The sequence below is a fragment of the Lissotriton vulgaris genome, chromosome 6 (genome assembly GCF_964263255.1).
Source record: "Lissotriton vulgaris chromosome 6, aLisVul1.2, whole genome shotgun sequence".
NCBI lineage: Eukaryota > Metazoa > Chordata > Amphibia > Caudata > Salamandridae > Lissotriton > Lissotriton vulgaris.
The window spans coordinates 427,655,122-428,661,510 of record NC_141694.1 but is presented as its reverse complement, the minus strand read 5'-3'; the positions used below and the strand labels follow the sequence as shown (position 1 = coordinate 428,661,510).

Below are 1,006,389 nucleotides of genomic sequence, written 5' to 3'. Positions count from 1 at the left end.
AGGTTTTGTTCGTTCCAGTGCTGAGAAGGCCACAGATGGTACGCAAAGTGGAGCAACCGTGGGGAACCTTCAGTTGATGGTGCAGGCCTATATGGATGAGCCAACACAGGTCTTTGTTCATACAAACCCATTGCTGTATTGGTACAGGAAAATGGCTCTATGGCCACTGATCGCCAACCTGGTTCTAAATTATTTGTCTTGCCCACTCGCAAGTGTGTCTTCTGAACATGTTTTCAGTGCTTCTGATGCCATTGTAACTCCAAAAAGGTCCCGGCTCTCGGCCAAAAATGTGGAGAGGTTAACACTGATCAAGATGAATCAGCACTTGATACCACCAGATTACAAAGTATGAGAATGCTCATGAAGAAGAGGACACCGACTTAGGTGAGGGAAGTTGTTATCTGTTACCTGACCTACTCCTGTCTCAAATCATGGAGTTGGAGGACAAGCTCTACTTCCCTGACACCAAGCCCTGAAAATGACTTCCTTTTTTTCGTCCTTATTCACTTTTATTCCTGTGTGTCTTTCTTTGTTTTGCAACTTTTACCACAACAAAACTATAATCACCTAATCACAACAAGTCCATCAGCAGCACTGCCTTCATCTTATATTCCTTATTGATTTGGAGGTGCCTCAGTCTGCATTCCTGACGTTCACAAGTTCACAACTCAATCATGCTCCTTCATACTCCTCCTCCAGACTCCCCCTATCCATTTCCCTCAGCGTTTAGGCCCTGTTCTGTCCCTGTCCTCAGCTGCCCAGCAAGTAGTGGCCCGCTGCTACGTTTAGGTTTTGGTGCAGTGGCGCAACCTGGACTTTGATGTAAGTTCTGTGCTAAGGTAATTTCTGCGAATTCTCCTGTGCTGCACCTCTGAATGTGTTGATGCAACATATGTCTTGTTCTTACACCTCTGAATGTATTGTTTATGCATCATGTGTTCTCCTGCGCTGCACCTCTAAATGTGTTTTATGCATCATGTGCCTTGTTCTTACACCGCTGAATGTATGTTTATGCATCATGTGTTTTCGTTCCCAGGCTATACCCCTAAATGTACGGTCATATTTAGTTGGTTGTTTTCTCCTACTACAGGTGTTCCCTGTGAGGTCCTGGTTCCCTGCGTAATATTCTCCTAAGGAATGTTAGGGTTGCGTAGGTGGTACTTACCGGTTACCAGTAGTTACTGGTTGTGTGCTAAAGTGATTTATACTCTATGTTCTAAGTGCTAGTTCTAACATTATTTCTAGTTATAAAAGTGCTGATTCCTGACAGTGGTACAGGTGGCCCTGTCTTGTACATATCCCCTGTAAATTCTGCCCGTGCCTGTTGGCACATTTTGAAGTGTGTGTTTTTATCTAATGTGTTTTGGTGTAATACAAAGGCTATTTTATACATAACCTTGTGTGGAGTTTCCTTTGTGGTGGGCCTTGGGTGTTGTTGCTGGGGGTACATGCGCAAACACTTAACTCACATTGCCTCCAAATTCAGCCTTACTGCTCGAGCTACGTTACCAAGGGGGTGAGCAGGGGTTATCTTGGTGCGTAACTCCCTTGCCCTGCCCCCGACGTGGAAGTGGTGGTCTCTGACTGACTTTGGCGCAAGCCCTTGCCGGCCAGGGATCCCATTTCTAACATTGTCTTGTTCATAATGATGTCGGCAATGTTTTAGGGGGTTTGGTGCTCTTTGGTCTAGAATTGGCAGAATTTTGGCCTTTTTGGGTGTTTTGCGGGCGAGTGTGTTTGGGTGAAAATTAATTGAAAACTAGTCGTAGACCTTCCTTCTTCTTCTTCTTCTTCAAAGAGCGCAGTAGTTCGATTTTGTTCTGCCTTGCTGAGATTCTTGTGAAACGCTGGAACAAGTGACTGTCCAAGTCAGTTTCAAGAGTATCGAAGAAGTGGAAGTGCTGAAAACAGTAATGTTTTGTAAACAGAGCAATTTGACATGTTTTGAATATAACAGTATTGCATGTTTTTGGGGGGCTGTTTGGGGGGCTTCTAGGTTTCTGTGGGTGGGTTTTGGGGTCTGGGAGCACTGCTGGCACAGTCTAATGTTGATTGCATTTGTTTTTCATGCAACCCATGGTGAAAAAGGGGAGTTAGGGCCTAGCTGCACAGCGTATTTTGACTGAATTGAAGGTAGGCCCATTTTTGCTTTTTTCCTGTTTGGGGGTGTTCTGCTTTTGGGCGGGTGGCTGCAGGGGTCTGGGGGCATATCTCGGAAGGTCTAACATCGGAATCAAGTGTTTTGGACCAAATCGGAGGTGAAAAAGTTTTTCCATTCTCAGGAATTTCGCTCACTTTAGCGTTTTCGGGGGCCTGCTTGGTGGGTTCCTGGTGTTTGGGGAGGGGGTTGGGGGGTCTTGGAGCAACGCTGGGTATGGATACTTTTGCTTGCAAGAGGATTGAAGCAAATCCATGGTGGCAAAGGGGAGTTAGGGCCTAGCTGCAGAGCTCGCATGGAGTGATTTTGGAATGAGGGCAAAATAATTCCAAGTGCCCATTTTTGTATTTTTGCTTTTTGGCTGTTTGGGGGTCTTCTACTTGTTTTCTCCTGAGTTTACGGGTATGGGGGCATTGCTGGGAAGGTCTAATACCGGATAAAATGGAAAGGGGCGACCAATCGGTCCCCCCGAACGTATGGTGGAGTACCACAATCCCCCCGGGAAGCCATCTTGGGCGGGAGGCGAGTCTCGGCTGGTATGCCCGAAGCGGCGTAGCCGGGGCGCGCCTTTTTCCCGCCCTAGAGTGGGCTGGCCTAGACACCAACGCGGCCGGCCACGCCCTCGGAGGCAGGCGGGGGCGGGTTCACGCCCACCCTGAAGACGGATAAAAGGAGCGGAAGCCAAGAAAGCATCCTCTTGTTCCTGTGCTCTGAAGCTGCACCTCCCCGCTGCACGTGAGCTCGAGACGGAACGAAGAGCAATTTTGAGCATTGTAATCCCTCTTTTTGTCTTACAGATATCGTCTAAAAATGCCCAAGAAGGTCGGGAAGCGGGTCGGTACCGAGGAGATGCTCCGCATACTCATGAAGGAGATAGCCGATCTAAAGAGAAAGGTTGAGGCTAAGGACGGAGAGGGAGGACCGAAAAGGCCTTTACAGGGGACAATTCCCGGTGGAAAGAGCAAGAGGCCCAGAAGGGGAGCACTTGGGGGGGAGACCCCGGTTCCCGAAGCGCCACGAGAGGAGCCAACCCCGGCGCCAAAGGAGGGGAATCCAATCCCTGTGGTAGTCACCCCTGCGAACAGGGAGGACATGCCCCCCGAGTTAGCGGCGCAATTGGCAGCGTGGTTGGGAAACGATAGCGAGGGCGCCACGGCTGACGACGCCCGGGCAGTGATGAGGCAACTGCGGGAATCTAGGGAGGCTGCGAAGACTCCATCTCCTGTTCCCCCGCAGGTCCCGGCAGTAGGAAGTACAGCAGGCCCAAGTTCGGCGACAAGCGTGGGGTCTACTTCAGGTAAGCGGCCATTGCCGATTGCGGGGGGGGACTCTGCACCTTCTCGAAAGGAGAAGATTGCCCAGCACGTCCCACTAGAAGTCAAGGAATTGATTTGGGCGGATAAATATGTTAACATGTTTTCATTGCTTACCGACCATTACGAGATCGAGCATGTAAAGAGTCAAAAGGAGCTCATGCATCCGAGTGTTTGGCGCGCAAAAATGGCCGCCTTTAAGGTGGACGAGACCATTGGTACTTGGGGCAGAGCGTGGGGGATTTTTACTTCCATCATGGGGGAGCGCAGACCTGAGTTGTTGACCGAGTTACCCATTTATCAGTCACGTATTATGGAGTATTCCGTGGCATATGGGGGCAATCAGTGGTTCTGCTATGATAATCTGTTTAGAAAAGCTAAAGAACACAACCTGTTGTTGTCTTGGGATTGTTACGACTCTGTGTCTTGGCAAAAAATGGAGAGTACAGGGATGTTGAAGGTGCCATTAGTAGGGAGTAACGGGGGGAATCCTCCCGCCAAAACTCTGGGACGCCCTTTCGGACGGGTACAGGTAACGAGTTCCACACGAAGCCGAATGGCAACACAGGTAAAAGGGGGATCTGTTGGAATTTTAACAGGGGCAAATGTACCAGGCCCCAGGGGTCATGCAAATTCAGACATGAGTGTGGGGGGTGCGGGCAGCCATCCCATCCTGAGTCCATGTGCAGAGCCAAAACGGGTGATAACGGTGGTAAGGGAGGCGCCAAGCAGGTCTAATATAGTCCGAGGGGCGCCTTTACCGACCCCGATTGATACCATGGCGATGATTCCTTGGCTCAGCGAATACCCAGATCATGCCTCCGCTGGGGTGTTACGGAACGGGTTTTCATATGGTTTCCGCATCCCAGTGGGGGATTTTCAGGGGGTACCGGACTGTAAGAATCAAATGTCTGTCTTACAGCACACGGCAGTGGTGCAGGCAAAGATTGGGAAAGAGGTGATTCGAGGTCGGGTCGCCGGTCCATTCGATTTGCCACCAGTTGCTAATTTCGTGTGTTCTCCTCTGGGGGTGGTTCCCAAGAAGGACCCGGGTGAGTTTCGGCTGATACACAATTTGTCAGCCCCACATGGTCTTTCCGTGAATGACGCGATAGACCCGGAAGTATGTTCGGTGCGGTACGCATCCTTCGATGAGGCCGTTGCCATGTTGAATCGCCTGGGGCCCGGGACGCTGATGGCCAAATCGGACATCGAGTCAGCGTTCCGGTTGCTCCCGGTACACCCAGACGATCAGCGTCTCCTTGGTTTTCAGTTTCAGGGTCGCTATTACATGGATAAATGTATGCCAATGGGATGCTCGATTTCATGTGCCTATTTCGAGAAATTCAGTTGTTTTCTGCAGTGGGTATTCACGAGGAAGACAGGTTTTCAACATGTTATGCACTATCTCGATGACTTTCTGTTTCTGGGGGCAGCCGGGGATTCTGAGTGTGGACAGGCCTTACATGAATTTTGTGTCCTAATGAATCAATTCGGTGTGCCATTGGCGCCAGGTAAGACGGTGGGTCCCTCGACCTTGATTGAGTTTCTGGGGATCGAGCTCGACTCGGTGGAGGGTTGTTTTCGTTTACCTAAAGAAAAAGTGTTAAAATTCAGGTTATCCCTTGAGACATGTATTCGTGCAACGAAAGTGTACTTGCATCAATTGCATCAGGTGGTTGGTCAGTTGAATTTTGCCCTAAAAGTAATGCCGATGGCACGCCCCTTTTCCCGCTCGATTGCACAGTCCATGGTCGGCTTGAGGGAAGGACATCATCGTACGAGACTCTCGGCAGAGGTTCGCCAGGACATGCGCATTTGGATTGCATTCCTGGCGGATTTCAATGGTCGAATTGTCTGGAATAAACCGGCAGTGTCTTCCGAGGAGCTGGGGCTATGGACAGACTCGGCGGGGAGTGTGGGTTTTGGCGCCATATTGGGTACACAATGGTCGGCTCAAAAATGGCCATCATGGTGGCATGAGTGCGGGTTGACGAGTAACATTGCTTTTCTCGAACTGTTCCCTATTCTGGTGGCCTTGAAAACATGGCCAGAAGGGTTTAGGGATCACTCAGTGGTGTTCTGGTCGGATAACATGACCGTGGTTGAGTGTATCAATAGTCAGGCAGCACGCTGCAAATTGATTCTGAGACTGCTCAAAGAAATTGTGTTGTTGTGCATGCAACTGAATGTACTGTTTAGGGCGCGACACGTGCCGGGGGTGATGAACCAAGCGGCTGATGCGCTCTCTCGTTTCCGTATGCAGGCCTTCTGGGGTTTTCTGCCCACAGCGGACCCGGTGGCGGCACCCTTTCCCGAAGCTCTCTGGTCTCTCGGTGCCCCGAACTACAAGACCTCGTGGGAGAGAGTTTAGCACCCAGGACGAGGAAGGCATATGAAGGGGCGTTCCGTTCCTATTGGGCCTTTTTGGGTACTGCCAGGAGGGAGCTTTGGGGTCTGGAAGAATGTGTAGTGAGATTCCTGCTCTCTTTACGTCACGCAGGCAAGTCAGTAGCTACGGCCCAGAGGCATCGGGCCGCCATTTCCTTCATGGCAAGGGCTCATGGGATCCAGGACCCGACAGCGACTTTCGTTGTGCAAAAAGCGCTACGTGGGTGGCAACGCCTTGAGGGTCGCAGAGTAGATGATAGGCACCCGATAGGTCTGGATAGGTTGGCCCTGTTATTATCCGTGCTACCGGTAACATGTTCATCCCAGTACGAAGCAGTGTTGTTCCGAGCCGCATTTGCATTAGCATTCCATGGGGCTATGCGGGTAAGCGAATTAGTGGCAAGGAACAAGCAGGATACGATGGGGGGACTGTGCCGGGAACACATTCAGGTCAGGGAGGAGACGATGACGGTCTCGTTTGTCAGGTCCAAATCCGATCAGGATGCAATCGGGGACTGCGTAATCATCCAGAGGATCCCCGGGTCTGCCATGTGCCCTGTGGGGTGCGTAGAGGAATATTTAGCACAGAGGCTGGCAGCATGGGGGGGGACCTTGTTAAGACACGCTGACGCCACCCCTCTGACGAGGTTTCAGTTTCAGCGGGTGCTTGCGATGTCGATTTCTGCCGCGGGCTTGAACCCCGGCGACTTTGGGACCCATTCCTTTCGGATAGGGGCTGCTACGGAAGCTACAGCCAGGGGTCTGAACGTTGAACAAGTAAAACGTGTGGGGCGTTGGTCCTCGAACTGTTATAAGAGGTATGTGCGGTTGCACATGTTGTGAAGCTGTAATGATGTACTCACGCTTCTTGTTTTTGTTTGGTTTTCAGTTGCGCAAGCCTACGAGGCGGGGCGGACTGTCCAGTCGACCCGACACCGGGGGGCCAGCGGTCAGACATTGCCGGCTGTGAAAAAGGAGGTGTGGGTCGTGGGCCACTCATACGTGAGGCGTGCCGCGGACGTATTCAAAGCAGGTGACATGATTCACGTGGCTGGGGAATACGGGTACAGTGTGTCCTTCTACGGAAAGGGCGGGCACAGTATTGACCAGTTTCGATCATTTTTCGAGGGTTTGTTAGGGCGGACAAGGTCACCGCCGTCTGTAGTCATAGTACATCTTGGGGGCAATGATTTGGTGACCACTGGTAGACGACTTCTTCTTGAGGCGATGCTTTCCACGGTAAGTTGGTTGGCAAGAAGAGTTCCAGGGTGCACAATTGCATGGTCCCATATGATCCCACGGAAAGTGTGGCGGGGGGCTATTTCTGTTTCTGCACTGAATCATTCAGTAAGGAAAATTAATAATAAAATGAGTAGATTGTTTCGTTCAAGTACACTGCATTCTGTTTCGCATGGTTGTATTAAAGGGGACAGTATGTATTTGGGTGACGGGGTTCATTTGTCCCGGGTGGGGAACGAATTACTCATAGGAGACTTCATAGCATGGTTGAGGAGTTTACAGCATGACCTTTAGGTAGGAGTGTTTTGTGGGGGGTCCGGATAGCCGGTCAACTATCTGGCCTGTGGCGGTAAGGTCATGATCGGTGAGCAGTAATTGGAAGATCCCTATGAGGGGGCGTCACCCATTACGGATGGGAGCGCGCGGGGGAGGTGGCCAATTGGCCCCTCAACGGGGAGGCGGTCCTGTCTAAGGAGAGGCCGCCGGAAGGAAAGGAAAGGTGGTCAAGGCCCCTTCCTGGATAGGAGGGGCTACGGCCCCTCCTGGGGAATTTCCCGGGGCCAGGACATCTGCGACGGCAGATGGGTAAGTTGTGTGGGGTGCGGGAGGGGGTTTACGCTACCTTTTAGACACCTCACACGAGTCCTCGAACGACCGTTAAATGGCGTCGAGTTTATTGGGGCCCCCGTCAAGTACAAAGGGAAATTGGTAGATGCACTTGAGGTACGCCTCTGTGCGGTCGCTCCTCTCACAAGTGAGGGGGGTATTTCTGGTTTAGGGATCTGACACCGGTTACGACCTTGCCGTTGGCCCTTAACGTTAGGATGTACAATTTCAAGTCAAATGTTTTGTAGGATGTTAGTTCGGCTAGGAGAACCTTTGTATTAGAGATCTGTTAAGGTTAGCCAACATCGTAATGTGGAAATGAAATTGTACATTATATGAAACTGTTATTTTAATGTTTTCTTTTGTTTCATATTTTAATAAATACGGCCGGGAAGGGTGACTCCCTTCCCGCCTTCCAAAAGTTAAAGAACTGTTTCCGGTTTCCCAATTCTTGGGGATTGTGTTGAGAGGGGGTGGCGGGTATCTCGGCCATATGGAAAGGGGCGACCAATCGGTCCCCCCGAACGTATGGTGGAGTACCACGATCCCCCCGGGAAGCCATCTTGGGCGGGAGGCGAGTCTCGGCTGGTATGCCCGAAGCGGCGTAGCCGGGGCGCGCCTTTTTCCCGCCCTAGAGTGGGCTGGCCTAGACACCAACGCGGCCGGCCACGCCCTCGGAGGCAGGCGGGGGCGGGTTCACGCCCACCCTGAAGACGGATAAAAGGAGCGGAAGCCAAGAAAGCATCCTCTTGTTCCTGTGCTCTGAAGCTGCACCTCCCCGCTGCACGTGAGCTCGAGACGGAACGAAGAGCAATTTTGACCCACCCACCAGCCCCTGAGGACAGCGATTCGTTGTAAATGCAGTTGATATAGTATCTTTGGTCTTATCTGTTTTCTTACAGGTTGTGATGATTGTCGTGAAGTTTCTTAACGATGCAATAAAGATTGGTTATTTTCAGTATGTTTTGCAAATAAAGTAATTTTGAACAAGGATTGATCAGTATTTACGCCTGATAATAAAGGTTGTTTTGCTTAGTAACTTAGGTAGAACTGTCGTATTTATTCTGGTCGGGCGGTAAGGTCATGATCGGTGAGCAGTAATTGGAAGATCCCTATGAGGGGGCGTCACCCATTACGGATGGGAGCGCGCGGGGGAGGTGGCCAATTGGCCCCTCAACGGGGAGGCGGTCCTGTCTAAGGAGAGGCCGCCGGAAGGAAAGGAAAGGTGGTCAAGGCCCCTTCCTGGATAGGAGGGGCTACGGCCCCTCCTGGGGAATTTCCCGGGGCCAGGACATCTGCGACGGCAGATGGGTAAGTTGTGTGGGGTGCGGGAGGGGGTTTACGCTACCTTTTAGACACCTCACACGAGTCCTCGAACGACCGTTAAATGGCGTCGAGTTTATTGGGGCCCCCGTCAAGTACAAAGGGAAATTGGTAGATGCACTTGAGGTACGCCTCTGTGCGGTCGCTCCTCTCACAAGTGAGGGGGGTATTTCTGGTTTAGGGATCTGACACCGGTTACGACCTTGCCGTTGGCCCTTAACGTTAGGATGTACAATTTCAAGTCAAATGTTTTGTAGGATGTTAGTTCGGTTAGGAGAACCTTTGTATTAGAGATCTGTTAAGGTTAGCCAACATCGTAATGTGGAAATGAAATTGTACATTATATGAAACTGTTATTTTAATGTTTTCTTTTGTTTCATATTTTAATAAATACGGCCGGGAAGGGTGACTCCCTTCCCGCCTTCCAAAAGTTCAAGAACTGTTTCCGGTTTCCCAATTCTTGGGGATTGTGTTGAGAGGGGGTGGCGGGTATCTCGGCCATATTGGTTTGGAGAAAATCGGAGGTGAAAAAGTTTTTACATTTTCAGGAATTTTGCTCACTTTAGTGTTTTCGGGGTGCTGTTTGGGGGTGTTCTTGGTTTTTGTGGGTGGGTTTTGGGGTCTTGGAGCAACGCTGGGTATGGATACTTTTGATTGCAAGTGGTTTGGAGAAAATCCATGGTGGCAAAGGGGAGTTAGGGCCTAGCTGCAGAGCGCGCACAGAGTGATCTTGGAAGTAGGGCAAAATATTTCTAAGTCCCTGTTTTTGTACTTTTGCTTTTTGGCTGTTTGGGGGTGTTAAACTTGTTTTCGCCTGGGTTGACTGGTCTGGGGCGATTGCTGGGAAGGTCTAATACCGGATAAAAGTGGTTTGGAGAAAATCGGAGGTGAAAAAGTTTTTGCTCACTTGCTTGTCTTTGGGGTGCTGTTTGGGGGGGTTCCTGGTGTTTGGGGTGGGTTTTGTGGTCTTGGTACACTGCTGGCAATGTCTAATTTTGATTGCATTTGTTTTTCAGGAAATCCATATTGGAAAAGTGGAGTTATGACCTAGCTGCACAGCGCGTTTGGACAGAATTGTAAGAAGGCCGAAAATATTCTAAGTATGAGATTTTCCATTTTTGCTTTTTGCCTGTTTGGGAGTGTTCTGATTTTTGCGGGTGGGTTGGCAGGTCTTGGGGCATTGCTGGGAAGGTCTAATAAAAGTGGTTTGGAGAAAATCCATTCTGAAAAGCGTTTTGGCACTTTTTTAACTTACGGCTCGTTAGGGTTAGCAGCAGTATTGCATGTGTTTGGGGGTGTTCTAGATTTTTGCAACTGGGTTCTGGGGTCTTAGAGCACTTGTGGGAATGTGTAATTTTGGATTCAAGTGGTTTGAAGAAAATCCGTGTTGGGAAAGGGGGGATTTGGCCTAGTTAAAGACAGCGTTTGCCACTATTCTTAACTTAGGGCTCGTTAGCGTTTGCAGTATTGTATTGCATGTGTTTGGGCGGGGGTTCTAGATTTTTAGGACTGGGTGAGATCTTGGAACACTTGTTGGAATGTCTTATTTTGGTTGCAAGTGGTTTGAAGAAAATCCGTGTTGGGAAAGTGGGGATTTGGCCTAGTTAAAGACAGTGTTTGCCACTATTCTTAACTTAGGGCTCGTTAGGGTTAGCAGTATTGTATTGCATGTGTTTGGGTGGGGGTTCTAGATTTTTACGACTGGGTGGGGTCTTGGAACACTTGTTGGAATGTCTGATTTTGATTGCAAGTGGTTTGAAGAAAATCCATTGTGGGAAAGGGGGGTTTTGGGCCTACTTTCTGAGTGCGTTTTGGCACGATTTGAAATTAGGCCTCTGCGGGTTAGCAGCAGTATTCTGCACGTTTTTGGGAGGGTAATGTGGGGTGTTCTAGATTTGGGGATTATCATCTCTGAAAGTGAAAGTATCATTTTTGCACTACACAGTGTGCCTTATATATTTTTTTCTCCGAGGTGTCTTTAACACTTACTGTTGTGTTTTTCCATCATCAATTACAGGCAGGCTTTTACCCTGTGCCATCGATGTACTACTCAGGCTTACAATTAGCGATCCGCAAATCCGCATCAGGCAGGCAGTGGACAGTGTGTCTGGTCACCAAGATTGATCGACGGAGCATCCGATGGAATGAAGGAGTATCGCGAATAAGAGGAATGGCTGGATGCATCAACTTCACAAATTCAACGGGACAACTACAAAAAACAGTAACGGTATCCACAATTCTCCTTATCTTTGAAATTATGTTCTTGTGAACTTACTAGCAAGTTGCAGTAAGTAGTAGTACTACTTTTCAGTAACCTAACCATCCATTTAGTAAACAACTTCTGGCATGCAGTAGTGCACTTCCTTTATGTCCCTTTAAAGATTTATCAATATCTTCTAATCCAAAGATTTGTTTCTCTTCATTTGTTGTTTGACTGTCCATGCTGTGTTTTATTTCTTCTCTACCAAACTTTCCCAAAAAACCCCATTCCCACCCAATTTTTAAACCCTAACCCTCTTCCCCTGGGCTATGTGGTATTTCATTGAGGTATGACTGACAAAACAATAAATTCCACACACTTGCTGGGGAGGATAAGGTCAAAGCAACCAGAAGTTCATGTGCGCCATCGTGGTTTGATAAGAACATCCTCCTCCTACACGACGTGAACAATGAAATGCTTAATGCTTACGTTACGTTGGCACTGCTTAGGCTACAATTTAGGGCACTGTTCTGTACTGTACTATCTATTGTACTGTTTCTAATGCTACGCTCAGGCCACTCAATGTTTAATTTCCTCTTTTTTTCATATGGTGATGACACTGCCAGTGTATACCACTACTGCTACCAGCACAACAATGATATTGCATCCGTCGAGGATTCAAGTCAACAACCAACCTTAATCACCATTTGCATGCAACCAGCCCTGGGGCTACCCCGATTCTCAAACACAAATCACAGGTAAGATAAGCATATTGGAGAGGTAGTAGAATAATGGGCTAGGAGGACTAAGTTGGGAGGAGAGCAGAGACTGACAGCACTACTAGTAAAGTACAGAAGTAGGGCTACAAAATTTACTAACTTGGTTACTTGCATTTTGGTAGATTTCAGGACTAGATGTTTCATTCATGCTGGTAAGTTTGAAGAAAACAAACGTCCAGTAACCACCGCCAACCCCCACACCAAATAATATATGAACGCGTATACTGTGTTTTTTGTAAGAAAAATAATTATTAAGAAATATATCTTCGTGTTGTTTTCAGCACAACAATAAAATAAATTACCCGAACTCCCCCCCCCTCCCTAACCCAACCAATGTCAAAAAGTCCAAAAGTCCCCTTTCCCAAACACCCAATTGCCACCCCCCCAACAGTCTTTAAAAAGGGGGCAAGGGACAGTCACTTCCTCCGGTGGCGTAGTTTGGCAAGCTGTTGCTGCATGTCCCGCTGCACTTTGCGGTGGTCCCGGAGCTGGCGCTGATGTTTGTCGCACAACCGCTCCGGTAGTCCACTCGCTTTCGGAGGTGGCGCACACATCCCATCCAGGCTCTGGGGGGGCAGCTGTTGTTTTTGCTGCTGTGCGGCGGCGGCAGGGGGCTGTCGGGCCATGGCTCCGTTTGGCTGGAGGCTTGTGGCTGGTGGACCCGGTGGCAGTGGAGGAGGATGTACTGGTGGTTGTTGTAGTGTCCTGACTGTCCTCATGCTCCCGAGCTCACAACCGGCGATACTCTACACAAATAGCCTCCAGCTTACGGGCCCTGGCCCGGACAGCCATCTCCTTACGGGTGAGCTTTTTTGGAGTAGCATCTATGAAGAAAGAAAGAAAAATACTGTAGCCAATAGTCTTTACATAAAGTCAAAATAATTCAACTGAAAGTTGACACTCGGTAACACCAGCATCAGTAACACCAGCAAGTAGCAAACACAGCATAACATTTTGAAGATAACGGACCAGGTTTTTTTTATTGTCGATCCACAACTGGCGCCTCCAGTGTGCGACGTTATTTATAATTTCTAACCACTATTTTGAGGGTGCCCTAGATAGGAGGAAGAACCTAAACCTCCAATTAGGACCAAGATCCAAACATAATTGATACAACAGGTATCTGTGCACACGTCGCCTTTTACAGAGTAAATGCTGTAGGTAATCAAACAACACAACCAATAGACAAACAATTTGGAAGTAGTCTTGATGGAAGTTTTTCTTTAATTCAGATTTTATTCACCACGCCCAGCCAACACGTGTTTCGTCAGGGCTAGTAGCCCACGACTTCATCAGGGCTCCCGAGGGCAGCGGTTCCAAAGCTATGCCACAATGGCTAGGTGCTCTCAGCCGCTTCTAATTCCGACCCGGCTACCAGGTACTGTGGAGGTTCTCGCTGATTCGTCTCAGCCGTCTCAGCTTTCCAGCGTCTCCGCGTGTAAATGACTTCCGCAGTTACACGCGGAGACGCTGGAAAGCAGTACGGCTTAACCTGCCGCTCACAAGGATACTCCTATGGTGTGTCGCATCTTTGGTATTAACCATCACACGGATGGCTGAGACGAATTACTGGTACGTGAACTTGTGGTAGCCGCCATAATGGCAGCTCACTCAGCTTTCACCCAAGAAATACAGACACAGGCCATGATGATGCAGACTCGCAGTACTTTAAGCAGTACATGTAAGTGGGGATCTGAATGTCTTACTTTTCTATAGGGGTGGCACTGCCACTGGCCATACTTCATCCACTCAGCGTCTGCTCTACTACATCATACACCTCTGCTATCGATGAGGAGGATAAAGAAGATAACATCTAGGCTTCCAAAGTACATCTATGATTCTTCTTAATGTCTCAAATGTACCAACATTTATTTTTGTCAAAAACCAACTAACACCCTTTTCATTATATTTTGGAAACCGCCGTCTTCTTATATTGAATTGCATTCAACAAAACCATTCTTTACAATCATAAATATTAAGACTCGCTCGTCCTTCGTTTCACCCTTCTTTAACTTTTCGTTCTTCACATCCCTAAACTACATCTTCACAATTAAAATTTGCCTGCTGAGTTGAAGTGAAATAGAGGGGGCCGTTGGTTACCAGAGATGTACCGCTGCTAATGCTATTAAAAGTCAAGGTTGACTGTCTTCTCCGTGTTAGCCCAAAAAGTAGTTCTAAATTAGTAAATGTTCTTGACAGTACAGTGTACTTATACTAGTGTACTGTGTACTACTGTACAGTACATCATACACTCCTTTGCAAGCCTACTCAAAAAAATTCAATAAGTAAGGAGTATAATAACTTACCACCGTCCGCCGTCGCGGAGTCTTCCCCCCAGCTCTTCCTGTTGGCGCCACCGCATCCAGAGTGGACCCCTCCGCACTGTTGGCCCCGGCATTGGTGGTCATTGTGACGTCTAAGAAAAACATGTCATATTTTCAGATGCCATACACAACCCCCTATTTTGTCCCGTAATGGGAGAAAATGTTGCATAACACATTTTTTTATTACTGGGATTGAAAAAAAGTAATGGTTTTGGGGAGGGTGTTAACCTTTTATATGCTTATTCCATTAAATGCTACACTTCTTCTTATGACAACTGATGAATGCTTGCTTAACGTGCACCATTTTTCTCATTACAGAAAGAAGATTCCATTGCCCTTCTGCCAGACGGTTCACCAACTACTACTAAGTCATCACCAGCAGTACTTTTAGTACTTTAAAGAAGGTGGGGGCTCCCGCACAGTTATTCTAATAATTTCATGTGCCTATTAACTATTATTAAGTTTGAGTCATACTAAGTTCATTCATGGGAATGTTGTTTAAACTTTAACGTCATCTTCATCCATCAGAATACTACGCTATTAAAAATAAAGAAATAATGTTTTCATTTCTTAATTGGTCTTAGGGAGGTGGACTTGTACAAAAACCATCAAGGCGGCCACCTCCACCGCAGAGAAGATCTCCCTGGCCTGGACTTCCTTCCCCCTCAAACGCCCGCAAGGGAGCCGGGTACGGGGTTCTGGGCCCTTCCCCTTGCCGTTGTCACCTACCTTAGCCTTAGTCCTGGACACAAGAAGAAGGAAAGAAGAATAGGTGTGAAAAAAAATAAGAGAGAGAGCGAAAGAAATAAAGTAGGTTATAAAGTAACAAAAAGTCAAAAAAACACAAAATATCGATGTAGGAAATTGAAGTGAGAGATAATAAGCAAAAAAAACAAAAAAAGTTCAGAAAAACATAGGATTACAAAGATGTAGGATGGACAGAAAGGTAGCATGCCCAAAACCATAGCAGTGAATGAAAAACAAGATGGTCGCGCCCATAGAGGACCGCGTGGGTAAGTTTGCGCAATATTTCCCCACGAGCATGCACAAAACGCCCACGAACACGTAATCGCGCGCCGCATATGACGCGAGCATACAACTAGCGCCCGGAAACGGAAACACATCACGCAAACAATATGGCTGCGCCCATACACGGCCGCATGGGTAACCTCGGGGTCGGTGCGCTGCAAGCGGTCCGCGAATAAGCAAAAAACCGCGCGAACACGTAAAAAATAGAAATCAGCAAATTTGCACGAATTTGCAGATTGCAAGTTCGATTTTGCACAAATTCGCGCCCCGCGAATATCGCGAAATGGTAGAAAAATGATTTTTGGAAAACTGAAAGCACTTAGCAGGTGCAAAAGTTCAAGCTAATTTGTAACCATTCCCTGTAGTGCTTCCTGAGGGGCCCCTCCAGAGTTCAGTTGCCTACTTGCAACTATTCTCTGACCCTGCTCTGACCCTCAAAGCAGGGTCAGAGAATAGTTACAAGTATGGCACAATGCTCCTGTAAAAAAATAACTGCAACAGGAAGCTCTTACAGCTAAGGAAGCAGGTGCCAGACTTGAAGCACAAATTCAGTGACACATTAACCAGCCCCAAATTAATTCATCTCAGTTGAGGCTGGGCAGGTGTGCTTTCCCCCCATAATCTACAGTGGTGAACAAGAGGGTGGTAGTGGTGAACCAGAGGGTGGCAGTGGTGAGTGCTGAACCTGAGAGTGGCAGGGGTGAACCAGAGGGTGCTGTGGTGAACCAGATGGTGGCAGTGATGAACCAGAGGGTGGCAGTGGTGAAACACAGGGTGGAAGTGATGAACCAGAGAAGGACAGTGATGATCCAGAGGGTGGCAGTGGCAAACCAGAGGATGGCAGTGATGAACCAGAGGGTGGCAGTGATGAACCAGAAGGTGGCAGTGGCAAAACAGAGGGTGGCAGTGATGAACCAGAGGGTGGCAGTGATGAACCAGAGGGTGACAGTGGTGAACCAGAGGGGGACAGTGATGATCCAGAGGGTGGCACTGGTGAACCAGAGGGTGCTGTGATGAACCAGAGGGTGGCAGGGATGAACCAGAGGGTGGCAGTGGCGAACTAGAGGGTGGCAGTGGTGAACCAGAGGGTGGCAGTGATGAACCAAAGGGTGGCCCTGGTGAACCAGAGGGTGGCATTGGTGAACCAGAGGGTGCTGTGATGAACCAGAGGGTGGCAGTGATGAACCAGAGGGTGGCAGTGGTGAACCAGAGGGTGGCAGTGGTGAACCAGAGGGTATCAGTGGTGAACCAGAGGGTGGCAGTGATGAACCAGAGGGGGACAGTGATGATACATAGGGTGGCAGTGGCAAACCAGAGGGTGGCAGTTATGAACCAGAGGGTGGCAGTGGCAAACCAGAGGGTTGCAGTGATGAAACAGAGGGTGGCAGTGATGATCCAGAGGGTGGCAGTGGCGTACCAGAGGGTGCTGTGTGAGAAGTTGGCCTGGTATAGGATGATCACTATTCTAGTGAGCAACTTGCACCAGTCCAAACGACCCTTATAGTGATTGGTTGTAAGTCAACCTTATAGACCAGCTATCCTAGTGGTAGCATGGACAAAAACAGTCTTAGGCTAAACTCAGAAGGGCATGTGAAGCCAGCTGTTTTACCATATGCAATCCTTTAAATACCAAATGAACGGACACCACACAAATTATATATTATAAAATATATGTATTTATTTCTAGAATAATCCCCTTGACTCTTTATGAGCACAGGAGCACAAGCGTTAAACAAAGAACACAGTATGACATACAATAAGATGCACAATTATGGATAGGCCGGGTGGCCACTCAAACCATATATTAAGAAAGTGGCATAAGTACCACGTCACGAACAATGAAAAGGCCTAGGGCCTAGGGTATCGCTGGGCCTACACTGGACTAATGAAGGTTACGACATAGGAGGCCCACAGGATGCGGGCGCAGTGTCTATAGGCAACTGCGTTTACCATACAAGTCAATGGTGCGTAAAAATCAGAAAGTTTTAGGTTTAGGAGTCTTCTGACTGGACTAGAACTTAGCCACTAAAAAGTAGGACACTAGAGGTGTAAACCACTATAGGAGCACCGGTGTAATCTCGTTACCTCACCCAAAGGAAGCGGGTGCATAGGTGCCAAAGTCCGTCGGGTTTCTTCGTGGAGTTCTATGGAGCCTGGAGGTAAAGATGCTGCAGGCGGCCAGGAGAGAAGAATCCGGTTGGATCCAAGGGTAGATCGAAGATGTAGAGTACCTGAAAGCAGAGGGGACAGAGTCTAGGTCACTAGCCAGTGACCAGGATGGAACCAGAATGGAAGGAACCAGGAAGTGTCGGGTTGCGATCAGGTGCTGTTGAGTAGTTTGTCTCCGCTGCCACGTGGACAAGGAAGGATCAAAGATGAGCAGCTGGTGCACACGTCCCACAAAGGTTCTTGCTGTCGGCGGTGTCGGTTCTCGAATTGGAGTCACCAAACCTTGGCAAATGCATCCCAAGCAGGACTCGAAGATGTCTTCTGGATCGGACCGGGAAGGTCAGATCGATGGTTCCTTTTCAGGGGAGCTAGGGCCAGTCTGGAGAAACCATACCAGCAGTGTAGTTTTGATGGATCGTTGTCACAGAGGCCACTAGCCAACGGGGCAAGCGACCGGACAATGCGGCAAGCAGGAAAAGTGCTAAACGGCCCCACGCAGCACTCGGTGAGTGTAGAGGGGTGATCTTTGGAGCACAGGCTGCTCGTAGCTGGGGCTTCTCAAACCCCAAAGCACAGTGTTGAGGGTGCCTCGGGAGCTGCACAGGAAGCACTTTGTCAACTCTTCAAGATGGCCGGTCCCACGTCTCTCGTCGCCTCCACGGGTCTCAGCTTTGCCAGGACTGTGGATCAGGCTGTTGGATATCTGGGAGTCTGGGTCTTGTTGATCTCTGTCGTTCGAGCTCTGGCGGGAGCAACAGCAAAGAAAGTCTTGATGCGCTGATGGTGCCTGCTTGCACAGGGTGGCCACTCCTTGACCACAAAGGAAATTCTTCAGTCTTCTACGTGGAGTGGGATCTCGAAGGGTCCAGAGTTTCATTTCAAAGTTTCAGTCAGGATGATCTGGTTTGCATTGGCACAGCTCCTACCTTTATTCCAAATCTAGGGGCTGGATCTACTGCTAGGTCCCTCCTATGGGTGGGACCCAGGAAGGGGGTGGTTACACCCCATTCCCTTTGTTCAGTTTTGTGCCAGAGCTGGGGCTGGAGAGCCCCAGCACCGGTTTGAACTGGACTTTGCATGGGACACCTTGTGTGCCCCAGGCAGTGTCTAGTTTCATTCAGCCCTCCCTGCCCCCATCCACAGCCTTGAACCAGAGGGTTGATACAAACAAGGTGGTCCCAGATACTAAAACGAACAAACCATAACTGAACAGCCTAAATGAATTCAAAGAAATTATAACAACATTGTTTTTATTCACAACGTGTACCATAAAAAATTATTCATAAAATACATCCATAATTGATCAGATTTGATGCCCCTAAAGAGATGGACAGGGAAGGGTAGTGTTTGGATAGTGAAGGTACTGAATGGGTAATAGAACAGTGGTCACTGTGACCTCAAGAAACCAGAAATAATGATTAATTAACACACTGAAAAGCACAATTCATTAAATAATTTAAGCAAACTCATGCCTCAAAGAAACAAAATCACAAATGATAAATCAGGAAAGAGGCTGAAAGTAGGAAGGAGTGTCGACGTTTCGACCCAAACTGATGCTGGCATGGAGTGAAACCTTGCTAGAGGGTCTTCATCAGGACAAGGGGACGGAGGGGGGCAGTGAATCTGGTCTGGAAGACGTAATCTGAGATGGAAAGGGAATCCGTCACATGGATCAAGATCCTGAGATTATTAAAAAGGCAGGGGTTCCTATGTGATTACTCTCTCCAAAAATGCAGTAGGACTTGTTCTGACGCGTTCAAAACGCTGGACTCTAATGGGGGGATCTGGATTGAAGGTTAAGTTGAATCGAAGGTGATGGCAACCATCGAGAGGCGTCCAGCTTCTTAAAACAAGGCTTCGAGGGTCTAAAATATCATGGTGAGGTAGCCACACATGTAGGTAAAGAATCTGCTGGGTAGAGAATCACGGGCTTCCACTGGGGTTCAGTTCATTAACATTAGTCGGCATACGCCGTCAGAATGAGAAAGGATATTTTATTTGTTTTAGTATCTGGGACCACCTTGTTTGTATCAAGTATTCACCCAGGTCCCAGCGACTCATTTGGTTAACCTGTGTTTTTACAGCATTGAACCAGAGGGTGGCTGTGATCAACCAGAGGGTGGCAGTGATGATCCAGAGGGTGGCAGTGGCAAACCAGAGGGTAGCCGGGAAGAACCAGAGGATGGCAGTGATGAACCAGAGGGTGGCAGTGATGAACCAGAGGGTGCTGAGGCGAACCAGAGGGTGGCAGTAATGAACCAGAGGGTGGCAGTGGCAAACCAGAGGGTGGCAGTGATGAACCAGAGGGTGGCAGGGATGAACCAGAGGATGGCAGTGATCAACCAGAGGGTGGCAGTGATGAACCAGAGGGTGCTGTGATAAACCAGAGGGGGAAGGTGATGATCCAGAGGGTGGCAGTGGCAAACCAGACAGTGGCAGTGATGAACCAGAGGGTGGCAGGGATGAACCAGAGGATGGCAGTGATCAACCATAGGGTGCTGTGATAAACCAGAGGGGGACAGTGATGATCCAGAGGGTGACAGTGGCAAACCAGAGGGTGGCAGTGATAAACCAGAGGGTGGCAGGGATGAACCAGAGGATGGCAGTGATCAACCAGATGGTGGCAGTGATGATCCAGAGGGTGGCAGTGGCGAACCAGAGGGTGGCAGTAATGAACCAGAGGGTGGCAGTGGCAAACCAGAGGGTGACATTGATGAACCAGAGGGTGGCCGGGATGAACCAGAGGATGTCAGCTATGAACCAGAGGGTGTCAGTGATGAACCAGAGGGTGCTGTGATAAACCAGAGGGGGACAGTGATGATCCAGAGGGTGGCAGTGGCAAACCAGAGGGTGGCAGTGATGAACCAGAGGGTGGCAGGGATGAACCAGAGGATGGCAGTGATCAACCAGAGGGTGGCAGTGATGATCCAGAGGGTGGCAGTGGTGAACCAGAGGGTGGCAGTAATGAACCAGAGGGTGGCAGTGGCAAACCAGAGGGTGGCAGTGATGAACCAGAGGGTGGCAGGGATGAACCAGAGGATGGCAGTGATCAACCAGAGGGTGGCAGTGATGAACCAGAGGGTGCTGTGATAAACCAGAGGGAGACAGTGATGATCCAGAGGGTGGCATTGGTGAACCAGAGGGTGGCAGTGATGAACCGGAGAGTGGCCGCAATGAACCACAGGGTCGCAAACAGGCTGGACACGTAGAAACAACATGGTCGCGACCGTTGCGACCACACAAGTAAGTTCGCGTTCCCGAACTTGTACAAAACCCTCGCGAACTGGCAAAAACAGCAAATTCGCATGAATTCGTGAATTTTGCGAATTGCAAGTTTGCTTTCGCACCAATTCGCGGATCGCGAATTCGCAAATTTTGCCCATACTTAATAAAAACAATCAGAAAAGTATTGCCATTCCTGCCCCCAAGTAGCCGGCAAACAGTAGTCACAAGTCTTGTAATGTCGAGATTTGACTACTCTAATAGTTTGTACCTTAACGCTCAAAAAAGGCTCCTGAATAAACTCCAAATACTACAGAATGCAGCAGCCAGACTGATCTCAGACACACCTCGATTTTCACTCATGACCAAGGAAATTAAAAATTACACTGGCTACCGGTAAGGAACCGAGTTCGCTTCAAAGCCCTTTCTTTTGTTTTCAAAGCACTGCACGGCTCAGGACCAGATTATTTAAATCAGCACTTTCATTGGTACACACCGGAAAGGCAACTTCATTCATCAGGAGCAAGACTTGTCTCAGTACCACACATGAAAAAATTCAATGGGGTGGCAGAAGCTTTACCTACAGTGCGGCCAAAGCCTGAAATAACCTGCCTTTCCGAATAAGATGCATTAAACATTTTCTAGCCTTTAGGAAAAGCCTCAAGATCTGGCTTTTTGTCCAATAAAGCTCCCCCATTTCTATTTTTTGTCACAGGAGATGTACCTGATTCCAGGACACCCCAGGGTACCAGCCGTGCTGTATAAATATCACTACCACAACATAACATAACATAACATAACATAACATAACATAACATAACATAACATAACATAACATAACATAACACATGCCTGCTGTCTTGCAGGGATCAACCGGTGGTTTCTTTTTTATGTGTCAAGGATGACCGGTGTGTTACGAAGCACACCACTTCGCCAGTGCTGTGGGCAGTTGCTTTGTTGGGGAAGCAGTGTTGCCACCTGAGGAGGTTGCAACACAGCTTCACTCACACTCTGATCCTCCTCTGCACACTGGGAAGAGCTGGCCTCATCTCAAGGGTGGTCTTCCCCCTCTTTTTACGGGGACAGATGGCATCAGGGAGATTGGTTAATGGACATTTCAATAGGTGGGGAGCACTTTGGGGCCAGGATGTGTGTTGCTCAGAATGGGGTGATGCTTCGTAGGTTCTAATTTGAACTGTGCACTCTCTCTACAGACATCTTAGGGTGTGCAGCCCCTCTCTTTACATCATGGCGACCTTCCAATGCCACGGTCCTCCAGAGATGTCAGCACCTGCCTGCTTGTGGCGGCATCCACCTTGCGGGAGCAAGCAACTCCCGCAAGGTGCATGCCGCCACACGCACGGGTGCTTGAAAAGTGCAGATCGCTTGTTCTACTTTGAAACGTTCATCCTCCGACTTTGAGCTGGCATTAAGCAAAGCCATTCTCCCTTTCCCCACCTTGCTAAGGGGGCGGAAGTTTCCGGGTAGCACTGAAGCACTTGTGCAGCTCTCTGAATGAACGAAATTACCTTTGCTATTAAACATTGGTTCAGCATTGTACTGGTAGTCATTTAGCTACTGCTGGATGAGCGAATGGAAGACTGGTATTCACTTTAGTCTTCCCTCCGACAAAGGTGCATACACTGTGCAGTTATCTACTTCCGAACATAACACTGACATGCCACATGATTCCTAAATATTTATTATATAACTAGCAACTTTTCTATCTCCTATGCTACTAATACACCTGTGGCTGGCATAACATTCATCTCCACTTATACCATTGATTGGCTGAAAAAACTAAGATACACTTAATCACTCAGTTATACAATCAATTTTACAAAAACAAAATCATCCATTTAGACACTTATATACCCATTTATTCCTCCATCGACCTTGAGATATACATATATAAAACATATTTAATTTTCAGAAAAACACACATTCACTGGATGATGTCATCAGTGATGTCATTAGTGATGTCATCAGTGATATCATCTGAGATGTCATCAGTGATGTCATGAGTGATGTCACTGGCCATGTCATGAGTGATGTAATATGTGACGTCATCAGCAGTGCATTGCGGGCGCGTGAGTTAAAGTTAGCTGAACTAACTGTAAATGGGGAGTTTCTATGGTTTTGTACAAGTGAAATGTCCAACTAACTATAACGCCGCTGAAACCTATGTTTTTTTCAGTGAATTTCTAAGGTTTTTTAAATGCTAATTTCTAACTATAACGTGCCTGAAACTTATGGTTTAGTCAGTGAATTTCAAAGGTTTTCTAAATGCTAATTTCTAACTATAACGTACATGAAACCTATGTTTTTTTCAGTGAATTTCAAAGGTTTTTCAAATGCTAATTTCTAACTAGAACGTTCCTTAACCCTATGGTTTTTTCAGTGAATTTCGAAGGTTTTTAAATGCTAGTTTCTAACTATGCCTACAGAGGTAAGACATCTGAAGAAAGAAGAAAAGATGCACAGAAAGAAGCAAAAGAAATGCAGGAAGAAGCAAAAGAAGTCCACAAAGACGAAGAAAAGTGCAGGAAGAAGCAAGACGTGCAGAAAGAACAAACAGAGGAGCAGAAAGTTACCACCAGTACCCGGCACAAGATAATTTTGCAACAAGGCCTCTTTCTGCTCCTCTGAGCCAGTGCTATGCTAAAAGACACTTAGAATACAGGGAAAACACCTACATACACTAGGTAACACTATGCGTTGGGGTAGCCCTGTGATTAGCATGACCTCCTCTGTAAGGCCCTAGTAAATAATAGGGCAGATGGATTAAAACTACCTCTAAATCAGAGGTGTAAAAAGGCAGCACCCTCTTCCTTCACCACTGAGCAAATGCGCCCTGTAGAGCATTTTAATTTGGAGGATTAAGTCCCCTTGAATCCTGAGGATCCCGGGGGTCCAACTACCCCACCAGGTACCTCCAGTAAGCTCCACAGAGCTGCGTTGCAGAGAGGTGTAAAAAGGTGTGTGGCCTGGACCACCTCTCTGCAACGCAGGCCTCTGGCAATTACTAGAGGTACCTGGTGGGCTAGTTGACCCCCAGGAGTCCTCAGCATTGAAAGGGAATGAATTCCCCAACTTAAAACACACCACAGGGCGTGTTTGCACATGTGCGATCTCAGGACCCGCCCTCTCCCTTTACCAGTTTGCAAATGCACCCGTGGCACATTTTAAGTTGAGGGATTAAGTCACCTTCAAACCTGAGAGTCCCTTGGATCCAACTAGCCTACCAGGTACCCCCAGTAAGCGCCACAGAGCTGCATTGCAGAGAGGTTTAAAAAAGGGGTATGACCTGGACAACCTCTCTGCAACGCAGGTCTCTGGTGCTTTCTGGTGGTACCTAGTGGACTTGTTGGCCCCCAGGGGCCCTCAGGATTGAAGGGGGAATTAATTCCCCAACTTAAAACGCGCCACAGGGCATGTTTGCACACACGTCACCTCAGGCCCATCCCTTCACCACTGTGCAAACGTGCCTCGTGGCGCGTTTTAAGTTGGGGGATTAAGTCTCATTGAATCCTGAGGGTCCCAAGGGTTCAACTAGCCCACCATATACCTGCAGTAAGGGCCACAGAGCTGCATTGCAGAGAGGTGTAAAAAGGGGCGTGGTCTGGACTACCTCTCTGCATCGCATCCCTGAGGCGCTTACTGGAACTACCTGGTGGATGCTTTTTGGAGGTAATTGATGGGCTAGTTGGTCTCCAGGGGCCCTCAGGATTGAAACAGAATTAATTCCCCAACTTAAAATGTGCCACAGGGCATGTTTGTACACATGTCACCTCAGGCCTCTCCCCCTCCCTTCACCACTGTGCAAACGCGCCTTTGGCACATTTTAAGCTTGGGGCTAAAGTTCCCTTGAATACTGGGGGTCCCTGGTGGCCAACTAGCCCACCAGGTACCTTCAGTAAGCGCCACAGAGCTGCTTTGCAGAGAAATGTAAAAATGGGCATGGCCTGGACCACCTCTCTGCAACGCAGCCCTGAGGCGCTTACTGGAAGTACCTGGTGGGCTAGTTGGACACCAGGGACCCCTGGTATTGACAGGGAATAAATTCCCCCACCGTGCCACAGGGTGCGTTTACAGAGTGTTGCTTGGAGGGGGCAGGCCTAGGCAAGATCGCATTTTTTTTAAGGGGGGCTGTGTGGCCCCCCCTTCTATTTACATTTTTAGGGCCCTGGGGACCCCAGCCCCTAGGGCCTGACCTACAATAAAAAAATAACATTGATTAACGGGAAGGGGTCTGCGTGGGCCCCCCTCCCATGAATAATTGTGGCCTAAGGGACCCCATCCCTCGGGGCATGGCCATATTTTTTTATTACTATGGAGGGGGGCTGCATGGCCCCCCTCCTCAGGCCATTAGTGGCCCCAGGGACCCCATCCCCCGGGGCCAGCCTTTGCCATTGTAATTTTTTTTAAATGATTATTGGGGAGTGGGGACTTGTGACCCCCTCCCTGGCCCCTTCTGACCCCAGGGACCCCATCACCCGGAGCCTAGCCACCTCATTGGGGACCGTGGGGGGAGCCCCAATTACCCCCCAGGCCCTGCCTGCTCCCCACATCCTGCGGTAGCCGGCATTGTTTTTTCGCATGGGGAACTGCTAACATGCAGCTCCACGTCTGGAAAAGCAATGTGGTTTGGATTTTGGAAGAGAGAGCAGGTTTCCTGCTCTCTCTTCCAAACCCCAAACCCCAGTTTGCTATGACAGGGCGGGAGCCACGAGGTTCCTGACCTGCCATTGCAAACAGCAGTGTCCTGGGGGTGGGCCGAGGCGGCCGAGGCAGAGAGCTCCGAAGACAGCTCCGAAACCAAGCTCCTGGCTCACTAAAATATCACCTAATCAGAGCCCCCCCAGCGCTGCCTAGCACCAGGTACGCGACCGGAATCTGCGGCGGAAAAGTGCAGCCTGTCCCGCTACAGGAAAGCAGAGTTCTGCCGCCTGATCACTCTCTTGGTGATCGGCGCTCCTCTGCCCTCCAGCGACCCCAGGACACTCACCCGCAGATCAGCCGACCGCGACCGGATCCTTTCAGCAATGCCAGCACGGCGAATCCGGACCATCACAGTCCCGACCAGCCTGGAAGCCCCTAGCTCCTGCACCGGAGCCCAGGGATTCTCCGCCGACGCTGCCTTCCACGCCTGTCCTCAAAATGGCGGCTCCTGAAGACCTCGCCTGACCGGAGCCTTCCCCCAGTGCCGCGGCTTCCATCATCCGAGGCTGTAAAAGGGATGAGGGCGCCAAGCTACAGCCCCGACCACCACTGGCAGTGATTAACCCCCCCAACCGGAGCACCAGGACTCCCAACGCTGCCGTCCCCCCGCCTGGCTTAAAAATGGCGGCCAAAGAGGACGTCGCCTGACCGGAGCCTACTCTGTAGCCACTTCTCTCCGACACTGTGAGTTTTGTCATTCCTTTGGGCACCACCAAGCTTCAGCCCCGACTACCCCACTAAACAAAGCCTTTCATCAGAGCCCCATGTCTCCAGCCACCGCCGGCCCTGTGCCTGACTTTAAAATGGCGGCCAAAGAGGACGTCGCCTGACCAGAGCCTCCACCGGAACCACCTCTCCCCACACAGAGAGTTACTGGAAGATACTGGGGGCACCAAACAGAGGAGCAACTGGGATGTCCTGCCTCATCGTTCATAGGGAGCCACAGGGGCCCTTGCCCTATCTCCAGTGTGACCAGTTCTTGTGAACTTATAACCGGGACACTCCATAAAAAACTAAAGTAGGACTACAACCAGGAGTAAATGAAGAGAGCAGTAAAGGAAGGGAAAGAGTGCCTTCCACCTAGGCAGAGGTCCTAGATCTAACGGCCCTGCCCTCGATCATCACCTGCACGCCGTTGCGCAGAATAGTGGATCAGGAGGACCTGCAATGCCCCACTTGACTTCTAACCACGTGTCCTACTGAACCCCACCTTCGATCAGTCGCCTGCTCTCCGGGCCACCTTAGCGCCACACTCCTTCCTAATCAGGCGCCCCCTCCACCACCCCCACGATGGCCCGGGACCAGCCCCTCCCTCCTCCTTCAGCCCCAATTGCCCACCTCAAACCTCACAGCCGGAACTCTTTCACCATCATTTTCCCCCCACTCCTCTCTACTAAGTTGCGGCGCACCTTCAAGCAGAAACTCATTCGCAATCACAAAGAAACCCTAATCACGGACATCTACCACTCGGCCTCCAATGGACCGACGAAGATGGACCTAATATTCCACACTGAAAGACCGGAATACTGGGTCTCCACGATTAGATCGCGGATGTTCATCGCCAAAACAACCTCCACTCCCCACAGCTGCAAACTAACTGCGACTCTTCCGTTCAGACCAGCTGGCAGAGGCTTTATAACCGTGACCATTTTTACCAATGGCACGGTCCTCATCCAAGCTAACAATGAGAACCTGGAAGCTTTCGACTCCATATTTCCCGCACTCAGGTCAGCCCCTCCCACCCTCCCTATCCCCGCCCCGACGCCGCCTCCGGCTACGACCACAACTAACAGAGAAGACCTCGATACTCCCTTCCGCAACCCCTATCCAGCCCGACAGGCCCCCCTCCCCCGGCAATACCTCACCCTACTTGCACAGCCACCCAACACCCACAGGACACTCAATCCCCCTCCTCTATCCCTTCCTCCAACTACCTCACCTCCCTTAACATCAGGCTCCGACAGCCCCCTACAGCAATCACACCCACGCCAACAGGCTGCCTTCAGATAACGAGCCACTTCCCCTTGAGTCTCCCTACATCTCTCAATCCACCCCTGTCCAAACCCCCTCCTGTCCTCCTCCCGTCTGCCCCCCTGTCTAAACCCCCACCTGACCCTCCCCGGAACACCCCCCTGTCCTTCACCCTGACCCCCATCTCCCAACCCACCCTCTCGAACCCTAGCACTCTCGGACCCACGGCGGATGCCCACATCCCCTTCCTTGAGGCCATATCAAAACGGCTCGCAGCCCTGGAAAACCAGGTCAGCACTATCACCCATGGTCTATCAGAAATCATCTCTAATCTCGGTATAGTCTGTAACCCCTACAAACTCTCCCCCCGGACTACCCCCCACGTCAAAACGTCCTCTACTTCTTCTCCCACCCCAGCGGGCTCAAATCACCCGACCGCCAGGCCGCTTAGATCAGAAGCTCCGATGTCAGACAGGGAAGCAGCATTACTAGCCGCCACCTACGACACCTCCACTACGGAGTCACCCAAATCCAAAATCCAAGTCATCACAGGTCACCGGAAAGACCTACCCATCGTCAAAACACAGAGATCACCAGTCCTCACCGCCATTCCTAGAGAGACTAAAGAGGGAACCACCAGTAATCAGGAGAAATTCACCAACTGCCTCCTAATCAACTGCAGATCGGCCTCACTACACGCAACGGACTTAGCCGAAGCCATCCTCACACATGACATCGACGTTGCGTTCCTCACGGAGACTTGGCTTAATACGACATCCCCTCCCTGCTTAGACATGCTGGTTCCACCCGGCTTCTCCCTCATCTCCAAAGATAGAAGTAAACAACGAGGAGATGGGATCAATCAACGAGGAGGTGGGGTCGCTATCATCCACAAGGACAGCTGGAGCATCACAGAAACCTCCTCCTTCGAGTATGACTCCTTTGAATGCCTATCCACCGTCATCAAAACAAAAGACAACGACTCTCTACTGTGCCACCTACTCTATCACCCCCCGGGCCGAAATAACGAGTTTGGAGAACAACTATCAAACCTGATTGCACAAGACACACTTGGCGACTCCAAAAACTTAATTCTTGGTGATCTGAACATCCGATGGAATGAGACCCAAAACCCTCTAATCAAATCGCTATCTAGCCTCCTTGATGAGAACAACCTCACCCAACACTGTACTGAGGAGACTCACTACAAAGGAGCCACACTGGATGCCATCATTGCCCATAAGAATTCTATCACGGTCAACCACATACTACCAGTTGACTGGTCAGATCACCACATGATCTTATTCCACATCAATCACCCCATTGTCTCGCTTAAACCCCCGCAAGACCCCCCTAAATGGGCAAGAAACCTCTCCCAAGTACCCCAAGACATCTTGGAAGGTCAACTAAGCGCACTTCGTCCAAATAACACAATGCACCTCTCGACCAACGACCTCGTCGACCACTATAACTCGGGGGTAGTCTCCATACTTGACAATCTAGCTCCTCTAAGGCTCAAAAGAAGCCGAGCCACTCCATCCAGAACCTGGTTCACTGCGGACCTCAACGCAGAAAGAAGAAACCTGAGAACCAAAGAAAGAAAGTGGAGAAACAACCCAACCGCCATTCTCCTCCTTCAACTAAAATCAGCCCGTAGGAAGTACAACAACCATATCAAAAACAAGAAATCCAGCTTCTTCCGCGAGGCATTGGTCAAATCCAAAAACAGACCCAAAGAACTCTACAACATTATCAGACAACAAACAACAAAGCCCCTGCCCTCAACCTAACAGGCTTCCAAAGAACTCTGTGACAACTTTGCCAACTTCTTCAACGATAAAGTCCTAAAAATTGAACTATCTCTAGACATCAACAACCCACACCTCCAGAAGAGCTACTCGGCCTCCCCAGTGGCACTCCCACCTGACTCCTTTCCCTCCCCCTGGCTAAGCTTTCGCCCCGTCCAGGAAACTGAGATAATCGCGCTGATTTCGACCTCCAAACCTTCAGCACACATTTCAGACCCCATTCCCCCATCCTTAGTAAAAAAAATGAAGCTTACCTTAGCGCCCATCTGGGGAAGAATCATAAACAGTTCCTCACAAAGCGGAGTGGTCCCCGATTGTCTAAAAATGGGACAAGTCACTCCTCTTCTGAAAAAACCCGGTCTCGACTCAACTGACTTGAACAATTTCAGACCGATATCCAACCTCCCTCTACTCGCGAAGACACTTGAACGTTGTGTACTCCTGCAACTGACGCAACATCTGGACAACATCAATCTCCTGGACCCCCTCCAATCTGGCTTCAGACAAGGCCGCAGCACTGAAACCGCGATGCTGAATATCATAGATGACATCCATGGATCTCTTGACGCTGACAAGTGCTGCCTCCTCATACTCCTTGATCTCTCAGCAGCGTTCGACACGGTGGACCACAAGCTCCTCATCAGGACTCTTCAAGAAAGAGCCGGCCTTGGCGAAGTAGTTCTCAAGTGGTTTTCCTCCTTTTTACATAACCGTTCGCAATTAATAAAAATCAAGAACTTCACCTCCGATACACTGCAAGTCAACAAGGGTGTCCCTCAAGGATCAGTGCTCTCCCCCCAGCTCTTTAACATCTACATGGAACCACTCGCCAAGTTACTCAGGAACGCCAACATCCACTTCCACCTCTACGCGGATGACACGCAGATTTACCTGGAAACCTCCTCTCTCAAAGACATCCACAGACTCAATGTTGTCCTAAATGAAGTGCAAGACTGGCTGACAAAGAATCACCTGAAACTCAACCCCGACAAGACAGAAACACTCCTCATCTCAAACAAAGAAGATAACCCTCAAATCACCGAGTGGCTAAAGTCGATCGATGCTCTCAAAGGTAACCTCACGCTAGCCGACTCTGTTAAATCCCTGGGCTTCACCCTAGACCCCAAACTAACCCTGACAAACCACATCAAGAACTCAGCGAAAAGCGCATTCTTCAACCTCAGACTTTTGAACAAAATTAAACCTTACATCCCCAACAAGGACCTCAAACTAGCCACGCAATCTCTAGTTTTATCAAGACTGGACTATGGGAACTCAATCCTAACAGGCCTCCCCAAATCGCACCTGGCACCACTAAAAACAACACTACACGCGGCAGCAAGAATGATCACAGGCTGCAAAAAATATGACCACATCTCCCCGGCACTCAAAGAACTCGAATGGCTCCCTGCGGAAATGCGAAGTGCCTTCAGAACGGCCTGCCTAACCCACAAGGCCCTCCATACCGGCAAACCGGAATACCTGGCTAACAAGCTCAAAAAAGCAGGCCAAGCCAGAAATCTGAGAAGCTCTAACTCCCTGCTGCTCATCCTACCAAAAACCAGAAGAAAAAGAACTGCGGACTGCTCTTTCTCAGGAAATGCCCCCAAAATATGGAACGCCATCCCCCCGCACATCAGAACTCTACCGTCCTATGCAGAATTCAAGAGCCAACTTAAATCCTTGTGCCTTATCCGCTCCCTTGGTTGTGGATAACTTGGAGCTGCAAACACCCCAGAATCCTTGCGATAATGCTGAATTCAGCACCAAGAAGCCCTGCTGTCCGAACTTTTCTTCCTTCCAAATTGTCTCGCGCCGATTGCTTTTATTGGGTTTGTCTCATGCTGTTCTCTTTTTCTTGTCCTCTACTGTGAAGCGCTCTGATACCTTCGGGTCTTGTTAGCGCTATAGAAAACTTCTAAATAAAATAAATAAATAATAAATAAACACTGCAGGAGCCGGCCCTGGGAGGTGGTGGTCCCCAGGGCCATCACTGGCTCCAGGACTGGGGCCGTGTGGTCCCCCCTCCCATTACATTGGGAAAGCCCTGGGGAGGTTGTGGTCCCCAGGGGCTGAGGGCTCCATTACATAATTAGTGCCCAAGGGAGGTGTCGGTCGGCAGGGCGTGTGGGAGGGCTCGAACCCCCCAAACAGGTATTTTTGTTTTAAAAAAAAGAAACCCCAGGGGTGGCAGTCCTCGGGGCTGCAGGGGGCAGTGTGCCCCCCTGCATATTTAATTAATGAGAGCCCTGGGGGTGGGGTCCCCATGGCTTTAGAGGCCCTCCAAACTATAAAAAAAAAAGCCACGGCGAAGGTGGTCCCCGAGGATACGGGGGGCCATGTGCCCCGCAAATATTTATACAAAGCCCCAGAGGGTGGCAGACCCTGGGGCAGTGTGGGGGGGATTGGAGCCCCCCCACACATGTTTTTCACTGCCCCCGGGACCTGGCCCACCTGGGGGCTTAAATTAAACAAGGGCAGGAGCCTGTGCTTCGTTTTTTTTATTTTCAGGGCTGGATTGGCCGATTAAAAAAAAATATATGCTTTTTTTGGCCCTGGGGTCATTGTGGGACCCCCTGAGCAGGCCTAGGGGGTCAGGCTGTTTCTACCCTGCCCCCTTTTTTTGTTTTGCGCCTTCGTTTTTATCTTTTCTTGTGCCTCGGTTCTATCGAGGCACAAGAAAACATGGAGAAAACACGTTTTGGGATCCCCCTTTTTCTCGACCGCCGCTTTTCGAATCATCCCAACATTTTCAACATAGGAGCTGACCGGAGCGGGCCATAGGTTTTGAAAATTTTGCGAAGATTCGTCAACCGGCACCAAAGTTATTGGGAAAAGAATATTACGATTTTCCTATGGATAATAGGTCCTAAGTCCTAACTATAACTACCTACTGGTGACCGCCAGTAGGTAATTAACTATGAGTTAGATGTGGCTTAATCCATTACTTTTATCCACTAGCTAAAAATCTCTCAAACACACCGATGTTTTGCAGGACAATACCAAAAGATCAATGACTACACAACAAGCACTGACAAAGGCAACAGTCTAAGCTTTTGGATACTATTGTCTTTGCCAATGGTGTTTAACTATGCAATAGAACATCTTTGAAGCTGTACAGTATGGCTAAATAAAAAAGAAAAACAGGTGCTATTGTGCTGTGATGCATCAGTTTGTAGGCATGCACCACAAATGCAACAGCCTACAAAATAAAACAAGACTCTATTTATTTTTGACATTTACCGTGTTGGAACATTAAATAAAAAGAAAAAAGTAAGTAGCACAAATCATTTTTATTTCTCGATGTGTGGGTTTGGAGCAGCTACACAGAAGGCCCAGGTGGGAGGAAGTGTTACAAAGGACGAGAATAGCAGGAAGAAACAATGAGTTTGTCAGTTGAGGAAAGCAACAGGAAAGGGGTGCGTTTTAAGGGAAGCTCAACTATCGAACGGCAACAAGATGGAAACAAGCATTGGAAATGCAATAGGTCTCCCATTAGAAAAGTTGGCGCTATTGGTATGACAAATATTTTATTTATTTGTTGGTTTTTGAAATAGCTAAATTGATAGCTTTGTCATTTACAACGCTAATAGTTATAACTTTCGCGAATGTGACACCTATAGCATTTGGAATGCAACATGTTTTGTATTTACGTGACATAGATGGCAGCTGTGGTCGTTAGGCCACATCTCTGGAGAGCAGGAGAGTGCAGCAGGGGAGAGAAGCACAGCAATGCAATAGGTCTCGCATTAGGAAAGTTTGAGCTATTGGTATTGTAAAGGACACATTTTTCATTTATGGGCTTGTTTTGAAAATTGCGAAATTAATAGCTTTGTTATTTACAATGCCAATAGTTTTATCTTTTGCAAATGTGACACCTATTGCAACACAATATGTGTTGTAGCACTGAGTGGTGTGAGGGTGAGTGGGTGTGTGAGGGTGTGAGGGTGAGTGAGGGTGAGGGTGAGTGAGGGTGAGGGTGTGTGAGGGTGAGTGAGGGTGTGTGAGGTGGTGAGGGTGAGGGTGAGGGTTAGGGGGTGTGAGGGTGAGGGTGAGAGGGTGACTGAGTGTGTGTGAGGGTAAGGGGATGAGGGTAAGGGTGTGTGAGGGAGAGGGGGTGATGGTGAGAGGGTGCGAGGGTGAGGGTGGGTGAGGGTGTGTGAGGGTGTGTGAGGGTGAGGGGGTGTGAGGCTGAGTGAGGGTGAGAGGGTTGTGAGGGGGTGTGAGGGTGAGTGAGGGTGTGTGAGGATGAGGGGGTGAGGATGAGTGAGGGTGTGTGAGTGTGGGTGAGGGTGTGTGGGATTGAGGGGGATGAGGGTGAGGAGGTGTGAGGGTGAGGAGGTGTGAGGGTGATGGGGTGAGGGTGTGAGAGGGTGTGAGGGTGAGTGAGGGTGAGATGGTGTGAGGAGTGGTAAGCACGCGAGGGGCCACTTAAAAGTTATCTTCATGAACCTCCACAAAAAATAGCAAGTTCCTTGGTATCAGCGTGACGAACCAAAATAATGAAATTTAAAGGTTGTGCTGATGTGCATGGCAGCCGTGAAGCGGGCGCCCATGGTAAACAAGGCGGAGGGGAAGACGGAGGGGGAAGGCAGAGAAGGGGAAGGGGGAGGAGAAATGCGACACGGCGGGCAGGGGAGGGGGCGGAGTGGGGAGAGGAGTGCTACAGAGAGGGAAGTACTGACTTTCGTACACTAGTGATCGAGACCCATACAAAAGGTACCCATGCAACGCACAAACCTAAATGAATACAAAACGAATGCTTCCAAATAGATGAATTGCATAATCCAAAAGAAAACTCATTCATGGTTTGAATCAATACATTTTACGGTGTGCCTTTAATTAATGGATTTAAACGAATTTACTGTGCAAAGCTATTACAAGCATATCAGTCCCAGGTCCTACTTCTAGAGCAGTCAACACCAAGGAACATGCCAAAAGTTAATTTCCCACAATTTACAATAAGCACAAAATGCGTATATAAAAAGGAAGTAATATTCTTCAGTCGCCTACCCATATAATTCGGCCCAGGAGTGGTAAGCACGCGAGGGGCCACTTAAAAGTTATCTTCATGAACCTCCACAAAAAAAAAAAGGAACCTCGCAAATAGCAAGTTCCTTGGTATCAGCGTGACGAACCAAAATAATGAATTTTAAAGGTTGTGCTGGGAGAGAGAGAGTGGGGAGGAGAGTAGGAGGAGGAGGGGGGAGGAGAGTAGCAGGAGGAGGGGGGAGGAGAGTAGGGGAGGCACGGCGAAGTGAAGAGACAAGACGGAGGGAAGGATAGAGAAGGGGAGGGGGAGGAGAAATGCAACACGGCGGGCAGGGGAGGGGGCGGAGCGGGGGTGTGGGAGGAGTGCGCCTTGAGAGAAAATACGGCTGGGGGCATGTGCACGCGCTTTTAGGCTCAATGCGCATGCGCATTGAGCTTAAAAGTCACGGGCACTGCAAGGAATCGCCACGATTCCTTGCAAGTTAGTTAAAGACTGGTTAAGCCCCCATAGTCTCGCAAGCTCGATGCGCATGCGCATCGAATAGCGAGACCTAAAAAGGGAGGCTAAACTTTGTTTTGAACAAAAGTACGACATGGTCGTCAAGGCCATCAGTGAAAAAATGCTCTCACTGACCCCTGCGCTCTGTACCCTCCACCACCTGCGCTCTGTGCCTTCCTTCACCTCCTCTCTGTGCACTCCACCGCCTCCTCCCCTCTGTGCCCTCCACCACCTCCTCTCTCTGTACCTTTCACCACCTCCTCTCTCTGTGCTCTCCACCACCTGGGCTCTCCGTGCCCTCCACCTCTTCTATGTGCCCTCCACCACCTCCTCTCTCTGTGCCCTTCCACCTCCTACGCTCTCTGTGCCCTCCACCACCTGTGCTCTCTGTGCCCTCCACCTCTGCTCTCTCTGCCCTCCACCTCCTCTCTCTATGCCCCCACCTCCTCTCTTTGCCCTCCACCTCCTCTCTCTATGCCCTCCATCTCCTCTCTGCCCTCCACCTCCTCTCTGTGCCCTCCACCTCCTCTCTGTGTCCTCCACCTCCTCTCTGCCCTCTACCTCCTATCTGCCCTCCACCACCTCCTCTCTGTGCCCTCCACCTCTGCTCTCTCTGCCCTCCACCTCATTCTCTATGCCCCTCACCTCCTCTCGATGACCTCCACCTCCTCTTTCTATGCTTTCCACTTCCTCTCCTCCCTCCACTTCCTCTCTGTGCCCCCCCCTCCTCTCTGTGTTCTCTACCTCCTCTTTGTGTCCTCTACCTCCTCTCTGCCCTCTACTTCCTCTCTGCCCTCCACCACCTCCTCTCTGTGCCCTCCACCTCCTCTGTGCCCCCACCTCCTCTTTGCCTACCCTCCACCACCTCCTCTCTGTGCCCTCCACCTCCTCTCTGTGCCTTCTACCTCCTTTCTTTGCCCACCACCACCTCCTCTCTTGGAGCCCTCCACCACCTCCTCTATGTGCCCTCCAACACCTGCCCTCTGTGCCCTCCACCACATTTTTATTTCTCAATGTGTGTGTTTGGAGGAGCTACACATAAGGCCCATGTGGGAGAAAGTGTTACAAAGGAGGAGAAGAGCAGGAAGAAACAATGAGTTTGTGGGTTGAGGAAAGCAACATGAAAGGGGTGCAGTTTGAGGGAAGCTCAACTATCGAACGGCAACAAGACGGAAAAAAAGGAAGCTAAACTTTGTTTTGAACAAAAGTACTGCATGATCATCAAGGGCATCAGTGAAAAGCGCACTCACTGACCCCTGTGCTTTGTGCCCTCCACCACCTGCGTTCTGTGCCCTCCACCACCTGTGCCCTGTGCCCTCCACCACCTCCTCTCTGTGCTCTCCACCACCTGTGCTCTCTGTGCCCTCCGCCTCTTATCTGTGCCCTCCACCTCCTCTCTCTGGGCCCTTCACCACCTCCTCTCTGTGTGCCCTCCACCACCTGTGCTTTCTGTGTCCTCCACCACCTGCGCTCTCTGTGCCCTCCACCGCTGCTCTCTCTGCCCTCCACCTCTTCTCTCCATGCCCCCACCTCCTCTCTATGCCCTCCACCTCGTCTCTTTATGCCCTCCACCTACTCCCTGCCCTCCACCCCCTCTCTGTGCCCTCTACCTCCATTCTGTGTCCTTCACCTACTCTCTGCCCTCCACCTCCTCTCTGCCCTCCACCAACTCTTCTCTGCCCTCCACCACCTCCGCTCTGTGCCCTCCACCTCCTCTGTGCCCTCCACCTCCTCTTTGACCTCCACCACCTCCTCTCTGTGCCCTCCCCCTCCTCTCTGTGCCTTTCACCTCCTCTCTTTGCCCTCCACCACCTCCTCTCTCAGTGCCCTCCACCACCTCCTCTATATGCCCTCTACCACCTCCTCTCTGTACCCTCCAACACCTCCTCGCTCTGTGCCCTCCAACACCTGCCCTCTGTACCCTCCACCACCTGCGCTCTGTGCCCTCCACCTCCTCTCCCTGTGCCCTCCACCACCTCCTCACTCTGTGCCCTCCACCACCTGTGCTCACTGATTAACTAACTGACTGACTGACTATCTCACTGACTGACTGACTCACCGACTGACTCACTCTCTCTCTCACTTACTGACTGACTGATTCTCTCTGAATCACTCTCTGACTTACTTACTCTCTCACTGACTGACTGACTCACCGACTGACTCTCTCACTCTCTCTCTCACTGACTGACTCTCTCACTGACTGACTGAGTGACTCTCTCACTGACTCACTGACTGACTGTCACTGACTGACTGACTCACTCACTCTCACTGGCTTACTGACTCTCACTAACTGACTGACTGGCTCTCTCATTCTCACTAACTAACTAACTCTCTGACTCTCACTGACTGACTCTGTCTTGCAATCTCTTTCTCTCTCACTCATTGACGGACTCTCACTCTCTGTCTGACTGACTGACTCTCACTCTCTCTGACTAGCTGACTGAATCACTGACTGACTCTCACTAACTGACTGACTCTCTCACTGACTGACTGGCTGGCTCGCTCACTGACTGATTGACTGACTAACTACATTACTGACTCTCTCTCACTGACTGAATGATTCTCTCACTGACTGACTGACTCTCTCACTCTCTCTCTCTCACTGACTGACCGAATGACTGACTGCCTGACTCTCTCAATTGCTCGTTTACTGACTGACTGACTCGCTCACTGACTGACTCTCTGACTGACTGACTTGGTCACTCTCTCTCTCACTGACTGACTCTCTCACTGACTGACTGACTCTCTCACTCACTCTCTCTCACTGACTGACTGACTCTCAGTAACCGACTGACTGGCTCTCTCACTCACTCTCTCTCACTGACTGACTTATTGACTCTCTCTCTCTATCTCACTGACTGACTGACTGACTCTCTACTGACTGACTGACTCACTGACTGACTCTCACTAGCTGACTGACTGACTGGCTCTCTTGTGCTCTCTCTCACTGACTGAGAGACTCACTAACTGACTGACTCCCAGACTCTCCCACTGACTAACTCTCTCTCTCTCTCACACTGACTGACTCTCACTCTCTCTAACTGACTGACTCTCTCTCTCTCACTGACTCACTCTGTCTCACTGACTGACTGATTCCCACTGATTGACACTCTCTCACTGACTGACTGACTCGCTCTCTCAATCTTTCTCATTGACTGACTGCCTCTCTCACTGACTGATTGACTCTCTTAATCTCTCTCACTGACTGACTGACTCTCTCTCACTGAGTGACTCTCTCACTGACTGACTCTCTAACTCTCTCTCTCACTGACTGACTGACTCTCACTGACTGACTCTCTGACTCTCTCTGTCTCACTGGCTAACTCTCTCTCTCTCACTGATTCCACTGACTCTCACCGACTGACTCTCTCTCTTTCTCACTGACTCTCTCACTCTCTTTCACTGATTGACTGACTCTCTCACTGTCTGACTGACTCTCTCACTGACTGACTAACTCTTTCAATCTTTTTCTCATTGACTGACTGACTCTCTCACTCTCACTGACTGCCTAACTCTTTCTCTGACTGACTGACTGACTCTCACTGACTGACTCTCACTAACTGACTGTCTCACTGACTGACTGACTGACTGGTTGCTTATGTCCATCCCATAAGAAAAAACCCCATAACAAGCAACCATTGGGACAGGCAGATAGAATACGCCAGCATTGAAAGGACAAAAAAAACTCAAGACATTATTTATTGTTAATACTTTTTTAATATGGTTGTTAAGTTGTACATAATGCTTTCTTGGGTATATATACGATAACGAAAATGCTTCCGACACTTCTTTATTATAACTCTTCAGCATGCTGCAGACTTCTGTACAGCACAGCTTAAAGACATAGGCAAAGTCAATATCTCTGGCTAAATACTTATAAGGTCTCAAAGGGGAGACCTATTGGCTATGCCAATGCTTATTTTTCCTTCTTGTCAATCATGTGCAGGCCCACGGTGTACAGGAGAATGCTTTACAGGCAACTGGTGTGGGGTGCCTCAAACTGCATTTCCCCATCGAGGCACAGCGGAGCTGCAGCCAGTGTGCATGAGGGGTCAGACCTGCTCATCGCCATTGTAGTGTTGTGGGTACTGGGCCCACATGTTACTATATGGAGTGACACAGACACCTGGGTAGGATACTGGACCACTGGCCCAGGGCACGTGCACCTGCCCTCATTTATTAGCCGGGTCACCTGATCAGTGATGTCTGTGATGGGTGGGTGTACACTGTGGGTGCAACACAAGGCTGAACTCTATAACGTGTCCAGCAGGACACTACACTATATCTTCCTTCCAATTTCCGATCCCCATATAGCAAGTGGGGTCAAGCTACTCTCCAATGCCACTGACAGCGTAGCAACCTGGAAGAAGTCATGCTATCAAGTGAAGGCAAAAAGATGAGAAAAGAGAGCGCCCAGATTCTCTTCCATTTGCCATTGCTGCCACACCTCTCCTGCCAAAGTCCAGCAGTGGAGGAGAGACACCAGCATATCGATGCCGCCTCCAAGCTGACCCTATGCCTGTTCCTGGAAGAATACACATCGACGGACCAAGCCCTGCAGAATCTGCCTCCTCCTCTTTCCTGTCTGCAAGGCAGAAAAAAACAGGTTGATTGCTGGGTGAGTATAGCCTTATAGGTTGACGCTTTGTGTGAGCGGCATATACGTAGCAATCGTCTCACTTTTTCTGTCTTGTGAGATAGAAAGACCTCATTAGTGATGAATGGGATGAGGACATGGGGGACCGGGGGAAAATAATGCATTCCCAATTCAACCACTAATAGTAAATCAGGGAATGTGCCAAAACACACCCACCCACACACCCAAACACAGTTTAATGGAAGGCAGCAACTTGCGCTTCCTTGTGTTACTTCACATTTACTCAGCCATTCAGGGCCATGCAAATTAGCCTTGTGTGGCTTGGTAAATATAATTTAAGGTTTTGCATCACCCGTGCACCTCCTTTCATAGCGCAAGGGCAACGCAACCACATGATAAATATGGGCTACGGCTTTTAAATTTTTTTTTTAGACAAATGAATGGAGGTACACCATGTGTTGCTAATATTATTAGAGAAAGTCTCTGTAGCAGCGCATCACTAGCCATCGTCCCACTGACATTAAAGCAGGATGCAATGAGCAAAATCCATTAAAAGCAGTTTTACTTGACACAAGTCAAATTCTGAAAACCATTAATGGCGTCAGAGATTGCATGCAGAATTGATTTTTGGGACGTTGAGCATGTGGAGTTCCTGTTTCTGACATATGCAAATAAAACATTATACTTCAAATAACAAATTGTTTGCCTTACGTGTGTATTCAGTTGTTGCCTCCGAAAAGTGCTATACCTAGATGATTTCAAGTCCCAGAAAACAAAATGATCACATTTCACGACAATTTTTTAATGGACGTGGAATTCTAGGGAAGATTGAAGGCAATGAAAACCGGAGGAACTGTAATAATGACCTCTTTGAAATGCATGTAACCTAGTCAAAATGAAGCGTTTAATATTGTGAAATCACCAGTAAAGTCTGAAGATATTTCAAATGCAACCCACGTTTAAATACATTCAGTCCTCTCCTTCTCCGTGACCCCTCCTCGGGATCACTGCTTTGTGCTTAGCAAAGCAGCGACTGAGCAATTACTCTTTAGAGAATGAATCATCAATGTCGCCTCAAGGACTCATGCTCCCATCCGCCATAAATAGACATGTTCTATGCATAGGAACCTGAGTGGGCACTGGCAGCAGTTTACAACCAATAACAGTTCAGATCTTTTATATAATGAGACATTTGTTGGGTAGTTTGTCTAGACAGCAAAGTAATTTACATTTCACTGAATTAAAAAACATAATTTTATTTTCATTTTGATAATGCCCAAGTAAACGTATCAAGAAAATTGGCAGTATCGAAGTGGTCTTCAAAAGCTGATTGTTTAAACGAGAGGTGGCGATGAAGGAGTAGTCTGGGATCAGAGGCAGTTGGGACTGGTTCTACCTTCTCAGTAAAGCCTCTAGAGCCGACCCTGACTATTGCACACCAGCATCACCATATGGGTTTTGCAGCCACATTAAAACGAATGGTTGAATTATGTTTTTGTATCGCCATTTCAGAACATACACATGTACCTTTTGATACAGATACTAAGGGCCAGATTCACAAGCTGCATTTTGTAGTACATAGAGTAGAATATATTTTTTAATATTTTCCCTATTCTTTACCATAAGAAGATCTGCTCCACTGGGTAGATATCTCCCTATCAAAAATTGCAAGAAAGAGCAAACAAATGTATTAAACTTGAAAAAAAATCGGTAAAAATAATTCATGTTAAATATTATTGTAAATTAATTTTATATATGTATTTCAAATGGAAAACAAATGCTACAGCTCTAATAACAATTTAATATTAAATAGTTATTTAATTTGACTATATCAAATTAAATTAACATTATTTTAAGATTTACTAAAAACAATACCCCCTTAAGTCAAATATTTGCATTTATTTATTATACGCAACAAATCAAAATATATTTTGTATTGAAAGGTCAATATTGTTTTAATTAAAGTTATATTTATTGTTACATTTAAAAAGATTCTTAACATATTGTAGGTAATTATAGTTAGGACCAAAGTTTCCATATATAAAGCGTTATGTAGCGTTTTTAGTTTTTCCAATACCTTTGGCCCCACTTAACGACTCTCCGCATCATTTTCACAAAATGTGCCCTTTTTAGGTCTTGCGCCTAGCATTGCAGACACGAGACCTCTTGTACCAGCTTCAGAAAGCTACACACCAGCTCGTGCGTGCAGTTTTTCTTTCCCCGTCTGCTATGGGCTTTCGGGTGATTGGGCAAAGATGGGCGCATGTCCAGCCTTTGCACCGCCCATTTCCACTGGTGGCTAGCACGCTCAGCAGCGCTTGTGCGCGTCGCTGCCGCGCTCGGTTGCCCACGCTCCTCTGTGGTGCGCGCGCACCACTGGTTTTGCTTTGTTGTTGTTGAGCGCCCAATGAAAATGCAAAATATTTCTGGATACTTTTACCATACCACGGAACAATGACATACACACAATATACATAGTTCCCACACTACTGGAGATCCCACTCTAGCCTGCAACAGTCTCTGACTGGCTCCTGTAAACCTGGGGGTGCAGATACCCAACGCTGACAGCATTCTGAGGCCACAAGAACGGCAACACAACAAGTCTATATACATATCTGGCATTAAAGTACCTGCCTGAAAATGTCGAACACTGTGTGGGCGCTCTGGTTCGTGTTGACTACGGAAGGATGGAATTAACCCTGGGCGTAGTTCGCGTAGCCGCACTCCGCGAGCTACGCGAAGATGCACTTGCTCTCCGCGAACTACGCATAGCTCCGCGAGCATGCGTAGTAGCTTGCTTGACCCGTTCGCGATCCATTTTTCGTCTTCGAGAGCGCCGTGGAACTCTGGAACCTGCTCAACACCACATCTCCAGACGTCGCCTTCCTCACGGAAACATGGATGAACGCCTCCTCAGCGCCCGACATCGCCGTTGCCATCCCGGACGGAAACAAGATCACCTGGAGAGACCGCGTCAAGGAGACAGGAGGAGGCATCGCCATCGTCCACAAGAACACCATCCGCATCACGACCAACTCAGACGACACCCTCACAGCCGCTTAACATCTTCACTACCAGATACACACCGACCCCAAGACCACACTCAGAGGCACCCTCATCTACAGACCCCCAGGACCTCGCACACAATTCAGCGAAGACATCACAGACCTCATCAGCCTGCACGCTCTCGCCTCCGCTGACTACATCCTCCTAGGGGACCTCAACTTCCACCTGGAGAACAACAACAACAACACCACCACCACCCTGCTGGACAACCTCGCGAACCTCGGACTCATGCAACTGGTGAACACCCCCACCCACTACGCCGGACACACGCTTGACCCAGTCTTCTCCTCCAGCAAGTACATCTCCTTCAGCCACTCCACCGGACTCCACTGGACAGACCACAGCTGCGTCCACTTCAGCTTCAGAAAGACCACGACTCACCACCACCCGCAACAGGTTCCCCGCAGGAACTGGAACAAGATCACCACCGACCAGCTCACCACTTCACTGAGCCAGAACCCTCCCGCCAGCTCAACGGACCCCAACCAAGCAGCCAACAACCTCACACAGTGGATCACCAATTGCGCTCGCCCAACCAGCCTCGACCACTCGCAGTCCGGCTTCCGCGCCAACCACAGCACCGAGACCGCCCTCATCGCAGCCACTGACGACATCCGAGCCCTGCTCGACAACTGGGAAACAGCGGCCCTCATCCTCCTGGACCTCTCCGCAGCATTTGATACGGTCTGCCACCACACCCTAGTGCAGCGCCTCAGCAACATCGGAATCCAAGAGAAGGCACTGGAGTGGATCATCTCGTTCCTCACCGGAAGAACCCAGAGAGTCCGCCTCCCCCCGTACAGATCAAAGGCCACCGAAGTCATATGCGGCGTACCACAAGGATCATCACTCAGTCCCACCCTCTTCAACGTCTACATGAGCCCCCTCACTGCCATCGTACGCCAACACAACCTCAACATCATCTCCTACGCCGATGACACCCAGCTGATCCTCTCCCTCACCAACGACCCAGGAACCGCCAGAACCAACCTACACGAAGGGATGAAAGACGTAGTCGAGTGGATGAGGAACAGCCGCCTGAAACTGAACTCAGACAAGACGGAAGTCCTCATCCTTGGATCATCACCCTCCGCCTGGGACGACTCCTGGTGGCCCCCTGCCCTGGGCAGCGCACCCAAACCAACGGACCACGCACGCAACCTGGGCTTCATCCTGGACTCCTCCCTCTCGATGACCAGACAAGTCAACGTCGTCTCATCATCATGCTTCAACATCCTACGCATGCTCCGAAAGATCTTCCGATGGCTCGCCACCGAAACCAGGAAGGCGGTCACACAGGCACTTGTCACCAGCCGACTGGACTACGGAAACACCCTCTATACCGGAACCACAGCCAAACTCCAGTAAAGACTCTAACACATCCAGAATGCCTCCGCACGACTCATCTTGGACATCCCCCGACACAGCCACATCTCCGGACACCTGAGAGACCTTCACTGGCTCCCCGTCAGCAAGAGAATCACGTTCCAACTCCTCACCCACGCACACAAGGCCCTCCACGACCTGGGCCCCAGGTACCTCAACAACCTCCTGACCTTCTACACTCCCACCCGCCAGCTACGATCGACCAGCCACTCCCTCGCCGCCGTGCCACGCATCCGAAGATCCACCATGAGAGGAAGATCCTTCTCCTACCTGGCAGCCAAGACTTGGAACTCCCTCCCCATCCACCTCCGCCTGACCCAAGACCACCTCTGCTTCAGGAAGCAACTCAAGACATGGCTGTTCGAGCCGTAGAGGACCCCCCTCCCCCAAGCGCCTTGAGACCCTCTGGGTGAGTAGCGCGCTATACAAATATCCTGATTGATTGATTGATTGCCTGCATGCTCAGGATGTGTAGAGCGCGAAGTTACCCATGAGGTTTGTCCCGCCCGCTCGCGTCCCCTTATTTCCGGTCACTAGTAACATGTTCGCGAGTTATTCTGTGCCAGATTGCAGTTTCTGCGTGTTCGGCAACTCGATCTTACCGACAAGCATCCTCGCGCACGCGAAAATGCTATTGAGAGCGCGAGAACTACGCTACGCAGCAGTTTGCGGAGTATTTGACAACTTCGCGTTCTCCGCGGAGCGCGGAGTTGCCGAAACTCCGCAAACTCCGCGAACGGAGCGTAGTTCTTCGCCCAGGGTTAGATGGAATAGCAGACTTACACTCTAATCGGAAACACCGAAACTGCACCACACATCATGTCTTCTTCCAGACATGTGCCAAGTATTTCAGTCAACTCCCCCTCCCTCACAACACCTTTGGTTGTTGTAAAATGTTCCCGAATTCTGTGTTGTAATGAATCAAACAGTGAGCTTTATATGTCGGGGTAAATTCAGCTCAAGGTCAATGAAAAACACAAAACTGCAGTTTTGTAGGAACGTGCAGCACGTTGTTTCCGGCACCCGTGATTCATCAGCAATTAGAATATGTGGACGAGCTACCGGCATGCATATTTATGTACAAGTACATGGGGTTGTCTACAGCAAAGTGGCAGCTTTTTCGTTGCCTGTTTTCCACATGGAAATACAATTCTGCCCTGCACTGAAGGATTTTATGTGTAGGCTACATGTGTGCATGCTAGCCCCTTGCCTCCCTCCACGTACAACCAATGCAATATCCAAGGCCACTTGGATTATGCGGCAGGTGAGGAGCAAATTATGGAGCAGGGGAGGAGCAAATTATGCAGCTGGGAGGAAAAAATTACGTAGCAAGATAAGGCAGATTATGCAGCGCAATGTGGCACATTTTTTGTTCTTATTTTGCCTTTTTGTTAAATGTTAACAGTTTATGGGCAAAGGTTAGTTCCACTTTGACACCAAATGCTAAAATAAGCAACTGGTGACCAGGCAACAATCAAGAAGAGCCTTCCCCTGTGTGACCATGTGTTGATGTATCTTGAAAAAATATTTGATCCTTTCGAGCTAAAAACATATTTTTTGCTGAAATCTGGATCTTATGCAGCAAATGATGGAGTATGTGGCAAATGTCGAAAATCCATAATTATGTAGTAATGCCGCAGCCTCAAACTCTCTCAGTGCGTGTAGCCATGACACTGTCTCTTCATGCGCTTGCACTGCTGACCTTTCAGCCCATGCTTTTAGATACTTCTTGTCTCATGCCCCTTTCAGGATTAGTCTGCTGTACAAAACGGAAGCCCCAGGGGCCATATTATCAAGCCTGGGCAATAAAATTATTGCCACTTTATCGGCGGGGAAACTGCCACTAAAGTGGCGATAATGGGCTTGATAATAAGCTCTTTGGAATTCCAATCGAAGTTCATGTTAGATGTGAAGGGCATCTAACATGAGGTTCGATTGGAATTTCATAGACCATTGCTTACTAACTTTTTGCATTTTATGCGCCTTTATGCACTTCAAATGTTATAAACAGCAATCTTTCCAACTAAATTACCAGCTCATTGCATGCTGTACAAAATGTTTCCCTATTATTTCTGCCTATTGAACATTTCTTATTATATTTGTTTTCTATGCCCCGCTTAAAGCCTAAACAGGCAATTAAACAAGCAGTTACAAGTAAAGTCACCTTGCACAACAAAACACATTATAAATAAATTAGTACACCAAATGTAGTACCACCAACCTATATTTCTCATGTTTATTCCTACATATTATTACTATATTTTATCATAACACAAGCACACACAATCCAACTCTATAAACTTTCCTCCACTTTACTAAACTCAACACCACTCCACGCTAACCTACTCAACTCCACTACACTCTATAATAATTTCCTCTACTCTATACTACACCACTTCACTGTAGCACACTACACTCTATAGGTCTACATTAACAACATTCGAGCTTGTAATGTTGTATTGATATTTGCTACGCCAAAAACTCACACTTTTAATAATGCGAGACCTATTGCATTGTAAATGCTTGTTAGTTCAGCTGCTGTGTTGAAAGTTTTCATGGTGATCCTTCAAGGGAGGGGTGAGAAAAAAGGGTGTCCCAAAATTAGTTTTCCCCATGTTAAGTCTTTGGGGATTTTTCATTTTGTAACACAGCTACAGCCCGAACTGCTGAACAGAAGTACTGAAAATCTGGCAGAAAGCTAGATGTTGGACCAAAAAGAGTGCTTTTTGTGATTTGGTGTAAATCCGCTTAGTTGTTTTTGAGATATCTAACTACAAATAATATAGATATCTGGGAACACGAGATCTTACAGTGGAATTGTGGATCCTACAAAAATTTGATTGGCTGCCTACACTTCAACTAGGCAGAAAAAAAGTACTCAAGGATAGATCCACAAATTTGCTGCAAAATAGAAAGAAAGCAAGTGCCAGAGCTTGCTTTAGAATAATCCACGGGTGGGTCAGGTCCCATGGCATGAAGTTAACGAAGGAGGGGGGCTCATGGGGCCCCCCTCCTAGGATTTTGTAAAGCCCCCGATACTGCCACCTCCTGGGTACACTGCATACTATAAAAGCGCAGGCTGTTCGGCCTCCCCGGAGCACATACATCAATTAATTAAAAGAATAATGTGGGGGAGGCCCTACAGCCTCCTCCGCAGGACCAGGGATCAAGAATTACCTGGGGCACAATTACAATAATGAAGGGGGTCTGTTGCGGACCCCTAGCCTTGGGAACACCACCTCCCTGGGGCTTACTTAAGAAGGGAGGGGGACGTGTGGCTCACCTCGTGGAGCCCTACATGACCAGGAGGCCGCCACCTTCCAGGGGCAGTTCCAGCAATGTCCGGGATGCCCACCCGGTACATTGCATATTGCCGTGTCTAAGACATAGCAAACAAGTGCTCTGCTTTCAGCAAGCAAGAGCACAAAATGCTCTCACTTGCTGAAAGTGGAGGCTGTCTGTTTCCCTGGCAGCTGTAAAGTGAGCAGAGAAACAGACATTGATTGGGATCCAGGCAGCTGCATGTTAGTAGTTCCCTGGGTCTCAAAGCAATGCCAAATCCAGCCGGACCAAGGCACCCAAACTGAAGGCTAAGCCATGGAGGGAGGGGTCCCTGGGGCCAAATTAGCCCAGGAGTGGGGCCACATTGCCCCTTAATTTCTAACAAAAAAAGGGGGGGCTGGCCCTGGCAGATGGGGTTCCTGGGCCGAAAATGACCCTGCAGGGTTTTCAGGGGAATTGAAACTCCACTGCAGTCCCCAATGTTTTAAATATGGGTGTCCTCTGTGTGACCAGTGCATCCACACTACAGGCTGGGCCTCAGAGACTGGGTGCCCGGGCTTCTAACTTTTTTAGTAAAAGGGACTGGCCCTGCTGCCAAAAATGGCCCGGAGGGGGAGGCGCTCAGCTACCATATTTTCAATTAAATACATTTTGTTTAAATGCGCAGGCCCTGGGGATGTGGTCCCTGTGGCTGAAATCGGCCCAGGAGGAGGGCTACACAGCCCCCTCCCTTTTAAATAAATAAAAGGAGCAGGTCCCAGGGAATGGTGTCCATGAGGCACAAAACCATCTAGGGAAGGGGGCCACTGGCCCCCTTTATAAAAAATTGAGAAAAAACTGCCTGCAACTTGCCGTAGGCTCAGTCACCTTTCTCCATCACTCTGCAAATCCACCTATCGGTGCACTGCTGGTGGGGAGATGAGGTCCACTTGCCTCCTGATGGCCTCAAGACTAAAGTGAACTTCATCCCCCAAGCTTTAGTGCACCAGGCGGTGGGTTTGTAGAGTGGTGCATAAAGGGGGCATGGCCTCTAATGACCTCTCAGCAATCCAGCTGTCTGAGTGCTGCTGGAGGTAAGTGGAGGGCTAGGTGGCCCCCAAGGACCCACCAGAACCAGGAACAGTCATCTCCCAACTAGTAGTGCACCCGAAGGCATGTTTGGCATGTGGTGCCGAAAGGGGGCATGGCCACTAAAATCCTTTTAGCAAACACACTCTGTGTGACTTGCTGGAAGTAACAGGAGGAGTAGTTTGCTCCCAAGGACCCTTAATAGCCAAGAGGACTATATCCCCCTAGTAGCAGTGCACCAGGAGGTGCATTTGCAGAGTGATGGAGAAAGGAGGCATGGACTCCTACTAGGTCTCAGCAGTCCTGTTGCATGGGACTTACTGGAGGTAACATGATGGATAGTTGGCCCCATAAAATGTCCTTGGGGACACACTATTCCTCCTGTTATCTCCAATAAGTTTGGGTGTTAAACATATATAGCAACCTACTACAAATGTTTAATTAGTATGCTTGGTGCACTACTGCTGAGTGATACTACTTCTAACTTATTATGTGATTGGCTGTGTGACTGTATCCTTGTGTGTATGGATGTGTACGTGGCTCTATGGGTGTATAAGTTGATGTGTGAGTAGCTGTGTGGGTAAGTGAGATGCTGTGTGAGGGTCTGTATTGGTGAGTGAGTGAGTATGTCAGGTGCTGTATGGGCAAGTGAGTGGGTGTCTGAATGGTTGTATGAGTGAGTGACTCAGAGAGTAAATGGCTGTATGGGTGAGTGAGTGGCTGTTCGAATGGGATTTTGGATAAGTGAGTTGGTGTGTGCGTAGCTGTTTTGGAGAGATGTATGAGTGCTTGTACAGATATGTGAATGGGTATGTAAGTGGTCATGTGGGCGTGTGAGTGTGTGAGTGTTTGTATGGGTGAGTGAGTGGCTGTGTTGAAAGGCTCTATGGGTGAGTGAGTGGGTATGTGAGTAACTATGTAGGTAAATGCGTGGGTGTGTGAGTAACTGCATTGGTAAGTGTGTGGCTATGTGAGTGGTTGTATGGGTGAATGATTGGGTGTATGACTGGCTGTATGGGTGAGTAAATGGTTGTGTGAGTAGCTGCACAAGTAAGTGGCTGTGTGAGTGCCTCTGTGGAGAAGTGATGGGATAGGTGAGTACTGTTATGGGTCTGTGAATGGGTATGTGAGTGGTTGTATTTGTGTGTGAGTGGGCTTACAAGAGGTTCTATGGGATTATGAGTAAGTGTGTGAGTGGTTCTGTGAATGATGTCATCAGTGGTGACATCAGTGATGTCACTGACCATGTCATAAGTGACGCAGTATGTGAGGTTATAAGCATTGCCTTTTGGGGGCATAAGTTATAGTTAGCTCAGGTAACTACAACTGCTGAATTTTACTGGTTTTATACAAGGGAAATCTAAGCCTAACTATAACGCCCTGTAATGTTTGGTTTTTTAAGTGAATTTCTATAGTTTTTTAACTGGTAGTTGCATTTGCTGGAGAAAGGGGGCAGGGCCTCTGACCAGCTCTTAGGAATCGTGCTGTAAGGCATTTACTGGAGGTAACACGAGAGCTTCGTGGCCCCTATAGTCCCTCAGCATCAAAGAGATCTTCATCCCCAACCAGTACTGCACCAGGAGGTGCGTTTGCAGAGTGGTGGAGAAAGGGGGCATGGTTTCCAAAGTCCTCACAGCAATCACACTCTGTGGAACTTACTGGAAATAACAGGAGGGTAGTTTGCCTGCAAGAACTATCAGGAGCCAAGGGGACTTCCCCCCAAAAACCAGCAGTGAACCAGGAGGAGCATTTGCAGAGTGGTGGAGAAAAGGAGCATGGCCTTCAACAACCTCTCAGCAATCCAGCTGTGTGGGACTTACAGGAGGTAACAGGAGGGGAACAGGAAGGGAAATTGTCCCCCAAGGACCCTCAGCAGCCAAGGGGACTTCATCCTCCCACCAGCAGTGTGCCAGGAGACATGTTTGCAGAGTGGTAGAGAAAGGGGGCGTGGCCTCTGTAGATCTCTTGACAGGAGGGCTTGTTGGCCTCCAAGGACCCTCTGCAGTCAAGAGGACTTCATACCTCAACCAGCAGTGCACCAGGATGTGCGTTTGAAAAGTGGTCGAGAAAGGGCGCATGGACTCAGGCACCTTGCTGTTTGTTTTTGTTTTTTAATTATATGGGGATGTGGCCTAGAGGCCCCCCTTCCCTGGGTCAATTTTGGCCCAGGTGACCTTACCCCATTGAACTAGGCCTTTTTTTAAATGGGGAGGTAGAGTATTCATCCCCAAAGGCCAATTTCGGCCCCAGAGATCCCATCCACTGAGACACGCCCTTTTTCATTTGCAATTTAATGAAAATAAGGGGACGGGCTGCTCTGGCATCTGGGCACCCCATTCCCGGAGTCCGGCCTCTAGTGTGGGTACCCTCCTCTCACCCAGGGCACCCAGTTTTAATGTTGTAGACCACAGGGACCCCATAGTCCCTGCCGGCACCCCCCTCCTGCGGAGGCCAGCATTGCATTTACCCATGCTAACATGTAGTTCCCTATGTGTAAACGCAATTGTGCTCTGCTTTGAGCAAGCAAGAGCAAAATGCTCTTGCTTGCTTCTATGGCTCCAGGAGAGAGTACGCCCCATCTTTAATTGTAAAGATTTGCTCCAGGGTGGTGGCAATACCCATGGCTGGAAGTCTGCATGGCCCCCCATTAATTAAAGTTAAAGACCTGGGGAGGTGGCAGCCCTTGGGCTGTGGGGGTTCCACAAAGGATGTAGTTGTGCTCAAAAAATGAAAAATCCCCATAGATTTTCTATGGGTAAAATATGTTTTGGGATTTACCTTTTTTCTCATCCCCTGCTTGACAGATCACTCCAAAACTTTGAACAAAGTAGCTGAACCAAAAAGGGTACGTTTTGAAAATTTCGTGAAGATTTATTAAGTGATGCAAAATTTATTGGCAAAACAAAAAACGCTTTTCTATAGAAAAAAGAAAGGTTACAGGGACATTATAGTTAGGTTGACATTTGACTTTACAAAACCCTAGAAATGCAGCAATAACTATAACTTATGAGCCCACAATGCACTGCTTATGAGAAATGTGTATACCCCAGATCAGCAAGTTTCTTAACCGCCCAGACAAAGGTCAAATCATAGCTGGTTTTTAGTGCGGCCAGTGCCCTATAAACTTGTGGTTTTCGGCCTTGATATTTATAGTTTCAAGCCCTGTTTCCCTCTAGATGTATATTTAGATTCCCACAGATTATCAAGGGATCTGGCAGGATGCCAATTCCACCGCTAAATCATGCAGTACCGTAGGGTGGTCCTGATTTTAAACACAAATGATGCAAACCATCAATCCCACATGCAGTGCAGCAACAGCCCACCTACCCCACTTATACTCCAATACTCGTTTTGCTAGTTTCATATTGTTCATAACGTGAATAGCAAACCCCCTAATAGTAGAGGTTTGGGTTGAACATGCCACTAAGGAATATTCCTCAATCATCAAGATTTCCCTCTTGTCCCATGGAATATGTTTTTATGCTAACATATCATGTCAGTGCCTTGTGATCTTAAAACCTCCATCACCCTTAATCCTTTGGTCTTATTATTTAGGCACCCCACATGTATTGGCCTTATATGTATTTTACCCATTTAAACAATAGAAATAAATTGCCTTCCTTTGCGGCCTACTCAAACCGGCCATATTTAAACCTATCAAATAGCCTACTACACTCACGCCTTTTGGTGCTCCTATCCCTCCACCCTGCCCAACCCTTCTGACCCCCTCCCTTGTCCTTTTCTCTAGTCTGAGGCCATTCAGGCCCCTCCCGACTCACCCAACCCTGAAAAGCAAGCAGACCGATCATCAATCTGTAGTAGATGAGGGGATGCTCCCTGACCAGTGATCTGCCTAATAGTAAACCACCCTTATGCCAACACAAGCAAGTAAGGAAAAGCAAACTCTGAGTGAAACTTAACAGCGGTCAAAAAGAAAATATTCCACGCATATATCACCCATAATAGTGTTAAAACGTACACCTAGCCCTTTTCACTAGTATCTTTGGGGACGGTTAAACACCTGACACCCTCTAGAAATTCTTTTGCTTTAATCTCAGAGGTGAAAAAACAAGCCTGATACCCCAGTATCACTTTCAGGTGGGCAGGATTTAACAAACACCTTTGAGCCCCCTTATCTTGAAATGGTTTAATCAGCTGTAGTAATCACCATTGCCCCTCAGCTGTATAATGTATAGTCTGGCCTGACCATAAATGAAAATTCTTCCCAATTACGTTTAGCTTCAGGTCTGGCCTTCTCAAAAGCTCACTAAGGGGACAAGACAGGGTTGTCCTTGCTCCCCAGTTTTGTTTACATTACATATCAACCCATTTATTAAGCACATTTTACAAAGTCGAATAATAAAGCCTATGTATTTCAACGGATATGATACAAAAGTATTGGCATATGCAGATGACATTGCTATTTTGACATCTGACCCGGAGAGGGCAATGGAAGAAGTAGAAAGTATGGCATAGGAATACGGGAGGAAGTCAGGGTATCTCTTGAATAAAGAAAAACACAGATTGTCTGTACCCCTAACATTGTCTTTTTGGATGCCCGTAGGAAGGAATTGGTGACGTATCTTGGGGTTAGGATTAGTACTCGGGCTGATTCCATATGGTCGATCAATTTGAATCCCCTGCTAAACAATATAAGTACTGCCTTAAGGCGAATGGACTAGTTTCACCTGTCAATCAAAGACAGATGTAACATCCTTAAAATTGTCATACTCCCTAAGATACTTTACTTATTTCTTTCTATTCCCCTTGGAACTTAGATTCCATTATTTGGCAGTATAAGAAAACCAGACAATCTTTAAAATTATAAAAACCTCCGCAGGAAAGGGAAGGGTGGGCGGCCCCCAATTTAGGATTATGTTACTGTTGAGCCTTTTTACAACAGATGGCAGTTCAGTTCTGTTCACACCCATAAAAACAAACATAAATACTGGGGACAAGGAGTATGGGGTTCCCATCCCCACTGTTTATGAGCTTGCTATAGGAAGTGTGGGACGGGGTTTTTTTTCAGGTTGAGGCCAGGTATTATAAAAAAAACACAATTTAGGTGTGTAATAGCGCTTTGGAAAGTTTGGGGTTAAGTGATCAAACTATTGAAGATACAGAGATATACCAGGTATACCCCATTGTGGCGATCTTCCCTGTTTCCACCAATGTCGTATGATGAAATAGGTAGACAATGGGAACAATCTGGTATCACTGAAATAGGAGACATTTATTTGGCTGAGCAAATGTGTTCATTCTCAGTGCTACAGCAAGATTATGGAGTAAGCGCTGGCTCCTATTTTAACTACATACAGATAATGACATTCTTAAATCAAATAAGAGCCAAATTATTTTCCCCAGATAACATTCCCCTCTTGGGAGCTGTTATCCACCTGTATTGTCAGAAAAAACATAATTATATAATCGTAGTGGATTCTATGCCGGATGACTTGAAGACTGTTGAAGCCAACTGAGCTAGGACGTTGGGTGATGAAGTTACAGATCTATATAGGTCAATTGCATTAGGAAGGAAGATTTTCCATCAGCCAGCTTGAAAGCCCAGCACTATGAAACAATTTTCAATCTTTATTTTACTCTAGCAAAGATATTGTGTGGGGTAAAAGGACAGACAATAATTGCCCCAGGTGTGCAAAAGGACCAGCTGATCTGATACACATGTTTTTTAGTTGCGAAAAACTGAAAACCCTAAAGCTTTCTTTATGGAGGATTTCTTGCAGGGGGTGATAGGGAAGCAGGTCTCTATTACCCAACTTATGATGATTCTGGGGTATGATAACAAAGATGCACTGGATACAACCCAGAATAACTTCATTTTTATCCTGGTTGCTGCAGCCTAGTTGCTTATAGCAATCAGATGGAAGGATGCAGAGTCCCCTACCTATCAAGCTTGGTTGGGATGCCTACGTGGTATATATATATATATACCCAAGAAAGTGATCTATATATTTGCAAGGGCAGGCGCCCCAAGAATAGGGGTCATAAGATCTGGTCTCCATTGACTGAGTGCATCACTAGAGATCGAGGGAACAGGGATAGGTTTGCCTCTGATTCATGAGGGGGGGGGGGGGGAGTTCGGGATTGTATTCCCTTAAGGCTTTAATATTAAATTTGTATGAGCTGTATAATATAAACAAATGTTTCCCTTTAACTTGTTTTTTTAATTCATTTCATTGCCTTTCAGAGATTGGTATAATTCATTTTGTTTGTATAACCAATTTCAATGTAATGTAATGAATTTCGTACAACTCATTTATATGTAATTTAATGCATTTGGTACTTATTGCATATTTAATGGCTGTATATTTGTAAACTGTATTGCTCCTCTATCTCCGGGTAATAAAAATAAATATAAAAAAAAAGAAAGTACAATCATCCCAGGAGTGGGCTAACAAGGGGTTACACCTTTGATTCTCCTTGTTACTTCATTATTTAATGCATGCTGCATTCTGTAGCACACATACATGGTGGAGTATGCCTCACAGGATATTTTACTTAGCAGGAAGGCACACCCTCATGCACCAATACATTCCTGCATTAAAAGAAGCACCCTTGCACCATAGTGCAAGGGTGACTGTGTTAGGCTTAGCCAGCCAAAACGGCCCTGACTAAGGAGAAAAGGCAGGAAAGCATTATATACTATTGAACGCAGCACATTCCTGCTCTTTTTCTTTCACACGTAGCAGTGCAAGTAGAGGTGACTTCTTTCCATGTACTATGTGGCCATGCTTATATGATGTTCCTCTGTTTACTGTCACAGGACATTTGTGTAGCAATAATGTGATAAACGTGTTTGGCTAACACCTCCAACATGACATGCAACACACACACTCAGTAACCACACACTGATTGGAGCTACACTCCATTTTTTCATGCACACGTATATTCAACTACATGATGTTGAGTATGAGTGAGTGTAATACACATGAACAGACCGTTATAAAAGGTGAGTGAGCCAGTAGGCCTCACTACAGTGAACCAAGGTCACATGGTCATGTTCACAACTACTGTTAACTGAACAACATGCTGCCATCCCCACTTTAGCTCTGTAGTACTCCTGTCAAAGACAATATCAGTACATCTAATCTGAGGGCCGGTCTTTGTGTGGTCCTCCTGGTCCAAAAAGACTGCACTCCTTGACATAAGTCTATGTAATGGCACACACTCAAATGCCATATACCTGTTGGGATGTGACAAGATATGTGATACCTTCAGCTTTGCATTTGTAACCTAAGGCTGGGGTAAACTAATCTTAACATGCAGAAGTTCATATCCAAAATCTTCCATTGCACCTTGTTTAACGGGATGGTGTATGTACACATGCATTTGTTTTTGACATGGACACTTCACATTTTTCCCTCTCTGTATTTATTCTTCAAGTGATGAGATGGTTGCAAGAGCATTCCCATTGCCTTACTTTTCTGGGTAATTCCACATATTGCTAGTCATCTGCTCATATTGTTGTGTTACACGCCTTTTATTGCTGTTCAATGCACGTTAAATGTTTGCATTGTCAACTGTGCCATTATGTGGTATATATGACATCCTGGCCAGGAACTGAGTCACATATGTAGTTTTTATGGATCCCCAAACAATCATGTATGCCTTCTTTACAAATGAAGTTTTATATGTTCAAATGATACTTGGCCTTTGTCGATGACAACTGTCACTCATGATTGTGATGGTATCTGCAACAGCATTTGTTCCTGAAAAGTGCTACCATTCTGCATGCTATCACATTGGTGAGACATAGTACAATGAGGGGTTTGTCTCAGTTAGGAACATATTGTGTGTTTTGTGTTGCAACACTCACTAAGAACCATCTGAAGCACACATAGCTGCTGCAGAACACATCAAGACTGCTAGCTGTGCAGCACTGCACTGCTCAAATGTGGGAGGATAGGAATGGTCAAATTGGATGTGGATATGTAGCAAGCCTGGCCTGTACCTTTAATGCAGTACAATGCATCACATTGCATTGCTGCTTTGATTGATTAATCATTTTGAGCCATGCCCCCATGTTGCTCAACAGTTCTGACAACATGATTGTTACATGTTGATGCGTATTTCTGGTTGAGAAGATGTGAGAGGCTAGATGTTTTCATTCACTATGAAATAAAAGCAACAACATGATAGGTCAAAACATTTATTCTCCCCTTCAACATTTCAGACAGTTGCAGTTATTTTGTCCATCAGCTCAGATCATTTACGAAAATTAATTTGCCACAACTTAGTAATGTCACCATGACGGGAGCATGACAGCTGGAAGCTAACGGCCGTAGGAGGAGTCCCGGCGATGTGTGGTGCACACGCTTTTTGATGATGTTCCCTACGTGGCGGTGTCGGCGGTGTCGGAGGTCTCGGCGGACCAGCGCCTCCTCATTCAGCTGAGTGTTCCAGTGTTTCTTTTCCTTTCCTTTTTGCCCTTCACCCTCCACCTTCGATTTTTGATAAAAACGCTTCTCTTTCACCGCGAGTGAGGGGCAGAGAGAGGTGCGGGCAGGAGAGAGAGGCAGACATTGATGGTGTGCACAATCACGCTTCTCCCGCCTCCCCACCCACATGGCCAACCAGGGAGCTGGGTTGCAGACTATTAGATGCAGTAAAGAGGTGGAAGCTGCTTAGCTCCTGTGTGTTTGGCGGGGCGGTGCGAGTCAACCTTTCCCTTTCCCTTTCTTCGTCAATACCCTAAAAGCATACAGTTGCAAGGCAGGAGAGGGGGAAGTAGGGAAAGTGAGGGTGAGAGCGGGGATTGGAAAGCTGCGCGGTGTCTGACACCATACGAATTCCTAAAGGCGCTTTCAGTAACTGATAGTAGTGATAGTCTGAGCAACTGCGGAGGGCACGTAACCAGACCGCTGTGTATGGAGAACAGGGAGGAGGCTGAGGTGCAGGGGCGGTGGGTGACATTTGAAAGTGGTGGGGCGCAAAGTGATTAGCATACAGCACCATAGCGAGCGAGCGTAGCGAACGAGCCCGAACCCCCAAAAGGGGGTTTTGGGGGGTTACACCCCCCAAGAAAATTTTGAAGAAAAATAGTGCATTTTCAAGCAAATTTGAGAAAGCAGGAAGGTTAATAAAGCAATTGTAAAAGTGCAGTTATTACATTAATAGATGGCATAACATAGGTAGCTGCTTATTCAGTATAACCACAGAGCTTCATACATTCCGTCCTATTATGCTCAGGTGCTGAATTCAGACTATTAGACTTTAAATAAATACCAGCTTGAAATACCATGTTTTAACAGTGTGGCTCACGTTCGCACCATGCACAGCTTGAGGTAATTAAATAAAGGCATGTCAGTCACAATGATTTAGATTATCAGCTTCACAAAGTGCTAAAACAAATGCCGTCCCGAACAGTGCCGTCCTGCCGTCCTTAGCAGTGCCCACCACATATAGTGCCCAGTAACCACCTAATGTCCCAGGTCCAAAAGAAAAGGTCTCACTATCTACTACCGCCATGATCGAGTTGCATTGAAATATGTAGGCAGCTTCAAAAAGACTCAATATGGGTAGCATGCGCTATTAAAAAAATAAAACACTTTCACAAAATACCTAAGAAGGTGTATAATTTACAGGGACTGGGCAGACACAATCCCTATGCGTTGCAATTTGGGTATATTTTAGTTTTGCAACTAGCCCGAGGAAGGGGCAGACAGCTAAACAAGTCTGGTTGCCTAAAACAAATGTAAATGTGCTCAACTGGTCAAATTGCGTTTACGCCGGTTTTGGCTGTAATTGATGGCATCACTTCAAACTTTCTGACAATGCAACCTATCTTATACTGTCAGTGAACTTTCAAATATTTACGTACATATTCACATTGTTTTCTGGCACAGACTTGGACCTCCTAGCACTAAACATACATAAATCATGGGGAATTAAAACACAGGATGAGATTTCCTTAAATAGGCATATGTTAACATATTTTTGTAGTATAACACTAATATGTACTTATGAGTGTAGTGTTTAGTTATACATGGCTGCTTAATTTGCTAAATTGTGACAGGCATCCATGTATGCATGTTCAAGAGTTAAATGAACACAGAAATATACAATTTTACGGCTCTATTTATTCTCAAAGCACAAAATAAACATTGAAATATGCCAGTTATATAGCCAAAAAAATATGGATAAATACAGAGTATCACTTTATTATGTCGTTTGGTCTGTATGAGGATCCTGTTCCCAGTACTGGATGAATTACATCTTCCAGGCTGCATCTCAGAGGAACACTTTGATGTCAGAACAGTGTAAAAGGAAGGCGCATAATGCAAGGTTGAGGCTGAAATAAGCATGGTGGGATCAATGCCCAGTCACTTGATTAGGGAGAGGTTAATGTTCAAAGGACATTTCCAGCACCCCAGCTATATAGAGATTACCACCCCCCCCCACCGTTCACAGGCATTCATTCAAATCACCCTCCCCCTGCTTGCACCCTCTTCTTTAGTGTGAAAGTGCACTCTGTGCATGCTCCAATTGAATGTATTATGTGTCAGTGGCAGTGCTAGTCACAGCCAAGAAGAAGAAGTGACATAACGGTGGCATCTGCAGACAGGGCCTGTCAGCATGCATGACTTGAGAATGGAATTGGCAGAATGTAAAAAAGAAGTGTGTGTAGAGTGCCTGCTTAGTGAACGTTCTAGCTTCTAGGTCAGTGATAAGTGAGTCTTCAGGTAGTAAGTCTGGTCGATGATGTCTCTTTTCGGCACTGTGAAGAGATGCGCCTGATAATAAGGGCGTTATGGGTGCCCCCTCGCTGGTGTCATCCGAAGCAGGGCGCCTACCAGTAAGAGGTATATAAAGCGATTTATGGTTCAAAGGCCCAAAAACAAATGCTTTTTGACGACACCGGAACTGTCCTGCAGCCCTGACCTTTTCACTTAGCTCACACTAAGAATTAAACCGGTTTAATTCTCAGCATGTTACCCCCCACTTCAGATAAGCGCAACAAGTACTGGAATTTAACCCTTGCTCCCCCGTACCTTGCCCACCAAATCCCAGAAAGAGCTATTTTGAGACTCGCTAGCTCAAACCAGCGAGAAGTGGAGCAGCAGCTAAACCACCAGACCAGCCCTCCTCCACATCCACACTTCACATGAACTGCAATATAGGCAGGTCACTGGGCAGCGGATGGACGTCAAAGGCGCCCGGCAATCGGGATCTGCTGTGATTGACACCACACTTTACAAATCTGGATTTCTGTCTGGCTCCGATGAGGAAGAAGGACAGAGTGAAGCCAGAGCTAGAGCCTCCTTATCCCACAGCCATTGGAGGGGTCAACACTTGTGCTAAATCCTGTGCAGGGAGGGTCTGGCTCTGCTCTCAGGTCCTATGCCGGTCAATGGTTTGCAGATGAACAGATTCATTGACATCAGTCTCAAATGCTGGGATGGCTTACATGTCTGGGACAAACCAGGAGCACATGCTGGCGCTTTATAGTGCATCCTTGCAGAAACACACAACACTTAGACACACATTAACATAGATCACACATACATGTAGATATATGCACAGAACAGCAAAACTACAGACATCTATATGTAAGCAAACATCAAATACTGGTAACTTTGTGCAAAATGGCAAGGCACCTAGGCAAACAGACAACCTAAGTTAAAGACATTTATTCATAAAGCTGAACAGACTTGAAAATACCGATTGCAGTGTCACCCATACACACATTCAGTTATAATGACAGGCTCCACATAAGCAGACAAACATAGAGAGGCAGAGTGGACAGACGGACGGGCAGTAGACTAATAGAGGTAGACATGCTTTATATCTGCTTATTATTTGCCCCCTCGATGGAAGCAATCAAGTTCAGGGGAAGAAAATGTGGAGTGTCAATGCTCATTTATACGCAGCCTCGCTTTGATAAAATCACTTCTATTGGGTAATGGAAAACTTGAGTCTCAAAATCCATCGAATCCATGCCCACTTTGTAACGGTCACCTGTAGGTTACAGGCCAGGGCTCTGTTTTCTACTTGTCTATTCCTTTATTAACCTCTTTAGTCTAATCCTACGCATGTAGCACTGCAGTCCCTCGCTTTCAACTCTTTAGTACCGCCATCCATCAGTCTGCCATAGTCTAACATGAACGGTCGAACACTTTCTCTAAATCTGGATACGCTTTTCAGAACCATCATATTATCAGGTGACCAAACAAAGGCTACAACTGCCAGAATGCTTTGAATTGTTGAATGAAAAAACCTGCCAAAAAGTATGATAGAAAGTACCCCCAGAGCAAACTGTACTGCAGTCGTGAAACCGTCAAATCACCCAGTTTGAGTTTCTTTATAAAACATACATTTCATATTCATGATATTGACAATTTCAAATAAGTCAAGTCTTTCAGCTTCCCAAGGAACTAAATGAGTTTTGCATTTTTCAATATAGATTAAAAAAAACAGGCATTACATGTACGGTCTTGAATTATTTCACTGTGCTGGTCTTAGACCTCTTAGACGTAACTGCCTTCCTACTATGTGCAATGCAATGTCCTTCTGTTTTACAGTGGGTATGTAAAGCGCTCTGATACCTACGGGTCAAGCTAGCGCTATATAAAACTTTAAAAAATAAAATACAATTAAAATAAATTGCCATTGTACGAGTCCCCCAGCACCCCAGCCTTGCACCCCACAGCCCCCCTTAAAGGTCCCAAACTGGAATAAATCACTTACAGCCACTGGACTGGATAGCTCCACAGATCGCGATGCAGTGCAGGAGGAGAGCGGCGGTGATAAGCAGGGGGCTCTGGTTCCGTGGGCCATAGTCCGGTTTGCTGGATCCGGAGGGGGTTCAGGGGTGCTCAGGCCAGAGCAGGGAAGATAGATAAGTCCGGCAGGGGAGACGGCCCGCTGCAGTCCCGGCCGGGAGACACAGAATCCGCTTCCAAAAATCTCTTCTCCTGGGCACTGCTTGCTGGGTGCTGTGGCACCGCTGCCCTGCTCTGTGCTGGCTCTGCCGTCTGTCCTGGCACTGCTGACCGGCCGGGCCTGGGGCTGGGGGGCTCTCACCGGGTCTGCTTCTTGCTTCTCCTCCTGCCAGCCCAGGTTCGCGCCACTCTGCCCCCGCCCACACGCGGCATCCAATAATGGATGCCGCGCTGTGGACCAGCCAATCCTGGCGCTGCATGCAGCACCAGGATTGGCTAGGGGGGCCCACTGTGTGCTCGCCCTGGGAAGCCTTAGAACTCACAGCAAGGCTGAAGCCGTACCCCAAGCCCCTTCACTATGCTTGCTGGCATGGGCACATGCGTGGGCAAGTCTTAGCCCGGCAATCTCATGTGCACACTGCTGGCCTGCTGCAGACTGTCACTCAAGCAGCTGCAGCAGACCAGCAGCCCCCCCCCCAGCACTCCGACCGCGCCACCTGCCATTGACTGTATTGTTGACATGATCCGATCATCCAACGTGTCACTCCTGCGCTGCGCTTTATGCTGTAACTTAATTTATGCTTTAACCACGGTGCGTCCAGGGCTTAGTTGGGCTACGCCCCTATGCCCCAATGGACGCACCGCGGCTGCTGAGGTGGCATAATGGGCAGAATCTGCTAATCGCCTGACAAAGCTTAAGTCTGATACTAAGAGTGACGCTTTGCTTAAAGTAAAGGTGGGGCGCTATACACTTCGGAATAGAGCCCTGGTCTGTTCCTCCGTACAGCTCGATCCATCAAGAAGAGCACCACAGGTAGTGGCTGTGAAAACAGGTATAAAGAATACAAGACAGAACAGAGACCTACTAGGGGACCCACTAGACTCTTCTGGAGGGGGAAAGCCGAATAACAAAAGGCAGAGAAAGGCCAGCTTGACAACTAACTCCAAAATAACTCTATTGTTAAAATCCTACTATAAAATCTGGGGAACTGCCTCTTCTTCATCTCTTGCAACACCCTATTTATCTAAGAGGGATATGGCTACCAAAGAGGTATTACCATCGAACACCCCTCAGCCCCCTACTACATCTCCCGGGGGATTAATGGTTCTGACTCCCCCCCACTTTGCCACAAGAGGCCACAGATTGGAGGGGAAGAGAAAAAGGGCAGTAGTTTCGCCTCTGTCTAACCCTACAGCCACTACCGTTGGCATTACAGGCGCTACAGGCATAATGGACACTGCCCTGGAACCTCTGCTGGAGATCCCTTTGCCTTTGCCTAACCCACAGGAGGAGCACGTAGAAGTTCATCCATCAATTGAGCTCTCTAATAGCTTTTCTGCCCTTGATATAAGAGACCAAGATATAGAAAATCCATCAAGTTCACTATGCAAACCCGGTATTTCAGTAAAAGAGGGGGCTAGGCCAAAGGTAACTAGGACCCAAGGGATAGTACAAGTACAACTTATGGAAAGCCCTAAAATTCAATAGTCTGGAGTACGTCCTGAGCCCCTTGAGCAAAGGATCTCGTGGTACACAATATATCTGAAAATCCTGCGGCATCCTCCTCACCCCAGCCTCCAATTTATACATCTACCCCTGGTTCACTGGCTGATATTTTGCTGAGCATACGAGAGGATATAGGAAAAAGGTTTGACAACATTGGTAGGAGATTTTCCACTCCGGAAGCCAATCAGGAGGCGATTCGAGCTTCCTGCGACCTCTTGTCACAAAAGGTAGAAGCGATTTCAAAGAGAACTGATGTGCTTGAAGCCGAAGTGCCTAAAATCAAGCAAAGAATAAACTCCTCCTCTATTTCGATTAAAAAGCTGACTCTGCAAAACCAAGAACTATATGATGAAATAGAGAGATTGGAGAACCACTCCATAAAAAATATTCAAAAGATACTTAATGTCCCGGAAGATATCGAGGGGAGTGATATAAAAAGTTTTGTGGTTTCCCTTCTAAGGTCATTAATCTCACCAGAGGAGAAAGAGCTGGATTTAAAAATCGATATATGTAGGGTCCACCATGATCCCTTCGGAAGAAATCCAGGGAGGGATTGTCCGAGGAAAATACTAGTAAATTTTCTAACGTACGACCTCAAAGAGAAGATCCTGTCGCTTGCATTAATGTCTGGCCAGTTGAAAAGCAATTTGACTCCTAATCCTTTTACATTTTCGATTCGGTCAGCTGTATCCCATCTGACCGCCACAAGACAGTGGGAATTGGGCAAAAGGATGGCCATACTGAAGCAGCTGGGAGCCAAAACCCTGCCTCCCTTCGTTTCATGTGGGATAATCACATGTACAACATGCACCATGCAGAGGAGGTGGATCTCCTAATAGACAAGATCAAAAAGAGGGGGGAAGCAGGAGGAGGAGGCGACCAGGATAGAGGGGGCGAGGTAGTCAATAAAGAATGAATTATATGCTACCACGATGCGGATCTGAACAGGGAGAATAAAACAAAAATCCCTTTTTTTTCCCTGATAGTGATAAATTATGGGCAAAATTAAAATTAAAATGCCGACATCACTTGAACTCAGTTAAATATCACTTTATAATTGCTACACATCATAGGGGGCTCCACCAAAGGGCATATGCCCAAGAAGAAGAAAGGGAGGGTTCCCCAGGGGGGTAGAGGGATATAGGGGTCACAGGGGGTCGGGAAGGGGGGTAAGGGAGGGTGGGGCACGGGTGGGGTTGCAGTGGGAAAAAAACAAAAAAAATTGTCCCTAAACCTAGTTCTGCTAAAAATAAGCATGTTAGTCTGGATTATCAAGGTAAGCTGGGAAATGGATTACTACAGACAAAATGGCTGAAGAAAGGCTAAAGTTCCTATTGTGGAACGTCAATGGTCTGCTGTGTAGTAGAAGACAGCGTCTGATTTTTAAATATCTTGAGTAGTCAGCCGCCCAGGTATTTCTTATTCAGGAAACCCATTTAAGCCACGCAGAAACCAAAGAAGTCTTAGGTAGATATAAATTGATAGAGCATTCCATTTGCTCCCTAAATTCGACACATAACAAAGGGGTGGCGGTCCTAATAAGGAAAGGTGCTTTTAATATCATCAAGAATGTATCTACGGATGGCTCTGGTAGGTGGATCTTGGTGCAGGCAAACCTGGGGGGGAACGACATCACTATAGTTTCCTACTACGGTCCAACCATAGATGATCCTGGTAGTCTCTTCAAAATACAAGCCAAACTAACAGAAGTTATAACTCCAATTATAATAGGAGGCGATTTTAATGTTCTTCTTGACCCCGTCCGAGATAGGTCTAACTATAGTAAATATGTAGTTGCACCGCGCTCTAGGAGAACAATGATTAATATGATTCACGACCTCGGCTTAGTGGATGTGTGGGAAGCTAAGGGAGGAACAGGACCAAAGTTCATCTACTTCAGTAAAAAACACGGCCATTCCTCCAGATTAGATTACATTTTAACAGATGGAGTAGGAGTAGAAAACATGGAGGATATTCTTGTTCAGCCATGTATCCCCTCTGACCATGCACCTATAACATTTACACTTGTAGTTAGCAAAGTAAAATCACCTCCCCGTTGGACGTTAAATAGAAGTATATTGGCTGACCCAGAGTTGATCAGTAACATCAAAGAATCAACAATTAATTTTTTTTTAGACAACGTAGGTTCAACAACCCCTGATGTAGTATGGGAGGCTTTTAAAGCCTATATCTGAGGGGTACTTCATAGCTTTGCTTCCTTTATAAACAAGAAGGACAGGTTAAAATTCCATAATATGGAATTAGAGATATCTAGATTGGAGAACATTAGGCTGCACTGTCAACCTGAGATCCTCCCTTCTACTCTAAAAGATTTAGAACGAAACCGCTCAGAGTATAAAGCTAAGTTGGAGGAAAAAGTAAGAGCGAAATGGAATGCCCATAGAATGGAGCATTATGAATATGGGGAGAGAGCGAGTGCTACTCTAGCCTGGAAATAAAAAGCTGAGAGGGTTAATAACAACATCAATAAACTAATAATTGACAACCTAGGCTCAACTTCGAGTAAATATGAAGATATGCAGCAATGCCTGGTTTCCCTGCTTTCATAGTTATTTAAAGAGGAGACAGTCCCTGACACTGACTGCATCCGAGCATGGCTTAATAATAAAGATCTGCCGAGACTCCACAATGACAGTCAGGAGACCCTTGAAAGACCCATAACAGAGGAAGAGATAAAATTACATCTGGCCAGGATTAAATACAAAAAGGCAGCAGGGACAGATGCACTTCCAGGGGAAGTCTATAAGATCCTCAATGAGGTAATTATATCTAGGCTTCTTGAGTTATTTAATTATATCTACATAGGGGGGGAAATACCCCCATCTTGGAAGGAAGCAACAATTGTTCTTATATTAAAGCCCGGTAAGAACCCACTGAAGGCAGACTCCTATAGACCAATCTCCCTGCTAAATGCAGATTATAAGATCTTCACTGGCATTTTGGTGGGGAGATTGGTCAAGGTGATACCACAGGTAATAGGGGATGAACAGAAGGGGTTTACTCCGGGTAGGTTCTTACAAGAACAGATATTATAACTAATTGGCTGTATTGATCTAGCAGTAGCAAGGTCAGAACCACTTGCAGTGGCAGCATATGACGCGGCTAAGGCGTTCGACAGCGTTAGTTGGACTTTCCTCTGGGAAACCCTTAAGGTTATGAGATTCGATCCACTGTTTATACGATCATTAATAAATTGTTATGATGGCGCATCAGCTACTATTCTTCTAAATAGAAAACTAACACCTAGGTTTGAAATAAGGAGAGGTACCCGACAGGGGTGCCCTATTTCACCCCTTCTATTCAATATTTACATAGAACCATTGGCGCAACTGCTCAGGCTAGCCCCCCATAGAACCCCCTTTCGAGCTCAAGATCTTAATATCAAACTTGCTCTCTACGCGGACAATCTGCTTGTTTATACCAGCAATCCTTCTGAGGTCTTCCCAATGGTCGAGCACTCCCTAAGTGAGTTCGGAAGATTCTCGGGCTATGAAGTCAACTCCCTTAAGACCGAGATAATGTGCTGGTGAGTCGAAGGTTGGGATAGACGTGGGAGACCTGGAATTAAATACCTGAGAATTATGATAGAGCAAGATTTGCTGAGTATCCCTTTTTCAAACCTAAATAGAGTAACAAAAGAAATTGATCAACTTTTCCTTAGATGGAGAAACCTTCAACTTACAATATTTGGCCGTACAAATATAGTTAAGACGGTAATCCTACCTAAGCTAACATCTTTTCAGCGCAATCCCTCTCGAATACCCCTCTAAGCTTCTTGGGAAAATCCAGAGTAAGATCGGTAGCTTTATATGGGCCAATAAACCCTCCAGACTATCCTGGAAGAAGCTCAAGAGGAGACTACTTAAGGGGGGGCTTGCATTACCGGATATTTTTTACTATTGCCTTTCTTTTCAGTTTAAAAACATCTGTAGTCTTGTGTCCAGTCCTAGAAATAACAATTGGGGGAGGATCCTGAAGGCTATGGTAACACATGAGGGGGGAGGAGATGACTTTTTGTACAAATTTGGAGCTACAAGGTTTTTCAAGAAAGTCCGTCTAAAGGTGATCCGGGCGGCACTAAATTCATGGCAGAATCTAAAAATCAGGTGGGGTATAAAATATTACTCAGAGTTTTCCCCAATCTGGGACTCTCCTGGGCTTCCTGTCTGTCTTAAGGATAGCTTGGCGACGCCGATTACATCTGCTGGCATTGCTATATGGTCTGAATTAATCTCTGCAGAAGGGATCCCCCCTTGGGAGGACTTGAGAGTAAAGATCGGAGACTCCTTCTCACGTTTTAAATTTCTGCAACTCAGTTCATGGTACACTTCAGAAAAGAATAATATTGGCAGAAACTGGGATATAGAGTCTAAATTCCAAATCCCCACCCCCTTGAAAAAGGAAGTCGGATATGGTATAGGAGTCTAATAGATAGACAAGACATCAAACTCCCCCCATTTTTTCAGGTCTGGAGAACATCAAGTTTAGAAAATGGAGCTGCAGAATTCTATCTTCTATCTACTATAAACCTCTACAAGTTCGTAAAATCAGCTTCTTTGAAGAAAAACCACTTTTTTACTATCAATAGGATATATTACACCCCCTATAGAATTGCTAAGTTTGTCAGTAACCCAACCCCTAGGTGCCCCAAATGTGGTATGTCTAAGGCAGATGATCTGCATATGTTCTATGAATGTTCTCAACTAAAAAGGTACTGGCAGCATGAGGAATTGGCACTAACGGGTATATTTGAATGCACAGTTAATTTAGACCCAGCACTGGTTATTTTTGGTTTTAACTCTTTATTGGAAAACTGCTTATCTAGAACACAGCTTGGCCTATTTTTACATCTGATTCTGTTGGCCCGAAGGGAATTATGTATCATATGGAAAGATCCAGCCGCGCCCGAATATGAGAAATGGCTCCGGGCGGCATTTGCAATGGCAAGGCTTGATTGTACAGAACGTAACATTTGGGCGCCCTTGGTGTCCTGGGGGAAGGCACTAAGGTTGATATAAGATTGTCCAAGGATTACACCAAGCCTCGTACAAAGAAGCAGGCCTGGCGGCACGTAGCGAATGCAGGAACATGGACCAGGGTGCCTAGGATCAAAGAGGTCTAACATGTTATGAGTGCAGACGTTTACGGTGGTATGAGGACAATATAAGAAAAAAAAAAGACTGCTAGCTGTGCAGCACTGCACTGTTCAAATGTGGGAGGATAGGAATGGTCAAATTAGATGTGGGTATGTAGCAAGTCTGGCCTGTACCTTTAATGCAGTACAATGCATCACATTGCATTGCTGCTTTGATTGATTAATCATTTTGAGCCATGCCCCCATATTGCTCAACAGTTCTGACAACATGATTGTTACATGTTGATGCGTATTTCTGGTTGAGAAGATGTGAGTGACTAGATATTTTCATTCACTGTGAAATAAAAAGCAACAAAATGATAAGTCAAAACATTTATTCTCACCTTCAACATTTCAGACAGTTGCAGTTAATTTGTCCATCAGCTCAGATCATTTCCGAAAATTAATTTGCCACAACTTAGTAATGTCACCACCAACCAGTCATTGTGCGGTGGATCTCTTCTCTGCCCTCCTCCTCCACCTCTATTGGTTCGGGCTCTTCAGGCTGAACTTTCCATGGGACATTAGTTCTCACACATATGTTGTGAAGGTGGCACATACAACTATTATTTGCCCGCCGTAGAGGGCTAGTATGGCAATCTTCCCCCTGACAGTTCAGGCATTGGAACCTGGACTTAAGTATACCGAATGAGCATTCTTCCACATTCCTGGTCTGCATAAGTGCCTAGTTGTAGTGTCTTTCTGGCACTGTATGGGAATGTACAATTGGGGTCATATCCCATGACTGCAGACCATGTCCTTGGTCAGCTGAATGTAGAGAAAAATACAACTCTTAATAAATATACAAATGTTTACCAACACATTCCTGTCCATGTGTGTAACATGTACAGAGTGACATATACAGATTTCTAACAGTATTTTACAATACGTGTTATATATACAGTTGAACTGTGGCTTAGACATACGTCTTCAAGTTCTCTGTGTCATTGCAAATGTTGACCATGCCATGCTACTTTGGACACTTCTACATGTTGACTTTCATGTTTAGGCAGTAGATTGCAGTGATGGGTAGTTTGAAATGTTATATAACTTTCTATGTCATGTGCACTCACTACATGTGGAAGGTAACAAATTAGTGATCTGATTTTCTGCCAAACATTCATCCCTAGGTAGGTTAAGACAGTGTCAGCATGTTTAACACTCACACATAGATATGTTCTTATGAAACCTCTGATGTTGTTTATTGCCTACATGACATTGACACAGTCTTTGAATTGTTCACTTAGTTTATCATGGAAATTTCCTGCTGTAATGTGAGGCATTTCCAACATGCAACAAGAATAGTTATTCAATTTGTTGTCAGCCTTCAGCTAATGCTTTTTGTCAGTAAAGTTGCAATGGTGCTCTTGGATTGACACATAGGACTTGCAATGTGGGCCATCTTTATGTACGACACACTGATATTGCTACAAGTAGCTTTTTACTACAGACCAGGACACCATACTTTAGGTTTTCACATATATGTGTATGATTGTAACTTGCAAGGTATTCCGTATCCCTATGCCTTGATTCTGTCAGAATTGTTGTGGCAAGTGAATGTTGAGAATTGTATCCTGAGCACACTGTGATACCTTGTCCTGGTTGCATTTTATTCTATGTTAATCACTGATGAATGGCATGTTTGACATCATCGGGTTTGACTTTTTGAGTTTAACATTGATTGATCCATATACAGGAAATGTGGCCATCTTACACCATCAAACTGGTGATCTTACACATTGGTTACATATGTCAACGTGGCTTGTACCTATGTGTATGTGTGTACCTAGACTGCCAGTATGGCTGAGACATATGTGTGCTTTGTACTTTTGGTGTAACATTTTTAGACAATATGGACATTTACACGTAAATGGGGTCTACACTTATATTGCATGCCACAATTGGACTTTGCAACTACTTCTTCCAGTGTTGCTCCAGAAATGTTGGTCAAAATAAACACATGTGCACATGGCACTAGGGACAAGATATTTTGTTAAGTCGCACAGTGCCATGCAGCAAGATACCTAGCTGTGCTGCACTGTGTCAATAGGAAAGGGCAGGAGTGCACAATATTTAGGCCATATGGCGTGCACATGACACCAGTGGCCAGATATTTTGCTAAGTGGCACAGTGTAGCACAACAAGTCAACAGGCTGCACTGCACTGAGTCAATAGGAAAGGGCGGAGTTCAGAATTTTTAGGCCATATGACACATTCCTGTTCTTTCACCCTCCACTGCCACACAATGGGGTGCTAAGAACAAACACAAGCACCCTTGCACCATGGTCTAACTGTGCCTGATTTGCATGCAGGATTGTTTTAGTGCAGGAAGGGGCCCTTTCCAGCACATAAACAATCCTCAGAGCCACATTCCTCTATATATGTGTGCCACAGAATGCAGCACACATAGGAAGCGGAAGTGACTTGGATGACAAGTTATCTATCCTTGTTATGTCTCACCTGGGAAAACATATTTATTTGATGCATTCCCAGATTTAGTTGGTTTGGTATACATGACATGCTTTATAAACCTTGGGAGTTGCAGAGATACATCCACACAATGCACATGGAATACCTCCCTTGCACACAGTAATGCAATACAGCATTTTGCACTGCATTACATTACTCCATATATTTTCAACACCATTCAAAGCGACGCAAAGTGGCTTTGAGTCTTTTCACATATCTGACTCTGGGGTTTGCATCACACAGGTACCCTGAGCATTGGTGCAAGTATGAGCCACACCTCTCAAGTCCATAGTTCCCTCAACATGCACATAAATGGCTAATGTCATACATTTTAAAATGTTTGTTGGCATATTGTATACTTTAGATTGCCTTTCCAATAAGTAGACTCTTCCCATATTAGCCATTCTGGAAGCCCTCATTGATGATACTGTGCCAGAAGATGTAGGCATCATAGGCACTTCCACAGTATTTGGCCAGCTCATGGTGAACATCCCCATATGATCCATGCTGACCTGAACGTGGATAGAGTAGGTGTGCTTCCAGTTGTGGTACTTGTGTGATGTTTCTGCAGGGGGGCCAAATGCATGTGTGCAATCAATGGCACCTAAAATATGGGGGAATCCCACAATGCCATAGAAGCCCTGCTTGTTGTCTATGTGTTGTTGATAGGTCTTGGGGAAGAGAAGGTACAGGGGTGTGAGCATGATGATGGCATTCAGGACAGAGGATAGGAAGGGAGAAAATGATGGCTGTGATATTCCTGCCACACTGGAAAGAAACAGATGCCAGCATGTGGAGCACTGCCATCAGTTTGTCTTGTGAAGGGATGATATTTGGGCTGGCAGTTTTTGACTGGAGACTTGGCCCAATCTTGCAGTTGAATGATAAACTACCTCCTGAGTCTGTAGAATTTGGTAACCTCATCCTCCGCGTGGTCAATAAGGGATATGTGGTGCACAAAACTTGCTCACAACTCCTTCACTGCCATTGTGGTGGTCTCCTTTCGACTCCCAGCTGCCGAATGACCACCTCCAGGGCATATTTGAGCTTGCAAATTGTGTTGTGTTGTTTATCTTTTTCTACCACAGCCACTGTGACATTTCCTTCACCTAGGTTGCTGAGGCGCAGTAATTTTGATGCATTCCAGCCTTTGCGTGCTGATTTTTGAAGATGTGTCACACATTGACATTCGCATAAATGTCTCTGCATTGGATTTATGTTAGAATTTGCGCTAGAATGCCTAACTTGCATATTATTACTTGTGAGTGGCAAAGCTGGTTAAGATGCTGATTTTTTCTGACACAGGAGCCCAGAAACTGAGGCATTTGAGTAAATGCTGCATCTTTTAGACATGGAGTACTGCTTGTGCAGCCATTACATCAAAATGAGTGGTGCAATGCCGGTACATGCTTCTCATAAATTTGTCCCAGGACACCCTGTACACTTCCAAGAAACCATGTCCATGTGTGTACCATGGTACCAATTGGGTCTAGAGTGTTGTACTTCCAGACATGAGAACTTAACAATACAGGGGCACATATATAACATTAGTGGCATGGAGCAGAGCAGCAAATCACCTTACTACGCTGCCCTGCGCCACTGTGAAAGGGCAGAAATGCACTGTATTCATCCAATATGACACATTCCTGTAATTTCCCCATGCACTGGCGCCATTTTGGCAGCCTAGCACCTACGCATGCATCCTTGCACCATAGTGCATTGGTGCTTCCATTGCTTGCAGGATTGTTTATGTGCAGGAAGGTGGACCTTCCTGCACAAAAACTATCCTGAGAGGAACATTGCTCTGTCTACGTGTGCTTCAAAATACAGCCACATAGAAAGGAGAAAAAAATGGAAAGGCGTAAGCTTTTGGCACATTCCCAGGTTTAGAAATATCTGTAAATCTGGGAATGCATCAAAAACCATAGGAGTTGCATGTGAACACACACCGCAACGCCCCATGGCTCAGAGTAAGGCAACACAGTCATTTGCGCTGCATTGCCTTACTCCAGATTTTTTAAGCCATTCAAAGCCAAGCAAAGTGGATTCTCATGCCTTCATAAATCTGACTTAGAGGCTTGCATCATGCATGTACCACTTTGCGTTACGCAAATGTGACATACGCCTCTCATAAATAAGCCCAGAATCTCAAGTGTAAATTGTGATGCAGCGTCCCCTTCTAGCCATGTCTGAGGTAAGTATTATGTCTCCTGAATCTAGTAGTGAGTGAAATGTCCCATGTTATGTTATGATATAGTTCAAGATCAGTGGCTACCAGCCCCCTTTTTCATAAGGCAGTGTAAGTCATTTTATTTGCAGTGGTTTGGAAGTCCATGCAAAATTAAATATATAAACTTTGTAGAATGAGAAAAAAACACTCTAGGTAGCACAATAGGGATGTTTGACAATTGAAATATGTATCTAGGTTGCACAACCATTTTTATTATTACAAATCTTCATGTAGGCAAAAGTTCCAATTTGGTCTATCTGTTTTTGTTTTCCAGGCATCTATCCATTGAGACTCCAAAGTTACTGTGATCATTTTATTAGGGTCAGTATGTACTCTGATTCCAGAATACCTCACCGGATTCACTGTTCATTTCAATAGGAGATCTATTGTCTACTATTGAGTAATGTAATGCAGTGAGTGAGAACATCAATGCTTTATTCCAAATGACTTCAATGTCAGAATGCCCCCTAAGTGAACTGTCAGTAAAAAAATGGTAATAGCCATTAGGTAATTAACTATTGAGTCCCTGGCGTGTAAAAGCATGTTTTGGCATATGTGGACAGAATAAGTCCCCTGCGCATTGTTCCGCATTCGATTAAGGTTTTACAGTGTTATGGCACACTTTTTTTTACTTACATAAAAATATTCACTACTCAAAGTTTGGCCAGTACAGTGAACATGAATTTCCATTCCACTGAGTCCAATTCTGTTCCAACATCAAGAAACACTGCTCCTGCTTACACACTTGGGTTGAGTCGGGAGATCATGCCAAAAACATTTCTGAGATCAAGTGCAATTGATCTCCTCAGCACATACCCTATCTGTTCCAACAGGTATCAGTGGTATGATTTGCCAGTATTTTTTCAAATATTATTGTAGCAGTAACAATGCTCTGTAGGGTGAGTCTGGTCAGACAGTTTATCTGGCTTCAATATTGTAACCATTATTGCTTTGCTCATGGTAGGAAAATATAACAATTAAAACAAGACCAAAATGACAAAAATCCAATTAGTAGAATAGGAGATATTACATTCTATAGATTTTAGAATAAAAAAGCACAAAAAGGAGTGAAGCCCCAACTGTGGCTTTCTGGTTGCGCTGGACTGAGATAAAGTCACAAGTTCAGACCAACCACAATGGAGTGCAGGTGAGCTACAGGGACCCGGTTAGCCCCAGAGAATGAAGTACCTTCAATCCTGGTTGCGTTACACAGTCAAGGTGATGTGTCTATTCCGTGTTGCTCAGAGGCTGAGGTGTGAGGTCTAGATGCATCGCTGACGATCCCTTCAAAGAGGATTTAAAATGTGAAGACCAGAGTCAGGGAGGCATTGCACAGTCAGGGCAATGCGCCAGTTCTAAGGAGCTGTGAGGCTGCGATGTGGAGTCTGGTGTTGTCACCAAGGCTACCGTCGATGAAAGATGCAAGGGTGTGCTCCAAGGATGTATCAAGCAGCAGCAATTCTGCATGTGATGCGGGCTGCAGCAGCAATGGGGGTCTTTGCAATCAATTCAATCCACGCAGCAGCAGGGATTGGTTTGGTTCTACTCAAGGTTGCATCACGCAGCAGAGATGTGTCAGTTTCATTGGATCAACCGAGGCTAGCTAAGCACCTTAAATCCACTGCCAGGTATCCAGGACTGGGATGGCACCACTTGGCAGGTTAGACTCACAGATGGCAGACTCTAGGTGCAGGTGCAAGGTTACTAACTAGCCGTTGGAGTCACTCTGGAGTTCTGCATTCAAGAGGTGTAGGTCCAGCCCTTCTCACCCAGGCAGGAGGCAGCGGGCAGCAGGTCAGCACAACAAAGCAGCAGAACAGCTAGGAAGAAGTCTAACAATGTGCAGTCCAGCAGAATGGCAGTCCTTAGGCAGCACAGGAGTACTTCTCCCGACAGATAATAATCAATTAATCAAGCGGTACTTACATCATTGTGTCTAATCACCCGAGAGAGTATTCACAGGTCCAGAAGTGTACTGAAGTGGTGCTTTTGAAGTAGGAAGAAGCTTCTAGAGGTTTCTCTTAGACATCCCCAGGCATCCTCCTTTCCCTGTCCTGGATCAGAGCTGTGTATGTGGCCCCCCTGGCCGACTTAGTGAGGTCCTTTGGGTTTACCCTGGTATCCTACGCCGATGACACCCAACTTCTGTTCCCTTTCAAAACTTTTACACCTGCCCTGCAAAAATCCTTTGCAGAAGGCATGAGGGCCGTGTCAAGGTGAATGGCCGAGAACTGCCTACAATGCAACGTGGGCAAAACGGAAGTTCTATTGTTTGGGGAAGCGGCAACACTGTGGTCTGGAGAGTGGTGACCCACAGAACTAGGACCAGTACCTGTCCCAAAGCAGACTGTCAAAAACTTAGGGGTGTTATTCGATCAAGCCTTGACTTTTAAACATCATGTCAATCAAGTTGATGGCACATGCTTTAGGGCCACTGGACTATTGAAAAGGGTGTTCCCCTATATACCTGATAGTCACAGGAAAACCCTAGTCCAGGCACTAGTGATCAGTAGATTGGACTACTGCAATGGCCTTCTTTTGTCAACAAATGAAGGCCAATTAAACAAACTACAAGTAGTCCAAAACACGGCGGCGAGGTTAGTCCTTAATGTTCCACCTAGAACTCCCTCCCGTCCTCTACTAGCTAAACTCCACTGGCTGCCAGTGCGGCAACGCACGAAGTTTAAAATTCTGTGTACCATTCACAAATGCCTGACAGGAAAGGGCCCCAAATATCTCACCAAAGCCTTCCAACCCTACGTCCCAGGCCGATCCTTACGATCGAGTAATCTCCATCTACTACAGGTCCCTAAAATAAAAAAGTCTAGTCAGGGAGGTCGTGCTCTGGCGCACACAGGACCCGCTCTCTGGAACTCCCTTCCCCCCAAACTCAAACTCATTACCAACCACCTATCCTTTCGTAAAACCCTCAAGACGCACCTTTTTACTATTAGTTAACCTGTTCATGCCTTGCTACCTCTGAAAGTGACCCGGCATGGTATAACTCTCCTTCATCTGGCAAAAGCGCGGAGATACCCCTTCGGGGGTTTATTCAGGCGCTATAGAAGCACATAAATAAATAAATAAAACCCAGTGTCTGTGCAGCTCTTTGTGTTGAGGCGCAAAACAACCTATTCAAGCATAGGTGGGGCTATGCCCAGCTTCTCCTTCCCATCCTGACAGTGATGACCCATCCAGGCACACCTAAGCTGCCTGTTGTCTGTGGCTGTCTAGGTGGAATACACAAAAGCCAAGTGCCAGCTACACTCAGTTATGTGACAAGAGGCAGGCTACAAGCATTACATGGCTAAAGTAATACAAATTCGACTTTCTAATAGAGGCATTTTCAAAACTGTAATTAAAAACCCGACTTCTCTATAAGATAGGATTTAAAATTCCCATTCCAGAGACACCAAACATGAACTGGTTACCTGTTCCCATTTTGAAATCACACTTATAAAATGTAAAAAGGTAACTTTAATGTTATTGTATGGGCAAGGTAGACCTTGGGTTAGTGAAAAACGAATGTAGGAGTTTGTTCACTACCAGGACATTTAAACTTAAAAGTACAGGTCCTACTTTTTAAATACATTACACCCTGCCGTCTGGGCTGGCCAGGGCCTACCCTAGGGTTGAATTATATCTATTAAAAACTAGGATTTTGTCTAGCAAATAGATATACTTTACCAGGTCAAAATAGCAGTTTAAAACTGCACGCACAGGTTGCCAAGGCAGGCCTGAGACATGTTAAAAATGCTACTTAAGTGGAAGGCAAAATCAATGCTGCAGGCCCACTAGTAGCATTTTTATCTATAGACCCTGGGTACATGTAGTACTACTTTACTAGAGAATTCTAAGTAAATTAGATGTGCCAATTGGGTATAAGCCAATGTTACTATGTTTAGGAGAGAGGACGAACAAGCAATGTAGCATTGGTTGTAGCAGTAAAGGTTGCAGAGTCTTAATGCCAGTAAAAACAAGATCAGCAAAATGGAGAAAGAAGTAAAAAAGTTTGAGGGATGACAAGTCTAACACCAAAGGCATCCAATATGTACCATTTCTTAAAATATTGTTTTGATACACAGGATAAGTTCTGTTCAGAATCCTTGTATAAAACAACTGTTAACAGTTGTGTGAAAGGTGCCTTTCCACTCAGAATGCTCCTTACTTCATTTACAATTTCTAATGCCATAAGAGGGGCAATGTTGCACTTGGCCCTTTTAGGCAGGGTTAGCCCTAAACTTTTTGCTTCTTCCTCCTATTTTTTCCTGACCTGTGTTTTTGTTGGTTTTAGGACTCTGGTCACTTTATCACTGCTAATCAGTGCTGACGTGCATATGCTCTCTGTGTACATTGTTATCATGATTGGTTATCCATGATTGGCATATTTGATTTACTGGTAAGCCCCTAGTAAAGTGCATTGAGTGTGCCAGGGCCTGTAAATCAAATGCTGATAGTGGGCCTGCAGCACTGCTTGTCCCACCCACATGAGTAGGTCTGAAAAGGTAACTCAGGCCTGCCACTGCAGTGTCTGTGTGCAGTTGTTAACTGCCATGTTGACTTGGCAAGTGCACCCACTTGCGAGGCCCTAACTTTCCCTTTTTCTACATGTAAGACACTCCTATGGTGTAGCAGGGATTTCTGCTCATATACATAACTGTGCACAGAGACTTGGAACCTCTGTGAATTAGGGTGTGCCAAAACTCACCTCAGCATCCAAAATCCCCTACCAGACTAGCTATCAGTGTCTCATTGGTATTTTCAAGACCGCAATGATTTAGACAAGACAGAACATGGACTTAGAACACCTAAGGTAATGTGGAACACATGAACACTCTTTCGTTATACTAACATATCAATCCAGAACGAGGAGTCAATGAGGACAAGTGCAAGTTTGAAATGTTTATTTCAAATGCAGTGTTCTCAAATGCAGTATCTTAGCTAGTACAAGCAAACATATTATAAGGAACAAGGTTAACAGCACGGTTACTATTCCATAAAATATAAAGGGTGAAAGCATGTTACAATACTTAAGGAAACAGGTCTAAATAGAACCTCGGTTTACCCTCCCTAGCTAGTATATTATATTATATCTAAAGAAGGTTTATTTGGGTTTAGAAGGGCGGGCCCATACCTTTGGGTTCTGTGGAAATGAATCACATCATCTCCTGCACCAACACTCTGCATACGGATATTCATCAAGTGTGTGTCTCCTGCCTTGCGCAGTGCATTATTAATCGCGCCTAAACGCAAAGTTGGCCACAGCTGCATCCATATTATGTCTACTCTGTGCACTGATCAATCCAAACAATAAGCACTGTGTTGAAATAACCCTGAAGGCCTCGGCATTCACTGTACAGACATAGCTTACCAAGCAAGTCTGATATTATAAGCAAACATGTTATTCTCGTGTAAAGCAAAATACCTAACTAGGCGAAAAGCATTAATAACAAAATGTGTCGTGTGCTGTGACAGCAGGAAAGAAAACATGGTGTTTAACTTCTAACCAGCACATGCTAACTTAACACAGTGCAAAGGTGAAACCAATACACAAGACAATGGTAGGCCCAAGGTACCCCCCTGGGCAGGGTGCAGTGTATTTGAAAGGTAGGACATGTACTAGTGTGTGTCCTGATAGTGAAATACTGCCAATTTTGTTTTTCACTATTGAAAGGCTATCCTGCCCCATAGAACAGAATGGGAGTGTATTTATAACATCTTATAAATGGGACTTTCCATTGAAACAAGATAGAGAAATAAAGTGTAGGCTCTCTGAACTCAGAATTTAATCACACATCTTTTAGAAAAGATGTTTTTTTAAATTGTGTGTTTGAAAATGGCACTTTTAAAAAGTAGGCATTTTCTTGTTTAACCATTCTGTGTGCCTCTATCTGTTTGTGTATTGACTGTCTAGTTATGGAGTGACAGGGGCTGGGGAAGTGCACTCTCTCAGACTGGCACAGGGGTTGATGTGTGTCCTGCATTTCCGAATGAGTCAGGGCTGGGATGAATAGACTTGGGCTCCATTTAGAGAATGAGGAGGCGTTCTCACTATCACTTGGATAGGCCCAGTCTGCATGTAGAGTGGTGGGAGGAGAAATAGCTTGCACCTGAATAGGGCCTGTCTGCCTTACGCAATACTTTTTCCACCTCCTGCCAGGCAGCTGCACACAAGAGGACAGAACTGGTTTGGACTGGGCTCACAAAGACAATTTGGGGTATAAGTACTTAACTTTAGACTACTTCTGAAATCAAGAGGAGCCTTTGCAAGAAGAAGAGCTGGAGAACCTGAGGAGAAGTACTACCTATGCTGTGTATCTGGGTTTGGCCTGCAGTTGCTGTGTCTGCCAAGGAAATGAGAAGGACCTTGCTGTGTGCTGTGTCCCCTGCTTGAGGAGAGTCTCCAAGGGCTTGAGTAGAGTTTGCCTCCTGTTTTTGAAGTCTCAGGAACACAAAGACTCCAACCCCAGCTCACCTGAACTTCCTTGCTGGGAGTTCTGATCTGGCAAGAAGTGCCTGAGACTCTATGGGGGTACTGGACGTTGTTTCTGTTACTGGGAGCTGGAAAGCAACACAACAACAAGAAAATCTACGCATTGCTCTACTTGCAACAGTTTTCCGAAGCAACGCCGTGGTGCAAGAAGAATCTCCATGCCTTGCCCGCTGCTGCTTAAACTGGCACAGCACATGTCGCCGCTGCAAGAATCAACACATCAAGGGATCGCGGCTGAAGAAATCGACGCAGCGCCACTCAATGCCTCGTACGCCGACGCAGCTCAGATTTCCAAGCATCGTCCCTGTGTGGCAAGTTTTCCCCGAGGCAGCACCGTGGATCAGAGTCATCTCAGAATCGATGCATCACTTCTCCCTATAGACCGGATCAGACGCACTGTGTTTAAACAAAGTAGGAAGCGCAGACATGTCTTGTAGAAGGTATAAGTAGATTTATTCATGTGGTAATTTATAGGTTCTCAGTTACATAGAAGATCCTTAGTAATATCTGGTAATCTCTGGTAATGCCAAGGAATACCCCACCAGGAGCAAGGTCTTCTCTGCTCAGCCTATCACACCAACTGATTCTCCACTAGATACAAACCAACCCCAACATTCCAAGTGACCTCATCACAGGCTGAGCAGACAGGCAGAGAACCACAGTGGAGAGACTGCATTAGTAAATAGCACATTACAACACACTGCTCCCCTGTGCTTAGAGGAACTGTCGCATCGCATCCATGAATGTCTCAGGAAACAACACATCTCTTTGTTTTTCAATACTTCTCACCGCTGCGACTGTTTGGCTAGGTGAATTTTGACGCAACAACAGGTACTTTGCACAAAATATTGCATCCATAGTTTTGTTTGGAGTCAGCTACTAAAACCTTGTAAAAATAATTTTGCTTAATACTTGTATGTTGGATTTTTTTCGTTTTGGTCTGGTTAAGTTTAGATAAAGAAACTTCATTTTCAAAACCGGTGTCGTGCCCATTTGTGGTGTTATAACTGTGTTACTGTGAGTGTTGGTATAAATAATTTACACATTGCCTTTGGGATAAGCCTGTCTGCTCGTGTCAAACTACTAAGGGGGTGAGCAGAATTTATTTAGAGTGTGTAGGCCCCTTACCCTGACTAGAAGCAAGGGTCCCTATTTGGACAAAGGTACCTACCCCTGCCAACTAGAGACCCCCATTTCTAACAGGCGAACAATGCCTCTCTGTGTTCATTTTCAATTTGGTTTCATCATCAAATAATCTAGGTTATCTTTTCTCTCTTGTGCAGGACATAGAGTACAATCAATATACAATGCCGATAATATTGCCTATGTTTATTTGCCATTTGTTCTGGATCCTAAATCATTTCACCATTGTCCACATGGACACTGATGACTATCTTGTGCGCTTTGTTAGGGCCCAAATAATTGGCTAATTTTGCTCCCGGCCTTTCTCCCTCTCAGTACACCATTGCTACTGTGCATTTCCACATATATTTGCTTCCTATTCTACCAGTTACTGATATTCTCCTAGTTTGGCTGAGATTGTTTGCAACCTTCTATGGACATTTAGATACCACACATCTGCTCTGGCGAGAAATGTAATAGCTGGTTTAAAAAGAGCCACCCACAGGCTTTTGCCGCCCACCAGTTTGCTATTACGCGCACAAGCAAGAGCCACGAGCACAGCTGCCATCTGGCTTGCTGTAATGGCTCATTAAGCCTTACAGCGCGCAGGTGAATCTCCTCCTCTACCCCGTCCCTTCTCCCACTCCCTCCTCATCAGCAGTGTCTCCTTAGAACCATTTCTTCAGTGGAAACTAGCACAGCTAGAGACCACTTGAGTGCACAGCCCGAGCAATTAGCGCTGGCAACTAACAATTAGAAAGGCAAGGCTACTCATTTTAAAAGCTTGTCAAAGCCCCCATTTGCTTTTATACTTAAAATGTATATGTTTACCATGTATATTTACATTCTCAGTGATAGATAACTCAGATACAGACTGTGTTCTTAGTATTTTCTAATGGTACGTCCCGCGACATTGTGCGTTTTTAACTTTTTAGTGTCCGGTTTCCCTTCTGATTGGTTCATCTCTTTACCCTTCAGAAAGACAACTGTTGTAAGGTTAATTCCTCTCTTCTTTCGTTACATCAATGCTATCCCTTCTGTTCAGCCTGCATGGCTGGAGAATGCTGTATGATGTCATGGAATGTTGGTGTGTGAACTTGTGGAGAGTGTCAGTTGGAGATGTGAGGCTGAGCAGAAGGAGGATGCTCCTGGTTGGGCTACTATTCCAGTTTAAACTAATACTTACCATCTTACTACAATTTACCATCTATCTACTACTTGGAACTTAATACAATAAAGTACATCTTGGAACCTACCACCTTGTCTACAATTTGGACTTCTTTACTTAGTACATTTTGGCGACGTTTGGACTCTTGAACCTGCAGATTTTGAATTTTCTTTTACAAGGAACATTGAAACCGCAACTACAGAATTCACTAAAGGAACTACAACTTACAAATTCCAAGCTTTGAGCATCTACAAGAATATTCAAGAACTATTTAAGGAAACTGGCAGCCCCAACCCCACCAGTGACCTTGGTACAGGTCAGCCTCCAATCTGGGCATGCCAGATTCTCTTTCACTCAAGCATGAGGTAAACCGCAGTGTGCTTCTACTTTTGACATCTTCCAGTAATGTGATTCTGGTGCCAATCTAAATGCTTCAACTACATACTGTAAACCTACAAGCCTGCTACTCCATCCTTTGTGCAAGAAAGGATTACAGTCATGCTTGGATCATTAGGACAGTCCACGTGTGGTGAGCATTTGGCTGATTTTCTGGTGCGTGATCTTTATTCATCTTCACTGCGTATTCTTCCCTGAACCTGATTGCCAGCCACACTGTGAACGTCAAGGAGAGGACCCGCTGTTCTGTTTGGTTACCCTAGTGAGCTAGTTGTAGTATGTCACTTTAAGATGCCATATTGTTAGAATCCCCATTGTTGTGTTCCAATCTAGAATAGCAGAATTATCAATAGAATAAGATTCCTTTCATGTTTGTTACACTAAGGAAGCTCTTGATGCTGGATGTACAGTTCTCCTGTTGGGGGGGGGGGTTGCAATAAAGAATCCTACTTATCTAATTATTCTCTGGTGATTCAATTGAAATTGCTACACTGATTTGGCGACTGAGGACGAGGATGATCAACCCCCTGCCATCCAAGTAAACAAGGAGAAGAATGTTGGGTGGATTTTATTTACCGCTTAACGAAAAAAAAGAAACTGTTTCCCAAATTTATGTTATCAGATTCAGGATCTCCGTTTACCATCATTCCTAAGTCAAGTTGGGATAATAAGTTTGTTAATACAATTGGTTCACATTTAGAACCAACTGATGTGAATCCTGACAGTTTCACTGAATAGAAGATCGATATGCTTGGTTTTAGATCTTTGATGTTTGAATTTAAAGGTAGAAGATCTGTATGTACATTTTATGTAGCCAAGGATGGAACGCCTGTATTAGGTTGGAAGGATCAACGTTCTCTAGACATAATCTTAAATCCTAATAGTCCTGAACAGGTCTTAGTAATGTGTGAATCAGAAAACACAAAAAAATGGGTTTTAGAAGAATTTCCTGAAATTTTTGGTGGTAGCATTGGTAACCTTCAAGGTTTTTCACACAAAATAAGAGTTAAACCCAATGCTGTTTCCAAAATCCACAAAGTGCGTCATATTCGACTAATTGTACGAGATGAGTTAAAATTTTACTCAACAAATTGTTAGATGCTGAATTAATTGAACCCATTGAGGCGTCTGATTGGATTTCTCCAATAGTGATTGCTAGACGTTCCAATGGTAAGATTCGCATGTGCATTGATTTAAGGTATTTGAATGACAATATAATAGTTGACTTAGGGCCAGATGTAGGTCGCCAATTACCGGTCGGTAACGGCCGATTTCAGTCGTTACCGACCGGTACTTGGTTTTTGAGATGTAGGGGCCATTATTTTACAGAATCGGTAAATTTACGAATCATTAAATTTACCGATTCTGTAAAATACTGAATCAGTAATTTTACCGATTCGGTAAAACCCAGATGTAGGTAGCACTGTTTACAGTGCTACACAGTGCTACAGGCCTTCAGAATTCTGTATTTTACCACCCAATCCAATTGGTTGGTAAAATACTGAATTCAGATTTACATGCACATCTGTGCATGTACACCTGTGCCATGTGACACGCAGACATGCCCTTAGGGCATGTATGTGTGCCACATGTCACACAAGCCTGTACTTGGGGTGCTAGAGGGTGCCAAAGTGACACTCCCTGCACCCTTGCAGGATTCGGTATTTACCAATTCGGTAAATACCAAATCGGTATTTCCCATTGATTCCTATGGGCTTCATGGCCCATAGGAATCAATGGGCAATACCGATTCGGTATTTACCGAATCGGTAAATGCCGAATCATACAGATTCGGAAATTCTAAAGTTAGAATTACCTACATCTGCCCCCTTCCTATTTACCGACTCTTAAATACCGAATCGGTAAAATTCGGTAATTAAGAGTGGGTAAATAGGAATTACCTACATCTGGCCCTTAGTCCCTCTACCAAGAATTGATGAAATGCTTACTCTAACCAAGGGCGCTAAATGGTTTTCAACCATTGATTTATCTTGTGCATATCACCAGATTTCTTTACACCCCATGAGTAAATATCTCACAGCCTTTGTACCCCTTTCGGGTGTTTTCAGTTTCGCCGCATGCCATTTGGGTTAGCATCCGAAGTTGCGGTTTTTCAAAGACTCATGCATGAGTTATTTGGTGATATACAAGGAGTGGTATTTTTCCAGGATGATATCCTTATAATGGGACCTAACAAGAAAACCCATGATGAGCGTTTGAGGAGCGTGATGAGTAACTTGCAAAATAAGGGTGTCACTGCTGAACCTTCAAAGTGCAAATTTGCAGAAAGAAGTGTCACTTACCTTGGACATGAAGTTAGTTCTTCAGGTATAAGACCTAAATCTAGTCTGGTAAGTGCCATTAGGGATGCACCTGTTCCCACATCCAAGGAAGATCTTAGATCATCCTTAGGACTCGCAGAATTTTATGCAAAATTTTTCGATACGTTTTCAGAAAAAAAACACATCATGAGGTCTTTGCTTAAGAACAAAACACAATTTAATGGGTGCATTTCTTGTCAGAGATCTTTTGAGGAGATAGAAAAAGCTATTGCTCAAGCACCTAGACTGCATGGTTTTGACCCACGTGCCAAACCCATTGTCACCACTGATACCAGCAGTAAAGGCTAGGAAGTGTTTTGACCCAAATTGATGACAACAATAAGGAAATTATTATTGCCTTTGCATCTCGCTCACTCACCCCCACAGAGGAACGTTATTCTGTTGTTGAAAGGGAAACTTTAGTCGTTGTTTGGGCTTTAGAGCATTTTAGAAAGTTTCTGTGGGGCAGGAAATTTGTTGTTCACTGTCATCATAAACCATTAACTAAGTAACTTTAAACTGATGGTCTCACCAATGCCACAGCTAGGATAGCAAGATTGTCCATGAGGTTACAAGACTTTATGTATGACATACAGGACATGCCAGGTACAAACAATTTTACTGCAGATTTTTTAATTTGTATGTCTTTGCCATTAATTGAACTGGACAAGAACTCTTGGAATGATTTTTCAGTGGCTCACATTTCTTTGGATAAAACTCAAAGTAGGGTTAGTAAAGATGAGTGGCTTGAAGCAGAAAATTCTGATCAGATTTTACTTTTTTTGAAACAGTTGATCATTAAAGGTTGGAGTGGGATGGACAAAAACATTGTTAATGATGAGTTAAGAGGCTTCTGGGAAGTTCGAGATGAACTCAGTCTGTGTGATATGCTAGTCCTATGAGGTGACAGATTTGTACCACCTAAAGATCTGAGAAAGAAAATAGTTGATCTATGTCACAAAGTAGATTCAGGAATTAATCGCACCAAACTCCTTTTAAAAGAACTTTATTGGTGGCCCAAGATGGATTTGGAAGTTGAAAGGTGTGTAAGATTGTGTATCAAGTGTGAGGTTTCTGATAAAACTCTTAAAACTTTTAAGCCACCGTTGGCTTTTCCTGATTGCCCTAAATTTCCTTGGGACGTTGTTGCTATTGATTTCATGGGACCAGTGAATTGGCAAGATGGAGTACAGAAGTTTTGATTGACACTTTTTTGAGATGGTTAGAAATCAGTGTAGTGAATGTTATAAATACTAAAACTGCTATTACATTCTTAGATGAGATTTTCTTGAGAGAAGGTTTTCCCAAATGTATTTTATCAGAGAATGGTGTACAATTTAAATCCCTTAAAATGAGGAACTATTTGACTGCTTCTGGAATCCAACAAAGATTCACTGCATTATACCACCCAAGCGGCAATGGCATTGTTGAGAGGGCTAACCGTAGTATTAAGGGAGTTCTTCAACTTGCCAATAGAGGTAATTTATCTTGGGATGAGGAATTAAAGAAATTACTTTGGGCTTAAAGAAGTACCATTCATGGTTCCACAGGTCAAAATCCTTTTTCACTAATGAGAGATAGAATTCCACATTCAAAAATTAACCCAGGTTGGGTGAACAAAAGTGGGATGACCCAATGTGACATAACAAAAGTTATGGGGTGGATCAAAGACTCTCAAGTAAAGAATAACATCTACTATATCTCTAAACACGGAGCTAAACAAGTGAATCTATGTGAAGGTCAATAGGTTTGTATAAAAAATGCTGAGAAAGTTGCTAAAGGTGAAAGTAAATTTAGTGAACCTAGATTGGTGGTCAAAGTCATGAACAACACTGCATTATTACAAAATGGTGAGGTAGGGCTTTTCAGTCGCCTTCCACCAGTATCATATAGTGATGAAAATAAGGATATGTGTAAAGACACTACATCTTGGTGGTGGGATACATCCAATTTTACACATGAACCTAATGATCTTAATGATTCTGTACCTGATGTTCCACATGACTCCAATCCTGTAATCTTGGATAAAGGCTCTGTTATACCTGATGGTATTCCTTTACCTGAGTCTAATCCACATATAGAAGAAAATTTGCAAGTTATTCCTAGTACTTCAACTGTTGCTCTTGATGAATGCGTTGTTAAGACTTCAAGTGGAAGAATTGTTAAGAAACCTAAATGCCTAGAAATGTTTGATTGTAGTTAATTATAGAAATATGTTAGATTGTCTTATTTATTTTTTCTTTCATTATTATTTTCTTTTATTATTATTATTTTTTTTCTTTTAAGAAGGGGGATTGTGTAGTGTATCACTTTAAGATGCCATATTGTTAGAATCCCCATTGCTGTGTTACAATCTAGAATAGTAGAATTATCAATAGAATAAGATTCCTTTCATGTTCGTTACATCAAGGAAGCTTTTGATGCTGCATGTACAGTTCTCCTGTGCGGGGGTTACAATAAAGAATCCTACTTAACTAATTATTCTCTGGTGATTCAATTGAAATTGCTACACTAGTGCATGTGTTTATACTGGGAGAGCCTCATGCCGATTTTTCTACATTATGTGTGTCTTCTTTTGGGTATTACGCGTTTCTCTATGTATGACTTTACCTAGGCAGTTTAACTGTTTCCTCCTATTCAAAAAATGCCTCGAGCACACACAGAGCCCGCGCACACTTACCTCACTCCAGCTGCTTTGCTAGACCTCCATTCACTCCTTTGTGACGGTCATGGCCTTCATGTATTCCTCATCTACATACTGCTGTGTGCGAGCCTGTGGGTGCACGCACACACCGAGATCCACCCTGCAAGCACGTCTATTGCGTGCCACCATTTATTATGTTTAGCAGTAAGAAGTACTTTTCACCATGTACTGCACACATCAAGGATATTCTACCAAGTTTGGTCATCAGCCCTCCCCTGCAAGAGGTATGACGTTCTTCCTTGTCACTCCTATTTTTGCATTTCTTCACTGTTTTCCTGGATTCAGTGTGTGTATTCTGAGTTTCCTTGGCAATGTGAAGTCTTCTGTGATGTTTAAAATTTCCTCTCAGCACCTGTCAATTTCATATTTGCCATTCAAAAGTACTGGGAGTTACATCTTTGTTCCTGGACTGCTAGTTTACATCAAATGCTCATTTCTCTTGCTGCAGTCTACAATTTTGTTTTCCAGTTTAGCACAGCTAAGATGTTATTCATTTTCATCAATGTGGTGTTTCATTCCTTGGTCCTGAAGGTTTTCTCATGATAAGGTCAACATACTTTAAACTGAGGTCAGTGCGCAATCTTCTGGGCATATTCCGGAACTGTTTGCTTCTCAATTTTTAACAGGTTTTGCTCTTTTAGTGTATACTCGGGTACTTGGGTCGAGTACCGGTGTAATTAATTCTTGTTTGATTTGAATTGTTATTCAATTGAAATGATTTTTCCTGCTTTTGCATATGAGAAGGTTCACCTGTGTGATTATTTATATTGCCATACTTTACTATTTATTTTCTGAGAGTACTGTTTATTCTGATTTTCTGTTGATTTTTTTCTCTTATCAAGCCTAGTTCTTGCTGGGTATTATCTAATGTATATATTTACGTGGCAAAGTTAAAAAATATTGCAGTTTGAACTTCTGTTCAGCCTGCATGGCTGGTGAATGCTGTATGATGTCATGGAATGTTGGTGTGTGGACTTGTGAAGAGTGTCAGTTGGAGATGTGAGGCTGAGGAGAAGGAGGATGCTCCTGGTGGGGCTACTATTCCAGCTTAGATTAATACTTACCATTTTACTACAATTTACCATCTATCTACTACCGGGAACATAATACAATAAAGTACATCTTGGAACCTACTACCTTGTCTACAATTTGAACTTCTTTACTCAGTACAACAACCTAGGCTGCATTGCATTCATTTACTAGGCCTCACAAACATCCATGTCGTGTGCTCCTGACAACATTCAGCGCATGCTTATTGGCTTTCAGGTTAATTGAGGAAGCATTCCAGCGCGCAAGAGTTAAAGCATTCAGCATAATTGTCAATCCATAAAACGTGTCATGGGCTGGTCTCTGGTTGGCAGCTTGCAGAAAACGCTCCCCGAGTCAGCCCGCGCCCACCCGTCACACAAGAGTCACATTCTTTAATGAGTAACAGCCTGCCTCTGAATTAACAGCAGAGGATAGACATTTCAGAGAGACTTCTGACGTGCAACCCGTTTAGAAGCAGCCTTTAATGTTTTAAAGAGCCGTTTAGGACTTGTAATTATGGTAAGTAAAAACAGAGACCGAGAAACCCCTTTGGGAGTGAACCTTTGTGCTCTGCTACGTTCATACAACGTAATATGAGATAAGAGTGTCGTAATTTGACAATGATCGGGTTAGCGTTAAGCTTTGCTACACGAATTTCCCCTTAACTTGACTATGGTGTTCAGAAGCCATTTTGAACACACTGGCGGCCATTTTATATGAATGCGTCGCCTCATGGCCAGCATTCCCTTTGTCCTTTCTCTGTACCACTGACCACTCGAATTTGCCCAGCAACAGCAACAGGCTATTTTTAGTATTGGTCAAGCTCGCACATGCGCAGTTAAATCCTCTGTACTAGTGGACAGTCATCACTTAGGAATGTTCTTTAAACTGACCAGTGGTGTTGTAACCCCTCCCAAGATTTGGCTATGTTCCAAAAATGACCTTATATGTACCTAAACTGAGTAAATGTGTTCCGCCTACTTTTTTATTACTGTAAAAATGTATAAAAGAGGCCTCGCACCGATGTTCGGTGTGATACTTCTTGCATTGCCGAAGGGTGTTGTAGGAATGTACCACCACCCCATGGGGTCTTAATAAACTTGTCTTTTGCATTTTCCAGTTTCCGTGCCAACATCTGTTTTATGGTGTAGCGGGTTTTGCGGAGTATGTAGGCCTGGAGAACCCAATACCACAAATTGGCGACCACGAAGGGACTCATCGGCGACTCGGATGCCTGAAGGAGAGATCATGACGAAGGATTGGAAACTCGCCATGGACGCGTACGCTGCCACTTAGTGACCCGAGTCTTGGCACCCACGGTTTTTTACTTCCTTTCCTTCTGATTTGACCTTCCAGGTGGCGCCAGTCCTTGACTGAGATCCTGTTCGTTCGAGTTGTCGTACAGTGCCGGTTTGGCTGATTCGATTAAGGAACTTGGCAGTTGGAACCTGGATATTTGAGAATTTGGTAAGCTTGTGATTGGTAAGATTGTCTACGGACGCTTACTGTGGCTCTTTGATTATGTTTTGAGTTAGCTAACATTTGGTTCTATGATTTGAATTATATGTGTAGTGCACTTCACATAGGCGGGCATGTAGAGATATTTCTCTAACTTTGTCTTTGTTTGAACGGCACACCTTGTGTGAAGTATATTAAGTGCCATTTTTGTGATATCGCGTTTTTGTGATATTTTGACATGCCTGTTTTAAGCACACTCCGAGGGAAGTGCTGTCTTGGAAAAGGTGCCAATTATCGACTAAATGAACCTCAGCCGGCTCCCCCAAAGGGGACCCCTAATCACGAAATGTACGTTAAATTTGGCATTCCCCCTATTCTATATAGTACATTGTGGCAAAAGTACACAAAAGCTGATTCTGAATTGCATTGGCCACTACATGGGTCGTTTGATTTACGAAAGGTTCAGTATGTGAAGCAATGTTTGTTTCAGCGCAGGTCTAGACAAGATATGTTTGATTGCGTACGTATGTGGGAGAAACCGGTGCGTGAACGAATGAAGCGTGAACTAGCCTTGGCGGACAAAGAGCAGCGGAAGGCTGCTCGGGATAAGGCTTTACAGCTGGAGGAGAAAGAGTTGCAGGAAAAGAAAGAGAGGGAGACAAGGGGAACGTAATTTGCAAACGAATGGTCAATTCCCTATTCGACGTCCTCTTTATCCTGTCCTTACTAATGAAGTTGATGATTTTTCATTATTAGATCATTGCCCACCTCCGTATGTTCTACCTACGGCCCCAGATGAGGATTCGGACGGAGACGATCAAGGGAGTAGTCGCGTGAGGTTAAGTTGTAATTCGACGATACCCATGCCTTCTGTAGTCATAGACACCGCCCCACGAGGAAGGAAAAACATCCTATGTAATATTAGGTCCCTCTCAAAACATACGGCGGAGGTATGGGACATGATATCTTCCAATCAACCCGAGCTGTGTTTTCTCACTGAAACATGGCTCAAACCACACTGCACACCGGCTATTACTCTTGCTATTCCGTGCAACTACAAATTGTTGCGACTGGACCGCCCTCTGAAAACCGGTGGCGGAATTGCTGTGGTGTACAAAGAAGAATTGAGAGCTACTATTCTAGAGGAATTATGTTCCCCTGACATTGAAATTCAGATTTTTAAGATACAGTCCTCTAAGGAAAACTATAAAGGTGCTCTAGTTTATAGGCCACCTGGTCCTTATAAAAAATTCACCAATAATTTAATTGAACTACTTGTCCCACATATTAATGATGACTGTGAATTCACACTAGTTGGAGATTTTAATGTCCACGGTGAGAAACTGGACTGCAATGAAGCTCAATTGTTAATAACAGACCTATCAACTTTAGGTTTGACACTAAAGAATAAAGGACCTACACATCAGGCTGGTCATACTTTAGACCTAGTTTTTTCCAATGTTCACACGATTTCATGCCCGCCTGCTACTCAGGTGAGCTGGACTGATCATTTCGTTGTGGAATTTACCACCCCCCCTCAGGCGCCCAAACCCACACACCTCAACACCTTACCCTGCATCCGTAGACAGTGGCATAAAGTCACTAATTCTACTTTTAAAGATAATTTTAACCTTCCTGCCCTACAACATTCAGATGACATTGAAGCAGCTCTCAAGAAATTTGAAGATGAAACCAGGAAAACTATAGACAAAATTGCTCCATTAAAGCTTTTTAAATCCAGGCCAGTCAGAAAGCAAGAAGTCTGGTTCTCTGACAAATTAAGAACTCTTAAACAAGGAGCCAGGAAATTAGAAAAAAGATGGCGAACATCCCATCTCTTAGAGGATAAAGAAAAATATTGGAGTGCATTATCCTCCTACCATAACGCAATACGCTGTGCGCGAAAAGCACATATTGCTACCCAAATACAAGAAGCTGGAAACTCCCCTCGAGTTCTCTTTCAAATACTACAGACTTTTGCTAAACTGACAGCATGTGAAGCTCCGGATACTTCATCCCAGCAGCTGTGTGATGAGATCTCATGTTTCTTCACTAACAAAATTGATAAAATTTATGATAAAATTTTATGTACCAATCAGGCTTCAACAACAACCTCTATGACCCCCCTACCCATTCTCACTGACTCTATACCGGACTCACAATCCTTGGACACCTTTCCCCCTGTCTCACTTCTAGAAATATCGAGTCTTATAAAACAGATTAAAAGTGGTAGTCCAGAGGATGCTATCCCGGTTAGACTAATACCCACTTTGGATGAACAACTTAGTCCACTGATCACAGAATTAGTGAATCTTTCACTCATCTCAGGCACTGTCCCCAAGGAATGGAAACGAGCTCTCGTCAGACCTATAAGAAAAAACACCGCCTTACCATGGTCTGACCTGACAAATTTAAGACCCATCTCCCTACTACCTTTCTTGGGGAAAGTCATAGAAAAATATGTCAATCGACATCTATCCAGACATATTGAACAAGTACAGGCCTTGGATGAATCCCAATCGTGATTCCGCCCCAAATACAGTACCGAATCCACTTTGTTGTCGGTTACTGATGATCTCCATGCCTACCAGGACAAGGGCCTATCAGTCATCTTGGTTCTACTAGATCTATCGGCAGCGTTCGACACCGTGTCTCATTCCACCTTAACTCAACGGTTGTCGAACGCTGGCCTTAAGAACAAAGCCCTTGAGTGGCTAAAGAGTTTCCTAGCTGACCGCACCCAGAGAGTCACCTTGGGTACATATCGCTCGGCGGAAATTGAGATCTCTAAGGGGGTGCCACAGGGCTCATGCCTGAGCCCTACGCTCTTTAATATCTATGTGGCACCCCTGGCAGGAGTGTTGCGTAGATACGGCTTTGTCCCCGTATCCTACGCAGATGATACACAACTCCTGTTCCCCTTCAAATCTCTTTCCGCCGAGGTTAGGAACTCTTTCTCGTCTGGCATGAAAGAAGTGGCACATTGGATGTCCTCCAACTATCTCCAATGTAATGTCAGCAAAACGGAGATCATGCTATTTGGGGAAGCTAAGATACTCTGGACTCCGGATTGGTGGCCTTCAGAGCTGGGGGCTGTCCCTGAACCTAAGCTGATTGTGAAGAACCTGGGTATTCGGCTCGACCACGACCTATCACTAAAACAGCATGCCAGCTATATATCAGGGATATGCTTCCATACTATCGGCCTGCTTCGCAAAGTCTTTCCTCTTCTACCTAACTCAGTGAGTCAAACCCTGGTTCAAGCACTTATCCTGAGTCGGATAGATTATTGCAACGGTCTGTTACTATCCGCCAACGAAGGAGTGCTAGATAAACTGCAGGTCATTCAGAACACGGCAGCCCGCCTTGTTCTGAACGCCCCTCCAAGAACTGCCTCCAAACCCCTCCTTGAGCAACTGCACTGGCTCCCAGTCAGACAAAGGGCAACATTTAAAATATGCTGCCTGATCCACAAGTGCCTGAACGGACAGGGACCCATCTACCTTGAACGGAAATTTGTTCCTTATGTGCCAGCACGATCCCACAGATCAAGCACCAATCTCCTCCTTGCGGTCCCCCATGTCAAAAAAGCCAGGCATGGAGGTAGAGCTTTATCCACTATGGGCCCAAAACTGTGGAACAAATTACCACTGACTTTAAGACAATGCAAAGAACATCTAGCATTCCGCAAGCAATTAAAAACTATCCTATTCAAAAATGAAATCTAACTTCATCCCTCAGTATGTCCGCAGATTTACAGGTCAAAAGCGCAGAGATACTCCTGCCGGAGTGATTCTAGCGCTATACAAAACCACAAATAAATAAATAAATAAATACATAATAAGTGCCATTGAGACTGCGGAATTGAGCAGTTTTGCCCGTAAACTTAATTTGAACAAAACAACTATGTCGGAGATTAATGACCAAATGAGTAGGTGGTCCGAACGAGAACGGTTGTATTTTTTGGATCAGTTTGGAGATGAAGGTGTAGAAGGATTCAGGAAAAATTCAAATGAGCTAGAGCCTAAGGATATATCAGTTAGTCGTGAGAACATGCGTAAAGGTCTTTTTGTTATTGCAGATGCGGATGGGTTTTTCCAACGGTTGGTCCAGCTACGGGATGAGGCGTCAAGATTACGAGAAGCGAGGAAAGCATCACAGGCGCCTGCGCCGGGATCGAGGAAGCAATCCAAAGAGTGTTCTATCTTTGGAGCAGATAAGCGTTCTACAGTTCATGTTATGTCTATGCGTGAAGCTGCACCTTTGTATGTCCCTCCTAAAGGGCAAAGTACAAGTGACGACAAATTGTCCGGGGATGCGAAGGGTTATTTTGTATATAATTGGGTTTATACACCTTGGAATAGAGCAGATGTTATGGCACTGAAAAATGCTTTGCCTGACCGCCGTAAGAATCCGGCAGCTTTCTATGAAGGAGTGGAAGGGGCTATTTCTTCGTGTGTTATGACGTTAGTTGATATTGACCTTTTCTTTGGGTTAATATTGCCTCCTGATATGTGGAGTATTTGACCAAGACAAGGGAGCCCAAGGCGCAATATGCTAAGAACCATGGGTAGGTACTTTATTACAAAGACAAGGGTCCTTAGAAAGAGAGACAATTGAGGGAAATGAATATAGACCAAAAGGAACTATATTTTTAGGGGAATGTCCAGCCGGACAATTTATTACCCTGATACACAAATAAAACAATAAAACACAGAGTGTGATAGAAGTGGGACACCAGCCGATGTCCGACTAACACACTGGGAGAACATACAACATGAGGGAAATAGCAGGCAATAGCAGGTCATCTGATTATTGTGAATCATATACCAGACAATCTATAGCATACACATATGCAAGAAAAGTGTAAATCAACTATGCATTTAGTGTAATTGTGTCGACGATGTTTCGAACCACAAACAATAAAGGTTCATCCTCAGGACAGAGGGTAATTGCCTTAAGAATACACATTTGTAGAAGTATCACTAATGTAAAGATCGATATGCCATACCATGGAAGAAAAAAGGGAAACATAAAAAGATTAAAACATGTCATTAGAACATTGTTGCAACTGCGTGCATAAATGCATGACTCATACCATGCCAAAGTGCCGACGGCAGCGGAGTGTAGTACATGCTAAGTACAGGCAGTGTAAACAACGGAGGGAGCAAAGCTAGTGGCGCAACGTACCATCAGTGATTGTTGGTGACTCTGACTGAAACAAGCAGGGGTGAAACAATGGTGTGTGATTATAAGGATAGTCAATCGGCGAAGGAGTGGGTGTGCCAGTGAATTGAGGCGCTGTGTGTGCGAGGGAATGGGTCTTAGTTCTCAAAGTTGAGCTGCTTACCAATTGTGTAACACTCAAATTGAGAGAAGGGTTTTTGTTTTGCTCGGAGAGCAAAAACGATGTTGGTCTGTTAAAGAAGGAAAGAAACTGTGAAGTAGACCGAACTGATAATAACAGTGTTGCAGGTCTGTAAAAACCGGCAGCGAGTCTTACCGTGGAAATTATCCAGCGGTAGAATGAGATCTGTGAGGGGAGGGAAGGGAATGAAATTAAGGTGATGAAAAACCGTTACTAGTGATAGGGTTTAGGTGCAGCTTTCAGGTGATTGCAGCTTACCCGAAGGAAAGTACTTTCGATATCCGGTTCTGTGAAAATATAAACAAACAAACCGGCGGCATAAATGCCGATATCTCCCAAATATACAGGAAAGGAACAGCCAGGGAACAGAGGTTGGTCTCACCTGGCGATGCAGTAAGCAAGTCCGCAATGGGAGTTCTTGCTGGCACGAGGAATCTGCGCGGCGTCTACTTAGGTAGCAGGACGCGATGTAGTAAATCATGGAAGTCACATGGGGGCTGTAGACCAATGGGCGTATAGCAAAGGCTGTCGGCAATTTTGGAATGGGTAAAAAATACGGAAAGGGCAGTCATACTGGGGGTAACGATCGAAATGTAAGTGCCAATTTAATAAAACGGGTGAAAAGCAGTCCAATACATGCCAATATGTGGAAATCACATCAAGCATGCAGTGACAGTGGTGCAAGCATAATTGATACATTAATACCATAAATTCACAGTTTTCAGCGAAAAATGTTTTGATTATTTACATATGAACAGTATAAGAAGGGGGTGTGTTTGTAGGAGCCAGTCAGAGTATCCTATGGAAAAAACATTTTCAGACCCTGAAACCAGTTTGTATCAAAGTTCCATTGTATGACAGTTAAATCAGAGAGGTCCAATCCTCAGTCCGGTTAAGGCCAGTATGTAGACTTTTTGTCTTCAGTATCCAACGTAGTTCCTCTTTATTCAAAAGCTGCTGTAGGTTGCCTCCACGGCTAGGGAGTTTGACCAAGCAGATGATAGTCCATTTGAAGTCCATTTCTGTGTGGGCTTGTTCAGTAAAATGATGTACAAGGGGAGCATTCGCAGTCCTGCATCGTATTCTGCTCCGATGTTGGCACATTCTCGTGCGTGTCTTTTGTGTTGTTTGGCCTATATAGATCATAGAACAAGGGCAAAAAATTGCATAGATGGCATTTGAGCTGTTACAATTAGAGAATTCTTTGCGTTCATATTTGATGTCTTTATACATGAACTCCTTGCCCTCTATAGTGCAGTCACACATGGAACAGTTACCACATCTGACATGCCCAGTAATTCTTGGCAGTCCCCAGAGTGTATCAATTGTGGTCATTTCTCCAGTGGTGGGTAATGCTGCACGTACCAAGTGGTCTTTCAAATTCTTGGACTTTTTAAAGGCGAACATAGGTTTTTCTAGTTGAAGTTGGTCAGTATTCAACACGGACCAGTGTTTTTTAATGCTCTTGGTGAGGGAATTGGATATTGGGGAAAAAGTAGTAACACAGACCAGACGGTTCTGTGTATTTTTAGGTTTTGGTTCCAACAGTACTTCCCTTGGACAGAACCACGCTCTTTTTAATGAAGTTTTTATCAGCCTGCGGGGGTAGCCTCGGGCGCTAAGTTTAGCACTAAGTAGTTGTGCTTCCTTGAAGTGATCTTCAGGCTGATAAAAACAAGTGAAGGGAATGTTGCATTATGGGTTTTGGAGTATACTAAGGGATAGAGGGTGCACCGCAAGACCTGGTGATCATCACAGGGTAAAGAGTGGGAGGAAATGGGCGAAGAAGGGCGTAGTCAGTATTTAAAAATCAGGTAGCTGATGATGTGATCCCTTAAAACTAGGATCTTCAGGTATTGGGACGCTCTGCTAAAACCCAAAAGAGGCCTTCTTAGATATAATATAATATATTAGCTAGGGAGGGTGAGAATTAGGTTTTGTTAAACCCTATTCGTTTTAGCATAATAGTATGCTTGCACCGTTTGTGTTCTATGGACTAGTGACTATGCTGATTACGTTGTTTCTTATAATATGTTTGCTTGTATTAGCTAAGATACTGCACATGAGAACACTGCGTTAGTGAATAAACATTTCAAATATGCACGTGTCCTCTTTTACTCCTTGTTCTGGATTGAAATGATTGTATAACAAAAGAGTGTTTATGTGTTCCACCTTACCTGAGGTGTACTAAGTTCATGTTCTGGTTTGTCTAAGCATTGGGAGTTTATGATAACCAATGAGACACTGGAGTTAGTCTGCTAGGGGATTTTTGGGTACTAAGGTGAGTTTTGGCACACCCTAATTCACTGAGGTTCCAAGCCTCTATGCACAGTTCTGTCTGAGCACGGAATACATGCGACAGTACATTTCTATGCTTTGTGAATAAGAATGAGTAGAATCCTGCAGAAAAGTAAACAGCATCAACTAGTCTTGCAAACATTCTAATCATTTCTGTGCCTAGGCACCTCTGCTGCTGAACATAAAGAATTAAAGCTGGTGTGGAGTACAAGACTGCTAGAGAAAGGGCTTCCCACGTTGCTGTGTCTCGGACCATGGTGTAATGGAGTGGCATTCCTTGTCATGTCAGTCAAAATAACTTGGAAACTTTCAAGCCTCTGGGAGCTTTGGTCCTATAATTAGGGGTGGGAGTAACTTGTGTTGTTTGTTGTAGAGTAAGTTAGCAAAATTAGAGCAAAATTGAAGCAGAATCACTCGAGGAGTGTAACCCAGCATTTAGTACTATTTTCTTAGCACAAAATGTTACCTTGCATGCAAAATGAACTGAGGATGCGTTTTGTGCTAAGAAAACAGTGCAACAGAACAAGAACAGCAGTAGTCAGTCACTCTCACATAGGGGCATATAATCAAGGACCTTATCTCTGCTTTTTTGGCATTAAAAGCCAAAAAATCGGAGATAATGTGTTCGCCTTATTAACAAGGCAGTGCTAACATGCATTAGCGCATGTTAGCAACCTTCTTACCGACGCCTCGCTTTGTATCTCTAATGCGATGCAAAGTGGACGTCACTGGGCAGTACAACCTTGCAAATATCACTGATGTGCACATCATGATATTTACAAGGCTGCCCCAGCATTTTAGCACACGTTAGTTTTTGGGGAAACCCCCGTTTGCTCCAAAAACTAACGTCTGCTAAAATGCAGACTTACCTATTCCTGACATTCGGGTGGATTATGTTCAGTTCAGTTCATAAAGCTTTATTTCGATAAATAAATATCCTGAAAGCTGTACAATCCAAGAAAAAGGTGTACAAAGAAAGCCATAGTGCACACATAGTAAAAATGTTATGTATAAAAGAACATTAAAAGTTGATTAATACAGAGAACAATGAACAATAAATATATATTTTTTAAAGTTTTCTGTGCAACTGTATGGTGGTACAAAGAAGTGACACATTGTGGCGACTAGGTCCATCTTCAGAGTTCATGCTTCAGAACTTAGGGGCATATTACCAACAACTAGCGATAATTATCGCTATGTTGGTTTAGCGGAGATATTTTTATCGCCGAGCTGCGGCGATTTTTATCGCTTAGGAACCTTGCTATTATCAAGGTTTATCTCCTAAGTGATGAGAATCGGATGAAATGCATGAATATCGCTGAAAAGTCAGCGATATTCATGCATTACCGAGCTAATGCTCTTAGCCATGTTATCCACCTACCATTGGATAACATGGCTAAGAACTGCTCTGGGGCAGGTGTTAGCTTTTGGAGATATTTGCGCTTAGCGCGAATATCTCCAAAAGTTGGTAATCGGAGATAGGGATGTTCGCGACTGTTTCCAGTCGCTAACCTCTTGGCACGCCCACTTTGCATGTCATTAGTGATAAATATCACTGACATGCAAAGCGGGGCCCAAGATGGTCACTATCTCCTACTAGCTGTCGCTAACTGGTGTTAGCGACAGCTAGGTAATAGGGAGATCATTTTATCTCCGCTTTCTTGGCTTTTAAAGCCAAAAAAGCGGAGATAAACCCCCTTGATAATATGCCCCATTGCTATTATCAAGGTTTATCTCCTAAGCGATAAAAATCAGACGAAATGCATGAATAACGCTGAAGAGTCAGCGATATTCATGCATTACCGAGCTAATGCTCTTAGCCATGTTATCCACCTACCATTGGATAACATGGCTAAGAACTGCTGAGGGGCAGGTGTTAGCTTTTGGAGATATTCGCGCTTAGTGCGAATATCTCCAAAAGTAGGTAATAGGAGATAGCGATGTTAGCGACTGTTTCCAGTCGCTAACATCTTGGCACGCCCTCTTTGCATATCATTAGTGATAAATATCACTGACATGCAAAGCGGGGCCCAAGATGGCCGCTATCTCCTACTAGCTGTCGCTAACTGGTGTTAGCGACAGCTAGGTAATAGGGAGATCATTTTATCTCCGCTTTCTTGGCTTTTAAAGCCAAAAAAGCGGAGATAAACCCCCTTGATAATATGCCCCTTAGACTTTATTTTTCTTGCTCTAATGCTCCATGCCCACTTAGGGTATTTAGCTAAACCACAAACATAGAGGTCCAGAGTAACAGATTTTAGAATACGCAGTGCGGCTTGATGGCTACCAGTGCCAATCTTAATGCATATAGGCTTCAGCCAACACCTCCTAGGGGCCTTATATGCTGGACAGACAAACATAAAATGGGCAATTGACTCAGTCCGAGCCTCACAGCATGGGCAGGAAGCTGTAGTTTGATGGGGAGGTTTCCACTGAGCAGTCATCTCTCTTGTGCGCAGTGTGCCAATCCTAAACTCGAAATAAAGTGCTCTGTTGTGTGTTTTTTGGATAAAATCTAAGTAGGGCTCGTAGCAGGAAAATAGCTTGTGCTGCATGAACTTTTCTGTGAGCCTGCCTATTCTTGGATTAAGAAGGTCGTTTTTAGCGACCCACTGCCAGTACAGCCTCTTGACCTTGGCCTTGGGCGGGGCGGATCTATTCTTCCATTCCTCGTTGAGGCCCAAGTCGTAAAGAAGTTTGTTTATGTTTTTGAGCCAATGGACCTTGTGCCACCCGTCCATATCCATAATCTCGTCCAGCCCTGTTGCATATTTCGATAGCTCTGGAGTCCGACACAAGCACACCCGGAGCAAAAGTGGGCGTAGTCGTGCCGTGTCCCTTAGTGAATGGCAGCCTAAATCATATAGGAGGGGCTTTGTGGGTATCCTCTGCAGGTGCATCATTAAATCTTTTAGAAATTTGTTCTCCGATTGTACAACTTGGTCTATATTGGAAAAGCCCCACAGTTCGGCACCATAAAGGGCCGAACTTACTGCCTTGGTCTTGTAAATTTTGAAGGCGGGGGCAATTGGTCTGCTCATAGAGAAGCAATGCTCTTTTAGTATTGACCCCACCACCCTTTTGTGAGACAGGAGCATTTTCTGTATGTGCGGTGACCAGTTCATGGAATCGGAAATACAGATACCCAAATAATCAAAGGTGGTTACCCTTTCTAGTTGGACGGAGTTTAACACTGGAGGGTTCCTAAAAGTTCTACATGGGTTAAGAGTGAGGAACTTTGTCTTCGTGGTGTTAATAGAGAGACCTCTGGTTGTGCAAAAATGTTGGAAATTGTCCAGAAGGGTCTGCAGGCAGTTCGGGGTTTTAGAGATGAGGAGGGTATCGTCGGCAAACAGGAGTGTTGGAATCTTTTTGCCCGCCAGGGATGGGGCATCAGATGGTATTTTCTGTAGGAAATCAACCACCCCATTCACATACAGAGAGAATTGGGTGGGAGCTAACACACATCCCTGGCGGACTCCCCTGTTCTCCGGTATCCAAGATGTTTTTTCCCCCTGTGACCCCCATCTCACTTGGGCATGATTGCCCTCGTGAAGGCGAATCAGTATGTTCACGATATGCCTAGGAACCCCCTGCTCTGCCAAGACCTACCTGCCTCAGGCGTTAACGTGGGACCAGGTCAAAGGCAGTCTTAAGATCAATAAAAGCAAGGTAAAGACTGCCTTTGCCTATTCTGACCACCTTCCAGTACAGGAGGAGCAGCCTGAAAGCCTGCTCAATTGTCCCCATACCTGCTCTAAAGCCAGCCTGATAATCTGAAAAGGACTTCATTTTTGTCTGCCCAGGTTAGGATTCTCTCCAGGAGGACACGTCCTACCACCTTTTGCATTGAGTCTAACAAGCTTATTGGGCAGTAATTTGCAGGATTATCCCTGGCCCCCTTCTTAAAAATTGGTACCACTTCGGCCCCATTCCAAGAGTCCGGGATCGGACAGCCACTGTCAATTGCATTTATTAGCGTTGATAAAAATGTGGCCCAACTGACAGGATCTGCTCGGAGGAGGTCCCCTGGCAGGCCGTTAGGCCCTGCAGCTTTCGCTGGGACTATCCGCCCAATGGCAGTTTCTACCTCCAGATCTGTGAAAGGAAATCTAATAGGGTCCCCAGGAACCGCCCAAGTGTCAACTGGTGGGCCATCCAAAGTGACCTCTCCATCATCGCTATAGAGACTCTGGAAGTGGTCAAACCAAGTTTTGCTTGTGATATTATTGTTGATGAGCTCACAGCCAGGGCACGTTTTTTTTCTCAGGAGATCCCAAAATAGGTTAGGGTCCTTTCTCAGGCTAGCAGCTGATTGGGCCTGCCAATGCTGCTCCTTGCAGTCTTTTTTTGCCTTGAGGACTGCCGCCTTATACTCTTTTCTTGCTAAGATGATACCAAGGGGGGACTTGCTTTTGACGGCCTTTATGAGTGCCATTTTTTTCTGTCTGCAAAATGCCGTATACCATGTACCACTGGGGTTGCTACTAAGATTTGATTTCTTACTGTTTGTATAAAAGAATTACCCATAGTTTTGATAATTTCCTCATAAATTAAAGGTATCTTCTGTAAGGCATCTGCGTCGTTAGAATTTTTTTGCAGCCCTAATAAGGCCCCTGCTAAGGTGGATCTAATGCCCGATAATTTTGACTCATCAAGGGCCACTTTATTCCATTTAAGGTGCCTCCCCGAATTAGAGGGAATTAATTCTCTAATCTGCATTAAATTTATTTTAGTGGAATTCTCGAGCTTTGGAGGCCATGGCGGTTTAAGCGAAAGGCTTAATGGATTATGATCGCTGTCAATGGTTGGGAGTACCACCATATCTAAAAAATGGCTCCAGAAACTGCAGTCGTGAAAGATGTAATAAATCCTGGAGGAATGCCCTGGCCTGTTGAACGTATGGGCTCCCAACAGGTCAGACTGTGACCTCCCATTTGTAGCCCCTAGCCCGTGTTCCAAGCATAGAGAATTCATCTGGATCGCTACTTGAGTCCACTTTTTTACAGGAGATAAATTCAGTGGAGGGACTCCCAGCTTTGCGCCGTCCTCATCTATGCCTAACATATCTTCAACAGCTAGAGGTTCGAATGTACAGTTGAAGTCTCCCGCTACCAGAGTGTGTGATTCTGGAAGGCAGCGGGAGAGTTCAGCTTCCAGGCACGCAATGATGGAAGTGTAGTGTAGTTCCTAGTTTCCAACTAGGCCCTGCGCATTGGAATAACATAAACAGTAGTATCGACGTGGAACTGCTTATATTCCAGGCCTCCACTGACTATGCTAAACTTAATTGGGTTGTGTTACCAACTAGCTCAGAGGTCACTGGAAACTTTCTTCTCTGCATAGGAAGTGATCAGCTTCCTTGGCACAGGCAAGAAGGGATTCAGTTTTCCAACAACCGTGCAACATGACAACTTTGCTCCTCAGATCAAGAGTCAATCTCTAGGGTCGTGTGAAACAATAGACATGTATTTCACTCAGTCAGTCTAGTGCAGTTTACATTCACGGTATGTAGAGAATAGAGAGACGGGCGTTTGTCAATAAAGGGTTAACATTTATTGAACAGTCTTTCTTCTCGTACAAGAGAAATGTATTGCCACAATTGCAATAACTGTTATTATAAAAAGTACGTACAGTAAGATAAGTATTGCGAAATAGAACTGTAAAAGCATTGATATGGTTTCTTAGCCATACAATGGTTTAAAGTAATAAAACATATATACAGTCATATACACATTAGGCTAACATACTCAACTGGTGCTTCTAACTAAGCCTACCCCAGTGTGCCTGACCTAAGCCTAACACGTGAAAAGGGGAGTAAGTAAGTAGCTTAAGTTAAGTTGGTTTTGCCAAGGTTTGTTTCAAGAATTCTCGTCTAAGGGTTTAGTCAACACCATACCTCTGAATAGAATGATGGAGGATTGGTATCTCCTTCAGGGGTCTCTCTCGATATCCCAGTCACCCGCGAGGGTAAACCGGAAGCGCCGGGACTGGATTTCCCAGCACGAGAAAGGCAGCGGCTCTCTTCAGCGCGTCGAGGAAGGAGGGGGGACAGCGTCCGCGGGCAGCTGGAATCTGCTGGATGTCTTCGCAGAGGACGGCTGTTCAGCTCCTTAAGCGTACTGCACCATAGTTCGCGCTGTAGCGGCGATAATGGTAATCAGCAGCTTCACCACCACAGGATAGCAGGCTGCAGCGACAGAGTGCTAGTTTTTACCAACACAGGGTCATGCAGGCAGCCAGCATCAGCAACAGTAGCTCTCGCTCATTGCTCACAGCTCACAGCTCACAGCTCACAGCTCACAGCTCTCTTTGCTTAAGGCAACGTTGGTAATATTTATACCTGACAGGTGCCGGGTTTGACGCAAGTTTGCTGGACATAAGACGTCAATTAAAGATGTCACTAGGAAGTGACAGTTATCAGTTGCTCATTAGAGTTCCATTACTAATCAAAACATAGCAAGCGGGGATTTCCAGGTTTGCTAAGTTTTTATCTTGTTGAAGAACTCGGAGTGTTATCTAGGAATATCAGATAGTGACTGCTGCTCTGTCATTGCACTAATTGGTCGCAAAGGAAGTAGCAGAGAGTCATGCTGGAATGTGGCTCTGTTCGTGTGAGGCCAGAGATGACTTTTCAGAAAATCGCACTTGAACGGTTATGCCAATATAGGGAATAAATGGATTTATAGCCGAATAGGGGCATAAGGTCACAGTATCGATCAGGAACCTAGATAAGCACGCAACACCCACTCCACGGGTAATGTCCATCAAAATTACTAAAACTAAGCAATTAGATGCATGTGTAACATTGCCCACCCCAAAATACATAAATGCATTCGAAATAGGCGTACTTGTAATACATGGAATTTAGGTACTGTACGTTTTTTTTTAAAAGCATAGTAATCATTCAAAAATTATTGCATATGAACTCAATGAACGATTATGCATAGAGGATTACACATGAAGTATCTCTGACAGAAGAAATGCGAGATAAATCATCACATAAAAATGCATTGTAATAACATGTGTGCTAGAGGCTGGTGTTATGTTGTTATGTCTCTAGATGTGATTAGAAATAGAAGTGTGAAGCTTCTGTTCTCTAAGAATAGTTTTTACGTTAAGCAAAGAATTGTTTGTGCCAAAAAGGGTCAATATTAAAAAAAAATTGTCCAATTCAAAGAAAATAGATTTCCAAAGCTCCTGGCAGTTTTTTGTTGATCAAAACTGAAGGCCGAATTCAGAGTTAATGGGAACGCTGTGTGTCGGAAAGCTTCTCAAAAGTTATTGTTTCTCTATGGGTGAGAACATCGTATCAGACAGGCTCGCAAAGAATTGGTCTACAAATTCAGGTGATAGTTCAACCAAATTAGATAGCGCTGTAACTTGGCAGGTGTGAGAATGATTGCTGTCATCGAAGGCAGGACCAGCAATGCTTACAGAACGTTGTACCTGGGTGATGTTGCTTTTGTCACTCGCTCCACTGTTACCACTTGGCTGTAGTACAGGAGTCTCCACAAATGCCGTCATCAGGATTGGTAGCCGCTGGGGACAACACAATGCGTGAGCCGTTATTGGACTGAGCAAAGTATCGACGTCCATTGGTACTGCTGATGGAAGTGAAAGACAGATGTCCAACACGCATTCATCGCCGCAAAGCATACACCGTAGCACAGGTAAAATGCAATTTTGCCATATCGGTCTGAATGAAAGGAACCAGGTCATGTTTAGATCTCTCAGCCTGGCCAATCCGAGGACGTTAGTTATCCTGTCCCTATAGCGCATTGCTAGGATTGTCTCTTCCATTTCCATGGGAGCTATGTCTGAGCCGAGGCTTGCCATAACGAAGCAGGAGGGTCAAAAATAGAATCCCTGCGACGAGTCCCAAAAATAGTGGTATGCCGCCAAAAATGGAGTGCACAAAATTAGGAAAGATTCCCAAAATTGCCTGGAAGGGTGTTAGCAGTCCCGTAAAGACTGTCTTAAATATGCCTGGGATGCTTGTTGCACTAGACATGTTAAGGAGTTGGCTGCACATTTCTACGAAATGCATGGGGCAATTTGTTGATAAAAGGTCATGGACTTCAGTAGCCGTCCTTGCGACTAGAAGATCATACGTCTCTTTAGATGACGTTATAGGCACTGTTGTCTGTAAAAGTACAGATTTCATTTTGCTTAATGTATCAATTCGTATAGAATAGAGATTCAGACGAGGCCAGAGGGGAGTCACTATGTCTGGAGGCCCGCTCGGGAACAATGCTTGCATACAGCATTTGACCCTGGACGTAACATGTACTAGATAACTTGTCCCTGGCGCGAGGCCACAACACCTGTGATCCGTTCTAAGAATGTAACTCCCGTTCGAAAGTTGCATAAAGAAGGGCTCTATCTGAGTTGCAGGTGTGACTAGCTGGTGGCATATAAGGTTGTTTGAATTTCCATCACATGCTCCGTGTAAATTAATACCCTGACACAAAAGTATACCGCTTAGTGAATGTTTACAATTCTCACCACTAAGAAATACATTTTTGTCGCTGTCACTATAGCAAGAATGAGTGTATGGTAATTTCCATATGGATTTTACATATCCTTTACCCAATTGTTCATACTGGCCAGCAGGTATGTATTCAAGGCACTTTTTAAATCGGAAAGTTGTTATCGGAATTGTGATAATTCTGTGTATTATCCATTCAATGACAGGACTCTCTGACATTGTCAATGGTAATCTCTCGAGTCTTTCGATGCTCAGGATTGTATAGTCTGCTCCTTTCTGTGCCAAACTGATCTGTTTATCAGTAAGGTTAAAACTGGTAAATAATGACGTTGTGTTGATTAAACGCCAAGGCACATAGCCTTAACGGAGATTTTGCAGCGTCCAGCCTAATTCTATAATAGAGCGTAATTGAGATTGGCCATGTTGTAACATTAGCAAATCTCTGTCTATCACATCAAAGGCAGAGGATACAATATTGTCCAACGAATATATTCTGGAAGACAGAGTCGTTAACCCATTGTCTACCACAGAAAGTGATTTCTCCAAATTAATACGATCAATTTCTCGTATTTTTTCAGCAGTTTCAATTTGCTTTACTTTCCAAGCCTCGTTGTAAGCAGCATAGATGCTGGTCGCTATGAAACGCTTTTGACGCTGTTTGCGTGGTCCAAGAATGAAATCGCGCAAATCAGCACCATCTTTTAATAAAGACAAGTGTTGCTTAATTTCAGCCAGTGTGGATGTTGTTAGCCATTCTAGGCAGAGTTTCCCTACACTGTATGTTGTTATAATCCCTGGATGTTGTCTCTGGGAGTATCTAGAGTCTAATCTGGTCATTTTTAAACCCTGTGTTTTATTCAGGAATCTATCTTGACAGCTATTTGTGTCTGTAGGCCAGATTAACCACTTTTTCCAATCAGGATGTGTTCTGTTGAAATGTAAAATTTGTGACACGTCTAACTCAATATCTGTGGTTGTATTCTCAGGTATTGGTTTTGGTATAGACGGTGTTTTAAGGTCTTTGATCTTAGCTAGGCCAAGACAAGATGTTTGGTGTATTGTGTCATTTAAAAACAACATTTGTTCTGGTATCATGCAGGTTCTAAATAGTGCTTCAATGCCTTGCACCTGCCAATCTTTTGTACCGCAAATTGTTTTCGTTTCAATATTATTTTTCCAATAATCAAAACCAATTGTCATCATTTTGTCATAGAATGCTTCTGAATATATCAATTTAGAATTTGTCAGCATTGTTTTCATTCCTGTTTTCTCTAACAGTTTGTAATAAAACGTTTCTGCATTACTGGTGTTAAACCCTGAGAAGTATTTGAATCTCTCAAAGAATGCTTTAGAACTGCTTTTAGGTGGTGTAGAACAATGTTCCCATTGATTATACATAAAAACATTTCTAGGCTGTGCAGATTTATGCAAGTAATGATCCCCATAGTGGGTGTAACAGAATAATTGCTCATAACTAGATGAACCTTGTAAATAATCATGATCTGTGAATCTAGCTGACATTACTAAATCAGACATCATGTCATTAATACTGTTAAAGTCCCAATCATCAGAGAATGTACTTGGTGTCACAAAGTCACTTAAGGAAACCTTTAGTTGATGAGGATACTTCAGGATTTCGACCGGACCATAGATCTCATAGTCTGTTTTCTCCCATACTACCCCACCAGGTATTGGAATTGCTGTGACATTTACTGTTGACAGTTCTCTTTTTTTCACGTGGGATGATCTGTGTGGTTTCAGGACTAGGTTGATGTTCTGACTTGCTGTGTCCATTGTAATATATTTTCCTTCAATGAATTTTCCCAAACACAGTACCATGCTGAGCCAAAGCAGGAGGAAAAATACACCTAGACCGAACCAGAACTCTAGCCAAGGGGAAACAAGGTAGATTTTCTTCAGTTGATGAAAGAGTTCTGTTGCTTTTTCTTTAAAAGACTTTTTTGTTTCTGACATCACTTCGGGGTCGTTTAAATCTTCAGAGAAGTTGTCGAAGTTGATGAAATAACCAGAGGCAGTTCTGTCAATTGATGGGATTGTTCTTTCAATCTGTCTCTCGGCAGCACTCTCTGATGCCACATCATTGTAGACTGGTGCTGTTTCTTGACGAACTGTTTCAATCTGTGTTTCAAGCGGCACGAGTTCCATGGCATTATTGCATAGTCCTTCATTGTGCACTGCAGGCTGATCGAATGTGATTAGTCTTTCAGTTTGAACCTCTTGGATTGTTGCAAGTTTGGGTATTCTGTTGTTTCTTGGGAGTCCACTGGGCCTACTGTTGATTATAGGCCACATGCTTGTGGTTTTACCAGATCGATAGACACGATTCTGTTCTCCTTTTTACCAGCAAGGGGCGGTAGCACAACTGATCTTGTTCCGGTGACTGCCAAGACAGGTACTGCTTTTCTGTAAGAAGGCCCAAATTCCTTCTTAACCGCGATCTTTTCTCAGACTAGATCCCCAATCTTTGGAATCCAGACAGGCCTTGCTGGGGCTGTTGCGGGTGGTGCCTCGTCAGTGGTATTTGGCTGTTGTTTTAACTTTATGTTGCTTAATGATTTTCTTGTTTCATTCAGTTCCTGTAAAACAGCCAAACGATCTTTTACATCAAAGTGCTTTGTTTCTTCTTGTACCACTGACATCTGACTATCGAGGTCCTGAACGTTCATTCTAATTCCGAACAATAGTTCGTATGGGCTGAAACCTTTTAGAGAATTTCTTGGCATGTTGTTAAGACTAGTCTGGACACTTATTAAATGTTTGACCCACCCAGCGCCTGAACCTAATACCTTCGCTGTTATAGATTGCTTTATGTCACGGTTTTTTCTTTCTACCACACTATTCCCTTCGGGATGCGACGGACAAGAATACCGCAACCCAATTCCCATGCTGGCCATGGCCTCCTTATAGGCTCGAGAGCTGAAAGCAGGACCCTGGTCAGAATGGAACGTGGTAATTGCGTATGTGCCGATAAAGACTCGCAAATCTTTTATAACAGTTCTAGGCGTCAGCCGAGTGCTGGAGGACTCATTTTTAAAAAGTGCTTTTCGTCTTAACTAATTAATAGGACGCAGGTTGGGGTGCAGGCAGCGTTACGCTCTTTCTGACTGGGAGCCGGTAGCAAGGTTCGCTACTGCGATCCCTATTGCAGTTTTCACAGTTGTTTGCATATATTTGGTGTTCTACACTCATTCCCGGCCACCAGAAAACTGATTGCAATTCAGTCAGTAACTCCTTAATTGTTTGGTGTCTCAGACCCAAACCCATATGTGCGTCTGCTATTAAAAATATTCTCCTGTTCGTGTTTGGAATTACTCTATCCCCCACTCCAGGGATTCGAGCAAAAGGAACGGAGTTTGCATCGATTATGTATGCATAATTGAGTGGATAGTTTACGGGTAGTGCTGCACAGTCGCCTTTTATGGTCGTTTTTACTGCCAGCATGGTTTCCCCGTCTATGTATTTATCTGTACGCTTTTTTGTGGCTACGGAAGCCGGGTTAGTTGCTTCCGCGGTGGCTGTTTTAGCCAATGAATTCCCTGCAACGTGAACGCCATCACGTTGAAGACTCTGTGCGTGAATCACGTGAGTCTTTTGTAGTTCTTTACTTAAAAGAGCTACCTCGTTCCAGAGCTTTTTATGCTTTATTGTGGCACCTGTGTCATCTTTGTAGTTGTTTTCGATCCAACTCTGCAGTTTATTGTTGTAAGAGTTGACGCAAAAATGAGAATCGCACACTATAAGTGTGGGGAATTCGCGTTCTGCATTTTCGAGCGCCATCTTTAAACATCTGATTTCAGTTCTTTGAGCCGAACAGTACTTTACTGATTCAGTTTTTGTTATTTTCGGTTTGATTTTACCGCACAGCCAACGACATTTAATGATCGCACATGCTGCATCGTAGGATTTTCTCTCTACGTTGAAATGCTGTACAGAGCTATCTGTATAGATTATACAGGCATATAGTGGGAGAGGCAGAATTTCGATTGGCAGAGGATATTCTTCTTCATACTCTAAATCATTCAGTTCTTCGTATTGCGGGGCGAAATAGTATTTCACGTCTTCCGCTCCTAGAGAATCTATGCACTGTATCCATTTTGGATCCAGTGACACCGTAGGCAGGTTTACTGGGCTGAATAGCGCTTCGAAGGCGGATTCCGCTGTGAGTATGTTAATCCTTTTGCCGTGTGCTAGTTCTCGTTCATTTGCTAATGCGATTTGCACTGCTTTCACAGTTCTTTCTGTGTGACTGAATGTTTTTTCTGCTTGTGTGTACAAGTGAGATTTAATTGAAATTGGTACCTTTTCTCCTTCATTAGAGGTTAGGTATGTGAATCCGCATCTTCCTGGGATGACTCGGATTACAAGATCGATCGTGTTGTCACGTGTATCTAATTTTGTTTTTGCTAACATGTCTGTTTGCAGTGATCTCAAAATTTCTGTGTGTTTTTGAGTCCAATTGATTTGTTTTAAATCAGGTTTAATTAGTTCGTAGAGAGGTTTAACCCTCTCTGCGTAATTTAGGATGTAAGTTCTTCCGAAATTCAGAAAACCTAGAATGGATTGTAAATTCTTCAGCGTTTTTGGAGCTTGGAGTACAGCGCACTTCTCTAAGAAGTTGTCCGCTAGGCTTTTCCCTTCACTTGATAATTCGTACCCTAAAAACAGTACTGTCAGATGGGCAATTCGGGACTTTTTAAAGTTGAATTTGTAACCCTCTGCTGCGAACCCAAGTATAATGGTGTTCACTCTTTTCAAGTGAGTACCCAAGTCGTCGTCTGTGAGATAAATATCATCTACGTAAGATAATGCTTCATCATCATAGATTTGTAGTAACTCTGTTACCCTAGCTGAGAATAGTCCTGGGCTGTTCTTGAACCCCTTTGGGAGTCGACAGAATTTTTTCTGCGATCCAAATGCGGAGAAAGCGGTCAAATATCTGCTTTCTGGTGCAATGTTTTGACAAAAGAAACCATTAGAAATGTCTAATGTTGTTTTATATTTTTTCCTAACTATGTTATTCATTAGGGCTGCACTATGCGAGTTTTGTACTGCAAAAGTTTTGCAACATGTATTAAGATGTCTGTAGTCCAAAACTAGACGATATGAATTGTCTGGCTTGGAGACAGGAAACAAAGGATTGTTCATTTGAGAGGTGCATGTTTCAATCACCCCCTGGTACTCAAGTTGATCTAAGATCTCCCTGACCTGTTTTTTAGCTTCTTGCTTTATGGGATACTGCCGTTGGGCAGTTGGTTCACTTTTTAGCTGGATTTTGTGAGGCGGTGAATCCTCATCCCATCCTACATGATTTTTATATAATGCAGGTGCCTGGGCTACTGCCCATTTCCTTGCATATGTATATTTTTTGTGAATCGGTATGTGATTCGAGAAGGCAGGCATAATTACTTCTTCGCCACGAGGGCACTCCCTGACAAACTCTGGGGGCCAATCTTTTTCAGCTAACAGAATATCATAGCCTTTTGAGAGCTTATCCCAAAATAGACCCTTAATTTTCCTAGTCTTATCACCCTCCATACGCAACGTTATTTCGTATATTTTATGGGGCTCGCTAAGTCTGGTGTCGGCAGTTTCAACCTGAATGTACTCATTCGTGTCCACTGTCTCCAGATGACTCATCAAGTTCTTGCGCGCTATACTGATCTCTGCTGCACTGTCCAACATTGTCAATGCCCACTCCCCGTTTTTCAACTGTGTCCTCAGTATTCTCGGCATGGTTGATTACTCTAATACTGGCTACCTTCTTTTTAGGAAATTGAGATTTTTTACTCTGAGCAGGTTCCTTGTCTTTGGACTTGGTGTGCTCTCCTGGGTCTGACCGTCCTCTTCTTTCCGAATTCTGTGGAGAGATCGAGAGGGCCGTGTATCAATACTTTGATATCTATCAGGTTTTTTTATATTATCCCTATTTCTAAGGTTATATCTTTTCTCAGAGGGCTCCCTCTGGGGAGACTGGCGTTCTCGAGTCGGAGTTCTTTCCCTCCGTCGAGGAGACCTTCCTCTGGTCTGGAAAACTTTTCCCTTGGGAGAGGATTGTTTATTCCCATCCCAGCTCTTTTTAGGAGTATTTAAATTATTTTTAATAAATAATTTTTCAGGACTTTCGAGCAGTTGGGGCTTAACTGGTTTTCCACCCAAGCTGTCTCTACCTAATTCTTCATAGCATTTTTCTATGATTTTTGCAAGCTCAACAGGATCTTTTATATCTGTTTCCCTCAACTTCTGGCGAATCGCCACAGATGCTGCTTCTCCCTTTACGTTGGCTAATAATATAGCCGTGACCTGCTTGAAATCTTTCAGTAATTTCATACCCAGATTTAAAGCGGGCTCTGGACCGAATTCATTTTGAATCTGTTTTAGCACTTCTGGTATTACCGCCATAGACAGAACACCGTGTGTTTTTGTGTAAATGGAAGCAAAGACTGTACCCCAAGTGTCGCAGTCCTCCACGTGTGGTGCGATTCCCATAGGAAGGCAGATGGTCAGGATTCTGTGTTTCTCAATAGGGGTAGTATCAGGAAATACTGCCTCTATTTGAGTGATTTTCTGTGCTAACCAGAAAGGAATTTGTTCCCGTTTTACGGGTGTTTTACCAAGACATGACTGTATGTTCTGTGGTGTAATTTTATTTGTGTTTCCCTGATGAGGGGTCAGCTGGTGTGAATTAACAGCTGGCTGGACTGTTGCAGTCCGCATTACATATTGGACTAATTGCCTATGTATTTTTATTAATGTCTTCCTTAGACATTTTTGCAATGTCAGGATGTGGTGTGTAGCTGGCTAGAACCGGCCACGTGGCTCCTGGTCTACCTAGTGGACCGAGCCTAGTTATGTGATCATTGTGTTTTAGGGCGCCATTAAACCAGAGCAGGTGCTCTTGAAATTTAAGTGGAATTTCAATCTCCTCGAAAGGAGCGTACTCTTCCGGAGGTTTCTCTATTTTGTAATAGTGAAACTCTTGTGTTCTAGCGTTTGCCGCTGGAAAGTTTATCCATGAATAGAATACCTCTGTCTGCCGATACTCGTGAGCCTCTATCACGAAAATTACTGTACCACCTTGAGGTGTCAGTCCGTTTTCTATAAGTTTTAAAGTTCTAGATTTTCTTAACTGGACCGGGATGATAATAGCACCCGGGTCTGTGTATTCGGGACCTTGCTGAGTCGCATCTACTGCGGCCCCAGAGGTTCCGTTTTCTACTGACATTTTAAAAAATGCAGGTTTTTGCAGAGTAGGTCTCCAAGGAGACAAAGATTAGGTGCACAATATTTTGGAACACTGTATCCTTCAACGTTGAATAAACCGGAGCTTTACATAGGAATCTCTTCCTACTAAGGTCGGGCGGATTTTAACCTTTCACCCATTCCAGACGTCTATTGGAGTTTTTACGGGAGAAAGGGTCTGTGAAATATGCACGACTGAGTTACTCTATAAGTCTTGCGTTAGTTTATCGCCTTACCAAACGTTTGGGCGCCATGTAGTGTAGTTCCTAGTTTCCCACTAGGCCCTGCGCATTGGAATAACATAAACAGTAGTATCGACGTGGAACTGCTTATATTCCAGGCCTCCACTGACTATGCTAAACTTAATTGGGTTGTGTTACCAACTAGCTCAGAGGTCACTGGAAACTTTCTTCTCTGCATAGGAAGTGATCAGCTTCCTTGGCACAGACAAGAAGGGATTCAGTTTTCCAACAACCGTGCAACATGACAACTTTGCTCCTCAGATCAAGAGTCAATCTCTAGGGTCGTGTGAAACAATAGACATGTATTTCACTCAGTCAGTCTAGTGCAGTTTACTTTCACGGTATGTAGAGAATAGAGAGACGGGCGTTTGTCAATAAAGGGTTAACATTTATTGAACAGTCTTTCTTCTCGTACAAGAGAAATGTATTGCCACAATTGCAATAACTGTTATTATAAAAAGTACGTACAGTAAGATAAGTATTGCGAAATAGAACTGTAAAAGCATTGATATGGTTTCTTAGCCATACAATGGTTTAAAGTAATAAAACATATATACAGTCATATACACATTAGGCTAACATACTCAACTGGTGCTTCTAACTAAGCCTACCCCAGTGTGCCTGACCTAAGCCTAACACGTGAAAAGGGGAGTAAGTAAGTAGCTTAAGTTAAGTTGGTTTTGCCAAGGTTTGTTTCAAGAATTCTCGTCTAAGGGTTTAGTCAACACCATACCTCTGAATAGAATGATGGAGGATTGGTATCTCCTTCAGGGGTCTCTCTCGATATCCCAGTCACCCGCGAGGGTAAACCGGAAGCGCCGGGACTGGATTTCTCTGCACGAGAAAGGCAGCGGCTCTCTTCAGCGCGTCGAGGAAGGAGGGGGGACAGCGTCCGCGGGCAGCTGGAATCTGCTGTATGTCTTCGCAGAGGACGGCTGTTCAGCTCCTTAAGCGTACTGCACCATAGTTCGCGCTGTAGCGGCGATAATGGTAATCAGCAGCTTCACCACCACAGGATAGCAGGCTGCAGCGACAGAGTGCTAGTTTTTACCAACACAGGGTCATGCAGGCAGCCAGCATCAGCAACAGTAGCTCTCGCTCATTGCTCACAGCTCACAGCTCACAGCTCTCTTTGCTTAAGGCAACGTTGGTAATATTTATACCTGACAGGTGCCGGGTTTGACGCAAGTTTGCTGGACATAAGACGTCAACTAAAGATGTCACTAGGAAGTGACAGTTATCAGTTGCTCATTAGAGTTCCATTACTAATCAAAACATAGCAAGCGGGGATTTCCAGGTTTGCTAAGTTTTTATCTTGTTGAAGAACTCGGAGTGTTATCTAGGAATATCAGATAGTGACTGCTGCTCTGTCATTGCACTAATTGGTCGCAAAGGAAGTAGCAGAGAGTCATGCTGGAATGTGGCTCTGTTCGTGTGAGGCCAGAGATGACTATTCAGAAAATCACACTTGAACGGTTATGCCAATATAGGGAATAAATGGATTTATAGCCGAATAGGGGCATAAGGTCACAGTATCGATCAGGAACCTAGATAAGCACGCAACAGAAGATTGTGCGCCACCTCTTGTACCGCGAACATAAATGTTGAAGATCTTTAGAATCTTCCCACTCTTGTTATCCTTTAGGGTTATCCTTAAGAGGTCAGGGCATTTACAATCTATCTGTTGAACTGTACAATCCAGTGAGATGTTAACCCAAATCAGCAGGCCACCATATGGCCGCCCCTTTTTGGGTACTGTTGAAACTGCCGGAATGTAGTAAGTGGCAAAACTCACTTATCGTGACGGTGGATTATGCTGATACGACCCTGTGGTTCGTATCAGCAAGGCTATTGCCGTTTTGCAGGGAACATCGCTGGAAAACCATACGTTGATCCTTGTAAAACAGGGATCACCTGGCTATCTCTCTAAATGTTATCGCCCTGGAGAAACGCGTTGCTAATAACGCGCTACCAGTACGATAAATTCCAGAGATAGCCTGCGATAAGGAATTTAATCGCTAAGCATGGCCAGCAATAATTATCGCTGGCCGTTGATAATATGCCCCTAAGTTTTTTGTTACTGTGCTCCTGCAGTAAGATTTTTGCCCCAAACTACTATGTTAGGTATGCCTTAGTCAGGAATTTAACAGATGTTAAATTCCTGAGCTAAGACAGACTTACCGCAATTTAAATCATCGCTAAGCCTCGTTGTTAATATCACGAAGCTGCCTAGGCGATGTTTTCCCATGTTGTTTTCACAGCCATGCCTACTTTGCATCTCATTATCGATGCGAGGCGTGTGAAAAACGGGAGCTAAGTCAAGGAAACACTCGCTAGCCTGTCCTTGTAACTAATGCAATATAATTATTGCCGCTTTTTTCACCCGAAAAACAGAACTAAAGCACCAATAATTGTATTGCTGGCACCTTGGTGATATGCCCCTAAGTCATTTCTTTAGCTCTAATGGTCTCATTACATAAAATTACAAGATTTGTAACCATAAAAATGCTTTTCATTATGTACAAAGCCCCTTTTACGAGTTAGAACATTCTGGGTAAATAGTGAAGATTCTTTCTTATTTTACAGCAGCTGGCCATATAGTACATGATCTCTGCCATTTAGTCGGTGGCTGGGAAAACAGAGAATATTATTTGCAATTTGCCTGACTGACAGCCAAATAGTACAAGATCTCTACCACCAGCCTAATATAACATATCTCTATCTAGTCAGTGGCACAATCAAGAGTGACTTTTTTTTACTGTTTGCAGATCTGCTGACCAAATAGTACATGATCTCTGCGATCTAGTTAATGGCCGGGTAAATGGTGAGGCTTCTCTGCTGTTTGCTAATCTGCAGTCAAATAGTACATGATCTTTTGCATCTGATTGGCATCTGAGTAAATAGTGATGCTCCTTTGGTTTTTGCACACCCACTGGCCAAATAGTACATGATTTCTGCTATCTAGTCAGTGGTTGAATAAATAGTGAAGCTTCTTTGATATTTGCAAGGCCATCGGCCAAATAGAACTCAATTTCTATCATTTAGTTGCCAGACAGATAAATAGTGAACTGGTTTTTGCTATTTGCACATCCATTGACAAAATCTTTCATATTCTCTGCTATTTAGTCAATGACTGGGTAAAAAGTGATGTTATTTTGCTGTTTACATAGCACACAATCTCTGCTATTTATTCGGTGGCCAGGTACATAGTTAAGTTTCTTAGCTGTTTGCATGGTCCCTAGGGAACTAGTCCACGATCTCTACTATTTTAGTTGGCAGGTGGGTAAATAGTGAAGTACATTTGCTGTTTCCATAGTCACTGGCAAAATAATGCATGATCACTGCTATCAACCAACAGCCCAAAAAGTACATTACTATCTAGTCAACAGTCATGCAAATAGTGAAGCTTTATTGCTGTTTATAAGGCAACTGTCCAAATAGTACACAATTGCTGCTATCTAGTTAGCTGCTGAGTAAATAGTGATTTTCTTTGCTATTTGCATAACCGCTGGCCAAATATTGCATAATCTCTGCTATTTAGTTGGTGGCTGGGTGAATAGTGGTGTTTCTTTGCTGTCTGTGCGGCTGCCGGACAAAAAGTACATAATCACTGCTATGAGTTGGTGGCCTTGTAAATAAAGAAATGAATGATATTTCCTGTCCATTTACATGACCTATTTAAATGGCCGGTGGTCAAATAGTGCATAATCGCTGCTATTTAACCAGACGCTGTGTAAATAGAAGCAGAAATTCACTACTTACCCGTAGGTCGGGTAAATGGTAAATTTACAGTGAAACTTTAGTTGTTATCTGTCAAAAGGTGCATTAGTTCAGAATGTCTGCTATTTAATGACACAATTGTAAGGTTTCTTCACCAAACGGTAATTAATATCTGCTATTTTGTCAGTGTATGGGTAAATAGTTAAGCTTCATTGCTATTTTACTGCCGCTGGCCAAATAGTGCATTGTCTCTGTCGGTGGCATGGAAAATAGTGAATGTTACTGTAAATATCGAGCACAGTCTTTGATATTTTTCTCACTGTTGATAGGGATTGGAACTAGTTGGTTCTACATCATTGTTGAAGCAACATTCATATATTCTGGTTAGTGTTAACATGGGTCTGCCTAGTATTACATAATTCCAATGACCCTGTCTATAGATAAAGTGAGGACTATGCCACTGAACATTGGAGGAAATATAAAGATAGAGTTAAAAATGTTTTCAAAGTATAGGTAATATAGAACTAATGAAAGCCACAGAATGACTGGCTGTTGTTATGGTGGTCCACAAGTCAGGGAGAAAGAGCACACTCTGTATAAATCTAAGAGAATTAAATAAGAATGATATAGGACTCCCTCTCCCAAATATAACAGATATATTGGCATTGGTGTATGGGGCCCAAGTTTCTACCACTCTACAGTCTACACTCAACGTTCTCTAATCACCAGATCAAACAGTTTTTGCTGCCACTTTTGTAATGGACAAGTTCTTTAGAATGCTGCTTGGCCAGGTTACTGCTGTGCCAGTGTTCCAGAAATCTGTGGGTAGGCTTTCAATTCTTCAAGGGTAGTCTTACAATCATAGGTGAGAATAGAAATATATGGAGTAAGACATGTGTTGGATATTTTTCAAAGGAACAACTTAACTTTTGGAGGTAAGGAAGAGCTGTTTCAGAGGAAAAGATAGAATACTTAGGGCATTTACTTTCAGGAGATTGAGTAAGGCCTTAGGAAAGTTTGGTATCTAGTATAGTGCACTTATCCAGATCTACTTCTGAAATATATGTTTTGACCTTTTTAAAGATGCTGGAATACCTCAGTAGGTCTTTAGACAGGTTTGCATTACAAATAGCTAATCCAAGCCTATTATTTGACAAGAAGACAGAATTCATATGGGTTAGTAAACGTGAAAGAGAGTTTGACAACTGCATACTCAATTTCAGCATATTTCCATATTTGAAAGTGTCTGAGTCAAGTATACAATAGTGCATAACTACTGAAGGCAGCAATAAAACGTTAGGAGCAGTTTTATTGAAACAGGATAAAACCATTGTATATAGAGCTCTGTGGGAAAAAACATTTTTTCTGTCATTGAATAGAGAAGCTCTGGTGGAGATTTGACAATTACAAAATTGAACAACTTTGTTTGAGGAACACATTTCAAAATATAAATGGATCACAAGCCCCTAATGGATCAAAGAAAGATTTCTGCAAATCTATATGGATGGTTTTAATAAAGGAATTTGACTTTGAGCTGGAATGTCTGCCAGGAGTAAGGCATGTTAGGGTGTATTATTCAAGTAAAGTGGTGAAGGAATGAAGTGTAGATTCCTCAGATTCTGCTAACGAAACTCAAAGGAAATGGAGAAATTCTTAGGTACAAAAGCTATCAAGAGAAGAAATCTGCCCTTTACCACTTTGAGCTGAATGGGGTTGTTGAGTGGTTTAACCACATCTTGAAAGACAGACTCCAACTGCCAAAATGCAATGGAATAAGCTGGAGGCCAGAAGTCTATAATAAGCTCTATGAATACAGGATCGCTCCACACAGTATCACAGGCAAGAGGCCTTTTGAAGTATATACAAGTAGGATGGCCAAAATTTCGCTTCATCCTGGATGAAAGGAGTGGATTGAAGGTTTGTGCAAAAGGGAGATTGAAGATGATTGGAGAAGAAGAGACCATTTGAGGAAGAAGGAGAGAAAGAACAAGACAACAAAGACAACACCTGGAGTCTTGTGTTGCAATAAACTTCAGCTGGTTGCAAACCATTCTCCAAGTTTATCAAACAAGAGGAGGGATAACCTCATTAGATCTTGAGTAGGGATTACGGATTGCAGAATGTAGAACCTAAGCAGGGTGGCTACGTACAGGCTTTTACAAAAGAAAAAAACACTGAAGTAAGCTTTTAGAAGTAACAGAGTTGCAAAAGGAACATTTTCAAAGAGGTGTTAGATCTTGCATCTTTGGCATGGTTTCCCCTAACCTTTTGCCTTCAGACTTCCTGTTTTTGCTCACTTTGCATTTGCTGTCCCTTAGATTTGTCACCCGTTATTACAGTTAACTAGTGCTAAGGTGCTTGTGTTCTTTCCCTAAAACATAGTAACATTGGCTCATCCACAATTGGCATATTTAATTTACTTATAAGTCCCTAGTAATGCGCAATACCTGTGCCTGTGACCTTTACATGAAATGCTGCTACTGGGCCTGTAGCCCTTATTGTGCCACCCACTCAAGTAGCCTTGTAAACATGTCTCAGGCCTACATTGAGGAGCCTGTGTGTGCAGTTTAAACCGCCATGCCAACCTGGCAAGATAAACCTCTTGCTAGGCCCGAGCTTTCTTTCTAATACATATACATCACCCCTAGGGTAGATCCTGTACAGCCCAGGAGGCAGGGTGCAAAGTATTTAAAAAGCAGGACATGCAATTTTTAGTTTGACATGTCCTGCTAGTGAAAAACTCTTAAGTTCGTTTTTCACTACTGCCAGGCCTGCATCTCCCATGGGATAACATTTGGATTACCTAATTACATTTTATAAGTGTAATTTCTAAATGGGAAGATATAATTGGTTCAAGTTTGGGTTCTATGGAATTCCTATTGTCAAGTCCTAACACGTTGACTTCTAATAATAAATTAAAATTCTGAAAATGTCACTTTTATAAAGTGGCCATTTTATTGCTTAGTCTTTTTGCACCTGCAGCCTGAGTGTGATTGGCAGTTGGGCGACACCAGAGAACCTCGCGCTATGCTGCAGTGGATAGCTTGCGGCTTGTGTAAATCTAGTAGCGAAACAAACCGTAGGCATTAATTAAAATCACGTCCTGAATCGACCTTATCCCAAAACACACATAAACCCTGGAAGTTATTACTCACAGTAGTAAACATCAGTCGGTTCCGTGTTCCCGGTTCACTGCCAACTGTATGTTGTGACATGTGACCGGAAGATCGGGATTTAAATGTTAACCCGGCAGAGTGAAAACCACGTCCCAGGCCTCAAGTCTAGAATGTGCAAACCCGGAAATGGAGGATCAAGATTGTAAGGCGGACATATCTAAAGTAACCACCTGTTGTAGCCGACTCGCAGTCGGTTCTGCAAAGTGGCCAATAATTCATGCCATACAGATTCTTGGTATATTACTTCCCCAACTCGAGAAAAGTAACGTTTATGAAAAATCACCCCAGTGCAAATCATCGCCCGGTAATGTGACGTCCCCTGTCCTAGTCCTTCTTCCATTGCTGACCATCACCTCGGTGTGAATCGCCGCCCAGTCATGTGACAATCCATATCTTAGTCTTACTTTCCGTTTGTGATTAAATGTCCTATTTACAAAACATGTACACATATAAAAATATAATATCTTATTTTTAGTCATGGTCAATAATTTTAAATATACAATTGTATCTGCACCTGATATTTTATGTGTTATTGATACTAAAAAAGATCAAGTTTTGATTTATTAGATGTTTCATGGTATATTTTGTATCTTTTTCCAGCCCTGAGGAGTAATGTAATGTGTCTTGTAAAGCGCACTGCTGCCCTGAGGGGTCGTGGTGCTGTAGAACGCTGGGGAACCCATCCTGGCTATCCCTGTGAGATGGTCCCTACTGGGTATCTCCAAGGTGAAACCAGGCATCCCCGGCGAATGTGGGGGGCCGTTGTAGAGATGAGGCAAGCTAATGCCCAGAGTTGCCGAGTGTGATCCCTGGTTAGAGTAGGCACCGTGGCGAGAATTATCAAGTCCGCTGACTGTGGTCCACGACCCTGCCGCGTCGGGAATTGAACCCTGGTCCCGGGCCGTTCTTTGCTTCCGGGTCTGCCGCCTCTAACCATTAAGCCACACCACTCCAGATGCAATGTGCACGTTTTTATATATTTAGGACCATTGGGAACTACTTGTGTTGCCGTAAACCTTTTTCTTGCCAAACTTGTCTTCACTTGTAACACAATCACTGAGCACCACTGTTCTATGCTCTGATGCACCTGATATTTTATGTGTTATTGATGCTAAAAAAGATCAAGTTTTGATTTATTAGATGTTCCATGGTATATTTTGTATCTTTTTCCAGCCCTGAGGAGTCACTTTAACTGTGGTCCAAACGCGATGAAACACATGTTGGCTGGCTTTTGGAACGATTAAAAATCTGCACAAAAATCTCTAAAGTTTAAAGAATCAACGAATATTGCTGTCTTTGTTTTCATACTTTTTCTCTGTTCATGGTCACAGTACGAATGTTTATGGTTACTGTTCATGTGTGCATAGGCAATTCTTGTTATTAGTTATTTGTGTGTCCTTTGTGACACACTTTTGAGCGGTTGTAGGGTTTTCCGCTTGCCAGTTGCACCACATAGACACTTTGAAATTATATACACTTCTGCGTATACTATAGGCGGAGCGCCTGGTATTTCTCTGAGAACCAATTGATCCTTTGTAGCTGAGCATAACCCCTGTAATGTATCTGGAGCCAGGGCAGGAAGGGAGATCATCTGTGCACTTCAAAGGCATCTTTTTTAAGTCTCCCCCACTTCAAAGGCACCACTGGCTATAAGCACTAGACCTCAGACACCACCCCTTTAGGACACTTTTGGGATTTTGGATACTCTTCCAGGAAGAAGGACTGCTGTTGGACTACTGCTTTGATGTGCTGGCCTGCTGCCCTCTTGCCTGGGTGAGAAGGACTTGAACCCAGAACCCAGAATGACTCCACGTGCTAGTTGGCGGGTCTACTGATCTGAAGACTCAGGGACATAAGAGGCTTCCAACAACCTTGCATCTGCACCTAGACTCTGCCATCTGTGAGTCTACCATACCAAGCAGTGCTACCCCAGTCCTGAACACTTGGAAGTGGGCCTAAGGTGCTCATCATCGGAACTGACGTATCTTCTCTGCTGAGCGGTGCATCCTCGAGTCAAACCAACACATCCCCTTGGCTGAGCGGTGTATCCTCAAGCAGGAACTATGCATTGCAGCTGCTTCGTGGATTGGGCCTGGCACCGAAGGTCCCCATTACCCTCTCAAGCTTCATAACCAACGAATCTCTGAAAGCATGGTGAATCTCCGACCCATGTCCTTGAATCTCTTGTCAACAGCAGCTTGATGATGAATCTGACATTCACATTGCAGTTTTGCAGCTCCACAAAACCGACACATTGCCTCAGCTGCGTGGCTCATTCTCGATGCCCGGACTTTGCTTTGCAAGCCTTGGTGATGGGATTCTTGATAACACACAGGACCTGGCATCACAGCCTCGCCACATCACAAAACCGATGCACCACCTCGGCTGCGAGACATATCTCCACCTGGGGTCCATGCAACACTCTGCAACCAGAATTTAAGGAACTTTGTTCAGTGAGTGTAACCTGGTCTCTGTGGCCGGCTCACACTCCATCGCGATCAGTCTGAACTTGTGACTTTGTTCCGGTACAGCACGACCAGATAACACTTGTTGGCGTTATGAGCTTTTTGGCACTATTTTACCCTAAAATTTTGAAATTCTAAATCTCCAGTTTCCCTGATTGTTTTGAAACCAATTATTCTAAATCTGGTGTAGGATCTTTTTGTTTAGTGTGTTCACTGTTAGAAGTGATGCACAAATACTTTACACATTGCCTTCAAGTTAAGCCTTACTGCCCTGTGCCAAGCTTCCAGAGGGTGAGCACAGGGTAATTTGGTGTTTGCTTGTGCCTTTCTGACTAGGATTGTGGCTTTTTCTTGACTAGGGCTTACACCCCAGTCAACCAGTGACCCAATTACTAAGAAGGATGATAACTAAACGTAAATATTATGACTTTATCAGCTAGCTTTCCAATTTCTCAGTGTCTGTAATTTAAATAACGGGTATAGGTGTATCGTATTTTCGGAAAAGGGAGATGTGTGGTATCTGTTCATCTAGAGTTAGAATGTAGTGTTTAGAATGTGTTGGCTTGAAGGGACGCCAGTTGCTGTGTACAGCGTGACCTGTTGGCAGTGTCTTCTACTGATGCTCATGTCCACAAATTCTTCTTAATAAACAATACTTACCTTCAACCTGGTGCATTTTGCCTCATGCGAAATCGATTTCAGTGTTTTGAAGGACACTATCTCCAGAACAAGGTAGCCACCAATTTAGGACTGTCAGGGACATGGATTTAAAAAAAACATTAAAAAAATAGCCCTTGTAGATATAATCTAGTTTACTTTACTAAAACGACAAAAGAAATCTAAAACGACAACAGACATAGAAATCTAAAACGACAACAGACATGTATTAAATGGTAAATTTATTAGTTTTTACAAACATTCTTTATATTAATCAGTAAAATATCTCTCTATAGGGTATAGTACATATTTAAAGTCCTCAAAAGTAAATTATGAATTAACGATAATTATAAAGCATTTTTTTGGAATGTTTACTTCTAAGATCATGATAACTGCAACACGATTTCAAATCAAAGATGTCGGAATCAAACTAAATATTTAGATTGTGTTTTAAAATGTGTGTTTGTAACAATTCTGTTGATTTCTCGAATTATCCCTGCAAGTGAACAACATGTTATTTCGATAAACCATAATTAGTAAATGCTTCATATGTAAGGAATAAACTTTCAACCGTTTTTAAAAATTGAAATGGAATTCACAAAACCCATTTTCCCTTCCAGGCACTTAAGCGTCACATTAGTGCGCAGTAAAAACGTTCATTTTACTTACACTGTTAAATACATTTCACATAATTAATAATCTGTATGCATGCACGGCAAATGCAAGGTGAGAATCACTTCAACTGAAAAATCAATGGCGCACATAACAGTAGATAAATTAAATGTAGCCTACAAAGAAGCTCCTACAATTTAATTATTGTCTGCTAGCATAATGAACATGATAACCTTTTTTAGATGAGATGTTCGGATTTCCGATGTGCCATTCTTGTTTATGTTTTCTAATTAGAATACCCCATTAAAATGATAACCTCGTCAATTACAGTCAACTTACTTACATGAGTGCAGTTAAAGTGGACCCAACATCTCTTTATCTGTAACATTTTTACATTTGAAAAATGAGCTGGAGAGAGCAAAATTTCTTTGACTCTCAAAATAATTTTATTTAATCGTGTTACTTGATTGACATTTGGTACAGATCAGCATTTTCCAGTTTCTAGCACGCTTGCTTTCTCATACCTTCAAATTCTGCTGTTATGTTTAAAAGCAAGTAGTCTTGCCTGTGTACCATCAGGAAAGATAATGTTTAGATGCAGCATATTAAATCGAGTTTCAAACTGCGCTTGATGCCGCCCAGGTGAATGTTAGTGGTATGAAACCTTCATGCTCAAGAGGAGGAGAGAGAGAAAATATGAGCTAAAGAGCTTTATAAATGGACCTCAGAACTGCAGCAAAGATCCGACTGACACTAAGGTAGCCATGATTTTTATTAAAAGATCCAATATTGTGTACTTATTGCTCTGATTCACCATGTTGGTATGCAGTGCTAAGAAAGTCTAGGCCTTTTGATGAAAAGGTACTGTTTCATTTCGACCCAATAGGGCTGTACTGGATGAGGAGGCTGGAGGGCGGGTTTCTTCAGCATTCCTGTTGCTCGCTCTGCGGCATTGCCTGAAAGTAAAAATAAGTCAGGGTCAATATTAAACACACTACCGATGTCATGCATTCTTCCCCTTTCTTGATTTTTGATATATATATATTTTTTTAAAGACTTTAGTGCAGAGATGTTCATAGAGTTCACAGGTGTACTAGTGGCATAACCATATCCAGCGGTGCATAGGGCAAGGTCCAGGCCCCCCCTTCGGTACTGTCTGTGCATGGTAAGGCCTCTAGCCTGAGAGGTCCTGACTGGGTCCGGAGCCTGGGCAGCACCCCTCCATGGGGCTTATTTATGAGCCTTTGCGTCACTTTTACGCCACTGGTGCGTCACTTTTTCTGACACACAAGCGGAGTAACAGCGGAGTAAAAAATGTTCCTTGTTGCACCATATTTACAAAGTGACGCATCTAGGTAGATGCGTCACTTTGTAAACCCCTGCACCACACTATACCTGCGCCAGGTATAATGTATGCAAGGGGGGCATTTTGACGCAAGAAAGAGTCATAGAAGTGCCGCAGTGAAATCCATAAGATTTTACTGCGCCATTTCTTGGACGCTAATGAGTCAAAATCTAACGGGACTTGCCCATGTGAAAGTACAAATTGCTGGAGTTGCGTCACTTTTGTGACACACTCCAGCAATGTGTCATTTTTGCGCCTACAGATACATCAGAAATACTGATGTATCTGTAACTCCATGTGACATGACGCATCGTTAGTGTCGCAGGGAGAGCGCAGTGAAAAGTGACGCATCGCTGTTTTCACGCAGCGATGCGTCACTTTTCATAAATGAGGCCCCATGTACTTTGCAGGGTGGCCCCCTCAAGTGTCGTAAATCTACTCTGCCACACTGGTTTTGGAAGACTCTGCCTTGTGCACATGCTTTCAAATAGTGTTTTCTTGAGATGCCTATCAGAAAGCTGATCCCCTTAATGTGATGTTCAGTTGTTTAATGTCAGTCTTGCCTTCATGCGGCTTATCAAAATATTCTCCATAAAGGGTATTTAACTAAATACACTCTTTCAGAATTAGGTAGACAGAAGGCCTTGTTCTGAGTAAAAGCTTTTGTGATGAAGGATCTAGAGTTGAGCATTTATTTCCTAGAGCAAGTAGAAAGATCATCATAAGCTATGCCTGTGATTTAAATGGTAAATGTCCTACAGGGTTCTTTGTGTTTGCTGTACCTTAATGCTCATCCTGCATTTGGGCAAAGAGGTACCCTAGAACATTAGTACATCTTGTGAGTACCACTCAAATGGACACTTGCCACCAGCAATTGTGTGCTGCGTAGCTACAATAGAGTATGTCAACAGCAGTCAACCAACACCTGATGCAGGGCAGCAGCTCCTATTTCCCTACTGAGTGTGTAGACTGAAATATGTGGATGGGCCTGGGAAGCTTGATTACATAGAGAGTTCTGTTGGGGAGATTACACTTGTGGAGGTACCTTTTTCAGTCAAACCACTGCGCCATACCCTTATAAATAACACAAAATACTGCTCTGCCGGTCAGGAGCATATGTCAGTTTTTGTGTATTGTTGCAGCATGGTTCCAACAGACAAAGTGCACAATAGAATGCCTCACAGGCTAGGAGGCGAGGAGAGAAACTCTGACTTTGTGTGAAGCAGGGAACGTTGCTTTGATAGAACATTAATACAAAATCCACTTGCATTGGTGGAATGAGGCTCTATAAAAATCTAGGCAAATAAATAAAGGGTTACAGAGGTGTACAACACATAATTCACGGGGGCAAAATGAAATTGTCATGCTGATCCCATCGCCAATAGTCATTTGAGTAGTGACTAGGGTGTTTGAATTGAGAATCCAGAAGTGATTCTCTCATAAAATAACGCCACTGGTTTCAGTAAAGAAGAGGGAGATCTGATGAAGTGCAGGGAGTCCTCAATGTACCTATTTACTTAATGATCATTAGTTGTACCGCACTTGTTTTACCAACATTTATTGTGCAACAACCAGTTAACAAACAACCTCTGAAGCCACAATCAAAACTATTCTTATTTTGTAGGTGCAGTGGCGTAGCAAGGGGGGGTGGTCCGCACCGTGGGGCATTAGTTTTGGAGGCAGCAGCCTTCCCACTTCTCTTACCTGCGACCGTGGCATAATGAATCGCCAGCACATACCCCCATGTTACATTCATCCGCCGCAGGCAGCAAACACAGTGGCTGCCACGGGCAGGAAAAAGCCTAGCTACGCCACCATGTAAGTGGCTGAACTATTGGTCAGCTATAGCAAAGTTAGAGAAGTGAATGGAAAGACTCATCCAAGAGTCTTGAGATTAGAGTTGCCTTGGATATAATTTGCAGGAATATATGCAGGAAGGCGAATGAGTCAGCCCCATTTGAAGATCACTTTTCTGTTTCATTGTTATGATATTAAGATCAACTGCAAACAGTGGCAGCTAGCACAGGTGAGCGTGATGGGGCGGTGCACGGCGTGGCAGAGGGGAAGCTGACAGACAATGGAATAAGTTTTATTTATTCACTTAATTATATCTATTCTGTCATCTGTCGACTTCCCCTTCTCCCACTCAGCTACGCCCCGCCCCACCCTCTCATAGCCTTTTCCTGTGCCGCTGACTGCAGTGTCAATCAGAAATCTCAAAACATTCCCTGAAGAGCCAGGTCAGAGTGGCAAGCTTTCTTTTTTTTTTTTTTTAAATATCTTTATTCAAATTTCCCCCCCCCCTTTTTTCCGTTACAAACAGTATATTTTTATTCATTACATAGTCTTTTTAAACCAATACAGATTTGTATTTTTAGACAATTATATGCAGATTCTCGCATAAAGCATAAATATGGTATCACATACATCATATCTAATAATCTTATAGTCCATGCAAATTTTCGTAGCTAATACAGAAATAGTGAAAAAAGCAAAAGCAAAAAAAGTCTTTTAATTTTTCCTACTTTTCCATTGATCAATGGGAAACAATATCTTATCCCCTAAAGCTTTTGCCTTTCTTCCTTTTCTGTCATATATGGCCCTCTCTAAATTATATGTAGATAATAATCTTGCTATCCAGATCTGAAACGACGGTGCTAATTTCTCCTTCTATGCTTTTGCAACAATTATCCTATATACTGCTGTAACCATAAATAGGAATTCTGGATAAATTGTATTTTCTTCTAAGCTTACGCCCAGCATTATCAATTCCTCAGTTAGTTTAGTTTTTATTCCCAGCGATTTATCCAGAAACTCCTCTATTGCCAATTTTAAGGTGTATAGTTGCGGACATTGTGCGAACATATGTGTAATATTAGCTTGTGTTGAATTGCATCGTGGGCAGATTATTCCAGTAGAGCCCCCCCATTGGGCAATTCTAGCAGGTGTGTGGTATAATGAATAAATTGTTTTGTAATGTTGGGTTTGAAGTGTGGCTGAGCACAGAATAGTTCGAACAAAGTTTAGGGAATTTTGTAGGTCTCCCGGTCGTGCTCTTATTTGTTCTCTCCATTTATTACTATATTTCTCTCTGTCATCTGATTTATAGACCTGTAGCTCTGCATACATCTGTCTTATTGAACATGGAAGACTGCTTTCCAGGTAGTCCATTATCCTACAGCTTGTCATCCCTCCTGCTCCCCCTGCTTTTGTATGGAAATAACTCCGCACCTGTAGATATTTAAAAAAACTATTCCCAGCTATTTTGTACCTGTGCTGTATGTTTTGGAACGTTAAGAATACTCCTCCTGCATCCATTAAGTCCCCCAGTTTCTTAATCCCTTTTTCATCCCATTCTTTCATAACTGTGTCCCTAAAAATTTCCATAGGAAGGTCATTATTCATATAGAGTCTTAAATATCTGTTATACCTTCCCAGTCCCAATTTTTTCCTTATTGCTCCCCAGACTTTATATATCGCACTCAGAGTCTTAAATCTTGTATGTTTAAAGTAAGCATAGTCCACAGTTGTTACTAAGGCATTTTCTGCCGCCTTTCCTATCAGTGCTTCATATACATTCACCGGGTTTTTCCTCTCTTCCTGCTGAGCACTTCCACCTAATAAACCTTTGGAATATTGTAGAGCTGTTGCCCAATAATAGAATCTAAAATCGGGTGCTCCCCAACCTCCCCTCTCTCGTGATAGTGTCAAAAACCGATACGCTCTACGTGTCTTCCCCTGTGCCCAAATTAATTTATTTACCATTGATTCTATTTTGTTAAACCATATACCTTCAATAAATAGTGGGATTGCCCTAAATAAGTATAGAAATTTCGGGAAAGTAACCATTTTGATAAAGTTAATTCTTCCCATAAGAGTCAAGTGTAAGTTGTTAACCCTCTCCAGATTACTTTTGACCTTACCTAGCAATGGTTCCAGATTTATCTCTACTAGTTTTTCTAAATCTGCAGTCACCCTAACACCCAAATACTTTGTGTCTGAGACGACTCTTGCATCTACAAATATAGTATGTCTGTTCTGAACCACTTGTGTTTTTCCCCTATTTATTGAATATCCGGACACCTCCCCGAATTTCCTTGCCTCCTGTTCTATTTCGATCAATGACTCCTCTGGTGTCGGCGTTATAACAGCCACATCGTCTGCGTAGGCAAATAATTTATACTCTTTCTCATGTAGTATAACTGGAGTGATCCGCCTATTTTGTATAAGCCTTCTCAGATAGGGATCTAGGTATATCGCGAATAATAGAGGTGAAGCTGGGCATCCCTGCCTGGTCCCCCGTCTGATCTGCACTGCATTGGAATAGGATCTGTTAATACGTATCCTAGCTCTAGGGTGTTTATAGAGTGCCTGGATTGCGGTTATAAATCCTCGACCTATACCAGCCCATTCCATAGCCTTCCATAAGTACACCCAAGAGACCCTGTCAAAAGCCTTCTCGGCATCCAAAAAGATAGCCGCGACAGGATCCCCTGAGGCCACTGCAGCATCTAGAATGGTGATCAACTGTCTAGTGTGTTCAGTAGTTCCTTTGCCTGGTATGAACCCATGTTGTGTAGGGGAGACCACCTTTTCTATCACTTTACTCAATCTATTGGCCAGTGCTTTAGAGAATATCTTTGCGCTGGCATTAAGCAGTGTAATCGGTCCATAAGAGCCTGGGTCTGTGGGGGGTTTATCTTTTTTCAGGATCACTATTATATCTGCGCCCGCCCACGATTGGGGGACTATTCTGCCTCCCTGTGCCAAACAACAAATTATCCAAATATCTTTAGCTAGCACGTCCCAAAAAGTCTTATAGAATTCTACCGGGATTTGATCTTGTCCGGTTGCTTTGCCAGATGGTAAGCTAAATGTTGCATCCCTTATCTCCTGCATCGTTAACTGCGTGTCTAGTTTATCCCTTTCTTCAATACAAAACCCCTCCTCTAGACCTTGCCTTAAGTATTCCAAGCTTTTCGCTTCTATCTCTTCGTTGTTTTTATCTTGCTCATATAGCTTCTCATAAAATCTTCTGAACACCTCCTGTACCTCCTCCACTTTATTGACGATTACCCCAGTATGGTCCTTAATTTCTTTAATCTCACCTGCTGCTAACGTTTGCCTAGTTCTAACTGCGAGCAAATGTCCCACCCTCTCATTACATTCATAGCATTTCTCCTTGTTTGCTAGATATTTCCTTGCTGTTTTCTGTGCCAAATTAATCCCTGTTTCTGATTTCTGCACCTCTATAGACACTAGCCCCCACATGCATCAAGCACTTTTTCATTCGCAAACGGTGCGATTCCTTAAAATCGGCCGTTTGCGAATGCAAAAGTGCTTTTTGGGATGCATGAAGCAATTTTAGAAATTGCAACATTGTTGCGAGTTCTAAAATTGCGGGTGCTTTTAAGAAGTCGCAGATGTGCGACTTCTTAAAAGCAATGCATCATCACTTTTGACAAGTGAAAATTCGCACTTAGGGTTCCAAATTTACCGAGTGGTTGAACCACTCGGTAAATTTGGAAAAAGTGTTTAAAATGCTTTAAATGTTTTTTTTTCAACATTCATGTTACGGACACACATGTCCTTAGGACATGTGTGTGTGCAACATGATGCGAAAAATACATTTCAGGGGTGCATGGGGGGGTCCTTTGGACCCCCCCCCTGCACCCATGAAATTTTCTAAGTGCCACTCGCAATTTGCATTGACTCCTATGGGCCTTTTGGCCCATAGGAATCAATGGAAATTGCGAAAATTAACTTAAGAATTCGGTATTTCTTTGGGATTCGGTAAAAAATGCGATTTTTACCGAATCACAAAGAAATACCGAAAAAAATGATGCATAGCATTTTGCATTTCCTAAATAGCGATTCCTTAATTTTCGCTATTTGAGAAATGCAAAATCCTAGATTGATGCATGTGGGGGTAAGATCTGTTCAATAGGGTCTTGCTTTTCTATTGCATCCACTAACATTTTTTCCAAGCCCATCAGAGTTCTGATCTCCTCTTCCACCTTCTCCTTTTCCTTTTTACTTCTTGCCAGAGTGTAGCTTAATGTCTCCCCCCTTACTCCTGCTTTAAAGCTGTCCCACACCATATCTGCTGATGCTGAATACCTATTTATATCCCAAAATTGGATTATCCATTCTTGCATCCTTATAATATACTCCTCCTCCTTCAGTAATCCTCTCTCAAACGTCCATGTCGGGTTTGATCTTCCTACTTTTTGTGGTGCTGCTAAGCTTAAAACTAAAGGATTATGATCCGACATTATTCTGGGTAGACATTCTATTTTAGCCCTACTAACTAATGAGCTAGAGATAAAGAAGTAGTCCAGTTGGGCTATTGTTTGGTGTGGTGCGGAGTAGAAAGTGCTGCCTACTCCTAGAGGGTTAAATTCCAGCCATATATCCACCAGCGCATTGTGTCGAGTAAGATTTTGTACTGCCTTATGCACCTTTTTTTTCCTACCTTGATACCCGCCTCCACTTGCGCCTGTTACACCATTCAGTCCGTTAATATTAAAATCCCCGCAGCAGATCACAGGCTCCGGCCACAATGCTAATTCGCTATCAATAAACTCTAATAGTTCAGGTTCATCTTCATTCGGACCGTACAGTAAAGACAATGTGCATCTACCTGCGGCTGTTTCTATGTCTAGCATCACCCATCTCCCTTCGGGATCCTCTTTTTTCCTTTTAATTTTAACAGCACCTTTTCTAGCCAGAACTGCCACCCCCTTGTTTCTCCCATCCTGTCCTGTGCTAGCAAGAACCTCAAGGCCCATCTGGTTAAGCAGGAATTTATCTTCAGCTGCTACGTGTGTTTCCTGTATGCAAGTTTTGTCAATTCTCCAGAATCGCAGGAGTGCAGAGAGCTTCTGTCTTTTCTCCTTATTATTTAGACCACAGATATTAATCGTCATTATCCTAACTGCCATGATTTTAATTTTGCCTGGGAAGCTTGATTACATAGAGAGTTCTGTTGGGGAGATTACACTTGTGGAGGTACCTTTTTCAGTCAAACCACTGCGCCATACCCTTATAAATAACACAAAATACTGCTCTGCCGGTCAGGAGCATATGTCAGTTTTTGTGTATTGTTGCAGCATGGTTCCAACAGACAAAGTGAACAATAGAATGCCTCACAGGCTAGGAGGCGAGGAGAGAAACTCTGACTTTGTGTGAAGCAGGGAACGTTGCTTTGATAGAACATTAATACAAAATCCACTTGCATTGGTGGAATGAGGCTCTATAAAGATCTAGGCAAATAAATAATGGGTTACAGAGGTGTACAACACATAATTCACAGGGGCAAAATGAAATTGTCATGCTGATCCCATCGCCAATAGTCATTTGAGTAGTGACTAGGGTGTTTGAATTGAGAATCCAGAAGTGATTCTCTCATAAAATAACGCCACTGGTTTCAGTAAAGAAGAGGGAGATCTGATGAAGTGCAGGGAGTCCTCAATGTACCTATTTACTTAATGATCATTAGTTGTACCGCACTTGTTTTACCAACATTTATTGTGCAACAACCAGTTAACAAACAACCTCTGAAGCCACAATCAAAACTATTCTTATTTTGTAGGTGCAGTGGCGTAGCAAGGGGGGGTGGTCCGCACCGTGGGGCATTAGTTTTGGAGGCAGCAGCCTTCCCACTTCTCTTACCTGCGACCGTGGCATAATGAATCGCCAGCACATACCCCCATGTTACATTCATCCGCCGCAGGCAGCAAACACAGTGGCTGCCACGGGCAGGAAAAAGCCTAGCTACGCCACCATGTAAGTGGCTGAACTATTGGTCAGCTATAGCAAAGTTAGAGAAGTGAATGGAAAGACTCATCCAAGAGTCTTGAGATTAGAGTTGCCTTGGATATAATTTGCAGGAATATATGCAGGAAGGCGAATGAGTCAGCCCCATTTGAAGATCACTTTTCTGTTTCATTGTTATGATATTAAGATCAACTGCAAACAGTGGCAGCTAGCACAGGTGAGCGTGATGGGGCGGTGCACGGCGTGGCAGAGGGGAAGCTGACAGACAATGGAATAAGTTTTATTTATTCACTTAATTATATCTATTCTGTCATCTGTCGACTTCCCCTTCTCCCACTCAGCTACGCCCCGCCCCACCCTCTCATAGCCTTTTCCTGTGCCGCTGACTGCAGTGTCAATCAGAAATCTCAAAACATTCCCTGAAGAGCCAGGTCAGAGTGGCAAGCTTTCTATCGTGAGAACCAGGGACCATGACTCATTTTGAGGGGACTCCTCACTTTTGCTGTTCTACAACTAATTCAGTCACACATCTAACTTAATTACTGTTCCTCTATTTGTCTCTGTGTTGCCGCATTCCTCTACACTTCTTGTTCATCTATTGCTATACAGTACTGTAAGAAATCTGGGTTGGAGAGTTCTGGGCCTCAATTATAATAACTTAGGTACTTCATCACTCCACCCCATATATTGTTGATCCCCCAGCTGGAAACCAAGCGCCCTTTTTTAGCACTTGACTCTCAAGGTAGTGAGGTGGAGCAGTTACTAAGGTCAGACTGCGGGCTAGAGACTGAGGACCAGATTTGTCAAAGAATTGCAATTGCATTGCCCTTGCATCACGCAGTGTTTCACAAGGGCAACACAATTCCTAAGTCAGATTTACCAAACTGCGCAAGGTCACAACTTGGATGGCTTGGTAAACCTAGAGTAAGGCAAGGCAGCATAAGTCACTGCCTTGAATTACTCTGCGCTGGGAAGGCGTTCCATTGGTGGAGCGTGGGTGTTCCCACACATCCACTCATGGATTTTTGGAGCAGTCCCAGATTTACCAGCACTGGTAAACCTAGGAATGCATCAACATTCTACCCCTTACCAGGGGAAGTACAGTGAAGACAAATAGATGTATTTCTAATCTTTGTTTCCTCTTTCTAAGTCTGCTGCATTCTGAAGGGGAACATCGAAGGGAAAAGCCTCAGAAAATTATTTTTGCACAGGAAGGTGTCCCTTCCTGCAAAAAAGCAATCCTCCCTACAAAGCAGGCATCCTTAAACCAGGGCGCAAGGGTGCCTGTGTTGGTGCAATGCAGCACATTGGGCACCAGTGCAAGGAGAGGACAGGAATGCACCATATAATGGTAAATATGGTGTATTCCAGCATCTCCCTTTCAAGCAGCACTAGAAGGTGTCATGCTGTGTTGGGTGAAAGTATGATAAATCTGTCCCTCAGTTCTCAGCAGCACAAGCATTAACAGTCCACAAACTACCTACCTCTCCTCTCATGCTAGGCTATGACTATGTTCAGCTTACACTACCTTTTGGCTAGATTTGTGCTATAGAAATGTCATATACAACATACATACATGCTTAATAAAACACTGTCCAGGCAGTGCTTTTTTTTATAAAACTGAAAAGTACTTTATTATACACACTACTAAATACTATGCACAAATTAACATCTATGCAGAAATAGCAGGTGAAAATACCTATAGTGACACCCTTTGTATGTACAAGTTCTAAGTTTCGAACCAACTGGTGGTATACACTACAGAAAGGTCAGGAAACTAAATGTACCCTGAACACCCTGCACTGGAGGCAATACCAACGGTGGGTACACAAAAAGCCCTGAATTCCAAAAACACAACACCCGCCCTAAGTGTCTAATGCAACACGAGGAGGTTAGTTATTAAACGTCAAGCGTATGGGCTTGACAAGTTGACACCACACCAATTAAGAGCACTTTCTCAAAGTATTAACAACGCAAATTAATATTAAACACTTCAGGATGATACTTATTTATAGTAACATTACAGAATATTTGTAGTGATCTACTGTCAGCAGTATGTATGTCAATAATTATTTCAACATTTAACATAATACAATCTAGGAACCTTTATTTTACCATTAAACTAGCTGCAAAGCAATTGCAAAATCTAGATTCAAATGGCCAAAGATAATACTGATCCCCAAAGGCACTTTAAATCAATGGAAAACTCCCCCAGCTCAGGTTTAACTTTATCTGTGAGTTACCACTTAAATGTGGCTCTTCTGGGCTCATAGGGGGTCTGTGTGTTTTCAGAACAGTTCCCATACATAGTATACTGTGTTAGTGGTATCCCTGCTTTTATGAATAACATCGTAATTGATAATAAACATTTCTATACCACCCATTTGCCCTCAGGTTTTCTCTTTGATGCGACTGTACCCCAAAAACTCTACTATTGGCTTTTTTCTTATTTCAATCAAACACCAGAAGGTTCACTCTGCTTCTTATTAAGAAGTGGCTGCCCCTGCAGCCGAGTGTGAGCTACTATGTATACTTTCCTATGCCATGCAGGAACTTGCAGGCAACTCTTGGTGCCAGTAGGGGAGCTAGAATATTTCTTTTTTTCTTTAGCTAGTGTACCCACCTGTCGGACCTGGAACGGATCCTGATTGCTCCGTACTCTACCTATTCCCGGACTACTGAAGTCCTTGAGTGGCAAGTGAGATGGAAAGCAATGGTATGACTGTTACATGGACAAGCCTCCCCTCCAGCAAGCCATCTTCTCCTAGCCCAGGGGCGCCTTCGCTTTGAAGAGATTCATAGTTCTCCATGCATTGGCGCTCCCGAGGGGAAATCTGAAAAATAGAGTGTGCCAAGTTTATTATGATTGTTACCTTTCGATCCCTGGGCACTGGTCTTCCCGAGGGAAGAAAGGCAATGGTAGGGGCAAAGCCACATGTACATTTCCCTCGGTCGAATCCTCCATGGGGGTACACTTTCCCAGGGGCAATACTTAGCGAATCTCTGGATATTGCACAGTTGGGTTTAGGCCAGTGGCCCTATGAAAAGCTGCACTTGAGCATATGGAGCAAGTGCAGATATATTGGACCTTGTTGGACTATTCTCATTTGAGTTTGCTATGGCTTATTCCTGGTGGTGTGCTTCAGCGACTAGGATAGTTGGTTTTAAGCCTCCAAGCCCCTGGACGTTTTCTGAAGGCGATTTTCTAGTGCTTTCCTCCTAATAGAGAGTCCTTAAAGAATAGCCCTTTGCACCGTTAGCTGCTCAGCCTGATTGTTTGAGGTTTCCTTGTGGTTCCATCCTCAGCTGTCTCCTTCCAGCAGCAGGACGCTATATAGAGCCCATGAACTGTGCTTCTGTCTGGGACTTTAATAATATCGTTGGATTAACTCTTCTTCAGCTGCACCCTATGAGTATCAAGACAGGTTACACTCTCTACTTGCACTCCTCAAGTCTCACAGCTCCTGGGGGGCCTCTTCCAGAATACGAGGGATACCCTCTTCTTCAGGATCCTAAGTTAGTGCACCCTCTACTGCCCACCAAAGTGAGTAGGGAGTCCAGTGCCACTGGCCTTGAAGATACAAGTTCAACAGAGTCCAAATCACTGTAAGTCCAGAGTGTCCCACCACGGGCTGGACTGTTCCCATGAGGAACAGGGTCAAGACTGATTTGCACATGGCTGGGTCTAAACTGGGGTGGTGAAGTGAACTAAAGAACGATGATGGATTCAACTGAGTGAGTGTCTGAAAAGTTTCAGTGCTCCTTCTGTCATTTCCTTGTATTTGCCTTGTTTGCACTAAGTTGGCAGTGTATGCCCAGACGTGGGTCCCTTGCTTACTTAGCCACTGGATTCAAGCTAGCCAGGATGATGAGGGGTGGTACCCTGAGATTGGTCCCAGGATGCTTGTTTCTGCTCCATGGAAGACCTGGCTTGGCAGTTCAGGCTGAACTGTTCACATGAGGAACAGGGTCAAGACTGATTTGCATATAGCTGGGTCTGAATTATGGTGGCAAAGTGAGCTAAAGAATGATGGAGTTTCCACCCGGATCTAATAGTGACTGGGATGAGTAAAAAGTTTCATTGCTGCGTCCGTTGTCATCTCCTTGTGTTTGCTATGTACCACCACTCCAGGCAGTTGTCTATCCATGCTATGACTGCTGTTCCTTGTCTTCTGCAAGTCCAAGTGCTTCGTAGAGTTCTTCAATTGTACAGAGGTTTAAAGGGAACAATGGGGAGTGCTAGAAGGTAGACATTTCTGCCCAATCCAAAGAAAACACATTTTTCCCCCACCCATGATCCTTCACCCTGCACAGCATTTTGGGATTTTTTTCCAAATGGTGAATTCAAGCTTTGGTCAATAACAGGTTCTCAAAAACCTATAGCTCTGTCCCAAACCAACAGTGAAAGGGTTCCGTTCTCTCCAAACTTCAAAAGGGAGACCAGAAGTTTAGCTGCCTACCTTTGTTTATCTGAGAGGGTTTACCTGGGCTTGCCAGGAAATGTGGGTTAATTAGCTAATGCATTTTTTCCCCCAAATATATAACAAACATTAATAAATGGAATACGTTTTTCATATGTGATTATACATTTTTTGTTGTTTTCTGTTTTATTTGAATAGGGTACCTGAATTCCAGAATGTACAGGTGTGACATGCAAAAGGTGTGCTTGTTCACCCATAGATGTAATGAAAATAATAGTACCATACTCTCTGTGGGACACTGTAGGAGAATAAGAGACAACATTAAAATGGAGTCGTGGGCTGCTTAGCGTTGAAATGGCAGCTCTCCTGAGGGTGAGAAGGCTGAAGAGTGGACCCCAAACAATGAGTCTTGTTAAGGGCTCACATGCAGACAGGAACTGTTAAGAGGTGAGTTTGGGCATAGAGACACTTCCAGTAAGGCATGAGGATAAGGAGAGTAGGGCATGAGGAAGGAGGAAACCTTGTCATCAGGACGCACAAAGTGGTGACAGTTCTGCATGTCTCATTAAGAAATTCAGTTTGCCAATACATTATTAAAATGTATATAATTTTTCTTATATTTATTCGATTTTTCCTTTCAGATTGTAGCTTATTCCATGTTGCAGATATGAAAATGTTTGCATACATTCATATATTTTGAGCAATATTGGAATGCCACAATTTAAGTGTCTCTACTTTCAAAACGTCATCAGCTACCACAAAGTAATAACGCAATGCATCAGCTGTCTCTGAGAAGGAATTTGGAGCGTGTGAAAAACCAAACTTACAATTATGTTGCTATCAGGGACCGGATTCAAATCAAAAAGAGGGAGATGATCCCATGTTTGAGGTGACACAAGCACTAAGCTGTAGCATGAGGTGTCACACGGAAAGGCATTAGATAATCGTCTAATAGATTTCACACATTTTGCTCCTTGACAGAATTTGCAATTGGATTGACCGCTTGAATACAAAGTTCCAGTCCCCTGAGATTTGAGGTGGTTAAGATATTATGGGGCATATTATCAAGGAGGGCGATAAGAGATTATCACTGCTTTAGAGGCGATAATTCTATCGCCCTATTAGCAAGCTGTCGCTAACAGCAGTTAGCGACAGCTTGTAGGCGACAGCGAGCAGCTTGGGGCCCGCTTTGCATGTCAGCAATATTTATCGCTAATGACATGCAAAGTGAGCGTACCCAACCTGTTAGCGACTAAAAGCAGTCGCTAACACCGCTATCGCCTATTATCAACGCAGGCGTAGCGATGGAAATATTCGCACTAAGAGTGAATATCTCCAAAACCTAACGCCTGCTCAGACCAGTTCTTAGCCATTATATCCAATGGGAGGTGGATATTATGGCTAAGACCCTATTGGCGTTAATGCCTGAATATCGCTGTATTCTCAGCGATATTCACGCCTTTTGCCGCTATCGCTGGATATTTGATCACTTTAGAGATAAACGTTGCTAATAGCACGTTGTCTCTGCGAAACTATTCGATGATGCTCGGCGATAAAAAAAAACTCGCTAAGCCCATTTAGCAATAATGCCCCGTAATTTCCAAAATAAGGAGGGGAGTGCTGGCGATGGGTAGTTAGGTGGAAAGGGGGGTTGCAGCAGCTTGCAGCAGAACTCTATCTCAGTAGAAATATTCTCCAACTGCTCCAGTGGCTGGCGACTAGCTGTAATTATGTTGCATTTACCTCAATCCCCCATCCTGCTCATGGAATGGAAAAGAATGCAGAAGGATATTTCAGTTCCAAAGGAATGCAGGCCTTTCAGATCTGCATGACGTAGCCCTGCATACAATGGACTGCACCTGAGTAAAATGGATAGCTTTTTCATATGATGCATTGTTAAAAAAGACACAAATAGTTATTAGCTGAGAACCGAATTTCGATGAAGATGAGGTAAGATGGTCAATAATAGGGCTTGAACAGCGATAAAACTTCATATCCTAGTGCTTGAATACCAAAGCCATTCACAAAGCACAACTACCGAGTAACTTCAATGTTCGAACAAGTGGTAATAACCCAATTAAAAGTTCAGTAGATCAGAAATGTGCAGACCTTCTGACAGCCCTTATACATGTTAAGATGAGAAATAACCATGAATTAACTTATGAGCTGAGCAGGAGGGAGCGCTCAGCACTGACTGGAGTAATTCACACAGCCGGACATAGAGCCCTTGACCATTGCCGGAGCAGCAGCATGGCTCTTGGGCATTGCACTGATCAAATCCTGCCTGTGCCTGTGTGGCTCTGCAGAGCAAGGTAAGAGCCGGGAGATGTGAACTATGGAGGTTCCCAGTAATAGGAGACTGTCACAGTGACAGGATTAGACCTGGTTCACAACATACGAGGAAGGTCAGGAAAAAATGTATTTAATAAAAGGAGACTGGGCCTGGATGAGGGAGGAGAGGCATTAACTGTGCATGCACCAGAAGCAGTCAGCAGCCACGCAAGACAAACAAAAACCCAGAAATGTCTCAAGGCCACAAGACCAATCACCTGCACACCAGCAGTGGGCCAGGAGCACAGTCAGGCTCACAGGGTTATGACACATAATGTGAGAGAAACAGCAGCACTTTGCGATCGAAGCCTGGCAGGTGGCTGACATGCTGTACGTATTGTACACAGGACGATCATGTCTTGTATAGGAATTTCTGCTAGAAGAAAGTGATCTTAGAGCATAATAGGTACATCTGGCGTGATGGGAAGCAATTTTGTACGGACGGCGGAAGCAGATTTGATTCCCGCTGTGAGCTCAACAGCATGTGATTCTGCAAACTCAATCTATCCTCAACTGACAAAAAAACAAGCTGCAGGGCTGAGGAAGGGGTGGGGAAGAAGGGGACAAGCAGGGTTGCTGACATTCTTACTCATAAGAACGAAGTCTAACCTCAACGTGTTATGAGCCCCATTGTACCCCAATATAGGCTTTGGTAGCTGCACAACCTTTTACCTACATTTGTCCTACCTTGCTCTACATAACAGCTCTGGTGCTGACCTTTTACCTAGTTATGTGCCAAATAAATGTTTTGTGGTTTTCTTCGAAAACTAGATTCATTTATTGTGCATGAGAATTCTTAGTATCATATCCTAATCTCCTGCCTGAAGGATTACCATCTTCTGTATAATACCTCTGTACAAAATTCACCACTATCATCATCCTTGGATGACAGCCCAAAGTACCATTACAGATTGAGGTAGCACTGCCTGGTAACTTTCGGGTATAAAAGAAGAACATCTTCACTGGGCAACCAGAGGAGAAACTTCCATGCTGACACAAGACGCAGAGATTCCTGCAAGCAGAAACTCCAGCACATAGTGGTCTGACATCCCTCGTGGGGTGTCCAACTCGAGACCAAGTTGGGGTCCTTCATTCTTTCCCATCAGGTGATGGGATTGGCTCTTTTCTAGGGGATTCTTGGCTTTACACCTACAGATATGCTAGGTATATTTAAGATACACTTAGATAGGGTTAGCTTCTTAGGAGTATGGATGATTAATGCCATGCATCTATATGCCTTCATATAGTCACTATTTTAGCACCACAGTAGAATATTTCCTTTTATTTACTCTGTTAGAGCTTTTAATCATATATATCTGTCTCTGTCTAATGGTTGTCACAGCACACATATTTTATACTAGAATGACGCTAATTCAATAAATGCTTATTGAAAATGTCCCCATCATTTATTCTTTGTATTTTCTGAGACAAAGTGAGCACAAGTGACTGAACAAAAAGTACTGCACTATTTACATGATCCCTGAAGGATCAAGGGTTGTCATGTTTGATTGTTGCCAGAAACTATTTACTCCTTGGTAAGATTAGGGGGCTTGTTTGGCACTGTGAGCTAGCTGTTCTAAAGGCTAAGATATCCTTTTGGGGGTGTCTGGAATCAGTCTGGACACTAATCCCTTAGATTATGTTGTCAAAAAGTGCAGATCCTATACGGATTTGTTGGACCTACACAACAAAATCTGACAAACGCTAGTACTTGGGCCATGGGCGACTGATAAGGGAAACCCACAGAGGAACAGCAGAACAAAGTTTGCTACAGTCAACAGAAATGAAGGGAAAGTAAGTTGCAATCACAGGAACCAATTAAAAGCAAGGGTGGGAAGTAAACCCCTTTTAAGATTTATGTTAAATACAGTAGATTTCACAAGAACAGTGCTAGTCCTGTGTAGGCAAAACATAAACAAGATATTGTGACTATAGATAACTGGACATTATACAAGGCAATATAAATATTTCCAGGCATGATAAACAGTTCTAGTAAGTATTCTATTTCATGATATTAAGCATCAGGACATTTCTATTTTCTCAGGAAATATTTGAGAGTTATACTGATATTTTCTCAATATTAGTGGGTAGGGAGGTTGGCTTGCTAGAACCTTCTGTTCACTGGAAGGCTCTTGTGGTCTGTCTTCTGTAAATAATTACACATTTCAGGTTAGGATTTTTTGTGATTCAAAGAAAACAATTGGCGTGGACCAGGAAACATTCAATCTTATCCAGGGATGCAGATGCCTCTCTGTTGGTACCTTGGTCTGCCAGCGTAAGGCATAGATATAAGTGGGATGTAACATAGGCTGCCATATTAGCTTTATGTGTTACGAATCACTGACATGTTATCGAAACACGAAAATCTACATACAACTATATAGAGTTCAAAATATCGATAACTAAAATATGGATGTTCTATACTTATTTATAAAAAACAATAACATTGATACCACAATATTGTAATGCAAAAACATCGACCACACAAATATCGTAAACACAAATTTTGCAAATAAAAAATATCGAAGGTTATGAATATATATAAAACATGTCCAAAAATTCGAAAATAAAAATATAGCCATCAAAAATAGTGCCTTTAACAAAATATCGCCAACTCTAAAACACATTAAAACTACTATTTTTAAAACTAGAAATATAATAAACAACATATATACTAACATCACATTAAAGGGATATACAAAAATACCTAACAAAATTTACACAACATCATAAAAAAATAAACAACTACAAAAACAAAAATATTTAAAAACAAATATACTCAACATCTTAAATAAATAAAATATATATCATACCTTTTTTAATATAAAACACATTTAGAATATCATTCCTAAGAAAATAAAAATACATTTACTCCACTTTGCCAATTTACATACAAGCAAAATAATTACCAAACTTTAAAAAATTCAAATAAGCCAATAGCAACACTAAAAACTAAAAAGAACCAATGTCAAACAACAACCAATTAATTACTCACTATATAAAGAACTAAACTGAAAACTATTGCACCTACAACCAAAATTCCGGGAAGGAGAAACTCAGCCAGATTTTCAACACTCTAAAAGACTCCTGTAAAAGAAAGCCTACTACAACAAACAACAAGTAAGTAAATAACTAAAGTTTTACTTGTTGTTGTAGATATAGATACATTTGGGCGGTCTGTCGAGATAGTTTAGGTTTTAATTGTATGACAGATTGTTCCATTCTCAATTCTTGGAAACTTTGTTCCTTTTGTATTGCCATTAATAGCAATACCTACACCGAAAACTTTTCAAGATGTCATAATTCCCCCAGAACTGTGTATAACACATAATTATGAACCTTTCATCCTCTATGACAACGAAAATAAAGATAAAAGGATTATTATGTTTGCTACAGCAAACAATATAAAGAATCTTAAAGAAAGCCAAACATTGATGATAGATGGCACTTTTAGCATATGCCCTAAGCCATTCAATCAACTGTACACTATTCATGGGCAATATCCTAAGACTTGCATTCCATTTATACATTTTTTGTTACCAAACAAACAAACTGCAACATACACAGAAACATTGTCTGAAATAAAATAAGAAACAACAGACTTCTTCCCCACAAAATAGTGATAGACTTTGAACAAGCCATGATAAACTCTATCCTCAAATTATACCCTCACACATCTATACAAGGATGTTACTTTCACTTCAACCAATGTTTGTGGAGACATTTACAGAAATCCACACTTAGGGGCACATTAGTACCAGTGGGGAATGGGTCCGCCCGCAATGCTAGCGGCGGTCCCACACACCCCATTATGATGCGCCCACCACACTGGTGGGCGCATCCCATATTTTTAACATTGTGACAGGCGGTGCTGAAAGCACAGCCTGCCGCAATGCTAAAAATGCATGTTGTGCTTTTCAAAGCACAACGTGACAGGCACCGCGCAGTGCCTGCCACGTTGTTCTTTGAAAAGCACCCCCCATGTGCACCCCTCCGGAGTCCATGGGGGCCCGCAACCGGCTCCCCAAGCAGACTCTGCATGCCTTTCTGTGGCGGCAATGCCACCACAGAAAGGCATTCACAAATACACATTCTAATATGGCTGGCGGTGTCTGAAAGACACCGCCACCATATTGAACCCATTTCCACCGGTCGACATGTCGACCGGGCGGAAAAGCGGTGGACGGTATTTCCGTCCATCGCGGATCCCCTAGCCATTATAATATGTCGAGGGGTCTTTTCTACAGGGATGGCGGGCGGATTGCCCCCGTCGGGCGGGTGGTGACTACCACCAGCCCGGCGGGGGCAATCCACCCACCATCCTAATGGGCCCATAGTGTTGAATATGCAAAAATTATTACATTTGCATAACAAATAAAACACCTAATAGCCCTGGCCTATGTGCCAGTAACACTTGTGGCTGAGTACTATAACATATTACTAGAAAGTCCATTCTACAACTAAAATGAACAAAAATTAGCTCCCCTTCTAGATTATTTTGAGGATACTTGGGTGGGGAGATTGCACAAATCAGCCCATAGATGCCAACCTAAATTCCAAATACCTTGGTGGAATGTATATCTACCAACACTAAACCAAGAAGCCAAAACAAACAACGCAGTGGAGGGTTGGCATAATGCCTTCCTAGCTTTCACTGGACGAACAACTCCTACCCTACACAAACTCTTAATGGCAATACAAAAGGAACAAAGTTTCCAAGAATTGAGAATGGAACAATCTGTCATACAATTAAAACCTAAACTATCTCGACAGACCGCCCAAATGTATCTATATCTACAACAACAAGTAAAACTTTATCCTTCAACAAGAGGCCTAGAGTACTTAAAAATGATAGCTAAAATGCTAATCTAAAGAAACAAACCACTTTAATTAAATAACAGCCTAAAAACATTTTCAATACAAACATATAGTTTTTCTTTAATAGACAAAATATTTATTTTGTCTAATATATATATATATTTTAAATATATATATAAACAAAATAATTAAACAACATATAAACAAGACAAGTACAACATAATAATAACATAACTGCCCTCCCACAATAAAATACAACTAAAAAGACTTACCTTTTCCACTACTGTAATCCGAAATTCCACCTCCTCCAAAATAATCTCGTAAATTATAAATCCATGTGCAAAAATAGATCCAAAGAAATTGAAAAAATAAAACTGTGCCAAAAACTCGAACATCCTGGAAAAATAGATAATCCAATAGCCATAAAAAAAAACGAAAAAGTTTAAAAAAGATTACAAACCGCTCCAGGAAACCTGAAAGGAAGTGTACAATATAACTAGAATACACTTCCTTTAAAAAAATAAACAGCAATACTCCGTAAAAAGAGAAAGCTTCCTCGAAAAACCTGAAACCCAAAAGTAGACATAATACACTTTAAAACACCACCAAAAAAATTCACTCAATATTATAGTAAATAAAGACAAACACAAATAAATTAACTAGGCCTGCAACCTGAAATACAACCATAAAAATTAATACCTAAACAAACAACTACAAACACCATAACTTTCAAAAAGTAACTCCAGACAGCCTAAATACATCACTACTACCTTCTAAACACACTTAAAATAGTTAACTTTAAAATAAAATAACTCTTACCTTCTCAGGCGCGAAACAGCTCCCAAAGGCGAGCTTCTTTTTTCCCAAATAACCCAAAAAGACAACAAGCGGTTACAAAATAAAAGACCCAACTAACAATAAAAATGTTAAATAAATGAGTTAATAATGTATTTAACAATAAGGGGCTGATTCCGATCTCGGTCGGTCAGCCCTCCGAGACGTGTCAGTAGCCCTTACCTTACAGCCGAACCATACTAGGAGCAAGACCGTCCGTGCGAGGCAGTACGATGCGAAAAAGTGCCAAAATCCCGACCGATCAGCACACTACGACTACATCATCAATCTCCGCCGACGAGCTGCACAACCTTTTACCTACATTTGTCCTACCTTGCTCTACATAACAGCTCTGGTGCTGACCTTTTACCTAGTTATGTGCCAAATAAATGTTTTGTGGTTTTCTTCAAAAACTAGATTCATTTATTGTGCATGAGAATTCTTAGTATCATATCCTAATCTCCTGCCTGAAGGATTACCATCTTCTGTATAATACCTCTGTACAAAATTCACCACTATCATCATCCTTGGATGACAGCCCAAAGTACCATTACAGATTGAGGTAGCACTGCCTGGTAACTTTCGGGTATAAAAGAAGAACATCTTCACTGGGCAACCAGAGGAGAAACTTCCATGCTGACACAAGACGCAGAGATTCCTGCAAGCAGAAACTCCAGCACATAGTGGTCTGACATCCCTCGTGGGGTGTCCAACTCGAGACCAAGTTGGGGTCCTTCATTCTTTCCCATCAGGTGATGGGATTGGCTCTTTTCTCGGGGATTCTTGGCTTTACACCTACAGATATGCTAGGTATATTTAAGATACACTTAGATAGGGTTAGCTTCTTAGGAGTATGGATGATTAATGCCATGCATCTATATGCCTTCATATAGTCACTATTTTAGCACCACAGTAGAATATTTCCTTTTATTTACTCTGTTTTAATCATATATGTCTCTGTCTAATGGTTGTCACAGCACACATATTTTATACTAGAATGACGCTAATTCAATAAATGCTTATTGAAAATGTCCCCATCATTTATTCTGTGTATTTTCTGAGACAAAGTGAGCACAAGTGACTGAACAAAAAGTACTGCACTATTTACATGATCCCTGAAGGATCAAGGGTTGTCATGTTTGATTGTTGCCAGAAACTATTTACTCCTTGGTAAGATTAGGGGGCTTGTTTGGCACTGTGAGCTAGCTGTTCTAAAGGCTAAGATATCCTTTTGGGGGTGTCTGGAATCAGTCTGGACACTAATCCCTTAGATTATGTTGTCAAAAAGTGCAGATCCTATACGGATTTGTTGGACCTACACAACAAAATCTGACAAACGCTAGTACTTGGGCCATGGGCGACTGATAAGGGAAACCCACAGAGGAACAGCAGAACAAAGATTGCTACAGCCAACAGAAATGAAGGGAAAGTAAGTTGCAATCACAGGAACCAATTAAAAGCAAGGGTGGGAAGTAAACCCCTTTTAAGATTTATGTTAAATACAGTAGATTTCACAAGAACAGTGCTAGTCCTGTGTAGGCAAAACATAAACAAGATATTGTGACTATAGATAACTGGACATTATACAAGGCAATATAAATATTTCCAGGCATGATAAACAGTTCTAGTAAGTATTCTATTTCATGATATTAAGCATCAGGACATTTCTATTTTCTCAGGAAATATTTGAGAGTTATACTGATATTTTCTCAATATTAGTGGGTAGGGAGGTTGGCTTGCTAGAACCTTCTGTTCACTGGAAGGCTCTTGTGGTCTGTCTTCTGTAAATAATTACACATTTCAGGTTAGGATTTTTTGTGATTCAAAGAAAACAATTAGCGTGGACCAGGAAACATTCAATCTTATCCAGGGATGCAGATGCCTCTCTGTTGGTACCTTGGTCTGCCAGCGTAAGGCATAGATATAAGTGGGATTTAACATAGGCTGCCATATTAGCTTTATGTGTTACGAATCACTGACATGTTATCGAAACACGAAAATCTACATACAACTATATAGAGTTCAAAATATCGATAACTAAAATATGGATGTTCTATACTTATTTATAAAAAACAATAACATTGATACCACAATATTGTAATGCAAAAACATCGACCACACAAATATCGTAAACACAAATTTTGCAAATAAAAAATATCGAAGGTTATGAATATATATAAAACATGTCCAAAAATTCGAAAATAAAAATATAGCCATCAAAAATAGTGTCTTTAACAAAATATCGCCAACTCTAAAACACATTAAAACTACTATTTTTAAAACTAGAAATATAATAAACAACATATATACTAACATCACATTAAAGGGATATACAAAAATACCTAACAAAATTTACACAACATCATAAAAAAATAAACAACTACAAAAACAAAAATATTTAAAAACAAATATACTCAACATCTTAAATAAATAAAATATATATCATACCTTTTTTAATATAAAACACATTTAGAATATCATTCCTAAGAAAATAAAAATACATTTACTCCACTTTGCCAATTTACATACAAGCAAAATAATTACCAAACTTTAAAAAATTCAAATAAGCCAATAGCAACACTAAAAAATAAAAAGAACCAATGTCAAACAACAACCAATTAATTACTCACTATATAAAGAACTAAACTGAAAACTATTGCACCTACAACCAAAATTCCAGGAAGGAGAAACTCAGCCAGATTTTCAACACTCTAAAAGACTCCTGTAAAAGAAAGCCTACTACAACAAACAACAAGTAAGTAAATAACTAAAGTTTTACTTGTTGTTGTAGATATAGATACATTTGGGCGGTCTGTCAAGATAGTTTAGGTTTTAATTGTATGACAGATTGTTCCATTCTCAATTCTTGGAAACTTTGTTCCTTTGTATTGCCATTAATAGCAATACCTACACCGAAAACTTTTCAAGATGTCATAATTCCCCCAGAACTGTGTATTACACATAATTATGAACCTTTCATCGTCTATGACAACGAAAATAAAGATAAAAGGATTATTATGTTTGCTACAGCAAACAATATAAAGAATCTTAAAGAAAGCCAAACATTGATGATAGATGGCACTTTTAGCATATGCCCTAAGCCATTCAATCAACTGTACACTATTCATGGGCAATATCCTAAGACTTGCATTCCATTTATACATTTTTTGTTACCAAACAAACAAACTGCAACATACACAGAAACATTGACTGAAATAAAATAAGAAACAACAGACTTCTTCCCCACAAAAATAGTGATAGACTTTGAACAAGCCATGATAAACTCTATCCTCAAATTATACCCTCACACATCTATACAAGGATGTTACTTTCACTTCAACCAATGTTTGTGGAGACATTTACAGAAATCCACACTTAGGGGCACATTAGTACCAGTGGGGAATGGGTCCGCCCGCAATGCTAGCGGCGGTCCCACACACCCCATTATGATGCGCCCGCCACACTGGTGGGCGCATCCCATATTTTTAACATTGTGACAGGCGGTGCTGAAAGCACAGCCTGCCGCAATGCTAAAAATGCATGTTGTGCTTTTCAAAGCACAACGTGACAGGCACCGCGCAGTGCCTGCCACGTTGTTCTTTGAAAAGCACCCCCCATGTGCACCCCTCCGGAGTCCATTGGGGCCCGCAACCGGCTCCCCAAGCAGACTCTGCATGCCTTTCTGTGGCGGCAATGCCACCACAGAAAGGCATTCACAAATACACATTCTAATATGGCTGGCGGTGTCTGAAAGACACCGCCACCATATTGAACCCATTTCCACCCGGTCGACATGTCGACCGGGCGGAAAAGCGGTGGACGGTATTTCCGTCCATCGCGGATCCCCTAGCCATTATAATATGTCGAGGGGTCTTTTCTACAGGGATGGCGGGCGGATTGCCCCCGTCGGGCGGGTGGTGACTACCACCGGCCCGGTGGGGGCAATCCACCCACCATCCTAATGGGCCCATAGTGTTGAATATGCAACAATTATTACATTTGCATAACAAATAAAACACCTAATAGCCCTGGCCTATGTGCCAGTAACACATGTGGCTGAGTACTATAACATATTACTAGAAAGTCCATTCTACAACTAAAATGAACAAAAATTAGCTCCCCTTCTAGATTATTTTGAGGATACTTGGGTGGGGAGATTGCACAAATCAGCCCATAGATGCCAACCTAAATTCCAAATACCTTGGTGGAATGTATATCTACCAACACTAAACCAAGAAGCCAAAACAAACAACGCAGTGGAGGGTTGGCATAATGCCTTCCTAGCTTTCACTGGACGAACAACTCCTACCCTACACAAACTCTTAATGGCAATACAAAAGGAACAAAGTTTCCAAGAATTGAGAATGGAACAATCTGTCATACAATTAAAACCTAAACTATCTCGACAGACCGCCCAAATGTATCTATATCTACAACAACAAGTAAAACTTTATCCTTCAACAAGAGGCCTAGAGTACTTAAAAATGATAGCTAAAATGCTAATCTAAAGAAACAAACCACTTTAATTAAATAACAGCCTAAAAACATTTTCAATACAAACATATAGTTTTTCTTTAATAGACAAAATATTTATTTTGTCTAATATATATATATATTTTAAATATATATATAAACAAAATAATTAAACAACATATAAACAAGACAAGTACAACATAATAATAACATAACTGCCCTCCCACAATAAAATACAACTAAAAAGACTTACCTTTTCCACTACTGTAATCCGAAATTCCACCTCCTCCAAAATAATCTCGTAAATTATAAATCCATGTGCAAAAATAGATCCAAAGAAATTGAAAAAATAAAACTGTGCCAAAAACTCGAACATCCTGGAAAATTAGATAATCCAATATCCATAAAAAAAAACGAAAAAGTTTAAAAAAGATTACAAACCGCTCCAGGAAACCCGAAAGGAAGTGTACAATATAACTAGAATACACTTCCTTTAAAAAAATAAACAGCAATACTCCGTAAAAAGAGAAAGCTTCCTCGAAAAACCTGAAACACAAAAGTAGACATAATACACTTTAAAACACCACCAAAAAAATTCACTCAATATTATAGTAAATAAAGACAAACACAAATAAACTAACTAGGCCTGCAACCTGAAATACAACCATAAAAATTAATACCTAAACAAACAACTACAAACACCATAACTTTCAAAAAGTAACTCCAGACAGCCTAAATACATCACTACTACCTTCTAAACACACTTAAAATAGTTAACTTTAAAATAAAATAACTCTTACCTTTTCAGGCGCGAAACAGCTCCCAAAGGCAAGCTTCTTTTTTCCCAAATAACCCAAAAAGACAACAAGCGGTTACAAAATAAAAGACCCAACTAACAATAAAAATGTTAAATAAATGAGTTAATAATGTATTTAACAATAAGGGGCTGATTCCAATCTCGGTCGGTCAGCCCTCCGAGACGTGTCAGTAGCCCTTACCTTACAGCCGAACCATACTAGGAGCAAGACCGTCCGTGCGAGGCAGTACGATGCGAAAAAGTGCCAAAATCCCGACCGATCAGCACACTACGACTACATCATCAATCTCCGACGAGCCTGACCCAGAAACACTCGAATTGCGCCACACGGCAACATAAACACAGCTATTTCCGGCCGGTCAAGTACGATGCGCAGTTCCTACGTTCCGGATGGGTCGCCACGTACAGGACATCTCAGCACCTGGAAGAGCTGCATATAACGTCCAATTTGCGCCATTAACCCATTCCACGGATTCGAACCGGAGCACCTAGGAACTGATCAAGACGGAGCATGAATCCAATGGCGCAGGTCATACCAGTCCTGTATATAGATATGACCAGATTAGGAACAGACGCGGACGGCGCAGACGGTAAGTCTGACACCCACCCCACAAACAAATCCAGGGGGTCCAGACCCTGCCAACCATTACCACCCCTCCTTAGGGAACTCATGGCCACCACTATTGTCACCCCACCCATAGGGGAATTTTGCCTATCACTGATGCCACTCCACCCACATGTGTTATGTTGCCTATCACTGATGTCACCCCACCCATATGTGTTATGTTGCCTATCACTGATGCCACCCCACCCATATGTGTTATGTTGCCCATCACTGATGCCACCCTACTCATATGTGTTATGTTGCCCATCACTGATGCCACCCCACCCATAGGGGCATTTTGCCTATCACTGATGCCACCCCACCCATAGGGGCATTTTGCCTATCACTGATGCCACCCCACCCATATGTGTTTCATGTTGCCCATCACTGATGCCACCCCACCCATAGGGGCATTTTGCCTATCACTGATGCCACCCCACCTATATGTGTTATGTTGCCTATCACTGATGCCACCCCCCATATGTGTTATGTTGCCTATCACTGATGCCACCCCACCCATATGTGTTATGTTGCCCATCACTGATGCCACCGCACCCATAGGGAGGATGATGTGACACACATCCATCAAACATCAGACACAGGCATGTCAGCCAAAATACATTTCACAACAACATCATGCCAACAGTGTGTAGTGCCTGACAAATAGCCCCAACAGTGATTTTGATTCATGACACACAAAGTAACTACCAACACATGTGTGAAGTAAAGTAGAGTGTGTGATACGAAAGTCAAGCTTTGAAATAGCACTGGGTCAATGTGTGAAAACACCCCATCAGTGTGTACATCAATTGTAAAATGTGTGGATACAAAGTGCAGCTAAAGTAGAGCATTGTGGCATAGGGTCAAAATCACCCATCATCACAGTGAGCACAAGGTAGGTGTCATCATGGAAAGAGCAGCACATGCCATACAGTATGTATGAGTCCTGTGCATGTCAGGACAACACCGGTACAGTCAACCTTCATCTACCACCCAATGTAGGCATTGGTTACAAACGCATGGGTACGGTATTGCCCTTTAAGTCAGCTGCATTTAGACAGTACATATGTCTACCAAGTTGCACAGAGGACACAGTTGATTTTACACCAATGATGTCCAGCACCTGCATGTACAGTGTAGATGGCACAACAATCAGGGAAAGTGTCACATTGGACATTGTGAAGCACATCATATGTGCATGGGTGCAAGCCACATATGTAGCCATGCCCAAGAAATGTTACCAATTCATGTGCCAAATTAGTCAATTATGACACCTCAGCTGCGAAGGATGACATTGATACCAACCTGAACATAAAACTCATCTCATGGCCCACATGGAGTACACCACATCAACACCTCACTAACAGACATTTGTAAATCCTGCATCTTCACACCAAGGTCAGGGTAAACAGCAGCAACAAAATCTACAGCTAAATCAAATGCACAGGGAGAACAAAAAATGGTTTATTCAGCAATCTGCCATCTGGAAGGCAAAATAAATTGATAAATGTAGTCCAATGTCCAGTAGAAATTCAAAAGTCCAATGATGGTGTCAGTGACACCTGTCACCCATTGCTTGCCGGCACTGATGAGGACTAGGGGACATCCACTCTGAGGGACATAATTGGGCAGGCCAGGCACCGCAGGGGCAGGATCAGGGCTCAGAAGGAGGTTGAGAAGGTGTGATGGGTGCAGGAGAGTCAGTGGCAACTGAATTTGAGGGGTCTGCATGGGTTGTGCCGTGACAAGTGTGGGGCACAAGTCTGATAGGGTGGGTACTGGAACCACTGCAGTGGGCAGGACAGGTGTAGTGGACGTGGTACCCACTGTAGTGCCCATGTCAGACTGGGTGGGCATGGACTCCACTGCAGTGCCTAACACCATGAAAGTGGAAAGGGGTGCTGATGGGGTTGGCATGACAGCAGGGGGTGACATGCTCCCCACAGTAGTTGCAGCAACAGACAGACTGGTGGTGGTATCAGTGGAAGAGCAAGTGGCAGGGGGGGAGGGCCTGATCATTTTGGGGATGATGCATATGTGGGTGGGGGAACTTGGGACAGGGTGTGGGGGGAACCTGTGGTTTGCTAACCTGGGGGATGAAGGAAGGAGACTGTGCAGTGGAGCTGGGAGTGGGGGTTGGGTCTAGCTTTTCCGGCTATGGGGTGACTTGCAGGTGGGGGCCTCAGTCTGCCTGCGCTTGGGGGAGGTTGTCCAGGTGTGGGGGCACTCTTCCCTGTGAGTGGGGACTTCCCCGTTCCCCTGTAGTCAGGATCTGCTGTATCTGAGGGGAAGAGGCCTAGGTCACACAGGAAGAGCTTTTTAGGAGATGGGGTTGCAGGTGAGGCAAGGGAAGGGCTCTTGGTGGGAGAGGGTTCAGAGGACTGCGGAGTGCTTGTGGAGGCCTGTGTGTGTGTCTGAGACCCATCCCCTGTGTGTGTGGTATCAGATAGCCCTGGGCGGAGTTGGCGGAGTGGGGCTTCGCGGAGCTACGCGAAGTGGGCAAGAAACTACGCCCACCTCCGCACTCCGCGTAGCCCCACTCCGCAAAACCACTGGCCGCCAGCCCCGCCACCCGCCTCCCTCCCGCCCTCCCTAAATACTTTGAAATAACGGAATGAAATAATTTAAAAAGCACTTACCTTGCCGCCGCTGCCCGCCGCGTCCCCGGGGCTCGCTATCTTCCGTCTTCTTCAGTAATGCGCATGCGCGGGCGGCCGCGCATGCGCATTTTCTCGTGAAAATGCGCGGCCGCCCGCGCATGCGCATTACTGAAGAAGACGAAAGACAACGAGCCCCGGGGACGCGGCGGGCAGCGGCGGCAAGGTAAGTGCTTTTTAAATTATTGCATTCCTTTATTTCAAAGTATTTAGGGAGGGCGGGAGGGAGGCGGGTGGCGGCCAGCTACGCTCCGTCTGCGGAGCGTGCGTAGTGCCGCCTGGCTCCGCCAGCTCCACAAAATGCGGAGTAGGCGGCACTACGCACACTCCGTGCACGGAGCGTAGCTGGCCGCCCACCCTTAGTATCAGACCTCTGACTTTGCTTGCGTGCACGTTTAGACTTATGTGTGGGTGAATGTGTGCTGTCTGTGTCTGTGTGTTTGGGTGACGGTGCAGGTGTGTGTGTGCTGGAGACAGGTTGAGTGCTTGGAGGAGTAGTTTGGGCTGAGGCTGAAGGGGTCAGGGACTGCTGGAGAAGAATTACTGCTGCAGTCAGTGAGGGGGCCATGGACTTATTGGTCCTCTGTAGGGCAGACATGCCAGAAGAGATGCCCTCCATGAATGACACCACTTGTGTCAACAGACTGGTGTGTGCATGGAGGACACTCGGCATTGATGTCTGCCCTACATGGATCTGTTTAAGTATGCCCACAGACTCCACACTCAGGACAGCAGGGGACACAGGGGTAGGGGGTGCAGTGCCTGGCACGAAGGAGACATGCTCCCTAACACGGGAGCTGCCACTGACCTCTGGGATGGGAGTTGAGGTTAGGGTGGTGGTGGTGGTGGTGGTGGTAGTCGTGATGGTGGTGGTGGGGACAGCCTCACCCTCTGTTGTTTCCTGGCTGCTGACACCCGCCCCCACAAGGGAGTCATCCTCCGAGCTGCTGCGGTCCTCAGCTGAGGTGGAAGGTGCTGAGGGCTCCTCGTGTGGCTCTCCTCACCCTCCGTGCCACTGGGTCTCTTCGACTCCTCAGTTGATGGCTCAGGATGGCTCTGTGGCTCATCCTGGTCCATGGCGATGTCTCCTATGCCGATGGATGTATCTGCTTATAAGTAGGAAAAGAAGAACCACATTAGTTTCCTATACTGACTGCACACAACACTGTCAATATCCAACATTACCGGTCATGCACTGGCATCCTTAGCTGTCATGTACAATAAATGCACACACCAGGAGTAGATAGCTCAATATCTAGTCTGAACATCAACCATGGCACCCATATCCCTCCTGGACAGGTACCCATATGTCTGCTGCATGCTGGCTGACAATAACCCAAAGAGCACACATGCTCCTCATACACAGTTGTTGTACAGGCAAATGACTATGTAGAAGTACATCACCATTAACATACATCACATTGCATGCCAATCACTCAGTACAGGTGTCTGGATGAAAGTATGCCCAGACTCACATTTCACAATCTTGTGATGCCTAGCAGCAGAACACAAAATGATGTCCTAACGTCCTGATACTAAATGACACAATGGGGTTCATGGAGCACCTAAGACTCCAATGTAGGATCCCTCCTAGCAAGTAAATTCCCTGGCACACACATGCATGGTAAGTTAGTCTTCACTGTCACATTTCATGGGGCAATGCATCCCAAAAACATCAGTCTGCACTGTGTCAAATTCATAGGTCATGCCCATACCAAACTCTGCAGCTGACAAGTGCACCAGTCTGTCCCCTGCCACACACTGTTCTAGGACTATGATGATCCTACATCACTTAAATCTGACATATGAGTGACTTCAAACACAACTACCTGAACATGAGCACCGCACAGTCTGCTGACAATTACACACAGTCTGTATGACGAAGGAAATATGAAATAATCATACATGTGAATACACACATAAAAAATTGTATAGAATAAAACACACTGTTATTTAATCACAATGTATAAAGGGAAACAAAGCATATATCTTTAGCACATTTTGATATAGTGACATTCGTGCCCCAAGGTGTGAAAGAGTATAGAAGTGCAAGTGAAGACAAGATTTGTGCAAAATGTCCTGCGTGAACAAAATGGGAGAGGCTAGTCTTTAGCTTCACAATGCTTATTCCTTGTTGGTGTTATCAAAAGAGGAAATAAATGTCCAATACAAATTTTGACAAGACCATGCTCATTGCGCATCAACATATGTCCTCAGTTTGAGATGGTGTGATCTGGTGAGGGGGAAGGAAGAAAGTGGACGTTTCGACCCCACACGTGAAGCTAGGTAACAGTGAGACCTTAGAGCAGGGTCTTCATCAGGACAGTGATGGGAAGGGAGGGGTTTCAGGTATCCTACAATAATAAAAAGCAGTGAGTATAAAAAATCCGTAAATGGGAAGTGAATTATAAAGTGGAGTTTCGAAAGACAATTACCGTGTAAGAATCATCACTGGGAATGGGCCATGCGGCTCCAAATGACGGGAAATAATGATCTGTAAGGTATTAAAAAATGACGGGCATTGTTGTCATTAAAACGGGAGCCAGTCATGCTGAGAATTAGCGTTAAATATAAGAAAGCACTCACAAAAAGTAGTGTAGATGTCATATCATAGGGATATAATTCAGGTAAATCAGGGCTGCCGCATGGTTCAGTCGTTGCTGCATATAAAAAATAAAAGACACGGAGGGAGCAACATTGTAAGGATAAAGGTATTGTTGATTAGTGAGACGCTACGGGAGAAGTCCGGAGTAGTAAGCACTTACTTTAGGTAGTGTTGCGGATATGTATCTGGGAATGGTAAGCGAGCATCAGAAGTTGCCGCAGCCGCGGTCGGTGATGTCTACAACAAAGACAGGAAGCAATAAGTAGGCGGTTCTCATAAATGTGTGGCTGTAGCGCTAGGTTAAACTAACGGACACAGTTTTCATACGCATACCTGGTTTCAATTAAACTGCCTTCAATCAATCAAGGGGTCCGGTGTAAAGCCGCATGAGTCAGCAATCGCGTTGTAGTTCGACCTCGTTGGTTATATGGACAGACGCTGCGCGGGTGTACGTAATCTAATGCAGGATGCGTGCAATAATAGTAGAAAGACTTCACAGGCATGCCGAGAGAACAGAGAATAGTGAATAGTGCCCCATAATAATAAACTTAACAAGAGTTGGCAAAATAAGAACACAAATCAATTCAACCATGAAAGTAAAGATATTACATTAAATATCCAATTGATGCACCAAAGTTGTAATATTTCCAAAAAGGGACGGGCGCCTCTTGAAACATGAGGGTGAGGCGTCCGTGTTGAAGATAAACCATGATGAAAACATGCAAATCAATGCAAGAATATATAACGTTGAGGCTAGGAGACACGCATCTCTCCTACATGAGGATGAATGCGTCACAGTGCCATTGATAGTGTCTAGATAATGATGGAAGAGCACAGAAGCCATATCATACATACATAATAGCGGCACGCCCATTCTCAAAATGGACTAGCCTCTCCCTTCTTGTTCACACAGGACATTTTGCACAAATCTTGTCTTCAATTGCACTTCTATACTCTTTCACACCTTGGGGCACGAATGTCACTATATCTAAATGTGCTAATGATATATGCTTTGTTTCCCTTTACACATTGTGATTAAATAACAGTGTGTTTTACTCTATACAATTTTTTATGTGTGTATTTACTTGTATGATTTTTTAATATTTCCTTCGTCATACAGACTGTATACTGGGACCCCCTTTATACGTACTGCATTGCACCCAGGTCCCAGTGACTTTAATGGGTATACCCATCTACTGTAATTGATTCTGAGCAGGTGCATACCTGTGAGGTATTTTTCTATTGATTTAGTCTAGCCATCACTATGGTGGAGAACAAACTTCTCTCTTACACGGAGGAGTATATTATTCAACTGCTACAAAACCCTTCTAATACTTTCCGTTCAGCAACCACATCGAATATAGACTTCAAACTAATTGATAAGATTGCGCGGCTGGAGAGCTTGGGGAAAAAACTAATTCGCTCTGGTCACCATGGTCATTTGTTAACAAAATATTTGCAAGAGAATATCATCCCCGTGGGTCTGCAGATTAAGATAGAACCAGCCATCTTTGTGGAAGTCCCTAAATTTAAAGAGGGTTTTAGTTTTGTTGCGAACAACTGCTCCCAGCACTGGATGGTGCTGGGAGTAGAAACCGCAGCAGAACAAGTCCAGGTTCTAACTAGGGAAATCGCCGCCTTGAGAGCTGAAATTGCTGGCGACAACACCCTTACTAACGCCAAGGACGCACTGACTAACCTACAGGCCACTCTAAAGGACTGTGAACTAAATTTCCAGACAAAAAAACTAGAGAAACTTGCACGTGACGTGCGCCTCTTTGATAAAAAGAACGTGTATCCATACCTATATACTGATTACTACAAACAGGACAATCAGGGCCGCTTTACAAACCGGCCCAAAGGAGGCTACAGAGGACGCCAAAACTTCACGACTTTCTCTGATTCTTCATATAGCTCTGGGAGTGACACCGAACAACCAGGTCCTAGCACATCATATAATTAACAGGACTTTGGATACCCACCCCAATACCCTTTTTTAGGACAGGGCCCATGGAGACCCCCCAGGGGCTGCAGCAACAACTGGTCCAGGGGACCCCATCTCGGTCGACAACCGAGCAACTTGAACTGGGACGGGGGACGATGCCGAGGCCAGAAGCAGGTCACATTCCGACCAGAAAGCCATGGAGAGATATCCACCAGGAAAAAGGTGTACCGGTGGTAACTAACCCGGTCATACATATTTCAACTCACATCTTAAAGGATGAAGAAATCAAAGTTCTAAGTAAAGGCTTATCATACCTTCCTACCTCACCCCGAATAAATTTGCTTTGAAAACTGAACTTTACATTTTTGTCCGGAAAATCCTCCTATGATTACTTTCAAACTCCATAACGCAGCAGAGAACATATCAAACTGGATTGAGAGAACCATCTACATTTTTCCCACCAACGTATGCCATGACCAGCAAGATACTAGCATACAAAAGTGTGGTCTCTCGAGATGTGGCTAGGATTGTAGGTGAACACAAGTATACTAAATTTAACATTAGCTTTGCCGAAAAGAAAGCTCTGTTCGCTCTCAAGGAGAACAAGAAGGTTGTCATAAAACTTGCGGACAAATGCGGTGCCATTGTGGTACAGGATGTGGAAAAGTACAAAGAGGAAATCTACAGACAACTGAGAGATGGGGTCAGTTACCAAAAACTACCTGCGGATCCTTCAAAGACCCTGGCACAAGAGATCCTGAAAATTACCCAAAGAGGGCGAGACCAAGGTTTCATTACAGATCAAGAATTCCAATTTCTAAATTCACGCCATCCGAGACTTCCCATGATGTAAACTCTGCCCAAGATCCACAAAAGTATGACAAACTCACCAGGCTGGCTGATTATATCTGGCTGTGGTTCCATGCTGGAACCTCTCTGTAAATATATTGATCCCTTCCTTAAACCCAATGCTGAGAACACCAAAGCATACCTTCGTGACACAATGCAAACGATCAATATAGTGGAGGAACGCCCTTTTGACTCGACCAAACAGCTCTTGGTAACATGTGACATCGTGTCTCCATACACGAGCATCCCCAACTATGTGCATTAGATGCTGTGGAAAGAGCACTCAACCAAAGAACAGCACCAGTGCTGGTCCCCACAGATTTCATCATTGACCTTCTCAGAATTGCTATGATGAGAAACTTTTTCATCTTTCGGAATGAGTTTTTCCTGCAGACGAAGGGAGTAGCTATGGGCGCTGCATTCGCCCCACATCTGGCGATCATATTTATGGACGACTATCAGAGGTGATACGTGTTCAGTGACCAGAACCCATTCAGTAACAACATAGATCTATGGGTCCTCTATATAGACATTGATTTGGACAGGAACAACGCCCAATCTAACGTGCTTCCACACTTGGCTGAACGAAAATAGCCCAGATATCCAATTTACATTACAATCTACTGATAAACACATTGATTTTTGGGATATCACAATCTTTGAGGATAACGGTGTACTCAAAACCACTCTCTACAGGAAGCCGGCAGAACAGAACTCTTTGCTGCAATACGACAGCAACCACCCTGAGGGTGTTAAGAGACAACCTACCCTCTGGGCACTTCCTGTGTTTACGCAGGACCTGCTCAAGGAAGACAGACTACTTGACAGAATCAAAGGAACTTACTAATCGCCTACCGGAACGGGGCTATCCTGCTAAGACTGATCAAATGAGCACGGAAACGCGCATGGTATAGCCAGAGAATAAACCTCCTGCAATCAAGAGATAGAAGTGACTCCACTAGTGAAAGGATGATTTGCGTAACAACTTTTTCAACCAAAAGCAATGCTAATAAAAATATTGTGAACAAACACTGGGCACTCATTTCAGATGACATTCAGCAAAATGTGCTTCCCCTTCATGCATATAGAAGAGCGAAGAACATTAAAGACCAAGTAGTTCACTCATTCCTTGAACCTCCAGAGCCACCCACCATGCTATCGATGTGGAACCTTCCTCCTATTCTGGGACACAACAGATGCGGATCCTGTAAAGCCTGCCCAATGACGCTACAATGTAAAGAGTTCACGTACAATCAACGGAAGATCACCCTGAAATCTCACACAAACTGCAACACAATTAATGTAATATATGCTATTTTATGTCCGTGTGACCGACTTTATGTGGGACAAACCCAGCAAAAGTAAAAATCTGAATACTGCAACATTGCAGTAGGATACAATGCGAAGTACCGGTAGCCCTACTAGTTGAACACTGTAAGAGATTTGGCCACACTTCTGACACCATGAGATGGATTGTTCTAGAGAAAGTGGCGCTCGGCCCTAGAGGTGGGGACATTACCATGATCCTAAACATTCGAGAATCCAAATGGATGACAGTCTTCGATTCTATTAACAATGGACTTAACGAATTGGAAAGCAGTCACACACAATTTCGCCACTATCAAAATAATACATTGGCCCCATACAAAAATAGTCTTTATCCATCAGCTATCTTTTAGAAACTATGTGACCAATAATATGTTTGCTGTTCAAATTTTGGTTCCCGCACATGACTGTTTTATAAACCATGGGTAACACATCCGCATGTATTTTGAGAATGGGCGTGCCACCATAATGTATGTATGATATGGCTTCTGTGCTCTTCTATCGTGATCTAGCCACTATCAATGGCACTGTGATGCCTTCATCCTCATGTATGAGAGATGCGTGTCTACGAGCCTCAAAGTTATATATTCTTGCATTGATTTACATGTTTTCATCATGGTTTATCTTCATCACGGACGCCTCACCCTCATGTTTCGAGAGGTGCGCGTCCCTTTTTGGATATATTACAACTTTGGTGCATCAATTAAATATTTAATGTAATATCTTTACTTTCATGGGTGAATTGATTTGTGTTAACATTTTGCCAACTCTTGTTAAGTTTATTATTATGGGGCACTATTTCACTATTCTCCATTCTCTCGGCAGGCCCCGTGAAGTCTTTCTACTATTATCACACGCATCCTGCATTAGATTACGTACACGCGCACAGCGTCTGTCCATATAACCAACGCGGCCAAACCACAACGCGTTTGCTGACTCATGCGGCTTTCATCGGACCCCTTGATTGATTAAAGGCGGTTTCTTTGCAGCCAGGTATGCGTCTGACAACTGTGTCCATTAGTTTAACTTACTGCTACCGCCTACTTATTGCTTCCTATCTTTGTTGTAGACATCACCGACTGCGGCTGCAGCAACTTCTGATGTCTTCTTACCATTCCCGGATACATATCCGCAACGCTACCTTAAGTGAGTGCTTACTACTGCGGACTTCTCCCGTAGCGTCTCACTAATTAACAATACATTTATCCTTACAATGTTGCTCCCTCTGTGTCTTTTATTTTTTATATGTAGCCACGACTGACCCATGCGACAGCCCTGATTTACCTGAATTATATCCCTATGATTTGACATCTACACTACTTTTTGTGAGTGCTTTCTTGTATTTAACGCTTACCCTCAGCATGACTGGTTCCCGTTTTAATGACAACAATGCCCTTCATTTTTTAATATCTTACAGATCGTTACTCTCCGTCATCTGGAGCCGGATGGCCCATTCCCAGTGATGATTCTTTCACGGTAATTGTCTTCTGACACTCCACTTTATAATTCACTTAACATTCACAGATTTTTTATATGGCTGAGATACCCGCCACCCCCTCTCAACACGATCCCCAAAAGAAGGGAAACCGGAAACAGTTCTTCAAAGTTTTTTGGATGTGGGAGGGAGTGACCCTCCCGCGGCCGTATTTATTAAAACAAAAAATTAAACATTAAACGTTTCATATTATGTACAATTTCATTATCACATTTGCGATGTTTGGCTAATCTTAACATATTCTCTAATACAGAGGTTCTCCTAGCCGAACTAGCATCCTACAGAAACATTCTCTATAAACACTGAAATTGTACATCCTAACGTTTAAGGGCCAACGGCAAGGTCATAACCGGTGTCAAGATCCCTAACCAGACTTACCCCTCCCACTTGGGAAGGGCGACAGCACAGAGGCTTACCTCAAGTGCAACTACTAACAATTTCCCTTGACTTGTCGGGGGCACTTAAGACTCGACGCCATTTAAAGGTCGTTCGAATACTTGTGTGTGGTATCTAGAAGGTATCGTGGACCTCCCCCCACCCCACACAACTTACCGCATCTGCCGTCGCAGATGACCCTGGCCCCGGGAAATTCCTCAGGAGGGGGCTGTAACCCCTCCTACACAGGAAGGGGCCTTGACCGCCTTTCCTTAACTTCCGGCGACCCGCCCTTAGACGGGACCGCCTCCCCATTGAGGGGCCAATGGCCACCTCCCCCGAGCGCTCCCATCCGTGTTGGGTGACGCCCACTCATAGGGATCTACCAATTAGTGCTCACCGATCATGACCTTACCGCCTACCAAAAATAAATACGACAATTCGAACTTATGAAAACATTGGTCGCTACGACCGAAAGAGCATGCTCAAAAAGCAACACTACATCAAGTCCTTTTAATCGTAACAACCTAAATGATATTCACCATACTTTATTATGAAAAACAACAAAACTGATACTTTCACAACCTGTAAACGAAAAAGGAAGAACATACTTAGAAAATCCACTTTATTGCACAACAACTTGCTGTCCTCAGGGGCTGGTGGGTGGGTCAAAATTGGCTCTTTGTTCTGTCCCGAGCTCACGTGTAGCGAGGAGGTGCAGCTTCGGAGCACAAGAACAAGAGGACGTCTTCTGGCCTTGCGTCTCCTTTTATCCGTCTTCAGGGCGGGCGTAAACCCGCCCCTGCCCGTCCCGAGGGCGTGGCTGGCTGCGTCAGTGTCTAGGCCAGCCCACTCTAGGGCGGGAACAGGCGCGCCCCGGCTACGCCGCTTCGGGCATACCAGCCGAGACGCGCCTCCCGCCCAAAAATGGCTTCCCGGGGGGATCGAGGCACTCCGCCATACGTTCGGGGGGACCGAGTGGTCGCCCCTTTCCATATGGCTGAGATACCCGCCACCCCCTCTCAACACGATCCCCAAAAGAAGGGAAACCGGAAACAGTTCTTCAAAGTTTTTTGGATGTGGGAGGGAGTGACCCTCCCGCGGCCGTATTTATTAAAACAAAAAATTAAACATTAAACGTTTCATATTATGTACAATTTCATTATCACATTTGCGATGTTTGGCTAATCTTAACATATTCTCTAATACAGAGGTTCTCCTAGCCGAACTAGCATCCTACAGAAACATTCTCTATAAACACTGAAATTGTACATCCTAACGTTTAAGGGCCAACGGCAAGGTCATAACCGGTGTCAAGATCCCTAACCAGACTTACCCCTCCCACTTGGGAAGGGCGACAGCACAGAGGCTTACCTCAAGTGCAACTACTAACAATTTCCCTTGACTTGTCGGGGGCACTTAAGACTCGACGCCATTTAAAGGTCGTTCGAATACTTGTGTGTGGTATCTAGAAGGTATCGTGGACCTCCCCCCACCCCACACAACTTACCGCATCTGCCGTCGCAGATGACCCTGGCCCCGGGAAATTCCTCAGGAGGGGGCTGTAACCCCTCCTACACAGGAAGGGGCCTTGACCGCCTTTCCTTAACTTCCGGCGACCCGCCCTTAGACGGGACCGCCTCCCCATTGAGGGGCCAATGGCCACCTCCCCCGAGCGCTCCCATCCGTGTTGGGTGACGCCCACTCATAGGGATCTACCAATTAGTGCTCACCGATCATGACCTTACCGCCACAGGTCCGGATAGTTGACCGGCTATCCGGACCCCCCACCAAACTCCTACCTAAAGGTCATGTTTTAACGATTTTAACCAAGCTAGGAAGTCACCTATGAGTAACTCATTGCCCACCCTCGACAAATGCACACCATCCCCCAAATACATACTGTCATCATTAATACAACTATGCGAGATCGAATGCAATGTCTTGGAACGGAACAACCGACTCACTTTGTTATTCAATTTTTTAACGGAATGATTCAAAGCAGGGATCGAGATAGCCCCCCGCCACACTTTTCGTGGGATCATATGAGACCACGCAATTGTACACCCCGGAACTCTCCTTGCTAACCAACTTACCGTGGAAAGCATAGCCTCCAGGAGAAGTCGTCTACCGGTGGTGACTAGATCATTGCCCCCCAAATGTACTATGACTATGGACGGCGGTGACCTCATCCGCTCTAACAAACCCTCAAAAAATGCCTGAAACTGGTCAATACAGAGACCGCCCCTTCCGTAGAAGGACACTCTGTACCCGTATTCCCCAGGTACGTGAGTCATATCACCTGCTTTGAATACGTCTGCGGCCCGTCTCACGTATGAGTGGCCTACAACCCACACCTCCTTTCTCTCAGCCGGTGATGTGTGACCGCTGGCCTGGTGTTGGGTCAACTGCACAGTCCGCCCTGCCGCGTAGGCTTGCGCAACTGAAAACAAACAAAAGACAAGAAGCGTGAGTACATGATTACAGCTTCACAACATGTGCAATCGCACATACCTCTTATAACAATTGGAGGACCAACGCCCCACCCGTTTCACTTGTTCTACATTAAGACCCCTGGCTGTAGCTTCTGTGGCAGCCCCTATACGAAAGGAATGGGTCCCAAATTCACCCGGGTCCAAGCCCGCTGCGGCAATGGCCATTGCAAGCACCCGCTGAAACTGAAACCTCGTCAGCGGGGTGGCGTCTACATGCCTCAACAATGTCCCCCCCCATGATGCCACCCTTCGTGCTAGGTAATCTTCTAAGCACTGAACCGGACACATGGATGACTCGGGGATCCTGCGAATGATCGTGCAGTCCCCCCTCCCATCTTGGTCAGTCTTGGACCTGAGAAAGGAGACAATCATCGCATCACCCCTGATCTGAACCTGCTCCCTGCACAAGCCCCCCGTCACATCCCGTTTGTTCCTTGCAACTAGCTCACTAACTCTCATAGCCCCGTGAAATGCCAGCATAAATGCAGTCCGGAACAAACAGGTCTCGAACGGGGACGAGCATGTGTTAGGGAGTGTGGTCAGCAACTGGGACAACCTGTCTAGACCTATCGGTCGTCTTACGTCTACTCTGCGACCCTCCAGACGTTGCCACCCACGCAGCGCTTTCTGTACCGTAAAAGACGCTGTCGGGTCCAGGATGCCATGGGCCCTGGCAACAAAGGAAATGGCGGCACGATGCCTTTGGGCCGTGGCCACCGATTTCCCAGCCCTACGTAAGGACATCAGGAAAAGTACTACCAACTCCTCCTGCCCCCAAAGTCCCCCTCTCTCTGCCCCCAAAAAGGCTAAATAGGCCTGGAACGCCCCTTCATATGCCTTCCTTGTCCTGGGTGCTAGACTCTCTCCCACGAGGTGACGAAGTTCGGGGCACCGAGAGACCAGAGAGCTTCGGGGAAGGGTGCCGGCTCCGGGTCCGCTGAAGGAAGGAAACCCGAGAAAGCCTGCATGTGAAAACGAGACAGTGCATCAGCGGCCTGATTCATCACCCCAGGGACATGTTTTGCTCTGAATACCACGTTCAGTTGCATACACAGTAAGACAATTTCTTTGAGCAGCCTCAAAATCAATTTACAACGGGCTGCCTGACTATTGATGCATTCTACCACGGTCATATTGTCGGACCAGAACACAACAGAATGATCTCTGAACCCTTCTGGCCAGGTTCTCAGGGCCACCAGAATGGGAAATAATTCGAGGAAAGCGATGTTACTTGTCAGCCCCTTCTCGTGCCACCATAGGGGCCACTTCTGCGCCGACCATTTTGTGCCGAAGATGGCGCCAAAACCTACGCTTCCTGCTGAATCTGTCCATAGCCCAAGCTCATCGGAGGACATGACTGGCTTGTTCCAGACAACTCGGCCATTGAAGTCCGCCAAGAATGCTAACCAAATCCGCATGTCCTGGCGGACCTCAGTCGATAACCTTGTGCGATGATGACCCTCCTTCAGGCCAACCATCGCTTGGGCAATTGAGCGGGAAAAGGGGCGAGCCATTGGTATCACTCTCAAGGCAAAGTTCAACTTTCCCACTAACTGTTGCAACTGATGCAGTGTAACCTTGGATGCAGTTAAACATACTTGGAGGGCTGCCCTGAATTTCGACACCTTGCTAGCTGGTAAACGGAAGCACCCCTCCCTTGAGTCCAACTCGATCCCCAGAAACTCGAGGCAAGTCGTGGGACCCATAGTTTTTCCCGGTGCCAACGGCACGCCGAGATGACCCATTAACACACAGAATTCGTCTAAAGCCTGTGCACATTCGGGACTACCGGCGGGGCCAAGGAACAGAAAGTCGTCAAGGTAATGCATTACATTTCGGAAACCCGCTGTCTCAGTGAACACCCACTGCAGGAAAGTACTGAATTGCTCAAAGTAAGCACATGAAATAGAGCAACCCATTGGCATACACCTATCCATGTAAAATGACCCCTGGAACCCGAATCCCAAAAGACGCTGATCGTCTGGGTGTACCGGGAGCAACCGGAACGCTGACTCGATATCAGATTTCGCCATCAACGTCCCGTGCCCCAGGCGATTCAAGATGGCTACTGCCTCATCAAAAGATGCGTATCGCACCGAACAAACTTCTGGATCAATTGCGTCGTTCACCGAAAGACCTCGTGGAGCAGACAGATTATGGATCAAACGGAACTCACCCGGGTCCTTCTTGGGGACCACCCCTAACGGAGAACAAACGAAACCTGGTACCGGGGGTTCACTAAACGGGCCGGCGACCCGTCCCCGGCTAACCTCTTTCTGAATTTTCTCTTGCACTACCGATGTATGTTGTAAAACGGAAAGTTGATTTTTGCACGTCCCTACACCCTGAAAGTCCCCTACCGGGATGCGGAAACCATGTGTAAAACCGTTCCGTAGCACCCCGGCAGAAGTACGATCCGGGTATTCGCTGAGCCAGGGAATCATTGCCAAGGTATCAATCGGGGTTGGTAAAGGCGCCCCTCGGCCTAGCTTAGACCTGTTTGGCGCCCCCCTTACCCCCATTCTCACCCGTTCTGGCTCTGCACGATGACTCAGGATGGGACGACCCACACGTACTACACTCATGTTTGAACTTACACGATCCCGGAGGCCTGGTACATTTCCCCTTGTTGAAATTAAAACAGAAACCCTTTTTCCCTGTATTGCCTGCGGGCCTTGACTGGTCGTCGGTGCTCGTACTTGGTCGAAAGGGCGTCCCTACATTTTGGCGGGAGTAATCAACAACATTGCTCCCGACCAATGGCATTCTTAACATTCCTGACTCTTTCATTTTGTCCCAAGTTAACGAATCGTAACAATCCCAAGTCAAACTCTTGTTATGTTCCTTTTCCTTTCTGAACAGATTGTCATAACAAAACCAATGGTTACCTTGATACGTTGACGAGTAACCCATAATTCGTGATTGGTAAACGGGAAACTCAGGGAGCAACTCGGGCCTACGTTCCCCCAAAATCGATGTGAAAATACCCCATGCATTGCCCCAGTTGCCAATGTTCTCATTAACCTTAAAGGCGGCCATTTTTGCGCGCCAAACACTCGGATGCATCAAGTCCTTCTGACTTTTCACATGCTCCACATCATAATGATCAACAAGCAGGGAAAAAATATTCACGTACTCTCCCGCCCAGATCTTTTCTTTTATAGCTAACGGCACATGTTGTCCCAATCTCTCTCTACGAGAGGGTGCTGACTCGTCCCTTGCAATCGGCAATGGCCGCTTACCTGCACCGGACGCAGCTTCTGCCGCTTGCGGCTTGTCTATCCCCGCCACTCTAGCTGCCTCTTTCTTCTCACGAAGCCCTTTTATCAGCGCCTGTGCCTCGGCAGCCGTGGCGCCATCACCACTATCCCCCAACCATGCTGCTAGCTGTGCTGCCAGCTCGGGGGGCATGTCTTCCTTGGATGTCGGGGAGACGACCCCCGGGATTGGATTCCCCTCTATCGGTACTGGGGTCGGCGCCTCGAGAGGGGCAGAGGGAACCGGGACGTCCCCACCGGCTGGAACCTTTCTCGGCCTCTTAGGTCTCCCTCCAGCCGGCGAAGGGCCCGAACCCTCCTCCCGATCTCGCTCCGCCAACCGTTTCTTTATGTCGGACATATCTTTAAAGAGTGCCCGAACCATCTGGTCAGTCGTCATTCTCTTTTCGCCTTTCCTGGGCATCTTCTTCGACGAAGTATCTGGAAGACAAAGAAAAAGATCAAAACGCTCAAAATTGGCTCTTTGTTCTGTCCCGAGCTCACGTGTAGCGAGGAGGTGCAGCTTCGGAGCACAAGAACAAGAGGACGTCTTCTGGCCTTGCGTCTCCTTTTATCCGTCTTCAGGGCGGGCGTAAACCCGCCCCTGCCCGTCCCGAGGGCGTGGCTGGCTGCGTCAGTGTCTAGGCCAGCCCACTCTAGGGCGGGAACAGGCGCGCCCCGGCTACGCCGCTTCGGGCATACCAGCCGAGACGCGCCTCCCGCCCAAAAATGGCTTCCCGGGGGGATCGAGGCACTCCGCCATACGTTCGGGGGGACCGAGTGGTCGCCCCTTTCCATACTCACTGCTTTTTATTATTGTAGGATACCTGAAGCCCCTCCCTTCCCATCACTGTCCTGATGAAGACCCTGCTCTAAGGTCCAACCATTACCTAGCATCACGTTTGGGGTCGAAACATCGACTTTCTTCCTTCCCCCTCACAAGCTTACCCCATCTCGAACTGAGGACTTATGTTGATGCGCAATGAGAATGGTATTGTCAGAATTTGTATTGGATATTTATTTCCTCTGACTGTTGGCTCTTTGATAACACAAACAAGGAATAAGCATTGTGAAGCTAAAGACTAGCCTCTCCCTTCTTGTTCACACAGGACATTTTGCACAAATCTTGTCTTCACTTGCACTTCTATACTCTTTCACACCTTGGTACACAAATGTCACTATATCTAAATGTGCTAATGATATATGCGTTGTTTCCCTTTACACATAGTGATTAAGTAACAGTGTGTTTTACTCGATACAATTTTTTATGTGTGTATTTGCATGTATGATTACACATACAGACTGTATACTGGGACCCACTTTATACGTACTTCATTTCACCCAGGTCCCAGTGACTTTAATGGGTATACCCGTCTTCTGTAATTGACAATTACACACAGCTGCGTGAAAGTCACTCTTGCATACAGCATTGTGCTCATTCATCTGACCACACTCCTATATGTTGCACAAGTATCATCCCCATTGTCGCAACTCAGATGTCCTGCTCACACTAAAATCCTCAACACACCAGTTGTCACAAAATAGGAAGCTAAACTTTAAAGAGATTGTTTCAGACACCTGATGGCACAATTCAGGAAGCACAACCAGTGGGTCCATACACGTGAGTGTGAGTACAGAGACTCACTATGCCTTGGAGGGGGCATGACAGAGCAGGTAAACCAAATACAGTGTATTGGCATGGACAGTAGGCAGGTGTTTGGGCCAATGTGAGATACTTCCTCTACATAGCCCTGAGGACACTACATGGACTCAGCTGCTGCATGGGTATGTTTTCAGTACCCCACGCACTTGTTGTGACCCAGACCTGCAATTTGAACACATATGAAAGGCACTCACGGAACACATGTCAGAGCATAGTGCAAAGAGGAGACCCTCCCACGATGCACACATCAGTGTCACAGTAACATATGCTGTGCAGGACCATCAGCATAGCTCATTTAAGGGAAACAGAGCCCAAGTTGATAATAGTCACAGAATGTAGGGGCCACAACTGTGGGTCGGGTGAGGAGTGTGACTTTCACAATAGAGGGACACGAGTCCTGGACTCCAAGACCAACATAATGTGGGAGTGTGACCAGGCCACAACACTGCACATAGCATGTCAGACATGTTCACAGATCAGGCATGGACTTACCCCCTCCTTGCTGCTGTCTGGCCTTCAGTTTCCTATTCAGGTCCGGGAAGACCACCGGTAGAATCTAGATAATGTGGGGGGTCAGGGTCCTGTGTCTGCCCCTACGGCGAGGAGGCGACAGCTTCAGCTGGACCCTTGCGATCCTCCGGGTCCAGCCACATAGGTCCTGCCACCTCTTCTGACAGTTGCGGATCCAGCGCTTGTAGACCCCCACAGATCTGACTGCCTGGACGATGGTCAGCCAGATTTCCTGCTTCTGGAGGACATTACCACACATGCCACATAATTGTTCTGCATACAGTTGAACATACATGTAGTCATCACAAAGCCAACAGAGGTACACAGGTAGTGCACTCATAGAAATGTGCATTTTTGCTGCAGGTCTGACATGGTAACATTGGCTAGAACTGTAAGGCCAGCACTAGTGCACTACTGCAGCAGGACACCTGGTCAACACATGTACCCACATGAATAGGTAGCTGAAAGTACTCAGTGCATATGCCTCACACTGCTGTGCACACTTCCATTACTTTAAGTCATACAACTTGCATAAAATGATAGGCAGTGGACTGCACACTCACCTGATCCCCTGCTGTCCCATACAGCTTGCTGTACTCTGGGAGGACCCCATCCAGCTGGGCCTGGTTCTCCTCCTCAGTGAATGATGGGGCCCTCTCCAAAGTACGTGCCATCGCAGGATCCAGAGGAAGCACAGACAGCAGCAGCAGGGGATTGTGAAAAGTGATCCTCTAGCATGTAGTGCAGGCAAGTGAGGTCCCTGGGGGCCTGCCGACATTAAATCAGTGCTGCAGAGGCATATTCTGTGACATTGGCCCTCACTGATAGGCCAGACACGGTTGCATTCTGTGAATCTGTCCAATCCATGGAAATGAAAGACTCCTACACGTCTTCAGCATCATTCAAAACACTCACCTTCAGGACGCCCTAGGTTTGCAACTATATTTCCAGCGCACGACTCGAGCGTTTTTTGAATTTGCGTCCGTTTCCATGACAGCCCATTGCCAATGAGTGTGCACGGCTCGGAAAATTGACTATCCGACGCGTTTATTTTAAAAAAGATGCAATTGTCTGGATACGAATCTATAAGCTACGTATGTGCACAGCTCGGTCCATAACTGTACTACGCGCCTGCTTACGACTAACCCGCGTCGGGTCAGATTGCATATGCATCCAACATGCATGAACCGAGCCGTGCACACGCATTGCCAATTGGCATCAATGTGATCCGATGCGGGTGACTGTAATGCATATGCATCGTACAATCAATGGACAAGGTGTGTGCACAACTCGGTCCATGCATGTAAGGCACGTCTGCATACAAGTCAGCCGTTTCGGATCACATTGGTGTGACTTGCAGAAGGCTTTAACACGGATTTAAGTGCCATCAACACCACAGCATGTCCCACACTGCATCCCAAGGCATGTAAGGCTGTATCACCTGTGTGTGTATGGGGTGGGGCAACATTTCTATCCTTTATTGGCACTTAGGTCAACCCACTCTCAGGTTGGGCATGAGTTCATGGGGACAAATTACTTTTGGTGTGGTGCACCTCACTAATGTAATTTGAAAGTGTTGTATTATGGGCATGAGTGATGGACACAGTACCAGTTATCAGATTTGTATGACCGATCACATACAACATGAGTAGAGGGTTGCATGTTACATCACAGACAGAGCCATGGCTACATTCATGAGATATCCACAAAGTCTGTGTGCATATTGTGTCTCTGATGATTGTGTTTACATGGACAAAATGTGAGACAGGGTCCACCATGTGCCTTGTGAATGCTATTACATGCTGTGTGTGTAAGGGGCATCCATGTATGGCCTGCAGGGACCACTAACTGGAGAAGGCATTATTGTTTGTGGGATGTCAATGATACAACATGGCATTCCAGTGCACATGTGGCAATACAGGGGCCAGGGCTATCTCCCTGACATGGAGTTGTGAGGCCTGTGAAACATCTGTCATCACTTGTCATTGTGTTGTGTGTTTGTAATGTGACAGCAGTCCATGGGTACTGATCCACAGCCCAATGATTTGCCAAAGTGCCACAGGGAACTCATGCGCACATGTGTCAATGATATGTGAGATGATGGGCATGAAGGTGACATATGTGTTCATAACAAGAAAGCACACACCTTAGTTAATTCTGAATTGCTATGATGTATATTGTGATTTTTTGCAAGATTAGTGCTACATGGGTAGCTGAATGTATAATGTTACTTTACCCATCTCTGTACTGCACGGCACCAGCAGTCCATAGACTGTTCCTGCACCTCGAGACCACGATGGAACGTGACAGCATCCACCGGTACCGCTTCACCAGGAGCCTGATTGATGAGTTGGCAGAGCAGTTGGCACCACATCTGCAACCTCGCCGCACATACCCGACAGCACTGACGCCCAAGGTGAAGGTGATGGCAGCCCTGCACTTCTTTGCCACCGGTACCTTCCAACACACTGTGGCTAGTGTTGGGGGTAAGTCACAGACAATGTTCATCCGTGTGCTACATGATGTGTTGGAGGGAATGTTGCACCACCTTGACTCATACATCAAGTTTCCAACACCAGGTGAAATCGCAGGGATCAAGGATGCCTTCTATGGACTGGGGAGGATGCCAAATGTGATTGGTTCAATCGATGGCACACATGTGGCCCTGATACCACCACAGGCACATAAACAGACCTACCGCAACTGCAAACATTACCACTCAATAAATACTTTGGTGGTATGTCTGGCGGACATGGTTATTTCACTTGTGTTTGTACGGTTTCCTGGTTTGGCCCACGTTGTCTACATCTTGAGGAGGAGTCTCATCCTGATGATGATGTCACAGATGCCAAACTAGCGTGCCTGGCTTGTTGGTGTGTACTGTTTAACGTTGTGTGTGTTTTGCAATGTTGTCTCCAACCCCCTTACAATACTCAACTAATGTGTGATTCTTTGTATGTAGGTGACTCTGGATACCCCAACATGCCTTGGTTGCTGACACCCCTGACGAACTCTGTGACACCATCCGAGATGCGATACAATTGGGCACATGGCTGAACCAGGCAAATCTTCGAGCATACCTTTGGACTCCTGAAGAGCCGCTTCCGCTGCCTGGATAAGACCGGAGGGGCCCTCCCATATGAGCCTGCAAAGGTGTGTAAAATCATCATCATCTGCTGCATGCTCCACAACAAGGCAGTACGGAAGGAGATGCCTCTTATCCAGGACGATGATGACCAACAACCACCACCTGTGGAGAATCCTGGCCTGGGCCACGAGGCCAGTGATGATGATAAGGCTGACGTCCGCACGCAGCTCATCAACGACTTCTTCAGCTGAAGGTGAGTTGACAGCGTTGTCATGTCAATGTCCTGAGTGAGGCTGTGATGTGTTAGTGCATCTCAGTTGCTGTTTGTGTGTGTCCGTGTGGTACTTGACTGGAAGCGTGCTCTGATGTGTCCGGTCCGATGGTCTGTAGTCTACAATTGTGTGGACATGCTATGTTGTTACTGTGTAGGTTTCTTGTGACATGTTTATTGCATTTCCTACCTGTTTCGGTGTGCTTCTGACTGTGTCTCATTTCTGTACTTCCCAGGGTTATTTGCCAGTTGCTGGGGCAAGTCTGGCACCAACAACCACAATTCGAACTTACAGCGCCATTTGAAAACATTTGTTGACCATGTGCCCACTGTCATGTGGATTCACCTTGAAACTGTTGTGTAATAAACTTGTTTTTGATTTGTAATATACCTGTGCTTCACTTACGAAAGTGTGTTGTCTGTCTTCACACGTCTAAGTGACATTTGGTAACCTCACCTGTGGGCTTGTTGGCAGTGACTATGGAAAGGTGTGGTGTATGTGCATTCCACTGTATATCTGGCAACCATCTTTGTAGGCAATGTGTCACATGTCCATGGCCCACATGCATCAAGCACTTTTTCATTCGCAAACGGTGCGATTCCTTAAAATCGGCCGTTTGCGAATGCAAAAGTGCTTTTTGGGATGCATGAAGCAATTTTAGAATTCGTAACATGTTTGCGAATTCTAAAATTGCGGGTGCTTTTAAGAAGTCGCAGATGTGCGATTTCTTAAAAGCAATGCATCATTATTTTAAAAAGTGAAAATTCGCAAATAGGGTGCCAAATTTACCGAGTGGTTGAACCACTCGGTAAATTTGGAAAAAGTGTTTAAAATGTTGAAAATGCTTTTTTTTCAACATTCATGTTACGGACACACATGTCCTTAGGACATGTGTGTGTGCAACATGATGCGAAAAATACATTTCAGGGGTGCATGGGGGGGTCCTTTGGACCCCCCCTGCACCCATGAAATTTTCTAAGTGCCACTCGCAATTTGCATTGACTCCTATGGGCCTTTTGGCCCATAGCAATCAATGGGAATTGCGAAAATTAACTTAAGAATTCGGTATTTCTTTGGGATTCGGTAAAAATTGCGATTTTTACCGAATCACAAAGAAATACCGAAAAAAATGATGCATAGCATTTTGCACTTCTTAATTTGCGATTCCTTATTTTTCGCAAATTAAGAAATGCAAAATGACACAATGATGCATGTGGGCCCATGTGTTTTGGAGCCCGATTGGTGTGTCTCCCTCAGGTGTCACATCAACATGAGTCACATAACGGTAATGACATTGCTGTAGTAGTCAGCAGGCACTGTGTGCTTGAGCATTTCATCATCTCCATGACACATACTAAGTTTGAATCACAACACAGGCAAGTACAGTGTCATGGTGATTTTATTTACATACATGTGTGGAGATAGTGCTGTACATGAGGTTTAGAATCCACAGTTCACACATGTGTTAGAAGTATTGGTAGGTGAAATGTCCAGAGTGAAGTCCACATTCATCTTCTACATTGGTACAACATGGACCCTCCATGTCATGATGGGGACCTATGTCATGTGCAACAAGGTGAATGCTTTGCACCCAAAGGCCAACATCTAAAACAGGTTCTGGGATCTGAGGGATGGGCAGGGACAACTGTGGCTCACTTGTCCTTCTTCGGACGACCCCTCCTCTTCTTCTGTGGGGGATCCTCAGGAGCAGGCACAGACGGTGCATCGGAGTCTCCACAGGGTTCTTCCTCCCTCCCTGTGGCATTAGCAGATGGTCTTGTTTGAGATTTTGTGGGTACACAGGGAGGTGTGGACATATTTGTGCTGTTCTGGCAGAGACAGGTCAATATGTCCATATGCACTGCTGTGAGTTTGTCCCACCTGGCCTCCATGTGGGTATGATGGGCAGCCTGCTCCCGTTACATGTCCATGAGGACCCCCACTACCTGGCTGAATCCTCTGGTGCTATCCTGGTACGCATCTATGATGCATACCAGTTGGGCGTCATCAGGCAGCCCAGGCCCGTCTGCAGACCGTGTCCTAAGCCTAACACCACTCCCACCACCCCTAGACACAAGGGCTGTACCTGTGGTGGCAGGCACAGTTGACCCAGGCCCCCTTGGCTGTTGCCACTGGTATCATTGTTGGTAGCATCGTGGCAGGCCAAGGCCCCTGTGCTGCTTGAACTTGGTCTCCTAGGTCGGTCCGTGTTGGTGGGGGTGATAGGTCTGTGTGCCGATGGTGTTGACCTAGATGCAGGGGGAGCAGGTGTTTCTGATGTTGGGGCTGCCTGATGACTCACACCGGAGGTTCCAGGTAGATTGTCGTCATCCGAAGAGGACAGAGCCAGGTCGACACCAGAGACCTCATCCTCCACCAGAGTCTGGGTGAGGGACTCTTCTTCACTTGGTGCTGAATCCCCAGTGGCACCTGTGTTCGGAAGAGACAGACATTGTCATTTCTGTTACTACAGACATCAAGGGTTGACCTATGTATATTGCAACAGGGAGGGGGGAGAGGTACTGATATATTCACTTGCAATGGGTAGTACTAACAATGAAGGAGGGGGCAGTATATCACACTTCCTGTGCAGCCATGATATGTACATGATTTCATTCCTTAGTAAATTCCCTCCCATACGTATACAGGAATGGGGCCTTGCTACTTGGATTGCCACCTCTGTGTACTGTAGCTGCATTTTCTTTGGTTCACCTTTACTGCAAATCTGATGTGCCTCTGCCTGGAGGTAGACTGGCTGCTTTCCCAGTAGTGTCCAGAGGAGATATTAGGTCTAGGATCACACGGGGCTGCTACATGTTGACCAACATTGACCAACCCTGGTGTGGTGGATGAGTAGCTGAATCCAGACACAACACCTTTGTTTGTAACTTCATACATCACAATGTTCAACATTTTTCCTTTGCCTTTGGGTGTTGTGTGTGTTTTTGACTCACAGCACTTGAGCACAAACACACACTCTCAGTTTTCTCCTCTGGGCACTACTGAAGAACCAGCAAAGTTACCTCCAGCTGGGGGCACAGCATATTTGCAACAAGGGGAAGTCAATGATGCTGCTGCTGCTACAGTACACTGATGCAGTAAAACATGAGGTCACACACTACACATGTCTACATATGCGTGGCTTTCAATTGAGGCAACACAATCAGTTATGAAACAGGTTGCACAGGAGGAGTAGACCATTCACCCCTCCTTGAGCTTTGTAACAAGGTTTCATATACATGACATTTGCAACATGATGTCAGGATGCATGCCTGAACACTGCATCGTCTTCATTCGTCACAGACTGAGGTTGATGTTGTGGTAGCGCTTTGTCCTGCCAACATGAAGCCTTTTAATGTGCATGTTGATGTGTGCACATACCCTGCTTATGTATGGATTTCCATGTACATGGTCATTGTTACTCAAGGGCCAACAGGTGGCTGACACAGGGGTGTGATCCCTGTTGACATTAGACTCAGCTTCCATCTGAGGGGGTGTGCCTGTGCTGACAAGATGGGGGACAGTGGAGTTCTGTTTGTTGGTAGCCAATTCCCAGCAGGGCCTTGCGCTCCCTACAACAGAGCCCAGTCCCAGAGTACTTGCCAGACCATTTCCACCCCCTCTGAGGTGAGCATGGTGCAGTGTGGGCTTGCGGGGCCATGTAGGTGGCTGAGGTTTGTGAGTGACTGCAACTCCCAGCATGCTCTGGGCTACTTACCCTTTCCCAGCATGCCCTCACATCCCTTTTTCTGACTGTGCTTCCCTGTGGGGGGGTGAGGCAGCAATGGCAAAATGGCTGACAGTGGAGTCCTGGTGTTTGGTGGAGGCCAATTCCCAGTAGGGTCTTTGGCTCCTCACAACAGGGCCCAGTCCCAGGGTACCTGCCAGCCCATTTCCACCCCCTGTGAGGTGAGCATGGTGCAGTGGGATCTTGATGGACCATGTAGGTGGCTGGGGTTTGTGAGTGACTGCAACTCCCAACTTGCTCTGGGCTACACCCCCCTTCCCAGCATGCCCTCACTTACCGCCTTCTGACTGTGCTTCCCTGTGAGGGTGTGAGCCTGTGCTGACAAGATGACTGACAGTGGAGTTCTGTTGTTTGGTGGTGGCCAATTCCCAGCAGGGCATTGTGCTCCCCACAACAGAGCTCACTCCCAGAGTACTTGCCAGCCCATTTCCATGCCCCTGTGAGGTGAGCATTGTTCAGAGAGGTGTTGATGGTGCAATTGTGAGGGGGTGCATTATCTGTTACAACAACACCATCATGCTTTGGTAAACACTCACTTTGCAAGCATACCAACTATTCCTTCCTATCAGTCAGCGTCACTGTGAGTTATTGGTTGTGGTGGCTGGGATGTCTATCAGTGCATGATTTCATAGTCCCCTTAACGGTGCTGTGAGTGTATTGTGGCACAATATTGGGAATATTGGCTGTGTACTCACCAGGCTCTGGTATGTCAGGTAGGCCATGGACGCCATCTGGTGGTAGGATGTTCCGCACCTTCTCCTCCCAGGACCTGAAGTAGACTGGTGTGGCAGGAGGGCCACTGCCGGTGACCTGACTCAAGGCGTGTTCCTTCTGGAGGAGCTTCTTGACCCTCCTGCGCACGTCATACCACCTGTTCTGGATGTCAGTCTTTGTGCGATGCGCTGGGGCTGGTGCTTGTGCGTTCACCTTTTCCATGATTCTGTCCCACATCTTGGTTTTCTGTGACATGGGGTTCCTTTGTACCAATGTGCCAAACAAATGTGGCTCCACTCTGAGGATCTCCTCTACAAATATTTCTAACTCTGTCTCTGTGAACGGTGGATTCTTCTTAGGGGGCATGGTGATGGGTGGTGGTGAGGAGTGATGTGGGTGCAAGTGAGGGTGGGTGGGTGTGTGTGTGTCTGTTTTGTTAGGTGTATGTGTAAGAACTTTTGGAGTAGTGCTTATGGTTTGTGGTTTGAGTGATGGGTGAGGTGTGTTTGTGTCTGCCTCTAGTTGGTGTCTCAAGGTGTTCTGTGCTGGCTGCTCTATTGTATTTGCAAAGGATCATGGTAGTGTAGTTTTGCCTTTTTATAGGTGGAGTTGGGGGGTCACTGTATTTTTTAAATTTGTTTGTGTATTTATTGACTTTGTCATGGCTTGACTGGTCCTTTTTTTGTGTTGTTGGCATTGTTTTTGGTGGGCATGTAGGAGATGTTCTTCTGAGCAAGTCGGACTCTCATGTTGGCTTGTGCGGGCTGCTCCGTGTCTTTCACGCTGCTTATCTTCTATGTTGCATGCTAGTCTATCGCCGTGGTCTCTCTCTCGCTTCAGGTACGTTTTCGATCCGGGTCGGTCGTGCGTTTTGGGCTCCGTGCAGTTCAGTCTGATTTTGTGTGTTTGGCATCGTACTGTGCGACTCGGACGTTGTGGGTACGTATCGGTCGGGATTATTGCCGGTTTGGTTCGGTCGGTGCTGCTCGTGTCCATTTTTCGGCCAAATGGCTGAATTTTGTACGGCTCGGTATGACGGTTTGGTTTCCGTACGGCTCGGTTGTAAAACACAGGCCTTGCATCGTACTGCATGGGTCGTAGGGTGCCGGTAGGTGTCGGTCGGACTCCATTCCGGGTACGAGTCGGTCGGGCCGATTTCCAACCAGAATCGCAATCGGCCCCTAAATAATGATTTATAAATTAAAATAACAGTATGATAAATTTTTATAAAATGCATCTTATTTTTTAAAAATTATTGTATTTGTCTCATGTATTGTAAAATTATGATAATAAATATGATGACATAATAATATATAATATTATTATTATAATATTATAATATAAAAAAAATCACTAAATTAATGTATTAATTTTACAAAATAAATGTTCTCATATGTAATCAATATTAATAATGCATTAATATTAATAATATAAATACATGTACTTTCTATTTTAATTTTGAATTATGTTATTTTTGTACAAACTTTAATTTAAATATTTACAATGTATTATGTTAAAAAATATTTACCAATTTTTATCAACATTTATATCAATATTAAAGTGTTAAAAAATTATGGTAAATTGGTTACAAAATATGTACTCAATAATAAAATGTCTAATTAAAAAGTAAACATGCATTAAAGTATATGTACAAAATATATGCAAATGTAAAATATATTGGTACTCACTGTATGATATCTTTTTCCTATAATGTACTTTTTGCAACATACATACTAATAAAAATAGATTTGTACTTCTATTTTGTTATTATATTTCGACTATTTAAATAAACATACTATGTTGATTTACTTATAAACTTTAAGGGCCGCATTAGGATGGCGGGCGGTCCCGACGTAAAAAGGGACCACCCGTCATAAGGGCGGCAGTCTGTGGGGGCTATTAGGATGCGCCCAACACACTGGCGGGCGCACCCCGCATTTTTAACATTGAGGCAGACGGTGCAGAAAGCACCGCCCGCCAAAAATGCTAAAATGCACATAGCGCACTTCAATGCACAATATGACAGGCACAGTGCGGTACTGTGGGGGGGTGCACATGGGGGGTACATATGGTACCCCCGAGCAGTTCCATGCACAACATGCCTTCCTGGCATTGTGGTGGGCGGTGCTGAGAGCACCGGCCACCACAATGACAGGAATGCAGGATGCGCCCGCCACTGTGGCGGGCGCATCCTAATTGCCCCCACGGGACCCCCCCTTATGGTGGGCGGTCCCTTTCACAGTGAGGATGGCATCCTAATGATGCCCAAAATATCACAATTATTCTTTAATTCCTTTACATTGTTCTAACTTGAAATGTATTTTAAAATGACTGTTCTTATAATTAATATATATAATATATTATAAAAAGATATTAAAATACACAAAAAATATATCTATTTAGCACATATCTAAAATGATATATCAATAATAATTATCATTAAAACTTAGTATAACATTATATTTACCTATTAATGAGTTACATTTTACTTTCAACTTTAGTCAACATAAACATAAAATACTTTTTATATTTTTCAATTGTATATTTAATTATAATAGATTCTAAACACGTATCCTAATTAATTTACTATTCCCATTCCAGTCTAAATTAAATTTGGGTAGGTGCTGGACACTTATCCTAATTAATTTGCAATTCCAACTCCAGGCTAAATTTAATTGGGATATGTGCTGGACACTGAACCTAATTAATTTACTATTCCAACACCAGTCTGAATTAAATTGGAGTAGGTGCTAGAAACTTATCCTAATTATTTACTATTCCAACTCCAGTCTAAATTAAATTGGGGTAGGTGATGGACACTGAACCTAATTAATTTACTATTCCCACTCCAGTCTAAAATAAATTGGAGTAGGTACTGGACACTGAACCTAATTAATTTACTATTCCCACTCCAGTCTAAATTAAATTGGGGTAGGTACTAGACACTGAACCTAATTAAGTTACTATTCCAACTCATGTACAAATGAAATTAGGGTAGGTGCTGGACACCGAGACTCATACATTTACTATTCCCACTCTAATATAAATTAAATTAGGTTTGGAGCTGGACACTGAAAGTAATTTTTTTCCTAATTAAGGGGTCGATTATGATGGCGGTGAATCCGCATCCTACGCGCCGGTGGAAGCCACCGCCGGCCTGGAGGATGCAGATTCACCGGCGCGGTCCTTGAAAACACCCACCGCTAGAATATGATGGCGGTGGGATCAGCGGCGGACAGCAGATCTGTCCACCGCTGATCCGCGGGGTGTGGACCACAATATGGTGGCGGTGTCTGCAAGACACCGCCAGCCATATTATGATGGGTGCGGAGACATGCTTTTCCGCAGCGGATATTCCGCTGAGGAAAAGCATGTGGACCTTTGCTTCTGGGGGCACCTTGCGGGACCCCAGGATGTTGGGGGGTGGGGGGTGCACATGGGATATACCTATGGTACCCCCTGCATGTGCATGTACAAAGCAGCAGGCACCGAGCAGTGCCTGCCGCTTTGTGCATGCAAAGCATATATTTTTACCTTTGCGGCGGGTGCTGCTTTAAGCAGCACCCGCCGCAATGTTAAATATACAGGATGTGACCGCCAGGGTGGCGGCTCATCCTAATTCCTATGGAGGGAATGCCGCTGCCCCTGCGGATGGTCCCTCCACCTCGGGGGTGGCGGACGGACGCAAGTCCGTCCGCCATCCTAATCGACGTCTATGTTGGAATTTTTTATAATTTAATTTAAAAAATGTAAAACACCCCCCACCCTAATCCCCTATAAATCCAACCTCCCGCTCCTAAAATTTAATTTGGAATTTGAAATGTAATAAATTAATTTCCTATTTATATTTTACATTTTTTATATTTAAATTTTAAATGTTTAAAAGACTCCCGACCCTTATTCCCTATAAACCCAACATACCGCTCCTAAAATGTAATTTGAAATTCGAAATTTAATAATTAATTTCCTATTTACATTTAAAAATATTTAAAATTAAAATTTATATTTTTAAAACACTCCCCACCCTTATCCCCTATAAACCCAACAACCCACTCCTAAAATGATATAAAAAATTAAACATAAGTATACATATATAAAACAAATCAATACTTAACACTAACTAAAAAATAACAATTAAAAGATACAACAACGATATTTTTACATTTCAATATTTTACAATTCGACATTACTTACCTCTATATTTTACACACTATGTGAAATCGATATTTTTTACTTCGATATACAGACCATCGGTATTTCCAACTGTCGATATTTACAACTCAATATTTCTGTATATCGAAATAAAAGACTCGATATTTTGACTATGCACTATGTTTTACAACAAACCTCTAAGATGATGCAAGAGTTATACATCTTTTTTAACAAAAAATTCCAATACATCTAAACATTCCCCAGTGTTTCTATAGAACATATGCATCTGCAAGAAAAAGGAAGAAAACGTACTGAATTGAAATACAGGCTGGGTGATTGTAAGTGATATAGAACTAACAATTCATGGTGAATCTGCAGAAAACCAATCAACGGCATTTGAACACAGGATATTTGAAGGAGGCTTGTGTTTTGGTTCATACTGATTGCTAGCAACGGTAGAATATCAATGCCTTGGTCTTCTATTTGACATTTATTCTAATGGTCCCAATGTTTTAAACCAAATATATAATACACTGAATTCTCTGAATAATTTCAATAGGTTCTTAGGTGGTCTGTTTGTTTCCAGTTTTAAAAAAGTGTATGCATTTTAAACTTTATAAGACTTTCTGTACTGCTGTGGTAGTACTTTACACTGTGTTCCAATGAAATGAACAATTCTTGATGTACAATTTTCTACTTTACTATTTTAAACTACCCTTTCTTCATATTAGCCTGTTGTTTGTCCCAGGAGTGATGTGGTTATCAAGCAGGATTACAAGGTTTGGTAAAAGCACAGTGGTGAAGTACTCTAATCAGATGGCTGCCCATTTCTAATCTAAGATAATTACCTTCCCAGTTATGAACCAATTGATTTGTTTTCTCTATTTTCAACCAATGAGCACGATAAAACCCCAATTCCATAGACAATGTCACTTTTATAAATGTAGGAGCTGTGTTGAGGGCACACGTCTGTCCCTGAAAGGGACAGGGAAAGTCTAAATCAAATGACCACATTTAAGATGTTGGTTGGTTATTTCTCAAAATGGTGGCAAACTGGTTGCATATCATTAAAAAATATATATATTTTAGGAACAGCATCTATCTGGTTAGGTGACTATTCCAGCCCTGATATTTCTATGGCTCTTCCTCCCAACTATTTCATGGTGAGAAAAGATCGAGTGCTGGGCAGAGGTGGGGGAGTTGCCATGGTGGTGGACAGGCGCTCCACATGCTCGGTGGTGGTTACGGAGGACATTTTGGGGGCGGAATCACTTGGTTTCTGTTTGTCCCTATCTCCCCATCATGCATGTGCCGGGCTATTGCTCTATAGACCACCTGGCCATTTAGGCTCTTTTTGTGACGGTTTGCATTCAGCTTTGGCCCCACTAACTATGAAATATAAGCACTGTCTACTACTTGGTGACTTCAATATACATATGGATAATACTTGCTCAGCTGATAATGTGAAACTTGAGGATGTCACTAGCACATTTAGTTTGTCACCTTATGTCTCCTCGGCCACCCATAACAAAGGTCACACCCTTGATCAGATCTTTTCTTCCTTGCCCATCATTTCTTCCCCTCCCCTGCCCCTGATCTGGACAGATCACTTCCTATTAAAATTTGATATTGTGGACATCTCCAAAGCAGCCAGCGGGGGTGCTGGCTTTCAGTCCGCAACTTCCCGCCCCTATCACCGTCTCACGGCTGGCATGTTGGAGCAGTCCTTAGTGTCCCACCCCTGCCAATTAACGGGCGAGCTAGTGAGTGACCTAGTTCTCTTCCAGGCCTGGCTCACGCAGCACCTTGATGAGTTAGGCCCCCATCTATCCAGCCTAAAAAGATCAGCGGGCGCCGGCTCCATGGTTCACCTCGGTGCTTCATGACACCAGAAGGTGCTGCAAGAAAGCCGAAAGAGCGTGGCGAAAAAATTATGACCCCTCATTAAAAGAGACATATAGAGCCCTCATTAAAGGCTTCCATACTGCTAACACCAGTAAAGAAATTTTTAATATAGTCAGGGAATTCACCTCCCCTATCTCCTTATCCGCTAAATTCTCCCCCACAGAGTCATGGGTTAATCATCTTGCCAGTTTTTTCGCTAATAAGATCTTGAACATTCAGACATCCTTTTCTCCTGATGCCCCTAGATGCGAACTTAGCCTGGATTCCTCCCTTATTGGCTCCTGCCCGGAGAGTCATATGCTCTCGTTTTTTCCTCCTCTATCCCCTCAATCATCACTTGATCTATTGCTCAAATTAAAGTCAGGTTCCCCATCGGATCCCTGCCAGCAAAGATCTTGGCCAAGCAGGCGCATGTGATAAACCCCATCATCAATCCTCTTCTCAATGCTTCTCTTGAAACGGGCACAGTTCCCAGTGCATGGAAAAGGTTCACATTCTTCCTCTATTAAAAAAGCCTAATTTGGACCCCTAGATCATTCTAATTACGGACCGATCTCGCTGCTTCCTCGTTTGCTAAAATTGTGGAAAAACATGTTCACTCCACACTCTTGAGCTACCTCGAAACCTGTGACATTGTGCATTGCACTGAATTGGGTTTTTGCTCCAACCTGAGCACCGAAACTGCACTGCTGGAAGTCACAGAGGCAATAAAGAATGTTCTGGAAAATGGAGGGAAGGCAATGCTGGTCCTGCTTGACTTATCGGTGGCCTTTGATACCGTCCCTCACAGGCGTCTTCTTTCAAGAGTCCAGGAGATTGGACTGAGAGGGACTGTATTCAATTGGTTTGTGTCCTTCCTTTCTGATCGCCATCAATCGATATGGGCCCCCCCGTTCACTGCCAACATACCCCCGTTGAACGTGGGAGTGCCTCAGGGGTCGGTGCTGAGCCCCACTCTTTTCAATATTTATTTATCTCCTTTGGCCGATCTGGTTGAATCTTTCGGCGCCCGGATTGTGTCTTATGTTGACAACACTCAGCTCCTGTTCACCTGCGATAAGAACATCGATTTTGCAGGCGATTCCATTAGGAGCTGCCTTGAGGCCGTCTTTTCTTGGTTTCTAGTTAATCAGCTGAGATGCAACTCAGACAAATCTGAGATCCTTTTTTTTGGTTGCCCTCCTGACGCTCTTTGAAAATCTTGGTGGTCTTCTAATATGTACCTCCCGGCCTCAGCAGCACCTCTGGCTAAAAATCTGAGTGTGAAAATTGATAGTGGCTTAACCCTCAAACCCCAGATTCTTAATGTAGTTGGCCAGTGTTTTGGTCTGCTACGAACTCTTAGGAAATTTCTTTCCTTTCTTTCCCTCAGCCACAGGAGGATAACGGTACAGGCTCTGATTGGATTCAGGTTGGATTACGCCAACGTTCTATACCTGGGCCTTCCGGAATACCTTCTCACCCACCTCCAATCTGTTCAGAATGCGGCGGCATGGGCCATTTATGGCCTTAGCCAGACAGCCCATACTTCAGCTCTTCTAAACTCGCTCCATTGGCTGCCGGTGTGGAAACGTATTCACTTTAAAACTCTGATCATGGCCTTCAAATCTCTACACGGCATTGGTGCCTAGTATCTAAGGAAGAAAGTACGACTCTATTTTCCTTCCAGATCTTTCCGATCCGCCTCGCAAGCACTGACCATCGTGCCTGTAACCAAACAAGCATGCATCTGAGGTCGTTCTTATAGACAGCTGGCCCCTCAACTCTGGAATAACCTTCCTTTGGTCCTCAGGAAACTTGACAACCTGTTGTCTTTCAGGAAGGGGCTTAAGACCTGGGTATTCAGACAATAGTTTGCATGTGCCTCCCTGGATGCCTCTCGGCTGATCTGTATAGCGCCGGGTCACTCTGTCCGAGTAGCTGAGCGCTCTATAAGACACCCAATAACATAACATAACTTAACATCTGTATTTGGGGTTTCGTAGACTATCAATTGACATGGACTTTACTAATATTTGAAGACTGGATTATTCTATCATGCACTTAATGGCCAAATTGCACAGCAGTGCCCTGCTTACCTTGAATTTGTTAGTCTTAGTGGCCGATTCCGATCTGGTTTGGAAATCACTCCAACCGAGCCGGATCCGGGGTGTTTTTCAACCGATCCGGACTTCTGCAGTCCGACCGAGCAAGTACGATGCAGCTGTATGCTTTCGGACTCGGTTCAGTCAGACTCCCATAGATTTCAATGGGAGCCGGTCATACGGCGCGTACATGGGCTCCCATTGACTGAATGTGTACAATGCGGACAAGTGCACCCCCTACAGTGGGTACGCATCGGTGCCATCCACACCGCACATGCCTGTGTTGGGGAGACCCATGGGTCTCCCTCTGTGTCCAATTCGTAAGGCTGGGGGTAACAGGGGGTCCGATGCGGACCCCCAAAGTCCATCTCCGGCAGCGATTTCGAGCCGTAGGCTCCGACTCGATCAGGCTGTCTGAATCGAGCATCGTATTAGCTTGGTCGTGAAACGTCTCCATTGCGCACCACGGATTGCTTGCAACCGAGTCGGACAGAGCGGTTTGGACCCAGAAACGATTCGGACGGAGATTTCGCGCTTGTTTGCATCTTACTTCGACGTCTGGGCCCGTGTACGAACCGGACGGAAATTCAGCCTCCGAATCCGATATGCTACTGCTGACCCCGATTTGGTGCCTTTCCGACTGAGATTGGAATCGGCCCCTTAATGTCACATTAGGTCATTAGTAACAAGTGAGCCTTCCATTGTTACTGAAAAAAGTAATGCTATAAAATGATGTTATATTTCTTTTATGCATACCAGCAAGACCTAGTTAAGCAAGCACTGGAAGGTTGCAAGTATGTTCATAAGTATGTTCATAATGAGCTATTCTTAAAATGTGAAAAGTTACTCTGACTTACGGAGAAGTAATTTGCCTGTGTGTAAATATGAAGGGATCAAATAGTTCACCATCCCATTTGTATCTCTGTAACTAAGAACTCTGATCCTGAAGCAAAGTGGCATCATTCTCCAAAAAGCTCAAATAAATAAATGTGAACAAATAAGCTGGATTCTCCAAACCTATGGACCAGCTAATTTGTTCTAAAAAGAAATCTGGTGTGCAAATCTCTTGGTAACAGATAGGAGTCATCTATGGGCTGCATAATTCGTCAGCTTAGCACTACTACCTTTGAGAACTAATACCAATGAGAAAAATAAGAGGCTTTGTGAGGCCCATTGGTCTAATGTATTGGTGGTCAGCCACACAACTGTCCCTTCCTTAGTGTGACATTCTGCTCATTGCAATTTTAACATGTATGCCCCGGTAACTCAGCAGGTCTTTGTTTAAAACAGTAAGCTAGAGAGCTGCTTCAGCAATTAGTAACAGTTTATTCGATGCTCTGATGTTAGTAAGGTAAAGACATTTACATCTTATGAACAAGCGGGTCAGATTGTACCTCACCTCCTTCCTTTAATGGTTACTAGAGTTTAGTTGTGTTTTAACCTATTCAGTGACCTTTCATATTTTAATCCCTTGGTTTGTCTAAATTAAAGAAAAGAAGACATTGCACAATGTGAACAAAGGTTAGCAACAGGCCACCAGGCTCCTCTATCAGCTGTAAAGTAAAATATACCTCTGACTAGGCTCACAACCAGCTTAGTTCAGCAAGGAAGAGTACCCTTCTTTTTAATGGGTTGAGGTCAGTATGAGTGAACCATGATACAACATAGGTAAGTACCCTGAAATTAAACAACTAAAACCAAATATAACACAGAACACACGGGTCCATAGTGACTTATAGGGGCACAGTGAATAAACCTGCTTGGTGCGCCCTTTAGAAGTGATACACTTGAGTGATAAAATGTGATCAACAAGTGTATCAGCAAACGCATGAACAGCACAGCTCGCTACTGCAAGTTCTCAGTAATTATATAGGTTCAGTGTTTTTAAAGTCAGCTACATTTTGTTCCCAAAAAAATGTTGCAATCATCATCAGAACACAAGGGTATAGAATGAGTCTGAGAGAGAGTTGGTCATGTGTTTGTAGATATACTTGTTGATCACTGTTTTTCACTTGAGTGTATCACCTCCAAAGAGAGCACCAAGCACATTTATGCTGTACCAATATTCACTGTGCTGCTATATGTACTTGTTTTTCATAAACTCATTTGAATGCATTTTATTTGCCAAATGGTTCTTTGCCTCTAAAGTACTGGTACTAGAGACCAATGTGTTTTTTGTTGTAGGTATTACCTCAGGTCCCCATTGATCCTTGGGTTACCCATGTTGAAATATTATTACCATTGTGCAATCAAATTATTGTAGGGGTTTAGTTTACTCCCCTTTGTTTGACTTTTACTCAAACACAAGTAGTTCTCATTTTTTTTGTTTTTTTACTATATATTGGCTATGTTTTGCAGCACACAGTAGAAGGCTTGCTAACTATGTTAGATTTGACACCAGTATACTCTGATGTGAGGGTGGGCAGAGTTCACTGATTTGCACTACGCATAATTCTGTGAAGTTGCATTAGAACTCTGTGGAATTCCACCGAGTTCCACTCCGCCCTTTAGTTCCATTACATCCAACAAAGAGACCTATGTCAGAAGTCCGCACATAGGGGGTATACAGAAGACAGTAGTGAGAGGTCAGACTTCAATGACTATAGGTCATGGTGAGGGGTCAGGCATCCACAAAAGAGGGGATGTCAATGCAGGCAAGTGAGATGGAAGAGGACGGGCCCACAGAAAGGGTCATACAGGCAGTGGGGAGGGTGGCAGAGCTACAGGCAAGAGGGACCATTTTTACATATCAAGATTAGTGGTGGAAAAGGTATGCAGGAAAGAGTGATAAGTTAAAGGGCATACACATAGATGGCAAGGAGGTAGACTCATTAAAAGAGCACACTCTCAGTGGTAGATGGGGTGGAGCCTCAAGACAAAAAGGGCCATGCAGGAGGGAGAGGGTGAGGGGTCAGTTAATTTTTTTCCCATGGAGGCTGCCACTCTGTCTACTAGAACCCAGATGAGAGTCACTTCCTCCTTCACCCTGGCTCCTCGTAAGCTTCAGGAGCCCAACTGCTTTTGCGGCTGCACCTCACGCAGTGCCACTCTCCACATGGAGGCTGCCACTCTTCTGCCGGGAAGCCAGGCTTAAGTCACTTCCTCCTTCACCTGGCTCCTCGTAAGTTCCAGGTGCACTGCGATCCTCAGCCTCAGACTCCTCTGCTCCCCTGCGATCTAGTGCCCGTAGATCGAGGCTTCAGCCAATACCTACTATGCCAGCCCCTAGCTGTACTGCTCCTCCTTGCCTTCAGATCCCCCTGCTCCTCTGCCATGGACATGCTTTGCAGCATCCAAATATTGTCAACAAATTAGATACATGGTTGCATATTTTAATTCTGTGGTAGGCAATTGTGCTGAGCTCTTGATATTTTTTTATTGGCTGTGTGGCCTCGGAAATTTAACTAGGGGAGGGTGGCGGGTCAAATTCTGCTACCCAGAGAAATTGGAAATTTTGTACCAATCTTTGTGCCCCCAGCGCAACGTAGAGTTGGCAAAACTCTGCAATCTCCGCTAACCCAGCGAAGTTTACCGCCCACCATTACTCGGTTGACTATTTAGACACCCTCATTCTTTACAGATAAATCTGACAGCTCCATAAACCCTACCACCAGTCTTCCAGACCAACTCAAAAAAATTCTGAAGAAATCTACACATATGCAACTGATGATAAAGATGAATATTTGAAATCAGACACTATTCCATAAGGACTACAGGTCAGGAATGTGCCAGGAGTATTTACTGAAGATAAAAACGTACAGACAAGGCTTCAGTTTTAAAGGAAGTACCGGCTCCCAGCAATGGATGTTGAAGATACTGTAATTAAACACAGTAGAAAAGTCCTAGAAGAAGTTGGTGATTTGGAAAAACAAATGAAAGAGTCAGATGTAATTAAAGATGTCAAGACAGTCTTAGAAAAATGAGAAACCTATGTTGGAATTTAATTGCATTGAACAGGAGAAAAATCAATGTTAGAAAAGAAATCTATAATTTTATAATCAATCATACTTATTCCTAATTATTGGATGCATAGTACATCATTCACACACATACATCCCTGGTCCCTAGTCGCCTGTGGGGCCATTTCAATAAATCAAAGGGGCCAGTTGCCCCCCACACAGGGGCAGAGGAAAATCCCAGAGTTGGGTCAGCAACCCCAGGGGATCGATGTACCCATCAGAAATACTATCAGTGAAGCCCCCATCTAAAGTAGACAGTAAGGGGAACAATATCTAACATTAACTTATCATCTCACACACTGTTCAAATACAGAAACCACCTTTCTGAATAAAGATCTGTCATTTGTTTTCACAGAACGTAACAATTCTTTAGATTTTTCTTTAGAAAAGTCCATCTGAAGGCATTTTTGGGAAATGTCAACTCCTATTCTAGTTATGATGTCACTGGCTTATGATCTGCTTCCAAATTGTCTCCACCTACAGTCATCCTACCTATGGAGAGTCTCACATTTGAAAAACCAGTACTCAGAGTCCTCCAGGTATTAGAAACAAAAAACACCTTCAGCCCATATAACATCTCATTACAGGAACATGATGCTCTCTGCACTCTCAAATGGATAGTACAATTATTGTCAGACCTGCAGACAAAGTTGGAGGCATTGGCCTACAGGACATAGACTCAAACAAATTGGAGATCCTTCGCCAATTGAATAACTCTGACCATTACGCAAAACTTACTATATATCCAAAAATGAAGAGTGGGCGGGGAAAGCATTTAAGTGCACGAGCATGGGACCGCCATGCGGATTGTTTGCTGACCCCAGACTCAGACAAAGATACACTCAATAGCTGCTAACTCTCTGATATCTCAGAAAGATCTAGAGGATAGAATTATCTGTCCTTGCATGGGTTTTCTGGGGTGGGACTTTGAACTAATGGGATGAACTTTGTGGGACTTCGAACTACTGCAGTGTACATTGAGATACTGGCAATTATGGCATAATTCATTTGTCAGCTTGACAAAGGGCAGCTAATATTGACTCCTAGTTGGAAGCTGAAAGGGATGTTTTAATATGTTTATTATTATTTCCAATTATCAAGGAGAGAGAGGACTGGATATCCAATCCGTATCCCCAGGGTTATTATATGTAATCAAGAGAGGACTGGCCTATTAATATGTGGTACAGGACTCAGGACTGAATGGAGAAGGGTAGGGAACTGTTGCTTTTCCTTATACAGCCCTCACCCACCAACCTAGTTGGTGGCATGCATCATCGGGCCCACCCAGTGACACCGAATCTGTTCCGGGTGTGCTTCAATGCCTGTATTTCAGGTATTTTTACATAGTGTGCAGTGATAGTGGAGTGAAAAAGTGAACGTTTTAAAAGCCATCCAGTGGTCCCAGTGGCCATGGGGGTTACCTTTAATATCTAGGCCTCTAGTAGCATTAAAAGCAAGGCAATGGATGTAGGTGTGGTGATAAGTAAGAACTCCTGCATCCGGTGGGTGGTCTACATGTTTCAGCCAGGTTTTTCATTAATACTGGCTTTCCTCAGGACCATAAACTATGTGAAAGTGAGATCTACACTTACAGTTAGTGTATGATCTAAAATTTGTTGCACATGCTAAGGTGCCATACATATGGGAGGGGGATTCCCTCTCAAAGCATTACTGTACATACAACATAAAGGACAAACAAACATACAGTGAAGAGTCTTAGCATGGTTTGAGTAAAATCATAATCACATTAGTGCATATTTGCCGGTAGATTAGTGCATATTAGGCGGAAATAATGCAGCAAATGTGAAACGGTAAGGATAGTAGGGAATAGCCTTACGCTTGCGATTTGCAGCAAATGCCCCTATAGAGATTTCCAGCAGAGGTTCAGACCCTGTAAGAACAGAAGTAGTGGCGGGTGGGCCGTTAAAACCCTGAAAAGAAAATCTTACCCGGTAGCTGCAATAGTCTTAGTGGTCTACTCAGGACTTTACTGGTCAGGACCCGTTTGAAACCTGTAGTGCTTCAGCGGATCTCTGTAGGAAATGATCCTTGGTGGTGCCGGGACTTAAATATTCAATGCGGTGTATTCAGGTGTGTCGCATTGCTTCAGTGCTGCGAGTAGCGTCTGTTGAAAAAGACATGGAAAAGAGACTACGTGTGCGGGCATCAAGGCGTGTGTACGCTCGTTGTCATGGTGAACTGGCTATATAAGTTATGCCGATGGGTGGCTCCTACTAATAGAGGAATTGGAATACAATTAAAAATAAAGAATAATACGTAGAGTTAAAAATAAAAATAAGCGCCTCTGCTGTCAGAGGGCTGGGGGACTGAGATAGATTTCGACATTGAGTAAAAGTCACGGTTTGACAGGGTTGTGCACCCAAAATCACGGAATGTGAGTTTGAGCAGGGGACCATATTCCCTGGATTGTTGGGATTTGCCATGGACCTTATTGAGTGGTCTTGTCATGGTTCCCTGGGGTGTTCAGACCCTCAAGTTAAATCACGGGATAGTCATTCTGTCCCTGGTGTTGCGTAGACAAACGATAGATCCATAGTAGGGTTTTTTTCATTGTCCCTTTGGTTGTGATCGTATTGTTCGATCACGGACCAAGTCATGTCGTTTGGGGTGTGACCAATTTGTAGGTAGTGGTCGATGAGGCAACTGATGTTCTTTTTGCATCTTATGGTGCTTCGGTGCTCAATAATTCAGGTCCTGACTTGCTTGTCGTCATACCCACAGTGGAGTGCAATTTGTGTGTTGTAGCTGTTTCCAGGTTTTCCCAGGTTCCAAGTCAAGTGTTTTAGATTGGTGGGTTAGATCGCACTCACTGTAATCCTTGCAGGGATAGTGTCCAGTTACTTTAGGGTGTCCTATGTGTTCAGGATGGTGTTCGTAGCTGGTTTTTGGGTTGTTATGGGATGTGTAGACACCAGCTGGTCCTTAAGGTTTCTTGCACGTTTGTAAGCAAAGAGGGGTTCTTCCAATTTTCTTGAGCATGAGTTTATGATGCGCCAATGTTTCCGGATGACGCGGGAGACCTTATTGAAGGCCACGTTGTATGTGGTGACGCATGTCATGGGTGGGTTAAGGGGGTCCTTTGTAATGGTTTCAAGTAGAGCCTCTCTATTCTGGTTGTGTGCTCTTTTTTTATTGTTTTCTCAATGATTTTGTGAGGGTAGCCACGTTCCTGTAGTTTGGAAGCAAGGGAAGCTGATCGTTGTTTGTAATCTGTGAGTTGGCTGCAATTCCTGCAAATGCGGAGGAATTGGCCAAAAGGGAGGTTTTCCCTTATGGCTCTGGGGTGAAAACAGTTGAAATGCAGAAGTGAGTTCCTGGCTGTTGGTTTATAATAAGTATTAGTGATTAGGGTTACTGCCTCAGCTGTTAGGGTATTGCTGCTGGTTGTGCATGTGAAACAAAGGTAGGAATCTCTCTCAATGAGCCGTACCAAGAGTGACATAAATGTTTCTGGTGTGCTGTCCTAGATCATGAAGATGTTGTTGATGTAACATCGCCACACTTTGATTTGGATTAAGTGTGGATTGGTGGGGGGTGATACATGCATATGTTCAAAATGATGGACATAGAGCCCTGCTACACTGGGGGCAAAAATGCTCCCCATAGACGTGCCATTAGTTTGTAGATAGAATTCGCACTCCAAAATATTTTTCTTTCAGTGCAAGTGTTGCGTAATTGAGGATGAAATCTCTAGGGGTGTGGTATTCCCAGGGGGTATGCATGAGTATGTCGTGAAGGACTTGTAGCGCGGCGTCCTGTTTTAGGCTTGCGTAGAGACTTTCTATGTCCAATCTCACCAAAAATTGGGTGTGGGGTCAAAATTCAGGTCTTTAATAATATTGAGAAGATGTTTAGTGTCTTTTATGTAGGTTGGTGTTTGTTGGACCAAGGGTTTTAAGAAGTAGTCACAGTATCTAGACAGCGGTTCTAGGAGAGAGTTGATCCCAGAAACAATAGGGCGTCCTGATGGGGGTGTTATTCCTTTATAGACTTTGGGTGCAGTGTAAAGATATGGTACCTTAGCTTTCTTGGTACATAGGAAATCAGCTTCTTGTTTTGATATATGACCTGCTTCGCTAGCTGCATCCACCAGAGTTTTTATGGTGGCCTGTAGTGTCATTGTGGGATTGTTTCTGGGGCGTCACCAAACAGTTTGCGGCATTCCTTGTAGTTTTATTTTGTAGTATAATGCCACCACCGTTGTCAGCTGGCTTGATGATCAGGGAGGAATTGTCTGATTGTATCTCTCTCTTCTTTGGAGAGGTTGTTGTATGTGCTGGTGGTCACAAGTTCTTCTATGTCATGGTAGACAGCTTGTTCGAAAGTGGTGATTTCTGGCGGGATACTAGTAGGTCGGGGTATGAAGGAAGATTTTAGTTTCATACCATTCTCTTTGGTGCTGTCAGTGGTGATATCGCCTGTCCTAGGTTTTTCGAAGAAAGCGTTCAATTTGAGCTTTGTGAAGAAGTCCGGGAGCTCTACGTGCAATTTGAATTTGTCCAGTCTGGTGGTTGGGATAAACGATAGGCCCTTGTTCTGTACTGTTTCTTCTTCGGGTGACAGCAGAGCGCTGGATAGGTTGAACACCAGGGTTGTTTGCAGTTATTTGTTCATAGTTTCTGGTACCTGCTCTGGCCTGGTTGTTGTTCCCTTGTTTTGTTCCGGGTGTTTTTACTCACTGGTTCTCTTTTTCTGCCCAGTGCACCTGTTCATTGCTTCTTCTTCTGCCACATGATTTGAGGCCCTGTCCTAAAAAAGGCAGCCTTGTGTTGTTCTAGAAGAATGGTGGTGGGCCAAACTGGCCCATGTGGGGCCAGCCAAAGTAGGGGTTCTGTGGGGGTGCGAAGGGCGTTAGTTCGTAGTTCGGTCCTTGTTGTGTTCCGTGCCAGGGTTGTTGCAAACTTTGTTGACGTCCTCTTCCTCGTGATTTTAATGAGCCCATGCTGGAGTCATTAGATACTGAGCTACTGTCTCCTGATGCCTCACTAGATTTGTCAGATTTCTTCTTCAGATCTCTTTGAAATTTTGTTATTTTAGCTTGAGTCAGTTACTCCTTGTAGTTAGCCATTTCTTGTACTGGTTAGCTAGTTTTTCCTTGTATGATGTGATGGTAGTTTTGAAGTGGCTCTCTGTAGCTTGAATATTGATGATCATAGCATCTGACAAGTGTTTGGCCGTTTTTATCATTAGCACCAGCCAATCTCTGGTGCAGTGCCAGGCGATCTGGGCCCAGTCTCTCCTGAAGGTAGCATCTTCCAGGATGATCCTTGGGGCATTAGTAACAAGGAGGCCTCTGGGGGCAGAGTAAGTCTGTAGATACTTTGTCAATATAAGACCTTGTAGAAAGGTTCTAATTCGGTTACGCTTTTTCACTGTCAAAGTGTCCAAGTCTGTGGTTTGTGCTATGGTGTTGGAAATGTTAAAAAACTGCCAGAAAGGAGGGGTCTGCGAGGATTTCACTCATGTCATTTTCAGTGTAGGGTAATCCCTGGTTTTCTCCCATGGCTGTTTGTGAAGGTATGAAGGCAGCTCTTTTTAGGTTTTTACCGGCCCACGCGCCACTACTTCTTTACTTACAGGGTCTGAAACTCTACCGGAAATCTCGATCGGGGCATTTGCTGCAAATCGCAACCGTAAGGCTATTCCCTAATGTGTCTACCATTTTCTTATGTGTGTGTGCTTCCCCGACATAACCCACCACACGTATCAGCGCATATATCGGTAATTCACCAAACAGTACCACATGACGGTTTCACATTTGCCGCATTATTTCCAACTAATATGCACTAATGTGATTATGATTTAACTCAAATCATTCGAAGACTATCCACTGTATGTTTGTTTGTTCTATATGTTGTCTGAATAGTAATGCTTGGAGAGGGAATCCCCTTCCCACATGTGTGGCACCTTAGCGCATGCAACACGTTTTAGATCACACACTCACTGTAAGAGTAGATCTCACTTTTACATAGTTTAAGGTCCTGAGGAAAGCCAGAATTAATGAAAGGTCTGGCTGAAACATGTAGACCACCCACCGGATGGAGGCGTTCCTAATTATCACTCCACCTACATCCATTGCCTTGCTTTTACTGCTACCAGAGGCCCAGATATTAAAGGTAACCCCCGTGGGCAATGGGACCACTGGATAGCTTTTAAAACGCGTCCACTAACACTGCACACTCAGTAAAAATACCTGCTCCGCAATACAGGTGTTGAAGCACACCCGGGACACATTAGGTTTTAACAGTCCTAAACAGTTTTTAAAAAATCATTAACATACATCAATCCTTGAGTTACTGGCACTGAACATGCTTCAAGACCCTTCTTTTTTTTAAACTGTTTAGGACTGTTATAACATTATGGAAAATACTAAAATATATAGGATGATGCTAGAGGGTTAGTTCATATTTTATTATGTTTTTATATATTAATTTTGCAGTGTTCGTAAAAATAATGTTTCTTTGTACCTAGATACTGCTGTCATAAAAAAAGTATTGAGAAGCCTGAAGAAGGACGTTGGATCTATGTAAACCCTCCGAAACGCATAGCTTTTTCTTGGCCTACGAATACACCTTTTCTTTGTTTTATTTTACAGAACTTATGAATGCAGTATTCGATCCATTGTTATATGCTACTGTGGTTATGCGTCAATGAGTTTGGAATTTTCGATATTGATGCAAATGCAATTTTATTAGATTTTTAAAATGTGTTGTGTATTTAATGTGCATTATGATGTATTATTCATAATATGAAAAGGTGTTTTAATGTATATAACTTTTATACCAACTGAATAAAATTAAAAACATTTATATATAAGTCTTCAAAAATTGGATTTGGATCTGACTTACTGGCTACTGATAAACTGACCCAAGTGAGTTTGAGTAGTATGTATGTGGTGAATGTAGCTTTGGTATGCTAATATAATACCCCAAATGGAGTAATTTTTAGACTTACCCACATATTATTAGGCCAGTCCTCTCTTGATTACATTTAATATGTTTATTAACATGATTGTATTTATTGTACATTCTAGCTTTTACTCTACTTATTAATGTATATGCGTACTTATCAATATACCTCTACATTATAAATTATTATTCATAACCAATGTATTATATGTATGGGCTGGTCTATCTTTTATCTTCTGTATGATTGAAGTTTCTGTTTTATGTGCTATATTGAGAATAATAAAATGATGTTTAAAAAAAAGATCCAACTAGTGAGATACAAAGTGCAATACTCAGCCTTAAAAGTGAAGCTAAATAGTTGGGTCTTCTTACCAAAATTGGCTTCTCATGCCTCAATATGTGCAACCGATAGACTTTAGTTATTTATACTTTTAATAAAGTTTACAAAAATCTTGATAGCCCCCCCAACAAACCCATTGCTTCAGAATGAGGTTCCATTGTGAAGCCGATTGGTCAATACATGACTTCTTCATCATGCACTTTGTGGCTATCATAGAAGCTATATATGTGATAGCATGGATTTTTATGAATCTCAATGAAGATATCCATCCTTATTGATTACTCTGGACATGTATCCCTCTATACGAACAAACCCCTATTAGAGGGCATCAATGTCATACATAGCATTCATAGCCGCAGACCCAGACCACACCGGGTTCCAACATCTTTCATTATATTAGTGCTAGAACTGCACCTCACACACATTTTCTATAAATTTAGCAACAATTTCTGTTTACAGATAAAGGGACATCCATGTGGGCAATATTTGCACCAAATCTTACAGTACTGAACATGCATCACCTGGCATAGAAAGTGATTTTCTCCAACAGTAATCTTTTCAGAGCACACATTGATCTCTGCAAGAGATACATACATGACCTCTTCATGATTTGGGAAGGGGGACTCTAAGACACTGCCATTAAGTTTCAAGTTTCAAAAGACCTTTATTCGAATTTGTTAAAATTCATAAAAGTACCGAACACATCAAAGAACATATACATACACATAATACAAAACAGTTAAATAATTTACATTTCATAGTGACAAAGCAATTCATACAGCGGTTAGACAATAAATTTCATAAACTTATAAGGTTTTAGCAGTAGTATTTTTGACTGAATCTGATTTCAAGGACTTTCCATAGTCTTGCGTGCGCGTATGGCTAGTCTTAGAAAAGTGCTAGTGCGAAATGTCAGTTCATCATTGTCCAAGGTGAGCAGCAGCATATAAGATTCCTGAAGTGTAAGAGGTCTAAGTTTTCTAAAATACGGGATTAAAAGCCATTTGGTATATCTCGCATAAAATTTACAGAAAAACAGAAAGTGCAAATCGTCTTGAGTGCTTGTACCGTCGCAGGGGCAGGGGGTAAGGTCAATATGGTGTTGATACCCCAGAGGAAAAGAGAGCAAAAATTTCACAGTTCCTGCCCTTAGACGAAACAGTAGAGATCGTTCCCAATTTGACATAGGCAATGATAGATAGGGTGACATGATTTGCATACAGAGACCATTGGCAATGTATTTTTTGACCCCTGATTTCTGTAGTTCAATTCCAAGCCGTTCATTACGGAAAAGTGCATAGAGTGCCTTTTGGACCTCATATTTGTCCTTTGGTTCAATAGCCGTTGGCTCAGTAAACAAAGTACCTCTACCAATTTCATTAAATATTTTAAAAACTTCTTTAAACCAGGGGATCTGCATGCCATTTTCACTGTTAAGGCAGTCCCTAATGATGTTTTGCGTAAGGGCAGCAGCCTCATTCCTCCAGATTCTGATCCAGAAGAGTGCTGGTCTTGCTTTAATAAAGTCATTTATAAAAGGGAGGTTGAGTTCATTATGACAGATGAAATTGGAAGAGGAAATTGGTGCTCCCAGCAATTTCCTGCAAAAACGGTTTTCCTCTCTTTGAATACCAATGCTGCTGGCCGATCCCCAAACTTCGGCTCCATACGTGGCAACAGGGGAACACTGTAGTTTAAAAATTTTAACAATAGCTTTAGTGGCACCGATTTTCTTAGGGCGGGGGAGACTCAGGACAGAGTTGTTGGCTTTCGAGAACTTGCTCGTGGCGTGGGCCACATGCCCACTCCAGGAGCTGTTCGCAGCGAAAACCAACCCCAGATAAGGGAACTTATGGACAGATTCAAGTTTATCTGTTCCAATTTGAATAGTACCGAGTTTCCTTTTGCCCGGCCCACAGGGCATGATAAAAGACTTTTTAAAATTAACTTTCAAATCCAGTCCCTCCATAAAATTTACAAAACTATGTACAAGCAGACGTAGAGCGTTAGGTGTGCGTGCCATAAGGACAGCGTCGTCTGCATATAAAAGTACGGGCAAGGGATTTCCTAAAATGATTGGGACATCAGGGGTAGCTTTCTTTAAACAGTTGGACAGGCCATTAATATAGATAATAAACAGCAGGGGTGCTAAAACACACCCCTGTCTCACCCCCCTCCCTATCTTGATGGCTCCCGATACCTCTCCGCCCATCCCAATACGTACCTGAGCTTTCAAGTCAGTATGGAGGTAGGCTAAGAATCTAACAAGAGTGGCATCGAGACCGTTTGACAGGAGGGTTAACCATAGCTTGGATCTATTCACTAGATCGAATGCGGATGAAAGATCCATAAAAGCTAGGTAAACGGGGGATGAGCGAGCAATGCAGTATTTATCTATTATCAATTTTAAGTTTAGGCATTGCTCGACTGTTCCTACCCCACTCCTAAACCCCATCTGGCAGGGGTCTAAAAAGTCAGAATCAGACGCCCATTCCAGTACCCTGTTATAAATTATTCGTCCTAGTATTTTTAGAGTATTATCCAGGAGGGAGATGGGACGATAGTTTACTGGGTCAGATCTGTCTCCCTTTTTATAGATGGGGACAATAATACTAGTAGCCCAGGTGGCAGGCATGGCTACGTGTGGAAGACTGTTAAAAATGTTTGAAAGTATTGGTGTCCAGAGATCAATGTTAAATTTGATGATGTCGATAGGGAGGCCGTCCGGCCCGGGCGCCTTGTTACCTAAGCTCTCTTTGATAGCTTTCCTGACTTCTAAGTCCGAGATCTCTAAGCCTGCTGTTTGGTTCAGGTTAGGGAGAGGTTGCTCATCTGAGGGGGCGGCATAAATATTAGAAAAATGGGTCTCCCAGGCTGAGCTGGTTATGTTGCAGCTAATTTTTGTAAGCTCTTTGCCCATTTCCCTCGTTCGCCTAACTGCCGACCAAAATGGGCCGCTGCCACCCAGATTGGCGCTGATAACCAGCTTATCCCAGTGATCGGAGAGCAAATCTGCCTTCCTTTTTGATGTTTTGTCTTTATAGTTTTTCCTGGCAGCTCGAACAACGTCCTTACACCTGGGATTGGCAGAGAGGGCCTTTCTTAACTCTCTGTTGGCCACGGAGCAAGATGTATCAAACCACCGTGGCTCTTTGTGGTCAGTAGAGAGTGGGACTGACAGGAGGTTTTTTATATTGGTGCATAAAGCTTCAAAATTAATAATCAGTTCTTCATTATTTGTACTTGGGGAGGAGAGGCAATTCAATAGATCCGGATGTGCCTCCCGAATCGTATCAATAATGGCCCCACAATCAATTCCTCTCCATTTAAGGCGAAGGCCGTCAATTGAGGGTGTGATATCCCTTGCTCCATTTAAATTCATAAAAATCGGACTGGGTGCGAGGTTAAAAATAGCAAACAAAGGATTATGATCGCTGAAGGACGTTTGCACCACGGTAGATTTGATTAAACAGTCCGTTAGCACAGGTGATGTAAAAATGTAATCGATGATTGAACCGTTATCCCTGCCCTTAAACGTAGGGGCATAGGGAAAATTCATATCATACCCTACACTCATTACATCAGCAAGATTAAAATCAGAGAGTATGCTAATCAGTTCCAAACCCCTGCGGTCATTACAGTGATCAAAATTAGTGGATCCATAGTTATCTATAAGTTTCACATTAAAATCTCCCCCGATCAGAATACTGGTCTTAGTGTCTACTGACAAAGAACAATCAATCATGTTTAAAACCTTAGATAAAGCAGCAAAATTTTTGTTCGGTACACCATTAAAATCATTGTTGTAAAAATTAATTAAATAAATTGTGGTCTTTGATTTCAATTTATATTCCAGAATTTGAATGTTGGAATTGGCAAGGTTGTCTGACTTCAAAACATTAATTATACCGCCTGCCAAAATTCTAATCCCCATGAAGAGTCCACCCACCGCTCGGCCAAAGCTGGGTTTTGAAGAAGTCAGGCTGAAACAGTGGTAGCCTTCAATATACAGGTTATCAACAGCCCAAGTCTCTTGGAACATAAGTATATCTATGTCATTAATTAGTTCGGTCCAAGCAGGGTCAGAGAGCTTGGATTCTAAACCTGCGACATTCCAGCTTATAATTGATAGGCCGTGTTTGAACCCCTGGTTAATAAATGTACGCCTAGTATTCCCATTATCATAGATAGTTGGTTCGTTTGCAATGGCCGGAATGCTATCCGACAATATGATTTCTGGAACTGCTGTTTTAACATGTGGCGATGCAGGTGAATTTATAATTGTGGCATCCTCTTGGTTACAGGCTTTTGCGTTGTTGCATAATTCTTTATTAAGGGGTGTGCTCAGTCAATCCTGTTCGTCTAATGATGATAGGTAGTCGAACCGATTGAAAGTTGGGACATTGTACATTGGCCTGGCTTGTGTCATCTGTGCAAACTGGAATGGGTTGGGGATTGAGTAGGACCTATCCCTGTGTTTGCTCTGGTGCATAGTTGGGGCTTGAAAGTACTGCGGATGGTTGGGGGTAGGGATTGGCATAGGAGGTTGTGGGTGCCAATTGAGATTGTTGGGAAAGGCGGCATGTAAGTTCTGGTTATGGGCAAAAAGGGGTGATTTGACCCTTGCACCAAAATTCATCTCTGGGTAAGAATTAGTGGGGAAATTGTTGGGATAGTTAACCGTGGCTTGTTCTGGGGGTATCAGATGTCGGTAAAAATATCCTAAGGGAAGGAGCGTGGTGTTAAATTCCCATGGCGATGGTAAAGGGGCGTTGGCTAATGTTTTCTCTGCCCAATGTGGTTTTCTAAAACTAATAGTGACACAGTCGCCCTCGAATTTTTTCCTAAGTGGTCCAATCCATCCCACCCTCTGTGTGTTAATAATCTCCCTTGCACCATCAATCGGGTAGTTACAGTTAGTAATTAGCCAGTGCAGGGTTTTATTTTTGAGTGATGTGGGATTTTCGTCCTGATCCTCTCTTAGTTTGGTAACGTTTACTAACACTAATACATATGCACCGCATTCCGGAGGAAGATTAATGCGTGCAGGAACTTGTCTGGATGTTTTTGGGATGGGTTGGGTCAAGATAGGATTGCTTGTTGAAACTGAAGGGTGGCCTGTGGTACTCGCAATTGGGAGTGTAGTATTCGTGGTGGTATTGGTGCCAGGATCCTTCCTTTTATCTGTGGATTTGCTGTTGGTGTGTGGTGTTGCTGTTTTTTGTTTGGTAATTGGGCCATTGGCCGGCGCAACAGGTACGACTTTATCTACATTATTTGGGGCAGCTGGGGGTAATTGTAAAATAGTTGTTTTAGGACCTGCTATATTGGTGGGGTTACTATTTTTTGTGCTAATTGCAGGACCTCCCTTTAGGAAAGTCTTAAGAGGGTTGCTCAATTCATCTAGCTGTTTTTCTAATCGAGCAAGCCTATTTTCGATTGGGGATAGATAAATGCTTAATAAATCCCCCAGTCTTTCCAACAGGGGGTCATATGCCTTGTCTATGTTTCCGTTAGTGTTCGTTGTTCTACCCTGTTGGACAGTTTCACTATCATCCCTCTGGGATATTACCATAACCTTAGTCGCGTTATGATTATTGTCAGGGACAGAGTTGGTATTTTTCCCAGGTTTCCTTTGTGCCCGGCCATATTTCCTGATCGTATTGACCCGGGGCTTGGGTGCGTGTAACTTCAGTTTTTGAACTGCCCCCTCTCGCCTACCTCTAGCATGCCTGATGTTGTCAGCAGATTTTACTTTGGGAGAGGGGTTAATTAGTAAGTCAGGCGTTTTTTCCAAATCTGTGCTAGTGTCGGTGTCTGTGTCTAACAGGGGAATGGAGGCTGAGAGGTTAACCTCGCTGGGAATGGTGTGTATGTCAGCACAAACATCAAGTAGGGGTTTAATATTGTTAGGCATAGCTTGTGCAGGTGTGGTGGCGGTAGCAATAAGGCCAAGCGAGGAACATTTGGCATGCGCCAGGTCTTGTGAAACCCTGCGTTCTAGTAGGTTAATGCCCTGATTGATGGCATCATTGGCCTTAGATATAAAAAGGTCAATGGGGCCAGTCACAGCGGCAGCAGTTTTGCTGCGGGTGCCTCTTGGGGACATGCTGACAGATACTAACCCCTGTTCTGCGGTTTAGGTTGTTACGCGGGACTACAGATACAGGTTTCAATGACACATAGCAAACAGAATAGCAAACAGAATAGTCCCGGAAATGATAGTAGTACCCACAGTTCCCAAATGAGGAATGGCCATGGACCAATGAACAGTACCTTCAAGTTGTATCGAATGGGTGTATAAAAAGGGGGTGGCCCTGTCCCGTCCTCCTCGTGCCTCTGAGGGCCACAGAGGGCCCGCCCTTTGCCCGGGCTTAGCCCGGCGCGGCCCCGCGCGCTCCCGCGACGCGGGAGGGGTAGCTGGAATTTAAGCGCCTCCAGGCGCGGAAGTCCGGGGACCACGGAGGTCGGCGTCCCAGGGGATCCTGGGTAGTGTAGTTTTACCCGGCGGCCGCGTTTTGCCTGCGGCGGCGGGGAACCACACACACTACCAGCCGATAGGTAAGTTTACTCCAAAGTGCCCCCGAAGGTCAGTTGAAAGCCCCGCTCCACCGGAGGGGCAGCTGGAATTTAAGCGCCTCCAGGCGCGGAAGTCCGGGGACCACGGAGGTCGGCGTCCCAGGAGATCCTGGGTAGTGTAGTTCTACCCGGCGGCCGCGTTTTGCCTGCGGCGGCGGGGAACCACACACACTACCAGCCGATAGGTAAGTTTACTCCAAAGTGCCCCCGAAGGTCAGTTGAAAGCCCCGCTCCACCGGAGGGGCAGCTGGAATTTAAGCGCCTCCAGGCGTGGAAGTCCGGGGACCACGGAGGTCGGCGTCCCAGGAGATCCTGGGTAGTGTAGTTCTACCCGGCGGCCGCGTTTTGCCTGCGGCGGCGGGGAACCACACACACTACCAGCCGATAGGTAAGTTTACTCCAAAGTGCCCCCGAAGGTCAGTTGAAAGCCCCGCTCCACCGGAGGGGCAGCTGGAATTTAAGCGCCTCCAGGCGCGGAAGTCCGGGGACCACGGAGGTCGGCGTCCCAGGGGATCCTGGGTAGTGTAGTTCTACCCGGCGGCCGCGTTTTGCCTGCGGCGGCGGGGAACCACACACACTACCAGCCGATAGGTAAGTTTACTCCAAAGTGCCCCCGAAGGTCAGTTGAAAGCCCTGCCATTACTTAAGACATGGCTAAACCAAAACTGTGATGCCCTTAAATTCACTATGTAATCTCATCAATCAGAAATCTCTTTCCTGGACCTTTCTGACTGTGTTGAAAATTAGCATTTCTACACTTGCCTTTATATAAAGCCCATGTAGAGGAACACATCCACGCTCACTAGGGGACTCACTTCCATATGTAGAATTCTTAAGATTAAGATGTAATTAGATACACAAAAGGTATTTCTTCAGGGAGGTAGAGAAACTTGTCTGAGTTAAAGTATGACTGCACAGATGAAATGGTCTTCTAAGTTTCTTTCTCACCTGTAAGCAAACATAGGTGGTTCAAATGCAAGGTTCCAGCTATAAAATATGGCAGTATTTTTTAATACTTTCAGAGATGAAGTTGGTACTTGAAGAGAAAGTAGTGATTCAGACAGGGCTTTGGTATTCCTGTTTTGAGTGAGGGTTTAGTAGAGTCTCACACTTGTAATACAATGCTCTCCTAGCTAAGGGCCCGATTCACAGAATGAACTTAAGACTAAATCCTAATCTTACTACTATTTGGTATTCACAGAATGCACTTACTACTTTGGGGATTCACAGAGTGAATTTATTACTTTGGGGATTCACAGAATGAACTTACTACTTTCGGTATTCACAGAATAGATTTATGACTACTAACTTTACGTCTGCACTCGGGCCGGAATTGAGTTTCCGGCTTGGGGGGGGACTTTACGGCCTGGAGGCGGAGCTTTCGGGCTGGAGGCGGAGCTTGCAGCTTGTAGGCGGAGCTTCCGGCCCAGAGGTGGAGATTTCAGCCATGGCTAAATACCCACCTCCAAGCCGGAAGCTCCGCCTCCAAGTCGCAAGCTCCGCCTCTGGGCAATAAGCTCCGCCCCCACGCCGGAAACTCCGCCTCCGGGCCGGATTTTCCGGCCGAGTGCGGACGTAAAGTTAGTAGTCTTAAATCTATTCTGTGAATACCGAAAGTAGTAAGTTCATTCTGTGAATCCCGAAAGTAGTAAGTTCACTTTGTGAATCCCGAAAGTAGTAAGTGCATTCTGTGAATACCAAATAGTAGTAAGTTTAGGATGTAGCCTTAAGTTCATTCTGTGAATCGGGCCCTAAGTGTCTAATCAAGGGTTTGGGATAGCCACATTCAAGTAACTTGTGGGTGAGGTATAATTCTTGTGGATCTAGCTCAAAATGATTGAAATAGTATTTGGTGTGACATTTGGAAAGGGGCGACCAACTCGGTCCCCCCGAACGTATGGCCGAGTGCCTCGATCCCCCCGGGAAGCCATTTTTGGGCGGGAGGCGCGTCTCAGCTGGTATGCCCGAAGCGGCGTAGCTGGGGCGCGCTCGTTCCCGCCCTAGAGTGGGCTGGCCTAGACACCGACGCAGCCAGCCACGCCCTCAGGGCAGGCAGGGGCGGGTATACGCCCGCCCTGAAGACGGATAAAAAGGGACGCAAGACCAGAAGACATCCTCTTGTTCTTGTGCTCTGAAGCTGCACCTCCTCGCTGCACGTGAGCTCGGGACAGTACGAAGAGCCAATTTTGAGCGTTTTAATCTTTCTTTTTGTCTTCTAGTTACTTCGTCTGAGAGATGCCCAAGAAAGGCGCGAAGAGAATGTCAACTGACCAGATGGTTCGGGCCCTTATGAAGGACATGTCCGAAATAAAGAGGCAGTTGGCGGAGCGAGACGGGGAGGAGGGATCGGGGCGTCCACCGGCCGGAGGGAGGCCAAAGAAGCCGAGAAGGGGGCCGGTCGGGGGGGACGTCCCGGTTCCCTGTTCCCCGCTCGAGGCGCCAGCTCCGGTACCGGCCCCGGTACCGAAGGAAGGGAATCCGATTCCCGTCGTAGTCACCCCGACATCCGCCGAGGATATGCCTCCCGAGTTGGCGGCACAGTTAGCAGCATGGTTGGGGGACAGTAATGGGGGCGCCATGGCTGACGAAGCGCAAGCACTCATAAAGCAGTTGCGCGAGAAACGTGATACAGCCAAGGTGCCCGCGCCGGATGCGGCGATAGACAAGCCACGAGGGACGGAAGCAGCGTCCGGTGCAGGTAAGCGGCCATTGCCGATCGCGAGGGATGAGTCAACACCCTCTCGTAGAGAAAAATTGGGGCAACATGTTCCTTTGGCTATAAAGGAAAAGATTTGGGCAGGGGAATACGTAAACATTTTCTCCTTGCTTGTTGATCATTATGAAGTTGAAACTGTTAAGAGTCAGAAGGATCTGATGCATCCAAGTGTTTGGCGCGCAAAAATGGCCGCCTTTAAAGTGAATGAGAATATTGGCAATTGGGGCAATGCATGGGGAATTTTTACGTCAATTTTGGGGGAACGTAGGCCTGAATTGCTCCCTGAGTTTCCAGTATATCAGTCACGAATTATGGGGTACTCGATATCGCACCAAGGTAACCAATGGTTCTGTTATGACAACCTGTTCAGGAAAGCAATGGAGCATAACAAAAGTTTAACCTGGGACTGTTATGATTCTTTGACATGGGATAAAATGAAAGAGTCCGGGATGTTGAAAATACCGTTGGTGGGGAGTACTGTGGGTGAGTCCTCCCGCCAATATGGGGGGACGCCCTTTCGGTCGGGTACGGGTACCGACGATTATCCGAGACCCGCTGGCAACACAGGGAAGAGGGGTTTCTGTTTCAATTTCAACAAAGGTAAATGTACTAGGCCCCCGGGATCCTGTAAATTCAAGCACGAATGTAGTGGTTGCGGGGCCCCCCATCCTGAGTCCTCGTGCAGAGCCAAAACGGGTGAAAATGGGGGTAGAGGAGGCGCCAAACAGGTCTAATGTAGTCCGAGGGGCGCCCTTACCAACCCCGATTGATACCTTGGCGATGATTCCTTGGCTCAGCGAATACCCAGATCGTACTTCTGCTGGGGTGCTGCGAAACGGTTTTTCATATGGTTTCCGCATCCCGGTGGGGGACTTTCAGGGTGTCGGGACGTGTAAGAACCAACTTTCCGTCTTACAGCATACGAATGTAGTTCAGGATAAAATCCGGAAAGAGGTTATCCGAGGTCGGGTTGCCGGCCCGTTTAGTGTTCCCCCGGTACAGAATTTTGTCTGTTCTCCTTTAGGGGTGGTCCCCAAAAAGGACCCAGGTGAGTTTCGATTGATCCACAATTTATCAGCTCCTCACGGCCTTTCTGTGAACGATGCAATTGATCCAGGGGTATGTTCGGTGCGGTACGCATCATTCGATGAGGCCGTAGCCATTTTGAATCGCCTGGGGCCCGGGACGCTGATGGCGAAATCGGATATCGAGTCAGCGTTCCGTTTGCTCCCGGTACACCCGGACGACCAACGTCTTCTGGGATTCGTGTTTCAAGGTTCATATTACATGGATAGGTGTATGCCGATGGGGTGCTCTATATCTTGTGCATATTTTGAGAAATTCAGTAGTTTCTTACAATGGGTTTACACGAAGGAAACAGGTTTTCGAAATGTGATGCATTACCTTGATGACTTTCTGTTCCTTGGGGCCGCTGGGGATGACGAATGTGCCCGGGCCTTGACTGAATTTTGTGTATTAATGGATCGATTTGGCGTGCCATTGGCACCAGGTAAGACTGTGGGTCCCACGACTTGCCTCGAGTTTCTGGGGATCGAGTTGGACTCTAGTGAGGGTTGTTTTCGTTTACCAGCCCCCAAAGTATCGAAATTCAGGGCAGCCCTGCAAGTGTGTATAAATGCTTCTAAAGTTACGCTGCATCAATTGCAGCAATTGGTGGGGAAGTTGAACTTTGCTCTAAGGGTGATCCCGATGGCCCGCCCTTTTTCCCGTTCAATTGCCCAGGCGATGGTCGGCCTAAAAGAGGGTCATCATCGCACGAGATTATCGGCCGAGGTCCGCCAAGACATGCGTATTTGGTTAGCATTTTTGGCGGATTTCAATGGTCGAGTCGTCTGGAACAAACCGGCCTTGTCCTCTGAAGAGCTTGGTCTATGGACGGATTCAGCGGGAAACATGGGTTTCGGCGCCATCTTCGGCACAAAATGGTCGGCACAAAGGTGGCCAACATGGTGGCATGAAGAGGGGCTGACGAGTAATATTGCTTTCCTTGAACTGTTTCCCATTTTGGTGGCCCTCAGAACGTGGCCCGATGGATTCAAAAATCACTCCGTCATATTTTGGTCTGACAATATGACCGTTGTAGACTGCATCAATAGTCAGGCAGCACGTTGTAAAATGATTTTAAGGCTGCTTAAAGAAATTGTCTTACTGTGTATGCAACTGAACGTGGTATTCAGAGCAAAACATGTCCCAGGGGTGATGAATCAGGCTGCTGATGCACTGTCTCGTTTTCAAATGCAGGCTTTCTCGGGTTTCCTTCCCTCAGCGGACCCAGAGCCGGCACCCTTTCCCGAAGCTCTCTGGTCTCTCGGTGCCCCGAACTTCTTTACCTCGTGGGAGAGAGTCTAGCACCAAGGACGAGGAAGGCATACGAAGGGGCGTTTCGGGCTTATTTAGCCTTTTTGGGGACTGAGAGAGGGGGGCTTTGGGGGCATGAGGATTGGGTAGTACATTTTCTGATGTCCTTGCGTAGGGCTGGGAAGTCGGTGGCTACAGCCCAGAGGCATCGTGCTGCTATTTCCTTTGTTGCCAGGGCTCATAATATCCAGGACCCGACAGTGTCTTTTGTAGTACAGAAAGCGCTGCGTGGGTGGCAACGCCTTGAGGGTCGCAGAGTAGACGAGAGGCGCCCGATAGGTCTGGATAGGTTGTCCCAGTTGCTGGCCACACTCCCCGCCACATGCTCGTCTCAGTTCGAGGCCTGTTTGTTCCGAGCTGCTTTTACGCTTGCATTTCACGGGGCAATGAGGATAAGTGAGCTGGTGGCAAGGAACAAGCAGGATGTTGCGGGGGGTCTGTGCCGGGAACACGTTCAGATCAGGGGTGAGACGATGACTGTATCCTTTGTCAGGTCCAAAACCGATCAAGTTGGGATAGGGGACTGCATAGTCATTCGCAGGATTCCAGGGTCCTCCATGTGTCCGGTAAAGTGTTTAGAAGACTACCTAGCACGAAGGGTGGCATCATGGGGAGGGACATTGCTGAGACACGCTGACGCCACCCCACTGACGAGATTTCAGTTTCAGCGGGTGCTGGCGATGTCAATTACCGCAGCGGGCTTGGACCCGGGCGAGTTTGGGACCCATTCCTTTCGGATAGGGGCTGCCACCGAAGCTACAGCCAGGGGTCTTAATGTGGAACAAGTAAAACGAGTGGGGCGTTGGTCCTCCAATTGTTATAAGAGGTATGTGCGGTTGCACATGTTATGAAGCTGTAATAATGTACTCACGCTTCTTGTCTTTGTTTGGTTTTCAGTTACGCAAGCCTTCGAGGCGGGGCGGACTATGCAGTCGACCCAACACCAGGCCAGCGGTCAGACATCACCGGCTGTGAGAAAGGAGGTGTGGGTCGTGGGCCACTCATACGTGAGGCTTGCCGCAGACGTATTCGAAGCAGGTGACATGATTCACGTAGCTGGGGAATACGGGTACAGAATGTCCTTCTACGGAAGGGGCGGTCTCTGTATTGACCAGTTTCAGGCATTCTTTGAGGGTTTGTTAGGGCGGACGAGGTCACCGCCGTCTATAGTCATAGTACATTTAGGGGGCAATGATTTGGTCACCACCGGTAGACGACTTCTCCTAGAGGCAATGCTTTCCACTGTAAGTTGGTTGGCAAGGAAAGTTCCGGGGTGCATAATTGCGTGGTCTCATATGATCCCACGAAAAGTGTGGCGAGGGGCTTTTTCGATTCATGCTTTGAACCATTCTGTTAGAAAACTTAATAACAAAGTGAATAGGTTGTTTCGTTCCAGGACATTGCATTCTATCTCGCATGGTTGTATTAATGAGGACAGTATGTATTTAAGGGATGGTGTGCATTTGTCTCGGGTGGGAAATGAGTTACTCATAGGAGACTTCTTAGCATGGTTAAAAACGTTGAAACATGACCTTTAGGTAGGACTTTTGTGGGGGGCCCGGATAGCCGGTCAACTATCCGGGCCTGTGGCGGTAAGGTCATGATCGGTGAGCACTAATTAGTAGATCCCTATGAGTGGGCGTCACCCAACACGGATGGGAGCGCTCGGGAGAGGTGGCCATTGGCCCCTCAATGGGGAGGCGGTCCCTTCTAAGGATGGGTCGCCGGAAGTAAAGGAAAGGCGGTCAAGGCCCCTTCCTTTGTAGGAGGGGTTACAGCCCCCTCCTGGGGAATTTCCCGGGGCCAGTGACATCTGCGACGGCAGATGCGGTAAGTTGTGTGGGGTTGGGATAAGGTCCACGATACCTTCTAGATACCTCACACGAGTATTCGAACGACCTTTAACTGGCGTCGAGTTTTTAGGTGCCCCCGTCAAGTCAAGGGAAATTGGTAGTAGTTGCACTTGAGGTACGCCTCCGTGCTGTCGCCCATCCCAAGTGGGAGGGGTAAGTCTGGTTAGGGATCTTGACACCGGTTATGACCTTGCCGTTGGCCCTTAAACGTTAGGTTGTACAATTTCAATATGTCAAGAAATGTTTTGTAGGTTGCTAGTTCGGCTAGGAGAACCTCTGTATTAGAGAATCTGTTAAGGTTAGCCAAACATCGCAATATGGTAATGAAATTGTACATAACATGAAACGTTTAATGTTTTAATTTTGTTTTAATAAATACGGCCGGGATGGTCACTCCATCCCACTTCCAAAAACTTCAAGAACTGTTTCCGGTTTCCCTCCTTTTGGGGATTGTGTTGAGAGGGGGTGGCGGGTATCTCGGCCATATGGAAAGGGGCGACCAACTCGGTCCCCCCGAACGTATGGCCGAGTGCCTCGATCCCCCCGGGAAGCCATTTTTGGGCGGGAGGCGCGTCTCAGCTGGTATGCCCGAAGCGGCGTAGCTGGGGCGCGCTCGTTCCCGCCCTAGAGTGGGCTGGCCTAGACACCGACGCAGCCAGCCACGCCCTCAGGGCAGGCAGGGGCGGGTATACGCCCGCCCTGAAGACGGATAAAAAGGGACGCAAGACCAGAAGACATCCTCTTGTTCTTGTGCTCTGAAGCTGCACCTCCTCGCTGCACGTGAGCTCGGGACAGAACGAAGAGCCAATTTTGACCCACCCACCAGCCCCTGAAGACAGCCAGTTGTGTATAATAAAGTTGATTAATTTTGCTTCTGTTTTCGTTTACAGGTTGTAGTGCCATGTTGATGTTGAGTTAATAAAGAATGGTCGTTTTTGAGTATGTTTGCCATTAAAGATATTCAGTTTAGTGTTGAATTTTGATGCATGCTCTTTCGGTCATAGTGGCCAATGTATTCTTAGGATTAATTTGCACTGTCGTATTTATTTTGGTAGGCGGTAAGGTCATGATCGGTGAGCACTAATTAGTAGATCCCTATGAGTGGGCGTCACCCAACACGGATGGGAGCGCTCGGGAGAGGTGGCCATTGGCCCCTCAATGGGGAGGCGGTCCCTTCTAAGGATGGGTCGCCGGAAGTAAAGGAAAGGCGGTCAAGGCCCCTTCCTTTGTAGGAGGGGTTACAGCCCCCTCCTGGGGAATTTCCCGGGGCCAGTGACATCTGCGACGGCAGATGCGGTAAGTTGTGTGGGGTTGGGATAAGGTCCACGATACCTTCTAGATACCTCACACGAGTATTCGAACGACCTTTAACTGGCGTCGAGTTTTTAGGTGCCCCCGTCAAGTCAAGGGAAATTGGTAGTAGTTGCACTTGAGGTACGCCTCCGTGCTGTCGCCCATCCCAAGTGGGAGGGGTAAGTCTGGTTAGGGATCTTGACACCGGTTATGACCTTGCCGTTGGCCCTTAAACGTTAGGTTGTACAATTTCAATATGTCAAGAAATGTTTTGTAGGTTGCTAGTTCGGCTAGGAGAACCTCTGTATTAGAGAATCTGTTAAGGTTAGCCAAACATCGCAATATGGTAATGAAATTGTACATAACATGAAACGTTTAATGTTTTAATTTTGTTTTAATAAATACGGCCGGGATGGTCACTCCATCCCACTTCCAAAAACTTCAAGAACTGTTTCCGGTTTCCCTCCTTTTGGGGATTGTGTTGAGAGGGGGTGGCGGGTATCTCGGCCATATTGCCTGTGTGTGTGTTTTTCATATTTATGTGCCATTTCAGCAGATGTCACCAATGTGACATGTATGCAGTCAATAGCAGAAAGGACAGGAGTGAAGTTTTAAAAAACATGAAAGACTTTCTTGACTTTTTGCTGATTTAAGTTAGGTTTGGTAAGAGTGAGGTGCTACGTTTTGATGAAAAGGATTGAAGATTGCATAGCAGGAGTGCATATAGTGAGTTTTGTGGCACCCCAGCTACTTTAGCACGGCCTGGGTGGTGAAACATCTACTGTTGTTTAACATGGAGAGAAAGTAAGCACCAAACTGCATGACACGCAAGGTATGGGAACACATGGAGAAAAATGTTGCCTTTCAGGAGGAAATGGTATAGTCCAAAGCTCTGTTTTTAATATAAAATCAGGGCCATCGGAGGTCATAGAACTGAAATTACAAGATTTGAAAAAAATATTATTGCCCACGGGCGTTCTTGGAAGACAATTACTATGGACTGGAATCTAGAGAATGCTAAAGTCATTCTGGTATTTTACTGACCTCTGCTGGTCATTTTCTATCAGAAAGTTGAATAGAGGCAGTTGCCAGAAATATAAAAAAAGTCCATCAGCAGAAAGCAATTCTGGTATTTTATGTTATCTTTATTTGTTATGTTATTTTTATTTGTAGCGCGCATGGATACTCATGAGTGTCCTGGCGCAAAGCCTGCAAGGAGGGTGAGAAAGTCTATTTAAGCAAAAAGATGTGTTTTTAAGTGTTTCTTGAATGCAGTTAGGTCTTGCAAGTTACGGAGGGCAAGGGGCAACGCGTTCCAGGCAACAGCGGCCATTCTTGTCAGCAAACTGCCACCTAGCCTCTAATATTTGAATCGGGGGAACCGAACAAGGCGATGGGATGAAAAGCACAGTTGTCTAGCTGGAACATAAAAAGAGAACCGGTTTTGTAGGTAGGGTGGACTGAGGCCATGCAGAGCTCGCTGGGCCAAAACCAGTGCTTTAAACTTCACCCGAGCCACCATAGGCAGCCAATGCAAAGATCGCAGGTGATGTTACAACTTTTTTTTACTGATCTCTACTGGTTTGTTTCTATCAAGACAGTGAAATAGAGGCAGATGAACAAGCAGAAAGCAATTCCGTTATTTTACTGACCTCTACAGGTCGTTTTCTATCAAGACAGTTAAATAGAGAAACTTGAAAAGGAAAAAAAGTCCCCAAGCGGAAGCAGACAAGTCCAAGGGCTGATCTCCAGAGCCCACACAGTATATATACATATAAGTATATACTGAAGTATATACAAGAGGTCTTGAATGCTCAACCTAAAAAATGTTTGTATCAGGCGAGTAAGAGAAACATTGAGACCTGCGCATATGCATTGATTTGATAGCTCTACCATTAAGGTTTCTTGTAGCAGAGATGAAGAAGAATGCTTGCAGTGAAAATACATTTAAAATGGGGGATCCCATGTCAAGGACTTCAGCCAATTGTGTTGTATGTGAACATAGACATAAGTTCCTAGGTGGAGCTATCAGGCTCAGGTAGGATGGGAAGGGTCATAGCTTTAGCATGGGTATTTGACCCCTTAACATACATTTTTAGTTTGACTTTTGGGTCTGGGGGCTCTGCTATGGCTGTAGATTGCTCTCATCATTCTGCACTCATAAAAGTACTTCTTAAAACAGTGAAAATTTACTACTTTTTGTAATTCACAAATACTGGCAGTGGTAGGCTTCAAAAGATATTCCACTGTCAAGTTTCCAAGAATAGTATACTTCTGGCAATAAAACACTCAAAAGGTGATGGGACTAATGCTTCCGAAGAGTCTAACAAGTGGCAATTGCTCAGGGTAGCCCTCCAACCCATCATTGTCCACCCACTGTGTCACTATAAAAAGATGATACCACCCAATACAAATCAGTATTGACCCTATTCCTTATGCAATAAGTCCATCCCGAACCTTAGTCATTTCACCCCTACACCGGGCAATGCACTGCTTTTTCTGCTGGGTAATTTAAGATCACAACCCCCAGAATCTCACCTACCTAAGCTAAACCCATGACTAAGCTGATTCAGTATTTGGAAAGGGGGTGTTTTGGGGATCCCTTCTAAATATTAAATCGGTATGACACGTATCATTGTTTTGCGCCCAAATCAAGTCCAGTCATAACGATAAACTACAAATCATTGGTAACTGCCACTATATTCATAACAACTTGGAATTAAAACCTAAATATACTGTTGCCATCCTCTAATGATTGTGATGTGCTTTCTGACTGGGCTAGGTCATTGTCTTATTCAACAGTCAACAAAATGATCTGATAAAAATACAAGAAAGAGTTGTGGAAAATTCTTGTAGTCCCCAAAATTTCACTAGCAATGTCCTTGGTTTGACAAAGTGTGGAAAGACTTTCAGAGCCCTTCATGCTCACAGCCATCATGTGAGGCTGCATTCCCAATTTCCATGATGAACAATATGTCTGCTTACCACTTAGGAGCTATGGTGTCTGGGGCCAAAGAAGTCTGCAACCCAAGTATGAAAGCTTGAAAGCACGAGAGGAGTTTCTGACATGCCCTTTGCAACATAAAATGCAGCAAAGCATTGCATGTTTCTGTTGTGTCAATGTTTATTTTCTCACAAATTATCATATAATAGGTAATGAAGTGTTAACATGCCTCCTTATAACCTCTTTGCTGCACTGCAAGAAACCAACGTTTAGAGCGGCAAAGGATGATATAACACAAACAATAGCCAGTAGCAGCAAAAACCATGTGTATAATGAAAATTATACATTCACTGATAATGCCGCTCTTTCACACTCCAGACACAAGTAATATCAGACAGAAACATCGCCTAAAACCCCATCCTTGATAATAAATTAGAGCAATGACAACCACCTCCTGGAAGTTTCTAACTAAAGATTGGAATGGCATCCACTGAAGATCTCCCTGCCAGATTAGATAACAAGGGATACAACTTTCTTGAACCAGGAAGCTCAAGTTTCCACTTGGCTGAAAAATAACGTTTGACAAAAATGTGTGCAAATCTGCATTTTCAGGATCCTTCCATTCCTAAGACTGAGAAAAAGCTAATTAATTTACTAATTTATTGGAATATTTGCAGATGATGCATTCGTAACTGCTGAAACATTGTGGAGCTAAAAGACAGTATACTCAATACAAAGTTCCGCTGAAGATTTCCTGTCAAGTATTAAATCACTGAGAGGAGCTCTGATGTTTGAACAAATGTCTCCCTATGCACTGGTTCTAAAATTAGCTCTGGATCTAGAGAGTCTCCTACACATTCCAGGGATGGTCAGGATGACACAGAGGGAGGTGAGAAGCCTAATGAAACTGAGGAAAAGCATTGAACATCATCTGGTACCATACCATCTCCTCTAATTTTTTCAATTGTTTTTTAAATTTCAGAGAGAAGTTCATGGAAGAAGGACCATCATTTTCTTCTGAATCAATCTTTTTTTGTTGAATACTTTATGTGCTCTGTGTTGACTTGAAAGCACAATCAGTGATAAAGAAGACCCTGCTTTAGAGTTTCTTTTAAACCATGATCTAAAATCTAATACAGGGCTAAAGAAAATGGCTGAAACTCAAGCCTCTTCTTGTCTTCCCTTCCTTTTTTACATCTCCCTAGGGCAAGGAAGAAGGATTTCTTAGTCACTTTCTGGACATGATATATAACTTGGGAAGTAAACTATGTTCATGAGCAATTTATTAAGGCAAAGACAAAAGGGAATCTCTGATTACACATCATGCGATTCACCGATTTCCCTAATCCACATGATATATGTGATGGATAATCTCTTTCCACTAGTACCCACCTTTAATAAAGGAGCCCTGCTGCCTTTATTATGCTTACCAAAATCTGAGTGTTAGAAATGGTGTATCTAGTTGTCAATGGTTTGCACCTTTGTCCAAGTAGGGGACCTTTGCTTCTAGTCAAGATAAGGGAGTTTACACCCTTACCCCCTTGGTAGAGTGACATGAGCAGGCGTAATGTAATGTAATATAACCAGTTTTATAAAGCGCATGGTTACCCGGAGGCATCCCAGTGCTGCACTAGAATCAGACTCAAGAGGGAAAAAGGAAGACAGAGGGTCATTTGGGGAAAAAGAAGGTTTTCAGGAGCTTCTGGAAATGCAAATGACAGGGTTCCGCGCACAGTTTCGAGGGGAGGGAGTTCCACAGCGAGGCCGTGTTCACAGAGAAGGGGCGGCCTCCTGTGCGTGCTTTCTTGAATGTTGGCACTTTTGCTAGGCATTCATTATCAGAGCGCAGGGGCCTATTAGCCTTGTAGGGCGTAACTAGACTCTTCATGATAGAGGGTCCTTTACCTTGAAGAAGTTCATGGGTGATACATAAAGATTTAAACTTAATCCTTTCACATATGGGGAGCCAGTGGAGCGATTTGAGTGCTGGTTTTGCTGACTTCCTGGCTGAAGTACCCATCAATAGCCTGGCTGCAGCATTTTGAGTCTGTTGTAGTTTATTAATAGTGGCTTCAGAGGCCACCAGAAAAATCACATTACTATAATCTAGTCTAGACAAAACCAGTCCTTGTACTAGCAGCTTCCTAGAATGCTGCGGGAGGAGAGAAAGGACTTTCCGGGCAGACCGGAGAAGCCCAAAACAGATTCCTGCTGTTTTTTTTGCTTGTGTTTTGAACAAGAGATCCTGTTCCAACCAGACCCCTAAGCTTTTAATTTCTTTTTTTGGGCTGGGAGGATCCCCCAGACAGGCAGGCCAGATAGTAGTGGTTTTTGAGGTCACCTTGTGACCTAGTAACATGATTTCGGTTTTCGACCCGTTTAATTTAAGGGAGGAATCACACATCCAGGCATGTATTTTCGTCAAGCATAGACGAAGACTGTCAGGGCATTGATCAAGTTGAAAAAGTGAGACGACCAGTTGGGTGTCATCTGCGTAACTTACAATTTTGATCCCAAACGGGACAACCACAACCTCCAGGGGGGCAATATACACATTAAACAATGTGGGGCTTAAAGACGAACCCTGCGGCACGCCGCACTGGAGGGGGATTGAGGCAGAGCGTGAGTTGCCTTCCCAGACTTGAAAGGTGCGATTATTCAGGTATGATGTTAGCCAAGACAGGGCGGGCCCCCTTACTCCCACCTCAGCCAGGCGCTGAATAAGGACACGGTGATTAACCGTATCGGTGGCTGCACTCAGATCCAGGAGGATCACTGCCACTGATCCTCCCGAATCCAAGATGCACCTTGCCTCCTCGATGACAGAGAGGAGGGCTGTATACGTGCCCTGGCCTGGGCGGAATCCAGTTTGAGAGCTCCGCAGTAGCTTATTAGACTCCAGGAAGTGGGAGAGTTGGTAATTCACCAATCTTACTGTGATCTTACTGAGTCCTGGGAGTAATGAGATCGGCCTAAAATTTGCCAGCTCCAGTGGGTCGAGATGCGGTTTCTTGAGGAGGGCCTTCACAATGGCCCCTTTCCAACTTGGCGGAACAATGCTATTCTCAGACAAGCTAATCTCAGAGGCAGTGTGTAAAGCATTTTCCCATGCATATAGTAATAGTGAAAACACTACAAATGGAAACCACAACAGTTTAGAATTTTTTTTTTAACCTAAATCAAACAACACCAAAACAACAAAAATTCAACATACAAAATATGACTTTTAAAAGGTAAAAACAGTTCTGTCCCAGCAAACTATAAATGCAATGCATTGAACACAAAGTATCTTGGATGTGTCAAAATCAGAAGCAAAAAGAACCACAGGGAAGATGATGCATTGGTTCCTTATACTGTCATGCAGGGGAGGTGATGCATCGTTTTTTTTACTGCAGCCCCGCGTTGCTGTAGACTTGGGGCCCTGGTGCGGTGCAAGGGGATTTAGGAGGCATCAGCTCTCGATGTGGCAGTGGCAACCAACGATGTGTCGGTTCCTTGCTTGCACAGCAAGGTCTGTGTTGGAATAGATGTGGTGATCTTTGGACTTCGGAGACTGGTGCACGAGACTCAATGTGCGATGGTTTCTCCAGCCATGGCAGGCGCTCCATGGTTACTTCAGCGGCACAGGCGCAATGCATGAGAATTCTTCCCGCTCAGTGATGCTGCATCGGAAACAGGTGCTGATGCATTATGCTTCTTTAGTTGCTTCAAGTTCTCTCGGCTCCCAGCAGCAGGAACAACTGGAGGCGATTCCTAATGGGGTGGCAAATTGCATGCCTCATTAATATTCATGAGGCTAGTGCAATTTGCGACCCCATTGGGAATGGCGAGCACACCCGGGCTTGGTGGCCTGTTTGTGTGCCTTGAGGACACCTTTCCATTTGCGAGTGACTTACCTGCTACTTGAAGTAGGTGGTAAACTGCGAGTGTTTCACAACCGCAATTGGGGTCGCGAAACATTGGTACATACCATTGGGACTCGTCATTAGGAAGGGATGCCCTTGGCACGTTCCTTCCTAATAGCAAGTTGCAAACCCTAATTTGCGATTCAGTAATAGGTTACCGACTTGCAATTATGGTTTGTACATAGGGCAGACCAATTTTGCGGTCACAAATGGGCAGAATTCCCGTTTGCGACCTCAAAAAAGAGTTGTGCATCTGGCCCTAAAATTGGTATTTTCAAACACACAATATAAAAATCACCTTTATTAATAGATGTATTTTTATATTCTGAGTTCAGGCATATTAGACTCAACTTTCTAGCTTGTCCCCATGGGAAGTTATACTTGTAAGATGTTACAAAGTATTCCCCATTCTATCCTATGTGACAGATAGCCTTTAAATAGTGAAAAATTACAGTATTACAGTATTTCACTATCAGGATAGTCACACACATCAGCACATGTCCCTCCTTTCATATACACTGCACCCTGCCCATGGGGGTATCTTTGCCCTACCTGAGGGGTGTCTTAAATATATAAAAGTGGAAAGTTTGGGCCCTTGCCAGGTCTATATGGCAGTAGAAACTGCTCATAGACACTGCGTTGGCAGGTTTGAGAACACTTTGAAAGGCTGCTTGTGTGGGTGACACAATCAGTGCTGCAGGCCCACTAGCAGCATTTGATTTACAGGCACACACAGTGAACTGTCCAATAGACTTAGTAGTAAATCAAATAAGCCAATCATGGAAACACCAATCCATAAACATAATTTACAATTGAGAGCATTTGCATTTTAGCACTGATCAGCATTGGTAAAGTGCCCAGAGTCATAAAACCAACCAAAACAGATCAGAAATGTTAGGCCAAAAAGCTAAAAGTCTGGGGATAAAGCCCACTGAAAAAGCCATGTCTAACACAGAGCATTACTGAGATGCAGAAATGGTATAGTACAACCACCACTGAAACCAGCTATTTTACTGCTGGATTGGCTCGTAAAAATCTCCCTTTGTTGATTTGGACATTGGGGACATTTATCCCTTATCAAGGGGTTTCTCAGGCAATACTGTTTTGGTAGAGTTCCACCCATCTTGCATTTTTCAAGAAATGTTGCTACCTTTCATCTTGTTGGCACAGCTAACATTAAGCCACCAGTTACTCAGTTGTTCAGAGCACCTACTTTTTGCTTTGATTGTCCTTTACATAAACTATTGACTGATATAGTTTTGTTTATTCTTTAGAAGCCCTGAGAAAGTCTTGTCTAAGACAAAACATGTGTTAGCTGTTTTCAAACCACACTTGCTGCGTCCATATCATACTGAGACATCAATTACTATTTTGTAATATGTATGGTCGACATTATATCATATTTTAATTATTTTTGTATGTGAATAAAATGTTTTTGGCATTGGATGTGGTGTGAGGTATAAACATTAGCTCAAGCTTCCTCATGTGTGACGTTTAATTATTGAGATGTAATCTTACATTTTCATGCTGGCGTCGATGGAAGTTTTCGCAAACATATGCTACACGTCGACACACCAGGAAGAGGGCAAACTACTAAGGAAACTTTACTGAACTTCAGGATAGGTAAATCTGCGTGAGTATCTGGTACTAAGCTTCACACTGGTGAGTGGTGACTGCTATGTTTTCTAGAAAGCAATTAAGAGGAAGTTGTAAAGAAGGCTCTAGTAACCTATCGGCCACTCTAATCTTGAAGCTTTGAGAGGAAGCTGATTCAAAGTATTCGAGCGCTGTATGTGATGAAAGCTTTGTTTTAGTCAGTGCAGCTCCGGTAGCAATTTGTGATAACTAGTGTATTTACAGCGTTTGTAGACAAGTCATTAATTGTCTATTGACATTCAGTGCTGTTTATAGAGCATTTAAAGACAGCACGTACATATCTGGAATGTGTACTGTGTGCAATTGAAGAAGTTGAGCCGTTAAACTCAACTATTAGTGCTCTCAGAGATCAGAGTAATTATTTCAAGCGCTAACGCTGGGTGCAGTTTGACTTTAGGTGGTAGGATCGTAGAGGGCAGGTGTGGGTTTGTGCATATACAATCAACCAAATCTGGATTAGAAGTGCTCAGCAATACAGTCAGTGCTGCTACGCTAATTCTGACGAGCCATTGAGCTGGGTAAGTCATTGGGATTACTTGAAAATAAACATTAATGTTTTCAGTGGTTCGCACACTTGCAAGTGACATCTTTAATTTACTGTTTGGCAAATCTGTAGACCAAGGCGTTCAGTGCAGGGCGAGATGGTGCTCGATGCGGTGTTGGCAGGTTGCAGTGCAGGCGACAGAGCCGGTTGGCAGGAGCTGGCATCGGTCGGCCCAGACGGCTGTGTGGGAAGATGCATTGCGAAACCTACGAGCATTGCCCCCAGCCACGATGCAGTCACGGGTGTCCAAGTCAGCAGTAGCTGCAGCATTGGTGAGACTAAGATGGAGAAGTGAAGCGAGGCGGTGCGGAGTGCGGTGCCCACAGGTCACGGTGCAAGCAGCAGCTCTGTGGCAGCAGCGTCCTCTGTTGTCATCGGTGAGACCAGGGTTGCAGTGCGAGATGTGGACAGCGCAGTCTGCAGTGCCATCAGGACACAGACCCAGCTACGGAGTTGGTGACGGAGTCGGTTGCATTTCCCTTCCCTGTTAGTTCAGAAGAGAAAACAAGGTGGAGGAACAAATATTATGAAAATATTGCTAAGGGGTACCTTTAATTACTCCAGCGTATCGGGTCTAAGTCCCAACAAATTTGAATTTGAATTGATCTATAACATATCACATTCAAATGTAATCCCATGTCGCAACCGTATTTATTGCTTATATCATATCTGGTTAGGACTATTCATTTTAATTTTCTTTACATTTGTACAAGTGGCATATATTTTATCCTGTATAGATATAAGGAATATGTAGAGGTTGTACTGTGTTTCTCTCACTTGTACAGCAGGATTACCTCACAGTGGACCGCAACAGAATTTTGTGTACGGACAATGGTTTTTGCAAAGAATTGGGGTCTAGGAAATTATGCAGATTGTTTGCGGATGTTGTATATATGTTTATCTAAATTGTTCTGTTGAATAAGTGTAAAAAAAAATGAATAGTCCCAACTAGATATGATATAAGTAATTAAATACGGTTTCAACATGGAATGACATTTGAATGTGATTTGTTATAGATTAATTCAAAGTCTAATTTGTTGGGACTAAGACCTGATACGCTGGAGTAATTAAAGGTACCCCTTAGCAATATATTGATAATATTCATTCCTCCACCTTGTTTTCTCTTGTGAACTAATTTACAGCCCAGAAAATGGAGATTTATTTGGGCAAACCCCTTCTTTATAGATATTTCTCTTCCCCGTGGCAGCTGAAACAGCGATTCCAGAAGCAGTACACAGAGGTTGGTGAAGTTTTTGCAATCCCTGAGACTTCAGAACTGGAGGCAAGCTCTATTTCAGGCCCTTGGAGATACTCAATAAAGAAGTGGCAGAAAGTTCAGTACAGTTCTTTCACTGTCCAAGACAGAAACAGCCACTGCAGTCCAACACATCAAATCACTCAGCAAATTGGTAGTTCCTCCTCACAGCTTCTTCAGCTGTTCTTCTTGGCAGACTTCCTGGTCCAAAAGAGTTCTAAAGTTCTGGGGTCTGGGCCCCAATTTTTATACCACAAAACCCTTTGTTCTCTAGAGACAGAGAGTGTCTTTGCCCAGCCAGAACCAGTCCTGTCCACTCTGGTGCAGATTCCTGTCAGTAGTTGGAAACAGCATTGTCCAAGGCCGACAGGGCCTACTCAGGTGCAAGGGAAATCTCCTCCCACCACTCTAAATGCAGACTCGGCCTATTCAGGTGCTAGTGAAAACTCCTCCCCCTACTCTGAATGCATCCCAGGTCTATTCAGCCCAGCCCTGACTCTTTCATGAAAGGCAGGACTCACATCAACCCCAGGTGGCCATCTGGTAGAATGCACCTCCCCAACCCCTGTCAAACCAAAGCCAGACAGTCAATACCCATCCTAGCAAAATAACCCAGGATGGGTAAGCAAGAAAATACCTAGTTTCTAAAAGTTGTATTTTCAAACACAGAATGTAAAAATTACCTTTACTAAAAGATGCATATTTAGATTCTGATTTAAGGCATACTAAACTTTATTTTCGTATCTGGTCCCAATGGGAAGTATTTATAAGATGTCATAAATTAACTCTCATGCTTTTCCATAGGTCAGATAGCCTTTCAGTAGTGAAAAACAAAATTGGCATTATTTCACTATCAGGACACGCCACACACATCAGGGTGTATCCTACCTTTCCCATACACTGCAACCTGCCCACAGGGGTACCTTGGGCCTAACTCAGGGGTGACTTACATGTGAGAAAAGGGAAGGGTAGCGCCTGGCAAGTGGGTGGACTTGCCAAGTTGGCATGGCACTTACAAACTGCGTGCAGACTCTACAGTGGCAGGTCTGAGTTACCCTTTTAGGGCTACTCATGTGGGTGGGACAGTCAGTGCTGCAAGCCCACTAGTAGCATTTGATTTATAGGCCCTGGGCACACATAGGGGTCGATTCCGATTCGGGAAACTAATCCGTACGATGATTCCAATTCATAGCCGTTTCCGTACAAATTGTAAAAATCCGTCCGAATCGCGTAGTACGATCCATAGGACAAAAATAAGTTTGAATCGTTGCGAACTGTACAAAAAGCAAGGGAAAATCCATATGATACGGACCCTGAAAGTGAACCGCACGAATCGTAAACATGCCATGCGACCCGACAAGTACGTTCCGGACCGGGGCCCGAGAACGCGATTCGTATGGAAAACGTCGTATGAGCAATTTGTATGGAGAGCCACACAATCATATACACACTGTACCCCTGCAATCATGGGGTACACACCGAACCCCTATGCTCTGTACCCCTATGCTCTGTACCCCGATGCACCGTACCCCTATGCACCGCACCCCGTTGCACCGTACCCCTATGCTCTGTACCCCTACGCACCGTACCCCTGCAATCATGGGGTGTATTCTCGTACCCGAGGGAGTCCGTTTTGCATGCGGTTCGAGTCGAAATCTGCTTTAACGGACGTTTTAAACTCCCGTAGAAAAAGAGCCGTAAGGAGTGCTGTCATAACGAATCATACTTGCTAGTTTGGAAAAAGCTGCTTCAATCCGTACGGACCTCGTGTACTGCGTGTTCCGAATGCGATTTGTACGTATATGTAAGTTGTATGGTCCTTCGTACAATTCGAACGGAGATCTGCTTTGGGTTCGGATCGTACCTCATCGTACGTACGGGGACGTTGAGGATGTTCGATTCGTATGGGAAAAATGCTCCGTACAGCTATTCGTAGGGGATTTAAACGAATTGACCCCTACTGTGTACTGTACTAGGGACTGATTAGTAAATCAAATGTGCCAATCATGGAAACCCCAATCCATCATACAAATTTCACAGAGAGCATATGCACTTTAGTACTGAATAGCAGTGGTAAAGTGCCCAGTGTCCTAAAACCAACAACAGCAGATCAGGAAAAAAAACAAGAGGAAGAAGAAAAATGTTTGGGGAAAACCCGGCAAAAAGGGCCATCTCTAAAACTAAATAATCCAAAAGATTGGGTAAAGATAGATGTATGAGATGTAGAAGTCGTGTTCGACTCTTGTTCTAGGTTAAAGATTATTTCTGAAAGTGTATTTAACCCCTTTGACGCTGTTGACGAGCTGGGCTCGTCATGGCGTAGCCTCCTCGCACGCTGATGACGAGCCCAGCTCGTCATGTAAAGTGCGTTTCCACAAAACCCAGCGTGCGAGCGGAATTCCGCTAGCGCGCATGGTGTTAATCCAATGCACAAGGAGCTAGTCAAACTTCATAAATAGGATATTTCAATAGAAGAGTGTTACATTTACTTATGCTTGTTAATTTAGTGTGTTTTCTTTCACTTAGAGTTCTAATTCTTTAGGAATGTTCTGTTAGAATACCAAGCTGCATCTGCAGCAGTTGAAGAGGAACTTTGTACAGGCTCAGTCCATGTTGCTGTGCTGCTAACTATTTACATTAAAATGTATTATTAATTATTTTAAGTTGGAGTTCTTTTATATTGGCGATGAGTGAAAGAACACCTCTCAGAAGAGATATGGAAAGATTGTGACAGCAAGGATTCTGTAGGTAATTTGGTTAAGAAATATATGGTGGAAGGTTGGCCCAAGAGATATAAGATACCTGAGGAAATCATGCTCTGGTTTAAAGTATCTGATGAGTTAGAACTGGATGGGAATTTTGTTTACAAAGATGGAAAATGTGTTCCTCCACTGGTTGTTAGGGAGATGATTTTGGAAACTTCTCATAAGCATCATCCAGGTATGTCTACAATTAAACGTTTCATTAGAAGTTACTTCTGGTGGCCAGGAATGGATCGTATGGCAGATAGGGTTGTTAGAGACTGTGATATTTGTAATTCCAGTGATAAGATATGTAAAGTTAATGTTCCTCCTCTCAAGAATACAGATTGGCCACATGAACCATGGAAGAAACTAGCATTTGATATTTCTGGTCCTTTCTTTGATTTACCAGTAGACTCACGTTTTGCACTACTTTTAGTGGACTATCACTCTAAATGGCCAGAAGTGAAGATGGTTCCTATGGCTGCCCCCAATAAAGTATTGGAGTTTTTCATGGAAGTTTTTGCCAGAGAAGGATCTCCTTCTGTAATTGTTACGGATAATGGAGTGCAATTAACTTCCTATGAGATGGAAGAGCATCTCAGAGGAATGAATATAAAACACATTACCACATCTTTGTATTCGCCACATAAAAATGGCCAAGTGGAACGTTTAAATAGGGTTTTGAATGTTATATCACTGAGGTCAGGAAGGATGGTGAATCATGGAAAGATTTGTTGAGAGAAAGATTGTGGAACTACCGAATTACACCACATTCTTCTACAGAGGTTAGTCCTTTCCGTTTGTTGAAAGGCCGGGATCCTGCCTCAACTATTTGTCCATGGTGGCTTAAAGAAAGGTCTGCTAATAAAATTAGAACCACTGTTGACAAAAAAAGACACTGCTTTGAGAGTGAGAGAGAAATAAGATAAGTATAAGAGGAGGTATGATAAAAAATGGAATGTAAAACAAAACAATTTTAGAGCAGGAGAATGGGTTAGAATTAAAAAACCTGGTTTAAAAGGTAAGTGTGTGAGTAAATTTTACAGACCTATCAAAATTACTAGAGTTTTTGAGAATTCTGTTTTAACCCAAGATGGCAAACTATGGAATGTCAGACATGTTTCAAGATGTCCTGATACCTTCAGGGCTAACAGGTTACCGAACAATGACACTTCCATTAACTTTGATTATTCACAAACTTCTGGTTATAATAATTTTGATGTTCAATCTGATTCAATTGCTAATAGAGTTAAAGAATCTGCACATTCAAGATTGGTACCTGCCAAACTTGTATATTATGTTACATAGTATTTTCGGGATATTTGCCAGCTGTTTTTATGTACTTGTTTTCACATGGAAACACTTCTCATGTTAATAAGGGAGATATTTTACATGTACTTATGCTTGTTAATTTAGTGCGTTTTCTTTCACTTCGAGTTCTAATTCTTTAGGAATGTTCTGTTAGAATACCAAGCTGCATCTGCAGCAGTTAAAGAGGAACTTTGTACAGGTTCAGTCCATGTTGCTGTGCTGCTAACTATTTACATTAAAATGTATTATTAATTATTTTAAGTTGGAGTTCTTTTAAAGAGTATTCGGGAAAACCTATCAAAATGAAGGGTTACTTCCTAGGAAGGGTAGAATACAAGAAGAGGTATGCAGTATGTAAAATATATGTGTCTGTACTTTGTGACAATAACCTGGGCTGGCCTGTTCAGAAGGATTGAGGACGGATTCTCAATCCAAACTCTAATCCACATATTTTAGTACAAAGCATGTCAGTCTGTTATTGAAAGTTGTAACATTGAAAGAGAATTTTCTGAAGTCTTCTATGACAATGTGGGTTGTCTTAAAACTTTTGTACAACAAATAAAACAAAAGATAATGCCATCCTAGTTTCAGCTAAACATAGAAGCCTACCAATTTGTGTACATGAGGCAGTCAGGACTGAGTTGGAAAAGTATGCATATTAGAAGACATCACACCTGTTGAGGCAAAGCAATGGTTGTTTTCTAATTGTAGTGGCTAAAAAAGCGGATGGACAAATTGGACTAGGGATAGATCTTTGAGCCCTAAATAAAGAAGTCATAGTGGACAAGTTCGCTTTGCCCAAAATTACTGAAAGTTTTACCAAAGTAGTATTTTTTGACACCAGTCTTAACTTCAGCCTATCACCAAATTCGATTACATGCTGAATCAGAAGATCTTACAGCCTTTATAAATCCCATGGTGCCTTACAAGTTTAAGCAGATGTTGTTTGGCCTTGTGTCAGTGACATGTCTTTCATACTTATTAGCAACTACAGGAGATACCTGTAGTCCCAGTGGAGACCTGGGTAAATGTGGTAACTGAGACAGGTTCTTGTGAAGTTTAGAGTGTGGTGTAACAGTTAAAAAAAGAAAAAATGTAAGATAAAATGTGCGGAAATAAATGATCTGGGACACACAATTTCATCTCAGGGCATAAACCAAAATCTGAATTGATAAACACAATAATGAATGTAGCTTCTCCTGAGAACAAGGATTAATTAAAGTCATTCTTAGGAATAACAAACAAAACAATTGAAAAGGAGCGTTACTTGTGTCATAAAAAATAAATTTTTACTCTATTTCCAGCCAAGATTCCAGCAATAAAATATCCAAAAACAAATCAAATATGAATAATCTGATAGGATTGAATTTTCAGGAGTCATGCAATGTGTTCAGTTACCGTCTTTATATTCATTTATGTTCAAGACAAAAAAACTTTTAGTATGCGTTTATCTCATGACATTGCGCTCTGCAAAATGAAGGAGAAAGATAAATTAGGGGGTTCTATATGAAAATACCAATCTCATGTGAAAGACACACCCTTGTGATAATGCCCTTTTACATAAGCTCAAAAAAAATAACGGACGTAATGCTAAACAAATCAAACATTCACAACCAGTCCCACATCTAGGTTTAATACGTTCTTTGCTCACGATGCCACACCAGTTTGGACCCAGCCTTATGCAAATCAATCTTTACCCTGCTCCCCAAGGGAACAGTAAAGCCCGAACTGCCAGGCCCTCCCGGGACTGGAATCAAGCATCCGGTATCACCCGTCATCAGCCGGGCTAACTTGAATCCAGTGGCACAGGAGCACAGGCCCCACATCTGGGCATACCTTCCCACTTAAGGTAACAAGAACAAAAAAAACAAATGATGGACAGAATGCTGAATAAATCAAACATTCACCTCCAGTCACATATCTGAGTTTAATCTATAATTGTTTTTCACACCACACCACCTCAGTTGAAGATGGATGTTATAAGTGCTGGTGTTAACAATTAAGTGCTGGTGCCAAGCACCAGAAACTACCAGCCCAAATTAAGCATTGGCCAGTGGGGAGCTAAAACTTGTAGCATGTTGACTACAATAAACAAAAAGGAAAGGAAAATTATGTGGCACAAAGAGTCAAATTATGCAGCTCAATGTGTGATTAAAGGCAAATTATTTAACATGTTGTGTAGTATCATTAACTAACTTTATTCAACTCACAATGTCTACATAAAAGACGTCCCTGTGCCATAAAAGGATATATAGATTCCTTAAGAAATATTACTATCGTTAGAAATGGGAGCTCTAGTTGGCAGTGGCTTGTACCTGTTCAAGTAGGAACCCTTGCTCTAGTAAGGGTAAAGGAGTGACAACCCTTGCTCACTCCTTTTGTAGCTTGGCATAAGCAGTCAGGCTTGTCTCAGAGGTGATGTGTAAAGCATTTGTACTCACATACACAGTAACATGGTGGAAACACTACAAAAGGAGTTCACACCAGTTGACACAAACAACCAATCAATGGATATGTTAATTTTAGCACAAAGTACCTTAGATATGTAAAAAATCAAAGATGGTGCAAGGCACAGGGGAGGTGAAGCACCGGAAAAGCAAAGCTATATGTCAGTTCCTTACTTAACAGGGGAGGTAATGCGTTGGTTCCATACTGTCCAGGGAGCTGATGCGTCGGTTCCATCTTGCTTGGGGGAGAAGGTGATGTGTTGGTTCCTTACTGACGGAGAGGTGATGTGTTAGTTCCTTACTGGCAGAAGAGATGATACTTTGGTTTCAGGACACGCGGCCTCGGTTTCTTACTGCAGTGCGGTGTAAATGAAGAGTTAACGTAGAGGGACAATGCATCAAAAATACAAATGCATTGCATCAAAGCAACATTAATGATGCAGGCACTGTGTCGATTTCTCAGTGTGAGGGAGATACTGTGTCGATTCTTCAGCCGCAAACAGGCAGCGAAAGCCATGGTTGATGCTTCCAGCAGGAACCATGCTTCGATGCAGATGGCAGCAATGCTTCGATCTTTTGCAGTGATGCTTCAAGAATACAGGTACTGGGAGACGATGCATGGATTTCTCCTTAAGATCACCATGTTACACTTCCAAAGCCCCAGGAACTGGATTTGACACCACTTGGCAAGTCAGGACTCTCATTAGAAGATCCCAGGCACTGGTAAGTGTAGTCTTTGATGGCCATGAGACCTCTAAACATGAAGCAGGCAGGCAAAGCCCTTGGAGGAACTTGGAAGCAGGAAGTAGAAAGCAAAGTCCAGTCCTTTCTCTCCCAGAACAGAAACAGCAAGCCGAAGGCCAGCACAACAAATATGGAAGAGTGGCAGTCTCTCCTACAGCATTCAGCTCTTCTTCCTGGCAGAATGTCAATAGTCTAGAAGTGCTCTGATTTAGGGGTTTCAGAGGTCCATTTCTGCCTTTGAAGTAGGGAAACTTCAAATGAAAGTCATTGTAAGGCAAAAGATCCTGCCTTTCCCTGACCTGGCTCCAAACACACTACAGGGGAGTGGAGACAGCTGTGTGTGATTGCAGGAACAGCTCTATTCAAGTGTCAATGACAACTCCTTCCAACACTCTAGCGCAGGAAGGCTCATCTGCCTGGGGATGGCCCATCAGGATATGCAAGGCAAATCTCAGCTCCCGTTGTGTGACTGTCCAGAGTGAATGCACACGAGCCCAACTGTCAGTCAACCCAGACATGTAGGGCCCGATTCACAGAATTAACTTAAGACAAAATCCTAAACTTACTGCTTTTGGTATTAACAGAATGCACTTACTACTTTTGATAATCACAGAATGCACTTACTACTTTTGGTATTCACAGAATGGATTTACGACTATTAACTTTACGTCCGCACTATGGCCGGAAATTCCGGCCCAGAGGCGGAGCTTTGGGCTTGAAGGTGGAGCTTCCAGTCCAGAGGCGGAGCTTCCGGCCCAGAGGCAGAGCTTGTGGCTCGGAGGTGGGGGATTTAGCCATGGCTGAAATCTCCAACTCTGGGCCGGAAGCTCCGCCTCCGGGCTGAAAGCTCCACCTCTGGGCTGCAAGCTTCGCCTCCAAGCTGTAAGCTCCACCTCTGGGCCGCAAGATCCGCCTCTGGGCTGCAAGCTCCGCCTCTGGGCCAGAATTTCTGGCCCGAGTGCGGACGTAAAGTTAGTAGTCGTAAATCCATTCTGTGAATACCAACAGTAGTAAGTGCATTCTGTGAAAACTAAAAGTAGTAAGTGCATTCTGTGAATACCAAAAGTAGTAAGTTTAGGATTTTGTATTAAGTTAGTTCTGTGAATCGGGCCCGTATTCTACAGACAGGCAGAATGCACAGAATGATTAAGCAACAAAATGCCCACTTTCTAAAAGTGCCATTTTCAGACACGCAATAAAAAAATCAACTTCACCAAAAGAACAATTTTTACATTTGAGTTCAGAGAGCCAATACTCCAAATTTGTATCTGCACCCAATGGGGAATTACACTTAAAAGATATTTCAATGCAACCCCCATGTTACCCTATTGGAGAGATAGACCTTGCAATAGTAAAAAACGAAATTAGCAGTATTTCACTATTAGGACATGTAAAAAACACACCAGTGCATGTCCTACCTTTTAAATACACTGCACCCTGCCCATGGGGCTACCTTGGGCCTACCTTAGGGGTGACTATGGGAAGGTTTTGGCCTGGCCCGTAGGTGCCTTTGCTAGGTCGAATTGACAATTTAAAACTGCACACACAGACACTGCGGTGGCATGTCTGAGACATGTTTGCAGGGCTATTCAAATGGGTGGCACAATAAGTGCTGCAGGTCAAATAGTAGCATTTGATTTACAGGCCTGTGAGCACTTGGTGCAATTTACTAGGAACTTACTAGTACATCAAATATGCCAATCATGGATAAACCAATCACAAATGCATTTTACTTAGCAAGAACTTGCACTGTAGCACTGGTCAGCAGTGGTTAAGTGCCCAGAGTTCTAAAACTAGCATAAACTAAATGCAACAGAGAAGCAAACAGACAGGGGAAATCACACCAAAAGATGCTCAGTCTAACACCTATGAAGAATATATTTAGACACCCAAGTCCAAAAATTATTCACTAGCAATAAATAATTTGTCTTACATGAAAGCAAAATGTTTTCTACCTCTCAGAGTAAAATAATATTTTTAAAACAAAAACATTGTTCACTTAGCAGAAGATGAGCTTATGTCCACACATATTAAAAAGGGAGCCTCATTAATTCAGCAAATACCACGTTTTTCATGAAATGTTGGACCGTTTCATGTTTAATTCTTGATCACACTCTAAGGCCTCTGGAAGCAAATCTCCATTAAAATTGAGATTACCGGTGTAATTCAAGGAGTGGCCACTCGTCTTGCGAACTGTTGGGGGGTGATGGAGGGATCACAAACATTTTAAAAAAACTATAAAGAAAGAAAGAAAAATGCATGTACCTGCTCCGATGGCCACCACCTTCCTCCCGATCGTTGCCGCCGGGACGTCCAGGAACTTCTGCAGACTGTGCAGGCTTCCATCTCCCAAACCCAGCACTGCTCACATGCAGGAATACTATTCCCAGCATGTGGATTAGTCTGAGAGCCTCATTTGGTGCTCAGACATAGACTGGGAGCCTCTTGGTTTCTCCCCCCAGCTGTACAACACAGCTGGATGGAGAAAGGCCAGGTGTGCATGATGGTTTTGCCAGCCTAGAGGGCCAGCCAAACCATTGCGAGAACGTGGCAGTGACCACCACTCCCCCTTCTCCCTGCCGCTGCAGCTGCAGCGTCAGTGTAGGTGGCCACGCCCTCCATCGGCTCATATTTCCAGGCGCAGGATGAAGATTCAAATGATAATACAAATGTTTGCCTTTGCCTTTGCTGGCTTTCAGCATGGAGAGGCGACACTCCTCTGCTATAATGCAGGAGACGCCTCTGTGTACTACATTGCATGTTTATGGTGTTTGCATTTTACTGCAAGCTACTTTAGGAAATCATCAGAGATGCAGCATGTTTCCTTTCTTCCAAAGTCCTAGGGCCTGACTAACAGCATGTAGTCAGGCACTAGGACTTTATGTGCTGAGATACTAAGGTTCAGAAATTAAAAATAACAGCTGGCATAGCTGCACCAAAGTCTGGCCAGTTTTAGCCTTTTCCTCTGAAATGGGGACTATCTGTTTGGTCCTGTGTTACCTCATTCTTTGCTGTGCAGTTTCTCACCATTTCGGCATTTTTCACCTGCTCTGAGTCTGACCAAGCAGATAGTGTCAACGGGAGTGCTGTTGTCACGATGGAGGAGATGTGGGGTAGGGAGTTTGGGGTCCATGGTGCATGTGCCTGTCTGGGGAGCGTTGTCCGCAGGGAGCCTGCAGGTGTGAGGCACTGCTGCTCCTCACAGCCTCTCTCCTGCAGCATAAGTGTCTTAGGAAATTTTCGGACTTATTAATTCTGGACCCAGACACATTTTTGATGGTGACTTGGGCTATTTCATCTGGAGTTATTGTCTCAAGAAGCTCTTAGGGGCCTATGTACAAGCCCCTATCACCACCACAATGACACTTTTTAGGACGTTGTGGTGGCGATAGGGATATTGCCTTACTTACAAGGCAGCGTTAAGCCACTTAACGTTGCTTAACTTTACCTTGTAAATAAGGCCCACTTTCACTGCACTACCCGGGCAGTGGGGGTACTTGTGGGCGTTCTACTGCATTACCCATTGAGTTTGACACTGCACCCTATTTACAAGGGCAGCGTAAATAGGAGTTGGAGCCAGAATTAATACCAGAGAACATCTAGTCTTAAGTTTGCGAAACAAGAAGAAATGCATGATTTCTCCTTGTTTTTGCAAAATGCCTTGGATTGTTTATGTACATCAAGGTCCCCATTCCTGTGCTTAAACAATCTTAAAGAAAATGCCATTTTGTGACTTCCATGTGTGTGCATTAAGCAGCACACATAGAAGTGACAAAATGGCATTTAAAGATTGTTTATGTACTGGAAGGGGGACCTTCCTGTACATAAACAATTTTTCCCCTGGATGCAGACACCCTTGCACTAAGGTGCAAGGGTGCCAGCTTTGGTGCTACGCTGCTAAGTGTAGCGCCAGCGCAGGATGAAACGCAAGGCTGCACCATATTGTTGTAAATATGGTACCAGCCTTGCTTTTCTGAAGTGGCGGAGTGGGGTGTTAAGTAAGTCAAGTCAAGTCAAGTCATAAAATTTGTATAGCGCACTACATACCCAGAGGGTTTCAAGGCGCTTAGGAAGAGGAGGAGGATTATTTGTCAAATATCCACGTTTTAAGCTGCTTTCTGAACGCTAGGTGGTTCTGGGTGAGGCGGAGGTAAGCGGGGAGTGAGTTCCATGTTTTAGCAGCCAGGTATGAAAAGGATCTGCCTCCCATGGTGGTCTTGTTGATGCGAGGTTGTTATGGCAGAGTTTTTGGCTTTACTTAGAAGTGATATAGATCATTAATCCTGCTCGCATCTAGTATAGGTATTCTTAGCCTGTGTTGGCCCTTTTAAGCCCTTTTTCCAGACCTAGAAGAGGATAGCTGCTTAATATGCCTTTATTCTTGACTTTAACCTGTCTATTGCCTATTTGCTTTGACATATTAGACATATTGGTATGGTTTATGTAGGTATTCTGACAGAGCTAAGGAGCATTTCACCCCTTTCAGGCCTAAAGCTAGAGAGACTCCATCTTGATGGAAGCAGGGAGGCTTTTCAGGGCAAAGGCGAAGTTTATAGTTAAGGCTGTTTTCCACTTGGAGAGAACCGGTCTGGGCCAGCCCTTATCGGTAGGCTGTATTATTCTCTGTGTAGAAGACACAACAAAAGGCCGGCCGGCTGGTGTGTGTCCTTGATGCGAGGTGATGCAGAGACCTGGTAAGCGGAGGGCTGATGGATGGAACTTTCCATGAGGAAACAGCATTCTATATTTGTGAAGTGCAGAGGCGGAGTCAGTCAGTCGAAGAGGAGTCAAGCAGAGGGGAGTCGAGGAGTCAGTCGAGGAGAGCAGCGAGGAGAGCAGTGGAGTGGAGTTGGCAGAGAGAGAGAGAGAGGGTTCAATCTGGAGAAGAGCTGAGTTGAATAGTGAGCTGGAACTGAAGGAAGCAGTCAGAAGCAGTTGTTTATCAGGAGGAAGTGTGAATAGCTGGAGTCTGAAGTAATGCCTTTTAGAAGAGATAGAGGAGAGCTCGTGGATTAACCTATGGGAGCAGATGGAATTGGACATTGGCGCAGAGAAAGAGCGACTAAGATAGTAGAATGAACGGTGATCAGAGCGGCAGGAACCATTAAAGAGTGAAGACGCAAAGTGGAGAGACAGTCAGAGCGGGGGAGAGGAGTCCAGAGACAGAGCGATCAGCGCAGAGGTGTACCCAAGAGTGCAGGAGAGGAGAGAGAGCATGAGATGAGCCAAGGCACAGACGAGAGAGGAACCCAGATGACAGCTAGAACAAGACTTCACACTAATCAGGTGATATTGTTTTCATCACATTAGCTACACTTAATCTTTTCCCTTTCAGCGGAGTGTTCCTGTTATGTGTAATCCTTCTCTTTCAAGCGGTGTGTTCTACCTATAGCCTTTGTTAGATTTGCATAAATGTTTATATTACTGTAATAAATGTCCCCAGTTTATAACTAACTGGTGTGTAATCCCTATTCTTGTTCACTAAAGGTAAACATAGCTCCTAGGTAGTTGCTGCATGAATGGATGAGTAATCCCAATCAGGTAAGTGGTGATCACATAAATAGGGAGTGAGTGGACCTTTGATGCCAAGAGCCGGTAATACACAATAATCTGGACCCACATCTAAAGTTATTATTGTAGTTTCATCCCGAGTAGACAGCTGAGATAATATCCCAATATATATATATATGTATAGGTGTTCATAGGAATGTGGTCGTCGTTTGACATGCGGCGTTAATGAGAGCACTGGAGTGTCAAACCAGTGTCTAAAGCCACCGGATTGTGGTATAAGATTAATGAGAGCACTAGGTGGTTGAACTAGTGTGTAGGTTTCGCAGGATCGCGAACGGTTTGGAAAAGGGAGCATTGGGTTCTGCAGGCCCGTGTGTAGACGCACCAGATTGTGTGTCAGATCTGCCCTAGGGTAGAACGGTCTGGGTCAGGGTGGCCGCGAGACCAACTGATGTGAATAAGTGTAGTGTAGGGTATGGATATCCCTAGTAATCAGTGAGTATTCTTAGTATCCCTATAGATTTAGTGGTGTTTTTGATAATATGAGCTTGTATATTGCGAGTTCCCTATCCTCAGGTAGGTACCAGGTGCCTGGATATGGAGGAGCCCTGAGGACGGAAGGTGAGTACGTTTTGGCTGGGTCACAGGGGCCCCTGGGGGCTGATCCCATCTAAACAGAAAATCCAGCCATTACAGAGGTACAGTGGCGAGGGCTTGGTCGGAAGAACGTAGTTGGCGGGAGGGGGTGTAGAAGGACAGTCGAGAGTTGAGGCAATCTGGTCCGATGTCGTAAAGTGATTTGTGTGCGTGGGTGAGCAGTCGGAAAGTGATCCTTTTATTGACGGGTAGCCAGTGGAGGTCTTTAAGGTGACCAGAGATGTGTTCGTTGCGTGGGATGTCTAATATGAGCCTGGCTGAGGCGTTTTGGATTCGTTGGAGTTTCTTCTGGAGTTTAGCGGTGGTACCTGCGTAGAGGGTGTTTCCGTAGTCCAGTCGGCTCGTGACCAGAGCGTGGGTGACTGTTTTCCTTGTTTCGGAGGGGATCCAGCGAAATGTTTTTCTGAGCATGCGAAGAATGTTGAAGCAGGAAGAGGATACGGCGCTGACTTGTTTGTTCATTGAGAGTAAAGAATCCAGGATGACGCCAAGGTTCCGTGCGTGGTCTGTCGGGATGGGTGCTTTTCCGAGGGCTTCCGGCCACCAGGAATCGTCCCAAGCAGAGGGGGATGTGCCTAGGATGAGGACTTCTGTTTTGTCTGAGTTCAGTTTCAGGCGGCTTTGTTTCATCCATTCGGCGACTTCTTTCATTCCTTCGTGCAGGTTAGTTTTGGCGGTGCCGGGGTCATTGGTGAGAGAAAGGATCAGTTGAGTGTCGTCCGCGTAAGAGATGATGTTGAGGTTGTGTTGGCGTGCGATGGCCGCGAGGGGGCTCATGTATACGTTGAAGAGGGTGGGACTGAGTGAGGATCCTTGAGGTACGCCGCAGATGACTTCAGAGGCCTCGGACTTGAATGGAGGAAGGCAGACTCTCTGGGTTCTTCCGGTGAGGAACGAGGTGATCCATTCCAGTGCTTTTCCTTGGATTCCGATGTTATTGAGGCGTTGTAGAAGGGTGCTGTGGCAGACTGTATCGAATGCTGCAGAGAGGTCGAGGAGGATGAGGGCGGCTGTGTCTCCATTGTCCAGTAGAGTTCGTATGTCATCTGTTGCTGCGATGAGGGCGGTCTCAGTACTATGTTTTGCTCGGAAACCAGATTGTGAGGGGTCGAGGGATTTGTTGGCTTCGAGGAAGGCGGCGAGCTGGTAGTTGACGGCTTTCTCGATGACTTTGGCCGGGAATGGAAGAAGCGAGATGGGGCGGTAATTTTTGAGTTCGGTGGGGTCCGCTGTTGGTTTTTTCAGAAGGGCGGTGAGTTCAGCGTGTTTCCAGTCTTCAGGGAAGGTAGCGGAGTTGAATGAGCAGTTGATGACGTCTCGGAGGTGCGGTGCTATGACGGAGTCTGCTTTGTTGAAGTACATATGCCCCTTAGTGTCATGAAGAAATAGTTGCTACTTTGAAAACAACCTTTGTGCATGAAAACTGAAGCAAAACACTTTATTTGTACCCGGTTGGAATTACATTTAAGCTTTTATGGTGTTTATTTTCTGCTACAAACACAAGCTTTTCCTCCTGTCCATCAAATGGGGATGTTTACACTATCTAGACAGAAATGTCACCACTTGTAATGCCTTATTTGAGCAATCAACTGCTGAAATCTGTCCACTGAGTTTAAACTATCTAGCATAAAATTGGAGTGTTTGGATAGCAAACCTAACTATGGAGCACATTACGATCGCGGACGGACCTGAGTAGGAGGGGACGTCCGCATGGGCTGCGGCATTCCCTCCTGTGCAATTAGGATGTGACTGCCACCCTGGCGTTCACATCCTCTATGTTTCACATTGCGGCGGGTGCGGCCTCAAGCTGCACCTGCCGCAATGTTAAAAATGCATACATTGCATTTGTATGCAGAAAGCGGCAGGCACCGCGTGGTGCCTGACGATTTCTGCATACAAATGCAGGGGGGTACCATAGGTACCACCCATGTGCACCCCCACTCCCCCCTTCACCAGGGGGCCCGCTACAGGCCCCCGAGGTGAAGATCCGTATGCTTTTCCACGGCGGAGAACCCGCCACGGAAAAGCCTTTTTTGCCAGCCATCCTAATATGTCTGGCGGTGTCTGAGAGACACCGCCACCATATTAGGGCTTTTCCGCCGAGGATGTAAGCCAACTGTGGCGGAAAAGCGGCGGACTGAAACCAAGACCCACCAGCCATCCTAAAGTGGCAGTGGTTCTTTGGTGGGTCCGCAGAGGATTTTCCGCATCCTCCGGGCCGGCGGTGGCTTCCGCTGGCCCGGAGGATGCGGAAAATCCTCCATCATAATCGGCCCCAAAGTTTGGAATGTTGTATCTGGAAAACATTTTTGGGGTTTAAAATCTGCTAATTACACAGTACACGATTGACCAGAAAATTCATATTTATGCTAAAAAAGAAAGGCACAGCTCCGTAAACTTTTTTTTCAAGTGGCCTGCGCAGAAAGTTAAACAGTACCATTCAACATCTTCTGTTTTTCTTTATTTTACACTTTGTGGTGTAAAATCTAGTGCAGTCATATCTTTGGAACGCAAAGTTTCCAGACTTCCATTTTTCGTAATTGTTACTTCTTTTCATTTTATCGTATTTCCTGCTTATATTAAAGATATTTTGCTGTTAATAGAATCACCTCTCCCAGCGCACTGACCCCTTTTAAGTGCAATAATTGTTTCTTATTATAGTACATGTGTGGCCAGCCTTCATTCCCCAGGCCCTCTGAGTCTGCCTCAAGTGCTCTGCAAACCTTTGTAGGTAGCAGCATTCAATATGAAGGGAAAGTGGTCAGAACACCGCCCTCTTCTTTTCATTTCAATGCTCTCCCTTGATGCTTTTCACTAATATACTTTAATCTTATAAAATTATGCTCGTAGGGAGCGTCATTATAAATCTCCTGACATTTACCTTACTTTAGGCCTCTTGTGCTAATGCGAGATTTTGAACATTCTCTAATATATGACTCTAAAGCCATAAAATGTATTTTCTCTAACACTGTCCTGATACTTTTTAAATAAGGACTCAAACACCCTTAGTGAAATGACTTCAAAATTCCCTTAATTACACCCAATGATGTGCCAGATTTACTAATATTTTGTGCCAAGTGTTTGTCATAAACTGGTGTAAACTGTTTATTTGGAATTTGTTTTCCAGCAAAAAGCGTGTTTTTTGAAAGAATATAAAGCAGCTCGGTGTGCTGCTGTAATTAGTTTGCCTTACGTAGGTTTACCATAAGTGGTACATGGGCCTTCCCATTCAACCACCCATGGTTTTGATGAAAAGCTGAATCTACGAACACTAGTAGTTCTGATGTTGCTTTCCAAAATAACGCTTTTTCAGATTGGCATTAACTTGGAGAAATGCTTTTATTTTTTCAAACTTCCAACTTTTCCTTTATTCTGCACTGTACTGCACACATCCAAAATGGTAAAAGTTTTAAAGTTTGTCTAGGCATAGTATTTTGTACTGCAAGGGCACCCTTCCAGTACTAACCCTCTGCTAGGTATGACCAGGCACCGTTACACTATGATGCAAAGATGTGTCCATGATGCTAGGCAGCATGATTGTGTGCCAGCACTAAGGATAATAGAGGTCAGTGCCATCAGTGGCAGCTAACCGAGGGAGTACTGTGCTGTGGGGTGGGGGAGGGGCAAGATGGGGGGATAGTGGACTCTGACTTACAGCGCAACGGAGTTAAGTAAGTAAATAAATGAATATAACAATTTACATTGTGCGCTCTGCATCGCCGATTTCGCGATGCAGCATGCGCAATGTGAATTGTTTTATTTATTTACTTTCAAATTCAAATTCAAAAGAGACTTTATTCGGTATATTTCAACTATAAAAGTGCATAGACATACAGTACATACATAAAATAACATTAGATAAAATATGATTGCAAATATTAAAAGGACTGTCTACATTAGATCCGTAGAGCTCCAGTTCATTGTGATCACTTCATTCATTGGTCCAAACAGATTCGCAATTTAAGAGACAGTTTTAAAAATTCAAGAACTTGGAGGACACTATCACTGTGCAGCAATTGTAAATATAAAAGGGCTGGTCATATCTGGTTAAAATGTAGTTTCTTTAAAAGAGCAATTAAAAAGCGTTTACGTGGGAATTCATAAAATCTGCGTAAAAACATAAAATGCAACATATCCTGTGGAGACTTTCCATCGCAGCCACAGGATATTAGATTTTTACAGAAACTCTCCTTTTTGGGTCTAATAAGCAGATGTTGAAACAGATTAAATCTGAATCTTGTTAAAAGAAACTTATCGTGAGTGCTAAGAGTGCCGAGTAGGTAAGGCTCTGTTGTCAGGCAGGTTTTAACCATAATAAATTTCCTTACACTTACTTTTTGTAGCTCAACACCCTCCCTCACAGCCTTCTTACGCAGAAGAAAGGTCTGCTTGACTAGTTCAATGTCCCCCTTTCCAATTCCTGATGGTTGTACGAACAGATCAGGACGACCCATCTCAGAGAAGCAAGTTTTTAGATACTTCATCCATGGAGTGCCCAGCGCGTTATTATGAGCCATAAAATCATTAACAATTAAATGTGTTAAGGGGATGTCTTTGCACAACCACATTTTCAACCAACAGGTCAGAGGTCGTAGGGATAGGATATCACTCAAATACCCCACGCCTAGCTCCTCGTGAACTGCAAAGTTGGAGGTGGATGCCGGGACACACAGAAGCCGTTTGTAGAAAGAATTGTCTGTGGCCTGAAGTTGGTCCCCAGCCATGTAGCCCCAAAGCTCACTACCATAGGCTGCGGTAGCTACAGATTTTGCGTCATATAATTTTATCATTGCAGCCGTGGGCTTTTTACCAAGTTTTGAAGCGAAGTTACAAATGGAGGCATTGACCCTAGTCACGTCACATCTTTTCTTTGCAAGTTGTGGGCCCCACGATAATTTAGAGTTAAAGAGAACTCCTAGATAGGAGAATGTATTAGAGACGGTATTACTACCTTATCTAGTTTGAAGGTATATTGTCTCTTTGGCTGTTTCCCGACTTGCATAATGTAAGACTTAGAGTTGTTCACTAGCAGATCTCTATCTTCCATGAACTTGTTAAATGCATTAAGTAGTAGTTGAAGGCCTTTTTCAGTTCTTGCTAACAACACCGCATCATCTGCGTATAACAAGACAAGAATACTTATTTTCCCCACTCTCGGACTGTCTGCTTTCACCTCCTGTAAAACGCCATCCAGCTCGTTTATATAAAAATTAGAAAGGAATGGAGCTAATATGCAGCCTTGCCGCACCCCCTTCACTGTTCTAAAATCATCAGTTACGGACAGGTCTTGTCAATACCTTATATTTGCACTTGTGTTACTATGGAGGTCAACCAAAAAGTTTATAATACCATTGTCTACTCCCTTATCCCTCATGGACCCCCATAGCTTCCCCCTGTTCACACAGTCGTAAACTGAGGATAGGTCCATGAAGGCCAGGTGGACTGTACCCTTTTGTGCAATAGTATATTTACTAAGTATTAAGAAGAGATTTAAACATTGTGTTGTGGTCGAGCGGCCATTACAAAAACCATATTGAGTAATAGACATGATGTTGTTGTCCCGTGTCCACTCAGAGAGACGCTGCAGTACAATTCTCCCCACTAGTTTCGCCATGGAGTTAATTAGGGAGATAGGCCTGTAACAGAGGGGGCTATCCCTATCCCCTTTTTTAAATATAGGCACGATAGTGGAGAGTCCCCAGGATAGTGGGCATCCGACTCTCGCGGCTGCGTTAATAACCGCCACAATAATCGGGGCCCAGAAATTAGGACCAGATTTGAAGAGATCCGGGGGTATCCCATCGGGGCCTGGTGATTTTCCCGCTGTGAGTCCCTCTATCCTCACTAAAACCTCTCCTATACTGACATTAAGGCATGAGCCCCCTTTGATACATTCAGAAAGTACAGCGTTGACCTCACTACCCCCATACAATTGTTTAAAATGTGCAACCCATTCATCTTTTGTTATAACACATTCTAGCCCCTCACCCAAATCTTGCACCAGGAAGGGTTTCTTAAGCACCGCCCAAAATCTAGCGCTATTTTTCAATGTTTGTGGTTCCAGGATCTCAGCCCAAGCCTCATTCTTCAATACCTCCTTCCGTGAGGCAATGACTGATTTGTACTCTTTACGTGACCTCTGGACTAATTCCTTGTTTCTTGGTATTACCAACAAAGCAGCTCTAAGGTCACAAGCAGCTTTAGAGCATTCCTTGTTAAACCACCTCGGGCCCTCCCTCCCTCTACTCTTTAATGGTTCTGTCATTAAAATAGCTATTTTGTCTGTTAGTGTCTGAAAATCAGACAGGACCTGAGTTGGAGCGGAGTCATCCTGTGTGCATCTAATGATTATATCACTGCAGGTATTTTTGATGTTCTGATATATGAGGTCCGGGGTGCACATAGACCATTTTAGGCGGTGGCTACCATCCTTTGCTGTTACCCTACCCCTGGCCAAGTTGTGGCTTACGCTAGCCACCCAGGGCCCCCTTAGATGTATGGTGAGTGGGTTATGGTCACTGAGTTCGTTATTATCTATAGAAAATGAGTGCACAAAGACCTGCATGGGCAAGGTTAACAGCATATAGTCTATAAAAGTCCCCTTTCCATGCCCTTTAAAAGTTGGGGTGACAAAGCGCTTTGAGGAGTCACAGAGTGCCATTGCTAAAGTAAGACCATGGTCATTAGGAAAATCCTTAAAACGGGCCACCTCCATGGTATGTTCCAGATGTAGAATATTTAGTCTAGGGCAATGTATTTCCTGAAGGTTTTTCCCTAGGGGGTCACCACAGGGGTGAATATTAAAATCGCCCATGACCAATAAATTGTGTGAACAATCCCTCATTGAGGTACCTATATAGCCATTTAAAATTTCTAGGTTGCCATGAGCTGTGCCAGTATTAATGGAGTTATAAAAATTGATCGGACCAGCCTTACAATTGCCAGCAGATAAAACTAGGCCTTGTATACCGGGGTTTTTTGATGCCCTGCTATCAATTGTACATGTCAGTGCTACCGAGATAAACATTACCATGCCACCCTTAGGCCTTCCCCGGTTTACTGGTATAGCAGGTACAAAATATGCCTTGTAACCTTCAATACACATTTCACATTTTACTGACCAAGTTTCTTGAAGGCAAATAATCTGAAAGCCCCTAATGTATGATAACCAGCGCTCATCTTGCATTTTGTTTTCTAGACCCGCCACATTCCAGCCTATGATGTTATTTTTATGTATTGTGGGTGGATTCACCTCTGTTGGCTGTCCTACAGGAGACTGTACGATACTCTGACCATCCGGCACCATCAGTCAGTCGCAAGCGTCCAGCCCTGAGAACATTTCGAAGCGATTATGTGTGGGAACATTGTACCCTCTCATGCTCTGATTGACAGCATTAGAATTTGCTGCTGGTGTCTGACAACCATTCAACCCATAGGTATTGTTATTATACATGTATGGTGCAGCCGAAATTGGAGTTTGAACATGGGGTGTGAGCCTATACCTTTGAGGGACTTTGGGGAAATTCTGGTCAGGAGCATAGAAGTAACCCAGAGGGCGCACACAAACACTATTTGCATTGTATATTAATGAGGATGCACGCAGTAATACTGTCCCGACATGTTGGGGATGCTGGAAATTAACAACCAAACAATCCCCCGTGGTCGCCTTCCTCGAGGGGCCAACCCAGTTGACCCTTTTAGTAGAGATAATTTGGTCATAGTAGTGTGCTGGGTAACCACAATTTTTGTTTAACCACGCCACTGTTTTATTTTTTAGAAAGTCATGAGATTTTCCGTGTGGTTGGGCTGGTACTTCTTCTTAGCGTGGAACATTGGTTAGCACCACAACATATGCCACACAGTCAGGAGGGAGATTGACATTCCTAAGTTTAGCCCTCTGCGGAGCAGCTGCACGAGTACTCAACAATACAGGGACCTGATGAAATGGCTGGATTACTGGTGCTGTAGCTGTCACAGCCCCAGCGCCTGCCAATCCTTGGGGATTCGACTGCTGCCCGCTCTGCCCCCTGTCTGTATTCTCCTTCCCGCCCCTAGCAGGGATAATTTTAGGGGCTGTAACTGCTGGGGCCGGGGTCAGATGTGCCGCCACCAGACCACCCAGCCTTTCTACCTCAGAGGCTACTACATCCAGTCTAGACAGTATTGGACTGATTAGTTCTGTGATTTTGGCCTCCAACTTTCCTACTATTGTGTTTATCAAGGTTTCTAGATAGGAGGCAGATAAAATTAAGCTTCCCTCATTATTGCCCTCTTGGTTGGTTTCTTCTATGACAGGATTACTTGTGCTGTTAGCGTTACTGCCTTTACTAGTGTTAGGTGGATTAGTGTGGGATTTATTTTTTAAAGGTTTCCCCCCGCGCCTCCCTTGAGTCTTTCTGCACTTCCTCACTGGCCTTTGTGTAGGAGGGGCCTCTACTAGCACTTCCTCGGCTGAGTCTTTCTCCGATGTGTTATGCAAGCCCACAGGCATCTCATAGTGTACCTGTGCCTGTACCACTATGCTGGGTCCCCCTGTGCTATGTTGGTTAGAGGCATCTACTACAGTGCCTTCTGGACCTTCTGTTATTTCAATTCGCACATTATCCAGGGGAGGGGGAAGACTTTTGCTGCCTAAGGAGGCCCTACGTTCGTTGTTTATTTGAGTAACTTTTTTTACCAGGAAATTGTCCATGGTAAGCAGGCCATCTGTTGGTGGATCCGAAATCATTTTGGGCATTATAGCTGCTACAATATGCCCCAAGCCCCCAGTGAGCGTAGAGAGATCAGTAGTACCTCAATCTGATGCAACAATTATCCACAAGTTAAAAACGAGTTATAATATTATTTAAACAGTCCAATGTCTCACTTGAATGAACTAGTTCCTTAGACTGGAGCCAAGGTCTGTGGCCCGTCCCGTCCTCTTCTGGCCTCAGAGGGCCAGAGAGGGCCCGCCCTTTGCCCGGGCTTAGCTCCTATTTATTTACTTAACTCTGTTCTGCCATAATTCAGAGTCCACAAATCTTGGATAGATATGATCAATTTGGTAGCCACTGGGGTTTGATCTGAAGATAAAAAGACCAGAGTTAAAATCAAAAACCAAGGCCAGATGAGCTCCTCACATTTCCCTGGAAAAAAATCGTACTTCTGCTGAATCTATCTGTTAACATAGGATTTTAGACACATAATTAGATGCTTTGAGGAACGTTTTCATTATATGCAAGATTCACTTTGCCTAGGCATGCAATTTAATTGTTCCACTCCTACATGTAAAACCACTTAGCAAGTAGATCATATTTCCACATGAGGGTAATGTTGCAAGAACTTTTCTTTATGGATGGAAGAAGACGTTGATGCTGGCAGATCCACGTTGCTTTACTACTTACCACGTCCTTGTTGCTTGGACAGGGGCTGCTGTACTTGGTCACTGTCAGTAACAGTAAGTCATTGAAATATGCTTTCAATTGTTGATTTTAAATGGTTTTAAATACATGTTCTAGCCAGCAATATTCACGAGTTGCCTGCTACTTAGTATTTCCTTTTACCAGTAGCATCCTAGAGGCACATGCACTGTACTATCAATTGACATTTAACTCCATGGCTGCTATGCGTTTTCCCCCCCTGTGCTGAAGAACCAAAATACCCATTGTTCATGACGAGCTGGGCTCGTCATGAGTGTACGAGGAGGCTACACCATGACGAGCCCAGCTCGTCATGAGCGTGGAAGGGGTTAAGGCATGTGGCACTTTTTCAAATAGAACACACAACAATTCCACATACAATGTCCCGGCTAAGCACCACCAGAAGACACAAACACAGTGACAAGTTGGTAACTGGAGTAAGCTCCCTCATGCTTGCCCGGTCACATGATTAGTGAAAAAGCTAATGGACCAAAGCCTGTTTGTGGGACAGTGCTCTGTGGCAGAGAGTTCTTAAAGCAGTACAGAGTAAGACAAAGTCTAACAGGTGAAATCCAATCAAATGGGATAATAGGTAGGTCTAGCACAGTCCACAGAATAATCAGCGGGACAATAGCGGGCTCTGGTAGAACAAAGCCATTTATAATTGGAAGTTGTCACTCAGGTTTATTGCATAACCTTACAGCTGGTCCAAGGTGCAAAAGCATTCAGTAGATATGTCCAGGTTGTTAACAATAGAATGGACTTATTTCGACACACATGGCAAGCTGATGCCTGAAGTCAGTCCACCTCTTAATTTGTAATTGTTGCTAGGTTATTTAAAGATTGACTTGTCATTGACATGAAAGTAGGATACATTTCTGGTCCGAGCTGCCTGTGAGTTGGCAGGGCTATTCAACCGATGGAATGATTGTGTGTTTAGACAAATCTGGGTCTTCCGCTTAAGCCAGGCATGCATTGCTCTTCTTGGTCATAATGCCATAATATGATTTCTTGGGCAGCTGATGGTGAATATAGTTCATCAGATGCTGTCAGAGGCTAAGGTGAAGAAGGAATGCCTGCTGGTCACTGTATTTTTATCTCCAACCCTTCCCCACACAGGCATTTGTGAACATGGAACAGAGACATTGAGGTTTGAGGGGTGGCTTTATCTGCTGTATGGTATCTCCAGGCCTGGCCTTCTGGAAGAGTGGAAATACCTTGTTAGTGCAACATCATCCGCTGAGGATCAGGTGATAATCCTGGGAATGTATCCTGGGTGGCAAATCCTTGGCAAATCGTTCTACATCATTCAACATCATTGGGTAGGCTACAGGTATATCCCGATCTCTTGATTAATATTGATTGATATTAAAAACTGTGCTGTATCCAAGTTCGTCCACATCTTGGTTGTTGTTCAGGTTGTTATGTGTCTTAGAGGGGTACCATGTATAGGGATGTTTTAGTATATTGCAGCTGTGTGGTCTTTGTAAATTCTGCTAAGGGTTCCATGATTTTCCTCTCAGCTGGCAGTGTTGTAGTGTTCATTTGGCTGGTACAAGTTGTTCTTTACTAGGATAATATGTTGTCTTGTAAATGCTTCACATATGGTTAAGCAAGGCTAAGCGCAAGCATTCTTCTGGACCATTCTGTCACTCTTCTTGCCAGCCACTGCTGAGTGTGCTGATAGTAGGGTCTTCTGTGCTTTATAGAGATTCTGACTTGCTTGAGAGCCATGTTTTGGAGAGCTTGACAGCCCTTAGTTCTCTTGCAATGCAAGGCTGGTGCATTGAAAGGTTTTTCTTAAAGGCTGATAAAATGATTTTGAAAAATGGTATACAGACGAAATATCGAATCAAAAATATACAAAAGCACATATATCGAAGTAAAAATATAGAATGGACAAAATATAGAATGGACAGAATATAGTCAACAGAAATATCGAATTTAAGGTAAGTAATTTAATATCGATTTTCATAAATATAGAAAGCCAAAATATCAAAGTATATAATATAGGTATTAAATATCTTGAATTTTAATAATATCGAATTTTTTAAAGTGTTTTGTATGTTAGTATATGTGTGAAAAGTGTATATTTATTTTATAATTTATTTTAAGTAATGAATTTTATGTTATTTAATGTTGACTTAATTTAATTCTGTAGCGGGTTGTGGGTTTATTGGGAAATATGGTGGGAAATAATTTAACTATAATTAATTAAATATTTAAATGTATTTATTGGTATTTATTTTGAATTAACTGGTAATTGATGTTTAATTGGTAATTAATTAAATTTTAATTGGCAACTAATTTTACTTAATTGATTAATTGATAATTATGTTAATTTTATTAATTTATTTTCGGTGGGGGCTGTGGGTTTATAGGGGAATAGGGTGGGAAGTAATTTAATTGTAATTAGTTAAATATTTTAATTTATTTATTGGTATTTATTTTGAATTAATTGTTAATTAATTTTTTATTACTAATTAATTAATTGTTAATTGCTGATTAATTTGTTTAATAGGTAATGCATTTTGATAATACATTTATTTGTATTTTTAATTGATTAATTATTATATTATATTAAATTGGCAATTACTTTTAATTAATGTTTTATTGGTATTATTATTTCATTTATTTTTATTAATATATGAAGTATTTACTTTCCCTACTGTTGCACTCACTGGAGTGGGAAGAGTAATTTTTACCCCTATGCTATCTAATGCTTTCCCTACTGTTGCACTCACTCGAGTGGGAATAGTAATCTTTACCACTAGGCTATCCAACGCTTTCCCTACTGTTGCACTCTCTGGAGTGGGAATAGTAATTTTTACCCCTACGCTATCCAACGCTTCCCCTTCTGTTGCACCCTCTGGAGTGGAAATAGTAATTTTTACCCCTACGCTATACAACGCTTTCCCTACTGTTGCACTCTCTAGAGTGGGAATAGTAATTTTTACCCCTACGCTATCCAAAGCATTCCCTACTGTTGCACTCTCTGGAGTGGGAATAGTATTTTTTACCCTCCTATTATCCAACGCTTTCCCTACTGCTGCACTCTCTGGAGTGGGAATAGTAATTGTTACCCTTACGTTATCCAATGCCTTCCCTACTGTTGCACTCTCTGGAGTGATAATATTAATTTTTACCCATACGCTATTCAACGCTTTCCCTACTGTTGCACTCTCTGGAGTGGGAATACTAATTTGTACCCCTACGCTATCCAACGCTATCCCTACTGTTGCACTCTCTGGAGTGGGAATAGTAATTTTTACCCCTACGCTATCCAACGCTTTCCCTACTGTTGCACTCACTCGAGTGGGAATAGTAATCTTTACCACTAGGCTATCCAACGCTTTCCCTACTGTTGCACTCTCTGGAGTGGGAATAGTAATTTTTAATCCTACGCTATCCAACGCTTCCCCTTCTGTTGCACCCTCTGGAGTGGAAATAGTAATTTTTACCCCTACGCTATACAACGCTTTCCCTACTGTTGCACTCTCTAGAGTGGGAATAGTAATTTTTACCCCTACGCTATCCAAAGCATTCCCTACTGTTGCACTCTCTGGAGTGGGAATAGTATTTTTTACCCTCCTACTATCCAACGCTTTCCCTACTGCTGCACTCTCTGGAGTGGGAATAGTAATTGTTACCCTTACGTTATCCAATGCCTTCTCTACTGTTGCACTCTCTGGAGTGATAATATTAATTTTTACCCATACGCTATTCAACGCTTTCCCTACTGTTGCACTCTCTGGAGTGGGAATAGTAATTTTTACCCCTACGCTATCCAATACTTTCCCTCCTGTTCACTGTCTGGATTGGGAATAGTAATTTTTACCCCTACGCTATCCAACGCTTTCCCTAATGTTGCACTCTCTGGAGTGGAAATAGTAATTTTTACCTCTACGTTATCCAATACTTTCCCTACTGTTGCACTCACTGGAGTGGAAATAGTAATTTTTACCCCTAAGCCATCCAACGCTTTCCCTACTGCAGCACTCAATGGAGTGGGAAATGTAATTTTTACTCCTACCCTATCCAACGCTTTCCTTACTGTTGCACTCACTGGAGTGGGAATAGTAATTTTTACCCCTACACTATCCAACGTTTAACCTACTGTTGCAGTTGCTGGAGTGGTGATAGTACATTTTGACCCTCTCACTATGCTACAGTAAAAATATTGTTTATTATTAATTAATATTATGTTAATATATATATATGTGTTAACAAATTAAATTGTATGTTTATTTTTTTAACTTACATTAATTATTTAATACTTTTAAAGTTATTTAAGAATTTTTAAGTATGTTTTAGTTAATTATAGTTTTAATTTCATTAATTTTAAATTACTTTTAAGACATTTAAAAAACTTCGATATTTTGACTAACTATATATATTTTGTTTGATATTTTTGATTCGATATTTTTGTACTTAATTGTTTGTAGATAGGACTTCCATATTTTTGCTTTCCATATTTTTACTTCGATATTTTTTGTATTCTATATTTTTGTACTCCATATTTGTCAGTGATCCCTCCTCAACGTCTGATGGCTTCACTTAATTCTTTTTTAGTCAGGTTTTTTGCTCTGGTGATGTTTTATGGTGCACAGCAAAATTGTTAATGAAGTAAAAAGTGATGCTGAGACCTTGAGCACTCAAATCAACCCACTGTGGCAATGGAACATATGCATTGTTGATTTGTTTCCAGGGTTTGGAAGTCATGTACATCATGCAGGGAAGGGACTCAGGCACAGATGGGAATGACAGCCTTGTGGTGGGTGATACAGTCATTATATTTGTCACTTGGAGCAGTTTTGGGTGGGATTTATAAAGGACATCCATTCATTTTAATATCTGCTCTGCTTTCTAAAGATAGGCACTCATGTATAGCACAGGCAGCCAATTGTTTATAGCTCGTTGGCCTACTGGGCCCAATAGGTACATGTAGCTGACTAACCATAAAAAAACATGTTTGTGGATTGTCCTGTTGGCAAATGCCACTGCATTCCATTGGGATTGAAGTGGCACTTCTAGTCAGGACTTTCTCTCTACAGCCCTTAGTTTAAGTTTTTATGAAGAGTCTTGCATCTTAAGTCTCTCAGGCTCAATGTTTATTGACTGATCTATTTTTAATATGAAACAGGGTACGGCTGAAAGGTGGTTTGACGGTTGGAATGAAGTTAAACCCTTCAAGTCTTCAAGCCTGTCTGTTTTAGTTAGGATAATGTTCTCTGCATATATTCCCAGCCTAAACCCCCCCCAAATAAAAGTTAGCTTTGCAGCAAAAGTAGAATGAGACATAGGCTCAACTGGAACTTGCCAATCATGCATCCTATAAGGCCTTCTTGGCACCTGTGTAACAGGACTTGTTCTGGCCTTAAACAATCCCCAACATAAGATCTGTTTGGGAATGAAGAATTTAAGAACTGCATTTGATAAACAAGATTCCAAATTTCCAATAAATACATATTAATCAGTTAGTGTTGACAATCTAAATGTGTATTAAACAGTTACTGTACTTATTTTGAAGCAAATAATCAATAATATGCAGTATAAACCAGATATAATATATAAATAATTTGTCAGTATCACATGTGCACTTACAGTTTAAAAGACTGAACACTTTTGAACTAGAGTTGTACGAACTGAAAGCGATTTGTGTGTGTACATTGAACTTATAGGCACAAATGGTCTGATTTAAAACTCTAAGGGGGTTGTTAGGATGTCGGGCGGCTTGCCTCCACCAGGCTGGCGGTAGCCACCTCCGGCCTGGCGGAGGCAATCCGCCCGACATCCACTGCCCTATTCCCCCGCCATATTACGATGGCGGGGGGCACCGCAGCGGTGTAAAACATCGCCCGCCTGTTTTCCGCCCCGGTCACCGGGAAAATGTTTAATATGGTGGCGGTGTCTGTTAGACACCGCCAGCCACATTACAATGGGCAAATTGGCATGCCTTTCTGTGGCGGCAATGCCGCCACGGAAAAGCAGGCAGTCTTCACTCTGGGGGCCCCCTGCGGGCCACCAGAGTGAAGGAGAATGGGAGGGTGGACACGGGGGTACCTGTGGTACCCCCCCACATTTACATAATCAAAGCGGCAGGCACCGCTTGGTGCCTGCCACTTTTTTAATGCAAATGCTGCATATCATTTTCAGTATTTTGGCGGGCGGTGCAGAGAGCACTGCCCGCCACAATACACATCCTAATTTCCCCTACGGGACCCCCGCACTTCTGACGGGCGGTCCCGTTCTCCGTTAGGGTGGTTGGCAGACAAAGTCTGCCCGCCATCCTAATCACAAAAGGTGACTTTGCACTTGTAAGTTAATTAACTCCTTTGTAATATTACACTATGGTGGAATATTGCTTCAAATAAGCAAATACAAACTCAGGGATGGGGAGGAGGCATTTGATGCATGGACCCCCTTTAAAATGTGTCTATTCCCACTCCGTAAATGATAAGACATTTATTCTTTCCAAAGGCAGGCGTAAATCTCTTTCTAAGGAGGGAAAACTAAATAGCGGCCAAGTCTAGGATTTAGGTTTTCCCATTCGATTTTCCTTGTGGAGGAAAAAAAACATAATTGCCACTGAACAAGTGTGACGGCATTTTCCCATGCACAATAGGGTTTATAGAATTGTTCTGTATGGTCATGTATCAGAATTCAAAAAGCTTAAGAGGAATGGGTCTGTAAACCTTTACCTGTCCCAGGTTTTCGGCCTTATCCTACGAAAATGTGAATTCCAAAAAGTCTGAGTTCTGCTTCTATGCAGAGCTGGAGCCTAAGGCTGTGGATTTCTGACTGTTTTTTGGATATGGGCACGTTTTTATGTTTTTGTCCATTTACTCCAACTTCAGTGACTCTTTTGGCATTACTAAGGACCTGAATATCATTTCACCTGCATTATGGTGTCTAAATTTACCTCCTTTCAACCATGCCAGGTACCACGCAACAGCAGTTAAAATAATGCGACACTGTTATTGTTACTTCATTATCCCCTCGTTTCTGTCCTCCTCGTCCCAGTAATTGAATGTTGAGGCATCTCCGCCTCTGACAGAGAGATTGACAATGCCTGTAGTTTACCGCTTTATAGACAATAAGGAAAATAAGCAGAAGGAGAAGGAGAAGTGTGGCTCAATGATTAGAGCGGCAGACCCTGATGCAGAGGTCTAACCCGGGACCAGGGTTCAATTCCCAGCCTAGGCGAGTCTTGTGCTCAAAATTCCACGGACCTGATAATTCTCGCCTCAGTGCCTAATCCAATCATGGAGTCCCATTCTGCAACTCTGGGCAATAGCTTGCTTAATTTCCACAACGGCCCCCACAACGCTAAGGATGCCTGACCTCCACCTTGGGGGTGCCCAGGAGTGGACGCTTCACAGGGAAAGCCAGGATGGGTTCCACAGCGGTATTCGTACAAATGCCTTGAGACCCTTGCAGGTGAGTAGTGCGCTATACAAGTATCAATTTACATTTACATTTACAATGGTGAGTATGTCAATGTCAACACATAAGATCCCCCTCCAACACCACATCCTATTTCTTTCTCTGACCTCGTCAGATGAAATAAGCCACATAACCATTGGTTTTGAATGTTATTGTATTTATGTTTTCTATTTACTCTTTCTGTTTCTGGTGGCTATCAGTAGGCGTGGCTGCATTTTCTCTGATCTGAATGCCAGCAGGTTCCGGTATATGTGCTGGGCTGAGGCAGGGATTGGGTGAGACTTTGGAGTTTAGGCTATTCAGGAGGAGCCATTTCCAGTCGCTGCCCAGTTGTGCAGTCAGCGCACAGAGGCACATTATGACTGCAGCAGGCTGCATTGTGTTCTTTACTGAGAATAATTCTCACAAGCACTGGAAGCAGGATGAATTCTCCAGTAGTGCATCTTTTTCATTTGGCTGCCATTAAGGAGGGGGAGGAATGGTGTGAAAAAACAGCATGACATGGAGCTGCAGAATACTCAGGACTAGGAAGTTCTCCACAGTTCGAGGCAAACCTCCAACCCTTGATTTAAGTGTCAGTGAATTCTACCCTACCTGAACCCAGAAACAAATGTTTAAAAGTGCAGGGGACAACTCTGAGGAAGATTAGAGAGAGAACTATGGGAGCACCGCTGCGCGCTGAAGCAGGATGGAGGTGGTCGGCTGTACTCCGACTTTTCACAGAGCTATCGTTTGGTTTCTCTTGCCTTCTCTGGCTATACATCCTGTCTCCTATGATGGTCTCTGGTTCCCTTGCTGTTCCACATTCCTGCAAGCTGGTGGGAACCTAGTGAGACCCTTCCTCGATGTTCTGCTGTCACTGTACAGTTTCCTAAGACATGAGCAGCAGCCATTTTCTGGACACTCTGCACACTTTTAATTGCTCACAACACATACCTTCATCCCAGGAATGTCCCTAAATGGGTGAGTCTTTTCTTCACTAATGGCAACCTTGGCACTTTATTCTCTGAGCTCCTGAACACCTGGATTCCTTTACAGCTTTAAATATTCTATGAGGATGATTGAAATGATCTAATTATTGCCCCAAATAATTTTTACAGTCGGGATGGAATAGATTAATTTCAAACTGCAACAATATTGTGTCTCTTGGTATAACATGTTGAAATAAAAGACAACTATATTTATGGGCATTATAATTCAGTTGTGAGAAGAAGTTCTATGAGCCTAAAGGAAAATTGTATGCTCTATTTGATTTCAATAAGTGGCACCCATTGCTATTATTAACTTTGTGGGTTTTGCTCTTTATCTCGATTAAGGGGTTTGCACTCCGTATGCAGTCATAGTGATTCTACGACTAGGGCTATAAATTGTTTTACTGCTTCTTGTTTCCTTGCGCACTTGCAAGCCGGCGGGAACAATCAAAACTCCTCTTTCTAACCCGCTGTTGTGTGGTGACCATTATTCGCACACCGAAGATCACCACTTTCTCAAACCATTGTTTACATCTCTAAGATTTGCTCTTTACTACCTCAATAGATTTCGTTCAACACTTTTTATTGTATGGTCAGACTTTGATACTCTCATAAGCTCACTTAGAGATCAGTGCATTTTAGCAGAATGGCTAGTGTCTCCCAACTTACTACAAAGCCATCATCTTCTGCCACTAATCCTAAGAGAGCTAGGAATGATCTTCTATCACTAATCCACTCTTCTCAATCTTATTTTAGACACAATCTTAGATGATGCATGTGCCCTTAAACCTTTTATGAACACTACTAATGAAAAACTACAACAAATTGAAGATCGTTGGATTGTTCTTGAAAGCAAAATCCTTTATGTGGAACAACGTTTTGGCCACCTTCAGGAAATAGCTGCCCAGATCCCAAAGTTGGAACACAAAATTAAAAAACTTAAAATCTATCCTGAAGATCTTGAAAACTGAAACAGAAGGAATAATCTTCGGCTCTACTGTCTTCCTGATAAAATGTAGGGCCCTGATCTTCTGTCTTTAACTTTGAACTGATCTTCTTGATGTTCAATCGCTTTCTTCTCTAAATATTCTGGGTCGTCTCCAACCTCAACATGCTAGACTCTGTGGCATCATAATGCTGTTTCTGGAATTTACTGAGCTGAAGCGTGTCTTGAAGGCCACCAGGGAAAAATGTTGTCTTGTATGGTCACAACATCTTTATTTCTCAAGATATCTCCAATGCAACCCATGCTAAATGTAAATAAATCCTGGCCCTTGGTTCACAAAGGAGAACTTAAACATTTGTTATGGTATCTTGCAACCCTGTCTTTGTAAAATTACCTATGAAGGAGTCTTCCGATCCTTTGAAAATTCAGTCAAATAAAAAATGTTCCTGCACAATATTACGAAGCAACGCATAGACACTAATATACAATACTCATAAATTGCTAGTTATAGATGGCCTCTTTCGCCTTTCTACCTGTCTATTAAACTAGTTTATAAGGCATCATTCTATCTTCTTTACTTTTTTTTCTCCATTGTCATTTTTGCTTTTGGTGCAGACATGCCTTGTTCTCATTTTCCTTTCCTCTTATTTCAGATCTGGCATAATGTCTTTGATCGGTCTTTTAATTTGTTTCTTATTCTGATACCTCCTCTTACTTTTTCTTATACGTTCTATCCTATTCGACTTCCTGTTTTACTTTTCTTCCTTCCTACTCTATGTATGATTGTATGAGTGTTTATTTGTTTCTCCTTTCTATTTTTATGGCATTATCTTCAATTTATGCGATTGTTGGTGTATGGTGTTATCCTGTCTCCTTCATTGTTTTTGTTGTATGTCCTCATAGTTTCTGTACCTTTGTCTGCAGGTGACTTCAATAATTAGTTAGACCCATTCTCTGACAGGAAGTTTAACTGCAAATCTAAACCTGATAAATCACATACAGCCTTCCAATCTGCTATTGCCTCTCGTCCATTCTCTGATGTATGGAACATGTAACCCTGATACAAATGAATTAACAAAAAAATTCCAATGTTCATCATACTATTTCTAGAATTGATTATATTTTAGTTTCTAAATCTTTACTCCCCTCAATTCATTCATCTGAAATTGGCTCTATTTTTAATTTCTGATCATCCTCTTTTGACCTGTCTCTTAACAATACCAAACATGCTCATTGGAGATTTAACAATTCTCTGTTATCCAATCAAACTTTTATTTCGGAAGCCACCTCTTTTATTACATTTTGATTCCAATTCAATAAGCCTATTGAAATTTTTTTTTATAACAAGTAGGATGCCTTCAAAACTTTATTTAGTGCTTTTACTATTGCTTATACTGCCAAAAGATGACTAAACTCCCAATACCATTCCCCTTTACAACACATTACGTCTCTTGAGCATGCCTACTTTATCTCTAAATCCCGCTCCCATCTGCGGGATCCTATCAAAGCCAAATCCTCTCTGAATAAATTGGCTTCTCTTGATGCATGTAACATCCTCCTTGAAATAAAGCTGTTAAAATGTTGGCTTACTACCTAAAAGTTAAACCAGGAGAGCAAATTATTAGACCCATTCTTAATGACCACACAAACACTATATTACATTCAGATTCTGATATTGTTTACACATTTCAATCCTATTAGGAATCGTTATATACAAAACATGCTCATCCTTCTGTGTGTGATATCTGTACTAAGTCCAAATTGTAGACAGGGTTGTTGATAAAAAAAGATGTACTGTATTGTAATATGTTCCAGGTAGAAGATAGATGGTAAATTGTAGTAAGATGGTATGTAATAAGCTGTAATTTTAACCCCACCAGGAGCAGACTCACATCTCCAACTGACCCTCTAAACCGGTCCACACTCCAATATTCTATGAAATCATACAGAATTCTCCAGTCATGCAGACTGAACAGAAGGTAGGATAAAGGAGTAAAAAGAGAAGAGAAGAGTAGAAAAACCTTACCACAATATCCAATATTTCTTCCTACACCTCCTTCAATACCGGATATTTTGGCTACCCTTGAAGAGGAAATAACTCTACAGGAGATTTTGGATGCTAATAAATCTTTGAAGATTAAGTGTAATTTGAGATGTCATCAGTGATGTCACTGACCATCTCATGAGTGATGTAATATCAACAGTGCATTGCGGGGGTGCGAGTTATAGTTAGCTGAACTAACTATAAAAGGGGAATTTCTATGGTTTAGTACAAGTAAAATGACCAACTAACTATAAAATATCTGAAACCTATGTTTTTGTCAGTGAATTTCCAGGGTTTTTAAATGCTAATTTATAACTATAACATTTCTAAAACCTATATTTTTTTCAGTGAATGCATTACCAGCCATCGCGAAGTCATTACTACGCATTTTTTTAGAACGCATGGTCATTTACCACACATGCCTTTACAACAAATTTAGTTGTAAAGGTATGTATGGTAAATGACCATGAGTTCTAAAAAACATGTAGACGATCCACGTTGTTGTAAGGAAACAGAGGCTGTTCCTCCGTTTCCTCACAAAGACCAACCCTCAGAGATGATGTGAAACAGGAACCACGAGGAGAGAGGAACCACGAGGAGAGAGAGGTAAGAGGGACTGGGCATGGGGTGGGGGTTCTCTTCTAGGGTTTAGGGTAGTTCAGTAGTGTTTGGGTAGTGTAAAGGGTTGTGCTAGGGGTAGTGTTTTGGGGTTTAGGATAGTGCAGTGGTGTTTGGGTAGTGTGGGGGGTCATGCTGGGGGTACTGTTTTAGGGTTTAGGGTAGTACAGTGCTGTTTGAGCAGTGTAGGGGGTCATGCTGGTGGTAGCGTTTTAGGGTTTAGGGCAGTGCAGTGGTGTTTGTGTAGTGTAGGGTGTCATGCTGGGGGGTAGTGTTTTAGGGTTTAGGGTAGTGCAGTGGTGTTTGGGTAGTGTAGGGGTCATGCTGGGGTAGATTTATGGTTTAGGGTAGTGTAGTGGTGTTTGGGTAGTGTAGGGAGTCATGCCGGGGGTAGTGTTTTAGGGTTTAGGGTAGTACAGTGGTGTTTGTGTAGTGTAGGTGGGTGCTGGGGGTAGTGTTTTAGGGTTTAGGGTAGTGCAGTTGTGTAGGGGGTCATGCTGGGGGTGTTTTAGGGTTTAGGGTAGTGCAGTGGTTTATGGGTAGTGTAGGGGGTCATGCTGGGGTAGTTTTTTAGGGTTTAGGGTAGCGCAGTGGTTTTCGGATAGTATAGGGGTAGTGTTTTAGGGTTTAGGGTGGTGCAGTGGTGTTTATTGAATGTAGGGGGTAGTGCGGGGATAGTTTTTTAGGGTTTAAGGTAGTGCAGCGGTGTTTGGGTACTGTAGGGGTTCATGCTGGGGGTATTGTTTTAGGGTTAGGGTATGGCAGTAGTGTTTGGGTATTGTAAGGGGTCGTGCTAGGGGTAGATTTAAGGTTTAGGGATGCGCAGTAGTGTTTGTGTTGTGAGGGGGTCGTGCTGGGGGTAGTGTTTTAGGGTTTAGAGTAGTGCAGTGGTGTTTGTATAGTGTAATGGTGTTTAGGGTAGTGCAGTGGTGTTTGTGTAGTTTAGGGGGTCATGTTGGGGGTAGTGTTTTAGGATTTAGGGTAGTGCTGTGGTGTTTGTGTAGTGTAGGGGGTAGTGTTTCAGGGTTTAGAGTAGTGCAGTGGTGTTTGTGTAGTGTAGGGGGTCATGCTGTGGGTAGTGTTTTAGGGTTCATGGTAGTGCAGTCGTGTTTGTGTAGTGTAGGGGGTTGTGTTTAGGGTATAGGGTAGTGCAGTGGTGTTTGGGTAGTGTAGGTAGTCATGCTGGGGTTAGTGTTTTAGTTTTTAGGGTAGTGCGGGGGGTAGTGGTTTAGGGTTTAGGGTAGTGCAGTGGTGTTTGTGTAGTGTGGGTGGTTGTGCTGGGGGTAGATTTAGGGTTCAGTGTAGTGCAGCGGTGTTTGAGTAGTGTAGGGAGTCGTGCTGGGGTAGTGTTTTAGGGTTTAGCGTAGTCCAGTGGTGTTTGTGTAGTGTAGTGAGTCGTGCTGGGGGTAGTGTTTTAGGGTTTAGGTTAGTGCAGTGATGTTTGAGTAGTGTAGGTAGTCATGCTGGGGTTAGTGTTTTAGTGTTTAGGGTATTGCGGTGGGGTTTGGGTATGTAGGGGGCTGTGCTGGGGGCAGTGTTTTAGGGTTTTGGGTAGTGCAGTGGTGTTTGTGTAGTGCGGGAGGTTGTGCTGGGGGTAGATATAGGGTTCAGTGTAGTGCAGTGGTGTTTGGGTAGTGTAGGGAGTTGTGCTGGGGGTAGTGTTTTAGGGTTTAGAGTAGTCCAGTGGTGTTTGTGTAGTGTAGTGAGTCGTGCTGGGGTAGTGTTTTAGGGTTTAGATTAGTGCAGTGGTGTTTGGGTAGTGTTGGGGGTCATGCTGGGGGTAGTGTTTTAGGGTAGTGCAGTGGTGTTTGTGTAGTGTAGGGGTCATGCTGGGGGTAGTGCTTTAGGGTTTAAGTAATTGCAGTGGTGTTTGGGTAGTGTAGGGGATAGTGCTGGGGTAGTGTTTTGGGTTTACAGTTATGCAGTGGTGTTTATGTAGTGTAGAGGGTCGTGTTTTAGGGCTTAGGGTAGTACAGTGGTGTGTGTGTGTAGTGTAGGGGGTAGTGTTTTAGGGTTTATGGCAGTGCAGTGGTGTTTGTTTACTGTAGGGTGTTGTGCTGGGTTCTAATGTTTTAGTGTTTAGGGTATTGCAGTGCTGTTTGTGTAGTGTAGGGGGTCATGTTTTAGGGTTTAGGGTCATGCTGTGGTGTTTGTGTAGTGTAGGGGGTCTTGCTGGGGGTATTGTTTTTAGGGTTTGAGGCAGTGCAGTGGTGTTTGTGTAGTGAATATGGTTGTGCTGGGGATAGATTTAGGGTTTAGGGTAGTGCAGTGGTGTTTGGGTAGTTTAGGGAGTTGTGCTGGTAGTAGTGTTTTAATGTTTAGGGTAGTGCAGTTATGTCTGGGAGGTGTAGGGTGTCATGCTAAGGGTAGTGTTTTAGGGTTTAGGGTAGTGCAGTGATGTTTGGGTAGTGGTGGGCGTAATGTTTTAGGGTTTAGGGTATTGTGCCCAACCAGCCACAATATCCGTGGACAAAGGGGATTCTGACTCTTTTGAACGCTCCGCCAATTGAATAACTTGGGTCAAGGGCCCACCGACATCCTATCAATTTCTTTCTCGAGATCCCTCATATACATATGTACATAGTTTCTCATCAATTTCAGGTGTGTGTGCCACCTCCACTCATCCTATTCCTGACCTCCCTTTCAAGAGGTTGATAGATTTTCCCCACCACATACTCTGCCACTTTGGCATCAGGAGTCCACTCTGCTGACCTAGGATGGTAAATTTGGGTAGGCTCGAACATGTCCGAGTGGACTCCGTCCCCAACCGGGGACTAAGAGGAGTGGGACTCTGGATGCCAGGGATGCCCTAAGTCCTTATCCTCATCGGTGGAGAAATCATCCTCGATACACACTCTCTCTCTAAGGGAAACCCGCAGTCGGTGTCTACAATAGTATTGATAACGTCGCAATTTTCTCCGGACTCCTCCTCCTCCCAGCAGGGTGCATGTTTTAGCGTTTGCACACTCTTGAAGAAGGTCTCCGTAAGTTTATCAAATCCTTCCAAGTGCCCTGCGTTATGGTTACTCCCCACGTGGGAGCTACTAGGACCCGCCACCACCAGATCTGGGTCACTGAACACCCCAGGGATGCTTTTTGCCAGCTTATCAACCTGATCCCTAAGAGGAGCCAGCGCCCTAGAAATAGCTAGAGAGAGGGATTGGTCCACTGCTGGAAGGAGAAGTTCAGGGGCCATTCAGCCTCCACCTCCTAGTAGGAGGAGTAAAAATGGTTTTCTGCAGAAGACATGATAGCAGAGGGTATGAGCACAGACTAAATGCCCTTAAAATCCTTAAAACTAAGAGCAACTGAGAGTGCACCTATACCTCGGTTTTTATACAGCTTTAGTAATTTCTGCTCTAAAGACAAACACCTTTATGTTTATCTTGGTATTTTTATTTTACTTTTGCTTTTTGAATTTTCTAGAGATGATTGTTAAATTATCACATGGAGAGTGAAAACATTGTCAAATCATACCCACATAGCAAAATATTTCATAAAACATTTCAAATAAACAAATTAATTATTTGTGCTCTACAAAAGACATCACAAAATTTTGATCAGCATCTGCGGCCAAAAGCAATATACAAAAACAGAAAACCAAAACTCATTTGTTAAGTCATCCAACTTATACAAATGTCCCTTTTTGTATCTCAATAAAGTTTGTACAAAATTGTAATTTTATTCCTTATTTGACTAGTGGAATTTAATCACAGATCATCCAAATTTTCTAGGAATATGCCAAAGCCTTTCGAGTGCTGATATCTCTTTCACAGGACTCTCATCAGGGCTTTTTTTATTTATATCTGAGTGCTGTAGTTATGATTACGCAGGTTCTTGCTGGCTGCTCAAAAATTATGTTTTTGCAGTTCGAGGTCCTTTTGTTTTTCTTAACTGTGCAGTGCTTTGTTCTGTTGTCTTTTTTCCAGAATAAAGGATGGTGTACCCTGGTCAAAGGGGCGTTCTTGCCAGCCGCTTTGCTTTTTATTTATTCTGCTGCATTCGTCTCGTGTCTTGAGACTTCATTAGCGCAAGCGCCGCTTCTCGATTTCTCTGGTTTGTTAAGCTTGCTCGTATTCTCCTTTAGCTCAATGTTTCTTCATTTATGTCATAGCTTCCTTGCATGTTTAAAATCCTTCGTCGGTGCTCCACTAGCTGGGCTTTCCCCGAAACTGTTATAAGAATGGACCGTGGCCATGTTGTGATCTTATCTAGGACTCTAATTAAATATTCCCAATTTATGCCTTTATGTGGTTATAACAAATCATACCCTTATAAAGGCATAAGAATCAAATCCATATTTAGTAATAGCCAATGCAAACCAAATACGGCAAGGCTACTTCCTTAGACTCCTAGAGAGCACAACAAGTTCTTTCAACAAACCAAACCTCCAGCAACCTGGGAATTCCCCATGCTTTTGTTTTGATTTGTCCTAGAACTCCTACGAGCACTGAAAGAACGGCCAGTTCTTAGTGACATCTTTTATTGACGTCTTATGTCCAACCTTATGTCAAACACGGCACCTTCCAGGTATAAATATACCAGCGTTTGCCTTAAGCAACACACGGTGGTGTGGAGCAGAGCGGCTATCTACTCATCCGAAGCCCAGCTGATGCGAGTGCCCGAAGGAAGCCGTCCCTCCCATTTGACGCACTGAGAAAGACGCTGTATTTTTCTCCTGCCGAAAAAATCCAGCTCCAGTGTTTCCGGTCACCCTTGCGGGTTACTGGGAGAGCGAGTCCTGAGAGATAGATACAAGACCTCCTCCATTCTAAAATTAGTAGGATGAGAATCCTATGTATTAGTTTACGGTATAGTCAACGTTGAAGGATACAGTGTTCCAAAATATTGTGCACCTAATCTTTGTTTCCTCAAAAGCTTGCTCTGCAACAAACTTTCATTAAACAATGTCAAATCATGGCAACAACAACGAAACTGGTGAAGCCGCAGTAAATGCGAATCAACCGGGTGCAGACCTTACAGGGTTTAATGAAGACGACCATGATGCAATAATCATCCCGGTCAATATAAGGAAAACCATAACTATAAAATGTATAGAAAATGGAGTATCATCAAGAGGTGGTACCGTCATATTTGTGGTAGAGGCAAATGAATTTCGGCAGACAGAGGTATTCTATTCCTGGGTAAATTTTCCAGCAGTACACGCTGTAACACATGAGTTCCACTACTACAAAATAGCGGAATCTCCAGCGGAATAGTCTCCTTTCGAGGAAGTTGAAATTCCACTAACATACCAAGAGCACCTGCTATTGTTTCATGGCGCCCTAAAACATCAAAATCAAATTACCAGGCTCGGTCCACTAGGTAGACCAGGAGCCACATGGCCGGTTCTAGCCAGATATACACCACACCCCGACATTGAAGCAATGTCAGACGGAGAACTTTTAGTTCAACTAAAACAACTAATTAAAATACATAGACAATTGGTCCAATATGTCATGCAGACTTCAACAGTCCAACCTGCAATTAAAATTCCACAAAACACCCCTCACCAGGGGAACACAAATAAAATTACATCACAGAATATACAATCATGTCTTGGTAAAACACCCGCAAAACGGGAACAGATTCCATTCTGGTTAGCTCAAAAAATCACTCAGACGGAGGTAGTATTTCCTGATACTACCCCTCTCGAAAAACACAGAATTCTGACTATGTGTCTCCCAATGGGGATCGCACCACATGTGGAGGACTGTGACACTTGGGGCACAGTCTTTGCTTCTATCTACACAAAAACACATGGTATTCCATCTATGGCGGTTATACCAGATGTACTAAGAAAGATTCAAAAGGAATAGGGTCCAGAATCTGCTTTAACTCTGGGTATGAAATTACTAAAAGACTTTAAGCAGCTCTTGGCTATATTATTAGCCAACATAAAAGGAAAAGCAGCATGTGTGGCAATCCGCCAAAAATTGACGGAGACAGATATAACAGACCAACCTTTTGAGCTTGCTAAAATAATTGAAAAATCCTATGAAGATTTAGGCAGAGATAGTTTGGGTGGTAAACCAGTAAAACCCCAACTAATTGAAAATCCTGAAAAAACTTTTATTAAAAATAATCTCAATTCTCAAAAGAAGAAGTGGGAGGGTAACAAACAAACCACTCCCAGAGAAAAACAGTTTCAGACCAGAGGAAGGTCTCCCCAACGAAGAGATAAATCTCCAGAATGGGGGGGCAAGTCTCCCCAAAGGGAGCCCTCTGAAAAAAGATACAACCTTCGAAATAGGGACAATTTGAGAAAACCTGACAGATATCAAGATATTGATACACGTTCCTCTCGATCTTTTCAGACTTCATCAAAGAAATCGGAAAGAAGAGGACTAGGCCTGGGCGAAGCACTACGCGAGTTGCATGTAGCACAGTGCGAACACGCGTAGTGCAGCGTAGCGTAGTGCAACGCCCATTTTTTGCTTGTTCGCGGACCTGAACGTCATGTTCGCGACCGCGAGCAAGCAAAATGACATCCCGGCAAGATTCTCAACGCGTAGCTTCGCGTAGCACTACTTCGTGAACTACGCCCACCCTTAAAGAGGACGGTCAGAACACAAAGAAGAGCAAATCAAGTTCAAAGACAGGGAACCTGCTCATCAAAGTAAAAAATTAAAATTTCCAAGAAAGAAGGTAGCGAGTATTAAAATAAAACATGCAGAGAATCCTGAGGACACAACTGAAAAATGGAGAGTGGGCTCAGACAATGCTATTCAGCGCAGCAGAAGTGAGCATAGCTCGCAAGATCCTGATGAATCTTCTGGAGACAGTGGACACGAATGAATACATTCAAGTGGAAACTGCAGACACCCGTTTGAGCGTGCCCCATAAACTATATGAAATAACATTATGTATAGAGGGAGATAAAACTAGGAAAATAAACGGTCTCTTTTAGGAGAATCTATCTAAAGGCTATGATATCCTTCTAGCAGAGAAAGACTGGCTAGGGAGTGCCCACATGGCGAAGAAATGATTATGCCTGCCTTCTCAAATCACATTCCAATTCATAAAAAATACACACTTGCTAGAAAATGGGCACTGGCTCAAGCCCCTGCATTATATATAAAACATGTAGGATGGGATGAGGATTCTCCTCACCATAAAATCCAGTTAAAAGATCGACCTGTCAGAGGTGATGGAAACATGCACTTCACAAATGAACAATCCTTTGTTTCCTGTCTCCAAGCCAGACGATTCATATCGTCTAGTTTTGGACTACATACATCTAAACTCCTGCTGTAAAACTTTTGCAGTGCAAAATTCACACAGTGCAGCACTAATGAATAACATTGTGCGCAAAAAATATAAACCGACATTCGATATTTCAAATGGTTTCTTCTGTCAAAACAGCACCTGAAAGCAGATATTTGACCCCTTTCTCCAGTATGGGGACCTAAAAACAATATTGTCGTCTCCCACAAGGATTCAAGAACAGGCCAGGATTATTTTCAGCAAGGGTAACAGAGTTACTACAAATGTATGATGATGAGGCATTATCCTATGTCGATGACATCTATCTTACAGACGATGACCTGGAGACTCACTTGAAAAGAGTGAACACCATAATACTTGGGTTCGCAGCTGAAGGGTACAAATTTAACTTTTAAAAATCACGAATTGCCCATCTAACGGTCCTATTTTTAGGATATGAATTATCAAGTGAAGGCGAAAGTCTAGCAAACAACTTCTTAGAGAAGTGTGCAGTACTCCAAGCTCAAAAAACGCTGAAAAACTTACAATCAATACTAGGTTTCCTGAATTTCGGAAGAACATACATTCTAAATTATGCAGGGAGGATTAAACCTCTCTACGAACTAATAAAACCTGATTTTAAACCAATTAATTAGACTCAAAAACACAGAAATTTTAAGATCATTACAGACAGATATGTTAACTAAAACAAAACTGCAAACACGCGCAAATGAACGCAACCTTGTAATCCGAGTCATCCCAGGAAGATGCGGATTCACATACCTGACCTCTAATGAGGGAGAAACGGTACGAATAGCTTACAAATCACATTTGTACACACAAGCTGAAATGAAATTCAGTTCAACTGAAAAAATTCTAACTGTGGTTCAAACTGCTGTAGCAAAAGAAAGAGAGCTAGCCCAAGGGAAAAGGATATCTGTTTTAACAGCAGTATCAGCCCTTGAGGCGGTAACAATACCAGGCAATCCTAATGCTAAAGCTCTACATCCAAAATGGATAAAATGGGAAACTTCTCTTGCAACAGAAGACGTGACACACGCATTTGATCCGAAAATGAAAAAACTAGAATATCTGGAATATGAAAATGAATGTCCTCTGCCGATCGAAATTCTGCCTCTAGAACAGTACACCTGTGTAATCTACACGGACAGATTTGCACAACACTATGCTGTGGAAAAACAGATTTACAATGCAGCATGCGCGATTGTTAAAGGTCGCTGGCGCTTAGGTAAATTCAGACCGATGGTCACTAAAACTGAATCTCTCAGAAACTGTACAGCTCAGCGAGCTGAAATAAGATCTCAAAAGATGGCGCTTGAAAATGCTGATCGTGAATTCCTGACAGTAATAGTGTGCGATTCGCATTACTACGTCCGATCTTACAATAATTCCATGCAGACCTGGATAAAAAATGGTTACAAAGATGAGACAGGTGCCACAATAAAGCATAAAAAACTATGGGAACAAGTAGTTCTTTTGCAGAAATAACTACAAAAGACTCACGTGATACATACGCAGAGTCTTCAACGTGATGGCGTTCATGTTGCAGGGAATTAATTTACTGACAGAGCCACAACGGCAGCTGATCACTCGGCTTCTGTAGCTACAAAAAAAGTGTACAGAAAAACAAATAGATTGCGAAATGCTGCTTGCTGTAAAATCCTCAATGGAAGGCAATTATGCGGCGTTACCTCTAAACTATCCACTCGGCAATACATACATAATTGATGCGAACAACGTTCCATTTGCTTAAATCCCTGGAGTGGGGGAGCACAGGTTAGGACTAATTTTAGCGGCACACAAAAGTCTCGCCTCTGCACACGCTGGTGTTTCCGCCACAGTATCATTATTAAAACAGAGATAGTGGTGGCCACGAATGAGAAAACAGAGTAGGAACTATGTTCTTGAATGTGAAATGTCAGAAAATGAACGTGTCAACGGTGAAACGACCAGCGCAGACACCCCTTCTAATCTCAGACAAACAATTAGCATGTGTTTACCTGGACCACTGTGGTCCCTTAAAAGGGACGGCAACTATAAATATATCATGGTCGCAGTGGATTCCTGTACGAGATTCATTTGGATGTGGCCACAGCGCTCGGCTGATGTCAGAACTGTTATAAAAGATTTGCGAGTCTTTATCAACACATACGCAATTGGCATGCTACATTCTGACCAGGGTCCTGCGTTTAGCTCTCAGGCTTACAAGGAGGCCATGGCCAGCATGGGCATTGCATTGCGGTATTCTAGTCCATTCCATCCCGAGGGAAATGCGGTAGTGGAGAGAAAAAACCGGGACAAAAAGCAATCTATAACAGAGAGGGTATTCGGTTCGGGTGATGGGTGGGTCAAACATCTAATAAGTGTCCAAAGTAGTCTTAATAATATGACAAGAAATTCTCTAGGAGGTATGAGTCTGTATGAACTTTTATTTGGTACCAGACTGATCATTCAGGACTTGGATTGTCAGACTTCAGTGGTGCAACAAAAAGCCTTTGATATCAAATATCGTTTGGCTGTTTTACAGGACTTAAATGAAACAAGAAAAAGTCTGAGTAACGAAAAGCTAAAGCCAACTACCACTGAAAAAAATCCACCTGTCCCAGCAAGACCTGTCTGGATTCCAAAGATTGGGGATCTGGTCAGAGAAAATATCGCGGTGAAGAAGGAATTTGGGCCTTCTTACAGAAAAGCAGTACCTGTCTTAGCTGTCAGTGCAACAAGATCAGTTGTACTACCGCCCCTTGCTGGAAAAAAGGAAAACCGATGTATCAATCAACCTGGTAAAACCACAAGCATGTGGCCTATAATAAGTAGTAGGCCCAGTGGACTCCCAAGAAATAGCAGAAGCCTAAATCTCGCTACAATCCAAGAGGTTCAAACCGAGAGATTAATCACATTTGACAAACCTGCAGTATTTAAAAAAGGACTATGCAACAAAGCCATGGAACTTGTGCCTCTTGAAATCCAAATTGCAACAGTTCAACAAGAACCACCAGTCTACAAAGATGTAGCCTCCAACTATACAAATGTAACAAAAGAAAATGCAAAGATCATTGGAAATCCGGAAGCAATCCCACCAATTGACAGAACTGTATCTGGCTACTTTATCAACTTTGATGACTTTTCCGATGATCCAAGTAAACATGGAGACAAGCTAGCAATAAAAACATTCATTGAAAAAATCACAGAACTCTTTCAACAACTCAGACAAATATATCTAACTTCACAATAATAATTATATGATGTCAGATTTAGAAATGTCAGCAAAATTTACAGCACATGATTATTTACAGGGTTCGTCGAATTATGAGGAAATGTAATCTGTACTGTTTCAAGCACTTTGGGCATCATTATCTGCATAAATCTGCCAATCCTAGAAATACTTTCAGTTATAATCAATGGGAACATTGTCCAACCCCGCCAAAAGGCAGCTCAAAAACATTTTATGAGAAATTGCCATACTTCTCGGGGTTTAATGTCACTGATCCTGAAACATTCTATTTTACAATGTTAAATAAGACAGGAGTGAAAAACATGTTGAAAAACCCTAAACTGATTTATTCTGAAAAATTTTATGAGAAAATGTCTATATTTGGTTTTGAATTTTGGAAAAACAACATTGAGACAAAAACCATCTGGGGTACAAAATAATGGCAGGTACAAGGTGTAGAAGCATTGTTCAGAGCATGCATGATCTCTGAACAAATAATGTTCCTGAATGACACAATTCAGCAAACAACCTGTCTTGGTTTAGCCAAGATAAAAGATTTAAACAACCCGTCTATACCAAAGCCAATGCCTGATAGAAACACCACTACAGATAAGGGGTTAGACGTGGCCTATATTTTAAAACAAAACAGAATACTTCCTGACTGGAACAAATGGTTGATCTGGCCCACAGACACTAATAACTATCATGATAGATTCCTGAACAAAATACAGGGGTTCAAACAGAACAGGCCAGACCCAAGATATTCCCAGAGACAACATCCAGGGATAGTTACAACATACAGTGTAGGAAAACTATGCCTTGAGTGGCTAAAGAGATCCACACTTCCCGAAATGAAGCAACACTTAGCTTTACTTAAAGAAGGTGCTGACTTGCGAGATTTCATACTGGGACCTCGCAAACAGCGCCAAAAATGTTTCATATATACGCTGGTATATACGCAGCATACAATGAAGCTTGGAAATTAAATCAAATTGAAACTGCTGAAAAAATACGAGAAATTGATCGTATTAATTTGGAAAAAACACTTTCTGTAGTGGACAATAGGTTAACGACTCTGTCCTCCAGAATCTATTCACTGGACAGCATTGTATCATCTGTTCAATTTAGAGATAAAGTAGGCATGTTCAAAAGTATCCATTCACCTCACTCTCTATGTTTATGGGCCTGGTATCGATTGGTAAGTGTGATAGTGGATTGTGACATCAATTACAAAGAAGGCTCTATCAGTAGTACAATGTTTAAACTGAGCTCAGCATGTAGCACAATTGAGTCTGTCAATCCATCTTGCCTTTTCTTCTTGTTCTTTTTTCCATCCAGGTGCAAGAGTAATGCGGGTTGTTCTTTGCGGTGAGGTCGAAGTTGGAGGTTCAGGGGAGCTGGCAAGACAGAGTGCTGGAAGCCAGGATATTAGTAAGGGGCAGGCCTAAAGGCCAAGGGAAGGGGAGGAGTGTGGACGGTCTTTAAATAAGACTGCATTAGAATGTTCATGAAGGTCACCTTCTGCTTGTTTGTAACAAAGAACAGGAGCATATAATTAACTCAATGAGGTTGCCTTTTAGAAGGTGTTTTAGAATGTTCACAAAGGCTGCATTCTAATTGCTTATAGCAAGAAACAAGATGTGGCACCTGAAACCTGACCTTGGATATTCAAGGTAAAACATTTGTAAAAACTATTAAGCCTTTTCAAACAAAACAGGCAACCCCAGCTGCAACTAGCTATTACCAATAGCATGTAATATGTTGAATATTCATGGTACAAGACATTTGTTTATTCATAAGTGTTGAGAGGAATGATATGAGTCATACTGGTGCATTGTGATAGTCAAGAGAGGTGAGCTGTGGCAGGAATCCTGATAGGTATAATGTACTGCAGCAATGTTCCTTTCCCTCAGTAGACTGTGGAACCTTTATACCTCCTATCTGCATAAGTTCCCAAATACCCCCAATACTTGCTCTCGAAGGAGACACTGCTATAGTGGCAAATCCCAGGGGGAAGGGAGTTGGGATAGAGAAAGTGTGTAGAGTTAAAGATGCTGTGGCTCATCTACTCAACAGAAACTCTGCAGCAGTCTGATGAATGGTACCTGCAGATATGGTACCTTTAGTTTTGTTGTTTTGTTTTCATTTAGATTGCCCTTTGAGGCCCCTTCATCAAAGTTCTCGAAACTGTAGTGAGTATGATTTAAGTATCAAACCCACAAGAACATTTGGACAGGGTTAGCATCACCCAGGTCCTCTCTGGCAGAGGCCTGTCAATAGTATTTACAAATTAAACAAAAACACTGGTTACCTTTGTTTGCAGTACAATATTACAACTGACCTCAGCATGTACTAAAATCAAGTCCGTCAATGCGTCTCTCCTTTTCTTGTTCTTTTTTCCATCCAGGTGTGAGACTAATGTTGGATGTAATTTGCACTGAAGTTGAAGCAGGAGGATCAAGGGAGCTGACAAGGCAGAGTCCTGGAAGCCTGGCTGGGAAACAGGTCAGTGGCAGGTGGAGAGGCTAAGCGAGGGCAAGGAGTGTGGACAGTCCTTAAATAAAGATATAGGGGATTAAATTGATGAAGGCTGTCTACCGGAATCTATGCTGGTTGCTTGATGCTTATTCTTGTGGATTTTCTGGATGTTTCCATGGCGCCTGAAACCTGACCTTGTATATGCGGAGTAAAACATTTGTAAAAGTAATTAAGCCTTTTCAAATAAACCGGGGAACACCTGCTGCAGTTAGCTATAACTAACAGCAATTAATATGGTCAAAGGTCAGGGTACAAGACATGTGTTCATTCATAAGTGTTTGGAGGGATGATATGAGTCATGCCTGTAAATTGTGATTCTCAAGAGAGGTAAGCTGTGGCAGAAAACATGATAGGTATAATGTACTTCATTCTTAGATTTCCTTGCATTTTCTATATAATTTATACGTATATCTATGTGTTTTGATAATAGAATGAATAGGTCACCCCTTTTACCACCGGTCCTGATGAGGCTTTAAAGGCATCAAAGGCCAAAACACATCTACCATCCCTCTTCTTGGAGAAGTAATTCCAAAGACAAATATTTTGAATTAACCATTGTTGATGGTGAAGACTGCCAGAAAAATGAAAATATTCTTAGTTCCCAAGATTATTTCTTGATGGATTATACACTTCTGGAAAGGAATATTAGAACAACCTATTCTTGTTAATTTTTGCATGAAAGAAGCTGACAGGAGAGGACTAGGGTGACCTTAATTTTTCTCATTTGTCAAAAATATTTTTTTTTTTACATATTTGTGATGTTTATAAATGTTTGTTGTATTTTATATATTTTTTTGACACTGTAGAAATAATGCAAGTGACAATATAGAGCAACTACAATTAAAGTTTAGAAAACATATATTTGCTTTAGCTTTTCAGTGAATGTGTTTGGCTACAATTAATTTAGTTGGCCTATCAGATATATTTGTTTTGTTTGATTCAATAAATGTTATTGAGTAATTTTCAGTAATTTTTCCCACCCTCAACCATAATTTTTGTGTATACATAGGTTAACCTTGGCAATAATAGTGCTCTAATAACCTTTAGGTAGGTTTGTTTGTTGGTGAATTCAAGGATATGCACAAATATGAGCTATCCTTGATCCATCCTTCCCCCTTGCGCCTTAAATTTGCTATGTGGCATATTTTATTGCCCCCTACTGGAGACCGAAAAAACATTTAAGAGCCAGCTTTCTCAATCCAGTACTCCTTCACGAGGAATCGATTTTTATTCTTCACCTTCTACGTAGATTGTCAGATTATCGAAAATAGAAAATATCTTCTCTTTTTCTTCCAGAGCCTTAATCTCATAGTCTTCATATGAAGAATATGCTGGGACCATGGAAGGCCACACAAAACCTGTTTTAATGCATGCCTTTGCTAAAAAGAGAAAATTATCTGAACACTTTCACATGTCTATTGACTAGTTAAAGAAGTAGTGTAGCCGTTAGGTTCATTTTTTTTTTAGTATTATTACAAGTGCAACCAGTAAGGCAAGCAGATACAGAGAAGGTAATTCACAAAGAAATACAGGAAAATAGTATGACATACGGAATTGCATATACAAAGCTGACATTCACATACTGTATAAGTATGAAACAATACATAGTAAGAGTGATTTACATTCTAAATATCCATGTATTTATAAGTAAACAAAGTGTGTCTTTTTTACACATTTACCTTGCTTTAAGCAAAATCAGCATTATTATTCCTATAGTAAGTATGATGCCGGAAGTGTAGGCAATTATATAGATCATTGCTCCTAGAAAAAATGGAGAAAATAGAGAAATTAATCTACACCAAAGACATTTAAAGCACATTAATTATATTAACATCAAATATGAGATAGAAAGGGATAAAGTCATTTGCCATTTCTACAGCAAAGTATTTTGGCATAGGATTAGCACAGTGCTATCCACACCAAGCTGTAAAATGACCAAAGCCTTTTACCCCTCCAGGCACATTATTACAGCTTTCAATTAAAATACCATCCAAGCCAACCTGCTGAAACATGCTAATTCTATGCTTAAAGGCATTGATAGAATAGCAGACATTTTAGGTGAACACATTTAGAGTATCGCTGGTGTTGTTGAGAGTGCTCTATACAGGAGCTGCTTTCCACCTAAACTTGAGAACTACCCACAGTTCTCTGCTTCTTTTTTGCATATTTTTTTGTGTCACTCTATACCTGAAAGGGTTTTTGTTTTGACATATCATGTTATATTCCATATACGTACTATAATATAGGCCTCGATAAACTTGTTACCCTTCAACTCTATTCTCTCCCTACATTACACTTGTCACAGTTTACAGGGACTGTCCTTTTACCTAGATATTACACTGCATTCAGAACGCAGGTTTTCTCTAGTTTGAAATCTCATACATTATTGAAAGCACAGCAGGACCACCATCTCCTGTATAAAATCCATGTACAAAGTTCAGGCACAATGTCGTCTTTAGGCTGACACAGTAACATAGCCAGGGAGGACCTCTGGGGAGATCTGTGGGTATATATACATCACATCTTGCTAAGATAGCTAGCAGAGATTAAGACTTCCCGCCAGAGACACTGACCATAGACGCTTAGTTTCCTACATGCAGACACCAGCTCGCTGTGGTCTAACATCCCTCACGGGGTGTCCAACTCGAGACCAGGACGGGGTCCTGCAGTCTCACTTAAGGTAATGGAGTTGACTAGATCCTAGAGGAATTCTTGGCTTAACACCTACACCCATGCTAAGTACATTTAGGTACATCTAGATATGGAGGCATTGTAGGAGTACGCATCTTTTATCATGAGTTTTATATACTTGAATGCATACATGATTTTAGTACGATGGTAGAACTATGCCATCCTTTTACTTCCATAGTACTGTTAATCATTTATATCTTATACTGTCTAACGGTTGTTCCAGAACATCTATTCTACACCAGAATAACTACTGTTCAATAAAAGATTATTGAAAACACCCTACTTAATTTATTCGGTGTATCAATCAACCAGTCATTTGTTAAGCGCACTACATACCCGCGAGGGTCTCAAGGATCTGGGGGGAGGTGGGGGCCACTACTGTTCGAACAGCCAGGTTTTTAGTGTCCTCCTGAAGGTCAGCAGATCTTGGGTCTGTCATAGGCTCAGTGGGAGGGTGTTCCATGTCTTGGCGTTGAGGTGGGAGAAGGATCTCCTGCCAGTGTTTGTTCTTCAGATGCGCGGGCAGTGGCGAGTGAGAGGTCGGTAGAGGGTAGCTTGCGGTTGGGGGTGTAGAAAGAGAGCCGTCTGTTAAGGTAGGCTGGGCTGGTCTTGTGGAGTGCCCTGTGTGCGTGGATGAGGAGCTTGAAGGATATCCTCTTGTTGACGGGGAGCCAGTGCAGGTTTCTCAGGTGGGGTGTGATGTGGCCGTGTCGTGGTACATCAAGGATTAGTCATGCCGAGGTGTTTTGGATGCGTTGTAGTCGATTGATGAGCTTTGTCGGGGCTCTCGCGTTGAGGGCGTTTCCGTAGTCGAGTCTACTGCTGACGAGGGCCTGGGTGACTGTCTTTCTTGTATCTGTCGGGATCCATCTGTAGATCTTGCGGAGCATGCGGAGGGTGTTGAAGCAGATGGAGGAGACGGCGTTGGCTTGCGTGGTCATTGAGAGCGTTGAGTCGAGCATGATTCCCAGGTTGCGTGCGTGGCCGGTGGGGGTCAGGGCTGTCCCCAGTGCCTTTGGCCACCAGGAGTCATCCCAGGCTGGCGGGTTGGAGCCGAGGATGAGGACCTCCGTCTTGTCCAAGTTCAGGTTCAGACAGCTGATCTTCATACAGTCAGCGACGGCGTTCATTCCTTTATAGAGGTTGGCTTTGGTGGTGATGGGGTCCTTAGTGAGGGAGAGAATGAGTTGAGTGTCGTTGGTGTAGGAGATTATGCTGAGGGTGTGCTGTCGGGTGGCGTGTGCAAGCGGGGCCACGTTAATGTTGAACAGTGTCGGGCTGAGGGAGGATCCTTGGGGTACGCCGCAGATGATTTTGGAGGCTTCGGAAGGGAACGGGGAAGCGGACGCTCTGGGTTCTGCCGGAGAGGAAGGAGGTGGTCCATTCCAGAGCCTTGTCTCGGAGCCCTGCGGCGTGGAGGTGTGTGCGTAGTGTGCGGTGGCAGACGGTGTCGAAGGCGGTGGAGAGGTCTAGAAGGATGAGTGCTGCAGTCTCCCCGTTGTCTAGCAGGGTCCTGATGCCGTCAGTGGCGGCGTTGAGGGCGGTCTCGGTGCTGTGGTTGCTGCAAAACCCTGACTGGGAAGGGTCCAGGATTCTGTCCTCTTCGAGGTATCAGGTTAGCTGTATCTGTGTGTATCTCCCTGAGTAGAAACTAAGTAAGCATGAGTGGCCGAGCGAAAAGTAGTACATTGTTTCCGCAAATGTGAGGCACCTTGGTTGTCATGTTCTGAGGTTGCCAAAAACTATTCTCTCCTTGGTAAGAGATTATAGTGACACTGTGAGTTAGCTAATACAGAAAGGTTAACATACCCCGTGGGGGTGCTCCCTTGTGTGTGAACAAAGTTATACCTCTCTGAATAGCTCTATTGAGAGCAAAACACGTCAGGGGCTGCTTTTATTATTTTCAGGTTGGCCTGGATGCTATTTTACCAAACCAAAGCTATAATACTGTGGCTTGAGTGGTAAAAAGCTTTGGTCATTTTACAGCTCGGCATGGATAGAACTGTGCTAAACCTATGCTTAAAGACATTGATCGAAAAGCAGACATTTGAGGTGAGCAAGTTTGAGTATTGCTGGTGTTGGGAGTGATATATACAGGACCTACTTTCCACCTAAACTTGAGACCGACCCAGAGTTCTCTGCTTCTTTTTTGCATAAAGTATGCATCACTCTATGCCTGAAACGGTTTTGTTTTGACTTATACTGTGTGATCCCTTGTGTCTGGACAAAGCTATATGTCTCTGAAGAGCTCTAATGAGAGCAAAACACATGTCAGGGTTAGCATTTATTTATTTTATGTTGGCTTGAATGGTATTTTACCAATCCAAATTTGTAATACTGTGCCTGGAGTGGTAAAAGGATTTGGTCATTTTGCAGCTCAGCATGAATAGCACTGTGCTAATCCTATGCTTAAAATACTATGCTTAAAGACTTTGATGTAAAAATGGCAAAATACTTTTTTCACTTTCTGCCTCTGAATGGATGGCACTTTGCTAATCCTATGCTTAAAGACATTGATAGAAAAGCAGACATTTGATGTGAGCACATTTAGAGTATCACTGGTGTTGAGAATGCTCAATACACCAGCTGCTTTCCACCTAAACTTGAGAGCTATCCAGAGTTCTCTGCTTCTTTTATTCATAATTTATGAGTTACTCTATGCCTGAACGGGTATATATATATATATAGATATTTCACTTGTACAAAACCATTTGAATTCCTCCATTATAGTTAGTTCTGCTAACTATAAAGTGCGCGCCCGCAATCCACTGCTGATGATGTCACATATTACATCATTCATGACATGGTCAATGACATCGCTGATGACATCACTGATGACATCTCAAATGACATCACGTATGACATCACTGATGACATCATCCAGTGAACGTGGTTTGGTTCATTATTTAAATATGTATTATCTATATAGAAATCTGCATTGAAGAATGAGTGGATATATAAATATCTGGATGGAGGATTTAGTAGCAGTGTGATTCACTGTTTGCTTGACTAATTTATAGCGTCTCACTAAATATATTGCAGTGTGACTAAAGTGTGAATATCTATATCACTTTGTCAGTTGTTGTGTAACCTGCCGCACCAGTTGGTTACTAGCTATGTGAAAGTCTATATTAGTTATTGATTATTTAACTGAGTATTTGTATGGGAGAGTGAATGTGTGTGTGGTACGGTGGGGGTGACTGATCAAAGATTTGCGAATAGTTAATTCAGTAGCTATATGAGGTTAAGACTACATGTTATAACAGTTGTTTGGGTGAGTGAATATCTTTATGGGTGTGGTGATGAGCCAATATATCTCTCAATGGTACATGTCCAACAAACTAGAAAAATAAAAGGCAGTGTATGTGACAGTTGTTGTATATAAATAAGTATACATAAGACTCAGTGATTGTATGAGTGACTGTATGGATAACTGTATACTTGTAATAGTGATTTTATAACACGCTAAGTATGAGTTACTATCTATATGAATACATTAAGTGGTGTTTGTATAAGTGTGTAGTTGAGTAAATGTAAGTATGATCCCTTGTTTGCATAAGTGAGTAGGATGACTGCATAAGTGAATAGGATGTGTGCTGGTGTGTAATGTCAATATAGGTGTATACGTATATTTGATAGTGTTCTATTGATCATTGACAGCATGTATGAGTGAATCTATAGGTAAGTGATTAGATGTGTGTGTAGGTCTAGGAATCACTGAGTGGGGTTTTAGAAACTTGTATTGGTGTGTCAATGGATTAGTACTCTGTATTTTACAGTGAGTGATGAAAGGTTATACTAGTGTATGATGAGGTGTATCTGATTGTTAAGTGGATGATGTCATCAGCGATGTCATTTGAGATGTCATCAGTGATGTCACTGACCATGTCATGAATGATGTGATATGTGACATCATCAGCACTGGATTGCAGGCGCACGAGTTATAGTTAGCAGAACTAACTATAACAAAGGAATTTCAATAGTTTTGTACAAGTGAAATGTCCAGCTAATTATAACAGCCGTGAAACCTATGATTTTTTCAGTGAATTGCTAAGGTTTTTCAAATGCTAATCCCTAGCTATAACATGTCTGAAACCTATGTTCTTTTCAGTGAATTTCGAAGGTTTTTTAAATGATAATTTTTAAATGTAATAACAGTTAGATGTATTTTTATACTGATTTTTACAGGTTTTTTACATATTTTATTACATTATACATTTTTAAACATAAATGGAAATACAATTGTTTTTTTTTTAATATTGAGACTGAAATATTGTTTTTTTTGCTGAATGCATAAGTGCATAATTATAAGTGTGCTGGTTAGTTAGGGAACTGCATGCATAGTGGATAGGGGTTTGAAGCAGCCCTTGTGCTAAGGCCTGGCTCAGTTCATGAGTACTTGGGTACTTACTGAATGATTAGAGTACTGCAAGCAGAGTGCCTGGTGAATTTATAAGTGTTTGGCTTTTGGCGCAGTGAATGGATTTGTACATGGTGCTGAATGGGTCACTAGAGAAGTGCAAGAGGAGTGACAGGGTGTTTGCTAGAAGTGTATGGATACTGACTGGAGAATTGAAGGTGTGAAAGACAAGTGTGTAGGTGGTTAGAGGACTGCATGCATAGTGGATAGGGGTTTGAAGCAAGACGGCTGGAATGCCAGAAACCGGTCCTCGGAAGCTTGTTTCCGGTCCAGGGAAGGCATGGCTTGGCAGTTCGGGCTGGACTGTTCCCATGAGGCACAGGGTCAGACTGATTTGCATATGGCCATGCCTGAACTGGGGTGGTGTGGAGTGCAAAAAAATGATGGATTTAGGCCCATATCTCTGTACTGGGGTGAATGTATGACATTGTTCTGCATTCTGTCCATCAACTGTGGTTTTGCATTTGTCACCCCGAGTGGGATGGATATGCTCAGACCTGAGTCCCATGCTCTCCACACCACTGGATTCAAGCAAGCCGGGCTGAAGACGGCTAGAATGCCAGAAACTGGTCCTCGGAAGCTTGTTTCCGGTCCAGGGAAGGCATGGCTTGGCAGTTCGGGCTGGAATGTTCCCATGAGGCACAGGGTCAGACTGATTTGCATATGGCCATGTCTGAACTGGGGTGGTGTGGAGTGCAAAAAAACAATGGATTTAGGCCCAGATCTCTGTACTGGGGTGAATGTATGACATTGTTCTGCATTCTGTCCATCTACTGTGGTTTTTGCATTTGTCACCCCGAGTGGGATGGGTATGCTCAGACGTGAGTCCCATGCTCTCCACACCACTGGATTCAAGCAAGCCAGGCTTAAGATGGCTGGAATACCAGAAACCTGTCCTCGGAAGCTTGTTTCTGGTCCAGGGAAGGCATGGCTTGGCAGTTCGGGCTGGACCGTTCCCATGAGGCACAGGGTCAGACTGATTTGCATATGGCCATGTCTGAACTGGGGTGGTGTGGAGTGCAAAAAAACGATGGATTAAGGCCCAGATCTCTGTACTGGGGTGAATGTATGACATTGTTCTGCATTCTGTCCATCAACTGTGGTTTTTGCACGTGTTTGCAGACATGTCACATCAGGCCATGCACCCTTCCATCACCACTGTGCAAACATGCCCCGTGGCACGTTTTAAGTTGGGGAATTAATTCTCTTTCAATACTGAGGGTCCCTGAGGGCAAAATAGCCCAACAGGTATCTCCAGTATGAGCCAGGGAGCTGCGTTGCTGACAGGTGTTCAGAGGCTACGTCCCTTTGTACACCTCTCTGCAACACAGCTCTGTGGCGCTTATTGGAGGTATCTAGTGAGCTATTTTGACCTTAGGGACCATTAGCTTTGAAGGGAATTTAATCTCTCAAATTAGAATGGCTACAGGGCGCGTTTACACAGTGGTGAAGGTATTCAGCCGAACTACAAATTCCGATTTACTCACCTGTTATCAGGAGAGACCTCAGTGATGCATCTTTGAGCCCAGTACTGATCCTGAAAAGTTATTCTAACCTTACTTAACAGTAACTTGAATTTCCTTCCATAGGCTAACATTGACTGGTTTCACTTGGAAATTTTTTTAAGTGTGGAGTTTTGGAACTTTAAAATATTCACCTAAAATCATCCGAACAACGAATTCCGATTTAATCACTTGTTATCAGGAGAGAACCCAGTGCTGTATCTTGTAGCCCAGCACTGACCCTGAAAAGTTATTCTAACCATACGTACTAGTAACTTGTATTGCCTTCCATAGGAATCCATTGTCTGGTTTTCACCAGAAAAGATTCTGAGAGTCTATTTTCACAAACTACAAATATTCCTTAAAAATCGCCTGTATGACTTAAAAACATTCTTTCAACTGTTTACAGGAGATTCGCCAGTGCTGGATCTAGGATCAACCACAGAGTAAGAAAAAGTAACAATAGCACTACTTACATGCTAAGTAAATTTCCTCCAATAGTATAACATTGGTGAATCTATGTTTAAAAAATGTTATGCCAACTTTTAAAATACAATAATACAATAATATTCCTTAAAAATCACTACTGTAGCCAAAACACTTTAACTCAAATGTTCACAGGAGATGTCCCAGGACTGATTCTAGGATCCAGTCCTGTGGTTGGAAAAGTAATCCATAAAGTAACAAATTGAATTTAACTAGAAATTCACATTGACCTCAATATTGCATTGTGTTTGAAATTGTGTTGCCCATCGCAATAACTGTAATTACTGTACTCTAAAGACTATTGCCTATTTGCAAAGTATTTAAACTAAAGTAATTAATTCTGAGAAAGTATATTTTGTAATGTAATGTATCATGTAATTATAATGTAATTTAAAAAATAAAATATCTAAAAATAAATAGTTTAAAAAAAGTAGTACATCAGTATCAAAAAAAGATATATAAGAATAATACATTTAAAAATTGGCATTTACAAAACCTTTGAAATTCACAGAAAATCCCTAGGTTTCAGATATGTTATAGTTAGGAATTAGCATTTTAAAAACCTTCGACGTTCACTGAAAAAAACCATAGGCTTCAGACATGTTATAGTTAGGAATTAGCATTTAAAAAACCTTAGAAATTCACTGAAAGAACCATAGGTTTCAGGGGTGTTAAAGTTAGCTCGACATTTCACTCGTACAAAACCAATGAAATTCCTCCCCTATAGTTAGTTGTACTAACTGTAACTCGCGCTCCCCCAATCCACTGCTGATGATGTCACATATTACATCATTCATGACATGGTCAGTGACATCACTATGTGTGGGGGGAGCGTTGGAATCAAACAATCGTGGGTCCAGATATTGCAGTTTGAGGTGCAGGGTACCCACAAGACGCTGCCAACAGTTTCTGGGTCTCCCCTGGGCCCCCTCAGTCCGCAGATGCCTCAGAGTCCAGGTCGGAATTTCAGCAGGGACAGCCATTCAGCATAGCGTCCAAACGGAGGTAAAGTACCTCCTGCCGCCTGAGACCTTCTGGAGATTGAGGCGGACACCGGAGCTCTCGGTACCCGAGCAGTAACGTCGCTGCAAAACAACGATGATGGTCAGACAAAGTCCGGGTCTCTTGATGCTGCAGGGACATCCATACTGCTCCTCTGACTGGAGCAGAAAATATCAGCACAACATCCCTCCACACAAGAAGAATCGGAGGCCAGAGGGGGTTACAGAGTAAACCAGGCTTTTATTGGCAGTGATTGCACGGGCGGCAAATGCATTTCAGACAACACTCCTCCTCAGTGCCCTGCCGTGCGAGGTAAGCCTTCACAAATGAATCCCAGTCCTGCTTCCCTAAGTATTCGGGTCTGGACACTCTTCCCCCAGTCAATTAAGCTCACCTGTTGGTGTCCAGGAAGAGTGTACGGACTCCATCTCCCAGAATGCACTGAGAGGGTGCCTCTGGGTCGGTGGTGTGGGGGGAGCGTTGGAATCAAACAATCGTGGGTCCAGATATTGCAGGTTGAGGAGGAGGGTACCCACAAGAGGCTGCCAACAGTTTCCGGGTCTCCCCTGGGCCCCCTCGGTCCGCAGCTGCCTCAGAGTCCAGGTCGGAATTTCAGCAGGGACAGCCATTCAGCATAGCGTCCAAATGGAGGTAAAGTACCTCCTGCCGCCTGAGACCTTCTGGAGATTGAGGCGGACACCGGAGCTCTTGGTACCCCGAGCAGTAACGTCGCTGCAAAACAACAATGATGGTCAGACAAAGTCCGGGTCTCTTGATGCTGCAGGGCCATCCGTACTGCTCCTCTGACTGGAGCAGAAAATATCAGCACAACATCCCTCCACACAAGAAGAATCGGAGGCCAGAGGGGGTTGCAGAGTAAACCAGGCTTTTATTTGCAGTGATTGCACGGGCGGCGAATGCATTTCGGACAACACTCCTTCCTCAGCGCCCTGCCGTGCGAGGTAAGCCTTCACAAATTAATCCCAGTCCTGCTTCCCTAAGTATTCGGGTCTGGACACTCCTCCCCCAGTCAATTAAGCTCACCTGTTGGTGTCCAGGAAGAGTGTACGGACTCCAACTCCCAGAATGCACTGAGAGGGTGCCTCTGGGTCGGTGGTGTGGGGGGAGCATTGGAATCAAACAATCGTGGGTCCAGATATTGCAGGTTGAGGTGGAGGGTACCCACAAGACGCTGCCAACAGTTTTGAGGTCTCCCCTAGGGCCCCCTCGGTCCGCAGCTGCCTCAGATTCCAGTGCACTGTGGTGGAAATGATTTTGGGACTATGACTGGTGTTGGTCTGGAAATGCTTTTAAAGGACACCTTTCATCAATTGATGACACTTTTTCCCCAAACTGCCTTAGTATATTCCAATATATGCCAAAGACAGAAACGGAAATTTTGTCCACAATTTGAGAAAGCACGGAAACATGTGAATAAATCTGTTTCTGCTTACATGAGAGACTTAAGAATGGGTTCAATATACAACAATAACTTGTGTTACAACATGCAAGACATCTACAGAGGTGATGGTGTGCACTTCTCAGATGAGGGGAATAGAATATTCCTCCTGAATTTTAAACTGTGCATTGAAACCTACTTGTAGGTACCTAAATCAGCCACAGAACCCAATAGCTCTTTTTTGAGCTACCCTACCTCTGATCATTCAAAACGTTTATCTGTTTCTAACTTTTTTCACTATTTTTCACCAAAGTACGCTCCCCGGTTCGCTTACCGGTGCGCGTACCGGGTGCTCCCGGCGCGATTTAAAAAAAAAAAAATTGGGGCCTATATGAGCGTCCTAAGCCCCCCTCAGAAAACCTAGGGGGTCAGAAAGTGTCTACCGTGCCAACTTCTACCCATTCCGAACATTGTTTCCCCTCCATCTTGTGTCTCAATTCTACCGACATACAAAATGGAGGACTCCCGTAACGCTGCCGGTACGCGTACCGGGGCGCGCACCGGTGAGCGCTGGCTAAAAAAAGGTGGGAAAGTAATTTACAGAAAAACCACTGGAGATACTTTCATCAAATATAGAATAGGCCCTACTACATAGCAGTCCCTACCATTTACCCACATTTGATGGAATTCCATTGAGAAAATGATGCTGTAGGCCTGACTAAATATCCTGAGGTAAATTACATGACAGAAACACATATGAAGTGTTAGAATTGACAACCAATTAAAATGTTACTTTCATTTTCTACTATTATTTCAAGACAAGTGATTGGTTATGTACCTGAATATATATAAAGAAAGAGAGACAAACACAGCCATTTAGACTACTACTTCCTGAAGTACATTTCAAGAGCATTTTCACTGTCAACTTTAACTTCTTTTTCAAAGGTAAGATACAATTTAAAAAATTTGAAAGGACAACTATGTTATGCACTTTAAATTAAATAAGGAAAACGTTTTCAGATAGTTACATACTGTCCCTCTATAAGAGTTAGTCATTGAGAAAGACTTAATTATTTAAATTATTGTTTGAGTTAGGCTTCTGTGTTATAATTATGAATTTACTTAGGCTTCATCACAGGCACTTTTTAATAGTTCTACTTCCTGCCTGAAACCATGCACTGCCGAAAGATTACTTCACTGTTAAAAACTCACAAGCACCTGTCTGAACTTAAACCCAACAGTGCCCTATCTCCACTGATATATTTTTTTATCCAATTTACAGCAAGAAAATGGAAGCACAGCAAAAAGAAAATACAATTTCATTTGAAATTAAGATTGAAAGCAATCCAAACCAAGAAAAAGAAGAACTAGATTTTATGGATGAATCAGAAGACCAAGAATTATTAAAATGTGCTGAAGAATGTGAATGTGATTCTTGGAATGAAAAGGAGGACATTCCTGATGATTTAATGTTACAAATTCTCTTAGATTTTGAAAAATCAGAACAATACATTTACATTTTAAAAGTTAAAATTGTTTGAGACATTATTCTTGTTAATATGAAAATTATGAAATAGTACCCAAAAAGATCAAATATAAACTGAGACTTAAAATATACTGTGAAGTATGTAGTGAAGTGAAGTAGTGTGGCTCACTGGTTAGAGGCAGCAGACCCGAGAGCAGAGGACGGCCCGGGACCAGGGTTCGATTCCCGGCGCAGCAGGTTTCTGGACCAGGGTCAGCGGACTCGATAATTCGCTTTCCTCGGTGCCCACTCTGATCAGTGATCACACTCGGCAACTCTGGGCATTAGCTTGCCTCATCTTCACTAACGGCCCCACCAGACCGCCGGGGATGCCTGGTCTCACCCTGGAGATACCCATTAAGGGACCATCTCTCAGGGAAGCCAGGAAGGGTTTCGCAGCGGTCGAAGCGCCTTGGGACCCTACGGGTAAGTAGTGCGCTATATAAATTCCAATACAATACATTTACATTTACTGTGCAACTCTTTTGTGTTACATAGTAAGTTTGCTCATAGTTACTTCCTTTCTCCCACTATATTATCTCCAATGTGTATTTAACATCTCTTTATCATCCATGTTCTTTCTGCTCTCCTCACAGACTATGCTATGAATTATATATACCACAATAACTTCTGAAACAACATGCAAGATATCTACGAAGGAAACGGTGTATATTTATTTTTAGACTCTGCATTGGTACCTACATGTTGGTACTTACATAATTTTTTTTAAAAAAAAATACAACAAAAAGAACAATCAATAAACATACAATATTTGAACATTCTTTCATTCTTTTTTCCATATATTACGCTCCCCAGACCGCTTCCCGGTGCGCGTACCGGGCGCTCCCCCCGCAAAAAAAATGATAATAATTATTTTTTTTTGCCCCGCGGGGCCCTTTTAAAGCCCCCTAATCAAACCTAGGGGGTCAGGGAGGATGTACTCTGCCCCCTTATGCTCATTTCCCCCTTTGTTTTTGCCACCTCTTGTGTCTCGATCCTACCTATGATGAAAGCCCGGGTCATGTAACCTGAAAATAACACTTTTCATTGGTTCAGAGCAGTTTTGTTTTCCAAATGATGAAAGCCCCACCTTTTTTCCTCATTCTCACTTTGTTGTTTGAGTGAGGAAAACCTGCTTCTTTTGTTAGAGAAATGGCTACAGTAGCAGCAGCAGCTGGAGCATCTGCACCACCACTACCACCACAAGGACCACCACAACATCACATTGGTGGTCAAGAAGAAGAGGAGGAGGAGGAGGAGGAGAGAAGGCAGAGAAGGCATTTCCTGCCTGAAGACAATGCCACATAAAAACCTAAGGAGCACTTTATATGGGAGTTTTTTGAAATCCCAAGGGGTGCAAAGAAGGTAAACGCTGCAAAGGTGACTTGTCTCATCTGTGGCGCTGTACTATCCACGGGGAACCCTGCAAAAAATATTAATTTGGGAATCACACAATGATTCGGCACATGCAACGATTGCACCCCAATAACTATTCTGCAGCAGAGGTGAGAGAACTGTGCAGAAACCTTCCACAATCGTCTGCCAGCACCTCAACAACCAAAAAATCCACTCCATCGGGTCCAAGTCAAGTCAAGTCAGAGAATTTATATAGCGCACTACATACCCAGAGGGTTTCAAGGCGCTTAGAAAGGGGGGGAGGGTTACTTGTCAAATATCCACGTTTTAAGTTGCTTTCTGAATGCTAGGTGGTTCTGGGTAAGGCGAAGGTAAGCGGGGAGTGAGTTCCATGTTTTAGCAGCCAGGTATGAGAAGGATCTACCTCCCATGGTGGACTTGTTGATGCGAGGTACCGTGGCGAGGGCTTGGCTGGAAGAACGTAGTTGGCGGGAGGGGGTGTAGAAGGACAGTCGTGAGTTGAGGCATTCTGGTCCAATGTCGTAGAGTGATTTGTGTGCGTGGGTTAGCAGTCGGAAAGTGATCCTCTTATTGACGGGTAGCCAATGGAGGTCTTTAAGGTGACCAGAGATGTGTTCGTTGCGTGGGATGTCTAATATGATCCTGGCTGAGGCGTTTTGGATTCGTTGGAGTTTCTTCTGGAGTATAGCGGTAGTGCCTGCGTAGAGGGTGTTTCCGTAGTCCAGTCGGCTCGTGACCAGAGCATGGGTGACTGTTTTCCTTGTTTCGGTGGGGATCCAGCGAAATGTTTTTCTGAGCATGCGAAGAATGTTGAAGCAGGAAGAGGATACGGCGCTGACTTGTCTGTTCATTGATAGTGAAGAATCCAGGATGACGCCTAGGTTCCGTGCGTGGTCTGTCGGGATGGGTGCTTTTCCGAGGGCTTCCGGCCACCAGGAGTCGTCCCATGCAGAGGGGGATGTACCTAAGATGAGGACTTCTGTTTTATCTGAGTTCAGTTTCAGACGGCTTTGTTTCATCCATTCGGCAACTTCTTTCATTCCTTCGTGTAGGTTAGTTTTGGCGGTGCTGGGGTCATTGGTGAGAGAAAGGATTAGTTGAGTGTCATCCGTGTAAGAGATGATGTTGAGGTTGTGTTGGCGGGCGATGGCCGCGAGGGGGCTCATGTATACGTTGAAGAGGGTGGGGCTGAGTGAGGATCCTTGTGGTACGCCACAGATGACTTCAGTGGCCTCGGACTTGAATGGTGGGAGGCGGACTATCTGGGTTCTTCCGGAGAGGAACGAGGTGATCCATTCAAGTGCTTTTCCTTGGATTCCGATGTTATTGAGGCGTTGTAAAAGGGTGCTGTGGCAGACTGTATCGAATGCTGCAGAGAGGTCGAGGAGGATGAGGGCGACTGTGTCTCCATTGTCCAGTAGAGTTCGAATGTCGTCTGTTGCTGCGATGAGGGCGGTCTCAGTGCTGTGTTTTGCTCGGAAGCCGGATTGTGAGGAGTCGAGGGATTTGTTGGCTTCGAGGAAGGCGGCGAGCTGGTTGTTGACAGCTTTCTCGATGACTTTGGCCGGAAATGGAAGGAGCGAGATGGGGCGGTAATTTTTGAGTTCGGTGGGGTCCGCTGTGGGTTTTTTCAGAAGGGCGGTGAGTTCAGCGTGTTTCCAGTCTTCCGGGAAGGTGGCGGAGTTGAAGGAGCAGTTGATGACGTCTCGGAGGTGCAGTGCTATGACGCAGTCTGCTTTGTTGAAGATGTGGTGAGGACATGGGTCTGTGGGGGATCCTGAGTGGATGGAATTCATCAGGCGGATTGTGTCCTCAGTGGAGATTGGGTTCCAGTCGTTAAGGGTGTTCACGGGGGGAGAATGTTCAGCAAATGGTAGGGTGGGTTGGTTTCCGGGTTGGTTGTCGAAGCTGTTGTGGATGTCTGCAATCTTGTTGTGGAAGAATGAGGCTAGGGAGTCGCAGAGGGCTTGAGAGGGGATGATGTCGTTGGAGTTGGCCGAGGGATTGGAAAATTCCTTGACGATGTTGAAAAGTTCCTTGCTGTTGTGGGCGTTGTTGTCAAGTCGATCCTTGAATGCTGTTTTCTTGGCCTTTTGGATTAGTTGGTGGTGAGTGCGGGTGGCGTTTTTGAAGGCGTCCTTGGTGCTAGTGGTTGGGTCTTTTTTCCAGGCCTTTTCGAGGGAGCGGCAGAGTTTCTTGGACTTCTTAAGATCATCGTTGAACCATGAGGCCTTTTTGCTGCCAGGTTTGCTTTGACGTTTTTTCAGTGGTGCTAAGGTGTCGGCGGTGTTGGATAACCATAGGGTGAGGTTGGCGGCGGCTTCGTTTGCGTTAGAAGAGTGGGCTGGGGCGTTTAGAAGGAGCGAGGCGGAAATCTGGTCCGTGGTGATTTTGTTCCAGTTTCTTTGCAGAGTTGGTTGGAGGTGGTTGGTGGGTTTCGGTTTGTTGTAGGTGAAGTGAACGCAGCTGTGGTCAGTCCAGAGGAGATCCGTAGTGTGGCTGAAGGAGACATGATTGCTGGAGGTGAAGATGAGGTCGAGTGTGTGACCTGCGATGTGGGTGGGGGAATTGACTAGTTGTTTAAGTCCGAGGTTAGCGAGGTTGTCTAAGAGGGTGGCGGTGTTGCGGTCGTTGATCTTTTCGAGGTGAAAGTTGAGGTCTCCCAGAAGGATGTAGTCTTTAGAGGGGAGCGCGTGTGGGGTGATGAAGTCCGTGATGTCTTCACCGAATTTTGCGCGGGGTCCTGGTGGTCTGTAGAGGAGGGTGCCTCTGAGTGTGGTCTTGGGGTCGATGTGGATCTGGAAGTGAAGGTGTTCGGAGTTAGCGAGGTTGGCGTCAGAGCTGGTTGAGATGCGGATTGATTTCTTATGGACGATAGCGATTCCTCCTCCTGTACCGGTACGGTCCTTGCGAGTGATCTTATAGTCTTCAGGGATGGCAATGGTGATGTCTGGGGCGGAGGAAGCGTTCATCCAAGTTTCTGTTAGGAAGGCGACGTCTGGAGAGATGGTGTCTAGTAGATTCCATAGGTCAATGGCGTGTCTGTGGACCGATCGGGTGTTGAGAAGGATGCACTGTAGGTGGTTGGGGTCGAGAGTCTGTGGTGTGATCGTAGCGAAGATGTTGTCGGTGCCGCTGAATTTGCAGGAGTAGCAGGAGAAAGGTCCATGGGTGTGTCCAGGAGCGGCTTGGACGCAGTTGGGGGCGCGACCAGGGTCAAGGGCTAGGAGGGTGGCGGCATCGTAGGTAATGCGGGAGGGCTGGGGAGCGCGAGGGGCAGGGGGTCTGGCGCTGGGCGCGGTCCAGGCGCGGACGGGCGTAGACGGGCTTACCTTTGGCGCACCTTCGGCGCGGATTGGGCGCGGTCGCTGCGCGTGGACGCTGCGCGAATCTACAACTGTCATAAGTGGATGGAGAGGGGGGAGGGGCGAGGGAGGATCTGATGGGAGGCGGGTGCGTGGTGGAGGGAGCGGGCTCAGGGCAAGACAACAACAACAGCACAGCAAATGGCGGCTGCAACGCGAGGGCAGACCGGGTTGGGGGAAATGCGGAGGTAATTGGCAAAAGTATTTTTAAACAGAACACACAGTGAACAGATACAGGAACAATCGAGCGCACAAGCAGGCAGGCACGTTAAAGCGCTAAGTCAGGCCAGCAGCGCTATGCAGGCTAACGTGCAGATACAGTGGAGCAAGCAACTTCAGGCGATAGGAAAGCTCACCAGCGCAAAGCACACGATACCAGGCAGCTTTGAGTAGGAGGCAGCGAGGGCAGAAGGGAGGGACCGTTCCCAACGTAGTCGAGAGGCATGTCAGATGGTCCCAAACATTCAAACTAAGTTTGGTGATTACAACTTTGTTTGCATATATTGTGGCAAAACAATTACTTATGGTGAGAAGAGTATTACCCTCATCAACATTGCTGGTGATAACCACAAGTGCCTGAAGAAACCCTATTTTTTTTCCTGTTTTTTTGTGCTCCAGTTGAGCCATTTATAATTCCCTGTTTTTTTTTCTCCCCATAAAACACACAAAAAAAATATAAAACTGTTCAGAAAAGCCAAAAAAAGTAAAAAATGTTCAAAAAAACAATAACAAAATATAAAACAACAAAAAGAATAAAAAACAGTTCTTTTTAGAACTACCTCCAATTTATAAAAAAAACCTACATTTTTAAAAAAATCTGTCATTGTTTTTTCTCAAGGGTACGCTCCCCGGTACGCTCCGCGGTGCGCGTACCAGGCGCTCCCCCGCACAAATTGAAAAAAATATATTTTTTTTTTGTTGCCCCACGGGGCCCTTTTATGGCCCCCACATCAAACCTAGGGGGTCAGGGGGGTCTATCCTGCCCCCTTTTGGTCATTCCCCTTTTTGTTTTTGCCACCTCTTGTGTCTCGATCCTACCGAGACACAAGATGGCGGCCGCTCCGGACTGTTTGGAATGTTTACAGACACCCGAGAGCCAATCAGCTTTCCGCGTGCGAACTCGCGTAGCGCGCTGGTGTGCACCCCGGTGCGCGTACCGGGGCGCGCTTATAGATTAATATATTTTTTTAACCTAAATTACTCAAAATCCACTGGAGCACATATCTTGAGACATAGCAAAGGCACATCGGGCTACCAGTTCCTACAATTTTGCCAAGTTTCGTTGAAATCCATTCAGCCGTTCGGGCTAAAAGTGAGGTCGACTGCCCTATGGAAATTAACATGGGGAAAACACGTTTTGGGACCCCCTTTTTTCTTGGCCCCTGCTTCACGAATCCCCCCCAAAGTTTTAGACAAGGACCGGAGCGCCGCGAGGCAAATTTGAGGAAATTTTCAGGCAGATTCCTCAACCGGCGCCAAAGTTATTCCCAATAGAATGTTGCGATTTGCCTATTGAAAATAATCCTAACTATAACTACCTACTGGCGACCGCCAGTAGGTAATACATATATATATATATATATATATATTCACAGAAAAAACCATAGGTTATAGAACATATATAATTAGGAATTTGCATTTACAAAACCTTGAAAATTCACTGAAAAAACCATAGGTTATAGACCATATATAGTTAGAGATTAGCATTTACAAAACCTTATTTTACTCGCATAAAACCATTGAAATTTCATATATAGTTAGTTGCGCTAACTATATATCGCGCACCCGCAATCCACTGCTGATGATGTCCCATATTACATCATTCATGACATGGTCAGTGACATCACTGATGACATCACTGATGACAACATCCAGTGACTGTATGTTTCTGTAAAGTTAAAATATGTCTTACATATTGAAGAATGAGTGGATGTATAAGTGTCTGGATGAAGGATTTAGTAGGTGCATGACTGACTGTATGAGTGAGTGATTAAATGTGTCTCACTGAGTGCATGGGTTAGTGACTAAACTGTCTTAATTTGTGCATCATTATGTCTGTTGTTCTGTAAACTGCTGCTTGTGTTGATCAGTAGCTATATAAGTAACTATTTGGGTTATTGATTGGTTGCCCACGTATTTGTATGGGAGACTGAGTGTGTGTGTGTGGGTGACTGGGAGGTGTGTGACTCTGTGCATAGATGTGTGAGCAGTTGAATCACTAGATGTATGGGTTCAAAAGTGCATGTGGAAACAGCTGTATGGGCGGTTGACTGTGTGCATGAGTGTATTGGTGAGTGAATGGATATTTCAGTGCTACATGTCAAAGTAAGTACATATGTAAAACACAGTACATGTGAGAGTTGACATATATAAATAACTGTGCATAAGAGCCAGTGAATGTGTGAGTGGCTGTTTGGATCATTGTAAACTTGTATCAGGAATTGTATAAGAGAGTAAATATGTGTTAGTATATGTTTGAATATGTAAGGTGGGTATAACTGTATAGTTGAGGAAATGGAGGTGTGATTGATTCTTTGCATGACTGACTAGGTGTGTGAGTAACTCCATGGATGAGTGACAGTCTGTGAGTGTCTGTTTACACTGATTGTATCTAAGGTTATATTAGAGTCGGAAGAGGTTCATTGTATTATCGTATGAATGATGTCATCAGTGATGTGATAAGTAATGTCAAATGAGATGTCATCAGTGATGTCATTTGAGATGTCTTCAGTGATGTCATCAGTGATGTCATTTGAGATGTCATCAGTGATGTCATCAGTGATGTCACTGACCATGTCATGAATGATGTAATATGTGACATCATCAGCAGTGGATTGCGGGTGCGCGATATATAGTTAGCGCAACTAACTATATATGAAATTTCAATGGTTTTATGCGAGTAAAATAAGGTTTTGTAAATGCTAATCCCTAACTATATATGGTCTATAACCTATGGTTTTTTCAGTGAATTTTCAAGGTTTTGTAAATGCAAATTCCTAACTATATATGTTCTATAACCTATGGTTTTTTCTTTGAATTTCATTGGTTTTTTAAAAGCTAACATCTGTAGCTGTAAAATGTATTCTTCTTTAAATCCCAAAATATATTTTAAATGTTTATTGATAATTTTTTTTTTTAATATTTTTTTTCTTCGCTTCCGGTAAGCGAACCGGGAAGCTTTCCGTTAGCTCATCTTGATGCCGCGACCTAGTCCGCGAACCGGTAAACGTTTCGTTAGGGCAACTGTGACGCGTCGCGGAAGCGCGACGTATCACGTTGTCACGTAATGCGTCTTATGACGCGCCGCGTTAGCGCTCCCGGAAGTGCTCCGGACCGCGAACCGGAAACGATCCGGGACGCGGCGCGCACCGCGTAATGTAAGCGGAACAGGTCATGTGACTTGTTTATCAAACTTTTCATTGGTTCATTTCACTTTTGGTTTCCAAATGATGTATGACTAGGTCATGTGACCTAAAAATAACACTTTTCATTGGTTCAGAACTTTTGCTTTTCCCAAATCATGAAAACCTCTCCTTCTTTCCTCACTCTGACTTTCATCTTGGTGAGAGAAAGACCATTTTCCAGTAATTCAGCAATGGCTGCTATCCTTGCTTCAGCTGGTGGACCCCCACCACCACCTCAACCTCCTCATGAGAAGAGAGGACCACCAAGTCAATTCATCTCCAACAGAGAGGAGGAGGAGGAGGAGCTAGAAGAAGAGGACACAGATGAACCTGAATTTATACAGGAGTTGCCCCGTGTTTCCCGAAGGAAAACAAGTTTTATATGGCAGTTTTTTTCCATCCCTCAAGGGGAGAAGAAGGTCAATGCGAAGTATGCCACCTGCCTCATCTGTAAATACCGATTATCTAGAGGCACTGATAAAAAGTATAGTATGGGCAACTATACTATGCATCGCCATATGGCCAGGTGGCATCCATTAAACTACAGCTGGGCAGAGTTAAGGGACCTGCAAGATAATCCCCCGACAACTCCTGTGGCCAGATCAACGTCAACTATTTCTTTGACAGGAAGAGAGGCACAGGAAACTGTGCCAAACATACAGCAAAACTTCAAACACATGAAGTTTACCTGCATATATTGTGGTGCTATGCTCTCATGTGGAAACATGAGCGTGAAATTAATCAATATTGCGTACGAAAACCACAAGTGCCCTAACCCACCCAAACAGTAATTTTTTTTTTGCTCCTGTTGAGCCCTTTTCAATGCCTGTGTTTTTGTTGTTTCCCCTCCATGAAAAACACAAAAAAAACATAAAACTGTTCTAAAAATACAAAAAAAACAAAAAATGTTCAAAAAAATAAATAAATAAATAAAACAACAAAAACATTAAAAAAAAGTTCTTTTCAGAACTACCTCCCCTTTCAAATAAAATTGCTAGAATGTTTAGCACTCTGGCAAGCTCTATTTCTTTTGGTTCGCTTTCCGGTTCGCTGCCCGGTTCACGAACTTGAAGCGAACCAAAAAAATATTTTTTTTAAAAAAAGAAGAGTTAGTATAAGGGAAGTAAACAGAGAGTAATGTTAAAAGAAAGACAGCTATAGGGAGTAAACCAGAGATACTGTTTAATAGATCTATTTATTAATTCAGGATGACAATAAGGTGTGATCTCTCCTGAGGTTTGTTTAAGGTGAGACCTACTCAGGGTTACAGATCAATTTTACACTTGTTGAAGAATACAGAGCAGATAATGCATGTGAAGGCCTACCAATGAAGTAAGTCATGTCCTCTTATTACATCATTCATGACATGGTCAGTGACATCATCAGCAGTGCATTGCGGGTAAAAAGAGTAGAAAACATTTACCTTATAATTCTTGTTACCTTTTTAAAATATTTTTTCATATTAAAACATGTATTTAAAAATTAGAAAAGAAAAGGGAAAAGGTTCAAGAAGAAACAGTTTTTCAACAACTTTGACATTTACAGAAGCCTCTGCTTCTCTACGTCCCCTACACAATCCTAAAGATATATATTTTAAACAAACAGTATCTTCATGCTGATGAACTGAGGCCTATTTTGGAACATGGTGCTTCTTTTGCACTGCTGATGTCTCACAATAGTGATGCAATAGCAGCGCAAAAAAGATGTAAAGCCATCATAAAATTGTGTTTAACATTTTAAATGATTGATGCAAATAAGATGTGTGCTTTCAAGAGCTTTCTTTGATGTGAGGCCTATTCCTTTTTTTTTTTTTAAAAACAATACCCTGAAGTACAGCACTGTAAGCATTAAAATTGACACTTACAGAAGACTCAGTTTCTCTATATCTACCTCACATTTCTAAATGTATATCATAAGTACAAAAAGCAGAACATTAATTATACATGTTAAATGGTTTATTTTTGCTGTTCTCAGAATGTATCAAATTTCACTTAAATCAGTGACTTGAAGGTATTCATCATGTAACAGCGGGGGAAAAAAAACACAATCAAAATGATTGTGTTTAAAAAACCCATACAACCTAAGAAATCTGAATTCAAAAGTCCTTAAAATTAACTTACTTTCAATGACGTCGAAGGATGTCCTATGAACAGCGTCCACTCTGTTGCGCTATAAATATTTTTAGCCCGCCACTTTCTGAAAGAAAACCTCCATCATTTTGAAAAATATGTTACATACAAGAAAAGACTTCTCACATTCTACCACATGTTTCCACTAGGCCAAATCATGTTGCAGCAATTCACAAGTCTTGTAATTTTTCCAATCAAATCCCGTCATTTTCTATTTTCGCAACTTTCAAAAAGAAAACATTTAAGATTATTTTCACAATCCTGGACTACTAATATCTTACCCTTCTTTGTCACTCATGTTCTCCTTTTCCTATGACACTGATACTGCTTACTATGAAGCAGACTTACTTGCATCAGGTTTATATAGTTGGATTTTTAAATTGACATTATAATTAAAAGTTTTGGACCAATAATCTAGACAGCATTGCAGACTTACATTCCCTCTACTTGATGAACCTTTTGCAATTCTTCACAGGAAATCCCGAGATTCTTTCTTTAAAATGTTGGTTTTAAAAACACCCGGTAAGAATTTTTAAGGTCAAACAGCAATTTTTTTTTTAAAGTTACAACGGAATCATTGCAGAATGACCAGCCGTTTCGAGACTTTAAATAAGCTGTATAATGTCCTGATGTTGTTGAAGGACCATCGTGATAGATAATTGCTACAGTTACAAAAGTCCTTCCTGATATTGACAGCTGAGAAGCCACAAATTTTTTTATTAAAGTTGACAATTTTGATCCATCAGGCCTACATCGTTGGATCATTAAAATTACATACTGGCCATATCTACGTATAAATAATGTTGACATCATTTCAGATTTACATTGGCTACACTCCATGTTGTGATCCGCTGCATTTACTAGCTTATTAAAGGAGACTGATTTACTGTCTGGCAAAGTTAAATATATAAATCTTTCTGAGTCTACACTAGTAGTACTTGATACCATACAGTTCTCGCAGTCATGCTGCCATTGATAAGAAAGCCCAAACAGGTGATCTACATCTACACCCTCATCTTGCAATACATCAAGCATATACATTAAAAACTCCTGACAATCTTGCTGATTATTTTCAGAGAAGTCTGTTTGACCTGAACATTCATCTAACAGATAACGAACTTCAGACACACTTTCTACTTTTGTTCGATCAGTGCTACATTTCTCGAAAACAGAATTCAACAAACAGCATAAAATTTGTTCTGAATTCAACAGAATCTGTTCTTTTAAACTCTCTAGTGAAAAGAGAACATTAACCACTACATTTGCATAGCAGTTGACACCAGAACTGTTTTCAAATTGAAAACCGACAACATCTTCAACAGAATCCACTTTCTTTCTGCTAACAATTTTCGGTTCATTGACTTTTGGTCTTTTTGCTACAACCTCCCTACTATTACTGATATTTCTACGTTTCCGGCCTACCACACGTTTCTCAAACAAAGGATATTGAGGCAAATGTGGCGCATACTCTCTTCTTAACCTATTGTATTCCTTAACACAATCTAGATCCGCACAAATGTTTGTGACATCACAGTCAATCAAGTACAATCCCGATAAAGTTCTAACTCGTGACAATGCCACATATGCCATACCCTCCTTGAACACAGAACTGCCAATATTCACCAATGCACTGTCTACACTTAAACCTTGCGATTTATGGATTGTCACCGCATATGCCAAGCAAACAGGAAACTGTTTACGGCGAAGATATAAGTCTTTAACAAGCAAAAACCTAGCAGAACAACAACCAATTAGCTGTACTTCCTCAATGCCATCAAATTTAATTTTTAAAAATTCTATTCCATCTCTATTTCTGTATTTCTCAAAATCAACAACATTACCCATTGATCCATTTACCAGACCTCTTTCAACATGTAAATTCCTTCTCAAAATGATTCGGCAATTTAAACACACATTCAAAGTCTTTTCAAAACCCGCTGTTTTAGATATAGTCTTCTCTAATGAATCCAATTTTGATTTCAAATTCTCTGACAAAATAATTGTTGATCCCATATGCTCTATTTTGTCAATAGCTTCAAGTTTCACAATCTCTTGCTTTTCTAAATTCAACATTTTGTTGTTGAAGATGGCACATTCTGCAAGAGTTGGCATCAAACATATTCCGGATTTCTTCTCAGTAATTTTCTGAAAAATATTCTCAGGCACAATCTCTTGTTCGGGATATAAATTTGAAAGTAATCGTGCATTTAAAGCTTCTTTTCCATGCTCGGTCACTTTTCCAATTCTAATATCTTGTAGAATATTCTTGTAATCTTCATCCTTCGCCTGACGCATATTTTCATGCAGTTCAGCATAATTGAAGTTTAACCATATATTGACGTTGCCAATGCTCCCTAGGCACTTCCTGGTATCTTCATGCGTGAGTATTTTGAACACAGGTTGACCTTTTACTGGTGTCAGCTGCAGAAGATCTCCGAAAACAATGATGTGTTTGCCACCAAATAACACATCATATTCAGTTTTAAGTACTTCTTGCATTCTCAAATGCACAAAGGCAAGCATGACATTGGAAACCATGCTTACTTCGTCAATGATAAGTAGTTTCATTTTCCTCAAGACTCTTGAAACTTCACAGCACGCATCCCCAGCTAACTTGTGGTATTGTAATTTGTTGTCATGCTCCACTGGCAGCATCAGTAGACGATGCAAAGTAATACCTTTAATGTTATGTGCTGCCAGTCCAGTAGGAGCAGTGACAACACAAGACAGCGATGACTCAGTCCTTTCCTGCAAATAACAAGAAATTGCTTTAATGAGGAAACTTTTTCCAGTTCCCGCTTCTCCACTCACGTACAGTCGGACAGGCTTCAACGATGTACATGAGCACTCTTTCTTCTCATGACTTAATACGTGCTCAATTTGCTTGGTAACTTCATCATATATTTTCCTCTGCTCAACGTTGAGTTGTTTTTCCAAGTCTTCTAAGTTAACTGAATCCTCCTGAGCATGTGCCATGGCTCTTTCCACTTCATTCATAGCAGTGGCAGCTTCATTTTCGATAATAGGTCCTCCAAGTGGATCTTGACTCAATGAAACAGAACTCTGACTGTCCTGAGAACTGTCTCTGGCAATCTCGGCTGCAATCGCTGCTTCCTGCTCAATTTACAAAGTTAGCATTTCTTGATATTTGGGAAAAGCAGGACATTCTATGGTCTCCTTAGCAGCAGTGAAAGAGTTTTCGTAACAGAGGAAATCTCCAAGCAGTTCCTCTTCTGCACGCCAAGGCTTGAAAAGTTGCAAAAGTGCTAAATAGAAAAACTCCTTTTTTTCTGGAGATTCGCCACTCAATTTTCGATGGTTTACTAATTGGCATTTTCTTTGCTTGACCAGGCATCCTTCACTTCCAATTACAGCATACACTCCTTTCTCAATATCTTCTTTGATGTTCCTCTTGAATATATAATTTTGTAGAACCTCATATAGACAAACATTCTCAAGGTGACTGCTTCGATTTGGATAATATGTATCCAACATGTTGGTCTTCAAAATGTCGGTACTGTTTGGTTCCTTTTCTGCCAAATACTCAATTTCCCGGACAGGTTTTAGAACTCGATTTTGCGTTGCAGCAAGACCAAGACTCGCCCAAACGATACTCCTGGATTTGGCATAGAGACTTGCTGAAGACAATCGATCAGAACATTCGTAAGCTCCGATTTCTCGATGCGACAACATCTTCAGACTGAAACTGTACAACTTCTTGCTGAGGCTCTTTTCATGGGAAATGTTCTCCCACATATCCTTCAGTTCTGTCTTTTCTTTTTTGGTGATGTAAGATGTCACATACCGAGCCACAGCCATACAGTTGTCAGCCACAAACTGTATATCAATGTTAGCATTCCACATGGACAAAATCACTGGGTTGTAGTCGTTGATGTACTTGGACTCTTCGTTCCTTTTCAAATTGTATGTATTTTTGGGTGATTTCCTCGTCACATTATGTCGCAATGAAGACATCAAACTGTTCACTCTTCCTTTAGAAATCACCGGTCGTGGAAAGTTGAAACGACATTTGGTGTAGAACTTGTCCTTGTTTCTGAATTTACGACGACAGTACTTTCCACAACGATGGCTTTGGAAACGTAGAACTTGTTCTCTTAGGCTTTTCTTCTCCGTTGCGTTTGGAACAGCACACGTAGAATACTGTTCTATGAAATTCATCACTAAGTCATCCGGATCTGTTCCAAATTTAGGTGCATCCTTGATCCACAACAACATATGTATATGAGGAGCACCTCTTGCTTGGTACTCCTTTCTCCAGAAGAAATCCAACACCTCTCCAAGAGGTGGATTCTTCTTATTTGTGATGAAAGACATCATAGCTTCAAATCTATGATTGAAGTACCTGCATACATTCACTGGATCCAAAGAACACAGTTCTCCAGGTGTCTTGAATTCAATGTTTTCAATATTTCCATTTGCCTCTCGTAGAAATTCTAGTAAGTCTTCCCAGCCATACTCGGCACAGCTCAGAGTGAGGAACCATGTCGGAGTTCCTAAGTTCCTCAGCATACATTTTAAATCACCATGACGACGGTACCAGTACTCATTAGTACCACGCTGACACGCCATGAGAATAATTAAGTGAGAATCCAAAATACTGTCTTGGACATTGACTTTATGCATAAAATCACTTGCCGAGATGTTTCGCATCTGTATACCACTTTTTAAGATGTGGTTCACTGCATATGACAGTCCAGACAGATCGCTTTCAAACAGGAGATGAAACAAATAGGGAATGCATTGACGAAACCTAGGATCTTCTGCATACAATCGTAAAGTCCGGTATTCAGATGCAGGAATTTGATGAGGTCGCTCATCATATCTTCCTCCTCGACCTGTGGGAAATAGCTGTGGGAAACACCGAGCTTCCAAACTTTCCTCCCAAACACTAATGGGACTCCCTTTGGCTTGTTTCATTTGAAACAACTCAATAGCATTCCCCATGACTTCCTTGGAATGCAAAGGATGAACACTATAATGTTCATATATTTCTTCACTTTTAGAGGCCTCTACTTTCTCAATTTGGCCAGCACACAAATCGCTATCCTCTTCATCACTTACTTCCTCTTCTGCAACATATACATTCTTATAGTACTTATTATTTTTCTTCAAATACAATGTTGCCTTTTTGACTTTCCTAACATCCACTAAATCTTGCCATATTTTCTTATTCTTTGTCGGAACCCCATTAACCAAGATAACCAGAGGTTCCTCTTCCACTTTTTCTACTCCAATTGTGTTAATGTTTTTGTTCAAATCTAGAGGCAAATAAACAACTCTTCCCTTTAATCCTCTCTGTAAATCTGCTGGAGGCAACTTCCCTGTCTTTGGCTCCATTCTTACAATAGCCTGAAAGGGATGGATACTTTGAATCAAAATAGATTCATAAGTATTTAAATCCTTCAATTCAGAAGGAATCTCAACCAATTCCAGATTATTATGAACTGCCCTAGCAGGCATCTGGTTTTGGTTTCATTTATTACAACAATAAGTACACACACGTTGATCCGATCCCAAATCAAAATAATTTTCTACCATCAAGTATGTGGCAAAATCCTTCCATTCACTATTATTTTCCCATTCACTTTTTGCATATAAATCCACTAACTTAGTCTGATTCTTATAATAAGTGCGTCGACAACATACACAAGTGAAATTAGGCCTCTCACTTGATTTCATCTGAAACGTGGCAATTTCCTTCTGAAAATTATCTGTACTGGAAACCTGTACATTATCTTCAACATTACCCTCTACTTCTGGGTCAATTTGAACATTCTCATCTTTACTACCAAAGTAACAAAACTCAATTTCTTCACAAATATTCTTCACATCTATTTCAGAACCATGCAAAAGAGCAGCACATAATTGTTTAAGCATAATTGCTGGACTCTTAGCATAATACAACATTCTCACTAATTTTCTCACTTTATTATGATGCACTCCTAGCATCCTGAAATGATGAAAAACACTCTGGCATACTCTCCTGGAAAGACAAGCCAGTGAATGACCACGCAAACCTGTCATTTGTCTCACTCTGCAAGGATCTAAATCTTGCAACAACTTCATTTTCTGCTTCAAACTTTTCTTATTAAATGTCCGTATAAAATCACAAAGCAAATTGATGGAAACCTGTTGCACACTGCAAATAGAACTACACTTCCAAATGTACACAGGACCCTTAGGACGTCTTCCTAAAACCTCATCACTTAGCGCCTCTTCTGTCTCTGTTGTCACAAGTTTTTCTCTTTCAACTGGACAACCATCCTTCACTTCATAAGCTCGACCACTGGTGTCAACTGCAAACACCAAATCATTATCCTGAAAATAACTCTCCTCATTAAAAAATGCCTCACAACTTGAACTATGCATCCATTCTCCGGAAAACACTTCACAAAAGTTACTACGATTTACTACTCTCTTCCATCTACTTTTTGTTTTGAAATCAGAAATTACCTTGCTTAGTTTCCTAATTCTATTAATTACCAAAATAAACAACTTTCGCTTAATTTCAAAAGCATGATCAATAATTTTCTCTACATTTTTCTTCTTCTTATAAAATGCCACTTTCTGTTGGCCTTTCTTAATATTTTTTAATAAATTAACTATTATCCTGTTACGGAACATTCGTTTTCGAATGTCCCTAAACTGTTGTTTCCTTCTACTATCATGCACAGAGTTATCTCTTCCTCTACCAGTAACATTTTTGATGGGTCTTTCCTTTCCATTTAAATTGCTTTTCTTTTTCTGAACTGAAACATTTTTGGGATAAATTCTTTTTTTACTAAAAATATTTCTTAAGAAGGATTTTGTGCTCTTACCCGGAGCTTTCTTGGTGTTTTGAAAAGTATTTGGGGAAGAGGACTGCTGCAATAAAAGATCATCCTGCTGTCTTTGACGTTTTCTAGCCTTTCTAATTCGATTTTTCGTTGGCATTTTTCAAATTAAGAAAAGATCTGCAGTTGAATCTGTGGAAAAATATAATAAAAAATGTTATTAACCACTATTACCAAACAGTAAATGAATAACAGTCATCAAAAACTTAATGCCCTACTTATTATTTAACATAGCAAATCTTTTGCACCAGCACTGCATCACAAAAATGACACACAGTGGTACAAAACAGGCATACAACAATCATAAATCTCTCCCTAATATTTTAAATGATTAATTCAGGATGACGATAAGGTGTGGCCTATCTAAAGGTTTGTTTAGGCCCAGATCTTTGGACTGGGGTGAATGTGTTTCATTGATCCACATTCGGTCCATCACCTGTTTTGTTTGTTTGAGGTGAGGCCAACACATGGTTCCAGATAAGATTTTCACTGAAGAAAACAAAGGAGATAATACATGTGAAGGCCTACCAATGAAGTAAGTCATTATTTGAAATCAATTACATTTCTGGATATGTCCTGCTAGAGCTTCATAGGTTGTTTTGGGTCATATTTATAAGGCATTTGAGTGTCCATGATGTTATTTTACCCTTTTTAAATGGAAAGCGTACCTCATGGGGCAAGTTTCTTGTAAATACGCTCCCACTTGCGCTTGGCAAATTTAAATTTTGATTATGAGAGTTACATAGCCATGTTAATAATGTCCAAACAATGGTGCTAGGGCATTCCAAAAAACGCTTTCATGTGTCTCAAGGACATTTTCAGTCATTTCCTCTTGAATGCAGGTATACAATTGATTTATATGCTGTGTTTAAAAACGATTTTTTGAAATCAATTACATTTCTGGATATGTACTGCTAGAGCTTCATAGGTTGTTTTGGGTCATATTTATAAGGCATATGAATGTCTATGATGTTATTTTTCCTTTTTAAATGGAAAGCGTTCCTCATGGGGCAAGTGTCTTGTAAATACGCTCCCACCTGTGCTTGGCAAATTTAGATTTTGATTATGGTAGTTACATAGCCATGTTAATAATGTCCAAAAAATGGTGCTAGGGCATTCCAGAAAACGCTTTCATGTGTCTCAAGGACATTTTCAGTCATTTCCTCTTGAATGCAGGTATACAATTGATTTATATGCTGTGTTTAAAAACGATTTTTTGAAATCAATTACATTTCTGGATATGTACTGCTAGAGCTTCATAGTTTGTTTTGGGTCATATTTATAAGGCATATGAATGTCTATGATGTTATTTTTCCTTTTTAAATGGAAAGCGTTCCTCATGGGGCAAGTGTCTTTTAAATACGCTCCCACCTGTGCTTGGCAAATTTAGATTTTGATTATGCCCTTACACCATTTTTGGGACATTATTAACATGGCTATGTAACTCCCATAATCAAAATCTAAATTTGCCAACCGCAAGTGGGAGCGTATTTACAAGACACTTGCCCCATGAGGTACGCTTTCCATTTGAAAAGGGTAAAATAACATAATAGACACTCAAATGCCTTATAAATATGACCCAAAACAACCTATGAAGCTCTAGCAGGACATATCCAGAAATGTAATTGATTTCAAAAAATAGTTTTTGAACACAGCATATAAATCAATTGTATACCTGCATTCAAGAGGAAATGACTGAAAATGTCCTTGAGACACATGAAAGCGTTTTTTGGAATGCCCTAACACCATTTTTTGGACATTATTAACATGGCTATGTAACTCCCAAAATCAAAATCTAAATTTGCCAACCGCAAGTGGGAGCGTATTTACAAGAAACTTACCCCATGGAGAAAGCTCTTCAATTTAAATGGGAAAAATAACATCATAGACACTCAAATGCCTTATAAATATGACCCAAAACAACCTATGAAGCTCTAGCAGTACATATCCAGAAATGTAATTGATTTCAAAAAATCGTTTTTAAACACAGCATATAAATCAATTGTATACCTGCATTCAAGAGGAAATGACTGAAAATGTCCTTGAGACACATGAAAGCGTTTTCTGGAATGCCCTTGCACCATTTTTTGGACATTATTAACATGACTATGTAACTCCCATAATCAAAATCTAAATTTGCCAAGCACAGGTGGGAGCGTATTTACAAGAAACTTGCCCCATGAAGAACGCTTTCCATTTAAAAAGGAAAAATAACATCATAGACACTCATATGCCTTATAAATATGACCCAAAACAACCTATGAAGCTCTAGCAGTACATATCCAGAAATGTAATTGATTTCAAAAAATCGTTTTTAAACACAGCATATAAATCAATTGTATACCTGCATTCAAGAGGAAATGACTGAAAATGTCCTTGAGACACATGAAAGCGTTTTCTGGAATGCCTTAGCACCATTTTTTTGACATTGTTAACATGGCTATGTAACTCCCATAAACAAAATCTAAATTTGCCAAGCACAGGTGGGAGCGTATTTACAAGACACTTGCCCCATGGAGAAAGCTCTTCAATTTAAATGGGAAAAATAACATCATAGACACTCATATGCCTTATAAATATGACCCAAAACAAACTATGAATCTCTAGCAGTACATATCCAGAAATGTAATTGATTTCAAAAAATCGTTTTTAAACACAGCATATAAATCAATTGTACACCTGCATTCAAGAGGAAATGACTGAAAATGTCCTTGAGACACATGAAAGCGTTTTCTGGAATGCCCTAGCACCATTTTTTGGACATTATTAACATGGCCATGTAACTCCCATAATCAAAATCTAAATTTGCCAAGCACAGGTGGGAGCGTATTTACAAGACACTTGCCCCATGAGGAATGCTTTCCATTTAAAAAGGAAAAAATAACATCAAAGACACTCAAATGCCTTATAAATATGACCCAAAACAACCTATGAAGCTCTAGCAGTACATATCCAGAAATGTAATTGATTTCAAAAATCGTTTTTAAAAACAACATATCTGTTTCAGCTTACATAAGAGACCATGGAATGGGCTCCATGTACAACAATAACTTGTGTTACTGCATGCCAGAATGCTACACCGAATATGCAATTACAATTTCTCAAAGAAACAAAATCTATTTGTATATCACTAGAGACAAAGCCACATTTTAAAAACACAGCTTTCTTCATCATTTTCTCCTTAAATCATACTATTCTCTATCTAAATTAAATAAATCTTTTCTCACCTTAGCAAATACTTTTTGAGTTTTGAAAACAGTCTCAGAAATACACCAAATTGTCTTCAGCAGAAGAAAAAGGATGCACTCCAGAGGCTGCAGCTATTGAAAGCACAGAAATACAGATATTCATTTCACATATCTCTCATATTAGCCAATCATAACTCTTCCCTCACTTTTTTCAAATCAAAACCCTTCCCCCCTCTGCCCTCTCTGCCTTTTTTCCATAGCAACCACCTCCTGGAAGACCTCTCATGTTTGCAAATTCACACAACAATGTTTCAATTGAACTCTGAACTCTCAGTGCACCTGCGTATCCAGTGCAATCTTTCATTAAATGTTTCTTCCTTGACCATTCAAATTACATCTTTCAAAGAACACATCCATGCACCCTAACTTTCTGTTTTCAGAAATGAAAATGCACCAATCACTGCTAATGAATCATTAGCATTGGAAATCCACAGTTTTTTTTTCTTTACAAACTCCTACTGTTTCAACTGCCCTTTCATTACCACACTTCATCTGACTGCAGCACAACCTTCTCCCACCATGTTTAATGTCTGGATTGTTGGACATAGTTACATCCACTGGGCTCAAAGGTATGCTGAGAACAGAAATTTACCTAACCTCAATTTACAAGATGTGGAAATTAAGTGGTTGGGCCAAAGAGGATTAAAATGTCACCAATTGATACCATTGGTGAAAACCTTTATGCATTTGCCAAAACCTGACCTGTTAATTGTGCACTGTGGAGGTAATGATTTGGGCACTTTGACTGGGGTAGGTCTGGAAATGCTTTTAAAGGACACCTTTGAGCAATTAATGGCACTTTTTCCTCAAACTGCCTTGGTATATTCCAATATATGCCAAAGACAGAAATGGAGGTGGTCCAACGAATTTTGTCCACAAATTGAGAAAGCGAGGAAGCATGTAAACAAATCTGTTTCAGCTTTCATGAGAGACCATGGAATGGGCTCCTTGTACAACAATAACTTGCGTTACTACATGCAAGATATCTACAGAGGAGATGGAGTTCACTTCTCAGATGAGGGCAACAGAATTTTCATTCTGAATTTAAGACTGTGCATTGGTACCTACTTATAAGTACCTAAATGTACCATAAACCCAAAAGCTCTTCTCAGAGCTACCCTTCATCTGATCACTCACAATTATTATTTTTTTCTAACTTTTTTCACTAATTTTCCACAAAAAACGCTCCCCGGGCCGCTACCCGGTTCGCTAACCGAAAGCTAACCTCGCAGAATTTTTTTTAAAAATGTTTTTTTTCTGCACATATAAGCCTCCTCAGCCACCCTCAGAAAACCTAGGGGGTCAAGATAAGTCTACCATGACCCCTTCTACCCATTCTAAACATTATTTGCCCTCCATCTTGTATCTTAATGCGACCGAAACACAAAATGGTGGACTCCCGTGACGCTTAAGGCTCGCGGACCGGACCGTTTCCCGGGAAGCGGTCCCAAAAAAAGGTGGGAAAGTAATTTACAGAAAAACGACTAGAGACACTCTCACCAAATATAGATTAGCTCATACTACATAACAATCCCTTTCATTTTCACAAATTTGATTGAAATTTCATTTAGCCATTTAGCCTGTAGACCTCTCTAAGTACCGTGAGGTAAATTACTTCACAAAACACATCTGAAGTGTTGGAATTGACAACCAATGAAAATGTTACTTTCATTTTCAACTTTTATTACCTGACATTTGATTGGTTATATACCTGAATATATATAAAGGAAGAGAAGGAAACACAGCCATTTTGACTGCTACTTCGTGAAGTGCACAACAAAAAATCAACTGATAACTTCAACTTATATTTAAAAGGTAAGATATTATTTATAAAACTTAAGTATGTTCTGTACTGAAACCTAATTAGAAAAACATTTTCTGAGAATTATATTCTATCACTCTGTAATACTTATAGAAAAAAATAGACTACTCTGTTTTAGTTATGGCAGAGCCATTCCAAGAAATTTCCAAGACCATAGGCTAAACGTGCGCGAAGCCCCCTCCAATTGAGGGGGCCCCATTGTCCAACATTTTGACGCCCCCACAGTTTTAACTTTAAATCCACACGCATATCTCACACCTTCATAGGTGTGAGAATTGATTGTGGTCTAAAAGTTAAAACTGTGGGGGCGCAAAAATGCTGGACAATGGGCCCCCTCAGTGCCTGTGAATGGTCTCCTTGCAATTGAGGGAGTGTCTCCTTCTCCCTCCCCTATCCCTCCTGACACCATCCATGGGAGGCCCAAGGAGGGGGCCCCCTGCAATAGACCTTAATTGCAGGCGACACCTTTCTTTGTGAAAAAAACACTATATAAATAACCAAACTGCCAATCTGTACTGAAACCCAACAATGCCCTTTCTGTACTGATATATTTTTTAAAAATTCATTTTTCAGAATTGAAAATGGAAGCACAACAAAAGAACATGAAAACTGAAACAGAAGAAAAAATTGAGACACAAGATGACATGGATTTCTACGACGACACAATAAATAATGAACTTGTGCAATGCGTAGATGCAGTAGATTTTCTACTAAAAAATGAAGAAAAAAATGATCACGATTTTTTAGATTTTCTTTTAAATTTTGAAAAACAAAATGAAAAATAAATTTTTATTTCTTAATTCAATAAATAAAAAAAAAAATACTTTTAAAATAAAGAAAACAAAAAAAAACAACAAAAACAACAAACAATTAACATACAGTATTAGAAAAGTCTATCATTCTTTTATCCTTATAGTACGCTGCCCAGAACGCTTTCCGGTTCGCGAACCTGGCGCTCACCACGCAAAAAAAAAAATTTTTTTTTTTGACCCTCCTGGGCCCTTTTAAAACCTCCACATAAAACCTAGGGGGTCAACGAGGATCTACTATGCCCCCTTATAGTAATTTCCCCCTTTGTTTTGGCCTCCTCTTGTCTCTCGATCCTACCGAGAGACAAGATGGCGGCCGCTCCGGACTGTTTAGAATGTTGACAGACACCGGAGAGCCAATCAGCTTCGCTTCGCAAAGTTCCGATACGCGAAAAGTTCGCGAACCGGAGCGCTGCCCGGAGCGCTGTTACAGATATATATCTTGTTTTAAACGTTAATTTCTCAAAATCCACTGAAGCACATATATTGAGACCTAGCAAAGGCACATCGGGCTAACAGTCCCTACAATTTTCCCAAGTTTCGTGGAAATCCATTCAGCCGTTCGGGCTAAAAGTGAGGCCAACCGCCCTATGGAAATTAACATGGGAAAAACGCGTTTTGGGACCCCCCTTTTATCTCAGCCCCCCCTTGCCAAAACCCCCCCAAATTTCCAGGAGCTGCTCAGAAACAAAATGTGCCATTTTCCAGAAAATTTCAGCCAATTCCGTCCACAAACGCCAAAGTTATTAGACATAGAATTTTCAGAAATCCCATAGGGAAAAAATCCTAACTATATATACCTACTGGCGACCGCCAGTAGGTAATATATATATATATATGTCCTCAAAATCATTACTTTCAAACGCCGTTGTTAGTGCAAGAAACAAAAAGTGGACCCGCAATTCTTGTTCCAATCAAGTCTTTATTGCATACCACCGACCAGCCAGCCCGCCATGACGCGTTTTGACCCCCACTGGGTCTTGATCACATGACGCATTGTCAAGGAGAAGGAAGCTATTTAAAGTGCAACTAACACAGGAAATGACATTTGACCCGCTGGATCATGGAAAGCAAAAAGTTACTTTGCGATGTGCAAAAATACGCAAAAAACTGTACAGGATATTATATAATTACATCTAATAAATAATTCTTCTGGCTTAAAACCTTCTAGTAAAATGTGAAATGACAATAAGAAAAATCCACGAATATAGCACACTCGATCTGGAACCCCCAGACACAACCAGCAAACCAAGAATTCATTTTAAGGGGGGGTAGACCCCAAACACCCTCACTGAAGCTACGCCCCTGCCCATCCCACATGGTCCTCATATCTGTCCCTGGGAACTCATGACTACATACACACACAATACAATGGTCTGTTGTCCTTGCTGTGCGATCAGTTATTGTAAATGTATTTTCATTGCACACACCATTCTTCATCAGTTGTACAAGAAACCTTAACAGTAGAGTTGTCAAATCGAGGCATGTGGGCAGGGCTCCATGGATTTTAGGCTTTGCCTTTTACAAATAATTTTTATCAAGTGACTGACAGCCCCCGGTACTAAGCCCAATTCACTAATGGAGGAGGGTACACAGGCACATCAATTGTTGCACGCTGAGCCATGAGTTTGGTTTCGACTCTGCACCCCATACATTACAGCTATTGTACCAAGGGCCACTGGGATTATGTGTTTGTATGGCTGCAGCGATTTTACCATAATTATAGATTTGCTGCATTTGTCACATAATCCATCATCTGACACATAATCTGCTGAATGTAACAAAAAAATGTTTTACTCAAAGGGCTCAAGAGTTACTAAGGAGCAGCAACAGGTGTTGCCGCAGAGTAGAATGGCCTTTGTAAAGCTGCACTGGTCTTCTTTCTGTTGCTTATTTGGGTGTTAAACTGGTACTAAAGAGGTGCAACCACAAAATGACCATTTCTCTGGAGAACATTTATGGTAGTCGATAATAAGGAGTACCAAGTTCTAGAAATTTTTGTCAGGAGGGGCTCCTTACGCCTAAAGCATTTTGACGAGGGGTCTCGGCATCAAAAAGTTTGAAAAACACTGATCTAGAGATAGTGAAATGTACTTGAGCAGGAGCCAAGTGTATCATAGTAGTATCCTGAGAGCTATCCCAAAACCCTATTGAAAAAACTAGAGACAAAAGCATGGTCTGTTTAGCAGAAGCCAAGAGAAAAAGTTATTGTCACATGTCCAAACAGTTGAAGAACCAAATCCACATCCCACAAAGAAGAGTCACATGGTTTGAAGGACTGAAATACCCAATTCCCTTGAGTAAGCTAGAAACCAAAGGATGCTGGACTATTGGCTGATTGCATATCTTCTCATGACCCGTCAAGGTGGTTGATCTGTCAATCAGATGGACAAATCAACCATTGACAATACAAAAAGATTTTGTTGCATCGTAAGAGAAGCTAGGAAATTGAAAACAACTTTGATATTTAAGGAAACAGAACAAATATTCCCTAAAAACACCAGCTTAGCCAAAAACCCCAGGCTGCTCTGTAGGTCTGGGTTGTTCCTTGGGACCAGAATGCTAGGATGAGATCCAAAGCTGTCTCAGAAAGTTCTAGGAGATCCAATCACCGATGAAGACAGAAAGGCACGAGAACAAGAAAGTCTATTTTCAGTTGCAGAAGAGATAAGCTTTGTGTCCAATTAGACATTATATTACATTTGAGTCCCATACCTCTCCGAAATCTATTCCATGTTCAGCCATACACAAAATCTTTGTTAATGGACCCAAAATGTTCAAAAGGTTATCCTGAGATGGGGACTATGCACTATCAATACCCTTTGAAGGAATTCCCGTCATCCTCTGGTTAAGTAAGTAACTATTTTAGGACACAGACTGGGTGTGGAGGCCTCGTTATCTGGTATCAAGGGCCGCAGGCACTCTGCACTCATGTTAGCCAATCTGATCCTGTATTAAGGGGATCTTAACCTGGCTCTGACATGTTAACCTACATTGGCATCCATGATAATTACATACATTTTCTATGCATTCAGTCCACTATCAAAAGGTAAAGCTGTCATATTTTGACTCATGGGCATATCAGGGCAAAAAGTATTGTCATCATAATAAAAAATATCAAAATTAGTATCATCATAGAAATAAGTGTCCTCATAATCTTTACCAAAACCATTCAACAAACAAAAAAACTCTATGTGTTCTTCACATTCTACCATCAGCCTACACTTACCAAAATCAGTGGCCACTGATTTTAACAAAGATGATAATGGGTTGAGACACTAAGTTATTGAAACCATCCTCCATTCTACAGCAACTACATTTAGACTAATAAATATTACCATGCAAAGCTCTCTCAGAAGCTGCAACTAATGCCATTGAATTTTAATTAGCTTGACGTCAACAGCAGCTCGAGTCCGTATCCCCAGCATGAGATGTTTTGTTGCTAACTGCAATGCTACAAGCAAATCTAACGGCAACAGCCTAAGTAAATGCAGTTCAATTGGCAGCCGACACAGGGTGCTTTAGGGCATGCCCGCATTCAAAGGATGAGCACAGTTCACCTGTGAACGCAGATGGAAATGCTCTCAGAATAACAGCCTTGGGTAAAAGGAACTAAAAAAAGAATAGATGTGCTATATAAATGCGCATACTGATGGGAAAAAGCAACAGCATAGAATGACATACTTAAAGAAAAGCGCATATCTATCTGCAGGCTCAGGGGCGACTTTTGGGCTGGTGGCGCCCAAGGCAATGATCTTTTTTAGTGCACCCTCATGACCTCCTCCTCAGATTCCCTGACTACCACCTGGCAAAAGGCCCCTCATTTCTCCATACCCCCTTTCTCGCATACATTTAATTTGTTCTGAAGCACTTGTTTGAAAGCAGTTTTTTCGAATCCACTGGGCTATCCACTTTAAATACAGATCTGTTCTTTGCAGCAGGCACATTAACCCTCTGCACTACTTTAAGTTAAGGCAAGTCAAGACTTTCACTAGACAAAACTCAGATTGCTCTCTCTAGCAGGAACATTAATCACAAGAGTTATCTTGACATTTTTATTGTTGCCTGCAATCTGGATGCACAAGAAACTCTGCACAGCGGCTTTTAAATGTCAAGTCATTGCTAAACACAACGACCCCCCCATCAGAGCCCAGTGCTGCAGCACCTGTCCCATTTCCCTAAAGCAGGCCTTGTGTAGGCTACTGTTGAGTAAATATCAACAAGTTAATGATGGTAGAACAAGTTTATTCGTATAAATGAAGCACTCCCTGCATACAACTCCAGTCTCCAAGAAGATAGCGGGTAACTGACTCTTATCACAGTTGCAGCAAACAGTACATCTACAACAAACTGAGGATGGTCGCGAGTGATGCACAATTGAACAATAATAACACTCGAGACAAGGTTGAATGAAAACACTAGCACGAGTCGGCGCTAGTCCATGTGGAGAAATGCACGAGCGAAGCCTCGCACCAAGCATGTACTCGCGCTGACCCGTGCAATACAACACAATACACCTTCCCCCCTTATGAAAAAAAAAAACAAGAGAAAACACTGTAAATTACATTTTTCCGGTTATGAAAGCAACAAAATCAGACAACCACTTTGGTTTCTTAGTGACTCTTCTAGGTAAGGGAACACCATGTTGAACAGTAACATCTTGACTGGTGGTACTGTTGTCTGAACAAGGAGGTACAGTAGGAGCAGTATCCTGATTGGTATAACAACTACTTGAGCAGCAAGGTAAAGCATCTGTAACACGGGAATCCTCATCCAAAAAAGAAAAATCAGGATGTTCAGAAACAGGTTCTTTACAATAAACATCCTTGTCAGCTTTGAGGATAGCAATTCTACTCAGATTCCAAACTTTATTGTTGGATAATCTCACAGAGTTTTTTAAAACCTCCGAAACTTCAAAAGGACCCATAAATGAACTTTCACCTTTCTTTACCTTCCATGGTTTCTTGACCTTTACCATCATGCCAACTTCCACTTTGGGATCCTTTTTCGAACCACATTTCTCATCAAAGTACTTTTTGTTTGAGCAATGAGTACGAATAAGGTTTTCCTTAACTATACTCAGATCCACATCAGAAGGAGTGGATTTCACCAACCACAAGGGATTCACCTTTGTCCTAGGAATTCTCCCTCTCATGATCTCAAAAGGAGAATACCCAGTCATTGAATTTGTGGTTGTCCTGTACATCCACACCTTCTTAAAAATTTCTACTTCCCATTTTTTGTCATCATTACTAGTAATCTGTATAGCTCCTTTCAGAACCCTATTGAATCTCTCTATTACCCCATTTCCACTAGGATTATATAAATAAGTAGTGGAATGGGCAATCCCAAGCCTTGAAAAATAATCATTGGCTTTCTTAGAGATAAATTGTACACCATTGTCAGATATAATCCTTACTGGTAAACCTTCTTCAATAAAAACTTTATCTAGGAAACATAGAACCGAATCAGTATCTATCTTTTGGACAATTTTAATAATTGGCCATTTAGAGAAAATATCAATGGCTGCTATAACATACTTGAATTCGCAACCAATAGGACACATGATGTCTATGGCAATGGTTTTCCAAGGATTGTTTGGAATAGTATGTGCACCCATATTGGGTTTCAAAGTAACTAAAGACTTATCAGAGTTGGCACATACCACACAATTTCTGACCAATCGTTCGATAAACATGTCCATCCCTGGCCACCAAAATAAATGCTTAACTTGTTGCTTGGTTCTAACCATGCCACTATGACCTTCATGACCCTGCAAAACTATAATTTTCCTCACACCCACTGGTGGCACAATGCGTTCACCTCTTTTGATGATGTTCTCACAACATGAAAGTTCTGACCTTACTTCCCAGAAGCTTTTCAATTCTGAATTCAAACACTTTTTTTCAGGCCAAGTACCAATGATATAACTGGCAACATTCTTTAAAATTTCATCATCCTCAAATTTCTCTTTCCACAAAGTTTGATCAATGGAAATGGGACCCTCATCATGAATCATGGCAATCTGGAAATTGTCCCATTCATTATGTCAATCCTCCTGAATTGGTAAAGGCATCCTAGATAAAAAATCAGCAGAAACATTTTCTCTCCCCGGTAAATATTGTATATTATAAATAAAATCCTGCAAACGCATGGACATGCGTGCAATACGGGCTGAAGCTCTTAACATGCCTTCTGTAGTGAGCAGGCGTACCAAAGGTTTATGATCACTCCTTAGTGTACATTCCTTACCCCAGACAAACACTCTGAAATGTTCCAAAGCCCAAATGCACGCTAAAGTCTCCCTTTCTATTGTGGAATACTTTTCCTCAGCAGGAGTAAGGGCCCTTGAAGCATGCACAATAATAACTTCTTTTCCCTCCTTATTCTTTTGGGTAAACACAGCACCCAGTCCTTTTGCGCTAGCATCGGTAGTAATAATGTTTTCCAGAGAAGGGTCAAAGCAAGATAGCGCACTTGCCGAGCAGATAGCATTCTTCACATCACAGAACTCCTTCTCACATTCACTTGTCCATTCAAAAACAACTCTATTTTTAATTAACTGCCTGATATTATATGTTCTGCACGAAAAGTCAGGTACATACCTAGCGTAGAACTCAACTAACCCTAAGAAGGACCTTACATCGTCTTTAGATAAAGGATGAGGAGCCGATTTAATTGCTTCTAAAAGTGAAGGTTTAGGTTTGACACCCTCTGCACATAGTTCATGACCTAAGTAATTTACAGAATGGACACCAAATTTGCATTTCTCATGCTTAATGGTAAGGCCATGTACATTAAGTGCATTCAAGACTTCTTCCAAAGCAATAATGTGCTTGTCTTTGTCATCATTGAAAACCAATATGTCATCCTGAAAACAAATGGCATTTTTACAGTCTTTTAAAATATCTTGCATGACCCTCTGAAAAATTGCTGCTGCGGACGCCAGACCAAAAGGCATCCTGTTGAATCTGAAACACCCAAAGGGTGTAATAAATGCCGTCAAGTCCTTACTCTTCTCATTTAACTCTATCTGGTGATAAGCAGCAGATAAATCGATTGTTGAAAAAATATTTGACCCCCCAACCACAGACAACATTTCGGAGATGCGAGGAAGAGGAAATTGGTCTACAACAATATTATTGTTAAGATGACGAAGGTCAATGCATAATCTCACCTTGCCATTAGCCCGTCTAGCAACCACTATGGGCGAAACCCATTCAGAAGACTCTATTCTATCTATTATACCACCTTCTACCAAAGCATTTAATTCATTCTTAACTTCCTCTCTGACAGCAAAGGGGATATTTCGAGCCTTATGTATTTTGGGACAAGCATTATCCTTTAAACGAATTTCATGTTTAAAGTTGGTCAACTTTCCAATGCCTTTAGAAAAAACATTTGGAAATTTCTTTAGCATCAATGAAGAAATGCCATTTTGCTCATCAATCAACATCACTGGATTGGGACTATTAGGATCCAGTACAATGTCAAGTTTACCAAAGTCAAACCAGCTAAGAACTGAAGGACCCTTCTTTGAGACATATAATTTCGCAATATACTTTCTGTTCTTAAACCTGAAAACTAAAGTTCTGAATCCTAAGATATCTATCCTTCCACCAGAATATCCCTCAGGATTAATATCACTTTCTTCCAAATGACTACCTAGTCTTGGTACAAATAATTTCTTCCAGACAGATTCACACACTATAGAATAAGGTGATCCAGAATCTGCATACATGCTGATCTTTACCCCTCCAATAACCATATCACATAATGGCTTCTTCTTAATGGTATGGTCATTTACATTTAAGACTACAGAATCTTTTATGTTCAAAACAAAGGAACAGTCATTGGAATCATCTGTGAAATCTTCATCATCACTATTCTCACTTAATTCAATGCACTTGACTTTTTGGTTGACATTACCCCTTCTGCAAGCAGAAGTGAAATTTCCTTTTAAGCCACAATTGGAACATTTCTGCTTTAAGCCAGGGCAAGTTTTGTCATTTGCTAAATGTGATCTGCTGTTGCATCTAAAACATTTAAGATTACCCTTTGAAACTTCAGAATTTGCTTTGTGAGAAAATATTTGTTTCTTTTTGAGGGCATCCTTATTTTTACTATCATATTTTTGATTAATTTTTGCAACAACATTTTTACTGACTGAAGCATCTTTCCCTTTAACTTGTAATGCACTCCTACAGGAAAGTTCAGCTTTTCTAACAATGGATAATACAAAATCTAAGTTTTCATCACCATTAATCCATAGTCTTTCCTGTATGGTCTCATTTTTAGAGTGCATAACTACTTGATCTCTTATAAGATCTTCTTGTAAATTTCCAAATTTACAATCTAGGGCTAATGTTTTCAGAGACGAGACAAAGTTATCTACAGTTTCCTCACTTAACTGTTTTCTTTGAAAAAACTTAAACCTAGAAATTCCTATGCATACTTTGGGAGAACAGTACTTATCAAAATCATATACAGCCTTATCAAATACATTCATGTCACCACTTGCTTGTGATGTAGGAAGTTGATTGAAGGCTTTTAATCCTTCAGGTCCCAAACAGTGTAAGAAAATACCTTTTTTTTCTGGGGCTTTCATTTTACCATTTGCATCTAAAGTCTCAATATAATTTAAGAAGTAAGCTTTCCATTCAATCCAAGGCATACAAGGAGAACTACCAGCTGACCAATAACTTTGTGGAGGAGAAAGAGTATAGCCTTGAGCACACATAGTGATAGAAATAAGCAAATAGATAAGTTAATTTACACTGAATATCATTAACAAGTAGAACAAAAAAAATAGTCTTAGTAATGAGAATAAAAAAAATAAAGTACTTGAATGTTGAAGAAGAAAAAAAAATAGTCAAACGATTCCTGGAAAATCAGAACATTTCCCTGTGTTCATTTGAAGATTATAGTAAGTTTTCTTGTACTTCAAATCACCATCCGTTTCGCTGCCTTTCTGATTTTCACTCCGTTTATTTTTGAATACATTTCCTAGTTTTTTCAGCCGGAGAAAAGAAACGAAGTCACCTCTTTAGTTTCATCAAAAACAAGGAATCCAATGGAAAGCAGCGTCTCAAAGTTTCATGCGAAGTGCAGCAATCGCTTCCGCTTTACCATCAGCCAATGCGTGTAATGAAAGGATTCACTAGCGCGATCAAGAAACGAAGACGCGCATATCCACACGCAGAAAAAGGATAAAAATGAATTCAGCTCTTCGGATGAGAATTCAGCTCTTCAGGTGGCTGTTCATCGCTTTCTATGCAGGTACAGGAATCAATGAAGATGTTTTAGATCTTTTTAAAGTTCCGAAAAAAATGCGTAAATTAGCATAAAATCGGACAGGAAGTGCTTCTTGGAAGGGTTCAATGCTCCGTCCCTCGTCGCCAAATTGTTGAGTAAATATCAACAAGTTAATGATGGTAGAACAAGTTTATTCGTATAAATGAAGCACTCCCTGCATACAACTCCAGTCTCCAAGAAGATAGCGGGTAACTGACTCTTATCACAGTTGCAGCAAACAGTACATCTACAACAAACTGAGGATGGTCGCGAGTGATGCACAATTGAACAATAATAACACTCGAGACAAGGTTGAATGAAAACACTAGCACGAGTCGGCGCGAGTCCATGTGGAGAAATGCACGAGCGAAGCCTCGCACCAAGCATGTACTCGCGCTGACCCGTGCAATACAACACAACAGCTACGAAGACACAAGAACACAGACTACAAGTGTGGAGCATGTTTATGGATCAAAGGAGCATTTGACTATGTCTTTCCTCATCTTTTTAGGACAGTTAGCATTGTGGATGAAGTAAACTTGCTTTGAAATCTGTGACTGCTATAAAATAAAACAGCAAGGAAATGCTTCGTAATATAGACTCATATGTATGAACACATTTTCCCATAGACACAGAATGAATAAAACCCTTTGATACATCTGGTCAATAGTCTCTGGTCTTGTAATAGGATTGTCCTGATGCGGCAGGGGTTCAAAGCAGGGATGACGTTTGGCAGGACCCCAAACCACACTGCCATGGCTTTATGGCCCACTGTGGTACTCCATTTCATTATTTAAGTTAAAAACAACATTAGAGAACCATTGCAAAATAATGTGGCGAGCATCACATTTTAGTTGCAAAAGTCTAAAAGTTTTATTTCATTTTCATATAAACACATATGAATTGAACGTTTTTTAAATTTTGTTTAACTCAGTGTTTTTTAATATAGCACTAATTTTGTATGTATTTATTGATTTGTTCATAATTTATATCACTAATCAGCGGCTTTCACATAAGTACAAGTAGTGACATACATATGTCAAAAGTAAAATGACAGTCACATTTCCTAATCATACAGTCCCAGCATCGGCGTCCTAGAAACATTCTCATGCAATTGTTGCAGCTTTAAATTCAGCAATAATGGTTTAACAAATAGCTCCTTTGATCCCACAATCCTGTGCAGCTCAACAACAGGTGTATATAGAGCTCTGAATACTGGCTGAACAAAAGCCACACAGCTTAGGGTTTCCATCGATTCCATCCATTGTTCAAAACAAGATGGAACCCAATGGACTTCAAATTCATACAAAACTACTGTGCCAATATAGCTCTCAAACAACGATCCAAGTGCCACAGACTTGTCAAAACACGCACATTCTGACTGAAGACTGGTGATAGTCGAATTTAAAGCTCTATTAAAAGGACGGCTTTTGTTGTAAAACGTGACGTCTATAACTTACTCATAACATTTTACATCATACCACAGCACACTATGGCTGACAGGCTAGAACATGAATAAGATATTCACATGTTTGACTTGTCCGCCTTTTTCAGGGCCTAAATGTGCAACTGTTGCAAATTTACAAAAAACTCACCGTTGGTTAAGAGGAAGAATGGTTTAATATAACCATATGGATAACTGAGCTACACGATGTTTGAACAAAAGCTTGCCTCTTAAGTTTTTAGCATGGTGGTATCAAACACACTCCTGAGAACCACTTAACTGAAAATGATTGTTCAAATAAATCATATTTTACAGCACACGAAAGCTCATAGCTTATCTTATCTGACTAGGCTATTTGCAGTGGTTGATATACAACCACTCGCAACATCACTCACATTAAAACGATCTCTTTTTCATAAATAACGAGGCACATGAATACTAAAAACCATTGATTAAACTGCAGTTGCATTTGAAAAGGTTTATCAGCTCACCATTTAATGGAGAACGGAATCCAGTGAAAGTGATTTCGGTTTCCGATGCTCCTTTCTGAGACGGGACAATATTTAATACTGGTTCTGGAGTCTGTGCTACAATAGAAATACATTTAACAGATGTTAGGTTCAATATTCTCAGTAAATATAAGTAAAATAATTCAGCTGAAAAAATTCAAAGCTTATATTTTTCAGTTCCATAGATGTGCTTCTCATAATTTAGGGGCATATTACCAACAACTAGCGATAATTATCGCTATGTTGGTTTAGCGGGGATATTTTTATCGCCGAGCTGAGGCGATTTTTATCGCTTAGAAACCTTGGGGCATATTATCAAGGGGGTTTATCTCCGCTTTTTTGGCTTTAAAAGCAAAGAAAGCGGAGATAAAATGATCTCCCTATTACCTAGCTGTCACTCACACCAGTTAGCGACAGCTAGTGAAGTAGTGTGGCTCACTGTTTAGAGGCGGCAGACCCGAGAGCAGAGGACAGCCCGGGACCAGGGTTCGATTCCCGGCGCGGCAGGTTTCTGGACCAGGGTCAGCGGACTCGATAATTCTCTCGCCTCGGTGCCCACTCTGATCAGCGATCACACTCGGCAACTCTGGGCATTAGCTTGCCTCATCTTCACTAACGGCCCCACCAGACCGCCGGGTATGCCTGGTCTCACCCTGGAGACACCCATTAAGGGACCATCTCTCAGGGAAGCCAGGAAGGGTTTCGCAGCGGTCGAAGCGCCTTGGGACCCTCCGGGTAAGTAGTGCGCTATATAAATGCCTATACATTTACATATACATTACTAGTAGGAGATAGCGACCATCTTGGGCCCTCTTTGCATGTCAGTGATATTTATCACTAATGACATGCAAAGTGGGCGTGCCAAGATGTTAGCGACTGGAAACAGTTGCTAACATCGCTATCTCCTATTACCAACTTTTGGAGATATTCGCGCTAAGCGCGAATATCTCCAAAAGCTAACACCTGCCCCTGAGCAGTTCTGAGCCATGTTATCCAATGGTAGGTGGATAACATGGCTAAGAGCATTAGCTCGGTAATGCATGAATATCGCTGACTTTTCAGCGATATTCATGCATTTCGGCTGATTTTTATCGCTTAGGAGATATACCTTGATAATAGCAAGGCTCCTAAGTGATAAAAATCGCCGCTAAACCAACATAGCGATAATTATCGCTAGTTGTTGGTAATATGCCACCTTGCTATTATCAAGTTTTATCTCCTAAGTGATAAAAATCGCCCGAAATGCATGAATATCGCTGAAAAGTCAGCGATATTCATGCATTACCGACTTTGCATGGCATTAGTGATAAATATCACTGACATGCAAAGCGGGGCCCAAGATGGTCGCTATCTCCTACTAGCTGTCGCTAACTGGTGTTAGCGACAGCTAGGTAATAGGGAGATAATTTTATCTCCGCTTTCTTGGCTTTTAAAGCCAAAAAAGTGGAGATAAACTCCCTTGATAATATGCCCCTAGATCCCAGTGACAAAAACAACCTGATGACATAGTTGGATAGATTTATTGAAAACAATTGCTAATCATGAATACACCAAAGGTGTATTTGGTGAAGTAGTAAATCGATATGTCACTACCATATAAGTTAGGAAATGTAAACTAATAAAAAGCTAAATGGGCATAGCTGTTCCCAAAAAAATGTCTATAAGCTGATGGAAAACATGAAGTAATGAGATGTAGAAAGTAAATATCACATTAAGCACCCAAAGCATTGCCAATTACGCAGCCTTCAACATCCTAATAGCAAACCGGTGCACCCTCCTAAGGATAAATCAAGATTTAATACCGCGTCCATCAAGGAAAGAATTAGTTCAATCAAGAATCCAAAAAGCCATAAAGCCCATAAACCACACCGGAAAAATCTAAATCTTGAAAAAAGGATGCTTAAATCACTGTATTAACAATTAACAGTGAAAAAGGGAAAATGAACACAATTAAGTGGGCGTAGGAATACATTTATTAAGACCACATCAAATGCGATAGAAATAAAGTATGGGCATTACAAGTAATGAGGTGGATAAATCAAGAGAGGTATAGACCACTAAATACATACACTCCTAACATTAAAATTATTTCTATTTAACAAGATGATTGATTAGAGTTTGTGGTAGAGCGGCGTCCAGTCACAACTGCAACTGGATATCCTCTCACTAAACTGAAGGTCCAAGCGCCTGATTTACAGATGTGCAGTATTTAAATATGGCAGTGAAGAAGACTATTCTCTCTCTTTTATTGGCATACTCCTCCAACAGCCCAATGGAGTAAGGGCTGTTGGACGTTTACCCATTACACTGCCTGCATGTTTTAGTGTGTCCGGTCCAACTTGCAGATTTCCCTTTCCATCAATGCTTTGGAAAATCTGGCAGCAAAGGGCAGTGAAAACTGCAAAATGGCCTCCACGCCATAGGAGGCAACTCCCATGGTGTGGGTGTCACTCATTTTTTGTATTTTATGAAACAAAATCCCGCTTTGGGATTTTGATTTTGAAAATATAAAAACCTGTTAGGAGCAGCTATTTTTTCTTTGGTATTTGTTTCTCAAACTCCAAGATGGCATCAGGAGGAGAAAGAGTCCTAGAAGAACAATGTGAGACAGAACAAGAGAAGGAAGAACTATCACCACAAAGAAAATTATCCTTTGCTTGGAGTTTCTGTTCTATACCTTCTGGAAAGAAGAAGGTAACTACAAAGGTTGTAAAGTGCAACCTTTGCAGCAATAACATTAGCAGCGGTGTCTCGCATAGCACCAGTTGCATGGTGACCTACTTAAGAACAATTCACCCGCCACCATCTTGCGAGAGCAGAAATATGGAGTATTGCAGCACAGGCCTCAATATCTTCTGTTGCACACATAATTGCTCCTGGAGACCAGGTACCTGCAGCTGTCACAGCAAACATTCCTGCTGTCATTCCACAGGTGCTGAAAGTTGGGACCTTTTCCACAGTTTGCAACAAAATTGTTACAGTTGGGAAGCAGTCTGCCAGCATTTTTACAAGCTGTGGTGCACCACAAATGCTATGTATTTATTTTATTAGGAATGTTTGCACATGTTCTGTGCATTTATCAAGTTATTTCGTTATAGTGCCAATTCACTCACAGAGTTCCAAAAACAGACTCAAATCTGTTCAAAAATGATTCTTTTTAGACCCACCTATTTTGGTGTAAAGAAAAACTAAGGTTTATTTGCATGTTTTTTTTGTGAATGTATGAATACATGTTTTCATGTGTCTACATGTATGTCACTATAAATGGGTGTGTGAGTGGCTCTATGTGTGTCTGAGTTGGTGTTTGAGAGACTGTATGACTGTGAGCAGCTGTGTGATAGGCAGTATGGGTGTGTGAGTAGCTGTGTGTGTGGGTGTATGGCTGTGTGAATTGGTGTGTGAGTGATCACATGAGTTCATGAGTTTGTGTGTGAGTGGCAGCATGAGTGTGTAAGTGGGTGTGTGAGAGGCTCAATGGGTGTGTGAGTGGTGATATGGGTGAGTGAGTGGCCTTATGGGTTTAGCCGTATGGCTGTGTTACTGGTTGTTTGAGTGGATGTATCGGTGAGGGAGTGGGAGTGGGAGTGGATGTATGGGTGTGTGAGTGGGTGTGTTATTGGATCACTGAGTGTGTGAGTGGGAGTGACTGTATGTGTATGTGGGTGAGTGAGTGTCTTAACAGCTGTTTGAATGGCTGCATGGTTGAGTGAGTGGTGGTGTGTGAATGGGTGTGAGTTGCTGTATGACTGTGAGTGAGCATGTGAGTGTCTGTATGGGTATATGAGTGGGTGTGTGAGAGGCTTTATGGGTGTGCTAGTCGTGTGTGATTGGCTGTATGGGCATTTGAGTAGCTGTAAGTGTGTGTGAGTGCATGGTTGAGTGAGTGGCTGTATGGGCTTGTAAGAAGCTGTAGGGGGTGTGTGAGTAGCTTTGGGGTGTGTGAGTAGCTGTATGGGTGTGCATGTGCGTGAGTGTGAATCAAGGCATGCACATGTCTGTCCCACTGTGTTCATCTGTGTGTGAGTCTGCACCATACTTGTGTGCCTCTGTCAAAGTCGATGCACAATTGGATGACCTAATTTGTGCCTCTGAGTTTGAGTCTTTGAGTCAGAGTGGACCGCATATCCAAGTGTGTGGGCCAGAATGCAAATGTGCACCCACCTATGAGAATGTGAGTGGCTGTGTGAGCCAGAGGAGATGTGTGAATAAGTGACCCAATTTGTGCATCTAAGTGTGAATCTGCGCTATAACTATGTGTGTGAGTCAATAGTGTGGAGTGACTACATGTTCTAGAGTAAGCCTCTGAGTGCAAGTCTGTACTTATATGTTAGAAGGTGGTTCTGACACTCTGGGCTGCCCTGAGATTTCACTTTTTGAACACCTATTTGTTGAGCTTTTACTGTGGGAGAGCCTCATAAGTTGGGACTCACCCACAGTGAACTCATGATGAAAGAGACTGCATGTGTATTTTACTGGTGTCCCCCTAGCTTGACTAGGCCACTGCACGCAGCAGGAGTAAGGGGCCCAGGCTGGCTACATGCAGACACATGTGTACCTGCATGTTCACACGTGTACGGGCTGTGCAGGGGAGATTACTGGCTTGCACAGCCCAGGAGCAGCTGCAAAGTGAATGGTGTGGCAGGACTTATGCGGAATGAGAATTTGCAGCCTAAGATTTCCTGTGCAAGTAAGTTTGCACTTATGAGTACATGAGTGTGAATATGAGTCCCAGTATGCGTCTCTGAGTGTGAGCAGGTGTGTATGCATGAATCAGTGAGGTGTGAGTATGTGTGTCTCTGTGAGTAACATAGAGTGTGAAACTGTACTTATGAATATTTGAGTATCTGTAGGAGTCAGGAGTGGTATGCGGTTCCAGTGTGTACCACTATATAAGTCTGCACATATTCATTTCTGAGAGTGTGTGCGGGTGAATGGCAGTTTGTAAATTCATGTACTATTGTGTGCCTCTGACTTTGAAACACTTCCTACATCCTTGATGGTCGCACTCAGTGGAGGTGTGCAAATGTGTGTCTCTGTCCGTACCCTTGTATGTGCCTATCTATGTGATTGTGCCTCTACATGTACCTTTAGTGAGTGAAAATAAACATACATGGAGAACCCTATATGTATAATATATATGTGTAACATGGTGGATGTCACTAATGTGTTGCAGGACACATTTGGAGGCCATGCAATGCGGGGGTTGGACACAAGCAGGAGGTGGATTGCAGGGTCTGCAGCCAATCCCACACTCCACATGGCCACAGGCACCAAGGGGTTTCAAAGATAGGCATTGTGCTAAAATCTCTATGTAAAAAACCCAGAAATTCACTGGTAAAAAACAAAAGTTAAGGTGACGTTATAGTTAGGTGTGGAAATTATACCTTACATTTTCTTAAAAAAGTTAATTTATTATTAGGAGAACACTTCAGTTAACACATAACAGCTTAAACTAAAAAAAACACTAAAATTCTCTAGTTATAGTTAACTTGAGAAACTATAACTTATGCCATCACCAGGCACTGCTTATGACCTCGCATATTACATTATGAATGATATGTGCTATGATGTATTTTCTAACATCAATGATGACATCTGAAATGACATCATTGACTACATCACTGTATATGGTGAGGGCGCAGGTTATAGTTATTTGAGTTAAATATGACTGGCTTATTGCTTTGTTTTATATATATATTTATATATACATATCAGTTTTAACCACAAACAAAATCCATGGTAAAGACACACAATGTAAGGCAATACATTGTAAAGAGCAATGCATTGTATGATATGGATGGTAAAGGCATGTGTGGTAAACATATGCATGGTAAACATATGTGTGGTAACACTGATATATGTTAGTTGGCAAAGGCTAGATATACAATTGCCTACAGTTAAAACAAAGGCCAATTTGCTAACTGACATCCTTCAACAAGGTTCTCTTCAGAGCAACTATTGAAAAACAATGAGGCCCTTACCAGCATTCTCATGGGAACCTGGTCTAATGCCCTTCAGACCAATCCCCTGTATAGAATTAAAATGTATTGGTGCTTTCTGAAAGGGAATGGTCTCTTCTATTAGTTTAGCCTTAAGATCCATGAATACAACTGGGCAAGCAAACCAATTTTTTTTTTAAATGGCCAGCAGGATCTTACTGGTTGTCCTGAAAGACCTTTGCTGGCTCAAACCATACATGACGTCCATAGGTCTGTAAAGTATGTCTTACAAGGGCTGTGGATATTACAAACTGTGTCAGCAGAGGTATTGAGGACAGTGCAGTTGTATAGAAGGTATACTTAGATGAGATCAATTGTTTTTCCATGAGATGCTAAAGGGTCTTTGATGGTGTCATTCATAGCTCCAGATTGTTAGTAGAGAAAGCTGATTCAGTCCTTGAATGATTTAAGAACAATCAAGCTATACTACTAGCCTGGGATTCTTTTTGCTTGCTAAACAGCCATACCAGAAGTACAGGAAGTACATGGGTTATTCAAGGGTGTTATCTTGTGAGCATCAACACCCCCTTGAACTGTGTAGTAATTGTAGGCCAAGTAATTTTGGGGAGAGGGAGATTACACTAGCAGCAATAGCTCTCCTCTAACTCTTCCTCTGCTGCAGCAGCAGTTGCTAAACCACTTTATCTTGCCATGACAGGCCTATACTCAGCTGATAAGAGATAGGATATGACATTGCCTCCTCGGCTGGAGATGCATCAGGTCAAGCAAGTAAAGTCTGCAGAAGCTACTCGTTGACTTTCAATCCATCCCCATCCAGTTTTAATCCCACATCACAGTAACTTACAGTGAACCATTTTGCTTTAGGCAGTCAACCTACTGCTGCCCAAGGTGCTATTTATTCTACTTGTTTGTACCAAAGAAAGATGATAAAAACTGTTTTCCAGAATGCCGTCACCTCTTCATGCCTACAATTGAACTGCTGGCAGTCTCTGTATAACTTGTCTACATAACTTGCTGCAGACCCAGAAATCCATTCTACCAAAATTTGTAAGATAATTTCTTATCAGTCAATCTATCACTCTGCCAATCCTTTGTACTCATCCTCCACCTACAGAAATTGAGGAAAGACTCCATCACTTGGGCCTTTGAGTTTCTACATTGACCACACAAAAGACACACATGTGGATTCTCAGTTCTTTGTAGACTTCCCTGGACCACAAAAAGAGGAGAAAATGCAGAAAATTATACTGTCACTCCTCTATATCAAAATCTGATACACACTGGCCAGGAAAACACCTGCTGAAGGCCTGTTAGTTCATTGCACCATGGCCAAGAATGCTGCACTAGCACTGGCAAGGCAAGGTTCTGGACATCTACCAGTCTGCGATGTAGGCATTGGTACACACATTTACATAACGCTACTGTCTTAACAGTAAGGTCTGACCAGAGGGCAAATTGGCCTATACTCCCCTGTAAGACTGTCTCAACTGAGTGAACTTCTGGAACCCTCTGTCACTGAGAGGTGCTGCTTGGTATCCAAGCTAAATGTGATGATTCACTAGTTAGAAGTATTAATCAGAAGAACAAGTTAGCAACCTTCAGTACTGTTGTTTCTAATGGCTACTCTATCAAATCATAGACAGCTCAAGGCCCTCCCACCCCCTTTCTGTGGAGTGGACTCATGAAGATCATATCCAGGTTCCAGGTTAGATTCTAAGATACCCTATTATATGTAATTTGTTAGAAGTACTCGACACTAGGGGCAAAGAAGGAGAAAGACTAACAAACTGATATTAGCTCGCAGTGCTTATACATGACTATGCCCTATCACTTCCAGGACAGTCAAATTCACCAGGGGGGCCACATGACACCATCTGTTGCCACACAGGATTACTGATGTAAAATTTTCTGGATCCACTTTGGCAGCTGGGGATATTTTAAAGGTGATGAATGTGTTTCTTTCATAGAGTCTCCACTAGAAAGAACGTTGTTGAAGGTAGGTAACTTGTTCATATATTACGTATGTCTCTGTGTATGCTTGTTTTTATGTGTGTGAATACATTTTCAGAAGTGATGCATTGTTGAAATGATTCAATTGAAGAAAATTAAATACAACTTACCAAAGCAGGCCTTGCGCTGTAACCTGTAGTGGACCATCTTGCACAAATGTTGCTCAGATTCTGATACATTGATGCACGTGCATTGTTCTTGAAGAAATGTTCCAAGAGTATTGATGTAAGCAACTTTGCAGTCATCATCTCCAGAGCAATTATGATGGCTCCTACTGACTTCACACATTTCATCACCATGGCATATGGCTGAATGTCCCCAGCATTTCGACATAAATGCTTCATACCTTTGTCTGGAGAAATAATCAAAGTGATGTTATCACAGAACATTTTAATCCAATATTACAGGTATTATTGTCATAGTTATTTTGAGCAAATAAATATGTAAATTATATAAATTATAATGAAAGTAGGACACTGTTTTCAATTGTTTCAACTGCCAAATTCCAAAATTAAGTATGGAATTTATAAATTCACTACTAAAAAAATGCACAGAAATCAAATTGACGATTATTTTATCAATGTTTTTTTCATTTAATGTTTAACACTAATATTACAGCCATTTATAAAGGAATGCATATTTGAGATGTATTTATATAATAATGCACTTCACTCAATGTAGAAGTACGTTGCCAGGGTACATATTGCAGATTAAATTCAGATTCTCTAGGAATCACACATTGTGCCACAGTAAAATCAGATTAGGTGAATAAAGAGCCAATAATAAGCTCTCCCAAAAAAGTTTAAATAGTTATTTAACTATTTTAAAATATATTTTTAAATAGTGGTGTTTTAAAACTGAAGTACATACACATAAAACGTTCTTAGAAACTGCCATTGCTTATCTGAGTGGCATAAGAATATATTTTAGTATAGGCTAATTTAATGAATATCCATATGATTTTCTATAAGGACATCTTTGGTGCACCTACCGTGTACAGGACCTACAATATTACAAATAATTTGTGATCGAAGCGGGAAGTTTGATCTATGCATGGATAAAGACAATACATCTGTGTTACCCGAATATGTACAGGTAAAAAGGTGTTATTTGTGTTGCAGAGAACCATATATTTCAGGAAATTGTGACTATACAATGTTACTATCAGAAATATGGACCGGGAATAAATTATCACTTCTATGTTCAAACATATATTCCTGAAGTTGGTCGATACAAAATGCATCGCAAGATGTTCCAGTTTATCAACATTAAGTGATTGTTGAAGACAATACCATGTAAAATAAGGTATGCTTGCTATGTGCAGGCTGTATCATAGTACCCAGTAAGATTATTGGGTTATTTAAATTGAATTGTCATGCTACCTTTTATTTTAATTTGTAAATGTAATTTATGTCTATTTGTAGCCCTGAAGAATTTCCAAGAGAACTAAGGGCCCGATGTAGGAGCCCTAATACCGGTCGTAAACGGCCGAATTCGGCCGTTTCCGACCGGTATTACAGTTTTCTTATGTAGGGGGCTACATAAGTACAGAATCGGTAATTTTACCGATTCTGTACATTTACCGATTCGGTAAAATACCGAATTGGTAAATGTACAGAATCGGTAAATAGAGATGTAGGTGGCACTCTGAAGAGTGCCACAGGCCTTCAGGAGTCGGTATTTTACCACCCAATCCAATTGGGTAGTAAAATACCGAATGCAGGTGTGCATGCACATCTGTGCATACACACCTGTACAATGTGACACACAGACATGCCCTTAGGGCATGTATGTGTGCCACATGGCACACAAGCCTGTAATTGGGGTGCTAGAGGGTGTCAAAGTGACACCCCCTGCACCCTTGCAAGAATAGGTAATTACCGAATCGGTAAATACCGATTCGGTATTCCACATTGATTCCTATGGGCTTCAAGGCCCATAGGAATCAATGGGGGATACCGATTCGGTATTTACAGAATCGGTAAATACCGAATCTTACAGATTCGGTATTTACCAAATCAGATTTACCTACATTTCCCTCCCTCTAATTTACCACTTTTTAAATACCGAATCGGTATGATTCGGTATTTTAGAAGTGGTAAATTAGATTTACCTACATCGGGCCCTTACTGTGTTGGCTGTAAGGCCCGATGTAGGTAATCCCAGATTACCACTTCTTAAATACCGAATCATACCGATTCGGTATTTAAGAACTGGAAATGGGAATGTAGGTATTTTTACCGAATTATTAATGAATCGGTAAAAATCGGTAATTACCGATTCGGTAATTACCGAATCTGTATTTGCCATTGATTCCTATGGGCCTTGAAGCTAATAGGAATCAATGGCCAATACAGATTCAGTAATCGCCGAATCGGTAATTTCCGAATCCTGCCAGGGGGAACAGGGTGTCACTTTGACACCCTGTAGCACCCTTGTTTTTGGCTTGTGTGCAATGTGACACACATACATGCCATTAGGGCATGTATGTGTGCCACATGGCACAGGTGTACATGCACAGATGTGCATGTACACAGGAATTCCTTATTTACCACCCAATTGTATTGGGTGGTAAATAACGAATTCTTAAAGGCCTCTAGCACTGCCAACAGTGCTACCTACATTAGAATTTACAGATTCTGTATTTTTACCGAGTCTGTATTTACCGATTCGGTAATTTTACCGATTTGGTAAATACAGAATCGGTAAAAATACCGAATCTGTAAATAAATGCCTCCTACATAGGAAAAGGCATTTACCGGTCGGTAACGGCCGAATTCGTCCGTTACCGACCGGTAAATGCCTACCTACATCAGGCCCAAGTTGTACACAGGCTACAATCAAGTTTTATGTGTAAACTAATCTTCAAAAAAACATTTCTTTATAACAACACTATTGGATGATTTTTTATCTCACTATATTGTACTTGTGAAATTTTCCTTTTATGGTTACATCACTTGTTTACTATTTTTGTCGAATGAGGGTGCTGAAATTTAGATAATTTATATTGTGAACACAACCTGTTGGCTGTTCACTGGAATGGATTGTGCTGACTGATTCCTTTTGCACTCTCGCACCTTAATCTTAAAATGGGGGAAATAGACTATACATGCTGATAGTGGTTTGTGTGCTCATCTTTGTGTGCTTCAATTCAACTACCAGATCTAAAAAATAAAATTAGTATATTAATGTTATGCAGTCAGTATTTCCTTATTACGGGTATACGGGTTCATTGAGAGTACTCCTGAGATTTCAGTAGCAACATGCTCAGACTGTTTATCTCCACCAGTCCCTTTGTGTTATTCCCCATTTGTGGTTCTTTTTTCAACTGCATATTTTACTGCTTTGACCAGTTGACATGTTCAGGCACATCGGAGTTGCACCTAATTTGTAAGTGGGTATTCAGCTGGTAAAATTCATTACAAGTCACATCATGAATTGTGGCTGCCACATAAACACGTCCCTGCATTAGGTTTATTCTTCAATTTAAGAGTGTCAGACACACTTAATCACATAACAAAAACATTGTAAACCATCCCCAATGGCAAGTAATGTGGTGAAAAAATATCCAGTGACTGATATGTTAGAAACAATATTCATCTGACCCATGTAAGGGTAAGAAGCTTACATATTAGTGCAGGCAGAGAATCAATGCGGTGGTACATGATTTTTCACTGAGGTAGATCCACTATTTGTATTCAATGTTTTTTTAATATTATGCTAATGTTAGAACTGGGGGACTCTAGTTGGCAATGGTATACACCTTTGACCAAATAGGGACCCTTGCTTCTAAGTCAGGGAAAGGGGATTACACTACTGGATAACCCCTGCTCACCCCCTTGGTAGCTTGGCACGACTAGAATCCACAATACTGTACTCAATAATAATTCTTCAAGATGGTAGAAATAGTTAAAAAATAGGTTATTCACTTAAAAGCAGTCTTTAGCAACAGATAACCCCAACCGGAGTTATTGCGATGTCAAGGTCCAAGTAATCCCAAAGTACGGCGCCGACCGCGTGGTATGCGGTGCCGGGCCCGGAGTCAAAACAGACCCACAAAGTACAGTACCATGGAAACAAGAAAACAAAGACAGCTCACGGCACCAGGGAGGTGCAGTGTCATTGGTATGTTGTGGTGTTGGTTCCTTACTTCGGGGGAGATGATGCGTCGGTGTCCTGGATACTGGCGCAGGCAGGGGAGGAGTCGGTTCCCGACCGGAGAGGAGGTGACGTCACGAGGGCGCCGAAACCACGGTTCCGTACGATGTCACAATGTTGATATATTCTTGGCCAACCACGTCAATGATTGGCTCCGCAATGATGTCGGCTTCAGAGTCGGGCCCGCATCTCAAGTCGTAGCAGTGCTCACGGCTATAGCAGACTTATGATGTCATTTGCTGGCGTCGATGTTACACGGCGGTCGGTGTCGGGTCTAAGTTACAAGCCGGAGCAGCGCTCACGACTTCGTTGCAGATTACGGCGTCGCTCGCCGGCGTCGGTATTGCAGATTCCTTCTGTAGCACTAGAACAGCAAGTTCCAGATGCAGGCAAACAGGAGGGGTGAAGTCTGGTATCACTGAGACTTCGGTCAGGAGGCAAGCTCAAATTAAGCCGTTGGAGTAATATTCTGCAAGATGAGGAAAGTTCTTAAAAGGTTCCTTCTCCTTTCCTTGGCAATAAAAAAAACACTGCAGGCCAACCCAGCAAACAGCACACTGGCAGAGGGGAAGTCCAAACTCCTGCTGCTTTCTTGGTTCTTTTCCTTGGCAAAAGGTTCATCTTGTTCCCAGAAGTGATCTAAAATCTTGGGGTCTGGGCCTCCATATTTATACTCATATTCTCTTTGTGCTCTGAAGGCAGAGAGGCCTTTGTCTAGCCCAAACCAGTTCTGGTCAGTCCGGGAGCACTTTGTTGACAAGACTCCTTTACTTTCACAGTGTAGGCCAGGGATATCGGACACACCACAGGAGGTGGAGCTTGCATTGTGGAGGGAAGGCACAGCTCTATTCAGCTCCCAGGTGCAACTCCTTTCACCCATCTAAATGCAGATCTCTCTATTCAGCCCTGTGTTGGCTCACCCTGTCTCCTGGAATCCCCCAGCCCCTGCCACTAAAACTCCAGACAAGGAATACACAACCTAGCATAGGCAGGCTTGGATAGTTAGGCAAGCAAGTACCTACTTTCTAAAAGTGGTACTTTCAAACAAAGAAAGTTAAAACCAACTTTACTAAAAGATGTATTTTATCATTCTGAGTTCAGGCATACTAAACTCGATTTTCCACCTAGTTCCCTGAGTCAGTTAGGATTATAAGATGTTATAATCAAACTTCCCATTCAGGCCTATGGGGAACAGCTGGCCATGCAATAGTGAAAAAGAAAAATGGCTGTAATTCAGTATTAGGACATGCCACACACACACCAGGGCATGTCCTACCTTATTCTTAAAATGCACCCTGCCCTTGGGCCTACGTTAGGGGTGTCTGATATGAAGAAAAGGGAAGGTTTAGGGACTGGCAAGTGGGTGAACTTACCAAGTCGACATGGCAGTACCAGACCACACATTGGCTCTGCAGTGGCAGGCCTGAGATATACTTCATAAGCTGGTTCAGTGGGTTGAACAACCATTGCTGCAAGCCCAACAGCAGCATTTGATTTACAAGTCCAGGGCACACACGGTGCATTGTACTAGGGTCTGACAAGTAAATCAAATAACGCAAAAAGGGAATTAGTATAACAATTTAACATACGGAGCACTTGCACTGTGGCACTGAATAACAGTGGCACAGTGCTGAAAGCATATAAAACCAGCAATCAGATCAAAAACAGAGGAGGCAATCAGAAAGAAATGGAAGGGAGACGCACCCCAATGATACCAGGTCTAACAGACAACATATAGCATAATTTTGAATGACCAAGCTTTCAAAAATACAAACCTCAAAACCTGATTTAAAAAAATCAGTGATAGGTTCCAGACTCGTATGAACAGTACAATATAAGTTATTTTAGGAACTAAACCAATTATATAAATCAATGTTTGCTAAGTATATGAAAGGCCAGAAAGGAAGTCCTTTTCCTCATAATAATTGTTTTGATCAAATGCATAGTGTACAGTTAGTATCAGCTACTGAAGCAAAACCTAAATGAGGGTTCTGCTCACTTTCCCAAATTTCAGATAACCACTGATATGGGGTCCGTTGACAAAAGTAGTGTTTTATAGAGGACTGATATCCTGCACTATTTCTTTTTGGCCTTTTAAACAGAAGATAAGGGGCCTTTTGTACTAAGAGTCCATTCGCCAAAAGATGCTGTAAATTGGGCACCAACATTTTGAGAATGAACTCTGTACTATGATACCTAAATACACAATTTGATTCGTTTTCAAAAACAGCATTTGCAGAATTAACTGCCCAATTAATTTTTATTAGGTTGGTTGTAATTTGCGGCACCCTATGATTGGCTATAAACACAGGGACGGTGGCCAGAAAGCAAAAGCATATCACGATTCTCACTTTGCATTCCCAATAGCGAAATATTTTTTGATTAGCTGTTCAAGTTCTTGGAATAAAATGGTTCAGCTTTAAATGCAAGATAACAGTTACCCATTGAGAAACCATCAGGAACAGCAGGCAGTGACCTCTGGGACCACTACCTATTCTCCTTTAGGCAGTCAGTACATTTCCCAAAGGGGAAGGTATACCAAGAGAATCACTTGCTACGTGCTAATCTGTTAATCATTTAAGGAGGTGATAACTGCTCAATGGTTTACAATTTGAATTGTGGTTGTAAACCATTCACACATATCAATACAAAATGTAAATTTCAAGTGCCGTTTCCAAATTCAGTAAGGGCCGCAAAACCCATTTTAAGAGTGGGAATACTATTCTGACACATAGAATGTGTTTTGTACACTGTAAATAGCCATATTGCAATCACAAACTCTGTGTTTGTATGAACTGCAGTGTTTCCAATTACAAATGTATGTAATACATCTAGCTATGTCAGATTTGTAGCACGTTCATTTTGCCCATGAATAAGAAAAGGACATTAGGTTTGCCGACGTGCTTTTCCTGCGTAGAGGCTTGTTTAACATGGTGGTACGATCTCCCAGTCAGTAGCCTTTAGATCCAGATATATAAGCAGGAACACTGCACTGTACCTTGCTTTATTTTCTAGCAGGGCAATTAACACCTTGAATGCTAAAGGTAATCCTCCAGGATGCTGACTTTTCTTGATTCCCATTGTTCATGACGAGCTCAGCTCGTCATGAGTGTATGGAGGTGTACATCATGACGAGCTGAGCTCGTCATGAGCGTCCAAGGGGTTAAATAGTGATTGACCAGGTCAGTATTTGTTCCGCCTTTAAAATGAGGATGAATGATCATTCGTCCTCTCGATGATTCTAGTACTTGTTCAATTGCCAACATTTTATTAAATAATGGCATTATGGTGGCTTTTCAGAATTCCAGATGTATTTTAAATAGTACCTGGGGGAGGCCATTTGGGCCAGGAGCTGCAGCATAGCAACCTTTTTTATGATATTGAGCCTTTTTCCACTTTACCTGATTGTCTTTTCCTTGTCGCCTTCTGGGTTGGCTCCCTTCCACTTGCCGCTTTTGGGGGTTGGGTCATGAGGCAGGGTTGCCGTGCTTTTCCTTTTTTATGGTTGTTTGCCCACTTTGGGCTCCTGTGCCTTCTGCTTCTGCAGTACTGGTTCTTCCCATCCTGGGTGGTGGCCCTGTTGGTGTGGCCATGGATTCCTGTTGCACCTGGTCACCTTGGGTCTTCTTCCGTTTGTGGCCTCTTCTCTGCCCTTCTTCTGCGGCGGTCTGTGGTGCTTCCTTGGAGGGTGTTCCTCCTCTGTTGTTGGTTCAGGTGTGTTCCCGGTGTGGGTTGGCTGGCTTATGGGTGGCAGCGCTGTGGGTACGCTGATTTTATGTTCGCCTTGGTCATCTGCTGAGTGTTTAGGAGGGATGTATCTGTGTGATTTGTTTGGGGGATTTGAGGCTGTGTGCTCCTGCTTGTGTTTTTCCTCTAGTTCTCCTGTTGCTTTCTTGGGTTTCTATTTTTCAATGTGGTGTCCTGGGTGTTCTTGGAGGTTTGGAATGCCATGTTTCTGGCTTTGGTATGCTCCACAAGTAAGGAATGTGAAGGGGACTAGAGGGACCTGGGGGTAATGCCCTATTACTTACCGGTAATCTTCATTACTCTTAGTCCCATTGTCGCCATCCCATTCCTCATGCCCCTTTCTCCCTCCCGAACACCAGGCCTTCCTGTTGGTGTCTTAGTAGTTCAAGAAGAATGCTGGGTAGGTACTGGTTGCGTACTCCAAGTGAGAGGGGATGGGGTTAGTTGTCCCAGAATTCTCCTGTTCTTTTTTTGGTCAGGGAGACGGTCATGTCCACAAGTAAGGAATAGGACAGGTACAACAGGACTAGGAGTAATGAAGATTGCCAGTAAGAAAAAGAGCATCACAGTACATTGAAGTCTTCCATCAGTTAGTAGAGCAAAACTTTTTTCTACCAGACAAGGAATCCTTTTTGTCAATACTGAAGCGCTAACATGAAAAAACCTGCAAAGGTAGAACATGTAAAAAATGAAAAACCTATACATCTATGTTACAGGCTTCTTCTGTTAGAATAACTTTTGTGCCGTTAAATAGATATCATCCATTCACTTTTTAAGAACATATCTTTTTTCATGAAATACTGAAGAAACCCTGTCAAGGTTATTTTGTTTGAATATTAGCGTGTAGCACATGTTTACAAATGGTATTGTGGCCATGCTCCACTATTTCTCATTTTACAGGATTCTTCCTTCAGTCAGCCTATGGAAATGTGGAGTTATTCATATGGACTTCTTCTACCTGTCATTGCAGTTTTCACTTTTTAATTTACTTTTGTGCAATCCTTGACTTATTTTATTGCTGTTCAATCAACTCAACAGAATTCAGTAAATATATGTACACAAAAGTCTTTGTTTAGTTATTATCTTTATTGTATTTGTAATTTACTAAAGTGTAGGGTGCTTCTACCACTATCGTGGTCTTTCTGTGCAGTTTATGCCTTGTCTGGTTGGTTGAAAACTGTGGTGCACATGCATGGCTGGAAGAGTATGTGAGGCTCCTAGATGTGCTGTGCATATCTGTGGTTGTTTTGGAAATTCTGTAAGGGTGAAAGAGCACATAACACATATATGTGAACATAATAGATGAAAAATGCCCATAACGAGTAATGACAACAAATTGTTTCCCCTGTGGTCTGTGTATGTGGTACCCTTCAAATACATAAGGGAGCTGTTAAGAGCTGAAAGCTAAGCACACAGACTCAGAATGGATTTATTTATTTTCTCTTATGTCCTGTAAAAACTAAAATAAGTTCTGGCACTATATCAATACATCAAATGACAACTGCGATGTTCCAGCAGCGAAATGGGTAGAATATATTCAGAACCTGTATGACGACCCAGGGTCCTCGATCTGATACAGTCTAATTGGCATGAGAAAGGAATCAATCAGGTTTTTTTTAAAGCGTGCTACTCACCCGTGAGGGTTTCAATACGCTGGGTGGAGGGGGTTGGGCAGCTCCATTCAGTCGAAGAGCCAGGTCTTGAGGGTCTTCCTGAAGACGTTCAGGGTGGGGGCATGCCTGATGTCGACATGCAGCTCATTCCAGGTCTTGGTCATGATGTAGAAGAAGGTTCTTCCACCTGATCTTTCTCTGTGGATGAGCGGGGTTTCGAGGAGGGCTAGGTCGACAGATCAGAGGTTCCTCTTGGGTAAGTGGAATGAGTTCCAGACAGATAAGAAGCGGTAACTGGGTCTACTATATTCAATTGAGAATCTGCATCCAAAGCCAGAAACACCTTGATAACCAAGTGGCCCCCTGCTCCTAACAGCCTCCCGAGGTCGCTCTTTAAATTGGAGGAAATCTTCTGGGCCAGCCGCCTCACTACACTTTATGCTGATTGTTTCCGAGGAGCTAAGGTCCCACAATCCTGTAAGGGATCTATCCTTCATCAAATTCCTAAAAAGGGGAGCAATGGCAATTCAGAGAACTACAGGCTAACCGTGCTGCTCAATGTGGGAGCAAAAGACTATGCCAAAATTTTACTTTGTGTACTCGAGGCATGGGTGGCTGAAATAAACATCATATTCTTCTATAAAATGGGATTTAGACATCATTCATCTACCATGGCAATATTGTCGCCCTGTCATATGTAGCACGCAGCACTTTCTTCCCCTCATGGCCACCACTGTTGACCTGGTTTGTGGACTACCCCACTTCTTTTGACAGCTTTGATGGAAATCATCTTTGGGGAAAGCTGACAAACTGGTATAACGGCCAGCCTGCTTAGAGCCATTATTGCACTGCATTCAGACACTTGGGTGTTTGCCAAGATCGGCACAGACAACTCAGCGACTAAACACATTTTTACTGCCCCGGCCTAAAACAAGGGTGTGTCCTGGCTCCTATGCTGTTTAATCTCTACACTGCAGACACTTGCCAGGACAAACTCAATTCCACCGAAGATTGCAATGAGGCTCCAAATGATTCAATATGCTGAAGATCTCCTTACAATAAAACCACACAAAAATTGGTTTCCAGCGGGCTCTTAACAAACTCCACACTTACAATACAGTAAACAAGTTGATGGCGAGCTCAGACAAAACAAAGGTGATGATTTTTGTCATGTAAAAAAATAAGAAGAATCTAAGATAGGGGCTACGCAACCAATGGATTTCTCAAACGTCAAAGTACAACTACCTTGGTTTCTGGTACTATCTTGGTGTCTGGTTCATGGATACAGTCAAACGGAGTCTTCATCTCAAATGTATCAATAGGAAGGCTGAGAGAGTTATATATATTCACCCTAAGCAGACTATGCTATCAGCTGCGCTCCGCAACAGCAGAGGTCATACTGCGAGTCACTCAGACGAAGCTGCTACCTATCCTCTCCTATTGCCAACATGCTTACCCATGGGCATTCACTTCAACACAGGACAAGGCACAGTGCCATACCTTTAGGAGCCTAATTCATCTTCCAAAACACATGGATTGCTTGCTAGTTTGCTAGGAATTTGGCCTGCAAGCCCAAGACATTGAAAGCAAGGCTGCATTCCTCAAGTATTACAACACCACACTATCGGTCATATCAGACACCATGAAAATGGTTCTCCAAGCGATTTATACCAACTCATACCCTCTTTGAACTACATTCCTCAAAAAGGCGGATCGTCAACTAGATGTTAAACTGGAAATGTTGATGGCCCTGAATGCCCCTTACACAGCATAAAAGACATCCTGAGGAAACAGGCCGCACTAAGCTTGAAGATTGCTGACTTGGTAACTGTTCGTTCTAGCACCTACGCTGTCCCTATTCTAAAATCACACGAGGACATGAAATTGTAATCGTATTTAAAGTTTACATTAACTATAGAAACCAAGCACTGTATCCTCAGCACGATTTATGGTTCTACCGATCAATTAATTTCATTTGCATTGGGCCAGTTCACTGGGAAGCATGCCCTGCAGATTCTGCAAGTACAAAAGAGAATCCATGTTTCATATACCATGGTGCTGCCTGGAGTTCTTATATGAATGTCACACTTTACTAACACCAATGTTTATGCCAAACGGTGTCTCCACCTGCAAAGAGGCACTGGGGTTTTGAATCACTACCTTTGTTCTTACGTTCATGACTCACTTATACGTTAATAAGATCTTTACTACAGTTCGAGAGTGAAGGACCTGACTGTGCTCCCACTGCCACTGCTGAAGAACCAACATTTAAATGATATGTGTTTGCTTTTATAATGTAACTTATTCTACTGTTTGGATTTTCTCAGCCTCGTGTTTTTGCTACTGTCATTTTATGATTTACTGTGAACAATTGTATTCATTTTGATTGATTGACAAAAATAAAATTATTCGACTGTATTAAGATGGTAGATTTCAGATAGCAGGGGCGGTCCTATTTTCATAACAGAACGGAAAATGCCCAGTACTTGTACATTCAAGTGTCGATCCTGTGTTGGCCCTAAACACAACTAACCCTTCTGTTGCCTATTCATGATTGTGGGTCACGCAAACCACATTTTACACATTTCTCAAGTGTGTAACTCCTACTGAAGTGAGACTACCAAAGCCATAATACAATGGGAGATAAAAAAGAGAAAACGGCCCTAAACCTAGTTATCCCAGAAGTACACATAAAACCAAACCGTTGGGCATGGTGGTTTTGTTTTAGCACAGACAAACGAGTTTGTTTTGCACTATGCATAATATATGTTAAATTGCATTTAATGAACTGTTCCTGCGTTAGCTATTTCCTCTGAAGAATGTAAGCCACTGCAAACACAGTAAGTTAGAGACAGTGCTTTGTGTGATTCAGGGCGCAAGGGTTAATGGCCGCACAGGCTTGACAGCCTGCCCACTCTGTCATTCTCTCCCAGATGGTCAACATAACCCCTTCCTGTATGAGGGCTGTTAGGAGAGGTGAAGGGGAATCAGATCCTGTTTGCTTCTTCTGCGAGTTTGATGTCCTCATTTACTAGGTGTGTAGCGCCATGTTAATTTTAATTTTATTTTCCAAAGTTTTTATTAAAATTATTTTCTTTTCCACCGGTTAGAGATAGATCTGTCGTAGCGGCCTTATTCTGCTCCATTCGTGAGCGACATTAAAATGTTACTACCCCCTGCTGGGTAACTGGGGGAGGACTGGGGCAATAGTCTCATAGTTAAACAATTCAGCATACTTTCCCTTCTAATTTGAGTAAGGTAATAGCATTTATTGTATATTTATTTGATTGTGGTCGCGCTGCCTGACCTTAAGATACAGTCTCCAGTTCCTTCTCAATATGGGTTGCTTTGTAATCATGTATACCCAGGGAGTAGTCCTGAAAAGTTTGCTTCTCAGCTGGGTTAAGTCAGCAAGCATGGAGGACAAGGGGCCAGACAAGATGATACATGTTTCTAACTTCCAATAAGCAGTCTCCTTCGCAGTTTGACACTATGTCAGATCTGCCTAATCTTCAAAACTAGGGGGCATATTACCAACAACTAGCGATAAATATCGCTATGTTGGTTTAGCTGCGATATTTTTCTCGCCGAGCTGCGGCGATTTTTATCGCTTAGGAACCTTGCTATTATCAAGGTTTATCTCCTAAGCGATAAAAATCGTCCGAAATGCATGAATATCGCTGAAAAGTCAGCGATGTTCATGCATTACCGAGCTAATGCTCTTAGCCATGTTATCCACCTACCATTGGATAACATGGCTAAGAACTGCTCAGGGGCAGGTGTTAGTTTTTGGAGATATTCGCGCTTAGCGCGAATATCTCCAAAAGTTGGTAATAGGAGATAGCGATGTTAGCGACTGTTTCCAGTCACTAACATCTTGGGACGCCCAATTTGCATGTCATTAGTGATAAATATCACTGACATGCAAAGCGGGGCCCAAGATGGTCGCTATCTCCTACTAGCTGTGGCTAACTGGTGTTAGCGACAGCTAGGTAATAGGGAGATCATTTTATCTCCGCTTTCTTGGCTTTTAAAGCCAAGAAAGCAGAGATAAACCCCCTTGATAATATGCCCCTAGATATCTTGCAAGGAATAGTTAATAAAGCTGAGGAGGAAACTTTCAAAGCAAGAATCGATCCTTCAAATAGAAAGTTATTTACTATTCCTCAAGACACAAATTTTCCAGATGATGAAGCAGAGCAGAGGGGCTGGGACATGCAGGGGTTAGACTTCCCTCAAGTCGTTGTTCACATTAGGTCTAATTAATTCCTTCCTGCTTCATGTTCTGCTTCTGACATGGACAATTTGTCAATTTGTTTCACTCACTACAGGCACAAAGATCTAGAATCTTCACCCATTCACAAGGCTATCAGGAATCTGTTATCAAGAGAATGGGAAGATTCTTAGCTAAAATGTACATGCAGATTGGCTTTCAAGAAGTGTTCCTGGCCTAGTTGAAAATGGATTATTTGGTAGCTGGTTGTCTTCTGGAGGCATAATCATATCTGAGGGTGCATCCCTTTCTGATGCGTCAGATGAGAAGGCAGATAAAACAATTAAACATGCCTATGCAGCCTCGATCTATGCTTTTAGAACTAGGGTCTATTTTACCAATGCAGCACATGGAAAGGGGCGACCGAATCGGTCCCCCCGAACTTATGGCCGAGTGCCTCGATCCCCCCGGGAAGCCATTTTGGGCGGGAGGCGCGTCTCAGCTGGTATGCCCGAAGCGGCGTAGCTGGGGCGCGCTCGTTCCCGCCCTAGAGTGGGCTGGCCTAGACACCGACGCAGCCAGCCACGCCCTCAGGGGCAGGCAGGGGCGGGTATACGCCCGCCCTGAAGACGGATAAAAAGGGACGCAAGACCAGAAGACATCCTCTTGTTCTTGTGCTCTGAAGCTGCACCTCCTCGCTGCACGTGAGCTCGGGACAGAACGAAGAGCCAATTTTGAGCGTTTTGATCTCTCTCTTTGTCTTTTAGATACTTCGTCGAAAGGATGCCCAAGAAAGGAGCAAATGGAATGTCGACTGACCAGTTGGTTCGGGCACTCATGAAGGACATGTCCGAAATTAAGAAGCGGTTGGCGGAGCGAGACGGCGAGGAGGGATCGGGGCGTCCACCGGCCGGAGGGAAGCCAAAGAGGCCGAGAAGGGGGCCGGTCGGGGGAGACGTCCCGGTTCCCTGTTCTCCGCTCGAGGCGCCAGCCCCGGTACCGGCCCCGGTACCGGTTGAGGGGAATCCGATTCCCGTGATAGTCACCCCGACGTCTGCCGAAGATATGCCTCCCGAATTGGCGGCACAGTTAGCAGCATGGTTGGGGGACAGTAATGGGGGCGCCATGGCTACCGAAGCGCAAGCACTCATAAAGCAGTTGCGCGAGAAACGTGATGCAGCCAAGGTGCCCGCGCCGGATGCGGCGATAGACAAGCCACGAGGGTCGGAAGCAGCGTCCGGTGCAGGTAAGCGGCCATTGCCGATTGCAAGGGATGAGTCAACACCCTCTCGTAGAGAAAGATTGGGGCAACATGTTCCTTTGCCAATAAAGGAAAAGATTTGGGCGGGGGAATACGTTAACATTTTCTCCCTGCTCGTTGATCACTATGAGGTCGAAACTGTTAAGGGTCAAAAGGATCTGATGCATCCGAGTGTTTGGCGCGCAAAAATGGCTGCCTTTAAAGTGAATGAAAATATTGGTAACTGGGGGAATGCTTGGGGAATTTTCACGGCAATTTTGGGGGAACGTAGGCCTGATTTGCTCCCTGAATTTCCAGTATATCAGTCACGAATTATGGGGTACTCGACATCACACCAAGGTAACCAATGGTTCTGTTATGATAACCTTTTCAGGAAAGCGATGGAGCATAACAAAAGTTTAACCTGGGACTGTTACGATTCTTTAACATGGAATAAGATGAAAGAGTCGGGAATGTTGAAAGTGCCATTGGTGGGGAGTGCTGTTAGTGAGTCCTCCCGCCAAAATGGGGGGACACCCTTTTGGTCGGGTACGGGTACAGACGATTACCCGAGACCCGCCGGCAATACAGGGAAGAGGGGGTTCTGTTTCAATTTCAACAGAAGCAAATGTACTAGGCCCCCGGGATCTTGTAAGTTCAAACACGAATGTAGTGGTTGTGGGGCACCCCATCCTGAGTCCTCGTGCAGAGCCAAATCGGGTGAAAATGGGGGTAGAGGAGGCGCTAAACAGGTCTAATATAGTCCGAGGGGCGCCTTTACCAACCCCGATTGATACCCTGGCGATGATTCCCTGGCTCAGCGAATACCCAGATCGTACTTCTGCTGGGGTGCTACGAAACGGTTTTTCATATGGTTTCCGCATCCCGGTGGGTAACTTTCAGGGTGTCGGGACGTGCAAAAATCAACTTTCCGTCTTGCAGCATACTACTGTAGTACAGGATAAGATCCGGAAAGAGGTTACCCGAGGTCGGGTTGCCGGCCCGTTTCCTGTCCCCCCGGTACCGAACTTTGTTTGTTCTCCTTTAGGGGTGGTCCCCAAGAAGGACCCGGGTGAGTTTCGATTGATCCACAATTTATCAGCCCCTCATGGCCTTTCTGTAAACGATGCAATTAATCCAGAAATGTGTTCGGTGCGGTACGCATCATTCGATGAGGCCGTAGCCATTTTGAATCGCCTGGGGCCCGGGACGCTGATGGCGAAATCAGATATCGAGTCAGCGTTCCGTTTGCTCCCGGTATACCCGGATGACCAACGTTTGTTGGGATTCATGTTTCAAGGTTTGTATTACATGGACAGGTGTATGCCAATGGGGTGCTCGATATCTTGTGCTTATTTCGAGAAATTCAGTAGTTTTCTGCAATGGGTTTACACGAAGAAAACAGGTTTTCGGAATGTGATGCATTACCTCGACGACTTTCTGTTCCTTGGGGCCGCTCGGGATGATGAATGTGCCCGGGCCTTGACTGAATTTTGTGTTTTAATGAATCAATTTGGCGTGCCGTTGGCACCAGGTAAAACTGTGGGTCCCACGACTTGCCTCGAGTTCCTCGGGATCGAGTTGGACTCTAGTGAGGGTTGTTTTCGTTTACCAGCTTCCAAAGTATCGAAATTCAAGACAGCCCTGCAAATGTGTATCACTGCATCTAAAGTTACGCTGCATCAATTGCAGCAATTGGTGGGGAAGTTGAATTTTGCCTTAAGGGTGATCCCGATGGCCCGCCCCTTCTCCCGTTCGATTGCACAGGCGATGGTCGGCTTAAAGGAGGGTCACCATCGCACGAGGTTATCGGCCGAGGTCCGCCAGGACATGCGTATTTGGTTAGCATTTCTGGCGGATTTCAATGGTCGAGTCGTCTGGAACAAACCGGCCTTGTACTCTGAAGAGCTTGGTCTATGGACGGATTCAGCGGGAAGCATGGGTTTCGGCGCCATCTTCGGCACAAAATGGTCGGCACAAAAGTGGCCAACATGGTGGCACGATGAGGGGCTGACGAGTAATATTGCTTTCCTTGAGCTGTTTCCTATTTTGGTGGCCCTCAGATCCTGGCCCGATGGATTCAAAAATCATTCTGTCATATTTTGGTCTGACAATATGACCGTTGTAGAATGCATTAATAGTCAGGCAGCACGTTGTAAAATGATTTTGAGGCTGCTTAAAGAAATTGTCTTACTGTGTATGCAACTGAACGTGGTATTCAGAGCAAAACATGTCCCGGGGGTGATGAATCAGGCTGCTGATGCACTGTCTCGTTTTCAAATGCAGGCTTTCTCGGGTTTCCTTCCCTCAGCGGACCCCGAGCCAGCACCCTTTCCCGAAGCTCTCTGGTCTCTCGGTGCCCCGAACTTCGTTACCTCGTGGGAGAGAGTCTAGCACCAAGGACGAGGAAGGCATACGAAGGGGCGTTTCGGGCTTATTTGGCCTTTTTGGGGACTGAGAGAGGGGGACTTTGGGGGCATGAGGATTGGGTAGTACATTTTCTGATGTCCTTGCGTAAGGCTGGGAAGTCGGTGGCTACAGCCCAGAGGCATCGTGCTGCCATCTCCTTTGTTGCCAGGGCTCATAATATCCAGGACCCGACAGCGTCTTTTGCTGTACAGAAAGCGCTGCGTGGGTGGCAACGCCTTGAGGGTCGCAGAGTAGACGAGAGGCGCCCGATAGGTCTGGATAGGTTGTCCCAGTTGCTGGCCACACTCCCCGACATATGCTCGTCTCAGTTCGAGGCCTGTTTGTTCCGAGCCGCTTTTACGCTTGCATTTCACGGGGCTATGAGGATAAGTGAGCTGGTGGCAAGGAGCAAGCGGGATGTGGCGGGGGGTTTGTGCCGGGAACACGTTCAGATCAAGGGTGAGACTATGACGGTATCCTTTGTCAAGTCAAAAACCGATCAAAGTGGGGTGGGAGACTGCATAGTCATTCGCAGGATTCCAGGGTCCTCCATGTGTCCGGTGAGGTGTTTAGAGGATTACCTAGCACAAAGGGTGGCATCATGGGGGGGGACAATGTTGAGACACGCGGACGCCACCCCACTGACAAAGTTTCAGTTTCAGCGGGTGCTCGCGATGTCAATTACCGCAGCAGGCTTGGACCCGGGTGAGTTTGGGACCCATTCCTTTCGGATAGGGGCTGCCACTGAAGCTGCAGCCAGGGGTCTTAATGTGGAACAAGTAAAACGAGTGGGGCGTTGGTCCTCCAATTGTTATAAGAGGTATGTGCGGTTGCACATGTTGTGAAGCTGTAACAATGTACTCACGCTTCTTGTCTTTTGTTTGGTTTTCAGTTACGCAAGCCTTCGAGGCGGGGCGGACTATGCAGTCGACCCAACACCGGGCCAGCGGTCAGACATCACCGGCTGTGAGAAAGGAGGTGTGGGTCGTGGGCCACTCATACGTGAGGCGTGCCGCAGACGTATTCAAAGCAGGTGACATGATTCACGTAGCTGGGGAATACGGGTACAGGATGTCCTTCTACGGAAGGGGCGGTCTCTGTATTGACCAGTTTCAAGCTTACTTTGAGGGTTTGTTAGGGCGGATGAGGTCACCGCCGTCTATAGTCATAGTACATTTAGGGGGCAATGATTTGGTCACCACCGGTAGACGACTTCTCCTGGAGGCAATGCTTTCCACCGTAAGTTGGTTGGCGAGGAAAGTTCCGGGGTGCATAATTGCGTGGTCTCATATGATCCCACGAAAAGTGTGGCGGGGGGCTATTTCGATCCCTGCTTTGAACCATTCTGCTAGGAAACTTAATAACAAAATGAGTAGGTTGTTCCGTTCCAGGACATTGCATTCTATCTCGCACGGTTGTATTAATGATGACAGTATGTATATGGGGGATGGTGTGCATTTGTCTCGGGTGGGAAATGAGTTACTCATAGGAGACTTCTTAGCATGGTTAAAAACGTTGGAACATGACCTTTAGCTAGGAGTTTTGGTGGGGGGCCCGGATAGCCGGTCAACTATCCGGGCCTGTGGCGGTAAGGTCATGATCGGTGAGCACTAATTAGTAGATCCCTATGAGTGGGCGTCACCCAACACGGATGGGAGCGCTCGGGAGAGGTGGCCATTGGCCCCTCAATGGGGAGGCGGTCCCTTCTAAGGATGGGTCGCCGGAAGTAAAGGAAAGGCGGTCAAGGCCCCTTCCTTTGTAGGAGGGGTTACAGCCCCCTCCTGGGGAATTTCCCGGGGCCAGTGACATCTGCGACGGCAGATGCGGTAAGTTGTGTGGGGTTGGGATAAGGGCCACGATACCTTCTAGATACCTCACACGAGTATTCGAACGACCTTTAACTGGCGTCGAATTTTAGGTGCCCCCGTCAAGTCAAGGGAAATTGGTAGTAGTTGCACTTGAGGTACGCCTCCGTGCTGTCGCCCATCCCAAGTGGGAGGGGTAAGTCCGGTTAGGGATCTTGACACCGGTTATGACCTTGCCGTTGGCCCTTAAACGTTAGGTTGTACAATTTCAATATGTCGAGAAATGTTTTGTAGGTTGCTAGTTCGGCTAGGAGAACCTCTGTATTAGAGAATCTGTTAAGGTTAGCCAAACATCGCAATATGGTAATGAAATTGTACATAACATGAAACGTTTAATGTTTTAATTTTGTTTTAATAAATACGGCCGGGATGGTCACTCCATCCCACTTCCAAAAACTTCAAGAACTGTTTCCGGTTTCACTCCTTTTGGGGGTTGTGTTGAGAGGGGGTGGCGGGTATCTCGGCTATATGGAAAGGGGCGACCGAATCGGTCCCCCCGAACTTATGGCCGAGTGCCTCGATCCCCCCGGGAAGCCATTTTGGGCGGGAGGCGCGTCTCAGCTGGTATGCCCGAAGCGGCGTAGCTGGGGCGCGCTCGTTCCCGCCCTAGAGTGGGCTGGCCTAGACACCGACGCAGCCAGCCACGCCCTCAGGGGCAGGCAGGGGCGGGTATACGCCCGCCCTGAAGACGGATAAAAAGGGACGCAAGACCAGAAGACATCCTCTTGTTCTTGTGCTCTGAAGCTGCACCTCCTCGCTGCACGTGAGCTCGGGACAGAACGAAGAGCCAATTTTGACCCACCCACCAGCCCCTGAAGACAGCCAGTTGTGTATAATAAAGTTGATTAATTTTGTTTTGTTTTCGTTTCCAGGTTGTAATGCCATGTTGATTTTGAGTTAATAAAGAATGTTCGTTTTGAGTATGTTTGCCATTAAAGATATTCAGTTAGTGTCGAATTTTGATGTATGCTCTTTCAGTCATAGTGGCCAATGTATTCTTAGGTTGATTTGCACTGTCGTATTTATTTTGGTAGGCGGTAAGGTCATGATCGGTGAGCACTAATTAGTAGATCCCTATGAGTGGGCGTCACCCAACACGGATGGGAGCGCTCGGGAGAGGTGGCCATTGGCCCCTCAATGGGGAGGCGGTCCCTTCTAAGGATGGGTCGCCGGAAGTAAAGGAAAGGCGGTCAAGGCCCCTTCCTTTGTAGGAGGGGTTACAGCCCCCTCCTGGGGAATTTCCCGGGGCCAGTGACATCTGCGACGGCAGATGCGGTAAGTTGTGTGGGGTTGGGATAAGGGCCACGATACCTTCTAGATACCTCACACGAGTATTCGAACGACCTTTAACTGGCGTCGAATTTTAGGTGCCCCCGTCAAGTCAAGGGAAATTGGTAGTAGTTGCACTTGAGGTACGCCTCCGTGCTGTCGCCCATCCCAAGTGGGAGGGGTAAGTCCGGTTAGGGATCTTGACACCGGTTATGACCTTGCCGTTGGCCCTTAAACGTTAGGTTGTACAATTTCAATATGTCGAGAAATGTTTTGTAGGTTGCTAGTTCGGCTAGGAGAACCTCTGTATTAGAGAATCTGTTAAGGTTAGCCAAACATCGCAATATGGTAATGAAATTGTACATAACATGAAACGTTTAATGTTTTAATTTTGTTTTAATAAATACGGCCGGGATGGTCACTCCATCCCACTTCCAAAAACTTCAAGAACTGTTTCCGGTTTCACTCCTTTTGGGGGTTGTGTTGAGAGGGGGTGGCGGGTATCTCGGCTATAATCCCTTCTGCATGATATTCAAGATTGCCAAAGGAGATCCAGCAAGGTGGTGTTGGCACCTCAAGATTGTCCACGATGGAGCAAGATATGAGATTTTTGTCAGATCCATTTTTGATAGATGTGAATGGCAACTTTGGCTTCCAGAGCAGAAAATTCAGCCAGAAGGCAACTCTGGTTAAGGAACGGAAAGGTCACCAAACCACAGAGATCTCTGTTGACCCACATTCCTTTCTCCAGATTTAAGCTGTTTAGTCCTCAACTAGAGGATTGAGTAAAAAGTAGGTCATGGTGCTGTTTAATTCTTCTTTTATGGGCAGTGTATATTGTTTATGATGAGCAACTGCTCCTTTCAGGGGCGGGAGGCAGCTCTTTTAGGGCAGGGGTTGGGCTAGGGTGACAGCTCAGGTGACAAATCCTGGAAGCAGCCTAAAGCTTCCCTTAAGACTCCTTCATCCCAAATGTCACCATTATTCTGGGAAGGTGGGAGGAAGACTCCTCTTCTTCTTCCATGTTTGAGGGATGGCAAAAAAGAGCTCCTACAATCTACATATTGTGTCTGATGTATGCAGAATAGATTTCTGTTCAACTAAGGATATAACTGTCTAATAATCTTGGTCCAGAAGGCTTTGGTGGAGCTTTGCCCGGTTCTGGACTTGAAAAGAGTAAAGCACCATATTCCTTACCTGAAGTGCAAAATGATGACCATCCAGTCAATTATTCCTTTTGTTCACGAGGGGATGTTTCAGACCTCATTAGTCTTGTTAGACACCTACTTGCACATCCTGTTGCATCCAGACTCCCAAAGATGTCTATGGTTTGCAGTTGCAGAAGATTTCCCATTTTTACATCCTGCCCTTTGGCCTTTCTTCAGTCCCAAGAATCTTCCCAAAGACCTTGGCTTCTCTGGTGGGCAATCTGCATGTCTTTGGAATCTTGCTTTTTTCCTACTTTGATGATTGGTTAAGTTTCTTTTTCCAAAACATCAGAAGCAGTTTCTCAGGTGTGTGGGATTTTGGAAAATCCCTGGTTTTTGCTGAATCTGATTAAAAGCAAATCTTAATCAGGTGCAGGACTCCAATACATCAGAGCTGTGTTCTGTACAGATCTTGGAGCAGTGTTTCTCTCTCTTCTGAGACAGTAGAAAATGACCTTTTGGCTCCCAGCCCAATTACATAAATGTTCAGCAATGATGAGAGTCCAATTGACTGTGCAGGAGGACAAAACAGCTGTCCTTCATCTATTTCATCAGGCTTGCTTAACTTCTCATCTATCCCCTAATCACTAATCTTCTTGCTCATTGAATTGGAACCCATCATCCCAAGATTTGAAAGCAGAGATTCTAGTGACCCAGTATGTAACTGAAAAGATGCAATAGTGGTTGATTCCATGTAATTTGAGCAAAGGGATTTCTCTTTCACCTCCTCCTTTGATTATAACTTCAGATGCCAGCAGCAAGGTGTAGGGAACCACCCTGGGCATGTTTTCTGTTAAAGGGTTTTGGTTACAGGCAAGCATGGGCGAAAAATCCGTTACGCTCGCGGATTTTGCGGATTTTCTGTAAATTCGCGATCCGCGAACGCTCGCGAATTTACCAAAAATCGGCAAATTCGCACGCAGCGGATTTTTTTTTCTTGGTGATACAATTTTGCGGCGTGCGGTGTAAGTTTGCAATTGCGAACATGTAGGTGCGGTGGGCAGCAACAATCTCGCACTCACGAAATTACAAAATTTGCAATTCTGCACAAGAAATCCACTAGCAAGCAGCATAGACCTTCTGAAAATGATGATTTTTATCAGAATAACTCCTCAGGTTGACATTTGCCTGCCCTTTTTTGGATTTGGGGCCTTTTGACTTTCTTTAGATCACTTTTGGATTAGAAATAAACTTTCACAAGTAAGTTTGTTTGGGGCATTACATTTGCTGTTCTGCAGAAAAACAAGTTTTGCTAAACTGAAAGCACTCAGCAGCAGGTGCAAAAGTTCAAATTCATCATTAGTAACCATTCCCTGTAGTGCTTCCTGACTGGGGCTCCTCCAGAGTTCAGTTGCTAGTTGCAACAATTGTATGACCCTATTCGCAAATACACAAATTCGCGAACGCCAGATTCGCAAAATTCGCCCACGCTTAGTTACAGGCAGAGCTTCTGACCTTGGAAAGAACTAGCTGCAGTCTTCAAGGCCCTGCTAGCTCTCTCTTCCCATTTATAGAATCAATCGGTCCTAGTTCGAATGGTCAATCAGGTAACCAGATCGTACATAAAGAATCTAGATATTTCCAGAGTCCCTTTTCTGAATTTGTTGGTAAAAAAGGGGAACACATGGGCAGAACTAGGTCTCCGTTCTCGCTCTGGGGTCTATTTTACGGGTATAGAGAATGGGCCTCCCGACAGTCTGGGTTGAGTCTTACCATTTTTGATGGAGTTGTCTCTGTCTCCCGAGGCATTTCTGTCCATGCAGGAGGATCTGGCGGTTCCATGGCTAGATCGTTTTGCCTCTCAAGGGGTGCTCTCAGCTTCTGCAGCTGGCAGTACTCCCAACCATATTGTATCCATCTACGTGTCTACTTGTAAGTTTCCCATCTCATTCAGTGAGGGACCGCAGAGGACTAGTGTTAGCAGTTTGGAGGGCGAAAGGGGCAGTTTCTATTCAAAATTCTAGGAGACTAGTAACTCTTAGAGTCTACGAGAGATACTGTAATAGTTTTTCCTCCTGGTGTCTATCAAGGAATCTTAGGACTTCTTCTTGTAAGGGAAATTTAGTACTAGTGTTTCTTTAGAATGGTTTTCTGTTTGATTTGGCTCTCTTCACTCTACAACACCAGTGGTCCACTTTCAGTGCTGATACAGGTTTGGAATTTAGTCAGGTTGACAATCAGTGAAAGGGTTATTGAGGAGTTTTGCCTTAAGATGACCAGTTTCCCATTCTCCATTTCCATCCTGGAATCTCCTATTAGTCCTACATTGTTTGAAATAAAGCCATTTTGAGCTTCTAGAATCTGTCAATCTACATTTCCTCACATACAAAGTATTTTTTCTAATGGCCATTATTTCAGGGAGAAGAATGAGTAAGACTGTGGCCCTTCTTTCTCATGACCCATTCATATGTTTTTTGACAATAAGGTGGCTGTCAGAATAAACCCTCCTTTTGTTTCCAAAATCTCTACATATTTTAATTCTTAGCAGGATTAGTCCTCCCTTTATTTGTCCCATCTCTATCTTTGGTCCAAGAGAGACTGTGATACACTCTGGATCTACATAGGGCAATAGCAAACTGTTTAGACAAAACATCGTCGTTCAGGAAAATAGATGCTCTTTTATTGACTTTTTGCATTGCAGGGAGAGGTCATAATCCTCCTACTTCTACTTTTAGCAGGTGAGAAAAGGCAGCTATCATTATAGAGCAGGAATACCTCTTCCCTCTATGCGGCAGGGCAGATCCACGGGCTGCTTTTAAAGGAACATCTTTGAAAAACATTTGTTCAGCAGCAACATGGGCTTCGCCCAATACCTTCATTTCTCACTATAGACTGTATATGGGAGAAGTGATCTCCTCTTTATTTGGGGTACCAGTTCTGTCTCCTGTGACTTAACTGCTATAGAAAATAGAATAAAATACATTTTAAAATAAAATTTCTGAATAGAAAAAAAACGTACTGGATTTAGTAGTGCCACAATGTGTCCAGTTCATTGCAGTGCTAAGTCCAGCTTTGGATACGCTTACTTGGTGACTATGAGGAGGAAGACTGGCGAGATGGTAATGCTCGGATTACTTCCTCTTCACAACATTAGTCCCATGGGTTGGGATGGTGGATGAAATTGCTGCTTCTCGTTTTGTCTTTTCCTTGTCTTTGCTTTTACAAGATCTGATTCTCTCTCATCCCTCCTGAGAGACCTGACACAGGAAGTGGTTGGGTCGATCTTATTGGGAGGGAAAAGTAATATTTTTAATTTGGCACTGGGGACGCTTGGCAGCCCGGAGGAAATGCTTACGGGGTCAATTTGAGGTGCAAGTCAATGGCTCGAACAAATGAAGTTTACTGGTATGCATTCCGAGCAACATCTTTTAATTGTATTCTCACACAGTGTCTTCATTTTCGTTATACACGTTCGTTCTAACATAAAGCTGTGTCTGTTATATGAGAAATAAAATCAATATCGATTGAAATCTTTTGTGCTCCTTTAAAAAATTTGAAATATAGGAAGATCCCATCAGTATTGACACAAAGAAACGAACATTGAAGATTTAAATAAGGGCATGCGGCCAGATGTCTTCCGGGCGAATCAGATAGGTTTCTCGCTGCACACGTTCTGCTACCCTCCAAAGCCCTTACTTTGGAAGCACGTAATCTTCCCTGGAGCATTAAAGCTCGTTCGAAATTTGTTTACCGTGTTTTCGCATTACAATTACAATTGTTGGCTATTCAGCACAAGAAGCATGACCTCTGTCTAATCTTTTATTCAATGCACTGGTCGTTTTCCTAGTAGTCAATAAACAATCCCGCTCACTGTTGCCCCTGCATCCCAAGAACGAAAGTGTTTCCTACCAATGTTTCCACAGTGTTTCCAACGCTGGATCTATAACACAGTCTACATTTTTGCAGGACTGTATCAAACAAATTGAGCACTAGGACAGCTAATTTATGGGCAGCATCACAAAACATCTTTAACTGGCGTTAAATCATGTCCTGGGAGCAAATATCTTGTACCCCCACGTTAGGAATGCAGATTTGAGGAGGTGTTTATTTGTGGATGTTTGTGCATATCTTTATGCATGCACAACAACAGAGCACCTTGGGGCATGTTACCAAGGGCCTTATCGCCGCTTTAGCGGGAATTTTTCCCGCTAAAGCGGCGATAATTTTATCGCCCTATTACCTAGATGTCGCTAACACCAATTAGCAACAGCTAGTAGGAGATAGCATTCATCTTGGGGCCCGCTTTGCATGTCAGCGATATTTATCGCTAATGACATGCAAAGTGGCCGTGCCAAGATGTTAGCGACTGGAAACAGTCGCTAACATCGCTATCTCCTATTACCTGCTTTTGCTAAGCGCGAATATCTCCAAAAACTAACTCCTGCCCAGAGCAGTTCTTAGCCATGTTATCCAATGGTAGGTGGATAACATGGCTAAGAGCATTAGCTCGGTAATGCACGAATATCGCAGACTTTTCAGCGATATTCATGCATTTCAGCTGATTTTTATCGCTTTTGAGATAAACCTTGATAATAGCAAGGTTTATCTGCCACTAAGCCAACATAGCGATAATTATCGCTAGTTGTTGGTAATATGCCCCAATATTATTAAACAAAGCAAAATAACGACACGAACAAAGGATAACAGGACACAGCACAACAAAACAGTCAAAAAAGAATAAATACAAGTTGGGCCATATGTATGAACACATTTTCCCATGGACACACAATGGGTAAAACCCTTTAATACATCTGGCCCAAGAAGTTCAATACAGTGTCAACAGTAGTACAATGAAACATTGCAGCACCACAGCAAAACGCAACAAAATAAACCTGCAGAAATATTCTTGTCACACATTACCATTTTTCATAATACGGTGTTAAAATGTGTTTGCAAAAAGCCCTTCCTTACACACCACCAAGGTCATTGAATAGCACAATAAACAAAGTACAAAGCAACGGTAACACAATGAAATAGGGCGTCACCAAAAGTGAAATAGAGCAAAAACAGCAAAGCCTATAATTTACACAACAGATGCAAAACAACCAAAATTTTCTTCCTGGTTCTAGGCACAGGCTCGAAGAATGCACTGGGGCCAATCCTAAAGCTGCAGGAAAGGAGCATCAGGACTGGCCTGATCGCCTGCAACTTGTGCTCCCAAGCAGCCTGAGAGCCTGTGCCTCGTCTCCCCAGCCCTAGCAGCACACGTGGGGCTGGAGAGAGCTTCACTGCGCATGAGGTCTAAATAACTCCTGCGCATTGAAGGGTTGCATTTGAATTTTTTTTCCCTTTCGGAAATGGACAGCAACTCATGGTAGTCAACAACAACTATTCACATTTTCCTTTGGTGGAAGACACATCTTCGACAAACTATGACAAAGTCAGAGAAGTGCTAGATGATATCTTTGAAATGTGGTGCACCCCCAAAATCTTCAAATCGGATAATGGCCCACTCTTTAGCAGCAAAAAGTTCAAGGAATTTCTTGTGCGACTCAACATCAAACACCAAAACGTATACCCCTCTATACCCAAGCCAATAATGTTTAGAACAATTCATGCACACTCTTAAGAAGGTCATTCAATGAGCGTCCATGGAGGCAATTGATCTGAACCAAGACCTGTGCCAGGTCCTCTGAGCCTATTGATGCTCTACTCACTCTACAACTGGTGAGAGTCCAACAACATTGCTATTTGGCAGAGCCATCAGAATGAAACTACCTCAGTGGACCATGGATGGGCCAGTGAATACTGACAAGGTTCGAGATACGGACGCAACTCCGAAAAGGAAAAGGAACATTTATGCAGATCAGCGTCGCTATGTCCTGGAGATAGTCTTTGAGAAAGGAGTCTACGTACTGGTTAAACAGAAATGAAGATGGAAAATGTACACTTATTTTGCTGTTGATCCTTTAGAGGTTGTGTGTGTAAGGGACATATGGTAACAGCACATCATCCTGGACAATCCAACACTCAGGACACATCACATTTTAGACACCTTCTGTGACACTTGTCGAAACCTAAAACTAAGTGTGAGGCAACTCTGCCACCAGGTACGGCACCTGAGCCTATGTCACTGTTGCCCAATCAGGGTGGACCACAATCTCCTCAGATCACCCAAGCCAGTAGACAAGTGCCAGTGCTTTGCTGACTAATTCAGGAGATGTTACTTTAGTGATGCCATCCACTTTTATTTAACAAAGGGAGAGACGTAGCATATAGATGCCCTGCGCACAAGGACCCTTGTGGTTCTGGGCGGACTTTGAAGAGGAAGTACGAAATATGATGGGGGATGTTAAGATACTGTTATTGTGAAGTATGATGTAATGTGCAGTTTGTGAACGTATGCTGAGGAATAAAGTAATACTTGATAGAAGCTCCTGTGTGGCGCACTTCAATTGCACGCTCCTGGACTGGGGAAGACGCTAGAGTGGCTTATTTTGATTTGATCCTATTTACTATCTTTGGGCCTCATTTATGGGGATCCCAGCACTGCCAGGACATCACTGTTTATGAGGTTCCATGGCGCAGGAGCCTGCTCCAAAGTTACAAGGCAGCACTAAGCCACTTTTTTTGGCTTAAATGCTGCCTCATAAATATTGTTCTCTTTAACCCAGTTTTCTGTGTTAAAGGGGCGTGCAATGGGTGTTGCTGGGGATGTTCCCAGAAACATCCATGGGTTTTTGGCACTGTCCCAGATTTAGGTGAAATCATAAATCTGAGGCAGAGCCAAAAAGATATGCCTCTCTAAGGGAGGCGTAAGGGTGGGACAGAGAGGAGAAATATCTTTATCTCTGCCCGTTTTTCCTTTTTCTATGTGTGCTGCATTTTGCAGCACACATAGAAAGAGGAAAAGGCCCCTTGTTATTGATTTTGTGCAGAAAGGGAAACCTTCCTGCACAAAAATAATCATCCCCGCATCGCAGGCACCTTTCTACCATGGTTGCAAAAGTGCCTGCATTGGCAAATGGCAGCCCATTGATAGATACGGTGCATTTCTGCCCTTTACTTTTGTCGTGGGGCAGGGCAGCAGGAAGGCCTTTGGCACTGCCCTGTGGCAAAACCTCATAAATGAGGCCCTTTGATTCCATCCCACTTCAGAACTACAAACCAAGTGCTTCCTTAACTGCTGATAATTGTTGAAATATTAGTACTGCTCATTTGAACGCTTTTAAATTATGTTGTCTTTTAGGAAAACCCTGACAACCTAGCCTTTCCTTTCACACTCCCTTTTTCTGCAGAAAAATCATCACACAATTCATAATACAAAATGATTAGGGGTGGGCAGAATTTGTGTAGTCGCGCTACGCAAACCTCTGCAAAACGGTAAAAACTCTCCCCAAGCATGCAGAGTTCCGCAAACACGTGAAATTGCTTGTTCCGCACATTCGCAAGGTTTTTTTCCTGTTCGCAAAGGCTGTTTGCGTGTTCGGGGGGGGAAATATCTTGCGAACATGCATTTTTAAAGCGTGAACAAGCAAAAAATTCCACGAAGCCATGGATTGTGGAATTTTTGTTAATTCCGCATTCTCTGTGGAATGCGAAATTACCCAAATTCCACAAATTTCGCTAGCGAAACGATGTTTACCGACCAGGCCTAAAAATAATGTCACTTGGAATTTGGAGAAAAAACTAAATGCAAAAAGAATATGCAGCAATTTGTTAGAAAACAGCCTGACATTTAACTTCTATCTATGAGGGGCTAGAAATGTGACAAGATTCAAATAAACGTCCTCTTTAATGCACTTTTACCTTTTGAGGTCCAGCATGGATATTTCTGTGGGTACTGCAGCATCTTCTGCACCCCTACTTCCAGCGCCTCTGAAGGAGATGTCTTATGATAAAGATGGCCACCTAATTTGTGGGTGAGAGCTACTGTCCTAGAAGGTTACATCTAGGCAATTATTTTGGCCACGCCAGGTTGCTGCTACTTCCTACCCCTTCCTCTTCTCTTTGGTGCTTGCCTGGGCCATATTTAATTTATGCTGGCTAAATTCACAAAACTACTGAATTTCGCATTACACATATGCTGAATAATGTGCTCCTGTGGTGGAATCGTTCGCACAAAAATTACCTTGCCAAAAACGTTATTTTGCTCAAATCATTCTCCTGCAGGTATACTACAAGACTTACTTACACAAACAAAGTGTGTGCTTCCATAAAAGAAAATCAAGCTAATTACTGGCAAGCGCCATTTCACCTTAAAAGTGTGAATTTGCAAATTGTTAAGGTAATTTGTGATATTTCCCTGGACATATAAACTATTTTTTTCACCTTGCACTCATAGGGCCTGATTCACAAAGGGCCTCCGCACTTGTGGCAGAAGCTCCGCAGTTTAATGAGAGTCTCTGCACTTGGGGCAGAATCCCCACAGTGAGAATTTAACTTGCAGAGATTCTGCCCTGAGTGAGGAGACTCCCCAACGACCGTGGCTCCTACTCAATGAGTGTGGATGCCCTTTGTGAATCAGGCCCTTAGCGTTTTTTAGCAGCAGGCTAAGTTCATGTGTTTGCAGGCCCCAACTCTGACTGTGCATAATGATTACTAAGGATATAATGTGTGGGCAGACTTGGTATACAGTTAGGGGGTTATTTACAAGCCCCTTGCGCTGCCGGGACATCACTTTGTCCCATATTAAAAGTGATGCACTGAAGGCACAAGGAGCACAATAATTTTCTCTGGGCACTCCCATCCAGTCAATGGTGACCAAAGCCAATAGGCGGGCAAATTCAGTGTTGTGGTCAATTTGTTCCCTCAAAATATGAGCAAAGTAGGTAATGCTCAGTATACATAACTTCCCACCACCATGGTCTGGTAGTCTCAGTGAGCCCATTGACTAAGCCCTACAGAAAGAACCCCTCTGAGGGCCTCATTTACAAGAAAGTGCTGTAGCGCAGTACCACAAGTCCTTTGGCTGTGGCATGCTGTGGCACTTTCAAAGTACATGGAAGCAATATATGTACAAGGATAAAACAGATTCCTTTGCTCTCCCCGGCGTTGGCACACAATCTCTACCATGTGCCTACGCAGGCACCCTTGCACCATGGTGAAAGGATGCTTGCGCCACAGAGATGATTGTTTATGTGCAGGAAGTGACACTATCCTGTACATAAAGAATTGCCAGAGGTGATTTCCTCATTCTATGTGTGCTACAGAATGCAGCACACATAGAAATAGGAAAATATTGAGGAGAAATGAATACATTTCTCCTCGTTGCACCTCCTTTCAGACGCAGTTCAAGTTTTACGATTTCTTGTAAATCTGTAAATTTGTCAGGTTCCATTAGTCCTGCTTAGGAACACCCACAACAATTCCCATGGAACACCTCTTTAATGCAAAGTGCTGTGTGTAAAGGGGACGTATTTACAAGGACAGGACTAGCCACACAAGGTGGCTTTTCCTATCCTTGTCCTTGTCCTGTTGCGTGCTTATCTAGGTTCCTGATCGATACTGTGACCTTATGCCCCTATTCGGCTATAAATCCATTTATTCCCTATATTGGCATTACCGTTCAAGTGCGATTTTCTGAAAAGTCATCTCTGGCCTCACACGAACAGAGCCACATTCCAGCATGACTCTCTGCTACTTCCTTTGCGACCAATTAGTGCAATGACAGAGCAGCAGTCACTATCTGATATTCCTAGATAACACTCCGAGTTCTTCAACAAGATAAAAACTTAGCAAACCTGGAAATCCCCGCTTGCTATGTTTTGATTAGTAATGGAACTCTAATGAGCAACTGATAACTGTCACTTCCTAGTGACATCTTTAATTGACGTCTTATGTCCAGCAAACTTGCGTCAAACCCGGCACCTGTCAGGTATAAATATTACCAACGTTGCCTTAAGCAAGAGAGAGAGATACGAGCTGTGAGTTCGTTGCCTGTTGCTGATGCTGGCTGCCTGCATGACCCTGTGTTGGTAAAAACTAGCACTCTGTCGCTGCAGCCTGCTATCCTGTGGTGGTGAAGCTGCTGATTACCATTATCGCCGCTACAGCGCGAACTATGGTGCAGTACGCTTGAGGAGCTGAGCAGCCGTCCTCTGCGAAGACATCCAGCCCAGCTGCCCGCGGACGCTGTCCCGCCTCCTTCCTCGACGCGCTGAAGAGAAGCCGCTGCATTTCTCGTGCAGAGAAATCCAGTCCCGGCGCTTCCGGTTTACCCTCGCGGGTGACTGGGATATCGAGAGAGACTCCTGAAGGAGATACCAATCCTCCATCATTCTATTCAGAGGTATGGTGTTGACTAAACCCTTAGACGAGAATTCTTGAAACAAACCTTGGCAAAACCAACTTAACTTAAAGCTACTTACTTACTCCCCTTCCACGTGTTAGGCTTAGGTCAGGCACACTGGGGTAGGCTTAGTTAGAAGCACCAGTTGAGTATGTTAGCCTAATGTATATATGACTGTATATATGTTTTATTACTTTTAAACCATTGTATGGCTAAGAAACCATATCAATGCTTTTACAGTTCTATTTCGCAATCCTTATCTTACTGTACGTACTTTTTATAATAACAGTTATTGCAATTGTGGCAATACATTTCTCTTGTACGAGAAGAAAGACTGCTCAATAAATGTTAACCCTTTATTGATACACGCCCGTCTCTCTATTCTCTACATACCGTGAAAGTAAACTGCACTAGACTGACTGAGTGAAATCTATGTCTATTGTTTCACACGACCCTAGAGATTGACTCTTGATCTGAGGAGCAAAGTTGTCATGTTGCACGGTTGTTGGAAAACTGAATCCCTTCTTGTCTGTGCCAAGGAAGCTGATCACTTCCTATGCAGAGAAGAAAGTTTCCACGTCGATACTACTGTTTATGTTATTCCAATGCGCAGGGCCTAGTGGGAAACTAGGAACTACACTACATGGCGCCCAAACGTTTGGTAAGGCGATAAACTAACGCAAGACTTGTAGAGTAACTCAGTCGTGCATATTTCACACCCCTTTCTCCCGTAAAAACTCCAATAGACGTCTGGAGTGGGTGAAAGGTTAAAATCCGCCCGACCTTAGTAGGAAGAGATTCCTATGTAAAGCTCCGGTTTATTCAACGTTGAAGGATACAGTGTTCCAAAATATTGTGCACCTAATCTTTGTCTCCTTGGAGACCTACTCTGCAAACCCCTTTTCTAAATCGTTTTTGGCCACTATAGGTGTGGCAGGGTATACTCAGACATGAGTCCCTTTCTCACTGCTCCATCAGGATTCAAGCAAGCCGGGCCGAAGAAGGCTGAAATGCCAGAAACCGGTCCCCGGTAGCTTGTCTCCTTTCTGGTGAAGAATTGGCTTGGTAGTTTAGTCTGCCCTGTTCCCATGATGCACTGGGCCAGGGACAGACTGATTTGCATATAGCCAGGTTCTGAGCTGGGATGGGGCAGTGAGATAAATAACGGTGATGGATCAAGCCCTGATCTTTGGACTGGGTAAGAGTGGTCTGTTTAACTCAGACACTCTGTTCATCACCACCCCCTTTTCTAAATCGTTTTTGGCCACTATAGGTGTGGCAGGGTATACTCAGACATGAGTCCCTTTCTCACTGCTCCATCAGGATTCAAGCAAGCCGGGCCGAAGAAGGCTGAAATGCCAGAAACCGGTCCCCGGTAGCTTGTCTCCTTTCTGGTGAAGAATTGGCTTGGTAGTTTAGTCTGCCCTGTTCCCATGATGCACTGGGCCAGGGACAGACTGATTTGCATATAGCCAGGTTCTGAGCTGGGATGGGGCAGTGAGATAAATAACGGTGATGGATCAAGCCCTGATCTTTGGACTGGGTAAGAGTGGTCTGTTTAACTCAGACACTCTGTTCATCACCACCCCCTTTTCTAAATCGTACTCTGCAAACCTGCATTTTTTGAAATGTCAGTAGAAAACGGAACCTCTGGGGCCGCAGTAGATGCGACTCAGCAAGGTCCCGAACAAGCAGACCCGTATGCTATCATCATCCCGGTCCAGTTGAGAAAATCTATAACTTTAAAACTTATAGAAAACGGACTGACACCTCAAGGTGGTACAGTAATTTTCGTGTTAGAGGCTCACGAGTATCGGCAGACAGAGGTATTCTATTCATGGATATCTTTCCAGCGGCAAACGCTAGAACACAAGAGTTTCACTATTACAAAATAGAGAAACCTCCGGAAGAGTACGCTCCTTTCGAGGAGATTGAAATTCCACTTAAATTTCAAGAGCACCTGCTCTGGTTTAATGGCGCCCTAAAACACAATAATCACATAACTAGGCTCGGTCCTCTAGGGAGACCAGGAGCCACGTGGCCGGTTCTAGCCAGCTACACACCACATCCTGACATTGTAAGAATGTCAAGAGAAGAGCTGTTAGTACAGCTAAACACATTAATAAAAATACATAGGCAATTAGTCCAATATGTAATGCGGACTGCAACAGTCCAGCCAGCTGTTAATTCACACCAGCTGACCCCTCATCAGGGGAACACAAATAAAATTACACCACAGAACATACAGTCATGTCTTGGTAAAACACCCGTAAAACGGGAACAAATTCCTTTCTGGTTAGCCCAGAAAATCACTCAAATAGAGGCAGTATTTCCTGATACTACCCCTATTGAGAAACACAGAATCTTGACCATCTGCCTTCCTATGGGAATCGCACCACACCTGGAGGACTGTGACACTTGGGGTACAGTCTTTGCTTCCATTTACACAAAAACACACGGTGTTCCGTCTATGGCGGTAATACCAGAAGTGCTAAAACAGATTCAAAATGAATTCGGTCCAGAGCCCGCTTTAAATCTGGGTATGAAATTACTGAAAGACTTCAAGCAGGTCACGGCTATATTATTAGCCAACATAAAGGGAGAAGCAGCATCTGTGGCGATTCGCCAGAAGTTGAGGGAAACAGATATAAAAGATCCTGTTGAGCTTGCAAAAATCATAGAAAAATGCTATGAAGAATTAGGTAGAGACAGCTTGGGTGGGAAACCAGTAAAACCCCAACTGCTCGAAAATCCTGAAAAATTATTTATTAAAAATAATTTAAACACTCCTAAAAAGAGCTGGGATGGAAATAAACAATCCACTCCCAAGGAAAAAGTTTTCCAGTCCAGAGGAAGGTCTCCTCGACGGAGGGAAAGAACTCCGACTCGAGAACGCCAGTCTCCCCAACGGGAGCCCTCTGAGAAAAGATATAACCTTAGAAATAGGGATAATCTAAAAAAACCTGATAGATATCAAAGTATTGATACACGTCCCTCTCGATCTCTTCCACAGAATTCGGAAAGAAGAGGACGGTCAGACCCAGGAGAGCACACCAAGTCCAAAGACAAGGAACCTGCTCAGAGTAAAAAATCTCAATTTCCTAAAAAGAAGGTAGCCAGTATTAGAGTAATCAACCATGCCGAGAATACTGAGGACACAGTTGAAAAACGGGGAGTGGGCATTGACAATGTTGGACAGTGCAGCAGAGATCAGTATAGCGCGCAAGAACTTGATGAGTCATCTGGAGACAGTGGACACGAATGAATACATTCAGGTTGAAACTGCTGACGCCAGACTTAGCGAGCCCCATAAAATATACGAAATAACATTGCGTATAGAGGGTGATAAGACTAGGAAAATTAAGGGTCTATTTTGGGATAAGCTCTCAAAAGGCTATGATATTCTGTTAGCTGAAAAAGATTGGCCCCCGGAGTTTGTCAGGGAGTGCCCTCGTGGCGAAGAAGTGATTATGCCTGCCTTCTCGAATCACATACCGATTCACAAAAAATACACATATGCAAGGAAATGGGCAGTAGCCCAGGCACCTGCATTGTATAAAAATCATGTAGGATGGGATGAGGATTCAACGCCTCACAAAATCCAGCTAAAAAGTGAACCAACTGCCCAACGGCAGTATCCCATAAAGCAAGAAGCTAAAAAACAGGTCAGGGAGATCTTAGATCAACTTGAATACCAGGGGGTGATTGAAACATGCACCTCTCAAATGAACAATCCTTTGTTTCCTGCCTCCAAGCCAGACAATTCATATCGTCTAGTTTTGGACTACAGACATCTTAATACATGTTGCAAAACGTTTGCAGTACAAAACTCGCATAGTGCAGCCCTAATGAATAATATAGTTAGGAAAAAATATAAAACGACATTAGACATATCTAACGGTTTCTTTTGTCAAAACATTGCACCAGAAAGCAGATATTTGACCGCTTTCTCCGCATTTGGGTCACAGAAAAAATTCTGTCGACTCCCACAGGGGTTCAAGAACAGCCCAGGACTATTCTCAGCTAGGGTAACAGAGTTACTACAAATCTATGATGATGAAGCATTATCTTACGTAGATGATATCTATCTCACAGATGATGACTTGGATACTCACTTGAAAAGAGTGAACACCATTATACTTGGGTTCGCAGCAGAGGGTTACAAATTCAACTTTAAAAAGTCCTGAATTGCCCATCTGACAGTACTGTTTTTAGGGTACGAATTATCAAGTGAAGGGAAAAGCCTAGCGGACAATTTCTTAGAGAAGTGCGCTGTACTCCAAGCTCCAAAAACGCTGAAGAATTTACAATCAATACTAGGTTTTCTGAATTTCGGAAGAACTTACATCCTGAATTACGCAGAGAGGGTTAAACCTCTCTACGAACTAATTAAACCTGATTTAAAACAAATCAATTGGACTCAAAAACACACAGAAATTTTGAGATCACTGCAAACAGACATGTTAGCAAAAACAAAATTAGATACACGTGACAACACACGTGATCTTGTAATCCGAGTCATCCCAGGAAGATGCGGATTCACGTACCTAACCTCTAATGAGGGAGAAAAGGTACCAATAGCTTACAAATCACATTTGTACACAAAGGCTGAAATAAAATTCAGTTCAACTGAGAAAATTCTAACTGCGGTTCAGACTGCTGTAGCGAAAGAAAGGCCCCTAGCACAAGGTAAACGAATAATAATCGTAACACCTATACCGGCTTTAGAAGCGGTAACTAAAGCAAGCATTCCTAATGCTAAAGCTTTGCATCCGAGATGGATTCAGTGGGTTAATTCTCTTGCTGCAACAGACGTAGTTTACGAATTTGATCCTAACTTAAAAACACAGGAATTTTTACAATATGAATACGAATGTCCTCTGCCAATTGAAATCCTGCCTCTCGAAGAATACGGAAGTATTGTATATACTGACGGATCAGCACAACCCGCAGTTGGGGGTAAGCAAGCTTACAGTGCTGCGTGCGCGATTGTTAAAGGTCGCTGGCACAAAGGAAAATTTAGACCATTGGTCACTAAAACACAATCTCTAGGAGATTGCTCGGCTCAACGAGCTGAATTAGTAGCATTTAAGATGGCGCTAGAAAATACCGATCGCGAATTCCCCACACTAATAGTGTGCGATTCTTTTTATTGCGTACAATCTTATAATGAATACTTGCAGAATTGGGTGGAAAATGGTTTCAAAGATGCAAAAGGTGGCACAATAAAGCATAAAATGCTTTGGGAACAGGTAGTTCTTTTACAGAAAGAACTGCAAAAGACTCACGTGATACATACACTGAGTCATCAACGTGATGGCGTTCACGTTGCAGGGAATTCATTGGCTGATGAAGCCGCGAAGGCAGCTGTGCAAACGGCTTCCGTAGCTGCGATAACTCGGTCACAAACAAAAATAGACAGCGATATTCTACAAGCTGTCAGTGCGTCAGTAAAAAATGATAAGAAAACACTCCCAAAAGGCTTTCCTGAAAAGTACTTGTACTTAACGGATACAAATAATGTTCCTTTTGCTCGAATCCCTGGAGTGGGGGATAGAGTAATTCCAAACAGGGAACACAGATTAGGACTAATCAAAGCGGCACACGAAGGGCTTGCTTCTGCACACGCTGGCGTTTCCGCAACAGTATCACTATTAAAACAGAGATATTGGTGGCCTCGCTTGAGAATACAAACTAAAAAGTATGTATTAGAATGCGACATATGCCAAAGGATAAAAGTATCAACAGTGAAACGACCAGCTCAGACACCCCTTCTCATCTCGGATAAACCATTTGCATGTGTTTACCTGGACCACTGTGGTCCCCTACAAAGGGACGGTAACTATAGATATATCATGGTAGCAGTGGATTCCTGTACGAGGTTCATATGGATGTGGCCCCAGCGCTCGGCTGACGCTAGAACGGTTATAAAAGATTTGCGAGTCTTTATCGGCACATACGCAATTACCACGTTCCATTCTGACCAGGGTCCTGCTTTCAGCTCTCGAGCCTATAAGGAGGCCATGGCCAGCATGAGAATTGGGTTGCGGTATTCTTGTCCGTCGCATCCCGAAGGGAATAGTGTGGTAGAAAGAAAAAAACGTGACATAAAGCAATCTATAACAGCGAAGGTATTAGGTTCAGGCGCTGGGTGGGTCAAACATTTAATAAGTGTCCAGACTAGTCTTAACAACATGCCAAGAAATTCTCTAAAAGGTTTCAGCCCATACGAACTATTGTTCGGAATTAGAATGAACGTTCAGGACCTCGATAGTCAGATGTCAGTGGTACAAGAAGAAACAAAGCACTTTGATGTAAAAGACCGTTTGGCTGTTTTACAGGAACTGAATGAAACAAGAAAATCATTAAGCAACATAAAGTTAAAGCAACAGCCAAGTACCACTGACGAGGCACCACCCGCAACAGCCCCAGCAAGGCCTGTCTGGATTCCAAAGATTGGGGATCTAGTCAGAGAAAAGATCGCGGTTAAGAAGGAATTTGGGCCTTCTTACAGAAAAGCAGTACCTGTCTTAGCAGTCACCGGAACAAGATCAGTTGTGCTACCGCCCCTTGCTGGTAAAAAGGAGAACAGAGTCGTGTCCATCGATCTGGTAAAACCACAAGCATATGGCCTATAATCAACAGTAGGCCCAGTGGACTCCCAAGAAACAACAGAATACCCAAACTTGCAACAATCCAAGAGGTTCAAACTGAAAGACTCATCACATTCGATCAGCCTGCAGTGCACAATGAAGGACTATGCAATAATGCCATGGAACTCGTGCCTCTTGAAACACAGATTGAAACAGTTCGTCAAGAAACAACACCAGTCTACAATGATGTGGCATCAGAAAGTGCTACCGAGAGACAGATTGAAAGAAAAATCCCATCAATTGACAGAACTGCCTCTGGTTATTTCATCAACTTCGACAACTTCTCTGAAGATTTAAACGACTCCGAAGTGATGCCAGAAACAAAAAAGTCTTTTAAAGAAAAAGCAATAGAACTCTTTCATCAACTGAAGGAAATCTACCTTGTTTCCCCTTGGCTAGAGTTCTGGTTCGGTCTAGGTGTATTTTTCCTCCTGCTTTGGCTCATCATGGTACTGTGTTTGGGAAAATTCATTGAAGGAAAATATATTACAATGGACACAGCAAGTCAGAACATCAACCTAGTCCTGAAACCACACAGATCATCCCACGTGAAGAAAAGAGAACTGTCAACAGTAAATGTCACAGCAATTCCAATACCTGGTGGGGTAGTATGGGAGAGAACAGACTATGAGATCTATGGTCCGGTCGAAATCCTGAAGTATCCTCATCAACTAAAGGTTTCCTTAAGTGACTTTGTGACTCCTAGTACATTCTCTGATGATTGGGACTTTAACAGTATTAATGACATGATGTCTGATTTAGTAATGTCAGCTAGATTCACAGATCATGATTATTTACAAGGTTCATCTAGTTATGAGCAGTTATTCTGTTACACCCACTATGGGGATCATTACTTGCATAAATCTGCACAACCTAGAAATGTTTTTATGTATAATCAATGGGAACATTGTGCTACACCACCTAAAAGCAGTTCTAAAGCATTTTTTGAGAAATTCAAATATTTTTCAGGGTTTAACACCAGTGATGCAGAAACGTTTTATTATAAACTGTTAGATAAAACAGGAATGAAAACAATGCTGACAAATTCTAAATTGATATATTCAGAAGCATTTTATGACAAAATGATGACATTTGGTTTTGATTATTGGAAAAATAATATTGAAACGAAAACAATTTGGGGTACAAAAGATTGGCAGGTGCAAGGCATAGAAGCACTATTTAGAACCTGCATGATACCAGAACAAATGTTGTTTTTAAATGACACAATACATCAAACATCTTGTCTTGGCCTAGCTAAGATCAAAGACCTTAAAACACCGTCTATACCAAAGCCAATACCTGAAAATGTAACCGCAGATATTGAATTAGACATGTCACAAATTTTACATTTCAACAGAACACATCCTGATTGGAAAAAGTGGTTAGTCTGGCCTACAGACACAAATAGCTGTCAAGATAGAGTCCTGAATAAAACACAGGGTTTAAAAATGACCAGATTAGACCCCAGATACTCCCAGAGACAACATCCAGGGATTATAACAACATACAGTGTAGGGAAACTCTGCCTAGAATGGCTAGCTACATCCACACTGGCTGAAATTAAGCAACACTTGTCTTTATTAAAAGATGGTGCTGATTTGCGCGATTTCATTCTTGGACCACGCAAACAGCGTCAAAAGCGTTTCATAGCGACCAGCATCTATGCTGCTTACAACGAGGCTTGGAAAGTAAAGCAAATTGAAACTGCTGAAAAAATACGAGAAATTGATCGTATTAATTTGGAGAAATCACTTTCTGTGGTAGACAATGGGTTAACGACTCTGTCTTCCAGAATATATTCTTTGGACAATATTGTATCCTCTGCCTTTGATGTGATAGACAGAGATTTGCTAATGTTACAACATGGCCAGTCTCAATTACGCTCTATTATAGAACTAGGCTGGACGCTGCAAAACCTTCGTTCAGGCTATGTGCCTTGGCGTTTAATCAACACAACGTCATTATTTTCCAGTTTTAACCTTACTGATAAACAGATCAGTTTGGCACAGAAAGGAGCAGACTATACAATCCTGAGCATCGAAAGACTCGAGAGATTACCATTGACAATGTCAGAGAGTCCTGTCATTGAATGGATAATACACGGAATTATCACAATTCCGATAACAACTTTCCGATTTAAAAAGTGCCTTGAATACATACCTGCTGGCCAGTATGAACAATTGGGTAAAGGATATGTAAAATCCGAATGGAAATTACCATACACTCATTCTTGCTATAGTGACAGCGACAAAAATTTATTTCTTAGTGGTGAAAATTGTAAACACTCACTAAGCGGTATACATTTGTGTCAGGGTATTAATTTACACGGAGCATGTGATGGAAATTCAAACAACCTTTCATACCACCAGCTAGTCACACCTGCAACTCAGATAGAGCCCTTCTTTATGCAACTTTCGAACGGGAGTTACATTCTTAGAACGGATCACAGGTGTTGTGGCCTCGCGCCAGGGACAAGTTATCTAGTACAAGTTACGTCCATGGTCAAATGCTGTATGCAAGCATTGTTCCCGAGCGGGCCTCCAGACATAGTGGCTCCCCTCTGGCCTCGTCTGAATCTCTATTCTATACGAATTGATACATTAAGCAAAATGAAATCTGTACTTTTACAGACAACAGTGCCTATAACGTCATCTAAAGAGACGTATGATCTTCTAGTCGCAAGGACGGCTACTGAAGTCCATGACCTTTTATCAACAAATTGCCCCGTGCATTTCGTAGAAATGTGCAGCCAACTCCTTAACATGTCTAGTGCAACAAGCATCCCAGGCATATTTAAGACAGTCTTTACGGGACTGCTAACACCCTTCCAGGCAATTTTGGGAATCTTTCCTAATTTTGTGCACTCCATTTTTGGCGGCATACCACTATTTTTGGGACTCATTGCAGGGATTCTATTTTTGACCCTCCTGCTTCGTTATGGCAAGCCTCGGCTCAGACATAGCTCCCATGGGAATGGAAGAGACAATCCTAGCAATGCGCTACAGGGACAGGATAACTGACGTCCTCGGATTGGCCAGGCTGAGAGATCTAAACATGACCTGGTTCCTTTCATTCAGAGCGATATGGCAAAATTGCATTTTACCTGTGCTACGGTGTATGCTTTGCGGTGATGAATGCGTGTTGGACATCTGTCTTTCACTTCCATCAGCAGTACCAATGGACGTCGATACTTTGCTCAGTCCAATAACGGCTCACGCATTGTGTTGTCCCCAGCGGCTACCAATCCTGATGACAGCATTTGTGGAGACTCCTGTACTACAGCCAAGTGGTAACAGTGGAGCGAGTGACGAAAGCAACATCACCCAGGTACAACGTTCTGTGAGCATTGCTGGTCCTGCCTTCGATGACAGCAATCATTCTCACACCTGCCAAGTTACAGCGCTATCTAATTTGGTTGAACTATCACCTGATTTTGTAGACCAATTCTTTGCGAGCCTGTCTGATACGATGTTCTCACCCACAGAGAAACAATAACTTTTGAGAAGCTTTTCCGACACACAGCGTTCCCATGAACTCTGAATTCGGCCTTCAGTTTTGATCAACAAAAACTGCCAAGAGCTTTGGAAATCTATTTTCTTTGAATTGGACAATTTTTTTAATATTGACCCTTTTTGGCACAAACAATTCTTTGCTTAACGTAAAAACTATTCTTAGAGACCAGAAGCTTCACACTTCTATTTCTAAACACATCTAGAGACATAACAACATAACAACATAACACCAGCCTCTAGCACACATGTTATTACAATGCATTTTTATGTGATGATTTATCTCGCTTTTCTTCTGTCAGAGATACTTCATGTGTAATTCTTTATGCATAATCGTTCATCGATTTCATATGCAATACCTTTTGAATGATTACTATGCTTTAAAAAACGTACAGTACCTAAATTCCATGTATTACAAGTACGCCTATTTCGAATGCATTTATGTATTTTGGGGTGGGCAATGTTACACATGCCTCTAATTGCTTAGTTTTAGTAATTTTGATGGACATTACCCGTGGAGTGGGTGTTGCGTGCTTATCTAGGTTCCTGATCGATACTGTGACCTTATGCCCCTATTCGGCTATAAATCCATTTATTCCCTATATTGGCATAACCGTTCAAGTGCGATTTTCTGAAAAGTCATCTCTGGCCTCACACGAACAGAGCCACATTCCAGCATGACTCTCTGCTACTTCCTTTGCGACCAATTAGTGCAATGACAGAGCAGCAGTCACTATCTGATATTCCTAGATAACACTCCGAGTTCTTCAACAAGATAAAAACTTAGCAAACCTGGAAATCCCCGCTTGCTATGTTTTGATTAGTAATGGAACTCTAATGAGCAACTGATAACTGTCACTTCCTAGTGACATCTTTAATTGACGTCTTATGTCCAGCAAACTTGCGTCAAACCCGGCACCTGTCAGGTATAAATATTACCAATGTTGCCTTAAGCAAGAGAGAGAGATACGAGCTGTGAGTTCGTTGCCTGTTGCTGATGCTGGCTGCCTGCATGACCCTGTGTTGGTAAAAACTAGCACTCTGTCGCTGCAGCCTGCTATCCTGTGGTGGTGAAGCTGCTGATTACCATTATCGCCGCTACAGCGCGAACTATGGTGCAGTACGCTTGAGGAGCTGAGCAGCCGTCCTCTGCGAAGACATCCAGCCCAGCTGCCCGCGGACGCTGTCCCGCCTCCTTCCTCGACGCGCTGAAGAGAAGCCGCTGCATTTCTCGTGCAGAGAAATCCAGTCCCGGCGCGTCCGGTTTACCCTCGCGGGTGACTGGGATATCGAGAGAGACCCCTGAAGGAGATACCAATCCTCCATCATTCTATTCAGAGGTATGGTGTTGACTAAACCCTTAGACGAGAATTCTTGAAACAAACCTTGGCAAAACCAACTTAACTTAAAGCTACTTACTTACTCCCCTTCCACGTGTTAGGCTTAGGTCAGGCACACTGGGGTAGGCTTAGTTAGAAGCACCAGTTGAGTATGTTAGCCTAATGTATATATGACTGTATATATGTTTTATTACTTTTAAACCATTGTATGGCTAAGAAACCATATCAATGCTTTTACAGTTCTATTTCGCAATCCTTATCTTACTGTACGTACTTTTTATAATAACAGTTATTGCAATTGTGGCAATACATTTCTCTTGTACGAGAAGAAAGACTGCTCAATAAATGTTAACCCTTTATTGATACACGCCCGTCTCTCTATTCTCTACATACCGTGAAAGTAAACTGCACTAGACTGACTGAGTGAAATCTATGTCTATTGTTTCACACGACCCTAGAGATTGACTCTTGATCTGAGGAGCAAAGTTGTCATGTTGCACGGTTGTTGGAAAACTGAATCCCTTCTTGTCTGTGCCAAGGAAGCTGATCACTTCCTATGCAGAGAAGAAAGTTTCCAGTGACCTCTGAGCTAGTTGGTAACACAACCCAATTAAGTTTAGCATAGTCAGTGGAGGCCTGGAATATCCGCAGTTCCACGTCGATACTACTGTTTATGTTATTCCAATGCGCAGGGCCTAGTGGGAAACTAGGAACTACACTACAGTCCTTATTCTTGCGGTGCAGTCTTCCCCAGTTCATGCTTCATCTCCGCATGCAGTGTGGGAACCTCTTGCTGACCCCGTCTCAAACCTGAGTCGAGGGAGCTGCTAGTAAGCCAGCCTGCAACACCTGGGAAAGATGGAAGCGGTGAGGGCAAGAGAACGGAATACAGACCCGTAAGCCAGCAGGATCCAAAACCAAACTGGACCAGGGAGTTAGCCCACCGCTCCCTTTCCAGCTCTGAAGATCAGCCTCAACACTGGAGGCGGCGACACGCAGCCAGCATCAATGAGGTACGGACCCAGGATGATGCTGGTAAGTGCTGGCCTCCGATGCAAATGCTTGTTTGTACATGTATTGGTTGTACATGAATTGCTTGCATGTGCCGTCATCATGCCCCCGAACCGGGAGCTGTAGCTCAGAGGCAAGGGCTGATGGATTGGAAGTCACGGGCCCCTATACGGTAACGTTTCAAGTCCCGCAGTGGTGGCATAGGTTAACTTTAAAAAAGGGGGCAGGTGTTCAACTGGCTCCTACTGGGGAACTCTACTCCAAAGTGTGGCGTCTTCGAGTGATGCACGTTTAATGGGTTGGAGGTCAGGGGTGTTTGGATTGTGCAGTGCTGCCGGACATCGGCCTCCAAGAGCACGTCTGCAGTGATATCTGTGTTTAACGAGCTGACTGTCTGATCTCTTCAGCGGGACTCCTAGTACCTCAGATCTAGAGCAAGGCACAGTAGAATGGGTTTTGGGGGTTAGGTGGGAATGGAGGGGACTACGGTGGAAAGAATTCCAGCAAAAGCACTCACCCCCACACCTCATCCCTGAACAGCACCTGTGCCAACATGCACACAACACAAATCTACGGAGCTCTTGGTGCGGCACAGACACTAATTCACTCCTGCCACACAGTGAGGCTCTGTAGAAACGTGTTTTGCTGGTGCTTTTGTTTTTTTACATTGAGGCAAGCGCGTGATGAGTGGATGCATGTGTGTGCGCGCGCCGGTGGTTTTTCTTTTCCACTGCCTCCTCTGCCCTGGGGTGAAGTACGAGAGCTGTGAAGTCAGCCAGGAATTAGGGAGATGGGGGGGGAGACCGGAGCTGGCACTGGGCCACTTTATAGAGCTGCCCTAGTAGCTGAGGGCACGACAGGTGCAGGATCTGTGTGACCACCGTGAGATGCAGAGCAGGGGAGCGGTGTGACCAACGCCTAGAGCAAATGGCTGGTGCGGAAGCTGGTTGGGGCTCCAGATGCTCAATCCCAGGTGGGGGCTAGTAGTTAGGGAGGCGCTGTTCCCCAGGAGAAGGGAGTTTTGGGGGGCAGCCAAGCCTCGAGGTCTGCCCCCCGGCAAATTGGGAGGGGGAGGGGGGTGAGATGGCGGCAGACATGTTGTGCTTATTTGGGCTGCTTTGGAATAGCCCAAAAGCAGCTCAATTGTGCAGGAAGCCAAAAGGGATTATAGGGGGTCTCAAATCCTGCCCAGCCACCATTTTAGGTTTGGTAACCTGGTGGCTGGGAGCGTTGCAAGATAGGTTTTTGTCATGGGTTTTTTTTTTGTGGAAAAGTTTGGTTAGGTTTTGACAGAGCCCGTTTTGGAACAGGTGCGCAGGAGTTTTTGAATTGTATGTTGTCACTTGGAACAGGTGCTTGCGGTGTTTGTTTTGTAAGTTGGCCAAGCTTGGCTGGAGTTTTGTTAGTTAGTGTTAAGTTGGGGAGTTGGTGTTCAGGAACGGGGAAAGGTAAAACAGATTGGAGGTTTTACATTGGTGCTCATTAGTTACAGTTGCAGGAAGACGGATAGAAGGTTACGTTTTTGGGGGGTAAGAAGGTCAAAGGTTACGGGAGAATATTGTGTATTATGGTGGATTTATGTAATGTATTTGCATTTTATGTAATGTGTTTTGCAGGGTGGGGGATGTTTTATCATGTGGGGATCATATGGGTGGGGGGAGGAAAAGCAAGGGGTCAGGTGACTCGATGTTTAGAGAGGTTTTAGTTTTGTAAGGTGGTGAGCCAGTTAATAAAGTTTGTGATGTGCACCTGTTTCAATAAAGCGGCCTTTTTTGCACTCAATAAGGTTGTCAGTATGGCTTGCCCCCCTTCTTCCTCCCAAGCTGGGGGCCGGAGATGCTGCGGTGCCTGCACTGCCCCACCAGGAGCGCTCCGGCCATGTTAAAAAACACGGCTGCAAAACATAAAAACCTTTTGCAGCTTCAGAGCCTCCTGATAGGCACAGGGGACAAGGGAGGAGAGCTGATGTGTTTGCACAGTGCCTTTCTCACCCAAGTGTGAGTTTGATTTCAGGGTGTGGTTGGTGAGACACACTAGCCATAGGCTGCTGAGTTTCATGTGCATGTGACAGGGAAGACAACAAAAGAGATGACTGGGCTGTTCCTCAGGGAAGGAAGAAGGAAAGGGTCACTAGGGAAAAAGGGTTAGTGCTCAATGGAGGACAACCCCTGGGTATCCAATTTGTTGGATATAATGGCCTCACACACCCTTGTGAGTGTCATGCTTCATCATGGGCAATGCTCCTCATTGGGCAGGCGGTACAATGCCCAACGGGCTCACCTCAAAGAGGGGCTCTTTATCAGAGATATTTTATCCAACTGCCTATGGGTGAAGTGGGGGTAAGGGGCCAGGACAGAGTAGATAGTGTGGGTGAGGATAAAATGTGGCACAAGGTACCGGAAAGCAATTTTATTCTGGTGGTCTTCTGCCACAAGTAAAATCAAGGAAAGCCGGTGCTCATGGGGACTATGGTTTCCCAGAGTGGACCAGGGCTAAAGTGCAAATGGTGTGGGCAACATGTTTCTCGCTTCAAGTACATTGACTGCGATTCTTCAGGACCTAGTAAAAAACTACAATCTACAAAACATGACCTAATGATTAGTATCAGTTTAAATACAGCACATAAGTTGTACTACCTGTATGACACTGCTCTTGCCTAGAGAGGGGAGATAAAGGAGAACATTACCACAGGTAAGTAACAACATGTGACCCTGTAGTGACCGTGAACACACTGTGAGGAAGTGACATACTAGTGCAGATAGTGACTAGTGTGTGATTAAAAACACGTTAAAAACTGGTAGCAGCAGTATCCATTTGAATTACTTCTCACAACTATGGAATCGGTAATACTGTTACTCACCTAAGGGTTAGAGGTATAGGGTGTCAACAGTACCCGGTGCGTCTGACATCAAGGGAGAAGCCATAAAGTTTGAGGCTGGGAAGGAAAGGACAAGAGTGGGATGGTATTGAGATAAGTGGTAAACATTATGATTAGTACTCTTTGCGGCACACTAGTGTCCCATGACTCAGGCCTATTTTTACAATACAACCCCACTGGGAGCGTCTCTTCACTGTTAGCTACCGAATATGACGCCCGATTCCCATCCACTGTCTATTAACGGGTCATTACTGGTGGGATAGAGGTATTTAGATCACTCCCACATAGCGCTGTGTAGCGCCTCTAATGCACATCTTTTAGCCAATATTCCACCATATGGCTTTCTATCCCGTAGACAGAACGTCTGCACTGAGGCAGCAGGATACACATGCGCCCAGCATTTGAGTTTACCACTTATCTCAATACCATCCCACTGTTGTCCTTTCCTTCCCAGCCTCAAACTTTATGGCTTCTCCCTTGATGTCAGACCCACCGGGTACTGTTGACACCCTTTAACTCTAACCCTTAGGTGAGTAACAGTATTACCGATTCCATGGGTGTGTGAAGTAGTTCAAATGGATACTGCTGCTACCAGTTTTTAACTTGTTTTTAATCACATACTAGACACTATCTGCACTAGTATGTCACTTCCTCACAGTGTGTTCACGGTCACTACAGGGTCACATGTTGTTACTTACCTGTGGTAATGTTCTCCTTTATCTCCCCTCTCTAGGCAAGAGCAGTGTCATACAGGTAGTACAACTTATGTGCTGTATTTAAACTGATACTAATCATTAGGTCATGTTTTGTAGATTGTAGTTTTTTACTAGGTCCTGAAGAATCGCAGCCAATGTACTAGAAGCGAGAAACATGTTGCCCACATCATTTGCACTTTAGCCCTGGTCCACTTGGGGAAACCATAGTCCCCATGAGCACCGGCTATCCTTGATTTTACTTGTGGCAGAGGACCACCAGAATAAAATTGCTTTCCGGTACCTTGTGCCACATTTTATCCTCACCCACACTATCTATTCTGTCCTGGCCCCTCACCCCCACTTCACCCATAGGCAGTTCGATAAAACATCTTCGAGAAAGAGCCCCTCTTTGAGGTGAGCCCATTGGGCATTGCACCGCCTGCCCAACGAGGAGCATTGCCGATGATGAAGCATGACACTCGCAAGGGTGTGTGAGGCCATTATATCCAACAAATTGGAAACCCAGGGGTTGTCCTCCATTGAGCACTAACCCTTTCTCCCTAGTGACCCTTTCCTTCTTCCTTCCCTAAGGAACAGCCCAGTCATCTCTTTTGTTGTCTTCATATCTGGGGCTACGACTGTGGCCGGACCTTCCATTCCCTTCTCTTGTGAATGGTAATCAATGCCCTACTGGATCACAATTGATCCTTGTCTTCCCCTACCTATTGTTACATGTGACAGGGAAACCACACAAGATCCAGGTCTCGCCTTCTCAAGAAGTTGCTGCATTAATAACTTAAAAGCTATTTTAAGGTAATTTTGGAATATGAAAATGCATCGAGGGACAGGTCTATAATACAGACCTCTTGAGTTTCCCAGGCCGGGGCGTGCATCCAGTACATTTATTTTGTGCTCTCTGGAACTTGGTAGTAGTACTATAATTCCCAGAACGCAAATAAAGTGCAACGTTGAATTAAAAATGAATACTAAACTGGACATATGCCCTCTATAATCAGACCAGAGGGGGATTTTAATTAGTACAACAATTGCGGGGCTTTATTTTATAAACCCTTACCACCTGGAACTGGTACTAAGATAAGGTCACCAGCTACCTTTTTGACACATCGGAGGGACCATGGTACCTGTTGAGTCTTGGGTCAGGGCCTAACTCCGGTAACACAAGGAGTCACACAACACAGTTTGGATCAGGGCCAGCAACCAACTAACCACGCCCAGGAACCCCAGGCTCTTTATTCACTTTCACACGTGCTGGCCGAGCATACGCTGGGCCAGCCTACTCCTATTACGTTGCGGGGTCCGATGAGATGACACCCCTCACACTCGGGTGACGTGGACTAGTCCACAGGGAACAACATTGCATTCCTCCTTTACCCAAAACAAAACCATCACAGGGCATAGAGAAACAAAACATCAAACGCAACAGAAGTCCTGACAAATTGAATACTTATGGAACAGTCTTACTTGATCTGCCGGTACCCCTGTGTCTTCCATCGGGAGGTCGATATCAGGCTAAAAAATCTTGAAATTTCTGAGATGGCTTGAGGTGGGGCTGCAGGAAGTATCGACTCTGGTTGTTTCTGACAGGGGGAGTCGGGTAAGCTTCAGCATGGTTGCTGTTCTCTCGGGTTGGCTGACTACTTCGAAAGACCTGATCCTGGATCTGTTCAGGATTGGGGGTGTTTTGGCCACCTTCCATGTTGACGCCTGTGGGGCAATCATTGCTTCCTTCGGGCCGGTGAGGACTGCTTAGCTCCACCGTCACTGGCTCGTCAGGCAGTTAAAACTCCTCCAAGTCGTCGTTCGGGATTCTCCTGAAGAATGATACTTTGCGGGTTACCCTCTCCGGTCCCCGGGATGCTGTCATCATAGTATCTTTGATTTCAGTCCCAGTCCACAGATCGAGTTCAAACGGCATCCTGAATTTTCCACCACAGTGGCAGTCCCACAAAAGCACTCGGTCGCCGATGGTGATTAGGCTTTCCATTGCACGCCTCCTCCGGGATACCTCCTGGTTGGTGTTCGCCCTCCGTGCTAGTGATTGGTTTGGAGGATTCGGGGACTCTGCCCACAACGGATGATGTGGAATGGTATCCGTCACCGCTCTACCAAAACTCAGGAGACTCGGAGAGATGCCGGTGGTACAGTGGGGTGTGAGGCGATACTCTCGGAGGAACTGGTACAGCGCTTGTTCTAGGATGTGGCTATCGTCTAGAGCTATTTGGATCATCTTGTTTTTTTTTTTTTTAATTTTATTTTTGTTGTTGCTATCACATGGTATACAATGACAATCAATCGTTCTGTAGAGCAGCGTCAACATTCAGCTGTCTACGATTAATAGAGCAACTTTTCATGTTTCCCCCCCCCCCCCAAACTTAAAACTTGCTACTTCAAGGGTTGCAGTGCATGATCATGAACTGTAGTCTATTGCAACATTGGTGTGTATCTAGGCGTTCAGCAGCCCTAAAGACAGTCTCTGGTAATTACATTCTCTCCACCATTTATGTTCCCCAGGTCCCGGGGCCATGCTGCGCATCTGGGCCTCCCTCCTCCCCTCTCTCATTACTCCAGATCCTCGTCGTCCCCTGAGCTGTCCCCATCCTCCTCTTCGGGCAAAGGCTCACAAATGTCCCCCCTGTATGTATTCCATGGAGTCCAAGTTCTGTTCCATTTACGTGGATTATGTCTCTGTTGAAATACTGCCCTCTCTGTCACCATGAGCACATCCATATTCCTGCACCATAGCGCTAGTGTCGGTGCCTCTAGTGCCCCCCAGTTTTTCGCGATATCACGCTTTGCCATCATTACGCCAATGATCACCCAGCCCTTTGCATGCAATGACAAATCTGTTGGGCCCCATATATTTAAGAGACATGTTCTGGGGTCAGGCGTGAACGGGTTCTGGAGGGCTTGACTGATCGTGCGTGTGACACGCCTCCAGTAGTCCTGTATGATTGGGCAGGTCCAGATAGTGTGGAACAGTGTACCCTCCTCCCCACATTTTCTCAGGCAATACGGGTGTTCTGCTCTGTGTATTTTATATAGTGTGGTGCGGGTGTAGTAGACCCTATGTAGTACTTTGAGTTGGATCAGCCTGAATCGGGTGGAAATACCTGCCTCCCTGGGCGATGCCAGGGCTGCGTTCCAGTCTGCCTCATCTAGGTCTCCTATCTCGTCCTCCCAGTAGTCCTTTAGCTTTCCAAGGGGATCCGGTAGGTTGTTCATCAGCTTGCGGTAAGTGAGGGAGGTTGCACTGGACTCCATGTAGTCCGTAAGCAATCGATCCTCTAACGGGGCTGATTCCGGAAGCGCCACACCTGGTTCCAACACTGACAAGAGTGCGTGCCTAATTTGTATGTATCTGTATGTTTCGGTCACCTCTAGGTTATATTGCTCCCTCAGGGTCGCAAATGAGAGCACGCCATCTCTTGTCCATAGGTCGCTCACCGTGGAGATCCCAATGGTATCCCATTGATCAAACCCTTTTGAACTGCGCAGGTTGCCGAGGGCTTTGGTGTCCCATAGTGGCGTGAGTTTAGTGATCACTCCCTCCCAGGCCAGCCGCCTTTGCGCTTTGTGCCAGATGGCTACCGTGTGTTTGGTAGGTCCCTCCAACTTTCTCACGATTCCTTTGTTGTAGAGTGGGGCCAGAAGGGTGGACGTGCCCAGCTGGTGCCTATCCGCCTCATATGCCGGGTCGTCGTGTGCCGCGTGGACCCATTGGTTGATCACCTTGAGGTGAGCGGCCCAGTAGTACAGTTCGAGGTTGGGGAGGGCTATCCCCCCACTGTACCAGTCCCTGGTTAACTTCGATTGCGCAACCCTAGCCGGTTTGTCACCCCACAGAAGGCCGGACAATTGTGCCGACACGTGGCGGAAGAATGATACGGGGACCATCGCCGGCGTGTTTTCCAGGACGTAGAGGAAGCGAGGCAGCGCCATCATCTTAAAGAGCGCTGCTCTACCTAATAGAGTTAAGGGGAGATTTTTCCAGTGGCGCACGTCCGCCTTCAGCCTGTCCAGCTGGGGCTTAAGATTCAGGTCAAGGAAGGTCGAGTGATCCCTCGTGATCTGTATCCCTAGGTACTTAAAGGAGACGTGTTCTATGAGTAATTGGCAATCCTCAGGCAAGGCTGGAGGGTCACCCTGTACCATGAAGAGTATGGACTTGGACCAGTTAAGTTTATATCCCGAGGCTGTACCGTGGGTTTCGCACAGTGCCAGTAGGACCGGGATGCTGTTCGTGAGGTCCATGAGGTAGACGAGCATGTCGTCGGCGTATAGGGATACTCTATCTTCCCAGCCACCTCCCCATTGTACGCCTTTCAGCAGCTGGGTGGTTCTGATAATTGTGGCTAGGGGTTCCAACACTAGGGCGAACAGTAGTGGCGAGAGTGGGCACCCTTGCCTCGTGCCCCGTACCAGCGGAAACTCCCTAGATATGTGGCCATTTGCGGTTACCCGCGCCATGGGTTCGGTATACAGTAATCTGACCCATGATATGAACGTCGGGCCAATACCCATGTGTTCCAGGACCGCAAAGAGATAGCGCCACTCCACCATGTCAAACGCCATTTTGGCATCTAGTGACAGTACCGCCGCTGGTTCCTCCAACCGCGGGGCTCGGGCCAGCACCCCGTGCAGCCGTCTCAGGTTCAGCGCCGTACTCCGGTGCGGCATGAAGCCCGACTGGTCCGGGTGTATCAAATGCGTCAGGTGAGGCAGGAGTCTGGTGGCCAACAGTTTCGCCAGGATTTTGCTCTCAGCGTTAAGGAGGGAGATCGGGCGGTACGATCCGCAGTCCTCAGGGGGTTTGCCGGGCTTGGGTATCGCGACAATTGTGGCTGTACGTTGATCAGGAGGCAGTCGCCCCTGTTCCCGACACTCCTGGAACATATCGAGCAATGGCGTGAATAGTGTTTCGGACATAATCTTGTACCACTCTATCGGCACACCATTGGGGCCTAGCGCTTTCCCCGGGTGTAGTGCTGTTATGGCTAACTGTATTTCTTCCGCTGTCAGGTCGGAGTCAAGCTCATCCCGTTGGTCGGGGGCGAGAGTGCGAGTCGGCACTCCATTGAGCGAGCTCTCTGCCATCTCCCGTGTGACCTCATACTCAGGGGTGTACACGGAGTGGAAGTGGTCTGCCAGGAGTTCCACTATTCTTGCCGGACTGGTATGCATCTCGCCATTAGGGTCTTTCAGCTGGAGTATGGCCCTCTGACCTCCCCGTGCTTTCTCCAGCCATGCCAGGAGCTTCCCTGCTTTGTCGCCTATGTCGTATACCCTACTCGTAGTCGCTGATATATGTTCCCTCACTCTGCGGCGCAGAAAATCGGTATGGCGTTGCTGGGCCATTCGGAGCGCGTGCTGTGTGTCCCCAGTTGGGTTCCCTTCGTGGTCCTGTGTTGCCTTGTCAAGTTGTCCCTCCAGACCTATCAGTTCCTGACGCTGTGTGTGCTTGTGTTGTGCGATCACTGAAATCGCCTGTCCGCGGAGTACCGTTTTGTAGGCCTCCCACAGGATCGTAGGCGACGCCACTGAACCCACATTTTCGGTGAGGTAGGATCGTGTATTTCTTTTCAAGGCCTTGGCTATGACAGGCTCCCTAAGGTAGCCCGGGTAGATAGGGAAGATCCGCCTACGGGTCCGTTCCTGACTGGAGAGAGTCAGTGTTAGCGGGGAGTGGTCGGAGACCCCTCGCGGTCTAATCTGAGAGTCAGTGTAAGTGAGGAGACCCCCTTCCAACGTCAGGAAATAGTCATTCCGTGACAGGCTGTCGTGGACTGCTGAGTAGTATGTGTATTGCCGGTCCACTGGGTGGAGCCGCCTCCATATGTCCACTAAGCCCTGCGCTTCCGTGAAGTCATGCAATTTGGAGTGTGCCGGTGTTTGTGTACGCATTGGGTGTCGGTCTAGGGAGTCTTGAGCCACTGCATTAAAATCCCCGCCCATTACGAGAGCCCCCTCTGGAAGGTCTAATAGGAATTTACCTAGTTCCGGGAAGGCTATGGTGTGTAGTGCCGGCGGGATGTATACTGATACCACGTTAAGTGGTTTTCCCTCCCACTGTCCATGTACTGCTGCGAAGCGGCCCTGTGTGTCCACTGCTACTGATTGGATTACAAACCTGGATGAGCGGTGAATTAGTATCCCGGTGCCCCGGGACCCCTTTGTGAACTCAGAGTGGGCCACCATGCTATAGCCCTTCCTGTCTAGGGCCTTTGTGGCCGTGCCTGTGAGGTGTGTTTCTTGTAGTAGGACCAGGGCGGGATTCAGTCTTTTTATACTTTGCAGGACCAGCCCTCGTTTAATTTTGTCGCCCAGACCCCTCACATTCCAGGACATTAGGCTCAACGGGGACGCCCGCCCTACATCAGTGCCCTCCCCCATCATGTTCGGGTATGCGGACTGAGAAGTCGTGCTCATGGAGGACCCGGAGGTCCGTGTAGTGACTCCGCGTGCAGTATCGTGACATTATCATTCTGTGTTCATGTGCCCCTTTGTAGCAATCTTGACCCCGTGTAGAAACTAAGAACAATAACCCCATCCTACCCCCAACTCCCCCCCTCCCTGCCCCCCTGCTCAACGGACTCAAAACTGCCCGCCCCCCCAACTCAGCAGAGTGCTTGATCCCAACCCATAACATAGTACTTGCTCGCTGGGGTGAAGGTGTCTCCGTGGTCGGCGGCCCCCTTCCTCAGCTGCGGAGGCCCTTCCGCCCAGTGTCCAAAGCGGCCTTGTCAGTCTTTGTTTTCATCGGTTCCTCCAGTCAACAGCAGTGCTTCATAGCCCTCCGTCAGCACTGTCCTCATGATGATCGGCCAAAGGAGAATGTATCTCTGCGTCTTCGTCGTTGGCTTGCGAGCCCTGTCGAGAGCCAGCAGTACGGTGCTTGTTCTGTCTGTTGGACCCACGGGGGAGGCCCGTCGTTCTCCATCCCTCCAACCAATCTTGCGCCACCTCCGGGGAATCAAAAAACCAGGTCTTGTTGTCAGCCACGACCCGAAGCTTGGCCGGGAAGAGCATGGAGTACGGGATTTCCCTGGCCCTCAGTTCTTTTTTGACTTCAAAGAAGTTTCTTCTCCTCCGTGCAACCTCGGCCGTGTAGTCAGGAAAGAATTCCAGTGTCGCGTTTTGGATCTTGATGGGAGGTGAGTTCCTCGCCGCCTGTAGGATGGCGTCCCGATCCCTGAAATTGAAGAGTCTAGCTATTATTGGTCTGGGGTTAGCGCCCGTCTTATGGCGTCCTCCCGGTACCCGGTGTGCCCTTTCCACTGTGAAGAAGGCTGAGAGTCCTTTGGGCTTTAGAGTCTCTTTGATCAGGTTCTCCACGTATAGGTCCATCGCCCTCGTGTCTTCCGATTCTGGCACACCTATTATACGGATGTTATTCCGCCTCGAGCGCCCTTCCTGGTCATCAAGCTTGTCGCGCAGTTCCTTATTTTCTTTTGAGATGGGCTCCATGCTGAATTGCAGTTCCGACACGTCTTCAACCAAGGATTTGGTCACCACCTCCATGTTATTCACCTTCTCTGTCATTTTATGAAAGTCCGCCCTTATAAGTGTAATCTCAGCTGAGATCGACCCCACCGTGGCTTGTACCTGTGTGAGGGCCCGCATGACGTCGTCAATTGTCGCCTTCTTGCCACTGGGCACGTCGGCCGTCTTGCTTGATTGCGATTTGGCTTCCTGCGAGGGAGAGCCGGGCTTTTCATACGCAAACCGGTCCAGACGTGATTGGGCCGCCCCGTTTTTCCACTGGTGGCCGTGCCTTCCTGACCTCCTCAGACAGCTATTCGGGGATTGTCTCTGGGCCCCCTCGGTGTGTAGGGGTGAGGTGCAGCCTTTGAGGGGCACTCTAGGTGCTGCGTCCAGTAAAGGTACCAGGCTGGACAGGGTTTCGGTCGTTCGATGGTGTGAGGCTGCCAGTAAGGTTTTGGGCTAATTTGTGTGGTGTGCAATCAATCGGCGTCGCCCTAAGGGAACTTTCCCTGCCCCCCGTAATGTCCACGTGTGCCACCTTCTGCTCGTGGCCGTCGGATCCACTGCTCGGGACCTCTGATGTAGGTGGGGGGCCCCGGGCTGGCGCCAGACAGACCCCACCGGGTAAAGGACGAGTGCCCCGTGTAGATGCCCGTCAGGTGTCAGGGCCCAAGCCTGGCGGGGGTGTCTCGAAGTCTATTCTGCATGCGGGCTCTTCGCCGCTCACTGCACCCTCGGGCGGCGGGGGGGAGTTGCTGAACGGTGTGGTTTGCAGCGCGGATTCCCCGTCTCCTGCCCCAGCGCTCTGGCCGCCGCCGGCCAAGATGGCGGTTGCCGGCTTGGATTTCGCCGCTCTGTGCGCCTGTCTTCTCCCTCGCCGGGCGCCCGCAATTGTGTCTCCCTCACCTCCGATGTGTCCCACGTCAGGAATCGCGGACCCCCGATGTCCGGCGAAGGCGGCTGGGTGTTCCGGTCTGTTTATCGCCGCTGCTCTCCGCGGCCGTGCACTTCCGGTGGTTTTGTTGCCCGAGACAGGCCACTTCCTCCCAGGTTTGCCGCTCACTTTGGTCCCCGGTCTGGACGCCACGCACAGGCCCCTTCTGGATTCTGTCGGAACCGTACTTCCCGACCTCGGATTGAGGTCCCGCTGGTCCGGTTCGTTGCCGCTTGGTCCTAGGCTTCTGTGCCTTCCCGCCCGGGAAGTTTTGAAAGACGGATAGATGATCGGATTGATCCGGGAGCCGCCTCAAGCACGGAGCTCTCCTTCTAGGCTGCCGCCATCGCCGGCTGCTAGCCATGCCCCCTGGATCATCTTGTTTAATGTCCACATCAGGCGTTCTACTTCTCCATTCGCCTGGGGCCACCTGGGAGTCACCCGGTGGTGCTTGATCCTATGGGAAGACAGGTACTACAGTAGTTCAGCGCTGGTGAATGGCGGGCAATTGTCGGTCCGGAGTTCTCCAATTAGGCCGTGGGTTGACATGATCTTTTCTAGTTTGGGAATGACTTCTCCTGCTGCTGTGGAGGAGACGATAACGATTTCCGGATATCATGAGAAGTCATCTACGACTACCAACATGTATTTTCCTCCTGGTAGGCTGACAAAGTCTGCGCTGGCTTTCTCTCATGGGGCGTCAGGACCTGCTTCCATGATTACAGGCGGGGGCTGCAGGGCAGGCTGGTTGCGAGGCAAACTGGGCAGTGCTGGATAATTGATTAGACTTGTTGATCCAGACCCGGAAACCAGACTTTGCTCCTGAGGCCGTTCTTTGATTTCACAATCCCCTGGTGCGCCCCAAATGCAAGGAGTGCAGCCTGGTGAGTCAGTCGCTCCGGCAGGACAAGGCGAGGCCCTCTCAGAAGGTAGCCATCGGTGGACACAGACAGCTCATGGCGCACCTGGTGTTGAGCTTTCAGAGTAGTCTGGGCTTCGGTCGTATGGAACGGTGTTGGGTTTTGCAGTGGTCTCCAGTCTCCTGTGGTGATTGCTTTGATGCCAATTTGAAGGCAATCGTCCTCTCTTGTGGCTTGTATCACTTCCTCCAGCGAGATGAGGAGCTGTCTGGATCGTTCAATTACCATCCGCACATAGTCTTCCGTAGCTGCCGCTTATGCAGCTTCTGGTTCGTTGACTGGTCTGGCGTGCTTGGATAGGAAGTCTGCTGGATTGCGGGTGCCTGGTCTGTATTCCACGGTGAACTGGAATTCTTGTAGCTGCAACCGCCACTTCTCTATCAGTGGGGGAGGACGCGACGAAGACGCCTGGAAGTGCGGAATGAGGGGATTGTGGTCGGTCACAAGCATAAATGGGTGTCCATACAAGTAAATAATGAAATGGCGGTAACCCCACAGAATACCAATAGCTTATTTCTCGATTTAAGAGTAGTGTTGCTCCGTGGGCGTGAGAGTCCTGCTGGCATAGGCGACTGGGACCTTTCTGCACAGGTCTGTTGTTCGGGCCAAGACTGCCCCTAGGCCCATGGGGCCTGCATCCACCACCAGCTGGGACTCGTTCTGGTGGTCAAAGTATGCTAGCTTCGTGTCGGCTGATAGGGCAGCTTTTGTGAGGCGGAACGCCTCTTCTTGATCTGCTTCCCTTACCCAGTGGCTGGTGGTCTTGGTGAGGTCTCGGAGGGGTCGGTCAGACAGGATAGGTCTTTGATAAAAATGCCCTCAGTACGTGACCATGCTCAGGAAGCTGCGGACGCTGGACACTGATGTCAGGGCAGCGGCTTTCTGTATGTCTTTCACTTTGTCCGGATTAGGGCCAATGCCCTTGTCAGAAAAGCAATAGCCGAAGAAGCTGATGTCTCTTCTCAAGAACTTGCACTTTTCACGGTGGAGGGTGAGTCAGCTGTCTCGGATGCGGGAGAATACAGTATGGAGGCGCTGGATAAGTTCGTCCAGTGTGGGTGCGTGCACCAGAATATCATTGCTTATATTGAGTACGCCTTCCAGCCCTTAGAGAACATTCTTGACTTTGTTTTGGAAGACTTCAGCAGCGCTGGAGATTCCGAAGTTGAGGCAAGTGTGGAGCCAGAGTCTTGGATAGGTGGAGAACGTAGTGATTGGTCGGGAATCTGGATGAAGGGGAATCTGAGATCCATCTTTGAGAACCATTTGGAGCTGGCTAGCTCTCCAAAGATGTCATCTACCACCGGGGTCATGTAGCGCTTGTGTTTGATGGTGAGGTTTGGGATCATATCATCACAGATGCAGACCGCTTCTGGTTGCTTTGGTTTCTACGCAATGACGATGGGCGACACCCAGGGGGTCGGACCATGCACCCGTTCGATAATTCCCGGTCTTTCTAGCAGGTGCAGCTCTGCTTCCACTTTGGGGCAGAGATGAAAGGCGATCCTCCTGTGAGGAAGGGCGATGGGAGTAACAGACTTGTCGATGTGTAGTCGGACCGCTGGACCTTTCAGGCATCCAATTCCTTCAAATAGCATTCCAAAACCTTGCAGCAGGTGGTCTAGGTCATTGACATTTACTGTGAATGCAAAGTGAATCAGGTTGAGGTCTTGTGCAGTCCGGCAGCCCAGCAGAAAACCTGGGCCTTCTTGTGACACAAAGACTTTGCCTTGTTGGTGTGTTGTTTCGTGAGAGAGGTTGGCCTGGAATACTCCGCACAGCTCGAACGGAGACCTGGTGCCTTAGGAATAGACTTGTACTCTGGTGTAGCATAGCACAGTGAGATTTGGCAGACCGTTGTAGACGCTGGCAGCCATGAGATTGATGGTAGCCCCTGTGTCGATGAGGGCATCTACCGAATGTTCCTGTATCTTGACTTTACACATGGGTGTAGCATGTTGGACGGCCGATAAAACGTTCAATATTCTGACCACGTTGACAGTGGCCACATCGGCCTCATCATCATCCATGTCACTGCTGGCAGGACCATCGGGTGGTTCAATTGTGCAAACTCGCCGCAGCGGGCCATTTTGCCTCCTCCTCAGTGTCGATCAGCATACTTAGAAGAAATGATTTCCTTTCCTGCAGGCGCTGCAGGTCTTGCCCTGCATGCGGCAGGCTTAGTCGTGAAGTGATGGACCTCCACACCACCCGCATGGGTGATAGTGTGGGCTCTGCTGAGACGCCGATTTCCAGGGCCTGGTAGATTTTGGTCGTGGTTCGTGAGATTCGGTGTGAATGACAGATACCGGTTCCTCTTTGACAGTGGGGCTGGCTTGAGGACCATATGTGCAGCTCTGGCTCTGGACAATTCTTTGGGGTGGCCAAGTGTCAGGATGTCCCTCATTGGCATGTTGCGCTCTTGCAGTACCCGTTTGCGCAATTTGGATGATGCGCAGCCTTGGATGAACTGGGCCCGGATTTTGTCGTCCTCGTCGGGGAGAGTGCAGGTGTTCGCCAGTTCTTTCAGTCTTGCATAGAAGACTCCTCAGGCAGTTGGTGGGCTAGGCAGAGCAAGAACCGCTCGTAGTCGGTGTTGGCAAACGGGCTGAAATAGGCCGTGATGGCATCAAGCATCTTGGCGTAGTTCCTTGGGGGCCCTGTCTCTCATACAGTCTTGTGAAATGTTATGGATGTCTGCCCCTTCAAAGTGAAGGAGCGTGGGACTCCGCTGTGGCGCCGGGATGTCTGCGGCATCAAAATAAGTACCTGGGTGCTCAACCCATGCCTTCCAGCATGCAGCCTGGGAGGGTGGGGGGGGGCAGTGATGGTAAATGGCTCCAAAGGAGGGACAGTTACCATGTGGGTGTGGCAGTGGGTGTAGCTGGGGTGGCAGATTCCTCACTTCAAGGCACTGGCGGGCAGAGAACATGGTTCGGAGCGGCGTGGAGTGGGGCGCTCTGCAGTGGCACAGGTGGCAAACCACTGGAAGCAGCAGCCTGGTCTGCAGGGTGGGCGAGGTACGACCGGTGGGTGCACACAGTCACAGGAGGGCGCTGTGAAATGGGCACAGGTGAGCTCAGTCAAGGTGCTGTGTGGCTGTGCCAGGTGGGAGCTTGTTGTCTCAAGGTGCCACGCGTTGGCAGGCAAAGTAAAGTCAGGCGGGCCTCCAGTGGGCGGAGCCTAGCAAGCGTTGTATCCTACAAGTGCATGGTTTGAAGAGCACTGTGAGGATGTAGGCGGGGAGCTGGAGACCATGCTCTTACCAGAGCCTGAGGACGTAGGAGGTCCACATTGCCGAGGGCCAGAAGCTGGCAAGAACTGAAGGAGGCTGTGCATGTGTACGTGCACTGCGGAGCTGCGGTAGCTGGGGAGGCCACTGGCTGTCGGTGCAGGGCCTTGTGGAGGTGGCGGCCGGAGCACAACCGAGCACCTGGTGCGGCTGCCAGAAGGTGCGGAAGGCGTGGCAGGGGTGTCTTCATGTAGGAAGTGCAGCAGGCAGGCGCAGTGAGGTTCGGCGGGGCGAAGAGACCACCTTGTCGCCAGTGTAGAGTCTTGGGTCAGGGTCTAACTCCGGTAGCACAAGGAGTCACACAACACAGTTCGGATCGTGGCCAGCAACCACCTAACCACGCCCAGGCACCCCAGACTCTTTATTCACTTTCACACATGCTGGCTGAGCGTACAATGGACCAGCCTACTCCTATTACGTTGCAGAGTCTGAGGGGACGACACCCCTCACATCAGGTGACATGGACTAGTCCACTGGGAACAACATTGCAGTACCATTCTGGGTTTCTTTTTTACAATTCATTTTACTTGGTTAAGTTGAGCGGAACATAGATTACAACTCCCATAATGCACCGAGTGCTAAATGAAAGTTCAGGGTTGGAAAATGGTATCCCCGAAGCCTCAATAGGCTAGCAATCTTATTCCATTAGTGTGAGCATAAACTAGTCCCAGAATGCAGCATGCTGGTAAATAAAACCGCAAAGCCAAAGAGCGGTGCAGCAGGGCACGCACTGACTCGCCAGTTTTAACTTGTTTTAAAGCCAGATAGTGCAGCCTGCTCTCGAATCCTGAGGTGGACATGCTGTGTCTCCGAGCCAGTACAGAGGGCCCCTGCCTACTACGCTGGCCCCCAGGTGACATGCATGAAACGTGCGCTAAGTCAGGTAAATAAAACATTCTCTTTCAGTGACTCAGGAGGGTGGGAACAGGGCTGGGGCAGGTAGCGAAAGAAGCATGGTGAAACGGCCGTTCACAAGCGAATGTGTGGCGTGTTCTCTGACTGCATAATGCGAACAGGGATTCAAAATATTTCCCCAGGAATCATGGAATTTTGATTAGCTGTTCTCACATGTATATTTGATACAGCTATATTTCTGCTAAAAACTGTGCTGTACATATCCTTTAATACATTTTATATTATCTGAAATTCACGAATAAAACACAAATATGTCAGTGTATTATCCTTTTTTTAATATATATAATAATATTGTTTACACAGTTCGAGGTCAATCTGGCCTAATTTCACAATCTGCTGCTAAATCCATAATGTCAGACACGTGAGGCAGAGCGTTTCCTGCAGGTACCCTACATGGAGCCCAGTGATTATTGAAATCTCAGCATAGCTAGCCACCGTCGAGCCTCCTGCGCCCCGGTGTGTCCAGGTCTAATGCTGTGGCAGTGCGCCTGGACCAACTACAACCAGACACGCCAATGCGAATCAAGAGGCCTGCCTGGATGTCGAAATTATTAAATTAAAGTGCTAAGTGGTGAACATCTTCAAGCCTTTTTTTCCAACTAAGATGGATGCTTAGCTGGTTACTTTATTTGACCTTAAAAACATCATTCATAATTCTATGACACCATAATGTTTCCATATCTTCCAAGTACTTTGAATAAAATAAATTATAGTCAGCCAAGCTTTTTCTGAAGCTAATTGTTGTAAAGCCCTAGTTATCTTCAAATCAAGCCATAACCTAAGTTAAAATAACATAGCTTTTCCTGGGCAAAGTATACAATGAACTAAAAATGGCAAAGGGCTCTGTGGATTATAATTATTCTGAGGCATTTAACGAGATTCAAGTAGAGTCAAGGAAAGCTTTTTTCGGCTACTGTATAAAACAGTCATAAAAGCACAAAACTTAAAAACACAACATATTATTTAGATATAATACAGAGTACAGTTAGTTTTACATTACTATTCCAAGAAAATACTTTTCCTTATATAAATTGCAGCTTTTAAGAACTATCTACCCTCCATGCTAGATGCTCGTTTTCTAATAGTTGGAGCTGAAGCATTGCTTGGCGGCACTGCCTGATCCCAAGTTTTCTTAAAAAAGAAATGATTCAAGCTTTCCTTTGCTTGTGATAAAATGTACAACACAGGAGTAGATGCATGGTAGATTGGGTAGAGATGTTGTTGCAAGGGCACAGTAAAAGGGTACGAGACCAATCATTCATTTTTGGGAATGTCATCATCCTATGGATAATACCCAATCTTAACCTTGTAAGAAGGAATCTATCAAATGTTCCTTGTACAAAAGATAAATAGGGCTCCATCCCTAAGGTGGTACATAACAATTGATGGCTTCTCACAGTCATTTTCATTACAGATCCTCTGTGTAACCTTTTAGCTTCTAGGAACTGGAAGCCCTCATTCTTTAAAGTCTTTCTTGAAATATCCATCATTGAAGATGGGGTAGAAAAATATTCAGGGTGGTCCAGTTCATTCCTAATGTCATGTATGAATTTAATCCACGGGAATCTAAGGGCCTCTTCTAGTCTTAGGGTATCTTTTAAAATCTCTCTGTTCAGCTCTGTCTGATCCTTACACCAGACTCTGTGTCACTACTGGGGCTGTGGAAGCACCCTAATATGGCGGCTGCTAGTGCCTTGCAAGCAGCTAATGGAGCTTAAAATGTGCGACGTCCAGTGGAGCATGCACGGGACCCCCGAGGGCAAGCAATGGTGCAGATGTGGGGGCTCTGTGTGTGGAGGAGACATCATTACAAGGCAGCAGGAATCGGCAACAAGGCACCCCTCAAAAAGAACGTACTGAACCTGCAATTTTCCAAAATAAAGCCGGCAGCAAGAGGTAAGCCAGTGGAGGCCCTATTGAATCAGCCCCTGGTGTCAACAACGGGAGGGGTTACTGGCAACAATGTTTCAGCGGCAGTCACGGCAGTAACTGTAGCGGTTGTAGACGAAGTGGGGGTTCATACTATACCGTGTGAAGTCCTTGCATCTGGTTCTGGTAGGCGCTCAGATCTGTTGGCCACCGAAGGGCCATTATCCGCTGGTACAGCCTTATCGGGGATGGTAAACATATAGAATAATGGGAGCTCCTTGGCCGAAAAGTTGAACAATGCCGGCTCTGATGGCAAATTCTACTCCATGTCGAATCTCTCAAATATATCAGAGAATGACAATGATAATGACAATGGTAATGATAATGATATTGTGAGTACGGCTGGTGATTGGGGGGATGAAACTGAGTCACACCTAGAGGATAACGATCCCTGCCCGGAGCACTCTCTGAATCAAGAGACTGTCAGAAAAGTACAAGCTCTAGGAAAGGTGAGGATACGCTGAATACAATTTACAAGGTGATTATGGCCCATAGGGAGGAGACGAAGGCAGAAGGACTACGTACACAGGGGGCTGTTCGCAAATTACAAAACACAGTACGCCGCATAGCAAAATCTTGTGCGGAAATAACAACACGGGATGTGGAGGCAGAAGAGCACATCTCTGTGGTGGAAGACTTGTTGGCCCAGCGGAAGTCGACTATCGCAGCTTTACAAAAAACTAAAGAGGATACCGTTTGGAAATTAACAGATCTTGAAAATAGATCGAGACGGAATAATCTTCGCGTTTTGGCTGTTCTCGAGAACAGGGAAGGACGTTAGACAATTCAGCATTGAAATGTTTAAGGAGGCCTTCCCTGATCTGAAAGGCTGGGACTGGGAGACTGAGATTATTAGGGCGCAAAGATTCCTGATTTGTTCAATGTAGGAGAACGGGGGGACTGGGGGACAGCTTGGGGGACAGCCTGGCGAGAGGCCCAAAGCAATCCTAATTTGTTTGAACAATTATCTACTGTGTGAAGCATTATATGATCTGACTAGGCCAGATAGGCGCCGGGCTGGTAAGGGGTGCAAATTCTTCGTGCGCCCTGATTGCTGCCAGGTTACAGTACAGCAAAGATGGAGATTGCGGCAGCTAATATCAGCTTTTCAGGCCAAAGGGAGTAGGCGTTCCTCTTAAACCCCGCTAAGCTGAAAATGATCTATAAAGAAAAAAACCCAGTATTTTACATCAGAGATCGCTGCACAAGATTTCTTGAAGTTAATCAGCAGTCAATAAGCATATTTTGCTTTTTTTATCTTTTTTTGCTAGTACTGGTGTTCTTTTTTTTACCTTTCCGGTACACTACTGATAGGTGTATAATACAAGGATGCAAGGTGGATGCAAAGGGGTGTGCAGTATTCAGTCTGTGATGTACAAGACAGTATATATGTTTCAGAGAATATAAAAAGATGCAAATTGGTGTAAATATTTACCTTGTGAATTATAATGATGATGATTTAGGTTGAGATGGGTGGGTCGCGGGTGGATACTGTGTGGAGGGTGGCTCACAATCATTCCCCATCACTGAGGACATGGACCTTACGCCTCGATTTTGGTGAAGATGGTAGGGGGTGGGAGGGGTAGAGGCTGGGGAGGGGGTGTAGGTGGCTGGGGGTGTGGAAAGGGGCAGGGGAAAAAAAATAATCCATGAGTACCCTACCTTGAGGTGTGTGATAAATAGGGGTCTCTGGCACATAAGCTATACGGTCAAACATACAGGAGACACAGATGGTGGATAGAGGTATTCGGCTTGGCTCTCTGAACGTTAGGGGCTTAAATCATCTAAACAAAAGACAGCGGGTGCGAGTGAGCTGCAGATGCTGCAATGCGACCTGATATGTCTCCAGGAAACCCATATTGCTTGGGCTAAAAGAAAATTACTTTTGGAGTTGGGTTATACGGTAATGGCTAGTACTGAACAATTTATTACATCACGGGGGTTGCAATCTTAGCGAAAAAGCATATTGTTAGTACAGGTAGACTGCTGACTGATAAACATGGGAGGTGGGCCATAGCTGAATGTGTCAGTGGGATGCAGAAATTCACGATATGCTACATATATGGCTCAAATTTTGACGAGGCTTTGATTTTAGAATGGCTTAACGTAGAATTGGCTCTATGGCCCACTCCATTGATAGTATGTGGAGATTTAAGCATTCACGTTGCCCCTAAATCTTTACAGGATGCGAGTTATAGGTATAGTGGGAGAAAGCCAAGAGTATTTAAGGCGCTTCAATCTCTTCTGGAGGGGCATTGTGTTGATTGATGCTTGGCTACTCTGAGAGGGGATGAGCCTGGGTATACCTTCTAATCTTGCCCCCATCAGAAACTTGCAAGGCTGGACTACTTTTTTGTCCCGCAACATTTATTAAAGGATGTTAGAGTACAGGTGTACCCAAGTATCACCTCAGATCGTGGCCTTCTTGTGGTAACTCTGGCAAATACTCGGACTGCACTTATACCACGAGGCTTTTCTTTTGATAGGAAATTATTGCTAGAGCTAAAGTTTGTTTCGCATATGAATGAATGGATTGAAGGTTTTTTTCGGATTAATAGTGGTAGCACAGGGACAGGGTGTGTATGGGATACTTTTAAAGCTGCATTCAGGGGGAAGCCCTCAGTATTGGTCTGTATTAGCAAAAACAACTGCGGACCATATTACAGGAATTATATCTGGCTCTGACGTTGGCAGAAGAAAAGCTCATACAAGGCGGCTCCGATATTGCTGATCTCTCAACTGAAGTAGCTAGGTGCAAGGCTAAAATAAATCTCCACTGAAGTCAAGAGTCAGCCAAGAAATAACTACTCACGCAACAATTAAACTATAAATATGGGGAGGCTAGTGGACGGTGCCTTGCACAAAAGCTTAGAGCAAAAGAGCGGCCCAGAGAATCAGTTCAATTCTTGTCTCTAGGGGAAATCGAGTGGAAACCGAGGCTGGGATTCTGGAGGTGTTCCATGATTTTTATGAAGCTTTGTATACCGGAGAAAATTATTATTTGCAAATGGGTGAGTCTTTGATACAGTGTTTCTATGATAACAACTTGGGTGATCTAGAGGCGGAGATGCTGGAGGCCCTATAACTATGGGAGAGCTAGAAAGAGCCATAAATGAATTAGCATCTGGTAAAGCGGCAGGACTGGACAAATTCCCACTTGAGATCTATAAAACTTTCTTTGTAGTTTTGAAGGACAACATGTTGGCTACGTTTAGATTAGCCCAGACTGGTGCGTCCCCCTTAACTTGGGACGAGGCCAGTATTATAGTATTAAAAAAAAAGATAAGCCTGCTGAACACCCAGCTTCATACTGCCCCATTTCTCTTTTGAACGCTGATGGAAAGATCTATTAAAAAATCCTAGCGACCAGGCTGGCGGAAGTTATAACACCTCTGGTTTCGATCCGACAACATGGATTTATCCCTAAGCGGGGGACGATGAATCACGTCAATAGAGTAATACCATTGTTTGATAATGCTAATTGTAGAGGGGATGCTTTTAGTCTCATATTATTAGATGCCGAGAAGGCTTTTGAACATGTCACATGTGGATTTCTGTGGGCGGCGATGTGTCGTCGGGGTTTAGGCAACAGTTTTCATCTGCCCTGCAAACGCTATATCGCCAACCAGTTGCTGGAATCTGTGTAATGGGTCTAGAATCCAAGCCTGTGCAAATTACAAGTGGGACAAGGCAGGGATGTCCCTGCTCCCCTTTATTGTTCTCCTTATATATAGACCCGTTTTAAAAAATGCTGGAACACAGCTCCAGGATTGAATCAGTAATATTGGAGCAAGATCAATACCGCAATTTTGCATATGCAGAGGACGTAGCTGTAGTAACAATCAATCCAGCAACAGCTATGCCCGAAACAGAGCAATTGGCAGCACAGTATGGAGCGGTGTCTGGCTATAAACTGAATTCATCTAAGACACAAATTCTATGTGCTAATATAGAGGCATTTGAGGGTCAAAGGGTCTTGCATGAGGTGGCTTATTTGGGGATTATGATTCGGGTCTGTCCGAGTGCATTGGTTGAGTCTAATTGGGCGAGGTTGTTGGCGGTAGTACGCAAACAATTGGACCAATGTGAGTGTTTACATTTGTCCGTGGTTGGAAGATGCAATCTTCTCAAAATGTTAATTCTTCTGAAAATATTATATATCTTTAGATCTGTCCCTTTGGAGATTTCCCGTGCCAATCTTGCTTTATTACAATCTCTATGCGCCAGATTTTATGGGCCCAGGGTAAACCACGCAGAGCTATGAGGTAGATGATTTTGCTTCGGCAGCAAGGGGGCTGGGCTGTCCCAGATTTTACGCTATAATATTACGTTTTTATGCTGCAGCATATGAATATATTGTTAACTGGGGCAGAACGGACCAGTATGGCTGAATCTCCTTCTATTTATTAAATGTTGCTGAGCAGTGATGCCAAAAATCAACTGTTTATTAACGTGGACTGGAGCTACTATAAGCGAACTAGGATTAAAGTTCTTAATGCGGCCTATAAAGTGTGGACAGCTGTTAGAAAGAAGTATAAAGTGGAAAGGATATCTTGGTATACGCCATTAACTGCAACCACCCTTCTTCCATCAGTATTTTGGGACCGTGTGGTGGATAATTGGCCTACTAAAGGGGTGTGCTTTGTTAGAGATTTATTTGTTGACGAGGGACTGCTGTCTTTTGATCTGTTAAGGAAGCAATTCCATCTGTCCCGGTCCGATTTCTTCAAATATTTGCAAATCCGTGACTATTTGCTGAAAGCTCGATGGAAAATTCAAGCTAATCCCCTTATTGAGGCGGACTACATGCTTGTGACACTCCCACTGTTCGAGAAAATCAATTCTTTCAAGATAGGAGACAGTGCCCAAAGCGACCATCTGCCGCTAGAAGCTAATCTAGGTCTGTCTGGTAAGAACGAAGCAATGGAAAGAAGATATATTGGCACAGAACACACTGCCAATTACACACGAATAAGGTGCAAGATTACTGTGTCTGAGGAACTATCAACCAGTGCAAAAATAATCATACACCAGACATCCAGCTCAAACATAAATCTACTAGACGCCTGGGTGGACTTTGCAACAGAATTATGAGCCAAACACGCTACAGAGCTAAAAATCCAAGAAGGGAACACCCCAAGGTTTACACACGGAAAAGTAACAACTGTAGAGACAAAAAACATAAAACTAGAGATAAAAAAGACTTTCAAGCAGCTTCGAATAGAACCAAAAAACGAGGAAACACAAAAGGAGCTCCGCATCCTAAAAGCGCTGCTAAAAAAGAAGACCTGGGAAAGGAAAAGGCAGCTGAATGAAGACCTCTGGATAAAAATTCTTCACAACTCTAAGCAGAAGAACAGCTCCAGTTTCTGGAAAATAATCCACAGCCTCCAGCAGCAAGGCCACAAAGGCATTAACTCCAATATATCCGAATCCGACTGCGCTAACTATTTATCAGCTCACTTCAACACAGCTGATCCAGAAATGGACAAGTCTAGAGGGGGAGACTGGTCAGAAGGCGCGCGCCAGAGCCTTGACAAGACCGGCAAGCTTATCAACAAAGAGATCCAACTCCACTTGAAGAAATCATCCCCGCTCTATATCCCAATTGCGGACGAAGATCTACCAACAACACTCGATCCAACCACAAATGGAGAAGGAAATCCACACCTAGAAACAGCAGACAGGATTAGAAAACAAATTTCAAAAGGCAAACTCGAGGGGGCACCTGGCCCCAATGGGATCCCGCCGATATTATACAAATATGATGCAGTTTTTTGGAGTAACATCTTGGCACCAGTATTTCACGAAATAAGGGAATCAGCAAAAACACCAACACCCTGGAGAGGCTCAATAATAAGCCAGATCTATAAAAAGGGCGCCAGGTATGATCCTAGCAGCTTTTGCCTCATAGCCCTAATCGATACCAAGGCAAAGTATTATGCGGGCCTCATCCTGGAGGACCTAACATCTTGGGCAACTGCAATGAACATCATTCCAGCAACCCAAACCAGATTCCGCAGCGGCCAGGGCACCACGACAAACATCACGGCGCTAACCCTTCTGTCAGAGGCAGCAACAGCCAACAAGAGTTCTCTTTTTTGTGCTTCATCGACTATAGTGCCGCATTCGACCATGTAGACAGGCACAAACTCTGGCGGAAGCTGGATAGATGGGGAATTCCAGGCCCACTTTTACAGCAGCTGGTAATGCTATATACTAACACTTGGGTCAGGATCAAACTGGGACCCGGCACGTACCTCTCAAGACAAATCAGGACCAGCAAAGGATTAAAACAAGGCTGCGTCCTAGCCCCTATTTTGTTTAATCTCCTCCTCGCAGATCTCCCTGGTGAGCTGGAGACAGCTAAATCTCATGCACCGCAGCTGGGCAACATCACACTCTCAAACCTCCTTTATGCAGACAACCTAGTCCTTATCAGCCGGTCCCCCATCTGCCTCCAACATCTTCTGGGCAAAACTAACGCATTTTCCACAACCAACTCGTTAACAATCAATTTAAATAAAACAAAAGTCATGACAATGTATTACCACAAAAAACGGAAATTTGCATGGCTCCTGGACGGACAGAGGCTAGACCAGGTAACCTCTTATAAATACCTAGGTGTTATAATAGATGGCAATGGCTCCTTCAAACAGCAACTAGAGGCCATCCGTTGGAAGGGCACGACATTCCACCTATCAATAAAGCCTTAGCAGAAAGCTCTCCCTGACCGGTCATTGGGCCCTCTCCTACAGGTAATAGGAGCTCGCTTACAGCCTATGTTCACGTACGGCAGTGAATCCATGCGAGGCAAAGATGCAACGACATTAGAAAATACCATCAGTCGAGCATACAGGGTAATATTCCATCTTCCCACCTACTCATCACCCGCTCAAATCCGACTTGAATTCGGATTGCAGAAAAAAACGGTGGAGAGAAGAGGCGCATACATAAAAAGTTGGTGGAAAATCAGAGACGCCAACCGCGGATCCTTAAATGCCCACCTCTGGACTGAACTGTCCGTCAGAGACAACTCACCTGCAAGGAATTATCTAATGGAATCACTGGAGACCTTAGGATTAACAAACCTATGGAAGTCATCAACTGATCCTGGCACCTTCAAAAAAGTGGTGTCGAAAGTCACCAAGATGTTTCATCCATTGAGGATAAAGCCACCCTAGTCAAGAGATTGCATGAATGGGCAGCATTGAAAGGCTACGGGCTCTAAAACAACAAGAGTACTTAACAACGGGCCTCACACAGAAAACAAAAAACAAGTTTCTCAACATGCGTCTCAGCAACATACCTATAGCACCTCATCTGGCACCATGGAAAAGGGAAAACTCAGCAAACCGCTGCCGACTCTGTCTTTCTGGGAAAGAGGACCTCATGCATATCATCTGTATCTGCACAAACCTCTTGGATATAAGGCGTTCTCTGCTACGGGTCCCATGGAACCAGAAGGGAATAACAAGCTGCAGGCAAGCTGTGATGCTCTGTTTTAATCCTGAAGAAACCCAGCTAAACTGCAGAATAACAAACATTTTTGACATAGTGACTACCAGACTAAACGAAACATCCAGAGGGTTTACTCGAAGCTCCAGCCAAACCAAAACAGCGCTAACCTCACCGGAGACCCTTGACTCTTAAATCTGCAAACACCTTGTCCCCCTAACCCAAAGGACTTTATCAAATCCAAAATAAGACTTGTATTATCTTAAATATGTGAGACACCCGCTCTTTTTACGTTTTACATGTAGCCATTGACTTCTTTTAAACATTTGTACATTTTAAAATTGTGAGTTTTTATTAACTGTACAATAAACTAAACTCTAAACTCTTATTGAGGCGGTGAGGAAAGGTGCACGGATTGGTACACTTTATACTTTATTGTTGGGTACTTTCGACAATGATCTTGAGGTCCAAAACCGCAAATGGGATAATCGGCTGGGATGTCTGGGTACACGGGTGGAAACGTCTATCGACCTGGCGGGGAGATTGTTTATGTCAGCAAATCTGTATGCCCAGCATTATAAGACTGTCTTCAATATATATTATACCCTAGCTCAAATATCTAAGTGGGGGGAGTCAATGAGGGAAAGTGCTTTCGCTGTGGGTTTGATGCAGCTGATGTAGTGCATGGCTTCTATATGTGTGGGCACTTAAGCACTCTGGTCATATGGAGACATTTTTTGCTGAAATTTTGGGTGGGCCCATACGACTGTCCGCTGCTCAGGTATTGTTGAGGGTTAAGGAGGGATCGGCAGCGGATCAATTATCCTGTAAATCTCAATATTTGATCTTTCTTGCTACAGCTGTGGCTAGACTTTGTATTGCATCAATGTGGCTGCAAAAGGATGCTCCTTCCTTCGAAGCAAGGAGAGCTAGATTTTTGTCAATGTTTAATATGGAATATAGCCTGTATGCTCTGAAAGGCAGACGGAAAATGAAACTAGGTCTTCGAATTTGGGGTCCAGTTGTGGCCTATATGGATGTATAAATTTGCTGTTTGTTTTATGTTACTTTTCCTTTCTAGAATAGCTCCTTTCAGAGTTGCGGTGTCCTCTGTATATATTCATTAGTCCAATGTTATAACTCTACCAATATTATGGCTTGATGTACTATCAGGATATTGTTTATTGTGATGTTTTGTTTTTCCTTTTTCTCCTTTTCCTGTATTATATGTGCATTTTTATGTACTCATGGATTATCAATAAACATTTTTAATTTTTTTTTAAAGTTAACAATATATTACTAAGCGGCCCGCTTCATTAAGGGGATCGAAAGTAGGTGTTTTGGGTGTCCCCATTGATTCCAGGTACTGCTGCGATAGGTATACTGAACCACGGCAACTCCCTTCCCATTTGGACATCCCTCTAGATGTTTAAGGATTGGGGCCCTAGTTGAATCCACATTCCACAGGGAACCCATATGCTGAGTGATCTCCAAGTAAGTACTGTATTGTATCTCCCTCGTACCTTCGATATTACCTGGGGTGACGCCAGTCAATCTACCCCGTCCAGATTATAGAGGGGGTCGAAGGAATTAAATGTTGGGATGCTGTATCTGTAATGTGGGATACTACTATTGATATCAGATACAGGGGCCTGCTCATATCATAAAGGAGGTTGGTAAAAGAAGCCTAGAGGAACCACACCCATCCCCCCCTTTTCTGACCATGTGGCACCTGGACAGATCAAGGATACTTCTGACCAGTTCCGGGTATTTGAAAGTGATCGCTTTACAATCCCCTGCTAGCGTTTTGGGTACACAGCCTACCTAGGGGATTCGACGAGCCATCTTAAACTCTTAAAATAGAGCGTTAGTATGTCCCGTCTTAATAGCGAGTGTGTGTAGTACCTTGTTTTTCAGGGAGGACCAATGCTCAAAAGCTCCCTGTTTTAGAGAGGGTACGTTAGTTAAAACAACAGTATAAAGTGTAGCCTCTGGAGAGAGATGTAAAAAGGTCGGCTCTGATAGGTGGTTGTCTTTCTGTCTCCCATTGAGCCCCCTAGTTTGCTCCTGGTCTGTGGCTTGATAGAGTTTACCTGATTCGCCTGAGTAGTAGGGCACGCAGGGATCACTTCACTGCGAATCACACCACCAATCTCTGTAGGAGGTTGGTGGGTCAATTGGGTGGACCGCCTGCTGGGAGCCATTAGGACTACTTCACGTTCAGAATTACCTATGGGCCCGCTACAGGAGCGGTATTAACTACATTTGTGTTATGCTGAGTGCTCGGGCCAGGAAAACACACAAGGTTATTGGAAGTGGACTCAGTCTCGCGGGATTTCTGCACAGATGCATGTAGGTACTCTAATGAGCATTTGACAGCCCCTTCCAGGCTCTGCAGCCTTTCTTCTAAAGCAGATAACTTAGTTAACACTGGCCTAATTAGGACTGAAAAGATACTCTCTAATTGTTCACAGAAGAGTGACTGAGTCGTTTCGGGTGCTTCCCCATTACAAGCGTAGCCCTTATGCTCTCTTGAGGTACTGCTGTGGTGGCTGAACTTGCTTTTTTCTGAGTGGTGGATTAATGGACACAAGGGACCAACTTGTGGCTCGAGTGATATCCTATGCTCTGTTAGGATGATTTCATGCCTTGGAACCGACTCAGCCCTTTACAAAAAGGCATCGAGGGTCCCAACCACCCCTGCCCTGTAAGGGATTTTCACTTACTCATCCTATATCCCTTTCTGTGTTATATTGTATTCTCGGATGTAACCAAGTTCCTGTGGGAGGCTTCTTATAAGTATACAGTCTAGCAACAATCAACTAGATGGAATATCACAATATATACAATTTGAACAGTGAGACGTCTAGAATGTCACAATATACATGTCAATACCGTGGCCCAGCCCAGCCTCCTTCAGTTTCTGATGGGCTTAGATGGGCCCGCCCTTGGTCTGGCCTTCGTCTGGGCGTCGCGGGGTGAGAGGGAGCGCTATAAGCGCGATTACCCCGCCTCCCCCTCGCTCGCGGCACTCATGGCAGCTGTGCGGAGAGTGATGCACTCTGGGGGCTGCAGTCCTTCCCAGAGGGTGGCCGATGACAGAGGCTATGCGGCGTGCCTCGGGGCCCTTGACCCTCTAAGGATAACTCCGTGGCTGTGAACAACGTCCCGCTCTAGAGGTAGGCAGGATTGATGGCAGAGATGCAAAGAAAAGATTCAACGAGATTTTCAAACCAAGTACCACAGTTAGGGACGCAAACAGGAAGTACACAGTATTTAATCTAAAACGCGTTAAAGTCTGTGTTGAGGCTTTAAAACCATAGGATGGTAGTTCGGGCCCCTCGCTGTCAGTAAATCAAATTGGTACTGAAGTGAGGATTTACTTGGATGCTGTGCTAGCCTGGTATCCATAAGATTCGCACTATGCGGCTGCTTTACCATTCTCCTTTCTGTTGACAACTTCTTCAGGGTTACTAAAAAGTTCAGACAACTCCAGCAAATCAAAAGCATTTTTAGGTCGAGGATTAGAGATCTCTTGAATATACTTTAGTAGAGGTCAGTAAAATACGAGAATCACTTTAGCATTCTCAAGTTTCCAGTCCATATAGTTTGTCTTCCACAAACACCCGTAGACAATATTCTTTTTTTCAAATTTTGTATTTTCAGTGATATACCCACTGAAGGCCCTGCTTTTACATTAAAAACAGAATTTTGGACTATACCATTTCCCGCGGAAAGGCAAAATTTCTCTCTGTGTTCCCATATCTGGCATGTCACACAGTTTGGTGCTTACTTTCCCTCCATGTTTAAGAACAGTAGACGTTTCAGCACCCAGGCTAATGTGCTGCATAGCTAAATACATATAAGGTCCCAAGGGCGAGACCGATTGCTTTGCAAATGCTTGTTGATAAAGTGTTGTTTCAAGGAACTATTACTAAGGAATGTGAATAGGCCCCGATGTTTAAACCTCTTTGGGTTTTTTTTACTCGTCATTGCAAGTCACTGAGTATAAATTATGGTGATTTAGACATCTATGCCTCACTATAGATCAATTTAATGCTTCGCCTAACGAATCTCGCTCCAGGGATAGAAACATCTGCACACTAGTATTTCTTAGCAATTTTCAGCAAGTAGACATATTTAAGCGTGCAGAAAATCTGCAGAAGCATATTTTAGTTCAAAATAAAAGCGTCACAGCTTAGAGACAACACACATTTTGATCATTAAAATGCGTCCAGTACTTTATTGTTCTTCTATAAATGGCACAGATAGCAAAGTCGCACCGATGCAATGACTGTCAGCATATGCTCCATAAACAAACCACATTTTGAAAAACATTACTCTGAATCAAGAAAACGCTGATTAGACGTGCGCGAATGTTTTCACAGTTTTAAACAGGCATTTCATCCCAACTGGAGATTAGTTTCACAAAACATTGATTTTAATGTCCTTCGCTTTAAAAGTAATAAGAATGTCTTCCTCCTCAGAAATGGATACAAGGAGTGCTTACGTTTAACATCAGTAAAACAATTGTCACTCTTCAGTAGCACAACTAACTTCGACAGGCATGCCAGTTGTATATAGTACCAATTTTCTTTTTAAATATAACGGTAGGTGTAGATGGAAATATCTGTTAATCTGAGCACGGTCAGAATATGTACATTTATGCTTCATGAACACTCTGTGAAAAATAATGTAATAGAGCCTACTGAAAAAGGTGGGAAGTCAGTCAAACTATAAAAAGTTCGTTAGTCATGTTGTGCAAAGGCAAATGATGTCAGCTTAGTGGATGAATGCAGCTTTGACAGTGCGGATATTGTATGTCACAATATCGAAGTTAATAATATCGACCTTCACATATGGAAAGGGGCGACCAACTTGGTCCCCCCGAACGTATGGCTGAGTGCCTCGATCCCCCCGGGGAGCCATTTTTGGGGCGGGAGCCGCGTCTCGGCTGGTATGCCCGAAGCGGCGTAGCCGGGGCGCGCCTGTTCCCGCCCTAGAGTGGGCTGGCCTAGACACTGACGCAGCCAGCCACGCCCTCGGGGCAGGCAGGGGCGGGTATACGCCCGCCCTGAAGACGGATAAAAAGGGACGCAAGACCAGAAGACATCCTCTTGTTCTTGTGCTCTGAAGCTGCACCTCCTCGCTGCACGTGAGCTCGGGACAGAACGAAGAGCCAATTTTGAGCGTTTTAATCTTTCTTTTTGTCTTCTAGATACTTCGTTTGAAAGATGCCCAAGAAAGGCGCGAAGAGAATGTCGACTGACCAGATGGTTCGGGTTCTCATGAAGGAAATGTCCGAGATAAAGAAACAGTTGGCGGGGCGAGACGGCGAGGAGGGATCGGGGCGTCCACCGGCCGGAGGGAGGCCTAAGAGGCCGAGAAGGGGGCCGGTCGGGGGAGACGTCCCGGTTCCCTGTTCCCCGCTCGAGCCGCCAGCCCCGGTACCGGCCCCGGTACCGCAGGAAGGGAACCCGATTCCGGTCGTAGTCACCCCGACATCCGCTGAGGGTATGCCTCCCGAGTTGGCGGCACAGCTAGCAGCGTGGTTGGGGGACAGTACCGAGGGCGCCACGGCTGCCGAAGCGCAAGCACTCATGAAACAGTTGCGCGAGAAACGTGATGCAGCCAAGGTGCCCGCGCCGGATGCGGTGATAGACAAGCCACGAGGGGCGGAAGTAGCGTCCGGTGCAGGTAAGCGGCCATTGCCGATCGCAAGGGATGAGTCAACACCCTCTCGTAGAGAGAAATTGGGGCAACATGTTCCTTTGGCAATAAAGGAAAAGATTTGGGCGGGGGAATACGTAAACATTTTCTCCCTGCTCGTTGATCACTATGAGGTCGAAACTGTTAAGGGTCAAAAGGATCTGATGCATCCGAGTGTTTGGCGCGCCAAAATGGCCGCCTTTAAAGTGAATGAGAATATTGGCAACTGGGGTAATGCTTGGGGAATTTTTACGTCAATTTTGGGGGAACGTAGGCCTGAATTGCTCCCTGAATTTCCAGTATATCAGTCACGAATTATGGGGTACTCGACATCGCACCAAGGTAACCAATGGTTCTGTTATGACAACCTTTTCAGGAAAGCGATGGAGCATAACAAAAGTTTAACCTGGGACTGTTACGATTCTTTGACATGGAATAAAATGAAAGAGTCGGGGATGTTGAAAGTGCCGTTGGTGGGGAGTACTGTTGGTGAGTCCTCCCGCCAAAATGGGGGGACGCCCTTTCGGTCGGGTACGGGTACAGACGATTACCCGAGACCCGCCGGCAATACAGGGAAGAGGGGTTTCTGTTTCAATTTCAACAGAAGTAAATGTACTAGGCCCCCGGGATCTTGTAAATTCAAACACGAATGTAGTGGTTGTGGGGCACCCCATCCTGAGTCCTCGTGCAGAGCCAAATCGGGTGAAAATGGGGGTAGAGGAGGCGCCAAACAGGTCTAATATAGTCCGAGGGGCGCCTTTACCAACCCCGATTGATACCCTGGCGATGATTCCCTGGCTCAGCGAATACCCAGATCGTACTTCTGCTGGGGTGCTACGAAACGGTTTTTCATATGGTTTCCGCATCCCGGTGGGGAACTTTCAGGGTGTCGGGACGTGCAAAAACCAACTTTCCGTCTTGCAGCATACGACTGTAGTACAGGATAAGATCCGGAAAGAGGTTACCCGAGGTCGGGTTGCCGGCCCGTTTAGTGTTCCCCCGGTACCGAATTTTGTTTGTTCTCCTTTAGGGGTGGTCCCCAAGAAGGACCCAGGTGAGTTTCGATTGATTCACAATTTATCAGCTCCTCATGGCCTTTCTGTAAACGATGCAATTGATCCAGAGATATGTTCGGTGCGGTACGCATCATTCGATGAGGCCGTAGCCATTTTGAATCACCTGGGGCCCGGGACGCTGATGGCGAAATCAGATATCGAGTCAGCGTTCCGTTTGCTCCCGGTATACCCGGAAGACCAACGTCTTTTGGGATTCATGTTTCAAGGTTTGTATTACATGGATAGGTGTATGCCGATGGGGTGCTCTATATCTTGTGCATATTTCGAGAAATTCAGTAGTTTTCTACAATGGGTTTACACGAAGAAAACGGGTTTTCGAAATGTGATGCATTACCTCGATGACTTTCTGTTCCTTGGGGCCGCTGGGGATGATGAATGTGCCCGGGCCTTGACTGACTTTTGTGTTTTAATGAATCAATTTGGCGTGCCATTGGCACCAGGTAAAACTGTGGGTCCCACGACTTGCCTCGAGTTTCTCGGGATCGAGTTGGACTCTAGTGAGGGTTGTTTTCGTTTACCAGCTGCCAAAGTGTCGAAATTCAGGGCAGCCCTGCAAATGTGTATTACTGCATCTAAAGTTACGCTGCATCAATTGCAGCAATTGGTGGGGAAGTTGAATTTTGCCCTAAGGGTGATCCCGATGGCCCGCCCCTTCTCCCGTTCAATTGCCCAGGCGATGGTCGGCCTAAAAGAGGGTCATCATCGCACGAGATTATCGGCCGAGGTCCGCCAAGACATGCGTATTTGGTTAGCATTTTTGGCGGATTTCAATGGTCGAGTCGTCTGGAACAAACCGGCCTTGTCCTCTGAAGAGCTGGGTCTATGGACGGATTCAGCGGGAAGCATGGGTTTCGGCGCCATCTTCGGCACAAAATGGTCGGCACAAAGGTGGCCAACATGGTGGCATGGAGAGGGGCTGACGAGTAATATTGCTTTCCTTGAACTGTTTCCCATTTTGGTGGCCCTCAGAACCTGGCCAGATGGATTCAAAAATCACTCTGTCATATTTTGGTCTGACAATATGACCGTTGTAGAATGCATCAATAGTCAGGCAGCACGTTGTAAAATGATTTTAAGGCTGCTTAAAGAAATTGTCTTACTGTGTATGCAACTGAACGTGGTATTCAGAGCAAAACATGTCCCAGGGGTGATGAATCAGGCTGCTGATGCACTGTCTCGTTTTCAAATGCAGGCTTTCTCGGGTTTCCTTCCCTCAGCGGACCCAGAGCCAGCACCCTTTCCCAAAGCTCTCTGGTCTCTCGGTGCCCCGAACTTCGTTACCTCGTGGGAGAGAGTCTAGCACCAAGGACGAGGAAGGCATACGAAGGGGCGTTTCGGGCTTATTTAGCCTTTTTGGGGACTGAGAGAGGGGGGCTTTGGGGGCATGAGGATTGGGTAGTACATTTTCTGATGTCCTTGCGTAAGGCTGGGAAGTCGGTGGCTACAGCCCAGAGGCATCGTGCTGCCATTTCCTTTGTTGCCAGGGCTCATAATATCCAGGACCCGACAGCGTCTTTTGTGGTACAGAAAGCGCTGCGTGGGTGGCAACGCCTTGAGGGTCGCAAAGTAGATGAGAGGCGCCCGATAGGTCTGGATAGGTTGTCCCAGTTGCTGGCCACACTCCCCGCCACATGCTCGTCTCAGTTCGAGGCCTGTTTGTTCCGAGCTGCTTTTACGCTTGCATTTCACGGGGCAATGAGGATAAGTGAGCTGGTAGCAAGGAGCAAGCGGGATGTGGTGGGGGGTTTGTGCCGGGAACACGTTCAGATCAGGGGTGAGACGATGACTGTATCCTTTGTCAAGTCAAAAACCGATCAAGGTGGGGTGGGAGACTGCATAGTTATTCGCAGGATTCCAGGGTCCTCCATGTGTCCGGTGAAGTGTTTAGAAGATTACCTAGCACGAAGGGTGGCATCATGGGGGGGGACATTGTTGAGACACGCGGACGCCACCCCACTGACGAAGTTTCAGTTTCAGCGGGTGCTCGCGATGTCAATTACCGCAGCGGGCTTGGACCCGGGTGAGTTTGGGACCCATTCCTTTCGGATAGGGGCTGCCACTGAAGCTACAGCCAGGGGTCTTAATGTGGAACAAGTAAAACGAGTGGGGCGTTGGTCCTCCAATTGTTATAAGAGGTATGTGCGGTTGCACATGTTGTGAAGCCGTAATAATGTACTCACGCTTCTTGTCTTTTGTTTGGTTTTCAGTTACGCAAGCCTTCGAGGCGGGGCGGACTATGCAGTCGACCCAACACCAGGCCAGCGGTCAGACATCACCGGCTGTGAGAAAGGAGGTGTGGGTCGTGGGCCACTCATACGTGAGGCGTGCCGCAGACGTATTCGAAGCAGGTGACATGATTCACGTAGCTGGGGAATACGGGTACAGAATGTCCTTCTACGGAAGGGGCGGTCTCTGTATTGACCAGTTTCAGGCATTCTTTGAGGGTTTGTTAGGGCGGACGAGGTCACCGCCGTCTATAGTCATAGTACATTTAGGGGGCAATGATTTGGTCACCACCGGTAGACGACTTCTCCTGGAGGCAATGCTTTCCACTGTAAGTTGGTTGGCGAGGAAAGTTCCGGGGTGCATAATTGGGTGGTCTCATATGATCCCACGAAAAGTGTGGCGGGGGGCTGTTTCGATTCCTGCTTTGAACCATTCTGTTAGAAAACTTAATAACAAAGTGAGTAGGTTGTTTCGTTCCAGGACATTGCATTCTATCTCGCACGGTTGTATTAATAATGACAGTATGTATCTAGGGGATGGTGTGCATTTGTCTCGGGTGGGGAATGAGTTACTCATAGGAGACTTCTTAGCATGGTTAAAAACGTTGAAACATGACCTTTAGCTAGGAGTTTTGTGGGGGGCCCGGATAGCCGGTCAACTATCCGGGCCTGTGGCGGTAAGGTCATGATCGGTGAGCACTAATTAGTAGATCCCTATGAGTGGGCGTCACCCAACACGGATGGGAGCGCTCGGGAGAGGTGGCCATTGGCCCCTCAATGGGGAGGCGGTCCCTTCTAAGGATGGGTCGCCGGAAGTAAAGGAAAGGCGGTCAAGGCCCCTTCCTTTGTAGGAGGGGTTACAGCCCCCTCCTGGGGAATTTCCCGGGGCCAGTGACATCTGCGACGGCAGATGCGGTAAGTTGTGTGGGGTTGGGATAAGGTCTACGGTACCTTCTAGATACCTCACACGAGTATTCGAACGACCTTTAACTGGCGTCGAGTCTTTAGGTGCCCCCGTCAAGTCAAGGGAAATTGGTAATAGTTGCACTTGAGGTACGCCTCCGTGCTGTCGCCCAGCCCAAGTGGGAGGGGTAAGTCTGGTTAGGGATCTTGACACCGGTTATGACCTTGCCGTTGGCCCTTAAACGTTAGGGGTACAATTTCAATATGTCAAGAAATGTTTTGTAGGATGCTAGTTCGGCTAGGAGAACCTCTGTATTAGAGAATCTGTTAAGGTTAGCCAAACATCGCAATATGGTAATGAAATTGTACATAACATGAAACGTTTAATGTTTTAATTTTTGTTTTAATAAATACGGCCGGGATGGTCACTCCATCCCACTTCCAAAAACTCAAGAACTGTTTCCGGTTTCCCTCCTTTGGGGATTGTGTTGAGAGGGGGTGGCGGGTATCTCGGCCATATGGAAAGGGGCGACCAACTTGGTCCCCCCGAACGTATGGCTGAGTGCCTCGATCCCCCCGGGGAGCCATTTTTGGGGCGGGAGGCGCGTCTCGGCTGGTATGCCCGAAGCGGCGTAGCCGGGGCGCGCCTGTTCCCGCCCTAGAGTGGGCTGGCCTAGACACTGACGCAGCCAGCCACGCCCTCGGGGCAGGCAGGGGCGGGTATACGCCCGCCCTGAAGACGGATAAAAAGGGACGCAAGACCAGAAGACATCCTCTTGTTCTTGTGCTCTGAAGCTGCACCTCCTCGCTGCACGTGAGCTCGGGACAGAACGAAGAGCCAATTTTGACCCACCCACCAGCCCCTGAAGACAGCCAGTTGTTTTTAATAAAGTTGATTAATTTTGCTTGTGTTCTCGTTTCCAGGTTGGAGTATCATGTTGATATTGAGTTAATAAAGAATGGTCTGTTTGAGTACGTTTTACCATTAAAGAGATTCAGATTTAGTGTTGAATTTTATGCATGCCCTTTCGGTCATAGTGGCCAATGTAGTCTGAGTTTTAGTTAGCACTGTCGTATTTATTTGGTAGGCGGTAAGGTCATGATCGGTGAGCACTAATTAGTAGATCCCTATGAGTGGGCGTCACCCAACACGGATGGGAGCGCTCGGGAGAGGTGGCCATTGGCCCCTCAATGGGGAGGCGGTCCCTTCTAAGGATGGGTCGCCGGAAGTAAAGGAAAGGCGGTCAAGGCCCCTTCCTTTGTAGGAGGGGTTACAGCCCCCTCCTGGGGAATTTCCCGGGGCCAGTGACATCTGCGACGGCAGATGCGGTAAGTTGTGTGGGGTTGGGATAAGGTCTACGGTACCTTCTAGATACCTCACACGAGTATTCGAACGACCTTTAACTGGCGTCGAGTCTTTAGGTGCCCCCGTCAAGTCAAGGGAAATTGGTAATAGTTGCACTTGAGGTACGCCTCCGTGCTGTCGCCCAGCCCAAGTGGGAGGGGTAAGTCTGGTTAGGGATCTTGACACCGGTTATGACCTTGCCGTTGGCCCTTAAACGTTAGGGGTACAATTTCAATATGTCAAGAAATGTTTTGTAGGATGCTAGTTCGGCTAGGAGAACCTCTGTATTAGAGAATCTGTTAAGGTTAGCCAAACATCGCAATATGGTAATGAAATTGTACATAACATGAAACGTTTAATGTTTTAATTTTTGTTTTAATAAATACGGCCGGGATGGTCACTCCATCCCACTTCCAAAAACTCAAGAACTGTTTCCGGTTTCCCTCCTTTGGGGATTGTGTTGAGAGGGGGTGGCGGGTATCTCGGCCATATAAAGAAACTACAATGTGGAGTGCCACTATATCATCATGCTAAGAACATGTAAGTAAATATAGATTTCCAATTGATTGTCTCTATATAAGCTTACCTTGATGATCTGTTGACAGTAGTGTTTATGGAGATGGTATAAGTGCATGTTGATGTTAAATGTTCAGCAGTGATAGAAATCCTATTGGCGGGAGACTGACACCGGTTTAAGAATAGATAATAGTTTTTGAAACTAATAAATTGCTGAAGAAAGAGATGTTGGAGACTGCACAGACACATCAGCAGAAGAAAGGCACGAATCAAAACGACACCAAGGATGCATTCGAATGCAGAGCGAGATTAGACAGGACTAATATGGATGGTGACCGTAGACAATGGAATGGATGCTAGTCAATAAAGATCCAATAAAGAACCAACACTGAGGGGCATATTATCAACAAATAGCGATATTTATCGCTAAGTAGGGTTAGCGGCAATTTTTTTATCGCCGCGCATCACAGGATTTTATCGCTGAGATAACATGCTATTAGAAACGTTTATCTCAAAAGCGATAAAATTCCCAGTGATAGCGGCAAAATCCGGGTATATGAACACAGCGATATTAACGCATTATCGCTAACAGGGTCTTAGCCATTATATCCACCTCCCATTGGATATAATGGCTAAGAACTGGTCTGAGCAGGTGTTCGTTTTTGGAGATATTCGCGCTTAGCGCAAAAAGTTCCATCGCTACGCCTGTGTTGGTAATGGGCGATAGCGATGTTAGTGACTGCTTTCAGTCGCTAACAGGTTGGGTACGCCCACGTCATTAGCGATAAATATCGCTGACATGCAAAGCGGGCCCCAAACCGCTCGCTATCGCCTACAAGCTGTCGCTAACTGATGTTAGCGACAGCTTGCTAATAGGGTGATAGTATTATCGCCGCTTAGCGGCCAGCGGCGAAAATTGCATATTGCCCCCCTTGATAATATGCCCCTCAGTTGTTTTTTTGAGGTTTAGCATGTAAAAGTGAATCCAAAAAGCAATAGAAGTGAGACAAAATGAGATAGAGTTTGGCGTTGAATTCGAAGTAGAAAAATTATATGGGTAAGATTGCAGAATTGGGATGACAATTCAAATAAAGAAATACGATAATCAGAGAGAGATGTGTTGTAGATATTCCAAGTCCAGCAAAGGTCAAATAGGGACAGATCAGTGTCAGATTTTCACAATATGACTATGTAAAATCATTTAATGTAAATTTACTTTCTGTAAATGTATATAACATGACAATTCCATAAATTTGGTATGAACCTAAAACGACCTAAATGAATGCCCCTCTTCTTGGTAAAACAGGGATCAGTATATAGCGACCAGTAGAGTTAGTAAGGCACTCCAGAGCAAATAGAGAGTTCAGAAGAACAACCTGATAATCAATGCCAAAAGGTGCTGAAAAATCATTTGGGAAAACACGTTTTGGGTAGCTTGATGAGTAGTGTTACTAGACTGGATACATTGAAATCCATATAACAGTGTTTATAAAGTAGTGAAGATGGTAAAATGGGCAGAGGTTACAATGCAAAATACTATCAAGGAGGGTGGATAGAAAGGGGACCAGCAAATTATGAAAGAAGGTACTGGGATGAAAGGTAAATTGAAAGATTGATGCAGAGCCAGAATATTGGTGTTACTTAATATTGAGGTCAAAATGTAATGACAGCAAAAATATCAAAGTAAAAAATGTTTAGGCTCAGTATATTTATATATTTTTTACAAAACTATTAAAGTTTATAAAATAGATTATTAAAAATATTGTGGTATCAATATCTTTTTTGTATAGCATTTAGTCAAATGTATATTGTTAGTAATAACATACATTTTACAAATAAGAAGTAAAATGTTTTTTCTGTTTTTGGTTTTAATTTGGGTGGATAGCAGTTGCTTAAAAAAATGCATAATATTTGATTATTTTTGATGTTTTAATTCATTATGTATGTTTACTATTATCTATTTAGTATTATATGTATTGATCGCATTAATATCCAAGGAATATTTTGCAGGGTTGTGGTCTTTCATTCAAAAATAAATATTACTATGTGCCCATTATGATACGGTTCATGAAGGCTGATGGTTGGAGCCTTCCTAGCCACATCATAATGGGCCGCTCGGTTTACTTTCTGACTGCCGCATTATACGGTCCATAAAGGCCAATGGTTGGAGCGTTCCTGGCCACATCATAATGGGCCACTCAGTTTACTTTCCGACTGCTTCATTATGATGCTGGCTGTCAGAAAGTAAACCTGCTGGTCATTCAAGCTGGTTTACGACAGGCTCATGGAGCCGGCTTGTAATTCCACAAGGTGGGCATTTCTGCCCATAGGGAATACGATTCACGGATTTTGACAATGGTTTCCATGCCAGCTTGTCCGACATGCAAACAATTTTGGGGTCCACCAGCAAGGCGCTCTTATGCATGCAGCGTCCGGTTGGGAGCCGAGAGGGGCACCATAGTGCCCCCCTCTTGATCCCTGCACCTTGTGGCAGGCAACTTGAGGTGCATTCACCCGGGTGCAGGGTTGCACAACACCTCCCATTTCTCAATGGGAGCTTGTGTTACAGTCGGTGTACAGCTGTAACACTAGCACCCATTGAGAAATGGGAGGAAGCGACCGAACAATGTTCGGTCGCATTGTTATTGGCCAGTTGGGACCAGCGACTGGCGGTCGGTGTCGGGCAGAACCAACATCATAAATATTTATATTTTAAAAATAAACGTACGTTTGATACATTTGATATTACTGATTTTAAATGATTTAAAATATTTTACTTCATAGATTTGTGTTTCTATTTTCAAAATTCTTAAATAAGTGTGCAATAAATATCTAATTAAATATAAAACAATAACAAGTGTTGAATATGCTTCAATGTCCACACATCCAGATGACGTTCGCAGTCAGGGATGTTTAATATATGGTATAGACGCAATTGTCTGTAGGTTGGTGCTCTCCTGGGATGTACACCCTGCAACCTAGGGTAAAATAGCAAACTTGGAGCAAAGTCCCAGATTTGCAAGCTTATAGAAAAAATGGACCTAAACACAGAAGGAAATCCAGTGGACATTGTATATGAGCATCAATAAGGTACTAAAAAATCTAAATAAGTGTTGATTGTGTTTATTCTCCTCAGTTTTTTTACAGCTCTTGCAGATAAGATACAACAACAAAGAAACGCAGCAGTTGACATAAGTTTCATCACGTAGACTTTTTCAAGGCTGAACATTTGTTAGAACTGGGGGTCTCTAGTTGGCAGAGGTAGGTACCAATGTCCAAATAGGGACCCTTGCTTCTAGTCAGGACAAGGAGATAACCCTCTCAGATAACCCCTGCTCGCCCTCAAGGTAGCTTGGCCGGAGCAGTCTAGGCTAACCAGAGGCAATGCGTAAAGTATTTGTACCAACACTCACAGTAACACAGTGAAAACACCACAAACTGATTCTACGACAGTTTAGGAAAATAAAGGTATTTATTCTAAACTACACAAGACCAAAAACGGCAGAAATCCAACATACACAATGCAAGGTTACGGTTTCAAATGAGTTCTTCAGGTTGTAATCAAAGTTCTTTAAGTTACGATCAAATAATCCATAGATGCGTGAAAAGTTCACAGTTGCGTCACGTTGACTCACAGTACCTTTTAGATGCAACAAAGTTCCACAAGCAGGAAGCTGGTGCGGTGGAAACAAGCAACTCGTTACTCCTGAGACCCTGGGGAGGCGATGCGACAGCCCCGCTGCAGCAGCGGGCGTGCGGCGACGAATCCGGTCTGTAAGGGGAGGAAGGCAGCTTGCGTAGATTCCGGTGCGTAGGTTCCGTGGGAAGTTTGTTCTCGCAAAGGCACGATGCGATGATCTCGTAGGGGCTGCGACGATCTCCGGGGCGACGATGCGCAGTCCAGCGGTGACCCTCTCTCTCGCAGCTCCTCGATGTGATGTTTTCTGCGACGATGTTCGCAGCGACGTGATGCGGTCCGCAAGCAAGCGGTGCGGGGATCTCACCCAGCGACAGGCTCTGCGACGACACTCGCAGCGATGTTCGATTCCCCTGCACCGGCCTGGTGCGTCTCACCAACGAAGGGTGCGACGGCCTCGGCAGCGAGGTCAGGTGCTGCGCCGATCTCGACCCTCGTAGCGGCGGGAAACTTCTCGCACTGTCGGGGATGCGCTTCGCAAGCGAGCGATGCGACACTTTTCAGCTTCACAAGTTTCTCAGCTTAGTCTCAAGCTTCCCAGCTCAGGTTCGACTTCTAGAGGCCCCACAACTGGATCAAGCACTCTACGAAGGACAGAACTCTCTCAGCAGAGTTCAGGGAGACTGGAGGTGAAGTCCTTTTGTTCCTGGGACTTCGGAAACAGGGAGCCAGCTCTTCTCAGGCCCTTGGAGATTCCTTCAAGACAGGGGACACAGCTCACAGCAAAGTCCTTCCCCTCTCCTTGGCAGCAAAGCAACAGCAGGTCAGTCCAGCAGAGCAACAGCAGGACAGTCTTCCTTCTTCAGAGTCAGCTTTCTCCTTGGCAGAGGTTCCTTCTTGATTTCCAGGATGATCTAATTTTCTGTTGTCAGGGGTCCTGTACTTATACCCCTAAAGTCTTTGTTCTTTCTGTGCATGTGGGCCCTGAGCCCGGTCTGAACCAGTTCTGGGTGGATCCTGAGCACCTTGATGTGCTGGCTGCATCTTTCTTTTCAGAGTGAGGGGCAGAGTCCTCAGCCGCCCAGCAGGAGGTGGAGCCAACCTTGTGGCAGGCAGGCACAGCCCTATTCAGCCCAGGTGCTAACTCCTCCCACCACTCAGGTAGCAACTGCTCCACTCAGCTTAGCGCTGACTCATCCAGCCTCTGGGGCATTCCCCCGCTCCTGTCACTCACAAACCAGACAGTCAATACACAAACAGTCTCAGGCACACAGAAGGGTCAGACAAGAGAACAGCAACTTTCTAAAAGTGCTGTCCTCAAACACAGGATCTAAAAACCACCTTTCCTAAAAGATGCGTTATTAAATTCTGAGTTCAGGGATACTAGATACTTATGTCCTATCTTGTTCCTATGGGAAGAAATGCTGTTAACCACTGTAGCCAGCATCCCCCATGTTAACCTATGGAGCAAGATAGCCTTACGATAGTGAAAACGAAAATGGCTGTAGTTCACTACCAGAGCATGTCACCTGCACCCGTACATGCTCTACCTTTCACATACACGGCACCCTGCCCAGGGGGGTACCTTGGGCCTTCCATAGGGGTGACTGATGTGCACGAAAAGGGAAGGGTTCGGCCTGGTCAGCGGGGACGCGGACCAGGAGGTCATGGCAGTTCTAAACTGCCCGTAGGCGCTGCAGTGGCAGGCCCGAGACACCATTTTAGGGCTACTCCCGTGGGTGGCACAATCAGTGCTGCAGGCCCACTAGTAGCATTCGTCATCACCAGCCCTGGCACACCCAGTGCACTTTACTAGGGACTTCATGGTGATACAAATATGCCAAACATGGATATCCAATCATGATAACAATTTACATAGGGAGCACTTACACTCTGGCACTGATCAGCAGTGGCAGAGTGTCCAAAGCATCTAAACCAGCAAAAACGAATCCAGCACAGCATCAAAAATACAGGAGGCAGAGGCAAAAAGGTAGGGGTAATCACGCCAAAGATGCCAGGTCTAACAACATTATAATCTCATGTTATGTGAGTCACGAAGAAATAGGAAAAATATAGTGATGCCCTCACCAATTGAGTGAATGATCAAAAATTCCCATAAAAGTAATCCATATATGCAAGATAGATAACGAACTCTGTAAAATAAGTGTCTGAGACCTGCTATGATAGCCATGATACAATAGCATGAGGCTCAAAGATTTTGCCCTGGCAGTTAGTAAAAGAAGTGTTCGATTACGGAGAAAACACAGTAGAAATAAGCTTTGCCATTCTAACAAATTCCCTATTTGGAAGATGTAGCCACAGTGAGGAAAGAAAAATTTATTAAGATCATAGGTTGAAAATAGTGTTAGAAAGTACCTAAGTTATGAGCGCAGACAAATGTACTTGTGACTCAGATACCACTCTCCATACAGCTCGTAACGTAGCTACTCTTGGATTAATTACCATAAAAAGCCAAAACTTTAGCACATTTAGTATGTTCTATTTAATACTTTCTTATTTGAAATAGCTTATTTTGAAAAGTCTTTCCTTAAAAACATACTGCAATATGAAACAATTTCATCGACAAACACATTTTTAAAACTGGTTATTTGCTCCTCTACGTGCAGACACTTTCACGGTGATTTGCACACCCACATTTTCAAGTTTGCAGCTTAATTTCTTTTCTTTTCGTTTTTAAGAATTTGTTTCTTGCCTCTTGCTTCATTATGGCCTCAAATATTGTCATGCCTCCTATGTTTCTGTCCTCTCCAGGCACACCATTAATAGATTGGGAGGACTGGGTTGAAATGCTAGACAACTACACTACTGCGCTTGATGGGAAAAATTTTCACCCTGAAAGGAAAAAAGCGCTTTTATTAAGCACATTGGGTAATGAAGGTCAAAGAGTGTTTAAGTATTTGCCGGTTGCTCTAGGTCCCAATGGTCAACCCATGGATGACGCTTATAAAGAGGCTCTCAAAAGACTTGAGACTAGGTTTGCAAAAGAGGTCAACTTAGTCATGGCAAGGTACCGTTTTTATACCCATCCGCAAGCTGAAAATGAAACTATTGATGAATTTGTTTCCAGGTTACGTGAACTTTCCATCAAATGTCGTTTCGGTAACATGACTGATGAGCTAGTTCGCGACCAGCTCATAGTGCAATGTCGTCACAGGAAAATTCAGGAAAGGTTATGGGCTGCAAAGGATCATTCCTTAAAAGATGCGATAGACATGGCAAAAGTCATCGAAGAGTCTCAGAAGTGTATCAAGGAATTAGAACGTAGAGATAGAAGTTCCTCACAAATTGGGAGTGTCGAATATGATGATTGTGTAGAAGGTTATGAAATTAATGCTGTTTCTAAACGTTTTAACAAGATTAACCCTAACAGTTTTCCTTCCAGGGTCAAGAGTAAAGAATGTTGGCATTGTGGAAGCCAATTCCATTCAGGTGATTTCAAGAAGTGTTATGCTGTAGACCAGACTTGTAGGAAATGTGGTCGCAAAGGTCATTATCTTAGAATGTGCAAACAGGGTGAGGGTCTCGACAAAACCAAATCATCTGAAACTTTTTGACAAACTCAAGTCTAAAGTGAATGTCATTAACGATAGAGTTTTAGTGATTCAACAACTTGATTGTGATTTGGTCAGTACCACATATGATTCTCCCAGATTAACAAGACCTTCCGCTCTATTTACTATATGTGGTCAAGACGTTGTACTTATGGTTGATTCTGGCTCTTTGTTCACCATAATTCCAGAGTCCACCTTTTCTTCGTTATGGCACAATGTTTCTCTGGTTGAAAAAGATATTGATCCAGTTGGATACCAAGGCAAACCTATTGAAGTTCTGGGGTACATGTTTGGTGTCATTGCATTTAAATCCAGGAGTGTCAACGGGAAAGTGTATATAGCCAGAGAAGGTCCTCCAATTTTGGGGTGGATGCACCAGTTCGATTTAAATATTGTGATTAATCCCAACTCACCTGATGTGGTTATGTCAATTGAAAACGACGTTCAAGTTAAGGACATTTTGAATGCTGCCCATAGAGTATTTGTCGATAAATTAGGGTGTGTTAAGGATTATTTTCACAAAATTGTTTTGAAGCCCAATGCTTCCCCTGTGCAACATAAACTTAGAAGAGTACCTCTTTCTGTTAGGCAGGGTTTGAAAGATTTATTGCATGATATGTTGACTACTAAAGTCATTGAACCTGTTGAAGCTTCGGCCTGGATTTCGCCCGTTGTAATCACTTTGAAATCCGATGGCCGGTTGAGATTCTGCATTGACCTCAGGTCTCTCAACCAAGAGATTATTACAGACACTTTTCCCCTACCCAATATCAATGAGTTGTTACAATCTGTGGGGGGGGGTAGATTCTTCTCAAAGATCGATCTGAGGAGTGCGTACCACCAAATCAGATTACACCCTGACTCCAAACCACTAACTGCTTTCATTACCACCGAGGGTACCTTCCAGTTCACTCGCATGCCGTTTGGCCTCGCCTCGTCTGCCAGTGTTTTTCAACGAATGATGTCTAACATGCTTAAGGGTCTGTCTGGGGTTGTCTACTTTCAAGACGACATTCTTGTATCTGGGAAAAGTGTGAATGATCACAATTTAGCTTTACGTCAAGTTCTTTTCAAACTAGAAGACACTGGTTTAACTGTCAATAAGGATAAGTGTGTCTTTTTGACTGAAAGCATTGAGTATTTAGGCTACACTATCTCCGCTGGTGGCATTGCCCCAAAAAAGAACCTTTTACTTGCCATCAGTCAAGCCCCAGCACCTAGTGATAGAGACCAGCTTCGATCCTTCTTAGGGTTAGTCGAATATTATTCGAAATTTGTTAAAAGTTTTGCTAGTTTGTCCGAACCTTTGAGATTATTGTTGAGAAAGGGCAATAAGTTTATTTGGGAGAAAGCGCAAGAAGTCTCCTTTCAACAGATTAAGGAAAATATCTGCAACGCAGGTATTCTAGCCCCCTTTGATCCTGTGTGCAAATCTTTCTTGACTGTAGATGCCAGTCTTACTGGTATTGGTGTAGTGTTTTCACAACTCCAACATGGTCTTGAAAAAACCATCGCCTTCGCTTCTAGAACTCTTACCCAAGCCGAGAGGAATTACTCGGTCATTGAACGAGAAGCTTTGGCTGCTGCATGGAGTGTGGAGTATTTTCGCGTATACTTGTGGGGTGTGAAGTTTGTTTTGCCGACCACAAGCCACTTTTGAAGATTTTGTCGGGTGGTGGTGCTGGCAAAGGTTCTGCTCGTCTTGCAAGATTTGCTGCCAGATTACAGGAATATTCATACGAAATTGTTTTTATCCAAGGTTGGAAAAACGTCCAGGCAGATTGTCTGTCTCGCTTGTCTGTTGATTGGAGGTTGGTTGATCAGGATCTTGAAAAGTGCAATGTGGATGAGGCTGTTGCTGTGGTTGTGGATGTGTGTGAATCTTCTGTCGGTGCCTTTTCTCAGGACCAGTGGTTGTCCGAAATGAAGGAGGATTCTACCTTGCAAGAAGTAATTTTACTCATTAAGCGAGGTGCTCCTAGGGAAAGTATGTTGCCTGTCGCTGTCAGGCCCTTTTGGAAACTCTTAGATGAGTTGTCTCTTTCAGGTTCTGAGATCATAATGAGGGGTGATCGTTTCGTGCCACCTGTCGGCCTGAGATTACATATCTTCAAGCTAGCCCACTTAGGACATCTGGGTCAGGGCATGACTATCAGGAGGATAAAGCAGGAGTTTTGGTGGCCAGGTATGGATGATGTGATTCGTGGTTGGGTGGAGAATTGTTCCTTCTGCAAGGAGAGCGAGAAAAGGCTGAAAGTTGGTTTACAGGCCAGTCAAGGACATATTTCGGACCCTGGTAAGCCCTGGTGTAATCTGTGTTTGGATTTCATTGGCCCCCTTTCTGGGCTACCTGTTGACATGCGTTTTGCTGCCGTAATCGTTGACGTCCACTCTAAGTGGTTGTGTGTGGAGTTTCTTAGAGATATCAGCACCAGGTCAACCATTCAAGTTCTTGAGAATCTGTTTTCCTTAGAAGGTTTCCCTAACATGGTCTTGACTGACAACGGCACCCAGTTAACCTCCGGTGAAATGAGATGTTTTTTTGAGAAATGTGGCGTCAAGCACTCTCGTACTTCTTTATACAACCCCATGGGAAATGGTATGGTCGAGAGGTCCAACCGTCTCATAAAAGGTACCCTTCAACTTGCTTTAGCCAATAACTTAGATCCTAGACGGTTGGTTCAGGACATGCTTTGGTCATACAGGACTACCCTTCACAGTGTCACTCATCTGTCCCCGTTCCAAGTCATGCGTGGGCGATCCCCTGGTTCTAGAACGGTTCCTGCTTGGTTAAAGGATTGGGTTTTGTCTGATGGCGCGAGTTCTCCTGTAGTTGTTTCTGGGAAAATTGCTGTTGGTGATTGGGCCAAAGTCAAATCCGGCAGAACTAAGGCTGGTCTGCACAAGTTTAAGGGCCCTTTCCGTGTTGTTTCCCTCAACAAGTTTTCTCTCATTCTGGAAGGTGGTGATAGGTGGAACCTTAGAAATGTCGCTCTTTATCAGAAGGCTGGTTCGTTTCATACCCCTGCTTCCAGGGGTGAGGGCTGTTCTGGTGTTATGTTCATGCCTGATTCTGATTTCAGTGACTCCGTTACCCATGAGGCTGCTTATGATTCTGGTTCCTCTGGTTCTGGTGCCTGTGGGTCTGCATGTGATCCCCCCACCCTCCCTTCTCCCAGTCTGAGTTTGCCTCTTGGACGTAGAGTGCATAAGTCTCCTGCTTACCTCAATGATTATGTCACTTCTTAACTTGTTTTTTTTTTTCCTCCAGCGAAGTGGGATGGATTCTGTATGATTTCATTTTTATGTTTAATTTCCTTTTAATGTTTATCTCTGTTTCTGTTTTTGTTTTTTTCTCTTTCCTAGGAAATAGGATGTGTTATGTTGGAATCTTACCTGTTTGTAAGATTCTCCTCACGCTCTGTCATTTCCTTGTGTTCCTTGTGGAACTTCTGGTACACGACACTCGATAGCTGACAGTTGTCCTGCGCTTTCGAGGTGGTCGGATGCCAGGTTGCTTTCTGCTATTAAACTTACCTGAACAAGGCCAACGTTTCCTGCATTCTGCTTTCTCCGCCGTAAGAAGCATCACAACAAAGACCCCTTTGTAAGGGTTCAAGGGTTCAAGCATGCTTTGACGGCAAAAACATCCAATTAGCAAGTCATCTTGTCAGATTTCTGGAAAAAGCGAAAAAGAAGCAGAATGCCAGAAGGGAGAGACCGGAAGAAACTAACCTACACAACAATTAATTCCAACTGCTCTATTCATCAACGAAAAGAAACAACCATCCCAACGATGAAGCAAAAAAAAAAGAAAAATCGGTCTCTACTAAACTTTAACGCCGAGACAAAGGGGCTCTAAGAATCCGGCACATGTCACAAAATAAAAGTCGTGCACCTGCATTTTTGTTATGCTCCTACCACAAACTCAAAGTAACAAATTCCTCCTTTTAAACAAGCCAGAATACCCCGAGCACTACGGACTGGTCGCAATGTTAAGAAATTGCAGAAGCTGCCGGCAGCCAACAGGCTTCCTTTATATTCTGTCACGTCCACTTGATGGTACTGCTCAAAATTGTTCTAAGTTCCCATCGCAGTTCGGATGTGAACATAGACTCTTTGGTCCACATAATGACTCAGCATTTAGATAATGGAAAGCCTAACGACACGCCATCTGTATTTTTTAGTCTCATGAAATGCTTCGAATATTTTAAACTAAATTTTAACTGAACTGTTCGAAAACAATGTTTTATTAGACACAATTATATTTTAAATTGATTTACATGTAAATGAACTTAAAATATAATTTTGTCTAATGCTTAGGTTGTAAAGGCTGTTGCCCAATCTTTATTAGCTATAGGGTTCGATGAAAACCCTAGTACCATAATAAAATGAAGGGCAACCAAATTCTTATCTCCTATACTCAATAACTGTTACTGACATGGAGTTATTGGACTGGATGTATTATTGTCCCTATGTATAAAAGGGTTCCTGTAATCTCCTAAGCATTTATAGACAAGCAACATTATTAGACTGAGAGGGAAACGTTTTTGCAAAGGTATACTGGAACAACTTCAAAGATGGGTGATTGATAATGCAATAATACCACTAGAACAAGCAATTTTAAGGGTAATAGATGATCTTATGTAATATTGCTATACTTCAATAAATGATCTATAAATATATATCTACCAGAGGTCAGTTTGTCTTTGCAGAATTGATAGATTTTTCTACTGCTTTTGACTCGGTAGACAGGCCTACTATTTGGTAAAAGCTACAAGGCCTGGGAAATACGCATAATCTATTGTGAGTAGTTATACCCCTACATACTTTTAGCTGGTGCCATGTTCTACCAGGTTGACAGCAAGGTGTCTCATCCAGATTAACAAGAAGGAATATGTAAAACAGGGTTGCTCACCTTCTCATTTTATGTATATTAAATACCATTAGTTTTATTGATAGCTGATGGTAATGGACCTCAAGTAGGAAACCAAACTTTATCATCTCTGCTGCATGCAGATGATATTGTAATATTAAATATGACCTCAAAGGGTCTCAGAGAACTCCTGGATGTTTTCCAACATTATGCCACAGAAGGCTTTTTAAGGGTAAATTCAACAAAAAGCAACATTTTACTTTTCAAGAATAAAATACATAAGAATAAAGTAAAATATAAATTGTGTCCTGGAAAGAAAAATAAATAAATTGTAAAAACGTACCATTATTTTCTCTTCCAACCTGAGTGATAAATAGCATATACAACATTTGCATGCAAAGCATTAGCATATGCAGAAGGTTTCAAACTTTTTTATAAAGTGCACGGCTGACTGCACATTATCGACTTATTGTCTCGATATCTAATAAAACTGCCATCATGTCTTGAGTATGCAACAACTATTTCTGGATATCAATCAACTCATAAAATGTAATATTCCCAATCAAAACTAAATAAACGCATAACAAATGCTACACACTACACATATATATTATTCTATTCCCACTTCTACAAACATAGCCAGAACAGAGTAATGCATTTTTTAAATTATTTTTTTTTAAATTTAAATATATTATATTACAAAATTTACAGGTTTACATTTTTTATTAATTAAAATGTGACTTGCAAATTAGATTATTAAATAAGAACAATAACAACACTTTTTTATAACATTAATAATTGCAAACTCAAACATTCCCATGTCCTCAAAATTAAATTAAACATTTTTTAAATAATTAAATCTAAAAATATTATTACATATTTTTCATAAAAACACAGACACTAATACCTTCTCAAATCAACACACCTCTACCTAAAACATATATTACTTTAATTAATTCAATATTTTTTTAATCACTACTGTTATCCCCTATAACAACAACAAATATTAATTTCAATTTAACTTTTTTAATTTTAATTAATATTTTAAAATATTTTCATTTAATTTTCAAAAATATTACACCATCTATCTGCAACAACCACTAATTCCTGCCCTTAATAGATAATTGTTTTAATGTTATTTCTAATTAATTTTTATTTTGCTTTTCTAAATGTTTCCCACCCATATCTATAAACACAACATCACACTACTCTTAATTGAATTGTTTATTAATTATAAACAAAAATTCATATTCAAAATATTTTTTTAATATTTACAAACACTACCCATCCTTATCCCCTATCAACCCTTCATTAGACACCCAAGAAATATTTATAATTTCTTTATTATTACTTAATATTTTCTTAAATTGAAAAGAAATACATTTTAAAACGCTCTCCAACCGTATCCCCTTTAAACCCAACATCCTGCTCCTAAAAATATGAATACATTTCTTTAATATTACTTAAACAAAACTAAAAATTAAAAAAACATTTTAAAACACTCCCCACCCATATCTCCTATAAACCCAACATCCCGCTCCTAAAAAATATATATGAATTCCTTTATTATTATTTAAAAAAACATTTTAAAATACTCTCCTCCCTTATCCACTATATACCCCACAATCCCGCTCCTAAAAATATTTATAAATGTCTTTATTATTACTTAGAAATTTAAAAAAAACATTTTAAAACACTCCCCACGCTTATCCGCTTTAAACCCAACATCCCACTCCTAATTTTTATACATTACTTTATTATTACTTAAAACATTTTTTTTCAAATTAAACAAACATTTTAAAATGCTTCCCAACCTTATCCCCTATAAACCCAACACCCCACTCCTAATCAAAATGTATGAATTTCTATATTATTACTTAAATGTTTTAAAAAATAAAAAAACATTTTAAAACACTTCCCACCATTATCCCCTATAAACCCAAAATCTAGCTCTTAAAAAATATTGATAAATCTCTTTAATAATACTAAAAAAAATTTAAATTATTAAAAAAAAAACTAAACCACTCCCCACCCTTAACCCGTATAAACCCAACATCCCGCTCGTAAAAGAGATTTTCAATAAATCATATACAATTTATTAAAAAATAATAATATATTTACAAATATATACTATAAAAAACTACATTTACAAAATCAATATTTTTTATTATGATATTTTCAAAATGGATAATGTTAACAATATTTTAAACAACATACTAAATTGATATTCTTGACATTGATATTAAATACCACAATATCTTTGCCTATCGACATTAAAAACACAATATTATGAAAGAACGATCTTTTAAACTCAATATTATGTCTACTTACCCAAATGGAGCACTTTCTTTGTTTGAGCTCAGTGCACCTTAAAACAGGTGTGTCTGGTGCAAACAGGGAAGTGCACCCAATTACATTGAATACCAGTGGCGGTGCGTCCATTAGGGTGCTGGGGCTTAGCCCCACAAGCCGCCCACGCCCGCAGCTCCCTCGGCGTCTGTGAAGTTCAGAGACGCCAAGGGAGAACTGACAATCATGTCATTCGGCATGACTTCGGACTGCCCACCCCCTTCAGAGTCTGAAGGGGGTGGGCGGTCCCGTGTCATGTTGACTGACATGCATGATGCATGGTCAGACCAGGGGCAGGCAGCACCACAAGTGCGCATGACTGGTGAAGGTTGGTTAATTTTTCCGCCGTGCCCAGTCATGCGTACTAGTGTCTGCTCTGACTGGCACATGCCCATTAGAAATGTATTGGTTGAGGGGTTTCCACTCCAGTGAAGGCACCAAGGGTCCAGCAGAGGCAGCGCGGACCAGCGGTCAGGTAAGTTTTCTTTCTTTTACATTTTTTTATTTTAATTCCCCAGCCCCCAACCCCGCGCGACACCCCCGCGAGTATTGCGATGCAAGCCGCGACTTTGTTGCTCGTCTGTTAAATTACAACCTATTCATGGAATACTGCAGCCCGCCCTTGTGAGGCCTCATTGTGCCATTCAAACCTAAAGTGACTTTGAATACCCAATGAACACCTGTGTGAAAATGTGCATTGGTCTTCGCCCTGTTCCAACAGGACAGCCTTTCTCCGAGTTCTGCCTCGTCTTTCATGTATTTTATTCTCTGTCCTGTAGTATAAGTATAAGTTCAAAGAATCATTTTATTTTGTTGGAAAAACAGGAAAATATTTAATTGAGGTATTCCTGCCTTGCTTTCGTATGCTCCACCTTGGTACTCCTGTGTACTGCGGGGTCATCAGTGGCTTGCATTAGTTTTGCTGTTGTAAACATACTTTTTACAATAGTATCACCGCAAACGGGTTTGCCTCCAGGCGCTTCTGTCTGTCTGGCTTAGGAGGGCATTTTTTGAGCTATGTGTTCATGTCTGCCGTATATGTTTATGCCGTGCGTGCCTACAACAAACACGAGTCAGGACTTCATGGTCGTAGGTACCTATGGGGCATCAGGTTCAGTCGCACCGAGCCCAGAGGTCTCAGGAGCCAACTTACCCATGCTTATTGCTACATTTTTCTACAGAAGCATCAATGTCAGGCGTTCTGTGTTCATTGCTGGCAGTAATACCCAGGGCATCCCTTCTATGCCACCTCTGTATGGGTTGCAGGAGTCACACGTTATATGGGACCACTTAGTAATGCCCGGTTACTCACCGGTAATATCCATTACTCTAAGTCCTGGTCTCCCCGTCTCATTCCTGAACAGTGAGCAGCTAGTCTGCTCCACAGAAACCTGTAACCTAGCTGAGCTATTTGCACTTCCCCAACATGGCGTCACTATCACGTGACAATAAAGGGGGAAGTGCCAGACAGAAAAATCCTGAGAATACCAAAGAAAACAATCCCAGAAAGCGAAAAAATCACCCCAAAGAAACAATGAAATCCAGGGAGGGAGGGAAGGGCTCAGGAATGGGACAGGGAGACCAGGACTCGGAGTAATGGATATTACCAGTGAGTAACCAGGCATCACCTCCTCGTCCTGTCTCCCCTTCCCATTCCTGAACAGTGAGTCTATACCCAAGCACACAGTGATTGTAAGAAAAAATAGACCAAATTGCGAGAGAAACAGGTCCATGTAATTAACAGAAAACAGTACACATTACAAACCATGTACCGCAGACAGGACATGAGCGCCAAAAGCAGCAGAGGCAGCCATCCTCCACTGAAGACGATAATCTGAGACAAAAGTATGGGGAGCAGCCCAAGTGGCAGCTTTACAAATGTCCCTCAAGGAGGCCCCCTTGAACATGGCCCAGGAAGAGGAAACGCCCCTGGTCGACCTAACCTGAACAGAAGAAGGGAGAGGACAGTGGGCAGAACTGAAGCAGAAACCACAGCACCCTTGACCCAACGAGACAAGGTGGACAAAGAAGGACGAAGACGCTGCCCCGAGAGCCCATAGGTGACAAAAAAGGAATCAACCTTACAGAAACCAGAGGAACACTCCAAGTAGATGTGGAGAGCTCTTAGCACATCCAACGAATGGAGGACCACCTCCTCAGGAGAGGCAGGATCCGGAAAAAAGACCGGGAGAACAATATCCTCCTGACAGTGAAAAGAAGACAGCACCTTAGGCATAAAAAACTGACTGGGACGGAGAATGACCTTGTTAGCACAAAAGCGCAAAAAGGGGGGAGAAGCCATCAAAGCCCCAATCTCACCAACCCTCCGCCCAGAAGTAATGGCCACCAGGAAAAGAACCTTAGCAGAGAGGTACTTCAGGGCCACAGAGTCCAAGGGCTCGAAAGGGGGGCCTTTCAAGGCCTGAAGAACCAAGGGAAGATCCCAAGGAGGCACAGGAGAGTTAGAAACAGGACGCTGAACCAAAAAAACTCAACATAAGGCAAGCCACCAACGGGGAGACTGAGGACACTGAGGAACCCTAAAAGGTAAGAATGGCAGCCCACTGTGCACGCAGGGAAAAAACTGCAAGTCCCAAGACCAAACCATCCGCAAGAAGTCCAACTACCTCACAGCCTCACAGGAGGCAGAAGAGAGACCCTTCCCAAGACATCAGGAGGAGAAATTCTTCCAATGAGGGCCATAGGACTTCAAGGTGGAAGGGCGCAGAGACAGCTGGAGACAGTGGACAACTTCCATAGAGCAACCCTGATCCAGTACACTCAACCTCTCAAGTGCCAATCCCCCAGCCGGAGGTGGCGCAGGGAGGCAATCCCGAGGAGAGGAGCCCGTAGAGGGGAGGGACAAGGGGAAACCTCCAATGTGGGCAAACCGATAAGGTCAGCAGAAGGGGAAACCAAGACTGACGAGACCACTCCGGCACCACCAGGAGAACCTCCGCCCGATCCAACCGAATTTTCCGGAGGACCCGCGAAATTAAGGCAAACGGAGGGAAATCAAACAGCCGCCCCGGTGACCACAGAACCAAGAAAGTATTGGTGGCCCACGCCAACCGGGAGGAAACAAGGCTGCAAAACCCAGGAAGAAGGGCAGAATCCTCCGAGGCAAAGAGATCCAGCCAAGGACGGTGAAACCTGAGGACAATCTGATCTAACATATCCGGGGACAGACACAGAGACACCTTGGAGGGGAACACCCTGCTCAAAGAGTCCGCAGGCCCATTCACCTTCTCCGGAAGATAGACCGCCGTCAGAAACAAGAGATTCAACTCGGCCCAAAGCCTGATCTTCCGGGAGAGGAGAAACAGAGACGACAGATGCCCCTCTGGTGATTGATATAGGCACGAACCACCTGGTTGGGGGTCTGCACCAAGACTGCCTGACCCCGAAGGAGAGGAGCGAACCACCGAAGACCCAACCAAACAACCCTCAACTCTTTCCAGTTTGAGGACTGAAGGGATTCGAAAAAGAACCACCGACCCTGAGCCTTGGAGGCACCCAGCACAGCACCCCAACCCAAGGCACTGGCATCTGTGGACAACCAAACCACAGACCGAGGAGGAAGGATATTGAACCCCTGGGAAAGAGACTGAGGGGACAACCACCACTGGAGATCCACCCGAATCCCGGAGAGACAGGAATCAGAGTCTCGTAGTTCAGGGAGGCAGGATCCCAGTGGATATGATGCAACAGGGGATACAGATGCAGCCTGGCCCAAGGGAGGAGATGCAAAGTGGACGCCATCTCCCCCTGACTCCGCAACCAGAGACGGGCAGACACCTGGGACTGGGACAGAAGCCAAGAAAGGTGATGAAACAAAGTCAACTGGCGCTCTAGGGAGAGGAACAGATCCATGCGGAAGCAAGCCCCCAGGAACTTCAGGGACTGGGAGGGCACCAGGGAGGACTTCCGGTGGTTGATGAGGAACCCAAAAGACCCCAGGAGCAGACAATCTTGGTCCACATCTGACAGAGCCTGAGAAAAAGGAGAGACAATCAACCAGTCATCCAGATAGGGAAACACCTGTAGCCCCCTGGAATGAAGAATACCCATCAGAGGGGCCAAGAGCTTGGTGAAAATCCTGGGCGCCGAGGAAAGGACGAATGGGAGCACCCGGAACTGTTAGTGATGGGAACCCACAGCAAACCGGAGAAACTGCTGGTCTGCCAGATGGACAGGAATGTGCAGATACGCATCCATCAGATCCAGGGACGCCAGGAAGCCTCTCGGAGGCACCAGAGTCAGGATGGACTGCAGAGTCCATCTTGGAGATCAGAAAGAGGATTGAATAGCAACCCTTGCCCCGTTCCAGAGGAGGAACCTCCACAACAGCCTTTTTCTCCAACAGAAGCCGCACACCCGCCTGCAACGCCTCCCTTCGCAGAGGAAGACGGGGCATGGAAGTGAGCAGGAAAACCGGAGGAGGAGAAAACAAAACTCTGTCCGGCAACCCTCCGACACAGTCTCAAACGATAGACAGTCAAAATATCGAGTTGGAAATATCGACCTACCATAATCTCGAGTCTGAAATATCGAAGGAGCATAATATCGAAGGCAAGAATATCGTAGGACAGAATATCGACCCAAGGTAAGTAATATCGATATACTTAATATCGATGTAAGTAATATTGAAGTTAGTAATATCGATAGCATATATATTGATGTTAATAATTTCGATGACACTAATATCGATATTTGTATTATTTTATAGTTTTTTATTATGTATGTGTTATATGTTTAATTTAAGTATTTAAAATAATTACTATTATATGTGTATACATTTTCTATAATAATATATAAATTTATAATGAAATTTGATGTTTTAGTACCGGAGCGGGTTGTGGGTTTATAGGGGAATAGGGTGGGAAGTAATTTAATTATGGTAAGTTGATTAATAATTAGTAGGATTAATTAATTAATTATAATTATTTGCTAATTAATATTGATTAATTGGGAAATAATTAATTGATTAATTGCTATATATTTTCTGTAGCGGGATGTGGGTTTATAGGGGAATAGGGTGGGGAGTAATTTAATATTAATTAATTAATTAATTAATATATGTTTTTAAATATTTATAACTAATTAATTGGCAAATAATTAATATTAATTAGTTAATTAATTAATATAATTTTGAACATATTTTAAATTAGTAATTAATTGGTAATTAAATAATATTAATTAGTTAATTACATTAATTAGAGTAATTTATTTATATATATAATTTTTAGTTACTGTTAATTAATTATTTAGGGAAAAATGATATTAATTATTAAATATATTATTTATTATAATTATATTAATATCCGCCGGGATGCCCCCGGGTAAGCTGAGCGCGTTACAAGTTTCATATAATAATAATAATAATAATAATTACAGCTTATGTGCTAATATATTTACTTTATTGTTATTGTTAATTAATTATTAATTGCTAATTAAATAATATTATTTAACTTTGGGTTAAGGAGTATTTTCTAGGGTTCAGGGTCATTTTTGGGTTTTTGGGTAAAGGGGTATTTTTAGTGTACAGGGTCAGTTTTCAGTTTTTGGGTAAAGGGGTATTTTTAGGGTTCAGGGTCAGTTTTCAGTTTTTGGGTAAAGGGGTATTTTTAGAGTTCAGGGTCAGTTTTCAGTTCATGGGTAAAGGGGTATTTTTAGGGTTCAGGGTCAGTTTTCAGTTCATGGGTAAAGGGGTATTTTTAGGGTTCAGGGTCAGTTTTCAGTTCTTGGGTAAAGGGGTATTTTTAGGGTTAAGGGTCAGTTTTCAGTTCATGGGTAAAGGGGTATTTTTAGAGTTCAGGGTCAGTTTTTAGTTCTTGGGTAAAGGGGTATTTTTAGGGTCAGGGTCAGTTTTCAGTTCTTGGGTAAAGGGGTATTTTTAGGGTTCAGGGTCAGTTTTCAGTTTTTGGGTAAAGGGGTATTTTTAGGGTTCAGGGTCAGTTTTCAGTTGTTGGGTAAAGGGGTATTTTTAGGGTTCAGGGTCAGTTTTCAGTTTTTGGGTAAATGGGTATTTTTAGTGTTCAGGGTCAGTTTTCAGTTCGTGGGTAAAGGGGTGTTTTTTGGGTTCAGGGTCAGTTTTCTCGACTGTTGCACTCTCTGGAGTGGGAATAGTAATTTTATCCCTACGCTATCAAACGCTTTCCCTACTGTTCCACTCTCTGCAGTAGGAATATTAATTTTTACCCTTACGCTATCCAACGTTTTATATAATTAATTGTTAAAATATCACATGTTTATTTTATTTTTTATATTACTTACATTTTATTTATGTTATTGTTTTATGTTTGTAAATGTATTAGTAAATTAGAATATATTTCATTAATTTATAAATTAGTAAATTAATTATTAATACTTATTGTTCAGTACATATATATTATATCTTTACTGTATATATTTAATTAATGTATTATTAATATATATGTATTATTTATTAATTTTAATCATTATTAGATACTTTTAAATATGTATATTTTATTTATTAGTGTTATATACTTACTTTTACATTTATATATATAAAAAAAACGATATTTTTAACATCGATATTTTTTACATCGATATTATTTTTTCGATATTTTTGTACTTACCATGTTGTAGATAGGATGTTGATATTTTTGCCCTTGATATTGTTGACTCGATATTCTTGTAGGTCGATATTTCTGAGGTCGAAATTCTGTCAGTGATCCTCTCAAACGCCCAGGCATCTGGAACTGACAACCACTAGGATAGGAAGGACTGGAGGCGACCACCAACTGGCAAAGGCAGATAGTCATTGGGAAGAGGAGGAAGCGGTGGCAGCAACACCGGCAGGGGCCCGGGACTTGGCACCTCCAGGGGCCCCCCGGCCACGACCCCTGCCACGAAAGGGCAGTGAAGCGCCCTGAGCAGGAGGCCCAAAAGTGCGACGGTAGCCAAAACCATGCCCCGAGAAGGAGGGCGGACCGGAGCCACAAGCTTGCGGTTCTCCGCCGCTTGCTTGACCATTTCCTCCGGTTGAGGAGCAAACACCATGGAACCTTCAAAAGGCAACTTAAGGAGGTCCGACTTCTGGGAAGACTCAGCCATCCAGGAACGCATCCAGATATGATGTCATGCAGCGATGGAAGCACCAGAAGCAGCCGCCGCTGCACCCAAATTGTCAAAGGAAAGATCCGACAAGTACCGCACCTGCAATTCCATCATAGACAAAAGAGGGGTGGCATCCTCACCCTTTTGCAACAGAAGGGACAGAACTGAAAATCCTTGAGGAGGGACTGGACCATGTAGTTAGAATAGGCAGTCGCACGGACAGAAAAATTAGTAGCAGCATAAGAATGCTTCACTGCCCCCTCAACACGTCTATCCACAGCGTCTGCAGGAAGGGCGTCATCCGAGAGGACCAAGCTTTGAGAGGAAAGATCAGCCATCAAATTGTCGATCCTCACAGCCTGAGGGAACACAGCAGCAAAACCCTCCAGGGGGTAACGCCTGGACAAGAAATCAGGGAAGGCAGACTTATCCACCTCCTTCCACTCGTGAGCCAGTACCTTACGCACAACCCCGTGCAAAGGAAAAGAGTCAGCAGCAGGCTGGACATACTGCGTAAAGAAATCATCCTTCAGAACATCAGCAACAGGAGGAGAAAAACTCAAATTGTCCCGTACATGGGCGAACAGGCCAGAGAGCTTAGCACCCTGAACGAAGCACCCATGGACACCCGCATCCTCCTCAGGACCCATCTCATCATCAGGAGCAGCCTGCGGATCCACAGAAGCATGAGGCACCTTGGGAGGAGGTCCAGCCGTGTCCCTAGCCAGGAAAGCAGCAGCCACCGCCTCATTGATCAACAGGCGCAGGGCATCAAGAGGAGCAGCAGAGGAAGAGGCATCAGAAGTCATGACAGCAAACAAGCCAAGTCCCAAGAATCAAAACAGGCACTTACAGAGGACAAAAGCAGGTATGCAAGGACCCCTTTTACTGAAGCACGAAGTCCCGAGGACCCGAGATCCCATGGGACCAGAAAAAAGGGGCCGGTACAAAAATACAGCCGGTCGCCAGAATATTGCCCCCATAAAGACAGGAACACTACCGCCGCACAAAACACACCCGCAACCCCCGCCCGCTAAAGCAGGGTGCAGCAGGACCGGGAAACATGAGAAACGGACGCTAATTCGGGATGCTTCCCAACAGGTGAGGTCGCCAGGCAGAGACCGCCGCTAAAGCGAACCGCGAGAATCACCGGCAAAGCAGGCAGAGCGGGAGCAAAGTACAAATAACAAAGGCGGACGCTAAAGCAGGCCGCCTCAACACAAGCAAAATACAAACAAAAAAGGAAACGTACCCCCAGCTCAGCCAGGCAACCAAGAACTGTGAAGGCAGAAAAAAAAAGAACAGGATGTTTCTGTCTGGCACTTCCCCCTTTATTGTCACGTGATAGTGATGCCATGTTGGGGGAAGTGCAAAAAGCTCAGCTAGGTTATAGGTTTCTGTGGAGCAGACTAGCTGCTCACTGTTCAGGAATGGGACGGGGAGACAGGACGAGGAGGTAATTGTGCCTGTTTCTTATGAATGTGTCTTGTTACCCTTGTAGTTATGCTCTACGTACAGTTGTTGTGGTACACGTAGTCATTATAAAGGTTGGGTGTCACAGACGCCAAAGTGCTGATGGCTGAAAGGCCAAAGTCTACTGAGATGGCACACAGGACAAGGGCCCTTTCATGTCTGCAGGGAGAGTTGGATTCCCTCGGCACCACAATGCAAAGTAGCGCAAGCTTAAAAAATATACCTGGCAGATGTACAGCGTCGCTAGACCTGAATGGATGGCTATAAAAACTTGAACTAATGTGTGACCTGTGTCAAACTTCCGAAACTGGCACATTGCAGCAGACAAAGCTTGTTGCTATATGTCAATTATAGAGGCAAGAGCACAAGTACCAAAATGAAATGTTTGAAGAGAGGTAACAAGATGTCACATGCTCGCCAGGGTATCTTGGCAGCTATGAATGCAGGACTACCCACTAGGCCCTTCATTTCTATGAGATCACAACAAAAAAACATAGTGGCGATGGAGAGCGAAAATAACATCACTCATGACATGGCCAGTGACATCACTCATGACATCACTGATGACACCATCCAGTGAATGTGTGTCTTTCTGAAAAATAAATATGTATGAGTGACTATATATAACTATTGGTGAATGAGTGGATGTGTATATAGATGGTGGAATTACTGAATTAGTTGATGTAACAGGTAGGGGTATCTCCATTTTTTTGAAAATTGTATTTTCTATTTTTGAATATGTGTTTCAAGGGTTACATTACACTGAAAGGAGGTCTGTCACTCTGTCACAAGGATGGTGTCATCAGAGATGTGGAGAAGTGTGGCTCACTGGTTAGAGCAGGCAGACCCTGAAGCAGAGGTCAGACCCGGGACCAGGGTTCAATTCCCGACGCGGCAGGGTGTTGAGCTCAAATGTCCACGGACTCGATAATTCTCGCTTCGGTGCCTGACCTAATCATGGGTTCACACTCTGCAACTCTGGGCATTAAGCTTGCTTAATCTCCACAACGGCCCCCCGCGGCGGGATGCCTGGCTTTCACCTTGGGGATGCCCTGTAGGGGTTATCTCACAGGGAAAAGCCAGGACGGGTTCCCAAGGCAAGCGCGGAGATACCCCTTCGGGGGTCGATTCTGGCGCTATATAAGAATATAATAATGAGTGATGTAATATGTGACGTCATCAGCAGTGCATTGCAGACGTGCAAGTTATAGTGAGTCCAACTAACTATAACGTGGGAATTTCAATGGTTCTATGTCAGTAAAATTTCCAGCTAACTATAACTGGTGTCAAACCTATGTTTTTTTCAGTAAATTTAATAGGTTTTTTAAATGCTAATTCCTAACTATAACTGGTGTGAAACCTATGGTTTTTTCAGTGAATTTCATAGGTTTTGTAAATGCTAATCCCTAACTATATATAGGGCCTCAAACCTATTTTTTTCAGTGGATTTCAAAGGTTTTTAATAGCAAATTTCTATTGCTATGAAATATAATATTTTTTATAATGAATCCTATATTGTATATTTATGTAATACTATTTTTTATGTATATTCTTAATTTTTAATTTTTTTAATTAATTTTATTATTTTGCCCTGGAGCGCTCCCGGTGTGCGTACCGGTGAACGCACCGGTAAGCGCAGTCTTGCACTATTGCCGCAAATGAAAACATCATCGTGACGTATCGCGTAGCTGCGTCCGCGTGATACGCACAGCGTAAGCGAACCCGGAAGCTCCCAAGCTCATACGATCGCACTACGTAAGCGCCCCCGGGTGGGCCCCGGGCACGCCCCGGGGCACGTAGCGTAAGCGCCTCGGGTCATGTGACCTGAAAATAACTTTTTTCCAAATGATGAAAGCCCCCACCTTTTTTCCTCATTCTCACTTTGTACTTTGACTGAGGAAGCCCTGTTTGCAGACCTGTTTGTAGTGAGAAATGGCTACAGTAGCAGCAGCACCACCACAAGGACCACCACAACACCACAGTGGTGGTGAAGAAGAAGAGGAGGAGGAGGAGGAGGAAAATAATACCCCCTATAAACCAAAGGAGCACATTGTGTGGGAGTTTTTTAAAATCCCAAGGGGACTAAAGAAAGTTAATGCTCCAAAAGTGACATGTCTTATCTGTGGCACTGTACTTTCCAGGGGGAACCCTGTAAAAAAAGTATTCTTTTGGCAACAATACTATGATTCGCCATATGCAACGCAGGCACCCAAACAACTATGCTGCGGCAGAGGTCAGAGAACTAACAAGAAACCCTCCCCAATCTTCTCGCTGCACCTCCAAAAGTAAACAACCCACTCCAACGGGTCCAGAAACAAGGGAGATGGTCCCAAATATCCAACCCCAGTTTGGAGATTTTAAAATTGTTTGTAAATTTTGCGGGACTACAATTTGCTATGGAGAGCAAAGTATAAAACTGATTAACCGTGCTGGAGACAACCACAACTGCAAAAATAAACCTTAATTTTTTCCTGATTTTTTTTCCTCCAGTTGAGCCGTTTACAATTCCCTGTTTTTTGTTTGTCCCCATAAAAATTACAAAAAAATATAAAATTGTTCATAAAAGCCAAAAAAAGTAAAAAATGTTCCAAAAAACAATAAAAAAATATTAAACAACAAAAAGAATAAAAAAACAGTTCTTTTTAGAACTACCTCCAATTTATAAATTTTTTTACATTTTTTAAAAACTCTGTCATTCTTTATTCTCCATGGTAAGCTCCTCGGTACGCTCCCCGATGCGCGTACCTGGCGCTCCCCCCCGCGCAAATTGAAAAAAAATCATTTTCTTTTTGCCCCGCGGGCCCTTTCATGGCCCCCACATCAAACGTAGGGGATCAGAGGGTTCTACCCTGCCCCCTTTTGGTCATTTCCCCCTTTGTTTTTGCCACCTCTTGTGCCTCGATCCTACCAAGACACAAGATGGCGGCCACTCCGGACTGTTTGGAATGTTGACAGACACCCGAGAGCCAATCAGCTTTTCGCTCGCAAACTCGCGTAGCGCGCTGGAGCGCGCCCCGGTGCGCGTACCGGGGCGCGCTTATAGATATATAGTTTTCGGAACCTAAATTACTCAAAATCCACTGGAGCACATATCTTGAGACATAGCAAAGGCACATCGGGCTACCAGTCCCTACAATTTTGCCATGTTTTGTGGAAATCCATTCAGCCGTTCGGGCTAAAAGTGAGTCCAACCGCCCTATGGAAATTAACATGGGGAAAACATGTTTTGGGACCCCCCTTTTTTCTCGGCCCCCGCTTGACAAATCCCCCCAAAACTTTCAGGGAAGGAGCGGAGCGCAGCGAGGCAAATTTTAGGAAAATTACAGTCAGATCCCTCAATTGGCGCCAAAGTTATTCCCAATAGAATGTAGCGGATTTCCTATGGAAAACGATCCTAACTATAATTATATTAAACTATTGAACATCCATTTATTTGCATAAACAGCTATACACACACTACCACCTTACTTCTAAGGAAACTTACACATACTTACTCTCTTAAACAATCACTTATAGAAACACATACTTATTTAAACAGGAACTCTTACAATCTCTCACTCTCACATTTACTCACTTATATACATCAATACTCCATATACTAGATTAAAACATATGTAGTTACTGATAAAGACACTAGTGAGACAGTCATTCACTCACTAACACACACATATACACACTCATACACCCATACAGTCATGCACATTGCTGTCTTCAAAACACATACAAACAGTGAGTCAGTCATTGATGCATCTATGTGCTAAGTAATACCCCCACCAAACCATACAGACACTCATACTGATACAAAAAAGCATCTAATAACCCATATACACACACATGTAGCTACTCACCAACCCATGCGGCCACTTATACACAAGGTGAAACACTGATACATATATTTAAATATTTAAACATTACTCGCTAATATATGTATTCACTAGGATACACTTAATAAGCCAGTTAACAAATCAATTTTTTTTAAAAAAAACATCCTTTTAGACACGTATTTAAACATGTATTCTTCCATCGACCTTTACATATACATATAGAAAACATATTTATTTTTCAGAAAGACACACATTCACTGGATGGTGTCATCAGTGATGTCATGAGTGATGTCACTGACCATGTCATGAGTGATGTAATATGTGACATCATCAGCAGTGCATTGCAGGCGCACAAGTTATAGTGAGTCCAACTAACTATAACGTGGGAATATATATATATATATATATATATATATATATATATATATATATATATATATATATATATATATTCATTGAAAAAACCATAGGTTTCACACCAGTTATAGTTGGCTGGGAATTTTACTGACATAAAACCATTGAAATTCCCACGTTATAGTTAATTGGAATCACTATAACTTGCGCGCCTGCAATGCACTGCTGATGATGTCACATATTACATCACTCATGACATGGTCAGTGACATCACTCATGACATCACTGATGACACCATCTTTATGACAGACCTCCTTTTTTTTTTGCCCCGCGGGGCCCTTTTATGGCCCCCACATCAAACCTAGGGGGTCAAGGGGGGGTCTACTCAGCCCCATTATGGTCAATTCCCCCTTTGTTTTAGCCACCTCTTGTGTCTCGATCCTACCTGCTGGTAAATTCTGGGTTTAGGGATACAAGACACAGGCGGAAGAGTCAGAGAGTAGACCCCAGACTTCTTTTTAAACACCGTCTGCAGTTCAAATGCATTTACTATTGGTTTAATTAATTTTGGATCCGTTTAAGCTCGAAACATTGTTTTGTTAAAATCTGCAGATTAATTCAGCTGATGAAGGATTATGTGATAAATGGGACTAATACATATTAGAACATTGGAATGTTGGGAGCTCCATTGCAGACAATGGAGTGCTCTCTGCTTCTACGGGCCGGTAAAGGCCCGCAGAGCAACATTCCAATGTTCTATAAAGGCTTCTCGAAGGTCGAGGGGATTTATATCCCCTCGAGCTTCGAGAACCCTTCGTTTATTTGTTAGAACATTCTGCCCTCTAGTGGCAGAATGTTTTTAAAGCCTTATAGCCCTTCGTAGCAGGGCTATACCGGCATTTAGTTGTATTGTATTGTATATAGATTTGTATAGCGCGATTGCTGCCCAAAGGCGATTGCTGTCCCGCTGTCTCGTTAAAGTCCCTCGCCTTTGGCTCGGGCCTTTAACGATTCAGCAGACCTTTAATAGCCGGTATAGCCCGCTACGGCGGGCTATAAGGCTATAATATGTAGATAACGCCATGGTTTCAGAATCTCGTAATTTCTTTGGCCCTGACTATAATCCAAAAGTGAATAGTCCTTGCACTTTCACTGATCTAGGATTCTATCACTCACACATTTTCAAAAAGTGTTAAGTGACTTTTGTTTTCGGAGTGTCCAGACAGGAGAATGCCACATTTGCATGGTTTTGGTGCTGCAGTGTGGAGGAAGGCTTCAATGAAAACAACATGGTGCTGAATCCCTCCCCAGGGCCTTTGCCTACCTGTGCCGTCCACCAGTTTTGACAGAGTAAAGCTGGCGATCATTGCTGCTTGGGAAGAAATCTCTTTATCCAATGCAAAATTAAGTTATCTTCTAGTGCACTACATATAGCGCTGAACTATATAGAAGATTTTTCAAAATAATTCACTTTTGACCTCCATAATTAAACTCCATATTAAAAGTCACTGCTGCTAAACGAGTGATAGGGTTCTGAAGCTAGGAGAGGGTCAAGATTAGCCTTTTTTTTAAAAGAAGAAATAAAATGCCTTCTTAAGAGGTTATGTTATGTTTTGAAAACAAAAGGTCTTGCCAACTTGATGGTCAGGAGTGTGCATGGTTTCATGTGGGTGGGATGAGAGTACTGATGCAGAGTACTGATGCATAGTGAGATCTATTGAGTGTACTGGATAACATGATGAGTCCCCTTGTGTCAGGTAAGGAGGTTTTCTTTTTATTTTACTTTAACATTGACCAATTGTACGCACAGTTCATACATTGTGGTGACAAGTCTTAGATGGCTGCTAGAATATTTATATGGCCAGGGCAATTGTTACGCGGTGGGATATTTCTTAAGTCTTGCCAGTTCATACATGAAGGGAAGAGCTCATATGAGGCAGGAAAAGTCCTTTTACTGTCTGGATATTTTTTAAATACCATGGGACATTTATACCTGGCATGAGAGTTCTTATTTGACATGCAGAATGTGCCTATATGACAATGGCAAGGAGGATGCTTGTATGTATAGTACGTTCTGTGTGCTATCGACTTTACAGAAAGGGGTCACACATGCATCTGCAGCCCCTTCTGTAATACCAAAATGCCCCAGGGCAGTGCAAGGGGGCACAAATTTCCGTTGCGCTCTTGGCACTTCCATAATACGGCCTTTGGAATGACTAAACAATCAAGAGAGAGGGTAATGTAGAATGCAATCTGAAACGTAATGTCAAGCATAGAGCCTAATCCTCAGTTAATGTGAGTCCTATCACAGAAAACAGGACCCTGCGTCTCTGCCCCCACATAATGCAGTCTTCATCCATTACTATGACCAAATTATTTGCAAGCATACTGTAGCAATATATGGATGTATGACGTTACAACGCATACTTTTACTCTGCATACCATTACAACGCGGTATTCACAACGCATACCATTACAACGCATAGCGCTTTGGGGTGCTGGATAGTGGTAAGTATAATTTACTATTCTAACTCCAGTCCCCGTGGACCCTAGGGAAGGTGTTGGATAGTAAATTAACTTACCTCTTATCCTAGAGCGCCCCCCAGCGCAATGCGTTGTAATGGTATGCGTTGTAATGCCTGCGTTGTAGTGGTAGTGCGTTGTAAAAAATGCATTGTAACAGGTGCATACCCAATATATATGTACGGTACGCACATGATTCAAGCACGTAGATGCAAGATAATGGCAGAGAAATTCAAATCTGTCCCTGAAAGCTGTATGAAATACCCCATCACAATAGATTTATTTCACACCGGTAAAATAAATCAAAAGTAACTGGTATTTTAAAAGACTGTTTAAGACACAACTTAAAGAAAAACTATTTAGTACAGGGCATCTCCTTCCTTCTCTTTATGATTCTAAAATATTTTAGCAGAGCAGCGACCTCAGTCTTCTTGAAATAGCACACAATTTGTGATAGTGCTGAGTTCCGCCAAGCTAATGCAAATCTTCTGCCTGTAGCAGTATTTTCATAATTCATCAGACAATTTTTACACCCAATTTTAGCCTTTGGACCCGCGCACATTATGCATAAGCCTGTATGACCTTTCGACTCTTCAAGGTGCAAAGGTGAAAATTATGCAGCAATACATTTCGCAGAGACTATACTCAGGGCTTTCAGTGTAAGGAAAAAACGGGGGGGTCTCTCAAAGGGGCGTGGCCGATGTAATTAAGGGCATGGCTTAAAAACACCTACACTAAAACATTGTGCTTAGCATAGTGTGCTGACCGACTAGTAATTTGTTGTTTCTATCATTGTATCCAGATATTTATTATAACAAGTAACATTATATATACAACAGGCCAGGACTTTTGGTTTTGCCAAGGATTGTTAGTTGCATAAGAAAAAAATAGCAATAACTGTTGCTTCCTTGCATATAGCATTGAAAATGATTCTATTCTAGAATGATGAGACTGTGAAAGAACTATAAGGAGTCTCGTTGAAGTTACCTCAAAGGCAAAAAAGGGTATTACTGCTGAAGAGATGATTTTTCGTTCATCGAGAGTGAGGGCAAAAATGGAGAGCCAATAGGGGCCTGTCTCTGCACCTGCTTTTTAGGTTGAGCATTTAAGACCTCTAGTATATACTTTAGCATAAACTTATATGTGTATGTACTTTGTGGGCTCTAGAGATCGGCACTAGGACTTTTCTGCTTCCACTTAGGGACTTTTTGTTTCTGTTCAACTGCCTCTATTTAGCTGTTTAGGGACTTTCTTTAATTTTTCTGGTAACTGCCTCTATTTACCTTTCTTGATAGAAAAAGACCAGCAGAAGTCAGTAAAATACGAGAATCACTTTAGCATTCTCTAGATTCCAGACCATAGAAATTGTCTTCCATGAGCACCAGTGGAGAATAATATTTTTTTCAAATCTCGTATTTTCAGTGATATGACCACCGAAGGCCCTGATTTTATATTAAAAACAGAGCTTTGGACTACACTATTTCCCACTGAAAGGCAATATTTCTCTCCATGTGTTCCCATACCTGGCGTGTCATGCAATTGAATGCTTATTTTCCCCCCATGTAGTGCAGTAGATGTTTCAGCACCCAGGCTAATGTGCACATAGCTAAATACATATAAGGTCCCAAAGGCGAGAACGATTGCATTGCAAATGCTTGTTAGAACTGCCAGTGCTGAACACCGGCAGGACCCGGCCCACTTAAAGCCTTGACCGTACATACTATTAAAACTCCTAATCTGTGGTTCGCTTTTTCACTATTCAAACCTGCTTCATAAACAATGTTGACTCAGATTAATTCTTAATGTCTATTTGATCACCAGGAATTCTTTTTCGATTCGATTGATTGATTTATATATTAACTTATATGTCAAAATGTTATACGAGATCCATTCTACTACATGTTTGAATCGTATTGCTCCTGTCACAAATTATCAGGTGAACCAAATACGTAACTCGGGACAATAACGTGTTAACTCGCTGAATCACTAAAAAGAAAGTCACAGCTACAGACATACAAAATGCAGTGCCAACAAGAACGAACCTGCACAGTGTGTCCCCAAGGCAGCGTTGAATCTTCTGTAGACAGGATGGTATTGGATACCTATAAACGGCACACGGCTTGCTGTGAAACGCTCTTTTAGCCTCTTCGCACAGGGCGTCAGCTTCATCGCAGTCGCATAATGCAAACAGTTGTGCCACGTTAAAAGGCATGCTTTCATAGAAAGATCTGATAGATGCCAGGCATAAGGCGCGGTTGCACGAACGTTTTGCTTCCTTTGAACAATCCGCGAGTTGAGAAGCTAACTTTCTGTTGCACTGGGGATCCGAAATACACATTGTAGTCACTTCAAAACAGGATCTGATGCTGGTGTCCTCTAAAAAGAAAGCAAATGTTGAAAACAATTATGCCCGACGGTATCATGCTTTGTGTGATACTGACATATTATTCATCCTTGCAGTACAGTACAATACTGTAGAGTACACTGTAATAAATGTTATTTATTTATATAAACAGAAGCTTTAAAGACGCACGTATAAAACATTCTGGGGCATATTTACGAGTTCTGGCGCATCTCTGCATATCAGCAGAGATGCGCCAGAACAAATGCGTCACGCAAAACTACCCTTGCGTCACGGCAGATGCGCCGCATTTACAATGCGGCGCGCTATGGCGCAAGGGTAGGCAGATGCGTGACTCATCTTGTGACGTAAGGGCGGCGCATCGCTGGAGTCGCGTCGCAAGTGTGACGCAACTCTAGCAATGCTCAGGGCCGCCCAATACTTAACATACTGCGTCAGTCATTTCGCCTGCTTCAAGCAGGCGTAACAAATTGACGTAGCATCAGCGCGGAAGTGCCTGCGTGAAATCTTGTAGATTTCACGCAGGCACTTTTGCAAGGCGTACAGGCGCCGGAACTCCCACCCTGCGTGGGAACGCCCCCATTGTGGCGCTGGGCTTCTTAACATGACGCATCTCCCTAGATGCATCGCGTTGTAAATGCATCGCAGGGATGCGCCACGTTTACGCCGCTGTTGCGTCACGCAAGGCGGCGTAAACGTGGCGCAAGGGGCTTGTAAATCTGCCCCTAGATTCGTAGCGTTTCTTTTAGAGATTAGGCAATATAACTCAGGACCAGTGTTGCCTCGAAAATACAGTGGTTCTCGTTTATAAGACATTATTCTTTCCCATTTGGAAACTCAGCTGGTATGAATGACACATACTGTAAAGGGATTTGACCATGTAATGCTTTTGTTTTCAATGCATTTTAATTTAAATGGTTTTAATAGAAAGGATAGCATGTACGAACTGATGATAGCATTTGGTATCGTAATAACATGACTTTACTGCAAATCAGACACATCGAAATACGTGTCGGACACTTTGCATCATCAATAAATAGGAAGTGGCATTGAATTCCTGCATCTCAGTTGTCCTCAAGCTCTCCATGTGAGCTGCTGAACAAATATATATATATATTCACTGAAATGATGTTATAGTTAAGTGTTGGAATGAGACACGAGCTAAATGTTAAAAAAAACATAAATCACTGAAATACACCAGTGATGGTTTCGTGAACTAAAACTATAACTTGCGCCTCATCACGCACAGCTTATGATCACACGTATTACATCACCCATAACATACCAAGTGTCATATGTATCAACATTCTGATTTGCGGTTCTCAAATAGCGATTTTTTAAAAATCGCTATTTGAGAATTGCAAATAGGGAAGTATGTAAAAAAATCGCAATTTTTTTGCAATTTCTTAATATTCCTTAATTGCGATTTGCAAATTGCGAATCGCAATTAAGGAATACTTTCCCATTCATTTCAATGGGCCAAGAGGCTCATAGGAATGAATGGGAAGTTATTCTCAATTTGCGATTCCCGATTTGAGAATCGCAAATTGAGATTAATTTCAAGGGTGTCATAAGGACGCCCTGATGCACCCCTGAAATTTACATGTGTGCGCATATGGCGCACATACATGCCCTAAGGACATGTATGTGCGCCATATGGCACCTTTACAAATGCCAAAAAGTGCATTTGTGAAAGAAATCGCAAATTTCCACCAACTTCAAGTTGGTTGTAATTTGCGATTTCTTAATGAGAAATAGCACAACTTGGGTGCTTCTTACATTGCATTTAAGGAATCACAAAATTTGCTATGTCTTACATGCAATCACAAAATAAGGAATCGCACATTTTGTGATTCTTTATTTTGCTTTAATACATACCATTTGGCAAAATTGCATTCGCAAATGCCGAAATTCGCAGAATTTCGGCGATTGCGAATGCAATTTTGCTTGATACATATGGCCCCTAATGACATAATTGACGTCATCACAGATTATATTTAAATAACCACATTGTTGAATTTGCTAATTAGTAGAGCCAATGATTATGACAGTGTGCTATATAGGCTTTGTCAACAAGGACTAATCCAACAACCTACATTGATGCCGGTTCGACTCTTATAAGCTGCCTGCAAACTATTGAAAGATGCAAAAGAAAATACATATTTAAGAAGGGCATCACTTTTGATAGAAGTAATTGGTTTTTCTTTGTATTAATTCAAAGGATGGGTGCACTAGGGGTAGGCCACTTGCATACAGTTGGCCACTGAACATCATTGAACAATAGACCCCTCGGTCTACGATTAATGTTAAGGGCTGCAGGCTGAGCAAGTAGGGAGTTTGTGGACATGAGGCATGGGTGTAGGGCTTGACCACGGATGAGTCCATAAAGCCATCATCCCACTACACACGGCCAAAGGCAATGCACAGCAGGGATTGCCAATACGTGGAGGGTTGCCTCAGTTTCTGACCGTAGTGCAAGCACACCACCTAGCCACTAGTGTATGTTGGATGCAGGGTCTGGTGTGACAGCAGGCCTTACATACAGACTCCACTGTGTATGTTCTAGTCTGTGCAAAGCAGGGATTTGCAACATGTGTATAGTTGGCACAGGTTCAGACCATAAGACAAGCACATCATCCAACCACTAGTGTATGTTGGATGCAGGGTTTGTGTGACATCAGGCCTCCACTGTGTATGTTCAAAGTCTGTGCAAAGCAGGGGTTGGCCACTTGGGGAGGGTTGAATGCAGACCTTGGATGAAGGCTGAGAATGGTGTCAAACGTATCCTAAGAACTTCTGAAGATCTTGTGCAGTGAAGGTCTAATGCTTGTGGAGGGTTGGGTGCAAGACCTTGTTGGATCCTATACACTGAGTCAATGTCTTCTTGCAGACTGGATGCAGGGTCTTGCTGGAGACTATGCCTGAGACGTCATGAGCGATATAATCAATCATGCCATTTAACATGTCACGAGGGATGTAATATGGTAGGTCATAGGCAGTGCCTGATGCGAGTACAATCCTGGCATATTTCAGTGCTTTTTGGCATCTTTAACAGCTTGTTTCGAAGTCCAACACTGAATTATAACTTCACTTTAGCCATTGGTTTTGACAGTAAATTGCTGGGATTTAACAAAAAGAAAAGATAAGGTCTTAGCACCTCACTATAAAATCACTTCAGTTCAAAGTTTGTTTTTTTCAATGCCTGTCTCAGCCTATTCAAAGCCCAGCGTGTGCTGCAGGCTGGGAGCCCGGCGTACAATATCCACTGCCAGTCGTAACTCCATGAAGAAAGCAAAAACCTGAGAAGGGGCAATTTCTGTATAATGTTCTTCTCCAGGAAAAGTTGATCAGGTCTGGACTGTGAGAGAACACACAGACGCCCCTTCCCTCCCTCTGCAGCTTACACAATGGTGGCCAAGTCTCACACCTGAGAATGCTTTTCTGTTGAGCAAACAGTTGAACTTGTCCTGTCCCTACGCTGACTCAAGATGGAAAAATCTGGTACTGACAACACAGCAAGAGCATCCAATTTGTATGCCTGGCCCTAACCTCTAACTGTAAAAGACTACCAAATTGACTACTTTTGTTCATTAGCCTCTCTAAAATCATGAACCAATGGCTGGTAAATATCTGCCCCTGGCAGATGTTTTGTAATTCTCCTATTTTAGACCCATGTACCTTGAAAACAATCACCTGGACAACTCTCAAATACAGCCCAGACTCTTGAAATCATAAAATGAGTACCCGTAAATAACTCAATTTGTAGACATTTGCATTAATGAAACATGCACCTTTTATAGCACACTGATACGGGGAACGTACTTTAGGACGAAGCCAGAATCACGCCGTGCATTCACAGCGCTGGCAACAGAACAATTGATTTTGAAAAAATTACAAACGTGTCAGAATTATAATGTCATATTATTACATATTAGTTTGTAAAAAATTACATTATCCCAAAACCCCCATTATAAAAGGAAACCTAATAAAAATGATTAACCCTGGTCAAATAACTATATTAAAACTAACATTTTAGATATTTTACCTTTTAATTGATTACAGTGTAATATTTAAAACACTATTCACCCCTTTCCTGACAAATGTATGTTAAACGTTAAAAGTTATCCTCGTTGAACAACTATTTCGATTCTCCCTGCACCAATGGTGTTGGAGCCTTCATCTTCATCAAAGATGCAAGTTAAAATAATTTCTCTGAAAACTCACCAGCATATCTTGGGGGTATATAGAATGTCCTGAAATCCTTCCTTTAAGTGTGATAGAGTTATACATTGATCCAAGCAGATCAAACACTTTGTTTGTTCCTCAATAAAGTTAGGGAGGAATGTAGTGTCCTGCGAGACACGTTCTAGTGTTCCGCAGGAAGTTGTTATTCCAGCCACTCCCTATAGGGCTGGACACACTGCACTCTCACACCCATCCATCACGGGTGCCACGTAAAAGGGCCCGAGTGCACGTGCTCGTGGCAAGTTTCTGCACCTCACTACCCAGTGTCTGCGTCATTTAACGCCGTATTATGAGCCTAAGGCCCAACACTACAGGCCCCTGGCATCCATCACCTGGAAACGGTATGGCACCTCCACCTGTCGTATGCATTCTAGGCGTCAAGACAGAGGAGCACCTTCTCATAGTGATCTTTCTGCTCCTCCCACAATAGATGGGAGAGTGTACTGATTAGCTGAAATACGGCCAGGCACAAACCAAACCTGTGACGAGTGGATCAGTAGTAGACTGTGAGTCTATTGGCCAAAACCTTTGCCATCATCTTTATATTTGTGTATGAGTAATATTGGGTGATTGAAACGAATCTCAGGCAGGTTTGAGGATCTCGGAGATAAACACCCACTTTAAATCTGGAAGAGGAAACGTGGTGGTGAAGATCTCTTTGAATAGTTTGCCCGGTAGAGGCACTATCAGGGGTTTTGTGATTTAATAGAATTCAATAGGAAGACCGTCGTCTCCTTGGCCTTCATAGTCACCATCCCATCATTGGCCTGTGTAATTTCCTAATCACTAATATCAGCACCAAAGTAATTGTGGCTGTTCTTATGACAGGTCCGGTAGGGTAAGGCCCACAATAAAAGCCTGTTCCAGGGCTGTATGGTCCGGCTTGCTTGAGGAGTAGAGGGTCTCACAAAAAGTAGTGAATTCTCTCAATATGTCATGCATGTCAATGAGGAGCACACATAAACCTGATGGCTGGTATCGCTGCGTGCGACTGCTCCTGACGCAGATGCGCAGCCAATACCATCCAGCTCCCCCCCCCCCCTCGGACTTCTGTAATGAATGAATGAATGAAGGACATCTTGTATTGCGCAAACTTAGCCCGTGGGCATCAAGGCGCCTAACAGAAATAAAAGAAAACATATGTACCGGAAACCAACTTACAGATAAGTCTCTGCGAAAAGCCATGTTTTTAATGCCTTCCTGAAAGAACCAATAGAGGGTTGTGATTTTAATTCCAGAGGAAGAGTGTTCAACAGCCTCGGGCCAAGGCGGTTAAGCGAAAAAGAGTTGACTCTGCTTGCGTGGTGTAATGAGAGCTTCATTTGATTTTTTGGTTTTATAGAGCACTAAGAATAGCGCACATTTACTAGCTATACAGCAATGTTTTAATTTTTTTTCTGAAGATGAGAGTAAAGACTGCTTATGTCTATAGGCAAATCATTCCATTGTAGTGCAGTGTTTCTAACAAAATGTCTTCCACCCCAGGAGACCTGCTTATGACAGGGAAAGACTAATTTTTTTCTAAAGCTAAATCGAAGGGATGTGTTAGGAATGTACTATCTGAACTCCTTTTTGATGTAGTTAGGGCCTGTTCCAGCTAAGGCTTTGAAAGCTGTACAGAGTGCTTTGAAGGTGGCTCGCTTCTTTACAGTGAGCCAAAGAAGCTTATTCAGGGCTTGGGTTGAAAAAATGAAATTTGGGTAGTTTAGGAGCATTCTAGCTGCCGAGTTTTGCACAGTTTGTAACTTTGACATCATCTTTAATTGCAGATTAAGATAAAGTCCATTACATTAGTCAATGTGAGAGAGAACCTGTGCGAGAATACTGTTTTAATAGGTCTAAGAGAATTAGGTGACTTACTTTCTTCAAAGGTTTTAAAACACAAAATGATGAGGAAATGACCGCATTGATCTGCTTTTATAGGTTAGTTTATTACACAGATTGCCTCCCAGATTTTTACTTTATGTTTCGGGACTGGAAGAGTTCCCAAGTCTTGCAGCCACCAAGAAGGAGTCCAGAAGAATGCACTATGCCTACAAAATGTCACCTCTGTTGCGGCTACATTTAATTTAAGGCAATTTTTGCCCATCCAATTGCTGACAGCAGACATGCAATTTCTAAAGGATTCATCTACGTTATGAAAAGGTAACCACAATTTGGGTATCATCAGCGTAGGACACTGATAAAAACCCAAATGATCTAATGAGCGCCACCAGAGGGGTGACGTATATGTTCAACAGGGATGGGCTTAATGATGAACCCTGGGGAACACTGCAAGGTAAGGTGTAAGGCTCTGAAGTAAAGTCATCTACGCTTACTGATTGAACTCTATTAGTTAAAGAGGACTTAAGTAGTGCTAATGCACAGTTGTAACCTACAGCGTGCTCAGCCATTCGACCAAACATTTATGGTCAAAGGTATTGAAAGCAGGAGAAAGGTCCAGCAGGACCAGGGCTGCTCCCCCACCTGTGTCCAAGGTGGATCGGATTTCCTCCATAGCAACAATAAGGGCTGTCTCTGTGCCATGTCCACTTCTGAACCTAAATTGGCCTACATCCAAGTGGTTGTTCTGCTCAATGAAGGATACCAGCTGTAAATTGATAGCCTTTTCCACCAAATTGGTGGAAAGGAAAGCCTTAATATAAGACAATAATTATTAGTGCCCAGGGGATCATGATTCGATTTTTTTATAAGAGGAAGAACTGCAGCCCTTTTCCAAACCTCTGGAAATATACCTGTAAGAAACATTGCAATAAAGATTTTTGCCAATCGGGGCGTGGCCAAGATGGCGGCGGAGTAGGACGCCTTTTCGTGCCGCTCCGGCGCTGATCCAACATAGCAACTAATAGCACGACTTTGGGGGTACCCACGAGCCCCTACGGCGGCAGAGACGTTCGCCTAGCAGAGCGGCGGACGTTGGCGGGGTCCCCGGAGCGGTGTGACCCCCAGAGCGCCAGCGGGGACGTTCGCAACCTGCGGCCTGTGAGACCCCGGGCTTTCCAACCGTCGCGGCCCGGCGTGGTCGAGGGGCGGGGCCTTAGATCCGCCTGCAGGCGCTGGAGCAAACGGACGGCTGAGCGGACCGGAGTTGGTCGAGGGAGGCTCTATCGGCGAGACCCGGCTCTTACCCCGCCGCACCTGTGAGAGGATCCCTGGCCGAGTAGCGCCATTGCACAACCAGTGGCCCACTGCTAACGCCGTCGACTGGTCCCCCACGTGGGTGGCGCCTGTGGCCTGTTTGAACTATCCGAGCCTAGGGCCTGCTTGCCGCACGGAGCCGGACGACAACGGAGCACGGGAGTGAATCTACCGCTCATTGGTGGCGGAGGATTGGAGGATCGAGGGGCCGGGTCGCTGGACCCCTGGAGCTCCCGCCTGGGAAAAAAGAGACGCTCACAATCGAGTGCCTGGGGCGAGGTGCCCGGAAACGACTGGTGAAGGAAGGAACCGAGAGCTTGGCCCGCCTGCAGCCCCCGCTACCTCCTCGGCCACGTGGAGTCGACGCGGGGCGTCATGTCCACAGTGCAGCGCAAACGAAACCAGGGAAAGGACAAGGCCTCCCAACAACCGGCCTCCCCTGGAGCAAGTGGGTCGTCAAGGCAATCTGATGAAGACGCTCCGGTGACGAAGGCCTTCATGTCGGAGCTGTTTGCCTCCATCAAGGAGGACATATCGGAACTCAGGTCGCAGCTCGCCTCCGACCTGCGGGAGGTGCGGAGGGATGTGGACGGCATAGGCGAGAGGGTAGCGACCCTGGAGGACAGGGACTTGAGCGTCGCCACGGATGTTCACATGCTCCAGCAAGACATTATCCGCCTCACCGAGCAGAATTTGGACCTCCAACTGCATACGGAAGACCTTGAAAACCGCTCCCGTAGGAACAACATCCGTATACGGGCGGTGCCCTGGGACGGTGAGGCGGGAGACCTCCGGGGTTACGTGCAGGAGCTGTTCCTCCGGGTCCTAGATGAGGAGGACACGACGGAGATACGGATGGACAGAGTGCACCGGGTGGGCCTGCCGCGGCGAGGGGGGGGTCCTCCCCCCGACATACTGGTGTGCGTCCACGATTTCCAACTCAAGGAGAGAATACTACGGAAGGCCAGGACCATCGACTCATTGCAATTCCGTGGCCATAGTCCCCAGCTGTTCCAGGACTTAGCGGCCTCTACTTTACAGAAACGAAGGGACTTCCGTCCTATCACAGCATTCCTGAAAGAGAGGGGGATTGCCTACTCTTGGGGGCACCCTTTCAGAATAATTTTCAGATGGCAGAACCGCCTGGCCCAAGTGCGTACACTTCAGGCGGCTAAAGAGCTCCTGGGACTGGCGGATGTTCCATCATCGCAGGCCACTGCGGCCTCCCCGTCTCGGCGGCGCCGCCGATCGAACTCTTGGCACAGGGTGGGGCGCTCTCCCGCCGGATCCCCTGCGAGACAGCGCCCGGACCTCTCTACCAGCCTGCAGGAACGAGGAGCAGCGGTCGCTTCGGTGGCCTCGGCCACGTTGGCTGCTTCACAGCTCAGCTCTGGGGCGGCGTGAGCCCCAACACGGCGGATTGGCGCCGGGAAGGCTCGGGCCTTCTGATCAAGGGTGTGCAAGTACTCTGGTGGAGACGCCCTTGATTACGGCCAAGGGGAATAGTGGCTACATTCCTCGGGCCTGTCGCTCGATTGGGGGCTTCCTACGGACTTCGGCCTACTGATCCTGTTGAGTATGGTTTATGCACTTTTTTTTCCACTTTTGTATAATGTTCTGTGTTGGTTCGGGGGGGCTCAGGTTGGGGGACGGTTGGGGAGGGGGGGCCGTGACGGCAGGCCTTTTGGGATGAATGTAGAGGATGAGTGGTGGAATGCGCGCCATGCTGTAGAGGGGCTGAGACTGCGACTGCTCTTGGAGCGTTTGGGAGCACGTGGTGGGGGGGAGGGGTGGAAGGTGGGCTGGGCGCCATTTTGCACTTCTGATAGCAAGTTCTTTGGGAGGTATTTATTATGCCGATTAGTATAGGCACTTGGAATGTCAAGGGCTTGAATTCTCCTCAGAAGAGACAGAAGGTCCTGAAATACCTTGTAGACCATCACCTCGATGTGGTGGGGCTTCAGGAAACCCATTTAGCTCGAAAGGATGAAATGCGGCTCCGACACAGGGCGTACCCCATTGTGTACAGGTCCTCAGCTTTCACGAAGCATCGGGGGGTGGCGTTAATGTTTAAGGCAGCGTTGCATTTTCAACCTGTGGGAGTCCGCACTGATAGAGAAGGACGGTGGTTGATGGTCAAGGGGCACATTCAGGGCAGGTTGTGTACGTTTGTGGTGCTCTACTTGCCTAATTCTGGCCAAAATAAGTACTTGCAGGAGCTACTGGAGAAGGTGGGGGACTTTGCGGAAGGACTTGTATTCATGCTGGGTGATTATAACTTGGTTTGGGATGGGGAGATGGACAGCTCTGGGGGTCGGAGGGCGGATACCGGGGTTTTCTCGGGGAGTACACAGAGGGGGGTGGAAGAGATGGGCCTGGTGGATGGCTGGAGGTTTTTTCACCCTGCTGGGAGGGACTACACGTTCTTTTCCCATGTGCACCACTCCTACTCCCGCCTGGACTACGTCTTCCTCAGCCAGTCCCTTAGAGGGAACATCTTAGATGCCGCCATTCTCCCGATTTCTGTTTCGGATCACAGTCTTCTAGTGCTCACGCTTCGGTGGTTGCCGCCGGACACCGCGAACCGGAAATGGTACTTCCCGGCCTCGTTGGTCCGCGACGATGTATCCCATCAGGCCTTGCGTCAGGCCATCCGGGACTTTTTTGATGGCAATCCTCCCTCGGACACGTCCCTCATGACCACCTGGGACGCCTTTAAGGCGACGATCAGGGGGACATGCCTGGGCCTCAACTCCCAATTGAACGCTTTACGTAGGAAGGAGAGGGAAGCGCTGGAGGCAGAGGTACTCGCGCTTGAGAGGGAACACAAAGCTAATCCATCGAGGGTGACCCTACGTCCCCTGACGGCAGTACGGGGCAAGCTGAAGTCTCACTACACGAATAGGGCTGAACTCACACTGTTGCGGCTGGGCCGGCTCTCCTACTCTGGGAGCAACAAGATTGGTAGACACCTTGCCCGGCAATTGAAGGACAAGAGGGAGCGGGAATACGTAGGTGGGATTAGAGACATGGCTGGTGTGCTCCAGCACGATGACGGGGCGAAGGCTGATGTCTTTGGCCGCTTCTACGCGGCGTTGTACGCGGGGGAAGAGTTGGACGCGGCTGATCAACGTGCTTTTTTGCAGCGCTTATCGCTTCCGCAGGTGCCAGGGGCCTGGAATGATCTACTTGAGGCTCCGATCACGAGGGAGGAGGTTCTCGCGGCTATTAAAAATCTGAAACTACACAAAGCCCCCGGCCCAGACGGGTACACCGCTGTCTTTTACCAGACCTATGCAACGGAGGTGTGCGACTTCCTGGTCGCCCTCTTCAACGACATGGCTGGACCTGGGGTGAATTCTGGGACCCTGGCGGAAGCTGTGATCACGGTCCTGCCGAAGCCGGGGAAGGACCCGGAGCGGTGTGCCTCATACCGCCCTATAGCCTTACTCAACATCGATGCCAAGCTCTACTCGGCTATATTAGCGAGCCGCCTGCAGGACCTGCTGCCGTCGATTATCCATGCGGACCAATCGGGCTTCATCAAAGGCCGCCAAACGCATGATAATACCCGGAGGGTCATCCACCTGATAGAGAAGGCGGATAGGTTCCGCATCCCGGCGGTCTTGGTGGGGCTGGACGCGGAGAAGGCTTTCGACCGCGTGGACTGGGGCTTTCTCTTCCACACGTTGCGGGCATTCGGGTTTTCCGATCGTTTCATCGCGATGGTAAGAGCTAACTTCTGCAGCCCGCGTTCACGGGTGGCGGTGAACGGCCACTTGTCGGCCTTCTTCCGACACTCGCGGGGCACTAGGCAGGGTTGTCCCCTCTCGCCCTTGCTGTTTGCACTCAGCATTGAACCTCTGGCACTGGCAGTCCGGGAGCACGAGGGGGTGAAGGGCATCCCGTTCACTGGGGAACAGCACAAGATCACCCTGTTTGCGGATGATGTCCTCTTGTCGTTGGCCGACCCCGCTGACTCCCTTCCGTGTGTTCGTGATATATTGCTGGAATTTGAGGCGGTGGCCGGCTTCAAGGTCAATTACGGCAAATCGCATATCCTGAACCTGACCCTGTCTCAGGCCGAGGTGGCACGGGTGAAGGCGACGACGCCGTTGGCCTGGGCCTCGGGCTCCCTGCTATATCTCGGGGTACACCTCACCCCGACGGTGGGCGGTCTCTTTGCGGCCAACTTCCCGCCCCTCATGGCCAGATCACGCGTGGAGCTGGAGAAATGGAAGCCTAAATTCCTGTCCTGGCTGGGACGGGTACATGCTGTCAAAATGGTCCTTCTCCCCAAATATCTTTACTTGTTCCAGGCCTTGCCTATTCCACTGCCCTCTACCTTCTTTAGCCAACTCAAATCGATGATGTTGAAATTTATCTGGCAAGGTGGTCGGGCGCGGCTCTCATTTACACTTCTGCGGCGCCTGCGGAATGACGGAGGGGTAGGCCTTCCGGACTTCCACCTCTACTACAAGGCGGCCCAACTTAGAGTTATGGTGGAGTGGTCGCAGCAGTTCTCTGACAAACACTGGCTGCACATGGACCGGAGTGTGGCAGGCCGGTCCATCTGGGACCTAGCGTGGAAGCCGAAGCGCGACCGTCCGATAAACGCATACATTAGTACCCCCACGGGGACCACACTGAAAGTGTGGGACACACTAGCCAGTGACGAGAGGTGGACGACCTTCCCATCCCCATTCACTCCATTGCATTTTAATCCAGAATTTTCCCCGGCACTCACCGAGGGCCCCTTTGACGTCTGGAGGGAGGGGGGATGCCGGGCATTACTTCACTTGTTTCATGGCCCCGACCCCTTGACGTTCGAGAACTGCATGCGGGACTATCAGGTGCCACCGGGGGAAAGGTATCGGCATTTACAACTGCTACACTGGGCCACTGCACCCACGGTGCGGGAAGCAGCGACGAGACCTTTATCCGACTTCGAGGCCTTTCTCCTGAAGACCTCGGCCATGAAGGGGGCTATCTCCTTTTTATATCAGCTGCTGCTACGCTCGGCCCTTTCCCCTAGACCGCGTTACATGGAGCAGTGGGAGGAGATGGTGGGGAGGGATATCACTGACGGAGAATGGTCGGCGATCTGGAAGGACATGACGCAGTTTAACCACTCCGTACTCTTGAGGGAAGCCCATTACAAAACCCTAACGCAATGGTACATGGTTCCGGCCCGACTTCATCGCATTTTCCCGGCGGCCACGGACAGGTGTTGGAGGGGTTGTGGCCTTTTGGGGGATTTCCGCCACATTTGGTGGGATTGCCCAATCATTAAGCCCTTCTGGGCCGAGATCTTATCGCATATTAAAGACATTTTGCAGTACCCTATCGACGACTCCCCCGAATTCGTTTTGCTGGGGTTGAGGGATCCCGGCCTGGAACACCAATCGCGAGCTGACAAAAAGATCTTATGGCTGTGTCTCGGTGCGGCCAAGCTCACGCTGGCCTCGGCCTGGAAACGTAAGGAGGCCCCGGCGGTTTCCCTTTGGCACTCCAGACTGTGGAGACTTCTGAGTCTCGAGAGAATGGCGGATATATTTATTGGCAAATATAAAAACTTCAAGCACGTATGGGGCCCCTTGGTGTCCTTTCTTTCTGCCGGCTTGCCCTCGGCTGTTTGCCCGGCGTCACTTAGGAATTTGCACTTGTTTCAACTCTAGAGTGTGCTTGGTGTATGAATGAGATTTGCGAGCGGCGCCGTCACGGGGGGGGGGGGGGTTTGTTCATGGGGGGAGGGTGGGGAGTTGCTTTGGGACAGTTACTTCGCTGAGATGAGGCATACTTGATCGCTGGAGAAACTCTGGACTAGTTGCTGGCTGCACTATTTGAGCTACCCCTTGTCGGGGGACTGCTGCGGGACTGCCGACATTACCAGCACTGAAGACTTTTTGCTTTACTACCCTGCCTCATCTTCCTTTTCAGCCTTCCCACTGTGTGGGAACTTTCATGCGCCCACTGTGATTCCTTTTGTTGATTGTTAATTTTTTCTCTGTATGCAAAATAAAAATTTTACAAAAAAAAAAAGATTTTTGCCACATGTTCAGCAATAATTTCTTGGACCATTTGGAAAGTAGAGGACGAGGATCAAGCAGAGATTTCGACTGAGCAATCCTAATCAGCTGTCTGACCTGCTCTGCTGATAAGATGGTAAATTCTCTAAACGACCTAGACTCGTCGTTCACTAAGGGATCTGTGATGGAGGACAGCTTGCCAGTTTGTGTGTTAGCAGCAAAGCTCAGATAATACCTGGCCCCAAGCAGTTCCTTAACAAGTCTGGGGGTTCGCGAAGCATGATATGCCTGAGTGAGGCAAAGAGTGAGAATCATCAACCACCTGCATTCCACCTCAAAACATCTCTTCAAGGCTGCTGAGTTGCTCATCAAGTTGCTGCTCTGGAACGCCTTTCCAGCCGTGTAGAGAACCTTTGCAGCGGAGGCAGATCCATCATTCTCTTCCAAATTCTGGCCCAGATAATGGCACAACTGACGTTTGTTCCCAGGGACTTTGTACTGCATGGTGTTCATACGTCAGCATGCCTATGTGCGGTTGCAGGAGAACGAGGTCCAGGTCAAACAACTGGACGTTGATGATGCATGAGGTGGAAGTGTAATCCCTGTCTCTTGGGTGTGCCGAGCACCAGGGATCTGCCAGTGCATGGTCAGCTATAATGTCAGATAGAATGAATCTGTCTCTGGCTGTCGGACCTCATGATTCCCAGACTTGTCAAGGTGTGAGTCAAATTGCATATTCCAGTCCCTCCCCATCCTGAGCACCCTGGATGTACCAAAAGAAAGCAGGAGTTTATTCAATTTTGGAAAGTAGTCCTCCTTAACATACTCTTGGGCATAGACAGAGCCCACGATCAAGACCTAAGCGCGGGCCCGGACCTTGGCAACAACGTACATACCCATTGGGTCTCCGCACTCCCAAAGTTTACAGATCACTTGGTATTTTTGAAACAAGATGGCCATCCCATTCTTCCTGTGGTCCACATGGGTAGTCGGTGTGGGGGAGGTACCTGCATCCTACTGTCATGTATTAGTGTACTTACCCAACTAGCGTACGTTTATTATGCTCAGTGGGTGCAAGGTGTGTTTCCTGAAGTAATGCCACATCTGAGTGGTGGGTCCACAGAAAGCAAGGGATTTTCTGCAATTTAATAAAAATGGATCACAATAAGGTAAGATATTCACAAAGGACGGACTGGTCCAGGTTGTGAGGAGGACATGTGTAAATCTTTAGTGCGGTGCAAGGGAGGAGGGAAAGGAGGAATCAACATTTAGGAGCCAAGGAGAACCAGTAACTATCCCAGATGCCAGAGTGGAGACTAGGGAGGTGGCAAGATGGCCACTCCATAGAGGGCTCTGCCAACCAATTTCAAAATCCATCCCACATCCTGTCTCAGCCAGTTTCTCCATTGCTAGCAGCAAGAGGACTGCTCGGGAACCATCGTTGTGGAAACACCGGTGAATTTTAGCAGGCTCTTGTTGTTACAGTAGATCTAAATGCCCTGTTTTGGCTGGTGGCTTGTGCAGGCACACTGCCGCTGCTTGGGGCTGTTCTGCAGCCTAGGGACGTGTCTGCTGGAACTTTCTGCTGTGGATGCAGTGACCAGTGCTGGAGAGGCAGCCTCTGCTTTGATACCCTTGAGGTTGCACTGTGGGTCGGTGCTGTTCACTTTGATATCATTGCTGTGAAGCCCGGTGGGCTGCTAGTGCTGCAAGGCCTGGGGTATGCCAGGTGGGCCCTCCACTGAGGCTCCGCAGAGAGCCCCTGCTTCAGAGAAGGCAACAGGGGAATTGTGGAGGGTTCCTCCCCCCGGTGCATCCTGTTACCACCGGCTGAGCCCAGCTGGGAGGCACTAAGAAGCTGGGAAAAACAACGACTGGCACTGGGAAAACATGCAGTAAGTGAGCTGTTTGCTTGGGCAGTCTCCCCAGGACTGTGAGGCATCAATTCTGGGCCCTTTCTGGCTGAAGTATATAACTCAGCTGCAGTCCTACTTATGCTGCATGCCTATAGATGTCCCTTTTGAAAACAAGGTGCACAATTGAGGTCTGATATGACCGAGGCCTGAGGAGACTCCTGGAGATGGTGAGTCCATAACAGCACAATAAGGCTGCTGAAATCATGTAAAGTGGAGACCATTTTCCCTGACCACCTTGTCCTTACTTCATTCAAGTGTCTGCTCATGCTCCACCATGCAAATGGGTGAGGTGAGGCCGGGGCTGAGGACTATCTTCAAGGCCCACTGAACATACCACCTGTACTCTACACTGGGGCTACGAGGACCGCATGTGAAAAAACTCTACCCTGTGAAGTCTGCCCAGTTTGCTGTTGGGTGGCTGGAAGCAGGGGTATCACTGACATATTATCGAATACACAAACATAGAATTACCAAAATATTGAAGAAAAAATATAGAATGCAAAAACATCGAATTCCTATCCACAAACAGATAGGTACAAAAATATTGAATCAAAAATATCATTTTAAAGAATATAGTTAGTCAAAATATTGAATTTTTTTTAATGGCTTAAAATTAATTTAAAATTAATGAAAAAATAAATAGAATGAACTAAAACATACTTAAAAATACTTAAATAACCTTAAAATAATAAAAAAATAATTTAAGTTTAAAAAAAACATACAATTTTATTTGTTAAAAAAATATATATATAATAACATATTATTAGTAAAAAATATTCAATATTTTTACCATAGGATAATGGGAGGGTAAAATATACTATTATCACTCCAGTGAGTGCAACAGTAGGGAAAACGTTGGATAGCGTAGGGGTAAAATTATTATTCCCACTCCAGTGGGTGCAACAATAGGAAAAGCGTTGGTTGAGTGGGAGGGAAAAAAATACTATTCCCACTCCAGTGAGTGCAATAGTAGGGAAAGCGTTGGATAGCAGGAGTGTAAAAATGACTATTCCTACTCCAGTGAGTGCAACAGTAGGGAAAGCGTTGGATAGCAGAAGGGTAAACATTACTATTCCCACTCCAGTGAGGGCAAAAGTAGGGAAAGTGCTGGATAGCGGGAGGGTAAAAATTATTATTCCCACTCCAGAGAGTGCAACAGTAGGGAAAGCGTTGGATAGCTTGGATAGGTAATGGACCTAGGCCCCTGCAGACTTTAATCACTACCTATAGGCCTGTTCGCCCCCTCAGGTTTACGGGAACTGGCCTGTTGGTGATCCCCAAAAAGGCCTGCATGGGTGGCAGATCCTTCCGGCTCCTGGCAGCAAGGAGCTGGAATAAACTCCCATGTGAGCTCCGCCTGGAACCCTCGGAGGTTAGGTTCAGAAGAAAGCTCAAAACACATCTGTTCCTTCAATGATTCGTGGCCTTTCGTAGCACAGTAGGGGCATGGGGTGCTCAAAGTACAGAAGGGGGCGTGGGGCTTCTCACTCACCACAACGCGGGGACACGCCGGTGTGCATGACTAGGCACTTTATAAAATCCCTTGATATTATTATAGCGGAAGGGTAAAAATTACTATTTCCACTCCAAAGAGTGCAACCGTAGGGAAAGCGTTGGATAGCGTAGGGGTAAAAATGACTATTCCGACTCCAGAGAGTGCAACATTAGGGAAAGCGTTGGATAGTGTAGGGGTAAAAATTACTATTCCCACTCCAGAGAATGCAACAATAGGGAAAGCGTTGGATAGCGGGAGGGTAAAAATTACGATTCCCACTCCAGTGAGGGCAACAGTAGGGAAAGCACTGGATAGCGGGAGGGTAAAAATTACTATTCCCACTCCAGAGAGTGCAACAGTAGGTAAAGCGTTGGATAGCTGGAGGGTAAAAATTACTATTCCCACTCTAGTGAATTTAACAGTAGGGAAAGTGATGATTTAATATATTAATAAAAATAAATTAAATATCAATACCAATAAAACATTAGATACAATTAATTGCCAATTTAATATTATGTAATAATTAATCAATTATAAATACAAATACATATTAGTTATTAAAATTAATTACGTATTCATAATTAATTAACAACTAATTAATTTTTAATGACAAAAACTAATTAGTAATAAAAATAAATACCAATTAATAATTAATTAAAAGTAAATTGATTATCAATACACAAAAAGTATTTTTAATAGGTAATTAATTACAATTAAATTACTTTCCACCCTATTCCCCTATAAATTCACAATCCGCTACAAAAAATAAATTGATAAAATTATTGTAAATATCAATTAATAAATTAATAAAAATAAATTACCAATTAATAAAAATGAATTACCAATTAACAATTAATTAACAATAAATAAAAAATCAATACCAATAAATAAATACAAATTATTACTTAATTACAATTAAATTACTTCCCACCCTATTCCCCTATAAACCCACAACCCGCCTCAGAAAATAAATGAATACAATTAACATAATTATCAATTCATCAATTAATAACAATTAATTACCAAATTAAAAATTAATTAACAATTAATTCAAAATGAATACCAATAAATAAATAAAAATATTTAATTAATTACAATTAAATTCCTTCCCACCCTATTCCCCTATAAACCCACAACCCGCTACAAAACTAAAACGCAAAATTAAATTAAAAATAATTAGTAATTTCTCAAAATTAATATTTAATTTAATATAATTAAATTACGTCCCACCCTATTCCCCTATAAACCCACAACCCACTACAGAATTAAATTCCGCAAAAATTAAATAACATAAAATTCATTACTTAAAATAAATTACAAAAATAATATACACTTTTCACTTATATACTAACATGCAAAACACTTTAAAAATTTGATATATTTTAATACCTATATTATATACTTCGATATTTTGTCCATTCAATATTTTGTCCATTCTATATTTTGACTTCAATATTTTGGTAATTCTATATTTTGAATGAGATATTTTGTCTTGTTACAGTTTTTGGCTACCCTGCTCCGGCCCATGCCTATTCACCTTACCTCTCGGTGGCAACTCTGGCAGCCCAACTACAACTCAGACTTAACAAATAGCTACACCTGGACCCACCCTGCTAATAACTGCATTACAGCCTGCTGTGCCCCTCTGCTTGGTGGGGCTTTTGGGCCTGTTGAGATTGCCAGAGCTGTTGGGCCTGGCATGCATAAACTGAAGACCATCCCCCGTGGCCCCGATCCTTACACAATCACAATTGGTAACAGTTAGGGGTGGCCCAACGGTAACCTGGACCCAATACTTGTCCAGAATCTCCCCCCTGCAAATAACGTGATATATTGAGGTCTGCCGTGCCCCTCTACTTGGTGCGGGCCCTGGGCTTGGAGCACCTAAAAAACCGCTGGGACTAGCCTACATTGACTGAAGGCTATCCCCCACCTGCCTGGCTCTTCGTGTGAATCTCAGGCATGCTCATACCCCTGTGGCATGGGGTGAGGCTGGGCCCTGGCTAGAGGACATCTGACGCTCACCAACCTTCCTACAGAACAGACAGATTGCAACCTGATGGGCGCAGGACATTTCGTTGGAGGCACTGCTGGCCCAGGATTTGACGGCTTGAGCCAATCTCCCTCCAGGAATGGGGGCTCTTTTACTGCCCTCAGGCCAATAAAGAAATGGGGAAACAAGAGGCACAGCAATCCAAGGTAATTTGAGAGCAGGTTACAAACCCAAAGCACAGACCAGAAGGCATCTTCCGAGGAATCCTCGAGCTGCACACGCGGGGACCCCCTACCTGACAATGCTATTGTAGAACACTTAGCGGAGGTCAAATCAAGTCTGCAAACCCTAGATGCTAAACTTGACCTCTTGATGATTCACCCAGCTGCATAAAGGAGTGGGTTGATATGCCTAATGACTGGCTCGAACACCTTGAGACCTGCATGCTGAATGCTGATGATACCCAGGCAACTTCCAGTGAACATCTCCTACTATTAAATGAGGTCCTTGTTCACCAAAGATCTTGAGGTGCATTCACAACATCATCATCTTCATATCACTTGAATCCCAGAGTCCACAGCTATAAATAAAATGGATTAGTACGTTGAGAGCTCTGCACATCATTTATGGATGACCTATCCTCTGTCTTCATTGTGCAAAGGGCCACCGCTCGCTTGGTACACAGCCCCCTCTGGTAGCACCAATCACCCAAAAGTTGCCAGACTGCTTAATTACTGTGACTCGGTCCAGCGATCATCCAGGGAGTAGCGCACTAAACAATACTATAGCATTGCAATCACATTCTACCCAGACTTCACACTGACTGTACAGGCAGCATGAATGGAGTTCTTACCAGCCCAGAGACTCCTCTAAAATGCTGAAATCCAGTACGCACTCCTTTGCCCCACTAAGATGCACATCCCCCACAAGGGGAAACATCACTACTTTACAGATGCCAAGGCCACCCACAAGTTTGCCAAATATATCAATAAGGGAGCTTGTCGCCTCAGAGGTCCCCAGTGGTGCCAGGGAGATGCCCACCTCATCAACAATGACTTATTGTTTGAGATCTGCACCCCCCGGCCTGGGTGATACTGGCCCAACGGTCCTGGGCGGGGCAGGAGCACATCTGGTGTACACACAGTGGCCCCTTGCTATCAAGACCTTTGATTCACATGTATTACACTGTGAGCCCCTGATCTCGCGCATGGAGCCAAGAGCCCCATCAGCCAGCCATGGCTGGGAAGTTCGTCTGGCCCTCCTCCAAACTCAGGGATGATTCCCATGCCAGCAAAAACTGCTCTTGGGATGGACGTAGGGGTGTGATTGTTGCTTTTACCCATGTTTGGGGGTTGGAGTGGGTGGTGGGAGGGTTTTGTTTCAGTTTCAATGTTTGATGTTTTCTTATTCCCTTAGTATAGTCCCCGCACAGCTGCACAACATGCAGTCAACTGCCCCAGTGGTGATCTGCCATTTGCCCTCCTTAGAAATGCTCCAAAATCCCATGTACACACTGCTCTGACCACCACTAGCTGTTTAGCCTTGAACATCTGAGGGCTCAATAACCACAAGATAGCCCACCAGGTGTACGCTTACCTTAATAGGCATCACATTGACATACGCTATCTCCAGGAATTACACTTAACACAGCACACAGCATCTTTGCTCCATGTGGACTGGTGCAGGGACTCCTATACCTCCCTTTACTCCAACTAAGGGGGTCATTAGGATGACGGGCGGACTTTGTCTGCCCGTCATCATAGCGGGGATTGGGACCGCCTGCCATAAGGGTGGGGGTCCTGGGGGGGGGTATTATGATGTGTCCGCCACAGTGGCGGGCAAATCCTGCATGTTAGGCATTGTCGCGGGCGGTGCTCTCAGCACTGCCAGCCACAATGCTTAAAAAGCACTTTTGCATTTGCATATTCAAAGCGGCGGCACCGCGCGGTGCCTGCCGCTTTGATTATGCAAAGTACCCCCCCCTCGTGTGCACCCCCTACTCTCCTTCACTCTGGGGGCCCGCAGGGGGCTCCCAGAGTGCAGTCTGCATGCCTTTCCATGGCGGCTTTGCCGCCACGGAAAGGCATTGAAAAATGCCTATCATAATATGCCTGCCGGTGTCCATATTATTCCTTTTCCGCCGGGTCTTGGGCTCAAAATTCCAAGGACCTGATAATTCTCGCCTCAGTGCCTATTCCAATCATGAAGTCCCACTCTGCAACTCTGGGCAATAGCTTGCTTAATCTCCAAAACGGCCCCCACAACGCTAAAGATGCCTGGCCTCCACCTTGGGGGTGCCCAGGAGTGGATGCCTCACAGGGAAAGCCAGGTGGGTTCCACAGCGGTATTCGTACAAGCGCCTTGAGACCCTTGCGGGTGAGTAGTGCGCTATACAAGTATCAAATTATTATTTACAATTTACTCATATGAGACAATTCCGTTAGTGACATATGGCGGCTCACTCAGGAGGCTAGTACAGAAGGCACTTGCACCACTGTTTCCCATAACCCATGGTCACAAATGGACTATTGGCTACATTCACACGATGAACACATGTGGACCGCCTCTATAACACACTTGTCTCGTACTCTCTCAGATCACTCCATGACCTACTCGAGCTTACTCGGCCACTTGCAGCTCCTCGGTCCTTTGCCTGGTGCTTGCCCCAGGTGCACTCCCAGACGGAGTTTTCCAGAACGAGGTTCGAACTACATTCATGGAATACTGCATGAGTAATGAGTGATCGGGGTCCACCCCATCGACCCTATGGAAGGCATTCAAAGTGGTTAAACATTGCAAAACAATCAGGCATCCTCAGGGTGCTCCGTCCACACCTGTGCATGATGCAGAGGAGCAGACTGAGTATCTGAACACTGTTCAGCTACTGTGGCTAACTGGGCATCAAAATCAAATCAAATCAGGGACAATTGTACAGTGCACAGATCACTCAAAAGTCTCATGGCGCTTGCAGACAGCTCTGTGAGATTGCTTGTTTAGTTGTCAAACAGCCAAGACTTTAACTTCTTGCAAAAGCAGTTATGATCTGCGAAAGTGCGTAGGTTTATGGGCAGTTTGTTCCAAGAAGCAGGGGCAAGAAATGAAAAGGACTTTCCTCCATTTCTAGTGGTGCAAATTCTAAGAGGTGTGAGAAATGATTCATTGCTCGATTTCAGCATCCTGCAAGGCCGGTACCATCTTAGTTTTTTGGACCAATACCCCGGGCGTATTCTGTACATATTTTTGTGTGTTAGACGGAGAATCTTAAATTGGATTTGCTTTCTGACTGGGAGCCAGTGTAGAGATCTCAAACTCGGGCCGTAGGAGATCTGGGCACGAGGTTCAGAATCAGCCTAGCCACAGTGTTCTGCAAAATCTGAAGTCTTTTAAGAAGACCTTCATTGATTGATGACAACAGGGCATTGCCGTAGTCCATGCGGTTTATTATCAATCCATGGACAAGTGGTTTCCTGGCCTCAATCGGAATCCATTTAAAGACCTTTTGTAAACTACGCATCACTCCAAAACAGGAATCCTAGATTTCGTACCAGCGGTTTTGGAGTTGGACAGGGGCCAAAGTTCGGGGGCCATCAGTCATGAGACCAATGTTCTTGAGCCTTGCCAAAGAGCACGATCTTGTACTTGCTTCCATTTAATTGAAGGGGGTTTGTGCTCATCCATCTATCAACCTGGGACATGCATTCTTTGAAACGTAGCTTTGTTTCTACTGGGTCTGGGCCAAGAGCGACCAAGATCTACGTATCATTGGTGTACTGTACGATATCAAAGCCGTAAGATCTGATCACCTTGGCCAACGGTGTCATGTAAAGATTAAAAAGAGTCAGGCTCAGGATGGAGTCCTGTGGCACTCCCATCTTAACTGGTCTGTTACTTGAAACAGTTTTTCCCCCTGACACCAATCTCCCAGAGCCAATGTTCTAAAATGCTGTGGAAGATGGTGTCAAAAGCGGCGGATAGGCAAGCAAGACAATGATTGTTGACTGATCTCTGTCTAGGGCTAACCTAATGTTGTCTGTTACCTCTACCAGTGCTATCTTCATACTATGGGTGGCCCTGAAACCAGACTGTGAGGTATCCAGTAGTCCATGGCTCTCAAGATGACTGACGCGCTGTTGATTTACTAGTGATTCCAGCATCTTCCCCAAATAGGGAAGCAGCGAGATGGGACGACAGTTCAGGAGGAGTTTTGGATCGGCAGTGGATTTTTTAAAGATAGTTCTGACCCTGGTAGCTCTCCATAGTTTCTGGAACTCAGCTTGCGATAGTGATCTGTTAAATAAGTCAGTTAAACTATCCAACAGTACCGGTGCAATGGTTGGGAGAAATTTAGGTGGCACAGGATCAGTAGGCGAGCCCGATTGTATTTTCTGCATAGCTTTTACCACTACCTCGGTGTTGCAGTTAGAAAATCCGTCCAAGATATAAGGGGGGTCTGGAGACACACTGGACGCATTTTCTGAGTGATTGTTATTTACTTGGGGCGGAAAGTAGTGATGGTTGTTATTTGCTTGAGGTGGAAAGAAGTGATGAATTGCGATAATTTTAAGGCGTTCCTTTACTCTGCCCTTACGTATGAGGGTCATCCAAAGCCATCTGAGCAACAAGACACCGGGGTTGGATGGTCTAATCGCTACTTTCTATAAAGAATTTGCTTCCATAATAGCTCCTCATCTATTAGATGTGTATGAGGACTCCTTAAAGGAAGGGGTATTACCACCCTCCCAGCGGGAGGCAGTCATAGTATTACTTGTAAAACCCAACAAGCCAGCGCATTGATGTGACTCATATAGGCTGCTTTCAGCAATCAATGTGGATAGTAAAAGCATCCCTAAACTGGTAGCCAATCGCCTCTTCCAGCTAATGCCCACTATTGTGCATCTGGACTGGGCTGGTCCACAGCACCCAATCTTCAAACAATATTTGCCCTCATGCATACCCTGAACCCACAACTTACTGGGCAGCACTCTTTTAGACACTTTTAATTAGTTTGAATGGTCACACCTGTTTCTGCTACTTGTACACATTAGCCTTAGTCCCACTTTTGTCGAAAAATTCAGCTACTGTACATTCTCCCTCCCGCTTGTGTTTGGCCATATGGTATGCTGGCGAACCATCTCCTTATTACCTGGTGACATGCCAATGGTGCCCATTTTCCCCACCATTATACACCATGGCGATGGAGCCTTTTGCGGACCAGCCATGGCAGCACCATGCCCGCCACAGCCTCGGATTTATGGGCAGCGGTCTGCTGGTGTTGACGTATGCAGACGATATGATGGTGTATATTCGAGAACCGCAGGAGAATGTCGCTCCAATGATTCCTGACATTATACGCTTCATGGGTATTCTGGCATCCAAGATAATTGAGATAAATCTATTATTTTCCTATTCACTGACCACACACAGCCAGTTTCTTCTGAATACCCACTGCACTGGGCCCAGTCCCTTTTTAGGCATCTGGATCAGCTGGACCCAGAGGAGCTCCTAAGACTGACTTTTAAGGCTTTCTTTACGTGCCCTAAAAACTGCCATGAGGGGTAATAGACATGGTGGAGTGTGTGCACTGAGTGTGGGATGTATCGGGCAGTGTGTCAGACCCCCCTGTCTCTATGCATTGCCCATGCCTATGAGGAGCACTCTCTTCTTTCTACACAGTGGTGCTCCCAGGATTTCAACTGATCCTGCATATTCACACTCTAACACAATTGAATAGGTGGCTGGGCAAGTCTGCTGTTGCCCATTTATTCAAATACTGGCCAAATTACATTAAATATGGAGCTGCTTGAATTGCACTTGGTATGCATGGACATTTATGAGATCGGGCCACTGAGTATGTAGTACCGGACTTGTGACCGCATTCAGCTGTGCTCCTCCTTGCCTTCTGATCCCTCTTCTCTTTCTTGCTAATGTTACAACAATGTGTGTACCCTAAATGCCAAGAAATACATTTATAAACTATCCCAGATGCCTGCACCAAATGCCCTGGCAGGGAGTGTAGGACTAAACTAGAACCCAGAGATGCGTGTTCCCACTGCCGTCTCTACACCAATTTCTGGGAAGTGGGACCAGCGAAAGCTGTAGACCTGGGATGGAAGAAATCTGCATATCTTCTGCTGTAGGCCCTAGTCCAAGAAATGACAGTGTTTACACAGAGGCAGTCTCAAATAGTGGCCACCCAGGTTAAGGGTAACCTTAAGCCCAAAAACCTCAGCCACTGGCTGCCCTATCCAAGACAAAACAGATAAGGTACATAAATTGGCCTGGAGACCCAGTATTGGAATGAACAGCTGTGAAAAATTAGAGTAAATACTCAAAACAGAGGAACCAAGAACATACCATAATTTACTGATAGGAGACGGATCATGAAAGAATATCGATAGACCAAATATCGAGTACCAAAAATTTTGACGAAAAATTATCGACTGCAAAAATATCGACTACCAATACTTACACAAAAAACTAAATAAATATCGAGTCAAAAATAAAATGTACTATGTTTTTTTCGTGATATATTCTGTTTTTTATGATGTATAGAGAAGTCGATAATTTTATTTAGCGATATTTTAGTGGTCTATTTTTTTTTTGATATTTTTGCCTATGTCTTTATATGTGTTGAAAGTCGATATATATGTTTTGCGATATTTTTTAGGGTTGATAATGTTGTTATCGACCCTAAAAAAAATCGACAGCAACATTATCGACCTTAAAAAATATCGCAAAACATATATATCGACTTTCAACACATATAAAGACATAGGCAAAAATATCGAAAAAAATATAGACCACTAAAATATCGCTAAATAAAATTATCGACTTCTCTATACATCATAAAAAACAGAATATATCACAAAAAAACATAGTAAATAGAAAAATAAATCACCATGCTTACATAAAATTAAAACTACTATAATCAATGTTTAAATAAACATCAACATTTTTATCATAAATAACATTTTTATCATACAGTAACTTCACATAATATATTCATATAAAACATTATACATCTCACACTAAAAAACAATATTAAAGAAAAAGAAAGAAAAAAAAGCTCCACAATAAAAAATACAATAATTAGCGCCTTCCATACAAACCACATAACTACCTAAAAAATTCAAAATGTCTCAACCAACCAATAAAATACACCAAACAATTAAACAGACCAATCCAAACAACCAACACAATATTGAAACACTATAAAAAGAAAGAAAACACACAATTAGATACCACTTTGTGCCACAAAACGCTAAGAAGGGGAAACACTGCCAAATTTTCACCAGAACAGAAAGCTGCTACAATAAAACAAAGGATATACAAAAGAAAAGTAAGTACCACTACCTTATAATAACTACTACACTTAGCACTAAAAACTAAAAATAATAAATTAAACAATAAATTAATCACTTACTTTCATTCTTACCATGTCTTGCAGATATATCAAAATTAAAGAAAAAAGGCCAACATTTACAAGCCTATCAACTCTCAAAACAAAGTAAGTATATAAACTAAAATAACAGAGGCAACTCTTAAAAAGAAAAGTTAGCTAGAAAAGGTCCATATGTGAAGAAATCCAATAATGTCAAACAAAATATATACAATAAATCTTTTTTTCTTTACCCAACAGAACCATCAACAGAACAAACAGAGAGGAAAAGCATCCAAAAACACAGCACAGCCCTCCAAACAACTAAGAAACAGGTAAATATATTGTGAAAATGTGATGAATGCAAAGGATAAACGTAAAACAATACTAAATTTCTCTATAAAACATTTATTTACTGTAGAAAGAAAACAGAAAAATGACAGAAGGAGCCAAATTTATAACTTCACAGAAAGGCAAAATGCTTCTTTGTTATATGGGCTATACATATACCCAAGAAAAATAGCATGAATTGAAAGTTTTTTGGAAATGTAGCAAATATTACAGTAATAAATGACAAATGCTTGACTCACTAAAAGAAGCCAGCACTAGCACAGACCTCCCATCTACAACTATTCTTAAAGAACATTTAAAAACTCTCCCCCAACATGCATCAAGCCAACTCCCTTCTATAGAATCTCTAAAAAGGACAATAGCTTGGCAAAAAAGAACATCTGCAGCTACACTACCTGCCCCAACAGCCTTTGAGGAAGTCCAAATTTCACCTGAACTAAAATTAACTCATAATGACGAACCGTTCATCCTATATGACAATGCATGTAAAGAAAAAAAATTATAATGTTTGCTACAGCAAAAAATATGGTGAAAATACACCAATGCGAAACATGGATGATGGACGGTACATTCTCAGTATGCCCAGAACCTTTCTACCAATTATACACCATCCATGGACACTATCAACATTGCAATATTCCCATTAATTATCAATGACTTTGAGAAAGCAATGCTAAATACAATTCTAAAGACCTACCCTCACACAGCAATCCAAGGTTGCTACTACCACTTTAATAAATGTATATGGAAACATATACAAAAATCTGCCCTAAGCACCCAATACTGTACTGACAGCACTTTTGCCTACCAGATAAAAAAACTCATTGCACTGGCCTACGTTCCTGTTACAGACGTAGCAGAACATTACAACATACTAATAGAAAGCCCCTATTATAAAAAAAATTTAACAAAACTAAGCCCTCTCTTAGATTACTTCGAAGACACATGGGGAGGTAGACTACACCGATCAGGACACAGAAGGCAACCAAAATTCCAAATACCCTGGTGGAACGTCTACCTAAGTACACTAAATAAACAGGCTAAAAGAAACAACACTGTCAAAGGATGGCACAATGCTTTCCAAGCAAGTACAGGCAGAGGTTCCCTAATCCTACATAAACTCCTTGAAGCATTACACATGGAGCAGAGTTACCAAGAACTCCGAATGGAGCAATCTGTAAGACTAATTGGCCCTAAAACTAAACAAACCAGAAAAATGTACAATCCCTTACAAAGCCAGGTAACCCTATACCCAACTACCAGAGGACTACCATACCTATCTACCATAGCAAAATCAATTCTGTAAACATATCTAACATGCTTACACTTTTCAAATATTAAACATAAAATATATATATTAAACACATGTTAGAAACTGTAAAAACATTTTCAAATACATTTAAAACATTTATTTAAATATATCTGAACATTTTCCTTATAATTTCTTACATATAACGTAAAATAATAAAAAAAATAACAGAACAATCCCACCCAAAAAATAAATAAAAATACCATCCATAACGAATCTTCTCCATAATCGATCCAAAGATAAACCATAAAAAACCCAAAAATAGTTTTACAAATAAAAAACGCTCCTTGAAAAAGCAAAATTGTTAGACAATGTGTCTAAAAAATAATAAATAATATTCCGCCACGGAAAGGCAGGCGAACTTCACTCTGGGGGCCCCCGTGCAGGCCCCCAGAGTGAAGGAGAGTAGGGGGGTGCACACGGGGGGTACCTGTGGTACCCCCCTTCATTTGCATTTATAAAGCGGCAGGCACCGCGCGGTACCTGCTGATTTACAAATACAAATGTGAAAGTGCTTTTTCAGCATTGTGGCGGGCGGTGCTGAGAGCACCGTCCGCCACAATGCTTTACATGCAGGATGTGCCCGCCACTGTGGCGGGCACATCCTAATACCACCCCCGGGACCCCCGCCCTTATGGCGCACGGTCCCGAGTCCCGCTAGCATGACGGGCGGACTAAGTCCGCCCGTCATCATTATGACTCCCTAAATCTTTATTTTTATATTAAAAACTGTGAACAAACAAATGCGCACTGAATAAATATCACTTTACTTAAAAATACATTTAAAAAAATGTCTTTGCAAAAAAATGTTGGCACAAATGTACAACTGTGACTAAAACATAAATATGTTATTTAACTATATATCATCAAAATAAAAATGTATAAGGGGCGTGGCTTGGACGGCAGGAGGAATGGCCACCTGAACCGAGTGCTCCGCGGACAGGGGAAACGAGCACCGTGCTATCATTGCTCCCAGCGGCACGATCCGTCCCATACCAAAGGTACCTGCGCCGGGACCCTCACTGTGCCCATCGATGCCCTGAGTTCTGCCTGGGGCGCGTTTTGGGGACTTTGTTGGCTTTAAGGCTGCCGCGCGAACCTCACTCCGGGCTTAGCCCAAAATGGCGGCGACCGGTCGCGGCTGTTGTGCCTGATGCCCATGAGCACCGATAGTGCTCTGTATGACATCGGACGCCTACAGCCAGTGGTAATGCCATTTCAGCCCTGAAAATCTGCCTCATGTATGCGTTTGCCGGCGGAGGAAAGTTGGCGACCAGCTGTGCGGAATTCAGCTGGCTTGAAGCACCTGACCCTAAAATGGCGGCGACACTGTAATCGATTTCCACGAGGAACACATGCTCCGAGTCTCAGGGAGCTTTTGGACGCCCCACATGATCATCCACTGCCATCCTGAGCCTTAGCCTCCCTCCGAGTGAAGGTATGTGCAGCCCCATCCTGCCTCGACTCCTCTATCTGTGTTATGCCTGCACCTGAGTCACTGAGCTCACGTGGTGATCCTTAACCGACCTCACGGCCACATGGCTGCATCCTAACACCCAAAGTGGAGAGTCTCATCCATGTACTAAGAGCGCAGTGCACCTCACCTACTGTGCAGTGATTGGCCACTGTGCCTACATGCTACTCTGTGCACTCCCTGCCCTTCCGTAAGCAGTAACCAGCGTCATTCATGCCTTGAAGCCTGATCACATCCTCTCAAGTGCTCCCAGACACACAAGTAGTCCTGCAGCTGACTCTCTTTTTGCGTGGGTGCCCGGCCTCATCAGCCAGCAGTGTCCTCATACAACGCCTACGGTCTGACTGTTCCAAGCAATCGCGAACATAATCCAGATGCAGATAGCAATCCTGCGACCATCTCCTATCGCGAAGGTGTTCAGCCTTGTTATCCAGTGGTGTTCTCCTCCAGCGCTATAGTGTCAAGAAGGCTCCCAGCGAACGAGTACACTCATCAAGCAACAATGGCGAACAGAGAGGACAGGAATAATTCTAAAAAAGCGAAATCAGACTCGCTTTTGGACTCACCCATCAAAAGTAAAGCCGATATGGCAGCCAATATGGAAATGATTCTCAGGAAACTGGCAGACCTACACGAACTCTCTAAATCCACCAAATCCAATACCGACTCTATGCAGTTGGAGCTCACTGCGATCAGAGCTGATATCAACGTATCTAACACAGGCTTGGGCGCGGCCGAACAGCGAATAAGCGACATGGAGGACGTCTCAAAACAATCAGTCTCCAAAATCAAATGCCTAGAAAAGGCCACAGAAGAGTTGAAACGCCACAACGCGGAGTTGGAAGACAGGAACAGAAGAGGTAACATCAAGATCTTTGGCGTTCCAGAGAATTCAGAAAAAGATGCGGATTCCTGCGTGGCATTCCTTGAATCATGGATCCCCATGATTACCAAATTGGACTTTCCACACGGCCTTGAATTGGACAGGGCGCACAGGATCCCCACCTTCGCTACCAAGAGTTCCAATGGGCCCAGACCACTGATCTGCAAACCACTCAGATTTCAACACGTCGATCCTCCAATTCGCAAGAAGAAACCACTACATCACATGGGACGGCCATAGAATCATCTTTACACAAGACTATTCAAGAGATACGGTGGCAATCCGCAAAGGTTTCCTGGAGCTCAGAGACAAGCTAAGGTCCAAAAGCATTCCTTTCTCCTTTGCCGGTCCAGCGAAATTCAGGGTTATATTCAACGGCCAACCGAGATTCTTCACAGACCCCAAAATCCTTGCTGATCTTCTAGAAGACCGTCGCGAAGAAGAAATGGACCTGGCGTCCGGCCTCTCGAACAAAAGGAAGACTTGATCTCACTCGTAATCTGTCCAAATTCCATGTGTTAATGTCACTCTAGTTTCAATTCCACCTTCAATAGTCTACTTCCATAAGCGTTGTCCTGCGCCTTAATGTTCCCCCTCCAGCGCAATATGCCAAACTATGCTTAGTAGCGGACAACTTGTTACTATTGCTGGACATTTACGTGTGGAAGCAGGTACCCACATATGTACTGTGAGTAGGCCTTGAGCCCCGATATTCTGTTGTTCTTTCGTGTAGAACATTGTTATATTGTTGTAACAGTGCTGATCATTATTGCTCTGTTTTGCTCTTTATGGCGCGCCCATTCTGATAGTTATATGTGCCATAGTTATATCCTTTTCGCATTACTGCTCAATGCTTTTGTTCTCCAATCACCGCCCATGTCAATGTTATGGTTATTGGGTCGCTACTTTCAACTTCTAGGCAGCTTGTAATGGTTATAATTTGTAAAACTACCGAAGCTATTACCAACATTACCTTACATTAATCTAGGGAAGCTGCTAACTACCATATATGTATCCCTGACTTCCGCCATGCACGGGACTGCCGTTGCACTCCCGATGTACGTATAGGGGGGAGGGGAGGGAGGGACTGGGGTAGGGGATTGGGGGAGGAGAGAAAATGGAGCTAAAAGAGTTCAAAGTGCCTTACTCTTTCTTTAAGTTAAGTATTGTTTTGATCCTATGTTTACCTATTCCACATTTGTCAAATGCATTTCGTTGCAGTCCACTGCACGTTCACACATTGGCCCTCACGCTGACCGCGATGAGCAATTGGGGGAGCTACTCACTGTCTCCCTTAGATCACAGCGCACTTTCTCAGCGATGCTTCCCACCCCAAATGGCTAAGACAAACTCACTAGCCGATGATCTCACAATTGTCTCTCTTAATGTTAAGGACCTCAACCACCCGGTAAAAAGGAGGAAAGTTCTCGAGTATATCTCCAAATCCAAGGGGGACATTATTTTACTACAAGAAACCAAACTGTCCGAGGATGATCTCTGCTTCTTGAACATCCACTGGACATCACACATCCTGTCTTCACCAGCATCCCACAAAAAAGGAGGGGTTATCACCCTCTTAGCGAAAAAAGCTAACCTTACTCTAGTCTCACACTCCCACGACGTTGCAGGCAGACTATCTATTACGAACCTTCTAAGGGAAGACGACCCCATTCATGTACTAAACATTTACGGCCCAAACGCAGACGACCCGGAATTCTGGGATTCTGTCGCCCGCTCATTAGAACCTATCCCTACGGATGACTTGTTGATAGTGGGGGATGACTTTAATCTCCCTCTTGACCCAATTCTCGATAGACAATCCAAGTGTGCCTTCCACCCCTCCCGCTCGCATGATACCCTCCTTCGTCTATGTGACAGATACCACCTGAAAGACTCATGGCGCCTACAAAATCCCGACGGAAGGGATTACACATTTTATTCTGCACCACACAACTCCTATTCACGTATTGACTTCATATTGGTCTCAAACCCCTTCACACATCTTATAGAAGAGACATAAATAGCCCCCAAACTAGTCTCTGATCACGCCTGTATTCGCACCAAACTGGCTGGTTCCAGATCGATCCTCCCACTGAAGAGATGGCGCTTTAATGAGGAGACACTCTCAGACCCCACTAACAAATTAATAATATCAAACGCTATTGAGGAATACCTTTCCATAAACAACACCCCCGACACTACACCTAGCACCCTGTGGGACTCTATGAAAGCCACAATATGCTGGGTCATCATCACCATTAGGGCCAGGACAAACAAGGCGCTCAATAAAGAACTAGAGTCTCTGGAACACCAGATTGGCACTCTAGAAGCCCAACACAAATCCAACCCACTTGACTCGATAGTTTTAGATACGTTAACAAAGAAAAAATACGAATACAACACCATCACCAGTAAACGGGCGGGAGTTTGGATTAACCGCTTCAAGGCCTTAAAATTATGCGAGGGCAACAGAGCCGGGAAACTGTTGGCCTCCTACCTCAAACACAAACAGAAATTGTCTACCATATCGTCCATTAGAGATTCCAGCAACGTCACACATACTAAACAGTCCGACATCCTCAACACTTTCAAAGCATTCTACGAAGATCTTTACAAAAATGACAATATATTAGACGAACCCGCCTGCGCGGACTATCTCACTTTACTCCACCTTCCAAAACTTTCCAAAGCTGACAGATCTCATCTGGGCTCACCAATCTCTAGTTCAGAAATCAAAGTAGCAATAAGCACCCTGAAGAATAATAAAGCCCCTGGTCCAGAGGGCTTCACTGCACCCTTCTACAAGGCCTTTGCAGACCAAATTAGCCCTCCGCTCCTTAATCTTTATATTTCTACTGCAGTCAATGGCGGTGTTTCCCCTTCAATGAGTGAGGCCACAATTATAGTATTACCCAAAGAAGGGAAGGACCCTCTACTCACTAAAAACAACCGTCCCATATCCCTGATAAATCTAGATTGCAAGATATATGCTAAAACCTTGGCGACCAGACTAAATTCCATCCTCCACAAATTAATTAGCCCCTCGCAAGTTGGCTTCCTAAAAAAACGGATGTCTAATGACAACACAAGATTATTGTGTCATATTCTAGAAAAGGCAAAATCCACTCCTGTACCAATGGTGGCGATAACCTTAGATGAGGAAAAGGCCTTTGACAAGGTCTCGTGGTCTTTTCTACGCCAGTGCATGCACTCATTCAACCTTGGCGACCCCTTTATCAAGATGGTGATGGCCCTCTACTCTGCCCCTTCTGCCAGGATAGCTATAAACGGCACCCTCTCGGACCCTTTCCGCCTATACCTAGGTAACAGACAGGGTTGCCCTCTCTCACCAGCTCTCTTTCTATTAGCCCTTGAACCCCTCCTTACAGATATCAAAAATAACAGGGACATTGAGGGTATCTCTTTTGGGAACTCGCGCGTCAAGTTAGCAGCATATGCGGACGACATTCTGATCGCGATGGAAAACCCTGCTAACTCCATTGCTGCGCTAATGTCCGCAATAGACAAATACTCCTCCCTATCCGGTTACAAATTAAACAGAGACAAATCCGAAGTAAAACCTCTTAATATCCACACTTCAAGAGAAGTGCTGGGCAATTCCGGCCTATTCTGGCAAACAGGCGTGATTAAATATTTGGGGATTGAGTTCACTGATGAGTACTCTTAAACATAATGAAAACAAAACCCTAGACAAAATCAAAAATCTGTTGGACGGTTGGTGACCCCGCTTTATCGCCTGGTGGGGACGTGTTGAAACTATAAAAATGATGATATCCCCTCTGGTAAACTACCTTGTCACGATGATCCCACTCTTCCTCTCCAAAGAATTCCATACCAAACTGGATAAAATCATCTCGGCATTTCTTTGGCAGGGCAAAAAAGCCAGAATCAGTTTAAAAAAACTTCGACTAGATAAAGAACTAGGTGGAGTCAATCTGGCGGATTACAACATTTACCAAATCGCCTACTTAGCAAAACAAGGGTCGCATTGGTTATCCTCCCAACCTGACTATACCCCAGTGTGGCTCTCTGTGGAAAAGTCTATACTGAAGGGTCTCAGCCCCTGCGCCCTACTCACCGTCAAACCCCGTCCCAGCCTAGGTCCGGGCCCTATCTTCAAAAACACTAAATTGACTCTTCTAAAAGTTAGTAATTACCTCCCGCAACAATTCCGTCACTCGTATTGGGAGTCTTTATGGCATAATTCCGCCATTAAATACAAAGGGAAGCCTCTAAACTACCCCGCCTGGATAGACAATGGTATCATATTCCCACACCAACTCCTCGAAAACTCGCTTCCACTAACCTTCAAGGAAATTCAGGATAAGTTCCAACTCCATAATGTCGAATTCTATAACTTCTTACACATTAAAGTAGCACTAGCGAAGGCTAACCTGAAGGCCGTCACCCCCTCCCTCCCAGGTTTATTCACCTCTCTTAACAAATTGGGGCACCAAGTCTCTAGACTGTACAAACTAATGTGGCCACAATCGTCCACCCTAAATGCACCTCTCCAACGTTACTGGGACTCATTCTCCTCCACACCTAACTCAGACACAATCTGGGCCAGCACTTGGGAGTCCACCACTCGCCACAAAATGTGCCCTACACTGTCACAGACCAAGTTCTGGCTCCTTCATAAGGCCTTCTGGACGCCTAGGAGGTTGTTTTTACATAAAATCAAGCCCGACGACACGTGTTGGAATTGTACGGGTGAGGGAGGTGACCTGGAACACCTAATCTTCAAATGCCCCTGTGTTACCTCCTATTGGGACAGAATCTTTGGTTTCATAAATAAAGTCCTCCATATCACCCTACCAAGAGAATTTTCAACGCTTGTTCTAGGTTTTGCCAAAGCCGTCACACTCAATGATGATGACAAAGCCCTGCTGGACCTGTTGCTGACGGCTGGGGTCAAAATCATACTTAATAACTGGAAAAGCACGAACAAAGCTTCTTTTCCCCACTGGTTAAATTGGGTCTCCCACTTAAGAGGTGCGGACAACATATCCTTAACTTCTACCCCATGGAGACTGCCACTCCGGAAACTTTGGTCATCACTAGACGATCACTTTGACTCATTCATACCTCCTTGAAATTTGGTCAAATGCTACTCGGAGCGTTTCATATCATAGCTGTTATGTACATCTTTCCTATGTATATAGGGTTGGTTCACGCAAATGTATAACTCATGATGCCTCTGCTCTTGTGTGGTGGTGCCAATTTTTCCTCAGGTCATGTTTACAAGTTGTCGTATAACTTTGGACGCAACTCTCCTCTATCTGCCTGCTGTTCAATATATGTGGAACCTTATTTGTTTTTTCTGGACTTGCTTGTTTTACTAGAATCAATTTGCTTTGCTAGTATCAAATTTCACACTTCATTTTCTTACAGTACTGTACTTAATTTTATTGGAACCGGTCTTTCTTGTAATGATGTATCTCTTTGCAGCTCCTAATAAAAATCTTTGAACATAAAGAAAAAAAAATGTATACAAAACATTAAAAAATGTGAATACAATTATTTTCTTATTTTATTACCCTCTTTTGAAAATAATAAAATATTTAAACCATGCTGTGAGTCTGATTAATTTAATTTTACTTACTAACAATTATAAAAATTAATTAACATTTTTATAATAATGTTACTGTACAACATGTATTTAAACACTGTAAATATCATTATACATACTCTCACAAAATACTACACATTCAAACATTATAATTTACTATTCCCACTCCACCAACTATATAGTCTACCAAGGTGCTAAACATTCAAACCACATAATTTACTATTCCCACTCCACCAAGTATAAACTCAGAGAAGGTGCTGGACACTCAACCAATATTATTTAATATTCCCTCTCTACCATGTATAAATCCAGGGAAGGTGCTGGACACTCAACCCATATAATTTACTATTCCTACTCCAACAAGTATAAACAGAGGAAAAGTGCTGGACAGTCAACCCAAATAATTTACTATTCCCACTCCACCAAGTATAAACTCAGGGAAAGTGCGGGACAGTCAACCCTAATAATTTACCATTCCCACTCCCCCAAGTATAAACTCAAATAAGATGCTGGACACTCAAACAATAAAATTTACTATTCTCACTTCACCAAGTATGAACTCAGGGAAGGTACTGGAAAGAAGACCAATATACTTTACTATTCCAACTCCACCAAGTATAAACTCAGGGAAGGTGCTGGACACAATACCCATATAATTTACTATTCCTACTCCACCAAGTACAAAATCAAAAAAGGTGCTGGACACTTAACTCATATAAATTACTATTCCCACTCCACCAAGTATAAACTCAGGGAAGGTGCTGGACAGTCAACCCAAATAATTTACTATTCCCACTCCAGCAAGCATAAACTCAGGGAAAGAGCTGGACAGTCAACCCATATAATTTACTATTCCCACTCCTACAAGTATAAACTCAAGGAAGGTGCTGGACACTCAACCCATATTATTTACTATTCCAACTCCACCAAGTATAAACTCAGGGAAGGTGCTGGACACAAAACCCATATAATTTACTATTCCAACTCCACCAAGTAGAAAAGTCAGGGAAGGTGCTGGACATTCAACCAATATAACTTACTATTCCCACTGCACAAAGTATAAAGTCAGAGAAGGTGCTGGACAGTCAACCCATATAATGTACTATTCCCAACTCCACTAATTATATGCTCAAAACCAGGTAAAATAATAAACACATACAAAAAACATTCTTAAATAAAACAATGTTACAACAAATTATTTTTTTACATATTAACAACAATCCAAACACTCAATTACAAATAAATATTAAAAATAATTTATAAATGTTCTATCATTATTTAAATAATTTAATTTATTTTTATACATATTTTTTTAAAAATGTAATAATATTTTAAAATGTATAATGTCTTACTTAATTCTAAACAATTAAAAAAAATTAAATATAAAATGCGAATTTAAATCATTTTTCACAAATATTAACGCCAATTTTTTTTATTTTTAATTATTAACACATTTCTTAAGAACAAAAAACATTATTTACATAAAAAAAATTCCATTTGTAATTTTGAATTTATTATTTTTCATTTTTACGAATGAATTTGAAATTACTATTAAAAAATAAACTATTTACCCAAAAAAAACAAAATTACAAAAATAAATTTAAAATTTAAATATTTAAATAATTTCTAAAACATTTTTACGAAAAGATATGTCAAATATTAATAAAAGTTAATAATTCCACAGGTTAAATAAAAAGTATAATTTTTAATTTTTATTTTAACTAATTTTATTTCAAATTTAAAAAAAAAACATAACATAAAAACCTAAAAACATAATTATCAAACTAAAACCCAAAATTTTGTGCAAATGTTTTATAAATTTAATTAAAAAAAATGTTAAATTGTAATTTACATAATTTAACACACTAACCACCCATTTTCTAAAAAATAAAGCACACAGACAACTCCTATAATTCTCAATATTTTTTTTTTTTAAATATTTAAACAAGTAAAACAAATTTCAGTTTCGAATTTTGAAAAAACTCCCCACCCTATTCCCCTAAAAACTCACTTCCCGCTCCTAAAATTTTTAAAACATTTTTACAATAAATTTTCCAATTTTTTAATATTTACAATTTTAAAAAATAAAGTTTCAAATTTCACATTCTTAATACACTCCCCACCATATTCCCCTAAAAACCACATCCCGCTCCTAAAATGTATTAAACATTTTGTAAAAAATATTAAAATTGGAAAAAAATTTAAAAAATAGTTTTCCAATATCACATTATTAATACACTCCCCACCCTATTCCCCTAAAAACCCACATCCCACTCCTAATTTTTATTAAACATTTTTTAAAATATTTTTTTAATTTTAAAAAAGTAAAAGTAAAAAAAACAATAATTACAAATTCACATTATTAAAACACTCCCCACCCTATTCCCCCAAAAACCCACCTCCCGCTCCTAAATTTTATTATACATTTTATTCAAATTGGGAATTTAATTTTAAGAACTATTGGGGTCATTAGGACGACGGGCGGACCATCCTATCGGAAGTCGGGACCGCCCGCCTTAAGGGCGGGGGTCCCGTAGGGGGTATTAGGATGTGCCCGCCACAGTGGCGGGAAAATCCTGCATTTTTATCATTGTGATTGGCATTGCTGACCGTCCGCCATAATGATAGAGATGCACATTTGCATATACATTAACAAAGAAGCAGGCACCTGCGCTGCCTGCCGCTTTGTTAATGTAAATGCAGGGAGGTACCACAGGTACCCCGTGTGTGCACCCCCACCTGTCCTTCTCTCCAGGGGCCCACAGGGGGCCCCCGAAGTGAAGACTGCATGCCTTTCTGAGGCGGCATCACTGCCACGGAAAGTCATCTTTTTTGGGCAATGCTAATATGGCTGGCAGTGTCTAATAGACACCGCCACAAAATTAAACCTTTTTCGCCCCGGCCGCAAGGCGACCGGGGCGGAAAAGTGGCGGGCGGTCTTTCCGTCCACCGTGGTCACCCCCGCCATGGTAATATGGCAGGAGTGATTAAGGGTAGGATGGTGGGTGGATTGCCCCCGCCAGGCCTGCGGTGGCTACTGCCAGCCTGGCGGGGGTGATCCGCTCACCATCCTAATGGGCCCCTTAGTCTATGTGTCCATGGGACACTTGCCTTACTCTCTTCTCTATCTGATGTCTCAGATACATGACTTCCTTGAGACAGTACTGTAATTTCTCAGGAGAAACCTTGTAGCCATTCCCAACCAAGTGTTAGAGCAGAGCAATTATGGTGGGCAAATTTGCGTAATCGCATAATACAAATCTCTGCAAAACGGTTAAAAATGTCAGCGAACACTCAGAAATTCCGCGAACACGCAAAATTACTTGTTTGCGATGCTTTTTTACTATTCGCAATTGCTGTTTGCGTGCTCGGGGGAAATATCTCACAAACACGCATTTTGAGAACGCAAACAAGCAAAAAATGTCAAGAAATTGCTGAACGCAGAATTTTGGGCAATTTCGCGTTCTCCGAGAAACGCAAAATTGCCCAAATTCCGCAAATTCGATGAGCGGAACGGAATTTACTGCCCAGGCCTAATCAAAAGATCAACAATGTGTTGAATTAGGGTTGAACTGCATGGTAGCTACTGAGATCCAGATTCTTTTTGAGTATCTGACTGACTTTCGGGATACCACGCAAAAGTCTTCTCCTGGAAATGGAACATAAAGAGGAACTGACTCTCTTCATGTAAGGGAACCGAGAAGAAAGCCAGGCAGAGGTCAAGGATCCTAAATCACTCGGCCTCTAGGTAAATTTGGAACCATGTCACAGCAGAGCTGCCTGGTACCATTGAATGACAATTTGGTTAATTTCCCGGAGATCTTGTAGGATCCGCCATTTTTTGTTGGCTTTTTGTAAGGCCATAATCGATACATGGGCACTCAGTGACTTCTTTTGGAATGTCCAGTTCTATCATGCTCTTGATGACTGGAGTGATTTCTACAAAGGCCTCTGGTGTCAATTTGTAAGAATGGGTTTGAGGGAAAATGACACTGGGTCGAAGTGTGATCTTTTGGGGGTTTGGCACCTTGGAACCAACACCAGCCGTTCCCTTCACCATGCAGCCGACACTTGACACTTGGACCGCCCCCACCATTGAAGACACCCTGAAGGCTATGAAGTCAACCCATTACGGTGCCCCCACGGACGCCTGCCTCCACCACATTTACTACAGACATCATCACCTTGAGCTTCATCAATTCATAATCCGCTCCTTTGAGACCGCTTCCTCTCTCGATGACTGCAAACTTGCAGAGATCACCCCCCTCCTTAAAAAACCCTAAGCGGGGCCCACCACCTCAAGAACTTCAGATGAATCTCCTTACTCCCATCAACAATCATCTTGCCTCCTTCATAAGGGAAAACAACATCATTGAATCCTCCCAATTATGCTTCAGGAAGAACCACAGCACTTAAACCGCCCTCCTTGTTGCAACAGACAAAATCTTCTCCCTATTCGATAGAGGAGAGACTATGGCCCTCATCCGCCTTGAACTCTCCACTACCTTCAATACAGTTGCCCACTGCACCCTAGCCCGCAGACTCAACACTGCAGAAATCCAGAACAAAGCCCTGGACTGGATCGGCTCATTCCTCTCTGGCAGAACACAGCAGTTCAGACTTCCTCTCTTCCCCTCAGACCCCACAACAACCACCTTTGGAGTCCCCCAATGATCCTCCATCAGCCCCACTCTGTTTAACATCTACTTGGATTGTTTGCATCCATCGTCAGATCACACAGACTCAACATTGTATTATACGCAGAGGACACCCAACTCATCCTCTGCCTATCCAATTAACCCATCTTCTCCAAACAAAACTTTCAAGAAAGAATGGAAGCAGTTGCCAGGTGGAGGAAGAACAGTTGCCTTCAACTAAACATGGACAAAACCGAAGTATCATCAAGGGCCCACCCCCTGATACCTGGAACGACACCTGGTTGCCTCCCGCCCTCGCTCACAAGCTCAGAATCATCATGCACTCCAAACTCAAAACGAGCCGCCTCCGCCTCCTATGTAAGACCTTCAACTAGATACCCCTCAAACACAGGAACATCTTCACCCACACTCTCATGAACAGCAGACTGGACTATGACAATGCACTCTATGCCGGGATCAACAAGAACCTCACCAGCAAACTCCAGAACGTCCAGAATGCCGCTGCCAGACTAATCCTCAGCCTACTTCTCTACTGCCACATCACCTAACAACTGCGGACACTACATTGGCTCCCTGTGAAGAAGAGAATTACCTTCAAGCTCCTCCTCCACACCCACAAAACCCTCTACAACACCAGACCCACCTTTATGAACCACCGCCTCTCACTCCACACACTCCAAGCATCTCTCTATTCAGCCCATCTCTCCCTCGCGACGGAGCTATGCATCAAGAAGACCAGAACAGGAGGTAGTTCCTTCTCCTACCTCACGACACGGAACACCCTCCCTCACGACCTCTGACAGACACCTATTCTCTCCAAGTTCTTGAAGGACCTCAAGACATGGCTCTTCAACGAACCTAAGTGATTTTCCAGGAGCTGCATGCCCCTCCCCTCCTCCCCCCTCAGCACTTTGAGACCCTTTCGGTGAGTAGTTGAGCTTTAAAATCCCCTGATTGATTGATTGATTGATTGATTGGTTGAATCTAGTTTATTTCCATTGAATTCCCAAACATGCTCTCCAACTGTCTTTCTCAATTTGACTGGCATATCCTCCTTAGTAATAACCAGATGCAATCTGACAGTAAATACCAGCATTTGTATCTTGAACGCTGCGTCCATTGCTTGTGTTTTAATCCTATCTCCAACCAGCATACAGTAAATGATGCAGTTGAATTTGCAAAGATCTTTCTTTGTTGTCTCCAATTTTCACTGAGATTGGGGCAGTAATTTGGTTGGTGTGCTATTGCATTGGTGAAACCTACAACTTGGACTTCTTTTACCTAGAGAGTTAGGCTAGGGAAATCAACTATTCTAACAGTTGAGCCAGTGGCTACTTTGTCTTTTAAGAAAGACACAGTATGTCTGTTAAACATCCACATATGGTCCACTTCCAGGAATGCGCCAAGTACGCACTCCTCCTTCCCACTCAGAACGTGTCTTTGATCCAGATCAAACTTGTGGAAGTCACAAACATCATAGTGATACAACACTGGATTGTGGGGTGTTCTGTTATTCATATAGAAATGTGGCATCCCTCCCTGCATCTGCATTGGGATAGAGGAATTCTGTGGCATCCCAGACTTTGGGATATTCAGGTTGGAAAATTCTCTCCCAGCACCACAAGATTTGCTGCTTCGACAATGATCACAACTCAGTCTGGGTTATAATGACCCTCCAGTTTCCAGTGCCCAACCTTGTTGTAAACGTTGCAAGACCTAACCTTCTTTAGGAAACTTATTTTAGTTCTAGGGGTGCTACCTCACCCTATTACCATTTCTGGGGAATTTCATCCATGTGTCATGGGGACTCCTTACATTGTCATCCAACAACTGGGATATACTTCATGTTCCTGAAGAGGAATTTTAAATTTCTTTGTCCCCTACTCTGTGCCAACTGAGTTTGGGCTCTCATATACTTTTCTTTATGTCTGTTCCACTTAGCTTGCAACATGTCACTACAATCTTGTCTATTGCTTTACTCTGCCCAAATAGGGCACCTTGGATAATCTGGTTACTGATTTCAGGTCTAAGTCCCTGAATAAAAGAGGCAAGAAACTCTTCCAAGTTGTCTCTGAGTGGGTCATTCATTCCACTGCTCTCCCTGTACGCCTGCATCAACCTCTCAAAGCCTACAGCCAATTATTTATTCTTGGGGAACCTTTGTCCTTAGAAGTTTTATCACTTTGTCAAATTTAACTTTGATTATGAGTAAAAGTGCATTGGTACATTTCCCCCTACAGGGTTCATGTGAAATGTAAAATAAAATAGAAAATCCTGTACTTGTATAGCGCACGAATCACCCCCGAAGGGTATCTCAGCGCTGGGGGCCGTTGAAAAGATTAAGAGAGCTATTGCCCAGAGTCTCATGGTCTGGGCAGACCCCTGCCGCCAGAACCGGGGATCGAACCGTGATCCCCAGCTTCCTGCGTCAGTCGCCCTGGCCGTGGCGCCACACCTCTCTGTGTTGACCTCCTATATTCTGCTCACAACTCCCTTCGGACTGCCACTTCAAACAATACGTTCAAGTTTCCCCACAAGACCTTTAAAATGGACACAATTCGTGTTATCTCTGTATACCAGTTATCATGATTTTCACTGAGTTTTGGAAGAGAGTTTGTGAAATGGAAAATATCTGACATGTGCATATGCCCCTCCCTGTACTTTAAAAAAAAGTATACTCCTTCACTGTACCCACTGTTTTTTTCCACATCTGTTCTCTCCTTTCATTTCACCATGACCTTCTCCTTCCTGAACCACAACTCTCTGAATTGTTCAGTCTCACCCCACTCCCTAATGTTCTCAGTCAGTTCCCTTACATGAGTCCTTAGTCCTCTCAACTTCAACAAATTAATCTCCTTCCCACCCATCATTATTGTGCAACTTCTTTCTCTGGGTTATGTCATTCCATCCTCATCCACTACCTTTTCTATACTCGTGTGTACCTCTCTTACCACTCTTGTTGCTTTCTTGCTCATGTATAGCAACTGACTCTTCTAGGAAGTCCATTCTCACATTTCCCTTTGTGATATCTTCAAATTCATTTTTCACATGAGTGACGTTAAGTCACTGTGGGGTTTACCCTGTGCTTGGTGAGTTATTTGATAAGATTACAATAGTTGACCAAACTCTGTCATGGTACTAGCCAAATTCTCTCTTTGCAGGGGTCCTAGTGCCATTACTCAGCCAGTCCTGTGCAGTAATCGAGTATCATGCCATCTGTGATGTTCACAAGTACAGTTGGTGGTACAGCAGACACTCTCATTGCAGAACCCATGAGCATTTCATGAAACCATAATACTGTTCTACTATCAGGAGTACTTGAAGACTCACATAACCAATGGTATATCATCTGCCCATTTCAGAGAAGTGGAATTACAAACTTTAGCCAATCGTGCCTTTAAGGTTCAAGTTACTCTACTATCCCTGAAGCCTTGGGAGGATAGCTACAATTTAATCTCTGCTCCACTTGAAGAGCTACACACAGCTCTCTGAGGACCTCATTATTAAAATGAGTGGCTTGGTCTGACTCCAAAGAAACAGGAATTCCATACCTTGGTATGAGTTCATGCAAAATCAGTTTAGCTACAGTGAGACTGTCATTTCTCTATGTTGGATAGGCTTCCAACCATCATAAGAAAACGCCCACTATTACCAGGACATATCTCAGCCTGTTACATGCAGCCGATAAAGCCCAACTGCATCCTATTAAATGATCCACCTGATCTTCCTACATGACTCATGATTACAGGTGTTCTACCTCCTACATTCATCTGTTGAGATGTTACATATCTGTGGCAAAATTCTTCTGATAGAACTCTGAATTAGGGATTGAATCAATTTTGCCCAAACAATCTAACCATCACATCCCTTCCAATGTGTGCTGCACTATGGAAATGTGGTGTGACGGGAAACAACAAACTGTCCGGAAACAATTGTCCTTCATCAGCTGAAACCCAAATGTCATTTTCATCTATAACATAACCTGCTCTGACCCAACCTTGTTGTTCTGCTTCTAAAGCCTCATCTTGCAGTCTTTTAATCTCTTACCAAGTGCAAGCTACTGACAACAACATAGAAAAATCTTCATCAGATAATTTGCATATACTTAAACGTGTAATCCACAAGTGCACAATACTAGGAAACTTTGTCTCCATATCAATTTCCAAATTCTAATGGGGGATTCTGATGATTTCACAAATCCCCTTTGTGACCATAACTGTCCGAAGCCATGCTACACGTCAAGGCTATACTGACTGTATTGAAATATAGTCACATGCATTTGTGCTCCGGGAAGGGCAATTAATTCTGCCACTTGTGCAGATGTAATACCTCTAAGCCATGAAGCATATACCAGTTATTGAATTGTGCAGACTGCATAAGCTGCTCTCAAAGTTCCCTCATTGTTTCTTAGACATGAGTCATCCCCAAAGAATACATAATCAGGCTGAACAAGACGTTCATCTCTCATGTCTGGCCTTGGCTTGGTGCAAAATCAAGTAACATCTAGACAATCATGGTCAACCTCATCCTCAACAATTTCATTTTAAGGTAATGTCAACAATAAAACTGTATTCAACATGCAACATGTCCTCAACATAGAATTTTTAGCAGCAAGTATTTGTTGTTCATACTTTGTAAGTCTGCTGTTTGTTAAATACTGTGATTTTGTTTGAGTGATCAATATTTCAACCAATGAGGAACCATCACTCTAAGAAGATGTCTCATCACTTTGGTCTCACATCTCTCAGCACTTATACCACCTGTGGCAAACACTTTATTATTATTATTTTTTAAATCCTTTTATTAATTTTAATAGGCAATAACAATGAAAACATATCAGGTGCAATGCAATTATATACATACAAGTATCATATCGTGGAAAAGTCAGGATGGTAGCGACATAAGACACAGGATACCGGCACTCAACACTCCTAAACAATCAGGATTATGAAATTAATAGGGTTGGCTTTATCGAAGGGTGCTGGCCCTCGGTCCCACCGGTCACAAAATGACTGTATACTTAGATCATGAACAGGATACATTGCAGCCCTTGTATGTAGAAGATACACCAGATCAAACAATAATGCTCGCATTAGCACCATAATACTGAAAAAGGGAGGTCAGGATAGTTAAAAATATAAGAAAATAAAAATAAAATAAACAAAAAAACGCAACACGCGTGACACCCCACCCGCCACCCTGCACCCCTGCATGTAGCTAACGCCAAACCCCAACTAGCAGTGTGCCTGTCGCCCCATCTAAACTATAACCCATAAAAGGAATGGAGGAGGGCCTTCGTACGGGCCTCTCCCCTCCTGCTAACTCTAAGCCTCCCCGAGTAAGGATATTTAACGGTTACACAATCAAGCTAAGATTGGGGGATTCATTACTCGCCTACTTCTCCTCCCGCTGTCAACATTATATAGTGAGTCCCACACAGCACAACTCAACCAAAAGTCTTGAAGGATAAGCCGGTCTCAGCCCTAGCCAGTTCGATCAGGTACATAAGTGTTCTCCACCCAAGTAGTCGCCATCTTGGAAGAGTGCTGAACACAGGAACGAGCCGGGTACATCACGGAACATTCAATCACATTGTCACTGGGTCCCATCCGCTCCGTCAGGAACTCCCGACATTGTTTCCAGTCATGTTTAACTGAGTTCAAAAAAAGTCAGAGAGACACCCTGTCAAACCACTCCCGAGTCATTACATGAGCGCTCAGCTGTATTTTACGGTGCGATTTTCTCTCCGTCAATGTCGATACTGAGTATGCCAAAACCACAGGGACGTCCGACATATAGCCATTAGCTGATTTGCGGATCAGAGTCTCTCTCCCCTCTCGCTACACAGGGTTGTTGGTGTCGATTAAACCAGTTGCTGTGGACGCCGTCACCTTTACACTGTCATGAAATTGAACACAGGCCTCTTTCATATGCCCTATCTCGAAACAAACAGCACCCAATTTAAGTTCCAGTGCTTGGACTCTCCGGTTCAGGGAAAGGTGAAGACCACCGACAGCCACCATTATAGCTGCGAGTGTGGGTTCAATCCTGGCCGACACTAATTGTTCCCCCTCGTTGGTGACATATTGGTCTGATATCGGAAACCCCTTGGGCAGGATGTGTCATCCCAAGATATCCATACGACTTTCCCCAGACCCCTTGGAGGATCCGGTTCGGATCCTATGCAGGTCGATATTGGGTGTTATGTCATAGCTTTCCACCATGGTCATTCCCTCTGGCCCATAGGAATAGACCAACTAGAATTAAAGATGAGGACACCCGCTCCAATCGCGTACAGGATAGTTCGAGGTCGTCCTCAGAATGTAGCCGCAGCTGCCGGGTCACCTTCCCGACTATTTCCAAGCCGTTCATGGCGCTGGCTCCGTTAATTAATATCCAACTTGCATCCGCAGTGTCTGTGGGGTGTTCCTACACAGCGCCAATCTGTTCGTGTGTTCAATGCGAAGGTCAGATAAAAACTTAATTTCCTTTAACGAGGACCGGCCCCTCCCAAACTCCCGTGTCCGATGGTGTTCGACTAGGTGCCGGCTAGATTTCTACTCGAGGCCCCGGCTTCAGGGCTGATGTAGGCCGCAAACTTCTCCGTTCTCGAAGCTGACAGAACTTTCGGGAGCTCACGGTGCGGCGTACTTTAGATTCGTCTACACGGGAGCGTTGTATAGGCACAGGATATCTAGCAGGCTCTTGTAGCAGGATGAGGAGGTCTACGGAGCCGGGAGCCTAAGTGGCCATCTTGGTCGCCAGCTTGGCTCCTCCCCTTGTGGCAAACACTTTAAAGTAGCTGGGCAATGCAGTGCAAACAGTTTCAAGAGTGGTCCAAAAATATGCCACAGGTTTTCGTCAATATCCATGGATCTGAATAAGCACTGACAGAGCAGCATAGCCCTCACTCTCACTGCAAACTAAATTGAACATTGTACTGTGAACAGGCATTCCTAGTGCCAGTGCATGACAGAGACTTTCTCTCAGCTCCAGGAAAGCTTTCAATCAATCATTGTCCTATGGAAGCGGATCAGGCACATCTTTGTGTGTCAGCATGTGTAAAGCTTGGCCAAAGGGAAATCTCGGTATCCACTCTACAGTAGCCAACCATTCCTAGAAATATCCAGATATTTCTCTGACTTCTTGTTGGAGTAATTATTAAGATAGTTTCAACTCTTTCCTGTGACACCTTTCTCATTTTCTTCTCAATTATATGGCCTAAACATTGGACTTCTGTTTTGACTATATTGCAGCTTGCTCAGTAACATCTTATGGCCATTCTCAGCTACATGATTTAGTAAAGCAATTGTTTCTTGTTTGCAAACCTCTCGTGTCTTCGATGCAACAACTAGGTCATCAATGTACTGCATGAGAACTGAATTGCAAGGCATCTGTAGAGTCTCAATATTGTTTTTCAAGATCTTATTAAAGATTGATGGACTTTCTGTATATCCTTGTTGAACTCTGCACCATGTGAACATATCTCTGAAACACAAATGAGAACAAGAATTGACTGCCCTTATTCAACGGAATAAAAGGGCTGGCAGAGAACAGCTATGAACCATTCTGCAGTGCAAGACGTCTGGAAAAGTATTGTTTCTGGATTCTGTACCACATGGAAGAACTATGTCATTATTCTTTTGAAGATCCTGTACAATTCAGTATTTTTCATTGGGTTTCTGTAAACCCATAATAGGAAAAGTAAAAAGGGCTTCAAATAATCTCTTTTAAAATTCCCTGTTTTAGCATATTCTTGATCATTGGTTATGTTCCTGCTAATGTTTCTGGCATTAGATTATAAGTGGCGTTCCTGGGAAAATTGTGTTCAGCTTTACTGTAATTGGCACCTATTCTACACCTTTGATCAGTTTGATGTATTTACCTGATAAGTCCCATACCTTGGGGTTTACTTTATCTTTCATCTCAGGAGGGGCAAATCCTCTACTGTCCCCACTAGATATATCCTACAGCTGTTCCATGATTGGCCATTTTAAATTCTATGTCAGGACCAGAGGCTTCAGATTATGCTTTTCCTTCTTCACTGTTTATTATAATCACACCGAAAGTCAGAAAAAATTACTGTATAATCCCAAAACAAAAAGATTAAGAACATGTATCATCCAAAATCCATGAAGAAAACTACATATCCCATCAAGTCCATGAGTAACCATACAACAATAGTCCTTTCATAGTGTCCATCGCACGAAGATAGGGTGTCCATCTTGTGTCCCCTCCCTCTTTCTTCGATGCTTCACAGCCAGTTAAGTTCATTGCTCTTTTCTCTCACCATTTTGGCCTTTGGGTAGAGTTTAGGTTGCATGTTTTGGGCTTCGTTTCACTGTCGGATGCTTGTAATGCTATTGGGGGGCTCTGTGTAGTGCATATTCAGTTTTTTCTCTTTCCAGAGTCCCTTTTTGCATCGCGGGGGCGTTTTCACCCCTCACGCGATGTCCCCGTAAATGAAGCGGTGCTGATTCAGCTGCTAGAGGGAGCCGTCGCGTCTCTTTCTCCTCGGCGCGGTTCCTCTTACTGACGGGAGCCGCGCTGAGGAAAGAGAGCCGCGCCGGAGCCTTGCCTTGCCGCCTCAACCCTGACGCCCGTTTTCGGGCTGTATTTGCCACAGTTTCTTCTTATTTATGGCCCGACGGGGTCTGTACCAGCGGGTTACCGCAACGAACGCCTGCGGTCTGTAACACGGCGCCAGAGAGGTTTTAACCGCGTTTACCCACAGCGTTGCTCCAATCAAGGCTTTGGTCTGATCTAGTTGGCCCTTAGGTTGTAAGCGCGCAGGGGGGCGGCGTGGACCCGGTCCTTTGAGAGGGTCTGCGCGCTTGGAGGCGGGTGCTGCCTCAATAGATCTGGTCCCAGCCCAACTTACCTGCTAGCCTCCGGCTGGTCAATACCCAGGTACTGCGGTTACCTGTGCGCCCCGTGCCTACCTTTTTCATTCCTGACAGGGTGTACCCAGTCATGGCAGACGGGTACTACGTAGAGGAAGAGGAATCTCATCAGTACCTGAATGTTGATGAGTTCTTCGACGCTGTAGACAGTTCCATCTATAGGTGCGTGCAGGAGATAGTGGGTCCCATGGAGGACAGGCTCTCCGCGCGCATTGTAGAAGAGTGCGCGAAACTGGGACAAGCGCATTTAGGGACCTCTGGAGGCAACTCGGCATCCTCGGAGGAGGTACCTTCTGCGCCTAAGAAAGTTTGTAGGGACGGGGATTCCGGAGGTCCGCAGGGTGTAGACAGGGGTGCCTTTGAGCGCCTGTGGGATGCTTTTTAGGCAAAGGCAAATGACCCTACCCCTGCGATGGCCCGGCACCAGGACCTTCAGGGCCGACTGGGACAGCCCCTCCCTCCCTGGGAGGGATCTCCCCAGCGGACAGAGACGACGACGACGAGTCGGTGCGCTCATGGCGGCCGTCCAGATCCGCGGCGGAGTTTCCACAGGATAGCTCAGGCATGTTGGACCCGGACGAAACTGTTCATCCGCGGTCAGCGGCCTGGGTTCCTGGGGACAAGGTTGCGAAGTTTGTGGCAGCATGCCTCCGCAAACCACTGGTGAAAGAGGCACGGAGTTGTCTGAGGGGAGAATGTCCGCGTCCTACCCTGGAGGGGAAAGTCGCCATGACACCAGAATTGGATGGCAAGATGGCCACATTCATGGCGAAATTTGTCAAAGACCCCCGTAAGCGGATTGAACGCTCCTGGCGTTCCTGCCAGGATAAACTGCTGGACGCCATAGGCCCCATAACGAAGATTCTGGATGTGGCAGAGGAGGCCAAGGTTTATGGCACCCCCATATCCCCAGACGTGATATCGAGCTGGGCGCAGAGAGTGGTCATATTCTTGGGGAACGCCAACTGCGCCCTCTCGACTGAACGTCGCCGGTCTCTGTTGATTAAGTTAGATCCCAAGTTAGGAGACTTGGCCTCTTCGGAGGCGGGTGCGGTAGCGCAGGCCAGCTTGTTTGGGGATCCATTCATCAAGGAGCTGGGCAAGTTCGTCAATACATTCACTTCCCCAGACAAGGCCCAGTCCAGCATAAAGAGGGTGTTCCAGCAACGTTTTTCCCGAGGGGCCGGTCGCGGTAGGCGCCACACGACCGGCCGTGGCGGTCAGAATTTACCCAACAAAGGGCAAGGCTCCGGCAGAGGCCAGTTCAACACGTCGGCAAACTACACCAACTTTTATCCGACGTGAGGCCAGCGCTTCAGAGGGCGCAGCGGCGGTTTCCGGAACGATGCCGGTGGCAACAGTTCCCATGGTAAGTGTGATACCTGCAAGTCAGTTACAAATTGGGGGCCGGCTGGTGGATTTTCCGGCCGCTTGGGCAGTGATTACAGTGGATGCATCGGTTCTACAGACAGTGCAAGGTTTCCACATAGAGTTTTACGATCAGCCCTGTCAGCTAAGGGCGCCAAGCCTTATCGTTTTTTCGCAGGCAGATGCAAGTTTAATCGACGAGGAGGTCTCAGCGTTATTACTCAAAGGGGCCATCTGCCAGACAACGCGGCACCCCTATGGTTTCCTCAGCAACATCTTCCTGGTGGAGAAGACGGACGGAGGAAAGAGACCCGTCATCAACCTCAGTGATTTCAACGGGTGGTTGGTGTACCATCATTTCCAGATGGAGGGAATCCATCTGCTCCGGGACGTTTTGCTTCCGAACGACTGGATGGTCCGGCTGGACCTCAAAGATGTGTACCTGGTTTTACCCATTCACCCTCCCCACCGTCGGTTCCTTCAATTTCTCTGGAAGGATCAGGTCTTCGAATTCACCGCCCTTCCGTTCGGGCTTTCATCGGCCCCTTGGTGCTTCACCAAAGTGTTGCACCCCTGCGGTGGAGGTCCTTCGGAGTCAGGGGATCCGAATGATCGTCTACTTGGACGACATCCTTCTGATGGAACAGGTTCCAGACAAGTTGGTTCTCCAGCTCAATCAAACAATTTCCTTATTGCAGGGACTCGGGTTAATCATCAACAAGGACAAGTCGGTTTTTTCTCCATCACAGACGATGGTATTCTTAGGTTTTGTAGTAGATTCTGTGCAAGCCTCGCTCAGCCTCCCTTCACTGAAGATGGCCAAGATTCGTCACGTACTGAAACCGACGATTTCAAAATCTCACACCTCCCTGCGGCAGATTGCCAGGGTGGTAGGACTCCTGTCCTCCTCTATTCAGGCAATCTTCCCGGGAACCCTGCATTATCGTGCCCTTCAGCGCCTCAAGGCGTATCACCTCAGGAAGGGGTTGTCCTACGACCAGATGGTCCCTCTGTCACAGGACGTAAAAGGGGAGTTGGCTTGGTGGCTCTCCCACATGGAGGCGTGGAACGGCCGAGCAATTTTCAGGTCAGTTCCGGATTTAGTCATATAATCGGATGCCAGCAGGTCCGGCTGGGGCGCCCGCTTCGGGGATTTCTCTACAGGCGGCGCTTGGTCGTCCGAGGAACAAAAGCTCCACACCAACTGTTTGGAGTTGTTGGCGGGGTCCTTTGCGATCCGCTGTTGGACCAGAAACTTGGCAAAGTCATGTGTCCTTTTACGGACGGACAACGTCTCAGTGGTTCGATATGTCAACCATCTGGGTGGTCCTCGGTCCCGAGCACTAGCAGATCTGGCGAAGGATTTTTGGGATTATTGTCTATCCCATCGAGTCTCTGTGAGGGCGGAATACCTTCCGGGCCAGGACAACCAAGTCGCAGACTGGCATTCGAGGTACCTGCGGGATTCCAGCCTTTGGAGGCTGGACGCCCAAGTGTTCCAGTGGCTGAACAACCTGTGTGATCCATTCTCTGTGGACCTGTTTGCGTCCCGTCTGGATTTCCAGCTACAGAGATTTTACTGTTGGAGACCGGACCCGCTTGCGGAGGCCACGGATGCATTCCTCCAGGACTGGAGTTGGGAACGGCCCTATGCGTTCCCCCCTTTTTCGATGGTGCTGCGGGCGGCGAAGGCAGATGTGATTTTGGTGACACCTTTTTGGAGGTCTCAAGTTTGGTTTCTGGTTCTTCTGGAACTTTCCTGGGATTCTCCATTCCTACTTCCCCGGCTCCCTCATCTTCTTCACAATCCGAACGGGGATCCACACAACCTCATAATGCAGGATTCTCTCCGCCTCATTGCATGGCGGCTTTCCGTAGATGCTGGTCACTCCCAGGCCTTTCGGAGTTGGCTCAGAACCTTTTGTCTAAAACCTGGGCCAACAGTACTGCAAAGAGGTACCAATCCGCTTGGACCAGGTGGGTTCGTTGGTGTCTTCGACAAGACCTGGATCCCCTGTTCGCCGGAGTTGTTCCCATCTTGAATTTCTTGGCAGATCTTGACAGAAGGTTTAGCGTACCGCACCATTAACGCGATGCGGTCGGCAATTTCAGCGGCTCATGAGCCTGTGGATGGGGCCCCGGTGGGGGAACTTCCCTTTGTTTGTAAGCTCCTAAGGGGAGTGAGGCTGTCTCTGCCCCCAGAACCGCGTTATTCCGTCCTGTGGGAAGTTAACCTTGTGCTGAATCTTTTTCTTTCCTGGCAACACAACAAGTATCTTTCTCTGAAGGAATTATCCACAAAATTGGCTATGCTCCTGTGTTTGGTGTTGCGTCGTAGGGTTTCAGATGTGAGGGCCCTGGACATCAAGGCGAGAATTTTTTCCCCGGAAGGGGTGACATTTACGGGGCGTCGCCGCACAAAGTCTGCGACGAGATCGATTTCCTATCCAGCATTCGCGGATGTTCCCAAGCTCTGTGTGGTTCAGTGCCTTAAGACAAATGAGGATGTCACTCTTAAACTTCGCCCTCAGGGTGAAAGGCAGTTGCTCATTGTTTTCCGTAAACCGCACAAGGCTGTATCTTCCCCCACCATAACCAGATGGGTGCAGTGGGTGTTACAGGAAGCTGGCATTGATACTAAAATGTTTGGCGCTCATTCGGCTAGGGGGGCCATGGCCTCGAAAGCTTTCTCGTTGGGTACGCGATTGGAGGATTTGATGCGTGCGGCGGATTGGTCCTCGGATTCCACCTTTAAAAGGTTTTATTTCAAACCGGTGGTGGATATTACGCATTTGGTGGTAAGTAAGCTTTGAACGAGCATAATCTGAAGTCTCCGGTCCTGACATGGAATCAAAATTTGCCTAGCTTTGTAACAGTAAGTTTCAATTCTATTAAGGACACGGAGGCGAGGATTATCCCTCCCAGTCCTTCGGAGGAGATCCCACCCGTATGGCTATAAGTAAACAGGTTAACTTTCATGATTGTTAGTAGTATTACTGTATTCTTCCCTTACGGAAAGTTGATGATTGATGTTTCTAATTGGCCTATTTGGCTTTGCAACACTTATGCTGTTGTTGTTTATTCCGTTAGGTAATGAAGGTTCGAAACAGGACCGTTGATGTTTTGGCGTGACTCGCACGAAGAAAGAGGAAGGGGACACAAGATGGACGCCCTATCTTCGTGCGATGCACACTATGAAAGGACTATTGTTGTATGGTTACTCATGGACTTAATGGGATATGTAGTTTTCTTCATGGATTTTGGATTATACATGTTCTTAATATCTTTGTTTTGGGATTATACAGTCATTTTTTCTGAATTTCGGTGCTTTTCTGGGCTGCTGTGTTTTGTGATTGTAATAAACAGCGAAGAAGGAAAAGCATAATCCTCGCCTCTGTGTCCTTAATAGAATTGAAACTTACCGTTACAAAGCTAGGCAAATTTCGATTCATCAAACATTTGGAATTCAAGACTATCTGGTGTGCAATATATGGTGCAATTTAACTGGCACAAAAGTTCCTTTCCTAGCAGATTTGAATACTACAAATGTATGATTCTCCTCAAGTGAAACTATTTTTACAGGTAGTTTTGCTGAAAAATTAGTTATTAGTTTATTCGTAGCACCTACAATTTGGATCTGGCCTGGGACTTCTTCCATTCTAACAGTGGATCTGGTAGCTCCAATGGGAGGAGTCTGTTCGCCAGCACTTGGCTAATAATTTTAAGATCCACATTTAGCATTGAAATTAGCCTATAAGAACTGGGGAGCAGAGGTCCTTCCCTGGTTTGGGAATCATCACTATTAGTGCCTCGTACATGGAGTCCAGGAGAATACCGCTTCCGCCAGCTTTCGCCACGATTTCCAATAATTTGGGGATCAGGACCCCCCATATCTTAATAGAGTTCGCCGCTAGGCCATCCATCCCAGGGGATTTAGCAGTCTGCAGATGGGTGATCGCTGCCCGTACCTCCTCCCCTCTGAGCGGGGCCCCCAAGGACTCCTGACTCTCAGGGTCGATGCAGGGCAATTCCACTCCCGCCAGAAAGGCTGATATAACAGAAGGGGCGACAGGGGACTGGGGCTCAGAGTATATTTTGCACAAATGGGTCACAAACACTTTGTTAATCTCATGCTGTGTGTAAACCATACGTCCTGGTTTAGAATTTATTGGTTAAAATTGGGTGGGGTTCAGTCTCCAGGCGAATCAAGCGTGCCAGTAGACGTCTGGCTTTGTCTCCCTCAGTATATCAACGGCGTCTACTCGCAGTTCTGTTGAACTTGCCCAGCGAGTCCCAGATGTCCCCTATCCTGCGTGTCAGTTGGTGAACAACCTTTACAACGAAACTTTTACCACGCAGTGCCTTTACAACGCAAACCATTACAACGCATTGCGCTGAGGTGCGCTCTAGGATAGGGAATAAGTTTAATTTACTATCCAACACCTTTCCTAGTGTCCATGGGGACTGGTGTTGGAATAGTAAATCAAACTTTTCACTATCCAGCACCTCAAAGTGCTATGCGTTGTAAAGGTTTGCGATGTAAAAACTGCATTGTAAAGGCATGCGTGGTAAAAGCATGCATTGTAACGTCATACATCAGTGTCAGTTCCGTCCACTTAGCCAGCCCTTCCCTATCTGTGGGGAGCGCTTTTTCCAGTGCTGCCAAATGCTCCTCCTGTTGGTGTAGATCTCGCTCAAGGATTTTTTTCACCCCCACCACCGTAGACATGCAAACCCCCTGCAGGACCACCTTCATTGCTTCCTATTCAAATGCCCTAGTGGTGGCTGTGCCCCAGTTTTCATCAAAACAGGCTTCCAGCCCATTTGTTATTGCGTCTTTATAGATTGTGTCTGCGAAGGCTTCAACGTTTCGCCTCCACAGCGGTATCTTAGATCTCGGCCGGCCTAAAGAGTATGTTATTAATAGGGGGGAGTGACGGGACAAATATCGGGCCAGATACTGTGTCTCTCCTATTTGACTGGCCGCAGACTTTAAAAGGACAAATAAATAGTCTAGTCTACTATAGGTACTGGCAGCAGGTGTGTGGCACGAATATACTCGATGGCCAGGGTGGCAGTGTTTCCAAATATCCAGTAGGTGACAGTTTTTGAAGCTTTTGAACCATAGCCTCTCTCACCTTAGGTTTGGCATCCAGTTTTGGGAGGTGCCTGTCAATCTCCCCATCAAGGACATAGTTAAAATCCCCTGCAACTATCAATTCTGTATCTGGATCCAGATCCTACTGCCCCAAGACCTGACTCAGAAACTCACCATCATCACTATTCAGGGCATATACATTCACTGCGCACATGCAGCGGCCATCCTGCGCCCCCACCACAATCACGTGTCTCCCCTCTGGATATTGTCTAATATTTATGGCTTTGAAGGGCACTCCTGGGGCCACCCATCTAAGCGCTCCTCTTGCAAACCCCGATTAGGAGGTCATAAAAAACTGGCCCCTCCAACGACGCTGGACTTACTTAAGACAGTCTCCCCACAAATGCGTCTCCTGAAGTAGAGCTATACTTATCGCATCTGAGGTAAGTTGCCATCCGTATTCTTTTGAACACATTACTGAGCCCCCGGACATTCCACATTATAAATTTATACTTCTGCGTGTCACCTGGCATGAGTCATCCTTCATCAACTTGGCAGCCCCCGTAATCTGCCTGCGGGACCTCCACCTGTGTTTTTTGTGTATTTGTAAAAATCTCTCCTGACCTCTAGTAGCACAGCATAGACCAGACCCGGCAGTAAACGAAAGGAAGCAACAACATTGTGAATCCCCAACCCCACTCCCTCCTCCCCCAGGCAGTAGTATTCATTCTCATAACCCAACCTGGTCTGAGGACTCAGGACCCCGCCCCAGAGCTGCACCCACCCCCTAGAATACCGTCTCCAACTTGAAGCAATGAATATGAGTTATACAACTTTCTAAGATCCAGTCACCCTCACAGACTCTGATAAACAGCCTAACTGACTGGCACCATGCAGCCCCGCCCAACCGAAAGTTTAGCCAGGCCGCTTCAGCACACCACAGCTGGCACGTCGAAAGGGTATAGTGGCCGAAAAGTGACCCTCCATTCAGAAACATTTCCTCCTCTCCTCCTCTCAGTACCTCATGGCCCGGGGCTTCCATGTAATAGCCCCACAATTAAGTCAAGTGGCGGTCGGGCCCAGCCTGTACTTACAGTTACAATGACCCAGAACCCCAGGGTCATAAGCCGGTGTCCGCCGCTCAAGTGTATTTCAGGACCCCCGATCGACCGGGCTGGTGGTGTCCCCCAGGTCTGACTGCGTTTCCTGTACCAAGCATAATGGCGAAAACTGGTTCTGCGTCGGGATCCTCTCTATTTCGGAGAAAAGGGTGCCATCCGGACCCACCCTGATGTGTCCGCTGTCTGACAAATCTCGTACCCCAGTTCTCTGCTCTCCTGTGCGTTGCTGAGGATTGATTAGCTGACCACCCATCTTCCTCTGTTCTTGCTAGCCCTGGTTTTGCTCTCGGCCATCCAGTCCCATAGAGTCCATCCAATCCGTTACCTCCGAAGGATTACCAAAGAAGTGTATCTTGTCTCCATATTGCACTCGGAGTCTGTCCGGGAACATTAAACTGTATTTGATGTTGAGGTTCCATAGTCGGCGTTTTACCCCCAGGAAGTCATTTTGTAAATCTTGTACTGTTTTGGTATAGTCCGGGTAAATATGAATATCGTGGTTCTCAAACCTAGGCGGACCATTGATGCGGATATATCGCAGGATTGTGTCCAGGTCCCTAAAGTTGAATAGTCTGGCAATAAGGACTCTGTGGGGGCCCGGTTTCGGTGGCCAGCCAAGGGACCAATGGGCACTTTCTACTGCAAACATCTTGGATAGCCTGAGGGTTGGGAATGCAGAGCCAATCCAATTTTCCAGACAAAAGTCTGCTGCCGGCCCCTCTGCCTTTTCCGGAAATCCCAAAAAGAGGAGGTTGTTACGCCTTAAACGCCCCTCTGCGTCGTCTGCCCTATCTTCCAGCCGGGTTGTGTGTTCTTGTAGGGTCAATACCGTCTCCCTGAGCTGTCTGATCTCAGTCTGCAATGCGTGCAGGTCTCCTTCAGTGACCCTTCGTTGTGACCTGGTCCGCCACCTTTCTTAGATCCACGCGCAAGTGATTAATATCTATGGCCATACCGTCCCTCTTGGATTCCAGCATCACCCGAGATTCACGTATGGCTTCCAGTATGTCGGATTTGTCCCTAGCTTTCGAATCCTGGTGAGTGCCCTGCTCTGGTACCTTTCTGAGGCGGTCCACAGTTGTAGGGCCTGGCACTGTGTACTGTATTATTTTATTAGATTGGGCGCTTCTCAGGGGTCTATCTCTCGCATGCCCGGCTCCAGCGTCCCAGGCCCATCTACCAGCGGCCCCCCTCCTAAAAGCAAGTGATGCACGGACAGGCCTCACGGGCCACCTGGCGTCAAGGATACCTTCTACGCGTTCTGCCTGTTCTCCTGGTCCAGGGCAACAGGCCTCCGCCGGGTGGTTGCCTTGCTGCCCCAGCTGATAGTCAGGATTGCTACTTGCCCCCTCTGGCTTCTTTGTTGCCGAGCGCCTCCTGTACTTGCCCTTAGTCTCTTTCCCAGGTTGACTCAGGCCCACGGCCTGTTCGGGTCAATTGCCCCCTGCACTGTCCTGGGCCGCACTGACTCGTCTTCCACCACAAGCAGGGGTATCCTTATTTCCCCCAAAGGGAACTGCACACCCCTGTTCCAGGCACTCCGATCTCCATCCGCCCTGTGACCGTTGTTGCCGCCAGCTCCGGCACACCGATCTTCACAGGCCCCAAGCACCGGGCTCGCATGACTCGCTACTCTCAGCCCCCGGAGTCACAGCCGCCAGGCGATCCATGGGCGCACGTCTTTTACAGCACCCCCTCCGGCAATCCCCCAGGTGGCGCAGCAGCGGCCGGGGTGATCCAGCTGGCTGTCAGCTTACTATTAGGCGGGGCAGCCCACGGCAATTCCTACCTCTCTTGACGGGCCAGGGACGCCCTCTCGAGGCTCAGCAGTCCAACGGGGCGCCGGGGGTCTTATGTTGATTCCTTCGGTGAATTACTGTCTCGCTCCGTGCAGTACCCTTAGGGTCAGAAGAGCCCTCCACTATCTCGGTTGGCAGCATGCCCTGTGACTGTCTCCACCACCAGCATGGGCGCGCTCAGCGGGGGCGGACCGGGCGATTACAGCAGGCCCCAAGCACCCGGCTCACGTGACACGCGCCCCCCTACCTCAGGAGGCACTTCAGCCGAGTGCTCCATGACCGACCCTCCTCTCCAGCACCCCCTCTGGCAATTTCCAGGCGGCACAGCAGTGGCCGGGGATCCCAAAGTCAAAGGGAATCCCTGGACTGACAACTCCTTTCTCAATCCTACCACATCTCAAACATGCAGAGAGTCTTGATACGAAAAAACATTATTTGTATAACACCAACACTAAGATATGACGTTTACACTCTTTTTATTTTGTATATAAAAGAAAAAATAGTTTTTCACTTCACCAATTAAAATTTCAGAAAACCTTCTGAAAACATCACATGTTAAAAACATACGCAATACATCACATTTAGAGTAAATATTCACAATATTTCATCAAATATAAAAAAAACAATTTATATAAAACAGATTTATATGTAGACACAACCTATTTGTTACTTTATCACCTTACATTATAAAATCACAATGCATATACAGTTACAATATTACCCCTTCTATAAATAACTTCAAATGTTCCTACTACATATTCTATTGATCCACAATGCCTCACAATATTTTCTGACAGGAATTACAGTATCCAAGTTTTTTGTATATCTGTTATTTCCTTGGGCTCTAAAAGGATTCTATTTAGCAAAGCATCGACACGTTTCGGTGTTATATCTCTGGTACTGTAACACCTTCTTCAGGACAGGACAAATCAAAGGGGTCACCGTTATCCAGTTTGGGTATCCTTTTCGTCTTGGTCCGAGACAAGGAGGAGATGTTATCCCACCCCGGGAGACATGCTCTTCTCCTGTAGGGCTTATTGTAGGGTATTCACTTTTTGTTAATAGAATTACCCTTTAAGTTGAATTATTTTTTGGTTCAGGTTGATATTCCTGTCTCACTTTTCTTTCAGTTCAGTAGTTTTTTTGTATGATGGACCTTTCAAAAAAAGGTGCATATGTCTTGTTTCGCTGGTCCTTGTATCCTTTTTTTTCCTTTTTGGATCAGGACTGTATTCTTCTTAGTATCAGCTACTGGAAACTTTATATTTAAAAGTTCATTCTCAACGAGGTATATTTTGATCAGGTGCTCTATCTTGTTACGTGGTCCCACTCTTTCTTGAACTGGATATGTTCTGGTTTATCACGGGTTCCTACGTCATCCCGCCAGGATCCAACGGCAGGGTCACAACTCACGGGCAGACGAGGCCAGCCCACGGCAATCCATACCCTTCGAGACAGGCCAGGGTCGCCATCTTAAGTCTCAGTATTCCGGCGGGGTTCCGGAGTTTGTAAGTCAATTCCCCCTGCCAGGGGCCGTTTGCTCTCACTCCAAGCAAGACCCTTGGGTCGGAGGAGTCCTCCGCAGATTATCCGTAAGTTTGGAGTCTCAAATTCTACCAGGCTACTGCAGGATTTCAGTCAGTGGGGCAGGAGCAGCTCAGATATGGAACTAGCCGGCCATTTGGTCAAGCCACCTATTCTTTGCCCACTTGCTCTCCGATATGGCAAAATCATTCTATTTGTGGATGCATTTTACCAATTCTGCAAGATGTAACCTCATCCCAGAAGATCGCATAGCGACAATAGCTTTGAAAATTCACTTCATATTTTGCTGCTAATTCGATTCACTTGATGTGAAATCTCTGAGCACCCCCTAGTAGTTTCTTCTAACTGCACCTTCAATTTTGAGATCTCTAATGGTCTTACTCTTTCTTGTTTAGTGAAGATCTCTCTGCATCCTTGTAATTTTATTGTCTGCGGTTTCTTCAAACCACAAGGGAAAAATTGCATCCTCAAATGGACCTGTCTCACTTTATAGAACTGGTGTTCTAAAGGCAATCCTTTTCCCTTCTCTCAGTGATTGAACATTTTGCAGTGGCTTTTAAGCAACAATCTGTGAATTCTGCAATGTCGGGATTAACCCTGTTGCAACTACTCCTCCTAATGCACCTTGATCTATGGCATTTGCGGCAATATTTATTGTTGCAGTCACAACTGGCACTTCTAATGTCCACTTTGATAAAACTTGATACACTAGGGCAGGAACAGTCACAATTAAAGCAGTAATACCTGGGGTTATTACAGTATGAGCCACTTCCACATGTGAAGGTTCAATTTGAAGTACTGGCAATGGTCTCTCAATCTGAAATGCATTCGGATCAATAGGGGCGGTAACCACTGTAGCACTAAAAATTGGCAGTATTTGTTGTAGGGGCCACATATGGTGGTGGATGGAAAACAAATAAAACATCTGGAATAGCATCCCCTGAATCATTAGCAGTTTCTGTTTCCTTTGCAGCTTCTTCATCATAATTTCCCTGTTTGAAAGTCTTGTTAGTCGTTTCTGTGATTATGACTGGGTACATTCTAGCTCCCATGATTATGCTTGTTCTCCATCTTTGCTGCCCTTCATCCCATTGAGAATTTCACACAGTTCTCTTTTCCCTATTCTGGCATTTCTCATTTTCTTTAGCATGTGCTGTTCTCTCCCAAGAACATAATGCTTCATATTGTGTTGGTATAGGAGGGGATTTCATCTTGTATAGTTTTAGTGCTGCAGCCTTCTAGTACTGTTTAATTGTCATGCCCTCAGTACAAGTGGTACCAAATACAACACAGACTGACAAGTGAATTAAATGCCCCAATTAGAAACATCCCAATTCTAACATGTATTGTGCAGAGAGCACAGGCATTTTACCACTAGTTATCAAGAGTAAAGAGTGCAGAGTCCCGTGGCCAGAAAAAAAGCAGGTTCAGCAAAAGAAGGCAACATTCTGGGGCAATACCACAGTAAAGTTGGCTGGTTCTAAAATGTATTAAATTAATCCTCTCAGATCTAGTTATTCAAACTTAAGTAATAGGCATCATGTGGACTGATTAAATACATTTCAAATTGGCATGGGTCAACCTATGTCTAAATGAAGGTGCCTCCTCTTTCAAATTCCTGCTTAGTGTAAGAGGGGGTGCATGTTAAGATCTACAGAAGGGGTCGGATAGCTCCTTTCAAAATACCAATCTGCATCACCTGCAGGGATAACGGTCCAGAGCACCATAGCATAAATTATGCAGATTCCATGATCAAGCCTTGATGAAATATGAATGTCATACTACATTTTTCCCACAAAGTATGTAAGTATATCCTACTCATAACATTAGGAGCAGACAATCAAGGGTGAAGGAGAAATGAAGACTACGTTCAAACTCTTTGATTTACACAAACAAAATGTAAAATTCTTTAGTCAAGTTAATTCTTAAAAGACCGCAGGTCAGTATATTTTGCTAAGGCAGTTCCAGTAATGTGGTACAAGTCAGTACTTTATATGCTTTATGTGTTCAGAATTTACTTTTCCCACAGGATAATGTATGCATTTTTTAAATTAGAAGATTAAAACAATATGTTGCCTAACGTGCAGCATCATTTCAACTGAGAAGAAAATCTACACAATGTGTATATGACCTGTTCATACAAAAATATTCCTGTAGAATAGTAGGCCATATTATGCCGGTATATGAGGAAATTGCAATTGCAATGCATTCATCTCAACCAGGCTTTCGCATGAATATTGCAAGGGGCCACATAAAGCAATATTTTGAAAGTTGAGTTGTAAGGGGCGGTCTGTGATATTGGTTTACACTGACTAATATCATAAAGTGGTAGAGTTGTATATGTTGCATATTCACTAGTCATAGGGTGGAGTGTACTTTCTTGGTTGGAAATGTAGAAGCAATTGTTGACATTTTAAACACCAATGATTAGATTATACAATTCCACTGCAACACCTTATCAGTATAAAAAATAATATAACAACACAAGATAACAACAAAACATAATTATGCAACAATACAACAAAAACATAAAGCACCCACCAGACCACACATAACCAAAACAACAGCAATCCTCAACCCACACTTCAACAGCAAAGCATGCAATGTAAAACAAGACAGTTGTGCAAAAGTAACACACCACATAACAAACACAGTACAATCCAAATCCAAACAAAACACAAACTTCCAAAACAGCAACAACACCAAAACAATACAAAAACACACCACACTACCGGAACACAGAACCAACCAACAAAATAAAACAAAACAATAGAACAGAATCACTCAGCAAAGTTACAACAAAAAGCAACAGAATTAAACAAAAAAAACAAAAGAGCACAACTGAGCAAACACACCAGCACAGTACAACACAGTAGCACATGCAGAAGAAATGATTGTGTCTTTCTGTAACACAGCTGGTGATCATGTAAAAAGCTTTGATATTTTCAGGTCTAGTTCACGCTATATAACCCCGCCCAAAAAAGTTGCTACATACATAAAAGACAAAAATAATAGTATAGCACGCACCACAAATTAAAGCAGCATAATGTTATCCTCCAAAATGTCAAAATATCAATGATCTAAAACATCATCATAAATAATAAAAAGCACAACCATATTAGAGGACAATTTTAGCAACAAAAAGACCAAAACAGATTATATTTTACCATGTCACACAACACAGAAACCATGGCAGCACAACAGAGAAACATATATTAATATATATATTAAGCACTAGGGCTTACCCTAACTGGCTGTGGAGGAGAGTAGGATGGGGTACCCTATGCGAATCTCAAGATAGACTGGCGTTGCATTACCAAATAATCATACCTTATCTGGAGGTTGCAAATCAATTGAGTGAGCCTGGAGACTCCACTCGTCCACTCCGTGATATACCAGAAAACCATCAAGGCCTAAAGCCGGCCCTGGATGATATCTTTTCGGATGTATCACGATCAAAGGAAGGCAGTGCACCCAGACACCCCTGGTATAATGGCAATTGCTGAAAGGCTAAGAAACCCTGCTCTCAGCTATAAAAGCTAATGACAAGCTGGTAATAAAGACTAATAGCCTATTTTACAAAAATACAATTAAGCTAGCTAAAAAAGACTGGGAAGAAGAAAGGTGGGAGAGTCTGAGGCATTCCCTAAACATTAGGGACATTAGGACTTTTTGGAAAATAATAAGTACAGACTCCAAAGAGGACAAACAAGCATTCAAACAGAATTTAGGGTTGAGATTTGCAGGGCTCTCTTCCACTAAATTTATTCTAAGGTTGAGGGCGACCAAGGTCAAATAGCTACTCATTGCACCCAGCACACCCAGCTCATCTGGATACCCCCGTAATTTCCCTAAAAGTGGTAATGGCTGCAATTGTCCGAGTAATACCAGCAAACGTTCCAGGCTTTGATAAGATCCCTGCAGATCTTTATCGCAGTGAACCAAGCGTTTGCGCGCCATACCAATGGAACGTATTTAACGCTATTCTCTAGGGAATGGAGATTCCTATAACATGGTTAGGGGCGGAACTCATTCAGATCTGCAAATTATCAGCCCATTAGCTTTATTGATGTCGCACAAAAAGTCTTTACTCGAGTGCTTCTGGACCGATTACAGAACTGTATGGAGGAATTTTTCATTCTCAGTCCTTACCAAGCCGATTTCAGAACAAACATTTCCACAATCGATCAAGTCTTCAGAAATCAGTAATCTTAGATGGTGGCAGTCTCTGCATGATCTTTGTGAAGTAAAATTTGGCTTTTGATTTAGTTTCCAGGGAGCAACTATGGGCTATTTTATTAGACTTGGGAGTGCCCCCGTACGTATGCCACATCCTGAAAAGATTACATGACCGTCATTTTGCCTAATCACATACAGGAAAAACGAGGAGCTCACCAATCGTATACCTATAGAGAGAGGTATACCGCAAGGGTGCGTTCTGGCTCCGACCCTCTTTTATATCTTCATCAATGGCTTAGTAGGAGCCCTGACAGCAGGAACGGACGTAGATGCTCCTCAGTTAGCGTGCCACAAGATATGTGCCTTGATGTTCGCAGATGATATCCTCCTGCTGTTGAGGTCACCAATGGGCATACAATGGGATTTAGACATCATTTACTTATTCTGCAAGAACAGGGTCTTGGAAATTAATACCCAGAAAACAAAATACATGGTATTCAATGCAGGGCGTTCAACACGACCCAATCCACAATTAGCTGAGGAATCCCTAGAGAAAGTCCCTGTATGTAAGTATTTGGGATTGTCCCTTTCTGAGAAAATGGAGTGGGGCTTTCAAATCAAGAAAGCTGGTCTTCAACTGGCTCAAACAACAGGGGGACTAGGGCAACAGCAGAGGAAGTGTGTACATAAGATCCTGGGGCCTGTGCTGGAAATATATAAGGTGCAAGCCAGAGGAGCTGCAATATATGGGGCAGAACTATCTGGTCATCGGTCACCTGAACAACTTGTTAAGACTGAAAACTCATTTCTCAGACAACTTTTGGGACTTCCCAAAAGTACACCACTAACCCAACTCCGAATGGATCTTGGAGTTAGCCCAATGGCACTGGAGTTTGCCCTCAGACCTCTTCTATACTGATACATTTATGGAGCACCCCAGAATAATCTATGTATAGAGAGGAACTGAGGGAAGTGGCAAACCTCACTGGTGCAAATAAAATGTCTTGGCTCACTTACATCTAGAGTTCCTTGCAATCCATTGGAATGGGAGATTTGTGGGACAGTGCTGAAGATAGATGCCTGTTAACACATAGGAAAGCTTTGATTAAGAATTTTAAGGACTACAATCCTAATCTTCTACTGAGGGGCCCCAGGACAGACACACTACAATATCCTTTCTTGAAGTCAAACTGCAATATACTTTAGAATCTAACATAGATGACATACAGACTTCTCTTGCTCAAAAACTTTATTTGCAGTTTAGGCACAGTGCCCTTTCGCAATGTGCTGCTACTCACAAGTGTGGGGGGGGATAGTTCCACTAAAGATTGTCCGACTTGCAAAACTGTACGGAGACAGACCTACATGTACTATTTTTTTGCCCAACATATAAGGCAATAGGACATCGCGAGCTACAACAATTATGTAGGAACCTTGGAACTTCCCATTGGTCACAGGCCTATAGGATCCTGAAATATGATAGCAGTATGCCAATTGTTTTTTCAGTGTCCCGTTATCTGTTTTCAATGTGGTGTGTACGCCGAGCAGTTTTAAAGAAAGAGCAAGTCCAAACTACCCACTCTATGTCTCCATAATGACCTGGAAATCTGCTTCTTAAATCCTTAGGATATTTGCTATACTTTTTAATCTTTTTAATGATCAAACCTCTTAACGTGTACATACAATTTTTATACTGGAATAGCTGTATCAATTGTATTATACTTTTATATGTTTTACCTGTGCCTTTATATTCTTATCAGGCTGAAATAAAGTATCTAAAGAAAGATTTATTAATTTCAGTGTTTTGCTTTTGTTTTTTTTGTTGGTATGCTATTTTTGTGCAATTGTAAATTCAAGCTTTGTTTTTTTTTCGTGCGAATTTGCGGATTTTTTAGTTTTTTGCGTGTTCGCAGGTTTTTTTGCGTCTTTGCAGGGTTTTTTGCGTGTTCTCTGGGCTTTTTGCGTGTTCACGGGCCGCTTGCATGGCGAAGTTACCCATGCGGTCGTGTATGGGCACAGCACCCTCTGGTTCACCACTGCCACCCTCTGGTTCATCACTGCCACCCTCTGGTTCACCACTGCCACCCTCTGCTTCACCTCTGCCACCCTCTAGTTTACCCCTGCCACCCTCTAGTTTACCCCTGCCACCCTCTGGTTCACCCCTGCCACCCTCTAGTTCAGCACTGCTATTCTCTGGTTCACCCCTGCCACCCTCTGGTTCAGCACTGTCACCCTCTGGTTCACCACTGCCACCCTCTGGTTCATGACTGCCACCCTCTGGTTCATCACAGCACCTCTGGTTCACCACTGCCACCCTCTGGTTCACCACTGCCACCCTCTGGTTCACCACTGCCACCCTCTGGTTCACCCCTGCCACCCTCGGGTTCACCACTGCCACCCTCTGGTTCATCAAAGCACCCTCTGGTTCACGACTGCCATCCTCTGGTTCAGCACAGCACCTCTGGTTCACCACTGCCACCCTCTGGTTAACCACTGTCACCCTCTGGTTCAGCACTGCCACCCTTTGGTTCACCACTGCCACTCTCTGGTTCACCACTGCCACTCTCTGGTTCACCCATGCCACCCTCTGGTTCACCACTGCCACCTTCTGGTTCACCCCTGCCACCATCTGGTTCATCACTGCCACCCTCTGGTTCACCCCTGCCACCCTCCGGTTCAGCACTGCCACCCTCTGGTTCAGCACTGTAACCCTCTGGTTCACCCCTGCCACCCTCTGGTTCATCACTGCCACCCTCTGGTTCATCACAGCACGCTCTGGTTCACCCCTGCCACCCTCTGGTTCAGCACTGTCACCCTCTGGTTCACCACTGCCACCCTCTGGTTCACGACTGCCACCCTCTGGTTCATCACAGCACCTCTGGTTCACCACTGCCACCCTCTGGTTAACCACTGTCACCCTCTGGTTCAGCACTACCACCCTCTGGTTCACCACTGCCACTCTCTGATTCACCACTGCCACCCTCTGGTTCACCCATGCCACCCTCTGGTTCATCACTGCCACCCTCTGGTTCATCACAGCACCCTCTGGTTCAGCACTACCACCCTCTGGTTCACCACTGCCACTCTCCGATTCACCACTGCCACCCTCTGGTTCACCCATGCCACCCTCTTGTTCACCACTGCCACCCTCTGGTTCACCGCTGCCACCATCTGGTTCATTACTGCCACCCTCTGGTTCACCCCTACCACCCTCTGGTTCAGCACTGTCACCCTCTGGTTCAGCACTGTCACCCTCTGATTCACCCCTGCCACCCTCTGATTCATCACTGTCACCCTCTGGTTCATCACTGCTACCCTCTAGTTCATCACTGCCACCCTCTGGTTCACCACTGCCACCCTCTTCCGAGACTTTTTGTGACGCAGCGGCAGCACAAAAGATGCGCCATGGTGCTGGGTATTAACAACGTGACGCATCTGAGAGATGCGTCACGTTGTAAAGCCCTGCGCCATCAGGAGGCGTTCCGGCGCAGGGGAGGGCGTTCCTGCTCAGGAACGCCTCCTAAAAGTGGCTGAGTGAAATCTACAAGTTTTCACTCAGTCACTTTTAGGCCAATGCTGCGTCAAAACCCTACGCCTGCTTGAAGCAGGCGCAAGGCTTGATGCAGCATTGGGGAGATAGGGCCCCTCAGAGCATTGCTAGAGCTGTGTCGCAAACGCGAAGCTGCTCCAGCAATGCGCTGCTTTTACGGCACAGATGTGTGACGCATCTGTGCCATTTTTGCCACATGGTGCGCCGCATTGTAAATGCGGTGCACCATGGATGGCGGAGATGCGGCGAACAATAACTCGCGCATCCCTGGGGATGTGCCAGTTATTGTAAATCTGCCCCTATACATTTAGCCAACGAGGGAGCACTTACTGATTAGACAGTAGAAAGAAAGTACTCCAGTTGAGTAGAGGTATTGTACAAAAAGGTGGCATCTTCGTGGACAAACACGCAGGGCGGGATTCATTCTGCCCCCTGTTAGACTAATTTTTTCTGCCCTTCTGCCCTCTGTTAGACTCGTTTTTGTGCCCTTCTGCACTCTGTTATTCCCTTTTTTTGTGCCCTTCTGCCCTCTGTTAGACTCATTTTTTGTGCCCTTATGCCCTCTGTTAGACTCGTTTTTGTGCCTTTCTGCCCCGTTAGACTCGTTTTTTGTGCCCTTCTGCCCTCTGTTAGACTCGTTTTTCCCTTGTTTTTCTGCCCTTTGTTAGACTCCTTTTTGTGCCTTTCTGCCCTCTGCATCACCACATCATCACTCAGCGCTACCCCAGAATCACTCAGCACCACCACATGATCACTCAGCACCACCACATCACTCAGCACCCCAACACCACTCAGCACCACCACAGCATCACTCAGCACCACCACAGCATCACTCAGCACCACCACAGCACCACTCAGCACCACCACAGCACCACTCAGCGCCACCACAGCATCACTCAGCACCACCACATTATCACTCAGCACCACCACAGCACCACTCAGCACCACCACAGCTTCACTCAGCACCACCATAGCATAACTTAGCACAACCACAGCACCACTCAGCTCCACCACAGCATCACTCTGCACCACCACAGCATCACTCAGCACCACCACAGCACCACTCAGCACCACCACAGCAACACTCAGCACCACCCCAGCATCACTCAGCACCACCACAGCACCACTCAGCACCACCACAGCACCACTCAGCACCACCACAGCATCACTCAGCACCACCACAGCACCACTCAGCACCACCACAGCATCACTCAGCACCACTACAGCACCACTCAGCGCCACCACAGCATCACTCAGCACCACCACATTATCACTCAGCACCACCACAGCACCACTCAGCACCACCACAGCTTCACTCAGCACCACCATAGCATAACTTAGCACCACCATAGCATAACTTAGCACAACCACAGCACCACTCAGCTCCACCACAGCATCACTCTGCACCACCACAGCATCACTCAGCACCACCACAGCACCACTCAGCACCACCACAGCAACACTCAGCACCACCCCAGCATCACTCAGCACCACCACAGCACCACTCAGCACCACCACAGCACCACTCAGCACCACCACAGCATCACTCAGCACCACCACAGCACCACTCAGCACCACCACAGCATCACTCAGCACCACTACAGCACCACTCAGCACCACCACAGCATCACTCAGCGCCAACACAGCATCACTCAGCACCACCACAGCATCACTCAGCACCACCACAGCACCACTCAGCACAACCACAGCATCAGTCAGCACCACCACAGCATCACTCAGCACCACCACAGCACCAATCAGCACCACCACAGCACCAGTCAGCGCCACCACAGCATCACTCAGCACCACCACATTATCACTCAGCACCACCACAGCACCACTCAGCACCACCACAGCATCACTCAGCACCACCACAGCATCACTCAGCACCACCACAGCACCACTCAGCACCACCACAGCACCACTCAGCACCACCCCAGCATCACTCAGCACCATCCCAGTATCACTCAGCACCACCACAGCACCACTCAGCATCACCACAGCACCACTCAGCACCATCACAGCACCACTCAGCGCCACCCCAGAATCAATCCGCGCAACCATTCAACAACAACTGGTTCAAATATGTTCTCTCAATATTTCAAACTTTATTACAAATGTCACAAAAAGATGTTAATATTTCACTTCTGTTCTTGGATTTTCGTCACAATAAAATACACTGAACATAATCTTCCCAAAAGTTATTTACAAAAGTTTAAGCTATTGCCATTAATAATTAAAATCACTTTTATTTAAGTATTAATTATTTTAAAAAATTACCAGCCATTGTATTTTGTAATATCAATACAGCTAAGTCACGTAAATACAAAACATGTTGCATTACAAATGCTACAGGTGTCACATTTGCAGAAGTTATAACTATTGGCATTGTAAATGACAAAGCTATTAATTTAGCTATTTTCAAAACCAATACATAAATAAAAAAAATTGTCATTTACAAGACCAATAGCTCAAACTTTCCTAATGCGAGACCTATTGCATTGCAAATGCTTATTTTTATATCTGTCAGTGCTTCCTGTTGAGGTTTAATTTTCGTGACAGGCGCCTCATTGCCTACTTGTAACTATTCTCTGACCCTGCTTCAAGGGTCAGAGCAGGGTCAGAGAATAGTTGCAAGTAGGCAACAAGGCGCCAGGAAGCACTTACAGGCTTACAGCAGCAGGTGCCCAAGTTGAAGTTAATTTCTTTGTAACCTTTTTGTAAAAGGTTACAAAAAATTAGCTTCAAATTTTGCATCTGCTGCTGTAACCTAGTAAGTGCTTGGCTGAAAATGCGTCCCCGCTGATTCGCGGATTTTACCACGCTTTTCGCGGGATTCGCGGATCCACAAATTCCGCGAGCTGAACGAATTTTCAGCCCATGCTTAGCTGAAATAAAGTAATGTGCTGCATTAATTTTAATTTTATTAACAATGAAAACTATTTCTATGAATGATAATGGAAGGGATGTAATATATGTACATGAAACTTTAAACTTACTTTGTTTTGAAAGACTGCTTTTCTCCCACTCCAAGGATGTTTTTGTATTTCGATTGCCTAAGGAAATAAACATTCTAAAGTGAGTGACATAGTTATCAATAAAAACCGTTTTCATTTTATTTTACTATTTAGATTTCTTTTCATTTATGATTTGTTTTGCACCACTTGCCAGAGGTGATGGCATTTACGTTGAAGTATATTTTTGTCAGTAAGGCATAATAGAATACTGTGTCCTCTTTGCAAAATGCATTCACTTTCTCAGTTAGAACATATTACCAGCATAAGAGGTCTCTGTGTGAGGGAAAAAATAATTTATAGGCTAAATTAAGCATATTCCTGAAAGTCCAACTGTCACGTAAATCAGTCAGTCAACAATCCTTTCTTTGGTAAATCATAGCCATGTATTTACATAGTAAATAAAACAAGATACAAAAATACAAATTATTAAACACACATATACAATATAATTAATCTAAACCCAACATTGATAAATCATTTGCCCACCCTTATAGTATGACTTTCCTCCGGTATTTCCCTTCCTATTTACCGTAACATATTATTACTCAGATCCAATATGCCCTAAATATAGTTAATTACAGCATACCTGATTGCTTTTGACCTCAGCTGTTGTAAAAATAGAACTCTAACTTTACATTCTACAATTTTGCTTTCTTTATAATCAGGATCTTAAACTTTTTCCTACTCTTCGTGGTAAACTTAACATTTGCCATGATAGTGTGGTATTTTGGCTTCCTTTCGATCGAAATGTTTTGGCAATAAGTATAAAGCAAACAGGGTTGACAAAGGCGAGGCAAGATGGCATCCGTGGCGTGGGCTGTGTGAGCAGCCCAGGCATCGCTCTCTGGTGGTGGATGAGAGAAAGCGGTTTGACCCCGGGCGGAACGAGCAGTACAGAGTGCAGAGGACAGGGGGTTTTTCCCCGATGGAGAATGTCGTCAGGAGTCTCTGAGCGGTGAAAAAACCTTCGTTGGGAGCCCCGTAAGAGCCCGCAGTAAGAAGGCAGCAAGAAGCTCACATGCGGTTCCCGGCGTTTACCTGTGTCCGCTCACCGGCTAAACATCAAGCTCAGCAGGGAGTGTGCTTCCTTGGGCATTTGGCTGACGCTGGTGAATGTTTTAGCATCGGAGCAGTTGCATAACAAATCTTTATACGGAGCTTTGTAAGTGCCGGCAACAGCAGGCAGTCAGGAGAGCACACCTGCGGCTACCCGCGTTCGTGTTTGCTTACGGAACAAACGTGCAGCTCCGTCGGGAGCGTTTTCAGCGGTGGTCAGATGACTGTGGGGCTCCTGCTGTTTGGTAGGTAGAGATTATCGGCTTGGCGGATTCCATCCTTATTTTGGTGCTCCCAGCTTTGTGTTGTATGGGGGCGTGGAGGCTCCCGGGCAAAAAGAAAAGAAATGCCACCAAAAGTGGCGACACACAGCTGCAAAGGGAAAAAGCAAGCCGTGGATGAGGAAGCTGTCACCGGCGAATTGGCAGAAGGTGAAAGCAGTAAACAATTAGTAGCTACGCCCAAAGTAACAAGCATTAGAAATGCAATTGGGCTCGGATTTATTTGAGTTTGAGCTAATGGCATTGTAAATGCCAATGTATTGTTGCTATGTGTTATGGAGTGTGTTCATGTGGTGTGTACTGCCAGTGATCTCCTTGTGAGTGTGAGAATATTGCACCGCAGCGTAAGAAGCTTGCACTGCTGCTGCCTGTGATGTTGTTCTTGTGAGAAGATTGCACCTCAGCTGCCTGTGGTCTCCTTGTGAGTGTAAGAAGCTTGCACAGCTGCTGCCTGTGATGTCCTACTCACTGTTCTACTCTACTCACTACTCTACTCACTACTCTGCACTCACTACTCACTACTCTACTCACTACTCTGCACTCACTACTCACTACTCTACTCACTACTCTGCACTCACTACTCTGCACTAACTACTCTGCACTCACTACTTACTACTCTACTCACTACTCTACTCACTACTCACTACTCTGCACTCACTACTCTACTCACTGCTCTACTCACTACTCACTACTCTACTCACTACTTACTACTCTACTCACTACTCACTACTCTGCACTCACTACTCACTACTCTGCACTCACTACTCTACTCACTACTCACTACTCTCCACTCACTACTCTCCACTCACTACTCTACTCACTACTCACTACTCTACTCACTACTCTACACTCACTACTCACTACTCTGCACTCACTACTCACTACTCTGCACTCTCTACTCTACTCATTACTCACTACTCTCCACTCACTACTCTACTCACTACTCACTACTCTACTTTCTACTCACTACTCTACTCACTACTCACTACTCTACTCACTACTCACTTCTATACTCACTACTCTACACTCACTACTTTAATCACTACTCTACTCACCTCACTACTCTACTCACTACTCTACTCACCTCACTACTCTACTCACCTAACTACTCTACTCACTACTCTACTCACCTCACTACTCTACTCACTACTCACTACTCTACTCACTACTCACTACTCTACTTTCTACTCACTACACTACTCACTACTCTACTCACTACTCACTACTCTACTCACTGCTGTACTCACTACTCTACTCACTACTCTACTCACTACTCACTACTCACTACTCTACTCATTACTCACTACTCTACTCACTACTCTACTCACTACTCACTACACTACTCACTACTCTACTCACTACTCTACTCACTACTCTACTCACTACTCAGTACTCTGCACTCACTACTCACTACTCTGCTCACTACTCACTACTCTACTCACTACACTACTCACTACTCACTACTCTACTCACTACTTTCTACTCACTACTCACTATTCTACTCACTACTCACTTCTCTACTCACTACTCACTTCTCTACTCACTACTCTGCACTCACTACTTTACTCACTACTCTACTCACCTCACTACTCTACTCACTACTCACTACTCTACTCACTACTCTACTCACTACTCTGCACTCACTACTCACTACTCTACTCACTACTCTACTCACTACTCACTACTCACTTCTCTACTCACTACTCTGCACTCACTACTTTACTCACTACTCTACTCACCTCACTACTCTACTCACTACTCTACTCACCTCACTACTCTACTCACTACTCTACTCACCTAACTACTCTACTCACTACTCTACTCACCTCACTACTCTACTCACTACTCACTACTCTACTCACTACTCACTACTCTACTTTCTACTCACTACTCTACTCACTACTCTACTCACTACTCTACTCACTACTCACTTCTCTACACTCACTACTCACTACTCTGCACTCACTACTCACTACTCTGCACTCACTACTCTACTCACTACTCACTACTCTCCACTCACTACTCTACTCACTACTCACTACTCTACTTTCTACTCACTACTCTACTCACTACTCACTACTCTACTCACTACTCACTACTCACTTCTCTACTCACTACTCTGCACTCACTACTTTACTCACTACTCTACTCTACTCACCTCACTACTCTACTCACTACTCTATTCACTACTCACTACTCTGCACTCACTACTCACTACTCTACTCACTACTCTACTGACTACTCTACTGACTACTCACTACTCTACTCATTACTCACTACTCTACTCACTACTCTACTCACTACTCACTACACTACTCACTACTCTACTCACTACTCACTACTCTACTCACTACTCTACTCACTACTCACTACTCTGCACTCACTACTCACTACTCTGCTCACTACTCACTACTCTACTCACTACTCACTGCTCTACTCACTACTTTCTACTCACTACTCTACTCACTACTCACTACTCTACTCACTACTCACTTCTCTACTCACTACTCACTTCTCTACTCACTACTCTGCACTCACTACTTTACTCACTACTCTACTCACCTCACTACTCTACTCACTACTCTACTCACTACTCACTACTCTACTCACTACTCATTACTCTGCACTCACTACTCACTACTCTACTCACTACTCTACTCACTACTCACTACTTACTACTCACTACTCACTTCTCTACTCACTACTCTGCACTCACTACTTTACTCACTACTCTACTCACCTCACTACTCTACTCACCTCACTACTCTACTCACGACTCTCTACTCACTACTCTACTCACTACTCACTACTCTACTCACTACTCACTACTCTGCACTCACTACTCACTACTCTACTCACTACCCTACTCACTACTCACTACTCTACTCCTCACTACTCACTACTCACTACTCACTTCTCCACTCTGCACTCACCGCCACTCTGCACTCACCGCCACTCTGCACTCACCGCCACTCTGCACTCACCGCCACTCTGCAGTCACTGCCACTCTGCAGTCACCGCCACTCTGCAGTCACCGCCACTCTGCACTCACCGCCACTTCTCCACTAAGTGTTTAGTTATGCAGCACAATATCCTTGGTGCAACAACAACCGTTGCATGGCTCATCACTTATAAGGTCCCAAAGGTGAGACCTATTGGTAATGGCAATGCTTGTTTTCATTCTGCATATGCGAACTGAGAGTTGTTAGGACCAGGTCTGTCCAAGATAGCTCGGTGGGTTTAGATTGTCCTCCTTTCCCTCCCCCCACTCTTTTAGGTATAATTGTCTTAGGGTTGAATCCTCTCTGAGGTCAACTTGTGCTTTTTTCCTTCTTATGTTGATTACATAAATATCATTGCACCGGGATAGATAGTACCTGTTATTGCAGCGCCTAGAAACACGCGTGAAAGAAGCCCTTCTTACACGGAGACTTCACAGTAACTCATTAGGCTTGTGCTCTGAAGATGTCAGCCGGTAGCTGTGATTAGTGCATTTGCAAAGCGCTTTGCCAAGGCTTGAACCACAACCCTTTAGAAGTTCTCTTAAAAGAACATAGAAATGCGGCATTTAAAAGTGTGCGATGCACGGGTGATTGCAGAGGCATCGAAGGTGACACTACTAAGCATGGGCGGAAAATCCGTTCCACTCGCGGATTTTGCGGATTTTCGGTAAATTCGCAATCCACGAACTCCCGCGAATTTACCAAAAATCCGCAAATCCGCGAGCGGCGGATTTTTCCGGGGGCAAAAGTTCAAAACTTGCAGCCTGGCCTGTTGTAACTATTTTAGGATGGCGCCGGCAAGCTGCCAGCGCCATCCTAAAATAGTTACTAAGTTAGCTTCAACAGGAAGCTCTAATAGATAAAATAAAGCAGGTGCTCGATTTTATCTATTAGAGCTTCCTGTTGAAGCTAACTTAGTAACTATTTTAGGATGGCGCTGGGAGCTTGCCGGCGCCATCCTAAAATAGTTACAACAGGCCAGGCTGAACTGATCTTTCTCTGACCTTTTATGCACACAAGAGGCATGTGAACTCGCATGGAAGCCCCGCACGTTTGGCCCCGCGCACACACTCGCGGTTTGCACCGTCTTCCCGCCATTCACCCACTATGATGGACAGCTCATTCAAGGGACCCCTGCACCCTTCGGGGCGATTGCAGAGTAACACACACATGGGCGCTCGAACTAGTTGATGCTCAAATTCAGTGACTCATTCATTAGCCCAAAAACAATCATGAGCGTCTTCGAGGCTGGACAGGTGTGCCTCTTCCCAAATCTACGGTGGAAAGTTAGCTGTGATGCTGGGTAGAGGCCTTTGCATCCTTGACTTTCATGAGCGCAATCCCCGTGCTGTTCCTGTGACCAGGAGCTTCTTTCTCTTCATATTATTGTGTTCGCACGGGTTGCTGCAAGTTCGCACGCGTTTTGTACAATTTCGCAATTTGCGAAATTGTACAAAACCCTCGCGAACTTGCAGAAACCCGTGCGAACATAAAAAAAAAAAATCTGCAAATTCGCCAGAATTCGCGGATTTTGCGGGTTGCGAGTTCGCAAATCCGCAAAATCCGCGAAAGCGAGATCCGCAAAATTCGCCCATGCTTAGACACTACTGTGCTTGATGTTTTAATACTGCCCCGGGCTCGTGACACATCATATATATCCACGCAATCCATCATACATGGAACTCGCAAGCGTCCAGGCACGCCCACACAAAAACACAGTGGCACAAACAAAGGATACACTCATACATACACCGAAAAGACACGTGTGCGCAAGCGTGCCCAGGGACACACATGGCGACAGACATGCTGACTGATGCAAGTTAGCACACCGACAGACGGGGCGACAGAGTGCACACGACTGAAGTGCCGGACACACTTAGCACAAGAGCGCACAGTGCCTGCTCTCAGCGCCGTCCGGTCCCGGGGTGCACTAATGAGGCTTCGCCTGAGCAACGAGACGGGCCGCGGAATCCTAAGAGGCGCACAGCTGCCCTGCGCACATTATAGGTTTTCACTTCAGTGAGGGGGGTGGGCGGGGGTCGTCTTTCACACAGGAAACTTCTTTCCATTATCTCCGCCGTGAACGCGGCACCCTGACAGCTCCTAATTAAAATGAATGGAGTGCGCGAAAGGTAAATGTTAAACGCGCGCATGATACATGCACTGCAATGGTGAACGCGCTCGCACCATCTGCATTGCATTACACAGGCACTCTGACAGCTCCTAATTAAGGTTAATCACTCTGCCGTGCTCGTTTGCGCACAGAATATGCCATGAAACTAACATCAATGACGTACGAAAAGTAAATATAGCCTATCACGTCAAGGCTACTAAATAGACAGCACAGCGAAGACGAATCACTAGGCACATGCCATAAAACACTAAGGAATGTGTCTGGCCAGAGCCCTAGAGATACTTTTTTTTCTTTAACATTAGGAGCTCGAAGCTCCACCCCACTTCTTGTTGCGAAGGCTGAGCCCTAAAAAGGGGGGTGACTCCATAGACAAGGTGGCTGTTGAGGAGCAAACACTCTACCTGCCCTATTTGAACGGCAAATGGCGAAAGGAGCGGGACAGCACTCTGCTGAAGGCGCTGCAACGGTGGACATAATTGAAATACCCAATGTTGAAAAAAACCCTCTTCGGGTAAATAGAGAAGGGGTTGAACTGGGCAAAGGGAGTATGGACAATGGTATCAGTATTGGACATTATTCACTATGGCAAGGGACTGTGTCTATAGACGCGTCAGGAGTTGAGAGAGGCATTGTGGTAGATGCGGTTCCCACTTCTAAGGAAGCTGTATCTGGCAACTTGGATAATCTTGTGGCAGTAATAGATCCTTGGGCATTAAGTGAGGGAACCTCTTTACAAGACCTTAGAGGCTCGCAGGAAGCGATTGAAAAAATGTTCTCACTTTCTGACCCCTCCTCAGGTGGGAGTATAAATGTGAGCAAGGACTGGATGGATTATGAGGAGGAGAGCAACTCGGGGGGTAAGATAACGTCAAACTCAGCCTACCCAAATGTGAGCGCAGCCACAGTGAAAAGAGTAAAGTAGAGATGGAGTCAACGTAAGAAAGCCCATGAGGGGGAGGCTAATATGGGGAGTGATGAAAGACTGCCAGAAACTGAAACTGTGTTGCCTGACAAATTGTGTCCACAACAGGAGGAGAGTTTAATTGAGGGGCCCCAGTCCCAAGAGATTACTCTTGCTACAATCTATGAAACTATGATGTGTCATAGAGCAGAGATAAAAGCTGAAAACAAGAGAACTCAAGCGACATGTAGCAAAGTAAAGAACGCTGTGCACCGGGTGATTAAAATCTGCTCAGATACTACGATAAAAGTGACGGAAGCTGAGACGAGAATAGTGTCTTTAGAAGATGAAGCAGCTGCCCAGAAAGCCGAATTAAATGCAATTAAGGCACATCGGGACGATGTTAGTTATAAATTGTCCGAATTGGAGAATCAGGCTCGTCGGAATAAGCTGCGTTTTTTAGGCATTCCGGAGAAGAAGGAGGGTTCCGATTTGCGAAAATTCATAGCGGAACTTTTAATGGAAGCCTTTCCCGAGCTGTCTTCATGGGACTGGCCAAGAGAAATACAAAGGGCGCATAGATTTCCATTTACAGTGCGAAAACCACGCCAGGGTGAAGAAGAGCGCCCAAGAGCGATTCTTGTTTGTTTTAATCATTTTCTTGCTAGAGAAGAAATATTTTCACTTGCTAGGCCTGATAAGAAGGGCGTTGCAAAAGACTGCAACTTTTTTGTTCGGCCGGACTTCTGCCAGGCTACAGTTTCTAAGCGCTGGCATATGCGGCAGCTCATACCTGGATTTCAGAGTAAAGGGGCTACTGTTTTTTTGCAGAGTCCAGCTAGGCTTAAAGTAATTGTAAAGGGCCAGACCAGATTCTTTTTTTCAGAGATTGAAGCTAAAGATTATCTGGGTTTATTGTAGTATGAGTAAAAGTGTAGTCCATGGAGTTGGAAATTATAACCCATTGTAAAATGTGCCCTTTTGTTCTTCTCTTTGCCTATCTCTAGGGTGGTCAATTATGATTATTTTGCAATGAGGGGGTCTCCCAATATAGAGGTTAGGTTAATATGTTGTTTTCTCTTATTCCTTATTTCTCATCTACCCCGGGAGGGACGGTACTCCATACAATACAGGAACTGTTAGCCCCTGGGCCTCATTTGGTGAGAAGGATGGGGGGGGTAGGGTGGGTAGAGTCAGGAAAGGGGGGAGGGGAAGGTGGGGCAAGGTGGTGGGGGTTGGGTGTAGGTGTGTGGGGGTGAAAAATCAGCAACAGTTAAGGCACAGGCTTGTGGACTTCGGAATAGACAGGAGAAAATTATTTTTAAGGATGGAGCATGCTTCATGTTATACGATGTTGTATTGCTGGACATATTCCTCTGTTATTTTGTTTATCCTCATATATTGATGTGTATTTTATGTATTAGGGAAAATGGATAACATTTTAAGGATTTGCAGTCTGAATATCTGTGGTCTCAATGACTTCAAGAAGAGACGGGTATTAACCAGGATTATACAGCTGGCAGCTACATATCGATTTACTATGTTTGCAAGAAACACACATCTCATGGGCTAATCAGGGATATTTGAAAGATATGGGGTTGGAATTAGTGGTGTGCTCTAAGCAAACCGGGGTCAAAAGGGGGGTGGCAATCTTTCTGAAACATGGTATGGGTGTTTGCATAAAATCGGCATCAGATAAGTGGGGATGCTGGGCAATTAGTGAATTCAGAATCAATCAAAGCAGGTTCACCTTGTGCAAGTTATATGGTCCTAACTTGGATGATACTGAACTGCTGAATTTTTTGAATGTAGAACTCACCCAATGGACCAAGCCAATGGTTTTGTGTGGCGATTTTAATATTCATATCGAAGCTCAGACAGATATGAGGTCTAGTAGTATATATAAAGGTAGGAAGAAACAAGTATTCAAGTCATTGAGGGATCTCATCTTAGACCATGGCCTTTATGATGTCTGGAATAGATTGCACCCCGGCGACCCTGGGTTTACTTTTTATTCTGCCCCTTGCTCTAAATTTGTCAGGTTGGATTATTTTTTGTGTCATCTATTTTGTTGGGGAAGGTGAGCATTGAGATTCATCCTAAATTGGTTTTAGATCGCAACCCGGTGAGTCTGCTGATTTCATTGGGACCAGATTTGTTATGTTATGTTAACCGGATTTATTACGCGCGCAGCTGCCCCAGCAAAGGGGCGTCCTGGCGCGAGGACAAAACCAGGGGACTGGACAAATGGAAACACAACAACAACAGAACTAAGGCGCCAAGGGGAAAAGGAAGGTTTTTACCGCCTTCCTAAAAGCGAGGAGCCCCTCGATGGCCCGGATATGGACAGGCAAGGAATTCCATAGCTTAGCAGCAAGGACTTGGAAGGAACGTCCGCCAGCCCTAGATCTCTTAAAACGAGGAATTGTGGCAAGATGGAGAACAGAGGACCTCAGAGTGCGAGTAGGCACATAGGGAGAGATAAGTTGCTGGAGAATAGGAGGGGAAGAGAATTTAAGGATTTTAAAAGTCAAAATCAAAGTTTTAAATGTTATTCTCTGTGCCACTGGGAGCCAATGGAGGTTCTCCTGGCTGAGCAAAATTTGGGCAAGCCAACCAGAGCCCTGGCGGCAGCGTTCTGAACGCGTTGGAGGCGGGAGAGCTCAGCCTGGTTGACTCCAAGAAAAAGAGAGCTGGCGTAGTCCAATTTGGACAAGATCATGGCTTGCACGATAAGTTGGCGGGTGGGAGCGTCAAAAAATTTAAAAGTGGACCGAAGCTGACGCAAAATCCCAAAGCAAGATGCAGCAGTCTTTTTAGTATGGGTGGAAAAACTCAACTGGGAGTCAAACCACACCCCGAGATTTTTTACTTCAGTAACGGGGGTAGGAGTGGAGCCGAGCTCTTGAGGCCACCAGCTATCGCCCCACAGATGAGTTTGTTTTCCCACAATGAGCACCTTGGTTTTCTTAGCGTTCAATTGCAGGAAATTGTCATTCATCCACTGGGCCACGGATATAAGTCCCTCGCGGAACTTGGCTGCCTCGAGATCGGAAGCCCCACTAAGTGCAACTGCCAGCTGAGTGTCGTCTGCGTAGGACACGATGGAAAGGTTCCCACGCATGGCGACATCAGCTAGCGGCTGGACATAAAGATTAAATAAGGTGGGGCTTAAAGCCGATCCCTGTGGAACTCCCTGGGCAATCACATGTGGTTTGGATTCGAAGGGGGGAGTAGTGACCCTGAAGGAGCGATCAGATAGAAAAGATCTGAACCAATCAAGAGCCAGCTTGTCCACCCCAGCCTCAACCAGACGTTGGAGTAAGATGTCATGGGAGACAGTGTCGAAGGCGGCACTTAGATCGAGAAGCACAAGTGCCGCCGTGTGACCCGAATCCACCAACATGCGAAGGTGTTCAGCCATAAAAAAAAATTGAAAGAAGGGAATCAAATTTGGTCTTTTGAGAGAAAGCTATTGCTGGACAAAGAGTATCGTCAATTTATGACAAAGGTAATTCTGGAATTTTTTAAATTTTATAAGGGAACTGCCGAAAATAGTATGGGATACCTTAAAACTGTAGTTAGAGGGGAAACACTGAGCTTTGCTAACCTTAAACGTAAAAAGGCACAGGCCAAATATGAATGGGATTTTGACTTAGTCATACGAGCAGAAAGGGAATTGGCTGCAGTAATTGGGTCGGGCCTCGAACCGACTGGGGCCCAAAGAGATCCCACTATTAAACGGGCAGCGGTATACGCTAATTTAGCTGATTATATTGCGGGAACGTACGCACAGCATAAGCAGGATATGTGTGAATTTAGCGAGAAAACCGGCAGAACTCTAGCTAAAAGATTAGGGGAAAAAGCAGCCTATAATGAGATCACTAAGATTACTGATTTCGATGGAACGATGCAGGACACAAAGGAGGGCGTCTTGGCTGCATTTCAAGGGTTTTATCAATCTCTATATACTGAAACCGGGACGGCCATACAGCTAAATGGCGGGGGAGACTATTTGAAAGATCTGGCGTATTGACGGAAGTGCAAAAATCTGCACTTACCGCTCCACTGGTCTGGGAAGTAGTGGAGCTGGCCTTATTAGGACCAGCTCAAGGGAAGGCGATGGGCCCTGATAAAATCCCACTGGAGTTTTACCAGACCTTTAGGAATGTATTTAAAAATGAGCTTTTAGGGGTTTGTCAGCAGGCTTTTTTAGGCACTGCTCCGGATTCATGGTCTAAAACGACAATAGTTGTTTTCAGGAAAAAAGGACACGGAGCTGGGGTCCTACAGACCTATTTCCATACTCAACGCAGATAGCAAAACATATTCAAAGCTAATTGTGAACAGGCTGAACGATCTGATGCCAGGGCTGGTGTCTCTTAGGCAACACTGCTTTATTCAATGTAGGGATACTACGGATCATGTCAATTGTTTTCATGCTGGACTGGTCACAGGGTACCAACGCCCCGGTTGGAGTGGCCCTGTTGGACGCCGAAAAGGCGTTCAACATGGTCTCGTGGAGGTTCTTGTGGTCAGTCCAAGCATGGAAGGGGTTCCCGGCCAGTATTATTGTCGCTATACAGACGATATATCTTAATCCATCAGCGGCTATCCGCATTTTTGGTACTCTGTCTGGGGAGATAGCGATAGGGAGGGGGACAAGGCAAGGTATGCCCTTGCCCCCCCTTCTATTCGCCTTATATATTGACCCTTTTATATCTACTATGGAGAATAATGAAGCGATAAAGCCGGTTGTGATAAATGATGTGGAATATAAAATATTTGCTTACGCAGATGACATCATGTTCCAGAGGTAATTAAAGCAGCCGAGGCTTTTGGGCTGGTTTCCAGCTACAAATTAAATGTTAAACGTTGCTAAAACTCAGTTGATTCACTCTACGGCTGGCCGCCCAGTGGATATAAAGTTTGAACCTGTAGTAACATATTTAGGGATAAAGATATCTCCAATAGTTGAGGATATTATCCCCCTGAATTTGGATCCAATTTTTACCTTCTCCAATAGGATGCTGGAGTGAATCAATAATTTACATTTATCTCTTTACGGACGTAGTAATGTGCTGAAAATGCTAATCTTCCCAAAAATTTGGTATAAATTCCGGACTATTCCTTTACTTATCTCTTCTACGTTTTTTGCCCGCATTGAAAGAATGTGTGCGTGGTTTCTATGGAGCTATCACCGCTTGAAGTGGTGTATGCTGCCTAGGGCTAAAGGTGTCTGGGGAGTGCCTAATTTCCGAATTTATCATTGGGTTGCTATTTTGCAACACATGGGGCTTCTAATTTCCCAGGAAGATCCAACGGAAGACTTTGCTGTCCCCTCTATTTATGACATGGTATTAGGAGCTGAAGCAAGGCAATGTTTTAATCGAGTAATAGAACCTAGCTATTACAAAAAAACAAATTTAAGGCAGTGATCTCCGGGTTTGAAATATGGAGGAAGGTAAAGAAGAAGTTGGGTATTGGGGCTAACTTGAACTTAGAAACCCCATTGATTCTCCCAGAAATATTTAGGGACCAGGTAATGAACAGATGGCGTAACTCTGGGATCTGTATGCTTAGCGACCTCTTTCAGGGAAATCGGTTTGTCTCTTTTGAGTTATTGCAGAGGAAATATAATTTGGGTCAAAATGATTTTTTCAAATATCTTCAATTGCGCAGCTTCTTTGATCAGATTATAATACTAAAACAAATTCATTTAGATTAGATAGACATTGTAGAAGCCATAGATTACGAGCAAGAATGGGACCTTTATATCAGATATTTATGGATAAGGCGGAGGACGACTTTGTGGTTTGGGAGACAAAATGGCAAAATAGATTCGGGGTGGATCGAATTAATCTCAAAAAGGAAATTGATGTAGCTACGAATGTCTTATTTAATGGTCCCCTGAAAAGCCAACACTATATGTCAATTTATGATTTATATTATACATCGAAGAAAATAGCGAACTGGAAATCTAGTCGGGGGGACAGCTGCAGCCGATGCGGACTGCACGCTGCAGATGCACTCCATATGTTTTTTTATTGTCCTAATTTGACTCATTTTGTTGAAGGTGTGGAGCTATTTCTCCAGGTTCTAGGTATCCCGCAATCGTTATCCACGGAGTTGGTTATTCTGGGCCGGCTAGAAGGGGTGGCCAACCTCCGATCAGCAAGGGAGGAAGGATTTATATTTATATGCATGTCTATTTTTCGTTGGTGTACTACCACTCATCCCTCCCTTGAGGCGGAAAGCCGGGTGCGGGCGAGCGGGTGTTAATGTGCTGAATTGCTGCTGATTTTAAAACTGTTGTATGCTACCTGCTGACTACTAGCGATTTTATCTGCTGACTACTAGCGATTTTATCTGCTGACTACTAGCGATTTTAACTGTGTTGTGTTTCACTGTGGCGCATTGCGCTCCTCTCCCTCTTCCGAGTTACCTGAGGCGGAAAGCCGGGTGACTCTAGGACTTCTTTTCCATCACTAGCATTCTAATCTGACACTTACCCTTCGTTTCTCTGCTATCTGTATTGCGCTGCTTTGTCTTCAGTGACCGTCACCCATTCAGCCGCTTAGGTGCTGAAGGGTGTTCTGGGACTTGTAGGCCTCGCACTTTTTGTGGCCATCTTGAGGGGAGACAGGAGTGCCGGGCCGCAGACTAGTGTTGCTGCCTCTTGCGGGCGACGCCTTAAAACTAGGCACCCTCGTCTCCGCGCAGCGGATGCGAGCAGCGGACGCACCGAAGGAGCGCCAAAGGAAAGCCTGTCTGCGCCCGTCCGCCTCTGGGATGCTAAGGAGCGCCAAAGGAAAGCCCGTCTGCGCCCGTCAGCGTCCCGGAGGCGGACGGGTGCGGGCATGGCTGGGACTGGGTTTACCTTTTGGTAGGTAAGATGCTAAAATATACCCTGGGTGAGCTTTTAGCTCTCAGAGATAAGGCGTATAACTGCTGCATTGTATTTCCCAAACGTCTCAAAGGCAAGAGGCGCTGCCCCATCTGCAGATGGTTACCAGGCAATGGCTCCATTTCCACTTCCAAGTCTAAGTCCAATAGGAGCACTTGTCTACTCCTAAATACTAGGTCCCTGGGGAAGCATGCGCTAGACCTTCACAATCTGCTGTCTGACACTAAGCCCACCTGTCTCTTTCTGACTGAGATGTTGCTGGGGGACTGGGCTGGCCCTGATATAGCCACGGCGCTTCCCCCCAACTATGTTATCTTCAGGAAGGACAGAGGCAACGGCAGGGGCGGAGGGGTTGCGATGGTGGTGGATAAGCGCCACGCATGTTCTATTATACACACTGACGACATCCAGGGGTGTGAGACCCTCGGTTTTTCTCTGTCCCTGTCCCCTAATCAATCCTGCTTGGGGCTTTTGGTCTACAGGCCTCCCGGTCCCATCGTTTCCTTCCATGAGGAGCTCCACTCTGTGATTTCTGCACTATGTGTAAGATCACAGCACTGTTTGCTTTTAGGCGATTTTAATATCCATATGGATGTGGAGGACGCGGTAGACACCATTAAGATCAGTGACACCACTAACTCACTGGGACTTGTTCCGTGTCTCTCTGCCCCTACAAATATCATGGGCCACACACTGGACCAAGTGTTCTCAACTGTCCCGATTGATACCTCCATTCCCGTGCCAGTCCTGTGGTCTGATCACTATTTAGTGAATTTTCAGATCACTCACTCTGATAAAGCTTGCTCGAGTGGGCATGCCCGCCAATGGCAGAACTTTAGAGCTTTCCATCGAGTCTCCCGGACATGCTGGGGCTGGCCCTACTTACTTATCCCTGCCATGATCTGGGACAACTGCAGTCTTGGCTTGTCCAGCAATTAGACGAACGCGCTCCCTTCCGAGCCGACCGAAAAAAATCTCACAGGGCTTCAGCACCCTGGTTTTCTTCGGCTCTGGCGGAGAAGTGGCAGCAGTGTAAAAAAGCAGAAAGAGCATGGCGCCGCCATTACGATTTAGCTTGTAAGGAGACATACAGAGAATCTATTAAGGAATATCACTGCGACATCACATCTGGAAAAAAGTCTTATTTTGCAGGAAGAATTGAGGCAGCTACAAACTCCTGCAAAGAAATATTTCGGATAGTGAGGGAATTTACCTCTCCTTCTTGGTGCTTTCCCAAGAACTCGCACTCTGAACTTTGGGTTACTGAGTTAGCTGACTTTTTTGCCAGAAAAATCAAAACCATCCAGGCCTCTTTTGTATCTTTGGGGGTGATCGCAGCTTCGGATGTGTCTTTACCTGCATTGATGACAGTTTCTGAGGGTTCTACCCTCTCGAATTTCCCTCCTCGTTCTTTTCAGGCCTCCTTTAATCAAGGCGATGCTGGTGATGCTGGATCTCTCGGCAGCGTTTGACACCGTCCCCCATGGCCGTCTCCTTTTAAGACTCCGGGAGATCGGCCTGAGGTGGGCGGTGTACAGTTGGTTTGAGTCTTTTCTAGCTGACCGCCAACAAACGGTCTGGGCCCCCCCCGTTCTCTGCCACTGTGCTGCCATTGGAGGTAGGAGTTCCCCAGGGCTCAATTTTGAGCCCTACTCTTTTTAACATCTATATGGCCCCTCTGGCGGCACTGGCAATGTCCCACGGAGCCCAGATCGTGTCGTACGCTGACGACACCCAGCTCCTCTTTGCCTGTAACAGGGACTCGGACTTTGACAGAGAGAGCATCCGAGGCTGCCTTGAGGCAGTGTTTGACTGGTTTCAGCAAAACAGCCTCAAGTGCAACTCTGATAAATCCGAGGTGCTTTTCTTCGGGTGCCCCTCTGACCTGAGGTGGAAGTCTTGGTGTCCGGTGGCCATGTGTCCTCCCTCGGCCGACTATGCGGTGGCCAAAAATTCTGGAGTGCGGGTTGACGATAGCCTTACCCTGAAATCTCAGGTACTGGGCCTAGTAGGCAAATGCTTTGGCCTCCTAAAAATGCTTAGGAAATTCCTGGCCCTACTATCTCTGGACCACATAAGAATCACTGTGCAGGCATTGATAGGCTCTCGCCTGGACTACGCCAATGTGCTGTACCTTGGCCTCCCGGAATTCCTCCTAACGTGTTTGCAAATTGCCCAAAACTCGGCCGCGCGTGCCATCTTCGGCCTCCATCGGAGATCTAGTGCCAGTGACCTTGCTTCCAATCAGAGAGCGTATTGCCTTTAAAGCTCTCACTTTGGCCTTTTAAGGCACTTCACAGCACTGGTGCTAAGTACATCAGTAATCGGATGGAATTCTATCAGCCATCTAGGTCACTTAGGTCATCTTCCTTGGCCTTGGCCTCTGTGCCAGCTATTAGGCGTGCTCGCTGTGACGGCTGCTCCTTCAAACGTCTGGCACCACAGATGTGGAATGCCCTGCCTCTGTCTCTGAGGACGAATGGCAATCTCTTAGCGTTTAGGAAGGACCTTAAATCGTGGCTCTTTGTTCAGTAGGTCTCTGTCTGCTCTTTTCCGCTCTGTACCACCTTGGGTTTCTAGCGCCGGGACACTTCTCGGAGTAGCTGAGCGCTATATAAAACTCATTATAACATAACATAACATAACATTACATCCCAATGGCTTGACCCTGAGCCACCTACCTTCATCCGTTGCCAATCCAAATTATTGTCTATATATTATCTGGAGATGGCGGCCTATAAAACTAAGGGTATGAGGAGGAAGACTCAGGGGTTACAATTATGGTCTCCAATTATTATTAGGCTACAAACTTAAGATATGATTGTACAATGCCATAACGTCCAAGCCTCATCTAGATGGCTTTTTAATATGCGCTGCTGTTATATGCTGGTCTCTTATTTTGTATAATTGTGTCTTATCTGTATGCTGATATAAACTTCAATAAATATATTTTAAAAAAAAGTATAAAGCAAACACTTTACATAATCTTTAGAAGCATGGACTACAATTTCAGGGCTATAAAAATATTCAGGAAAACCTAGGGGCATATTAGCAAGAACATCGTTAAAATTATCGCTATTTCGGCAATAATGGTCTTGCTAATATGCGGGATAGAATTCCAATAGAAGCCAAGGTTAGATGTGCAGGACATCTAACCTGGGCTTCTATTGGAATTCTATAAAGCATATTAGCAAGCCATTAACGCCGTTTTAGCGGCAGATTCCTGCCGCTAAAACGGCGATAATTATAACGAGGTTCTTGCCAATATGCCTCCTGTAATTTTAAATGTCTGCTTCACATAAGCTAGCTAGCATATCATCAAGCAGTAGACAATCCTTTAGAATAGCCAACTGATAGCTTGTTTCTGGCTGACCCCAGATTCTCAGCCATAAAAAGGCACTTATTTTAATCTTTTCATCCAGATAATCCAATCCCTTCTCTGAGTGGCAGATGTAAATTTGTGATGACTGGGATGCACATAGTAACCTACTGTACTACAGTGTACTGCTACCAAACCACAAACAAAGAGAGGGTTTCTACCAAATTGGGAGTGGGCGGAATAGGATAGCTAGACGCCACACACTGCAGGAATGTTTGTTTTTAAACTGTTTTTCTTCACTTTCCAAAAAGAAAGAACATACGTGCATACAGGTATGGCAGTATCAAATACCAAGATGATGCAATATTAGCCAATTGAATTGTCATAGAAAAATTAAGTGAAAGGGGTACAGTTCAGCCAAGGTATGCCACCAATTTGCAACAAATTAAGTGACACGTCAATGAAGGAGGGGGAGAAAAAAGGAAAAGTATCAACAATAAATAACTATTCTTCATCATGAAGAAAAGTGAGGCGGCTAGAATCAGGTGGTCTGAAAGAGCAAATGAAGATAGAGGAAATTCCTATACTCCAGTGAGGTACTCCATAAGTGGAAGGGGCGAGCAGTTGGAAGGGATGGAGTCAGGAGGAGAATCCCCTGCAATACATTGTAGGTGAAAAATCACTTGCAAGGGTTATGGGTGGGGGGAAGGATAGGAAGGGCGTCCCGAGGCCATAAGTGTATTAAGGTGGTTGTGGAGGGAAGCCCTGATGTATGCATGTGTGAGTCCTGCATTTGAGGTGCGAGGGACAGTAAATAGTATTTAATGGTTGCCAGACATCCTTTATTCTGGAGGACGGTGGTTGTACAGATGCATACAGCTAACTGGTGGTGTTGCAGTATGTCATAATGGTGAGCCAGTTGGTGGCGGAGGGGGGGAAGTCCAGTGTAGAGCAACCTCACGATTAGCCAGGAGAAGAGCAAGTGAAGTGAAATGTTCAATGTTTTTAGGGAGATCCAGTACATAGCCTGGCAGTGCCATGAGTGGGTCTGCACCTAAATCAGAATCTATCATACAGGATAATTTGCAAGAAATCTACCCCCAGTATTGTGACATTGTTTCAGGTACCAGCTTTGTGGAGAAAGTCTTCAGCTGGTGAGCAGCATTTTGGACATTCTGATGAGAATGTTTGGTTGTATTGGTAGTGGTCAGAAGGAATCACCTAGGTGTGCTGCAGAAATTTAAAATGCAGGAATTTATTTCAGTGCTTGTGCCCTGGTGCGCAAACATGCTGCGCATATTTTAACCATTATAGGCCGTCCAAGTTCACACTTCCAGTGTGCGCACGGAGTAGTGACATGCAAGCACAATAACGTCGAGGCATAAAACGTATCCCATTTGGATCAATAATGATGAGTGTCAGCAGGGAGAAATCTTCTGGCACCAGGTGGGCAAAATGGCTCATAATGCAGAGTGTATGCAGTGCATAATAAAACGGTCCATGAGATGAGCAGCATTAAAGCGCGGGTCTGTGGATTGAGTTATGGTGTTCCCCTCCAGGAAGAGATATCTAAATGTATGTAGGTCATAATAGGACAGTGTCCGTTTCATTAGTGTTTTACAGGAGCATGGGTTAACCGCCAAGATCAAGGCTGGGGAGTATAGGAGGGTTCCACCCAGAAGACACTGTAGCTTCCTCTACACCCAACAGGTCGTAGATAGGGTTTGAATCTCCATGGAGTCCAGAGGGATTTTAGGAGGAGAGAGACAAGGGGGGGGGGGGGCAGCGAGGTCCATTTCAGGCTTCAAATGTAGCAGTCTGGAGTCAGCATGGTACGAGTGATGAGCGTACTGACGCTGAGCAGACAGGTGCTAAAACTGAAAATGGGGAACTCTACCCCACCATAGGGAAGCACCAGGGTATCCCACCAGACAAAGAGGCCTCCAGCCAGCTCCAATCAGCTTAAGAAGTAGGCCAAGGAGGGAGGAGAAGAAGGAGTTCATGAGTGGTATGGGAATGTTGAGGAACAGATACAGAAATACAGGAATCGGGGAAGAATCACCATCTTTTGATTTGTGTTGACAGTGTGTCAACTGCAGGGGCATAGTTGAGTCTTATCACCTGCTCCTTATCTGAATGGATTACTACTCTAAGGTATTTAACCATCCCGTCACACCAGGTCATTGAATTTTGCGCTGGATCCTCTGTGTAGCTGATGGTATGGGAAAGAGATCTAATTTGGACCAGTTAATTTGAAGACTGAATTGATTCCCAAACGCAGCAAGTCAGTCAAGATGGGAGATAAATTCTCCTCCTGGTGTCCAACGAATAACAAAATATGATCTGTGTAAAGAGAGAAGGAGGGGGCCCGGTTTGATTTCGAGACCATGGTGAATGTGGCTCATCTGGAGGTGATGGACTAAAGGGTATTTTGCAAGTATAAAAAGCAAAGGAGACAACGGGCATCCCTGACGTGTGACCCGCATTATGGCAAATGGTGCCTTAATCAAACCACTGACTCTAGAACATGCAGTGGGTTGTGCATATAGCAGGTCAATCAAGGAAGAAAAGCCAAAAGCTACCCCTAGCGTACAGATGACGATGCATAGGAAAGACCACTCCAAGATGTCAAACACTTTCTTGGAGTCTAAGAGTGCAATTGCAGTGAGTGTGTTCAATGATATTCAATGTACCATTGAGAATACAACTTTCAGATTCGATGAGATGGGGGGAAAATGCCACCTTGCAATTGAAATGATCTAATCCGTTAGTAAATAGAGATGATTGGTTAGAACCCTTGTCAATATACTATTGTCAATATTAAGGAATGACAATGGCCTGTAAGAACCGCAAAATAAGGGGTATTTTCCAAGTTAGAGGAGGAGGACTATAACAGCTTCGCACAAGAATGTGGGTAGAGCACCCAATTTTTGGGATTCTTCATAATATGTGAGAAGTCTTGGAGCCAGGAGTTGTTTATACAATTTCTGGAACTCCCCCAGTGCAGTCAACTAGCCGGGGACCTGAGAGCAATCTAGGGAATCCATGGCCTGTATTATTTCCTCACAGATTATAAGTTCACTGAGAAATTGATGTTGAGGATCAACAAGCCAGAACAAGTCCACCTCCTCAAGGTATGCTGCCTGAGTCTCAGTGTCACCTGTAAGGCGGGAGGTATAGAGGTGAATGTAGTACTGAAGTAGGATGTCTATGACACCTTCAATAGAGGTAGTCTACTGGTCTCCTGCCATATCCAGCTCAGCTATGTATGAGTTGCCCTTGGGGGATGCGAAGCAGGTGGACCAGTGCATGCACTGGGTTGTTCCCCCTCCCCATACCTACACATCTAAGCATTGTTGCTCAAATATAGAACTTCCCTATCTGCAAGATTACAATAGTCATTTAAGATGGCTATTCCGTACGGCGTGTTTGGCAGAGCAATGCCATCTGTGGTTCGGAGATCTAGGGCGATCAGCGTCCCCTCTAGGCATGCAAGGCTCCTGTGCAGGTCCAGGAGAACCCCAGAGTGCTTCAAGATGCATATGCCAATGTTAAAGTCTTTGAACACCTCCCAGGGGTGGGTGAGTGGCTACTTTTGATGCCTCGACCAGGCAGTTGGTGATTCAGGCGACGGTGATCTCCCAGCTTTATTACGCCAGTTCTCTCCTGATGGGGGCCAACCAGGCAGAAATCACTCACTTGTAGCGTGTTCAAAACGCTGCAGCCAGAGCGGTAGTTGGCCTGCCCAGGTTTTGCTTCATTTCTAACACTCTATGATCCTTGCACTGGCTGCCGGTCAAGATGAGAATTCATTTCAAGGTCTTATGTCTGGCCTTTAAAATCTTGAAAGGTTCTGCTCCCCAGATCCTTACCAACCTCTTGTCTCTCTATACTCCGACTCGCTCTCTTAGATCCTTTGTCCAAGCTCTCGCTGTGGTCCCCCGGTTCAAGCTTAGCCGAGCTGGGGGCCGATCTTTTCGAGTAAGAGCGGCGGCTATTTGGAACTCTCTTCCTGTAGAGATCCGTTTGTTGGAGGATCTCTTGCTGTTCCGTAAGGCCATTAAAACTTTCTTATTTTAATGTTGTCCCGTAGCTGTTCCCCTTTTCAATTCTTTGCATTTAGCGGTGTCGTGTTCTATCTTGTCGTGCGCCGGGACGCTCCTTTGCTGGAGCATCTGTGCGCATTATAAGTGCCCATAGCATAGCGTAGCATACTGTGCCCTTTGTATGCTGGAAAAATTCCACAATCGACATACGTAAGTCAGAACCAAAGAGCTCACCCTGTAATGCCACAGTTGGGTAGCACCACTGTCATTCCTGACTACCAAAAAAGGGAATATTAAAGGCAACCAGAAGTGGAGAATGATTGGATAGTGTGCGAAAGAGATGTTGGGTGGAGAGCAACCACAGGCAAATATTGTCAGAAAGCAGGCAATAGTCAATGTGTGACCATGTGTTGTGCGGGCCGAATAATGAGTGAATACCAGGTTAGATGTATGGTTTAAACACCAGGCATCGAGCAGCGGGTGTGCATCACTGTTAGACCTGAAATCCTTGCTGTGTTTTCTCCTATATTTTTGCCTCTGCCTCCTGTGATTTTTGCTGTGTGCAGGATTCTGTTTTTGTTGGTGTAGATGCTTTGGGTACATTGCCACTGCTGATCAGTGCCAAAATGCAAATGAGGGTAAATTGTATTTATGGATTGATGTATCCATGATTGACATATGTGGATTACTGGTAAGTCCATAGTAGAGGGAACTGAGAGTGCCCAGGGCCTGTAAACTAAATGCTGCTAATGGGCTTGCAGCACTGATTGTGCCACCTACACAAGCAGCCTTTCAAATAGTTCTAAGACCTGCCACTGCAGTGTCTGTGCACACTTTCTACGGACACGTTGGCCTGGCAAATGCACCCACTTGCCAAGCCTTAAACTTCCCATTTCTTACATGTAAGGCACCACTCAGGTATGCCCAAGGTACCCATGTGAGCAGGGTGCAGTGTATATGAAAGGCAGGACATGTACTAGTGTGTACGACATGTCCTGGTGTTGAAATACAGTGCATCTCATTTTTCACTATAGAAAGGCTATCTTTCCCCATAAATTAGAATGGGAGATATTCTGTACCATTTTACAAGTATAACTCCCTATGAGGACTAGATGGACAGATGGAGTATAGTATGCCTAAACTCAAAATATAAAAATTGATCTTTTAGGAAAGGTTATTTTCATATTTTATGTTTGAAAATACCACTTTTAAAAGGTGGCTATTTTCTTGCTTCGCTTTCCTGTGTGCCTCTGCTGGTTTGTGGATTGACTATCTAGTATTGGAGTGACAGGGGCTGGGGATATGAATTCTCTTCAGACAGCCACTGGGAGGGTTGAGGTGTGTCCTGCCTCCTCTTGATGAGTCAGGGCTGGCCTGAATAGACCTGGTCTGCATTTAGAGTAATGGGAGTCGATTTCCCTACAAATATATAGGCCTGGTCTGCATTGAACAATGCTGTCTCCGCCTCCTGCCAAAACGCTGGGCCAGAGAGGACAGAACTAGTTTTGACTTAGCACAGACCCTCTCTGCTAAAGAGAACAAAGAGAAATGCTGTATAAATATTGAGGCCCAGACCCCAGAACTTTAGATTACCTTTGGACTCAAGAGGAACCTCTACCAAGGGGAAAAGCTGGAAAAACTGAAAAAGAAGTACTTCCCCTTTGCTGTGTACTGTCTAGGGTTGGCCTTCAGTGGTTGTTTCTGTTAAGGAGAGGAACTGCATGTGTATCCTGCTTAAAGAATCTCTCCAACGGCTGGGTGTAGAGCTTTTCTCCTATTCTGAAGTCTCATGGACACAAAGACTTCATCCTCTCTGTCTTCCTGCACCTGGAACTGCTATTTCAGTTGACACAGAGGGAAAAAGCTACACCAACGCCAGGGAGCAATGCCACAACCTGCAGCAAAGCTGTGGGTAGAGCTCATGAAGTGCATGACGCACAACCCGACTTGCACCGGAGCCCTGATGCCTGGCTCCGCTGCACTGTATCAACTCTGAAGCTATCATCGAAGGTGCTGCCTGCACCTGAGCTGAGGGCTCCACTTGTAATGCTCCTGATGCACTGCTCCTAGTGCACTGGAGCACCGCCTTCTCTGATGCCAGTGCTTCATCCTCACAGAGCTGATACCTTACGTGGGTGACTTTCTGAATTCATCAACCCCGCACCATCGTGAGTAACCAGCGTCTCAGCGCCACTGTGACTTCACCTTCCCGGCAACAGTAGAGAACCAACACCTCACCTCCCCTAAATCGCAGTAAGGAACCAATGCCTCACCTCCCCTGTGCTCATAAGGTACCGACGCCACTGGGTGCTAGTAAAGCATCATCTCCCTGACACTGTGTACCTTCTTTGTTTTCATTGTTTGGCAAGGTACTGTTCTTTTTGGTCTCTGTGACTCTAGGCCCAATGTCGTGCACCTCCCGGTCAGCGCCCGACTGTGGGATTTTCATTTGTCACTACGACATAATAGCTCCAGGTGGAGTTATTTCTTGCTAACATCTTTATTTGAGTAATTTTGATGATATCTTGATATATACATTGTGAATTTCTCTTGTTCTTTTCTACTCCTATTTACCTAAACTGGTGTGGTGTCCATTTGTAGTCTTTTCACTTTATTACTGTATGTGTGCACAAATGCTTTAAACACTGCCTCTGAGATAAGCCTGTCTGCTCGTGCTAAGCTACAAAGTGGATGTTCAGGGGTTGTTTAAGGGCGTAACTCACTTACCATGACTAGAATCAAGGGTCCTTACTTGGAGAAAGGTGCAAACCATTGCCAACTAGAGACCCCCATTTCTAACAATCACAAATGTTATGCAATACGCGTAATGATCAAGGTTTATTGGCTTGTGCTGTTGTAACAGTGGTAGGATCCATGAGGAGGTTCAACTCTTTGCGTACTATAAGATGGTTGAAGTTCATCCAATCTTGTGGGGCAGATAAGGCCAGGAAAACTCTGGTGAGTCTGTGTTGGGTGCACAAATGTCAGCCAGGAGGACCGAGTGGCCTGCAGAATGCCAGCTACCAAGGCATAACGACGCCCATCATCTCTGATGGTAGAAGGATGCCTGAAGGGGACAGTCTTGTTAATAATAGTATAATTCCCTCTAGAGTATCAGCTATAGTTGGCAAAGAAGCTGTGCATGCCCCATGAAGTGAGGTATGCAGACGTTCTCATGGGGTGAAGATACGTCTCCTGAAGGAAAGCTTTACGGGTGCCCTGACAGGTGATATATTGCAGAACCTGCTGGCCCTAGTGGTGATCACTAAGCCCCCTAAAGTTCCAGGATAGGAGAGTGAGAGGTAAGTGATTGAACTCATCCACACATACTATACCATGAGTTGCACTATGTGTGGATGGAGGATGTTTAGAAAAAGCGAGCATGTCTTGTAAAGGTGAGGAAACCAACAAACCTTAAAAGTGATTAACAAAAAAATACCTGCCCCCTCCTACCACACTGGGAAAAAAGGGCAAAGTACTTACTCCTATTATGAATTCCATAAATCAGAACAAACAATACAATAAACATATGTGTGTACCACTTGGGGTTGGCAACTCCATTGTGAACACCCTTGTTTCTAGAGGATAAGTGGAAAGATTTGCAACTAGGATACAGAGATCAATAAGGCATCATTGTGATAGGTCAAAGAAAGGCATTAGGGTGAGCAGTGGACTGGTGATCATAGATTGACGTGACAAGCGAAGGGAGGACCAAAAAGTGCCAGAACTGTTAGCCTGTTGGGAAGAGATCTGCACTGACACTGGAGTGGATGTCCAGCAGTGACCAGTCTACTCTAAGATGATGAGAGGAGGAACGGTCACCAGAATATTATTGGTAAAAGGCCTGTGTGTCAGCCAGAGTATCGAAGTTGCAGGGTATGCTGTTGACTTCCACCCTCAGGTTCACCAAGTATAGTATACCATAATGCAGTCCCAGCTTGCAAAGCATATCCTTTACTACAGTGTATTGACAGCGTGCCTCCTGGACCAGAGTGGTGAAGTCTGGGAATGAAGAGATGGCAGAGCCCGACCATTGTAGAGGGCCCTGCTCTCTGGTGAGGTGCAGTGAAGTATCGCAGTCTCTAAAGTTCAGGAGACAGGCAATGAGAGGTCTAGGTGGGCAGCCAGGATTGGGGTGTGGGGCACAGCAAGTGTTTTGCCCACTTTACAATGAACGTGGGGGTAAAGGTCTCCTTCCTGAAGAAATATGACACCAGTCGGTCAATGAACAGAGAACCCAGTATGTGCATGTTGTTGCGCCACCCTTTAGCTTCCAAATGTTCATGTTTTATTGCCACTGTCTTCAGGAGTTTTTTCATAAGTTCCAAGCTCTTCATGGTTTGGGCTTCGCCATCCTCCAAGTCTGACACACTCCCATCAGCAGCCTCAAATAGGTTCTCATGGCGGTCTAATTGTTCGCTCACGGTACCCAACATCCTGGCTCAGTTATCAAACCGGCCATCAGCGGCCCTAAAGCCAGCCCTGATTTCCACTATTATTGCATCAGTGCTGGTCAATGGATCACTGCCTGCACCACAAGTGCTGCCCCCCTTCGCCACTGGGGGTTTGAGTAGTAGCTGAGGGCTTCTGCCTATTAAAATGAAGACGTCATTGTTTGGGGGTCACCTCAAACAATGACACACTCCCATCAGCAGCCTCAAGTAGGTTCTCATGGCGGTCTAATTGTTCGCTCACGGTACCCAACATCCTGGCTCAGTTATCAAACCGGCCATCAGCGGCCCTAAAGCCAGCCCTGATTTCCACTATTATTGCATCAGTGCTGGTCAATGGATCACTGCCTGCACCAGAAGTGCTGCCCCCCTTCGCCACTGGGGGTTTGAGTAGTAGCTGAGGGCTTCTGCCTATTAAAATGAAGACGTCATTGTTTGGGGGTCACCTCAAACCATAGCCCAAAAGAGAGAGCTGGAGAGGGAGACTGAACTCAGGAGGGTGGCGCAGATTCATATCACCGCAGACATCATATTTTCCTTGCATGTCTCACTATGGAATGGGGCAGGTGAGGTCACAAGCTCTGATTATAAAGATGATGTCATGCAGTTTGCCATATGGTAAAGATGAGGTCTGTTGTAGGCTGGGGAAGGGGCGAGGCTCCCACCCTGTGCCACCAGGAGCACCAGGGGACTTGCAAATTGTTGGCCACAACTTGCGGCAGTCCACCAAGCCCCCCACAGGCCCCAGGGCAGGGACTACAGAGCGAACACAGGTCACCAATGGTGGGTGCAGCTGCAAAGATGGCCAAAGAGCAAGCTGTAGGTCTGATGTAGGAGGAAGGCGGTGTAGACAGCTTACTGGAAGGCATCATACACTGGGTAGAGCACCAGGCAGCCTCACCGACCCATCTTGGGACACAGACACTGTATCGCGGGCACCACAGTGCTGTCAATTGGGGATGGCTAGAGGAAGTCAGTGTACCTAGGAAGGAGTGTAAGCAGCAAGGCAGAGGAGTCTATTCCACAGGCCCTGTAGAGCAGTAGAAATACTAAGGTGGCTTGATCCTAGGGAAGAAAGTAACACATTTACACCCAGGTAGTAGATAAAACAATGATGCAGCTAACCAGGAGAGTTGTGATGAAGGGCCAGTGTAAGCCGCAGCACTGATGGAGTGTAGAAACAGGACTTCAGGCTCCTCAATGTCACACCCAGCCGCAGCAGGCTTCATGCCCTGGATACCGCAGATTGCAATTGCCACTGTGTTTTCAAATAGTAATGAGGGGGAGGGGTATTGCTGGTGAAATAGGGAGGTGCAGGAGGCAGCACTCAGGCTCTCTCCCAGTGGATCCTCAGGGGAGACTCTGGTCCCACCTTACCTAGCCCGCTCTCCATGATGTATAGAACAATTTCCCCAACTCTCGGCCTGGCTGGGCACCGCAGGCCACAGCTCCCCATCGGCGGCAGGGGTCCATGTGGGTTGGTCTTCATTGCACAGATGAGGCTCCCAGCATCACGGTGAGGATGCTCGAGTAAGACTGGGCAGTAGGCAAGTAGGAGCCAACAACTCTGCAGAATGAGAGCGATGGGTCCCCGATTTGACTGTGCAGCTGGCCACAGTGCAGGGCAATGCAGCAGCTGAAGGAACAGACACAGCTGCGTGGATATAGCAGGGCTAGGACACAAGCCAAGACCTAGCATAGTGCCCTGCCAATTTATGTTCCCCTTTCCAGAGTCATCACAGCTCCAACTTGGGCATGGTCATAGCCTACGATGTTGCAAAAGAGCCACCAGGGTCGGTTGGTGATGAAGTCACGTAACCTAGTACATTGAGGAAGAGGGCTGCATCCAGAGGAGATTCACCCGAGTGGCCTTTGCTACTGGAAGTTAGGCCATGCCCCCACACATTGCAGAAAGATGTAATCAGTTTAGAATGTATATAGCTGAGAATTCTCACAGCCTATCCCTTTCTGCTTTTAAGAGAATCTAAGAGCTTCCTCCGTGCAAGTAAGACCAATACAAAACTTGATACATGCTCTTATTTCACCAATAAATCTTCAAAATACATCGCTTCTCAAGCTCTCTTCTATTGGGTTTCACATTTTTAAACACGGGTGAGCTGCAAGTGACCTGGAATTTGTTTTTGTAAAGACCTGTGTAATTTTGTGATCAACACTCAAGGTACTTCACACAGCTTGTCCCCGTCCAACAAACATTTTTCAATTGTTTTTCTAGTAAACCAGAACAGAAAGAATACTTTTCTACATTCCAAATGGTCCGGTTTTTCAAAAAGATCTGTAAGTAAGCCTCAGCCCCACACACATGATTACACTACAAAAAATAGAACTAACAAAAACGAACCACATGTTTCTTTTTTACCTCCCCCCTTTCTGTGCATGCCCAGATACATCACTAGCTATCGCCTGTTGTGATGAGACCTCAAAAAGACCTTGAAAATATTTGAGGTTGACACCCGTCAACATTTACTTGGCAAAGAAAGTCTAAATGAATTCTGAATAGAATGACCAAAGATGGGTTTAAATATAAAGGGGTCCATTAGGATGGCGGGCGGATTGCCCCCGCCAGGCTGGCGGGGCCAATCCGCCCGCCATCCTTCCCTGTATTCCCCCCGCCATATTAGAATGGCGGGGGAGACCACGGCGGAGCAAAACACCGCCCGCCACTTTTCCGCCCCGGTCGCCTTGCGGCCGGGGCAGAAAAGGAATAATGTGGTGGCGGTGTCTATCAGACACCGCCAGCCATATTATTATGGGCATTTTACAACGCCTTTCCGTGGCGGCAATGCCGCCACGGAAAGGCAGGCGGACTTCACTCTTGGGGCCTCCTGTGGGCCCCCAGAGTGAAGCACAGTAGGGGGGTGCACACGGGGGTACCTATGGTACCCCCCTGCATTTGCATAATGAAAGCAGCAGGCACCACGCGGTGCCTGCCAATTTCATTATGCAAATGCTGCAAAGCATTTTTAACATTGTGGCGGGTGGTGCAGAGAGCACCGCCCGCCACAATGCTAAAAGTACATGATGTGCCCGCCACTGTAGTGGGCACATCCTAATGCCGACCCCGGGACCCCCGCCCTTAAGGCGGACGGCCCCGTTTACCGCAAGGGTGCGTCCGCCATCCTAATGAGGCCCAAAGTTCCCATTCCACTATTTGGCTTTTGATCATGTGCGCTGACTAATGTGTGGGATATACAAATAGTTTTCTTTCTCTGTACCCACTTTTTCAATAAAAGAACTTGGACTGCTTTCGAAACTGATTTGTTTTACATAAATTAATTGCACACAGAACGTTCATGTTTTAAGACACAGTGGTTTCTGACTATTCTATTCCATACTATGCTTGGGGTCACATACTTCATGATTTCAATTGTTTAAGTGGCTTATAATTGCCAACGATTTTGTGTTTTTGGGTATTTTAGACCACGGCGGAGCGAAATACCGCCCGCCACTTTTCCGCCCCGGTCGCCTTGCGGCCGGGGCAGAAAAGGAATAATATGGTGGCGGTGTCTATCAGACACCGCCAGCCATATTATTATGGGCATTTTACAATGCCTTTCCGTGGCGGCAATGCCGCCACGGAAAGGCAGGCGGACTTCACTCTGGGGGCCCCCTGTGGGCCCCCAGAGTGAAGCACAGTAGGGGGGTGCACACGGGGGTACCTAAGGTACCCCCCTGCATTTGCATAATGAAAGCGGCAGGCACCACGCGGTGCCTGCCGCTTTCATTATGCAAATGCTGCAAAGCATTTTTAACATTGTGGCGGGCGGTGCAGAGAGCACCGCCCGCCACAATGCTAAAAGTACAGGATGTGCCCGCCACTGTAGTGGGCACATCCTAATGCCAACCCCGGGACCCCCGCCCTTAAGGCGGACGGCCCCGTTTACCGCCGCCATCCTAATGAGGCCCAAAGTTCCCTTTCTACTATTTGGCTTTTGATCATGTGCGCTGACTAATGTGTGGGATATACGAATAGTTTTCTTTCTCTGTACCCACTTTTTCAATAAAAGAACTTGGACTGCTTTCGAAAACTGATTTGTTTTACATAAATTAATTGCACACAGAACGTTCATGTTTTAAGACACAGTCGTTTCTGACTGTTCTATTCCATACTATGCTTGGGGTCACATACTTCATGATTTCAATTGTTTAAGTGGCTTATAATTGCCAACGATTTTGTGTTTTGGGGTATTTTAGACAAGCCATCACGATTTGCATGCCTTGATGTTGGAGAATTTCAAAGGTTTCGATTATGAGTTGGAGGCGGTCAAAGAGCCAGGTCTTGAGCTGTTTCATGAAGTCCTTTATAGTTGGGGAGGTGCACAGGTAGAGGTTGTTCCGGGACTTTACGGTGAGTTAGGAAAAGGAGCAGCCACTGCTGTGGCTCCAATGGATGTGGACCAATGCAGGGGAGGAGGATTGGAGCTCTCTGGTCGGTTTGTGAAATGTCAGACGGATGTTGTCGTAGGTGGGTCCGTACTTGTGGAGGGCTCTGTAGGCGTGTGTGAGGTGTTTGAAGAGACATCTTTCCAGGACGAGCAGCCAGTAGATGGCTATGAGGTGGGGGTGATGATGGTTCTTCTGGGGAGGTCGAGAACAAATCTTGCCGTTGGGTTCTGGATGGTCTGGAGGCTGTTCAGGAGCTGTTTGGTGGATCCGGCCTAGAGTGCGTTCCCACAGTTGAGTCGTCTGGCGATGAGGGCCTCGGTGACCGTCTTCCTGATTGAGACGCGGATCCATCGAAAGACCTTATGGAGCATACGGAGGGTGTGGAAACGAGCAGAGGAGATGGTGTTGATTTATTGCCTTATGGTGATGTGTTTTATCTAGGAACCCGATTCAATATTGTGACCTTATGCCCCTATACGACTATAATCAATAAATATCCCTATAATGGCATAATAATCAGAGCCATATTTTCAGTAAATCGCCTCTGCAGTCCATGACACAGCAGAAGCTACTTCCTTAGATTCCTAGAGAGCACACCAAGTTCTTTCGACACACCAAACCCCCAGCAACCTGGGAAAGCCCTGCTTGCTTTGTTTTGATTTGTAATAGAACTCCTGCGAGCACTGTAAGAACGGGCAGTTCTTAGTGACATCTTTATTGATGTCTTATGTCCAAACCTTACGTCAAACTCAGCACCTTTCAGGTATAAATATACCAACGTTGCCTTAAGCAAACACTCAGTGGTGATTCTGGAGCAGAGCAGCTAATCTACTTTCCGAGAGCCCAGCAGAAGCGAGAAGCCCACGGACGCTGCCCCTCCTCTTTGACGCGCTGAGAAAGACGCTGTCTTTTCTCCTGCCGAGAAAATCCAGCTCCGGCATTTCTAGCCTAGCCTTGCGGGTGACTGGAATATTGAGTCCTGAGAGGGAGATACCAGACCTCCTACATTCTATTCCCAAAGTACAGTGCTGACTAAACCCTTAGAGAGAATTCTTGAACAGATCCTTGGCAACAAACCTACTTAACTTAAACTGCTACTTACTTACTCCCTCCCACGTATTAGGCTTAGGTCAGGTACACCGGGGTAGGCGTAGTTTAGAAGCACCAGTTGAGTATGTTAGCCTATGTATGTATGTATATATATTTTATCCATTTTAAAGTGTCTTATGGCTAAGAAACCATATCAATGCTTTTACAGTATTATTTCATAATACTCCTTTTACTGTACGTACTTTACTTTATAACAAGTATTGCAATTGTGGCAATTCATTTCTCTTGCATGAGAAGGAAGACTGCTCAATAAATAATACCTTTTATTGAAAACGCCCGTCTCTCTATTCTCTTTACCCTGGTGAAATTAAATATGCACAACTGACTGAGTGAAATAGCTGTCAATTGTTTCACGCGACTCTAGAGATTGACTCTTATTCTGAGGGAGCAAAGTTGTCATGTTTATGCGGTTGTCGGAAGCTGAATCCCTTCTTGTCTGAGCCAGGGAAGCTGATCACTTCCTAATCAGTCAAAAAAGATTCCAGTGACCTCTGAGCTAGCTGGTGCAAACCTAAATTAAGTCTAACATAGTCAGTAGAGACCTAGAAGACCTCAGTCCTACGTCTAAACTGCTGTTTATGTTATTCCAATGCGCAGGGCCTATAGGGAAAATAGGAACCACACTACAATGGTTAGATAGGTGTCCAGGATAATTCCCAGATTACATGTGTGGTTGGAGTGGTGGATGTGGGGCCTAGTGCGGCGTGCCACCAAGTGTCATTCCTCAGAGAGCGCTTGTTCCTGAAGATGATTAATTCTGTCTTGCCCAAGTTAAGCTACAGGCAGTTGGTCCTCATCCAGAAGGAGATGTTGAAATGAAAATGAAATGAAATGAAATTTGGGACTTCTATAGCGCATGGCTGCCCGTGAGCGTCCCAGCGCTGAGATTGCAAAACCTCTGGGGTTAGAAGCAGGGGGGTAGGGAGGAAAGGTTATTGCGGGAAGAGGTGTGTCTTGAGTAGTTTCCGGAATTTCAAATAGTTGGGCTCGGAGCGAAGATGAGACGGCAGAGCATTCCAGGTGGTGGCGGCTGTAACCGAGAAGCGACGTCCTCCTGTTCGGGCTTTTTTGGTTCTGTGGACTGTGGCCAGATGACCTTGGGCTGAGCGTAGTGGCCTGTTGGGTCTATATGGGAAGATCATGGTCTTTAGCATTGGGGGGCCTTGATTTTGCATGGCTCTATGAGTGGTACAAAGGGCTTTAAATTTGACCCTTTCGCGGATCGGCAACCAATGTAGGGCCTTAAGAGCGGGTCTGGCTGAAGCTCTGCGGGAGGTCCCTGTGAGGATCCTTGCAGCGGCATTTTGTGTTCTTTGAAGAATATTGATCGTAGATTCTGGGGCAGCCAAAAAGAGAGCGTTGCAGTAATCTAGTCTTGATAAGACTAGACCTTGGATGAGCATTTTTTGTGAGGGTACCGGGAGTAATGGGAGGATCTTTCTGGTGGAACGCAGTAACCCCACACACGTACCTGCTGTTTTTTTGGCTTGCGTTTTCAAAGAGAGGTCCTGTTCAAGCCAAAAACCCAGACTTTTGAGTTCCGTCTTGGGTTGTGGGAGGGGTCCTAGGCATGCTGGCCACATAGCAGAGGGAAGAGATGACATTTTGTTTCCCAGCAGCATGAGCTCAGTTTTCGAGCCATTGAGCTTGAGCCTTGAGGTTGACATCCAAGCATGAATTCCTTCTAAACAGTCATGGAGGTTTTTAAGTTTGTCCTCTTCCAGTGAGAAAGATACGATCATTTGGGTGTCGTCAGCGTATGTGACGGCTTTTATCCCAAAGGGGGAAACCACGTCTTCCAGGGGGGCCATGTACGTGTTAAAAAGTGTAGGGCTCAATGAAGAGCCCGGTGGGACCCCACACTGGAGGGGAAGGATATTGGATCGCATATTCCCTTCGCAGACCTGAAATGTTCTGTCTTTTCGAAACGATGAGAGCCAGCTAAGTGCTGTGCCCCTCACTCCCAAATTGAAGAGGCGCTGAATCAGAGTTTTATGATCCACCGTATCGAATGCAGCGCTTAGATCCAGGAGGATCAGTAAGACCGATCCTCCCGAATCCAAGATGCATCTGGCCTCCTCGACCACTTTCAGGAGGGCTGTCTCAGTCCCCTGACCTGGACGGAAACCTGTCTGTGTGGGACGAAGGAGATTGTTGGTTTCAAGGAAGGCTGACAGTTGCTGGTTGACCACCTTCTCTGCAATCTTACTTAAGCCTGGTAGGAGAGAGATTGGGCGGAGGTTGGTCAGATCTGCGGGGTCCATGCCTGGTTTTTTCTGTAATGCCTTGACAATGGCGTGTTTCCAGTTGGGGGGGGGGCACTCCTTGACTAAGAGAGGCGTTGATAAGGCTGGTGGCCAAATGAGAGATGGTAGGTCCAACTTGTTTGAGGATGCGGATAGGTGCTGGGTCGTTGGGGGAGCCGCTTTTCAAGTCTGAGAGGGCTTTCTGAAAGTCCTCATTGGACAGCTGATTGAAGCTGTCAAGGGTTGGGCTGGTGATGGGGGCTGGTGGGGCATCCAGGGGGTTGTTATCAGCTTTAGGTGGGAGTGAATGAAAAATATTAGAGATTTTATTTTGAAAGAAACAGGCTACTTGGTTGCATCTGGCAACTGTGGGTTGCTGATTCGAGGGGGGATTGGGTATTTTGAGGAGCTCTTTGACTATTTTGTAAGTCTCTCGGGATGAGTTGGAGGCAGCTTTAATTTTTTTATCGAAGAAGGAAGCTTGAGCCGCTTTTCGCGCAGCTTTGTATGTCCTCATCGCTAATTTGTATTCTTCCTTGATGAGAGGGTCCCATTTTTTCCTCCATTTACGCTCATGAGTTTTGCAGATTTTTCTAAGGTTCCTGAGTTCTTGTGAGTACCATGGTGGTCATGATGATTTGAAAATTCGGCTCTTGTGGTGTCGTCATCTTTTGAGAGGGATAGGACGAACTAGGTGTTGACGGCATAAGAGATGATGTCGACTCCATTAGTGGGAGGGATGTCTGCCAGTGGAGTAATGTATGTGTTCAAGAGGGTGGGGCTGAGGGAGGAGCCCTGGGGATTGTTTTATATGATGCCTTTGAGTGCACAGGAGAAAGGTGAGGTAGATTCTCTGTGTTTGGCCAGAGAGGAAGGTGAGGTCAAGTTGAGTGTGTTGCCTTGAATGCAGGTGAGGGAGAGTATGGTCATAAGAATGCGATTGGAGACGGTGTTGAAAGCTGCTGTCCGGTCGAGGAGGATGAGAACGGCTTTTCCTCATGGTCAAGGAGGCATCTGATGTCATCTGTTTCTGTGATAAGGGTGGTTTCGGTACTGTGGTTGGGTTGAAAGATGGATTGGGAAGGTTGTTTACATAGAGGAAGTTCATGAGTTGGCAGTTGATGGCTTTCTCCAGGACTTTGGCTGGGAAAGGCAGCAGTGAGATTGGGCGGGTGTTTTTGAGTTTGTTGGGGTTGGCTGAGGGCCTCTTCAGGTAGGGGTTTGACCTAAATGTGCTTACAGGTGTCTGGTATAGTGGCTGTTGTGAAGGAGGTGTTGAAAAGTTCTGCAAGCAGGTGGGTGATTACATCTCCTCCCAGATTGTACATGTGACAGACGTTCGTAGAGGATCCGGAGTGAATGCAGTTCGTGATGGTGGTGGTGACTTCAATGCAGAGCTGCTTCCGGTTGGTAATTCATTGGGGGTGGAGGCATTAATTTGGATATAGAGGTGGTTGAGGTCTCTGGGTTGGGGGTCAAAGTTGGATTAGATGTTGGAGATCTTACGGTGGAAGTAGTCAGCCAGGGAGTCACAGAGAGCTTGGGAGGGGTGGATCATGTTCTTGGTGGTAGAGGGACAGGAGGGGCAGGAAAATCCACTGACGATGCTGAAAAGTTCCTTGGTGTCGTGGGCAGTAGTCTTGATGAAGGTGTTGAGGGCTCCTATCTTGGTCTCTCTAAGATGGTGGTGATAGTTCTTGAGGGTGGTAATGTAGGTGTCGAGGTTGGTAAGGGTCTTGTTGGATCGCCAGTATCTCTCTAGTTTCTAGGAGTTTCATGATGGTTTCTATTTTGGCATGGAAGGGCTGCACCTTACCCCCACCCACCAGGTGTTCCATGTACACCATTGACCCATGCTGTATCTGTCACTTACTGGCCTTGATAGATAGGCCTGCTTGTTGCAGAGCTTGAAACACTTCCTGGAGGTGATACAGGTAATCCCCCACCTCCTACTGAAGACAACTATATAATTCAGGTAAATAGTGCTGAAGGCCTCCATCACAATCAAAACATGGTTCACCAGTCTCTGGATGATGACAGGAGCATTTGTCTGCCCAAAGGACATTACCTTGAAGTAGAAGCGGCCTTCTAGTGTGGGAAATTACAGTCTTTCTTTATCCCCCTCAGGTAAGGCAATCTGCCAATACCCTGATGTCAAGTCAAATATACTCAAGAACTTGTCAGTCCCAAACCGATTAATTAACTCATCAGCTTTGTGACTGAATTGAGTCCTTTGCAGTCCACACATAACCAGAGTTCTGGTGTAGTGCTGAGTGGAGCTGCCTTTGGAGCCAGCACTACTGGGCTGGACAAGGGGCTATTGGATCGCTTAATTACTCTCAATTTCACCATCTTGGAGACCTCCACCTTGATGCTTGTCCTCGCCTTGTACAACAGTCTGAAGGTTTTGTTTTTTACAGGGGGACTGTCACCAGTGTCAATACAGGGAGTAAAAAGGTATGTAAGTCCAGGGGTGAGGGAGAACAGAGAGATGCAAACGGTCCCAATAGCTATTAACAGTCCCTCCGCACTCTGGAGTCAAAGATGGGGAGAGGCTGATAGCCTCCACTGGCACATCTTTCTCCTTGGAAGACAGAAGATCAGGGAGAGGTTTAGTTTCCTTTTCTACTCCATCATCAACAACATGGTGACCTCTAATCTCCCATAGGGGGGCTTCATGCAATTGAGTTGCAGACCCATAGGGGTTTTCTAATCTTTTTGTGGTCCTTTCTCCCAATATGTTACCCACATCCTGAAGGGACTTATTGGGTGCTTCCTCCAATTCCTCATGCATCAAACTGAGATGTTTCCTTACAGGGTGACCAGTGCTTTAAATGGAAAAAAATAAATGCAGGTGCTCACCAAAAATAGGCAGTGGATTGGAGGCGGAGTTTGGGGCAGGCAAGGGGCGGGGCTATGTTTGTCAATAAATGGCACACTGACGAATCAGTACTAGTGCTGCAATAAAAAAAAACATGAATGCATTTATGTAATCTAGAGGGCCGGGATTTCGTTTCATGCAAATCCCTTTCGTTGATATTATTGATGGGCGAAGATTTGCGCAGTATTAAAACAATGGGCATACTAACGAGCTGTGTGCCCTGAACAATGTGGCCCACCCTCACACCCATCAGGTTTTTTGTCACCTTCTGACCCCCTCTGAAAGGGACCTTGCAGGGATACTTGACCTTCCACTCCAGAAAGGCACACGCAGTTCTGTCATCTACTGAAAACGGGCTGCTGTGCTGCCGCTTTTGAACCAGAGCAGCCCAGGCTTCAGCTTGGTTTGAATGGCCTTTTAACCCATTGCAGGCCGTGCAGAATGACCTGCAAAGGACAGAGCTCAGGAGCACAGCACCAACCGCATCAAAAGCGGGCAGTTATGAGTACCGGTACTCTCCTTTCTCAAGGAAAGGTCCCGGTACTCGAGGGCAGAAAATATAAAAGTGCCGGTACTCCGTACTGGTGAGTACCGGCCCATTTAATGCACTGACGGTGACCATAAAGGAGTTCAAATGGGCTGAACCCTACTCATTTCTGTGATACCTCCATGCATGCAAAGAGTAGACAGGGCAGAAGGATGTCCCACGTCCGTCTCATGGGCTCCAGATGGCACATAATCATGCCCTTGAGGCTATTGTTGAACCTCTCAACAATCCCATTAGTCTGGGGGTGGTAAGGTGTGAAGAGCTTATAGGTTACCCAACATTCCTTCCACATGGACTTAAAGTTGATGCCCGGTCACTCACCACTTACTTGGGAATCCCCATCAAGGACCTCGCCACTGCAGGTTCAGTTATGGTCCTCATAGGAATGGCTTCTGGGTACCTTGTGGCATGGTCCACCAAACCATGATAAACCAACTGCCAATGGCATTTTTTGTGTTCAAGGGCCCAACAATGATGATACCCACCCTCTAGAAGGGTTGACAAGAGTCAGGGGGTCTTGACCTTCTTCCCTGGGGGGCCTTGATCTTCTTCCCTGTGTTCCCAGTAGCTCTGCAGGTGAGACACCTTCTATAGAAATCATCTGGGACTCTCCTCATCCACAGCCAATAAAAGTGGGTAACAAGACTTTCAAAGGTCTTGTCCTTCCTCTGATGTCCTGCTAGGGGTATCTCATGAGCCAACTCTAGTAGAATGGCCCTGTTCCACTGGGGGACCATCAGCACACATGTTTCCCCATACACAGGCACCTTGGGCTCACTGTAGAGGAAGTTGTTTTCCAAGTAAATAACGTGATCTGTAGAGGTTTTACAGGCTGCCTGGGCTTTGGCCTGCCACTTCAACCCTCCAGGGTCTGGCACTCTCTCTGCGCCTTGCAGAATTACTCCCCAGTGTGCCCACCCTCAGTTTGCCATCCAGAAAGATCAGGCAGGTCTCCTAGAGAGACAATGTTGTCTCTGATTGGCTCAGGGGTTGCCTCCTTAGGGCCCCATCCACTGGTTCTACGGGAGCTCCAGCGGCTGGTTTCCCTTGCCTCCTGCCTGTCCCTTTCTTTTCAGCTGTCTGGGCCATTCTTCTAAGCTCCAGGCTCTCCTGACTCGCCGCACGGACAGCCATGGATGGAATGGTTGCGCAGACCCACTCAAGCAACCCTAACATTTCCAGGTGCGATTTGAGCTCCACTTCCTTCCAGTCAGTGTGCTCTGAGTCATTCCCTAGCACACAATCCACAGGCATGGCAGGGTTCACAGCTACCTTAAGAGAACCTGAGTCCACCCCTCACTTGAAGTGAACAAGAGCCACTGTGCTATGGCTTTAATAGTTGTCTGCTATGACAACGTGTTAAAATATAAATGGTTTCACCTGCTCTGAGGAAACCAGATGACACCTGATGGGAGTCATACTGCCTTCTGTGTCTCTCAGAGCCTCCACCCTCAAGACATTGGCTTTACTAGAGTAATCCAGCAAATCTACCCAAGACTGGTCTGGGAGTTTGTGGCTGTCTCTAAACCTCTGATGGTACTTGTCAGGGCTCAATACAAATTTGCAAACAAGGATGGCTTTCATTGGGCATACTTGTCTGGTCATTTACCACTAGTGTGAGTAGTGTTTCCCTCCCCATTGTACGAAAATGTTTCCTAAAGCTTCCCTCCAGTACTCCTTTGGGATCTTCTGCAGAGCTATCGCAAATGCAGCAAACCATTTGTCGATATAATCTCCCACCACATAGCTGGGCCCCAGAGCTTTAGGTATGCGGACCTTCCTGTCACCTTTGGATACTGCAAGTACGCTACAACGATTGTTTCTGGATTATGAGGTTTGTCTAGCTTTAATAGTCAGTTCTTTCAGGCTCCTCTCATACTCCAGCAGCAGTTTCATTTCTGCCAAGGCCTTCTCAGTCTTCTTTCCTTCTATTTTAAGCTTGGCGTTTGGAGCCTGAACTTTCTTTCTGCTTTCCTGCTCTCCTCCTCTGTGGACATGTTCCTGGAGGACATATTGCTCCCTGCCCTCATACCAGGCTTGCTGTAAGCAGGTAGAAGGTCTCGCTCCTCTTGGAGCTCCTGGTCAGGGCACACAGCCAGGCCATCCTCCAGTCCCAAATCAAGTTCTCTCTCATCAGGATTCTCCTCATTAGATCCTCATTCTCAGAGTCCTCAGTCTGAGATTGCATCCTAGTGACTTTCTGATAGGCGAGGATGACTATCTGAAGGTCCAGAGTTGTGTCATTCTATCCTGCACATAGCCTCCTTTTGTGGCAGACCTTCTGCATCTCAGTCCAGCTGAGGTTACCCTACTTGAGCCTCTCTACTTCCACGGTATGTGAAAAAGAGGTAGGGAACTTACATTTAGAGAAAAGGAAAAACTGATAATCATAAAACTGATCTGATTACTTATCCGGGATTTTAGTGTAACACAAATCATTGTATGGCACTGCACACATGCAAGTCCATATCCTGCCACCAATGGAAGAAACTGTGTTACTGGTTGAGGGAGATGAAACCCTACTTAACCAGAAACCGCAATCCTTGTCAGGGTGAAGTCACAAGCCAGCCATAAACTAAACTGTGATCAAAACTCTGATAGCTTGGCAAAGCTAGGCTTAATTTGGAGGCAATGTGCACAAGTTTTCTGCAACACTTCAACAGTAATAAAGTGAAGTACAACACATAAAAATGTCATGCCAATTTAGAAAAATAGAGTAAAATGAAATAAATAATGTTGACCAAAATGGCAAAATCCAATCAGAAGAACTAAAGATATGCAATATTGAAGATGTAATTGGAAATGGTGCCAAAAAGCACAAAGTGCTAAATATGGTCATCTGGTCATGCTAGACTGGGACAAAACCACAAGTTCAAACTGACCATGATTGAGCACAGGCTGGCTACAGAGGCCCATTTATGTACACAGACCAAAAGTACCTTAAATCCTGGTTTAAAAATTACTGAGTCCCATGTCGAGGATGCTTTGTGCAGCCGAAGTGATGGAAAATCCTGGTTGGTGATCCATCATATAGCATCGGCTCTGAGGAGCAGTCAGCCTGCATCGATTATGTGTTGTGCACCAGCTGGTTCTGAAGAAGTTTTGAGGCTTGCGATGCAGAGTCCTGCATCTTCGTTCTGGCTGCCGTCAATGGAAGGCTTGGGATGCGAGGGTCCTTGAGTTGGGGATCATTAATTCAGGAGCAGTTCCGATGAGGCTGAGATGGTGATGTGTAGTCCTGGTGCTGGGAAAGTCCGTGCAGTGGAGGTGATGCATCAGTTTTGATCAGGGTTGCGCCACGTAGCGAAGGAGATGCATTGGTTCTGCTGGACCCACAGGTGGGCTGGTAGAGCACCTTCAGGCTTACTTCTAAATTTCCAGAATTGAAGGGCATCATATGGCAGGGTCAAATTCACAGATGGCAAAGTCCAGGTGCTGGGTTAAAGACTGTTAAAAGCCTGTTATGTCCCTAGAGTGTATGATCAGGAGGTCAGCCAACTTGCCCTTGGAGTCACTCTGGGCTCTTGCGTTCAGAGATGAAGGCCCAGTGCTTCTCTGCTATATCACTATCTGGGACCAATACACAAAGTCCACCTGTTAACTATAACTAGTCATGTGACCCATGATACAGACAGCAGACAACAAATGGTTGGGACAAGATGTCATCTTTCTAAAAGTGGCATTCTTGAGAATTGTGACTATAAATCAAACTTTACCTTCAAGACACCAAACTTGGTATCTCCAATGTTATCCTATCGTTGAGGTAGGCCTTGCTGTAGTGAAAAATGAACGTACGAGTTTTCACTGAACCCTGCCCTCTGAGCTGTGTAGGGTCTAAATTAGGGGTAACCTATCTATATCAAACAAGTAAAGTTTGAATCTGGCAAGAGGTTTATCTTGCCGGGTCCAAATGGCAGTTTAAAACTATATACACAAGCTGAACTGGCGGGCCTGAGACATGGTTGGGAAGGCTATTTAAGTGGGTGGCACAATCAGTGTCACAGGTCCACTCGTAGCATTTAATTTACAGACCCCAGGTACATATGGGACTGCTCTACTAGGCTCGTACAAGTAAATTATGTGGCAGTTCGGTATAAGCCACTTCCACCATATTTTAAGGAGCTGATCACAAGCACTTTTGCACCGGTTAGCAGTAGGAAAGTGTGCAGAGTGAGAAAGGAAAATGTTTGGTGGAAGACCACCCTAAGACTCGCAGGTCTAACATGGGGTTTCCAAGTCGGCTCTACAGTGTGTACTAGTCATCACCAATTGACAAATGCACAATTGTTACCATTTGAAATGTGAGTATATATCTAACATCACAAACATACAATAGCATATTTTCCAACTAATTCTCATTTTCAATGCGTACATCTCACCTACATGAATCGTCAGACACAATGCACCAGTATGTTTACCAAATTGCTGAAATGGCCACAAAGGGTCATGTTTGTGCTACCAAAAACTCCTGGATGACATGCTGTTCTGCCTTTCGCAGAAAAGTTGGTAACCTGTACTTTCAGGATTTGATTTTGCATGAAGGGATGAGTTGCAAAAAGTTGGAAAGTACCATTTTCCATGTGCACTCATTGAGCACTCTTGTGAAATAGCACTATGCAGTGGCACTTCTGCATTTGCAATGGTACACAGTGTACAATGGTGCTTGTTGAAATGCCATTGCATTTGTGCAGTAAAACTTTTTTTCTATCCTTTTTATCCATGAAGATATTATTAAGACGCTCATTTGTGGGTGTTCCTTGCCACTTCCCACCTAGGGAAAGGACCTACTTCTTCTATTGAGGGAAGTAAATAAATGACCTTTCCAGGGTGGGAAAAGAGTTCAGTTCTCATCTGTGACTGGCCCCAAACTTTCCAGGTCAGCTCTGTCCTTAAAAGGCCATTGCCAGCCCAAGCTAAGATGTTTAGTCATGTACAATTTAAAACAATTGTGTGAAACTACTGCTCATAAGTGTGGGTGCTCTATACCCCTAGATTTTATACAACAAGTGCCAGAGACATGGTGTAAATTAGCAAATCAAGATACAGTCAAATAAGAAAAGACTCCCTAATTAAGAAAATTGTAGGGTGGAATTAGAATATTTATAGAAGTTTATTGCAAAGATCCAAAGGTACTATACACAAATAATAAAGAGCAGATGTGTCAAATCTTATTTAAATGCAATCCTTCCTGGAGAACAGGCTCCACATTGTCAGCTGCGGGGAATACATGGCTAAACCCTTTCAGCTCCCTTGTTAGGTCCCCCCAGGCATCCTACTCAGTCCCACCCTCTTAAACCTTTTTGTGGCTCCACTCGCAAGATTGATGTGATCCCATGGGTTCCAGCTATTGTCCCATGCGGACAACACTGACATTATTTTCTCGCTATCTGACAATTAGACACTGGTGCTGGACAAGTTTAAATCTTGCAATCTTGCATGAGTGAAATCAGGACCTGGATGAAGAAGAAGCTTAACACTGAGAAGCAGAGATGGTGGTCTTTGGGGCAGACAACTCGGTTTTGTCGGAGCTCTGGTAGCCTGACACTTGCTGCCCATTACCAATCCCAGTGACCACAGCCGAATATCGTGGTGGGATGCTTTCTAGCAGTCATTCTTTTGACTCTCAGGTCAACAGAATAGTAAGCGCCTTATTATGATCTTGAAGAAGATTGTTCCCTATTTATCTGGTGGATAAATAATGTCATTAGTCATAGCCGTATTACATCGCGCCTTGATTACTGTAACACTTTATGCTTAAATGCCAACCAATACCCCATAAACAAACTTCAAATCATCCAAAATGTGGCTGGATGGGTGATCTTGGATGTCCCCAAACATCTTTTTGTTAGGGAGGGATTGCGGTCACTGCATCGCTTACATGTGAGAAAGCTTTCTCACAGGTAACCTTTAAAGCATTGTGTTTGGTTTACAAGGCTTTCCATCAGCAGGGCTCTTGGTATTTGATAACAGCTTTCAACTGGTATTTTCAAGCAGACAGTTTAGATATATGCGCGGAAGAGGGTGATCACTCCCAGGCACCACGGGGCATTAGCGCATTCCCTGTGGCTGCAGCCACTCCATGGAGTAAGTTACCAACACATATTGTGAGTCTGAATTTTTACTCTGTATTCCATGAGCAACTCAAAACCTGGTTATTTTCCCTAGCTTAAGAATTCTCTTGCTGTCTTTCCCTTGCTGGCTTTCTAACTGTTGCTAGAGCTTTGATGCTTTTTTGGTTTAATGATCGTTACAAATCGAAAACACAAATACACAAGTCATTGCCACTAAGGTTCTTAGTAATAGAGCCATACAGAATAATAGCCAAAATCAAAAATAGACTAAGGGCCTTTTTTCGAGTATGGAGGTCCTAGGACTCGCAGTGGTGATCTGACCATGCCACCACTGCAACCCCACCCACCGTATTTCAAGTGTGGCGATTAGACTACCACAGGACTCCCTCCTCTGCCATATCCAGAATTCTGCATCTATGGTGCAGTGGTAAGGGGCAGGAACATGCTGCTGGTGCTGCTGTGGCACAGCCAAGCATATTCCAAGTTGCATTTTCACTACCAATTTTATGGCAGTGGGTCCGCCATGAAAAGGTTGGTAGAGATGCAACCTCCTCTGCTTTTGGACCTGGGGGTGCATATTGGGTGCGCATTTTGTGCCCCTCACCGTGGAATTGCACCCCCATTCCTGCACTGTGTGGCATTCATGACATGGTGCATGCCACACCATGAAGGAATGTGCAGGAGGTGCTGTAACAGCGGTCGTCTGTTTATAAGGCTCTCCTATGAACCTACACAGCCGCTGCAGGAGGACTGCAAAACTCGTAATAAGGCCCTAAGCCTCAAGCATGCAGTAAAACCAGTAAGAAATAAGACAACATTCGTAGTACCATACTTAAGGTGTCTGGCTCACCCCAAAACTTAAGGTTGTATAAGAAATGTCCCCTTAGAAGAGCATGGAAAGCACAGAATCATTGTGTTGTGAGAAAAGAAATACATTTTCAACAAATCAGAGCACAGAATTTAAAAGCGGCATACTACCCTTCTACCGAAGCACTAACCCATTACATGAGTTTTAATTGAAATATCATCTGGAGATGTGTTAGAAATGGGATTCCTGGTTGGCCAAGGCTTGCGCCAAGGCCAGGCAGAAACCACTATTCCTAAGTTAGGGTAAGGAAGTCACCCGCCAAGACAACCCCTGCTCATCCCCTTGGTAGCTTGGCATGAGCAGTCAGGCCTATCTCGAAGGCGATATGTAAAGCATTTGCGCACGTACCCACCAGCCACAACCTCCAGGGTCCCCCACAAAAGGAACTCCACACAAGGTATATATGAAAATAGCCTTTGTATTAAAAGAACACATTAGATAGGAACACACACTTTTACAAGGTGCCAGAGGCACGGGCAGAATTTACAGGGGACTATGTACAGGACAGGGCCAGGGGACCACTGTCAGGAATATGCACTTGGTGGAATTGGCATTAAAACACATAACAACTAGGGGCTTCATAGAACTAGCATTAGAACTCACTATAACCAGAAGCAACATGCAGGAGGCATCGAATATTCAGGAGGGAAGAAATGGCAAGGCACCTATCACATCCGAAGCACCTTCAGAGGTGCAACACATAATGACTCTCAGGAATCACATAAAAATGAGCTCACAACTTCAACAGGCCATCTGGCCTCTATGGGCCTAGGACGCCCAAAGTTACAATGTCAGGACAGGCTGCAGGTAGCCATGAACAAACCTACACATGGCAGCTGCCCACAAAGTGCTGGGCAGCTGTAGATGATAGGGCCATCGTGGAAGCCTTGCAGGCTCTGAGGAATAAACGCCAAATGGGAGAGCCTCTCTGGCTCGAGAACAAAGGTGCCGGGGCTGGGCCTCACAGGCTCGGGAGAACAAGGGCCTACGGTGGAGCCTCTCGGGGCTCGAGAAACAGCTGGGCCGCCTTGGAGCCTTCTCGGGCTCATGAATAACGGGGGGGTTGGTGGAGTCCCTTTCGGGGGACTCTCGATGAAGAACTGCCCCACTGAGCCTCTCGGGCTCTTTAGAACAATAGGGTCGCCTGGAGCCTCTCTGGCTCGAAGAACAAACTGGCGCTAGAGCCTCTCGGGGCTCGAGAGCAATTGGCCGTGGGCGGAGTCCCTCTCGGGGGACTCTGCATCAGGGGAGGCCCCACAGGCCTCCGAACACCCAGGCGCTCGCACTGGAGGGGAGGGGCGGGCACCGGCAATGTGCCCCGACGCCCCTCCTCTCCTCTCTCTCTCTGCAGCACTCACTGGGTGTGTGGACACGCCGGTCTCTTCTGCTCTGCTGGCCTCCTCTCGCTCTCCGGGGCTCTCCCTTGCTCTCGTGAGGCCCGAGGGGGGTCGGCAGCTTCTGGACGGCAATGCAGGAGCACGGAGTGGGCTCCCGCCGCTCCCTGCTTCCTCGGGCTCCGCGGGCGGGACTCAGCAATCTCCATGGGCCGTCATCCAATCACGGCGCGGCCCGGGGACGGACGTCACCAGGGAATCCCGGGCCGGCAGCCAATCACGGCGCGGCCCCGGGGAAGGCGTCATTAGGAGTCCCGGGCCGGCAGCCAATCCCGGCGCGGCCCGGGGGACACATCACGAGGGGTCCCGGGCCAGCAGCAGTGAACTCGGGGGAAGAATAAACAATCAGGACGGAAGCGAGGTGGGCACTCGCTGGGGGTCTAGGAACCTCCGGGTGATGGGACAAATACCGGGTGGGCACCGGTTTGACGAATAAAGCGCTCTCAGCGCTCGCAGCAGGAATGAAGCGCACCCAAGCACTAGAGGGCAAGAACCAGCGCTCCCAAGCGCTAGGTCAGAGAAACAGCGCTCCCAAGCGCTGGGGGCCAAAGGAAAGCGCTAGGCACCTCAGCAGTCCAGGGGCTTGGCAGGGCCCAGGGAGGCAAGCCTTCCCCTGGGCCCAAGCAGCAGCATGCCCCTGGGAGATTTAAGTTGGGAACAAGAACCTTTTAGAAGAGGTCACAGCCTCTTTATATATAAATGAAATTCCTTTGTATAAAGGTGCAGGGTGGGGGAGAAACCAGTCGCAGCTGGTTTTGGGAGTACTTTGTTTTCCCCAGCCACCCTTTCCATTCACCAGGCAGGCTAGGGTCATCAGACGCACCCCAGGGGGTGGAGCCAGCATTGTGGGGGAAAAGCCCAGCCCTATTCAGGATCCAGGTGCAGCCCCTCCCTCACATCAGCATGTTAATCTCTCCATTCACCACCGGGGCAGACCCACACAGACTCCTGGAGCCAGGCTCCCCAGCCGGCTTCAGCCAATCATGCGCCAGCACACTTACTGCTCACAAACACCCATGTCTGGAAGTGGCACTTCCCCACTAGACACAAACACGCCACATAAATCATCATGCAGCATTCAATCACATGAGTACGCACATACCAGACTCGAGTCCGTACCCACCACGCACCAGGAACTACCAGGGATACGCACACATTCCCCATGCATTCCTATGGGAGGGCAGGTCTCTCTCACCACACGCACTCAGAGTGGGAATGACCATCCCCAGGTCACATATAACAAGCAAAAACTTCAGGGGTGGACCTGCCAGAAGGGCCAAGTCCAACAAGATGTCAGAACAAACTAGTTACATGAATATCACTAAACTATTGTGAAGTAATGTAATGCTACGTGTAAGCAGAATATCGTTGTAAAATGGTTACATTAGGGAGCCCATCCTAGAGAGGCTTCTTCCAGAACACTCATTTAGAAAGGAACAAACATGACTTGATTGACTATGTGCAATATGAATATTAAACAGTGAATGTCACATTCATTTTGGAAAAGATGGCGTTTAGGCCTAGCTGAGGCTTAGTTATCATAAGTCAGGAAAATGCATGTTGACAGGTCATAAAAAATCGATTAGAAGGCAATAGCTCCATGTCAGTGTAGGCGATTGAATTCAATTATACATTTCTTTCAAAGCACACTGTTAAAAATGCACGTTCTTGATTAATACATACAAGCTCCCTCGTAAGTAAAAGAAATAAAAATGGCATTGTAATCTTCAGTAACTGAAGTTAACTCTTAAATGAAACCCTTAGCGTTCTTTATGTCAATTGTTCCACAAATGGCTTCGTGAATTGTGGCTAATGCTTGTAATGAAATGGCATATGTGAAGCACAAGGGTATCATTAAAACACATTTTGGATATGGGAGTGAACGAAAAAATTAAAGGTTTGGTATACTTTTAAATGTAATCATCGAATTTATACTTACTTGCATGTGTGTCAGTGTTACTGTTCCCATTGTCTTCGTTACTTTCAAAATGGTGATGCTGCTGTGTGTTTTTCAAGCAGGTGTTGTTATGAATGCTTTTGAAAACATTCATGCATTTGTCTGTGATAGGTTTCTGGCACTTGCAGGTACCCAGTGTTGTTTGTTTTAGCTCATCCCATATTGTCAAACAATGAGTTTGATCACACTGTTTCCTTTCTGTACTGCATGTTCTCTGGAAGTTCTCATACATTGTAAAACAGCGGCTGGATTCTTGGCAGATGCGTCTTGCTTGGCTGCAGTCATTTTCCATTTCATTGCTAAATGTTTCTTCATTTATAATTTCACTTGCAATTAGACCTAGTTGTATATCTGAGATGGATTGAGATTTCCACTGCCCTGCAACATTAAGTTTTAGATTGACTTTTCAATAAGTGGATACAAAAACAATTGTAGTATGAAATATAAGGGTCATGACATTTTTATTTAATAAATACTTATTTTTCATGTTAACAGAGACAGGGACTGAATCCTCTAATGACTCATTCGGATGGAAACATCACAGCCCTTAATCTTACTTAATCATCCAATGAGGGAGAGAAGATTTGCACCGCATTTTTAAAAAGCTGACAATGCTCATATTCCCTAAACTATTTTGCGTCATGCTCTATTTTCTTCTATACTCCTTTCCCAAGAGTAGATATTAATGTTAACTTTTCTTACTCTTACCTGTAAAGAGCAACGCTGCCCTTGTGGCTTGGTAAGTGCAATAATAATGCATTTAATAAATCAGTAGATCAATGTGCAAATCCTCATGTGCTTTTGGAACCCACCTCCCAAAGGAGCACCAAATGTTACACTGAGTTCTATTCATCAGCAACAAGACACCCCATCCAAACATCGAGGGGCACATTATGGTGTGGCCCGTAAAGGCTCTGGCCTATGGTTGGAGGCTTCCTGGCCGCATCGTAATGGACCACTAGGTTTAATTTCCGACCACCACATTATGAAGGACGCCATCAGAGCCGGCACATAACACCAAAGGGCGGGCCTTTTTGCAGCTGGGATTATGATGCATGGTCTCTGACAGGGTTTGCATGCCTGTCCGACATGAAAACCATGTCGGAAAGTGTGTATAGAGGCCCCCAGTAGGGCACCCTTGTTCCTGCAGCCTCCAGTTGGGGGCCGAGGGGTCACCTAGGTGTGAGGTGTGCGTTGTGAGGTCCCTACCATAGGGTGCAGGGATGAACAACACCTTCCATTTCTCAATGGTAGCTTTTGTTACAGCCGGTTTACAGCCATAACACGCACTCCAATTGAAAAATGTGAGTATGCGACCGAACAATGTACGGAGGTCGTTGTGTTGTAATCTGGCCCAGAGCGTTGTCTATATACAAGCCCATATTACTTTTTAATTGTCAGTTTATTTACGATTATATAGAGTTAAGTGTATAACAAGAATTAAAAGCATTAGCTGCCTTTTAGAACTAAAAGTCACTATTTATTTAGCAAATGTGATAGCAAAGTGAATAGCATTGATCACAATTTTAGACTTTTGCTCAGAGAAGAGAATAATATTTTCCTTAGACATCAAAAACTCTCCAAGCTGGGAACAACATTTTCACAACAGATTGTCATAAAATCATATTTTAGTGTTTGAAATTTCATTAAAAGGTTTTTTCTTGTAACCCAGAAACTGGGAATGCAAAACGAATGTAACTTTTCTTTGAATTTCTTTTTTCAGTTTCACCACTGGTTATGCAAATGAGTTGGGTGCGAATTCTAACTTAGTTTTGATATTAACGATTGGTGGAATTACATGCTTATAATCTAAAAGGGTGTATACTTACTGCAAGGATAGATTAGCAATAACACCACAATAAAATAGTCGACTTGATTTACAGAAATAAGTTTGCAAGTGCAAATTTGCCCACATGTAGATTTACTCCTAGAGCTAGATGTAACTCTACACGTTTTTTGTTATTCACCATTTCCAAGTAAAGATTTACACCTAGCTGTAGAGTTAAAAGTCTACACATCTAAAATAAGGAGGTGGAAACTCCTTCAACTGAAATTGCAAGAGTAACGGTAAAATAAGTTTATTTCCATACGTTTGTGGCGGTCTCCTCCACAGGGATGGACATCACCCAATCACAAAATAAAAAGCAAAAATATTTTTAAAAATTATGTATTGCTAAAAAATACATAAAATGTATTTAAACTACAGCCCCATACTAGGCATTAAGCAATACCTTCATGAATGACATTCCATACCTTACATCCTGCCATACCATCCAAACACCACTGCATATGCCTGGAGCCCTGAGTCAATGCATAACACACCCCAAAGTCCCCATTACTGAAATCCTTCCCGTACCTTGGAAAAAGATTGACCCCCATAATTCAGTAAGGTGTTCTGAGTGACAAATAAGGGTGTATCATCAAGTATTACTTTCTTTTGACATTTCATTTACAACTTGTTTTAATATATCACTCCATAGCACAGTTTTGCTATCTCTTTAAAAATCAGTTACGGGGCGTGGCCAAGATGGCTGTGGAGTAGCAGCATTTCTTGCAGAGGCCGCCCCCGAAGGGGGCCTCGAGGGCCGGTGCCATAATGGCCCATGGCAAAAAGACCCAAGGCAGTTTCTCTCCTCCCCCTCCCCCAGGAACAAAGGGAAGAGGAAAAGGGGGAGGGGATATAAAGGAACGCTCCCCCTGGGCAGCTACCCTTTTACATCAGTGTGCTGGGGGAGCGGCACCAATGGTCTTTGAGTCCCACCCACCCACACCTACAACAGCAGCGTCACAGTGCTGGCAGGGACGTAAAGAACTAAGGGTGCAATGTTTAGTGATGGAGACACACCGGGATGAAGGCCATGCAGTTTGGGATGCCTCACGGCTGAGTGAAGTAGGCTAACAAAAGGGGTAGCAAATGGAGACGGAACTCACAGCCCAGCCCCACCGGTAGGCAGGGCACAAAAGAGTCCAACACGGTAGCGAGCTGAGGCCTAACTCCGGAAGGGCCTACCCCCATGCGGAGCGTGAGGGGAGCACAAAGCCAACCCAACAGGAAGGAAAAAGGAAACAAAAGGTCTATTGGTTCGGTTATGAAACACACCAACAGCGTGGTGTGTTGAAGGAGGGTCACTCACTCTCGGATGTCTCACGGCTGGGTGAGTAAGCCTGACAAAAATCGGGGTAGCAAACGGAGACGGCACTCACAACCCAGACCCCCACAGACGGCAGGGCTCAGGAGAGACTAGCAAGGTAGCAAGTTGGGCCTGGCTTCGGGAAAAGGCTACACCCCACACGCAAAGGGTCGTGGAAAACAACAAAGAACAATCTACAAGCTGTCAGGGTGATTTATGACCCTAGGATATGCAAATGAGCAAATGACAAACCAGTGATTTATGGCCAGACGATTATTTATGGCTGATGATTTATGATGCCCATGCAGAATGATTTATGACGACAGAACAATAACAGAGTTGTGACAGAATGATTTATGACCTCCTGATGATTTATGACCATGAGTTATGACAATGATTGATTATGCCAACAAAACGATGACAGATTGACTTATGACACCTGATGATTTATGACCCATGATTTATGATGTCCAAATGACACTGACTGATAACAAATTGTGATAATGTATGATATTAATTTATGACCCCGGCCCGAGAAGGTGTCCAGGGGAGTTGTACAAAGAGGACGTATGTAATGAGTAATAAACTGCGGCCAACAACCACCACAAAAAACAATGACTGTTGGCTGTGTGTAGTAATACAGATACAAAGGTATGGTAGGGTTCATGGAATGGGCACAGTTAGGCTGTTATCCGTAGCTCCGCTTGTCAAGGCGACAAATAGCATCATCAACCTAATCTTGGACCCTAAACATGGCAGAGAGAATCCTGTGACCTGCAGGGCAGGCAGTGGAAAACGTAGCGCGATTTAAGGACCTCTGTGATCCGGGAAGGAGACGCCCTGCGGAGCCGACCCAGATGAAACGCCTGTGAAAATCAGGGATGCCGGTCTTTGGATCTCCGCCTGAGATTGTGATTCCGGCTGCTGTGAGCGAGGCAGAACGCCCCGCACAGGGACAAAGACACTACATGTTACAGGAGGTCAGTGATGGCTGTGACTGGACCTAGCCGCGTAACGAGCAGCCAGAGTGGCTGAGGCCTAGTCAGGGGAGATACGAGGAGTGTGTCCTAGATGACGAGCTGTGACGAGGAGATGCTGTAGTGAGACGCAGCTCGCTCGAGAATTTGTACGCCCATGCAGCATATAGCAGAGGTGCCTCAGCTGGAAGTTGAAGTCGCCCGTGGAGAAGCATCCCACGAACGGCCCTGCTAAGGTGAGGGCTACAGGGATAGTCGGGCTGCCATGCACAGTCTGTGCTGGGGGCAGACAGGCAGGCCGCACCCCAAGTGCTGAGGAAAAGATAAGATAGTGCTTGGGCGCTCTGGGCTGCCTCCTGAGTGATCGACCACAGCAGAAGCGACCGGAATCGCCCAGTGACTTGCCTGGGCCCCGCTGTAAGGGACTTGTAGCCACACAGGGGAACAGCAAAGTCCTCTAAAAGAGAGTTTGCAGTGAAACTATCCCCCCCATGAAAATCCCCGGCTGCTGACTGTCGATTGATCTGCAAAGGTACTGAGAACTAAGTCCAAACTTTCCCAAAGTGTGGCATAAATGTGCCGATCGGCATACATAGATCCAAAATAGTGTTGGGGGTCCAAAACAGCCCAAAACAGAAATCGCTTCCGTCTTGGAAGTGACTGGAGGCTGGGCCCGGCGATTGAGACTGAATCTCTTGGCTAGCCCTGTAAGTAAGCTACAGGACAGATACTGATACTGAGAAAATACTGATCTGAGGATACGTGGACTATGCGCCCCCTGTTGTGCACAACATTGACCAGACAAGAAGGGGAACCTTGGCAGAGAGCTCGCACAGAGAAATGAAACTGAAGACTCCCCGTTGTCTCCCCACCAACCTGAGAGCCTAGAACAGGACTCACCGAGTGCGTGAGACCCTTGGAGCCTAGTGGAGGCACCCTTGTAGAGATGACCACACCCCAGGCAAGAGCCCACAATCAAAGATCTTCTTCAGAAGCCTGGCACTAAAAAAGACTGTGGGACGCAGCCCTGAACAGCAAGTGGCCCAATTCAAAGACAGAGACATGGAACCCCTGGGAAACAAGCAGAGGAACCAATTACCCGCTGATTCCTGAAGCAGCTGTTTGGTACGCTCAGGGAAGATTTTGCAAGCCTGAGACAGGACTTTGGCTCTGATATCAAGCAAATCAGAGCGCAGTCCAGGAAATCGGAGATTGAGTTGATTCCCTAAAAAGGAATGTTAACTGCAGAGAAGAAATCACTGAACAGGCCCAGTAATTGCTGGAGCTTAGAGACCGAAATGAGGAACTTTATCTCTGCCTGGGGAATCTTGAAAATCGCTCCAGGCAGTCCAACATCCGCATTGAAGGCATTCCTCTGCAGGCAGATGAGGTAAAGCTGGAGGACTGGGTACTTTGTTTTTCCGGTTTGCTGCAACTGGACTTGGAGACAAAACAAAGACATCATCTCAGACTGCACGCATCATGCAGGAAGGCCAGCCACTAGTCCGGGCTAGCAACAAGATATTCTCACCTGCCTCCACTCATATCAACAGAAGATGATCTCATGACCGCAACAAGGGAAAAGCGGCCATTGCCTTTGAGGGTCTACAGGTTGAAATCTACCAGGATCTATTGCCACCTACCCTCCAATGGCGCAAGGTCCTGAAGCCGGCCACAGCTCACCTATGCGATAATGGGAATCCGATATCGCTGGGTTCACCCATTTAGACTTTCCTTTATTTGGAACAAGGAGCTACATATATTTCAGTCCCTAAAGGAATCACAGGAGGTGTTAGGTCTTGATTTGGATGAAGAGGGAATTTCTGGGTCGCCAAAAGAAGATACATCAACCTGTGGGTCATCACAGTTGGGCCGAAGACGAGATTTCAAACAAGAGAAACACTCCTTCCACGACGGAGCGGAGATTGAGTCCATTCCCTAAAAAGGAATGTTAACTGCAGAGAAGAAATCACTGAACAGGCCCAGTACTTGCTGGAGCTTAGAGACCGAAATGAGGAACTTTACCTCTGCCTGGGGAATCTTGAAAATCGCTCCAGGCAGTCCAACATCCGCATTGAAGGCATTCCTCTGCAGGCAGATGAGGTAAAGATGGAGGACTGGGTACTTTGTTTTTTCCGGTTTGCTGCAACTGGACTTGGAGACAAAACAAAGACATCCCCATCTTCGGTTGGGAGTCTTCGTCAAAGCGCCGGGATACTCCAGTGGAGTGGCCGTGCGCTATAGAAGTGTACAAATAACATAACATAACATAACATAACATCATCTTAGACTGCACGCATCATGCAGGAAGGCCAGCCACCAGTCCGGGATAGCAACAAGATATTCTCACCTGCCTCCACTCATATCAGCAGAAGGAGATCTCATGACCGCAACAAGGGAAAAGCGGCCATTGCCTTTGAGGGTCTACAGGTTGAAATCTACCAGGATCTATTGCCACCTACCCTCCATTGGCGCAAGGTCCTGATGCCGGCCACAGCTCACCTATGCGATAATGGGAATCTGATATCGCTGGGTTCACCCATTTAGACTTTCCTTTATTTGGAACAAGGAGCTACATTTAGTTCAGTCCCTAAAGGAATCACAGGAGGTGTTAGGTCTTGATTTGGATGAAGAGGGAACTTCTGGGTCGCCAAAAGAAGATACATCAACCTGAGGGTCATCACAGTTGGGCCGAAGACGAGATTTCAAACAAGAGAAACACTCCTTCCACGACGGAGCGCCAGACAGAAAGGGAGTCGTTGCTCTGACAGATACAGAACCAAGAGGGTCCGGAGAGACTCTGAATATTTGATTGCACATGCTGCAGTTGTCCTCTAGCCACGGGTCGTAGCAACTGGCTGATGAATCCCGGAAAGAAGAAATTGTGTCTTTTTTATTAATGTTACTTTTCTTGCTCTTATTACTTCTCATCTTTCTCTCCCGCTTCTCTTTCCTATTATTAGTACCTGCAACTATCTTAACCACAGGTGGGGAAGGCTCTCAATCAAGTCGTCTAGGGGCACGTAGAACCACAGGGGAGTCTGAAACACAGACAGAGGGAGTCTTGGAACAATGGTAAGGGGGATACCTCTATCCTAAGCAAATCGATGCTCAAATTCACGGGTTACTAAACTATGCATTACACACATCTTTGGGCACCAAGGGGGGCACTGACACCCGGGTCATGGTTGCTCTCTCTAGGGCGAAGTCTGAGGTGGAGGGCAAAGAAGGCATTCGTTGCTGTAACATGACAACAATTTGGGTTCTGAATTGCTGTGGGTTAGGGGGTGGTGACTCTGACCCGCACAGGTCTCCATGTGAGCCACATCTTGCTTCCTCATAACCACCCATATGTCAACATTTAAGCTCCTAATTATGAGCTTTAACGTCCGAGGTCTCATTACACCTAATAAACAGCGCACGCTCCTTACGATGCTTGGCAAAGTCAAATGTAATATTTGCTTACTGGAGGAGACTCATTTGATGTGCGCCAACTAGAAACACCTCCGATTCAAATGGTATGATAGACAATTCTTCTCCTCTACAGTTGGGGAAAGGGCAGGGGTGACCATCCTTTTAGCTACACAGTTCCTATGAACAGTGCTGGGGGTACATGCAGAAACACCGGGCAGGATGTTGGCGATACGAATTTCACTTGGAACCCAAACGTGTACAATTGCTTCCATTGATAGCCGTAATGAGCATCAAGAAACCTTCCTCCAGGACACGCTAAGTGCCATTCTCGATTCCCAAGATTAGGATTTGCTATTTTGGGGGGCGGGGGAATTTTACATAGAGCCAAACTCACAAAAAGATAGGTCAGTGCTGCGGGGAGGACACTCAGGGTCACTCTTGGACCCTATGCTCCAGAGGCTGAGAGAGGTAAGTTTGACAATACGATAGGGACAGCTGCTTTGTTGGCTCACTCACCGATATCTGTGGTGCTGCTCCTGCCTGGAAGATCCCTCTGCCAGAGATCTTGGAGAGAGAATCATAAACTACTCACATACAAACCCAATGTCACAGACATACGGGCATCTATACAATCTTATTTGGCAACTAACTATGACGGCTCAGTCTTAATCTCCCTGGTGTGGGACACACTAAAGGCTGTAAGGGGAGGCCAGTTGTTGGCCATTGAGGCGGGATTGAATAAAGACAGGAGGGAAAAATGGGAGCAGCTCGAGATGCAGGTCAGGGAAATGGAAGGGTTCCCCACCGCACAGGCGCGGTTTAGACAAGAAGACAACTTAACACAGCACTTAAGCAGCTGAGGGCTTTGGACTGCGACTGAGCAGAGTAAGCTCTCCTGTGCACTAAGCAGCGCTGCTATGAGGGGGTATCAAAGCTGGGAAACTCCTATCACACCTACTGAGATCCCAGGCGAATTCACATTGCATCGAAGGGATAAAGAACTTTCATGGAGAGATCCTCCAGAATGATGCTGCTATTGCAGCTGAATTCAAAACTTTCTTCACCACTTTATACACAACGGAGCACTTAGACTTGGCTGCGGCGGAGGATTACATCTGCTGGGTACCAGTGTCATCCCTACCCCGCAGACGCAGATATTTTGGACGTGGTTATTCACCCAGAAGAGGTTATATGTGCTATTCAGGGACTCACTTCAGGAAAAGCTCCTGGGGGAACGGTTTTGCAGTAGACTTTTACAAGGTCTTTGCGCCTGATCATACCCCACTTCTTGTGTGCCTCTTCAGCACATTTAATGAAACGGGATCCTTAACCCCCACAATTTCTGTGGCTGAGGTGGTAGTGATACTAAAACCCAGAAAGAATCCACCAGAATGCGCTTCTAATTGCCCTATAACTTTACTAAATATTGATTTAAAGATCTTCACTAGCCTCTTGACAGCCCGCCTCGCACCATACATGCAAGGCCTAGTAGACAAAGATCAGTCTGGCTTTATTCCGGAACGCAATTTAACGAAGGGACCAGATGACTCTGCCACCTACTAGATAAAGCCCAACACACTCAGCAGCCCACAATGCTTTTGTTGACCGAGAAGGCATTTGACTTGGTACACTGGCCATATCTGTGACATGTTCTCTGTAGATTTGGCGTGGGTGAACGCTTTCTGCAGTGGGTGAATTGTATATACAAAGGCCCGGAAGTGCGCTTTAGGGTGAATGGTATATCATCTCGACCTGTTGTGATTGGGAGAAGTACTCGTCAAGGGTGCCCGATCTCACCTCTGCTCTTCGCGCTCTATATGGAGCCATTTGCCTAAAGAGTCCGAAACTCCCCACTGTCGCTGGGATTCGAACGGGGGACAGAGAAATGTCCCTATATGCGGATGATGTGGTGCTCGTCCTCACGCAGCCGTCACTTTCGCTGCCTCCCCCTTTTAGAAGAAATTTAAATATTTAGCAAGGTGTCAGTATTCAAAATCAATATCCAGAAAACGCTGGCTCTCAGTCTGACTCTCCCCTGGGTTGAGCAGCAACAACTGGAGAAATTGCCGTTCATATGGGACCATGGGGGCATCCCTTGTTTGGGATTGCAGATATACCCCATGATTGAAAAGACAGTTCAGGTGAATTATTTGATGCTTTTAGCTGAGACCCTCAAAGAGCTCCTCACTTGGAAGAAACAAGCAATGCCATGGCTTGGTAGGCTAGCGGCCATCAATAAGACCCTTCTGCCCTGCATTTTGTATGTAATGCAGACACTCCCACTGTACCCCCACCGCGATTGTTAGCTCAAACACAACAACTTAGAGGAAGCTTTATATGGGAAGGAAAGAAAGCCTCCATGGCACAACATCAATACTTGAAGCAGGCTGATTAGGGCCTTGGGGTCCCACACTTAGGGAGATACTTTCAAGTAGCGCAATTGTGTTAAATGATAGAATGGTAGATACTAGAGGCAGAGAAACATTGGTACTATATCAATTGCGAAATCGTAGGCATGCACATCTGGAAGGTACCCCGGCTCCCTAAGTGACATCGGCTTGTCGAAGTCTATGTTTTGCTGGTGCTGAGGGCTACCCTTGGGGTGTGGGACAGGGTGCAGGAACCTCACGGCTCTCAACCTCCATGTTGCCCCTGACCCCTTTTATTGGTAACCGGGACTTCCCCCCAGCGATGGAAGGGAGCAGGTATCTTAAATGGCAATAAGCCAATTGCAAAATAATTGGCACCCTCTTTGATGAGAAAGGAATCATGGACTACCCCCGGCTCACGTCGGACTTCAGAATTCCCAAAGATACATATTGGCAGTACCTAGCAATGCGCCACTAAGTGAGACAAACACAGGTGCAACCTCACGCTATCCACCTCCTCACTAAATTTGAACTTTGGTACATAACCCGCATCTCAGACAAACGCCTGTTGTCAGATATCTACTCTTTCAAGAACAAGCACAAAAGCAACATTAAGTCCCCTGCGCATCGTAGATGGGAATCTGTGCTGGATTGTGAGTTTTCCCCTAAAGAGTGGCAGGATATAATTCATAGAGCTAGATCCTCCTCATGTTGTACTGCAGAAAAATAAATATTTTTAAAAATAGCACACTACTGACACTATACCCTGGTTAGAATCACAAGATAGAAACCTGGTGTGAATGATCTCCGCCGGCACAAATTTGGAAAACCTGGTACACTCACACATATTCGTTGGCAGTGTCCAAAAACACAGGTCTTCAGGAACACAATTATGCAGGACATCAACACCATTCAGCTACACTTTGTTTGGACTCCCCAATCCCCTTACTTATCCTTCAAATCCTGCTGGGAAGGGCAATCACTCTAACATTAGGCACTGCTAAGCAGGTACCATTGTCCTGATGGGGAATGGAAGAGGTCCCAACTAAACTGGATTGGCTATAGAAGGTTTGGGGGATAATGGGCATGGATAAGATCATGGCAGGCCTATCTCGCGCCTTAGCCAGATTCTATAAAACATGGGGCACCACCATGAATTTCCTTTCCTCAGAATTCAGGGAACTTACTTGTCCGAGATACCTTTGAGTACTCTGCCTGACTACCGCAAAACCTCACCCTGAAGACCAATCTCCAGAAGACTGAATATTCCCCTGTGGTCAATCACCCACAATAATGAGACAGGGAACACCTTCAGGAACCAAAATGCTTGACCTTTCTTTTTTTAAATTCCAATTTTCCTTATCCTCTTTATGATGCTCAATTTTCTTTATTGTTCCCCACCGGCCATTGGATGTAGGTGGTGGCTATTGTTAATCTGTGCATCATTAAAAACAACAAAAAGATTTAAACCATAAAAAGCAGTCTCGTGTTTGCCCACATTGTAAAGATGGAAGGCTGATGTTACATTATATAATTGATTTTAAGAGAACAAGTTCACAGATTTTCTTGGTGTTACATTTCAACTACAGCCAAAAAACGGTCTCATATAAAAGGAAAAGGAAAACTGCTAGAAAAAAGCATGGCAGCTTAATGTATTAACTAGTTAAAAAGCAGATTTTCTGCCTTCTTGTGAACTACCTGGAAGTAGGCGCAACAGCAAGGACTATGGGGAATGAAGTGCCATAATTTAGTTGAGGCTACAAAAATACATATCGCCAAAGATCACTTATTTAACTTTCATTAGCAATAAGAAATATTAGTTTGAAAATAATAGTACACAATTAAGAATGTACAACACTAAAGTGGCCTCCAGAAAGCTAAGGAGTGTTCAGATATAGAGCATTATGTATGATTGGCAGGAATATGCAGACATAGCTGTGAATAGGCAACCAGAAGGCATATCTCACAAAGGGGAGGTATGTTGCTTTCTCAAGCTATTTGATCAGACGAGCTGCACAGTTATGCACTAATTGAATACATTTTCAAAATCCTCTCTGTGGCAGACAAATCAAATTAGCTGACTCCATCTAGTTTACACTGGATCAGAATCGGATGCTTGGGAACTGAAAACAGTATACAGAAACATTTAAGAACATTCTCAGCTCTGGGAAAACAGATTTAAGCTACCTTATCCACCTTGGTGTGTGGAGATAAAGTAGAATTAATATGAATGTCTAAGTGCCTTTCTACCATAGCCAGCTACAATTGTGGAAAGTGCCATCTGAAGAAAATTTGGGACCTCAGGACAGACAATCTTTGATACTGTATGAGTTGGTGTCCTGGTGCCATTACTGGAGATGGGATGTGATCATTCTCATTCTGAATGCTTAAACTGTTCTGCAGGTCACTTTCAATGCAGAGGATTTCTTCATTTGAATCTGCATGATCTTTATAGGCCTTTTTTGCATTTACCGTCTCAACAGCTTTGCTAAAACTATTGCTGATGCAGCTTCAACATTTGTGTTTTGTCCAGATGATGACCCTTCATTCATTACTGGTTCAAATGCAGTCGATCACTAGAACAATAGGATTAGATTTGTCTTGAATTGTTGTGGTACTGGGAACTCTGGGACTCAAACGTACAAAAAAGAACTATTGTTCAGATAATTTAAATTCTGTTGAACTGCACATTATATTCACTCACTCTGTGATCACTGGAGCTCTATGCACCTTTTTTTCTGTATACATACATAGATATTGTCAAATTCAAATGTTCTCGCTCCAAATTTTCAATATCAAGTAATCCTTGAGAATCTTGTGTTGTTTCATAAATGTACGAAATAACACAAGATTCGCAAGGATTACTTGATATTGAAAATTTGGAGCGAGAAAGTTAGAATTTGGCAACAGGAGGCATTACCTCATTTCGACCTAAATCGAGATACATTTCCCAAATGTTAAAGGATAATTTGAACATTTTTGCTGATAATGTGACAAGATATTTGGGACATTTATACCGGACATCAATTAACCGAGGAAATAAACATTCGATTTGTGAGAGAAAGGGCTATTTGATACAATCAATAAAATCAAGAACTTGCCTGAAGTAGTGGTGGAGCCCTCAGATAAAGGGGGGGAACACTGTATTATGGGACAAGCAGCTATACAAAATGGAAGCAGTGACACAGCTGAATAATATGGAATGTTATAAGTGTATAACAATGGATGAGTATGAAGAAGTCAACAAAAATGTTACATGTAGACTGAGTACATAGACAAATCAAGACCTTTTAAGCTGGAATGAATTTCGTTTTTTAAAACAAGAGAATTCAGCATTACCAGTTTACTACATGATTCTGAAACGTCACAAGGATTTAAAAAGGCCACCTTTACATCAATATACCTCCATTAAGGTTTCAGTACTTGTGGTTCCATGTAACCAGTTAGACCTAGCAAGCCTAATTACTGGGGTCTCTATACTTTTTGAACAGCCTACCCCCATTTGGTCTCAGATGATACATATATGTTGATTATACTTTTTCTTTTCTTCATCCTTTTTCTAACAGGTATTTGAATGCTAAAATCCCGGGACGTGGGGAGTACGTTGATAATCAAACCTTGATGTGACTGTGATAGAATTCAATCAATATCTGATTTGAATTGCATATTTTGTTATGATATGCCTGCACATTTATATACCTTATACTAGCTATACATAGGTATTTGAACAGTGGGTTCTGTAGATATTATTGGGTTACTTGGGAGTGGATGGTTGATTCCAATAGAGTTATTATCAAATGTTCATAGTAAAATGGAATATAGGCAGGATGGTTGGGGATTTGTAATTATTGGTGGGGTACTTTCTTATGTGTATGGGGAATTGTGCTGCAACATAAATGACACAGTTTTCACGTAAAACGGGCGAATAGATGCCGGAAGAGACTGGAAGCAGATTGGTTACTGGGAGTGTTTCCGGTATCAACTGAAGCATTCTACATTTAGATTGCAGACCGATGAGGGAACAAGGGTTAGAGAAGTCTATTGATCATGGTGATTGGGTGAAGCTACTTGGTAGGATACGGAGATGGCAGCCTTTTTCTTATTGGCTGAGATCTGAGTGGACCAGGGAGAAAATCGCCGACCATTAATAAGGTGCCAAGGGTTTGAACGCCGATTGGGGGATGGGGGTATTTAACCTGAATACGGTAGAGTGAGTGTTACGCAGGGGATTTATCACGGCCCACTGTGTCGCCGGTCCGGGATGGAGGTCTATACACTACGTACTTGATAAGGTGAGAAATGGAGCAATAGAATTTAGGTCATTAGAATCAGATGTTCGTTATAGGAGTTACAAGGGGGTCTTTCTTTATAGTTGTTCAGTTTATACATTGGATATTGAAGAATTGTGTAGCTTTGAATGAATATACACCAATTGGAACAAGATCCTGTTCAATTGGAGAGCATACACCATTCTTATTTGTGGTAATTGCGTTGGTTCAAGTAGTGTGTTGCAATGGAGGGATGACTATTGGACAGTGAGGGACTGATTTACATCAATATACCTCCATTAAGGTTTCAGTACTTGTGGTTCCATGTAACCAGTTAGACCTAGCATGTCTAATTACTGGGGTCTTTATACTTCTCGAACAGCCTACCCCCATTAGGTCTCAGATGATACAATTATGTTGATTATACGTTTTCTTTTCTTTGACCTTTTGCTAACAGGTATTCGAATGCTAAAATCCCGGGAAATGGGGAGTGTGTTGATGATCAAACATCGATTTAACTGTGATAGAATTCAATCAATATCAGATTTGAATTGTATATTTTGTTAAGGTATGCCTGCACATTTATATAACTGACACTAGCTATACATAGGTATTTGAACAGTGGGTTCTGTAGATATTAATGGGTTACTTGGGAGTGGATGGTGGATTCCAATAGAGTTATTATCATTGAAGAGGATGTGTCTCTTTTCAAATGTTCATAGTAGAATGAAATTTAGGCAGGATGATTGGGGATTTTTAAATATTGGTGGGATACTATCTTATGTGTATGGGGAATTGTGCTACAATATAACAGTGAATCCTTTATTTTGCACTATTGTTGATGAGATCATGCTTTATCTAAAATGTATTTTGATTATCTGTTGTTTTATTATTTCTCAGCCCTGATGAAGTCCAAGAAGGACGAAACGCGTAGGCTGTGTTGAGTTGTAGTTTGTTTCATGGACATTGAAACAGTGAATTTGAACTGGATGGAATAATAAAATGTTTTGTTTTTCCGTAATACACATTGAATTGGACATTTCTCTCTGTTTGTTAATCTTGGATTGCGAGAAACATTGGAATAAAACCTTTGAACTACAGTATTGGACTGAAAAATTGTGTTTGAATTTGATGCTCCGTCCATTCATTTTCAAATTTACAATTAGGTCGGTGGGAGGTGCAGGTGCTCGTTGAGCCAAAAATGGAACACTGGATAGAAAATGTCACGATGTGGCTGAGATTTATTGATGAAGCTTTTGTACTGTGGCAGGGTACAGAAACACCAGCGGATCTTTTTTTTCAGAGTTAAACACTAATTATCTTAATTTGAAATTTATGGGTCAGAAAAGTAAGACTTCCATAGAATTTGTAGACTTTAGACTTTGAGTAGGTGTGGAGAAACTAGAAACTATAGTATTTAGAAAATCGACAGCAAGGAATACAATTCTTCACACCAGTAGTTCACATACTAACACACTAATAAAAAGTATACTGTTTGGAGAATTCTATAGAGCAAGAAGAGCATGTAGTACACTGGAGGAATCTGATAACGTAGAACAAGAGGTGAGGGAACATTTCATACAGAGATGATGTTCTCAGTCTATACTAAAAACAGTCTTGAGGAAAGCAAGGGGTTTAACAGGGAGATTGCTCTGTTTAACCCTTCAAAGACAGCAAGAAAAAGGGAACAAGTTAGGAAAGAATATATACAGCGATTCATCACTAGATACAATATAGAGCATACAAAAGTACTACAGATTTTGTGGAAACACTGGCATATATTTAGGGAATATCTGATTATGGCTCAATTAACAAAAAAACAACCACAGATTAACTATAGAAAATCAAACATTTTAAAAGAGTGTCTCGTTAAAATTGAATTTCCAGCAGGAATCACCAACACAACATGGCTTAAGCCAAGAGAATGTTTTAGAATATGTTCAAAATGTAAAGACTGTAGAAATGGAGAGAACATAACTACTCTAACAACAGCTCTTAACAAGACTATCAAAATAAGGCCGGAATGTGACATGTAGATCAAATTTTGTGGTGTATATTTTGAAATGCCCCTGTGAAAAGCTATATGTATGGAGTGTCAAGTTACCTGCACACAAAATTATTTAGCAACATAGAAGAGCGATAGTGAACAATGATCGTAGCTATCCAATAGCCAGACACTTTCAAAACTACCATCAGAATAATCCCACATCATTGAAGTATAACTGCTGAAATACCAAAGAAAAAAGAGGAGGAAATAAAGAAACGAAGCTGAGGAAACATAAAATATTCTTCATCTTGGAATTATATAGTAACTATCCAAATCGTTTTAACATTAATGAGGAATTGTGATTGATTGATTGATGCTTTATTTCGATATGCACATATCATAAAAGCAGTACAAAAGATAAAAACAGCATGTCGAAAAAAGTAAGACTGTACATTTAGTAAAAAGATAAAACACAATAGGTCAGCATAAATTAGATAAAAAGAGAATTAAATTGATATGGACAGTCTTCTAATTCTATTGAAAAAAATGTCCCGTAAACAACTCTCCACAGCAAGGAAAATATTTTATGTTTAAAACCAAATTAGAGGGCAAATAATGTTTGCTAACACAATGGACTTTACAAAAATTGTACTTTAGAAAATTGCACTTTATTTTTGTTGTTGTTGATGCTTTTCGAATTTTAAATCTTATTAATATTATCCATGCACTGTAAGAGACACTGGCCAAAAATTAAGGATATCAAAAAAAACATGTTTTTTCATTAATTTAGAGGGGCTTTAAAAGGGGAACTATCCCATAAGTTAAGTGTTTTTATGTGTAGAGTGTTTGTAAGTACATTTTTATCAAGAAAAACATTCATGAAGTTAGAAGAATGAACTATTCATGCATGATATGTTTATGCATAGATAAAATAATTAAAGAGAAAGCAGGATAGATACCTGAAGAAACAAGCCACATTGCATTGTAAAAAGGAATACACCTGCATGTTACACCATGTTGCTCATTTATTCAGCCACAGAGTATGTTGTTGTTGCATACTTTCCCTTCCTTTGTTTCTATTATGGAGATAGAAACATATGTAATGAATTGTAAAAATGGCACTTGACATCGTGATCAAGGCTGCGCCTGGAAGCCGAAATGCATAGATGATTTCTTCATCTCCACAATAAACTTTTGGTGAAATTCACAGGAGTGCCGTTATGATTCTTCAAAGAGAACATGTTCAGCAAGATATATATATATAACTATATGTCTACATCTATCCATCTATCTATCTATCTATCTATCTATCTATCTATCTATCTATCTATCTATCTATCTATCTATCTATCTATCTATCTATCTATCTATCTATCTATCTATCTATCTATCTATCTCTCTCTCTCTATCTATCTATCTATCTATCTATTTATCTATCTATCTATCTATCTATCTATCTATCTATCTATACACACACACAAACACATATATGTTTGAATAATTTACTGATCGTATTTTCCTAATTCGTTTTTCTCTTGGAATTTTGATATCACTTGTGGACTTGATCAATTACTTCCAGAATCTTCTGTTCTTCCGTGCAAATACATTTCTCCGGTTTCAGGTGTTTTTTGGGCAGCGTTCTAGGATTAGAAAGCTTTAGAAAGTGGCCGTTTTCTTGTCCTAACGATTTTTGCCTACTGCTAGTGGCCTGGTTTTTCATGGCAGTGAATGGTTTGTCTATCCCTTCCAGACAATGACACAAAGTGGAATCAAAGCAACTCTCTGAAGTGCCCAAGTATCCCATTCAACTCAGCTCTGTCTGCCAGGCTATCTGTGGGGTGCGAATCAGTGCTTAGTGTGGACAGGGCACTACCTATTGAAGTGTAAGTTTCATCCCCACCCATTCCTCCCTACCCAGGGAGACTCGTCAGAATGCAGATTAGTGCTCATAATTCAGATGTGCCTCACCTTCATGTGTTTGTGGCTGTCTAGAGGGAATATGCAAAGTGTAGCTGTCACCCAGACCAGACAAGTATTGGAGACAGGCTGCAGGCACACACAGCAAAGTTTAGAACAGAGAAGTGTCCACTTTCTAAAAGTGGCATTTCTAAAATCGTAACGTCAAATCCAACTTTACTAGAAAGTAGGATTTATCATTGCCATTCCAAAGATATGAAACATTATCTAGCTGCTCCTTTCTATTCAGGATGTACAGCTTAAAAGTGATTTAAGGAAATCCCAATGCTGGCCTCTGAGTGAAGTAGGCCTCACAGCAGGAAAAAACAAATGAAGCTGATAGTCACTACCTGGATATGTAAATCTTTAAAGTACACGTTCTACAGAGAACCCTGCCCTTACGGCTACCTAGACCCTACCTTAGTGATCTTATGTTGAATAAAAGGGGAGTTTAAGGCTTGGTAAGTGGTCTTCAATGCCAAGTCGAATTGACAGTAAACTGCACACACAGGTCGTGCAGTGGCATGCCAGAGACAGATTTGAAAGGCTGCTTGTGTGCTTGGCACAACAAGTGCTGCAAACCCATTAGTAGCATTTAGATTACAGGCCCTGGGTATATCCTATAGCAATTTACAAGGGAATTATAAGTAAACTAAATATCTCAATCAGGTATATACCGATGTCTCCATTTTTAGGGGAGAAGCACATGCACTTTAGCACCTGTCTGCAGTGGCTCAGTGCTTAGAGTCGGAAGGTCAACAAAAAATACAGCAAAAGGTAGAGGAGAGCAAGCAACCAGTTTGGGGGAAGACCACTGTCAGGATGACAGGTCTAGCACTTACAATACAGAAACTTTTGACAGAATTAAGGTAGGTCAATCAGAGAGTTACAGGACATAATGAAACATCGGTCAATATATTGCTTACATTAAGGACCACAATTTGGAGTTCAACCAAGCTAAATAATTTCAGAAAAATCTTGATATCTGGCAATTGTAAAAAGTACTTTTGGAATTTGGCTAGCAACAATGTATCCAATCCCCCTTCCTGTAAGGACACAGCCCTAGTTTTCTGGAGTACAGCTTGCCATTAGTTTATAAAGTCGGTGTAAGCTCCTGTGAAGCAAGTGTGGGCACTGTTCAGGTACTGTAATGCAATTTATTAAGCCAACAGGAGCAAGCGGAAAAATGTCTGTTCTTCCAGTTTTCTTTCTGGCTTCTTGTTGCTGCCCTTTTCGGATAAAACTAATAATGTAATTTACTGACAATTATAAATTCTATTGAATACAAAAGGGTTACCTTTTTTACTGTAGCAGGCTTCCACAAGCGAACGTTTGATATTGCAATCAAAAATCTCGATGCAGAAACAATCTTTAAAATTTGGATATCTATCGGCCAAGTATTTGATGGCAACATTGCAGCGTGATGAATCTTTCATTTGACAGGTTTCACCTATATGGTATGACATGGTAAAGAAAGAAATAACAAAGACAAATGCTGAGCTTTTGCATTGTTTGCCAGTTAAGAACTTAAATGATAAACTGCTTAGGATAGTGCACTCATATTTTGTAGTACATTTAGTAATTATTTATTAAAATTATAAACTTGAAATATTTTTATGAACTTATCTTTTGAATTAACTAATGATGTTAAATTACAGACCATTACATTAATTTTAAATAGATCAATGTAGGCTTATCTAGAAGAGGGAACCTGCATTAAAATGTATAATGAATCAATTGTGATATAACCTAATAAACTCTATAAAATCTGTTATCTACTAAACTCTCTGAACTGAGACTCCGCACAGCGGCTACTATAACACATGCACCCAGTTTCCACATGTTTTAATCATTTCTTCTCTAGGCTTATTCTAGACCTTCCAAGAGCGCTGGCAGAGTTTTGCTGTCTTAGCATTAGATGCCACGCCATTGGTTATCTAGCTATCTCTCAAATCTCTTTGTCTCGTGGTGCTACTCACACTCCCTAGACCTAGCAGTAGCTGTGTAATGGATTTGTCCTAGGATCTTTTTTTTCTGGCTCCGTACCCAACCCAGTTTGGTTGCAGTAATTCTTCATTGGTCTTTTCTTCCGTCACCATAGAAATTTTCTCTGAATTTAATAATTCCTGTCTAATATTTAATCTCTGTATGCACAACAGAGAAGTTAGGAAAAGGTTCAATCATCATCTTCTTACGGCAAAGGCAGACATAAGAGACAAACTGCTCATCTTGGACCCGCTCCTGAAAACAAGGTTGTGGGGAAGGTATGCCTGTTTATGCAATATTTGCATCTGCCAGAATCCTACCCTATGTTTGCCACCAGGCAGATAGGTCCCTTTTCCTGTCTTAGGTTGGTAGGATAACCTAAGAAGTGGACAATACATTCTTGGTTCTATGTGCCCCTTAACAAACCTACAGTCACTTAGGGAGGAACACAACTGCCTCCCCTATCAATAGAGGGCTCTCAGGAATACAAGGTGGAAGCCATTACTTGAGTCACATATTCATTTTGGTCAGCTTCATTATTTACACTATAAAAGAGACTCTGAAAGCCAGCTTCTTTTGTGTGTATACCCCTTGACTGCAGTCTTGATTTAATACCCACTAAAAAAAACAGGTCCCAGCAGAGGATCCAGGTAGAGGACTTTGAATGGTGGGAGGCTGAAAGAAATATCAAGAAAGATTGCAAGTACAGAAAAGGTCAAATTTGGTGAGTGTGGAGGATTGGATCATAGAAGCAAGGCTAGTTCACACTTCACTTTTTATGCGCAATGTCCGGGGTCTTATGGGTCAGCTACTACAAATAGCCAGTGCAGGCCCTTATTAGTTGCTAGCAACACCTCCCAGGTGTTTTGGCTTAATTTGCTTCAATCAGTTTGTCACTCATCATTTGCAAGCCCTCAATCTTCGTTATTTTTATGCGTCTCCGTTCCACACCCTTTCTTGCCCTCTAATACACTAGAGGCTGTATTGCAGATTGTGCCCCGGGGGAGCAACGGGCATTTGCGCCTTCTTTGCATGCCCCCGGTGCACTTTCGTATAAGAGAAGGGGATGCAGACAGTTATGCTTCTCCTTCCATAATACTGATAGCACTGGCACACGTAAAGCACCAGCGCTATCAACAGAGGGTGTTCCTTCACTTGCACTGGGGCGAGCCTTATGCAAATGATGGAATTGCTTGGACTCTGCGCCCACGCCATATTATAGACGTGGGTGCAGAGCCAGAGAAGCCCTCAGGAGGCACACTGACAGTGCACCATTAAAAGGTGGCACTCTGTGAGTGCGCCTCCTCACAACAGCCCTCTGCAGGAGTTAAAGGAGGACCATGGACCCCCAGACATCCCCTTGCAGGCGGGTGCAGTCGCTTACTGCACCAGCCTGCTAGGGGATATCTAAACCTCTTTGAAAGTGCAGGCTGCCTACACTGGGAAAACACAGAGTGGCTGCTCTGTGTATTCACATGAATGCTCTGCCCCCAGGGCAGCACTAGTTCTTGGTGCCCTGGGGGCAACGCATACACAATAATGGGGTGCATTAACACTGTTTGCGCCCAGTGCAGCTTTTGAAAGGTGCACTGAGTGCGCACAGTGATAATGTGTAGTAAGGCCCTTGCCCCAGATGCATCAAGCCCAGATTCAGCGAATTCTAAATTGCGAACAATACCGAATCGCAATTTATAATTCGCAGAATGGGATGCATCAAGAAAAGCAAATAAAAAAAGCGAATCGCAGTCAGCCGCAATTGCCAATTGCGATTTTCGGTAAAACGCACAAAAATCACAGAATCGCCCGTTTCCCATGTTGAAATTGCGATCTCGCAATTACCGAAATCGCAAATTGCGATCTCGCTAATTGCAAGATCACAAAAACGGGAAGTCGCATTTCAAGCACAATCATGACATCACAACCAGGAAGTAGGCAGTTCCCTCACTCAGAACACAGAGCCTGAGAGTGGAAGAAGCACAGCCCAGAGCTCCACAAGACACATCCTGCAGCACCACAACAGTACACACACACCAAAACAGAATGTCACAGGAAGCAGCAGGAAGCAGTGCAACTGGCAGAAAACGAAAAATAAAATTTTCTGAACAGGAGTTGGAGTTCTTCATCTAGGGAGTAAGCAGAGACCATGACAGGCTGTTTGGCAAGGAATCCGGGAAGGTGCCTGAAGCCGACAAGAGGCGCATTTGGCTGTGCATCCGGTCCAAGGTGAACTCTGTTGGAGTGACCCAGCGCTCCATTGATGAGCTGAGAAAGAGGTGGTACGACCTCAGAGGTCGTGCCAAAGAACGCATTGCTGGGAAGCTGGGGGAGCAACATACCACCGGAGGAGGAAACCCCACAGTTGCTCCCAACACTCCACTTGAAGACCTGGTGGAGGACACACTCAACCCTGCAGCCTGCGTGGGGGTCACCAGGCTGGACACCTCTCGACTCACCCAACAATCCCAAGGTAAGTGCCATGCAACTGCGACGCCGTCCCCTAACAATGCCCATGCCTCCAGAGCTAGCCATTTGATAACCCCAGTAATGCAGGACATGCACACCTGAAATGCCATATTGCATTGTGGGACCTGTAGTGTGACAATATTTCCCGGATAGTCACACACAGCCAGACCTGTCAAGTGAAACATATCCCTAAAGCCAGTCAGGGAATGCAAGCCTGCATGCATGTTGCAACATCCCTTGTGCAAGATACATATAATTAATCATGCACCCATTTACATCACAGGTGTGTCAGAACAACTTAGCACAGACAGCGAGGCACTCTAGATTGAGGAGAACCCTGAGGACACCGAAAGAGAGGGCCATCCTGCCCCCGACCTTGACCATCACAACCACCAGCACCAGTACCACCACCTCCCCATGTGGACAGGGCCACCCCTGCAGCCACAGGAGGACAGCAACCACCCCATGTGACACCCATGGCAGTGGTACAGGCAACACCACCACCCAGGAGGCAGACACGGCGCACAGCCACTGTGCGTTCGCAGTCCAGCGGACTGATGAGGCAGCAGCGCAATGTCTCAACATGCGCTGGCAGGGGGGAACATATCCGAGATCCTGGGCTGGGCATAGAACGCCAGATGCTTGCTGTCCACCAAAAGCAGGCACGGCACATGGCAGCCATTCAGCTTCAGCCTTATAAGACTGCGCGCAACGTGAGCCAGCTCATGGAAAGCGTGCAAGTGCTGACGGCTGTTGTCAGGTAGAACAGCCAGATCATCGTGTCACAGCACGACATCACCCGCCGCCGCCACCGCCAGCTGCTGACCCGCCTTCAGCATACACCAGAACCAACCATCTGATTGGTAATAGGACCTCTCAACTTTTGCGCCGGTCCCTAACGATGCAAATTCAGATGATTCAATGCTTCCAGGACGTCGCCAGGGCCTCGAAACAGGTCACAACAGCTTCTCCAGAATCAGCAGGCGTGTGGCCATGGCCAAGCAAGGGTGGGGGGGGGGTGATGCCAGTGAGGGCACATCAAGTCTCAGCAGCCTGTCGGTGCCCGTGGTAACCGTATGCCGCCGCAGCACCAGACCCAGTGCAGCATCACGGGCCAATACTGGCGAGGTGGACGTGGAGAGGCGATTGGGTGCATCTGGCCGGAGGCGCCAGTGACTCTACATACTCTAGCAGCAGTGCCATGCTGATAAGACAACCATGCCTGCTTCGCTATCATAGGGCTGTATGAGGGAATACAGTTGTCAGGTATTGTGAAAAAAGAATTTAAAGACATATTATTGTGAAAATAACAATCAGAATTTATTTCAAACCTAAATCCGACTCATGTCATTATTACATTTGGCATGCATGAGTGCAGTGTTGTGTGAGGGGTATGGGTGCACTAGAAATAGTTCATTGTGATTTGGTTGCAGCGCCTGTGTCCTTCTGCAGTATTCTCCCCGCATGCATGACGCACATGTGCAGGTGGGTGGTTGTCTCCCTCCGACTCACCTCCAGAGATCTCCACAGGTATCGACCGCTTGGTAGCAATATTGTGGAGTATGGCACACACGGCCACGATGCAACAGCATACCTCAGGCTGGTATTTGAGGGCCCCACCAGTCTTATGCAGGATGCGGAATCAGCTCCTTAACAGCCCAAATGTCAGTTCAATGCAATTTCTAGTGCGAATGTGTGCAGCATTGTAATGCCGTTCCTGTGGTGTGGCAGGGTTGAGTTATGGGGTGAGGAGGTACTCACGGAGGCCGTAGGCGCTGTCACCTGAATGAAAGGAGCAGAGGGTCAGTGCCTGTTATGCGCAGCTACATGGTCTCGACGTACTGTATGTGGACATGTGTACTTGCCTAGGAGGTGTCCTTGGCCATAGTCACCCCTAGCCAACCAGGTGTGTATGCCACTGTGCCGGAAGATGAAGGAATCATGCGTGCTCCCCGGGTATTGGGCCACTATGTCAGTGATGATTGTCTTTGCATTGCAGACCATCTGGATGTTCAGTGAGTGGTAGGACTTGCGGTTCCGGTATATGTACTCTGTCTCAGCGGGTGGGCAAATGTGGATGTGGGTACAGTCAATGCCTCCAGTTACATGGGGAAATTGCGCGATGTTATAGAAGGCAAGCTTTGTTTGTTTTAAGTCCTGTTGGGTGGTTGGGAAGGTTATGTATTGGTGTATCCGGGTCTGCATGGCGTCCAGGAAATACCGTAGGCAGCGTGACACTGGGCTCTGGGAGATTCCCCCTGCATATGCAGCTATCCCCTGGAAGCTTCCAGAGGCCAGGAGGTGCATGCAGCACAGGACCTAGACATGGGTGGGCACAGCATTGCTCCTCCGTGTTGGGTGCTGCATCAGGGAGTCAAGATCATCAATGAGCTTCTTAATCATTGCCCCATTCAGCCTGTATTTGGAGTAGATCTTCTCATCAGTCTGGCCCAGGAGTGTTATCTGCAGCCGGAAGATGCGCTCCTGAATCCTGCGTTGGTTCCGGGCTGCACGCTGGAGCCTCAGCCGCCTTGCCACGATGTATAGACCTGGCATTGTGAATGTCCTCATGCTCCTACTGTGTCTCCTTAAGTGTGTTTGTTTTGCCCCGCCCAGTTTTACATTTTGAATTTATTTTTGTTTTTTTCCAATTGAACTTTATAGTTACCACCTGGTTTTACTTCTCTTTAAATAGCGCCTCGCTAATGGCGATTTTGTTTTTTTTTGCTAATTGCGATTTTTGATGAATTGGATTTGCGAATATTTAGCGAGTTCGCTAATTATTTCTCAGAATTAGTGGAACATCGCTATTACAGAATCGCAAAGGGGGTTCCACGTTGATTCTGTAAATTTAATTGCGATCTCGCAAAACATTTTTTGCGAATTCGCAATTCGGTTGGTTTTTCAATCATGAATTGCGGGACCAAAAATTGTGATTGCAATAGCTGTTTCGCAACTATTGCAATCGCAATTTTGGTTCATGAATCTATGCCTTGGTTTTTATCCTCTGTTCGCTGTTTGCACTTTCAGGCCTACTAAGGTTTTTCTCTCCATTACCTCTGTTTGCTATGTATCCAGAAGCATGCTACTGCACTCCATCCATGGACATTCCCCTGTGCCATGTGTTTTAGCTTCTACTGTAACTTCTGCAACCATCCTGCTAAACCAGTGAACTACCGTGTTCCATTCTGGCCATCCTGTATTCTCTCCCCATTTGATTCCTTATGTGACTGAGATTAGTCACAGTATGTCCTTGCAGAGCGAGAGATAACTAATCTAACCATTGTTGTGATACATTCTATGCTTGTAAATTTGCAAAGTTTGGTGCTGTTTCCTTTTATTTCTGTCTCTTGGAGACAGCAGAGCAGTGGTTCTGAGACAATACTAGGCAGCTGTTGATGCCACTCTGAAAGAGGCTCTCTGGTTTATTTTCCTTATCCCCAGGTTATTATTCAGTACCTTGGTAGGAAGAGGTAAATGATTGGGCTTGTGTACTATATTCCTTTTGGGAAAAGACACAATTATCCTAAAATCCTGATGATTAGCCTCCTCCAGATGTGTTGACGGTGCAAGAGAAAGAGATGTCACTCTTCTTATTCTTCATCTCATTTGGAAAGGATTGCCCATCACTGTAGCAGAGACTCCAGTTTCCACAATAAATGGAAGTAAACTATGGGATGACAGAAAACTAGGGCTGAAATAATAGCCTTATTTTTAACATATTGTATGCTTAATGAAAGAGAACCCCTTTCAGGTGCAATGATTGTGGAAACATATTGTATAAAGTGATAGTAGAGATACGTGAAGCCTAGAAGACATTGGGGCATATTACCAAGCAATAGCGATAATTATCGCTATTGCGTGGTTAGAGATAAAAAATTATCGCTGAGCTGCGGCGATTTTGATCGCAGATAAACCTTGGTATTACCAAGGTTTATCGCAAATGCGATAAAAATCGGCAATAATGCATGAATATCGCTGAAAAGTCAGCGATATTCATGCATTACCGAGCTAATGTTCTTAGCCATGTTATCCACCTCCCATTGGATAACATGGCTAAGAACTGCTCAGGGGCAGGTGTTAGCTTTTGGAGATATTCGCGCTTAGCGCGAATATCTCCAAAAGTTGGTAATAGGAGATAGCGATGTTAGCAACTGTTTCCAGTCGCTAACATCTTGGCACGCCCACTTTGCATGTCATTAGTGATAAATATCACTGACATGCAAAGCAGGGCCCAAGATGGTCGCTGTCTCCTACTAGCTGTCGCTAACTGGTGTTAGCGACAGCTAGGTAATAGGGAGATAATTTTATCTCCACTTTCTTGGCTTTTAAAGCCAAAAAAGCGGAGATAAACCCCCTTGATAATATGCCCCATTAATCTTTATCAGAATAGTTGGTGTAGTTCCCTGCAGCCCTGCTTCCATCATACATAGATCCATCCTTATGTCAATTTCCCAAAATCATATAAACCAAGATGCTGACAGATATGGTTTCAAACATTCATTTGTGCATCTTGGCATGCATGCAATAGTAACTTAATCAAATGAAGACCACTGAGCCCTGTAGACGATGGTGGTGTGGCAAAGAAATTTAACCAAGTCTGTTCTGAATTCCCAATCAGAACTAATACATAAAAGTGTATCATATTGTAATTTTCTCAAAATATCATTCACAAAGCATTGATAGGTTATATGGGCATTGCAAATGCCAAAAGACATGACCAGATATTCATAGTACCCATGTTTACTGCTAAATGCTATTTTCCACTCATCACATTCGCAAATTCATAACAGGAGGTAGACCATCTTGCTGTTCATAAATGGCCAAGCAGGACATTTATGAGGGCAAGACGATATCTGTTTTAAATGGCTACAACATTTAGCTCTCTACATTAAAAAAATTGGTGTAGTTCACCATTGGATATGGGCACATACATGATGAGAGTTCCAGACAGGCGATGAAGAGATGAGGACGAAACTTTCAAATACTTTTTTTCAATTTATTTTTTAAGTTCTTTCTCTTCCTTTTGTGTAAGAACATAACTTTAGCCAGGTTGAATTTTAGTGTTTTGGACCAAGGTAACAGTACAATTGAAGGATACACCAACGTGTGAACGCTAATTAAACATGGTAGTCAACAGTGCTTTCAAATGTTGGCACCTGATTAAACCAAAACGTGCACCTACGTTAACCATGAAAATAAACAAAATACTACAATCTCACATGCACCCTTTTAGACTGCATGTACATTTTCTTTTCTGCTTAATTGACATACATATGGTTGATGATTATCATCACTCTATCCATTGAATGAAAAGAGGTGGATTAGCTGAGTTTCATATTGAGTAATTTTACTGCATACCATAGTATCAAGAAGAGGTCATGAGTTCAAATTTCTTTGATTATTTGTCTTCTTCTGTTTAACACGGTTTGCCAGTTTCTTTTCTGCTTAATAAACATACATTTGTTTGATGATTATTATCATTTTATCTATTGAATGCAGAGTGGTGAATGTTAAACTACAGTAGCAGAGTATCAAGTAATTATACTGCATATGTTCATGTGCTGGATATTGGTAGTTTATATTTTAAATATGATTTGTTTTTTCGAAGTTACCTCTGACGAAGGTCAGTCTGTTACCTGAAATGTACTGGGTCATATTAATCATGTTGCGCTATGAGGCATGGTTAATCCCCATATGTTTGAGAAAAAAGCCTGGATAGGCAAATGTTGAACTTGTTGTTGGAATACTCAACGGAATACTCATGGACAATAATTGACTGGATTACATTGGAATCTGAATAAACATGAATTATAAAATGGATGAAGTTTACTAAATCGATTAGTTGGTGAATTTTCATTTTTCTTTGCATCCTGGGTCCAGAGACCTGACAAGGCTCCAACCTCTATTCATATATTTTTAGACACACCTTCCCCCCAGGGTGAAGAAGCCACTAGACACCTGGGAATGTTTGTGTGTGAAATTCATTTTGGATTATTGTCTACGTGTTCTGGTGTTGGGCTGCCTGTGTGTGGCTGGCATTTAGATGTTGATGGGTAGACTTTATAGTGTGTCATAATGTTAACTGTTTTATTTCTCATCATCATTTGCATTTGTGGTTGTAATGTTTTATTTCTCCTTTCTATTCTAGTGGACACCTTTTGTTTACAAGTGTCTCCTGCCTGCGGTTTCATCACTGTTTGATCTGCAGTTTGTGTAGTTGCATCTGTTTAGTAAGAACATAGTTTTTTCTACAGTTTACTCCAAATGAGTATTTTTGCCCTGCATGAGTGCATTTTTTGTAAATGCTATAATAACAGCAGATTTAGCTTCTGTTTTATTGTGTGAGAAATTCTTGTTGCATTTGTGCACAATATGTATTGTGTCTTGTATGTACTTATTTTTTGTTTTTCCTTCCTAGTGTGTTATCGTTGGTGCTTGCTGTGTCTTGCAGAGTAGGTGTTGGTGAGTCTAGCTGTCTCTGGCAAGTGAGTGAGTTTTTTTTTTAAATATAGGTCTTTGTGCAGTTTGTATTGGTTGACTTTTCCTTTCAGCCTACCAGTAGTTTTACTTTCCTCTTGATAAAGCCACACAATATTGTTTTTTTATTTTACACAGTGTTGAGTATTGTTGGCTTATTTGTCAAGTTACTTTTCTTAGTAAGGACTATGGATAGCTGCAAGTTTACTGCTCGGCAGGTTGTTGATATGCTTTTCGAATCTTCCTATGACAGTAATTATGAAATTGATTCTATATCTGCTGCACAGCAGGAAGTTCAATATTGAGGCAGTGAGTTTTCTGTCCGAGAGGAATCATCTGATGACTAAGCCATTCTCACTGCGGATGAAGTTCCGCTTTTAAAGGAGGACACTGATGTGCCAATAGTGCAGCAAGAGACATCTGGATTACAGTCTACAGTTCAAAGGCTTCCCATAGGAAGTAGTGGAATCTGGTGCAGCCAGTGGTGCCTGCCTTTAGGGGTGTTGCAGGGTATAGAGTTAATACTGAAAGCTTTTTGCCTATAATTTTTTTTAAGTTGCTTATGGTTAATTTATTTTTGGATAAGATTGTTGAGCAGACTAATTTGTATGCGGAACACTATTTGTGAGACAACAGTGCCAGAGTTAAACCCGCCTCTAGAGTCATCCGGTGGACTCCCACAAATCTTGATGAGTTGAAGAATTTCTAGAGTTTAACCTTTTTGATAGGCTTGATAAGGAAGCTGTGCCCCATTACTCTAGTAGCCCATTGATGGCAACAGCTATATTTCCTGCAACCATGAGATGTGATCGGTAGTTGCTTCTTCTTCGGATACTGCATTTTATGATAATGCTTCAGCATTGCCTCGAGATCACCCTGATTGTGACCGTCTTTTTAGGATTCCACCAGTCTTTGATCATTTAGTAGATCTATTTCAGAGACTTATGGTCCAGGGAGAGAAATAGCTGCAGATGAGTCTTTGGTTCTTTTCAAGAACCATTTTGTTTTTAGGGGTACATTCCTAGCAGGTGGACACATTGTGGAATTAAGATTTATATGGAGTCTGAGAGTAGGACTGGCTATGTCCATGATTTCAGGGTGCACACTGGTAGGTATTCCAACATTGCACCCACTGGTTGTCCGTCAACTTTCAGAGTTAGTGAGAGAATTCTGTGGGTACTTAGTAGAGGGCTTTGTAAGAAAGGTCACCATTTATACATAGAAAGGTATTATACTGGTGTGCAATTGTTCTGGGAATTGTTCAAATTGGACACTGTTGCTTGTGGCACAATCTGCTCTAACTATAAAGGTTACCCAAATAAGCTTGTTAGCAAAGAGGGGCAGTGCAGTGCCTTGCATAACGATGAACTTCTGGCTGTGGCAATATTTTTACAGGAGAGATGTCTACATTCTGACTATCATCCCTGATGACAGTACTTCACCTGTGACTGTTTGGTGTCAGGCTGCTGAAGTGCACAAACCTGTGCACATTTTAGACTACAATGAGCACATGCGAGGTGTTGATAGAGTAGGTCAGAGGTCGGAACATTACACTGCTGTTAGTAAGGCTTACATGTGTTATAAAAAGTTGGCAATTCATGTATTCCATTTAGCAACATTCAATGCATTTGTTGTATTCCAGATTTGCTTTCCAGAGTCATGGATGACAATTATTCAGTTTGATCAGCCTGTAATAGGCAGCCTTGTTGGCAATAGTTCCTAGAGATGCAACAGTGGAGGAAGTGGCTGGATTAAAGGATCACCACTTTCCTGATCACATGGCCATAAAGACTTTCCGGTTAAGCAATGTAGAGTCTGTGCCCAAAGAGATATGCAGAAGGAGAGTTGTATGTACTACCCCAATTGTCCTTCTAATCCTGTCAAAAACACAGAGAAGGAAGGGTCGAAGGGATATTTAAAGACCTGCCCAGGATACCATCCCCTCACGAACTAATATTAATAACAAGAAAACCTGGGGGTCTAAGTAGGAGCTCATGAAAACAAAACAAAGGAAGACTAAGAACTCCTTGTGAAGTGAGTCAGGACACATAATCCTATTTAGTCTCTATAAACAAGGAAACAACAGAAAACCAAGGAAACAGAAACTCAAGTGATTGTTGGTGAGACTCATAGACAAACATTAGATTCCCATCAAAGTCTTGTCATGATCAATGTTCTCACCCGGTCATCCAGAGTGGGATGGTATGTCTCTTGATCATTGAGACTTTTTCCATTGCCCACACGAAGGCATATTTTGGTTGTACCTCCTACCTCAATGATCAAAAGAGAGGAGTATTGTGCAAAAAGTTTTTGCCGGGCATATTTTGGTTGTTCCTCCTACCTCAATAATCCAAAGAGAGGAGTATTTTGCAAAAAGTTTTTGCTGTTGATGGTAAACCATTAATATATTGAAATCCCTATGCCTTTTTGATCTAGGTCTTGTTTTGTATTCATATAACTGAGTGGAGGGTGACCTATGATCAATTCTTTTTCCCTCTAAGCTCCTCTTTGTTTACTGCATTTGCAGGGAAGGGGGGAACTTGTGGTTTTCGTCCTGGGCTCAGGGACCATCTAGGGAAACCTTCAAACCCAGACATTTCTGAAAACTAGACATCTGAGGGAGTCAAGGGATGAGTGACTTGTGTGGATCCTCATACGTTTTCCTACTCAGAAACCCCTGCAAAACTCAAATTTGGAAATCAAATTTCCCTCACAATTCTGCATGGGATTACCACGCCAGATTGTACAAAGGGAAGAAAGGGGGAAACGTGAAACTCATATGGGCATGGGATTTCAATACCCATCTATGTAAACTTACTGGGACTAGAGTCTGTGGTGTAGAAGCCACCTTTGATAATCCCCTCCTGCTTTTCTCACACAATGGGTATGGAGAGGCCTTAAACAACTTGTTATCCCAGTGGAACCTGTTTATATTCAGATAGTCTAATGAAAAAGGGCAAGGGTCAACCTTTAGAAGAGGCACTCAGGCAACCACCATCGAATTTGTTTTAGTGTTGGGACATCTACTACAGAAGGTAGACCTTAAGAGCATCATGTGTTCACCCAATAGCGACCATGCCATCCTATTGACTCAGCTAAATATCCTTCCTACACCCAAAGACCATAATCTGGTTCTTGCGGATGTGAACCTGTCCAGAAAAAATGGTTACCAACAGAAATGGACAGTGGTAATAAAATCAAAGTTGGTCCCCGAAATTCTGGCACACATAAAGAAAGATATCATAGAATGCCTAGGAGAAGACCTAACCCCCGCAGACATGGTCACCAATTTCACTGCCCTTCTGGCAAAAATAAAAATAGCAAGTACGCAGGCAAAGTCATTAAATTCAGTAGCAAAAATGAGGTGGTTCTACTCAGCCTGCACTAAAGCCAAATCAGATCTTGTAAACGCTTTAAATAATCTCCCCCCGGTCTATCCCGAGATCCGCTCACTACTCTTAGAATGTAAAATAGCCAGGAGGGGGAGAGAGAATGACTTAAAAACACAGACGTGGGATGATCTTGAATAAGCAGCCAGCAGGGGCAGTGGCAAAGCTTTCTGGGAAGTTGTAAACACTCCTTATTTTAAAGATATTAATGACCCTGTACTAGATGTTCCCGTAGACAAAGAGTCTTGGGTGAGACATTTCGAAGAGATCTGTAGGTTATCCCCTCTTCCATTCATACAAACACCCTCCCCACCTAACAATCCTCAGGAAGGACTAGTCTTCACTACACCGAGGTCAGAAGGGCACTAAAATCTTGTATCTCCGGTAAGGCACCAGGGCCGGATGGTGTTCCGATTGACCTCTTCCAAATTGATTGCAATATGTAGGTCCCCTTACGTACAAACACATTTAACAGCATTGTGTTAACAGGCCCACCGCCTTTGTGGAACCATAGTATAATAATCCTGATTTATAAAAAAGGGGATAGGGCCTCACCAAAGCATTACCACCCTATATACAACCACCAAATTAATGGGGAAGGTCCTATTGGCCAGACTGGAGGAGTGGGCAGAAATACATAACATAATCATGAAGGCACATTAGGGGTTCGGGAGAGGTATGGGGACAGTCGACCAGTGCTTAAACCTTTCCCAAACTATAGAGAAGTACTCAAAAGCTAGAATTGGGAAACTATACATGGCCTTCAAGGAGGACCTAACATCAGCATTTGACTGTGTGTCACATTCTAGGCTATGGTCTATGATGGAGGACATTGGTATAGACCCACCAATTATTGGGTTCGTCCACTAGCTGAATGCAAATGCCACTGCCTGTGTAAGGTATGGTAGAAAGGGGGTAGTGCACACATCATTTAAAAATTGAAAAGATAGTTAGACACAGGTGTGTGCTTGGCCCGTTCTTTTTTTCAATCTATACGAACGGAGTTGAGTCCTCCCTGTCTGCTTTCTCTTTGAACGTGCTCAAATTGGATCAAACACCCCTCCTGATTTTGGCATACGCCGATGATGCAGTGCTGATGGTAAGAAGGGCCTGGCCCTAAAAAAACTAATTAAAGCTTAAGCCATCTGTATGGCTTCCCTTTACCTAAAAGTAAAGTAAACAAAATATTTCATAATTGTGGCCGGAGTGACAAGAGGAGAGATGGCCAGCAATGAAATTAAGGTGGTGGACTCCTTTTCATACCTAGGAGTGCTCTTTGATAAGGATCATTCTTGGTCCAAACTAGTAAAATCAAGAGCCCACGTTATGCAAAGGAGCCTAAACGCATTTCAAAAATTTGCAAACAAATTCAAATCAGCTACAACATATGGAGCAGGCCTGTGGGGGATAGCCAGTACTGGCCTGTTACAGCAAATGGAAGACTCTTTTTTAAAAAAAAAAACGTGTGTCCTTACCCCAATCAGCTTCAAATTATATTCTACATCTCAAATTAGGGCGCCCCTTTCTGAGCGACACTATAAGAATGGCCCGGTCATCTTGTGGCTATCCATTTGGCAAAGAACTATGGTAGACTTGACACAAACCATTATAAGAGAATGCTGCAACCTAGATTACAAAATAATTGGGTGGCTAAATCATGTAAAAACTGTATTGAATGCTATCGGGATGGAAAATCTCTTTCAGGGCCCTAACTCCTGTAAGGGGGTCATGATGAAACGGTTAAAAGATCTATATTCCCAAATAGTAGAATACCCCGCATGGGGAAAAAAACAGACCCATCACTCTACTTTTGCGTATGACTTGGTCCCATTAATACCAGGAGATGGTTTCCATTACGTAGCACGGATAAACAATGCCCAGCACCGACTTATTCTATGGCGCTTCAGATTAAACATGATCCAGTTACTCCTGGGATATCCACAAAAGAAGTATGGGGTAGCAGATCTCGATCGCTGCCCCTGTAACAAGCTTGCGGCGCTGACAGATCTGCATATCCTAATATTTTGTCAAAAATATTCTGTGGCAAGGAAATTGTTTATATTGCCATCATAATTTTAGGCAATGTCGGGTTGCAATGTATTTTTTTAAAAGCACTACATGACCCATTCGTCTGTTTCTGTGTTGCCTCATGTTGGACTTGGCCCTTAAGGCAGGTTCACCCCTAATCTTTTTGCTTGAGATCTGTGATCCGTGTGGATGATTTTCTGGTCTGTGCGCACTTTTTCTCTGTGTCCCAGAGTAAAGTGCGTGCATGTAGTTAGGCTGGCCTGCTCTCCCATAGGGATGCATGGGGAATGTGTGTGACCCTAGTAATTCCCGATGTTTGGGGAGTGCATGCTCGAATTTGGTATGTGCGTGTTCGTGGGAATGAATGCTTTGCAATGGTGTATGTGGCATGTGTGTGTCATGAGTAGAAATGCCATTTCTAGGACTTGGCATATTACTGTAAAATATGTCTGCAGTGTGATTGGCTGGAGCTGGCTGGTGAGCCTGGCTCCAGGAAGGCTGGATGGGTCTGCCCGGTGGTGAGTGCGAGATTAGCATGCTTGATGGCTTGGGAGGAGTGCACCTGGTCCCTGATGGGCCTGGACTTTCCCCAGACAATGCTGGCTCCACCCCCTGTAGTGCGACTGATGGCCCTAGCCCTGCCAGTGAATAGAGAGGGTGGTTGAGGTAAACAGAGTACTTCAAAACCAGCTGCGACTGGTTTCCCCCCACCCTGCACCCTGAGACAAAGGGGTTTTTCTGTATAAGAAGGGGCTGTGTCCCCATACAATTTGTCCTGTCTTTGGTTTTCTTCCAGGATCTTGCCAGAGGGGGCTGCTGCTGCTGCAGGGGCCAAGAGGACCGCCACTTGGCTGTCTCCCTGCCTGGAGACGCAGTGTGCTGGCTCTGGCCCTGCCTTGCCCCTCTGCCTGCCTCCAGACCCTGCTGGAGCTTCTGCTGTGCCTGGAAGCACTTTTAATTGAGTTGTAGCGCTAGGAGTGCTTTCTTGGTGCCCCAGCGCTCCATAGCGCTTTGCTTATCTTTTTAGCGCTGAGCGCGCGTCTTCTTGAGCCCCTGAGCGCTTGGGAGCGCTTGATCGACATTGCCGGTGCCCACCCGGCATTTGAGCCGAATTGCCGATTTTTGTGCATAGCGAGTGCCTACCTCGCTTTATATTTAATTTAAGGCCGGTGCCTACTAGGCATTGCCCCGTGGTGTTTATTTTATTTAGAGCCGGTGCCCACCCGGCATTGCCCAGGAAATCACCGCCGCAGCCCGGGAACACCGAAAGCCTTTGCCGGGCCGCTGCCTTCCACGACCCGGAAGTCCCGCCTCCAGACCCCCAGGGCCGCGTTGCCATTGGCGACCCCAGCGGAAGTCAGGCGGCGTGCAGGAGAGACAGGCCATGCGGGAGGCGAGAGGAGAAGCCGGCTTCGTCCTCGAGGCTCCCCGAGTGGAGGGGAGCCCGCCCGCGGTCCCAGCCGAGCCGCCGAGGAGCCGTCCTGCCACCCAGAGACCCGGTGAGTGCCTGCAAGGGTAGAGGGGCGTCGGGACACATTGTCGGTGTCCGCCCCTCCCCCGTAGCGCAATCTTGCGCGCACTACTGTGCGAAGCCCGAGGGCTTCAGGGGGCATTTTTCCTGAGTACAGAGTCCCCCGTGAGGGACTCCAACGCCCCCATTTGCGCTGTGAGAGCCACGAGGCTCTGAGGGGCCATTCTATTCTTCGAGCCTGGTGAGGCTCATTGGCCCCAGTTAATCCACGAGCCCAGCGAGGCTCCCGCCCCCATTGATTGAGAGCCCTGAGAGAGGCTCTGGGGCATTGTCATTATTTTGAGAGCACTGAAGCTCTATTTGCACATTTGCTTTGCGAGCCCTGAGAGGCTCTAGGGGGACACAGGCAGCAAGTTGGTTGTAGCCCCGAGGCTCCCACACTGTGTCTCCCCACCTTGTTCTTGAGCCCTCCTGGCTCCAACGTTTGCCCAGTTCATATTTACAACTGTCCAGCACTTAGTGGACAGTTGCCACATTTAGGCTTTGTGTTCTGTGCTGCCTGCGCAGACCTCCCTGACACTGAGACTCAGGGCATTCCTCCCCTTTCGAGGCCAGTTGGCCTGAGGGACCTTGTGAGTGTTGTGCTGTGTGCACCCCGCGCATTGTAATTTCTTGCCATGTGATTCTTGCGCAAAATGTTCTAACCTGCACCTCTGTGTTTAATGCCTCATGTGCAATTGTTTATGTCCGCTTACCTTTTCTAAAAGTGACCTGATTAGGTATTTCATGTTTATCCACTTTGCTAAGAGTAACCTGCATAGAGGATTGTTGATGTCCCATTTTATGTTATCCACTTTGCTAAATGTGACCTGCATAGAGGATTGTTGATGTCCCATTTTATGTTATCCACTTTGCTAAGAGTGACCTGCATAGAGGATTGTTGATGTCCCATTTTATGTTATCCACTTTGCTAAATGTGACCTGCCTAGTGGATTGTTGACATCCCATTTTATGTTTAGGTTTCCTTCCCTTTGCTAAGAGTAAATTGCTTAGGTGTTGGTATTCCTTCCTTAGGTCCTGATGAGAAGGTCCTAGTTACCTGCGTGATTTCCTACAGTGTTTTAGGGTTGCGTAGGAGGTCTTGACTCTGTTCCAGTGATTACTGGATGTGTGTTGCATTTATAATTTTGGTGCTACTCATTCTATGTTTACGACATAAGTGTATACCTACCAGTATTATTTTCTAAACAAGTGCCTACCCCTGACAGCGGTCCATGTGGCCCTGTCCTGTACATAATTCCCCTTGTAAATCTTGCCCGTGCCCCTGGCACCTTGTACAGTTTGCGTGTGTTATCTAATGTGTTTTGTTTATTATAATACAAAGGCTATTTTTTATATATCCTTGTGTGGAGGCTTTCTTTGTGGTGGGCCTTGGGTGTTGTTGCTGGGGTGCGTGCGCAAATACTTAACTCATACCGCCTCCAAGTTTAGCCTAGACTGCTCGCGCCACGTTACCTAGAGGGCGAGTGGGGGTTGCCTTGGTGTGTGACTCCCTTGCCCTGACCTTAGAGATGGTGATCCCTGACTGACCTCGACGCGAGTCTTGGCCAGCCAGGGTCCCGTTTCTTACATTGGCAGCAGCGAGAGGATAAGGATTTGTGTTTGCGCTGTACCACAGTGGCGACAGGCCACACTTCAAAGCTCTGCATTTTTTAGATAACCACATTTTGGGGATTATTGTTTTTTAGGGAAGTTCAGTATTGCTTCTCCTGAAAGGTGTCATTTGTATTTTGTCCAGTACCTTGTTCCCCGCCCTGCTCCCAGAGTTTGGTACCTGTGTCGCTAGTGGTCTGGTTGAGAGAATCAGGGGTGGTAGAAACTGCCTTACCAGTCTGAGGGGAGGGTTGTGTGTGAATGAGTGTGTGTTACGCTGGACAGTGGAGTGCAAGTTCTCTGATAGGAATCTTGATGAATTTTGTTGACTGTAATCTCCTGTTTAGCTCAGACCCCCAGGTTCCCTGTGTCAAACTTTTCCTGAGCACGTCTGCCAAAATGGAGCCAGTTTTTGATCTCTGTAGTCTGTATAGGTACAGTAGATTAGAGCTGGTCAGATTCTGCGAAAAGGGAGGCATAGAGGTGAGTGAGTTGGTTACTCTGTGGCAAAAGGGTCAGTGGGATCTTGAGCACAGAGAGAGAGATAGGGCCCGGGCCGCACGCCATGAGGGTGGTGAGTCTATAGGGAGCCCTGAAGATTCTGTTGATGAATGTGAGTTGGATGGTGATGACAGTGGATGGATGTCAGCAGAGAGTGAGGACCCCATAGATAGGGAGTCCCTTGCTGGGTCCAGTGTCAGTACCAGCGCCCCATCCCTTGCCCTGTCCCAGGAGGAGTGGTTGGATAGGAAGGAAGAGAGGGAGTATCAGCTAGCGTTGGAACAGCTCAGGTTGGAGCATGCCAAGCTAGAGGCTGAGAGGGCCTTGTTCAGGGAGAAGGTAGCCCAAGAGAGTAGGTTACCCCCTGAGTGCATGTGTAATTGTCTGGATTCCCCAGGGAGGGTGGAGTCCAGTGGTGGCAGCTTTTTAAGTGTTAGTGTAGACAGTCCCACTCCCAGTTCCCCGAGTATGGTTCCTGTTTCTCCAGAGGAGGAGAATAGGTTGAGGTTTAGGAACCTTAGGAGACTGCCTCACCAGGATTGGGAGGAGTATTCTGATGAGTGTGAGGATGCACTGATTGATTGGTTAAGGGTTCACGGGGAACCTGAGTATTATAGGCTGTTTAACCTAGTTGTCAGAGAGCAGTTGCTCAGTGTTGTTTGTCCAGAGTTGCGCCAACACCTGTTAGGGTGTGGATTGATTAGGCCTTGTGAGCTTGCAAGAGAAGCAGAGCGCTGGGAGAGTGCAAGAGGTTCCTTAGCGCCGCTAGCGAGTGATTCCAATAATAGTGGGTCAGGTTTTCTCCAACCCAGCGTGGTGGAGGAGGGTGAGAGTAGCCCAGCTAGGTCTCAGTATAGTGAGGAGGGTGTAGGGGCTTGCTGTCTGTCTCAGTGGAGCGGAAGTAAGTGTGAGACCGAGAGTCCCCAGATGCCCGAAGCCCTGCCTCAGAGCCTGGATGGTTTCTTTAGGGAACACCAGGGTGGGGACCTATGCTTTCCTGTTAGTCCACTTGAGGGAGATCTCCTAGTGTGTGGAGGACCTGGAGAATCTGTGAGCGTAGCTTCTGTAGTTGTGGAGTCTGACAGTACTGCTCCAGGAGGGAGAGTACAGAAGTCCAGTGAAAAGAGTGATTGGGGAGTGACCTGTGAGTCCTCAGAAGTCCTGGAGTGCCAGGCAGTGATTCCACCAAAGGTTCTAGACCGGAGGTTGGAGGTCCAGGTTCAGGGTTCGCCTGACCTGAAGGGTGGGAGCACTGTAATCAGTTTCCTAACCGGTTCTTTCTCCAGAGGTACCGCCCCGGTTGGGAGGGAGCAGGACTCTGGAAGGGGGTGCAGAGGGTGGGAAAGCCCACCTCTGACCCCGGTACCACCTGAGGGGTTAAACCCTAGGTTGGGAGAGTGGTGTTTAGGGGGTACCCCTCGCAGGAGGAGGAGGAACCCTAGGAGAAGAGGTAAGGGGAGGAGAGCCTTCCCTGAGACTCCTGGTCCACCTAAGGTTGTAGACCCTAGGCTGGAGAACCAGTGGCAGTCTAGCCCTGTCTTGCAGACAGGAAGAGTGGAAAATGGCTGTTATGTGCCAGGGGTTACTACCCCCCACTTGGTGAGTTGGCAGGAACCAGTAGCACCTGGGTGGCCTAGGGCCTGGTCCTGGCCGAGGGCAGCTGGAGAGTACCAGTGGCGTAATCCAGTGATTCCCTACCACAGTTTTAGAAAGAACCCCAGGGGTTCACAGTGGCGTAAAACAGGAGGGTGTCCCTGCAGTTGCGGTCCCGCGTCCGTGTTTTATCGCCCCAAGCAGGGAAGTCCATCACGGTGGTGATTGGTCTGCCCTGCCTTTTGGCTGGAAGGGGGTTGTGTTGGACTTGGCCCTTAAGGCAGGTTCACCCCTAATCTTTTTGCTTGAGATCTGTGATCCGTGTGGATGATTTTCTGGTCTGTGCGCACTTTTTCTCTGTGTCCCAGAGTAAAGTGCGTGCATGTAGTTAGGCTGGCCTGCTCTCCCATAGGGATGCATGTGGAATGTGTGTGTCACTAGTAATTCCCGATGTTTGGGGAGTGCATGCTCGAATTTGGTATGTGCGTGTTCGTGGGAATGAATGCTTTGAAATGGTGTATGTGGCATGTGTGTGTCATGAGTAGAAATGCCATTTCTAGGACTTGGCATATTACTGTAAAATATGTCTGCAGTGTGATTGGCTGGAGCTGGCTGGTGAGCCTGGCTCCAGGAAGGCTGGATGGGTCTGCCCGGTGGTGAGTGCGAGATTAGCATGCTTGATGGCTTGGGAGGAGTGCACCTGGTCCCTGATGGGCCTGGACTTTCCCCAGACAATGCTGGCTCCACCCCCTGTAGTGTGACTGATGGCCCTAGCCCTGCCAGTGAATAGAGAGGGTGGTTGAGGTAAACGGAGTACTTCAAAACCAGCTGCGACTGGTTTCCCCCCACCCTGCACCCTGAGACAAAGGGGTTTTTCTGTATAAGAAGGGGCTGTGTCCCCATACAATTTGTCCTGTCTTTGGTTTTCTTCCAGGATCTTGCCAGAGGGGGCTGCTGCTGCTGCAGGGGCCAAGAGGACCGCCACTTGGCTGTCTCCCTGCCTGGAGACCCAGTGTGCTGGCTCTGGCCCTGCCTTGCCCCTCTGCCTGCCTCCAGACCCTGCTGGAGCTCCTGCTGTGCCTGGAAGCGCTTTTAATTGAGTTGTAGCGCTAGGAGTGCTTTCCTGGTGCCCCAGCGCTCCATAGCGCTTTGCTTATCTTTTTAGCGCTGAGCGCGCTTCTTCTTGAGCCCCTGAGCGCTTGGGAGCGCTTGATCGACATTGCCGGTGCCCACCCGGCATTGGAGCCGAATTGCCGATTTTTGTGCATAGCGAGTGCCTACCTCGCTTTATATTTAATTTAAGGCTGGTGCCTACCCAGCATTGCCCCGTGGTGTTTATTTTATTTAGAACCGGTGCCCACCCGGCATTGCCCAGGAAATCACCGCCGCAGCCCGGGAACACCGAAAGCCTTTGCTGGGCCGCTGCCTTCCGCGACCCGGAAGTCCCGCCTCCTGACCCCCAGGGCCGCGCTGCCATTGGCGGCCCCGGCGGAAGTCAGGCGGCGTGCAGGAGAGACAGGCCAGGCGGGAGGCGAGAGGAGCAGCCGGCTTCGTCTTCGAGGCTCCCCGAGTGGAGGGGAGCCCGCCCGCGGTCCCAGCCGAGCCGCCGAGGAGCCGTCCTGTCACCCAGAGACCCAGTGAGTGCCTGCAAGGGGAGAGGGGCATCGGGACACATTGTCGGTGTCCGCCCCTCCCCCGTAGCGCGATCTTGCGTGCACTACTGTGCGAAGCCCGAGGGCTTCAGGGGGCATTTTTCCTGAGTACAGAGTCCCCCGTGAGGGACTCCAACGCCCCCATTTGCGCTGTGAGAGCCATGAGGCTCTGAGGGGCCATTCTATTCTTCGAGCCCGGCGAGGCTCATTGGCCCCAGTTAATCCACGAGCCCAGCGAGGCTCCCGCCCCCATTGATTGAGAGCCCTGAGAGAGGCTCTGGGGCATTGTCATTATTTTGAGAGCGCTGAAGCTCTATTTGCACATTTGCTTTGTGAGCCCTGAGAGGCTCTAGGGGGACACAGGCAGCTAGTTGGTTGTAGCCCCGAGGCTCCCACACTGTGTCTCCCCACCTTGTTCTTGAGCCCTCCTAGCTCCAACGTTTGCCCAGTTCATATTTACAACTGTCCAGCACTTAGTGGACAGTTGCCACGTTTAGGCTTTGTGTTCTGTGCTGCCTGCGCAGACCTTCCTGACACTGAGACTCAGGGCATTCCTCCCCTTTCGAGGCCAGTTGGCCTGAGGGACCTTGTGAGTGTTGTGCTGTGTGCACCCCGCGCATTGTAATTTCTTTCCATGTGATTCTTGCGCAAAATGTTCTAACCTGCACCTCTGTGTTTAATGCCTCATGTGCAATTGTTTATGTCCGCTTACCTTTTCTAAAAGTGACCTAATTAGGTATTTCATGTTTATCCACTTTGCTAAGAGTGACCTGCATAGAGGATTGTTGATGTCCCATTTTATGTTATCCACTTTGCTAAATGTGACCTGCATAGAGGATTGTTGATGTCCCATTTTATGTTATCCACTTTGCTAAGAGTGACCTGCATAGAGGATTGTTGATGTCCCATTTTATGTTATCCACTTTGCTAAATGTGACCTGCCTAGTGGATTGTTGACATCCCATTTTATGTTTAGGTTTCCTTCCCTTTGCTAAGAGTAAATTGCTTAGGTGTTGGTATTCCTTCCTTAGGTCCTGATGAGAAGGTCCTAGTTACCTGCGTGATTTCCTACAGTCTTTTAGGGTTGCGTAGGAGGTCTTGACACTGTTCCAGTGATTACTGGATGTGTGTTGCATTTATAATTTTGGTGCTACTCATTCTATGTTTACGACATAAGTGTATACCTACCAGTATTATTTTCTAAACAAGTGCCTACCCCTGACAGTGGTCCATGTGGCCCTGTCCTGTACATAATTCCCCTTGTAAATCTTGCCCGTGCCCCTGGCACCTTGTACAGTTTGCGTGTGTTATCTAATGTGTTTTGTTTATTATAATACAAAGGCTATTTTTTATATATCCTTGTGTGGAGTCTTTCTTTGTGGTGGGCCTTGGGTGTTGTTGCTGGGGTGCGTGCGCAAATACTTAACTCATACCGCCTCCAAGTTTAGCATAGACTGCTCGCGCCACGTTACCTAGAGGGCGAGTGGGGGTTGCCATGGTGTGTGACTCCCTTGCCCTGACCTTAGAAATGGTGATCCCTGACTGACCTCGACGCGAGTCTTGGCCGGCCAGGGTCCCGTTTCTAACACATCATATCCATGGGCCTGCCTCAGGAAGAGGAAAAGTGTGGGCATAGTTTCTAGCAGCACCCTGTAACCATATTATGAACTGTTTTTTCTATTATAACCGATTTTTAAGGTTTTAATTGGACTACAGCAAATTTGTTTAATAATGTTTTAATTAATGTATATGAATATTTATTGATCTGGATATTTTTTATATGTATTCATTTGCTTTTATGATCTTTTATGATCTGTTCACAATGATCGAATAAAGCTGTGTGAAAATGAAATGAAAGAAATATCAACCAAAGTGCTGTAGAATATACAAAGTTAAATCAGCAGCAATAGCCAAAAAAGACACTAGTGTGAGAGAGAAGAAAGAATATGTAAGAATATGTAAACGCAATACCAAGCGTTAACAACAAGAAAGTACAGGAGGTATCCAGAAAGTAATGGAATAAGACTGAGATTTACATCAAGTGTACTGGTAAATACTTGGAGGTCAACACCAGGACTGATTTGCTGAATTAGAAACTAGAATAGCACAGCAGCAATGAATTCCCCACAATGACCTAAAACAAAAAAGGAAATCCTTACTGAAATTCTGATGGGGCTAATATATGGCGGAAAGGTGCTAGCGGATAGTAAGAAGCAATCCAGCTTACCCAATGAAATCAGAAATGTGGCAAAATAATATTGTATATATTCACATCCATATGAAGATAAGACATCAATAACATGGAGAATCGTGGCATCCAGATGCGATACAGGCAGAATTAAATAAAGGTCGCCATGAGGACACACAGTATCACTTGGATTGAACGAGGTCACATCAGATGAAGGGGATTCTAGAATCAGACCCTGTGATTACTAACTCTTCACTCATCCTGCAGTGTTTGGAAATTGTCCTTGGGGAGTACTATTTTGAATTCAAGGGAACCTATTACCAACCGGTCCAGGACGTGAGTATAGGCGCTACCTGTGCCCCAAGTATAGCCTGTCTATACATGGGGGAATTTGAGGCACATAACATATATAACAAAATTGCCATATTCTTCTAGAACGTTTGGGTTTGGTCGCGATATATTGACAGCATCTTTTTTATCTGGCAGGCCAACCAGTAGATCTTAGATGAATTCACCCACTTGATCAACGGAGCCCATACTAATCTGAAAGTCACTGTCCATTCCAGTAACCTCAAGTTGGAATTTCTTGATGTATGGGTTAAGTACTGGCACAGCAAGCCGACTGCTAGAAACACGTTGCAAATCGGCAGTTTCCATCCTCGATGCCAAAAGGAGGGTATACCCTCTAGTCAATTCCTTTGAATTCGAAAAAATTCCACCAATCTGGGTGATTTCCTCAAACAAGTGAAAATCCTGAAAGAGAAACTTTTGATGAGAGAATACCCTGCCAGATTGATAAAAGATACCCTGAAAAGAGGCAGATACTACAATCGAGAAGCCATGTTTTTACCTAAAACCACGGAAAAACCCGACCAACTTGTATGTGTTACCAAGCATTCAAACTTTGACCACAAGGTACGCCACGTCATAAACTCCCAACGGCATCTCCTTATCATTGGCGAAGATAAACACAAACGCCAGTGACCCCTTTTCGCTTTCAAGAGGAATAAAAACCTTAGCCACTTTTTGGTTAGAGAGAAGAGCTTTGAACGTGATTCTTTCTGTCAGAAATCCATCAAGGGAGGTGAGCCCATTAATGGCAACTACTAATGTGGCTCATGCCAAGCATGCCCCAACGCTATCAGTGACAACATCCGAATAAAATGAATTTTATGGACACCTCCTGCATTTTCTTATTGTTAACACTCGTTATGGAGTTTACATATTCTTTCTTCTCTCACATTGGTGTATGTTTGGCTATTGCTGCTGATTCAACTTTGTATATTCTACAGCACTTTGGTCGATTTTTCTTTCATTTTCTTTCTATGTGCACACTCCCTGGTTTAGAAAATTGAGAAAAATATCCTTTCCGTCCTTATAAACCTGTGCTTCCCTCCTAGCGTGATACAGTATAGGGGGTGTTCTGTATATCAACACCCCTTCCTATTTCCATTCTATTTTAATATATTGCATCTGTTTGTACATATAAATGTTGTTGTTCTTCTAGGCACCACCCTCCCTGAATCCCACACTGTTTGGCTTCACCCTGATGAAGGAGTTACCCACATCAGGGTTTGACACCGAAACGCGCATCAACGCTGGAGCCTCTTTGTCTCCCCAGCATCTATCGCCTTCCTGGAGAAGAAATTGTATTTTTGAACTTTATGATCAGTTGAGGATTGCTTTTCCCTTCTGCTTAATTGTTCTTGTTACGTTGATATTTCATATCTGCTAGTACGTTTGGGGAAGACTCCTGGCATCATCTTTTATTGTGATCCAATGAATTGTTACCTGATGGGGTGTTTGAGTATGTCTGAGTATGTGTATGTCTGGTTGGTTTGATAGAATGAGTGTGTGTGACTCATGATGTACACTGATCTCTGTGATACTCATATTCATGACATTTGTATTGTACTGATTAAATAATGTAAATAAAATGATATACTTTTTCCTGCTCACTGGAATATATCCTATTTGGGAGGGCCATTGGTTTCTAGGACCTAGTTCTCTTTCCCGGTGACTTGCTTGCACCAGATTAAGTAATTTTTGGGTAGAGTGGTGTCTTTTGTATTGTTAGTAGTCACTTGTTTTGGTGAGCCAAGGGACTGTGACAGGGGAAGGCCAGAAATATGAAGAGATTGAGGGGATATCACAGCAAGATGATGAGCGCTATTTATTTTTAGACATTTTTAGGCTGACTCTGCTTTGGACACTATTACAGGATAAATTTAATGATTCGACGGTATATTTTGGGCCATTTCCTGTTGTGGGCACTAGGCCTACCCACACAAGTGAGGTACCATTTTTATTGGCAGATTAGGGTGAAATCTGGGTTGGTTCAAGTGTGTGGCTCCCCGCAGACTCCAGAACTTTCCATTAAAGAAATGTGACTAAAACAAGATTTATAGGCACATTTTAAGATTTGCAAGGGGTTCTGGGTCATAGAACCTAGTGAGAGCCAACCTGGGAGTCTAGTGTCAAAAGATGTTCAGGTTTGCTATGTTTCCCTAGGTGCTGGCTGAGCTAGGGTCCAAAATCCACAGCTGGGCACATTGCAAAAACAGGTCAGTTTTTTGTGCAATAATGGGATGCATCCATGTTGTATTTTGAGCCGTTTCCTGTTGTGGGCACCAGGCCAACCCACACAAGTGAGGTACCAATTTCATCAGGAGACTTGTGGAAATGCTGGGTGAATGGAAGTATGCGACTCCTGAGCGATTCCAGAACTTTCCATTCAGTGCTTAATTTGTAAAACAATAAGTGCCAGGACTTGTGTCAGGAGGCTGCTGCAGCTAGCCCACCCATTGCCCTGCCAGTGAGAGTACCAAAACATATACTAACCATCACACTCCTACAAGTGCAAGAATCCAATTTATTAGTCATTTTTTATGTATTTTGAATTAATAAACAATTGTTTTCACATTTTCAAATAGGACAAACAACTCCACCATGTGGCAAACTGTCAAAAGTGCTGGTCTTAACAAAGTGCCAGTGTTGATAATTAAGTGCTGGTGCCGAGTACCGGAAACCATCGGCTCAAATTAAGCACTGCTTCCATCACAGAAATGTGAGGAAAATGTGTTTATTAGACAACTTTTGAGGTTTGCAAGTGATTCTGGGTAACAAAACCTGGTGGGAGCCACGGACATCAACCCATTCTGCATTACCCTGGGTGTCTAGTTTAAAAAAATTTACAGGTCTGCTAGGCTTCCCAAGGTGCCGACTGAGCTGGGATCCACTCTCCACAGGTATGCACATTCCAAAAAAAGGGTTGATTTTCAGTGGAAAAATGTGATGTGCCCACATTGCATTTTGGGCCGTTTCCTGCTGCAGGCAATAGACCTACCTATGGAGGTAAGGTGCCATTTGTATGAGGAGACTTGTGGGAATGCTAGGTGAGTGAAAGTTTGTGGGTTCCCTCAGGTTCCAGAATTTTCCATTAAAAAAATAGGAGGAAAATGTGTTTTTAGACAAATTATGAGGTTTGCAAGGAATTCTGGGTAACAGAATCTGGTGAGAGCCACACAAGTCATCCCAACCTGGATTCCCCTGGGGTCTAGTTTAAAAAAATGTACAGGTTTGCTAGATTTCCCTGGGCGCTGACTGAGCTAGGGATCAATATCCACAGCTAGGCACATTACAAGAAAAGGTCGGTTTTCAGTGGAAAAATGTGATGTGTCCATGTAGTGTTTTGGGTCATTTCGTGTTGCCGGCACTAGGCCTACCCAAACAAGTGAGGTACAATTTTTATTGAGACACTTAGGGGAATGCTGGGTGGGCAAAGTATGTGACTCCCCACAGATTCCAGGACTTTCCATCACAGCAATGTGAGGAAAATGTGCTTATTCAACAAATTATGAGGTTTGCGAGGGATTCTGGGTAACAGATCCTGGTGAGAGCCACACAAGTCACCACATCTATGGATTCCAATGGGAGTCTAGTTTTAAAAAATTAAAAGGTTTGCTAGGTTTCCCTAGGTACTGCTGAGCTAGGGCCCAAAATGCACAGCTAGACACATTAAAAAAAAAGGGTTGGTGTTCAGTGTAAAAATGTGATGTGCCCACATTGATTTTTGGGTGGTTTCCTGTCACGGGCACTAGGCCTATGCACACAAGTGAGATATCCTTTTTATTGGAAGTCTTTGGGAAATGCTGGATGGAAGGAAGAATGTATCCCCCCCTCAGAATTCAGAGTTTTCCATCACAAAAATGTGAGGAAAATTTGATTTTAGACAAAGCTTGAGGTTTGCAGGGGATTCTGGGTAACTGAACCTGGTGAGAGCCACACATGTCACCTCATTCGTGATTCCCTGGGTGTCTAGGTTTCAAAAATATCCAGGTTTGCTAGGTTTCCCTAGGTGCCAGCTGAGCATGTGCCCAAAATCCACAGCTTGGCGCATTGCAAAAATAGTATTAATTTTCTGTGTCCACGTTGCCTTGAGGGCCTTTTCTTGAATGAGGGGCACTAGTCCTACCCACACAAGTGGGGTACCATTTTTATTGAGAGACTTTGGAGAACACAGAATTGTGCAACAAGAGTTATTGCCAATTGTACTTCTATGGATTTCTGCCTTCCAAATATGAGGTTCTGTGTCCATTTTTAATAATTCCCTCTGATTTACAGGCTAGTATGGATATTCACAAACTCAGAAATGTGCACATAACCACTGCTTCTAACCTCCATATCCTGTTCCCATTTTGGAAATACACAGGTTTCCTTGATACCTGTTTAACCCTCTTTATATTTTACCAATTGAATAGCTGTATACCAGGTACACAATTTAAAAAAACCAATGCAAGGTGCAGCTCAGTTATCGGCACTGGGTGCCTCGGGTTCTTGATAAACCCGCAAGCCCTATATATCCCCGCACCCAGAAGAGTCTTGTCAACATAACAGTATGTTGCTTTCAAAGATTTGCCATAGTTAAAAGAAGTTACACTTGACAATGTATGCACAAAATGCTGTTTTTTCAACTCAATTTCCATATTCTTTTTATTTTAACTGTTGCTAAATTTGGAATGTTTTCTACTTTTCAGAAATGTATACCTTTCCAGGATCCATTAATGGTTTTGCGCCAATTTCCACCACTGAATAGAGGTAGGTTGAAAGTGCAAAAAATAGTCTATATCCCAATAAAATGCCAAAACTGTGCAGAAAATTATGGTGTTATGACTAACGTCTGCCTGCTCCTGAAAGCTGGGAAGACAGTGATTTTAGCAGCGTAAACTCTTAGTTGATACCATTTGCAGGGAAAACAGCTGATGCTTTGTTCTGCATCACTTTTTTCCCCATTGTTCCCCAAATCACTAAATTAAGCTGCCTTTTGTCTAATTTGTCGCCCCCTCCAGAGGACGACAAATTAGAGCTCCCAGGGTACCTTTAGAATCCACAGGTTGCAGTAAGAGAAGGATGCAAATTTGGCGTGTATACCTTATTTGGACAGAAAGTTACTGGGGGCCTACGCATAAACTACCCCAAATGGTCAAATAAAAGTCCTAGCATGAGGGGGAGGCCTAGCAGCGAAGGGGTTAAGGTTCCCGGTTTTCTGTTTAAATAGATGATTTTTACATATAAATATAGATGGAAAACTATTTTTCCCTTGTCTTTATTGAAAAATTGAAACAGTAAAATACTGACAAACTGGGTTCTGAGCATTGTGCGGCCCAGTCGTGCTACAGCCAGCCCAGGGTTGCCACACCATGTTCCTTTTCGTGATTTACATGTGTGCCTACCCACAACAACACCTGCAGGACCATGAATAAATGAATAAGAATGTGCTTGTGGAAAATTTTTCTGGCAGGGGAAGACATTATCCTGCCACCCTCAAAGGTACGTTTTGCTGCCCACTGTAAATGTAAATGTAAATTGAAACTTGTATAGCGCACTACTCACCCGCAAGGGTCTCAAGGCACTTGTATGAATACCGCTGTGGAACCCATCCTGGCTTTCCCTGTGAGGCGTCCACTCCTGGGCACCCCCAAAGTAGAGGCCAGGCATCCTTAGCGTTGTGGGGGCCGTTGTGGAGATTAAGCAAGCTATTGCCCAGAGTTGCAGAGTGGGACTCCATGATTGGAATAGGCACCGAGGCGAGAATTATCAGGTCCGTGGTATTTTGAGCCCAAGACCCGCCGAGGTGGGGAATTGAACCCTGGTCCCGGACTAGACCTCTGCATCAGGGTCTGCCGCTCTAATCATTGAGCCACACTTCTCCACAGAAGCATCATCTGGGTTTTAAGGGCCCAGCTAGGCAACAAGGAAAGGCAATTCAGCAAACAAAGCTTCACCTTGTCCCTCAGAGTCCTCACCCCTGGGTTGTCTTAAAGTGGGATGATCTGCATCCCATTCAGATGGGGTCCCTACCAGGCCAGTAATGCGGTCACTCCACAGGCATGCAGCCCCGTATTTAAAGCACAGTCTTTGTCTAATTAATGCTAGGAAACATGCACCTGATCTCACCCCTCCATCCCCACAAACCACCATTGCTGTGTGAGGCATACACAACGAACGGGTTTAAGCCCAGGCAGATGTGTGCTGATATTCCATGCTATCAAGGAGTTTCTCAACCGCCTGGGCAGAGAAAATCACAGTGAGTGATTCATCCACAGTCCTACCTTCCATTCAGAGTCAGAGACTCAGCTCCGTCCGAATCCCAAGATACTACCCATTCTATACAAGGACGTTGAGGCAAAATGATTTTGAAAAACAACTGCAAAGTTTGTTTTCTTTTAATAAGCAATCCAATCCCTTTGTGATACCCACAATCGCGTCTGGTGCAATCGCCCTAGCCATACCTCCCTCCCATGTGCCCCCTCTCAATTAATGAGGATCAATTTGCACCCGCCCCCTCTCTTCTAGTGAGAAGTTTCTGGCAAACAGATGGCTGCCATGCTCCCCTGGCACTGTTTGCAAAAAGTGCAAACATAGACCTAGAAGGAGCAAGCGCCTTGAGGCCCTTCAAATGCTTTCTAGCTGAAGGGTGAACCAAAACAGCAAGGCCCACGCGTTCTCCTTTTCTTTTCCCCAGCACCATCTGCTACTTGTGGAATAATCCAATAGCCCCTGTGTACTGGCTGTAAATTAAGACGGTGCAACTCACTGTCCCCCATTTGCCTTGCTCACTTAGCATTTTGTATACAACCTGAAACCTGTATTTAAAAGGGGGAAAGTCAAGAAAAGTACAAGAAACGTGCATTGTTGCTTTCTTTCAAGAGGTTCAGCAGCTAATTTTGTCGCACTTTAAACCCCGGGACACAAACTGCCCTCTTGTGTGTAGCTCTTACCCAGCTGTAATGCTGTAGCCAATATGCACTCTGCAAGAATTAAGATTTGCAGATCACTGATCCAGTACTGTAGGAAGCTGGCTTTTTATGTACTGTACCAAAATTAGGACACTATGTAGAAAATCCAGGTGACCCTTATTGGTTTACAGGGCTTAAATGAATATTCCCAAATGCTCTCTTTGTGGTAGTGTGGGGGAGCAGTTTCAGGCTTATCAGAGGGTATTGCTGAGCATTTGTTGTACACTGAGCCAATAAATGAGACAAAAACTCAAGTCGAAACTCGAGACCAATTTAGAAAAATAACATATTTTTATTTAATTTTAGACATCAAGATCATCAGAATCTGGGAAAGTACTGTAGACATTATAAAATTTTACAGAAGAAAATGACAGCTGTCAGAATTGTGGCATGAGCCTTGAATGCAGCAATGGTATCCTGTGGTAAAAACATCCACTGCATAGGCAAACTTACAGACAGCTTACAGGACTGTTCTTCCAGACTTAAGGTAAGTAGTTACCAGGATCCAAGAAAGCACCAACAGTTCAAATGTACTTGCCCTTGGGTGTCCGGGTGCGGAAGTGCTTTACGCGGCGGTAGCCTGAACGCTACAATGTTGAAGACAATTAGAAAAGTACTTGTAAGAAAAAGGATGCAAAGGGTGACTGGGGGACCAGTCCAGTAGAACGCAAGGGAGGGCCCGGCTCTTGAAGGTATCAGGGCCGCCTAAATACCATTGGTTCATGTGAGACCAGACTGGAGAGCTCGGAAAAGAGGAATTTTATCCAGGTGGGTAAGTGAGTAAGAGACTCTCGCAGTTCTTGGTATATCTGCAAAAGAGGGTAAAGGAACCAGTATGGCCAATTTTGATGTGGAGCTGGCTTCTACAAGTCCCTCGACGTGTAGGTAAGTCTTGGCAGTGGTGGTGTTCTGACTGAACACAAAGAAGCTTGGGTGCTTGCAACTGGCTCTGTTCCCTCTATCTTTGGAACAGGGTGGCTCCAGGCAACTCCAAACTTGGCAAAAAGATGGATCTGACCTCCGGGAGCACAAAGACCTCTTGCTGGGGTGCTGCTCCACCAGTAGGCCCTTCTTTTTCAGGTAGATGAATCGGAGTTCCTGGTGTCAAAGGCCACCTAAATATTTAATATAGGTGGGATAAGGGGAGTGTAGGTTAGTAGCCAATGAACCTCTTACCCTTGGTGTTACTACACCCCCTATAGGATCATTTTCTGTGGGGAGTGGCTATAACCCTCTTCCAGAGTTCCGAATTCTACCAAAAACAAGTTGAAGGAGCCCACATTAGGGGTGTGATTTTGGCCTCTTGTCTAGCCTGGAGGTGTAACATACCTACTTGCATAGCTAATTTCTCACCTGGCCATGTGCAAATGGGTCTCAGAGCAGGGAGTGAAATCTCCCTGGTCTGGGGGAGCCAGGGTTGCATATAAAAGGCAGCGGCAGCATGAAAGCCCCTGGCTTTGATATGCTAAATTACTTGCGCCCTGCTGGATGAGGTGCAAACACCTTCCTCCGGAGCAGGCATTGTTTCTGGACTCAGAAAGCACAGGCTCTCACATGCAGGGGTCAGCAATCTGTCTGTGGTAGCAGGCTGGATCATACCAGTCAGCCAGCACACTAGTCACTGGTATGTTTTTCAGGTGGCATCTCTAAGGTGACCTCTGGCAGCTTATCATAATAAAACTTGTTCTGGCAACAGTACAGATTAATCAAGACACAGTGTTTGATACCAAAGACCATAGGTTTCAGTAAAGCCATCATGTATTTGGGGAGCTCATAATGACCTGAGCTCAGTGCACATACTTAGGATGGTTTTCTGATCACTTGCACCATCTAGTAATTGACCTAGACAGAACAGGGGCATAGCTGCTCATGCAGATATGACCTCACCTGTAATATAATGCACCTTGCTTTAGGGTTACAAGGCCTGCTGTAGGGTTGACATATGGATATTACATGCAGTGACTTTAGCATGGCACACAGTGTCTTGTTTTCACTCATGGTTTGGACCATGACACGCAGCCTGCCATTGCAGCCTGCATGAAATTTGTATGGGGGTCCCTTACAGTGGCATAATACATGCTGCATGCCAAGTATGTTAAAATGTGACAATTTTACCTTGTTTTTATGGAAAGAGCACTGGCACTGGGGCCTGATTAGCATGGAGTCACAATAAAAATCAGTACCAGTGGCAAAAAGTGGGGTGACCATGAAAAAAGGGGCACTATCCTACAAGTATTTTGCAAAAATATTGAACAGGTTTTCAGTGATCTTCATTTCATTAACAAACCAGAAAGAGCCTCAATGTTCTCAAAGTCTCTTGAAATGCACAGGTGCCTGTACTACAATGGCAAAGTTTTCAGATGAATTTATTATGTTTGTTTAATTTGGTGTATATATAAATATATCTAAACCTATAACAACCGAGTGCAAGTGTGCATTGTCTATTTAAATAAATGTGAAAAAATACTAGCTGCAGCGTCTTCTTTTGCTTGCAACAAAAATAAAGGTAGATAAATAAAGATAAAAGGAGCAAAAAATAAATATGGATGAATACAGATGGAAATGTTTAAAAATAAAACCCGGAGCCCTAAGCTTAATTTAGTGACATTTGTCACTCAGTTTCCTTCCGCCTCCCTCTACCCAATAAATATCCCCACCTTTTACATGCAGGTTTTGACCCTGTTGTGCCAACAGGAGGGAGAGAATTCTACGTAGACAATTATCTCTCCTCCAATCCGACATTAGGTGAAGTTTAGTTTAAATGGATCCTTTCAGGGTTTAGGCTGCTCACCTGATTCTAGTGCTTATCAAAAGTATAGCACTATCTCATATGCAAAAATTATTGTTTCTTTCTATGGGTTTGCACCCTCACATTGCATGCAATCTCAAAAACACATCTTCTGTATTCCCAAGAAAACTGACTTTGACTCAAAAATTCAAAGTGTTGCCTGTCCTTTTCTTTCATGTGAGCTTCACCCTACTTTCAATCCTCTGAATTCTGTGTCTCTCTAGTCACAGCCCACTCTAAGTTAGAAGTTTGCCTTAATCCATATTATTGCATTTCTGCTAACTGAGCAAACCTCATTTCAAAGATATCAGTCATATCCCTGCAAACTAACAATACCTAACCTCCTGCAGCTCACCTAGTGAATCCTCCAACAATGAGCATGGACTTACAAACCCCTCTCCCATAAAGATCATCAGATGGTTCCAGAAACATCTGAAAACCAGGTTCTTTAGAAACAGCTGTTACATCCTGCACTGTATATATGTATCCTTCTTACTTCCCCTTTAATGGCATGAGCCTTTCTCCTGGATGTTCTGGTTCTCAGAACTTTCCTAGTGATGCATTCTGCATCTTGATGTCAGTTGTATTTGGACTTGAAGCTGTCTACATGATGCTGTGCTGCTCAATAAACCTACTTGGATTTTAACCTGTTTCCTGGATTATTACATATTTTGGCGACGAGGACTCCAGCCATCTACAGCACAGGAGCGGAGTGAACCCCATTTCATCTCATTTGAAATTGTTTTGGGACTCTTATGCTACTTTCTTCTTCCTTCAGTTAAAGGAAACTGAAATTTTGATTCTGCGCCCTCTTGGATTTACCTCCTCATCTTTTGCACTTGCTGAGTGCGTTTTTCCGTGTTTTTATTACATTTTTGATTGTTTTTAGACTTGTGCATCTTTCAAGTCTTTCACTGGCTTAACGCGTTAAACCTGCTGCCTGCATTCCATTACGCGGAGCCATCTGCTGCACAGGCATTCTTGTTGCCTAGAAACGTCGACGCTTAACCCAGCTCTTCTAACCAAGCGTCTTCGTGAACGTTGCCCAGCAACCAAAGAAACGGAGCTTCGCAACGCGTCATCGCCTAACTACATCGTTGCCCAGCAACCAAAGAAACGGAGCTTCGCAACGCGTCATCGCCTAACTACATCGTTGCCCAGCAACCTAACCTTCGGTGGAACGCGTCAGCTCCTTCCTGATTCAACGCGTCTCTTCAACACACGCGCAGCGTGATTAGCGTCTCACGTCACGCTGCGTGCAACGTACCGCCATTTTGTTTGTTTTGTTTTCCTCATTGCCTAGCAACGATCGGAAGGTTTTCTCCGTGCCGTTCCCAAACGAAAGAATCATTTCTCACGCTAATGTTTACCGCTGATGCTCTGACTTCCCTATTGCTGTTCAACAACGGAAAAACACAATTCTGACTCCCAATTACTGCTGTGTGGTATTTACAGTCTACTCTTCAATATTCAACTAACTATTTATTTCGATTTTTTTTTCATTTATTTTGTTACTGTGGTATTCTTATCCAAAACCTCAATACCTGCTTTCTATATATGATATTTTAGTGCATGTTCTAAATTTTATTTGCTATTTCACTGTCATTGAATTAACTAATATGCAGTTTGATCCTCCTGCAAAGTTTTTGCAAGTCAAGGGTGATCCTCCCTTGCCTTGGGCAAGATGGAAAGAAGAGTTCTTCAATTACATGAAGGCTATTGATGGGGAGCGAATGGGTTCAGAGAGAAAGAAAAGTATTTTGTTACATTGTCTTGGCTCAGAAGGGCAGGAAATTTTTAGAACTTTGCCTATTATTGTGCTACCGTCTGGAAGTGGTGATAATCTTAATGTTTACTCTGAAGCACTTGCCAGATTAGAAAAAAGGTTTAAACCCACTGCAAATATTGCCCTTAATCGTTTCAAATTTTATACCAGGGCACAGAAACAAGATGAATCATTTGATGATTTTCTCACTGCTTTGAGGGCGTTAACTTTACGTTGTAATTTTGGCACAATGGCAGATGAAATGATTCGTGACCAAATAATTGTTCATGTCAGAAACAAAAAAGTCCAAGATAAATTGTGGTGTTTAGGTGATCCTACTCTTGAGGAAAGTATTGCTATTGCTAAGTCTACAGAAATGTCTGAAAAATGGATGAATATTGTAGAGAAACAAAGTACTAATCCTAGTAAAAATAATGTTGAGGAGGAAGTATGCCTTATTAAGCCTAAAAATGAAACAAAGAATTTTAGCACTACACATTTAAGCACTAAGAATGTACCTTTTAGTAACTTCAAGAAACCTGATTTTAACAACAGTTCAGTTTCTTGCTTTAGATGTGGAAGTAGATCTCACATTGCTTCTTTCCAAGCTTGTCCTGCTCTTAATAGGACCTGCAATATATGCGGCAAAATGGGACATTTTGGGAATGTGTGTAGAGAAAGACGTTTCAATCCTCAAGGGCGAACAGGACTTCCACGTCCTAGTTCTAATTTTTCTACTCCTGCAAAAGTCTCCTCTGTTAATGATGCTGAGATCTCTACACAAGAGCTCAATAGAGGCTATGTAGTCTCTATTATGCAAAGTAATCCTGTTGTTACTATAAAAAAAAAATCACCTAAGTGCATGTTTAACATTTTGAGTATAGAAATTGAATTAATGGTGGATTCCGGATCCCCATGGACCATTATTACAAAACAATATTTTGATGAAAAGTTACAGAATGTATGTGATCTATCTAAATTACAACCATCTGATATCCTAGCAGAAAGTTTTAATGGAGGAAATATTTCAATTGAAGGATTTTTGTGTGTTCCTTTAGCTTTCAGAGGTAGATTAGCCCACATCAAATTATATATTGCTATTAAAGGAGTGAATGTTCTAGGGTGGCAAGATCAGTGGGAACTTGGCATCAAGTTAAATCCACGAGCCAAGGATCCTATTGAACTTTGCAGTGAAGAAGAAATGATTAATTCTATCACTGATGGGGAGGAGAATGTTACCTCATTGTGGAGCAGTAAATTTGACAAAGTATTTTGTGATCAACTAGGAAAGTTGAAAGGGTTTGCACACAAAATAGTACTAAAAGATGGAGCCATTCCGGTTAAACAAAAGTTAAGGGGTGTACCTATCAATGTCAGGTCCGAGTTGAAAGATATGCTAGATGATTTATTGAAAGATGACATCATTGAACCCATAGAGTCTTCAGAATGGGTTTCGCCCATAGTTCTTGTACGGAAACCGGATCAAAAATTGAGAGTCTGTATTGATTTGAGGGCTCTTAATTCAAATATTGTCATAGATTGCCATCCGCTTCCAAATATTAATGAGCTAGTTTCCTTATTTGATGGTGCGCAGATTTTTTCTACCTTAGATCTCAGGTCAGCGTACCACCAAATTGAGTTGACAGAAGACTCTAAGAAATACACTGCTTTCATTACTCCCATGGGTCTCTTCCAATATAAAAGAATGCCTTTTGGTTTGGCTTCAGCCGCTTCCGTTTTCCAGCGTGTGATGTTTCAAATGTTCAGAGATCTTGATTCATTCGTCAAATGCTTTCAAGACGATATTCTGATCTTTTCTAAAAATGTTATGGAACATTCTGTACATCTAGATGAAGTATGTGCCAGGTTGCAAAACCATGGGCTTACCCTTAAAGCACACAAGTGCAATTTGTTCAAGAAATCGGTAGAGTATTTGGGACACACTCTGTCAGGGGAAGGTTTGATCCCAAAGAAGTCTAATGTTGAGGCTATTCTCAATGCTCCAGCTCCCAACAATAAGGAACAGCTTTTGTCCTTTTCAGGAATGTGCGAGTATTACAGCAAATTTGTTGCTAACTTTGCCACAAAAATGGAGCCTCTAAGGAAGCTGTTGAGACAGAAGAATGAGTTTGTGTGGACCATAGAGCAAGAAAAGGCTTTTACAGAGATTAAAAATGATATCGTGAATTCTCCAACTTTAGGACCTTTCAGAATGGGCAAAAAGTGTATCATCACTACGGATGCGAGTTTGTATGGTCTGGGCTGTGTGTTGTCTCAGACAGATGGTGTGTCTGAGTGGAATGTTGCCTTCTCATCTAGAACCTTGAGTGAGACAGAACGCAGGTATGCTGTGATTGAGCGTGAATTACTTTCATGTGTGTGGGCAATTGAACACTATAGGATCTACATTTGGGGAAGCAAGTTTGTGTTAAGAACTGATCACAAGCCCTTGGTTCATATTCTTTCGGTGGGAGGAGGTTGGAACTCAACAGCGAGAATTGCGCGTCTTACATCCAGATTACAGGAGTACAGTTTCACAGTAGAGTATATACCAGGAAAAAAAAATGTGACAGCCGATTGTCTATCACGTCTTCCATGTCTTAGTGTAATGGATGGTACTTCTGGGTGTAAGGATGTTGATTTTGTCTCTGGGTTGCAAGATTTTGTTGGTACCCAATACCAGGATATTACTGAACAATTTTGGCTTAATTGTCAGGAGAAGGATGATAGGTTGAATACTTTAAGGAAATATTTGTTGGAAGGTTGGCCCAACAAAACCCAGGTCAGAGAGGATTTAGTGCCTTTCTTCAATGTTGCAGATGAATTGTTTTGCGAGGGAAACTTGGTTTTTAAAGGTGACAAGTGTATCCCACCTGTTGGCGTTCAGGACCTGATACTTAAGTTAGCTCACAAGACCCATCCGGGAATTTCTGCCATGAAGCGCCTTATTAGGTTGAACTTCTGGTGGCCAGGTTTGGACAGATTTGTGGATCGTGTTGTCAGAGAATGCAATGAGTGTTGTGACAAGGACAAAATGTTAAAAGTGGTTGTTCCTCCTCTTAAGTCAGTAGTCTGGCCTGAATTTCCATGGAATAAGATTGCTTTTGACATCTCTGGCCCGTTTAGTATGTTACCTGAGTCTTCTCGTTTTGCCCTAGTCATTGTTGATTATCATTCTAAATGGCCAGAGGTAAAGTTTGTTTCCAAAATTACTTCTGAGGTCATTATTATGTTTTTCCAGGAAGTGTTCGCTAGAGAGGGTTGTCCCTCCGTTTTGGTATCAGACAACGGTGTTCAATTGGTCTCGTCAGAGATGCAGTCATTTTTACAATCCTGTAATATTAAACATCTCAGAACTTCTCTCTATGAACCGCACGAGAATGGTCAGGTTGAGCGTTTCAATCGTGTATTAAAAAATTTTGTTATTGACTCCATCAAGGAGAAGGGTAACTGGTTAAATGCTCTCAGAGAGAAACTGTGGAACTACCGTATAACTCCCCATACCACTACTGAAGTCAGTCCATTCAAACTACTAAAGGGAAGAGATCCAGCATCTGTCATTTGCCCTTGGTGGTTCAAAGAGAAGTGCAAAGGTTTTGGTGAAGATACTATTGATGTTAAGAGTCTTGCGGACAGAGTTTTATGCAAACAAAAGAAATCGGCTGAATGGTATAACAGGAGGTGGAAAGCAAGAGAGCATGGTTTGGCTGTCGGGGATTGGGTCAAGATCATGAGACCTTCTTTTATTGGCAAGGGCACGAGCAAATATAGCAGACCTATTCAGATCAAAAATGTTTTTAACAACACTGTTATCACGCAAGATGGAAAGGTCTGGAATGTGAGCAAAGTTGCAAGGTGCCCTGTCCAACATGATGTAAATACTCATGATGTTCCTCCTTCTCGTTTTGTGCTTCCTTCTGACACCATTGCCTCTAGGGTCAAGGAGGATTCCCGTTCTCGTAAGAAACCCATGTCTTTACGGGACTTTGTATGATATATTCATTCTGTTATCTTCTTGATTTTGTACATATGTTTTCCTTGTTTTTCTTAGGGGGGGGATGTGTTACATCCTGCACTGTATATATGTATCCTTCTTACTTCCCCTTTAATGGCATGAGCCTTTCTCCTGGATGTTCTGGTTCTCAGAACTTTCCTAGTGATGCATTCTGCATCTTGATGTCAGTTGTATTTGGACTTGAAGCTGTCTACATGATGCTGTGCTGCTCAATAAACCTACTTGGATTTTAACCTGTTTCCTGGATTATTACAACAGCCTTGCCCATTAACATTGCATGGGACACCTGTTACCTGGCTTGCAGCTGGAACATATTGTGGGGACACTTCAGACCGGAGTAACCAGGCACTTTACAAAACAATAACGTGACATAACATAACACCTAACTCCTATTAATGAAATCTGCCACATAGAGCCAGGAGTACATACATGCAATGGCTTTCTTTAAGAGCACAAGCCTAATCCCAAAAACCACCTATAACCACTGGGAAACAAAACACAAGCCTTATGCTCTTGAGCAGAATGCTATCTGATGTAATGTGATTTAATGCCTCTTCAGGGGTAGTATGCGCTATATAAATACATTCGCAATACAATACAATATATAATCTTCCTGGCGCACACTAACGCTAATAGCATAGCACTAAGCATTTCCGAAGGCAATTGTAGTCCACACAGACTGCATAATAATTTCCTCTTAGAAATGGGGGTTTGTAGTTATCAGAGGTAGGTACCTTTGTCCAAGTAGTGACCCTTCTTCCTAGTCAGGGCAAAGGAAATACACTCCTAAAATAAACCCTGCTCACTCCCCTGGTAGCTTGGCATGAGCAGTCAGGTTTATCTCAGAGGCAGTGTGTAAAAGAGCATTTGCACATACCACACAGTAATACAGTGCCAACACTACAAAAGGACACCACACCAGTTTAGAAAAATATCCAATATTTCTATATATCCAAACCAAGACCAAAACGATAAGAATCCAACACACAATACTTAAAATTATGTACTTTGCAATATATCCTTAAAATTGCAGAAATACCTCAAAAATGCAGTTCGTAGGAGTCGATAGCTCAGTCTGGGGCTACCTCGATGCTGAAAACAACAGAGTCCAACAGTTCCAGACGACCGTGTCGGTATGGACCAGTGAAAGCGTGGACATATTCGGTAACAGTACCTTTCTCGTTGTGGCTGGCACATTGGTGAGAGTTGGTTGTGGGAACAGGTGATGTTGCATTGCAAAAGGGAAAAGTGGTGCAGGGTGTGATGCCCTCTCAATGCAGTGCAGGCTGCGACTCGGTGACGATCATCCAGATAACATCGGTGAGAACAAGGCTTATGGTGCAGGGTGAGGCGCTGCTCAATGCAGTGATGGCAGGTTGCGGTGCAAGCCACAGAGCTGGTTACCGAAATCTGGCATTGGTCAGCCCAGACTGCTGTGTGGGACAAGGTGGTGCATTGTGAGACTTACAAACGGTGCACCCAGCCATGCTGCGGTCACGGTTGTTGAAGTCAGCAGCAGGGACGGCATTGGTGAGACCAGGATGGCGAAGTGAAGCGAGGCAGTGCTGTGCCCACGGGCCACGGTGCAAGCAGCGGCTTGATGGCATCGGCATTGGTCATTAGTGAGACGAGGGTTGCGGTGCAAGATGCCGACTGTGCCTTCTGCAGTGCCATCATGACATAGAGCCAGCAACAAAGTCGGTTGTGTTACCTTTCTCTGTGGCAACTGAAACAGCATTTCCGGAAGCATAACCCCAAGGTTGGTGAAGTCGCTGCAGTCCCTGAGACTCCAGAACAGGAGGCAAGCTCTACTTCAAGCCCTTTGAGATACTCAGCACAAGTAAAGAAAGTTCAGTCAAGTCCTTTCACTGGCCAAGGCAGAAGCAGCAACTGTAGGCCAACCCAACAAATCAACAGCACAGCAAAGGGGCACTACTCCTCCTGGCAGCTCTTCCAGCTCTTCTTCTTGGCAGGTCCTTGATTCCAGCGAGTTCCAAAATTCTGGAGTCTGGGCCCCAATATGCATACTCAAAATCCATTTGTTCTCTCAGGCAGAGAGAATCTGTGCTTAGTCTAAACCAGTTCTGTCCTCTCTGGCCCAGCTTCCTGGCAGGAGGTGGGGATGGCATTGTTCAAGGCAGACCAGACCCATTCAGGTGCAAGGAAATCTCCTCCCACTACTCTAAATGTAGCCCAGGTATACTCAGCCCAGCTCTGACTCATCCAGGAAAGGCGGGATACACCTCGGCCCCCAGAGTGGCTGTCTGAAGAGAATGCACCTTCCCAGCCCTGTCACTCCAAAGCCAGACAGTCAATCCACAAACCCAGCAGAGGCACACACCATGGTTTAAGTAAGAAAATACCTACTTTCTAAAAGAGATATTTTCAAACACAGAACATCTTTACTAAAATATGTATTTTTACACTCTGAGTTGAGGCATACTAAACTCCATTTCCCTATCTGGTCCCAGAGGGAAGTTCTGCTTATAAGAGGTTATAAGTCAAACTCCCATTCTTTCCTATGGGACTCATAACCTTGCAGTGGAGAAAAACGAAATATACTGCAATTCACCACCAGGACATGTCACACACACCAGTACATGTCCTACCTTTGGCATACACAGCACCCTAATCACAGGTGTACCATGGGCCTTCCTAGGGAAGGGGAAACAGCGGTTAAAATACTGTCATTACATCGCGTTATACTTACAACGTGGTTGTTACAATGAACGCTTTGTTAGAACGCAATACCTTTACATCGCAAGTCATTACATCGACTTGCTGTAGGGGGCGCTCTAACATAAGGAATAGTATAATTTACTATTCCAACACCTTCCCTGCTGATACACATGCTTGAGTTGGAATAGTAAACATATCGTGTTCTAACAACATAGTCGTTGTAATGTACGCGTTGTAATAGAACGCAAAGCAAAAGCATGCAATGATTAGGGCCTGGCAAATGGGTGCACTTGCCAGGTCGACATGGCAGTTTACAAACTGCGCACAGACTCTGCAGTGACAAGTCTGATTACCTTTACAGGGCTATGTCTGTGGGTGGCACAATCAGTGCTGCAGGCCCAATATTAGCATTTGATTTATAGGCCCTGGCACTCTCAGTGCACCTTACTAGGGACTTACCATTAAATCAAATATGCCACTCATGGAAACACCAATCTATACCACAATTTACACATAGAGCAAATGCACTTTAGCACTGATCAGCAGCGGTAAAGTCCCCAGATTCCTAAAACCAACAAAAACAGGTGAGGAAAAAATAGGAGGAAGAAACAAACAATTTGGGGATAGCCCTGCAAAAAGGGCCATTACCAACATTTCCGTACACTGCTTTAACCATTTATACTTACATAAGACAAAACTGCTATGGGTATTGCCTATCTCCCTTTACCAGTCAACAGCAATACACCACCCATCACCAGCTGAATCGGCATGGAATAACTGACGTGATCTGACACCTGTCAAAATGGCCACTGCAGGCACCATTAACCCATGTACTTTAAGACCTGTTCTTGACATCTCACAATGACAATCAGATATGGGTTGATATGAACAACGTGTATCCCATCAGATCTCTCCATCATTTCTACCTCCCATGCATGCCTGCTCAGCACCATAAACTTTAAAATTAAAATAGGAAGGGACAACCCAGGGCAGTGTAGAAACCAGTTAAGTGCACTCATTTTACAGGAATTACCACAACGGACCTGCAGAACTATTTAAAGCTGCAGCTTACTCCAAAACACTGTGTACCTCTCTAACTTCTTTATCCATCACATGCTAAGCACTGTATCACATCATACGATAACTACACCATGGTGGTATTAGCATTCACCCTGGAAACTCTTCCCACATATGATCAAATCAAAGAAGGCACCCTTCCAACCAGACCTCCCACATGGTGTAGCAAGCAAACCATTAAGAGAATCACCTCAGTGCTCCACATTGAGATATTATATACATGGTCTATAGAAATACATTAATATTGCAATATAGTACAATACAAAGGGCAAACAAAACCCATAGAGTCAGAATAAAAGAGAGTTTTATTCAAACAGCAAGAATAAGATTTGTGGAAAGGAAAGTCTAAACTAGTGATCACAACAAAGAGGATGTAAAAACACAAAGAAAAGTAAAGGATACATAAGAGACTATAGAAAGAGAAATAGGAATAAAGTAAGTCACAATAGAGTGAGAATAAAAGAAGGGGCAATAAGAAAGAAAAACTAAAAATGAGAAACACAAAGAAAGAGAATGGATAAAATAGAGATATGCAAGAAATGAAAAAGGGCAGAGAAAGACTTGCAAAGAGAGAATCAAAGAAAAACAACCAATAAAAGGATGATACACATTTGAGACACTGGAAAAGAGAAACCCCTGAAAGAGAGCATTCAATTAGAACTCTACTGAATGGATACAAGAGAATCAATGAAAGAGAACTAATTAAGAAATTCTTAAAAAGGACAATGTAAACTAAGAGAACCACAAACAGGATACAAAGATGATACATGGAAAATAAAAGAGAAATAAAACAAGAATTAGAGGAGCAGAAAATGAAGGATAAAACCAAAAGAGAAACCTCCATTTTAAAGTCCATTGTTCTTCTTGCATACAAGTCAATATATCCAATTCAGACGGGAGGTTCATAATTTTTTAAGCCAAGATGGCTTTATTTTGGAGGTTTCTCACCTAAAATTACCTCTGCTGCAATATAGGCCAATGAGAAGAATACATTCCTCCGATTTTATGTTTAACATTTTCCACTTCCCAGTCTGAAAATGTTGGCATGTATGCAATTGCTGTAGCTAGTTCAACTCCTTAACAACCACTGCACAAGCCCTTTTGAAAAACACAGCGGGGATAAGAATTCTCTTGGGGCGAGGCTTCGAAGGGTTCTGTATTGTTAGAGAACAAATAGTTGTTTCTTCCTGTCTGAACAGACACAATATGTCCCAGACGGAAAGGCCCCAAAGACCTTGATGTTCATACAATACAACACTATTTTTATAATTATCTTCCTTGATATGTTTCCTCCCCCCTCCACACTACCTTCCTTGGAATGTTCCTGATAACTGTTATATGAACATTTTAAACAAAGCTCACAGCTGACAGGACTATGTGATGGTGCATGACGTGAATTCATTACTTTAACCCGTCTACTCATTCATTTCAACAGTGGTGACAAATCCAATTGCACCGTCACCCCCAACGTGTGCTCAAGTGACAGCATTACAATGCAATTCTACTGGACGCTAGAGCTTTCACTCAAGATCAGAGACTACAATATGGGAGGGTAATCATTGTCCATTTCCCATAGCACCTTTGCCAGCCAGCTCAATTAGTTTTACAGCAGTTTGTTTAAGAATAACTTAAACTGCTTCGTTCCCCTCCACAAGCACCTAAAGATAATCTGTGTCTGTCGGTGATATCGCTTCTAGGCTGTATCAGGCTGCTCAGGGGCGGCTGCAGGGAACAGGTGTATCTGCTGTACCTACTATTCTGTCGTCGTACAGTTCCTGTGACCGAAGCTGTGTAGCTTCTTCAATTGCTAACTGCGGCACGGTTCTCAGCCGGCCCATTCCCAGCCAGCGGCGGTAATTGTAGGGGTGTGCCTGATGAATACAACGCTTCCATTGCATTTAACGGCCATCAATGGCAATCTGGCTCAGCGGCCGCTGTGCGTATTGTGTCTCTCACAATAATCGGCTGCGTGCTCTCAGCTGTTTTCTGCAACTCTGAGTGTGTCGGGGACATCACCTGGCATGACCTCCGCAGGCTTTCTAGAGTCCAGGGAGCGTGATAGCCCTCCAGAAGGTGCCAGCTGATTTCAATTCGATCAACGCGTTTCTCCTGGGCGAGTCACAGCCGGGTCTCTCACCGAGTCCTTGCAATGAACAGATGCCGCACCAGTGCAAACAGTGGCGCTTTCCACAAAGAAATCATTTTCGACCAGGCTGCATCTAGAAAGCTTGGGAGGGAGGGCGAGGGGTGAGAGAAAAGTAGTCCAAAAATTGTTTGTGTGTGTGTAAAAGGCCGCTTTATTAGGAAACAGGTGCACATTACAAAATACAACCTCGGCAAACGCCTTACAAAACTAAACCTCACTAAATAAATAAATAACTAACCAAACGGGCCCCCAACCCCCAACCCCTACATATTTGGGCCCTCCCCACAATACATCAATAACATTATAACATCCATATACATTACGTCATGATAAAGCATTACATCATCAATAAACATTACGTCATGAATATAAAACATACGTCATCAATAAACTTTATTCATCAAACCAAAATTGAATTAACATTTGTCATGGCCTCCGTAATCATCGATCCTGCCTGACCCTGCACTCCTGCAGAATACCCCTTTTCAAAACTGAACGGTCAAACCATGACCAACCTGCCCCGGCCCCAGTCCAAGAAAATTCTAACGAACTTATAACCAACCATCAACCTAAAACCGAACTGATACACCACGACCCCGCACTGCACCTGCTCCTAGCGACAAATACAAATACAAGAAACAACCCCTGCACACCGGTAACCCATAAAACAGCCTTTTGAAAAAGAAAATTATCAAAAAGATAGGAAAAAACGCGGGAGCGAGGGGCGAAAATACTACAGAAAAACAGGGAGGGGGGGTGGGACAAAAAGTTAAAGCACCTAGCCACCAGGTCACCAAACCTAAAATGGTGGCGGATAGCGGGAAAGGCGGAATTTATACTTGGGCTGGCTGGTCCTACTAGACCAGCCCAAAACTAGAACATTCTGGCAACTTCTGGAAATAACCCCTCGCAGCCCTCCCAAACCGCCCGGGGGAGGAGACCTCCCTTCGGTCGGCTCCCTCCCCCAAGCCCCCCTTGGGAGGGAGGGCGAGGGGTGAGAGAAAAGTAGTCCAAAAATTGTTTGTGTGTGTGTAAAAGGCCGCTTTATTAGGAAACAGGTGCACATTACAAAATACAACCTCGGCAAACGCCTTACAAAACTAAACCTCACTAAATAAATAAATAACTAACCAAACGGGCCCCCAACCCCCAACCCCTACATATTTGGGCCCTCCCCACAATACATCAATAACATTATAACATCCATATACATTACGTCATGATAAAGCATTACATCATCAATAAACATTACGTCATGAATATAAAACATACGTCATCAATAAACTTTATTCATCAAACCAAAATTGAATTAACATTTGTCATGGCCTCCGTAATCATCGATCCTGCCTGACCCTGCACTCCTGCAGAATACCCCTTTTCAAAACTGAACGGTCAAACCATGACCAACCTGCCCCGGCCCCAGTCCAAGAAAATTCTAACGAACTTATAACCAACCATCAACCTAAAACCGAACTGATACACCACGACCCCGCCACCCAGAAAGGTAGGCCAGAGGGGGGGGTGAACACACGGAGCCTTCCTTTCTGCCCCCCAACCGCGTAGCGAACGGAAAGATAATGGGAATCAACGCTGCAAGGCCAAAGCCCGAGCTAACACCTCACGAAGCTCTAAAAGATAAAGGTCCATACCCACACGTGACAAATGTACACCGTCATCCCGGAAAAACTCTACCGATTCAAATTTGATTTCCCTGTGCGATATCCTACTGAAACCGAGGCCCCTGCAGCAACGAGACACCTCCGAATTCACCTTCTTCCTCGCCCGATCCACAGCCCTGGGGTTCACAGCCCCTCTCCATGACCTACGCGGTATCAATTCTGTCCAAAACACATGGCACCCAGACCATAGTTCCTTAATGAGGCTTAAATCCCGTTTCATAGCCCGCAGTAATACAACCCCTTTCGTGGCACAAAGATCATTTTCACCCAAATGAATGACTAAAATATCCGGGCATAAACCGCCCACCATGTTATTGTTCAAACAAGGGATTAACTCTCTCCAGAGCATCCCACCTTTACCCTTCCATACAATATTAAACATACGATCATTAAAGCCGAGTTGTTCTCCAAAGTAGCTCCGTGCCGCCTGGACTCTGGCCCATTTAACGAAGGAATGCCCCACTATCCAGACCGTGACCAATGGCGATCGAGGTCCAGCAACGGATCCTGAAAGAGAAAACACAATTAGAACACATGTCTAGGCTGAGAACGCCTGCGCGTCTTCTACCGGGCTCCGCACATAGCGCCTGAAACAATTAGAAGACCAGCGCCCCAACCTCATAATATCCGTCTCCGTCCAACCTCTGTGAAAGGCCTCCGTGGCTGCACCTATACGAAAAGAATGAGTACCATATAAACTACTATCCAGCCCAATGTGTTGCAGGGCTTTACGGAGAACCATCCGTAACTGATAAGATGTGACAGGTAAACCATTAATGTGTTGAAATACGAGGGCCTCATCCCCACCCCCGCACCATGAACGCCAGCGCCGCGCCAGCACTAAAGGGCAAGTGAGCTTTGGGACGCGCGCTTGTAACCAAACCCCTTTACCTTTACCCGTTTGATCAGTTTTGGAGCTGGATAGCCAAACATGAACACCTTCGTCATAACAAAAAACATCCCTCCAGTGTAAACCACTCTTCTGCTTGGTCCCCAACAACTCAGAGACCCTAAAAGCTCCAAAAAACATAAACGCCATGAGCATAGAAAAGACACACGCCTCAAAATCATCTGAACATACCAACGGTAAGACTGTAATTAACCTAGCCAGTATTTGCCAGGATAGTGGAGCCCGAGATCGAACAACATGGCCCTGTTCCCTGGCCCATCCCTCAAGCATTCTCCTGCCTATTTCCCCGGCTGACGGGGTGTAACCCCATAATAACTGTCCCATAAAAGCAATACCCGCTAGTTTCCCCGCTATAGTCACTTTAGTGAGGCCCTTATCCATGAGGTCTAGTATAAAATTAACAACATCCTCTGACCGCTGCGACATATCCTCCCGTCTGACAGCTCCAGAAGCCAAGAATTCCCTCCAGGCCAAGGAATAGGCCGTACGTGTGGACACCGATAAAGAACCTACCACCAATTGTACGACCCTACTTCTCCTACACGCCACAGATGAGTCGGCATCCGAGTCGGGGATCTGTCTGCCTCCCTCGCCAGTCCACGGAATCTCCCCCACTGTGAACGAGACAAAGCATCCGCAATGTCATTGTCCACGCCAGGAATGTGCAAAGCACGAAAATGAATGTCGTGTTTCAAACAACCCAGAACGAAAACTCTCATTAATTTCAAAACCTGTTCGTCTCTGGCAGACTGTCGGTTCACAATCTCCACAACAGCCATGTTATCCACACGAAACAAAACCTTCTTGTGTGCCAATTCCTCCCCCCACAGTGTCAAGGCCACCAAAAGAGGGAACAATTCCAAGAAGGTGATGCTGCGACCACCATTCAACCATTCATCCGGCCAACGTTCCGCACACCATCTGCCGTTCCAGAAAAGGCCAAAACCATCACTACCAGCCGCGTCAGAGAACATCTGTACGTCCCACTGGAAATCCACATCCCTGACCAAGGGAACACCATTGAAAGAGATCAAAAAGAACTTCCACATTCTCAAATCTTCCTTTACACCGGCAGACAGGCGCACACGATGATGAGGCAAGTGGTGTCCTGCTAAAGCCCTACCTAGTCTCCTACAAAAAGTCCTACCTGCTCTCACCACCCTACAAGCGAAATTCAAATGACCCAATAGCACTTGGATTTCTTTTACCAAAACTTTCCTTTTGGCCAACATTGTCTCTAGTAGTTGCACCATGTTGCTCCTTTTATCCTCAGGCAAGCGCGCAGACATGCGTATAGAATCAATTTCGATACCCAAAAAGGAAAGGACCGTACTGGGGCCCACTGTCTTTTCCGGAGCTAAAGGAACTCCTAGATCCTCCATGAGCCCATGGAATGTGTCCAGAGCTGCCTGGCACTCCGCGGAGCCCGGGGATCCGACAAAGAAAAAGTCGTCAAGGTAATGTGTCACTAGGGAATGACCAGTCTGATTCGAGAAATACCACTGTAAGAAAGTGCTAAAACATTCAAACAGCGCACATGAGATTGAACAGCCCATAGGTAGAGCCTTGTCCACATACCATTGACCACCGAATTGGATACCAAGAAGGCACCAATCATCAGGGTGTACCGGCAACAGTCGAAAAGCAGATTTTATGTCACACTTGGCCATTTCAGCGGCTGCCCCCGCTGTCACAACTAGTGACATGGCCACATCCACAGAAGAGTATGATACCGACACATCCTCCGGGGCAATAAAATCGTTAACTGAGGATCCCTCCGGCCATGAGAGATGTTGAATGAGTCTGAACTGACCTGCCTCTTTCTTAGGAACGACTCCGACTGGAGAGACAATCAAATTGAATAACGGCCACTCTGTGAACGGGCCAGCCATCCTACCCTCCTGAACTTCCTTAGTAAGTTTGTTCTGTACAACTGCGGGATGTTCTAAAGCCGATTTCAAATTGGCAGACCACCTCCGCTCCCTGGACCCTAGGTAACCCAGTCGGAAACCAAACTGAAAACCATCTAATAACTTGATTTTCGCAGACTCGTCGTCATAACCCTGTAAGGCAATCCGTAGCTTGTCCAGTTTAACCGGAGTACGAGCCTTTGGCCCCAGAACCCTTATTACCTCTGGATCCCCGACCCCTTGAGTTGGAAGTACCTGAACCTGACTGTTTCCCCTGGTGGCTGCTCGAAGGCTCGTTGTCCCAACATTTAGATAACGGGTGTTTCCTCCCGCAGCCTGAACACTCATGCCTGAATTTACAGTATTCCCTAATACAGGAACCCCTATTGAATTCCCAACAGAAACCTGACTCTGAGTGGGTGTTAGAGCTGGACCCCACCCCTCCCCGGGTGGGCTTCCCCTGAAAGGGCCGGTACACTAGAGGTAAACCACTGGCCGTGAACACAGTCTTCCCCCCAGCTGATGACCCCATTGTGTGTTGCCATAAATCATTATCAAGTTCACCCCATTTTGCCTCAGGGTCCCACGCCATCCTGGCCCTAAATTCCTCGTCGTATTGAGACCAGGCAAAACCACCCCCTGTAATCTGAGCTTTACGAATCACATCCATGTACTTAAACATGGAAACGCTGCGCTCAGGGAACTTTTCACAGTACACACTGGCATAAATCAAAAACGCAGCCGTCCAATTTTCAATATTTAAAGGGACCTTCGGGCGTTTAGCCAACTCGAATTCTTCCTCTTTAGAGCCCTCCTTAGACCGGACTTCTCGATGGAGAAGCTTCAGGAGCTCCACATACTCACCATTCCAAATTCTTTCTTTAGTACTAAGCATCAAGTGGGCACCCAGTGGCTTCGTCACCCCCATATATGGTAATTTTTTGATTTTTAGCTCTTTACTAGCCACAGGCTCTTTAACAGTGCTGGAAGCACCAGCTATAACACCACTGACTGATTTGTCTGAAATCTTGCTGGAAGCACCAGCCATAACACCACTGTCCATCGTTACTGTAACATTGCTGGAAGCACCAGCCATAACTCCACTGTCTACTTTGTCTGTAACGTTGCTGGAAGCACCAGCTATGACACCACTGTCCCCTTGAAAAGGAACTTTGCTGGAAGCACCAGCTATAACGCCACTGTCCCCTTGAAGAGTAACTTTGCTGGAAGCACCAGCTATAACACCACTGTCCCCTTGTTGTGTAACGTTGCTGGAAGCACCAGCTATACCACAGTCCCCTTTACTTTGTAAAAACATATCGTCAGTACCCACTGCAGTGTCTTTGACATAACGACCTTTAACCAACCGGCCATCCGTAATGACCACATCAAGATCACCACCGGTACCCACTGACACCATCATAGGTTTGGCCTGTGGGACCGTTTTCTCACCTTGTAACAGAGAGACAGCTCTCGATGGCTCCGCCCGTGGCGCCGAAGACAATGCATCCGGTCTCCGAGGTGCCCTACCCGATGGGCCGCGCTCTCTTCTCCCTTGCAGTTGCCTCTGGACCACTGGAGCCTGTAAAACACTATGAGAGGAATGAGAGGGCACCCCCCCCTCAAGATCCCGCAGTTCACCTTCTTCGGGACTCTCTTCGTCATAGTCCAACACCACTGAATCCGCACTAGTATGCATCATATCACCACGGGTCTTACCTAACCCGGTATCAACCACAGTACATTTTAAAGATTTCGAAACTCCAAGAGGGGGAGCAGACTGTACACGCCTGTACCTCCCTGGGCGCTGACTCTGTTGCTCCATAGCCGCCGGCAAGGCCTGCCACCTATACCTGCTACTCGTTGGGGCCAGCGGGATCACGCCAGACCCTCGTGTGCTGGCCGCGTCGGGTTCCCTCGGTGGAACAGAGAGGGCCGCGCTAGGCACTCTCCTCACTTCCCCTTGGCGAAAATGGACTGGACTGCGCCCTGCCAAGTCTGGAACGCCGCGCCTAACCTCATCCTGAAAAGAAAAAGTTTGGACTGGTGTGCTAGGGTTCCTACCATCCACAGACCAACCATACACCATCTCCCTACGAGTCGAATCGACAACCCCTTTCTGACCTCTCTCCAAGGAACGGCCTCGCGCGTCATGCCTCAATGGAACCACCGGAATCGGAGAACCGCCTACCACCTCGTCGTCGTCACTATGATCCAAATTATCAAGTGCCGAAAAGGAAGCGCGACTAACAGCTCTAGGGGCTGAGTCCTGGCCTGCTAACTCCCTCTGAAAAGTACGATGTGCCAGGCCCGCCGCGCCAAAATGTTCCCAGCCTGGGGAACCACACATGAAAAACGGACCCCCAGAGGCCCCGGATAAGTGCGGAGCTGTACTCCTGGGTCCTTGTATAGGCCCGCCACTCACCTGACCAAAACCTCTATCGGGGCCCAACAAACTGCCCTGGAAGCCAAACCCCGCCGCATTCATGGCCCGAGGAGCCGGAAAACCACCCATACCCATTCCGGACGTACCAACAACCGCAGGACCCCCAACAAAAGCCATCTGACGATTCTGTAATCCCGATTGAAATGGGCCACCCCTCAAACATGGAACACCCCCACCTTCAGCTCTTAAACCTTCACCCTGGTCCAAACCATACCTCGCACCACTAAAGGAAACATTGACGCCCATTTGGGCCCATTCACCCTCACCTCGAGAGCCACCGCCCCCAGAAACCACCTCACCAACCGCCGATCCCGGGGTAGAAAACAATAACGGACTCCCCACATTGCCTCCAAAATCAACCGCTCCCGCGCCAGCCTCTGGAGCCACCACCTGTACACCAGATGATAAAACCGTACTGGATCCCACCAAACCCCCCTCATGGCCCTCCCCAACTCGAACATTGAGTGGAAAACGACCTAAAGGAGTTAACAAACGCTGACCATCGTCAGGGGCGAACTGAGTTTCACCAACAACCAAACTGTCCTCCTGAGCCCCAAGGGCAACCTGGTCCCGTGCGGAGTCCTGCAACACAAATTGCACCGAGCTCCTACGACCTCCGCGCACGGGAACACCGTCCTCAGACTGTCCCCGCCGCTCAAAAAGCGGATCCGAGGCGGAGCGTTTCTTGCTACCTCCCCGTCCACTCTTGCCCCCTTTTTTCGACCCCTGACCCCGTCCCGCCTTTAACGGAAAGTCTCCAGTACCAGAAGGAACACCCGTCCCCCCACTTAACATGCCCGGGGCCACCGGAGCCTCCGAAACACCTGGCTCTCCCCGAGACGACCTTTGCGGGACCGGCTTCCGGGACCGGGAGCGGCCCCTCTCGCTTACCTGACTCGGCCGTCTCCTCTTCGGCGACGAACACGCCATTACTGCGGCCACTACGCCGGCAGAGGCCTGGCGGTGCGGCCTATCCTGTCCACCTCCCGCGAGCAAATCCAATCGACCGGCATCAGCCAATAAGCGCATCGCCTCCAGAACTCGTGCGTCCTCCATTACTAAGCTCAAAGTATATCTCTACAGGCAAAGAATGAAAAAGAAACGCACACACACAAGATACTCTCACAAAAAGTTAAAGCACCTAGCCACCAGGTCACCAAACCTAAAATGGTGGCGGATAGCGGGAAAGGCGGAATTTATACTTGGGCTGGCTGGTCCTACTAGACCAGCCCAAAACTAGAACATTCTGGCAACTTCTGGAAATAACCCCTCGCAGCCCTCCCAAACCGCCCGGGGGAGGAGACCTCCCTTCGGTCGGCTCCCTCCCCCAAGCCCCCCTTGTGTACCGTTCGTGGAGATTATATCCTCGCTCTATAAAATAAAGGCGCGCTGTTCTACGGCCTTACAAGGGAGAGTTCTTATTGTGATTACAACGAGCTGCAGTTTTGAACGTTCTGCCTCCCGCTGCTAAATATGGGCAGTGGGCAGAGTCTGGCCACACTTCTAGATAGCTATTCTTCTCTACTACCACACACTTCCTGTTTCCTGTTGCTAAATCTGGGAGATGTTCAGAGTGTGGCCTCATCTCTCGAGACTAGCAAGGGAGTTGCTTTACTGCGAATGGAAAATAAATAGCTTTTTAAAAAAATATATATTTTTATTGACAAAACCGGAGAGCAAATCATATCATATCAAAAGAAGAGCCATAATTACATAAGCAATACATAAGCAATAGACATATCAGACCAGCAAATCAAATGTCAGCAAAAGATCATCCTTACATATCAAAACATATAACTATCATTGCGATTCGAAGTGGCAGGGCGCCTTACTATTTTTTGTTAAAATTTCTAAACTTAAGTCCGAATAAACACTCCCCAGATTTTATCCAATTTCATCATCGATCAAGCACCTCTGGTTTTGGCCAATGAGGATTCCATGGTATAGATTTCGCTAACTAGTGACCACCATTCCATAATATGCGGGGGATTTGAAGCAATCCATACCCTAGCTATAACCAATCGGGCACATGAAAGTAAAATAATCATTAAGGGCCAGATGTAGGACGGCAGATACCGGTCGGTAACGGCCCATTTCGGACGTTACCGACTGGTATTTGGGTTTTAACATGTAGGTGGCCTTAATTTTACCCATTCAGTAAATTTACCGATGCGGTAAAATACCAAATCGGTAAATCCAGATGTAGGTGGCACTTTAAACAGTGCCACAGGCCATTACCGATTCGTTATTTACCACCAAATACTATTTGGTGGTAAGTAACGAATACCTGTGTACATGCACATCTGTGCATGTGCACCTGTGCCATGTGGCACACATACATGCCCAAAGGGCATGTATGTGTGTCACATGGAACACAAGCCAAAATCAGGGGTGCAACAGGGTGTCAAAGTGACACCCTGTTCCCCTTGACAATTCTGTATTTTTACCGAATCGGTATTTACCGATTCGGTAATTGCTATTGATTCCTATGGGCCTCAAGGCCCATAGGAATCAATGGCAATTACCGAATCGGTAAATACAGATTCGGTAATTACCGAATCCTACCGATTCGGTAAAAAATACCGAATTTTTAGCTACATCTCATTTACCGAATCTAGAATACCAAATCGATAAAATTCAGGATTTTAGAGTCGGTAAATGAGGATTACCTACATCGGGTCCTAAATCCTTATACGGGCTGCTTGGTGTTTGTAAACCTAATAATATCGCTATTGCTGATAGGGGAGTAAATATAACTTGTTTTTGATTTAGAATAGTTTCAAATCCCGACCAAATAGTTTTGGGCAGGAAAAAAAACATGTGTGCGAGGTCTGCTGCCACAAGACCACATTTTGGACACTTAGTTCGATCCCCTATTGAGGAATTTCTAGACCATTTTGAAATTCTTAGCGGAGTATATTATAAAAAGCATATTGTTTTATAAAATTGGAGCCTTAAGCTGGAAGACTGTACCAAATTACAAACACTACAAAGGGTAGTAGATATCCTATGAGCAGTTATGTTGACACCCAATTTTGCAGACCATTTTACAGCAAGCTTAAGGCTGAATCCATTTTATAGTGTCTGAGACATTTCTAAGCTTCACTTATTAAAGATTTAGTCTTCTCTGAATATATACAAAACCATATATCCGAATCGTTCACTGCATTAATATTCGTTGTGCATATTAAAAAATCTCGAATTTGTATATATTTGAACCGCATATATTCAGGCAGCTTATAAAGAACTTTGAGTATCTCAAAATCTAAAAATCCTGTCGTACCGTAAAGATCAGCTAAAGTATTTATACCATGGTTGGCCCATGCCCGGCCTGCTACATCATTAAAGATTCCCAGTAATCCCGGGTTATCCCATAGCGGCAATTTTGAATGACGGAAAGAAGACCTAGCAGTGCTCAAAATTAAATCCCAAATTCTGACCGCCGCTCTTTCTGTCTTGAACTTAACCCTTTTAAAATAATTTGGGTTGTTTACTCTCGATAGAAATTGATTAGAATCCGTGCCAAGCATAAATTGATTAAAAAAATAGATTTTTGGAATAAAAAAGACTACGAAAGCGTCCAAAAAAAGTAGCAAAAAAATATAATCTAATATCTTGGAATTCGAGCCCACCTTTATTAAGTGGTAGTTTAAGTAAGGAAATTGATCTTCGAGCTTTCTTATACCCCAAAATGAAGCTGCTAAAGATCCCATCCAATTTTTTTAAAAAAAAGTTATTCACACATAAGGGGATAGACCTTAATATTTAAGACATTTTGGCAAAATCTTCATCTTGATAAGATTAATTCGCCCTGTGAGATTTAGAGGAATCTTATGCCACTTTATTTAAAAGAACGGACACTTCTTTCAAAAATGCATCATAAGTAAGTGCATTTATTTCTCCAATTTTCACCCCTAAATATACAGCAGTCTGACAAATACTTTGACTGGGACCGGAGGCGTATTATTCATTATGACCTGGGTTTTACTTAAGTTTAATTTATAGCCAGAAATAGTTCCAAATGTATTTGCTTCCTCCGTAATCCCATGTATTGCTTCGACCGGATCTGTTGAATATATGGCTAAATCATCAGCGTATGCTGTAATTTTTAAAACATTTGGACCAAATTTAAAAGGAGCAATATGAGGTTGCGTCTGAAGGGCATTGATAAAGGGCTCCATAGAAAGCGCAAATAATAAAGGTGACAGAGGACACCCCTGGCGCGTACCCCTTAAAATGAAACAATTCAAAGATAAAATGCCAGAATAGCCTATTGTCGCATTAGGATGATCATATAATGCCTGTACTCGCCTCAGATATTGCCCCTTAAAACCATATTCAATCATAACAGCCCAGAGGTAATCCCACCCCACTCGGTCAAATGCTTTTTCAGCATCTAATAAAATCATACCAGGGGAGTGGAGTTAGTTGCTGCTACGTCAAATGCTGGTATTGCCATATTTACATGAACTGTGGTATCCCTGCCATTCACGAAGCCATGTTGTTGTGGGTTGACCAGTTTTGGCATAAGAGGAGCAAGTCGCATAGCTAGAGCTTTTGCAAATACCTTTGTATCCACATTTATCAATGAAATGGGTCTATAGGACCCATATTCCAATGCAGATTTATTCTTTTTTAAAAAGAATATAATCTTTGCCGTCCGCCAGGAATGAGGAGCCTTCCCATTTTCATCAATCGCATTAACAACCATACAAAAGAGAGGGAGGAGTTCTTCAATGCAAAGTTTTTATAGTTCTATAGGAAGCGAATCATCCCCTGAAGCCTTGCCTGAGGGAAGAGATGCAATCGCAAGTCTTAGCTCAGCAATGGTAATCTTTTCCTCTAGCTGTTCCATACCTACTCTATCTGTGTCCTTATTAACTATCATGTTCTGTCGGACATACAATTCTATAACATCCCCAGTAGGCCGGCTTGCCGGCATATACAGTTTCCTGTAATAATTAACAAACTGCTCCAGTATTTGGCTGGGTTGAGTATAAGTGACATTATTGGAGCCCCTAATAGATTTAATTAAAGTATCAGCCCGTTCATCGGCAGCTTTATATGCAGGGATTCTCCCTATTCTGTCTCCGCTCTCATATTGCGATAATTTGTACTTGTGCAGTTTGACACAACTTTTTTCTCTAAAAGAGTTTTTGATGGTGGACCGCAGACTTACAAGTTTCATTTCCATACTAGCAATCGTATTTTGCAGGCTTTGTATGCTTTGTGCTCCTAATTGAAGGGTCTCCGCCAATTGTTTTTCCAATGACAGAATATGAGATGTTGTATCTTTTATCTCACTCCTTCTTTCAGCATTCTGTCGGAAGATAAATTGCTGGGCAAACCCCCGAATACTGGCCTTAAGAGCATCCCACACATAAATATGCTCTTTTAACTGTGAAACTAATATTGAATCCACTAATAGATATCTAGGAAATGAAAATACCCTTAACTCCAGTGCCCTAGGTATAATGCTAAACACCAGAAGTATTGGATTGTGGTCAGAGGTGACCTTTGGGCAAATCTCCATATTACAAAATTCTAGTATCTTATCAGATGCCCAAGCCATATCAATCCGTGAGCACAGTTTGTGGGGTGCCAAGTAATAGGTATATCCAGCTTCGTTAGGGTACAGATTTTGCCAGATATCTTTTAAATTATGCAAACAAGCAAGTTCAAGTATAGCAGCTCGCGTTTTACACATCCTTTCAGAGGCACCATGCCTCGTTGTATCCAATTTATAGTTCATTATGCAATTAAAATCGCCCATCAGTATGAGTTCTCCTTCCCAGTACAATAATTAGATGTTCAACCAGTCAAAAATAGACAAGTTATCAATATTGGGTCCATATACCGCGCATGGTACGTATTTACACGTCTCCAAGGTTATTTGTGCAATCGCCCATCTCCCTCCTTTATCGGAGGCAGTTTTAACCTCCTCTAGTTTTAGTTGCTTTTTCTTAAGAATAGAGACCCCTCTGATAGAAGCATTTAGCGTAGAGCTAACCACTACCTTATAGCCCAATTGTCCCAATAGGTTCCTATCCTTATAACATATGTGAGTCTCGGTTAGCAGAACCGAGTGGGGGTTGTACATTTTAAGTTCTTCATATACTAGTTGTCATTCGATCTTACTATTAAGCCCTGCCACATTCCAGGCTAAACATCTAATTTGATACATTCCAAAAAATAAAAAATAAATCATTTCTAATCTTTGCATATGTATTGACTCTCCCTTGTATCCAGTTTCAATATTTCTACTTCCTATGTTGTTATTTTCACCATTTTTTACCTCCTCCCCAGATCCACCCCTACATCCACCCACCCCTTTGCGCCTTAGGGAGGCACCACCCTCTATCTCTTGCCGCCGCTGTTAGGGCAGCCTCGCAGAGAAGTAGCATTGAAGTCCCCCATATCCCTCTTAAACCAATCACATAAACCAGTAAAAGATAAGTACCTAACTGTAGAGCATATTGAAGACAAACAGAAAAAAGAGAAAAAGAAGAAGAGAAAAAGAAAGAGAAGAGTTTAAATTAATTACATTTAATTCTATAGAAAGAAAAATTACTGGGAATAAAAAAAGGCGGAAACAGGGATTGGATCTTATACAACTGACTCAAATCTTTAAAAAAATATATTTTTATATTTTTTCCTTCTTCTCTTCCCCTTCCCTTCCCTTCCCTTCCTTTCCCCCTTTCTACCCAGATTTGGAAAGTACTGCCTCTGCCTCTTTAACATCAGTAAAAAAAATAAGTATGACCGGCTTTGATAACTTTAAGATGTGACGGTTCTTGAAGGTATGCCTGCGCACCCTGAGATTTGAAAGGATCAATGAGCTGACGCAGCTTCCATCGCCTCTCCATAGTTGCCTTACTTAGGTCAGCTCTAACAAAAAAAGTTAAATTCTCAACTGTAACCGGAGAATTAGATCTTGCTTTGGGCGATACAGCCTGCCTAAGTAAAATATTTCCAAAATATATCAAAATAGGGGGGGGGGATTGACTCCCTTTGTTCTGATTGAACATAGGTAATCGATGAACCCTTTGAAGCTGTGAATCCCAGTCCCAATCAGCAAGATCTGGGAAAGCCCTTTGAAATATTCTTACAATATAAAGACGAGGATCTGACCCCTCTGAACCCTCCGGAATACCAAAGAGTTTAAGTTTTTGCCTCCGTTGTCTATTTTCCATGTCCTCCAGCTTTCTTTGCAAGTTCCCGATCTCCACATCATGTTGGTTCGTTGACAACTCTGTTCGAGCAGATAGCTCTTCAACCCCAACGACCCTTTGCTGTAATTCTGCGATTTCTTGTGTTTCATCTCATAGTTTACTGGTCACTTCTAGTAGACGATTCTGCATTTTATTATTATTCTCCCTTAATTGTAAAACATTTTGTTGTACTTCTTGTCTATGCACAGTTAGGGTTTTAAAGATCAAAGCAAGAGAGGAAGAATCTGATGCAGTTGGAGCAACCATTTGTCTTGTATTATCTGCGTTCACTAGAGCGTCAACAGCTAAAGCTGTAGATATGGACCGGGTAACTTCATTCGCTTCTTTTGTTTTTGTATTTGTTGCAGTACTATCCTTTTCCAAAGGAGGCTCAGGCTCAGTCTCTGTCGCAAATGCTTTTTCAGATCTTGTTTGTGTGGGTGAGGTTGTAGACCATCCAGGGGGGTATATTGCAAGCAGCCTTTTTAGGACAAACTATCAGATGCTCCCCTTCCGTAGGACTATTACCAGACAAACATAATGCCATTTTCTTAACCCCACCCTTAGCTTGAATCCATTTTTGCAAGGGACTCTGATCACTGATAGGTTTACCTTGTGTATTTGAAGGCAGTATTGAGGTAGAAAGAACAGCAGGGTTTGCATTCTTTCCTTTCTTCTGCTTGTTCTTAGCCTTAGTTCTCCCTTTTTTACAACCCAAGCGCTTCACTGCATCTGAGGGAGATTCTGTCATATGGTCCTCGTCTTCATACTCATACTCATCATTCGAGCCGTCCTCTACTCTCTCCGCGACCAAAACAGTCCGCTTGGTATTGCCGTCCGGTATAGAGTCGAGAGAAATTACATTGAGGGTTTCAGGGGTGAGTATCACAGTATTCAGCAGATGAGACAGATGGTTCTTTGTTTTGCATATCCTCGACACCCTTTGATACCTCTTCAGAGCTCCCTTTTATGGCCAAATTATTTTCAGTCTCTAAAACAGTATTCAGACGCTGTTCTATATCAACATTGATGGATTCACTGTCAACTGAATCTGTATTATTATCAGTGCAAGGGGGTAATGTCATATTACTACCAGAATTCAAACATACTGCAACCTTATTTGCAGCATTGTTTCTATCAAGAATATTTCCAGTATTTATCTTAACTGGTAAAAGCTTGTCTGAGCAACAAAGAAGGAAGGGCGAATTAGCTGTGGCTTACCAGACTGTGCTTCCAATTTACCGAGTTTCCCTGCCTTCTCAAGGGGTAGCGTCGGCAATAGTGTAACTGCAGCCCCCCCCCCGCTGCAGCTCTCGTTGCACCTGTTTCCGCTCCTTCCGTCGCCATCGGAGCCTCTGTCAGGGCTCCTCTGCCAGCCCGAGTTGCTCTAGGAACATTTTTAGGCGCCATATCATCCAGAGCAATAGCGTGTTGTTTCCCCACAGTGTCCCATGCACCCAAAGTGAGTCCTGCAGCAGAGACCGGGAAAGACCCAAGACCAGAGTAGCCGAACTCGACCCAAAAAACTAGACTGCTAGGAAAGGTCTCTCCAAGAATCGGAAGCCGAACCGTCTCCAGCCGCACCGCCCGCGCGTCAGCATAAGATGCAGCATCGGCCGTTAATCGCCAGGGAATTAAGTAAATGAGCAGAAGCAGTTCAGCTCGGTTTCTTTTCTCTTTTGCCTTTTCGCGTTTTTTGATTTCTCTCCTTTTTAAAAGATCTCTTTCACGCTCAAAAGAAAAGGAACCATTGCAGGTAAAATTCTTAACTTCGTTTCTCAGAGGGAACGGGAGACTTTAGGAGGCTACTGCTCCGTGGCGTCTTCAACCCGCCATCTTGCCTCCACCAGAATTGTTCTCTTACAAGCTCAAGATTTTCCTCATTTTAAAATTTAGCACTGTCTAAAAGTATACATTATTACTGAAATCTCTAATTGTTTACCCAAGTGTCCCTCAGCTTTGTATGTAATTATACTATTTCAATTTTTGTGTAATAATTGCTGTAAAATGTCACAGCCACCTCCATTTTAGGTGGTATGGGAGAACCTAACCTTCAATGGAAGCAGTGGAGGAGGCTATTTGAGTCATTTCTCTCAATAAACAGGAATAAAATATTGACAACAAAATAAATGTAGTACTTGAAAGGCATAAACTCTTTGCAAGGACCCAGGGGAAGAATGGAAAAGTAAACACCTATATTGCAGCTTTGCAAAGGTTATAAAATACGGATCTATGACAGAATTTCAACAGACAGAATTTCGACCTACACAAATATCGGCTTAATTATATCGATAGCAAAAATATTGACGCCCTATGTACAACATGGTAAGTACCAAAATATCGAAAAAATAATATCGATGTTAAAAATATCGTTGTCAAATATATTGATTTTTTTGGGATTTAAAATAACATGAAAAATACTGTAAATAATACTTATTAATTACTTAAACATATTTAAATATATGTAATGATGATAAAAAAAATAATAATACATATTTAATTAAAAAAAATAATAATTAAAAATCATATATAATATATACTTACTTAACAATAATTACTATTCCCACTCCAGTGGGTGCAACAGTAGGGAAAACTGACCCTGAACCCTAAAAATACCCCTTTACCCAAAAACCTAAAACTGACCCTGAACCCTAAAAATACCCCTTTACCCAAAAACTGAAAACTGACCCTGAACCCAAAAAATACCCCTTTACCCAAGAACTGAAAACTGACCCTGAACCCAAAAAATACCCCTTTACCCAAAAACTGAAAACTGACCCTGAACCCTAAAAATACCCCTTTACCCAAAAACTGAAAACTGACCCTGAACCCTAAAAATACTCCTTTATCCAAAAACGAAAAACTGACCCTGAACCCAAAAAATACCCCTTTACCCAAAAACCGAAAACTGACCCTGAACCCAAAAAACACCCCTTTACCCAAAAACTGAAAACTGACCCTGAACCCTAAAAATACCCCTTTACCCAAAAACTGAAAACTGACCCTGAACCCTAAAAATACCCCTTTACCCAAAAACTGAAAACTGACCCTGAACCCTAAAAATACCCCTTTACCCAAAAACTGAAAACTGACCCTGATTCCTAAAAATACCCCTTTACCCCAAAAACCAAAACTGACCCAGAACCCTAAAAATACCCCTTTACCCAAAAACCCAAAACTGACCCTGAACCCTAAAAATACTCCTTTACTCAAAATTAATTAATATAACAATTAAATTACTTCCCACCCTATTCCCCTATAAACCCACAACCCGCTCCAGTAGTAAAACATATAATTTAGTTAAAAATATACATAAATTATCAATTAATTATTCTATTAATCAATTAAAATAATTCATTGCCAATTAATAATTAATAGCAAAATAAATTAATCATAAAAAATAACTATTTATTTACAAATAAATTACTTCCCACCCTATTCCCATATAAACCCACAACCCGCTCCAGTAGTAAAACATATAATTTACTTAAAAATAAACATAAATTATCAATCAATTAATCAATTAATCAATTAAAATAATTCATTGCCAATTAATATTTAATTGCAAAATAAATTAATCATTAAAAAATAATTATTTAATTACAAATAAATTACTTCCCACCCTATTCCCCTATAAACCCACAACCCGCTCCAGTAGTAAAACATATAATTTACTTAAAAATATACATAAATTATCAATTAATTAATCAATTAATCAATTAAAATAATTCATTGCCAATTAATATTTAATTGCAAAATAAATTATTCATTAAAAAATAATTATTTAATTACAAATAAATTACTTCCCACCCTATTCCCCTAAAAACCCACAACCCGCTCTGGTAGTAAAACATAATATTTACTTTTATATATTTTTTATTTATAAAAACATATTAAACACATATTATAACAACTAATTTAAATACTTAACTAAAATTTCTAACACATATTAGTAAATCGAAATTACTTACATCGATATATATGCTATTGATATAAGTAATTTCGATATTACTTACCTTAGGGTCGATATTCTGGCCATCGATATTCTGGACATCGATATTCTGTCCCATCGATATTAGCAACTCGATATAAGTGTAAGTCGAAATTAAAAATTTGATATTTTGACTGTTTACCATAAAATACATGTGAATTTGACCTTTTGACTGATTCCATAATTAAGGATCAGTTGGCTAGGTGTACAATCAACCCGAAGATAGAAAAAAAATTATCGGTGAATAACCCTGATTTAAGATAAGCTTTAGATATTGCAGTATGTGTGGAACATACTGCTGACATCATCAAAGAAATGAAAGTGAGCTGTGACCCTCCACCAAATGTCAATCTAGTTACAAAGTTAGCAAGAGCAAGAACCAGATGTTGGGCGTGGACAGGCCAAAAAACTACAGATGGGGCAATATGGAGTATCTAGCTAATAATACTGTGTGTCTGGCCATAGTAGCAAACTGCTACAGAGGTGGTAAAAGGGGCCAAGAGTCTGCAGAGACTCAAAATCTAACTCAAGAGAAGACGAAAATAATATACTAGATGCAAAGTGATGTAGTGTGCTATTGTTTTCCCTCATGCAGAATCACACTTGACAATGAACCCTTCACAGACTCGTGTTCACCCTATACTCTAGTGTGTAAGGTATCTTTCTCATGTCTAGTGACAAGGAAGCAAAATGAACTTGAAGAACTGATATGAAACCAGGAGGGTAAAATGGGGATCTAATTCCTTTGGAAGGTATGATGACAAAGAAAATACGTTTTAAAGGAAGGAACAATGTAGGAAACGTCCATTGGCCATATGCACAAACACATTTGTCCATACACACAGAGTGGGCAAAACCCATTGATGCATCTGGCCCCATATATCAAAACAAGGATCCAATTTGTTGTGGTGGCGTCACCAGAAAGAATTATTGAGAATCAAGATAGATCCTAATAGTCCTGATCAGGTTCTGTTAGTGGATACTTCACTGTGTGGCAATGAAGTTTGCAAGGATTCCCCTGATGTGTTTTCTGAAGAACTGGGAGTGTTAAAAGACTATCAACACCCTATAATATTAAAACTCAATGCAAAATCTATTACCCATAATGTAAGGCGTATCACACCGTATGCAGGACCCCTTAAGTAAAGATTTAGATACTTTGCTGCTAGTGAACCAATAGAAAGTTCTCAGTGGGTGGCTCCTGTAGTCATTGTGACCAAGTCTTCAGGGAAAGACATTAGATTTTGTGTTGACCAGAGAGACGTAAATGCAAACCTATGGGTCGATAGACCCCCTCTTCCCCACATTCATGAAGTTCTGACATTATTAAAAGTCCCAAGCTGCTTCAGGGTTTAGACCTTTATTCTGCTTACCATCAAGTATAATTACTCCCTGACTCATGTCAACTCACATCTTTTGTAACTCCCTAAGGTGCATACCAATATGTATGCAGGCTTTTTGGCCTTGCCTCAGCAGCTGCTGTGTTTCAGAGGATAATGCAGCATGTGCAGAGGGATGTGCCAAGGACAATGTGTTTCCAAGGCAATATCTTGATTCACGCAAGGATGAGAAAGAACACAACAGTGATTTAAGCAAAGTTTTTAGTACTTAGGGAAGACTGATGTACCATTAAGAAAGAAAATATTAGATAGCTGTGGAGTCCGTGGAGTATCTGGGCCACACAATTTCGCATAAGGGTATTAAACCCAAGTTAATCCTAGTGGAGGCCATTGACAAAACAGTATCTCCTATGCATACAAAAGAACTAAATCATTTCTGGGGTTCTCTGAATACTACTCGAAGATTGTGAGAAACTATACATCCCTTGTGGAGCCATTACAGCTTTGTTTGAACATAAAGGTACTGTTCGGTTGGAGTACAGAGTGTCAATCTGCTTTGAAACAGTAAAATAATGCATAAAATAAGTTCAGTCGCAAGGCAGGTTTAACGCTAGTCAACCTAAAGTTTTAACTCCAGATGTCACAAATAAAGGCCTGGGGTCCAGTCTAACACATATCCCAGAGGGAAAGGAACAGGTTGTTGTCTTCGTGTCACATGCATTAGAGGCTCAGAAAAACACTATTCTGTGGTTGAAAGAAGCCCTGGCATTTTGTTGGGCAGTAAAACATTTTAATTTTTTTCTATGGGGCATACTATTCACAATCAAAACAGACCACAAGCCGATGGTGTATGCGTTCAATACCAAAGGGTCTATGAGTGCCACCCTTTGAATATCTCATTGGATTTTTGGTCCGGATGGTTACAACTTCAGGGTGCAATATGTTCTTGGAACACATAACTTTGTTGCAGATTTTCTGTCTCGTGCCCCATTAGAGCAACCAGAAGACAATTTTGAAGAAGCAGAGAGAGAGGTGGTATGTAAACTTTCAAGCATGAGAAAGACTGAATGGGAAGTGTAAAATGTATGAATCTTAGAACGAAGATGTCAGGTTCTTGGATGGAAAAAAAGGAATATGTGTGAGGTGGACAAGGACAAAATATCTTAGAGGATATCTGTGCACCAAGAAAATACAAAAACAGGTATGATGTAAGTAAGCCGGTAAGGACTCTGTCATTCAAGGAAGGGGATTGGTTATGAATAGATCTTCCCAAACCATGTAGACATGATGGGTCTAGATTTTTATCACCCATAAGAACATTTCGATTGAGATGGAAGGTTGTGCAGTTAGAAAATGGTAAAATGTGGGGCATGGATTAGATTGTTCCTCACAATTCTGCTCAAGTAAAACACATCTGAGAGCTGGTCGGTATTCAGATTCCCAGACCGTAAACATTATGGAGAAGTCCAGAAAAACAGAAAGAGTAAGATACGCTCCTAAGTGGCAAAAGGAATAAATTAATATTTTAATGTGCTATGAAATGTTTTATTTTTATCTATTTTCAGCCTCTTATGTCCTTTGCAATCCTTGGTATGTACCTCTTTTGAGCCTTGTATATTAACCATATATCAAGCAACTGTTGCATTTGTCTCCCTTCTAGAGACTTGTTTGCTTGCTTTCTTTAACCCCTTTGCAGGTTGGGAAATTCCGCTGCGGTGCGAGGGGGGGCTGTGCTGGGCGTGGCGCTCGGGTACTCAGGATGAGCCCCGGCCGTCATGAGTCACAGTAGGCGTATGCTCATGATGGCCAGGAGCCGTCCGTACTCCGCCCACTGATTAATTCTCCCCTACAGGCGGGGAATTAATCGCACGTGGGTGGAGCGGTAACGTTCGGACGGCTCCTGGCCGTCATGAGCACAAACCTTTTGTGACTCATGATGGCGAGAGCTGTCCTGAGCATGGAAGGTGTTAATATTACCTTGTGTTAGATCTGGGGGTTTCTAGTTGGGAATGGTATTCACCTTTGTCCAAATAGGGACCCTTACCTCTAAGTCAGGATAAGGGGATTACACTCCTTAATAACCCCTGCTTACCCCCTTGGTAGCTTGGCAAGAGCAGAAAGGCTTATCTCAGTGGCAGTGTGTTAGGCATTTGTGAATATACACAGTAATACAGTGATAACGGTACAGATGGACACAACACAGGTTTTATAAAAATAAGTATTCTTTATATAGACTTAACACAGGACCACAAACATAAAAATCCACCATGCCACACCTAAGTTTAATTTAAAGATGATTAAAGTCTCCTAGTTCAAGTTGTTGGCAAATGCGACAAAGTTCTCAACAAAGTACCTGGATGCGTAACGCAAAGTGAACAAAAGGCTCGCAAAAGGGGAGCTGCCTCTGTTCTGTGACCCGGGGGAATGGTTACGTCCTTCCTCAATGCTTGCGCAGACTAGGGGACTCGTTGTGAGCCTTACCGGTGCGGAGGTGATGCGTAGATTCTCGGCCTGCGGGCCCATTGCAGTGCACATGATGGCGCCTTGATGCGATGCGGCGATCCGGTTGCGATGCGAGAAGATGGTGCCCTTGATGTGGTGGTGCGATGACGATGTGGTGACGCCCTGGCAGCCTTGCGAAGACTCTGTACTTTGGAGCCACGACAGGCCCTGCAACACGCTTCTCCGGTGATGTGACAGCAGACAGCTTCGATGAACACACGCTTCCAGGGAGATGCGACGAAGGCTCGCTTCTCTGGCGTTGCGACGATTTCAGCTGCTGCGGCGACACGCTTCTTTTCAATGCATCATGCTTCCAGCTCCCAGCAGCACGCAAGTGTCTGGAGTCAGAATTCCCAGCAAGGAAATTCAGGAGGGAGCTGGAGGTGAAGTCCTTTGTCCCTGAGACTTCAGCAGGAGGCAAGCACAGTTCAAGCCCTTGGAGAATAATCTGTAGATGAAAGTCCTTACAAAGTTCTTTCTCCTTTCCCTTGGCAATGAAGCAAACACTGCAGGCCAACCCAGCAAACAGCATACTGGCAGAGGGGCAGTCCCCACTCCTGCAGCTTCCTTGGTTCTTCTCCTTGGCAGAAAGGTTTCTTGTTCCAGAAGTAATCTAATATCTTGGGATAAGGGTCCCAATATTTATACCCCAAAATTATTTTGTTCTCTGAAGGCAGAGAGGCCTCTGCCTAGTCCAAACCAGTTCCTGACCACTTTGTTTACATGACTCTTCTTCCTTTCACTGTGCAGGGCAGAGACAAAATAATATCGATGTTAAAAATATCGTTGTCAAATATATCGATTTTTTTGGGATTTAAAATAACATAAAAAATACTGTAAATAATACTTATTAATTACTTAAACATATTTAAATATATGTAATGATGGTAAAAAAAAATAATAATACATATTTAATTAAAAAAAAAAATTAAAAATCATATATAATATATACTTACTTAACAATAATTACTATTCCCACTCCAGTGGGTGCAACAGTAGGGAAAACTGACCCTGAACCCTAAAAATACCCCTTTACCCAAAAACCTAAAACTGACCCTGAACCCTAAAAATACCCCTTTACCCAAAAACTGAAAACTGACCCTGAACCCAAAAAATACCCCTTTACCCAAGAACTGAAAACTGACCCTGAACCCAAAAAATACCCCTTTACCCAAAAACTGAAAACTGACCCTGAACCCTAAAAATACCCCTTTACCCGAAAACTGAAAACTGACCCTGAACCCTAAAAATACCCCTTTACCCAAAAACTGAAAACTGACCCTGAACCCTAAAAATACTCCTTTACCCAAAAACTAAAAACTGACCCTGAACCCAAAAAATACCCCTTTACCCAAAAACCGAAAACTGACCCTGAACCTAAAAAACACCCCTTTACCCAAAAACTGAAAACTGACCCTGAACCCTAAAAATACCCCTTTACCCAAAAACTGAAAACTGACCCTGATTCCTAAAAATACCCCTTTACCCCAAAAACCAAAACTGACCCAGAACCCTAAAAATACCCCTTTACCCAAAAACCCAAAACTGACCCTGAACCCTAAAAATACTCCTTTACTCAAAATTAATTAATATAACAATTAAATTACTTCCCACCCTATTCCCCTATAAACCCACAACCCACTCCAGTAGTAAAACATATAATTTAGTTAAAAATATACATAAATTATCAAATAATTATTCTATTAATCAATTAAAATAATTCATTGCCAATTAATAATTAATAGCAAAATAAATGAATCATAAAAAAATAACTATTTATTTACAAATAAATTACTTCCCACCCTATTCCCATATAAACCCACAACCCGCTCCAGTAGTAAAACATATAATTTACTTAAAAATAAACATAAATTATCAATTAATTATTCAATTAATCAATTAAAATAATTCATTGCCAATTAATATTTAATTGCAAAATAAATGAATCATTAAAAAATAATTATTTAATTACAAATAAATTACTTCCCACCCTATTCCCCTATAAACCCACAACCCGCTCCAGTAGTAAAACATATAATTTACTTAAAAATATACATAAATTATCAATTAATTAATCAATTAATCAATTAAAATAATTCATTGCCAATTAATATTTAATTGCAAAATAAATTAATCATTAAAAAATAATTATTTAATTACAAATAAATTACTTCCCACCCTATTCCCCTAAAAACCCACAACCCGCTCTGGTAGTAAAACATAATATTTACTTTTATATATTTTTTATTTATAAAAACATATTAAACAGATATTATAACAACTAATTTAAATACTTAACTAAAATTTCTAACACATATTAGTAAATCGAAATTACTTACATCGATATATATGCTATCGATATAAGTAAATACGATATTACTTACCTTAGGGTCGATATTCTGGCCATCGATATTCTGGACATCGATATTCTGTCCCATCGATTTTAGCAACTCGATATAAGTGTAAGTCGAAATTAAAAATTCGATATTTTGACTGTTTACCATAAAATACATGTGAATTTGACCTTTTGACTGATACCATAATTAAGGATCAGTTGGCTAGGTGTACAATCAACCCGAAGATAGAAAAAAAATTATCGGTGAATAACCCTGATTTAAGATAAGCTTTAGATATTGCAGTATGTGTGGAACATACTGCTGACATCATCAAAGAAATGAAAGTGAGCTGTGACCCTCCACCAAATGTCAATCTAGTTACAAAGTTAGCAAGAGCAAGAACCAGATGTTGGGCGTGGACAGGCCAAAAAACTACAGATGGGGCAATATGGAGTATCTAGCTAATAATACTGTGTGTCTGGCCATAGTAGCAAACTGCTACAGAGGTGGTAAAAGGGGCCAAGAGTCTGCAGAGACTCAAAATCTAACTCAAGAGAAGACGAAAATAATATACTAGATGCAAAGTGATGTAGTGTGCTATTGTTTTCCCTCATGCAGAATCACACTTGACAATGAACCCTTCACAGTCTTCACAGACTCGTGTTCACCCTATACTCTAGTGTGTAAGGTATCTTTCTCATGTCTAGTCACAAGGAAGCAAAATGAACTTGAAGAACTGATATGAAACCAGGAGGGTAAAATGGGGATCTAATTCCTTTGGAAGGTATGATGACAAAGAAAATACGTTTTAAAGGAAGGAACAATGTAGGAAACGCCCATTGGCCATATGCATAAACACATTTGTCCATACACACAGAGTGGGCAAAACCCATTGATGCATCTGGCCCCATATATCAAAACAAGGATCCAATTTGTTGTGGTGGCGTCACCAGAAAGAATTATTGAGAATCAAGATAGATCCTAATAGTCCTGATCAGGTTCTGTTAGTGGATACTTCACTGTGTGGCAATGAAGTTTGCAAGGATTCCCCTGATGTGTTTTCTGAAGAACTGGGAGTGTTAAAAGACTATCAACACCCTATAATATTAAAACTCAATGCAAAATCTATTACCCATAATGTAAGGCGTATCACACCGTCTGCAGGACCCCTTAAGTAAAGATTTAGATACTTTGCTGCTAGTGAACCAATAGAAAGTTCTCAGTGGGTGGCTCCTGTAGTCATTGTGACCAAGTCTTCAGGGAAAGACATTAGATTTTGTGTTGACCAGAGAGACGTAAATGCAAACCTATGGGTCGATAGACCCCCTCTTCCCCACATTCATGAAGTTCTGACATTATTAAAAGTCCCAAGCTGCTTCAGGGTTTAGACCTTTATTCTGCTTACCATCAAGTATAATTACTCCCTGACTCATGTCAACTCACATCTTTTGTAACTCCCTAAGGTGCATGCCAATATGTATGCAGGCTTTTTGGCCTTGCCTCAGCAGCTGCTGTGTTTCAGAGGATAATGCAGCATGTGCAGAGGGATGTGCCAAGGACAATGTGTTTCCAAGGCAATATCTTGATTCACGCAAGGATGAGAAAGAACACAACAGTGATTTAAGCAAAGTTTTTAGTACTTAGGGAAGACTGATGTACCATTAAGAAAGAAAATATTAGATAGCTGTGGAGTCCGTGGAGTATCTGGGCCACACAATTTCCCATAAGGGTATTAAACCCAAGTTAATCCTAGTGGAGGCCATTGACAAAACAGTATCTCCTATGCATACAAAAGAACTAAATCATTTCTGGGGTTCTCTGAATACTACTCGGAGATTGTGAGAAACTATACATCCCTTGTGGAGCCATTACAGCTTTGTTTGAACATAAAGGTACTGTTCGGTTGGAGTACAGAGTGTCAATCTGCTTTGAAACAGTAAAATAATGCATAAAATAAGTTCAGTCGCAAGGCAGGTTTAACGCTAGTCAACCTAAAGTTTTAACTCCAGATGTCACAAATAAAGGCCTGGGATCCAATCTAACACATATCCCAGAGGGAAAGGAACAGGTTGTTGTCTTCTTGTCACATGCATTAGAGGCTCAGAGAAACACTATTCTGTGGTTGAAAGAAGCCCTGGCATTTTGTTGGGCAGTAAAACATTTTAATTTTTTTCTATGGGGCATACCATTCACAATCAAAACAGACCACAAGCCGATGGTGTATGCGTTCAAAACCAAAGGGTCTATGAGTGCCACCCTTTGAATATCTCATTGGATTTTTGGTCCGGATGGTTACAACTTCAGGGTGCAATATGTTCTTGGAACACATAACTTTGTTGCAGATTTTCTGTCTCGCGCCCCATTAGAGCAACCAGAAGACAATTTTGAAGAAGCAGAGAGAGAGGTGGTATGTAAACTTTCAAGCATGAGAAAGACTGAATGGGAAGTGTAAAATGTATGAATCTTAGAACGAAGATGTCAGGTTCTTGGATGAAAAAAAGGAGTATGTGTGAGGTGGACAAGGACAAAATATCTTAGAGGATATCTGTGCACCAAGAAAATACAAAAAGAGGTATGATGTAAGTAAGCCGGTAAAGACTCTGTCATTCAAGGAAGGGGATTGGTTATGAATAGATCTTCCCAAACCATGTAGACATGATGGGTCTAGATTTTTATCACCCATAAGAATATTTCGATTGAGATGGAAGGTTGTGCAGTTAGAAAATGGTAAAATGTGGGGCATGGATTAGATTGTTCCTCACAATTCTGCTCAAGTAAAACACATCTGAGAGCTGGTCGGTATTCAGATTCCCAGACCGTAAATATTATTGAGAAGTCCAGAAAAACAGAAAGAGTAAGATACGCTCCTAAGTGGCAAAAGGAATATATTAATATTTTAATGTGCTATGAAATGTTTTATTTTTATCTATTTTCAGCCTCTTATGTCCTTTGTAATCCTTGGTATGTACCTCTTTTGAGCCTTGTATATTAACCATATATCAAGCAACTGTTGCATTTGTCTCCTCTCTAGAGACTTGTTTGCTTGCTTTCTTTAACCCCTTTGCAGGTTGGGAAATTCCGCTGCGGTGCGAGGGGGGGCTGTGCTGGGCATGGCGCTCGGGTACTCAGGATGGCCCCCGGCCGACATGAGTCACAGTAGACGTATGCTCATGATGGCCAGGAGCCGTCCGTACTCCGCCCACTGATTAATTCTCCCCTACAGGCGGGGAATTAATCGCACGTGGGTGGAGCGGTAACGTTCGGACGGCTCCTGGCCGTCATGAGCACAAACCTTTTGTGACTCATGATGGCGAGAGCTGTCCTGAGCATGGAAGGTGTTAATATTACCTTGTGTTAGATCTGGGGGTTTCTAGTTGGGAATAGTATTCACCTTTGTCCAAATAGGGACCCTTACCTCTAAGTCAGGATAAGGGGATTACACTCCTTAATAACCCCTGCTTACCCCCTTGGTAGCTTGGCAAGAGCAGAAAGGCTTATCTCAGTGGCAGTGTGTTAAGCATTTGTGAATATACACAGTAATACAGTGATAACGGTACAGATGGACACAACACAGGTTTTATAAAAATAAGTATTCTTTATATAGACTTAACACAGGACCACAAACATAAAAATCCACAATGCCACACCTAAGTTTAATTTAAAGATGATTAAAGTCTCCTAGTTCAAGTTGTTGGCAAATGCGACAAAGTTCTCAACAAAGTACCTGGATGCGTAACGCAAAGTGAACAAAAGGCTCGCAAAAGGGGAGCTGCCTCTGTTCTCTGACCCGGGGGAATGGTTACGTCCTTCCTCAATGCTTGCGCAGAGTAGGGGACTCGTTGTGAGTCTTACCGGTGCGGAGGTGATGCGTAGATTCTCGGCCTGCGGGCCCATTGCAGTGCACATGATGGCGCCTTGATGCGATGCGGCGATCCGGGTGCGATGCGAGAAGATGGTGCCCTTGATGTGGTGGTGCGATGACAATGTGGTGACGCCCTGGCAGCCTTGCGAAGACTCTGTACTTTGGAGCCACGACAGGCCCTGCAACACGCTTCTCCGGTGATGTGACAGCAGACAGCTTCGATGAACACACGCTTCCAGGGAGATGCGACGAAGGCTCGCTTCTCTAGCGTTGCGACGATTTCAGCTGCTGCGGCGACACGCTTATTTTCAATGCATCATGCTTCCAGCTCCCAGCAGCACGCAAGTGTCTGGAGTCAGAATTCCCAGCAAGGAAATTCAGGAGGGAGCTGGAGGTGAAGTCCTTTGTCCCTGAGACTTCAGCAGGAGGCAAGCACAGTTCAAGCCCTTGGAGAATAATCTGTAGATGAAAGTCCTTACAAAGTTCCTTCTCCTTTCCCTTGGCAATGAAGCAAACACTGCAGGCCAACCCAGCAAAAAGCATACTGGCAGAGGGGCAGTCCACACTCCTGCAGCTTCCTTGGTTCTTCTCCTTGGCAGAAAGGTTTCTTGTTCCAGAGGTAATCTAATATCTTGGGATAAGGGTCCCAATATTTATACCCTAAAATTATTTTGTTCTCTGAAGGCAGAGAGGCCTCTGCCTAGTCCAAACCAGTTCCTGACCACTTTGTTTACATGACTCTTCTTCCTTTCACTGTGCAGGGCAGAGACATCCGCCGCCCCACAGGAGGTGGAGCCGGCAAAGGGGAGGGAAGATACAGCTCTGGAGCACTCTCTTGACATGATTCCTCCTCTCCTTTCACAGTGCAGGACAGAGACATCAGACAAGCCACAGTGGGTGGAGCTAATATTGTAGAGGGAAGGCCCCGCCCTATTCAGGTCCCAGGTGCAACTCCTCCCTCCCATCTAGATGCAGATCTCTCTATTAACCACTGGGCTGCCCCATCCTGTCTCCTGGAATTCCCCAGCCCTGTCACTCACTAACCTAGTCAAGGAATACCCAACCCAGCAGAAGCAGGATCAAATGGTTAGGCAATCAAATACCTGATTTCTAAAAGTGGTATTTGCAAACACAGAATATTAAAATAGACTTTACTAAAAGATGTATTTTATTATTCTGACTTCAGGCATACTAAATTCGAATTTCTACCATGTTTCCTGAGTCAGTTCGGATGATAAGAATATAATAATCTTAACTGCCCATTCTGGCCTATGAGAACAGGTAGCCTTCAACAGTGAAAACCGTAAACGGCTGTAGTTCACTATTAGAACATGCTACACACATCAGAGCATGTCCTACCTTATACTTACAATGCACCCTGCCCTTGGGCCTACCATAGGGGTGTCTAATATGAAGCACAGGGAAGGTTTAGGGACTGGCAAGTGGGTACACTTGGCCAAGTCGACATGGCAGTGCTAGACTGCACATAGGCCTTGCAATGGCAGGCCTGAGACACATTTTGCAAGCTGCTTCTGTGGGTGGGAAAAATTGCTGCAAGCCCAACAGCAGCATTTGATTTACAAGCCCTGGTCACACATGGTGCACTGTACTAGGGGCTGACAGATAAATCAAATAACCCAATCATGGAAAAACCAATTAGTATAACAATTTAACATAGAAAGCACTTGCACTGTGGCACTGATTAGCAGTGGCACAGTGCCCAAAGCATAAATCCAGCAAAAACATACCAAAACAGAGGAGGCAATCCGTCAAAAATGGAAGAGAGACTCATGCCAATGATTTCAAGTCTAACACGTGTCACCTCCAGCTGAAATGTGGGGAGAACTACCCTTCCCCATGGGAGTTCTCTTCACTAAGGTGGAAAAATCTGGACAGACCATCAGCGTTTATGTGTTCTGTACCAGGGCGGTGTTCCACCATAAAGTCCATACCCTGTAGGGAAATAGACCACAACAACTTTGGGTTCTCATTCCTCATCCGCATCAGCCATCTGAGGGGCCTGTGGTCGGTCTGAACTCGGAAGTGAGTCCCAAACAAGTATGGTCTCAACTTCTTCAGTGCCCAGACCACAGCAAATGCCTCACGCCCAATTGCACTCCACCTCTGTTTACGTGGAAGTAACCTCCTACTGATGAAGACTACCGGTTGGTCTAGGCCTTCTTCATTAATCTGTGATAGAACAGCCCCCACACCATGCTCTGAAGTGTCTAAATAATTAATTATTTTGAGAAGTTGGGTGCCTGAAGCACGGGTGCTGTGCTAATGGCAGTCTTCAGGGCGTCAAAAGCCTTCTGACAGGTGTCAGGCCAGTTCACTTTCTTGGGCTGCTTCCTGGAAGTCAGCTCAGTCAAGGGTGCAAGAATGTTGCCATACCCGTTGACAAACCTCCTGTAGTACCCCGTGAGTCCTAAAAAGGCTCTCACCTGTGTCTGAGTCTTTGGGGGTTCCCATGCCAAGATGGTATCAATCTTGGGTTGTTGGGGCAGCACCTGGCCGCTCCCTACCTGGTGAACCAAGTACACAACGGAGCCTTGCCCGATCTGGCACTTACTTGCTTTGATCATGAGGCCTGCCTTGTGCAGTGCCATCAACACTTCCCAGAGGTGCTGCAAGTGGTCTTCCCAACTGGCGCTGAACACTGCAATGTCATCCAGGTAGGCGGCACTGAAATCCTCCAGCCCAGCCAACACCTGGTTGACCAACCTCTGAAAGGTGGCAGGTGCATTCTTCATCCCAAAGGGCATAACCCGGAATTTGTAATGCCCATCTGGTGTGGAGAATGCTGACCTCTCCTTAACCCCATCAGTCAAGGCGATCAGTGCCAGTACCCAGATATCAAATCAAACATACATAGGTACCGTGCAGCCCCTAACCGATCTATGGCCTGATCAGCTCTGGGGATGGGGTGTGCATCAGTCCTGGTGACTGAATTTAGCCCTCTGTACTCCACACAGAACCGGAGTTTGGGTGTGGCACCCGGCGAGGCAGCCTTTGGGACCAAGACCCCTGGGCTGGCCCAAGGACTGTTGGAGGACTCAATGGCCCCTCAAGCACACATCTTGGAGATTTCCTCCTTAATGTCAGCCCTAACCTTGTCAGTCACTCTGTAAGCCTTGTGCTTGACAGGAGAACTGTCACCAGTGTCCACATCATGGACGCACCACTCTGTGACACCAGGAACCAAGGAAAATAGATCAGATAATTGCCCCAACAGCTGGCGACAATCTTGCTGCTGATTGGGGTCAGTGTGGCAGAGAGGCTGACATCATCCACTGACCAATCTCGCTCTGTTGCAGACAGGAGGTCAGGAAGAGGCTCGGTCTCCTCCTCCATTCCAGCATCCATCACTAGGAGCATGTCCACTTTGGACCTTTCTAAGTGGGGCTTAAGGCGGTTAACATGCAGGACCCACAAGGGGTTCCTGGGAGACTGCAAGTTCACCAGATATGTCACATCACTCTTGCGCTCCGCCACCTCATATGGACCGGTCCACCTGTACTGGAGCGCACAAGGCTCCACAGGGGCCATGACCCAATCTTTCTGTCCAGGCTGAAGATCAATCAGAGTGGCATTCTGATCGTACCACTGCTTCATTTCCTCTTGGCTGGCTTCCAGATTCGGCTGGGCGAGATCTCTGAAACGCCGAGTCTGGTTCCTAAAGGCCAGCATGTAACTATATACATCTTGGGGAGGTTTCCTGGGAGATTGCTCCCAGCCTTCCTTGACCAAACTCAAAGGTCCTCTTACCGGGTGACCATACAAAAGCTCAAGAGGGCTGAACCCTAGAGACTTCTGTTGCACCTCTCGGTAGGCAAACAGAAGGCATGGCAAGAGGACGTCTCACTTACGCCTCATTGGTTGTTCAAGACCCATGATCATGACCTTAAGAGTCCTGTTGAATCTTTCAACCAGCCCATTTACTTGCGGGTGGTAAGGAGTGGGGAACTTGTAGGTAAGACCACACTCCTTCCACAGAGACTTCATATAATTAGAAATGAAGTTTGTACCTTGGTCAGACACCACCTCTCTGGGGAACCCCACACAGGAAAAGATCCCCATCAGTGCAAGTCCCACCACGGGGGCCGTCACTGTCCTGAGTGGAATGGCTTCCGGGTACCGGGTAGCATGGTCCACCAAGACCAGGATTAACCTGTTGCCCATGGCTGTCTTGGGGTCCAGTGGCCCCACAATGTCAATACCCACCCATTCAAAGGGGGTACTGACTACAGGGAAAGGTTGGAGAGGGGCCTTATGCCTTCTTACACTTTTCCCACTTATCTGGCAAGTTTGACAGGTCCTACAATGAGTACCTGAACTCTTCCGCATCTGGGGCCAATAAAAGTGGGAGACAAGCCTCTCAAAGGTCTTGTTCTGCCCCAGATGACCAGCTAAAGGAACATCATGAGCCAAACCCAGTAGGAAGACTCTGAAGCGCTGGGGTACCACCAGCACACGGCCTGACCCAGGCTCAGCAACCTTAGGCTCGCTATACAGGAGACCATTCTCACAGTAGATCCAATGTGATCCAGACTGATCACCTGCTGCCTGGTTTGCGGCCTGTTGCCTCAAACCCACAAGAGAAGGGCACTACTGCTGCTATTCACAAAATTCCTCCCTGGAGGGACCCCCTTCCTGCTGACAATGGGTCAGCTCAGGTAGGTTCCCCAGTTCAGAAACTTGTTCACCAGTGGGTTTCAGGGCATCCCCTTCAAGGTCTGCCTCCTCCTGGACTGTGGGGGCTGGTTTCCTGCGCCCCCTACCTCTTCTTTTTAAGGCAAGTCCCTGGGCCATACTTTCAGGCTCCAAGGTCTCTTGAACACCCTTAGCTGCCATAGACCGAGTCGGCACCCCTCACCTGGCTGGAAACTCAAAGCATAAATCCTGCAAAAACATATCAAAACAGAGGAGGCAATCCGTCAAAAATGGAAGGGAGACTCACGCCTATGATGTCAGGTCTAACACCTTGTTACATATTAAATCGTTTTCCTGCAGAGGGAGATGGGCTATAAATATCGTCCTTAGTATGTTCCTCCCTGGCTCCCTTCTTTAAATAAATCTGGTATTTGTAAAGCACAAACTAATCACCAATAAGGGTCTCAAGGTGCTGGGGCCATAGGGGAGATTAAGTGAGCTATTTCCTAGGGTCACATGATGCTGAGCTGAGGTGCCACTGGCACCGGGGTTGAATGGAGAGCCCATGCTGGAGAGTCAACTGCTTTGGCCGCTGCACTACACCTCTCCCTTACTTGGATTATTCCTGATAGCTGTTATAGGTAGGTCAAGCTCACAGCTGACTGTAATCTGTGATGACATGACTAAATGAAGTTAACCTGTCTACTTTGACTCTTCATTTCAACAACTATGTACAACTCATTTATGTGGCAGAGTAGGGCATTGGACAGAAAAAGAGGGAAAACAATGCCATGTTTGCAAGACTTGACCGGTGCTTGAAGAATTGCACTGGTTAAAGGTAAGCCAAAACAAATAGGTATGATGTAGTGCAGGATAACACATATCCTGCCAAAAAATGGATAATGCAATTAGTAAGCCATTTTGCAAGGCTATACATATTATAAAAACTACGAGTTCATACATGGGGCTAATGTGCATGCACTACCTTCTTATACAGCCCATGTGACACGCCGATTCAACCTTTTATCTTACATTTAAAGCAAAACGTAACTGTTGTATTGGAAATTGTGGTGCTAATGAATGTAAAAATCACATGTGAAGACCTAGAAGTAGACATACCAAGCAATTGAGCCCTTCACTGCATCCTGTGTCCAAATATTTGGCAGTGAGTTAGCCTGGGGTGGCAAATTTGTAAGGCCTGTATCACTGTATTACAACTACTATTATACTGGGGATGCATCCCTTTGTGTGAAGGAATGACCATCAATATATGCAGCTAAAGGGCTATGACGCAAGCACTTTCAGGGTGGCGCACAGCAATGCAGTGCACTTCATATGCTACTGTTGGGGCACCACATGCCTGGTAGGCTGAGCAGCAAAAAGCCCCTGTTTGCAAAACTGCTGTAGTGTACGATAAAAGTAGAATCAAACCTTCAGGCTCTTCACGAAGTTTATTCATTCCCCATCTCATATGAATGAAAGGTCAAACAATCATTGTCAAATAACATTTTGTGTGATTGTTTATTCACATTTTGAAATAAAATCTTTAACATAAATGTTTGATTTTCTTTTTCTTTTTGCTGTTCTTTTCTACTTTTATGATGCTTTTCGATTTCACTTTATCTTCCTGCATGAAATAAACATAATATCAATTGTATTCTTTTCATTCCAGTTTGTAATTTGATGCATGCTTATTTGTTTGTTGTTGTGTTATTTGTGTGACCTCATCATTCCTCCAAGTTGTATAAATAAGATTAATAAATGGTGTCGACGTAAACAGAATATGCAAATGATGAAGATCAGGGTTGTAGTTTTTACTTATGTTTCAGGGGCCAACTGGGCATCATGTTGGGAGGGCTTATGTCGGGATGCGATTAGATGTGTAAGTGTTGCTTTGGAAGATGGGACTATACAGCTGTGGCTGGTGCAGGTAAGCGCAGTGGGGTGAGGCAGGGGAGGTGTCGACAGACAACAGAATAGGATTTATTTGTTTTTCTTTATTCCGTCGTCTGCCAATATCCCCCTGCCCCACCCCACGGCACTTACCTGCAACGACCGCTGCTGGGACTGTAAGTGTGATTTGTAATCCTAGAAGTGAATTTGCAGCATAAAGCTTAAGAGGACAGTCCAATCAAGGGGGATGCTGCACGATTTTAAAAATCACAAAACACAACACATTTGTTGATTGAAGAGAGGAAAAGCTGAAAGTGCACTTTGCACACAGTGACACATGAAAATGAGACAAGTGTAGTAGAATCACCATAAAAGCGTGATTTAAAACAAGATGAAAAAAACACACACATAAAGCAATACTAACACAAATAAATGAGTTACACTAATAAGAGTTTTCGTGAAAATTGTGTTTATTAACGTTTACTGATGCAATTAAAATGGCCTAGTGTTTTTAATGCTTTCTGCTGAGAATGCACCATTTAGAAAGTTGGCACAAAGATTAGTAGAACCACGAAATCATCTTGAAATATACATAGTAATACTAGAGCTTATATAGTTTATGAAAAATGCCAAACAAATTTTGGGATGTGAGTGTAGAATATTATACACTTGATGATGAGGATGAAGGCAGATTTATGGAGAACACAGATTCTCCTAGGAGTGTCCCGGTGCAAGTCTAGCAGCAAGGAAAAAAATACAGATTGAATAGCCAATTTCCTAAAAGCAAGTTCTGACCTTTCCTTCCTCTCTTGCAGCAGGAGAGAATTCCATGCAGATGGGCCTGGAAAGGAGGAAGAGCGTCCGCGAATCCTTGTCATCTTTATTCTCTGCACTTTAGCAAAGGCTAGATGTGAGGACCGCAGGATTGTAAATATGTAAACGGGAGGCCAGGTAACATGGTCCAATAATGTGCAAGGAACGCAAAATCAGCACCAATGTTTTTAACTGAAATCTCTTCTTTACTGGCAGCCGGTGCAAGTAAGAAAGATGCCTAGGAATTCTAGTTCTCCTCGTTAAATTCAGTAGAAGTCGTGATACAGCGTTTTGCTCCATTTGAAGTCTGTGACTCATGCACTCTGAAACACCAAGATATAAGGCATTAGAATAATCCAGGTGAGAAGTTATCAGAGCATGCATAACCGTTTTCCTGACTGGAAACAACAGAAAGAACAAGGCATTTTTCAGAGCCTGCAGGATGCCAAAACACATTCCAGTTACAGGACTGATCTGAGGTTAGAAAGATAAGTAATTGTTAAACATAACTCCAAAATTCTTGGCTGTCTCTGTGAAAGACGCAGGCGGTGCAGTGCCATCTTGCCAACATACCGACGAGCTGGTAGGTGCAAGTATTTAATTTTTTTTCGTTATTACCCCTCAGTTGTTTCTTATGCAACCAGTCAAGCATTTTAGTTAGGCATGATTTAATAGAGTCGAAAACCAGATCCTTCCCATCCTTGAAGGAGAAGAGAATCTGAGTATCGTCTGCATATATGATAGGATACAATCTTGGCTCCAAACGATTGAACTACAGAAGCAAGCAGGGTAAGATAACATTAAACAAAGTTGGGTTGAGGTCGGAGCCCTACGGGACTCCAATTGAAATTTCCCTATTGTCAGCAGCAAATAGGGAAGCCAAACCTTCACTCATATGAATGTTGAGAAAGATTGTGGTGGTGAGGTATTTCTAACGTTAGTATTTTCAAGTAATAATGATTTGTGAAAGTTAAATATATTCTTTATTTGAATTAATTTAATTACAATATATATATTTTTGTAAATCTTTTTTTATTAAATATCGCTCACAGACTCACAACATACAAAGCAGTGATTGCATAGTTAGAAATATTTAGCAAGACAGTGTACATTCAAGGACAAGCCATGTTGAATCATTATAGCATCCCTCTTATCACACCTCTTCCGCTTCCACTCGCACACCCGATACCTTCGCCAGGTGCTCCAGATCTTCCTCCATTTTTTCACACACCCCCTGGTTTTATTGAAAGTCTCCCCCGCCCTTTGACACCAGTCTAAGTCTCGCCACCACTGGTCCCATTCTGGGGTCTCCTGTGCTCCCCAGCCCCATGCTACATTTCGTTTGGCCACCCCAGCCGCCAGAGCCAGCCAGATCTTAGTGTACCTTGATTAGTCAGTTGGGCCCTTGATCATTAACAGAGACCGTCTCGGCTCCACCGGGACCGGCGATCCCACGACAATCTCCATAGTGCAAGCCACCTTAGTCCAGAAAGAAGCCACATTCGGGCAATCACAGAGGATATGGTAAAACGTTTCTTCTACCTGGCAACCCCTCGCGCACAAAGGAGAAAAACACCTACGCCAGGAGAACAGGTGCGTACGCGGGTAGTATACTCAATGCAAGATTTTGAATTGAACCAACTCAAACCGGACCCTTACCACATTTTCCCGTGGGTTCTGAAGGACATCCTGCCAGTCGTCGTCTTCTAGACTGCCAATGTCCCATTCTCACTTCGCCTGCAGTGACTTCAGGGAGTTAGGCATATTGTTTATCAATTTACGATAGATAGTGGCTGTGGGCTTCTCCAGGATTGAGTCAAGCAGTAGCCTGTCCTCCATTGGCGAGTATTCGGGGATTGAATTCCCTGACGGGATATGGGCGCGTGGAGCGTGCAAGAGACGCAAATAATGTTAGTGTTGGGAGTCGTGCAGTTGGTACTCCGTTTGGAGGTATTCGAACGATCTGATGGCGCCCCCCTTCCAAACATCCCAAATTTATTTGATTCTGATTCGCTTCCTGCCCTTGAAGCTGGCAAGCCAATTCACCTCCGTCAACTGGTCCCCAAACCAGAGCGGGGTCCTGCCCATTACCGTCCCTGTCCATCCCAGGAATTTGTTGGCCTCTCTCCAGCACTGCAGCACCACCCCGTGTGCGAGGGCAAATCACTCTGTTGCTTTCGGGAGCGAGGGCAAATGCCTCTGTTGATTTCGGGAATAAAGTAGGGGTGCACAGTAACCTGTCCATCCTGTAGGCCGGCTCTGAGGCCGCCCCAGAAACCCTGTGATTAATAACCTGGAGCTGAGATGTCCAGTAATACAGCCGAACGTCCGGTAGGACCAGCCCTCCATCATACACTCCCCTGGTGAGTTTATTCAGCGCTACCCTCAGGTCCCCCCTGTCCAGAGCAGCGTCCGCAGGGCCTGGGCTATGCACCGAAACACCCCGTCCGGCACTCAATAAGGCGTGTTCTGCAGAATATATAAGAGACGCGGCAACGTCAGCATTTTGAAGAACGCAGCGGGCCCCATCAGTGTGAGAGGCATTGATCGCCAATGAGCGACATCCAACACCAGCCTTGCCAAGTGCGGCTCCAGGTTATTGGCAAAAAACTCCACCCTGTCCCTTGTGATGTACACCCCTAGGTACTTAAATCCTTCAGTGATGACCAAGGCCGATCACTGTGACGGGACCCTCGGGGGGCCCCTGAGAGAGGTAATATCAAGGATTTGGCCCACTTGATCCTTTAGCTAGAGTAACTCCCAAACAGCTTGAAGAGGTGGAGCTCCTGCACCATAGATTGATAGGGTCTGGCCATGTAGAGGACTATATCATTGGCGTATGGAGAGATACGCTCCTCCCACTCATCCGTGAGTGCCAAGCCCAAGAACAACCACTCTCTTCTGATCCAATGGGCCAGGGGCTCCAGTGCCAGGGCGAATAGGAGAGGGGACAGAGGGCACCCCTGCTGTGTTCCACGCTGCAGGGAGAATACACGAGACGTGACTCCATTCACTCTCACCCTTGCCACAGGTTTCTCATACAACAGGAGGACCCAGCTCCAAAAAAAACGGCCCGGAGCCCAGGCATTGCAGGACCATGAATAAATATGGCCATTCAATGCTGTCAAAGGCCATTGAAGCATCCAGCACGATCAATGCAGTTTGGGTGTTGCCCACGTCTTCGGTCATGTGTAACACCCCATAGAGGCGCCACAAATTGTGCTGTGTGCTCCTGTGGGGCATGAATACAGACTGGTCAACATGGATCAGATCAGGCAGGACCACAAGCACATGCGTCGCCAGGGCCTTGGCCAGAACCTTGACCTACACATTAATGAGATGGGCCGGTATGATGAACATTGGTCTGCCGGTTTCCCAGCTTTGTGAATGACCACAATCGTGGCCTCCCGCTGGTATGGCGGGAGTATGTCCACTTGCCTCGCCTCGAGGAATATGCTTCTCATGGGATCAGTCACGACGCTGGCCTGTCGTTAGTATATTTCATTAGGCCCACTAGGCTCCTGTGCCTTCCCGGCCTGAATTGCTTTGAGGGCTTCATCCAGTTCCAGGACCGTGAGGTCTGCTTCTAGGCTGTCAGTCTGCTCCTGAGACAACGTGGAAAGCGCGAAGTCCAGAAGGAACTCCTTGCAGTCAGATTCTGATCTAGTGCATACGGGGTGTACACCTCCTCGTAATAAGACACGAAGGTCTCCGCAATGTCGACACCGCAGTCACCAAGGTTCCCACCACATTCCTCACTTCCACGACCCATGAGCGCTCCCGTTCCCTGTGTTCCAACCAGGTTAGCAGCTTCATGCTTTTATCCCCGGCGTCGTAAATCCGGTGTTTCACGGCTAGGGAGTAAGCCCGCACCTCGCCCTCCGCCAGCGAGCAGAGTTCCCTCTGTTTGAGGGCAAGCTCATGACTGCGCTCCGTCGATGGGGCCCTCAGCACCTCCTATTCCAATGCCTCCACAGCCCGCTCCAGCTGCGCCATCTGGGGCGCCTCCACTTGCTTCCGCGTGCCAATCAGCGCCTGAGTTTGGCATCTCAAAACTGCCTTAAAAGCTTCCCATATGATGACCTGGTAGTCAACTGATCCCCGGTTCTCATCGAAGTACAGTTGGGAGCATTCCTCAACTTCTCGACCATGGAATCGTCTTTGAGGCGACTCGGGTCGATCTGCGGAAAGGCTAAACTTGTGCCTACTGCCCCTTTGAGAGTGACACCCACCAGCGACTGATCCAATATTCCCCAGGCCATAATGCATGTGTCTATGAAGTCTCCTAATTGATCCACCCCGGTGAGGATATGGTCTATAAGGACCCGTGTTGAGACGAGTAGAAAGTGTATTGCCTTAGTATTGGGTGGTGCATTCTCCATATGTCACTGAGGCCCAGCGCTGAAACAAAGCCCCTCAATCCTGCCTCCCCCATGGCCCTGCCTCTCCCCTGAGTGATCCAGGTCAGAGTCCATAACCGCGTTGGTGTCACCCCACAATATCACAGTGCCCCTCTGAAGATCCGCCAAATGGGACCCTAGCTTCGCGTATGCTGAGGCACGCAACCCAGGGGGAACATAGCAAGAGCAAAACGCTAATGCGCGGCCCTCCCATTTGACCAAGACTGCCCCAAAGCAACCGGAGTCCTCCACCCACTTACCCGTCACAATCAGTGGAAGCTCAGCGCGAGCTAGATTCCCCACCCCCCTGGAGCCTGATGTGAACCCTGAGTGGGCCAGCAGCTTATAGCGGAACCTGTCTAGTGCCCTGCAGGTATTCCTGTGCAAATGTGTCTCCTGCCGGAGGACAACATCCGGGCCATGACGCTTCACATATTGCAGGACCAGCGTACACTTTACTTTATTGCCCAACCTGTTCACATTCCAGGACCAAATCCAAAACCGTGACTGATCACCCATTGAAGCGCCGAAGCCTAGAATGTGCCACATCCCCTTCATACCACTTCTGTTTGCTGAATGGAATAAAATATGTCTGCAATATTTAAACACCTTGAGCTAAACATGAACTATTCCACAACACTTGTACCCTCCCCCCATCCCAACCCCCCTCCCTGACTCCCTGCCAGGTGGGCCCCCAACCACCCACCACTGAACAATGCAGAGTTCCTGTCGCCCCTTTAATCCCATTCCAACCAAGCGAGGGAACATAAGCCTGCAACCGCAGAAGAAGTCAAACTGATTGGACGGAGTTCACACCCCATGGAAAAACCATTAACGAAACCCCCACTGCAATACCCAAAGGACAAAGACCCCCTCAAAAAAACAACCAGCGTCACATGAAAGATCCCAACTGTCACTCCGAAGAGGAGTCAACTGACATGATTCCTCCCGTCCGACCCCCCACCCAAGACCAAGGTCCGAGACGCAACTCGCCTCTCATACTAACCTTCACCCCAGTGACTTGTGTCTGTTTCCCCCCCATTGTGAATTGATCAGAGACTGCCCCGTCTGCAGTGGCTCTCGTGCTTGGCTGTCGCTGATCCGGGTCCCCTGACACGCACAGCTGCTTGTAGGGTGTCGCCCACGGTCCACCAGCCCTCCATCCAGTCGCTCGCTTCCTCTGGGGAATCAAAGAAAAACGCCTTCTCACCATCCAGGATCTTGAGACGTGCCAGATATAGCATCATTATTTAATGCCTTGCTCTCTGAGGGCTCTCTTGACCCCTTCAAAGGATCGTCGCTGACGCTGGATGTTGAGCAAAAAGTCCAGGATTAACCATATCGTAGCATAATCTAAATGGAGGTCCCCCGACACCCTTGAGGCCTGCAGGATGGCGTCCTGGTCCCTATAGGTTAGGATGTGGGCAATGATGATGCATGGAGGGGCCCCAGGACTGGGCTTGCCTCCCAGCGCACGGTGTGCCCTTTCCACAGAGAAAAAGTTTGATAGGCGTTTAGGCTTGAGATGACGGGTGATAAGATCCTCCACGAACCAGTTTGTGCACGGGCCCTCCATCCCCTCCGGCACCCCCAGAATGCGGATATTATTCCGCTGCTCCCGGCCTTCCTGATCCTCCAGGCGGGCGGCCATGTTGGCTTGGTTCTTTGTGAGTACGGCTAACTGTTCCTCAAGTCTCTTCATTTTGGACTGTACACTGCCGACCCCACACTCCATCGCAGCAACCTTGTCCGACATTTTCCCCAGGTCCACTCGTATCAAATTGATTTCCTCGGTCACCGAGCAGAGCTTGGGCTCCATAGTGTCCATCTTTTCAGTGATGGCGCCACGTATCTCCATGATGGCCACCATGATGTCCTTTAGCGAGGGGTCCGTCCCATAATGCGTCTCCTCACTTCGCTGGCTCCCTCCTGGATGGTTCTCCTCCCTCCCCACATTGACCATATACCGGTCAGTCTGATTGGCCTGTCCCTGCGACAGGGGTCTATTCCGACCCATGATTGTGGCCTCCGCTCCAGTCAGGTCTGACGCTCGCTGCTCCCCTCCTTATGGCTAATCGCCGGGCACTCCCCACGGCGCACCTGCAGCCACAACACGCGGGAGTATGTCCACTTGCCTCGCCTCGAGGAATATGCTTCTCATGGGATCAGTCACGACGCTGGCCTGTCGTTAGTATATTTCATTAGGCCCACTAGGCTCCTGTGCCTTCCCGGCCTGAATTGCTTTGAGGGCTTCATCCAGTTCCAGGACCGTGAGGTCTGCTTCTAGGCTGTCAGTCTGCTCCTGAGACAACGTGGAAAGCGCGAAGTCCAGAAGGAACTCCTTGCAGTCAGATTCTGATCTAGTGCATACCGGGGTGTACACCTCCTCGTAATAAGACACGAAGGTCTCCGCAATGTCGACACCGCAGTCACCAAGGTTCCCACCACATTCCTCACTTCCACGACCCATGAGCGCTCCCGTTCCCTGTGTTCCAACCAGGTTAGCAGCTTCATGCTTTTATCCCCGGCGTCGTAAATCCGGTGTTTCACGGCTAGGGAGTAAGCCCGCACCTCGCCCTCCGCCAGCGAGCAGAGTTCCCTCTGTTTGAGGGCAAGCTCATGACTGCGCTCCGTCGATGGGGCCCTCAGCACCTCCTATTCCAATGCCTCCACAGCCCGCTCCAGCTGCGCCATCTGGGGCGCCTCCACTTGCTTCCGCGTGCCAATCAGCGCCTGAGTTTGGCATCTCAAAACTGCCTTAAAAGCTTCCCATATGATGACCTGGTAGTCAACTGATCCCCGGTTCTCATCGAAGTACAGTTGGGAGCATTCCTCAACTTCTCGACCATGGAATCGTCTTTGAGGCGACTCGGGTCGATCTGCGGAAAGGCTAAACTTGTGCCTACTGCCCCTTTGAGAGTGACACCCACCAGCGACTGATCCAATATTCCCCAGGCCATAATGCATGTGTCTATGAAGTCTCCTAATTGATCCACCCCGGTGAGGATATGGTCTATAAGGACCCGTGTTGAGACGAGTAGAAAGTGTATTGCCTTAGTATTGGGTGGTGCATTCTCCATATGTCACTGAGGCCCAGCGCTGAAACAAAGCCCCTCAATCCTGCCTCCCCCATGGCCCTGCCTCTCCCCTGAGTGATCCAGGTCAGAGTCCATAACCGCGTTGGTGTCACCCCACAATATCACAGTGCCCCTCTGAAGATCCGCCAAATGGGACCCTAGCTTCGCGTATGCTGAGGCACGCAACCCAGGGGGAACATAGCAAGAGCAAAACGCTAATGCGCGGCCCTCCCATTTGACCAAGACTGCCCCAAAGCAACCGGAGTCCTCCACCCACTTACCCGTCACAATCAGTGGAAGCTCAGCGCGAGCTAGATTCCCCACCCCCCTGGAGCCTGATGTGAACCCTGAGTGGGCCAGCAGCTTATAGCGGAACCTGTCTAGTGCCCTGCAGGTATTCCTGTGCAAATGTGTCTCCTGCCGGAGGACAACATCCGGGCCATGACGCTTCACATATTGCAGGACCAGCGTACACTTTACTTTATTGCCCAACCTGTTCACATTCCAGGACCAAATCCAAAACCGTGACTGATCACCCATTGAAGCGCCGAAGCCTAGAATGTGCCACATCCCCTTCATACCACTTCTGTTTGCTGAATGGAATAAAATATGTCTGCAATATTTAAACACCTTGAGCTAAACATGAACTATTCCACAACACTTGTACCCTCCCCCCATCCCAACCCCCCTCCCTGACTCCCTGCCAGGTGGGCCCCCAACCACCCACCACTGAACAATGCAGAGTTCCTGTCGCCCCTTTAATCCCATTCCAACCAAGCGAGGGAACATAAGCCTGCAACCGCAGAAGAAGTCAAACTGATTGGACGGAGTTCACACCCCATGGAAAAACCATTAACGAAACCCCCACTGCAATACCCAAAGGACAAAGACCCCCTCAAAAAAACAACCAGCGTCACATGAAAGATCCCAACTGTCACTCCGAAGAGGAGTCAACTGACATGATTCCTCCCGTCCGACCCCCCACCCAAGACCAAGGTCCGAGACGCAACTCGCCTCTCATACTAACCTTCACCCCAGTGACTTGTGTCTGTTTCCCCCCCATTGTGAATTGATCAGAGACTGCCCCGTCTGCAGTGGCTCTCGTGCTTGGCTGTCGCTGATCCGGGTCCCCTGACACGCACAGCTGCTTGTAGGGTGTCGCCCACGGTCCACCAGCCCTCCATCCAGTCGCTCGCTTCCTCTGGGGAATCAAAGAAAAACGCCTTCTCACCATCCAGGATCTTGAGACGTGCCAGATATAGCATCATTATTTAATGCCTTGCTCTCTGAGGGCTCTCTTGACCCCTTCAAAGGATCGTCGCTGACGCTGGATGTTGAGCAAAAAGTCCAGGATTAACCATATCGTAGCATAATCTAAATGGAGGTCCCCCGACACCCTTGAGGCCTGCAGGATGGCGTCCTGGTCCCTATAGGTTAGGATGTGGGCAATGATGATGCATGGAGGGGCCCCAGGACTGGGCTTGCCTCCCAGCGCACGGTGTGCCCTTTCCACAGAGAAAAAGTTTGATAGGCGTTTAGGCTTGAGATGACGGGTGATAAGATCCTCCACGAACCAGTTTGTGCACGGGCCCTCCATCCCCTCCGGCACCCCCAGAATGCGGATATTATTCCGCTGCTCCCGGCCTTCCTGATCCTCCAGGCGGGCGGCCATGTTGGCTTGGTTCTTTGTGAGTACGGCTAACTGTTCCTCAAGTCTCTTCATTTTGGACTGTACACTGCCGACCCCACACTCCATCGCAGCAACCTTGTCCGACATTTTCCCCAGGTCCACTCGTATCAAATTGATTTCCTCGGTCACCGAGCAGAGCTTGGGCTCCATAGTGTCCATCTTTTCAGTGATGGCGCCACGTATCTCCATGATGGCCACCATGATGTCCTTTAGCGAGGGGTCCGTCCCATAATGCGTCTCCTCACTTCGCTGGCTCCCTCCTGGATGGTTCTCCTCCCTCCCCACATTGACCATATACCGGTCAGTCTGATTGGCCTGTCCCTGCGACAGGGGTCTATTCCGACCCATGATTGTGGCCTCCGCTCCAGTCAGGTCTGACGCTCGCTGCTCCCCTCCTTATGGCTAATCGCCGGGCACTCCCCACGGCGCACCTGCAGCCACAACACGCCCCGCAAGGGCCTGCTTAATGTTGTGCTCCTCTACATGCAAAAAAAATTAAAAACCTGGGGCCGTACTGTCCGTCCAGACAATCAGCAGGGCCCCACTCTTGGCAGCACCCTATCTGCAACACTTGCCCCAAGATCCGTGAGGCCTGTGCTCCCGGGCAATTCTCAGTCCCTCCAGTCCTGTATTAGGCCACACACCCCACCGCTCACTGTCGCTAGTCAAGGCCTGCTCGCTGGTGCTGGCGCAGGTCGGGCCCAGTAACGCAGGAGGGGAGCCCCTATGCGCAGCGAGTTGGCCCCTTCTTGTCCCGGGGGTCAGCCGCCAAGTGTCAGTAAGACTAAGGGCCAATGTCCGCTCCAAAAATGTCCTCAAACTCTTCCGGCGCCAAACTTAGGGCCCTCTGGATGCACCAGCAGGCACTGTGGCACTGCCACTCCAACCTTGCCACTCCAGGGGGTGGTCCAGCAATGGCAGCGCCTCCTCGCTATCCACACCACACTTCTCCCAGGACCCCACCAGCCAGCGCCATTAAAGGCCCGCCTCCACAGGTCCACAAATGCTATTTTTAGTTTGGCCAGGCCTGGCTCACCTCCATGTCCCCCGCCGGGGCCGCCACTCTGCCCCCCACTTCTCTGGCTCACCTGTTACCAGGCCTGTCAGGCTCCGCACTGACCTGCTCCCGCCTGGAAACCACTGCCTCCTCCAGCAGCTCAGCTGCTCTCACCTGGGACCGGCCTGCACACCGCTCCTCCATGCCCGCTAAGCTGCACTCCTCTCCCAGTGGGATGGGCTGCCCAGCCGCGTCCCGCGCTTACAGGCCCGCCTCCTTCAGGGCCGGGGCGCTCCGTCAGGCAGAGCAGGCCGCTCCGCTACCACAGCCACTCAGGGAGCGCGAGCGCACGTCAGCCGCCACCCGCCAAGAGCCCCCCAGGACACCCTCAGGCGGCCTATATGGAGTCTCCATATTTCATTTCTAATGGCTAGCATGAGAAACCATCTCACTGTTACAAGTGTGCCAGATGACATTGCTTGAATTTGATCATACAACAGTCAACTCATGGTGGGGTGATGCCACATCACTGGAAAAAGCTGAATAATTTATAAAAGAAGAAATACCTAAAGAGGAGCAATGCCATACTTTCCTTTTCCCCTTAGGGAGAGGATGCTATACTGACCATTTTTTAATGAAATTTTCACTTACTTTTGGACTGCCTTGCTGATGCTACAGTTGGTAGCTGCTAGACTGAACCTTCTTTACAGAAACATTTCTATTTTCATTCCTTTATTTCCTTTTCTATGCCAATAGACTCACCTTCAATGGACTTTAAATTTGAACCATTTTCTCATCTTCATAGGGCTTGAGGTGTTAGAAAACGAACTATCCTTCCAGATTAATGGTGGTTAGACTGTGTAACGCCTGTAACTGATTCTGATAATAATAATCTGAAAAGCCTGCTTAAATGTTTGGCACTGTTATAAAAGCTGTGATATTCTTAACTGAACTTCTTAAGAAATTGCTCATGGCACTGAATCTTTACTACAATACCAAAATTAATATAATATCTGTCTGTCCGTTATTGAGTCCTGAAGGTTCGTCCATTCAAACTGTGCTGTTTACTTATGATGTAAATGTTTTGTAGGGAGAATCAGCAAGCTCTGAGTGAACATTGGGGCATATTACCAACAGTTAGCGATATTTATCGCTAACTGAGCTTAGAGTTAGTTTTTTTAACGCCGCGATTCACCCAATATTATTGCTGAGATAACGTCCTATTACCACTGTTTATCTCAAAAGCAATAATATTGCAGGCGTTAGCGTGAATATCGCTGGAAATCCAGCGGTGTTCACGCATTAGCATGCAAATGCTGTTAGCCACATCCCATTGGATAATATGGCTAAGAACTGGTATTTGCAGGTGTTAGCGGTTGGCGATATTCGCGCTTAGCGCGAATATTTCCATCGCTTCGCTTTTCTTGGTAATAGGCGATGGCGATGTTAGCGACTGCCGTCAGTCGCTAACGGATTGGGTACGCCCACTTTGCATGTCATTAGCGATAAATATCGCTGACATGCAAAGCGGGCCCCAAACCGCTCGCTATCGCCTACAAGCTGTCTCTAACTGGTGTTAGCGACGGCTTGGTAATAGGGCGATAGCATTATTGTCGCTTAGCGGCCGAAAACGGCCGATAAAGCAGCAATAATTCAATATCGCCACCCTTGGTAACAGGCCCCATCAAGTGTTACTTCTTCTGTTTTGCATTGCTTCTGCAGAGCTTCTGGTCTGCATAATCCTAACATGACTTAACTTTTTTAGGAGATTGGGTCTTGCTGTTGCTATCCTTTATTTCTGAAGCATGGTTTTAAGAGAGGTGTACCTAAACCTGTTCTCAAATTTTTGAGTTGGCTGTCAATTACTGGTCCTCGTTGGACAACTAACATGGTGTCCAATGAAGAAAAACCAAAGGAAATGATGGACGGAGCGTTGACAATACAAGCACTCACCCCCAGTCAACTGATCTGGGTTTAATCCATCACCGTTCTTTAGCCCACTCTGCCACCCCAGTTCCGACATGGCTATATGCAAATCAGTCTGACCCTGTGCCTCATGGGAACAGTCCAGCCCGAACTGCCAATCCATGTCTTCCCTGGACCGGAAACAAGCTTCCGAGGACCGGTTTCTGGCATTCCAGCCGTCTTTACCCCGGCTTGCTTGAATCCAGTGGCAAAGTGAGCAAGGGACCCACGTCTGGGCATACCCTGCCAACTTAGGGCGAACAAAGAAAAACCAAAGGAAATGATGGACGGAGCGTTGACAACACAAGCACTCACCCCCAGTCAACTGATCTGGGTTTAATCCATCACCGTTCTTTAGCCCACTCTGCCACCCCAGTTCTGACATGGCTATATGCAAATCAGTCTGACCCTGTGCCTCATGGGAACAGTCCAGCCCGAACTGCCAAGCCATGTCTTCCCTGGACCGGAAACAAGCTTACGAGGACCGGTTTCTGGCATTCCAGCCGTCTTCAGCCCGGCTTGCTTGAATCCATTGGCAAAGTTAGCAAGGGACCCACGTCTGGGCATACTCTGCCAACTTAGGGCGAAAAAAGAAAAACCAAAGGAAATGATGGACGGAGCGTTGACAATACAATCACTCACCCCCAGTCAACTGATCTGGGTTTAATCCATCACCATTCTTTAGCCCACTCTGCATCCCCAGTTCCGACATGGCTATATGCAAATCAGTCTGACCCTGTGCCTCATGGGAACAGGGCAGCCCGAACTGCCAAGCCATGTCTTCCCTGGACCGGAAACAAGCTTCTGAGGACCGGTTTCTGGCATTCCAGCCGTCTTCAGCCCTGCTTGCTTGAATCCAGTGTCAAAGTGAGCAAGGGACCCACGTCTGGGCATACCCTGCCAACTTAGGGCGTACAAAGAAAAACCAAAGGAAATGATGGACGGAGCTTTGACAATACAAGCACTCACCCCCAGTCAACTGATCTGGGTTTAATCCATCACCGTTCTTTAGCCCACTCTGCCACCCCAGTTCCGACATGGCTATATGGAAATCAGTCTGACCCTGTGCCTCACAGGAACAGTCCAGCCCGAACTGCCAAGCCATGTCTTCCCTGGACCGGAAACAAGCTTCTGAGGACCGGTTTCTGGCATTCCAGCCGTCTTCAGCCCGGCTTGCTTGAATCCAGTGGCAAAGTGAGCAAGGGACCCACGTCTGGGCATACCCTGCCAACTTAGGGCGAACAAAGAAAAACCAAAGGAAATGATGGACAGAGTGTTGACAATACAAGCACTCACCCCCAGTCAACTGATCTAGGTTTAATCCATCACCGCTCTTTAGCCCACTCTGCCACCCCAGTTCCGACATGGCTATATGCAAATCAGTCTGTTCCCATGCCTCATGGGAACAGTCCAGCCCTAACTGCCAAGCCATGTCTGTGACATGGCCAATGAAGACCCTAATTTCTACCTCTCCTATTGGTGGAGAAAGATTTGTCAGAGGATAATTGCCTCTGTGGTAAATGGATGTCTTGCAGATTGTCTAATTATCAAGGCCAAACTACGGTTAGAGTAGTAAAGAAGAGTAAGTCTATAGTAAAATCTTTACCAGGCTTACACTGCAACAAGGGTGTACAGTGAGAAAATGGCCCAGAAATGAGATATGATACATCTGGTTTTACATAGGGTCTTTGTCATGGCAGGAAAGGAGCAGTGGAGCATGTGGAAGGGAAAAGGAGAACTTGCTGTGTAATGCCTTAAATATCTGAGTGTGGAGAGTATCTATTAAATATTGATACCTCTATAGCCATCCAGAGTCTCGAAGATATTGTTATATGGGTGTGAGTCAGGGTAAAATAAAAAAAGGTGTATGGTAAGTACGTGTATTACTTTATTCAAGATAACTGTCTTTTGAGATAATTTACTTGTGTGATAAACGGCCCTTCACACAGCACTTATGCAGTTGTAAGAGCAATAAATAAGCAAGATTACTTATAGTAACCTTTAGTACTCTTATACTACTAAAGTATAAAAAACGTTATAATTTTTATAGTACTCAGTTACAAAACATCAATGAGATGGAAGGTTGAGCATGCCTAACTATGATTTCAAATTGTGATCTTTAAATTGCTGCATATATCATTGCAAATTGTGCCACCCACCAGTATGCCTACTCAGGCATGGGTTATAGCTTCTTTGCTTATAACAGGAGTGTTGATGTGTTATTGGCTGTGGGGAAGAGATGAAGAAGACAAACTGTATAAAATAGATTTTGTTATTACTAGTGAACTCTTAACAACAATGGGGGAGATGGTATGATAATGAAAGTCATCTGTGCTTTTAGTCAATCAATCAGTTTCATAAAGCAGTACTTCTGACCCCAGAGGGTATCGTGCGCTGAGGTATCATTACAGTCGAAGAGCCATGTTTTGAGTTCTCTTAATAAATCTGACAGGGAGTGTGATGTTTGTAGATTGGATCGAAGGTCATTCCAGGCAGTCACGGCGAGGTATGAGAAGGCAAAACCTTAACTGTGGGTGTGAGCCTGGGCCTGAGAGGTGGAGCGCATGTGTCTGGAGGGTTGGTGACATTTTCACAAGGTGTTTAATATATGCTGATCCCTGGTCATGTAGAGACTTGTAGAAATTTGTCAGAAACATGAACTGGCATCTCTTATGGGTGGGTGGCCAGTGGAGGTTCCTGAGGTGGGGTGTGATCTGGGTGCATTATGAGAGGTTGAGGATGAGACTGGCTGCTGTGTTGTTTTGCATGGTCTGGAGTCTCTAGAGGAGTTGGATGGTATGCTGGAGTACAGTGTATTCTGTAGTCAACCTGGCTGGTGACGAGGGCCTGGTTGATGATTTCCCTGGTGTTGACACGTATCCATCAAAAAAGGTTTAGGAGGATGCAGAGGGTGTGGGAGCAGGAGGAGGTAACTGCATTGATTTTGTGCTTCATGGTGAGTTTGCTATCAAGCATTATGCTGAGGTTGGGGGCATGGTCTGTGGGTGAGGGTGTGGGTCTGAACTCGGAGGGCCACCATGGTTTGTTGTCCCATGGGGATGTGTTTGTCCCAAAGAACAACACTTCCTTCTTGTCCGTGTTGAGTTTGATGCAATTGGTCCTCTTCCAGTTGGTGACACGGGTCATGGCATTGTTGAAGGTTCTGGAGGTGGAGTTGTCTTTGGTCAGTAAGAGGATGAGTTATGTGTCATCTCCACAGGATATGATGTTGAGTACGTGAGATCTGATAATGTCTGAGAGAGGTGTCAAGTAGGTGTTGAAAAGGGTGGGGCTGAAGCATAAATTCTTTCTTTACATATAGATGGATACTTTCATAACCTGCTAATTGCATCTTTTGTCTAACTCTAATCATGATGTTGTTAAGATCATAAATGTTTTTTATCACCGTACTTTTGCAGACTTTTATCTTGGATCTGAGGACTCTGGGACTTAGTATTCTGGTTTATTTTGTCACTACTTGGCTTTCAAATTAAATGTGAGTTCCAAACTACCATTGTGGGATTTCTTGACCCCCGCCTAAACTCCCATACGATGCACTACTTTTAGACATCCTATGAAGAGCAGCTTGCAGATCCATCCTTACCAACTGGAAAAATACTGCTTCCACCTCCTTCACGTCCTAGCTGAACTGGATAGCACATATAAGGTGCGCCAACAACACTACCTTACAACACTCTCCTTGGAAATCGCAACATAGGCCTTCATGGCGAAAGCTTAACACATGCTTTGCCAACATTAAACTCCCCTGAATACTCACCCCGAAGTAACTCCTACTTTGCCTATTAGCCATGTTGTCTTTACCTTCAGCTAAGGTGCCCAATACATAGCGTGTTCATGTATCTCTTGATATTGCGATTCTGTGATACCTCAAGAAGAGTGATCCTCTGTCTTTATATACTGTCTTTATGTATTGCTTGTACATAATGTCTTTTGATGCTCTCTCATGTAACTTTGGTATGTTTTTTAGATTATCATACATAATATCCCTTTGCTCTGCCCCAATTCTATACCTAAATATGTTAAATATTCAGCCCGCCATACCAGGCCAGATTCTCCTATAACTTCTAGAGCAGATGTTATTTAGCTCTTTCTCTTTGGATTTGCCTCTTTTGAGATTATCCTGTAAACCAAGCATAATTCTCAATAGTATTAATAAGTGCTTCAATAGATGGGTGTGCATTATCTGTCTACACTCAACCTTGGGAATTACTTTATCAACATGGTTATGCCCTGTACAGAAAATTAGAGCAGTGCACAAAGCAGGAATGCCCTCTCTCTCCCTCTTTATGCATTCTTACCTTAGAACCACTCCTTTGCAATATTCAGAATAACAATTCCATTTCAGGGATTAGTTGCAAAATAGTGAAGGGTTTGATGTTGAATTCATGCTCACTGAAGTTTTGAGAACTTTGATGAAGGAGCCTCTATGGAAAATTAAACAACAACAAAACTAAAGGTTGGCTGGGATTAGAAAAGCTTTTGTGAGGTGATATCTTAAGAGACAGAGTTAATGCTAGACTAAAGCCTTGTTGTTGTTTGTTTACAGGCACCATATCTGCTGGTACTGTTCATCAGACTGGTGTGAATGCCGGCTGCAGTGTTTCTGTTGAGTAGATGAATCACAGCATCTTTAACTCTAGGTGTTCTCTCCATCCCATCCCATCCCACTTTTGTCAGGTATTTGCGACAGGAGCAGTGTATTCTCCTGTAAACTAAGGGCAAGTCTCAGGAGGATTCAGGAACTAGTGTCTCCGCCCCATTGGGATCAAATGGTATCCAGGTAGGTGGCTTATGATACCCACATTTATTTTGTTCAGAACACAACTCCAGATTATGGGGGTGACTAAAACTTGCTCTACCAGCTATGGAAGATCATCCTTAAAGGAAGAGAAAACCTCATACACTTAGTAGTGTCATGCTTCATCATCTGAATCCTCTCCCCACCCTGGTCGGACAATGCCATAAAGGCGGACTTAACCTCCTTGAAGTCTGTAAAAACAACAGTTGATGGACAGAATGCAGAACAATGTCATACATTCACCCCAGTAGAGAGATCTCGGCCTAAATCCATCTTTTTTTTGCACTTCACACCACCCCAGTTCAGACATGGCTATATGCAAATCAGCCTTGACCCTGTGCCTCATGGGAACAGTCCAGCCCGAACTGCCAAGCCATGTGTTTCCTGGACCGGAATCAGCATCCTAGGACCGGTTTCTGGCTATCAGCCGTCTTCAGCCCGGATAGCTTGACTCCGGTGGTGTGGAGAGCATGGGACTCACGTCTGAGCATACCCATCCCACTCGGGGTGACAAATGCAAAAACAACAGTTGATGGACGGAATGCAGAACAATGTCATACATTCACCCCAGTACAGCGATCTGGGCCTAAATCCATTGTTTATTTGCACTCCACACCACCCCAGTTCAGACAAGGCTATATGCAAATCAGCCTTAACCCTGTGCCTCATGGGAACAGTCCAGCCCGAACTGAAAAGCCATGTCTTTCCTGGACCGGAATCAAGCATCCTAGGACCGGTTTCTGGCTATCAGCCATCTTCAGCCAGGAAAGCTTGACTCCAGTGGTGTGGAGAGCATGGGACTCACGTCTGAGTATACCCAGCACACTCAGGGTGGCAAATGCAAAAACAACAGGTGGCTTATGATACCCAAATTTATTTTGTTCAGAGCACAACTTCAGATTATGGGGGTGACTAAAACTTGCTCTCGCAGCTAAGGAAGGTCGTCCTTAAATGAAGAGAAAACCTCATACACTTAGCAGTGTCATGCTTCATCATCTGGCGGACTTAACCTCCTTGAAGTCTGTAAAAACAACAGTTGATGGACAGAATGCAGAACAATGTCATACATTCACCCCAGTAGAGAGATCTGGGCCTAAATCCATCTTTTTTTTGCACTTCACACCACCCCAGTTCAGACATGGCTATATGCAAATCAGCCTTGACCCTGTGTCTCATGGGAACAGTCCAGCCCGAACTGCCAAGCCATGTGTTTCCTGGACCGGAATCAGCATCCTAGGACCGGTTTCTGGCTATCAGCCGTCTTCAGCCCGGATAGCTTGACTCCAGTGGTGTGGAGAGCATGGGACTCACGTCTGAGCATACCCATCCCACTCGGGGTGACAAATGCAAAAACAACAGTTGATGGACGGAATGCAGAACAATGTCATACATTCACCCCAGTACAGATATCTGGGCCTAAATCCATTGTTTTTTTGCACTCCACACCACCCCAGTTCAGACATGGCTATATGCAAATCAGCCTTAACCCTGTGCCTCATGGGAACAGTCCAGCCCGAACTGAAAAGCCATGTCTTTCCTGGACCGGAATCAAGCATCCTAGGACCGGTTTCTGGCTATCAGCCATCTTCAGCCAGGATAGCTTGACTCCAGTGGTGTGGAGAGCATGGGACTCACGTCTGAGTATACCCAGCACACTCAGGGTGGCAAATGCAAAAACAACAGGTGGCTTATGATACCCAAATTTATTTTGTTCAGAGCACAACTTCAGATTATGGGGGTTACTAAAACTTGCTCTCGCAGCTAAGGGAGGTCGTCCTTAAATGAAGAGAAAACCTCATACACTTAGCAGTGTCATGCTTCATCATCTGAATCCTCTCACCACCCTGGTCGGACAATGTCATAAAGGCGGACTTAACCTCCTTGAAGTCTGTACCCAAAAGATTGAGTGCTTAGATACATCTTTTTGGACAATGCTGAAACAAAGATGTCTCCAAATTGAATTAAAATTACCTTAGTGTCCTATGATAATTCCTTTATTCTACAGGTCACTAGGTTTGAATAAAAACCTAATCTGAATACGTAAATTGAGTTTGATGACTCACGTCCAATTACTATCTGCAAACCTGTATCTGCCCATTTGTGTTAGCCTAAAACTGGAGTATTCTTCAGAGCATGTGCATCCACATTTGTAGATTATATGACCGCTACCTTATTAGATAACTCAGGTGAGTCCTACTAAAACCTGGATAAGTAGAACCTTGATACCCTATGTTTTAGGGGACATCAGCATACCGGTCACAGAGGGGGTGGGGTCCTTTGTAGTCACACATTTGTCAAAAGGTACACCACTCTATATCGACTCAGTAATACCTATGCTTCACCGATGTTGAGCGTGCCTTGATGTCATTGTCGTACCAGAGTGGGGAGAGGACTCCGATGATGAAGCATGACACTACTAAGTGTGTGAGGTTTCCTCTTCAATTAATAATGACCTTCCCCAGCTAGGAGACTGAGTTTTAGTCACCCACATAATCTGGAGTTGTTTACTAGACCAAGCAAATTTGGGCATAAAGTACACTGCGTAGTTTGCTCACAAGTTGCTACCTTACCACTTTTTGTGTTTTTGTTGTGTCAGCATTTGGGCCATAAAGGTTTAGGAGGTGAATGTATTTTCCGTTCTGGCTGAGTTTCGTATTGACTAGTCTACCTTCATCATCAGTTGAGTGAGATATTAGAGTGAGGTTAGAGTTCTTCAAAATAATCGCTATAACAAATTTTTTTTTATTCATACTGGGGGAGCATCTGACTTCACTTGTCCATTTATTGTTAAGTGAGTTAACTTTTCTCCGACCAATTTTAGTTTCTGGCAGTAATACAGCAGTAATACAAGATCTGCTCTAAGTTTAAAGAGGTAGTTGTTTACTTTTATCTTGGTGGTTTCGACCTTTAACATTCAGTGAGATAATTTTCTGAGTTTGAACTAAAGTTGTATTAGCCATCAAATGCCTAACAGCAAATGATTGATTTTAGCGTGTCAGTAGCCTCATGTTATGGATAAGCTGATGTCCAGTGTGTCAGACAAATAGAGTGGTGCATACATTGTGACCTGCAATCACTATGGGCTTGAACGATGTTTCAGCCAGGTTTGAGTGGGAAGATTTAACATCAGCCTTGTTTTGTTGATCACACACTCCATGGTGTAGTAGAAATACGCTAAGAATTCAATGTGGAGACAAATCAAAGGAACATAAGAAGGTAAATGAAAGTATAAACCCACAAAAATGCCCCTGAAATGGACCCAGATTCCTCCTCTCCGTCACCTGTCCCACCCAGAAGAGGTAATTTGGAGGAGATGGCAGAAAGACGTCAACCCACGGTTGTGATACCAATAAAGAGGAACATTTTTGAAAGATAATCAAAGGGAGAACTTACTGTTGTAACTCAAACAATCAATCAGGCATTTGTTAAGCACGACTACTCACCTGTAATGGTCTCAAGGCACTGGGGGTGGGGGGTGCAAGCTCCAGTCCATCAAGGAGGGGTTCTGTCGAAGAGCCAGGTTTTGAGGTTTCTTACGAAGATGGGAAGCAGTGTTGTCTGTCTGAGGTGGAGTGGAAGGGCATTCCAGGCTTTGGCCATAAGGACAGAGAAGGAGCGGCCTCCCGATCTGGTTTTTCTGGTGCGTGGGACCAGGGCTTAGGGAGCTGGGCTCATCGTAGGGTCCTTTGGGATGCATGGAATTTAAGTTGGCTGTTCAGGTATGCTGTCCAGTGTCATGGAGGGCCTTGTGTGAGTGGGTGAGCATCTTGAAGGTGACTCTTGCCTCAATGGGGAGCCAGTGGGGCGTGCGCATGTGCTGGGAGATGTGGCAGTGTTTTGGCAGGTTGAGGACCAGTCTTGCAGCACCATTCAGGGTGTACTGTAGCTTGCGGTTGAGGTTTTTGTTTATTCCGGCGTAGAATGCAATGCCATAGTAAAGTCTGCTGGTGACCAAGGCATGAGTGACATTCTTTATTTGTTCGAAGGGGATCCATTTCAAGGTCTGTCTTGACAGGTTTTTTGGCTCTATTTCGGAGTGATAAAGACTTTAAGCTTGCTCACATCTAGGATCTGTATTCTTACCTTGTGTTGGCCCTTTTAAGCCCTTTTTCCAGACCTAGAAGAGGATAGCTGCTTTATATGATGATAGATCCCTTATTCTTGACTCTAATCCATCTATTGCCTATTGGCTTTGACATAATTATGTGTCCTTTCATTATCCTGCCTATAGTAGAGGGTGGATCCTGTGGTCCTGACTTTATATTACACATTGGTATGGTTTGTGTAGGTACTCTGACAGAGCTAAGGGTTATTTCATCCTTCTCAGGCCTACAAGGCCCAGAACTAGAGAGAATCCATTTGCTTTCTGTCCCTGCAGAGCTGAGATGCTTGAAGGAGAAAGGTAATATTTTGGTTTTGAGCTGTTGTTCGTCCTAAGCGAACCGGAGAGAACCGGCCAGAGATTAATCTAATCAAGAAGTGTCCCTGGGCTCAGGTCTCTAGACGAAACAAGCAGCTGATCACTGTGGGAGCGTCTAGAGCAAGGAGCCCGGTGCATGGACCTGGTGGGAGGAGGCTACTGGCTGGAGCTTTCCACTAGAGGAGAGGAATCCATATTAGCGAAGTGCAGAAGAGGAGAAGTGGTCAGTTTGGTTCTTGAAGAGTGGAGAGTAGGATGTTTGCTGGAGCTGCAGAGTACAGTTCAGTTCTATTGGTTTTCTGGAATGGAGAAAGAAGGCAGATGATTGCTGAAGCTGGAGAGAGCAGTCATATGAACAAAGCTGGAACTATAAGCTGGGGCTGCCAGTTTATCAGAATGCATTAAAGCAGATGGAGAAGTTGAGGCTGTCACCTGAAGCAGTTGAGCCAGAGGCGTGAAGCTGTGGTGATGGAGGGAGAGACAGAGAGCCCTGATCCTACCAGAGAGAGATATAAACATTCCTTCTAATAGGTGAGGTAGTCTAAATTAGCTTGCTTTACACTTACACCTTAATCTTGTCTTTATTCCCTAGGCTATGGTATGTCTAATCCTTTTTCTTTCAGTGGTGTGTTACAGTTCCTGTTAGTCACAGAGACCCCGCAGATAACATTGTCCCTGTTATATGTCTAATCCCTTTTCTTTCAGCGGTGTGTTAAAGTTCCTGTTAGTTATAGAGACCCCGCAGATCTGTGTATGAATCCTTTTCTATTGTTATTGTAATAAAGATACCCCAGTTCTTAGTGAACCAGTGTGCATGTGTTGTTCTTATGATAGAGAGCGTTTAAATCAGGTAATAACTCTTGCATACAGTGTGTGTCTCTTGTTCTTAAAGCACAGGTAACCTTTCCTTCTAGTCAGGTCAGGTGTTACAGCCAGAACAGATGCTGCCCCTGATCAGGTAAGTAGCCACTGAATAATTAGGGAGAGAGAGGAGCCCTTGGGCTAAAAGAATATTGACACTAAGTAATTCGGCCATCCCATAATATTATTGTAGTAGCGAACCTTTAGTAAATAGTGAGAGAAACTTCCCAACATAGAGAGAGAGAGAGCTGAAGGTATTCATAGGAAAGTGATCGTCGTTGTGTAGCGGCGTTAGTGAGAGCACTGATTGTGGTCAGTGTGTATACCCACAAGATTGTGGCTTGAGAGAGCACCGGGGGGATACGGTGTGTAATGAGATCACCTCTAGGGAAAGTGGCGTTAGTGAGAGCACTGATTGTGGTCAGTGTGTAGGTCCGCCGGATTGTGGACCGGATAAAAAGAGAGCACTGGGGCTGCAGCTCAGTGTGTATGGCATGCCGGATTGCGTGTCGAGTGAGCACTGATGGTGATCAGTATGTACTGGTAAATAATCAGAACTGCCCCAGGGTAGATTAGTCTGGACCCATGTGGTCGCGAGACTATGAGGTATAAGTGTGGTGTAGGGCATGGACGTCCTTAGTAATCAGTGAGTATTCCTAGTAATCCCTATAGATTTAGTGGTGTTTCTAATGATATGAGCTTGTATATTGCGAGTTCCCCATCCTCAGGTAGGTACCCAGGTGCCTGGATAGATGGGTCCTGAGGAGGGAGGTGGTTACGTTCTGGCTGGGTTGGAGGTGCTCTAAGGATCTGATCCCATCTGGTTCGAGAACCCGGTCGTTACATCTGGCGTAGTCGACAGCTTCGCACATGTTGCACAGAGGACGGTGCCCTGGTCATGTATTTGAACTTGAAACCGTTTAAATTTGACATCTGGGAACAGTCTGTGACTTGCATGGTGAGGTGTAGTGCCTGACCTATGGGCTTGAACAGTTGGAGTGTAAGGAGATTGCAGTACATCATGGCATTTGACTTATGCAGGGTGGAAGAAATGCTTTTCATCTTGGTGTTTGAACTGTCAGGCTTGAAGGGTGACATTACATGAGGGAGCCAATTACATCTTTGTGATGATGCAATTGAATATATGTGTGTGAAAAATGCTTTTAAATTGCCCATTAAATTGCTTGCTGCGTTTGCTTATGCTGTGCAATGTGAAATGTGTTCAATGTAATATGACTTGTGGAGTTCCTTGTAAATAGCGCCATGTAAATATGGCTTGTGAGGAGCATGTTCTCATTTTGACTTGCTGTGTTCCTTGTGTATTGCGCCTTGTATATATGACTTGTGAAGAGCATGTACTTATTGTGACTTGTTGACTTTCTTGTAAATATGGCGTGTGCATAACGCCATGTAAATGTGGCTTGTGAGGAGCATGTTCTCATTTTGACTTGCTGTGTTCCTTGTGAATTGCGCCTTGAATATATTCCTTGTGAAGAGCATGTCATTTTTTTTGGACTTGTTGACTTTCTTGTAAATATGGCTTGTGAATAGCGCCATGTGGATATGGCTTGTACAGAGCATGTTATTGTTGCGTTAGGCAGGAGAGAGCTGGATCTCTTTCAAATGCTTGGGGAAATTGTTTTGTAGATGTGCACGCGTGTTATTTGAAAACGTGGAGTGATAAGTTCTTGAATTTCCCGTGTACTGCAGACATTGGGGAATGATTGTGTTTGAGCTGCCAAAGGGTTAATATCTTGTATTGAGACGGCAGTATTTATTTTAACATGCTGTTTAACATGCATGGTTATGTGAGCTGACACTAAAAGTCAGTGATTGTTTAGATGAATGATGGTTTGCTTTGACTTTCATTGGTTGCTGGGTCTGCCTATGTGCTTTGTCAGCTTGCTGACAGAATGGTAACATCTTGCAAGGAGAGAAAAGCAGTGTTCATTTAACATTCTATTTGAAATGCGTCCACGAATTTGTGTGGGTTTGCCTTGGAACACATGATTTAAGGTGTCTGACTCTCGGAGGTCGGAAAGTTACAAATCAACCAGTCGGATTGAGATAAGGGTTTTCAGCTGTGGATGGCACACGTACCAGTGTTTTAGAATTAGTGCGTTACCGGTTGTGAAGAACGAAAATATTAAACAGACCCATCATGGAATGTGCTTTTAATTAGTGAAATGCAACCGTGTGCTTTTAAAAAAAATGTGTTCTAGAAAATATACATGATTATTTTTTTTTCCAATGCAAGCTGCCCTTTAGAATAGCGTGTGGCAGTTAACTCACTCAGTTAGAAAAAATGGCTATTTAAACAAAAAATGAATCTGGCCCTTTTTAATAGGTAGAATAGGAAAGCTTGCACACTACATTATGAATTCTTGGTTATGCAATGTAAAATTACATGTTGCCCCTTGTTTAATTTGAGAAAAAGTAATGTGCTTGCATGCAATGTTGGTCTAATATTTTTCCCTTTCAGCCAGTAGCAGTATTTTATATTAGAATTTTTTTAAAATGCTAGCATGTGTGACTTAGTTACAAAAAATATGTCTTTATTACTTTGCTTTTTACCACGTTTAAATCTGCTTCAGTTAGTTAGAAAATTATGGTTGGTGCTTCTGCCCTGGGAAAGGCTGTAATGTTTTCGGTTTCAAGGCATCTGCTTTGACATTGACTGATATAAGCCCTGCATCTGTTCGCACTCTGAATTTTGAAAGGGTGGAGGCCGAGCAACTTCTGAGAGCAGAGAGAGCTAGCTTGTTATTCTTGGCTATGTTTCAATTTCTTTTCGCGGAGAAATGTTTATGTAAGGGGGGGGTCAAGTCGCTCTTCCTTGCTGTCGGCGCAGACAGCTTCATTGACTTCAGATAAGGGATCCTTGCACATGCAGAATAATTGGCAGACGCTTGGCCCTTGGAGTTAGATAAATACAGTAGACCTAGTGAGCTTCCCTGACTAGAGATTAGAGATGCTTGGACAGAATGGTTGGCAGTAGCCTTGCTCCTGCAATGAGATCAGCATTTGGCAGTGATTCAAAATTACATCGCACTGTAGCTCGGCTCCTGCTTATTTTGATTGGAGCGGATTCAAAACTCTGAGCGCGAACATCTTTCTGAAGGGAGGGGCTGTTTCTCAGATGAGTTAGGGACAGCTAGGCCCCAGCCCTTCTGGCTATGTATGACAAAATTGGATTTTGCCCAAACAAATTTAAAAGAATATGATTTAAATTATTCCTTGAATTTAGAAGAATTACTTTTATAAATTAGGAGGTTTCTTTCGACAATAAAAAGCACTTGGGGTGCTTTTTAAATGGTAAATGTATTTTTGCTAGATTAATGATACTTGTTTTTTCGTTTCAGGTTGTTGGGATGTGGTGTTTGGTGTGTGCGTCGGCCCACCCCCTCCCACTCCCTTTGTTATTTTACTTTATTATTTTTATTTTTATGTTAGTTTGATGTTTTTGGAATATGAAACCAGACCAGACCGGATGGTGGCGGATGAACGGCGGAAGCTGGTGACTAATGACCAGATCGGAGGAAGTGCTTCCTTGGCACAGGATACAGATTAAGATGGAGGGTGGTGACCTACACTGATGAATCAACAGACTGTCTTTCCACAGTTCACTGCCTTGACAGAATTTCGATGATCTGAATTTCCTGAACTTTTTTGACAAAGCCAAAAGTTATCTGAAAAAAAAATAATATATTTTTGAACCCTAAATTACAGTATTGCACAAGTCATGTGCTATGATCCCTAATGATGAAATGCTGAAATGTAATTTCTTGGCCTGCGTTCTTGAGCCTTGCATTTTTCCCATGTTTCTATTTCAGATGGACATTATGCCACTTTTGCAGTTACCATATACAGGCCCCACTTAAAAAAAAGTCTCACAGTCCTGTTCATGGTTTTGATGTTTATGCAGTGCCACATGAATGAAATAGTTCATATATATTTTGCTTTTAGTATGCTATGCCATTTCATTATTGATACACTTGTTTATCTTTCACCTATGTCATAGTTTTCCTGTTTTCTGCAAAACAGTCTTGCCAATGGAAGAGAAAGAAATGATGGTGCACACATGTCTTCCACAGTGTGATACAGTGAGGAACTAGGTGCTAACTGTTTTGTGATTTGTGACCTTTACCTATTGCCTTTGGCATGGTTCAAATTTATCTTTTAGACAATGTATACACCACACTTAGATAACTTTCTTTGATTTATTGCCTGATATGCATAGTGCTACACCAGCTATTTTGTAGGAATGGGGTTATCCTTATTTTCCTGTTATTACACTTTCACTTTGATTCATCAACTCTTAATTAGAACAGTGGGATTAGTTCCAAGGGTGGTTACCCTAGACTTTAAATTGGCCTGGGAGGTGTGTCTTTTAGTCAGGTTATGTCCTACATCTATTAGTAATGTTTGCCCAGACCTTGAGGACCCTTTGTCATGCTTATTTGTCAGATTTCACCAAATTCTTTCTTAAGTTGACCGGAGTAGGTAGGCCTCATTTAGGCCCATTGTTATTTTTATTCCACACACATGGCCCTACACCAATAGATTTCATGAGTTATCATTAGAAGTTGAGGCACATTTAGTTCTTAAGTTAACCAAAGTAGGTAGGCCCCATTTAGGCCCCTTCTTGTTTTTATTCCACGAACATGGCCCTACATCAATAGATTTCATCAGTTATCACTAGAAGTTGAGGCACATTTAGTTTGAGGGTGCTTTGGTTAGTTTCTGTTGTTATCAGATCAATCTTAGTTATGTTTCAGCATTCAGGTCAAGGGTGCTTTGATGTGTTTTCAGTTGGTTGTTAGATTTGTATTCCCTACATCAAGTTTTAGGTGGAATTTCCTTCAGTTGTCATTTATTTTAGAGAGTTTTTTTGGTTTTTGGTTTTGTTGATAGATTATGTTGATGTTTGTTTATTAGTTTGTTGTTGTTTATAGATGTTCGCAAGATAAAGTCTAGGGTGGAATGTCTTGACAGGTTTTTTGGCTCTATTTCGGAGTGATAAAGACTTTAAGATTGCTCACATCTAGGACCTGTATTCTTACCTTGTGTTGGCCCTTTTAAGCCCTTTTTCCAGACCTAGAAGAGGATAGCTGCTTTATATGATGATAGATCCCTTATTCTTGACTCTAATCCATCTATTGCCTATTGGCTTTGACATAATTATGTGTCCTTTCATTATCCTGCCTATAGTAGAGGGTGGATCCTGTTGTCCTGACTTTATATTACACATTGGTATGGTTTGTGTAGGTACTCTGACAGAGCTAAGGGTTATTTCCTCCTTCTCAGGCTTACAAGGCCCAGAACTAGAGAGACTCCATTTTGCTTTCTGTCCCTGCAGAGCTGAGATGCTTGAAGGGAAAAGGTAATATTTTGGTTTTGAGCTGTTGTTCGTCCTAAGCGAACCGGAGAGAACCGGCCAGAGCTGAATCTAATCAAGAAGTGTCCCTGGGCTCAGGTCTCTAGACGAAACAAGCAGCTGATCACTGTGGGAGCGTCTAGAGCAAGAAGCCCGGTGCATGGACCTGGTGGGAGGAGGCTACTGGCTGGAGCTTTCCACTAGAGGAGAGGAATCCATATTAGCGAAGTGCAGAAGAGGAGGAGTGGTCAGTTTGGTTCTTGAAGAGTGGAGAGTAGGATGTATGCTGGAGCTGCAGAGTACAGTTCAGTTCTATGGGTTTTCTGGAATGGAGAAAGAAGGCAGATGATTGCTGAAGCTGGAGAGAGCAGTCATATGAACAAAGCTGGAACTATCAGCTGGGGCTGCCAGTTTATCAGAATGCATTAAAGCAGATGGAGAAGTTGAGGCTGTCACCTGAAGCCGTTGAGCCAGAGGCGTGAAGCTGTGGTGATGGAGGGAGAGACAGAGAGCCCTGATCCTACCAGAGAGAGAGATATAAACATTCCTTCTAATAGGTGAGGTAGTCTAAATTAGCTTGCTTTACACTTACACCTTAATCTTGTCTTTATTCCCTAGGCTATGGTATGTCTAATCCTTTTTCTTTCAGCGGTGTGTTACAGTTCCTGTTAGTCACAGAGACCCCGCAGATAACATTGTCCCTGTTATATGTCTAATCCCTTTTCTTTCAGCGGTGTTTTAAAGTTCCTGTTAGTTATAGAGACCCCGCAGATCTGTGTATGAATCCTTTTCTATTGTTATTGTAATAAAGATACCCCAGTTCTTAGTGAACCAGTGTGCATGTGTTGTTCTTATGATAGAGAGCGTTTAAATCAGGTAATAACTCTTGCATACAGTGTGTGTCTCTTGTTTCCTAAAGCACAGGTAACCTTTCCTTCTAGTCAGGTGTTACAGCCAGAACAGATGCTGCCCCTGATCAGGTAAGTAGCCACTGAATAATTAGGGAGAGAGAGGAGCCCTTGGGCTAAAAGAATATTGACACTAAGTAATTCGGCCATCCCATGATATTATTGTAGTAGCGAACCTTTAGTAAATAGTGAGAGAAACTTCCCAACATAGAGAGAGAGAGAGCTGAAGGTATTCATAGGAAAGTGATTGTCGTTGTGTAGCGGCGTTAGTGAGAGCACTGATTGTGGTCAGTGTGTATACCCACAAGATTGTGGCTTGAGAGAGCACCGGGGGGATACGGTGTGTAATGAGATCGCCTCTAGGGAAAGTGGTGTTAGTGAGAGCACTGATTGTGGTCAGTGTGTAGGTCCGGCGGATTGTGGACCGGATAAAAAGAGAGCACTGGGGCTGCAGCTCAGTGTGTATGGCACGCCGGATTGCGTGTCGTGTGAGCACTGATGGTGATCAGTGTGTAATGGTAAATAATCAGAACTGCCCCAGGGTAGATTAGCCTGGACCCATGTGGTCGCAAGACTATGAGGTATGAGTGTGGTGTAGGGCATGGACGTCCTTAGTAATCAGTGAGTATTCCTAGTAATCCCTATAGATTTAGTGGTGTTTCTAATGATATGAGCTTGTATATTGCGAGTTCCCCATCCTCAGGTAGGTACCCAGGTGCCTGGATAGATGGGTCCTGAGGAGGGAGGTGGTTACGTTCTGGCTGGGTTGGAGGTGCTCTAAGGAGCTGATCCCATCTGGTTCGAGAACCCGGTCGTTACAAGGTCTTAAGTAGGAGGCGGAGGGTGAGGAAGCAGGAGGCCACGACTGAGTTGATCTGGCTGTCCATTTTGAGCTCCGAGTCCAGGATGATTCCCAGGTTGCGTGCGTGGTCAAGGGGGTGGGCGGGTTTCCGAGTGTGGAGGGCCTCCTGGTGTTGTTCCAGGTATCGGGGTTTGGGTCCATGATAAATTCTTCTTTCCTGTTGGTGTTTAGTTGTAGGCAGCTGTTCTTCATCAATTTGGCAACTGCTTTCATGCCTTCTCGAAAGTTGGTTCTGACGGTGTTGGGTTCGTTGGATAGGGAGAGGATGAGTTGGGTGTTGTCCGTAGGTTCTGATGGTGGGGGCGAGCGGAACCAGATAGACATTGAAGAGCGTAGGGCTGTTCGCCCTATGTGGGAAGGGAAAGCCTAGACGTGGGTCCTGTGCTCATTACGCCACTGGAGTCAAGCTATCCTGGCGGATGACGGCTGATAGCCTGAAACAGGTCCTAGGATGCTTGATTCCGGTCCAGGGAAGACATGGCTTGGCAGTTCAAGCTGGACTGTTCCAATGAGGCACAGGGTCTAGACTGATTTGCAAATGGCCATGTCTGAAATGGGGTGGCGTGGTGAGCAAAAAAACGAGGGATTAAACCAAGATCTGTGACTGGGGGTGAATGTTTTGCCAATGTGCAACATTCTGTCCATCATCTTGTGTGTTTTGCAGTTTGCCCTATGTGGTAAGGGTATGCCCAGACGTGGGTCCTGTGCTATTTTTAACCAAGTTCCCCGTATCTGGAATTCCTGGTATATACCGGTATCACTCTGCCTCCCACCATGTTAACAAGCGTCCGTCAGTCTGCATGAGCGCTCGCAAATTCTCTGTCTTGTCACTCACTCAAGCCTGTTGGTTCATTTTAATTCCCATACACCTCTTTGTAAATAGTTCAATGTTGCCATTGTCACTTTTTGTATTTTCACCTGTTTCACAGTGTGCTCAAACTTCTGAAGGTCTTGTGTCATTTCACTCTCCCTCCTTGAAAGATTTTAATGTTATGTTCCCTGCCTCCCTCCCCGTTTTATTACTCTTTACAGGCAGCGTAATTTCAGACTTGCGAAAACACTCTTGTCCTGATGATGATCTATGTATTTAGTTATAGATCGAAACATCGTAAACTCTTTAAACAGCATGCATGTTAAACTCATTTGTTTAAGCAAGTGCATTACTGTTTACTTCTAAAAGCTTGCCCCCACTATTTGCATTGGCAAAAAGCTCTTTTGTTTTGCCTGAAAAAATGTGTGTTTATTTGTGATTGTCTTTATGTTTTGTTCTTGAAGGATACTGGACTGTGTCCCACTCAATTACATTCTGATTTATCGCAAAAAAAAAATCGCTTTTGAAATTAATAAATCCGAATGTCCGGCTGGACATCTTAACTCAAAATAGTACTGATTCTGGGCTATATTCATTTCTCTTTGACTTAAAATTGTTTGAAGGACCTATTGTTTATCATAACAAACAGACTGTTCCTATTAGTCACAGGGTTTAGACTGATTTGCATATGGCCATGTCCGAACTGGGGTGGCGTGGTAAGGAAAATAACGATGGATTAAACCCAGATCTGTGACTGAGGGTGAATGTTTTGCCAATGTGCAACATTCCGTCGATCATCTTGTGTGTTTTGCTGTTCGCCCTATGTGGGAAGGGTATGCCCAGACGTGGGTCCTGTGCTATTTTTAACCAAGTTTCCCGTATCTGGAATTCCTGGTATATACCGGTATCACTCTGCCTCCCTCCATGTTAACAAGCGTCCGTCAGTCTGCGTGAGCCCTTGCAAATTCTCTGTCTTGTCACTCACTCAAGCCTGTTGGTTCATTTTAATTCCCATACACCTCTTTGTAAATAGATCAATGTTGCCATTGTCACTTTTTGTATTTTCACCTGTTTCACAGCGTGGTCAAACTTCTGAAGGTCTTGTGTCATTTCACTCTCGCTCCTTGAAAGATTTTAATGTTATGTTCCCTGCCTCCCTCCCCGTTTTATTACTCTTTACAGGCAGCGTAATTTCAGACTTGCGAAAACACTCTTGTCCTGATGATGATCTATGTATCTAGTTATAGATCGAAACATCGTAGACTCTTTAAACAGCATGCACGTTAAACTCATTTGTTTATGCAAGTGCATTACTGTTTACTTCTAAAAGCTTGCCCCCACTATTTGCATTGGCAAAAAGCTCTTTTGTTTTGCCTGAAAAAATGTGTGTTTATTTGTGATTGTCTTTATGTTTTGTTCTTGAAGGATACTGGACTGTGTCCCACTCAATTACATTCTGATTTATCGCAAAAAAAAATTGCTTTTGAAATTAATAAATCCGAATGTCCGGCTGGACATCTTAACTCAAAATAGTACTGATTCTGGTCTATATTCATTGCTCTTTGACTTACAATTGTTTGAAGGACCTATTGTTTATCATAACAAACAGACTGGTCCTATGAGTCACAGGGTTTAGACTGATTTGCATATCGCCATGTCTGAACTGGGGTGGGGTGGTAAGGAAAATAACGATGGATTAAACCCAGATCTGTGACTGAGGGTGAATGTTTTGCCAATGTGCAACATTCCGTCGATCATCTTGTGTGTTTCGCTGAGAGAGGACACCTGAGGGACTCCACAGGTGGTTGGTGTAGGGTCAGAGAGGAAAGGTGGGAGTCTGACCTGCAGCATTCTGCCGGCGAGTCAGGAGCTGATCCAGTCGAGGGCCTTGTCCTGGATACCTGCATCGTGAAGTCTAGGTATTAGGGTGCGGTGGGAGACTGTGTTGAATGCAGCTGAAAAGTTGAGGAGGATGCGGGATACTGTTACTCCTTTGTCCAGTAGGGTGCGAAAGCCATATGTTGCAGCGAGGAGAGCAGTTTCCGTACTGTGGTTTTTCCTGAAGCCAGATTGGAAGGAGTCGAAGATGTTGTGCTCTTCGATAAATGTGCCGAGTTGGCTATTGATGGCTTTTTCGATGACTTTCGCAGGAAGCGGGAGCAGGGAGATTGGTCTGTAGTTTTTGATGTTGGTGTGGTCTGCCGAGGGTTTTTTCAGGAGTGGAATGACCTCAGTGTGTTTCCAGTCATCGGGGAACAAGGCGACCGCCAGGGATCGGTTGATGGCGTGGCAGAGCATGGGTGCGATGGTGTCGGCGGCTCTGTTGAAGATGTGGTGGGGGCAGGGGTCTGTGGGGGCCCTGGAGTGTATTGACTTCATTGTCTTCAGTGTGTCTTCGTGGTGAGGGTTGTCCAGCTGTCAATCGTTGGCTTCAAGGTGTCGGCGGTGGCTGGTGAGGGTTCCGTGTGTGTGGGTTGTCTTCATTGAAGTTGTCGTAGATGCTCCTGATTTTGTGGTGAAAGAAGGTGCTGAGTTTGTCGCAGAGGTCTTGTGGGGAAGGGATGTTAGTCGACTCCCTGGTGGGTTGGGCGAACTCCTTGATGATTTAAACATAAGCACAGGTGCACCACAAAATACCAGCAATAAAACAAGTTCAAATCCAAATAATAACACGAGCAAGGCTCCTCAATTTTGATTTCTTTATTCCGTTGTGTGGTTGAAAAACAGTACAGCCGACGCGTTTCGTCCCAATCTGGGACTTCTTCAGGGCTGTTTAAATATAAACATATACACATACATATTTAAAAGACATCCACCACAATACAAAGCATTATGACAAACATACAAATAAAAAACACAAGAGACAAGTCTATTTACAATTATATACAAATTGCTCTAGAGTTTCTTTAAGTACTAATTGTACCCAATTAATATAGTACATCAGTAAACAAATTCAGGAGCTACATATTGTAGATGTCGAGGGCCAAAGAGGTCTAATCATAGTGCATTCCGAAAATCTTAAAAATGAAAATGTCGAGGTGTCATTTCAACCTCACAGTCATAAATTAAAAAGTATATATACTGGAAAAGATAAGCAAAAGAATGCTTTTGGATGTTATTCCACCTTGACAATTTCATTTTTAAGATTTTCGGAATGTACTATGATTAGACCTCTTTGGCCCTCGACATCTACAATGTGTAGCTCCTGAATTTGTTTACTGATGTACTATATTAATTGGGTACAATTAGTACTTAAAGAAACTCTAGAGCAATTTGTATATTATTGTAAATAGACTTGTCTCTTGTGCTTAATATTTGTCTGTTTGTCATAATGCTTTTTATTGTGGTGAATGTCTTTTAAATATGTATGTGTATATGTTTATATTTAAACAGCCCTGAAGAAGTCCCAGACTGGGACAAAACGTATCGGCTGTACTGTTTTTCTACCACACAACGGAATAAAGAAATCAAAATTGAGGAGCCTTGCTCGTGTTATTGTTTGGATTTGAACTTGTTTTATCGCTGGTATTTTGTGGTGCACCTGTGCTTATGTTTAAATTGTTGAGTTCCTGCTGTAACTAGCACTGTGATGGTGGGTGCCACTCAGTGTGCACACGTTTCCCTACGATGACAGAAAGGGAATTTATTATTAAAGTAACTGTAGGTTATGTGCTGACACTAAGACGGTTCTACTGTCTATTCGGGCTTGTTAGGAACTCTTTGATGATGTTGAAGAGTTCTTTGCTATTGTGTGCGTAGATGGAGTTTCTGTTTCCAATCACTTTTTTTCTGTTGAGTTGGGTGTGGGCCTTGTTAGCGGCTCTGAAGTTGTTGTGAGATTCTGTGGACTTGGTGTTCCTCCAGGCCTTTTTGAGGTGGCGGCAGGTGCCCCTAGACTCTCAAAGTTCACTGGTGAACAATCTGGCGTTCTTGGCGTGGGTGTTTTTGTTTTTCTTGATGGGGACAATAGTGTTGGCGCTGTCGGAGATCCATCTGTTCAGGTTTTGGGCTGCTGTTTTGGGGTCGTTGTTTTCCACGTTGTTTGGGGTGGCATTGCTGAGTGAGGAGGTAAGCTGGTCATCTGTGATTCTGGTCCAGTTTCTTCATGGGAGAAGGTGCTGATGTCTGTGGATGGTGAAGGTGAAGTGGACGCATTGGTGGTTAGTCCATGGGAGTTCGATGGTGTGGCTGAAGGTGATGAAGTTTCATGTTGTGAAGAGGGGGTCCAGGGTGTGTCCAGCTGAGTGCATGGGTTTGGTCACAAATTGGCGGAGTCCAATGTTGCAGAGGTTGTCCAGGAGGGAAGTGGTGTTGGGGTCTAGTTGGTTGTCGATGAGGAAGTTAAGGTCCCCCAGCAGGGTGTAGTTGGTGAATGCTATAGCATGCGGGGAGATGATGTCCGTGATGCAGTTGGTCAATGGTCCGCAGGGTCCCAGGGATTGGTGGATGAGGCTTCCTCGGAGGATGGTGGTAGGGTTGATCTGTATCTTGAAGTATAGATGTTCCATCATGTCTCCGGGGTCATCGGTCATGTGCTCAGGTGGAGGGTGGATTTGTGGACGATGGCGATTTCTGCTCCCGGGCGGGTGTGGTGGTCCTATCTGGTGATCTTGTATCCTTGGGGAATGGTGATGGCGGTGTCCTGTCCCGGGGTGGTGTTGGTCCAGGTTTTGGGAGAAGAACGCTGAGTCTGTGGTGGTACTGTCGAGGTGGTCCCAAATTTCGGTGGCGTGTTTCTGGAGGGATCGGACATTGAGGAAGATGCATTGCACGGTCTTTGGTTCAGGTGGGTTCTTGCAGTCGGGTTGTGCTGGGTCCGTGTTCCTTTTGGTGCTGCAGGTTTGTCGGCAGCAGTGACAGCTGAAGGGTCTGTGGATGTCGGCCGGCGAAGCTAGCTTACAGTTGTTTTTGTTGTTGCGGCCTGGGGTGAGTTTGTGGAGTGATACTGGACTGTAGCGGTAGCGGTGGGGAGGTCCAGGGTTCCTGGCGTGGTCGGGTCGTGGATGGGTGCAGACGGGCTTGCCTTTGCTGTGCCTCCGGAGTGCCAGCGGCGTGGCTGCACAGCAGCCCCCATTCGTTATGGGTTGGACAGCTATTAGGGGGGAGCATGGAGGAGAGCTGGATTGGTCATGCTTTTCGTGCTGGGGCGGAGGGGCCATGGTGGCAGCAGCTGCGGGGCAGGAAACGCACGGGAAAGGAAAGGAAGAAAGAAGGAGGCTAAGGAAATAAGAGACATAATGCAAGAATGTGGAAAAAGTGCAAAAGGTGCAGAACAGAGAAAGACAGAGGGAGAAAGAAAAACAAGTGAAAAACTGAGAGGAGAGCAGAGTGAGGCAAAGTAGAACTGAGGTCCACTGGAATACCAGGGAGGCTAAGGAGATAAGTGGAATAAGAAGCAAAGGTAGAAAAAGAGAAAAGTGCAGAACAGAGAAAAACAGAGGGAGAAAAAAAAAATGAGTAAAAAATGGAGAGGAGAGCGAGTGAGAAAAAGGAGAACAGAGATCCACTGGACCAACATTGAGGAGGAGCAGGTGATTCTGTGGGTGGAGGAGGGCCTTGAACACTAGCACCACTCAAGAGTGCAGGGGCTTGGGGAAGGCCTCACTCAATGTTGGAGCTGTGAGGGCAGGATAGCAATTTCACTGACTCTTGCTAGCCTGTCCCTGCTGCGGCCGCCATTAAGTAGGGGTCGGAAAGGGCTGGACAGCTGGGAGGGGAGCTGGATTGTTCACGCTGGTCGCACTGGTTGCGCTGTGGTGAAGCAGCCATTGGGGCAGCAGCCGCGGAGCAAGGAAACAGGCGGAAAGGAAAGCAAGAAAAAAGGAGGCTAAGGTAATTAGTGGAATAAGGCAAGAAGTTAGAACAAATGCAAAAGGTGCAGAACTGAGAAAGACAGAGGGAGTAGGAAATATTTGTGAAATACGGAGAGGAGAGAGGAGCGAGAAAAAGGAGAACAGATGTCCACTGGACCACCAGGGAGGCTAAGGAAATAAATTGAATAAGGAGAAAAGATAGAAAAATTGCAAAAGTGCAGAACAGAGAAAAACAGAGGGAGAAAGAAAAATAAGTGAAAAACGGAGAGGAGAGCGGAGCGAGACAAAGGAGAACAGAGATCCACTGGACCACCAGGGAAGAGGTGCAGGTGATCCTGCGGGTGGAGGAGGGCTTAGATCACCAGCAGCACTCAAGAGTGCAGTGGCTTGGGGAGGGCCTCACTCAATGTGGGAGAGCAATTTCACTGACAGTCAGTGGTCTTGCTCGCCTGTCCCTGCAGCAGCCGCCACTAAGTAGGGGTCGGGGAGGGCTGGACAGCTGGGAGGCAGTAGTGGGAAGGGGAGCTGGATTAGTCGCGCTAGTCATGCTAGGGGGAGGGGCCTTGGGGCAGCAGCAGCGGGGCAAGGAAACGGGCGGGAAGGAAAGGAAGAAAGAAGGAGGCTAAGGAAATAAGTGGAATAAGGCATGAAGGTAGAAAAAGTGCAAAAGGTGCAGAATAGGGAAAGACAGATGGAGAAAGAAAATGAATGAAAAACGGAGAGGAGAGCGAAGCGAGAAAAAGGAGAACAGAGGTCCACTGGACCACCAGGGAGGCTAAGGAAATAAGTGGAATAAGGAGAAAAAGTAGAAAAATTGCAAATGTGGAGAACAGAGAAAAACAGAGTGAGAAAGAAAAACGAGTGGAAAACGGAGAGGAGGGCGGTGCGAGACAAAGGAGATCAGAGGTCCACTGGACCACCAGGGATGAGGCGCAGGTCCTCCTGCAAGTGGAAGAGACCCTCAAACACCAGCAACACGCAAGAGTGCAGGGGCTGAGTGACGGCCTCACTCAATGGTGGAGGTGCGAGGGTGGGAGAGCTATTTCACTGTCAATTAGTCAGTGGTCTTGCTCAGTAAGTAAACTAGGTATATATATTTTTTCATATGTGAGTATTATCATACATAAGCAATCTGATTCTAAAGAACATTTTCATACGTCAGACCTTTATGAGATACTTTGGGCATATTTACAAGGCGTTAACGCCACCAGAATGTCACTTTTTGTGATTTTCTGTTGGCGTGAAGTTCTTAGCCTTATTTACAAGGCAGTTTTAAGCCACTTAATGTGGCTTAAGGCCGCCTAGTAAATAATGTCCCTTTTCCCCCAGCACTTAGTGTGAAAGTGGCGGGCAATGGGTGCTGCAGTGGGCATTCCACCACAGCATCCATTACTTTTTGACATTGGCCCATATTTACAAGGAATGGGGCAGCATCAAAAATAAGACCAGAAAATACCTGGTCTTTAACAGGCGATACGAGGAGAAATTGTTATTTCTCCTCGTTATATTGCTCTTTCCACGTGTGCTGCATTCTGCAGCACACATGGATAGATCAAATCGCCTGTTAACATTGTATATATGCAGGAAGGTATCGCTTCCTGCATATAAACTAAAGTCCCTCAGCACAGGCACCCTAGCAAAATGGTGCTAGGGTACTTGCGCTGGCGCCAGACAGCTTTTTTAGTGACAGCACAAGGGGAAATGCGGGGGTGCACTATGTTGTTGTACATACAGTGCATCCCTGCATTTTAAAACTGTTGGAGTGCGGCGTTATCAATTTTGGAGTAACACTGTGCTCCGCTATACAATTGTAAATATACCAAAAGACACACAGTTGATAGATGGAATGCAAAACAAATCAAAACATTCACCCCCAGTCAGGAGATCTGGGTTAAATACATAATTATTTTGCTCACCATGCTACCCCAGTTTAGACATGCCATATGCAAATCAGTCTTGACCCTTTGTCTCATGGGAACAGTCCAACCTGATCTGCCAAGCCTGGTCCTCCTTGAACCGGAAACAGCATCGTAGGACCGGATTCGGGTTTTCACCCCTCATCAGCCAGAATAGCTTGAATCCAGTGGCAGAGTGAGCCCAGGATCCAAGCCTCGGCATACCCGGTGAACTTAGGAGGAGAAGGCAAAACATAAACAGGTGATGACCGGAATGCAGAACAAATCAAACATTCATCCCCAGTCAAGAGATCTGGGTTAAATCCATCTTTCTTTTGCTCACCATGCCACCCCAGTTTAGACCTGGCCATATGCAAATCAGTCTTGACCCTGTGCCTCATGGGAACAGTCCAGCCCGAACTGCCAAACAGGTCATCCCTGGACTACAAACAAGCATCATAGAACCGGTTTCGGGGTTTCACCCCTCATCAGCCAGGATAGCTTGAATCCAGTGGCACAGTGAGCCAGGGACCCACGTATGGGCATACCCGGCGCACTTAGGGCGAGAAAACAGAAGATACACAGTCGATGGACAGAATGCAAAACAAATCAAAACATTCACCCCAGTCAAGAGATCTGGGTTAAATACATAATTATTTTGCTCACAATGCCAACCCAGTTTAGACCTGTCCATATGCATATCAGTCTTGAACCTGTGCCTCATGAGAACAGTGAAGCCCAAACTGCCAAGGCAGGTCCTCCCTGGACCGGAAACAAGCATCCTAGGACTGGTTTCTGGGTTTCACCCCTCATCAGCCAGGATAGCTTGAATCCAGTGGCGCAGTGAGCCTGGGTCCCATGTCTGGGCATACCTGGGGCACATAGTGAGAGAAAGCAAAAGATACACAGTTGATGGACGGAATGCAGAACAAATCAAAACATTCACCCCAGTCAAGAATTCTGGGTTAAATCCATCATTCTTTTTCTCACCATGCCACCCCTGTTAAGACCTGGCCTTGTGCAAAACAGTTTTGACCCTGTGCCTCATGGGAACAGTCCAACCCGAACTGACAAGCCAGGTCCTCCCTGGACCAGAAACAAACATCATGAGACCAGTTTCGAGGTTTCACCCCTCATCAGCCAGGATAGCTTGAATCCAGTGGCACAGCGAGCCGAGGAACCATGTCTGGGGATACCCGCCGCACTTAGGGCAAGAAAGCAAAAGACACACAGTTGATGGACGGAATGCAGAACAAATCAAAACATTCACCCCCAGTCAAGAGATCTGGATTAAATACATCATACATTTGCTCACCATGCCACTCCTGTTTAGAGAAGACATGGCTTGGCAATTTGGGCTGGACTGTTCCCATGAGGCACAGGGTCAAGACTGATTTGCATATAGCTGTGTCTGAACTGGGGTGGCGAAGTGAGCTAAAGAGTGATGATGGATTCAACCCAGATCTGTGACTAGGGGTGAGTGTCTGAAAAATGTCAGCGATCCGTCCATCATCTCCTTGTGTTTTCTCTATTCGCCCTAAGTGGGTTCCTTGCTCACTTTGCCACTGTCCGGTCCAGGGAAGACATGGCTTGGCAGTTCGGGCTGGACTCTTCCCATGAGGCGCAGGGTCAAGACTTATTTGCATATAGCTGTGTCTGAACTGGAGTGGAGAAGTGAGATAAAGAATGAAGATGGATTCAACCCAGATCTGTATCTGGGGGTGAAAGTCTGAAAAGTTTCAGTGCTCCGTCCATCATCTCCTTGTGTTTTGTATTTTAAATATACCCCCATGTGTAACAAGTGTGCTGAACTCACATGTATTGATGAAATATGTTGTGTAGCTGAGAGACTTGTGTGAGGTGGCAAATTATGTGTGGTATGTGATATGTGAAATTGTGGAAACATGAAAACGTGATCATACATGTAGTCTATGATTTGGAATGCAACATAGGTGGGGGAATGTGTACATATATGGATGTGATTCACAAGTTTATCGAAATATTTGATGTATGCATTAGCTGAGTGTGACAGAGGTTATTTGGTAGGAAGGAGCCAGGTAGACAACCAGATTGGTTGAATAGTGACAAATATCCTGTGAAGGAGATAAGCAAGCATGTAAGGTTCATAACTCTGCTACCTACAGTCAGCTAGACCAGGTTAGATAATTACAAACACTCAGCTTGTGACTAAGCCACCACCGGACAGCTAGACCAGTTTGAATAATTTCCAAACAATCAGAATGTTTGTCAAAATGAACAAGAAAAGACAGGCAGACCAGATTCTTATCTGCTTGCAACATGGAACTAGGACCAACAAGAGCTACTTGTGTGTAGTAGAACCTGAGTGTTGTGCTTTCATTGCATGATCCTCACGTTCTGCTAGGAAAGTGGAGAGGCCTTTTGCATCTTTGAAGGTATGATATATATCATCCACCAGGACTCTAAATCTTACTAGGCAAGCAAATCAGAATTGGATGTTCAGTTTCTTAAGATGAGGACGTAGAGCCAGGTAACATTTTGTCATTTTGATAGTTATTTTAGAGTAGTCTTGGGAAATGTGTATTTTATGGGCATTCCAGGAGATATGATTATGAGTGCACATGTAGATGAGGATCAGTTATGCGTGCTGGAAGTAGAGTGGTTTGTATAATGATCTGATGAGCTGTGGATTCGTTTGCTGGCTTGAAGTAAGGAACACGGAGCTCGAGGTTGAAATCTTTGGTGAAAGTTATGGTGGTGGCTTGTGGAAGCCATTTCTCCAAGACTGTCATACATGAGGTCTCAGAGTCCTCCTGGATGCCAATCATTCACAGGTTACCTGTGCGGTTTTTGTCTTCCAGCTTCGTGACCTCCTTGTAAAATGTTTTTGTGGACATTCAGAGTATTTTGTGATATCTTTCCATTTTGGATAATGTGTCTTCCATGATGCTGCTTTGTTGTTCTGTATCTGAGAGCTTGTCACTTATGTTGAGGATGTTCGTTCCTATAGTAATTAGTTCTAATTGAGTGACATCTCTGTTCATCTTAGTTGACTTGGCCAGTTCATGAGCATCAGTCAGTTTATTTAGAATCATTTCCATGGTTGCGTCAATGTCTGTTTTTCCTTTTATCTGCGCTTCTGGAGCTGGGTGATCAGCTTTGAGTGCTTTAATGAGGATTTGGATTTTCTGCCATGATGTAAGCTACAGCTGGTTCACAAGTGCTAAAGTCGCAGAGAAGCTTATAGATAACAGGACCCTGTATTGTGACCAAAGGGTGTTACCAATCATTTCAAAAGAGGCTCCAGGTGGAGAGGATGATGTTTAATGACTAGTGAGACAAGTGCACTGCAGGCTAATGGCTTGGATACTGCTGGGTTGAACAGTCTCTTTCGTGGTTGGGAGTCACAGAAGGCTCCGCCACAGTTGGAAAGGAGTCTTTAAAGTTGTTTAAGGCAGCCTAGGGGCTGAAACAATCAAAGATTCAGATGATGCAGCAGGCACTAAAAGGGGGATCTAAGGTGAGCACCAGGTGCTCTCATCAGAATCAGATCAAAAGTCTGTATGCCGAGTGAAGGTCTGCCTTATCAAAAGACAAATTTACTGCCATACATCAGAGCCAGACTAAAGGGAAACCATAAAAATCAATTTTGGGCTGATGTGCAGGTCTGAGCTTTTCACGCTATATAATTTGCAACGCTATCTTGAGGCCAGGCAAATACCGGCAGGCTGACATGTGGAAAACTTACCACTTTTAAAACCTGCAACAGCAATCCTTGTATAAGCCCTGTGAACACAGTGGTGGTGGGTAGAGTTGCACTGTGTCAGCAGGAAGAGACTTACTCTTGTGCGAATATGTGCCAAGAGACAAATTAGAGTGACTGTAGGTAATACCCTTTGTGTCGCCATCATAGGACCAGGCAGGCCAGCATTTTTGACCAGCAGGAGGCAGCTGGGCAAACCAGTTGCTGATAGCAGTGCAAAGGGTGAAATGCACCAAACAATGTTGATGAAAGGAAGAGAAGGTAGATGCTACCTGTTAGTGATCTCGATGCATCTTAGTCCAGCGATTGTTTCTTCAGATTCGTAATGGAGGGATCAGCGGTGGCCATTTTGTTGTGAGGGTGCAGGGTTCAAGGTGCTGCACTGTTCAGTAAAGTGGCTTTTAAGGCAATGTTTGAAGGCATTCACAGCACCACTGCATTCTTGCAGGTGTATGCTCAATTTTAATGTAACTTATGGCCTGGTTCATGCTGAACTGAACACATAAATCCTCTAGTTCCATGCCGTGCGGAGCAGCAGAATTACACTGCCATTTGTCCGGCTGTCCAAGTCATTCCCGCCTTCTTTCATGGATTCCTATGTATAGGTTGGGGTTTTCCTTTTAGTATTCTGAAAGGTGATTCTCTCAACAGTGGTATTGCTGTGAGAAAGTAAAGGTCATTCCTTTGTACACCCCTTTATGAATACGCAGTTTGTAATAAACCTATATTTGAACTGAAATATATAACTTGGGCCTCAAGGGCATGACCAAGAAACTACTTCACTTACAAATGATTTGTAAAGCATGTGACTCTACTGTGCATATTGTAGTGACCGGCTGGTCACGTTCTAGTCTTTGTAAAATATGTTTTTCCACCAGCCACCCCTTGAGAGCTGATTTCAACAATCCCCTGCACATATCAAATCAAATCAAATTACTTTATTCGGTTTATAGAGATAAAACCATAAAAGTACATGATAAAAGCAATACCCATATCACAATTAATAGATAACTTAAAAAGGCAGAAACTCATGTCTGAATGCACATTCCTATATTTTGACGCCTATGACATTTATAATATTACATCATGGTAACCAACCTTAAAAGGCACACCAGGGGGGGCGTGGCCAAGATGGCGGCCTGAGAGGACGTGTTCTATGAAGGCTCCTCGTCCCAATCCCCTAACCGTGCTTAAAAGCACACCTTCTCAGCATCTACGCTTCTCACCGACTGCCGGCAGACAGCGAGATACCGGCTGGGGGCCCAGAAGCCGCGGCAGGCGCTGAGTTAGGAGGCAGGATCTGAGCGGCGGCTGTGGCGGCCATTCCCGGCCAGAGAAAGGGCCGCGGCGGCCCGGCCAAGGAGGCGATAGTGGCTGCGGGCCCCTGTGGCGGCTGAGCGGCCACACCAACACGGCTAAATCATCCCGTGCCCGCGAAGAGGAGGACGAGCGGCGCCGGGCGACGGCACGGTGGCGGGCCACCGGAGCGTGGCCCAAGGCGAGGAGCGCTGAGCCGGGCGGCGAATGGAGCTACCTGAGACCCCGGCTTGGGCCTACCCGGCCGAGTAGCTGCGGCCGCAGGGGGAGACGGAGGCTGCCGTGCACAGAGGTGAGGAGCGGGACGAGGCAGGCGTAGAGTGCAGCAGCTCAAGGGGCGGACAGTCGAGCCCCCGGCGCTACACGGACCGGGGCCAACACCACTGGGGCCCTGCAACAGTTGGCTGAAGCAGCACCACGAGGCCCCATCTAGACGGGGCCAAACTCAGAGCAACAGAGGTCCCGCCCGAGGAGGCCTGCGTTGTGAGCAGGCTTTGGGACAGTGGGAGAGGATTCGGGGGGCAACAGCGAGCCCACGGGGCGTAGAGGCGGCCCAAGAGGCTAGCGACACAGGGAGCGAGGCCCAACGACCCGGGCAATGCCGGGGGCCCGGGATTCGGGCCCAATCAACGGGAGTCAGCTGCCGGGGAGGACGAGTGGCGGCTGGCGGAAAGATGCGACACGACGAGGGAGACGGACCCTGGGGTTGGCACTCGAGGGGCTACCAGTTGAGCCCCCGGCGGACCACAGCATAGGAGGGCGGCGCCCGGGCTTCCGGCATGCCGCTGACCGGGGCCTGCGCACTGAGGCCTTCTGCACATTGCCCCAGCCTAGCAGCGGCACCACATCTGCGAGTCCTACCCCGGGTGGTAGAAAGGTGGCCCTTGAAGTCCACCGGCGGGGCATCGAAGAGAAGGGCCTGCGGAACCCCAGGGAACAGACCCCAGCACCGAGGGCTTAAACGGGGGGCGCCCGAGTCGGGCCCACGGAGATCGGCGGCAGCCTGGTGGGGGGAACGGCAACTGCCCGGCGGACAGGATGGAATTGACGGCATGTCAAGGAGGATAATTTGCCAGAGGGGCCACAAGATAGCACGGCCAAGGATCCTGGGCCGGCGGGCACACGGCACTCACCACAACATAGTGCAACCAAAACGCACAGCTCCTCACCTCCCCCCACTGACCCGCCACTGATTGTGAACCCACGGGGGAACGCAGCACGACCAGGGGGACGACCGGTCTCACAGGGGAATAGAGCATGTCATCCTCTAGTCGCAAAGGGTGCCGCACCATCCCGGAAATGCTGGCCAAAGGATCTTCCAAGACAGACAAAAGCCTGGACAAGCCGACAAAGCCATTTCCGACTAAGGGAAAGGACCAAGATGAAGGGGAGGCCCCGGCGACTAAGGCATTTATGGAGGTCCTATTCGCCTCTCTCAAGGAAGACATTCAAACACTCGTACAGGATATGGCGGGGGACTACAAGGAACTGCGCCGCGACGTCGATGACCTCGGTGAACGGGTGGCAGTGTCCGAGCTCACTGTGCAGGCTAGAAGCGAAGAGGTAGAACTCCTGCAGCAGTAGATCATAAGACTCAATGAGCAACAACTGGATCTACAAACCCACACAGAAGACCTGGAGAACCGCTCAAGACGCAATAACATAAGAGTCCGGAACATGCCCTCTAAAGCAGAGGGGGAAGACGTGGTGGCTTATCTGCAGAGCTTATTCCGAGCGGTGCTGGACGAGGGCGAGGACTTTGTGATCCGCATCGACAGAGCCCACCGAGTGGGCCTTGCTCGCCGGGCGCCGCCTCCCCCTACGGACATTCTGGCCTTCCTGCCCGACTACCCCCTCAAAGAACGCATTCTGAAGGCAGCACGCCTAAAGCAACCTCTCTGATTTCAGGGCCACTCAGTGGAACTATTTCAAGACTTATCAGCAATCACCCTACAAAAGCGACGGGCGTTCAAAGTGGCTACCACCTTCCTACGCGACGAGGGGTCCCATACTCATGGGGGCACCCCTTTCGTCGCCTGAAGACGACCCTGAGGGGCGATCGCCCGGGGCCTGGTTTGGGCCCCCAGGATGACTAGTGATGGTTGGCAGAAGGTGCGACATTGACGATCCTCCAGGAAAGGCCTCAAACCGAATCCCGAGACTGTGGCACAGGAACAAGCGGCGGCGATCCAAGAGCTCTCCAAAGACACCAACGCTGACTCATGAGTGGACTGAGGCGAGGGTGTTATCCAGCTAAGTTGCAGCACCACAGTGGGGAAGGCGACGGGGGTCCTTTTGCCGCCATTACCACATTTTCCCTACATTTGACAATCTACCACAGGCCTGGACTAACGTTGCAGAGACCTGGGACAATGTTCATCAGTTGGGGTTTTATGTTTTGGGATAGGGAGGAAGGAGAGGGGGAGGAGGGTGCGGGATGGGGGTGGGAGTTGGGGGGGGCTACAGTGTGTTCAATTCAATCAGGCAGCGAGAACAGGTGCGTGGGGCAGCTTCGGAACAAGACGGCGGAAGAGAGAGATAAGGTACATACCCCCTCATGGCTGACGCGCCTATTCAGGTTCTTACCCTAAATGTCTCCAAGGGACGCGCTTGTTGGCCAAAGACTGGCACCGCATGAAATCCAGGGCTTTCCCGACTCAGTTTTATTCTTCCACCACAGAGAAGAAGGCAGGGGTAGCCCTTCTCTTTGCTAGATATTTCAAAGGCCGGGTGGGGGACAAAGTGGCAGAAATAAAAGGCAGGCTATTAGCCCACACTGTTTTTATTGGGAACCTGCCGATCACGGTGGGGTCCGTTTGTGCCCCCAACACCAAGCGGGAGACCTTTCTTACAGGGGCACTATTGGAGGTCAAGAGAACGGACTCAAGGCACATACTGATAGGCGGGGACATAAACTTGGTTATGGACAATGAGAGGGATAGATCTGGTCGGAGGTTCGGCGTTTCGGGAGCTCTCTCTACTGAGAGGAAGCACTAGCTCGCCAGTAGGGGGTTCCTTGACACATGGAGGGAGATCCACCACACAGCCCCGGGGTACACCTTTTACTCACATGTGCACCGTACATACGCCAGAATAGATCACTTCCTCGGCTCTTCGGATCTGGCCCCCATGGTACAGGACATGGAGGTTACCCCAGCGGCCCTGTCAGACCACGATGCGATGGTGATGCGCTTAAGGGTCCCGCGTACGCCATCACACAAAGGTAAATGGCGCCTTAGAGAGAATCTGCTCTCCCGCCAAGGGGTCATTCAGCAACTCTCCCAGAGCATCACAGATTATCTGAGCCAGAACGACACCGGAAAGGTAGTCATGACAGTGGTCTGGCGGGCACTCAAGGCGGTCGTTAGAGGGGAGCTCATAACAATCTCAGCTGCGGACAATAGGGAACAAAAGGAACAACGCCAGGAGCTGACAGCACAGGTGTTGGAGTTGGAGAGAGTGCACAGCCAGACAGGGGCCCCTAGGATCTGGCACAAGTTGAAGGCAGCCAGAGCGCAGCTTGCGAACCACGATTCAGACTGGGCTGAATACGCAGCATTGCGCCTCAAGCACACATACTACGTGGGGGGATAGGACAGGCCGCCTACTGGCCAGTAAACTTAAGGGGAAAATTGTCCGGTCTAAAATCCAAATCATTCGCGAGGATGGGGCGGGGGGGAGCTCCAGGAGGATGACCGCATTGCGGAGGCCTTTAGGTCATTCTACGCCAAACTTTACAATGCCGAATCGGCTTCGGATGCCGGGGCAGGCACAGCATATCTAGATGTAGCTAAGGTAACAGCCCTTAATGATGCAAATGCCCAGGCTCTAGATTCCCCCATTAGAGTGGAAGAAGTGATCTCAGCTATTGCACGTCTCAAACCGCTTAAAGCGCCGGGCCCGGACGGCTTCTCCGCAGGCTTTTATAAATCCTTCAGCCCCCTCCTGGCCCCCGTACTGACGAAACTGTTCAACTCTTTTCAGGGTCCGGGATAAATCCCACAAGAGATGCTGGAGGCAGACATTATAGTCCTGCCGAAACCAGGCAAGGACACATCCCAGTGCGCGGCATATCGGCCGATCTCACTCCTCAATATCGACTTAAAGCTCTTTACAGGGATTCTGTCTGCAAGGCTGGGTCCTTGTCTCCCAGGAATTATAGAACCAGACCAGGCGGGCTTTATACCATCCCGTCAATGCGCAGACAACACCAAGCGCTTGATGCATGTGATTGATAAAGCACACTACAACGACACGGACGCGGCCCTTCTGTCGGTCGACGACGAAAAAGCATTCGACCGGGTGGACTGGAACCATCAGGACAGGACACTGGCGAGATTTGGTTTGGGAGATAGGTTCAGGGCCTGGCGGCGAGCGGCTACGCCGCTCCCCAAGCAATGATCAAAGTGAACGGGACGAGCTCCACGTGGTTTGCAATTCAACAGGCCATGAGGCAGGGCTGCCCGCTTTCGCCACTGCTATTAGCCCTCTATATCGAACCTTTCGCCCAAGGCGTGCGAGACAACCAGGCTATCAAGGGCGTTACCTTTTGGGGCGAAGAACAAACTATTAGCTTATACGCGGACAACATTCTGGTCACCGTAGGCAACCCCAGGACCTCAATGCCAGCATTTTTAGAGGAGATGGAGCGGTTCGGGAGGGTATCAGGCTTCAAAATGAATGTCAGAAAGTCAGTGATTCTCCCTCTGGGGAGTAACACCCGTCAGGCCAACAGAGGCTCCCTACAAATGGGTGGTTTGTCCACGCAAATGGCACTACCGTATCTGGGTATTGATCCGACGCCTACTACAGCTCAGACAGTCGAACTGAATTACACCAAGCTTCTCACATGCATTAGAGGAGATATTCTGAGATGGCTACAGCAGCCACTCTCCTGGCTCGGCCAGGTAGCCGCTGTCAAAAGGACCCTACTGCCAAAAATACTGTACCTCTTTCAGACCATCCCTGTCACCCCCTATAGGTATGATTAAAAAACTGCAAGACAGTCCGGAGACACGCCGCGCCTCCCCCGTGGGTGCTCAATTCAGGTGGCCCAGCAGGGCTTTCGGTACTTGGGCATCTACGTGTCGCGGGACTCCCGAGCCCGGTACTCGCACAACCTCCTCCCGCCGTTGGAGCGATTGCGCCGGGACGTCGAAGGCTGGAAGAAGTTGCCGATCTCCCTGATGGGTAGAGCTGCGCTTTTTAAGATGATGGCGCTGCCTCGCTTCTTATATGCCCTGCAGAATACACAGGATCCCGTACCGGCGAAATACTTTACTGATATCGAATCACTGCAGCGGGCGTTGCTGTGGGATGGTAGGCCGAGAATCTCGTTGGCTAAGTTGACTATACCAAGTTATGACGGGGGCATTGCCCTACCTGACGTAAGGCGCTACTATTGGGCGTCCCAGCTGGCGGCAATCAATCATGGCCTCTACGGCCCGGCGGTCAACCCAGGCTATGCTATGGATCGGTGGCTAGTGGGAGATGGGAATTACTATAGAGCGTTGTACTCCGGATCTCTGGATCGGAAACTGACAGGTCCCACTATGACGATGGTGCGTATATGGCGCACAATTACTAAAACTCTGGGCTGGCATAATAAGGTTACTATGACCACCCCGCTGTTTGATTCGGATATACTGGGGAAGCTGTGGCATACTAAGGGCTTCGACAGGTGGGACACCATTGGGATTTCCAAGGTGGGAGACATGGTGGCCAGTGGACGGGTCAAGTCGTTTGAAGTGCTGCAGTCTGAACACCAACTGGCGGCGACGGAATACTTCCGACACGCCCAGCTTAGTCATGCCCTCTCTCCCTATGTAGTGGAGGGGGAGCCTATCCCTGAATCATCCCCCCTGGAGGATCGGGTGCTGGACGGCCATATGCCGGACAGCGCTATCTCCCTAACGTATAAAAAACTTATTAATGTGCGAGTGGACTTGCTGGTGCGACTGAGAGAGCTGTGGGTGCATGACGGTATAGAGGTGGATGACGAGGAGTGGCAATCGGCGATCTCCTCCCCTAGGGAGGTGGCCATATCTGCACGGCTCCGCCTGATGCAGTTGAAGATACTGCACAGAGTGTATGTCACCGGCCCAAAACTTCTACGTATGGGGCTCTCTATGGACGGCATGTGCCGGCGGGGGTGTGGTATGCTTGGGACCTTCCTGCACATCATATGGGAGTGTCCGGATGTGGCCCGTTATTGGAAACGTGTGCATGAGGTTATGGAAGAAGTGACTGGTGTGGCCCTGCCGGCAGAGGCCCGGAGATGCCTCCTTAACATCTGGGGCCCGACCGACTACAATGTCGCACAGACCCGCTGGGTCACCCTGGGCAATATGGTGGCTAAGAGAGACATCGCCCAGAAATGGGGTGTGCCTGCTCCTCCCTCGCTCAGCCTATGGGAAACTAATATGGACTGGTGCATGCTGCGTGAAAAGACGGTGTATGTAGCCAGGGGTAAACCTAAAATGTGGAGATCTGTTTGGGGTGCCTGGAACACTTATAGAGGTGATATTTGCGACCCCCCCGTTGAACTTGATCCCGAGATCCAGCTTTCCCCGTAGTGCCCCCTACCTGTGGCTCCAGATTGTTTATCCTGCGGTACTACTTCCCACATGCCTCATTGTTGTCATTGTCAGTGTGTTACCTTGGGTGTGCAGCCCCCGACCTCCTGCTGCCACGCAAGTCCGCTGAATCTGTATTGTCCTCAGCCTACCCTCTCTTCCCTTCTTTTTCTCCTGTGCCTCTTGCACACTTCTTTTTCTTGGCCTTCCGGGCCCTTTTATCTTATGGTTTACTTGTTTCAGCTTTGATGTTATTTAAAAATTAAACCTGATTGCTCCTGCTTCCGATATGGTACATGACCTATCCTATTGCCTTAATGCTGCCTGGCCTCCGGGATGTATGGCTGAATAGCGGTGTACTTTTTCCTATAAATAAAGGTTTTCCAAAAAAAAAAAAAAAAAAAAAAAAAAAAACTGCAAGACACTATACAGCAGTACAACTGGGCCGGTAAACGTCCTAGGATGCGGCGAGACCTGACAACGCGGGCTCCAGCGGAGGGAGGGCTGGGCGTACCTGATTTGCAGCGATACTTTCACGCAACACAGCTGCGATATGTCTTGGAGTGGTCCAGGCTGACCTCGAAGAAACGCTGGTTGTTTCAAGATAGGGCAATCGCGGGAATGTCGCTCTGGAGAATCCCCTTCCTGGCACGTCCAGATAGACCGGCGTACATAAGAAAGTCACCCAGCACCAGGACCCTCCTCAAGGTGTGGAAAGCTGTGGCAGTAGCCAGAGACCTTACGTCCTTCCCGTCGCCGATGACGCCCCTATTTAATAACCCGGCGTTCCCACCCGGGATGGTTCCCGGTTCCTTCCCGTAGTGGCGACGGACGGAGTGTAACTCGGCCGGCCACCTATTTGATCCGCAGGGCTTTATGACACTTGAGGCTATAAGAGAGGGGTACAACATTGATAAGCTGCAAAACTTCCAATACTTTCAGCTACGACACTGGCTCACTCATAAGGACACAATCCCACATGTGGGCCGCTTTCTCAAGCCCTACGAGAAGTGGCTCCTGGCTAAGTCTACAGATAAACGGGCGATCACGGAACTGTATCAGCTGTGAGCCCCCCCGCCAGTAACTAGATCGACAGGGCAGAGATGGTGGGAATGAGAGTTAGGACGCGCGCTCTCAGACAAGGAATGGCAGGACATCTTCTACCGGGCGCACCACACAGCTCGCAATGTGGCCAGTCAGGAATCGGCGGTCAATGTGGCATATTACTGGCACTCGACTCCCGAGCGGCTACACCAGAGCAACCCTAGTTGTGATCCCATGTGCTGGAGGGGATGTAGGCACACTGGGACCATGCTTCACCTGCTACGGGAATGCCCCGGGATGCAGGACTACTGGGAGGAGGTCCTCCGAGACATAGATAAGTATTTTGAAACTGAGATTCCCCGCTTCCCCGCGTATGCGATCCTGGGCCTGCCTAACAAATTCACTTTCCCGCTTAAGCCCATTCGGGGGAGACAAATGGGGTTAGCGATGGGGGCAGCGACACAACATATCCTCTCACTTTAGGGCACTCCACGGAAACGCACACACACAGGGTGGCTTCACCGGCTATGGTATGTAATGGGTATGGAGCGGATACAAGCTTCTCTCACACAAACCACAGATACCTTTAAAGAAACTTGGTCACCCCTGGTCTCCCTGTTGTCCCACGAATTCCACGAGCTTACATGCCCGAAATAGCTCAGGGTTCTCAGACTAGCAGATGAGTCCCACAAACCACCTAGAGACAAGAAACAGAAGGTATGAAGAAGGTCCATCTGAACACCTTGCACCTGCACAGCGTAACACACCGGAGGGGGTGGGAAGGGGAGCAGGGGGAAGTTTAGGGAAAAGGGCAGTTGGGGTTAGGGAGGATTTAGATGGGGCGTTTAATATAGGAGCTCTGATATGCATTATTTTGAAGGGTATTGCCCTCACCAGCATAAGTGGACACTTGGCATCCATCTCAAGAGATCGGATTCCGGAAGTCAGATCGGACACTTGGAGTGACAAAAGCACTTTATTTTGTGATTGTCCGAAGATTGTAATGCTATATCTCTATGAAAATAAAAATAAATTTGATCTAAAAAAAAAAGGCACACCAAGATCCTATTAGACAAACCAATTATAATTATAAAAACAATCCCCAGAGTCTCCCACTACTCATACAATTCATTCTAATCTGCAAGTATCATTTACCATCAAAGACAGTTTTTGGGAGACAAAAAAGATTCCTATGTGTTGGTCTAAGTGTCATCGGAAGGCGCCGAGTCCTTGGTATGACAGTACCTTGGCATCTCTTAAGAGGGCTTGTAGACAGGCCGAAAGATTATGGAGGAAGTCGTATGACCCAGATTTGAAGATCTGTTATCTGGCCAAGGTCAAGATCTATCACAGGGCAGTGTGTCAAACTCGCGCTTCCTTTTATGCTCAACAGTTCCAGGATTCTGCCAACCCATCGAAACTTATTTTTAAAGTATTAAAGGACCTGATGGCGAAGAGAGCAACTGCAGGGGAAATATGCTCGGACGCACATTGTGAGGGTTTGGCCTCTTTCTTCCATGATAAAGTGCAAGCCATCTATCGCACTTTTCCAACGGGTTCTCTGACGCTAGAGCAGGTCGGTCGCACCTTAGGTGAGGGGGATTGTCTTTCTATCTTACCCCCCTTATCCATGGAGGTGTTTGACTCTCTCAGCGCCAAAATCAAGTCTGGATCTCCGGCCGACCCGCTGAAACCGGCCCAACTTAAGACCCTGGCGCCGGTTTGCCGCACCCCGGTGCTGTCCTTGATCAACCTGTCCCTCTCTTCTGGAGTGGTTCCCGTCAGATGGAAGCAGGCAGTAGTCACGCCAATCCTGAAGAAGGCGACCCTTGACCCCCTTAAACCTGAAAACTACCGCCCTATCTCCCTTCTCCCTTGGGCCACGAAAATAGCGGAGGCCCATGTGAATGCCACTCTTTCTGACCATCTTGGTAGGCTCAACATTCTTGACCCTACTCAGAAGGGGTTCCGTGCGGGTCACAGCACGGAGACGGCTTTTCTCTCGATGGTCGAGCATTTGCGTTCCGTGTTGGATTCCGGTCGGACGGCGGCACTATTGTTATTAGATCTCAGTGCCGCCTTCGACACGGTCTCACACGGGATTCTGCTTCGGCGTCTTGAGGAGGTGGGCGTCTCTGGCTCTGCCTTGTGCTGGTTTCGATCTTTCCTTACGGATAGATCATTCCAGGTGGCGATCCCGCCCGGCAAGTCGTCATCCTACCCGTTAGACCAGGGAGTCCCACAGGGGTCATCACTGAGTCCCACCCTTTTCAATCTGTATGTGAGACCGTTGGCTGCGGTCGTCAAACGGTGGGCCTGACTATGGTCTCCTACGCAGACGACACGCAGCTGGCGGTCACACTGAGTGGGAACTCAGATTTGGGGGCTCCCAGGTTCTGTGAGGGTCTGCGGGAAGTGGCAAACTGGATGAATGCCAACTGTCTCCAGTTAAACACCAAGAAGACGGAGATTATGGTGGTTGGTAAACAGGTGGCTTTGTGGGGCGATAAATGGTGGCCTTCGGATTTGGGTGTGACTCCCCTCCCAGCGGCAGAGATAAAAAATCTGGGGGTGTGGCTTGATCCCTCTCTGAATTTCATCTGCCATACCAAGAAGGTGGCGGCTTCTTGCTATGGCATTATTAGAGGACTTCGACCCATACTCAAATTTTTTGATGCCCCCACAAGACAACTGGTGGTCCAAGCATCCGTGCTGTCCAGGCTGGACTATGCCAGCTCCCTACTGGCGGGGGTTAACCAGTCAGAACTCTTGCGGCTCCAGCGGGTTCAAAACGCTGCGGCCCGAATGGTGACAGGCCTGCCTAGGCGGTGCTCGGTGTCCAATACTCTGCGCTCTCTCCACTGGCTCCCTGTGCAGCAGAGGGTTAAATTCAAGGTTCTTTGCCTTGCATTCAAAATCCTCAAGGGGACATCTCCACAAATCTTGGAGAAATTGTTGATTCCCTATGTCCCCTCCCGCACTCTTAGATCCTTAGGCCAGAACTTAGCAGTGGCCCTGAGGTGTAAGCTGAGTAGAGTTGGTTTTTTGGGGAATAAAGAATTCGACTTTCTGAATAAAAAATTTCCGCGAATACCAGTCTTATATTTACTCCCCAAAATACATAAGAACCTAGCCGAACCACCAGGGCGTCCGATTGTTTCGGGCTGCGATTCCTGTTTGGAACCAATATCCAAATATGTGGATTTCTTTTTAAAGCCCTTTTTGACGGAGGTAAAATCGTATCTCAGAGATACTACAGATTTTCTAACGAAGGTAGAAGGATCCATCTTTGACCCAACTAAACATATAATGGCAACCATGGACGTCACGTCCCTTTACACACAAATACCTCAAGAAGAAGCATTGGAGGTAATTGAATTGTTCTTAGAGAAAAGGGAAAAGCCACATAGAGTGCCGACCAGTTTTATTCTAAAGCTCGCAGCAATAGCTCTACAAAAGAACTATTTTACTTTCAACGAGCGGTTCTATATGCAAATCAAGGGCACTGCCATGGGGTGTCCTTATGTCCCAGAAATGGCAGTGCTCTACATGGCACAGTATGAGTCCCTATTCGTAGAGAACAATAATCCATACAAGGGTAACATCATACAATGGTGGCGGTACATAGATGACGTCTGGCTCTTGTGGCAGGGGAGCCAGACGGACCTCTTGGCGTTCCATGATTGGATTAACAACAGACATATTAAATTCTCCATTGAGACCAGTACCACAAGAATGACATTTTTGGATGTAGAGGTCACCTGTGAGGATGGCAAATTAAAGACATCCTTATACAAAAAATCGACTGACAAAAACACAATTTTGCACCATAAAAGTTACCACCCTAGAAGCTTGAGGGCCAACTTACCGTATGGGCAAATGTTACGTATCCGGAGAAATTGCTCTGAGATAGGTGACTACGACCATCATGCCCAGGCATTCTGCAATGAGATGATCTACAGAGGGTACCCACGACAACTCCTAAAGAATTCCTACAAAAGAGCTAGGTTTACCCCTCGTGAAACCTTATTACAGGTTAAGGAGAAGCAGGAACTAGACAGATTAGTTTGCGTTACAACCTTTGGGCCGGATACGCATAATCTCAGACAAACGGTCCTTAAAAACTGGCACCTGCTTGAAAATTTGGAATGCCCATTTCCGCGCCCCATTTTCGCATATAAAAAGAACAAAAGCTTGGGAGAACAAATAGTGAGAGCGGATCTTCCGAAGTCTCAACCAAAACGTGACCTTCGAGCTCTATGGGACATGAAACCATTAGAGGGGCACCATAGGTGCGGCAATTGTGTTGCATGTGGCAGCACTATTGAAGGCAATGAGTTCCAGCACCAAGGAGTTAAGTGGAGACACCTTGGTTTCTCAAACTGTAAAACTAAAAACGTGATTTATGTGATCATTTGCCCTTGTCCAAGAATTTATATAGGCAAAACAAATCAGCAGGTCAACCTCCGAATAGGACAACACAGGTCAAGAATTAAGAGGAAAATACTCACAGCCCCTATGGTTGAACACTTTGTTGAGATGTCACACAGCGAAACTGACTTCAGGTGGTCTATCCTCCATACAATGAGTAACGTACAACGCCCGCAGACATTGATAGGATGCTACTAGAAAAGGAAGCATACCTTATCTTGCAATTTAACTGTACAATGATTGGATTGAATAATATGTCTGAATTGTCAAGAATCTGAGACTTCGCGTCATACTGCTCGGTTGCACCCGCTAAGATTATGACACTTTATTTGCAAATCTTTTGAGTTGTGAAGTTGTGTATCAAATCCCCATTGTTCGAATCCTAAAGACACAACCCTGCGATTTCGACCTTTTAAATACTATGGGCTTTCAAATAATCCCCATTTGCCACTTACGCATATATGATTCATGCGTTCCAAATTTTTAACACACTACAATCCCCATAATGCACTAATTACATTAGCAAGCCTCTTTATAGTTCGACAATATGGCCGCCGGCTTCGTAATCGAGTAGGAGCGATTGAGAAGCAGAATACAAGATTAGTGGACTGCATAAGCAGGTAATGACACACAAGCGGCAGCGCGGAGCCCCTTTTAAATTAAGAAAAACCCGCTTTATGCGAAGCGTTTGACAAGGCGCTTTTCTCCACACAGAACGGGAGATTTGTTGCCGTAATCGGAACCCGCTGAATAGTAAATAGAAGGCGAGGTCGATACATCTACAGCCCCGGACGGGGCGGTAGACGGGAGGCGAGAGGCGACGCCTCATTCTACCAAAAGCACAGGTACGAAAATTTGCGTGACCTGTTGTAACAGCTAGGCGGCTTGTGGCATAAGTATTTGAGAATTTTTGCAACTTCTGGGTATTTACAAGTGTATTATACAAACAGGTAGACGTGGCAAGAGTTAAAGAGAAAAGAAGAGAAAAAACGAAGTCCCTTGAATGGTACCATCACGTGAATTAAAGGTACGAGATGGGTTTTGTAATCACACGTACTTATATATTCCGACTTACAGACAAGGGGTATCTAAAAGCAGGTTATGTGTCATTCAATTAGGATCACAAGAATAAGAAAACGACATCCCTCCGCCCCCGTGCATCGCAAGATAGCGCAGACTAAGGTATGAAACCCCCCCCAAAAAACAGTATGGGGTGGTTTTTAACCCTCGAATACTGTGTTTATGTAAATACAGACAATATGTTGTTTGTTTAACAGATTGTTTTTTGTGGAACAAGTCGCCTCGCTGGATAGTTGAAGAAAAGAATTGTGTCCAGTGATAGAAGCGATCAAAGGCTAAACTACATAGTATCACACAGGTACATTTGTTTCTTATCCAAACGGTTGAGTTTTAACAATAGAGGTAAATTGGTTGTATTAAAACTACGTTTTTCTACATCCTAACAGAATAATACACAGCCCTGATGATGGTTTGGACACTCATGGTCCGAACTTGAAACGCGTCGGCTACCCCAGCAAGAGCCAATTGCAACAACTAGTGTGTCTTTCAGGATAATAGTGATACATGTTTCTATTTGCTCTTGGAATGTAGTAACTTTTTTTATGTAAAGAAATTTTGATCATTAAATTGACCTAATATATTGCAAAATTGTTGCACTGCAATTTATATTGTTTGTTGGATGTAATATTGATGTTTATTGTTTGATATTTTCGTGATATGCTTTGTGTCAATTGTCCATTTGATAGGTTTGTTAGTAATTGCTTGTTTTGTGTATTCTCTTTCTGCCATTTGAAATAATTTTTGTATGAAAGAAAATAATTAAAAGGTACAAATAAATTTACCGGACCAGATTTAATGCAATAGTTTATTTGGTCCTCAATCTAAAATAACTTGAGAGGGGGGCAATCTTTTGTGTGTTATAACTATATAGGGTCCAGCCCTCCCTCAGCCCCATCAAGGGCCTACCTCCTTTTTGTGTGCAATATTAGAATAAAGGCATAACATGAAAGCAGAGTTCAACAATATTGAGCCAAGCTAAAAAATGTATATAAAATGTATATAAAAATATGTATGAATGCCTATATTGGCCAAACAAAATGTAATAAAAAGTCTTGAACTTGAGGCCAAATATAAAATCGTAGGCCTAGATCATATAAAGTTGAATGTTCGTAAGAAAAAGGCACCATTCAGAATTACTAAAAAGTCACGTGCCATTATAATGAAAGTCTCCAAAGCAACTCATGGGTGGATAGAGTATGCAAAATAGGTAGCAACAGCTTCCAACATGAAATCACTGTCATCATCCGAAAACCGTTCAGCCATCCAAATAAGTAATGGTAAAGAACATACGTGCTCCTCCAGCACCGGACCCTCTAGCAACCTCAGAGGACAATTCGGTGGGTTCTCAAGAACGCTATGTGCCAGAAACTCATGCGCCGCTGCGGGTATGACCTACTGACCCATTAGTCCATGCATCGCTGCCAAGGCCATAATCCTTTCGCCAGAACCAACCAACTCGTGAGCAACTACGGGGCCCATCAGGTGATTAAAATCGACGTCAGGAGATATCGGCAAGCAGAGACACAAATTAATGGCCCAGTCGAAATCGCAGCTCAGGCAATGAAACACAGGCTGGACACATGTGAAATAGGAAAATCGAAACGATAATCCAAATGCCGTGCTTAAAGTCGCAAGCGGCAGGGTGCCAAAGTAATCAAGCATCCGGTTGCGAAACAGTGTCAGAAGGAACTGAGCGGCTTCTTGCGCAGGGTGGGCATCCATGTTTTAGGAAGCAGAATAATATCAAAATGCCTGCAGCCAAAGCAATCAAAACAGGGAATCCGCCAAACAAACTGGAAAATATAGAATGGAAGAAAGCGGGGATGACACCAAATTTTTTTTCAAATGTAGTCACAAGACCACTGCTAACCAATTTAAAAAAATGAGCTAAGCCAGACGTGAAGGAGGCATTAAAGATTTGATGAACTAATTCGCAGAAATGAAATGTCAAGTCAGTATTTAAAAGTGCCTGCACCTCTGTGCGTGTGTTAGCTATGTGAAGGACATAAGTTTCATGGTCCGAGCTCAGGGTCACTTCCTTTTGAGACAAAAGAGCCCTTATTCTGCTCATACCATTGAACTCCGCTTTCAAGGTTGGGATGCGCGGCCAGATGGAAACATCTGAATTCCCATGTGTGGGAGGATATAGCACATTTTTGCAACACACCACACGTTCTGATACAGTAACCACATAAGCGATACCGACCATTAACCCACAACACTCCTCGTTATTCAAAAGTAAATAACTACCGTTTGTCAATAATGTAAATGTGGGAACTTTTGCTAGAACTGGCGTGCCTTTTAAAACACAGGCTAAATTAGGCCGGTCCTGATTACAAGAACCATGCAACTGGATGTGTCTGCATGTCAGTGAACGGTCAGGCGACTCTGTGCATTCTTCACCATTTAGATTCACTTCCTTTCCATCTTTTAGACATCTGTACGTGTATGGTAAAGACCATGCCTCGTGGAAGAAAGCACTTCCTAGTGGTATATATCGCCCTATTGCAATATACCGCATACAGTTAGTAAATTTCTACAAAGCAAATGGTAACGTAATAACTCCATGGATAAGCCATGTTGCAGCAGCTGCCTCAGCTACAGAAAAGGGCAAAGATTCTAACTTTTCAATATGTAACATAGAAAATGATGCATCTCGCATGGAAAGCATGCGCTGCTTGTCAGTAAAATTAAATGGGGCAAATAGGGAGGACACGTTCATGTAACTCCAGGGCACGCGGCCCGCCTTAAGAGTCTGTAGTGTCCACGCAAACTGCATCACAGAACGCAATTGATTTTGACCATGGTACAATACAGACACCTCATCATTCACAATGTCAACTACAGAAGAGACAATATTATTCAACGTGTAAATTCGGGAAGAAAGCATGTTAATACTGTTATCGACAACTGCAAGCACTTTTTCCAAATTTGCTTGGTCAATTGCCCTTAGGCGCTTAGCAGCCTCAATTTGTGAAAATTTCCAAATTTCATTGTAAACCGCATAAATCCACCGTTTAGACCTACCATTAGCCGGGCCTTTTATAAAATCATTTAAGTCCACATTATCATTTAGCTGAGACAGATGTAGTTTAACTGCAGCTAACGTGGAATGTTGTAACCAATTCTGACACAGTTTTCCCACAGAGTAAGTAGTGACAGTATAATCAGTTTCAAAACGGGGATCAGGTCTGACTTGTGTGAAACCTTCAGCCAAACCCAGAAAACAACGTTGGCAAGAATCAGCACTTCTATGCCACATCAGCCAACCCTTCGGATCCAAACTGGATACATTAAAGGATGAATTGTGCAATAGAGCTTGTAACTCACGAATGGACAATTCAGTATAATTACCCCAACCTGAATATTCTTCCAATTCGGGGATAATTGGTGTATTTAATTTTTTAGAAGTAGCCAATCCAAAGCATGTTGTTTGGGAAATAGTAGAATTTAGAAACAACATGTGATTCGGATGAGACATGCATGGTGTAAAGCCTCAGTGCCTTGTACCTGCCAATCTTTGGTACCCCAAACCGATTTAAGGTCAATTGTTCCTTTCCATAACTCGTAGCCATCTACAGCTAACTTGTCTAGAAAGGACTTCGAATACAGCACATTTGTATCGGTAAGTCTAACTTTGGACATGGACTTTTGTGTCATTTTGAAATAAAATGACTCAGGATTTGATTGATTAAAGTCTGTAAAATAAGTGTATTTTTTCAGAAATGTACCGGAGCTGCCTCCCAATGGAGCTGGGCAATGTTCCCACTGTGTGTAATTTACAGCAACCCTCCTGGAATTCGTCTTATGCAGAAAATGATTACCATAATGTTGGAAGCAAAACAAATCACCATAATTAACAGAATCTAAGTATAATTCCTCAGCATCAAAAGCAGCATAGTATTTCAAATCTGAAAATAATGCTTCAACGGCCTGAATATCCCAATCATCAGAACGTATATTTTGTTTTACCACATCCCCCATATTTACTCTAAGCACATTCGGGACATTAATCACTTCAGTGGGTCCATGTATTTGAAACCTAACCACATCCTACACAATCCCATCAAGGACAGGCCAAGCAGTGATGTTAACCATATTCAAGTCTCTTTTCAGTCTGTGTGCTGAATGTGAAGAGGAAAGAGGAGCCAATGTTCCATTAAGGTACCGAATTCCTGTTCTTTCTTTGACATAGTGGCCATCGATCAGGCGGAAAAAATAAAACACAAAACCAATTGACATAAAAAGATAAAATGAAAATAGAATCATTCAAATGTATGTCCGAGGGGGAATTAAAAAATGTTTTTTAAATAAAGTGGCATATTTTGCAATAGTTGAGGGTTTCTTTGAATGTTCCGAAACAGAGTCAAAAGAGAAACTGGATTGGTCGGCCAAACGAGTCTGCAAATCTGGCATTGATAAATCAGTTGGATAGGTGTAGTTTAGTTCATCATTGTTAGTAACAGTAATAGTATTTAATAAAGGACTGGAAATTGCAGGCATCTCGAGGGACACCTCCGGCTCACCACCAGAAGTAATAGCCAACACAGAGTGCCTCGCCATGGAAGGACAGGATACTGCCGGTGTCATGCTATGAAGAATCGGCCACCCTGTGTGTCTTGACATTGTCAATAGAGATAAATCTGTTTTCCTTACGACCTGGAAGTGGTGGTAATATGACTGTTCTTGTGCCCTTCACTCCAAGAACTCGGACCGGTGCACGATATGAGGGACCACATTCTTTCTGTTATCGATCTTCTCTCGAACCAGTTCTCCAACTTGGGGTAGCCAGCCAACTACCGGGATCTGCAACGCATCATCCGATGTGGAGGGCAAATGTTCCTTTGCTAGACTGTCGCTGGTCTTTTGTAGATCCTGTAAAATATTGCAATGTTCATCTACGTCAAAGGCCCCCGCCTGGGCCTTGCAGTCTAGACCGTCGAGGTCAGGGACATACATCTTGATACCAAAGAGCATTTCGTATGGGGTCCACCCACCCAGAGACCTTCTAGGGAGATTATTAAGCGCACTCTGCACGCCATTGAGGTGGGCCAACCAGTTTCTGCCAGTGCCTATAACTCGGGCTGTCAAAGATTGCTTTAAGTCATGGTTCATTCGTTCCAATACACTGTCACCCTCAGGTCTGCACGGAGACGAAAACTTGACTTGCACCCCCAACGAAACCATAGCATCCTTATACGCCTTAGAGGCGAAAGCTGGACCCTGATCCGAATGGAAGGTACCACAGGCAAAAATCCCTACAAAGACTCGCAAATCCTTAATGACAGTTCGGGAATCAGCGCTCCGATGGGGCCATACCCACACAAAGCGTGTGCATGAATCAACTGCTACTAAGATGTACTTATACGCAGTATCAGAAGAAAAAGGACCGCAGTGATCTAAATAAACGCACCCCAGTGGTTTATTAGAATTGTACAACTGTGTCTGAGGCGGACGCGCAGAAGTTGAAGGCTTAATCTGCTGGCAAATGTCACATTGAAGGACATAATCGTGCGTCTGTTTGTACAGTCCCCGCCACCAGAACCTCTGTTGTAGCTGAGTTACAGTGGCTGAGACGCCTGCATGCGCAGACGCCACACCTTCATTGTCGTATTTTGACGATGGTTGGGTTAGCGCTTAGCTTTGCTACACGATTCCCGCTTAAATTAGCTATACGTAGAAACGCCATTTTGTATGTGTTGGCGGCCATCTTAGATCATGAACGGCCTCGTGGCCGGCGTGCCCTTTAGTCCGTTGTCCGTTCCACTGACCACTTCAGTCTGCCCAGCAACAGGCTATTTTTAGTACTGGTCAAGCCACACATGCGCAGTTCACACTGACCAGTCGTTCCTCAGGAATGTGCCGCAAACTGACCAGTGGGTTTGAAACCCTCCAATGAGCTGGCAGTATCCCAAAATATGCCCTTATATGTACATAATGTTCTGTAACTTTGTGCCGCGTGTACGTTTTATTACCTTTAGAATCATATAAAAGAAAGGGTCACACCGATGTTCGGTGTGATACCTCTTGCATTACCGAAGGGTGCTGTTTGAGTGTACCACCACCCCATGGGGTCTTAATAAACTTGTTCTTTGACTTTTACAGTTTCCGTGCCAACAGTTCTTGAATGTAAGTGGGTTATCTTCGGAACATGTAGGCCTTGGGAACCCTGATTACTTCAAATTGGCGACCACGAAGGGACCCATCGGCGACTCGGATGCCCGAAGGAGAGGTCGTGACGAAGGCTTGGAAACTCGCCATGGACGCGCGCTGCCACGAGTGACCCGAGTCTTGGTTGCCACGGTGTTTCTTCCTTTCCTGCCGATCTGACCTTCCAGGTGGCGCCGGTCTCCGACTGAGTTTTCGAGTGTCCGTATCGCTGAGAAAGTGCCGTTTGGCTGATTTGGCTTACAAGACCTTGGCAGTTGGAATCTGGACATTTGAGAATTTGGGTAAGCTTTGTGTTCGGTAAGGTAGTCTTCGGACGCTTGCTGAAGTTCTATGATTTGTGTTCGGTAAGGTAGTCTTCGGACGCTTACTGAAATTCTGTGATTTGTGATCGGTAAGGTAGTCCTCGGACGCTTGCCGAAGTCCTACGTTTTGATTTGAGTTAGCTAACATTGTGAATTTGTGATCTTTGAACTTATATGTGTAGTGCACTTCACATAGGCAGGCATGTAGAGATGTTTCTCTAACTTTGTTTTTTTCCCCTTTGAGTGGCACATTTGTGTGAAGTACTGTAAGTGCCTTTTTATACGGTGTCACGCTTTCGTGATACTTTTTGAACATGCCTGTTTTCAGCACACTCCGAGGGATGTGCTGTCTTGGAGAGGGTACCTCAATTAGGTTAGCGGAATCACAGCCGGCTCCCCCAGAGGGAACACCAAATCGTGATATGTACATCAAACATGGCCTTCCCCCTATTATGTACAGCAAATTATGGCATAAGTATACAAAGGCCGATCCTGAATTGCAATGGCCTCTACATGGGTCGTTCGATTTACGTAAAGTACAGTTTGTAGAGCAATGTTTGTTTCAGCGCAGGTCTAGACAAAACATGTTTGATTGTGTGCGAATGTGGGAGAAAGCGGTGCGCGAGCGAATGAAGCGTGAGGTTGCCTTGGCGGACAAAGAGCAGCGCAAGGCTGCTCGGGATAAGGCTTTACAGCTTGAGGAAAAGGAGGCTCAGGAGAAGAAAGAAAGGGAGGAACGGGAACGTAAATTGCAGACGACTGGTCAATTTCCTATCCGCCGACCACTTTATCCTGTCCTTAATAATGAAATTGATGATTTTTCTTTGTTAGATCGGTCACCACCTCCGTATGTTTCGCCGACGGCTCCAGCTGGGGATTCAGAGGACGATGGACAGGATAAGTCGGATCACAAGGGTATATCTGCTCTCAGGTTTACTACGGCGAGGTCCGCTCATCTGCGTAGTTGGGCTCGTAAAGTGAATAAGAATTGTGTTTCTCAGGAGCAGTTGTTAACAGAAAAGAAAGCGTGGTCGGATCTTGAATTAATGTATTTTCTGTCTAGTTTGGTGGATGAAGTTGTAGGCGCGTATCGGGAACTTTCAGACACGTTAGAATCTAAATCGTTGTCAGTGTATCGTGAGAATTTGGCTAAAGGTGATTTTGATCTTTCAGATGTTGACGACCTATTCAAGCAACTGATCACGCTACGGGATGAGACAGCCGGATTGCGGGAGGAGCGGAAAAGGAGGCAAAAGGAGTCCGGTTCGGGAAATAATGGGCAGATTAAGGAGTGCTCTCTCCGTGGTTCAGATAAGAGTTCTGCATTGCATGTTATGCCTATGCGTGAAGCCGCGCCTTTGTATGTTCCACCTAAAGGGGAAGGTACGGATGATGATAAATTGTCGAAGGATGCGAAAGGGTATTTTGTGTATAATTGGGTATATACGCCGTGGAATAGAGCAGACGTTATGGCGTTGAAAAATTCGTTACCTGATCTTCGAAAAAATCCGGCGGCATTTTATGAAGGGGTGGAAGGGGCTATTTCGTCTTGTGTGATGACTCTTGTGGATATAGATTTGTTTTTTGGGTTAATTCTGCCACCTGATATGTGGCGGCAAATTCGTAAAAATAATGATGAAACGATATTGGGGGGCACATGGAAAGAAATTAATGCTGCAGATTTGGACAGGGAACCAGCATGTAAGCCTTGTCAGTTAATTCTAGATCTCCCGGCAGCTATTTTGACTAAATTAAAGACGCTTGTTCCCTCTAAAAAGATTGATTGGACCATGCTAACGTCGTGCAAGCAGAAACCCGATGAAACGGTCTCAGATTTCTTTACACGCTTCGAGGAGGCATTTCATGATTACAGTGGTCAATCTTTGACAGACGATACGGGTCGACATTTGTTTGTAGATAAGTATGTGGCTAATCTCCTACCGGAGATTGCGAAACGATTGAAGACGAGTGAAAGTTCCTGGGCCACGGCGACCCCTGCGTCCTTGTTAACTATGGCTCAGTACTATGAGCGGCAGGAATTGGAGGCTAAAGAAAGTGTAGAGAAAAAGGCGAAGGAATTGAAAACGAAGGTGATGTTGGCACAGGTTCGGGGAACACAGGGTAGAGGGAATGATAGAGGTCGACGGGGTGGAGGAAATACGTCGTATGGTCGTACGGACATAGCGGAGGATCAATGTGCTTATTGTAAGGAGTTTGGGCATTGGGCCGAAGATTGTCCGGTACTTCGTGAGCAGCGTAGTCAGCGTGGTCGAGGAAGTGGAAGGTCGAGAGGAGGTTATACGGGAGCGAGAGGTGGCGGAGGTGATCGTGGAAAGGTTGAGGAGAGGGGCCGTGGCCAGGATGAGCGAAATACGTTTGATAGGCGGAATCAATATCAGATTTCGGAGGGAGAGAATGTGGAACACCAGGATTATGTGCATGCATAGGACTGCGTAGGATGGGGTAAGGAATCAGTTGAAGTGCCGGTAGATCAGCAGGGTCCATATGTAACAGCGGGTATTCTGGGTTCTACTGATCAATTTCTAGTCGACACGGGAGCTACACGTTGCGCTTTGTCGAAAAACTTGGTTCCGAGGGCTCCCCTGTCTGGCGAAATGATTACATGTGTAGGGTTTGATGGCACACCCTCCCCCAGCCCATTGTCCAAGCCCCTTGCACTATGTCTTGACAAATACTTTAGTTTTGGTCAATTTTTGTTATCACCCCATACCCCAGACAATATCCTGGGTATTGATTTGCTTAAATATTTTCGAGCGACAATACGTTGCGCCCCGGAGGGAGTACGGGTTATCCTGAATGACAATTATCCTGACCCTGACAGGTTTTACGCAATCTCAGATATTTCAGCTTTGGCCTCTCTCCCGCACACGTTATGGGCGACCTCAGATACGGATGTGGGAGAGATGCGTATTCCACCGATACATATTACTGTTAAGGAGGGGGCCCCTCTACCACGAGTGCCACAGTATAAGATTTCGAGAGAAGGTGAAATTGCATTGACACATATTGTTCAGGATTTGATTTCTGCAGGGGTTGTGGAGGAGGTCCCTTATAATGTTTGCAACAGTCCTATTCTTCCGATTCTTAAGAGAGATACTGACGGCAAAATCTATCGCTTTATTATTGACTTGCGAGAGATCAACAAAATTGTCATTCCTCAATACCCGGTGGTGTCCGATATTACGACCCTGCTTACTTTGGTTCCACCAACGGCCACCACGTTTAGTGTAATTGATTTAAAGAATGCGTTCTTTTCCATCCCTGTTCATCCTGATAGCAGATACCTGTTTGGCTTTACGCTAAATAATAAATCGTATAGATTTTGTCGAGTTCCCCAGGGATATACTGAAAGTCCTAGCATCTATAGTCAGGCTTTGAAAAGGCAGTTGGATTCCTTTAAATTGCAGTCTGGCGTTGCTCTTATCCAGTACGTGGATGACCTTCTGCTGGCTGCTGACTCTTATGTACAATGTGAACAAAGTACACTTGCGTTGCTTTCCTTTTTGGCACAGAATAATCATAAGGTTTCGAAGAAGAAGCTTCAATACTGTAGACCTCAGGTGACCTACCTCGGTCATCTGTTGTCTAAGGAGGGGCGTGCATTAACATCTGATCGAATTCAAGCAATTTTAGACACACCAGTCCCGCGCACGCAGAGAGATGTACGTGCCTTCATAGGGTTGACGTCCTTCTGTAGACAATGGATCATGGGTTTTTCACATATCATAAAACCTTTGCTAGCATTACTGTCCAAAGCTACACCAATGCCCCTTGAGTGGACAGATGAATGTCAGAAGGCTTTTGAACAGTTGAGGCAGGCCCTTTGTTCCGCACCCGTGTTAGGCACACCAGACTACACGAAACTTTTCACATTGTACGTGCACGAGAATGATGGGTGCGCATTGTCAGTATTAGTACAATTACACGGGGATAAGCAGAGACCATGTGCATATTTCTCTGCCATTCTGGATCCTGTAGCGCGAGGGTTGCCTGGGTGTTTTCGAGCGGTAGCAGCAACAGCAGTGGCCATACGGCAGAGTGAGGGAATAGTGTTATCACACAAACTGTTGGTGTTAGTTCCTCACGCAGTAGATGCCCTGCTAAACCAAACGAAGACCCAATACCTCACGAGTGCACGGCTAACAGGATATGAGCTGACACTTTTGGCGCCACACATTACACTGAAAAGATGCGCTACTTTGAACCCTGCCACTTTATTGCCCTATCCGGCCGAGGAGGGTCAGGAAGAAAAACACCATGATTGTGTTTTCCTGACCGAGGAACAGACAAAGGGTCGTGTCGACTTACAGGATGTCCCACTTCCAGATGTGGATGGGGAACTGTGGGTTGATGGATCGTGTTTAAGACTGCCAGATGGTACGACTTCCGCAGCCTATGCGATCACGACACTTAAGACAGTGGTAGAAACAGCTAGGATACCACAAAAGTCGGCTCAGGCAGCAGAGCTGATAGCCTTAACAAGAGCCTGCGAACTGAGTGCTGGTTTATGTGTGAACATATACACGGACAGCCGGTACGCCTTTGGAGTGGCACATGACTTTGGGCTACTTTGGAGAGAACGTGGGTTTATGACATCTCACGGAGAGCACATTATGCACGGAGAACTAGTGCGTGATCTCCTAAATGCGCTGCTAGGCCCAAAGAAAGTAGCAATAGTAAAATGCAGTGCCCACAAAAAGATTACGGATAAAGTGGGTCAAGGAAATGCCTTTGCAGACAGCATAGCAAGACAAACGGCTATGTCCCGAACTAGCTCCCCCATGTATGTGGTACAATCACAGGCTGAGCGATGGAGTGATGCTAGAGCGGAAATATTAGACATTCAAAAATCAGCTACTGAATCTGAACTTGCGACGTGGGCAGCAGATGGGGTACTAGATGATGAGGGTTGTTGGAGAAGCAAAGACATGGAAAAGTGGAAATTGCCTGCAGCTTACTTGCAGGCGATGGTCCAGATGACACATGGACTGGCGCATGTCGGAGCTCTTGCAATCACTCGGCTTTTAACACGAGTTTGGGAACATCCCGAGATTGCTAATACTGCAAAGAGAGTAGTGCAGACCTGCCTGGTATGTTTGCAACACAATCCTGGAAAGGGGACCCATACTCCGAAAGGAGGGTTCGTTCCACCTTCTGCACCATTTGAGGTACTCCAAATGGATTACATCCAACTTGAGCGGTGCAATAACCTGAAGTACGTCCTAGTGGTGGTATGTGCTTTTAGCAAATGGGTTGAGGTCTACCCCACGAAAGATAATACGGCTTTGACAACAGCTAAGGTGTTGCTTAAGGAATTCTTTCCTCGCTTTGGAGTTTGCAAATTTCTGTGGAGCGATAATGGGCCTCATTTTGTTGTAAAGATTGTGGAATATGTACTGAAGGGGTTAGGGATTCAGCAGAAGTTCCACGCTGTATTCCACCCTCAGTCAGCAGGTCTGGTCGAGCGGTACAATGCAACGTTGAAGCTTAAGCTGGCCAAAATTGTGGCGTCTACATCGTTGAAGTGGCCAGATGCTTTGCCGCTAGCACTACTCTCTCTTAGATCAGTACCCCACTCACGGACTGGCCTTACGCCCTATGAGGTGGTTATTGGGCGCCCTATGAATATCTGGGGGGTGCCCAAGCCGCGATTAATACATGATGTGCCTTGTGTTATGATGAATGATTATTTGGCACGATTAACAAATGATTTGCTCTCTATTCACCAACAGGTTCGAGAAGCGCTCCCTGACAACTCTACTGGAGAGGGCCATGATCTCCGCCCTGGTGACCACGTGATGATTCGCTCGTTTGAGAGAGCAAGCAGTCTGGAGCCCAGGTGGAAGGGCCCCGAACAGGTCCTCCTTGCAACCCGCACCGCTGTACGAGTGACCAACAGGAAGCGGTGGGTGCATTCGACACATTGTCGCCGTGTCTCTCCGGACCTGGTGACGCCTGCTGTACTGACTGACTACAAAGAGATTTTGGAGAAAGAAAAGAGCCCAGCTGTGACGTCGGCCGAAGTTGAGGGAGCCTTCCCGGACCACACTGTTGCCGGACGAGAACGCTACAACTTGCGCCCTCGATAAGAAGATTTTTGTATTTTTAATAACTGGTTGGTTACCGCTCCAGGTTTGTGAAACGGAAACCGGGAATTCCAAGGGGGTGGGATCAGTTCTGCCAGTGTAGCGACACCCGTCTTGGCCCGGAGAAGAAAACAACGGCTACCTCGGAGTTCAGCACCACATTTTTCTTTTTTAGGTATACACGTATGTGTATGTGAAAATTTGTGACTAAATCGAATTATTGAGACTCAGCAAAGGTTTTCAGAACTATGGCATTTTCAGCAGTACGAGATAAGAGATTCTTGGGTGCCATTCTTTTTGTTCTGACTATCGTAGTGATTGCGGTAATAGCCTGGGTAGTCGAACTTGTGGTACCTGCACGTGAACATTTGCTGTCGACTACCCCGGCTCCATCTGAACATTTCCATTTCACCCTGCCCTATCATGAAGAACGGCACCGACAGACTTATCTGAACAATAGTTTTATTCAGATCCTACATCATACACACAATATGACAAACACTTCAAATTGCTGGGTGTGTGGGATGTTGCCTGGGCATCAGAAGAAAGGGGGTACCCCACTCATCCCTCTCCCGTTTTCGCATAATGGGTCCTGTAATGCATTTTATACTCTCCTCTTTACTTTGCGATGGCCCACAAAAGGGGGAGTGCTTTTTCGTTTTAATAAATTGTGTCATCATGATCGGGATGGGTATCCACAAGCTGAGGGTACTCGATTTGAATATGAAGAGTACCGCCCTGACAATGTGTCTGCTTCACGAATGTATAGCAACCAACAGAATGTCAATGTATCGAATGCACATGTCATCAACGTTATCGCTACCAAAGCAGACCTATGTATACGTAATAAAGGTGTAATTTCTGTTGGGAGAAGTGAATGTAACACTACACTTACGTTTGATAGTCCTACTGGTATATCGTTTGTCACTTCCCGAAATACTTACTTCACCTGTGGAACGAAGGGTTATCATCAGCTTCCTTTGGGATGGTCAGGCACTTGCTACGTGTCTTTTGCATTGCCGCCTGTATTCATTGCCCCACCCATGTACCACAACAACTACATCCTCTATCACGACTTTGTTTTAAATCGTGATAAACGCTCCCTTGTCTTGGACGATGTTGACCAAACGGACACTACTTTGCAACAATATGTGGACTTCAATTTGGGTTTGTTCTCTTTCGTTGGGGCAGCTTTGAACAGTCGAAAGATCCGACGACTAACTCGTGTTGTTGAGGCTGTGGCTAATGATACTGCAATTGCACTTGGAAATATCACTGAAGAAGTACAGATTTCTAGAATTGTTGCGCTTCAGAATCGGATGGTTCTGGATGTAGTGTTAGCTGATCGTGGGGGGGCATGTAGAATCATCGGAAGTAGCTGTTGCATTTACATACCTGATAATTCACCTTCTGTATATGATGCTATCACTAAACTACATAAGATAGCGGCTGAAATACATCCAGATAATGGTACTTGGACTCTGTCAGGATGGTTCTGGTCAATACTCACCACCTGGGGATGGAAACTGATAACGCTTCTATGTATTATTGTGGGAATTCTGTTTTCTATTTGTTTATGTATCCAGTGTGGCCCGGTTTTTTGTTCTATGTGCTTGTCAGTTTGTGTACCCTCGAGACGAGCTCTTGCCCATGATAAAATGATGCTTCATAAAGAAGTAACACAAATAATGCTAATTGACATAGAAGATGAACACCCTGACTATGTCCACTATGAGGTAGCTTCAGCTAAACGCTAAAAGGGTCGTCTGTCGTATTTTGACGATAGTTGGGTTAGCGCTTAGCTTTGCTACACGATTCCCGCTTAAATTAGCTATACGTAGAAACGCCATTTTGTATGTGTTGGCGGCCATCTTAGATCATGAACGGCCTCGTGGCCGGCGTGCCCTTTAGTCCGTTGTCCGTTCCACTGACCACTTCAGTCTGCCCAGCAACAGGCTATTTTTAGTACTGGTCAAGCCACACATGCGCAGTTCACACTGACCAGTCGTTCCTCAGGAATGTGCCGCAAACTGACCAGTGGGTTTGAAACCCTCCAATGAGCTGGCAGTATCCCAAAATATGCCCTTATATGTACATAATGTTCTGTAACTTTGTGCCGCGCGTTCGTTTTATTACCTTTAGAATCATATAAAAGAAAGGGTCACACCGATGTTCGGTGTGATACCTCTTGCATTACCGAAGGGTGCTGTTTGAGTGTACCACCACCCCATGGGGTCTTAATAAACTTGTTCTTTGACTTTTACAGTTTCCGTGCCAACAGTTCTTGAATGTAAGTGGGTTATCTTTGGAACATGTAGGCCTTGGGAACCCTGATTACTTCATCATGAGCCGCTGTAATCAAAGTAGCTCTGCGATCCGAGTTGGGAATTAAACGTTCGCCAACATCAGGAATTTTCACATAAGGAACCTTATCGGGACTTAAGTGGTATGTGTACTTCGAAGGGAACCCCGCAGGATATTTACCTCCCTTCTCAGTGGCAGCAACAGCTGCAAAGATGTCATCATCTATCTTACTTTAGGACCTCGTGACTGCTGCAACTAAGTTTTTTGATGCTGCTGACTTCGCCGCTTCATCAGCAAGCGAATTACCGACAGCGTGGACTCCCACGCGCTGATGGCCAAGAGTATGAATCCCAAACACGAGTGGTAACTTTACTTTAAGTTCAGCCACTCGGACCCAGATCATTTTATGTTTTATTGTGCTACCTTTGGAATCATGAAAATCATTCTGAATTCAAAAGAACAAGTTTTCATTGTAAGACTGGACACAGTAGTAAGAGCCACTTAGGATCAAAGTCGTCACAGTAGGATCAGCGTACTCCAATGCGAGCATCAGAGCGCGAAGCTCTGCTAATTGCGCGGTGCAGTCCCCAAGTGTCTGCGTGTGCATGACACTGGACTTGAACTCATCGTTCACCATGGCACCGACCACAATGGCGCATGCGGAAACATAGGCATGTTTAGAGCCATGCGCAACCTGCGCCGAACCATCAGTGTAAATGATGCAATGGAAATCCTCCAAAGGCCGCATTGCTAAAGGAGCAGGATGAACAAATTCATACTGTAAGTACTCCTGCGACCGTAAAGTGGCGTCAAAAATAAACGTGACATCCTGGGATGTCAAGGATGCTGCCCATTGAATCCACCGAGGGTGCAAAGCTTTGGAATTCGGTACACTGGCTTTCGTAACTGCCTCCAAGGCAGGACACGGGGTAACAACCAGCATGCGTTTTCCCTGTTACAGGGCACGTTCCTTGAGAATTGCCATCTGTACAGCCGTCAAAACTTTCTCCACAGTGGAAAAGCGCATTTCAGCCGAAGTGTACAAGTGTGACTTGTAAGCCATAGGTACTGTATCTCCTTCATTAAAAGTTAGGTACGTGAAACCTACCGTCCCAGGGACAATTCTTATTACCAGGTTGGTCTGGTTATCACGAGTCTGTAAGTATTCAGAAGCGAGCAAATCAGCTTGCAAAGACTGCAGAATAGCTGAATGCTCAGGCAGCCAGCATGATTTGGAAAAAGATGGTTGTATCAAAGCATACAAAGGCTTGATACGCTGGGCATATTCCGGAATGTATGTTCTTCCGAAATTCAAAAAGCCCAGTAGAGATTGTAATTTTTTCAGTGTTGTCAGAGAGCGCAACTGTGCGCATTTCTCCAGGAAGTGAGGAGCCAAGCCTTTTCCTTCATTGTTGAGTTCATAGCCTAGAAACAACACTGTGTACTCTGCAATGTGCGATTTTGCAAAGTTAAATTTGTAACCCATGTATGCAAAGTTACAAATAATAGTGTTCACTAGACACAGATGCTCCCAAAGTTCATCGTCTGTGAGATAGATGTCATCCACATAAGAACAAGCATCTGGGTCGACTCTCTCCAACAGAGAGGCAATGCGGGCGGAAAATACTCCAGGACTATTCTTAGAGCCCATTGGGAGACGCCGAAACATTTTTTGGACACCGCCGCATGTGAATGAAGTCCATTGGGAACTTAGACTGTCCAATGAATGGGCATAAAAACCATTGGAAATGTCAAGCGTGGTTTTGAACCGCTTACGCACAAGACTATTTACAAGGGCAGAGCCGTGAGTATTCTGTACTGCACAGTTACGGCAATGCGAGTTTAAATGCCAGTAATCCAAGACCAAACGATATGAGCCGTCCGGCTTGTTCACAGTAAAAAGGGGGTTTTTCATCGGTGACACACATGTTTCAATTACACCTTGGTATTCCAATTGTTCAAGGATAGCCGCGACTGAAGCTTTAGCTTCACGTCGAATGGGATATTGAGGTTGAGGCTGCGGCTGAGACCGTAAAGGAATCTCGTGGCTTGGGGACAATTTATCCCAGCCACATTGATTGCGGTACACAGCCGGTGCAAGCGCCAGAGCCCACTCTTCTGCAAAGTGCAGTGCTTCCACTCTCAAAACAGTGTTCGCGAAACTCGCGAGCCCCTCTCGGAGCTGCGAGCACAAAAGGTGGGGGCCAGTCAGCCTCCGAAAGCAAAATGTCATACGTAGACGAAAGATTTTCCCAAAATACCCCTTTTATGGTATGCTGTATGTCACCTTCAATCAACAGGACAATTTCAAAAAGTCTATCAGGGGGAGCAACTCTTGTATCAGCTGTTTCAATCACAACATAAGTGTCAGTCGCTGTCACCTTCAGTAGTGGACGGAGGGCCTCTCTCACTATGGTAATCTCCGCCGCGCTGTCCAGCAAGGTCAGAGCCCACGTCAGATTCCGAAGCCGCGTTCTCACAATCTGGGGCATATCGATGCGCCGTTAAGGCAGCGACTTTCTTTTTGGCAAACTGCGGTCTCTGAGGCGTAGAGCCCTCCTGCTTGTCTGCACCGTTGCGCGGGCGGGGCTGACCACGTCCTTGCTGGCCACCCCGGCCCCTGCCGCCCCCTCCACCACCGGTTGACGGAGCCGATGAGTCCTGAAAGGAACGAGGAGAGCGTTGGTCAGAAGCCTGAAACCGATCAGGAGATGTAATCATCGCGCGGTCGCGCAAATCATAAACACGTTCCGACTGCGCAGGCAAGGGAGACGCATGGCGAGATGTCTGAGCCTGTTGTTGCTGTTGCTTACCCTGTTTCTGTTTTTTAGGCCAATTCTGTTTTTTATTGGTATTGGGTTGAACCGCCGCTGCCGAAGTCTGTCCCTGGGGCTGCTTCTTCTCTTTATCAGAAAAAGGCTTAAGACCCTTCGCATTGCGGCCAATGGTTTTATAAGCCGCCACAATTATCCTTGCTAACTGTCGGGTTTTCTCGGGATCCGGAATCGCCTTTAAAGCGTTAGCCACCTGAAAGTTCACTGCATCTCCCTTGACATTTGCAAGGATCAGATTGCAAACTACATCAAAGGTGCCACACAGCCGCATACCCAATTCAACCGCAGACTCCGGTCCGTGATCATCTTGAACACGTTTAAGGACCGTAGACAGATTGGACACAGACGGGGTGCCATAGCACCTCGAATAGACCGCTGCAAAAGTCTTACCCCAGGACTCACAGTCACAAAGCTCAGGGGCTAAATCCTTCGGCAAGCTAAGCGTTGGAATCCGGTGTTTTTCACCAGGAGTCGTATTCGGAAACACCGCTTCCAGCTGGTCAAATTTCTCGGCAAGCCAGAAAGGAAAATCATCCTTATCCTGGGGCTTCTTGCCCATTACGGAATTCACCATGACAGGACCGATTTTCAAACCAGCCTGCCCTGCCGGAAGGGTTGCACCTCTAGGGGCTGCACCTTGAACATTACGACTAGTGTAATGTACAAGGGCTCTAATCACGGCAATAGCGACTACATGAAGTCGCCTAAGTTCACCTAAGTTACAATTGCCGTGATTAGGGTGAGGAGTAAATCCAGCCAAAGCGGGCCAATTTGCGCCCGGAATGGACAAAGGATCTGATCTCGGAGCGGTTAAAGAGTGTGGTAGGGCGCCACCAAAATAAACTCCATGCTGCCAAACATCAATAGGTACTTCCTGTGCTCTGTACGGAGCATATTCAGCAGGTACAGGTGACGCAGTGTAATAGTGGAACACACCAGAATTAGCGTCCACCGCCGGAAATGTCACCCACGAATAAAACAGTTTGTATGGGTAAGCATGTTCCGCACTCACCACCAGAACCACAGCCAAGCCTTCCACAGGAACATCATAAGCCCGCAAATGATCACGCACCACAATGCGACTATGCAGCGGGATGTCCACGGCTTGTGCCATGACTGCACAGGAAATTGAAAAAACAAAGATTACTTTGTAGCACAACTGGGTAGTAATTCAAGGAAACCATTTTAGATAGATTCAAGCTTGAAAAGACCTATTTCAAAAATAGGTAGGTTTTTCCGACACCACCGTTTTCCGGAAACGGGAATGAAGGGGTTAAGGTTTGAATGATATACTACTCGAGTGTCATGATATAAGGCCAACAACATAAGGGCGCCATGTAGCAGGGATTCCGTTCTCTTACAGAACTGTCCATAGAGATCAGGAACCTCAGTGAATTAGGGTGACCCAAAACTCACCTCAGTATCCAAAATCCCCTTACCGGGCTAGCTACAGTGTCTCATTGGTCGTAACAAACTATCAATGACTTTGACAAACCAGAACATGAACTTAGATTACCTCAGGTATCATGGAACACATGAACTCTCTTTCGCTCTATAATAATTTCAAACCAAAATGGGGAGTTAAAGAAGACTCGTGCAATTTTGAAATATTTATTATTCAATGCAAGGTTCTCAAACGCAGTATCTTATATAATACCAGAATACATTTTATAAAAATCAGAGTTATCAGCATTGTCACTAATCCATAATAAGCAAACGATGATAGCATATTATAATGCAAAAATCAATAGAAATCTGTATCACCTATATTTAGCATACTATATTATATCTAAGAAGGTCTCATTTGGGTTTTAGCAGGGCGGGCCCATACCTCTAAATGTCAGTAGGAGAAGATCACATCATCAGCTACCAGCTCTCTGCATGCGAAGCACCATCAAGTGTGTTTTTGCATTCTCAGTAACTCCATCTTAAACCCGCTTAGAGCCCAATGTTGGCAGCAACTGTATTTGTGTTATGTCTAGTGGTGCGAGGATCAGAGCTCCCAGCAACCTTGTGTTCGGTTATTCTTAGAGGGTTCAGCACTCACTGTTCAGACAGTGTACCAAGCACGACTGATATCAGAGCAATAACATATTATTCTCAAATAAATCACATCTTTTGTCTACGTTGAAAGCTACAATAACAATTATGTGTCGTGTGCAAACTGAAGCCAAAGGAAAATATGTTGTTTAAACACTTAATAAACTCATGCTAACTTAACACAGTATATAGTAAAGCAGCATCTATATGACACTCTCATTGAGAGACTGAAAATAATTAGCACAAGTATTGATAAACTGCAACATGTTCCAGCTGACAATACTCAATTGTTACATTCTTTAGTGGACATTAATAAGGCGGGAGGACAAATCAATCATTCAGGCAAGTGGCCCAAGTCCAAACCAACCCCCGCACCTATCCCCACTAACCTTGCAACACCATCCGGAAAAAGAACTTTCACTAACAATGACAACAGTTCAACTGTCATCAGGGACACTTGTCAGAGTACGGAGGGTAGCCGTGCCACTGTGAGGACTCCCCAAATACACCAGGTTGAGGGCGAGCAATCGGTCATCATGACTAACGGACACATACAGACTAAACCATTAGGGCAGGGGGTGGGTAATTGCATGTTTCTAGATCTTCCCCCCCCAAAGCACTCCCTTAGTGATCGTTCTGGGCAACGTTCCCCCTCTCCGTCAAGGAGAAAGAGAGGACTACTCTCAGATTAAAAACAAGGTCACACATTGGCTCTCTCGAAACACCTTAGGAGGCAACAGGGCAGCACATAATATAATCATGGCTCGACGAGTAGCCTGGGTGAGTCACTCCAGGAAAACCAGGAAAGGAGACTGCATTGTAGTAAATTTCAACAGCCCAGTCCCAGTCGAGACGATACTTAGGGAGGCAGAGGGTGGTTCCCTGCAGGGGGGGCAGGGAATAGAAATATTGCCCCTTGGATTCTTAAATCTGTAAAATGCGGGATATGGACCATTAGAGGTAAGAACCGATAAAAATAAATAAAACGAATTTCGTTGCCCACGCTGCATCACATTTGGCGATGCAGCGTGGGCAACAAAATTCGTTTTATTTTATTTTTTCGGTACTTACCTCTAATGGTCCATATCCCGCATTTTACAACCCCCCACCCTGAACCTCCCCTGCCTGACGTCACTGCCCCAGTATAACGCACGGCACGGGCTGTGCCTGGAGCTGAAGCCCGTTTGATGTTCTGGATAGAAGGACAGCATTGCCTGCATATGATAAAATTGCTACAGGGCGAGATCCAACCATAGGAGCATCTGCCTTTACTTTTTGTAAGCATTCATCCATCCATTTATATTAAGAAAAAAACGTAGAGGGACAAGAACACCCCTATCTGATCCCTCGGGCGACCTTGAAGCGTTCAGTACATTCCCCCTTCAGGCCATAGCGCACTCCCCTACACATCCATCACAGGTGTCATCAATCAGTTGACCCTGCCAATAATAGGTGCAGGGCACACATGCCCTGTGCCAGTTCCAGATAGTATATCACTGTGTCTGTGTGCTTATTCTGGCTGCATAGGGGCTTAGTGCCACGACTCTTACACTTATGTAATTAAATATCATCTGAACTGCAAAAGTAAAATACAATTCATTGCACAGGAAGGACGTTTCCTGGAAACCAAAGATGTTTAATTGAAAAATATTCTCATGTTTACGTAACAAATGTATAATTTGCACTATCTATAACCACCATCTTTTCTTTTCATAGGCTTTAAACCTTGAGCAAAAAATAATGGTTTTACCTAAACCAATTTTGTTTCTTTCAATCAGAAATGAATCAACAATATTATACTTAATGCGTGATAGTACTGTGTAATTCTGAGTCTCCGATCAATTGTAAATGGGTATGTGTCTGTCAGCTCGTAATGTTTCCCAGATAAGCAATGGCTATTATGTGACATGTAAAAGCGAACAAAATTCAATCAATTGTTCCCATGAATGAGGTTTGTTGCAAACAATTAAACAATCAGAACGCACACGAAGGCTCAGGCAGACAAATTGGTAGTTTTATTTCTAATTTTCTCATGCAATATTTTGACTGAATGATTGCAATGTTCTATGCGAATCGGGCACAAATAGAAAATGTGTCAGAGAAAATTAAAGGTAAACACTGGGGAAAACATTACCCTTAACATTTTAAAGCAGTGTTCCGTGGAGCACATGAACAGACATTACAAAAAGACGAGTGTAAATGTAAACCCATTCTGAAACCCGAAGACTGCAACTTTATACATTTTATAGAAAAGTTGTGGTCTTCTTTTCTTGTCCAAAAACCTGGCTTGCTCGGATTTTGGAATTTTGGCCAGGGAGTAAATGGTAACCTAACTCTCAGTGCATCTGCTTTTCTCCTAAACCATTGTGACAGTTGGCATTTTTGCCGTTAATGTAAAGCCACATATACAAAATCTAAAAAATCTACGATCTGCTAAACCTGTACAAGTCGCTAGAAGTCAAACATCCCATTTGGAAGGTAGGTTGTCCGTTTGCCACTTTTATGTTGGGGTAATCCTAGGTGCAACGCATATAAAGCTGGGGGTGATCAGGGCTACAATGATGACTCTCCTACATGGAGAAAGGTAAAAAAAACTGTGTGGTCTGATGCCTTGAGAAAAAACAGCCGGCCTAATCAGGACAGTAATGTTGCCTATGGTCTTGAGACAGTAGTTAAGAAGTATTTCCTCCACCTTGAGCCAAACGATCCTTAGAAGTGGAGTGCTTTCATTTAAAGTATCAGAACAGGAGTAAAGAAACTGTTGTTACAAATTTTAAAGACCATGACGCTTACAATGAACAACTATTAGAAATGAGACATTTGATGTAGTAGGAGTCAAGATGGCGAGGGAACCGCCATCTTGGGAGTAGCCGAGTTGCCGTTGTAACCTTCCTGCCAATCTCCAGCTTGGATTGTATATAATGTGCATCCCCTCCCGACCGCGCAGCGGACGCGCACAGTGGACGCGCGCAGCGGGCGGGCCATTGGCGCACCAGAGGCAAGCCCGTCTGCGCCCGTTGCGCCGGACCGGGCCTAGGGGCTAGCCCCCCTGTACCTCTACCTACACATTCTAAGGAGGATCTGCTGAATCTACAAGACTCAGCCTGCCCTCTATGCCTAGCTACCATCTCTTACATCAAAGATTTGGGCATTTTCCAAACTCCATTACGTTCCTTGCGACCCCCGCTCCTAACTCCTCATCGGCATAGACAATGTAAGCCTGCATTGACTAACATTCTAAGGCTCAACGTTTTTTATCTGAACACTAGATCCCTAGTAAAGCATCAACTCGACATTTTCCTTCTCCTTACCCTTCAAAAACCTGATATCTTACCTCTCACGGAAACCTGGCTTAACATTGAATCATCTCAAGATATTTTAGCAGCACTCCCGGATAATTATTACATCCTACAGGTAGACCACGATTCAGGGAAATCAGGGGTTGGAGTAGCTGCAATAATCAACAAAAGCTACACATTTTCCAAACTGTCATCCCTCGACCTCACTGCAGTTGATAATCCAGGGGCATATTACCAAGCAATAGCGATAATTATCGCTATGGCTTGGTTAGAGACAAAAATTTTCCGCTGAGCTGCGGCGATTTTTACCGCAAATAAACCTTGGTATTACCAAGGTTTATCACAAATGCGATAAAAATCGCCGCAATGCATGAATATCGCTGAAAAGTCAGCGATATTCATGCATTACCGAGCTAATGCTCTTAGCCATGTTATCCACCTCCCATTGGATAACATGGCTAAGAACTGCTCAGGGCAGATATTAGCTTTTGGAGATATTCGCGCTTAGCGCGAATATCTCCAAAAGTTGGTAATAGGATATAGCGATGTTACCAACTGTTTTCAGTCGCTAACATCTTGGCACGCCCACTTTGCATGTCATTAGTGATAAATATCACTGACATGCAAAGTGGGGCCCAAGATGGTCACTATCTCCTACTAGCTGTTGCTAACTGGTGTTAGTGACAGCTAGGTAAAAGGGAGATAATTTTATCTCCGCTTTCTTGGCTTTTAAAACCAAAAAAGCAGAGATAAACCCCCTTGATAATATGCCCCCTAGTTATTAAGCTTGACTCTAGTTCAGGATCACTCTTGTGTGTTTTAATATATAGACCCCCCCAGAACATGCCATTATTTCCATTCTCCCTGTGTGACCAACTGGCCACTTTGGTCACCAATTATACCAACATCTTATTAATTGGAGACTTTAACCTTTGGTTTAACAGCGAACTTGCCGGCCCGTCGGCCAGTGAACTTACAGAGCTGCTCACAGTGCTTAATTTTAGTCAACATATCAACACCGCCACCCATATCAAAGGGCATATACTTGATCAGGTCTGGATTCTGGACCTCAATATTTCTCCCCCGTTGTTTCCCCTTGTATATGGTCTGACCTTTTTCTGATTCAATTCAACATCTCCATCCTTGAGACTAAAATAAATACGACCACCAAGGAGGGTTTTATCAGAAAATGGGGCTCTCTATATACTGCAGCCTTTTTGGAAGTATTTAGAGAACACCATTACCCCCCCCCCCCCAACACTGACCTAAATGAAGCAGTGGTAAACATTTCCAACTGGCTTGCTACTTCAAGCGTCATTTATGCCCCACAGAAAAAACTCAAAACTATCCGTCAATCTGACGCCCATAAATGGTTCTCCCCTGAGCTCAAGGCAAAAAAATTGCTCGTTCGCCAAAAAGAGCGAGCATGGAGAAGATCCTATGATCTGCTCGAAAAATCCCCTTACTTGGACGCCCGTGCTGAGGCCATTCTCTCAGCCAAAGCTGCCTTCTTTTCCAACATAATTGAGCAGTCTAATAACAACTCTAAGGTTATCTTTTCCATAGTCAACAAATTGTCGAACCTGGGTAGAACCCAGCCCAAACCTGTGGTTACTCAGGATTTCTGCAATACCCTTAATCAATACTTTTTGGATAAAATTGTGACTATCAAATCCAGTATCCCTATTACTACTCCCACCCCATTGGAGCATACACATGTCTCAAATACTTGTCTGCTGGATCACTTCCCCTCCCTGGATGTCCCCTGCTTACTTACCCTCTTGAATAGGGTAAAGTCTGGATCCCCTCGAGATTGTTGTCCACCTTATATCTTAAAAAATGTATTTGCCACTTTTCCATCTCCTGCTCTAAGTCTTCTTAACACATCGTTAACTTTAGGTATGGTACCCATCCCGTTCAAGGAAGCAGTTGTGGTGCCCCTCTTAAAAAAACCTAGAGCGGACCCCTCCATTTTAGCAAATTATAGGACAATCTCCCTTCTTCCTTACCTTGCTAAGGTATTGGAAGCTCATGTTGCTTCACACCTTTCTAACTTCATTGAACAAACCAAAGTACTGGATCCTACCCAAGCGGGGTTCCGACCGGCCCACTCAACTGAATCGGTTATCACAGCAGTTTTGGACTCCCTGCATCACAATTCAGATATGGACATCCCCCAGGCACTGGTCCTACTTGATTTGTCGGCCGCGTTTGTTAGGGTCGACCATAATATCTTGCTCGACCGTGTCAGACTAGCCGGCATTTGTGGCTCAGCCCACGATTGGATCAGATCATTTCTCAGTGATCGCTTGCAGGCAGTTGGTCTGCCTCCTTTGTCTTCCCCTTCACTCCCCATTACCTGTGGGGTCCCCCAGGGTTCCTCACTCTCCCCTATTTTATTCAATATGTATCTGCTTCCTTTGCTTCAGTCTCTCAAAACCTTCAAAGTCACCACCTTCAATTATGCAGACGATCTGCAACTCACTTTTACAATTGACAATTCATCCGATTCGATCCATTCATTTCAGAAAACCATGCTTTACATACGTCGTTGGATGGATGGGAACCAACTGAAATTAAATCCGGATAAAACGGAACTGGTTCTTTTTGGCAAAAGCCAGCTACTCTGGGGCCCACACTATTGGCCACCCGAACTAGGCCCCCCCTACTCCGTCCAACGCGGTTAAAAGTCTGGGGGTGCTTATCGACAGAGACTTATCATTGAAACCTCAAGTAAATTCGGTGGCGGCGACATGTTTCTTTCAGCTCCGTAAAATAAAAAAGATCAGTCGGATGCTTACAAAGTCAGCCTTGACCCCGGTGGTGATGGCTTTGGTGTTGTCCCATTTAGATTACACCAACGCCATCCACCTGGGCCTCCCTACGGCCCTCAGTAGGCGGCTGCAGATGGCCCAAAATCAGGCTGCTAGACTTATATATCGCCTCCCGCGCTGGCAGTCAGCCAGACCTCTAATGAGGCAACTTCATTGGGTTCCTATCACTCAGCGTGTCATTTTTAAAATCGCCTGTATGGCTTTTAAGACTTTGCATGCCCGTAGTCCAAAATTTATTCAAGACCCTTTACCCAGATACGTTCTGCTTCGCAAATTCTCCTTTCTGTCCCTCGGTTCAAGTTTCAACACAAGGGTGAAAGAAGATTCACTACCCTTGCTCCTAAACTGTGGAATTCCCTTCCCCTGCAAATTTATTCTTTCACCACTCTTCTCTCGTTCAGAAGGCATCTCAAAACTTGGCTGGTTGTTAAATCCACGGCCTAACTATATTTCATTTATTCAATCTCAATCATATAGCTCCTGTTGGTCAGCGCCATGAAACCTCTGGGTGTGCGAGCGCTATATAAAACCTTGTTAAGATAAGACAAGATAAAGAGTGTGTTTCTGAACACAAGAATGTTTCTAAAAACGGAATGATTTCAATACTACATACTAAATGGATGAGTGGTTTTGTTTCTTACCAAAAATCAATTCAAGGCTTTCTTGTGGTGCCTGTTTATGTGAAACATAACCAAGACTTTGAAATTAGAGATGTGTAATGTTGTTATTTTTATGATTTACATCTCTCACATAACTTCTTTTGATGGTATTTATTTTTGTGCCATTTTAAACACTGAGTTTTCTTCTTATCAAACAAACCGGTTAGAGAATTTCTCTTAAGTTGTGTAAGAAAGTAGTTTTTTTGTTAAAGGAGGTGGAAGCCTTACTCAGGCAACAACCATAAACTTGTCACTGTGAACCATATAAGTCACTATATTAATTCTCTGGTAGCTTGGCACCAAGCAGTCAGTTTAAACTTAGAGGTAAGGAGTTAAGTGTTTATGTACCACACAAACAGTAATAAAAGAAAACACAATGCAAGAAAAATCACAAACCAATTTACAATAGCGTACATTTCAATAAATAAATTGCTACCAGTATGAGATATGCAATTTCAATTTTGTTTGTGAAAATAGTGTCTAAAAGCACCATACACCACTTGCCGTCATCTGGTAAAACTAGACTGGGAAAAAGTCACAAGTTCAAGCTGGTCATGATGGAGACGGTTTGGATACAGAGAGCAGGTTAGTTCAACTGAAAAAGTTAGCTTCTCAATGTCCGGAGCAAAAATTCCATTCACAGTAGAAGAGGCTGCAAGAAGCAGGAAAAGCATTGTAAATAGTCATTGCTGTAGTGTGAGTAGCAGTCCAAGTGTTCTGAGTTGTCGTCATTGTAGCATGCAGAGCTTGTCTTTGCTAGAATTACACGTTGGAGGTAACAATGGGTTGCTGTTGCAGTAGTGCAGTGTGTGAATCTTATATTGCCGCTTGTCGTTTGTTGTCGCTGTAGCACGAAAGCCAATTCATCACCAAAGCTTTGAGTTGGCGGTCATCACAGGTAGCAGAGTCTTGGCATGAAGGGGCCTGTAAGTGGTAGCAAAGAGTTTAAACATCAGGATTTCACCTCTTCCTCTCTGGACGAGCTCAAAATCCAGGACCTGTGGGCAACACTTAAGGAACAGGAACTCACTCTATCAGAAGTTGGCAGGGCTTAGGCAGCTCTAGTTGCATGTCCATGCAGGTGCAGTGCATCAGGTCAGCTGGGAAGTTGCAGGGAGGTTAGCTGTGGCTCATACAGGAGGTCACACAACTAACCCTAGGACTCACTCAGGTTAGCCTGGGATGAAGGTAAGCAGGTCAAGTCTTCCTTCTCAGACAGCAGGGCAGTCCTTCTTCTGTTATGTCCACAGGCCCAGTAGTGTTCGATGAGTAGCTCTGGAGGGCCAATATTTATATGTGGTGTCAGCCTTTGTGTGTGGGGGGACACTCTGTTGTACCCTAGTGATTCCTTTGTTTGTGTGCTGGAGGCAAGCTATTTGAAGGGCAAGCCACAGCTCTACCATCCATCCTGGCAGGATTGCCTATCCCAAGTCCGCTTTGTGTCACTGGGAGGAATAACTAAACCCCAACAGCAGAGCCATTTACAGTAATGTGACCCAGGACACTGGCAGAAGGCCCAAATGATTAGGGGCAAGAAAATGCCAGATTTCTAAAAGTGGAATTTTTAGAATTGTGACTGAAAATCCAACTTGCCATTACAGAGGATTTTAAATTACAATACATTTGAGTGTAAACAGTACATTTTCTACCTGCTTCCAATCTAAAGTTATCATTTATTAAATGTAATAAGCTAATCCAGCATAGTCAACAGGAGATGTTTAGTTTTTTCACTGCCAGGACATGCAAAACATAAGTAAACATTTCCTACATTTTAGATACAATGAACCATAAGGTGTTATGGCCTACCTTAGGGGTGACTTCGATGCACTTAAATTAAAGGTTACGGGCACACCAATGCCCCCACCGCCACCATTACAGCCTTTCTACTCCCCTGGGAAGCAGATGGGGGCAGTAGCCCTCAATCTGCTCCCCCCCAGGGGGGAGGGGGCGGAAAGGCCACTGGACGGCAGGACATTTTTTCAGCGCAATTTTGTTTAGGGTGGTGGCTTCCCGAAATGGGCATGCCAAAGCCCCCAACCATTACAACCTTTCTGCCCCCTGTGGGGGGCAGATGGGGCATTGGCCCCTAATCTGCTCCTTCTGGGGGAAAGAAAGCCCACTTGACACCAGGGATTTTTTTTGTGCAATTTTTTTTAGGGTAGGGGCTGCCTGAAACGGGCACGCCAATGCCCCATACCACCACCATTACAGCCTTTCTGCCCTCCCTGGGGGGCAGATGAGGCAGTAGCCCTCATCTGTCCCCCGGGGGGCGGAAAGCCCACTAAATGCCAGGGATTCTTTTGTGCAGTTTGTTTTAGGGTGAGGGCTGTCCAAAAAGGGCATGCCAATGCCCCCACCTCCTGCCACAATTACATCCTTTCTGCCCCCCGGGGGGAGAAAGCCCACTAAACGCCAGGAATTTTTTTTGCACAATTTGTTTTAAGGTGGGGGCTGCCCAGAATGGCCACACAAATGCCCCCATCCCCAGCAAACATTACAGCCTTTTTCCCCCCCTGGGGGGCTGATGGGGCGGTATCCCCCAATCTGCCACCCTGGGTGGGACGGAAAGCCCTCTAAACGGCAGGTATTTTTTTGTACAATTGTTTTTAGGGTGGGGGCTGCCCAAAACGGCAACGCCAATGCACCCCCACAAAAATTGCAGTCTTTCTACCCCCCGGAGGCAAATGGGAGCTGTAGCACCCAATCTAGCCCCCCGAGGTGGCAAAAAGCCCTCAAGAACCAGAGATTTTATTATTTTATTCATGTAGGGGTAGGGGCCGCCCAAACTAGGCATGACAATATCCTAACCCCACACCAGGAGAAATTCCAGTCTTTCTGCCCCCTGGGAGTGCAAATGAGGGCATTGGTCCATGATCTGCCCCTTGGGGAGGCAGAAAGCCCACTAGGCTCCAACGATTATACAAGCTGTTTTTATGCAGGTGGTAGGGGCTACCCAAAATGGTCATACCAATGCCTGCACCCCCAGAAAAAATAGCCACAGTCTTTCCACCACCCTTGGGGGCATATTGGGGTGAACCCCCCTCCCCCGATTTGCCCCAGGGTGGCAGAAAGCCCATTAAGCTCTGACTTTTTTTAGCCTACCTATGAATTTTGGGCCCTCGCGCAGCTGGCACGTAGGGAAACCTAGCAAACCTCTACATTTTTTACAACTAGACACCAAGGGGAATCAAGGTTCTGCTACCCAGAATCCTTTGCAGACCTCAAACTCAAACAGAATTCCCGAAGGTCTTCCAATAAAAATGGTACTTCACTCGCATGGGTGGGTCAAGTACCCGTGACAAGCAAGGGCCCAAAACCAAGTGAGGCGACATCAAAATAACCTATCACAAACCAACATGGTTTTCAAGTGGGGTCCCATGAGTTTTTGGCCCTGGGTTCGGCGGATTCCAGGGAGGTTTGGCTTGCGTGGATCCCCCAAAGTTTTCTTATCAAGAATCCCCTGCAAACATCAATTTTAGCTGAAAAAAAATCACTTTTTCACACATTTTTATCTGGAAAATTGTGGCATCACCGGGCTGACACAAATTTCCTACCTTCCAGTGTTTCCCCAGGTCTCCCGATAAAAATGGTACCTCACTCGTGTGGGAGGCCCAATTACCCTCAACCGGCAAGGCCCAAAGCGTATTGAGGCGACATCAAAATTGCCTATCATAAAACAACCTGGGTTTTTGCCCCGGTGCTCGGCGACGTGCACGGAAAACCTACTAAACCCACACATTTCTGAAAACTAAACACCCAGGGGATTCCAGGGAGGTGTGGCTTGCATAGATTCCCCAATGTTTTCTTCCCCAGAATCCCCTGTAGACCTCAAAGTTAGCTAAATAAGTCACTTTTTCCACACATTTTTGTGTGAGAAAGTAGTGGCATCACCGGGCTGAAACAAATTTCCTATCACCGGGCGTTTCCCCAGGTCTCCTGTTAAAAATGGTGCTTCACTCGTGTGGAAGGCCCAAGTACCCGCGACAGGCAAGGGCCCAAAACGTATTAAGGCAACATCAAAATTGCCTATCACCAAACAACCTGGATTTCAAAGGGGGGTCACGTGGGTTTTCGGTACAGTGCTCGGCGGTAGGGAAACCTATCAAACCCACACATTTCTGAAAACAAAACTCCCTGGGGATTCCAGGAACGTATGGCTTTTGTAGATCCCCCACCGTCTTCTTACCCAGAATCCCCTTCAAACCTCAAATTTAGCTGAAAAGAAATCACTTTTTCCATACATTGTTGTGTGGGAAAGTAGTGGCATCACAGGACTGAAGTAAATATCCTGCAAACCAGCATTCCATAGCATCCCCAATAAAATTGTGCCTCACGCGTGTGGGAAACTCAAGTACCCGTGACAGGCAGGGTCCCAAAACATATTGAGGCCACATCATAATTGCCTATCACCTAACAACCTTGTTTTGCAAGGGGGATCACCTGGGTTTTTGGCCCTGTGCTCGGCGGCCAGCTATGGAGATCTACCACACCCAGACATTTCTGCAAACTAGATCCCTGGGGGATTCCAGGGAGGTATGGCTTGCTTGGATCCCCCAATGTTTTCTTACCCAGAAAACCCTGCAAACCTCAAATTTAGCTGAAAAAAATCACTTTTTCCACATATTGTTGTGTGGGAAAGTAGTGGCATCACAGGACTGAAGTAAATATCCTACAAACCAGCATTCCATAGCATCCCCAATAAAAAAATGCCTCACGCGTTTGGGAAACCCAAGTACTTGTGACAGGCAGGGGCCCAAAACGTATTGAGGCGACATCAAAATTGACTTTCACCAAACAACCTGGTTTTGCAAGTGGAGTCACCTGGGTTTTTGGCCCTGTGCTTGGCGGCCATCTAGGGAAACCTACTAAACCCACACATTTCTAAAAACTAGATACAAAAGGGATTCCAAAGAGGTATGGTTTGCATGGATTCCCTAATGTTTACATACCCAGAATACCCTGCACACCTCAATTTTAGCTGAAAAAATCACTTTAGTTACACATTCTTGTATAGCAAAGTTGTGGCATCATCGGGCTGACACAAATTTCTGACCACCCAGCATTCCCCAGGTCTCCCAATAAAAATGGTGCCTAACTCATGTGGGTGGCCCAAGTACCCCTGACAGGCAGGGGTCAAAGACATATTGAGGCAACATCAAAATTTCCTATCACAAAACATCCTGGTTTTGCAAGGGGGGTCAACTGATTTTTCCCCATGTGCTCAGCTGCCATCTAGGGTAACCTCCCAAACCCACACATTTCTGATTATTAGACACCCCGGGGATTCCAGGGAGGTATGACTTGTGTGGATCCCCCAATGGTTTCGTACCCAGAATCACCTCCTAACCTCAAATTTAGCTGAATAAATCACTTTTTTTCACATATTTTTGTGTGGGAAAGTTGTGGCATCACCGGGCTGACACACATTTTCTACCACACAGTGTTCCCCCAGGTCTCCTCATAAAAATGGTGCCTCGCTCGTGTGGGAGGCCCAAGTACCCGCGACAGGCACTGGCCCAAAACATATTGAGGTGACATCAAAATTGCCTATCACAAAACGAGCTGGTTTTGCAAGGCGGGGGTCACATGGGTTTTTGGCCCTGTGTTCAGTGGCCAGCTAGGGAAACCTACAAAACCCACAAATTTCTGAAAACAAATCTCCAATGGGATTCCATGGAGGTATGGCTTGCATGGATCCCCCAAAGTCTTCTTACCCCGAATCCCCGACAAACCTCAAATTTAGCTGACAAAAAAAATCACTATTTCCCCACATTTTTGTGTGGGAAAGTAGTGGCATCACCGGGCTAAAACAAATTTCCAGCCACTGATCATTCCGCAGGGTCTCCCAATAAAAATTGTGCCTCACTCGTGTGGGAGGCCCAAGTACCTGCGACAAATATTTACAACAAGGGGTGGTGAGGGACAGAGTCTCTGAATTAAGCAGAAAGCTCTCACCCAGTCAAGAGATCAGGGCTAGATCCAACACCGTTTTTTAGCTCACTGCACCATCCCAGTTTCAGAACCTGGCTGTATGCAAATTAGTCTGTTCCTGTCCCAGTGCATGATGGGAACAGGGCAAACCAAACTACAAAAGCCAATTCTTACACTGGGAAGGAAACAAGCTCCCGGGGACCGGTTTCTGGCATTACAGCCGTCTTCGGCCCGGTTTGCTTGAATCCTGATGGTGCAATGAGCAAGGGTCTCACATCTGAGAATACCCTTCCACGCTTAGGGTGGACAAAAATATTTACAACAAGGGGTGGTGAGGGACAGAGTCTCTGAATTAAGCAGAAAGCTCTCACCCAGTCAAGAGATCAGGGCTAGATCCAACACTGTTTTTTAGCTCACTGCACCATCCCAGTTTCAGAACCTGGCTGTATGCAAATTAGTCTGTTCCTGTCCCAGTGCATGATGGGAACAGGGCAAACCAAACTACAAAAGCCAATTCTTACACTGGGAAGGAAACAAGCTCCCGGGACCGGTTTCTGGCATTACAGCCGTCTTCGGCCCGGTTTGCTTGAATCCTGATGGTGCAATGAGCAAGGGTCTCACATCTGAGGGACAGACTGATTTGCATATAGCCAGGTTCTGAGCTGGGATGGGGCAGTGAGATAAATAACGGTGATGGATCAAGCCCTGATCTTTGGACTGGGTAAGAGTGGTCTGCTCAATTCAGACACTCTGTTCATCACCACCCCCTTTTGTAAATCGAGTACCTGCGACAGGCATGGGCCCAAAACGTATTGAGGCAACATCAAAATTGCCTATCACAAAACGAGCTGGTTTTGCAAGGCGGGGTCACATGGGTTTTTGGCCCTGTGTTCAGTGGCCGGCTAGGGAAACCTACAAAACCCACACATTTCTGAAAACAAATCTCCAATGGGATTCCAGGGAGGGATGGCTTGCATGGATCCCCCAAAGTCTTCTTACCCCGAATCCCCGACAAACCTCAAATTTAGCTGAACAAAAATCACTATTTCCCCACATTTTTGTGTGGGAAAGTAGTGGCATCACCGGGCTAAAACAAATTCCCAGCCACTGATCATTCCCCAGGGTCTCCCAATAAAAATTGTGCCTCACTCGTGTGGGAGGCCCAAGTACCTGCGACAGGCATGGGCCCAAAACGTATTGAGGCAACATCAAAATTGCCTATCACAAAACAACCTGGTTTTGCAAAGGGGGTCACCTGGGTTTTTGGCCCTGTGCTTGGCGGCCATCTAGGGAAACCTACCACAGTCACACATTTCTGAAAACTAGTGTTGAAAAGTCATCCTGTGCCTTGGGCACCCCTCAACATTTTGCTGACTGAAACTGGTGGTAACTGACTCTGACTGACCCTGGACTCTGTTTAACCAGGACCAGGGCCAGTGCCAAGCTAAAAGGAACACATTAGAATACAGTTAAGACACCCAACATACACTAGGGTACACTATGGTATGGTGGGGTACTCCTTTAATTGGCATGACCTACCGCATTAGCCTGTAGTATATAATAGGGCAGGGGATTGAAACTACCTAGAAGTCTCCAGTATCCTGGGGCATGGCAGTTTAGAGGCCAGCAGATTTTCTGCACCAGCATGTGCGCAGTGCTGAAGACCGAGGTCAGTTTAAAAGCAGCACTGGCTGCCAGGACAGCTTTTAAACCTTAAATTGTGCCCAAACTCGACTTTGGGGGTGGGGGCCATTAAAAACTAAAAACACAACCCTTGTTTTGCATATTAGGGACCCACAGGGTCACCCCTAGGTATCCCAGGGTTGGTGGTCAGTTATCTATAGGGTATGCCCTTAAAACATGAGTTTTTATATGCCTGGGTAAAGTGAAATTTTACATTTCACTCCTCACATTGTATTAAAGAGCTGCCTAAATTCGACTTTGATGTTAGAATAACTGGGTAAGAAAGATTTGCAATATTTCTGCAGATTCAGAACCCCTGAAGCCTCCCCTGGTTGCACAGGGGGTGGGGTTCCCGTATAAATTAAGGACATACTTATAAAATATGGTTTTATAAGCCCTGGTGCTAGAAAAGTGGCCCAAGTCATTTTCCCCATTGCAAACCCCAGGGCCATAGGTTAACATGGTAGGAAGTTATTGATTGTATAAATATTGGAAGGAGAGCACTAGCCGGACCATTCAAAGGCTTCCCAGAATGGTAGTTGTATATCCAACAATATTATATTGTTGAATTTCTCCTGAAGTGTAAATACAAGAAGTTTTGAGACTTTCTTGCTTGTAAGTCCAAATTTAGTCTTTCAGTGGTCTGCCCTGATTGGTCAGAGTTAAGTGGATTAGCCAGGCTGCTGGGAGGGCAGTGTGCTGGTCTATAGAAAGGCCAGGTCAGGAGGTGGTGTCGTAAACTATGCTCTTCAAAGGCAGAGGGAAGGCCTGGGTTTCAGTTTCACTCTAACACTCTTGACCCAGAGTCAGGGCTAGGCTTAAGGAAGGTATGTGCAGATGGTAGGGGGAAAGTCCATGGAAATAAGCCGTCCCAGGGGGTGTGTTTAACCAGCTCTTACCTCCTTGCTGGAAAATCCGCCATTATGGATTGGGAAGATCAATGCACTCTGGGACAAAATAATGCCATACTCTACAGGATGTGGTCATAACTATGAAGAGTTGCCCTGCTCTCAGTGGTCAGAAGTGACCTGGTGTTGACCCAATGAGTTTTTAATAAGTATCTGAGAGGGGCAGAGCCCTCCAGATCTGCTGCTTGAAACTCACTGAAGCAAGAAGTGCCCTGCTGAAAAGATTTTGCTGTGCAAGGAACTCTAAGGCCTGACCTCTGAAGACTGCCCCAAGTTTAACTGCAGCCCTGTGGATTACCTTGCTGCCAACGGACAAAAGTGGAACTCCCTGCAAGCTACAGGTTAACAGAGCTCACCTGGACAGCCCCACAGGGAAATCAAAGCCTGGAGTACCAGTTGATTTGTAAGGGTTTTGTTCAAGTGGATTGCGAAATTGAAGTTTCACGCTTTCAAGGACCCTCTTGGAGATTCCAGAATCTTGGATTGTGTGTTGGATACTTTGGTACCCGCAAGCAGTACTCCAGGATGGTGTTCTTACTGGACCCCACTTGCTGAAGAAAGTGGCCTACCGCAGTGGTGAGAAAATTCTTCAGAACAATTTATAAAGGTGTATCCCTGACAGAGAAAACGAAATGACTAAAAGGGACACTGTTGGTTTCTAAGCACTAGAAAGTGACTAATCTTTAAAAATTCATACCTCTGGTTCCCAACAGTGGATCTTTTTCGTTTTGGTGTCATTTAAAAGATACAAATATTATCTATTTTTATAAATTGGTGTTGGATTTTTATTTTGTTCTGTGACCGAATTATTTACTGAAATGGTGTTTTTAAATGCTTTACATACCTGTCTTTGAAGTTTAGCCTGTCTGCTCGCAGCCACGTTACCAAAGGGTGAACATAGGAATAATTTTCTAAGACCTATGCTAGGTCCTATCATGTGTTAGTGGCCTTATTGCCAGTGGCATACCTACATTTGTCCGTACTAATAACCCACTTTCCAACAACTAGATACCCGGGGAATTCTAGAGAGGTATGGCTTGCGTGGATCCCCCAACATTTCCTCTACCCAGAAACCCCTGAAAACCTCAATTTTAGCTGAAAAAAACACTTTTCTTTCACATTTTTGTGTGGGAAAGTTGTGGCATCACCGGGCTGACACAAATTTCCTCCACCCAGTGTTCCCCAGGTCTCCCAATAGAAATGGTGCCTCACTTATGTGGGAGGCCCAAGTACCACGACAGGCAGGGGCCCAAAACGTATTGAGGCAACATCAAAATTGACTATCACAAAACGACCTGGTTTTGCGAGGGGGGTCACATGGGTTTTTGGCCCTGTGCTCGGTGGGGATCTAGGGTAACCTCCCAAACCCACACATGTCTGAAAACTAGAATCCCAGGGAATTTTAGCGAGGTATGGCTTGCTGAGATGCCCCAACTTTTCCTTACCCAGAATCCCCTGCAAACCTCAATTTTAGCTGAAATAAATCACTTTTTCACACATTTTTGTGTGGGAAAGTTGTGGCATCATCGGCCTGACACAAATTCCCTACCACCCAGCATTCCCCCAGATCTCTCAATAAAAATGGTGCCTCACTCATGTGGGAGGACCAAGAACCCATGGTAGGCAAGGGCCCAAAACGTACTGAGGCAACATCAAAATTTCCTATCATAAAATGACCTGGTTTTGCAAGGGGGTCACCTGGGTTTTGGCCCCGTGCTCGGCAGCCAGCTAGGTAAACCTCCCAATACCACATATTTCCGAAAACTAGACACCTGGGGGATTCCATGGAGGTATGACTTGCTTGGATCACTGAATGTTTTCTCACCCAGAATCCCCTGCAAACTTCAAATTTAACTAAAGAAATCGCCTTTTTCACACATTTTTGTGTGGAAAAGTTGTGGCATCACCAGGATGACACAAATTTCCTACCATCCAGCGTTCCCCCAATTCTCCCGATAAAAATGGTGCCTCATTCATGTGGGAGGCCCAAGGACCCATGACAGGCAAGGGCCCAAAACTTATTAAGGTGTCATCAAAATTGCCTATCACAAAATGACCTGGTTTTGCAAGGGGAGTCACCTTGGTTTTTGGCCTAGTGCTAGGCGACCCGCTAGGGAAACCTACTAAACTCACACATTTCTGAAAACTAGACACCCCGGGAATTTGAGAGAGGTATGGCTTGCTTGGATCCCCTAAAGTTTTCTTACCCAGAACCCCCTGGACACCTCAAATTTAGATGGAAAAAAACACTTTTTCAGCGCATTTTTGTGTTGGAAAGTTGTGGCACCACAGGGCTGACACAAATTTACTACCACCCAGCGTTCCCCCAGGTCTCCCAATAAAAATTGGTGCCTCAATTGATTGGGAGGCCCAAGTACCCATCACAGGCCGGGGACCATAACGTATTGAGGCGACATCAAAATTGCCTATCACAAATCAACCTGGTATTGCAAGTGGAGTCACCTGGGTTTTTGGCCCCGTGCTCGGCCGTCAGCTAGGGAAACCTACCAAACCCACACATTTCTGAAAACTAGACACTTGGGGACTTCGAGGGAGGTATGGCTTGCTTGGACCCCCATTGTTTTCTTACCCAGAATCCCCTGAAAACCTCAAATTTAGCTGAAAAAAATAAATTTTTCAGCAAATTGTTTTGAAGGAAAGTTGTGGCACCACCGGGCTGACACAAAGTTACAACCACCCAGCGATCCCCCAGGTCTCCCAATAATAATTGGTGCCTCAACATGTGGGAGGCCCAAGTACCCATGACAGGCAGGGGCCCAAAACGTTTTGAGGCAACATCAAAATTGCCTATCACAAATTAACCTGGTATTGCAGGGGGAGTCACCTGGGGTTTTGGCCCCGTGCTCGGTGGCCAGCCAGGGAAACCTACCAAACCCACACATTTCTGAAAACTAGACACCAGGGAATTCGAGGGAGGTATGGCTTGTGTGGATCCCCCAACGTTTTCTTATGCAGAATCCCCTGAATACCTCAAATTTAGCTGAACAAAATCACCTTTTCCGCACATTTTTGTGTGGGAAAGTTGTGGCACCACCGGGCTGACACAAATTTCCTACCACCCAGCGTTCCCCTAGGTCTACCAATAAAAATTGGTGCCTCAATCATGTGGGAGGAGCATGAACCTGTGAGATGCAGTGGCACAAAATGTATTGAGGCGTCATCAAAATTGCCTATCACAAATCAACCTGGTATTACAAGGGGAGTCACCTGGAATTTTGGCCCCTTGTTCGGCGGCCAGCTAGGAAAACCCACACATTTCTAAAAACAAAACTCCAAGTGGATTTCAGGGAGGTATGGCTTGCGTGGATCCCCCAAGTTTTCTTACCCATAATCCACTGCAAACCTCAAATTTAGCTTAAAATATCACTTTTCCACACATTTATGTGTAGGAAAGAAGTGGCATCACCGGGCTGAAACAAAAATCCCACCACTGAGCATTCACCAGGGACTCCTGATAAAAATGGTGCCTCACTCGTGTAGGAGACCCAAGTACCCACGACAGGCAGGTGCCCAAAATTACCTATCACCAAACAACCTGGTTTTGCAAGGGGGTCACCTGGTTTGTTGGCCCTGTGCACGGTGGCCATCTAGGGTAACCTCCCAAACCCACACATTTCTGAAAACTAAAAACCAGGGAGATTCCAGGATGGTATAGCTTGTAGGTATCCCCCAATGTTTCCTTACCCAGAATCCCCTGCAAACCTCAATTTAAGCTGAAGAAAGAACTTTTTTCACACATTTTTTAGGTGGGAAAATTGTACCATTCAGCGTTCAACCAGGTCTCCTGATTTAAATGGTGATTCACTCGTGTGGGAGGCCCAAGTACCCGTGACAGGCAAGGGCCTAAAATGTATTGAGGTGACATTAAAATTGACAATAACAAAACCACCTGGTTTTGCAAGCTGAGTCACCTGATTTTTGGCCCCTACCTCGGTGGCCAGCTAGGGAAACCTAACAAACCCACTTTCAGTGGATTTCAGGGAGGTATGATTTGCGTGGACCCCCCATAGTTTTATTATCTAGAGTCCCCTGCAAACCTCAAATTTAGCTGGAAAATATCACTTTTTCCACACATTTTTCTGTGGGAAAGTAGTAGCATCAGCGAGCTGAAACAAATTTTCTACCAACGAGTATTCCCCAAGGTATCCCAATAATAATGGTGCCTCACTCGCGTGGGAGGGCCAAGAACCCGTGACAGGCAAGGGCCCAAAACATATTGAGGCAACATTATAATTGCCTATCATAAAACAACCTGGTTTTGCAAAGGGGTCACCTGGGTTAATGGCCCTGTGCTCGGTGGCCATCTAGGTAAACCTACCAACCCCCCACATTTCCGAAAACTAGACACCCGGGGATTCCAGGGACGTATAGCTTGTGTGTAACCCCCATTTCCTTACCCAGAATCCCCTGCAAGCCTTAATTTTAGATGATAAAATCACTTTTTTCATAGATTTTTGTGTGGGAAAGTTGTGGCATCCCCGGGCTGACACAAACTTCCTACCATCCAGCGTTCCCCTAGGTTTCCCTATAAAAATTGGTACCTCAATCGTGTGGGAGGCCCAAGTACCCATGACAGGCAGGTGCCCAAAACGTATTGAGGCAACTATCACCAAACAACCTGGTTTTGGAAGGGGGGGTCACCTGGGTTTTTGGCGCTATGCTTGGCGGTCATCAAGAGAAACCTACCAAACCTACACATTTCTGACAAATAGACACCAAGGGGATTTCTGGGAGGTATGGCTTGTGCGGATCCCCCAACATTTCCTTTCCCAGAATCCCCTTCAAACCTCAATTTTAGATGGAAAAAATGTTTTTTCACAAATGTTTGTGTGGGAAAGTTGTGGCATTGCTGGGATGACACTAATTTCCTACCACCCAGAGTTTTCCCAGTTTTCCCGATATAAATGGTGCCTCACTCGCGTGGGATGCCCAAGTACCCACGACAGGCAAGGGCCCAAAACATATTGAGGCAACATCAAAATTGTCTATCACAAAACAACCTTGTTTTGCAAGGAGGATCCCCTGGGTTTTTGGCTCCATGCTCGGCGGCCAGCTATTGAAACTCTCCAAACCAACACATTTCTGAAAACTAGAAACCCGGGGCATTCCAGGGAGGTATGGCTTGCATGTATCCCCATAAGTTTTCTTACCCAGAATCCCCTGCAATTTAACTGAAGACAATTACTGTTACCACACATTTTTGTGTGGGAAAGTGGTGGCATCGCCGGACTGAAAAAAAATCCTGCCAGCCAGCATTCGTCAGGGTCTCTAGATAAAATGGTGCCTCACTCGTGTGGGAAATGCAAAAACAACAATTGATGGACAGAATGCAAAACAAGGTCATACATTCACCCCAGTACAGAGATCTGGGCCTAAATCCATCATTTGTTTGCACTCCACACCACCCCAGTTCAGACATGGCCATATGAAAATCAGCCTTGACCCTGTGCCTCATGGGAACAGTCCAGCCCGAACTGCCAAGCCATGTCTTCCCTGGACCGGAATCAAGCATCCTAGGACCGGTTTCTGGCTATCAGCTGTCTTCAGCCAGGATAGCTTGACTCCAGTGGTGTGGAGAGCACAGGACTCACGTATGAGCATACCCGTCCCTCTCGGGGTGACAAATGCAAAAACAACAATTGATGGACAGAATGCAGAACAATGTCATACATTCACCCCAGTAGACAGATCTGGGCCTAAAACCATTTTTTTTGCACTCCACACCACCCCAGTTCAGAAATGGCCATATGGAAATCAGCCTTGACCCTGTGCCTCATGGGAACAGTCAGCCCGAACTGCCAAGCCATGTCTTCCCTGGACCGGAATCACGAATCCTAGGACCGGGTTCTGGCTATCAGCCGTCTTAAGCTAGGATAGCTTGACTCCAGTGGTGTGGAGAACACTGGGCTCAAGTCTGAGCATAACCGTCCCACTCGGGGTGACAAATGCAAAAACAACAATTGATGGACAGAATGCAAAACAATGTCATACATTCATCCCAGTACAGAGATCTGGGCCTAAATCCATCTTTTTTTTGCACTCCACATCACTCCAGTTCAGACATGGCCATTTGCAAATCAGCCTTGACCCTGTGCCTCATGGGAACAGTCCAGCCCGAACTGCCAAGACATGTCTTCCCTGGACCGGAATCAAGCATCCTAGGACTGGTTTCTGGCTATCAGCCGTCTTCAGCCAGGATCGCTTGACTCCAGTGGTGTGGAGAGCACGGGGCTCAAGTCTGAGCATAACCGTCCCACTCGGGATGACAAATGCAAAAACAACAATTGATGGACAGAATGCAAAACAATGTCATACATTCATCCCAGTACAGAGATCTGGGCCTAAATCCATCTTTTTTTTGCACTCCACACCACCCCAGTTCAGACATGGCCATATGCAAATCAGCCTTGACCCTGTGCCTCATGGGAACAGTCCAGCCCGATCTGCCAAGCCATGTCTTCCCTGGACCTGAATCAAGCATCCTAGGACCGGTTTCTGGCTATCAGCCATCTTCAGCCAGGATAGCTTGAATCCAGTGGTGTGGAGAGCACAAGACTCACGTCTGAGCATACTCGTCCCACTCGGGGTGACAAATGCAAAAACAACAATTGATGGACAGAATGCAGAACAATGTCATACATTCACGCAAGTACAGAGATCTGGACCTAAATCCATTGTTTCTTTGCACTCCACACCACCCCAGTTCAGACATGGCCATATGCAAATCAGCCATGACCCTGTGCCTCATGGGAACAGTCCAGCCCGAACTGCCAAGCCACGTCTTCCCTGGACCGGAATCAAGCATCCTTAGACCGGTTTCTGGCTATCAGCCGTCTTCGGCCAGGATAGCTTGACTCCAGTGGTCTGGAGAGCACAGGACTCACGTCTGAGCATACCCGTCCCACTCGGGGTGACAAATGCAAAAACAACAATTGATGGACAGAATGCAGAACAATGTCATACATTCACCCCAGTACAGAGATCTGGGCCTAAATCCATCGTTTTATTGCAGTCCACACCACCCCAGTTCAGACATGGCCATATTCAAATCAGCCTTGACCCTGTGCCTCATGGGAACAGTTCAGCCCAAACTGCCAAGCCATGTCTTCCCTGGACCGGAATCAAGTATCCTAGGACCGGTTTCTGGCTATCAGCTGTCTCAAGCCAGGATAGCTTGACTCCAGTGGTGTGGAGAGCACGGGACTCACGTCTGAGCATACCTGTCCTACTCGGGTGACAAATGAAAAAACAACAATTGATAGACAGAATGCAGAACAATGTCATACATTCACCCCAGTACAGAGATCTGGGGCTAAATCCATCATTTTTTTGCACTCCACACCACCCCAGTTCAGACATGGCTATATGCAAATCAGCCTTGACCCTGTGCCTCATGGGAACAGTCCAGCCCGAACTGCCAAGCCATGTCTTCCCTGGACCGGAATCAAGCATCCTAGGACCGGTTTCCGGCTATCAGCCGTCTTGTTTTTGCATTTGTCACCCCGAGTGGGATGGGTATGCTCAGACTTGAGTCCCATGCTCTCCACACCACTGGAGTCAAGCTATTCTGGCTGTAGACGGCTGATAGCCAGAAACCGGTCCTAGGATGCTTGATTCCGGTCCAGGAAAAACATGGCTTGGCAGATCGGGCTGGACTGTTCCCATGAGGCACAGGGTCAAGGCTGATTTGCATATGGCCATGTCTGAACTGGGATGGTGTGGAGTGTAAAAAAACGATGTATTAGGCCCAGATCTCTGTATTGGGGTGAATGTATGACATTGTTCTGCATTCTGTCCATCAATTGTTATTTTTGCATTTGTCACCCCGAGTGGGATGGGTATGCTCAGACGTGAGTCCCATGCTCTCCACACCACTAGAGTCAAGCTATCCTGCCTGAAGACGGCTGATAGCCAGAAACCGGTCCAAGGATGCTTGATTCTGGTCCAGGAAAGACATGGCTTGGCAGTTCGGGCTGGACTGTTCCCATGAATCACAGGGTCAAGGCTGATTTGCATATGGCCATGTCTGAACTGGGGTGGTGTGGAGTGCAAAAAACCGATGGATTTAGGCCCAGATCTCTGTTCTGGGGTGAATGTATGACATTGTTCTGCATTCTGTCCATCAAATTGTTGTTTTTGCATTTGTCACCCCGAGTAGATGGGTATGCTCAGACGTGAGTCCCATGCTCTCCACACCACTGGAGTCAAGCTATCCTGGCTGAAGACGACTGATAGCCAGAAACCGGTCCTAGGATGCTTGATTCCGGTCCAGGAAAGGCATGGCTTGGCAGTTCGGGCTGGACTGTTCCCATAAGGCCCAGGGTCAAGGCTGATTTGCATATGGCCATGTCTGAACTGGGGTGGTGTGGAGTCCATAAAAACGAAGGATTTAGGCCCAGATCTCTGCACTGGGTGAATGTATGACATTGTTCTGCATTCTGTCCATCAATTGTTGTTTTTGCATTTGTCACCCCAAGTGGGATGGGTATGCTCAGACTTGAGTCCCATGCTCTCCACACCACTGGAGTCAAGCTATCCTGGCTGAAAACGGCTGATAGTCAGAAACCGGTCCTGGGATGCTTGATGCTGGTCCAGGAAAGACATGGCTTGGCAGTTCGGGCTGGACTAATTCCATGAGGCACAGGGTCAAGGCTGATTTGCATATGGCCATGTCTGAACTGGGGTGTTGTGGAGTGCAAAAAAACGATGGATTCAGGCCCAGATCTCTGTACTGGGGTGAATGTATGACATTGTTCTGAATTCTGTCCATCAATTGTTGTTTTTGCATTTGTCACTCGTGTGGGAGGCACAAGTACCCGCGACAGGCAGGGGCCCAAAACGTATTGAGGCGACATCAAAATTGCCTATCACCAAACAACCTGGTTTTGCAAAGGGGGTCACCTTGCTTGGTGGCCATCTAGGAAAACCTACCACACCCACACATTACTGAAAACTAGATTCCAGGGGAATTCTTGAGAGGTATGGATTGCGTCAATTAGGCCTGGGCGGTAAATTCCATTCTGCTTGCGGAATTTGGGTAATTTTGCGTTCCGCGGAGAACGCGAAATTGCCCAAAATTCAGCGTTCTGCAACTTCCCGAAATTTTTTGCTTATTTGCGTTCTCAAAATGTGTGTTTGTGAGATATTTCCCCCCGAGCAGGCAAACAGCAACTGCGAACAGGAAAAAAGCATCACGAACAAGGAATTCCGAGTGTTCGTGGAACTTCTGCATGTTCGCGGAGATTTTTTACCATTTTGCGGAGATTTACGTAACACGATTACGCAAATTCCGCCCACCCCTAGTGTGGATCCCCCAACATTGTTTACCCAGAATCCCCTACAAACCTCAATTTTAGCTAAAAAAATCACTTTTTTCACACATTTTTGTGAGGGAAAGTTGTGGCATCACCGGGCGGACAAAAATTTCCTACCACCCAGCGTTCACCCATGTCTTCCAATAAAAACGGTGCCTCACTCGTGTGGGAGACTCAAGTACATGTGACAGGCAAGGGCACAAAACTTATTGAGGTGACATCAAAATTGCATATCACAAAATGACCTGGTTTAGCAAGGTGGGTCACCTGGGTTTTTGGCCCCGTGTGTGGCAGCCAGCTAGGAAAACCTACCAAACCCACACATTTCTGTAAATAGGACACCCAGAGGATTCCAGGGAGATATGGCTTGCATGGATCCCCCAACGTTTTCATAGCCAGAATCCCTTACAAACCTCAATTGGTGCTGTAAAAATCACTTTTTTCACATATTTTTGTGTTGGAAAGTAGTGGCATCACTGGGCTAAAACAAATTCCCTATCTCCGAGCGTTCCCCAGGGTCTCCCGATAAAAATGGTGCCTCACTCTTGTAGGATACCTAAGTACCCGGGACAGGCAGGGTCCCAAAACCTATTGAGGCGAAATCAAAATTGCCTACTACCAAACAACCTGGTTTTGCAAGGGGTTCACCTTGGTTTTTGGCCCTGTGCTCGGTGGCCATCTAGGGTATCCTCCCATTCCCACACATTTCTGAAAACTAGCCACCCGGGGAATTTTACGAGGTATGGCTTGCTTGGATACCACAGCATTTGTTTACCCGCAATCCCATGCAAACCTCAGTTTTAGGTAAAAAAAAATCACTTTTTTCACACATTTTTGTGTGGGAAAGTTGTGGCATCACTGGGCTGACACAAATTTCCTACCACCCAGCATTTCTCCAAGTCTCCCAATGAAAATGGTGCCTCACTCATGTGGGAGGCCCAAGGACCTACGTCAGGCAAGGGTCCAAGATGCATTGAGGCAACATCAAAATTGCCTATCACAAAACAACCTGGTTTTGCAAGGGGGGGGGGTCACGTGGGTTTTTGGCCCTGTGCTCGACAGCCAAATAGGAAAACCTATCAAACCCACACATTTCTAAAAAAAAACTCCCAGTGGATTTCAGGGCGGTATGGCTTGCGTGGATCCCCCAAAGTTTTCTTACCCACAATCCCCTGCAAACCTCAAATTAGGCTGAAAAAAATCACTTTTTCCACACATTTTTGTGTGGGAAATTAGTGGCATCACCATGCTGAAACAAATATCCTACCACTGAGCATTCACCAGGGTCTCCCGATAAAAATGATGCCTCACTCGTGTGGGAGACACAAGTACCCGTGACAGGCAAGGGCCCAAAACGTATTGAGGAGATATTAAAATTGCCTAGCACAAAACTACCTGGTTTTGCAAGGGGGTAAACTGGGTTTTTGGATCCGTGCTCGGCGGCCAGCTAGGGAAACCTACCACACCTATACATTTCTGAAAACTAGATACCTGGGGGATTCCAGGTAGGTACAGCTTGATTGAATTTGCCAATATTTTCTTACCCAGAATCCCCTGCAAACCCCAAATTTAGCTGAAAAAAAATCACTTTTCCACACATTTTTGTGTGGGAAAGTAGTGGCATCACCGGGCTGAAACAAACATCCTCCCAATAAAAATGGTGCCTCACTTATTTGGGGGGTCCAAGTACCCCTGACAGACAAGGGCCCATAACATATTCAGGCGACATCAAAATTGCCTATCACAAAACGACCTGGTTTTGCAAGGGGGGTCACCTGGGTGTTTGGCCCTGTGCTCGGCAGCCAGCTAGGGAAACTGACCAAACCCACACTTTTCTGAACATAAGACACCCAGGGGATTCCACCAATTTGGGCTGAAACAAATTTCCTACCACCGAGCATTCCCCAGGGTCTCCCGATAACAATGGTGACTCACTCGTGTGGGAGGCCCAAGTACTGCTACAGGCAAGGGCCTAAAACGTATTGAGGCACCATCAAAATTGCCTATCACAAAGTAACCTAGTTTTGCAAGGTGAGTCACCTGGGCTTTTGGCCCTGTGCTCAGCGGCCATCTAGGGTAACCTCCAAGACCCACACATATCTGAAAACTAGACACCCAGGGGACTCCATGGAGGTATGGCTAGTGTGGATACCCCAGGGTTTATCACCTAGAATTCCCTGCAAACCTCTATTTTAGCTGAAAAAATCTATTTTTTCGCAAATTGTTGTTTGGGATAGTTGTGGCATCACCGGGCTGACCTGAATTTCCTACCACCCAGCATTCCCCCAGGTCTCCCAATATAAATGGTGCCTCACTTGTGTGGGTGGCCCAAGTACCTGCGACAGGCAAGGGCCAAAAACGATTGAGGCGACATCAAAATTGCCTATCACAAAGCAACCTGATTCTGCAAGGAGAGTCACCTGGGTTTTTGGCCCCGTGCTCAGCGGCCAGCTAGGGAAATCTACCAAACCCACACATTTCTGAAAACTAGACACGCAGTGGATTTTATCGAGGTATGGCTTGCATGGAACCCTTCAACGTTCCCTTACCCAGAATCCCCTGCAAACCTCAATTTTGGCAAACAAAATTACTTTTTTCACACATTTTTGTGTGGGAAAGTTGTGACATCACTTGGCTGATACAAATTTCCTATCACCCAGCGTTTCCCCAGGTCTCCCAATAAAAATGGTGCCTCACTCATGTGGGAGGCCCAAATACCGCGACAGGCAGGGGCCCAAAACATATTGAGGCAACATCAAAATTGCCTATCACAAAACGACCTGGTTTTGCAAGGGGTGGTCACGTGTGTTTTTGGCTCTTTGCTTGGCGGACAGCTAGGGAAACCTACCAAACCTACACATTTCTGAAAACAAAACTTCCAGGGGGTTCCAGGGAGGTATTACTTGCGTGGATCATCTCTCACAAAAATAAGGGGTAGAGGGTATTCAACTCCACTACCGCAACCCTCCAGTTATAACCTTCATACATATAGAGGGGTAGAGAGGACCAAGGATATAGATAGTAGATAAAGCATGCAGGGATACACACAGTGTTTGTAAAAGTTGCCCTCACTCACACACAAAATTGTGTGTGGCATGCTTCATCATCGGGTCTGCTTACAATACACCCTAACGTAGCCAGGCACAGGATGGAGCATAAGGGTGGGGGTAACATAAAACAGTACAGACAAACAAAAACAGAAGGTGAGTAAACAGTGTTACCAACCCTGACTGGGAAAGCGTGATAAGGACAAGTGCAGTGAAAAGTGATTTTAAAACTGCCTCATGCGTACTCTATGTGTATGCATTTATTCCACAGTCTAATGGACAGGATTAAAAAGTGAAAAAAGGGGTGGGCATATTTATGAGGATTAAGGACTCACATCAACCCCCCCCGCAAACTGCTAAAGTCAACATGTTTCGACCGATGAATTCTGTGCCCACAATCAAGGGTCACGCCGGTCTTCCTTAGGACTCCATATCAGACCCAGTCCACCCTGTTTCGTTATGTAGGTTAATATCCAGAGAGAATAGTACAGCTTAGTGGAGGAATTCCCTTTCAAACCACGGGTTAAAAAAGGCAGCGGGCTGGATGAATCTCCTAGGACATAACTGTCCCAGGGATGATTCAGGCCCAGTCTGCCAGCCGCAGTTCTGCTGTGAAGTGCCTGGATCCCACAACGTCTTCCTACCCAGAATCACCTGTAAACCTCAAACAAATTTAGTTGAAAAATAACTTTTTCTACACATTTTTGTGTGGGAAAGTAGTGGCATCACCGAGCTGAAACAAATTTCCTACCACTGAACATTCCCCAGGGTCTCCCGATAAAAATGGTGCCTCACTCGTGTGGGATTTGATTCAGCCCAGTGATGCCACTACTTTCCCACACATAAATGTGTGGAAAAAGTGATTTTTCACTGTGAAATTGTGGTGTGTCCACATTGCGTTTTCGCCGTTTCTAGTTGCGGGCACCAGGCCTACCCGCAGAAGTGAGGTACAATTTTTCTCAGAAGACTTTGGGGAACACGGTGTGGGTGGAAATTTGTGGATCCACGCAGATTCCAGAACTTTCCACCACAGATATGTGAGAAAAATTTAGGGTTTTGAGAAAAAAAAATTGGCTTGCAAGGGATTTGGGGTAACAGAACCTGGTGAGAGGCAGTTAAGTCACCCCATCCTGGATTTCCCAGGGTGTCTAGTTTACAAAAAAAGTATAGGTTTGCGGTTTGCGAGGTTTCCCTAGGTGACAGCAAAGCTAGGGTTCAAAAACTACAGCTAGGAACCTTGCCAAAAAGGGTCATTTTTCACTGTAAAATTGAGGTTTGTCCACATTGCGTTTTGTGCAATTTCCTGTTGCGTGCACTAGGTCTACCCACACCAGTGAGGTACCATTTCTCTCGGAAGACTTTGGGGAACGCGGGTGGGTGGGAATTTGTGGATCGACGCAGATTCCAGAACTTTCCACCACAGAAGTTTGAGGAAAATTTGTTTTTTTGACCAGTGAGGTACCATTTCTCTCGGAATACTTTGGGGAATGCGGGTGGGTGGGAATTTGTGGATCCACGCAGATTCCAGAACTTTCCACTACAGAAGTTTAAGGAAAATGTGGTTTTTTGACAATGTTTTAGGTTTGCAAGGGATTCTTGGTAACAGAACCTGGTGGGAGCCAGTCAAGTCACCCCATTCTGGGTTCCCCTGGGTGTCTAGTGTTCAAAAATGTATAGGTTTGCTAGGTTTCCCTCGGTGCCTGCAGAGCTAGGGTTAGAAGACTACAGCTAGGCACTTTGCCAAAAAAGGGTCATTTTTCACTGTGAAATTGTGGTGTGTCCACGTTGCTTTTTGCGCTGTTTCCTGTCGCAGGCACTAGGCCTACCCACGCAAGTGAGGTACCATTTTTCCTGGAAGACTTTGGGGAACGTGGGGTGGGTGGAAATGTGTGGATCCCCACAAATTCCAGAACTTTCCACCACAGAAATGTGAAGAGAGTGTAGGTTTTTTTACATTATTTTAGGTTTGCAAGGGATTCTGGGTAACAGAACCTGGTGGGAGCCAGTCAAGTCACCCCATCCTGGATTTCCTTTGGTGTCTAGTTTTAAGAAATGTATAGGTTTGCTAGCTTTCCCTAGGTGCCGGCAGAGCTAGTGTTCAAAATTTACAGCTAGGCCCTTTGCAAAAAAATGGTGATTTTTCATTTTGAAAATGTGGTGTTTTCACTTTGCATTTTGAGCCGTTTCCTGTCGTGGGCACTATGCCTACACACACAAGTGAGGTACAATTTTTATCGGGATCCTTGGGGTAATTCAGATTTGTAAAGCAAATGTTTTTACCTATTGAATTTTGATGCATTTCTGCCTTCCAAATGAAAGACAATGTGTAAAAAAGAAGTCATTTTGAAAAATGACCGATAATTCTCATGCTAGTATGAGTATTCCCAATTTCAGAAATGTGCAAGTATCTACTGTTTCTAAACTCTATATTTTGTTCCCATTTCAGAAATACATAGGTGTCTTTCATACCAATTTTTCCATGTATACATTTTCCCAGATTAATTGCTATATACCCGGTAAATATTAAAAAGCTATTGCAAGTTGCTGCTCAGTTTTTGGTTCTGGGTTTGTCGTGTTCTTGGTGAATCTACAAGTCTTATATATCCCCACAACCAGTAGGATCCAATGGATGTAACGGTATATTACTTTCAAAGAGCTGTCATAATTAGAAGAAGTTACAGGTGAAGACGTTGACACAAAAGGCTGTTTTTTCAACTAATTTTCCATTTTTCCTATATTCAACTGTTAGCTTCTATAAAGAAACCTTGAAGGATGTACATAAATGACCCCTTGCTGAATTCAAAATGTTGTCTACTTTTCACAAATGTATAGCTTTCCAGGATCCATAATTGCTTTTGTACCCATGTATACCATTAACTGGATAGAGTTTGAAAGCACAAAAAATAGTAAAAATAGGTTATGTCCCAGAAAAAAGCCAAAACGGTGTAAAAAATTTAGTTTTCTGACAAAAGTCTGTCATTCTCTAAAATTAAGGAAAATGGTGATTTCAGCCCCACTAGTTCTTTTTTGATACCATTCGTAGGGAAAAACCCATACGCTTTCATTTGCAGCAGTTTTTTTTCCCATTTTTCCCAAAAAAAACTAAATGTAACTGTATTTTCGCTAATTTCTGGGTCCCCTCAATGGAAATCCATAAACCCTGGGGACCTTTAGAATCCCCAGGATGTTGGAAGAAAAGGACGCAAATTTTGCATGGATACCTTATGTGGTCAAAAGGTTTCAGGGGCCTAAGCGCAAATTCCCCCAAATAGCCAAAAAAAAGGCTTAGCACGGGGGAACGGCCTAGCAGCAAAGGGCTTAAAATGCTACTTCAGTGGATGGCATAGTGAGTGCAGCAGGCACACTAGAAACATTTAGGGGCATATTTTACAAATATTCATGTAACGCAGCGAGCCACTTTGCTGTGCTTCATTGAGTGAAAGGAAAAGGCAGGAACATGTAATATTTAAGAGTATACAGTGCATTTCTGCTCTCTGCCTGTGCTGCCGCACCAGCTGCTGCCTAGCACAAATGCAGGCATCCTTGCAATATACTGCAATGTTTCCTGCATTGTAGGCAGGTTTGTTTTGTGCAGAAAGGGGCACCTTCTTGTTAATATTGATGTTGATGTATGCAATGACGTGTATGTACAAAATGGAATAGAATCATTGTTGTTGAAGTCCCAGATATAAATCTCCATTAACCCCGAGTTAGACATACGTAGTTAGGCAGGCCCTGTGCCCTAGGTCTGAGGCTACTGATTGATGTAACTAGCAGGACAAACATGCAAACCGTAAAACACAGTTTAGCCCCATAGATAGGCAGTGACACCACAATGGTACTGGGAGATTGGCCCCACTGGGTAGCATGCTCTAAGGAGTGGGCTACAGTATGTTTTGATTAAGTCATCATTTTCACTGTCATTTTTTCTATTCTCTCTCTTTCTTCATTTTAGTTATTGAATGATGCATTCTCGATGTGTTGTTGGTAAAGTGTTGCACATGCAAGTCTTGTCTTGAGTGTTTTATTTTGTTAACTACTTAATGTGTTTCTAAAAGGCACCACTAAGTCGTACATTTGTTTTTCCACATCTTCTGTTTTTCCATTGAATTCATGAATTTTGAACTAACCATTGCACTTCCTTTCAGGTTGTGATCTTTCATATGCATTTATTGTTCTGTTTAATTTCTATCCTAATGCAACTGTGTAATTAGTATTGAGCACATAGAAGTATTTGAAACCAGTAATCCCCTTGCATTTATTTCCCCAATGATCTGAGTAGAATCAAATATTAATTGATCCCAAAACCCTGAAGTGTATCAGTCCCTTAAAAAGTTCTCAACTATCATGGAGTCACCGCTAAAATACAAACTAGATTCCCCATAAGGATCAAAAAACGTAGCAAATATTGCCATGAATGGGACTCAAACACTATTGCATAATCAAACGCACAAAAACACACATTCAGACCAAAAATGTAGGACAAAAGAAGACAAGGTGAGAAGCTTTGCTAGTACAATGGCTCGTCTTTGAGGAGGCCCTGACTGCCAATCCTGTCTAAAAACCCACAGGCAAGGTACCTGTGCCTCCCCCACCACATGTAGGAATGGAGGTGCTCTCCCCGTTGCCTGCCATCCTTGCATTAGGTTATACTAATCTACCGGTCAGGGGAGCCGGGGGTCCCACCGAACAACAGAGCACCATATCTAGATTGAGAGAGCAAACAGGCCCCCGGACACAGCCAATCCCAACATCACTCAGCCTAGTGCTAGAGCTCCCTAAAGCACAAGACCCCTTCCATCGTGCTCGGCCCATCGATCCCCAGCGACACAGAGTACATGCACTTCCACTCTGCTGGGTTACCGCACTCGGGATATTCATAGCAGTACTAGACAGTGATACAACCAGTGGGGGCAAATAGAGGGGCCCCTGTCCTCTAGGATCTGACAATGACAGGGGAGCTGAAGGATCTGCTCATGCAACAAAAGGGACAACAGAAAATAAGCATGAGGACAAATTCCTACCCAGGAAAACAGCACCAAGCTCAGAGCAGAGGAGACAACCCAGGTGGGAGTTAGAGGAGAGGTGTGAGTTAAGGATGGAGAAAGAACTCTCACCCTGGGAATTCAATGAGATAACAGAACAGTGCACCCTCTACCTGAAGGAGGGTGCAGGTATGTATAAAGCTTTGGTCGGAGAGGAGTCCAAGGCGGAAGGAATGCTTCTGCCTGAGTCCTGAGTCTCACCGGACCAGAGGACATGGCTATTGTGGAACACTGTATCCGGCATGGAGGGGGAGATCCCTAGTCGATCTTCTCCTACGTGCAGGATTTTCTAAAGAAATGAGAGCGCTATGTTAGAGAGAATTCTGCAGCCCTGCCCCAAGCCAAAATGTGTCCTCTACTTCAGAAGGGCATGTCAGGGATCATCTATGTGCCATGGGCACAGATGGATAAGGAAGGGCTCAAAACCAAACTACTGCCATTAATGGATGGGACGGGGAAGTGGATGTGCATTTCAGGAAGAGCACAGTGAGGATAAAGCTAGCAATGGGTGATGGCAAATGTCTGCTAAGCAACCTCATTGAAGAGTAGACTAGCATAGTGTGTGTCTGAGCCGCATCCCAGTAGTCACACTGACAAACTCCAACCATGATAGGGCTGAATTCAGTTCATACAGACACCCAATATGGACGGCCCTGAGGGAAATATTCCCTTACGCCCCAATGTAGTAGGATTGATGGCAGAAAAGAAGTAGCCTGGAGACACCATAACTGACTTTCTACACAGAATGAGGTAACAATGGGGACAAGAGACAGGCCACCCTTGGATTAATACTGGCTCCCAGGTTGCATTTCTCTACATCCTCAAAAAGGGGATGCCCACTGAAATATAAAGTGGATTGGACATCGTAGTAGGATTAGAAAAGAAAATCCTGGTGGAAAATTCAGGACCACATATTACATTATTACAAAAAGAAACAGGAAAAGGACAGAGAAAAGTAAGAGCAAGCCTAGAGAGACACCTCCAAATTGGTCCAACACAAATTATAAAAGACTGTCCTCGAGGATGGCTGCATTGAACCCCAGCATACTGTTAGACCTGGCACCATTGGTGTGGGTCTCCCCTGCATTTTTGCCTTTGCCTCCTGTGTTTTTGCTGTGTGTTGGACTCTGATTTGCTGGTCTACATGCTTTGAACACTTTGCCACTGCTGTTTAGTGCCAAAGTTCAAGTGCCCCCTTCGAAAATTGTTGTTACGGATTAGTGATTCGATGATTGGCATAATTGATTAACTTCTCAGACTCTAGAATTATGCACAGAAGCAGCCTGTAAAATGTAACTCTGGCCTGGAATTGCAGAGCTTGTGTGCAGCCTGGGACAGCCATGTCGATTTGGAAAGTGCACACACTTGCCAGCCCCTAAACCTTCCTTTTCTACATATTAGTCACCCCTAAGATAGGCCCAAGGTACCTCTATGGGCAGGGTGCCTTGTATGTGAAAGGTAGGCCAGGCCCTGATGTGTGTGACATGTCCTGATAGTAAATTACTGCAATTTAGTTTTTTACTATTGCAAGGCTACCTGTTCCCATAGGACAGAATGGGGAGTCTGTTTTTAGCATCTTATAAACATAACTGTCCCTGGGAACAAGGTACATAAATGAAGTTTAGTATGCCTGAACCTAGAATGTTAAAATGCATCTTTTAGTGAGAGTGATTTTTACATTGTGTGTTTGAAAATACCACTTTTAAAAAGTAGTTTTTTTCTTGCCTAACCATCCAGTCTGCCTCTGCTAAGTTTGTGTATTGCCTGTCTGTCTTTTGGATGACAGGGGCTGGAGAGGGCAGTGGCTCCAGAAGTCTAGTGAGTCAGGGATGGGCTGAATAGGCCAGGGCTGCATTTGGAGTAGGGGAGGAGATTTCATTTCACCTTAATGGGCCCGGTCTGCCTTTAACAATGCTGTTTCCACCTCTTGCCAGGGAGCTGAACCAGTGAGGGCAGAACTGGTTTTGGCTGGGCACAGACACTCTCTGCCCCAGAGAACAAAAGATTTTGTGTATGAAAAGTAGGTCCCAGACTTTTAGATCACTCTGGGAATCAAGAGGAACCTTTGCCAATGGAAAGAGCCAGAGAAGCTGAGGTGGAATACTGCCCCATGTGCTGTTTGCTGTCTGTGGTTGGCCAGCAAAGGCTACTTCCTGCCAAGGAAAGGAGAAAATGACTTTTGCTGTTTGCGTTGTCACCTGCTTGAAGAAAAGATCTCCAAAGGCTTGAAACTGAGCTTGATTCCTGTTCTGAAGTTTCAGGAACACAAACACTTTACCACCAGCTCCCCTGAATTTCCTTGCTGGGATTTCCAACCTGCAAAGAGGTGCCTGCTGCTGTTTAGTACCTCTAGAGACTATTTGACGATAGGAGCTGGAAAATCGATGCAACATCGAAGAAGCGTGTCACATCTGCACCTGTTTCTGATGCATCGCTGAAGAAACCGTTGCAGCGCCTGCCGCGGCTCGAGAAATTGATGCAAGACGCATTGGGTGCAATGATCTCCGAAGTCCGAGATCACTGCACCAATCCCGATGCAAGCCTGCTGTGAGGCTGCACGAAACCACGTATTGTACCGCATTGATGCATTGCATCGAGGTGCCAAGACTGTTGCATCATTGGGGGATGCAGTAAGAAACTGATGCATCACCTCCCCACGCAGTGAGAAACCAATGCATCACCTCATCTCTGGTAAGGAACCGACACAACACATCACCTCCCCTGAACTGCAGTAAGGAACTGAAGCAAGAAACCGACGTATCACCTACCCTGCATGTAAGGAACTGACGCATCACCTTCCCTGCAGCCATTTTTCTGTTTTACATGACGCATCCAAGGTACTTTGTGAGAAAAGTGTTGCAATGACAAATTGCATTGAGTTGAACTATTTCTACCATTTGCAAGACTTATTTTTAATACTGTATTGGGGATATTTGTCGTTTGGTCGTTTTGGTTTAGAAAAGGTTACTTATTTTTCTAAACTGGTGTGGTGTCCATTTGTCTCTGAGATAAGCTTGTATACTTGTGCCAAGCTACCAAGGGGGGTGAGCAGGGGTTATTTCAGAAGTGTATCCCCCTTCCCCAGACTAGAAGCAAGGGTTCCTATTTTGACAAAGGCACCTCCCTCTGCCACCTAGAGACCCCCAATTCAAACACATACAAATGGCAGAAGTCTTGAAGGGGGCTTCACAGCAAAACCCCACAGGGTTTCAACCCATTTATAATGGCAGAGGTCAGTGAAGTTGGACAGCAGCGGGAATTCAGAGAATGTTATTACTGCCATGGAATGGACCACATCATTGACTGGTGCTGCTTAAAAGCTTATCACAAGCAGAGATCGATAAATCTGGGTCAGTCAATCAGTCAATAAACTTTATTCGGATAATACATTGTCCATAAGAGTACAAACATAATTACATACATGGTAAAGATAGAAGAAAAGTCACGTTAGCATGAGGTAGTATTGCCGAACATTTCCTTGTTAAAAACGGTAACCACAAAAGAGCACAAGGTATCATTAACACATGTTTCATGCGACAAATAAAGCAAGATCTTGCTAGGTCATTTAGCAGCATTATTTAAGGTGCTGGTTTTATAAGGTGCATAGTGCATAAATACTGGTTGATAGACCATCTTAATAGAGCGCAAAGTACAATGTCAACCGGTGATTATTACAAATAAAAAACATCTTTGGATACCAATAAACATTTTGGCCAAATAGGCTATAGTTCTCCTAAGTATTTTGTTTCTTATATTTACAAATATCAACGTAGGTTAAAATATGGTTGTGCAAAGTCCAAGGTGCAAATCGGCCTCTTCCAAGTACATATTAATCACTTTGGTCTGGTTGAATTAATGCAAATTCATAAAGGAACGGGATCTAGTAGCTATTTTTAGTAAAAGCATAACAGTCATAAAAACATACTTTACAATAACACGGAAAATCTACAAGTTAAAAAAATATAAGCCCAACTTTTGGGTGCGATTTCATTTTAGTTTACGTACATCAGCAGGAAGGCGTAACTGTATGTGAAGGCGGCAATGCCTTTGTACAGGTAAAATAAAAAACTTTCCATATGTAAATCAAAGATAGCTGTTATAAAGTTTTTCAAATCGATTGGAAGTGGGGATATTACAGCCACTCAATGCGCAGACACTTCTGCCCAGCGGATGGTTACACTTTGCATTTGGTCTTAATGGTCTTAATGGGCAGAGGTATGACATACTGGGGTAAAAATCATGTAGATCCCAGGTAGATATAGGGCCATCTCCTTTTTGGGGCTGCCAAGTTTGAAGATATGGGACAACGTGTTTGTTCCTAAATTTTACTAGTACTAGGTCACCGGCAATATCTTTTGGGAGGGATCCTAACCAGCCCACCCTTCTGACACCCAGTATTCTTCCGTCCATGTTAGAGGGGAGGGGTCTATTATTTGTTAGCCAGAATGTAACCTTATTTATTAGGTCCTGATGTCTTTCGACTTTTCCGCTTGTGGGTGCTTGCACTCCCGAGAGAACGCACACAAACGGAGCGGCCTCCGGTGGTAGGTGTATGTGATGGAGAGTTCTTGGTGTGTTGCCATGGTTAGCAACTGTCTCCTTATGGAATGTGGGTTCCTTACTCAACCCTACTCTGGCGGCAGTACACTGTGCTAATGTAGAGTTGGTGGGTACTCTGGGAATGTTTGGAGCTGGCGTGGGTGAGGCTACTGATTGGATTTGGACATTATTACTTTGTGCAGTTGATTTGGGCACTTCTATGGCAGCCTGAGACTGCACTTGATTATGTTTTGCGATGTTTTTTGAGAGTATCGAATTGGCCTTGATCGTTTCCTCTATTCCCGTAAGCCTATCCCCTAGACTGTTCAGTTTTTCTATCACCGGGGATATTATGGATTTGACCAGGTGTTCAATCTGGGCCAATAGGGTTGCCTGGGTAGAAGGCGCAGCAGAGTCTGGTTGCCCATCAACCTCTGAGGCTGGGGGGGAGATGGTAATGGTCAATGAGGGGCTCTGGCACAGTTTTAGTTGTTTTGCTTGACTTCCCTGGAGTTCAACCCCGATTTGCTTTCTTTTAACTAGGGAGACCTGAGGGAGCACTATGTTTTGGGAGTTATCTTTTGCAGATAGTAAGTAGGGAGTACGTAGCAGACTCTCATTTAGATGGAGAGGTGTACTAGTCTGAGGACTTGTACTGACTGTAGGGCAGTTAGGGGCGCTGGTTAGCTTAATACTCGGTTCCAGTGGAGCGTACTTGGTTTTACATAAACTGTCTAGTTCCTCCAGTAATGTTCAGTTTTGTGCGACGCTGAGGAAGCCTCGGTTCTTTTAATCGCCTCCGGTCGCGCTGCAGCTGGGGTGGGCTTCGCTGACCGCTAAGCCTGCTGGGAGCTGTAATTTCTCCCCTCGAAGCTGTGCGTGGTCATAGGCAGTGGCTACAGGGGAAACAGGCAGCGTCAGGAGCCCAGAGGAAATGCTGGCGGCAAGGAAAGGTGAGTCCGCTCTGGCCCTTGCCAGAAAATGCTGTCCCCGCTCCTCCGAGGGAGCCTCCGTTCTTTTAATCGCCTCCGGTCGCGCTGCAGCTTGGGTCGGCGTCGCTGACCACTAAGCCTGCTGGGAGCTGCAGTTTCTCCCCTCGAAGCCGTGCGCGGTCACAGGCAGCGGCTGAAGGGGAAACAGGCAGCGTCAGGGGCCCAGAGGAAATGCTGCCGGCAAGGAAAGGTGAGTCTGCTCTGGCCCTTGCCAGAAAAATCAGCCTCCCACAGAATCACCATCCCCAAAACCAACCCCAAGGTAACCCCGAAGCACCGTACATTCAGCTGTAGGGAGGTCAGAAAGCCACTGCACCAACACAGAGGGAACAGGTAGTTGGTCACACATGTGGCAACAGCAGCAACAGACAGGGACCCCATCCAAACAAGGACAGCAGCAGGAAGGCGTAACTGTATGTGAAGGCGGCAATGCCTTTATACAATTGAAAAACTCACCTACACAGTAAATTAGAACCCCCAATGCAGAACATATATTTTACACACACCTCAACACACATTAAAAAATAAAGAGAAGTAAGACAACATTAGGAATTCCAAGCCTTTACTTGGGTTCGGGAAACTCCGGGCTGCTGTACTTTGTGTCAATTGGGAATTCGCACTAGAATCTACAATTCCAGTGCCTGCAGGAGCCTAGGCATCTTTCTGCAACTGATCCACCAGGGCTAGGTTGGCTGGCCATGCCCTGCAGGGAGGGCAGTGTGACGAGGGGCAAGGTGACTCCCCATTCAGTATATAAAAAGCAGGCACCCAGGTCTCCTTACCTGAGTCCAATTGGGACGGATTTCTATGCCCAGATCAAACAGACCAAATTCTTGAGCCTCTGGACCGGGACCCAAATTACTTCTTTGCATGTAGACCCAACTGCAGCCAGTAAACTCCAGGCAAGTGGAGGCCCCTTTTTAGTCCTGATTTGGCAATGTTTCAGTGTTTGGGGCCAGGTTACCCTCACATTTGGGATGGTGAATACCCCATTGCGCATGCACAAGAACAATGGAGAATCCCATTCTATTACTCGCATCAGGCGAAATTTGATGAGCTTTGGTCTTGCACCCGACTCTCCATTGAGCAACATTCTGCCTCCTACTTTCCCTTCAAGCTTTCCAATCACCCAAAACCTGCTCATCAGGTCATGTCCCTCCAAAACATCAAAAATAGTGTAACACCAGTCAAAGGTCTCTGGCCAAAGCCGCTGGCAGCAAGCCCAAAAATCTTGGATAGGACATAGTTGAAGTGAAAAGGGGTGCTGGGAAGAGGAAAGTTCATAAGAATCCATCACTGCTCCATGCGAAGTACTCAGAAATAGGCTCACCACCATATCCAACCTAGGGATTAAGCTGGCAACACACAAGACCTTACACATGCCATCTAAGGGAGCAAATAAGCCAAATCCTGGACATCACCACATCAGAAACACATGAGGGCTGTGAGATAGATCTCTGACCACCTCTGGTATTCAACAACGGGAATAATCAAATCACATGTGAACCTATGGAAACATCCAAGATGCCTGCAAAAAGAAGCCCAAAAGTAGCCCCAAAAAACACTCTTGAAAAAGGGCACAGTCAAGACAACTAGCTCCATTAGGGAGAGTCCTACTGAACACCACATGTTGAGAGTAGAGGAGTATTGGCCGGGTCATGCTCGGTTTGTTTGCTGATAACACATGCAGTAGGCACAGACAGGCTTTACTTGTCCCAAGAGATAGCCACTGAAGAAGTGAAAGGCCTTCTCCACTTGTACCTATATAGGATTAGGGCTAAGATACAACCCAACAGAGTAGAACTCCATAGAATAGTAGTGAACGTGCCCCATATGAGACCAATCCCACAGCACCATACCCCTTTACTTGCTGAGCTGAGCGGCTAAAACTCTGCAAACAGAAGGGGCCGGAAGAAGACAAGAAGTCTACCAAGGTAGACATCCAGGTAGCCTTCACGTCCTTTGAGGAGGACGAGGTGGATGACAATGAGGACGGAGCACACACAGACAAGGGGAGAGGGAGTACCAAGCCCAGGGTCCTAAGCTGCCAGGAGAGCCCACCTTGACCCCATCAGATGATTTGGATGCCCAGGATGAGGCAGGTCACAGTGTGTCTGCCAGAGGCCTGTCCCCACAGGAGCTGGAAGACAGGAAGGAGGAGAGGCAACTCAAGTGGGAGCTGGAACTTGCTAAGCTATGGATGAGGAGAAATGGATGGCACATTTAGTCAAACTCAAGGAGCTGGACATCAAAGCCAAGCAATGGAGTCCAGCAGTAATAGTGACAGCATACTTCTATTGTCCAATGGAGAAGTGAAAGTTCACATACCCAAAGACCTGGTGCCCAGTTATGTTGAGGACAATGATATTGATAAGTAGTTCTAAGCTTATGAAGTGACTCTAAGGGTAAACAAGGTCCCAGAGAAGTTTTGGGGGGGTACCTTGTGAAGAAACATGCCCTCAGCAAGAAGGGACATACTCCTGACACTAGTGGTAGAGAACCAGACAAAATATACTCTCATAAAGGCCATTTTTCTTAATACATTTGGGGTGACCCAGAGAGATGAAGCCAGAGGTTCAGGGACAGCCACAAACTCTCAAACCAGTCCTGAGTAGACTTCTTAATTCACTCCAACAAGGCACTGAATGACTGATAACTGGCAGAGAGGTAACGAAGTAGATGATTTTACTGGGGTGTACAACTTAATCTTGAAGGAGCACAGACTCAATACCTGTTTTAAAGGCCTGCATCAACACCTGGTACATGGCAAGTTTGATGATCCCAGGAAACTTGCTGAGGAGGCGGAACTCTAGGTCAGCACCAGACTGTTCAGAAAGGTACCAGGGAATGAATCCAAGTAGGGTGGTTCCGGTTTCCCCCAGAAGAGTGAGGGGGAGGTAAGCATGAGCGGATTTTGCGGATTGGCAATCCGCGAATTTTGCGGATTTGCGGATTCGCAATCCGCAAAATCCGCGAATTCCCGCGAATTTGCGGATTTTTTTTTTTTTGTGTTCGCCCGTGTTTCTGCCAGTTCGCGAGGGTTTTTACAATTTCGCAATTTGCGAACTTACCTGTCGGGTCGCAAGTTTTGCGAACTTGTTGTTTCTACGTGTCCAGCCTGTTTGGGACACTCTTCTTCATCACTGCCACTCTCTGTCACCACTGCCACTCTCTGACTACTCATGCCACCCTCTGGCCCACCCATGCCACCCTCTGTTTCATCACTACACCCTCTGGTTGTCCAGTGTACATTATTTTCGGCAAAGCAAAGCACACCTTCCCTGCCTCAAGTGACCTGAATTAATTTGGGGCTGATTAATGTGTCACAGAATATTTTTTTAGCTGGCACCTGCTTCCTTAGTGCGCCCTGATTAGTGATCTTTTGCACTTGCTAAGTGCTTTCATTGTTGCAAAATTAGTTACAACACCTGCCCTGCCCCAACTGACAATAATGAATTAGGGGCTGATTAATGGATTTTAACTTCCAGCCTGGCTCCTGCTTGTCTCCCTTAGCTGTAATTCAGGACCTTTGTGGCATATGTGTAACTATTCTGAGGTTCAGAGCAGGGTCACATAATAGTTTCAACTGGCAACTGAACTCTGGAGGGGCCCCTCAGGAAGCCCTACAGGAAATGGCTACTAATGATGTGCCTGAACTTTTGAACCTGGTAAGTAGTTACTTTCAGTTTTGCCAAGATCGTATTTCTGCAATTTCGCACTTATTCGCGGGGCGCGAACTCACGCTAACAGTGCGAGCAGTGCGAGCAAAATCCGCTGCTCGCGGATTTGCGGATTTTGCGGGAAATTCGCAAATCTCGCGGATTGCGGATTTCCCGAAAATCCGCAAAATCCGCGAGCGGAACGGATTTTCCGCCCACACCTAGGGGGAGGTCAAGGGGACCCAGACAAGTCTAAGATAAGGGGAAAGGAAAGGTTTCCCATGACTCTTCTGAGAAGAAGGAGGGAGGTTCTAGTGGGCAGTGGCCGAGAGTGTCCAATTTCCAATCTTGCTGCTTTGTTTGTTCCCAGCTATGGATACCTCCCCCTAATTGAAGAGAACAGAAAAACTGTTTTTTAGGGATGCACTTTCAACTAGCCCTTACGGTGCCAATTTTAAACACATTTTAAACAAATTTGACATATTTCATACAAGTGTGATTATAATACAGTCCAGTATTGTCACTTTAAGTCATATGACTTTCAACATATGTGCAAAACCAAATGATATAATCAAGATTCTTCTTTTCTTGTCTTTATTCTTTTTAGTTCCTTTTCATAACGTGGATTAAATTCCATACAATAGAATCATAGGCTGTCAGTTACTCCCAATGCATTTCAATGAGTACCTTCGTCAGGGGAGTACTAAAACAATGAAACAAAAAAAGTCCCAGAACATGTAACAGCCCAACTACCATCATTCACAGCCTTAAAATGGCTAATCACATGCACTAAAAAGGTCATGAGCATCACCCCACTTGCTCCTAGTACATACTGAGACATAGACATACCAACACATCTAACAATAACACATGGGGCCGTATTACGAGTTTGGCGGTGCAGCAGCGGACTGCCACTTCGACGGCCCGCTTCCGCCAAACCGTGGTCGCACCACTCAACAGATTGTTTCCTCATTTCAATATATTAATAACATTATCACAACATTTATAAAATAACAGCATATTTTCCTCCCATAGCTCTGACAGCAGTAGGAGAAGTGTGCAGCTATGACTCACTTAGAGGAAGAAATCCTATCTTTGGAGGAATCCCTCCAGCTTGACGATTCGGCGGAGGGTAGGCAGAGATTGAGCCTTAAAGTCAGGGAATGTACCGACCTGGTGACTGAGGCTCCCAAGTTGCACCACAGGGCCACACTCAGTAGAATCCATGACGTCGGCGACAAGGCTGGCAAACTGTTAGCCTGCATAGATTGTAGGGATCAGGCCCGTAGGGTTGTCATTGAGATAGAGACGGACTGGCACTCCCGCCTCACTGGCCCACAGGACATAGCATGCATGTGGCCAATACTACTATTCACTCTATATGTCTCACACCCCACATACGGAGGAAGAGGTTTCCTTGCTTTTGCTGGGTATTTCTTTGCCCTCGCTCACTGACAAGGAGCCTTCCGATCTTGACCTAGACATCACAGTCACAGAGGTTGAAAAAGTCATCCACGATTAGCACTGTGGGAAGGCATTTTCCCTTGCCCATTGAACTGTTTAAGCTCACTGCGAGCAAGACAGCACCCTATCTCACCGCAATGTTTTGTGATAGTAAGAAGGGGGGTTACTGCTCGAGGATTAGGACCAGGGGCTTGCTGATTTTGTAGTCATCCATAAAATGGGCAAGTCGAGTAACAAATGCTCCTCTTACAGACCCATCTCGCTACTGAACTGCGAAGTGAAAATCCTTCCGAAGGTCCTCGCCTCCTGGCTGCTTGTGGTCATTGACCATCTGGTCCATCCAGACCAGTCGGGATTTATGCCCGCTAGGAACACTTCCCTCAACCTGCGTAGGCTCCACGGAGTACTGTGCCGTGCTGTCACAATTAGAGAGGATGCCGTCGTAGTCTCCCTTGACGCTGCTTTAGCATTTGACACCATGAGTGGCCTTAAATGTTTGCTGTCCTTCATAAATTGGGGTTAGGGCCCGAGGTAACGAGCTGGGTTCGGCTTCTCTATCAACAGCTGCTCTCTCAAATAGTGGTTAATAACAGGAAATCTCCTGTTTTCACTCTTGGTAGGGGCACCAGGCAGGGATGCCCCTTGTCCCCGGTTCTCTTTGCCCTGGCCCTCGAGCCTCTGGAAATGTTAGTCTTGACATGTGGAGAAGACAGACTTCTTCAATCATTTAGCAAGTTTATTGAGACGATGAATATGTTTGTTACACGGAGTATTTACGAGAGGTACTGAGAGCATATGAAGCCGCTTAAATGTTTTAGACATTGTTTTGTGATTATTGGTTTCCAGTATATACAGCAGATAACAGAATTGTTGGTGGCTTAATCAAAATGTTTATGTAACTATTAGAAAATCATGGGTGTTTTACATAATACAGGTATATTTTTGAGATAGTAACACACATTTCTGTATTTCATGATATAGTCAGAACAAGAATGATTATTATGGTAGACCCCAGACAAGTAAACCAGTTTAATGCATGTAGCCGTGATTGTATATATGTATAGTAATTGAAAATTTTTATTTGCAGAATACTGCCCCTGAGGAAGGAACAAGCGTTCCGAAATGCATTGGGCCAGAGAGTAAATTTGGTTCAGTAGCAATTATGGAATCATCGTAAAAATTCGAGAGTTCAATAATTTTCATGTATTGTAATGAGATGAAGTATTTCTTAACAAGTTGTATTGTTATCATATGTGATGAAATAACATATAAATGGAATATGAACATGAAAAAGTAAACAATCTGTGTAAAGAGAAAAATTAAGTAAACACTGATATGCAATATATCAACATTGTGGAATTATGTTTAGTGTCTGATATTAATTAATGATTGAAAATTGTGAACATAGAGTTCAATAGGCACAGTGCACACTAGAGAGGGTCTATCCTGTTCATGGTTTGAGTTTCATAATGACCCCGCCATAAGGGGCCTCAAATACTTGGGGATCTGAGTCTCTAAGTATCCATCCAGATTTTATGATTGCAATCTCCTGCCGCCCCTCACGCGTCTTAAAGCTGATGTCTTGCATTGGAAATCGCTTCCGCTCTCTCTTTTGGGGCCTGCTGCCCTGTTCCAAACGGTGTCCCCTCCCAGGTTCGTATATGCTGTCCATAACACACCACACTTCATTGCACACTCGTATTTTAAGGAAATCGATCGCACCATACGGAACCTGTTGTGAGAGGGTAAGCCACCTCGTATCCCGATGCACAAGCTTACATTGGGTTAGTTCGATGGAGGCATCGAACTTCCACACATTCAGAAGTACTACTGGACATCACACCTTGCGACGATTAACCAATGTATGTATAGGCCACAGGCTGACCCAGCCTTCCAGATCGACAGATGACTCCTTCTGGGAGGTAGCTTTGTGGGGCAGCCACAGCCCGTGGAGGGAGTTACGGTGGGCAGGAAGGTCGGTGGGGGAGGGGCAGGGTGGGCGGAGCTAAAAACCAGAAAATGGATAATTGGAGGTAAGTTAACAATTTAATTAATAAAATGAATTTCATAGCGCGGACTGAATCGCATTTTGTGATGCAGCGCGCGCTAAAAAATTCTTTTTATTTATTAAATTGTTTACTTACCTCCAATTATTCATATTCCGGTTTTTAGCAGCCTCCACCCTGCCCCTCCCCCGCCCCGCCTTCGTGCCCCACCTTAGCTCCCTCCACGGGCCGTGGCTGTTTTAGGGGCTCTTTATCTGCGGTCATTGAAGCCTGCCCTAACTGGCCCGATGGGACATGCGGTGCAAGTGTGGAAGGCGGCTACCAAAAGTCTGGGATGTGAGGGGAGAATTACGCAGGCCACAACACTCTGGTATAATGAGCAATTGGGGAGGTTGATTCGCTTGTGTGGTTTTGATCACTGGGACCTTATCAGTATATCCAAAGTGGCGATTTGTGGAAGTCAGGTGAGGTGGTCCCTTTTTCTTGGCTGCAGCAGGAATATGAGGTTGCGCAATTGGAACACTTCCGATATCTCCAAATTAGGCATGCCCTATTGGCAGTACTCCACAAGGGTATTGAACTCCATGAGTCCTCCCCGCTTGAGGACAGAGTATTAGATGGCGATCTGCCGGTGAAGGCCATTTCACTCATCTACAGAAAATTGGTCAACAACATGGCAGATCCCCTGACTCATCTGAGGGCTAAATGGGACCACGATGTAGCGGGATTAGGCGATGATGAATGGTTGGCGGTGGTGGCATCCCCTCTAGAGGTGGCTATATCTTCCAGGCTGTGCCTGGTGCAGCTGAAAATTCTCAATGGATCCTATCTTTCTTGGTCAGTGTTGGTTCACATGGGATATGGCTCAGACGGTTACTGTATGAGGTGGTACAGGCAGGAGGGAATCTTTGTTCATACACTTTGGGAATGCATGACTATCCAGAGGTATTGGGAGGAGGTAGCAAACCTTATGGAAGATGCATTGGAGCAACAGATAGACTGTAACATTAAACTGGCCCTCGTAAACATCTGGAGCCCTACTGACTTAAGTTCCAGGGGGCGTACTTGGGTCACCTTGGGGCTGATGGTGGCAAAACACAATATTGCAAGATTGTGGAGGGCTCAGAGCTCTCAAGGGGTCGAGGACTGGGGCAAAGATATGGACGGGTGTTTTGGTCACGGAAAAATATGTATATGAAGCCAGGGGGGGCCAGAATAAATGGACGCAGGTCTGTGGACAATGAAACACGTACAGAGGGGAGATATGTGAACGTCTAAGATCGAGGGGAGATATTATACATGAGACCTGAATATGTCTTAATGGGGACAGAAAGTATTGTTTGTGACCGCTATGTCTTCAGTAGCATTTGTAATGTAACAGTATTGCCATTGAACATGTACTGAGATACCTTCATTGATCATGCCATGATTTCAATAAAAAGATTTATTTAAAAAAAAGGGTAACATTTACTATTCCCACTCCAGTGCAAACAAACTGGGGAAAGGTGTAGAACACTAAAAGGGTGATATTTACTATTCCCACTCCCCTACACAAAAACACAGGGAAGGTGTTGGACACAAAAAGGGTGATATTCACTATTCCCACTCCACTACAAACCAACTCAGGGAAGGTGTTGGACACTAAAAGGGTGACATACAACAAACTACAAATGGTTCTGTTGGGTAGAGCCTCTCCATGGCACACAGGAATAAACACATCACCATGGCAGTGTTTAACTGGTCTGGAATTGAGTGCCTTTCCTTGTCTGCTCGTCCTGAAGAAGACCCACTATGACACTTACCTAATTGTGCCCTCGTCTGGGTCAAAATATCAACATACTTTTTGGTCCATGTCCAATAGGTCTTCTGGCCCCAAGAACTATTTTTTTTTTACAAATTTACGAAACTATTTCCCAAATATTTAAATGTTTTATATATTTTTAGATTTTTTTAAAATTTGCAATAAAACATATTTCATATTTAAACATAATATTAAATACATTTATTATTTTTCTTTTGAATTAAAACAATTTCTTTTAACGTTACTGTCTTCTAATTTTATTCAATTTTTTTACAAATACATTTTTTCACAATAAATATTTTTCTTACATTTATAAAATTATATCAAAAATAAAATAAAACTATTTTCAGACTAAAACAATCTTTAACTTGTAACTAAAACATTAATATCCCCCACCTTAACCTCTAAAACCCAACATTTGGCTGCTAAAAAAATATTTCTAAACATTAAAAAAACATGACAACATTCTAAAATACACACTAAATATTTTTATAAATAAAACAACATGATAAAACATTTAAATAAATACTAAACATACACAACATAAAAAATTTACAACACACTATTTACCTCTAAAAAAACAATATTATCACCAACGATATATATACATCAATATTTAAAGAAAAATATTTTAAACAAGACATAAAACAATATTCCTGGTAATGATAGTGTATTTAACAATATTCTAGGCATACTATGTTTGATTCCATATTTATCCAATTACCATCAGAAAGGTGACTTGAGGTGCCACTTTTCTTTTAGGTCCTATCTAGTGGGTGAAGATGGCTCCTGGCTCCTCCCAAACTAATAAATGAATGATGAATTTGTATAGCGCACAAAACCTCAAAAGAGGTATCCCGGAACTTCCCAGCTATGCAGATCTGTATCAAAAATGCACCTTGCAACAGCCTATTACTATTAATTAGTCTATTACAAACAAGTACGTTTTAACTCTTTCTTAAAGATGGAAATATTAACTTGAGAACAAATTGAAAAGGACAGCTCATTCCAGAATAGGCAATGATCGACAAACTCAGAGCCTAATTACGCTGTAGGACGGACTTACATCCGTCTTACACCATTTCGTTTCAGGACTGACCGACCTCCTGTCGCCGGTCCTGACACCGCGATTTGAATGCGACCGCACAAGGTGAGGTCGCATACTCCCATTTGTCTATGGGAGCTTGTGCTGCGGCTGTAAACCAGCCGTAAAACAAGCTACCACAGACAAATGGGAGAATCTGTTCATCCCTGCACCACGTGGCAGGCACCTGTGTGAATCTACAACATGGCGCAGGGATACACAGGGTGCTCCCTCGGCACCCAACTGGAGGCCGCAGGGAGAAGGGGGCCATGCTAGGGGACACCAATGTTGCTTTCTGACAGGCTTTCCAAGTAAGAAAGCCTGACATGGAAAGCCTGTTGGAAACCAATATCATAATCCCCACGGCGGAAATGCCATCTATAGGGATTACGAGCAAGCCTCCAACTGGACAAAGGGCTCTTTGAGCCCGTCAGAATCCAGTCGTAATGACCAGCCGGTTTCACTTTCGACCGTCTTCATTGTAATGCAGCAGTCAAAACTGCAACAGCAATGAGACTTGGAAAGCCTCCAACCTGTGGTTGGAGGCATTCTAACTCATATCGTAATTCGGCCTTAAGTATTGACATTTACACCAATAGAGTAAAAGTTATAGGGGCAACTTTGTCTTCTTTTTCAGTGCTTCCTGTTTTTCCTACTTGAAAGAATCTCTAAAAATCCAAGATGGAGAAAACCCTTCACCTTTGTGCAGAGATCTTCTGTCTACCCAGAGGACTTGTCAAAGAAATGTACAGTCCCCTCCCCTGTGTCTACTCCAAACCAGTTTTGTGGATAGCTTCCTGGCCACTGGTTTTGGTGCCATTTAGTCTGGGGAGACAAATGATTGCCTTCTTCGGGTCTCAACTTACTTTTACTGGTGAAATGGCAGATCCCTTTACAAGTAAATCTTTTCTGTTTTTCCTGATCTGGAAGCAGTTTACATATCTCAGTAAGGCCAAATACTGTCTGGTTGGAAGCTGCTGGAGAGCTAAAGCAAGTCAGCGTCACAAGCTTCGGGCAGGGGTAACTTTCTAAAAGATTTTTTTCTAAATATTTATTACAAATCTAACTTCACATATAGGGCTTGATTACGAATCTGGCGATCTTTGACTGCCAGACTTGTGGTGGAAGTCCTGCGGACACTATATTATGAGGTGGCCATTCGGACTGCTACGGTTGTGCCGGCTGCACAAGAGAACCGCTGTTCCCTGGCAGTGGTGCAGCAGACTGGGGTATACATTATGCAATGCAGGACCACCACGGTCCACTTAGCATATTACAAGCTTCCCCACTGCCAGACTTTTCATGGTTGTGAGCCGAACATGAAAAGGGTGGTGGTAGTAAAACCCCATGGTACGAGCCCCAAGCCCCCGCCACTATGGGGATGCATTCACGGAGGCACATATGCATGCGGATCACTGACAAAATTTCGATCTCCAAAATATCGACCTACAGGAATATCGAGTCTAAAATATCGAGGGCAAGAATATCGACATCCTATCTACAACATGGTAAGTACAAAAATATCGAAAAAATAATATCGATGTTAAAAATATCGATGTTAAAAATATCGTTGTTTTTTTTTAATATATAAATGTAAAATAAAGTAAATAACACTAATAAATAACATCTACATAGTTAAAAGTATCTAATAATGTTTAAAATTAATAAATAATACATATATAATTATAATACATTAATTAAATATATACAGTAATTATATAATATATATGTACTGAACAATAAGTTGTAATAATTATTTTACTAATTTATAAATTAATAAAATATATTCTAAATTACAAATACATTTACAAACATAAAACAATAACATAAATAAAATGTAAAAAACATTAAAAAAATATATACTTTTAATATTTTTACAATTAATTATATAAAACGTTGGATAGCATAAGGGTAAAAATTACTATTCCCACTCCAGAGAGTGCAACAGTAGGGAAAGCGTTGGATAGCATATGAGTAAAAATTACTATTCCCACTCCAGAGAGTGCAACAGTAGGGAAAGCATTGGATAGCGTAGGGGTAAAAATGACTATTCCCACCCCAGAGAGTGCAACAGTACGGAAAGCTTTGGATAGCGTAAGGGTAAAAATTACTATTCCCACTCCAGAGAGTGCAACAGTAGGGAAAATGTTGGATAGCGTAGGAGTAAAAATTACTATTCCCACTCCAGAGAGTGCAACAGTAGGGAAAGCGTTGGATAGCGTAGGGGTAAAAATTACTATTCCCACTCCAGAGAATGCAACAGTAGGGAAAGCGTTGGATAGCGTAGAAGTAAAAATTACTATTCCCACTCCAGAGAGTGCATCAGTAGGGAAAGCGTTGGATAGCGTAGGAGTAAAAATTACTATTCCCACTCCAGAGAGTGCAAAGGTAGGGAAAGCGTTGGATAGCGTAGGGGTAAAAATGACTATTCCCACTCCAGAGAATGCAACAGTAGGGAAAGCTTTGGATAGCGTAGGAGTAACAATTACTATTCCAACTCCAGAGAGTGCAACAGTAGGGAAAGTGTTGGATAGCGTAGGGATACAAATTACTATTCCCACTCCAGAGAGTGCAACAGTAGGGAAAGCGTTGGATAGCGTAGGAGTAAAAATTACTATTCCCACTCCAGAGAGTGCAACAGTAGGGAAAGCGTTGGATAGCGTAGGGGTAAAAATTACTCTTCCCACTCCAGAGAGTGCAACAGTAGGGAAAGCTTTGGATAGCGTAGGAGTAACAATTACTACTCCAACTCCAGAGAGTGGAACAGTAGGGAAAGCGTTGGATAGCGTAGGAGTAACAATTACTATTCCAACTCCAGAGAGTGCAACAGTAGGGAAAGCGTTGGATAGCGTAGGGATACAAATTACTATTCCCACTCCAGAGAGTGCAACAGTAGGGAAAGCTTTGGATAGCGTAGGGGTAAAAATTACTATTCCCACTCCAGAGAGTGCAACAGTAGGGAAAGCGTTGGATAGCGTAGGAGTAAAAATTACTATTCCCACTCCAGAGAGTGCAACAGTAGGGAAAGCGTTGGATAGCGTAGGGGTAAAAATGACTTTTCCCACTCCAGAGAGTGCAACAGTAGGGAAAGCTTTGGATAGCGTAGGAGTAACAATTACTATTCCAACTCCAGAGAGTGCAACAGTAGGGAAAGTGTTGGATAGCGTAGGGATACAAATTACTATTCCCACTCCAGAGAGTGCAACAGTAGGGAAAGCTAGGGATAGCGTAGGAGTAAAAATTACTATTCCCACTCCAGCGAGTGCAACAGTAGGGAAAGCGTTGGATAGCGTAGGGGTAAAAACTACTATTTCCACTCCAGAGAGTGCAACAGTAGGGAAAGCTTTGGATAGCGTAGGAGTAACAATTACTATTCCAACTCCAGATAGTGGAACAGTAGGGAAAGTGTTGGATAGTGTAGGGATACAAATTACTATTCCCACTCCAGAGAGTGCAACAGTAGGGAAAGCGTTGGATAGCTTAGGGGTTAAAATAACATACTTATAAATAAAAGCTTTTTTTAATAAAAATAATATAAACTATTAAATAAATATAAACCATATACAATACCTATACATAATAATAAAAAACATGATTAACTAAATATATTTAACCTAAAATAAATATTTTAAAAATACCATTTTATAATATTTAATTACCAATTATTAATGAATTAACAATTAAATTATTAACAAAACAATTATTTTCAATACATTATTACTTAATTACATTTAAATTACTTCCAACCATATTCCCCTATAAACCCACTACCCGCAACAGAACACATTTATCTATTTATGAATTAATTAAAATATTTACCAATCAATTAAAAATAATTACCAATTAATTAAAATTATTTACCAATTAATTAAAATTGTATTATAATTCCTAATTAATAATTAATTAAACATAATAATTAACTTCCCACCCTATTCCCCTATAAACCCACAACCCGCTACAGAACATATATATCAATTAATCAAATAATTAAAATGAAATACCAATTAATCAAATTTATTTACCAATTATTGAAAATTATTTAATAATAACTACTAATTATTTTTTATTTTAACATATTTAAATTACTTCCCACCCTATTCCCCTATAAACCCACTACCAGCTATAGAACATTTTTATCAATTAATCAATTAATTAAAATGATTTACCAATTAATTAAATGTAATTACCAATTATTTAAAATTAATTAATATTAACTACTAATTATTAATTAATTTAACCTAATTATATTACTTCCCACCGTATTTCCCTATAAACCCATAACCCGCTACAGAACATATTTATCAATTAATCAATTAATTAATAATAATTTCCAATTAATTAAAATTAATTACCAAATAATGACAATTTAGTAATAAATCCTACTATTTAATAATCAATTTAACATAATTAAATTACTTCCCACCCTATTCCCCTATAAACCCACAACCTGCTCCGGTACTAAAACATATAATGTGCTTATAAATACATGTATTAATATATATAAATAATACACATATAATATTAATTATTTCAATACCTAAGTAAAACATATAACACATACTTAATAAAAAACAAAAAAATTATACAAATATCGATATTAGTGTCATCGAAATTAGTAACATCGATATATATGCTATTGATATTACTAACTTCGATATTACTTACATCGATATAAAGAATTTAGATATTACTTACCTTAGGGTCGATATTCTGTCCAACGATATTATTGACATCGATATTCTGCACCTTCGAAATTTCATACACAATATTTTGGTAGGTCGATATTTAATACTCAATATTTTGACTGTGTACCATGCATGCACCCCAAGTTCCAGCATGGCATGGACTTCACAGTCCATACAGTGATGGAACTGCTTTTGTGTTCCCATTGCGTTATCCGTTTTCAGGGCACAGCTGTGGAAACAACAAAAGAAAGCCCGCCAGACACAAGTAGAACTCGTTATCTGGCAGGCGGGGCATGCACAGCTAGAGCGATGCTGTGCTGGCGGAAAAGCAGCGCAGCACCACCAACGTCGTAATCAGGCTCATAAACTTTGAATGACAGTTGTAGATGTTTCCAGTCAAAAGCTACAAATTAAAGTTTAGAATCTGTACTTTGGCATTTTCTAGGAATGAGCTACAACTCTGTGAATGAAAATTAGCTTTTTGGGCCTGATCGCTGGAATAACATACCTATTTTAATTTGACATATGTTTCTCTTTTAAATATCAGGCACCCTACTTGGTGAGTGACAATGTGTACTTTGGGTGATTTATTGGAGGACCCTGGCTCTAATAAACCTTTGGCTGATTGTCTTTTTATGTATCGGCAGTAGTGAAACTGATGTGTCTGACACCAGACATAAGCTTCATCTGGGGCATATATTTAGTACACACCTCAGGAAACTCTCTGATCCAAACTTTACTCCCTCTACCCAACAACCTGACAGGTGGCATCTCTTTCGAAAAGACACATAAGGGGTTTTAATTGGGATACAGATATTCATGTAAATCACATCAGTGAAACCAGCCGATCAGTGGGCCTTATTTATGAAGGCCTTGCGTCAGTTTTGCGCCGCCGGTGCGTCACTTTTTGTGACGCATCAGCGGTGTAAAAAATGCGCCTTGTTGCGCCATATTTAAAAAGTGACGCATCTAGGTAGATGCGTCACTTTTTAAACCCCTGCGCCACATTATACCTGCTTCAGGTATAATGTATGCAGAGGGGGCGTTCCCCCGCAAAAAGCCTCGTAATAGTGACGCAGTGAAATCTATGAGATTTCACTGCGTCACTTTTAGGACGCTGTTGCGCCAAAATATTGCACCTGCCTCACAGCAGGCGTAAGACTGACGCAATCCCTTTCACATGGGGCTTTCCCCATGTGAAAGGACGCGTTTCTGGAGTTGCGTCACTTTTGTGACACACTCCAGCAATGCGTCACTTTTGCGCTTACAGATACGTCAGAAATACTAACGTATCTGTAACTCCTTGCTACATGATGCGTCATACATTAAATATGACGCATCAGGAATGTCGTAAGGAGTGCGCAGTGAAAAATGACGCATCGCTGTTTTCACGCAGCGATGCGTCACTTTTCATAAATGAGGCCCGTGAGTCTTACCAGGAATAATTCTTCCTTTAAAATCAGTAGTACCAGCAAAAAAGAACCCACACGATCATTGGTCTCACCCCATACCCTTTTGGCTTTATGTCAGGTTTCAACGCCGCTACAATACCCAACAGATGCTGCTCATAAAACGTTTTTGGGATGAGAGTTATTTTAGCACCATGATTCAAAAAGCATGTCCACCGGTGCATTATTGTCATTACAGTTTCGAGAGGAGCTTCCCCAGCCCATTTTTTGATTTGGAGAATGTAACTTCAACAAGAACCACTCTATATATATCGACCTGTCTGACCTTCTTCAGCTCTTGATTTGCTGCATCTGGAGAAAGTACCTTTCTTTCCGCAGATGTTGCAAGTTACCTTTGACCTGGGACACTCTTTAAAGTTTGCCATATGCCCCAAGTTACCACACCTAAAGCATTTACCATGAAAACTTCTCAGATTGGAGTACTTTGGCACAGGACTCATGTTGAATGTACTTTTTGTCGATTTGTCAAACACCACTTTGTCAACATTCCCATCTTTTTCTCCAAGGACACATCATGAGTATTATATCAACACAGGCTTTGAGTGTTCATACATTTTGGCTTTTGTAAAGACCTCCTGTATTGAAGGATTGTCCCTTTGCCATAAACTGTCTCTGGCTTTGTCAATAGTACAACCTAACATCAACAGGTCTCTTAAACGTTCCTTCAAAGACACCCCAAGGTTGCACATGGATGCCAACGTACGCAATACAGTGACATAGTGTTATAACAACTCTGCCTGCCTTTGAATTCTACTCCCAAATTGATGCAGTTAAAGAACAGTATTATATTATTATTATTATGTTTCTTATATAGCGCAGAATCGACCCCCGAAAGGGGTATCTCCGCGCTTGCCTTGGGAACCCGTCCTGGCTTTTCCCTGTGAGATAGCCCCTACAGGGCATCCCCAAGGTGAAAGCCAGGCATCCCGCCACGGGGGGGGGCGTTGTGGAGATTAAGGGGGGGCGTTGTGGAGATTAGGCAAGCTTAATGCCCAGAGTTGCAGAGTGTGAACCCAAGATTAGGTCAGGCACCGAAGCGAGAATTATCGAGTCCGTGGACATTTGAGCTCAAGACTACTAAACTTAGGATGCTAATGCAAATATATTTATCTGATACAAATTTCAAATTCATTCATACTAGACGAATCGCTGTCCGAAAAGTGCGGAAGGTGTTCAAAGACCCCCTAATTTGACAAAACCAAACAATGCATGAACAAAGAAATCTTTCTCTCGGCACTGAGAGAAGTGCCACATAGACAAGCATAATGCCCAAATATGTTCTTCCATTTCAACCAAGGGAGAGGAGGTTTGCCCGGGTAAAAAAGAAAAAAGGGGGAGTAGTAACGTTCTGCATAATATCCAGACAATGAAACTCAATAAGGCTAAAATACAACTGATTGTACAAATACAGAGGGTCCTTTGCACGATTTCTGTTCACAACTGTACACAGTTTGTACACCACATGTCTCTATACTTGAGTTGTACACATCAGGATAAAAGTCTAATGTAAAACTCAAATGAACAAAAGAAGTCCTGTATATCTACATGTAGATTTGACAGCCGTTGTATACCAAAATAGATATGATGACTCCTTACAAAACAGTTCACCAAATGTATAAGCTGTGCGTATCAGCATGAGTGTTCGATGCGCTCAGAAAATAAACAAGCATCAGCCGTGCGCATCAGTGTGAGAGCCTGACACACACGTGAATTAAATCGTGTTGACTGTCTAAATAAGCACAGTGGCTGTGTAAGTAAGCACAGAGACTCAAAACACCTCATACACGCACAAAAATGCAAAAGTAAACAGCTGTGCACTTCACCGTTAATACCTGATGCACCTAAACCACGGGACCACTCCAAAAAAATGGCCATCATGGACATAAGGCTGCGTGCGTTGCACACGCATGATCGATGTTAGGAGGTCACTGATACACCCAGGGGACCGGAGTACAAGCCTTGCTGCCTTTCAAGAAGATCTCACACGGGGCACATGGCACAGGGCTCGAGCCTGCCAAGTGAAATGAATGAAAGCAAGATTTATAAAGCGCATGGCTGCCCTTGAGCGTCCCAGCGCTAGGGACATGGTAGAAGGAGAGGGGGAGAGTTAGGGGAAGAGCCAGGTTTTCAAAAGCTTGCGGAACGTAAGAAGGTTGGGTTCTGCGCGCAAAATGGGGGGGAGGGAGTTCCATAGCTCGGGGGCGATGTAGGAGAAACGGCGACCCCCTGAGCGAGCCCTTTTAATCCTAGGTACATGTGCCAGGTGAAAGTGAGAAGACCGCAAGTTTCTTGGAGTTTCATGATGTCTAATCAGGTGTTTTAGGATAGGGGGGCCCTTATCATGGAGATTTTATGCGTTGTGCAGAGCGTTTTAAAGTAGACCCGTTCCTGCACAGGGAGCCAATGTAGTGATCTAAGGGAGGGTTTTGCGGAGCTCCTACAGTAAGCCTGTTAAGAGCCTAGCTACGGAATTTTGTACGCCCTGTAGTTTGGCAATAACTTTTTTAGGGGGGCCAAGATAAAGGGCATTGCCGTAGTCGAGTCTGGACAATAATAAACTCTGAATGATGAGCTTCCTAGTGTCTTGGGGAAGCAGGGGGAGGATTTTGAGAGTGGTCCTGAGAATGCCGTAGCATGCGCCTGCTGACTTCCTGGCTTGAGTGGTAAAGGTGAGGTCATGGTCTAGCCATATGACTAGACTTTTGATGGAGGATTTGGGGATCGGGGGTGCATCCATACAGGAAGGCCACAGGATGTTTGACTCAAAGTGAGAAGGGTTGCCTAACACCATATTCTCCGTTTTCTGACCGTTAAGCCTGAGATGAGAACGATCCATCCAGAGTGAGATGTCTCGGAGGCAAGAATGAAGATTGTCGGGGGGACGATTGTGGTGACTGAGAGAGACTACAAGCTGCGTGCCACCCTCATACGTCACTAGCTTGACTCCATGAGGGGACACTATTTTCTCGAGGGGGGACATATAAGCATTGAAAAGGGTAAGGCACAAAGAAGAGCCCTGTGGAACACCAGAGTACAGGGATGGAGTGAGATTTAGAGGTTCCCTCCCAAATTTGGAAGGAGCGATTGTGGAGGAAAGATTCCAGCCAGGATAGTGCAGACCCCGGAATTCCTAGTTCCATAGGCCTGTGGATCAAGATAGAATTGTTGACAGTGTCTAAAGCTGCGCTTAGATCCAGGAAAATCACTGCCACTGATCCTCCAGAATCTAGGATATTTCTCGCCTCTTCCACTACCGCTATTATGGTGGTTTCCGTGCCCTGGCCTGGATGAAAGCCTCTTTGGGATGGATGAAGTTGTCCGCTGAGTTCCAGATAGGTTGATAGCTGCTTATTAACGAATTTTTCAGCCGTTTTACTTGCTATGGGCAGAAGGGAAATGGGACGATAATTATTCAAATCTGTAGGGTCAAGGTGGGGCTTTTTTAAAAGGGGTTTTACAATGGTCTATTTCCAGCTGGGGGGCACAGTGCCTTGGGTTAGAGAAGTGATAATAAGTTGGACCAATGGTGGAAGGATGGTCGATGTAACTGATTTTAGTATATTAGATGGGGCTGGATCAAGAGGAGAGCCACTTTTAATGGAGGATAAAATGAGGAGAAGATAGTCCACTGTGGCAAGGGAAAAAGTGTTTAAGCCTGATCCGTATTGCAGCTGAGTACAAAAGAGAGGTTCTGAGGAGGTTTCTCCTGTAAGGGGAGGGAGGGATTTTAATATATTTTAAATGTTCACGTTGAAGAATTAGGCGAATTCATTACAATGGTCCTTAAGGGGATTGACAGGGAAGGGGGGATCTGCAGTTTTTAATAGTTTATTTATTATACAAAAGGTTTCTTTAGATGGATTAAGGGAAGTTCAAATTTTTTCCTCAAAGTAAGCTGTTTGGGTGAGTTTAAGGGTCTTTTTATAAATGAGGATTGATCGGCTATACTCTTTCTTTTTTTGAGGGGCAAATTCTTTCCTCCATGCCCTTTCATATTTTTTGCAAAGTTTTTTAATAAGCGTAGCTCATGGTTGAACAAGGGGGATTTAGGCTTCCCTCTAGAGGTATGGGAGGGGGTCTTAGGAAGGGCTATGTTGGGAGAATATTCGATCCACATGGAGAACTTGGTTTCGGCTACGTGGGTGAGGGGGTCATGAGGTGGAATGGAACATTCCAGGAGTTGCCTCCATTCTTCTGTGTCCAGTTTTGGTCAAGGGTGGTGGGGGGTAATTTGGGCCGTTGAGGAGCTGGTAAATGCCAGCGGAAACAGATTAAAAATGGTCTGACCATGGGAGGGGGATCGGATTTTGCGTTTTAAGGTTGAAGATGTTAGAGAATAGAGGATCGAGAAGATGGCCATTTGTGTGGGTGGATTGATCGCTCAAAAGATGGAGTTGGTACGCTGCTAAATCAAGTAGCAGTTCTGAGGCTAATTTATTGTTGCGGTTGTCGAAGTGCAGGTTTAAGTCACCTAAAATAATGAAGTTAGAGGAGGTGCTAGCCAGTGTGAAGGCGGATTCTAGAAGGGAACTGGGGAAGTGACCTGACGGGCCCGGGTGACGATATACAGTAAGGCCTGATACAGATTTCAAAGGAGAAATTTGAATAAGGAACAAGACATTTTCGCAGTCCAAGATTGGGCTATCGGTAAGGCGACAGGAAAGATGATCTTGGTAAATTATAGTGATTCCACCTCCCTTCCCTGATGGTCTGTCAAGTCGCTGAATCAGGAAGCCAGGGTTCAGGGCTTGCACAACATCTGGGTTGGAGTCAACTGATAGCCATGTTTCCCCAAGAAACAGGACTTCCAGGTGGTGGTCTTGTAGCAAAATGCTTATTTCCAGGGCATGTTGAGCAGGGCCATATTAACTGGGGCCCATGTAGGAGGATGAAGGTCCGGTCCCACGAATTGAAAGGGACACTTCGGGCAGTGTGTAGAGGAGTCCATCATAGAGATGTTGTGAGAGCAGCCCAACTGGGGGGACTGTCTTAGTTGGATAAGAATTCCTGGCCTAACGTTCCCGGCTTTCTGCCTCAGGGACAGCTACCTTAGTCGTGGAGTGCTTGCAGGTGGGATCCTTTTATAGGGTGAGTCGAGTGCACGACTCAAACATCCCTCAGAACACCAGAAAGGCAGCTTCAACTCACAAACTCAGTCACAAGAGACCAGAAACAGTTGCACTTCAGACCTGCATTCTGCAACAAGAGAAGTGCCTCTCCGCCAGGGCCCCTCTCCACAAGCACCTCTCCAGCTCCCGACAGCAATGAAACAGGGGTTCTAATTCGTCTCTGAGCAAGAACACAAGCCCGACACAGGAGGATGCGGAAGAGGTAAGGAAGAGTTGCTCGCTTCTGTAGTCATCTTATAGAGGTAAACTTCTTATGTTGTCCAGCAATAAATTCCTAGGGGCTTATTTACAAGCCCCTTGCGCCACTTTTGCGCCATTTTTCCCATGTTTAAAGTGACGCAAAAGTGGCGCAAGGGGATTGTAAATCTGCCCCATAGTATTGAGGTCTCGGCTAAGCTACATAGGATAATTGCTTGTTGCCAAAATGTAAAGGTGGGTCCAGTACTTTGAAGACGAAATACTCTTCTGGAGTAGTGATGAGTGCAGGATTTATTGAGTATCTCAGCAGCAGAGACCCCATCCACATGAAAGCCACGTCCAACTGACTTCTTTGCAGAACTCTGTATTCGAACATACCAACCAACATTCTAATCCCTTACATCATTGCCTGGATGGCAACACTGCATGCAAGATAAATACAGAACACCACAACAAGGCTGCTTGTTTTCATTTCATTATGCCCTTGACTTTATCTGAATGTGCCTTTACGGTCATATTTAGCCGAAGAAAAGAAAATTGATTTGACAAACTTAATGTGAAATATAACTTTGGGTTAATATATAATATTGAAAACAATAATCACAAAAGGTACTTGGAAAGAAAACCAGTAATAGTTATATACACTAATTCATACTCTATTTTGATTTACCTTAAATAACAAAGCAAATTATAATAACTTTCCGTGATCTCTGCACATCCGTCACTATTTGGCATTTAATTCACTTTATTTAACATAAATCATTTTCATTTAGTATAACTATTTAGATAGACAGTTTGAACAACACGAATATTCTGATAAATATACATAACATACCCTCTGGAAATACAGTGTTCATAATAATTACCTGTAACGTTGCAAAAATCTTCAAACATATTCCAAACACCATGACAGCCACTCGACGCACTGAAACATTGCTTTTTAAAGTGTAGGCATTTACTGTCTTTTGACAAGGCTGTATTTACAAGACATATCAGGAACCCTGTAACAATACAAAAGTATACTTTAGTCTTCTATCCAAATGAAAACACTCTGTGATGTATTTGAGAAGTTAACATATTGCAGCACATTGTTTCTCCCAATAGTTCTAACTTTAACAGGGAGAATAATGCAGTCTCCTAGTGATACTTTTCAGCATTATATGTTTCTTTAGTAAAAAAGCGCACATGAAAAGAAAACTACACATCTTATCCGATAAAATATAATAATATAATCAATTTCCATGCACACAAATATGATCCATATTAAATACCCACTGCACAATTTATCTTGATATAGCAACAAAAATAAATTAGGGTTGGTTCAAAGTAGATATCTACCACTTTTGCAATTTTTTCTAAATATTCCAATTTATCTTCCAATCTTTTGAATGAGACAAAGAATACTTCAGTCGACTGCTAGGATTATATATTATAAAGTAACAAATACTTTGGTTAACTGGTACGGTCATTAAAGGTGAAGAATAAGTGTGTAAATAATTATATTAGTAAATCCTTAATCTGGCATTCACCATTCTGCGATTTCAGTAATCTAACAGCCCAGTTTAATTTGTTGATGTATTCACTCTAAAGTGGTGATCACCATCATCTCTGTTTTTCACTCCTCAATTTGTGCTGGCCGGGGAGTGGAGTGTGAGTGGAGAGCAGTTATTTTTCTATCTCCAAATTTAAAGTATTTATGCACAATGCAAACAGTAATAAAATGAGAACACAACACAAGAAAAATGCCAAGCCAATTTAGAAAACTAGAGTGAAGTCCAATAAATGAACTGATAGTTGAACAACAAAAATCCAATCAGTAGGACCAGAGATAATAATTTTGAAAGTTTTTTTTTTTGTAAAATTTTTATTTTGCATACAGAGAAAAAATTAACAAGCAACAAAAGAAATCACAGTGGGCGCATGAAAGTTCCCACACAGTGGGAAGGCTGAAAAGGAAGATGAGGCAGGGTAGTAAAGCAAAACGTCTTCAGTGCTGGTAATGTCGGCAGTCCCGCAGCAATCCCCCGACAAGGGGAGCTCAAATAGTGCAGCCAGCAACTAGTCCAGAGTTTCTCCAGCGATCAAGTATGCCTCATCTCAGCGAAGTAACTGTCCCAAAGCAACTCCCAACCCTCCCCCCAAGAACAAACCCCCCCCCCCGTGACGGCGCCGCTCGCAAATCTCATTCATACACCAAGCACACTCTAGAGTTGAAACAAGTGCAAATTCCTAAGTGACGCTGGGCAAACAGCCGAGGGCAAGCCAGCAGAAAGAAAGGACACCAAGGGGCCCCATACGTGCTTGAAGTTTTTATATTTGCCAATAAATATATCCGCCATTCTCTCGAGACTCAGAAGTCTCCACAGTCTGGAGTGCCAAAGGGAAACCGCCGGGGCCTCCTTACGTTTCCAGGCCGAGGCCAGCGTGAGCTTGGCCGCACCGAGACACAGCCATAAGATCTTTTTGTCAGCTCGCGATTGGTGTTCCAGGCCGGGATCCCTCAACCCCAGCAAAACGAATTCGGGGGAGTCGTCGATAGGGTACTGCAAAATGTCTTTAATATGCGATAAGATCTCGGCCCAGAAGGGCTTAATGATTGGGCAATCCCACCAAATGTGGCGGAAATCCCCCAAAAGGCCACAACCCCTCCAACACCTGTCCGTGGCCGCCGGGAAAATGCGATGAAGTCGGGCCGGAACCATGTACCATTGCGTTAGGGTTTTGTAATGGGCTTCCCTCAAGAGTACGGAGTGGTTAAACTGCGTCATGTCCTTCCAGATCGCCGACCATTCTCCGTCAGTGATATCCCTCCCCACCATCTCCTCCCACTGCTCCATGTAACGCGGTCTAGGGGAAAGGGCCGAGCGGAGCAGCAGCTGATATAAAAAGGAGATAGCCCCCTTCATGGCCGAGGTCTTCAGGAGAAAGGCCTCGAAGTCGGATAAAGGTCTCGTCGCTGCTTCCCGCACCGTGGGTGCAGTGGCCCAGTGTAGCAGTTGTAAATGCCGATACCTTTCCCCCGGCGGCACCTGATAGTCCCGCATGCAGTTCTCGAACGTCAAGGGGTCGGGGCCATGAAACAAGTGAAGTAATGCCCGGCATCCCCCCTCCCTCCAGACGTCAAAGGGGCCCTCGGTGAGTGCCGGGGAAAATTCTGGATTAAAATGCAAGGGAGTGAATGGGGATGGGAAGGTCGTCCACCTCTCGTCACTGGCTAGTGTGTCCCACACTTTCAGTGTGGTCCCCGTGGGGGTACTAATGTATGCGTTTATCGGACGGTCGCGCTTCGGCTTCCACGCTAGGTCCCAGATGGACCGGCCTGCCACACTCCGGTCCATGTGCAGCCAGTGTTTGTCAGAGAACTGCTGCGACCACTCCACCATAACTCTAAGTTGGGCCGCCTTGTAGTAGAGGTGGAAGTCCGGAAGGCCTACCCCTCCGTCATTCCGCAGGCGCCGCAGAAGTGTAAATGAGAGCCGCGCCCGACCACCTTGCCAGATAAATTTCAACATCATCAATTTGAGTTGGCTAAAGAAGGCAGAGGGCAGTGGAATAGGCAAGGCCTGGAACAAGTATAGATATTTGGGGAGAAGGACCATTTTGACAGCATGTACCCGTCCCAGCCAGGACAGGAATTTAGGCTTCCATTTCTCCAGCTCCACGCGTGATCTGGCCATGAGGGGCGGGAAGTTGGCCGCAAAGAGACCGCCCACCGTCGGGGTGAGGTGTATCCCGAGATATAGCAGGGAGCCCGAGGCCCAGGCCAACGGCGTCGTCGCCTTCACCCGTGCCACCTCGGCCTGAGACAGGGTCAGGTTCAGGACATGCGATTTGCCGTAATTGACCTTGAAGCCGGCCACCGCCTCAAATTCCAGCAATATATCACGAACACACGGAAGGGAGTCAGCGGGGTCGGCCAACGACAAGAGGACATCATCCGCAAACAGGGTGATCTTGTGCTGTTCCCCAGTGAACGGGATGCCCTTCACCCCCTCATGCTCCCGGACTGCCAGTGCCAGAGGTTCAATGCTGAGTGCAAACAGCAAGGGCGAGAGGGGACAACCCTGCCTAGTGCCCCGCGAGTGTCGGAAGAAGGCCGACAAGTGGCCGTTCACCGCCACCCGTGAACGCGGGCTGCAGAAGTTAGCTCTTACCATCGCGATGAAACGATCGGAAAACCCGAATGCCCGCAACGTGTGGAAGAGAAAGCCCCAGTCCACGCGGTCGAAAGCCTTCTCCGCGTCCAGCCCCACCAAGACCGCCGGGATGCGGAACCTATCCGCCTTCTCTATCAGGTGGATGACCCTCCGGGTATTATCATGCGTTTGGCGGCCTTTGATGAAGCCCGATTGGTCCGCATGGATAATCGACGGCAGCAGGTCCTGCAGGCGGCTCGCTAATATAGCCGAGTAGAGCTTGGCATCGATGTTGAGTAAGGCTATAGGGCGGTATGAGGCACACCGCTCCGGGTCCTTCCCCGGCTTCGGCAGGACCGTGATCACTGCTTCCGCCAGGGTCCCAGAATTCACCCCAGGTCCAGCCATGTCGTTGAAGAGGGCGACCAGGAAGTCGCACACCTCCGTTGCATAGGTCTGGTAAAAGACAGCGGTGTACCCGTCGGGGCCGGGGGCTTTGTGTAGTTTCAGATTTTTAATAGCCGCGAGAACCTCCTCCCTTGTGATCGGAGCCTCAAGTAGATCATTCCAGGCCCCTGGCACCTGCGGAAGCAATAAGCGCTGCAAAAAAGCACGTTGATCAGCCGCGTCCAACTCTTCCCCCGCGTACAACGCCGCGTAGAAGCGGCCAAAGACATCAGCCTTCGCCCCGTCATCGTGCTGGAGCACTCCAGCCATGTCTCTAATCCCACCTACGTATTCCCGCTCCCTCCTGTCCTTCAATTGCCGGGCAAGGTGTCTACCAATCTTGTTGCCCCCAGAGTAGGAGAGCCGGCCCAGCCGCAACAGTGTGAGTTCAGCCCTATTCGTGTAGTGAGACTTCAACTTGCCCCGTACTGCCGTCAGGGGACGTAGGGTCACCCTCGATGGATTAGCTTTGTGTTCCCTCTCAAGCGCGAGTACCTCTGCCTCCAGCGCTTCCCTCTCCTTCCTACGTAAGGCGTTCAATTGGGAGTTGAGGCCCAGGCATGTCCCCCTGATCGTCGCCTTAAAGGCGTCCCAGGTGGTCATGAGGGACGTGTCCGAGGGAGGATTGCCATCAAAAAAGTCCCGGATGGCCTGACGCAAGGCCTGATGGGATACATCGTCGCGGACCAACGAGGCCGGGAAGTACCATTTCCGGTTCGCGGTGTCCGGCGGCGACCACCGAAGCGTGAGCACTAGAAGACTGTGGTCCGAAACAGAAATCGGGAGAATGGCGGCATCTAAGATGTTCCCTCTAAGGGACTGGCTGAGGAAGACGTAGTCCAGGCGGGAGTAGGAGTGGTGCACATGGGAAAAGAACGTGTAGTCCCTCCCAGCAGGGTGAAAAAACCTCCAGCCATCCACCAGGCCCATCTCTTCCACCCCCCTCTGTGTACTCCCCGAGAAAACCCCGGTATCCGCCCTCCGACCCCCAGAGCTGTCCATCTCCCCATCCCAAACCAAGTTATAATCACCCAGCATGAATAAACGTCCTTCCGCAAAGTCCCCCACCTTCTCCAGTAGCTCCTGCAAGTACTTATTTTGGCCAGAATTAGGCAAGTAGAGCACCACAAACGTACACAACCTGCCCTGAATGTGCCCCTTGACCATCAACCACCGTCCTTCTCTATCAGTGCGGACTCCCACAGGTTGAAAATGCAACGCTGCCTTAAACATTAACGCCACCCCCCGATGCTTCGTGACAGCTGAGGACCTGTACACAATAGGGTACGCCCTGTGTCGGAGCCGCATTTCATCCTTTCGAGCTAAATGGGTTTCCTGAAGCCCCACCACATCGAGGTGATGGTCTACAAGGTATTTCAGGACCTTCTGTCTCTTCTGAGGGGAATTCAAGCCCTTGACATTCCAAGTGCCTATACTAATCGGCATAATAAACACCTCCCAAAGAACTTGCTATCAGAAGTACAAAATGGCGCCCAGCCCACCTTCCACCCCTCCCCCCCACCACGTGCTCCCAAACGCTCCAAGAGCAGTCGCAGTCTCAGCCCCTCTACAGCATGGCGCGCATTCCACCACTCATCCTCTACATTCATCCCAAAAGGCCTGCCGTCACGGCCCCCCCTCCCCAACCGTCCCCCAACCTGAGCCCCCCCGAACCAACACAGAACATTATACAAAAGTGGAAAAAAAAGTGCATAAACCATACTCAACAGGATCAGTAGGCCGAAGTCCGTAGGAAGCCCCCAATCGAGCGACAGGCCCGAGGAATGTAGCCACTATTCCCCTTGGCCGTAATCAAGGGCGTCTCCACCAGAGTACTTGCACACCCTTGATCAGAAGGCCCGAGCCTTCCCGGCGCCAATCCGCCGTGTTGGGGCTCACGCCGCCCCAGAGCTGAGCTGTGAAGCAGCCAACGTGGCCGAGGCCACCGAAGCGACCGCTGCTCCTCGTTCCTGCAGGCTGGTAGAGAGGTCCGGGCGCTGTCTCGCAGGGGATCCGGCGGGAGAGCGCCCCACCCTGTGCCAAGAGTTCGATCGGCGGCGCCGCCGAGATGGGGAGGCCGCAGTGGCCTGCGATGATGGAACATCCGCCAGTCCCAGGAGCTCTTTAGCCGCCTGAAGTGTACGTACGTGGGCCAGGCGGTTCTGCCATCTGAAAATTATTCTGAAAGGGTGCCCCCAAGAGTAGGCAATCCCCCTCTCTTTCAGGAATGCTGTGATAGGACGGAAGTCCCTTCGTTTCTGTAAAGTAGAGGCCGCTAAGTCCTGGAACAGCTGGGGACTATGGCCACGGAATTGCAATGAGTCGATGGACCTGGCCTTCCGTAGTATTCTCTCCTTGAGTTGGAAATCGTGGACGCACACCAGTATGTCGGGGGGAGGACCCCCCCCTCGCCGCGGCAGGCCCACCCGGTGCACTCTGTCCATCCGTATCTCCGTCGTGTCCTCCTCATCTAGGACCTGGAGGAACAGCTCCTGCACGTAACCCCGGAGGTCTCCCGCCTCACCATCCCAGGGCACCGCCCGTATACGGATGTTGTTCCTACGGGAGCGGTTTTCAAGGTCTTCCGTATGCAGTTGGAGGTCCAAATTCTGCTCGGTGAGGCGGATAATGTCTTGCTGGAGCATGTGAACATCCGTGGCGACGCTCAAGTCCCTGTCCTCCAGGGTCGCCACCCTCTCGCCTATGCCGTCCACATCCCTCCGCACCTCCCGCAGGTCGGAGGCGAGCTGCGACCTGAGTTCCGATATGTCCTCCTTGATGGAGGCAAACAGCTCCGACATGAAGGCCTTCGTCACCGGAGCGTCTTCATCAGATTGCCTTGATGACCCACTTGCTCCAGGGGAGGCCGGTTGTTGGGAGGCCTTGTCCTTTCCCTGGTTTCGTTTGCGCTGCACTGTGGACATGACGCCCTGCGTCGACTCCACGTGGCCGAGGAGGCAGCGGGGGCTGCAGGCGGGCCAAGCTCTCGGTTCCTCCCTTCACCAGTCGTTTCCGGGCACCTCGCCCCAGGCACTCGATTGTGAGCGTCTCTTTTATCCCAGGCGGGAGCTCCAGGGGTCCAGCGACCCGGCGCCTCGATCCTCCAATCCTCCGCCACCAATGAGCGGTAGATTCACTCCCGTGCCCCGTTGTCGTCCGGCTCCGTGCGGCAAGCAGGCCCTAGGCTCGGATAGTTCAAGCAGGCCACAGGCGCCACCCACGTGGGGAACCAGTCGACGGCGTTAGCAGTGGGCCACTGGTTGTGCAATGGCGCTACTTGGCCAGGGATCCTCTCACAGGTGCGGCGGGGTATGAGCCGGGTCTCGCCGATAGAGCCTCCCTCGACCAACTCCGGTCCGCTCAGCCGTCCGTTTGCTCCAGCGCCTGCAGGCGGATCTAAGGCCCCGCCCCTCGACCACGCCGGGCCGCGATGGTTGGAAAGCCCGGGGTCTCACAGGCCGCAGGCTGCGAACGTCCTCGCAGGCGCTCTGGGGGTCACACCGCTCCGGGGACCCCGCCAACGTCCGCCGCTCTGCTAGGCGAACGTCTCAGCCGCCGTAGGGGCTCGAGGGTACCCCCAAAGTCGTGCTATTAGTTGCTATGTTGGATCAGCGCCGGAGCGGCACGAAAAGGCGTCCTACTCCGCCGCCATCTTGGCCACGCCCCCAATTTTGAAAGTTTTTAGTAACATAGCACCAAGAAGCAGAAAGCACCACTCATGGTTATCTGGTTGGTGTATACCCGGAGAAAGTCACAGGTTTTGGCTGACAACGAAGAAGCGTGGGTCGAATACAGGGACCTGGTTAGTCCCACTGAAAAGTTACCTTCTCAAGTCAGGCGCAAAGACTTCACATGAAAAAGGCCACAAGAATGAAGCTTTCAGAGCGAAAAGCTTGTTGAATATTGCAGATGGCTATTGCTGTACCAAAAACAGCCAATCATCGCTGGAAAACCGCATTGGGTGCTCATCGTAGATGGTCGCTGTTGTCACGCAGAGCAGGTCTCAACAAAGCTACTCATTGGTGATCGTCACATGTGGCAGAGTGTTTTTCAAAACGGGTAAATATAGTTTTGTATTCAATTAATTAGCAAGCGCACAACCAATAGTTCAGTGAATTATCTGTAATTTTTTGGTATTGATTTTTCTTTTTCTGGTGGGTGCTTCTTGAGGTGACGTTTCCGTCTAATAAAATAACATCGAAACAAATTTACAAATAGTGCTTCCAAGAATCTTGGTTGCATCCCCCTTTGGGCACTCCGCTTGCATCCATAAAGGTTTAAATAATTAAAGCCATATTCTTTGTCTTGTATTCATGAATTTATTCATTCATTCTATTTCATTGAACTTCATTGCATTCCATATATTGGTTCTTCTTAGTACATAACTTTTTTAAAAAACCTTTTTGATACACTCCAATCCATTTTGAAGCATTGTGTGCTCTTCAACAGGGAGTACAATCTATAAATTAAGTCATAATGCTTTGTAATAACAGGACATATTTATTCATTTATCTACATTTATATCATGTTAAATGTCATGCGTTTTGCAATCATGCTTATTGTGCAGTTATGTGGGCGTAATATAGTGAACATTAAAAAATCGTGCCTTTCGTGCTCTGGATTTCGGGTGTTGGAAATACAGTTACTCACGTTCTGGGTTCGAAATGTATGCTTCACAAGATACTGTGAAAAGAATAATGGCGGAAATTTAGTGAAATGTCAAGTGTTAAAGGAAAAGTATTCCGTAATGCCTACAACACTTTAGTATTAAACGCCTGTCGGAATTCTACGGCACGCTGTGCTATCACGCTCTGTGAAAGCATTTTAATTCAGGTTTAGGACTTACTTGTATACCAATTCTACGACGTGTTTCTGAAGTCGTGGTTTCTTTCTGTTCCCGCTGACTCCATACCGCGACTGGGTGTCGAGGTGCTATTTCCGTGATCTGTATGTAAACAGTGCCGCGTGTGTGCGTGGTGACGCTGTGAAGGATAGTCAAAAGTGAAGACGGACTTGGAGCGAATGCGTTGTGGTGGACATATTTGAATGTCTGTGCGTTGATGCCCAATTAAAGATTAATGAATTGTGTAAGTTAACCATGTGTCATAAAATAAATACATTACATTATGCCCATGAACATAAGATCTTTGTATCCATAGCATGATTTTAGACCCAATATTTACATGTTAACATTAGCAATTACTAAGCACCTCACACAGTTCCTGGGAGCAAACACAAGAGCTTGTTACTCAAAGGTAGCAGGCATATTCAATTCGTTCATTGAGGCCATATGGTCTGTAAGACTGTAATTTCATTATCCAATAATTTTCTCTCCTCAGTAAATACTTGTTGTTATCCCTGCCTTCTTTTCTGTCAATTGTCTCCAAGATCATGAATCTCAACTGCAATATGTTGTGCTTCTGTTCCATGAAATGTGTCGCAATCTTTGACTTCATATTTCTAGTTCTTATGTTCGACTTGTGTTCATTAATTCTTAGTCGTAATTTCCTCTAAGTTTTCCCCATATATACTTTGCCGCAGGGGCATTTTAACAAGTAAACAACATTAGTTGTTTCACAGTGGCGGTTACGTGAAGCTTAATTTTGTGAACCTTCATAGGGTGATAAATACCTGTTCCGCGTATGATATTGTTACAGTTCTGACAATTTTAGCATGGTTTAGTGCCACTATGTGATTGATTTTGTCTATCATTCTGTTTAAGTATTTCTCCTATGTTTCTGTTCCTTGTATAGGTGAAGATTGGGGGTTGTGAGAATGCAATATTGAAATTTGGCTCCATCGTTAATATTGGCCAATGTTTGGTAATTATTTTTTAAAAGATTTTACTGGATGTAGAAAATCTTGATACTACCACTGTTCTGGTATTTCCTTGTTTCTCTGTGGGTTTTAAAACTGTCTCGCGTGTTGTTTATTGACATATACCTTTGGCTTTTTCTATTGTTGTTGGAGGGTACCCTCTATCTATGAATCTTTGTTCCATCTCCTTGATCCTCTGGCTTGCCTTTTCAGTATTGGATACTATCCTTTTGATTATCATCATCTGTGAGGTTGGTAAATGCGTTTTTAGCGATGTTTTGATGATGCCTTGAATAATGAAGGATATTGTTTCTATCCGTTTTCTTTTGATAAATATCTGTTTCCAGACCTTTATCTGTTTTAATGATTAATACATCTAAAAAAGAGATTTGTGTCTCTGATGTTTCGCTCGTGAATTGTAGATGTTCATTAAAATTGTTCCAAGTTCCAATAACGGTCTTGGCCTCTTCCTTTGTGTCCTTCCACAACATGAATATGTCATCAATGTATCTATGATACATTTTTATCTGTTGTTTCCATTCTTGCTTTGACAGAATATTCTCCTCTTCAAATCTTTCCATCACCAGATTAGCATTCAAGGGCGCCATACAATTACCCATGGATGTACTGCTGAGTTGGAGGGACCATTCCTCCTTCCATTGGAAATAACTTTGATAAAGCATGAAATGGACTAACTCCATAATAAACATTTGCATTGGTGTTTCCAGATCCGTGTTGAGTAGTGTGTATTCAACTGCTTCTAGTCCCATGTTGGGAGGAATCGATGTGTAAAGTGATTTTACATCAGCAGTGCATAATGTATTATTTTCATTTTTTTGCCAACTTACATTTTGGAGTTTGAGTAAAAAATCGGTGGTGTCTTTTTTGTACGATGTCATTTTTCTGCCACTTAGTTGAAGATATTTATCAACAAACTGGCCAATGGGTTTGTGAATACTTCCACATGTAGAAACTATAGGTCTAAATGGTGGGTCTGTGACACTCTTGTGAATTTTAGGCACCATATAGAGTACTGGACTCTTGGGATTATGTTTCAAGAGGAGCACTGGGTCCGGTGTTCCAGTACTCCTTTCTTTGGGGGTTTTCCATTGTGATCTTTCAGTAGTTTCACTACCTGATGATGATGTATCTGTGCTATGAGTGTAAGGGTGATTACAACGTATTTGGGCGCATACCTCAGCCCATGTATATACTTCCCCTAGCTTATAATCCAGGGTATCTCTCTTATATTTTCGTATTTTGCGTTTGTTAATTTCTTTAGAGTGTTTGGAAGTTTGAGTGTTGATTTCCTCCAATATTTTAGGCCATTCCTTCGCTGACATCATGTTAGTTAGTTCATTTGTGACCTCCACAATTTCCTTTGACAACTCTTCCAATATGTTGGACAATTCTTCTACGATCAGTAATATCAGATCTAATGAACATATATTAAGGATTGCGTACCACGGTTCTTGACATTTTTTGGCATTCTTACACTGTGATGGTTTTAGTGTAATACGCAGTTTAAGGGGTATTGGTTTGCCCAATGGTATTTAATTAGTGTACTTTGATTTATCTCCCTTTTAGACAGATACATAAGTTGTTTAACGTTTTGCTCTTTGGATCTGATTGCAGATGCCTGTGATGTTTCTTCCTGTATCAATGCATAGATCCTAGATGCTGCATCGTCTGTAAAGGGTATGTTTCAGCCCTTTGGTCAGTGGTTTTAGTTATTTCGTTATAAGATGACATGGCGGTGCTGCTGGCTGCAGGTGAATTAATATAGTTTTGTATTCAATTAATTAGCATAGCCCCCAAACCAATAGTTTAGTGAATGCAACCAAGATTCTTGGAAGCACTATTTGTAAATGTTTTTCAAACGGGAACATCTGCAGTTGCAAAGAGCCCAAACTTAAGGATTTTCACCTTTTACTTCAGGACGAGCTCCCACTAATGCCATCCAAGGGCCCAGGACTTGGAGGACACCTCTTGGGAATCAGTTCTCACTCCAGCAGAGGCCAGTAGCAGAGCTCAGGTAGGTCCAGTTCCAGCTGGGCTGCTGGGTAGTTACAGGGAGGCTTTTAGAAGGCTGTTGGGTTCCTGTAAATCACACAGAAGGCCAGCCAACTCACCCCTGGAGTCACTCTGAGTAGCCAGATATCAAGGAAAGCAGGTCCAATCTGTATATTTCAGACATGCAGTAGGCACTCCTTAAAGCAGCAGGGCTGCCCGTTTCTGAATTTAGCACAGATTCAGGAGTGTTCTGATAAGTGGCTCTAAGGTCTCCTTTTTATAACCTGTGCCAGCCTGTGTGTGGGGAGATTCCTGGCATACCCCCAAAATTGGTTCTGTTTAGTTCTTCTCCTTCCTCTGTGTATGGCCCAAAACTGTTTAGGGTGGGAATGGGCAGGATAGGCTGGTGTCAGGTGCTTTGGAATTTGTTGTCGGCAATCTCATTTGAAATGTAATCAGGGCAGGGTACAGCACCAACCCAGCCATCCTGCAAGCAAGAGCCTCTCTCAGCTATACCCAGGTCCCATTTTTCACTCTCTGTGCTCAACCCACATTCTTTATGGGGGAACCAATAACAGGCCCAGGCAGCTAGAAACTCTTAGACAAGTCTCAGAAAATGTGGACAGGAAAATGTCAACTTTCCAGAAGCGGCTTATTCAAAATTATAATCTAAAATCTGACTTTACAATTAAAGTGGATTTTAAATTACAATTAATTTGAGTGTAAACACTATATCTCTGCCTGCTCCCAGTCTGAATGTAGCACATATTAAGTGTAATAATATATTTCAGAGTTAGTATTACAGCAGTTAAAAAAAAACTTCGGGATTTTTTCCTGCCAGGTCAGGTAAACTTAAACACACATATCCCACTTTTAAAATACCTTGCACCCTGCCCTATGAGCCTTTAGGGCCAACCTTATGGGTTGCAACACAATAGGTCTCGCATTTGTGAGAATTAGATATATTGTCATTCTAAATGACAATGTCTTTAATGTATATGTTTTTGTTTGGAGTGGAGCGAATGTATGTGGTGTGGAGTGGAATTATGTGGGTTTAATTGGAATTGTTTGTTGTGGAACTTTGAGCGTTGGAATTGTGTGACATACTTGTGTAGTGGAAGTTTGTGGCATGGTGAATAGAAAGGGGTGAGAGCAGCACAGAATAGGTAGAATGGAAGATAGAGAGGGATAGGTATTGTATGCATGAAGCAGTGAATGAGCTCCAGACAGAGGAGCAGAAAACAAAATGCGAGAAAGAGAGAAGGAAGCAGAGAGCAGGCCATATGGAGAAGTGTGGCTCAATGGTTAGAGCGGCAGACCCTGATGCAGAGGTCTGGCCCGGGACCAGGGTTCAATTCCCGCCTCAGCTGGTCTTGGCGGATCTTGGGCTCATAATTCCTCGGACCTGATTTCTCGCCTCGGTGCCCATTCTAACCATGGGTCCCACACTGCAACTCTGGGCAATAGCTTGCTTAGTCTCCACAACGGCCCCCAACAGTGCTGGGGATGCTTGGTTGCACCCTGGGGATGCCCAGGAGTGGACAATTCATGGGGAAAAACCAGGAAGGGTTCCCTAGCGGTATGAGTACAGCGCCAGGACACTCAGGAGTATCAGTGCGCTTTACAAGTACGGCTACAATTACATTTACATTTACATATACGCATAAAGAGGGACCATCTGTTTATGCAGAAGACATACTAAGAAGAGGAGAAGAGTGTGAGCTTGTGGGGTAGAAATCTTGAAAAGGCACAGGAAAGAAACTGTGCTCAAAGACCTAAAGTGACCCACATGAGAGAAGCTGGGAGAGTGCATGAGAAAGTGTGAGAGAAGTGTGAAACAGAGTATAAGAGAGAGAGAGAGAGAGAGAAGGATGATATGGGACAGGAACCCCCGGGGGTGGTGGAGGTGAGAGGTGGACCAGTGCACAGCACATGGAGGTATAGGAATGTAGTATGTGTATGCATGCAGTATATAGAGGAGATAGGTAGTGTGAGGGAGGGATGAGAGGGATGCAGTGGAATGGTGAGATAAGAGGGGTAGTGGTAGGGGGATGGAGAGGGAGAGATGGAAGGGGCAGTGGGTATAGGGGAGAGATGACATATTTGAGGGATGTACAAGGAAATTATGGGTTGTTTTGAAATATGAAGCATGGTGTGCTGTGGAATTATGTAAATATTAATTAAATGGTATGAACTATCATGGAGATATTTAGAGTGAGACTCTTGTGGTATGGACTTAATTGTGTGAAATGGTATTGCGGGTTATGGAGTGGTGCAGAGTAGAGATAAGTGGTGCAGGGTAGACTGCAGAGGGGTAGAATGCAGTGGGGTGCAGTTCCGTGATGCAGAATACATTGGAGTGGCGTGGAGTGGGGTGATGCAGAGTAGACCGACATCAACTGCACTAGAGTGCTGTAGAGTTGAGTGCAGTGTCACAGAATGCATCAGCAAAGAGTACAGTGGTGCTTTGGCACAGAGTGCATTGGTGCAGTGATGCATGTGCCACACATCTCCACTTCTCACGCCTGCTGCAGTTGTCCAGACTAAGTAGCATTTCTGATACAACTGTAATGCCAACACTTTGCTTCAAAGGGCTGCACCTCTGCTGACAACAACACTGTGCATGTGTCTGCATCTCTGCATGGGGTCTGATTCAAGAAGCAGACCTTGGATTTTGACAGGGCTCGATTTTTGGCATTTTATCCAATGTGATTTTGGAAAGATAGTAATAAAAGTCTGTGCATATGCACCACACAATACCACTTCAGGAACAACTGTACTGTAACTGGTTAAGAAGTTTAACACAATGAGTTGAACATCTACAGTCAATATTCCTGTATGATCTAAAGTTCAGAGATTGGAAGTATGACACCTTTTACAGCATTAGTTATTGCATTACTAAATTTATTTAAAAAAACTATTAGAGGAATACATTTTAACAGAAATACACTTTCCACAATTCATAAATTCAATGGACCTGTTGAAGGCATCTGGAAGTCCTAGATTGTCAATCTGTAGAGGTTGAGCGAACCAGAATGTGTAACACTTAAGATCTTGATCATGAAGTTAAACCCGGCTTGTTTTAAAGGAGTATTCCCAAGGAGGGTATGTTGTGCGGTGTAATAAATATAGACTCCAATAACTCTGTAAATTGAACTGATCTTTGAGAGTAAAATAATCACTTTTACAACCACTGCATTGCTAAACGTATAAATGCTAAGTGCTGTTTAACACCTCGGTTGTTTTTCAGGGGTCCCATTTGTGACATTGTGTGAGTTTGAATGTAGGCAAGCCTATGAGTGCCTCTGATGCACAAGCTTGAGAAGTAGGCAGTGTGTAAGTATTTTAACAGGCATGAAGGTTCATCGAAAGATTGGATCATGATCTATGGGCTAACCTATAGGATGTCCTTTCTACAAGACCTGCTGGGGATGCTACAGAGCGTGGAGCTGCTGAAGGTGATATCCTTCGCATGCAGACGTACCATATACTGAGCTGAGCAGAATTCAAATGGACTTTCAAAGAAAATGAGCAGCAAAATATAATGCAGGTGCCTCCTGGTACTGGAAATAAACATACCCCTCAATCTGTTAATATTCCTCTGAAGTTCAGTGGTACCAGGTAACATTTTTAAGTCGTCCCCACCCTTGTGCATGGAGTTCATGCACCCTTCATGTATGTCTATCTACCTCAATACATCTCTGTTTCTAATAGTGTAAAGTAGATCAATTTGCATTTTCACCACATACTACGATGTCTGAACAGCTTTAGCTTAATATTTCTTTATGAGACTGATCACTGCCACATGTTCCGCATCAGCAAACTTCAGTTTGCAGCACAAATCCAACTAATACTGCTACTCACTTGTGTGCATGTGTCTGACTTTGTTTACTGGAAGCACTCTGGGCTACAGACTGCAGTTCCCTCATGCGTGCTTAGTGGGGACACAGGGATAGTGGGGCTCTTGCCCAGACTATGGCTTGAGCCTCGGACCTCTCTGTTTGTTCTATTGAATCTTCAGTCATTGTGTGTGCAGAGTTGGTCTCTCGGCTTCCTGTTTCAGGCTAACTATGGATACACCATGATGTGTTTTTCTGTACTTAAATCCTTCAATACTGTGCAGTGTAAGGAGTTGCAACTTTTCGCAAAGTGAAAACTGCATACATTTTAATAGACATACGAGTAGAGACCTAAGAGCATCAACAACAACAAAAACAGACCTCTGTCATTGAATACACAGCAAATGTGAGATAAGAATGAGATTTGTAGCCCTGTTTACAGCGGTAAACTACGATTAAATCATTTATCTTGATTAAAGATAAAAGGAGTTTCTCCACAGATATAACAATGGTTACCAGTTTATTTATATAATGCTTAGCCTCTGCTCTTGAGGAGTGGTACACAGCAAAAGGCATTACAAATGCATGCCATGGACAATTGAGGAAAAAGAATGGGGGAGCGACAATGGAACCAGCAAATTGGAAGCCTATTCATGGGCTGAAGCCCACAACGTAGATACAGCATGTCTCGAAGAGATAGTGCAAGTGCTGTCTAGTCGAGACCTAAAAAGGAAGGATTAGGCTGGGCAAAAGTACATTTTGCTGGGTCGAAATGGCAGTTAAACACTGCACTACAACCTGTAGTGGTAGGACAGAGACATGTTGTATGTGGCACAAGGAGTGCTGCAGCCCACTAGTAGTATTTAATTTACTGGCCCTGATGAAATGTGGTACCATATACTACAGACTTATAAGTATATTTTTAAATGTCCAATCAAGTATAGGAAAAGTTACCATGTTTTTTAGGGAGAGAACACAAACACTGTACCACTGTTTGACAGGGAAAAAGTTTGCAGAGTCCTAAAAGCTAAAAAAAACAGGTTTTGCAAAGTAAGGTGAGGGAGTCAAAAATCTGGAGTGACTCTGAGAAAAATCTCTCCTGACATACTTGAATATTCACCATAATATCAACGGAGATATGGGGATTATGAGTATGTTCAATAATTTTGCTATGGCACAAAATATTCTAAGCAGTATAAGTAACAATTGAAACCAAATATAAACAACATATTTATTTTGAGTGGCCAAATTGAAACACAAACCACTACAATGGTCCACTGTTCTGGCCAGTGTCTTACTGTCCTATCCCTCTGATCATCTTGGGTTATTTACCTTGCAAAAATATTCCAGTGGCACAACTACATGAAAATCAAGGAACACATTGTTAAAAATCATTTAAAGGAAGAACACCAGAAGATCATTCTCCTTTTGCATTTCTACAGATCGATAACAATTCACTTCATGCAATCTTAGTATACCTACAAATGTTGTGGGAAGAGTATACCCAGACATAGGTCCCGTGCTCACTACACCACTGGGTTCAAGCTAGACTGGCTGATGAAAGGTGATTCTCTGAAACCGGTCCCAGGATGTTTGTTTCCATTCCAGGGAGGACCTGGCTTGGCAGTTCGGCTGGACAGTTCCCACAAGGAGCAGGGTCAAGTCTGATTTGCATTTGGCTGGGTCCAAACTGGGGTGGTGTGGTGAGCAAAAGAATGATGGATTAACCACATGCGCGCTGAGCTTATTCTGCTCGTATGCTGACTTTTTAAAAAACCCATTGTTCATGACGAGCTGGGCTCGTCATCAGTGTTTGAGGAGGCTACACCATGACGAGCCCAGCTCGTCATCAGCCTCGAAGGGGTTAAACCCAGATCCTTGTGACAGGGGGGAATGTTTGCATTGTCCAGCATTCTGCCCATCAATTGTTTCTTTTGCATATGTCGCCCTAAGTGGTAAGGGTATGCCCAGACGTGGGTCCAGTGCTCACTACACCACTAGATTCAAGCTAGCCTGGCTGCTGAAGGGTGATGCCATGAAACCGGTCCTAGGATCCTTGTTTGCGGTCCAGGAAGGACCTGGATTGGCAGTTCCAGTTGGACTATTCCCAAAAGGAATAGGGTAAAGACTGATTTGCATATGGCTGAGTCCCCACTGATGACAAAAATTCAGTAAGGGTACCGAAGTTAAGACTTTTTTAAGATGTAAGTGGAAGTAGAGTGAGTAAGTCTAAAGCACAATGGTAGACAATGGTCATGATAGAATGAGACATATGCACAATTTGAGGCTGACCACGATGGAACCCGGATGGCTACCCCAAGTAGATTGGACCACAAAAGTTCTAAAACCATTCTAAAATATTTCTAAATCTAAAGAGGCTCTTTGTATATTTCCAGAATCAATTAATCAATCAATCAATCAAAAAAATCAATCAATCAATCAGGGTTGGTAAAGCACAACTACTCACCCGTGAGGGTCTCAAGCTGCTTGAGGAGGTTGCAGGTGATGGCCCTGCTGTGTGCTGGAGTCATCCGAACAGACAGGTCTTGAGTTCCATCCTGAACTGGAGCAATGTGGGAAATTGCCAGAGGTGGAGGGTGAGGGAGTTCCAGGCTTTGGCTGCGAGGTAGGAGTAGGACTTTCCTCCCTTTCTGGTTGGTCTTGTTAAGATGTAGAACAGTGGCCAGAGAGAGCAAGGCTGATCAACAGTGTCTTTTGGGTGCTTGGAAGATGAGGCAGCTGTTCAGGTATTCTGATCCGGTGTTGTGAAGGGCCTTGCATGCGCGGATGAGGAGTTTGAAAGTTATTCTTTTTTGACTGGAAGCCTGTGGAGATCGCAGAGGTGTTGGGTGATGTGACTGCAATGGGGGATGTCGAGGATCAGTCTGGCTGCAGTGTTTTGGAAAGTCTGGAGTTTGCGAGCTAGTTTCTTATTGATAGAGAGCATTGCCGTAGTCCAGCCTGCTGGTGATGAGTGCATGCATGACCATTTTTCTATTTGTGATTGGCATCCACCTAAAAGTCTTTCAAAGCAAGCAGAGGGAATTGAAGGGTGTTGAAGCAGGTTGAGGATATGACGTTGATCTGGAAGTTTGCTAGCTGGGTGTTGACGGCCTTTTTTGATGACCTTGGTTGTGAATGGGCCTGAAATTCTTGAGGTCCATTAGGTTCCTGGAAGGTTAATCAGGAGGGAATTGACTATGGCGTGTTTCCAGTCATTGGGGCGGAGCCGTTAATCGTCCAACGCAGTTTGGGTGCGATGGCAGAGGTAGCTCTGTGGAAGATATGGTGTGGGCAGGGGTCTGAGGGTGCTCGGTTTGATGCTTTTCCTGGTCCTCAGGTATTTTCTGTTGTGAGCAGAAACCATTTGACCAGGGTCTGTTGGGTGGAGTCACATAATCGGGGAGCTGGACATGTGAGGTGTTCTTGGTTGTCGAAGTTGTAGTAGATCATCTTAATCTTATGGTGGAAGTAGGTGCTGAGTCTGTTGCACAGGTCTTGGGAGGGTAGGCTGTCTGTTGTTTCGCTGCAAGGTTTGGTGAATTCCTTGATGATGGAGAAGAGCTCTTTCTTGTTGTGTGTGCTGGTGAGGATTCTCTGTTGGAGGGATTTCTTCCTTGTGGATTTGATGAGTTGGTTTTGTGAAGTGGTGTCTGAGGTTTTGTTGTTCCACCATGCCTTTTCGAGACATCTGCAGGAGCCTCTGGATTCTTGGAGTGCTGGAGTGAACCAGCTTGCTTTCTTGAAGTGTCTTCTGGTGGCTTTCTTGAGGGGGTGAGTGTGTCGGCGCAGTTCAGGATCCATGCTGCAGTGTTTGCGTCTGACGTAGTCGGTGGTGGGGTGCTGACAATATCAGAGGTGATCTGGTCTTCGGTGACTCTGTTCCAGCTTTTGTGGGGGAGGCGGTTGGCGTGCTTGTGTACGGTGGGTTTTTAAAGGAAAAGTTAATGTAGTGGTGATCTGTCCAGAGGAGTTCCATGGTGTGGCTGTAGGAGATACTGAAGAAAACTATTCTCTGTCCTAAGATCAGATATGCAAAGCAAGTTGGTTTCCTCGTTGCTATGGCGCTTTTGTAGTTTTTGGTGAAAAACGTTCTAATTCCCTACACAGAAGGGCTTTATCTTTTTTTCAGAGATGCAGTAGTCTCCATGCTGAACAAAACTTTAATTCTATTGAATGACATGAAACTGCCAGTTGCATACTTTTCACAGCAGGTTCACTAGAAGCACTGAACCAAAAGTTTTCAAACTACTTTTATTGCCCAAACAACCACAGGAGTCCTCTTATAAGGCCACCAGGTTGTGAGGGGGGACATGGAGACTCTAAAGGTGCTATGCAAAGGCCACACGCATAGTCCAACCTGTGTTCCAGTTGCCACCAGTCAGCTTGAAATTTAAAGATAAAGGGCTCTTGTAGCTTGCTGTGTTCCAAAAAGTCAAACAAGAAGTTAGCCAACTGAACCTTGGAGTCCATGTCTTTGTCCTGAGTGCAAAAGGGAGCAGGTCAAGTCCTTCAGGGATCCTCCCTGGTTACATACAGCAGGTCGGGACATTTTGATTTCCTCCACTGGTTCAGAAAGCGTTCTGAGTAGGTGCTTTGTGGTGCCACATTTATTCCTGGCAACTGCTAGTGGGTGGGGTGACTAAGGGGAGAACGTTCCTGGGGCAACCCTACATTTATTTAAGCAGTTACTGCCTCCTTACTTCAAACAGCCCCAATATGCTATGTGCCGGATAAATCTCAAGATGCCCAGTGTTGTCAGCCAAACTAAACTTGGCCTCTGAAGGCTGGAGGTGGATAAGAAAGTGGACTTTGGAAATCAATAGAGACCCTGCACAGCTAACACAAAAATCCAGTCGGAAGCAGGTCCATCATTCACAACAAACCAAGAGACAGATGTATGGTAAAACAAAAGCAAGGTCCCTCAGCACTAGACAGGGAAAACACAAGAATTGTTCTTGCATTTTGCATTCTCCCTTTCATGAATGCCAAAGTGTTATATGTAGCTCAAATGACCTGTTAGGTAGGATTTGACAGCCAACTTCTGCAGATTTTTTCTGCTGAGCTCAAATGAGTCCTTTGCCCCTTTAAGTTGACCTGTCAATCACAGTGACATATTGTATAGCTCCTGGGAAGAATTTCACACCGTATTTACACTTTATTTACCAAGGTAATGCAAATGATGCTCCAGAAAATTCAGGCAAGGAAACAGTAACTTTTTAAATGTTACATATTATGAAAAATATGACTTTACCACTGAATTTGATGTTTAATAACTATTAGAACCAGTTTTTTAATTATTCATCTAACATATCCCATTCCCAAGATACTGAATTATTATTTTAATCTGGATTCTGAGTGTCTACATAGGAAAAGTAGCCCTGCCAAGGTGTAAAAACCTTTTAGGACCTTGTCATGAAGGGACATGGTGATATTATTTTTCATCTGTCCCACTTTTAAATAACATGCATCCTACTTTGTGGGCTGCAGGGCGTACACAGGGGTGATTTGCTAATGTTCAATAGGCAGGTGTTTAATTGTCAAAAAGGGGTATTTGAACATGCTGCATTGCAGATTTTACACTTAAGAGGTCAGCTCCAGTGGAAGGTCTGAAGTTGTGTTTCCTTTTTTTTTTAAAGTACATTTTAACATAACAATCATATTTTGCATGAAGATACGTCAGAATATGGTTCCCAAAACATATGATTAAATCTCTTCAATTAAGCTAAACCTAATATTTAAGCTGTGAACCATAACACACTACTAACTTCATATTGCTCAGTTGTACACTCATAAACTTAAACAGGCCTACCTTGTCGTCACTTTCTCATTCTGCCATTATAAAAAAATGTTAAAAATAGTATTCTAAGCTGAGATATCACATGAGGTTTCCAGGTTCCCAATAACTACTGCTTGATAAATGGCTCCCAAATGTCTTAGAACATTTGTAATTGATCTTTCATTTTATAGATCAGACCCTCAAGGAATGTCCTCACGTTAGCCCATTCTCCTGCTATGGGTAGCACTCTCATTTTCTAGTCCCTCATTAGAGACTCTTGTTATTATTGCTAATGCGAAGGCTAGCTGTATCTTCCTATGATTGTTCAGCTTGAGAATACCTCAGGTATCATGAGGGGGAAGACGTTTCACAGATGGTTACATTTTCAAATCACTGGTTTCCTTCAACTATTAACATACCATGGTCTAGAAGTTCTGTAAGTCCAAGTAGTGACCTAAGAAATACTACACCATATCACTGTTGTAGAGATGGAAATGTCCTCTGCATAGTAAGATGTGCATACCACTACCCTGAATGCCTAACTATTCTGTTGTCTGGAACACCAATGCTGATTTATTTCATAGGCGAACATGTTATGCATGTGTGCCATGACATAGGTCTGTGTCAAAGATTGCGAGCTAGTTGGAATGGGAGGGCCATACAAAATTACTACCCTCATAGTGGTGGCATCCACCGCCTTCAGCAGGAGTTATACAATATAAGTGGGATGGTAGCAGCATACTTAGTAGTGATCAGTAGTAGAGAACATGGCATTTTACCCTGTATAGCTGGAGGGAGTCACTCACCTTCTTAAAGAGTACAGTGCTGTGTGGTTAACTCGACCTTGGACTACATCAGGTAGATGTGGAGTGCATTATATTGAAAGAATAGTGACTCTGGGTTGGTTGTAGCCGTGCCTGGGAAGGGTAGAGTACTAGGGTGGAGCAGTAGTGTGCAGTGTGGCTAGTTCATGTATTGGGCGTATGTATGCCTGAAAGGAATGCATTACATGAGAGATGTAATGCTACGCAGTGAGTGTGCAATGAAAGCCTGTGCTAAACATATGTGTGCTTGTATGGAGTACAATACATGAAGGGTGACGTTTTGTGCAGCACATATAGTGAGTGCATGTGCTGGTACTGTGTGTGTTTGTAATGGAGAACACCCTGGTTAAAATCAGAAAAGCTTTAATGCTGAACAGTGCACACAGATTGAGTGTGGGTACTAAATGCATGTGTACCTGTAAGTATACAGTACACAGAGGTATTCGTGCTGGTATTCCTGCAATTATACATTGTATGGAAGGCCCCGAGTTCCATTTTGAAAAGCCAAGGCCTTCCTGGTAAGGACAGGAAGAATAGAGGAATCCCTCAGACAAACTTGTGTATTGCTGCATTCCTGTGAGCTGGGCGGGGACACGCTGGAGGGAAAAGGAAGAAACTTCCTTTACATTTTAAAAGACTGCTTTTTTTTGATTCATTGATAGATCAGTTGAAAGAGACCTGGACACATCTCAGGAAGGGAGATGGGGCTGATAAGAGAATCATAAAGAGTAGTGCTGGGGGACTGCGATTAACCTTTTGTGCACATATCACTGTGCTGACATCCAAGTTTGAACTCAAGTCACTCCCATGAATTGTGTTGTGGACAATCAGCTTTGGAGATGTGTCTACTATGGCAGACCTCTTTTATGAAGGTAGATAAGAAGGCGAAAGTTCCCACTTCAAAAAAAGCAGAACCCCAGCTCAAAAATTCAAATACCCAGCCCCTGAATTACTTTTGGTATCTTGAAAAGAACTGTAAGAAGGGGAGGTTCAATCCCCAATGATTTGTCATCTGCCAAGCAGCCAGACAGGGTGTGTGAGGAAGGGAAGCTGTGCATTATTTTCACCCGTATCTAGGACTGGAAGCCTATGACTGCTGGTATCCCTTCTGGGTGAGAAGACATCTCCATAGGAAACCAAGACCAACCATGGAGCCATGAGCACCAGCACCTGCCTGTTGGCCAAGACCAGTGTGCCTTGTTAGAAAGAGGAGAACTTTGGAGCGAGCAGGTTGTAATGGGGAGCCCTATTATGTGGTCTCCCTGTGTGAAGTGTTAGAATTTGAGCCATTGCCCATGTGCAAAATAGTTTTTGGCAACCCCTGTATGTAATGAAAGGGCTGCTGTGGACTAATCCATGTATTGGGCGCAGTGCAGGTCTTGCTACACCTGTACCGCTGCACTACAATAACCCTGTGTGCAAGAGAGGCCCACTGGTAAATTACCATCTCAAGGAATGCCAAGACTTGTGTCTGTCTGGGTCGAGGGGCTGAAGCTACACGTGCCTGCGTCCGTGTCACTATGTATCGAGCAACCCCATTTGTCAGAAGTGACTCCGGATGGCAATGTTTCCAAATGAGAGATTGAGGCTACAACTTGCAGGCTGGGTCTGCACTGCAAGGGAACTTCCCCCTATTCACCACAGAGGACTGTCAGATGCCTATTTCTGTCAGAGAGCTGATGAAAGAGTTTCCTAACCCAGTTGAACAAAGTCAAATTACCACTTCTTTGTGAGCAAGGAGCTTCTCTTACACCTGAGAGACCTCCGGCAACACCGTCTTGGAGAGAGAGCCCGCACTACTTGGTGCTACCATGCTGGCAAGAGAAGCCCGCTATCTCCGAACTGGGCAGGACTCACGGGCATGTGTTTGAAGGCACCTGCTGGATCATTGAACTCTTCTGTGCGCAAGAGTTGATAAGATGAGATCTAGGCCAGTTAAGCTCCAGGAAAACTAACTACTAATGGTTTTGTGACACCAGAGACACTTTTAATTAAGTTCCTAAAGGTGAGAAGGGAGAACTATTAAGCACAGCCTACTAGTTTGCATTTCCTGGTGCAGACTTCAGTGAACTGGGGAAAAACCCTAAACATGTTACATGAAGGAGGGTGGGACAGTAATTAAAGTCCCGACCACATGAGGACTTTGTTGTTGTATTTGAATGTCTCATTTCTTGCATGTGTAGAGTTAGAAATAAAATATGCATTTTTCTTATAAAAGCAGGTATTTTGCTGGTCATTGATTTATTGTTTGCACTGTTTACACTTCTTAGTCGTGTTCACTGACCTGTATATACATCCCTGCCAAGGGAGGGTTGGCTGCTCAACCACTGCTACCAGTGAGAGTCAAGTGAAGAATGGTAACTTGGCCCAGTTGCTCAGGACATATAGGGTCCAGAGGCATCAGGAGTAAAAGGCCTCAATCATTGTGGTTGGGCCCAGTGGTCCTTGCGTGACCTTTGGCCCTCTGAAAGGGGTTCTGACAAAGCACTACCCGTTCACATCTCCAGCATCTTGCACCTGCAGCTAACTTGACTCTGTGCAGTTTATATGGCAACCAATGCCTATCATGGAGGATTTTGAAGTAACTAATATTTAATCTAGCTTATTTTAATCTGAGATTGTGATTAGATAGTAGCGTGGAACACTACACATCAGTAATCGATTTTCGCTGATGTGATTGATGTTAGGTGTGAGCGAAAACTTTACCAGGGTAATTCTTGTAATTTCGTATTATAATTATTACATGAAATTCCCTATATTATTCCACTCCACACAATTCTGTGCCTATAACAGAAAAAATGTATAACACATGTTCGGGAAATAAATGAACCTTAACTAATCCTGTTCAAAGTGTTTTTCTTTAAATGGATCCCCCTGTCAAAAATTGATCAGATGAGGCATTCTGCACACAAAAAAGGCAAAAAATGTCAGATTTGCATGTCACCTAGTGCTAATGCTCTGGTAATAGTAAATTTTTATAATAACCTACCACGGTTGACCTAATAAGTGTAATTAAGGAAATAGGCCTCTGTTTCCACGAATTAACCACTAAGGCCCGCAAGGAGCTGACCATAGTTTGGGGTGGGGACTTCAATCAGACCTTGTGCAGGCATGGCGCCAACCTACTATGTGGTATAGCGGACGAAAACAATGATCCGATAACCCACTTTCCTCATACTGCAGTTGGGAACATCTTGAATGAAACCCTGTGTGGCTTAGATCTTACCATCGCTAATAATTTGGTAAACCCTCCTGCACCTGTTGTTCCTACCTACAACGGTAGAGGAAGGCTTAGTATAACAGATTTTATATTTATATCTGGGACAGTGGGAATAGCCCTCCTAAACTGCAAAACACATGATATCGCTGTCAGCGACCACTACCCGAACAGCATCACCTTAAAATCTCCCAAGAATTATCAGAGGCCCAATATAGAAACCCTCCTGACCCAGAATAACCTTATAATGGACAGAGTAAATGGCTACTCCTTAAGATGGGAGAAAGTGGATCCGCTGGCTATTACAAGAACGTTGGTTACAAGTTTGAGGCAGGAGTTCACAAATTGTTTAGACCCAGCAACCACAAGTGAGGGAATACTGGTTAATTTTTCCAAATTGCTGACAGCAATCAAGGACAACCTTTTCAATAAAACGAAAACTGGTAAAATTCGTGCTAAGGAGTGGTTTGATAGTTCCTACAGAAAAGCACACCGGAACATGAAACTAGCCCTAAGTAGTAAAGACAGAAAGCCACAGGATATTGCAGTTCTTAGAAAGACTTATAATCAGGCATTAAAAATTAGAAAGAACACTCTAAAACAAGAACTCAGGTCACAACTCCATAGATCCTGTACTTTAAGAGATAGTACCGCGTTTTGGAGAGTTGTGAAGTCCCCTTTCTTAACAGTTACTTCGGATAACCCCAGTATTGAAGTTGCGGTTGATGAGCAGTCGTGGGTTGAGTATTTTGAGCGGACAGTTAGCCTCCCTTTAACTGGAAATCGACTGACTTCAACTGGGTCTGAAGAAAGGCACTTCCCGTTGCCTGTCCATATCGCCCACGAGGAGGTAGAACTCGCCCTAAAAGCCAGTAAGAACGGCAAGGCGCCAGGCTTTGATGGGGTCCCAATTGATCTTTTTAAGTACAGCATGGATCTGTGGTCCTAAATTTTAAATAGGGTCCTTCAAGCGACATGTGACCTTGGGCTTACTGAATCATGGTCCCAGTCAATTCTCGTGCCTATTTTCAAGAAGGGGGACCGCCAACTCCCATCTTGTTATCCCTCTTGGACTCATTGGGGAAAGTGGCTGGTCGTGTTATCTTAGAGCACCTCCAATCGTGGGCTTCAGATAGCAAAGTTCTTTCTGACCTGCAATTCGGGTTCCGGGGGGGATTGGGAACCATTGAGCAAGCACTTAATTCATCCATATTGATAGGGAAATATGTAAGCGCTAAGGGAGGGGCCCTTTACATGGCATATGTTGACCTCTCGGCAGCATTTGACTGTGTCAACCACAATAAACTGTGGACTATTTTAGCAGACATGGGTATAGAGTCCTCTCTTTTAACATTCTTGCAGGAACTATAGTCAGATGCCACAGCCAAAGTCTGATACGGTATGGGGGTGAACTAACAAAGTCGTTCAAAGTAGAACGAGGGGTAAGGCAGGGTTGTGTCCTGGCCCGTTTTTATTTAACTTGTATACTAATGGCCTGGAAAAAGCCATGCTGATGGGTAGCCAGGACCCCCCCCAAAATGAACAAGCGCCCGATCCCGGTTTTACTCTATATATACGACGCCGTAATTTTGGCCCGCACCCCCATGGAGTTACAGCCTGCTCTTACAAGATACCACACATTTATGGCTACTCTTGATCTAGAGGTGAACTTTAAGAAAACCTTTGTGATGGTAGTAGGGTCGAGAACTACTAACATCAAGCCTATGTATCTCGACTCACAAAAAGTAGAGACGACCCTTACGTATCCTTACTTGGGTATTACATTTGACCATAAATGCTCTTGGAAGTCCGCCATAGATTCTAGAAAACTGCACCTTATTAGAACAACTGCTGCATTATGTAAGTTTGCAAATAAACTAGGCAGGCGCCCCGCTGTAGAACTATTAGAAATATACAGAGCCAAAAGCATATCAAGTGCACTTTATGGGGTGGGGGGTTGGGGACACGCCAAGATCGAGGAGCTGCAAAAAGTGGAAAACAGTTTTCTACGTTTCCTTCTGGCAGTGCCTCAGGGCACATCAACTTATGCTTGTCATTTGGAAGTAGGCATGTCCTATGTAGTAGACCTGATTTGGATCCAGCCTCTTCTTTTGTGGCACCGCGTTTGGACGGCACGTGAGACCACTCTTTGCCGAGGAATCATAGAGGATGGTCTTTCCCTAGATATGGCTCTAAAGATTGGCTGGATCGCTTCCGTTAGAAAATTCTTTACCGACCTTGGCATGATTCAGTACTATCTTTCACCCACCTCAATAGTTGTCATCCTGATTCCTGAGAAAGAAGTTTAAAAAGATCTGCCTGGCCCACTTAAAATCTCTTTGACTTGTTAGTGAGGTCTCAAAAGTTACGGTCCAGCACTCACTTCAGATACAAATCTCTTTTAAGGTCCAGCCCTATCGAACCTATAACTTTACGGGCTATGAGAGATTCTTTTTAACGAGTTTTAGACTGGACATCTTCCACCATCTGGTCACTTTTCCTAAGACCAACATTTGGAAAAAACCTCTTCAGCCTTGTCCCTGTGATGACAGCTCACCCCAAACGACAATTCACATCATACTGTTCTGTAAGTTTTACAAGGAACTGAGGCATTGTTGGCTTTTGCCTATCCTTAAAGTCATGGGCTTATGTAGGTGCCGCCCAGCTTATTTGGCATTACAATTCTTAGACGCTGGACCTTTTGCCAGACTGGTAGCAATATTTCTGAAACTAGTTATTAAACAGAGGCAGAACTTGGACTGAATTGTTTATGCCAAAACACACTGCACTATGCCAGCCTTCTGAAATATAGATCCGGGTGTTAGACTCTTGGATCTTAGATTGTTCTATCTTAATATTGCTTTTACCTTCTGAGTTCATTTGTTTAGCATCTTGCAAGAATGGGAGGCAGATCCTTTGCCCACCTAGGACCATCACTTTGGAACGCACTCCCTCTCTACATTCGAAAAGTGGAAAACCATACTAGGTTCAGAAAGCACGTCAAGACTTGGCTATTCGAACAATAACTTGAATAACCAGAAATCCCCTGCCACCTTTATGCTGTGTCTCGGCGCAGGGAAACCCTTCTTGGGTAGCTGTCGCGCCTTACAAGTTTAAAAAATAAAATAAAATGTAAATATACGGGTGGAATCGTTCAATGTGTAAAGACTTAATATACAATGTGAACGTGTCATTCGTTTTTAGCTTGTTTTTATCTGTTTTAGTCACTATCTTTTTAATCGATTCTTAACTGCAACCTTTCTATTTGTATTATAATGTACTTTTATGGTTGTTCATTATATACCCGAATAAAGCTTGAAAACTGAAAAACTGAGCATGTCACCTTATTAAGCATGCTGAAATTTTGTGTAAATTACACAAATCAGCTTCTTATAATTACCAAATCTTTTCAAGCAGCTGTGTATCTATGAGGTGGCCAGTCCTTCAGGAAGTTTGCTTTTCAAGCAATGTTGGAGTTTTAAGGGGAGTTATTTTGACAAAACCGGAAGGAACTCCGCTTTTAGATATTGAAAGGATTCGATCATGTCACTAGCCAGTGTTTGTGCGTTGCCTAGAATCACATTTCTATCCCATTTCAAGTAGTTTAATTTCTGACCATTTATATAGAACTTTGTGTCCAGATACCCATGTTTTTGATGATCCTGACATTACAGGGATGGTTTTGCTTTGATCTGTTTGATGGTATGTTGAGATTGCCTGAGATACCTTTGCTCCACACTGTAGAAAGTATTCCAACTGAGCTCAGTGTTGCTTTTCTAAATCAGGGCTGAAGTAATAGGTCATGTGGAATAAGTGTAGGTTCATGTTAAACAGTTTAATTCTACGAAGTGAAAGTTCTCCAGAAGTGGTTGTTTCATGTCACCTAGCAGCTGTTGGTCTTGGGGATTGTCCTGCCAACCAAGGGACTGAAGCTTCTGTGTTCGCAAAAGGTACAGTTCACTGACTCCACTCTTAGTAAATCTAACCCCAAAAATGTATTTGCCTATCACTGTGTTGCATTAAGGCACATGAAGTACCTAGGATATTGTTAAAAAGAGTTGAAAAGAAGGGGCCGCGACTCAGTTAAGCTACACACCTTGATCAAGACCTTTAAGAGCAGCAGTCCTCGTCTCCTGGTACTATGCAGTGGAGATTCTGGATGCGCGAGGGCACTGGTAGTTTACATTTTTGGCTTCAATTAAGCCAAATTTTGACCATGTTTCCTCTGCACCACGTTCCCCTGAAAATTGCTGGTTGCGGCCGTCATTTTGTATATTGCAGAATGTGGCGATGCACTGCCATTAACAAGCTAATGCGTCATTATATATGGCCAAAGGCATTTTTAAAGTTGTTTTTTTACTACTCTATGAAGGTGCACCGGTTTTATCAACCCTGTTTCTGCCTCCTTATAGGCCTTTTAATTCTATAGTTCTACCAGGCGTGCTTTTCTCATGGCTCCTTTTGCGTTTTGTCTTTTTCTGCCGCTCACCTATTTATAGATTCACTGTTTCTTCACAAGAGCTGCTAGATTGGCTCCTAGCTGCAGTTCCTTTGTCTTTTGTATTTCTTCTGGTGTTTTGGAATTGAAATACGCACCTAATATCAGGTTGCTATCTGTGGCTTTGGTACATTACAAAACTTTCCTTCTCTTTTCTCTACATGGAGTCTTCCTTCCTCTCCAGTCAAAAGGGTGCCTCCGTGAACAAAGAGCCCACTACTGCTGCCTCAAAACGACAAAAGAAGGAGCTATGTTCTCCTACAAAATCTCCATTACCTTTAACTATAGATGACCTCATGGAGGAAATACAACTTTTGAAACCTTTTGTCACCCTTCAGAGACTAAAGGAAAAATGGTCTAGTCTAGAGTCTAGAGTGTCAGTGGTGGAGCAGAGGATTAGCGATGCTCAGGATGTGACCCCAAAAGTCGATACTTTCTCCAAAGAAATAGCTCTTCTTAAACAACAAATGGAGAACTTGGAATATAATTATAGGTGTAACAACCTCAGGATTTATGGTATTCCCGAAGACGGAGAGGGATCTGACATACTGGCTTTCCTAAAAATCCACATCCATAAACTGATTAGCCTTAAGGAATGTACTACTCTCAACCTGCAACATGCACACTGCATTGGACCCAAACTTGGAGGATCTTCTTCTGCATCGACAACCAGTCACTCCAGAAGGATAATAGTCCTTTTTTTGCCATATACTGAACTGTTAATGGTTCTCTCCGTGGCAAAGCAGATGTTATGGTCTGGCCAGAGAGTTTTCTTTTCACAAGATATACCTTGTGCTACTGCGCCCGCCATAAGGAGTTTCCTTTCCTTTCATCCTGCTCTTCTCTCCATGAATGCCAGATGGTCTAGTGCATCCTTGTTTTTTAAAATGTATTTACAAGGAAAGGTCCTACTCATCTGACTGCCCTGAAGACTTAAGACAGTTTATTTTTCACCACAAAGGTGAAGACATGCATTTCGGGAAAACCTGAACAGGGACTCATTTAACATTTTTCAGTTCTCTTCCACATGACCTTTCTTTAATTTGAAGGAATAAATAGTTGTTGCCTCTGTTGTTTATTATGTAAATGTTGCTTGTCTGTTTTCTTAGGCAGCTTCTTCGTAACAATTTTTGCATGTTCTTTTTCACAGATGTCTCTTGTCTATTAAAGATACCCTTTCTTGATGTTCCCTCCTTCCTGTGCCTTCCTTCCTAGTCCTAGTGTTTCTAGTTCCTCTTCCCATGGTGGGAAGTGTTACTCCATGCATTAATTCTTGTTTTTTATGTTTATCTTTTGTATCATTTATTAATTGTGCTTAACTCCGCTCAAATTCAAAAAAGCTTTATTCGATTTAGTTAGAGAAATCACAAAAGCACAGAGAAATACATTGTCAATATTAATCATAAAATCATATAAAAATATAAGAAAATACCAAACAGTAGGCCAAAAGAGTTTCAATTCATTGTAGATCTACATCTAATTACACTTTTTAAAAACATGGCAACTAGGTTCATGGACATCTCATCTTCTAGCATACGCAGTTTCAGTAATGCCAGTCTACATTGTCTCAAATCCCATTGTTTCAGTAAAATATTTAAATATTTATTCCTGGGCAATATATACAATTTTCGGAACAAAGTACAATGTATCAGTGACTGCTGTGAAGTATCGTCACAGGGGCAAAGTATCATTTCTTTTAGCCAAATATTTGGTTCGGGGAATGTAATTAACCTAAAGAAGTTCCCCCCCTGAAACGAGTCAGTAACATCCTGGTGTAACAACTCTGAGTGTGTATTAAAGAATACTGAATCCCGGGACTCTGTGAGATTAAATGGTTCTCCATCACTGAGACATTCTTTACCTCTAGCTGCCACCATTTAGTCTCTAACGAGACAAGACAAATCTCTTTCAGTTTTTTATGTGATATTGTTGCTAGCAGGGCCGGGGTATCAAAAAATTCAGAAATACCCAATCTCTTTCAAAAAATCTTTGACATAAATAAACCACTTGATATTTAAAGCCCCCTGTAACTTAAGACAGTCCTGTATTATGTTCCTGTTTAATTCAGTCTCGTTTGAGGTCCATACCTTATGCCACAACAACGCAGGACTCACTTTAATAGGATCTGTGACATAGACCAGACCTAGTTCCTTGTGGCAAACATATGTGGAGGTAGACTTAGGTACGGCTAGCAGGTATCTGAGGAAAGCATTTTCGCACAGTTGAATCTCATGAGTGTCTGCAATCCCCCAAACTCCTTCGCCGTATATTACAGTTGAAATACATTTTGATTTGTACACTTCCACCAGAATGTGTACGGGTCTTCCCCGAACTTGTTTGCAAAATGTTGGACTGCCCCAATAGCACGAGAAAACGCTCATTTTCTCATGTGGGCGGCTGCCTACCATGACCCCTTCCTGCTAAATACGATCCCCAGATAGGAAAAAGTTTTAGTTTGTTCTATCTTAGAGTTCGCTATATGTTTCTTTTGTGGGTACAACACATAGTAAAGGTTTTCCCTCTATTGATTTTTGAACCCCTATGACTCATATAGTCTGCAAAAGAGCTCTGTGCTTTTTGTAAGCCAATCTGGGTCCTGGCCATAATTACCGCGTCATCGGCGTAAAGTAAGAGGGGTGCAGGATTACCACCTATTTGAGGAAAGTCCTGTTTTTCATTCGTTAAATGGGTTGCCACATTATTAATATAAAGATTAAATAAAAATGGTGCTAATATGCAACCTTGACAAACTCCTTTTTTTATTGGGAATCTTTTGGAGCATTGGCCCTCTTTACCGAATCATACTTTTGCACCTGCTCCCCGGTATAATTCTTTGACAACATTCTGAATATTAAAATCAATGCCGAATTGTAACAGGGTATCCCACATTATTTCGTTGCTCAGGCAATCAAACACCGAACTTAAATCGACGAAGGTTAAAAAAAGGTTGCCTTTTTTGGCTGCCATATGTTTAGCAGTAATTATTGCTAGATTCTGCACCTGTTCCACAGTGCCCAATCCTGCTTTAAAGCCGTATTGACATTTTGAGAGGGCTCCTGAGTCTTCTGCCTATATCTGCAATCTATTTAATATAACTCTCCCTGCTATTTTCATCAGGGAGTCTAACAGCGAGATGGGCCTGTAACATTTGGGATCGTTTCGGTCCCCCTTCTTAAAGATGGGGACCACAATTGCCTCCTGCCATGAATATAAAAACCCTTGTTTATTGCTACTATTTAAAACATTGGTCAAAAGGGGTTCCCATAGATCCACATTTTTCTTGTATATGTCCACGGGAACCCCGTCTGGCCCAGGGGCCTTCCCTGCTGCACTTTCTGTGATGGCCATTTCCACTTCAGATAGCGCAAAGTGGATATCCAATGGAAATAAACCCTCTAGATTCTTCTCGAACGTTTGAGCTGGTTCTGCCTTATCAACCCCTACTAAAACGTCTCTTTTATAAAGTTCAGTAAAATGGGTTACCCAGGCATCTTCTTCAATGGCCATCTCTATTGTATCGGAGTTCCTTCTAAAACCCAGTGGTATCTTTTAAGATGCATGCATGGTGTAGAGCTTCCCACGCTTCCTGTTTATTTGCCTTCTTCAACTGCATAATAAGTCGCTCTGGCCTTTCTTATTTTGAGTGGGATTTTTGGTTCTCTTTTAAGTGTTTGCATCAAGACTGCATGTGCTTTTCTACAGTCTATATTGAACCAACCCTTAGCCTTTTTTCCGAAACTCTTTTTCAGAGTGCCAGAAAGGGCCTTGCTTATGTCTTCTGAAATGCCACGAAAGGCAGAGATGACTGTGCTACAGGCTGCATCTTCTGCTAGACAGATCTTGTAGTCTTTATAGTTATTTTTTACTAAGACTTCGAGAAAATCGACAGGGTCTACTCTATTCCATTTTATCGAGTAGCCGTTTAGTTTAGCTAGGGTTAGCCTATGACTATAGAGATTATCTATAACATCATTATTTTTGCTATTACTGGAGGAAAAATCTAAACATAGGCTGATAGGAAAGTGGTCGCTTAATGCGATATCGCCTGTTTCAAAATTAAAAATGTTGCAAAAATAGCTGTTTGATACCAGTATAAAATCAATCACTGAATTACATCCCCTGCCATTAAAAGTGGGATTAGAAGGCACTTTAGGATTGCATACTTCATTAGCAAATCCCAAGTCTAGTGAAGAAAGTGAGTTGTTAAAAAACTTCCCTGCAATAGTGTGTGCAAAATGGGTACAAGGATCCCCTACTAGGTTGTTCAATCCACACATGTCTGAGTGACTATTAATACACAAATGGCAGTTAAAATCTCCCGCCCAGATCACACAAAACCCCTTCGAAAAGACATCATGAGTATTTTGCATATGATTTATGATGTCATCTAAAACATTTGTTACTTCACTCCTTGAGATAATATTATAGAAGTTAATTAAATTAATATATTGATTTCCTCCCAAACTAAGTAACAGGGACTGAAAATAGTTTGACTCCCTGCTATCTTTTTTAACCATGATGTTTGTAGTATTTGATATGTAAGTACAAAGTCCCCCAGAGTTTCTGCCCCTCATTGAATGCATGGCAGGAGCATAAAAGGTACAAAACCCGTTTATATGCATGGCTTCCCGCTCCCAGCACTCTTGTAGGCAGATGATGGAAAATTTATTTATGAGGGACATAAACAATGGGTCATTTAATTTGCTGGATAGACCTGCTACATTCCAGCAAAGAAATGTCAGAAAATCACCCTTGCCCGTACATTTGCTACTAAGCTAACTTTATCCCTCTTGGAGAGGCTAAACTACTATCATATGTTGTATAAATCAGGCCAGCTTCTGAATCCTGGTGTTGTGGAATAATAACTTGGTCTTGTTCAGCAATTAAGTGTGGGGGAATCAGATTGCCAGGGTTAGCTGCCATAAACTTGTCCCCTTCAGGGCCTTGCCCAGACTCCCCTACAACCAATTTATCATATGTATTTAGCGGGCCCTCCTGGATAGTCAACATTGTGTCACAGTTCTCATTTGTATTTTTACCATTTGAGGGATTTTGATGTTCTTGCCCCTCACTAATTAATCTATTTTCTCTGCTAGAAGGTAGTCAGTCTACCAAGTCAAGACCACTAAACCTATTTTGGGTAGTTATCTCTCTCCAGTTAGGTGCTGATGGATGCCCTCTATTTTCCCCTTTACCGCGAGTATATTTCCTAACCCTAGTCCAGTCACCACCAGGCTCGAGTAAGTTGGTTACTGGGTAGAAGTACGAAAGGGGTTGGGCTTCTATGGTTGATCTTATGTTTTGGTTACCCCAAGAGCAGATGTAATCAACTGTACGGGGATCCCTAAAATTTACCACCACACAGTCCCCCGCAGTTGTTTTAGGGCTATTACCCACCCATGGAATTCTCCGAACCATCAGTATCTCACTTGTGACATGTATAGGAAGTGCTCAATTTGCATTAAGCCAGTATGTCACCTTGTTTTTCAGAGACATATATGGTTCATGAATGGAATTATCTATTTCAGGGACTCGGGTCAATACAACCACATATGGGCTAGTTTCTGGTGGTAAGTTAAAACTAAATCCCACCTGGTGTCTCCCCCCTATTTTGACCCCACGGGACTCTCTATGAGGTGCATTAGATGGAATGAGTCCTCTCGTAGGCTGCAAGCTGGTTTTCGCAGGTTCTACCGGAGTTATTAACATTGATGCAGTCTAAGTGTTTGAGATCGATTTCTGAGCCGGGGGAGGAGGATTATTGACCATTTGCTCTTCTTGTGATTTATTTCCCTGAACAGTACCCAGGCTTAAACTTTTTACTTTTACTTCATCTGACAGGGCCCTAGTGGTCTCTTCTAGCTGAGAGAGCTGTTTCTCAATCTGTGACAATCTAGAGTCTAAAGGTTCGAAGGAAAGTTTTAACAAGACCCCCAGTTTTTGTAATAAGGGGTTATGTTCCACCTCAACCTCAACCCTGCCCACAATATTATCATCACCTCCGGTACATTGGTCTTGGATTGATTTCACCGGAGAGTTAGTAGCGTGCCTAATTGGGGTTTTCTTGCTATTTTCCTCTTTTGACTAAGAGGCAATATCACTCTTGCCCATACCTTTAGCTACCTTTGGTTGCCTACCACCAGTATTTGTCGTAGTAGCTCTCTTTCTCTTAGGGATTGCACCCTCATGTCTCTCCCTTAATTTTTTAGTGTTGAGATTTGGACAACCTCAGGTGTTTCTGATGACTCTGAACTATTTCTAGACGCATTATTCACATGTTCATCAGCAATGGGAGGGCAATGTATAAGGGTTTGGATTTCGGTAGAATTACCTTTTGAGGCACAGTCGGACGTGCGAACTATCGCAAAATGGCCCATGGAGGATCTTTTAGCCATTGCCAAGTCTTACGACACCTGCCGTTCCCCGTAATAGAGGTGTTACTTCTATTTTTACGTACAGGCATACTAGTAGACATACTAATATGTAAATCTATGACTGTTGCACCAAGATAAATACCTATTTCCACGACAAATGTCAGAGGGTGGGCCCGGTCTGGTCTCTCTCGGGCCCTCTCATGCTGTCTTGGGCTACAACGGGCCCGCCCTTGGCCCGGGCTTTGCTCGGTGCACGCCCGCGCGTGTCCCGCGGTGTGCGATATGGGCCGAGCTATAAATAGGCAGGGGAATGGCAGGAAGAGGACCAGCTGCGGCCGATCAAAGAGTACTACGGCCGCTGGTCCTCGCAGTCCCGAAGTTTATGCCCAGTCTCCAGCAATGAGGCAATGTCCCTGACGAAGTTCCTTGAAGGGCAGGCAGGGCAAGCAGGTCCCGAATTATAAAAGCTCCAACTCAGCTTAAAAACCAACAGCAACTGCTGCGTGCGGCTCCCGCGAAGCGGGGGCCGCGAGCAGTTATACAGTGTCAGGCAGGGAGAAAGTGGGAACAGGACCAGCTGCGGCTGATCATAGAGCGCTACGGCCGCTGTTCCTCGCAGTCCCGAAGTTTATGCCCAGTCTCCAGCAATGAGGCAATGTCCCTGACGAAGTTCCTTAACCCCTTCGATGCTTGTGATGGAACCATTCCGTCATCAGTCACGGTTGAGCTGTGCTGATGACGGAATGGTTCCGTCACGACCACACCCAGTTATGGAATGTCCAGCACACAGGGGAAATCAGTGCCGCACGCAAGGTTTTAAAGGGCAGGCAGGGAAAAATTGTCCTGAATTATAAAAGCTCCAACTCAGATTCAAAACCAACAGCAACTGCCGCTCATTATATCTTCCTACCTGCCGCTCCTTATTCTATTTTTATTCATTGACCTTTTTTAGTGGCCTTCGTCGTTTCTCCTCGACTTCGCTGACAGTCTTTATTTTTGCGTTTCCACCCCTCTTCATGTTGTTTTTTTCCACACTGGCAGTGTACTTGGTCTTCTTTGACTGAAGTCTCTTGGCTTCCCGTCAACTTATCTTCCTCTATCATTCACACCTCCTTCTCTCTCCTTTTTCCTCTTCCTCTCTATCTTTGGTTTCTTTTTTCTTTCTTTATTCTTTGAATTGTAATTCTTTTCTCCGCTTTTTTTCCTAAATTCTCTATCTCAAGCCGTTTTCATTTACTTTTCCTCTCTTGGTAGGTACCTTTTTAACATTCACTTCTGGCACTTATTTTTATTGCACTTTTTTCTCTATGCTTTCTCAATATTTTTGCATGCTGATTTAATACAGTTACCAATTTTAGAATGCTCATAGTTGCTTGTATTGTTTTTCCTTCCTCATTATGACTGACAATGTTCATGCTGTGTCATGGAATGTGAAAGGTCTCCTCAACACCATTAAGAAACAGAGAGTACTCACTCATCTATCTAGATTACAACGTAAGATTGCAAAGCTACAAGAAACCCATCTTAATGAAAATGAAATTAGTTCTCTTAAAAAGCACTGGGTGAGTCACGTGTTTTGCTCTCCTGCTAAGGAAAGAAAGAACAGAGGGGTGACATTATTTCACAAATGCCTTTCCCTAAATATAGAAAAGGGGGAGAGGTATGCTGATAGTAGATAGCTTTTTCTTCACGTAGTCATTAATGGTTCTCTACTTGATATTTATGGTCCTACTGGTGTAGATTCACAGTTTTGGCAATCTATGTTGCCTATCTTGCATTCCTGTTCTAATTCCCATCTCCTGATGGGAGGGGGCTAGAATTAGGTTATGGATTCCTTCATTGAAAAGAAATCCGCCTCTAGATATATCCCTAATAAAATCATAAAAACCTTTGAAAACACTATCCATTCAAGAGGTTTGGCTGATGCATGGAGGATATACAACCCATACAGTTTAGAATTTACTTTTATTCTCCCACACACAACTCCAAAACTTGAATTGATTACATTTTTTTGACTCTCCATCTTCTCACTAACTTAATACATGCCGAAATCAGTTCCATACTTATCTTGGACCATGCAAATGTTTTTATTGACTTAGATCTCCCTTCTGAACCCTCCAAACCTCGTAGATGGTGCTTTAACAACTATTTACTTAAAGATCCCATTTTTGTAGAGCGCTTCAAAGGCTTTTTATCCGAATTTTTTCCCATTGACACCAGCGGGACATACTATTCCATAATGTTTGGGACGCTTTTAATTCGACAGGCAGAGGTTTTATCATAGACTATGTCTCTTCTTAAGGAATCCTCCTATTATCTTCTATTAAACAACTTGAGCATGCGTATCACTCTTCTAACAATGAAGTCACTCTCAAACAGCTAGTCCAGGCTAAAATATTTTAATAGGAAATTGACTGAGGAAGTCTCAAGGACATTGCTAAAGATTAACTCCAAATTCTACAGTGGACACCATAGAGAGGGTAAACTACTAGCAAACTACTTGAAAGTCAAATCTCAGAAATCCAAAATAGTTAATGTCATTGATGAAAACTGTATTAATCACTTTAAAGAAGAATATGTACTGCAATGCTTCACAGATTTCTATAAGCATTTATATACTCCTGAGACTTTTCCCTCAGACACCGCCTTGGATTCATTTTTTGATTCTCTACCCCCTCGTTCCTCTCCTCCTGATTGTACCTTATTAGTCTGAGATTAAGCTAACTTTAGCTCAGTTACCTAAGGACAAAGCTTCTGGCTCTGAGGGCTTTACAGGCAAATGTTATTCTTGCTTTTCACAGATTCTTCTCCCGCATCTCCGATCTCTTTTTCAGCACTTTATTTCCCATAATGAGGCCCGGGGCACTGTTCTAGAAGCTATGATCTGTTTAATCCCGAAAAAGGATAAAGATCTTTCATCCTGTGCTAACTACCATCTTATTTCTGTAATAAACTTAGATTGTAAGCTTTTTGCTAAAGTGTTGGCCTGTTGCATCAAGCAGGTAATTCCAGACCTGATCGGTCCCGAACAGACTAGTTTTGTCAGGGGTAAATCTTTGGCAGATAATTTCAGAACCTTTTTGAATTTTATTCATCTTTGGCCACATGCATCATTGTAAGGTTTTGCGATTCCTTTTTTGCGATTTTTAGGGCATCGCAAATAAGGAATCGCAATAAGGAATCGCAAAATGGGATGCATGATTTAAATCGCATAATATTTGCGATTCGGTAAAAATCGCAATTTTTACCAAATCGCAAATATTATGCAAATTCTAATTTGCGATTTCGCAATTCCCATTGATTCCTATGGGCCAAAAGGCCCATAGGAATCAATGGGAAGGCATTGACATTTTGCGAATTTCAATTAGCGATTCGCAAAATGTTAATGCATTCCATGGGTGCAGGGGGGGGTCCAAAGGACCCCCCCTGCACCCCTGAAATGTATTTTGAAGTGCATGTTTCACACACACCTGTCCTAAGGACATGTGTGTCTGTAACATGGCAGTGTTTTAAAATGCAATTTTGAGCATTTTAATACATTTTCGCAAATTATCACGAGGTTCACCCTCGTGGTAATTTGCACCCCCTAATTGCGAATTCGCAATTTGAAACACAATCATGCATTGCTTTTAAGGAATCGCAAATGTGCGATTCCTTAAAAGCAATCGCATTTTTGGAAATCGCTAAAAATAGCGAACTTCACAAAAATGCATGATGCATCCCAAAAACTTATTTAGGAATCGCAAACTGCCGAATTTACCGATTCGCACCGTTTGCACTTCCTAAATAGGTTGATGCATGTGGCCGCTTGTTTCTAAGAGTGCCTCACCTTTGGCAGCCATTACCCTAGAAGCTGAAAAAGCCTTTGATCATCTTCACTGACTTTATATGATGCAGGCACTTAAATGGCATGGTTTTGGTCCTGTTATTTTGCTTTATACAAGTTTGCTCTATTCCTCCCCAACCACACCAGTTTTTGTTAACCGTTTTCAATCTTCATATTTTACCCTTCAAAAGGCACTCGTCAAGGCTGCCCTCTTTCTCCATTGCTTTTTATATTATCCCAAGAATATTTTCTCACTCTTTATGACACTCTCCATTATTCTGTGGTTTAATTTACAAATCCAATGAAATCAAATTTACAGCTTATGCCGATGACATTATGTTATATGTCTTTGATTTCTTTGTGTCTCTACCTGCTTTTAGTGATATCCTATCTTCCTACGCCACCTTGTCAGGTTATACTTTTTTTTAAATCCAAAGTTATCCCACTAACCAAATACTGCTTTAAAACATGTTCGTAGATACAGTTTTCAGATAGAACACAAATACTTTACTTGTTTGGGGGTCAAATATTCCTCTTCAATCTCCAAAATGGTTCCACTTAACTTGGAGGGCGTTTTACTGAAATTGCTTCATATGTCAGAGAAATGGACACCCTTATATCTATCTCGGTGGGGTATATTGGACACTATCAAAATGATGATGCTCCCTGTCATTAACTTTTATTTTTCCATGTTACTAGTGAAGCTTCCATTAAGGTTCTTTAAAACCCTTAATAGTACTCTAAGTAAATTCGTATGGAATAATTGGAAAGCTTGCAATTCTTTGTCTTCTTTATCCGTTCCTAAAGACCAGGGAAGTGTCAATTATCCTAACTACCAACACTACCACTCTTCTTTGCTAATACGTCAAGTTTTACCATATCTTTCTCCCTCGGAAGGGACTTTTATATTGGTTTGGCATAAATTGGAGGATTCTCTAATCCATCCACTTCCTTTTTCTTCACTAATTAATTTCCTACATCCCCCTCATTCATTTAAGTCCGCAACCATTTCACAATTTATATCAATCATTTATTCGCTCTTTACCAAATTTCTTTCCTCTTTGAAAATGTTCATTGATTCTTTTTAATGGCATAATAAATCAATTAAACTCCCTAACCACACTATTTTCTGTAAGGATTGGGTTGTTAAAGGGATAGTTCAAGTTAAACATTTGTTCCAAGGCACACATTTTCTTTCTGCTCAGGAAGTCCAATCCTCATTCGGTCTGCCCACTAACTCCTTTCTTAACTATGATTCTTTAGGAACTCTTTTAACTCAGCAGTACTCTCTTCTATCCACATCCTCTTCCTTTTCACTTGATCTCCCATTGGAACCGTTATCCACCTCCCTGTCTGTTAGGGTCTTGCACATTTATGAATATCTTTATTTTTCACTTCCTAATCGTACCAAGAGTAAGGTCGAACTTTTATGGGAATCGGAATTACAACACACCCATTCTGTTCACATTTAGAACTCTATCGGGTTACAAGTAAAACACACTTCCTGCAAAGCTAGTACTACTCAATTCTTATATTCCATCAGAGGTTGTTTTTAACCCCTTTATCTTTCTCCAAATATAGTCCTGAAATATCTCCTAATTGTTGGACCTGCACAAACACTCTTGGTACATATTTACAGTCCATTTACATTTGTCCTAACATTACCTCTTTTTGGACACAGGTTTGTAAATCAATCACCTACATTTGCTTTATTCATTTTCCTTTTGAGGTTTACTCCATATTTCTGGGTAGTAATTCTGCTAATTGGTTTGGCTCACACAAGTCGGGAACTTTTGGGGATTTTTTAATGGCCATTGACTTACAAGTTATTACCTCTAATTGGAAATATGCCACTAAGGTTACCTTTTCTGGCTGGTGGAATCATCTCTGTTATAATCATAGGCTGGATAGAGCTTCTGCCATGACTTCTAATCAACTTCTTCAAAAGGAAGCCTTTTGGTCTTGACTCACTAATTATTTATCCTCACCTGTAATGCGTAACAAAGTCAGTACTTTTGTTTTTCAGCCTCCACGAGTATTGAGAAATATTCTTTTTATATTGTTCATATTAAGATATTATATTATCATCACTTAGCTATTTGAACACTTATAGTGCCTGTTATAGCATTTTCCTACAAATTATATTTGGTACGGATTTTGTTTTTTCTTTCTTTCTTTTCCCTTCTCTCTTTCTTCTCCATCTTTATTTATAAAATGTAAAATGCTATCGGCCAGATTCATCAATGTGAAGTTTTGCGAGCCTGAAATAGCGATTCATAAGGAATCGCTATTCCAGACTCGCAAAACGGGATTCATGTAGGATTCGCAATATTTTTTGCGAGTCCTACTGATTCCTTATTTGCGATTAGCTAATTGCTAATCGCAAATAAGGAATAACTTCCCATTCATTCCTATGGGCCTGAATGGGAAGTTATTCCTTATTTGCGATTAGCAATTAGCTAATCGCAAATGAGATTGCGATTTCAAGGGTGCATGGGTGTCCAAAGGACACCCTGTAACACCCCTGAAATGTTAAATTACACAGATGCTACACACACACATGTCCAAAGGACATGTGTGTGTGTAACATGCAACTTAGAAAAATGCTTTTAAAAGCATTTGTCTAAGTTTTTGCTATTTACCACGAGGTTTGACCTTGCGGTAAATAGAGGCCCTCCTGCTCCCCCTCTCTCTCACAACCTCTTCCTTGCTCGTCCTAATTCACTCCCGCCTCCTGGCACCCAACTTAGGCTTCATTAGGATTGCGGTTTTTCCGCATCCTCCAGGCCGGCGGAAGTGTCCGCCGGTCCGGAGGATGCGGAAAAAACCACTGCGGAGACTTCAAAGACCCCCCCACCAGATTAGGATGGCTGGGGGGTCAGGAAGACCTTCCGCCACTTTTCCGCCGCGGTCGCCTTACGACCGTGGCAGAAAAGCTCTAATATGGAGGCGGTGTCTAACAGGCACCACCAGCCATATTAGGATGGGGGAACACTGATGCCATTCTGCGGCGGCTTCTCCGCCATGGAACGGCATACGTAGAATTCTTTGGGGCCCCCAGGGTGCCGGGGGTTGGGGGGTGCACATGGGGGGTATCTATGGTACTCCCCTGCATTTGCGTGCACAAAGCAGCAGGCACCACGCAGTGCCTGCCACTTTGTGCATGCAAATGCGATGCTCGCATATTTAACCTTGCGGCGGGTGCTGCTTCAAGCAGCACCCGCCGCAATGTTAAATATTGAGGATGTGACCGCCAGGGTGGCGGTCACATCCTAATCTGCACGGAGGGACTGCCCCTGCCCCAGCCGATGGTCCCGCCTGCTCTGGGGTGTCGGACGGACGCAGGTCCATTCGCCATCCTAATGAGCACCATAGTTCTCCGTTTCCCACATTTGTTATCTTCTGGCATGCGCTGTTCTGGCTCACGTTCTCTCTCACACACACTAACTTACGCACGCACACTTTCGCTCACACACACACACAGACACACTCACTCACACATTCTCTCCCACTCGAAGGCTATCTCACGTCTAAATTGTGCCACCACTGTCGCAGCTTATGAGGTTGGAAACATCTTAAACTTCCAATTATTTGGTCAACTATTGCATATATTTAAAAAAAAAAGTTCACAATCGCACCAAAATGCGTTTGAACCACTTAAAGCACACACAAACTTAAAATCTGGTTTATGTTACAATAGGATGGATTGAAGCAACACTAAAACTCTATGACATAGGCAGCAGCCACCACATCTGCTTGGCATTTCCGCATTCCGTGTGTAAAAAGTATTTTTGGTAAATAGGCTATAATTATGTGAAAAACATTTACTTGTATTGTCTAATAATTATCGAACATTCTTGCAGAGCCCTCCACATTCAATAATGATTACCGAAATTGCTCTGTGATTCCACCACAACTGCGTTCTTGCAGATGCCTGCCTTGCCCCACGTACAGCTCCAATCGCTGCCATGGCAATATACATGAAATTTAAAATGAGGCCAGGGACGGAAATGTTCAGTTCTACAACAACCTCCAAATGCCAGCCGCTATCAAGCTCAGTGGAAAATAAAATACCGGTGCTCATGCCCGTTTTTCTGCCGCTGTGTCCCCTGTGGCCTGCCCCTCGCCTGCCCATTCCTTCACCACTCCAGCCTCCCAGCTGCTCCTTCCTCCCACCCCCTTCATAATGGCGGCCGCTGCGCAGTGAGGAGAGCAACCCTTGACCCTGACTCAGGTAGATTGCTCCTCCACGCTGCAAAGCACCACCTGTGTGACCATGTTCCCCTGCTCTGCTCTGCTCTGCTTAGACCCCGCAGCCTGAGCTGTGTGCCTCTGCTATTTACTTGCCATTTTCTGTTGGTCTGATGTGTCTGTGTGCGTGCCTCTGCTTCACATTGCTGATTCTGTTGTACTGTTGCCTTATTTTGTTCTTCATTCCCTTTGCTCATGCCCGTTTTCACGCCGCTGCATCCCCTGCGGCCTGCACCCCTGCTTGCACATTTGTTCCCCGCTCCTGCCTCCCAGCTGCTCTTCCCCCCCTCTTAATGGCAGCTGCTGCGCGGTGATGAGAGCAACCCATGACCCTGACTCAGGTAGGTACTTTTTTTAAAATCCAAAGTTATCCCACTAACCAAATACTGCTTTAAAACATGTTCGTAGATACAGTTTTCAGATAGAACACAAATACTTTACTTGTTTGGGGGTCAGATATTCCTCTTCAATCTCCAAAATGGTTCCACTTAACTTGGAGGGCGTTTTACTGAAATTGCTTCATATGTCAGAGAAATGGACACCCTTATATCTATCTTGGTGGGGTATATTGGACACTATCAAAATGATGATGCTCCCTGTCATTAACTTTTATTTTTCCATGTTACTAGTGAAGCTTCCATTAAGGTTCTTTAAAACCCTTAATAGTACTCTAAGTAAATTCGTATGGAATAATTGGAAAGCTTGCAATTCTTTGTCTTCTTTATCCGTTCCTAAAGACCAGGGAAGTGTCAATTATCCTAACTACCAACACTACCACTCTTCTTTGCTAATACGTCAAGTTTTACCATATCTTTCTCCCTCGGAAGGGACTTTTATATTGGTTTGGCATAAATTGGAGGATTCTCTAATCCATCCACTTCCTTTTTCTTCACTAATTAATTTCCTACATCCCCCTCATTCATTTAAGTCTGCAACCATTTCACAATTTATATCAATCATTTATCCGCTCTTTACCAAATTTCTTTCCTCTTTGAAAATGTTCATTGATTCTTTTTAATGGCATAATAAATCAATTAAACTCCCTAACCACACTATTTTCTGTAAGGATTGGGTTGTTAAAGGGATAGTTCAAGTTAAACATTTGTTCCAAGGCACACATTTTCTTTCTGCTCAGGAAGTCCAATCCTCATTCGGTCTGCCCACTAACTCCTTTCTTAACTATGATTCTTTAGGAACTCTTTTAACTCAGCAGTACTCTCTTCTATCCACATCCTCTTCTTTTTCACTTGATCTCCCATTGGAACCGTTATCCACCTCCCTGTCTGTTAGGGTCTTGCACATTTATGAATATCTTTATTTTTCACTTCCTAATCGTACCAAGAGTAAGGTCGAACTTTTATGGGAATCGGAATTACAACACACCCATTCTGTTCACATTTAGAACTCTATCTGGTTACAAGTAAAACACACTTCCTGCAAAGCTAGTACTACTCAATTCTTATATTCCATCAGAGGTTGTTTTTAACCCCTTTATCTTTCTCCAAATATAGTCCTGAAATATCTCCTAATTGTTGGACCTGCACAAACACTCTTGGTACATATTTACAGTCCATTTACATTTGTCCTAACATTACCTCTTTTTGGACACAGGTTTGTAAATCAATCACCTACATTTGCTTTATTCATTTTCCTTTTGAGGTTTACTCCATATTTCTGGGTAGTAATTCTGCTAATTGGTTTGGCTCACACAAGTCGGGAACTTTTGTGGATTTTTTAACACCTTGGCTGCTAAGGCAATTTTCCTCCTGCGCTGATCCTTTAAAATTCCCATTGTTCATGACGAGCTGGGCTCGTCATCAGCACACGACCACTGTGCACCATGACGAGCCCAGCTCGTCATCAGCAGCGAAAGGGTTAATGGCCATTGACTTACAAGTTATTACCTCTAATTGGAAAGATGCCACTAAGGTTACCTTTTCTGGCTGGTGGAATCATCTCTGTTATAATCATAGGCTGGATAGAGCTTCTGCCATGACTTCTAATCAACTTCTTCAAAAGGAAGCCTTTTGGTCTTGACTCACTAATTATTTATCCTCACCTGTAATGCGTAACAAAGTCAGTACTTTTGTTTTTCAGCCTCCACGAGTATTGAGAAATATTCTTTTTATATTGTTCATATTAAGATATTATATTATCATCACTTAGCTATTTGAACACTTATAGTGCCTGCTATAGCATTTTCCTACAAATTATATTTGGTACGGATTTTGTTTTTTCTTTCTTTCTTTTCCCTTCTCTCTTTCTTCTCCATCTTTATTTATAAAATGTAAAATGCTATCGGCCAGATTCATCAATGTGAAGTTTTGCGAGCCTGAAATAGCGATTCATAAGGAATCGCTATTCCAGACTCGCAAAACGGGATTCATGTAGGATTCGCAATATTTTTTGCGAGTCCTACTGATTCCTTATTTGCGATTAGCTAATTGCTAATCGCAAATAAGGAATAACTTCCCATTCATTCCTATGGGCCTGAATGGGAAGTTATTCCTTATTTGCGATTAGCAATTAGCTAATCGCAAATGAGTTTGCGATTTCAAGGGTGCATGGGTGTCCAAAGGACACCCTGTAACACCCCTGAAATGTTAAATTACACAGATGCTACACACACACATGTCCAAAGGACATGTGTGTGTGTAACATGCAACTTAGAAAAATGCTTTTAAAAGCATTTGTCTAAGTTTTTGCTATTTACCACGAGGTTTGACCTTGCGGTAAATAGAGGCCCAAAATTGCGAAATCGCAATTTTTAAATGTTTCAAGAATAGCATTTAAGGAATCTCTAATAGAGATTCCTTAAATGCTATTCCTCGCAAATTTGCGAGTTCTTAAATAGAGACTTTTGCTTTTGGGATGATGAATCCCAAATGCAAAAATTGCACTTGCAAAGGGCCAGATTCTCAGAATCTGGCCCTTTGTGAGCGCAATTATGCTTGATGAATCAGGCTGTAAGTCTCTAAGGTACCTGTTCTTGTATTACTGTTCCTAGTTTTGATTTTTAGAACAGTAATTATATCAGGTTTTCATTCTACTATGGTCTTATATATTGTATACTATTTTTGTAGCTTTCCTACAATTTGTGTACCCTTTGTTCATACTTACTTCAATGAAGCTCTTTTAAACTAAAAAAAGAAGAGTTGCAACGGACATCTTACGTTTTGCACCTGTCCCCTCATTAAAAACTATAGTTTGTTTCATATATCGAATTCTCGCCGCATTTGTTCAGTTTGGTTAGACACCTTAACATTGACCATCTTGTAGATATTGCGGTTAAGCAGGATGCCTAGATGATTAATTTTCATATAAAGCCACCTGAATGAGTGAACAAAGAGAGAAGTATCTGTAGTGCATGCTGCCACTTGCTTGGCCTTACTCTTAGTCCAGCTAATTGTCTATCAAGAAAAGGACGCAAATGTCTGGGAAGTCTCCTTCAATGCATGAATAGACTTCTTCGGGGACATTAAAGTTAACAGAATATTATCAGCATATAGCATAAGTTTAAGATGACCGGATAGAGCATCAATTCCTGATATTGTTTGGGAATGTCCATTTGTAATATTCAAAGGTTTTAATGTCACTAACAAAAGTAGGGGCCATAAGCAGAACCCATTCCTTGTGCTACTGCAGATGAAGATTGTGCCATTCTAGGTAATTATAGGAGAAGGAGTGGTGTAAAGCCAGTTTACCATGTCTATAAAATTCCAATCTAGTTCCAGTCCGTACAGATGTGAAACGGTAGCCACGATCAGCTTGATTGATTACATTTTCTGCATGAGAGAGAGGGACACTCTTTTGTCTTCCTCTCAGAGTCAGTGCTACAGCAGGTGTAAGAGAGGGTGCATATTATTTCAAAAGGAAAGTCTGGGCATGAACCTGAGTTGGTTTCTATTTGTTAGTATCCAAATAACTATTTTTAGGTCTCGCCTAGGCAGGGCATTTAGCTATCGGTCTTCACTTTTCAAGCACTGCACTCGTGCTTGTGGTGGCATCCTCCTTGCAGGAGTGAGTAGCAGCGCACCACAAGCATGAGTGCAGTGCTTGAAATGTGAAGACTGCTCTCCCAAGCGTGCGTGCACCACTCGAGGGCTCACCTCCTGCTCCCCCTCTCTCTCACAACCTCTTCCTTGCTCGTCCTAATTCACTCCCGCCTCCTGGCACCCAACTTAGGCTTCATTAGGATTGCGGTTTTTCCGCATCCTCCAGGCCGGCGGAAGTGTCCGCCGGTCCGGAGGATGCGGAAAAAACCACTGCGGAGACTTCAAAGACCCCCCCACCAGATTAGGATGGCTGGGGGGTCAGGAAGACCTTCCGCCACTTTTCCGCCGCGGTCGCCTTACGACCGTGGCAGAAAAGCTCTAATATGGAGGCGGTGTCTAACAGGCACCACCAGCCATATTAGGATGGGGGAACACTGATGCCATTCTGCGGCGGCTTCTCCGCCATGGAACGGCATACGTAGAATTCTTTGGGGCCCCCAGGGTGCCGGGGGTTGGGGGGTGCACATGGGGGGTATCTATGGTACTCCCCTGCATTTGCGTGCACAAAGCAGCAGGCACCACGCGGTGCCTGCCACTTTGTGCATGCAAATGCGATGCTTGCATATTTAACCTTGCGGCGGGTGCTGCTTCAAGCAGCACCCGCCGCAATGTTAAATATTGAGGATGTGACCGCCAGGGTGGCGGTCACATCCTAATCTGCACGGAGGGACTGCCCCTGCCCCAGCCGATGGTCCCGCCTGCTCTGGGGTGTCGGACGGACGCAGGTCCATTCGCCATCCTAATGAGCACCATAGTTCTCCGTTTCCCACATTTGTTATCTTCTGGCATGCGCTGTTCTGGCTCACGTTCTCTCTCACACACACTAACTTACGCACGCACACTTTCGCTCACACACACACACAGACACACTCACTCACACATTCTCTCCCACTCGAAGGCTATCTCACGTCTAAATTGTGCCACCACTGTCGCAGCTTATGAGGTTGGAAACATCTTAAACTTCCAATTATTTGGTCAACTATTGCATATATTTAAAAAAAAAAGTTCACAATCGCACCAAAATGCGTTTGAACCACTTAAAGCACACACAAACTTAAAATCTGGTTTATGTTACAATAGGATGGATTGAAGCAACACTAAAACTCTATGACATAGGCAGCAGCCACCACATCTGCTTGGCATTTCCGCATTCCGTGTGTAAAAAGTATTTTTGGTAAATAGGCTATAATTATGTGAAAAACATTTACTTGTATTGTCTAATAATTATCGAACATTCTTGCAGAGCCCTCCACATTCAATAATGATTACCGAAATTGCTCTGTGATTCCACCACAACTGCGTTCTTGCAGATGCCTGCCTTGCCCCACGTACAGCTCCAATCGCTGCCATGGCAATATACATGAAATTTAAAATGAGGCCAGGGACGGAAATGTTCAGTTGTACAACAACCTCCAAATGCCAGCCGCTATCAAGCTCAGTGGAAAATAAAATACCGGTGCTCATGCCCGTTTTTCTGCCGCTGTGTCCCCTGTGGCCTGCCCCTCGCCTGCCCATTCCTTCACCACTCCAGCCTCCCAGCTGCTCCTTCCTCCCACCCCCTTCATAATGGCGGCCGCTGCGCAGTGAGGAGAGCAACCCTTGACCCTGACTCAGGTAGATTGCTCCTCCACGCTGCAAAGCACCACCTGTGTGACCATGTTCCCCTGCTCTGCTCTGCTCTGCTTAGACCCCGCAGCCTGAGCTGTGTGCCTCTGCTATTTACTTGCCATTTTCTGTTGGTCTTATGTGTCTGTGTGCGTGCCTCTGCTTCACATTGCTGATTCTGTTGTACTGTTGCCTTATTTTGTTCTTCATTCCCTCTGCTCATGCCCGTTTTCACGCCGCTGCATCCCCTGCGGCCTGCACCCCTGCTTGCACATTTGTTCCCCGCTCCTGCCTCCCAGCTGCTCTTCCCCCCCTCTTAATGGCAGCTGCTGCGCGGTGATGAGAGCAACCCATGACCCTGACTCAGGTAGGTTGCTCCCCACACCACACAGCATTACCTGTGTGACCTTGTCCCCTGCTCTGCTCTGCTTAGACCCCTCAGCCTGAGCTGCGTGCCTCTACTATTTACTTGCCGTTTTCCATTGGTCTGTTTTGTGCCTGTGTGCGTGCCTCTGCTTCACATTTCTGATTCTTTTGTACTGTTTTTGCCTTTTTTGGGCGGATCCAAAGGACCTCAAGAACTTCCGGCCCATCTCCCTGCTTCCGTTCCCGGCGAAGATCATCGAGAAGACTGTCAACAGACAACTGACCCGCTACCTTAAGGAGAACAACATTCTGGACCCATCCCAGTCCAGGTTCTGCAGCAACCACAGTACCAAAACTGCCCTCATTGCTCCTATCAATGTCTTCAGGGCCCTGCTGGACAACGGCGAAGCCACGGCCCCCATCCTCCTGGACCTATCAGCCGCCTTCGACACTGTCTGTCACCCCACCCTATGCACACCTCCACAACGCAGGGATCCGAGATAAGGCTCTGGAATGGATACCTCCTTCCTCTACGGCAGAACCCAGAGCGTCCGCCTCCCCCTTTCTGGTCCACAGCCATCGAGATCTTCTGCGGCGTACCCCAAGGATCACCCCTCAGCCCGACATTGTTCATTGTCTACATGGCACCGCTCGCCCATGTCGCCCTGAACATCATCTCCTACGCTGACGACACCCAGCTGATCCTCTCCCTCACCAAGGATCCCATCACCGCCAAAACCGACCTCCACAAAGGCATGAAGGCTGTCGCCAAGTGGATGAAGAACAACCGCCTGAAGCTGAACTCGGACAAACGGAGGTCCTCATCCTCGGCTCCACCCCCTAAGCCTGGGATGACTCCTGGTTGCCAACCGCACTGGGAGCAGCACCGACACCCAGCATCAGCTTACGCAACCCGGGGTTCATCCTTGACTCAACACTCTCCATGACCAAGCAACGCAACATCGTCTCATTCAATTGCTTCAACACTATCCGCATGCTCTACAAGATCTACAGGTGGATCCCCACCGGAACAAGAAGAACGGTCACCCAGGCTCTCATCAGGCTGGACTATGGAAACGACCTCTAAGCAGGAGCCTCGGTCAAACTCCTGAAATGACTTCAACGCATACAGAACGCCTCTGCACGCCTGATCCTCGACATCCCTCACCACAGCCACATCACACCCCACCTGAGAGAACTGCACTGGCTTCCCATCAACAAGAGAATCACCTTCAAGCTCCTCACTCATGCACACAAGGCCCTCCACAACACCGGTGCGGCATACCTCACCAGTCGACTCACCTTCTACACCCCAAACCTCCATCTCCGCTCCACGACCTCGCCTTCACCACCGGTCCCCGCATCCAAAGAGCGACCAACGGTGGCATATCGTTCTTCCATCTCGCCGCCAAGACCTGTAACACCCTACCCATCCTCCTACGGCAAACCAAGGACCTGCTAACCTTCTGGAGCCTTCTCAAGACCTGGCTATTTGAGTCATAGCAGCTCCCACCCAAGCCTTGAGACCCTCACGGGTGAGTAGTGCGCTTTACAAATGCTCTGATTGATTGATTGATTGAACCTTAATATGCAATCACACATCAACCTGATGGCTAAAATGCCAGTTTTCATCTCAGCTTCCTTAGAAAAATAAAACCGTACATCGAACCACTAGACCTCAAAAATGCTGTGCAGTTGTTAGTCATTTCAAGACTTGAATATGGATGTACTACTGTATCAGGACTACCCAAAGTCTCAACAGCCCCGCTTAAAGCCTGGCCTAATGCAGCCGCGAGACTCTTAACTGGGTCTAAACCATTTGACCACATCACCCCTCATCTGAAAGCTCTCAACTGGCTGCCTCATGAAGCAACAATCTAACTAAAAATGGCCTGCATAACTCATAAGGCAATCTATCACAAAACCCCACTGTACCTAGCACACAAAATGTTGATCTCTGGAGGAAGCAAACTCTCATGGAGCACCGGCGCTCTTCTTCTAAATCCTCCACTCTTCCGTAAGAAAAAAACGAATTACGGAAGTCACTCCCACCAGGCATCAGGAAAATCTTTTCTACTTCTAAATTCAAAAAGGAAGCTAAGTCCTTCCTAAAAAGCAAATTCCTCCCTTAATCCACAGTAACCCACTCGTTACATGTCCTAGAGGCCTTATTCAGACAATCACCCACTCGACCCACCGAAGCCTGCGGAGTATCTCTCTATGTAAGCTCATACATTACCAGACTCTAGTTGAAGCTCCTCACTCTCTCACTAGGTGCATATAAAACACTAAGAGGCAGATTTACAAGGCACTTGCGCCATGTTTACGCCGCCATTGCGTCACACAACGGCGGCATAAACGTGGCGCATCCCTGCGACCTATTTACAACGTGAGGCATCTAGGCAGATGCGTCATGTTGTAAAGCCCTGCGCCACATGTGGGCATTCCGGCGCAGGGTGGGCGTTCCGGGACAGGTGCACCTCGCAAAAGTGCCTGCGTGAAATGTACAAGATTTCACGCAGGCACTTGTGCGACGCTGCTTCGTCAATTCCTTATGCCTGCTTGAAGCAGGCGTAAGGACTTACTCAGCACATTAAGTATAGGGCACAACCGAGCATTGCTGGAGTCGCGACACGCTTGCAACGCGACTCCAGCGATGCGCCGCCCTTACGTCATGAGCTGCGTCACGCATCTGCCAACCTTTGCGCCACGGTGCGCCGCATTTTAAATGCGGCGCATCCGCCGTGACGCAAGAGTAGTTTTGTGTGACGCATTTGTTCTGGCGCATCCCTGCTGATTTGCAGAGATGCTCCAGAACTCATAAATATGCCCCCTTATAAGTAAATAATAAATAAATAAAGACTGTAGTTCCTATACCTGATGGTATAGTTTAGGACAAGTTTGATTTCAATATATTTGGTCCAATAGAATTATTACAAATTCTACATTTATTTAAAAATATTATTGAGTGATATCATTACCTCCAGTACATTTTCTGATGATTGGGATTATGAAACTGTGAATAATATGTCATTGTTTGCATAAATCTGCTAATCCTAGAAATGTGTTTACATACCACCAGTGGGAACATTGCCTTACACCACCGAGAAGGAGTTAAAAAACATTTGCACAAAAATATCCATATTTCTCCTGGTTAAACATGTCTGACCCAGCATCATATTATTATAAGGTTGCACCAACATCAGCACAGAAAAATATGTTAACAAACACCAAGCAGATTTACTCAGCTTCCTTAAATGCCCAGTTGTCTGAACAAGGTTACATCCTATGGAAAGGCACCATAGACTTGAAATCTGTCTGGGGTACTAGATAATGGCATGTACAGGGAACAGAAGTGCTATTTAGAGCATGCCTAATTACTCAGCAAAGCATGTTTTTAAATAAAACATTACAACAAACATCTTGTTTTGGACTAGCCATGAATAAAGACCTGAACGTGCATCAGGTGCCCATACCATCACACACAAAGGATATCATAACATCACAGGAGGGGATTACAATTGATGACATCAAACAATACAACAGACCAGACCTCGATTGGAAGAAATTGTTGATGTGGCCCACAGACACCAATGGATACCAGGAAAGATTCATGGGTAAAACTAAAGTGTTTAATATCCACAGGCCAGATTCACGCTATTTACAGAGACAACATCCAGGGGTAGTGACATCCCACAGTGTTGGGAAGTTGTGCCTCGATTGGCTAAAAACTTCAACACTTACACAGGTAAAGCAACACTTGTCCTTATTCAAAGAGGATGTGGACCTACAAGATTTTTTATTGGGTCCCAGGAAGCCACGTCAAAAATGTTTCTTATATGCTATCCATAATGAAATCTGAAAGAATTCTCAACAAGAGGCTGCAGAGAGAATATGAGAAATAGAACGCATAAACCTAGAGAAAGCCCCAGCAGCGGTTGATTGGGTTAACTACACTAATCTCCAGGATATCTTCATTAGGCAGCATTGTATCTTCTGCGATAGACATATTAGAACAAGATTTGTCCATATCACAACACAGGTAGTCACAGTTCCGTACTATCATGTTATAAAGCTGGACGCTGCAATCTTTGCGCACAGGCTTTGTGCCTTGGCGTTTTATAAACAGTACGTCTCTGTTCTCTGTATTCAATCTAACAGATGAACAGATAGAAATGGCGCAAAGGGAGGCAAAATATACAATGTTGCTTATCGAAATACTAGATATATTAGCCTTTACAGTGGCAGAATAATCATCCACAGAATGGTTAATCCATGGCCACATAACTCTACCGGTCACTACATTTCAGTTTCAGTACTGCCTTGAACAACAGCAGGCAGCCATATATGAAGAAATGGGTGGAGAATTCATCAAGGAATCTTAGGAATTACCGTACAGATTTCGATGCAGGAGTGGGGATCGAGATGTTTTTCTAAGCAGTATGAACTGTAAAAGCGCTTTGAGTGGATCTCACATATGTCAGTATATAATGCTGGAAAACAAAAACGGGGGTTGGAGGGTCTAAGGGAAGTTTATAGACAAACCCAGGTTGTTATCCCCTATTATACAATATATAAATACACAAGAACCTGGGTGTCTGATACGAAACAAAGATGTTTCAAAAGCCATACATTAAGAGTCAACAGGATTGTCTGACTATGTAACCAGAAAGAATCTAAATAACATTTTGGCAATCCAACGCATGTGGCCACCAGGAAAAGTAGGTGAGATCCAAGATCCAGAGATGGATTACCATCAAAATCTTGTTGGTGATCTGATTTTTCTCATCTGGTCATCCACAGGGCTAGGCTGGTGTGTCTCCAGATCAGTGAGACCGCTCCCAGACACGCCTGGTAGGACTAGGGTCAAATCCACAATCGCCCGTTTGACCATGCGTGGAATCACCAAATGGAACATAGAGAAGTGCAAAAAAGTGAAGGTGTAGAAAGAATAAAGTTAAAAAGAAATAGAAATCTCACAGCAATGGAAACTTTAATAACCGTGAGTTTCTTTCTATTTAAAAACCAGAACAGCGCAAAATCGCAGTATACACAAATAACTGCTTAACATGTTTCTGCCATACAGGGGAAACTCCCTAGGCTTTCATCAGGGCCTCTGTTCTTACAGGACTATTGCTACTGCTAGTGAAATTCACACTTTTGAAAAAATAATAACAGTGACTACTTTAAAGGATATAACTCTTATTCCTCCTTGTCAACTGGTGTATGTATCACCCATCTTGACAGGGGAGAATACCTCACCTCACCTGGACCAAACTCAGAGTAAGGGAGGCCACGCTCTCTCCGTCGTTGCCCCGAGTAAAATCTGAGGTTGGGGGAGGAACCTCAGATTTTACTCGGGGCAATGACGGAGAGAGGGTGGCCTCCCTTACTCTGAGTTTGGTCCAGGTGAGGTGAGGTATTCTCCCCTGTCAAGATGGGTGATACATACACCAGTTGACAAGGAGAAATAAGAGTTATATCCTTTAAAGTAGTCACTGTTATTATTTTTTCAAAAGTGTGAATTTCACTAGCAGTAGCAATAGTCCTGTAAGAACAGAGGCCCTGATGAAAGCCTAGGGAGTTTTCCCCTGTATGGCAGAAACATGTTGGCCCCTAAGCAGTTATTTGTGTATACTGCGATTTTTCGCTGTTCTGGTTTTTAAATAGAAAGAAACTCACGGTTATTAAAGTTTCCATTGCTGTGAGATTTCTATTTCTTTTTAACTTTATTCTTTCTACACCTTCATTTTTTTGCACTGCTCCATGTTTCATTTGGTGATTCCGCGCATGGTCAAACGAGCGATTGTGGATTTGACCCTAGTCCTACCAAGCGTGTCTGGGAGCAGTCTCGCTGATCTGGAGACACACCAGCCTAGCTCTGTGGATGACCAGATGAGAAAAATCAGATCACCAACAAGATTTTGATGGTAATCCATCTCTGGATCTTGGATCTCACCTACTTTTCCTGGTGGCCACATGCGTTGGATTGCCAAACTGTTATTTAGATTCTTTCTGGTTAAATAGTCAGACTATCCTGTTAACTCTTAATGTATGGCTTTTGAAACATCTTTGTTTCGTATCAGACACCCAGGTTCTTGTGTATTTATATAGGATATAATGCTGCACAGGACCTGCAACTGTTCAGTAGCAAATTTGTCCTGTCTTCTGTGATCGCTCCAGTACTCAGGCTACTTTCGAATGAGAGTTACTTGATGCTGAACGATCAAGGTTTCTGTGGGATGCTTCCGGGCATCGTATATCTGGTAAATGTGAGCTCCAGGGTTACGTGCTGTATGCAAGTATTATTTCCACCAACACAAACAGTCAGGGAGGCACCGTTATGGCCTTCACTAAATGTTTCTTTAATATGAGTTGATGCTTTGAGCAGAATGAAAGCAATGCTTCTACAGAAGACCATGCCCTTAACCTCTGCTCAAGAGACTTTTGATCTCCAAATTGCAAGGTCCTCAGCCAAGATACAGGCACTCATACATACAAATTGCCCCTTCCATTTAGCAGAAATGGTAAATCGTATCTTTAACATGTCTGATACAGAGGGGATTGCCTACCTATTTAAGACCGTGGGTTCAGGTCCCTTAAGCACCTTTCAGACTGTACTTTAAGTTATACCAAACTTTATACATTCTATACTCAGAAGCATTTTTGGTGAACTTTTGTTGTTCTTGTTTCTAATAGCTGGTATCCTGATTGTATTTTATTTGCTACTAATGGACGGCCCCGTCACCAAGGAGAGGGAAACAGTATTCCTGGAGAGAAAATACAGTGATCGCATGGTACAACACCTGGGCATACCTCGCTTGAAAGTACAAAGTGCATGTTGGTTCTTGTCATTTAGACCAGTCTGGATGGACTGCATCTTACCAGTCCTCTGATGCCTGTTCTGCAGAGTAGAATGCATGTTAGATCTCTGTTCGACACTTTCCTACATGTGCGCAACTGGAAGTCAATGCTTTACTGGACCCGATAACGGCCCATGTTTTGCAGAGTCCCCAGCGTATTCCGATGTTGATGGCGACATTCCTTGAGTCACCACAGGTAGTATCTGCTCCTGTTGGAATGGACACCGGCTCCTGCACTGACACCCAGGTCTCGGATGGCTCACAGGCTGCCCCAGCAACGGCTGAGGACAGCACAGAACATCATCTGGCTCAATTGACACAATCTGCGAGGTTTCAAAGGGACTGTCGGGTGCGAGTAAGCAACGCAAATTTTGCATCTACCAGCCAGGACACGTTTCAGTAATTTGGCTCATCGTGTACTGTAAGAAATTCGGCCTTTTTAAACAAGCTAAAAAATGGACCTCAAAAACAAAATTGACATTCCTGTCCTTTCCTTTTTGGACATACATGGCTTTCAAATGCTTATAGTAATTTGGACTAGTTTGGACTATACCTATGGACACTTTAGAGCTATGGCTTGAATAACAGTTTTTCCTTTTTAAATTGTTTTAAAGATTTTTAGACGTTTTTACAATTTTTAAACATAATAGCAAAACAAATGGTTTTATTATATAGCTTTGTGCGTACAGATATATAGTCACCGTAGGAGTACGTTAATAATTCACATATGTCGTCCAGTCAGATGAGGAGTGTGTGTTATATTCCATACAGGTACAGGTAACATTGTAACCTTTCACCTAAATTCTTCCCTTCATTACACACATACCAGTTTACAGGGACTGACCTTTTACCTAGATACAACACTGCATTCAAACACGGGTTTTCCCTAGTTCGAATCTCATATATTATGTATGAGGTTTCTTGGAAGCACAGCAGGACTACCATTTCCTGTATAATATCTCTGTATAAATTTCAGGCCGGACGTCATTCTTAGTCCGCCACAGTAACATAGCGAGGTAGGACCCCCTGGGGAGAGCTATGGGTATAAATACATCACATCTTCCTAAGACAGACAGAAGAGACCAAGACTTCCCCGCCCGCACACTGACCAGAGACACTGAGGTTCCTGCATGCAGACACTCCAGCTTGCAGTGGTCTAACATCCCTCGTGGGGTGCCCAACTCGCTACAAGGATGGGGTCCCACAGTCTCTCACTTCAGGTAATGGGGTTGACTAAATCCTAGAGAGATTCTTGGCTTAACACCTACACACATCTAAGGTACACTTAGGTAGATCTAGTTAGGAGGCATGGTAGGAGTATGTACTTTTTATTATTATCTGGTTTATATACTTGTATGTATTCATGATTACTGCAAGATGGTAGAGCTTTACCATCCTTATACCTTTTTAGTACTACTAATCCTATATATCTTTTACTGTATAACAGTTGTTGCAGCACATCTACTGTACACCAGAATAAAAACTATTCAATACATTCTTATTGAAAACACCCAGCCTGTTTATTCTGTGTATCTCTCTGAGACTGACTAAGTAAGCACAAGTGACTGAGCAAAAAGTAATATATTGTTTCCATGGTTCTGAGGGATCAGGGTTGTCATGTTCAATGTTTGCCAAGAACTGTTCTCTCTCCGATAAGAAGAGGTTCTAGTGGCACTGTGAGCTAGCTGAGACAAAAGGTCAAAATACCTGGTGGGGGTGTACAGAGTCAGTCTGACACCAATCCTACAGTGTATACTGTCCGAACACTCAGATCCTGTATAGTGTTTATAGGAACTACACAACAGCACTTTATCAATAAATATTAACTGGCAATATCGTTCCCCACAATGAGTAAAATACTAGGTTTAGTTCAAAACATTTATGTTCTTGTGGATATGTAGATAATTGATCACCCAAAATAATCATATTATAGTTAGTTTATTAGGATGTCCAGACATGTTTTTTTTTTCACTTCCACTTAATTTGTTAGTTTGTTTAGAATTTGCATTTACAGACAGGATTAGATCATTTGACTGTAAATATGGTTTGTAAATTCCATCCCCTGGCACCTGAAATCTGTTTCAAGGAAAATGTGTCACAGAGTTTACAAACCTAGTAACATGATAACTGTATGCCACTATTTAACGACTTTTTTACATAGTGTGAGAAAGTGTTTTACAAGATCGGTGAATTGGTGTCCATCATAAGTAATAAAGCAGTATCATGTTAAATCCAATTAAAGTTTCATTAATTTAAACCAGAGATCAACCCCTGGTGGCTATGGTAAAAGTAAAATAGGCTCAAAAAACAGTTACAAACACAACAAAATAAGAATAACCCCTTCCCCTTCAATTTATAAAGAATCAAATAGAATGAACACAGTATCACTGAAATAACAAAAATCCAATAAGGGGAACAAGAGATATGGCTTTTCTTTAAATTCCAAGTAAGAATAGTACCTTAAAGTGCAAAACAGCAATGGTAGACCAGGATCTAGGCTCAATTGCATCAACATGCATCCACCTATCGACCGTGGAACAAACTCAATTTGGAACACTTAGAAACACAACTAACATCCAGTACAGATCTGGAAACAATACATTCTGTTAAAAAAACTATATGAGTGGCTACAGGAAGCTTTTGATATCCTGATACCACTCAAAACCACATAACAGAACAAAAGAAAACAAGCACCTTGGAGAAAATACAGAGTTAAATGACATGAAACTACAAATTAGAAATCTGCAATGTGCCTGGCTCAAAACAAAAAACAAACAAGACAAACTTCACCTACAGAAAATTAACAGATTATACAAGTCAGCTATCGAAAAAGCAAAGAAGTCGACATGTAGGGCCAGATGTAGTTTGCCAAATACGGTTGGTAACGGCCGATTTCGGCCGTTACCGACCGGTATTTGGATATTGAGAAGTAGGGGGCCTCAATTTACAGAGTCGGTAAAGTTACAGATTCGGTATATTTACCAATTTGGTAAAATACTGAATCGGTAAATTTACCGATGCTGTAAATCCAGATGTAGGTGGCACTGAAAACAGTGCCACAGGCCCTTGGGAATTCGTTATTTACCACCAAATAATACTTGGTGGTAAATAATGAATTTCTGTGTACATGCACATCTGTGCATGTACACCGGTGCCATGTGGCACACATACATGCCCTAAGGGCATGTATGTGTGTCACATTGCACACAAGCCAGAATCAGGGGTGCAACAGGGTTTCAAAGTGACACCCTGTCCCCCTTGTAAATTCGGTAATTTTACCAAATCGGTATTTACCGATTCGGTAATTGACATTGATTCCTGTGGGCCTTAAAACCCATAGGATCGTTTTGGAACACAAGGGAACTCAATAGGGGGCCTTCGGACCATGGGTTATTTAACTTATTTTAAGGAACAGGGGTCCTAAGGATTTAAAAATGACACAGGAGAATAACAATATAGACTACAGTCAGTGCTATATTTTTAAAACGCCCAGCCGGACGTAAGTTTATTTCAGGAATAATGTAGAATCGTGTTGGCCCAGAGAGGGTCCAAGGTTAGTAGCAAGATAGGGTACAATCCTGTACCTATCCCAAAAGGTTAGAAGAAACAAATCAAGAACAGGGAGATAGAAAAAAGGAAAAAGGAAAGAGTTTTTCAGGCAAGCGAAAAGTTTTTGAGCCAGAAGGAGACTTGCAATTACTGTAAATGCAGTTTCAACAAATTCACCCTGCAGTGTCAACAATTTCAAATATACATGTTAAATCATATGCTACACTGCATATTGCGTCGACGTTTCGATCCCTAAGGGCTCATAATACACTGGGATCATCATCAGGACAAATTTACAATTAATGCCTGCATTAAATTACAAGAGCCTAGCGCTACTGAGCTGGGGGTCGCGTAACTAGTTAGCATGGAGGAGTCTCGTTCGTTATCGGAATTACGCGACCCCCAGCTCAGTAGCGCTAGGCTCTTGTATTTTAATGCAGGCATTAATTGTAAATTTGTCCTGATGATGATCCCAGTGTATTATGAGCCCTTAGGGATCAAAACGTCGACGCAATATGCAGTGTAGCATATGATTTAACATGTATATTTGAAATTGTTGACACTGCAGGGTGAATTTGTTGAAACTGCATTTACAGTAATTGCAAGTCACCTTCTGGCTCAAAAACTTTTCGCTTGCCTGAAAAACTCTTTCCTTTTTCCTTTTTTCTATCTCCCTGTTCTTGATTTGTTTCTTCTAACCTTTTGGGATAGGTACAGGATTGACCCTATCTTGCTACTAACCTTGGCCCCTCTCTGGGCCAACACGATTCTACATTATTCCTGAAATAAACTTACGTCCGGCTGGGCGTTTTAAAAATATAGCACTGACTGTAGTCTATATTGTTATTCTCCTGTGTCATTTTTAAATCCTTAGGACCCCTGTTCTTTAAAATAAGTTAAAACCCATAGGAATCAATGGCAATTACCGAATCCGTAAATACCGATTTGGTAAAATTACCAGTTACAGTGACAGTTTCCAGTCTTTTCCCTTCGATGAACAACATAGACTTTTGGGGTTTTCCAGATGATATTATCATTGCTTTGGTTTTCATCACGTTTATCTCTAGCGTGTTCATATTGCAGTACTGAGCGAGGGAGTCGAACAGTCTCTGGAGACCAACCTGAGTTTGATCTAACAGGATGGTATCATCTGCATATTGAAGAGTTTGGATATTTCTTGACTCTATTCGTGGAGGGAAAGTACGGGTACATGACAACCATTCAGGGAGGTCCGCGAGGTACAGGTTGAAAAGCATTGGTGCAAGAGTACACCCTTGCTTTAAGCCTCTGGTGGTATATATTTTATTGGAGGTCGACCAACTCGATGTAACTCGCACTTTGACCCAGGTGTCCGTGTGTGAAGCGGTTAATGCTTTCAGTAGCGACTGTGGGATACCCCATCTTGCTAGTTTTGCCCATAGTTTTGGCCGACTTACGCTGTCAAAGGCTTTTCGAAAGTCGATAAACCCAAGATGTAAGGTTTTTCCTTTTGCGGCTAGGGTGGATTCCATCAGATGAGAAAGACATATCATGTTGTCTTCAATGTGGCAGCCTCTTTGGAAACCAGTTGGAGTAAAAGGAACTAGATTGTTAGTTTCCGCCCACGTAGTGAGTGCAGATAAGAGAATGCTGGCATATGCCTTCCCGTCCACGTCTAGGAGAGCTATCATCCGATAGTTATCGGGGTTAGAGCGCGGTCCTTTCTTATGAAAGGGGACAAGAAGCGATCCTTGCCAAGACGCCGGGATGGAGCCACCCAGTATTCCAGCCTCGAAGATAAAACAACAACTGTCCTTGCTGTGGGAGTAGTTTTCACATCTCATCATGGCTAAGCAATCACTGGGCTACAGCTGGAGAGCTCATACAAATTAGTCTCTGGGAGCTTATGTTTTAAATGTTTTCCTTAACATTCATTAAAAATCTGACTTCACTACTAAATTGGACTTTTAATACATTTTAAAAAAGTGGCTTCATGAAATTTTTACCCGGTGCCAGCTCCCAATCCAGAGATAGCTGAAGTAATATTTATTCCTGCATCCCATGATTTCTCTATGGAACTACCAGACATGTAACAGTAACAATAGCTTTTGGGTGCTAGTCACTTTGAGGGCATGTTACCATTACATTTCTACATGCCCTACATTTTTACAATGCACCCTGCCATGTGGCCTGCAAGGCCAACATTTGGGTGACTTATTAATATTTTGAAGGAAGGTTTTCTTCTGTCAAAAAGTGGTATTATGACAGGAGAGGTTGCAGGTTTAAAACTGCAGGATCCTGGTTACAGTGACAGACCTTGAGTCAAGTTTACCTAGTTACACTACTGGATGGAAATGCAGTATTATATAGGGTATATTTAACTTCCCATGCCATGGGTGCATTTTGGGCACCACCTACCGTCACCTTACAGGAAAGTTAAATATGCTAAGTACGATTTCAGCTAATTTTGACATGTTTCATGGTCAGAGAATATGTACTATTAGCAGTATATCACTGTACAGAATAAAACATCAGCGGCGATGGTCTCCAAAAATGGGACCATGCATAATACTCCTGAAATTTGAGAAAGCTGGTAAAATCTGGGCAGAAGATAGTGCAAGACCCCATATATCAGAAGGCCTAAGCATTGTCTCATCTTCATAAAGATGATAAACAAATAAGAATAAAAGGTGCATTGTGAAAAAACAAACCTTCCATAAGATGTATCTGAAAAGAATAGTGACAGTGTTTTAGCATGGGAGATAAAATCATGGGAATGCAGAATCAGGATAAAAAATAATCAACCTTGGTAATGGACCAGGGGTAAGAACCAGGTATGTTATGTTATGTTAGACAATTTACAAAGCGCATGGCTGTCCCAGCTACGGGGCGTACCAGTGGCAACTGGTAGGTTCTTTTTAAAACTCTGTTCCTATTTATATGGACATATTCTAAGTGCAAAAACTAGCAGGATCACAACATTTTTTCAAATGTGGTAGTATTTGTACTGAAGAGCAGCTAATCCTTTTGGATTGTGCAATAATTGTTTCCAACGTGGTGCTCTATGAGAAGAACATAAACAAATTAGGATGCAAAAATATGAATTGCAAATCAACCAAACTTAAAAGCAAAAATTATTTAAGAATACCAGACAATTGGAAATATGTTAGCCTAGATAGTAAAACTGGAGAGCGCAGAACCAAGTGTAACAAATAATTTAACCGTATAATGGAATATGTAAGGAAAAACCAGTGGAACTGACAAAGTCTTTTTAAAGATCTATTGATTGATATGAACAGAGATGTTGTTCACTGAACCTGGTGAAATACCAGCAATTCTGGTAGCAACCACATCAGCTAAAATCTCAACTGAAAACCAGCTATTTCATTGGGACCCAACAATGATCACCAAGGGGCATATTATCAAGAATGACGATGATGGTCTTGATAATATGCCCTGGAGAATTCCAATAGAAGCACAGGTTCACACCAGAACATGGGATTGTATGGGAATTCACAAGGGCATATTATCAAGCCCATTATTGCTGCTTTAGCTGCAGTTTTTTGCTGCTAAACCGCCAATAATTTTTAACACCGTTCTTGATAATATGCCCCCAAGACAGTAAATGCATAGTGTCACAATACAGATAGATTGCCGGGTCTTCTGCTTTCATATAACCTTGGCATTTTTTCCAATAAGTTTATGAATACTGATATATTACTGCTTTGCGGATGGTGGTAATCTAATTTGCACTACCCTTTGATGGCACCTGCTTTGATACCCCTTTGATTAAGCTTACCTTCATAATATAGGTCGAATTCACTAGTAAATAATGAATCCATGCTTGTGTATCTAATGTCTACATAAATGTCATATATTTGCAGTCACTGAATTTGCAAATGATATAACTGAAACAAGAGTCAGCAGAGGATTCATGTACTAATAGAACACATCAAAAACATATTCTCATCATTTTCAAGACAAATTTATACCACTTAGGACCTGGCAGTTATTACCTGATAGTCAGATTTCTAAACTACTGTACCAGTTTGCCAGGAACTGGCGCTGGAAACCAATCTCTGAAATATTACTGTACCCTGTAGGAAGCCACACTACCCTAAAGTCAAGGATCACCTACAGAAGGCAGGTTGTGATAGACAGGTTATATTTAGGGGTGTATGGTTGCTCAGAACTCACTCCCACAAATTACTCACCTTGTATTGACTGTTAAGCACCTGCATCTGTAAGAAATAAAACGAGCTGTACAGTGGGCCTCGCAGTGCCTGGGGAGTCCTGACACTGAGATGCCCCTCACAAGTTATATGGAGAAGCAGTGCACTACTGTCACAGCCGAATCTACAACCAGGGGGAAGCATGAGGCATGCAAACAAGACAGAGGAAAAACCACTGTGTAGCTTCACACCTCCCCTGCAACTACTCGCCTGTATGTAGATGTCAAAGGAGAGGTGGTACTGACAAGAGGACCAGTGCACCCAAGTGGCACAGGCCTATTATGCATCCGGATAGAAGTGGTAGATGGCATACAGAGAAGATCCCCAATAAAATAAACAATGGCAGCAAAACATGAGTAACAGACTTACTATGAAAACTGTAGACTCAACACCTACACATCTGACAAGTGTCTTGTTGAAGAAAAACATGCTCAAAATGAAGAAAGGCAAATCATTTTGTCTGAGCACAACGAGGCAAAGAAATAGAGCAAAAACACCTAGGGTGACCTAGGGTGACAATGCCTCACCTTGGCTGTGTCAACTGATGCTGTAAGAGGACAACGAGATTACCACTGCCAGGGTGACAATGACTGAGAGATAATGATGACAATGACAAAGAAACCTTCTTGTTATCATACAATAGATTGGGAAAGAAGAGGAGGTGACCCTAACCTACCTGCAAGGTAACCATCACAGGCATATTGGAAAAGGCACTAATTGACACTGGTGCATCAGTTAATGTCATGTACACAAGACAATATAAAAACCTAAAACCTCAATCCGCTCTGTCCAAGGCATACACATAAATCTATGCATTTTGAGGACACCATAACAGCCCTTTACACTGGTAGATATCACCAAAGCAGTGGTCTGCAATGGAGATGTTGAAGCCCAAACTCATGTCCATGTCATCACAGAGGAAAAAGGTATGCTATTGAGCCTTTACATGGCAGAAGACCGAGGCTTAGCTTGAAAGATGCACATATGCACAGATCCCAAGAAGACAAAATCATCAAATACTTTATGCATCCCTTCCAAAGGCAAGGATGTCTCAAAGATATGTCAGTCAAACTACACATCAACAAAACTATAAAGCTGACAGTTCTTGGACACCAACCAGTACATTTTCTGCTATGTCCACTAGTAGAAAATGAACTGAAGTTCTTTGAAAAAATGGACAATATTGAAAAGATGTTTTGTTGTCTCCATGGGTGCCTCCCACTGTCATAACTTCAAAGCCCAAGCAGCGGGGAGCAGCCCAATTATAAATTGACATGTAGCTACCCAGTAAGAAAGTGATGCATGAGCTACATCACACAGCATACCCGCCAGGGGCAATTTCATTGCAGAACTCGATGGAACACAAATGTTTTCTAATCTGAACCTTAATGTTTGTTATCACCAGCTATTATTTGACCCAGCCTCCAGGTACATACCAACTTTCTCAATTTACCTGGGTTTCAGCAAACACAAGTGTCTCAACTTTGGAATCTTCCCTGGAGTCAGAGTCATTTGAGATGTCATCAGTGATGTCACTGAACATGTCATGAGTGATGTAATATGTGAGGTCATTAGCAGTGCATTGTGGGAGCGTAAGTTATTGTTAGCTCAGGCAACTAAAACTGCTGAAATTCACTGGTTTTGTATGAGCGAAATCTGATCCTAAGTATAAATTCCATGTAAACTTTGTGCAGTGAATTTGAACGTTTTTAAAAATCCATTTCCTAACCATAAGGTCCCTTTAACCATTGTTTTTTCAGTAAATACATATATATTTATATGTGTGTGTGTGTGTATATATATATAGTGGGGTCCAAGAAAAAAGGGGGTCCCAAAACGTTTTTTCCCCATGCAATTTTGCATAGAAAACTTAAGACACGGCTGCAGCCCGAACTGCTGAACAGAATTACACCAAATTTGGCAAAATGGTAGCCCTTGGCTTAGAAATATCCCTCTTTGTTAAATAGTGTAAATCAGTTCAGTAGTTGCTGAGAAAATCAAAATTAAAAAAGTTTTGATATCTAGAGGCACCGAGGATCCGCGCACCTTCCCGATCATGAGCTACATGCTAATTGGCTGTCAACACTCTAAACTAGGAAGTGTTGGCAGCCATCTTGTGTGGTAGAACCGAGGCACAAGAAAAGAGAAAAACAAACGCAAACAACAAGAAAAGGGGGTAGGGTACAAACATCCTGATCCCATAGGCCTCCTCAGGGGGTCCCACAATGACCCAAAAGGCCCTCTAAAAAAATTATTTTTTTTAAATCACAGGATGCATGGAGGATCCGTGGATACAGCTGCAAAAAAAAACCCAAAGCGCTGGCTCCCGCACTTTGTTAATATTTAGCCCCTGGGTGGGCCAAGTCCCGGGGGCACTCTTTATATTGCAATGGGGGCCCAAAGAGACCACCACCCCCGAGGCTTTTCAAAAATATGTGTGGGGGTTTACAGCCCTCCTGCCCCGGGGACCGCCACCCCCGGGACTTGTAAATTAAATGGGGGGGCTCGAAGGCCTCCCAAGCCCCGGGGGCCACCACCCCCGGGGCTTTTCAAAAATATTAGTGGGGGCTCACAGCCCCCCACAGCCTCAGGGAACATCACTCCCCGGGGATTGTGTTTAAAAAAATATACATAACCTGTGTGGGGGCTTGAGCCTCACCACACGCCCCAGGGACCGCCACCTCCCTGGTGCACTAAGTATGCAAATTGGGGGGTCTGTTACGGACCCCCAGCTCCGGGGACCACCAACTCCCCAGGACTTTGATAATGTTGGGAGGGGGGCCGCGTAACCCCTCTCCTGGAGCCTTATCATGGCCCTGGGGACTGCCAATCCCAGGGCCGGCTCCTGCAGTGTCCTGGGGTGCCAACCCCGGACACTGCTGTTTGCTACGGCAGGGCATAGCAAACTTAGCTTAGGTTTTTCCAAAAACCAAAGCAGATTGCTTTTGCACACAGGGAGCTGCATCTTAGCAGTTCGCTGTGTGGAAAAGCAAAGCCGGCTCCAGCAGGATGCGGGGTGCCGGCGGGACCGTGGGGGGATTGGAGACCCCCCACGGTCCCCAACGGAGAGGGCCAGCCCCAGGGGATGGGGTACCTTGGGTTATTAGTGGCCCAGGAGTGGGGCAAGGCCCCCTCCTCAAAAACATTAAAAAAAATAGAAAAACAATTAAAGAAAAACAAAGGTCGGCCCCAGGGGTTAGGGTCCCTGAGGCCATAAATGGCCTGAGGAGGGGGGCAAGGTAGCCCCACTCCAAAGAAAAAATGAAAAGAAAATGGGCATGCCTCAGGGGGCCGATTATGGCCCCGGGAGGGGGCCCACCGCACCCTTCCCATTTTTTTTTTTTTTACAAAATTGCAGTCAGGCCCTGGGGGATGGGGTCCCCAGGGCCAGTAAAACAGGTATAGAAGGTGGGCCACAGCCCCCTACCTTAATTTTTATTTTTTTTAAAGAACAGCATTGCGCCGGATGCCCCGCCCCCTCTCTACAGCAATCTGCAAACGCCCCCCCCTGGTGCGTTTGCAGATGGGGCAGTAATTCCCCTTGTTTGCTGGGGGTTGCTGGGAGCCAACTAGCCCACCAGGAGCTTCCAGTATACGCCAGGGAGCTGCGTTGCAGAGAGATGTTCAGAGGCCATGCCCCTTTTTACACCTCTCTGCAACGCAGAGCTGTGGTGCTTAATGGAGGTACCTGGTGGGCTAGTTTCACCCCAGGGACCCTCTGGATTCAAGGGGACTTAAATCCCCAACCTAAAAAGTGCCACGGGGTGAGTTTGCACAGTAGTAAAAGGAGAGAGCGGGGCATGAGGTGACATGTGTGCAAACACGCCCCATGGTGCGTTTTAAGTTGGGGAATTAATTCCTCTTCAATCCTGAGGTCCCCTGGGGGTCAGCTAGCCCACCAGGTACCTCCAATAAGTGTCACAGAGCTGGGTTGCAGAGTGTTGTAAAAAGGGGCATGGTCTCTGAACACCTATCTGCAATCGAGCTCCCTGGCGCATACTGGAGGTACCTGGTGGGCTAGTTGGCCCTAAGGTTAGAGGACATTCCGGATATGACCGATGATGATTGGACTGAAGCCTTGGCTAGCCTTCGAAGTGCAGGGGTATCATCACGCTATCGTCTCATGCAAATTTAATATATATACTGCATATATTATACCAGATCCCGTCTTTGGAGGATGGGCATCATTCAGTCCCCCTTATGTGTGAGCTGTGGGATTGAAGAAGCAACTTTCGTACAGGCTGTCTGGGCCTGTTCTGCACTGCAGCCATTCTGGTGGAGGATTTCATTTCTGGGCGAGGTGCTGTCGTGGGATCGCTCACTGGATACGAGATTACTGCTATTACATAGAACTGATGGGATAGGTGGGAATCGGTACAAGCAACACCTGTTCTTTTTAGCTATTACCATTGCTAAACAGGATATCGCCCAGCTATGGAAAGGTGGTAAGTGGAAAAAGGCCATTGATGATTGCATAATTGCTGAAATTGTGGTGTTACAAGCTTGTGGCTGTCCCCACAAGCATAGGAAAATATGGTTACGTTGAGCGAAATATTATGTATAGACTTACCCCCGTCCACATCTAGACCCTTGACAGGATATGCTTCCCTAATGTTATTGTTCATTGAGCAACCCGGACTATCATTTGAAACCCTCAGAATGTTTATCCAATTGGACAATTATAGATTTGTGGGTTTTGGGATTCACTGCTCAATGTTTTTGTTATTCAACCTGCAGGTTTTACAGGAGTTACAATTTTGGGGCCGACTCCGATACGGTAGAATCCCCTATGAATAGCCATACGGAGCCTTTTTACCGTCCGAATCGTATCCTCGAACGTCCCCGTACGTACGATGTAGTACGATCCATACCCAAAGCAGTTCTCCGTTCGAATCGTACCAAAGCCCGTATGACTCAATAATCCGTACGAATAGCATTCGGAACGCGCAGTACGCATGTCCGTACGGATCAAAGCATCATTTTCCGACCCAGCAAGTACGATTCCTCCAGTCAACACTCCGTATGACCCTTTTTTTACGAAACGTCCGGAAAAGAAGAATTCAACTCGAAATGCATGCAAAACGGACCCCCGATACGGTTCTTACACCCCATGATCTTGGGGGTATGGTTCGTACACCTACGATCATGGGGTACGGTTCGTACACCCCATGATCGTAGGGGTACGGTTCGAATTCTACGATCATGGGGTATACGAACTGTACCCCTATGATCATGAGGTGTAAGAACCGTACCCCATGATCATAGGTGTACGAACCGTACTCCTACGATCATGGGGTGCACGAACCATACCCCGTCTATCATGGGGTGTACAAACGGTACCCTAGGTGAGTGTGTGGCTTTTCGTACGAATTGCTCATACGCGACGTTTACCGTACGAATCGGGTACTCATTCCCAGATCCGGATCGTACTTGTCTGGTCATACAGCATGTTTACTATTCGTATGGTTCACTTTCAGAGTCCGTATCGTACGGATTTTCCCTTGCTTTTCGTATGGTTCACAACGATTCAGACTTATTTTTTTTACTACAGATAATACTATGCGATTCGGATGGATTTGTACGATTCGGACGGAAACGGCTACGAATTTGAATCGTCGTACGGATTTGTTTCCCGAAACGGAATCGACCCCTTTATGTTTATATAGCCATACATTGTCTTCAAACTGTACTTGTATGTATCATGCAAACTAAATAAAATATATTGTTAAAAATAAAAAAAGAAAAACTATTAAAAAATATTTATACTTGAATTTCAGAATACAATTAGTACAACAGTAGGGAAAGTGTTGGTTGGTAAAGGGGTAAAAATAACTATTCCCACTCCAATGAGTGCAACAGTAGGGTAAGTGTTGGATAGCAGAGGGGTAAAAATTACTATTCCCACTCGAGTGAGAGCAACAGTAGGAAATATTGCAGATGGCAGAGGAGCAAAAATTACTACTCCCACTCAATAGACTGAAACAGTAGGGAAAGTGTTGGATAGTGGAGGGGTAAAAATTACTATTCCCACTCCACCGAGTGCAACAGTAGGATAAGTGTTGGATAGCGGACGGGTAAAATGTACTGTTTCCACTCTGCTGAGTGTAACAGTAGGGAAAGTGCTGGATAGGGAAGGGGTAAAAATTACTATTCCCACTCCAGTGAGTGCAACTGTAGAGAAAGTGTTGGATAGTGTAGGGCTAAAATTAACTATTCCCAAACCAGTGAGACCAACAGTAGGGAAAGTGTTGAATGACAGAAAGGTAAAAAAATACTATTCCAACTCCAGTGAGTGCAAAATTAGGGAACGTTTTGGATAGTGGAGGGGTAAAAATTACTGTTCCCACTCCAGTGAGTACAAAAGTATGGAAAGTGCTGGATAGCTGAGAGCAAAAAATTACTATTACCACTTCTGTGAGTGTAACATTAGAGAAAGTGTTGGATGACGGAGAGACAAAAATTACTTAGAGTTATAAAAATAATTAACATTTTAAAACATAAAATAGATAAACAATATTTAAAAAATGAAAAATCTGTCAGGTCCGGGTTCAATTCAGTAAAAACTGCGACCCCTAGTCAGTTTAATAAATATTGCAGATCTCCTTTAACCCCACTCTCCTTATGGAGTTGGAGACAGAGAGTGGCTCAATCCTGGTCATATTAGGAATTCCCGATTACTTCCTGATTGTGCCATTCATTGTACATAGTTAGCGCTCTAGTCTGGTTTGCTGTCCGCCATTTCGTGCGCTCGCGTTCTACACGCGGCGCACTTAAACTGACATTTTCTGGTGATACGACGTGCTTCCTGTGAGCGCTTCAGTTTCGACGCTCAAGGAGGATTTTGTCTATCATTTCTTTGAGAACTCTTCAGGAATTAGCTTCGAGTTCAGTTTGGTCCTTGAGAGCCCTTCTCGAGGTATTTCTGGGTCCAGTTTGTGGAAGCCCCGCTTCATGTTTCCAGTATTGCAGTCTACTAGTTAGCCGAGCCAGAGGTTTGTTGGCGCAATTTTCAGTACCCGTTTGAGAGCTTCTTTAGCGGGTAAGAATTCTTTTTCCCAATCTCGAATATTCAAGTGTTCAGCAGCCTTGAAACCAGCTCCTGTGAAAGACTATAGAACTGTTCAGTAGCATATTAGCTGTCTGCATGTCTCCTGCTGTTCAGTCAAGTTTTCCGGAGAATCCAGGTCAAGTCGCTAAAGTGTATTTACAAGAGACATTCTGCAGCATGTATGTGGGGGTATTTTCAATATATGCATATGTTAAATACGGCTAGATACCAACCTTAAGACTTTTCAAGTCCGCCATATTCTACTACACAGGAAAAGCTTAACCTTGAGCCAAACTCTGGTGAACCAAATTATAAAACACTTCTCAATCTGACCCTAATAGAGAGAGGCTCAATTCCACACTGAGAAAGGTATGGTTAGAGACTGGTAGTAATGATTTAATGTTCAGCCAAGTCTAAGGGAACTGTATTAATCATCTGTTAAATGTTCTAGGTGTTACTCAGCTAAAGACGAGTTGAAGAAGACACCTGTGTGGCAGTCTCTCTTGTTTTTTTATCCACTTCCCCTTTCCCCCTCATTCCTGGACTTAGAGTTCTCTGGGTCCAGGGGTTTAGGGGAGTTGGGAAATATTCTACTAGAAGCTTCGTCCCTTCCAGTCATCTGCCTCCACGGAATTATAGGAATTCAGGTACACTTCTTGACAGATTGAAGTGCCTTTATTACCTTCCGTCTGGGCAAGATGGCTGAAGGGTTTGATGTTAAGGCGTTGGCATCCATTCTGGAAAGGTTACTGAAGCAGGTAAGTGAAACCCAGGAAGAGGTTAGGAAATCCAATCAAGAAGCCAGTTATTTGAGACAAAGAATAGATGAGTTGTCAGAGAGTCCTAGTCCAAACTTCGGGGAATTAAGTCTTCAACGTATTCTCCTTCACCCTCTTCCTCTTCAGCAATGACAACCCAAGTAGTGCATGCCATGTCCCCAACAATTTCTCTTGCCCCTCCCGAAAGGTTTACGGGTGATCCCTATAAGGCCCATATCTTTTTGACCCAATGTTCACTGCACTTCCTTTGTAAACCTATTTTGTTCAAAGAGGATCAGTCCAAGGTTGCGTTCATGCTGTCTTACTTGAGAGGAGATGCTGCTGCGTGGTCCATGCCCCTGGTCTCCTCTAATGATCTGGTGCTGTATAAGTTTGAGGATTTGAAGGCCGAATTTTTACGCATCTTTGCTCGTCGAACAATCTCCGAGACTACTGACAACGAGTTATTGGATTTGAAACAGGGAAATAAGAAATTGGTTGCATATTTGGCGCAGTACAATAAGTTGATCGTGGAAACCAATTGGCCAGCAGAGAAAAGAGCGTAATTTTTTTATGGAGGGCTAAAGGAGGAGCTCAAGGACGGCTTAGCTCAAATTCCGAAGAGACCAACTGATGTTTCGGAACTTATCGATCTTGTACTTCAGATTGATCAGTGACAATCCGAAAGACGCAGTGAAAAACGAAAAGATGTTAAACCCTTACCTCCACGTTTCGATCGAGTTCATTCTGAACCTCTCAGGAACAGTGAGGAAAATTCACCTGAAGAGCCAATGCAGATTGGCACTGTTCGAGGTCCTCTCACTAAGGAGGAAAGAGAGAAGCGGCGATTGGGCAAGCTCTGTATGTATTGCAGTCAGTCTGGTCATTTCCCGAAGGATTGTCAAAAGAAACCAAAGACCAATCCATGGGTAAAAGACAAGCTCCACCAGTAGACGGAATTGCACTGGTGGGAGCAGCTCAAGAGACAACTCCCAAATCTCAATCTTTGGCTAATACTTTACAGTCGGCAGCTCCTCATTTGATCTTATCATGTAAAATTTTGTTTGGAGAGGCCAGATTGGAAGAAGTTTCTGTGATGGTGGATTCAGGAGCGACTGGGAACATTTTGTGATATTCAGTTTGCCAATTTATCCTCAGGCCCAATCATCTTTGATACCGAAGTTATTACTGTACTGGGTCCCGAAGATCATCGGAGTTATATCAATTTAAATTTAATAGATGCAGCACAATTTCAATTAATCTTGGGATTGCCCTGGCTCACGGAGCATAATCCGCAGATTGATTGGGCGAAACGGACAGTGGAGATGAATTTCAAATTCTGTTTTGAACATTGCTTTCATGCTCAGCCAAAGATTCCGCAGGCAACAATGTCCTCAAGTTTGGCTAATCAAACTCAGATGATTTGTATGGTGGATGTACCTGAAGTTCCCGAAGAATATCAAGATTTACTAGAAGTATTTAATTAGAAAGAAGCCAAAAAATTGCCTCCTCATAGGGAATATGATTGTAGGATCGAACTTGAGCCAGGAGCCTCCTTGCCCTGTAGCCGAATATATGCCTTATCTGAACCTGAGAACCAGTATTTGAAGGAATACATTGAGCAAAGTCTTGCTAGCGGTTTTATTCGATCTTCACAGCCTCCTGTGTCTTCACCTCTCTTTTTTATTCCAAAGAAGGATGGATCCTTAAGAACGTGCATAGATTATCGAGCCTTAAACCAGGTCACCAAGAAGAATCGCTATCCTTTGCCCCTCATCTCAGAGCTCCTAGATCAGGTCAAGGACACTAGCTTCTATTCCAAGCTGGACTTGCGGGGGGCTTATCATTTGGTGCGTATGGTAGAAGGAGAGGAGTGGATGACTGCATTTCGGACTCGGCTGGGATTGTTCGAATACCAAGTGATGCCTTTTGGGTTATGCAATGCCCCAGCCGCGTTTCAACACTTTGTGAATGACGTTCTCAGGGAGTTTCTTGACCGTTTTGCAGTCGTCTATATCGATGAAATCCTCATTTTCTCCAACAGTCTTGAGGAGCATGTGAAGCATGTTTGAGCCATTTTGGAGCGATTACTGGAACACCAATTGTTTGTTTAATTGGAAAAATGTGTTTTTCATTCTTCTAGAGTGGAATTTGTGGGATTCATACTCTCTCCAGAAGGAGTCTCCATGGATGACACCAAGTTGCAATCAATAAAATCTTGGCCAGCTCCTAGATCTATGAAGGAGATGCAAAGCTTCTTGGGATTCGCCAATTTTTATAGGCGGTTCATCCAGAACTTTTCTGAAAAAGTAAGTCCAATAACTCGGTTATTGAAGAAGAATGAGCGGTTTGTTTGGGGAAAAGAAACTGAGGAGGCTTTCCAATTGTTAAAAGAGGCCTTTGTCTCAGCCCCAGTTTTGCAACATCCAGATTTGAAGGAACCTTATTTCATCGAGGCAGACGAGTCCAATTTAGCCATTGGAGGAATACTTTCTCAGCGACATTAAGATACGGGGCAGCTACATCCAGTAGCTTATCATTCTCGAAAGTTGTCTCAGGCAGAGATCAATTACTCAATTGCAGGCAAGGAACTATTGGCAGTAAAGGAGGCCTTTCAAGTTTGGAGACACTATTTGTTTGGAGCAAGACATGTGATCACGGTGTTTACTGACCATCGCAACTTGCAATTTTTTAAAGTCTGCCAGAACTCTCACGCCGCGTCAATTGAGATGGTCTCTTTTCTTTGCAGATTATGATTTTGTTTTAACCTATAAACTGGAGCAGCAAACAGAAAAGCAGATGCTCTTTCTCGCCTAGGCATGGGAGGTGAAGTTGAGGACAAGGTGGAGGGTGACATCATTCCGCAGGAAAAGATAGTGGCAACTGTAGTCGAGGATGATTTGGGAAATCGAATCCAAAGAGATTTTCCAAGAGAAGAATTTGCAACCTGGAAGTCAGAAGGTCCAGATCGAGAAGTGAAAGATGGAAAACCGTATCTTCAAGGAAAGCTGTTTGTTCCTAGTGAAGAATTACGGAGGGAGGTTATTCATCTGTTACATGATCATCCATTGGCAGGTCACAAAGGAGTGACTAAGACCTTAGATTTGGTGAAGAGGAATTTTATCTGGCCAGGTATGGACGATCAGGTGAGGCAGCATGTCGCTACATGTGAACAGTGTGTTAAGGGCAAAAGTTTAAGACAGTCCCCACAAGGTCTTCTTATGCCCCTACCTGTGGCCCCATCCCCTTGGCACACTATATCCATAGACTTTACAGTGGATTTACCCTCTAGTCAGGGATATTCAGTAATCTGGGTGGTGGTGGATCAGTTTACTAAAATGAGTCATTTCCTTCCTCTTAAGGCCCAACCCACAGCAATTCAATTGGCCACATTGTTTGTTCAACACATTGTCAGACTGCATGGGATCCCCGGGGTAGTCATTTCCGATCGAGAACACAGTTTGTTTCTCGATTTTGGAGGGCTTTCCTAAGAGGTTTAGGGGTCGATTCTCGTCTGTCCACTAGCTTCCATCCTGAGACTGATGGACAGACGGAAAGAGTAAATCAGGATTTGGAGCAATACTTCCGCATGTATCTCATGGATCAGGAAGGGGAATGGCCTTCTTATCTGAGTACGGCGGAATTTGCCTATAATAACTCAATCCATTTAGCAACAGGTTTCACCCCCTTCTTCCTGAACACTGGTCGTCATCCTAATATGTTAGTGGGAAGGGTGGAGGTTGAGGTCCCTGCAGCCGAAGAAGTAATTCAGAATTTGCAAAAAATCGGTCAGTCACAGCCAATCTCTCAAGGTCAAAATCAGGGTATAAGAAACAGGCAGACAAGAAACGCAGAGAGAGTCCGAATTTTGAGCCAGGGGATTTGGTTTGGATTTCCACTCGTCACATGAGAATGAGTGGGAATCGAAAATTCCAGCCTAGATTTGTGGGCCCGTATCCAGTAGAGAGAATGGTGAACCCAGTCAGTGTCAAGATAGCGCTTCCAAAATCTATGAGAATTCATCCCACTTTTAATGTCTCTCTGATCAAATGTAATCCACCAAATCTCAGACGAGAACTCCCCCCAGCCCCTGTTCAAGTTCAATCAGCTGAAGAATTCAAAGTCAAGAGAATTTTGGACTCAAAATGGAGAAAAAACTGTCTTTATTATTTAGTGGACTGGAAAGGGTACGGCCCAGAGGATCAATCTTGGGAACCAAGCAGAGACATTCATGCTCCAAGACTGGTATCAGAATTTCATAAGACCTTCCCTCAAAAGCCTAGGGAGGGGGTTTTGGTGGGGGGGTACTGTCAGGTCCTAGTCCAATTCAGTAATAACAGCGACCCCTAGTCAGTTTAATAAATATTGCAGATCTCCTTTAACCCCACTCTCCTTATGGAGTTGGAGACAGAGAGTGGTTCAATCCTGGTCATATTAGGAATTCCCGATTACTTCCTGATTGTGCCATTCATTGTATATAGTTAGCCCTCTAGTCTGGTTTGCTGTCCACCATTTCGTGCGCTCGCGTTCTACACGCGGCGCACTTCAACTGACATTTTCTGGTGATATGACGTGCTTCCTGTGAGCACTTCAGTTTCGACGCTCAAGGAGGATTTTGTCTATCATTTCTTTGAGAACTCTTCAGGAATTAGCTTCGAGTTCAGTTTGGTCCTTGAGAGCCCTTCTCAAGGTATTTCTGGGTCCAGTTTGTGGAAGCCCCGCTTCATGTTTCCAGTATTGCAGTCTACTAGTTAGCCGAGCCAGAGGTTTGTTGGCGCAATTTTTAGTACCCGTTGGAGAGCTTCTTTAGCGGGTAAGAATTCTTTTTCCCAATCTCGAATATTCAAGTGTTCAGCAGCCTTGAAACCAGCTCCTGTGAAAGACTATAGGACTGTTCAGTAGCATATTAGCTGTCTGCAAGTCTCCTGCTGTTCAGTCAAGTTTTCCGGAGAATCCAGGTCAAGTCGCTAAAGTGTATTTACAAGAGACATTCTGCAGCATGTATGTGGGGGTATTTTCAATATATGCATATGTTAAATACTGCTAGATACCAACCTTAAGACTTTTCAAGTCCGCCATATTCTACTACGCAGGAACAGCTCAACCTTGAGCCAACCTCTGTGGAACCAAATTATAAAACACTTCTCAATCTGACCCTAATAGAGAGAGGCTCAATTCCACACTGAGAAAGGTATGGTTAGAGACTGGTAGTAATGATTTAATGTTCAGCCAAGTCTAAGGGAACTGTATTAATCATCTGTTAAATGTTCTAGGTGTTACTCAGCTAAAGATGAGTTGAAGAAGACACCTGTGTGGCAGTCTCTCTTGTTTTTTCATCCACTTCCCCTTTCCCCCTCATTCCTGGACTTAGAGTTCTCTGGGTCCAGGGGTTTAGGGGAGTTGGGAAATATTCTACTAGAAGCTTCGTCCCTTCCAGTCATATGCCTCCACGGAATCATAGGAATTCAGGTACACTTCTTGACAAAATCAAATAATTTAAATATATAAAAAGAAAACATATTATAATATTAATAACATATAACAAAAACCTACAAATATTATATAAAATAAAATATTAAATACTTAAAAAAGAATTCACACTAGAAAATATTTACAAAGAGAAAAAATATTTAATACATAATTGTATTTATTTAATGTCCTACCCTATAACACACAGCTTTCCAAACTTTTCATGTTGGTGACACACCTTTTAGGGACACGGTACCGGGAGCCTGAACCCACCTGTGATTTCACAAGCTGTGATGTACTTCATGCGATGTCATGCACCATGATGTCACTTGTATGCTGCCACCCACACAAACTCACACACACACCCACACACAACCCCACCCACACACAACCTCCCACACACACACAACCCCACACACACACAACCCCACAAACACACACAACCCCCCCACACACACACAACCCCCCACACACACACAACCCACACACACACAACCCCTCACACACACACACAACCCCCCCCCACACACACACACCCCCTACACACACAACCCCACAAACAGACACAACCCCACAATCACACACAAACCTATACAAACACATAACCCCACACACACACACAACCCCCACACACACCCACACAATCCCACCCACACACAACCCCACACTCCACACCCCCACACACACATCCACACACACCAACACACATACACAGCCCCACACACACACAGCCCCACATACACACAGCCCCACACACACACACAACCGAACACACACAACCCAACACACATAACCCACACACAAAACCCCCCCACACACTCCCACTTTCATGAGAAAAAATCAGTATAACTGAGAGACCCTCAACAGCAGTCCATAAACCTTTGGGACTTCCCAACTCGACAAGGAACAAGGCCTGTTGTGATGTCACAAACTGTGATGTTACTTCATGCGATTAATAATCTCCACCAAACACAACAGTCGCATAGTTTGAGCAAGTTATCACTAATTTTTTGCTTATCTCAAAGGCCCAGATTGCCACTATTGTTGCTGTTAATGTCAGCAAGTACACTGCCTTAAATAATTGCACTTTGTTAGCAGTGATAAAGTAATGAGCTGAAGAAGTTTATGGAAGATCTTTTATCTGCTAGGTAAGGTGCTGATGTTAACCGGCAATCACTGTGTCTGAAGCACTACCTACTTTCTTGTAAAACAATAACATTTGTTTGTAAAACTAAAATGACTTGACGGACATATTAGCATTTTATTTTCCTTCGCTAAGTTTTGTACCCGGTACTGTGTTTCAGCCTGTGTCACTCAGTCAGTCAGTCAAAATACTTTTATTCGATTTTAAAAGAAAATCATAAAAAGACATTCCATGCAAAAAAAATCTAAGTACATTTACAAGTTACTTCAGCTACGATCATGTTTAAAGAAGATTAAAATACATATACAAAAGCTTTACAATACATCCTTATAAAAGCAGTTGATTAAGAAAATATCTGCAATAGCAGAAGGCAGTGCAAATTGACAATATGATCTACAGTGAAGGGAAATCATTGAATACTGTTGATGGATACATGTTTACCTTTGATGCGCACTGCTGCGGCCAAGAAACTTCCCATGCAGAATATTATACAGATGGTACTCATAGACTGTAGATAAAGGAGTGCCGGTTTAACTTGTTTAAAGCCCGCCTCCCTTAAAATTGGGAGCAAGTATTTCTTTCGGGGCACTGAGAACAATGTGCAAAACAAGACAAAATGTGTGGTATCCTGAATTGAGTGGTTGTCACAGGAGCAAGGGGGGGCTGACCTTGGCTTGGCCCAGGATGGATAATTTCCCAGTTGGTAAGGATTCAAATTAAATCTATGTTTTGTCAGGAGGAACCTATGAAAAGGTCTTGTGACTATAGTAAGATAAGGTTCCATGGCAATGGAGCTTTTTGTTAAATAATGAGACCTCACCGAGGGCTTCTGGAGTTCTTATTCCTCTCGGTTAGATCTTGCCAGGGACAAGAACTGCCTCTTGATCAAAACTAAGTCCTTATTTCTTATACATAGATGGGATTCAAAAAGTCCCAATCTTCCTAGCCGGTGAAAAGACTTCCTAAGATAGTCCAACCAAGGAATCTTTTTGTAGGGCTCCAGTGACATAACATCCTCCATGATAGAGTGGTTCAGGGTTACCTCCTTGTTAAGCCACGTCTTTAGCCAAAAAATCAGCGGAGCCAGGTTAAGCCTGCCTGTTATATAATCAATACCCACCTCCGAGTGGATGGAGTAAGTTGGGGTTGATGGGGGGACTGACAGTTATGAGCATAAGAACATGTTTTCGGCTCTCTGAATAGGTTCCAGCTGTGCATAACCCCAAATTGGGGCACCATACATGGCGATTGACAAACATTTTGAGCTGGAAACCTTCAGTAGGGCCTCCATTGGCCTGGCCCCCAATCTTTTGGAAAAGGCCATGAGGGCTGCCGATGACCTGGTCACCGATAGGCTTTTTGCCCTAACCTGTGGGCCCCATGACCCCCTCTCGTCGAAGAGCTCCCCCAGGTAGGGAAAAACTGCCATTCTGGAGACCTCTTGGCCCTTGCATCTGAAGGTTTTAATCATACTTTTACGCCTATGTGCTCCTACTATCATTGTGTGTGACTTGCCAGCATTAACCTTCATATCCAGGTCATCCATGAAGGTACCAAATGCATGCAGCAAACTCTGCAGGGCGTTACCAGTGCGGGCAATAAGGACTGCATCGTCCGCGTATAGGAGTGCAGGGATCCTAACTTCTTCTACACGCAGAACGTCACCCCCAGTCTTCTACAGGTACTTTCCCAGGCCATTGATATATATGGTGAACAGTAGGGGGGCTAATATGCAGCCCTGCCGTACCCCACGCCTGGACTTAAAATAGGCACTGCATCTTCCCTCCCTGGTGACCCTAACCTTGGCAGACAGATCCTGATGTAAAGAGGCCATGAATCTGACCAGGGCCCCATCTATCCCAATCTTCAGTAACATGGCCCAGAGCTTAGATCTGTTCACCTGATCGAAAGCCGAGGAGAGGTCCATAAATGCTAGAAATAAGGACCCCTCCTTGGCGACCGTATATTTGGCGATCAGAAGATGTAAGTTGGAACACTGTTCCACTGTGCCCCTCTTTTCCCTGAACCCATATTGTATGTCGGCTAGCCCACCGCATTTCTCTATACTCTCCCTCAGCTTGGTTAACAGGACTCTGCCTAAGATTTTAACAGCCGAGTCCAGGAGAGATATGGGCCCATAACAGCCTGGAGCAAAAACAAGCCCCCTCACTTAATAATATTTTCAACTAGGTGGTGCATCCTAGATACATATATTAAGAAACATTGTCCCACAAGCAAAAGTTATTCAAAATATATTGTCACTTTTTATTTACATATTTTTCTAATATTTTGACACATAATAGCAGTATACATTCATATTCGTGACCACAGTACACAACAAATTATCTATATACACATATTTATACTATATACACACAAAAGAACCCCCATAGATCATGAACACAACCAGACATACTCAGTCAAAACCACTCAAACACTCCATCTGCACAAACAGTTACAACACAATCACAAACTCACTACACAAAATTCAAAAGGTATATTGTAAATAACAATCCATTTCAATCAATAATACAAAAATATAAAGAAGAGCAAAAAAGAGAGGCGCCGACGCCAGTTTCGGAAAAGGAACTTAATGGTCCTAAACTCCTTCGTCAGGGCGCAAATAGATCATGGGTTCCATATAAGGGTTACTTGTTCTGGATATTAGGATACCCGGTCCAAATTCCAAGTAATTGGTTATGCGGGGTACACTCCTTGTATAGAGGAGTAACCTGAATTAAAATCCAAATGAATGGATTAACTGTTTTTTAAGATTGGGACGATGATGGAGGTTGCCCAGGAAGATGGATAAAAGCTGCTGGTGGCCGCATTAAATACATTGGTCAGAACGCCTGCCCAAATACCAGGGGAAAATTTATAAAAATCGTCCGGCTCCCCATCGGGCCTGGTGCTTTGGTCTTTGAAGTTTCATGGATGGCTTTTTCCACTTCTCCTGTGTTGAAGCTCAGGGGGATAGTCTCTGGGTCAGCAGATGGACTGGGGGTACTATCCATGCGCTCTCCACCGTATACTGCGCTAAAGTGACTGATCCATTTTTCATCCGGAATCACACAATCCATATCTGAATTGGGTGTATCCGTGAAGAAGGGCTGGTTTATAATGTTCCAAAATTATTTACTATCCCTTAAAATGTCTACGTTCAGTAAGTTATCCCAGGCTATTTTCTTGATCGTCTCTTTCCTGCATTTGATGGCCAACTTATATTGCTTCCTAAGATGAGCTATATTCCTCCTGTCCCTTGGTAGTTGCTTTAAAGCACGCATCAGCAATCTGTGAGCTTTGGAGCAACTTGCATCGAACCAGCGATGGAGTTTGCTGGTTCCCATCCTCGTGCTGGCCGAGAGGTCATGATTTGGTTGCAAATTGCTTCAAAGGCCCCCTTGATTTCATTGGCCGGGGACGTAGTGTTTTGGCAGACCTCTAGGTGGCTATTCATTTTGGGTAGAAGCTCTGCATAAAAAGTGTTGGGCACCACATTAGCTCACTTGAGCCTTCTCCCCTGGTCCACTGAACATACTGTGGTGTGGACCTCTTGTAGTTGGGGCTTAGGGCCCATATGCTGCCCCCAGGCTACCTCCGCTAATACCGGATGTGGTCACTATCTACCGACACCAGCGTGTTATATGACGTTACTCTATTCAGGATGCCTGGGGTCATAAATATGTAGTCAATAATGGACCCCGGGATGGTACCTTTATAGGTATGGGTTCTAATAATGCCTTCGGGTGAGTTAGGTTCATAGAAATTATGGTAAGCCAATAGATCTTCTAACTCAACCCCCTCAGTAGAGTGCTCAAAATGCGGGCCTACTGGCCCTGCAAGGTCAGCACCAGTCATTAAGCGACAGAGACCGTTGCATGGGTGAATATTAAAATCTCCTAAGAGGATAATTTCTTGCTTAAAACCTGTGTTTTGACTGACAGAAACTAAAAAGTAATCTAGACTGGCAATACTAATATTTCTAGTGTCCTTATTCACTGAATTATAAAAATTAATATAAAAGGTACTCATAGAAGGGGAAACTAACCTTTCGACTATTAGCAGATTTGGGCAGGGATTATTGACCAGTTTCAAGGAGCCTTTGAGTTTTAGAGAAAAAGGGTTATAAGACCTCCCCTAGCTCTACCTGAACTACTTGGGGATGCAGCACTAACGAAGCTGGTAAAGCCGTCCAGCCAAAAACTATCTGCAGTATCCCATGTCTCCTGCAGGGCAATAACTTCATATCCACGGACCATACCCACCCAATCCTCGTTTGTTACCTTACTTTTGATACCTGCCACATTCCAGCTGACGAGTTTACATACCATGGCCTCCCCGCTCGCCATATCCTGTTGTGAGGGGCCGCCCAGGAGCTAGTGGTCAATCGACAGCCTCCATACCCTCCAAGCCCTCCTGATCTGATAGGGGTGCAAAGCGGTTACTGGTGACTATCCCGCTGGCTGATGGTACAACACCCACCCCTTGGACAGGCAATGACAGCGATATGGATTCTGAACTTTGAACATGGCTTTGGGAGGAACCCGTGGTGGTGCCCGCAGCGGTACCCGCCCTTGGACGTGAAATCAGGGTTGAACTCGTGGTGCAATGACGGTGTCCAGCATAGACTCTCTTCAAGGGAGGATAAAAGAACCCCAGTGGTACAGGTCTCACATGATCTTTAACAGTTATGGCAGAACCGTCCCAGAAAAGTTTATCTGCCACGTTGGGCCTGTTGAAATTTATTACCACACAGTCCCCCTTAGTGATTTTGGGTTTTTTCCCAACCAACGCCACCCTCCTCGTGAAAAAAGCGAGTCTGAGGGGTCCTCCCCACTAGAAGAATCAGCACACCAAGTTTTTGCTTTATTTAGAAGATTAGTGGTGGATTCAAATTCGCCCTCTTTAAGCGGTGGCACTCCTATAAACACTGCCACCAAGGGGGCAGCAGCCGGGGGTAAACTTAGGTTGAACTTGCTTGGTAGTAGTTTCCTGTTTGGGGACAAGGCTGATAGCAATCGTGGGGGGGCAATAGATGTAAAACCCGCCTGGCTTGCAGGTGTGACGACTTGGGGGCACTGCCCTCTGAGCGCTATGCCCTCTCCCACCTGGGGCGGGACTGTGGAGCTGAGACTTGCCCCTCCTGACACACCAAGATCTTGGGCCGACGTACCCCTCTTAAGCAGCTCCATGGACGGAGGGTGGGAGGTAATGAATTTGTCCAACTGAGCACATTTCTTAAGGAGATCGGACAGGCATGAGTTCAATGTATCAACAATGTCTTTTGCGATCCCTACTAACAATGGCTCAATTCTGGCAACAAAAAGAGCCTCCAGTTGGTCCCCAAGGGGCTCGGATGGTTTAATGGCTGTGCCCGCCACTTTGGGTTTTTTCCCTCTAACCCCCTTTAACGGTTGGGCTGCTTGTTGCCGAGGCTGCGATGGCTCGACAGGAGTGCTGGGCTTGGTTGCTGTTGTGACCAGGGAGGCGGGATTAGTTTTGATAATTACCACGGGATCCAGAGGTATAGGGGGAGCCACTGTCATTGTACCCACTGAACTGATAGAATGCAACTCGGGAGTGGGAGACTCCACTACCACAGGCAGTGTCAGACCCAGTTCTTGTTCAGCGCTAGCAATTTCTTTAGTAAGGGTCCCCACTGCAGTTGAAAGATATGACAATATGGACTTAGAGTGGCTGGGCATTTTTGCGTTTTTTCCCTCATCTTCACAAGTCGGTGTTTTCTTGCGCTTACCCATTGCTCGTGGATGATATGATGTTAAGGGGGTGGCCCCGCCCCGCCTCCTTCTGCCTCCTTCTGCCTCGGACTGCCAAAGACTGCCCTGCCCTTGTCCCGGGCTTCTCCCTTCCAGGTCCCGCGCGCGACTCGCGGGGCGAGTGGGGGACGTGAGCTATGAAGCACCTCCGTCGCGCTGTTGATGCGTGAGGTGTGCGCCGGGCCCGGGGCTGCTGGGTAATGTAGTTCCCGGGTGGGAACTACCGCCGTTTCCCTCACGGCTCTCCTGGTCTGTGAGGCCGTCCACCTCACGGCGCTGGACTCTGTGTTGCTGCGTGCTGCCCCTGCCACGGGCTGGCAAGGCGAGTTGGCTTTCAGTGTCACTCTACCAGTTTTATATGAAATAAGAGCTAGTCTGTTCATCAGAGCGCTTACATAGCACCAGTTACGTTACCTGAGGACACACATTCATTTTTGTTAGGCATAGGGAGGTAAGTGATTTTCCCAGAATCACAGGATGTTTGGCGTCGTTACAGAGACTCGAACCCATATCCCCAGTCCCAAGGTCGAGCGCCCTCCACTTAGCCACGGATATAGGTATCCTGAGATCCATATCAAAAAAGCATAATGAAAACCACATGCTAATGATCCGAGAGGCTACGAAGACTAACACTTGCTGTGAAGATATTAACTAGGAGCAATAGACATTATACTTAGAATAAACAACCTCCAAGTGAGTGCTTTGCAGGTGTCCAAAGTGCAGTTAACGGTTTAAAATCGTTTAGCAGACCGAGTCCTTTGGTCCAAGCGCCTGTCACGCCAACCGTCAATGGGGTGATTGAATTGTATATCAAGTTTACTGCTGGCATTTTGGCCAGATTTTAACTGCTACAAAGTGGCCTTCATATAAAGTCAAAGCTCTTGAGTACTGCACTATGGGCACATCAGATTAGTGTAGGCAGGAGCCAGGCGCCCAACACCCATTGGGCTCATGGGGCTTCAGCCCCCCCCTCCCCATCGTATGTGTCAGCCCAGGGGGAGACAGCTTTGCGGGCTGGCGAGCATCAAATTGCAGCCACACCGAGTACTTAACAGGTCTTTCAAAGACCATTTAATTGTAAATGAGGCTTTTGTTGTGTATTCACCCCTTCTTACTGCCACTCTGTCCGTGGTTGGAAGAATTAGTCCCCCCCGAAATATTTTCCAGCCCCGCCCCTGAAATGTGTCTATAGTTGCCCGCCTGGCAGGAGCAAAATTAACTCAGCTTAATGAGAACGCTCACCACAGGTGTGGAGCAGAGTGTAACAGCGTACACAAAAACCACAAAAAACACCCCCATTGTCTGGCTACAGCAGACTGCACGTTTAAGCTTTGATTTAGTATGCAGGTAATCACCTGCTCCGATATGGATTCTTAACGGCGTGCTTTAAACTAATACGGTATGACTAATGGCACTGGCTGGATTGTCGAGTCGCATTCCCCTAATTGCGGCCGGCCGGCAGAAGTCATCCCGTCGCATCGCACGACACACCAACATGTGGGTCGCGACACAGTAACGTGTCGCGCCACACAGTTTGGAAAGCTGTGCTATAACACCGCACCAAAAACAAAACACTTCAACACTTTAAATTAAATGAACTTCCATAATTAACATAATTAATAATCAATCAAAAATATTATTAATAAAAAAACGAATAAACATTAATTGACTTCACACACTTTAAACCATGCAGGTGAAATAATGAGTGGGCGTGGTTCAGACGGCCCCCGGCCATCCTCCTTGACATCAGATGGCCCGGGGCTGTCCGACGCATCGAACGGGTTAACACTGTAATATCCACAACACACACCTAAATTAAACTAAAAAATGATAAAACACAACTGAAATTTATTGTTTAAATTAAAAACTATTACTATTAAAAACTAATATTAAAATTATTAAAATGTACTTAATACCCACCTTTTACCCCTTTAAAAGTAAAAACAACACACACAAAAATAAACAATTACCCGAAATAAATATCAAATAGTTAACATTATTTATTAATTAATTAAACACAACTTACTTCCCACCCTTTACTCCTATAAACACTACAACACATACCTAAAATGTATTACACAATTACCATATTACAATTTTAAATAATTTAATTAATATCAATTAACAAAAAAATAATAATAAAAAATAAATTACTTAACACCCTTTACCCCTATGAACACCAAAACACACACCTAAAATTAGATACACAATTACCATCATTAATGAACAATTAATGATTTATTATTAATTATAAACCAATAATTCGTCAATTAAAATACATTACTTCCTACCCTTTACACCTATAAACACCACAAAACACACCTAAAATTAATTACACAATTTCCATATTTAATTGCCAACTAATTATTTGAAATCAATTAACAACTAATTATTAATGAATAATACATGTCTTTACTCATTTAAAACTATACCATTTGAAATAAACAAATAGTAATAAATAGAGAATAATCAATTCATTTAATAAAATTAAATTACTTCCCACCCTATTCCCTTATAAACCCGCAACCTGCTACGGAACTAAAAATGCAAAATTCTAATAAAAAATAATAATAACTACTAAAAATGTAACACATATATTAAAAATACATACAATTCTTATACAAAAAACATACATCACATCCATATAAAATATATATTTGCAAACGATATTGAGCACTTTGATATTTTTAAATCGATATCACTTACCTTAAGTCGATATTCTTGACCATGTTATTCTTGCTGTCGATATTTCGGACCACGATATTTATTACTCAATATTTGTTCAACTTGATATTTTTTACTTGATATTCTGTCTGCACACCAAGGCGTGTATGGGGATTTAACCAACATTTATCAGACAGATAAAACTGCTGTATGGGCAGCTGTTGGCAAGGGCAAGAGCCAATGCTAAGGTATCCTGCAAGTTCATTATGCAAAAGGGAACACGGTAGGGCTGTCCACTCTCCCCGATATTCTTCCACCTTGCACAGGAGCTGTTAGCGGCGTAGGTTCCTCAGAACCCATTAATATGGGGAATACCAATTTGGGAAGAGTGGGATGAGCAGATCTCCCGGTAAGCTGATGATATTCTTTCATACGTTCAGCGTCCGAGGCAGTTCATTGATAGAATCTTGCAAATCTTTCACATATTTGAGGACTACTCAGGCAATCACATCAATTAGGGTAAATCCTTACTTTTTCTGTTGGCTGGGGGGATTCCTAACCTGACGTCACGGTGTGAGGTTCTTTTGGAATTGGAGGGGTTTACATAGTTAAGGATCAATATAGCGAAGGATCCCAAGAAGATCTATGAGAGAAATGTGTTGACCCAACTAGACAGATTTAAAAGTGACGCAAGGAGGTGGAAGACACTACCCTTAAAGCTAATGGGCTGAACTGCCCTATTTCAAATTATAAAGCTTCCCCACTTACTCTATGTCTGCAGAATTCCCCCTACCCAATCCCGTCATCATTCTTCCGAACTGTGGAGGTGGAATTGCGCTCCCTTATATAGATGAGAGGTGTGGCATGAATAGCCTTGCATAAATTACAAAGGAGCGTCCATGACGGAGGATTGACAAAACCAGACAGAAGGTACTATTACTGGGTCACCCAGCTAATTATGGTGAATGACTGGAAGTTCGGAGACAGGACTGAACTGGCCTGTAGAGTGGACAGAGCTTTTATGAATGCAAGGGGTTGTGTACAATTACTTTATGGTAATAAAAGTGAATACGATTTGCTGATACATACACAAACGGTAATAAAAGTGTGGCATGAGGCGTCAAGTCACTTGGGTTGAGGGGGTACTGACAGAGATGGTACACCTGTGACCAAGTGCACAACTAGAGAAAGTGGGCAGACTGCAGGGCTTTGGCAATATAGAAACTGCTGGGGATTAAAAAATCAATTGACATCTGGGGGAATAACACATTCATAAAGTTTGAGAATCTCCAGGAACGAGGGGGTAGTTAAGATACCTTAGCTGGGCCATGCAATCAGGGAATACATCTGTGAGGGTGAGGAATTGGATGAGGCCTCCCCTTTGTAGGATAGGCTCTTAACAGGCCCCTTGGAGATGAAGAAAATATAACATTAGTGTACAAAACACTGGTGAACAATGCAATAGACCCTCTGGGATCATTGAGAACCGAATGGGTGTGAGATGTTGTCCCGATAGAGGATGAGAATTAGATGGGGCCCTACTGGGACCAAGAGAGGTAGCAATTAGCTCCTGTCTCTGTCTCATTCACCTAAAGGTCTTCCACTGCATATGCTTCTTCAGAAAGTTATTACATTGTTTGGGTAGGGTAGAGTCATCACAGTGCCACAGGGGCTGAGGCCTGAAGGGAACATTTTACCACCCTATATGGGAATGCCCACAGACAGATATACGAAGGTAAAATTGGAAGAAGTATGAGACAGGTGACAGGGGTGGAGATATTCCTGGAGCCGAAGTGGTTCCTGTTGAAGATCCCTGGGGAAGTGGCATGGCCGAGATACACTAGAATCTGGCTGGCATTGGCTGTGATGGTGGACAAACACAACCTGGCCAAATGCTGGGGAGCCCAGGCTTTACCAAGGGTTGAGGACTGGTGGACTAATTTAGACTGGTGTTGGTTAGCAGAGCAAACTATTAAGTATAACAGAGGTTGTCTGAAGAAATGGAAGAAAATCTGGGGGCAGTGGCACACCTATAGTGGATTGTAACAATGACTTGAGACACATTGGGAGGGTAGTGTATTACTGGTTGGAAGCCTGCACCAATAATAGAAAATAAATTGTAAGCTACTTGGCCGGATTATACGTAAAATTACAACATTGCTGATGTACGTCTATTATGTTGTTTGCAATAAAAATATTCTGAAAAAAATGACGGACAGCCTTTCATTCAATGTCAGATCTAGATTGCACTCTATAAAACTCTAACAAAATAAATTTTAAAAAAGGTGAGGAAGTTCAGGACTTATTCTTATTGGCCAATATCTGATGTCCGGGTAATTCAAATATGAACTACAATGAAACGCTTGTTGCCGCATTGTAGTCCTCAAAACTAGTGTACAACTTGTACACAAATATTTGCCCACATTTTGATTTAAGAATCTACCATCAGCCAATACCAAGGCCACCTAGTCTTGATTTCATCTTTTATACTCTTCTTCATAGTCGTTATTTCAATCATGGACGTTAATTTTGATCACTGCTTTGACTATTGTTTCCTAACTTTCTTTTCCTGCTCATTGTTTTCTCTTTAGTTTCGGGTTAAAGTCTGATGAAGAAGATTAGTAACAGTCTTCAATAAGCATTGAAAAGGCATCAGACCTGGCTTTGATGTGCTAATGTACATGAATTGCAAACACAAATAATGTTTATCAATTAATCACTTAGAGCAGAGAATGATCTCTTGGCATCCTCTCCACTATCTTTGTAGTGCAGAGGATATCCTCAGTTGATCCTCTGTATTTAATAAGAAAATGTTTCAGGTGAGAACATGTAAAAGGCTTTTTTTCATAAATGACATGTAAGGCATGAGGTATTTGCCCCAATCTGCCCACTTGGGGGTGTGAGAGGAGTAACCCAAAAAATCAACAGAGAATATATGCAATGTATTATTTGAGGAGGTATCAGCCCTCCTGGGCATGAGACTGTCCTACTCCTGGGAACAAGAGTATTTATGACCCCTCTGGGGGCTGGATAGGTGGTGTTTAACCCCAAAACACACCACTGGGCTGCAGAAATCCTGCCATCAGTAAATGCTTTTGTAACTTTTGAAGGAGCAGCACTTCTGGGCATGGGCCAGTGCTATACCACTACCCCTGGTCACAAGTATCTGCCTCCTGGGGGCATATAAGGGGTCATTACCTATGAGATGGCAGATAAGGGGTGTCTTCCCCAATCTAACCACTTGGAGGGGGGCAGAATGCCCACTAGACACTAGGGAAAAAGGCCTCAAACAAACATAGGGAAACGGAGTTGCCCCTCAAGTCTTCGTGCTGTGCCTAATCCCAGAACAGGCCCAACAGTCTTTTCCCACACCTCATGGGCAGATTTGGGATTTACTACCAATTTTTCAGCACCCGGGGAAGGGGGAAAGACAAATAAACTTAAAGAAAAAAATAACATAAGAAAATAGGATAGCGTATTTCTAGCTGAGGCATTGTACTGTGCCACCATCACAGAAAGGGTCCAACAGTCTTTCGGCCCTGGCAGGGGATTATGGGGGTGGAGGGGGTTTCCACAATTCTGACTTGGGGGACGGGGGGTAAAAATCCCCCTAGACACCAGGAATATATATATATTTACTAGGGGAAAAAAAGAAATGGGTGTCTCTGGTTTTCCCTTCGCAATAGGCATACCCCCCACCTCTAAAGCCCCTACAGTTTTTCCATTTACCTAAGATGCACCTCTTCATTCCCATAGCAAGCAAAAGGAAATGTAGATTCAGGTAAAATCTGAATTTCCTCTTCCTTGCCATGTTGATAGTCTGGACTGCTTTGTTCCGGGCTCAGTTGCCACCCAGTTAAACCTACTAAGCCCAGAACTTTTAGAAAACTAGACATCATTTGGAATCCCAGGTGGTGTGACTTTCATGGATCCCACGAGGAGTTCTTACCCACAATGCCCTGCAATCCTCAAACTTTGGCTAAATCACACATCTTCCTCACATTTCTATGAATCAAAGTTCAGGAATATTTGGGGATCCATGCATTTCTTAACACTCAGTGTTCCCACACTTTTCAGAATAAAAATGGTACCCTGCTTTTTGGCTCATAACAGGGTACACCCTTTTGCTCTCTCACTCATACTTGTACACAATAAGGTAAAATAGAGGTGTGGAGGAAGTTTACAATGTTTATTTAAACTATTGTGCTCTAAGATGCAAAACTGCATCACACCTAGAAAACAAATACAAGTCAGTAATATCATCAGCATGGTTAATAAACCATATACTATGAAAAGCCCTGTCTTGTTATCTGACAGACCTATCTAAACCCTCCCATACTAACAAAGCTAAAGGGTTATAAATTATAGATCTCTGGGTTTAGTGGCAGACCCTGTACCTTAGCATACATAGGTAGATGTTCTACATCTCAGCGGGCGCAGCACTCTTGTCTCTGGACCTACGCGCTGTGAAAGTGTTTTTTCAGAACCCATGTCCTCAGTTATATGACAAGATGTGTGCATTCAAAACAGTAGCTGTATTCTTTGATTATTTCTAGAAGCTAGTGTCTGACCAGAGAGAATAACAAGGGGCAATGTTGTTTGACCTTGCCTAAGCTGTTCAGATTAAATCCAAGGAAAACAATACAATGTGAAAACATGTGGTGGTTTTTCTTGAAAATACAATGTGGAACAGAAGCATGTGTGATATTTAGTAATGCGTGCCAAAAAAAAGTGGCCTACAACTTGCACAATCCGGCTAACATAGGTAAAACGACAATGGACCATACCAGAAACACATGACAATTAAAGAATTCCTTTCTTTTAGAAAACCTTGTGGAATCTACACAAATCACCCTTCCTTGAATTGGTAATGTTGTCTAATTTTCAGAAATGTATACATTTCTATGGTCAACCATGTGTTTCACACCTGCTTTCACCATAAACTGCAACTAGGTTGAAGCTGCATTAAAATAGGAAAATCTATTACCGTTTCGAAAAATCCAAGTTGGAGGAAAAACAAGTGTTTCTCTTACAACTCTGCTTGTTCCTAAAAGCAAGTAAATAGATATCTCTGACGAGAAGCCCTGCTGCTTATTCCTTTTTTGAGGAAAACAATATACTCTTTCCTTCACCTTTTTTTACTCTATCCTGTAAGGGAGTCCACAAACCCTGGAAACCTTTAGATGTGGAAAACAAAGGACACACATTCTGCCAGGATACATTTTGTGGAAAGAAAGTTGGAAAGGCTTAAACACGAAGCACCACAAACATCAAAAGAGGGATAAGCCCTGGAGGGATGGAAAGGGGCAGGGGCGACATTCCCAAACATGAAACAGGGGCTAACTACTAAGGGTGGAAAAGCCTCAGCAGCTAATGGGTTAAAGCCAATCCTATTCACTTTGCAAGAGTAGCAAAAAGGACTGCTTTCTGTATAGAATGTTAATAAGAAGTAAAGAAGTGAACGAGACAAACAGTGCATGCATTGAGTGCACATTTCAAATGTATAATAGACACTTATGCAACCTTATGAAAGTACTTTCTAAAAGGCAGCTAAATGATATATTAAATCGCCAGCAGGATGAGGAGGAAACAGTCATACTCATTTGGGTGAAGTTAAAGCCCATTCTATGTGTAGCTTGAAGAATTGATAGCAATACATTTTGTAAGTAGCTGTCCTGTCAAGTCAGTCCTAAAATTGAGTGCTAGTTTCCTCCACATACAATCAGTGGCACAGATTACGCACTGAGTAGAAGTCTGCATGCATTCGATCTGTGTAGGGACACTTTGCGAGTAGGAATTACAAGTGGGAGTGTTTATGGAATTATACCCGACCATCAGTGTTGTTTACCGTCAGAACCTAGGTTGACAAAAGTAGGTTTTTTGAGATAGTATTCTATCATGAATGAAATATTTATGTAATTTAGTCCATAAGTGAGTGGTTTAACAGTGAACTATTTAGATTTGCTTTCAACTAAACTCTGAACTCTGAACAGACTCGGCTGTCACAGACAAATGATTATTAATGTTTCGATCAAGTTATCATGCATGAAGATGGCCGTTTCTCTGTTTATTTTTAGCAGACGCGTGATTGCCTCTTGTAGTAAAACTTTAGACCACAGAAATGTATAACATATAGGTTAAGAGTAGAAGACGTGCGTCATACTCCTATCCTCATATGTGAGTGGCTTTTTACTTGTAAACTTGAACACTTTTTTTATGTGTCGGTGTGTATTTGTATACATAAGTATACTAATAACAAAAAGAAAAGTAAGGTGTATTCTCTGAAGATTATAATAAAGACATATTTTTTCTGTGTACATGACCGAAAGAGGAACATATTGTGCCATGACTTTTTCAATTATGCAAGCAAAACTAGACGCCATGCCTTTTCGTTTGTATAATAGCGTATTTTGAAAACAAAATCATGCTGAGCACACGGACGCCTCCTTGGTTTCACAAACCTCTTTTGTCTTATCTATCCTTTCTATTTACAAACCGATGGGAACATTACAATACCAGCTCGTGGGCTTCTAGCTGCACTTATGCTTTTACTCTGCAAACATTTCATTATTTGCTCAGACAAAGCTTCCCATTTGCAGCTTTCCTCGTTTGCTGTTTCTTATCAATGCGTGCATTTGTTTGGGGGTGAAAACAGCTTTGTTCCTGCGTGGTATTTGCAGAAGAGCCCATATTACTGGGAGATGGATTCAATAGACATGTTCGAGGGTATATCGAGCGAACGACGACATCAGAAATGGCACTTAAGTGTCAAATGAGCACCTGTTCACGGGCTCTCGTCAGAGTCCTTGTGGCGGCAGAATAAACAGGGATCAAGTCACGCATGGTCGCTATCAACAGATTCACTGAGCACATCGGGCATTTAAAGAAAAATAAATGCCTTATGCCACTTACTCACACTTGGCTACATACATCTAACATGTTCGTCGGGAGCTGACAAACAATATTTTACTTCTCGGTGGCTACAATATGAGATATACGTATATGAATACGAAAAAAGATCAATTTCTTTTCACTTTATGGCCATGTAAGACGGGTAATATATAATAAATGTATAATATCCGATGAGAAGTTTCGGAACTCAAGCCAGATCTACTTACCTGTTTTGCGGTTGCAAACACTGCTGTTGTAAAAATCGTGTAGTGTTTGCAACTGCAACATAGTTTTTCCCTGAATAGGAATCACAGTAAAGTATTTTCTGAGTCCTTGAATGGAATTCCGACTTGTTATTGAATCGCAGTTTGGATTTGGTATGTTGTGGGTGTTCCTAGTAAATTATGATTTGGTAACTGATGTAAACATAGTTTGAGACCAAAATTCCAGTCGCAAAACATTCAAATGTTACTGACTTGCAAGTTGGGATGGTAACATAGTCGCAACAGAAGTAGGTCCCCTTTGGATCCTTTCTCCTTCATCAACAATCGAGAAAGTGATTAGGGAAGTGGTCCAGGGGAACACTGCCGCTTCTCAGAGGAACTTTTAATAAATTGTTTTTAAATAAAAGCTGAGCTGTTTCATTTACGGAAATCAGGCTGATTTCAAAAAGAACTTTCTGTATTTCAAAGCAGTCACATATATGGTGCTCGACTGACCCTTAAAGGCCATCATCCCTGTGATTGTGTCTAATAGGAGTGACTCAAAATTAAAAACCTACCTTTGTCATTTAGAGACACATGGACCACACATTTTAATGGTTGCAAATGCTCAAATTCAGTATTTGCAACCATTAAAATGCTTTTTAAATTCCCTAATCCCAAAGTAAGAGTCTAAAAATGTTTTCCAACTCCTAAAACGAGTTTCTGAATGGATACTGATTTGTCACCTGGAAGGGCATGATGTAGGTGTCCATTCAAAATACTGAATATGTACACCATATACTGTTATTTTAAAAACAAAATCTGATTACAAGTCATTGAAATTTTATAGACACTTGAGATGGCAATTAATGAATGAAAGGATTTCTAAAGTGCACAGCTACTGCAAGAGTGTCCCGGCGCAAGGGAAATGGCCAAGGAGGGTATAGACCAACCTACATTATGAACAGATGAGCTTTCAGTTGCTTGCAAAATATTTTTCTTCTCTGGACTACATCTGAGAGGCTACATCTGAGAGGAAGAAGGGAGCTCATTCCAGTTCTTGACTGCTAGAACTGAGCAAGCTGAGATGCCAATTTTTTCCATTTAGTGAAGGATAGAGCTGGCAACTACGCAGACTGTGAATGCAGAGGGTTTTTTGTGTGCAGCATTTGACATTTCTTTTGGACAGGTATTTGGCACCAGTATTATAGAAAGCTGAATGTGCCCCAATTAGCAGTTTAAACATAATCCTTTTTTAACCAGTAGCCAAAGCAATTGGTTACGTTAGTGGGAGATGGAGGCATGCTTGGGAATTTTAAACAAAAGGCGAACTGCCATGTTATGTGTCTTTTGCATTATTTGGATTAGGTAGTCCAAGGCCCCTAGGTACATAATGCTTGTGTAGTTCAGTGTGGAGAGGATTACTATTATTTTACGGGTTCCGAGGCAGGAGGTTAAGAAATGTTCTCAACATACTCAGTATCTAACATGAGGTTTTAACCACTGCTGAGATCTGGAATATGATGAATAAGTGAGTGTCTATGAGCACCCCTCAAACCCATCCGTGCTCATGACGGCTCCACACAGTCATGAGTCACGGGCGGCATGTGCTCATGATGACGTTAAGCCGTCATGCCGCTGCCGCTCCGCCCACGCGGCCTAATTCCCCGCCTCTGCAGGCGAATTAATGAGTGGGTGGGGTCATGATTGCACCACGCTGTCATGAGCACACGCCGCCCGCCGCCCGTCATGAGCACCAAAGCGCCATACCCACCCCCTAGCCATCCCGCGCCACAGCTGAATTTGCAGGTTCAGGGAAGGCATTCATTCTTGCCTACCACTGTGGGCAGGGGGGGGGCGGTGATTTGCAACTTGTCAGCCATGCCCCTGACCAACTGGGCAAGGGGTTGGCACCGGACAACAGGACCTACCTTTTCTCTGGGTTCCATTGACCCAAGTTGGTCTTAAGCCATCCCGATACAGCTTCTATGCAGGCTGCACATTTTTACCTAGATTTCAACGTATTGTCATGGGTCAGCAGTAGGTGGGTGTCATCAGCATAGGAAACCACATGGATGCCGAATTATTCAATTAGGTATGCCAGTTGCGTCATGTAAATCTTAAAGAGTATAGGGGTCAGGGCTGAGCTCTGAGGGAATCCCAATTGAGAATCTTTGCCTCAGAATAAAACGGCCTCAGCCACACAGCCTTTTCTCGTGCTCCAAATATGAACTCAACCTGGCTAGACTAATCCCCTCCACACCAATAGTGGACAGGCAATAAATATAACAAAATCTCATGTGAGAACATGCCAAATGCGACAGAGAGGTCTAATAAATTAGAGCAGCATTTTGGTTGAAATCCAGTTCAGGTTTAAAGGAAACTGTTATTTCCATATGTGTTGTCTGGATGCTGTGGAGAGCCCTGAAGACAGATTGTGTGGGTTAGAGGAGATTGAAGGTGTTCAGGTTGACCAATAGTTGGGTATTTACAATCTTCTCAAAAATCTTGAAGTAACAGGGGTTTCTGGGTCCACATCTGGTTTCTTGATAAGGTGGATGACGTTTGCCCTTTTTCAGGCAGCAGGGATTATTCCAGAAATCAGTAAGGTAATGAAGAGATCTGGGTAGGTTGGGCTTATGCTTTTCCCTATTTGCCCCACAACAGTGCTTCATTTGTTAAAAAACAAGTGCCAGGGATGATCTATTGTGAAATGCTTTTAAGGATATTTTTCTTTTATCCAAATAAAGATGTATTGTTATTTTTAAGTGCCAGGGCCATCATCAGGAGGCCACTTATGCGTGCCCCACACATTTCCCCTGCTATGCTGCCAATGATGGTAATACCACAACTACTATCACACTGCTACATGTGTGACAATTCTGACTATTTCAGGCTCGCAAAGCAAAAAGAATGGCTTGGGCAGCAGATAATAGTAATTTTTAATGTATATTGAGATAATAATTAACTACTATTATGCTAATCTCAAAATTAGCCAGTATTGCGCCACCATGTGGCAGATGTCACAATTTACAAATGCCAATGTTGACAATTACGTACCTGTGCAGAGCACCGGAAACCACTGGTTCAAATTTAGCACTGCCCCACAACCTCCGGAGAAAAAGGATCCTGGGGGAGCCTGATTTGCATTTAAAAAAAACATTATACTTAATTTACTGCTGGGGAATGGAAATGCGACAATTTACCCTGAACTTGGGGGCATTATTAGATGTGGAGCATCACCAGTGAGCTCAATATCCTTCACCTTTAAAAGATTATTCTGTATCTTTAAAATGCTATTTTAGAAAATGTACTCAGCTTTGTACAGAGGGAGGCATTTGTCTCATGAGGGTGCAGAGGCGTTTGTTTCGGCAATGCATTTACAAACAGAAAAGTAGAAAACGTTGTTTATTGAAGAGTAGTCAGAGGTACCAGGGACCTCAACATTTTTTTAAACACAACCTTGTTTCTGTGAAGGAAAACAGGCAGCACTTACATAATATTTTGTTTTACTTAAAAGCAATAATAGGTATGGTGATTGCTGGCCCAGCACGCCACCCACCCTGTGATAGCCTTTCTGTCATAGTGAATCATATTTGGACCTACTGCGTTATAATTCATGATGTATGTTGGAAAGCAACCCACTGCTATTTGACATTTTAAGAACCGACCTATTAGTATAAAGGCCAGTTTTTAAAATTATTTCTGATTGCAAATACCACTGATTGTAAATTCCGACTGATATTTTGAGACCAGTAAATAGTTCATTTGGCATATAATTAGGCAGGTCAGATTGTGAATCACTTCGTTTCGGAATTTTACAAACCTTCCTACTAATGCATCGGTAGGTTTGCAAAATTCTATTCTGGTCACAAAAGTACTGGTCACAAATTGTGAGCAATATTTGCAAACAAGATAATTATACACCTTGCCCTCTGTTGTGCACAGTGAATTTCTAGATTACGGGCTGTAGAAAGGGGAACTGCAGAATCAGAAAATACAGGGGAAGTGTCACTAGAGATCCGAGAACAGTACAGAGAGGAAAGCAATGTATTCATGCAACTTTTCACTTTAACATCGACATACGAGTCTAAAACATTTATGAACAAAACCGAATTCCGACATGACATTTTTTCACTGCATTTACTTAAGAAAATTGAAATAAAATACAACCGGTCAGTAAGGAGCTTTCCATCTATTATTTGTGTTATTCTCATCATAGTGCCTGCGTTTGACTATACTCTTGTAACTTAGATTGGTTGTTGATGAGAAATATCAGATGCCCATGATTCTCAATCGTTTTCATTTACTTATGTTTTGCGGATATAATAGGTAAAATAACTGAACCAAAGTTAAATATTAAAACATAAATAGCATTATTTCAAACATGTTGCAGGGCAATCCCTTAAAATGGTAAGTTGCCTCTTTGATATAGTGATCCTAAACAAACGGTGCATGCTCCGTTTACCTGCAAGGCAGTGAGGCTTCATGTTACCCTGAGAGCTGGTGTCAGTAGCTGCTTCTTCTATGTCGTGTTTTCAGGTAGAGCGCAGATGCTTTATGACTGCAGATGTCCATAGCACTGTCAGAGCTGTGCAGTAACAGCTGCCTAAATTTTGTAACCATGAGAATGGCCAATCAGGTACTGATGTCCCTGGCTACCTAGTTACCTAATCAGACTACACTTTTAAAGCACATACACACTCGGTCACACACCACTGCCTGACTGGACTATGCTGAGTCAGATGTTATAAGAGAAGCTTCGGCTCAAATGTACTCTAGCGCCTCTCTGTAAGTGGCAAAAGACGAGTCAACTAAAGCACAATCACATCTGAGAATAATTCAGCCCCAATCTGACTCCATTTCCACAGATGTGGACAGTTGCCGCGTTTATTATGCTGTTTTAACAGCACAGTATAGAAATACACGCTGCAAATATACTATTCATGAACACAGTTGGCATATAGTTGGGTGCAAGACAATAACGTCAAAACTATTACCAATGGTTTCCACAAAATCCATGTGAACTTTTTCTGAAAAGAAAACTAGCACCTTCTCGCACATGTACCAATGACCTGGGTTATAGTGATAACTTTTATTTACATTTTTTTTAAACGGTGGTACAAAACGTTATACAAATCAAGGCATTATTCCCACTAGATATCCCTCTACTCTCCTTTCGAAAATTTAGCTGAGCTCAGGAGGCACTGGCTGGGTGCATGAAACAACAAAAAAATACTTTGAAGAAGAGGTTAGGGGCTTGGCCAAGGATACATAGCATGGTCGTTTCAAAGATGGCTGCTTTCTAAGCTCTCTCCACCACACTGAGCACATATTTCCGAAACAATACCTTACATAGACCAGCCTCTATACAACAGACTCTAGAGCAGAGACTGAAGGATGTAGTAGAGCTGCGGAAAAGAGACAAGACAGCAGCCGTGCAGTCTTTTCAGCAACAGTAATGCACAGCCTACCATCGGAATATGTTACTGACCTCACCTTAAGGGCACCATAGGCACACTGACCAGACTGAGTGAAAGAGACTGTCGTAATGCGTTGAGTTTGAGCAGCCAATAGTGTTTGCCATTACTGAGGTGTGCCACCTCGGTGTATCCTGCCTGAACGTGCAAGAACCGGAGCAGAAACAAGATGGGATCTTTAGCAGCGAAGGGCTCACAACATATGCATCAGGAGTATATTCAGCGTATCTATCTCAGATGGACCACACTCTAAGACAGCGCTGAGGAAGAGCAGTAACAATCTTGAATGGGAAATTTTTAATACTATTTTGGCATTGTGTGTAGCTGGCCATGTTGGCCTCACATTAACAAATAAATACCCTCTAAGGAAAAAAGAATCTTTGAATGGACAATGCCTCTGTCCTTGTAGTATTGTCTACTTTCTTATACATCACGTATTCCTTTTCCCACTCTTTTACTCCTCATGTTGACACCAACAGGATTGCATTTTGATATAGGGAGCAAGCCTACAAGACATATTCTATGCTCACTACTGCCACACTCTGCCCTCCAAGATTAATATGCAAGACTGATCCAGCTTTCTTCATACTCTTGTGTAATAATATCCATGGCAATAGTATTAGACCATGGTATCAATAGGATACAATTGTTCCTCCCACAGATGTTCTGCCCTACACACCATCATGAGGGCATAAACGAATGCATCAAGTGCTTTTCTCAGAGACACTGTTTGACAAGGCTAAATAGGCTAATACTGCCTCAGCGGCAATAGCTTCCTCAAATAGCAACCTAGACTCTTTCTTATCAGAGCTCAAAGCAATTAACCTTTCCATGGACACAACCCAGCATGCTATTGCAGAACCTAAAGGGATAAAATCAACATTTAGGGACCTTGTCGCCTTTAAATGATGATTAAGTGATCATACAACGATGATTAACAACACTAAACAAAAACACCTTTAAAAATACCCTAACTGTAGGTCCTTAAGGTGGGATATACAAGAACAATGGACTTAGAAACCCTGGCAGGTGTTCAAATATCTGAATATCTGCAGAACATGAGCAGGATGAAGGGAAAGATATGATTGCACTCCATGCCAGGTTTATCCTAGATATCCTGTATCTAAAAATGTACACCATCAAAAAAACAGGAGCTTAGAGGTTTATCAGATAGAATCTACCTCCAGTACAAGTTTTTATAACCAATGAGATTATATCAATTGTTTAGTTTTCTATAAATATATGGTGATATACAATTTCGGTGAGTGTTTCTGATCCTAGTGTTGACAAGGAAAAGCACTATGTGTTTTTAAAATACCCCTCACACACTAAGAATCCCATAGTGTCATGCTTCATCATAGTGGTCGTCCCATCCCTCTAAGGGGCAAGGCGTGCTTCGACCTACGAAATACGTGGAAGCACTTATTGTTGTGAAATTAGGCTATGTGTGATGTGAAAGATTTGAGTGGTAGGGAGTGTGGAGATATGTGAAAGATTAAGGTGTTAAAAATTCCCTGGCTAGTAGAAAAAAAACAAAGAATTCACTTCTCTAGCTGAGAATATTAAAAAGGGGATTATGGTAGGGGTATATACTATGCCCTACTCGGTCAACATGTTTCGTAAGCAGTCTCCACTGCTTTACTCATCAGGACCTATTTTGATCCCTACTACACTCGAAAAAATGCATACATTTATATGTCATATGCCTATTTTCCTAAAACAGACTTGCAAAAATCGGCTAGTCTGTTTCTTCTGGGGCTTGATTGGGCCCATCAGAAAAAATGACCAAATTGGTCTCTAAAAAAGAAGGGAAAAGAAACAAAGGCCCCCATTAGGATGGCGGGCGAATCTGCCCGCCATCCCTGCCGTAATGACCCCTGGACTGCTGGACACTTATAGTAGCCTTTGATAGAAAAGGTTACTGTAGGACACATAAGATTCCACTCATATGTCCTTTCCCTTCGTATATTGCACCCTGCCTCCTGGGGTAAGGAGGCGTTACTTAGGGCTGACTGACATATATTAAAGGTAGCACTTTGACCCTGCAAAACATGTTGAGGGGAAAGTCAGGTGTGAGCAGTTTGCACTGCTCCTGCAGTCTGCATTGGCACACCTGCTATCAGGAGTTTACTTGGGTCACTCAGGGTGGCACAGACAGTGCTTCATGCCCTGCTGACCCTTTTAACACCCATGCCCTGGGTACTACTGTTACACTGGATCCATATACTAGGGACTTCTAAGGGAATTGAAGTCCTTGCTAATTGGGGTTACCAATACACAAATATCACTTTTAGGGCGAAAGCACTGGCACTGGGGCCTGGTCAGCCTGCTCCAGTGCACTTTTAGAGTCATAACAAGGGCACTTTACCACATGAAAAGATAGAAATCAATTAGTAATACTTCAGGTGGGAATACTGAAAATGTCCACTACCTAATTTCTAGGCTTATACTTGTCTGAAGATGGTTGTTCGAAAGGCAAGACAATATTTTTCTTGCAAACCTGACATTACCCACATTAATGGCTGATTACCAGCGCTTTCTGGATCACAACATAACAGTAGATGTAACTACAAACACCGTTAAACTGCCCCAGAGAAGATGTCTTCTGTGTTGAACTCTACAGTATCATGGTTGTGTCAGTGGACAATCTTTTGTGTATCATCTGCAAAGATGTGTAAATGAGTAGTGAGCTCTACAAAGAATTCAATAGATCAATCATGTCCTTAATCCTGAAGCCTTCAAAAGACTCACGTTGCTGTACTAAATACAGACATATTTCATCCATAAAGTGAGGCATCAAATTCCTGGTGAAGATACCAGTGTACACAACACACTCAGAAACCCTGAGGTCTAAACAAGCAATCAAGGACAGAATCCACACATCCAGAGACTATCTCTTAAACTCCTTGGGGGGAGTCCATTTATTAGGACAAAATCCCTCACCCACCATTGGTGACATGCTTCATCATTGGGATTCTCCTCATGATGGGAAATCCTAGCCCCGCCACGGGCTATAACCCCCTCTCTGAGAGGGAGAAGCTTAGGGATGTTTCATTCCAATTTTAGGATATACTAAATCCTGCAATGAGAAGAGTTATAACAGGTTGGGTAGAGGGTGCAGAGCAAAATAATACAAACTGTGAGGAGAGTAGTGGTTAAAACTATCTAACAAGTATGAAATGTAACTTTGTTTATGCCGGCGTAGACTGCGTTTCCATAGTCCAGTCTGCTGGTGATGAGTGTGTGGGTGACTGTCTTCCTTGACTCGGGGGGGGGGATCCATTTGAACGTCTTGCAGAGGATGCAGAGGGTGTTGAAGCAGCTGGAGGTGACAGCGCTGACCTGTCGGTTCATGGTGAGGGAAGAGTCGAGTAGGATGCTGAGGTTTCTGGCATAGTCCTAGGGGTGACAGTTGGCTGCTGAGGGCGGTGGGCCACCAGGTGTTGTCCTATGCTGAGGGGGTGGTTCCGAGGACGAAAACATCTGTCTTCTTAGAGTTAGGGAGGGAGAAAGAGATGAGTGCTGTTCTTTTAAGACAATGACAGGGGACAGTGTGTCCTTTTCTTGATGCCCTCACACACCCTGAATGATGTCATGCTTCATCATGGGGCAGTGCTCTTAGTTGGGCCAGTGCTGCAATGCCCTACGGGTCCCCCGAAAGGTCACTTTGTTGAAGATCTTTTGAATGATCTAGCCACATGGAAGTGTGCCGGTCTGAATTAAAGTAGTGCAAAGTGCAGTATTAAATGATGGCTTGAGAAAAGGACACATTGTCCCCTGTCATTGTCTTAAAAGAACATCACTCATCACTTTCTCCCCTACTCCTCCCTAGGAACTGTGACTGCCCTCAGCAACAATACTACTTTTCAGGAGCATAAGTCACTGTACCTTGATCCAGCCCCTTGTCCCCCCCATTTCTTGTTATAATTCAAATGTATAAATGAAATGAAAGCCAAAAATGGCTCATCTTGGGCGGTGTGGCTAGCAGCCAACGATGGCGGCAGCAGCTTAGGGAGGCTCCCACAGTAAGGCGGCATCCCACATAAATCTGTCAACATTATCCGATAAATTTACTACTCTGTCGGGGCGGACTGGGTCTAGTGACCGTGCGGCACCCAGCGCAGCAGTTTCGAGGCAGCGGCGGCCCGGCAGTCGGCGTAACAGCAAGGTGAGAGGAGGGGCCTTCTGCCCTCCTCGACGCAGCGGAGTGGTGGGCAGATTGCACCCGAGCGGAAGTGGAGTATCGGCGGGCGTCACTAGCCGGAAGTGTCGGTCTTCCGACCGAATCGTCGTAACAGACCCGAAAAGCCTCCACAGAATAAAGACGGACTGGCGGATGGGCAATGTAGCGGGCGCTGCCACGAGAAGCGAGCGCACAACACTACGGAGGACGCCGCGGCTCGGGGGCGGAACCGCCATCTTGAGCAGCGGACCTGTTCCGAAGGCAGCAACTCCGAGAGATAAGCGCAAGACCCCCATGCAGGTACGCCTGAGGTGACGCGACCGGGAGAAAGACACCGGGGTGTGAGGGACGATCCGTGATCTCCGCAGGCATCCGGGGAGTACCATCAGCGGGGCGCGGTGAATACAGGGCTGGTGACCCGCGAGGGATTATCACCCCCCCACCCCCTCCAATTGCTGGAACAGAGGCAGCGTCTGGCAACTTGAAGTTCTAACACAAGGATCTGAGTGGGTGTGCCCCTGGCCTGTAAAACACTGACACACTGGGCAGCATCGGGGGCAGGCACCGTGTACTCTCATTAGACTGGCCTTTAAACTGTGTACCCTCATAGGGTCAGGAGGTTTATTACGCTGCGATTGCTACCCAGGGGCAACGGACAGGGGTGCATAGTGCCTAACACTTGGAAGGGGGCAGAAGAAACACCCCGATTGCCAACAGCTTGCACAGGACCCTGCCCGAACCTGCACCGCCAACAGTGGATGACCCAGAGGACGAGTGCTCACCAGGGGAGTCCTGTAAAATGCAGTACGGAGTGGCTGTATCGATTGCTACGCAAATACCACCCAAGAGACACGAGTGGAATCCCTCCCCAGACCAGGTAGCACGCCCCTGTTGGTGAATAGAACAATCACTGGTTGTACAGCATGGCGAACAGAGGCCCCAGACACAGCTCCACACAGGCCAAACTCGACAAATTCGCCTATGAAAAATGGTCTCCCCCCCCAAGAGCAAAGTAAGCCCGCGGGAGAAATGACGGACGCCGAAGGGGCAAAGAAAGCTACATTGGACGATGTTCTGGTGGCATTGGCTCAGGTGCAGGAGACAGTGGGGGCGACGGCGACTGAAGTCACCCTGATACACGCAGACCTCCAGAAGATGAATGAGAGAGTTAAACAAGTTGAAGTGGTGACCAAATCCCTGGTCGAGGATGTATCGGAACTACAAATCGAAATGGGTAAACTGCAAGCGGACAACAAAATACTTACAGAAAAGCTGGACGATCAGGAAGGGCGCTCACGGAGGAACAACGTCCGAATTTTAGGTGTACCGGAGTCTGAAACTACGGGAGCGATGGACCTTTATGTGGAGGATATGATCAAAAATCAGCTCCAGCCCAAAGGCCTCTCACATTTCTTTTCTGTGGAAAGGGCCCACAGTGTGCCAGGGGGGAAGCCGAAGACAGGAGGACCACCGAGGCCAATACTAGCGAGACTCTTTAACTTCAGAGACCGGGACACCATTTTACAAGCGTCTAGAGTGGCTCCAGCCATCCAGATTGTGAACTCCAGGGTGTCATTTTTCCCAGACTACACGGCGGAGGTCTCGCGGAGAAGGAGAACTTTTCTTGAGGTAAAAAAAACATTAAGAGAAAAAGAATTGACCTACTCGATGCTCTTCCCAGCCCGGCTCCGAGTAGTAGCTAATAAAAAGGTCAGGTTCTTCGACTCCCCCGATGCCGCCAGGGATTGGCTTGAGGGTTGGCGCACTACGGACCAGCCACGGAGAACTCATGGATCGAATCACGGGCACAGAGAAGACAGCCGGACAGGGTCGCAAACATCAGGCAGAGGGGGAGCGGGAAGATCCCCAACTCATGAACTCATGGAGGCTGACGGAGAAGAATGACCCGGAATAGAAGGGACATGATTGGTCGCTGTCTCTTGTTAATGGAACTAATGGTTTACAGTTGCAGGTGGACGCTGGCCTGGTTAGCCCCGGTTGTGAGCAGGGGTGCCGCCTGCTCAGGGAAACGCTCTCCCCCTTACACGCAAGTACTCTGGTTTTGGGATGGGTTCAGCACTCTGCTCAGTTGGGGAGGCGGGCAGTTGGAAGTCCGTTAAGCAGGGGGGCAGGGAGGGGGGGTGAGGGGGGGATTGTTTTGGCGTTGTTCGGAATACACATGTATGGTCGAGGAATAATGTTGTGCATTCGGGCGTTTAACAAAAGTTTGGTATATACAAAAAAGGTCTAGCTCTTCTATGAGGAATCTATGCAGTCTACTGAACAGGTGTGGAGCTGTCCCCGACCTGTACATGCACCCGGCTCCTTGTGTATAGGCCCCCTGGGCCTCTCGGCCAATTTTGTGAAGAGCTTGTGAGCTGTGCTATTAACCTCCCCAACTTCACTATGCTTGGAGACTTTAATATACACCTAGATGAAGGAGACACCCATGCTTGCCAAAGTCTGATTACAGCTTTAGAGGTGATCGAACTTAAGCAAATTATTCAAGGCCCTACACATATAGCAGGTCATACTCTTGACCATTGTTACACTAATATGAACGCACTGAAGTTTGAAAACTCCACAATGGTTCCTTGGTCGGATCACACCCTCCTGTCCTTTTCCCTGACCCATCATAAGCAACCAGTACAGGCCAATTTTTCCAAAAAAATGAGTAGGGTCTGGTCCAAACTGCCTGTGGACAAATGGATAGCTGAACTTAGGAAAACCAAGCCCGAGCATAGTAATGACCCAATAGAAGCAAATGCGCGTTTCAATCATTGGCTAGAGGAATCTCTTGAGTCGACCTTGCCTAAAACTGAACTCTCTCATCGGAAAGGGGCGAATAAAAAAACTTGGTACACCCCTGAATTGAGAGCCCTTAAACAGATATGTAAACATAAGGAGAGAAGGTGGAGGAAAGATTACTGTGAAGATAGCAAAAATGTTTACAGATTAGCCTTACGCAATTATAAGCAGGCTATAAAAGTTACCCAGTCCAACTATTATCAGGAAAAAATTTCTTCAGCTGCTAGTTCCTCCAGGGAAATCTTTAAAATGTTTAAATCTTTAGTTACCCCCCCACTCCCGTTATTGATTCAACTCTGGCCTACCCGCGCTGTAGGGACTTAGCAAATTTCTTTGCCGCTAAGGTAGCAAATATCTACGCATCCTTTCAGGTGACTGCCATAGGTCCACCCTCCCCCCTGGCACAAGACCTACCTATGCTTAAAGAATTCTCTCCGCTAGACGGCGCTAAGGCCCAAGTGCTTCTGGGGAATCTGAAATCTGGATCACCAAGTGATGTAGCTCCACCAACCATCCTTAACCTTGTCTCAGGCACAGTGGCTCCTGTGATACAGGATGTGATTAATACATCCTTGGCCGCTGGAGTAGTTCCACCTATGTGGAAACAGGCAAGAGTAAGAGCTTTACTAAAAACGCCCAACCTCAACCCTGATGATTGTGCCAACTATCGTCCCATCTCCTTGTTGCCAACTGTTAGCAAGATTGCCGAAAAACACGTAAATTCCCTTCTATCCACTTTCATTGAAGATAATAACTTGCTACATTACACCCAGACTGGGTTCAGATGCAAACAGGGCACTGAACCTCCCTTGTTGCAGTAGTTGAGGAAACAAGGAAGATTTTGGACGAAGGGAAATGTGCGGCCATACTACTATTAGACCTCAGTGCGGCCTTTGATACCGGTAATCATACGATTCTTACTCAGAGATTGAGTAATGTAGGTATCACTGGGACCGCACTGAGTTGGCTTTGTTCCTTCCTGTCCAATCGGACCTTCACTGTGTTTGAGGACGATATCGTCTCTCCACCAATACAGCTTCAATGCGGCCTTCCCCAGGGGTCATCCCTCAGCCCTACTCTATTTAATATCTACATGAGACCTTTGGCTGAGGTGGTGCTACCATGGGGAGTACAATTGGTAACCTATGCTGATGATACTCAGCTTATCATCACCCTGTCCGGGCAGGAGTCGTCTCATAACAACCTATTCTCCTGTCTTAGCAAAGTCCATGAGTGGATGAATGATTCTTTTTTGAAGCTGAATGGAGCTAAAACAGAGGTCATGATGCTAGGACATAAACCACCTACCTCTGTGGATGTGTGGTGGCCGGACTCTTTGGGGCAGCCTCCGATCCCTAAAGGGCAAATTAAAAGCCTAGGAGTTTGGCTGGACCCAGCCCTTAACTTTCAGGTCCAAGCTCGGAATGTAGCAGGGACTGGATATGCCCTCATGAGAGCACTCAGAAAAATTTTAGGGCTACTTCCCTTTAAGGCCAGAAGGATCCTAGTACAATCCCTGATCTTATCACGCTTAGACTATTCCAACGCAGTCTATCTAGGGGCCCCTAAAGGGACAATCAAGATCCTACAGACCATCCAAAATTGTGCTGCCCGAATGCTATTAGACATCCCACGCAGAACCTCTGCCAAACCAGCACTGAAGCAACTGCACTGGTTACCTGTACAACAACGAATCGAATTCAAGGCAATGACTATTGTTCATAAAGCCCTGTCTAGTTCTGGACCAGACATCCTTCTACCTTTGTTCCGTCCTTATCAAACATGTAGAACCCTAAGATCCAGTAATAAGAACCTACTGGTAATCCCCAGGATTAGGAGAACTCGCACCGGGGGCAGGCGTTTTTCTTTACAGGCTGCAAAACTTTGGAACAATCTTCCGGACGCTATTTGCTTGGAGGAGAACCACCTCAGGTTTAGAAAAATGTTGAAAACCTTTTTGTTCTGCTAAAATTAATGGAGATGAATGGACCACTTAAGCGCTGGGATGCCTCAGGGTAACCATGCGCTATAGAAATGCGTAATCATTCATTCATTCATTCAGATAACATTCATGATATGAATCATGTTAGACACACCAATGACCTCATAACTGCAAATGGCAGACGACCCAACACTCAGCACGGAAGGGGTTGACCCAAATTCGCGGGGCTTGTCCCTACGAATACTGACTTGGAATGTGAGAGGGCTGGGAGATAAGGTAAAACGGGGACTGGTGCTGACCGCACTGAAACGGCAGAAACCCACTATAGCACTACTACAAGAGACGCATTTAACGGGGGGCATCCAAGGCCATAGATAGGAGAGGGTACAAGATGATAATCCATTCGGAATTTACGTCGGGGTCTAGGGGGACTGGCATCCTAATTCAGAAATCCTCAAAGTTCATTCCACTGCAGACTAAGATTGACGATCAGGGGTGCTTCGCTGCCCTGCAAGGACAGTGGGAGGGTAGGCTCCTTAACTTGGTTTCTGTATACATTCCCCCAGCGCTCCACTCGGTGCAGCTCCCGAAACTAGCTGATTTTTTATTGACTCTTCCCGAGGGGAATGTTGTTCTTGGGGGAGACTTCAATGCCATTGTAGACACTCAACTAGATAGGTTCCCGGCGATGGCTCCCGCTGGGGGACCCTCCCGCTTCCAGCGTTTTTTGACAGCTATGGGTCTAATCGACATATGGCGGCATACCCACCCCCAGGCTAAGCAATACACCTTCCACTCCGCAGCATATCGAGAATTGACCACTTCCTGGCCCTACGCAATGGCATCCAACACATAGACACCATAGAAATTCACCCTAGGGGAATCTCAGACCACTCCCCGATCACCCTAACGATTTCCACTCAGGAGAAGTCACGCAAACGAATATACCCCATACAAGCTACATACCTTAAGATCCCCCAAATTCGCAAGGCTCTTAAAAAGGGGACGACACAGTATTTCACCGAGAATGTAGACTCAGTATGCTCCTCAGAGGTTGTGTGGGAGGCATATAAGACGGTGTTAAGGGGTCAAGCCATAAACTCAATCACAGGCTACTAAAGGGAAAAAGCTCAGGAACTAACCCAATTGAAATTAATTTTGCAGGAATTGTCAACAGCGCATGAAACGCACCCCACTCCGGCCACGTCACACACACTTAACCTCCAACAGCAACTCTACACGGACCATTTACGGAATCAGGTTAAGGGACATATAGCTGACACGCAGAATAGGATTTATGAAGTAGGAGACAAGGCGGGTAAGATGCTGGCATGGCTCGATAAGAGGGGAGGCAGTTGTAGAGGAGTCCAACAGTGAGGAATAGTCTGGGGGTGATGCACACAAACCCAGAACAAATAGTCGAGACGCTCGCGGCCCACTTCGAAGGGGTATACACCCCTGAGCGAGTAGTAACACCTGATATGGCCAGAGCGGCATTAGAACAGATTGAGGTCCAGACACTTCCTTCGGAGGTTGCAACAGAGTTAGATGCGGACATAACTACTGAAGAGATCCAATTTGCTATTAAAGCGTTGAACCCGGGCAAGGCGCTTGGACCGAATGGCATACCTATAGAATGGTATCAAGCGACGCCGGAGAGCCTAAGCAAACATCTACTAGCAATATACAAGGAGTGTTTAGAGAAGGAAATACTTCCACCAGATCAGAGACTGGCCACTATAGTAGCCATCCCCAAGCCCGGGAAACCACCAGAGGAATGCTCCTCATACCGCCCGTCTCGCTACTTAATGCAGAAGTCAAAATCATTGCCAAACTCTTGGCGACCAGAATTCTGCCTCATCTGCCCAACCTCATACATCCGGACCAATCTGGATTTATGCCTCATAGAAATACGGTGCTAAATCTGCGCAGATTACATGGGGTGCTGGCTAAGGCGGATTCAAACCCAACACAAGCAGTAATATTGGCACTGGACGCCAAGATGGCCTTTGACCTTGTAGAGTGGAACTACTTGTTTGAAGTTCTGTCTCGTTTGGGATTCGGCCCCAAATTTATTGCATGGATTATTATTTTATTTATTTTATTTTATCAATTTATAAGGCGCAACAGCTACCCAAAAAGGGTTTCCCGGCGCCTAAGATTAGATTATTGTACGCTGACCCGGTTGCACAGGTGGTGGCGAACGGCCATATCTCGCGAACGTTCCCTCTGGGGAGGGGCACTCGTCAGGGATGCCCCCTCTCGCCGTTGCTATTTGCGATTTCATTGGAACCATTAGCCACTTTAATAAGGACCTCACCGCTACTGACGGGCATACGCTGGGCGGAGGGCTGGGAGGACCGGCTTTCCCTCTATGCGGACGACATGCTGGTATACCTGACAGACCCAGAACATGGGGTGCCGGCACTCTTGCATCTCTGTGACAGCTATGGTAAAGTATCAGGGTATACGTTGAACTGGAGCAAATCGGAGATGTATGTCTTGAAGGGTCTGATCCCAGCGCTGAGTACAGAATGCCCTCTAAGGGCAGCTGGATCTTCCTTTAAATACTTAGGTATCCAGGTTACTAGGGACCCAACGGAGTTTATGGATAAAAATCTGGGGCCTCCCATGGAGCGACTTAAACAGGATGTTAAGTTTTGGGCGGGGCTGCCTTTAACGCTACCGGGGAGGGCGGCACTATATAAAATGGTGTCCTTGCCCCGATTTCTGTATATACTTGAAAATACTCCATATCCGGTGGCTCCGAGATTCTTTCAGAAAGTAGCGGCATTGGTATCAAATCTTCTGTGGGGGAACCTCCCGCCACGCATTGCGCAAACCAAACTGCACAGGGGATGGTACGATGGCGGAATCACGTTGCCTAATCTGAAATTGTATTATTGGGCGGCTCAACTGAAACCCATCAACCACTGGATACACACTCCGCAAAATGAGCCAGCATTTCAAGCAGATAGGGCACAACTAGGCACGAATAGTCTACTGGCTCCGTTATATGACCAGAGCAAAATGCGTAAATTGGTGGGGCCCACCAGACTAACCGCGATGCTGTGGCATACGGCGACAGCGGCATTAGGATGGAAGGGAAGAATAACCAAGCTTACACCACTGTGGGACTCTAGAGCCTTGGGTAACATGAGAAACAGCAGAGGCTTCTCACACTGGGATACTATAGGGATATCTACAGTGGGGGATCTTTGGGAAAGGGGAGGTGTGGTGCCTTTTGACAGACTGAGAGAGTTATACGACCTGGGAGAGAGGGAATTATACAGATATATTCAGATACAACATGCGTTGCTCGCTGCCATACCCCCAGACACTGAGTTGCCGGAATCATCCCTGCTGGAAAACCGCCTTCTCACTGATTTTATGATTGAGCGTGCGACATCACTCACATACCATAAACTACTTAACAACTTACCGGACCCAATGACCCCATTGAAGGAGAAATGGGAGGGGGACACCAGTGAGATGGACGAACATGAATGGAATGAGGCGATATCTTCGCCGAAGGAAGTAGGCATCTCCGCACGACTGACACTTATACAACTGAAAGTTTTACATAGGCTATACTACACTAGGACTATGTTACACCGCATTAACAGAGCACAACACCCTTACTGCCTTCGTGGGAGCGGGGAGGAAGGCACGTTTTTTCATACTATATGGGACTGCCCCCGTATCCAGGAGTTTTGGAGACAAATAATGCGAACAATATCACAGACACTAGAGATCTCACTGCTACCCGAACCAAGGAGGTGCCTCTTAAATGTATGGGAACCTACTGATTTGTCCAGACATGGTCAACTCTGGGTCACGGTGGGCTTGATAGTAGCTAAACGTGATGTCGCACAGCGATGGGGAGCGGAAGAAGTGCCAACAAAGACACAATGGTCCCTTAACATGGACAGGGTTATGGTGACAGAAAGGGCGGTGTACTCTAACCGAGCCTGTCCGGGGAAATGGAACAAAATTTGGACCAAGTGGAATGTGTACAGAGGGGAGATCTGTGATCCCTTACTGGAAGACGATCAGGACATGTCGTATGAGGAAGGGGAAGAGGAATAATAGACCTCACAGAGTCCAAAGGGAAGGGTGGCCACAGAACACGGGATACACCAAGGCTTTACAGGTTAGACTCGAGAGACAGGTGGGGGAGGATACCAGGGAAGCCGCGTCCGATGGAGCCTGAACACTCACACTATCATGTTTCAATGTAGCATTGAAAGAATCGGGTGGAGGTGACACTGGGGGGACGCTTCTTTACTCAGTTAATGCGACCGATAACCAACAATGCATGACCACAATGTGATTCCTCAAGTTTCTTTTGTTTTGTTGTTCTGCAAAAATAGAAAACCAAGAACCTGTACTGATTGGCAGAATAACGATTATACAATACCTTTTAATTAATGCAGTTATGAGGATTGTAAAATGAATAACATTCGTATTTCAGTTTTATATTACTGCATGGTGATTGCAAGATCATGATGGCGGCCAGCCCCATGGGTTGTAGGCCTACAGCTGTGTAAACTTAAAGGTGCAATAAAGGTTTTTGAAAAAAAAATGCCTCATTTTGAAACAAATAATTTACAAAGACAACCATACCTAACTTTCACCACCGGTGTGCCAAAGAATTACAACTACCATCTCCCTCCATTTTATGGAAATCCATATTGCACCATCCACCATCACCATATAAGTGTCATTATTGACCCCATAAACACTGTTACACATTTTGACTCAACCTGTTACTAATGTATTTGTTGTACGGAATTCTACCTTCAAACAGAGAGCATGTATAACAAACAGATTAGCCCATGCCTTGATTGTAAAGTATCACTAGCTAGGTATATTTCCAATTCTCAACAGACTTTGGACCTCATCTCATTCTTGCATTAGATTCTGCAGTAAAATTACAAAGTGGCTGGATGGCCCATTCTGCAGAAAATATCTCCCACTATCCGCTTGATAGTGGGAAATTGTGAAGAGTTACCATGGGCCAGTCTGCAGAAATAATCTCCCACTATCCCTTTCACGTACAACATTAATAATGACATTTTAAATGCCTTGATTTATGATATCACTGATGACATCTCAGATGACATCATGCAATCATAGTGGCATCTACCTATAAGGTCTATGGACCTGAAGGAATTCAACACGTTACAAATGTGGGCATTGCTTTATTTATTTGTCTTAATTGGATTACCCTTTTAAAGACTTCACATGGCCAGCAATTTTAGATCAGGAGTTTGACAGTAGGTCTGAATTGAATGTAAATTATGCCAAAAGAATTTGCGCAATTTTGATAATTTCATGTTAGGGATATTCCGCAAAATTACAAATGTATGCCATTATGGCACTTTTTTAATTAATTCTCTGTATGCAGTAAAAATGTACTGTGAATGGCACAATTGCAGTAATCTGTGGTACAAAGTGGTCCAAAATGCACAGGAAAAAAGGAAGGCTGGCGGCTGTTGATGGTGGTGCTGTTATTAAACCCTTGCGTGCCTCCGTCAGCCGTTGGTCGACGGGAGCACTACATCGCTAGTGCTGCCGTCGGCCAACGGCAGACGCAGCCCCGCCCACCTAGTACAACGCCCGCACTGTGGCGGAAAAACTGCAGCGGTTAAGGCGTTAATGAGTAAATGGGTCTGTGAATAGTTTTGTGTGTGTGCAACTGAGTGTGTCACTTACTTTCGAAGAATATCAATGGGGGGTACATAAGTACTTTTTTGGGATGTAACTGGGTGTAAAAGTATATTACATTGCATACTACAAGAAAGCACCCACATCTAATTTTCTAACACATACATTCATACTGGCTTAATAATATAACTGTGTCTTCAGTTTAGCAATTCCACTTCCTCATTTGCTGCTCACTATATTTATAGTTAATGTTCTCATATAAGCTCCCTTCAATGTTGCTATTTATTGTAGTTTCTAGAAGCTACACTTTTTCTTTCATCCTATATACACTCACACATTTTTAATATACTTTTTTATAGTAAAAACAAATTAACTTACCTGTAAAATCTCGTTGCTATTGCCGAACATATAGGGCCCAATTACAATGCCGTAGGAGACGGCTCCGAACCTAGGTTGGAACCATTCCTATGGCATCGTAATCTCCTGTTTGGAATAATTTTTTACCGACCTATTTTGACGGAGTCAGTCGGAAACTAATCTACACAGGAATTCCAAATGGCTTACAATGGGCTCGGAGAGCCCATCTGCCATTCGCAAAGGGGCCTGTAATCCCAAGGGTGGCTCTTTACGCCCGAAGGATTACCATGGCAAACTCCTACAGCCTTTCTGTGACGGCCTTTGTGACACAGAAAGGCTGTGGGAATACAACTATGGGGGCCCCAAGTAGTATCCCCATAGGTGCAAGGTCTCCGGATGGTGGCCTAGAATTCACCTGTGAATGAATGAATACATTTTTATTTGTGTGGTTACTCAAAACCATTACAATAAAACAACGAGGTAAAAGAAGGACATTCCATAAAAAAAAGTTGAACAGTTTAAAACCATAAACATTGTGAATAAAATCCAAATCTAAAATTCAATGATCATTAAGTCCATTGTGTTTTTTTTTTTTTAACACAGCCGGCAGTTGTACTTGAGCTAAGCCATTAGTTCCAGACGGTATAGAAGCTCAACGCAGGTACTTGCCCAATTACTTAACCAGGAGGGTCCATCAACTTCCTGCAAGACTTTTGTACAAATTTACCAAACATAGCCATATGTTTCACTGTGTCCAATGTATACAGTTGATGTATAGCCTCCTTTACAGTTCTAGCCCCCCGTTGTAGCAAGATGGGCCTATGGTAAAGGCTGCGATCTAGGCGCAGGGCTGGGCAGCAGAGTGGGATATGGACCAAGGTCTCATGTTTGTGTTTGCAGAACCGACACTCCATGATCGTAATTCACGACCCGGAGAGGTATAATTCTTTAAGGGGGAGAGGATGTAATCTAAATGCGAAGATCCTTTGTAATGCTTCTCTCCCCACCGCTTGCGTGAGAAGTAGTTTGGGGTTGTATTCTGTGTGTGGGAGGCTTTGGGACTTGATATTTGATTGTCTTGGGGTCCCAGTTTTCGATTGCAAGTTTCAAGATGTCTTTGGCAGTGGAAAGGCCAGTTGACCAGGGATTGCCAGGTTCCAGAAATATACTTTTTATAATAGACGTCATTGTGTTCTCTGGTGCCCCCATGGTAAGATAGAAGTATTTACTCAGGGAGGCCATCTCTTCCAGCTTTTGTTGGTTCAGGTTAAATTCTAACCACACTAGATTATTCCTGGTGCATGCGGGTAGGTGGAATAGCTTTTTGTAAGCTAAACAATGAATTCTTTCTAGATCTCTCGCTAGTTTCCCTGGAAATGCCTGTTGTGCGTAGTTAAGTGGAGGCATAAGTTTCACCCTCAGGACTCTTTGAATTGCTGTTGTTGTAGGGCTGTGTAGAGTGGCATAAAGCTTACAGAGGGCGTAGGTAATGCTTTTCCCTTTCGTACACATTTTATCAAGGTGAACTCCTGGACGACCTGTTTCACTGAACCAAACTCCCAAGTAGTTATAGTGTTGTGTGCAATCCAGAGACAACTGGCCTAGCCTCCATTTTACCAGTTTTTTCTTAGGGTATTGCCCAAAGATTATTGTTTTCAATTTGGATGGATTGGCGACCAGTTTAGTTTTAGCATTGTACGTTGCCAGGGCCGTAAGTGCTTTTTGTAAGCCTATTTTAGTGTAGTCTAGTAGTACCAGGTCATAGACTTATTGCGTTAGTTGAATCTTAGTATGCCCAATCCTAGGTGTTGCTAATGTGGCTCCAGTCAGGGGTGGGCACATGTCTGCGGTGTATAGATTAAAAAGCATCGGAGCTAAAACGCAAACTTGCTTCAGGCCGCGATCCGTGTCGATATTCCCTGTAGCAGATGCACTCGAAAGTTTAATTCTTACCCAGGTTCTTGAGTATATTGAGCGAATGGCTTGTAGTAAAGATGGATCGATGTTCCAACGTGCCAACTTCTGCCAGAGGTTAGAACGGTCTATGCCGTCAAATGCTGCAGAATAATCAATAAAACAAGCAAAAAGCGTCAGGCTTTGTCGTGTCATGGCTTTTTGAACTAGATATGAGAGCACTATTATATTGTCCACTGTTGATGCTCTAGGTCTAAAACCTGTTTGAAAAAAGGGCAGGAGGCCTTCAGTGCTGGCCCAGTTTGAAAGTTCCACAAGAAGGGTGCTTGCGTAGGCCTTGCACTCAATATCAAGCAGGGCAATCATGCGATAATTTTGTGGGTTGGATTTTGGCCCTTTCTTATGTATAGGCTGCAGTAGCGACCCTCTCCAGGAATCTGGAACGTCCCCCCGGAGCCGGCATTCAGCATATAACTTGGTCAGGTTGTCTGTCCAGAAATCTGTGTCGGCCCTGAAGAGGGAACCCGGCAGGCCATTGAGTCCCGGTCTCCCACAATGGCTGATCTTTTTTAACGTTGTATAAACTAAAGATTTTCCTGGGAGTGCTCGATCGTCCAAAGTTTTTGAGGAGTGCGAAGTGGTGTCTAGTTCTCCACCCTCATTAAGGTCTTTATTCTGCAAGGTTATGCTTTCCATCCTCGTTATACAATATTTTCACAAGAGCGGCCCAGGTGCCGGCGTCAAGTGAGTTCTCTCTGTGGTAGTCTCCTTGGGTTAGAGTGTTTAGATATTGCCAGAACTCTTGGGACTTGCAGGGTCTCAATAAATCGAAGATCTTCAGCCATTTTGCCTCAATACATAAGCGTCTGGCAGGCCCATACCTCCTTCGAGTGGGTTTTTGCGGCTTCTTTGAGTAGCCTTTTGGCAGATGCTGAGCCACTTTTCTGGTAGGCCCCACGTTTGGCATTTAGTTGTTTCGCACTCTCTTAATTGCGGGGAAATGTCCAAAAGTGTGTGATGGAAATGGAGTGGTTCTGCTTGTTGTACCTCCTCGGAGCAGTGAAGTTAATTTGCGGGCGGACCGATCCCATTCGTCTATGGCGCCCCTGTTGTTTTTGCTTTGTTGCCAGCCAGCCTTTTTTTTCCATTTCTAAAATTTGTTGATTGGCGCTGGCCCCCGTTTGATTCTTCTTGATAGTATAAACAGTTCTTCGCCATTTGATGCCTTAATGCATCTTAAAGTGTGGCGAGTGTCTACTGTGAGATTTAGCGTGATCGTTAGGACGGCGTGATCGCTTTCGTTTCGTGGTATACTGTGTAGTTTAACATGAGATTTTGTGTCCGTCCGCTTACTAAGATGTAGTCCATTGTTGTTTGATTGTTGTATGTGGGAGGGCAACGTGCCCCCAGTGCGTTCCTTAAAAACAAAGTGTGGGCTGTCAGCAGATTATAAGAGTGCATTAGGGCGTTAAAAACATTTGTAGCCCTAGAATAGTTGCTTTGCGCTATAGTGACCCCTATGTTATGTGTGTTAAAGTCCCCAAGGATAATTGATTCCATAGGAGCAAACTGTAGGAGGAGATTTTCTATCTGACTTGTCAGCTGAGTCAGCTTCTCCTTGGCACCCGGTCCATGAGGATTGTAGTAAACATTAATTAACAGTATTGGGAGCGGACCATTAGCTGTAGATAGAACTTTCAGGTTGCCTGCCAGAAACCTACTTGAAATAGTTTTTATTTCTATAGATTGTACATTCAGGGAATGCTTGATATATATAGAAATCCCTCCAGATGGTCTTCCAAATATGTTGTCCTTAATCGCTGGTTTACAGTATTCCGCATAGCCTCTTATTGATATTGCATTAGTTGCCACGTTTCTTCCATGCAAATTATATCGACTCCTTCTAAAAAAGCCAGTGTCGCTGGGTTTTGCACAAACTTTGAAAGCCGTGCGACGTTCCAGGTTATGATGATTAAGCTATGAGTGCTGACCGACGGGTTACAATGCTTGGCTGGGCCATCTTTTTGCAGATGTGATATGGTCTCCATGCTTGCACGGGGACAGGTGTTAGGAATTGGAATTTAAAGTATGAGTAAAATGAATCATTCATGGGTGACTTTTTTGGAGGGTTCTGTTCTTGAGAGGCAGTTTGTTCCTTCAAGGTACTGCTTTTCAGGAGCATTTGGTATTTTAGCTCAGGCTGGGTCGTGAATTTTATGCCCCAGTTTTACAGTTGCTTCTTATTTTTTTTCAAGCCCTCAACCATGGCTAGATTAGTGAAAACCAGCTCTGTAGTCTTGTTGATCTCGCCTGGTCCTGGGGTAAGGAAGGAGACACTCTCAATGTCTGTTGTTTTTATGATTTCTAGCCCTGGGATATTGGCACAAGGTTTTAGAAGATTGCTGCGGTTAAGGATATCCCACTTGCCCTGTGAGACATATTCTGGGTACAGCAATATTTTCAGGTCTTCGTGATTCGTGGAAGTCAAGTTTTGTTGGATAGTAGTCTCCTGCGATTCATAGACCTTTGTGACGTATAGGGTTTTCTGTGCCAGAGTATCGACATTAGCCTCTGCCCAGTTTAAGTTGGCAGCCGTCAGCTGAGCTTACGTCTCGATCTGTGATCTAGTTGGTGTGGGTTCCATCTCTATGTAGTCGGTAGGCTTATTATTACCTTGAGATTCTATATGGCTTGGTGTTAGGATGGTAATTTGTTTATTTATTTTTGGAGTTTCTCGATTCATACTGGTCAAACTTTTATCCTCATGTTTGGTGAGCGACAGACTCTTTAGGTTTGATTCCTGGATTCTTTGTGAGTCGTGATTTCCATCCCAAACTTAATGTCCCTGTAAATGGTTGGTGCACCGGCTCATTTTTTTTTTGTTCCCTCATATCCAGAAAGTTTACCTGGTCGTCAGTGCGGTCGTCCGTTATGTCGCCAGAGTTAGTTTTGAGGTTAGTTTCATCTGATATTGCTGAACATATCGTGTTTTAATTCAAGTTCTGAGTCAGTGGGGGATTATTGGTCTCATAGTGAGCCTCAGTCTCATTATTTTCTGGCTACAGCCACTGCCGAATGGAGCCATTATTGCAGGATTTATTTTTTCTTTCTTTATTCAGCTTTTTTAATTTTTTCTTGTTGTTACAGGAAAGTTGGTGAGTATCCACGCTTGCCGGATTTGAGATACTTTGGATTTCTTGTTCATTGACAGAGTAGGAGGTAGCTTCTGTTGCAATTTCTTTAGCTCTGCGTGTGTACTCATCCACTGCCCTTGTCGTGTCTTTCCGGTTGTCTTTATCATTGGTTTGAGAGTTTGGCGAGTTTTTAATGGTTGTAAGCTCCTTACTGTTTTGCTGGGAGTGTACGATGTTCCGTTGCCTGCTAGCTTCTTGCCTGAGATCCTCAATTAGTGTATTCATTGTCTCTGGAAGCTTTTCTAAGTTGAGCAATACAGGACTTGTTTGACTGTTGCTATTGTATTTGCCTGGGCTCTGTGGATCAGAGAGTTCAAATGTTCTCGCTTGGAATCTATTCCTGAAATCAGGCCCGCCACTGTTTGTAGAATGTTTATTTGAGCGTCCAGTTTATCTGCGTGGATAATTGCAGCAATTGCCATTGAAGTCAGGGCATCGTTGATTAATGCTAAATGGTTTTCAAGTATGGGTGGCTTCCGCTTTGTTTCTCAATTCTCTCAATTCTCAAAACTCAATTAATTGCCCTTGGAGTATATCGCAATGAATGTTGTACTTAGATGCTGTTGTACTTAGATGTTAATTATGCTGCTATGCAGCTGATTATGCTACTTTGGCCACATTGAATAATGTCCTGCGGCCCCTTCGCGTTCAGTTGGTGTTTGCAGTTTGTAGTTTATAGTTAGCAATTTACTGAGAAGACAGAAAGATAGGTCGTGATTCTGGCCTTTACAATGTTTGTCAGTGTTTTCCAGTGCTTATCGCTCTCACCTTGGTAAGTAGTACGTGTCTCCAGCGTCTCAGCAGCACTGACAGTCACCGTACCGAGGGAGTGACAGGCAGCTCCCTCACTCTCCCTCCTTGCTGGAGCGAGGGATTTTGCAGGGGAATTTTGCGGCTCCAGCCGCGTAAAATATGCTTGATGGAAGGAGTTCGTGGCTCGTGGTTCGTGGTCCGAGGAGAAGGAGGAGGGGCACCGCAATTGAGCAGAGATGCGGGCTCCCTCAACCTCCACAACGGTTCTGGACGGACGTCAGGCGCTAGGTGTCGGTGGGCGATGAGCAGTGGCAGAACCAGAGATTGTGGCCAAGCTAGAGACTGAAGCACCAGAGACCTCCGCATAGACCCAGCCGCCTCTCGCTGCAAACCGACAAGGTGACTCCCACAGCGCCTACAACCCCTGGCCCAAAGCAGTGTCCACTGAGAAGCTGGGCCACGGCACTTCCACGGGGGACAAGAGCACCTCGGCGCCCAGCCCAAGTCCGCACCGCCACGCCCGCCGCCAAAGCACAACAGCGGGCGGACCCCAGGCACGGACACAGGCAACAGGTAAGGCGTGGCTCTCACTGCTCTATCCTCTCGCTGCTCAGTGTCAGACTGGAACCCTGAGTCCTGTTTGAAGAGTTGCTCGGATGGCGGAATCACAGCAGTTCACTGCCGCAATAGAAATGACTCGCGGCTTCTACGTTTGGCAAATGTTAGGCAAATGTCTTTCGGCTCCTGCTACGTAGAAAAGTAATTTGCAGCTTCAGCCGCGATAGGCAAATGTTTTGCAGCCCCTGCCGCGTAGAAAAGTAACTCCCAGCTTCAGCAGCGATAGGGTGCCCGATAGGGTGCCCCCCTGTTGATCACTGCACCTGGTGGCTGGCACCTTGAAATGCCTCCCACGGTGTGCAGGGATAAACTGCACCTCAGCTCTTTACAATGAGAGCATGGATTCCGGTTAGAATGCATGCTCCCATTGTAAAGAATAGTATTGCGACCAAACAGTGTTCGTCGCATCCTACTTGTTGGGTTGGGCGACAGAAAGCCGGTCGGTGTTAGTTTCCAAAGGATGTCGGACGGATTCAGGTCTGTCCGACATTGTAATCGGGACCTAAGTGTGAATTCTGGTAATATCTGTTTTCCACTGCAAATCTCATGTAAGAACAATGGCAATCCTCCTCCACTCTCAGTAGAAGATGACCTAAAATGACTGTCCTGCTCCATGTTCTCTTACTCAAACTCCTATACTTAACAAATCACAGACTTCCTTTCATTTTTACATTTCTGTTATACAGCTTGTAAATGTTCACTAATGTTATCCTTATGCATGTTTCCTGTGGAGAAGCACAACTTGAAAGGATTTTCGCATTCCGCCAAGGCACTCAGTGTGGCCCTCAATGTAAATTCATGATGCATCCACATGGAAACCCTTAAAAGCATTCAACAAGGAGGGACCCAGGGAGAGCCGTGTGCGAGCCGGTCTCTCCCTGGGTTTGTTCGCGCGGGGACGACTGGGCACAGGACAGGTGGTGGTCTTCTTGATTAGGAGGGAAGTTATAAGAGAGGCTAAGGCAGGCGGGAAAGGAATGCGCTAGTGGGAGGTTGGGGAGGAAGGTTCTTTTGCGATGACGGGGACGGGGAGGAATGTTCTTTTGCGATGACGGGGACGGAGCTGCGGCCCTGCCGGCTGTTTCCCCGGTGGTGGCTGCGGGTTTTCATGGAGATGTGGCTCCCTCCCCTGAAGTGCCGGGCGCCCACCAGCAGGTATGTTTGGCCCCCACTGGGGCTGCCGGCTTGTGAGGGGCGCCCGGCGGGAGGCGGGGTCGGTCTGTCGGGGGCCTTGTGCAGGGGTCGGGAGTTTTTTGCAGCCTCTTCCCAAGCTGGGCAGCCCTCCGTGTGTGACGGGGCTCCGCGGGGGAGGAGCCCCGTCTTGTAGTGCCTCACCCATGTTATGGTATTGCTCAGTTGGAGGGTGGGCGCCCTGTGCCCTGCCGGTTGTGTCCCCAGGTGCTTCTTCGGCCTTTTTGTTGGACGGGCAGTGTTCCTTCCTGTCCCCCCCCCCCCCTTGGTAGGGGAGCGCCCCCCCCCCTCGTTATTTGTGCAGTGCTGCAAGGGGGTAGGCTGCTTTCGGGTCTGTCTCCCTGTCCGGTCTGGGTTGGTCCTGGCGGGGGGTGCTTCCCTGGAGCTGGTTTGCTCCCATGGCTTGTCCGTGCTGTCTTTTCCCCGGCCCAGGGCTGCGGTCCAGGGGCTTGCTGGGCCTGGTTGTGGTTTTCGGTGGGACACCTGTGCTGGTCTGGGTGGGGCGGGCTCTGGGGGGGGGGGGGGGTCCTGCGCCTTCCAGTCCGTTTTCCAGGCATTGCGTGGGGGCCCAGTGCCTTGGTGGGTGGGCTGGCGGGCGGTTTGGGCGGTGGCGCATGGGTTGTGCCTTGTCTTGGTGGGTTGTCTGTGGGCGTTCCCCTTGGCTCCGTTGGGGGTGTCACTCTCGCTGTTTCCTCGCAGTCTGGCTTGAGCGGCCCTCGTTTTCACGGTTTCGGCTCCAGCTGGTCGGCTGGTGGCTGGTGAGCGGCTTGCGGACTGACCATACGGCTGTCTCATGTGGGGGGGGGTCCGGGAGAGTTATCTGGAGCGGATTACTCTTCTGCAGCGACGTGCGCAGTGCGCATTGATGGCATTACATGGCAATGTTTCGATGGGGGACTTGGTGAAGGGGCTCTGCCTAGTGGTAGTACGCAGTTTTCTTTTTATGGTAATGTTTTTACAGTGGGATGTACATGCTGATGATTTGGGGGAGGGGGAGCTGAGGGAGAAGGACTTTGGGGCTTTTGGCAGCACGGGCCCATCCGGGTGGGGTGGGGCAATTTTTCCTTGACCCTCGTATCTTGCAGGAGTCACGTGCGGACCATGACACGGTAAGAGTCGGCGAGACGTCGTGCAACTCAGAGGGATCTTGTGGTGTTTCCTCAGAAGTTCTCCCAGTTGCCAAGAGGTACGGATGGGTGGTAGTCATTTTAAAAAAAAAAATATATATATATATATATAAAAGATGGGGTTATTGAGGAGCGAGTCGCTCTAGCACCGCTGCTTGTGCGGCATGCGGAGGTGAATACTCATTTTGATGGGGACATTGACAGCACCTATGGAACAGGTTGCGGGGGATAGTATCCTTCCCAAGAGATTTATTTCTTTGTTTGAGTTTCCTAAATCTAGAGTCGGGAAGGGCGGAGGATAGTATCCTTCCTAAGCGATTGGCAACAAGGGGAGAGTCTCCCTGCTAAGCGTACCAGATCTATTCGCTCGAGCACCGCTGCTGGTGCGGCATGCGGAGGTGAATGCTCCGGTCGGCGACACATATGGAGCAGGTTGCGGAGGATAGTATCCTTACCAAGTGCCTTATTCTGGAGTTGGGATGCCTTTGGGTCTCCTGTGTCTGAGAATACTAAATCTAGAGTCTGGAATGGCGGAGGATAGTATCCTTCCTAAGCCATTGGCAACAAGGGGAGAGTCTCCCTGCTCAGCGTGACAGCTATTGGTACTGGGATGGGGTGATTGAGGAGCGAGTCGCTCGAGCACCGCTGCTGGTGCGGCAGTTGGAGGTGGATGCTAATGTTGCAGGGGATGTTTGGTGGCGGGGGATAGTATCCTTCCTAGGAGATTTGCCTTATTCTAGTGCTGGGATGCCTTTGAGGTCTCATTTATCGGAGAAAACTGAATCCAGGATCTGGGATGGGGAGTTTGTGGATGTGTTCGGGCTCCTGCATTGTGTTGGGCAGGCAACAGCAGGGTTTAAGGAAGAAGATTTTGAATTGGCTCGGCGGTCGCTAATTCCGACGTCTATTGACAATTGGACCAAGGGAGGGGTACAGGGAGCAGAGGACAGCCTTCGCATGTTGTTTCCGACGGCTCCTACTGCTATTAAGGTTGAGGTTTTTGCCTTGTGGTTGAAGGAATACCCCGATTTGGAGGTGGCCAAGACTTTGTCCTGGGGGTTTCCGGGTAGGTTTCCGGATTGGGTACCAGGGTCCTCGGTTGGGTCGGTGGTCTGATAGTCGGAAGTCAGCTGCAGAGTGCCCCCAGGTTGTGCAGAGGATGTTGGAGTCTGAGCTTGCTGCTGGTGGGATCGCTGGTCCTTTTTCTTAGCTGTCCTTTTTCTTAGCTGTCCTTTCCCGGATCTGCTAATTTTCCCATCCGGGTGTTGTCACCAATACGGTGGCTGGGGAGTTCCCGCTCCTACACCATTTGTCCTGGCCGCAGGTTTCCATATATCAATGATTTCATCGACCAGGCAGTTTCTAGCGTGTCCTATGCTTCGGTGGCTGACACCCTGAGGCTGGTTTGCACTGTGGGCCCTGGTGCGCTGCTGACGGACAGTGACATTCATTTGGTTTCGCCTTCTGCCCATTCATCCGTGGGATTTTTGGTCTCTTGGGTATGAACTTTGGGGACATTTTCTATGTTGACGGGGTTTTGCCGATGGGCTGTTCAGTGTCCTGTGCCCTCTTCGGGACTTTCAGTATTTTTTCTGCAATAGCGCTTTCGCTTTCATCAGTGGCCATGTTTTGGTATGTCATTGTTTGGATGCTTTCCTTTTCCTTGATGCACGGCATGTACCATGTTGACCTTTTTGGGAATTGCAATCGATACCACGGTTATGGTTGCGAGGCTGTCTGCTGGCAGGGTGCACAAACTCTCTGCTTTCATCGGGTTGGTGTTGGGCGAACGCAGGTTGGAGCCGTGCGCCTTGCCGCATCTGTCAATGCAGCTTTGGGTATCTGGTTGCAAATTTTTTGCAGGCTTTTACTGGCGTGTCCTTGTTTTTTGCGGACGAGGACATTATCTGGGCCTGTTCATTGGCGGGGGCAGGGGCGCAGCATTGTTTTCTAGGACTGTTCCTTTTGCTGGCGGCTCTGTACAGCTGGGGGGTAGAGTTCCGGACCCGATCTGTGTTGTTCCACGTGGACAATATGGCGATGGTTGACCTTGCTAACAGGCAGAGTGCAATGGTTTTTTGCGTATGTTGACACTGTCGAGTGCTTTCATGTTGTGGTGTTCGCAGCTGGTTATTGTATTCACTACTCGATATGTTCCAGGGGTCATTCATTGCATTGCTGATGCTTTATCTCGCTTTACGTGGTTGGAATTCCGACGTTTGGCTCCTGGGGCAGATCTAGAACCGTTAACGATCCCGCAGTACGTATGGGCCTTGGGGGATTGAGAGTCTTACAGTGGGTTGAGCATTCTGGACTGACACCACCCGTCGGAGCTATTTCCAGGATTAGGGGGAATCTTTGCAGTTCGGTGAGAACAATTTTTCGGTCAGGCATTGGTGGGTTTTTTGTCTGCGGAGCATTTTTGTTTCATTTTTGTTTTGTATTGGTGGACGGAGGCCTCTCCCTCGCGTCAATTTTGAGTACGCTGGCAGCGATCTCTTTTTTATGGGCAGCTTCGGTGGGGGAGGGATCCTGCTGGGGGGGTGCTGGTCATGCAGGTTTTGAACGGTTTGGGTAGTTTGCAGGCCGGTGCCCGGAGGCTGCGGCAGCCAGTGATTTTTTGATTTGCTTCAACTGATGTTAGCCCAGTTGGCTGTCTGCTGTTCTGACGCTTTTGAGTGTCGGAAGTTTAGTTTGGGTTTGGTGTGGTTATTTTTGGGGGCATCCCGTGCTTCTGAGTTGTTGGGTTTGTGCAACAGGGCGGGTATGAATAACAGGTGGAGTGGTGCTGGCACAAGACAGGGTTCGTTTCTGGTTGCGAATGTCTAAAACAGTTCAGTTGGGAGGGGTACGTGGGTTTTTTCTTTGGGCGGAGCGGTTGTCATTTCTTGTTGTCCTGTGGGGGAATGGGAGGCTTTCTGGGCGTCCCCTCCTTTTTCCACTGGGGGTAATTTTTCTGTCCCGCTGATGGCAGTCTGATTGTTGTTTTCGCAGTTGTTGGCTGTTCTGAGAAAGGTGCTATTAGGTCTGGGGCGGGGTCCTTTTCAATTTTGGTGCTCATTCCTTTCGGATTGGGGCGGCGACGGAGGATGACAGGTTGGGGTGGGACTGGTTCCAGATTTGCTGAATTGGGGGTTGCAGGTCGAGATGTTGTGCGAAGTATGTAAGAAAATGACTCGCCTGTGTTTTCCTAACATTGGTTTTTTCTCCTAGGTCTTATAACAAAAAAACAAAAAAAAAAAAAAAAAAAAAGAGCCTGGGTGTGCACCATGGTGATCTGGATGGCGTTGGTGCCACGCTTCCAATGGACTTGGGCGAGGGATTCTGCAGCCATGGAAACGGCGCGGGCAAAATATTGAATCGTTCGATGAAATTGTTTTGTACAGACTTATGCATTTATTAGTTGGCTCACCCTCATTTGCAACTTTCTGAGAAACATTTCTTTTGTGGGGTTGGAGTCCACCTGTCGCAATTGGGTCTTTCTTTTATATTTTGGAATTGCGTGATTTAATAGCTACAGTACTGGACGTGCACTTGTGGTGTTCCCCGAACCCCCCCCCCTTTTTTGTCCTTTCCTTTGGGTGGGGCAGGAAAACTCTAAAGGTTTTCCTGGGTGGCGGTTTCTAGTGGGGGGTGGGCAGCCTGGAGCGGGTTGGTCCATCCTCAAAGGGCAGTTAAAGGAAATGAGGGGGTATTCGTCAAGAGTTAGTTGTTTCTGGTTTGGGTTAGGTTAACTTGGTGGGGGGGGTTACTCCTAGGTAGGGATGCTTAGTCGAGCTGGAAGATTTGGACTTTATTAATTATTAAATAATGTGTTGGAAAGATGTTTGATGTACACACCTGTCTTAAATAAAGTGGCCTTTCTTGCTCTCAAAGAGGTGTGGACAGTGTTTTCTTGCGCGAGGAGGGACCCAGGGAGAGCCGTGCGCGAGCCGGTCTCTCCCTGGGTTTGTTCGCGCGGGGACGACTGGGCACAGGACAGGTGGTGGTCTTCTTGATTAGGAGGGAAGTTATAAGAGAGGCTAAGGCAGGCGGGAAAGGAACGCGCTAGTGGGAGGTTGGGGAGGAAGGTTCTTTTGCCCCACCCACCCGTCCCCCTTTTTTCTCTAGGTTTTTCTCCATTTTGCAGTATTTTTCGATACTGCTATGGCCTTCTGGCCTTGCCACTTTAGGAAAGGTGTCTTGTTCTTTTGTAGGCGGTTTCTAGTGGGGGGTGGGCAGCCTGGAGCGGGTTGGTCCATCCTCAAAGGGCAGTTAAAGGAAATGAGGGGGTATTCTTCAAGAGTTCGTTGTTTCTGGTTTGGGTTAGGTTAACTTGGTGGGGGGGTTACTCCTAGGTAGGGATGCTTAGTCGAGCTGGAAGATTTGGATTTTATTAATTATTAAATAATGTGTTGGAAAGATGTTTGATGTACACACCTGTATTAAATAAAGTGGCCTTTCTTGCTCTCAAAGAGGTGTGGACAGTGTTTTCTTGCGCGATCTGCTGTTAATGTTTTTAATCTATATTTTACGCTGTAAAATATACTCAATTACAGGATATATGACAGTCATTGCCAACCGATACAACGCGTGCTTTTAGCAAGCAGCCTCCACATTGCAATGACTATTACTTCGTATGTTTTTCCACAGCATGGCGTTTCAACGCCAATGTTGTTGACCCTATATCAAAATCCATTAGGGCGCATACCGAAGATTGCACGAAATTACAACGCGTAATGGATCCTCGTTTTGGCTCGTAACCTCCCTGTAATTAATTTGAGCCATTGCTTGGAGAACATGTTTCCTGTCTGCTTTTGTCCACCCCACGTCTCTCTTACTTCGTGGGTTTCATCTCAGTTCAGCTCACTGCCATGCTGCTCTTTTCTGTTTGTAAAGTAGGGGGTATTTTGTGGGTGTTTTGGCAGCACTCTAGAGTCTTGTTTCTTTGTGCTGGTGCCGTAGGTGAGAATATGTCGCTTATTTTCTCTGAATCCGGGGACACACTGTTTTGACACGTCAGGTCATAGCTGGTTTTTGGCCCTGTTGTGTTACTGATCGTTGCTTCTCTCTCTCACCACTCATTCGTTTTTCCAAATGCTCTAACAGCAGCCCTTTAAACAATGGCATCCGTTTGTAGTGGAATGGTAGAGTAGTTTGTTATGCTTGCATTTGGAGACAATAGATTAATTACAAATGATTCTGCAAAGAACACTTTGGGGCCGGCAGCTAGTTCTTTGGAGCCTAGAATTCAGAGATGCATGCACAATACTAGTGATGGGTCATTTAATATATGTGCCAGATAAAATGACTTCAGTTAAGCATGCTCTTATATTACTTCTCAAATGCAAAGGGCGAAATTTGCTGGGATCGATATTCCCACACTTTTTTAATTAATGAGATTTAACATCTGTTCCAAACAGCAGCAGAAGACCCTGGCAGGTATAGGTCATGAAGTCCTTCCTAAGTCTGTGCTCAACCTTTTAAGACAGTCTGTTTGGACTGTGGCACTGTCGAGGAGTGGTGGTGCTACAGGAAGTTCTTATTGTAGGGTCCACATCCTAGTAGGCCCTCATTGCACTGGGCAATACAAGCTTTTTGCAAGCGCCTTTGCTCCAGATGAGTGAAAAACTTTGACCATTAGCATTTTGATACATTTATGCTTGAAAGGTTATTCACGTGTACAGGAATTTTGGTTGACAATCGAACTACCTAACTTGTCTCAGTGTGTCAAATAGTTTTTTTTCTCGATATTTTCCTCCGAAGATAGACCAAGTGTGCATCATTTATTAGAAGGCCGAGACTTGCGTATGCAAATCATGCGTAATTCTAGGATTATTATTTTTTGGAGAATTAAGCAACATTGAGAGATTTTTTAAAAAAAATCACGTCTGTACATGCATGTAGCAGGCTTGAGTGCCTGTCCTGGGTAGGTTAGTGAATGTCGGATGGCAGCGAAATATCCAGTGGAAGAGGTCACTTACTGATCGCTGTAGAAGAGCCTGGCTAAAGTGGTCTGTTCACCACCGAAAGTCACTAGAGGAGGCAAGCTAGCCACAACATGACTCTGAACGTAGCCTCGTGTAGAGACCACAGCAGAGAGAAATGCCTGGTAAGCCTTTTGTACGGACTTAACTCACGGACCTAACTCACGGACCGTTTACGGGAGCCTGATCGTGTATGCTATGGATAGAATCTCAGCAGAGCATCCATTTGATTAGCAGCACAACTGAGCCACTTGTCTCTTCCTGTCTTCTCTGTTTGTGATTCATTCACGCTCTTTGACCTGCCTAACCTCTGTATAAACCTGTCCCAAGGCTTAAAAAACACTAATCCTTCATCCAACCCCCCTTTCATCCGTCCATTCATTCATCCTTCATCCATCCACCCTTTCATCCATATCCACCTACCCTTTCATCCATCCACCCATCATTCATCCACCCACCCTTTCATCAATCCATCCTCCCTTTTATCCATCCATCCTCCCATCATTCATCCACCCACCTTTTCACACATCCATCCATCCATCCACCCATCATTCATCCACCCACCCTTTCATCCATCCATCCCCCTTTTATCCCTCATCCATCCGTACATCCTCCCATCATTCATCCACCCACCTTTTCACATATCCATCCATCCATTCATCCACCCATCATTCATCCACCCACTCTTTCATCCGTCCATCCATACATCCTTCATCCATCCACCCTTTCATCCACATCCACCGACCCTTTCATCCATCCACCCATCATTCATCCACCCACCCGTTCATCCATCCATCCTCCCTTTTATCCCTCCATCCATCCATCCTCCCATCATTCATCCACCCACCTTTTCACACATCCACCCATCCATCCACCCATCATTCATCCACCCACCCTTTCATCCATCCATCCCCCCTTTCATCCGTCCATCCATCCATCCATCCTCCCATCATTCATCCAACCACCTTTTCACACATCCATCCATCCATTCACCCACCCATCATTCATCCACTCACCCTTTCATCCATCCAGCCATACATCCTTCATCCATCCACACTTTCAATCATCCATACACCCATCATTCATCCACACATTCATCACTCATGTATTCTGAGATATGTGCTAAATGCAAAAGTGCTAATTGTAGTAGAGGAACAGTGGCTAGTTAGTTGATGTGCATTTTTATCTTTCAGTCTGTCTGTGAAATTATAACATCACATGACTGTATTCATTGTTTTTTGTTCCGGTTTTCCAGTTTTCCAGTCTGTGCGTCAGTTTTCCCGTCTGTGCGTGCCAATGTGTTAATTGATTTTTGTGCCAATGTATTCATTGACTTGTTTTTCCATCTGTGCGTGCCTTTGTGTTAATGCGTGCCTTTGTGTTAACCCGTCTGTGCGTGCCAATGTATTACTTTGTGTGCGCTCCAATAAATTCATTGACTTGTTTTGCCGCCTGTGCCTGCCAATGTACGTTTACATCGTAACAATTTTATGATAACAATGCTTATATTGCTGTTTACAGTGCTTACAATGGCAATGTACGTTCACATCGTAACAATTTGAGTTGTTTTCCTGCAATTTGAGTATTTTTCCCGTCTGTGCCTATGCAGTTTACAATGCTTTGTACGTTCACATCGTTTTCCCGTTTTCCTTACAATTTTTTTATAACTAGAACATCGCATTAACGTTTACATCATAAAGTTGCGTTGTTATGGCTTACGTTGGTATGCCTTACAACGTTTAAGAATTGCTGTGCCTTAGGATGTAAACATTATTGCGATGTACTAATTGCGTTGTGATGTCCCTGCGAAGTGTTCACTTCGCTGTGATGGGTGTGCGCCAATTACAAAGCATACACTCCCTACTAAGCAATGTTTGTACACCACTCTGCTTCTGAGTTTCACACCGCAGTCTATGTTGTTCCCTTCTCCCCACACTCTTTTAGCTCTGTTGCCATAGTAACCAAGTTTGCAGTACTCTCTGGCAATCAGTAGCTCAGAAGTTCACAAGACTTTCTACGAGCAGCATACTAGCTTCAAATTAAACTGTAGCGGTGTGGTTGACTGTTTGCTGTTTCAAGCATATCTCAAACAACATATCTTTTTTGTATTTTTTCAAAGCCAATCACAGAGTTAGTTACCTTTTCTTTAGAATCACTACATAATTTTAGTTTCCTGCACATCACCACCATTCAGTCAAATATAATATTTTAAAATGTTGGCGCTTTACTCCATTTTAACTGCCTTTCATCTTCAAAACTGCCTCATTCTGCTGCAGCCTTTTTCTGTGTGCTACTCTTGAATGGTCAGAGTGCGGATTATTTGCCAAAGGTTTGTGCTCTGGGTCAGAGAGAGTGCGATAAAGAGTGGCATTGACAGGGACCAATGTTTACCCAATGTAAACATTATTTGGATTCGTCAGTGAGGGTTAAAGTGGCATCAATTACTGCCTTTGGTTGAAAGCCTTGCGGATTGCCAACATCCCGACCATATGATTGTGCACTGTGGTGGCAATGACCTAGGTACAATTACTGAAGTAGGACTGACAATCCTAATTAAGGATACCTTTTACCACATGCTGCCTTGGAATTCCCCAACATTTGCCCAAGACAGAAGTGGCAGTGGTCAACCAAATTTTGTCCGCAGATAAGAGAAGTCCAGGAATAATGTCAATAAAACTGTTTCTGCATTCCTCCAAGACCACAACATGGGGTCTATATACCACAACAACTTACGCATCTATATGGACACACTCGATTGAAAAGACGGAGTCAAGGTGGTACTCAATAACTTGAAAAACTGCATTCTCTTCTAGGTGTATAGTTCTTTTTTCAAAGCTTTTTGTCAATTTCTTACTCGGATCCAGGGATCTATCATGAAACCCCAACCAAAAGAACACATTAAATTCATAATAGCCACACATTTTGACTCTGTGACAGATCTGCGGATCTGTTCCCAACCAAAAGCACTGATTTTCCTAACAACAACAGATTTAATACTTTGGGTGTGTGAGTGGCTGTAGAGGTGTATAAGAGAGTGTGTGAGTGTGTGTGAGTTTCTGGGTAGATAGCTGAATGGCTGTATGGGTGTCTGAGTGGTTGGAGGGTCCTGTGAGTGGTTGTGTGAGTGGTTGTGGTCTGTGAATGGGTGTGTGAGGGGTGTTGTGGGTATGATGGTGGTTGTTTGAGTGTCTCTATGGGTATGTGAGTGCCTATGTTTGTGTGTGTTAGTGTGTGAGTGGATATATGAGTATGTGTATGAGTGGCTGTGTGGGGCTGTGAGTAAATATGTGAGATCTTGTGTGGTTGTATAAGTTGGTGTGTGAGTATGTGTGTGAGTGCCTGTATGGGTGTGTTAGTGGGTCTGTGAGTGTTTGACTGGGAACATGAGTGTGTGTGAGTAGCTAAATATGTCTGTAAGGGGGTGTGTGAGTGGTTTTATGGATCTGTGAGTGGGTGTGTAAATCAATGTATGGGTATGTGTTGGTATGTTAGTAGCTGAATGGGTGTGTAAGTGGGTGTGTGAGTGGCTGGCTGCGTGAGTATAAGTGATTTTGTAGGTTTGTGAATATATGTATGAGTGGATCTATAGGTGTATGAGAGGGTGTGTGACGGGCTGTGTGGGTCTGTGAATAGGTGGGTGAATAGAGGTATGGTTTTCTGAGTGATCTGCGAGTAGCTGTGTGGGTCTGTGAGTGGGTGTTTGAATGTGTGAATGGGTGTGTGAGTGGGTATATGGATGTGTGAGTAGGTGTGTCAGTGAGAGATTGTAGGAATGGGTCTGCTGGTTAGGTGTATCAAAACAATACCATTATAGAATGCCACATAAATTATGCAAAAAAGAAGAAGAGAATTCTTGGTATTTCCCAAAGTCACGTGAAATGAATATATCACCCACTGGTGGTAAGAAGTCAGTAATTGTACTTTCCATAGGAAAATAATTTTTTGACTTACCTATAACTTTGGCGTCATTTGACCAATCTGCATGAAATGTTTTTTAAAAAGTGTCAAAGTAGGTTCTGTGCATCATGGAAAGTTTGGGGGTGATTTATGGAGTGGGGACCAAGAAATAGGGGCACAAAGTAGTAAGAGTGCTTTTGAAATGTTAAATCCCGTAGGAAAGCATTGCCAAACCTAAAACCCGAACCACTGGATGGAATTACACCAAATGTGGCAGAAAGTTGGATGTTGTTACACAGAATTGTACTTTTTGTTATTTGGAGCAAATCCATTCAGCAGTTTTTGAGAAAATTAAAACTGAACAATATAGATATTGTTGGATAGTTTGCTTTGGTTTCAAGGTGGTCGAGGATTTTTTGAGATGATTCCATGCTAAACCACGAATACGCTTGCAGGCGGGTAAGCTCTTATTGGCTGTTCGTAACCTAAAAAGAAAGTTGTGGCCATCATTTGGTTCTCGGGACTGAACATTTTTGTGAAATCCAACATAAAGGGTCAGAGTACCTTCACTCTGACCCCATGTTTGAAAATGGGGTGTTGTGTCCAAAGATTTTTTTGATCACACGTGAGATTTGAAACGATGACATGAGTGACAGTGTGTCCACCATGTACCATTGCTGGGACATCGCAACTATCACGACGTGTTCGCAAATATTGGTGGAAATATTATTTATAAATATATGTATATATATATTACTTACTGGCGGTCGCCAGTAGGTATATATATTTAGGACCTAGTTTCCATAGGAAATCTGCAACATTCTATTTGGAATAACTTTGGCGTCGATTGAGGGATTTGTGTGCAATTTTCCAAAAGTCTGGCCTGCTGAGTCCTGCCCCTTCCCTGAAAGTATTGGGGGGATTCATCAAGCGGGGCTGAGAAAAAAGGGGGGTCCCAAAACATGTTTTCCCCATGTTAATTTCCATAGGACGCTTAGACACGGCTACAGCCCGAACCGCTGAACGGAATTACACCAAACTTGGCAAAATTGTAGGGACTGGTACCCAGAAGTGCCTTTTGTTTAAATGGTGTAAATCCCTCCAGTAGTTCCTGAGAAAATAAAAAGAGAAAAAATATATATATCTGGGCGGAGCCTAACCACACATGTCATCGTGAGATCTGATTGGCTGTCAGCACTTGATCCAAGAAGTGTTGGCAGCCATCTTGAGACAAATATACGTGATAGCACCTCATTAAAAAGCATTGCAGTTAATAGAAGGTTTTAGGACTTTAGTTACATTATAAATCATTTGTTGATGGTACCATTCTCATTTTAGGAATTGTGGTGTGTTCTAAGGTGATTTTACCATGTGAAAAAGCCTTCTGCTGGGATATCAAGAATCATGTTTGAAAGAAAACAATTATCTAATGCTTTTCCATTGTGGTTTGGAAGAGGATCTATAAGCTAAACTGAAAGCATATTTTCTGTAAATTCACATGATCTTTCTCAGTCACGTAAGAATGAAGTCTGACATTCTCAGTAAAACATGGACATCCAACAAGGACAGAGACTGTCAGTTGATTCCTTTGTGTTCTACTGCAGCCTCCTAGAGTGTTCTAAAGAACATCTAGAGCGCGAACAGTCCTACTTATTACAAAGGTATGGCACACCTGAAGCCATCTTGATTGGAATAAAGTGGTAACTCTTAAAACATTTAATTGAAAAAGGAACAAAATGAGGGGATATATTTTGCCATAGAAAGTATGATTAGTGCTGCAGAAAGAAAAATTAGGGCACATTTTAGTGACTTCTCAAATCCTCTTCCATTTCATAAAAAAATTCTGAGATGCAGTCTCCCAAGATGGCCACCAGAGACAAAAGAGCCCAAATGTAGCCCAAATATCACCCAGATGTGGCCCAAGTTTAGCCCCATGACAGAATGTCCCAGAGTGTTCTAAAGAACAACTAGAGCGCTAAAAGTCTTACTTATGACAAAAGTATGGCACACTTGAAGCCAACTTGATTGGAATGAAGTGGTAAGTCTGAAAACATTTAATTTAAAAAGGATCAAAATGAAGGGGTTCATTTTGCCATAGAAAGTATGATTAGTGCTGCAGAAAGAAAAATTAGGGCACATTTGGGTGACTTCTCAAATCTTCTTCTATTTCAGTGAAAAAATTATGACATGCAGACTGAAACATGCACTTTGAATACCAGCCGCAGACTTCCCTGGTGAGCAGTAGCTTTACTACAGTGATCTAATGAGCAACGAGATTGCTAACATTCAGAATTTATGGCAAATGTGTGACACATCTGAATGCCTTCTTGATGGAACCAAAGTAAACAAGCATAGAAAATGCAATAGATCTCGCCCTCGTTTAAGTTAAAGCCATTCTGTTTGTAATGAGGTGGCTTTTTAGCTTTGCTTTTATTAGTGTTTTTCAAACTTTCATGTTAATAACATGCATACGTATGCATATATGTATATGTATGCATGCATTTATATTTGTATTTATATATGTATGCAGAATATATATGTTATATATGTATGTATATATATATATACACACACATACATATATATAAATGCATATGCATATATATGCATATATATATGTGTATATGTGTGTGTGTAAGCGAGGTAGAGAGGTAGAGGTAGAGAGGTAGAGGCCAGTAGAGAGAGGTAGAGAGTAGAGAGTGAGTAATAGAGAGTAGAGAGTGAGTAGTAGAGAGTAGTAGAGAGCAGTAGAGAGAGTAGCAGAGAGTGAGTAGTAGAGAGTGAGTAGTAGAGAGTAGTAGAGAGTAAGTAGTAGAGTGAGTAGTAGAGAGCAGTGGTGAGTGAGTTGTAGAGAGTAGTAAAGAGTGAGTAGTAGAGAGTGAGTAGTAGAGAGTAGTAGAGAGAGTAGTAGAGAGTGAGTAGTAGAGAGCAGTAGAGAGTGAGAAGTAGAGAGTGAGTAGTAGAGAGTAGTAGAGAGTGTGTAGTAAAGAGTGAGTAGTAGAGAGAGAGAAGTAGAGAGTGGGTAGTAGAGATTAGAGAGTAGTAGAGAGTGAGTAGTAAAGAGTAGTACATAGTGAGTAGGAGGGAGTGAGTAGTAGAGAGAGAGTAGTAGAGAGTACAAGAGTAGTAGAGAATGAGTAGTAGAGAGTGAGTATTAGAGAGTAGTGGAGTAGTAGAGAGTGAGCAGTAAAGAGTAGTGGAGAAAATTCAAAAGTTTGGCACAACACCACTTGCACAACAAGTCCAATCAAATCATATCACTTAGAATCCTTAATGAAGCGCTGAATCTTGGTGTATATTCAAATGCTTTTATTTTCCTTAAGTTTATGTACCACAGCCAGCCGACGCGTTTCGCTCTGTACAACAGAACTTCTTCAGGGCGTTATTATTTCCTTCAAGTTATGTCCGTATCCTGTTCTCATATAACTAGATATTTCTTCCAAATGTTAGACGAGACGTAAGTACATTCTTATTCAAAGTGACTAGGTATCAATTTTACCCACATAATTCGGGCAGACTTGAGTAATTTATAGCTTCCTCAAAGTCAGTCTTTCAAAAATTCCAAAGTATAGGACATGATAATCCAAATCTAAATGTTTCTCAAGAAAAGTCATTTTCAATGGTTCGGATATTTATCAGGCAGGATTATGCCACAAAAAGTGGCTTAGTCCTGCCTGATAAATATAACTCAGTCCACAGCGTCACCGGAACGTCACAAAAAGCGCATCATTCATTCCATGGTCAGTGACATCACTGATGGCATCAATGATGACATCTCAAATGACATCACTAATGACATCATTGATGACATCATCCATGTGACAATCAAATACACCTCAACACACACTAGTATAATCTTTCATCACTCACTGTAAAATAGAAAGTGCCATATTTGAAACCATTGACACACCAATAGAAATTTCTAAACACCCACTCATTTATTCATAGAACTATACACACATCTAATCACTTACCTATAGATTCAGTGTTATATGCAGTGAATAATCAACAGAACACTATCAAATATATTTTTTCACCTATTTCAACATTACACACCAGCACACATTGTATTCACTTATAAAGACATCCTTCTGACTTATGCAAACAATTGATTATACTTACATTTACTCACCTACACACTTATACAAACACCACTTCATCTAATTATATAGATAGTAACTCACACTTAGTGTGTTATAAAATCACTATTACAAGTATACAGTTATCCATATAGTGACTCATACAATCACTAAGTCTTAGGCACACTTAATTGGATATAACTGTCACATACACTGCCTTTTTTTCCAAGTTTAATGGAGATGTACCATTGAGAGAAATATTTCATCACCACCCCACCCATAAACATATACACTCACTGAAACAACTGTTATAACATGTAGTGTTAACCTCATATACCTACTGAATGAACTACTCACCCAGTTTTTTGGCAATCACACACCCCCCACCAAACCACATAGACATTAATTTACCCATATAAATACTCAGTTAGGACAAATATAGTCTTTAACATAGCAATTAAGACAAAGCAATAAAGACTTTCACACAGTTTAGTAACTACACACTATATATAGTGAGACTCTACAAATTAGTCAAGGAAACAATCAATGACATTGTTACTAAATCCACCATCCACATATTTATATTTATACATCCACTCATTCTTCAATGCATAGTAGTGTATTTATAATACATATTTAAATATCAAAGCAAACCACATTCACTGCATGATGTCATCAGTGATGTCATCAGTGATGTCACTGACCATGTCATGAATTATGTCATATGTGACATCATCAGAAGTGGATTGCGGGCGTGCAAGTTATAGTGAGTACAACTAACTATAACGGGGAAGTTCAATGGTTTTGTATGAGTAAAATGTCCAGCTAATTATAATATATATATTTATATATACGTGCGCGGACGTGCGCGGACCTTCGCGTGCACGAGCTGCATGCTGCAAAAATCTCAAGGTGCGCGTACCGTGCGCGAACGGGTCCGCGTACGTATGTGTATGGTACGCAGATGGTGAGCATACCTTTCTGAGAAAGCTGCATGCTTATTGGCTGTCAACACTCCAAACCAGGAAGTGCTAGCAGCCATCTTGTGCTCATTAGACTGAGGCACAAGAAAGCAGAAAAACGTGTAGAACACAAAAAGGGGGCAGGGTAGAAACACCCTGACCCCCCTAGGCCTGTTAAGGTGGTCACAAAAAGACCCCCAAGGCCAAATATATATTTTTTAAACCCGGTATGTTTTTTTAAAAATTACCCCCCAGGGGGACCAAATCGCGGGGGCATAGTGATAAAGAAGTATGGGGGGGTGCCTAATCCCCCCACTCTGCCCCGGGGACCACCGCCCTCTGGGGCATAGCCACACAGCCCCCTGGCGCATACTGGAGGCTCCTGGTGGGCTAGTTGGCCCCAGGGACCATCAGTATGCAAGGGGAATTATTTCCCCCTGTTCAAACATGCACGTGGGCTGCGTTACAGAGAGGTGTAAAAAAGGGTGTGGCCTCATTACATCTTTCTGCAATGCAGCCCCCTGGTGCATCCTGCAGGTTGAAGGTGGGCTACTTGGCCCCCAGGGACCCCCAGTATGCAAGGGGAATTAGTTCCCCCTCTGCAAACACGCCCGGGGGCTGCGTTGCAGAGAGGTGTAAAAAGGGGCATGGCTTCATTACACCTCTCTGCAATGCAGTCTTCTGGCGCATACTGGAGATTCCTGGTAAGCTTTCAGGTCTTATATAGTTAGGAATTAGCATTAAAAAAACCTTTGAAATTCACTGAAAAAAACATAGGTTTCAGGCCTTATATAGTTAGGAATTAGCATTTAAAAAACCTTTGAAATTCACTGAAAAAAACATAGGTTTCAGGCCTTATATAGTTAGGAATTAGCATTTAAAAAACCTTTGAAATTCGCTGAAAAAACCATAGGTTTCAGGCCTTATATAGTTAGGAATTAGCATTTAAAAATTCACTCAAAAAACTATACGTTTTAGAGGTGTTATAGTTAGCTGGACATTTCACTCATACAAAACCATTGAAACTGCTCCTACATAGTTAGTTGTACTAACTATGTTTCGCGTACCTGCAATCCACTGCTGATGATGTCACATATCACATCATTCATGACATGGTCAGTGACATCACTGATGACATCTCAAATGTGCAGAGACTTGGAACCTTAGTGAATTAGGGTGTGCCAAAACTCACCTTAGTATCCAAAATTCCCTATTAGACTACCAATCAGTGTCTCATTGGTTCTTACACACCCCCAATGATTAGACAACCCAGAACATGAACTTAGAACACCTCAGGTTACGTGGAATACATGAACACTCTTTCGTTAAACTAACATATCAGTCCAGAACGAGGAGTAAATGATGACTACGCATGGGCGGAAAATCCGTTACGCTAGCGGATTTTGCGGATTTTCGGTAAATTCGCAATCCGCGAGATCCGCAAATTTCCCGCAAAATCCGCAAATTCACACGCAGCGGATTTTTTTTTCTTGGTGATACAATTTTGCTGCGTGCGGTGTAAGTTCGCAATTGCGAACTGGTACAAAACCCTCGCGAACTGGCAGAAATCCTTGCGAACTGGCAGAAATGCTTGCAAACACAAAAAAAGCATTCAGCAGGTTCAAAAGTTCAAACTCATCATTAGTAACCATTCCCTGTAGTGCTTCCTGACAAGGGCCCCTCCAGAGTTCAGTTGCTAGTTGCAACAATTATGTGACCCTGCTCTGACCCTCACAGCAGGCTCATAGAATAGCTACAAGTAGGCCACAAAGGTCCTGGAAAAAAAATTGCACTGCAACAGAAAGCAAATTACAGATAAGGAAGCAGGTGCCAGACTGGAATTTTAAAACAGTGACACATTAATAAATCAACCCCAAATTAATTCATGTCAGTTGAAGCAGGCAGGTGTGCTTGCTTTTCCCCCCCATAATCTACAGTGATGATGAACCAGAGGGTGGCATTGATGCACCAGAGGATGGCATTGGTGAAACAGAGGGTGGCAGGGGTGAAACAGAGGGTTCTGGGAACCTGTGATGATGAACCAGACGTAGAAACAACATAATCGTGACCGTTGCGAGCCGACATGTTAGTTCGCAATTGCGAACTGGTACAAAACCCTTGCGAACTGGCAGAAATCCTTGCGAACTGGCAGGAATCCTTGCGAACACAAAAAAAGCATTCAGCAGGTTAAAAAGTTCAAACTCATCATTAGTAACCATTCCCTGTAGTGCTTCCTGACAAGGGCCCCTCCAAAGTTCAGTTGCTAGTTGCAACAATTATATGACCCTGCTCTGACCCTCACAGCAGGCTCATAGAATAGCTACAAGTAGGCCACAAAGGTCCTGGAAAAAAAAATTGCACTGCAACAGAAAGCAAATTACAGATAAGGAAGCAGGTGCCAGACTAGAATTTTAAAACAGTGACACATTAATAAATCAACCCCAAATTAATTCATGTCAGTTGAAGCAGGCAGGTGTGCCTGCTTCCCCCCCCCATAATCTACAGTGATGATGAACCAGAGGGTGGCATTGTTGCACCAGAGGATGGCATGGGTGAAACAGAGGGTGGCAGGGGTGAAACAGGGGGTTCTGGGAACCTGTGAAGATGAACCAGACGTAGAAACAACATAATCGTGACCGTTGCGAGCCGACATGTAAGTTCGCAATTGCGAACTGGTACGAAACCCTCGCGAACTGGCAGAAATCCTTGCGAACTGGCAGAAATCCTTGCGAACACAAAAAAAAAAATCCGCAAATTTGCAAGAATTCGCGTATTTTGCGGATTGCGAGTTCGCGAATTCGCAAAATTCGCGAACGCCAGATTCGCAAAATTCGCCCATGCTTAATGATGACTTGTGCAAGTTTGAAATGTTTATCTAATGCAGTGTTCTCAAGCGCAGTATCTTAGCTAATACAAGCAATCATATTATAAGAAACAAGGTCAGCACCATAGTTACTAGTCCATAAAATACAAAGGGTGAACGCATGTTAAAATGCTAAAGTGAAATGGTCTAAATAGAACCTCAGTTTACCCTCCCTTGCTAGTATATTATATTATATCTACAGAAGGACTCTTTGGGTTTAGAAGGGTGGGCCTATGCCTCTGGTCTTAGCAGAAAGGGATCACATCATCTTCTGCACCAACTCTCTGCATGCGAATATTCATCAAGTGTGTGTGCATGCTCTGTGCCGTGCATTATTAAGTGCAAGCAACTCACTGTAATATTACTACGGCACTACAAGAACCAGCAGGCTCAGTGAAAGCCAACGCCCACTGGGGCAGCTGGTGAGACTATTTGAGTAATGCCGGTGTGCTTCACTTGATAAGGACTCATGCCTCTGAGGAAATGCTGTGTGAAGCATGAAACGCATCAGGCTGTTTAATTCCTTCTGGAACAGACTTGCATTCAGTGTGCTGCAACTTCCTAAATAAGACGAAATTCCTGCTATCTGCGTGGGCTCTCTAAATGGGCTTCTTGTTTGTTGGATTTAATGATGCCCGGTCCCAGTGGTAGGAGAGCCCTCCAATGAAAGGATGGACCACACTGCAGTCAACCGACAGGCAGCACAAAAGGCAGAATAGCCATTTTGGGAGGCAACAAGATGCAACATGGTGAGAGCGAGACTCTTTTCCAGACTCACTGGGGTTTTTATTTTTGTCCGAATTTTATTAAGTGCAAGCAACTCACTGTAGTAATATTGACGGCACTACAAGAACCAGCAGGCTCAGCGAGAGCCAACGCCCACTGGGGCAGCTGGTGGGACTATGGGCCCGATGTAGGTAAATCTACATTTACCACTTCATAAATACCGAATCGTACCGAATCGGTATTTATGAAGTGGTAAATTAGAGGGGGGGAGATGTAGGTATTTCAGATTCAGTAAATACCAAATCTGTAAGATTCGGTATTTACCGATTCTGTAAATACCGATTCGGTATCCCCCATTGCTTCCTATGGGCCTTGAAGCCCATAGGAGTCAATGGGCACTACCGAATCGGTAATTACTGATTCGGTAATTACCGATTTGTGCAAGGGTGCAGGGGGTGTCACTTTGACACCCTCTAGCACCCCCAAAACAGGCATGTGAGCCATGTGGCACACAGACATGCCCTAAGGGCATGTCTGTCTGTCACATGGCATAGGTGTGCATGCACACATGTGCATGCACACCTGGATCCGGTATTTTAACACCCAATTGGATTGGGTGTTAAAATACCGAATCTGAAGGGCCTGTGGGATAGAAAGTAGTCCACCTACATCCCAAATTTAAAAATCGGTAAAATTACCGATTCGGTATTTTTGCGATTCGGTAATTTTACCGAATCGGTAAAATACCGAATCGGACAAAAAGAGGTCCCCTAAATCTCAGTAGGCCAAATACCGGTCGGAAACGGCCGAAATCGGCCGTTTCCGACCGGTATTTGGTACCTACATCGGGCCCCATGTGAGTAATGCTGGTGTGCTTCACTTGATAAGGACACATGCCTCTGAGGAAATGCTGTGTGAAGCATGAAACGTGTCAGACTGTTTAATTCCTTCTGGAACAGACTTGCATTCAGTGTGCTGCAACTTCCCAAATAAACAAAATTCCTGCTATCTGCGTGGGCTCAGATAGGTTTCAGGCCTGATATAGTTAGGAATTAGCATTTAAAAAACCTTAGAAATTCACTGAAAAAACCATAGGTTCTAGTTGTGTTATAGTTAGCTGGACATTTCACTCGACAAAACCACTGAAATTCCTTCGATATAGTTAGGTGTAATCACTATATCTCACGCGCCTGCAATCCACTGCTGATGATGTCACATATTACATCATTCATGACATGGTCAGTGACATCACTGATTACATCTCAAATGACATCACTGATGTCATTTGAGATGGCATCACTGATGTCATCAGTGATGTCACTGACCATGTCATGAATGATGTAATACTTGACATCATCACCAGTGGATTGTGGGCGCGAGAGTTACAGTTAGTACAACTAACTATAACAGAGGAATTTCAATGGTTTTGTATGGGTTAAATATCCAGCTAACTATAACACCCCTGAAACCTATGTTTTTTTTCAATGAATTGCTAGGGTTTTTTAAATGATAATTCCTCACTATAACCTGCTTGAAACCTATGGTTGTTTCAGTCAATTTCTAAGGTTTTTAAATGATAATTCCTAACTATAACCTGCCTGAAACCTATGGATTTTTCATTGAATTTCAAAGTTTTTTTTAAATGATAATTCCTAATTGTAATATTCATTGAGCATCTCTGTTTTTAATTATCACCACTTTCTCAATGTCATAAAAACTGCAAATATTACCCTTCTTCAATGTATTCCTTCTTCCAAAAAAATCGCCTCAAACCAGAATCACAACTGAAATTAATGATATACAAACTAGGCGTTCCCTTTGGTAAAAAAACAAAAAAACACCACTTCCCCATATTATAACCAAGCCAAATCTGCAATGCCCCTAAAAAAACAGGTAAACGTTTCACTTACCACTAACAAATGAATATCAACATTTAACTAGGGTAAGGACGTGGCCTATGTACTGCGTGAATGACATCTAACTCACACCCATATCTAAAGACAAATATCTAATAGAAGTACTAATTATGCACTTCTAACAGCCAACAAAATCACAACACGACTACAACCACTTCTCCTGACCCCTCCCCCTCTACTACCTCAGAGGCAGGGCAAAACAGGACAACAGTACTTCCCAAAATAATATATTCCCTCAACAGCACACTAGCTCAATGTTCAGAGATGTGGCAATCAACTATGTACAAGCGAAGGAACTCACACATCAACAATAATGTACACAATCCTAACACTACCCGTGATATGCTATACACAACTCACTATACACACCAAAAACTTTTCCGTGTGTAGATATACTATTGATACGTGTAGTGTACTGCACAGTGGACGCAACCATATTATCTCAGACACTGGGGAATATCTTGGTCATGTAGCTGTGTTGTCTCCCCCCCTTGAAGCAGAAGTGGAGTGGGCTGGTCCAACGTACGCAACTCCAGCGTAAGACTATAAATAATTAGCCTATGCCTTGGGTGTGGTTCACTTCTGCAAAGAGAAAAGTCTCTACCACAGCGAAGGTCCTCACCCCGCCACGTGGCTGCCACCATTACATGTGCCTCCTCGATACAGGCCCATTGCGAACGCAGCACCACAGCCCTGCAGACCTATGTCTGTATCGACTACTGCCTTTGATCTACACTGCGGACAGCAGGGTTCACAACTTGAAATCAGCTTTGGATCTACACTACGCACAGCATTGAAGTTAGCCTTGATTTATGTAAGGCAGAGACAACTGTACTCTATGTCCTCTGACTTTGTTAAAATAAGTGACAAAAATTCTTCATCGAAATCTGTGCTGACTACTGCCTTCAATTTACAGTGCGGTCAGTAGAGTTTAAAACTTGATACCAGTTTCGCATCAGCACTACAGACAACATTGAATTCAGTCTGAATTTATTTAAGGCAGAGACAATTGTACTCAGTCCTCAGATTTTGTTAAAGGATGCAACAAAAAACATTCCTCAATGTCTATACTGACTACTACCTTCGATCTACACTGCGGTCAGTAGAGTTTGCAACTTGATACCAATTTCGCATCAGCAATACAGACAACATTGAATTCAGTCTCGATTGATTTAAGGCAGAGACAATTGTACTCAGTCCTCAGATTTTGTTAAAGTATGTGACAAAAAGCATTCCTCGATGTTTGTGTCGACTACAGCCTTAGATCTACACTGCGGACAGCAGGGTTCACAACTTGAATTCAGCTTTGCATCTACACTACGGACAGCATTGAAGTTAGCCTTGATTTATGTAAGGCAGAGACAATTTTGTTAAAAGATGCAACAAAAAACATTCCTCAATGTCTGTACTGAGTACTGCCTTCAAATGTACACTGCGATCAACAGAGTTTACCACTTGATACCAGGAGCACATCAGCACTATAGACAACATTGAATTCAGCCTCAATTCATTTAAGGCAGAGACAATTGTACAAAAAGCATTCCTCGATGTTTGTGTCGACTACTGTCTTCGATGTACACTGCGGACAGCAGGGTTCACCACTTGAATTCAGCTTTTCATCTACACTATGGACAGTAGGGAATTCAGCCTTGGTTTATTTAATGCAGAGACAATTGTACTGTATGTGTTCTGATTTTGTTAAAATAAGTGACAAAATCATTCGTCCATATCTGTGCTGACTACTTCTTTCAATCTACAGTGCGGACAGCAGGGTTCACAACTTGAATTCAGCTTTGGATCTACACTATGGACAGCATTGAATTTAGCCTTGATTTATTTAAGGCAGAGACAATTGTACTCTATGTCCTCAGATTTTGTTAAACGATGCGACAAAAAACATTCCGCAATGTCTCTGCTGACTAATGCCTTCGATCTACATTGTGAGGGCTCATGATTAAGGTGGAATGGCGATTGCATATGACGCATTCCAGTAGGCAAGAGACATTGTACCAGTGCGACCCACACGAACCACAAATCATCGCAGGGTGCACACATGCTGAGTTCTTCAGATACCACTAACTCACTGCACCACAAGTCATCTCCCTGTGGCCTTATTAAGACAGAATTCACAAAAACAATGCTCCCAGTGCGGCTGGCCCAAACCATGCATCATCGCTGGCTGCGTAGACGCTGAAAGCCACACCTACCACTAACTCTATAGAGCTCAAGTCAAAGCCACATGGCTGTGGGCCCTTCCTGATGACTGCCTCTGTTCGAAAACTGAGAACAGAAGGGCTCACAATTCAAGATTAGTACCGATGCAAATTGTGTAAAAGACTATAATCGGTTAAGAAAATCAAATGCTCCAAATCTGCATCATCGCCACCAGACATACGTACCCATTTTGAGAAAGTTAGAATGCACTGCATGAAGTGCAATTGTTTAATTTGTTATGGGGAGCAATCAGTAGACATAGTTTGCAGAACAATTGATAACCATTGATGGTAGTTTTGTTTTTCCCCTCAAAGTACATGCAATCCAGTATGCAACAGTCAATGCTTTGAGTGCAGCCTGTTCAGACCACGCATCATCGCAGGATGAACACACGCTAAACACCAGACGTACCACTAACTCAGTACACAATAAATAATTGTCATGTGGCTTTATTAAGGCAAAATTTACAAAATTCAGTAGTCAAAAAACATTACCCCCAGTGCGGCCTGCCTGTCTGGACCACGTATCATCGCAGGTTGCGTACACGCTCAGTCCCAAAGGTACTACTAACTCAGTGCACCATAATTCATCGCCACATGGCCGTATTGAGGCAGAATTCAACTGACTCTTCATTCATTATTTGCAGAGTGCGGTACCAAACTAAGTAAACCATCTATCAAACTCTATACAATATCCCTTTAGTAGCCTTCCTTCAAAAACTTCTTTTATATCAGTTTTAGGTTTAGTTGAAAAACAAAATTCACGCTGCAAGTACAAAGGCACACTCAATGGCAGTCTACACTGAGGACAGCTCAGGTCACAACTTGAACTATAATGTCCCTGAAACATGCACATTTCAACAGTGTATTCCATACGTGTTTAATTTTTTATTTCAATCGTGATTACAGATAATGCAGTCCAGCCTAATATCTACACTGCGGACAGCAGGGTTTACAACTTGAATTCATCTTTGGATCTACACTACAGCCAGTAGGGAATTCAGCCTTGATTTATTTAAGGCAGAGACAAAAAATACTCCTGTGGCACTGTTAGTATGCACAAGCACCTTTAATCCCTACGTCCTGTGAACTATCCTCACACAGAATGTAGAACACTGCTCCAAAATGTACCTCCACCACCGGCAAAACCAAGTACCTCTAGGGCATCACCTTTAACATCGCCACCAAACATACGTCCCCATTTTGAGAAAGTTAGAATGCACTGCGTGAAATGCAATGGTTTAATTTGTTATGGTGAGCAATCAGTAGACCTAGTTTGCAGAGCAATTGATAACCATCAATGGTATTTTTTTCCCCTCAAAGTTCATGCTATCCAGTATGCAACAGTCAATGCTTTGAGTACAGACCGCTCTAACCACGCATCATCAGGGTGAGCACACGCTGACCCCATACGTACCACTAACTCAGTTCACCATAAATAATCACCACGTGGCCTTATTAAGACAAAATTCAGTGGCCAAAAGACATTCTTACCAGTGGGCTCTGCCTGAACCAAGCATCATCGCAGGCTCCTCACAAACCCACCCTACATTAGTGCACCACATCTCATGAACCCTTTACGATAGAATCTTCTGTGTATTATATCACATATAGTGCTCCTACCTTTGTACAGCAGAAGTCATAAACTGTTTATGATTGAATACCTGTGTATGATATCATGATTACTATTCTACTTGTTACAAACAGCAACATAATAAAATGGAGTCGAGCACACGTACCCACACCCACTTCAACTATCTATCTCTGTCTGTGTACTTATTATGTTTGTAAAATGCTGCTCCTGCGCCCTACCACATTATATTGTGCTGTAAACAGCATATGCAACCATCTTACCTCTTCCAGTACCAAAAACCTTGATTAAATACCTTTCTCTCGCTCATTCTACAAATATGAACGTACAAAGTGCATCATTACAATACTGCAAAGAAAGTGTATACTCAATTTATAAGTGTGTGCTATTTCTTGTTTTTTTATTTTAGCATATGTTTATAGCGCGAAGTAGACCCAAAACTATATCAGCAATTTACATAAGCACCGTATTTACAGTACATTTTCAGGCATGCATAGATTACGTCATTTCTCTACAATAACAGGATGTAGACGCACCTCGAACAATGATTTCCAGCACCAAGTTCAACAGTATACCTGAATGACCACATACGTATATATATTAACTGCCCTTCATGTGCCAAAAACTGCAACCTAGCTTTCACAGCCCTGTATTACTACAACTACAACACTCCACTGAATGTACAACAAACATTCATATTCGCGTCATGTCAACCATCTTTTATGTGTGCAACTATGGATGAATATAAGGTCAGTGATACCCCGTACCTTCCATGTTGCCATGTTGTGGGATTTTACAGACATAATGACACATTTGCGTTTAAGACCAGGGTGACGGCAGCACTACAACACGGACACCCGAATCAGTTGATTTCTCTTATAGCTCACGATGGAACCACGCCCATAGCTCCAGAGTCATCGTTCACAGCCTCGCGCAGCACTGTCATACGTCAGTCCAGCCCACTGGCATACGTCAGTCCATGCTAATAGGAAAACACAACAACGCTACATTGCCCAGATTTCCATTGTACTGATTTCTTACTTCCAGGTCTAGTTGTGAGAACGGCACACACACACTCCCTCGTGGCTGGTATACACCCACACCACACCCATCCAGCACATGCGTCATTGAACACGTGACCCTACCAATAAAAAAGACGGTGCCCACGTGCTCTACGCCATTTTAGAGTTGCTCCCATCGCAAGTGCTGTGATGGCTCATCCTAGTGGTTCCTCTTTCTTTCATCTGTTGTCAGAACATTCCTGCATGAGTCTCAAAATCTTCGACCCTCGGTTAGAGATAACAAAAGTGAGGGAAAACTGTTTTTTAAAAGACATTAGGACAAAAGAGAGGGGAATGATAAGAAGGTTGAGTAGAAAGGGTAAGGAAATTTTTAACTGCAAGAATTAGGGAGCACATGTAAGTTGGGTATTATGAAAATAATAAGAATCAAATTCCCTGATGTCCTGTCATTCCACAACAGTAAAAGAGCACAACACTTGCATGTTACACCATATCATTTAGAAAAACATTCTATCATCTAAGTTGCATGCGTTTGGAAGCTGCTGATTTACAACAAGCATGGATATATAGACCTTCACTATATTTTTATAAGCTCCTGTTCATCTTATAGTCTGATTGGTCTTAAAAATCACTAGTGATAGTCCTTATGTTGTATTGTGAGTTTGAGAGTTTTTCTTCATTTCCCTGTCTTTCAGAGTCATCCGTGAGTGAATTATCATTTTCCTATGTTCATCCTCCTTCAAATACTAATCCATACAGCTAAAAGAAAGGTAAGGTTATGTAGCTACCCCCAGTTGTCGATATGCTATCATATACAGGTCAGACCTGACCAGAACCACCAAATTTACTTATCGTTCTTTCTGGACCACTTATAGATACAATTCGATAGAACTTTCGAAGACAACTGACATTCTGACCACCTATTCGCGTGCACATATAATCCTAGGGTGAGTCATAACTTCAGTCTACAGACATCTCTTGGAATTATGACACAATAACACTGTGTCTCTACACACTAGGGCACCAGGATGGAGCGCTCTGATGCCTTATTGTATAAGCATGGTGCCTCATCAACTAGGCACCATGTTTGAGTCACATAGATATGATTTAGACTTAAGGATATATGAATTTTCTAGAACCCAATAAGAGCATTGTACACAAAGGTTGTATCCATTCATAAATACAGTGTTTTTAGCACTAAAATATTATTATTGAGATACATAGCATTTCTGTAGTCCAGTTGACTCTCAAGATTGCTTAATTATAATTGGGAATACTGAACACAAACATAATTGAAGACATGTAGTATCTTAACTGGTTGGTCTGGTAACTTCAATGCTAGTATGGATACTAAGGTGTCTGTGTCCTCCCTTGGTAAACCCTTAATGTGAATCTGTTCCGTCCTTCCCTTAGGCTTCCGAATACCACTAATCAAGAAACATTCTTCTACTAAGAACTCCCTACCCAGTATGATGATTGCAAACATTCTAAACAACTTGATATGTTGTACCCTGTTTTCCTTACATCTGGATGATGAGATACTACTTAATGTCTCTCCCCCGTAGTACATCTTTCTATTACTGGAACTTAATACCCCTATTTCCCTTTGCCCTATTCATTCTTTTCTCTAGATCTAGCCCCTTGCCTACAAGTTTTGGTCTTTATTAATAGAACCATCATGCTTAATATACTATATGCTGTTGCCTTCCCATCCTGAATGAAAATCAGTTACTGATGAAAAAGAAAAAATTGGTTGCACAGGTTTAAAATGAGCTTTGACCATAGTTGTTGTTTGTAATAATATAACTTCTAGGCCATTAATTGTAATTTAGTCTGGCTATTTGGAAGATGAGCTCTTTTAACTTAGATTTTAATTGTATGTTTACATGTTTTTATGGCAGCCCTGAAGAAGTCCCTTGCGGACAAAACGCGTTGACTGTGAACACCCGTGTTTTGCCTGTACACTTTTTTGGAATAAAAGAAAAATCACGACTAAGAAAATCTACTTCTGTTGTTTATTAACATTGTAGCTTTTAAATTGTGTGGTGTACCTTTGCATTTTTGTATTGACTTCATTTTGCTTCTTTTATTTGGAATAACTCAATAGCATTCCCCATTACTTCTTTGGAATGCAGAGCATGAACACTAAAATGTTCATAAATGTGTTCACTTCTGGACAAATCCACTTTTTCAATTTGCCAAGCTGACAAATCACTTTCCTCTTCTACAGTTGTTTCCTCTTCACCTACATATACATTTTTGTAGTACTGATTGTTTTTTACCAAATACAACGTTGCCTTTTTGACTTTCCTATCATCCACTAATTCTTGCCAGATTTTCTTACTCTTTGTAGGAACGGCATTCCATTAACTAGAATATCTAGAGGTTCCTCTTCCACTTTTTCTACACCAATTGTGTCAATATTTTTCTTAAAATCTAGAGGCAAATAAACAACTCTTCCCTTTAATCCTCTCTGTAAATCTGAAGGAGGCAATTTCCCTGTCTTAGGCTCCATGCGAAGAATAGCCTGAAATGGATGCACAGATTGAATCAGAATACACTCATAGGTATTTAAATCCATCAATTCACAAGGAATCTTTACCAACTCAAGATTGTTATGTACAGCTCTAGCAGGCATTTTGTTATCATTTAATTTATTATAACTATATTTACAAATACGTTGATCAGAACCCAAATCAAAACAATTCTCTACCAACAAATACGTTGCAAAATCATTCCACTCATTAGTATTTTCCTTTTCACTTTTTACATATAAATCAACTAACCTAGTCTGATTTTTAATGAGTTCGTCGACAACACACACAACAAAAATGTGGCTTTTAACTTGAAATGACCTTAAACTTTGTAATTTCTTGGTCAAAATTTTCTGTACTAAAATTCTGTGTATTTTTATCCAAATTGCCTTCAATTACTGTATCAGTTTCTGCACTGTCCTCTTTTTCACCAAATAACTAAACTCTATTTCTTCACAAATATTCTTTACATCTAATACAAATCCATACAAAAGAGCACTGTTTACCTGTTTTAGCTTAAGTGCTGGACTTTTTACATAAAACAACCTTCTCACTAATTTCCTCACTTTATTATGATGCACTGCTAACATCCTAAAATGGTCAAAAACACTCTGACATACTTTTCTAGAAAGACAAGCCGGTGAATGCCCTTGCAAACCTGTTTTTTTCTCTCAGTCTGCAAGGATCTAATTCTTGCAACATCTTCATCTTTTGTTTGAGACTTTTCTTAGTATATTTACGTAGGAAATTGCGAAAAAAATCAATTGAATCCTGTTGCACACTACAAATACTACTACAATTCCAAGTGTAGACCAGAGCCTTAGGACGTCTCCCTAAAACTTCATCAGCTAACACCTCTTCTGCATTTCTAGACACAATTTTCTCTTTTTCAATTGTATAACCGTCCTACACCTCATATGCTCGACCACTGATGTCAACTGCATGCAACAAATCATTAGTCTGAAAGTAAGTCTCTTCATTAAAAAATGGCTCACAACTTGATCCATGCTTCCATTCTCCAGAAAAAAAATCACAAAAATTAGTCCTATTAATTACTCTTTTCCACTTACTTTTTGCTTTCAAAACATTGATTGCCTTGTCCAGTGTACAAATTCTATTGATTACTAAAATGTATAATTTTCTTTTCACTTCAAAAGCCTGATCAACTGTCCTCTCTATACTTTTCTTTTTCTTGTAAAAAGCTGCTTTCCTTTTACAAATATTTAAATTTTTTAATAAATGTACAACTCTGTTATAAAACAATCGTCTACGAATGTCAATAAACTGATTTTTGTGTCTATTACTATAGACAATATCATCTCCATCTACATTTCCAACATTTTTTAGGGGGCTCTGCTTTTTCTTTGTAGTTACAGAAGATTTTTTTTTCTTTTGCACATTCTCCACATTGTTTTTTACGTTAGGTTCATTTCCTTATAAAATCTTTAATTGGCTTACCAGGAGCATTCTTCTTTTTCTCTGAACATTGTTTTTTGGATAAATCTTCTAATTATGTTTTCTTGGACAATAAAGCCTGTTTATATTTTCCTCTTTTTGCATCCTTAGTAGGCATATTGCTTTTTCTCTCTGTAGATAATTATAATCTGTTGTGAAGAAAAAATAACATGTTATAGACCACTACTAACATACTAAATAGCAATTAGAATCACTAAATGATATAAACACTGGTTTACTTCATAAGTAAGTTTAAAACACAACAACTGTGTCTGACCAGAGTAAGAAATCATGCAGTGGTACAGGCAGAGGGGACATGGCACAGGCAGAGGGACAGATGGCGCAAGCAGAGGGTTAGATGGCACAGGCAGAGAGAGAGATGGCGTAGGCAGAGGGTGAAATGGCGCAGGCAGAGGGTAAGATGACACAGGGAGAGAGAGCGATGGTGCAGGCAGAGGGAGAGATGGCACAGGCAGAGGATGAGATAGCGCACGCAGAGAGAGATCATGCAGGCGGAAGGAGAGATGCTGCAGGCAGAGGAGAGATAGTGCAGGCAGAGGGGAGAGATGGTACAGGCAGCGGGGAGATGTCCCAGGCGGAGAGAGAGATGGCACAGGCAGAGGGTGAGATGTCGCAGGCAGAGGGAAAAATGGCGCAAGCAGAACGTGAGATGGCGCAGGCAGAGGGTGAGATGGCGCAGACAAAGGGACAGATAGCGCAGGCAAAGGGTGACATGGCGTAGGCAGAGGGAGAGATGGCGCACGCAGAGACAGAGGGACGGTACAGACATAAAATACATTCCATTTCCAATTTACAGCACTATCTCTATACCAGCATTTAATCAAACCAAAGAGTACCCTATAAGCAAAGAGATGCAAACTGTGAGGAGACACAGGTGACATTATAGAAAAAGGTGCAAATATAATTCTTTAATTTACACAAACACTCAGTGTGATCCTAGTCAAAAATGTTAAAGCCATACATTTTACCAAAAAACATATAAGACAGTAAATTGTTTAAAACACAGAGCACAGCCCATATAAATGACCACTACATTACAATGCAGAAACCTGACTCATTTCCAAAATACATTTCCAATATGCACCCTTCGTTTTTTTGCCAGCATTACATACAAACATGAGACACAATACACAGTGAAAGGGGGACTCTTCCCAGTAGTGTTGTATAAACACAAAAAAGGTAAGGGAGAGAGAAAGAGGGAATAAACACAGTTACAAAAGAGGAGTAAACAAAAGGGATAATTACAGTAAGAAAACAGTTATGTGAGTAAGGAAAGGAGAATGAGAGAAAAAGAAGCATATTAAGAGAAAGGTAAAAGGACTAAGTGAAACAAAAAGTTTATTGAAAAAGAAAGGAAAGAAAAAAAACACTGTTTGAGAGAAAGGAAGACAATGAGAGAGAAGAGACAGTATAAGAGGGAAAGTTAGTAACTTCCACATTAGAAGACATTTTTATTATTAACTTAAACTGCTCAACATATATCCCCTTTCAAATTAATAACTCACCTTTAGAAATGCTTTCGAAGATTTACAACAGTGGCAATGACACACCAGATTTTCTTAAGAAGAATCTCTAAAATGTACCTCAGACACTGCAACCAAAAATGGCACTGATTGCCTCTCATTCTTCACACATATCCCTGTCCTTAACCAATCAAATGTATTCCCACAGAATTTCAAAACTAAACTAACATTTTAATTGATTCTATATTTCAACACTATCAAACTCACATAATATTCAAGCATCCCCCCTCTGCTCTTTCTACCTGTTACCATGGTAACACTCCACAGAACACCAAACTAAGCTCACAGGTGAAAAGTTCATCATACAATGTTGCAAATAAACTCAGCAAGGGTGTTTGACCTCTCAATACACCAGCTTATCCTGTGACCTTTTCTCAACCATAAGCATTACTTATTTGAAAAAACAGAAGAATGCACCCTAGCTTTTAATGTTCAAGTTTCAGAAATCACCAATCATTTCTTTTTTTCAAGGGCATTGAATCTCTTCCACATTTTGTTCTAAACTCCTGCTTCTCAAATTGCCATTTCATTTCTAGAGCCCATCTGAGTACAACCAGATCTGCCTTCAAAATGCCTAGAGTGTGGATAGTAGGACACAGTGTTATTTTCTGGAGTGAAACGTATGCAGAAAATAGATGCTTTCTCAACCTTGATTTACCAAATGTGGACATTATGTGGATTGGTCAGAGAGGACTGAGATGTCACCAATTGATGCCATTGGTAAAATCCTTTTTGCATCTGCCACACCCTGACCTCATAATTGTGCACTGTGGTGGAAATGACCTAGTCACTTTGACTGGGGTAGGTCTGGAAATGCTATTAAAGGACACCTTTGGACAATTGATGTCACTTTTTCCACAAACTGCCTTTGTATATTCAAATATAACCCAAAGGCGGAAATGGAAGGAAACATGTGCATAAATCTGTTTCTGCTTTCCTCAGAGACTATGGCATGGGTTCTATATACCACAACAACTTGCGTTACAACATGCAAGGCATCTATAGGAGAGATGGTGTACATTTCACAGATGAGGGGAACAGAATCTTCCTCTGTAACCTGAGACTCTCCATCGGTACTTACTTGTAGGTACAAAGAAACACACAATAAACACAATGGCTCTTTTTAGATCCAACTAACATCTAAACACTCAAATTTGATTTAAAACTTTATTTTTTCATTAATTTTTAGGGAGGTGCGCGCACCCCGCGAAGGTTTTTTTAAAAAAAAACTTTTTTTTTTAACCTTTGGGATCCCTCAGGGACACCTGTGAAGGCGTAGGGGGTCATGAGGTCTCTACCTTGCCCCCTTTTCATGTTCTCAATGTTCATTTTTCCCTCCTCTGAAACTACACAAAATGGCGGCTGAAGGGTGCTTCAAAGAGGGAGAGTGAGAGAAAGGGAACAGGAGATAGAAAAGGTGAGTAAAATGCTGAGAGGAAGAAGTAAAGCCGGGTAAAGGAAGTAAAAGTAACAGAAATGGAGTGATGGTGAGAGAAAGGGTATGAGCATAAGAAAAGGGGGATAAAAGAAAGTGAGGGATGGGGAGTGAAGGAGATAGAAGTGCAGTGAAGGGATGGAGGGAGTTACAAAACTGGATTGAAAAAAGGGGACTCAGGATTTCAATAAGGAAAGGAGAGTAAGTGAGGGAGAATGACAGAAAAAATACGTAAAAGAGACCAGATGTCGGATACACACAGAAGGAAGTATAGTGGGAGAAATGGAGTAACTATAAGTAAACTTATAATGTAACACAAAAATGTTGCACTCTATAATATAAATCTCCTTTTATACCACAATCACTTGGCTACTACCTCATAAATTACAATTACAAAAAGAAAAATTTCTCAAATAATTTTTGATTTCTAAATATAAATTTATTCTTCTGAATTTTCATAATGTAAAATCACTTCTAACAGCAAATCATCAGGAATTTTTTCTTCGTAAGTCTGCAAACATGATTCTTCAACTCTATCATCTCCAAATATTCCAATATTCCAACATTCCCATAATCCAAAGAAGCTCGGCAACTCACCCATGTTCCCTTTGAATGCTTATTCCTTACATATGTTATGTTCATGTTCATGTTTATGTTATGCATATGTTTATACAGATTTTTGTCATTCTATTACTGTAAAGAGCTCTGCTACCTCCGGGTCTTGACAGAGCTATAGAAAACTTCCTAAATAAATATATAAATAAATTCAAGAAATTCACTGTCCAAAGACTCATCAAAAAATTCACTTGTTCTATCTCCTCCACTAACTTCTTCTTCATTAGTGTTGTCATGAAACGGAACATTCAAATCTTCTAAGAAAGTAGTTGAAACTTCAAACACGATTTCCACTGTCTCCTCATTGCGATCGATATTTTTAACAAATTTACACAAAAAAAGACCACTTTACTTTATCATTTTTAGTAATAGATAAAATAAAACTAGCTTTAACAAGTATTCTGTCACATAATTCCCTAAAACACACTAACTCACATTATCATTATTTCAGGGTTTAGGGCAGTGCTAAATGCTAGTGAAAGAGTTTCCATGGCATTCATACTGCACACCCAGCATTTCTTTTTACACAGCAAGGAGACTACTTGGGAATTAAGAAGCCTGACAGACATACTGCATAGGACTTTCTAACACTACATCTCCTAAAGCCAGACTGACTTCGTGACTACATGTATTCTCATATTATTAAAAAACACATCAACCATGCAAATTATTCTGTCAGAATTTTCCTGAAATGATTACTAAATGCTAGTAAAAGAGTTTCTATGGCACTTATAGTGAAGTGAGGGAAGAGATATGAAGGTGAGGAAAGGAGAGTGAGAAAAAAAGCATATTAACAGAAAAGAAAAAGGAGTAAGCGAAACAGAAGGATTTTATGAAAAAGAGAGGAAGGAAAAAGAACCGTGGTGGAGAGAAAGGGAGCCTGTGAGAGAGAGAGAAAGAGAGGAAGAGTGAGAAACATCCACAGTAGAATTTTTTTTTCTTTTTAACTGAAATTGTACAACATAGATGCCCATACAATTTAAGTACTCACCATTTAAAATGCTGCTGAAGATTTACTACAGTGTGAATCACACACCAGATGTTATTAAGGCACGCCAAAGGCAAGCCCGTCTGCGCCCGTCCGCGGCCGGATGGGGCCGGGGGGCTAGGACCCCTGGTGGAACTCAGGCAGACTTAAGCTACTCTTGTCAGGAGTTACTCGATCTGCGCACGAGTATTGAGCCCAAATGTAGGCATGGTGTGGACCTCCATGAGGATGTTCACAGGAACACGTGCAGACACTGTGGTTACTCATTTAGCCACTGGAAATGTCTTAGAGATTTTAATAGGGAGCTCAGATGCGCCTTAATCAACTGTAGGTCCCTTAGAAAACACAGTATGGAAGTACGCGACCTACTTGTGGACAGTAAGTTGGACATCCTTTTTATTACAGAAACTTGTCTAGATGAGGATTCGGCCCCTGAAGTGCTGGAAGCTCTCCCTCATGGTTATGGAATACGCAGGTTAGATAGACCCTGCGGGGGGGGGATTGCGGTTATTCATAAGGGCGATATTAAATGTACCATGGAGTCTACTTCTGTATCTGATAGTGAAGCGGGTACCTTTTCTATAAGTGTTTCTAACAATTATATAATTAAAGGCCTACTGGTGTACAGACCCCCCGGAAGTAGCAGCCAGTTTGCTGCTAGTCTTATACAAAATTTACGACCCTTGGCTATGCGTTATGAGAAATTCCTTCTGCTGGGAGATTTTAATTTGCATTTCGATGACGCCTTGAATATTCCGGCCCAAGAGGTTTGCAATGATTTGCTTACTCTGCAAGTAGCATTAAAATGTGAACTACCTATACATCGACTTGGACATATATTAGACCCCATTTTCTGTAATTGGGATTCTCTTAAAATCGATTCGCCTGAACCGATGATCTGGACCGACCACTTTCTGGTGCCATTTCAAATTAGGTGCTCCATGGGAATTAACCCAGAGAAAGGGAGCGGCACCTGTAAAAAGCAGAGGAAATGTGCTAGGTTCACCCCGGGAGATTTTAGGGCCAGTTTGGTGCAGGGGGGGCCACCGGAAGGACTAGGCTCAGCCATTGATGGGGCCTGCGAAGCATTGGACTCTCGCATTCAGCTAGCCCTTGATAAAACTGCCCCTTGGTCTAACAGGGGACCCACGCGGCGAACTAAATCCACAGCATGGTTTAACAACGATTTAAAAATGGCTAAAACAGCTTGCAGGCGCCATGAAAGAACCTGGTGACAGGGGTACTTGCCAGATCATGAGAAGGCGTACAAATTGAACCTTAGAGGGTATCATGCCTTGATAAGGAAAACTATTGCAGCTTATTACACTGAGCGGATTGACAAGGCTGATTGCTCCGCTAAGGAACTTTTTGTAGTTTACAAAGAGCTTTCCTCACTGGCCTCTATTGAAGAACGAGCGGTGGCCTCAGTGCAATCCTGTAATCTGATAGCTGATTTTTTTCACAATAAGGTGCAGGACATTTATTCTACTTTTCCCGCTGCGGGCATGACTTCTTCCGGTGGCGAAGTGCCGCTGTGGGAGGAACCTTTGGAATTTGACAGATTGGGTGCTTTTATGGTCCCGGACGTGGACCAACTGATTAAAGTAGCTGGAGGTGTCAAATTTAGCTTCCCTAGTTATCCCACCCCAGCCATTTTAAAAGATAACATGGAGACATTAGCACCATACATCAGGAATCTTCTCACACTGTCTTTTGATTCCAGCAGGGTACTGACAGTCTGGAAACAAGCGGTGGTACTCCCACTTAAGAAGAAACCTCAGATTAGCATAACCCAATTGAGCAACCTACGGTCTGTGTCACTCCTACCCTATTTTGCTAAAAAAGCTGAAAAATTGGTTAATCAACAACTCTCGGCCCATATTGAAACTAACCAACTTTTACATCCTACTCAGGCAGGTTTCCATGCCCTCCATTCCACGGAGTCGGCGTTACTCTTCTCCACGGAGATGTTGCAGAAACATGCGGATCAGGGTCAGACAGCGGCACTGATCTTCTTGATCTCAGTGCTGCGTTCGACACCGTGGCACGCCACACTCTACTACATTGTCTGAGGAAGGGTGGAGTAGTTGGGAAGGCGTGGCAATGGCTGAAATCCTTCCTCCACGAATGTAGTTTTTGTGTTGAGCAGGGGCCTTATAGGTCAAAGGCTATCCCCCTGAATCAGGGAGTCCCGCAGGGTTCTAGCTTGAGCCCCACCCTATTCAACCTTTATGTTGCTCCGGTGGCTTTGATCACCGAGAAACATGGGGTGGATGTGGTGACGTACGCTGATGACACACAGCTGGTTGTGGCTCTGTCACAGCTAGCTGAGCATGCAGCCAGCCGGTTTGCGTCTTGTCTCCAGGACCTGGCCGGCTGGATGTCAAATAACTGTCTCAGATTAAATGGGGACAAGATGGAGGTGCTAATTGTAGTCAAGTCTCCGTCTGTCTGGACATCTGCATGGTGGCCTCAGACCTTGGGCCCTTTACCTGTACCTAAAGATCAGGTTAAGAACCTCGGCATGTGGATCGACTCGAAACTATCTTTCGAGTATCATACTAGACGTGTGGCCGGAACTTGCTTTGGCATTCTCGGAAGTCTGAGAAAGACACTCGATTTGCTCCCGTTGTCAGCTAGAAGGGCCCTGGTCCATGCCCTGGTCCCTTCCAGGTTGGACTACGGGAATGCCCTATGCATTGGAGCCAATGCGAGCTGTTTCCAGCGACTGCAACGTGTTCAAAATGCTTCTGCACGCCTGGTATTGATGTTGCCTAGAAGATCTGCCTCTAAAAAGGCCTTGGAGACGCTGCACTGGCTGCCAATCAGGGAGCGCATCAAGTTTAAAACCCTCTGTATCAGCCATCGGATCGCTCATGGGAATGGTCCAAGCTTCCTGCGGAACTTGCTCACTCGTACAAGCCCACTCGGCTCCTGCGCTCTCGGGGTGCTGGCCTAATGTGCATCCCGAAGACCAGCAGGGTCATGATGGGTGGCAAATCGTTCCGCCTTCTGGCGGCTCGCAGTTGGAACACCCTCCCTTATAGACTCGGTTCGGAGACTACGGAGGCTGTCTTTCGTAAGGAACTTAAAACATTCTTGTTAAGAATGAGTTAGATGCAATAGGTTCGGGAGCTGTTTGGGGGGTTGCTGAAGCCACCGAATAGCGCGGGGACACACTGGTGAGTGTAACCAGGCGCTGTATAAGCTCAGAATTATTATGAAGCCAAATTTTCACAAATGTACCTCAGAGACTGCAATCACAAAATGGCTGTTATTCCCTCTCATTTTACACATATACCCCGTACATAACCAATCAAATTTCTTTCCACGCAAAAACTGAACTAAACTAACATTTTAATTGGTTGTACATTTCAATACTTTCAAAGTAACATAATGTTCAACCTACCCCAAATGAACTCTCTGCCTGTTACCATGGTAACTCTCCACAGAACACCTGTGTGAACTCAACTTTTCTAAACCAATAGTATCCTGTTCTTTTTAGCGACAACCAATATCTAAACCCTCAAACTTGTTATTTAACTGTATTTTTTTTGTCTTTTTTGACTGCCGTCCTCGCACCCTGCGATTTTTTAAAACAAATTTGCCCTTAGGGGTCCTTCTGGGACCCCCTGAGAATGGCTAGGGGGTCAGGGAGTCTCTACCCTGCCACCTTTTCAGGTTCTACACTTTTGTTTTCAGCTAGCTTCTGCCTCGGAGACAAGATGGCGGCCAGCACTTCCTGATTTCGACTGACTGGAATGTAGTCAGATGTCCAACAGCCAATCAAAATTCCGCTCGCTCACGCTAGCTTGCTCGCACCGGTGCGCACACGGTGTCCCGCTTATAGATATATATATTTTTCAAATTCGATTTTCTCAGAAACTACTGGAGCGATTTACACCATTTAAACAAAAGGCCGTACTGCGTACCAGTCTCTACTATTTTTCCAAGTGTTTTGTAATCCCGTTCAGTGGTTCGGGCTGTAGCCTTGTCTAGGTGTCCTATGGAAAATTGCATGGAGAAAACACTTTTTGGAACCCCCCATTTTTCTCAGCCCCCGCCTCACGAATCCCCCCGAAACTTTCAGGGAAGGAGCAGAGAGTAACGGGCCATCTTCTTTAAGAAATTCACGCAGATTCATTAATCGGCGCCAAAGTTATTTCCAATAGAATGTTGTGGATTTCCTATGGAAACTAGGTCCTAACTATTACTACCTACTGGCGACCGCCAGTAGGTAATATTAATATATATCAAACAACATTCACTGGATGATGTCATCAGTAATGTCATTTGAGATGTCATCAGCGATGTCACTGACCATGTCATGAATGATGTAATATGTGACATCATGAGCAGTGGATTGCGTAGGCGCGAATTATAGTTAGTACAACTAACTATAACGGGGGAATTTCAATGGTTTTATACGAGTGAAACGTCTAGCTAACTATAACACCCATAAAACCTATGGTTTTTCAGTGAATTTCTAAGGTTTTTTAAATGCTCATTCCTAACTATAACATGTCTGAAACCTATGGTCTTTTCAGAGAATGTCAAAGGTTTTTTAAATGATAATTCATAACTATAACATATCTGAAACCTATGGTTTTTTCAGTGAATATACATTTATTCGACACACTCGGCGGTCACTGTCACAAACTCATGTAAGCACTCTCAAACTCACTCAGACTCTTATATACCCATTCATATACCCAATCACACAGTTACACATCAAGTCACATACCCAGTCAGATACTCATGTACCCACTCACATACCCATTCAAATATTCATGCATCTACTTACAGACCCACTTGGAGAGTAACATACCCATATACAGACACACTCAGAGACTCAGACACCTACTTAGAGACTCAATCATAGACTTTTGCAAACAGTCTCATACCCACTTAGAGACTCTTACACCCACTCACAGACCTACCTGGGCACTCATGCACCCACTCACAAACCCTGACAGGTACTTATGCACCCACCTACAGACACACTCAGGGAGTCACACACCCATGTACAGACCCACTTAGAGACACATGAACCCACTTATAGACCCACTCTCACACTCATGTGTGTACTCACAGACCCACTGAGACACTCACATACCTACTGACAGACCCACTGAGACACTAGTACACCCACTCAAAGATTCACTCAGATGCTCATATATCTACTCACACACCCACACAGAAACTCACACACTATTTCACATAGCATCTCAGAGACTTATGTACTCTGTCACTCACTCATATACTCAGAGACTCACATACCCACTCACAGACTCACTCATATATACATGCACCTACTCACTCACCCACTCAAAGGATTACGCATATACTTACAGACCCACCTAGATATTCGCCCTCCCAGTCACCGACCCACTCAGACACTCATGCATGCCCCTATTCATTCACCCACTCAGACTTATGCTCTAACTCACAGACCCTTTGAGACACTCATACACTGACTCTCAGACCCATTCAGACACTCACACACCCATATAGTCACTCACATACCCACTCACAGACCCACTTATAGACTTATGCACCAGTCACCCAAATACCCAGAGCCTCAAACACCCACTCACTGTCTCACCCAGAGAACCACACACCCACTCACAGAACCACTTTGACACTCATGCTGCCAGTAATAGACCAACTGAGAGACTCATGTACTCACTAACAGATCCACTCAAACACTCATGCACCCACTCATTCACCCACACAGACACCCACTTAGACACTCATGTATTCACTCACAGATCCAGTCAGACAGTCATATACTTACATACAATTTCACGAAGGAAATCATGCACCTATTCAATGATCAACTGGGCGACTCATGCAACCTATCACAGACCCATATAGACACTTATGCACCCACTCATAGATGCAATGAGACAGTCACACAGTTCATTCCAGAACCATTAATAGATGGATGAACTCTTTCTCAGGCCCACTCAAATACTTATACAGTGAATGAGAGACTTACTGATACAGTGATATATATCAGTTATAGATTTTATTACAGGAATTATACACTGTGTTATAGATATATTAAGGGTTTACATACATACATGTTATGATAGAATCATTTAGATAGTAATATGTTTAGCGTGTTGGTTATAATACATTTTGCAGTTATAAGTTTTGAACGTGATTGCGCCTGAAATTCACTTAAAAAAACAAAGGTTTATAGGAAGTTATATTTAGAATTTAGCAATTAAAAAACCTTAGAAATTCACTGAAAAAAAAGATTACAGGGACGTTATAGTTATGCTCATATTCACTTGTTTCAAACTATTCAAATTCACCAAGTACAGTTAACTGAGCTAACTATAATGCACCTGCAATGCACTGTTTATGATCTCACATATTACATGACTAATGACCTGATCAGTGACGTCACTGATGACATCCTCCAGTGAGTGTAAATGTTTCATAAACGTTTCTGAGAGTTAAAGATATATGCTAAGCCACTGCAGAAGTTAAATTACTATTATTTTTGTACTTGTAATGAGTGATACAGTTTCTGATATATTGTGTGGCACCGAGTAGCTAAATAGGTGATTGAGTGTGTGAATAAGTGACTGTCTCGTTCTGCATTGGCTGTGTTAGGGGGGTTATAAGTGCATGAATGTGTGTGTGAGTGGCTGTATAGTTGACTGAGTTACTGTGTGAATGGCTCTATGGATGAGGGACTCTGTATGCAAGTGGATGTATGGTTAAGTGAGTGGCTGTTTGACTCAGTGTATGGGTAAGCGAGTGGGTATGTGAGTCGCTGTTTTTCACAGTAGGTATTTGTGTGAGTGGCTAGTGGGCATGTAAGTGATTGTATTGATGTGTGAATGTGTATGTAAGTGGTTTTCTGAATGAGTGAATGGATGTATGAGTAGATGTATGGGTGAGAGAGTAGCTCTATTAGTAGCTGTATGGATGAGTGAGTATCTGTGGGAGTGGCTGCATAGGTTAGTGAGTGTTTGTGTGAATGGATAGTGAGTGGTTGCATGAGTATGTGAATAGGCAATGATTGGTGGTATAGATATGTGAGTCAATGTGTGAGTGGCTATATGAGTCTAAGGGTTGGTAAATGAGTAGTTCTGTGCTTGTGAGTAGCTGTATGAGGTTTGTAAGTAGCAGGGTGAGCAGCTGTATGTAAACTACCCAGTCAAACACCCATACACATAATGGCACATACACTCACTCACTCATACAGCCACTCTCACAAATACTCACTCACCCATACTGCTTATGTATTAATAGAGGGGGTCTGCTGGCACCCCCTGATGAGCATTACCTCCTCAGGGTCATATAGAAAAAAGAATGGGGGGACACTCATATACACAGCTTTGGTGACCACAACCTCCCCAGGGCGAAAATGAACATTGGGAGGGGGCCTTTCCCAGGCCATAAATGAGTCCGGGACATCCACCTCCCTGGGGCAGTCCTGTCTACTTCAAAGGAGGGGACCCCCCCCTCTCAGAGTCAATCATGGTCTTGGGGACCGCCCAGGGCTGACTCCTGCTACGTCACGGGGTGACCACTTCTGGGACATAGGTTTTTTCTGTATTTGAATTTTAACCACTCCCACCAAGCCACAGCAAATACTCCACTTTCAGTGAGGGCAGTGAAAATGCTTGCGCTTGATGGAAGCGGAACATTCATCTGTTTCCCTTCCCACTGCCAAGTGAGCTAGGTTCTTTGCATTCACACACAGAGAGCTGCATGTTTAACATCTACCAGTGTGTGAAAGCGATGCCGGCTCTGGCATAAGGTGGGGAGCTGGCAGGGACCATGTGGGCTTTGAGGGTCCCCCGTGGTCCCAGTGAAGAGCAGAGATCAGCTAAATAAAGGTCAGAAATGAGTTCAAAGAGGCAGAATAGGAGGCAGAAAGAGAAAAGGAAATGGTGAGAAATGAGCAGAAATAGGCAGAATAGATGTCAGAAATGAGCAATCAGAGGCAGAATAGAGTTGAGAAATGAGCAGAAAAAGGCTGAATGAAGGTCAGAAATTAGCAGAAAGAGGCTAAATAAAGGTGATAAATGAGAAGCAAGAGGCAGAATAGAATTCAGAATGAGCAGACATAGGTAGAATATAGGTAACAGAAAGAGGCAGAATGAAGGTAAGAAACAAGCAGAAAGAGGCAAAACAGAGGTCTGAAACGAGCAGCAAGAGACAGAATAAAGGTTATAAACTAGCATAAGGTGGCAGTATAAATCTCAGAATCATGCAGAAAGAGGTCAAATTAAAGGTCGATACATGCAGCAAGAGGCAGAAAAGGTCAGAAATGAGGATATAGAGGTGGAATAAAAGTCAAAAACGTGCTGAAAGAGGCAAAATCGAGGTTAGAAATCAGCAACAAGAGGGAGAATAAAGTTCAAAAACAAGAAGAATGAGATAAAATAAAAGTTCAAGAGTGAATAGAAAGAGGCAAAATAATAGGAAGAATGAGTAGAAAGAGAAAAAATAGAGGGCAAGAGTGGGCAGAGAAGAGAAAGAAAAATAAGCAGAAAATGAACAGAGGAGGTACAAAACCAAAGGCAGCAGAGGGTAGCAGACTGTAGGTAAGCTGGACAGAAGGACCATCACAGAAGGGGAGGCTGGCACAAGGACCTGCTCCTGTGTGCCTCTACTTGTTTTTTTACTGTGCACCAACTGACAGACTCAATCATACACGTATGTACCCACTAACAGACCCACTAAGAGAGATACATACCCACTTACAGACATATTCAGACACTCATGCACCCACTCACAAATCCATTCAAGTACCCTTTCACCCACTCACAGACCTACTGAGAGACTCATATACCCACTCACATTCTCATGTACCCACTCACTGACCTACTCAGAAACTTACACACCCAGTCACAGACCCACTCAGACACTCCTACACCCACTCACAGATCTACTCAGACATCCATGCACCCACTCAGAGACTCTTGCACACTCTCACAGACTCACTCAAACACTCATCTATCCACTAACAGACATACTCAGACACACATTCAGAGATCCACTCAGAGGCTCACACAACCACTCAGACACTCACATACCAATATTTTGACATAAATAGCAATTCTGCCAGCATGAAAGCACTAGAATGGGATGCCATGAAGGTAGCAATGAGGGGATTATATGTCTACAGAGGCAAGAGTCAAGGAAATGCTGGAGTAGGATTTTAAAAGCCAAGAACAACATTTGGCTGACTTATAAAAGGCACTCCCCATGAACAGAGAGAGTCCAGGGGTTTGGGCGGCACAACGACAAACATTAGTGGATATATGGGAAAGACTATCAAATATAATAGGAATAAGTGTAGAAGACAGTGGTATTCGGAGGGTGACAAGGCCGGGCATCTACTAGCTCAATTAATCACCATAGAGATGCAACCTCAACCAAAACTTGCCATTAGGGACGATCAATGACAAATGGTCTACACACAACACGGGATCAATAAGGTTTTCGCCACCCACCTAAGATTTATTCAGAGCCTCAAGACCTCATGCTTACCCAGTCTATAGAAGTATTCTTTGAAGGGGGTGGAAGTGCCCTGCATGGAGCAGGAAACCAAGGAATCCCTAGGCGCCCCTATTAGTGTGGAGGACATTAGAGCAGCAATAAATCAATTAAAAACTGCAAAATCACCTGGAAAGGATGGCCTCATGGCAGAATTTTATAAAGAGTACTCAGAGGTCATGATTCCAAGATTGTTGGAGGTTATTGCGGAAGCGAAAGAAAGAGGAGAATTACCAAATTCAATGCGGGAAGTGTTGGTAGTAATTGGTCCTAAACAGGGTAAGGATCCACTGGTCCCCAGTTCATACAGACCCATTTCTATGCTAAACGTAGACGTCAAAATCATAAGTCAGGTTTTGGTGAGCTGACTACTTCCCAGTCTTCATCAACTGGTACATGCAGATCAGTCTGGGGTTATACCAGGTGGGAGCGCTCGTAATGCAGATGATGGGGGGAAAGGCACACAAAAGTGTTTTGGCCGTCCTAGTAATCGAACAGGCATTTGACTTGGTCAGATGGGAATATTTGTGGCAGGTGCTTTTAAAAATGGGTCTGGGCTCAGGGTTCGCTGCCTGGGTTAAATTGCTGTATACTAAGCCTATGGCGAGGGTCCGCACAGGACGATGTGTGTCGGATGCTATGATGCTACAAAGGGATAGGGATAGGGATATCTGCTTTCCCCCTTGTTATTTGCCCTTGCAATGAAGCCATTGGCGTGTAACCTCTGGACAGTGCTGCATGGGCATGGCATTACAGTGGGTCATACAGAACATGTTGTGTCCCTATACGTGGACGATGCGTGGATGTACCTGGGTCGTCCAACACAATCTGTCCCAACATTGCTCGATACTCTGGGATGGTTTGCTATGGCTTCCGGCTTATGGATTAATAAGCTTAAATCCAAACTATATGCAATAGGGAAGACGGAGAGCCCCCTGAGCTAGGGTTCCCCAGGGAACTGGGAGCGGTCCGTTATCTCAGAATACGGATCGACAGAGGAAAAGGTACTTTCTACAATCTAAATATAGACAGAGTACACAAGGGCATACAAGGCAGTATAACTTTTTGGAATACACTGAAGCTGTCTTTGATGGGGAAAATAGCCTTCATAAAAAATGCTGGTATTACCCAGGTATCTTTATACCATGCAGGGGTTATTTTATGAACTACCCCATAGAGTATTCAAGGAGCTGTATGTACTTCTCACAAAACTCTTGTGGAACGGAAAGTGATGCAGGGTAAGCTTGGAGGTGATGAAAAGACAATGGGGTAAAGGGGGTTGGAAATTCCAAATTTAGAATTATACTATCTGGCGTCGCGACCTCAGCATGCCATAGCATGGCTAGATACAGATCCCTCGCGGGAGCGAAATTTGTTGGAGGGCTCCTATGGTGGGCAACAGCTCGGAGCACTTCTCTTGTCAACCGGGAAATAACAGGAGAACTTGACCCCAATGATTGGGCTAATGGTGGAAATATGGAACAGAACAATTAAACGTCTTATTAAGGGGGAACACTTTGCTCCCGAGGCAGATATTTGGAACATACCGCAGTTTGCTCAAATAGAACGAGTAATGTCGACTGACAAATCAAAGGAAGGGAGATGTTTGATGCTCTTAGATTTATATCCGGCACACAGATTTATTACTTATCAGGATGCCGTAGACGCATTTGTATTGGGAGTAGGACAATTCTTGCAATATGCAGATAGCAGCTACGGTCCGACAGCTTTGGCCGACATTTCCAGAGTCCCCGAAACATACCCACACACTGGTCACCATGATTGCAATGACGGGAGACCGGAAACTGGTTACACACCTCTATGGTGCACTCAGAGAAGATAAAAAGATTATACACTTGAAGGAAGAGGGGAGATGACAAGTGTGCCCACAAGAGATTATGGCAAAAGAGTGAGAGAAAATCCACGAAAACGTTCATAGAATAGCAATCTGTAGTAGATTCAAATTAATACAATACAATATAGTTCCCATGACCTACCTTTCACCCAGGCAACTACATGCCATAAATGCGTCTGGAGACTTGAAATGCTCCCAATGCCAGCACTCACAGGCAGATTTTGGTCATATGGTATGGTACTGCCAAACAATTCAGGTGTATTGAGCTGGTGTCCTAGACCAATTGAATAGACAGGGTGGAAAATAGCCTTATAGATGAAGAGGTGCCTCCTTGGTCTGATCCCCAAGAAACCCTAGCGTAAGACAAGTAGGCAATTTTTAGTTTTGGGGCTCATGGTTACTAAAAGAAGAATTCCAATTCACTGGATGGCCCCACAGGGACCACAGGTGGATAGATGGAGGGTGGATCTGAAAGAATGGGCATTGGCTGAGGAGGAACATATGAGAAAAACTAGGGTGGAATACAGACTCCCGGAGGTGTTGCTGGCATGGTGGGCAAAGGTGCGAGAAATAGAAGAGCTTGCCCCAAATCTTGAGGATATATCACAGGACCGCGAACATCGTAATTGTACCAATATTGTAAGTTAGGAAGGGGGTACAACTAAATTAGGACTTTGACAGACATTCAATATTGATCCAGTGGAAACGGGTAAGAGGTGGGTACGGGGGGTAGCAACAGGGTAGTTTTCATATTTAAACTGTAAACTGAATCTTTGTGAGAAAACCATGCATAAGAAATATCATATGTATGGATTGAATAACTAAACCTATAGTACGCATGTGTGATACAACTCTGTATTTGAATATTGGAGATGTTTTGCTTTTTCTTTTGAAAATGATAAAGAAATTAAAAAAAACTATATACACATTCACACATCCATACAAGCACCCACACATCCACTTACTCATACATACAGCCATTCACCCAGACACTCAATCTCCAACACAGTGACACAGCCAGTAACTTACCCATATCGCCATTGACACACCCACTCACTAACCAATATAGCCCTCACACAGCCATCCACATACTAGCACAGCTACTCATATACCTACGTATACATCCATACAGCCACTCATACCCCTAACCATATCACCACAGACATCCACTCACACATGGATATACACACAGTCATCAGCCATGCACTCACAGAATGGATGCTAGAATGAGCATCACTCATTATTAGTACACTTGGAAACTAATTTAACTTTTGTAGTAGCTCAGGATATATGTTTAAAATTATAAACTCTTACAAAATACTTACACTCACTTGATGATGTGATCAGTGTCATGAATGTAATATGTGAGGTAATAAGCAGTGCGTTGCGAGGCATAAGATATAATTAGCTCAGGTAACTATAACTGCTGGTTTAGCATGAGTGAAATCTGAGGCTAACTATAACGTCCCTGTAACCCTCTGCTTTTATACATATACATATCTTTCTATCTATCTATCTATCTATCTATCTTTCTATCTATCTATCTATCTATCTATCTATCTATCTATCTATCTATCTATCTATCTATCTATCTATCTATCTATCTATCTATCTATCTATCTACATACATAGATAGAAAGCAGAATTGTAGAGTGCATAGCAGGCCAAAGCAACAGGCAGGTCCAGAAAGTAAGCTGAACTGTTGGTTTGAGGGCCTATACAGGAAACACTTCTAGAGGTTTGTCTTTTAACCGACTCTCCCACCCTAGCTCGACGCTGGCTGCAGAGACAATGTGGAGGTGGCAAGCCCTTTGTGTGAAGGCAGAGAACAACCTATTCAGTTGCAAGTGGACCGTGCCTACTACCGCCCTACCACCCTGCCAGCAGATGGCCCATTCAGGCAGACCTAATCCATTCTATTTTGTGACTGTCTGAGATGAATTTACAAAAATGTAAGTTACACCCAGTCATGTGACCCAGAGGAGGCAGCAGGCACCAAACTGATAGGGGCAGGAAAATGCCAATTTTCTAAAAGTTATATCAAAGGGAAGGTAGGCCCTGGGTTAGTAGCCAGGTAGGGCATGTTTAACAATGATAAAAATGGGAAATTACCTGGATGCTACTTTGTACACCTGTATTTTTCCTTAAACGGGTGCAAAAAACAAAATCCAGCACTATGTCTTCAATGAATCCAATTATTTATTTAACTTTTGTTTCTTTTACTAAATGTTTTACCTTATCAAGGTAAAACATTTACCTTAGCAAGGTCTCAAGATAAGGATAACATTCTTTTCTAACATACATTCACAAACAAATAATAAAAGATCATACAAATAAAGAAACTGTAGGACATGAATCAAGGACTTGTACATTTTACATATAAAATACAATTGTACTGTGAATCACCAATTTCCACACTGTAATCCCACAAAACTTGTGAAATTTTCATTTCTTATAAGTCAATATTTCAGATTCTACACAGAAACACTTTCATAAATGCCAAACACTCTTCTGAAAATGCCGACGCGTTTCGAGTTCCAATACCACTCAAGGAACTCTCATCAGGGCTTCTGTTGTTTCAGAATTGACTTTGTAGTGAGGATGTTTTCTAAATAAAAAAACTAACAAAAACTATGTGTCAAAGTGTATAAAATAACCTCTTCTCTCTCAGTGCCATCAACCTCTATGTTAAGGAATTTACCTTAAACTCGATGCATTAATTTGACTACTTATAGTAGGATTTAACAAAACCTCGCGAGACAGCTCAAAAAAGACCCCAAGATGGAATTCCAAAATCTCTTATTTCCCATCCTACAAGAAGGTTTAGGTTTTGAAGCAGGTTTTCTAGGCCCTAAAGAACTGGAATACTTACGGAATAGGCATCCTAAAACACCTTTGTTTTACGTCCTTCCCAAGGTCCATAAACATCTAACAAAGCCACCTGGTAGACCTATTGTGGCGGGGTGTGATTCCCTGTTGGAGCCACTGGCCAAGTATGTCGACTGTTTTTTGAAACAGTTCATGGACCATGTTGTTTCATATTTAAAGGATACAACGGACTTTATCACCAAGCTGGAAGGAGTAACATTTGATGAGGAAAATGATCTGCTAGTAACACTGGACGTTACACAGCTCTACACACAAATACCACAGGACGAAGCTGTAGCAGTATTGGAAAACTTTTTAGATCTAAGACCCAGACCTTTCCAGGTACCAACCAAATTCTTAGTAGACCTGGCCTCTTTTGCCCTAAAAAAGAACTACTTTAGCTTTGGAAATGAATTCTACCTCCAAACAAAGGGGGTTGCTATGGGGTGTCCCTTTGCCCCAGAGCTGGCAGTATTATTTATGTCGTTCTATGAGGACAAATACATTCACAATAACAATCCCTTCAAGGAATACATTGCCACATGGTGGCGTTTTATAGACGACGTCTTCATGATTTGGACTGGGGGAGAAGAAAACCTCACATCGTTTTACAATTGGCTCAACGCGAGAACGCTGGATATACAATTCAGTATATCACATTCAGCTACCAAAATCTCCTTCCTGGATGTAGAAGTTTTTCCACTAGAAGGAAAATTAGCAACATCATTGCTCACAAAGCCGACCGACCGCAACAAGGCATTGCTTTTCTCCAGCAACCATCCGCGGAGTTTAAAAGAAAATTTGCCCTTCGGGCAATTTCTACGAATTCGTAGAAATTGTTCCTCAAATGAGGACTACAAACTTCATGCTGAAAATTTAGTTTCCAAGCTTTGCGATAGAGGTTACCCCAGAAAATTTGTCCGCAATTCTATGAAAAGGGCCAGATGGATCCCCAGGGACAGTCTCCTTGAACGTAAAAACAAATCCAATTCCAACAGGCAAGTTTGTGTAACTACCTACTGCCCAAATGCCAACAACCCTTAAAAAAAACATCAATCAAAATTGCCATCTCGTAAAAAATCTGGACGTAAGCCTCCAAGCTCCCCAGCTATTTGCCTTTAAAAAGGAAAACAGTGTGGCCAACTACGTACTAAGAGCAGGAATGAAAAAAGATGAACAACCGTCCCTGAGAAAGATGATGGGATTGTCCCCAATTGGCGGCCACCACAAATGTGGGACGTGCCTATGCTGTGAATTGACTATAGAAGGATCATTGTTCCAACATCGTGGGATCTCATGGAAACATGAAACTTTCAGCAATTGTAAAACAAAGTATGTAGTCTACGGCATTGTTTGCCCCTGTGGACTCCTTTACATTGGGAAGACCAATAAAGAAATTCGCACTCGAATCACCCAACATAAATCCAGGATAAAAAACAGGATTGAAACAGCTCCATTGGTCAATCACTGGAAACGTTGCAAACATCTTTTAAGTGACCTTAAATGGACTGGTATTTCTCGCGTTGAAAAGGATCAACGAGGTGGAGACCTGGACCAAAAACTGTCAAAAAGAGAAGCCTATCTGATTGTAAAATTTGACACAGCAGTTAGGGGACTCAATGAGATATCAGAGATATACAAACTTTGATGGGACAACTCGTTTTGCCTGTGCCACCTGATTCGAGACATTCCATAGCCTGTGCAACACGTAAGGGTGAAGATGTATTTTTTCTCGCAACATTGAGGCGATCACAGCTGAAACGCACCACGCATGCGCAATTCTGCCTCACATATAGAGAAGCTCCACTAGCCATACCACACTCCATGCATGTGCGAGAGACTTGTGCTGTTGGAGACGCCAGCGACTTTATTCTGAACAACATTTTCTCTAGACCGGTAAGCCCTAGTCGGACGACGTTAACTTACACAACTTCGATCGTATGCACTCCAAACTTAGATCTTAAAGCCGACTTTCTTCTTTTTAATAGAGGCTGCAACCAAACAATTTCGAATTGATTATTCCACGATCCTGTTGCCTTGACGTGCATCTTCACGATCTCCCGGTAAGAACATTGATACAGTGCCTAATGTTTAGGGCCACGCTACGTTTTTTTCCCGATACTAAACGGACGACATCTCTTGCAGGCCACCCAGCTTTCTCCACCAGAATCAATATAGGCTTGGCTACCGCATACATCTAAGGTAAATGCCCACCCCTCGCGTTTTTCCTTTATTAATCGAGAAGACAAGGCTTGACATATACTTCCCAATATTTATGTTGTTATTATTGTTTCTGTCGTTGCCCCAGGTGCTATCTTTTTCTCTGGATATTCTCCACAGTGGTAAGCATAGGCAACCTTGGGTGATTATGCTCTCGAGATTCTTGGTTTTTAAATAGATGTACACATAGATTCTTTTCTTTTCTCTTATTTCAGAGCTACCTGGCCCTGATGAGAATCCCTCCCAACCCTTAGGGATTCGAAACGCGTAGGCCCGTTCATGTCCAGTGTCTGCTCAGTTTGCTCCTTCCTTAGTGTGAATATACTGTTACACTATTGGTTTAGAAACTGTTCTATATATTTTGCTTGACCGTGACATTTGATTTTTGTTGATTTATTTGGATTCAGACTTACACAAATTCATTGTATAAATTGGATGTATATAATTGTATATATTGCAGCAGACCTAATACTCAACCCGCTTGTTTATTCGTATTCAATCTGGTTGAGTATTTATATGTACTTTGTGTATGAATGGAAGGTATGATTGTGATATGATTGAATATGGAATGCATGTTGGATTTTAATGCTTCACTGTTTTTGTCCAAAACTGTTTTTGTGTTTACAAAAAAAATGTTGTTTCTGTTCAACAGTATATGATTAATACAAATATACTTTTTTTGACCCAGTCATAATATTAAAAAGCTATTTATTAGCACACCCCAGCTTTGATAAACTTTCTTTGTCCTGGTGTTAGAACATTTCTGCAAAGTTACTATCAGTATAGGCACTTGTTCTTTGTTGTTTATAGATTACGGCTCAGCCTTACTGATTACGAGCCAACCCCAGTTGTTTTCAGGCACAATGCAACCATCATTGTTAATTTTTTTCGTTGTTGTTTTTGGAATGATTAGTAATTCCAAAAGATCAATCTTTTATTCATTCCTTTTTTTTGTTCATTTTTGGAGAAAAAAAAATACAAAATTGTTGAAAAAAAATAGAAAAGAAAAAAAAAGTTCTTATCAGAACTGCCTTATCTGGTTAAAGAAAGAACTATAATTGGAAGGTAATGTGTGAAAGTTTGGTTGAATATATGTATATAGCATGATTGACTGAAAGAATGCATTAGTGGTGTATGGTAAATTTATAGGTGAAGATTTATGAGGAAGTACTGCAGCGTGACACTGCAAGCTCTTTAGCTGCACTGCGACACTTCTGAAGCACAGGGATGTGGCATATGTACATGAATATGTTGCAACTCTGTGCTTCCCTCTGCACTGCTGCACAAACTGCAGCCATGCAGTGACACAGGCCCCCCTGCAAAATGGTGCAAGGATGTCTGTGTCGTGCGGAGATTGTTTTTGTGCAGGAAGGGACACCTTCCTGCAGAAAAACAATCAGTAAAGGAATTTTCCTCTTTCAATATATGCTGTGTTATGTTATGTTATGTTATTGATGTTTTGTAAAGCGCATGAATCACCCGGGGCATCTCCGCGCTACCTAGTTCAATTGCCGAGAACAACAAAGTGCCAAAAAGTGACATCAGGATAGGAAGGCTTTCAGGTGTTTCCTATAGATCAGGTAAGATGGTGACTTACGCAGAGCTTCTGGTAGGGAGTTCCAATATTCGGGGCCTACATATGAAAAAGCTCTACCTCCCAGGCGAGTCTGTTGGATGCTTGGGATTGATAGGAAAGCCTTTCCGTTAGATCTTAGGTTACAGCATGATGTCAATTTACAGAGTTTATTTTGTAGGTACTTTGGGCCGGTTTCCCTCATAGCTTTATCAACCAGACAGCATGTCTTGAAGAAAGATCTCTTTTTGACTGGCAGCCAGTGTAGTTCCCTCAATAAAGGAAGAGATGGTGTGCCAGGGGGACGATTTAAGACCATCCTGGCTACCGTGTTTTGAATAACTTGGATCTTTGCTAACTGCGTGTCCCCTACTTCTGCCAACAAATCGTTACCATAGTCCAACCGGCTGATTACTAAGGCCTGGACAACCGTCCTACGGTGGCTCAGGGAAAGGTATGGGATCATTTTCCGCAGCAGCCGGAGGCTATAATAACAGGAGCTCATTATCTTGCTGACATTGTTCTTCATTGACAGGCTTTCATCCAGCTGTATTTCTAGGCTTTTTACTGAATCCGCGGGCGCTGGCGCAGTGCCCAGGTCAGCTGGCCACCAGTCGTCCAGAATCAGATCCTGCCTTTTTCCCAGAAACATTAGTTCTGTCTTCCCTGTGTTTAATTGGAGACAGGACTCTGCCATCCAATTTGCAATGGCCAGCATTCCTTGTGAGAAGCGTACTTTTTCCTCCGCCAGATTTCTCACAATAGGAAAAATCAGTTGAGTGTCATCTGCATATGAGATGACCTCAAATCCACACTGCCGTGCTACTCCAGCTAGCGTGGCCATATAAACATTGAAGAGGGTAGGACTCAAGCATGAGCCCTGTGGAACCCCTCTCTCCAACAAAAACTTATATGACCTGAAAGGGCCCATCATGACCTGTTGTTTCCTGTTGGCCAGAAAATGGATCTGCCACTTCAAGGCCAGGTCGCCGATCCCACAGTCCTGTAGCCTCTCCGCAAGCCGTTGATGTGAAACAGTATCGAAAGATGCGTAGAGGTCCAGAAGTATAGGCATCACTGATCCCCCTCCATCCAGCGTCCACCTGATGGAGTCAGTGACTGCTAAGATGGCCGTCTCTGTGCTAAATCCCAGCCGAAAACCGGACTGTGATATGTCCAGAATGTTATTGGATTCCAGATACTGGCTCAATTGTGTGTTAATATGAGTCTCCAATATCTTTGCTAACAGAGAGAGTAATGATATTGGCCTATATTACTTAGGACTGCAGAGTCTGCTGATGGTTTTTTAGGAATAGAGCGCACATGGGCTTCCTTCCATGCCATGGGAATGTAGCCACTAGCAATTGAGGAGTTAAAAATCTCCTGAATGGCCGGTGCACAGCTCGTTGCAATCAAGAACATGGCATAGGGCGGACAGATGTCACTTGGGGATCCCGATTTAGATGACGGATAACATCCTGCCGCATAATAGGATCGAACTGATTGAGATGATTCCCAGGCGTCATTTTATTAGCGCTGGGCTCAGCTAGGCTGATACTTTTATCTTTAGGAAAGTTCTCATAGATCAGAGGGATCTTATCCTGGAAATAGGTGGCTAGTGCTTCGTAGAACTCCTGCGTTTCTACCGGTGATTGTTTGCAGGCCTGCGGGGAAGAGAAACCCTTCACTATATTAAACAGTGGAATACAGCATGCATTGAAAGAGAAGAAAATGAGGAGAAGTGAAAACAATTCGCAAAGTTCTGTGTATGAAAGGGTCGTATTTACAAGGATAGGAAAAACCATGCAGGGTGGCTTTTCTTCTCCTTGTAAATATGAAGGAGTGCCTGGCATCATCACTAGGTTACAAAAAGTGATGTACTGGTGGCGCAGGGTGCTTGTAAATCTGCCCCTTAAGTGCTTAGGTATTGGCAGACTGATACAATAACAACATAGTGCTGGATGGGTGATTGAAGAATTGAATGAGACTAACAGAAGTTATCCTACGCTGCATGGGTACTACTTCAAAATGTAATGGAGTGGACCAATAGCATGTAGCTTAGAGATTAGAGATCTTAGAGATTTGTAGGGATTATGCACAGAATATTTTATGTGTCTTTGTGTTTGTGCCTAGGTCATTTTATAAGAATCCCCCTAGTAACTGGAATGATGACAGTGCTGCAAACAGAGTGAACACTTAATTTATAAGTGCTTACGTATTGGTGGAGTGATAAGATTAATAGATAGTGGTAGATAAGTGATTAAAGACGTACATGGGACAGACTGGATGAATCCTACATGGCATGAGTACTAAGTGGGTATTTAGAAGAGTGTATCAATAGTATGTAGCTAGTTAGATGTCTGCTTGTTTAGTGCACAAAATATTATAGCTTTACTTGTGTTAGTAGCTAGGCCATTCCATAAGTTCATGACTAGTAACTAGAATGATTACAGTATTACGAACAGAGTGTATAGTTAATTTATAAGTGCTTAGGTATTGGTGGAGTAATGGGATAAGTAGATTGTGCTGGGTGGCTGATTGGAGAAATGCATGGTACATACAGGAGAATTCCTACACTGCATAGAACTAACTGGGTATTTAGAAGAATGTATCAATAGTTTGTAGTGGTTAGAGGTGGGCATGCATAGTGTACAAAATATTGTACCTGCACTTGTGTTAGTGACTACGCCATTCCTTAAGTATGCAAATAATAACTGGAGTAATTTCAGTGTTGCAAAGAAAGTGCGTGCTGAATTTATAAGTGCTTAGGTATTAGTGGAGTGATAGGATACGCTGATAGTGCTGGATGGGTGAATGGAGAAGTGGATGGGCCAGACAGAAGGATTTCTAGACAGTAGAGGTACTAACTGCGTATTTAGAAGAGCGTATCAATAGTATGCAGCTGGTTGAAGGTCTGCATGCATAGTACGCAGATTATTATAGCTGTACTAGTATTGGTGTGTCTATGGTTTCAAAAATGGTAGTCTGTATTTTAGGGTGTGAGGAGGTGCATCAGATGATCACGTGGATGATGTCATCAGTGATGTCATTTGAGATGTCACCAGTGTTGTCATTTGAGATGTCATCAGTGATGTCATCAGTGATGGCACTGACCATGTCATGAGTGATGTAATATGTGACGTCATCAGCAGTGCATTGCGGGGGCGTGAGTTATAGTTAGCACAACTAACTATAACATCTGAATTTCTCTTGTTTTGTACGAGTGAAATGTCCAACTAACTATGACGTCCATGAAGCCTGTGGTTTTTTCAGTGAATTTCTGAGGTTTTTTAAATGCTAATTTCTAACTAATATGTCCCTGAAACTTGTGGTTTTTTCAGTGAATTTTATATATATGTATTTAATCTCCTCTCACTCTTACAAGGAAAGAATCAGCACTCAGATTGTAGTTCGGAAGTATTTAATCTGCAAAGGTTGTGATCCACGCGTTACGGCTCGTCCGAACATTGATAACGATACAAGAGGTCATTGTAGCATCCTTATTTAAATTTACAAATGCCTAAAGTTGCCAACATTAATGAAGGTATACATATTACTTTAATCCGAAAATCTGGCAGCCATATCCGCCTGGTCACAATGTGAAAATTCAGGAACTGATACAATACAGAAAAGAAAACAAGTGTTAATATGCACACAATGTCATTTCAGCATATCTTGACCCGTGACCGTCATACCTGTATGTTTGTCAACGTGACTTATGATTGCAAACATCAAAATAAACAACTGAATGCTACCCCCGCCTCGAATGGCCGCTGGACTGGTGCTTTGTTACTTAATGATCTCTCCTTTATTTACATGGTGGGTGGCGGGACGTTTTCACGGGGATTCCTTACTCCTCTGGGTCTTTCGTAGAGTAGTTAATGGGGCGACAGGCACACTGCTGGTTGGGGGGGCTTTTTAGTCTATTGCAGGGGTGCAGGGTGGGGGGTAGGTTGGGGACAGTTATTTTGTGTGTTGTCTTTTCCTTTCTTTCTCTTGTGTGGCAATGGGTCATTTGTGCTCCTGAACTGTTTTTGATGCGGGTGTATTTGGGCATTGGGTGGGGCGGGCAGTGGGGGGATGGGGGGTAGCATGTTAAGAATTCTCAGTTGGAACGTTAACGGGTTGGGTGACCGAATCAAGAGAGGGGTGGTGATACAAATGATCAAACGTCACATGCCAGATATTGTTCTTCTCCAAGAGACGCACTTGGTGGGCAACGCCTGTAAGGCTTTGAATCGCAAGGGATACAAAATGGTGGTGCACTCGGGGTTCTCTTCCGGCTCCCGGGGGGCGGGCATCCTCGTGCGTGCGTCCCTTCCCCTAGAGATAGAGGACACCCTGATTGATGACAGGGGGCGGTACGCCGCCGTGGCTGGTAGATGGGAAGGGCGTTTCCTCACGTTGTTTTCTGTGTACGTCCCCCCGGGGCTTCAATCTAGTACCTTCCAGGACCTTGGTGGTGCCATCTTGTCTATGCCGGCTGGCCGGTTGATAGTGGGGGGTGACTTTAACTCAGTTTGCTCTGGTCTGCTTGATCGTCAACCGCCCCGCGACCTGCGTAGTCCGCAGATGTGGCTGCCCTCCTTTCTCGAATCCATGGGTCTGGTAGACGGATGGCGACTCCTACATCCCACGCTCCGTCAATTTTCCTTTCTCTCGGGTGCACACGGGAGCCTTTCTCGCATTGATTATGTCCTCACATTGGCCTCGGACGCATTGGCTGTTTCCGAAGCCCGCTTTCTGGCGCGGGGCATTTCTGATCACTCCCCGTTATTGGTCTCCTTTGACTTTGGGGTGGTCCTGTCGGAGCGACCGGCCGCGGTCAATCCGTGGTATTTTCGTAACATCAAAACCTGCTCCCTCCTGGCCAAAGCCTCTGATCTCTATTTCTCTGAGAACGTGGGCTCGGTGAGGTCGGCCACTACGCTCTGGGAGGCCTTCAAGGCGGTGCTCCGGGGTGAGGCCCAGGCGCTCATCGCTGAGGCCCGCCGGACTAGGGATTCTGACATGCTGATGGTTGAGCAGGAGGTCCTGCGTCTCGAGGCCCAGCTGGGGCCCGAACCGGACCCCTCTGTCTTGCATACCCTCTCGCTGAAACAGGCGGAGTACCATGCCTTGGCCACGAATGCCGCACTTGCCCTGGCCAAGGAACAGCAGGGCCGCATTTATGATGTGGGCGATAAGGCTGGGAAGTTGCTGGCCTGGTTAGACAGGAGGGAGATGGCCAGCCGTGTGGTGCCCGAACTCCTCGGAGACGACGGCGTGGTCCTTACGGACCCTAGTGCCGTCGTCGATTCATTCGCTGGCTACTTTCGGGGGGTCTATGAGTCTGCCTCGGAATTTTCGGAGGCGGACTCCTCGGCCTTCCTTTCTGATATTGACCTACCCTGCCTTTCCGATGATGAGAGAGCGGACTTGGATAGGGACATCACCGCCGACGAGATTGACCTTGCGATCCGCTCCCTACGGACCGGAAAGGCCTCCGGGCCTAACGGCATACCGGTGGAGCTGTATAAAATTCGCTCGGATGCGGTCTCCCCGCACCTCCGTAAAATGTTCTTGGAGTCTTTTGAGAGGGGCTGTCTCTCCCTGGATCAACGACTGGCCACTATCGTGGTCATTCATAAGGAGGGTAAGCCACGGGACGTCTGTCGATCGTACCGTCCTATATCTCTCCTTAACGTGGAACCCAAGGTCCTCGCCAAGCTGCTCGCCAACCGGTTAATTGGCGTTATTAGCGACCTCGTGCACCCCGACCAGTCGGGATTTATCCCCCATCAAAACACCGCTCTCAACCTGCGGCGCCTTCATGGTGTCATGGCTAGGGCCCATACTCTCGAGGAGCCGGCTGTCCTTGCGTCCCTAGACGCTTTTATGGCCTTCGACTCTCTCGAGTGGCCTTACCTTTGGGCAGTGCTTGCCAAACTCGGGTTCGGGCCGGTCTTGGTGCGCTGGGTGAAGCTATTATACGCGGACCCGATGGCCAACGTCACGGTCAATGGCCGCCTGTCGGCGTCATTCCCCCTACGTCGGGGTACTAGACAGGGCTGCCCCCTGTCGCCCCTTCTGTTTGCCTTGGCCCTTGAGCCGCTTGCGGCTTTACTGCGTGTGCATCCTGACCTGCGAGGCATTACATGGGCCCCTGGCTTCGAGGACAGGGTCTCCCTGTACGCCGATGATATCCTGCTCTATCTGACTTCCCCCTGCAGGTCCCTTATCGTGGCCTGTGATGTGCTCCGACTTTTCGGAAGGTACTCTGGCCTGGTTATCAACTGGGCCAAGTCCTCCCTATATGTCCTCAAAGGAGATACTCCGCGTCTCCCCAGAGGCTGCAACATTCAGATTGCCGCGCGCGGTTTCAAGTACCTGGGCATCTACATCTCTGGTAACCCCAAGTTGAGGTATGATAACAACTTACTCCCCCCTCTTCAGCGGTTGCGGCGGGATGTGGACAGCTGGCGTAAACTGTCGCTCTCCCTTCTTGGCCGTGCCGCTCTGTTCAAGATGATGTCCCTGCCCAGGTTCCTATACGCACTCCAAAACGCCCAGGACCCGGTCCCGGCGCGCTACTTTCGCGATCTTGAAGGCCTCCTTCGGACCCTCCTTTGGGATGGTCGGCCCGTGTTGCCATTCACAAACTCACACTCCCCTGGTACGACGGTGGCATCGCCCTCCCAGATGTGCGCCGCTACTATTGGTCTTCGCAACTTGCTGCCCTCAACCACGGATTTTATGGCCCTGTGGGAAGCCCCGGATATGCCATGGATAGATGGCTGATGGGCGAGGGTAACTACTACCGGGCCCTATACTCGAAGTCTTTTGACCGGCGGTTGATGGGCCCTTCCCGTACGGCGGTCCGCATTTGGCGGGCGGTTACTAAGGCACAAGGGTGGCAGGGCAGACTCACGAGGTTCACTCCCCTCTTTGATTCGGACATCCTGGGTAGACTATGGCACAGCAAGGGTTTTGATAAGTGGGACCTTATCGACATCAGCAGGGTTGATGATATGCTCTCCAGGGGTTCAATTAAGACCTTCCCCCAATTACAAACCGAATACCAGCTGGGCGCGACGGAGTTTTTTCGCTATGCTCAACTGAGACACGCGCTGCTTTCGGCCCTTCCACCGGACGGCGTCATTCCTGAGAGCTCCCCTCTGGAAGACAGGATACTGGACGGGCACATGCCGGATAGTGCAATCTCCCTCTCCTATAAAAAATTGATCAATGTGCGCACGGACCTCCTCCTTAGCTTGAGAGACCAGTGGGTGGCGGATGGCCTTGAATTGGATGATGAGGATTGGCAGAGCGCAGTCTCTTCCCCTAAGGAGGCTGCCATTTCTTCCCGTCTTAGTCTCGTGCAATTTAAGATCTTGCACCGAGTGTATATGACAGGGCCCCGATTAATGCGCATGGGTTTCTCGCCTGACGGTCTGTGTCGTAGGACCTGCGGAGCTCTTGCAACCTTTTTGCACATCCTTTGGGAATGCCCGGTAATCGCCTCCTACTGGAGGAGAGTGCACCGGGTTATGGAGGAGGTGACTGGCGTGGCTGCCCAAGCGGAGGCCCGTAGATGCCTCCTTAACGTATGGGAGCCCTCCGATCATAACGTAGCACAGACTAGATGGGTTACCCTTGGGAACATGGTGGCTAAGAGGGACATAGCCCAGAAATGGGGTGCATCCGCGGCCCCTCTGCTGGTGCAGTGGAAGGCTAACATGGACTGGTGCATGTTCAGGGAGAAGACAGTCTATGTGGCCAGAGGGAGACCTCGAACTTGGACTAAAATTTGGGGAGCGTGGAATGAGTACAGGGGAGATGTGTGCTTACCGCCTGAATCAGTCAGCCTACATGATAATGTGTCTCCCTAACCTGTGACGCCAGCTGAGCTCTACTGTACTATATTCTCCTTCTGCCTCCCCCCCCCCCCTCCGCTTTTCCATTCTGGTAACTTCTCCTTGCTGCATATTTCCCTGCCTCTCCCCTGCCCATCTTTGACACCCAGCGTCACACTGCTCCCGCTGCCACTTTCGCGCCTTCGGGCGCTCTTTTGTTGAACTTCATCCAAAAAAAAAATTAACCTTCGATGATTATGTTTTAATTGTTTGACACTACTTCTCTCCTCGTAACCCTGCTGCCTTGCCTCCGGGATGTTAGGCTGAATAGCTGTGTGTTCTGAATTAAATAAAGGTTTTCAAAAATTAAAAAAAAATAAATAAATAAATAAACAACTGACTACACATTACTTTAAAGTGAAAGGCTATCGGCCATATTAATCTGGGCACGTTGCGTATATAATGGTTATTACACTAAAGAAAAGAAAAAAAGGGGTGTTAATATACACACATTATCCCTAAATAAAGTTCTAGTGATTATAGTTCCATTCCATTCACAGCTCATTTGAGATGCCATGAGTGATGTAACTGACCATGTCATGAATGATGTAATGTCTGAGGTCATTAGCAGTACATTGCGGGGGGTAAGTTATAGTTAGCCCAGGTAACTATAACTGCTGAGTTTCACTGGTTGTGTATGAGTGAGATCTGCATATAACTATATCGTCCCTGTAATCTTAGATTTTTTAAGCAAATTTCTAGGTTTTTTTAACGTTAAGTAAAATGTGTATCACAATGGATGGGTGGGGGGTTGGAAACAGGGCCTGGCATTTTGCTGCCCCACCCAAGCTTGCTGCTCCTGCCTTCCCTCCTCCTAGCCATCCATTGTCCAAGTCCATGTCCCTGCTCCCTTATCACAGCCCAGTGTGGCTGTTGTTCTTCCTCTGGCCTTTCTGCCTTCTCTGAACAGTTAGCTTGTTGCCCCATCCACCTCCTCCCTATCCTCTGTTGTCTGAATTCATTGACTAGCTTCCTCCCTCCTGCCATGCATGGTCTGATGTGCTACCACTGCCCTCCATTTAGCATGATGTACCAGTCCACTCCTCCAGCCCTCCATTGCCCAATTCTATGCCCCATCATTGACCTCCTACGTAGCCTCTGTGCTTAGTTTGCTGCCCCTATTCTCCTTCCCCTTGCCATCTGGAGTCTGTGTGCATGCCCCTGCTCCATCCTTTTTGCCCACCATGTTCCATGGACCTACCACTCCTATCTACTCTGAGTGCCACGCCACTCCCACCTGCCTAGCATTGTCAGACGACTATAACCTGTCCCTGCTACCTCCACCCTGCCTGTCCACATTCCATGCCCCTATCCCCTTCCTCCTGTCCACCATGGTCCATTTTATTGTCACACCCTTCTGGCCTCCCTGGTCTGTTGTGCTGCAACTTCTCCTCTTGCCTGCTCCGCGTGGTTTGTTTTGAGGCACCTTCCCCTGAGCTCTTTTGTCTGTGCCCAGGTCCTGACCCTCCCTTCTATCCTCCATGGTCTTTGTGCATGCCCCTGCACCCTCCATCTTGCCCATCACAGCCATTGTGCTGCCACTCAGCCTCCCGCTTGCCATGCATTGTCTTCTGTGCTGCTGTGGCCCCTCCTACCTTCCCTCCATGGTCTGTGTGTATGCCATTATAGTCTCACTGTTGCTTTCCATGGTGTGTCTTGCTTTGAGTGCCCATCCTGCTGACCTCCATGGTCATCTCGCTGATCCTGTTCTGCCCCCTTACCCCCAGCCCTCGGTTTCCATGTGCAGAGCAGACCCCTATTCCCTCCCTCCTGGCTTGTCTGTTCCATTGTAATGCCCCTTATCTGTCCATCCTTCGCTATATGGTCCGTTATGCTCTAGCTTTCTCTCCTATCGGTCCATTATGGTCAGCTAGCTACCATTGCCTCTTTCCCCTCTGTTCTCCGTTGTTGCTTTCTATGGATTTTTATGCTGCACTCCCGTAGCCACATGACCTGTGTGGTGTATTATGCTGCTGGAAACCCTGATGCATGCCCTGTAGGGTCCGTTTGGTGCGCCTCTCCATGTCCCTCCTGTCCTCTGTTATCCAAGTCCATGTCCCTACCCCAATTCCTCCTGGCTTCTATGATCCAATGTACCATACTTTCTAACATTTTGAACTTGCTAAGAGGGAGATTTTGTTTTTTCAAAAAGGGGTATTGGTTTTCCCCTTTGATTTAAATTGAAAAATAGGAGATTGTAGACAGGAGACAGATCAAATAAAGCCCATTTGGGCTTAAAAACATTGGACGTTTCCTGGCTGAATCGGGTCTGTTGGCATGCATGGTTGTACTACCACTGCTTTGTCCTTCTGCCCACAATGGTCTATTATATTGCCACAGCCTCTCTTGCCAGTCCTGTATTGTTGAATTGTTGCCCCTGCCCCCCTTTCCACTGCCCTCCATACTCTGTTATGCTGCCACTGCCCTTCATCCCTGCCCAGTGTGGTCAAATTGTTGCCTCTGCACCCTCCTACTTCCTTCAATTTTCAGAATCTGTGACCCTGGCCTCTGCCTCTCAACAGTATCCTAATGAACAACTAGATTGCTAACATTCTATATTTATTAAAAAATTGTGTAACGCCTGACGTCATCTTGATGTAATCAAAACTGTAATACCTAGAGCATTTCCTTTGGAAAATACATATATGAGAGGGTCTTATTTGCATCAAAATTATGGTTAGTGCTCTAAAAAACTAAAATGAGGACATATTTTCTGAGTTTTCAAATAGCGACAAAACACTTTTAAATTATTTGTTATCTTTATGTTTTTTATCGAGTTGACCAGTTGATTAAATGTTGCACTTAGGGGAGAGGATGTGGTGTTACTTCCAGAGCTGCAGACTTTTCAACTGCCCGTAAATCAGCACCTACCGCCTTGGGAACATTCAGAAGCAAACATAAAATGCCGAACCTGTGGAGATTTTAAAGAGTATTTGTGTAACTGGCTGTGCACAACATTATATGTTGTCCAATATCTACTCAATTAAACCGTGCTCCTTGGGCTCACTCCCCACTCAGGAGTGTGTCTTGACTCAATGGTAGTAGCACCGACACGAATGTATAGGTGTCCCATTGGGCAAAGGTGATGAAATGCTGCTGTGGCGCAGCTCCTAATTTCTTTCAATAAAGTTCATTCCAAATCCTTCGAATTGTACTTCATAATGGAATTTATTTGAGTTTTCACATTGTAGTCAATCATTCCTCATGAGACATAAATATATTACTTCCAAATTAATATGTTTAATTCCAAATGCATTTATTAATAAATACCAATGCATTTCGGCATGAGCCTTCATCAGGGGTAATCTGTCAAAAAAAGACACAATTTGCATTATTGCCAGTCTACCTGACACTAGAAACATTTTCCAATTCACCCACATTTATGTTACTAACAAAAGCGTTATATTAAACTAAATGGCTAAATGGCTATACACTGTATCATGATACATTACATTCAATTCTATCCATCTTGCATTTAACTTGTGTGTGAACACATAACTACACAATGTAACGAAAATTTAGTTCCTATTGACTCATTCCGTTGTAATGCTATGGCAACTTTAAAGCAAATAACATCGATATAATTTAATATGTCTTTGCGCATCTGTACTGGCACGCTTACTGAAGCCTACTCTACGCGTTACCCTTCTGAAGTGTCGTCCGTGTGCACTCGTATGCGTGTTACCAAAATGTTTAAGTCGCTGGAAGCTTATTTGGATAAAATTATCCGCCATAAGTGGTACTTTTTAAACCTGCACGCAATGAAATGCTTTGCATAACTAAACGTAGGAGCCCGATAAGCTCACAGCATTATGAATGCTGACTACTGTTGATTTAAGAAGCTAATACAGCATATTGCTCAAACACGTAAGAACGTAGGAAATACAACAAGGTATCCAAATGGAGCTTTCAGCGGGTTAAACATTTTGGTAACACGCATACGAGTGCATTCTAAAGGCCAAAGACCAGCCCTCAGAGTCAAAAACAGCTTGTTCTCGAGATAATTCTGCGAGCCTTCTTGTTCTCTCATGGTGCCTCGGGCCACCGAAACTAGAAGTATAACTTGTCCCCCACGACCGGATATTCATTCAGGAATTAAGGTCCGGCTATATAGATAGACTAATATCGATCTTGGAACGATAAGATGAAATCTGAGCATCACTCTCTCTTATCTTGCAGTTTATGATTGCAGTACTCGATTCATTGTTACGCCAAACCAGAACCCACGAAGAAGGAACTGTACGATTATGTATTTTCTACTGTTATTGGAAGGTAGGAAATTACGTATACAGCATATACTGTTAAATGTACCGCCTTTTATTATATAGATGTACTAAACAGGATCTACCTCGTGAAACTAGCCCCATATGGACATAGCTTTTAAAACACCTTCCTTTCTTGGACCCAAACAGGAAAGAAAAATTGAATTTTCCTCCTGACGGAATAAGAACCCCCTTACCTATTAAATGTGGAAATTCAGACCCTGCTAAACTTGATAACGCTTTGAAGCTCTGTGTATTACAGGTAACAACCTTTTTTGCTTCATATGTGCCTCCACCCCCCATAAAAGATACATCTGTGGGACCTGAAAAATTACTAACAAAATGAGAAAAAATTCCCGAAACCCCTCCCTGATATTGTTAAGAATGTGATCCCATCTGACCATCTGGACCCCCCTTAACTTGGTTGTGTGGGCAGCAGTATCCACAATGCTGCTGGTATGTAACTGTTACCACGCATCTTTTAGCACGAAATACTGTTACAACGAAACTATTACCACGCAGGACCCTTTACAACGAATACCTTTACAACGCATTACACCACAAGGCAGATACTATTACAACGCATACCATTACAACGTAAGTATAGGTAAGTTTATCTTTTTTTAAAAACATTTATTAGGGGTATGGGGTTTGGGTTTTAGGGTACAGGGGTATTTTTAGGTTTCAGGGTTGGGTTTGGGTTTTGGGGTACAGGGGTATTTTTAGGTTTCAGGGTTCGGTTTGGGTTTTGGGGTACAGGAGTATTTTTAGGGTTCAGGGCTGGGTTTGGGTTTTGGGGTACAGGGGTATTTTTAGGGTTCAGGGTTGGGTTTGGGTTTTGGGGTACAGGGGTATTTTTAACATATATATTTACAAATTATTAAATAAAAATTAATATAATTAATTAAAATATTTAATAATAAAATATTTAATAAATATTTAAAATATTTAAATAATTAGTAATTACATTATTTAAAAAAATGATATACTTACCTATACTTACGTTGTAATGGTATGCGCTGTAATAGTATCTGCGTTGTAGTGTAATGCTTTGTAAAGGTATTCGTTGTAAAAGGTCATGCGTTGTAAAAAATGCGTGGTAATGGTATGCGTGCTAAAAGTATGCGTGCTAACATCATATATCCGATGCTGCCGCCCCTGAAACCAACTTAACTGGAGAAAATCTCTGAGGTGCAATTTTAGGAATTGAAATGAATGAACAACTTGATGTACAGAATGAATGACTGAATGATGTTGGATAGTTGTATTTTCTGTCTTCACCTAGGCCTTTATCCTTGGTTGGCCTCTAGTCCCCGATCATGGGGGGTAATATCCTAGGAGCTATTACTTGGTATTAGAGCCACAACATCTGATGTTTTTAAATGTATTATCAAAACCAATAAACTGTATGTAGAACAATCATGTAGATAAGCATGTGGATAAAAATGTATGAAATCTTTTGAACAATCTAATACAAGAAAGTATGTTTAAATTTCAGCTTGTGTGTTCCCCTCTCTGGCTACATCTGTTTGCCCTGACAAAGGTGCCTTACACCGAAACGCGCGTCGGCACTACCATCAAGGAAGGCAACATTATACCATCTAATTTGCCCTCTCACTGTTGCACCCCCGTCCATGCAACCATAAGTCCATCTGTTTGTTGCAGGCTTTGTGAAATGTATTCGTCTGAACTGTTTGTATGTATATGAGTCTGAATGATCCCTTGAAGGTGTGAGTGTCTGTTGAGTCCCCTTAATTGCCCTGGAGTGAATGGAACACTGAACTGTATGATGATGTTTTCCTCCTTACATGACATGAAATATCCCATTGATTGTTTTTATAAATCCCTGAACATCTAATTCCGGAATATTTTTTATAAATATGTGCATAAAAATCAGTAAAAATATATATTCTTAATAAAAAAGTATGATTTGAGTTCCTGGCTCTGATACTCGGTAATATTGCTCTCTCACTAACAGAATTGGATCCCTTAGAGGAACATTTGGTACTTACCTTGGCAGGGTGTTCTTCTCTATTCACATGAATTTGAGAACACCCACATATTGAGTGACCCGGAATGGTTTAATAACCTAGGCCTTTACCTCCGCTATATAGATTACATATTTATATTGTGGAGAGGGGAAGAGGATGTCTTGAGAAGTAACATGATGGATCTCAACAAAATAGACGGGTGAATTCAATTCACCTTTGAAATACAAAAAGATATGATTAACTATTTGGATGTTACAATCAAGAGAAATGGATCTAACTTTGAAACTACCCTGTTTATGAAGCCCAGAGATCACAATAACATGTTATCCTACCAGAGTTTCCACCCGCAAACGCTAAGGCAGCACCTACCATATTCGCAATTGTTGCGGGTTAAAAGGATTGTCTTAGACCCAGGGGAATACAAGAACCAAGCCCAAAAGATGCAACAAAGGTTCATACAGAGAGGATACCCTACACACATCTTAGAACAAGCCAGTGAACGAGTGAAGTTAAAAGAAAGGGAACATTTATTGAAAGCGCCTAAAAGACACAAAGACTCCAGAACTCCAGTAAATTCTCTACAGCAAGTCAACAATTTAAAGGGATTATAAAGAAACATTGGTCCTTATTACAAGTAGAACCTGATTTCAATAACATTTTCCACAAGATCCCGGTATTTGCATTCAGCAGGGTGAAGAACCTTGGAGAAATAATCAAACAGCCAACAAGAAATGTTCAAGGAGAGATTTTCAAAGGTACAGTCCCATGTTGGAACTGTAATAACTGTAATAACATCCAGCAGGGCAACAGCATCGCACACCCCATGAGGGGGAACAATATTCAGCTACGCGTGAATGCTACATGCGACACAACAAATATCATATATATGATTAAATGCCCATGTGGCAAGTTATATATAGGATAAACTGAAAGGAAATTGAAAATCAGGCTAAATGAACATAAAAGTAACATAAGGACCAAGGCAATGAAATCTGTAGTAGCTGCACACTTCATAGAAGCTAACCATCAAATCAGCCAAATCAAGGCTTGTGTTTTGGAAATGGCCATTAGAAGTGAGGACAGAGACAATAAGAAGGCTCTTTTACAGCGCGAAAATCACTGGATATATTTTTTACAGACTTTAAAACCACATGGGCTCAATGACCACACAGAATTTGGATGTTATTTGTAAATATTGTTTGGATGTCAATGAATAACGCTATGATTTATATGTGCAGTATACTAGGCTGTTGGTATAGCTTTTCCAGATTAGGTTTCACTTAACTATATGCATTGTGAACATGACACAAGAGCGAGTTTTCAATTCAACTTTATTAATTGTTGCGCGCAACACATAGCACCAAGTTCCTTTAAACAGCAGATAGAATTAGTATGCGCGGCACTTTGTCACGTGATTAGCGATATCCCTTTAACTGTGAGGCTATTAGATACACACGCCTACTTTCATAAACGTCACATGCCGTGGAAACACTCGCGGTAACCATAATGGCGGAAGCCTGAGGAACCGGGACTAATCCCGGACCGGTAAGTGTTACGCGAAAATGCACACATGTTATCGGAAAATTATACGGGGTGAGCTCGTAAGATCATGATGAATGGCTTGGTTTAAAATTATCAGCCATAAGTGGTACTTTTTAAACCTGCACGCAATGAAATGCTTTGCATAACTAAGCGTAAGAACCCGATAAGCTCACAGCATTATGAATGCTGACTACTGTTGATTCAAGAAGCTAATACAGCAAGTTGCTCAAACACGTTAGAACGAAGAAAATACAACAAGGTATCCAAATGGAGCTTCCAGCGGGTTAAACATTTTGGTAACACGCATACGAGTGCACACGGACGACACTTCAGAAGGGTAACGCGTAGAGTAGGCTTCAGTAAGCTTGCCAGTACAGATGCGTAAAGACATATTAAATTATATCGATGTTATTTGCTTTAAAGTTGCCATAGCATTACAACGGAATGAGTCAATAGGAACTAACTTTTCGTTACATTGTGTAGTTATGTGTTCCCACACAAGGTAAATGCAAGATGGATAGAATTGAATGTAATGTATGATGATGCCGTGTATAGCCATTTACAAAAACAACAGGTGATGGACCGAATGTGGATCAATGTCACACACTCAACCCAGTCCAAAGATCTGGGCCCAAATCCATCGTTTTTTGCACTCCACACCACCCCGGGTTAGACAATGGCGATATGCAAATCAGCTCTGACCCTGTGCCCCATGGGAACAGTCCAGTCCGAACTACAAAAGCCATATCCTTCCCAGAACGGAATCAAGCATCCGAGGACCGGACCGGTTTCGAGGTAACACCTCTCATCAGCCCGGCTAGCTTGACTCCAGTGGTGTGGAGTGCCTGGGACCCACGTCTGGGCATCCCCAGCGCACTTAGGGCGGAATTTGCAAAAACAACAGGTGATGGACCGAATGTGGATCAATGTCACACACTCAACCCAGTCCAAAGATCTGGGCCCAAATCCATCGTTTTTTTGCACTCCACATCACGCCGAGTTAGACAATGGCGATATGCAAATCAGCTCTGACCCTGTGCCCCATGGGAACAGTCCAGTCCGAACTACAAAAGCCATGTCCTTCCCAGAACGGAATCAAGCATCCAAGGACCGGACCAGTTTCGAGGTAACACCTCTCATCAGCCCGGCTAGCTTGACTCCAGTGGTGTGGAGTGCCTGGGACCCACGTCTGGGCATCCCCAGCGCACTGAGGGCGGAATTTGCAAAAACAACAGGTGATGGACCGAATGTGGATCAATGTCACACACTCAACCCAGTCCAAAGATCTGGGCCCAAATCCATCGGTTTTTTGCACTCCACACCACCCCGGGTTAGACAATGGCGATATGCAAATCAGCTCTGACCCTGTGCCCCATGGGAACAGTCCAGTCCGAACTACAAAAGCCATGTCCTTCCCAGAACGGAATCAAGCATCCAAGGACCGGACCAGTTTCGAGGTAACACCTCTCATCAGCCCGGCTAGCTTGACTCCAGTGGTGTGGAGTGCCTGGGACCCACGTCTGGGCATCCCCAGCGCACTTAGGGCGGAATTTGCAAAAACAACAGGTGATGGACCGAATGTGGATCAATGTCACACACTCAACCCAGTCCAAAGATCTGGGCCCAAATCCATCATTTTTTTTGCACTCCAACCCACCCCGGGTTAGACAATGGCGATATGCAAATCAGCTCTGACCCTGTGCCCCATGGGAACAGTCCAGTTCGAACTACAAAAGCCATGTCCTTCACAGAACGGAATCAAGCATCCGAGGACCGGACCGGTTTTGAGGTAACACCTCTCATCAGCCCGGCTAGCTTGACTCCAGTGGTGTGGAGTGCCTGGGACCCACGTCTGGGCATCCCCAGCGCACTTAGGGCGGAATTTGCAAAAACAACAGGTGATGGACCGAATGTGGATCAATGTCACACACTCAACCCAGTCCAAAGATCTGGGCCCAAATCCATCGTTTTTTTGCACTCCACACCACCCCGGGTTAGACAATGGCGATATGCAAATCAGCTCTGACCCTGTGCCCCATGGGATCAGTCCAGTCCGAACTACAAAAGCCATGTCCTTCCCAGAACGGAATCAAGCATCCGAGGACCGGACCGGTTTCGAGGTAACACCTCTCATCAGCCCGGCTAGCTTGACTCCAGTGGTGTGGAGTGCCTGGGACCCACGTCTGGGCATCCCCAGCGCACTTAGGGCGGAATTTGCAAAAACAACAGGTGATGGACCGAATGTGGATCAATGTCACACACTCAACCCAGTCCAAAGATCTGGGCCCAAATCCATCGTTTTTTTGCACTCCACACCACCCCGGGTTAGGCAATGGCGATATGCAAATCAGCTCTGACCCTGTGCCCCATGGGAACAGTTCAGTCCGAACTACAAAAGCCATGTCCTTCCCAGAACGGAATCAAGCATCCGAGGACCGGACCGGTTTCGAGGTAACACCTCTCATCAGCCCGGCTAGCTTGACTCCAGTGGTGTGGAGTGCCTGGGACCCACGTCTGGGCATCCCCAGCGCACTTAGGGCGGAATTTGCAAAAACAACAGGTGATGGACCGAATGTGGATCAATGTCACACACTCAACCCAGTCCAAAGATCTGGGCCCAAATCCATCGATTTTTTGCACTCCACACCACCCCGGGTTAGACAATGTACTGGGGTAGCCCAGACGTTGGTCCCAGAGCCTCCACACCACTGGAGTCAAGCTATCCAGGCTGAAGAAGGCTGATAGCCAGAAACCGGTCCTTGGATGCTTGATTCCGGTCTGGGAAAGATATGGCTGTGTAGTTCGGACTGGACTGTTCCCATGGGGCAACAGGGTCAGAGCTGATTTGCATAAAGCCAGTATCTAACCCAGGGTGGTGTGGAGTGCAAAAAACGATGGATTTAGACCCAGATCCTTGGACTGGGGTGAATGTAAGACAATGATCTACATTCTGTCCATCAAATTGTCTTTTGTAATTTTCTCGCTGAGTGTACTGGGGTAGCCCAGACGTGGGTCCCAGAGCCTCCACACCACTGGAGTCAAGCTATCCAGGCTGAAGAAGGCTGATAGCCAGAAACCGGTCCTTGGATGCTTGATTCCGGTCTGGGAAAGATATGGCTGTGTAGTTCGGACTGGACTCTTCCCATGGGGCAACAGGGTCAGAGCTGATTTGCATAAAGCCAGTATCTAACCCAGGGTGGTGTGGAGTGCAAAAAACGATGGATTTAGGCCCAGATCCTTGGACTGGGGTGAATGTAAGACATTGATCTACATTCTGTCCATCAAATTGTTTTTTGTAATTTTCTCGCTGAGTGTACTGGGGTAGCCCAGACGTGGGTCCCAGAGCCTCCACACCACTGGAGTCAAGCTATCCAGGCTGAAGAAGGCTGATAGCCAGAAACCGGTCCTTGGATGCTTGATTCCGGTCTGGGAAAGATATGGCTGTGTAGTTCAGACTGGACTGTTCCCATGGGGCAACAGGGTCAGAGCTGATTTGCATAAAGCCAGTATCTAACCCAGGGTGGTGTGGAGTGCAAAAAACGATGGATTTAGGCCCAGATCCTTGGACTGGGGTGAATGTAAGACATTGATCTACATTCTGTCCATCAAATAGTTTTTTGTAATTTTCTCGCTGAGTGTACTAGGGTAGCCCAGACGTGGGTCCCAGAGCCTCCACACCACTGGAGTCAAGCTATCCAGGCTGAAGAAGGCTGATAGCCAGAAACCGGTCCTTGGATGCTTGATTCCGGTCTGGGAAAGATATGGCTGTGTAGTTCGGACTGGACTGTTCCCATGGGGCAACAGGGTCAGAGCTGATTTGCATAAAGCCAGTATCTAACCCAGGGTGGTGTGGAGTGCAAAAAACAATGGATTTAGGCCCAGATCCTTGGACTGGGGTGAATGTAAGACATTGATCTACATTCTGTCTATCAAATTGTTTTTTGTAATTTTCTCGCTGAGTGTACTGGGGTAGCCCAGACGTGGGTCCCAGAGCCTCCACACCACTGGAGTCAAGCTATCCAGGCTGAAGAAGGCTGATAGCCAGAAACCGGTCCTTGGATGCTTGATTCCGGTCTGGGAAAGATATGGCTGTGTAGTTCGGACTGGACTGTTCCCATGGTGCAACAGGGTCAGAGCTGATTTGCATAAAGCCAGTATCTAACCCAGGGTGGTGTGGAGTGCAAAAAACTATGGATTTAGGCCCAGTTCCTTGGACTGGGGTGAATGTAAGACATTGATCTACATTCTGTCCATCAAATTGTTTTTTGTAATTTTCTCGCTGAGTGTACTGGGGTAGCCCAGACGTGGGTCCCAGAGCCTCCACACCACTGGAGTCAAGCTATCCAGGCTGAAGAAGGCTGATAGCCAGAAACCGGTCCTTGGATGCTTGATTCCGGTCTGGGAAAGATATGGCTGTGTAGTTCGGACTGGACTGTTCCCATGGGGCAACAAGGTCAGAGCTGATTTGCATAAAGCCAGTATCTAACCCAGGGTGGTGTGGAGTGCAAAAAACGATGGATTTAGGCCCAGATCCTTGGACTGGGCTGAATGTAAAACATTGATCTACATTCTGTCCATCAAATTGTTTCTTGTAATTTTCTCGCTGAGTGTACTGGGGTAGCCCAGACGTGGGTCCCAGAGCCTCCACACCACTGGAGTCAAGCTATCCAGGCTGAAGAATGCTGATAGCCAGAAACCGGTCCTTGGATGCTTGATTCCGGTCTGGGAAAGATATGGCTGTGTAGTTCGGACTGGACTGTTCCCATGGGGCAACAGGGTCAGAGCTGATTTGCATAAAGCCAGTATCTAACCCAGGATGGTGTGGAGTGCAAAAAATGATGGATTTAGGCCCAGATCCTTGGACTGGGGTGAATGCAAGACATTGATCTACATTCTGTCCATCAAATTGTTTTTTGTAATTTTCTCGCTGAGTGTACTGGGGTAGCTCAGACGTGGGTCCCAGAGCCTCAACACCACTGGAGTCAAGCTATCCAGGCTGAAGAAGGCTGATAGCCAGAAACCGGTCCTTGGATGCTTGATTCCAGTCTGGGAAAGATATGGCTGTGTAGTTCGGACTGGGCTGTTCCCATGGGGCAACAGGGACAGAGCTGATTTGCATAAAGCCAGTATCTAACCCAGGGTGGTGTGGAGTGCAAAAAACGATGGATTTAGGCCCAGATCCTTGGACTGGGGTGAATGTAAGACATTGATCTACATTCTGTCCATCAAATTGTTTTTTGTAATTTTCTCGCTGAGTGTATTGGGGTAGCCCAGACGTGGGTCCCAGAGCCTCCACACCACTGGAGTCAAGCTATCCAGGCTGAAGAAGGCTGATAGCCAGAAACCGGTCCTTGGATGCTTGATTCCGGTCTGGGAAAGATATGGCTGTGTAGTTCGGACTGGACTGTTCCCATGGGGCAACAGGGTCAGAGCTGATTTGCATAAAGCCAGTATCTAACCCAGGGTGGTGTGGAGTGCAAAAAACGATGGATTTAGGCCCAGATCCTTGGACTGGGGTGAATGTAAGACATTGATCTACATTCTGTCCATCAAATTGTTTTTTGTAATTTTCTCACTGAGTGTACTGGGGTAGCCCAGACTTGGGTCTCAGAGCCTCAACACCACTGGAGTCAAGCTATCCAGGCTGAAGAAGGCTGATAGCCAGAAACCGGTCCTTGGGTGCTTGATTCCGGTCTGGGAAAGATATGGCTGTGTAGTTCGGACTGGACTGTTCCCATGGGGCAACAGGGTCAGAGCTGATTTGCATAAAGCCAGTATCTAACCCAGGGTGGTGTGGAGTGCAAAAAACGATGGATTTAGGCCCAGATCCTTGGACTGGGGTGAATGTAAGACATTGATCTACATTCTGTCCATCAAATTTTTTTTTGTAATTTTTTTCGTGTATAGCCATTTAGCCATTTAGTCTATTATAACGCTTTTGTTAGTAACATAAATTTGGATGAATTGGACAATGTTTCTAGTGTCAGGTAGACTGGCAATAATGCAAATTGTGTATTTTTTGACAGATTACCCCTGATGAAGGCTCATGCCGAAATGCATTGTGATTAATTAATAAATGCATTTGGAATTAGACATATTAAGTTGGAAGTAATATATTTATGTCTCATGAGGAATGATTGACTACAATGTGAACACTCAAAAAAATTCCAAGATGAAGTGCAATCCGAAGGATTTGGAATAAACTTTATTGAAAGAAATTAGGAGCTGCACCACAGCAGCATTTCATTACCTGTGCCCAAGGAAATTTTAAAGAGGACGTTCTGCATATACTGTGCAGCTGCTCAGCTTTAAAGAACGAGCAAAGACTTCTATTAAAACCACTGTGGAACCAAAGAGGAATACGAACACGCAGGTAAGCACTAATAACCAGCATTGATGGAAATGACACTCATCTAGCATGTAGGCTAGTTCGATTTATGAATTCTGTAAAAACTAGGTTAAATTTAACTACAAAGTGACGATCCGATCGATTAGGCTATTATTGGAAGTTTGATTAAGTTGCATAATTGAGAATTCTGAAATTATGACTTAAGACTTGTTTGCAGACTATTGTATTGATAGAGCAAACCATCTTTATGCTTTAAGGTATGGCGAGTGGATTTCGACAGCAGCTAATCTAGAATGTCTGGTTCATTCACTGTATTTTTTAACTTTGCTCAGAAATGGAATGTCATATGTATTTTTATCAATTTGATACCCTGTATGATTGTATTCATGATTAATTTTAATATAGACTAACTTGAATGAGTTTTCGATTGCAAAGATTTTAATTCATCACGCAATAAAGAATTTTTGTACCTTGACCCTTGATTTTGCAATTGGGGAACCAGGTTGGAGATTCTGCTTCGGCTCGACATTCTGTGATTCAGGTCAAATCACTTAGGGCCATATGTAGGTGGCCCAATTCCGGTCGGTAACGGCCAATTTAGGCCATTACCGACCGGTATTTGGAGTTTGAGATGTAGGGGCCTTAAAATTTACAGATTCTGTAAGTTTACTGATTCAGTAATTTACCGAATCAGTATTTACCGAATCTGTAATTTGAGATGTAGGTGGCACTGACAGTGCCACAGGGCCTTAAGGATTTGTTATTTACCACCAACTATTAGTTGGTGGTAAATAACGAATACCTGTGTATATGCAAATCTGAGCATGTACACCTGTGCCATGTGACACACATACAGGCCCTTAGGGCATGTATGTGTGTCACATGGCACACAAGCACTGATCAGGGGTGCAACAGGGTGTCAAAGTGACACCCTGCCACCCTTGACTATTCAGTAATTTTACCGAATCGGTATTTACCGATTCAGTGTTTGCCATTGATTCCTATGGGCCTCAAGGCCCATAGGAATCAATGGCAATTACCGAATCGGTAAATACTGTTTCGGTAATTACCGAATCTTAACGATTCGGTAATTTCTACCGAATATTTACCTTCATAGCATTTACCGATTTGTAAATACCGAATCGGTAAAATTCGGTATTTACGAATTGGTAAATACCATTTACCTACATGAGGCCCTTAAAATCCCCGCGTCTAAAACTAAAAAATAAATGTGTTCTTGTGTGATGTAACAAATGCTCATTTAAAGAATTCCAATACCTGACAAGTCTGCACTATATAAAACTGCAAAAACACAAAAAATAAACAGTGTTTTGCACACTTCTGTCATTGTGCTGCATGTGGGCTACATCTGGGGGATATTTGTGCTACATTTGGGCTCTTTTGTCTCTAGTGGCCATCTTGGGAAATGTATTTGTTATGAAGTTTCCTAATTTCCTCATTTACTGCAGTCTCCTCAGTAGGAACTGCTTTCAGTTTTTTACTTTGATTCCATCAAGAGGGTATTCAGATATGTCACAAGTTAGCACTCTAGTTGCTCATTAGATCACTGTAGTAAAGCTACTGCTCACCACGGAAGTCTGCTACTGGTATTAAAAGTGCATGTTTCAGTCTGCATATTAGAATTTTTTAATGAAATAGAAGAGGATTTGAGAAGTCACTCAAAAAGTGCCCTCATTTTTCTTTCTTTGGCACTAATCATAATTTCTATGGCAAAATGACCCCCCTCATTGTGTTCCTTTTTAAAATAAATGTTTTAAGTGTTACCAGTTTATTCCAGTCAAGATAGCTTCAGGTGTGCCAAAGTTTTGTCATAATTAAGACAGTAAGCACTCTAGTTGTTTTTTAGAACACTCTGGAACATTCTGTCATTGGGCTATACTTGGGCTACATCTGGGTGATATTTGTGCTACATTTGGGCTCTTTTGGTTCTGGTGGCCATCTAGGGAGACTTATTTGTTATGAAGTTTCCTAATTTCCTCATTTACTACAGTCTCCTCAGTAGGAAATACTGTCAGTTTTTCACTTTGATTCAATCAAGAAGGCATTCTGGTGTGTCACACATTTGCCATACATTCTGAATATTAGCACTCAAGTTGCTTATTATATCACTGTAATAAAGCTACTGCTCACCAAGAAAGTCTGCGGCTGGTATTGAAAGTGCATGTTTCAGTCTGCATGTCAGAATTTTTTTATGAAATAGAAGAGAATTTGAGAAGTCATTCAAAATATGCCCTAATTGTTCTTTCTGCAGCACTAATCATACTTTCTATGGCAGAATGAACCCCTCATTTTGTTCCTTTTTAAATTAAACGTTTTAAGAGTTACCACTTTATTCCAATCAAGATGGCTTCAGGTGTGCAATACGTTTGGACTGTTAGCGCTCTAGTGGTTCTTTAGAACACTCTGGGAAGCTGCAGTAGAACACAAAGGAATCAACTGACAGTCTCTGACCTTGTTGGATGTACATGTTTTACTGAGAATGTCAGACTTCATTCTCAGATGATGAGAAAGATAATGTGAATTTACAGAAAATATGCTCTCAGTTTAGCTCATAGATCACCTTCCAAACCTCTGTGCGGAAAGCATGAGAAATGAGTTGTCTCTCAAATATGATTCATGATATCCCAGCAGAAGGCTTTTTCAGATGGTAAAAACACCTTAGAACACACCACAATTCCTAAAATGAGTATGGTACCATCAACAAATGATTTATAATGTAACTGAAGTCTTAACCTCTTCGCCGCTAATGACAAGGGTAACTCGTCATGGACTTTCCATTGATTTCAATGGAAATATCATGAGAAGAGTCTCAACCCCTTAGCAGCCAAGTGGTTAAAACCGTCTATTAACTGTAATGCTTTGTAATGAGGTGCTATCATGTATATTGGTCCCAAGATGGCTGTCAACACTTCTTGGATGAACTGCTGACAGCCAATCAGATCTTGCGATGAGATGTGTGGTTAGGCTCCGCCCAGATATATATATTTCTTTTCCCAATAATATTTTAAAAACGACTGAACAGATTTACACATTTAACAAAAAGGGCTCTTTCGGAACCAAGGGCTACCTTTTTGCCAAATTTGGTGTACTTACTTTCAGCAGTTGAGGCTGTAGCCGTGTCTAAAATTTCCTACGGAAAATTGCATGGAGAAAACACGTTTCGGGACCCCCTTTTTTCTCGGCCCCCGCTTGCCAAATCACCCTGCATTTTTCAAGATAGGAGCGGACCGAAGCGGGTCATAAGTTTTGAAAATTTTGCGAAGATTCGTCAATCTATCTATCTATCTATCTGTTTATCTATCTATCTATCTATCTATCTATCTATCTATCTATCTATCTATTTCGCTATCTATTTATATATATATATATAGATAGATAGGTAGAGAGAGTGAAGGATGCATATAGATCTATATTCAGAGAGAGACTTAGATATAGCTATATATATATAGATCTAGATATATTGTTAAACAGGAGGCCAACAAACTTGCTCTTGCAGTCACTCTGCTATTCCTGGGTTCAGGTGAACATGCAGACTCAAACAGCAGTGCTGCCCACTGAGTGTTCAAGGCAGACTCCAGACCACAAATCAGTACTTCCAGATACACCAAAAGCCACAGAGATATAAAATACTCCCATCATCTTGCACCTGTTTACTGAATAATGATTTGTAGTTGCTCTCTCTGTATGTGATATTTATTAATTCAACTATTGTAAGTTTAGATTCCTTTCCTGGACCAAAGCTGAGTGAGTCTCGAATCCTCAAGTGGTTCCCCATCAATCCTGGATCCTTGACTGTGGTGCTAAATGTGACCAGATAGACAAATCTAAAACTTGGTATTGGAAATGTTTTGCTCATAATTGCCCAAAGAACCAAGGGCCGATCGGAACCAACCTTCTCGTCAATCCACCCATAGTTTATTGCCAGTTGTCTACGTTTGAGGCTGCTCCAATACGTTCTTTTCTGCAGCAACAAATCCAGTTCATCAGTCCTTTGCCAAAGGAATATCCAACCACCTTGTTTTTTGCTACAGCCGGATTCTCCAAAGTCGGTCCAAAAGAGATGGATTCATGTCACATTTTTAATATAACTACATTAATCTAAATTGGGATGTGCTAAAAATCTAGCATGGATCTGGCCCTCCAGGACCAACTTTGGAGAACCATGGGATACAGTCTCCTACCTAATTCCTGTGGAGTTTTATGACTTTCAAAAAAGTGACTATGTTTGAAAGTAGAACACTTCACTGTGACTTTATCCAGAAGCTCTCCAAAGATAATGCTCCTTCCTTGGACACCACCTGCAGCCTTGTCCTACTGAACTTTATCTTCTCAGAACATTTTTCTTGGCAATTCTTCTAAGCCCAAAGGTAGGCGCTGACCAAGCCCAATGTATTTCTTGTATCTGACCCATGCTTCATGGTGATTGGCAATATTTTTTTACATTGACCCAGTCTCATGCAACTTAATATCTGTGGTTGGTGCTTTTATGCCAACAATTTTACACAAATCTTTGTGTCGGTGTCATATAATTTATCCCAATTTACTTTATTTTTCTAAATTGGTGTGGGACGTTTCTTGTGTTGTTTTTGTTACTGTTTGTGTACTGCATAAATACTCTATTCATTGACTGACTACTTTTTGTTCCAATCTACCCAAGGTTAAGCGCTGGTTACTTTAGTGAGTTTTTGTGGTTCTCCCTGCCAGGGATAATGGTTGTTGCTTGACCTTGGATCACACCTTAGCTAACCAACAACCCATTTTCTCACAGAGTTTAAAAGAAATTGGGCAAAAATAAAGATCATGTAATGTAGATAATCTTTTTTGATATTTGAAGTAAACAGTTTCAGTGGTTCTTAAGATGCAAGGCACCAAACCGTAGTGCTTTCTGTGGCTGCTGAAGTACCACACTACTACTGCTGTACATGGTGATGAAAAAACTCAATCTGATCGGCTAATGAAAGAGCTTCCAACATGAAAAGGCAACCATAGTTCCAACACACTTTTACTGGGTTTTTGATTCATTCTGAAACACAGGTGATCATTCTGTATAATACAGAAAGTAATCAGCCACTGTAACTAACAAAATAGTGGTAGGGAAAGTAACTTTTAAAGATTTAAACATTTTCTATTTTTAAATGACAGTGGTACCAACACTAAAGGATCTAGGAAGTACTGCTAAAGTAAAATACTTAAATATATTGAATAAGCTAATTTTTAAAGTTAGAAAGCAAAACATGGTTTCCACAGCATGCAAAATGCACTGATCTGGATGATACATTGCTGCAATGAAATATTTGATAATCAAATAAAAACTGAAAGACATTCTATGATCTGGAAGGAATCCAGTCTTGTTACAGCATTTAAAGTAGAGCACTTCTACTTTTCTCTCTGACAAATGTTGGAGAAGTCAAAATGGGTCTTTGGAAAAATAGACATTAAGGCGCCCATTAGGACGGTGGGCGGACTGAAGTCTGCCAGCCATCCTCGCGGGGCTGGGACCAGCTGCCAGATGTAAGGCGGTCCCGCACTGCTGATTAGGATGCGACCGCCCCCTGGCAGTTGCATTACGCATATTTGACATTGCGGCAGGTGCTGCCGTATGTTTTGCATTCCCATGCACAACGTGGCAGGCACAGTGCAGTGCCTGCCACCTTGTGCATGGGACTGTAGGGGGGTACCATGGGTACCCCTCAAGTGCACCCACCCACCTCCCCAGCCCCCTTGGGGGTTCGCAGCAGGCTCCCAATGCACATCCCCACCAGCCTTTCCAGGGCGGCATCGCCACCATGGAAAGGCCTTTGGAACCCTGCATTATAATATGGATGGTGGTGCCTTATTTATTTATTTTATTTATTTATTTTGATTTGTATAGCGCGTTATAACCCAGGGGTCTCTAAGCGCTTTGTCAGGATCAACACATCGAGTACAGTGAAAAACAGCTGGTCACAAATACAGGCCACCCCACGCTTGCTGAAAGAGCACTGTTTTTAATTTCTTTCGGAAGGACAACAAATTGGTTTCCCTCTGCAGTTCCATTGGCAACTTGTTCCAAGATGCTGGGAGAGTATAGGAGAAGGCACGGCCACCCACAGTGGCCAATCTACAGAGTGGTTGAGTAAGAAGGGTAGCTTCTGCAGATCGAAGCACCCTAGCCGGCCTGTAGGGAGTCAGGCGGGATTTCATGTAGCTTGGCGCCTTACCATAAAGGGCTTTGTGCACAATGCACAGCCCTTTAAACATCACCCTCTGCTTAACTGGCAGCCAATGCAGTTCTCGCATGAGGGGGGATGCATGCGTGTTCCTCGACTTTTTAAAAATAAGGCTAGCAGCGTCATTCATGACAACCTGCATCTTGTTCAAGAGTTTTTGCGGCATCCCTATGTATAACGAATTACCGTAGTCCAGCCTGGCTAGGATCGTGGCAGAGACCGCACGCCTCAGGGTAGAAAAGGACAACAGCAGGGAAACTCTCCTAAGTTGTCGAAGGAGGCCGACACAGGTCCCCCACGACAGCCATAACTTGTTTCTGCATGGACAGCTTGCCATCCACATGGATGCTCAAGCTTTTAACCACGGCCGCAGGTTCTGGAGGTCACCCTAGTTCTCTTGGCCAGAATTGATCGTTCCATGGGTTGCCCGCGATGGTAATAGGCAACACCTCGGTCTTGTCCGGGTTGATCTTTAGTGAGTTCATGGACATCCAATTGGCTGTGTACTTCAAGATGTTTTGCAATCTTGCGAAAGCACACGGACCATCGTCCAGTTGGATGACGATCTGGGTGTCATCCGCATAATTGTACACCTGGCAGTCCATCTGGTTGAGCAGTCTAATTAAAGGCTGTAGATAGATATTGAATAGGAGGGGCAACAGGGCAGACCCTTGCGGCACTCCGCAGGTGATCGATATAGTGGTGGAAAGAAGGTCACCAAGCTGCACTCTCTGTGACCTCCCTTGGAGGAAAGAGGAGAGCCAGGCATGTGCTGTGCCCTGAATGCCGAAGTCCATCAACCGCGACAATAGTTGTTTATGACAAACGGTGTCAAATGCTGCGGAGAGGTCCAACAGCACCAGGGCACCTGGAGTTTTCTTTTCTGCCCTGTTCCTCAATTCATCCAGAATAGACAGCATAACGAGCTCCGTGCTGTGATTCGCACGGAACCCAGCCTGGTTCGGCTCAAGCAGGACGTTACTTTCCAGATGTTCCGACAAGATGGTGAGTACATGTTGCTCCACCACCTTCGCCAAGAACAGTAACTGAGATATAGGCCTGAAATTTTTCAGACATTTCACGTCTGCCCCTGTTTTTTTCAGCAGGGGAATCAGCCGGGCCTTCTTAAAGGAAGACAGTACTTGTCCTGTTTGTAAAGATGTATTCAAAAGGCTCAACACGTCTTCCTCTATACCAGGCAGTGACAGTTTGAACACTTCTGGTGGGCACGGGTCTGCCTGGGAGCCCTATTTGACCCGCCCCATGAGAACTGTCAACCTCTTCTTCATAATCAAGGGTAAGGCAGTTAATGGGGTAGTCACTGACATGCTAGCAGGCATAGTCTGCGGAGAGCAGTTGATCATGGGGGTCGCAACAATTTCGGATACAAGATCCGAAATCTTGTTAACAAAGAAGTCTTGAAATTTTTGGCAGTCCTCCTGCAAGAACTCCGTGGTCTGCTCCTTGTTTTTCCTAAGTTCCATAAGGACTCTGAAGATTTCTTTCTGGGGGTTCCTAGCAGTTACAATCCTCTCCTCAAAGAACTCGGCTTTCCTAGCTATAATCGCCTGCTTGTAGCTAGCGAGTGCCTGTGTATACCGACTCCGAGAGGTGGAGTCATAATCCTTCCGCCAAGCTCTTTCCAGTTTCCGTAATCCCCGTTTCTTCTCCCTAAGTGATTCGTTGTACCAAGGGGCCCCGGATCCTCTGTTCACTATATTCATCCTACTCATTGGTGCCACACAGTCTACAGCCTTCCTCAGTTTGTCCAATAATTCCTTACAGAGGACATCTGAATCATCTTTCCGGTTGTTAGGAGATGGATAAGTTTGGAGATAATCTAACATTTTATCGACATTGATGTTTTTCCACTTTCTTTCGCCTTCCACCCTTCCCTAGACTTCATTATTTGTTCATCCAACAGGATCTCGCCCCTCACCAAATGGTGATCGGACCAGACGCACGGCTGGACAACTACCGCACCCTGCGCTGGAGTTGTCATCCAGACCAGGTCAAGGGTATGACCCTTGACATGTGTTGGGCCCCTCACTTCTTGGACAAACTCCAGTGATGTCAATGCCTCATCAATCTGGAGAGCTTGTCCTTCTTTCGGGACTTTCTCCCAATGATAGTTAAAATCACCCATGATGACCACTTTGTAATATCTTGAGCGTATATCCTGGACCAGTCTCAGGAACAGATCAGAGAAATCCGGTGATGCCCACGGGGGCGATAGACTAGAAGGATAATCATACAGTCTGCCCCCAGCTTCAGCCTAACACCCAACACCTCAGCACCTCCCATGCTTTCGGCCAGAGGTCTTTCACCCCGTAGGCGAGAGCTATAGAGAAGGGCCACCCCACCCCCTCTCTTAGCATCCGCTCTATTGTGGCACAGCGCTGAGAAGTGAGCTGGCAGAGACGCTACGAGATCTGGCATGGAGGAGTCCTCTAACCACGTTTCCGTTACTCCTAAGATATCCAGTTCCCCTTCCTCCAGTACATTAAAAACCTCCAAATTGTGTTTCTGAAGGGAACGCATGTTGAGGAGACCGTAGTGCAGTCCACGAGCCTTGTGCACATGATCCAGACCAGGATTTATCCTGGGTACTTTCAATAGTCCGTCCCGGCCGAGTGTGGCAGCGCACCCCTGACTGATAGGAATATTACCAAGATTAGCTTCCCACAACTCAGCTCTGCTGTAAGTGTGACGCGGACCAGGGGTCGTGGCCCCGGGTCCCGTTTGGTCACGGATGGGTACAGATGGGCTCGACTCTGGCGTGACTCCGGCGTGCTCACGCTGCGCACGAACGCTGCGCGTCAGCATGGCCGTCTTAAATAGCTGCCTCTGTGCAGCTAGCGCGCAAACAAAAATGGCGCCGCCAAGCGTCCCGTTTTCTCCCCAATGTGTCTGCCGCCGGTGATGAAAGGAATGCAGGGACCCGCTAAAACGCGGTGTATTTGACAATTACAATGCAAGTAGTTGGGTTTTGCACAAGTGTAAAAGCAGGGGAAAATTAACTTACACTAAATCAAATAGCAAAACAGGTATTTTTAAAAACGTAGTTGCCCACCAGCACTAAAGCGCGATCTGCATGAGCGCTGCTCATGTGGTTAGGTGTCCTACCTGATCAAGATTTGTTTCCAGGTTTGCCCGCCCTAAATAGCTGCCTCTGTGCAGCTAGCACGCAAACAAAAATGGCGCCGCCAAGCGTCCAGTTTTCCCCCTAATGTGTCTGCCGCCGGTGATGAAAGGGATGCAGGGACCCGCTAAAACGCGGTGTATTTGACAATTACAATGCAAGTAGTTGGGTTTTGCACAAGTTTAAAAGCAGGGGAAAATTAACTTACACTAAATCAAATAGCAAAACAGGTATTTTTAAAAACGTAGTTGCCCACCAGCACTAAAGCGCGATCTACATGAGCGCTGCTCGCGTTGTTAGGTGTCCTACCTGATCAACACCGCCACCATATTGTGCTCCAGCTCCGCCCGGCCGGCAATCAAAACGATTGCCGACCGGCGGAAAAGCGGCCGATGCACTACCCCCACCATAGTAATATGGTGGGGGTAAATCAGGTTGGGATGGTGGGCGGATCACTACCGCCGGGCCGGCGGTGGTGATCCGCCTGCCATCCTAATGACCCCCTAAGTTGGAAATTGTCTTTTTCATCTCAATTTCTAGTCTAACTCCAGTTAGGTGACCTATATCATTCACACTACAGTGGATAATGATAAAGCGCAGATGCTCACATGCACTAACAGTAGAATGTAGAGGGCATGACTAATTCCATCTCAAATTTCTTTTCCCAATTCATCTAGGCCTAGATGTAGGTAATTTTATTTTACCACTTCTTAAATACCGAATTTTACCGATTCGGTATTTAAGAAGTGGTAAAATAGAGGGGTGGGGATGTAGGTATTACAGAATCGGTAAATACCGAATCGTTAAGATTCGGTATTTACCGATTCTGTGAATACCGATTCGGTAATACCCATTGATTCCTATGGGCATTGAAGCCCATAGTAATCAATGGGCATTACCGAATCGGTATTTACCGATTCGGTAAATACCGATTCCAGCAAGGGTGCAGGGGGTGCCACTTTGACACCCTCTAGCACCCCAAATACAGGCATGTGTGCCATGTTTCACACAGACATGCCTAAGGGCATGTCTGTCTGTCACATGGCATAAGTGTGCATGCACACATGTGCATGCACACCTGGATTCGGTATTTTACCACCCAATTGGATTGGGTGGTAAAATACCGAATCTGAAAGGCCTTTGGGACTCAGAAGAGTCCCACCTACATCTAGAAGTTACAGAATCGGTAAAAATACCGATTCGATATTTTACGATTCAGTAAATTTACCGATTTGATAAATTTACCATATCTGGAAAATTGGCCCCCTACATCCCAAAAACCCATTTACTGGTCGGTAACGGCCGAAATCAGCCGTTACCGGCCTGTAAATGGCCACCTACATCTGGCCCCTAATGTCGTCTCCATTCAAACCCAAATTCTCTTCAAAATCTAATTACTTGGCATTCTCTCTGGCCCAAAAACTAAAACTGGCCCGATAAGCAAAACAAGCACCATCTTGCACCTCCACTCATATACAAAAATCAGGCATCATTATCAACAGAAACACATATATATGGAGATAGATAATTGATCAATAGGAATGCATTTCAACATTGACATATTTTAAATAATGTGCTTACATTTATTTTGGGCTACAAATGTAGCACAATACTACCAAAATCACCTGTGGTGTCATTAAACGTCAGACTTCAGTTATAAACGTAGATAGGCAAGTGAAACATCCATTTACAGTCACATGATAAGGAACACCAATGAATAATTACATCAGAAATACAATGCACAAATGGAGCATTATGTGTCTGTTTGTTAAGACAAAGTGGTCTACAAACACAGCCTAATACTACCACACACATATTTCTGGCCATATGACAATTAAAACATATAGAAAAGTAGATAAGTAATACAATGAAGAAGTAAAGCTAAATCTCATTGGTTTATAATGCTAACTTGGCTCTAAACAATCCAGTGTTACCAAATAACTCTGGTGACTTTTTGGAACGAAAAATATAACTGTGTTTGTTCTCCAAAGAATTTCCAGACAAATTAAACATTATACATCATCATTTACATACTTTAACATAAATCAGTTAAATATTAATATGTAAAACCATAAGAAACACAAAATAGGGGGTTATAAATAAAATCATATTCTTGGGGTAGGCGGAACTCACTGAGTTTCACTCTGTGAAAATCTGCAGAGTTACCTAAAAACTTTGCGAGATTCCGTGGAGTTCCAGGAGTAGAGGAATTTCGGTACATTGCGCTGCTTGCTGCTTGCGCTGAATTTTGGTGCTGTGAGCTTGTCCTGCACTATAGAATCTGTGGGAACATCACCACCCAGTGCGCCAGAGGGCACTGCTTCCTCCTACCACTCAAGTAGATTTTCTACTCGAGTAGCAGTTTTCTCAACTAGAGCGGCAGCTTTCTCAGCTTGAGATGTAGTGGCCTGCCGTTAGCGCCCACATTAAAGAGTTGCACTTGGACTCATCCTAGCATCCGATTTTCTAGCTCACACTCACCAACTTAACTTTTGTGAGCCACATGCACGAAATACTCCACCATGCAGCAGTTGGTTAAGCTATTTCGGGACTCCACGGAATGGACAAAACTCCATGAATGCCCTAAGAGGAGCGGAGTTTACCGCCAAACCCCTATTGTATACAACAGATATCCCGAACATTTAAACAATAGTCTACCAAAAGTTTCTGGGGAAAGCAAAACAGGAAATTGTACAGCAGAGACATAAGACATAAACAAGAAAAGAGAAGATAGACATGTACAGGAAAACTAAATTACTGGATAATGTATAGAAAAAAGTTAAGGCAGTTTATAAACATCCTAACATTAATGGTGAAAAAGTAGGTACAAACCCTTTGCAGAAGACAAAACAATTCACAGTTAGTCATTTCACCAGCAAATATCCTGCCTATTCTGAAAAAAATCCACACTGAGACAAGAAAGGACACACTTAGGAACATTACTAGAAAGTTCTATTAATGTGTGTCCTCACTTATCTGCTCCAATCAGTTCCTTTCTTGAGAAAAAAAGACAGAAAAACACACAGAAACCATATGTTCA

General features: G+C 44.5%; 1 protein-coding gene across 3 annotated transcripts; it reads right to left on the bottom strand.

Annotated features, from left to right (window-relative positions):
* Positions 1-122,997: 122,997 nt before the first annotated feature.
* GFRAL (GDNF family receptor alpha like) lies at positions 122,998-895,438 on the bottom strand. Of its 3 annotated transcripts, XM_086926442.1 has the most exons (10): positions 895,320-895,438; positions 796,094-796,228; positions 578,198-578,350; positions 558,781-559,176; positions 511,206-511,262; positions 439,862-440,195; positions 325,475-325,716; positions 317,377-317,472; positions 271,794-271,875; positions 122,998-124,340 (listed from the first exon to the last, which is right to left on the bottom strand). In XM_086926442.1, the coding sequence occupies exons 1-10, from the start codon at positions 895,339-895,341 to the stop codon at positions 124,226-124,228; spliced, it is 1,632 nt and encodes a 543-aa protein (XP_086782568.1). In that variant the 5' UTR covers positions 895,342-895,438; the 3' UTR covers positions 122,998-124,225. The 3 variants fall into 3 exon arrangements, with proteins under 3 accessions (XP_086782568.1, XP_086782571.1, XP_086782570.1); XM_086926445.1 differs by lacking the exon at positions 558,781-559,176 and having other exon boundaries at positions 895,320-895,413; XM_086926444.1 differs by lacking the exon at positions 317,377-317,472 and having other exon boundaries at positions 124,114-124,340; positions 895,320-895,387.
* Positions 895,439-1,006,389: the final 110,951 nt, after the last annotated feature.

Excerpts from the sequence above, each read along its gene's own strand:
- GFRAL (XM_086926442.1), bottom strand. The coding sequence starts at position 895,341 with ATGAAGCCTCACTGCCTTGCAG. Across the intron at positions 511,263-558,780 it reads TAACACTGACACACATGCAA|GCAATCGAAATACAAAAACA; the intron begins GTAAGTATAAAT and ends TTATTTCCTTAG. Across the intron at positions 317,473-325,474 it reads ACAGCGCAAGGCCTGCTTTG|CACAGACTCCAGAACCAGTA; the intron begins GTAAGTTGTATT and ends TTTCTATTGTAG.